Source organism: Peromyscus californicus, unplaced genomic scaffold (assembly GCF_007827085.1).
Source record: "Peromyscus californicus insignis strain IS unplaced genomic scaffold, ASM782708v3 Scaffold_6__1_contigs__length_162567912, whole genome shotgun sequence".
NCBI classification, from domain to species: domain Eukaryota; kingdom Metazoa; phylum Chordata; class Mammalia; order Rodentia; family Cricetidae; genus Peromyscus; species Peromyscus californicus.
Window position 1 is genome coordinate 36,354,113 of NW_026294584.1, and position 1,153,433 is coordinate 37,507,545.

The 1,153,433-nt window shown below is 38.8% G+C and overlaps 7 protein-coding genes, 1 long non-coding RNA gene and 2 pseudogenes across 13 annotated transcripts; 4 read left to right on the forward strand and 6 right to left on the reverse strand.

The window, feature by feature from the left end:
* Positions 1–44,839: 44,839 nt before the first annotated feature.
* LOC128098774 (protein SET-like) lies at positions 44,840–52,188 on the forward strand (annotated as a pseudogene).
* A 965-nt stretch (positions 52,189–53,153) lies between these two features.
* Positions 53,154–56,119, reverse strand: Fezf1 (FEZ family zinc finger 1). 2 transcript variants are annotated; one of them, XM_052721796.1, is made up of 5 exons: positions 55,687–56,119; positions 55,314–55,536; positions 54,940–55,074; positions 54,529–54,661; positions 53,154–54,087 (listed from the first exon to the last, which is right to left on the reverse strand). In XM_052721796.1, the coding sequence occupies exons 1-5, from the start codon at positions 56,112–56,114 to the stop codon at positions 53,726–53,728; spliced, it is 1,281 nt and encodes a 426-aa protein (XP_052577756.1). In that variant the 5' UTR covers positions 56,115–56,119; the 3' UTR covers positions 53,154–53,725. The 2 variants fall into 2 exon arrangements, with proteins under 2 accessions (XP_052577756.1, XP_052577755.1); XM_052721795.1 differs by having other exon boundaries at positions 55,314–56,119.
* A 14,555-nt stretch (positions 56,120–70,674) lies between these two features.
* On the reverse strand, positions 70,675–612,768 carry Cadps2 (calcium dependent secretion activator 2). 5 transcript variants are annotated; one of them, XM_052722144.1, is made up of 29 exons: positions 612,143–612,766; positions 476,494–476,607; positions 406,057–406,389; positions 372,026–372,106; positions 364,060–364,296; positions 359,772–359,893; positions 325,868–325,979; positions 300,826–300,965; positions 264,205–264,271; positions 243,055–243,163; positions 241,458–241,658; positions 233,313–233,449; positions 231,118–231,305; positions 205,712–205,813; positions 199,704–199,767; positions 196,737–196,860; positions 194,820–194,840; positions 176,975–177,078; positions 162,832–162,988; positions 147,589–147,730; positions 147,358–147,477; positions 141,960–142,115; positions 140,397–140,544; positions 133,084–133,158; positions 109,730–109,813; positions 109,593–109,625; positions 96,167–96,274; positions 77,652–77,756; positions 70,675–71,624 (listed from the first exon to the last, which is right to left on the reverse strand). In XM_052722144.1, exons 1-29 carry the CDS (start codon positions 612,485–612,487, stop codon positions 71,451–71,453), a joined length of 3,903 nt encoding a protein of 1,300 aa, XP_052578104.1. In that variant the 5' UTR covers positions 612,488–612,766; the 3' UTR covers positions 70,675–71,450. The 5 variants fall into 5 exon arrangements, with proteins under 5 accessions (XP_052578104.1, XP_052578105.1, XP_052578106.1 ...); XM_052722145.1 differs by lacking the exon at positions 194,820–194,840; XM_052722146.1 differs by lacking the exon at positions 147,358–147,477.
* On the forward strand, positions 191,877–192,781 carry LOC128098596 (60S ribosomal protein L36-like; annotated as a pseudogene).
* Positions 429,464–431,677, reverse strand: Rnf133 (ring finger protein 133). Its single transcript, XM_052722149.1, has one exon. The coding sequence runs from the start codon at positions 431,379–431,381 to the stop codon at positions 430,236–430,238; it is 1,146 nt and encodes a 381-aa protein (XP_052578109.1). The 5' UTR covers positions 431,382–431,677; the 3' UTR covers positions 429,464–430,235.
* Rnf148 (ring finger protein 148) lies at positions 435,231–436,182 on the reverse strand. The gene has a single exon (XM_052722150.1). The coding sequence runs from the start codon at positions 436,168–436,170 to the stop codon at positions 435,259–435,261; it is 912 nt and encodes a 303-aa protein (XP_052578110.1). The 5' UTR covers positions 436,171–436,182; the 3' UTR covers positions 435,231–435,258.
* A 104-nt stretch (positions 612,769–612,872) lies between the features above and the next one.
* On the forward strand, positions 612,873–617,892 carry LOC128099942 (uncharacterized). The gene is made up of 2 exons (XR_008214611.1): positions 612,873–615,688; positions 616,285–617,892. It is a non-coding gene; the product is annotated as an uncharacterized LOC128099942 (long non-coding RNA).
* Positions 617,893–727,658: 109,766 nt separating this feature from the next.
* On the reverse strand, positions 727,659–728,540 carry Tas2r16 (taste 2 receptor member 16). Its single transcript, XM_052720345.1, has one exon. It carries the CDS (start codon positions 728,538–728,540, stop codon positions 727,659–727,661), a length of 882 nt encoding a protein of 293 aa, XP_052576305.1.
* Positions 728,541–823,590: 95,050 nt separating this feature from the next.
* Slc13a1 (solute carrier family 13 member 1) lies at positions 823,591–909,669 on the reverse strand. The gene is made up of 15 exons (XM_052720468.1): positions 909,571–909,669; positions 895,317–895,445; positions 880,467–880,603; positions 878,122–878,309; positions 877,435–877,492; positions 877,305–877,353; positions 859,490–859,641; positions 844,613–844,732; positions 839,958–840,056; positions 839,410–839,511; positions 836,548–836,654; positions 834,863–834,972; positions 829,020–829,181; positions 827,362–827,499; positions 823,591–825,732 (listed from the first exon to the last, which is right to left on the reverse strand). Exons 1-15 carry the CDS (start codon positions 909,667–909,669, stop codon positions 825,595–825,597), a joined length of 1,788 nt encoding a protein of 595 aa, XP_052576428.1. The 3' UTR covers positions 823,591–825,594.
* Positions 909,670–923,398: 13,729 nt separating this feature from the next.
* Positions 923,399–973,116, forward strand: LOC128098781 (60 kDa heat shock protein, mitochondrial-like). Its single transcript, XM_052720199.1, has 2 exons — positions 923,399–923,533; positions 971,257–973,116. Exons 1-2 carry the CDS (start codon positions 923,399–923,401, stop codon positions 973,012–973,014), a joined length of 1,893 nt encoding a protein of 630 aa, XP_052576159.1. The 3' UTR covers positions 973,015–973,116.
* The last annotated feature ends 180,317 nt before the right edge of the window (positions 973,117–1,153,433 follow it).

Here is a 1,153,433-nt window from a genome sequence, read left to right on the forward strand (position 1 = left end):
AAGTGAGTTCCAGGAAAGGCGCAAAGCTACACAGAGAAACCCTGTCTCGAAAAACCAAAAAAAAAAAAAAAAAAAAAAAAAAAAAAAAAAAAAAAAAAAAAAAAAAAAAATGAAACTATGTAAGACTATTATACAAAGCTAACTGAAATGGGAATAACAATGCTTCTTTTCATAAATAATAATTATAGTTCATATTTACTGAGTGATATAGGCCAGGAGTGTGTTTTGCATGAAAGACATTCAATCTTATAAATAACCTTCTGTGGCTGATAACAGATAAAGCAAGGGAGGTTCAGATATGTTTTTAAATCTTTCTGAAATTGTATAAGTGGCCATCTGAGGAGACCAAATTCCACCCAGGTTTCTAGCTAGTACCTGACTGATGACAGTCTTATGCTGTCATTATAGTTTAGACATAAATACAGATGATTATGGAATTAATATATATTTAAAATATGTACTTGGATCACAGAACATTTTTCATGAAGGATAGATTAGAAGTTATAAATTATCAGTGACCTTTAGGAGAGTATACATAAGTGAGAAAAAGGCCTTTGCCTCCTATTCCATGTTTCTTTTAATTTCTAGTTACTTGTTTGGTGTGGGAGAATCTAATGATAGCTAATCATGTTAGATGCATGCAAAGAATATATGCAGCACTAAGTATATTTTGACAACAAAACAAGAAAATAAACCTTGTGAGTCACTTGGTTTAAAGACATGTTCATTTCAAATACAGCTACTACTACAGATTATTCTAAACTAAAATTTTCATTTGACTGTCACAACTTGTGGTGGTTTGAATAAAAATGGCTCCCAAAGGCCCAGAGGGAATGCTACTATTAGGAGGTGTAGCCTTGTTGGAGGAAGTGTTTCACTGGGGGGCAGGCTTTGAGTTCTCAGATGCTCAATCCAAGCCCAGTATGGCAGTCTCTTCCTGCTGCCTTCAGATCCAGATGTATAGCTCTCAGTTACTTCTCCAGCACCATGTCTGCCTGAATGCCACCATGCTTCCCACCATGACAATAATGGACCAAACCTCTGAATGGTAAGCCAGCCCCAATTAAATGTTTTTCTTTATAAGAGTTGCGGTGGTCATGGTGTCTCTTCACAGTAATAGAAACCCAAAGTAAGACACAACTGTTCCATTTTTGTGTCTTTTTTTTTTCATTTCTAATTATTATTAAAAGAATTCAAATAAGGTCTGCCATGGTGGCACACGCCTTTAACTCCAGTGCTGGAGAAGCAGAGGTAGATGGATCTCTGAGTTCGAGACTAGCCTTTTCTACATAGTGAGTTCCAGAACAACCAGAACTTCATAACAGAGAGACCCTGTCTTAAAAATAAAAAGGTTTTGTTTTTTTTAAAGTAGGGAATGGATTGAACTGTTATTTTCTGAAAACTATAATAATTCTGAATGTCAGTCCCCTGCAAAAACACGACAACATATTAGGTGATGTGATGCCCTTAATTAAGCCAGCATCCACCTCAGGAAACATGGGATACTATTGAAATGTCCATTGTAAGTTTATATAACAGGCTACTTCAAAGCTTCAAGAAGAGTACATGAATTCTAAGAGGGAAGGAGGAACTTTGTGCAAGTGTTTTGCTTAAGAATGAAGTGTATAAAAGAATTCTCCATGGCTAGAGACTCCTCTCACCACCCGTTAACAGGGGAACTAGCAGGTACCATCTGTTTCATCTACCTTTGTCTTTGCCAACATCATTTTCAGTTTAAGAAAGAGAAAAGCACCTGAAAACCTTGACACGCAACAATCTTTCCTACTTGATTCTGAGATGCACAAAAAAGTATTGTTCAACTGCTCCATAAAAAGGTTGAGGACCTTTAATAATGAACTCAGCACATTCGCAGTGTCCTCCAAAGCTTTATTCTAACTCTGAACACAAATGCAGAGTGAGCTCTGTCTCCGGCACTTTTAGGTATTCTTTTAAAACCCATTTCTCAATAATCCGGTACTGTGTGGAATCTTTTAGCACTTAACAGAGAAGTTTCCATTCCTGAGACAGCTACTTACTTGAAATAATGTTTTGTTGGTTTATTTTAACAGATTTTTTTAAGAATAAATTCACGGTCTTTAGAAATGTGGTTTTATATAATAGATTCTCCTCAAGTGATAGTTTACTTCCTTTACTGCAAACAGTTTAAATGGCAATTCAGAAAACTGGATGTGAAGATGTTGTTGGGTACACTACAAAAACAAAGAATAAAAAATAAAATGAAATACTTCAGTTCTTTAGCATAACCCTGGCAGTGCCTATGCAGACGTGGCTTCAGCCAAAGGACCTTAAAAGCCAGAGCCACGACACACCTTAGTTCCAGAGTTATCTGTACGTTCTTCCTTTAGAACCTAGAATACATTTTAAATGTACATAGGAACTGTGTGAAATAACATCATTATACTTCCAGATAGCATAAATACTACTGATTATGTTGCCATTGTGTAAATGGGCTGACTGCATGAGCCAAACCTACTAAGTGCCTTCTGCAGTAGTCTTAGCCACACAAAGACCTATTATTGTATGATGAGGAAATGAAAAATCAGAATCATGGCCCCTTTATGATGCCACAAAATGGCAGCCCTGGCTTCTGAACCTGAGTCCCTACATCTGCTCATGTGTAAGTCTTGGTTTTACATCTGGGTTGGAAGTCAACCTAAAATCTCATTTTACATGAAGAGAAATTGTTATTTCATGCCACCAATTATATTTTTTAAGATATAGTTTTTCTTTTTATTTCTGTGCATGCTTGTGGGGCTCTGTGCACGTGCTCCTGTAGACCAGAAGAGTACATTGGATGTCCTGGAGCAAGAGGTAGAGGTGGTTGTGAGCTGCACAGATGTGGGCACTGGAAATGAAACTCCCGTCTTCTGCAAGCCCAGCAGGTGCTTTAACCACTGAGCGGTCTCTGCAGCACCACCACCAGCAGCATTTCTGTAGCTGAGGCACCTGATGTAAGCTTAAGAAATAGACATTTTTATTCCAGCATGTCATCCAGAAGCCTACCCCCTATTCCTCTCTTCTCATGTCCTCTTCTCATGTGGCATCTTTAATCCACTATCCATGCCTTTATGGTACAGCTAAGTGCTGTTAATTTGATTAGTGATAACCCAGATAGCAAGATCTGAGACCAATATTGTCAGCAATTTGCAGCAGAATAAGAAAATAATAAGAAAAATAACAGGAAAAAAAATGTGCTGGTGACCCAAGCTGGTTGTGTTCAGATATTTGTTCATAACAAGATACTTTGGTAATTTAGGATTCCTCATAAAAGCTACAGTGTTACAGATCATAAGCAGACTCTGAGACAGAACAAATTGATACACAATAACTTTCCTGGGGAAATGTTCTTAGGATCAACACTTGTGGGAGGAAGGCTGTGTAAGCAAGTGCAGGCAGAGGGAGGCTGTGCTGTGATACAGTCCCAGTAAAGGCTTGTTTCACTATACAGGAAGCTCTATAGTGGGGGGGCCCTTCCAGGTTAGCCCAAGCTGGGACAAAGGGCCAGGAGCCTATGGCCACTGCTTGGCATAAATATAGAAGGTGCCCAGAGTTTGAGCAAGGCTATTTTCTTCAGCTGAGGCAATCCCAAAGAGGTGACAGAGGCCATGTCACCCGGAATTATTCACGGGATCTCCAAGGAATCCCCACATTATGTATTGGATTATGTCCTCTGCAAATTGGTATATTAAGGACTTAATTCTCAGTACCTCCGAATATGATTCATTTGGAAATAGGGTCAATGCAGATGTCATTCACATACACTCATATTGAAGCAAGATGGTCGTTAAATTCTAGATGACTTGGATCCTTATTAAAATGGGAAATTTCAAAAACTTTATGATATCAGACATGTTGAGCTAATATTTCTTGGGATAGTGTGTATGTGTTTGTGTGTGTGTGTGTGTGTGTGTGTGTGTGTGTGTGTGTGTGTGTGTATTGTATGTGTTTGAGTGTGTACGCATATGTGTGTGTAGGTGCATGTGCACATATGAGTACATGTGTGTGACAGGTGTTTTCTTCTTTAGCACCCCACCTTATTTTTTGAGGCAGTGTTTCTCACTGAGCCTGGAGCTTGAAGTTTTGGCTAGACTGGGTGGCTGTTAAGTCCTTGGATCTACGTATTTCTGTTCCTTTGGCACTGGGGTTTCAGGTGCTGTGCTGCCATGCCTGGCTTTTATCCTCATGTTTGCTCAGCAATCACTTTGAGTCATCTCCTCAGCCCTGAGATGGATGTTCTACTTGTAGACAGTAATTAAAGAGTCTGCATTGTTTTTGAAAGATCTCCAAGTGGGAAAAGGCAAAGTATGATAATGAACATAAAAAGACATGATTGCAGATACACTCTGGGATTAAAGGAAGAGTTCTGAAATTAGCATATGGGCTGGAATATAGGAGAAAAGAAAAAGTACAGCATTGTATGAGAAGTTTACAGACTATCTTTCCATAGAGTATAGGCGTAGACTGAGTTAGACATAGTATAGCACTATACCACCCAAGCTAGTAGGTTCTAGCCACCGGAAGCTTCTGTTCAGATTTACATCTGTGATAGAAATACAAATGCACTATAAATTGGATGACTTGATATTAAAAAGATCATGCAAACTATCTCAATAATGTTTACAGTAGTACAGTGGTTGTATGTGGAACTGATCATATTTTGGTATGTGGAATAAATAAAGTATATTATTAAAGTTAATTTCTCACTCTTGTAGCTAGGCTGGCCTCAGATTCATGGCAATTCTCTGGCTTCAGCCTCACAAGTGCTGGAATTACAGGCATGAGCCACCATGCTTGGCTTATATCTTCTTTTAAAAGTGTCAACTAGAAATTTTTACATTATCAGCAGAGTTTACATCTATGAAAAGTACTTCTGATGAAAGTACCTCCAGGTCAAAGCATTAGGCCCTGACCTGTCTTTTCAGCATTTGCTTTAAGAATATAGGAGAAGGCATAGATATCAGGTTGACTAGCATCTGACTTAGTCCAGCTTGGAGGATTGTGACAAAAAACAATATTCAAACCAGACTAAAGAATAGACTAACCCCAAAGGATGAAATTCTCAACACAGAATGTAATGCCATGCCCTTGGTTTAGAAGAAGTTTCAGTATAGTTGAGAAATGCATGGATAAAATGACCCATGGATTTTCATTGCCTGCAAGCTCACTCTGAGGCCACAGGCTGCCCTGGAAGGGATGCAATCTTGGGTTCCACTTACAAAGTCCAAACAGGAAGAGGTGATGGTCTCGCTCTGTCCCACAGGGGTTGAACCACATCTAAGAAACCAAGTGCAATTCAGGGACTGCATTCCCAAGATTCCCGACAAGCTGGAGACTATTCAGAAGAAAACTGTCACTGTGACAAAGACCTTACACAATTTGCATGGGGCTGGGGGAAAGGCTGAAGAAGCTGGCAAGGCTTTACCAGAAGAAACAGGATAGGCTGAAAACCCTGGTGTGGTTGTTCCAAATAAGCCTAGGCAACACATCCAATGCCAAAAGGTTTCAGAGGCAGCACGGGGATCTGAGTAACCCAAGAGCTGTGTGCTCCCTCTGACATTGTTGATTTCTGAGGGTGTGTCTGTCTGTCTGTCTGTGCATGTATGTGTCTGTCTATGTGTGTGTTGTATGCATCCATGTGTATGACAGACACGTGGGCCTGTGCCTATACACAGAAGCCAGAGGAAGATGCAGGGTGTCCTATTCTGTCACTCTCCACCTTGTTCTCTTGAAACAGAGCAACCCTGGAGTTAAGCTGGTGGCAGCAAGTCCCAGTGATCCCCCTGTCTCCACTTCCCTGTGGTGCTAGAATTACAGGCACCTATGAAGTCATGCCCAGATTTTATGTGGATGTTGGGAATCTGAAGTTAGGTGCTTATGCTTACACAGCATGTATACACACTGAGCCATCTTCCTGGCCCTTCAGTAGGTCTCTTAACCCCTTAGCCAGGGTGGTTATGCTAAGTCGGGAAATATTCCTGTGAACATAAACTCTGACTCACTTATTCCTGGTGGAGACATACAGCCATGTTCTGTACATGCTTCCCACCAACCCTTCTTCCCTTTGTATTTCAATCTACATCCATTTGTCTATATTCCATTTCACCTCCCTTTATCCAAAACAATGCCAAAGGACCTTGCACTCGGAGTCTAGATGCCCCTGATGCAGTTTGTCTACCAGACAATACTATATATGACAGCCTTGAGAAATACGTGCATCACTCCTACGGGCTCCTTTCTGACACATCCTCACTGCTTCCTGCCAGGATAGGGCCACTTCCACCCACATCTGTGCCTTGCTGTCACATTGCAGTGTGATGAAATGACCATGAATATGACTGGGGAACCAAATTTCCTGCCGCCTAATTCTCACTCCCCATCACTATGGGTTGTGAGATTTTAGACAAGTTATTGACTCTCTCTATACCTGTTTTGGTGTATGGGCAATGGAGATTGGCCATGCTGTATTTTACAGGACATTGTTATTTTTAAAATGAAAAGTGGCAATAAGTGGCATATTACTACTCAGTGAACATTAGCCATTACTAACCAGTTCTCACACTCCCTCCTCTAACCCACATCTCTGATCTTCTGTAATGCCTGTCTACTTCCTACTTCCTTTTCTTTTTCCAACAATACATCTACTCACAATCTTATCTGAGGCATCACCTGGAGTGAACACATGACAGGGAGGCTCACAATGTGTTCAAGGCTGCCTACTCTCAATTGAATCACAGACCCCGCACCACCACCATATTTAACCATTCCGTCGATGTGTGCCACATTCACCATGGGTGCCTTGCCATAGCTGAATTTGTCTCATCACTGTTCTTTTAATTGCAGCTCACAACACAGCCTAATTCTACCTCCAACTAGTGCCTGGGTGGGTAACGAATCCATCTCTCTCTCTTTCACTGAGAGCAATTCCATGGGAGAAATCAAAAGGCTTTTTAGTACAATGATTCCAATTCACCATGTTTCATTAAGACAGTGAGGAGTGGTAGAAAACAAAATTGTTTAAGTTCTTGCAATTGCTAGGCTTCTACAGAATTAGAGGAAACTAACCATGTGGTTTGGTGGTAGCAGATTCCATAAATCATAGGCAAAATCGTTTCTGAGTCTAATCTTTTCTTATTCCATCAGAAGCTGCTTTTCCTGAGATCTGCTATGGGCTGTTTAGAAATATTTTAAATGGACTTTTCAATGATATAGTGACATATGAACCTTGGGTTGCCATAGGAACCTGAGAAACTTCCAGGTGTGATGTCCAGGCCTGCGATCCTACTACTAAGAAGGTCGAAACGACTGTCTTCAGTTCACAGCCAGCCTAGACCACACAGTAAGTTGGAGTCCAGCCTGAGTTACAGTGAGACCCAGCTCCTAAAATAAAAATGACTGTGGGGTTGGGAAGATGGCTTGGTAGGTGACGTGTTTGTCGCACAAGCATGAGGATCTGCTTTGATTTTCAGTACTCACACAAAAAGCCAGGAGTGGTGGAGTACGTCGGTAATCCCAGCACTGGGGAGGTGGACACAGGCAAATCACTGAGGTCTACCGGCCAGCCGGTCTAGCCAAATCCGTGAGCTCTAGGTTCATTGAGAGACTCTGTCTCAAAAAAAAAATATGGTAGAGAGAAATGGAGAAAGATACCCAACATTGATCTCTTGCTTCCACACGTGTACACACACATGCATGTGCACCTGCGCCAGTATACACACATGCATATACATACATATGAACACATGCACATATGTATACTATACACATATGTATACACACACACACACACACACACACACACACACACACACACACAAAGCAATGACTGAGGGTGTAGCTCAGTGGTAGAGTATTTACCTAGCATGTGAAAAATCCCAGGTTCAAATCCCAGAACTGCAAAAAAGTAAATGAATAAAATAAAAATAAAGAGACTGAAAATAAAATAAATAAAAAAGAGAGACTAGGGAGCTGGCTCAGTGGTTAAGAGCACTTGTTGTTCTTATAGAGGACCTGGGTTCAATTCCCAGCACCCACATCAGGCAGCTCACAACCGCTTTTAACTCCAGGGGATCCCATGTCCCCTGTTGGCCTTTGAAGGCATCTGTGCTCATCATGTATACATGCCCCCCACAGACACACATACTTACACATAGTTAAAAATAAGTCTTAAAAAAAAACAAAAATGAAGAAGACTTCTTAAATAACAAATATCCCAAACCATGAAATGTAGGCACTTAATTTTTTAATAATGGGAAAAACCTTGTACATCCTGAACACGCCACAATTGACAAATGTGTGACATCGTGGGAAAAATCATATATGTAACACATGCAAAATCATTTGTATATGTTTACAAAATTTATAGAAGATACAAGTAGGACTCCATATAGTATTTATTTTATGTTTGTTGAAAAAGAAAAGAACAAGACACCAGAGATGCCTGCCCCTGCTCGCCACCATGTGGCCTGGGAAGGGTGGGTGCCACTATGATGAACAAGTGTGTGGTGGAGAGATGGGAAAGAGAGAGATTCAGAATGGTTTGTGCACTACGAAGAAAGGTAGAACTGGAGACAAGAGGGCAGTGAGGAACAGCCTGCTGATGTGAGTCACCTGCACTATCACCTGAGGTCATAGTGATGTTCCAGCCCATGCTTCCACCAAGAGCCATGTCTGGGTCCACGGCCCTGCAGTAGCAAGGGTCTGGGTTGACGTCTGTAGCTAATGTTACCACCAAAGGCCATTCAGACTTCCCTGGTCTGGGCTGCCACCTGGAGACATGTACATGTCCAAGGACTGCCCAGAGCTGGTCCTGCCCTTCCTCCTGAGCATTATGGATGAGCCGGTCCAGGGTGTCGGCCAGGGAGAGCTGGCCTGGCTCCTTGTCAGCCTTGAGGTGGTATGGGTGCTGGAGAGGTGTGGCCCTGCCCCTTGCTGCCCACGGCACGTGGAGAGCTGCCCCTGAGAACAGGGGAGCTGCCCTCCCCTACCTGGTCTACCAGAGGATGTGAGCATGAGATTGCTGGTCCTGCCCCTTGCCAGCTACCATAGGCATGAGAGCTGGCCCCACCCCTAGCCTGGGCAAAGCAGGAGAGCTGGCCCTGGTGGCGCAGGTGCAGGAGAGCGGTGAGCTGACAAACTCAGCTGCCACCCAGGCCCAGATCCAGGGCTTTGAGACAGCCCACCCCAACATCTACCCCATCCACGGACTGCTGGAGCACAGCGATGGGGCTGGTCCTGCAGAACCAAAGCTACAGGATCTCCATGACACAAGGCAACAAGAAGATATCTGAGAAGAGTCCCAGTGAGGATCCAGTATTAATAGTGTAGTAGAAGCCTAAGGCCTTGAGCCAGACCAATGACTTGTTGCAATGGACATTTGCAAGTTAAACTGTTTGGAGGAAAAAGTATACTGTGTGACACACCATGACACACCACTGCTTCTGAGGTGAGATTTTGTTTGATTGTTTGTTTGTCTGTTTGTTTTCTTCTGGGGGGTTGCAAGGTCGGAGGGCAGATATGGAGGATGACATGACGGTAGATGAGTAGGATTGGGGTACATGATGTGAAATTAACAAAGAATCAATGAAAAGGTTTAAAAAAAGAAAATGAGAAAAACACAAAATCAGGGATGCAATTAAGCTTAAAATGCCAAATACTAGGTGCTTATCACACCTCAGCAAATGCCCGAGTACAGCCAGCAAACCTGCTTCTCATAATTCCTGTTTAACAGGAAATAGGATGAAAGGAGAAAGTTCAATGTACAATACAATCCCATACTCTTGTAAAAATGTATTTTTTTAACTGACAGGGAAGCAAGAAGTCCTAACAACAGACAAAATGCTAGATATTTTTAAAACTGAGACTGATTCCTTTTCAAGTATGAAAGACGAAAGCAGGGTGTCTTGATTCTAGATTTTTATGACAATACAAGGATGAAGAGTTGATCTGGCTGAATATTTCCTTAATGGATTTCTTTGATCAAATGAACAACTCAGTCTTCCTCAAAACAGAGGTAGCCAAGGTTTTCTGATTTTTTTTTTCTTTTGTAAAAGTTACCTTTTAACACCTTCTGAGTTGTCTTTTTGTTCCTTCTAACACCACAGTAAACAACACTGGCAGGCAAAACAATGTCGTGATTCTATCCACGGCTTTTTTGGCAGTATAAAAACTGGTGTTTGAAACAAATACTTCCTTCCATATAGTAGCAGCCTCGCAATTCCTGAACGCGACAGAGCTCTGCTCTACAGCCCAATTAGGTAAGCCACAGTGCCTGATACGAGTTCTCCCTCAGCTAAATCTAATTGGTAACAATTAATTTCCACCAGTAGGTCCATTCCATATTGTTTCGAATACCATCCCAACTTATCCACAGGTAATAGATGCTGTTCTGCACAGGACTTTCAGAGGCAAGGCTACTTTGCAATTACAGGACAGCATGAGACTTCCATCTGTCTGCCCTTCTGTGTTCAACAGCACAGTCCTTGGGTTTCCGCCAGCTAACAAAAGACAATGCGATGCCATCTTTCTTATTAGATTATGCTGTTGACAGTATGATAATCCGTGTGTGTCAGCAAGGCTGGAAGGAAGGCGAGCGAGCAGACTTCTCTGTCACTCAGCAAGCCTGTGGAGAATGTCATTTGGGTTTTGGCAAAAGGCACCATCCTGACAGCATCCCTGGTTGTATTTCTGAATCAGCGCCTGCTCCGAAGTCATCCTCCAAGTGTCTGCCTTCTGCGTTCATGCCTTCCTCCCAGCCCCATCCCGTGTCGTCAGCTTCTTAGAGGCAGGAAATCCAGTGTGTATTTGCCTGGTCCCTGGGGGACTAGTGATCTTCTCTGAGTAGTAGGTAATCAATAAGGACGTGCTAGGCTAATTTGTTTGCCACTCCTGTTTGCCAACAGTTCACAGCTACACTGCATTGCTTGGGCTGGTGCTTCAGGAATCCTTCACAAATCCTTATAATGGTGTCCCATGAAGGAAAACCATAGGACGGAGGATCCTAATACCTGGATTTTGGTCTCAGTTTGCTGCTTAGATGTTAAAGGGGATGCTCAGTGTCACCTTGCTATTGATATTAGCCACTTCTTTGCTATGTTGCATAAAATAACCACCCTAGATCTAATCTGGATCTCCCTAATCCTCGATTCCATAGCACTTACCACTTACTATCTTACAGGTGTGCTTACCTATTGGCTGCCTCCCTTTTTCCAACATACACGCTCCATGAGAGCCCAGACAAAATTAATGTGGACAAAAGTATCTCAGCTCTTAGAGCTATGCCTGGGTGACTGGACTCTCAATGGATATTTGCTCATCAGCAAATGCCTTTTGAAAGTCCCATAACTATCATGCTACTGGTGTGGAGATGGATTTAATAGTTTGGATCAGCACTAAGCTCAATTGCTCTGAGATTTGTGGGCTCTTTTCCCAGAAGACGTGCTAAGTGTTGCAACAAAAGAAAAAAGCACACAACAATTATGAAGTTCCTGTTATGAGGCGTTTCTACAAAGCTTTTTGAAAACCTAATGTTTTGGTTTCTTCTGGGGAATATTGATAAACTTGCTCCATTGTCATGTTTAATAGGAATTATCTGTAGTCATTGCTCCAAAAAAAACATTTGTTGAAATTGGACGCCCCAACAAAGGTTAACAAACAGGAACATAACTATTCTCCATTATGTGGTAACACTTCAGTTCATCTGAGACTGAGATGGCAAATTCAAGAATCTCAAGTGTGTATGTAGTCCATTCCAAAACCTGAGAAAGTAACACCACTTCATATCCCAATACTGAAAGAATCCTACCTCAGGTGAAAGTTGAAAGCAATGTGGCCTATTATTATATTTGATGAGGGGTTACCTTGATTTACTGTCCCTTTAGCATATTCTATTCCTAGGTATCTTTACAGTTTCCATTTATCACAATTTGAAGGGTCAAAGAATAATGCAGGCTGAAAAAAAAGTTGTTTCAACTCTGGAAGTGAATAAAATAACAATGATATTGACCTGAAGAGACCTGGAGCCAGTCACTGGTCACTTATGCCTTGGCAAACAGATATACCATTCCATATTGTGTTGTTCATACTCTTATGCCAGCTAGACCCTTTGTGAGAATGAAAACATACAGAAATGAAATAATACGTGTTCTTTCATGGGATTGACTCATCATGAGTTCACTTGGTTCACATACCTACCTTGATTACTTCTCTAATCCCCAAATGTACAAATCTGGTACTTAACATAACCATCACCACATTAATTGCATGGAGCTAAGAGTTGTGGGGCCAAGGAAGTCCAAGTGGAGGCATCTAGGTGCTGTGGCATGGTCTGTATGTCAAATTGCTCTGATTGGTCAATAAATAAAACACTGATTGGCCAGTGGCTAGGCAGGAAGTATAGGCGGAACTAACAGAGAGGAAAAAAGAAAGAACAGGAAGGTAGAAGGAGTCACTGCTAGCTGCCGCCATGACAAGCAACATGTGAAGATGCCGGTAAGCCACGAGCCACGTGGCAAGGTATAGATTTATGGAAATGGATCAATTTAAGCTATAAGAACAGTTAGCAAGAAGCCTGCCACGGCCATACAGTTTGTAACCAATATAAGTCTCTGTGTTTACTTGGTTGGGTCTGAGCGGCTGTGGGACTGGCTGGTGACAAAGATTTGTCCTGACTGTGGGCCAGGCAGGAAAACTCTAGCTACATCTAGGCCTTCCTTCTCTAGTCTGAGGAAGTGAATAAAGGCAAAATCCCTCCTTCTAGCCATGTCATAAAAACTAACAACAGCCCATCACTGCTCTCCTAGTGCCAAGACAAGCTAAAGAACACTTCTTTAAAAAATATGATATTACTAGGCATGATTGCATACTTATAATCCCGGGCCTAGAGAAGAAGAGTCAGGAGAATCCTGGGTCCAAGGCCAGCTTGGGTTGTAAACCTGCCTGGGCTGCTTGGGAAGACCCTGTCTTAAAACATGAAACAAAAACAAAATAAAACACGGCTTTATTTAAGTCATCAGAAGGCCTTTGTAAGGCTGTATTAAAAAGCTTTCAACACTGACAGAGCACTAAAAAAAAAAAAAAAAAAAAAAAAAAAAAAAAAAAAAAAAAAAAATGCCCTTGCCGGTGGCAGGGGAGATAGTCCAAGGTTTAATGTGGGTTTAGCAACAGCACATGTGGACTGAAGTCCTGAGGAGTTGAGAGTAAGTATGGGCTCCGGAGAGATGGTTCAGGGGTTAAGAGCGCTGGCTGCTCCTAAAGAAAACCCAGGTTCACTTCCCAGCACCTACCTGGCAGCTTACAGCCACCTGCAACTCCAATGCCAGGAGATCTGTGACCCTCTTCTGACCTCTAAGACACCAGGCACAGGCACACACGTAGTGCACTTACATAGTACAGGTAGAACAGTCGTACGCACAAAACAAAAAATATATAACCTTAAAAAGAGAGAGTGTGTGTGTGTGGGTTCCCACATTTTCTCACACACTTCTACCAAGTATATGGGGGAGATACACCAAAGAAAAGGTGGTAACAATACCAGAGAGCAAGAGATGTTCCTCATTCTGCCACGGCTGCGGTCTACCTCTCCAAAACGGGCAATTGGGATGAGAAGCACAGACGTGCCAAAAATCTTGGTGCAGCTCCCCACCAAGGGCTGCTAAGGGCCTGATGCTGATATAAACTGCCAGAAGACAGGGGTGAGTTCAATTTAACTGCTGCAAAAAGTTCAACGAGGCCGGGCATGGTGGCGCACACCTTTAATCCCAGCACTCGAGATGCAGAAGTAGGCAGATCTCTGTGTGTTCAAGGCCAGCCTGGTCTACAGAGTGAGTTCCAGGACAGCCAGGGCTACCCACAGAGAAATAACAACAGCAACAACAACAAAAGGTCCAAGTGGAGCTCAACTACAATTAGAGTTCCTGGTGCCGGGTGTTAGTCTGATAGAAACAGCATTGTCATGTCATTTATCTTAATGTTTACTATTCCCTTCCATGTAATGTTGGGGCATACAGCCATCGTAAGGCACAGGAGAAAAACAGGGATATGTGATAGCTGGCCGAAGAGAACAGTAAAGTCGTACTGTAAAATACCTCATAACAGAGCCAAATATGGATGGTGGGTGGTGGAAATAGGAAAAGCAGGAGTTCAGGTCATCCTCAGTTACATATGGAGTTATATACTCAGACTGAGCTACATTAAGACTCGGTTTTATCTCCCCCTACTCACCCCTAAAGAACTCATAACTAAAAGATAGATAGTTTGAAGTATGATAAATATGTTTAAAAGGGATAGTAACAAAAAGACATGTACAGATACGTGGAGAATTTTAGGAGATGAAAAATATGAGCAAAATGGCTATACATGAAAAAATATCAAAGAATTTTTAAAATTTAAGAATTAATATTTAATTTAATATTAAAAAATTTAATATTTAAGAATTAAATCAGTAGGCTTGACAGAGAACAGGATATTAGAGAGGAAAGAAATCAGTACAGTGGAAGGCATGGCCACAAGCCAATCTGATATAAAAAAAATTTTTTTTCAGTTGAGAATTGCTCCTCTCAGGTGCCTCCAGGTTTGTGTCATATTCACAGCTGTAGCTAACTATGACAACTGGAATCTACATATTTAATACACAAGTCTGTAGCCGGAAGGTTTCTCAGGTCCCGCCCGGCCCTGTGGTCCCTCAGCTGCTTATAAAATAATCATTCAGAGGCTTAATATTAATTACCAATTGCATGGCCTATGGCAGGCTTCTTGCTAGCTAGCTCTTATAACTTAACCCATTTCAATTAATCTATAAGTTGTCACGTGGCCGGGGCATTACCAGTCTGCGGGCATCTTGCTGCTCCTTCGGTGGCAGCTGGCATCTCCTCTACCTCTGCCTTTCTTCTTCCTGTCTCTCTCTTGGATTTCCTGCCTGGCTATAACCTGACTCAATATAGGCCAGAGCAGCTTCTTTATTAAGCAATCATAACCACACATATTCACAGCATACAGAAAAACATCCCATAGCACAAGTCCTTTAAGAACACTACATCTAGGCTACCACACTGGTCTGGTATATCAGTGAGAAGGTGATAATCAGACCACATGAGCAAAAGTATCTGGCATGTTGGAAGCTTTTCTGGAAAAATATGCTCTAAAGGATTTGAGATAAATACAATGGTTGACCATATCAGCAAGGTTTTTGGGTTTTGGGGGACAGAGTTATTGTTATTTTTGTTGTTTGTTGTTTGTTTTGTCTTTTGGATTTCAGTGGACTGGAATATTCCAGAATTATCAATATTTTGGCAGCAGCATGATTCACAGTTACAGCAAGAAACCCATTCGCTAAGTGATGTGGAAAGCTAGAAGCTTTCCAGAAGATCAGAGAAGGGAAAGGTTCTGCAGCCGGCTTGGGCTGTAATGCAGGCAGTCCTGACACTTGGGCCATTTAACCCAAGCAGATCTTATGGCACTAAAGGAATGTACACTGAGAAGTGATGGTAGGCATCCTGGCAACAGGAGAAGCACATCATTAGAAGCTTAGCCACCTAGAGTAAGGTCATGCACCAGCAGGAAAGAATTATCCGTAAGATGGAAGTGATACAGCTGGTGCAACTCCTGAGAAAAGGCAGAAGACCCAGGTGAGCTGCATGAGCGGATGATAGCCATCAAAAGTTCAGAGACACCAACCCCTCCACTTTCACCTGTGGTCGGTGGCGCCTCATGCCCAGGCCACAATGGCGAAGAAAGGTCAGGAGAACTTCATATATGGACTATCTCAGTATGTGAGGCATCATATCCTCACTCATGAAGGCAATGGGGGAATGGAACAAAAATGGTTACAGAAAAATATCTGCAAAAGCAGTTGTGGATAAAAAACCCATTCCCCTTGCCTCAGTTCAAGGCACCTCTGAAGAAATACATCCACTCTGTCTCACTGTCGCATACCGTAAGTAGGCTGAGGCCTCTGTTGGGACTGCATGGCAATTTGATATCTCTTTCGTCCAGTATTGCTGCTCTCCCATCCTGGTAGACAGTATCATCCTGAGCATGTCTGAGGATCCTACATGGCAGAACTTTACTTCACTGTTTCTTGGGAAACACAATCTGCAATGATTAATTAAAAATATAAAAGTAACGCCGGGCGGTGGTGGCGCACGCCTTTAATCCCAGCACTCGGGAGGCAGAGGCAGGTGGATCTTTGTGAGTTTGAGGCCAGCCTGGTCTACAGAGCGAGATCCAGGAAAGGCGCAAAGCTACACAGAGAAACCCTGTATCAAAAAACAAAAAATTAATAAATAAATAAAAAATAAAAATAAATAAAAGTAAAAAAAAAAAAACAATGTAATGAGTCAGGATTTGGAATTCTGAAGTTTATGGACTGGAGTAATGGTTCATCAGTTAAGAGGTGCTCTTCCAAAGCATCTACATTGAAGCTCACAACCTTTAGTAACTCCAGTTCCAGAGGAGTCAGTGCCCTCTTCTGGCACTAGACACACACAGGATGCACAGACTTACACACAGGCTAAACACTCATACACATAAAAGAAAATAAAAACAAAAACAAAATACATTTGTAAAAACGACTCTGAAACTTATAAAATTTGTGAGGGAAGGATGTAGTCTTTCGTGGAAATACAAGCTACAACACATCTTTAATCCCAGCACTTGGGAGCCAGAGGCAGGCAGATCTCTGTGAGGTCAAGGCCAGCCTGGTCTACAGAGTGAGATCCAGGACAGCAGGGGAGTTACACAAAGAAACAAAAAACAAAAACAAAAACAGACAGACAAAAAAAGAAATGCAAGCTATCCATTTTAACATATTTACTTTCTGAAAATGGAGAGATATCCAACTTGAATTCTAGTAGAGGCTTACTTACTGGTCTATTGGGACAGCTCACTCCGCTGTCTGAAAGCAGAGGGCGCTTTAGTCTGGAACGTGGGAGAACAAATGACTTTCCAAGTGTTTTTTTTTTTCTTTTTTTTTTTTTCAGGCAGACAGGCATAGCTCCCAAAAGGCTAATGCTTGCTGGAGGAACTGAGAGTTCTCTAGAGATCTACTTAGCATACATAGATCTATACTTAAGGCAAGGAGGGTAATTAACCCTGAATACTGCAGGGCAGAGCCACACACACAGTATAGGAACAATCATTCTTCAAGGTACACAGGAGTGCAGTAATCACAATCCTAAATTCAGATCCACACTTCCGTCACTTATGAGAAAAGGCTGCTTTTAAAATTGTTCCTTGCGTACTTGCTGACTTCAATATTAAATCACTTCCCAATTGGAATGAAAACAACGCCTAGCTTCCATCACCTCTACAGAAAAGACTGTATTTCAAGGCTGGATACCCACTGATCAGTTGGTTTATTGAGCTAGAGCCTCGCTCCGTCCTCTCCCTGGCCTGGAACTTGCTCTATAGACTTTTAAACTTGGAACTTAAAGATTTGCCTGCCTCTGCCTCTGCATCTTGAGTGCTGGGATTTTAGGCATGCACCACCATACCTGGCTGCCTGTTGGTTTTGATACTGAAATAAACAATTGTGAAATCCGTGCCCAATATAAAATTAAAACAATAACAATGACACATCCCTCTCTGCCACCTGGGTCACCTTCTCCTCCCACCCATCTTAGGACTTAGGTTTGTTTCACAATCCCCTTGCTTTCCTTTTGATACGCTTCTCTTCTACTTGTATATATTTATTAACAGTGCACACTTTGGGTTGTTTGTAAGTTTATAGGGTATTTTTTTTTTTTACTTTCCCTGTATTGCATTTTCTAATAAAATGGATTGTGAATAGATTTCATGCAGGATGTAATCTCTAGGGACTTTTAAACTTAAAATCCCTAAGATTTACTCATATTGTCCTATGCCGCTGTGTTCATTTCTCTTGCTTTTTTATTTTTATATTTTAAAAATAAGGCATTAACTCTAAGCAATACAAAACTTCCATACACTTCTGGAAATGTATCTACTACTGTCTACCATTTTCTTATCTCTTCCTCCATCTAAAATACATCATTTCTCCCTCTGTTATTCCACAATGTCTTCACGTACTTTACTCGGTCTTGTGAACGTGCATGCCTTGCCTTTTCTTTTCCCAACAGTGTCAAGGAACCATAGAATCATGTGTTTAATCACAGAAGGGATAGTGCTTGTTTTTTTCTAGAAAACCAGAACAGAGAAATCAAAATGCCTTTGATACAATGCCACATTTGAATAACCCCTGTGCCTACAAATAAACCTTGTTCTTGTGTCTCCCTTCAGCCCACCTGAGGCCTTACACCAGTTGAGCTGTTTGTAAAGATTCATTTGGTTGGGCATAAAGAACTCTCCTGTGGCATTGAAAACACATCCCTCAGAGAATAAAGGACCAAGCTGTTGGGCATAATGACAAGCACGTGTTAAACCTTAGCCGTGCAGGCACTTCACACACCTGGAACAACAGCCTGATGCTTCCAAGAGACAATGGCAGAAAACGAATCTCATGTGTATTCCAGATGGTTCTGAAGGATCCCAGACAAAAAACATCCCTCCTCACCCCCTTCTCGAAGCAACTCTGATTAAAATTGCCTATGACTTCCAGCTAAATACTAGAAGTTAAGCAGTGAATGCCACCGCCATGTGTCACAGTGCCCTGTTATCATCAAATTTGCATGTGAATGGGAATGCATCTTTTGGGAAGAGATTAAAAAATGCTCCAAAACAGTAAGATTGCACTGACTTCTTGGTGAAGGTAAAGACCGACAGGACACTCAGACTCCACACTGAGATTAATGCAGACGGAAGAGTCAATAAATGAGCTGAGGTCCACGATACTGGAGAGTCTGAGAGACCGGAACCCCAGCTCTGAGAAGCAGAAGCAAGTGGATGGTACAGCCACATTTCCACAGGGACAGAGAGAACGCAGTCCATCATTCACAACAGCTTTTAAAAGAGCAAATATTTTCTATTCACTCTAAAGAAAATTATGTTTGTGAGACTAGGAAATTGTGTGGATGCAAATTCTCCAACCTAGTAATTATCTCTGATCCATTTCAATAAGCAAAGGTTTGGGGGAATTATTCATGTATGAATCATTTTCACTGCTTTTTATTTGCAGAATAGATTGGAACTGTATGAATAAAAGACCTTCAACTCCTATTAACATTTTGTATGCAATAGAGGCTCTCTAGAAATTAAAAGACAAACATTGGTAAATCAATAAAGGAAAACATTATTTTATTTCACCTTGGGCTCAGCCACCCACTGCCTATCTTTCCTTCATCCTTGGAAGTTTTTCTTTTGAGCTGACCCAGCCAGAATGTAGACAGTTGATGAAGAGGTGGGGGTGGGCAGTGCTGCTCAAGGATGTTGCTTCAGTAAAGGTTAGATTTTTATGGGGAGTGGAAAGACCAAAAAAAAAAAAAAGTGATTTTCTTGGCTAGATTTAAAGATCCATGTAGGGAAGTGGTTATAGATGAGGAGGCAGACTGTGGAAGTGTTTGTGGAAAACTGGAAGCGGTACAAGCCACATCATATGTGTGTGTGTGTGTGTGTGTGTGTGTGTATGTGTGTGTGTGTGTGTGTGTGTGTGTGTGTGTGTGTGTGTGTGTGTGTGTAGGATGGGTAGGATGGGTGTTGTTCAAGGACTTAGGATAACCAAGCATTACCAGAGAGAGGCAATAACTGAAGTTCTGGTATAAGAAGGACTGCGGCCAAGACACTGACTCTGCTACCACTAGGACATCTTGTATAAGACAACATTATTTCTCTCTAAAGTGAGGATATTAACAATCCCTAAAGTTGGGCATGTTGGCACTTTCCTGTAGTCCCAACAACTCAGGAGACAGAGGCAGGGGGATTTCCAAGAGCTCAAGTTGAAGGTCAGCCTGGTTTCCATCAATTTCTCTATATTCATTCTCTGTATTAAATTAATAAAAATAGCCATTACTCCTGCACAAGGTCATAATATTCAAGAACCTAGTTATAGGGCTAGTTGAAGATCAGTAGCAAAGTACTTACCTAACACAAAAGGCCTTGACACTACAGAAAAAAAAATATCAGCAATAACACAACATAGTGGAAGCATGTCTATTTTCATTTTAAACAGCATTAAAAATTGTGCCCTTCTTAGAATAAGCCTTGCAACAATTTAGAATATCCCTAGGGCAAAGTGAACTTCATATACTGAAACTGCCAAGAACAAACACGGGTGAACTTCAACTTAGGTTTCTCTGCAAGTTTTCTGTGGGAAGAAAAGAAAAATTGGCCCAGGTCTAGATAAAAGATTTGACTCACATGTGCTAGGCAAGTCTATGCAGGGAACACACAGTCATGGCTCTGTCAGCCGGGAATTGTCTCCCCCAGGGAGGAGCCCAGCAGCTACAGATTGTAGCAGATGGGGATTAGGTTTTCTTTGTTTGCCTTTAAAAGGCTGAAGCACAAGAACAGGATGGAGTTACTCAATTGCAGAATTAGGCAACTCCATACTCACCTTGTACAGCAGTTTTTTCTTCCTATTAGAGGAATGAGGAAATTCAATGGAAAGGGCTTGCTTGTTTTCTAAATAAGAAACTTAAAAGTCAGGTAAGGCAAACTTATGTTACTTAGCTAAGGGGGTGATGGTGCGAGGCAGAGGAAAGCCTATGACACAATGATGATGTATCAAAGATCAAACCCGAGTTCTTTGTTTATGGAAAGGGGAAGAATAAATTTAAAATATTATTTTGAAAAGAAAGAAGGGAAGGATTCAATTAAGTGGTTCAATTGCTTTCAAGATCTCGAATCCTTAACCATGTTAGCCATATTTTATCTATATATTTTAGGTCTTCCCATCAACACATGATCTTCCCTTTCATTAAATCTAAAGGACTTCCTCCTCCCATTTTAGAATGTGTGCTATGCTCTCATTTGAAGTCATGTATAGGGCCCTTTGAGGTAGCATGGTTTGGGGGCTTTTTTTTAAAGATTTTATTTATTTGTTTATTATGTATACAGCGTTCTGCCTGCATATATGCCTGCATACCAGAAGAGGGCACCAGATCTCAATATAGATGGTTGTGAGCCACCATGTGGTTGCTGGGAATTGAACTCAGGACCTCTAGAAGAGCAGCCAGTTCTTAACCTCTGAGCCATCTCTCCAGCCTGCATGCTTTTTTACTTATATTTGTATCTCTAAAATCATTTACCAATGCATTGTGATCCAAAAATATATAAAAACAATAGTATGTCTTAGCCAATTGGGATTCATCCTAAGTATTCAAAGATGGCTAAAGAGTCAAAAATAATTAATATGGCTCACTATATTTATAGATTACAAAGGAAAATCATTTGATTCTATCGAATGATTCCAAAACAGCATTCAACAATATCTAACATCCCTTCATGAGAAGACTCTCAGCAAACAGAAGAAAGAACTTCACCTTGATGAAAATAAAAAGTAAATATTGCAGCTAACATCAAACTTCACATTGAAATTTCTGGAGATCAGGAACAAAACTAAAACATTCTTTTTATCACTCCAATTCGACATGCTATTATTAGCTTACCTAGTTAGATAAGACAAAAAAAGTAATTTAAAAAAGATAGAAAAGAAGAAATGAAATCGTCATTATTCACAGATGACATGAATTATCTACTGAGAAAACTCTAAAGAATCTACTGAAACTAAAGAAAAAACAAAACAAAAACAAAAAAAAACCCTTGCTCGACGTATTACACTAGTGTGGCAAAATCACAGGCGCCGAGGTCCGTACACTAAAGGGAAACGACTTTTAACAGAAATCTTTAAATCTGAAAAATTTAAAAAGTATATAAGATACAACTTGCAATGTCACCAGAATTTAAATTCTTGGTTATAAAGACACCATAATGCATATAGGACAGTGGTTCTCAACCGTTCTAATACTTCAGTGCTTTGATACAGTTCCTCAGGCTGTGGCAGCCCCCAACCATAAAATTATTTTCTTTGCTACTTCATAACTGTAATTTTGCTATTGTTATGATTTGTAATGTAAATATTTTTGGAGATAAGTATTTGCCAAAGGGGTTGTGACCCACAGGCTGAGAACCACTGATACAGAAGTCACATGTACAAAATTTTGAAACATAAATGAAAAAAATTAAGGAAACCTAACATGATTGAAGGGTAACTTGTGTCCATTGCTTAGGAACTGATCCATGGCTTCCATATATCGGTAAGTATGCACACTTGCATATTTTGGCTCTCTGGACTTCAAGAATTAGAAGCAGGCCCAGCTCAGGAACATCATTATAAAAAGGGAAAATATAAGAGCCTCTAGAAAAATATGAGAGCGTCTAGAAAAATAGTGGCTGATTCTAGGAGTGTTCCGTTGTTGTGAGAAACAACATGATCCCAAAGCAACCTGGGAGGGAAAGAGTTTATTTCATCTTACAGTTGATGTTTCCTCACCATGGGAAGTCAGGGCAGGAATTCAGGGCAGGAACTGAAGCAGAGGCCATGGAGTATCAATGCTCACTGGCTTGCCCTTCATGGCTTGCTCAGATTTGCTTTTTTTATACAAACCAGGACCACCTGCCCAGGGTTGGCACGGCCCACAGTGGGTTGGGCTCACCCGTATCAATCATTAATCAAGAAAATGACCCTGACATGAAGAGAGACAATCTGATGGAGGTATTTTCTCAGTTGAGGTTCCCTCTTGCCAGATGACTCTAGCTTGTGTAATGCTGACAAGACCTAGCTAGCACAAAAAGTAAGGAAGAAAATATGCAAAATAAACTTGGGACAACTTATAGTGTTGGTATGTAAGGGATCACTCAAATGTACACACACAGGCAAACTCATATACACAGAGAACACAAGCATGAGCCAAATGGATACTGAAAGAATCAAAACAGTATCCACTGGCCAAGGCTACAATAATCTAAAAAAAAGTTAATATTTTTAATAAATCCAAAACAAATATCAGATGATTACTCAAGTTATAAAAAAAAATCCATGGTCTTTCTGGACCTGGCCAAGCAGGAGGCGCCATCATGGATGTTGACATTCACCACAACAAGGACCAAAAGTTTCTACGCAAGGAGCCCAAGAGTCAGGACATGTACCTACAGCTGGCCAGAAGAACCGACTCTACCTTCAATCAGGTTGTGCTGAAAAGGTTATTTATGAGTCACACTAATAGGTCACCTCTGTCCCTGTCCTGGATGATCAGAAAGATGAAGCTACAAAATCTAACTTTGGATCTTACTGTTATTAAAAAAAAAAAAAGCTTTGAAAAAATTCATAAGTCTATAGTGTTATAAATAATGATTGGATAAAGAAAGGAATGATTCGGGGAGAAGGTAAAGCTCTCAGGCAGAAGAATTACAAGTAATTTATGTGGATACCCTGTCTTTGAAAAGGTGGAATTACTCAGCTAAGATTGGAAACTAGGCAGGAGCCACAGTATTAGCCCACTCCATGCTGTGGTTCCTTGATATCACTTTAACAATCCATGTATAGGAAGAAAGCAAGAACATAGATTCATCCAAGAATGAGGTTTGACCTGGGGGTACAGTTGAACTAGAAGGGCCTTAGGATGCTGGACCTGCCGTACTGTGGCTGACATGATGCTCTAGGCTAAGCAGGGAAAGTGGACACCAAGCAAAACATTGGGACCTAGATAAAGGAAGGCTGGGTTGTTCCCAAAGAAGGGAATGCGAAGGAGGCAGAAAACGGAACTCAGAAGCAGAGAGGGTGACTTGGGGGAAGAGCAAATTAACCAGGGGACACTCACATTTTCACTGCAGCAGAGGCGGGGGGGGGGGGGGGGGGGGGGGAGGGAAGTGGGGGTGGGAGGGGGTGGGGGGTGGGGGTGGAGTGGTAAGAAGACAGCACAGCTCCATGGTTTTGAGCCTGAGCTTTCCAGAAAGTTTACTGGAGTCTGTAAAGACCATCAGCCACTGGGCTTTCCTCATCCTGCATCTCAAGGGGACTGTCTCTGATGTTTGAGACAACAAATTAAAGGATGGCAAGGAACAATGTGTCTGTTCTTGAGGAGCTGAAAGTGGAGTTGCTCCTTACCTCATTCATTAATTCATTTGTTGAGGTTGGGTCTCACTAAATAGTCCTGACTGGTCTTGAACTTGATATACAAGCTGGCCTAGAACAGATATCCATCTGCCTTTGTTTCATGAGTGCCGGAATTACAGGTGGACACCACAGTATCTGCTGAGGTTGCCCGAAGTTATCTCACTATGAGAAGGTGTTTTGTTGTTGTCTCTTTGTGTTGTTTTTTTTTTTTTCTCAAATACACCAGCAACACTGAGCACTGCTTGTGGGTCTGAGGCTTCATGTTAAGAGGATCCTCTTTAAGTGGCTGTTCCTTGAAGTGGGAAAGGCAGGCCATCTCATCACCTTGCAAAACTTGCCATGCCCAGCTAAATACAGTTCAGTCGACATATTCAAAAGCATTCTGCATGTTCTATAATAGCAGCCATCCCTTTGCTGTCTCGTGGTCTGGATTTCATCAATGGGAACCTCACTTCAGGTGGGTTAGTAGAAGGACGGAAAGGCAGATGAGAGTAAGTATTCACTCGCTCTGTGGCTTATTCATAATCCATCTCGTAGATTTTCCTCATCCTCCCTCTTTAGTCTCTGAACTTGAATGCGACTGAAAGTCAGCTTTTCTGCTTCTTTTTTTTTCTTTTCCATGTGTGTGTGTATGTGTGTGTGTGTGTGTGTGTGTGTGTGTGTGTGCATGTGTGTGTGTGTGTGTGTGTGTGTGTGTGTGTGTGTGTGTGTGTGTGTATGTATGTGAACATTCTTAGCCTGTTCAATTCCATGCCTGTTTTTACTTCCCTCTCCTGAAATGCTCTCATGACTGTGTGAACACATCTAACTTGATCTTTAATAGGCTCTTGAAGTTACCTCTCCGGTGACAGTTCTTCTGAAAATGCATGTCTCCTCCTCCTCACTCTTATTTATGGACAGAACATTTTTCATTTAAATTTTTTAGTTTTGGAGGATTTTATACGTGAGTATTGTTGGAAGGCAGAAGTTTTCAATTGTTTATTTGCAGCAGTATCTATATCCTGTGTTAGGTAATCAATAATAATTGTTGAATTAATGAATGAAGCCTTTGTACTTCTATCACACAACAGCTCAGAGTCTACATTCCTTTTTATTTTTTCTTTCCCCCTGCCTCTGATTCTGGGGACTAAATTCAAGATCTTCAGTATACTGGCCAACTGCTGTTTCAATGATCTACTTTACCAACCTTCGGCTTCTTGAAACACATTTTCCTTGTGTTTTGAAGGCCGGCTTTGCACCCACAGTCTCCTGTCTCTGGCTCCCACTTGCTGGGCTGACAAGCAGGAACTACTATTCCTGACTGTGAAGGTTTTTTGTTGCTGCTGCTGTTGCTGTTACTTGCGTATGTGCAGGTGTTTGTGCACACATACACATATGTTTTTGTGGGTGTGTTGCTTAGGCACATTCATGCACATGCAAGAGAAGGACCTCTGTCACTGTCCAGCTTCTTTTTTTAAACAAGCATCTCTCACTGAAGGTGAAGCTTGCCATTAACTAGGCATGCTGGCCAGTGAGCTCGGAAATCCTCTAACCTCTGCCCTCCACTGCTGCAGTTACAGGCAGGTACGGCCAGGCCCGGGTTTTTCTGTGACTGATGGGGACTTTCTTGCATTCACACTTCTTGCTTTCATGGCAATCATTCCTACCCACTGAGCCATCTCCTTGGCACTGGAGATTTTTAACAAATCAACATTAAACTGTGATTTCCACAAATATAAAACTCAATTTTTGTTATTTCTACTTTGCTCTGTTTTACTATGATAGTAAATGTTTACTAACAACTAACTAACTAACTAACTATATATATATAATTTATTTTCATTATTTTTAATTATGTGTATGTGTGTGTCTGTATGGAGGTATATGTGAGTGCTAGTACCCACAGAGACCATCAGAGAGTGGTAAATCTCCTGGAGTTGGAGTTAAAAGCAGTTGTAAGTCACAGATGTGGGTGCTTTGGAACCAAACTTTGGACTACTGGAAGAGCACTATGTACCGCTAGCTCCCCAGACTGTGTCTCCAACCCCTACCAAGAATATACAGAACAAAAGGATTAAGTATTTAAAATATCTGTCCATTTCTCCAAGAGCATCAGAAGATCAATTTGCTGCATATTATTCTAGAAAGTTCTGGTGTCATTTAGAGGCTCAGTATCTGTCAGTTATACATTTGGAAGAACTATTACGAATGACACAGAACTAGTGACTATTACTAGGTGAGGATTAGGTAGATTTGAGTCTTCATCAATTTGAGGTGTATGCATTTAAAGACTTAAAATCAGGGAACACTTCTCCATTGCTGGTGGAAGTACAGACTAGTACAGCCATTATGGAAATCAATATGGCGGTTACTCAGAAAAGTGGGACTTGATCTACCTCAAGACCCATTATACCACTCTTGGGCATATACCAAAAGGATGCTCCATCCTAACACAAGGACACTTGCTCAACAATGTTCATTGCAGCTTTATTCATAATAGCCAGAAACTGGAAACAACCTAGGTGTTCCTCAGCCAAAGAATGGATGAAGAAAATGTGTTACATTTACACAACGGAGTATTACTCGGCTGTTAAAAACAATGACATCATGAAACATGCAAGCAAATGGATGGAACTAAAAAGAATCATCCTGAGTAAGGTAACCCAGACTGAGAAAGACAAGCATAGTATCCACTGACTTAGAAGTGGACATTAGCTGTTAAGTAAAGGATAATCATGATATAACTCACAGACCCAGAGAAGCTAAATAACAAGGAAGGCTTAAGGGGAGGAGGCACATGGATCTCCCTGGGAAGGGGAAATAGAATAGATATTGTGGGTGGACTGGGGGCAGGCGGGAATGGGAACAGGAGGGATCAGGCAGGGGTGAGAGGAAGGAAGGGAGAGAGTACTGGGAGAAATGATTGGAACTGGGGGTCACTTGGGGGGGGCAATGTAGAAACCTAGTGTAGTAGAATCTCCCCAGAATCTACAAGAGTGACCCTAGTAAAGTCTCTTAGTAATGGGGGATATGGAACCCAAACTGGTCATCTTCTCTAGCCAGGCAAGGCTCCTAACAGTGGGACTGAGCCATCAACCCAGCCACAAAACCTTCCACCTACAATCTGTCCTGCCTGCAAGATGTGCTGGGACAATGGCGGTACAGAGTGGCCAGCCTATGACTGGTCCAACTTGAGGCCCATGACATGAGAGGGAGCCCATGCCTACATTGCCTGGATGGCCAGGAACTAGAGGTCGGATAGCCCAGAGACCCAGGATAGAACCATACACAACTGGCAAGAAAAAAACAGAAAGAGAAAAAGAAAAAGTCAATGAAATGATTCCTAATGATATTCTGTTTTGCTCAAAGACCAGTGCCTAGCTGGTTGTCGTCGGAGGAGCATCCTCCAGCAACTGATGGGAGCAGATGCAGAGACCCACAGGCAAACATTAGGCAGAGCTCTGGGAACCCCTAGAAGAAGAAGAGGAAGGATTATAGGAGCATGAGAACATGCCCCACAGTATCAACTAAGCAGGGCTCATAGGAGCTCACAGAAACTGAAGTGGCAATCACAGAGCCCCTATGGGTCTGAGCTAGGCCCCCTGCATATGCCTTATGGTTGTGTGACTTGACATTCTTGTGGGACTCCTAACATTGGGAGTGGGGGAGTCTCTCTGACTATTAGTTGTAGTATTAAGGCAACTCCACGTAGTTAAAAGGGAGGTTTATTTTGTCGGGTAACTTACAAGTAAAGGGATAGGTTACAGGGTCCAGGAAAGGTGTAGTGCAGTCCAGCAGTGTTCTCTGGAGAACTCTGCTCAATCTGCCTCCAGCATCCAGGATCCAGGAACCAAGAGAGCAGGCACATCCGGAACTCGGGTCTTAAGGGCTCTTGTCTCTGCCCCGCCTTGCAGGTGTGACAGTTACCAAAGCCTCAGTGGGGGTTGTACTTACAGGTCAAAGCTGGAACAGCTACCCACTATATCTGACTCTTTTGTCTTTTCCTCCTAACTAGTTGGCTCACCCAGCCTCGATATGAGAGTTTGTGCCTAGTCTCATTGTATCTTGTTGGGCCAAGTTCAGTGGATATCTCTGGGAGGTTTGCTCTTTCTTCTTTTGAAAGGAAACAGAGGAGGAGTTGATCTGGGGGAGAGAGGAGGTGAGGGAGGGACTAGGAGGTTTGGAGGGATGGGAAAATGTTGTCAGGATATCAAAGCAGAAAAGAAAAGAAAGAAAGACTTGAGATCATTTCTAGTCATAATGAAGACTAGTTAAGGATCATAGTTCAAAGAGAAGTGAATATAACCTAATTCAAAGCAGTAGAATTTCGGATTGTTCATTGATTCAGATTGTGCCACATCTACCATTTTAGTTATCCATAGATGGGGAATAGTGAGAGGTTAAAAGAGAATCTGTGGTCTGGGGGGATAGCACAATCAGTAAAGTACTTGCCATGCAAGTGTGAGGACCCATTGCCCAGAACCCACATGAAAAGATTTGGTGTGGTGAAGGGAGCTTGTGATGCAGCAGTGAAAAGATAGACAGAACCACTGGGTTTGCCAGTCAACCAATGTAGCCCAATTGGCGAGACCATGTCTCAAATAATACGGTAGAGAGCATTTGAAGAAGACATGCAGCATTGGCCTCTGGCCTCTACACATACATAAATACATGTGCATGTCCACTCGAATGCATGTATGTGCACACCTCACAAACAAACACACACACACACACACACACACATACACACACACACACACACACACACACACACACACACACACACACACATAAAAGAGGACCTGCCAGGGGCCAAAGAGATGGCTTAGCAGTTAGGAGCACTAGCTGCTCTTCCAGAAGACCCAGGTTCAGTTCTCAACACCCACATCACCGCTTATAATGTTTGTCACTCAGTTCCAAGGGTATCAGATGCCTTCTTCTGGCCTCCATGGGCACCAGGCATGAAAATGATGCACAAACATTCATACAGGCAATACACTCACATGCATAAAACAAAATAAAAAATTAAAATTAAAAAAGAAGTGGGCCAGGTAGCCACAAGCAATCCAAAACTATCCTTCTAATTCACACTTCTGTCCTGAGCCTATGTAAGACCATTTTAATAGACGTGATATTGGCATTAATCAGATAGATTAACATTAAGCAGACAAAATATTACTTTTTAAATTATTTCTTTTATTTTTGAGATTATAAGTACATCATTTCACCCTTCCCTTTCCTCCCTTCAAGCACTCCCATATATTTATTCTTTCTCTCTTTCAAATTCATGGATTCTTTTTTCTTTGTTGTTACATACATATATGTATACGTATATATGTGTGTGTGTATACAAAATATTACTCTTGGCTATACTTCACCAGGTGTTCTATATTTGGGTCTTGCCTTTTGTGAAATGGCACTATGGCACTCCATTATGATGATGCAGTGTTACTTCCTCTGCTGTGGACTTGAGGCTAAACATCACCAGATGACCAGTTTCTAATGTTACCCATGGCAGACAACCATTGAAAAGGAATTGAGAAGTTTGGGGGAAGAGTAGACCATGAGAGGCTGGTTTAGTGAAGGCACACAGAAGTTAGAGATACCAAGAGCAATCAAGAAACTAGCAAACCCTAGAGTTCTGCAAATATCTAGAAAGCAAAAAATCCACAGGATTTGAAGCTTGCAGAAAGCCATGTAAAGGTCAATAGATTAAGAGAAACAGCTGAGCTAGGTACCTTTAGCCCCAGAATTCAGGAGACAGAGGCGGGAAGGTCTGGTCTACAGATCAAGTTCTAGGACAGCCAGGGATACAGAGAAACCCTGGAGAGAGAGAGAGAGAGAGAGAGAGAGAGAGAGAGAGAGAGAGGGGGGGGGGGAGGCAAACCAAAGCAACAATCACAAGAAAAAAAATAAGAAAATAAAGCAAAAGAAAAAAATCCCAACTCTTGATAGAGGTGAACAGACTGCTCTTATCTGACTTCTTGTTAGCCTATGAAGGCATCTCGTCTAAACACAGCTACATGGATGGCTGTGGCTATCCCAGCTAGCTGGAGAGGGTGGTCAGAAATGAATGCCCCACTCTCTGGCAGAGGCAGGTCCTCATATATCTGAGGTCAAAATGAGCAGAAGCAAAAATGGAAAAGGACAGACAACAGACAGAGGAAAGGAATATGTAAATGAGTGTGGAAAATCACTCAAGTTCATTCCCAATCAGAGAAAAAGTACACCAAACATATTGGTTTCAATCTTTATGAGGATGATGCTTCATGTAAGGCAGGATGCAGATGTGCATACTGTCTAGGGCTTTAGTCAAAGTACAAATGGAAATCGTTTTGAAAAGTTGTGAGTGTGTAAGTGTGTGTGTGTGTGTGTGTGTGTGTGTGTGTGTGTGTGTGTACGCCACATAAAGCACAGTTCAGTCATTCATTCCATGGGGTTTATTGGCTTCTCAGTAGTATTAGAATAGACATTGTCCTTACCATCAGACATTTAAAGAGTTGCAGGAATGAGGGGAGCATTTACAATCTCACTGAATCTACTTCACTTTAGGAAAGTATGTGCTATGAAGTGAAATCACAGGTGCTATGAAATCATAATAAAGTAGGTGTTACAGTGCTAATAAGCCAAAACATTTCATTCATGAGATATTGAGGAGAGAGAGGGGCTTTGTATGGATTATGTGTGTCTTCATGGCCAAGCGGCCAAGAGGGTTCCACAATGAGGATGGTGAAGAAAGAGAAATATTTTTCCATCTTGAACCTGGGGTGAAACATCTAAAGTGACAATAAACAAAACTGGGGGAAGTGGACTTCACTATGACAGTAAGGTCAGAGGCACCAACTCCTGAGAAATCCAGCAATTTAACTGGTAAAAACTTGAATACATAATTTTAACATGGCTGCTACTTACAGTTAATTGTATGTATAAATGCATACTAAAATCATGTATATCCTCTTGAAAGTTCCTAGAAGTTGTCCTTAAAAACTTGTGAAGGAAAACTTACTCCAGAATGCTATCCAGCTCCTGCTCACAACAGTGAGATCTGCAGTATTAAAACCATGAGTAGCACCCTAGCTGCAGTTCCTGCTCACAACAGTGAGATCTGCAGCATTAGAGCCATGACTAGCACCCTAGCTACCACTCTTACATATTCTGGGATATTACAGATCTTTCCTCATATTTTAAATTCATGGAAGCCATCATGTCTAGGAAAAGCTACACAGACTCTCACTAACATTCACCTAATTCAGATCTAAACTCCAGGATCAGCCCGGGTAACAGCAGATAACAACTGTAAGATAGTAGGTGTTGTGGAAAGAATATGTTTCTTGCCCTTACACTGTAAAGATTTGTTTCATAATTTGCAGGAGGAAAAAAACAGTTATCTGTAGAAAAACAATGACAAAAAAAATTTACAAAACCCAAAGCTGGGCATGGTGGCTCATTCCTGTAATCCTATCACTTGGGAAGCCAAGGCAGAAGGGTTTCCACTAGTTCAAAGCTAGCTTGATCGACATAGTGAGTCCAATCTGGGCTGCATTGTAAGACTGTTTCAAACAGTCACCTTTCTGCCCAACTCAGTTGTATATTTACAGACTTACTATAGAAATGTTCAATATTGTGAATATGTCCTTTCTCATGAAATTGGTCTATAGATTTGTTCCAAGCCCCATCATAATTCTAGAGGGATTTTGAGTATGAGTTAAAAGGCTAAATGAGTATGGAAATCTAAGGGTGCTAGAATGTTCATAGTGATTTACAAAAAGGAAGAAGCAAAGGTTTACTGTAATGCTACCGTAATAATCAGAGCAGTTCACCGTTAGAATGAAGGGAGGCAAACCTATTAACAGAGCAGCACACAGAGCCTAAAACACTGTATAGGCTGTTTCTTTGGGGCCACTCACCAGCTCCCAAATCATGACATGGAGACTTCTTACAAGTTATGAATGCTCAGCCTAGCTTAGGCTCGTTTCTGGTCTAAGCTAATTTTTAACTTAAATTAACCTGTTTTGCTTCACCTACCTTTTGCCTCGGGGCTTTTTACCTTTCCTTCTGTATATTTTACTTTTATTGCTTCTCGTGTCTGGCTGACTGACGGCCACCCCAGGCATGTCCCTCTCTTTCTCCCTCATTCTCTCCTCCTCCTTCTTTTCTCATTCCTAGATTTCTCTTCTTATTTATTCTCTCTGCCCACCAGCCTCACCTATCCTTCTTCTGGCTAGCTATTGGCCACTCAGCTTTTTATTGGACCAATCAGGAGCCTTAGGCAGGCAAGGTGAAACAAATACAACACATCTTCATATAATTAAACAAATGCAGCATAAAAAAGTAACACACCTTTACACAGTTAAAATAATATTCTGCAGCATAAACAAATGTAACTCATCTTTGACTAGTTAAAATAATATTTTACAACAGAACACACCCACAATTATATGGTTACTTGATTCTCAACAAAAGTACCAAAACAATCTGCTGAAGACAAAGAAGATTTTCAACATATGGTGAGGAAAAACCAGATAGGCATATGGGAAAAAATTAGCCACAGCCTCTATGTTGCATCATACTCCAGAATTAATCAAGACGAATTATAGGTCTAAATGTGAAGTCAGGGCATATTACATTTGAAGCAGTATGAACAAAGTCCTCGGGAGAATAAACAGGCAAAGATTAATAAACATCATCAGCATTGAGAGTTGCTTATCGAATTGCAGCAAGAAGAAAATTAATTGGTGAACTATAGACGGAAGACAATATCAAAAATAAAACAGTACATTTCTAACAAGACACTGGGTGTATATATATGCCCAGTCTCTCTCTCTCTCTCTCTCTCTCTCTCTCTCTCTCTCTATATATATATATATATATATATATATATATATATATATAGTTTCTTAGGTAAGAATATATATATATGTGTGTGTGTGTTCTTTCTTGGGTAATAATATATATGTTGTATATACATTTTTCCTGAGTAATTATATATGTGTGTATACATACATATAATGTATGAATGATGGATGCCTAGTCTTATAGCTCAATATAAAGATGAACAGTCTAGTAAAAACAGATTAAATATTTGAACAAACACTTCATTAAAAATAATACATAATTGGGCAGTAGTCACAAGAAAAGTTGCCCAACATTGCTAGTCATCAAGCTCAAAATCACTAGAAACACAAATTCTAACCAAACACAAAGCAACTAGAATGTGAGTGTGTGTGTGTGTGTGTGTGTGTGTGTGTGTGTGTGTGTGTGTGTGTAGGAAAAGTCTCAGGCTGGCCTTGAGTTGTAATCCTCCCATCTCAGTCTTTTGAGAGCAAGGATTACAGGCATGCCTAGCTACAGGGCTTGATTATCTTTTTAGTGGATGGTAAAGTATTCTAGCCATGTTGTAATACTTTCTTATGAAATTAATTACTTGTCTTTCTTATGCCCTGGTAATTCCAATTCTAGGTGGAACAGAAATTTGTATGCAAAAAAGACTTGTAAAATATTCTTACATTAACTTCAATCAAAATCGTTGAAACTGTTGGGGAAAACCCAGATGTCTACTGATTGAAGAATGCAAAAACTAACTGCAAGTCAAGTGGTGGTGGCACAGGCCTTTAATCCCAGCACTCGGGAGGCAGAGGCAGGCGGATCTCTGTGAGTATGAAAGCAAAACAAAACCAAAACAAAGAAACAGAAACCTAACTAACTGCAAGATATTTACACAATGCAATACTATTTTGTGCAATCAAATACTTTTTGTGCAATCAAAAAGTGATTATAGGTACATGCAATAAGGCGGGTAAATCTCGAAAAATGCGTGCTGACAAAAGGGGGCTGGTTTTATATAACAGAGTAAATGTTATATGCAACATTTCTGTTGCAAGCAAAGTTAAGTCTGTATTAGATAAACAGAACCACTGCTGTTTCTTGAGTAATAGGATGATTTAATTTAGAAGGTAAACTAGGAACTTTTTGCAGTGAGTGCAATGTTCTATTCTTTTTTTTTTTTTCAAGACAGGTTTTTTTTTTGTGTGTGTGTGTGTGTGTAGCCCTGGCTGTCCTAGAACTAGCTCTGTAGACCAGGCTGGCCTCGAATGTTCTATGGCTGTCAACATTACACACCTAGCTTCATCTGGAAAGTGGGAACCCCGATTGAGAAAAATGCCTCCATCAGATTGGCCTGTCAAGAAGCCTGTGGGGCATTTTCTTCATTAATAATTGATGTGGGAGGGCCCAGCTTACTCTGAGCAGTGACACCCGTGGGTTGTATAAGTCATCAGGCTAAGCCAGTCATGAGGATCAAACCAGGAAGTGGTATTCCCCCATGGTCTCTGCTTCAGTTCCTGCCTCCCGGTTCCTGCCTTAAGTTCCTATTCAGACTTTTCTTAGTGATGGAATGGGACTTGGGAATTGTAAAATGAAATAAACCCTCTACTCCCTCAAGATGCTTTTGGTCATGGCATTTATCATGGCAATCGAAAGCAAATAAAGACAATGGGAATTTGGGCATTACCACTTAAAATTTTTTTTGTTTAATTTACAAATTTTACTTCAAAAGGCTTTAAACATAGAGTGAATCCTAGCTAATGCTACACAAGGTGTAGTACTTAACAGGAAGAATATTAATGTCTCAAATTCACTTTGCAATGCATTGTGGAATAAGATGGGCTATTAGCTCACTGGATTGATGGCTATGAATTCTGCCATGTAGAATTAAATGATAGTAATAGTTGAGTGTAGGTGATGAATATGTCTATTTCCCATAAAATACCTTCAAATATGTTGAATGTTTTGTAATAAAATGTTGGGGAGGAAAGAAGAAAGTTTGGTTCACTGTTCTGGGTTTCTTTTGATGAGTAATTAAACTTTTCTCCAAGAATCTCATTTCACAGTTGCAGGGACTCCAGCAGATATCCACTCTCAAACGGGCTAGCAAAAGCCAGTTACTAAACTTCTAGGAAGTCTATGAGCCAGTTGGTGTCACATTGGTAGTTTCAATTGGTCACAGTGGGATTATTTACACCAGGGTATTGCTAAAAGCTGCCCATCAGGGCTCCTTGGTTTTTGTTTTTTGAGAGTCTGTTGTTAAACATCTATCAACACACACACACACACACACACACACACACACACACACACACACACACACACCATTGCCCACTCTCTACCGCCCTCTGGCAAGGAAAATGAAACACAATAACACAAACTAAGCAAAACACATCTAAGTTAAAGCGGAATATGGACACCTTGTCCATATCAAGCCTTTTTAAGCATAGAAGAAAAAAGACAATGACTAAGGATTGGCAAGAAACCTTGTCACACACATTATTTTGAAATTAAGTTGTAGGTATTGGCTAAGGCACTTAATACTTATGACCAATTATAATCATATATTTATGAATATCATGAAGCATGGAGCAAAAAGCTTTGATGAGTCATTTTAAAATGTTTAGTTTAACATTTGCAATTACTTGTATTTGTGAAAATATAATTGGCAATAACAATTAACTTTTACATTCAATTAATGATCTGATTTTTCAAGCTGTTTGTAAAGTTAGGTGGTAATACATTTCACCTCCCTGCATGTTGCATTTGCAATAAAGACAAAGATAGGAACTGTCCTTAAGTCGTGGACAATAATTCGTTGAAATGGGTTAGAGGAGAGAAAATACCGCTTCTTCACTAGCAGTAAACTCCATTTTCTTTTACTGTGATGAGGTCAGTCCTTGAGTCCGAGCCTTCCTGTCTCCTATGACTGATCTCAGTACTCAGAAGCATAAGGAAGAAATGATCAGTAAGTCCTTGCAGTATGATAAAATCACCTGGGAAGCTTCATAATAAAGGAGAAACACTTTTGTCTTCAAGCAATTATGAACAAACTTGATACAGAAATACTCTACTACAAATTAGAGAAATTGGAAAAAATATGTTTCTTATCCATTTGGAGCTGAGCACTTACAGTACTATGAATCTTACAGGACCAAGATAGGGAAGAGAAAAGAAACCAGAAAGGCTAAAACAGAAGGAGCCTCTATCCTTTCCTTGCCCCAGACATTTGAACTATGGGAAGTTGCTCCTGGTCTTCTGTCATATCTGATACAGGCATGACAGCAGAACCCTTCCTTGGGAGAATACAGCTTTCATAGCCATTTTTTTACTCATGCTGGTTTGAAGTTACAAACATACAATTCTCTAAAATGCTTAGGAAACTTCTGGAATGTTTGAAGATCCCCAGTGGGTTTAGCCACAGACCAATTTTTTTCTAGATACAAGCTTTGTATTTGATTAAATGATTGAACCTGTGTCCCACCATGCCTTTCTCTTGAGTCAATGATGAATAACCCAAATATTGATGTCTATAAGCTTGTTCTTTAGGGCTTATGTGTCCTTACCACACTGGTGTTAACCCAAAGAATTTCTGAATTCTTCTTAGCTTGTATAAACTCTTAGAATACATTCTCAAAGTAAGAAGTATCCTCTGAGTCTATAAGCAAGTGGGCTACCTGTCATCTAATATACTATAGGAGCAGTTCTACTGAATGTTTTTCCAACGGCAAAAGAAAATGTTTTTAACTCTATGGCCATGATGTTGGATTGTTACCATCCATTATCTAAATCATTTGCATACATTTCACAGTTATGTCATAGCAATATCTAACTCCTATGTTAGTTTCAATTTCTTTACTAGTTGAAGTAGATAAATTTGATTAGTAAATATTACCCCCCAAATCTGTAATAACTCCAATGTAATAAGCTCATTTGAAATATAACATATAAACAAAGCAAAATTCCCAATAAAGTTTCCTGATAAGTCAGTAGCTTAAACCCACATGGTGAATGAAGGAGCCCTCTCTGCATGAGAGGTCCCACTGTCATCATTTGCCCCAACAAGCACATGGTTGTTTGATGAAATAATTGGTTATCAAAACTCCTGAGTAAGAATCCAACACTGAGTTTCACTTTACTTTTGTTGTTGTTGTTGTTCTATTTCTGAAAACAGCACCTACACATCTCATTGAACACAGAGACGTTGAGCTGGTGCCCAACTAGAGCCTTCATCCCTACTGAAGAATTTTCACAGCACTGGAAGGTGCTTTGAATGCTGCAAGAGGGAAAGGGAAATACCAACCCAGCCATAAACCCTTCAGTCTATAATGGTGTCCTGTCTACGGGATACACTTGGGCAACAGTGGCACAACAGTTGTGAGAATAACCAACTACTATGTGCTTAGATTTAAAGTCAACTCCATAAGATAGAACCCATGTCTGACACTGCTTGAGTGGCCAAGAACCTGGGACTAGGGAGGCCAGGAACCCAAGGGGAAAGCAAATACTACTGTTCCACTAAAGAAATGTAGTAATATAATGACTCCTGATGGTATTCTGCTATACTCATAGATCGGTATCGTCCTCAGCCATCATCAGAGATGCTTCCTCATGCAATAGACAGGCACAAATACAGAGACTCAAAATTGGCAATGTGCAGAGAGTGAGGGACCTTGGAACATTCATTCCTAAAGGGGATGTTTCCATTGAATCCCTCACCTCGGGGTCCAGTGAACTTTGAGAAATAGGGAAATGAAAGATTCTAAGAGTCAGAGGAGATGGAGGACACTACTGTGGAGTAATCCTCTTGTACACTATAAAGATTTGTCACTCGAATTGGTTTAATAAAATGCTGATTGGCCAAGTAGCCGGGCAGGAAGTATAGGTGGGGCAACCAAACTAAGGATACTGGGACGAAGAAGGGCAGAGTCAGGAGTTGCCAGCCAGATGCAGAGGGAGCAGGAGATGAATGTGCCATGCTAATAAAGGCACTGCCAAATGGCAAAGCATAAACAGAGATATGGGTCAATTTAAATGTAAGAGTTAGCTAATAACAAGCTATTGGCTGAACATTTTATAATTAATATAATTTGTTTATTTGGGACCTTTTGGTCGGGACAGATAAGCTCTGCCTCTGTTTACAGGACACCAAGGAAACAATGCCTTCTAGATACAACAGGACTGCTGCACAGGTGGACTCAGAGAGACTGCAGCAGTATGCACGGGATCTACACAAAGTCTGCACAGGATCTACACAAAGTCTACACAGGTCCAAACCGTGTGTGAGGTCCGAGATCCCAGCACTGAGAAGAAGAAGTGGATATGATCTGCTATCCCTAACCAAGAAGCTGTCTCCAGTTGACAACTGCTCACAAAGGAAAAATTAGTTTTCTCCCATAAAGTCTCACTTGGGTATACAAACCACACTCAAGGGAAAGCCCCAAGGACACCAGTAGATGGCCAACTCCAAACACACTCAGTGGTATTTGGAGTGATCTTTTTTTTTCATAATGTCTCATCTTTTTTTTAAAAAAAAAATTGCTTATCATTTGTTTACTTATTTGTTTTCTTTTTTATTAAGAAAATTTCTGCTGTTTGAAACCTGGGGCCTATGCAGGATCGCTTGGCTCGGCCTGGGAGGAGGGGACTGGACCTACCTGGACTGAGTCTACCAGGTTGATCTCAGTCCGCGGGGGAGGCTTTGCCCTGGAGGAGATGGGAATGAGGGGCGGACTGGGGGGAAGGTGAGGGGGGCGGGAGGGGGGAGAACAAGGGAATCCGTGGCTGATATGTAGAACTGAATTGTATTGCAAAATAAAAATAAAAATAAAAGAAAAAAAAAAGAAAATTTCTTCATTCATTTTACACACCAATCAAAGATCCCCCTCTTCCCTCCTCCTGCCCTCCCAACCCCCCCAACCCACTCCCCACTCTCTCTCACAAGAAGGCAAGGCCTCCCATGGGGAGGCACATCCAGGAGAGGCAAGTTCAAGTCCTTCCCCCTGCCTCAAGGCTGCATGAGGTGTCCCATCATAGGTAGTGGGCTCCACAAAGCCCGTTCTTGCACCAGGGATGGATTCTGATTCTACATATTTGTTTTCTGATTTTGTCTTTTCATGGGTTCTCTGTGAGCACGTGTCTCTGCATATGTATGGGCTTCTTGTACTTTTTTCTTTTTCTCTGTTTGTTTTATTCTGTTCTGGTTGGTTGTTTTTTATTTGTCTGTTTGTGTTTTAAAGAGAAAGAGGAAGAATGTGTGGGGATTGATGGATGGGGAGGATCTGGGAGGAGATGAGGAAACTGATAAGAATATATTGTATCAAAAAAAAGAATACATTGTATCAAAAATATTTTTTCAATGAAAACAACAAAAAATACATTTTTGTTCTTTATTTCTTGACTTAATGTTTTTACACTTATTTTTCATTGTTTTGCTAATAAAATAATTTTCTGTTCTATTTTTGTCTATTCTAATCCTAGCATTGTATTGTTTCCAATAAAAATACTCCAGATATTTCTAGTAGATAGTAATTAATTTAGTAGGTCAACATGACTTCCTGTGATTTAGATCATTCAGAGAACATGAGAATTCACTCAGCTTGGAAGGAAGAAGAGAAAGTGTCCTGCTGGCCTTGCCAAGTGAAGACAAATGGCTTCAGGCAGTCTTTGCTCATCATCACAGGAGAAAATAACATTTCCCAGATAACAGTATGCTAGCCCAAGTACTATATTTTAAAAATTCTGACCATGATAATAGTTATAATTAAAATAATCCCTTGATTAAGTTTCATGACTTAAGTGTCATTCTCCAAGATCAACTCATCTTCAGTACAACCAGCAGATACATTTACAAAAATAATCAAATTTGTACTTATATGTTTTATGATTATGTATGAAAATTTCTTAATATTTCTAGCAAGACAAAATATCTTTTGAATTCAGGGAAAATTATTTTCTTTTTGATGGACAATAATATAAACCTAGATTTTAGGACATAACTCTAAAGGTCAACCCTGAGACTCAAAATGAGTGACAGTCTTCTTGTTCAAGAATTATATATTCGCCGGGCGGTGGTGGCGCACGCCTTTAATCTTAGCACTCGGGAGGCAGAGGCAGGTGGATCTCTGTGAGTTCGAGGCCAGCCTGGACTACCAAGTGAGTTCCAGGAAAGGCGTAAAGCTACACAGAGAAACTCTGTCTTGAAAAACCAAAAAAAAAAAAAAAAAAAAAAAAAAAAAAAAGAATTGTATATTCTTCTCTTTCCTAGTATTAAGTCCCATGTTAGGGGGAAAAACCTTATTTGTTGATAAGGAAGATACAGAGGGTAAAACACTCCCCTTAAAATCACTTCCTTAGGAAGAGGTTTCCAAACACTTGCCTCCTTTATTCTGAGGCATTGCTATACTTCCCTGCCGGAGGCTTGATTCTCTTTAACAGTGGTTTTGTATTCACAACTAAGAAGTATTTATGAGTGCACATATCACAGCTGAAATCTACCAAAGCTTGGGCAACACCCCTGTTTCCCTGCCTTTGCTACTGCATGCTTGTCCTTTAGTGAGCATACAAGAGATATTTTGCTGAACAAATGATTTAGCACACACAGTATTTCCTCCTTTTTACCCTCAAATTCCTAATCTGGAAGTCATTTCAGATTCAGGAAGAAATCTGAAACAACCCTTGACTATTCTAAATTTATTTAATTTCTTATATTTTATTTGTGGGTTTTTTTTTTTGGGGGGGAGGTTGTTTGGTTGGTTGGTTTTTTGTTTTGTTTTGTTTTTCCTGGGTAAACTTATAAGCAACTTCTTATATTTTAAACTCACTCTTTACACAAAACATTTTTGCTTAATTGAATAGCAATAAATGTGTCTATGTTACAGACATATGTATCAAGATGCACCTTGAATTGTCTAGCAGGATGCAGTATTCTGATATGAGTACTCCTGACTTCTGATCTACTTATTTTTATTCATATTTCTAATCTTTATATACCATACTAAATATATTGATAAAAGTAGCCCTCCCTTCATGTTCCAAGATCCCCTTCTGGATTCCTGAAACAGTAGATAGTGCCAAACTCTATGTATACTGTTCGTTTTCTTCTCAGAATGATCCTACAGTTCTATTTCTCTTTTATGCATCTCTTAACAAACTCCATCTGTATGTGTTTCTTCCTCATTTAAAATAGCCTAGACAATATAAATAGCCTATTTTCATTGATTCTTAACTTTCTCTCCTCAGGAGAGTATTGGGCCCGCTGGTTCTCTCACATTTTTTTTATCATTAGTTGACAGTTATTGACAGTCATCAAAAAGACTACCTGAAAGAAAAGAAGGAGTTTGAACACAGGTACCCTGCATGGCTGGACAGCACATTCTCCAGAAAACATGGGCTATCCATTTAGAATACCAGTGCCAAGTGAGCGATACCCCAACAAGTTATATAGGACATAACAAGGACATAGAAAAATCAAGCTGGGGAGCTGGAGAGATGGCTCAGCGGCTAAGAGCACTGACTGCTCTCCCAGAGGTCCTGAGTTCAATTCCCAGCAACCACATGGTGGCTCATAACCATCTGTAATGAGATCTGGTGCCCTCTTCTGGCCTGCAGGGATACATGCAGACAGAACACTGTATACATAATAAATAAACAAATCTTAAAAAAAAAAAAAAAGAAAAGAAAAGAAAGAAAAAGAAAAATCAAGCGGGAACTAGGCTGAAAACTTCATCTTTTCTGGCTAGCTTTCATAGTGACAGAAGGTGCTTTGTGGACCACTTGGGGGTGGGGAAGAAGCCATCAATGGTGCTACCCAGCAGTGAACCCTGAATGCTACCATCCTGACCTGCCAGACTACATGTGCTCATTGGTGCAATATGGTATGAAGGTTATGGGGGTGACCAATCACTTTCTGACTGCATTCGAGGCCTGCTCCACCAGAGGAACTCATGCCTGTTACCATAAACTTGGTCAGTACATAGCTCAGAGGTTCTAGCCTGTGAAGGTTGGAGAGGAATCACTACTGTTGTTTTACTAAATAGACATGTTTCCAAACTCCCTTTTAAATGTTTATGTTCATATAGCTGCCTTCGCCTTTGGCCTGAGATACTTCGTATGCACCAACCAACACTTACAGCAGAGACTCATAATTCTAATAAGTGACTTCTGAGGGCTCCATCCCAAATGAGACATTTGCATCACCCTCTCAAAGCTCAGAGAACACTGAGGTGGAGGGAGGGGTAATACCATGAGAGCCGAGGATGGAGGCAAATGCTGTGAACTTTGGACATGCTGTGATGAATGCACTCATGAACTCACTGCAGTTATGGTTACCTGTACAAGGTCTGGATAAGACCAAGCTAGCAACACAAGGTCAGTCAACACTACAGCAGGCAACATTAATTGGTTCAGTCAGTTACAAAGTAAAGAACATGATGGACGGGTTAGGAATGCCTCAGGTGTTAGGGGAGGGAGTTGGGGGTGAGTATGATCAAGATACTCTGTACACAGGTGTGAACTGTCAAATAATAACTAAAAATTATTCTTTTTTCTAGTGATATCCATCTACTATTTTCTTCAGTACCATTCAAATGCAGTATTCATTTCTCATGACTGCTGTAGCAATTTACATCTCCAAACAATACAAATAAAAAATAGTTTTTAAAAAGACTCATCTCTCTTTCCACTTCAAGTCCTTTTATGTGACTTATTTTACTGACATTTGTGTGAATGTTTAAATGTCTAGATTGCAATGATAGTAATCATTGAATCATATTTATAAGATAATGTAAAAATGCAATGGATGTTTCAAGGTGATAGACATATAAGTATTTAGAGGGAACTTTTTGTGACACACTTACTATAAGGTCATTTAAAACTCTTGCTATTTGAGATTTCAAACAAAAAGAATTCAGTATGTGTAATATGATTTTGTTTACTGTCATCCAACTTCAACAGTTACCAGCTCATGGCCAGTCTGCTGGGGATGTCTTTCTGTTTGCTGTGAATGTGTTGCAGCAACTGATTGATAAATAAAACACTGATTGGCCAGTAACCAGGCAGGAAGTATAGTATAGGCGGGATAAGCAGAGAGGAGAATTCTGGGAAGTGAAAGGCTGAGTCAGGAGATGCTGCCAGCCACTGCTGCCATGAGAAATAAGATGTAAAGTACTGGTAAGCCACAAGCCACATGGCAACTTATAGATTAATAGAAATGGGTTAATTTAAGATATAAGAACTAGATAGCAAGAAGCCTGCCGTGGCCATACAGTTTATAAGCAATATAAGTCTCTGTGTATTTACTTGGGTCCAAGTGGCTGGCCACAGGCTGAGGGAGCTGAACAGAACCAGAAAAACTTTAGCTACACCAGTCTTATGTGTCTTGTACTGATATTCATGCTCCTTTTCTAATATAATTTTTAAGCAATCCTAGGCATATTACCATCTCATCTTTAAGGAGTGAATACAGACCTCTAAAGGATATATTCTTCCAATAAGGCCATGGACACTTTCCTCACATTTGAAAAAGTAAAAACAGTTCTTTGGTTTTATTAAATACCCAGTCAGAGCTCAATCTCCTGTGTTCTCAGATACCACAAATTGTTTCTACTTCATGGTGTATTGATAAAATTAGAAGTGATAGAAGAGTCACACATCACAATTATCCTGTTTTTAAAACCCCCTTAACTGTTAGGGTCTCTCCTCCCACCAGCTTCCAACCCCATCTTTCTCCCTCTCTCTTTTTAAAATAATTTTATTTATTTATATTTTATGTATGAGTGCTCTGCATGTATACCTGTGTGCTGGAAGAGGGCATCAGATCTTATTATAGATGGTTGTGAGCCACCATGTGGTTGCTGGGAATTGAACTCAGGATCTCTGGAAGAACAGCTAGTGTTCTTAACCACTGAGCCATCTCTCCAACCCCTTTCTCCTTCTCTTGATCCTCCTTCCCTCCTTCTCTCTCTTCCTACCTCCTTACAGTTTATTTGCTGAACAAACTGGGTTGTTGTGTTGTTTGTACTAGTCTCTAAATTCTATTTTGCAAGTTTTTAAAAAACCTGAGTCCATGTTTTCTAAAAGCTTTGTATAATCAAAGCACACTTTTAAAATGTTTCACCCACTGATATGGACTCAATACTGTGTCCCCTCAAAACATATGTTGAAGTCCTAGCCTATGATGGTACTTAGAGATGGGGCTTTTCGAAGCTGAGTATGGATGGATAAGTCATGAGAGGAGAACTCTCTTCTGATGGGATTCGTGTTTTCATGGTAAAAGACACAGGAAAGTTTGCTCTCTCTTTCTCCTGACTCTTCCCTTACTCCTGATAGGCACAAAGAGGGTCATGTGATCATATTCTTCGTGGTCAAAATGCATTGTATGAAAAAAACATTTAAAGATAAATAAAATGAAATAAGACACAGAGTTCAAATGTGTAGAGAGGTAGAAGATCCAGAAGGAATAGGATGTGAACATGATCAAAACACATTGTATGAAATTCTCAAAAATTAAAGAAAAACATATTTTAAAAGAAAGTTTTAAGTTTAAAGTTGAAAGAAAGTTGTGGGGGGGCAGTTCTAGGCAACCAGAAAGAAAGACTTTCAGCTGTGGAGTTGGCTTAGCTACTAAAGTGTTGACTCCCAAGCACAAGGACCTGAGTTAAGTCTTCAAAACCCCTCATGCTGTAAAGACAGTTCAGTGGTTAAGAACATTTGTTGATTTTGCAGAGGACCCAGGTTCAGTTCCTAGCCCCCATATGTTTGCTCACAATGATCCACAACTCCAGTTCTAGGAGATTCAACACTCTCTTCTTACACCGAGGACTGGGCACACATATATGCAAGCACAGAAACACTCATACACATTATATATATATATATATATATATATATATATATATATATATATATATATATAAATCTCGTCAAACAATTTTTGAAAATTCTCAGAATCTCTGTTTAAAACAACCAGTTGTGAGTTCCTGTAAGTTTCTTCCTGTTATGAGCTTCGAGCTCTGGCCTCGGGCTTCCGGCCACTTCCTTCATGCCACAACCCTGAAACCGCAATCTGCGATAATGCCTCAGTCCAAGAAACTCAGACCGGCTCCTGCGCCAAAGCTGGAGGTCATGCTGGCCTCTCCTGGCTTCCTGAAAGGAGGAAAAAAAGCCAGCAAGAAGCAATTGAACTTATTGAAGAAGTACAAAGTGAAATGGACAAACTTGATTAATAAGCCAATGAGGAAATTTTGAAAGTAGAAGAAATATATAACAAATCCTGCCAACCATTTTGTTCAAGAAGAGGTCAGAATTGATCACCCAAAGCCCAAATTTGGGGGGTAACAGCATTTGTCAACCACCCATAAGTGTCTGCACTGCTTGAGAGGAAGATGAAGAGGCTTTAATGAAAATCCTTACTTTAAAAGCAAAGTTCTCTCCAAAACATTTCATCTCAATGAGAGTGGTGACCCATCTTCAAAGCCCACGGAAATCCAATGGAAATCTGGAAAGGATTCGACAAAACGCTCCAGTCAAATTCAGGAAGAAAGAGGCAGCAATAAGAGCCAGAGAGCTGCCTTACCAGTTTACTGACCATTCCGATGCAGGTGCAGATGAGTTCAGAGAGGTCATCAAGAATGATATTTGGCCAAATCCCTTGCAATACTGTTTAGTTCCTGATATGGATGATGGAGATGATGATGATGATGGTGGTGGTGATGGTGATGGTGGTGATGACCATGATGAAGAGGAAGGACTGGAAGATATTGATGAAGAAGGGGATGAGGACGAAGGTGAAGAAGACAAAGATGATGATGAAGGGGAGGAAGGAGAGGAGGAGGAAGGTGAGGATGACCAGCACAGAAGATTGGTGGATTCCAACCTTCTTTTTTTATTTTATTTTTTCAATTTCCTCCAGGCCCTGGGAGCAAGTTACAGTCACCCACCCACCCATTCCTCTTGTGCTCAGCGGCCCTCTTTTTGAGGTCTCTCTCTTCTCAACACCATGGTTCTCAACTTACTTTAGGGATGGCAATACCTTGAGCACAATACAACGGGAAAAGAATCTCCACTTTTCTGTTCTAAATTAATTTTTATCTTTTATTGTTTCAAAAACTGTGGATTCAACACCACCACCGTGCTCTGTGGGAAAAAATAAAAGCCCTTCTTCCCTTGGCTCTGCTGAAGGCTGCAGGGTGCTCGGCCCCTGTATAGTCATCCATAGAAGTCTAACTTTTTTCCTTTCTCTGTATATTGGGCTCAGAGATTACACTGTGTTTCTATGTGAATACAGACACTTAGCATTTGCCACGACCACCACCACCAAAACAAATAAAGAAATAAGCAGCTAGTTGTATATACTTAAAATTACAGAACTGGGGAAGTAGAGGCATTTGAATCCCTGATGCTCACTTGCTAGTCTGCCTAACCTACTTGGAAAGCTCCAGGATAATGAGGGACACTGGGGACAGAGAGAGAGAGAGAGAGAGAGAGAGAGAGAGAGAGAGAGAGAGAGAGAGAGAGAGAGAGACAGAGAGACAGAGACAGAGACAGAGATAGAGACAGACAAAGAGAGAATCTTCAAAAAAGTGTCATGACATACTTACCAAAAACGTTAGCCTCCAGAATGATGAGAAAATAAATTTCAGCTGTCTAAGCCACACATGCTTTTTTTTAAAGTCTTTGACAGTTTTAAACGTGCATATAACAAATTTCTGTGATTTTTTCACCCTTCCACTTCCTCCTCTCCTCCCCTCTTCCCCAGCAAGTCCTCCTGTTTTCATGCCCCATTTCTGTGTGTGACCAGCTGAGTTAATTAGGGTTGCTTGTGGGAGAGGTGGTAGGAGCTCATTTACTGAAACATAGGCAACTTCCTGGTGGCTACTGGTAGCACTGCAGACAGTGATACCCTCTGTGTCAGCAGATACTAACTGCCAATTGACCCTAAAGAAGGGGTGAGAGTCATAGGCCCTCCTCCATCCATGATATAATGGTGGTGGGCCCGATCACCTACGAGTCTTTTGAGATAACCGTAACAATGTTGAGCTCATGAGTATAACAGCCACCATGTCCAGAAGATATATTTTTGCTACACATCTTCCCATCCTCTGGCTCTTATATTCTTTCTGCTTCCTCTTCCGTGGTATTCCCTGAGCCTGGGTAGGGTTGATAGAGATGTTCCATGTCCAGTTTACTTTGCGTTACGGTGGTAAACCCATGACCAAAAGCAGCTTGCAGGGGAAATGCTTCATTTTATATAATAATTCATGTCACAGTCCATCACTGAAGGAAGTTGGGGCAGAAACTCAAGGCAGAGGCCTGCCCAGAGGCAGGAACTGTAGCAGAGGCCTTGGAGGAGTGCTTCCTACTGGTTTGCTTCCCAGTTTTATGTTGGGCTACCTTTCTGATACTTCCTGGAACCACTTGTTCAGGGGTGGCACTGCCTGCAGGAGGCTGAGCCCTCCCACATCAATCATTAATCCAGAAAATGCCACAAGACTTACCTGTAAGCCAATTTGATGGGAGCAGTTTATCGACTGAGGTTCTCTCTCCCCAGATAATCTTAGTTTCTGTGACATTGACAATCATCATCATCATCATCATCATCATCACAACCCATTTAGTACCAAGCACTCTTTTGCTGTGTTTTTGTTGTTTTATGGTAGCTCGAGCTGACTAGTATGTACACTCTGGATTTGGTTCCCATTTGACTAATAATTTCATTTCTATTTTGAGCCATCAAAAGATGTCACCTGACTTGTTATTATGACTAGAGGAACACACATTAGACTGAACTTTCCAATGTCTACAAGGAAAAAAAAAAGTCTGTGATTCCTATGAAGAATTGACTTAGAACATTTAATGGCTCCTTTGCACTCTGTGACAGATGTCCAGCTCCTGGCAGGACCGTGCTGTGCACTCTTCCTGCCCCCACATCTTCGCACCCATGGATAACACTTGTTTACCTGACAGCAAAGTAGTAAGCCAGGAGACTTATATCAGAAGGATTCTGTTCCATTTACTTAGTAATTTAACCTCACTAGGACCAAAAACAGTGGGCTTCTGTTTGACACAAATGCCACCTCCATCTTGAGCAGGAACTGTACCTGGTTATGTGAGATTACTTTGGTCCTGTGCTGTGGCATGATGAATTCTGACTTTTTCTCAGACCCCATTATAATGTGTTATAAAAGTGCAGGCAAATATAACATTGCAGGATTTCCCCCCCAGCAAGTTCATATAGATATCGGACTTCTTCTTCTAGTGAGATATCCTACACTGGCTTAAGCTGGCAATTTTGGAGTCATCACAAGACCAGCTGACAGGTATGTCTATTAGCATATTGTTATTTGTTTTGCTCTGCTCTGGAGGAGCTGCAATAGACACATGCATTAATTCCTAAAAGCAGTAAAATTCACAGCAAAGTATCCTCTACTTATAAATAGTTTACTTTTCAGTTTTTAACTAATCTAGTAAGATCAAAGAACTTCTTATGGCAGAGTGACTTGGTTAGGGTTTCTGTTGCTGTAACAAAACACTATGACCAAAAAGCAAGTTAGGGAGAAAAGAGTTTATTTGGTGTCCAGTAATGGACTTCCACTTTGTAGTCCATTATTGAAGGAAGCCAGAACAGAAAGTCAAACAGGGCAGGAACCTGGAGGCAGGGGCTGATGCAGAGGCCATGGGGGGGGGGGTGCTGCTTACTGGCTTGCTCCTCATGGCTTGCTCAGCCTGTTTTCTTATAGAACCCAGGACCACAAGCCTAGAGATGGCACCACCTGTAATGGGCTGGACCCTTCTCCCCCATCAATCATTAATTAAGAAAATGTTCTACAAACTTGCCTGCAGCAAATCTTACAGAGGGCATTTTCTTTACTGAGCTTCCCTCCTCTCAGATGACTTTAGCTTGTGTCAAGTTGACATAAAACTACACAGCATAGAAAGCAATCTCATGTCAGCAAAGCACAGCATAAAATATTGATGTTTTATCAGGTTCAACAATTATTTCTTTTGAGATCCAGCAGCTTCATATTCTTACCCCCTTAGGATCCAGAATGTGAGTTTCACGCTCTTTACAATGCACTCCGGTAACAGAGCAAGCAATCGTGCCTCAAAGCAAACCTCATTCACAAAAATTAATAAAAAAGATCTATTCAATAGAAGAGCTTATAAAATGAGAAAGAAAACCTTATTTTTCTGTCTGCCTCAATTTTGAATCTGAGATCATGTATATCTTGTAATTGCATGCTTTGTGCTACTTTTACAAACACAAGTCTATTACAGCTATATACTGTAGATGTAATTCTGAGTGGTTTTATTAAATAAGAAACACAGAGCCAAATGCAGAGTTAAAAGCCCCAGAGGTCAGAAAGCGGTAGCTAAGAGCTGAGACTAAGACTGCCTTCTTATCCCTTGTTGCTGCTGCTGTCCTTCCCCTGAGAAAGAGACCTACTTCTGTGTGTCTGTCTTTTTATTGACTTTCTGTTCTGCCTTCTCATTGGTTGTAAACCCAATCACATGGCCTCCTCATCATTGTCTGTCTATACAGACCTCCAGGTCTCTATGGTTGGTATTGAGATCAAAGGCATGTGTCTCCATGCTGGCTGTATCTTTGAACACACAGAGGTCTGCCTGTCATGTGATTGGGACTAAGGGTGTGTGCTACCACTGCCAGACTTCTGCTAAATGGCTTGTTATTAGCTCTGACCCCCAGGCACTTTTATTTATTAACATACAAATAAAATCACATTTCAGCACAAATAAAATATCACCATAATATACTAGTCAGGCCTTTTAAGTTGTTCCCAGTCCTAGTAAAATTAATATGCCTTACATAACTGCCATTAACATAAGGAAGATGTTATCATTATCAAGCAAGATGCAAAGATTCTAAAAATGAAGGCTATGCTGCCTGCTAGGTTAATTTCGTTCTACATTTTTGTTGTCGTTTGTTTGTTTGAGGCAGGATCTCATGTTATATCTCTGGCCAGCCTTGAACTCTCTAGGTAGACCAGGCTGGACTAGAACTCACATAGGAGAGATCTATCTACTTCTGCCTGTGTAGTGCTGGGATTAAGGGTGTGCATCACCATGCCCTGTTCTTTTTCCACAGTTTGAAAGAAATGGGACTCTATAAGAAGCTCAGCTTCAACCATCACTCACTAACAAGCACCGACTTTGGTAAGCCCCTCAAGCAATGGCTTTGCTTACTACCAAACCTGACTACTTGGTCCCAGTTTTGCAGAGAAACTTGTTCATAAGTTATACTTTTGGAAGCCATATTATTATTATATTTGGAAGCCTAAATATTATTATATTTAGGAAGACATTATTAGTAATATCAGTTTGGGTTTTATATTAAGTAGGTAGGACTTAATTGCTTACATTGTTAGTTATGTTTTATAACATTTTGATTTCCAAAAACTGAGCAAAATCATATAGTCCCAGTGGATCACAACTTTCAAAAATTTATCCCAGCATCTGTCTAAACTCTCTTCCTCTGGATCAAGTTGAAGAGAAACCATTTTTCTAGTTTAAAATCTGAACACTGACCTTAGTCCTCAGGAAAGATGAAAGAATTTACTGGCTAATATGAAACCTAATGAAGATGGGTTTCAACAAAGCCAAATTTTGCTGCACATATATTTTAGGGTTTGTGTTCTATGAGCAGGCATTAAAATCTATGTATGCTCAAATGGATAGAGGTTAGATAGTCAAGAGAAGGGATCACTTTTCAATATTTACCAGAAACAGAAGAACTGTAAGGTCTTCCACTGACTATTGGTTAAGTGTCCCATTTTACCAATCCCCTCCCCATAAACTTAATCCCTGAGCTCATACTGTCTTTAAGGGGTACTCCTTGATTATAGCAATCTCGGAGAGCTCTGTCAGAACTCAAAGTTCACTGATCTCCTGACAAGTGCTTCTCTTGAGTGCTTAGTTTTAGAGAATTTCCCTTTGGCCTCCTCGGTGTCATCCCCAACACTCCAGGCTGCTCAAACCTGTTAGCAAAAGACAACCATTTCCCCTGCAAACCTCACTGGAAATACTGCAGCATCCACAGCCAACCCTAGACAAAGTCGTTCCAGAAGAACCTAGCCTCTATTTGCTCTCCATCCCTGCATCCCCCTCCTCTCTCCTCCCCCTCCCATCTCTCTCCCTTCCCCTCTCCCTCTCCCCTTTCTTCTTTCAACATCACAAACCAATTCATTCCTTTGGTGAGACATGCCTTTATTTAGTATATCAAAGCATATTGGTGTGGGCTAGGAGATGGAAATGCACCTATAAATACCTCCTAACAAGAAGTATTCTGTGGTTTAGGTGTTTTCCTCAACAATGTTCATTTGGTTTTCCCACTACATAACAATGGCATCCATCACCTCGCATGTCTAAAGGACGTTTCACCCTAAGTTTTGAGAAAGTTTGAATGCTAATTGAGGACAAGTTCAAGAAGCAAAAGCTCTTTATTCTGCCCTTGAACTTAAAATATATACATTGCAAGTTATAACGACCTCTGATCTCATTCTTCATCCTCAGAGGAACAAATGCTTTCAGGATCCAAGGAAGCCACTTTGAAAAGGCAGTTGCCTGTCACCTAGGAGACATTTCTCAACACACTCTCTGCTGCACTGGCAACTATAAGGGAATGTGGTCAGCGTTTGGAACGAGAGGCTCAAGTCGGATTGCCATATTCATAAAGACACCGAATCTAACTGGAGTTCTCACGCTTTCCGAAGTCAAATCTAACATGGGTTGAGTGTCGGTTGACACAGAACAAAGTGGGGGTGAAGGGATGGGGGAGATAAAAGTCCGGATTTGATCTCATGATGTTGACTTGTTCTCACTTGCATTGGATGTGCCCATTGGCGCAAGCCCTAGGAACAGAGACCAAGCCTCAAATCCTTGCTGCCCTTCTCCGGAACCCCGCGGCTTCAGCTCGCTCCAGCACTTCCCCCTCCTATCTCTCTTCCCGGCTGGGCGCCGTTTGTGGGTCCCAGTGGGACTCTTCGCAACCCCTCCGCAGAGAAGACCTTCAGGTGCCTTTATCACCTTCCAGCTCCTAGCCCGTTCTTGGCACCCAGAACGGTGTGCCCTTCACGGCCTTGATTGGAGTGGGAATTCTAGTTACCTAGAAAGTTGATGCTGCACCTCTGCAGTGGCCCTCTGCTCATCTCCCACCCGCCCGTGGCCTGTTGCTCCACGGATCCACCCTTTCCTTGTGTGCCACAGGACCATCAAAAGTGAGGCCCGAATGCTACCCAGCTTCTGTCGGTGATCCGGAACTGGCAAGGTCACCCTGCTCCAGGCAGGAGGAGAAAGTGCTTGGCTCTCAGGAGACTGAGTCTGCGGTGTGAAAACTGGGTGGATTCTCTGGACACACAGCCCAGGCCGCAGCGCCTAGGTGGAGGAAGTCTCACGCACCCATTCCCCTGCACAAGGTGGCGGGGACTGTGACCGTCCGGGTGGGGAATCCCTGTAGTTACCCCATCCTCCCACCCCCAGCAACCTCACCCCTAGGATGTAGCCCGCTACTGCAGGACTTCTATGCAAGGCTGTGAGTTTGTCTGGCAGCTTCTACTGAGCAGCTAATAGTATAACAACCCGGCTTTGATAAATCTGAACTAATTACCCCTCTTAATTAAAGTCTTTAGCAGTTGTTTCACTGTTTTGGCAAGACAACAGGAGAGACTTGCAGTTAGAAAACACCAGAGCTCCAGCGCACAGCGGAGCTGCTGATTAACACTTAAAGCGTTTCAAGGACCTGGCACCCGCCACGGTTTGGTTTTCATCCATGTCTCCTCCTTGAATGGAAGTATACTCAGCTATAAACATGTGCACACATCTAAAAACACGGAGCCTTTCTTTGCCAGCTGTGTACAAGTCAGTGTGTGTCTTCAGAATGATGGAGATACACACAACGCGGCCTCGAGATACAAGGTCCCCCCACCTTTTTGTACCACAAATCTACCTTTTTGTACCATGCCAAAGTCGTGTTTCTGTTAGACACACATCTTCGGTCTCAGAGTTTAACCATATTTCATAACCTTGCCCAAAGCATAGGGACAGACTATTTGCATATGGTAAATATTCAGATCAAATTAGTAGGCATAATTAATCCAAGAAAAAAAAAAAAGGATGAGTGTGGGGTGAGAAAGTCAGAGCCAGAGATCTTTAGTTGAATAATACAAAGTCTTGAAGTTTGTTGATTAAATAAGCATATTCCAAGTATTTATTTCCAACAGTCAATGAATCAACTTCTTCGTGCAAGAATCAAAACAAAATTTCAAATTCATTCATTATGGACCACTCTTATCTAATGTGTATGTGTGTATATGTATGTGCTCACAAACGTTGAACGTGCCTTCACGGGCACACACATCTGTGTGTATATAGAACATACACACCATGTTTTGTTGCTTCAGGGAAGGAAAAAAATTATAAACAATCAGCAGGCATTTTGAGACAGCAGAATCGACACAATGGAAATATATACAATAATAAAATTAAAATGGTGCAGCATTCCCGAGTAGAATAATACAGACCTCAATAAATACAGCAGATATTTGCTTAAAAACAAAACAAAAAAACAAACACCATCTCTCCACCCGAGATGAAAAAAGTCTTTCAACTTAAAAAAAATTGAAATAAGCCCCTCCAAATGTATCATAATTGTTAGTGCCAATATAGAATATAATACACAAAACCATTTAGCAGGTGCATGCAAAAGGCGAAAGGCCAAGGAATGTAGAGGCTTCTGGTCCGCTCAGAAGTGAGGGGCCCAACGGGCCCCAGTTTTTTGCAGCAGAGCCTAGACCAAGAGGTCCACCCTGGTCTGCCCACCTCCGCATTGGGGGCCCTCCCGCTGGGGTGCAGGGGGATCTTTGGCCTCCATCACTGGTGGCCTTGGTGCAGCCCGGGTTGCAGAGGCCCTGAAGGCGGCAACGTCGGCTGCATTGGCGGCAGAGGTGCAGGCGGCGGCTGCTGCAGCTGGGGCGGCGGCGGATCGCTGCCTGGCTCCCCAGTCGGAGTGCGGGTCAGCCCCAGGCTGCTGTCGTGCAGCTTGCGAACGTGCTTCTTGAGGTCAAAGTTCCTGCAGAAGCCCTTGCCGCACGTGGGGCAGGTGAAGGGTTTCTTGTCGTTGTGCGTGTGCATGTGGAAGGTGAGGTTGTACACCTGGTGGAAAGCCTTGTTGCAGATATTGCACTTGAACTGCTTCTCCCCGCTGTGGGTCAGCTTGTGGTTTTTGTAGTTCCCTGAAACAGAAAAAAAAAACAAAAAACAAAAAACAAAAAAACAGCCGGGATGAGGTTCTGAACCGCGCTTGAAAAGCAGAAGGTACGTAAAAGCAGAAGGTACGGAGGCCGGCTGAAGAGCCACCACAGCCCCGACCCAGGGTGCAGGACTGGTCCTCCTAAGTTTCTTTTTAAGCACACTGAGTTGATTTCTTCTACATATCAATACACATTAATTTATCTAGTCATACGAAACGAAAACTGGAGGTTACAAAGAAGTACCCTTGGATGTATCAAACGTGCCTTTTCTAACACTGGTCGGACCCGAGGGTAGGGAGTCAGAAGGCAGCCTTCCTCGGGGACGCAGTTACACTTAACGGGTCATTTTCTAAAACATCCCGAGAACACTCAGTATGGCTTTCCCAAGACCCACTGTGAGAAGACATCTGCTGGGCTCAATACCTTTTTGATGAAATCCTTTGCCACAGAATTCACACACGAATGGTTTGTAGCCCGCGTGGATCCGGGTATGTGTGTTTAACGTGGAACTTCTATTAAATGCTTTCCCGCACTGGTTGCATTTGTGAGGTTTTTCCTAAGCAGCAGAGAGAAAGGGGGGAATAGAGAATTTAATTTAAGGTACTTTGTTATTATGATGTGGAGCCCTCCCAGCACAATTCACTAACACCCTGAAGCTTTTAAACCGAACAAAGGCGACAATACAAGACATCTCCTCAGTGTGGCCAGCACAGCTCAACAGATCCTAGGCTAAATAGTGAGGCTCTATCGACCTTCTTTTTTGCGGGGGAAGGGAGGGGCGGGAGAGGCAAACATTTCCGAAGCCTCCTGGTAAAATTGTGATAGAGAACATACCTGCGTGTGAATGATCTTATGCCTGCAAAGAGTGCTGGCTTGCCGGAAACCTTTCCCACACACTTTGCAAACGAAGGGTCTTGCTCCTGTGTGCACCGGCATGTGACGGGTTAAGTTATAGTGTGCATTAAAGACCTTAAAATTAAACACATAGAAAACAGGTTAGCTGGACAGGAGATTTGAATTCGAAGTGGACAGAGGGAGGAAGGGGGGCGAGTTTTCACCCCTACTCTCCAAATACTAAAACGGAAGCGAGGGAGGGAGAAAGAAAGGAAAGAAGGAAGGAAGGAAGGAAGGAAGGAAGGAAGGAAGGAAGGAAGGAAGGAAGGAAGGAAGGAAGGAAGGGGAGGAACTCCTTTATGCATAATACCTACCTTTCCGCAGACTTCGCAAGTGAAAACTTTGGGTTTGGCATTAGGAGAGCCGCGGCTGAAATCCGAGGTTTTGAATGCAATTTTTTCTGACAAAAGTTGGGCGCTTTCTTTCATGTAATGCTGCAGCTGAGCCTGGGACAGGTCTTTGAAAGCTACACCCGAAGGGAGCTTCTCCACCGCGGGGACAACCAGTTTATTCCTTTCGGCTAAATACGTTTTTGGCGGTGGGTGCAAAGGGGAACTGAGAAAATAGGAGGCCACGGGGTGGATGTTCACGCCCGCAGCCGGGTGGCACGGACCATCACCTCGGTTCAGGTAGCACAGGGCGCCCATGGCGTGGAACGAAGAGTGGTTGACCACACGCGGCCTTACCAGCTTGTACTGCTGCAGGGGCAGCGCGTCGCGGGCCAGGTCGCCCTTGAGACTTAGCGCGCAGTTGAGCAGGTCGCTGCAGCTGAACGCCGGCGCGGAGGGTGCCACCGCGGGCGGCGCCGGAGCCTCCAGGCTGGCCTTGCGGGGCTCGGAGCCAGTCGCTCCGGCTTTGGAGCTAGGGTCGTACGCCACGGGGACGAAAGGGATCATGCAGGGGATCGACGAGTTGAGGTGCAAGGAGTGCTTGGGGTCTCCTTTGGGCACGGCTCCCTGCAGGAAGTGGGGGACCGGCAGGGCCTTGGGCTCGGGGGTGCGCGCCATGATTCGTTCGATGGAGAAAGCCAAGGGTTTGGATGTGTTCATCACGTTGCCCCGAGCTGGAGCCGTCGCTAGCATTTTGGTGGTCGCGTTGAGGCAGCTACTGTCCATGACTGAGTCGCCAGCTTCCGTCCGCCGCCCGGGTTGGGTTGCACGGTCGTTGCCTCGTCCCCTGCTTGTCACAGACCTGCGGAGAGGACAGGCACCGTCACCACCAGCAGCCTCCTCCTCCTCCTCCCCAGCATCACCAGCCGAACCTGCCTGCCCAGCCCAATGGACTCCTGCCAGCCCATCGCAGAGTTCTTGGCGCACCAATGACTCGGGGACAATCACTACTTATTTCTATCAATAGAAAGTGTTGTGTCAATAACGCAGCCAAGATCTCGCCAATCGTTAACTTCCAAGAGGAGAAGGTAAACTAGATAATTGCTCAATTCGCTTCCAACAGTCAACAGGAAAACTTTTTTTTCCCTCTGCAGTCGGTGACTACTTTTCATTGGTGAGAGAGGTTCCCCCGCCCAGAAGAGGCGGGGGCGCTCTCCCTCCGCAATGCGCCGCGCCCTCCCCTCCACGCAAGCACTCGCCCGCCCGCCCGCACACACTTCTCTACTCTTCAACCACCCCTCCCCCTTGTTCCCTCTGTCTTTTTAATTCTCAATCTGCTTAACCAGGCTTTAGAGGCCAAGCAAATCTGAGATCAATTTTCTCGTTTAGCTCTAAGTGACATCATCTAAAATCATTGTGCTAGGGCTAAATAAGGAAACAGAGTCTAATTCAGGGGCAAATGCCAGGCTATATTTATCAAACGCCAGGCTCTAGAAAGCCTTGACCAGGAAGCCTCTGACGGCAAAATCCGAGGTTTCTTTGCTTGGTTCCGCTGAGCCCAGGTCGGGCCACGCTGCCTCCCACGCAGTCCACTTTCGTCCTCCAGGACCCAGGGAGGGGGTGCTCGTTCCCTGAATCCTGGAGTCTCTACGGCTCGAGCGCATCTGGACCCTTTGGAAGACACCAGCAGGTAACTGGCCTCCCAAAATGCCCCTGAGATTTGAAGGCCTTGGGAGGCTTGTTATGTGTTTGTGGTTTTGCAAAAGTGATACCCATGGCAATAGTCCTGGGAAAGACGCACTAGCACCACAAAGTTGAGGAGTTGCAAGGAATAAGCGGGTGCCACACCGCCAGAAACCTAGACGCGGATCGGACTCACACACAAACACACGCGAGAGCGCGCTTCCTTGAGTTTCCAAGGGAGAACCCCGAAAAGGCAAAGAACTCGCGCCCACAGCTCTTTCCGAGCAGAGCGTTCTAAATGTTGAGCCGAGAGGGGAAATAGAATCTATCGATCCCCATCCCGGCTGCCCGCGTCTGTATGCCTCTCAGTAGCAGTCCGTGCCCGCGACACCTAGTGTGTCTGTGCGCAGAGAGACGAACTAGGCGAATCGTCCGCCCCGCGTGGTGACCACAGCCACATCTGTGGCCCCCAAAGAGCGCTTGGCGACCCTGAACGCACCCCCAGGTCCTTCGGGCGCCTGGCGCCCTCCTGTTGTGACGCCTGGGCCCAGATTCCTGGGGCTGAGTGAAGACGCGGGAGGCTGAGGCTCCCACTGAGCGGGTTCCCGCGGCTCCGGCCGGTGCGAGCCGAGAGCAGCAGAGCCAGTGCGCGCCTTCCCGGGCGCAGTCCGCACAGAGCCTCCAGTCGCCGGCTGCAGAGCCCGGGGACTAGGCATGCTCCTGAGGTGCTGGTAGTAGGAAAACCCGGCGGTTCTCAAGCTAGCGCCCTACGGAGCGCTGAGCTGTGAGCCCTGAGCTCCACCGCCTGGAGGCGACCTCCAAGCACCATCCGCCTGGTGAGTTATTCTAAGGTGTATGGACCGGGGAGCCCAGGTATCTGGCTAAGAGTATGGTGTGCTGTTCTCTGGTGAGAACTCTGGAAAGGGCTAGCAATGGGAGGTGGATGTGGGAGCCTAGGATTGTTGAGCCCAAGGCCAGTTTACTCAAAGGTGCCAAGCTGGGGTTCAAATGGAGGCTCTTTCAAGTATTTCTCCTGCCATACCCCTTTTCTAGCCCAGGCCAACCCAGGGACCCAGACTCCTCCGCCCTACCCTGACTTTGCCTGAGCTAGTTCAGCTACAGCCAGGAAAAACAAAAACAAAAACTTTGGGGTGGAAACGAAGCGAGAGCGAGTCGTTGAGGCCTGACAGTGAGGCGAGACCGCTGAGTGGATGCTGGGGAAAAATCATCGCTGAAAAAATAAGGGCCAGCAGAAAGTCTTTTTGAAAGTTGCTGCGGCTAAAAAGCCAGATGGTGGGAAAATCTGGCTGTTTGAGGCCCGCCTTAGTGGCTAGGCCAGGGAGTGTCTCATTTCAAGTATCCAGGCGGCTTCTGGAAGACCTGTGAAGCAGAGAAGAGCAGGAGTCCAGGACAGGACACCCCGGACTACACAAAACCCGGGAGGCATTGTGGAGCCCTTTTGAACCTCAGTTTTCCTCAACTGGAAATGTTCGATTTGCTTTGGGGGCCTTAGAGCCTCTGTCCTTCACCCTGATCAGACAAAAGGTGCGGAACCCGAATTGCTTAAGGAAAGACCGCGGGGCGGGGGTGTCCCTGTCCCACGACAGATGGGTAGAGGTTAAGACTTTAATTGTTGCCTTTGGGGGCGGATCAGATTCCCTTTCCTACCTGCCTTCCCAACAGCGAAAAATCTGCCTCCGGCTGCACTCCTCCCTCGCCGGTACAAGTTTAAGGAAGAAAGCAAAGAGGCAAGAAACTGCTAGGTGCGGAAAGCTATGGAGCGCCCAGCTGACTTGAGCAACTCACCGGCCTCTGGAGCGTTACCTGCCTTCTTGACTGAACGCCACCAGTTTCTTTTACGTTTGTCGCGTGTCCCTCCCTCTTCTCTCCTTCTCCTCCCCCTCCCCTCTCCTCAACGGGGTGAAAACGCCTTTATTTGCCTTCGATAAATTTCCTCTTCAGTGGGCACTAACTTTTAAAAAAGGAAAATATTAGCGGAGGACTTTATATGGTTAACATTTCAATAGTTCGCCTTTCATTGGCCTTTCGGGATTTGCCTTTTCTGCCAAGTGTTTGAAAATGTCATTTGGGTAAATACAGCAAGGCACCAATTATCTCCTTTCTTTTGAGATAGCCCTGATTTTGCTAATCCCAAAGACCGAAGATGTGTTTTACAAATCCAAGTCTTAATATGCCAATATTTGTTAATATTTTCCACTCGGTATATAACCAAAACATATATTAACGTTTAATATGTGTTCCATAAGGTAAAGATTCTCTTAAAATACTGAATATATTTAGGAACAGTTTCTTAATGTCAGAAATGAATACTTTGTTTTATTTACAAACATTTGAAATTACAGAGGAGTAACAGGCACAGAGCATAAATTTGAAAGGTTTAGAAGCGTCTTAGAGATTCCATCAGTTAAAATTGTTCGATTTACTTAAAAGAATATAAAGGAGTTTTGTTTGTTCAGTTAATAGCAAAATAGAAACTTAGAGATCTTTAGGATTTCTTGGAGATTCCCATAATCTTCCCGTCTGTGGTTTAGAGCTGATTTTACTTGTCCCACCCATCGACTTTAATCCCAGATGCAAGTTGAGTCTAAGTGTTTTGGTTAGCAAACATGGGATATCCCATGGAACCAGAACAGTCCTTGATATAAAGAGGCCTAATAACAAAGTGGAATCAACACCCGAAAAAACAAGAAAAATCTTCCTACTCTGTAACAATTGAAAGTTCCATCTTTTGTAGACTCTAACCTTGTATTTCAGTGTTTTCTTAACTGTGTTCTTCATAATTCTCAAAGATTTGGATAATTTCCCTCAGACTTCTTACTTATCCCCTGTCATAAGCTAGCAGTTTTAGGGTAAAGATTATTGCCATCTGAAATTTAAAAAAAAAAAAATAGGAGATAGCCATAAATTACCAAGTATTCTGTAATCTTTGACTATTTCCTTAATAACTCACAAAATATTGATGAAGTTTTTTTATTTTAAAAACTGAATCGGAAAACATGACAACATAAGCAGGTCTTCAGCCAAGTGCATAGATTTGCCACTACTCTATTTTTAGGGTTTTCAGACCCAGCAAGCATCCCTGACTTCCAGCTCTCACAGTCCAGCTCTCACAGCCCAGATAATTAGTTGTTATAATTATCACGGCATCCTAGATGTTTGAGCGCATCTACCCTGTTTCCTGTCTAATAAAACAACACCAAAGGCCACACAGATAGATCCCTTCTAGAAGAGGAAAGGCATCACTAAATTCCTCCACTGTCTTTGTCACGGATTGGTGTTTTGTTGTTTCTTCTGGAGTGCCATAGAGACGGGCTGTTGGGATAGGACACAGATAAGGTCTGCATGGTTCCAGGGAAGAGACTTTTTGAATACTTCACACTAATGAATGGATACACAGTGGGACTAACTTCGCAGCACATTAACAAACATGAGAACAGCTTCAGATTTAAGCCTTCCAGCGTGCTTTTAGTCGATTTGGTGGCTAATAAAGAACTCTTGTTGTAGAGGTGGGTACTGGAAGAGTCAGCGAGAGAACTGGGGGCGGGGGGGGGGAGCGAATATGAGCAAACTACATTGTAGTAAGTTCTCATATAATGAATAAAAGTATTACTTTAAGAAAGACTCCTTGGTAATTTTGTATAGCATGTGAAGGGCGGTGTTACCAGTTAGGACTCTGTGAACTGGAGAACCGCTCCCTCCCTCCCCCACCCCCCACTTGGACTGGAGGAGTGTGAGAGCAGTCTGTTACTTGTCTCCAGACCTTTGTCCTTACTATTTCTTTTGTATTAGGATTGTCTTTAAATTCAATGAAATCATTACTCTCCAAACAGCATTTGCATGTTAAACTAGTTTGTAAAGGGAAGTGAAACGTTCTAACTCAGGAGCGTTCACAAAGGCGGCAGGTAACTCTGTCAGCCGCCTCTAGGGCTGATGATGTCTACCCCTACCCTAACGCTGGGATTTCTCTCACCCCGCTCTTCCAGGCCTGTAAGGCGCGTCCCTCTCGGCTGCAAGGCTACGTGCAACTCAGGCCTGGGCTTGGTGGAAAAAGAAGTTCACAAACAAGGAGCTCAACTTTTCGTGCAGCCGCTTACAAGTCAGGCAATCAACACCCAGCGGTTTTGCTTGTAATTTGCAACGGTGCTGTTCAAAGTTGAAGGGCAAACACAAAAAAGAGGACGTGCCTAAAGTATTTTTTTCTTCCACGCTGACAATGTGTCTCCAACGATAGAGAAGCTGGTTAATGCAACTGACTGATTAACATTGCGCAGAAGTTACCAGATAATTCCTAAAAAGTCATTTAGTAAAACCGTACTCAACATAAAAGCTCCACTCTTCCCTGTTTTTGGCCAGGGTTTTAGAGCAGTTTCGGTGTTAAATTCAAACTTCCTTCCGTAAGTGATCCCGTGAAACGAAAGGCGATAATAGAAATTGAAATAGCACAGAGCGAAGAATGAGATTATAGCAATAGAGAGGCAATATAGGTAAATCAGCATCCGCGAGCCAAACATGTCTAGAGCCTTTTATGATTTCAGTTACCTCCTGGATTCCTGTCCACAGCCGTTTGGGCCTGGGAATGTCCTGCGCTGACCCGCAGCCCGAGGCTGTTTCAATCTCCATCCGCCTTCGCTCGCTCGGCCTGGAAGTCCCGGGGCCCAGCTGCCCGGGGAACCTGTGTTCCCGTCGCTTGAGGTGGGATAGAGGCGATCCGCCTCGGTCACGCTTCGCTTGCCAGAGCCCAGCCCTTGAACAGAAGTCCCAAGTACGCTGAAAATTGGTCCCTGTCGAGTTCTGCTCTGCTCGGTTCTCACTCACAAACCTCCGCTCAACTGACGTCTCCACCCGGCGAGAGAGACCGAGCTGAGGCGACTGCCAACGAGAAGCTGGGGGAGTGCGGCTCGTGGGGTTTGGCAGGGACCGGGAAGCTGGGGCGCGTCTCCAGCTGCCGGCCGCTGGACCTTTCCGCTCGCCCGCAGCACCGTGCGTGTCCCGCCCAGCTCTGAACGGCAGCAGCGCCTCCCCCAGGGCACGGCCCCCACCGTCGGCTGGGCCTGCGTGACTGCGGCCGATCTGGTCCCGAACTCTGGCCTCAGGACCGTCACTGGCCCCTACAACCCCTCCCTGGCTCGGCTGTGCTCCTCCCTCCCCGCTCCGCTAGCCCGAGAGGCTGGAAGAAGGAGGAGGGGGGGGGAGGCTTGAAAGTTTCGGGAGGGGGCGCGGGTTTGTGTTTACGAGACCAAGAAACAGTTGGCGGGGAACTCGCTTGAAAAGTTTTTGAGCCGAACGCTCACTAATAGCCTGGCTTTGACAACTCCGGGTGTAAGTGAAGGGTCAGTCAGCCTACACGTCAGGTGGGCGGAAACAGACCTGCCTGTAGGGCAGGCCTCAGGAGGAACGAAAGCTTTGCTGTTTGTATTGTTATTAGTTTTGTCGGTCACTTTCGTAAACTATTCCAAAGTACCTGTAGCACTTCTCAGTGTATCCTCGAAAAGTCTTTCAGCTGTGTGTGTGTGTGTGTGTGTGTGTGTGTGTGTGTGTGTGTGTGTGTGTGTGTGTTCTCTCCATTCTGGGTTCCTGGGGATTCCTTACTTTTTGAAATTTGTTGGTTGATGGCTAGAAGTAATTGGCCTGACTATAGCACTTAAGGTCCCAGCAAAAAGGAGAAATTTTCCTAAGAAGAGATCTCTTTTAATCTTACTATTTTAAGTCACATGCTTCAATTTGTCCTTCGGGGTCCTGATTTCCCTTGGCCAAACCCCAGACCTCCACTAACACTGAATGAGATGGCAGTGGTACCAGACGTCACCCCGCGGCCACCTCCAGCTGACTTCCACAGCCTCCGTCCGGAGCAGACGGGTCTCAGCTCCAGCACCTTTCACTGCACAGCCAGCTGTGGACGGTGGACGCTCTTTGATAGCCCAATGTCGCTCGCCCCACCCTCCTCAGGAGTGGGTTTGTTACTGCAGTTTAACATTACTCACTCTAGGGAAATCCCTAGAAAAAAAGAGGCTTAGTCCTTTATTAAGGGCTCTTACTACTTTTTCAAATATCAATTTGGGTTGTTGCCTTCTTGCTGGATGGACATATGTGTTGTCTGTAACCCCGACTTTAGAGAGCCCGAGGCAGGATTGCTGCAAGTTCGAGGTCAGCCTGGTCTACAGAGATCCAGTCTGAAAACTTCAAAGCAAACAAACAAATAAACAAACAAATTTACCTTTTTGGTCTGAATTGATTTAGAAGTTTTTCATTGTTTTTCTAGCAATCTCCCTTAACTCCCTCTGGTTAATTCTGGCCACTAGTCTCCCAGAGGACTAGTGTCCTGGAAACACCTAGAACTTCCAGCAACTCTCTTTTGGCCCTAGGTGACCACGAAGGGCTGGCGGCTTGACGTCATGAAAGCCTGTGCCGGCGTCCCTCAGTGCGGGCTGCAGCCTGTAGCTTCGGAAGGCTGTCTGGGTCAAGAGTGGAAAGGGAAGTGGCGTGCAGAGTAAAAAGCTGGAAGAACCGGGCAAGTCTGTGTGAATCATTCAAAGACTGAATGAGGTCGGCTCCTGTTGCTTGTGAAGGAGGCGAATGCGTATGTGTGTATGGAGGGGGGGGGTCTACCTAACCCTGTGATTCACAGCTTCTCAGAAATTTACATAATACAAGGGCGTAGATGTAAACCTAAAGGACAAAAATAATAATTCAATGGCACATATTTTATTTTCGCACCGCGGACCTGGATGTGTTCCCGGTGTTGGCACGTTATTGCTTCTTGGAACTCTTTACTCACCACGCAGAGTATCTGAACTTTCACACCACTGCTGAAGGAGAGGAAAAAGGAGGGAGAAGAGGAAGAGAAATTAGCTTTATCGTGCTGGTCTAGATTTCTCAGCTGCAAAGGACTTTTTCCCCTCCTTCCTTCAATGAAGAGCATTTGTTTCGAACAAAAGGCAGCAAGCACGGTAATAATTGGAGTCCTTTCATTCCTAGGGACCTAGTGTCATTTTATATGGCTGATGTTTTATTTTACGCGACGTAGTTGGCCTTTAATATGAATGGAAAGTTCCAATTTATCATTTCCTCAAGTAAGTGAAGACTCACCTCCAACCAAGAGAACTGACTGTCAAAAAAGACTTAAGTTTAATACAGGATAGAGAAACAGTGATCAGAGCAGCTACAAAACACATGGGAGCTGCAGAACGGTCTGTCTGTCTGTCTGTCTGTCTGTCTCTCTCTGTCTCTCTCTGTCTCTGTGTGTGTGTGTGTGTGTGTGTGTGTGTGTGTGTGTGTGTGTGTGTGTGTATGTTCTCCATTTGACTTAGTTGCCATTGGGAACTTAAATTGCAGAGTCCCATTGTAGCACCTTCTTCTTGGTTCCCCATAAAACACCTAAAAGGAAAAACTGGGCCAGGGATGGTGGGATCCCATTATCCCTGTATCTCAGCCAGGAAGGCACTATGCCTTCCATCTGTGTCTGGGCTGCATGGTCACAGCCTTGGGCGAAGTATTGAGTCTCCCTCTCTCTATTTAGATGTGGGAGATCGGACCATAGGAGCCTGGAAATGGGGATGGTTTCCTTCTCCCTTCCCTGTCTTCCTGTGAAGCTTTTCTCTGAAAGATCCATCTGCAGAATTGGCAGCATTCTCTAGCATTTAATCCAAGTAGACTTGTCAGTCATTTTAATTTCCAAAATTTTGATTACAATTGTAGGACTGGGAATTTTATTTTAAAAACTACTCTTTTCTCTCTCCCTCCCCATTCTGGGCATCTATTTAGCAGAATAGACTCTGTTTTTCTCCTCTTAGAAGCTTAGACTCTTCCATTATTCATGGAAGACAAAAGCAACATTTCCTTTTAAGAATGTTCTTCAGAAATATCCACAACACCAATTTGTCCTGAACATTTGGGACAAACACACACACCCCTCTTTGGAGCCCTAAGCTAAGTACTCTTGACTGCTCAGGCCACACAGAACACAGTGAACTGGCTCAGAATGGAGATTAATGGTTTTCCTTTACTTTGAATTGTTCCCCCTGTAAAATGGGACTACATTAGAAAGTCCTTTCATCTCTTAAAGATACCAAGATTGAAGAGACCTTAAACTACGATGACTTTATGTATGAAAAGCTATTACCACTGTTTAAAAAGTTAGAAACTTTTCTAAATTGTTCAGACAAATGAATTTTAAAATAATCCCTCCTCTCAATGGTAGATTTTAGGCCAAATATATGGAAATGTTAAAAACAAATGCAGGGATTGCATTTATAAATTCTTTTTCACCACCTCAAGGACTTTTCTTGTCTTTAGGGGCCTTCTCTCCCACACCCAGCTCTGTAGTCCCAGAGTACACTCTTCTGTAGACTCAGGAATGAACTCCCACAACTTGAAAAAGATGCCAGTTTGGTTACAGCAGATTTCAGTTCTTATGAAGCAATTACACAATGCTAAAGTCAATCAGCTTTCCACAGAATATTCATTCTCATGTGTGAAAGAACACACCTTATAATCCTACAATGTAACAACAACAAACCTATAGTGTTTGAATGAATGACAATGAATGAGCTTCTTCCACACAGTAACTTTGGAGCGGCTCAAAAAAATAACTAGCAGCTCCAGCCAGGAGGAGCTAACAAAAGCTCTGTTCTCACAGGACTCTCTCACCTGGCCACTCCCTGTTTCACTTTCTACCTTCTGAGATACGTTCCCACTGGGTTTTATCTTTTTGCTGTGTGACACTCTTTGATAAAACTTTTCCTTGCTCCCTGCCACACTCTCCTGCAAAGACACAGTTAGCATTGTCTAATGCCGGGGCAAAAGAAATGCACAGAAGAATAAACTTCAGAATTGCAATAAAATTTCTTTCTTTCAGTTACACCCAAGAGAGTTACTTGTGGGACAAGTGGTGGAGGGGCTGGTGCTAAAAGACACACCCGATTCAATGTGAATAGACGCTAAAATAGCATGATGTATCACTTTTCATTTTTACACAGGAACATATCGGTGGCATCTATATTTATGGATTCTGTAAACAAACACAAGGCAGGCTGCACTTTGAGAGGAGCAACTGCTGTGTCTGAGGGTGTTTGAGATCAACCATTCAGTTGAAATAACTCTCCACTTCCTCTTGGACGTGAGAATCCCTGATCTAGGGGTGTACAACGTGGACAGAAATTGGAGACAAGTCTAAAAGATTTTTGTTGTTGTTGTTGTTGTTGATATTATCCCTCTGTTACAAATAAATACACAAATACAAGACCCTTCATTATAAAGTTGTAAGGTATAGGGAGACTGAAAACATCGTGGTATTCAGCCCCCACTTCTGGGATTGAAAAAGTTACAGGTTGGCTTCTTAAAAAAGGAATGGCTGGGGGGGGGGGGGCGGAAACAGTCCGCAGCAGTTAAACAGCCCTTGTCCCAAACTTGTTTTTCCCTTTGATGAGTAGGGAGCATATGCTTCTGAGAGCCACCCAGTGTTTATGTCTCAGCCTCACCAGGGCAAAGGATTCTCAGAGGATGTACCCTCTGCCCTGGACTGGGCCTCAGTGATGTTTGAATTTTCCTGAATCCTAGAAATGTTTTGTTCAGCAACCCATTGGGGCTAGATGCTGCCTTACCTGGCACTACTTATCGTTCTTCTAATGCTTCTATGTCTGCACTATGCCTGGCTTCACAGTGTGTATGCTGTGGGTGAACACTGCAGAGGATCTCTCTCTCTCTCTCTCTCTCTCTCTCTCTCTCTCTCTCTCTCTCTCTCTCTCTCTCTCTCCTGTTACTTCTCCATTTTCAAGTGGTTGCTTGTGTGGCAACTTTGTTCTAGGATTCAGAACAGCCCCTTACACTTAAAAAAATATTAATGCACCCCCCCATTTGCCTCCTGACACTCCCCTCCCTTGAACTTAACTGCATTGGCCACAGGCCTGGGATTTCCAGTGTACAGTGTGGCACTGATTGGATTATCCCTCTCTCCACCTCAGATTCCCAGAACACTGCCATTCCCACGTAGACCCGGAGTGTCTTCAGTTGCCTCCCTCCGCAGCCTCAGCTTCAGGGGCTGCTGTGGCAGTGCCTGGCCTTTTAGATGATGGGCATCCCACCCCCATCCTCCCACCCCTCACCCCCCACCGTCCCCTTTACAAAGCTGGAACTGGACAATCTTAGCCAGTTCACAAACATCCCAGGTGTGGGGTTGGAGGTTCAGAGCTGAGTGTGAGCCAAAAGGAACCTGTGCCAGCCTCAGGCAGAATGACTTGTGAAACTGGGGGTGCCTGCTGGTCCATGCTGGATTCCTATCATTTTTTATAATCCATCACTCTACCAAGAAATAGTTAATAACAACCAGAACTTTATAACATGATTCTAATCCTTAGAATAATCTTCCTTACTAAGTGCCCGAAACTTGTTCAAGGCTACGAGGCTTAGATATGAGGAAAAGGTGTTGTCCACCAAATTCAAATTCAGACTTACTTTTCTGACTGTAAAGCTGGGCTTTTTGCAGCCAGGTGCACTTTTCCATAGCCCTTTAAATTAGTAAACCCTTAATCCCAGCACTTGGGAGGCAGAGGCAGGCTGATTTCTGTGAGCTCAAGACTAGTCTGGTCTATAGAGTGAGTTCCAGGATAGTCAAAGCTGCATAGTGAGACCCTGTCTGGGGATGGGGGTGGGGGACACATGGATGGACAGATGGAACCTCCCTCTACTTTACAAAGGATTGGCCCCAGGGCTTCACACTCACTAGATAATGATATGCTGAGATACACATTCATACCTCAGCACTTTTTCAGTTTCTGTTTAGAGACAGGGTTTTGCTAAGTAGCCAGGGCTGGGCTAGCTCCTACTCCACAAGATACAGCTTCCTAAGTAGCTGGGACCACAGGCATGCACCTTCCTTCATGGACACTAGATGTACCTGCACACTCTCCCTGAAAGCCACCAAGTACTGTAAAGTCTATGATTGACAGGCTCTTGTGACTTGTGAACCCCACACTCCAAGTTTGCAGTTAGCATGTGTGGATGGTCTCTGCTCCCTTCAATACTGGGAGAATTCGTTTAAAGCAGAACCACATTCCATCTTCAATTAACAGTGGGGTAGCCTAGAAGGAACTTGACTTGGGGCTGGGAACCTGCCTTCCTCTAAGGTTGGGGGGCCGGTGTGTGCAGGGCTTGGAGCCAGCGGTGAGGCTGTGACCTGCTGGGCTGCACTGAGGGAGCTAGGGAGCATCTCCCAGGATCACAAATCTCTCACCTTCCTTCAGGGACCAAGACTGGCAAATTTTCATTTTCTGTGTTGAGAATAGAAAATAAAGGTGACTAAAGTCCTCTTCTGATAGAGATCAGTGCCTCAATGAGGCACTTTCCCCAGATTCTGGGCCACCGGGCAAGGAAGGCTGGGTCCGTGACTTCCCAGTGCACTCTGCAGCCTGGGGTCCCCAGCAAGCGTTCGCCTCCCCGCTCCTCCCCCGAGTGCCCCTTTTGGGAGGCAAAGGACAAGAGGTAAATGATTCCCTGCCACTCTAGGAATCTGGAAGAAGCGCCCTGTTACCGTCATCGAGGGCGAAGGAGGACTGCTCCAGGCCAGGCTGTAACCCGGGAGGGGCGTAATGGGGGGGCCCCCAAACCCCTTCGCACGGGCATTAGGAAACTAGCAGGAAATCTCTTCTCCTGATCCAGGGACAATGAGCCCTGGCTAAAGGGAATTCAAGTGGAAAAATACGTGAATGTACGGACAACCCACAGTCGGTGGCACACAGAGGTTTCCTGTGGGCTGTGTGGCACTGTTTCTTGTCGGACAGGACGTCGTTATGATCTTTACTCAATAAATGTTTGAACGAACGTTCTTTGCAGGTGAGTTCATAACCTCTCTCTGATTGACCTCACTTGAAACTCAGCCAACTGCCCAGTGCAGCGTTCTGCTTTTCCCTAAATACATTCACGAGGAGGGGACCCCACTTCGAAAGATTTGCAAGACTTGTTAGGTTTTTAAACTTTGCTTTTCCTCCTAAAAGCACTTTCAAGAGAATAATACCGTCTAAAACTGATCTTGCTTTAATATCTGCTTGGGTGTCCAACACCAGGATTCCATCAGTGACCAATTAAGTCATTTCAAGAAAATTTTCATTAGGCTAAAGAGAAATTCTGGGCAAAGGCCACCAAAGCAATTTTCTCTCCTTTTCGATCACTTCTTTAAATATGTTTCACGCACCATTTTGTGGCTCAAAGGTCAGTGTGAGTGGACCTTGTAGAATTTAGAGCAGGTCCATAACTTGGTTTGGTGTTGTCTAGTTGTGGGCGAAATGGGAAGGAGGAAATGAAGCATTTAGAAAGGAGCAGGAAGGGTCACCCTCTGCAGAAACCCCAAGGCTGAGGTGCCACAGGCAAGTGTCATAGGCAAGGCTGAAACAGATCATTTCTGCCCTAATGCTGTCCCCCTATCGCTCGCTTTCCCTGTTGTGTGTGAGTCCTGCCAACTAGACCTGTCCTTTGAGCAAACAGTTACTGTTTTAAAGAGTTCTGGTAGAATTGAGAGGACAAGGGTCATCTCTTAGGGCATTTTAGAACAACTAGAATCAATTACGCTGACACCAACACTATCAAGACCATGGAAATTTCACTGGAAAAGGAGGGGTTCTGGAGTAGATCAGCAGTATGGTATGCTGTTAGGAGGCATATGGCCAAGGGTTCAATATCCTATGTACAAGCGTGCATGGACACATTGGTTTCCAGGTAAAGAGCAATTCCACGTTGGGACGGTGCCACTGGGTTAGAGGTCACAAGGAGTTAAGGGTCACATGACAGGATACTTAAGGCAAGTATGGTGGAGAAAAAGAGCAAAAGTATCTGTGGACAAACTGCTTCCAAAAACAGTCCTTACTCTTTCATCAGGGAAAACAGAGGAAACTGTCATCTTTCATGTTTATCACGTCATCTTACTTTCAGGACCTAAACATCAGGCCCAAATATTGCTATGTAATAATTGTGGATAAAGCAGATTTTTGTGGACCAGTCTGATCACCCTGGTCACCATTTCTGTGATATAACAGGAGAAACAAGTTTGGAAGTTCAAGGCATTCCTGATATTTTATCCCATAAGTGTCCATAAATTCAGTAATACTTTCATTTTGACACTGCAGAAATTATTTGTCAGTATAACTAGGTGGGGTTGGTGTATGCCTACAGTTACTTAGGAGGCTGAGGGAGGAGGGCTACGGGAGCCTTAGACTTCCAGACCAGTCTGGACAACACACCAAAATCCTACATCAAACAAAACTTTACTTCTGAGTGAGTGCAGTAGCATAGTATGCCAGTGTATATTAGGGAAAACCCCAAAATAAAGATTCAGGGAAATTATAAATGAAAACACTATAATCCTTTAAAATCGTATCAAGAAAACACTGGGAGAATTACTACCAGTCATGCCAACTGCTAATTAACATTAGTATCATTACTAATATTGCTAGTTATTGGTGGTTATTACTATTAATATACAGCATTTGAGTAGGTACTTAACATTTTCCTTGCTGTGAACATGTGTTCTCAAAATAATTCTTTTTATCAGACTGTAGGCCTACCAGGTACAGAGCACAATGTTCGTTCATAACTCTTGCTTATTTGATTGAAAACAAAACATCACAGAATAAAACAAAAACACAGAGCCAGATAGTTGGATGTTTGAGATACTGCAAATATCTTACTGCATTTAATCTATTTAAGTTTAATGAACACAGAAGTTGCTATGACCGGATGGATTTTTATTGCCTGCAAGCTGTCACACTCAGAAATAGAGTACAGTATGTTGATGGAAGCACATCTAGCAACGTCTTACTCAGGAAAAAAATGTTCAGAAAGGAACAGGACGTAAGCCTGGGGACAGTCTAGTCTATATTTGGGCATGGCACTCTCTGAAGTCCAGGATTACATCTGCAGACAAATTCAGAGTTATGAAAACCAAGGCTAAAGCTTCATACACATCACAACACCGGCAAACTAAGCACAGAGCAAACATTGTACATAAAGTATAACCTGGAGGCACACCATTTTAACAGAAGTACAATAGAGTTGATGCTGTGACCAGAGATGGCTTTCCCCAATGTTGTTTCGTGGGAGACGCATATCTCATATGACACACAGGACATTATTCTGATAGGACTATTGAAAAAGGAAGGTCAAATATACTAACAACAACAAAGAATGAAAACAAAATTAAAAGACAAAAGCAGTTCATGTCCTAGTCATGAGCAGAGCCAACTTTAGGCCAAGCTATACACGTGAATATGGTTTTCTTTCAAAAAATACTTGGCATGTCTCTCTTTATCTCTGAGTTCATTTTCTAAAGAAATCTGAGCATTTTTATTTGGTCAAGACAGTAAGCACAATTACAAGGACAAGGTGCACAGAACAATGCCTAGGCCTTCAGTCCTTTTGTGGAACTGTGTGCTGTCAGCCTTCTTCTTCTTCATCACTGTCCTTCATGGTAATGCCCTGAAGTCCTCCTCCTTCTGAAACAGAGGCTGTGGCCTCCTCCACAGTTAAACGTCTGTGCAGAGTATCATATGTCTTACTGTTCAGCGTTCCTTCCAACACACCTTGCAATCGGAAATCCCTATAGGTTTTCTAAAAGAAGAACAGAGTATTTGCTTTGATTAGTTAGATGTGTGCATAGGCATATATGCTTATATGTGCAGACATATGTTTGTGTACTCCAATGGCCTTTTAGAAATATGGGGAGAATCCACTAATGGATTCCAACTGTGGCTGCTCATGCCAATCATCTTGCTAGTGCATTTCTGGGGAGAAAACGGGATGAGTGACTTTGGATAGTGCTACCCAAGCTACAGTCCTTATGGAGAGATCAAAATGTTGTGACTACCAGATGACAAATTAATTCCCTTTCTCCAAACATTACTAATTACATAGAGTTGAGTACCGAATAGTCTGTAACAAATATAACATGATATGTTTATGTGCATTTTTAATAGGTAGGACATCTTACATTTTCAATAGGGGAGTCTTTCCTTTAATAAAGAAAAATATGCTTATTTTATAAAATACATTAGTTTTGGAAGGCAAGTGTTGGGGGATAAAGAAGTTCACACTTTATGCATATGAACTATAAAAATGAATTATGCTATTGGAAAATTATATTTATATATAGGAAAATTATATATATAGGAAAATTATATATATTGGAAAATTATATATATTGGAAAATTATATATATATATTGGAAAATTATATATATTGGAAAATTATATATATATATTGGAAAATTATGTATATATTGGAAAATTTTATATATATATATAATGCCTATGCCTATATGGTTTTTACCTTTTTTCTTTGAAATGCTCTTAGAACAGTAAGTACCACGATTCTGGGAAAAAGTTTCCATAGTTAGGAAAATAAAAATGAGCATTTATACATTTTTGGCAAAATAATAAGCCATTATATTACATGTTAGAGCAGTGATTTATAGACTGCATGTAAAATAGAATTCAATATTATCATTTCTTCCTATGTGATTCTTTTTTAAAAATTAAAATTATATTTATTTGTCTCATTTGTTTGTGTGTGTCTGTGTGCATGTGTGTGGGTATCAGAGGAAAACTAGTTGGAGTTGGTTTTCCTTCTACTATGTGGATCTTGGGGTTGAGATCAGGTTGTCAGGCCTGAGAGCAAGCACCTTTACATACAGAACCCTCTCACTGGCCAATCTACAGTGCTGCTTCAATTTTTTCCCTGTGGGATTTAAAATGTATAACCTAGAAAGCTTCCCTTATGTCTAAAGTGTGATTATTTTCACACCTTTTCCATGTCTCTACAAGACGGTCATATTAACTATAGTAGCAGTAGTATTGATTTTAAACGTGGGAGAAGGAAGCCTAGTTATTTAAATGGAGAAACCAAGAACTCATGAAGATACCCCATTCATTCTATGGAGGAATTTTGAAACGCATTTTTAATGATGATCATCTTTTATAATTCTGCTGCTTGCTAGATTTAGAACCAGAAGCAGGCAGACTTCATTGGATGACCCAAGTGTCAGCCGGTGTCAGCATGCCACTGTTTTAAGTGATTTCTGGCAGCCAGTTTTTTTTTTTCTTTTTAATACTTCATAGAAGAAAGAAAGGCCAATCAGAAGGGATATTGTATCTCATTGCTCAATATCATAACCCCAGTAGATGGAAAATACAATGAAGAGAAGCTTGGTTTTGCTGAATACAGCATAGCAGCAATACACGGTCAAAACACTTCCATCAGAACATTCAGGGAATCCCAGAGCACCCAAGCATGTGCACTAAGGGCACTTGTCACATGGGTCAGGAAGTGCATATTTATCCCCTCATTTGACACACGTGGTCACTTCCCACAACTTTCTGAGAAAAGCAGGAATACTCCTGCCCACTTTCCCTGACTTGTGCTCATGGTCTCATCTAGTTTCAGAAGTGATATGTAAATGGTAAGGGTGGAGGGCAGTGTAACCTTTCTGATCTGATCACTCGATAGAAATAAATTCATGTTAAAACAAAACAAAACAAAACAAAAAACAAACCCACACCAGCCGGGTAGTGATGGTGTACGTTTTTAATCCCAGCGCTCAGGAGGCAGAGGCAGGTGAATCTCTGCGAATTCGAGGCTAGCCTGGTGTATAGAGCGAGTTCCAGGACAGCCAGAACTGTTACACAGAGAAATCTTGTCTCGAAAAAACAAAACAAAACAACCCACACCAATGTCTAAAATTTAGTTGAAGCCTGAGAACCACCGCATGGCATCAGAGGTCAATGTCTCCACCGCTAGTATGATTTAGATTCAGAGAGTATTTTGTCTTAGATGATCAAATCTATTTCCACTTTTAAGCCGAAATTATTGAAATTTATTTCAATAGATTCCTTTAAGGGATATAATCTACCACCTTCATATTCTCTAGGTGGAATAAACTTATTATGATGCAGTCATAAACAGACTTCTGATTCATAAGGACCACTAAGGTGGCATAGCTTTATGATACTCAAAGTCATACTTCAGACTTAAAACCAGAGAAGTAACTCTGAAGTATGAATTCTGCCTAGAAAGTGTGGTAACTAATACATATGGTATTATTACCACAAACATTTATGTTAAAGTCTATTGTCGTCTTTTTAATTAGATTAAAATTACATTAAGCACACAACACACTATTCACACTGTATTGTGCCATAGAAAATTGTTTACTAAGTTTCTGAGTTTGCTCTTTTGGTTTCATTGGAATCCTTTCCTTTAGACTTAGTTTAATTGTTAGTAAGTTTGCCCTGACAGACTTAAATTATGGATTTGGAGTTCCAAAGGCTTTCTAATCTCAATATGGTAAAGACCATTTCTTTATTCTGTTAAAAAGTAACAACCAGGAGGTGAGTTGCAGTGCAGATCCTTGCAAACTCTAATTCATAAAATGCTGCCAGCACTTGGACATTCTCAGGCTTCCACCCTGGACCTCTTGACTCTTCCGTAAGACAAGGGCCTGCCACAGGGTGCTGCCTGCTTCCTTTCCCCTAGCACAACAAGCAGCTGATTTCTATTAATTGTTTTAAAATGTTTTATGGCCATTAGGGAGAACAGCCTAAATCAACAGCCATTTCGATTATTTGCAGACTTTATTTCCCCTTCTCAAAGAAATCATTCTGATGTTAAATCTTCACACATAATTTCAGACTTCAGTGTTTTTATGCCAGTCTTACTGGGATTTTTTTTTTTTAACAAATGAACCAATTGTGTAAGAGGACACAATTGACTCTCATTTTCACACCTTTCCTGGGCCTGTAACAATGGCAATGTCTGTGAGCAGTAAGAAGAGAGCTGAGTCTAGTCAAGTTGAGTGGATCCTGGTTAGGATGCAGGGATCTGCTGTCACACACAGGCCAGACCATATCATCTAGAGAGAAGCGCCTTCACACTTCTGCATGCATGTTGTCTAGTCCTTCTTAGAAACGCACTGAAAAATGATTAGTATAAGCAAAATCACTATTATGAACAAAACTAAAATCAGTTCCAAGGAACTGACGAATCCATGTATGAAAGTGGTTTAAGGTCATTTATATTCAAAGTAGGGGAATGGTTAGAATGCTAAATTATTAGTTCACCTTGCTCTTCATTGTGAAAATAATAATTTTAATTATTAAGTAGATACCTATGACCTGTTTAAATTTATAAGCCAAGAAAGCTTTGTCTGAGCTTGTGGAGAGCTAAATATGAGCTGGGGCTGATGGCACAGATCTGTCATCGCTGGTATTTGGGAAGCTGAGACAGGATGATCCCTAGGTGCTCAAGATCTTCCTGGGTGACAGAGTCAGTCTGAGGTCATCCTAGGCAACTTAGACAGTGACTCATAAATGCAAAAAATGAACTCAGTTATAGAGTGCTTGCCTAGCATTAATGAGGGCCTAGATTCAATCTCCAGCAAAGAAAAAAGTAAAAATAAATTAAAGTTGAACATTTATGAAACTTAATTTCACTTATTAGTTTTCACTATTTATGGCCATAAATAAAGTTTTCTTAAGATAACATTGGATTAGAGCACAAAGAAAATGCTGCTGTACTACTTAAAAGGTATTAACTGTTCTTTCATGTTAAAGTATTCACTAAAAAGAATGGAAGATGTATTCTCAGTATATTTTATGTATATGTTATTAACTATCCTTATGCTGTATATTTTGGTCATAGACAATTTTTGTCAACTATCTCAATAAGATGAAAATGGTGCATGCTCTTTATCTATTAAGATGCATTAATATAAGAAAGAAATAACGTTGAAGAAACAAATGATGAACAAGTAAAAAAAAAGAACATTTTAATTCCCCAAACAAAGAGATTAGCTATCCATCAGCTGATGGTTGGGAGGATATATGACTTCTGACATCCTGAATCTGATAGACAGAAGCTTGAAGCATGGCTGCTGGTGAAGATAACTGGCTGGCCTCATTGAAATAACAGTAGACATGGTGACATCAACAGATCGATGCAGATGGAAGGGAAACACAGTATTTGGATTGTCTTTTATGCAAAACAAACCAATCAAAAGCTGTCCAAGTTACATTTATAAGAACAAGGAAGAAATGATGGTGAAGTAAGCCACATCTGGACATATCACAGGGTGTGTTCAGCTCTTTGTAAAGAATACCTGCTAAGAGGAATTGAGGATATTTTGTTTGTTAAGTGAAATATGTGGCTGGAGTATCAAAATGTCATGGGTGGCAATAATTTTACTTCTTATCGGTCACTGATCATCATTACTATTATTAGAGCATAGTTCGGTTTCCACCTTTGAGGCAAATTGCCCAAATCTGAGGTTTCCACCTTTGAGGCAAATTGCCCAAATCTGATTTTGGAACAGAATTCAGTTGTGGTTCTGACTTGTGGTAACTTGTGTATCTGTAGCACAGAATAATTTGTATTTGAGTTAGACTGTAGGAACCAAGAGAATGATGGTAATTTTTTTTTTAGATTTATTTTATTTATTATGTATACAGTGTTCTGTCTGCATGTGTGCCTGCAGGCCAGAAAAGGGCACCAGATCTCATTATAGATGGTTTTGAGCCACCATGTGGGTGCTGGGAATTGAACTCGGGACCTCTGGAAGACCAGCCAGTGCTCTTCACCGCTAAGCCATCTTTTCAGCCTTCAATGGTAAATTTTTTTAATGTGGATGGAAATTTCTTTTAAAGATGTAACTTAGTGGTACTTTGCAAACTTCAGCATGTAATTAGAGTCTTCTGGAGGCTTGTTAATCTGTGGATCACTGGGTCTTATTAGTTCCTGATTCTAATGATTTAGGCTGTTGCCAAAAGACCTGTAGTTCTGACAAATCCCCAGGGGACTAATAGTTTTAGGTCAAAATGACACACTGAGAAGCACTGTGTGAGCAACCGTATATACATGACATATTATATACACATGTAGTATGTGTACATATACATAGGCACCCAAATGGAAGTATAGGTCTTCTGCATGAAACCCTTGATTCTCAGTTTCTTTTCAGCTATAATATCAAAATGCTGCTTTGATTTTAAGAAGTTAATCTTAAAGCAAATTTTTGCTTCCACCAATATTTACCAAGTGAAAAATTATATTGAATAGATATATTTTTTAAAGCTCCCACTCGTTAAAAAGAATATACATAAGCTAGTACCTATAGGCAAAAGTTCAGTGTTCTGTTGAATGCATGTAAGATCTGTGTTAACAGTTTTGGATAACCTCTAACACTCAAAATGGCCATCTTTTACATAAAAGGAGAGGCAGACTTCCTAAAGAAGCCAGGCAGTGACAGTGTGTAATGTCCTAATAGGGAATGGTGAAATCACACATTCTTCTCCTTTCATTGGAAAGTACAACTCAAAAGCCCTCATGATTAATACATGACTCTAATTAACATGAGGAATGTACTTTATTTTTATGCCAATGAATGTAAAATCATTGTGGACCTACCACATTCAGGTACATACAATTTATGTACATTGTCTTACACTGTAAGTACTTACATCCACCACTCAGTTACAGCAACCTGCCCCTTCCCCCGCCCCTCTTTTGGTGGGATGGTATCTTACCACTATTCTTTACAGCTTGTGGTGTAATTGGTGGGCAATTCACATTTCAGTACTTTCCATTTACCTTCACAATCTTGATGAGCGTCTTCAGTTGGTAAATATGAAGCTGGAGGTCTAGTCTGTCAGCCAGCCACACACAAATGACTTTCATGGAATTGCTGTACCATTGCTGGAAAGAAGGGAGGGAGGGTGGGGTGGAGGGGAGGAGGGCAAAAAAGAAAACAATCTCTGCAGTATTCATTTAACAGATTCAGTAATGAGAGGGTGATGAAGCACTCCGAAATGACCACAGATCAGCACTTGAAGTCAATAATGCTATAATTTCCTGTTAACAGAATTGTATGTTACGCTGGCAAATCTGCTGAGCTGACCCAGGCTGTTCTTTACATGAATTAGCATTACAGTGTTTAGCTGTAACAGATTCACGGAAAACCGTGTTTTTGCACTTTGCAGCCTAGTGAACTGCTTTGCAATTTGTCAGTAACAATGGGCACTAAATACATATTATGGGACTGAATGGATGACCAAGCTGCAGGGAAAACACACACACACACACACACACACACACACACACACACACACACACACACACCAGGTAAATCATTTTCAAAGGGAAATTTCCTACTGGTCTTCATGCTATGAAAAATTCAGACATTAGGAGCATTAGGACATAAGTCATGATGTCAAAGCCTAGAAATAACATTTTGAACCATGGCAAAAGGATCCACAGCTTACTAAATGGTGATCTCTGATCATGCTTTTGTACAAATCAGTTATGAAGCAATTGCCAAGATGTTTTAACAGTACTTAAATCAAGATTTACTCAGATCACAGGAAGGAGCCTTGTCAAGATGGAATTCTTGTATGTTGTAAGAATCACAAAGCATATGTCGTTACCCAGATTATGAAAGGAAAAGATCTGCGTCGCTTAGCAAGTCTTTTTGGAGGCGTCATAATTTTTCCATTTATTACAACTCTAATGAGGGAAAAAAACTGAAATTCTTTGGAGGTAATTTCCTGCTTCTGTAAAAAATAATGTACAATGATCAGAAAAAAAATCATAAAAAGGATTTTCTGGTCTCGTATTTTCAAAAAAGGCATCTGATATTAATTGTAACATTTCAAGGGGCTTGGTGATTATATGATAGAGCCAGGTGTTGGTAATGGTGTAAGAATACTGCCACTCATTGAAGTAACAGAAATATCTATAGCAATATGGCATTTACAAAGTGAAAGAAGTACTTTGAAGGAGCTTTCTGTGTGCTGCTTGTATACATAAACGTAGCGACACACCACATATGGACCCGTTTGTAGGTATCCAAACACAGATTTTAAAAAATCTTAAATATTTTTTTCTCCATTTAATAACACAATAAAATTTAACTTCTAAGAAATCATCAGTTCTGCAAGTCTAAAATTCATCCAGACTTGGGTTCATTGACAACAGAGCAAGAAATCATAGTTTAAGTGCAAGTAAAAAATGAGTTAGTTCCATACTTCATTTATTTCTATTAACTTGTTACTCTATTGAAGATGCATGCATAAAATGTGCCAAGCAAATTAAAATGAACTGCTTTACTAAACATGACCAAACAGTTCCTGAATTCCAAGTTTTATATTTCAGAGTAGACTGGGATTTAAGAGTTACTATTCTTTACCAATGAATATTTTGTTTACTGTTTAGCACATGTCAAAATATATTTTTAAAGTTTTATAAAATTTAACTACCCACACTCATAAATTCTTATAAAACCCAATGCTAGTAGCTGGAGCACTTCAACTGATACGTGACATCTCAAAAATCTTTTATGGATACATACCATCTTTTATTTCTGACATTAATTTCACATTCACTTATTTCAAATTACCTTAGCTGCTTCTATTTTAACGTAGCTGAACACTTGGGTATGACTGGCAATATTGAATTAGCATACAGCACTAAGACTTACTCCTACACCACCACACTGAACAGATCATTTGGAACCTAAAATGCTGTCAGAATGGATTGGACTTTTAAATATTGTAGTTTCTTTGTATGAGATAGAAATTTTCTCTTTCCTGTTGGAAGAGAGAAAATATCCATTGTATAAAGGCTTGTACAAGGCAGCAGTTAATACATTAGACTATCCAGGTACATGATGAGTTGCACAAATCTGAGAGAAATGAAGCACTCCCGTAAAAACCACTCAACATATACCTTTATGTTTTTAAGAATCCTCATTTCAAATTACTTTAACTCAATCTCCCATCTTGTACAAATGATGCTTATGCTAATGCTAGGATGAAAAGGATATTTAATTGAACACAGACATTATTAACCTAACATTTCTAACATAATACCCAAATTATCAATTAAGAGAAAATGAACTTGAGAATAAAGTAATTTAAATGTAACTATAGACATGGAGACGAGCAGGCCGTCAGTTAAGGGCGTTTAAGGTACTTTCTCCTCATCTTACTTTGAAGGCAAATGTCTTGATCTAAAAGGAAAGACATCTAAGAAACATTATCCTATCAGTTCAGAATGTGCGGTTTTGATTTAAGTCAAAGCAGTCTGGAGAATAATTGGGGCTAAGTTGAGGAAATGATTAGGGAAAGCAGAGGCTTAGAGCTCAGGGCTCAGCCTAGCCTCTACCAAGAGCAGGTTAATGACAGCACCACTCCATTCCACTGCAGCTTTCCTGCCTGGGATGAAACTGGACCCCCCCAGCCCACCCCAACAAAGCCACCAAACAGAAACTTCTTGCAGTTTGATATTTTTGATGCTGGAGTTAATACATCTTTTCCAAGGTGTAAAAACACAGTAGTCCCCCTCCCCCGCCCTTTTTTTTTTTTTCATCTTGAGAAGAGTCAAAATTGGGTACGCTTCATTTGCCCCACCAAGTCAAACCTAAGCAAGCCTTTGCACGAAACAAAGGGGGGAAAAAACTTGAGAGGGTGAATATGTAGTGAAGTTAGGAAGTTAGGAAATGTCTTTTTCATTTTGGGCAAGTTAATTTTATAAAGTCACTTATGTGACTGTTTGCTTTCCCTTCAGGGGCTTACAAGAAGCCCAGGAAATGGCGTTTGCATTTTATTCCTTGCTTGGGTCTATGGGTCTACTCAGGAATAAAACAGCAACTGTATATTTTATATTTTTTTTCTCTACAGCAATACATGATAGCAGCCCACCACTTTTACCAAAAAAAAAAAAAAAAAAAAAAAAAAGCTCCTTTTTTCCTTTTGTGGTTCATTCAACTCCTGTAAGGGCATGCATCACTCACTTCATTTTCTTGAGATACCTCTTTTAAAGCAAAAAGAAAAGAAAAGGAAAGGCTAGGGTTGACTCTGCGAGACCCTTGTATTTATTCACACTTATTGTGCATGACTGTAGACTGGTAAATCATATTAGCAACCCGTCTCCCCATCAAGCTGCTACTTGCTTTCCAGCCCTGGGAAGGTTCAACAAATCAACAGGAGCACGGAAAACAGAACATCAGTCTAATCTAGTGTTTAAGGTGAAGTTTTCAAACCCAATCTAAGAAGATCTTTAGAGCAAGCAACAAGCTGAAGCGCTCAGAAGGTGGTATCGACAATGAAAGAGTGTGGAAATATTGAGAAGCGCAGCACTTGTGCATTTTTAATAACAAGAGGGTCAACAAGGGCACAGCTCCCTCAGTGCCAGGAGTTGCCACTGACTATGGAAATTGCCACACCAGGGCCATAAACGCTCGCAGTTCATCAGCTTTCTTAAACACCCTGAACCCCCTCCGTGGACCTTTAGTCTTGAATTAACAAACCAAAGCAATGAAAGAGGGTGCAGTCTGAATGGCTGGCATTGATCCCCAACTGTGCCAGCACTGCTACAGGCCCTGAAAATCTCTCTCCATTGTCAATAGAAATTGACAAACCTCTGCTCCTAAATAGTGCAGCTGAGCCGGGCAGGATCCACGCAGCTGTAAAGGGCTCTGCTCTTGGGGCCCGGGAGCACTAACAATAGAACAAGCATGAGCTCTTTGTCAGCCTCAGACTCGGCAATTTTCTAACAAGGATTAAAGTTGTTTCTCCGCAGAGCTGGTGAAAAGAGATTTAGCAACATACCGTGCTTTCTTCATGCAAGTTAAAGAGAAGTAGTTAAGGAATGTCATTATTCTGTTGACTAGAGGAGATACAAAACAAATATATTAAATATGCACAACTCCCCTTTTTGCCTCATTTATAACATTTGGAGGATGATTCCATTAAGCATAACACTTATCGCCTGGGAACAAGCACTTCGCGTTTATTTTGGAAGTTTTATTTTTCGAAAGTCCAGCTGCTTGCCACCTGGAACGAGGTCTCAATACATACTAATGCACAATGCCTTTAGACCCTCTGTGGCTGATATTCCTAAATCTGAATCACAAGACCCCATAGGGTTCATATATGGAGGCTGCTTCAAGCAAATGATTTCTGGCAGAATGCAGCTTCTGATGATGGTAGCAAAGGAAAAATAGCTGCTTCGCCACGGCACAGATCTGGGATGTGTTTTCTGCTTAAATGTTTAGATTTTTATTGATTATGAATTGGCACAACTACTTGGTATGTTTCCATGCTTCTCCAGTTATTATGCTTGTATCAATAGGTAAACAAAACAAAACCAAAAAACAGAAAGGAAGGAAAGAAGGAGGAAAGAAGGAAGAATGGAAGGATAAAAGGAAGGAAGGAGGAAGGAAGGAGGGAAGGAGGAGAGAAGAAAGGAGGAAGGACCAATGCTTTCCAGGGCACTCCGGTGCGGAGGAATGGCTGTTTAAAGAGCCAAGTCACTGTTGAAATGGAATAAAACACAGAAATTCTCATTTTAGGAAACGTGAATTTTAAAATCCAATAGCTCAATTGAATTAAAGAACAAACAAAAATCTCAAAACATTGAAGGCTTTGGTATGAGTGAGAACTATAAGCCACCCTCTAGGACCACTTAGTAGCTCTAGAGAGAAACAAGAATTTAGAAACACTAGAGCCCTACAGTGTTATCAGCACACTGAAAACATGCACGCTTTAGCGGGTATCCATCATCACTTGTGTCAGCAGCACATCTACTTAATAACTACATTTGCGGCTCTGTTTCACTCACTTCCCGTTTCTAAACACTCAAATGCAAATTTGATATTAGTATAAATTTGATACAATAAAGCCACCCCACCCCCAAATTCAAGGCATCCCACTGAAACCATCCAGATTCACAGGACAGACCCCAGAGCACAATTTTTAAATCTCAAGCAGAGCCCTTTACAGCTGCATGTTAGCTTAGGAAAGGATGGAGGGCTGTGTTTAAGGGAAACTGAAACCAACTCACTGCAACTAAAAACCAGATGTGTTCAACCCAACTGACACTCTGTCAGCTAGGCACAGAGGTGGTCATCGAGGACGGGGTGGGGTACAGAGCATCTCCTGGACATGGCCGCTGAGGGTGGGCATCCACACAGCAGAGGAGCAGAAAATAGTCCCTGGGCAGGAGGGCAGAAGGAAGACAGTACAAGCCTCTCAATCTATTTGCTTAAGTGAGCTGGTCAAATGACTTGTCTGTACCTCAGTTTCCTCACCTGTATGAGGAGGCTCAGATTATGTAAGTTAGTTCTAACACAATAGCTCTGTAGAAATGCTGGCCATTTGGGGCCTAGGGAGACAGTTTAAGGTAGAACACATGCTTAGCATGTGTGAGGCCTCATGTCCTAGTCTCAGCAACGGGACAAAAATACTGTGAAATTGAATTTGATCGTTTCGGGAAGAGGCACAACAAACTTGTGATCCACATAAACTAAACTGAAAGGAAAAGTCAAAATCTCATTCTCTCAATTTTTATATGCTGCTTGGATATAGCTTCATTCTTTCAGAATAAAGAAACAGCAAAGTTTTGAGTTCTAGAGCTTTCTATTGTCTGTTATTTTGTTTTTAATCCAATTCATTTTTCTCTCTTAATGAAAGGCAGATATTATAAGAATGAAAGAATGAAGTGTAGTGAGGAATGAATGGGAGTTATAGAACTCTGGAGTATCACTTTTATGGCTATTGTTTTATATTAGTGCTAATTATTTTGAGACAGGGTCTTCTGAATTTCAGCGCAGCCTCAAACTTGCTGTGTAGCCACAGGTGAACTTGAACTTCTGATCCTCCCTTCTATCCCTCCTGAGTGCTACAATTACAGGCTTAGCCACCATGCTCAGTTTCTATAGTGCTGGGGGCTCAAACAGAGCTCTGAGCATGCTAGGCAATCATTTTACTCTCTGAGCTACTTCTTTAGCCTTACATTAATATTATAATTCTGATTATAAAGGCATCAGACACTTTTTCATATAAAGCTCAAGGAAAATGAACTAAATTTAACTATTAACGTTAATGAGGTAGATGTTATTAACATTTTTGCATATTAATTAAGTGGAAAACTGGATTTAGATTAAATAATTTACTAATTCAGATCTATACATCATATAAAATTTTTAAAATATATTTTGGCTCCAGCGTCTAAGTTTATAATTATGTTATTGTATTTCCTTTCTGGAAACAAGCTATTTTTCTATTCTGTCACCAAGAATGCCCAATTCTTTGAGGCAATTTGAAGCTTCTAGCATAAAAACAAGAAAACAACCCCTTTAATTCCTGGTGGCTGCTGACTGATCACGACACTTGCACTATGACAAATCCAAGAGATTCCTCTCAACCATTTCAAAGATGCTCACCAAAGTTTCTTGCAGCTTGAAGAAATCCACACTGCCAGACACCAAACATACGTATACATCTGCTAATGTAATGTGCAATATAAGGAAATTCTTTGAAGAACCATATTCCTTATTAGAATAATCACATGCCTGTTTTATAAATCTCTTATATAATCTCTCATAAATTGTATTTGTCCTATTGCCTAATTTTCAAAAATACTCAAAAAACCATTTTTTAATTGTAACAAAACAGTGACCTATAGAGAAAAGATCATTGGCTCATGCATAGGAGAACTCTATACATGTGACTTTCTTCATGTTCTGTTTCTTAAACACAGAACAGATGATACATGCTTTTTGATGTTTTATAATCAGGGGGACTTGTTTTAAGTATAACAGAAGACTTCGATGTTTTGCAAATTATGAACCTTTCCTCTGTTCATTTATTTATTTGTTTTGAGAAAGGTTCTCATGAAGATTACGGTGACCTTGAACTCGACATACAGTTGAAGGTGACCTTGAACTGACCTTCTTGCTTCTCCCTCCCACGTGCCAGGTTTATTTCCATAAAGGAAGAAAAAGGTAAGATGTGTTAACAAGGGAGCTCTGGCATCTAGTAGACACTTGGTGAATGCAGAAATGAACTTCCCTGTCACTGGAGTTCCAGATTTCTTCTTTTTAAATATCTATGAATACTGTAGGTGAGAAAGTTCTAAACGAGGTCCTCTTCAGCCCCAGGGCAGAGTAGCTGATATAACAGCACCAGTTCCACACACTGCAAGGTGCATAGTCTCTGTTTAGCTCACTGCTCTTTAATTAATCCCAAATCCTCATTTCAATACACCCTAAAACCCTTTTCTACACTATATACAGGGTATCAAAATCAATATTGTTTTATATTATTTACTCTCATCAAGTAGGCAACTGCCTCTGTAAGTTTATTTTGCAGCTCTCCTGATGCTAAAAGGCTGGTGATTATACAGTAAACATTAGTTATTCCACTCTTCTCGGCTACGGATTAATGATGGGTTAATACTGGTTTGGTTACTACTAGCACAAAACGAATGGTTTAGCAGAAATCAGTATGCTATTTACTAATACTGTCTTAATACTGTCTGTAACAGTATGGAACACAGAAATCATTTAAGAATGGTTTTTTGGGCACTATGACCATTTTTTTCCTGGTTGGATGACAATTTACATACTCTATATAAAATTTTGGTCAATATTATACTTTAAATTGGTAAGACCTAAAGTAAGATACAGTAAACTTTAGGAATTGCTACTAAATGGTACAATTTAATTTCAAGAGATGATCTAGGCTTGAGAATTTGCTGTTTGAGGATCTTTCTAATTGAGTTTCTTTATAGAGAAAGGGAGGCATTCCAACACTGTGTCTTGAAAGTACACAGGGAATGAAGTAAGTGGTTACCTTTCTGTTTCTGTCTTGGTGCATTCCCACCGTGGGTGTGCAGCAACCACAGAACCAATGGCTCTGCCTTATGTTGGGCTTCTCTGTGCCTTTGGTTTCTCAGCTTGCCAGCCCCATTGGTTTGGATTTTATTACCAACTCCATCTCCCTAGCTATATGTATTCACATTAGTATTATTGTATTATTTATATTAGTATTACCAACTCATCATTGTCTGCTATGAAAACAATACTATTCCCAATGAGGGAGAATTGGGTGCTCTCATGTTTCATGCCTCTTATATTCTAGCCAGGTGTTGACAATAATATTGCACAATGTGTTTGGAAGTCCACCACAAGGTGTGAGGAGCCACAGTATGTATGTCATAGAACCTTACTTTGATTGCGATCTTTAGCCCCTGCCAGAGTGTTTGAGACATAGCATACATTACAAATTTGTTGGTGGACTTTAAAAAAAAAAAAACCAAACAAAATTTATTTGGAAATAGAAAATGCTATTTGTATACATAAAATAGTAGTAAGGTAGCCAGGCAATGGTGGCACACGCCTTTAATCCCAGCACTTGGGAGGCAGAGCCAGGCGGATCTCTGTGAGTTCAAGGCCAGCCTGGGCTACTAAGTGAGCTCCAGGAAAGGCGCAAAGCTACACAGAGAAACCCTGTCTCGAAAAACCACACACAAAAAAAATAGTAGGAAGGCTTTTCTATAAGAAAAGGACAGAATTCTGTCAGAGCCAGTCACTGCTGCTTTGAATCACATTTTACCAATAAAAAAGAATTTAATAGGGACTTATTAAATTGCTCCATTGGTAGAATGATTGCCCTGCTTGCATGAGGGCCTGAGTTTGAACCCCTGCAGTGTGAAAATCCAATAGATATTAAAGTTGTTGAAATTATCAAGGAGACCATTGTACTTATCTAAAGAAATAGAACATAGGACTAAAATGGAACTTAGAATGTGACAGTCATTTCATTTTAGGTGATGAGCGATGTGAAGGAGGAAGTGTCACGAATTAAAACCTTTCCATGCTCATATATGTGCACTCACACATGAAGTCAGACTAGCAATGGGAGGTAAGATTCCGTATTCAGCTCTGGACTGGCTTCAAGACTGTCACCCAAGTATCAAACTGCCTCTACAGAATATGTCCAGGTGTCCTGTCCCCTGTTCTGGTTTTCTGAGGCTCTAGGGCATCTCTAGAGATGGGGCTGGCTGTCCTACAGGAGTATTTCCACCACTGAGTCACATATCTGGGAAATTTCTGTACCTGTTGACTCTGTCGGCCGTTTCTATTGTTGTGGAATTGTAGACTTCTCTTTGAGGATGCATGAGAGCATCTCAGAGTTTGAGCAAAGAACACAAGGAGAATAGAGAAGGGAGACCTTCCATGCTATGACCTTTCAGTCTCAATTTGGTGGTTAAACACTGGGACTGGGTATGAATTGTGTTGGTGTTAAATCTCTAGCAGCTTTCTAATCATCTACTTGAAACACAGGGAGAAACAAATAACATGGATGATTACTACAATCTAGTGATTTGGAAGACTATCCATTTAGTTCTGCATTGTGTTTTCATCTGTAAACGTATCTGTGACTACCGACTCTGCAGATGAAACAGTGGAACATTCTATGTGGAAACTCACTATTTCTCATGAAGGTCTGTGTACTCTTAGAACAGAAACTCCTTTGGGCAGGCACTTGGTTAGCATCAGGCTTCCAGCTGTTTGCACAGTATGATTTTTAAGAGGGGATCGATAAATGCAGGCTACTTAAAAACAATGAGAGTAGCAGGAGGGCTGGAGCATCTTCTTTTTTTAAATCAATGAATTGTTTTTATTCATTTTTCATACTGATCACAAATCCCCCTCTCCTCCCTCCTTCCTCCTCCACCCCTCAACCCACCCCTTAGAATCCAACTATATGTGATAAAGCTAACACCTAGCATTTGTATGCCAATGTTCACCACTGTTCTTTACACATGGCAGCGGAATAGTGCACAATATCCACCTTGAAGGGTCTTCTATACCAAGACAGAAATGCAGGTAGGAGCGGCTGTGAGGAAAGCCAAGAGAAGAATTATAGAGTAGAAGTAAGTTCAAGGGGATGGTAGAGCGTACATATGGGAGAGCTATGAATCAGAGTGTTGGCAGGAATAAGGTTGGAAGGAATCTTGTCCAGCCACATTCAGATGCTGCATCTTATCCCTACTCTAAGCATGACAGTGAACACCTTGAGAAATTTCAAAGCATAGCCATGGCAATGATTAAAGGGCTAGGAGAGAGGCCTATGAAGAGAAGCTAAACAAATAAGGATTATTTATCCGGGAGTAGACATATATGACAGGGGCCTTAATAACAGTCTTCATGCATAGGAAGGATTATTGCTTGGAGGATGCTAGTACTTGTTTTTTGTTCTCCAGTGAGAGGAAAAGGGGAAGTAAGTTCAAAATGCAGCATGAAGAATTTAGAAGAGGTGCGTGTTGGAACTTTCCTTTTTACAAACCAAGTAAGCTGCTCACATTAAGATGGCAAAATTCAGATTTCTACCTTTTCTAGGCATGGGCTCAGATTAGGAAATAGAGGCTTTTGTTGGTGTAGCTGTTTTACAAGCATCTGGACAAATCATTCCTTAATTTAGCTTTCCGTCGAATCGTTCAGTAAATATACTGAATGATGATTTTTGCCAAAAGGCTACTTTGCCACAGAGATTTTTTTTTCAAATTTGGATTTAGTCAATATTGGCAACCTAGCTGACACTGCTGTGCCCACCAGCAAATGGTGCCAAACCTGCAGAGGGGGTTGCACGGGGAATCCCAAAAGCCACGACAGAAACTGGCCTTGAAGCCATGTGTGTTATTTGCTTATGGGGTTAAGATTGAAAGGAAGGAGAGTAGCTATCGGTTCTGTGCAAATACTGCACTGGTCAAGGGGTAGAGATGCTGGTCTCAGGGGAGCTTGGGCATCCTCAGTAATAAGCCACCAGTGGCCTGATGCTGTGCAGGCATGCCGAGTCAGCTGTCAGAAGCCAGGATGCACCAGACTCGACATGCAAGAGTTAGAACCTCCAGACAAGCCTAAGGTGAAGGAAGCAGGAAGCCAACACTGAGTCACTTTGGTTCCACATCTTGCTTATGACCCACCCAACACCAGTGCGTAAACTCGACACTGTTTTTTAATATCTTCAGCGGCAATCCATCAAGGCTTTGTTAGTACCTTCAATGTGTAATGGAGATGTGCAATTCTGCAAATGATGTTTTGAAACATTTCTTCAACATGAAAATCTTGCCACCTTCTGTTTGTCCAAGACAATTTCAGTGTTGCTGAGACGTCTTAGGGTATCAGCAACATTTCTTTTTTCTTAGGCAAGCAAAAATCTCCCATCAGTTTGCAAGTGTCCTGCCCCCCCCTTAATTCTGAGCACAATTAAAGGTGAGTTAAGGCTCTGGTGGAAATCTAAAGAGCATCAGCAAATCTGAGCACTGCTCAGCTTTTGAATTGCTTTTTCTCCTTCTCGGTTCTTTTAAATGGTTTTCTATGGCAGGGGCATTTTTCTTAATTAGTCACAGCTAATTAGTGTTCTGGCATAGACGAGTAATCAGAAATGTCAGAACTGCAAGGCTACATCGCCCTAATCCTTTGATAATAATTTAGCCTCCTGGGAGGGCCCCAAGCCGCGGTAAGTAGTGACTGACAATAAGGCAAAATTAGGCGGGCGGCAGACCATTAGGATAGAAAAATAAAAAGCACTACCAAATCCTGCTGAGCACCATCAGGCAACTAACTGCACTGCCAGATGAGGTGCCTGTTTAAGCCTGTGTTGTTAATTAGCTGATTCTACCAGTGCCGCCACAGATGTCCAGGTGCCTCATGCAAAGATGTGTGTTTCTGGGCATGTGCCAAGTGACAATTGTGGACCATGATCACATTTCAAGAACTGAAGTTTAAGAAGTCCATGTATGTCTTGAAGATTCTTTTGAATTATCAAAGAAATAAGATCAACAAGCTACATTTTTTTTCCCTTGTTGAGTTTCTTTTAGGCAATTAGGCACGCTTATCTCAAGTTTCTCTGGTTTTAATTCAGCTGCAGCTTAGATTCAAATGAGGGCCTTTGGCCTCTCAGAAAGGCGCCCGGACTTGCCAAAGCTATTTTGGCACACACTGTACATCAAAAGTAGATGCTTTTTTAAAGAAATTCTTACACTTACAAAGAGTAACGTTAAAAGGGAGGGTTAGTAATGCAAATGAACAGGGAGCCATGATGCTGCAATGTGAGAATCCCTTTTAAAGCGAAAGGAAGTCTGAGGTGGAAAGCAGTCAAGAGCAAGCTCACTCTGAGCCATATCTCCAGAGGCCCAGGAGACCATCTCCACAGAGAAGGTCTGATTGTGAGTACCTGAAAAGAGGCCAAGCATCTTTCATGTTCAAGTACAGTAGGTGAAACGATGCAGGGATATAAGCAAGTAAAAACGGAACAACATCTGGCAAACAAAGTGCTGAGCTAGCGGCAAGAGTACTAACGCATGTGACGCAAGATGAGCAAGAGACAGCTTCCGGGATCCAGAGAACAAACTTTCAAAATCTACCGTTAGCATACAGCAAGACAGAAAAGTGCACAGCATGAGGATAGAAATAAATTTCTTCGGAGATCCTCAACTACCCCCGCTGAACGTACATTATCCACCCTTTTTGCTGATGGAGAAGGGAATTGGTTATGATACAGGTGTCATGGAGTGCTTAATTTCTGATTGCTGTTAGGAAAGTCCTGGTTGGGCATAACTGGCCGAGACAGAATGTTCTACATTGGTCGTCTTTTTACATAGAGAACAAAACACCAAAGAAAATCCTTGTCAATAGAAATCGATGTTAATTTAAGTAAACTTTAGAACAATTGCCTAGTAATTGAAAGTGAAAGATCACAGAAAGAGGAAAGCTGCTATTTTTAAATTGGCATTCACACAGAAGAGATCTTTAATAAGAGAATAGAAATATGGGAGGACAAAGACAGTCTTTCACTGTATTGAGTCTCATCCCATATTCTTTATAAGAGTGGGTTACAAGGAGAAGGAAAAGCCCTCACCCGGTGATAAGGGTTTAAAACATATACTGTCATTTCTAAAGATAACTGATCAAAGGTATCGTGGAATGGCAGCTTTATCCAGTGGACAGTATTTTCTCCCTTTCTTCTTTCTTTCTCTTTTTCTTTCTTTTTTTCTTTCTTTCTTTCTTTCTTTCTTTCTTTCTTTCTTTCTTTCTTTCTTTCTTTCTTTCTTTCTTTTCTTTCTCTCTCTCTCTCTCTCTCTCTCTCTCTCTCTCTCTCTCTCTCTCCCTCCCTCCCTCCCTCCCTCCCTTCCTTCCTTCCTTCCTTTTTGAGGGAGAGGGTCTTGCCATATAGCCTAGACTGGCCTTGAACTTGATCCCCTGCTTCAGCCTTGTGAGTGTAGGAATTACAGGTGTGTACCATCACACCCAGTGGAGCAATCACTCTAATCTACTCTTTGACTTAAATTATTCTTGGGACATTTAAATAGGAACAAATGGAATCTTTAAATGAGTTAGGAGCAGTGTTACTGAATTCTTGTACCAGAACATTTTGGCAATGGTGTGGCAGTCCGGATAAAAACATCCTGAACACTTACGTCTCTTTCTTATTCAGGTGTCCAGAGATAAGAGACTGTAAGAACAAAACTAATTTTATTTTGAAATCATATTTCATTGTATTACTTTCATGTTTTGCTTTTTTATGATAGCACAGATAGGTGACTAAACCTATTTATACAGTAAAGGCTAGTTTGGACCAAAATGTTTAATTTAGTTTTTTTTTTTTTTTAACTAGGAAGAATTCTTTTCATGCAATGTCTTTAGAAATGAATCCTCTATAAAACTGTTTGGATGAGTATAACTGATTAGCTATCATTTAGAGAATTACATTTAATTTTATAACACATCACAACAATGTTTTTAAAAAAATCTCATAAAGATGAAACTCCTCAACAATTAAGTATTTAATCAGTTTATAACACAAGAGAATGCTTAATCTGCATGATTTGCCAATTAGACACTGCACCCTGGTGTGCCTTCAGCAACATGAAAACTAAGACGAGATTGTTTTAAGGGGATTCCAGTTGGGCAAGCCCAATAAATGTACAGAGTTTAGAGAACTGGATAGTGTTGGTGTCCTGGAAAATAACATGTGCTTTGGTGAGTCTTCTGTCTCAACTCTAAGCTCATGGATTTTAGGGAACTATTGCAGAGAGTACCCTAGTATTAGATTTTGCTGGGGGATAGCAGTCTTCACTTCTGACCTGTCACTTTTCAGCTGAGAGAACCAATACACTCCAGGAACATCCCCAGGCTCTCTCATGACACAGAGACACCTGTGGCTGTGTTCTAGGCCCTGATGCCTGGGAAAGTAAGTAGACAGTCTACCTAAGAGGAACCATAGGCAGCAATAAAAGGGAATTGTGGTTCTGTAGAGATGTGTGTGCACGTGTGCACTCGTGCACACCACAGCCAACATGAGGAGGTCAAGTATAGCTTGTAGAAGTTGGTTCTCTCCATCCATGGCTCCCAGGAATTGAATTCTTGTGGTTGTGCTTGGAGGCAGGCATCTATACCCACTGAGGCACCTTCCTGACCCACACCTATTCTTTAATATAGACTTTCTTCTCTACTGATCCACTGAACTTGATATTGCTATTTAGCTAGGACACTTTGCTTTCATCTGATTAACACAAAAGAATGAAAAATTGTCACCCTGTTGTGTAAGACTCCTGATGCAACCAACCCAGTGATTTCCACCACCATTGCTAAATTAAAAACACAAACATCATTGGATTAAAAATCTGGGTTTCAGAAAGGATTTGAAATTCTAGATGAAGATTTTCAATCTGTCTCTGCTAACTAAACTGAATATTATACAGATGTTTGAAAAAAAAAATCACCTATCCAATTAATGGCAGAAAGAAAGCTTGAAGACAGGAGGGATGTGTGTGTGTGATCTGTCTGTCTGTCTGTCTGTCTGTCCACCCAGTAAGCATGTCAGAGGACAACTTGCTGGAGTCAGCTCTGCCTCTCCATCATGTGGGTTCCACGGACTGAATTCAGCTTGTTATACTTGTCACCAAATGCTTTGACCAACCGAGCCATTTTGCCAGCCCTCCACCTTATTTTTTGAGAGTTTTTCACTGAGCCTCGAGTTCACTGATTTAGCTAGCTGGCTATGTGGCTGGCCAGTGAGTCCCAGAGACTGTCCCATCGTCTCCACCTCTAGCACTGGGATCAAAGGCGATCATCATAGTGCTGGGATCTGAACTCAGAAACTCATGCTTGCAGAGCACTTTACCAACTTAACTGCTTCCCCAGCCCTTGATCAGAGACGTGTGTTAAACTCATTTTGTTTGTTAGCAGCACAGTCCGGCCATTTATTTATACTCTGTAGAAGCTAGTCCTGTCCTAAGCACAAAGTGCTCTATAAGTTTAAGCACTTACAGGATAAAAAGATCAGCATGATAGCTGTACTAATGGTTTTTGACCTTTAGAGGGTACTTAGGATTTTGATACTTCCAGATTTAATATAAAAATCTAAACTGGCAATACTTATGTCTTTAGGATAATACAGCTTTAAACCACTTCCATTTTTCTTTTTTTTTAAATTTTTTTGAGACAGGGTTTCTCTGTGTAACAGCCCTGGCTATCCTGGAACTTACTCTGTAGACCAGGCTGGCCTTGAACTCACAGAGATCTGCCTGCCTCTGTTTCCCAAGTGCTGGAATTAAAGGTATGTGCCACCACCTCCTGGCCCACTTTTCATATGTTGAGGTCAAGAAACAAAATCACTTCTCTATGCATGTTGGAACAAGACTAGCAGGATGGATAGGCTGCAAGTTTCATTCAACATGGTATGTGGCCATGTCAGAATAGTGGGGAATGCTGCTGTTCTCATTGCTAGACGTCCCAAAACAATAGGCACAAATCTAGGGCAATGGTCATCCTTGTACCTCAGTCAGTGGTACCACTATTTAAACTGAGCTCATGGGTATTTCATCATAAAATTAGGAGCAATTAAGATGCTTAACTGATGAAAATGTATTAGAGGCCAAGGATATCTTAAGTGTGGCAAGTTTCACAAATACTTTGCTAGCCCTTCTCATAGTTAGGAGATCATCTGCAAAGAAGACTATATAGAATAACACATGGGTTCTTTTTTTTTTTTTTTTTGGTTTTTCGAGACAGGGTTTCTCTGTGTAGCTTTGCGCCTTTTCCTGGAACTCACTTGGTAGCCCAGGCTGGCCTCGAACTCACAGAGATCCGCCTGGCTCTGCCTCCCGAGTGCTGGGATTAAAGGCGTGCGCCACCACCGCCCGGCGATGGGTTCTTTTTTTAAAGTGTCTCTGACCCTTTAAAATGAATGTGTGTCTTGTAGACTAATTTTTTTTTATATAAAATAGTGTTGGCATATTTCTAAACTAAGTGAATTTCATGTGGGTAAAAAGCCTATTATTCTTTAAGTTAATCCCTTATATTGTATGATCAGAAATGGAGCCACTGGCATCTTACCAAATTGGATAAAAACAACTCCAAGTTAACACATTATAATGTGTGTGTGTGTGTGTGTGTGTGTGTGTGTGTGTGTGTGTGTGTGTGTTGATCTGCACCTGAACTGAGGAGGCTCCATTTACTTACTTGGATAGGAAGTAGTCTAATTGGAAGAGTGAAAGTTTACCACTATGCCAGAGTACTATTGTTCTCTTCAATCTTTTATCTGTAATAGGCTATGGCTGCTAACAGTGCACTTAGGGTCATTATTTTCAACTGTTTCTTGACACCTAACAATATTATTTTAAGCTCCAGCCAAGTAGATTTCCAATAATTATATAATGTCTCTCAGTAATGATCTGTTGCTTAAGCTACACATTCTCCTTTACCTTTCAACACACACTTGATAACCTCTCATTTACTAACTGTAATTGAGGCAAATTCAGCCTTGGCTAATTAGGGGCTCTTAGTACCCCCTCATATATGCTATTCTTGATGACATACCAATAGAGTCAGGGTTCATTTTCATTTTTAATTAAAGTAATAAATATGTGCAACTTAAAAAAAAGAATGTTTGAGAACATCACAATTATATTACAAATAACAAGTCCAAAGCTCTACTGGGGATGCACAAAAATGGGAAGAACCTCTTGACTAAAACACAATGTTTTGGAAGCAAACCTACCACCAAGCCAGATGCTTAGGTGCTGGAAAGAAAGAACACCTAACTGGACAATTACATGAATGTACTATGTGAATGCTGGCCTCCTTGGATCTGCTTTAGTTAGCTCTAGAAATTATTGCACAGTCTTCTTCGGAAGTTCAGCAAATGAAGAGGAGCTAAAGTGGAGAATATCTTTGAGGTGAAAAAAAATTCTACCTTTGCTTACTCTCTGGCATAACAATGGTTAAGCTTTGCAACAAGTAGGTCACCAAGACAAGAACGTTGAAAATCTTCAGAAAACAGCCCTCCCTTCCAACAGTGACTATCCAGAGGGGACTATTTGCATGATGGCTCTACCTTATTTTCTCCATCAAATATATATGTGCTCTAGCTAAGAAGAAACGTAACAGAAATAACATCAACTCATCATTCTTTTTCTGTTCAACATTTTTGAAAATCACCACATAAGCAAAAAAGTAAAAGAGAAGTCGGAAATGAAACATATGCCCGTCAATTCAGAGCAATTCCAAATGGAAGCTGAAGTTGCTAATGTGGTTTCAGTATTTTGTAAAAGAGCCAGCTGGATAGATGATAATTTTCCTACCCCTGCAGGGCATCAAAGCTTTTAGGAAATCATTCTTTTCACGCATATTAACACGTAGCTTATTAAAACAGATGATACTTTTATTGTAAAATGGCCTGGAAACATAAAGTCAGGAGGATGAGGTTTACTTCAACCACCCCATTGCACAGACAGCATCCACTGACACGACAGACCATGGCGAAGAGGATGACGTAGTGGGACCCTCTGTAACTGCCACAGCTGAAGTGTCACCACGAAGCCCGTGAATTGCTGTTATGAAAACATTTGCAGTAACTTGCATAATTAAATGAAACTGCCAGAAAAGCATTTGTAAAATGTAGAGAAGATGCTCGTAAATACACTTAAAAACAAAACAAAACAAACAAAAAAAAAAACCCTAGATTCAGAATCAGCACTGGGGCAAGTTGTGCAGTTTTGTCAACAACATGATACTGTTTTCTTTGACCCGAGTGTTCATGGGTCCAAGTAAACAACAACACTCTTATTTAAGTTAAGTGCCTTCTTAGTTCCTTTAGAGAAACTTGATCAAGTATCTAAAACTAAGCCTCAGGCCTACTTGTTATGCTTAAATGAAGACCTTAGTATGGACAAAAATCATTACATATTTTTCATACACATCAATATTTTAAATCAAGATAAATGTTCGATGTCCTGTGGCTGTGGCAGCTACTTACATCAAACAACTTTTCTATATACATTTCTTCATTGACTTTTTCTCGAAGAATATCCTGGTTCTGCCGAACAAACATAATGTAGGTGTCTGCCAGATCCATTCCTGGTTTCTGTTGTATGGGGAAAAAAAAAGTCAGTTCTCATTTCTGAAGCTTTCATTTAATATTTTAGAAAACAATTTTAATAGCTGTTGAAATTGTTCACCCCTCTGAAATACCAAATCAACAATGACTAGCATGTGTAAACATTTATCACTGATCTTTTCTACTTAAGGTCACATTCACTATTGTTAAGAAGATTAGGAATACATGGTTATAAACCTATGCTTATCTTTTAAAAATATTTATTTTATTTTTAATTATTTGTATGAGTGTGTCTGTATGTGGGTATGTGTAAGTAGCCATACACATACACAGCACTAGAAGTATTGAATTATCCTGCAATTCAATTGTGATTACAAGCAATTGTGAGCTGCCCAATAGGGGTGTTGGCAACCAAACTCAGGTCCTCTGAAGGGGAGCATGCAACTCGTAACTGCTGAGCCATCTCTCCAGCTTCCCATACATGTCTTTTTTTCTTTTTCTTTTTTTAAATGAGTATTTTGAAAAGTCAATGTACCAAGAAGTATAAAAGAGGAGATTAAAAGAAAACTTCTCAATGGAAATACTATGTCCTAATTGTAAGTTATACAGCTGACTTTTCATCACCTGCGTATTGCTCATCAATAGTATGAAAACCATTAACTGTCCTTGATTGCCTCTTTAGAGTACTGTGAGTATTCAAGGAACACAAAACCAGTGTTCTTATTAAGATTAGTAAAATACTAGGAAACTTGAGAAAACATTTAATACGAACTAAAACAGAATATTTTTGATTGTCTATTGCTTCTACCCATCATTTACCAATACTACCTTACGGATTTATTATATTACAGAAGTGCAGTGAGATCATCGATAAACTCACTTCTTGCATATGGCCAAAGAGGTGAACTAGCTAACTTGCTAAGTTACCTAGCATTTGGTATTTTCTCCTGTTAGAAGCGGCAGGGTAGTTAGAATTATTATTCCTCCTTGCTTTAGACTAGTGGTTCTCAACCTTCCTAATGCTGTGACCCTTTATTACAGTTCCTCATGTTGTGGTGACCCCAACCATAAATCATTGCATTGCTACTTCATAGCTGTAATTTTACTACTGTTACGAATCTTAATGTAAATATCTGATAAATGACCCCATGGGGGTCACGACCCATAGGTTGAGAACCACTGCTATAGATTTTTTTTTTTTTTTTAAGAAGATAAATCAGTATGAGGGTCCAAAAGTCTTCATGGCTGCCAAAGTGATTTCCTTCTCAACTTATCATCAGCTCTTTCTCAAGTTTCATATGCTAGGCTGACTGATGGAAAAAATTATTTACATTACTCATAACCTGTATTGAGTTATTTGATTAGAGTATAACATTAGCAAGAACATAACAGTAGAACTGATAGCCAAGTAAGATAGTTAAGCTTATACCATCTCATGGACATAGAATGTGGTTACAGCCTTTACTAATAGACTGGTTTGCCAAAGTGAGCACTGAACGAAAATCAGATCAAAGAGGACATGATCTATTTAACTATTACTACCTCTGCAAAAGCAGCACAGGTATGGATCTGACTGAGGATGGCAACATGGTAGAGCATCTTCTTGTGAGGGACAGAGAGTCTTGGCCACTTTATATTCTTTTTGAGGAGGGTGGACTGGTATTTCATTTGCTATAATGAATGCCTATTTCCAAACCATTGCATTCATAGGTACCAGGGTATTTTATTTCAGTGAGAAACATCAAGATTTTTTGTTAGATACTTGTTTTTCTGTGCAGTAAAAAGAACTGCATTTTTTTTTTTTTTGAGACAGGGTGTCCTGTGGCTTAGGTGTCCTTGAACTTGCAATGTAGATGAAGATGACTTTTGACTCTGATCCTCTTTGCCTCCATTTTTCAAGTGCTTGGATTACCATTGTTCACCACTATGCCATTTTATAAGGTGCTGGGAATAGAATACATGGTTTTGGGCATGCCAGGCAAGTATCTATTAACTGGGCTATACCTCTAGCCTTGATAACTTAGATTCACCTTAAAGTATAGACAACAAAAACTCAGGAATTTTTACAACACAACCCTGATGCAACTAAATTATGTTAAAATATAAAATAACTATTTATACAAATGTTCTCACAAATGTGTCCTTTAAAAGCAGCCATATGTAATAGAGGCTATCCATCACCAACCTAGTGGAGGCGATGAACAAATCCATTCCTTGTTTTTCTGCAGAATCCTGACAGCCAGTGTTTGAAAGTTTAAGTAACCACAAGGATAATGAACAAAAATCGAAGTTGCTTTTAGTTTTGGGAAGTGAAATTTATACATCAGTTTTTCAGGTGAAAAGGTAGAGTCATTTGTACAAAGATCACCAGTCCTGATTCTACAGAGGCAAATGACCCATAGGGTAAGTACTTTTCTCTGTGCCTCTCAAACTTTGTCAAAACACTGAAAATGAGAACATTCAGATAGCATGATGCTCTGGAATGAAAATGACATGAGGCCAATTTTCTGTACTTACTACTGAGGTAGCTCAGCACCTGAGTTTCATGCAGGTGCCTGCAAATAAGAAGCTATGACACCCATAATAGCAAGGCATCGAGCGCAGTCTGGCTACACCGGAGCTGAAAGGGAGGCTTGTCTTCCCATCATTTCTCCCTACCCAAACCTTTTTTATTTCCACCCCTCAAGAGAAAACTATGCTTAGAAGTTTAATCCAATCAATCGCTTCCCCCAGCAGAGTCAGCGGGACCAGGGGCGAGCAGTGGCTGGCTCCCTGTTCGTCTTTCATAGATACTCCGGCCTTCTTGATCACTTCCAAGCTAACAACTGACGCCATAAAACATTGTCCAGGAATTGTTTACCTTTCACCCTCTGAAACCCACAAACACTTTGCAGCTGAAACAGAAAAGAAAACTAAATTCCAGTTCCCCACTGGCAGACTCCAGCTCAAAGCTGACCGCTGAAGGGAGTTCCGCAACTTTCTAAGTATGCGAGGAAAAGCTCATTCGAGTTTGCACTTTCAAAATCGCATTTTCTTCTCTTTTGGCAAACTATGATGTTCTCGCTTGGAAAATAAAGCCTCGACTTCTTAACATTCCTCATTAGCATTATTCCTTCCTTTATCTTGGCGCTGTTTACCTATTCTTGAAACTGTGACATATGGGAATTTCACACCTAGTGAATATATTTTCATGCAGTTTGTGGCACGAGACTATAATCATTAAAAGAATATACACAAGTAAGAGTAACTGCAACACCTGGTGACATGTTCCAATTAGAGTTATAGTTCTTTAAAACACTTTATACTTCATTTGGTGCACGAAAGGGTAATTATCTCCGATAAATTGCTGAAAAAGATGCAATTTTCCTTTTAAGTAGTTTCTGCCTTCAGTGCAAATGTGTTTGGATAGAAGACATTATCATTGGCTCGGTGCTCCTTTGTGCCAAGGCTCTTGTTATGTGGCAGTGGAATTTACACCTTTGAAAAGCCACCAATTCTAGTTGCAACATTAACTGTTACCGTATGATGTTAGCTAAGCACGCTGATATTAGCTTCCCGTGTATGTTTTTGGAGAGGAGAGGAAACGATGCTTGCAACTGCACTGGGGAGGTGGAGGTAGCTCCAAACTCTGGTAAAGGCAGCTCTGCCTTCCACTTCCACCAGAAGAGCGCCCTGTGAAACTTCAATAACGATGGGCTTCCATGCCTTCTCATCAAGAACAGAGTACCCTACAGAGCCATGTTTAGAAATCTTTTCTGTATTGGTAATTAAATTATAGCCTCCTTAATGAATGTGAGAAAATAACAATTAAAAACCACACGGCGAGCACTCTATTAAATGCAATGTAGGAATGTAAAATTATTTTTTTCCTATTTTCAATTTAAGCCTCGAAACCTTCAGTTTACTACATGAACTTTTCCAACTTGCTTAGGAGGCTAGTTGTCGCCAAAGAGAAAGGATTCCTAAATTACTTTTAATCTCTAACCAGGAAAGGCAAATTTTGGCCAACAAAACTATAGTAAAGGGACATGAAGATATAAAAAAAAAAGTTCCCCCAACGAGCATAAAGAAATCAGTAGCCATGGAAGGAAATGAAGGATTTTCAGGTGGGTTCTTCTGACAGTGGTTGTAGAAGTAACTGAATACATCAGGGAATGAAAGAGTAAGAGTGCAGACTCTGGCATAGGTTTTTTTTTTCCTCCCAAGCATTAATTACTAGTTAACCCAGCAAGATGAACATACCACTTAAAAAGAGAGAAAAAAATTCCTTGCTAATTATATGCTGCAAACGCTCTAACTTCCTGCTGCTCTACCTAATCACACAGGTGTGAGTTTTCGCTTCCCCATTCATGGGTAGGTAGGTATGACACGGCAGTCAGTTTTCACAGTGACAGATTTAGATACAGAAGAAGCTGCTTAACCTTCCACTGGAGGTTAACAATACCCTACACAAACACTGTCATGGAGTCTGTTTAACAAGGAGACACATTTTTAAATATACCATTCCTGTCTCAAAGATTAACTAGACGCTACAGTGTAATTGACTTAATTTATAAGTGCACTTCTTAGTTTCTAAAAAAGAAAAAAAAAGAAATAAGAAAAGATAAGAAAACTTGCATGGGAGAAACAACCAAGTGTGAAACTGTGCTGTACTCTCGCCTTGTGCGTGATGGCTTGTATGGTTTGCAAATGAAATGCCCACATTTGGCTGTACATTACCACTGACGAAATGAAAGGCATGAGATAAGAGGATGGCTGTGGAATCTGAAAGTGTGGCAGGAACCCAGGAACCTTTTGTAGCCTAGCGCTGACATGCAAGGCTCAACAATAACTCAGAAACTGATTATTAGGGAACACATAATTGTCTTGGTGACTGTTAAAAAACAGCATGCTTTTTCACTGTCTACTGTATATATTTCATTATTTTGGCATTTACACATTATTTACACATTAGACAAAAATGATTAAGTATTCCCATGGTGATATTATAAAAAAATACACTTGATTTACTTCATTACTTTTTTTAAATGAAGTATCCTAACTATATTGCACCTATGTAGAGAGTCAACAGGAAATAGAGTCAAAACTGTCACACTAGATTGATGCCAACTTAAATATGTTATGGTTGGCTCTCTGTGGAGAGAGGACTAGTTTATGGAAAGGGGCAGAGGGAAGAAATTCAAATAACAATTTATAAGGATTTTTTTTAAGACTTTAAAACAGATTTCTATTTTTTTAAATAGTGAGACAAATGCCACCTATTAATTGACATATATGAGGCCCTAAGGTAGGTCTCTAGCACATGCACACACACAGAACACAAGCACACGAGTGGAAAAATCTGAATTAAAGATGGCACAACCTTTAAAAAATATTTTCCAGACTTGAAGCATATAACAAAAATGTTTTAAGTTATGTGCATACCAATCAGTCTTAGACTTTCGAGGTAGAGTGCTCTTTTACTGGAAAGTTTATGCTCTGAGTAGGTGCCTTTTGCATGCTTCCCTAGTAGTCAATAAAAGTCAGAGTCCTCCCACAAAGTCCGGGAATACAAGGCACTGGAATGTGCTATGTTTAAAGCCCTGTAATGTAAGTAGTTACACTGCTTTCACTCAGATGAAAGCTCTGTATTATTTCTTTTAAGGAGAGACACAGTTTATATTGCAACATGACTAGAAATGGTTGCTCTAAGCATGTGTGTGCGCCAACACTTTTGGTTTATTACTGAAGAAAATCTTTCCAAGAACAAAGTTATTTAAACATTAAAAGGAATACTGGGGCAGAGGCCCCATGAGTGTTTCCCCTTCAGTGTTAGCATGTCTATTGGTATGGTCCTTGTTCGGGTCTTATTTAGGCAGCCATGTTGATGAGTCAAAGAACTACACACAACCAAGGAATGCTGATGGCAGGAGAAACAGTCTTCCTCGGGGAAGAGCCCAGCAACTGACTGTCCAATACTAAGGAGTCAGCCCTGAAATCACATCCATAAAATCACATCCATAAAAGTGCCATATGGTCTGAGCAGGTTGTGTTTATATACTTAGTACACACACACACACACACACACACACACACACACAGAGCAATATATATGTATATGTATACATATATATCTCGACACATACATATGTTGATATATATCTATACACAATTAGCAATATAAATGTATATATATATATATATATATATATCGACACACATGTATGTTGATATATACCTACACACACACACACACACACACACACACACACACACACACACACCCCTAAAAAAAATAAGGCCAAGAGTTTGAGAGAGATAGAGTGGAAGGGGTACATAGGATGAGTTGGAGGGAGGAAAGGGAAGGAAGAAAATAATATAATTATATTTTAATTTCAAAGAATAACAGTGTATTAAAAGCCAAATAATTGAAAATGAAAAAAAAAATGAATAATGAATGATACTCAAGGAAAGGAGGAAGAATACGTTTTTCCACTGAGATTTTATGGATTGCTATACCTTTTCCACTAAGGCTGAGCATCTGGACTATCTCCTGCTACTTCTGATCCGTGATAAGCATCACTCCCACTTCCTTTGGAGGACCAGGTGTGGATACAGCAGCCTTTAACCAGGAATGTGCTAATGTGTGTATCAGATGGAAGCTCCACACTGTTACACTGCTGACTGCTACATGCATGCTGACTGCTACGGATACAAGGTGACACCTCTCTGTTCCTGTCTGCTAACTTTCCCCCTTGTATCTGCATATGTTACAGTATCATTCACTAAAATTACATGAGGATTTGAGGAGGTCAAGCTAAGAATCTGTGTGTACTGCTTCATGTTTAGTTTTCAAGGCTTAGAAGGACTGGGATTAATTTAGTTGACTGAGAAAAGGAGGCCTGAAAGTGCTGGAATGCTACTGGCCTGGGACAGGCCACTGACTGGTTGAGCTTATAAAAGAAGAGCTAAAGGGGGCGGGGGGGGGGGCGGGGCGGGGGGCGGGGCAAAACCAAACAAAGCAAAGCAAAAGCAACAGTAAGGTGGTGAGGAGGAGGGAAGACAAGATTTCTGTGAGAGACACATCACTCCTGCTTCATGTCCTGGAGAGCACACAGATCCTTCCAGGGAGGCGTGTTCCCCAAGTCCTGCCTGGCTTTTCCTCTGATGTTAGCCCTGAACGTTAGGGTGACTTTATCTAAATAATAAACAATATCAGAGGCATATATGCTAAAGGTGAAGGAGCAAAATGTCAGTGCCACTGAATTGCTGTTGTAACTTCAGACCTCATTACTGACTTGTGCAAATTGCTTATTTTCCCAAAATAAAAGATAATGAAAATATCACTTTGTCAAACACACCTGTGTTTTCTTTCCAAAGATGGGATCAGAACCTGCAGGGGAAAACCTGGGGGCTGGCAGCAACAACAGTCCCAGATGTATATTTATGTATGCATGTGTATGCATATATTTGTGGATACTATACAATAGCCTCTAGTATGTTCCTTCTTAGGAATTATCTGCCTGTCTCTCTTTGAGTCAGGGTGAGTCACTGCCACTCTACATGGGTTTTTCATGTGGGCTCTGGGCAAGAAAACTCGGGAATTCATACTTGCATGGCAAGGAGTTTACAAAGTTCTTACCCCTGCCTATGATCTCAGATATTTCAAATATGCCTTATATCACAAAGCGTACTAATAAATATTTGGCTCTTCAGGACAACCCTGCAATGCTAGTATCCTTAATTCGAAGGAAAGAAGATGGAAGCCACAGGTGAGTCAGCTGACAGTGGACTTAGGAGGGACCTGAACCTGGATACTGGACTTGATGTCATGTGTGCAATACAGAGCTAATCTTAAGCCACATTTGTGGAGCTTTAAGGTGAGTATAAGGATAGAGAGTTTAAAAGGATTGCTACTGAAGAAAACACTGATACTGAACTGGCCATCTTGTCTCTTACGTTAGGTTCCTTTCAAGATAAACACCACACTCCTCTCCCTCCCCCACTTTCATCCTCACAAGCTACTATTTCTAAGTTCCTTGGATGCAACCCTTAACTATTCTGGCAGCTTTCTACAGGTGAAGTTAAAAGGATGTGTTGTTTTTAAATGTTTTATGTGATTATTTCCACAGCAATACAGATGCAATTAATAAATGCTGATTTTGTAGAATATAGTCATTAGATTTTATTTTATAACCAATGGTCATGCATGATAATAACTAACATTTACTGAGTACTAACTGCACTCTAGGAAGCCTGGAAAGTACTTACTCACAATAAACCTGTAAAAGGCATAATTATATTTTCATTTAATAGACAAAGAAATTGGTGCCCAAGGTTACACTGATATTATAAGCAAAGTGATGGAGGGAGAATTCAAGCCCAGGCATCCTGGCCCCGCTAAGGAACCATACTACCTGTTTAAAAAAAACAAAACAAACCAAAACAAACAAAAAACCCAAATACCCACATTATTGTCTCAAGTGATACTTTACAAAGGTTTTTATTCATTTATCTTAACTTTGTGTGTATGATGTGTGTTCCTGAGTATGAGTGGAGCCTGTGTGAGAGAACAGAGGTGGGCCCTGGTTTTCATCTTCTGCCTTCTTTGAGGCAGGCTCTCTCTTTTGGTGCTCACTGCTGCGTATGCCGGGCCAGCTGGCCCACATTCTCCTGGGGTTTCTCATCTCCCTGTCTCCCATCTCACTGGAGGAATGCTGAAATTTCAGACACAAGTCATCATGCCAGGCTTTATGTGGGTTCTGGGGATCTGATCTGAACTCAAGTCTCCACACTTGAGAAATAAGTGCATTTACCTACAGAACCATCTCCCCAGCATCCCATTCGATTTTATTTTTTATTACATCTTAGTTTTTTTAAATTTTGTGTATATATACGTGTGGGGTGTGTGCATGCATGTGTAGGGGTAAGAGAACAACTTTGGGGAGTCGGTTCTCTTCTACCATCTGGGTTCTGAGGATTGAACTCAGGTCATCAGGCTTGGTACCAGCTGCCTTTAGTCACCAAGTCACCTTGTTGCCCTCCCTCCTTTTCAGAACATACAGTGCTTTTAGCTACATCTTACCTGTGCCACGGATTGGCATACTTTTTATTTTTAAGTACTTTATTTTTATCTTCGTGTGTGCATGTGAGTGCATGTGAGTGCAGAAGCCAATGGAGGACAGAGGTGTTAGACTCTCTGGAGCTGGGGTTATAGGCAGTTGGGAGTCACCTGACAAGTATGCTGAGAAGTGATCCTGGATCCTCTACAGAAGTAATACATGCTCTCAATTGCTGCAGCATCCCTCCTACCCCAGACGGGCAATTTCCAAAACTGTTGTTAATTTTAGAACATATGTTAGTTCACTCAGTGTTACCAAGCTTTTGGTTTGGGCCTAGTACTCCTGTTTGTAAAGCCAATGTGAACTGTCTCCTCTTGGTCCTGCGCTTAACAGGCTGGCTGTCACTCTCACATCTGTAGTCCTTTCTTCTAGGTGTTGTTGTGACAGAACCACCATACCCAGGTCTTGTTTTTTTTTGTTGTTGTTGTTGTTTATTTTGTTTGTTTTATTGAAGATCAAGATTTTAAAGTCATCTTCAAATATAATGACTTCCAGACCAGACTGGTCTACGTGAGACCCAGTCTAACAACCCCTCCAAATTTCAAATCATCTGAAATCTTCACCAACATGAATACTGTAAAGCTCTCTGATGGGATGGTGAGCTGCATCTACTAAAACTGTGCTCATAAATGCTATACTTAAGTTGCTTGATTTGAACAATCTCTCTTTCTCCTCCTCTTCACCCACTTCTCTTGTCCAGGGTTTCACTCTGTAGCCTTGGCTGGCCTGGAACTTGCCTAGACCAGACTTGCTTTGAGTTCACACCCGTCTCCACCTGAGTGCTGGGATTAAAGGCATTCACTGCCATGTCTGGCCAAACATTTTCTTACTAGCTTTTATTTATACTCAATTGTGAGGTAATTTCAAGTGAGCAGCTCTTGGGAACATGAATATCCCTACCCCTTTTAGAATATAAATATTTAATTTCATAAGTAATTTTTAATCTTATATTGGATCAGTGGTTTTATTGATTTGTTTTCAAAACAATTTCCAACAAATGATAGTATTGTGAGAAGGTATTATTCCTTTCACAGACTGTTCTTTCCTAGCACCTGTCTCATCATCCCATGGGGGACAGACATCTTGGGATCTGCTTTCTTTTGGAAGGACTTAAACAGATATTCAGAATTCAAAGATTAGAAGCTTGTCATAGGACTAATGCAAGTCACATAACTCCTTTGCCCATTTTATAGAAGACTAAACTGAGGTCACCTAAGTAAAAGCCCCAGGCCATACAGTTAATCCAGTTGTCCAAAGTCACATAAAATGAATGAAAACTCAGCCATTACTAAATCCTAGGCCAGTGAACCTCTGTGTGAAAAGAATTAATTAATATTAATTAATTGTGTGTGTGCCATTAGAGGGGTGTGTGCGTGCGTGCGTGCGTGTGTGTGTGTGTGTGTGTGTGTGTGTGTGTGTGTGTGTGTGTCTTTGTGTATAGGTCAGAGGACAACTGGAGGGGGTCAGTTCTTCCCTTCTACCGTGTAGTTTTAGTGATTGGATTCAGGTTTTTAGGGTTAGTGGCAAATGCTTTACCCATGGAGCCAACTCTCCAGCCCCACTTCTCAATATTTTAAAGTTCAACTTATCAATTCTTTTCATAGAGTACTTTTTTTGGTGTTGTATCTAAATGCTCATCATTAAACCCAAGGCCCTCTATATTTTCCTTTAGAAGATGTATTCTTTTGTACTTTGCATATGGTTTTATGATGTCTTAATTTTTATAAATATAGAGCCTTTATCTATGAATTTTCCTTAAAAGCCCAGTTCAGACAGATATACTTGGGGAGCATTAACATAAACATAAAATAATAACAACTAGCAAGACCTATTCATAGTTTTAAAGTGAATAGGCATTAGCAACAGAACCACAAGGTCCAGATCTGAGAGGAAAACTCACACACTGGTAATCTGCACTGGCCAGGACACTTCTATGGAACAGATAACTCTGCTCCAGGGGATAACTTGATTGAGTTGTGGCCATGGCACTTGCAATGCATCTAAGCAGTGACAGGTATGACGATGAGCCTGGGAATGGCCACCACAGTGTGTTCATGTTGACATGTCTATACACTATTTCACTCCCAGACTCTCAGCTGCTGGAGGTATGGGATGCACAGTTTCATTAAGAATGCCACATGATCTGGAACACATTAAACACAGGTTCAGTGAAGACTTAAGGGTGTCTAATCTAAAGAATAAGAGTTGTTCTGTTAAGACATGCCTTTGAATAGCCCCACAGCTCTTGGGGAGATGAACCATGATCAAGATCATCATATATTTGAAGGATTACTCGGCTGAAGAAAGAACCCGGGTTAGCAGGCAGAATTTACAGATGTGCAGAAGGTCAGTTTATCATACTGAAGAGCAGGTTGCCTAATGGCCAGTTTACGATCACTGAAATAAGTAAACAGAGCTCAGAGCATCTTGAAGAAGGACGTCAAAGGATGATCTCTGAGGAGAGTGGATGAAGAACTTTCTGCTTCTCTCAACTAACATTTTATGGCATGTAGAAGATCTAGTTCATAGTCAAATCGAGAGCTTCAAAAGATCCAGAGACATAAGTAATTATGATACCCTATTCTATTTAAATTCAAGATAAAACCTGTCGTAAGATACATAAGTGGTCCAAGGAAGTAACATGTACATGATGGCTTGTCTTTCTGAAGACATAAAATATAAAAACCATCCCCTCAGTTCTCCCATTCTGTCCCCCACTCATGTATTTAAACCCATTTATTTCCCAGCACTGACTCTAAGTACAAGACAGATGGGGTGTAGAGAGTTCTTCGGGGGTCATTCTTAAGTAAAATGTTCCAAAGAAACCCCGATGAATGGCAGAAACACCCAGGGCCTTTTAATTTATAATGTCCTCTTTTTTTTTTTTTTAAAGAATTTTTAAAAAAGATTTATTTATTATGTATACAGTGTTCTGCCTGCATGTATGCCTGCAGGCCAGAAGAGGGCGCCAGATCTCATTACAGATGGTTGTGAGCCACCATGTGGTTGCTGGGAATTGAACTCAGGACCTCTGGAAGATCAGCTAGTGCTCTTAACCACTGAGCCATCTCTCCAGCCCTTATAATGTCCTCTTAAGGCTACTGCATCAGTCACGCTGGTGAGAAAAAGCAGGTGAGCATTCAAAAAATAAGAACGACCTGCAACTGCTGCTCAAGGATTCTCAGTAGTCAAACTGCTCACATTTACAATGCCCCAGCGCTGATGCTCAAACACAAAGCAGTGAGTCACAGTCCAGCAACCTGTTGTGTTTAAGGGTAGTCACCATGCTCTAATTGTGTGGAAATTGATAAAATATGCTCAAGTACATAATTAGATCAGTTTAGGCTTTGATCATTTATAAACCACATATTTGAATGCGATACTAATAGAATTTAAAGCCCAAATTAATTCAGTACAGCTTCAAACTATTGTACTAAATTGGTTTATGCATTTATCTTATTCCATGATTTCCACTCTTGGTATCTTAATTTTTGAATAAATTTATAGGTTATATATTATTTCCAAAGAAGTCTTTGAAAAACAAAATGTTTAAATGTTAAAATGTTAAATGTTTAAATGTTTAAATCAAGTGACTATTGATTTGCCACCTTTATTTATAAATTGGGTTCATTGGCTTAACTGGTGAACCTTAATTGCTATTTTTTTTTTTTTTTGTTTTTTTCGAGACAGGGTTTCTCTGTGTAGCTTTGCGCCTTTCCTGGGACTCACTTGGTAGTCCAGGCTGGCCTCGAACTCACAGAGATCCACCTGGCTCTGCCTCTCGAGTGCTGGGATTAAAGGCATGCACCACCAATGCCCGGCTTAATTGCTATTTTAAATCTTAACTAGAAACTTGTTAGAGCCTTTATATCATGAGTAAGAAGAGGACTGTTTTATGTAGTGTTAGGCATTCTCTGTTCCACCCTGGAGGGCTGTGAGCTCCCTTTGGAGCTCTAATGTCATGTTTCCAGGATGGACTAACTTTCTGACAGCTCCCAAGTTACAGGAGAAAAAGTAAAACATGCTGAAATGATGTTGCCAAGCTTTACTATGAGGGTTAGGGTTTGCTTAAGGAAAGGAAACTACTCCCCAAGGGATGGTACTGGTTTAAAGAACTGAAGTCAACCAGCAATTAATCATAATTATAAGGGCTAGGGAAAGAAGGAAGGGAAGGATGGAAGGATGGATGGATGGATGGATGGAAAGAGAGAGGGAGAGAAGGAACACATATTAGAAATACTTACAGGGACGTCAACATATTTTGCAGCTGCTTTCACCTTAAAGGGGAAAGAAAAAGAAAACCATGAGAATTCTTAGCTGATACATAAGTACTGTGGTAACTGTTAAAAGACAACACAAGAGAACTCATTGAGATACTCACAGTGAATGACAGAATGGATGAAAAGAAAGTGCCTTCATCATACCTAGACAGCTTGGACAGCACCCCTTCCAACACCGAAACAAACTGCAACAGAGTTCATGGTGAGTGGTGAGAATGTTTCTGTGCATACAGTACAAGAGCAGGGCACACAATCCACAAACCAACTTTCTCTAAGACAAAAAAAAAACCTCACAACAAATAAACTGACAGCTGAGTTCAGGCAAACTTGCAATGTTTGTTCTATTACTCTGAACACAAGCGCCAAGATCCTTTCCCATTGCCGAGAACAATACATTCTAAAATACTTTCTAAAAATAAAAAAAAGTGTGGAGCAGAGCAGTACATTTGGCCTGGGATAGCTATGAATGTACTCAAATGACAGACTTACTGAAAACATTACATTGCTTCTTTCTTTTGTGTGTGTGTGTGTGTGTGTGTGTGTGTGTGTGTGTGTGTGTGTGTGATTGAGCCATTCCTGATGATCGGTTTTGTAGATGTCAGTGTCACATCACATTATCACTTTCTCTTTCTCTCCATCCCCCCTCTGATATCTTTAACAAGCATTTACCAGACAGTTCTAATTTCAACAGCCAAAGAACACAGACACAGACACAGACAGACAGGCAGGCAGACAGACAGACACACACACACATTTTTGCAGCCCATGGATTGTTGAGTTGGATACCTCTGCATGTGGCTCAAGAAAGACCTTCAATCAGTGTGGCCCAGAGAAACCAAAAGGCTGAACACCCCTGATTTAAACCATTAATAAGTAAGAATCATTTTCAACTTTAATATAGACATTTATAAACAATGATAAACTAAACTTACCTATCTATCATGTATGACTTGCCTAGAGATCAATTTTTTCTACATATAAAGAAGGGACTGACCACGTGAAGACTGGGCAGAAGAGAGGTGCAACATTCAGGGCTTTTACAATACTGAGAGAAATCTGACACTCTTTAATAAGCATTTATCAAACAGTCCTAATTGTGACACTCAAGGATCATCTCTGCTTCCTGAGGATCAGTACAATGCAGACATCACTTGCTCTACACATGTGGGTGTTGGAGCAGGGAAGGAGTGAAATTCAAATTACTTCAGAAATGTTTTACATATAGAAAGCTTTTCTTTTTCCTCTCTTCTTCCTCCTCCCCTTCTTCCTCTTCCTACCCCCCTCCCTTGCTGTGTTGCTCTGATTGGTTAATAAATAAAGTGCTGATTGGCCAGTGGCCAGGTAGGAAGTATAGGTGGGACAAAGAGAGAGGAGTATTCTGGGAACAGGAGGGCTGAGGGGGAGATGCCAGCCTGCCATCCAGGGAGCAGCATGTAAAGGCAACAGGTAAAGCCATGGAACACGTAGTGACTTACAGATTAATGGAAATGGGTTAATTTAAGATATAAGAACTGGATAGCAAGGAGCCTGCCATGGCCATACAGTTTATAAGTAATATAAGCGTCTGAGTGATTATTTATAAGTGGGCTGCAGGACTGCAGGGGCTTGGCGGGACCCAGAGAGAAACTCTCCAGCTACACTCCCTCCTTCCCCACTTCTCTGTTTTTGTGACAGGGTGTTATGTGTCCCATTCTGGCCTTGGACTCCCCATGTTGTCAAGAATGACTCTGAACTTCTGATACACCGACTTTCACCTTTTGAGTGTGGGAGTACAGGCATGCACCACCATGCCCACTTTATTTAATGCCGAGGATCAAAATCCAGACTTGGTGCATGCTAGGTAAGCAAGCATTCTACCAATCTAGGCTACATACCCAGCCTGCTTGCTACCCTCTCATACACACACACACACACACACACACACACACACACACACACACACACACACACACACATATATATACACACAAAACACACACACACACACACACACACACACACACATATATATGTATATATAAATTTTTGACTGCTATTTATTTTGAGACAGGGTCTCACTATGTAGCCCTCACTGGCCTGGAACTCACTATGTAGATCAGGCTAGCCTCAAGCTCATAGAGATCCAGCTGTCTCTGCCTTGAAAGTGCTGGGATTAAAAGCATGTCACTACACCCTGCCCTAAAACTGTATATACATATACATATGCATGTATTATTTTTATTTGTATGTAAATAAATACAAATAAAAATTTATTCCTGATAATACAGAATTAACTTCATTATTCATACAATTGCAGGAAATCATCAAAAAAAGGGAACATCCTATATATATAACACATATCAGATCCCATACAGGTCTGCCAGGACCTCTAGCACAAGGTAATGATGAGAATGATCAGTTACTAATAGGTAATGTGCTAAAAGCCTCAGAATTTCATAAGAAATACCATGTAAATAGCAAAGGTTTCAAGAAGGATTTCTCCATCACTTGGCAACAGGCTAAGGATATTGTGAAAAAATGTCCTACTTGTTCCATCTATAACCAACTTCCATCACCTGCAGGGAGCAATCCAAAAGTTATACAAAGAAATGAAATTTGGCAGATGGATGTGTTTCATTTTGCAGAATTTGGAAGATTAAAGTATGTACACCATACCATTGACACCTATTCAGGATTTCAATGGGCAACTCCTATGAGTCCTGAAAAGGCTGATTCTGTGATTACACACCTATTAGAAGTTATGGCCATCATGGGAATACCTGTACAAATAAAGACAGACAATGTCCCAGCATATGTCTCCAATAAAATGAGGCAATTCTTTGCTTATTACAATATAAAGCATGTTACAGGTATACCACACAATCCCATAGGCCAAGCAGTCATAGAAAGATCCAATCGAACTTTAAAGGATATGCTAAATAAACAGCAACAGGTAACAATGACTCCTAGAAATAGATTGCATAGTGCTTTATTAACCTTGAATTTTCTCAATGCTGATGAGAAAGGAACAACAGCTGCGGAGAGACATTGGATGACAGACAAAACTCTTGAGCTAAACCAACCGGTTTATTTCAAGGATATGCTGATCTCAGAATGGAAACCTGGATATGTTTGACGTTGGGGAACCGGTTTTGTTTTTGTTTCTGCAGGAGAAGAAAAGCTATGGATACCAACAAAATTAATAAAAATTCGATTCAAACAGGAAAAACCCCTTGATGATGAGAAGTAAAAGATCATCCACCAATGTGACATCTCTACAAGTTGTAAGAAAAATTTAATAATCAAAGGTTGGGGTAGGGTTCTGTTTTTGTCTTTCCAGGATAATGGAAATACCCATCTTCTAGAAATCATAAGGCCTTGGATATCCAGATGTTTACAACAGAAAGAAAGAATCTATTGGTACCAATCTACACACGGTAGAATCTCACTGTCTAACATCTATATCTCTATCAATCTACAAAAGTTGTGGTTCCAATTCAATTATAAGCCAAGCTGGCTTTGGAGATGAAATTGGCTCACTCCTTCTCTAAACCCAAGCATATTGCTAAAAGAAAAGGTTGAGAGATTCTTCAGTCCCATATCAGAAGAGCCCTCTGGTGTGGGACAGAAGGAAACCAATAAAAACGGACCATTGTCTTCAAGATTCTGATTCTCTCCATGCTTACTCTTGACTTCTCAGAATCCTTTCTTTTTTTTTTTTTTTTTTTTTGGTTTTTTCGAGACAGGGTTTCTCTGTGTAGCTTTGCGCCTTTTCCTGGAACTCACTTGGTAGCCCAGGCTGGCCTCAAACTCACAGAGATCCGCCTGCCTCTGCCTCCTGAGTGCTGGGATTAAAGGCGTGCGCCACCACCGCCCAGCTTTCAGAATCCTTTCTTACATGTTATGTCCTCTTTAAATCCAAACTTTCCATTTTGATAACAAATAAGTTTTTCCAATAGCAATCTCTGAAGTCTCCAGAAGGAAGATGGGGCACCAAAAACAACAACTCTACCCAATCCAGAATGATGCCATGGTAATCATCATCATACTACACTTCTTGCCAGAATTTCAGACAATCTTACCCATTACTCTAAGACTAGCTACAGAACCTACAGTTAGTCTAATTGAGATTTAACTATCTGAGCTTCCTCACAGTACCCAACAGAGATACCATCACCCCCTAAACAGCAGGAAACAATTCTAAGAAAACGACGCCTCTTCTCCCTAAGGTTTCATATTTCTCAGGGTTATGGATGATGGTTATAGGGTTGGGGGTGGAAGAAAATATTAGACTCAGACTCAGTATTCTCCTAAAAAAAAAGGAAAAGAAGAAATGGAATGGATAAGTATAAGATATTATGGTAGATTATTGTATGTACTAGTAAACAAATTTAGTAAAATAGCAGCCTTAGATAATTTGCACTGTAATTGGCACTGTTTTGGATTCTTATATGTTGATACAAATGTAAATTATTTTTATATTCCTGTTTAAGATAACTTGTATATTGATACAAATACAGAACTATATTTGCTATAATGTACATATATTTCTACTCTTATTTGAGATATTTGTATATTGATGCAAACATAAATTTATATCTGTCATACTTTATGTATGTTCTACTTCTGTTTAGGATATTCAGTATATTGATATATATTTAAGATTATTGTCATATTGCATATCGCACCATATATTCCTACCTCTGTTATAAATATCTTGTGTATTGTCACAATTTTGAAGTCATCGTTCTTTACCATACATTTGTTTATAGACTGTTTACCTTGTTTACATCAAACCTTAGTCCTTAGGTTATTTTGGTAGATAAAACTTACAGATTTATAGTCACCTATGCTTGTCATCTCTATAGTTACATTAGTTAGGTTATCCAGATTTTCAGATACATAGGTCAGATGGACAGGTATAGACCTAGAGAATACGGCATTTAAATAACTTAGAATTCTGTTGACATGAGACACAATTGCTCCTGGCAGCACCAATTTGATCCCAAGAGAATGTTGGGCTTCTAAGACATTTCCATTTGGAACTTTGTCTTCTTGGCACAAAATGGCCTACTGGGCAAAGAACTGCCCTTGCCTCGACTGCTGACAGTACGAATGCAATGCTGTCCTTTCTGGACAAGCAGGACACAAGGAAAGCGACCACTGTACTCTGCCAAGACAGGGTACGATGGTCTTTCAGAATTCCTGCTTCTGAAAATGGTCTGTCAGATACTCTAGGCCTGTAGCCTATTTGAATGCACCAACAATGCTGAGAAACATTAGGTGACTGTCCAGGCTGCCAGCTGTCTCGGTCTACTCTTGCAAGATTCTCGAAAGTTGCTTGCATCCATCTACCATTTCTCAGGTACCATTATATTCCTTCTTAGGTCTTTGATGGGATTGAAGACTAGCAGTTATAGTTACAACTTAGTATATATATATAATCTCTTAGAACATATTAAGTATTAGATTCAGGTTCTTTAGGATAGGACACCTTTTGGAATGATCTTTGTAACATACCATTTACCTACGCTCTAGACTTCTCTGGATTTTAGTATATGTTTCTTGCTTGATATTGTTTGCATTGATTGTAGTTCCATCTTATCTAGGTCATTATCCCTCATTACTCCTGGACAATATTTGATAATCATTCCTTTGTATATAATCTTGTATTAAGTTAGAACCTTCTTATTTAGACAAAAAGGGGGAGATGTAGTGGGTAGCCATTCCAGCTTTGGTCTGGAAGTTCCAACCCCCATTGAGGCTTCGGTAACTATCACACCTACAAGGCAAGGCCAAGGGAGGGCCCTGAAGACCTGAGATCGGGACGTGCCGCTCTCTCTTCCTGGACCCTGGATGGTGGAGGTTGACCAAGCAGAGCTCCAGAGAACACTGCTGGACTGCGATACACCTTCCCCAGACCCAGCGACCCACCTATCCCTTCATTTGTAAGTTGCGCCACTAATAAACTTTCCTTTTAACTACATGGAGTGGCCATAATAATTTCACCAATATTATTTATTGATGTGTGTGTGTGTGTGTGTGTGTGTGTGTGTGTGTGTGTGTGTATGTGTGTGTGTGTGTGTGTGATGGTATGTACATGGATGTCAGAGGACAATTATTTCTCTCCATTAATCACATGGGTCCCATTCAGGAATCCAATTCATGTTATCAGACTTGGCTGCAAGCACCCTAACTTGCTGAGTCATTTCACTGGTCGATTTTATATTTCTATAATATGAAAAAAGTATTTAGAAATATAAACTCAGAAACTCTTATTTTATTGAGTGAAAACATACATCTGACATGAGGACCAGTGGACAAGTAAAGTAATAAGGACATATTACCCTGCTTCTTTCTTCTGTATATCTAAAATAATATGTACTATTGACAAATTACACACTCCCAAAGGGAAAATCCTGACAAGGTTTTTTAAATACGAAAAGGGAAATTAACGAAGGCTGGTTTTTGTTCACATAGCAGCTTCTTCGACAAAGTGATAATAGTTCTAGGGACATGGCTTATTAGTCTCTGGTGGCCACAGAACTCACTGTGAGCACAGGAGATGATCTTCTCTCTATGGTTGATCAATTACTGCAAAATAGTTTATGCAAAAGAAACAGAAACTTCCCCATAGGCTTCTTCACCACATCATTTGCGACATGATGTAAGAACGCAGAAACACAACCATGCAAATTGCAGACCAAAGTTGCATTTCTTGAGGAGAATTACATTCCGTTGGGTAGCTATCTTCAGGGTTCTAAACAGTGAAAACCACAAAATTAACAATTTGCTCAGGACTCAAAGTCTACCTACTACTTTCTTCCTGCCCATTAAGCTTTCTTACCAAGCACAACTGACTGCCTAGCTCAACTTAATGTGGTTTGCCAAGACCCAGAAGATCAATTCTCCAGGGCTCTGTCAGACCAAGGGAAGGGAATTCCAGACTTAATGGCCCTCTGTGGAAAATGCCTCATCTCTTATAGCTCAAATGTTGAGAGCAAGTGTGTGCCAGGTGATCTTATTTGCTATGAGGAGAGACGACTACTATGGTTACCTGACAACCTGAGGCATCAAAGGCACAGCTCACGTTTAGTCACTCTGCTAACACAGGTGAATAGTGCTAAGGGCAGGGTAAAGTAGAGGCAAAAATCCTCCGGGCAGATGTAGAAGATGAGGAGTCAAGTTGTCGCTCTGCTGCTCTCTGGATATTGGGTCGCTTTGCTTCTCTTGCCTCATGGGGAAGATGAAGCTACTCAGCTCACCTGACTCGGATAGCACGAAAAACTCTGGAGGTCATTACTATGAAAAGATTGAAAATAGCAAATACTAAAGAAATAGAAAGAAGGAGCATGTCCGGTGTGATTAGTTATAGTCATGATTTTTCTGAATATCTAAATATGTTGAGTCACAAGTTAAGGAGGCCAGTTCAGTGACAAGGCGTAATAATGAGTTTGGCTCACAGACAGTAGGTCTGAGTCAGTGCGCTCTATGGAGGTGTCTAGAGGTGGGTAGAGTTGAGGCTGTTGGACCACTTCAACCCTGCCTGCTTTGAGCACAGTTGGTGGAGAGCACGAGAGAAAGGCTTTGAAGACAGGCGGTCTGTCCTAGAGCCCAAGTTCTTCACCATCATGCCACAGAACTGAGAAAACTGAGATAATCTAGTAAAACATGTGCCCAAGCACCTAAGAAGTGCTTGATGAGTGTTACTTTGTTACAATTATCATTAAACAACTAAGACAGAAAGGACAAGCATGAAAGAGATCTAGGCCTCTTCTCAGGAATATACAAAGTCGTGGAAGAAAAAGACATGAACACAAATGAGCTCGGCGTGAGCCAGATGTGGCTTACGTAGCTGGGCACACAGTACACCGAAACTGGAGGAGAGAAAGAATGATTTTGAAGGATTTACAGTTTAAAAAAAAGTAGATAACCCCATGGAGGTTTGGACTGCAAGACAGCAAAAATGGAGCTGAGGAGATGACACTTAGGAAGCCTCTTGGATAGGAACTGAGGGAGAAATTTCTCTACTGAGGCACCTGGTAGCCTGTCTTGTCTTCTCTGGATATACAGCACTGCTGGACTATGTCAGAGTAAATCCTATGCCACACACAGTATTCTTTGCTTCCATTTCAACAATAGCAGGAAGCCTCTGTTTGGGTTCCTCCCTGTCCCAAATGGTCCCCAGGGAGGCACAAACACAGGAGAGACTCTGAGGGCTTACCGAGATTGCACCCCTGGGATCAACCAAGCCAGCCCCAGTTCCTACAGGAAGGTTTTCTTTGTAGGACTGTTGTTGAGGCCCTCATGATGGAAAAGCTACCTTCCAAGACAGACTTTATTAAAATCAAGATTAGTGATGGCATATTTTCCATTTGGCTTTTAATTGCACAAAACAGCAAGAATCCAAAGAAATCCATCTAAATGCTGAGCTTCCTTGCTGCATCTTTAACTGCTTCCTGTGAACTTTCTCCATACAGCTCTGGGAGATTATAAATACTTATGGCTTTGCCTTGTGATTCCTGCTCTCCTGAGGGTGTCGGGTTGGAATGAAACACTGCGATTTCTTTGTTTCCCTGTTCTTTATCGTTCATGTCATGCACAGGGTTTGTTTGAGTAACATTTAACACTTGGAGTCTGTCTGGATAATTACTGTCTTTGCCTCATGATACGAACTCTCAAGGAAATGCAGGATGAAAGCACTCTGAAGTGACTGGTGAGACAAAACATGAGGAGTACCACAAGGCACGATGGTTTAAATAGTATGCTGAATTCTGAGAGGATATAAGAACCATTGCAACAGGCTGTGTGATTCATATGTTTGTAGCAGGATATAAAAACCATGAATTCTGAGAAGTGGTGGGCACTACAGACTGCTGGGTTCTTCACAGGGCTACTGCCTTGTCAGCCATGGAGTAAACAAGGGACAGTGACATCATTTCCAGTGCAAATTTTAAATTTTCCCACAGAAAGGACAGCATTCACAGGAAGACTGATCACGAAAAAAAAATGCATGTTATTGTGGGTAAAAGCAAGGGAGACTCGGGATATTGATTAGCAGAGGCTTTGTGGTTAAGATCAGGACTAACTCGTATTAAAATTTCACACACAACCAGATCATCAGAGCCTGAAAGAAAATAGGTTTTCTTCCCTCAACAGAATGTCACTAATATGATGGCTCTTTTCTCCTCTTTCTCCAACTGTGAACCAGTTCCTTGATGCTTTGCTGTGACCCTGAAAACATCTTTCTAGATCACAGACATCTGTGTGAAGGATGGGTAGTGCTTGACAGGATGTATTTGTTTGTAAAGTATCATGTCCTGCAAGAATTTCTAAGACAGTTCCCCAAACACCACACCTGGCCCAGATGTTCTCAAACCCTGTGTTTCCTCACTGTTCCTTCCTCCTTGGTTCTCCCCAGTGCAGTGGCCTGCTGTGTTTCCCACCTCCCTGCGAACACTCCTTAACAGAGTTTGCCATACCTTTTAAGCACATACTTAGATTTAACCAGGTACCTTCTACATATATGGCCTTGATCCAAAGAAGCAAATTTAGTCAAAATAATTTTACCAGGCTGAGTTGGCAAGATATTATCATCATATCAAGGCAGTCAGGTGACATTTACTCTCTGTCCACCTTATTTCTCAGAGGAATTCAGGATAAAGCATTCTATGTTCTTAGAAAGAACATGTGGACCCACACATTACTTTATGAATCTCCATATATCTAGATAATCAGTGAGAAAGTATTTTCCTTCCAATATCCCCTTCTCCTTTTTTCCTTTTCAACAACATTTGGAGATCAAGGAAGTTGAGCATTCTTATGATGCTCTTTTAGTTCATACCCAGACAAACATATATCCCTCAGTGATGGGGATATATCCTGACAGTTGATAGTTTTCTTATTCTTGGCTCTCTTAATTCTTTGTCCTGACCAACACCCCCTAGTTTTCCTTTGGTATCCTCATCACTACATACAACGAATTCCATCTTCATCTCTCAACTTACAGATAGCCTCCTTGCCACCTCCAGCTACCTGTTAAAACCAGTCTTGTGGCGTGTATGCCTGTGTAGAACTAACATCAAATAAGCGTGTCCTTGGGCTGGCTGGTACAACCCACATACAAGGTGATAGCACTAGAGCATGGAGTGACCACTCCTTCACCCTGTGATCTTCTTGAGTTCTGTAGGCTGCTGTAGAAAGGTTACAGGCTTAGGGGCCAGCAGGGTTCTACTAGTTTGGACCTTGTGACCTCAATTATCTATTTTCTCATTTGTGAAGGGGAGAACTGTAATGTGGGCATCAGGTCCACCCTGGGAGGTGTGGCCACACAGGCGGGGCTCCAGACCTTTCTCTCAGTCAGAGCAGGTTAACTTCAGTGAGCGTTAACGTTTTATTTTTCTTACTATCCCAAATCTTGGGCAACTTAGTTTTTAACACAAAGTGTTAAATAAATAACACAATAAATACAGTATTTAGTATTAGACTTAGATTTAGCATTCTATCTACCATTTTTTTCCCCTTGGTAAAAATGCTCTCAGTTCCCTTCTCTGGGAGCACCTCTGTGTCATCCCTCTGCTTTCCACTTCTCTGGGGGCTGCAGCTACAGCACTTCAGGCCTGGGAGTAACAGCTACTGAGGGTGCATCATTTCAAATTATCACATTGATAATTTTGTCCCACACACTTCCTCTCCCCGTTCCATATCCAAGGATCTCTGCTGGTATCTCCCTTGGATATCTCAAACTTAATCATACCGTGACCCATAATGTCATCATGATCTTTCTCTCCAAGTCTGTTTCTCTTTGCAGGGCACCTGAATCACCGAATGACACTTGATTCTTTTCTGTGATTCATGTCATAAACCTAAGGGTAGCCCTTAATGTTTGCTGCCCTTGTGTTGTACTAAACCCTGCTCATGGTACATCTTAAATGTTTGGGATTAGTTTCCCAGAGGTCAAAGTAAAAGCCTTCTGCGAAGTCTGTTTGCTATAGGCCATCTGATGAATCTTCTAATACAGAGCTGGTTAATTCTTCACCCCACCTTGCACCTCTCCCATCTTCTCAATGACTTCCTACTGCTCTTGGGATCAAGGCTCAAAACTCCTTAGCACATCCTATCAGCTTCTCCTCACCTCTTTCAGCTTCATTTTACACCAGGCCCCGGTGCCTGCAGCGTCTTCTACCTAACTGCTATGTCCCTCTTTTTCTGGTTGACTCATTGTTTAGAATTCAGCTTCTGCTTGAGAAAACTTACGCTGCCCTCCAAGTGCATGAGTCACTATGTCATATGATTTGTGATACACAACGCACTTGTCTGGATGTAATGTTTGTTAGCTTGTTTCTCCCCAGAGATCAGAAAACTCCCCAAAGAGCGGGACCTTGACTGTTTTGCTAGCACTGTATCCCTGGCATTGAGCACACTGCCTGGCACACAGCTGCATCTTGAAAATCTGTGATGCCTCAGGACCATGAATTTCAATTTTTGTGTGTGTGTATGTCTTGTCCCTTTCCACTAGAATCTTTTAAAACAATATGTAATCTCATGAGAAGCGATTTTTTTAAAATGTTCCAGGTAACAGGCAGAACTGACTCAGAGCACTGACACTGAAGTTGGTTTGTTTAGTATCTTCCAGATGCACTTTCATCTTCTTTTAATACTAGTCACTTAACAAACACCGTTGCATGAGACGCCCTCTACACAGTATGAAGTATAATGGAGAAAGAGAATGAGATTCTTGATTGCGAGAGACAGAGAGACTCACATGTGAACACATGGTAAGTGGTAGAGGAAGGTTTGGATGACAAATTAAATTTGCCTAGGGGGCTTAGAAGGCTTCTAGGAAGGAAATTAGAGACTATTTCGGTGGAATTATGAGAGGGAAGGAAGAAAGAGCATCTGAGCAGGGAGTTGGGTCATGAAAAGGTACAGAGGTTAGATAGGTAACGGAGAAATCACTAGGATGCTGGAAACACTAGAGCCTGGGATGTGAGTAAGAGTGTGGGAGGGACAAAAGTGATTAGACTGAACAAGACTTGGAGGTGATACCTGGTGTATGTGTGAGCCTCTTCCAAACTATCCCAAGGATTCTTAATCTTCTGTATGATATTACTCTGAATTGTTAGGAATTTGTAATAAAGGATACTAGGGCAGGTTAAGGTAAGAATGATGTAGTCTCAAACACTGTATCATCACGAATATTATGCTGTCTAGTAAGTGCTCTCCAAATGCATCAACAGCCACTTCTCATGGGACATTAACAAAACCAAGTGCCGGGTACAATTTAGAAAATGATGGCACAGCAATAAGGCACAGGTGACAGGGACCAGGAATGATTGCACAAGCAAGAAGGAGCACCTTGAAGGCACGGCCTACCTTGTGGTCTGAAAAACACTCCAGCTGCATTGTGGAGACAATTGGTGGAAGGGAAACCTGGTGGCAATCTTCGAGGTATGGATTTCAACGGACATTGAACAGAGGGTAGCAGCGAGAATAGAATGGGGTAGAAAGGGGCATGTTCAGAAGATTGACTCAATAGGCTCTGGCATCCTCTCATGTGAGGAGCTTCAAAGGGCTCTAAGAAGGATCCTGGGATAAAGACGCTTTTACAATGAGGAGACAATATCAATGGACTCAGGAAATGCAGATGAACAGCATTTAGGTTGAAGGTGATGTGCACATTCTCACAGCAACTGATTTGTGCAGGTAGGCAGGAGGCCACTGGAAATAGGGGCTTGCAGGGCAAAAAGAAGAGCAATAATAGAAACAAACAGTACTTAAAGCATACAAGCTTCTGCCCTAAGCCTATCTGCATTAGTTAGGTGGTGATGGTACACCCTTTAATCCCAGCACACGGGAGGCAGAGGCAGGCTGATCTCTATGAGTTCATCATAGGGTCATCCTGGTCTACAGAGCAAGTTCTAGGATAGCCAAGGCTACACAGAGAAACTCCGTCTCAAACAAACAAACAAAAAAGATTATCCACATTAGCTTTATACTAACAGATGTTTCTTCACAATACTGTATTCATATTAATAAATATTATTAATACCGTTAAATGATACTACCACATCATACAGTATATTATAAAGTCCTTCTAGTTTATAATTGGGGAAATGAAGCCACAGTTAGTCTGCTTAAGTAGATCTAGGTGAGACAAAGAGTGGGGGAATTCCAGTGCAGGTCTGAGGTCGGGTTTCGGCCATGATTCAATACCGCCTATCACATGAGTGCTTATGGAATCACCAGCATGTAGTTAAGCCAGAAGAATGCCACAGAAATTTGTAGCATGAGTTCAAAAGACTAATGAAACCCTTCAGGATATTTCCTAGACACATGTGCTGAGTGCTGTGAAGACATCAGATATAGAAGAGGATATAGACATGGAAACGAAGAGAGGAAACACAAAGGAAGTGTGGGATCACTAAGTGAGGCTTCTTATTGAGCCAGAGGCATCTACTGTATTTATCAATACGCAGAGAACCATGAACATACTGGAAGAGAGTTCCGAGATAAGTGGTGAAATAGAAACGTGATTCTGTGAGTGGGAGAAGTCATGGCAACAAAAGAGATAAACTGTTCTCAGGAAAGTGAGAAGGAGCGCTAGGAACAAAGGAGGAGGTGACGGGAAAGTCAAGAGCACAGAGGAGCAGAAAGCCACAGGGAGGAAACTGGACAGCAGTTGCAACTCCCACTCCAGCTGCCCAGGAGTCAGAGGAGCCCCACACAGCAAGCATGACGTCAGTCCAGAGAGCACAGGAAGCCACGTGACAACAGAGGCCCCAGTCAGAAGACAATCTAAAGCCAGCGCAGAGATCGGCAGTGCACCGACTCCTGCAGCGCAACCTAGCTTAATGGCAGAGACTCATGGCATTGCGCACCATGGAGTGCTATGCCCAGGAGCCACCTGAAAGTGGGCCTACTATTCGGGGCCAAACCATGCCAGGGGTCACAAAACATAGAACAATCACAAATTAGGGTGCCTAGTACACTCTGCCACAGTGTCTGGGTAGGAGATGGCTATGGCCGACTGTCATGGAGAGGGCGGATCTGTCACAAGCCCACTGAAAAGTTTAAAAAGCTAGAGGTGCCAGCCATGGAGGGCAGAATGGTTGTGTGCTCCACTCTCTGTAGCAAATATGAGACTGGTCACATGTGGCATGTGGTTTATTATGGGGCCTAGTCTGAAAGAACTGAGACCGAGAACATTGAATTACTTGGTTCCTACAGTTCAACGCCCCCCCCCCCCCGCCCCTCCCCCCAGCTCAGAACTCAGTTGTCTGTTAGACAGCCACACTTGCTGAGACAGTTGGAGACATATCATAGCTTAGACACTTGCCACAGCCCCAGCTTCACAAACTAAGGCCCCTAGAGAAAACAAATGGCTGCCAGAGGGCTGTGGTATATTCAAAATCAAACCTTGTAGGAAGTGCAAGGCAGGGCCTGTGCAAGCAGACACGCATGTATAATGCACCATCCTGTTCAGTGAGAATGAAGAGAAATTGCAAACCTCAGCTGAGACCACCACCTGGGAAGGATCTTCTCTTATCCAAGGTAAGAGGAGACTTCTTTTTAAATTGATTTTTCTTTTCCTTCTTACTTTTATTTAATATATGCATACATATATACTTTTAAACTGTATTTTTTTGCACCCTATCTTTTATCTTCTCACTTTTTTTCCATTTTGACTTTCTTCCTTCTTCAAAAAAGTATCTTCCTTTTTTCTTTCCTGTCCTCCTTTAAAATCATCTTATTAATTTTACATTCATTAGTTTAAAATATTTATCTTATTTTTAACAATGTGTATGTGTGTGCATGCATGTGCCCAAGAGTACAGGTGCGTGTGGAGGCCAGATGGGTTGGATTCCCTGGAGCTGGAATTATAGATGGTTGTGAGCTGCCTGATGTGGGTGCTGAGAACTGAACCCGCGTCCTCTGAAAGGGCAGTGTTTGAATGAGAATGACTCTAATAGGCTCATATATTTCAATACTTGGTTCACAGTTGATGGGACTGTTTGGGGAGGGGTAGGAGGTGTGAACTTGTTGTGGTAAATCACTGGGGGCAGACTTGGAGATTTCAAAAGACTAGTGCCCTTTTGAGTTAGCACTCTTTACTTCCTGCCTGTGGATGGAGATGTGAGCTTGGTTGGTCATGGTATTTTATCACAGAAATGGAAAAGTAGCTAAAACACATTCTTGACTTCTGAGCCCTCTCTCCAGTCCCACATTCATTAACTTTTAATGGTTTTGTTTATTTAATATAATTTTATCCTTTCCTATCTTTGGTAGTGTACCTGTTTTAAATGTTTTTTCAAACCATATTCCCATATCTTGTTTGTATTTGCATTGTTGCTGTGGTTTGTTTTCTCTTCTCTGAGAAGTGCAGGGAATCATGTCCTTAGGAGAAAGCTGCTCATAAACTCAGTTAAACAGAAGAAATATTCATCCCAATAGATGAGCAAATCTCAAGTAGAAGAAATACAGAAAAACAAGGTAGCATTACTCATGCAAGAATTTGTGCTCTCCCTCTAACATGTGGATGCTGGGGATCAAACCTAGGTCATCAAGCATGGACACAAATGCCTCTCATCTTTCATGATTCTTCAGTAACTAGATAAACTAATAAAAAAACCACCCAATTTAAAAAAAATGATGAATGAAATCAAAGAAAATATAAACAATCTGCTGAATGACTTAAAAAGTAAAGACAGCCGGGTGGTGGTGGCACACACCTTTAATCCCAGCACTCGGGAGGCAGAGCCAGGCGGATCTCTGTGAGTTCGAGGCCAGCCTGGTCTACAGAGTGAGTTCCAGGAAAGGCGCAAAGCTACACAGAGAAACCCTGTCTCGAAAAACCAAAAAAACAAAAAAAAAAGGTAAATCCAGGATTTGATCGAGCAATTCAAAAGAGACTTACACATTTCAGGAAGGAGGTAAACTGAATTCTCAGAAACAAAAATATCAGTGACCCAGAAAAAAACTCATCTAAAAGATTCACCAACAAAGTGGAAGAAAGACTATCCGGGTGTGAAGATAAGATTGATGGATTATTACATTCAGATAGTAATGAAGAAAAAATATAACAAAACATACATGACATAAAGAATATGATTAAGACACCCATATTGAAAATAACTTATACTGATGAAGGACCAGAGATGCATTCTAGATGTAGAGAAAACAAATTTGATGAATTAATATGAAAATTTCCCTAAATCTTGGGAAAGATAAGGATATGCAGGTACAGGCAGTGTTCAGAACCCCAAACATACATAGCCAGAAAAGCTTTTCACATGACATTGTGAACTATTAAAGGTATATAACGAAAAAGAATGTTGAAAGCTGTAATAGATGTGCAAGTCCCTTATAAAGGCACACTCATCAGGATGACAGCAAACCCTCTCAAGGATGGGAAGGCGTGGAAGACAGGGTGGGGCGAATGAGAGAGAGTGAGCTACCTAGTTTATTATCTGAAGTACAGCCATTCTTAGAAACTGGAAGGGAAACAAAACATTTCAATATAAGCATAAACAAGAGGAATGGGTGACAGGTGCGCCAGAATTATAAAACATGCACAAAGTAATCCCACAGAGAGAAAAAAGAAAGAAAAACGTAAGATGAGCACAGCAGTGACGAAAGCACACCAGGAGAGCAGGTATTCAAACGACAAACAGGAGCAAATCAAACACGATTAATTCAGTGAACCATCAAAATGAAGGACAGAAAAAGAAATGAATGCGAGTTATTAAAGTTATCAGAAGAAAAATAAAGGGAAAGAAAATAGTACATAACTTTCAGTACTAACCTTTAATATAATGTTCTTAATTTCTGACTGAAAAATGAATACTGGTCAACTAGATTAAAAACAAGACCCCCATAATTCATTGCCTCTAAGAAATTCAGCTTTGAATGATATTTAAAGCAATTAGGAGTAACTATATTCATACCCAACAAACACACTTCAAGCCAAAATTTGTCAGAAGAAGACATAGGTTATGGTTATTACATATTGATAAAGAGAGCAATTCATCCAGAAGATAAGACTTCTCACACACACACACACACACACACACACACACACACACACACACACACACGCATGCACGCATGCACGCATGTGCACGCACATGCAGGTGCACATGTATGTACAAAACACTAAATTTCATATAACAAAAACCACAGGGTATAAAGAGACAGACAGGTCATAATTCAAATACCGTGGGTGAGAATACTATATTCTGATCTACAGATAGGTCACTCAGTCCACAAAAGAAATGAACAATACTGGACTTATTTAGACCACAGGCCTAATAAACTGAGCCATTTATACAGGATTCTAATTAACAGCACACACATTTTTTCATCAACATTTGGATCTTTCTCCAAAACAGACCATATTTTAGGACATAAAACAAGTCTTAGCATGTATAAGAGCACTGAAATATCTTATCAGACTATAATAGAGTGAAACCACAAGTCAACAGCAAAAGAAATTATAGAAGTACAAAAACACAGAGATTGAACACTGCATTTTAAAGGGAATAATGGATCAATGAAAGGAAAGTGGAAAAATTCTTGGATTCAAGTGAAAATGGAAACACAGGGCCTGAGATATAACTCGGTGGATAACAACAAACACTGTTCTCCAAGAGGACCCATGTTCAGTTCCCAGTACGTCAGGTAATTCACACCAGAGCATGGAGCATCTGATGCTTCCGGCCTCTGTGGTCTCCTACACTTGTGTGCACAAATCCACACACAGACATACAATTAAAAACAATAAAAAAAATCTTAAAAATACAAAAATGGAAGCCAGCATACCAGAAACCATGAGATACACCAACGCGGGGAAGCTTACCGTTTCGAGTGACTACATTAAAATAATAAATTAACAATGTAACTCAAGGTCTCAGTGAAACAACTAAACCCCAAGTTAGCAGATATAAATAAACACCAGAGAGGGAAACAATACTGACACAAAAGAATAAAATAAAGATCAATAAAACAAAGAGCTGGTTCTTTTAAAGGATAAAACTGATGAACCCTTAGCCAAACTAACTAAAAGAAGAGAGAAAAGACTCAGATAAATAAATAAACAGGAAAGCAGAGAGAGAGACAGAGACAGAGACACACACAGAGAGAGAGAGTATAGACACTGATAGGGTCATTAAGGAGTGTATTTAAAAAATAGGTATTTTATGTATATTGCTGTTTTGCCTACATGTATATCTGTATATCTGTACTACATGAGTGCCTAGTACCCGAGGAGGTCAGAAGAGGGCATCATATCCCTAGAATTGGAGTTTCAGATGTGGGTGCTGGGAATCAAATCTGAGTCCTCTGGAAGAGTGGTCAGTATTCTTAACTACTGAGCCACCTCTCCAGCCAATCACTTAGGAATATTTGAAAACTTAAATTGCAGTAAATTGAAAAATATGTAAGACATAGCCAAATTCCTAGACATAACTACCCAAATTGAAGCAAAAGGATATAAATATATCAACAATAAACATTGAGTTGAAACTGTCATAAAAACAAAACTAAAAACAAAGGCAAGCCCAGGGCTGAATGAATTCATAGCTAATTCTGCCAGGCGTTTAAAGGGGAAATAACACCAATACATCTCCAACTATATCTTGAAATAGAAAGGGAAGGAATGCTTATATTAAATATGGACACTCCTCCTCTTCCCAGATGTCTCATTTAGAGTCACCGGAGACTGAGGCATTGTACAATGCATCTGAACACATCACAGCTAATTTTCTGGCATGATTTTCTAAGAACTGTTGTATAAAATGTATTTTCTTTCCTTAATGAATAAACTCACCATTTATCCACTCCTCAGACCCTAGCAGCTGGCCCACTTGGAGACCATGTCAGTTGGCTTAATGGGCTTATATTGCTAGCAATCCAGGGAGCCTGCTTAATGATCAAAGGAATTTATTTGAGGTTAACTCACAAGACAGAATAAAGGAATTTGTTGCAGGATCCTGGAAGGGTAAGGCACAGTCCAATACAGTTCTCTGGCTAGCTCTGCCCTCATCCGTATCAGCATCCAAAACCATGAGGCAGCGAAGAGAGAGAGCATGTAGGGCATTCCAGGTCTTAAGGGTTCCCCAGCGGCCATGCCCCAGGGGCATGTACCTCAAGGTCACAGGCAGGTGTAACAGCTACCTGCTACCTCACCAGGGGCAGTGCTTCAGGGTATGGCTCAAACAGTCACCCACTACATTGGCTCAAACAAAACTTGTTCTCATGGTGACTGATGAAATGTGTTTTTTCTAAAGATAATTTGTAAATACTGGAAGAAGAAATTGATTGTTCAAATGGATGGGCACCAACATATGAATGATGAAATCAAAGAAGGATGATACACCAAAGAAATATAATAAACCTCTATCGATCCTAAAGAAATGGAAATACAAGCCAGGTGGTGGTGGCGCATGCCTTTGATCCTAGCACTTGGGAGGCAGAGGCAGGCAGATCTCTGTGAGTTTGAGTCCAACCTGGTCTACAGGTGAGTTCCAGGACAGCTAGGGCTGTTACAGAAAGAAACCCTGTCTTGAAAAATCAGGAAATAATGGAAATACACAAAGTGTCTGATACAGAATCCAAAACAATCACCTTAAAGAAGCTTACTGAGACCCCATTGCTGAAGATACCACACACTTTGTTTAGAGGTCATGAAGAAATCAAGGTGGTAATGACCAGGAAGCTTCCTCCCTGCTGGTGACTGACTTTCATACTGGCAGGTACTATTTAGGCTGATGTGAGAGGAAAGGTCTTCAACAGACTTACACAGCTATGAACCCTGAAAACTCCAATAACTAGTGTGGCAAGGTATGCCCATGGGTTCAATAGGGGCAGAAACGTTATAGGAGTAACCAGCTTCTTTCCGAGTGGATTTAAGGTTTGTTCCCCAGGAGGAAATGCATGCCTGGTGCTGTAAATCTAGCCAAGAATCCATGGTTGTGGAGTTCATAGGCTCCAAGGGTGAATCTACTACTATTATTTTGTTAAATGGACATAGTATCCACTTGCCTTCTAAACTTATATTCTTATGCCCATAGACAAGTGCAGCTTCTAGGCCACATTAGACAAGTTGGGTTTTACTTCTGGACAGTGAGTGATAGGCAGTAAATGCAGAAGTTCATTACTAGTCAAAGTATATTGAATAAGCAACTGTAGAGTGCTCATGCACAAATGGGACCATCTTGGAGGAGGAGGAGGATAAAGATGGTAAGAGCCAGAGACTGGAGAGGACCATAGTGAAAAAGTCTTCTGGATATTATGGGAATACTAAATGCATGAACTCACAGAAGCTGTGGTTGTCTGCACAAGAGATACTCAAGTTCAATGCAGTCAGTTTTCAAGTTTGGAGTGGGAGGGGCTCATGAGTCCACACCCCTTGGTGAGGACCTATTGACAGTTAGTGGCATCTAGGGTGTGAGAGTCAGTTTTCTTTTAGGGTGTGGCTCCTGGTAGGTCTACTGTGCTCCTTTGGATGGCCTCATACCCGTAAGTAGATGGGTAGCACAAACTGGACTTGGTGGGTTATTAAAATTAAAAAAGAAAAGGACACAAAGTAGTGTGAATGAGGAGTGGATCCTGGATGGACCTGGGAGGAGTTATGGGGAGGAATTTGAGGTGAATATGGTCAAAATACAGGGTATGCATGTATAAATTCTGAAATAATCAATAAAGTATCATATTAACAAAGTAGCTTACTATACTATATGAGAACACAGAAGCTAGGTAAATCAGGAAAACACATAAACAATAAGTTAAATAAGGAGACAGAAATAATAAAAAGAATCTCTATGATAGAAGTCTATAAAGGTAGAATTAAAAAAAAATTCAACAGCTTTAACAGAAAGGACAAAAAGATATATAAAACAGACAAACAAGAAAGTCCAAGTCATCTGACACTAGTATCCAATCAGAGGAGTGAGGAAGAACAGGAGGAATAGAGAAGGAAATTCAAGGGCTTCTTGCTCTGCTTCCTGATTGCAGACACAGTGTGACCAGCCTTGTCACTGTTCCTGAACATGATGAAACCGTCAGCCCAGAGAGACCCTTCTTCCCTTGAGTTCTCTTCCTCATGGATATGATCAGAGCAACAGGAAAGGTAATGGGTACAAGGTGGTAGTAGTCTGAAACCGTTTTTCTTCATGGTTGTTTCCTACCCCAAGACATTTTACCAGAGAATGTGAAACGTACACATAAAGAAAAAAAAAAAGACATCAATTATAATCTCACTACCCAGCATAACCTCTGTCAACATTGGGGTGCCTTTCTTTTTTTGGTTTTTCGAGACAGGGTTTCTCTGTGTAGCTTTGTGCCTTTCCTGGGACTCACTTGGTAGCCCAGGCTGGCCTCAAACTCACAGAGATTCGCCTGGCTCTGCCTCCCGAGTGCTGGGATTAAAGGTGTGTGCCACCACCGCCCGGCAGGGGGTGCCTTTCTTAATAACATATTTCTGAGGTAATGCGAATCCAGACCATACTTCATACTTCACAAATTTTTTATTATTTTTATTTTTTGTTTTTTTGAGACAGGGTTTCTCTGTAGCTTTGGAGCCTGTCCTAGAACTCATTCTGTAGACTAGGCTGGCCTCGAACTCACAGAGATCTGTCTGTCTCTGCCTGTGGGGATTAAAGGTGTGTGCCACTACTGTCTGGCCATACTTCACCCTTTTAAGGACTCATCTTTTATCCATCTGCTACTATATTTTAAAATATACTTTGTCATTAAGATTCCCCAAATCACAAGTTAATATAGGTATCTGACACAAAAAGGTCAAAATGGGTATAATTTGTGTATCTCTGAGTACTGTGAAATATGCAAAAAGGCAAAGGAATATTAATACATTGATGTTTCTAAAGTACCTTCCAGCTAGGCTGTAACAATTTACATGAAACTTGAGTGGCTCACTTCATGTTTTTCAACAGTGTTAACTTAAAATCATTGAAGCTCATTTATTGGAAAAACTGGTATCTGCACTCCTTAAATTATTAGTGAAGATTAATTGTTTTTTGTTTGTTTTTTCAAGACAGGGTTTCTCTGTGTAACAGCTGTGGCTGTCCTGGAACTTACCAGGCTGGCCTCGAACTCATAGAAATCTACCCGCCTCTACCTCCCGAGTGCTAGGACTAAAGACATGCACCACCATGCCCAGCGAAGATTAATATTTTTATATTGATTTCTAAACAACTATCCCTTACTTACAAAATTGGTGTTGGGTTTTCTTTGCAGCAGATGCATCCTTTCAGCTATTTCATAAAGCCTGCTCTGAACTTCTTTGACATAAGGCCTTCAAGGGCCAGATGCAATGGCTAGTGTCAATGTTCCACTTAGAGAATATCCACTTTCTTCCTCCACCATTTTAAAAGTCAAGTAATAACTGTGCAATCTTTACAAGCTATGTTTTGGTACATATATACACTGTGAATTATCAACACAGGATACCTAATTTTCCCATCATCTCTTCTTCCTGGTGATACCATTATAAGTTTAACTCTTCTAGGTGTTTTGAATTATATGATTCAATAATCACAAATGATTGCTTTCAGTGTAAAGTCCTTATCTATCTCGTGTGGCTGGGACCTTGAACCCATCAGCCAATAACTTCTCAACCTCTTTAAGTTTCTGGTGCTGTCAGCACCTCTTCCTTAGTAAGCTCTTGATTTCAAATGACACCTATATTTGTGGCCATGCCTTTCTGAACATGCCTGGTTATTACAAATGCTACCTGTGGCCATTTGTTATGTGTTAGTGGCATCTAAGTCACATGATGGCTAAATGGCAAAGCCGTTTATTCTTGATTTTCATGAATACAGTAAAATGCCATTGCATTCATCAAAGGTATTCCAAACACAGAGCAGAAAATTTTTGGAGTGAAGTTCTGATACTATCCTGCCAGCTTTGTCTGTGTTGAAGGCTGGGTCTCCAGCCCTAGGGATGCCACCAGAACAAACAAGCTAAATTCAAAGACTGAGGATACTCAGACCTGATCCGGAAGTAAAACAAGGAGCATGGATGTGATAAAATAAGAGATTCCTGAAAAGAAGAATTGTTTTTCAAAGGAAAACACTTACAAAATTCTTCACATAAGCAATCAAACAAACCAATCCCCACATTGTTGACATAGTGTTCATTTTCTTGTTTGAAGTTTTTCTTAAAACTGAAACAACTTTGCTCGTGTGTATGTGTGTGTGTGTGTGTGTGTGTGTGTGTGTGTGTGTGTGTGTGTGTGTGTGTGTGTATGTATTTACTTATTTTGTATTGCTAGTGATTGAATCCTTGGCCTTGTACATGCCAGGTAGACACTCTGCCACTACGTTACACCCTAATCCACATTTATTTTTTAAACTACAATTTCACACTTATATATTTAGAAATATAAGAGATATGACTAAAAATTCTCAAAGAGTATTTCTTAATTTTACTTGCGAAGGTGAAAAAAATAATACATTACCTTTGAAACTAGCAGTGCAATGATTTCTTTCACAGTGTTGTCAATCAAATCATCTATTTTTGAATGGTACTGTTGCTAGGTTTTAAAAGACAAAATGCATTAGTGGATACAGACATGAATTCTTTGCTGTAAGTCACGACTGCTCTAAAGCTACTAGTTATGGCATATCAAATTTACTTAAAATGATCATTTTGTACATTAAAAGAACAAAGCTGTGACAACGATCCCATCCAGTCAACACTTTCTACATTGCGGTTGGAAAATTTTCCCATGTGCACTGTTGAGTTAAGCAGCTAATGGGGTTATTACGGGCGTTGAATTGAGTTCTTATCCTCATTCAGGCAGAGGAATGTGAAGGGTACTTTTTGTCTTCTCCTCTGTAATGAAGGTGGCCCTGTATTTTTCTAAAGGGTTGGTTGAGCCAGAGAAGCAAGGAGACTCAAAAAAGATTTAATTAATACAGCATTTCATGTCTGACAACTCTCATTCGTAAGTTATTTTAAATGTGCCCTAGAAATAAAATGCACTCCTGATTGTTCTCCCTAAAAGGACTTTCTGTCAGCCCAGGAGCAGCAGTGTATACAATTCTTACGACATGCTCAAGCAAGGGCAAAATTAAAATTTCATCAACAAAAGGAAATAGATGGTAACAAATTAATCGGCCATAAAAGGTACAATGAAACAGCACTACTCCCCATGGCTTTATTACTGCTTCCTCATGAACAAGATGTCTTTAAATAAATACAAAAAAGATGTATTTAAAATAAACCTGAAAGACTCCTGCTTTTGCTTTCTTTAGAGAGATTACTAGAAGGTTCCTTTATTAAATTAGCAGAAGCTTGGGCTTCCGTGGCATCTATTTAAACAGTAATTCATTCTTTGGAAGCATTTATCTGACAGCAGATTGTCCCCAATGGCCACTTCACAGAAAATGCGACTTGTAAAGACTAACCCTATCCTGATGATCCAAGGCTTCTAGGAACAGAGAGCATAATGCACAGACTGAAAGTCCTCGTGGCAGGATAAACATTAGACCAACTTCACAGCTGCCAGCTGAATGGTTCCCTAAGTTCTATGTATTTGAAAGCTATTTTTTTCTTTCTTCGGAAAACATGTCTCAAAGTTTCCACACAGAACAAAACATCAACTCAGGCTTGCTTTGGAATACAAGGGAATGATCCCCATACCCTCAAGGGCTATAATAGTTAAGAGTGGTCATCATCTACTTGTGTAAATAATGAAGCAGAATACTAAGCTTGTAAGTTATTCTTCTCTCTTTGTTTCCTCTCTCTGTCTCTGTCTGTGTATTACACTGGTCTCAAATGAAACACATGCACATGACTACTGAGCTTCTGGGTATGGACTGCTTGTCGGGTTCACTTAAAGCCATGCTGACTCCCACAGCTTTGTTCCCCAGAGGACAAAGAGAAAGGACATTGGGCATAATGGGTGAATTTACACTGCAGGAGAGTTGGAATGTTCAATGTCGGCATAGGAAATGAGACAACAAAGAAAAAACAAAGTTGAAGCAAAAGAGTGAAGCTCAGCCAAACAAGCTGACTGGTAGGTAGTTGAGATTGAGATTTACTTAAACAGTTGATGCTCTGAGCCATAAGCATGCTTCAGGGCCAACGCCATCGTTTTAGTACTCCAACTAAGTGATTTGTAGGGTGAGACCCAACAGACACCCTTGCAAGACGGCCTCCCAGCTCCAGCCAAAAGCTGCACAAGGAACTGGGTGGTGAAAAAGTTTATGCAAATGGGTTCTGCCTCTCCCCTTTCATGTCCCTGCTCCAGACCTGTGTCTGTGCAGCACAAAGGAATGGAACAGCAGTCATGGCCCCACTATGGAGTGGAACTGGAAAGAGGTACAGGAGATAGGCACGCAGCACCATATATCCCACTAAAACGGAAAGCACTCTGCAACAGGGAGGTGTTACTGAGGCATGCAGACTCTCAGAGGTGTTCTTAAACATGCCTTGGCCTCAATGCTCTACTTGCCATATATTTCATATTTCAACTCTTTAAATATTTTTTTAAAATATTTTACTTCATTTGTTCTTCTTATGTGTATGGGTGTTTCCTTACATGTATGTCTGTGCATTACTTGTATGCTTGGTGCTGCAGGAGGCCAGGAGAGGGCATGCATTTCCTGGGTCTGGAGTTATGGATGGTGTGAACCAACATATGGGTGCTAAGAATTGAACTCAGATCCTTTAGAAGTACAGCCACTGCTTTTAACCACTGAGCCATCTCTCCAGCTTCCATATTTTGACTCTTAAGGAACAAAATATCCTCAGAATGCTATAACATATAAGATAGTAGAAGTCTACATGTTAGATTTTTGCATTGGATTAATCCTGGCAATTCTTAAAATCAGTGATGTCAAGAAGCCATTTATACTCCTCTTGTTGAAAGGCTCAGAAAGTCAATTCAGTCAAGACATTCTGATAATGTCAACCCTTGGGTGTACTTTCTTTGATCCCTGATCTAGACATAGAAAGGGAGAAAAGAAAAAAGGAGAGATAGAAATGAATGTATAAGAATGAGTGAAGTTCGCTCAGCCTGGGAGGAGGGGACTGGATCTGCCTGGACTGAATCTACCAGGTTGAACTGAATCCCCAGGGGAGTCTTTGCCCTGGAGGAGATGGGAATGGGGGGTGGGCTGGGGGGAGGGCGGGGGGGGGGGTGAAAGGGGGAGGACAGGGGAATCCTTAGCTGATATGTAAAATTAAATTAAATTATAAAATAAAAAATTTAAAAAAAGAATGAGTGAAGTTAAATTGAAAAACAAAAGGATCAAAATGTATATATCTTTAATGTATTACTCCCGAGGCCAACAAATATGGGGGTGGATCACTAGATTAACACAATATGGGAGTCTACTGCTATAAATTCATCCCATCATCTGGGAACACTAGTCAGGATGTAGTGTGAACATCCATATTTTATGTATTCATTCTGCAAAGAAGCAAACCATGTGTATGGGTTATATGGGTATGCCAATATAGCTAAAAGAAAGCTAGTCAGTTACTCAATAGACTTGGTAGCTTTCAAAGATTAAAAAGTAACACTCTAAGTCACAAAATAGCAACAAACAGAATTTTTCTGCAAAGCTATTTTTATTGCTTAAGCTAAAAGTGATACATTGTTTTTCACTTCAATGAACAGATAACATTGTTGACAAAAATTTTGAAAGTTTTTGTTCTTCACTACAAAAACTTCTATAAATGGTGTGTGTGTGTGTGTGTGTGTGTGTGTGTGTGTGTGTGTGTGTGTGTGTGTGTGTGTGTGTCTGTGTGTGCACATGTGTGTACAGGTGTGTATACACATGCATGTGTGGGTTAGAGGACAACCTTGGGCCATTCTCTAGGAGTTTTTCACCTTGTTTGTTGATACAGGGTCTATCATTGATCTGAGGATCTCCAATTTGACTAGATATGCTAGCCAACAAGTCCCAGGGGCCCTTCTGTTTCTGCCTCCCTGATTTCAGAGTGCAATCCTGCACCCCAGGCCTTTGCAGGTGCCTTCTGGGGATTGAATTCAGGTCCACATGCTCTCATAGCAAGCCTTTGCTGATTAAGCCATCTCCCTAGCTCCAAATCTCTACAAATTCTTTTAAAAATATTGACACTTATTTATTTTAAAATATTCTTATTAGGCTATTTCTGATTGGACTGCTAGTCCTAAGAACCACAGTGTTGGCAGAATGTAGTTCAATTGCAAGCTGATTTTTTTTCCACATCTGCCCTCAAAAGCAAACAGGTTATATCTTTCTTCTTCTGAGGATGAACCTCAATTTACATTTGGACAATCATTTAGAAATCCTTGCTTCAGAGCCCAGGCATATTTAAAATCCTGGCATTGCGACACTCAGGTGGATATCATCATTTCACTGGACTGTTCACATGCAAATATATTAGAAACGGAGACTAACCAAATACGGTACAACCTAGACTTTGGCCCTTCTTTTGGGTTGCATTTTATTAGGATTGGATCACTTGTTCTGGGAATGGGAACATTCCTCTTTAATTGATAACTAACCCTGTAGAAGCAGGACCCCTGGCTCACCTGAGCTACTCATTAATTTGTTCACATTCTCACATCTTCATTCCCAGTCAATGGGACCAGGGGGGAGTGGTTGAGGGCAGATGAATGTCTACAGCATAGGTAGTCATCTGCTTTTCTACAGTAATGGATAACATGGATTCCAAACAATGTGGTGGTTTTATGATCTCAACATCTGTCCTGAGGGACTGGCCTAAGTCTTCTGACTCATTATAAACATCTGTCACATGAGTAGACCATTCACTCACTAATCACTTCATTAAACCCTATTCTGGGCCTTGGAGAGCACCTTTACATCATCATGTGGCACATAAGAAAATAGAATTGCAATCTGGGGACACAGGCAGGTCTTTGGTGTGGTCAGGAGTGGAGGGATTTTTTAATTTCATCAATGACAATATATTAATAACAAATTACCACAGAGTTCAGTGAATTCACTTCATTTCTGCTAGGTTTAACTATGTAGTATATGCTTTACACGGTTCTGAATTGTCCATTAATCTAGTTTTGTGAGCAACTTCGTTTCTTTCTGAAACAACAATTTCAAAACCTGGCAGAGTGAGGTGGGGGAGGGGAGAGAGGAGGGAGAGAGGGAGAGATAGAGACAGAGAGAGAGAGAGGGAGGCTGACAGAGGGAGGAACCGAACAATGATGTAAGTGTATTTATGGGAGATTAAAAGCAACATATATGATCCTTTTCTTTTGCACTTGTTTACCACTTTTCAGGGTTGCTAATAGGCTTTACACCTGCACATTTTGAACTGCATTAATTGTGTGAAAGTTGTAGGGAACTAATTGTCTCTGGTGAGAAGGTACAGGTGCAGACATAATGAATAGCAGCAGATTACTCTTCAAAATGACTCACTTCTTAATGTAAAAAATCGTTTGGCCATGTGACTGTCATTTGTGTGTGCAGTGGCCGTTTCTCTTTTTAAATACTAGATGAATTGTTTCTTGCAAGGGAAGAATTTTAAAGCAGTGGCAATAAATCAGCCTGTTAATTTACTCAGCACATATTTACCAAGTGCCTGGTATGTTGTCAAGTACTGTGTCTATATTAAAATAAGAACTAGTATATTCACAGTACTAGTGGGAAGATGATTCCATAATCTAGATGAGAAATGAATGTGCTTATGAAGCCACTTAAGATAATATTCTCAGACAGTCAAAGGTTTACATCTGGGTATTGAAAAACACGAAGAGGTGATTAGGGGCCATTGGCATCCAAGCCAGCTGCTTACTCATTTGGATAATTAGAGATAATAAATCATGTTGTATGTGATCAGACAATGATAATTACTGAACATTCTGTAACACTGGCAGATCCATTACTTACATATATATTTGTATGACTGTATCATATAATATTTGGAATATATTTTCTCCCTAAATTGCACATAGTAAAATATGACCACACATACATGAATATAAATGAAGTGAAAATAGCTAATATCTATATCTGGGTTAAATAAGAATTAAGCTCACATAGTAGGTCTTCTTAGCTCCCTTTGTAGTTAGCCAAGTCCTGGTAATGTTGCTAGCTAAGTAAGTAAGGCCCTGCTATTTGGCTTTCAGGAGAAAAAATATTGAATAATGACAACCACAGAGCACAACCTGGTCAGTCATGTCTGCATGAAAATTTGAGGTCCCACACCTCCAAAAGTCAGGTAACACTTTAGGGCAAACCTGTTATGGGTGAGGGTGATGATGCAGACTGCTTCCTCCCTACTAGTGGAGGCTAGTCCCAGGTTATTGGGGGTCTGTATCTCACTGAAATCCACATTTGTATTCTTCAGTATGAAGTGACCTTCCTGTGGGTGTAGCCTCCTGATACAATACTTAGGAGTTATCCTACACAGGCTTCATTGTCACCTAAAACCCCAACTCTGTATTCTGCAGGAAGTATAAACTGTATCTACACACATGAAAATATTAAGTCACCCTGCCTCTATATTTATTTAGACTTTCATTTGGCTTTAAATAATTTTATCTTTTAAAAGTATAAAAGTAGTTTTAGACTCTGTAGCCTGAAAGAAAACGTTTCTGCTTGACACCCTTTAAAGTACAGTATTTACATGGCATTAACTTTGTAGATACACACACTGAAGCCTAAAACAAAACAAAACAAAAACCCTTGAAAATAGAATATTATTTTGATTTGAAAAAGATGAGAGCAAAAAGTACATAATTCCATGCTGGGCAGTGGTGGCGTACACTTCTAATCCTAGCACTCGGGAGGCAGAGCCAGGCGGATCTCTGTGAGTTCGAGGCCATCCTGGTCTACAGAGCAAGATCCAGGACAGGCACCAGAACTACACAGAGAAACCCCGTCTCGGAAAAAAAAAATGTACATAATTCTAAAATGAAGATGTGCTTTTCTAAAAACAAACAACACCCACCCACCCCCCACGGAACATAGAAAAATCCAAACCAAAACAAGACACTTACCCATTGACTCCTAAACTGGATCATGTGATGAAGGAAAAATAAAATGATGAATAGGGAAGAACAAAGAAATGATGAAAAAAGTAATGACAATAGAAAAGGACACAAAATGTCAATGTAAACACATAAATCTCCAAAATACAGATCCATTTTCACCCAATCACCACTTTCAACAAAAACAAATCATGAGATAAGATGATGTTGCAGTTTTGAGTTTAAAATAAACAAACAAAAAATTAAAAGTGAAATAATGAAATTTGTATTCATGAGAACTAATGTTTTTATTAAATTTTAAATTGCATTTTATTTTGTGTGCATGTTTGTGTGGTGGAAGTGGAGGTGGGTGCCTTGGCATTGTGTAGAGGTCAAAGGACAACCTGTAGCTTTCTCAGTTCCACTATGTGGGTCCCGAGGATTAATCTGAGGTCATTGGGTTTGGTAGCAAGTTTGGAGACCTTTACCCACGGAGCAGTCTCACTCAGTCCAGTAGTGACTAGTGTCTACTTGATCCTTAAAAAAGGAAACTTTTGTGTAAGTGAAGTTTTTCATATGCTATAATTTTTGTGACTTGCTTTTATGGATGCAAACTCTCAGTCTTCTAAATTTGTATAAACAAAGTAGGCAGGTTTTAGCTTTCTCATTTGCTTGTAGCAAGCAAGGCTTATGTAAATGGTCAACACCAAAATGGTATATGGGAAATTAAAGACCACTTGGGAAGTTTTAGCAGGCTTATATACAAAAGGAGGGGCTGTCCAGAGCAGAGGGTCTTCCCTGCTGCACTACTGTTCTCTAGGACTTACCTCCTGTCCTCCATCCAGGGCACACAGCTTGGTGCTTTGCTTTTTAGCATCAACTAATACATTAAACATGGTGCACACGGAAGCTGGGATGCGCAAGTCAGTTGTTTTGTTCGCCTTTTGCATCTTGAGTTCAAATGCAGTTCTTGTTCTAGTTATTAAAACACGAATTAGAGTAAGAAATCCTGACAATATGTTCCACCCATTTGGAAGAGTGAAATCAATACTATAAGATTAATAATATAAGACATGCAGATACAGATTAAGTAGCATGGTGGAGCTAGGGAGTGGGGCGTGGGCCAGGTGGGATGTTCTATGCAGGCGTTTCAAATAAAGGTTAGACTGAGATGTTTCTATAGAACACAGTTTAAGTGTTCGTCACCAGGTGGTATTTATGCAGCCACTCAAGACAATGCAGACACCCAAATGAAGCCTGTGGTGATATATAATGTACCGTATTTAATGGAAAAAATCATCATTTTACTTATTGCCTAAGTTCATATCCAAGTAGAAACACTACATGTTCTTTTTGCATTTAAGCAGAAGACTTCCTGTGTGTTAGAGCAGAACCAAACAAAACAAAAAGATATCAGCCTGGAAAGCTGAAAAATTGTCACAAACCACAGAAAACTACAATTCTCTAATGTCATTTAAATTGTCTCTTAAATGCCTGAAGTTTCAGGTAAAACCTTGTAAAACAGGACATTTAGATTGGTCTTTGCTAAAGACACTACCACTACCATACTCTGACCTACAGATTTGAGACATGAAACTCATAGCTGAGCTTCAAAAATTACATAATCCAAATCACAATCTTGCCATAGGAGGCATTCACATTATTCTAAGAACTAGACTTTCTTGGCTCAATGTGTTTAGGGGTACACAGTTGTTCCAACTAATATTTGACTGTTAATCAGGTGTACTCCCCCCAAATTCAAAGACACACATATAAATACATCGTAACGTAAGTAGAGGCACTGGAGACATTTGACTCACTAGCACATAGTGATGACTTTGTAAGAACTGTTTAACAATGAAAGTACATTTGCAGGACTCTGAAGTCTTTAAGTTATTTCTGGTTAAGTGCCGAGGAATGCACATTGTTACATCGTCTGATGTAGTTAGCGAATTCCAGAAAGCAGTGAGTATCTTTGGAATGAGGATGGTGCTAATTGTATTTTGAGCTTACCAGGCCACTTCACTGCACACAGACACCATACATAAGGCATAAGAACTCAATAGACCGTTTCTGTATGTCTCAGGAGATGCTACTTTGGGAATACAAAGCACAGTACTCCCAGAGAGACGTGTGGTAGATGTGATTAATACGGTGTAGGTGCTACTGATTAGAGAAATGGGTGGGAGGCCCGAAAACAGAATCATCAGATTGAGTTCATTAATGACATGGGTTCTCAGAATTAAGGTCAGAGAATGTCATGTCCAGTACATTCTGCAACAGTGGTTCATACTCAGTTCTTCCCTGTGATAAGTAATAGGTACGTGGTAAAAAGTGGCATTATGGGTGCTGGCATCCCAAGCAGCAACTTGAAACACACATCTATCTACCTTTTGACACAGGCCTCTATCATATCACTGGCCATAAGTTTAAGTCTTTGCTCTAAATGGTGGGCAAATTCTTGTTCTGGCCAATGTAGGTCATAGACAAACATTTGCAGTGCGTCAAGTTTCCAAAACAGATCTTCAGATGTTGTTGAGCCATTGCTAGAAGAAAAGAGGAAAAACAAAGAGCATCATGAACTTCCAGTGTTAACAACAACATGGACCACCCATCCATTGATTTCCCTTTCTGTGCTATTGCCATCAGTGAAGATTATACCACATTCAATATCTCACGATCCAGCGTGCTCTTTGGTTAGCTTTCTAAGTCTTCCTTTCAGCTTCTTAATGAGGTCAGGTAAAAAGAGTGTAAAAGAAGTAAATGCAGTAGTGAGTTTTTGCAAAGAGGACTAGAATGGGTACAGCAGAAGACTAAAGATAAGAAATCAAGTTGTGCGTAGAAGGACAAATATCTTAAGCATTCTTTACCAATTTCCAAGATAATGATGAATACATAAAATTATTTTCTCTTACAATTTTGAAAAAGTGTTTTGTGCAAGAAAATGTATATGCTCGCACCTTGCTGTTATCCATGCATCTATGCCTCGGTCATCACTGTGGCTTCTATCTACAAGAGTGGACCACACAGGAAAGAATAGGCTAGGTGGGAAAGCAAACCTTCACTTCCAGTTTGAACTGCTCTGTGCTGCTTCTAGCTCATAATTAAAACCTAACATTATGGAAATGCTCTTAACACAGAAATAGTATTTCAGGTGCTTTGAAGTTGGAGCAAAATCATGCATTTCCAGTCTTCATGCATGACTTAGCCAGCATTCACTACGGTGAGAAAATGACTCTAGGAAATGGTATTTTCACACCATGTATGAAGGTAATCATCATCAGAGTTCATATGTTATTTGAGCGAATGGTACCATTTGTACTTTCCACGAACCAAGTATCCAGCTAATAGGATGACAGATGTTTGAAAGTAAAATAGTCCTACATTAGAACATATTGAGACTCAGTTGTAAAATCAGAACAAAGCAGAAGTAAAAAGAAAAAAAAATGGAGCAATGTCTGCTTTATTTGTTCTCAGTGTTCTCACAATTGCTCCACATATATTACCCTACATTTATATTCTTACTTTGCAAAAACAAAATAAAAGAAACAAAACCCATTTATTATAAGGATACACTGGAAAATTTAAAAGAAATTATTTTAAAAAACCACAATGTTGAGCTAAATATATCTTAATTGGCAAGTTTTAGAAAAATCACCCTTGCCCTGGCTAATTAAAAGCTTGGTTTCTGCCCTGCACCCTGGCCTTAGTGTCTCAGCTCTATCTCCAATTTAAGTTGCTATCCCTATCCATTCTGCCAGGAATTTCTCAGGATCTCCTGGCCTAGCCAAGTTGTCTTCAGAGTTAAGTTCTCAAGGGACCAATCATGACAAAACTGAATAGCACACACAGAATTTTACTGACTGATTGTCTCTGCACCTTAATGTGTGCTGAATGCAGCATCAATAAAGACCTGACAAGGCTGCACTGACACTCTTGTGGAAAATGTGTAATACAATACCCTCTTTACATGGATCATCACATGTACAAGAAAGACATGAGAAGAATTAAAGGCCAGGCATTCTCCCCCCGACCCCACATCCACAGTGTACAGTGAGAAGAGCCGTGTTTTAATTGGATGTACTTGGCAAGAGGCAAACCTGCTTTATAAATTTTGGAAGGATGTAACTTTAGAAATGTGCATGCTTTAGCAATACGCCACCAACAAAATTATCATCAAAACAAAAAAACTCATAGTCAAGACAATTCTATTAAGATTTTTATACAAAATGTGAGTTATACTTTATAAAGATATGAATGCTGTTCTTCTGCTTAATGCTATGCTAAAATTAGAGGCAATAAATGTGTCTAATTGGGAATTTAATTGGTCTAATAACTGTTTGTTATAATTAAATAGATGAAAAAAATAAATAGTTTTTCTCTGGATTTGGTACAGATAACCTGCAATTTATTCAGAGACTTTTCATTTAAAATTATTTCTAATCAGTGACCTAGTCCTAAACATATTACTTACAGATTAAAGAACTCAAATGTGAATAATGGATGCTGATATAATTTCCTAAGTCAGTAGAAATGTATCTTAATGGTATTCATCTGTATGGCTAATGACAACCATCTCTTGTACCACCCCTTCCCAAATGATGACTCTATCTACAGAGAGAAAGAGGAGAGGACTCATTTGTATCTTCTTTTTTTTTTAAAAAAAAAAATTAGGAGTCGTCTTCTTTACTGGGAAAACACCAATATGGAAGATGACTCTGGTGTAGCTGGACCTGGGGGCCCAGGATTACGAGGATGCAGCAGCTTCTGTGGAGGATTCCTCATTGGTCTTAAGGGGCCCTGGTCACAGTCAAGGCTGCCAGGATCGTAAAGGTAAAGATGAAGACAAGGAATGGATCCCCATCACCAAGGTGGGCTGCCCGATTGACTTTTTCCTGGGCACATCCCTAAAATATGAGGTTCTGAGGAACATGTCAGTGCAGAAGCAGTCTGGCCAGTGGACCAGGTTCAAGGATTTTGTTGATATTAGGGACTACAATGGTCATGTTGGTTTTGGTGATGAGTGCTCCAAGGATATAGCTCCTGTCATCCAAGGGGCCATCATCTTGGCTAAGCTTTCCACCATCCCTGTATGGAGAGACTACTTGGGAAAGAAGATTGGCAAGCCCCATACTGTTCCACGAAAGGTGACAGGCTGCCGTGGCTGTGTTGTGTGGCTCATTCCTGTCCCAAGAGGTACTGGCATCGTTTCTGCTCCTGTGCCCCAGAAGCTGCTGATGATGGATGGCCAGTACTGATGACTGCTACACATCAGTCAGAGTGGCTGCAATGCCACTCTGGGCAACTTTGCCAAAGCCACTTTGTTTGTGGTGTTGGAATCAAATCTAGGGCCTCCATTATCAGCTTGCTCTCTTACTGACATTACCTTAATCTAGTTGCTCAATGTACTTTTTCACTCGACTAGCAGTCAAATCTTTAATTTTAACACAAAATGGAAATGTTTCTGGTTCCTCCATGTTTTATAACAAAACATCAAAAACTGAATCACACAGTAGGAAGATGAATATAAATGGAGACCAGTATGCTAGGTGAAGTACGCGAGGCTCAGAAAGACCAGTGTCACACGGTGTTGCCCATACTCTGAACTTAGACTTAAGAAAAAAAAAAAAAAAAAAAAGACCTGAAAGCAGAAGGGGGAAACTATTTGGGAACAGGAAGGGGACCACTGGGAGAGGAGGGGACAGGAAAAGTAGGGGAAGATGAATCAGAGAAAAGTATATGATACATGTGTGTGAGACTTTCATAATGAAACCCATCATCTTGTACAATAAGCATACACCAATTTAAAACGTAAATGGCAATAACATCATAACATTATGAATGATCATGGTCTCTATGACAAAAAGAACCTGTTAATCTTGGTAAACATCATGATGATCAACTTGTTAAACACATTTTTTTATTCACCTATGACAATGAAGCTATTATTACCCACTTGCCATGATTCCTGTCTTCAGATTTACCTCACTTTGTAAAGGGCCTGAGAAACAACAACAACAACAAAAGGGCTCAGGTTTCACACAAATCTCCAAGCTAACAGAACAGCAACAAGAAACTAAATTATACAGGATGATGTCCACAACACTGTCCTAGTAAAATGTAGATGGAGAAGGAGGAAGAAGAGAAGTAAAATTATACACCATTATAGATGAAAATCATAAATATAGAAAGGTTGCTTATACTGTAAGGGTAATTTCTGAGCATACACAGAAACCACTTTATATATTCCAATGGCACTAAGCATCTGAGTCTAAGAAAGAGATTGACATGTAAGACTCTATCCCAGTCATGTTGCCAGTCCAATAATGATGTGTAACTTCGCCAAACTTTTTCACAAGTTATTGCTGCCTTTTTTGGTCTCTTTCTGTTTGTTTTCTTGATTGTACATATACAAGACAGAATAGAGTTGACGGTGGGGGGTGGGTACAGAGAAGGCTAGTTAAGTTTTTGAGCAGTCTTTTTTTTTGTTGAAACACAACAAAACGTGAAGGGAGTGAAGGGCTTTGAGGTTCAATGAGTGTGGGTCAAATTTTTGCCTATCACTTATAGTTTGCCTATCACTTACAGTTTTTTCCTTTTCTTAATTTCCTTGTAAATGACATTTCTTTAATTGTGAAATGGAGATAGTGACACTTACCTTACAGAGTTGCTATAAGGATAAAATGAGATAAAGAACTTGGCACTGTACCTAGAACACAGCAAATTCTGAATACATGGATAAATTCTCTGTAATTTTTTATTTGTGCTAACTGAATTAATATGAGATCCTGGTCAAAAGACTTTATTGTCCTTTTACAGTTGTAAACTAAGTGTGTAACTTCATTAGATTTCAAAAGAGCAAAACTATAAATAACAATGATGGAACTGCCAGCAACAATGATAATACAGAGTAGTAATTACCATTTTTTGGACACCTAGCATGTTCCAGCAGTATAATTATTTATAAAAAGTTTAGGATGTGCCAGATACTTTCATACAGTGCTTTTGCCCCTCTCCCACAAAACTGTTCTTAAATTAGGAATCAACCATCTTTGAATGGAGGAAAGTGAGGCTAAGAAAGATATATGATTCATAAGTTAACGTTTAAGTTGAGACACATTCAATTTTAGAGCCCTTTCCCCTAATGACTCTTAATTAGTCTGTAGTAGGCAGGCTCACTACAAGATGGAGTAAATAAATATGGCTTTTAATGGTATCAAGACTACCTTAAAATTGCAAGGTACATCAACTGAATCAGGATAGGAATGACAGAAGAACCACCTGGCATTGGGAACAGTAGCTTCCCTGCAAGGTCTAAATTCTGCTTCCTTAATGTTAACACTAAGATAAAAACCAAACAAGATGATATAATTACAATCCTCTCCCGAAGGTTTTCTTCATGTACAACATCAATGTTGTGAGCAGTAAGAAAGCTGAACTTAAGCATCCTTGAATTTACCATAGATATCGACATGGGAAATTCAGGATTGTACTACTTAGGAGCAATTCTACATCCTGGGATTAAAAAAAAAAAATGACATCTGCTACACAGAACAGACATGAACAACATAAAACCAATGCGATTTCTTTCTTTCAACCTCTATCATATTATTATCAGTATGCCAAGCTCAGCTTAATAGCTTAAAACACTCAAACGAATAAAGCCAAAGACAGTACTCCTCGACCAACAGTGATAAATGCCATGCACTCTGAACGCATCTGCACGGAAGACAGCCCAGGCCATGCACTAGCTAACACAACACCAGGAAGTAAGTGAGGGATACACACGTGGACTCATATAAAGAAGCCATCCACGGAGGAGTAGAAAAGCTAGGAATCTGTGGAAGATTAAGAGGCAGACTTGGAACTTTTGGAAGAGCTACATTGGGAAGACTGTTGGCGATATTCCTGTAAAGAAACAAACACCGTGGGAAGGGGGCACCGTAAGCAATAACCACAGATGGCTGTAGGCCAAGTCATAGGGTCAGGACTGAGACAGGTGGACACCAGGGTACCTACTTGACAGGCTGCCACGTCTCCTGCTCAAAGCCTCTGTGAATTGACTGGGCGATGGCAGACTCCATCAGGTCAACGTAGCGGACCACCAAGGGCACAAAGATCTCTTGCAAGTGTTTGTGAAATTTCCCATTACACAAAAGCGCTGAAATAGGCAAGCAGAAACGGGGTTCGTCAGAGGGATAACATCAGTTACTTGGGAAAAAGAATTGGTGGAAAAGAATTTTTTTCTTAAAAGAGTCTCACATGGGAAAACTGATAGAATGCAGATAGATGATAATGGATTTTGGTCTTGCTATTGAATATCATATCATGGAAATTTCCACAAAATTATAATTAGCCTTACATATATGCCTGTCAAAACAAAAATAGATTTTATTTCTGTAAAATGTTCTGAGCAGGTGGTATGTTTGCACTTCCTCAGAGATTTAACACATAGGCACATGACCACTTACTGTAAATTCAAGGGAGTTGCTGCCTCCACAGAAGGTCCTGACACAAGTAAATGCAGCAATTAAGCAGAGTCAGAATCCCCTGGTTAGGCTGTGTATCACGGAAGTGAATTCTAAACCTGTTCAATTATACGCGGCAAGCTTGATTATATCTAAGAACTACACTTCTGAATTCACTTGGGAAGGTTGCTGTGGCCCTCCCAGAAATATCTATTTTGATTCACGACTTTTTTAGTTACTTGGAGATTTGTTTTTGAGTATTCAATTTAGTTCATTACCTTTTGTGTTTTGGGTGGTTCTGGGGATTGAATCCAGGGCTTCTAGCATATTAGGTAAATGCTCTACCACTGACCTAAACTTTCAGTCCCAATACCTCTGTATTTAAAAACAGCACATTCTATCCTTTTTATTTTTCAGTTTCCCATTAGTTTGAAGAATTCAGGTTTGGAGCACTCTTTGTAGAGTGATTATAGAAGTCTTATATTTTGTTCTACTTGGTTAGGACTGTTGGACAGGGTGTGCCTATCACTTCCTAGAGATGGATTTTCCATGTAAAGCTCACAATTTCATTAAGACAAGTCACAGTATGAGGCTAAGTTGCACCTAGAAAGAACAGACTCTACAGGAAAATACTAAGCAAAGCTAACTGAGATTGAAGGATTTTTAATTTTTTGATTAATATTAGTATACATTGCAAATGTTTCCCAAATGAATATATCCTAAATACATTTATGAATGCTTTATATCTTCAAACTGAAAATGTACTCATTAAAAATATATAGTTATCATATCGGGTGGTGGTACACGCCTTTAATTCCAGCACTCAGGAAGCAGAGGCATCTGTGAGTTCAAGGCCAGCCTAGTCTATGGAGCAAGTTCCAGGATAGCCAGGGCTACACAGAGAAATCCTATCTTGAAAAACATTTTATATATAACATATATTACATATAATATGTAATACATATATATATATATATTCATTGGTCAGGAAAGGCATATGTGAAGAGATGCGATGGGATTTAAATTTAATCTAATAGATTTCCATGGGAGTTCTGCAGTGGGGAGGGGTTTGCCAGGTGGAGGGAACAGCGACCATAAAACTTCAAGGGGACCGAGCTAGTGTCTTACAAAGATAAGGAACACAGCCAGGAAAGGGAAGACTAGTTTTGGGGGGAATCTAGGTTCTAGGAGTTTGCTGGGCACAATGGCACTTGTCAGTAAAGCAGTGGCATGGCCTGGTCTTTCTGGTCACTGCATGGCAAATGGAGGTCATTAAGAAGAGAGAAGAGGTGACTAGTGACAAGCTCTTGGTAAAGGGTAATGGTGGCTTGAAGACGTCAGAAGTGGAAGATGTCAAAAAACAATCTCTCATCAACTTCACTTACTTTAATGGATGTGAATATCTACACATGTTGAACCTTAACAAGTATAACCTGTAGGAACTCCAACAGTCTGGTCTTACACTCAGTACGGCAGCTTCTCGCATTATCTTCTTTACACAGAAGTGAACAGAAGTCTTAATGTCTTAAGACTTGGACAAAGCACATGACATTCACTAACATGACATGCAGAGGGAATGCTCTCAGTGTTTTTCTGTGACTCTTAAGCTTGTCAGAGGGTGGAGAGACCTGGACTTGTGAAGTGGAGTAGAAAGTAACACTAGATCTAGGATATGCAATACTGATTTTGTTCTGGCTCTCATATGGCTTAGTTTTTCTCTTGTAGCTAAAAACCAAACCAAACCAAACCAAATAAATGAACAAACAAAAACCCACCTTTTCTTTGGAAAAAGTACTTGTTACATACAAAGGAGGACCTGAGTTTGGATCCTCGGCGTCTATGTAAAAAGCTGGGCACAGTGGTGCACATCTGCACACTCTGTGCTGGGAAGCAGAAAAGGGGTACCTCATGGGCTCACCTGGTTGGTCCATCTGGCCGAATCCAGGTGCTCCAGGTTCATCTGGAGACACTGTCTCCAAAAAACATAAGGCATACAACAATAAAGGAAGACACATGACTTGGACCTCTGATCTCTGTGGGTGTACAGGCATACACACTAAAGAAATCTTTTCTTGCTTATCAGCAGGCAAAAGGTCTTTTATTCAGGTGGGAAAAATCATATTTAGTTATAAATGTGTTACTGAGAGGACTAATGTTATCTTATGGTGTTTTCATTAGTACACAGAGGGAAGGTGTTTCATTTCTTCCCAAAGATTCAAGTCACAGAACTAGAAGGCGCTGTCTAAGGTGTAACTCAGTTACCCTTTAACCAAATATCACCTACACAAAGATGCCAAGCTTTAAGGGTAATATGTTCTCACCTAAAATATCAAAGCGATTATGACAGCCCAACTAAGAAATGTAATGAGTGGCTGGAGAGATGGCTCAGAGGTTAAGAGCACGCTGTTCTTCCAAAGGACCTGGGTTCAATTCCCAGCACCCATATGGCAGATCACAACTGTCTGTAACTCCAGTTCCAGGGGACCTGACACCCTCACACAGACCTACATGTAGATAAAACACCAATGCACATAAAATAAAAAAAATAATTTTTTAAAAAAAGAAATGTAAAGAAATCTTATTGATTGTATCTTTACTTAAGACCCCGCCTCCTCCTTGACAGCGGTATTTTTGGAATGCCAAACACTGTGTTATGTGGCATTGTGCATTCTGTCACTTACCTGTCACAAAAACCCTAAGAAGAAAGGAAGGTTTCTTTTTTAATTGTCAATAAAGAAAGCTAAAGTTCAGGGAGATTAGGAAATTTACCTAAGGTCATTTAGTCACCAGGCAATGGAACCAGGGTTTGACACCAAAACCACATGTTAATCTCTCTATATCATAAAATCACACTTTTATTTAGGTTACCATAAAATAGTGCCTGTCTGTTTGTCCATCTATTCCTCCATCTGTCAACCTAGCATCAGTGCATTGATATCTTTTAAGGTATATCAATGCAGTGAATTGCTTTTATAAGTGGTGGCGCATGCCTTTAATCCCAGCACTCGGGAAGCAGAGGCAGGTGGATCTCTGTGAGTTTGAGGCCATCCTGGGCTACCAAGTGAGTCCCAGGAAAGGTGCAAAGCTACACAGAGAAACCCTGTCTCGAAAAACCAAACAAAAAAAAAAGAAAAGAAAATTTGTAGGCTGATAATATCTTTATTAAAACTAGACAGTTTCACATTGCTGTACAGCAAGACTGTATGGCTAAACTTTATTCTTATGGTGCAGCATTGATAAAATAGCAAAAAGGAAAGAAAGAGAGAAAGAAAGAAAGAAAGAAAGAAAGAAAGAAAGAAAGAAAGAAAGAAAGAAAGAAAGAAAAAGAGCAAACGAACGAACTCTATCTAGGTTCTCCATACCATTAACCACTGTTACCATTTTACTATTCCAAGATAACTAAACAATTTTAACAAATTATTACAACTACAAATGAGCCTGCAACTCTTCAAGTCAAAAGCTACTTTCCTGAGAGATTAGGTGCTTTGGCAGTGAAGTCACAGCTTAATAAAAGGCAAAAGTCCAAAATAATTCTATTCAATGTTGTTATTAAACATTGCAATAATTCTAAGATTAAGTAGCAGTTGACTCAAGTCTCTAGCAAGTGTTACCTTTAAATATATATGGAAAGTACTGGATTCATTGTCTTGTCTGTTTTGATTTTCATTTTTGTTATTTTGTTATTTTTCCTATTTTATTTATTTATTATTTAGTTTTTTTTTTTTTTTTTTTTTTTTTTGGTTTTTCGAGACAGGGTTTCTCTGTGTAGCTTTGCGCCTTTCCTGGAACTCGCTTTGGAGACCAGGCTGGCCTCGAACTCACAGAGATCCGCCTGGCTCTGCCTCCCGAGTGCTGGGATTAAAGGCGTGCGCCACCACCGCCCGGCTTATTATTTAGTTTTTTAAGAGCAAGAAATAACTTGAAGTTGAGTGAGATGGGTGATGAAGATCTGGGTGGATGTGGGGGAGGGGCAAGATTATGATCAAAAACATATTGTATGAAAAAGAACTAATAAATTAAAAATATATTAAAATACGTAAAACTATTACATTAAATCCCCCAATCTCTGTATTTCCATGCCGGAGTGAAAGTGGAGATTTCCTATCTCATCTCTACACAAGCATCACAGAGGTGAGTACCACAAGCCTTTTCTTCACTCCCTACATCCAAGGAGTAATCAAGCCCCATGTATCTTCTGGTCCTCGTGTCTTTACACCTGGCTGGTCCTCTGCTCATCTCCACTGCTGCTGCCTAATCTGTTCAGCTCTTTTGTAATGACTCATGCAGTCAGTTCCTGACTGGCCTTTGAGTTCCTACTTTACCCTTGGACAGCTCACCTCTCACTGTGTCAAGCAGAAGGGTTTATAAAAACAAATGTAAAACTACCCCCAAACCCGCCAGTACAGTCTTTCCATGTGTCCCTCCAACAAACCTGAAAGCTTCAGCAAGACATGAAGCCCTCAGTGATGCCCTACCATGACCTCTCCAGTCCATTTCTGGTGCTTGTGTCCCATATTTCCTTTGGCATAAGCTTGATGATGTTCTTGAGTTACTCAAATCCTCATATCATTTCACAAATACTTTATTCTGCCCCCTCTTCCTTGACTGGTTATTGGCTTTCCGTGCTTAAAGTCCCGTTAGTTGATGTCTCTTTCTCCCTTTACACTTCCCCTCTCCTTCCTCCCTATGAGAGCACTAGTACTTGAGGTAGGGATCATAAGTCTTCTCAGTGAGGTAACCCAGACTCAGAAGGACAAACATGGTATATACTCACTCATGAGTAGATACTAGATATAAAGCAAAGGGTAACCAGACTACAACCCACAGCTACAGAGAAGCTAGCTGACAAGGAGAACCCTAAGAGGGACTCATGGATCACCCTGGGAAGGGGAAATAGATGAGACCTACATGAGCAAACTGGGGGTGAAGGGGGCAATGGAGGGTAGGGGATGGGGGATGAGAACATAAAGGAATGGGATGGTTGAGCTGGAACAGGGACAGAGTGGGAGAGCAAGGAAAGAGATACCATGATAGAGGGAGACATCATGGGAATAGGGAGAAACAGGGTACTAGGGAAGTTCGCAGGAATCCACAAGGATGACCCCACCTTAGACTACTAGCAATAGTGGAAAAGGTGCCTGAACTGGTCTACTCCTGTAAGCAGATTGGTGAACACCCTAACTGTCATCACAGAGCCTCCATCCAGTAACTGATGGAAGCAGATGCAGAGATCTACAGCCAAGCACCAGGCTGAGCTCCAGGAGTCCAGTTGAAGAGAGAGGAGAGGGATTCTATGAGCAAGGGGCATCAAGATCATGATGGGGAAATGTACAGAGACGACCAAAGCAAACTAGTGGGAACTCATGAACTTTGGACCAATAGCTGTGGAGCTTCCATGAGACTGGACTAGGCCCTTTGCATAAGTGAAACAGTTGTTTAGCTTGACCTGCTTAAGAGGCCCATGGCAGTGGGATCAGGATCCATCCCTGCTGCATGAGCAGGTTTTTTGGTGCCCAGTGCCTATGGTGGGACACCTTACACAGCCTTGGTTCAGAGGGAGGGGCTTGGACCTGCCTCAACTGAATGTACCAGGCTCTGCTGACTCCCCATGGGAGTCCTTGCCTTGAAGGAGGTGGGAATGGGGTTGGGGGTGGGTTGAGGTGGAAGTCTGGGGGGCTGGGAGGAGGGAGGAGATGGGCACCTTTGGTTGGTATGAATAGGAAGTTTCTTAATAATAAAAAAGAAAACATCTGGGACACAATAAAAATTTCTACAAATTCAAAAAAAAAGTTTTCTCAGTACTGAGCTGAGACCTGGCTTACTGTAGTGTTTAGGTGTTTCATGTGTGAATGAATATTTGGATACAAGACTAAGTTACTGCATCCTTTCTTGGGAGACTGCATCAGATGACAGCTATCTAGCCAATTGAGGCTTGCATATCCTTCACATTTTATATAAAATATATGTTATTAGATGATGCTGTCATGATAAATTCTATTATGATCCATAAATCTAAGCTCTGGCTGCTAAAATTTAAAGAGAAATCTTTTTTGGTCAGTTATTCCTGCTAACAATGTGATTATTTCATGCACAATTTGGAGAAAATGGAGATTAGGTACACTTTCTTATAATTTTTACAACAAACAAAGAATTTTGGCTAGAAGTTTGCTCCAATTTGAGCTGACATCTGCCTTTAATTTTTTTGGTAGTGCTGGGATTGAACTCAGGGTCTAGGTACTTGCTTCAGCAATGTGACATATCTCTTGCCTTCCTTTTCGATTTTTGATTTTAAAGCCACACTTTAAAAAACGAAGAAAAACTGGCAGTATTCGTGTGTAATTAGAGAGAGGTAAAAGCAGAAAGAGATGGGGGTGAGGAGAGGGAAAGAAGGGTCTGGGGGTGAGGGGAAGGGGAAGAAGGGTCCAGTGACAGGATGAGGGGAGACGGACAGGGAAGGAGAGACAGAGGAGACACAGAAAGCACCTGAGGTGCAGGCAGGAGAGAGCAGGAAGAAGAAGGGATAGCATCCTCCTGTGTGTGGAAGGCAAGGCTACGGAAATTCACACCTGTCTGTCAATGTGTGCTCTCCCCTGCTTGCCCATATGCCAGCTTTCACCCTACTCCCATCAGACAAAAGATCCTCTCAGAGGTAGCCTGAGGCATCCGAAGTCTTCTCCCTGTGAGTATAATTTGCTGCTGTCACCTGTCTAATCTATGGCTTTATGTGGCACCACTACCCCGATGCATTGGAAAGGGTAAGTTTTCATCCTGGCTTCATCCAAAAAGGTTTCGTTCTTTCTTATTTTCCTTGCTGTGTCGTCCTGGCTCATTGGCCTGGTACCCTCTATGTTGAGCAAACTGGCCTTAAACTCACTGTTTGAGGCACCTCCCCTGCCAGAGTCAAGATTATTTCTGATATTGTACTCCAGATGCTGGAGTGCAGTGGATTGCCCTGGAATCTGAAAAATGGACACAGCACCATAAGTGGAAGTTCAGCACCTAATTGGCTGACCAAAACAACCATTTCTCCCCAAAGATTCCATGTACCCAAATATCAACTTGCTGGAGAGTAAAGGAGCATCCCTGATACGACAAAGGTTTACAGAACAAGTAAAAATGACAGGAAAGAAAGCAAAAGGCTTAAATAAAAGCAAAACTCAAGATGCAGAGGGCCTAATTAGGTTGAACATCTCCAATAATTAATAAATAAAAGTACTTGACATAGGCTTTTAATAGTAATATTTCAACACACTTTAAACTATGATCCAATTAATATAAATTACTGAGACAATGATTCCTGGGTAAAATGAATAGGCAAATGGAAGTGTTCAGGCATTGTTTTCAGGGTAAACATATGCTGCTCTCTCTTGAACTATATAATCTACTTTCATGTTGCTGTTCTGCCTTCCAATTAGTTGGCACTAGTGGATTGCTGGTAAGAATGATTATCCTCCCTCAAATTCTAATTAGGTATTTTATAAGTAAAAGTGTAATTCCTGGCTAGCAAAAGAATACAAACACCACCAACCACAAGACAAACCAACAGACTTTGCTATAAATTCAAGGAAATATAAATTCTATCAATATGCCTCAAGACTTAGACAGTGGACTACGATATAAAATTAATAGTCATTCTTCAGTTTCTATTTGCACAGAACAAAGACAAGCAGCACAGAAAACCCAAGTCAGGATTCCAGGAGGGAAGTGAGGAGACTTGTGGCTGATAGCAGCATTGTGCACCCAGCCGAGAGCCTGGCATATTAGATGCACACTCAATAAATATATTTCCTGCATGCACCTTCTAATGGAAGTTATGATAGCTTCCCACTCAATTTAAGTAGAAAACACAGTGGATTTCATTAATTGTTCATTTATATTTTAATACACTTATTTACTTACTTTTGTGTGGAGAGAGAGTGAGTGTGTGTATGTGTGTGTGTGTGTGTGTGTGTGTGTGTGTGTGTGTGTGTGTGTATGTGTGTGTGTGTGTAATAAGAGAACAGCTTGTTGGAATCAATTCTCTCCTTCCACCATGTGGGTCCTGCAGACTGAACTCAGGCATTAGACTTGGCTGAAAATGCCTCTACTCACTGAGCCATTTTGCTAGCCTTAATCAGTTAAAATTTTGAAAAGTAATTTTATATAGTTTGTCAATATTTAACTTATACGTTAACTACTGGAGTATGCTCCTAAAACTATACTTAATTCTTCCTTTCCTCTTACTGCACTTGCTAGAAGATTAACAGATACATGTATGTACATAATATACCTACAGGAAGGTGACAATCGAAAGCTCAGATGTTACAGTTTCTTACTTTCTATGCAAAAAAAGGTAAATATATCTATTGTACAGATACATAGAAACAATCAATATAACAAATTCAATTTTGTAACTATAATGAAAACTCTCAGGGAATAGATCAGATTCTGAGTTGTATATATTTTATAACCATCTATTATTTTATAGTTACTAGCACAGAAATGTCCCTATTGGTCACTAGTTTTCATGCTTCTTAAAGATAGGAATCATTCCTTACTGTCCACACATTTTGTTTCTTATGGGTTTTATTCAGGCATAACTCAGTATGAATTTTAACCAAAGCTCAGAAGGACAATGCCTTACTCTCTAGCAGTCCTCAGGCTGGCTTTGTGAGATTATGTAACATCAGAGCCAGAGGTGAAAGTTTGATTTTATTCCATCTGCCACAGCTTTCTGCTATTTGCAATCATGTCTCACAATACCTTTTCCCTTAATGGGAGCAAGTATGTGTGGCTGTAGCATGATCAATGTTAGTCAAGCCTGGGGTTTTTGAGGTTTAGAAACAGAATTCATAGATGTTTCTGTAAGTGTGCTGTGAGGGACACAGGCACATATTAGAACAGGTTGTTACCTTTAAGCAAATAAATCCTAAGTAAAGTGAACGTAGATTGAAATTGTTTTAGAAATGTCTACATCATATATAGAAAGTGAAGTTTTCCTGTGGAATTCCATTGATGGAAAACGCTACTGTCTGCTGCTTTTATAACTCTTTCATTATTCTGCTCAGGAGAACAAGTTCTGTTGAATAATTTAAAATTCAATCATCTCCAGGGATTAGCATTAAATACATTTTCCTATTGGGTGATCATCCTATCGTTCATAGAGAAGCTATCCCTGCAACTGCTGGCACACAGCCTGGGTATAATGCAGAATTTATGTCTTTTCTGCATTGTTCCCTGTGTATGTATACAGATAACTCCATAAACACCACTTCGTGGATTTCAGACACACAGCTCATTTAAGCACTGGGGGCGGAATGACATGCAGGTGCCAGTCCTTCATATTTCAAAGCTTGAAGATTAACCTAATATACAATATGGTGACCTAACAGTTCTTCGTTTGAAAGAAATCTGAAAAATAATCTCTGATACTGCCTAAGTGTGAGAATAACCCAGCGGGATTTCCACCTCTTCATTTCTTAATGAGTTTTTTGATAATGAGAGGTGACTTTGCCAGTCACTCTGGGCTCTATTATGGCTAATTTGACTCCTCTTCACTCTCCTTGTTAATTATTAACACTAGCCTTTTTATCCTCATGAGACCAAATTCCAATTTTTCCCTTTTTCGATTTTTATGAGCCCATCTTTATGAAGGTGAAAGTCTTGGGGAACAGGTTTTCACTTAGCACAGAGCCTGAACATTTATTATTCCTTTAGGCAGAGACGCTGTGACATTGATTACATAAGCACGGGTGTTCTTCAGGCTGGCTTTAATGTGCTAGCAATGTGAAAAGGCTGTTAATTAAGGAAGAAGCACCATGGTATTTTTCACTTGGGAATCAGTTCCCAATAGAATGGTCATTTGCCACTTGCTAGCATATCCACAGATTAAAAGGTGACTCTCTGCAAGGGCCTGCCTTTCAGGAGTGCTGAAAGAAATGATATGTGTCATTTGTAGATGGCTTTCATTTGTCAGGAGCGGTCACTGGCTGCAGCTATTCTCCACGGGACAATTGTGGAAAATACTATGCCAGGGTAGAATCTATTTGTAGTTCCTTTGTAGTCATTTAGGTATCATTTAACTTAGATGGTAATTGCTTCATTAGGAAAACATTTGTTTTCCCTTCAACTTCTAATACATCTCTCTTTTCAAATGTGCTTCCTTCGGTACCTCTTAAAGTAACTGCCTGTCTAATTATCTCTAGTTGGGGGAGCAGATGGGGTGCACAGAGGCAGCGTGGAAGGCAAGCAGAGGCTCAGTCTTTTTTGGCCAGGAATGGAACCTAAGTTTGTTTACCTCACCAGCCTTGCTCTGGGAATCAGTGGGTGAGGCCATGAGGGTGGGAGGTTGGGGACAGTTGCTAAAAGCGTGATGCAGCTGGTACTCTTTCCCCCTGAGGAAAACCACATTTCATCTCCAAGTGTTCTCAGAGCTCCAGTGTGCTCTCATCACTGTTAACTGCAAGGGAAGACACACATCTCAGACATAATATATTCTTCCTCCTTAAAAGAGAAACTGCATTTCAGGTCTTTGCTCCCCCTTTCCACTAATTTCCCCTGGAAATCTTGTCACAGATGCTTCCTAAGATATATGCTAAGATAACCCATTCCTTTATCTAACCCTTTCTGTACTTGATAGCCACTACTGTCCTTCTGTCCACACAATTCAGTGCCCTATAAATATTTTCTAGGTTAAAATGAAAAGATCAAGGAATTCTTAAAAGTATAATGTTGTTGTATAAATGCCCCCAGAATATGCTTTGTTACTGCGGAATGAAACTGAACTGGTGATGAAGTGATTTTGCCCCAGTCCCACCTCTATCCCTAATTCCCTGTGGGCAAAGGCCCTGCTCAGGCTCCCTGCCTGTATCAGCCTTAAGTTTCCTCAGCTGGAAAACCAAGAGTCCTTTCTTAGGATCCCCTCCACAGGCCAAAAGATAAAACAGTTCATTTTAAATATCAGGCATAAAGACTTTAGTACAAAATGGTGGTAAATAACTTATGCAGACAGTAAAATTGTTCACCTATCACGTATAAGTTATAATTGGTATCTCATTTAGAATGATCTTAGTCATTTTAAATGTTGGAAAAGCAAATGTAGATTAATTATTAGTAATGCATCATGATCATTTAAAATCCTGTAATTAGCAGTAGACCTTCTGCAGCACACACCTCCCCCCATACACAATCATCTGTATAAGGAAGCACCATTTATTCAGCAAATTATCTCCCATCCCAACACTGAACACTCAGAGCTCTCTGTTGCTAGTGTTCCTGGCTAGTTTAGGTTGTAATTAATTGGGATTTGGACAATAACTCTAATTGGGTCAATATGGTAAAAACTGCAACAGCATGTCCGTTATGTAAATCTCCCTTTCAAGGGGGACTAAAGGAAAGACAATGTTTTCCCATAGATTTCAAAATGGATAATTTGAGGGCAGTTTAAGTTGACACTAAATATTTAAACAGATTTCACCAAATCGCTATGGAAGGGATGTAATAAAACAAACACATGATTATTTACAGTTGTCTTAATTATCATCAAAAGCGATAGTTAAAAAAAGTGTGTTTTAGTAACTACTGAGAATCATTTATTGGCCTTGCTTCTGAAACAAAACTTGTGAGTTTGGGATGAAAATTATTCCTTCTCCTTCAATTCCCCAGGCTGCACCAATCTCCCAGTACCAAAAGGAAATTACGGCACTGGGGAACTTTTTATTTACCTCACTACATGAAGGAGCTGTTTTTCTCAGAAATAATTGATGTTTTCTAAAATCTGTTAATCACTGCAAAATCCAAGCCAAGATATAGGCACCTTCAATTTCGACAGGGCCCCAAAGAGGTCTCTAATAAATGCTTCTCTCTTGATCTATGACTGCACAGCAAAATAACCCAAAATAGCACCATATGTGCTAAACAGTAGTTAATGTTAAAGAAACATTACAAAATAGGAGTGGAATATAAAACCCTCATGAACTAAATATTTGTGAATTGAACCCCCCAAATTAAAATCTTGTGGTTCTCTTGGGTCTTGAGAGATGGTTCAATGGTTAAAAGCATTAATTGTTCTTGCAGAGGACTCGTATTTGGTTCTCAGGACCCACAACTGCCTGTAACTCCAAGTAACTCCAATTCTAGGTGATCTGATGACCTCTTCTGACTTCTGTTGGCTCATGCATGCGTGTGGTGTACATACATATACCTGGGCACACATATATACATATAACATAAAAGAATGTTGTGGTTTTCACTCTATTTCAAAAATTTACCATTGAAAATGCATGACTATTTCTAAAAAGTAAATATAAAAGAATATTAAAACATTGATGTATTTGTGAGTATTCAAGAAAATTTTCAAGAAATCTATAAAGTATTTTATTTTCCTATATGAAAATTCTAAGTATTTTGTATAACTTATATGATTTACCATCTTTACTGTTTGAATGTGAACATTAACTAAGTATTCTTTTTGAATATACACTAACACAGATAATTGATATGGCTACTTCTTTGTGTGTATATGCATGTTCATGTGCACATATGGGTATAAGACAGGGGTCAACCTCCACTGTACTTCCTCAGGAATTGTCCATATTGCTCTTTGAGACAGTATTACTTACAGGTCTGGATTTTGCAGATTACGCTAGGTTGACCAGCCAGTGATTCTCGATGATGCACCTATTTCCACCTCACTAACACTGGGATTACAAGGGCATATCCCCATGACTGTCTTCCCATGCTGAGGCTGATCAGTCAGTGATCCTCAGTGATGCATCTGTTTCTACCTCTCTAACACTGGGATCATAAGGGAATATCACTATGCCTGGCTTCTCATGCTGGGGTTGAGATTGAACTCAGTTCCCCATATCCCTAAGTCCTGATCATTCTTGTGATTTTGTTCAAATGGAGGAAGCGCTTTTAAAAAGATGTCTATACTTATTTACTCTTGACTTAATACATAATTCATGTGCTTATTGTTATACACAAAAGATAAAGTTTTTTTTTTTTTAAATGCAGACCTCCATTTTGTCAGCAGAATGGGGATGAAGACAGGCAACCTAGAAAAGAAAGGCTTCCAGAGCCATCTGTCTGGTAGAAAGGGACAGAATCGGCCTTTCTGAGCTGGCTGAGACTGACATGCAGAATGAATGATTCCATGTGGACAATTAAATGTATTAGGCTCTTCTGAGCACAGGCATTGTGACTGAATCTGAAGGAGGAATTATCTCTTAGTTCTTTGGCTTCACAATAAACATGTTTTGGAAATTAAATGAACCTGAATAGAATGGATGAAATGACGGAAATACTCAGAACTGAAATTACAGACATAAAGCCTACAGTATCCATGATATCCACTTAGCATCTATTACATGTGAGTCATCATTCTATTGATCCTCACCACCAATGACCCTGTAAGTGTAATTACCCTTCTCCTTCTGTAAAGAAAGACCTTATAGCCTAGAGAGGTTAAACTACTGTCGAAGATCAAGTTGCAGAGATGTGACTCTATAGAACTGAGGCCTATGTTAAGTACTATATAACACAATGCCTTTCTTACTCTAATAGGGGTTCTCAGTCTGGCTGATACCTGAAATCTGGGATGGACCTGGGGTGTACGGTATCACGCTTTCATATCCGCATGAGTTTCTTTCTCAGTTTGAGAGGTGTAGACTCAAAGGGATGAGGGACCATATAAAGATAGATATCAGGTTCTAACAATGAAGAAAACCAAAGAGTAATTTAAAAAATTAAAACTGCAATTGTAAAGACATAGATTTAATTTTAAAACAGAAAGAATGCAATAACGCCTTTTAAAGAGAGAAATAAAAATGACTTGGAATATGAAGACACAGAAAGTGCTAACTGTACAGAAAATATGGACAGAGTGAGACCAGCCTTTGACAACAGGAGTATGGAGTCTGGGTGACTCAGGTGACATGACATGATGACCAGAGTTCTGAGGACCATACTTCAAAGATACTCAGAGAAATGGAGTGAGGTATGCCCAGAGAAGTAAAAGGCATATTGTGTGAGGAAGACTTAAATGATCTGTGATAATAGAAAGAAGATGTCTGTAGGATCAAGGACAGTCACGACTGGACTCTAGGAGGCAGAGTCCAGTATGGTGCATATCAGCAAGAACTGTACTGAGTAGGGAATTAGCGACCTCACCCCCACACAGAGTGTAAGAGCAGCTACTGGTAACTGAACTGAGTCGAGGGAAAATGGAAAAGTCTATCACAGGAAAGGTTCAGGAATCTATATGCTACTATTTTAATAAAAACCAGGTTTGCAATGGTTCTAGATCACCTGCTAGAATAATGATGAAAGTTATTATACTGGGAAACAGTCTCAATAGAGGACCCCTACTTTCTCTTTGATTTCTAAATATGAATGAACAAGTCATACACATAGCAATATTTTACAATCATCTGAGGAGATAAATTCACTCTCAGGAAAACATCTCAATCATAGTGCATGTTAAAAGGGAATCCTGACACCTAGAACATCTCTCAGAGACGGATGCAATCCCAAGTACTCAGTCAATGCCAGACTTTATAGGTTTTCTGATCCTCAAGGTACAATTAGAAAGATGTCTATTCTAGATAGTAGTTGTTCTGAAGTTCAGTGAATGATGTGAGGTGTCATCTCCCTTAGACTCCAGGATGAGAGACTCAGGCAAGCTCAATAAGCACCCTGGTTACCCATGCTGACTCTTATTGATGTCAAACTTGGACTATGCACATACACACTTACAGATTATGTGTACCCATCCCTTGCCATTTCATATAGAAAGAGAAATGCAAGTACTCACTGTCATTTCTGAGGAAATTATTAAGCAGTTGGAAAAGAGGAAAGCTATCCCAGGAGTCTTGAGGTTGGGCCTCCAATGCAGTATCCATATCTACTGTGAATAAAGCCCAAAACTTCTCAGCATGCTCAGCCAATAAGTCTGGCCACCAGGCAAATGCCTGCAAGAGGACAGAGAAGTAAAGGAGAAATCGATGACTTGTTAGAAACATGTGCAAATCCTATGCCCCTGAAAATACGTACAACATGCCTCTGTTTCACAAAAAAGGAGTATAATAAATGAAATGTAATATTTTTTAAGATAAGACATTTTATAGGGATCACATATAGATGAATAAATTTGCCATTGATAAATGAAATAGAAAAAAGACATTTATTTCTCTGGAAACAAGACATAAATTAAACTATAGGAAAACTTAAAAAACAAAAAGATAGAAAATTTCCTCATATATAAAAAATTTTGCACACTATTGTGAATGTTTCTAATATTTCCTTTTCTATGAATAGAAATACTAACATATTTGGCATCATATTGTATGATAATTTCCTTTAAAAAAGCATGGTATTCTACTATGAGACCATATTGCCTTTTGAAACCATTCCTCCCTTAAAAAATTTCTCCCAATTTTTGAGATTCCCAAGGACAGTGTGGAAAAAGATCTTTACAAATAAATCCTCAACTAAAATATTAATGTTTTATTATGGTTTGGAGATGAAGTATCTCTTCAAAAGGTGTGTGTTGGGGGCTTATTATCAAGTTGATGGCACTATTTTGGAAGGTTCTAGAAACTTTAGAAGGTAGGAACTGGCTGGAATCGTTCTGTCTGCTTCCTGATTTGACCTGCTATGACAGACAGAACCATCTGAAACCATGAGCCCAGATAGATCCTTCTTCTCTTATACTGTTCCTGTCGGGTATTCTGGTCACAGTGATGAAAAGTGAGCAAGGAGAGTTCCTTAGGATGTTCTTCTAAATATGAAGGGATTAAAGGGTGTCTTAGAGCCTTAACACATTGTGACCTCTCTGCTCCACATCTGAATCTTCCTGTCCTAGAGAGGACATCTGGACTATCAGTGTGAACGAGGCCCCCTGGACAGTTCCCCTGAGACCTAGCAGCTTTACCTCATGGGATACAGTGATTGTCCCAGGTGATTACATGTCTGCTTCTCAGACTCTAATCACTGGTAAAGATAGCTCAGGTCTGGTCTGTTTTCACTCTGTACTGGCCAGGCCTGTTCACCACTGGTAATGAAAATGATCACTTTATAAATTTATGCTTCCTTAGGAGAAGAAAATAATGTTTTGCTTTTAGACAGTTCTTGAAAATAATGGGGATGCCTCTGTTCTCAGTTTTACTTTGCTTATCTATAATTACAAACAATCTTAAGTAAGTTCTCATGCACTTATGGAATTTTAAAGTCATCTTTTTACATGTTGTCTTTTAGGTCTTGCCTTCATTTTTCTATTGAATGTTAGGTAGTATCAAAATATTTTTCCTTTGTGTGTGGTGTACATGCATGTGTGTGGTTGTGCATGTGTAGGCCAGGGGTCTTCTTTGATCACTCTCCTTCACACATATTGAGGCAGGGTCTCCCACTTGAACCCAGAGTTCCCCTATATGGCTGGCTAGTATAACCAGTGAGCTTGCTCTCAGGACCCCGTCTCTGCTTTCTAAGCACTGGGATTGCAGGTAGGCTGCCAACTTGCCAGACATTTGTGTGGCTTTCAGGTTCTCATGCTTACATAAGCAAGTACTTTTCCCACAGAGCCATCTCCCAGGCTACTGTCATAATCTTTCAACCAATGTAAAATATGAAAATATCTGTGATACATTTTTTATCATTCTCCCTGTTCAAACTATTAATAAAAAAAATATTTAAATCTGGTTCATGCACAGGCCATACCAGCCACAACAGGTAGGCAAAATCAAGAGGAGACTCCCTGCTGGACTAGAGATCACAGCAGCCACCAGAACTCCAGATAGGCTGCTTGCCCTTGCACCTCCTCCCGTCTCTCTGAGCCCCTCCCTCTACTATCCTCAATGTCCCCTCCCCTCCTCATCACCATGTCTCAGCCCCCAACTTGGCGGAGATCCCCTGCTCGACCAAAGTTCACACAAGGGCACCAATGTTTGTAGAAGAAAGATTACTAAGGCTTAAATCACACATCGACTCTCATACATTGATAATGGGAGACTTCAATATCCGACTCTCACCAATAGACAGGTTATCCAGACATAAACTAAACATAAACATAAACTAGAGCTAACAAATGTTATGAACCAAACGGACCTAAAAGATATCTACAGAACATGTCACTCAAACAGAAAAGAGTATACCTTCTTCTCAGCACCTCACAGACCCCCAAACTGACCACATACTTGGTCACAGAGCAAGTCTCAACAGGTATAAGAAAACTGAAATCACCTTGTGCATCCTATGAGACCAACATCGACCAAAGCTGGATTTCAACAACAGAAACAACAGCAATGCGGCAAACTCAGAGAAACTGAACACCTCTCCACTGAATGACTACCAGGTAAAGGCAGAAACGAGACAGAAACTAAAGACTTCCTAGAAGTCAATGAAAATGAATGCACAGCAAACCCAAACTTACGGACCACAACAGAAGTGGTGCTAAGAGGAAAGTTCAAAGCACCAAGTGTCTACATAAAGAAATTGGAGATATCTCATACTAGCAACTTAACAGCACACCTGAAAGCTCTGGAACAAAAGAAGCAAGTAAATGAAAGAGGAAGAGATGGCAGGAAATAATCAAAGTCAGGGTTAAAATCAATAAATTAGAAACAAAGAACAATACAAAGAATCAATGAAACAAAGAGCTGGTTCTTTGAGAAAATCAACAAGATAGACAAACCCTTATCCAAACTAACTAAAAGATGGAGACAAAATATCCAAATTAACAACAACAACAAAAAAAATGAGGAATGAAAAGGGGGACATACCAACACACACCAAGGAAATTCAAAGAACTAGGTAATACTTGAAAAACCTATACTCCACAAAATTGGAAAACCTAAAAGAAATGGAGAATTTTAATAGATACCACTTACCAAAGTTAAGTCAAGATCAGGCAAACAATTTAAACAGAATTATAACCCCTAAGAAAATAGAAGCAGTCACTAAGTCTCCCAACCAAAAAAAAAAAAAAAAAAGCCCAAAGCCAGACAGTTTTAGTGCAGAATTCTACCAGATTTTCAAAAAAGAGATAACCCCAATACTGCTCAAATCACTCCACAAAATAGAAACAGAAGGAACATTGCCAAATTCATTTCATGATGCCACAGTCACCTTGATACTGAAACCACACAGATTCAACAAAGAAAGAGAATTACAGACCAATTTCCCTCATTAACATTGATTCAAAACTACTCAATAAAGTATTTGCAAATTGAATCCAAGAATGAACTAAAAAGATCATCCACCATGATCAAGTGGGCTTCATCTCAGAGATGCAGGGATGGTTTAACATATGAAAATATGTCTATGTAATCCACCATATAATCAAACTGAAAGAAAAAAAACACGTGATCATCTCATTAGGTGTTGAAAAAGCATTGGACAAAACCCAACACCCCTTCATGATAAAAGTCTTGGAGAGACCAGGGCTACAAGGAATATACTTAAACTTAATAAATACAACTTACAGCAGACCTATAGATAACATTAAATTAAATGGAGAGAAACTCAAAGTAATTCCACTAAAATCAGGAACAAGACAAGGCTGTCCATTCTCTCCAAATCTATTCAGGATAATACTTAAAGTTCTAGCTAGAACAGTAAGACAAAGAAGGAGATCAAGGGGATACAACCTGGGAAGAAAGAAGTCAAAGTATCATTATTTGTAGATGATATGATTGTACACAAAAGTGACCCCAAAAATTCTACTAGGGAACTCTTACAGCTGATAAACACCTTCAGCAAAGTGTCTGGATACAAGATTAACTAAAAATCAGTAGCCCTCTGATATATAAATGACAAATGGGCCAAGAAAGAAATCAGGGAAACAACACCCTTCACAATAGCCACAAATAATATAAAATATCTTGGGGTAACTATAACCAAGCAAGTAAAAATATTTGTATGACAAAAACTTGAAGTCTTTAAAGAAGGAAATTGAAGAATATATCAGAAGACGAATGCATGGATTTCCCTGGGAAGGGGAAATAGATGAGATCTCCTGGGTAAACTGGGGGCAGGGGTGGGGGGTGGGGAAATGGGAACTTCAGGGATCAGGTTGGGCCAGGAGGTGGGTTGGAGGCTGGAGGGAGGGGGAAAGTAAGGGAAGAGATATCTTGAAGGGGAAGCATTTCTGGGTTAAGGAGAAAACTGCTGCCAGGGAAACTCTAGGAATCCACAAGGATGACCCAAGCTAAGCAATAGTGGAGAAGGTGCCTGAATTGGCTTTCCCCTGTAATCAGATTGGTGACTACCCTAATTGTCATCAGAGGGCCTTTATCCAGTAACTGATGGAAGCAGATGCAGAGATCCACAGCTAATCACTGTGGGCTGAGTTCCAGGAGTTCTCCTGAAGAAAGGGAGGATCTTTTGAGCGGGGGTAGGGGGTGAGGGGTGGGGGGAGGTGGGGGATGTGTGTGTGTGGGGGGTGGGGGGCTGGGGGGATGAGGTTGTCAAGGTCATGGTGAAGGAACTCAGAGACAGCTGACCTGAGCTTTGTGGAAGCACATGGGCTCTGGACCAACAGTTAGGGAGCCTTCATGGGACAGACCTAGGCCCTCTGCATGTGTGTGACAGTTGTGTAGTTTGATCAGTTTATAAGGCCCCTAGCTGTGAGTTCAGAGCCTGTCCCTGGCAGGTCCTGGAGATCAGGATCTGTTCTTCAAGCTTGATTACCTAGCCCAGCCTTCAGTCCTACCTTAACTTGATGTGCCACGCTTTGTTCAAGCCCATGGGAGGCCTGCTCCTTTCTGAATGGAGTCAGAAGAGGAGTGGATGGGGAGAGGAATAGACAGGAGTTGGGGGAAGGGGATGGGAGGAGAGGAGGGAGGGGAAACTGTGGTCGGTATGTAAAATAAATGAAAAAAATGTTAAATAAAAAATAAAAATGAAGGAGTCATCCTGATTGAGGCAACCCAGACTGAGAAAGAAATATGGTATGCACTCACTTATAATTGAATATTAGCTGTTCAGTAAAGGATAATCATGTTACAATCTACAGACCCAGAGAGGTTAGGTAATAATGAGGGCTCAAGGTGAGATGCATGGATCTCCCTGGGAAGGGGAAACAGAATAGATTTTGCAGGTGTACTGGGGCTGGGTGGGGATAGGAACAGGAGGAATCAGGTTAGGGGTGAAGGGAGAGTATATAGGGAGAGATGGTTGAAATTGGTGGCTATTTGGGGGTGGTGATGTGAAATCTAGTGCAGTGGAAACTCCCTGGAATCTCCTAGGGTGACCCTAGTGAAGACTCTTAATAATGTGGGATTCGGAACCTGAACCAGCCATCTTCTGTAACTAGGAAAGGTTACCATTGGTGAGAATGGAACACCCACCCAGCCACAAAACCTTCAACCTACAATTAGTCCTGTCTGCAAGATATGCTGGAGTAAAAGTGGCACAGAACTTGTGGGAGTGGCCAACCAATGACTGGTCCAACTTGAGGGCCATACCTTGAGAGGGAGCCCATGCCCAACACTGCCTGGAAAGCCAGGAACTGAAGGCTTGGTAGCCCAGAGACCCAGGATAGAACCAAATACGTCTGGCAAAAACAAAGTCAATGAAGTGATTCCTAATGATATTTTGCTATACTCATAGATTGGTGCCTAGGCAGTCCTCAGAGAGGCTTCATCCAGTAACTGATGGAAGCAGATGCAGAGACTCACAGCCAAACATAAGACAGAACTTGGGGGGACCCCAGGGAAGAAGGGAAGGAAGGAATGAAGAAGCCAGATGAGGCAAGGACACCATGAGAACACAGCCCACAGAATCAAGTAAGCAGGGCTTGTAAGGGCTCATGGAGGCTAATGTGACAATCGCAGAGCGTGCATGGGTCTGGGCCAGTTCTCTGCATATATGTTATGGTTGTGCAGCTTGGTGTTCTTGTGAGACTCCTAACAGTGAGAGTTGGGGGTGTTTCTGACTCTTTTGCCTGCTTTTAGGATCCTTTTCCTCCTATTCGGTTGCCCTGGCAGTCTTGACATGAGGGTTTGTGCCTAGTCTTATTGTAACTTGTTGTGCTGTGTTTGGTTGAAATCCCTGGGAAGCCTGCTCTTTTCTGAAGGGAAACAGAGGAGAAGTGGAACTGGGGAAAAGGGGAAGTTAGGGCGAGAACTGGGAGGAGTGGAGGGAGGGGAAACCTGGTTGAGATAATAATTAACGGTGATGATGATAAGCCCGAGAAGTACCCCCTTACTTCTGAACTGTATTTAAGGATGTAGTAGGTTTTATGAGAAGAAGATAAATGACAAAACTAAAAGAATGAATTGTAAAATTCTAAAACATGATTTTAAATATGGACTTATAATCATAGATGTTAGAATAATAATATGTTAAAGGTTACCACATAACTAATTACCATAAAGTAAGTAGAAACAAAAGCTGAATTAAACCAGAAAATGTAGCATAAATAGATGTAAGAGTTATAGACATTTTAATGTTTTCCTCAATACTGTGATAAATGTACAAGTATGGAACTTGTTCAGGAATGTTAGACTCCATAGACTGAGCATAATGTCACATGCAATGGTTATTTCTGAATACGTTTTGGTGAAATACATGTCAGAATAGGTATCTATAACAATATATAAAAATCTAATAATATGATAACCTAATGATAATAACAAATAGCAAACAAATGATATGTGATAATAGTATGCATTGTTTTATTTTATACTTCTTGTTCCTGCCCTTTGCAGTTATAGTGGTGACCAAGTAAAGTAGAATCTGAGACTCCTCACTGAGCAGAGCAGGGTAGGAATGCTAGTCAGAATTCAGTCCTGTGAAGATAAGACGCTTGTAAAAATCTCACTTCCTATTCACAATCAATACCTTCACAGAAGCTAAAATTAAGAACCTAACAAGCGTGTTAGCTAAGCATTGTTTCAGGACTATCAGACAAATTCCTAAAGCTCACTTTAATGCTAACTTGGAAGACAGAGACAGGCTGGGAATGAAAAATAACAGAATATAACTTTTTAAAGAAGCCATGTGATTTTGCTATCAACTATAAGCTTCATTTTGTTCTGCAGAAGAAGTATTATTTATGTTTCAAATTGTACTTTTGATGAAGCTCATCCTGTGACTGTAAGTCAAGATGTGAATATCTTAGCAATAATGTAAGAAAGTAGTAAGCAGTCTTTTAATTAATTAATTAATTAATTTTATGTATATGCGTATGTCTTGGTGAATGTACACCACACTTGTGGTATATGTGGGTGCCCATGAAAACCAGAAGAGGGCGTCAGATCCCCTATAACTGGACTTATAGTCTATTGTGAGTTATCTAACATAGGTGCTGGGAATTGAACTTTGGTTCCTAGAGGAGCAGGAAGTGCTTGAAACCACTGAGCCCTCTCTCAAGGCCCCCAACCACTGTCTGAAGATCTAAGCAAAACTTAGAACACACAATCAATCCCATTACCTGTCCCTCGTCTTTCTCGCCATCCCACTGGAGGCAGCTGCTCTAACCTGGACTGGAGGAAGTGGAGGATTATACTTGGACTGTTTCCTCCCTGGGGTTCCGTTTCATGAGGTGGCAGGGGTTCACCAGCATCACAGTCTCCATGGGGGCAGGAGAAACCCTTCTCAGAAAAGCACCTATTGGAGGGCACCTATGGAATGTCATTATAGCAATGCTAAATCTGTCTTGTCTCCGATGTTAAGTCGTGACTTAGTGTAAGTGATTTGACAGGGGTAGAAGGCAATAGTTTACCAATATGCTTAAGAGGAAAATATAAATAAGTCTTGAATGATAACTATATGTGACAGGTTGAAAGCTTTGTCAGTTTTACTCAAAGTAGTTGAAAACGGAGGCAGGTAAGCATGAATGCTGTAAAGCATCGAGCTTCTGAACTTAAAGGCAAAACTTGAGTAATCAGAAGCACACCCCTTTTCTGCCTGGATTTCCACTTTTTTTTTTTTTTTTTTTTTGGTTTTTCGAGACAGGGTTTCTCTGTGTAGCTTTGGAGCCTTTCCTGGAACTCACTTGGTAGCCCAGGCTGGCCTCGAACTCACAGAGATCCGCCTGCCTCTGCCTCCCGAGTGCTGGGATTAAAGGCGTGCACCACCACTGCCTGGCCTGGATTTCCACTTCTTAGTCTGTAAATTGATAATAATATCTTCTCTTAACCGCTAGGTTATTGTGAAAATAAATCAACATGGAAATTTTTTCTGTACAAATGTAAGTGAATGTTATTGTAAGTAATTGCAAAAATACATTGAAATTCACATACAGATAATGAGGCAATGTGCTTTAAAAATAATGTTCAAGCTACACATGGTGGTGCATTCCTGTAACCCATCACTGGAGTGGCTAAAGCAGGAGAAATGGAGTTTAAGGACAGTCAGATCCTGTCTTAAAAACAAATAAGTTAAAATGAGAAGAAATGTCCAATAAGAATTTAAAAGGTTTTGTGTGCCAAGTACTGTTCTAAAAGTTTTATAATGTTATCTTAGCTAATCTCCTAAATTGCTCTTTTGAGCAGATGGTATAATTATTCTTATTTTATAAGAGCTAGTAAGTAGGAAAACAATGATATAGTTTTCTTAAGTAACTATACAAGGCACACTGGCTGTCCCTCATCCATCCATCCATCCATCCATCCATCCATCCATCCATCCAACATCTACTTTGCATATTATGACACTGCTACTGTCCCTTGATTTTTCTTGCCATAAACATTTATCATAACATGATTTATTTATATATTTTCTAATTTATCTGAGGTCTGGGGCTTTTTGATTGCTTTTCCCACTGGCATACATACTACATATTAAACATTAAACATTAAAACAAAAATGGAGGACTGCTCTACATTGAGCAAAAACAGAAAGCTTGGCTTTGGTGTGCTTGTTTTATTTCACAGGACAAGATTAGTTTAAAACGCTATAATTTGTGAGTGGCTATAAATGCTCTGGGGACAATTCAGTAGCTAGTGTATCTCCTGGCCCCACAATATACATACATAAATTACAAAGAACAATATAGAAGGCCATATTCTAGAAGGGGCCAGTAGAATGGACCATAATACTATATGATGACATCTGGCCAGGCAGTGGTGGCACACGCCTTTAATCCTAGCACTAGGGAGGTAGAGGCAGGGGGACCTCTGTGAGTTCAAGGCCAGACTGAGCTACCAAGTGAGTTCCAGGAAAGGCACAAAGCTACACAGAGAAACCCTGCCTCAAAACAACAACAACAACAAAAGATGACATCTGAACTATTGTCAAACTAATTGGAGTTTGAAACTAATTCAGTTCTTCTGATATAGAATTTTATAATCATTTTTCAATATAGACATAAATATTGAAATAATAAAAAGATGAAGACACTTCAGAATATGTCATTTTAAAATGTTACCTTTGTTCTTATAAGTTTAAAAATTAAATATATAAGAATAAATAATAAATTAGTGAAAATGGAAACATCAATGACAGAAAAAGAAGAGGACATAACTGGAAAGATATCCCACATTCACATATTGGGACATTCACATATTTGGAGAAACAATGTTAAAATGCTCATATAACCCAAAGCTAGCTACATATTTAATGCCATCACTCTCAGAATGCCTATGACTTTTTCATCAAACTATGAAAAAATTGCTAAAATTCATATGGAACCACAAAAAAACCTCCAAGTATCCAAAGCAATTGCAAACAAAAAGGACAAAGCATGAAGTATTATACTGTTTGAATTCAAAACATACTAAGTTACAGCCATTAAAGCAGTTTAGTACTGGCCTGAAAAAGAGACAAAGGGGCAGGTGAGGTGGCTCAGCAGGTAAAGGTACCACCAACTCTGAAATCCCGAGTTCCAGAAACAGACATGGTGGAAGGAGAGAAGCAACTTCTTTGGGCAGTTGTCCTCTGATCTCCACTTGCATGCACTGGCATGTGCACACATAGAATCAATCAATCAATCAATCAATCAATCAGTAAACCAACAGACAGTAAAGAAACATGCACCAATAGAAGAGAACAGATTACTTAGAAGAAAACCTGCACTCATAGTCAACTGTTCTTCAGCAAAGGTACTAAGAACATACATTGGAGAAAAAATAAACAGAAAATAAATGGCACTGAAAAAGCTAGATATCCACATGAAGCTGGATTCCTGTACTGTCATCAGCTCTAAAAACCAACCCAAAATGGATTAAACACACACACACACACACACACACACACACACACACACACACACACACACACACACACACACCAGCCACTGTGAAACTATGGAGAGAAACTATGCCAACACTAGAAGAAAACTGAGGAAGTAGATTCAGATGTTGGAATGGGCAAGGGTTTAGGATAAGACTTAAAAATTATAGAAAGCAAAAGCAAAATCAGACAAATGGAATTATGTTAAACAAAAGATCATATTTATAGTAAGATAACAGTTAACAGAGTAAAGAGATAACCCAAGGCTATGAGAAAATAAAATGTTTGAATGCTGTGTATCTGCAAAGGTGTTAATGCCAGAATATATAAGAACAATCATAAAATTCATATAGGAGCTACAAAACCCACACAATCAACAACAACAGCACAACAAACCAATAAAACCCAACAAAAACTGGAAACAATAGCCAAAGCAATACTGAGCAAAAAACCCCAACACACAAGACATTATATTACCTAAAAATTAGACTGTCAGAACTATAGTAATTAAAATGGTATAGGTGGCTGGGGATGTAGCTTAATTGGCAGACTGCTCACCTAGCTAGTATGTAAGAAGCCCTGGGTTCTATTACCACCACTATAAAAAATTGGCATGCTGGTGCCTGCTTGCAATTCCAGAAGTGTGTGTGTGGGGGGGGGGGGGGGGGAGGGGAATCAGAAGTTCAAGGTCATTCTCTGCTACATAGCAAATTAGAGATCTCATTTCAAAAAGTGAAACACATACACACAAACCCCAAAACTAATTGTGTGGTGAGTCACACAAGCAATCAACAAGCTGTTGATAAAATCAAAGGAATATGCATCTGAGGTCAGACTGGCCTTAACTCTTTCTGAGACATGGTAGCATATGCCTGGAATCTGGAGACTGAATAAAATTGTCATGAGCTGGAGGCCAGTCTGGACTGTATAGTAAGACCCTTTCTCTACAAAACAAAATGTATAACCACAAAAACAATAACCAACCCAAACCCAAACAATAACACGGGCTAGGTTGAAAGCTCAGTTGACAAGTCTCTGCATCCATGTAAAGAGTCAAGGGCAACAGGGAAGTAGAAATATGTAGCTCACTGCACCTTGCTGGTCAGCCAGCCTAGCCTAAATTTGTGAGCTCTAGGTTCAGTGAGAGACCTTGTCTCAGAGACTAAGTTGGGGGATGACTGAGGAAGATAGACACCTAAGGTCAAACTCCGGTCTGTGCACACATGTGCACATTTGCATGCACAAGTAGCTGATTAGATTTAGTGACTTCTCCAGTGGGCTATTGGACTTTCTAGTTCTGTCAAAGAGAATGGCTTTTGGATGAAGAACTGCTTCATCCATTTGTCTGAAATCTCTGGTGCGACATAGTATGCTCCCTGAAATGTGGAGAAAGTCTTAAAAGATTTTGCTGGAAAAGAGCTAAAATAATCTTTCTGGGGAGGAAACACGGTATCTTAAAGAAAAGCCTCAGAGGTCAAGAGGCCTCCAGAGGAGGAGGGACTGCCTTAAAAGGAAGTTCCTGACAAGGAGCTGAGTGTCTGGACACCTGCCTAACTGAGGGACTGTGGGATGACAGAAATGGCCACTTAGTCCTGTTGAGTGGACTGCACTGTAGAAAGAGGCAGAGTGGAAAGAAGAGCGGGAACCAGAGCCACCTGAAGGTTGCCTTGAGGCAAATGCATTAACCTCCCCAGAGGAGCAACAGTGCAGAGGGGGCTAGGCATAGTTCAGAGTAAAGAACCTGGCCCGAGAATCCCGCAAGGTGGATCTCAGTGGAGAGTGCCATCCACCAACGCATTCTGGGAATGACTTTGCAATTGGACCAATTCTTTCTCTAGCACTGCTCAGAGGGAAGATCTGATATAAAAGAGGAAAAAGACATTTAAAACAAAATCAACGAAAGGGAAAACAAAAAGCCAAGGTTTCCAGATTTCTTGCATCGTGTTTTGCTTAGGCTGTAAGGCATTAATTATGCATGTGATTATTAACTAAACACCTAACAGTGTAGCAAAGGCTAGCCCACTCAGAGGAGAGTCTTGCATCCCAAGGAAAGGCCAAGTTGACTTTTACAGTGACATCAGAATGGGTCCTGCTTCACAGACACATTGAGAGGTTGTCTTATGCTGGAAAAAGAGGAAACAGTTTTACTCACCTCTCTTCCCTGTGGGATTCCAAGAATTTGGAGCATAAGCAGAACAGAGAAATGCCACCTTGTTACACAGTATATATAAAGAAGTCACCAGAATAATTCCTATTTCATTGCAGCACAGAGCAAAGTGATGTTTCTGTACTGTGAGTGTTTCAGTGAAGTCAATTGTATGTTATGGATTAAAAAACAAATAGCATCTATATTTAAACTGCACTCGATCCATCATACTTTCACAAGCATTTTTAGTAGCCACACTGACTATATTAAAAAACATTAAATTTTTATTTCTATAAAATGTATGAGAATATTAGCTGTATTAGCTGGCACACATACTGAAATGGAGTATTTGTTCATATTAAAAACAATTTAGAAATGCCTTGGACTCTGATGATAATCTCTTTCAGAACAAGACAAAGACGATGAAACATACCTATATTTTATCATATGATCATTTTCTTTGTAGCATGGCAGTGATGCTAGCCCAGAAAACATCCTCCTGGGAATTCATTTCAAATTATTGAAGCAGCTGTTTCTTCAGTTTAAAATAAAATATCCATAACAAGTTCACACATGACAGATGCAAGCTAAAAACTAGATTCCACAGTGTGAGCTAAAAGCAGATGTTTTGAATGATCATATTTATAAGCAGATACAATAAATCTTAGTTGCCTGTAGTAAGGCTCCATGAATACTCTTTTCCAAGAATTTGTTTAAAATACAGACCCTGTAGTTTCTCATATTTTTTGAAAACTAGATTTCATTAAATGTAAATATTCTATAAATTTGTATGTATTTGGTCTGTTTTCTTTTGGCTTATTACATCTGCTTTCTCAAAAACAATAGCACTGTCAGGACACCAAAGTTTATTGTATTTATTTAATTCTCCATATTTTTTCCATTTAACTCAAAACCAAGAAATTGCTTTTGTATATAAACTCACAACTATAGGAAAGAGAAATTTAAGTCTTTAGAATAAGCAGGATGGTGTGAGAACATTCCAGGTCTGTAGGAAATGGTAATCTGCAATTAAAACTTTTAAAACATTGGCTGGCAATGGGGCTCAGGGGCAGAGCATTGAGTGACACATTGAAGGGCCCAAGTTCCTTCCAAGCTTGGCAAACAAGAGTAGCAGCAACAACAAAACAATCAAAGACTTAGTGAAAACATACAGAAAGTTGGGTGTGAGAGGGACGATTAGTCAGCAGTCACACAATTGTGAATTGTAACTTTTCGATTGTACAGCTTATCACAAGTTTCCCATTTAATGCTCACTAGCCCACATTTTCAAACAAAATGATGATGTCACAGGGACAAGAAAGCAACTGGTTGGCATCCCAAGATGGGTGTGGTCCAGCTCTGCCAACTACTGCTTATGTATCTTGGGGACAGGTCTCCCAAGCTTTCCCATGTCCTTACTATGTGATTGTTGTCAGAATATCACACACACACACACACACACACACACACACACACACACACACACACACACGCTGTAACATACAGGAGTCACATTTCCAGGAAATGTGTACATTTGGCCAGATGCATATTGAAACTCTAGTCGGGCTACCTTTTCAGTTCTGCCCCCACTATGGCAAAGCCCTTGGAAGAACTTTATGCTCTGGTTACAAGTCATCACCTCAGCATGATGCTCCTCATTCTGTTGTAGGACTTCTATGCAGAGCTCTGCGAGATGAAGAACCTCTTCCAGCTTCTTGGCAGGAGTAGCCTGGTTCATGGTCTCTGTATTAAAAAAAAAATCATAATGTTACCTTGAAAATACAAAGCCAGACATGTCCTAAGATGTAATGATGACTGGAGTATTGAAACAGCATAAGGAAGCACACTTTTGAGAGATCAGCGATACAAGGAACACAATTGAATACATTGTCTTTAAAAAGCCGGTTCACCAGATTGCAGAAAATATTTCACCCACAAAGCAATCACAGATCTGCAAGTGCTTTGCCTTTTAGTGTACAAGAACTAACAGGTGCAACAGCACATTAGATGCTCAACTTCTGCAACAAACAAGTTACAATTCTGCTCAAGGTCAGAAACACAAAGAGAGCAGATAGCACAGTCTTTTCCTTCTGTCTGCATTGTACTATCAATACAATGCAGTTCTCGCCAGATGAGTCATTCCTGGCATTAGCAAACCCCAGGTTTATTGTTGCTATCTGAATTCTCAGTGCATGTTGGTTTTAAACCCAAGAAGTAACAAAGTCACTGAAAACAACTCTGACAGCCCACAATTAACTGATTTCCTCTCCTGTGTGCCTGCTGCCGTCTCAGCCCACTTCCACCTGTGGGGGCAGCAGGTTAGGGAAGGGCAGAAGCCTTCTTTGAATCTGAAGGCTCCTTTAGCATTAAGCTAAATTGATGTAAAGGGACAGAACACATAAGGTTAAGTGCAGCTACCGGAAGTTCAGTAGACGAGAAGGCAAAACAGCTTATTTCAAAGACACAGCAAACTGGCAGAAATGAGAGGTGCCTTACGTGACACAACTGTCTCACAACCATATGAAGAACAGCTTTCACTAGGAACATTTAAGACAAGCCTGCCTCAGGCCAGTTTGTGTTGCTATAACAGAATACACGACACTGGGTGCTTTATAAAATAAGAGAGTTTTTTTTTTTTTTTCAGTTTGGGCAGCTGAAAGTCCAATTTAGGGTGGCTCCATCTGTTTGTAGAGAACCAGAAAGGAAAATGGCCGTAAGCACAAAGGACCATGTATGTGAGGTCATTGTACTGTGCAACAACCCATTCTTTCGAGAGCAAACTCTGAAAAACCGTATCTGAGAGGACAGCATTAACCCCTCTAAGAGTGGTGGTCCCATGGTCCAGTCACTTCCTTCTAGGTGTCACACCTTAAAAGTTCCCCACTACTCTGGAGATCAAGGTGCTTGTACATGAGTTTATGGGAAATATACTCAAACTAACCCAAAGAAAATCAACAAGAATCAACTCTGCCTTCCATTCATGGATCTCTCTGTTCCATTGAGAAGTAAATCCTGGTGGCACATGTCTGTGTAAGGGAGGCTGTAACGAAGGGAAGTTAAATATTTTTAGAAGCATGAAGTTCCTCTCTTCCTCCTACTTCAGTATCTGCTATGTTTTCCAGAAACAAATCTTTGCTTTCAACTTCTCCTCAAGTCTCAGTTTTAAATTTGGAAGAGATTCTTAAAGTTTTCTTGTCTTAATTTAAAGGGCAGATAGCAATGCAGTTCAACATGCCTTCTGGAGGGTGCTTGCTCATTAAACTTGTATTATGCTTATAAGTCAGTCAGACATGGCATGAAGTACACAGGGTTCACACCCGAAGTTCTCCTATGATGGAGAGGCATTGCTCATCTCTGACAGTGACCAAGAGCACAGTGATTCCTTAGGAATATCAGCCTATCAACAACGAGATGTTCTCATCTATTGGAAGTAGAGAAAACGAAGTAAGCATATCAGAACGGCAATTACAATGAATGTTTTTGTTTGCATGTTGAGATGGGCTTTTGTTAAATAGCCCAGAATGACACGGAATGCCTGTGTGGCCTAGGCTGGCCTCAAACTCAGAATCTTCTTGCTTTATTGTCTAATGCGCTGGGATTATAGACACAAGCCACCATGCTTTGTTTCCCAAAGAAATGTTCCTTCCATTGACTTTCCGGTCTTTTTTCTTTTCTTTCTCTCCCTTTTTAAGCTAATATGCCCTGATCTCAAACAATTCAACATCTCCAATCACAACACAGAGAATGTTTAGATAACAACTATCAATTCATCCATCCGTTTCAAGATCATTTTAACATTCTTCAACAAAGGTGAGGTCAAGGTTACTCAGGACTCAGCATGGCAATCTATTCCATGTGGAGGCACTTCAAGCTGTTTAAGTTAGAAAACAAGGGCCTTAAAAAGTTTGCGAATAGCACGTGTGCAAAGAGGGGTTTCCAGAGAGGAGAAGTGTAGGGCAGACACGGTGTGTGTGTGAGAGGAGGGTTGGGGATGATGTGTACAAATGATGATGGTTCTCTGACAAGTCAGGCACCTCCAAGCAAGTGCTTCCCAAGTCTCATCACATTAATTTCCCTAACACTTTTAGGTCACGTTTTTTGTCTGTCTGTTTGTTTTTAATGTACATAACTCACAGGGTGAAGGAGATGAAATGCAACAGCTAAAAAAACAGTGGAGGAAAGACGTGGGCCTTGTGTGCTCTTACCTGGCTAGAGAATGTGCTAGAGAATGTGGCTTTATCACTGTGGCTTTAAGTAAGATGGGAAGATTACTGACAGATGGTACAGGGCAAGTATGTTGCAGCACCTCAGAAAAGACTGAATTTTAGGAAAATGTATTTAGTGGTTGTGTGTAACCGAGATTCCGAGAAGCCTGTGTGGTGGGCTCTGGGAAGACGGTAGTGGGATGAAAAGGAAAGATACACGGGACCCTTTCCAACAGTAATCAAAGTCCTGACGATGCCCACACGATGCTAAGAATCACTGAATCAGATGGTCTTTAAGCTTCCTTATAATTTAGAGAATCTAGATTTACTAAAACTTTTGAGTTTTAAATTGGGAAGTTGTGGCACATGCCTTTAATCCCAGTACTTGGGATTAAGTGGCAGGTGGATCTCTGAGCTTGAGCCCAGCCTAGTCTACAGACTCATTTCCAGGAAGCTTTTGGGTTTTATGTTTTGAAATGTATGATTTTAATGTATGTATGTGTGTCTGTACACACACAAAATGCAGTTTTTTAAGAAGTTAAAAAATAATACAAAATTCAACCACAGACAAGGAACTTATATTTCCTATATACTTTAGGATATTGTTTACTTCATCCTGAAAGGCACCCTTTAAGTTAGGGAATGAGGAGTTCTGTTGTCAGGTTTAAAAGGTTGAAGCCACTTTCCAAGGTCATATAGTTACTAATAAGATAGAATTAACTCTTACCAAGTCCTTGAGTGATCAGTCCTGGACACACAAGCGACACTAAATGGACTCGGTAGGTTAGTTATATACATGTATATACACATATGTCTAAATAATGATAAGAATCAAAGAAGATGATGTCATGGATTTGGGAGTTGGGGAAGATATGAGAGGAGTGAGGGGAGAGTAGAAGTGATGTGGATGCAGGGTTCATGCATGAAGTTGGAGAGAGAGGCAGAGACAGAGACACAGAGGCAGAGAGAGACAGAGACAGAGAGAGACAGAGACAGAGAGACAGAGAATATGAATATATCTCACTTCTTGTATGGTCTTGGAGGTTCCTGCCTTTAATTCTATTGTTTGGGAGGGAGAGGCAGTCTGCTTTTTTTGAATTCCAGGACAGCTGGGACTAAACAGTGTTTCAACCACCAACCAACCAATGAACAACACAAAGAAAATCTTCTGAACAATAATTTGACTTCTTTTTCATTACAAATTCTCTGAGTAGGAATCACATACACAAATACACAGCCTTAGCCACCAATATGTAATAATGGAAAAAGATGAGAGACAACTTATTTTTATTTCTATGTGAATGTGTTAATCAGCTTTTACATTTGATAGTGTCCTAAACAAAAACCGTTGAAAGCATCCTGGGTCCCGGGTGAAACTCGAAAACTGCTTAAACATTTTATTCTTCCCAGATAAAGTTTACTGAGAGGAAGGAAACTTTGTCCTTGAACATAATGGCCACTCTTAATACTTTAAATAAATAGCATTTTTATCAAGCACAATAAATAAACACCCTTGGTTTTCACCCATTTCGACTACAGCCAAGAAGTTTAATGCACTCCACAGTTGGAACTCTGGTAGATAACAAGGTTATCAACAGCTCCATTAAAAATCTACACTGAATACCTGAGACTAGAATTTGTCTTTAAGATGCTTTCTTCCTCTCTCTTTGTAACATTTCTCCCACATTACCAATGCTGATATTCTTCAAGCTTTACTAGAAGTTGTCAGTTGTTGTAATACATTTCAGATAGTGACATTTAAAACAAATATGCCCAAAGCAGAGAGGTTCCTTCATGAATTTCAATGCACTACTCTTGGCTATGATCATTCTCCATTCTGGAACATTTTTCATTTTCTATGATAACACTCCTTGGCTCCCTAAAGCATATTCTTTTAATTATTCCTCTGTACATTTAAGAAGTGATCCCACTGGGGAAAAGGTAGGGAGATGGGATGCTGTGAGCAGACAGACTGACTGCTTTGCTGTGGTATGCTTTAATTAGGATTCAAGACTTCAAGGAGCATGAGGACTCCTAGGATGTGCTCCCTGGCTGTTTCCCTTGCCGCCATTTCTTGTCAGGGTCCCAAGTGGTAGATGAGAAATGATGTTCTTGGTAAAGGTTGCATGGGCACCTGAGAAAAAGACCAGTCAGATCACTTCTCTTTTCCCATATCCAATATATAGAAATTTATGATGCCTTTGATGCAAACTTTGTTTTAAAATATTTACTTGACAAAATAATAAATAACCCGGGTAAACTTTATGACTTGACCTCATCACAATTTGATGAGACTTTTAAGTGTCTTGAACACACACGCTCCTATGAGCCACTTGCTCCACACCATTAACTTCTGAGGCCTTCTTTGTTGGTTCAGGACATTTCTCCTGGGCAATGTTGCAGTTGAAAAGTCGAAGATGTTATTCATTTTCTGGCCTCTCTTCTCGAAAGCCCAACCTGTGGTGAGTGGCCTGGTGCCAGAGCCTAGGGCAGTCAGGCTCCAGGGACTCTTAAAATTGGCCAATACTCAGGGGCCTTCTAACCTCCAGAGGGAAGGAAGGTGGGAAATTAGATACCTTCTTTCCCATTAATCAAAAGACCCCTCCCCCACTTGCTGACACTTTAGAACTTGTTGGATGATTCTGGGGTAGCCTCAGAAACTGGTGCTCTAGAGGGGATAAATATGAAGATTACCTCACAAAGGTGTGGGAGAAGTTCCTACGACTCAACCTCACATATTTTTGTTAAAATAACTGTGGTGCTTCCCAGATGACTAAGCAAAGAGAATGTAGCACCAATGACATTCTGCAATCTAAATGATGTTGTGGTTCCGGGACTGCTGAGATAGAATGCTGACATCCACAGATGGAATGTCTTCAGTAGATCTGCTGTGCTCTACCTCAGCATGCTTCAGAACTACCTGAAGGCCTTGCTGAAACACAACTGCTTGACATCACTTCCAGAGTGTCTGATTCCACTGTCTTAGGTGAGGCCAGAGAATTTGCATTTTGAAATGGTTGCCAGGTCATGTTCCTGATGTTGGTCTCAGGAGCACACTGTCAGAACTACCAGCACTCACAAAAGACAGAGTTAGAGTGAAAGGTGCTCTGTACAGTTTATTTCCCTTGTTTGAAATTAAGCTGTATCTTTTAAAAAACAAATCTTTGCAAGTGTGTGTTGGTGTGTGCGAGTGTGGACAGGAGCGGGATATGGTATGTGAGCAAAAGTCAGAGGAAAACCTTGCCTCTGAACTTGTTTGAGGTGGGTCTCTTGTTCACGGCTACATATGCCAGGCTAACTAGCCTGTGAATGCCTGGGGATTCTCTAGTTTCTACTTCCCATCTTACTATAGGAACACTGGCATTACAGGTACACACTACCATCAGCATTCTGTGGGTTCTGGGGACCGGAACTCAATCATTAAACTTGCATAGAAAGTGTTTTACCCCACTAAGCCACCTTCCCAGACCTCAGGCGACATCTTTATAGAGACATCATTTAGGTCAAAGATAACTTTTTTTGCAGTCTGAATACAGTTTGCATTTCTGCATGGTTATCATAAAATGCCATTCGTATCTGGGCAATCCTGTGTATGAAAATAACCTACTGTGGTATGACTTCTCTACAGTTGCTTAGAATCTGTAAGCATACTGATGCCTTAATTGTTTGAAAACAGTGAGCCTGTGGGCCTCCTATTTCCATGACTCCCTTTGGGACCAACTCATTTAATGACCTTGTCATTAAAGCATGGTTACAGTGAATATTGCTTTAAAATTAGTTATGCTAATAATACAGTGCTTTGAACTAATTCGTCTATGGTTACTCTCACATTAAATACTTTATCTGGATTAGCTTTAATATGAATAAATTCATTTTTAGGTCAACAGCAGATCATCATAAAGAAGGTAACTAGGGTATATGCCTTTGGCAGCTGCAGACATCTAAAGACAGTGGTTGCCATAAGCCAATAGCATGTGGTGCTCCATGCATGACTGGTCACAACATCTGAAGTCTTGAAATGAAGAAAAGTCATTGATTCTATATGAGACTTCCTTTAGGAGGAACCTTGAGGCATATCTACACCCTCTCCTTTGCTTAAAACCCTTAAAATAGGGCTGAAGAGATGGCTCAGTGGTTAAGAGCACTTGCAGAGAACCTGGGTTCAATTCCCGGCACTCACATGGTGGCTCACAATCATCTGCCACCCCAGTTCTAGGGCATCCAATGAGGCATGCACTCAGGTAATGCATTCATATACATATATAAAGTAAAATAAATCCAAAAGTAAGGGGTAATGATGATAGAATATGAAAAAAAAAAAAGATTACTAGCACCCCCAAACAGAAACTAATGTTTTACCATCTGTTATAAGATGTTATAGTATATGACTTATCAGGACATTTACTAAAGCTGTGTTTTTATTGAGACCATGTGTGTCTCTAAGTTTCCAGAGTGAATTAGTCTAAGGTTTCATAAGAAGCACACATTTCCAGAAATGCTTCTGGCTGTGAAAGTTTCCTATAGTCCAGAGGTTTCCTCTTTTATATAAAGTATGTTATTATCACATCACCAATTAGTCCATTTTGTTTAGTGTTGGCTTTCTGGCTACCTAGCCATGCTCTGTAAGTAAGGAATACTTCCTAATTTTCCATACGACATTATCTGTACCAGTTTTGAGCACTTACAAACTTGGCAGAGAGAAAAGTAGAAACCTGTCAGTTTGCATTACTCTGGTTTGGAAAACGACTTCCTAATACATCTCAGCTGCTCATATTAACAAGGTGCTGAAGGAGCCACCTTGCTACATGTCACTTGGTTTACCTGTTGACACATGCTAGTAAACAAACATGGGGTTACCAATCGGGTGCTTTCAAGTTATGACCTCGGAGAACGACAGGCTGCAGAACTGCTTGTGAAAGTGGAGAAGCTTGTTATTTCAAGACAGCGTTTATCTGTGAATCACATTCCATATGGAAGTTAAAAAAAAAAAACAACCAGAAAGAACCAACAACAAATCCGTGACATACTGTCAAGTGAGCTGAGCAAACTGACATATTTTTTTGAGACCTTTTAGAAAGCAGGTGTTGAATGCTTGTAATGAGATTTTCATGCATCTTCAGAGGAATGAGGAAAAATTCGAGCAAGAGCTTTCAGAATGTCATGCATGCTGAGGGATAGTTTCTGCTGGGGAGTACACCCTATAGGAATGTTCCTTGTCTCAGGTGGCGCTCATGTTCTCAATTAGAACTTTTTCAGAAGGCATCTCTTTACCAGAGGTTAATTTTTAGAAGAATGTAATTTTTCAGTTATAAGGAACTCTGTAAATTCTCAGTATCCTGATTTATTATCTAGCAGTTTCATCCATTTCTATGTAAGAAAAGATGAAAGAACTAAAATGGAATATGCCATACTTTTTAAAGTAAGTTAAAACAGTTTGTTTCAAGCTTAGGTATAAAGTAAATGGAGAAGATTGACTAAAAGGGTAAAAATCATACTCTGGGACACTTAAAAGGAAGAGGCTATACTTATGAGGTAGGGTGAGTATTTCTTTTATTATACAGGCATCCTAATCTCTCTGGAGACTAAGGTTCCATTCAGGAAATCCACTTTTCAGTCATCACGTTGTAAGCATCCAATTTTTCCCTAGGGATATGCGTTCACATTTCTTTCAGCTGGGGCATCCCAGGCTCCCAAACAGACTGACATTTCTCTTCATCTGCTTGTGGACTCTCATGATGCCTTTGTAACTTGTATCTGGTAAGACAAGTCCTAAAAGCGCTTTGCGTCTTTCCTGGAACTCACTCTGTAGACCAGGCTAGCCTCAAACTCACAGAGATCCGCCTAGCTCTGCCTCCCGAGTGCTGGGATTAAAGGTGTGCGCTACCACCGCCCGGCTAAAAGCACTTTTTTAAAAGGTTCAATTAGTTCATCAGCACTCTTCTGTCTAAATTTAGATTTTAAGGTAGATTTTTAGAGTTCATAAAAATACTGTAATTTTGATGAACAAAAAATTGAATTATGAAGCTGATTTAGATTTTACTTTTAAAAGTTATCTTTCTAGGGCATGGATTGTCTGTATGTATCTACCTAGGATATTCCCTAATCTAAATCCAATCCTTTGAGTTTCAAATTCTTTATATTGGTCTATGAAAGTCTACATTTCATGCTTGGTAATGTTAATTCCTAGACACTCTTCCCTGGTTGTTACTGAGAAAGTTATTTTTATTTATATTTTATTGTTAGTTGATTGTCGGAAAGGCTCTTGGAGTCTATTTCATTGACCAGTGGGGGTGCATAAGACCTTTCAGAGCCTATATACCAAAACTACTTCCACAATCTAAATTTTGATTTTTGCCTTTGAGACTCTGGTGACATTTATACTAATCATGCAGAAGGAACAGGAGAAAAACCTGCTGTCACCTGAGTGTGACTCATGTCCATGCTGCTAAGTTTAATTCTTCACCACCAGACACTTAAGAAAAAGGGAACAGTGTCATTGAGATAACACAGGGCAGCTGCATGCAGGAACTCACAGTGTTTGTGACAGCCTACGTGAGACCTGTGCAAGTTCATGCCCGAGCAAATCCCCACAGGGGGAGGGGAGATGGGCATGAAGTCCTACTCTGAGTCAAGGAGCTATTGGCAACTGAGAGCCAGCAGGAGAGGGAGCATCAGTTTTCATGAAGAGCACAGCCCCCAGGAAGTTGGCAATGCTCACAAGCCCCTCATCTGAGAACACACGGGCAGCCAAAATTGCAATTGATAGGTGTAAGAAAAAAAAGAGGGCATAGGTAGGAAAGAGGGGGTATCTGGGAGGAGTTGGGGGAGGGGTGAATATGGTTAAAACATCTTGTCTGATACTCTTGAGGAACTAGTCATAAAGTATTACACAGTATTTGCCAATATTAGAAAGATAATTCACTGAATATGTTATTCCCTGTAATCATTATGTAAAATGAATACTTATGTGACCAGTTCTAATGGTACATACTATTTCATTTGTTATCTCTTATGTATTCCTCAGGAGTAAACTTTTGTGGCATAAGAGCTCAGTTCTTTGGAAGGCATTGAGAATGGGATTATGGGACAGCCTGTGGTGAAATCTCTTTTAGGGAGTTTGAGGAGGGAGGAACTTGAACTTTTTTGACAGACTTTACCAGGCAATATATTACTAGATGATCATTTTCCATTATTACTAATCTACTACAATCCCTGTGGAGTAGAAATCACCTTTAACTTGTTATGTTGAAAATAGTAGCACTTGGACAATAATCTCCTTGGCTTGTAACCATCTAAACTTGGGAATTTGGAAACTAGAGGAGTGCAGGGGTGGCTAACCCAGTGAATTCTTGTTTTTTATTAACTTCCCACTTTAGCAGAAGTAGAAATGTCTTACCACTAGGCACAATACATGCTTGAAAGCCACACTTCTTGGAGGTAAGAAGTAAAGGAAAGGGAAAGCAGGGTAAGACTATTCTTTGACAGCAGCTGAAGAGGTGTAGAGTTCAGGATATGCATTTTGAATGGTGATACTATGTTTATAAATACAAGGGAAAGATCTAGAAAGAAGATAGAGGTACCATTCACAAGAGGAAGAGATACACAATCAAGCAACAATTATCCAAAAAAGCTATGGGTGGATTTGGGGTCAGTTACAAGACACTGACCTGGCTTTGAAGTGGATGATTCCTTGGGTTTTTTTTTATCATGAACAATGTTTCCTTTCCAGGTTAGACTGTCATAGGAACTAGATTTGACATTTAAATGTTAAGTACCTTAAGATGATTGAGAATACCCACTTCCCTTCACACTTGTCAGCACTGTAGGCTTCAACTTTCTGTTTCCCTACAAACATCCACACCCTAGGCACTCTGCATCTTCATTTCTTTAGCACCAGAAGCTAAGTGCTGGTGAGATTCATTCCAACTTGAGGAGTGGAACACTAAAACTAAAGGGAACATGAAGTGTTTCCATTAGCTCTAAATGGAGAAACATATGCCACCACTGTTCTGAACCTACACTCAGAGAAAGCAGGAAGAATGCTGAAGGAATGCAGACTTGGAACAATGGAATTGATTGAAGAGTGCAGAACCCTTCTTTCCCTCCCATCATTGAAACTGTGGATGCATACTGCAGAGGTGCCAAGAGTGTTGCAAGCCTTATCTCATATTTCTGCAGTGGACAAGTGCACATCCCATGTCCTCATTTGACTTCTCACATAGTTATCTAAGTGTGCAAGAAGCAACTGGTTCACTGAATGACACAGACTTTCCTTTGTGTTGAAAAACTGAAGCTACACACAGAACACCAAAACCTTGTTAGGAATGAGCAAGTAATACCTTCATTTGCCATTTCTGGTTAGTAATCCTTGCAGCCCCTGCTTATAATGCCTCTAAACATCTTTTGATCCATAGGAATTAATCTGCCTACATTGTAATAGGCTAATTAGTGGGGATACAAATTACACAGCATGGGGTATTTTCTTCTGTAGTTAGTGAGTAGGTGGAGAAAAGTTGAAGTAAACAAACAGGCAGAACCCTTGTTTACTCCAAACGAGAGAAGGAAAAAGCCAAAGTGAATTAGTATTATATCAATCTGGCAGGATTAATGATGTTCAATTCAGCATAAGGATAAAAGCATAGTAATAATTATATAATATAATATAATGGATTATATTACCTGATGGAATCAAAGCAATATATGACTATTAGGAAAAAATTATCTTAGGTAATTTAAACATGTAATTACCATGTGAAAATGCCCAAATCTTTTAAAATATAGTACAAAAATAAAGCTTGATGTGATCCGTTAGCCAGTGGTCACTTCAGGTAGACCAGTGTATCCACCAAACCTGTATAGTGTATACATGAATTTTCTTTACTAAAAGCTTTGGGGAAGTAAGAACTCAGACTTGAATGGTTTTCTCAAATACGCCAGAGAAATTATGATTTATTCCTTTTATTCTAAAATCAGAGAGTGTTATCTATTGGTGTACCCTAATTAGCAGGTAACTTAGAAACAGAGATTTTACTGTGTGAAAGAGTCCGTTGTTTCTATCACACTGTTCAGAAAGTCAGATGGGAAGTCTTCAGTTACCTGTTGGTTTCTACTGAGTAAAGACTCAGTAGTCTTCAGTTTATAGTTTATTTTCTGCAAAGTGTTGTCATGCTTTGGAAAACATATTTTGTGTCTATCATTTAGGTCACAAAAAACATTAGTTCATGGTGACATCTATTTTTAAGTTTTAAATAAATATTTTTAATCTTGTGTATATGCATGTGTATGTGTTTGTATGTTTGTGTAGTAACATCCAACACTAAAAAAACTTAAGTTTTTAAGCCAGCATATCAAAGTTTTATAAGAGAAAATTATCATTATCTTAGAAATATTGGTAAGAAGCTATTCACTGCTAACAAGACACTTCCAACAATGGTGTTATTTTGAATATACACTCTGTTTCTTGGCACACAGAGCTTAAGCAAAACAGACTCTACTTATTTATTATTTATCACTAGCGCTTGACAATGTAGTGCTAAATTAAAATGCCACCCAGATGGCACACACATCCTCATGACGTAAGGAGTGCCACAGTGCGACTTCTTCTCTCAAAGAGAGTAAGCACAGCATCTCCTGGGAAAGCATTTCTGTGCCACTCAACTGGTACTCTGGAAATGAGCACACTGGGGCTTAGACCTGGGAACCTAGCAACGTGAGGGCTGAAATGGGTCTTTACAATACAAAGTCCTCTCCTGTTCTGTCCATGACAGGCACCTCCAAATTTCTAGATTCAAAAGCAGCATGTTTACCAATCTATGCAAAAGAACCATGTCAAGGCCAGCTCTAAGAAGCATGTAAGTCACAATATGAAGCAGTTTCTAGAGCACCACAGGGATCGATGGCACACCTATTACTGCTGTTCTCGTCTATAAGAAGCACCCTGAACTAAAAAAACAAAGAAATCTTTCATTGGAATTCACACCTAGTTTACATTATCAAGCCATTCAATTTAAAAAGAATAAACAATTAGGAAGATAAAGTTTAAGCATCATGATGAATTCTAGATTATAGTAAATTAATCTCACTATCACAAAACGAGCAAGAAAAAGAAACAGATTTTTAAAAGATTTGGTTTTGATATAATGTAAATCACAGATTACTCATGAAGTGCTAAAAAACATGAACCTAGCCGGGCGGTGGTGGCGCACGCCTTTAATCCCAGCACTCGGGAGGCAGAGCCAGGCGGATCTCTGTGAGTTCGAGGCCAGCCTGGGCTACCAAGTGAGTTCCAGGAAAGGCGCAAAGCTACACAGAGAAACCCTGTCTCGAAAAACCAAAAAAAAAAAAAAAAAAAAAAAAAAAAAAAAAAAAAACATGAACCTAAACAGCTAGTATTTTATAGCCCCCAAGTTAAATAAGAATTGCTTTTCCAAAATTGCGAATGCTCAAAGTGAACTACCAGTTTAAATGAAACATGCAGTGCCCAAGAAGGAAAAACATCCAATGAGGTCATTTGTTTTCATCCATTTATCGCCAGATTCTAAAATCCCTTTATCTTACACACTAGTGCTACCAATGGACAACAAAAACATCCCCAATAATAGAAGAAACCGTAAACCACGACTAAGCAGCATGGTGGATCATAAAGCAGTGGAAACGGCGGATTGCTCAGTACTGAATATGCAGCTGTTACCTCTGCCTTCTCCGATCTCACATTGGTGCCATGCTCCCTCTTTCTCCTGTAATAAGAGCTGGCGACTCTGGTTTATTTTTCAATCCTGTTATTTTTAAGCGGCTAGTTTTCGCCCTATATTTTAATTATTCAGGGATTGGTTCAAATGAACTTTTACAAGGCAGCTTGCCAGCTTGAGGATGTTCTTTCTGCTGGAAGCATCCAGATAACTGTCTGTGTCATAAGCTCATGTGTCCATTCAATAAATATTTACTGGGTACCATGCCCGTGCCGGGCCAGCCACTTCCCTCTAAACTGGGGATGAATTGGTTATCGAAATGCAAACCCCTCTTCTCATGGCGCTAACACCACAGGACAGTAAGTACGATGAAGGAAGTATATTGTGCCCTCTGGTTTTGGAAGAGGCTTACAAATAGTAAGCATTTTGAACATGACAACTGAGATATATGTGGAAAAATCTAACTAAATGAAAATGGAATGATACAAACTTTTCATGAGGGAGACAGCGAGGGAGGAAAGCACATGACCGAAGCTCACAGACAATGAGCTTTACTGGCCACTTACAAGAAGTGTGACTCTGTATAAGTTGTTCAGCCACTTTTTTGATCTTTCTGCAATAATAACAATAATAATATACATCACAATGTTTCACTGTAAGGGGTAAATGAGATGACTATATAAACTGCTTAGAAAGGTCTATCACAGAAATTTTTTTCTCATGTTAGTAAGTACCTTTATTTTGGGGAAAAAGTAGTGATCAAACAAATACTAACCATTAGTTTTTGCAACATGGCTGAGAGGGTTGTCATAAAAATGTTATCACTTTGAGTCTGACAGTCTTGGAGGCCCAGCAGCCAGTAGAGAAAGAACAGGACATATTTCTTGGTCTCAGAGACCAGGTGGTTTTCCACACGTGCAGAAAACTTTTGATAACTGTACGACTTTGTTTCTGAAGTCTCAGTGACTTCTATAAAATACTCAATTTTTGTAAACTTCTAGGACATGCAGATTGATAGATCACAAAATCATAAGAAATTTTGGGCAGAATTTTCTTCTTTCCTAGGTAGTTCAAGAGATTTTTTTTCCCTGAAGGATTCATCAACAGAAAGACAATTAATATTTTTATTTTTATTCACTTTTAAAATCACGCTGGTCATTTACCAGGGAATCTCTTTGGCCTGGCCTACTACTAAATGCAACTAAAGGAATATACATTATTTTAAAAAAAATCTTTCATTGATTTAAAACATTCCTCAGCTTTCTGTCAATCCACTTACATCAAAGAATATGCTTATTTTTTATTTTTATATATATAAGCATCTAGTTTAAACAGAATTATTTTTCTTAAAGCTGCTGAGCTGACCAGGTGAATGGTGGAACGGACAGTACATAGGAGTGAAGGGAAAGTGTCCTGTCAGGGGCAGTGAGGTATGTGGCAAGGATCTTTTCTTCTTCCTCCTCTCTTCAGCCACATTGGGCATCAGTACAAGTGCCTCTGCTCATGCGTCCTGAGGGTGCACTGAGATCTCTCTTTATTTCACAGAAGAAACAAAGCCCCAAAGGCTGAGGATCAGGACTGAGCCTAGTCTCAGACGGATGACATATGTACTCTACAGAAGTGGGAAAGGCATAGATACTCCTGGACTTCTTGTTAGTAGGTTAGGATAAAAACGGTTCTCAGCGAGCAGCAGCCATGGCCCTGTGCTACCCCATGGCCGTGGGCTTCAACAAGGGTCACAAGGTGATGAAGAATGTCAGCAAGCTGAGATACAGCGGACGCCCGGGGGCGCCTCACCAAGCGGGACATGATCTGGAAGGTGTGCGGCCTCGTGTCCTACAAGTGGCAAGCTATGGAGCTGCTCAAGGTGTCCAAGGGCAAGGGCGTGCTCAAGTTCATCAAGAAGAGGATTGGCACGTACATCCATGCCAAGTCAGCTGGAGGAGCGGAGCAACGTGCTGGCGGCCATGAGGAAGCCAGGCAGTGGCCAAGAAGGACTGATGCCCTCTACCACGTTAAAAAAAAAAAAAAAAAAAAAAAAAAAAAAAAACCTCCAAAAAACAAAACAGTTTTCAGAATAACCATGTTATATATTGTAGGAGTTTAGATGGTATATTTTAAATATGTTCTTTTTAAACATTTGTTCATCTATTTATTTATTTATTTATTTATTTATTTATTTATTTATTTATTTATTTTCTGGGTGTGCACATAACAAATGTGAGGAAGCCTCTGGACAACCGGAAAGAGTCTGCTCTCTCCTTTAAATATACAGGTTCTGGAAACTGAACTCAAGTTGTCAGGCCCGGTGGAAAGTGTCTTTATTTGCTGAGCCATTTTGCTGGCCTCACAAAGAATCTTGAAAGAGTTTGTGAAAGAACATGAGACTACTGATATTGTGTGGGCTGTCATGAGTGGGGATGACAAAAATCTCATTGTAGTCTAATTATTTACTTTTTCTCGAGTGCAGTCAGTAAACACTGTAGGGTGTCTTTCTTTCCCCTTTTGTGTCCCAGTGTTTTGTACCTGTCGCCTTTCAGGACTCAGATATAGAAAATAATAGAAAAAGCTTCCTACACCTCACCAGGAAATAGATAGAGCCCTTAGTAGAAAGGCAAGCTTTAAAATGGAAGGAGAATTTATCTGTGAGTGTGGTGTACCACTTGTCTCATGCGCCACTGCTTCTAGATGGAAACTAATTAACAAAAGTTCAGAACACTGACTCTGTCACCTGCTTAGATGCCTAGACACAAGAGGAACAAGGCAATAAGCATTCTGCCTGCAATTCTGTCTGAAGAGGGGACAGGGAGAGTGTACAGAAAATGGTACACACAGTTAAATTAATTACAGTTGTGGTAAGGAGTACAAAAAAAAAAAAAGGAACAAGACCTTTAACATTTCAGAGATTCAGAAACATCTACACCCATAACATACCCATCTACAGACAGACAGACAGACAGACAGATACACACACACACACACACACACACACACACACACACACACACACACACACACACAATTTCCTAAGACAGAAATCTCAAAGCCTCTGCTCATTCGTTCAGAGTTAAGAACATCTTCCTTTTATTTAATAGCAGTTTTGCTTTCTACTCTCATGCCAGCTTTCAGTGTGATGAAGGAAGATGGGCCTCACTTCTGTTTGTGAGAACCCTTCAAGGATGGGTAACTTCTTCCAAATAAGATGAGTGTCCATGCTTAAGACATTATGTATAGCATTAATATGGTCTCAGGTTTCTTGCCTTGAGTTCATATAAAACTACTGCTGATCTTTCAGAGAAAATGGCATGTATTTCCCCTACAAAGCATTAGCAACAGTTGTAAAAAAAAAATCCAAGTATTTTCATTATCCTAGTGAAAGTGATCAAACAAGTGCTCTCTGACAAGGGAGTTACTTATAAATATCAAAGCCAAGAGGTAGAAAGACAACACATACAGCCAACAGGAAGGAAGACAGCACATACAGCCAGCAGGAAGGAGACACCACATACAGCCAGCGGGAAGGAGACACCACATACAGCCAGCAGGAAGGAGACACCACATACAGCCAGCAGGAAGGAGACACCACATACAGCCAGCAGGAAAGAAGACAACACACACAGCCAGCAGGAAAGAAGACAACACAATGAAAAGAAAAGGCAGCTTGTGGATGAGAGAAAATACATCCAAGAGAGGGCTAACATTTGAAATACATAACACACCCAAACTAATCAATAGCAGAAACCCCAAATAGCCCAATCAAAATGGGCAAAAGAACATAATTAGACATTTATCAAATGAGGCCTACAAATGGCCAATGGGTCTCTTTCTTATATGAAAAATGTTCAATGTCACTAATCTTCATGGGAATGCAAGTAAAATCATAATGAAATATTACCTACTCTTGAACAACCATGATCACAAAAAGCCCACTGCCTGATATGACCAGTGGTGGGCAAGGACATGAAGGGAAGAGCTTAAATACTATGGATACCAATAGAAATAGGTACACCATGGAAAGCAATATGGAGGAGCATGAAAAAAAAAAAAAAAACAGAACTACCATAGGGTCTGTTATTCATCCAAAAGAACAGAAATAATATCTGAACTTCCATCTCACTGCAACATTATGTACAATAACCAAGTCATGAAAACAGTGTCTACTGACAGACAAAGGCTTTCAGCAAATTCGGTGTATGCAGACAAATAGGATATTTGTCACCCTTACTCTTTGTGATCTACATGTACGAGAAGGGCATTGTGTTAACAAAACAAATCAGGTACAGTAAGACAAATATTACATGACACCACTGAGTGGTCTGTAATTCTGGGAAAGATAGAGAGTAGGAGAATGGTCTCAAGGTAGGTGAAGCAGGAAAGCATCACCTGTGTAGAGTTTCATATGATAAGATCAGTAAACCATGCAGACATACCATGTATCAGAGTGACCTCTGGTTAGCAGTGCTGTTTTGCACACTTAGAAAGTGCTATGAGGACATAGCCTCCCCTCTTTTTTTCCCAACCTGGTTGTAATAATAATGAATATATATGTGGTGACATTAGAAATAGGAGCATGTGCATGCAGAAACATTACCTGTTTCCTTTTCTGCAGGCCCTAAAACATAAGAAAAGAGAATTTAAGGCTAAGCAAGCAAAGAAAACTAGCCTGTCTTCCTACTTCCAAATCATTTTAAATGTTCTTGGTCTGGCCTGAACATAAAAAAGAAAAAAAAAACTTTTAAAAAATGAAAATAAAAATAGGAAAAGTAGAAGCAGAAATTGAAAGAGCATACAAGTTTTCCTCAGTGAATGAGCAAGCATTTTATATTTTTGAAGTAAGACAGCTTGGCAGTCCTTGAGTAGATTGCTGGGATCCACTAGAATCCAGAATTTGCTAAATTTGCTAGAATATTGTCACATTAAACTCAAGATGACTCCAGGAAAGGAGGCAGTGGGAGGGTCCCTGCTTCCTCTCCATTTGGTCTTAGGACAGACTTCTCTATGCACAAATAAAAGATCTTCTGTTTCCTTTACAATGGATTCTAAAACCATAAACTACTGAGCAACTCAGAGAAATGCCATCTATGGTCCTCTCAGCATTCTTGCATAGCTGTAAGACTATTTCCAGAAAAGCTCAGGAAGAAAAGCTTCCCTCAGCCATTTTTAAATAGGAAACCGATTTGTACAAAATGATACCACAATGGTTAAAGGTTCCCACACACCTTTCCTCTGAGATAGTTGAAAGATTTTAATGTCAGTTTGTGTGTCAGTTCTTCCAATCACGTTCAGAACACCCAAAGTCCCAGACATGAAAACTACATGAACCAGTATTCAAAAGTGAAAACCCAAGTGTTCAACTTCCACTTCCTTCAAATGACCCAGTGTTCACTGCGTTTGATTCAACACAACATGATATCGTAATTAATGATGGTAAGCTGGTAACTAAGGAGGTTTCATGTTGTTACTCTCGTGATATAATATTGGTTGCTATGGTGATGAGATGGCTTTTTTGTTAATCACTCAGGAGGTTGGTTATCACATGCTTGTTAGTGAGCTTGTCTAGATTTGGAGAAAAAAGGAAAGACAGAACAACATTTATCTTTCTCATTGACTGAAAATTGATAAAAATCATTCTAATACCAATTAGCTCATAAATCGACCATTTACTAAGCAGAATTTTGAAATATTAAGAGTTACCAAACTTTATCTATGGGATGACTACGTTCTTATTTTAAGACATAAACATTTAGCAAGACACAAACTTTTTCTGTCTCTCCGGTAATGATACATGTATGACATAAGTCAGTTTTGCGATAATTTGAACAAATAATTTAAAATCTTCTTCAATACTTTAAAATCATCTGTCAAAGTCCTGGAAAATAAAATCTGATCTCGTGACTCTGCCACAACTTCCCATCCATTTATCTCTAAACATTTAAAATATCAGTGTCCTTAATGAATAAAACCCGAAGAAAGAGAGACAAATGCACAGTCCTCTCAAGAGGTCTAGTCTTTGAAATGCAGCAATATAGAGCAAGCAATTAGAAGCGGCAGGAAGTTCTACCGGCTTATGTCAGCCCTCACCACAATCCAAAAGTTTCTTCCTCTTCTGAGTGGCAGTGCAGATCAGAAAATAAAATTACATAAGGCTACACTGACACCAATCAGGAAAGAATCCACAGCCCATAGTTTAAATGTTAGACATACTTACAGCAATGTCAAAAAATACAACCCACGAAAACACCTTTTGGTTTCTTGAAAACTCAAAATAAGAACAAAGGACAACTTTAGCGCGGATCCTGGGTCTTTCATTCAAGCCGAGTCCCAGGAGGCATATTAAAGCAATGAATAGGAAAAAGCGCTTCAGTTCGCCAGCTGAGATTTTAATGAGACATTTCCCTTTGCCACGGCACAGGATTGTTCAGGGAGGGAAAGGACTTCTCAGAGAAAATTCAGTTAATAGGCATTGTTGGCTCTCGCAGCCACTTCGACAATTGCTCAGGGCACTGACCTTCAATTTTGGCATACTCTGTGAGCCTAGTGTAATTGATCAAGGCAGCTTTCTCCAGACATTTCCTGACCACTTTCTTCACCTCCTCTGCGGGGATAGGAGTGGCAATGTCTTTCATTAAGACCTACAGAGAGAAGAGAGAAGTGGGGTGGGCGGGCGAAGAAGAAGAAGAAGAAGAGAGGAGAGACGCGGCATAAAATGAATTCTCAAAACAAATGTCACAAATTGCCCCAGACTTGAGTGTTCCCGGGCTGGGGGAGGGGTCCTCAGTAACTTGTGGGAAGTAATGAGTCGGCACTTCACAACTGGGAACTAATCCTTCAGTATTGGTTCCTCCTGCCTAAGCCCATCAAAACCTCCCATGGGCCAGGTCACCAGGATTCAGTGTGACTGTCACTTTTCCTCCAGGGATCCAGGACACCATTACAGCAGCTGTTTCAGATCAGGATTACAGTCCTTGGCATAAGCGATAAACAAAGTTTGTCTTGTATAGTCCTAATGGAAAAAGCCCCAGCTCTTCTGAATATATGTGAAAAATCCTAAGAAACATTTCATTATGAAGGGGCGTAATTTTGGAGCTCTGTAAAAATCACTAATTAAACTTTAATCGTCGTGACCGGCTGAACATGATGTGGTGAACTATCCAAAGACAAAAGAAACTTCTTTCCTTAGTGGAATGAATGCTTTATGGGAGGTCAAATGCTAAGGCACAGGGACACTTCCTTCAGCTTGGGACAAAAAGAAGACACAGGTCATTCTTTGCTGGGTTTCTAAAATGTGTTCTTGGATCTTTTTCCTTAACATGTTTTATTATTGGCAAGGAGTAAATACAGTTATATAAAAACCATCCAAAAGGTAATTTTAAACACTTTCTAATGGGGCAATCATACCTTTCATTACAACTCCTCTTGGAAGTTGTTAGTCATTGTTAGACGATTTCTTCATGTATTGAATGTAATTGTCATGCTTTGTTTATATTCAAATGATGACATATAATGGTAATATAAAGTGCTTTTTAAGTGTGGTAAGTATTCTATTAGTCACTTACATTGAAATAAATACTAAAGGAGACTGAAAACATCCATTAAAAACTGTATTATTTTATTCTCTCACACTAATGTTTGTACACTCTTGAATTTATTCTAGCATGCAAGCATCAATAACTACTGCCAGTATTTTCAAGTGTATTTAGGCAAGATTTTCTTTCTTGAAAACAGCAAACTTGATCATTTAACATTTCTTTTATTATCGAATTCAATTAGGACATAAATTTGGTACTTCAGAAACACACAGTAGATATTTGTAGTCTAAAAAAAAAAAACCCTTCTGTGCATTGTAAAATATGTATAGGCATCAAATTTGAACTATTATATTTAATGAGATCTTTGCCAAAATTATCAATATGATGCTGTTTCATATATAAGCTTATGAATTTTACTTAGGGTTCCCATGCTGAGAAACTTCAAATAGTAGAAAGAATAACTAGAAATTAGAATGTATATGTTTACTCCAGAGGTGAGGCTAGGGTTTGAGTAGTATTTCATATTCTCTAGGAGCCTGAAAACTTCATGTGGGGCTCTTAGGTGTTAAAAATTCACTTACAGATTTTATTTTATTTTTGTAAGTTGCTAGCAAATAAAGAGAGATTTAAAAAAAAAAAGGAAGAAATGGCCCTTAGCATTTCTCTTTCAATCCGTAAGAGATGTGATTAGTGACTGTAACTAGAAAGGGTCGCTGTCACACTGCCACCTGTCAATGCAAGGCACAGGGCATCTCTGGATTACTACCTCTTCCCTGATGGGAGGAAAGCAAGACTCTGCCATGGAAACCAGGACACAGAGAGGTTGTGTGAAGTACCCAAGATGCTGTTCAGTTACAAAAAGTAAAGCAACTCTAAGAACTGACTTATTTGTAATTGCCTTAATGAACAGAACAGAATCAACACTTTAAAAAGCTAAGGCTACATGCAGCTTTTAATAACACAAAAATTCCAATAAACCTATCTTCATGCGACTTCATTCAAAGTGCACAAAAAAGAAGACAAGGGAGTAACATGGACTCAATCTATAACCTGAATTTTGATTTCATTTTAATCACCCAGTCTAGTGTTTATCTCTCAAGTTCTGAGCAATATTCCTACTGCCTCTTTCTAATAGATGTGCTTATGGATAGCATCGTTTCTAAAGTTAGTTTAGCAGAAAAATAGACAAGATGAAGTCAATAAATCAGGACCAGCATAATAAAATCACAAGCTATAGAAAATAAGCAAAACTGCTTATAATTCTGATATTGAAGAGTTGTTAAGATCATATTACTTAGCTGGAAGCATTTCATCAGCATTTGGAGATTAATAAAAATGAAAAAAAATACTTTCCTCAACAGTCACAGAAATAGCACACATTATATCTTAAAAATTGTTTTTAAAGATGGATGTGAAAACCTTGGTTGCTATTTATTTTTGTAGGGGAAATGCATTTCTATGATTTGTGAATTCTTTGATGATAACACACCAAATGTGGAGCCCGAAAGGAATGATATGTCCCTCATCTTATATAATAAATGCTGACATGCATGAGGGCTATAACTGCTGGAAAACCAGTGACCCCCAGAGGATAATAAAAGGCAAATGTGAGTGAGATGCCCTGGGAAGTAGAGACAACTAAAAGCAAACAAACAAACAAACGAACAACAACAGCAAGAACAAGCATTTCATGAGATTGTAAGTGGGGGAAAAAGATGGACAGATAGATATCAAAATGATAGCACAATATCAGGGGAGGAGGGTGGTGGAAAGTCTTCAAAGGAGGAAGGAGTTGGGGAGACAACAAGGAAGTAGTAAGAAAAGGTACAACGCTCATGTGGTGCTGGGTGTGCAGCAAAAACTCCACCTCATGGAGATTGCTCAGTTCACCAGCTGAAACACGGCCCTGGAGAACACAAATAGCAGCTATAAACCCTTATACGTACCCTTTCAAGTAACGAAAGTGTAGCTTTCAGAGCACCCTCAGGTCGTCCAAAAGGAAAACAGTATCTTTAAAAACAAAAGGAGGAACAAAAACATCAAACATCTAATATTAACCCAAGAGCTAAATCAATACAGCTTTGATGACTTGGCATTAGGGGAGAACCTTGAAGAGACGGTAAAATATTGAGTCAGCTTGGAAGTTATTTTAACTGTTAAATTTTACCAAGTCACCGGGTGGTGGTGTCGCACGCCTTTAATCCCAGTACTTGGGAGGCAGAGGCAGGCAGATCTCTGAGTTCAAGGCCAGCCTGGTCTATAGAGCTAGTTCAAGGACAGCGAGGGTTGTTACACAGAGAAACCCTGTCTCAAAAAGAAACAAAAAACAAAACAAAACAAAAAAACCCCCAAAATTGCTGTCTATGATTTCAAGGTCTTGAACTAGCAAGGTATCAATTATGATGAAAAGGATTCTCAAGTCTTCTTGATCCATGCACTAAAAGAACAGACATTAAAGAAGAAACCCCAGAGTCATTGTAGAGGGAAGATTATTGTATAACACCTAAGAATTTCTTGTTTTACGCTTGATAAAAAGAAATGGTTTTTCCCACACCTTCCTGAACTCATATGTGGAAGAAGAACGTATACACATCCATTGTATACCTAACCTCTAAGACCAAAACTGTTTCAATGCCCCCTTTTAGGGACACTATACAGCTATGGGTGTTTAATTCTTTCACCTCCCTAAGACACATGTAAACCCTGTGCACAGCCAGTATCCCAATGTTTCTTGTCTGATGAACTGCAAAGCAACAACCAGAAGGCAGGTAACGGGGATATTCTGAAACTATGGCCAAACATGCCTGTTCAGGGAGAGAATGGACTCCTTTTAAAGTTAGTGGCCACAGGATGCTAACAGGTGTATTTTTATTTCATGTCAGTCTCCACTTAAGGAGCACTGAGAACCGAGTGGGTACAAACTGCTGCAGCCACTGGCTTTGTGGAACCAGATTCAGTCCAGATCCCTCCCTCTCTGAGGCTGTAGCTCCCTCCCCAGGGTCTAGACTGAGGGCAGCTGGCTGTCTTTATGCTGCCACCCCACTTACCTTAGAAATCTGCAAATTAATGAGTTGGAAAGAAGTCTACTTGTCTCCATGTCCTACTCAATTAAGTAGTGGCCTCGGAATGAAATTATTTTTTTTTCTCCCCACACTGTAATTTGAATGGGTTTACCTAGAAAGCACTTAAGCTTCAAGTAAACATTTGTTTATGAAACTTAATTTTAAATAAAGAATAAAAGACATATTTCTTTCTTCCTTTTAAGAGAAATGTATTTGAATTTGTTTTTTTTTTTTTTTTGGGGGGGGGGAGTTATTTGTTAGTTTCATAAAAGTTTCTCCAGTGTAGATAAATGCAAACGGAACCTTTTCCAGATATAGCCACCCAGTGTTTTCTTCAGAGTATTTATCGTTTGTTTCCTTAGCATTAGAATATGTACTTGCTTAACTTCGCCTCTCTGTGTCCTGTTCTCCCACCTCCAGACAATTTATTTTAATAGCGTTTCCTGTGCCGTGGTGCTTTTTATGCGTTAGCAAATTAGCAAAGTAGCTTTTAATCATCCTGTGTACTCTAAAGCTTAATTCCACATTTAAATAAAGCACCACTTGGGTCCGTGTACCTCCCTCCCCTGCTTAATCTTTTTCAGCGTATTTGCATAATCCACCGTTGTCTTTCCTATTGTTTATTTCCATTAACCTGCGGGTGAGACATTTTATGAATGGAATGTTACTGATCCTCAGATTACACTCAGCATTTCGGGGCTCTGAGGTCCCAATGGGTATGTTCTGAATTAGCATTGGCTGTGCAGTATGTGTAAATAATTCAACCCATTCAGAGTAATCCTGAATCAGTAACGGACAGAAAATAACTACACAGAAGCTTAATTAATCTCTACAATGCAAGTTTTAAAAGGAGGGAGTCATTTTGCTCTGCCACCTTTCGGGATAAATATTTTGGGTTTTTGCCTCTCTTGACAGCTAAGCAAAGTGGAAAACATTCCATTATTGAATAAAATTCAACCACATTTAATATCTAATCTGAGTAAACTGAAGGCCACCTCATTCCCACTTTGGTAAATGAGTTTCACAGATAAATGAGCCAGCCCACGATTAAGTACCACCCCCTTTCTTTATTTAAATGCAGTATTAACATTAACTGACATTCTATGTGCGCTGCACACACTTCCTCTAACAGGCTTTTTGAAATAAGGACCTTGCGTCTTTTATGTTTGCTCTGCCTTGTCCTAAGTAATTTCTGTGTTTCAGAAAATATAAAATAAAAAGGTCAAGCTTTAGCCGACTCTTTTGACATTTGAGGACTTTCTGTCCTCAAACTGTGCACTTGTATTTTTACTTGCTGATTTTGCTACCAACTTCCTGCTATGAAAGAAAATCCCTCAGTTTTGTATCTTGGGTGATGGGGACATTGCATGTGACAGAGAAGTGCCACCTGTTGAGCTATCCTCAGCCTCAGTGTTATCTAGTGGAGTGATATAAAGTAAGTTGCATGTATTTAAATTATAAAAATTTAAAATTTAAGTTGTGACATATCTTTTTTTTTTTTTTTTTTAAATTGTCACCACGGGCAACCAGTGACCTTCCTCCTACCCCAGGCAACCAGTGATTAACTTTCCATCTTTGGAATGAGATTGCATGTCTAGAATCTTCCATAAGAGGACATAGTTTGTACTTTTTTGTGTCTGAGTGCTCACCTGGCACTTCATCCCTTTGCATTGGTGCAGGCTATACAACTCCATAAGGACACCGTTTATCTAGTCCTTAATGGTTGGTCATGGGACTAATTTTCATTTTATTGTTAATAATTTTGGTATGGACATCCATTCATTCTTTGGTCTACGTGGACTTTACTTTCACTTGGGAAAATTCTGAGGCATAAAATGGATCCTATCTGCAGCAGGTGTTTACAATTATAGGAACCCACCAAATGAGTTTCCAAAGTGGGTTGTACTGTCCCAGCCTTGCCAATAGCATCTGAAAGTTCTTATTTGCTGTTCTGTATTGTAGATATACTAAGAGGTCTGGAGGGCTTTTGTTGTTTGTTTCTGGCTGGTCATTCTCCTGCTTCAACCTCTCTAGTGTTAGAATTCCAGACTCTGGCCACCATGCTGGAACTAACTGCAGCTTTAAGTTGCATTTTCTTCTTAAATAATGGTGTTTTCTTTTTCTTTTTTTCCAGCATACATAATTCTTACCCTTCTACTTAGTGAAGTTTACCATTTGGAGTTATCATTTAGTATTCACACAACATTAATTGAGGTAGAATAAAAACAGGAAAAATTATGGGGACATGGGAAAAGAAAAGAGCTGTTAATTCGGCTCTGGTTGAAGCCTCTAGCCAAGTCAGGAGAAAAATCAAGAATTCCAACACAATTAGCATTTGCTGCAGGGACAATAATTCTTATTTTTGAGATATTTTCAAGTAAGAATGTTAAAATGGGAATAAATCACACCTGAGACTTTACTTTATGTGGTATTTTCCCTTTCCTAGTTCTAAACTACATAGTTCTATGAATCTTATCTGAAAGCCCATTACAATAAAAGACATGTCTTAATTCTCTTATATAATCCTATTGATTATGGTTTTAATTTATCAATTGTAATCCCACCATGGTACCTTTACAGCCACTCTATAATCTCCTTTATTGAAAAAAGAGACTAAAAAAAGGAGAAAATTTTTCTTACCAATCTTTGAGATCTCACTGGAGAACCAACAGAAATATATATATGACTATAGTTAAGACATTCCAGGAGACTCTTCTTTAAGAAGTCCACACCCACACTCTTGGGACTGACTTTTTATTTTATTCTCAATAAACTCTAGCTCGGTTTTATACTGGCCCATCTTTGAATTCCTTTCTGCGGTGAAGTCAAGGATCAGTTTTACCTGATTGTAGGTCCTTAAACTATTAAGAGAACAGTTGTACCTTCTGGAAGTTTTCATAAACTCAATCTCAATGGTGTGTTTATAAATTGTATGTGTCACGTTTCCATATCATCTCTAGAGTTCTTATGTGTTCTCTGAAGATTTATTTTTAACTTTTCAAACTCATTTTTTACTGATAGATGCTGTCTTTTTGAACTCCTCTAAAGACTTCAATAAAAGATTCCTCCACTTTCCTTTTCCCCATATAATCTTGACTATTTCCAAACCACTACCTCCCTTTGTTATTTACTTGCATTAGGCTCTCTCCTCTCTATTAAACACTATTAAATACACGTATGACCATTTTCAAAAGTACACCATTAGGAAGTGAAAAGAAGACTGTGCATGTAGGCAATTCTTAAGGATGACCATCTTTGTCGGAGATGCCTCTTGCTGAGATGTTAGGGAAGCCTTTATTATCTACAGCTGTGGGTTTTCTTTTCTCTTGGTGAAGAGAAGACAACTTTTCTCAGGAGAAGACGACATGCATGCCTGACAGCCTGTTAGCTTTATGGGAGTCAAGTACATGAGTTTGGAGAGGCGTGCCATCCTCAAAATTTTATAATAGAGGCTTATAATACCTTCCTATTGTAACTTTTGACCACGGCTGATGCTTCCTGTCCCCCCTCCCCCCGACCCTCTGTCCAGTTACCTTCACTTTCTCTAGGCAACTAATATATAGACTGATACTGGTATAGGAGAGCTGTGTAGGGAAAGACAGCTGGGGATCTCAGTACTTCTCAGCAGTAAATAAACAAATCATTCTTCACTCTCACTTTCTGGGGGTGCTCTAAACCAATTCCTACACATGTTGGTGGTTATATATGTCAAACACGTTGCTTCTCTAATTTTACAATGCCAGCCTAGGATTCTTTCCCCCTGAATGTCTATTTTAGATATTGTTCCTGTGATTGACTTCTATAATAATTTCCAGGTTTGTTTTCTCTTGCTATATTTTCTCTTCTCAGACTTCTCCTTTTGGATTTATGACTTCAGAAATAATACCCGCTGGCCATTATGTTCCATGTCTGTCAGGAAACTGAGATATATATCCAAGGTATCATCTCACTTTTCTTTTCAACCTGCCATCTTTCATAAGAAGTTTGTTGTTTAGTTTGTTCTATCTGTTCTTGAAATCCGTATCTAGAGCATTATTGGGCCTAAGCAACTTTTTATACACATTATTGATTATATGAAATGTCTCTCTTTCTTATTCCCCCAAATAGTGGAATTAAACTCAGGGACTTGTCTATACTAAGCAAGTGGTCTATCAATGAGTTGCCATGACCTAATGTGGTTGCTAGGAACTGAATCTAAGTCGTTTGGAAGAGCAGCAAGCACTCTTAACCACTGAGCCATCTCTCTAGCTCATCCCCATTATTTTTGAGACAGTGTCTCACTAAATTGCACAGGCTGACTTTGAAACTAAATAAAACCAGGGAAAGAATAGTATTAAGCTGTGTGTCTTTCACTTTCAAATGATTTTTTTATTGGTGGCTAATCTTCCTGAATAAGGAGCAGTAGGTGCTGCGTTTTATGTCATGAATACAGAGATAACTAATGGCTTAAGCAATGAATTTATTTTACCATGTTATAAAGGGACAAGTGAAAAAGCACAAAAAATTGCTAAAAGACTTGAGACCATTCTTTGATAAGAAAATTGAGAATGCCTCCGTCATGAAGGTGAGAATCTCCTTGCCTGGTGGTACAGAAAAAAAGAAAAGAAAAATCATTAGAGCTGGGATGGAAAAAAAAAAAACTATGCAAGGACGAAAATGCAAAGGAAAAGCATGAGTTAGAGCAGATAGACATTCCAGCAGGGATGGCTAAGGTATGAAAACCATCTGGGAAGCAGACCACAGAATGAAGATTGGACCATACAGTGCGAGCAATGGGAACCTACTGGTAATTCTTGAGTGGTGGCAAGAAGATTTAACAAAAAAATGTACTGGGAGATGAAGGATAGAGCAAGATTGGAAAAACAGATACTTGGATCAAATACAAAACATACCTGAAGTGGCTTATCTGGTTTTCTAAAAGGGAAGAAAGTCTCTCTTTTATCTCCTCAAACCTTTCTTTTTCTTCCACTGAAACAGTTCCAATTCCATCAGGCCTGAGAGAGAGAGAGAGAGAGAGAGAGAGAGAGAGAGAGAGAGAGAGAGAGAGAGAGAGAGAGAGAGAGAATCAGCAACTTGTATTAATAGATTATTTACCTTGAAAGATTTTAGACACACAAATGTATCCCTAAATCATTCAAATAATCAAGGAAAAGGCATATTAGCCTTAGCTGTGTTTACACTGGAAATTTAATAGAAGTATTTGAAGCCATTTGCTTTATATTTTTGACCTAGAATGAATGGAATGGGTTTATTCTTTTAGACAGCCTTCAAGGTGAATGATGACAATGAATCGTTTCCAGACACACAGAGAACAACAACTAGTCCTTGAAAATGGCAGGGAAAATGTTCTCCTGTGGAATTAAACATCTGACCAATTAAATGACTATCCCCTGAATGGAATGACTATAAAAATAGACTGAATGCAAATGGAAATATCTTAACTGCTTCTCTTCCAAATAAAAATAAACAAAACATGAAGCTGGATATTTAAATTTTTAAAGAAACAGAAAGTTTGGATAAATATGTGAGCATGTAACTAGTAGATAAGATATATTTAACAAATAATAGGAAATTCTCAAAAAAAAACTCTGTATCAATTTAAATCTCTGCTTGTATAATAGCCATGTGAAATTTGAGAACATAAAGTTAAACTGTCCATGTTAATACAGAGGGGAAAACACATTGATCTTATATTTACTTTAAACCTTATGTACTTTAAGAACATCTTTGGCACTTGGTAATGGGCAACAGGCATTTTTCTCGTTAGCTTATTTTTAACTGATTATTTTTTCCCAAAGATGTGCATTCATTATTCCGAAGTATTAATATTAATGCTTGTGTATAAAATAGGTGGAAACAAAGATTATTAAATGCAAAGAGAAATAGTTAGAATTACTTTGCAAACAAGGTTTTAATTTAATGTTTCCCATTTGTGTGTGTGTGTGCTCATGAATATATATTTCACGATTGTTAACTAGTCAATTAGGACAAAAGCAATTAACTTGAAAGTTATACCTTAACCTTGTTGACATAATGATCTTCTAGTCACATCGAAGCATCATTTAAGTATGAGGACTTTGTCCTTATAGACAATAAATAATTTGTTACTTCAGAAATTTGCATGCTGTTGGGATTTAGTTTTTGAAAACATTTCTTGCAATTATAATTAATTTCTAAACAAAGAAATATTTAATTTTATATTTATAATAACACACCAGATACATTTGTCATACAACAATGCATTTTCAACGTTAACTATGGAAAGACCAATGAGAAAGTACTGGTACTGGTTTTTCAAGTACTTTTATGAGGGAGAAAATGGCAATGTGTAAGTTATCCATCTAATGTAGGTGTTTTGCAAAAAAATCATAGATTTTTTTTCACATACTGTTACAAAATCATCTTTTACTAGGCAAATGTGAACACAAAGTCCGGACAATTTTATTAGTAAACATTTGTGACAATGATGACAAAATATCTCCTGACTTGTTTTTTGTTTGTTTGTTTGTTTGTTTTGGTTTTTCGAGACAGGGTTTCTCTGTGTAGCTTTGCGCCTTTCCTGGAACTCGCTTTGGAGACCAGGCTGGCCTCGAACTCACAGAGATCCGCCTGGCTCTGCCTCCCGAGTGCTGGGATTAAAGGCGTGCGCCACCACCGCCCGGCTGTTTGTTTGTTTTAAGACAGGGTTGCATATATCCCAGGCTAGCCTCAAATGACCTATACAGCAAAAAATGACTTAGAATTCCTGATCCACCTCCCAAATGCCGGAGCACAGGCATGCACTATTGTGATGGTTTATGGGGCCCTCTGAGTTGAACCCAGAGCTTTGTGTATGTCATGTAAACACTCTATCAGCTGAGTTATATACCCCCAGTACCTCCTGACAGTTTTATGTAAAGCATTAACCTCAGAATTTGGGCATTCAGATACAACTAGCCTTAAATTATGTTGTTACACAGACAGCAGGAAGAATCCATTTCAGTTAGTTACAACAGGTGATTTCACAGCAAGCCACGAACATTTGGTAAAAGATCAAGGTGTTTCCTGTTCTGATGATTAGCACGGTCCCCTGACAGATGCTATATCGTCGTAAGGTTTGAGTGACTATTCTTGTTTCAACTGCCTGACGAGGTCATGATCTGCAATGGCAGAGCACTGCCTACCTGGCAGTTCAGAAATAAGATTTACAGCAATGAAGAGTGAGAAAGATGAGTCAGAGGAGGCTTTGCATCAAGCATTCATCAAGGTGATAAATACTGCCAGGCACATCGAAACACTGTCAGTTCGACAAGTTTATTAATAACAAGTACCAGTCAAACAGGTAAAATACACTGGATGATTTGAACTTGGCTTTAATCCATACTCCTTTTTTTTTTAAGTACACTTCATAAGCAAACTACTGAATATTAGGAATATGCAGTAGCTTTCTAATCTAGTTATCAGGGTTGAATGACAACTTGACTGTGACCAAGCTTTGGGGGAATAGCTTAAGGGGCTTCAATAATAAAGGCGAGTGATTCTTATGTCATCAACAGTGTTCTACTCACTGCTGTTGTCAAAAGAAACATTGCAATTATTAACTGCAGAATTCAAACTATGCACCAGGCTTTGGATAGGTGGTCTTCTGCTTGAAGAATAACAGAATGTTCCTAATAGTCTTATCTGTAGTTTCCATGAGAGAAGGATGATGAGGTCCAGGGAGGTGAGGTGACTTCTCCAAAAATGGAGGGAGCAGAAGACTGGAATTGAAGCTGGGTCTCCTACAGTCTGAAGCCAGTGTTCTTAGTGCCCACACCTTACTTGCTTTTTCTTTTATTTTCTTAAAAGACAATGAAGAACAGAACATAAAATCCTATTCAGCCTTGGGAGTTGTATATGAGAAGCAATGATGCAGCAACCATTTTAAACATTCTTATCTATACCAGATATTTCCTACATTACTTATGTAAGGTGGAAAACCTAAAACCTGGAAGTTTAAAAACAATGCCTCTTACCTACTTAGTAATTTAATGACAGAAGTCCTAAAATCTTGCTCTTATACACCATAAATGATATATTCACAGAAGCTCTGAGAGAAATCTTAAACCAGTTACAGTTTATGAATGGGTTTTAGTAGCATTAGAATAATATACATTTCATTTATTTAATTTCTTACTTTCTTTTATGCATATGAATGTTTTACCTGGATGTGCTCTACATGAGTACTCAGTGCTCACAAAAGCCAGAAGAGGGCATCAGATGCCCTGGAATTGGAGACATAGACAGTTGTGAACTGCCATGTGGGTACTGGGATTCAAACCTGGGTCTTCTTGAAGAACAGCCAGTGCTTTTATCCATTAAGCCAACTCTCAAGTAACCCTAATAGATAATTTCTTAGCCGGGCGGTGGTGGCGCACGCCTTTAATCCCAGCACTCGGGAGGCAGAGCCAGGCGGATCTCTGTGAGTTCGAGGCCAGCCTGGACTACCAAGTGAGTTCCAGGAAAGGCGCAAAGCTACACAGAGAAACCCTGTCTCGAAAAACCAAAAAAAAAAAAAAAAAAAAAAAAAAAAAAAAAAAAAAAAAAAAAAAATTGTAGATTGATTAGAACTCAACCATCCCCTCACTGTTTTCCTCAATGCTTTTATGAGGCTAGCCATGACCAGCTTTGCTTGGCCATTGTGCCAGCCCTCTTGGTCTTGCTTCTCCAACCCTGTCTTTGTCAAGTACGAGCAAAATATTACTGTGAGTGTCTTCAAACATGTAACCGATCACATTTCTTCTTGGCTCAAGACACTGTAAATGATGACACTGTGTACAAGCCAAAGCCTTTATATTGATCTGCAACATGATCATTGTTGCCCTCCCTCACTGGTCTGTCCTACCACTCCAGCCTCTTAACTAGTCTCACCATCCTCCATGATGAGTCACCTTACCATTTTCATAGCCCACGTGTTCCTCCTTTCCGTACTTTATCGCTGTCCATTGTGCATAAGGTCAGCTGGTATTAAGAAATAATTACTAATTAATTACATATTCTTTGCCTCTTTCTTGCTGTATTTCTGGTATCTACCATGCTGGCTGAGACGGTGCTGATGTTCCATGCAAACACAGTAATGAAACAAAGGAGTACCACTTAGAAAGTGAGAACAGCTGTCCGAGGTAAGACAGCACATAAACAGTGCTGCCCATCTAAAGACAGGTGCATGCTTATCGTTCCTTAGTATTAGCAGAATTTGAGTTCCTTGGAATGTATGTGTCACAGAGCAGTGTAAAGGACAGGAAGTTTTGTAAAAGGTAAACGGGAGCAAGGGTTGCAGCTGAAGTACTTTAGGTTAAAAAAACCCAAAACACTAACAGAGGAAGATCTGTTTTGACTTAGCAGAACATCTCTAGTGCTTAGTTGTCATTTCAGTTAGCTTCAAACTAATCTACTTTAAATCTCGAGGAGACAACTCTTCTCCTCAAGTACTAATATGTCTTTCACATTGATAAAACAATTGGTAAAATGTGGTTATTTACAATTCTAACATAAATGAACAATTTCCTGAACCTGAATGTGGAACTGGGGTTTAGCTCTGTGGCTGATAAATAGTAAAGCAATTCTATTGAGAAGAACATGTGTTGTCATGGATCGAGATTTAATATCCCCATTTTTGTTCCTTTAGGGGTTGCAGTCATTGAAGTAACAAGATTTCAATAAAAACGGTGCTCTGTGAAAGAAGCTGCAGTCACAAACGAAGTATAAAACATGGACTGGAATTGGAAATCTTCTTAATTACAGATGAAGTAAGATTATTTATGATAGGGAGTCCCTTCTTGTATCAGTAAGCAACTCAATAATGCATACAGTTGTGTCTATGTTCATTATATTTCAAAGATTATTAAAGGACAGAACCCATACACTAGAACCTTCTGCCACTAATGCTTAATAGCCTGATTTCCCATGTGGTTATACATCATGTTCTGTTTTCATAGAAACTACCTTATATACACATGCACCTACATATATACATACTTATATGTATATTGGTACCTGCATACACACAGGAAAAAATGTGTTTTATTTGAAATGCAGATCTATTGACATAATTCATGAAGGCAGTTCTGGCTGGTTTTGTGTGTCAACTTGACAAAATTAGAGTCGTCAGAGGAAGGAGCCTCAGTTGAGAAATACCTCCATGAGACCCAGCTGTAGGGCATTTCTCATTTAGTGGTCAATGGGGAGGGCACAGTTCATGGTGGGTGGTGCCATCCCTGTGCTGCTGGTCCTGGGTGTTATAAGAAAGAAGGCTGAGCAAGCCATGGATAGCAAGCCAGTAAACAGCACCCCTCAATGGCCTCTGCATCAACTCTTGTCTCCAGGATCCTGTCTTGTTTGAGTTCCTGTCCTGACTTCCTTCAGTGATGAACAGCAATGCTGAAATGTAAGTCCAATAAGCCCTTTCCTCCCCAACTTGCTTTTCAGTTGTGATATTTTGTCACAGCAATAGAAGTCCTTACTAAGACAAGTGCTATATAGTAATTTTGATAGTTTGTGGAGACCCACAGAGGCTTCCTAGCAAGACCTTACTCAAGGTTCATAGAATCTGAGCTTGCTTTATGCAGAATGACTGCATAATGGGATGATTTGGCCAGGGGCCTGTTTACCAGATGTTTGGAAGGGTCTACAATTGGCTGTACAATGTACTTTGATCTTGCAAGGGGAAGGTCTTTTGCCTCAACCCCTGGCATATTATAAAAAGTCCTTTTCAATAAAGGATGAGGCTGGTGGTTATTGACCCAGGCCTTCCCAAAGCTATCCTGTGTTTCTTTCTCCTTGTCACTATCTTTCTATCTATCATTTCCTCATTCCTCTCTCTTCCACCCAAGAACCCTTTGCAAGGTGGGAGCTGGACTCACATATGGCACCCAAATAGGGACCTGGGTATAGAGGATAAAGAGAAGGAACATCGTGGACTAAGGGGGCATGTCCAATAATTAAGTGAGGTGGTGATCTTCTATTCTTTAGGAGTAAAATTGTAAATACAAAGCAGAGTAGTTAAAGTTAGGCTGCAGCAAGTATCTCTCTCTGTGTCTGTCTCTCTCTTAAAGTAAGTCATAAAAGTTTTGGTGAAGTTTGAGAAAGACAGGCTTTAGGTATAGGGATATGGTAAAGGTTTAACTCAGAGTAGAGTAGGTTTTCCCCAGTGCAGGACCCGGGATGCAGAAAGCAGCATATGAGACTGAGCAGCTACTTCGCACTTGGTGGTTTTTGGACCCCAGCCACTGGAGCAGGTCTGTCAGCATGCAACTAGAAGGTGAGTACACAGGGCACTGTGGCCATTGCATGAGAGACAAAGCCTCCAGAGAACAATGCCCATGGGGGGCATACCAGGAGGGTCAGGGAACAGGTGCCTCTGAGTTTGAGTGTGTTCCTTGGACACACCTCCCTGTGGAGGTGGGGCAGCATCTCCCCAGTATGGTGATATTTTATTTGTGCTGAAATGTGATTTTATTTGTATGTTAATAAATAAAGTTTCCTGGAGATCAGAGGTCATAGCCATAAACACAAAAGTCAGGCAGTGGTAGCACACGCCTTTAATCCGATCACTTGGCAGGCAGGGTCTCTGTGTGTTCAAGGACACACTAGGGAATAGCCAAGCATGGTGATACACACCTTTAATCCTAGTACCAACCATAGAGACCTGGAGGTGTATATAGACAGGCAGTAACAAGAAAGTCATGTGGTTGGGTTTAGAGCCAATGAGAAGGCAGAACAGAAAGGCAATAAAAAGACAGGACACAGGAAGGTCTCTCTCTCAGGGGAAGGATGGCAGTGAGTGGTAAGATAAAGGTGATCTTAGTTCTTGGCTACTGCTCTGATCTCTTTTAACTCTTTATTTGGCTCTGTGTTTTTCATTTAATAAGACCATTTAGAATTATATCTACACTACCAGGGCAAACCACAGTGAGGTAGTGTAACAGACCCAGGGGAAAATGCTGACAGAATGCTTGAGTGGAACATGCCTGGGACATGGAGAGTGCATCAGAGGTTTTGAAATCCTCCCTGCAATGAAAAGAGCAGGGACTGAGTCCTAAATGAGGCAAAGTCACACTCCAGGCTGAACAGCTGAGACTCTCACTGGAACTCAGACCAGCCCAAGCTCTCAGCAGCAGAGTAAGGTGGAGCCATGCAGCTGGCCTGAGGTTGACATTTGGCTGTGCAAGCAGGGCAGTGCAGAGAGGCTTCCAGGACCTGGGGTCCTGAGCGCGGGGCCACCAATGGAGGGAGCAAGTAATGAGACCAAAGGCAGCAGCAGCTCATAGTGGATGGGAGGTACCTGGAACCCCTGTGGCACAAGGCAGTTGTGAGCCCTTGGGCCTCAGGACTGGGATTGTAAAAGCCTGGACAGATCCAGGAGCCCAAAGTCATGCAGTTTCTGTTTGCTGGCTGGGAACAAATGCGTGACTCCTTTAAGCGACTGTTATCTGGTTCATACTGGCTGCATAGAGAACTTTTTCAAAGAACTCTGCACCAGTCAGCTATCCTGGTGTACACAGCTTTCACCCTGCAGCAGATTTCATAGGGGAAGGCTGCCAACTTCAAAGTGAGGTTTCAGAGATGTTTGTTTGAACTGGGTTGTTGCATGGAACTGCAACAAGTTTTTTGTTGTGGGTTTCTTCATATTTGAAGTTTAAGACTGGCATCAGAAAGCTTTCAGTGAAACTCTAAGACTGGTATCAGAACTGACTTTTTGAACTTTCCAGACTTAAGAAATGGGATGGACAGGAGTGGTTCAATTGCAATGGGACAATTTTGATTTCACCTATGCATATATGCTTTGTTGACTGTAGTAACTCACGAACTGTTTGTGTACAAATGGAACTGTTTGTGTAGAAATAGAGAAGTTTGTTTTTTCTACTCAGGCTCAAGATGCAGCTATTATTAAGAAATTATAAAGAAAAGGGGGAGTTAATATTCCTTAGTCTTTTTAATTAAAAAAAATATTTTCTTGTCCCTTGAGTAGACTTATGTTAACTTGTGATAATGTACCCTATGTTTTGTTAGCAAAAAGTATAAATGGTTTTATTAAGAGATTGCTTTTGGATGTTTGCTAAAGTTTATGAAGTGTAAATAGTTCTATTAATAATTTGCTTTTGGATGTAACTTTGTAAGAATTGTAATTATGTATAGCAATGTTTATGCTAGAGTTAAGTTATGCTAGAGTTAAGATGTTAACATGTTAATGTTAATGGTGATGCTAAGGAGCCCTTAGATTTCATGCAGTTGCATCAGGAATTTACTGATTTATTTGATGCAATTGCATCAGGAGTTTATTGATTTAAAAAAGAACTTGGTGCAGTAAAGAATGCTGTAGTCATTGTAGACCTATTTAAAAAGGCCATTCTATCTTGATCATCCTCTACTCCTTTACTAACAGGTATAGCAGCCATAAGGAGCAAATGTATAGCTATGATTATTCCAGCTATTTGCTTAGTGGAAAGCTGATTCAGAGCTGCATACAGTTAAGCTCTGAACCCTCACTTGAGACCTTTATATTATTAAGAAGGGCTTCCTAGTGAGACCTTACTCAAGGTCAGAGAATCTGAGATCACTTTACCCAGCAGGGCTGCATAAGGGGGTGATTTGGCCAGGGGCCTATTTACCAGGCATTTGGAAGGGTCAACATTTGGCCATACAGTATGCTTTGATCTTCCAAGGTGGAGGTCTTTTGCCTCTCCCCTTGACATATTACAAAAAGCCCCTTTGAATAAACCCCTGGGAGACTGGGTATTGACCCAGGGCCCTCCTGAAGCTATCCTGTGTCTCTGTCTTTCTTCTTTTTGCTCTTTCTATCCATCATTTCCTCATTCCTCTCTCCTCCACCCAAGAACCCTTCAAAAGTTGGTAGCTGGACTCTCACAATAATTCTATGAACTAAGGTATTTTTAACTTGTAGTATTAGTTAACATGGCAGATTGAGGTTGTTGTGGGACACTATTCTTGAGGAATCATAAACAGATGTCTATTCACCTGAGATAGAGAACTAACAATAGACTAAAGTAAGGATACCACTGACGTCCAACTCGGTGAACCAATGAGTTTTATGGGGTTACTTACAGTAGCAGAAATGATGCAAATATAGCCAAAGGCACCAAAAGGCTACCTCAGCATGGGTGACAGCTCACAAAAGCTGGAATTGTAGACCACACTGCACAACTTACATGCAGCTCAACATATTGGAGACTCTTTCAATCAGATCAGATGGTCTGAACCTCTTCTTGGCACCTTAGCTTATTTGTTGCTTCCAGGATGCTTGGCTAGTCTGTTTCTTTCAGTTAGCTCAGCTGTTCTGAGCCTTTTCTAAGCAGCTGAGCTTGTCTGAGAGTATCTCTCATCAGTCCTTTTTGCTTATAAATACTTGAGGTCTATACAACAGACCTATGCTATCTGGTCAGTTTCAGGGACTTTCTGAAATTTTTGAGTTGTTGATTCCTTGAGCTTAGTGAGTTTCTCTACAGGATGGAATGTTTTTACCCCCCTTTAGAACATCCTCAGTCTCTTTTCTTTTCTTTTTTTAATAATTTATTTTTATTTTATGTGTATTGGTGTTTTGCCTAAGTGTTTGTCTGTGTGAGGGTCCCCTGGAACTGGAGTTACAGACAGTTGTGAGCTGCCATGTGAGTGCTGGGAATTGAACCTGGGTCCTCTAGAAGAGCAGTCAGCTTTTAACGGCTGAGCCATCTCTCCAGCCCCCAGAACATCTTCAATCTCAACAAGCTCCCCTCAAAGATGGAGGTTTGTCTCCAAGGAAACTGCCTCACAACAGTTATTAAAAGTGGGAAAAATATATATAAAATGTGTATCTTGTCTTGATTAATTTAAAATTTTATTTTTCAGCAGTAAATATAAAAGACAGGCGAGAAAATTGACTTGAAAATCATAACACAGGAAAGAGGGAGTAAACAATATTATTTATCCAGCTTTCTATTATCTAGTGGCTCCCAGAACAAGGAAAACAGGTAAGAAATAAGTCCCTACAAAGGAAAAGGTTAAATAACCTCTAATTAAAAAAAAGTCAGAGACAAGGGACAAAAACAAGTTTTAGCATTCACTGCTTGGGTAGAAAAGAAAGTTAAGCATCTACTTAAATACTAACATATGGACAAGAGGTATAGTTTCACTTTCTGTGCTTTAAGAATTTAAGGTTCATATATTCTAGACTCCTTTTTCAATAGTCTAACTAAAAATTTCCAGAGTTTCATGATACCAATGAAAAATAATTTCAGCATATTTAAGAACCATTTTTGTGTATAATTTTTAGAACAGATGATTTGCTATCCACATTTTCCAAAACACATTGTAAGGGACAAAGGCACAATGATCTCTGGAGATGCTCTAGGATCAGAGAATGAACAGTCCCATGCACCCTCTAAACAACACAAATCATGTTGTTCTCTCTGAAATTCACATTAAAATTGTTATTAAATATCTGAGATGTCTGCTAGCAACAGAATCCACTGAAATTTAAGCAGCACTTCTAAAAATTACTTAACTAAGGGTTTCTGTTGTAAAATATTAGTTAAAGATGTGTTACATTTGTTTATGCTGGGGAATATTTGTTTAATGATGCAAAGATGTGTTGCATTCTTTATGTTGCATTTGTTTAACTCTCTGAATCTTTGTTACTTTGCCTTCCTAAAACACCTGATTGGTCTAATAAAGAGCTGAATGTCCAATAACAAGGCAGGAGAAAGGAATAGGTGGGGCTGGCAGGCAAAGAGAATAAATAGGAGGAGAAATCTGAGAGAAGATTAAGGAGTGAGAAAAGGAGAAGGAGAGGAGGATGCCAAGGGCCAGCCACCCAGCCACACAGCCAGATATGGAATAAGAAAGAAAGATATAAAGAAATAGAAAAGGCAAAAGATAGATGGGGAAATATAAGAAAAGTTGGCTAGAAATAAGCCAAGGTAAGATAGGCATTCATAAGAACGAATAAGCCTCTGTGATTATTGGGGAGCTGGGTGGTGGGCCCCCAAAGAGCAAAGAGCAAAAAGGGCAAAGAGTAAAAAAACAAAATACAGGTTCCCCTATTTTCTCCTTAAAAATCACCACCCACCCTCCATGAACTCATGTTCTCTTACTGAGAACTATTGTATCTTTCATGGCGATTGTCTTACTTTTATCAGCTGGACAGCTTCTGGACACTTAAGGGATAAGTGAGCCCCAAATCTCTAGGCATGTATGGGGACAGAGTGCTCTGGAAGTATGGATTGAATGAATAGGCCAAAAGTGACACTGTTAAGAAAACGGAGTAATTGTATTAATGATGTGGATTTCTTTCAAACTCCCTCTACTGACTGTGTAAGGCTGTTTGTTTTGTCTTGGTTTTTGGTGAGCTGGAGGGGAGGGACTGGGAAGAGAGGAGGGAAGGAAAATTGTGGCCGGGATATAAAAAAATAAGTTTATTTATTTATTTTTTTTAAAAAGAGCTTATTTGCAAGCCATGAGAAGGCAAATGCTACAGTTTAGGGTGCTTTGAGTTTCTTACAGGCGTCTTGTCACCTTCCTTCTCCTCTGAGGAATGTATGACATCTTAGTTTCCCCTAGAGAGAGTGAGAAGGGGAGAGACACCTAGAGGGTGGTATTTCTGAATTGTCAATTCTGCCTGCAGCACAGCAGGTAAAGCCACTTTGCACTTGGTGTATTTCCCACCAATCTCCATTTGTGAATGGAATGGAAAGGAGAGGAAGTCACAGTGCGAGAACAGAAATGGCGGGAGACAATGAAAGGAAAACAATAATCGCCTCTTCTTTGTTTCCTAACCTGTATCACTTCCTATTGTTTCAATCAGAATGATCTAAAGTTTGGATGAGTGAATGTTACAGACAGTGTTGTTTCCTCTTTTCAAGTTGTAAATACATGGAAGAAATTAATTATATCCATACCATCTTGTTGAAACATATTTTATGAAAAAAATTGGAAAAGATGAAATTTTGAAATGATATCCTCTCTTATTCTTTTTTAAAACTATTTTTATTTTTGAAATTAAAACACAATCACATTATTTACAATTTCCCATTCTTCCCTCCAACCCTTTTCATATACCATCCACAACTCTTATGTATTTATTTGTTTTTTATAGAGATAACCTCTCTTAAAATCCTTTCTTTGCACTTCATGGCACATTCTGATTTCTTGGAGATTTTGAACATGAATAGATACTTTTACAGTGAAAGCAGAAATTTGAATTTTTATAGTAATTCAAACTAAGATCATTGCTGTACACAAGTCTAGAACTCAAGAGAAACAAAACGCCAAAAGAAATTTAAATTAAAAACAGAATTAAGATCTCTACATAGAGTTCTTTGGTATCTATCTATAATCTATCTTTATCTATCTATTATCTATCTATCTGTCTATCTATCTATCTATCCATCCATCCATCTCTTTCAATCATTGGTTCCCTCATATTTAATATTGTATTTTAAATGTGTTTTAAACAAAGGACTTTATAGACAACTAGAGACAAGGAATTCAGAAAAATAACAAAGAATAAAAATTTCTTATAAAATGCCAACCAGAAACAACTGGAAGTACCATCTTGTAAATACCATTCTAGTTTTCTTCCTATAACTCTATAGATATATATCATTCAATTTCATTATTTTAATGAGCTTTGTAGACATTTCACATATCACTTAAATATTCTAATATTACTTTTCTATTGGAAGACTATTTTATCAGTAGCACATCTACATAATTTTCTTCTAGTACTAATTTGGAAGTTTTTTTCTCTAATTTACCTACTATAAATCATACTTTAATAACTAGTTTTGTGCTGTGTGTTCTTAAATCATATGTATTTTTTCCTTGGGAAAAGTCTCTGGCGTATACTGATAAGTTAAACATACTTGACATACTTGAGTATTTGATACATTGTAATGTTGCTTTCTTTCTTTTTCTTTAAATTGAGACAGGGTTTCTCTGTGTGTATTCCTGGCTGTCCTGGAACTCTCTCTGTAGATCAGGCTGGCCTCAAACTCATAGAAATCCACCTGTCTCTGCCTCCTGATGGCTGAGATTAAAGGCGTGCGCCACCACTGTCCAGCGTAAAGTTGCTTTTCCCCAGAAAGTACTTGCCTTGCAAACTGACCCATCGTATTTGAAATCATCAATTTTCATTAACAGTGGTCTTTTTTGTTTTGTTGTTTTTCGAGACAGGGTTTCTCTGTGTAGTTTTGGAGTCTGTCCTGGAACTCACTCTGTAGACCAGGCTGGTCTCAAACTCACAGAGATCCGCCTGTCTCTGCCTTCTGAGTGCTGGGATTAAAGGCGTGTGCTACCACTGCCAAGTTTAACAATGGTCTTTATCATTTGTCATAATTATTCTTAATTTTATATGTAAAAGCCACATCCTTTTCAATATAAAATTCTACACTTAAAATGACAGCCACCTTGCTATGTAGTTTGGGTCATTTTTATGGACCAAAAAGTCACTCCATTGAATCAATTAAAGCATTAAACTATTAATTCTACTCAGTGTTGTTACAAAGCAAAATTGGTTTGGGGCATGCCACACTGTCCACAGTCCATGAGTGAAGCTGTGAGAGATTTATGAGACCTTGTGAGAAAACTCCCAAGTAAATAAGACAAGGTTTCTCCACAACATGGGTTGTTCCTAAATGTGCTTTCCTGCCCCTCCCAAGAGTAGTGGATAGGAGTAGGTTTGCTTCAGATTATACATCATCTTACCTTTGTTATTCAAAAATGTTTCCATGCATGACAGTTTGTCCTCCTGACTGCATACAGGCTAAACTCATGTGAACTTGGCTCATTTGACCTTGTTTAACCCCCAGAATACACTCAAAACATAAATTGTCTGATGTTCTGAATAAAGGGTATTGCATGAGACTTTTAGTCTGCCTCATTTTTAGGCCCCACTCTTCCAGGTTAACACTGCCAACTAGAGCCATAACACCACACTCATTTATATACTGTCCATCAGTGCTTCTGCACAACAGTGCCAGAGCGTTTCCCTCAGATAATTAAAAATATAGCCCTCTCATTTTTTCCTCCTCTTCCCACTTCTCTCCTCCTGCACCAAATTTGTCAACTCATTAATTCTAAAGCACACTGAATATATTAAACAGAACACACTAAGGATAAAAAGTAGATAGATATGTGTTACTTGACTCATGACTAAATAAAATTATCTGACAAAAGAACCTCAAGGAAGGAAGTATTTCTTTTGGCTTAGTTCCCAGGGATACAGTCCATTGTAGAAGGGAAGTCATGAAGGCAAAAGCAGGAAGTGGTTGGTCACACTGCACCTATAGTCAGGAAGCAGAGAATGTTTGTACTTGGCTCAGGTTCTCCTTTTTATTCAGTACAGGACCCCAGCCCATGGAATGGTAACCACTCACATTTAGAATAGGTCTTCCTACCTCAATTAACCTAATTGAAATAATAGCCCATTGAAACATCCAGATTTTCTTCGTTAGGGCCTCTAAATACCATGAAGTTGCCAATCAAGACTAACCATCATACTGTCTGATATTAGATATATATTAATAGAAGATAAAATGCTTACTACATAGGTAATGGGTAAATTAGAGTTTCAGAGAAGAATAGACTACAGAAGAGAAAATACTTAAAATTATAACAACTCCAGAACTGATGAAAAACCTGACTCTTCATATCTCAATTAGGATAAATCAAAAGAAATGTACAGTTATCTAAAACCAGCACAGATGGATCTGAAGTCCACATGGAAGCCATTGAGGATGAATGAAAAGAAATACATATATATGTTGATATATTATAATGGACCTATATATTCTCCCACACTCACTCTTAAAAGCACAGGCAGAAGCCGGGTGGTGGTGGCGCACGCCTTTAATCCCAGCACTCGGGAGGCAGAGCCAGGCGGATCTCTGTGAGTTCGAGGCCAGCCTGGGCTACCAAGTGAGTCCCAGGAAAGGCGCAAAGCTACACAGAGAAACCCTGTCTCGAAAAACCAAAAAAAAAAAAAAAAAAAAAAAAAAAAAAAAAAAAAAAAAAAAAAAAAGCACAGGCAGAGAAGAGAATGTTAATTAGATTCCAAAAGCAATAAAAGTAGTAAGAAAAAGTTGTAATGTCTTCAAGTTCTGAGAGAAAATGATCATCAGTATATCACGATACATAGAGCAAAACTTTCCTTAAAGGGTAAAGCGAAACAAAGGTATTTCCAGATAAAAATATTCATTAACTATGGGGTCTATCTTACAGGAAATTTCAAAGGATTATATTTTAGGGAATAGTCAAATAGTTTCTAAATATAAGCAAATACTGAGCACAAAAGATTAAAAAAATAACACCTACCAACTTATATGGTTAAAAAAATAAATGATCAAGTTGTGTGGTAGTTTGAAAGAAAATGGCCCCCAGAGGGAGTGTCACTATGAAGAGTATGGCCTTGTTAGAAGAAGTGTGTTGCTGTGGGGATGGGCTTTGAGGTATCTTTTGCTCAAGCTTCCCTCAGTGTGACTCTCAGTTGACTTCCTGTTCTCTGCAAGCCAAGATGTAGCCAGCACCGTGTCTCCCTGCATGCTGCATGGTCCCTGCCAGAATGACAACAGACTAAACCTCTGAAACTGTAAGCAAGACACCCCAGTTAAATGTTTTCTTTATAAGAGTTGCTGTGGTCAAAGTGTCTTGACAGCAATAAAAACCTTACCTAAGACTGAAGTTGGTACCAGGGACTGGGGTATTGTTGTGATAGGCCTGACCATGTTTTTGTTTGGAGAAATTTGGACTTTGGTACTTTGGGTTATGAAAGCAATGGAATGCTTTAAGCACGGCTTAATGGGCCATACTAGTAGGAGCATGGAAGACAGAGGTGCTAAGAGTTTTCTGAACTGCCAGGGGCTCACTCAAGAGGTTTCAGAGGAAAAGAATTTTAGTATGCTGCCTAGAGATCATTCTTGTGATCTTTTGGTGAAGAAAGTGGCTGCTTTTTGCCCCTGTCCAAAAAAATCTGCCTGAGGCTAAAGTAAAGAATTTTGGATTAATTCGGTTGGCAGAATAAATCTCAAAACAGCCTAGTATAGATTCTGTGGTGTGGTTTTTAGTAGTAACTCTGATGAAGATTTATAAGGAAAAGTAGCAAGCTGAGTTGGGTAAGTAACAAAATGTAAATTTTGAGGAGAAAAAGAGCACTAGGAAGTGAAATAGAGCTAAATTCTGTGTTCAAGGAGATAAACAGTTTGAGAAGTGGAACAAAGGGAGTGTTGACCTCAGGGCAAGATCCCACCCAGCTAAGTTTCCAACTTGTGAAAAGGAACTAAAGGAAACCTTGGAGCCAATGTGGTAGTGCACACCTTTAATCCCAGCACTGGGAAGGCAGAGGCTGGCAGATCTCTGAGTTTGAGGCCAGCTTGGTCTACAGAGCAAGTTTCAGGACAGCCAAGTTTGGGCAGTGAAGGCCAGAAAGCTGGTGAAGATGTAATTGAATGAGGGGGCCATGTTCCAGCCCCAGTAAGCAGCAGAACTTGACAGCATGGTTCTGGTTTAGAGTTAAGGATAGAATTTGCCTCTGCATCTAAATAAAGTCTCTGAGGTGTCCCTGAATGGAGGCCTAGTAGAGGCCATTGCCTTAAGCTGTGAAGTTAAAGCCTGGATTGCCTTGGAGAACCCAAGATGTTAGAGATGCCAGAGTTATGGAATACCTGTGGAGAAGAGCTGCTAACAGGGAGTGGAATCAGTCCAAGAGAAAGAAGTATGTTGCATTCAACAAAGCTGAATGGAGTTGGAGATCTGAAAAGTCTTTTGACATTAGACATGGAGCCTCATAGTTTTGAATTTGCCCAGCTGGTTTTTCGTCTAGCTTTTGTTCAGTATTTCCTTAGTATCCCTGTAGTTTGGAATGGTAATGTATATCCTGTGCCACTGTTATGTTGGAAGTACATGATCTGCTTTTTGATTTTGATTTTTACAGGGGGATTACAGTTAAGAGACTACCGTGTATCTCAGAAGAGACTTTGGACTTTGAAACAAGTTTGAGACTGTTATAGACTACGGGCACTTTTGAAGTTGGACAGAATGCATTTTTTTTTTTAAATGATATGGCTATAAGCCCATGGAAGCCAGGGAGTGGAACATGGTGGTTTAAAAGAAAATGGCCCCCAAAGAGAGTAGCACTATTAGGAGGTGTGGCCTTGTTGGAGGAAGTGTGTCACTATGGGGGCAGGCTTTGAGGTCTCTTTTGCTCAAGCTCCCTCAGTGTGACTGTCAGTAGACTTCCTGTTCCCAGCAAGGCAAGATGTAGCCAGCACCATGTCTCCCTGCATGCCGCCATGCTCCCTGTCATGATGATAACGGACTAAAACTCTAAAACTGTAAGTGAGCCATCTCAATTAAATGTTTATAAGAGTTGCTGTGGTCATGGTGTCTCTTCACAGCAATAAAAACCCTACGTAAGACAAGTTGAAAACCAGATGTGTTGCCAGAAGGTGGTGGTGAACACCTTTAATTCCAGCACTTGGGAGGCAGACTCAGGCAGATCTCTGAATTCAAGACCAGGCTTGTTTACAGAGCAAGTTATATGAATAGCCAGGGCAATACAAACCATCCCTGTCACGAAAAATTTAAAAAAAAAAAAAAAAAAAAGAAAGAAAGAAGAAAAAAAGACAGACAGAAAGAAAGAGAGAAAGAAAACCAGATGATGTAAAATCACAAGCAAGGAAGGAAGTGAAGAGCTAAGGAGAATTTAGCTGGTTTTGTATGCAGCTTTAAAGGTTTGGCCATGTACCTGGTAAATATTCCAATACAACTGTTGTAAAATACAAACTGTTAGGAGAAAAACATACAGTAGAGATGATAAGCTCAGTGAACTGAGGGAAGAAGGTGTTCCAAGTGTGACACAGAAAAGAAAGCACAGAATCAAAAAGTAAAAAATAATTTACTTTCATCAGCATGCATGTTAATGGTAAAGGGACTGAACTAAAATATTAATCTTAAGAAAAATTAAATCAGAACTTATTTTACTATCCTCTAACACACTAAAATTCAAGAATATAGAAAGGCCAAAAGTATGAACAAATGCAATATGAGACAAATACAAAAAGAAACTGACAACAATAATTGTCTAAATAAGATAAGGGTCACTATTAATAAAGTTCAAAGGAAGACTGAAGAATTTAAAGCTTGACTGTACTTAATAAAACAGCTTCAAAATTATACAAAGCAAAATGGACAGAAATAGAAGAAAGCATAGTAGCAATAGCAGGTCTTCATATCCCATGGTCATAACCCCACAGGTCTAATAGGCAAAAATTGATAAGGGTTATGAACCACATAGATTCTGCCTGCACTAACTGCATCAAGGTTAAAAAAAAGTAACAGGGAACATTAACAACTTTTGAATCATTTTTAGAATTTTGATATTTGACATATACTTAGTCATATAGAAAATCCCCACAATTTACAAAGAATTGGTATCTCACAGATCACATAATAAAATGAGGCTTAGATCAAGTCTTAAAAATTTTAATGATTAAAATTTCTTGAAAGGAATCTTAATATTTCCTACATAGAAAATTTATAATATGCTATAAAAGCAACATTTACGAGGATACATAGTCTTAAACTCCTCATTAAGTTGGAATATATGATCCACTATGAATTAGGAAGATTGGGGAAAAATTCCTCAAAATCAAGGAAGGAAAGAAATTAAGGGAAAGAAAAAAATCCAAGGGCAAGGAAGTCAACTTTAAGGGTGGCGGGGAGATAACCATGTTTGCCAAAACCAACAACTGTAAGAACTATAGAGGGCAAAGAGTGACCTTCACCCCATGCGAACTTGAAAATGAAAACCAACCAACCAACAGCGCATTAAACAGTATGCCCAGGGATTTCTAGATGGAATGTGTATTGTGACAAATGAATGATGTCACCTTACCAAAGACGATGGGAGATAAACTGCTGCCCCACTGAATACTGGAGAGCTCTTCACTAGAATCACAGGGCTAACAGACTAAAGAGACTGTACATAGTACTGGACTCTAGTTGGCAAATTCAGAGTGGGCTGCTACCTATGTTGGGGTTGTACTCTTTAGGAAAGGGACAGTGGGTGGTGACAGTCAGTTGCTTCAGTGAGGAAGACAGAGGTGGCAGATAAAGGTGAAGGAAAAGCTAAAATCAATGCTATTGTCATGGGTTAGCAATGTAGATCTTGTTTGTGTCTGTGGCTCACCTGATGTATCTCATGTATACTAAAACACCCCTTTCTTGCCTCTCTTCCTCTGTGATTTATCACCAAAAGCCTCTTTATCCGGTGCTTTAGGAAAGTCTCAAAGTTGCTTAAGATGAACAGAAAACAGAGAACGCTGATCATGTGGCTTCAGTAACTGTTCCCCATGATGCAGCCTGCCTCCCTATCTACTTGATGGTAGCTTTCTTCCCTCCAGCTTTGGCCTGTGCTTGTGTTAATCTTGCATTATGTCTACAATCAGTCCAAGCAACATGGTGCAAAGGAGCTACAAAATTTCAGAAAACAATTCCTACCTGGAGCCTGTTTATTGACTACTCCACCCACCATGGTGCTCAACCTTCACTAGAACACTCAGTGCTTCTAAAACAAGACCTGCAGAAGCTCATGTGGGTTGAGCCTCCCTAATGAAAAAATCCCAAATTGAAAACTTTTCTGTCATCATTACTCAGCCACAGTTGGGATGCCCAACCAGTAAAAATTATACAAACATTTCAAAATTCAAAAGCATCTGGAAGCAGAAACAATTGTTGTTCCAATCGTTTTGTGTAAGGGGTAGGAAACTTACACAATGTATATAAAAAGGTCATGACATGATTCTTCAACAGTATCTGACTATGAACAAGTTGTTCACATACTTTTATTTGATTTATTTGGGAACCAAAGGAAGTAGGTAGCATTAATGTTCTTAGTCATAGGTAAATGAAGAGGTAAAGAGGTATGGCTCAGAAAGATTAGGATCAGTTGTTCAAAGTCAAACAGCTGGTAAGTAGAAGAGCCAGGAATAAGAACACAGATGTTTGTTTCCCATGTCAGTGCTAATCAACACATTAAGTCTCCCCTCTGTCCCAGCGTTCTCTATTTTTCTGTTGTGTTAAGAGTGCATATTTACCCTGCATCATGTTGAACTAGGTTGGGCAGGTAAAGACAACACTGAAAATGTGTGATCAGAACAGATTTAGGGATGTTCTATATTTTCTCAAAAATTTAAAAACATCACATGATTCACATTTGAAAGGCATTCATTCATATTACCCTTCAGCCTTGTGCATTTAACACCTTGGCTGAAATCAGTCAGATGAGCTATATTTCAGGGGCAACCCTACTGATGGTACTTGATTTGACCTCCCACTCCTGGTAAGGAGCCTCTACACTTAAAGTTTTGGTGATATTTATATCTAAATTTTTTTGGACAGGGTCTCATGGAGCCTTGGCTGGCATCAAACTAGCTATGTAATATAAGATGGTCTTGAATTCCTGATCCTCCGATCTCCTCCTCTAACATGCTAAGATTACAGTATTAAATATCATTTCTTTAAGCCGTACACCTAAGCCTAGATTAAGAGGCCGGAGTGAAAATTCTTATGATCCTTCTTGATTCATTATCTATGACTTTACTGAAAATATGTATTCCTGTCTTTAAAATCAGAGTGGAGAGGTGGAGACATAATCTCTGAGGCGACAAACAAGGGGAATGTCCGCATCCATGAAGACGGAAGTATCAAAATACGATGACCCGACAGATAGATGCCCAGTAAGGTTTTCTACCACCCTGTGTTGCCATCAGGAAGCCACAGGAGAAAAGGTGATTGTTATACACCCTACAGTCACGTTGTGCACGTTCCCTCCTGCTGGAAAGCCACTACAGCAGAGCCTCCTTTGGTAGTCATGTAGCAGATCCCAGGTGGCTTTACTAAAGGGAGAGGATGGGTGACTGTGTGGTAGGTCTCACATGAAACTGGGACATAAAAGCCATTTTACGTTGCAGCTTTCATTTCTCCACCCCTGGCGTGACTTACAAAATCAAGCCTTACACACACACACACAGATCAGCCTCGAACTTTGCCCTTAGGAGACATTGTTTCTCGCATCTCTTTTTCACCTTGCTGTCAGCCCTCCGTGGAACTGTCATTGTGAGAGGCTGTATTATTCACGGGTGTGTGTGGTTATCTTCCTGCAGGAGTGGGTCTGTTTCTGTCCTTGACTCACTTTTTCTTTCTCCTTTTCTTCTTTCTGTCTTCCTCCGTGTTGGTACCAGCCGGGCCTTTTCTGTTTATATCTATTCTTTTATTTCAGAGAGCTATTCAGAGAAGATGCAGCACACAGAATGCACACACCCCCAGCAAGCTCAGCACTGCTTGATGGGATGTGCTCCCTGAAAAAAAAAGATGCTGCTTGCTGTCCTTCACTTCAGCGAGTAACAAAAGGCGAGCCTTCTTCCTTTTGAATTTTTTTGTCAGAGGTGGTTTTCAGGCAATGAACAAAATGTTTCTCTGTGTGTCTTGACAGATGTAAAAATGATCAGAAAAAGATGATGATGGCAGACTGCAGAAAAGTAGGGACCCTGACATAATTCTTCACAAAAAGTCTGTGTAGACACACATCAGGCATGGCAGACATGCACCATAGGGGCACAATCTCAAGAAGGAAGTGATTAAACAAGAATGTTCTATTAGCAAAGAAATTAGTAGCATAAACACACACATACTGCAATATTTCTGCTTAGCAGGAGGTAGGATGGCTGGACTATAGGCTTTCTGCATTTTCTCCTTCCTCACAGCTTGCATCTTCCTGGGCTGGGGCATCAAGGATGCACGCTGGGATAATAGCAGTTGATTCTGATAGAGTCCCTATATTCATCCAGTGCCTTGACATTGCGGTCCCCTGCCTTTCATACCCAAGAACTCCAAAGTTCTAGAAGGTTAAGCAGTTTTCCAACCTAGTTTAGTCTGCGAATTTCAGAGCCAGGATTCCAGGAGACATGTTTGGGCCGTTTTATTCTTTGATCATGGGAGTAGGACATTCCTGAATGGTACCTATTGGACTATAATCATTACAGGAAATGCCACAACTCTTAGTGTGTTTTTGATAACATCTACCATAAGCTGAAGTTTGAATTGCCCTCACATTCCACTTCTTCCTTTCTCTTTTTTAAGTTGCATCCACCCAAACGCTGAATCAGAGACCAACTCACTGTGTATATTTTAACTTTTTTTTTTTTTTTTTTGGTTTTTCGAGACAGGGTTTCTCTGTGTAGCTTTGCGCCTTTCCTGGAACTCACTTGGTAGCCCAGGCTGGCCTCGAACTCACAGAGATCCGCCTGGCTCTGCCTCCCAAGTGCTGGGATTAAAGGCGTGCGCCACCACCGCCCGGCATATATTTTAACTTTTTATGAAGTGGATTTAATGGGAAAACGTATAAAATATTCAGGGACATATAAACATACTTTATAACAAGTTACATGACCCTAGAAGCCCACACCCACTATAGGGTGTGTGTTACTGTTCTTTTACATCTTTCTCTCTCCTCTCTTGACACCCCTGCTTATTTATATACTAAATCTGTTTCTTAACCGCTAACTTTGCTTCATAAAAATTACATTATCATTATGAAGAAAACAATAGTTTTGTAGAATAAAGGTAACTATAGCAACCTAGGATTCAAATCATGTCTCCTCTCAGGCAGTGGCAAGCACTCCTGGGTGCTTCAGGAGCTTTGCATTCAAATATGTCTCAAACACACAAATTTTGGGGGCTCATTAGTTGAATTTCTCAGTAAGTGTTTGCAGTTCAAGTCTGCCTTTCTGTGTCAATAACTAGAGCAATCTGATTATATAACTGTCATTGGGTTTGTTTCTTGGAAGTCTTTCCTGCTCTCTATGCGTCTGTGAACGCTGCGCCACACTAGGATGTCTCTCATTCAAAGCCCAAGACTCAGGAGGCATTGCAACAGCTAGGAGAGAAGTGGCCTCAGTAAAAGAGCTCTTGACACTTGCTGTCAAAGAAGTCATCAGCATCCCTGGACCAGCTTCCTCACCTCACATGCACTCAACGGAGAGTTCAGTTTGGGGAAATGGGACAACCTAGAACAGCAACAAAAAGAAACTACGACTGGCAACATTTTCCTACTACTCAAGCAAGCATGGGTTCCATAAGTGAAAATGTGAAAAGATCCCAAGACTAAGACCAACTATATTTTATTGTGGACTGAAGAATGGTAGCAGCAGGGATTTCAACAAAGTTCCATTGCATCCATTGTATCTTACAAGAATTTTAGGATATCTGACTGTGAAAGACCAGAAAAAAGTGAAATACCCCATGAAAATTAACAGGTTATATGGGATAAGACTGTATGTAAGTAAAATCTGTAAGACAGAATGGGGCAATGATGGGAAAAGATTGATAGCATGGCTCAGAATCTATTTTTAACAATAATAGAATGGGATTTACTAAGAGCTTTAAAACCATATATAGTTAAAAGTTAATTTTTAATTTTGAAAGTGACTGATAGATCACTTATAGGAGATGTACCCATAAAGGCTAAGAGAAAAAAAAGGCCAGAATTATGATAGATAATTGCAAATTAAAAATGGAGAAACTTGTGTGCTAATGTGTGGACAAAATATTGACAGTGACAACAAATTGGGTCCAAGGGAAAAAATAAAAGTGCTAAGTTAGATGTCAAGAGTCCATTAATGGAAGAGATACTGAGACAAACAATGAACTCCCTCATGCAGGGAATATTTATTAAAACATTTTGTTTGTATCAGGAGTATTACTAGCTACTGATAGGAACTACAAGAGTTTGTCCAAAAACTGGTTTGGTGAAATCCTAGATTTAATTTTAGATATGGAAGGATAACAGTATTACTACAACATTCCAGATGCTAAATGTCTGTAGAGATCTGTAGCCTTGCAGAATAACTGGGTGGGAATTACCCATATATAGAGAGGTCACAATGGAAGCTGTGGAAGTCGGAAAGATGTGGGAGAGAAAAAAAAAAAAAAGTTCTTCAAAAGAAGAGACCAGGTTTGGGAACTGAGGTGAGAAAAATGTTGCACCACACTAGGAATCTGGGAGACCAGGAAGTATTTGAAATAAACAAATGAAGGCATGAATGTATGAATGCATGCATGCATGCATGCATACCTGCCTGAAAGCAAGCATGACTGGAGAACAAAGGGAGGTGAGGCCAGAGAAGAAGAGACAAACAAGGACAATGATGAGGGAGGTTTGATGAAATCCTAGATTTAAGTTGGATTAAATCCATGGATGGAAGGTGTTAGAAGAACATTCCAGATGTCAACTGTTACTAGCCAAGAACCTCATGCCTGACATGACGACAATACTCCAGACAACAGAAGTCAATTTTTTAAAATGTTAACCTAACAGTCCTTAAGTGCTCTGCATTTACTAATATGCTTCATTTCCAACTATAATTTATGGCTTTGCTTTTCCTAAGGTGGGTACTCTAGAAAACACGATGAAATTCACCTAAGTCACTGGGCTATTAATTATCTACTTGAACAAGGATGCTCTGACTTCTGAGTTCCTTGATTATTATGTCATGCTGCAAACAACCTGAAACTTAGCCAGGTTTTTGGGAAGAAAGAAAAGAAAACTGCAGAGGCAAGAGAGAGAAAATAGTTAATAAGTCAAAGGGTTGGACTGCACAGACCTCCGTTATAGGAAGGGCCTTAACAAAGGTAGTCTGTAGAAAATTTTAGGAGGACAGTGTCATAGGCGAATTTTTAAGCCAAGAGGCACAGAATTGTGGAGGACTACCTTAGGTGATTTTTTTTTCTTCTGTCTTAGTGAAACAAGAAGTGAGTTCATTGGCTCAGAATCCTAATGCAAGAAACTTGCTCCAGAAATGTAAGTTAGGGAAGGGTTTGGAGGAGTCTCAGCATGAGTATGGTATCTGATCTTGCTTTAACCGTGAAAGTTCATTCCATAAAGGCTAAGAAAAGATCCTTAGCCCTGAATCAACCTTCAGGAAATCCTCCCCAGGCATGCACATGCACTACAATAGGAACCATCTGGACACTTAAGAGATGCAGAAGCAGGTGGCCCTGGAGAAGTCTCTCTTTCTCTCAAGTGGTTCTGCCAGCAAAAAGAAACATAAAGTGCAGCTCACCTAAATCAACAGCAGATTGATGTACATTTTTCCTTTGTGTGAATTGTTTTCCCCCTACTGAGAAGTACCTGCTATTTACAATCTGTTACTAGGTGATACCAGCAAAGCACATTCTCCCCATCTTCCAGGCAGCCCTATACATTTCACTGAGTATTTGCAAGTTAAAATACCTGTTGCCGTGCACATGAGAGGCACAGAATGCAAAGCTGTAATGGAGCAGGGTGGGGTCAATGACAGCACCGTTTTCTGAATGTTCCATCAGTTCTGTAAGGTAGCAGAGATGCCTGTGACAGCCTCTCACACCATAGCGGGCACAGTATTCATCTAACACAAAGACTTGGCCAGGGCTAAACCACCCCTGCAAGAGAAAAGAAAAAGACACATATTTCTTCTAAGATTTGCTTTTCTGGATGCATATTTAGGCATCGTAAGCAGCAGCAGTAGAGTGTCTCTTGGCATTTGTTTTGCTAGTTGAAGTTTTAAATGCTGTTGTAAGATGGAATGTCATCAGTTTTGGAAGTGACTGGCGGCACTGGCAATCTAATACCTCTGTGACAATGTGTGGCACCTTGCCCTTCTCTAGTGCTATTCAAAACTAGTCAAATTCTATTCACAGGATTTATTTACATTTGTCAGTCACAAAGAGTGATGCTCCCTAAACTCTGATTTCTTTATGAGTCAGTTAAAATGACAATAATAAAGTAGATGCTACCACTGAAACCAACCATTTACTGAAAGCATTTTATAACGTAAACTAGAAAAAAAATTTCAGTAAGTCCACGGGTGGCCGTAGCACACATTTGTGTGCTTATGCCTGGAATATTTTTTTCTCAGTCTGCCCTTCTGTGATCCTAAGAGTTAAGATTTTCCAGGAGTGGTTTCTTGTTCTTCTGAAGTAAGATGCTGGCTCTGGGAGCGGGGCAGTAAGCAAGCAGTCAGTTTGGTTAATGCTGGAGGACAGGGTTGGGTAGAGCAGCATGGATTATACTAAAATGATAAAGAGAAGAAAGGGGCTTTTAGAGGAAACCGAATAACTATTAAAGAAGAGGGGGACAGGGGTACTACAGAAAAATGTATTAACAAAGGGAAGGGAAGAGATGTCACCCCAACCCTCCACTGAGACAGGGAAAGCACTCAATTGTATAAGACCACAGAGAAAATCATTTAGTGAGTCTTGATTGACAAGCAGGCCCATTCTTTCTCCAAGCACTGCTCATAATCTCATCATATTCCCCTCTCACTGTATACAAGACACATAGTAGCATTTTTCTCAGATGTTTTCTTTTCCTTTCCCTCCTTCCTTTCGTCTTCCCTACCTTCCCTTTAATTTTAAGACCAAGACTCACTATTTAGCCCTCTCTGGCCTGAAACTCTCTGTATAGACAGGAATGGCCTTGAACTCACAGAGACCTGACAAATCTGCCTGCCTCTGGTTTCAAGTGCTGGAATTAAAGGTGTTTGCCACCAAACCCAGCTCGATTCTCAGACTCATAAACAACTGAAGAATTGTCAGTGTAAACAGAGCAGTTGATTCATTTCTTCGTGTCCACTGGATATCTCCAAAGACTTAAGAACACAACTGTCCGAGATCTGACTTCGAAGAGAATATAATTTATTCTATGAAGTTATTAGGCATAGTATCCGTGAGAATCAAGCAGTGAGGGGAAATGCCATTTCCAATAATAAATACTTGTTAGGCTATAACTTTAATCCCCACACTCTGTAGTATCAGGGGAAATATAAATGATAATATCCAAATTTCGCTTTGCATTCAACACATACCAGGTAGCAGTTAGCTATTTAAATCATTTCTCTATCTCTATTCCTCTGTTCCTTTGCCCCTCTATGCCTCTGCCTCTCTCACATTCAAATTATCTTTGGAGGGCTAGATGAAATCAAAGCTGTCCTGTTTTGTATATTCCATTGTATTGTTAATTTTTCTGTTTCTTCCCTGTCACTTACATAGTCCTAGGAATCAAAGAGACAGGTGTAAGACAGCAATATCTGATGAACAGAACATAAACTTTAAAATGTCTGCGCAGGGATTGGTGAATCCTGTGACGGAGGTTTTCCATCTTTATTTAAAGCATCCTCCTTTTCACTCAGCATTGTCTGGGGGACAGTGATAAAGCAGTTCAGATCTATTCCAGTCCATTCTCCCGACGATTGAGTGGCACAGCAGTGGTCTTCAAGTGTATAATTTTCAAATTGAGAAGCAATCGATTGGAATTCTTTATCCCTAACCCCAATTACAGTGATCAAATGAGTCAGGAATACAATGTTGTTTTACAGCAACTGTTTCTCACTTTTGAAAATCTTTTATTCTAACCTATAGGTTAGAATAGACAGACAGATTTGTACCTACCAAACAGGAATAGGAATCATTCAGTCTGTGATCCAAAGTCTGTCTCTGGAGAATTCTGAAGAGGAAGGCATGGTCAAGCTTGCAAGGACTAGCAGAAATAAACTCATCCATCCCATGCTTCTGAAAACGGTCTGCATCTGTAAATTCAAAAGGTAACTTACAGTACATTTATGTTTCTGATTAATAATAAGAATATAGTTTACAAAGAACGCAAAATTCAGGCCTCATGATAACAGAGGACCACCCTTTAATTCACTGATTATGATGCAAAGAATACATCATATTAATATGAATTGCAAAGTCTGAAGCTCCAAAATGACAGGAAGAAAATCCACAAACCATTTAGAATGAACACATCCACAGAAAAACTTTCAGCTGCATGTATTTATTATGTGTGTGAGAGTATGAACACCACGATGCACGTATGGATGTCAGAGAACAACTCGCAGAAGTTGGTTCTTTTGATTCTGCTACCATGTGGGTTTCCAGAGTCAAACTCAGGTCATCAGGCTTGGGTGCAAATGACTTCATCTGTTGAGCCGTCACACAGGCTCAACATCCAACTTTTATTCTAAGTTGCTTCTAATATCTACTCAAAGAACAATCTTATTTTCCAGTTTTAAGGGAAGGTGGTGCACACCTTTAATCACAGTACTTGGGAGGCAGAGGCTGGTTTCTGTGAGTTTGAGGCCAGCCTGATCTACATAGGGGATCCCAGGCCAGTCCTGGCTACATAGTAAGACCCTGTCCAAAAAGAGGGGAGCAGGGAGAGAAAAGTTGATGTATTTTACAAACATCCTTGCAAAAAGAAGTAACCAGAAAACAATCCAAGTCTCTTCATAAAGGAAACAGCAATGATGGCCAGAAGCCTGCTTTCCAAATGGCAAACTAGGGCAGAGATAAGCACACAGCTTCAGCTGGATCACTTCCAGTTTGCTTTTTGTATGGAGCTTTTAATGGGACCAACTTCAATGCAGAAATGGCATTGAACGCTCTCAAGCTTCAAGTTTAAGAGACACAAAAAAGGGAGCATCGTGTCTGTGCAGATATGCAGACAATGCACCACATCCCAAATGGCACTTCAATCAAAGGTTCAAATTTATTGTTCTTTACAGATTGCATCTTTCAATGCCTGTGGACCCTGCGGGTTTATCAAAAGGCAAGCTTTTATGATTGCTTTCATTAATGGTATGTTTTGTCAAAGTCTTCAATGTGATTTACTAAATATAGACAGAAAAAGCCCCACACTTTCCAAAGGAGTGCTGGGGTGTTACTACATTAGCTCTGAGCAAGCAGTGACTGGAGTGGACTCTTCCACAACTGTAAACATGATGCCCATTGTTCCTCAAAATTCATACATAAATCCCTTTCTGGTCATCACAAGAAAAGAGTCCTAAATGCAAGCTAAGTGTAGTTTCTAAAATCTATGTGGAACAATCCTAAAACTGCAAAGGAAAAGAGACAAAAGTTTATTGATTAAACCCAATTATAGAATCAGGCTCATAATAAAACTCAATATTGATCTGTGGACATGATGCTAACATAATCAGTCACATTTAGATATTTAGTCCAGATCATATTGATCCATGTCAAGTTCAACTTTCAGCCATATTTGTGGATGGAAGAACTATATAATTCAAGCTGAAGGCTCTTGAGAATCACATTAAAAATAAAAGACACAAAGATGAATGTACACCTCAGGTCCACATAACATGAGAAACTGAATGCAGCAATAAAGCAATGGAAGACAATGCATTGATGATGTAAGGTATGCAGTGGTCATTTTTTGAATAAAATACCATTTGTTCTTTTACATTTAATGACTACCCAGATGATGAAATATATGACATGATAAGTAGTATTAAATTGATGAACACTAAACGTTTTTCTTGGGTTGAGAACTAAGACAGTTTAACTTATCTTTTATCCTGTCTAAAGTCTTATAAAAGTTGAATATATAGGAATATGAAACAGCATCAAGGGAGTAGGAGGCAGAATACCACGGAAGGCAAAACATATGCATTTTCCAGCTGAAGGAACTGATCTATTTTAGCATCTTCATTTCTCTAGGTTAAAAATTTGCTTAGTGTCACCTTTATGAGATGATTATTTTTATAAAATAACTGCTGATTTTTAGTCATTATTTCTTTCAGCAGAGGTCATAAGCAGCAGTTAAAAATAACGACCATTAATGGTTTATCTGTGGAGAACAGGATATGTAATAAATTTCAGAGGAAAAACTCTCATAATTCTTATTTTTATTATAAAGGCTTAAAGAATCATTTTTAAAAGCAACAGGAAAATAGTCTTAAAAATACATATTTCTGAAAACAAGTCTATAGCTAATTTTTACAATTAAATAACTTTTTGAACTGATAAAGCAATATTTTATAAGATACAGCTTCAAATAATTTTTACTAATGTGACAAAGCACACACAATTGGAAAATTAGATTAACGATAACATTATATGTTATCACATATATAATGATCACAAATATTAAGTCACAAATGAATATTCTCCATCAAATTAGAAAATACAGGCAAACAAACACACTAAAATTTTAAGGCAAAAAACAAAATGAGAGCTAGGGAGTGGTGGCGCACGCCTTTAATCCTGGCACTCCAGAGGCAAAGACAGGTGGATCTCTGAGTTCAAGGCCAGCCTGGTCTACAGAGTGAGTTCCAGGACAGCCAGGGCTACACAGAGAAACTTGGTCTCAAAGAAAAAAAAAAGAAAAAAAATGAAAACAACAAAACAAAACCAGGGCTGATAAGATGGTTCAGGGAGTCAAGGCACCACTTGCTGACAAGCCTGGTGACCCGAGTTCCATACCCAGAACCTGCATAGTAGAAGGAGAGAAATGACTGCCTCACATTGTCTTCTGAATGCCATACATTCGCTACTGTACATGCTTGCTACCCAACAAATAAAAATTATACAATCTAATAATAGTAACAATAATAACCATCATCATCATTATCATCATCATCATCATCATCATCATCATCATCATCATCATCAAACAACCTGCAGCCCCTCAGGGCTACAGCTCTATCCCAGAGTCTCTGCTCCTACTGTGTCAGATAAGCACAATGCAGAACTCTGTATGAAAAGGTATGTCACCATCAGCTTCCATGAACGCAAGAAGAACTACAAGTCAACTCCAAGAAAATTCGGACCTCCCTGTGTAACAAATACTTTTATTTTTTAGCTTTTCTAAAATTCAAACTTTTTTTTTTCCTAACACTAAAGCTGGTTTAGTTGTCTGGCCTTTACTTTAAACAAAGAAGGGCAATGGCTATAAGTGCTCACAGCACACTACAAAGTACAAGGGATGGTATCAGCTTAAAAGCAAGGGTGTAAGACAGAGATGTGTGCTATTGATCACTCATTACTTTCAACATAAATTTCATTTTATATATTATAATACAATGTCACAGAATACACAAAGTGAGTTAAGTGAAGCAGATGGACAGGTCACGTGGCACAGTTAATATCTGTGGTAAGAGCAGCTACAATCTACTTATTTAACAGAATGAGTTAATGAAAGGTTTTCATAAAACCTACACCCTACAAATATGTTACTTTGTATCTTTTGTATACCTCTACATTTCTTCATTCACATTTTTGTCTCATAAACTAAAACAAATAGCTATAATATTGTCTAATTTCTCATTTTTAAAAGAACATATTTTTATGTAGTTTTCCTTTGGCATAACTCATCCATATTTTACTCTTAAAAGACACAGTTGAGGCATCTGAATCAGTTAGAAAATGTGTTTACAATCACCTGGTATAGCCAAAGTATGTTGTTTAAAACTGGGTTTTATCAGGTTACTTTCAATTAATGTTTACTGCAAAAAAAAAAAATTACCCAAATTTTTTTTTCCAAATTGTTAAAAAATAAAAAAATACCTGTAGTACTATTCAAATGTTCACTGGTATGATGCCAGCAAACTTCAGTTTAGTCTGTCTTCTGAAACAGTGTAAGAAAATTTGTCAAAATAAGCCAGCAAGAAATGATCTTAAATGATGCACTGTGATAGTGTCATAAATTGTGATGATTAACCTATGGACTAACTAGAGATGTGGGACATGGTAATTGAGGGTGGAGTTTCTATGGCAACAATTGGATATCCATGCTGTAATATCTTTAGGTGGTATTGTTACCAAGAGTGCTAACAGTGGGTGGAATAAAATCCAAATTGAGCAATACTGCTGTTGTCTAGAAATTCAAGAAGTTAGAGAGGTTTCATTCAAGTGGAACCTGAAAATTTGAACATTTTATTAGCATAATAGCTGTGTGGACTCAAGGGCAAAGAATAGGAGGTCAACAGTTTCAATTCATACATACAGCTAATACTGACTTGAAAGTAACTAAGGCGCAAACACAGAAGGACCACCAAAGACCTGGCTGACTGCTCTGCTAGGAGGGATGACATTATATTGGGTGGGCACTGACCCCAACTAGTTTTGTGTGCCCAATGAGCCACCTCTCCAGAAGGGCATCGAAGTCAGAGTTCAGAATGTGCAATGGAGAAATTACTTTCTGTTTGCACTGCATAGTAATGACTTCGCTGCTTTTGCTGCTCTTAGGGCAAGACTCTATTACTCAAGACACCACATGCTTTGGTTATAGGACATATAGAAATCTAGCAGGAACCAAGACAGAAGTTTTCTTCCTGTTAGCAAGCTCTCATAAGGTCCAAAGATACTATGCAAGCTGCTTGGGGGTGAGGGCGGGGGCAGTATTTTCAGTAAGACTCTTACTCGGTTGCGGACCCTGTGTGCTCTAGTTCAGACTGATCAGACAGAGAAATGCCCTTTGCTGCAATAGTGGCAAGCCAGTAATGGGAGTAACCAATTTTTTATTAGTTTGGAGGGAATTCACCTCTGATACTGCATTCCTGGTCAAAACCCATGACTTAGGAGGTCAGGGGCCATAGTGAAGAAGCTGTTTTTATTTTTGCTAAAATGGACACAGCATACTTCTCAATAACGATGTTCACATGCATGGATTAGTGCTGTCACTAGCTTTGGTCAAAAATGTTCCCTTTTACTGTGGGCAACCGAGTAACTGCAGAGACTCCTAAGTGATAAAATGCAGAGCATAAGGGACTGCTAAATATTTTGCCTCTACTAGAAGAACTATTTTACTCCCTCTAAAGTTCAGAGAATGCCATGGAAGTGGGACTGAAAAGCATCTAAGAGTAAAAGAGAAGAGAATTAGGAGGAGCGTGAGATGGAATGCCACGGTCAGAGGCACACAAGGCCTCACCTTCCTTGGTACAGACAGTTAATAGTTACAGGAGGAAGGAGATATATTTTCTTCAGTGTGTAATCACCAGTAAGGAGTTCATATTTGTAAACCACCCCTCACCCAGGATCCTATAAAAACCCCTAAAAACCTCAATGCATCTCTCTTTCACACACACACATGTGTGTGAAAAATCAAAACTAAAAAACCATGACTGTACAAAGGAGACTAGTTGGGAATAGGAAAGGCATCTGGAGAAGAGGAAAGGGAGCAAGAGAGGATAATGAAAGGTGAAGCAGATAAAAACAAATCATGTACATGTGTGAAAATGTCCCAATAAAACTCATTACTATGTATAATTAATATATATTAATTGAAAAGAAAAGTTACGCTAGTTCAAGAGTTAAAAACAAAACAAAACAAAACAGTCCATATCTGGGCAACAACTCACTAGAAAAAAAAAGAAAAAAAATGATACAATAGCACTCTTAAGTATGACATGTTTAGAAATTAGCCTAGCTGAGAGTAAAGGAGTGGTCTACAGACAAGAGGTCAATATTAAAAAGGACGTAGGAGTTTTGAGTGAATGAAGATATATTTTACAGGTGCAGCTGAAACACCTTAGTATTATTAGTCAGATAAGAATTTGGATGCATTCTAGGTCTTTTTCTCTATGAAAGTAAACAGGAAGAATATAAAGTGGACATAACAGTAGGTACAGAGAGGTAGATGTACTTCATTATCACAAAGTAAATAGCAAGAAGAGTGAGATTAGGCTCACACATGAAAACGGGAGTGATAATTTCAAACATAGAGCTGAACAAGAAAACTAATATTACAATATTACTTATGAGGCACTGTAGCTAGAGTTTTCCTGCCTGGCCCACAGTCAGGACAAATCTCTCTCACCTGCCAGTCACACAGCTGCTCAGACCCGACCAAGTAAACACAGAGATTTATATTGGTTACAAACTGTATGGCCGTGGCAGGCTTCTTGCTAACTGTTCTTACAGCTTAAATTAACCCATTTCTATAAATCTATACCTTGCCACGTGGCTCGTGGCTTACCGGCATCTTCACATGCTGTTTGTCATTGTGGTGGTTGGCAGTGTCTCTCTCTCTCTCAGCCTTCCACTTCCCAGCTTTATTCTCCTCCTTGTCCTGCCTATACTTCCTGCCTAGCCAATGGCCAATCAGTATTTATTGACTAATCAGCAACACACTTGACATACAGACCATCCCACAGCAAGGCACTGACTGCTCACATATCAAACACGATTTACAAGAAGACAAAGGAGTTTCACATTAGATACTGTGTAACGTATCCCATGAGATAAAGAACAGAGTCTGGTATATGAATGTTGAAAGTGCCTAAGTCTAGATACTCAGTTATGCCTATTGAGAATCTAAACCAGGAGAAACTAAAGTATAGAACATCCAGAGGGGGCAAAATAATTCAGGGACAATGTGATTAGAGCAATAGCAACACACAGAAAGAGGAAAGCATTCGTGTGTGTGTGTGTGTGTGTGTGTGTGTGTGTGTGTGTGTGTGTGTGTGTGTTTGTGCACTCATGTGCACATGCATGCATGCTTGTGTGCTGATGGAGCCTTGTCTCTGATGGCTCAATATGATAGCCCATGGCATCATTTCTAACCTGACATTTTCAGTAAAAAAGATGCAATTGATGTGACCAGGCTAATTGAAATGCCTAAACGAGCCTCTAGAACAAGCTCTTAGAGAATATTCAACATGTGACTATGTATGCACTACTGTGCCAAAAGGCTGCTAAAATGTGAAACAAGGAATTCAGAGGTGTCAAAGGAGTTGAAATGAAGACACAAATCCCAACTTTAATTGTTTAGCCTCTCTAGAGTCTTTAAAGATGCTCAGCTGTAATATACTCATGAGTGTCTAAGAAGAAGAGGGTAATTATTTGATGCGTGAAAAGGAAAAGAAGAAAATAATGCATGTCAAGATGTTACTGTCTCAGAGAAAAATCTTGACAATAAAAAGCCACAACTTGAGCTTAAAGATAGAGACAGACTGGTTTATCTAGAAATAAGGGAAGTTTTGTAAAGGAGTGTAACAAGATAAACCATTTGGTCCAGTGATCATTCCAAGTGTGTTTGAAACTCCTCCTAACACTATCACACGACATACAATCAATCACCACTGAATTAACCTGACAGATACACCAGGTCTTAATGTTTTAAATCAGCATATAGAAACTGATTGACAAGTGACATTAAAGCATTTGGAGATAAGAAAACCTGTTTTATTCTTTTTCTTTTTTTTAACTATATGTTCCTCTTATCACTCTACAACACAGAAGGGCCTAGCTCAGTATACTTGCATGCTACCAAAAGTAAATGCACAGTGTGACTTTTCCACATTCAGTGGAATTTCATCACAATATCTTCCTCCTTCTAACAAGAAACCTAGGCTAAAAAACACAAAAACAAAATAATTTCTTTTTGGAATGTCTGTAGAATTTTTAAAAATGTTTTTGATATTATAACTACAATATTTCTCCCTTCCTTTTCCTCGATCCAAAACCTCCCAGTTCTACTTCAGATTCATGGCCTCTTTATTTATTTATTTATTTATTATTATTATTATTATTTTTATAGAAATTGCTATTATATGCATATATGTATAAACATATATATCCCTAAATATAAGCTGCTCAGTCCATCAACATACAGGTATCACTTACTCCAGATTTATGTGAAAAATTAGATAACTAATTCTATGACTAATAGGAACTACTTTTATTTAATTAGTTAATTAATAATGCAAGCTATAATACTAAACAAATTTCCCTCAATTTTGTATTTTATTAAGGTTATTACTTGATAATCAAATTAATTTTCACAAAACTTACAAAGTTGAGCATCTGCCTGGAGAGTTCCTCCTTTAGGATTTAGCTTCTGGCTTTGAACCACAGGAACTGGTTTATAAGACTGGCCTGTGGCCCTGTACATGGCTTGTACCCATAATATTCTGTCCTGTTCATCATCACTGGCGAATATTACGGTATCCCCTTCTTTAACAGCATTAAAAAACACCTGGCCACCCTGAAGGCCTGTGGAAGAAGAAAGACACCATTAAAATTTACACGATTGGTGATTTTAGTCTTTATTGACTCAGCTTCATTCATATGAGCTCAATTCTTTAAATGACCTTAGTTGAGGATCACATCTCCAGTCCATGATTTAAAGGTACATAGCAAAAACACTTCTATGTACAGCTCAGGGAGACACTCAGCTCTCGACAAGACAGCTTTAGGCAGTACAACAAACATACCCCATAGAAAGACAGAGTGAAATCTGTAGTTTCATGCCAATGAAGGAGATTCTTTGTGTTGGTATATTTATCATTCTACATGTAAGTGAAATATGAGTTCAGGAAAAACAAAAATACAGGGAAGGTAAAAGTGATACTTCAGTTTAGATGGTAGCTTAATCTTTGGACAAGTGGTATTTGTATTTGCAAATGAACAATTAGAGAATATGGTATGTTAATTTAAAAAGGTATCTAAGTTTGTGTTTCTTAAAATTGCTGATTAATTTTACTACCCTCCATATATCCATTTATTCACCCATTTTCAAGCACCATGTGTTCAGTTCTATAGCCACGATAGTTTGAGGACCCCCACACACCTGGGATGCTTGACCTTAGAGTATTTGGAATTTGGACTTGAACTCATTACAAGTAATGAGTTATCTGAAGGGTGAGATCCCTGTCTCAATACCAATTCCACATACACTTATACCCAAAACATGCAGGTAATTTTTATATAGTATTCTTATTGTCCATGGATTTTAACTGCAACTTGTCAAATAAGGTCAGATGTAGAATTTTCTAGCCGTGGCATCACATGAGTATTCAAAGAATGTTTCAGATTTATCATTATATATAGTATATATATTATATATAATGTTCAATTTACTTTAATATACATGGAGGGACAGAAATATAAGAAAGTGTTTTGTAGAGAAAATTAGAATGTAATATATATGTTGGAGTGGTGGTGCCTACCTCCCAGTTAAAGGGATGTAGATCGCTGTGAATTTGAGGCCAGCCTGATCTACATAGTGAGTTTCAAGCTAGCCAGGGCTACACAGACTCTGTCTCAAAATTTATCTGTCTGTCTATCTATCTATCATCTATCATTTAATTGCCATTTCATTACCTATTTCTTTGTGATTTTGCTTCCCAGTGAAGTTTCTGCATGTATTGCTCTATCTCATATAATTTTTCTATCAGCAAAATTTAAATATGTTATTATTGTATAAAAATAATAGAGAAGCAGATGATGGTAAAAGACATAATTTGAACCTTAAAGTCTTGTCCAGTTACATGAGCTTCAAATTAGCCTTCCATTCATCAAGGGGTATTTTAAATGAAGAACAAACACAGTTGATCACAAAGTTGCAGACATCCGCACATGACTGGAAAAGTGGTTCACTTAGCATTACCTGGGTGGGGGTCTGTGTAATCCACAGTGTATCCTTCAAGTTGCATTAATTCCTGTGGCTCAGACTTTTTTTCTCTATAGCTGCACATAGCAAAGGTGTACTGGCTAACCTGCTCGGTGAAAAAAAAGAGGGAAAGAGAGAAAAAAATGGTTTGCAGTTACAAAAAGAAAAATAACAACCAAATTTAACTTTTAGTTTTTCTTTACCAAGACTTTCCTCCAAGCATAAACACGTAATTTGCATGTAAATTATTCTATTTTTAGCATTCCTCAAAACTCAGCTTTGAGACCGAAGTGCCTTTCATAGGTCTGCTGGCAGTGAGAGCTCATAGGATGAGGATGGTGACCTAGTGTTCCCCTGCCACGTATATTTATGTAGGAGACGAAAAGCCAACCAACGAAACACAGTACACAATGATTCTTTCTGTATATTCACAAACTGTATGTAACTTTCCTTTTGGTCCCCAATTAAGCATGAACAACGAACAGATCTCCAGTTTTCCACAGTTATGTAGGAGCTTTACATCACACCTGTATTAGTAAGAGAACTCTCAAGTATTATTTTGTTTTTGTTTTAACTTAAGCTGATTTTGATGACAGCAAACTGATTGCTTTATTCCTTATCCACTACCATTTCCAGAGTTCACCCTCATCTTTATTTCCACCTCGTTTTGGTGCTATGAGTATTTTAGCACTTAGTAACAGGACAAGTTACTATTAAAATGTGTAACTTTAAACATTAAATATTAATTTATATTTTATTAATATTACATTTCTGTAATATTAATGTACTTCCTCTTTATTAGTTTTCTTGCTGTTCACTGCTTCTTGAATCTCATTTTGTCATTTTGAATTTAGTTTCTTCCTTTAAGAGAAGCTCTGGTGTCCATACTCCTAAGTGCCAGTCTGGTTGCTTTCTATATAGTATGTACTCTGGCAATCCTGTAAGCATTTTGAAGGTAATATTCCATTGTTAAAGGGCTATGTGTCCATGCTGAAAAGCTTGGTTGAAGCTCAATTGTGCTTTCCTTGTACTCAATTTTCCTCTTTCTCTGTGGCTGTTCTTAAGTGTTCTCTCCATCTTTGGGGCTGTCACAATGGTCGGCAGGTAAACGAGCTTGCTGTCAAGCCTAACACGACTTGAGTTTGATCCCTAGGACCCACATGGTGGCAGAGAACAGAGTCCAGTAGGCTGTCCTTTATTTCCACACAGACTCAGTGGTACCCACACACATACTTATACATAACTAAATAAACAAAGGAATGAAAAGGTTGTCTTCCTCTCAACTTACTGGAGTTTCATTGTGAAATCTTTTGGAGTGACATGCATATCCTAGGATGCTGAGTGTCTTCTCTTGGATAATTTCTGGCAATATCAATTTTAGAATCCTACCTATTATTATTTCAAACATTGATTTTTTTGTTCCATTTTTTGTTCTATTTTCATTCCTTTCAATTTTATAAAAATTATCCTAAAACTTACATAGTATCCTTTAAGCAATTATATATCTCATTTTTCTCCATCTGTCCATTATGGGTTGCTGTTAATTATTTTAGAGTTTAACATTCTATAAATAGTTGCATTTGTAATTTTTATTGTATTTTAATTTTATTATAGATTCCTCCAATTTACTGTTTAACCTCCTCTTATGTAAGATTCTAATCTCAAGGTCTGTATTTTTAAGCTATTTAAGTTCCACCTTTGGAAAATGCCTGATTTAAATCTCTTGTTTAGTTTTCACAGTGTGATGTTATGTTCTTATGTTGTGGATTTTTTATTAAATTTCTGGGCCTGTTGAGAAATAAAAACAGCTTAAATACGACTGTTCTACAGTTTATATATGAGATAGTTTTATGGCTGAAGTCGTTAAGGATGAAAACAATCAGTTTAGTTTCATCATGTTAGATCATAGTTATTATTATTCAACAGAGCTTTCTCTGTGGACAGTCTATGAAGCCTAAGTAAAGAACTTCTATTTCCATGTTCTTTAATACCAGATGGCCCAGGGTTATCACCAGGCCAGAGCATTTTATGTATTTTTCTCATTCATTTTATTTTTAGTCATGTGCTTCTGTGTGTGTGTGTGTGTGTGTGTGTGTGTGTGTGTGTGTGTGTGTATGTATGTGTGTTTTATGTACACATGAGTGTAGGTGCCCCTGGAAGCCAGAAGAAGGTCAAGAGCCTGAGCTACCTGACTTGGGTGCTGGGAGCTGGAAACTTGGGCCATCTGCAGTGCAATATGAGCTTTTAAAACTCAACTTCACAACCGCTACGTTTCTTAACTTTGATATTACACTTATATTTAGTAAAACAAAGATAATGAATACAAGCTAATAGGAATTTTGAAGGCTAATTTTTGTACACATTTAGACACTAAGCACAAACTCAAGTTTATAAGCCTGGGGGCAGATTATTTTCTTGGTCCATCATTTCACTGGATTTTTAAAAATTTATTTGAGATCTATATTTTAAATTCCTTCTTTGGATATGTCTCAATTATGACTTCCTCTGATTGGACAATAAATATCCAGCATACCAGCTTAATCCCACACTCCAGCTGCCACTGCAGCCACAGCCCTAATTCATACAGAGGCTTAAACATTTTGTTTTTTCATCTTTGGTCCTTTTTCTTGTAATTCAGCTCAGCATATAAGAAGATGTGTAATATATACGATCCAGCACTTCCAGGTGCTAGACAAGAAAATATTTACCTCCTATAACTGCAGACTGAACCCAGGGTCTTCAATTTGTTGGGCATACATTCTACTGCCAGGTTGCATCCCTAACCCTCATTTTTATGACAAAGATCTACCTTTGTAGCACAGCCTGGTAGTGAATTTAATAATCCTCTTGCCTCAGCCTCCCCAGTGATTCAATTATAGGAATGTGCTACCATGGTTATCTCAAAAAAGAACTGTTAGTATTATCTTACAACTGGACCAAACTACCAATTTAAATACCTTAGCCTGGTCTTTAATTTTTTTCCCAATTGACTTGCTGAATAAGACATCTAACTTTTGTCTTTGAGACATGCACCCAAGAGACATCAAATGCCAATTTCACATTCCAGAAATAAAAACAATTACAATGATGGGTCAAGTATATAAAATAAAGCAAAATATGTCCAATTTGTCTTAAGAATGAGTAAACTGTAATTAGATTTTAAGGGATTTGGCAAAGCAATACTTTAACAATAAATTAGTAACAGAACAAAAGATTATTTTGAGCATATAATTAATAAGCCTCACATCTCCAGCTCTTATTTGGGAGACTTTAAAACCATAATAAGAGTAGTTCCCTGGCACATCACTGCCATAATAATCCGAAACCTGCTGGGAGAGAGATGAAGAACACGGGAGGGTCTAACTTCTCTACACAGCTTGCAAATACCTCCAGCAGTTACTAACCAGAATACACAGCTATCACTGGGTGAAGTACTCGAGATACCCTATTCATCTTGCCCGCCTCAATCACTTCTTCACCCGAACTCCCATGTAGGAGAACATTACCTTCATTTTTAAAAACTCATCTTTCTATTTCTCAGTCTAAACCCCTTACATTATTTCCCAAGATCTTTAACACCGGTCCCCATCGCTTTTCTAACGGCATCGACTTGACTTCTGTTTTCTTCTCCATGACTCAACTCCTCCAGACGTTGCATAATCCAACTTTGAAAGTGTGCAGCATGAAATCTCTGCCTATGTCTACATGGAATTTATTTTGTTTAAATTCAAGAAATGTTCTCTTCTACCATCTTTGAAAGTATAATACTTTTGAAACTGTAAACTACATTTTTATCTTGTTTTAAAAACAAGTAGCACAAGTAGTTGTCCAGACCATATGACATATCCTCTCAAGTGCGTTCTCTTCTACTTGTCATATCTGACATTTGATTTTTAAACTCTAAATACTCTGTTTAAAATGTTTGGGAAATGGTCATCATAAGGTGATATACCTTCTTTCATCCAAGTAGTAAAACTTGAATGCATTCAATTGGAGCCAGGGAAGTATGAGGTATTAAAATTTATTTTTGAGAATTTTATCTATGAGTACTGTATTCACAGTTCTCCCCTACCTGGCCTCCCTCTAACTTCTTCCATGACCCCCTAAGTCCTTCTTGAATTAATAGCCTCTTATCCTTTTATTATTATTACTGTTTCATACCCTCTCACAATGTATAAATACACCCTGCTGAGTTCATTTAGTATTGTACGTATGTGTTTAGGGCTGACCTTTTGTGATTGGCTAACCAATCATGAGGCTTGTCCCTGGAGAAGACTAACTTTCCCTCTCAGTAACCACTAATTGCTATAGCTGTTCATCTAGGGGTAGAATCTTTGGAGAATTCCTCTACCCACACTGGCATGTCAATGGGTGTTGTCATTTTTTTAGGTCTTCGTTAGGCAAGTTCTTCATTTAAGCTGTAACCACTTCCATCAGCAAGCAGTCAAAACACTAGCACTATGAAGATTCAGGAAACAAACTTGGAGAAAGAATAAAACCTAAACTTGGAAAACAGCTAGTTAAGGTGTATCACTCACACAACAAAACAAATGTGTGTTTGTGTGACTCCTTTTATATCATCCTGTGTGCCTGATTGTATGTTATGTATACCACATATATGCAGTATCTGAAGAGGCCAGAAGAGGGCACTGGATCCCTGGAACTGGAATTTCAGGTGGCTGTGAGACACCAGATGTGGGTGCTACAAACAGAACCTAATTCCTCTGTAAGAGCAGTAAGAGCTCTTAACTGCCAAGCTTTCTCTTCAGCCCTGAAAAAGATATTTTTAAATTCTTAAAGATATATGTATCCTGTAAGAAATAAACCATTTCTATATACTTTACCATGTAGAAAAAAAGAAAATGCTAAAACATTGGAAGGCAGTTGGAAGTAAAAACAGGTTAGAAAAAGATAATATTTTTGGAATTTAATGAACTCCAATATATACAGAAATATATTTTATTGAGTCTGACATGTATATTTTCTTGTAGTATGACTGGGGCTATTAGCATTACAGGTTTATTTTTATGACAGGGCTATCTTAACATTCTGCTGATCCATTAATCAGCAAAAATTGACCAAATGAATAAAAGATTATTTTAGCATTGAAGACAACACATTTTGATTATGTAGTAAGGGTTTGAAGAGAATACATTTGCAACTCAGACACCAGGATATTCAGAGGATTTGTAGCCCACTAAACAAAGAAGAGTTAAACTGAGAGCTAAGCTTTATTGTAAAATTATACAATTATTCTCTAAAAACAAGCTGTATACCTATAAGCCCAACCCCTGTGAGGGTGAGGTAGGAGAATTTTAAGTTCCAGGCCAACTTGAACAAATCATGACAAACAAAAACAAACTTGGAATCTGCTGGAACATAGTAGTTTCAAGAAATAAGGTGTCTGGGCCCTTGAGATTTTGAGATTGTGATTTCAACTCTAGTAAATGGAGAGTGGAATCTGCCTTTTCAAGGTTGCCCAGGTGACAATGCTCATATTGAGTCTAGGATGTGCCTCCTCACTCCAGGTTGGTGTTCTTTCCATGACATCACATTATGTTACAATTCTCATTGTGATACTTTAAACAACCACATTCACTAATTAGAAGTCTAATTTTTCTAAATGTTTGGCAAAGCCATTATGTAAGACAGCCCTGAATTACTATCAAAGACTACCAAGGGTATTGGAGAGAAAAGTGAATTAAGTATTAGGTAAAGTGTGGTGGTATTGTGTTCCCCGAAATATTGTGCATGCTAATCAACTTATCTGGGGTCACAGAACAGAACAGCCACAATATTAAACATAGAGGATAGGCAGTGGTAGCACACGCCTTTAATCCTACATTCCACAGGTAGAAATCCCTCTGGATCTCTGTGAGTTCAAGGCCACATTGGAAACAGCCAGGCATGGTGACTCACGCCTTTAATCCCAGGGAGTGATGGCAGAAAGCAGAAAGATATATAAGGTGTGGAGGACCAGAAACTAGAAGCTTTTGGCTGGTTAAGCGTTCAGGCTTTTGAGAAGCAGTTCAGCTGAGATTCATTTGGATAAGAACTCAGAGGCTTCCAGTCTGAGGAAACAGGATCAGCTGAGGAACTGGTGAGGTGAAGTAGTTGTGGCTTGTTCTGCTTCTCTGATCTTCCAGCATTCACCCCAATAACTGGCCTCAGGCTTGATTTTATTAATAAGACCTTCTAACAATTCGTGCTACAGTCAAGGTTACTCATCTTTTGATTATTAATTTCTTCTCAAGTATATGTGTAATCCCAACACTCGGGAGGCAGAGATCATAGACAGTCTGAGCTACAGAATGAGGTCTTGTCTCAAAACCAAATTAAACCAACCAACCACCACCACCATAACCACACACACACACAAAAGTCCCTCACCCCACAGAAAAGACTGTGAAGTAACATGGGTGGTGAATTTTTCAGTGGAAAACAAAGCAGAGTAAGAAAAGGTAGAGGGTTGGATGCTGTGAACACACTGGGATTGCTGGTTCTCCTCTGCCTTCTGCCTCCTTGCTCTTCTACTTCTCTGCCTCTCTGTTTTTCCCCCGCATCTCATGGGCTGATTCTTGCCATATCATTATGGATAAAGCAGGAACACATGATTTTGGTGTTGAGGATGTTAACTAAATGCCCTTATTAATGAATAATAAACTGACAGACGCATGAAAAAGTGGCCATGCATCTAAGTGTAGTTTTAAATACTATGTTGCTCTATTTTGGGTGAAATTATTCTGGATAATTGTACTATAAATTTTAAGATATTGTCTTATTGCAAACCAAAACACTGTTTTTCCAAAGAATTTTTACAAATATTATTTATATGTTCACATTGTTATCTGGTAAGGTATCCAGATTTGATATATATGAACCACCCAAAGTGTGAAAATTTTATGTCCTTTAAGAACTAGACCTTAAAAAAATTAAAAAAAAAAACCAGCTAGACCTTAAAACTAGACAGAACGTATCCAATGAAAAATACAATGATGTTGTTTATTCTTTATGTAAATTGGAAAATAGGTCCAGGTCCTGTTTAACATTTATGTTAAGTATCTTATTTTTAGTTGGATTCAAATAATAAATCACTCTTTAACAGCAGGACATACAAAGTCTCAAGTACCAGTTAAAGAATCTTGAAAGACAACTAAAGGGAAAAACACCAAGTTCCAGCTTTAGACGAATGAGAACAGGGCCATAAAAGGATGAAATATTAAAAGGCTTGCTTCATTTCATATTTTACCTAAACATCTCAAAAACTGCCCAATAGATCCAGAATCCCTTCCGGTACCTGGGCCCACAGGTACAACAAAGAGTACAGATGGGAGGGTAACAGAACACCAACGGTGAGCGGAGCTGTCACTAACAGTGAGGAAACCTGACCCATGAAACAACTGAGAGCCTGCAATTAGGCTCTGGGAAATATTGGCTCTAGAAGTAATGCACTACTCATACTAGACCCCTGAGTCACAAGTTACTTATTCGATTCAATAATATGATGCACATTTCACAATCCAGTTGCTTACTCTAGAATTCCAAGAGCTCTGACTTTACCTGTTTCTTTTACAAGGTCATGCTACATCACATGCATAAGAGTAATTCAACGAGCAATCATTAGTGCACATTCAGGTGGAAACAACTTGGTGCTACTGTTTACTAACCAGGGCCCAGAACAAATGGGACTCAGGTCATCCACAGGAGCCAGGGGTTGCCCTGCTCCCCCCACTGTCAGCTGGAGGCAGTCAGACAGACAGCATCTACCTGCTCTGCACTGCAGCAACGAGGCAGGGGATTATTGACACAGAAACATGGTGGTCTGACCCACTCTGATCAAGTATTTGTTTTTCTCATAAGCTCCCTGGTGTATTACTGAACAAAGCTTACATAATTTACTATATTAAAATAGAAAAATCCCTTCAAGAGAAGTGCAGCAATCATAAACATTTAATATTCTTTACTCAGTCCATTTGTAATAACTCCAAACAGAACAGATTTGTTGGGAATTGGGGGAGGTAGACAGACTTTAATCTGAGGACAGCGCTAAGTCTGGCTTCAGCATCATTACTTTCCATAGGGCACTTTAACTGATGCTGTGGTCCCACATGGTATCCATATCTGGGATAGGAAACCTCCTATTTTGTTCTTAATTGCCAACCTGCTTGCCACCTGCCCATATGCACACATGTAGGTGCTAACTATGAGATTTGAGAGACCACAGCATTCAGGTTTATATGTGTATTACTACTGCAGGGATCGTGTTAACAGCTGGCAGCTTAGCAACTGCCACCATCTAATTTCAGTAAAGATTAAGGCTTTTAAAATCTTTATCTGGAAATGTTCTTGGCAGAGGGCAAAGGTGCTGCTGGAGTTATTTAAAAAAAAACTCAGCTTAATTTAATCAAGGAAAATGAACATATATTCAAGATAATGACAGATTTGTATAGAATATATATTATGATTAACTGTCTTGGCCAAATGGCATAGAGAGATCTAACAATCATGTACAAATTCCTTAAAGAAAGGAAGGGCTGCGTTGTTACACAAATGCTCAGTGTGATCTGCACATACTTAACAAATATTTTGTCTAATTCTACCTATGTTTGATACAGTGCTAAGTAGATACGCTGAAAAGGGTAAACAGATTAAAAGGTACAATGTATCCAAAAAATATTTTAACTGGAGATAAATGTTCTGGAAAAATTAAAACAGAGTGCTGTGACAGAGAGTTGGAAGGGATTTTAAAATGAGTAAGTGGAGAAGACACATTTGAATAGTCAACATTTGAAGTGAAAACTAAATTTGAAGGTAGGAAAAACAAGCTCTGGGGAAGAGAAAGAATGAACATTATGTCTACAGGGAGGTTTAGGAGTGATCAAACCATCTGAGAGAAAGCAGGTGACTTTCTCCAAAGCTGCCCAGGCACAGAAATCCTACAAAACTCATATTTTTAGATACCACAGGAAAGGGGTCTAGAGACTTGGAAGATGCCAAGCCTCTGGATCTGCAGCAGTAATGCAAGATTTTAGAATGGTAGATGCTGATTGGTGATAGGAAGCTAAGGGCCAGAAATACATAGGATCTTTGCTAGGTCATGGATATTTATTATTCTAAATGCCATGGGAATCACAAGAAGGATTTAGGCAGAAGGTCATCTTTTTTTTTTCTAATAAGGCTAAATTTATTCAATATCCTAGAGTAAAACTTTTGATTGTAAGTATCCAACAGTATAAAAAGTGCAAAACAGACCTGTAGATTTCTAATATAATACGAAGCGCAAGACTCCATACAGTGCATCCTACAGGCAGAGAGTGGAGGGGGAGAAGACTGTGGTTAAGGTCTAGTAGTAAATAAATAAATACAGAAGTAGAGACGACGCATTGAAGTATATTCTATCACCAATACTGCAATCAAAATGTACAAAAAAATCCCATGTCAAAGTAACACAGGGGAATGGTAACAGCTGGACTCCGTATCACACCAAGGGCTGTGGAGAACCAACCCACTCATTGAGAAGTCTATGCATGTGGTGGCTTGTACTAGGTAGGTTTTTTCCCAAAAGGAAGAGACACACAATGTGTCTTAATGCCAGTTATGGGTCAAAAGGTTATTTAGGTTCTATGAAAAATAGGTTATAAAGAAAATGGTGGAAGTGGAAGCAGAAAAAAGCAGGATGCTACTGTTCAAGTCCATGTGCAGATGATGGTGGTTTAAGCTAGTTTGGTAGTAAAGCAGATGGATGTGAATGGATATAAATGGAACACACTAGTTTTCATAATTTAAGAAGCAATACTTTATGATTGACATGGAAGTAAGGAAAAGAGAGGGATCAAAGACAGTCCCTAAGTTTCCAAGATTAAATGCACTGTTAACATTTCAGAGTTTATCATGCAAACTTTTAGGGCCACTTTAACCATTCTGTTAGATACTCTTTGGAAAGTCCTAGCTATCAAATATGAAAGTTGTTTTGAAAATAAACTTATAATATTATTGTCCTCTGATACTTTGATACAAATAAAGTCCACAACAAATGATTCTTTTTTCTTCATTATTGAAAATTTATGTTTTGAATGACTGAGATAAAATAAGGGGCAACTTAATAAAACGTTTGATGGTAAAAACAAAATGACAAACAAGAAAAACAATAGCCAACATTTGGGAGAGCATTTACAATTCATGAGTTCTTTAAACACTTATAGTCTGATTTAGCTTTATAAGTACCTGGCCCCTTAGACATAGAAATTTCTATAGCAGTATTTCTACATATATACAAAATTTAATATATGGGAATCACATATTTTTATATATGAGAATTATTTATTTTTACTTTATCATTGTTTGTAGACAAAAACAATTTTTATAAGCAAAACAAATGAAGGTACAGATTATGTTATGGATGTAATCTTTCACATACAATAATAAAGTAGATAGATTTTTACCTGTTGACATGGTGATTGCTCCATTTTAAAAAGAGAACAAAGGAATACTCACACACACACACACACACACACACACACACACACACACACACACACACATATCAATGACTGATTCCATTAGGAATGATGTGTATTTGTCTATGTACGTTTAGGGCATCCTATCCGCAATAGTTACTTGTCTATTCTTGTGCAGGAGACTGGAGTAGGTGCTACCTAGGAATTTTGAGGGGGTTTTGATAAAGATTTCTTTTACCATTTACTAAAAAACAAAACCTATATACAAATATTAAAGAATAACAACAACAAAAAGCTGAGTTGGATTACAATTTACTGCAAAAACACCCACTGCTGCTAGCTTCCTGGCTCAAAAGGCCACACTCCTCCTCGCTCCACTGAAGAACACTGGACAAATGAGACAACTGAAGAAAAGGGACAAATCATCTATCCCAGGAGACAGAGTGAAATGGCGTATGGGTATATTATCTAAAAAATTTTATGTCTTCCTAAATGTTTGTTTCTGCTTTTCTCTAAAGATTTAACACTATTGGTTTTCTAATAGTCCCAGTTCAATTAAAATTTAAAGCTGACTTTGGAGTTGGAGAATGGCTCTCTCCTTCTTTAAACTCAAGCATGTTGTTAAAAGGAAAATGCAAACCCCCTGTATCATGCCAGAAGAAAAGAGCCATCTTCTGCTATGGGACAGGAGAAAAGCCAAATTAATTAAGGGACTATTCTATTACTAATCTCAACTCTTTGATTCTATTCTGATTCTTTAAACTTTTCTTAAAGTATGAATTTTATATCAAAATTTACAAGATTAATATATATAGGTATATATATATATACACATTTTAAACTTTGTTAAGATATGAATGGTCATATAGAGTACTAACTAATTCTAGAAAGAAAAAAGGCTTCAATTACCTGCATATATATGTCTTTGTGTTCAAGTCTCTTATCAGTTTTCTGCAGGAATTCACGGCCAGGCCTAACATCAACTGAAGTCTCCAGGAAGAAGATGGGGCCCCACAACAACAACAATTCCACGCGGACAATAATAACATCACTAAGCTGACAAACATCATCTACAGATCAGCTTTGAACTACAAAGTGCTCAGAGCAATTTTGAGACGGCTAGCTGAGATGATCCAGTTTCAAAGACTACTTGAATAAGGATTTGAGATAAACCCTGAACTTTGGCATTGTACACAGACTGGATAACGAAGGATATAGTTACCTTTACTAGAATTTGACAATTAACCTAAAATTTTTCTTTTCAGGATAAAGATACCTTTGCCCATACCCAACAGGATGCAATTTTAAGAATACGACGCCCACATTCCCAAAGAGGTGGTGTGGGGTGGGTGGGTGGGTTTTTTTTTTTTTTTTGGTCTTTTAATGGGTTTTGGGTCTGGGATAATTTTCATTGATTAGGGGGGTTGGTTACAAGTTGTTGTCAAGGGTTAGGAAAAGGGCTAAGCAAAGGAGACTAGATTTAAGGTTCTTGTTTAAAAAAAAAGAAAAGAAAAGAAAAATGTAAATACTTTACATTGGATTGGATTGTTTTATATTGTATACAAATTATATATTGAAATTGATATTGTTAGAAAATGCTATATGTATATTTCTAATTGTACTTATACCGTTCATTTAACAATGTAATGCAATTTTCTGATCCTTGAATGTTATTATTACCAACTATTAGGATATAAAGAAATGAAAGTTAGTAGTTAGACATTATAATAGAACTTGTAGTCATATTAGGTATGTTTTCAAGATTGAGCAGATATATTTTAGATAGACAGGTCATCTTCAAACCCTTCAGAGATCTATAGAATATGGCATTTAAAATGCTTTAATAACTTAGAAAATTTTTCTTTTTTGTTATGACTATGAGACATGTCGGCTCCTGGCAGTACCAATCTACTTCAGAGAAAATATGGGCATTGAAAAAACTGCAATTGGAGTTAACTTTCACTGTGGCAAAAGTTAGCCACTGGACAACAAAGTATCCTCGAATCAACTGCTGATAAACAGGGCAGACAGGACATGAAACAAAGGACTACTGATTCTTGCCAAAACAAGTGTGGTTATGGCTTTATCAAAAGGCATCTTCTGAGGCCAGGACAATATGTCACCATCCCTGAAGTGGTCTTCGCAACCTGGAAAAGGTACCGTGCCCTTTTCTTCGAAGGCAGCTGTAGCTAGAGTTTTCCTGTCTGGCCCATAGTCAGGATAAATCTCTGCCACCTGCCAGTCCCACAACCACTCAGACCCGACCAAGTAAACACAGAGACTTATATTGGTTTCAACCTGTATGGCCGTGGCAGGTTTCTTGTTAACTGTTCTTACAGCTTAAATTAATCCATTTCTATTAATCTATACCTTGCCACGTGGCTTGTGGCTTACCGGTACTTTACATCTTCCTTGTCCTGATGGCGGCTGGCAGTGTCTCCCTCCCCCAGCTTCCTGTTCTCTCAATTCTCCTCTCTGTTAGTCCCGCCTATACTTCCTGTCTGGCCACTGACCAATCAGTGATTTATTCATTGACCAATCAGCAACACATTTGACATACAGACCATCCCACAGCAGGCAGCTGAACAGGCAATGGGCCGATGGCTTCTGATGTACAATGGAACAACAGCTGAAACAGTTATTCTTGAAGAGTAACTAAGCTCATGCCTCTCAATAGTAGAATGGAATTTAATAGAGGGATGTGGAAAAGAACGGGATGCTGAGATGAAGCCACATACACACATAGACAAGGAGAATGGACAGCTGAATTCAAAAAACATCAACAACTTCCAGAATTTAAAATCCTGAATCATGACATGACACTAGTGGAATTCAGGTGTTTCTGGTACATGGACTGCTCTCACCCAATGTGAGGTTGAACTGTTGACCTTCTGTACATTCTACTTCACAAATGAGTCTGTCAGATACACTAAGCCTATAGGCTGAAGATGATGCCCCAAAACTGTGGAGAAACCTCAGATGACTGTCCAGGCAGTTGGCTGTTTCTGTCAACTCACAATTTTTTGGAAGTTGCTTGCATGTACTTCCTGTTTTTATTTTTGTTAGCTAATATTATTTCCTTCTTGGGTCTCTGAGGGAGTTGAAGATTAGTTAGTTATAGTTGAAGATTAATTAGGATAGAAAGTGAATTAGATACATTTTGGACTTACCAAAATAGGATAGATAATGGAATTATTTTCTCTGAATTTGTCAAATACAAATGGACTAGACATTGTTTAGGTATTTATTACTTGTATATATTGTATATAGATATTGTACTTTTGTATATAGTTTTTCTTATGTTAGTTATAAGCTTTTTCCTTTTTTCTTTTTATTAAAGTAGAAAAGGGGAAATATGGTGATACTTTATTTTGTACTAAAATGTTATTTGTATGTTAATAAATAAAGTTGCCCGGGGGTCAGAGCTATTAGCAAGTCATAGGAAAGCCAGGTGGTGGTGGTGGCACATGCCTTTAATCCCAGCACTTGGTAGGCAGAGCTAGGTAGATCTCTGTGTGTTCAGGGATACAGCCAGCATTGAAGACACACGCCTTTAATCTCAATACCAACCATAGAAGACCTGGAGGTCTGTACAGACAGGCAGTGACGAGGTGGTCATGTGGTTGGGTTTACAACCAATGAGAAGGCAGAACCGAAAGTCTTTATAAAGACTTTAACACAGGAAGTAGCTCTCTTTCGGAGAGGTAGGACCACCGCAGGAGGAAGGGTAAGGTTTTAGCTCTTAGCTCTGACCTCTTGGCTTTCTTCTTTGCATTGGTTCTGTGTTTCTTATTTAATAAGACGGTTGGTTACATCTACACTCCACCTCTTCTCCCTGGCCTTGTCCTTTCCATCAGTAATGTAAACCCCACCTCTTGGACTAAAATACTCTTTTCAGTTGGCTACTGGACCAGTGACAGAATCCCATAACGTTTCCCCCTTTTTGTCTAATTAAGAAGGAAAGGTTTTAACTCTAACATAGTAAAACCATATACAATAAGAATTATTATCAAGTATTGTCCAAATAGAAAGGAAAGGTAACAACCCTAACAAAAATGAAACTACATACAACAAGAACAATTTTCAAGTAAGAAATACAGTCTCAATGTCCAGTCCATAAGTAACTGGCAAATTTATAAAGATTACTCCATTAGCTATCCTCTCCTGAAGAGTTCAAAATCTGTACCTAATATTTGTTTTGCCCAGGTTTGGGAGAATCCTATCTCTGTCTAGTCTTCAACCCCATCAAAGACCTGAGAAGGAAATACTATTACCTGAGTAAGCAGGAAATGCATAGCAAGCAACTTCCAAAAATATAAGAAATGACAGAAACATCTGGCTGCTTGGACAGTCACCCAAGGTTCCTCTGTAACTTTGGGGCATCCATCTTTGGCCTACAGGCCTAGAATACCTGACAGACTTTTTTTAGAAGCAGGAAATTTTGAAGGACTGTCCTACTTTGTCTTGGCAAAGTTCAGCAGTCATTTTTTCTTTGTGTCCTGCTTGTCCAGTTTGGACAGCACACTGTCAGCTGTCTAGGCAAGGGCAGTTTCTTGCACAAATGGCTATCTTTTGCCACAAAGAAAGCAAACTCAGAGTTTCTTCAATGTCCATCAACCTTTTTTGAAGTAGATCCATGCCACCAGGAGATGTGTTTCATGTAAAAAAAAGCCCAAGTTATTAAAACATTTTAAATACTATATTATATAGGTCTTTGATATACACATCTATCTAAAATATATCTCTGTATGATCTTGAAAACATAGCTAACATAACTATAAGTTTGATAGTTATGGGTGACTCTTAACTTGTATTTCTTAATCATGCTAAATAGTTTATAAAGATAACTTTCAAGGACTGAAATTTACATTATATTGTTTAATGAGCTGCATAGGCACAATTCCTTAAACGAGAGTAGAAATGCATGTTCAGTATGTTCTAAAAAATAACCTTAAATTTGTATCAATATACAAAAATATCTTAAACAGAAGTAGGAACATATATACAGTATAACAAAAATAACCTTAATTTGTATCAATATACAAAAATCCATACCAATGTAAAATATTTAAGATTAATAGTTGCTTTTTTAGTTTAAAAGTAGATTTAATAATCTACTCTTTTATCCTATCATTTTTTTATCCCCCCTTTTTTTTCAGAACGAGATCCTTTTTTCTGACCACACCCAGTAACAACTTGTATCCAAACCCCCTACACAATGACAAATATCCATAATCTAGTGTAAAACCAAAAACAACCCACCCCACCTCTGGAGAATGTGGATGTGATGTTATTAAAATTACTTCCTGCTGTCTGAGTGGTGATGGCATCTCTAGGGGACCCTGAAAAAACCAAAACAATCGACAAGTCCTAGGAAGGCTAGCTGTATCATTTGTTACCAGTCTCTGAGTAATGGGAAAGTATAGGGCTTGTCTGAAATCCTGGCTGGAGTAGTGCATGAGGGTGGATCATCTCAGCTAGCCACCTTGGAGTTGTCCTGAGCAGTTTGTAGTCCAAAGCTGACCTTTGGGTAGTGTTTATTAGTATAGTGGCATCACCACAAGCCAGGCAGAATTGTTGTTGTAGGGCTCCATTATCCTTTGGGAGACTACAAAGGTTGCTGTTAGGAATGTTTGTTGTACTCTGCAGAGAACTTAAACATATTAAATGTCATAGGTTGTAAATCTTGGGGAGGTTAAAGGTCTATGATCTATTAAATACACCTAGGAAACACAGGCTAGGTAACATTTCACCTTTCTGGGTCTTTGAGGGAGTTAAAGACTAAGTAATTAGACTTAAAGTTTCTCTTAGTTATGATAAAAGGTAAAGATAAGATAGATAATAGAATATTTTCTCTAATTTTGCCAAATATAAACGGATTTGATATTGTAATTGTAATTCTTACTTAATAACTGTTTTGGTTGTATATAATTTTACTATGTTAAATTTAAAACTTCCCCTTTTAATTAGGCAAAAAGGGGAAATGATGTGAAATAATTCTGTACACTGTGAACATTTGTCACTCGGCTTGCTTTAATAAAAAGCTGACTGGCCAGTAGCTAGACAGGAAGTATAGGTGGGACAGCCAGACACAGAGGAGGCTGGGGAGGAGGGCTGAGTAAGAGGAGTCACCAGCACGACATGGAGAAGAAACAGGAGGTGCAAGATGAAAGAGAGGTAACACCATGTGGCAGAATGTAGATGAATAGAAATGGGATAATTTAAGTTGTAAAAGCTAGTTAGTAATAAGCCTGAGCCATTGGCTGAGCATTTAAAATTAATTTAAGACTCTGTGTCGGTTATTTGGGAACTGATGGGTGGACAGGAGAGGAAAACTCTGCCTACAGGGTCTTTCATTTTCTACCACAAAAACCATGTGTTGGTATACTAAGCATGTCCAACTTAGTCAGCCACAGAGCCACCATACTGATCTTTGTGGATGTGATAGCTATGCCTTTATCACTCCAAACTGTCTTGTTGTATAAGCAAACAAATGCTATTCCAAACTAAAACCCCTTACGCTGCAACTACCTTCATGTTCGACATGCACTAGTGCCATCTCAAACGCCTGTGAGGAGTTAGCTTCAGCAGGTCCTCCAAATATGCTGAGTCCTTCAGAAATCATCAGGCAAAGAGAGCCACTTCTTTAGGTTTAAATAGAATCCCGACAACATCTCCCTGAGAAGCGGTGCTTCTCACGTGCTTGCAGCATGTTTCGCTCACTGCCTGTTTACATCCTGTGCCAACTCAGCTGATATGTAATTAACATGATGTCTTGATAGAATGCTGTCGTTTGCAGCAACTTCAAGTCATGATTCTGACACCTCGGCAACACGCAGTGAACCCCTGATATGGGGCCAACACGACATAGATGTCTACTTCAGTTTCCAGTGAAGTCACACAGTCAGTCGTTTTCCTAATCCCGGAGGTCTTCAGGCTACCACTCCAGGGTTATGTAGCTTTGTACCTTATGGCACTAAAGATCCCTAGTGATTTTTAAGATACCTGTTTATCTTCAGATGAACTGTGGTTATATGCATTAATTTAATAATAACCATATGGAACAGGAAATATGAGCTTTGACTCTACTGTCTAATGGAGCAGGATTTGGTTGACTCCATCTCACACTAGACTAATCCTGAGACTATTACACAATGCCCCTGTATACACTTTATCTTATCTGTTCTGTGAGGGAAATAGTAACACCTCCTCTGGCAGGCTTATGCTGAACAGTAAATAAAATCATGCATTAAAAGTGCATTAGGCAAATGTGTGCCACAGGGTAATCACTTAATAACAATCAGATTAAATAAATAAAAGATGTGTTAATACTTAAGTGCCTCAGGAAAATTTGGATTTATCACAGAAATGTACAGTATTTGGTATATACAGCTATTTAAGTAGATGTTAGAAAATTGTAAGAGAAATAATTCCACTTAGTTAAATAAAAAATTGCTTCAAATCAATGACAAAGTATATCCTGAAGCTGATTACCTGAAGAAAAATTGTGTCAAAGATATCCAATTCTTATTATAATATGACTTACAATATGATATCAGAAGTAGTTTATACTAGTTATGCTTTCCTAAATCTAATAAATACTAAAACATTGGGGAAACATAAAAAACATATAACCAACTTTAGTTTTGGTAGGATTTCAAATATATTCTTTGTAACTGTTCTTTTAATTTATCTTGAACAAAAACTTACCTTCATTTTTAAAATGCAGTCTCTTAGTTATTAAAATAGATTGATTAATGTAAATATACCAGGGTTAGGATATAAACCTAAGCAGGAAGCTAAACAACTTCTCAACATTAACAGATAATTTTGCTTTCTGATTTTTTGACTCTAATTTAAATTGACATTTTTGTCTCCGATTTTCATGTGTATATGAGTCTCTGAAAAGTCTTTTCACCTCGGTGGCTCCTCAAGTGCTCACTTGGAACAATGACTTTGCAGCTGGCCAAACCTGACTCTCAATCAATTTTTATGAGTACAAATTCTTGGGCTGATGGCTGCGTCTCCAGCTATATCACTCACATAATCCACACTCACACGTGGTGATGAGATTCACATTATCACCAGAGCGCCATTGTGCCGATGGCAGCAGCAGAAACAGCAGGGTATACTGTCCTCCCTATGAAAAACGACTCCTTCACCTTTCAATAATGCAGCCTGCAGGTATGGACCTACAAGCTGTGTGCAGATAGAATGAGAGATGTCTTTAAAAACACTAATAAAAACTACCCAGTTCCTCCCAATGGGTCATTCCCATCGAATCTCCATACATATCCATCTTGATTTTGAAGTGAGAGCATTCAATTTGTCTTCCCATTACATTTGGAATTGGAAGGAAGATTCAATTGTGTCTGAAACTTCAAAAAGTTATCAGAGTACTAGCATATATATTTCAACACATTTAGGCATAGGATTCTCCCTGTGTGTGTTTATATCTATCTATCTATCTATCTATCTATCTATCTATCTATCTATCTATCTATCTATCTATCTATCTACCTACCTACCTACCTACCTATTTATCTACCTATCCATCTACCTAGCTACCTGTGATATCTGATATATCACAAGTATAATAAATTCTAACTAATTCAAGTTTGGTAGAATTTTTCTTAAATTTAAATTAAGGAGCATATGGACTTAACAACTACTTTGATTCAAGTTGAATTTTACCTTTTAAAATAAAACATATATTTTAACTCATCTTGAAAAGTTAGCTACACATTTAACGTCCCACAAAAACATACCACATTATAATTTTGAAATATTCCAATTCCTTCTTCTGTTTCTAAATTCTCTAATAAGTGATATTCAAAGTATATATACATTTATGTTAAGATTTTTTTATCATGTGACTATTTACTAGAAAATAAGATAGGCAGCAATGATGATCTTAAACCTTCACATTATTCAAAGCATTAGGTCAGCATTTGACTTTTCAAAGCCAGTTTCTAGAAGCTTAATTTTCATATTGAACCAGTAAATACATTGGAATCTTTTAGACTACTGCCATTTACCGGGTGCTCAGACTAACAAATGTTGTCTGCCCATCCTTTAAAACACACTTTCATGTTTTTCCCACATATTTCCATCAGTGAAACTAAGAGCCAGCTTAGTTTGTTCAAAAGTAGTTTATCCCCCAAATCATCTACTGAGATTAAGGAATTATCTGAGATTCTATATGAAGTCATGAAACATAACTGAAAAAGAAGCTTTGTTCCCATGAAAAGTCAGTAGAATGCTTCCAAATGACATGGCAATGACAAATCACAGTGATAAACCTGTCCAATTAGGTGCAGAGGAGACATCTATAAAAGGAATGAAATTAAAATATCCAGAAAGACTTATATTCAAATTTATTCGTAAGCATATTTAGATTTTTGTGCCACTGTAAAGGCACAACTTGAAAACTGCAGAAGATGTTTAATAGGGACATTTAATAGGAGTGGTTTGGGGGTTAGACCATTGAGAACTGTGAGTAGAGAGCAACTACCTGCACTTTAGACCAAAAGATGTGTGTGTGTGTGTGTGTGTGTGTGTGTGTGTGTGTGTGTGTGTGTGTGCTGTATACACCTGTGTATGCACACATGCATACATTTTATTATTACTCTAAACCACACAAGAAATGTTTACACTTTAGCAAAGCATAAAACAGACTGGTGATCTGCCCTGTAGATACAACTACTTTTGACTGAATTTTAACACTTTTCATCAAGACACGATGCTACCATGGAACATCAATAATTTTCCCCAGCAACTGATGGATGATTATGTCTCTAGAAAACAGCACATGATAATTTTCCTCCATTGGCATTTCCCCATATCATTCTTATCTAGCCCAGTTAAGCTTGCCTAATGTGTGGTAGGAATCAATGAGATTTTACAGGCTATTCTGTGTAAGGATTCCAAGAGTGGTTCTCTTTTCATATATTTCCACTGAGAATTAAATAGTTTGAATTTATCCTGGAATGAAACGACTATTTTGGAAGCTATGCTTTAATGTAACTAGAATTTAATGATTATGTTCTCTGAACAAAGGTTGATGATGATTTTGAAAGGTCAGATGATCACATATACCAATAATCTATATTCAGAACCCAGTCACTGACAGAACAATTGGATTTAAAAGGACATTTATGTGAATATATAACATACATATTCATATCAAGTGAGAGAGTGAATGGACCACAGCTCATCTGCACATTACCTGAATGACGCAGTTTTTTCACCCAAGGGATTGTCTTAGCATCTTTTAGATCCTTTTAGGAAGCCTCGATTGCCAATACAATTTCTATAATATTAAATTTTTTTTGTCTTTTCCACACTGACTTCACAGTGGCACTTTGCAATGACTATTGAATTTGATGCTATAACTGGCTGAACACAGAAGCTGGCAAATTCTAGTACACCAGACAATAATGCAATGTATAGAACAGAATGCTGGTCATTTCATTATAAGCTGCTTGGCTTGTTGTTTGATATAAAAGCGTTATTTGTGTTGGCATACAATGAATTCAGTACTTCTTTATTTTCAAATGAATTATTTAAAATAATTCTCAACTTTAATTTTGAATGCAGGAATTATTAGAAATAGATATGACACAAACAAATAACAGTGTGAGAGTCAGTGTCGAAAAGCAATTACTTAACAGGAAAATACATGACTGACCTGAACAAGAACAAAGTAACGCTTTTTCCATCTTTTCCAAACCTTCTGTCCAAGGGCATACAGATACCTGGTAAGAAAAACAAAGGAGTATATAAATAACAGTGCAGTGCTCCATAGCCATAGGTCTTCTATAGGTATTTATGAGACCAGCCTGCTAAAGGCAAAGTTTAGTTTATCTGAAATCGGAGACAACATGCAGCTTCTGTGTTACAAGACGGCTGTGCTGATTCTCGATTCCTGAAAGGGAATTGATTTATGTGGCTTACAATTTGTCAGTCCTTACAACAAATTGAACGAAGTAGGAGTTAGAAAGGATAATCAAAGAACCAGTTGGAATTTTATTTTCGCACATGTTTCTTAGGAGATACAGAGGCTATGAGCGAAGGAACTTGTACTGAATTCTTCAGTGCTCAGACGACTGGAGCTAATGAGTGTGGCCTGAGGAGGAGGTAGATACAGAGCCAAGAATCCAGGGTGAAAGGTCATTGTCCAGCTGGGTGACCTTGCGATATGCCTGCACCAATATCCATTCTCATTTCTTTGTCTATTAGAGGACAACACTGGGGGTCCTGATTTCCACATACCTTGGCAGCTCTGTCATTTTGAGATTTACGTGGCTTATGGAAGCTCTTCGACTGAACATTCTTTTTTTCACTATGAAACTCAGCTAATAAAAAAAAGGTGACATGATTTGGTTTAGCACCATTTCAGCTATGGCTTTTAATTTTGCATGATGTCTATAATCTGAAATGAAATGATTAACCTGGTCATGCCTTTGAACAGAACCCCTTTGTTGTATGTGTTCATATCTGTATGGAAATGAATGTACATGCTCTTGTGTGTATGTTCATGCAGAATCCAGAGGTCAACCTCAGGGGAGCTATCCCTTTTTGCTTTTTGAGTCAGGGTTCCTCGATGGCCTGGAGCTTGCTAAGTAGTCTAGGTGGGCTGGTCAATGAGCTCGATGGATCTTCCTGTCTCTGCCTTCTCAATCCTGGGATTAAAATCATGTGAAATTATGCTTAGCTTCTTGACCTGGGTTCTAGCCACTTTACCTACTGAGTTATTTCCCCAGCCCTGAGAACAGAACTTCTGTTCTTACCAGTATAAAGGTTATTCAAATGAACTTAATCTATGTACAGTACTAAGTAATAAGGAATGTCACATCTAAGACTTAGAGGACTGACCTCTCACAATTTCATAGCAGAAATTTTGGCTTCTGTTTTATAACCCACTTTATGAAACAAAACAAACTTTTCTTTTTTCTTTCTTAAAAAAATACTAATATGGGATGCTTGTAAAGGTATAGTAGATGTATGGACATTGACTTCAATACCAGTGGGAGTATAACAGGAACCCTTTTTCCTGAGAAATAGCATGACAAGATGAAGAAATGCCTAACTTTTTATTATGGAGTTACTCAGGTAATAGAGTCCCACATAATGAAGTATGACTACAAGGAAACATGGGATACTACAATTTTTATTACTGAAAATTGGTGACAAATTCTCAAAGGTAAGGGATGTATTTACTAAATGCTAATATGGCATATTCATAGAAAGAAATAATATCTTGACACTGAAATTATGACTTTGATAAAGTTAATAAAATATAGAGAACATTTTATTCCATAATGTTATATGAAAGGGTCAGGATTTAACATTATACCCATACTTTATGATTTGGGATTTCTAAGAACAAACATGAAATAAATATTTTAAATATTAATAACTGTATTACCTGAGGAGTAAAATTATGGCAGACTTAACTTTCCTTATGTTATAGAATTATGTTAACTTAACCTTCCTATGTTTTCTACAATATCAGAATTAGGAAAAAGAACTAAGGAGCTATTAAAGTTCAAAACAACTGGGCTCTTGCACTGGAAGTATCACTCAAATGGCCTAATCAATTATTCATTTGCTTTCAGACACATCAGCTAAGTGTGGTGAGTTCCTCTCTAGCAATCATGATGTCTGTTTTTGTGGATGCAATGTGGACTCATTTAGACCCTGGTGGAGATGTCGGCTCTTCTTGTTCTCACCTGTCCACTGTTTCTTCCCAAGGTCCCCTAAACGCCCTTTCTTTTAGCCCCTAATTTCTCTTCTGTGGTTGTGGTGATAGGTGTTCAGCTGCTCTCTTTCTGTCTTTTCTATAAAATTTCCCTCTCCTGAAATGCACACACCCACGTTCCTATTACAGGGTTAACAACAGTGACCCAAGGAGCTTGCTACTGTGGACACGACGGATGCTCTCTATAAAAGGGCACTGGCAGGATGTGTACTTAATAGCGGCTCAGGAGCCACAGAGGGCACTGGGAATAACCTCTGCCTGTGACCACAGCCTGCTTCTCAGCTCTCTCAAAGCATCTCACTTTGCAGAGTGCTGGGCAGATGGGTCACACACAAGTGAAAGTGAGTAGAGAGATTCATGAACCATCATTACCACATGCAAATTAGTATGAGTGTTCTAACAGTGTAGGTTCTGTGTGAGGAGCACTAGCCAGCTGAACGTCATTCAAAATGATGCACCAATGAATTTAGAAGGAAAACTCCTAGTTTCTCTGCAAACGGGTGGTAGAGATGTGTGTGAATATACACGTACAGCATTTGGAGACTAGTGGGTGATTTTAGAAGGAGGAAGAGTGAAAGAAAATTGGGTACTGGAAGCAAGATATTTGGATGTCGGTTCCTGAAGTGTTTCAGCTATTGCACCATGAGAAAGAATTTGTTTGAACATACACATTAAGTGACAATTGTCCAAACACATCCAGAATAGAACTGGTAATAAGAATTTTACGGTCTCTACACATAAAAATAAAATAACAGTCAATGAAAGGTTACCAAAAAGGAAGTGTTATAAACACTCTGCAAAAAACACATACTACATTTTCCTTGTAAAAATTTCATTGGGGTGGTGGTGGCACACACCTTTAATCCCAGCACTTGGGAGGTGAAGTCATGTGGAACTCTGAGTTCGAGGCCAGCCTGGTCTACAGAGTGAGTGCCAGGATAGCCAAGGCTACACAGAGAAACCTTGTCTGGAAAAAAAATATTAGCCAAATAAAATTTTTACATAAAAATGGAAATGAGTGAAATATAAAAAAAATATATAAATAATGAAAAAGATATGTTAAAGTTTACATGTGCCTTTTTTTTTTTTTATCACAAGCATGTGATTGAGTCCCAAGGCCTAGCTGCCTTACTCTTGTAAGAACAGATTCTCTTCATAAGGAATGTATTTAAAAGTAATGAATGCATGAAGAACAATAATTTACCAATATTGTTTTAAAATGAAAACTTTAAACTCACATAGCAAGAAATGATTAGGTTGCCATTAAAAGAGATGCTAAAAATAATAATAAAAAATGATCCTCTTGTGGCCACTACTGCAATCAACTTGGAGAATGACAGGTTCCTTATGCCCATCATGTTCAGTCCTTTCCTCATATCCTCAGTCTGTGTATGAGTCTATTTCTGACCTTACCATTCATTCTGTTTTCTACAGTGTCACTGGGATTATATAGCATACAACATTTTGTGTCTGAGTTCCTTCCTTTAGAAAAACACTTTCGGGGTTCATTTTTCATATTACGTGTACCGGGAGTCTGTTGTCATTTATTGCTAAGCAGCATACTCCACTATATGAATGTACTCACAAGGTGGCACACGTGTGTGAGTTATTTTCACACTTTTGCTTATGAAGAATAAAGATGCCATGAACATTTGTGTGTAAGCCTTTAGAGTTTCCATGTTTTTGTTTCTCTTGTTCTAGTGTCCGAAACTAGATTGCTGTGTCATATTGAAAGTGTTTAACTGTGTGAGAAATTGCCAGACTCTTTTTCCAAAGTGACTGTGGTATGCTGCATTGCCACTGGAAGTGAGTGACAGCGCACCTTGCTTTTGTAATGATGAAAATCACTGCTAAGGAGTACTCTGGATGTGTGGGCATTCTGACTCCATAGCTATTTCTCATGTGATTAAATTGAATACTCTGAACAAAGGCAAGGGCCTTTACCTCCGTCTTGAGTATAGTGGAGAACTCCTCGAACACTTTCCCTGTTAAATGAGCTTTTCAGTTTTCAAGGCCCTTTTAATGTTTAAAATTCAGAAGAGTCTATATATTCATTACAGATTATTGGGATTATTGGGAAGGGTTGGAGTATGGAGGAGTGAGGAAAAGCAGCACAAGTTATTATTATATAAACACCAGGCAGTCCATTGATCAGAAAACATCTTACAAAAATCAAAACACATTCTCTCTCAATTCATCTGAAGGCCTAGTGTGGCTACTGAATCACCAACTTGCCATTTATTCATTTTTTAAAATGTTCAATGCAAGGTATCACATTACTTCTTTTATGGTATCTATATCCCAAAAGCTTTTTTTCAATTTTAAGAAAATAAGAAAATTTATTCTGAAATTATGTTTTAGTAGATAATATGTGTTATGTCCTACATATTAATGTTGGGATACTTGTCAATTACTGAAAAATGAGTTACTCTCTCTAGACAGACTGTACCAGATCTATACTAATTTTTAGGGAATTTGTACACAATAAATGACTTCAAATAGTGATATAAGACAATTCCACATTTCTTTAATGATTTAGAAAGGGCCTCAGGACATCTTGGGACCACTACTATAAACACCAATTATAACTGCCTAATGTTCAACAAAAAGTGTGGCTGATTGTTTTAACTATTTGACATAAAATGGCAATATCATTAGACACATCCTTGAAAGCTATTTACTTGTTTTTATTTGTGTTTTAAAACAGTAGTATATTTTAGAAGTCAAGTTTACATTTCCTCTTGTCATTCAAATTTTGAACAAAGTGGTGTCTCACTGCTCTATGAAACTGGGTTCTACCAAACAAAGGTGGGGTTATCAGTAGAACTGTACCTCATCTTAGATGGGACAGGATTTGCTTAGAGCACTAAGGGTCTGCTGCTGGGTTGTCTCTGATGCTGCAGTCCTTTTAGTATTTTGAAACTTGCCTAGTCATTGCTGGCTTCCTTTTGATCGCATGATCAACTAAATAATAAAGTTGTTTTTAAACAGTATGAAAATCAAACTTGCTAAATACTTGTCAAAATGGGAACACACACTTTCATCTTGGTGGCAATTTACAAATGCTGTGTAATAAAGTAAGTGTCACCTAGCATGGCACAAACATTCTCTGATGAGCACTGTAATCTTTCCCCTACTTTGCTTTAAAAATGAGAGCAGATGCATTTATTTATTTTGTTGAGGAGGCTTCCATTACTCATTTTTAACACCATAGAATTTTGCTTTAAACAAAACATTTTAAAAATCTTAGGTTTTTTTTTTTTAACAAAACACAAATAAAAGTAGTTTTCATAGTCATGCTCCATGCTCTACTCCCCTCAGAATATGGCCATAGGAGAAAGTTTCCCTAGTTAGAATTACATTTGATCCAAGAATTATTGAAGAGGGTTCAAAGGAGATACTGTATGGCACATCTTACATACTGCCAGTACTATAGCAAATTTCCCCATTGAAATGTCTCCAGTGTACCACAGTACTCACATAACTAGAGTATCTGGGATTATTTGAAAATAACTGCTCAGATACTATTTAAAAGTATTTGCTTTCATCAATACACCCAACTTAAGTGTTAAGAAGTTGCTCTCTTTGAATAAAAAATTATCTGCTTAACTTTAAAATCTTCTCTTCTTACACTGGATTAGGTAACAAAGAAATTAGCAGCCCTGACACAATGCTGGGGCTTAACACGGAAGCATAAAGCCTTGGAGCATTTGGTTTCATAAGTCAGTCCAAACACAGCAAAGCTCTTACAGACTGACTGCCTCAGCCAGGGAGAGTTCTGTTGGAGAGTATGATTTTTTTCTTCCAAAGAATCACTGTCAAGAGGGAAGACAAAAAACAACTAAATTATTCCTGTTTCCTGGCCTGTGATATACTTTTGTGTATTCAACAACCCCATGAGGTCATATTGTATCTTCAAGTATCAGAGACATAGACTGCCAGACTCCACGATTTTTTAGTGTCTGTTTAAAATATGCTTCTAGGGGAAAGTTTAAAAAGAAAAGAAAATGATGATAGTATTTGCCTACTTGATCTTTCTCTGCTCCTCCTCCTCCTCCTCCTCCTCCTCCTCCTCCTCCTCTTCTTCTTCTCCTCTCCCTTCCTCTCCTCTCCTCTCCTCCCCTCCCCTCCTCTTCTTCTCCTTCTCCTTCTCCTTCTTCTTCTTCTTTTCTGTCTCTGTCTCTCTCTGTCTCTCTCTCTCTGTCTCTCTCTCTCTGTCTCTCTCTCTCTGTCTCTCTCTCTCTCTCTCTCTCTCTCTCTCTCTCTCTCTCTCTCTCTCTCTCTCTCGGTCAAACCTCAAGACACAAAAGCTTCTACCCATACGGTATACAACATATTTTCAGCCTTTTTTTAAAAAAAATATCAATACTTTCACCTGGTCATTAGAGTATCTCATTTAAAAATGCACAGCCTCTTTGGAAGCAACACTGTTTTAAAAAGTCATCTGTTAACAAACCTGATGAAAAGATGAAAGCTCTACTTCAGCTACGTCTCAAGGTTTTCCTTTAGGAATGAATCAACCTAGGCTTTACAAAATCTCTCCGAATGTTCTAGGGCAACAGGAACAAAAACTTCTTTCAACTTAAGGGGATCATCAACTGTATGTATTCTAATATCAAACATGCTACAATAACAGAGGTACATAACATGAAGTTTAGTAGAAAATAAACTTCAAGACAGACAAAGACGGGCGTAACTGCTAAGCTTGCTTTTCTTGACATCACTGTCACTTACCAAAGTATTTCAAATGCCATTCTGTGCAACATCCTGTTGAGTATATACTTAAAAAGATAAATTAAAATAAAACATTCTGGGAAAGTATTTCAAATGCCGTTCTGTGCAATATCCCATTGAGTATATACTTAAAAAGATAAATTAAAATAAAACATTCTGGGAATTATCTTTCTTTAAGCCGGTACCCTCAGAGGTATATTTTAGTAATAAATTAAGTATTTTCTATAAATACAATATAGTCCATGCTGATACACACATAAACATACAATACAAATATACATAATCAAAAGTTAATGAAATATGAAGAACTCATTTTCTAATCAGTCTTAAAAGATTGAGATTAAACTCATCCTCTAACACAATACACATAGACTGTAGCATGTATTTTCCTAGTCATAGTAATGGCGTAGCTAATACTATACATGTCATGTTTGGGATAGGAAATGGTTACAAGAAAGAAAAGGTCCCATTTAACCAAACACTTCATACAACCTTTCTAACTTGAGGATTATCCAAAGAATGCTTTCAACACAAAAATTCTTCAAACACTTTACTAAACCTTATAGTTTAGTTTCAATTAGAATGATGGCATACAATTCTAATATAAAAGAGAATATGACAATTTATTTGCATAGAGTCCATGCTGTGAGAGTTCATGGTTTTACTTTATGAGGAAAAATCATCACTAATGAATATTTGAAAAACATAATTGTATACAGAAGATGGGAATTATTCAGTGCTTGGGGAAAAAAAAGAACTATTACTATGGATGGATCACTTATGAGTCCAGCTTTCTATTCAAAGAAACAGAACAATCAATCTACATGTTGAATAATAAAGGCTTTTCTTCTACAAGGCTTCATTTTTCAAGGAAAAATACAGAAAGAAAAAATCAATATAGAGGGTAGTTTAGTCCTGGAAAGGGCTTTCTTAAAGAGAAACCCCAGTCAAGGTTGAAAGAGCAATTAATGCAGCCTCAAAAAGCTGGGCCATTCTGATAGAGTTCGGTTAACATGTGGCAGAAGTAATCATCCACTTGTGAAAATGATTTTCGGTTCATTCTCAAACACCTTTCAGACACTCATGATCCCATTTAACTGACAACAATACAGGCTATCTGTGGGCACCATTGCATTTGATGTGAAAACCAATGGGGACCAAATGCCCTCAGGCACTTTCAGTCATCCCGCACCGCCGCCGCCGCCGCATTCTCTGCTGCTTGCGTAAAAGGAATCCTCCTTTCACTACATTCTTGCTTTTATTTAACTCCACAAGATTAAGCCTTTTTCTTTTCTTTTCTTCTTCTTCTTTTTTTTTTTTTGGTTTTGTTTTCAGGCAAGGATGAGAAAAGAAACTGAATCAAGACAACACTGTGACCTGAGCATTAGGAAACCTAGAAGTAAATACTTTCTAGTTGGTTTTTATACTTCCTGTATTTGGACAGGAAAGAGTACAAAAGAATGGGTCTTCACCAAACAAAGTACCTGACAGTTGGAGAGAAGTTAGGGCTGAGGGAAAAAAAACCAGTAACTCTTAACACGGAGCAAAAAGTTAAGTTTTCATGAGATCCAGGAGATGCAGTGAGAGATGAGCGTAAGGGACAATCTCCTTATTTTACTTTGGTAGTACTCCGTACAGAATCTAGAGTGGAAAGCTATCGATCTCTTTTTAAGAGTTTTACCCTCTTACAGTTAAACTTCAAGCTGGCATCAGCATTTTAACAGCTGAATGTAGAAAAGTAACTTTATGTGTCCAAACACATGGCAAATAATCTAAGTCAAATTGTTTAGAGAAATCTTTCTCTAAGAAGATAGTTTCTCAGCCAAATGTGGTGGCTCTTACTTGTCATCACAATAGTTAGGAGGCCGAGGCAAGGAGACTGAGAATATGAGCCCTGCTTGTTCTATACAGGGAGTTCCAGACCAGTCTGGTCTATTTAATGACATCCCTTCTCATGTAAGAAAATTTAAAAAGAAGAGGGTATGCTAAAATTTATCTTTGCTAATGGTCTGGTGACATTCTTTTAGAACTCAATTAGCAGAAAAAAAATATCCAAAATATATAGTTTTAATGGTACATGTCCTCACAAAGGTGAACATCTTCAAAATTATACTAATGTCTTATTTTCTTAAAACATATTTTCATTGACAAACTATATGTATTATGACACACAGCATGCATTTAAATAAGCATATATTATAGAATGTCTAAATGAAGTTAATTAATATTGTATTGTCTTAATATATTCAGCCACATAATGAATACTTCACAAAGGCACAATTCCTTGATTTTACATAATTTAATTGTTCTCTCCCCCTTCATATCCAGCAACTTTGTTGCTTTCTTAAATGCTAAGAAAAAGTTACTGATTTTCAAGCTGATTATAGGATGTCCCAGACATAATTTCGTCAAGAGTATGGGCAGTCTAGACTTCCCTACCTGAGCCAGGCAAGCATGCCTGTATCACTCGGAAGAGTAATGGTTCTAGAAAATCTGCATGTCTTTGGGGCCCAGTTCGACATCTTCCTAAAGGAAGGACATTCTGTAGCATATGGCAAAAAGGATCCCAGATACTTGACACTTCAAAGAAAATTATTTGCTGTTATGCACTACTAAAGATAACTTCTCTTTAGGGTAGAATACCTACCTAAAGAAAAATGATCAAATATGGCTGAACATTATACACAATACAGGTAATCAAACTTTTAGGTTTTCATTTCTATAAATGGAGATGCTAATTTGCTTTCTTTATACTTATAAGCTTAAGTGAAATAGATACATGAAATTTCATTTTCACAATCATCCTTTAACAATAAAATCAGCAAGAAGACAGCCCGAGATTCAGTGTGTTCCACAGAGTGCACACTGGATCACTGGATTCTAGGAGGCATCATGAAAAGGAAGAGGTTTGGTGGGCAAATAAACACAACACTGAGTCATATGAAACTAAACAGGTTCTATATGTGGGACTTCTAAGCCCATAGCAGACACTTTTAGTGAGACACGGAGAAAAATGTTGGTAGACAATAGTATGCATTGTGTCTCAAAACCTCAGAACCTTTCTCATAGAATGTGCTGTGGAAGCCCTGCCCTCTAATGTAGTCTTGGGGAAATAAGCTGGACAATAACCATGAGGAAGTTTGTTTGGAATGAACTCATGTCCCAGTCAGAAGCAGACTCCTTTTCACTTGTAAAGTGGCAAGAAGAAAGTTTGCTTTAAAATTTGGTTTTTATGATTTAGGATAATATCTGTCCATATATGTGATTCCTGAGAGGTCTCTCACCCTTCACCATTGCTTTGTGGGCTCAGTTAACAAGGATACAGGTTGGGAGCTCTGAAATTTTTCTAGGCTGACTCTACTGACTCATGTTCTCATGACTTAGTTTGCAAAGCCATTTATTTGAACCCCTCCTGCTGCTCAGCATGTTTCAGATTTTTCTTCCCAACAGCCTTGTTCTACATAAACTATGTCACCTGAACCTCACTTTAACGTTCTGTGGCCAGTCTTATCTGCAGTCAAGGATTGTGGAGTTCTGGTTCAAGCGCTGGGGGGATGAACAGCAAGATGCCCTGTCCATTTTTCCAGAACTGACATTCTATCTTGGCTTCAATGTGCCAGACTCTGCCCTGCTCCCCTGTGCTTAAGTTGTTTTGATCAGTTGGTCACAGCCCTAGCTTTGCTTGTGTTCGTTTTAATGCTGCTCTGGCACTCTTTCCATGCATTCTGAACATTGCTCATATCTGGATCCTTGGATGCTTCCCATCACTTACTTCCACACTGAGCATCCCTTTGTGCAAATGCTCTGGGTTCTTACTGTTCTTCAGTTTGTTTGCATGTTGTCTTTCCTACCCAAGTGTCTGGTACTACTTAAAATTTCATCTATTTCTAGCATTTATTTAAGACGAGTTATTGTTTCAGTTTCACAACGTCTACTTATTCTCATCCCTTTGGCTCAAGTATAATTTTTGTAGAGCAGCCTACCATAATATATTGAATAAAATCATACACATTTATTTCCTACATTAGGTGACATGAAGGTGTTTTTCCAATAGCCAGGCTATGTGTAATCTAATGTCTGTTACCTGCACAAAATGACCAACTTCTCACCACCCTCCTAATCACCAATGTTGGGTCTTTATATGGTACATGCTCTATAATTATTTATGAATTACTGAGGGGCTGTTCCTAACTTGGCCATTAGGAACAATTACAGAAATAGTGTCAGAAGAGAACTTTGGGTAAAAAGTATTTATGATCCACATCAAAATAAAATAAAACACCTTTGCATTTTTCACAAAATTGGTATTTATTTGGCTTAAGATAATCACATGACTTTAGCAGCAGAAAGTTATCCTAAAACTGAAGTTAACACAGGAGAGCTAAGCAAAAAAGAAGCAGGTGAAAAGTGGCTGTGAACCCAGGGACAGAGAGCTTCAGGAATGCAGTGAGCCTTCTATCCTTAGTAACCCTAAAAGAGACTCCTAATGTTTCTGAACCCCTAATGAAGACCACCTCACTCCAAAGCATCGCAGATGCCTTCCCCATCAGAATCAGAGTGTGTTCAATGTCTGCAGACCTCAAAGTGACATTAGCAATTTAACCGCTACCAAAAATGCTTTTTAAAGAACTCAGTTATATACAAAAGTTGGGACCTATTTGGTAGCAATATAGGGCTTCTTTTTCCAAGTACTTAACAAATGAGCCACTTTGCAGATACATGATAAAATAACTGCTAATACTGATGAAGATAATGCTGGAAAATGTGCCTGATTTCTATGAGAAATGAGCGTAAGAATTCCAGTGTTATTAGATAGGCTGTCTCAGACAATGATGTACAAAACTATGCATAAGAAGATTTTACCCATGAGGCAAATGCAGGGACAGGCAGAGTATAAAGGGCTCCTGTATTCATGCTCATTTTTGCTTTGTAGCTCACCTGCTAGTTAAGTAAGTTACAAAGTCTGGGGAGAGAAGTGTGGCCCACTGTGAGTAGAGAGCAGGGAGCCAGCAGGAGTATCATAGTAATGCAGAAACTTGTGCCTGGAAACAAATAGATGCAGTTTGATTTGGGTTGTTGTTTTGCAGTCATTTTTATTTTTGGAAAATAGAGATGAATGTGTGAAAATAGGTGGGGAGGGTGTGCATGGGTGGGAAGGGAGGGAGAGGTAAACAGAGATCATGAATAGTTTTCTTAGGTCTTATATCCCATAAACGGTAACATCTCACAAACAGAATTTTACTCTTGTCAGCATCAGAAAGGGAGCAGAAATATTTGCTTGACTATAGTAACCATTGAATGCTGCACACAAAAAGGCCTTTCAAGCTACAGAATAAACCAAAGGGTTGTATTGATATTAGACTAATAACAGAACACAAAGTATTTAGACTAGGGGGCTAGAGAGAAGGCCCATGGGTTAAGAGCATTTGCTGCTCCTGCAGAGGACACAGGTGCAGTTCCCAGAACCCATAAAGAAGCTCCCGAGTTTGTAACTCCAGTTACAAGGAATTCGATGCCCTCGCCTGGCTTCCATGGGCACCAGGCACACACAAGGTGCGCAGACATACATGCAGGCAAAACACCTATACACACTACATTCTAAAAATGACTCTTATCTGGTGAGTAAGAGGAGGTAGCCTGGGGTAGTGATACTTACTCAGCACTTGTATGGCTGAAGCAGAAGGATCAAGGGTTCAAAGTCAACTTGGGCTAAATGACTTCCAGGTCCCACTGAGATCTACCCATCTCAAAAACAAACAAGCAAACAAACAAAAACAGAATAAAATGGGTGTGGTGGTAAAATCTTTTAACCCTAGTACTTGGGAGACAGAGGCAGACAGCTCTCTGTGAGGTTAAGACTATCCTGGTCTACATAGCTAGTTCCAGGCTAGCCAGGGCTACAGAATGAGAACCTGTCTTAAAAAGAGGACAAAGAGCAGGGTGGTGGCGCACGCCTTTAATCCCAGCACTAGGGAGGCAGAGGCAGGCGGATCTCTGTGAGTTCGAGGCCAGCCTGGTCTACAGAGCGACTTCCAGGACAGGCTCCAAAGCTACACAGAGAAACCCTGTCTCGAAAGACAAAAACAAAAAACAAACAAACAAAAAAGACAAAGAAAAGAATGACTTGATTGTTTTAATGTTGTACGTTATGTGCTATCATAGATTCTCTTCATCTCAGAAGTAGATAGACTCAAGCTCTGATTCTCACTCAATATTTCAAAGGTATTTGCTTGGGCTGGTGAGACAGCTTAACAAGTAAAGACACCTCCTGCGAGCCTCAGAAGGCTGGGACCACATGGTACGAGAGCCCTGGAGCCCCATGCCATTCCCTGCTCTCCACATGTGTGTTGCACATACACACTCACTCATACACACAATGCCAAAATCTTTTTCTTAAAGGAAGAACAAAGTTAAAAAGCTATTGTTTCTCAGCTCTATTTTATCAAATCCATCAAAAGCTGCACTAAATATGCTTTAAAATACTTGAAGCCTGTATATGTATGGGTGTTTTTCCTGCACGTATGTCTGTGCGCCACATATGTTCCTAGTATTTGCAGAGGCCAGAAGATGGTGCCAGATGCCCAGGAACTGGAGTCATAGACAGTTGTGAAGTGCCATGTGGGTGTTGGGAATGGAACTGGGGTCCTCTAGAAGAGTAGCCAGTGCTCTTACCCACTGAGCCATCTCTCCAATCCCAACAAAAGAAATTTCTGAAGACCAGCTTTGAGCTTCCAAGCTGCTAAATTTCTTACATTCTATTTGCTAACACCCTTCACCCCCAAAAAGAACTTCACAGACTACTACAGGAAACTCTCCTTTGAGGTTCAAGTTTTCTCTACCTTTGTGTGGAGGATAATGAGTAGCAAAGCCAATAGCAGCAAGAAATCTAGGTCCAATGAGGTCTGAATTCACTCCACGAAGTTTGTATAGTGTTTCTTTTTTTATCCTTTATCTTAAAGCTCAATAATGCCATGTTTATGATTTCTGTGCCTACAAACCTGTATCTACAGTACTTCTGCCTGTTGATATGAAGTAAAATGGAAAAGGAAATCCAGATAGTCAACAGAGGGAAAGAAAAACAACCTTTGACATCTATCCAACATATTGGCATTTCAGTGTCAGAGAGTTGTGGTTGAAAGTGACCTTGTGGTAGTTGTGATTACCCTTACACCACCACACATTAAAGCTGTTTTATATTAATTCAGTAAAGTATCTTGAAAAACTTGGCATGTCCAAAATGGATTGCCACTTCTCCTTCTTCTAACCTCTTATTTTTACATTTTTTGAAAAGAAAATGTCCTGATGTCTCTAGTCTGTAAACAGAGCTTCTTCCCCCAAATCTGTATTCATTAGATATTTTCTATTTGTGGGGAATGCTTGCGCCATCTACTGGACACGTCTCACTCCTTTTGTTAAGTGATCTAAGGAGCTGCTTTCAAAGATGCCCTTGAAGTCATTCCTCTTAAAATGCAACTTTAGCACAAAATCTGTTCTTTCCTCCTTTAATTTTGAAGGACATATATATAAGGAATCAGTGCCCTTTCGAAAAATGCTAACATACAGTAGTTCAAATAGCTCAGTATTTTCATCTCAATGGGACCATATATTCATAGGCTAAATGGATACAAAGAGAAAGAAACACAGAGTCTGGACTGAGTGTGTGGCTTAGAGGCTTGAGTGAGGCTCTAAGTTGAACCACCAACACCTACACAACAAATGTAGGTGATGGTATAAAGTTAAGTCAAAATTTATTTCATTATTTATTATAAGGTATACTGGGTACCAGGGAAACCCCCAGGAATCCACAAGGATGACCCCAGCTAAGACTCCTAGCAATAGTGGAGAGGGTGCCTGAACTGGCCTCTACCATAATCAGATTGGTGACTACCCTCTCTTCAGAGATACTTCATCTGGTAATTGATGGAAGCAGATGCAGAGATCCACAGCCAAGCACTGGGCTGAGTTCTGGGAGTCTTGCTGAAAAAGGAAGGAGGGATTGCACAAGCCATGGGGGTCATGATGGGGAAACCCACAGAGACAGCTGACCTGAGCTCATGGGAGCTCATGGACTCTGGACCAACAGTTAGGGAGCCACCATGGGACTGATCTAGGCCCTCTTCATGTCTGTGACAGTTGTGTAGCTTGGTCTCTTTGTAAGGCTCCTAGTAGTGAGATCAGACTTGTACTTGGCACTTAGCTGGCTTTCGGGAACCTGTGTCCCATGCTGGATTACCTTGCCCAGCCTTATTGAAGGGAAGGAGCTTGGTCCTGCCTCAACTTGATGTGCCATGCTTTGCTCAAACCCATGGGAGGCCTGCCCCTTTCTGAAGGGAGAAGGAGGAGGAGGAGTGGAGGTGGGAGTAGTGGGGGTGGGGAAAGGGGGGAGACTGGGAGGAGAGGAGGGAGAGGAAACTGCAGATGCTATGTAAAATAAATGAAAAAAAAAACCTGTTATATAAATAAAACAAGTATACTGGGTCCTAACTTTAAAATTATTAAACATGAGCAAAACTACCTCTTCTCTTATATGAAGCTAGGGACAAATATTTGAACTGTATCACATGAATTTGTGGAAGATCAAGATAATTTCACAGAAAAGACTTTAAGGTAATCTGATGGTAACTATAGATTTGTCTTAATACCAATTAAAAGGAGTGAGAGTCAGTCTTGGCAGATGATGGCCTGTAAATGTCTTTCTCCATCTTCTCTTCCTGGAGCCACAGCCTAAACAGTTTTGTTTAGTTAGTTACTTTAGTTTCCATTAAAGAACATACGTTACTCTTCCCATAGAAAACAGAATGGCAAGTCCCCTTAAAGACTGGCATCAAAATTTGTTCCCAAATACAATTGTCCCACTTCATCTGCTTTTTAGTAGGATGCAGGGAGGTAACAATGCTGACATTGTTGCCGATATTTACAAAAACCAAGTAATCTTCAATTCATTGAAGGTCTCTCTCGGTCTCTCTCTCGGTCTCTCTCTCTCTCTCTCTCTCTCTCTCTCTCTCTCTCTCTCTCTCTCTCTCTCTCTCTCTCTCTTCTTTTGCTGTAGGAATGAAGGAAAATGGGCTAGAAAATAAACTTTCTTTAGGTACTGTAAATACATCTTGGTGTCACTGTTTCTAGTGATATTTAATATTTGTGCGACACTAGAACAGAAGATACAGTAATCATTAATATAAAGCCAAAGATAATATGGAAAGTAGTGATACACTAGCATGGATGTTTCTACAAAGGAGATTTCCAGGGAAATTTAATTGTTATGCTTAATAATCAAATAAAAAATCCACGAACTCTTTAAAAAAGCAATAAGGAACTATAGTAAAATTGAGGGACATTTTTTTACCAAAAAGGTTAGTAATTAGACAATTTTTCAGGTCTAGAGAGATAGTTCAGCTCTTACAGTTTTTACTGCTCTTGCAGAGGGTCCTGGGTTTGGTTCCCAGCAACCAATATCAAGAGTCTTGTAAGTTTAGTTACAGGGACCTGATGCCCTCTGGCCTCCTTGGGTCCCTTCATTCACATGACGCATGGAGACACACAAACACACAGATAAATAACGTGAATGTTTAAAGTTTCCAGTTATACCCAAGATAACGTCATTTCATGTGAATTCAAGTAAATGAGGCTTTCCTCTACCTGAAAGTTAAAATCTGATGAGAAAGTAAAACAACGACCACTTTAGAGTAGAGTGCATTCTGCAGTCTGTAGGCTGTGCTGATACGCCAAGGGACTATTCTCAATGTATTCATCATTGCTTTCCTCATAATACACTTCTTAGAAAACTGATTTACTGAATGGCTAACACTTTGGTCTGTGCCTTTATACTTCACATGTTTTATTTTAGTTACAACATCAATTTCATAAGGTAGGTACAATTTATTCCTCCAGATGATACATCTATATTTTACAATCAACCTCTACTTTTAATATTATAGAACCTGTGCCGAGGACTGCCCTTAAGTATTAACTAGCACATAGTAATACAGTTTGTGATTTTGTTTAAGATTCACTTTAGTGTCGTAGTTAAAGGGGAAGGCACAGACGCTGGCTTTTGGACATAAATCAGTATTTGTCTTCATGCAAGCTTTTACCTCTTATGTGTGCAGAATCCAGCAAGCAATGTCTCATGAGAATGTTCTGGTGTCTGAACACCCTGGAGGAATGTGCGCCCTGTGCTGGGTGGATTTGGTACATGAAGACAGGTGGATGTCAAGACAGGGAAATGTATGTAGACAAAACAGTACACAAGAGGAAAACCCCCCAAGGTGACTTCTAAAGTCAGCCATCTCCACACACAGCACCACAAGACACAAAACAGCCCAGAATCTTCTGGAAATATAGCAAGCTTACCTAGTACTCCCTTACATTTCCTGCAGGATCACTTCCTCATTTGTCTCCTCTCCCCATGAAGACTCAAGAGGATTTGGTACTTTAACCCCCTCAAAGAGAATCCACAGTAGAAGACAGAGATGACACAGAGGCTCATCTGGTGCCCCAGGAAACGTGAGGAAGACTTTGAAACAATACACTGGGAGGAAGGAGTGCAGAACTCAAGTTCCAGCTCCATGGTCTAGGCTTCGAGACGGTTCCCTCTCTTCAAAGTAGAAGTGTGGAGTTCTCTGAGAGCAATGATATTCTCTCCCAAGAGTTTAGAGGAACTCTTTTCAACAGAGCAACAGAATCGTCTGCTTATTAAAGAGACCGAGTGTAGTGTTCTGCCTTAGTGTGGCTGTCATAGTCAAGATTCAGATAGCTCTCTACTTCACTCGTGTTTTTCTAATAGGAAATAGAAGCTCTGATTGGTTTCCCACTTGCCTGAACCTTTATCAATTTACCAACACATATAGTAGGCCTTTTGATGAGTGTAATTATAGTCCAGAGACGTTAGGGAACATTGCTAGAAGTGTTATCCTGAACTCTAGGTGATGTCTCTGACACCATCAAAAGGAGAGAAGCTTTATAAATAACTGGCTAATTTATCTACATAACAGAAAACAAAAGATTTGTCTCAAAATTTACCTGATTATAGTTTTTGAAGGGGAATTTGGGGGAGGGTGATGACTATCCATACCTATTGTAGCTCATACAGATCCAATTGTGTATCTATGAACAGAGAAATTGGCTTGCCTTCAGATTCTATATATTAAAACCAATAGGATTTTCTCTAAAAAGTCAGCAATTTTTCACACCATTTAAAGCATATATTATAAGGTAAACACCAAGAAGTTTTTCAGAATTTGTTCCAATGTGTTGGCTGCCAAATGTCAGTAGTCAAGCCGTCTTTCAAGGAAAGCTTGTGGAAAATTGGGCTGGCAGGCACCAGGAGCCTTAGATTCCAACAGGCCCGAGAACAGGACTGAGAATCTGCATAGCCAAGGCTTGGCCGGCGGCTGTTGCTACAGCTCTGGAGAGTGCAGTGTGAAAATCACTGTTTTAATTTATACCTAATCAGAAATTTAAAAACCTCAGCTACCTTGATATATTTAAAAGGCATTTTATCTAACAGTACATAATTAGATTTACAGCTAGAACAATGGGTAACTTTTCTAACTGAAATAAATCAAAACAAATTTTTCTTTTTTTTTCCTCCCTTAAATTTGATGACAGTGCCCCCAAGTGGATGAAAACATTTCCAACAAGAAAGAAAACAACTCCTGCAGGCTTAGCTATATTGTGAAATGTATTATGCCACAATGCTCGACTTGGGGCTTTGCCCAGAATATATGCAGTACAAATTAAATACTTAAATGTCTTTTAGTTCTCCACAAATATTTTAAAAAGTTTCACCACCTCTGCCCTCATTATTTTACTTATAAAACATGAACACAAGGGGCTTTGATCCCAAAACCTCATTTAACTCTTGAATTTTCTGAGGTATGAGGTAACCTGGTATGAGGTAACTATAAACTCGGTGAAATACAGTGGAATATAAGGAAGTAAACAGAGTAAACAATGCTATTCTACATTCCTCTATTTTCTTCACCAAATTGTCCTAAAAATTAAGATGCTATGGTATTAGAATCAATTGTGGGTTCAAAAAGAAAATGACTCCCACTTAAAGAGTAGAAAGAATGTGAGGAGGTTTCATGTATTGCAGCTATGCACCCACTTCCCAATGCAGGGAACTAATAGTTGTCCATCTGTGCCAAATTCTTGAATTCTTTGGACGAAAACATAATTTATTCCTAGGTATAATCCATATCTTTACCGTAAGTAAAATAATTTGTAACATAAAGCACTGACTTTGATTAGCATTATGGGGTGGCAGACACATAATTACAGCTTTCTGGAAGTGCAAAAAGAAGAAGAATGAGTTCAAGGCCAACCTGAGATATAAAGAGCTAAACAGTGAGTCTGAGACCAGATTGAGCTACAAACCAAGACCCTGTCTCAAGAAACAATCAATCAATCAAAAACAAAAAAAAAGAAAAGAAAAGAAAACAAACAACAACATTTCAAACAGCCAGAACTGTATGAGCAGTGCAGCACCAGCAAGAGACACTCGACACTTCCAGGTTTGATATTGACTAGACTCTTTAAAAAAAACAATTGCTTGGCTAAATATTTATATTCTTGTGTCTATCTGCCTTCAACTAGGATTGATTTATCTGTTTCTTCACTTTTCACCAGGCTCCACTGTTTAGAAAAGCTCTTGTATATTAAATGTGTAACCATGGTCTGGAAATTTCTAGTCCTTCACACCAACAAACCCATCCCGGATAATACAATGACAGAAATTCAAAAGGCACTGGGCAGTGGTCCCGGCAAATGCTAGACAGTGGCTAAAGGACACACTTACCTTTTCTTGTTTTCCTTAGCTTGCTTATACATATGCACTTCTCATACGAAGCCCAAGAAAGTCTCATGTTATTTCATGCCAATTAACAAATTGCTAACATGTCATGCTAATAAAAAAAGCAATTGACCTAAGTAGAGGGGCTAATTAAATGGAGTAAGATAATTAAACGATTCTCAATATGTAATCAAAAATTATGGCTGGAAGTGTTTCACAATGTTGTCTTTTTGTTTTCAAGTATCTGTCTATCTGCAAAATTCTAATCACTATATCCATATGCATAAAAGACAGATCCAGTGCAGATGTTAATTTGTTGCATGATAGAAATCAGGTGTTCAATTACAAATAATGGGGTGTATGAGAGAACGTCCAAGATTTCCATTTAGCCGAACACATGCATCTCAGCCGACAAACAACTGCAAAGCATTCCTACTTGAATTAGCTACTAACATGCGGCTGAGGCACACCACATTCAACTCCTTTATTATCCTCATTATGTAATATTCACATCTCCAGCCCTTGGGTGTTACCTAATTTGCCATTGATTTAGGAGTTTGAACATTCACTGATCCAAATTTTATTTACTGTCCTTGAATTCGCTACAATGGATGATTTTTGATTTTTATCTAAACTCTAGAGTGCTTTAACAGAAGGATTTTGTTTCCTAATCATACATTTAAACAATCAAAAGCGTTTGCTTTTGTAGTAAGGTAAATATTCCTCCTAGCTTTCAACATGCCAAACCAAATTCAACAATACCTCCTGACACAGTGTACAACTGATATTTTGACAAAGTAACTACAGTGAAGGGACCAAGCATATGTATTTACCTAGAAGACATTGTGTCAATTTGCTTTTCATAGATTACTCACTAAATCACAATCTTAAGATGTAAATAAGAATTAAGATATTCAACACGTTAAAAAATGACACAATCCTGAGATAAAGAATAAATACCAGGCTCACGTAAAAGCTATTTTATCTTAAATCAAGATTCTACTATTTAGAGTTTGTAGTCTGTTACTAGATATTTAATGAAGTCATGTCTCAGAAACCCAAATGTCAGATACCCATAGAAGAGACAACAGAAAGATCATCTGACTGCTTGGCAGTGAATATCACTGGGGGGCTTCATTATTTTAATAAAGATGGATTTTTCAAGAGCACATTACTTTTAATTCCTTTCATTCTCTCATTTCAACGAAAGCAATTTCAAAATGCATGACCATCTAAGCTTCCTTATTCATTAAAAAATAAATGCCATTCACCAGTCTGTGGGAGCCAGTGGCACTTCCTGGGGACTGTGGAGTGGAGGTACCGTCTCTGTAAACCAAGGGCAGCAGACCGATGACCACACAGGCCAGATTCAGGCACAGATGTGCGTTGAAATCAGACTGTTTAGAAAACAGATATTGTGGGATTCTTTTTGCAGGGCATAGTCTCTCGATTCTCACTGTTTCACTTCTCATGAATTGCACCAAGTTTCTTCATGTGAGTATTTGGCTGGCCTGGCCTTTGTTAGCATGTGAGCACTGTGAATTCCTAATGGGGATCACTGCAGAAGGAAAGCTCTGGGTAGGACCGGGCAGTGCAGCCTGCTGATTCAGACAACAAACTCTGGAATCAGACAGTCAGATCAAATCATAGCTAGATATGACTCAACTCCTTTCTGTTTCAAGAATCTCACCTGTAAGTTGCTACGATAACATTTAGCACAGAGTTGTATAATCTGAACAAGAATATAAAGTTCTTGGAACTTCAATATGTTCTATGTATTTGTTCTGCTTTGTTTTGATGTCATAGATATAGAGTCGCACACTGCAACACTTTGCTAGTAAATAATAGTATAATATAGTATAATGTAATATAATATAGGATTACTCTAAAATTGTGCCTTGTCTACCAAGGAACGAATACATGTTTTATTTTTAAATACTCTTGTTAAAAAAGTTTTCCAGTGTGTCCACATGACTTTAACAGGAAAAAAGTGAAGTTGTTCCAATTCTTCTGTTAATATCTACTGTATATTCTTATATTAGAAGGAAATTCCATCTTGTTGCCGAAGACAACATCTAAGTGCATTTGAAACTTTGCAAAGATTTCATGGCAATTTAAAAATCTTGTTTTTAAAGGCTGTTCCACGTTAGTAAAAATAACTCAGGCTTCCCAAGACCTATCAGAATGTTTATAGAAATGGTACTGTAAGCTATACTTCCATTATCCCGGGCACATTTGAGAGCAAAAAGGGTAACAAGACAGAGGAAGTCCTAGAGTATAAGCACCATGCTCTAATGCATGTACAGCTGTTTAAGAGAAAACAAACACAGGATTCAAATACTCAATGTTTAGAAAAAAGAAAGTTGAATGTCTATAGCATAATGTACCTCAATTTAAAGCACACACCGCAGCAAACAAACAAAGGCTACTTATTTTATGCAGATGTATAGCATTCAAAGGTATACTGTCCACTAAAGACCGGAAGACTGGATAGCTACATGAACAGAGTTGACTCTGAGATGAAGAATACAATTTTAAGTCAAATAAAGGGAAGGCTGGTAACCATGCACTACAAAATGAGGAGTGTGAACATTTTATTTCTGCTCTCCTCTTCCTAAGCAAACAAGTTAAGGCAACCAGGACAAAGCTGTCAGTGTCCTCTATAATAAATACAGTTGTGGAGAAAGTAGTAGTAAAAGTTGATTATTCACAATTTTGTAGCTTTTAAATGTACATCTTATCCAGGAGACTCAACTGCATTTTTATGTAATAATCACGTGGAAGAAAAAAACTTGTTCATTTTTATGTTTTCCACCTTTCATATATATATATATATACATATATATATATATATAAAATGTTTAGCCTACATGCATGTCTGTGTACCACATGCATGCTTGATGCACACAGAGGCCGAAGAGGGCATTGAATCTGCTGGAACGGGAGTTACAGACAGTTGTGAGCTGCCATGTGGTCACTGGGGATGGAACCTGGGTCTTCTGAAAGACTAGCCAGTGCCCTTATCTGTGGATCCATCTCTCCATTTCTTTATGAAACCTCAGCTGATGGCCTTAGGTAACCACATGTCCAAATGGGTCAAGTCATACTTGATATCTGATTTCTTTATTTTTCCAATTTTACTCCTTAAAACCTTTTTGAGTGGGATTTAATTAACTTTAGAAAAATGGGAATTTTAGCTAGAATGTTTAAAGTCCACTGAACATGAAGACATTTGTAAAAGTTGCTGTGTATTACTGACACAACAGCTTGGGATCCATATACTAAGTATGTTGATGTACTTATTTCTAGAGCAGCATATTTTCAAATTGTAATAAATGTTGAAATAAAGTAATGAAAAATTAACTGCATCCCACAAATCTTAAGGCATTTTAGGAATTTAACTTAGTGCTATACAAATTGAATAAAAACACACTAAGTTTTAAAATACCGTGAACTCCATTCTTTAAAGTTCAATAATCCAATGAAATTTAAATTGTACAAAATTAAAGAAACATTTAAAATTTCATGATTGTTAACCTTTCTTAACCATAAATCATTTTAACAAAGTCTGTTGTGGGTAGGTTCCTGAATTTGGAACTAAATTTATATCTCAGCTCCTACAAATATTCAAACTAATTATTTCAGCCTGAATGTAGAGTGACACTTTAATTAGTAATGCATCTCCAAGCAATTAAGATTCCTTTGCTTCTCTTAGCAATTAAAATGGCAAGGCATATTATTGAGGTCCCACGATTCTTCATACCTCTTCCTGACAATTACCACGGGAAACATTAAAGGCATGATCACAGCTCTAATCCATTCACTGGGTATTTGGTTGCAGGATAAACACTTTCTACTCCTTGCCTAATAATTTTTTCATTTGACTCTTATTACCTATCAATCATTAATGCAATTTGTGCTCTGTTTCACAAAGTTCAATTTTTCACATTATATGATTTATTACAACCAATTGATTTAGTAGAACTGTAAGATGTAGGGACAATTTTAATTAGGAAATAATTTTTAACCACTTACTCCCATGACTGTAATAGAACAATAAACACATGGAGAGAGCTTAAGGCTGGCAGAAATATCAGTGCTGGAAATAAAGCGCAAAATTGCTGCAAAGGAAAAACATGTTAAAATAACAGATATATGCAAAGATAGAAGAAAAAGTTAAGTATATTTTTAAGCTATTCTATACCTAAATGTCATTTTGAAGTGGTATTTTAATGTGATTTGTATTATCTTTTCACGTTTCTCTGATAATTTTAGATTTATGTGTAAGGAATACATAATCTAAATAATATATTTTATATATTACTACTGTAATAAGGAAATATCACAGAGTTATACAGGATATATTTGAATAATATAAAATAAAAACAAAGTCCTCCCTCCCCTCCTTATCATGTATCCCAGCCTCTGACTCAGGGAGAGACCCCCTCTCCCTGCTGGACCAGAGGCCACAGTGGCTGCTTTCTGTTCAGATAGCGCTTTGCCCAATCATTAGAGAGGCTTCCTCCAGTAGCTGATGGAAGCAGACGCAGAGACCCACAGCCACACATTAGGTGGAGAGCGAGCCCAAATGAAATTTCCGTTCTGACCCTCCCCTTGGAGCCCAGGGAACCCTACAGAAGAGAGAGAAGGAAGAATAGTAAGAGCCAAAGGGGTGGAGAACACCAGAAGAAGGAGGCCCACAGAATCAACTAAGCAGGGCTCATAGGGGCTCACAGAAACTGAAGCGGCGGCAGTCAAAGAGCCTGCATGAGTCTGCGCTGGGTTCTCTGCATATATGTTATGGTTGTCTGGGTGTTCTTGTGGGACTCCTGACACTAGGAGTGGGGGTGTCTCTGACTCTTTTGCCTGTTCCTGTGACCCTTTCCTCCTAGTGAGTTGCCTTGTCCAGTCTCAATATGATGGTTTGTGCCTGGTCTTATTGTATCTAGTTAGGCAGTGTTCAGTTGACATCCCTGGGGGGCCTGCCCTTTTCTGAAGGGAAATGGAGGAGGAGCAGATCTGGGGAAGCAGGAGGGAGGCTGGCAGGAGTGGAGGGAGGGGAAACTGTGGTAGGCATGTATTGTATGAGAGAAGAATAAAAAAAGATACATTAAAAAAATTAAAACCCAAGGCCCAGCTGGATGGCTTTGTGGGTAAAAAGTATTTACTATGTAACCATAAAATCCTGAATCTGAATCTGAATCTAGAAACTCAATCAAACGTGAAAGAAGAGACTCACTCAACAAAGTGACTTTTTGACCTCCCATGAGACACGGCATGTGTGCCCTACTACCCCATCATATACCCGCACTACCTCTATACAAATAACAATACAATTTTAAAAGGATTTTAGTTTCTAAGTTATTTAAATGACTATATCAAGTTGATAATAACTAGAATTATTATGTGCTAGACAAAAATAATAAACATTTTAGTGATAATAACTCATTTAGCACATAGCAACCTTTGGAAATCAGTGATTATAGCTTTAATTTTGTATGTGAACAAGTGAGCCCAGGAAGGTCAAGTAACTTTCTGTAAGATTATCTAGTGATGGGAGTCCTAAGAGGCACATGGGCTATCCAGTACAGGGACACTAATGAACCTACACTGCTATGGTATTACACTATCCTTCAGGAAGTTTCCCTCTTGTCTCAATACAATTTATTACTCATGTATGCCATACAAACACATCTAACTCTCTGTTTCTTTCAGATATATTAGTAAGCTGATGGCTAAATTCTTGAGGGAATAACATATTTGTTTCTAACTCAGGGTAAGTTTTGAAAACATAATGAGGTTCTAGTCTATGTCTGTAACAACCTTGCTTAAAGTCAATTAAAAGCTAAACACATGGCAGTTTGTATCTCTTAGAAGAAAGGGGCATCCTGTCCAATGGGAGTGGAGTTAACATTGGGTGTGATAATTTTATCCTATACTTTGAAGTTTTCTCAATCACAACATCCCCTCTGCTTTACTGTGGCTGTCTGATGGATTTCAGTGTTTCATTCATCTCAGGCACTCTTTATTTACTTTATCCAGGGAGCTCTTCTACATTGGTTTTTATTGTTGATATCAAGGAACATATATCTGATCACTCAGCTTTGACCATCTTTCCGTCCTTAGCTTTTCACATTTCTTACATATGTCACATATTTGTTTCTCTTAATAAGCAGTGATAAACCATGTGGTTCTCAAAATGACTATTTAGAACACATATTCAGTGTCTGGATGGATGAAAGTTAAGACATATGCTTAGCCAACCGGGAGCTAAGGTTGTCTAGACCTGAGACAGTACACTGATAACTGGAATTCAATCACAGAAGGTGCTTAGGGTTCTGTAACCACAGATTTTGGATGACTGAGCAAGTATGAAATGGAGAGTATCCACATATTTTTATATCATCTCTTTAGTTTGAAAATAGATCCAAATAAACTAATCACCCATCAGGAATTTGCATTTACTATTTTCTGAAGTTTGTGAACAGAGTGATACTACTATAAGAGGCAAAATTCCTGACTTCAGGAGACAATATGAAACCTGGCTAAGACAGACTCCTGGATAATACATCCAAGTATGACACCATGGTATTAGAGGAAACCACACAAGGGAGAGGTCATTTGTACCTTTGCTTCCCACATTTTTTATGAGCCTAGCCATGAGAGAATTCTCTGAACTCCCTCTAAACAATAGCATAAAAACTTTAATCCAGAGATATCCTTCCTATACCTGGACTGAATGGATCTCCTTATCTCCTTAGACACAGATGAATTTGAACAGAGACTTTGCTAAGTCTCCCCTGGCAGTTTATTATTACTAGATCATAATCTTTTACCCTCCACTATTACTGTTGTATGACTTTCCATAAAAAATACTTTACCTCTTGTTCCTCTGGATTCTACTTTCAAAAGCTCCTATACTATGTAAAACACTATGTCTTTGTTTTGTTAATCTGTCTATTGTTATAGGCATCTCAGCCATGAACCCAGCAATGGGGAGAAGAGAAATCTACAAGAGACATAAGACACCAACATGGGAAAATTTAAGTATAAATGAAAATAATATATGGCAAAAGTCAAAACAGAGAAGGACAAAGGGATGTGACTGAGGAAATGTGTATGGGTACAACTTTGATAAATCTTGAAAACCTGTAGTATTATATTGTGAAGGTAGGTATTCACATTTCCCTATGCCTCGAAATTTTCCTCCTAGGAACATACTTAAGAGAAGCTATGCTCAAATGTATCTGGAAACATTCACATACTGCTAATGGCACCATCTGCGACAGATCAAACTGGAAATGACCTAAATGCCTTTTTGATGAAATGAAAAAATTATAGTGTATGTATGTATGTATGTATATATATATATACATATATATATATTTTGTAGCAAAGGTGATACATATTTTGAAGTTATTAATCACTGTGGCATATACCATGCGCCAAGAGTAATGGTTAATTGAAATCCAATAAACAAAAAGACTGAAAAAAGTGAGAATTTTATAGCTACAAGTGTGCATGCACACTATGTTAGGCTTTCTTACATATGCCAGCCAAAACTTCAGTGATTTGAAAAAAAAATAATTTAATCTTTCTTAAATATCTGCAGGTGACTGAGCAGTTCTACAGATCTGGGCTTGGCCTAACTCCATTATGGACTATGGTCAGCTACAGCCTATATCACTGGCTCTGTTTATTTGGTCTGGGTTCAATCATATGTCCGAGATCTTGGCCAGGACAACCAGGATGATTCGGCTTTGCTCCTTACTGAGAACCCCATGTACATCTTCACAGTGAAGAAGAGAACATAGGGAAATATAAATGCAAAAGTCAAATTTGATACTCACTCCAAAGTCACACTAAAACATATGCTGAGGACCAAGGTCAGAAAGGACAAAGCAGGAAGCACGCATTCAGGGGGTGCAATTATTGGGCTCACTATGCAATCAACACACCACTTAAAAAGAGAAACACCTTTGTACAGTCACTGTCATCTTTGATACAGCCCAGAGCAGAGATGGTTGACTCAGTCAGAAGTGGTAGATAAGGAAGGTCCCAACAGTTACAAAAAGATGAGATAGCTATTCTTCTGGTGCCAGTGGATGTGCAGAAACAGAGATGAGGCAAAAAAAGACTGGCTGCCAGAGTCAAGGACAGCATCTAGGGCAAGGAGCGAGCTTCTGTCCCATGCCTCGGCTCAAATTCTGTACTGTCATCGAGTAAGAGACCTTGAGGAGGCAGAAGGAGGGCCAGAGCCTTAGATTGCTAGGATGTAAAAAGGACCCAGCTGTTCTCTCAGAACCAGAGGGAGGGGGTAGGAAATACATTCCAATTAGCTGAGACTCAACACAAGAGGAAGATTAGATTAACTGTAGAGAAACAAACTGTTTTGCTTGGCATCTATGTGTTACTGCAAGAAAAGAGGTCACCTGGCATGAGATTAGACTGGTTAAGTGGGAGGGAGAAACATCACTGAGTAAATAAAAAGTTCCAGGAGAGGCAAGCTGATCATTTTGGCTGATGTTAACAGTTTTGGCTAAAAGAACGTCCTTTCACTACAAACAGAAATGTAAAAGGTAGAACTTTGAAAGTTCATGACAGTAGGAACCATATACCAATAAACAGAACTGACCTTAATACAAATGGTAGTCATTTTTATAATGTATTATGGATAATAAGTTAGGCCAAACTGCATTAGACTACTTGACAGACTTTAATGTTAGTACCCTTAGTTTTTCACACAAGACATGATATCTCAAAGAAGCAGGACTTGCAAGTAGGCGAGTTAGTTCCATTAGTTTTTAAATATAAGTAATCCAGCTAGGGCTTCCAAGTTCACTCTTGGTAGCATTTGTTTGCTGAGTGGGATCTGTAATTCTTTAAAGGATGAGAGCAGAGGGTAGAATATGCAGAAGTCCTGACTTTACAGGCTGTAAAGATCCGCAGCACAGTGAGAAGAGGGCCTCTGCTCCTTCATAGTGCATATAGACTACGTGAATTGTGTTACACGTCCTTAATGTGCTGCTCCATTAGTCAAATATGGAACGGCTACGCTTCCCATCAGAGGTTTCTCAGGATTATAGTCTGTTAAAAGAGAACAGATGTCAAAATCCTTGAAACACTTAAAGGAAACTCCAGCTGTCTAGGCAGACAACTTCCTCGCTGTTGATACTACAGTTGACTGATTACAGTTTGGAAGGTAATCTTTGCTGCCTTACATGGATCATCTGAAAATGTGATATCAAAAAAAAAAAAAAAAAGACATTCGCTTTTCTAAAAGTGGTAAACTAATTGTTTTTAAAACAGAGAACAATTTGTACTGTCCTCTTTTGGTTAACTGGTGAAGCACTGATTAATACAATGATTATTAATGTCACACCCTTAAGGACATAGATAACCCTAGGATGAATGTTAAGATATGTTATCTATCTATCCATCTATGTATGTATGTATTTATGTGTCGGTCTGTCTATCATCTATCTATCTATCTATCTATCTATCTATCTTCTATCATCTATCTATCTATTGTATATTGTGTGTGTTTGAGTGTGTATAGGTATAAAAGTTGATGCTAGATGTCCCCTACAGTATCTCTCAACCTTATTTTTTGAGATAGGTTCTCTCATTGAACATGGAGCTTTTCCATTTGGCTATGGTGACTGGAGAAGGGACTCCAAGCACCTGTGTCTCCCTAGTGCTAGGATAATAGACATATACTACCCTGCCTGTTCTTTTTTTTAATGTAAATGTTGGGGATCTAAACCTAATTCCTCATGCTTCCACAGCATTGAGACATCTTCCCAGCTCCCAGATATTTAAAATTTTATTTATTTAATTATATATATATATATGCAAATTTTTTTAAAGTTTCCTATATGAACATTTAGTGCCACATCAGACAGCAGACAGCTTAAAAAACCCAACAAAGCCAGTCCAAGGAGAGCAAGCTGGGAGAAAAGGGACACACTGTAGTAGAATTGGGACAGGGCAGGCCTCTGTAGACACTGCTTCTTCCAGGGGCCTCCTGGAAGAGAGAGCAAACCAGGGTCAGCACTATAGCACCAGCAATGGCAAAGGGCTTTGGAGATCTAATCACAGCAGCGCTAATCTTTCTCGGTGATTATTTTCATAAAATATTTACGTTATAAAATTAGAATATTCAATTACATGAATGTCTTTGGTGCCATGGTAACAACAAAACAAGAGTCACCTAGCCAGTAAGTTGAGTAAGCTGCTCAGGCTTATACATCCCTTCTTAAATGGAGGACTTTAAAAACTAGAAGATAAAACAGAAAAAATATTGGAGATGAAGTTAAAACTAACATACCAGGCATGAAAAGCTCGTGAGGATCATGTATCATGCAACTGGACAAATTTTAAAACTTTAAAAATGAATACACAGAGTTAAAAATAAAGTATTTATGAAAATGACCAAGAATTTAAGTGTTCTTATCATGAAAATGATATGGAAATTAAAACATATGTGAATGACCATGACAGCCATTTAATAGTGTATATTCATTTTAAAATTGTATTTAAACAACAGTTTAACACATAAGTTTTGTTCATTTAAATGAATGAGTGAGTGAATGTAGGGAGGATTAAAAAAAAGAAATGAAACGGGTTTGGGGGAAGAAATAAATTTCCTAGATGGAAGGAGCGTCAAGATGAATTAGCAAGCCCAGGATGTTGCTTAAAAGAAGGAGCTTGTGAGGCCCTGCAGCTGGCAGCCCAGCCCTCCCAGGTTACAGCCATCAAGAGGAATTAAAGGAGAAGGACTCAGAGGCTGGGAGACTTTACAAAATGTTCCATTTCACACCTTACATTTCAATGTTTCCCCCCTTTCTTTTACTTGTGTATCTACTTAAGCTCCCATCTTTAGGGTCTGGCAATAGCTATGATATTTGGAACACTGCAAACTAGCCCAGCACTCCCTTAATTCATATTAGCTACTGCTTGTCCTTTATTGAGGTTGCTTCTTCCATGATTTCCATTTTGCTTTTGGGAAAACTGAGTTAGGAAGAAGTTTATACATTTCCCAGAATCCCTAGGCTAATTGCAAGATTCATGTTTCTTGGCCGAGAAACCCTCTTAAACATTAAATGTCTAGGTACTCTAGGCTTACAACCAGGAATACTCTCAAACAAATTTCTTAGATTTTTAATAAACTGATTTAAAAAATTTTTAGTTTGACAACTATATTCTTTCACTCTATCACAGAAATATGTGAGTATATCACAGAAAATCTACAAAAGCAGGAAGAGAAAATTTCACCAACAGTTTTGTTTGATTGCTCTGTTACGTTCAGTGTAATATCTTTCTAAAGTTCATGGGTTCATTCTTAATATTGAGAGTATGGTCAATCGCATAGCACGTGTTTTCAAAGTTAATCATATATAATAAAAACCTTTTCATAGCCTTATGGAAGATAATCTTTATGCTTCCTGTCTTTACCTCACGAGGACTCAAATTCCCAAACTGTCCCTCTCTTCCCAAGGTACTTCATTCAACTCCCTCCACCAGAGCCCTCTGTATCCCCTGTACATCAGAATGGCCATGGAATATGTAGAGCATGTGCTTATAAGGGACAAAAAAAGAACTTACTGCATCATAAATCTCTGGGCCCAAGGAGTCTTTCAGCTTCTCTGGTCTACTGTCATTATTGGAAAACAATGAAACTAAAGCCCCGAACTGATGTCCAAGCTTATCCAAGTTAGTGGCAGAATTGAAATATGAACCCCAAGTGTCTTGGATCTAGACCTAGTTTGGACTCTGCATAAGTAGTATTGTATTGTCATCCTTCTGCTCACCATGCACACACATACACACACCAGATGCCTGACAAAATGCAAATACTTAAAGTCTAAAGGCTTTCTACATCTCCCACAATGCTTTGGCATTAAATAAACCCAAGACTTTTATTTTATTAACAATTATTAATACTTCCAAACTTCCAGATACTATGTCACTGTACACCACAAACTTTTTTATAGTAAGGCTTTAATTTAGAAAATGAAAGCAGCTGGGTGTGGTGGCACACACCTTTAATCCTAGTACTCCGGAAGCAGAGGCAAGTGGATCTCTGTGCGCTCCAGGCCAGCCTGGTCTACAAAGTGAGTTTCAGGATAGCCAGGGCTACACAGAGAAAACCTGTCTCCAAAAACAAACAAACAAAAATGAAAGCAATTTCACTATAATTCTGTTCATTAATGTTTATAACATTTAATACACAGTATTCCTAAATAAATTCACTTAAAAAATCTCACATTAATTAAAATGACCTGTAACTATATACAAGTGCTTTTTAAAAGAAATTAAAGAAAAATATGAGATTGTATTCTAATTTAATTCTCTTTCCTGAAAAGCAGTTAATATGTCCATATATTTATGAAAAGGGTGTCTGAGAAGGGGATGCTTATTTGATCAATAAAACAGAATATCGTGGATGTCAAGGTGTTCCTCTTCCTGAGGAAGAACCTTAAATAAAATAAAAGATGAACTTTGAGTCTGAGAGTCTAACACTCTATAAGGGGAAAGCAGGAGAGCACAACAAACTAAAGCACTGGTTTAATGACTGCCTTAGTGACCACTGGAAGGTTTCTACCACTACCGTGGAATTGTTACTAAATCCTAAAAAAGTGAAAATACGGTTCTTAATGATTTAGTATGGAGAAGATGCTATGAATATTGAAGGAATTTGGAAAAAGACACTGGCCTTTTGGCATATCCCCTTTATCATATTAAATGTGATGGCTCTACTATTTATGGAAGGCCACAACACATCTCTTAGGAGACTATATATGGACAAGGAAGTCAACCTATGCTTGAAAGCCCAGCCAACACTTGGCCAAAAGTTCCAGGGATACAACAAGCAGTAAGATATGTATGGAGTCAGAAGAATCCGGACTAAGGCATTTGATTTGGGAAGACAAACAGATCTCTATATAAATTTAGGTGAAGGTAAGAAGGCAAATATGGCTATGCTATAAAGGAGATTATAGAAATATTTGTACTAAAAGTAGGTTTATAATGAGAAGTCAATTTCCTCTGGCAAATAAAAGATAGAAGACTAATGCTTTCTGAAAGGTCTGGACCCACCCAGCAAACCTAGACATCGGGCTGCTGTCCTGCTGACCAGCTGAAGGTCATACATCTAAGTCACAAATAGGTAACACGACTTTACCAGACGGCACCCACTTTACTTTGAGCAAATATGATGCTTGCATGTTAAATGTGCACTAAGAGTTACAAGCTGTGACGTCGCAGTCTGAGGGCCTAACTGCTCTTCCTCTGAATAAGCATGGAGTGCTGGGCAGGCTGGAGTCCTGGTAGACATGAGATCAGAGCAGGGAAGGCTTTTATCCTGTTTTATTTCTGTTGAAAGCTGAGCTATTGCCTCCTCTGGCTAGAAATAAGTCTAGTGTCATATACAGATTTATGGTGTAAATTAAAGTGGACAATATTGTTTGTGAAAACTTCAAAATATTACAAACTGTCTATATAATCCACAAATACATAAGAAATCAATTATGACTCTACACAAAGAGAAACTCCAGAACATATGGCTGAGATTTTTATCTGGCTAGCTATCTGAGATTAAATTCTTCTACAGGTATATAATCAAGAGATTTCTATTCATTTTTATGAGAGAAGCAATCAGCTCTATCCAGACTTCTGATCACTGTTACAATCTGAACACTCTGACAGGTTTTCTCCTTTTCAGTCATAGCTTTAGCTGTTGTAATAGTCAGTCATGTATTTCGTTAGGTCCATCTTATCTTTCGTTAGGTCCATCTTATCTTACCTTTCTTTTTCTGAAGAAAAGAACCTGTGAATTTGGAAAACATTGAACATAGACGAGGACAATATTTTTGAGTATTCCAGTTAATTCTGCTGTTTAGCCACTAGGCTTCGCTAAAGTATCATCCATTTATTCCAGAACACTTAGACGTTCCAGCTATGTACAAAAGCAAAGAGACCAGGATGAATGCTAATCACTGAAAATCTAGTTGATGATTCATTCAGTGGTTTGTCTTAGAGAAGTTTCTACAGTCTAGAAAATAGTCCAAAAGAATAGATGAATCCATCACATTTCTAATAATTTTTTATGATAATATCCAATGTGGTTTTAAAAGAATGGTGTCACAATTAGGCTTATTTTTCCCAAATTGAAATACAAATTTTCATTTGCATATAGTTAGTCCTGCTTTAAAAAGACAAAAAGGTGTAGTTACAGAGTGTTTAGCTATCAGAAGCAGGAACTTTGGATCAGATGTATTTTATTTTCTATATAAAAAAAACCCCACAGTTTTAAATACAACATTTGAAAACCAAACACCACTTACTATTTATAGCTTTTCCTGTAAAATTCTATGGAGTACGCAAATCTCATTTCCATCACCAGTATTCATATTTATATATAACCTTGACTACACACAGTAGGGAGATTCAAACAAGACTAAAAAATTACAATATACATATACAATATAGAGCAAACACTGCTAACTAGGGGACGTGAGAGATAGCTCACTGAGTAAACTGTTTGTGATGGAGTATTTGTAACCCTAGCACCAGGGGAGGGTGTAGACAGGTAGAACCCCAGAGTTCAATGGCCAGCTATTCTAGCTGAAATGAAGAGTTCTAGGTTTAGTGAGAGACCCTGTCTTAAAAAAATATAAGGTGCAAAGCAGAGAAAAATACTCTAACTTGACTTCCAGCCTCCACATGTTCATACATAGGCATGTGTACCTACAAAAATGAGCACAAACCCACTCTAATTGAGGTCAATCCATGGGCTGTCTGAAGGGGAGAAATAAAACAGAGTGCATGTTAAGAGCCCTCACAAAAAAGGATTATGTGTTGCCTATACTACTGGAAAAGAGAACAGGTTCGTAGGATCAACACATCAGAGAATCAATGTGAAAATCTGACATGCTCTGAAGGTGGAATTCTGAAACTCTCCATTATTGTTTAATTCACTTAACTAACATCAACAAGTGTGCCATTGTCTGAAGATGAATCAATTTCTCTTTTAAGGTTGGCTTACCTTTTAGTTGTATTATTCATTACTCATCTGTTAATTATTCATTTTAGGATAAATTATTGATAGAACATAATTCAGTCCCAAACAAATGCTGTGAACCCCACTCCTTCTTATATATTACTGCTTTAGTGTATGCCAGAAGCTGGAAGGCAAAGGGTTAGCTTCCCAATTTCTTTTTCAAATGTAATTGAGTTGACTAAAATCCATTTAGGAAGTACCTCAGAAGATAATGACTCTAGTTAAGCTTTAGGTGAAATCAGGTTTTCATGGATATAGCTAGATGGAAGGCAGATATTTGGAATATTTAAATCTTTTACCAAACAGTCACTGAAGAGCCGTAATGGATGTCTAGTGAAGTACCTCCCACTGTCCCTGCTCATTAGCAGTGGCGACAGTTGTGTTAGAACATGGCAATCCTTAGGTGAGGAGCTCTTCACCTCCTGGGTTTCCATCCATAGTCTCTTCCAGGACTGATTTAGTTATCACTGTTATAGTAGGTGAACACTCACATTCCTCCCATGAACACATGCACAGCCTTCTGGGTTATATCTGATCCACTCGTTAGCTTTCATATAATCTATGATAGTTTAACTATTTCTACAGACCCAGACACCAGGTGTGAGTCCACTATTACCTACATACCACTATACCTGGATTGTGAAGTCTATTTCCCAATATGTTTTTCTATACATCTGTATAATTTATATGACAGGGCAAGACAGTACAGAGGTTCCTCCACCTTGTACTCTTGCTGAAGCCATTTCTGGTTTAACTAGAATTTGATCTCCTTGATGAAGAGTCATATAGAAAATTACCCAACTCTATTCTAGGACCTGAGGCCAAGATGCCTCAGCTAATTTATCTTAGCTTCTGTTAGAAGTTTGTGCAGACCTCCCCTTGCAGCGGCAGAGTGAGATACCAGGATGTAGATTTGCCTTTAGAAGTATAGAGGGCAAAAGGGCCTTGTGCACACAGATAAGCACTGGAGAAGTCAGGAAAGTTCAACACACAGCTTACCTCTTCAATGAAATGAGGTGTATAGTTGCTCTTCCTGGAATGCCAGGGATGGTGAAGTTTTACAATCTGGTGATCCTCTGCTGTCTGAGGAGACAGGCTCTGCCCCTTTCTCCCAGACTTTACGTTTTGTATTTATCCAAGGCTCTTTTCCCTTTAATCTTGAGCATTATTTTTAGACCATACAACCCACTCTTAGGAGTAATGTCACCTGTGCTTTACAACAATCTAAGTGACTTCTCTGCTACCTTAGAGCCAGGCCAACCTGGACACTCACAGGCATTACGTTAAACTCCCTAGATCCTAAATCTTGGGCACTAACACTGAGTCAACAGTACCCATTCTTGCAAAAGAAGCCAGATGTACTTTGTAAAGAATCTCAATGAAAACATGTCTTAAATTGTTGTTATGCACTTGGGACTGAGTTAATTGTTATATGAATTTTTTCCCCAAAATTGTGCTGTGCTTGAATATGATTAAAGTGTAGAAGTCTTGGTCCAGTGCCAGTTAAAATAAAATCGGGCTGAGCTGAGTTTCATTCTTGTCTCTTCATGGATTATTTCCCCCTGCCTGCTGTAAAGCCTGCAGGGGAACCACCACATAAAAGCATGCTCATGGCTACAGTTAGGTCCTGAATCCCTGAGTGTAGTCCCAGACAGCTGGAATAAAGACTTTCAAATGGCTATAAACTGGGTCTGAGCAGTCATCTCTGGTGAACTCCCCATAATAATGTAATATCAATACAATCAATAAGCAACCCTGTTCAGTGCTAAGACAGTTACATTAGCGGAATACCTATTTATCTACAAATAAATGGATTTGTAATATAAACAACTTACGTTCGTTTGTTGAGAAAATTCCATGCAAATGTCTGATACACTGGTTTCCTCCACAGACAAACATATGTGATACACTGAAAGGAAGCCCCGTGATTCGAGGGAAGAACATTTTAAATACTCACCCACTATGCTTCATGTGTGGTGGTTTATCCATGCGCACCGCCAATTTGATCTTTAAGTCCGAGTCCTGACTATTCTTGGGAACTATCATTCGGTGTAATTCTGCTGATTTGGAGCTATTAGAAGTTGGGTATAATATCACCTGTAAGCAACAAAAAAGAAAACCTCTGAGTACATGACACAGGGTCCCTGGGAATTGGAACTATACTTTCTGTAAACATTTTCCTATTCGAAGAGAAGGTGTCAATATCCAAGTGTGCCTGATAGACCACTGGACTCACCCCATCACAGCAGATGGATTTTCCATATGGATTTATTTGTTTTTGAAAAGTGTGTGTTTTCCCATTATCACATAATGAGTTTTCTTCCTCTGTCACTTCATAATGAGTTAATAGCACAATATGTGGCATTTGAGCTGGCAGCTGAAAAATACTTAATGGACACCTATAATTTCAACACTATTCCAAACAACTCAGGGCACAGAAGTTCAGAAAAAAAATTGAAATTACAGAGGCAAACACAAAAAGCAAAACCAATCATTGAAGCTATACAAATGTCTTGTATTTTAATATCTTCCTTATAAAATGGTATTAAAGGAAGTCAACTCAATTACAGGCAGAGAAGAATGCTCATAACATGTTTTCAGTTCCAGATCAATACCAAAGACTTCCTGAATACCTGTAGTCAGAATGATCAAGATGACATTATAACTTAACAAAGTCATATTTTCATCAAAATATCAAATTAACAGGTGACTCTTTGATAACGCCTCACTATGCCAAGCCAGCTTAGGAAAGAGAAGTCTGCTCCTCTGATGTTACCTGCCATATCAGTGACATTACCCTTTTCTCCTTCACATAATCTTGACTCCTTAGAAACACAACCACATCCAAGCTTTAGTAGGCATGCTACAATAGAAGGGCTATAGTGTGAAAGACAAAACAGACGCAGGTACAGCACACTATGACCTAAGAGTCATCTGTACACCCTAAATCATCAGGAAAATTACATAAACCTGAAGTTTAGATATGAACTGAAGAATCATAAGCATGGTCATGTATGTGAAAATATTTTCAAAGCAAGACCAAAGGGTGTCTTTCACTCTCCAAAGATATTTTTTATCCTACGTGTAAACGGATGTATTTTGGGGAAAAAAAATCTGCAAACAAAGCTTTCTTTTTCTCTAGCAAACACAGCATAGCCATAAAATGCCTCAAACTATTCTCAGCTTGCAACCTTCTAACTTTATATACTTTGCCGAATCTTTGCTCAAGGCTATCCTAAAGGCCCCATTAAGTTCAGAATATCTACAGACTCCAGCATATAAATGATATTCAAGAAGAGGCTAAATGACATTCTAGATGTCTATTTCAGAATTATGACTACACTCTAGAATTCACTCATTTTGACTGTTAGAATAGCCAGTGAGATCCTGAACAGTTCATTTCTTAAATGGCAGCAGAGTTAAAAATAATGTGGGTATTCATGATATCATTGTTTTTTTTTACTGTTGAGTAATATTCTCTGTGTATGTGCCACATTTTCTTTATCCATTTTTCGGCTGAAGGGCATCTAAGGCCTTGCCTTGGATGAGGTGAAAATGGGGGGTGAGATGGGAGGGGGAGGCTCTGGGGTGGCAGGAGGGAGGGGAGGGAATCTGCAGTTGGTATGTAAAATGAATAGAAAAATTATTAATAATAAAAAAATATAAAAATGTGGATAACTTTTGGTCAAACCAGTAAACAAATATCATTATCAACTAAAAGGAGATTTAAAAAAAAATCAAAGACTAAGGCAAAGCATCATTGTGATATTCCTAGCAAGTGTGGAAAAATTTTCCTACACTCCCAACTCTTCCTTTCTTAAAACATTAATTTGGCATAAGCTATCTATAAACCTTATCTATTTTAAAGTCTTCCTTCTGTGTTTATTGAAAAATATCCCAATTTAAAAATTTCATAAAAGTAGTAAATACTTTAAGAATTTGTAAGTTTCTTATTCTCTAAGCATTCCATACATTATAAAACAAGGTCTCAAAATAACTATTTATAGTGAAACCACCTATTAAAGATCATCCATAAATCGAGTAACATCATTTCGGGCACATGGTTTTTAATTTGTCTTATTTTTATTTTTTCTGATGAGCACTTCTGACTGAAGTCGACAGAAAGATTATCGTTCAGCTTGATCCTCAAGGAGTAACTTTTGTTCCATTTGTGAAGACACAGGGATATGTAAGAAAGCAGGTGGCTCAGCCCCATCAAGAAGCTCAGGGCCTTCGATCCTCAGATCTCCCAGCACTGTTAACATCACTTTCCCCTACTGCTACTCTGTCCCTCTATCAGGCAGTCAGACACTGATTTTGTTAATCTTGTGACATATTTGTCACCCTTAGTTTGACTTCTTTGTTCTGTCATTAAAAAAAAGAATTTGCTTGTGTTATATCCCCTCCAGATTCTGTTAACCAAGCTATCCTTTCCTTATTGACTTGCCTTAGCTCTTTTGTCAAAAATAAACTAGCCATAGGGCTGGTGGTGCGGTTCAGCCGTAGAGTCCCTGTAAAACATGGATAAAGCCTGGGATTTCATTCCCAGCTCCACAGAAAGTAATGATGACAAAAGTAAACCCAACTGGATATGTTGGCTCATGCCTCTAACACCAGTATTTACAAGGCAGAGGCAGGAGAATCATGTACAAGTTGGAGGCCAGCCAGGATTACATAGTGAATTTCAGGCCAGACTTATCTATCTACACAGCAAGGCCTTTTTCTCAAAAAACAAGGCAAACAAAAACAAAAACACTTAAATGACCATAAACAACAGGACTTCATTCTGGACTGACAGTTCTGTTGTCATTCTATATTCCTTTCCTTTTCATTTCAAAGCCCAGGTGTGGCTTTTGTTTTTCTGGACAAATGGTCAGGTAAAGGTATAATCATTGTCATGCATAAAAAATGTAGTGATATACATAGGAATATGTGTTTCTAAGAGAATTACCCTGGAAAATTGGCTATGAATTGTCAAAACTGGTCTGCAAAATAGTCCCTTGGATTTCTGAATTGAATAAAAAGAAAAGTATTCCTTTGTGGGACTTGGTCATGAATATTTTCAAGGAAGAGGTTCCCAAGGTGCAGAGAACTCTGAGGGCCATGAGGAATACAGGATAGAGCAGTTCTTTCCAATCCACAGCACTGGTCTAATCAAGAGGTCATAAGTGCTTCCAGTGGAAGCAGTCTTCAAAGAGCCTGCAGGCTGGATTTCATTACTGTTCCTGGACAGGCACACTTTTTTCCCCACCTTTCAAAGAGGAGACTATGGCTCCCCTTTTGTTGCTCTTGTGACAGATGAAATCTGTGCTAGGGCAGGGTGGGACGAGAGGGTACAGTAGCAGCAAGGTCTCCTTTATAGGTTTATAGGCTGCCAAGACTGCAAGGAAACCATATGCAGATGTTGGACAGGATGTAATGAAGACATGGGACTCCATGTAGTTCCTCTGAGTGGAAATGAATGTTTCCTGTATGGGGTAAGGGGTAGAGTGGAGTGGTGGTAAGGGAACATTTGGTAGCTAGACGCTAAAGCATGGCTGATTGGATAACTCCACTGGCATCCCATGCTTTCCTAGCAAAGAACTACTACTGCTAGAGAGCATCGAGTCAGTCGAGAGCCACGATTCCTGGTTTCTTTTGCATCTGAGTGTAAAAGTTCTAGCTAATGACAGGCGAAGAGTGCAACATGTCCCGCTGAGGTAAGGTGATTAAGGCAGAGATATACTTTCCTTACTCTTTGCTCACCAAATGCAGAGAAACTGAGGGCTACTGGGTGCGACAGGGACTAAAATGAAAGAAACTAGAGCCTTGGATGAGCATGGAGAAGGAAGGCACACTCCTGTGTGAATACTCACATGTTTTACTTTCTTGTTACAGTATTTAGCAGTCTTATCTGTACTATTAAGGCAGTGGTTTGCTTTGTGAAACTTACACTGTAAATAGAACAGGTGTACAAAGAACTGCTTTTCGTAAGTTAACTCAAATTCAGTAGTGTTTAGTTCATAAATAAGGAGATAAGTCTTATGTTGGTCATCACAATAGCCAAAATATTTAACAAATATAAAAAAGTAATTCTTCTGAATTCTAAATACACACCTAAATTAAACTGTAGCTCTGTACAAAACAATTAACTTCATTTACATACATTTGTTCTTTGCTATTTATTTCTTTTAACCTTTCTTTATATATACATTACTGCTTCTAGGGTATTTTTTGCCACTAACACTTTAAATGTCTTGCCAGTTAACAGGACACAAAAATGTTATGATGCCTTATCTTAAAGGCAACATAGCTTCTTCACAAAAAAAGGGCAAAGTGACTTACAATTTTGCTAAAAATGTGATAAGAATATAAGACTTTTTAAAGTTTAAAAAACTGTTAAATTTAATACTCAAGACAAAAAGCAAATGTCATAAACATGCATTGCAGTAATACAGGGCTCATAAGGATGTTTCTCTTAGAATCTACTAACATGGTCCTTCAGAACCTTTCTCTTCTATTCAGTTATCATGATTAAAGACAGAGCCAAGCCATGTGCATCTGTCTATCTCATTAATCAAACTCTGTGACTTGAGAACACAACATACAAATACACACACATTCACACACACACACACACATGCATATATACACATGCACACTCACACACATACACACACATATAACACTTACACACACACACACACACACACACACACACACACACACACACACAGATACACACATCCCACCCCACTGAATGAAAAAGAAGCTAGAAGACAGTGGTGTTCAATAAACAATAACTGCCATTTCCTAGCATTTCTTCATAGACATTTCATTTGGGAGTCTGAAAGAATATGCCATTGACAAAGAAGACAGAGGTGGGAGATGAGAAGTAAAGGTGGACTGTGTTGGAACTCAACACTTTACCAGTGGGCCTTGGCAAAGGCTCACAGTTCTGATGCTGACATTCTTACCAAGGCCACAGGGCCCATGCTCTTCCTAAGGCTGGTTGTTCAGCTGTTCCCTTGTCACCTGGACATAGCCTCAGTTTCCACAGATTGTCATCAAGATCATTTCAACCAGTATGTAGACACTCATTGTTTCTTACGCCATATTAAATCACCTTATATCATCAAAAGTCAAGGAGAAGCCCATATGGAACCCCACTATTTTTGAGGCAGAGTCTCCTGTATCCCAGGCTGGCCTCAAACTAATAATTATGACACTGAAGTTCTTCTTTTCCTTCTTCTATCTCCCCAGTGCTGGGATTACAGGCATGTCCACTTTAAGCCACACTGGAGACCTTGTACATGTTACACCAGCACTCTATCAAGTGAGCTATAACCCAAGCCTCATCAATTTTTAAGAATTAGGGAAGCTAGGACTTAATTATTGAAGCCAGAAGTCAAGGACTTAAAAGAAAATCGAGTGTGGGGCTGGAGTGTCGGTTCAGTGGTTAGAGCACTTGCTATTCTTATGGAGGATGTGAGTTTGGTTCCCAGAACCCACATGATGACTCACAACCAGCTGTGATTTCAGTTTCAGTGGATCACACACCCTATTCTGGACTTTTTTGGGTACCAAATGTACATGTGGTGTATACATATCCATGCAAGAAAACATACATGTAAAAAGAACAAAGGAAATCAAAATCATAATATACTACATTCTATGGTGAGAGTATTACCAGGAATAGTAATTGTAATTAGTAAATAGTAATTATTGTCAACTGGCCATCAAGATGCCAACCAAGTGTGGTAGGGCCCAAGAAGCATGCTGCCTGGCTGGGGAGCAGAGCAGCTACAGTCACTGAAAAGCTCAGTCTGAGAAAGATCAGGTGCTGTCAGCAATATACTTCAGATTATCTCTGAGGTATAGAGAAAGACTTCATTCAAGTCTTAAGTGAGCAAGAACAGGGAGGTTGAGCAAGATTATTTCCACTAAAAGATGCTGTTACAAAGGTGGAGTGTGAGGACATAGCCAGTTAGAAATGTTGAATAGTCAAGAGGAAGCTGGTAGTTACTGATAGACCCAAAGGGAAGATTAGTATTTTGCTAAGGATTCTAGTCTATCCATATACTGTACATAAGATGCAACCCAAAGATGTTTCTAAGCAAGGGGATGAGGAAATAAAATTCTCACACTCTTGAGTCAAGAAGAATGCCCAATTTCCAGCTCCATGTAGCCTAGAGAGGATTCATGAAGAGTCAAGTACTCTCATATCCAATTACAGATAGATTGGTGTTAAGAAATGCATGTTTGAAGCAGACTTTGAAGGGACTAAATGATATCAACAGTCTTGGATAGTATATGCTTATTTTTTTCCCTATAACAGATATGCTTGAAAGAAAGAGAATCAGAGCAAAAATCTGATGGATCTTCTCTCCAGATAAGTGGAGTCTATATCTATAATATTTTAGGTTCAATGGGCACTTTATACTTCAGCAAAGATTGATAATGACTGTTGCTTGCAAACCTTTCAAGCAACTTGCTGAGTTCAGGACCTGGAGACAATATATACTGTGGAAGAACTACCTGAATTTCCTTCAGTTCATAAATATCACTTAGCAGATATTAGTTATAAGCATATGTTTTCTCTAGTATAAGGGTTCCTACAATATGAAGTAGATGAAATTGACGTTTTTCTGAGGAAAATTACCATCCTGCATGAGCAATATTTCCAGTCTTTAATGCACTCAAGATTGCTTAGTCTAAATGATTTCTCCTTTGATTTAATATCATTGCTCCCTGTCCTACTCAGTTGAAACAAACAAACAAACAAACAAAAACCCAAAACAAAAAACCCCAAACAAACAAACAAACAAACACAAAAAACCCTCACTCTGGCTAACACAATGTTATTTTGTATACTGAAAGATAATCATGAAGTCTCTGTCAATCTTATTGTGTATGGGCTAAATCTAGTTTCTTTTATTTTAAAGGCTAGAAATAATCCCAGAAGTTACAATATGGAACTGATCAAACTCCCAATCCTTTACCAAGTGTGTACTTTGCCTAACAGGGAATTACATTGTTTCTTCCTCCAATGTAGTTCATTTATTATCTTTTTACAAGAAAAACCCGTTTCGAAAATAACAAAAGAGAACTTTTAAAAAGTATTGGGGCTGGAGGTGCAGTTCAATGGCAGAGCAGGCACTTAGCATGCATGCACAAGGCTCTGGTTCAATGCCCAGTACAGAAAACCTACAAAATGAGTTAAAAAGGAAAGTAGCATTGTTCTAATTATATACTCTTTCTTGCCATTAGCTTGCAAATAATAGAAATGAAGAGCTTTGTTATTCTTACAATAGGATATGGAGAATTGAGGAAGAAAAGGAAAACAAGGTGTGAAATCCTATTCCTTATTTTTTTCTTATATACATGTACTGAATAATGGTCTGCTGTGGGAACAGGCATTAGAAGGCAGGCAGCACAGGAGACACGATGTGGTAGATGCAGCAACTGGTCTGTAGTACACAGGATGATTAAGACAGCATCCTTAAGTCATTTTATTTTTACATTTTAACTGAAAGTATATTTAAGGTGTGTAGTGTGATATTTTGATATATTGAGGCTAATTAGCTTATCCATCTCTTCACATTACTATTTTTATTATTTTAAAAATTGACAAATAATAAATGTGCACATTAATGGAATACCCAAAAGGAATACTAAATATCCTTAAAAAGAAGTGTTGTTTCCGGGCTGTGGTGGCGCATGCCATTAATCTCAGCACTCGGGAGACAGAGGCAGGTGGATCTCCGTAAGATGGAGGTCAGCCTGGTCTACAGAGTGAGTTCTAGGAAAGGGGCAAAGCTACACAGAGAAATCCTGTCTCAAAACAAACAAACAACAAACAAACAGACAACAAAAAAAGAAGTGTTGTCATTTGTAACAACATGGGTGAGGGTGGAAGGTATTATTCTAAGTGAAATCAACCAGGAGGAGAACGCCAAAAATCAGGTAATCTCACTCATATGTGAATCTAAGTCTGATTCATGGATATAGGCTAGAAAGGGTTTCACTAAAGGCTGGGAGAGAAGAGGAAGGGAGAGGGTGGAGTGGGACAGGGAAGGGAAGGGAAGGGAAGGGAAGGGAGGGGAGGGGAGGGGAGGGGAGGGGAAGGAAGGGAAGGGGAAGGGAAGGGGAGGGGAGGGAAGGGAAGGGAAGGGAAGGGAAGGGAAGGGGAGGGAAGGGGAGGGAAAAGAAGGGGAGGGAAGGGGGAAGGGAAGGGAGAAAGGGAGGGATTAGTTGCTGTGAGGAGCAGTGTGGTGGTTTGAATAGGTATGGCCCCCGTAGACTCATGTGTTTGAATGCTTGGCCTAAAGGGAATGGCACTATTAGGAGGTGTGGCCTTGTTGGAGTGGGTTTAGCAGTGTTGGAGGAAGTACATCATTGTGGAGGTGGGCTTTCAGGTCTCATATATATTCAAGTTACACCCAGTGTGGTACATAGTCCTCTTCCTGTTGCCTGCAGATCAACATGTAGAGCTCTTTGAACCTCTCTACCCCCATGTCTACCTGAATGCTGCCATGCTTCCCTCCATGATGATAATGGACCTCTGAACTGTAAGCCAGCCCCAATTACATATTTTCCTTTATAAGACCAGCCAGAGTCATGGTGTCTCTTCACAGCAATAGAAACCCTAACTAAGATGAGCCCCCTAATTCGTTATTCAATACCAGTGGTTAGCCCTGAAATCATAGACATACAAGTAACACTAAAAAGACTGAACAGGTTGTATTTAGGCACATTTATATTATACACATACACATATAGGAGTGTGAGTGTGTGTGTGTGTGTGTGTGTGTGTGTGTGTGTGTGTGCGCGCACACATATAAGGGGTTGAAGAAGGGAAAGGGAAGGAGAAAATGATGTAATTGTATTTTGATTTATAAAAATGTATAATATTTGATTTTGACCATTTTTGTTGTTGTTTGCTTTTGTTTTTTTGAAACAGGATCACTTTGTGTAGCCCTGGGTGGCCTTGAACTCAAGAGATCTGCCTGCCTCCGCAGCTCTCCTGCGTACTGGGATTAAAGGGGAGTGCTATCACACCCAGTGAGTTACACCACTATTTGAAATGTCAAAGCCATTTTAAACTATAGTCTCTACCATAACAGTCAGCAAGCAGTTTTGTTGTTGTTTTGCTTTTAGTATGGCTGTCCAAACACAAATGCATAGAAAAATCAAAAACAAAACTGCAAATCTAAAAGTGATACTTCAATCAAAATACATAAAATAAAAGGCCTGACAGCTAACACAGGAAACTGTCATCTTTCCATTTCTGGGAGGCAATATGGAGAATATTAACTTTGCTAAGATGCCCAGGTCCTGCCCTCTAAATGGCAAAAAGGGAGTTAAGGTTTCAGGAATTAAGGTTGTTAATTGTCCCATTTATTCAGGTGGGGACAATGTATTCACCAAAGTGATTGTGTGTATGCCAGTGTGTGTAATGTGTTCACGGGTGTGCACATATGTTTTCAGGTGCACTGTACATTTGTGTTCCTACATGTAAAGGTAAGTTTAAGGTGTCTTGCACAGTCATTCACCTTGATATTTTTTTTTTTCTCCAAACACAATCTCTCACCAAATCTGAATCTTACTGATTGGAATAGATTGGCTCCACAGCAAGTCTAGGGACCTTCCTACCCACCACTATAGTGCTGGGATTCTGTGTTCACCACCCCACACAGCTCCTGGGTGTAAAAACTCAGGTCCTCATGCTTGCAGAGAAAAGCGCTATACCAACCCAAGCATCTCTACAGTATTTTATAAAGAGTTTTATATATGAAAGGGAAAAAAGTCAGTGTTGGAGATGTGACATGGCAGAGGTTTGGCTATTCACTGTCGGCTTAGGAGATGGGAGGAGGCCATGAGCCAGAGGAGACTGACAGCTTCCAGAAACTGGAGAAGCAGAGGGGCCACATTCCCCACCAAAGGAACGCAAACCAGACACCCTGATTCCAGCCCACAGAAGGACGGCTTTTTGGATTTATGATCTTTGCTATGATTTGCCGTTTTGCTGTTTAATGAATACTGTGATGAAAAACAACCTGGGAAGGAAGGGGTTTATGTGGCTAACACCTCCTCATCACCAGCTATCCTTTAGTTCAAAGGCATGAACTCACGTGTGAGCAGAGGTGAGAGCACAAGAGCTTCTCTCCATGGCTCCCTCAGCTTGCTTTCAAATCCAGCACCACCTGCTCAGTGGAGGAATCCCCAGTGTGCTGGGCCCTCCAACTTCAATCAGTAATCAAGAAAATCACCTACAGTCTTGCCTACAGGCCAGTCTGATAGAGGGAATTCCTCAGTTGAAGTTCCCACTTCCCAGGTGACTGGTTTGTATCAAGTTGATCAAAAACTAACCAATACAACCTTCTAACTTACCAGGTAAAGAAGGCATGTTCTTTAAAGCCACTACATTTTTTGATAATTCATTACAGCAAAACAAGAAACTAACATAGATAATGAAAGCTGAGATTTCACTGGGATAAGAAACCCTCATTGATTCAAAGATATCTGTAGCCTGAAACTTCTCTGGTCCTGCCTTGCCCAGCAGTCCAGACGAATCTCTCCCACCCACTGTCCCGCAGTGGCTTATAAAACAATCACTCAGAGGCTTATATTAATTACAAACTGTATGGCCTATGGCTTCAGATTCCTGCTTGCTAGCTCTTTTATCTTAAATTAACCCATTCCTACTAATCTCTATGTTGCCACGTGGCCGTAGCATTACCGGTCTGCTGGTATCTTGTTGCTCCCTGGGCTGCAGCTGGTATCTCTTCCAACTCTGCCCTTCTTTCTGTATCTCTGCTTGAATTTCCCACCTGGCTGTAAGCTTTCTCGCCACAGGCTAAAACAGGCTAAAACAGCTTTATTTATTATCCAATGGGAGCCATGCATATTCACAGCACACAAAAAGCCATCCCATAGCAGATATCCTGGTATGTAAATTTCTATTGTTACCTTTACCTGCTTACTTATGCATATTTATTTCTGTCATAGTTTTTTATTTGAAGAAAGATTTAAATACAAAATATGTGTATGTGTGGGCCTGGGCAAGTTTATGGGACCACATGTGTGTGGGAGCCTGCAGAGGCCTGAAAAGGGCATCGGATTCCTTGGAACTGGAGTTACAGGCAGTTGTAAACCAACATGTGGCTGCTGAGAACTGAGCCTGGGTCCTCTGCAAGAGCAGCAAGTACTCTTAATTGCTAAGCCATCTCTCCAGACCCATCTGTCACATTCTTAAAGAACTGTGCCTGTATTAGAAGTTTCAGATACACTGTTTTATCTCATATTTTAGTCATAATTGTAATTAAAGCAAAAATTTAAACTTTTATTGTAATAAATGTAAATAAATCTTAATAATAAGAAGCAGAAAAAACAAGGGCCATCACACATTTTTCTAACAAATTTCAAGTTCTATACCCCAAATGATCAAAGACTATTTCTTCTATTCAAAGCCTTTTTAAAGATTCTGAAAGACACAATCAAGCTTGTCAGTTACTACGTTTTTCATTGTTCAATTAAGGATATTGGCCTTTTTCTTTTTCATACATCATTTTTATTCCCTGGAAAGTATTGATTTCATACTTCTTTTTGGAAGGACTAATATATCCCATCATAGAGACATCTGTGTCTTAAAAGCAATCTAGATAGGAGGGCATCCTGATTATTCTTGATCTATTCCACTCAGCCATAAATTATGAATGGCCATGACCTTTGCATTTACTTACTGATACAGTTTCCATCATGGACACTGCATGAGCAGCTTTATTATGCTTTTTTTTCAAATCTAACCTGGCTATAATAATGCCTGTCATTTACAAGACCCTTTCAGAGTGCCACAGAGTGCTTTATGAAATTTAAATTAATTTTCACATTACCCTAAAAAGCTAGGCACTATCTTCTTACATAAATAACTTGACACTGAAGTTAAATGAAGAGCTAAGGAAGGTTTTTTTCAAGGCAATACACACTTTCAACTTCACATCTCCTCCTCAGTCTAACATATTATCTTTTTAATTATTTCACAAACATTGTATGAATGTGCTTAGCTTTGTTCTTACCATTTGGATATTATCTATGATGAAAATTCTTAGAGCCAAGTGGATTGCTGTGTATCTGTAACATAATGCTAAATATAGGAACAGGTAGTGTCAAATGTGGATACCACTAGGAGTTTCCATAAACTCAAGAATGTGGGGCATATAATGGAGCAAAGTGTTCTGGGTTTGACTAACTCATTTATACACTACATATCACTGTCAGTATTTGTATTAAAAACTAACTGCCACTCTGAAAGGGGTCAGAGAATGTTTATTGTCCAGTCTAAGTCTATGATGGGGCTAACAATCAAAACTTGAATATGTTAAAATGAGACTAATGAAAACCTTCCCAATTCGTCATTTTAAAGATGGGGGTAAAAGAGTCAGAAGTCACATAAATAATGGGGAGGGAAGAGAGAGGACTGAAAGGTCAAGAAAACTGAACTAATGCAGAGTAGCATGAGAAAAGACACCAAGATAGAGGAGAGAAAGGGAACAAGGCCCGGGAAAAAAGGGAAGACTGTCATGTCCTTATAGCTACTGTGGAAGGCTGATCTGAATAGTGTACACCTTTAAAGACTTTATTTCTGACTCATGAAATTTACATAGAAATGTGAACTAGCTGAAAATCAAAGTATATTCTTACTAACACTCAAAGAAGCCAAGCAGGATGTTCTCACCCAAACTTCAGGAGGTAGAGCTGTCAAAGAAAAATCACTTGTCTATTGTGGTGATATATTGTGCACCCCAATGAAACTTATCTGGGGATCAAGGACAGAGCCAGCCACTAGATTAGACAGAGGCCAGACAGTGGTGGCACACACCCTTAATCCTATCACTGGAGACAAAGATCCTCCTGTCAGTTCAAGGCCACACTGGAAACAGAGCCAGGTGTGGTGGCACACACCTTTAACTCCAACACTTGAGATGCCTTTGCTTGGGAAGCACACACGCCTTTAATCCCAGGAAGTAAGAAGGCAGGGCACAGAAAGGTATATAAGGTGTGAGGAAACAGGAAGTCTCTCTCTTGAGGCTGAGAATTTTGTAGAGGTAAGAACGTGGGTAGCTTGTTCTGTTTTTCTGATCTTTCAGCTTTCACCCCAATACCTGGCTCTGGGTTTTTTGTTTTCATTAATAAGACGGTTTAGCAATTCATGTTACAGTCTATTTTCTAAGATATGATATTTTCATAATAACTTAACATGTATTCTGTGTCCCTGTGGTGAGATAATTTAAGATTTATCACGTAAGAAACATTTCAAGTATATATTATTATTAACTGCAATCATTGAGATGAAAATGGATTGCTAGAAATTACTCATCCTGCACAACTAAAAATTTGTGCCATTTTTCTTGCACTGCTCCATTCAATGCAAAGTCAAGCCACCACTCTATTCTGTTCCACAAGTCTGATTCTAAGCTTGCATACATAAGGGATAAGATACTGTATTTGTCTTTCTTGCTTGGCATATTTCACTTAGCTCAATGTTTTCTAGCGTTACCCCTATTGCTGAGGGTGATAAGATTTCGTACTCTTTGGGCTGAATAATTTTCCAGTTCAAATAAAAACCACTAATAGTCAGGGAACTGTAAACAACAATAAGCAATCATGTCACATATATTATCATTGCTTTTATAGAAAGACAAGATCAGTGCCTTGCTCAGCCATCACCCGAGAAGTTTTCTCTTGCAGTGAATGGGAACAAACACAGGGACTACAGCAGAACAATATGTGGAGAGTGAGAGATTTTGGCATACTCACTTCTAAATAGGAGCTCTTCAGAAAGCCCCTTGCCTCAGGGCTCAGAGAGCTATGAGGAAGAGGACGTGAAAAGACTGTAAAAGCCACAGGTGATGGAAGACATCAGGGAAACAGTGTTCTCCAGACACGACAGGAATGATGCACATAAGAACTCACAAAGATGTTGGCAACATGCACAGGGCCTGCACAGGTTCAAGTCACAGTTCTACCATTGAAGGGGGAAGCAGACATGAGCTCCACCCCTAGCCAAGAATCTATCCATTATTGACACCTACTTGCAAAGGAAAATTTAGTTTTCTCCAAGAGAGTCTCACTGGGTATATATGACTTCTCCATCAGAGTCGCACTGGGTATATGTGACTTCATTGTTGGGTCCAAGTCATGTATTATTCTACAATAGATGTTCCAATTTACCACTCGCTTAGGATCTCAAGCATTTAAGCAAAAGTTATCCATTTCCTCCTTGATATAACTTTGCATAAGAGAAACAAAACTGAGCAAGGCAAACTACCAGAAATATGTTTATTCTTCAATGTTTATTGAACACATATTGTGAGGCAGAAATTGTTAGAAGGACATAATGCTAAAACATGACCCAAGGAATTACTCTTAGATGGTGACAATCCTCTAGGCAGCACTATATCTTTAAATTTAGTTTTGTCTCTTTGCACCATAGAATATTTATCTGGAAAATGAAGTGACTTAAATAAATGGGCTATATTATCATTTTTAACTTCAAATTATACACACAAAAAGAAATGATCTGATAAAACAACTGGTCTTGTTTCTTAAGCACTTCTAGATTTAATATAAACCAATTATATAATAAGTGAAATAAGCAACCATAGATTTTCTTAGAAATGAAGTTGAATATAAAACTTGAGTTTCACTTACTTAGGATCTTTTGCAGCTAAATTGGACCTATTAGAACCTTAAGAAGTAAATCATCCACAGGTTTCTATTATTTCACCCTCATATCACAAATTTTTAAGAGAGCCACTGGCTACTGTGGCTAGAGTGTTCATTTTATGTGGGATAAAAATGAATTAACACAATATGTCACTGTATATTTACTTAGTATACTTTTCTTCCTAAAAATAATCTGGATTTTGTTCACAAAAACAATGAAAACTTTAAAACTACAATATCCTAAGTCTATCTCGAACTCAAAGATATTAAAAGGATATGAAATAATCATTGTATCAATTTACTAAAAGATACCCCAAATCCGTGTACCACTTTTTTGAAAAATTAAAACTCAAATGAGCAGAAGAATATACCATGTCCACCTTAGTTCCGGTTAGTGCTGTTAGAGCAGTCATTCTTCTGGAACTGAAGTAGTTTCTTAGATAGAAATGTATGATCTGATTCTAAAATTCGTAAGGCAGAGCAAATTACCTGAAATAACCACAGCACAGACAGGGGAATGGAGGTGGGGAACAGAAGGGTATATTTAAAAATAGGGAGATGCTAACTACCTTATTTCTACATTAATTGTAAAGCTAATGTCACCAGAACAGCATAGTATTGATATCAATATAGAGAAACAGTAAAATAGAGTAGAATACAAAACCCAGAAAAAGACACCCAGAAATGGAAAAAAAATTTTCAATATAGGTATCAAGCAAATTCAGTGAAGAATGATTTTCTCACATTTATGTAGAAAATTGTTGATTTGTATGTAATAAAAATGGTTCATTAGTCTTTATGTAGCTCTTGATTAAAAGTTAATTATGAGTGGAGCAAAACCCCAATAGTTAAAACTGAAAACAATAGAACTTTTAGAAGAAATCAAGAATTCTGATTTTGAGTTTGGCATGAGTCATAAAGAAGAAAGTTTATACAGTGGACTCAAGAAACAGTAAAACTTTGTAACACAGTATAAAGAATAAATATTTATATCCTATAATCTAGTAGTGTATATATATAAACTATACCCACTTTTCAAACTCAAAATAAGTAAACAAGCAATATAAATTTGTAATAAAAGCCAGAAAACTAGAAAGGGGCCACTGGGGGTGTGTACATGTGTGGGAGGGGATGAAGGCCCCAAGAAAGAACAGATAACAGAACACAGGTGCTATGAAGTTGGAAGGGAGAATATTGGGAGAGGGGTGGAAAGACAGGGCAGAGGAAAGGGTGGACAAGAGTTCAAATGGAAGATGTATGAAAAAGCCATATAGAAATATTTTATATGCTCACTTAAAAATAATAAAAAATTGTTTGAACAGAGGAACCTACATGGGGCCTGAGAGGGGAGAAGAGGGAGGATTAATGCTCCTTCCAGAAACCATAGATTATTAAACAAAGCTCCCAAAGTCAAGCATGGGATACCTCCTACAAGTTGTTCATCAAGGAGGTCTAAGTGGCCCCTAAACAATGCAGGCCATTGCCATTGCTTCTGGTTCCCCAATAGAACTCGATAGGAAGACCCTATTGCTGAAGACACCACACGCTTTGGTCACAGAATGCGGAGAGATAAAGCTGGAAGCTTCTCCCCTGCTGGTGAGCTTTCTTAATGCTAGAAGATATAATGTAAGCTGCTGGCAAAGAAAAGTCAGTCTTATGGGGCTGTGAACTCTGAAGTAAAATAATGACAGGTCTGACAAGATGTGCCCATTGGCACAGCAGTGGGAGGAATGTTATGGGAGTAACTAATTGCTTTATGATTGGATTCAAGGCTTGGCCCACAAGAAGGAACTCATATTTAGTACGTAGCAAAAACATGTGGGTTCACTGTAGGGGAGAACCTACTGCTATTGCTTTGATAAATGGATATGGTGTCAAACTGACTTCTAAGTACTTATCTTCACAACCATACATTAGTGCAGTTCTTAGCCTTGGTTGGAAAAACTTTCTTTTAAGAGGATGGTAGTTAATACAGAGGTTCACAATGGCTCAAAATGCAGAGAATAAGAGACTGAGGAGTTCTTGACCCTGAACAGGCCAATTATATCACCCTCCCCATCCCAAGGCTCTCATAGCATAGAGGACAGTAAACTATGTAAGAGCCATTTGGGGACCAGTACTATGCAATAGCATCTTCTGGAAATTACCTGACCAGTGCAATCATGAACTCCCTGTATCCTCCATAAAAGCTGCACAAGACTGGTTCATCAACATTGTTTGGTGGAGATGGGAAGGGCTCATGAGGTCCCAGGCCTCTCTGGCCGATTCCTGGCAGTTAGTGGGTGCTGACAGAAGCATGGTAGCTTTTTCAATATGTGGTCACTGATAACGTTGCCCATGCTTCAGAAAATCTCTGACACTCATACAGGCAACCGTACTTAAACTCACAGTGGGTCACACACACAATGAAGTCATGAAAGCAGGAGGTGGACTTGCTAGGAAGAAGTGTTTCAGCAGGAGGAGGGGAGCACTAGACAGCAGTGAAAAGAACAGAAATTCATTATATGCTTGTATAAGACTCTCAAACAATGAAAACTAAATTAATTCAAAGAAATAAGAAACACTGAAAAGAGGAAACCAATATGGCATCAGAGACAGCACAGGATAAAAGGGAAGCGGGTGAATACGACCAACATACACTTGAGGCATGTCCAAGTACTTTGTATAACATAAATAGTAATAAAGACGGACAAGCTGTTTAAACAGATTCTTCATCAAAGAGGTAATAGATGTCAAGTAATCACACGAAGTCGTTACCGAGTTAAGAAAGTGTAAAGTATAATTACAATGCAACAGCAAAACACACCTATTAAGAACTGGTGCAATGTTTAACCCTACCATTTGTTCTGTCATGAATAGAGGAAGGCCTTTATTGTTCTGGGGATGTAGAGAAATGTCAACTTCTATGGCTATAATACCCTCCAGACTGCCATCATAGAGGGCACCCATCTACAGCTTGCTCAGCTCCTCTTAGTGTTAAGAAGGCAAGCCATGCTTTCTTCTACTTCTGTAGCAAAGATCTTGGTCATCTCCTCAGAATGTGACAGATGAACTCACCGAGGAAGCACCGACTAGTGTAAGTTATCAAGTAACCTTGCCTTCAAGAGCCAAAGTACATGCTTTATAAACCAGACACAATTAACTTGTGCTGGAAATGATATTTAGAAAGGAGATGAAATACAGACGTAGTATCTCTGATCCTTTCCTGCCTGTCTCTGTTTCTTGTCTCTGGCATAGAGCCTGCGCTTTGACTGCAATTCTCTGGAGAGATATGTCAATAAAGATTGAAGAAGGACAGAGGTATTTTTTTTGTGTGTGTTATTTTTCAGTTTCAGAAAAACTGTAGCATACTCTAAAATAACAAAAATAAAAGGTCTCCTGTGTACAGCAAGCTGAGTTAGACAGATGAAATGTAACAGAATCCACATTTCATTTTGCTGCAAATGATATAAATCCAATATCTAAGACAGCAGTCACCAAGCACTGGCTATTTCAATAAAACTGGATATTAAACTTTTCTTTCAAATTGGAGAAAATACTTATGATTATGACTTTACCAGTAGATCTCTGCTGCTTTCTGAATTCATATAATGTGCTGGCCCTTTAAAATAAAAATCCTCCCAAATGTAAATTTTGTTTGTCTGAATTAAGAAAAGGCTTGAAGTGATTTTTATCAATTTAACTGTATGATTATTTATTAAAAACATTACAATGATTAATTACACAATCAACATTTAAAATCTATTCCTGACCTTGTATGTTGAACAGAAATGCTTCACAATGACTCTATGAACTAGACAGTTGGGGAAATATTTTAATTTCTTTGTTCTAATGCATGGGACTTCAGCTAGTCATGCTACATTTGGCTTAAAGAATTACTAAGGCTCCTAAATAATGGAGGGGGAACTAATTACAAATAATATATCTAGAGAAAAAGAGGGAAAGAGAAAAGTGGCCTGAACAGCACACTTTGTAAGACAATGTCCTCCAGTCAGCTGCTTGGCTATGCCTCAAGGTAGTGTCTCTCTCATCAAGACTAAAAACAAAGCTTACACAGCCTCTGATAACTCCCTAAGGTCTATTTTGATACTCAAGAAAAGCAAATAAAAGAAACACCTGAAGAAAAAGACAAGCATAAAAGCTAATTTTCCCTTGAGAAATAAATGTGTGATAAAGCTTTTAAAAGACAAGTTTGTTTCCATAGAATAATCAATTGTATAAGGCTAATTTATACCCTAATACTTGAAATGGATTTGAAATCTACATCTACTAGTTACACATTGTATTTATATCAGTAAAACAAGCACATTTAATAGCATTTAGAGACCAGATGATGGTGCCACAGGCCTTTAATCCCAGCACTTGGGAGGCAAAGGCAGGTGGATCTCAGTGAGTGTGAGGCCAGCCTGGTCTACAAAGTGAGTTCCAGGACAACCAGGACTGCTACACACAGAGAAACCCTGTCTCGAAAAACAAAAACAAAAATAGCACTTTCATACACTGGATATGAACACTTTTAACTTTAAGAAATGTTACAGTGGAGTGTAAATAAAGGAAACATAAAATAAAGGCTTAATAACAAGAATATCTCCAAAACATGTATTTAAGAGATGCATAAAATTTCAGCCTTATTTTTTTTCAATTGTGAGATTTACTTTAAAAAACATGTTCTGAATCTGCTGCATTGGAAAGGAAAATAGACTCTGATCGTAATGCTTCCCCATCCTCCTGGGAAAGAGGAAATGGTATTCGTGAACAAATGACACCAAAGCTGTGAACTCAGCCTAACTGCTTGTGGTGGTTTGTGCCTACAATCCCAGTCCTTGGGAGACAGAGGCAGTAGGAGCTCAAGTTCAAGGCCACCCTGGAATCTCAGCTACAGAGTGAAATGCTGCTTCATTAAAAAAAAAAAAAAAGAAAGAAAAGAAAAAAAGGAAAACCTTTATGATGCTTCTAAGACTAAAAATTTTGGTGAATTCTCCAAAAGTTTTTTTTTCTGTACTCAAGCAAAACACTTGGCAAATGAGTTGCATTTAACATTTACACATTATACAGGTGTGATACATAATATGAAAGGCTCAATGGAAACTACACTGCACAGAAATAGATGGGACTATTCTGATTTTTTTTTTTTTATACATCAATGTAAGGTAAGCCTTACTTTTCAAAGATTTCAGGACAAATCTGACTAGTTGGCTGTTTGTCAGCTAGAACATATATTCCTAATTGTTTCCTTAGAAAAATCCCAGTTCTGCTTCCAGGTATCCTCCTCACATTTGGTAAAGAGTTGGACATCCATTCGGATGAAAAATGTCCATATGCCATTTCCACTTCCATAAATAGGTGTTTGCATATGGCATCCACAAAGAAATCCACATGCTGAGCCCCTGCCAAATAAGAGAACCTTCAACTGCTGAGCGCCACCTTAGCTGTGTGCCTTCAGTTCACCCCTCTGCATGCGATGAGGCTGTTTCCCTCTCAGCCACCAGGTCTCAACCCTGGCTGCAACTCAGAATCAGGAACTGGCATGCTTCTTCAGTATCTGCACACTGGCATGGCCTGGGAGTGTTTCAAAGGCTTTTCTGAGCTCATCTCAGGTAGAGGTCTGGTCTTAGAAGTTGTATTCTTTCAAATCTTCGAGAGAGGTGGTTTTTTGTTTTATTTTGTTTTTTGGGAGGGGAGGGGGTTTTACATCAGCATTTTTTTTTTTTTTAGTTAAAAAATATGTGTATGGTATTTTGCCTTGTGGGTACATATGTCTGTGTCCCCACATGCACGCAGTGGGGTGCTGGATCCCCAGGACTAGAGTTATGACAGTTTGAGCCATGTGGGTGCTGGGACTTGAACTCTAGTCCTCTGGAACAGCAACCAGTATTCATAACTGCTGAGCCTACTTTCTACCTCATATATCAATATTTCTAAAACTAAAAACTTATGGTGATAGAACTTTCAAAACATATCTGTACCCAAGAATATCATTCAAAAACTAAACAGTTACCCAAGAATATAATTCATTTACAAGTAGACAGAAGGTACCTAATATGATTCAAATCATCAAATCACTGTAGAAATGACAAAAAACCTAAAATGTATATCACATGTAAAATTACTTCAGCATAAGTAATTTTTTATTACTGCTTTCTAAATCATGAGATTTTAAATCATCCTATACCTTGATCCATAAATCACTTTCAAATGTATTCATTCTCTCAGTCATAGCTACTTCATGTTTGGTATGAAGAACATACTCTGCAGCCATAAAACCAAATTCTGGTACTCACCACTCTTTGTCCACCTCTTAGGAAATGTTTATGTGTCTGTCGGTACACTTTGTTCATAAGCACCTCACTGACCACCCTTCCATACTCCTCTTCTCTCTCACTAGTCTGCTTTTTCCTGTTTTGCTTTCACATCACATGTATGTATGTGTAAGTCTGCATCACACATATGACAAAATTCTGCAATATCTATCCTCCTTCATGACCCTTATTCTTGCCCACCCTCTTCTTTTTAGACACCTCCCCTTCTTCATAGTGTTTCTTGTACTTTCACATCATCCATCCATCCATTCAACCAACCATCTAATCATCCATCCATCCATCTATGTATCTATCTATATTTGTATATATATATATATATATATCACAAATAAATCTAGATTCTTATTTTTATTATTTAAAAAGAGAATGTTTCCACTAACCTCCAAGAAGATTAAATGGAATTATGTTTGTAATATAAGTAGTAATAGTAGCTAGTAATTAAACAAAATAAGAGAGCACTAGAACAAGAAAAGATATATTTCTATTTCCCTTCAGTTTACAGTTTGCAAACAAGGGATCAGAGGTCTGGAGACTAAAGATGACCAGATCCTAAGGTTGTTTAAAAAGGTGTCAATGGGGTGCACACACCCTCCTCCATCTGCTGAAAGGATCCAAGGGATCCTTAAGTGAGATTCTCAGGGAAGAACAATTATATCATAGACTCATCGTTGACAGTAATCTGAATAAGGAGAGAATACACATTTTCTCAATAGTTTTCACCATTCGGTTACTTTTGAACATAGTAGTCAAGTGTGAAACTACTGGGACAGACACCAAGATAAAACAGACAAAAATAATGATACAGAATGATATTTTTTACTTTCCAAACTCATTGATGGCAGAGGCACTGACGTGCATTCCCCTGCTCCAGGCTCACCACTACCACTAGTCTCTTTAGTGATACTAGAATTTAGAAACCAAATTCATATGCAGTATCAGTTTCTAGTTAAGAAATGTATTCATATATACTCAAAAGTATGAGTTTATGGGATCCCTACAGTACTTATTTATGTTCTCAGTTTCTTTCTATGAAACACACAAATAGGTTCATAATTAACATATCAGTAGCACTTATCAACAAATATTGAATAATATTTTTATTATAGGTCTTCCTGTAACTAAGGCTTATGTTATAGAACAATTTAATAATATCATTAGAGTTGCTAAATTAGTACAGAAAAGTTTCATATACACTTGACTCAGTTTTCTAAAAAACTAAGAGTTTGTATTACCATGGGATGTTTATCAAAAGCAAGATGCTTAAAACAGTCCATCACTCCAACTAAACTACAAATGCTATTGGATTTGAGCACTTTCTCAATTAGTATCATTTCAGCTTCAAGAGCTAACCAACCTACTGAATTGCATTTACTGTTCATGTCTTCTTATTCTTCTCAGAACTTTTATCAACACTGTTTTTCATAACCTGAGAAAACTGAGGAGTTCTGACCAGTCTTTCTGTACATTGTCCCCAAGGTGGCTATGCCTGACAACTTTCTCATGTTTGGGCTGGGCTCATGTTGGGGCCTGAGGAAAGAATGACATGGATATCCAGCATGGCCTTCTTGCAGCACTGAATGAGTGGGATGCAGGAGAAGTAGGAACACCACAGAGGAGGGAGGGAGGGAGGGAGGGAGGGAGAGGGAGGGAGAGAGGGGAGAGAGAGGGAGAGAGAGAGAGAGAGAGAGAGAGAGAGAGAGAGAGAGAGAGAGAGAGAGAGAGAGAGAGAGAGAGAGTGTGAGTGCCCTATCAGGCTACACTAAGATGAAGAGTTGACTTTTTCCTCCAATAACCAGAGAGACACTGAGTGATTTTAAGGACAGAACGATGGGATGCTTCTGATGCTTTAATAAATCATAGTAGCTGAAATATAAAAAGCTGAATTAGAGGGGCCATGGTGGCAATTGAAAAAGTAGCAGCAAGTTCTTACAGCAGCATGTGTGATAAATATGATACCTTGAATTAGGTCAGTGGAGATGCTAAGGGATGAGAAGAATCAGGAAAATTCTGGAGAAAGCTGACAGAACTTGTGAAGAGGTGGGATACTAGGATGAGGGAAGGAGAAACAGAGGGACTTCTAGGTCACTGACTGACATTGCCTTTATGGAATACTTCTTTATGATGGTGTGAATCCCATGTTCTCCTTGTATGCAGTTTCAGTATGCAAATCTGAAGCTCCAAGGAAGGAAGATAACTTTGGAAGTCAGTAACACACAAATAATATCTGTAATCTTCAAACCTACCCAGATCGTTAATATAGACCAGTGGTTTTCTATCATGGACGGATGCCTTCGTATGGGTCTCTGCGGGGCATCTAGCAATGTCTTGAGACATTTTTGATTATTGCACTCTGGCATTATTGACTAAGAGACAGAGATGACATTAAATATCATAAAATGAATGGGGCAGCACCCAATACTAAGTATTTTGCTCAAGATATTATAATACTAAAGTTGAGAAACTGATAGAAAAATTATTTTGTTTTTTAAGGGTATGCAAGTGTACTCTCAGATTTACAATTATATAGGAAACATATTATGTGTTCAACTTTTAAATGGATTAAATATGTTATTTAATCATCTAAAATTTAGTTAAAATCCAAGAACTAGTTATAAAATTAGGTTTCAAAGAGCTACTATTTAATACTGAAAAATAGTTACAATAAGGAGATAAGGTAAATTAATGTAATTATAGTTTAAGTGAACAACTCTGATTCATAAATCTGTAAGATCAGATGTACTCTCTGAGGATCTTCTGTTACATTATGCTACAGCACCTTTACTGAATGAATAAAAGTGTGACTATATGATTACATGAAGAAAAAGTTGAGCTTAGCTGTCCAATGCTTGTACAAAGTCAAAGTCAAAGAAGTAATCTGGAACTTGAGAATTCAAAAATTCTAACAGCATAAGAGAGGTATAAGAGGAATTGGAATAAAAACGTGATTCTGAGAGGGAAAATCCCCCAAACACAGATGCTTGCCAGTGTTCTTCTGTACCTAGAAATGCAAAAGTCATCCGTAATATTAAAAAAAAATAAGTAAGAACTCTAAAGGTTTATGCTCTTAAAAATATTTGTGATGGCTGTGTTCAGATCTGGATTCATAGCAGAAGACAATGTCCTCCTCAGAACATATCCACTTCATTAGATAGCAAATCACCTTCCACACTGGGCTGTAAGTGATCACTGGACTACTTAGCCCTTTAATGTCATGAGGAATTCACAGGGCTTATAACGACACATTTTAGATAGAAGGCAGTGAGTGTAGGAAATATACCACTGCAGTGTTAAAAGCTGTGTGAGGAAGACCACCTCAATGGGAAAACAGAAGAGGGAAGAGAGAAATGCCCTGAAGAGGTATTCTAATTTGCCTAAGTGCTGCAGATAGAAACAGCGGGTAGCCTTGTGCATTAAAAATGGTCCTTCAACCCTTGAGCAGAATCATTAAATGAAACTGACATTTCACCAGCAGGGACAAGTGGTTTGGTATGAATGACATTCAGTAGCCAGAGGAGATGGAGCTGGTGACTCTGAGCTCATGTGTACCTCTTACGCATCTAAAGCCTATCACAGTATTTTCTAATTTATACATATTTATGCTTAGCTGTAATGTGAATTTATGGAAAAATACCAATAAGTAGTCTTATATACTTTCCTCCATTTGTTAACTTATTTTGTGTGTGCCTGGGTATGTGTGTGCATGTGTGTGCATGGGGGCAACCACATGCAATGGTGTGCCCGTGGAGGTTTTATGACCAGCCATGCTTAATGTGGAGGTCCACCATATGGAGTATAGGGATTGAAGTCAGGTCATGGGGCTTGGCTTCAGGTACTTTTGTCCCACTGAGCCATCTTGCTAGCCAGATTTTAAATACTTTATGAACACAAGTTTCACTTGAGAAATACTGAATGTTCCTCTGAATCATGCTAGTGCGGTGATATCCTGGACAGTCAGGAAAGAGAAAAACTCACCCTGCCCAGTTCCTTGTCTTCCAGGGCCAGGACCCCTGTGCTTTCTGTGAAGAGTTTCACTTTGACCACAGGCCGAGGGTGGGTAGTGCTGAAATCTCCTTGAGTTCCCCATCTGCAGTGAAGTAAGAAAGATTGTCCTTAATATGCAGCATTAATTTCTCCCCCTAGATAGACATGTCTCTATAAAAGGTGCATTAAGCAATGGAGAATCTTTTATGACTCAATGAGATTTTCATCTTTGCTTTTCTTTCTGACAGATGGCACCATCCAAAGGAAAATAACAGTAAGCTTTATGGTTTGTAATAGTTATTCAGCTGCTCAAAAATTAGCATACTGATCTACAAAATATGGGAATACTATACGCATTTAGATTAAGAAAAGGCATTATAGAAGTACCGAGTGAAATCTATTATTTTATTAATTATAATGAACAATGCAACAGTATTTTTATGCATGGGAAAATTGTTATGGGTGTCTATGTAGGAGACAGCTTTGCAGAAAGCTGTTCTTACATACCATGGAACTTTACTCTCTCCACCTTCGGAAAGTTTTTACTCAATATTGGCTATCTTTAATTTTTGAAAAGTAAGGACAATTATCTTAGATTATTTCTTTACATGACTTTTTATAGCATCTTTCAAAAAGAATAAAATATGCTTCATAAAATTTTGAACAATCTGCAACTAATTTCCCAATACATTCTCTTAGGGATGGAAATAAGTCTGTTGACATCTGGCTTTTCAAATCATCACAACAAAATAACATGTTTTCTTGGCTTATCTTTTAATTAATATCATCTTATCTTTATCACACACCAATTCATTTGAGCTTATTGACAAACTGAACTGGCACACATCTGATATTAAAAAAAATCTTATCAGTATTTCTTGAAATTCTGAGAGATAACAGGTAGGGCGACTTGGCACAGCATGAACAAAACACCATTGAACAAAATGCAGCAAATGGCAGAAAAACTAAGGGTTTAACAAACTACAGATTCAGTTCAAAAATAAAACACTAAACAATGCCAATTTTCTTGTATTATGTCAAAAACAACCAATTTATCACTGAATGTTTATTTTATAAATCTTATTTGGAAAGTTAGTTAACTCTCAAAAACAAGTATCTTAAAAATTGAATAAGTGTTATATGCCTGTCTTCTATCCTAGCATTGCTATTGCAATACTGTGTCTAACAGTAAAGACTACTGCAGTGACTGAAGAACCAGGCATCTATATGAAAGCGGTTCTCTTGAGACTAAAGTCAGAGGCCAGAGAGAAGGGTTCATGTAGGGTGGAAAAGCTGCCTCCTTTCTATTCCAGACTTCTAAAAAATAGGACATCAAGTTCTTGTTTTCATTTGTATTTTTTTTTTTGCCATTTCACTGAATTAAGTTAGTCTGTGGTAGAGCAAAGGCAGAAAAGAATAAAATAAAATTAGAGTCAAAATGAGGAGAAAGGGATTCTCAGTGTACTACGTAGAAACACAAGTCTTGAGTTTGGCTGGGAAGTCTCGTTGGAAAGTTTGGAAAAGATTCCTTTAACAAACCTTTCTTAATTCTTTGTCAGATAGCTATAATTTTAAGGCTACCCGTGGATAGTTTTGCTATGACTAGGATCAGAGAGTTCTAATTGTCTTGGAGGCACCTAATATTCTTCCACAGAATTTACTCATCTTTTAAACGAATTCCTGTTAATAAAATTTCTTTAGATTTCTGTGTTTTACTTGAAGAACCTGCAGAAGTCAAAGTAGAAAAAAGCTGGTAGAAGATGGAAGTCTTAAGGAAGTTGAACTAGAAGACCACAGGCAACATTAAAGTAGAAAAGGGAATTCTGGAGTTGCAAGGTTCAACAGGGATGAGGTGGTGGGACACAGGAGATCAGGGAGCAATGAGAGAAGATTATCCAAAGTGAAGGAGCTATGGGAACCATACTGAACCCTAGTCTGTGTAAGCTGATTAAAGTATGTGAGTTCAAGACTATAACTGGATAGCTAAATTCTGCATAGCTAAATAATACTCTGCCCTGTACCAGGCATGGGACGCCTCCATATAAACTGTTTGTCAGGGAAACCTAGAAGTTCCCAGAATAATACAGGTTATTGCCTTTTCTCTTGGTTGCCCACCAGAACTAGATGGACAAGACCATATTGCCAAAGACACCATACACCTTGCTTGAAAGATACAGATAAACTAAGCTAAAACTCATCTGGAAGCTTCTCCCCGCCTACTAGCTTTATACTGCCCTCTGTGATTGTAGCACTGCACTTTTGGTAGATTGTGTTTAACAGATATAAAAGTATCCTTTTTTTTATCAGATGCATACAAATAAATCAGAGCAAATATATGTATACACGTACAAATCATATACATATCACTGATATTACATATATGGTACACAAAGGATATGAACACTATATATTATAGATATATAATATAACATTGAATATGATAGAGGAGATATATAAAAATATATGTACACACATACAATTACAGGATGCATAACATTTTGGTCAACAGTAGGCTATATACAGAATGATGATGCCACAGAGTCTAGAAATGCATCAGCTACATGGATTTTGTTTTGGTATTACTACATGAGACTTGTACAACAGAACTCGTCATTATTTTCAAAATGTATCCACCATACTAAGTCACATACATGCATACACACACACATACACATGAGCGCGCACACACACACACACACACACACACACACACACAGATGTATATGTTGATCTTATCTCAATATCACCATTATTTTTCAAACATTAAAACTATAGAAATAATACTAGGCTAGGCATGATGATGAGGTAGAGGATCCTATGAGTCAGAAAAGGTACCCAATTAACACATTTCAGAATAAGCAATATTCATGTACACACAAAATGATATAACATGTAAAAAGGAATTATTAGTCAGAACATAGAAGCTGGTACTAGTGATCTATAACCCAAACCAGTATGGTAATTAAGTTAAGAGTCTGGTAGGCAATAAATCATTATATTATAGGTCCCTGTAGTAATGTAGAAGAATATTCTATACAAGTAATTTCTGAGTAAAGGAAAGAGAATGCAAAAGGCCATTTTATGAAACGAGGAAAGCAAAAATAATATGCTTTCAGGCTGGGAGAAACTGAGGAGCAAGAATACCAGGAGTCCTAATAACAATGGACCAGAAGACTGATGTTTCAATTCCATTAAAAAAAAACCATGCAGCTTTAAGGTCAGAGATATGACTCAGACAGTCAAAGTATTGCCACACAAGCCTGAGGACCTGAGTTCAATCCTTTGAACCCACATCATAGTGTAATGAGAGAAGCAATTCCTGAAAGCTGTCCTCTGAGCTCAACATACATGCCATGGCAAGCATCATCCCTCTCACATTAAATAAAATAAAAATAAAAACACTAACAATGTTCAAATTTAAAGATGGTATGGTAGAATTCTACAGTACCTTTTAATGCTAACATCTCCCTATATAAGCACAGATTGAGACTATCTTGATAGTTTCTCCTGTGAAAAATAAGAACAAGGACTAGAGAGATGGCTCCATAGCTGAGGCCACTGGATGCCTTTCCAGAGGACCCAGGTTTGACTCCCAGCACTCATACTGCAGCTCACAACTATGTATAACTACAGTTCCAGAGGGTCTGATGCTTTCTTCTGCCTCTGCAGGTACCAGGAACACTTGTAGTGCACAGATATATGTGCAAGCAAAGGAGTCATACACATAAAATGCAATATAAAATATTGAAAAAGAAAAGAACATATGTACAGTAAGAAAATACTTATGATTCTAGAATGATGAATTAAAATCCCATGTGTCCCACATCCCTTGAAAAGGGCCTAAGAAGAGCTGAGAGGGTAGTAAGTGTATCTTCAGTTCACCAATGCATTTCACTATTTCCTATCTAACTGGCACATTCCAACACTTTCGGCAACTAATACCAATTCTTATCTTCCTACTATGTTTTCAGCACTAAGTGATAAAAGAATACATTACACTTGCTATCAACTAGCTTGACTCAAAACACACTGCCCTTCTGTACTTGCATGGATACATTACTTATGAGGATTCAGACTTCCAGTGTAAATCTTCAAACGAATTAAATATGTACAAAGCACCTTTACAAACACAGCAGGACTTCCTGACTATGAAAACACAGGTTGGTTCATACACCAACTGAAATAACTAACATTAATTATGCATTGGCTATTAAATAAAGTATACTGGAATTTCTATCTGGAGCCAAGATTCATGTTGTTGCTTTTCATTCAGTATTTATGCAACCAAATAATGCTACATATTAAATCTACTATACTATCCCATATAACATCAGAGATTTGAGCACACTGAATGCCTACTCTTCTAGAGTAGTTACGTAAAATGTGGGTATATAATGGGATAATTTGTTGCCAAGTAATGATGGTTGTACAGGTGATGTAAAACCATGGAAATGTGAAAAATTAAAAAAAAATAGGATATAAAAGTAAATGTGTACCTTCTTTTTTTGAGACAAAGTTTCTCCATGTAATTTTGGTGCCTGTCCTGGATCTCACTCTGTAGACCAGGCTGACCTCGAAGACTGGCTCTGCCTCCCGAGTGCTGGGATTAAAGGCATGTGCTACTGCTGCCTGGCAAATGTGTATCTCACCATCCCTGCCCTTCAATCTTAAGAGCTGGCTATTTCCTACTATCTCCAAATAGCTGCAGAACTAATTTATGCCTGGAATCCAAGAGGTCCTCAAACACTGCCAACCTCTGTGTTTGAAGTATGTTCAAAAATCATGAGCAGCAAAATGGTTGCACTGGAGCCATCCAAATTTCTTAATTCTAATTCATGTTATAAATATATAATAAATTCCTGATTAAGAAACTAAGTGCCGGCCAAACTGTCTTCTAAATACTTATTTTATAGCCTTAAACTAGTGCTGCTCTCAGTGTTGGTCAGAGAAGCTTGCTTTAGCAGTGGGTAGAAGCTAATGCAGAGATTCATAACTGGTCAAAGTGCTGAGAGTATGTGACTGCTGTCTGCCCTAAACAAGACTTCTGTATCACGCCCTCCCAGACCCAGTGAACATCACTTAAAAAAGAGTGGGGATGTCATCAGGGCTGGAGGATGCAAAGGAGTGTCTTTCAGTGCTATTTCTTAGATATGACATGGACAATGCTATCATAAACACTCTATAACTTTGGTACAGGCACAAGAATAAAAAAAGTAAACCGTGAAAGTATATGAGTTGGGAAGAAAACAGGGGGATGTCTGCAGGAGTAAAAGAAGAGAGGGTAATGGGAGTGGCTATGTCCACAGTGCATTGTGCATGTCTGAAATTATAAAAAATAAAAATAAATTTACAACGTTTAACAAGAGAGAGGAAGAAAAAAAAAGCTCAGTATTTAAAGGTATATGCAACTAACACCCCAGGTCTGTAAGCATCACTACAGAATCTCATGAAATCATTCTACCCACTGTTTCTACTTACCTCCTGTTAATGCCTTTTAAAACAACTAGTCTAAAAATACTAGACTGTCAGTTCAGTCCTTTGATTATGAACTTATCATTTTGATGGCTTTTTTATTATAGATTATATGAACACTGACCTGTACTTCTTTTGGAAGTTTTAAAATTTCAAGCTATCTGTAATTTAACTGTGATATGAAAAGGAAGTTTAAATTTTATTGCTCAGTCTCATTTGGTTAAAAGTTAAATGTGTTTATAGGCTGGAGAAATGGATCATGAGTTAAGCGGACTTGTTTCTCTAGCAGAGGACCCAGTGTGGGTACAGTGGTTTGAAGGAGAATGGTCTTCATAGACTCATACATTGAATACTTGGGCCCCAGTTGGTGGAACTGTTTGAAGTGTGGTCTTGTTAGAGGAAGCATGTCACAGGAGGTGGGTTTTGAGGTTTCAAAGGGCTTGTGCCATTTCTAATTTTCTCTCTGTCTCTCTCTGTCTGTCTCTTTCTCTCTGTCTGTCTGTGTTCCTCTCTCTCTTCTCTGCCCCCTACTACTCTAAACATAAAACTGTGCTCTTTCTCTATGCAGCTACTATCAGGCAGGTACCCTTCTCTTATATTAAACAAGTCTGTTTCTCTGTCCTAGATCTGTTTGTGTCTGCTGATTAGTCACTGTCCTTTTGATGGTAAGCCTAAATACTATAAAGCCATGCAAAAGCCACTGGGAATATGAATATGTAAAAACCAGTTACATTTATAATACTTGAAAAATTGCAAAAATACTCCTATATCCATGACTTCACTAATACAAAATAAAAAGCATCAACACTTTAACTTAATAATATAATAACCTCTAAAAATTTGGAATTAAGTTTAATATGAGAATTGCCAATCTGAAAATTATGAGCAGAAATTAAACAATAAATCACATAAAGTGTTTATAAATAATGATAAACATAATGCTTTTATGCAATGTTAAATATAGGTATTTTAAAACATACCATCTGTTGTGCTTTGGATATGAAATCCTCCCAAAATGTTTACTATTGAAGGCTTGGTCTCTAGTTGGTGGCTTTGGTGAGAAGTGGCTGGGTCATAAAGGTGCTCACTTGTATGAGTTGATCTATTCTGAGTTCACGCTGAATGGGATATTAAGACATAGGACCTGTTTGGAGGAGGAAGGGCACTGGGGGTATTCCTGGCATCTCAGATTCCTCTCCGTTTCCCAGTAATTGGATAGCTCTGCTCTACTGTGCCTTCGCTACCATGATCCTCTGCCCCCCATAACCCCCATAACCAGAGGGCAATGGAGCCAGCTGTAACTTCTAAAATCATAAGCCGAATTTAATCTTTCCTCTTCTAAAAATTATCTCAGGTATCTTGTCAGAGCCATGAAAACCGTCTAGCACAGGATTAACACAAGCAATTAAGGAAGTTTTATGAAAATCTGTAAGAAAAAGGGCACTTACAGAAGGGAAGTTTTTGATTGATGAAAAATTAAACATTTCAAAGTTATTTAACAAATCCTAAGCATATCAAAATTTTCTACAGCACTGACACACTTGAACCAAAGGTAGAATAAATTAAGTTTCACTAGGACATGGGCGGCCATTCTGTACCCTTTTTTTTTTTTTTTTCTTTCGAGACAGGGTTTCTCTGTGTAGCTTCGGTGCCTGTCCTGGATCTCGCTCTGTAGATCAGGCTGGCCTCGAACTCACAGAGATCCACCTGGCTCTGCCTCCGAGTGCTGGGATTAAAGGTGTGCGCCACTGCCACCCAGCCGTACCTTGTTTTTTAATGTAATTCTATTATCTTTAACACCTTTATCTGGTAAATAGACTCACACAATTATTATTAAGATTATAAGAAATTCTATTTGGAAGGCTCTATTAACCAGTTTTCTGATGATGGATCTTATGTTTCTTTCCAGTTTTAATATTATAAGCAAGCTGTTGCAGATGCCTTACATACTACATCAACTATTTTTGCACAAATATTATAGAGCAGAAAAGACAAGGATAGGATTATTTAAGCTACTTGCAAGTAAAAAAGGTTACCCTAAGAATATTAGTTGACATACAAAAAATCAAAAAATACAATTAAAACAGACTTTACTTGGGAAAATGCCACACTGAAACCTCATTTTTTTTTTGTCTTATTGGTCTTTTGCTTGTGTATTATGGCTTACAATTTTGTGGTTTTTTTTTTTAAAGATTTATTTATTTATTATGTCTACAGCGTTCTGTCTGCACATATCCCTGCAAGCCAGAAGAGGGCACCAGATCTCATTACAGATGGTTGTGAGCCACCATGTGGTTGCTGGGAATTGAACTCAGGACCTTTGGAAGAACAAGCAGTGCTCTTAACCTCTGAGCCATCTCTCCAGCCCAAAACCTCATTTTTTAATGTGCTAGTAAATTTAAATCAAAATTTACCTATATAAATTTTTAATAGATGCCATTTTGTTTAATTACATATTTTCCTCGTTTTATTAGTTCTTTGAGAATATTAATACAATGTACTTTGACACCTCCCTTTCTTTCCATATCCATTTCCCCTTCTCTACTGTCTTAGATGGGGTTCCTGTTGCTGTGATAAAACACCATGACCAAAGGCTGGTCATAGAGAAGAAAAGGTTTATTTCATCTTACAACTCTCAGGTCATCTTCCATCACTGCGGGAAGTCAGGGAAGGAACTAGAAGCAGAAACAGAGAGGCAGGAACAGAGCAGCAGCCCTGGAGGAATGCAGCTTACTGTCCTGCTGCTCACTGCAGTCCACTGAGCTCTGAATACTCAAGACTTTTTCAGCCCAAAGTTCAAATGCCACTGTAACCCCTCACCAGTCCCCCAGACATGGTCAGTTTCTTACAGCCATAGAAACTGTAATTAAGACATCTACTCAACCAACTTTGAGTCTTAAAAACAACACCAATTACGTACAGCTTGTGCTAGTCTTAAACCATTGGAGGTTTAGCCTTAGTTGAAGAGTAGTCAACCCATCAGAGCCCAAATCCTTAAAGAAAACTGACTCTCCTTCTCCTAGGAGCTATCAATTTCCAGTAACTTCTTGGTTAGGGTTGTGGTTTTGTGCCCATCTCTCCCCTCTATGCTGGTGTTTTATGTGGCCTGAGGCTTCAGAAGTCTTGTGCATGCTGTCTCCAATGCTGTGAACTCATTCATGCAAGCAATGCCTTGTTGTGCCCATAAAACACTGTTTCCTTCATCTATGCCTTTTATACTCTTTCTTCTTCAATGATTCCTGAGCCTTGGGAGGACAAGCTATGATATACACGCCCCATTTAGGGCTGAGCATTCTGCAATATCTCATTCTTTTACCTACTCAGATATGAATCTCACTATCTGCTGAAAAAAAAAATAAGCTTCTTTGATGAGGGCTGAGCAGTACACTGATCCACCAGTATAACAATAAGTCATTAGGAGCTGGCTTAATAGTATGTCTTAAATAATAATAGTACTTAAAGTAATAGTAACAGGTTTTTCCCTATGGCCTACAATTATTTAGCCATTAGTTAATGGCCCTCATAAAAAGGCCAAATATGAGTTAATCACATTTTTTAAACTAATGATAATAAGAAAATGTTAGAATGACAATATTTTATTAAAAATAATCATTTTCCATTTAAAAATGAATAGGTCTTCTATATAATTCACTTTAAACTTTAAAACATATACTGACTATATTTTTATATATTAAATATATTTTCAAACAAAAGTGTTTGTGTGGTTAAATTAACTGAAACTGGTTTACTACTGTAGTTTGGAAATGGAGTAGCATCTTCCCAAAAGGTTCACATCTTGAAATTTTTGCACCTGAATAGTGGCTTGGTTGAGAGGTGGCTGGATTCTGAGGAGCTACCTTAATCACTAGAGTAATTCCTTGAGAAAATAATAATATGGCATCGTCAGGATGTGAGGACCAAGAAACAGTTCACAGAAGGAATTCCTGCAAAGAAACACCTTGTCCAGGCCCTTTGTACTCTCTGCTTCCTGCTATGAGTCAAATGGCGATTTCCTCTACCAGGCCACCTTGCCATGGTGTTCTCCCTTGCCACAAGCCTGATGCCAGTGGAAGAAGCCACTGGATCAAACACCCAGAAATCAGGAACTCAAACAAAACCTTTTTCCTCTGAGCTCTTTTCTCAGGGATTTTGCTACAGTGATGAAAATTCTGAAACAATAATCAACAGAATTTAAAAAAATGACTTATCACTATTTCTATCATTACATATTATAAGCAAATTTGAAAATTCCTTTTAGTGATATGAAAGTCAATAAACACACAAAGCCAAACATCCTTGGCAATGAATGAAATCATGGCAGAACTTTGCCGGTTATAAGACGTTTATACTTCAGACCACATTGTCAGGTGAGTCACTAAACTTTATACTACCCTATCTTTTCAATAAAATAAAATAAAATAAAACTTCAGGATCTCCATGGCTTTGTGCAACAACAGGATGTCTGAGGGGAGCTTTGATGGGGATCAGTAATGATGGTGTACCAGAGGCCTTGAACCAGACCAATGACTCAATGCAATAAACATTTAGTGGGTGGGGCTGATTGGACAAAGGGGTTATGGTGGCTTGAAAGAAAATGGTTCCCAAAGGGAGTGGCACTATTAGGAGGTGAGGCTCTGTTGGAGAAAGTATGTCACTGTTGGGGCAGGCTTTGAGGTCTCTTTTGCTCAAGCTTCCCTCAGTGTGTCAATCAGTAGACTTCCTGTTGCCTGCAAGATGTTGGACTCTCAGTTCCAGCACCACATCTGCCTGCACGCCACCATGCTCCCCACCATGATGATAATGGACTGAACCTCTGAAACTGTAAGCAAGCACCCCAAGTAAAAGTTTTTCCTTCATAAGAGCTGCCATGGTTATGGTGTCTTTTCACAGCAACAGAAAACACTAACTAAAGAAGAAGTTGGACTGAATACATTTTTGTATTATGATATGTTTATAAGCCTTTGTGGGCGAGGAAGTGGAATGTGGTGGCTTGAAAGAAAATGGCCCCTAAAAGGGAGTGGCACTATTAGGAGGTGTGGCCGTGTTGGAGGAAGTGTGTCACTGTGGGAGTGGGTTTTGAGGTCTCTTTTGCTCAGCCTTCCCTCAGTGTGACTGTCAGTCAACTTCCCGTTGCCTACAAAATGTAGGACTCTGAGCTATTTCTCTACTATCATGTCTGCCTGCATGCCGCCATGCTCCCTGCCATGATGATGGACTGAACCTCTGAACCTGTAAACAAGTCACCACAATTAAATGTTTTCTTTGTAAGAGTTGCTGTTTGCTATGGTCATGGTGTGTCTTTATGGCAATAAAAATCCCAATTAAGACAGGGGTGTACTGCATGACACACTGCAGCATCCAATGTCACTAGGATGAGTGAATAGGTGTCTGAGGGATGGAGGAGCAAGGTGTTTTTGTTTGCTTTTTGTTTTTGATTGACTTTTTGGGTGGTGGGGTTCTTTGGGGAGGATGCTGCAGGGGTGAGGGGAGGATGTGGAGGGCCTGGGAGGTGAGCAATATTGGGGTACATGATGTGGAGTTCCCAGATAATCAATAAAAAATTATGTTATAATAATTTTTAAAAAAGAAATATAAGACATAAAGGTCTACAAAAATAAGAAATACCCTTTTTAAACATAATTATCAGTATAAAATGTTGATATGATAAAAATGTTTAATAGAACTAGAAAATATTGTTTAAGTAATGAAGTATTATCACTCTAGGATCTTGAAGTGTCTTGAAAAACAGATGAAAACTTTTTTTAAGGGTGGAATAACAATACAAAGTTTTTTTTTCAAGCAGGACAAAGAGTGAAAAAATTCTGAATTCTATCCTATATTTGGGAAGCAGAAAACTATTGGGGGATAGTCGGGGTGGGTAACAATTACCTTCAAAAGAAAAGTCCTACAGGCTTTATTCTCTCCTTACTGTCTCTATTTTCCTTCCCCTTAAAGGAGATAGCTCCTATTCTGTTGCTCTCAAGATTGCAAAAGCCGCAGAATAATAGGACAAAATTGTCCTCTAATGTCTGTATTTCTCTTATGAAGAATTCATGCCATTAAACCCCCATATCCAGCATGGAGACATCATTTACACTTGTATCATTTTCTTCTGGAAAAGTCTAGCAAGTGCGTTAGCATAACACCGGGAAAGATAGAAGACATAATCTCTTACAAGCATTTTCCTTTCTCTTCCTCATAGCAGGGTAGTTCAAAACATTAGCTTGAAGCATCTAATTTTAAAGAGACAATTTGTCACATCCTGCATTACAGTTTTACTTGGTCAAGACAATACCAGAAAAAAAGTATAATTTCTTATAAGACAAAAAAAAATGAAGGCTTTAAGAGTTTACCATAGGAAGATACTTTAAAGAATTGATAAATAAGATACATCAATTAAAATATAAAGAATAAAGTGAGATATATATATATATATATATATATATATATATATATATGAAAAAGAAAGCAGAAGCAAACACAAAACTATGTATAGTGAGAGTGAACCACCCACAGAACTTTAACAGTGTATTCGTATTATTCCCTCATCTTCAACTTGCAGGTTTATCTGAAAGAATCATCTTGGTTACTTCTAATTTTGGGTGTTTGTAAAAGCTAGCTATGATATATGAACTGGAGAAAAAAATCCCTATAAATGCAATATAATGTATACAGTATACTCGTCTCTTTAAAATTTATTCTATTTTTCATATAATATGATTACAACATTTCTCCCTTCCATTTCTTCTCTCTAAACCCTCCCATATACCCTTACCCACTCTCCTTCAAATTCATGGCCTCTTTTTTCACTAATTGCATGCATAAATGTATATACATATATATTCCTAAATATCTTTTTTAAGATATAAAAGTCTACATAACAAAAGAGAATCTAAAATATTAGGTTACAACCATCTCTAAGTAATCACTACAGCACTTTCCACTAATGAGTCAGAGTATCCATAAGCTACTAGTTTGTTTTAGCAGATGCCCTCCAACAACTCAGATCTGAGCTGACAGGGGTGAAGTGGGCTAATATTGTTTGGGACAAGTCACAGAAGAGTGTTGCTTGGCATTTCCTTAACTCAAGGACTTAAAGTTACATCTTCTTGTCAAAGGCTGACAGTCAAAGCAGACCTCACTCCTGAGCTCTTCTGGTTACTCCAAAGATAACCACTGGTCCTACTTCAGAGCATCAACGTGGAAGGTTTAAAGGAGGTACACGTGGATGAAATCACCCATACATTTCCTTTCCAATTGTGCTCTGCCTACCCAGAGGTAAAACAACGTTTTCTCTCCCCCCTTTTAAAACATTATCTTTGGTTTAAATAATGAGGAGTTCCAGTACAGTGGTAGCCTGAGAGCAACAGAAGTCCCCGAGTTTCATGAACATCCTGGGTTCCAGAAAGAGTCAACTTGCCCAGCATTATTTGTGAAGAGCTCAAAGGGGGCAGACAGACAGAAATGCCAAGAAATCTGCCAGGTGTGATGCCAAACCCGCTGAGAAGGCCAGCACTGCTGCTGCAGCACAGCTGCGTAGGGTGCTGCAGATGCTGCAGCACAGGTCCAGACAGGACAGCTGGATGGATGGACAGCAGCAGGTCCAGACAGACAAAATGGAAGACAGGCAGATGGCAGTTCGGGTGGGCTGTGTCAATAGCAGGGACCAGTCTGAGTTAAAGAAGCCCCTAGGACAACTGGAGGTTCTCTGCTTATGGGTCTCCTGGTACGAATACAGGGGAGTCAGAAGGTGGGTAGGTCAGGGCTGTCATTGCCATTGTGGTACTTAGGTGGCACTAGGTACCACCTCCTCATGGGTTCCAGATGAGGGGGTTGTACTCCTTGCTGCATCTGGTATAGCTGATGAGGTCTTACCCATAAGGTGTGAGTGTGTCCGCATCCAGTCCCAAATCACTTTCAAAAATTTACAGGGTGTTACCTTTTCAACTTCAGAGAACATGCCATTTTTCTGTCTATGCATGTGGGCTGTGCCAGTGGAAAATCTAGAATGACATTTAGCTTTCTTCAGATTCCCAATTCAGGCCCTTCTTCCTCTTTTGGCTGGTGTACTCTAGAGGGTGAGATTTTGTTTCTTTATTCATCTCTCCTTGGGTTGGGCTACTTCAACAATAAAAAAAAAAAGCCTTATTTTTAGTAAAGTGGAGATGACGTTAAAATCTACAGAATGAGTGCAGGGCCATGACAAGTCTCATGATCACAGCCAAACAAAAAGGCTAATTCAAGCAGGTACAATGTGCTGTTAAACCCAGAACAGCACAGACTGCAGTGAGTAAGCAATCAGAAAGGGGAGGCCCAAGAAAGGCATCTAAGGAATTAATGCTCCACAGAGACAAACCAGGGCAAAGTTACACAGGAAAACAGAGTCAAGTTAACAGGAGAAGCAAGATTAGAAAACTATGATGGCCTTATATTTAACTCTAAAATGGGATAAGCAGTCCCTAACAATCAACTTCCATCCTGTAGTGAGGGAGTAGAGGCATGCTGCTTTGCACGTGCTCGACCTTCATGAGTGGCTCTTCATCACCAAACCCCAGCAGTTCTTTTCTTTCCCCCAGAGGTTAGAGCTCCGAGAAATCCTAAGGAAATCTGTATTTATTAAAAACAAACGACCACAAAACCTTCTCCCATATACTTACTGGAGTCCGTGGGGGAAGGCGAAAGAGAAACAAGGCAATCAGATGCAAATATCTTTCTAGGCATGGTGGGCTTCCACCGCCTTGCTGAGCTGTCCACACACACCTCATCCACAAGGTTCTGGCCACAGAACATCTTCTCTTGCCCTTTCTTCACTGGCAGTGGTTACTCCGCTATCCCCCCACCTGCCTGGTTACCTACATGTTCTTCTGCTCAGGGCTCCAAGGGTCAGAAAGACTCGAACCATCTCTACTTGCTCCACTGGGTGAGACTCTGAATGCATTATTTTGCTAGACATTTGCATAAGAACATATTCTTTTCCAAGCAGTTATCCAGTTTGTAATCGTATATTACTGGTATTTAGTTTTATTGGCTGTTTCATACTGTATGTAGGAAGCACCATTTTTTTTTTACCATCTAACATTACTGATCATTTTAAACCTAGTAGGGTACATGGCACAGAGTAGATCTCAATAATTTGTTGAATGAACAAATAATGAATGACAACATTTACCTTTTTCTAATCAATTCATAAAGAGACTATGAATCAATATACAGAAAAATGGAACAGTATAACCTAGTGTTAATCTCACTGAATGAGAGTAAAGATCAACACCCAAATTAGCCAAATTTATAGCAAGCTTTATCATATGTGTACAATACAGTCAGTCCAGTGACTGCCTCTCCCTAAAAGTTTTGAGGGGATTTGTGAGGTCAGCCCTAAACATAGAAGAAGTGGTGTTTTTTATAGCCCCTAAACTACAAAACTAGAGGGTTTCCAAGGGTTGAGGATTTCTAGGGAAAATTTTGGTTACGTAGGAACTTGACAGAACATCTCAAAATTATTTGGCACAACATCTTATCTTATGAGGATGGAAGTCAGGATATGGTTGAGTATAAGGTGTGGAACACATTGAATTTCAGAAACTTAAGTTTTACAGTAAGTAGAAACAAACTTATTTTTTTTACCATAACAAGGTAGCTGCTGATCTTAATATGGAGTCAGGCTGATTCATTGCTAAGCCCAGTGCTTACAAGAACTGTATGCAAGTGGAACTATCAGTAGTGAATGGCAAAAGGTACTATTGTTTAACTATTAGAAAAAAAACCCTAGGGGAGAATAGAGTAGGGGGTAGAGGATGAGATCATAAGGGAACGGGATGGTTGAGCTGGAACAGGGAAAGCAATGAAAGAGGTATCTTGATAGAGGGATGCATCATGGGGATAGGGAGAAACCTGATGCGAGGGAAGTTCCCAGGAATCCACATGGATGACCCCAGATTAGACTACTGGCAACAGTGGTGAGGGGGCCTGAGCTGGATTACCCTGGTAATCAGATTGGTAAATACCCTGTCATCATAGAGCCTTCATCCAGTAACTGCTGAAGCAGATGTAGAGATCCACAGCCAAGCACCAGGCTGAGCTCCAGGAGTCCAATCGAAGAGAGGGTCAAGGGATTCTATGAGCAAGGGGCATCAAGATCATGATGGAGAAATCTACAGAGACAACTGAACCAAGCTGGTGGGAACTCATGAAATTTAGACCAACAGCTGTGAAGCCTGCATGAGACTGGACTAGGCCCTCTGCATAAATGAGACAGTTGTGCAGCTTGGTATGTTTAAGGGGCCCCTGGCAGTAGGACCAGGATCCATCCCTGGTGCATGAGCTGGCTTTTTGGAGTCCATTACCTATAGTGGGACACTTTGCAAGGCCTTGATGCAGGGGGAAGGGGCTTGGACCTGCCTCATCTAAATGTACCAGGCTTTGCTGACCTTTTTGGAGGAGGGGATGGGGAGTGGGTTGGTGGGGGAAGGCCTGGGGTGGGGAGTGAGAGGAAGGATGAGAAGGGAATCTGTGGCAGGTATGTAAAATAAATAAAAAAATTTTTCTTAATAAAGAAAAAAATATATAAAAGAAAAAAACCACCATAAATATGTATTATTACAGAGAGTAGAAGAAGACAGTATAAAGAGGGTTGTAACTCATGAAAGCCTAAGTTTTCTTGACAGTTTACTTAACTGTGCTAAACATAGGACAGGGATCGTGTCAAGTCAGGAACTGTTCTCATTAAGTAACTGCCACACTGGAAAATTGCACAGACTGGACATCTCGTCTCTCCAAATGAGACTGTCAGTGATGAACACAAAGCATGCAAAAATACTTCATGTTTTCAGACTCACATTTCTTTTTGGATAATGTAAATAGCTCAAGGGAGGGAAGGCTCTTAATAAGAGGTAACAGTTGGTTCCAAACTAGTCTACATTTTAAAACATGTAATTAGATTTAACTAGAATCCAATATGGTATTAGAATATTTACAGTGGCTTATAAAGATTTTATGACTTAAGTGAATATCTACACATCAGAACTGCCACAGTTGACAAATAAAAAAAAAAGATTTTAAATATTTAAAAAGCATTTACCCAAGACTGTTCACCCCTGACCCAGTCTCTGTCCCAAGTTAACTATGAAGGAAGCTAATTTTCTCTAATCAATTTTTTTCTAGGCAATTTTTTTTCAATGAGTAATATGTTTTTTAAATAAACCAGTAAAAATGTTTAAAAATGTTTTAAAAGCTTAAAAGCTTAAACTTATTTTTTAAGGTTTTTTTTTTTTGGTGCTTTAGAAATCTATTTGATTTTTTCACTTGTCTTCTTGGGTTCCCTTTTTAAGGTTCTCTCATAGTGTCTGTTTCCTTCTTCAGGAATTGTTATAGAATATATCACATGAATTCAATGGTCTGTCAGCTTAAGTGGCAGCCATGGTTTTCTCTAGAGATGAATCTCTTCTAGTTTACTTTTCTATTCACTAAGAAGTCTTACTCAAAGTTAAAAGCAAACAAATAAGAATACACAACTTGAGGCAAACTTGCAAAACCAGATAATACCTTTGTTTGGCTTATGAGACAGGTTAGAAACCCACACTGGCCTCCACCTCACTATGAAGTTGAGATGTATGGTGTAAACTCTCTGGGCCCTCTTGTTTCTACCTCCCACATGCTGGGAGTAGAGGTGTAAGCTATCACTTCCTGTTGAAATGCTACTTAGGAGATGAAAACACAGTGTGCCCTCAATTTCCTTTTTAATCTTGTGAATTAACTGCACAAACTTTAATCAATCAAATGTGTCTCACATGTTTGTAACTTTGGATGAGTCAAAAACTGTAACTTGCTTGATCTAATTTAGTTAGTCTAAATATATTGATGTATTTTTCCAGGAAAGCTTACTGAACTTGTGGCAAAGGCAGACTCAGCATCTTTTAACGTCACTTTGAAAATGTCTTCAACGATATTCTGCTATACTTACAGATTGGTGTCTAGACCAACTGTCATTGGAGAGGTGCCATCCAGCAACCAATGAAGGCAGTTTCCGAGACCCATACCAAATACTAGGGAGAGCCAGGAGAACCCCACAGAAGAGGATGAGGAAGGATTGTAGGAGCCAGAGGGGCTGAGGACATCACAAGAACATGGACCACTGAATCAACTAAGCAGGGCTCATAGGGGCTCACAGAAACTGAAGTTACAAACACAGACCCTGCATGGATTTGAGCTAGGTCCTCTGCATATACGTTGTGGTTGTATAGCTGGGTACTCCTGTGGGACTCCTGACAATGGGAGTGGGAGGCACCTCTGACCCTTTGCCTGCCCTTGGGATCCTTTTCCTCTTACTGGGTTGCCATGTACAACCGCGATATGACCGTTTGTGCTCAGTCTTATTGTATCTTGTTAGGCCATGTTCTGTGGATATGCGTGGGAGGCCTCCTTTTTTTTTTTCCTGAAGGGGAACCAAGGAGAAGGTCATCTGGGGGAGAGGGGTAGGACGAGAAAGGGAGAAAAAAAAGGCAAAGTTTTATTTAGGGTTTCTACTATTGTGATAAACACCATGACTAAAAGCAACCTGGTGAAGAACGGGTTGATTTAATATTACAGTTTGTAGTCCATCATCCAGAGAACTCAGGGCAGAACCTCAAGGCAGGAACCTGGAGGAAATGGTATAGACTTCATAGAGGAACACAGCTTACTCTCTTACCCTATGGCTTGCTCAGCCTGTTTTCTTATATCACCCAGGACCGCCATTCAAGAGTGGCAACCATTCACGTGGGCAAGCCCTATCATTAATTAGGAAAATGCCCCACAAGCTTGCCTACAGGCCTACATTGCCTTATTAGTACTTATTTACATAAACTACACTGAAAAGCAAGCCATATAGGTAGACAAATTTTAAGTGCAGACACACGCAGTTGTATTTTTGGTTAAATAAAAAATTCTACGTATGTTTCAAAGATGTCTGTTTTGGACAATGTACCCTATTAAAATTGACATTATAATAGCTTTAGCAATGTTAAGATTCCATCTTATGTTTAGGAAGTGTTTCCTCCCACACACCAAGACTCTCCATGTGAACTGCATTTTTATAACCTACACTGCTTTTGCGGCTGTAATAATGTTCCACGTGGGTAAGATAGGATATAATGTTGTATTAATTAGGATTTGTGGAAGAAAATCTGTTCCATGGAAATGGATTGCATGATGTAACTTAGCAGGCTACGTTTAGCTAGGTAGTGGGTTGAGATGGTAAGAACTACTGGCTGCTATCAAGCATATTTAGAATACTCCTGCTTACCTTTCTCATGCACAAATGACGGAACGTAGCAAGTGTAGAACAGTGGTTTTATGTGTGCATCTATTTTTTTTATTTATCAATATGCTCCTTATAGCTGAATACTATAATGGATATTTCATTAGTATACTCAAGACAGTACTATTGTCTGCCATGGGAGGAGTTAAGTGATGCATCAAAAGGAGACTACTCAGTGACCCGGATATGGGGTGTAACTCTAGACAAGAGCTGGACTTGGTCTTCAAACAGCTCACAGGCTTTGAGGAAAAGTGAAAGGAGACAAAAATCAGAGACAGAAGTCCAGGGACTGAGAGGATGCAGTGTTACAGGATCAAGGGGCTTCAGAAAAACTTCACAGGAAGAACACCCTATGCTGAGCCTTTGTGGGTAGATACAAAATGACAGGCAGACAGCCCTGTGTGAGGACAAGGAGTCTTCTTTCCAGTCCCCCACTGTGGGCATTTAAAAGTGTGGGTGGACCAAAGGCCAGGAAAGCTAAACAAGACGCCATGCAGGGGGCCACTGTGACTGGCAAGAATTATTCCCATCAAAAGGAAACTATACTCCTGCTGCCAAGTCACTGGGTAAGAATCTAAGTTGGAAAAGAACAAGTGGGTTGGAGGGAAGCAGTAATCAGGTTGGGGTGAGCCTTTCAGGGAGACTCCACTCAGGAGACAAAGCAAAGTCATTGTTGAGGAGGGAAGTGTGTAACACAAGCAGGCGTATGTTTCAGAAACGGGACTGAAATGCAAACAAGAATGGAGGCTGGTGTCAAACACGGCTTCATAGACTAAACCCAGCAAGGCTCAAATCGAGGTGCAAGGTGCCCAAAACAATAAACAGCAAGAGACAGATTTGCTTGATAGTAACATGCTGGAATCCGCAGGCTTCAGACATAGGGATCAGGAAGAAGAAATTAGAATCACTCAAGTTTCTTGCTAGGACACTTGTACAGGTAGAAATACCACATATTCATATGGTAGAGAAAAAAAGGAAGATTGTCTTTAGAGTCTTTTTTAAAATGTAACTACTTTGAATGTGATGAATTTAAAGGGTTTGAAGGTATCAAGAGAGAAGAAGGCATGTTCTCTATTGCTAGTTTAGATATCCAAAAACTAGATTTTGTTGATCAGAGTTTTCTTCTACACCTGAAAGCTATTTCTTTGTATTCTTTCATGGGTATTGGTTTTTCATAAAAATTTCTTTCAAAATAGACATGCTGCATATAATACAAAACATATGTTAAAGTAATACAGAACAAGCTATATCTGTTTCTTGTTATATAGAAGAGAATAATTACATTTTACTATGAAATTATTGCTCATCTATGCCATATGGATATGTATTCCTAGACGATATTAATTATCTTCCTTGTAATACATCTTAATTTACATAAGTGATTTTATAAGACTATAGGCTATTTGATCAGGGTAAAAGAATATGTTATTTAAAGATGTTTATTATGTTGACCAATTTTAAGAAAATGATCACTAAAAATCATAAATACTTTTTGTTCAGACTACTAGAAAGCTACATGATAGAGCAGGGAGGAGGGGAGCACCAAACCACAGCAACACATGCAGTAGCTAAGTAAAGGAACTAGCCTCTTTGTGAACAGAAAGAGCAGCCCCATGTCGCCAATGCAGCAGAGCCAAGCTCAGCCAGCTATAAACAAGCTTTTTCTTTCTAAAGATCTCACCACCCGCAGGAACACAGCAAAGGTCACTAGCTAGGTTGGGGACCTTCTCTGAAAAAGGGAGCCATGAAACATTCACAGATATGCCCAAGAAAACACTAATGATGAAATTTTAATGTAATCACCAATCTGTCTGATGATGGGGGAACAAGTCCATCTGTTAGTCTCATCACAAAAGTGACTAATCACACAAGGTCCACAAACTTGCTCTAGGCTTTCCAAAAATAATGTTGCTTCTGCAATTTTAATGAGTTTGCAGCAGCAGAAATCAGGGCCCCCTACTCTAAACCTAATTATGAATTAATTCCATTCTCATAGTTAGTAGTGTAGGTGCTTAGCACAGTACACATTAACAGTAGAATGCAATATAACCACATGATATCAAGTTGTTGAAAGTTGAATTTGGAAAAAAATGTCTGGTCTGCCTGTTTTGGTCTGTCAGGATTGCTTTACTGAGCTTTCTTAGAACCAGTATTTGCACAGAAAGAACTAGAGATTCACATGACTCAAAACACTGCCCAAATAAATACTTGATTTTGAGTTCTCAGGAGGAACTTTGGGTACAGCTGTTTCTTGTTGACGGTGAGGTTGATCCTTGGCTACTGAGCACGAAAACACTGGTTGCTCCCTTTTGGAATGGACTTCTTGAATGTTAAATGATAGGCTAAGCTTTTACGACCTTAAAATTGCACTTACGGTTTGTAAATTGTGTTTAATCTTTTTTTTTTTTCCTAGACACCCCATTTGAAACCAAAGTAATAAGGGGAATGAGATTAGAAAAATGTAGAAGACTTCATCTCTGCCACTTTGGCAGACTGATAAAAAATTTGTAATATTTTCACATGCAAATATTAAAATTTTTGAAGATTCTTATGAGAATTTGCCAAATTTAATAAAATCCAAATGTTGCCATCTGCCAACAAAGCTCTATTATGGCAAAAGAGGAAAATTAAACATCAGAACACAGTGAGAATCTCACAGACTTGCTCCAGGTAAAATTGTGCTATTTTATAAGCCAAAAGATTTCAAGTTGTTGCCAACCAAAGCCATCTTGCACTTTATGTAACAAGAAAGTCTGAGCCAGGAATGTGAAACTGATACTCGTGGAAGTATCGACTAACTCTTCCTTTCTATTTTTTTTTTTTTTTTTTTTTTTTTGCCACACTGCCACACTTAATATCAGTGCAGTTTCTTTGGTGGTTTTCAGCCAATGAAATTCTTTCAGAAATCAAAATAAATGAAAAAGTATATCTTCCCAAACTGTTCAATCATGTTATGCCCAGAGCTTTGCAGTGTGTCTCTAGAGTGTACATTCTCCAGAACACACATATAGGAGAGAAGAGGATGTGTTAGTGCAAAAACAATCCCTTAGAGCCTACATAAACACAGTTTTTCCTTAAACCAATGAAAAATTACATAGTCTAGGCAATGAGGTTCTTATATTTAATATTTTTTTTGTCAAATTTCACTGAAAAGAAAAAGCTATATGCACCTTACCCTACCTGATAAAGTGGCCTGTGGCAGATGATGCCTCTGAAAACTCCCAGACAGGAATGCTTATAAGTTATGGTTGTTTTAAAACATTGTTTTTAAAAATAATCAACTTCCCATTAACCTTACTAAGTGACCGGATGTCAAAAATAATATTGAAAATACAAGGAAAATTAATGTAACAGATACATTCACAAAAACGCTTCAGCAAGGCAAAGGTGTCATTAAGGTGGTTTGAGATGAATGTTTCTGCATATAATTAGATAATGCACAGATCAGAATCATGATAAAAGTGAGGAGAAGAAAATAAAGTCCATTTTTTTCCAAATGTGAATTACCCATTTGGATGTATGAGATAAACGGTATAGAGTAAGCATATAAAAATCAACTTCATTTGCAAAGATTGGTTTTTGTTTTAAATTACATGGATGTGTGTGCTGTGTGTGGGTATGCACATGTGAGTGCAGGTGCCTGCAGAGGCCTGGAGATGGAGTTATAAGGCTATGAGCTGACTGATGAGAGCTAGGAAACAAGCCAGGGTCTTCTGCAGGAACTTTATGCTCTCTTAACTGCCGAGGCATTTCTTCAAGCCCTTCAATCTTATTACAAGCACTATAATTATATGCCATACGATCACCTAACTGAAAAACACTATATAATGTGTGTATGTATACACATGTGGGCATTAAAAGATAAATTTTCTATCTATAAAGCCCCACATCTCTAGACTAAGTATAAAAACTAAAATATAAAATGGTATATTAATTTTAAATATTAAAGAAAAATCTTCATAAAAAAGAGTGTCCTGGGAATGGGGAAAGATCTTAGTTGGCAAAGTACTTGCTTTGTAAGCATGAAAATCCAGAAAAAGCTGGGCACGGTGGCACACAGTGAGAATCTCAACTCTGAGGAGGCAGAGACTGGTTGAACCCCAGAACTTACTGGCCAAACAACTTAACCTACTTGGTGAGCTCCAGCCCAGTGAGAGATTCTATCTCAAGAAAAAAAAAAAAAAAAGCCAATGTGGATGGTTCCTGGGGAATTACATCTGACTTCCACATACACACAATATGTATGTCTACATGTTTACTCCTATATACATATACATGAATGCACATACACATGCAAAAACATATGCAAAGTAAAAAATTCAAAACATGAGAGTGAGTTCTTAGAGCAACCTCTTTGAAGTAAAACTGGTCTTAAAGCATTGATCAGAGTTTGGAGCTGGAGAAGGACCAGGGAAAGGCTGTGCACACAAGTACAAGTACAGAGGAATGAGGAAGCATGGTATTTTAGGCTTCTGTCTCTTTTGGCTCTCCTGATCACCAGTGCTATTTGAATTCAATGATTTATTTAAGCAACGCTATGGGCTTTAGCTGCTTCCCGAGTTAGTGTGTTAAGAGTGTGGTCCTCTATGTGGCAGCCGTGGGGAGGTGAAGCCATTGAGAGTAAGACAATGGTGCAGCTCACAAGTGCTGTGGAACAATTCTTTTCTACACTATGAATATGTATTACGCTTATTGGTTAATAAAAAGCTGACAGGCTGGTAGCTGGGCAGGAAGTTAGGCAGGAAAGCCAAACTGAGAATGCTGGGAAGGAGAAGGGCAGAGTCAAGAGTCACCAGCCAGATGCAGAGGAAGCAAGATGAGAATGTCATACTGATAAAAGGTACCAAGTCAAGTGGCTAAACATAGATAAGAATTATGGGTTAATTTAAGTTAAGAGATAGTTAGTAATAAGCCTGAGCTACTGGCTGAGCATTTGTAAGAAATATTAAGCCTCTGAGTCAATTTTTTAGGAAGCAGCTGCTGGGTATTTGGGAGTTGCTGGTGGGACAGAAATTTTCATTTACACTCAAGACATCCCAGTTAAACTGCACCAGTGGCTTGTTATAAAGAAGCAAGCTTGGTCCTTCCCCAGCCCTCTGGCTTCCTGCTTCACCATGTGACCTCTCCATCTCACAGATGATCCTGCCATGATGGTATCCCCTACCATATGATGCAGTGATGGAAAAGGGTACTCACTAGAATTAGAATCATGTTGTTCGAATGTTGAGCCTCCAAAAATTGAGCTAAAAAAAATCTCTTTTCTTTAAATATCAATTGCTGCATTTCAGGTGCATCATTACAATAGGAAAAGGAATGATAAGATTCCAGGGTGTTTTTACAAACTCATTCAGATTTTCTTGAATCCCAAAGGGTCCCGATAATACAACGTTGCATTTTGTTATCAGATCAGTCTTTCTTCTGCTGATCCACATTCCCAGTGGGAGTCCCCAGCTGCACTTCAAGTCCACAGCTCCAAAATGTGTACCAGTTGAGTGCCCTGGACATAATATATTAACACAATGCCAATATGGGAGATACGGTTGCAAGGTTTCTGCCAAAATTTACAACAGAGCACTTGAGATCTTTTGACAGCTGAGTTTTTACCAGAACAGATATAAATCTTCTATGACATCAACTGAGAAACAAAACCAGTGTTGATATTGAATACATGACAACCAAAGGATGTTCTCCCATCATAACTGACATAGGGACATTATTCATGCTGAAAACCACATCCATTTGATGGAAATTAACTCTCAAATCTTAAAAAAAAATGGTGCTTACTGAATAAATATCAGACAATACAAATATCCAAGCCAAAAAATCCCAGACAGGACTCAGAAGACAAAAGTGCATTTCATGTCATAAAATAATGTTTGATGCTTTCAAGAGCACTCAGTATTTCATTAAGGTTAGCATACTCCGCTCCCCCAGCACCGACAAATTCCTGGACTGAAAAGCAGAATGCCAGGAGGAAAAGTTTAAAGATGGGAGAAACATGCACACTAGAACAGAGGAAAACACAAGGAAGCAGATCAAACACAGAAAAAAGAACAAGAACATAGGTGGAGCTGAGGATTCCTACATATACACTTTGATCCACAAATCATTCCTTCCAACAGGAACCACTGTCTCCGTTTTACCTGTGAGAAAACAGGCTCAAAGAGCCTTAAAGAATTATCCATGATACAATAGCTAATCAGAGTCAATGTTAGGATTTCTACTCTGTGATACTGCATGATTCACCTGAAGCCCATGTTATCCTGATAAATGCCCACCACAATAACCCTGAAATCAATGTCTCAAGATCACGAGACAAGTTTCTTGCTGTATGGTCCCCTATATGTGAAAAATAAGAGTGAAAGCAATCAAGTGTCAACACGGGTTTCTAAGAGCAGGATGAGGGGTGGAGCATGGAGGACAGAGGGCAGGGTTGATTGAGGAACCTTAAAAGATGCAAAATCCTCAGATATAAGATGGTCAAGTTCTGGAGATCTAATGTGCAGTGGTGTTGGTGACAAGAGACAAAACTAAACCAACTATGAGAATCATTACATAAACATGTGTATACCACCAAGGACACAGTGGAGTCACACACCGCAAGTATTTACCACCATTGACAACTGAATTCCTTTAAAGATTATTTACTTCCTTAACTGTTAGCCCATGTATTTATAATTAAATAATTATAGCCCTTGGCATTTCTTCAAATCATAACCTTATTTAACAAACCACAAAATGGTATTCAGTGAGATTTCTTCAAATGGCTTTCTGGTTCCTCATCATTTTCTTCGTTCCTGGATTCTTCAGAGGATGCTGGCAAAAGTATACGAACTGCTACTTCTCTGCCTGGGGTGCACTAAGCATTACTTTGTGGGGCTCACTCGGTATGTTTTCTACTGCCCCACAGATTGCTCTGATCTGTACCACAGCACTGGAGGGGGCAGGCAGCTCCCTAGGGTTGCTGGACTGTGCTGAGAGTATGTGATTTTCATGGGAATCGCAGTTAAAAGTCTCCTGACCTCAAGGCTTAGTTCTAACTCTAGGCTACAGCAGCTCTTAGAAAAGCCGCCTTCAAACCTTCTGCAAAGTGACATAACCTCTTCACACATTTGTAGGTAGACATTTAGAAATTTTGTGGTTAATCTAAAAAGTTGCAAAGGGGTAGGATTTCTGGTGTATTTTAAACACTGGCATTTAACATAAAAACCATGATGTTCCTCTTAAGTAGAATCCATGTTATCTACTTCTTACAGAATCATGACTGCAGCACCTTCCACTTAAAGTGGACCAGTACAACGATTAATACAAACACATAGTATTCCTTTTTTCCTGGAACTACTACTTTGATTTTATTTCTCAAGAGACTTAGAATTTGATCATAAAGTATATTACTGAGTGAGCATGCTTTGATGGGGATCCTATTTATCTATGTCAAATTTATGTATAAGAAAATGACTGTTTGCTCTAACCAGAATGTCCCTATAATAAAATGCCTGAATTTAATTATTCCTAGGATTACTAGTACTCCAGCATTCAGTGTAAATGATAAAGTGTAAATTCATTTTTTAAACATGCATCTCAAAGAAACGGCCTTTGCTTTGTTTCTTGGACAGCTGTGCCCATAGGTTCCCAGTGTTTAAGCTAGAGTGAGTCAGAGTCTAGCCTGGATTTTAATCCAGGTTTTCATTTTTCTGAAGAGCTAAGAAAATGAATGTATGGGAGTATTATGATAATAATGCCCATCAATTTGTTTACTTTCTATTTAAATGTCTCCAAGGCATATAATGATTAACAGACAAAATCTAGCTTTCAATTATTTAGCAGGTAAAGGCTTGAATAAATCCATCAGCCTCCTTGAAAACAAAGTAGTGGAAGACATCTAATTTGCAAAAGGATTGATTGAATCATAAGCCAATCGCTTTCTCAAAATCAACAGTAATATTTTCCTTTTGAGTGTTGCCCTGGAGTGTTTTCCACTCTGGGAAGAACCAACACAGAAGGAAGAAGTTGGTGGAGAGGGATAGCTTTCATTTGGAGAGCAGGAAAAGAATAATTGTGAAAGGAGGCTGAGAACAAGGGTTGCAGGTAACAGGCCCTTTACTAGACAGAAGAGGGTCAGAAGGGAGCACTCATGGAGCAAGAGGGAGTACTCACAGAGCCAGAGGAGTCATATGTCAATTCTGCTAACACCAGCCTTGGGCTGAATTATTCCTGTGAGACAAACTGTCGGTTTATTTACCTAGGAGGCCTCATATCTCAGTTTAGAAAATACTGTCTCAGCCAGAGTGGCAAATGTCCAAAAGTGATTGTGTAACTCCAGCCTAATTGAACACACACACAAGAAAAGAACTGATCTCTTGAAGAGAATGTCTTCCATGGAATGTCTAGAAATATAGGAATTTGGGGTAGGAAAGAAGACAGAGACTTGTATGTCTGATTTCGTGGCTGACCATTTGTTATTGGACAACCACTTAGTGTGCTCTTCCCTGGGGAAGACTATGTCTCTCACTCTCAGTATTCCTTAGTTTGTTGTAGTTCTTTGTGTAGACTATGCAGGGTTTAGGAGCTGTGCATTCTCCTGTCCACTTTATCCCATCTATTGGTGTTGTACTTATTCAGTTCATATTTAGGCAGTCACAGTGGTGACACTTTATGGGTATAGCTTCTGTCATTCCTAGGAGGCACAGTCTCACAGGAAACTCCCTGTTCCTCTGGCTCTCTAGAAGTGCTTTTATGTAGCTTACTGGAGCACCTGCTGAGATCTCTTACTATGCCAGTGCAGAATCAGCGGGTATAGTGTACAGAGCTTGTCTTCAAGGAGCTTCCCATTTTTTATCCCTCTGCTAAGTAAAGGAAGTTCAAACATAAAGAGAATACATGGGTTACATAATTATCCCAGCAGCCCTGTGGGAAAACAATGAAGGCAGCCCTGGGATGTGACAACGGCAGAGGACCTGGGAACTGGTGATGGGTGAGAAGAGCATCATCAAAGACCTGTACCACCCTGTAGCTGCCATGTCTATGATTCTTGTTATTACCAAGGGCTGTGTGGATGCCCAGGGTCTGGTCAGCCTCCTGAGACCATGTTGGTGTCCAAGGGCCTTGCTGCCACTGGGGCCATACTGATCTGGGTGGCCTGTGTTGCCACCAGGGCCAGGGTGACATCTTGACAATGGGACCCAAGCTGTTGCCAAAGGTCATGTCTGGGACTGTGTTCCTGCTATAGCTAGGGTCTGTGATGATGTCCATGACCTGTGTTACCACAGGGGTCATAGGAACCATGCATGTTGAAATTAAAAGGCCATGCTGAGCCAGCCCACCCCTTACTGGTTCTGAAATAGCTGGTCCTGTCCCTTGCTGGACACTGCTGCAGGAGAGCTGGCCTGCCCCCCACACTTGGGAGAGATGGCCCCACCCCTCACCATGATGTGGGAGAACTGGCCCTGATGTTATGGGCATAGGAAAGCTGGCTCTGCCCCTTGTCTGAGGGGAGCAGTCCCAGTGGCCCAGAGTGATCAGCTCAGCTACCATCCAGGCCTACATCCTGGGCCTTGGGTTGGCCTACCCTAGCATCTACTCCATCTATGGTCTGCTGGAGTATGTGAAGGGACTTGTCCTGCAGAGCCATAGTTGGGTGATCTCTATGACTTAGGGCAACAGCAGGATATCCAAAAGGAGTTTCAGTGAGGATCCAGTGATGATGGTGTACCAGAGGCCTTAAACCAGACCAATGACTCACTGCAATGAACAAGCGATTGCTGTCAAAGAGCTAAGTTACCTACAGGCTATAAGCCTAATGCAGAAGTGTAAGTAACCCTAAGGAGACTTCTGTCTCCAAATGTTACTGCTGGTTTCCACTGGAGCTTGGGTATACTCTCCTGCTACAGTCTAGAACATTAACTAGTCTAAATTCACATTTGATCGTATCTTCAATTATGAAGACCACAGATTAACTTTCTTTACTGGTATATTTACTGAGAACATACAAATACATTCTCAATGCATTAATGCCTGCTTTGGGCCAATGTTTGTTTCTTTAGGCTCCCTTTTGCTCTGTGTCATCAGTATCACCCTTAGCAAAAATGTCACTTTCAGAGATTTTAATAAGAGGAAACAATCTGTTATGATTTTAATGATTGAAATGAGAAAATAAAAGGACCTGCAGGTAGTTCAAATGTTTTCCTTTTGATTTGTCAAAAAACAGTAAATTTTTGACAGATTATATAAAATGTAGCATATTCTATTTCTAATCTATAAAGATTGTCTAATAAATTATACCTCTGAATTCTGATATTAATAAATTAAATTGGAAATGAATATAACTTTAAGCAATATTCTATTTTAATTTGTATGTAATCTGTATATCTAATCTTTCAAGCATCTGCCTCAGCTTTCCTAATACTGAAATTTCAGGTGTGTAACAACTACCTCTATCTGGTTGCTTTGTCTTAACAAATGAATGTAACCAATATTTAATTCATTGTTCTGATTAATAGTATACTGCTTCATTATTATCACACCAAATTATACATTTAAAACTTATGAGGTTAGATCTTCCCTGTTCAGTTCAAATAATTTCATTGCCTTTATTTCCAAAGTATCAAGACCTATCTAGACCCTGCCTATGAGATCATAAGCTCCCGAGGGTATGCAGGCACTCAAGGAAGAATCACCACTGGAAGGATTGGGTCTTAAAAGGTACAGACACATCAGGAAATCTGTGTCCATTACATGAGCATAACAAATCTCCTGTCCCCACTCATCATTACTTACTATCCCTCCATTTCCTTCGGGTACTTTCATAGTATGGGCTAAACCTCACATGAAGAAGATAAGGGGAAATGGTAAAATGCTATAAAGCTATATCAAAAACATTCTTATATCTCATCCCTAGGGAGTAAAATGTTCCTTGGCAAAAATAGTTTCTCCCCATTCTCTTCTTCTTTTCTGTATATGAAAACATTAACATAAAGGCAACATTTTACCAAATTAGATTTTATCTTCACCAATCCTTTAAACTTATCTGTCAATATTATTTTCATTGGACCTCAAGTTCTATATTCTGAGTAATACACCAAACTTCCTTGCTATTTCTGCCTAATTACCAGCAAGAATTCTGAACTACAGGAATGAAATAGGCAATGGCTAGAACTCTTGATTATGTTTATTGGAAATACGGACTAAATAAGGCACTTTAATTAGTATCAGACAGAAGGATGAATTGATCTCCAACAAAGCACAAACTGTTGAAGCAATAAAAATTTAGAAAACGTGTCTGAGGCATAATTTAGGATGATGATGGAAGAGATGAATCTCTTTCCTGTTGTGCAAGATGAGTTTGGGATTAAAGTAACTGCACTTGAAAGCTGCAGTTTGTTAGCACTCAGGCAGTGTGTGTTTAAGGTTGTCTGCCCCCGGAAAACCACTGTATATTCAGAGCTTTTAATTCATTTTAAAAAGCAAACCACAAAAGCCATTTTGGTCAAATTTCTTTGTGAAGAGTAGTCTAAAAGAGTTCTAAGTCCTTACTGTAATAATTTCTCTCTGAGAGTGAAGAATTTTAATTGACTAAAATATTCATTAAAAAGTTCCCTATCACAATATTTTTATACCTATATTATGAATATTTTAGAGATTTAATGAGCAACAATTCATAAAACCTTTTATTTTTGTGAAAATATTAGTGTTAAAGAAATATGTCAATATAAATTGAATATAAGATTTTGTAGAAGCTAGGCTAACCAAATAAAAGCCAACTATAGAGAACAAATGTTTTATGATTCCATTCTTTTATCCTCCACACTGATGTGTTCTTTCCTGGAACTGTGAGTAGAAGCAAGAACAGATTACAGGTGGGTATGGTAAATCTTTTCAAACTATCTTTTAAGACACAGTAATAATATAATTGAAAAATTTGGTACCTGTCAGTTAACTTGTGAAACAATAAACTTACACATGTTATAACTAAATAAAACTGTTTAAGAAGTTTATACAAAAAAGGCATGGCAATGAGAACTCTTAGGACAGCTGACCCTCTTAAAGCCTCACAGACTAGTAAGTAAATAAAAAATAAACAAACGTAAGTACCAAGAAAGAACTCAAGAATTCAAGTGCACTAGTGGGTTTTCAATTCTTCTGTTGACTAGACTTCAGTTATATCAGCCATTGGGGTGACTAGGTGCAACTTGGGGCTTTCATTTCCTGTTCCTAAGAAGCTTCTGCCATTGACTTTATTTACTATACAAAGAACCTTTTATACTGCCCCAAAGCACCATAATGAGGGAAAATGAAGGCACACTATGGCGATAAACACAGTGCTGAAATCATGCATAATGATTAATTTACAGTCTTAACTGCATAAATTGATAAGATTGTAAAGCAAAGCCAAACTTTCTATATGAAGATACTGTGAAAATAAACAATAAAGCAAACTAAACTTAAAAAAGAAAATCGTATAAAAGTTAATTTATAAGATTTCTAAAATTATGTATTAAAATGTTTAATTGGAGTTATCCTACATGGGAGGTGGAAGAGGGTAGCAGGGATAATGATTTCCCTAGACATAAAGCCTACTGACAGGCTTAGGATACCATCCTTACAGTTGTTAGTCAAAGGGGTCCCAGAGACTTCCAAAACAATACAGGCAAGTGTCATTTCTCTTGATTTCCCTCTAGAACATTATGATAAGATCCTATTGCTGAAGATACCACATACTTTGGCCACAGGGCATAGAACAGCAGTTCTTCACCTGTAGGTCACAATCCCTATGGGGGTCCAATACCAGACAGAGATCCTACATATCAGATATTTACATTACAACTCATAACAGTAACAAAATTAGTTATGAAGTAGGAACAAAAATAATTTCAGGGTTGGGGTCACCACAACATGAGGAACTGTATTAAAGGGTTGCAGCATTAGGAAGGTTGAGAACCACTGGCATAGAGCTTTGAGGTTGATAACATGGGCACTTCCTTCCTACTGCTCAGCTTCACTGTGTCAGGAGGGGCTATGTAGGTTGGGGTAGAAGAGTCATCACCTAGTTGTGAATTCTGAGTGCTACAATAACGACCACACTGGCAACGTAAACTCATCAGTATAACAGTGGCATAAATTTTACCAACCACTTTGTAGGTTTCCTATACTCCAGTAGTGGATGCTCCATACTCAATAAGCAGGAATAAGTTGGTCAGAAAAAAAAAAAAGAACATGAGTTGGGAAGAGAACATGGATAGGACCTAGAACCATATTTAACTGTATACATTTATGAAATGGAGGAGGAGTAGATTTGGTCCCAGAGGGAATGGCTGGGCAGTGGTAGGCAAGGAGTCAGGAGGGTGAGGAGTTTGAATGGCTGCTTCTGGACGTCACACTACTCTGTTTTAAATCTCTGATCATAACATTTAATCCTCTGCATCTTGCCAAACTGCCTGCTTCAAAGCAATGTGATTCCTGCCCATTTCATCTTTAGTGTCTAACCAGTGCTGGCCAGGATCTCAACAGAAGGTTTCTGAACGATCAAAGTGTACATTGACACCATGCAAGAAAGAAAAAAGATATGTTCTGAAAGCGGGGTTCAAATGAACATCTGACTTCCTTAGGCCCTCAGGACAGAGAAGCATTTTTTTATGGTTCTCTCTTTCTTTTCTTAAATTAATTAATTTATTTTATATCCTGACCACAATTCCCCTTCCCTCCTCTCCTCCTATCCTCCCCTCCTCCCCCTGCCTAATCCACTGTTCTGTTTCTGTTCAGAAGGGGGCAGGCCTCCCATGAGTATCAACAAAGCATGGCTTATCAAGTTGCTGTAAGACTAAGCTCTTCCCTTTGTATTTAGGCTGGGCAAGGCAATCTAGCATGAGCAATAGGTTCCCAAGAGCCAGCCAAAGCATTAGGGATAGCTCCTGCTCCCATTGTTATGAATCCCACAAATAGACCAAGCTATGCAACTGTCACATATATGTAGAGGGCCTAGGTCAGTCCTATGTAGGCTCCCTGGTTGTTGGTTCAGACTCTGAATTCTTAGGAGCCAGGTTAGTTGTTTCTGTGGGTTTTTTTTTTGTGATGTCCTTTACCCCCAGGCTCCTACAATCTTTCTTCCCTTTTTTCAGCACGATTCTCAGAGCTTGGCCAGATGTTTGGGTGTGGGTTTCTGCATCTGTTTCCATCAGTTACTGGATGTAGGCTCTCTGATAACAATTTTAGGGTAGCTACCAATCTGATCACAGGAGATGGCCAGTTCAGGCTACATATCTACTATTGCTGGGACTCTTAGCTGGGGTCATCCTTGTAGGTTTGTGGGAGTTTCCCTTGCATCAGGTTTCTACCTGAGCCCAAAATGCCTTTCCCCTTCCAGTTTAGTACTCTTCCTCTCCATGCACCATCAATCCGATCCCACAAGTTCCCATCCCCACCGGCCCCCAGTCCACTCAGGAGATCTCTTCTATTTCCCCTTCCCAGGGAGATCCATGCATCCCCTGCTTGTTATCTAGCCCAGAGAGGCAATTTCTATCAGAGCTAAATCTGGAAAGAAAATTATCTTCTTAGCTTCATTAAAATCATTTTCAAAGTTTGAAACATGGCAAGTCAGCAAATGACAGTGTCATCATTTCTGATTTTTGTGTGGTATTATTCTTTAACTGTTTGCTCACTGGATCATTCCAAGCTTCAGTGCAGAACATCTTCCACATGTGTATACTACAGAACCTCAGGGAAGTGGAAGCTATTGCAAGACAATTTCAGTAACCTACACAGGTTCCCAAATAACCCTGGTACCAACTCAGCAGTCCTCATAAATGATTTAGAAACAAATGTTTTGCTGCATAGTGACTAGCTTCATATCTGTATCAATTTGAGAGATGTGGTGGTGGGAACATGGAAGGAGTGGAAGGGAGCAGACATGGGAGGGGCTGGAGGGGGGTAAGGGAAAGGAGAATGGTGTAATTATATTTCAATTAAAAGTATGTAACATAAAAAGAGAAATGTGCATAGTGATCTCAACACAGTTGAGACAAAGGTAGCCAAATGGTTTCAGTTCCTAGGTATAATATCATATAATTATTCACATAATAAGACACATTTCTTTGGATAAAATAAAATGTCTTTTTTTTTTTTCATAGAGCTTACTGTGGTCTTGAAGCTTCAGCCTGATCTGTCTGGAGCTTTTCTCCGCCTTCCACCTCCATTGTACAGTAGACAATCCGATTAGGAGCGACTGACTTCAAACCTTGCACTTCCATTATGACGATCTAAAGATAAAACAATTTGAAATGAATATGTAAAGTGGATATCGGTCGATTACACAGACAAGCAACAGCATGAATAGTTTGGTAAGGATCTCACGAGACCCCATTTTCACTCCTATCTGAGGATCTATTGGGAGGTGATGGCTTCTGAGAAAGGGAAAGCCAGTTATCTTCAGAGGTGTGACTCCTGGCATGTCGACCACGCTCCAGCGGATGGCTTCAACCATGCCCATTTTGGTCACAATAATTTGGGACTGAGTGGAATGTATATGAGATACACACACACACACACACACACACACACACACACACACACACACACACACACGAGACTCATATCTATATGAGAGGACAAGAAGTAGGAAGTTGGGAGGGGGAATGAAAGGGGGTCTTGAAAGAATTAGAGGAGGGGAGTTAGGGTGCTGATATGAACAAAATTTTTTATACACATGCATGAAACCCCCAAAGAATAAATAATAAGATTTGAAGGAATAGTAGCATGAACATTCAGGAGTAGGAAGAGCAATTGATGAACTCATCTAGTGTCACTACTAATATGTCTGGTACATATAAATAAAACAATACAGCCCTATAGGTCTAATTTCCAAGGAGGGGGACAAAACCAGCCCCCAACATTAGTGAGAAAGAGCCAAAGGTCACAGACCATCAGCTAACTGAACTGTAGCTAGTTCAGCTGATTCTCAACAAAGCCTGATCGTGATATTACAGAAAATAAAACTCTGCTGTGCTCTATGCTGCATCATCTCCCCTCAGTCTCTCGGTGGCTAATGCAACAAGAAGAAAACAGACAAGGCTGTCCTACAAATGAAAGGCAGGGAGGCACTACACAGCATGTGCCTGAGCAGTATGTAACCACACGGTTACATGACACTTAAACACGCAGCTAAGCGATATGGTGGGACATAGCCATGTATCAGTAGACCCACAGGCAGGCACAAGGTCCGCTAGCCTAATGTTAATGTGAAAGTTCACTGTGAAATCCAGACTCAAGCCACAGATTCCCCCATGCAGTTAAGTGATTCCTAGGCTGACAACCACGTGCTTCTCTTGTTTTGTTTGATTTAAATGTCCCTTTACGTGGCATGTTCTGTGTGCTAGTTTACGATCTGCTTCATCATTCCTGCTCAAGGCTTGGTGGATGGAGATCATGCAAATGTTACCTCATACGTCTAACTGTTTCTGATACCATAAACTTCCTTAGTGGGTTCCATATACACTGCATGAACTGAGTGCAGGCACTCGTGAGGTGTTTTCCACACACCAGGAAACAGAAAACTAGGAGGGGAGCGCATTTTCTGCAACCAACATGTCGGCAGCAGAAATCAGGTTCTAATGGCTATAATATGCCACTGAGCCACAGCCTGGTGGTGAGGCTGTGCTGAGAGGGAGCTTGGTAAGCAACAGGAACAGCCAGGAAAGGGAGTAAGAGCCACTCGCTGAAAAGGAGGGCGGTTTGAGCAAAGCTTTTCAAATCTGTACTTCCTGAATCCTAGATTCAGTTCTTGGTTAAGACACATTCTACACTGGACCAGCTCTACGTCTAAAAACTGCAATGTGAGAGCTAGACATTGGATTTGCTGCTGACTTTTAAGAGTTTTCGTTGTTGAAGTCAGGATCCAAGGAACCAGCTCTGCTTAATGGGCCTGGCTGGCGTGACAGCCTGTGGTTGGAAGGTTGGCCACTCATCCCTCAGGTGTTCTGGACCATCCTTGCTTAACATGATTTCATTGTGCCGCTGGGCACATAACTCATTCATGAAATACTGTGGGCAGAGAAAACAGATTTGTATCCATCTATGGGCACAAAATATCTGCCTTAGACAGATACCGCAATAAAGGATGTCAAAACAATTTTATAAATATACAAGCTTCTCAGACCACACAAAAGTAAGCTTCAGCTTGCATTCTCTTCTATAGAGGTTACATTGCTAACTCAAAAGCTCAATCTAACATATTGTTAATAAAGCGCAGAATAACAATTCAGTCACTTGATATCACTACACAAGGCCAATTTTGACTTTGAAAGGGAAAAAGAACTAAATTACTTAAAAATTTTGAAGATTTTCAAACAATAAAAAGGGAAATGTTCAGAACTGTATTTTCACTTCAGAATATTTAAGATATAAAATTATATAACATTAAAACTATTTTCTTGGGCTGGAGAGATGGCTCAGAGGATAAGAGCCGGGGCTCCTCTTCTAGTGGTCATGAGTTCAATTCCCAGCAACCACATGGTGACTCACAACTACCTATAATGAGGTCTGGTGCCCTCTTCTGGCCTATAGGCATATATGCAGGTGGAACACTGTAGACATAATAAATAAATAAATCTTAAAAAATTTGTAAAAAATCTATTTTCCCTATATTTTCTTCCTAAAAATTTAAAATACAAAGGTCTTGTGAGAACAAGTTACACTGCAATTAAATGATTTAGGAGATAAATTTTTTAAAGGCATTAACATCTTTTTTTTTTTTCTGTCAGCCAAGTATCTGTGGAGGAGATGAGAAAATTCAAAGTATAATCCACTATGTAGTTTCAAATTAAACACTCATGTTCTGAAGCAGAAGAGACTGAAAAAAAAAACCCAGAGGCAAAGCAATTTGGCACAGCCATTAGGTAAACCCAGGATGAACAGCCACACATTTTTACTCTGACACCAGGTTTAATACATTTACCTACAAAGCAATCCTGGGAGTGAAGAACGAGAGGCAGTTGTCACATCCTCAAGTTCATTAAACGGAGGACAAAAGAACCAAAGCAGACACTTGCTTTTTCTGCTGCCACTTAGCAAGTTGAACGTCATCAAAGAATGTAAAATCTACCTCCCAGGACCGGATGTCCTTGTCCAGGCCAGTCAGCAAATACAAACAGTGGCATTGGGAATGGAACAAAGTGAGAATCACAGTCTAAAGAAGAAGCAGTAACACTTCTGCAGAAGCTTGGGAGAGGGGCTGGGAAGCAGGCTCAGTGAGTCAAGAGCTTGCTCTGCGATCGTGAGGACCTGAGTTCAGATTCCCAAGCACACACATGTGGCAGCAATGTCGGTAACCCTAGCACTGTGTGTTGGGATGGGGGTCGGGTGGAGACAGGCAGATTCTGAGGGCTCATTGGCTAGCCAGCCTGGCCCAAATGGAGAACTCTAGGTTTCCAGTGAGAGACCCAACCTCAAAAAGTAAGAGGGTAAATGATTGAGGAAGACACCCTGATGTTAACCTCTGGGTTTCCAGTGAGAGACCCAACCTCAAAAAGTAAGAGGGTAAATGATTGAGGAAGACACCCTGATGTTAACCTCTGGCTTTTACATGTGCCCACAAGTGTCACACACACACACACACACATACACGGTGCGGAAACTATAAATTTATGCTTGAGGTGAAAATACTGGAGCGTCAGCTAAATGATGACCTGACTCTTTATAATAGCACAGTCTTTTATCATCATTCCCTTTACATAAGGTCTTTCCCCAAGGACTTTTGTGGGAATGGGTATATAAACTCACAGACATAGTCCACATGTTTAGATTAGATACTAACACAGATTAACACACACTCATGGGAGACAGAAATGAGCAGCTTCAGCATGGCTCATCCTCTGGATTAAAATAAGATGGATACAGCCCTGAGGCTTTGCAGACACACTTCTAAACTTGTTTTATTTGTTCCTGTTCTGGCCATGTTTCCTATCTCTATAACGAAAGTTAGAATTCCTGAAAAAGATTTTTTTCATCATTATAGCACTTAACACTGTGCTTTAAACATTGTGCTTGATTAAGTTCTAGAATGCTAATCACATAGGTGAAGTAAACTAAAACCTAAATTAATCAAAAGCCGGATTAGACAGACGCCACTTACATGTTTAAATCCTCTTTGTACCTCTCATACCTGATGTTTATTTTGTCAATGCACTTACACTAGTTTAGAGGGCACATAACCATTTCTCACAGCTGTTTCATTAATTCTAATATGGGTGCCACATTTAAAATAACTTGTATTCATTTGTATATAGAACCTATTTGTACAGACAACAAGGACCACTTAACATTTTCTAAACACACTGCCCTGCTTTAAATTCTAAACCTTCTCACAAAAGTCAATGGCAACTCCAGCACAGCCTCATGTCTGCAGAGGAGGGGAGGGAAAGCCACTTACCTCTAAGGTGAATGACAATACCACATCAGACTTGGACAGCTGGATCTCATTCTCATCTCCTAGGTCCAAAAACGCAGAATTCTGGGAACGCTTCAACTTCTGTAATTTAAATTCTGGACCACCTTTAGAAACGGGAAGACTCTCTAAATTGGCCATCAGCAAATTCACAGAAGCCCGCAACTCCTCTATGTACATACTCTCCATTTCTTTTGAGATAAATCTGGGGAATCTTCTTTCCTTAAAAATAATTAAAAAATAATATTAAGCCAGTCCCATTAGTTATACCAGAAAAGGCTACATAGCACAATGGTTCACCTGCATGGTTCTATGACAGTTTCCATATAATGCATCTACCCAACTTCAGTCTGGGGGTTTAAAAGCCCCAGGTTTTGTCAATCTTGACTATATCTAAAGGTACCTTATATATTCTATGCAGAACCACTGTGGTATGGAATAAATAACATTGTCTATATTCTTTCATATTAATCACTCTTATAAGATGTGTGTAAGTGAAAACAGGTAGGGTGAGATGGCTTAGTGTGTAAATAAATCTTAATTGGCCACCATCTTTGAAGGACTTGGAGTAAGTGATCTGCAGAGAAATATTTAGGATACACTGCTCTGCTAACCAGAAGAAAATCATTTTCCTGGCACCATTCTTACCATACATATACATTATTGGGAGTGCTTATGCATAAAGAGTAAAACCCCTTTTACTGCAAATAATATGGATATATTTCTAGAATTGGATAATTTTCACATTGCACAAACACGCAAAGATCCCTTATGACCACAATTCAATCTTTCACTAAAGGTTTAGAAAAAAACTCAATGTAAAGCAAAAAGGCAATTTATGATAGAAAAGAAATAACAGTATAATCTGGAAGATTCTATTCTATTTCAGGATTCCATTGGCAGCTTTCTTTTTTTAATCTCTGCAATCAGCTTCTTATTTCTCACACTCAATTAAAAACAACATCCTGGGGGCTGAAGAGACAGCTCCACAGTAGAGAGCAATTGCTCTTTCAGAGGACCCGGGTTTGGTTCCCAGCTCCCACATGGTACCTTGTAACCACCTGTGATTTCAGTCGCAGGGATCCAACTGCCCTCTACTGACCTCTACAGGCATGCACACAGTGCACAGACATGCTTGCAGGCAAAGCACTCGTACTCATAAAATAAAATAAATAAATGGAAAAATGTAAAACACAATTGCCAAAATATTAATATTTAGAGCTAAATTGCCTGCTAAGAAGATTATGCTAATTTATATTCCATAAAACAGCAAAAGAGAACAGTTTTTTTTTTCTTCTCTCTTTATTCTTTGCTAACTTGGCATTTGGCTCTTTCCTTCAATGCAGAGGGGATGTGTTTATTACATGAGGTCAAGAGTTCCGTCACTCTTAGTGTAAACTAAAGGCTTGAGGAGGAAGGTATATTATGGACATATTTCAAATGATTTTTGAATGTTCCAGAAAATCTCGGCCTTCACTGTTGTTTCCATTTGTACCATTGAAAACGCCACTTTTAATAACAGCATCCCTAACAGCAGTGGAATGCATCCAGCATGCTCCTAAAAAATGCAGCTGGCCTCTGACTCCCATGTACCAGGTTACTCACTGCATAGACTGGAACATCTGGCGTCAGATCAGGAACCGGCCTAGGGCTCCCAGGCTGCCTGTTTGCTCTCCTCCAATTTAACCTTCAGATATTCCTCTTAAAATCATTTACATATAATCAATGTTCAATTACATATTTTTACAAACATTAAATTTCTGCATTATTAATAAATTTTCCTCAAGACCCTTAAGTTGGAAGCCTCATTACTAAATCAAAATTTTGCATATCCAGCAGGACCATTTCTTATGTTTCCTTAGAAAGAAATAATAAAGGTGACTCAATTTTTTTTTTAACGAAGGCAAAAAGGAAAAAGAAATTCGTTAAACCACAGCTATGTATTTTTGAATGATTTAATTAATTTTAGGTATATGAATCTGTCTGATACCTGATGATGCCAATAGTGGGCACTAGGTTCCCCTAGAACTGGAGTTAGGGATGGTTTTGTAAGGGGATCTGCTAGAAACTGAACCCATGTCCTCTCTTAAGAGTAACAAAAGCTCTTGAGCACTAAGATATTTCTCCAGTCCCAGTTATGTATGTTTGGACAAGCTTTAAAAGCTTTCTGGGAAAAAAGAATCACGTGAAGGTCAGAGATGAAGCAGAAGGATGAGGGGACAGATCTGTTCAGAGATAGAGGGGTAATGCTCATCTTTAACCACCTAAGACCAGGTACCGAGTTACACTTCCTGTTTACTAGGGATTAAACATTCCAGACAGAGAAGTGACAAGTTAGCTTCTGCAATTCTGTCTGGAAAAGATGCAAATGTTTGTCTCCTATTTAAAATAGCCTAATGGCTACAATATAAGTGTGTATTTTAAATTAACCACTTTGCAACTAATCCAAGAAAGTTAAAGAATGCCCAAACACCTTGTTTCTCAGAGTCTCTCTTGAATATTTTTATTATTCAACTGGCTTACCCACTGATAATGCATTGAATAAAATACTGTACTTTCATTTTTATTTGTATGGAATTTATAATTTTTCCTTTTAAAATTCTATCTTCACAGAGGGGAGAAAAAAAGAACTTGTGACATATTTGAAAGCTCAGATGCATCAATTTTTTTTCAAATTTCCAAGGTGTTGCTTTATGAAAACTAGCATTAGCACATAAAACAAAACCTATTTGTATTTAGGTGTTGCTAAACACATTTCATCATCATCTGTCCAAGAGGAAACTGATAGGCATCATGAAAATAGATTTATTACTTCAGTTTTGTGGGAAACTGACCATATTACATTTTTATTTAATTTTGAAAAAATGCTCATAAGTCGTCTGTTAAAGATTTGGCATTTATGGGTAATATTCCACCAACTTCATTCAACATGCTTTTGTTGACTCTTGGAAACAAAAAATGTCCATTGCTTTTCAGATCAGCACACATGTTAAATCTGATCATTTATGTGAATGGGATTAGACAAGGAGCTACTTTCAAGTTGTTTAACTGGGAGTTTTTCCCATAAATGAAATTCTAATTTGGCCCATGTCTACCATGGCACACTAGTGCCTCTAATATGATGATATATGAATGCTTGCCTCCTGCAAAGGTCTCTATCATTGTTACTCACTGTTTCACATGTCCTTGACCTTTCTCTTCCCTTTCTAGCCAGGCCCATATCACTGGTAAGTCTCCCCAGGCTGATAAATCTCTGCTTTGTCTTTCATGCCTTCTCAGGTTGGGTTCCTTTAATCCAAAAATATGGAATGCTCCAAAATCAAAAACTTTTTGATCACTCTGATGCCACACATCTAACGTGTGATGAATACAGACAAAATTAGGTGTACCATGTAAAGGGCTACACAAAGTCACCTTCAGTCTATTCAATTAAGGTATGAAATATCAATGTAATAGACTTCATGTTAAGACAAAGGTCCTGCTGCTGAGACTACTTATTCATACACAAATACGCTAAAACCTCAAGGATTCCAAATCTGGAATACTTCTGGTCCCAATCACTTTGGACAAGGGATAATCAATCTGTATTAATTTTGGGATTATAGTATCATTTGAACTACTGGACGTAGACTTAGTCCCAAAGGCAATGGAAGTATTTGCAAGTTTGAGCAAATTCAGTTATCTCTACCATATATTGATAGTCGCTCCCCCTTTCTATTTAAATATGCTCCTGCATGGGAGAAGGCAAGAGTCTTATAATTACATCAGGAATTTAGTCCTGCCATGGCTTTCTGATGATAACATGTAGTGGTAAGATTCAGTTATTCAAAAGACATCCATGGGGGCAGCAGAGATGGCTGAGAGAGTAACAAGTACTTTCTGCTCTTGGAGAGGACAAAGGTTTGATTGCCAACACCTATGTGGCATCTTACAATTGAACTCCAGTTCTAGGGGATCCAGTGCCCTTTTCTGGCCTTTATGGGCATCTAGGCATGCACACAGTATACATACATACATGTAGGCAATCCAATCATGTTCCTGTAAGTAACCTTTTATCCATGCTCCTATGAGGGGGAAAAACACTCACTAGTTCACTAAGCTGGACTTGAGTGGAGTATTTCCTTTAATGTGTCACCAACTCTCTATGTGGGGTGACAAATGTTTGTTTACAACTCCCTAATGACTATATGGGTGGGCCTCATTCAGAAAGCTTTTAAAGACCTTAAGAAGAGAGGCTAATTTGTCCTGGAGATCAGCAATTCTGCCTCAAGATTACAAACCTATAAGCCCTGCCTGAATCTCCCTTCCACAGGCCTGCTCTGCAGCTGCAGACTTAAGACTACACTGCCTTGTAACTGAGTTTCCAAGCTGCTATATAGATATTTAGATAGACACATGTAGAAAACATCATTTCTTCCTCCCCATCTATCTGGCTTTCTGTGGGTTCTGTCTCTCTGGACAGCCTGCCTAACACAGGGAATGAGCCATGAGTGTCCATAGAAGATGTCTGTAAGAAGGACACGGGGGTCTGGGCAAAGACTGGGAGCAAGAAAGGCAAGGGGTCATGACAGACGAAATGAACCAATCCAGGGCCAGAACTCAGTGGTATTTAAGGTCAGTGGGGCAACAAACCAATCACAGGGCACTATACAGACCTTTAACAACAGTTGATACTTATTGACATGGCACTTTCACAAGGCTTTTGCAGAGCATCACTGGCTGTTGAGTTGCTGCTTAGGGGAGGAAAGTAGACTAGCTAAAACAATGGAACAATTACTCTGATGGAAAGCAGTGATGCATGACCCCAAATAGAAGGGGGAAAATGGCAACAACTGTCATATAGTGGAACTATTGCAGAAGTAGAAGCAATCAGAGTGTGAAGACTCATGTCTATAATCTTAGCGCTCACGAAGCCGAGGCAGAGGGGTCAGGTTACTCTGAGGTTCCCCTTGGCTGTAGTGAGATCCTGTCTGAAAAAGTAAATAGAGGCCAAGTTTTCCTAACAAGTTTTGCATGAAGCATGAGAAAAAGAAAGGAGTCAACTATGATGCCAAGTTTTTTTTTTTTTTGTTGTTGTTGTTTTCTTTTTTTTTTTTTTTTAATCTTGAGAACAGGAAACACGGTGCTGCTCTGTCAGAGCTGGTCTAGCCTGGCCACCTGACCATTCATCCCCTTCTTCCTGCACAGCCACTCCATGGATCTGTTTTCTTGGTTGTAACAATCACCTCCCATAGTTTAGCAACACAGCATTTTATCACTTATCATGGGTCTTCCCAAATAAAATATAAGCTGTATTTGGCATGTAGAAATATTTGTCTTTAGTCCAAGGCAATTATATTTCTCTGGTTTTATCTTAAGCACTTAGGATAGTACGTGCTTATAATAGTGGATGACCAGTAAATATTGTGAAATAAATATGAAGATCAAAAGTTAAATAATTTTCATACTACTGCTCATCTAAAAAGTAAACATGGACTTAGCTACAGGTTTCCCCAGCCTTGTTAACATTCCCTGACTTCTTCCTTGGCTAAAAATAATAAAAATCAATATCCCTATTACTTGACACAAATTTCTGTCCTGTGATTTTATTGTTATTATGTAGCTTTTACTGTTTTACCAAGTGTAGAAGGGTGAGTTCCTGATTGCAAACTGGTAATGAATCACTAGTCTGCACTTATCAGACTAAGGAGGTCACAAATGTAGGGAGCAACTAACCTCTGGAGCCTAGGGTAGGGCCTGTGACCTAGTCTATCAACACAGTAGCATGGGGATATGGGTGAAGAGAGTAATCTTCCAAAGCCTCAACACTGTCTATAAAACCCATGCTATCACCTGCCCTTGTGGCTCACAGGGTAATGAAAGAAGCATCAATCGACAAGGTCAGTGTGCTGACGAATCAGTCTTTTACATATTATTCTGAGAGCTTCAGTGTGGTGTATTCAAAGTGGAGAAGAATGAAACCTGTTCTATATGCTAGACTGATGTTTCTGCTGACATGTTTTGTAGTTTTGAAGCATTTCACACTTCTAATCCCATGTTTCACTTCTTTCTCACTACTTTTCCCAACTAATCACATCTCTACTGAGACCAATGGGCTGTCTCAAAGGGAAGCCTTCTTGGTCATTGCTTATCCAGTCCTGTGACTCAGGCCAGGACTTGTAAAAATACACTCTCTGTAGACATGAACTTGAGAACACACCTGAGACTTTCTTTTTTATATCTGTAACGATCCAGAACGTCATTCAAACTGTATTGGAAAACAATCATGTATATCCAATTCTCTGGAGTAACAAGTCCAATTTATAACCAGGCAGCAGTAATGGTACTTCTAAACAGGTCTCTGGATTCTTTCTGAGCCTTTAGCCTATAAGAAAGGCAACCAGCCTTTGGCCTATAAGAAAGGCAACCAGCCTTCTAGCCAGGTTCAAAACAGGCTAACATTCAAATAAGACTTCTTCATCTCTAAAGTTTTCAGCAGCTTGCAGCTGCTGGATTTCTATGCTGTGAACTGCACAATGCACCCTCTGAAATGGTTCATTGCCTCTGTCAATGTCTAGAGGTCAGCAGGGAGGCATTTCTCTTCAACCTTGCTCTATGTATGAACATCACTCTTCAGCTTCTCATTCATAGCATCCCACATGGCCAGTCATCTGGAGATTCTCCCTCTAGAAGTCTGCCTTGCTTTGCACAACCTACCACCAACCCTATTACCCAATTTCTGTTTTCCTTTCTCTTTTTCTGTCCAATATCTCAATCTGTTCTCTAGCATTAAATTTAGACAGGCAGAGTATTAGCACTCTGAAAATATCATATAATCACAAATATATTTTTTTCTTGGCAGAAGTACACAATGTAACTTTGGAGTCAGTATATGAAACATACTCCCAGTGCTGGAGAGAAATTCACTGTCTTGGCTTAAGTGGACAGACATAGACTCATTAAGTAGTAAATGCTTAGGAATGTTGATATGCAAGTCAGATAAGAGAGAGGTGGGAGGAAGGAGGGAGGACAAGGGGAGAGAGAGAGGAGAAAGATACAGAAAGGAAAAGAGAGAGGGGGAACAGAGAGAGGAGAGAGAGAGAGGAGGGAGGCAGGAAGGGACACATGGTGGGAGAGGGAGGGAGAGAAGGAGGCAGGGAGGGAGGAAGGGAGGAAAAAAGGGAGGAAGGGGAGAGAGGGGGACACAGAGGAGGGCACTCTATCTACCAACTACTTAGGTTTGTTCAGCAGAAGGAAAAGGAAGGAAGTCATATGTGCTCAGCAATCCACAGCCATGTCTCTCTAATTCTTTTATGAAGGATTAAAATTTTTATATCATTGAAGTAAATTAATCTGTCAATTCACACCAAAAATAGTTTTGATGGTTAAGATGCATCTCTCTAAATACCCAAATTATTAACAAGGAACTCAGCTTTTGTTTTAAATATATTTCTGTTCTCAGAAACAGCGATTATGCAAGGAAAAATCATTAGGATTATTATAAAAAACACACTTCATCTGTCAGATTCTGTCTTATACATTTCAAATTATATTTTGGACAGTCAATCATTCCATGAAATTGGCATCACTATTTGCCAAGCACTATGTTGGGAGTTTTGGAATATGATCTTATAAGGAGACTCTTTTTCCTCTGATTATATTTTTCATGGTGCAATATTAAAACTCTTGCAGATCTAGTTAGCAATTAGAAAAAGTCAGATTTTTTTAAACAATTAAAAAAGTTATCATTGAATTTAGACAATTCACACAGTAAGCATAGAAACTCCAGGTATACAGCATACTCCATTTAGAAAATGTGAATTCAGATAGTTGGGATTAAGAGGTTATTAATATAGAAGAGCAAACCATAACTCATGCTGGGTGTGTCCGTCTGCATCAAGCATGTGGTTGGCAGACAGACACTCGGACAAGGAAAGATATGCGACACAGCATGTTAGCCTGTATAACATACCTTTGCCATTTTCTCTGCCAGCTGCAGGCGGCCATCGAGTTCTCTTCTGATCTGTGCGGCTTGCTCATCAGCATTATCCAGCTTAAAATGAAAAGAAATGCATGGGTGTGTAAAATGGTAACACAGTGGCATAAAAACAAAGAATAAATGACTAAGAAAGACTCAGCAAATTCCCTCAGCTACCTATTCTGAAGCCTGCTTGGTTCCACTGTGGCCCAATTATATTACTTTTCATTTGGGTTTTAGTCACAAAATGTTGAATTTGTAAGATTTAATACCTCCATTTATTAAGAAATCTAATTACCATAATAACCCTGTGCCTAATGTGTTCGTAACAAACCTAAAACAGGAAGTCCTTGCTTCCTTGAGTTGATATAACTTATCATCAAATTTGTTTCTCCCATTCTCCTCTCTTCAAGGTCAGCCCTGAGCACTTCAGTATTGATGAATTTCTTATTTTGTTCTCTTTTGGATGACAAGATGTTGATTAACATTTCATTTCTTATTTCCTACTTTTAAAAGTATCTCATTTTTTTTTTTGTCTGTACTAATGCTAACTACTGGACTGACAAATTTCTTCCATTAAAGGCTGCATGCATTGCTCATTCTAGTGAGGACACTCATGCAGCCAAGAAATGTTTGCACCTTTCTATAGACAAGCACTGAATTGGAGTTCCATTTCAGTGTTTTAAATTTGAGAGAAGGCAAATAAAAAAATGCATCATTATCTTTCAGAAATTCCCCATTGATACAGAAATTTTTTTCATTTATGAATTGCAATCATTCTTAACTTTTTCTATAATGTCCTCATGTCCCTCCCCCTTCCCAATTACTCAATCTTCCTTTATTAGTTCACCATAAGATGTTAAACTGGTGACATTAAATGGTAAATTCCTTCTCACTTCAATCCATTCTCCTTTTCTATCCTCATTATCAAGAAGGTAGACTAAAGTATATAGCCATATTTTGTTAAAGATAATTTAAATACTTATTTATGTGTCTGTGTGTGTCTGTGTGAATGCATGCCACATGTGTGCAGGTATTCCAGGAGGACAAAAGAGGGTGTTGGATCCCACAGATTTAGAGTAACAGATGGTTGTGAATGTTGTTTGTTTATTTTTTCTACAAGAGAAAAAAAATACAATAAAAAGGCAATTTGCATCTAAAGGAGTCATAGATTTTCATCTCAGAACAATAGTATTTGAAGAAGCCACAAAATTCTTCAAATTTCACCAGAGTGGTGTTTACCTCATCAAAGACATACATCCTTAGATTACGGCATCTCTGTGTAGCCTGGGCTTTCTGTTGTGTAGACCAGGCTGGCCTCAAACTCAGAGACAGGCCTGCCTCTGCTTCCCTAGTACTGGGATTAAAGGCATGTGCCACCACCATCTGGCTGTTTTACTTAATTTTTAAGAAGAGTTTTTCTTCTCCTTTCTGAATTTTAGTGGGGTTAATTCTGTAAGAGACATCGAACGACTTTAAAAACATCAGTGTCTTAACCGCATTTGTCTGAGGATGTGGACAAAGGAGAGAACTGCTGTCCTGCGCCTCTTCTTTTCAAAGCTAACCTCCGAGATCAGGAGCCTAACTTTATTGAGTTGAGACACTGAGCAGTTCTGATCCCTTGAGGTATCCTACTATAACCACACCTCTCTCCTTCTACCCAACTCCCAACTGGTTAGTTTTCATAATGATGAACTTCATCTTACACAATACTTAAAAATATATTCTGCTAAGACAAAGAGGATTTTATCTTACTTTACATAACAAAATAAGATATATTTGCCAGAGAAGGTAACATTGATAAACAGTGGAGAGCTTTGAGTCTGAAGCCTTTGACCCCTTTGCAATCTGAAAGGACCTGAGTGCTCTCCTGTAGAACCAATCTTAAAAGTTCTTATTAATAAGAACAAACCTGGTGCCAGTTATTGGGGTAAATGATGAAAGATCAGAGAAGCAGAACAAGCCACAACTACCTCGCCTTGCCAATTCCTCAGCTGATCCTGTTTCCTCAGACTGAGGAAACTGAGTCCTCATCTAGAATGAATCTCAGCTGAACTGTGCTGCTCAAAAGCCTAAAAGCTTAACCAGGCTAGATCCTGGTTTTCATGCCTTATATATCTTTCTGCCATCACTTCCTGGGATTAAAGGCTTACTTCCTGGAATTAAAGGTGTGAATGACCATGCCTGGCTGTTTCCAGTGTGGCTTTAAACTCACAGAGATCTGGATGGATCTCTGCCTCCAAGTGATAGGATTAAAGGTGTGTGTGCCACCATTTTCTGGTCTCTATGTCTAGTGACTGTTCTGTTCTCTGACCCCAGATAAGTTTATTTGGATGCACAATATTTTGGGGAACACAATATCACCACACACTCTCCTGAATACTCATGTTCAAAACTAGCATCACTGACTAAAAACTCTCAAATTTGCATCTCTATCTACAACATGCCATGGGACATCCAGACTTATCTTTACCTGTCTACTTGAAAATTCAACTTATATAAAGAAAAGGTATGCCCCACAAAAGCTTCTCCATTTCAAGAGGTCCCATTTATTAATTGTTGCTCTCAGTGTCTGTGCTACTGGTGTCATATTTAGGAAGTGGTCTCCTGTGCCGATGCATTCAAGACTACTTCCTACTTTCTCTTTTATCAAGTTCAATGTAACTGGATTGATGTTGAGGTCTTTGATCCACTTTGACTTGAGTTTTGTGCATGGTGACAGATATGGATCTATTTGCAGTCTTTTACATGTTGACATCTAGTCATGCCAGCACCATTTGTTGAAGATACTTTCTTTTTTCCATTGTATAGTTTTGGCTTCTTTGTCAAAAGTCAGGTGTTCATATGTATGTGGATTAATGTCAGGGTCTTCAATTCGATTTCATTGGCCCGTATGTCAGTTTTTATGCCAGTACCAAGCTGTTTTTATTACTGTAGCTCTATAGTACAGCTTGAGGTCAGGGATGGTGATGCCTCCAGAAGTTGCTTTATTGTACAGGATTCTTTTAGCTATCCTGGGTTTTTTGTTTTTCTATATGAAGCTGAGGATTGTTCTTTCCAAGTCTGTGAAAAATTGTGTTGAGATTTTGATAGGGATTGTATTGAATCTGTAAATTGCTTTTACTATGTTAATTCTACCTATCCATGAGCATGGGAGATCTTTCTATTTTCTGATATCTTCTTCAATTTCTTTCTTTAGAGACTTAAAGTTCTTATCAAAAAGGTCCTTCACTTGTTTAGTTAGTGTTACCCCAAGGTATTTTATATTATTTGTGGCTATTGTAAAGGGTGATGTTTCTCTGATTTCTTTCTCAGCCCATTTATCATTTGTATATAGGAGGGCTACTGACTTTTTTGAATTGATCTTGTATCCTACCACTTTATTGAAGGAGTTTATCAGCTGTAGGAGTTCCCTGGTAGATTTTTTGGGGTCACTTATGTATACTATCATATCATCTGCAAATAGTGAAAGTTTGACTTCTTCCTTTACAATCTCTATTCCTTTGATCTCCTTTTGTTGTCTTATTGCTCTAGCTAGAAATTCAAACACTATATTGATTAAATATGGGAAGAGTGGACAGCCTTGTCTTACTCCAGATTTTAGTGGAATTGCTTTAAGTTTTTCTCCATTTAATTTGATGGTGGCTGTTGGCTTGGTATAAATTGCCTTTATTATGTTTAGGTATATTCCTTTTATTTCTGATCTCTCTAAGACCTTTATCATGAAGGGGTGTTGGATTTTGTAAAAGGATTTTTCAGCATCTAATGAGATGATCATGTGGTTGTTTTCTTTCAGTTTGTTTATATGGTGTATTACATAGACAGCTTTTCATATATTGAACCATCTTTGCATCCCTGGGATGAACCCTACATGGTCATTTGTTCTTGGATTCAGTTTGCCAATATTTTGTTGAGTATTTTTGCATCAATGTTCATGAGGGAGATTGGTCTGTAATTCTCTTTGCTGCAAACTCTTGAAACTGAGACACTTTCATAGGGCAAAAGGCATGGTCAATAAGACAAAAAGACTTCTTCCTTTCCAATTTGTCATCCCACAAGGGCACTTGCTCAGCTATGTTCATATCAGCATTGTTTGTAATAGCCAGAACCTGGAAACAACCTAGATGTCCTTCAACTGAAGAATGGATAAATAAAATGTGGTACATATACACAATGGAATACTACTCAACAGAGAAAAACAATGACATCATGAGATTTGCAGGCAAATGGATAGATCTAGAAAAAATCATCCTGAGTGAGGTAACCCAGACTCAGAAAGACAAACATGGTATGTACTCACTCATAGGAGGATACTAGATGTAAAACAAAAAGGACTAGACTGCTACTCACAACTCCAGGGAGGCTACCTAGAAAACAGGACCCCAAGAAAGACACAGGGATCGCCCAATGACAGAGAAATGGGTGAGATCTACATGAATAACTTGGACGTGAGTGGGGGTAATGAAGGGCAAGGATCGAGAGAAAAAGAGCTTAGGGGTGAAGGAGATCCCAGCTGGATCAAGAACAGAGAGGGAGAACAAGGAATAAAAGACCATGATAAATGAAGAACACATGAGAATAGGAAGAAGCAAAGTGCTAGAGAGGCCCACAGAAATCCACAAAGATACCCCCACAATAGACTACTGGCAATGGTCGAGTGACAGCCCGAACTGACCTACTCTGGTGATAGGATGGCCAAACACCCTAACTGTGCTTAGAAACCCCATCCAATGACTGAGGGAACCGGATGCAGAGATCCACAGCCAGGTCCCAGGTGGAGCTCCAGGAGTCCAATTGGCGAGAAAGAGGAGGGTTTGTATGAGTGAGAATTGTTGAGACCAAGGTCGGATAAAGCACAAGGACAAATAGCCAAACAAATGGAAACACATGAACTATGAACCAATAGCTGAGGAGCTCCCAACTGGATCAGGCTCTCTGGATAAGTGAAACAGTTGATTAGCTTGATCTGTTTGGGAGGCATCCAGGCAGTGGGACCGGGTCCTGTACTCAGTGCATGAGTTGGCTGTTTGAAACCTGGGGCTTATACAGGGACACTTGGCTCAGCCTGGGAGGAGGGGACTGGACCTGCCTGAACTGAATCTACCAGGTTGAACTCAATCCTCAGGGGAGTCTTTGCCCTGGAGGAGATGGGAATGGGGGGTGGACTGGGGGGAAGGTGAGGGGGGGTGGGCACAGGAGAGGGAGAACAAGGGAATCCGTGGCTGATATGTAGAATTAAATTAAATTATAAAATTAAAAAAAAAGACAAAAAGACAGCCTACAGAATGGGAAAAGATCTTCGCCAACCCTACATCTGACAGAGGACTGATCTCCAAAGTATATAAAGAACTCAAGAAACTAGACATCAAAATACTGAACAATCCAACTAAAAAATGGGCTACAGAGCTAAACAGAGAATTCCCAAAAGAAGAATCTCAAATGGCTGAAAAACATTTAAGGAAATGCTCAACTTCCTTAGTCATCAGAGAACTGCCAATCAAAACGACTCTGAGATACCACCTTACACCTGTCAGAATGGCTATGGTCCAAAACACTAATAATGACAGTCTATGATGGAGAGGATGCAGAGCAAGGGGAACACTCCTCCACTGTTGGTGGAGTGCAAACTTGTACAACCACTGTGGAAATCAGCATGGCTGTTTCTCAGAAAATTGGGAATCGATCAACCTCAAGACCCAACCATACCACTCTTGGGCATATACCCAAGGAATGCTCAATAATACCACAAAGATACATGCTCAACTATGTTTATAGCAGCATTATTTGTAATAGCCAGAACCTGGAAACAACATAGATGCCCATCAAGTGAAGAATGGATTAAGAAAATGTGGTACATATACACAAGGGAATACTACTCATCAGAGAAAAACAATGACATCATGAAATTTGCAGGCAAATGGATGGAACTAGAAAATATCATCCTGAGTGAGGTAACCCAGACTCAGAAGGACAACATGGTATGTACTCACTTATAAGTGGATACTAGATATAAAGCAAAAAACAATCATAATGCAACCCACAGATCCAGGGAGGCTACCTAGCAGGGGGAACCCTAGGATTCCTGTGGCTCATAATAAGTTTTTGTTTTGCCCAATCACTGGGCAAGCTTTAGTGAAATATTTCAGTATTAGGATAAGAATTTGTACTGTATCAAGCTGATGAAAGAAAATGCTGGCTGTACTTTCAGGAGGGGAGGCTAAAATCTTTTTAGATTATGCATTAGCCTATAGAAAAATGTCTACCATAAATCAAACAGTGAAGTGGAAGATGGTAGGAATCTCACTTACACAACTTAAGTCAAACATAGCTCTCTGAACAGATTAAGATAGATTTCTTCTGTATCCCAGAATCTAATCAAGATTTATATGTATAATTCAGCTATTATTTGGCTTAAAAGTTCTTATTGGGAAATGTTATCATTTTTACTATTTTCTACAGTGAAAATATTTTTCAGTTTCAAATAACCCTGGACTTTCGAATTATAACCTGTTTTTATGTTCAGGCTATCTGTGTATTATTTCTCTTGCAGTTGTACATAAAATGTTTTTATATTCAAAGCAGGACAAATACTATAGAATTGTATTACATGAAATATATAGAATATATAAATTCATAGGGACAGAAAGATTAGACATTATCTCAAGATGAAGAAGAAAGGAATATAGAGCAATGATTTCCTAAGTATAGAATCGCTGTTTTGTGTGATGTAAAAGCCCCACAAATGGACAGTAGTATCAGGAAATAATATCATAAATGTAATAAATCAATACAATTAATGTAAAAAAGTCAAAGTAATAAGCTTCAAAAAAAAGAAAGAAAAGGTATGTTGAATTTTTTTTTACATTTTTTTTTATTTTGCAATACAATTCAGTTCTACATATCAGCCACGGATTCCCTTGTTCTCCCCCCTGTATGTTGAATTTAATGATTCCAGAAGAGATGATTCTTACACCTTGATTCCTTATGCAGAGCACATAATGTCATGTTATAAGTGGTATGTCATCTTACTCAATTCCTTAAATCCTAAATAAAGGGGTCATCTTTGCCCTCTCTTTCCTAAACAGCTCAAGTCCAATGTACCCACAGTCATATAGATCAAGATCTAGAGCTCCATAGCTGAAGCCTAGGCAGGCTAGAAATACTTGGAATACTTCATCACATCTCTTTTTTTACATTAATAGTATGTATATATGTGCATTTGTAATGTGTACACATATGACTGTCAAGCTACATTACATATATACCTTTTTGCAAATTCAGATACTTCTAACAAGAAATAATTAAGAATAAAAGTAAAGGGGAAGGGGAGAAGGCCCAGCAAGTAAAGTGCTGTGTGAAGACCTGAGTTCAGATCTCCAGAGCATACATGAAAACCCAGGTGTGGGATGTAGCAATACACATCTGGAATCTCAGACCTGGGTGGGCAGAAACAAAAATTCCTCACCTTGGCTGGAGAACCACTTTAGCCAATCAGCAAGCACCAGGTTCAGTAAGAGACCACATCTCAAAAAATAGGCAGAGATTGACTGAAGAGAACTAAGAACTGATATCAACGTCTGGCCTCCACATGTACACACACACACACACACACACACACACACACACACACATACACACACACACACACACACACACCACACAATCACATCACACATACAAGTACACACACATACACACATGTACACATAAGCACATTCTCAAAAAGGGAGTAAAAGAGAAAATAATCTCTTTGTTTTTTGAATCCCCAGTGCAACCTAAAGGAGTGATTCTGCATACACACAAGGAAGCATGATGTTCTGGAGAAAGAGAAACCTGAATAGATAAATGGCAGAAGTGGCATTTTAAGATGCTGCTGACACAGCAGAGCCTATTGCTGGGCATACGGCTACGTGGACTCAGAGGGCTGCAGCAGAGGACCACAGGCAAGTCCCCATTTCTGCAGTGCGCCCTCCGTTGCAATTTCCTCTCCTCTAAGTCCATGATTTCAATATTTTATGTGACAAAAGATTCCTTACCACACAGATGTCTTCCATGGCACTGGGGATAGGGCTTTTAAAGAGTTTCACTCATCCCTGACCATGACAGAGGCACAGAAGCATCCCTCATCTCAGCAATGCCTCTAGCTCATATCACTCAGCTATTTTGACTTCACGTTTCTAAGTGTTTCACTAGCTTGACACATGTTGTCAAGACACGTACTTTGATTTTCCTCACCTTCCTTACTATGGGAATACTAGTTCCCCATTCAGAATTTTCTGGCTGAGGACTCTCATCTGGACTCTTTAGGAAGCTGTGACCCTGTTGAAAGTTGTAAGAAGGATTTCGTAGAGAGAAAGCTATGTTTTCCTTCACAGAACTGCTTGGATTTGATAGCAAAACCTACAACACAGTTACTTCAAGAAAGATGAAAAAAATACTGGAGAAATTCTGCGACGAAAAAGTTGTTTTGTTACTGGGATCAGAAAGAATTTGTGAATGTGGAAATACTAAAAATGGAGAACTTTGGCATGCTGATCTCAAACCCTAAACTGTCGTTGCTCAATTTTTCTCTTGTGGAGAAAAAGAAAACCCCAGAGAACAGAAATACATTTGAGAAGTACTGGGTGGGTCTGTGCATGTAGAGCACTATCTTTAAGAAAGTTTTTTCTTTTTCTTTTTTTTTCTGAGACAGGGTTTCTCTGTGTAGCTTTTTGCAACCTGTCTTAGAACTCACTTTGTAGACCAGGCTGACCTGGAACTCACAGAGATCTGCCTGCCTCTATCTCCCGAGTGCTGGGATTAACGGCATAAACCATCACCACCTAGCTTAAAGAAAATTTAAAAAAATATATTTATTTATTTTACATTCTGACTGCAGTTTCTCCTCCCTCTTCCCCTCCCAGTCCCTCCACCCATCTTCTCTCTGCCCCATCCCATCCACTTCTCCTCTGTTTTTATTCAGAAAAGGGCAGGCCTCCCATGAATATTAACAAAACATGGCAGTTGCAATAAAACAAGTTGCAGTAAGACTAAGCACCTTCCTTGTATTAAGGCTGGGCAAAGTGACCCAGTAAAAGAAATAGGATCCCAAACACCCGAAGACAGCACCTACTCCCATTGTTAGGAGTCCCACAAGAAGACCAGGCTACACAACTGTCACATACATGCAAAGGGCCTAGGTCAGTTCCATGCAGGCTCCCTGGTTGTTGGTTCAGGCTCTGTGAGCTCCTATTAGCCTGGTTAGCTGACTCTGTGGGTTTTCTTGTGATGTCCTTGGCCCCTCTGAGTCATATAATCCTTCCTCCCTCTCTTCAGCAGGATTCCCCAAGTTCAGCCTAATGTTTGATTGTGGGTCTCTACATTTGTTTCCACCAGATGCTAGATGAAGCCTCTCTGATGACTTTTGGGGTAGGCACCCATCAATGAGCATAGCAGAATATTGTTAGGCATCATTATATTGTGCTGTAGAATATTATTTTAAGGTGTGTTACTTTTGTTTATATTGCATTTGTTTAACTCTGTAAAGCAGTGATATTTTGCCTGTCTAAAACACCTGATGGTCTAAGAAAGAGTTGAACAGCCAATAGCAAGGCAGGAGAAAGGATAGGTGGGGATAGCAGGCAGAGAGAATAGATAGAAGAAATCGTGGAGAAGAGAAGAACTAGCCAGAGAAGGAGGAGGACATCAGGCGTCAGCCACCCAGCTTCACAGCAAGTCATGGAGTAAGAGTAAGATTTATATAAGTAAGAGAATGGGAAAAGCCCAGAGGCAAAAGGTAGACTGGATAATTTAAAGCAAGAAACAAGCCAAGCTAAGGCCATGCATTGATAAGAAGGAATAAGCCTCAGTGTGTGAATTATTTGTTAGCTGGGTGGCAGACCCCCAAAAGAGCAAAACCAAACAACATTTTGGCATCCAATGAGGGGCTCGAATTTCTGTGTAGGGTTTAAGAGAGTTGAAGAAAAAAAAGAGAGAGATACAGCTCCTTTAAGAGCTTCTGCTGCCAGTTAGTGAGCTCTTGAGCCTTCAGTACATTAAGCAGGAGCAAAAAACTAAGCAAAAACACCTGCCACAGTGCAAGCATCAGCACTCTAGAGCTCTAGGAAGGTTGAATGAAGTTCCTGGTCAGATAAACTTCCAACTGTCCCCAAGTTTCATGTTTGGCTTTCATGACCTAAGAAGTGGGTGAAGCCAGCTGCAAGCCATGTGTGGAGGATCCAGGTGTAGGTTAGCAGTTTAAAGGTTTGCTCCTGTGGTCAAAAAAGACTAGAGATTTAAAGTAAAAGAGATCAAGACAGAAAAACCTCTAAACAGATTCCAGTGTGTTTTACAATGTGCATGGGCTTAAGAAAGAAAGAAAAAGGGTATGGACAGTCATAGAAAGAAATACACAGTTTAAAAATAAAGAGAGTTAAGCCACATAAGATGGGAAATACACAGGGAGTCTGGATCCTGTATGTTATTGTGTTGATTTTGAATTTTTTGATTGTTGAAAAGCAAAGGACAGCTGTAAAGAGACCTGGAATTGAAAGAGGGACTGCTGAAATAAATCAACCTATATACTTTAGGAATGCTTTAAGTTTTAAAAAGCCAAAAATATACTTGTGAAATGGAAATAAAAAACGCTTTGGAGTTTTGTTCCCACAGAAGATGAGAGGCTGTGGATTCCTTCAGGAATGATACTGCTCAGGTTTGGTCAGAGGAGACCTCCTGAATCTTAATAGGTGATATTTATCAGCAAAGATTATAGCTGGTCTTCCCAGGATTTGGCCATTAGCTCAAAATTTTCTCTCTGGGACCCTAAAGAAATTTCATCACAGATAGCAAGAAGCAGTTGGAGAACATGACATTCACATTCCCAAGAAGGGTATGGAAGGTCTTTGGTTATTTGCTGGGCTATGGATGTTTGTTATCATTTAGGGGAATATAGAATATTGTTACAAAGTTAAAGATATTTTTGATACACTGTATATATGTTTCTACTCTTGTTTAAATTTTTTTTATATTGATGAAAATTTGTTATTTTTGTTACAATATATTGTGTATATGTTTCTATTCTTGTTTAAGGTATTGTACCTATGTAGTTTATTTAAAAATGTAAAGTAAAATTCTAGTTTTTGAAAGCTATTATTATAAAATATATAGGGTAATCAGGAAACATGTGTTAGTGGCTAGTCATTTATAACAATCAAATTTGTAGATATGTTAGGTATGCTTTCCAGATCATATAGAGATGTATTTTAGATAGACAGATGACCTTCAAACCTTTCAAAGACCTATAGAATATGGCATTTAAAATGTTTTGTTAATTTAAGGTTTTTCATGACAATGAGACATCTGCTTCTGGCAGCACCAATTTACTTCAAAGAAGATAGTGGGCATTGAAGAAACTCTTATGGGGTTTGCTTTCATTGTGGCACGGTTAGCCACTGGGCAAAGAAACTGTTCTTGCCTTTGACTGCTGACAATGTGCTGTGCAGACTGAACGTGCAGGACACACAGAAAAAAAATACTGGTGAACTTTGCCAAAACCAGGCAGGTCAGTCTTTCAAAATTCCTGATTCACAGAAAAGTCTGTCAGATATTCTACAGGACACAGAGGAAGGTGACTGACAAACTTTGCTAAAACAAGGCAGGACAGTCCAAAATTCCTGTTTCATAGAAAAGTCTGTCAGATATTTTAGGCCTGTAGGCTGAAGATGGATGCCCCAACATTGCAGAGGAAATTTGGGTGACTGTCCAGGCAGTCAAATGTCTCTGTTGTTAGATAATATTACATCCTTCTGGAACTTGGATGGAGTTGAAGACTAGACAGTTGTAGTTGCAGTTTTCCTTAGTTAAGATAGCTATGTTAGGTGTACAACTTTGGATTCACTAAGATAGGATAGACAATGCATTATTTTATCTGAATATGCTAACTACAAATGGACAGAATATTCTGAATGTAATCCTTAATAAATTTTTATTGTTTATAGTCATACTATGTTTAAGTCAAAACCTTTTATTTTTATTTAGACAAAAGGGAGAAATGTTATAGAATATTATTTTAAGGTATGTTACTTTTTTTGTTTAACTTTGTGACGCTGTGTTACTGTGCCTGTCTAAAACACCTGATGGTCTAATAAAGAACTGAATGGCCAATAGCGAGGCAGGAAAAAGGATAGGTAAGGCTGGCAGGCAGAGAGAATACATAGAAGGAGAAATCTGGGAGGAAACAGAAAGTAGCCAGAGAAGGAGAAGGATTCTGGGGCCAGCCACCCAGCTACGGAGAGAGCAAGCCACTGAGTAAGAGTAATATTTATAAAAGTAAGAGAATGGAAAACCCAGAGGCAAAAGGTAGACTAGATAAGTTAAGGCAAGCTGGCAAGAAACAAGGCAAGCTAGGGCTAGGCATTGATAAATAGTAATAAGCCTCTGTGTGAATTATTTGTGAGCTGGGTGGCAGAACCCATAAAAGAGCAAAACCAAACAACCACAACATTGACTTTATTTTTTCTCCAGTTCTGTTTGGTTCTATCTTAGGTTTATGGGCCACCCAGCCTCTAGGTCCTGGCACTTCATGCAGTTTCAGGGTTGAACTCACTCTTGTGACATGGGTCTCAGGCTGGACCAGTCATTGGTTAGTAACTTCCCCCAGTCTCTGTGCCACCCTTAACCTAGCACATCCCTTAGGCAGGACAGACTGTACGTTGAAAGTTATGTGGCTTGGTTGGTGTCCCAATCCCTCCACTGGTAGTCTTGCCTGGTTACAGGAGATAGCCAGTTTAGGCTAAATATCCCCTATTGCTAGGAATCTTAGCTGTGGTCATCCTTGTAGATTCCTGGGATGACCAAGTTTCTACTTGACCCTAAAATAACCTCCTTTCCAGTAGTCACTTTCAGTGCTCCCCCCCACCTAATCCCTCATGCTCCCATGCTCAACCACTCCCCATCTACCCACAAAATTTCTTCTATTTACCCTTCCCAGGGGGAGCTGAGAAGAAAATATTTTTTTAAATTTATTTCTAATTATGTGGATATGTCTTTCTGCAGATATATGCACATGTGAGTGCTTGTGCCCACAGAAGACACTGGATCCTCTGGAGCTGGAGTTACAGGCAGCTGACAGCCACTCAATGTGGGTGGGTGCTGAGAACTAAACTCAAATGCTCTACAAGAGCAGCAAACACTTTTAAGCAATGAGCCGTCCCTTCAGCATAAGAAAACCAGTGCATTCAGTATAAAGATAACTTTACCAAGTTTCACCCAATAGATCTTTTACAAAGCCTGTAACAGTGCCTTTCTAAAGCTCTAAAAACTACCAACAAATTCTTGAATTCATTAAACCTAACCATATATTAATAGATTGTTCTAAAAATGTCTCTCATGGCATTGTTCAGTATGAAAGTCCTCTGTGATTAAACTGCTATTGCCAACTAGGCTGACTGTCCTTATATTAATCTTGTTGACCACAAAAGAAAGATTAATAGGTCTGTTTTTCTATAGTGACATCTTTGTATATGCTAAGCCTTGCATAATGTGCCCTCTTTTTCCATTGGAAAAAAAATTACATTTTTCTCCAAATTTCCACTCCAATAACGGTATATTTTTTGCAATTAATTTTATCTTGTTAATTTTCTTACCAGTATGAAAAATACAAATTGACTATGCTTTATATCATTCTATAGCTTGATATTTCAACCTTGAGGCTAATTCATAATGGTGCACAGCATACATTTTATCTATAAATTTATTTACATACATTCATTAGAAATGACTGACGTCACAAAATGCTTCTCTAAAATCAGTGTACACAGTGCTTTGCAGTTTATCATGCAATTTTATAATATCCATTGCTTACTTGATGATGTCCATTATACAAATGAATTCTCTATGGCCTCATAATAGTGATCAAAGAGTTATTCTTATCAAATTATTTTACCTCACCTGTTAATTATCTGTCATTACTCAAATCACAAATTATGGAAATAGAGCATTTCTCTACTCAGATGACTCTTGTTAATCATGTTACTATGTGTCCCAGTCCCCCATTTTCTCAGCCTTTGTATTTTTGTCTTGGTCATTGGCTACTGTGCTATAGTTCAGATAGGCTGTTGCAGCCATTTTTTTAGAGAGGTGTCATAAGTTTTGGCACAGGGCTTCTCTGTCTCTCTTGTTCCAGCTCTAGGAGTCCATATGAAGAAAAGTTATTTCCTTATAGTCACCGTAACATGAATTCAAATTAAAAACTAAGGTTATTTTTAGCAGCAACCCCTTAACGGCTCTCCATATTTGAATATGAGTCTTACTACTGTTGATCATACCGAAATCTCAGAAGTGGAAGGGAGAGCAACAGGGGTTGGAGAGGAAGTACAAGGATGAAAATAAAAACTAAGTAAGCAAGAATGATGCTCTAACACCTTAGCCTAGTATTTAGACCCTCAAACACTTTGTACCAAACCACCATTCTAACCTATTGTACAGTTAGTTGCATTATCTACACAAATTGATCTATATTTTAAATCAGTCACGCACATTCACACATTTTCCAAACTATGTGCATTGTGCCCACTTTTCTTGGAGGGATGCTCTTCTCTTCTCCCCAACATTATTTTTGTTTTCCCAATCAATCTCCAAACATCTGAGAAAACTATCTAAACCAAATGTTTAGCAACACAAAAACATGCTCCAAAAATCTACTTTCCACAACTGTCTTAAACTTAGTAGCAATAGTAGAAAATAGTAGAAAAGGTATTTATGATCTCTTCCTCCAAACGCAGTACACATGCTTTCTTCCACTTTACCTCATCCTATGGACAGGAATGAAACACATCCATTTCTAATGGTGGAATTCTGGCAACTCAATTTTTTTTTTTTTTTTTTTTATTAATTTATTTTGCAATACAATTCAGTTCTACATATCAGCCACGGATTCCCTTGTTCTCCCCCCCTCCCGTCCCCCTTACCTTCCCCCCAACACCCCCCCCCCCCATTCCCATCTCCTCCAGGGCAAAGCCTTCCCCACAGACTGAGGTCAACCTGGTAGACTCAGTCCAGGTAGGTCTAGTCCCCTCCTCCCAGGCCGAGCCAAACAATCCTGCATAGGCCCCAGGTTTCAAACAGCCAACTCATGCAATGAGCACAAGATCTGGTCCCACTGCCTGGGTGCCTCCCAAACAGATCAAGCCAATCAACTGTCTCATCCATTCAGAGGCTGGCAACTCAATTTTAATGCAAATGCAAAGCATAATTCCACTTGTATTTGGAAGTTTCCTGAGTCCTAACATCTTCACAGTCATTCATTTGCCATGAAGCAATCCCATGAGAACAAAACTAAAAATCTGTTCCTTGCATTTTGATCACTAAAAATTAGCTAACAACTACACAATAACTATATTTTGTAATTTCACACAACAAAAGAACATAAGGAAATGAAGTTATTCCCTGACTCTTGAGAGCAATGTGTTCCCTGTATGATGTTATCTATGAAAGACTCAGATAACATTCTGTCTGCTAGATACAAACCTTTAAAAGAACACCCTTATATCTACTTCTTAAATTATGCATAAAAATCTGACTCAGAAATAGAAGTTCTGCCACAGATTCTTATAGAACAGTTCTAAGCGTCTTAAAAATTCATTTCCCAAATCACACTTTCCTTTGAATACGTAAAACAGGGAAAAGATGAATGAGTTAATTAGATATAAAATTACCCTATGTGAACTGAATTAAACTATATTAAATAATGGATCAAAATGTTCAAAGGCAAGAACATAAGAAATTTAACCTCAAACATTAAAGTCATGGGAGTTCTGTAGCCTGGAGGATACACACACCATTCTATAGGTACAGATGCATCGATGTATACATAGCCATGCACATATACCCTTAAAATGACAGATATAACTTTGTAAATTTTTTATACACCACAACTTTTTTCTATAGGATCTGTATTAATATTTCATCTTCTAGGACTGGTTAAATCTATATTCACATTAACCATCCTAGGGTTGAAAGTTTAACCACTAAATAAAATAATGCATGTAAACTCACTTTCCCAGATAGGAACTCTAACTTCATCATGACTAATAAAAACTATATACAACCACCACTTATTTGATATCAGTAACTGTTCTGACCTTCATAGACACTGACCTCAATTAGCCTTGGAACATTCCTATGCACTACATCTTCTTACTGTCCTCCTTTAGTAATGAAAATCTGAATTAGAGGTTGGCATAAGCCACTTTCCTACAGTCACACAATTGATAAAAGGTTGGACAAGGGTGTCGATCTCACTGTTCAGCTCTAGGTTTTAGTAAAACTGTTTCACACTCCTAAGTTCTGTGTCATATACACCTTCTATTCTTTATTTTTTCATGACATAAGTAAATGTACAAACTAGAAAACACATTATATTATTACTGTACAGTGAATGAAAAAAATAATATTTATCCTAAGTTTAGGTTGTTAAAATACAGTAAAGTAGGTACTTTATACATACACAGATCAATAGTAGAAAATGACAGGTTTAGGAGTTATGATAGAAAATTGCAAATCTTCATATTTTTTAATCCTCTTGCATATTTAGCCAAAAGATATGGAGGTGGGAGAAGGGAAGTCTTTGTAGAAGTGGAATTTCCTTTGGTCTTGAAGAATAGAGAGGTAGGATATCCAAGTGATGGAGATAATGCAAGGTAAAACTGAAATTTAGGGAAATGAAACATGACAACTATTTACGTGGCAGTTACACAGTTATGTATTATAGGACATCTAGATGTTCTATGGATGTAGAACTGTATAAGAAGTTTTATGCAAACTCCATACCGCTTTATTTAAGAAATAGAAGGAACATCCACATATTCTGATTTATGAAGGGGGTTCTGGAATCATACCTCCACAAATAACTGTACAGTGAGTTAAGAACCACAAATGATTCATAGATGGAGATATGTCTTATCCATCTGAAGTTGCTCATATCAGAATTATAACACCACATTAACATAGGAAATGATGTCATTTTAAGTGTTTAACAACAACAGGAGTCTTTCAATTACTTTGTACTAAGGTTTAGGAATTGATCACAGCTATTCATTATATAAGATCTAACTAAGGCAATAACCAGACTGTTATGTACTATCTAAGGTGATTAGGACAAAAGAAAGAATTTATTTTTTTTTCTGGTTTAAAGCAAGGAAGATTTAAGATATGGCTTAAAACATTAAAGTTCTCCAGATGACTACCAAATCTCTATTCCCAAATCTCAAATCTAATTACAATTATAAATTTGTATATCCAGTTTCATGTATTATCTTTATATAGGCAGATAATATGTGGATTTTAATATATGTAATAGCAAACTGATTCCAGGACTGCCAATGAGAAGCCCTGCTTTGAGACAATTGCTACTTCCGTTGCTCTACAATGGAAGGCTGGAGCAATGCTTGGGCAAGTACCGTGTTGGAACAACAGCCAGAGACCATGCGGTGCTTTATATAAAAATTCCATCAGACAAGCATAAACAGTCCCCACCCCTGCTGGAATTTACATTTACATTTTGTTCTTTCATAGGAAAGTTGGTGATTCAGTATTTTCATCCAGGCAGATATGTAGGAACTGAGAGGAATTCTGAAACAGAATCCAGAGCATAGAAACAGAAGAATGTATGGACAGACTCCATTGAGGCCCATCACTATAAGAGTTTTATAGGCAACAGAGAAGTAAATACAGATCTCTGTTTTGGTTTCAAGATGCACTGTCATGCACAGCCTCATGTTATAAACACTTGACCCCCAGCTGGTAACACTGCTTTGGAGGGATACACAATCTTTTGGAGGTGAGACTTACTGGAAGTCATAAGAACCCTTGAGGGTGTCTTGTCCAGGGCCCTTTCCATTCTCTCTGCTTCCAAGCTGCCACGAAATAAGCAACTCTACTGAACCAGCCATTTTGCCACCATGATGTTTTGTAAAGTACAGAGGGCTAAGTGACCATGGGCAGAACTCTTGGAAACCAAGATTCTGAATAGTTCTGCCCTTTGGGTTGTTTCTGCCAGGAATTTTGCTTTGCAATTCTGTAACAATGCTCAAGTGATCACTACAGAAAACTTGTACCAGAAGTGTGGTCTTTGGACCTGAGTTGTAGGAGGAATTTGGAAGACTCAGAGGCCTCGGCTAGAGAAGCTCAAAAATGCAGGGCTGTACAGAAGATTCTGGTGGGAGCATAAAATGCTCATGGAGAAAGAAGTGACCATGAGTTTCTTGTAGGAATAAGGGCTCTCTTGGAAAGTGGACTAAAAGCCACTTGTGTTAAATTCTGGCAAAGAATCTATCCTCACTTGTCTCTGTCCTGAAACTTGGTGGGAAGCAGATGTCAAAGGTGACAAATGAGTTACATGGTAGAGGAAATTTTACCATCTTGTAGCATTTAGACTGTGGCATGGTTATAGATAGCTGATTTGTGATTACTAAGATTTCTGACAGTTCAAAAAAAAAAAAGGCCCGAGACAACAAGGGGAGAAAGGTACTGCAGCAGATTTTAAAACATACAGTATGGCTACAAAAGGAATGTGTAAAAGGTTGTGAACCATGAAAGTATATTGCTATGTTGTGCAGTATTTTAACTAGGCAAAGATGTGTTACATTTGTTTATGCTGCAGAATATTACTTTAACTATATGAAGGTGTGTTGCTTTTGTTTATGCTGCATTTGTTAATAATGAAAAGATGTGTTACATTTATTTATGCTGCATTTGTTTAATTATAAAAACATGTACTGCATTTGTTTCACCTTGCCTGCCCAAGGCACTTGATTGGGCTAATAAAAAGCTGAATGACCAATAGCTAGGCAGATGAGGGCTAGGCAGGCAGACAGAATGAGTAGGAGGAGAAATCTAGGCTGAGGAAAGAAGAAGAGAATGAGAGAAAAAGAGGGAGACACCTGGGGCCAGACAGACAGACATGGAAGAAGCAGGAAACGTAGGACATACAGAAAGAAAGGTAAAAAGCCCCAAGGCATAACATAGACGAAGGGAAATGGATTACGTTTTAAGAGCTAGCAAGAATCTAGCCTAAGCTAAGGCCAAGCATTCATAACCAAAAAGAAGTTTCCCTGTCATGATTTGGGAGCTGGTTGGTGACCCAAGAGGAAGTCTGCTACAGTGTCACAGATGTTGGTGCTGTTTAAAAACAAAACAAAACAAAACCTTGAGTTACTTATAATGGGACACTTAGAAAGGTTTCTTTAAGGCTAGGCCCTACCCACCACAAACCCTAGGACATAAAATTATATAAAATTGTTCATTTTATCAACTTTCTTTTGAGAAGACAGATCCCTGGTACACCTTATTTACACAGGGAAATCTAAGGAATTGTATTCTTGAGCTCAGCCACTCAGGCCCTCAGAAGCCACTGCTGCAATTACCCAAGGAGGCTTGCTAGATGGTAGCAGACCTCAGCATCACCCACTTGACGCTGTGCTTTTAGTCATGTAGAATGCGTGACAAGATCATGGGGACTTCTATTAACATTTCAAAGGAAGGCTTTGGAAGTTAGACGATGTCTAGCAGGATTAGATTTCCTGCAAAGACCCTAACACAGAGAGAACGGTATATGAAACTGTGGAAGTAAAGTGTAGGCTGTTGTGGAGACTATTGTGTGCTAGAGATGCCATGATGTGGAAGCTCTATCAAGGAAAGTGACAGGCCGTAAGTGGAGTGATCCTGAGAGAGAACCCAGAACGCCGGCTGGTTGGAGTTAAAATCAGGAGACCACCTGCATGGGATGAAAGGGAGCTACAACATTCAGTGGGTACCCTAGTGGGCTTTGTCTTGTTCTGATTTGATCCTAACTTTTGATCCCTCTATTTATCCCTTTTCCAATTAAAGTATTTGCTCTGAATCATTGGTATGTTATGTCAGAAGTGCACAAATTGTTCTTTGATTTTTATAGGGGCTCACAGCTAAGAGCTTGCCTTGTGTCTCTGAGGAGACTTTAAACTTAGACTTCTAAGTAATGATGGAGTGTTAAAGCTCTAAGAAATCTTCTATTTTCCATCAGGAGACAGCTAGGATCTGTTCATGCCCAGGGGCACCTGGCTGTGGCTTGAATATGAAATATCCCCTACAAGCTTATGCTTCTAAATGCTTTTTTTTTTTTTTCCCAGCTGAGTATTTTTGAAAGAGGAGACTGGAAAATTTACATGGCAAGTCTTAGCTGGAGGAAGTGGGACCTTGAAGGTAGATCCTTTGGAGTAACTGGTACTTAGACTTTGACTGTTCCCTCTGCTTTCTAGTTTCCAGGAAGTAAAACATTCTACTTAACCATGCACTGCATCTAGTCACTATGATGTTATGCTCAGGCACATGGTTTGAATCCTCTGGAATAATTAGCCAAACTAAACAATTCATCTTTTTAAGCTCTATCTATGAAGTATTTGTACCACGGTGTCTTAATATACCCATAACTAAAACAAGAGGAAATTAGATCATGGACAAATTACTTAAGGATTAATACAGAGTTCCTGGTCCTTTGTCTTTCTTCTATTTAACAAAAGACATGACCCATCCTTACAGGTGAATTGAGAAGCAGGGCAATCTTTCTGGAAACCACACCCCAAAGAACTTTTTGAAATCCCACTGGTTCCTGTCACTGCTCTGTCATTCCTCAGCAGTGTTTCCTAGCACAAGGTAAAGTGTAAGCTCTGTCATCAAATTGTTTGATTCTTTAAGTCTATCTCTTATTTCCCTAGAAATTCATGCAGCATGCCTTCTAACTTATTCTAATCTGTATATAGTTAGATTTTCATCATTCTGACCAAATACCTAAAAGAATATAATTTAGAAGCAGGATTTATTTGCTTCATGGTCATAGAGTCTTTTCAATTCTTGGTTGCTTGACTTAAGATGTTTGGCCATAGTATCATCAAAGGAAGAGCTACATGTAGGAGAAGAGATTCTTTCCCTTGTGGGACATGGGAAGCAGAGAGAGGCAGAGGTTTCTAAGAAGAGATACACCTCTCAGGGATATGCCTCCAGTGACCTAATTCCTCCAGTGAGGTGCTGGAGTTCCTAGGACCTCCATAAATATTGTGACTCACTGGGGACCAAGCACTCAACCCTTGAGCCTGTAGGGGGCATTTAATATTCAAATCATAACGGGAGCCATCGGGTCCCTCGTGCAATTATCAATGGTATTTTTCCCCCCAGGAGTTAAGTTCATGTCCATCTTCTAAACCTCAGGATTTGACATCTTTTAAAAAAATCTTCCAGAGAGGTGATTCAGCAATTCAGGGCACCCACTGCTCAGCAGAGTTTGCTTCCCAGCACCAAGTTGAGAGGCTCACAACCACCTATAACTCCAGCTCCTGGGAATTTCACTCTCTTTTTGAATGTTATGGGCACCCATACACAGGTGACATATACTCACATAGACACACATGCATACACATAAAAGTGAAATTTAAAACAACCACTAAAAAATCCTGTTCAATTGAATAAGACTCCAATAGAGAAGTCGACATTTTCACATTGTCATATCACCTCTCCTTCTTGGACACACTTCCCTTATTTCCTGACAGATACAGCCATAGGGCAAGGTCCTATGATGGGACTTTGGGGCAAGTTCCTCAGTATTCAGTTTGCATCAGCATCACCAAGGCACCAAGGAGAGCAGATGTTGAACCCACTTGCACAAATGTTGTACTTAGTCTGAGGGTACCTAGCATCAAGTAGTTCTCAAAGCTCTTTTATTCTCCTATTGTGCATGGAGAGCTAAAGAAACCCAAAGAAACCATGAATGCAATCCAACACCAAATTAAGATACGGTTATTAATGTGTTCATGACAGGTACTTGGGCATGAGCCCTCAGAAGTGGACTAATAAACTATACCAATATCTGTCTTCTGACTACATGAAAATACCTTGAGGGAATTAACCAAATCTGGGTCATGTATCACACAAATATATCACTTTAATTTTGTACAGTACAACATCTCCACAAAAAACATAACAGTAGCCTAGGGGCTGCAGAGATGGCTCAGTAGTTAAAAGAACTTACTGCTGTTGGAGAGAACCAGGGTTTGGTTCCGTGCAAACACACGGTGGCTTACAATTATCTATAATTCTAGTTTCAGAAGATAGGAGCCCTTCTTCTAGTCTCTATGGGCAGCAGAACACATGAGGTATTCATATATACATTCAGCATATATGTATATACTCATATGCATAAAATAAAAATAGATAATTAAAAAAATCTCAGTGGCCTTCATATATACCAAAAGTGTACTCTCAGAGAAGACATTGTTAAAAATATACCATTTTTCAGGCCAGGCAGTGGTGGCCCATGCCTTTAATCCCAGCACTTGAGAGGCAGAGGCAGGTGAATCTCTGTGAGTTCGAGGCAAGCCTGGTCTACAAAGTGAGTTCCAGGACAGGCTCCAAAAGCTACACAGAGAACCCTGTCTTGAAAAACCAATATGTGTATATATATGTGTGTGTGTGTGTGTGTGTGTGTGTGTGTGTGTGTGTGTGTGTGTATGTGTGTGTGTGTATAAAATTTTTAATAGCTCAAAAAGTACCTAATATTAAGTCTAATAAAAAACCTGAAAGACCTCTATGGTAAGAAATCATTAAAAGACACTAGATGATGGAAATGTCTTTGCTTTTGGATTGGTAGAATTAATATCATGAAAATGGTTACACTACTAAAATTTATGTAGAGAGTTAATACAACATCCATCAAAATTCTGATGTCATTTCACACATCTAGAAAAGACAATCATATAGAGCCACAAAAAAATACCATTGGAGGTATCAAAATACAATACCTCAAATTATACTAGAAAACTACAATGGCAACTTTGATAGAATATTTTCATTAACGACCAGCCATGAAGGATAAAGACATCATTCCTAACTATATTTGAAACAGTACTCTTATTAGCAGTTGAGAAAAGCAACCAGTAGATTAGCAAAACTACATCGTTCCTTGTAATGTTATAAAAAAATTCTCATCGGTTTGTAAATGTGTTCTCAGTTTTAAAAATGGAAAAATTGAAAACCTTTCCTAACACCAGCAGGTGAGACCAAGACAAAGAAGGAAAAAAAAAAAAGCAGAGGCAAGAAGGGTTGAAATTTTTAAAATGAAAAGCACATTTAACACAACGATCTAGGATAAATATTATTAAGGAATATCCTCTATTTTATATTTTTATGACAATATCACTTGGAAGCTTACAATCATCATGCTTTATCTGGGACTATAGGTGTGAGCCACCAAACCTCGCCAAAAAGACAAAGCAACCAAACAAACAGAAAGCAAAACCACCACAACAAAACAAAGACCAAGTCTGGCTGAACAGCCCAGGCTGCCTTCCAATTCAATATTGTATCTCAGGTTCTTTGGTGTAGGTGTTATAAGAGCACACCAGCATGCCCAGCAGCAATAACCTTTTGAGTGGCCATACATAAGCCCAAGTTAAGAAATAACATGTATAGTTAAGTGATGCACATTAATAAAATATATAATTTGATTTATTTACAATGCTTAAAAAATCTAATTTTTAGAGGGCAAATTTACTGAATATTACTAACCAGAGACTCAAATTCACTTAAATCAAACTCATCTAATTTATAGTACCAGGCAATTGCATGGAAAAGAAGTAAACATATTTATAAGTATTTATAGTCATTTCATCATCAATTTTAGTATTTCAAATTCACTTAAATCAAAGTCATCTAATTTACAGTATCAGAAAATTCTGTAGAAAAGAAGTAAACATATTTATAAGTATTTATAAATATTTCAAACATCAATTTTAATATCTCAAAAATTGGAAATAATAAAATTTATTTATTATTAAGGTCTTAATCATACTTACTCGAATGTTTTAAGTACTTTGACATTTCAAATTACATATACACAAAATATCCCTAAGCAATTATAATTTCCTCATTCATCTTTATTTTGAAAGTTATCCAGTTTAACTCTACATAAAATGTGCATTTATTTCCACTGAAAACACAACTCCTTTCTAGCATATGCTGTTGGAAGAACATGATTGAAAATGAAGATGGTGGCAGTGAAGGCCAGGTCTTGCTTTGGGGACGTTTTTCTTCCACTTCAGTGTTCTTTTACAGGCTTTGAATTGAAGTGTTCAGAACATTTAACACCTCATGGTTCCTGGGCTTCCTTGGGGGAAGTCCCTTCCATAGGGAAAGAGGCAAGAAACACAGCAATTACCTGTTTATTTAAGTGTGTGAAGTTTTAAGTACATAACCTAAACTGAAATCAAAATTAGTCTCCAAACCTTAATGTTCAAAGGTTTTGAAAGCTTCTAGAGAAATGGAATCATAAACAGTAAATTTTAAGAATTCACAAATATTTCCGGTTACCACTTCAAAAACATGAAGGCAGTTCTGCAATATTCTTAATTCTCCTTCAAGTTATCAGACTATAAGGGATTTGGGTAGGGGATATTTAGAGATCAAGATCTCAATTAACTTTGCTTTGACTTTTGAGAAAATCTAGGTGAGTCATTTTATTCAGTTAATGGAATGAGATTATCAAACATTGATGAAGGTTGCTTTGGGCAGAAAAGATTAGGATCTAGATAGCTGTAAAAATTGAGTTACTTAATCCTCTCAAAATCTAAATATAGAGGCAGAAGGAGAAGCATTGCCATGAGCACTATGTATATACTCTTCAGGCTCTGGTCATGTAGGGCTGCTTATGTCTTTATAGTTAGGAAAACCCTTAGCTTCCTATGTGAATGTCATTGTGAGCCACAACTCTACCTTCCATTTTGCAGTCTTTGCATGTGGGTCCCTCTGCCCCAGAGAATTTTGGCAATTAAGCAAAATTCTCATTTGGTAAGTTTATGACATGTCTAAATATATTATCCTGCCTTCCTCAGACTCTGCAGAGTGGAGCCAAGCAGTAAGCTACTACATCACTATGGCATTTACACAGGCATGCTTTTAAAAATGAAGGCTAGCAAATATCTAGATCTTATCTGTCACTGTATTCCTCTCATTTCACACAATTCATCAAGCACATTATCTATAATCCATGCATGCTTATGGACAATGAGCTTACTAATTAATTTGAACATGCTGTATTCACCTTATGTCATATTTTAAAATAATCTTTAATAAACACATTTAATTTCTGGTTAAAGAAAATCAGCTGACTGATGCAACTTAATGCCATTTTTTGTTAAGCTATGTAAAATAAAATTGTTGAGTAATTTAGACTATAAGGTGCCTATCTTTAATATCTAGTATTATTCCTATCACTGCACTTTGAATATTTTTCTGAAATTAGACTTGCAGGTGACAGCTTATTCTTTGTCCTTACTTATAGTACTTTTACTATTCTGGGCTAAATCATGGCTAATGATCTGTAGAGCTATGATGAACGATCTGGATGTGCTCTTTATGATATGTCCTTCTAGTTTCCTATCTGTATTTCTCCCTATCATTTTGTTGCATGGGTGTGCAACAGTACAAACGTGTCCTCAAACCAAATGACAACTGGTGTTAATATTACAATACCTAATTTATGGCAATGCTTAGATTATTATTTTTTAGAATCTATTTTGTTATAATTTTGTAACAAGTATATAATATATATGTACTTTTTAAACAACAACTAAATAGTTATTTTTCTTTCAACCATCTCAGACTTCATAGCTTTAGCATAGCATGTTATACCTCCTAACTTGGAATTTTAGGAGCTTCCTTAATGCCTTAATTAACTAATTAATAAGCTACTGGTTCTGACAAGAAATAATGTTAATGGCTGTGCTTCTTAAACATTAGCTTCCTGTTGTTAAGCCAGATGCTACTATACAGCTATAGGACAAGGGATCTGACTACATGACTTCTAGCACGTGTCGGGGCAGCCATGGCAAAGGTCTTTTCTAATTCCCGGTCTTTTTGTCTCCATTCTCCAGGCCCAAGAGACCCACTGGCTGCTTGGGTCCTCCAGATCTCCCTGAATAGCTCTCTCATCTGAATTCTCTGACCACAAAATATATAATATGTTTTTATTATTTTCTATTGGATCACTGCTGGCAAAACCCAAGAGGCTATGCAAGAACAAACATCAGGAAGATGTGACAGCCATGAGGAGTTTTAAACCCTTCCTGACACACAGGAAAAGTGAAATCAATCTCTGGGACAGAAGCTTGTAGACAGGCTGCAGCAACTTGCTAAGATGAGGCCCCTTTGTATTCTTCAAAACCCGATTTGCTATTTCTCTCTCTAGAATATTCCTTTCCAATAAAACATAAAGTGTTTTTTGTCTTTCTTTACTTTTCAAATTTTGTTGAAAGACAATGACAACAATAACAAATAAAAACCGACATGTGTACACACACGTACGTACACACACACACACACACACACACACACACACACACACACACACACGGTGGGGAGTGGCATGTGTGCATGAACTTCACTTGCAGAAAAGAGAATCTCATTGGTTTTTTTAAATTTATTTCATAATTTCTACAAAACCACTGTAATTCCTCAGGAAAACTTCCCCCATAAGAGTAGGTTTTTATGATTTTTGTTTTTCACATATTTTAACAAGCAATCCCTAAACCTTTCTTCAGTCAAGAACTCAAAAGAATTCCATTTTCAGCTCAGACATATAAAGAGCCTGGACCATCATCACTTCCATTCTTAAAAGCAAAGGCTGAACAAATAGAAAAAAATCAAAGACATTCCTTAGACTTAAAGACCCCAAACATGTGAAAACCACTATCAAAATGTGAAAAGACACAAATCTGAAAGGTATAATATTTGAATGAGCAGGCACTAGATACCATGCTGGTAGAATGTTTGCTTACTTAGTCCTTTTGACAAGGTGCTAAGCTGTATACAGAGACTAAGGGAGCTCCCTGTCTCCTTGACTTCCCTTCTAGTAATAAAGATCCAAGAAAGTGTCACAAGTAGCCATGGAAGGAGAGTGGAAGGCTTTTTTAAAAAATTTATCAGACCCTTTTCCCAATTCGAGGGAAAGGTTTTGCAAATGGAAAATGTCAAACACTTCTTCCAGCTTCAGTAAAACAGTATCACCACATTTGTGGCTTCAGTAAAACAGTATCACCACATTTGTGGCTTTTCTGTCTCATCTACTGGAGAAACAAAACACAAATCACAAAAGCTTAGTGATCAGGGTACACAGAGCTTAAGAAAATACATTGTGGGCTGGAGAGATGGCTCAGAGGTTAAGAGCGCTGGCAGCTCTTCCAGAGGTTCTGAGTTCAATTCCCAGCAACTACATGGTGGCTCACAACCATTTATAATGAGATCTGGTGCTTTCTTCTGGCATGCAGACATACATGCAGGCAGAACACTGTGTACATAATAAATAAATAAATCTTAAAAATACACATTGTGAAGTCTGTAGTACAGAAGGAAATGAGGGATTTTGAGGTAGAAAGGAATGAGTCCCCTGGACAAGAAACAGAAACACAAAGGTTCTATCACAGAGACATAGGGTCCATCGAAAGATTTAACCAAGTAAAGGCACCCCTTTCCTTTTCCAGCATTGCTATGGATACACCTCCAACATCTCAGTGGACAACAGCCAAAACAAATATGGGTTGGGGAATGTTATTTTAAGGTGTGTTACTTTTGTTTATGTTGCATTTGTTTAACTCTGTAAAGCTGTGAATATTTTGCTTGTCTAAAACACCTGATGGTCTAATAAAGAACTGAATGGCTAATAGCAAGGCAGGATAAAGGATAGGTAGGGCTGGCAGGCAGAGAGAATATATAGAAGGAGAAATCTGGGAAAAGGAGATCTAGGATCCAGAGAAGGAGGAAGACATCAGGGGCCAGCCACCTAGCTACACAGCAAGTCATGGAGTAAGCATAAGATTTACAGAAGAAAGAGAATGGGAAAAGCCCAGAGGCAAAAGGTAGATGGGATAATTTAAGAAAAGCTGGCAAGAAACAAACCAAGCTAAGGCCAGACATTTATAAGAAGTAATAAGCCTCTGTGTGTGATTTACTTGGAAGCTGGGTGGTGGGCCCCCCAAAAGAGTAAAATACCAACATCATTTTGGCACACCAACATGGCGTTCGAATATCCCTAAGGCCTGAGAAAGCTGAAAAAAAAAAATACAGCTCCTTTAAGAGTTTCTGCTGGACAGTTTCTGCCAGACACTGACACCGTGAACAGCTAGTGAGTTAAGAAGGAACAAAAAAAAAAAAAACTAAATAAAAATGCCTGGCATAGCACAAGCATCATCATTCTAGAGCTCTAGGAAGGTTGAATGCAGTTCCTGGTCAGACAAACCTCCGACAGGCTGTGAGTTTCACACTTGGTTTTCATGACCCAAGAAGCAGGTGGAGCCAGATGAGAGCCATGTGTGGAGGATCCAGGTGTAGGTTAGCAGTTTAAAGGTTTGCTCATAAGGTCAAAAAAGGCTGAAAATATGCAATAAAAGAGGTCCAGACTGAAAAACCTCTAAACAGTGTGTTTAACCATGTGTGTCAGCTTAAGAAAAGAAAAAGGGTATAGTCATAGAAAGAAATGAACAGTTTTAAAATAATAATAAAGTCTTTAAAGAGAGAGTAAAAGAAATATAAAAGAAAAAAGCCACATAAGGTGGGAAATACACAGGGAGTCTGGATCCTGTATGCTATTGTGTTGATTTTGAATTTTTTTGATTGTTGAAAAGCAAAGGACAGCTGCTAAGAGACATGGAATTGAAAGAGGGACTGTTGAAATAAATCAGCCTATATACTTTAGGAATGCCTTAACTTTTAAAAAGTCAAAAATATATTTGCCAAATGGAAATAAAAAATACTTTGGAGTTTTGTTCCCACAGCAGATAAGATGCTGCGGATTCCTTCTGGGTTAATATGGATCAGGTTTGATCAGGGGAGACCTCCTGAAACTTGACAGGTGATATCTATCCACAAAGGTTACTGCTGGTCTTCCCAGAACTTGGTCATTATATCAAAATTTTCTCTCTGGGACCCTAAAGATACTTCATTCACAGATAGCAGGAAGCAGTTTGGAGAACACTATGTCCACATCACCAAAAGATGGGGTGGGTTGTCTTTGGTTATTTGGTGGGTTATGGATATTTGTTAGAATTTAAGGGAATATAGGAATGGTAAGATGGAAGGATAGATTGTCAAATGTACTTTAAATAGGGTAGATTATTGAATCTACTATAAACTAAGGGATAACTGTTGATCTCAAATATTTAGTATTTGTAAGGACTTTCGTATACTGATACAAATTTAAGTTAACTTTTGTTACAACACTCTCTGTCTGTCTGTCTGTCTCTCTCTCTCTATATATATATATATACACACACACACACACACACACACACACACACACACACTTTTGTTTAAAGGATTTTGTATATTGATATAAATTTAAAGTTATTTTTGTTACACTGCACATATGTTTCTACTCTTTTCTAAAGGGTTTTTGTATATTGATACAAATTTTTAAGGATGTTTTTGTTACCACATATTGTATGTATGCTTGTACTCTTGTTTAAGGTATTGTAACTATGTAGCTCATTTAAAAATGTAAAGTTGTAGTTTTTGAAAGCTATTATTATAAACTATATAGGACAATCAAGAAACATAGGTCAGTAGTTAGTCATTTACAACAATCAAATTTATAGATATGTTAGGTATGTTTTCTAGGTTAAATAGATATAATTTAGACAGATGGTCTTCAAATATTTCAAAGAACTATAGAATATAGCATTTAAAATGTTTTGTTAACTTAAAGTTTTTCAAGACAGTGAGATACATCTGCTCCATGCAGCACCAATTTCTTTCAGAGAAGATGATGATGGATAATGGAAAAACTCCTTAAGGAGTTTGCTTTCATTGTGGCAATGCTAGCCACTGGGCAAAGAAACTGTTCTTGCCTTTGACTGCTGAAAATGTGCTGTGCAGACTGGACATGCAAGACACACAGGGAAAAGACTGTTGAACTTTGCCAAAACAAGGCAGAACAGTCCTTCAAAATTCCTGCTTCACAGAAGAGTCTGCCAGACATTCTGCAGGACACAGAGGAAAGTGACTGATGAACTTTGCCAAAACAAGGCAGAACAGTCCAAAGCTCCTGCTTCATAGAAAAATCTGTCAGATATTGTAGGCCTGTAGGCTAAAGATGTATGCCCAGTGTTGCAGAGGAACTTTGGAAGACTGTCCAGGCAGTGAAGTGTCTCTGTTGTTAGATAATATTACAACTTTCTGGGTCTTTGATGAAGATTAGATTGTTATAGTTGCTATTTTCCTTAGTTATGATAGAAAGTAAATTATGTATACAACTTTGGAGTCACTAAGATGAATGGATGGTGGAGTGCTTTCTTTGAATTTTCTAAACGTAAATGGACTGAATAATGTAAATTAATTATTATTTGATAACTTTTTGTTGTATGTAGTTATATTATGTTGGAGTTAAAAACCTTTCTTTTTAGAGAGGTTGTAGAATATTATTTTAAGGTGTGTTACTTTTGTTTATGTTGCATTTAACTCTGTGAAGCTGTGTTACTTTGCCTGTATAAAACATCTGGTAGTCCAATAAAGAGCTGAATGGCCCATAGTAAGGCAGGATAAAGGATAGGCCTGGCTGGCAGGCAGAGAAAATATATAGAAGGAGAAAGTGTGAAGGAAGAAGAAGTAACCAGAGAAGGAGGAGGACATCAGGGGCCAGCCACCCAGCTACACAGCAAGTCACGGAATAAGAATAAGATTTATAGAAGTAAGAGAAAGGGAAAAGCCCAGAAACAAAAGTAGACAGGATAAGTTAAGGAAAGCAGGCAAGAAACAAGCCAAGCTAAGGTCAGGTGTTTATAATTAAGAATAAGCTTCTCTGTGTGATTTATTTGGGAGCTGGGTGGCAGGCATCCCAAAAGAGCAAAAAACAACTAACAACAGATGTGAGATACAGACTCTCTGTGGAAAGCATAGGGAAGGTCAGAGTCAAGGAACATAGGAACAAAACAAATATGGATGGAGGAGAAGTTAAGGAACACTACTCCTCACTGCTGAACTATTTTCTGCTGATAGACTCAGAGAGAGAGAGAGAGCAAATCATTGCCTTCAGTTATGTACCCACTGATGATCCCACCAGGCATAATGACACACTGAAAACCATTACAGTGAGTAAATGAATTATTTGCAGTGTTAAGGTGACATGCTACTTTATTATTAATTAATTCTTAATTTATTCATCTAAAATTATTCACAATAAAATTAGTGATGCAAAATAAGGAACATGCATAGGATACAGAAATTTTAAAAGAAAGAGACTTGCATAAAGATTAAAGATAAACATACATACATTATAGAAGTCACTTCCAATCTAGTGGTCACACAATGGCCCTGGTTAAACTAAGTGCATCATAAACAAAAGCAAAATTCTTGAATGTGGGAAAGGGACCAGTAGAAATGGGTGGGGGTTGCTAGAGATGGAAGGGAAGTGATAGAGTATGAGCAAGAGAGAAAACTGAATACATTATAAACATGTATAAAATTGTCAAATACAATTAGATAAAAAGAAAAATAAAACAGAAACACAAACATACTGGGGGATTTTGAAGTTTCTTGTATGTATGGCCACAGAAAACAGGCACAACCCAATCCATGGTCATATTAGCACAATTCTTGAAAGCCTTATTAGCTCAGATCCTATCACCTGATATAACATACCTGGCTTTCTAGAACAATTCAAGATGCATGTAAAGAGATGAAAAGGACTCTGAAGCGACAAAGCAAACATCTGATACAAAAGAAACTGTCAAATGAGGAGATTTAATTACAACTATTAATATGCTGATAGCCTCAAAGGATAAAGTTTAAAACTCAAATGAAAGTGCTAGTGCTAATAAAAAAATCACTGTAACAGTAATGAAGAACATTTTATTCATAATAGAAAAGTTAACTGCTTAAAACAATAATTGTCACAATGTATTGAATGACTATAGCATATCATAGTCAAAATGAATTATACCAATACATCATAAGAAAGGAAGAACTTGGGGACACTGAATTGTAGGGAAGCTGAATTGTACTTAAAATCCTCTTGTGTCACATGAGGGAGGATTTAGGTTATTTTAAGATCTAAATGTATAACTTAGGATACCTAGTAAATATATTTAAAAACTGAATATGTGTGCCATATCAAAAGAATATATAAAAGGAAATCACAAAAAGTATTAAAAACTACAGACGACAGAAAATGAGATAGGGACAAAGGAAAACACCAAGGTAGTGGCAATGGATTATATTATTTAAGTCAACTACAGTAATGACTTTAATTATGAGTGGTTTAAACACATGCATTGAAAGACAAAACTATCTTGAGTAGGTGTAAACAAAACAAAACAAAACAAACCTTCAAAACTCAATTACATCTTTGAAAATAAAGAATTATGTTAAAAGTCAACACAAGGAAAAAATATCCACCATGCTAACTCTAATCGTAGGAAAGCTGCTGCTAGCTCCATCAGTTTAAGACAAAGTAGGCTTTAGAGAAACAAAAAAAGTCACGATGAAGGATGCAATTTTACAAGAAGACAGAACAGGTCCTAATAGACATGTCTACATGAGGCAAATTCTGATAGAACTGAATGAAAATATAAAATCCACTATTACATCAGTGATTTGAATTGGAAGTATTGTGTGCTACAAGTCACAGAAGAGAGAAATTATAAGGTCCAAACCTCAAATGTAAGAACAATCTTACAAAGAAGACAAAAGATTTTGTGTTAATAACTATAACCCTATAATATGTAGAATTGTATTTTATAGGCCTACCACAAGCATTATAAATTGGAGTGTATAGATAATTATTTGGGAGGTTCTACCACTCCACTCCATTTGGAACATGGAAAGTGGTTTGTTCAGCTTGTTTTCTTTAACTTAGTGAGACTTTTGATAAATAAATTTTCTCTAAACAGCTACTGAATGATTGAATCTCAATTTTATGACTTAGTTATGTTCATCAACATTACCTGTTCAAAAGGTCACCTATGGATACTATGAGAGCAATGTCTTAATTGTACTTATTTGTTAATACATAAGATTGTGATGTGCAGTCATCCTCCACTATCAAACCACCACCTGGCTTAATGACGCAGTGAAAACAATCATAGTGAGTGCACGAATTGTTTGTAGGGTTAAGTGACATACTAATTTATTATCATTAACTAATTCTTAATTTATTAATCTAAAATTATTCACAAATTGGTTGATCCAAAGTAAGGAACATGAATAGGATGCAGAAATTAAGAAAAAATGAATTTGCAAAAAGATTAAAAATAAATATGTATACAATATAGAAGTGCAATTCTTAATGAATTTTAAAATGGTAGAATTTCAGTAATTTGAATTGTATATTAGGTCTGAGTTAAATAATGTATACACCCAAAATAAGCAAGAAATGCAAAAATCTAAGGAATACATTATTAGACAAATCATTCAGTCTAAAAATGAAAACCATATGAGATTTCATTCAATTTTTCATATGCATGACTAGAATAACAACTTAAGAGAAAACAAATTATTAGTTGTCATTGCTTTAAATTAGCCAGTTTAACAATCATCCTCAATTCATTGCTTCCACGCTGAGGTAAAGAAAAATATTTGAAATTTCAATTATTTCCATAATACTCTGAAGACTAACATCATACCTTTATGACAAATTATTTTGCACTGAGGAGCACTGGCTTATTATATATTGGGGACATTGTTGAGGCAGCAGATGATTGTCATTTTTCTTTTCAGGGTTCACCCTGTATATGCCTAGTAGGTACAAACTTGATGTCCTTAAGTCGGACACATGCGACCAATCACGACTCGCTAATGATACTCACATTCTTCTCCCTCCACTCAACTTTTTTCAAAGATGCTTTCAAATATCACTCTTCGATTTGTTAAAATTCAATCTCACTCAACTATTCAAGAAAACTGATTGTAGGATGCAAAACACTTCTTCATAGGGTAATAAACACTCAACATTCCTTCCACGCATAAGACATAGCACTTACCTGGCATGCATTATAAAGTAGCTGGTGTTCCAGTTTTTTAATACCCAAGATCTGCTGGAACATTTCATAGAGCTGCTCCTTGCTCAGAATAAGCTCAGACACGGCACTCAGGGTCATCCTGTTTGGTTGTTTACACAAGTCTTCTTCACCCCTGTAAATGGCATCATATTTGGCTATCCATGAGCTCAGCACAGTCTCCTTGCTTAGGCCATCAATTTCCGGCAAGCTGCGTACACGTTTTTCTATGTTTTTCTTAAACACCTCTCTGAAATCATTAGCAGAACATCCTCCACTCTGAACCATTCTGGCCACTCGGTCACTCTTTAGAAAAACCTGAAAAACAAAATCAAACATCTGTAATTAGGTATGGTCACTAATACCTACGCTTTAAGCAATCTAGTCAGGGCACTAAATGTTCTACCATGGCTCAAAATGTATAACACAAGTATGTGGTGATATTGTGTTCCCCAATATATTGTTCACCCTAATAAACTTATCTGGGGTCAGAGAACAGAACAGCCACTAGATACAGAGGCCAGAAAATGGTGGCACACACACCTTTAATCCTAGCATTCTGGAGGTAGAGATCCATCTGGATCTCTGTGAGTTCAAAGCCATACTGGAAACAGCCAGGCATGGTGACACACGCCTTTAATCCCAGGAAGTGATGGCAGGAAGTAGAAAAGTATATAAGGCGTGAAAACCAGTAACTAGAGCCTGGTTAAGCTTTTAGGCTTTTAGCAGCAGTTCAGCTGAGATCCATTTGGATGAGGACTCAGAGGCTTCCAGTCTGAGGAAACAGGATAAGCTGAGGAATTGGCGAGGTGAGGTGGCTGTGGCTTGTTCTGCTTCTCTGATCTTCCAGCATTCACCCCAATAACTGGCACCGGGTTTGTTTTTATTAATAAGAACTTTTAAGATTCATGATACACAAGTATAATACAATACATGGCAACATATGAACGGAGTCCCAAATCTCTCAAAAGTGTTGAAAAGCTGAGAGAGGCAGTATGCAGTTCTGAGGAAACAGAGATAGCCTACATATTTCCCATTTTCTGAAGGTCAAGGACACATACACAAAAGTAGAGTCCCAGTGTTTGTGAAAATGGCCCTTGAAGAGAGACTCTAGGGTTCTGTCTCATTCCTCTGCTGCCTGAGAACAGTGATAAAACAATGGTCTAGGAAAACACAACATCCTCTGGCACTTTGACTTAGAGCAATGGTTCTCAACCTTCCTAATGCTGTGACACTTTAATACAGTTCCTCATGCTGTGGTGACCCCCAACCATAAAATTATTTTCATTTACTACTTCATAACTATAATTTTGCTCCTGTTATGCATTTTAATATAAATATCTGTGTTTTCCAAGGGTCTTAGGTGACCGTCGTTCCACACCCAGAGGGGTCATGACCCACAGGTTGAGAACTGCTGACTTAGAACTTCCCAGATTCAGAAACTAGAAGAACTAAACTTCTGTTGTTTATAACTCTCTCATCAGCTGGTCACCTCCCACATTCTCACTCAAATGGTTAAGAAAGTAGTTGGAAATACATGACCAACTTCCCTACATATATTTGGGAGTCCCAGGTAACTCTGAAGTACACAGAGTGTGGAGCCCAACAGTTTTGTAGAACTACAACTGAAGCCAATAAACATCCTATGTAGCTGTTAACCCAAATTACTTTATGACTCAGAGGTCAGAGATGTTTGTCTCTTTCTCTGATTTCATCAGCTCCACAGCTTCAACACTTGTCTGATAGCAAGAGAAAATGGATATGAGGAGAGGAAAACACCTGTAAGACAGTTGTGAGTTTCCACTAATACTAGGTAAGAATATAGCACATCTAATATTCATTATCACCAGGTAACATAATCAACTAAAGAGCAAAAAATAATTAGAGAAACAGACTAAAGAAACATGTAGGGGGAGATGGGTAGCAATAATGCTATATTTTGAAGAGACACAAGACTTGATACTGATCTTTCTCTTCTAAGTTATGAATCTAAAGACCATTGAAGATTCATTAAACAACTGTTTTGTCAATGATATGCGTATGAATCCAACTATTTTGTCACCAATATTAATCTTATTATACTGTTATTATTTGTTTTCTTCTTATATGACAGAATTTTTCCAGAAGAAACTGAAAAACTAATGCAACTACCATGTATTATTACATGCTGCTACTATGCTTATAGGACAAAAATGTCAATTAAGTTTGTGTGTGTGTGTGTGTGTGTGTGTGTGTGTGTGTGTGTGTGTGTGTGTGTTCACATGCCCACATGCATGCATGTGGGGGTTAGCATATCAAGTATCTTTATCACTCTTCACCTAGTCCTCTGAGGCCAGGTCTTTCCCTGTATTGTGGCTGTTGTTTTCTTAGGTTGGAAACCAGCCAGCTCCAGATAACCTCTGAGGCCTGGTCTCTCCATGAACCTGTGGCTTTCACTCCATTAGCTAGGCTGGAAGCTAGCCAGCTCCAGTGATCCTGTCTCTACTGCACCTGAGCGCTGGAGTTATAGGCATGCAGGGAAAACCTGTAACAACACGGGGGTTGGGTCCCTATGATTGTGCTGTAAGCATTCTTGACTGCTGAGCTGTATCTCCAGCTCCCCAAAGGGCACATTTGTTCCTAAGAATGCACTCAGAATGATTACGTACTCTTAAGTTAGGATTACACCATTTGACTATTCCACCACATCCGTGTATGTGCAAACCAGCCACAAACATGTACCACACAAATCAGGTGACTCACTTGTCCCATTATCTGGCATATGTGAGCCTCCTGACTCCAAAATTTTCCCAAATGTTTTAGTTCTCTTTTGGGTGATTCACAAAAGCTTTTTTTGTTTCTTATCTCAGCCAATTACTCTTAGATATTTTGGTCACTTGACTCCATACTACAGTATTAGTCGCTTCTACCTGAGGCGAACACATATATAAAATATACACACAATGCATGCTCTTTACAGTTATGGATCTCTTACAATTGGAAAGTCTATGTATTTTGGTTTTTATGTCTCCAAGCCAAACAAATTATATCTGGACAGGTATAAGAACAATGGTGGCTTGTATCTATAGTCCCAGGACATGGGAAGCTGAGGCAGGGGTTGGGGGATGAGGGGTTGACAGGGGGTGGGGTGGTGGGGAGGTGCCTTTTCAGAGCACCATCTACATTGGCAGATTCCCAGTAAATTCTAGAGGCTAGAATCTCCCTGTAGATTCATTCACCCCAGAACTCTCAAGAAACAGACCCCCTATGTCCACCACTGTGGCAATGTAATAACTTTATTGTTATGCCATGAAATATGTTTAGTGAGGTCAGGGGTTGGTAGAATGGGATTCTCTTCTGGATTTCTTCCTTCCTCTGTCAGATGCCCTGACTCCTATTTCTAATATTTCTTTATTTCTTTATTTGCCCATAGTAGCCATTCACTCTTGTTTATGTATTGCCTCTTGTTCTTGTATTTTCTGTTCAATTTTATGTACTTTGCTTCTCAGTTGATTCAAGAAAAGAACTACTGGTGCCATATGTAATGTTGCTTCCCCAGAAAATACCTAAAGTTGAATCTTTTAGAAATTGTGTAATGTATATAAACCATGAACAGCAAAATATATATTTAAATACATACAAATATCTCAAGTCTCACTACAGGAAAAGTATTGATTTCTAATACTCTACTTGAGCAGTTATTTTGTTTTTTCACTTTACTGTCTAACATATAACATATAGACCCTAGTTTTGAAGCAAAAACACGAATGAATATCGTTTCTGGATTGTCTTTCTCCTATAAAACCATAACCAAGGCTTCACTAACTCACTCCAACTATATAATTGACATTTGCTGAATGGTAACAAAAGGTAGGATTCTGCTAAGTGTTTGTGGCACACACATGAATCCATCAAAGACCAAACCCTGACAAGCTCAGGCTCCCTGAGGGAGAAAGATCAACAACAAAAGGAAACAGGGCAAGAACAATAATAGATGCTCATATAAAAGGAGAGAAAACAAAAGAAATGGAGTTACCAACTCAGGTGGGAAGTGAGAGAGAGAATGGGGAGAGCCCAGAACAGAGACAGGGACTCATGTCTTTAACAGCCTGAGAACTGTGTAAAGATAAAAGCGAGAATGTTTAAGAAAAGTAAATGAATGGGAACAAAATAGAGAAATAAAACATTAAGATCTTCAAAGAGAAATTTGAAAACTTTCCTACTATATACAGATATTAAATATGAATGACTGCAGCCAAAAAAAAATTTAACCAGGAAGACCAGTAGAGATTAGAAGAGAAAATGAAGTGTGCAAGAGAGAAGTCCAGGTTCTAGTTGATGATGTTGTAATAGTTAACCTTGCTTACCAACTTGGTTATATACAGAATCAACTAAGGTGGGTCTGGAGAATATTTCCTAGAAAGATGGAATGAGAGGGGAACATCCTACTGGGTAGGCAGCACTTCCCCAAGTGGGCATTCAATACATAAAGAGGTCAGAGGGAAAACCAGTGCCGATTTATCCTATAGGCCTTCACTCCTTGCTAGTGTGACTATTGATGAATTTTACTGACATCAGAATTTACCTTCTTCAGCCTTCCAACAAAGACGAGACCAGCAGCTCCCTGACTATATTTCTAGGCTTTCAGTGTTAAATGAGAACTGCTGAGTCATCCAGCCGCATGGCCTGAGCAGCCTTGCAGTGCACAGCCTGATGACCCATGCTATAGCATGTAGGCCCATCTATTCAATCCCCATTGTGATATCTATTCACTTTATCAGTTCTCTTCCTCAATGGCAGTGGTTCTCAACCTACCTCATGTTATGGTGACCCCCCCCCCAACCATAGATTTATTTTTGTTGCTACTTCATAACTATAATTTTGCTACTGTTATAAACTGTAATGTAAATATCTGATACGTGACCCCCAAAGGAGTCCTGACCCACAGGTTGAGAACCACTGTTCTAAAGAATCCTTACTAATGCAGGGGCCTAGGGTAGCTAGATGACCTAGTGTGAACACACTGAGAAGTATGTTTCAAACAGTGGTGCCAGCAACAAGGGCAGATAGCAAACTACTGGATCTAAGACAGAAACCCATGACCGAAAGGAGACTGCAGCCTTGATGAAGACAGAAACCCATGACCGAAAGGAGACTGCAGCCTTGATGAAGACAGAAACCCATGACCGAAAGGAGACTGCAGCCTTGATGAACTAGTGTAAGGGGGACAAGGCTGGAAGAAGGCAAGGCAGGGAGGAGAGGAGACAGAATGACAGAATACTTCGGTGAGTTACTAGATATGGAAACTAAGGTGGGGAAGTAAGATTTGCATTCTTTTGATAACTGTAACTACAATAAATAATAAAGGTGGAAAAGTGTATCTACTTTTTAAATCAAAGTGGTAGATATTGTAAGTGTTAGGAATACCTAACTAATTTGGTTTGGGTAGTGGTCAGGAAAAAAAAAAAGTATAGTTAAGATAAAATCATAAAAGTACAGAGAAGAACAAAAGCCTTTAAATGACTAAATTAAATAAAACAAAACCAACAAAAAATGTATCCAGTAGCAGTGAATCATGCAAACAGAAAGCAAAATACACACACACTATCAGCTAAGCCAGGAGATACTTCCAAAGACAGCAGCAAGAAAAAACCAGAGGCCTCTAGAACAAACAGATCAAATGAAAACAGATCTGTCTGCTGTTTCCTGCTCCCAGGTCACCTTGGGCACGGGACATTTATTGAACCGAAAATGGAAGAAGAGCCAGCTGCAGGAGGGAGCGAAGGGGACAAGACACAATAAAGCTGATACAGGAACCCTAAACTGTGCTTTTAGAAAGTGTGAATGGAAAAGAAAGTCTGAGAGAAGCATGTTTGGGTGGGAGCTCTACTCAACCCCTGATACCCTGGCAACCCTATACCCAAAGAGTCTGAAATGTTTGGGTGAGAGTTCCACCTCAACCCCTGGCACCCTGGCAACCCTATACCCCAAGAGTCTGGAATGTTCTGGTGGAAGATCCACCTCAACTCCCCTCTCCCATCTCTTTCCATAAACTCGCCCCTTCAAAGCCCACCAAACACAGCTCCTCCACGAGAGGCTCAAGACCACTCCCACAGGGTATATAAGCTGTATCCCAGAAAATAGACATGTGGTTCTTCTGGTCTCTCATCTTGGTCTCCTCTCTGAGCAGCCAGGGAATCACCCAGGAACGCTTAAACCTGGGCTTTTCTTGATTCAGTCTGATTTGGATGGCTGTGTTGGTGGAGAGGCCTATCAGGGTGCAAAAAGACGTATCAAAGCAGAGAGAAGCAAGGCTGAGAAATCACACTCAAGAAGTAGGAAAGGCAACTTGATAGCACAGAAGACCCAGCAGAACTAACACTGAGTCACTTCTGAGATGAGGTTGGAACAGGCCATGGCACTCTTTCTTGCTCTTCATCCTTCAACGTGTGCCCCTCGGGAGGAAAGTTGCTGTGAAACAAGGACCTGAGGTCCTCAGTCTAACAGCCCTTAATGAACAGAAGTCTGTTCAGAACCACGTCAGTGAACTGGAAAGCTAATTCTTCGGTCCCTATTGATCCTTGAGGTGTTGGCAGTAATAGCTGACAACTTGATCTCATCCTTTTAAGAAACCTTAAGTGCAAACACACAGCCAGGCTGCCTCCTAGATTCTTACTTGAGAAAAGACGAGATAGTTCATGGATTTTATGCTGATAGTTTTGAAATGACTTGTTCTAAAGGAAGAGATACCTACTCACACATCCACAAGGCATATCCTCTTACTTCACTTGGGTCTCACTACCATCATCTCTTAAGAGGAAGCTCTAGTCCTATTGTAACTTGCTATGCCACGTTTGGTTGATATCCCTGGGTGGCCTGCTCTTTTCTGAAAGGAAACAGGGGAGTGGATCTGGGGGAGACAGGAGATATAGGGGAGAGCCTGGGAGGAGAGGAGGAAGGGGAAACTGTGGTTGGGATATCTATGAGAGAAGAATAAAGAAAAAAGGGGAAGCCATATCCTCCCTCTATCTCTCATTCATCATTCTTTACCTTCTTACCCTGTTTTATTTTTTTTGCACAAAACACTGCTGACATCTATTGATTATATGTCGTCCCAAAGTAAAAAGCAGGTGCCAATAGGGTTGATTCCATTTTGTTTGCTGATGAGTCTAAAGTCTAAAAAAAGCCTGTCACTTATCAGGATTCAAAAAAAGGGTGTGTTGAAAAAGTAGTAACTGCCTGAAGATGATTGACTCTTGAGTAACAAAGATCGTGTCCTAAGAGATGGATAGCTGCAGGAGAGACACCAGGGGATGCAAAAATCTGTAACCAAAAGCAGAGGTAAAGCCATGCTAAAAAGGCATGGACTCCAGAATACAAGAGCTTTGTGGAGAACAGCTCTCTTGGCACTGCACACAGAAGCAGGGCCTGCTGCCCTGATGGTACACTTCCTTTCAGAGGTATCACGCTGATCACCATCTGACAGTTCTGGGGCACTCCACTTGGCTTCCAGCATCTCCACAAAATGTGACCCACTAACACCCCCATCCACATTCACTGTAAGCTACAGGCGGAGACCCCTAATATTACTGAGTCCTCTTCTTATAAGTCCTAAGGGCACTTTAACTTCCCAAGTCTCAAGTCAGTTTAAAACATTTCCCCACACCCCTGTGCCTCCCCTTCCAGTGTGACATACCGATTTCTATCCTTGAGACTTGGAAAACATTGCCGACAATCCCATTTTCCTCAGGCTATTTCTGCTCATACACAACTTGTCACTGCACTCCACTCATCCTACCCCAGGGGTCCTTCAATCCCTTTTCACCTCTTCACCTCCCCACAACAGTTCTTCATGTTTCTTCCTATGGTTAAACTGTCAACTGACTCTTCACTGGTTTGCCTGGCTTAGGAGATTTCTGACAGTAAGTCCCACTATTACTTTACCCAACACATTTTCTTCACCGATACAAAATTAATATTAAACAACAACAACAGAAACCTCAGGTCACGTCAACTCAACAATTTAAAAATAACGTGGTACCAAGGTTTCTATAGCCTTACAAAACATTGCCAATTCTCTATCTTACCTGGAACTCACTCTCTGTGAATCTGTTTCAATGCTCTAGTCATCCAAAACTTTTACAGTCTATTTTATCATCATTTAATTATCTGTAGATCTCAGAGATTCCTCTCCCATCACCCTAGCATGACCAGATCTTGGTTTATACATAACACTTCCTTTTTCCTTTAAAGTATTTTTCACATTGCAACTACAATATTTAATTAACAATTAAATATTAACTAGTGGACTCATATGTTTTAATCAATAAATCCCAGAAAGTCAGAAACTATTTCATTTCACTATTTGTAAGACCTAAGCATCAAGTCACACACAGAGCAAGCACTTACAAAATATCTATTGAATGAGCAAGTAAGCTTTGAATGAGTTGTTTGGAAGAGAAAGTGACTGGTGATCTAATTCTTCTATTCATTCTGTTGCATGCTTAAAATATATATCAAGTCAGGAAGGCATACTGATTTAGTTTTACATGCATGCATACAATGGGAACAATATTGCAAAAGGAAAGAATCATGAGAAAAGATGTCACAAAAAGTGAGAAAAGCCTAATATTGAGAGTAGGAGCCACAGTTTGTGGGTGCAGAGCTGCAAGACAAGTGGAAGACAGGTCCAGGATGCAACCCAATGCCAGAGGCACCAGGAAAAAAAAACACTGGAAAGGAGGAAATAAGTGACACAGTGAAAGAATATTTGTGAACACTAGTCACTTTCATAATTCATCCACTAACAAATCAATGAGATTTTCTATAATATGTTACAAGAAGAAAGTATAAGTCATGGAACTTATCCATTTGAATGGGAGATGAGAAAACATCCCAGAGGAAAGGGAGCAAAACCAGTATTGTCCAAAGGGAGGCGTGAGATTCATATTGCTAGCAAAGTAAAATTTGCAGTCTAGTAATCAAATTCCCTACATCAAGTGCTGTTTTTATAGAAGGAATTATATATAATTTTTATAAACAGCTTTTCATATACGATATGTCACACAGTTAAGATACTGTGTGACACTGATATGCCAAGTCTCATTAAATGTCACATATCTTAATCCAACATTCTTTCACAAGAGCTATTATAGGCAGGCAAACTATGGCTATAGTCGAGGCTGATCATAGAGCTGGTCTCTAGTCTTGGGGTTTCCACAAAACAGTTTTCTGCTCTGCAACAAAAGATCACTTTTGAAATTCTGTCTGAGAAAGCTCAAAGGTACCTAGATGTAGGGATGTAGGCTACATGGGAACTAATCATACTTAAAAAAAAATACATTGATGGACAGGCATTGTCTCTCTAGAGATCTCTGACATGATTTCATTTAATTGACACAATCACTCTTTGTTTTCTAGATTATAATTTTCTTTTTCAGACTAAGTGGTTTAAACAGAGAAGTAGCTAGACTAAAGACACAGTGCCTCTGGGAAAAAAGAATGGGGAACTTGGCCTATGGATTTAATGATAATACTATTTTAATTATTTTTCTTACACCCCCTCCATTGTATACCCAAGATGTTCTGCTATGTAATGACCAACACCTGTGGAATTACCAATCAGTGATCTTCTTGTGAAAATTCCACACAAACCAATTCAGCATGGGTATGGGTGTTTATCAACCTAACATTGGAGAGCATTTAACATACCCTGTATGTTATGTTTCTCCACATTTTGGTGAAATTTAATTATACATGGCCCTCTTGAAATGCCACTCTTCCCATTCATCTGCCTGGCTCACATACCAAAAAGATAATTGAAATCTTGACAAAGTCGCAAGGAACTAATAACAAAATTGAACATGATGACTCTAAGAAACAATATCTTCAAAGGCCAAGTCTGCCTAGCTGTCCAAATAAGATTTCAAATACACTTTTGTATAGAAGCACTTAATATGCACAGTGCACTGATCTGAACTGCACACTGCTTCTTTTATTCAAAAGGATTTCATAATGACTAGAGAAACATTATCTTCTTGGCAAATCACTGTGGCTATCTATGAGATGGTTCCTGGGAAGGCTGCCAGCATGTCTTCAGGCAGGAAGATGTTGAGAAAGTACAAGAGTCCCACTTATAAGAGATGCCTCTTCTCAATAATGCCAAAGAAAACATTGTTTTTCGTGAATTTCATAATTTGTAATGTCCTTGAAGAATCAAATTTAGAATGTTTTTTTCTTAACTATTTTTCAGATGCTATCAATTCGTGAATTCCATAACAATAATGGTAAATTAAGTATCACAAAAAAATCAAACAATTCTTATTTTTGCAGAATACAAATTACATTTGTATCTGGTCACTCTGAATAACCAAACCCAGCCAGAGGTTTCTTTGATAGCACCCTGTGGCTTCATTTTTTCCATTCCCTAACTAACCTCCTCTTGCCAGTTCTCTCTTCCATTGTCCTGACGAAGAAGGTATTTTCTGTTCCAAGAAAGGGAAACACTTGTTTGGTCCTCAACATCCTCTATCTGTTCCTTCCCCAATAAACACATATCAAAGCAAATCATGTTCTGGGTATGGTCATCACTACTGTGACAATGGCATGCATTTGCCTGGGACAAACAGGCACACAAATGGATCTACCTTGATAAACACTGAGGTAGTCATCCCAAGAGAGTTTGTAGTCAAATCTCTATGCTAGCTTAGGGATAAGACAGCGGTTTATATTAGGCAGTGAGAGCACTTTTTAATAAAGTATATATATACATAATACATATATATATATATATATATATATATATATATGAAAAAGAAAGAGACATTAGATATTAGCAGAGATTCTTTTCGAATCTGTGAATCTTAAAGGCTTGGAAACCACTGACAACCAACCTCATTCCTTATCAAATGTGAAGAAACCCTCTTTATATTGACCACAAATAATCTCCTTTACTAAAAAAGGTACTGTAAATAAGAGATACATCTAGACATTTATTAGGAACCTAGAAAAGAATTCATCTTAGAGGACCCTTCCCTAGAACTAGCCTAAATCCAACATATCAAATCTAAAGCTCTTGGAACAAACCTAAACCAAAACTTGTCAAAATCTTACCAAGTTTTGCTGTAGAGACTAAGATGAGTCTCCATCCATACAAAGAAAGATGCTACTTGAAAAATATAAAGCTTTAAAAAATAAATTGAGCACTCCCATCATGTTATCAATGCTAGGGAGTTGTTCCAAAGCTTTCTTCTAGTGTCAGCTGACAGTAAGTCCTTTAGTTTGCCTTCTCAGGTATTTTCCAACTTACTGATCAGCCTAAGACTTGCTCAGGCCAATGACAAATTTTTCTTGGCCTTCTAACTACTAAGACTGAAACATAAGAAGAAATCGAGACACTTGTTAGAAGCACAAACACAAAACAATAGGTCACTGGACACTATCTGGTTTTCCAACTCATGCGACAATACACAAGAATGGGACTCTTAAAGGAAGAAAAGCCATGTGATCTCTGTGAAGAGGAGCAATAGTCTGCATTCTTTCCATATTTAATACAATGTCTCACGGCTTGATAGAAAGATGGAGTCCCTTCCTGCCCTGGACCTCCCATCTGGACAAGAGGTGAGTGTCTGGGCTCAGACCCAGAGAGGCCTGCTCCTAGATCCCATCCCTGGGCACCAGCCATTCCGGGGAAGAACTGCCCAAATTGGCCCCAGGTTCTGGCCATCGGGCAGGATCCCCTCCACCCCCATGCGGAAGGTTCCCCTTCCCCAAGACCCCCAGCAGACCCTGCAATCTCCACGACCTGCCCCCACGCCCATCTGCCCGAGACCCCAGTTACTTCCTGAGACTTAGAGACTGCCCCTAGCTCCCATCCTGCCCCAGACCTCCCACCTGGACAAGAGCTCCCATCCCGCCAAGGAGCTCCCATCTAGACAAGAGAGAAAGGCTTCCTGAATCTGTCAGCTCTGTCTGGACCAAGAGTGCTGATAAGACCAAGAACGAATCCACAAGGAGATGGGCAGACGTCAAGGCAGAAGTACACACAACAAAATGAAGAGCAGTACAACATCCCCAGAACCTAGCCCTCCTCCAACAGCTCGACCTGAACATCACAAAATGGAAGAAGGAGAAGAAAACAACCTTATGAATAACATGATGAAGAGGGTAGAGGCTTATATAGAAGGAATCACAAATGTAACTGAGGAAAAGACAAACAAAAAACGGGAAGAACGCTATAAAAAACTAGAGGAAAGGACAAATAAAGCAGAAGAAAAGAATACATCCCCGAAAGAAAGATTGAGCCATCTTGGGCTGGGCTACATTCTTTTGCAAGTTCTACCAAGAAAAGACTTTTTTGTTGTCTTCATTGTAATGGTATAGATTATTATTTAAATAGTTATTGTGTTATGAGTTTTAAATATAGGACACCTAGATTCCAATAATATAATTTGCAATAAGTTCTTAAGTAAGTTTTATTTCCCATGGTTAAATATGTCACCCCTCCTTCCATGTTAAAGCTGCAATGTGTTCCAAACTCAACCGTGCCATTCTGTTCATTTCACTTGCGCTCTGAGCTACTCCACTCACCAACTGGGAAGTAAAAACGTAAAGCACATTGGAAGACCTGAGATTTTAAGATGTGGTATGAACCACAAAGGGAGTACAAAATCACTGTGTCTGCTTCCTCATTGTTGGAATGGGGTGACATGAATTTTCTCAGAATTATTTTTTAGTATTAGATGAGCTAAAATAGATAAAAATAGTTGTCCCTGAATATTCCATAGAACTGCTCCTGGGATCCATCAGCAATGCTCAGACCTGCTACACTATTTGAATGTAACAAATACACATTCACTTCTATACTACAAATCTTTTCCATTTGCAACACATAATACAATGTAAATATAGTCATTGTTCTCTATTAAAAGATATTTATAAGAACTCTTTATAGATTCAAAACAAGTGTAGTTTCCCCCTCCCAACATCTTCAAATCATAGCTGTTTGAATCCAGGGATGCAAACACACATCTGTGGAAGGAAAACTCTTCAGTGGTGTACATTCTCATGTGCAGTGATACTCAAAATGTGATCAGTGGTCCACACAGTCACTTGGGCCACCATGAGTAAACAGTTTAAAAACTTTACAGGTGATACAAGATCACCATGACCTTCAAATCCACCAGTGTTTTATTATGAAAATGTTTAAATATATGGAAAAGCAGACAGAGCTGTTTTGAGCATACATACACCAACGATCTGGATTCTGCAAGCAACTCCTCACTCAACTTGTTGTTTTACAAATCCAATTATCAGTTAAACTTTTTATTAGGGTAAGTCAAACATACGGTTTTCTATTATAATACATTCCACACTTAATTGGAAAACCAATAAATATTGGCCATTTGCTTGAGATGCAATGTCTCAAAAAACTCCTCTTTTAGAAGACTAGAATATGAGGTTGACATGTGAAGCTGGAGAAGAAATTCTATAAGCCGAATCACTGTATTTTCCACAGAATTACCACATTACTACCCTCTCGGACCCCAGGTTCATAAAACATGAATGGTGAAGATGGCAGATTATTTACACATCATAACCCAAGGATCTGCAGCTAAGGAATAAAGTCCAAAAATTCAAAATGAAAGAGAAAAAGTTTGATAAAGTAAATTGATCTTAAGAGCAACCAGCCTGTTAAATTCAAGGGAAATGAACTCCAGACTGACTGACTAAAGTTCCCTAGTGTGTTGTGCCTTTCAATCAATATCTGTTGAATGGCTTTTCCTGTTTATTTCTTGTAGTTATTTATTTTTCCACCAGATGGCAACTATGTATGGAAAACAATATTTTTGTTTTTTAACCCTATAATCTGATTCTTAAAACTATGAGGGACCTGGAAGTTGTAAATTCAATAACCTTTATAAAATTTGAATTACCTCTCTACAACACCACCACCACCAAATCACCACCACTATCACCACCATCACCACCACCCCCTTCCCCCATAACCACCCTCCATCACCCTACCATTACCACCCCACACCCAACAACCACCCCCATACCACCACTACCTCACCACCAAAACCACTACCACTACCACCATCACCACCAAAACCACCCCTCACCATCACCCCCCACCAAAACCATCACCATTACCCCTACCACCAAAGCTACTACCACCACCCACCACCACCCCATCACCAAAACCACCACCACCATGGAGATGATATCCAAATATTTATCAAGCTCCTTAGAAAAAGTCAGATTTGCATGGTGAATAACCAGTGGTCAGGACTAACTTCTCAAAAGCTCTGTTTTCTGGTGGCAACACTCTCCCTACAGCTGATATTTTCACCACTAATTCTAACTTCTGAAATAACAAAGAAACTGTAAATTTGCTCCATGGCCATGATACAAGTGTTTAATGGCAATTAACACACTCCTCTGGCTTCCAGACTAAATGTCTCAGGTGTCCCTGATGGGACAGGAAGATCTCCTCACCCTGCTGGCTCTTCATTGCACACAGTTGAGTTTGTGTGAATGGGATCGTTTATTTCTTTCACGTCCGTTCTAGTTTGCTTTCTGTTGCTGTGATAAATACCATGACTAAAAGCAATTTAGGGAGGAATGGGTTTATTTGGCTTAGATTTCCAGGTCACAATCCATCATTGAAGAAAGTTATGGCAGGGACTCAAGGAGGGGCAGACATGGGAATCATGGATAAATCCTGCTTTTATTGGCTTGTTCCCATGGCTCAGGCTCAGCCAGCTTTGTTCTATTCAAGTACTAAGCAGGCCAAACTTGCTTAGCTACCAAGATCAGATAAGATCAAGTGTGTTAAGAGTGCTATGGGTAAAGACTCAGCCACTAGCATTCTTACACACCCCAGGACTGTCAGCCCAGAAGTGGTGCCACCAACAATGGGCTAGGTAGGGCCTCTCCATACCAATTAAAAATCAAGAAAATGGGGCTGGAGAGATGGCTCAGCAGTGAAGAGCACTGGCTGTTCTTGCAGAGGACCCAGGGTTTAATTTCTGGCACCCACATGGCAGTTTATAACTTTCTATAATTCAAGTCCTCTTCTGGCCCCCATTGGCACCACACACACTTGGTTCACAGACATGTAGACAAAACACCCATAAATATACTATAGCAGCAATTGACGAGGCAATTCCACGTAGTTTATCTGGTAGTTAAAAGAGGTTTACTTCAAGGTAACTTACAACCAATAAAGGGGTCAGTTACAGGATCTGGGAGAGGTGAGGTACAGTCCAGCATGGTTCTCTGGAGAACTCTGACTTGGTCTGCAATCCAGCACCCAGGATCACAAGGAGCTAAGAGAGCTGGCAAGTATGCATCTTGGGTTTTAAGGGGTCCTGTCTCAGTCACACCCCAGGGGCAGGTCATAGGCAAGTGTGGCAGTTACCTGCAGCCTCACTAGGAGCAATTCTTCAAGGTCAAAGTCAGAACAGCTACCCACTACATCATACTTTTTAAAATTTTCAAGAAAAAGTCCTACAGGTATTCCCACAGGCCATCTGATAGGGGCAATCCCCCAATTAAGACTCCCTCCAGATAACACTTGTTTGTGTTATATTGACAACTGAAGCTAAGTAGGAGATCCATTCAACTATTCATCTTCTTGGTAATAACTCTTTATAAAACCACAACTCTAGCTTCAGTTTCCTGTGATTGGTTTTCTTTCCAAAGAACTTACAATTCTTTAACATAACGCATATTTTCTTCCCACTACAAAGTGAGCCCCATGACAGTAATGACTACCTAGCTGGTAGCACAGAATTTTTCAAGCAACCAGTATTCACTGAATGGATCAATGAGCAACAAACTACACAGGTGAAATCTCACGATCATGAAAGAGTAGTGATTAATTTCTATTAGAGAAACATTGCTGTCATTCATGCAGCTGAAGACACCACACACCTTCACCTGGCTACTTCCACTCCCAGTCATTCATTTTACACTTATTTTAACTGAACACCACCTAGTATGTATGAAGCTAGGACCAGTGGAAGTCTGCATGAGTCCCTTCTGAATGTCATCTTTGGCCTACTGGTTTAGTATTCACATATCTGTATGAGAGAGGATTCTGTGGATGGAACATTCATGAGGTAACTTTAAAAGGCTTATTTGGGCTCAAGGTTTCCTAAGTCTCAGTCTATGGTCTTTTGGCTGTGTTGCTTTGAGCCTGTAGCAAAACAGAAAGAACATCATGGGAAGAAGTGACATGGAGAAAGCTGCTCATCCCATGAAGTGCCAGGAATGGGGTGAGGGGAGGCTACCTGGTCCAGCTGGCCTCCACTTCCAGAAGGTGACCTCCAACAGTGCCATCAACTGGAGACAACTACATATGAGTCTTTAGAGGGACATTTAAGATCCAAATCATGACATCTTTTTTTTTGTTTGTTTTTCGAGACAGGGTTTCTTTAAGTAGCCCTGGTTGTCCTGGAACTCACTCTATAGACGAGGCTGGCCTTGAACTCAGAGATCAACTTTGCCTCTCAAGTACTGGGATTAAAGGTGTGAGCCACCATGCCTGGCTCCAAACCATACATCTTAAGAACCCAGTACAGAGGAATTGGAAACTATCCTCTTCTATTAGTGGCTGCATAGTTGTGTATAATGCTCCATTTTTGTTTTTCAGATATTTTCTATCATTCTGATTTGGAAATTTAATCTGTCTAAAATCCATTAATTTCCCTCACAACTTCTTTAGTAGATGTGATAGTGGTGGTGAATAAAGGAACCAGCAATGTGAGCTGGAAGAAGCATTTATATGCATAAATCAGACCAATTGCACACTTGAAATGTGCTTCAGTTCATCTCAAAACTTAATGTACTAATAGCAACTGCTTTAATATTCATAATTGCTTTCACTTAATATTAGTTCTGATTACAAGTGTGTGATGTATTCTAGCTAAAAGGAACAGGTCCTCTGATTAGATGAGATTCTTAAAATTGAATGTGCATCAGAGTCAGTGGAAGACTCACTGAAAATGTCCAATGGATCCCCCAACATTTCTGACTGCATTTACCTAAGTGAAACTTAAGACAGGGTGCAGGTGATGCTGATTGTTGTTGCTGTAGTGGGACTCACCATGGCTCTGAGGTGTTCACTGGGGACAGAAAATAAATGCAGATGACTTGATAGAGATGACACACATTCTTTTAGAAAAGATAATTTGTGTTTTGTTTTTGTTTTTGTTGGTTTTTCGAGACAGGGTTTCCTCTGTAGTTTTGTGCCTTTCCTGGAACTCACTTTGTAGACCAGGCTGGCCTCGAACTCACAGAGATCCTCCTGCCTCTGCCTCCCGAGTGCTGGGATTAAAGGCGTGTGCCACTATCGCCCGGCTGATAATTTGTGTTTTATGCCCGAACTTAAAACAGCCAATATCAAACAGCAAGAGAATTATGAAAATTGCTACCCTTTCAAACTTCATTGAGAAAGGCACCTCACATCAAAACCCTCTGAGTAAATAACTGCTTTTCACAAAAGAGAGCTGCCAGCTTCTCAGTCAGCACTGCCAACGCCTTTAGCTGGGGTTTTTCTTATGTGGCTCTATCCTTTAAGCTTTCAAAACTGCACTCATGCTAATAGTGTCTCCTTTACTTAAAAGCTAAAGAATCAAGTTCATTGTGTAGATGTTAAAACAATGAGCCATGCTACTATGCTAAATACAAGTACAGTTTTATCATGGAACTGACCGCATCATTTGGGTACTCTCCCCATCTTGACATCCTGATCATGAGAACAGAGACACTAGCAGACTCTGTCATATGGGACTGCAATGCAGCTGCTGTGGTGGATCAAGTTCAAGACCTGCCCGGGTTACGGTGATAGAACACTTGCCTAATATGCATGAAGGTATCTGGAAATTAAAAAATAGGGTACTTGGTGCCAATCTTACAGTTATTGTGATGACTATGTGAGTTCCTACCTAAGAAATACATAACTGAATTAACTGTACCCTGGAACACTTTAGCTATAGTTATTCCTTCACCGTTCTTAGATTACTTGCCAACTTCATCTAGGCTATGACATAGGTTTGAAAGGTTGGCAGTCATGCACCATAACAAACAGGAATACTGTGTGGAAAGGCAGGCAAAATAACTAAGAATGTAACAGGAAAATCAACACAATATAAATAGAATTTGAGTGAAAATGAGGGAGTAAATCACAACTTACTACTTACCATGCATCAACTTTTGGCTGTTTTGTTTTAGTTAAAATGAATTTAATTAGTAGGCTAGAACTACATTTCCAGTTCTTTATTATCACTTAGAAGTTCTATTGTTTTCTCAATTTGGCATTCTCCGAGTTTATATATAAACCACACATTGCACTATCTGTTAGTTTCCATTTTGGTGAATGTTACTGTTATAACCTAGAGGCACACACTAGAAGAGGGAGGTCATCCTTGACTCTTCACTGTTCCTCAACTACTCCTGACCCATCTCTACCTCTTCTATATCATTGGTGTGTTATTATATTGGTGATAAATAGAGGAAGAAAATTACAGGAAAAGTTTTGAAATCAGTTGCCTTGGTCATCAATAAGGAATATGGAAAATTTGTACTAGCAAATGAGGAGCATGGTATCTTGGAGGCAACTCATCCATTTGCCTATTATTGTCTTAGCTCATACTTGAATACAATTGTTTATTCCAATAGAATTTTCAATCTCCTGTCTTATCAAGTCCTCAACCAAAACTGTATTGGACATTTGATCTTCTTTATGAAACACTTGTTCCCACTGTTCCCTCCTGCAGAAAGATGTTATTACATTTTCAGTGTGTGTGTGTGTGTGTGTGTGTGTGTGTGTGTGTGTGTGCATATAAACTACAGTGTGTATGAGTATGCATGAACCAGTGAGAGGAGAGGAGAGGAGAGGAGAGGAGAGGAGGGGAGGGGAGAGGAGGGGAGGGGAGGGGAGGGGAGGAAAGGGGAGGGGAGGAAAGGGGAGGAGAGGAGAGAGGAGAGAGGAGAGGGAGAGGGAGAGGGAGAGGGAGAGGTGGGGGGGAAGAGAGACAGAGACAGAGACAGTGAGAGAGAGAGAAAACGAGAGAATGAGAGAATGAGAATGTGAATGTACAACCTACAGGATACCTTTGTGGAGTAGGTTCTCTCCTCTTTCCAGGGTCCCAGGAATCAAACTTGGGCTATCAAACTTGATGGTATGAGCCTTTACCCACCGAACCATTTTGTTGGTACTGAGAATTATTTTTTCAAACCTGGAAGTACTTCCACTTCAAATATTTTCAGAAGGCAGATTTTGTTTCTCCAGGTGAAATGTATCTCTAATTTCCAGAAGTGTGTTTTAATTCTTTTCAGTGAAGCTTAACCCTTCCTAAATTTACACTTTGATTCCTACATAAATACTTTTCATAAAGTGAAATCAAGTCATCTTGAAGGAAATTAAACAGCCAAGGCTCTTTGTTATAGTCCTGTGCTAGTTCTCAATCTAGAGTATAGCTGAAATCCCCTGAACAACTTTATAAAGACTGGGTCTATGTCTTGGTCTAGAGATTTAAGTGCAGTAGGGGCACTGAGCCTTTTTAACTAACTCCAGGTTATTCGGATATGCAGTCTAGGCTTAGAAGTACTGTACTACAGAAAATGGAGAAGGGGATCAAAAGGTTATTAATTTTTAATAGGAGCAAAGATCTTGTCAAAAGTAGATAATAAAGATCCACTATAACTCAAATAATAAGTGGCTGCTGTGGAGCGGAAATATTAAAAGCGGCTACTTTGATTAAGTGTAAATGATACTATGAAAACGGTAAAGGGGAAGCATGCAGTGGCTTTACTTGGATGGTAAAACAACTTGAAATTTGATTCTGTATCACGCTGGAAAAGAACAAGAGGAAGGGGAAGTGCTAGTGGCTGAGGGAGATCTTTGTTACAATGAGAGTCAGAAGCAAGCCTGATGGAAAGGTGGGGATGTTGGGTCAAGCAGATTTTAAGAGGAAATTCTGAGAACAGTGTTCTAAGTTGGTAAGTTTTCAAAGACAACACAACTTGATATGTGGCAAAAACAATGTTGATGGGAGCTGGTGAAACGGCCCAGAGAATAAAGTACTTGTCATACATACATGAGGACCTACATTCGCTCCCTGGCACCTATGTAAAAAAAAAAAAAAAAAAAAAAAAAAAAAAAAAAAAAAAAAAAAAAAAAAAACTGAACCACAATCCTCACCTATAATTCCAGCTGGGGAGGCAGAGACAGCAGAACCTTTGGGGCTTGATGGGTGACCAGTCTAGCCAAATCAATGAGCTCTGGGTTCCGTGAGAGACCTTGTCTCACCAAGTAAGGCAGAAAGCAATCGAGAAATGCACCTGACATGAACCTCTGGCATCTCCATGCAGCCATTTACATATGTAGCCACCTATCCCCAAGCAATCCCTGCCCCCGCAGACACATACACACCACACACAGAGCAGACAACTGCTGAAATGGAGGTGAAATAACCAAACAGAGCAGTTACTAAATCAGAGTGGCCTTAGTGATCGACAAGGATGCACCTACGCTGACTGGGCATACAGTGTCCTCTTGGCCTGCCAGAGGTCACCTGGGGCGAGAGGTGTTACAAGTTAGGTGTAACTGTGTAAATGAGATGTCTGTAATGTCCCCTACTGAAAAAACAAAACAAAACAAAGCCACTTTTTTTTTCTCTGAAAGCCAGTTATGCTTTAAGATATTCCTATGGTAGCAAATGCAATAATTTCTAAACAGTAAGACCGAAACATTGGAATCACAGTAATTACAAAAGAAACAAATGCATTTTTAAAATTCCCAGAGGTGCTTATTGGTGAAGAATGAAACAGAAGGAGGACATCTCTATAATAATGATTGATTCTCAGAAACAACAAGGGAAGACTTCCCCTTTGCCTCTCTCAGTTCCCCAGACTTTAATATTCTTCTTCTTGGTTCCTTCTGTTGTTTCAATAATCAGATGTCTGGAAAGAGACCACTTTAAATATACAGTGTGCTCATCAGGCTAGCCAGATCCCTGGCTCACTAGATCTTATGAAGGGCTCCCACTACTTCAAACAGCTATTGACCAGCATGTTTTTTTTTTGTTTTTTTTTTTTTTTGTTTTTTTTTTTAGGATCATTACAACCATTTTACAGCAGGACAAAAAGATATTATCATTACAGTTTATGTTTAATGAGTACTATTCAGTCAGGCAATAACAGGTAAAAATATACTAGAATATTTTTCACTTCAGAAAAAAATTAAACAATTTGTCCCACTAATGATGAGAAAAGAAATTTAATTTTTATTAAAAAAAAAATCCTACTGATCATGGGGTGTGGGGGCAGGAAACAAAACACTGACTACTGAAGAATACTAAAACCTATAAAAAAAAGTATCAAAAGTAAACTCATTATGGTATTGGCATTGTGCCAAAACATCATATATTCCAGTTCCATATCATCAAGCAAAATATTTTTGCATTATATTTGGGTCCAAAACAAAATGGCATTGCCTATATAGTGCAGGTAAAAATTCAACTACAACCAATATCTGCCATCATAATAAATATCTAACAGAGCAAAACTAATTCCAGTTCCTCATTACTAAACCCACAAATAAAATCAACCTGGAATAAAAGTGCTTGATTTTTTTTACAACGAATCATTAGAAGGGCAGGACTGAAGCTGCTATTTTGTTTTGACATAAGAAAGCAGCAGCTTTATAGAACACTTAATGTCATTGTCAGACACACAGACACACAGTTTCCAAGTTCGCAGACCTGACCCTCCTTTCCCATCTCTAATACAAACTCCAACCAACCTTAAAAGAATTCACTGAAAATTCTTGAATTCCATGATATATACTGTTAAATGCTCACTATCCATACCAGCAAAAGATAATCTTTTACATAAGTGAACCATGTAAATTCTTTCTTTCTTTTTTTTTTTTCTTTTTCTTTCTTTCTTTCTTTTTTTTTTTTTTTTTTTTTTGAGACAGGGTTTCTCTGTATAGCTTTGAGCCTTTCCTGGATCTCGCTCTGTAGACCAGGCTGGCCTCAAACTCACAAAGATCCGCCTGGCTCTGCCTCCTGAGTGCTAGGATTAAAGGCGTGCACCACCACCGCCCGGCCCATGGTAATTTCTTAAAGCTGGGAGTTAAGTCTAAGCTTGACAGTGATGGACAAAAGGAAGGAAAAAAGAGGAAAAGAGAAGCCAAGAGGCTACAGAGGAGGAAAAGGAGAACACAGTGGCATTTGAGAGGAAAGGATAAGTAAGTGCCTCATACACTATGCCTATTACAAATAAGGACCTCATGTAAATTTGCAAGGAGCTCTAATGATCCTAGAACTTTATGTTTAGAAAATATGACAAAATGCCACAGTACCAGATATACACATTTCAAGTTTTTTTTTCTGTTTTTGTTTGTTTGTTTTTTTAGTGGTAGTGTTTGTGATGTTGGAAATGGAACCCAAGGCCTTCAAGGCCTTGGCCAAGTACTCTGGAAGATACCAACCCAACATCTCCAGAGCTTCAGTGAAAATCACTGAAGCTAATCCATAAGCCCAGTTCCCAGTGGCACCATACAGTCTAAGGATGACAGCTTATCTATTCAGTATTTAATCATCCAAGGAGAGTTCCTGTAGAGTCCTCTGGGCTCTTCTCTCTCACTGACAGTAGGTACTGTAAGGAATAACTTCACTGTCCTAAGAAAAAAATGAAAACACTGGAAATTCAGTTCCTGCTAAATCCTTCAGTAAACCTGGTATTCTGTATGATTAGCAGTCAAACCTTCTCAGGGTCAGGAACACAAAGGCCTGTATGTAACAGGAAGATGTGACCTCACCCTGGTATCTGCCCAAGTGTTGCTGTATCTTGGCTCTCCTGGCCCTGCATGAATGCCCTTCCTCTTTTAATAGTCTCTGTTGGGTTGTGTTTGCAGCCAAGTTATGCAAGGAACAATTCACAGAGTATGAACAATTCATACTCACTAGGTCTCTCTAGCTCTGCCCAATAATTCATACTCCAGTATTTGCCTAAGAGAGTTCAAAGACTCACTGAAATTATGCTAAACTCCTATGCAAGGCAAGACATTACAATGAATTCTCAACTAAAATTAAAATTTACTATTTTTGTCAATGTGACTTTGGAAATAAAATTTCAGAATCAGTTTTCCATTATTTGTTACAATGGGAATAAACAGCTTAGTTTATCAGATTAAAATATAACATACTATGAAAAATATCTATACTTTCATATTCCTAAGCTTACTTATTCATCCAAAAACCCCTGAGTGCCATACACTGTGCAAGACTAAATACAGTGAGCACAACTAACATGAGCCCAATATGTCAGAACTATCACTCTACACTGAGCTACATTCTTCAAAATAATCTGGCATGTTTAAAACATTTTTATTAAGGACAAAAAAAGAAAAAAACTAATTGGGGTGACGACTGAAACCCCTGGAAATTAAATATGACAGGACAAAACATCACAGAAATTATATAACTTTATTCAACAAATCATGATCATATATTACTCATAAGCAATATTAAGCACTAAAATATGTACTTTTCTTAAAGAGTTTTAGTACTTTATTTCTAAAGATTTTCTTGTTATGCAGATAACTGTTATATAAAACTTACTAACTGCTTGAACAGAACTCTTGATCAAGGATAAACAAAAGAATTCTGTATAACAAATTTTCATTTCAAAGAATGAAAAAAGCACGGCAACATAATGACATCAAATTACTATAGTATAATATATTGACTTTTACCATTGCTACAACGTGAAAGATAACTGACGATTTCTTACCAGAAAAGTGCAAAAAACATATTAACAACTTTCTTACCAAAATAAAGCCAGGTATAAACACACAAACATAATTGGGGGGGGGAGTTGGACTCTGGTTTTAACACAGGTTAACTAGAAATAAACATGGGCACACTCACAAGAATAATACATTGCCAAAAAGTTAAAATTAGCAGAGGTAAAAAGCCATAAAATCCTGCCAGGTTTTCTTTCCCCTGTATTTGAAGCTTGACAGTGGATTTGGAAAATCAGCAGAGTGGCGGAAAATGACACACACACACACACACACACACACACACACACAAAGCACACTTCAAGCAAACGGCTTGTCAGTATGAGGATCTGATTTGACAAACAGGTTTGTTTAATCCACTTGCTCAAAGGTCATGCTGTCCAAGTGAAGGATGGCCAGTTTCCTCTGCTGCAGGAGGCTGGCTATCAGAGTTTGCAGAAGTAGGGTGCTCCTGGACATGGGTCACTTTTCCTGAAGTTCCTGCAGGAGGAAGTTCATTATTTGTCTCTTCTTCCAGGGGTGAAAAGGTTTCAGGCAGCTCACTTGCCATCAGAACTTGCAGAGAGTCTGTTCCATCCTCAATGTCCATTTGAATCCCCAGAGCTTTCAGAATGTCACATTTGCACATGGGGCACGTGCCATGGGCTAGGATCCAGGGGTCGATGCAATTCTTGTGGAAAAAATGTTTACACGTGAGAAAACGAACTGTATCATTAGGCTTATAGTGTTCAAAGCAGATGACGCAGCTATCCGCGTTCGGATTTACTTCCTCATCGCCCTCTTTTAATACTCGAACTTGCAGCTGGCCAAAAGCTTTCTTGAGCTCTCTTGTTAACCGCTTCCATCTCCTGGTCTCAATCCTTGCAACCCAGAGTCTCCGAATATGATAAAAGGCGAAATATGCTAAAGTAGCGGTTGTGACGATCATAAAGGAGACAAAATAGTGATTCAGCCAGATAATATGCTTTCTCCCCACCTCAACCACGACGGTAACAAGAACCCCCTTCCGTATTAAATGCAGAATTTCCATGCCTTTTAAGTTACCAATCATAACTACGATGGTGTCTTCAAATGCTTGGTGAGACATGGGGAAAACCTGGTTGCCAGTACCTGGAAAGTTATAGATTATCACTCCTTTGGCTCCATTCTCAGAAGCTACCTTAATTTTCTGTGTGAAGGTGCAACCTCCTCGTTCAATGAGTGCAATCCAGGGCTCGTTGTTCTGCGGCCGGATGAAACCGGTATTGGGATCACAAGCATTCTGAGTTTTTCCCTCTGGTGGCACAACGACTCCTGCTACTTTCTTCAAGTTGGAACTTCTTCCGAAGACCCCGGTCTCCCCTAGCTCTGACAACATGCGGTTCCCCACGTGAAATGAGATGTTCATGTAAGCAGTCCAAACTGCACTTGCTGTGCAGCACTTCTGACCGAGGAGCCAAACCAAACCGAATTTCAGAAGCCAGAAAGATGCGGCGCTGTTTTGCCAAGTGCCAGTGTGGAGGGGATTCATCTCTGTCCTTCACCAGTGACTTTAAGAGCCAACCCAACCAAAGCGTGTGGCTGCCACATCTGTTGACAATCAATTCAAAATGAGGAAGGAAAAAGTATCTTCTGGGTGAAAACAAGATCCGCCGTCTTCCAACATGTTTCAGCAAGAGATTTCGAAAGATGTCCTGAGTTTCAGATGTTTTATTAGAGAGAAAAACTTTAGATAGTAAAGAAATCCCTCTCACCACTGTAACTTTAGAAACTGCTTACTGTTGTTGCATGAGGTGATTGTGACATAAAAGACCAAGCAGCCAATTGGGTAAGAGCTCAGAGCACACTGTAAATGTATTGGCTTAAATGTTTCCACTGTGGCTATAGGTAGTTTGGGTGTGCTTATAAGATGATTCAATCATTGAGTCATAAAAAAAAAAAATGGTTGTAGGTAGCACATTAAACTTAAAAAAAATTTCTGCAACTGACTCTTTGTAAAAACCTCAAATCATACGTAAGAATACTCTACAACTGTCACATTAATAAACATTTCTGACAAAATTAAGTTTGAAATTGACATAGAATCATAAATTAGGACTGTGACCAAATGAGCCTAAAAATCAGTGAGATCTATAACACGAACTTGATATATTTGGTGGCTGTCAATTTTTTATAAGCATGCAAATAAATGATATAGGATTTCTGAGATATTTATTGGTTTTGTCTTGTTTTAATCTTTTAAAGCAGTGATTCTCAATCTGTGGGTTGTGGCCCCTTTGGCAAACCTTTAGCTCCAAAAATATTTACATTACAATTTGTAGCAGTAGCAAGATTACAGTTATGAGGTAACAATGAAAGTAATTTTCTGGTTGGGGGTCACCACAACAGGAGGAACTGTATTAACGGGTAGCAGCATCAGGAAGGTTGAGAATCACTGTTAAGAGTACGGAATCCGGGTGAATCTCCTTGTCTCATACTTAACACAGACAGCCCAGCAGCACATACAGATATTAAAAATAAATATAAAAAACTCAACACAGACAGAGGCTTATTTCTTTGCTGACCTTGATGGCTGTTACCAATCTAGCCAAACTCTGAATGAAGAGAAGGAAGAGTGAAAGAGTAAAGATTAAGCATAGCTGTATAATCCAAGAATGACTATTTTTAAAATGTAACTTCATTAAAAAAAACAATATTAAAAAGTTAACCAATGACAGCAACAATGGTTGCAGGTCATAAAGAGATGATGCTAACTAACGAAATTTTGGACCAAAGTTAATATCTCTCTTAGGAGATCCTATACATCCTGCCTGCTCTGCTTCCATTATTACTACCTTTAGTCAATGGCTGTAGCTAACTTTACAGCTAAAGAATCAACATACATGGGCAGTGACGAATGCTGCTATATTCTCAGGTAGGTAGCAATATGTTTCTATTTTCCTAGCTAGAAAGCCAAAGCTAAGGACTTTTGCCTTGAACAAACATTTTTGGCCTCTATATGCAGGGTTCAAAAACAAGCCTTTTTAAACTGGACTCACCAGGACTAAGAAAACTGGTACTTTTTTATAATTTATGAACTAACAACTTGAGACAGGAATGAAGAAAGTTCTACATGCAAAACAAAAATCAGCACATAAGGTGTTGGTCAGGGAGGCTCCATAGTGGTTCTCAACCTTCCTAATGCTGCCACTCTTTGATACAGTTCCTTATGTTGTGGTGGTGACCCCCAAGCATAAAATAGGTTTTTTTTGCTACTTCATAACTGTAATTTTGATACTTTTGTGAATTATAATTTAAATATTTTTAGAGGTTTGTCAAAAGGGTCACAACCCACAGGTTGAGAACCACTGCTCCAGAGGCTCCCAAAGCAATGTAGGTTCTTGGCTGCCTGCTAGAATTAGATAAGACCTTATTGCTGAAGACATCACACAACTTGGATTCATGGTACAGAGAAATCAAGCTGGAAGCTCCCTCCCTGCAGCTAGCTTTGAGTACTGGAAGATGCTATGTAGGCTGCTGGGAGAGAGAGGACATCAATGATCTTCCCCAGTTATGAATCCTATGATCTAAAAAAACCAACCTGCCAGGCAAGATGCACCTACTTGTGAAATAGTAGCACCACTGCTGGTGAGCAACAGCAACGATTAGATTTGACACCCACTACATGGGAGGTAATCCGTGTCTGGTACTATAAACCTAGTCAAGAACACATGGCTAGGGACAGGAGAAAGAACTGGATATGGCCAGCTGATCCTGTTCAACTGTGATCTGAGTATTGTTTATATCCATAGACATCTACTACCCTCAGTCTTCATCAGAGAAGTCTATTTTGTAGTGAACAGTGGTGCATACAGAGATTCCTGGCTACACAGAGTGTTGAATTCAGTGTCCATCCTCGAACAAGGCATTTATGCCAGTCTAGAAGAGGAGGGAGAAAGGACATAAAAGCTAGAAGACTGGGAGAAAGACCTCAAAATACTATCTCCTGAACATGACAATGATGAGCTCACAGAGGTTGTGGATGTCACTACACAAGAATGGTCACATCAACAGTTAGGAATAGTTGGAGGAGACCAAAAGATTCTATTCCCCAGTGCAGAACTTTTCCTTACTGATGGACTCAGGGGGAAGGGGAAACACTGCCTTCAGTTGTAAACCCACTGATGACTGAACCAGACTGAAGTGAGTGGTTCTTATCCAATACTCAACCAGACAGGCCTGGCTAAACTGTATGGGTCATAACTTAGAAGGGACTAGTAGTGATGAGGGGTGCAGGCTGATAGGATGAGGAGGAGATAAGGGTGTCTGGGATAGATTAATCAGAATACACTGTATGTATGTTTAAAATTGTCAATTAACAAAATTAATCAATTGAAATGTTCAAATGAGAAGCATAAATCAGAAAGACTATTAGTGTGGAACTTTTAGTCCACAATGGTTGGTTTTCTCTTGCAGAAGCAATTACTGACTCATTTCCAAACAGCTCTTTGGGAAAAGAGAAGTAAACAGTGTGTAGACTTGTAAAGACCCCTCCACATGCTATCTACATTGAACACTAAAAGCTAAGGGAGATTTTCACCAAAACCACAAACCCTCATCTTTCAGCTTTTTAGTACTACTTAGGCGTTTATCCACTCACCAGAAATGAGGATGAAAAATGAGTCAGATATAGTATTGGAATGGAAACTGAACAAAATGTTTAGCTCTGCTCTGTGGTCCAAGGCCACACAGATGCTCACTACCATTGGAGAAGCCAACAGCAACCCCTAAGAGATACTTTTAGAAGAAAGTATCTCTTATGTCACCATGGCTGTTTCACTATGCTAGGATTTAAAGATCTCCAGCAAGCAGGTCAACTTTTGCAGTTGATGCCTAAAATACTTTAAAACTTTTATATATACAACACATCCTATCCTCTAAAATAATTAGAGTGAAGAACCCATTCAACCCATAGCTTTGGAAACCAGATTTCCTGGGTATTAATAAAATTAATTAACCATGGCAATTTAAATCCAAATCTAATCCTATAGCTTTAGGATTTAGTGAAGCTAGAATGTAAACTGTTAGGTGAAGTATTAAAACAAAGCCCCCAAATAAATATGTTAAAAAGGAAACTTTACAGTAGCCCAGAAATTCTCCCACTACATCAATGGCATAAGCCCAGCAATTTGAAGATCAGGATAAGTATTATTTTTCAACACGTACCTATTTCCTTATTTGGAGAACACAACCTTTAACAAACTGATCAAAAAGACATTTAATGGGCATGATATGGAGTTTTATTTTCAAAGCACACAAATTTCATCTTCTGTGGCTGGATAGTGGAACCAAGGGTCAAGTTTTCTCTGTGTGTACAGTGCAGTGAGAGAGTTCATCTAATTTTAATCTGTGGAAAGATCTTGGGCTTCTTAAGGTTTTAGAATGTCACACTTGCACATGGGGCATGTCCTATGGGCTAAAAGCCAGGGGTCAATACACGTCTTGTGGAAAAAATGTTTGCAAGTTAAAATACGTACTACATCGTGGGTTTTGTAAATATCAAAACAAACAACACAGTTGTCTTCGTTTGGATCTAGCTCCTTATCCCCTTCCTTGAGCACTCGGAGTGGCAGCTGACCAATAGCTTTCTTCACATCGGCCTTTGTCTGTCTTTGCCTCCTGGTAGAAGAACTGGGAACTCGGGGTCTCCAGGCACAGTACAGGAAAAGGTAAGCAACTGTGGCTGCCAGAAAGGTGAACAAAGACATAACATAGTGGCTCAGCCAGGGCATGTGCATTCTCCCCACTTCAATGATGATTGTCACATAGACACCTTTCTGGACCAAGTGCAAAAGCTCCATGCCTTTGAGGTTGCCTATCATCACTGCAACTATATTCTCTGTTCCCTTGTGAGACATGGGAAACACCTTGTTGCCTGTACCTGGATAGTTATAGATGATCACCCCATTTGCTCCCTTCTCTGCTGCCACATTTATTTTATGAGTAAAAGTACAGCCTCCTCGTTCAATGAGGGCCAGCCAAGAGTCTGCCTGATCAGGCCTGCTGAAGTTGGTCAGGGGGTTACACGCATTCTGATTCCATCCTTCGGGAAGTACCACGGCACCAGACACCCTTTCCAGAGGAGAATGATTCCCAAACACTCCACTCTCTCCTAGCTCTGATATGATCCGGTTTCCCACCTGGAACGTTATATTCAGATGAGCCGTCCATATTGCTTTTCCTTTGGAGGCAGGGAGGCTAAGTAGTAGAAAGATGCTAAGCCTCAACAGTCGAGATGAAACAGACCTGGAAACTGAAGGAGTCAGTCCAAGTGGGTTCATTCCTCCACTAACTGACAGATATGAAAAATGAAAGAACATCTGCTGTAAAAGGAGGTACAGGAGCTAGGTTGAGTTGTCAAGAGCAGATCACTGAAGCACAGAAATGAAGAAAGTCTGCCTGGATGGAATACATCTTGCTCCTTCCAGCATTTTCCCTCTTGGTACTTTATCTTTCTTATAATGAAAATTCAAGAGATGTTATTAGTTCAAGGTGATTTCAAGAAACTTATGACTTCCTAATGGGTAAATTGTGACATCAGAGGTAGTTAAGCCAATCCAGGAGTTTATATTAATGCAATGCATACTGAAATCCCATTGGTTAAAAGGGCTACTAAGCAATAAGTCAAGAGGTATGAATGCACACATACGTGTTTATATATTAATACATGAATGAGATTACATGTCATTATTATATATACACACATACATACATACCACTTTGAACACACTCAAAATTACTGAATAAGAATGGTAAGCAATTAAAAAGAATACAACTTGAGTTTTGTTTTTATATATGGATATACTGAAAGATATCTTAAAAACCTTTCACAAACTATTCATTCACATTAATGAATGCTTCTGGTCAGGTGTCAGTTCTCATTATGCTTCTATACTCTCTAGCTGGTTACTCTGGACAATAGGAGTAAATCACCCCACACTTGTCTGGCATTAAATGCTAACACCAAGCCCAAAGATTTAGCACTGGAATGAAAGAGAAAAAAATGTTTTTTTTTTCTGATATAGACTCATCCCACAATGCAAACACATTTTCGTTCATTGAGTCTGTTGCTAAAATACCTACTATGTGCTAAGCAAATACTAAAAATGAAAAGAAAAACATGATCTTACTATTATCTAATGAGAGTAGATTGGAAACAAATAAATACAGATATGAGTAACTACAAGAACTTTGAACAGAAAGCCCTAAGTATGGAGAAAAAGATAACATGGAATGGGGACTACTTTTAGAGGCTCAAGATAAACTTGTCTAAGAAACTGATAGTCTGATACATGCAAAAATAAATCCAAATTCCCAAAGCAAAGTAACAAGACTAGAGATAGAGGAAAGCATAGCTTTGTGCTCTATAATGGAAAGCCACATGGTAAGTTAAAGGATCTGAAGGAATACAGACTCATCAGGAGGCAGTGAAAGAGGAAAGGTAATTGGTGTGTTTGGTGGCACACACGCTATCCTGAGAACTCTGAGTTGTGTCCTAGGATGTGCCTTGAGGATGACTAAACACCTTTCAAACCCTTTGCTTTCACTTTGAATCCTTGCCTGAAATCTTTGCACATAGATAGATAATAAGTTGACAATACTCATTCAATCATTTATCACCTCAGTATAGGACAGCCTTTTTGACTGATGGGCTGCAAAGATTTGAGGACACAGAAAGAAAAGACCTTGTTTGTTTATGAGGCTCATGCAGACTGGGCTCTGCTACTGAAAACACAAGTGTATCAAGAGAGTGTATGTTCTTGACAAAAGTATCCTTTGTACTTACTGAGCAGCAACACTAGTTAATATTTGTTTGCAAGATGGATATTGATCAAATCTTCAATTCTTACAATTTTATTTATGCATGATTCAGTTGGAATCTGAACTGTCTTCACAGGTAGAATTTTCCATGTTCAGAGTATGAACTACTGCCTGGGAGGAGGGGACTGGACATACCTGGACTGAGTCTACCAGGTTGATCTCAGTCCACGGGGAAGGCTTTGCCCTGGAGGAGGTGGGAATGGGGGGCAGGCTAGGGGGAAAGTGAGGGGGGCAGGAGGGGGGAGAACAAGGGAATCCGTGGCTGATATGTAGAACTGAATTGTATTGCAAAATAAACAAAAAACAAAACAAAACAAAAAAGTGAAAAAGTGAGAACCAGTTAAGAAGTTTGATGTTATTTAGCAGGTACTTGTTGAATTGGTGATTGCTTTTGGAAGGTGATTTAATTCAGAATATTTATTTATTTTTGTCTCTGCACCATGTGTGTGCAATGTCTGTGGGCGGGGGCAGAAGAAGGCATCAGACTGGAGTTACAGACCATTGTGAGCTGCTATGTGGATGCTGGGAATTGAACCTGGATCTTCTAGAAGAGCAGCAGCCAGTGCTCTTACCCACTGAGCCATCTTTCCAGGTGATTTAAAACACTCTGATTCTGACATGGCTTTTATATCTCAATGGGTTTATTTGTTTATTGTTTTTAGATAGGTTATTCAAGATTGACTCAAACTTGATATGCAGTAAAGGACAACCTTGATCTTCTAATCCTCCTGCTTCTGTCTTGCAAGCGCTGGAAATACTGTTTTGTTCCACCACATCCCAAACTTTTGCTGATTTTGGAAGGGTGAAACATTTACATAGCAAAACATGTATGGCTAAGACCATAAATCAAGAGTTTCCTTGTTTGGCTGAAAGGAACAAATTTATATAAATCTATAAGTTCATTGACTTTTTCTTGCTGTAACATGAAGCGGTTAAGGCCATGGTGGTTAAAATATCCCTTCTCTTCTGTCACAGTCCTAGTACAAAATGCTCCCCACATCTAACAATGGCTCTCTGAAGCAGATGTCATTTTTGCCTTCTGAGGGGTATTTTCTAATTTTAGAGACTTTTTTTTTATTATCACAACTGGGAAATGTGCCTGTCACATTGTGGCTAAAAGCCAAAGATGCAACTAAACATCATAAAATGCCGAGAGTGGCCTTTTAGACTTAGATATACCTAGCTCAGAAAGTCACAAATAAGGTTAGGAAAGCCTGTAATAAAGGTGCAATCTTAGGAGAGAGGCACTACCTCCAAAGTCCCTTATCCCTGAGAGACAATAAATTCTGAGCTCTTGCTGCACAGTAAGCTTTTGTAATTACCAATACATCTGTAAAGTAAGATGCTCTCAGAATGTGCCTCCATTTCCCAAGTTTTTCCTAGCACAGAAACAGAACAGCTCTCTTTAAGCTTCCTTATTATCCCATAAGGGATAGTTGTCAATTGCACTCATTTTATCAGAACTAGAGCAAAGAGTCTTCTGCCCTGGGGCTGGCATAGTTAAATGGGGCAGAAAGAGGGAACGGATAACTGATGCCACTGTAATCTGTTCCTTTTAAAACATGTATTCAATACATGGACTTTCTGCACCTGAAGGTTTCAAGTTCTTTATTCTATTGACAACTTGCAGGTAGATTATGGGAAACTGAACATACAACTAGGGTTGGAAGATCCAATAGTCCAAAAGTTCCTGTTTTTCACATCTTTCCATTCTGCCTTGTAAAGTATGCTGGCTCTCCTCTTAAGTTGGTTCCCTTGATGAACTCCCAGGATGGCTACTGTTCCAATTATCCATAGGCACACAGCACCCTGAGGTACAATGCAACATTTCCACTCCCATACTTCCCTTTAAGAAAGAGGGAAAAGAATTTCCCCCAGATATTTATCAACCTTCTCTTAATGTCTCTGGCTAGAACTACTTTTCAAATTCATATTTAATTGATACATGAAGTGAGTTTGGTCATTACGATTGACAGATAAATCAGTTTATCTTGTGGAGAAGCCCACTCCTGGTTGAATACATGAATGGAGAGAAAGTAAAGCTATCTGTTGTTTGCTACCAATGGAGAAAATCAGGGAGCAGAAGGCAAGTACTCAGAGAAGTGGCAGCTGCAGGATTTAAATCCCTGAGATAGACTCAAAGAGATATTTAACCATTAACCAGAACAAACACCATGTGCACTCCACATGAGGTACCACCAGAAGACAGAGTTTTGTTGAGGTAACAAACTCAACAGTCCTCTTCCTTAGGAAGGCATGATTGTGAGAAACAATTACAAAGAAACTGAGGGTCTATGTATTCTTCTGTAACAGTCAGACTCTAGGGAAATACTGAGAAACATTTTAAGTATCATTGAGTTATGGGGATGGGGATCAACTCATCTCCACTCTCACTGATTTTTGACCATTACTCATGCCTTCAGAAATCCCAACTCTGATAGAGAAAAGCAACCAAGTACATTCTGTACTTAACAGCATCTCTACAACATAGGGAAAATAGGACAGACTTCATCAAAGTAACCCACAAGTCATAGTACATAGGCCACGAATCATGAAAATTCTGTAGGTTTCATAAAGCACACTTACTTTGCAGGTAAGATAAAGAAATAGTAATTTCTTTGTTTGTTTATTTCTGAAGAAAAATATCATAAATGGATTTGAGGGTAACAGAATGCTGATTCAAAGTGGCTTGCTAAAAGGAACAAAAGAATTTTCTAAAAGCAAAACATTTCTTTTTACAATAAAATTTTACTTCATATTATATTTGATTGCAAGTTTATAATTCTTATACATATCAATGTAGTCTTTTTTTCTGGAACTTATATTAAGTTAATCATCATACTCATATGTTCAATAAAACATACATGTGATAATTAGAAAAGAAACATGTTTTAAACAACCTAAACCACCCTCAATCTAAGACAGTGTATCTTAAATATGCTAAACACAGAATACAGTTGACATAAACAATTATATGTGTGCTTCTCAATTGTTTCCATGTTCACACATGGGGTCAGGGAAGGCAGAAATGCCAGGAAGAGCGAGGTAGTACTTTCTGAGTGTATTTAAGGCCCATTCCATGAGATGGAACCCATCCTTGACAGTGCTAAAAGGACCAAGAACCTAAGACAACATAGGTCTTCAGCATACAGGAAAAACCTACAATATTTCTCAAATATCTAACATTGTCCTACCTCAGAAGGGTCTATTTGGCAGGGCAAAACCATGGTCACTCTATCCCATGGGATGAACACTTCCCATTGCTTCAACCTGACTATAACCTTTCTCTCGGTCCCTTCTATCCACCAGATTTTGGTTACTCTTAACTTTGCTTTTTTTCCCCCTAAGAAAAATGTAATAAAACTTACAGTGGTGTTTTTGTTTACTGAAAAGCTCAGGTAGGTGTCCCGATATCTTCTAGAGAAGACATATAAGTCTCTGCACTGCCTACTCTTCTTTCTTCCCACCCAGCTTCATTTTATGCTATCAATTCTTAAAATTTTACTTCTTCAGTTAAATCAGCTTAGCATTTTTGGTGCTCCTATCAACATGATCAGCACACTGCACTTTATACAGGCTTTGTCTATTCTGAAAACCTTATTATGTCTGTCCCTGCAGGGCATATTATAAAATGGCTCCATTTACTAACCTCTGTAGTCTGTCTTAGAAGTTCTTCCATTAAAGGATGACATTTGTTTCAATGCCCCCTTAGATCTGTGTGCCCTGGCAACTGGCTGGCCAAAAGACTTCAGCAGAAGTGACAGTATGTCAACTTCATCCCTCAACTTTGGGAGTCCTTGCACTCTTCCCATACTCTCTAGAATTCCTGCTACCTTGAAGTGAACAAGGCTATCTTGAGAAGAGGATGTGAATTAAAATACTCAAGAAAAGTCCAGCTCTCCTAGCTGAGGGTGTTTGACATTATCCTGCAAGTGGGCAGGCATGTGAAAGTTGAAGAGCAGAGCTACCTGAATGACTCAAAGATAGCCAGACCTCAACTCTACAAAAAGAACTAAAGGCAACGAAGGAATGCTGAGAGGGGGAGAAATAGTCTTCTTGAGGGCAGATCACACCAACCAGTTATGTAACCAAATAGACAACCCTGAAAACATACACACAAGTAACAGGATACAGATTGAGCAGGCCATACTTAAGAATATATATGTATATACATTTTCATATGTGTACATTAAAACAATTAATGAAAACAGAGGACATGAATTTGAAGTAAAAGAGAGATATATTTTGGCCAGAGAGGAGAAACAGGAAGGGGAAATGATGTTAGTATATTATAATCTCAAAAAAGAAAAATAAATAATTTTTAAAAAGATGACCAGAGACACAAATAAGCCTTGACATCCTGAGGACTTCTAGAAAAACCACACAGACTCCTGAACAATAAGATGCATTCCCTCTTGCAGAGCTACAAGGTGGTGGGTGACATAGAATGACTATAAGATTATCCATCTTATTACAATTTAGAGAGCTAAGAATAATTTTATTCTCACTTCAGCTGGTCAAGATTCTCGCACCACATCTACACCATCACAGGTTATGAGTAAATAATGAATTAAACCAATAATCTTCTGTGTTCTGATCTGACCTATAATATTCCCCACACAATAAACTTCTAATTAGTGAGGTCTTCATAATAGCTTCACTATGCGTAATGTAACCATATGTAATTCTGTAGATCTGATACTTACACAATTTGATTTCTATATTCATGCCTGAATGAAAAGATAGATGAATCTTTAGATTATGGCAAAATGCCTTAATATTTTAATGAGCTTAATAAAAGTTACAATTTTTCTTCACCATCAATTAAATTCCTGATCTATGTAACTTTAACATTAAATTGGAAACATTTCTCTCACAATCAACCTAGAAAGGGAAAGACAGTGTGGAAGTCAACAGGAGAAACATTATGTCACCTAGCAGGTAATTGGGGAAATTTTAACACTCTATTTTTTTCATTAAAGAGATGAGTTATTGAGTAACCTAAAGTAAACACTAAGTTATTATCTCTGTTTGCAGTTAGATCAAAATCATCTTCATATTATCCATTCAGATTAAATCTTTATTTCAAGGGTGAAAAATAGGTAACATACAAAAAAAAAGTAAATATACCCAAGCAGAATCCTTTGAATTATCAAGAGAACTTCTCCCACTCACTTGATAATCCATTCTGTCCTCTTCTTTAAGATCTGGTGGTACCAAGACCTAATGGAATGGGTGTGGGTACTATTCTGGGGCTGCATCACACCTAAGATAGTCTAGAAGCTAAAGTGGGTCCTCAAACTTCCTAAGCCACCATTAACCACTGAAGCGCTTCATGAGCTCTGCCTTCCTAAAATATTTAAATTCTATGAGTGGGCTTGAACTCCAAGGGAGCTTGTAGCAGTCTGGAATAGCAGTAGAAAAAATCGAGGGGATTTTACCATTTAGATCCCTTATATTTTTTTCTCAAGTCACAGATCAAAAATCCTATTTTTCATCTTTAGGTAATATAATGCCTTGAAGGATGCATGAGGGAAGAGGAGAGTATAGAACCCACACACTCACAGAAACTGTACTGAACCAGAAGGCTGTGTGGCAACTATATAGGAATTACATCTCTGCTACCTTCAGGATGAGAGAGGGCCACACTATCAGTGTTTGTTCCTGTAGGGTGTGAAAGTAATGCCTGCTTCTAGATGTCATGGGGATTATCAGATGGCGTATGCCATACCTACTTATAAATTCCCAAGAAGAGTGCTACCTGGGAAGATGCTCAATAAGTGGGTCTTCACCATCCCTGGTCCCATATAATTTCTTTTTTCTATTTCACACCTAATCAAATTGATCTCATCCTCCAACATCTATCTATCTCAGTCTGTCTGGCCAAAAGAACCTATGCCTGTGACACAATAATTTTGCACTCATTCTGTCTCATGCTGATGCATTTGTCTGCACTTTTGCTTCTTGTAGAACATCTTGTGAATAGTAGGGTTATTGTCTTATTTATAAAAAATTCTGTTTTCTTTATCCCATCCCTTACTGCCACAAAAAAAGCTATTCATGAATCCGGACACATTTGACTTTCTAAGTTACTATTCTTCAAAACATCAAGATAAATCAGCAGCTTCTACAACCTCTGCTTTATATGACCACCAATTATAAAAACAAAAGAGGCAACCATTTGGCAACTCTTCCTTCAGCTAAGAATTACACTGATGACACTTGTCTAGAAAAGGGATTATTTAATATCAGAGGATCAGGGGTCATCTGTCGAACATCTTCCCTCTCAAATCCAAGAATAAATTCCTCCATAGCTCTGTTTCTGAAATAGGTACTCAACATACAAATGCACAGTACCGAGAATTTCTAATATACAGCAATCCACCTTTACTGATGAAAATGTATACTTTAACGTTTTTATGAACATATCCATTCACTACACTTATTTGTCTATACCAATTTGTCATAAAACATACAGAAATAGACCTATGGGCACAGATACTTATATAGGTCCACATAGCTCTATATTGTCATAAATCCCAAAGTTATTACCAGGAGAAGTCTGTATCACATTAACTATCGATACCTATACAATAGTACCCTGAGAAAAGCTCAAATATTGTGGTAGCAGTAACAAAGAAAGCATTTATACGAGCTATAAACTCCTTCAACCTAGAATTTCCTCCTATCCAGAAATGCAGTCAAATTTAGCAATCTCCACACAATTTTCTTTGTGCATCCACACCAACACATATTTTAAAATTTGCATTCATGATAGAGCAAAAATACATAACATATATGTACATATTTCGATCATCTGTTTTGACACAGGGTCTTGTGTAACCCACTGGCTTTCAACTGGAGGCTGACTGGCCTTGAACTCCAATGTTCCTGTTCCCATAAGTGCTGTGCTACAGGCCTGCCCCGCAATGCTCAGCTAATATATGTACACAGTTTAAATATTAATGCTCATGTCCTTTTGGAAATAGAAATTATTTCCTCATTTTTATGCACCTTTTCTTAGTAAATGAGTTGCATAGTTCCTTGTGGTTTTTTTACAAGTATAAAAACAGTGTTTATCTTTTTTACTTTCTTATAAAGGTTTTGCTTTCATCTCTAATTGAAAGGTTTTAATATGTTCCTTTGCATTCCTGCTTGCTTAGGAAACTGGTCTATATCAATTCATTTACTTCTTTTTTTTATATATTTATTGCAATTCATATAACTGACATGATTTCCTATTCCTTTCTGTTATATAATCCAAAAGGTAAACCCCTGTTAAATGCCTATACAACGGTTTCTTTCACTCATTCATTCAAGCTATTAATCAAGACTCTAACACACACAGGTCTAGGTGCTAGGAATAGAACAGTGATCAAGAAAAACAATTCCTGTCTTCATGATCTTTCCATGTACCCAGGGCTTCAAAAACTAGGTCAAGACGGTATCTTATTCAAGAGACTGACATTCTGATGTGATAAATGCTAGCCAAGTTTCAAAGTGCCAGAAAAACACTTACTTGGTGGTTTACAAATAAAACTTAACTCATACAGATCTTCAGTCTGGCAAATCAAATATAAAGGAAGTATTGGGGTCTAAAGAGTTCTTTTCTGGCTCATGGATACCATCTTCCAACTGTGACCTCACTTGGTAGAAGGAATGAGGAATGTACCCAGGTCACTTTCATAAAGGCACATGCTCCCTTCTCATGGGCTCTGCCCCTTGTCCCTATCATCTCTGGTTTCAATTACTTTTGGTTGGGATTTTAACATCACAAAGGGGACATAAAGTTTAATATTTAGTTTCAGAGAGATAAAAACAATAGAACTTTTGCCTGCTGCATATCACATAAATGAAAACAAAACAACCCAATGATCCACAGCAATGTTCCTTCATTCAGGTTTCTTAGAGTATTTCAAATTTTGTATTTAACAACAAATGTTTGTTTTATTCACCATCTCATAAATAATTCCTTAAGTTGTTTTTTCCTTCCCATACAAAGTCTCTTATAGCCCAGGCTGGCTTGGAACTTCCAAGTACTGGGATTCCAGTCATATACCACCACACACTCCACTAGTTTCCTGAGTCTTGCAAGGAATAGAGGGTATCACATCTCATTAATACTTAAGCCAGACTCACTCTTCCTGTTTTTGTTTTGCCTTTTGTTTTTATTTATCTCCACTAGCTCTGTAACCCTTGCAGGTTACCTAAAGATATCTCCCTTGGTTTTCTTTTATGTGCATCAAGTGTAATAACAGTCCGAAATTTTTAGGACATTTATGAAAATTAAATGAGACAAAATACAACATTTCAAGTACACAGAACACTGGCTAGCTCATCCATTATGTCATCTGTTCCCTAGCATCAGTACCATCATTGTGTATACATCAGTATTACTCAGTTATTTTACCAGATGATAATGACTCTAAGGTACTCAAGGAATTTTCTTATCTTAGTTCTGAAGATGTCTCTGTGCTGACACAAATACCAGTTATCACTTTTACATATCCACTCTTGAGGACTAGACATCTGTTTACATAACATTCTTTAGTAGTTAAAGAGCTAGTGTTTGCCAGTTAGAGACAAAGTACTCTAAGCTTTGTAAAGAATGCATGAAAATAGTTGGAACACAGTTACTATGAAGGGCCAGGCCAAGATCAAAAGAGGTTTTTGTTTGTTTGTTTGTTTGTTTTTTGTCTCCTTACACCTATAGACCTCCCACTAGAAACTAACAAAGAAGTAAACCTTTGATTAAATCTCTTGGCACAATAGTCTTTAATATAATGAAAACAAGCATTGTTTTACTAATTGTTATATCACAAATCCATGTAAAATTGCAAGAATGTCACCAATGATACAAAAGTTTATTTGAAATTTAAGGGACAGATAAGGTTATAGTCCTACGAAAAGCCAAAAAAAATAAATGTATAATCCACATGCAGAAACTACTTTTGGGTGAGACCTAGATATGCATTACTGCTGTTTGGTTTGTCTATTTAACACAGAATGTTAAACTATCAGAGATGAAGCAGGTGCTAGAACTCAATGATAGGTCATGTAAATCAACAGAGAAAGTAATACAGTTAATTTGAAAATCTTCATGCAGTAGAAACTACATAAATGTATATATAAAGTATGTACCATATTTATCATTTCTACAGGCGTTACAATTTTTAAGTTGTGTTACCATGGTTTTAAACTTGAACTTCTATGGACACTTGATTTACATTTACATTAAAGTTATTTGGCAAACACATCACACTTTATTCTTATCAACCATTAAATAAATTAAACAAGAATCTGCGTCATAAGAGAAATTATAGAAGGAAACCACAATAAACTTGAGAATGGGCTACACAGAATTTGAATGTCTATGTTTATGATTCAACTAAATCATACCACACACAAGAAATGTGTTACTGGGATGGGGAATAAACTGAGAGCAGACAGAATAAAAGCCCACAACCCAACCTCTGAGTAAGTCTGCTCACTTTCAAGATGGCTATATGCTTATGAACTGCTCTTTTTACATTTCAAGTATCATAGTCTTATAATTGGTTGGCTAATTATAGCGATATCAACAATGTCAATGCAATGATGATTTTGATCCTTTTCCAAATGATGTTGGCTTCCTTCCTTAATCGCTCTCCATGGACGAGACTAGACTGGCTAGCCAGCAAGTCCCAGGGATCCTTCCATTTTCACCTCTCCAGTTGCTGGGATTACAGGTGTGAGCCACCATGCCTAGCTTTAACCCAGGCACTGAGTCATGCTTCCTCACAAGGACTTTACTAACAGAGTTATCTCCTCAGCATCTCACAGCTATTTTTTAAGTGGAACAACCACTATTTGACTCCATTCATTATCTGAATGTCTCCTATCACAATTAAAATTTTAAAAACAACTATGTCCAGGTAGGTAGGTAATTATTTTCTACACAGAATTCTGACCAAGAACATTTTAGATGCTGAGTTAATATTCACTCCATCTTTTTGAAAAAAAAAAAAATTAAGTCCCTTAACTCATTACATTAAACTTACTGTTGCAGTTTTCCAACAATACTAGCTATATTATTTACTCAACCTTGGTGAATCTTAACATGTTGGCTAGATAATCATTTCCTGGGGCTTCTGTGACAAAGTGCCACAGAATACATGGCTTGATAGGAGAATTCAATGTCATTCGGTTACAGAGGGTGGAAGTCCAAAGTTGGCAGAGCTGGCTTCCACTATAAACCCCAAGGAAGTGTCTTCCTGATTGTCTCCCAGCTTTTGGTGTTGCCAGCAGTCTCTGGGGGCCCTTGGTTTGCAGACATATTACTAATTTCCACTAAAGCCAAGACAGCCAGAGAACTCAATGTCTGGAAAGTTCACCATGAAAATGGAATCTCCCTGACACCATGATTTCGGGTTTCACCCCCAGAACTTAAAAAGAATGTGTTTCTGCTGCTGTAAGCTACTCAGTTGATTCCATTTGTCACAGTGTGGTATGAACGCTCTGCACCTTGCTATTCTTTGAATTTTTATTCTGATCCTTGTTCACTTTGTTCAGGGGTTATTTGCCTTCTCACACTGAGGTACAGGAATTCTACATGCATCTTAGATGTGAACCCTGTGTTGCTTACAGGCATTTGAGCATCTTTCTAGTCTTTGGCTGACTCTATCTACATGAGTTGTTTGGGCCACAGATCCCTGCATCCTCGAGGAGTCTCTGGGCCTGTGGAGCTGTAACAAGTCTATCCTCCTGGGATTTCTGAGTCTTACAGTTTAAAAGCAACAAATTACAGCAAAATCTTTCTTTAAAACCCAGCTACAGTCTGATTCCTTTGAATAAGGTCTAGAGTGTACAGTTCTGCCTAAAACACAATGCCTGACTTGGTTGAGCTGGGGAGACAGGGATCCTTGGTGCTAAAACACTTGTTTAGCCCTGGGTTAGATCCTAATATGAACAAAATCAAATTGAATCGAAGCAAAGCAAAATACAATGAAAATAAAACAAAACTGATTGACTTATTATCTTTTCCAGTTAATCTTCTACCTGGCATCTGACTCAAATCCTCCCCAAAAGTCCAAAGCCAAAGTCAAGCAAGCAAATAAAAACACAAGAAAATGAAAATCCCCTATAAATTGTACAACTATAAAATGAACTGTGTACATTGATATAAAACCCCAAATTAAAATGATAATAATAGCCGGGCGGTGGTGGCGCACGCCTTTAATCCCAGCACTCGGGAGGCAGAGCCAGGCGGATCTCTGTGAGTTCGAGGCCAGCCTGGGCTACCAAGTGAGTCCCAGGAAAGGCACAAAGCTACACAGAGAAACCCTGTCTCGAAAAAACCAAAAAAAAAAAAAAAATAGTAATTACATGTTTTGTTCTCCAAGATTTCATTCTCAAGGGCCATGGTCCTTTTTTACATGGTTTACTATGAACTCTAGAATATATTTTCTGTTAAGTTTTTAGTAAACTCATTGAAGGGAGAAACTAAACTTGATATTTTGAAATTGCTGAAAGAGTGCATGTCATATGTTCTCACCATAAACAGTAAGTATGTGAGGTAAAGGATACACAAATTAAAATGACTTAATCTTTCTACAGAATATGTAAGCAACAGACAACAATAAAAAGCAGAGGACCTAAGTTCAGTTCCCAGCACTGACACCAGATTTCTTACCAGTGCCTAAAACTCCAGCTCCAGGAGATGGTCTCTTCTGGCTGTTGCAGGTACAGGCACACATATCATACATCACCTCTCTCTCTCTCTCCCTCTTCCTCTCCCTCTCCCTCTCTCCTCTCCCTCTCCCTCTCCCTCTCCCTCTCCCTCTCCCTCTCCCTCTCCCTCTCCCTCTCTCTCTCTCTCTCACACACACACACACACACACCCCACACAAATAAAAACAAATCTCTTTGTTTAAAGATGTGTATGTGTGAAAGAGATATCTTAAGTGAAACAAATACATTTGTAGCTTATATACTCAGTACAGCTATTCACAAATGTTGCTATAGAGACATTATTGATCTTATTAAGTTACCTACTATGATATTGTGTTTGTCTCCAACAACTTAACTCTAAGACTGTTAAAAAGAGTAGACTTACGGCCTTTACCCATAATGCTCTGGTTGACACGCATCCAAGCTGGAGACAAACACAAATATGGGGGTCTACCCTCCACAGCCAATCACTGCCCCAATCCCTACCAGAAAAGCAGATATCTTAGCTAGGGTTACTATTGCTATGATGAAACTAGGGGAGGAAAGTGATTATTTGGCTTACAAATACTGAGTGACCATTGAGGAAAGCCAAAGTAGGAACTCAGTCTGAGCTGGAACCTGGAAGGAGGGGTTGATGCAGAAGCCATGGAGGAGTGCCGCTTACCTGCTTGCTCCTTATGGCCTGCTCAGCCTGCTTTCTTATAAAATCCAGGACTACCAGCCCAGGAGTGGCATGACCTACAATCATCTGGGCCCTCCTCTGTCAATCACTAATTAAGAAAATACCCTACAACCTCATGAAGCAGAAAAGCTCTGTAGGCAAAGAGCACCATCATTAGTACAAAGCAGCAGCCTACAGAATGGGAAAAGATTTCCACCAACTACACATCAGATAGAGGGCTAATATCCAAAATATATAATGAACTCAAGAAACCAGACATCAACAAACCAAACAGTCCAATTTAAATATGGGGTACAGATCTAAACAGAAAATTCTTTTTCCTGAATATTTAATTTTAACTTTTTAAACTTTACAGATCACCCTCTTCCTTCCTCCTGCCTCTCCAGCCTCCCCTCCCCCAACCCAACCCCCATTCCCTTCTAGAAGAAGGTAAGTCCTCCCATGGGGAGTCAGCAGAGCCTGGTACATTCAGTAGAGGCCAGTCTGAGCCCCTCCCCCTGCCTCAAGGCTTAAACAGAGAATTCTTAACATAGGAATCTCAAATGGCTGTGGAAACACTTAAGGAAATGTTCAACATCCTTAGCCATCAGGGAAATGCAGACTCTGAGATTCCATCTTACATCTGGAAGAATGATGAGATCAATAACACAAGTGACAGTTCAATCTTCAGCTTCATATGAAAACACAAAAAACCCAGGATAGATAAAATAATCCTGAATAATAAAAAAACTGCTAGAGATGTCACTATCACCAATTTCAAGTTGTATTATAGAGCTACCGTGATAAAAACAGCATGGTATTGGCACAAACACTGACACAATCATTGGAATTGAATTGAAGACCCAGACATAAATCCACACACCTATAAAGGCATGATTTTTTTTTTTTTTTTTGGTTTTTCGAGACAGGGTTTCTCTGTGTAGCTTAGTGCCTTTCCTGGATCTCGCGCTGTCGACCAGGCTGGCCTCGAACTCACAGAGATCCGCCTGCCTCTGCCTCCCGAGTGCTGGGATTAAAGGCGTGCGCCACCACCGCCCGGCGATTTTTTTTTTAATAAGATACCAGAAATACACACTGGAAAAAAGATAGCATCTTCAACAAATGGTGCTAGTCAAACTGGATGGCTGCATGTGGAAGAATCTAAATAGACCCATACTTATCACCTTGCTGGTGGGAGTGTAAACTTGCACAACCTCTATGAAAGTCAGTGTGGTAGTACCTCAAGAAGAGAATCAATGTACCTCAATGTGGTGATATATTGTGTACTGTAATAAACTTGCTTGGGGATCGGAGGACAGAGCCAGCCAGTAGATTAGACATAGAGGTCAGGCAGCGATGACACACACCCTTAATTCTATCAGTGGGGAGGCAGAGGTCCATCTGGATCTCTGTGAGTTCAAGACCACACTGGGAACAGGGTCAGGTGTGGTGGCACACACCTTTAATCCCAGCACTTGAGATCTCATGTCTTTGCTTGGGAAGGACACATGCTTTTAATTCCAGGAAATAATACGGCAGGACACAGAAAGGTATATAAGGCATGAGGAAACAGGAACTCACACTCTTGAGGCTGAGGATTTTGTAGAGGTAAGAATGTGGCTGGCTTGTTCTGTTTCTCTGATCTTTCAACCCCAATATCTGGCTCTGGGTTTTTTATTAGAAGACCTTTTAAGATTCGTGTTACACCTCAAGACCAAGCTATACCACACTTGGGTATATAGCCCAAGGTCACTTCATCCTTCCACAGAAACATTTGCTCAACCTTGTTCATTGCCACAAATTGGAAACAATCTAGATGTCACTCAACAAATGAATAGATAAAGAAAATGTGGTACATTCACACAATGGAGTATTACTCAGCTGTTAAAGATAATGAAATCATGAAATTTGCAGGTAAATTGGATGGAACTAGAAAAAACATCACCCTGAGTGAGGTATCCCAGATTCAGAAAGACAAACTTGGTATGTATTCACTTAAATGTGGATATTTAGCTATGATAACCAACCTACAATCCATAGACCCACAGAGGTTAGATACAGAGTAAGGGTCTAGATAGCCCTCACTAGGAAAGGGAAATAGAATAGTTATGGATAGATGAGGGAGAGACCGGAACAGGGGGATAAAGAGGGGATAAACAGGTGGGAAGAGGGGGATGAGGGAGGGAATATGGGAAAAGACAGCTAAAATTAAGAGCCGTTTGAAGGGTATTACAGAAACCCAATACAATAGAAACTTCCTAAAACATACACATATATGAAATCAATCTAAATGAAATTGCCAAATAGCAGGGGACTGTAGCTAAAGTTTTCTCCAGTCCTGCCTGGCCCACAGTCAGGACAAATCTCTCTCACCCACCAGTCCCAAAGCTGCTTAGACCCAACTGAGTAAACACACAGAGACTTACATTACTTAAAAACTGTATAGCCATGGCAGGCTTCTTGATAGTTGTTCTTGTATCTCAAGTCAACCCATTTTTATTAATCTATAAGTTGCCACGTGGCTTGTGGCTTACCAGTATCTTAACATCTTCTCATGGTGGCAGCTGGCAGTGTCTCTCTGCCTCAGCCTTCCACTTCCCAGAATTCTCTTCTCTGCTTGTCCCACCTATACTTCCTGCCTGGCTACTGGCCAATCAGTGCTTTATTTATACAGAGTGATATCCACAGCACTTCCCCTTTTCTTTTTTTTCAAAAAGGAAGGTTTCAACTTTCACACAGTAAAATTACATATAACAAAACAATTATCAAGCAAGAATTACAGTTACAATATCTAGTCTATTTATAATATCTAGTCTATTTGTATTTGGCAAAATTAAAGAAGATATCCTATCTATCTTACATTTGTGAGTCTAAGATTTCATATCTAACTTATCTTTTATCATAACTAAGGAAATTATAACTATCTAGTCTTCAACTACATCAAAGACCTCAGAAGGATATATTAATTGAGAAATTGGAGAAGGACACAACCAGCATTTGAGAGTCTTGCAAGAGTAGACAGAGACAGCTGGCAGCCTGGACAGTCATCCAAAGTTCTTTTGTAAAGTTGGGGCATCTGTCTTCAGCCCACAGGCCTAGAGTCTCTCAGTCACTTTTCTCTGTGTCCTGTAGAATGTCTGGCAGTTTCCTCTGCAAAGCAGGAACCTGAAGAACCATTTTGCCAAGCAAAGTTCAGTGGTCACCTTCCTATGGGTCCTGTATGTTCAGTCGATCAAGCAGTCCAGGCAAGAACAGTTTCTTGCCCAAATGGCTATTTTTGCCAAGGTGAAGATAAACTCCATATAGAGTGTCTTTGATGCCCATCCTCCTCTCTGAAGTAAATCTGGTGCTGCCAGGAGCAGACATGTCTCACTGTCCAGAAAGTCTAAATTTCTGAAACATTTTAAATGCCATATTCTGTAGGTCTATGAAGTGTTTGAAGATTACCTATCTATCTGAAATATATCTATGTATACCTAGAAGACTTAACTAATATGACTACAAGTGTGATTATCAAAGGTGACTAATCATTAATCTATTTCTTAATTATCCATTACAATTTAAATGAGTGACATAAACATACCTTAAACAAGAGTAGAAATATACATACAGTATAGCAAAATTAACTTTAAATTTATATCAATAGACCAAAATCCATAGCAATGTAAAACATTTTTAAACAAGTTGTTGCTCTTTAAATGTAGGTTCAAAAATCTACCCTTTTATCCTATCATATCTATATCCTATATATCTATTCCCATTTCTTCTTTTAGAAAGATATTGTATTTATAATTAATCTGTTTTAAATAAAAATATTGGTTTTTCTCTGTCCTATACCAAGGGCTCTTCTGATATGGGACATAAGAGTTTTTCAACCTTTTGGTTTTTTTTTTTTTTGCGGGGGGGGGGGGAATATACTTGGGTTTAGAGAAGGAGTGAGCCAATTCTATCTCCAAAGCTAGCTTGGTATTTTTGGGAATTTGGACGTAGCTTCTCATACTACTTCCTGCTAGCAGGGCGTCCTGTATCTTATGGGGACACAAAGAAAATTTTAGGATTATGGAGTAGTCTGTGAGGCTGTATTGTCTGCGCCAGTTGCCCTGAAATGGTTCTGGATGTTGCATCATCTTGGCCATGGTGTCATTGGAGACCTTTCAGGTGGTCTTGGCTGGTCAAACCTGATGTATCTTAATCTGGAACAAATCCATAGCCTCTGGCTTTCTGTGGTAACAAAAGCAGAGCCTCCTTTCCAAAGCAACATATCCTACATCCAAATTTTGAAGTCAGGGTACCTTTAAAATATACATATTGGCTTAACTCAACAGCTTTTACAATCAAATGTTTTTCTGCAGCTAAGAATCCCAAAGACAACACAATGCAGATTCTCTGTGTGATATCCATCATTATGGGGCTTATTTTTTATATGAATTTTACTGCCTCTTAAAAGACTTTATTTTTTTAAACTATGTATTTCTTTATATAACTGTATATATCACCTTTTTTTGTCTCTTTCAAGCCTACGTACATTTTACACACATTGTAAACTATTCCATCTGAATCTGTCTTATTGTGAACCTATTGCTTTAAACTGAAGCATTCTAAGACTGAAATGGCGCTGTGGCTGCTGGCTCCACCCACTTTAGCTTCCCAAAATGGTGGTGGTACATTTACCGCCAGCTCTGGGAGTCAACAACTCTCAGAAGCAGCGTCTAACACAGAAAACTCTCTCTCTTTTTTTCTGTACTAGCAAAGGCTAAATCCACCACACAGCAGCAGTGTAATGTGCGACTTGGAGATGCCTCCTTCCCGCCATACTGCAGTTCAAGTGCGCACATCAAGACCCAGCCCTAGTAGCTCAACCCCGCAGGCTGCTGGTAACTTGAGAGAGACAACTGGGAAGCTGTTTTTAGCTCCGTTTTAGAATCTTCTTTCTCAGGTTTTAGGTGGAAACTCTTGCCAACCCATTGGGCGCCATTTGTAGCTAGAGTTTTCCAGGTCCTGCCTGGCCCATGGTCAGGACAAATCTCTCTCACCCTATATGTAATTTTACTACGTTAAAGTTAAAACCTTCCTTTTTGGAAAAAAAAGAAAAGGGGAAGTGCTGTGGATATCGCTCTGTATAAATAAAACACTGATTGGCCAGTAGCCAGGCAGGAAGTATAAGTGGGACAAGCAGAGAAGAGAATTCTGGGAAGAGGAATGCTGAGAGAGAGCCGCTGCCATGAGTACAAACATATGAGATACTGGTAAGGCACGAGCCATGTGGTAAGGTAAAGATTTATAGAAATGGGTTAATTTAAGATAGAAGAACTAGATAGCAAGAAGCCTGCCATGGCCATATAGTTTGTAAGCAATGTAAGTCTCTGTGTGCTTACTCAGTGGGTCTGAGCGGCTGCGGGACTGGCGGGTGAGAGAGATTTGTCCTGACTGTGGGCCAGGCAGGACCAGGAAAACTCTAGCTACAGGGGAGACAGAGACTTAAGAGGCCATCTCTTGTCACAAAGGAAACTTCCACTACCAGGCTTGGGTAACATCTCATTGAGTGGTTGGACAAACAACCCAGGGTGCTGCCAAGACTATAGTTTGGTCTCTGCAAACTGTTCTCTAGCCAGCAGAAAGTGCTGAGGGAAAATAAGACACATCTGGATTTTCTTCCCAACTGTACTCCCCAGACAACACACTAGAGGAAGGATGCAAGGAGAGACACAGGGTCAAGGCTATTAGTTATCCCACAGCAGTGTTCCTTGGGAGCAAATAGTGAAAAAGAGAAGGACCAGAAAAGTAAATTATCTACAAGAAAAAAATATCCAAAGGAAATTAAACAGAGTTTAGTATCCACTGAGAATATACCTATTAGCATTAGAACACTGAGAATATACCTATTATTATTAGAACATAACAAAATCTCTACAGCATTTATATTTTTTTTTTCTGTTTTGTAATATCCCATGAAAATCTGTCACCTTAATGGGGCTTTATAACAGGTGAAATGACAAAACAAAGACTTTTGTGTAGCATGAAGGAGACTTGTTAATTCATGTGCTGTGTACCTTCATACTTTCAAACTCAGGATATGTCCATTCCTACAACTTATTTGCTGCATATATGACAGTATCTATCACTTTTTTATCATTTTGAACTAATTTTTCAAATAGGCTTGTTGAAACCCAATTAGGAAGTTACCTTCTCCTCTCAGTTTGGTCATATTTAGCAAGGAAAAGTGACAGATATTTAGTAACAAAGCCTGAGTTGTCTGGCAACTTCAAAAATGTGTAAATTGAGGGTACAAACACATAAACAGACTATAAATAATTCTTAATGTGTAAAACAAAAAGAATAAAGGATAAAGCCATGCAAAACTTTCACAGGGAGTATAAAACACACTGGCATTAAAAAAGGCAGCATTTTTTAATCTAAATGAATACTGACCACAAATGACTTATATATGATATTGCTTGAATTGGTCTTTGATATCATTTTGGAATTAGAAAGGTAATAATCAACATCTACAGACCAAAGTAATAGCAAACGTGAAGTCATTTCACTATGGGGAGAGCACAGAATTCTCCAGGGCAGAAAATATTGTACAACATTCAGCAACTAAAATCTATCTTTCTTAGCTTTAAGCTAATGGGTCTTAAAATTAAGAATGTATTTTGTAACAGGCAAAACCACTTCCTTCATGTAGTAAAGTTCCCGGGCAGAAAACAATGAAGCAGATTATCTTAGCATAACAGCACAATACCCCACATTCTCTACGCATGGCTCTTGTTGCTTGTTTTCTCTAGTACTAGGAATTGAACTCAGCATCTCTTCATTCCTGGCATGTACTCTACCCACTGAGCTGTGCATCCAGCCCCCAACCTCTATTCTATCTTAAGAATGTGTGTTCTATACCCTTTGTTCTACTTTTTTAGCGCTCTCTCTCTCTCTCTCTCTCTCTCTGTGTGTGTGTGTGTGTGTGTGTGTGTGTGTGTGTGTGTGTGTGTGTGTCGGTGTGAGTGGGAGTGTGTGTACATGAGTGTGGGTGTTTGAAGAGGTCAGAAAAGGCTATTGGGTTCCCTGCAGCTGAAGCTGCAAGTGGTTTTGTTACCCTGTAAGTTGCATTTGCATATTTAGGAAACAACGTTTTCTCATTGCCAAACACCCAATAATTCATAAAAAAAATACTTAGGGAAATGACAATATAAAAAACACTGGCAGGGAACTGATTAAAAGGGCCACACTGAGACCTCTACAGTCCAAGCATTTCAATAAAACATGCCAATAACCAAACTCCTGTCCTCCGTAAGAGCAGCAAAAGATCGTAATTGTTGAGCCTTCTTTCCAGCTCCAATCCTTTATTCTGAAAGTTCACACATTTAGAGTTCACTAAGGTAGAAATGTTCTACACGGCATTGTTATTTTACAATTTAACCATTTTATCTTTGCCACTTAAAGCCTTCTATTTTCATTATTCTCTATTTTATGTCTACATAGATAGAAGTTTCCTTTACATAGAAAAAGTTATAGGAAGAGGAAATGAAGGGAGGAAAATAGGTAGGGAGAAAAAAAATGGGAGGGAGGCAGACCAGAATGACAAAAGAGCATGCAGATGAGAGAGGGAGATGATAGACCAGGATCATCTGGATCAGTTGCCTGCAGGCTATCACCAGCAACCACCAGCTCACAGGATAGGTGGAAAATTTTAGGTAGATCTTAAGAGCATTTAGACCTTCTGAAAGAATAATGAAAAGTAGGTTGCATTTGCATATTAAGGAAACAACGTTTTCTCATTGCCAAACAGCCAATCACTCATTAAAAAATACTTAGTGAAATGACAATATAAAAATATTGGCAGGGAACTGATCAAAAGGGCCATGCTGAGACCTCTACAGTCCAGGCATTTCAATAAAACATTCCAATAACCAAACACTAGTGTAGAGAAGCTGGATCCCTGAGTACTGAGCAAGTCTGGTTGTCTCTTAGCAATCAGTGGAATCAAGACCTGACCATCAGCTTTAGAAAAAAGCAAATTCAGAGAACAAAGTTCTTATTCATGGGCAAACTGCCAAAATTAACACTCAGGATGGCCTGTTTCCTTTCTTGTCCTACTCAGATGCTGTGTTTTGTGTTTTGGACATGTCTTGAGTGTAACCCCCCAAAATTCATTTGTGGGAAGTTCAATACCACTGTGGGAATATTGGGACATGGTGGACCTTTAAGAGGGGGAACCTAGTCGGAGGTTATTAGCTAATTTACCTTTAAGAGATTATGATCACTCTCATGAGGCCCCCTGAATTAGTGCTCAAGAATGGGCTGTGATAAAAGACAAGGCTGGCCCTACCCATCTCTCCTGTTTATTGTGATGTGATATCTTTGTCCCACCATGATAACATCTATCACACAGAGTTTCTTTCAGTTGACACTGATGCTATATGCTTGAACATCCAGAACTGTCACTTAAATAAACCTCTTTTCTTACAAATCACCCAGATTCTAGTATTTTGTCATATGGACAAAACCAGAAGTAACCTTTGCAGAATTTCATCAATGATACTAATCATTTGTCACTTGATATTTCAATGAAACAACTTTCAAGGGCTACTATGCCATGCCTTACAATTAGATACAATGTGGAAGACATAAGTAACAGAAAACAAAAATGTCAACTCCTTCACTATTAAGTCTGGGCCATCTTTCAGTATTTACTTATGAGTGAGGACAAAACAAGGTTTTCAGTTGTGTAAGGAGGTAGATGCAATCACTAGTTATTGTAGAGGGTTACTGGATGATGTAGATAAATCTGCAACAAGAGAAAAGATAGGAAGGGTTAAGAAAGAAAATAGAAGAGGAGAGCAGAGGAGGATGGAGAATGAGGAAGATGAGGAGGATAAGGAGGATGAGGAAGTGTGTAATGTTGTCAAGAGGAGGAGGGAGGAAGAGACTGAAAACATGAAGAGAGACAAGGTGGAAGAAGTAGGTAGGGATGAATGGGGAGGAGAGAAAAGGTAAGGCAGAGAAGAGGAAGAGGGGTAAACAGGAGGAGGAGGAGGGAAGAGGAAAGAGGGGAAGAGAAAAACAAAGGAGAGGAGAAACGTGGAGGATGGAGAAGGGAAATGGGTAAGACAGCCAGCTGGCCTGGTGCTAGAAACACTGAATGAGAAAAGGAAGCTTAAAGTCCCCTTTCTCTATGTTATGATCTTGCTCAAATTGCCTGTTTTCTGTTTACCTTTCTGCTAAAAGATGTTAGAGAAGATTCAGTTGGAGGAGGTGGGAATGGGGGATGGATTGGGGAAGAAGGCTGGGGGGATGGGAGGAGGGAGGACAGGGGAAACCATGGCTGATATGTAAAATTAAATTAATATAAAATAAAAATATTAAAAAAAGATGTTAGAGAAGCCGGGTGGTGGTGGCACATGCCTTTAATCTCAGCACTCAGGAGGCAGAGCCAGGCGGATCTCTGTGAGTTTGATGCCAGCCTGGTCTACAGAGTAAGATCCAGGAAAGGCACAAAGCTATACAGAGAAACCATGTTAGAGAGCCAAGTTCATATCAGGAGCTGCCACTCCTGAGTACATTAAACCATGCAACGAAGCCAATTTATATTAAATATCATCAAATACACATAAAACCAACTAGAGCCACATTGGGCTGGGCACAGGGAGCTGGTCTCTTCTTTTCAACATACATGAATAGAGGTTAAGTATATTTAAAGCTTTTCCCTTGAAGGCTCTTCCACATCCCTCTATAGCAGCTCTACTTTAACTCCTGTACATATAACATCATTAGATATGCATAGGATACTGTAAGAAAACTAGACTACCTAGCATGGGAATTAAATCCCTCTATTAAATGTAGAAAATTTTAAACAGAGAATGCAACAGTTATGCTACAAATTCAGAAGTCTATAAAGAATAATATGTATTCTAAAGCGACTGAAGGAAAAAAACCACAAGAGGAAAAAAATCACTGACTACTTGCTCAAAATCTTGCACACACTGATGGGCATTAGAGAAAGAAAAATTACCTCTCTCCAAATATTTGTTAAAATTAAACAAATAAAAGCTGGGCCTGGACTTCATCAAATCAGGGGTGTTCCTGAACAGAAAACTAGAATTATTAAATATTTGTTCGCTAGATATTATGATTGACTTAAATACTCTGTGGGTGCTCTGTAATGTTAGAGCAGTAAGTTGTTTTCAATTGCTGGTAAGTAGACACTCAAATATTGGCTGAGAAAAAGTAAATAAACCAAGCCTCAATATGATAGTAAAGGTATCAATCAAACCCATGTGTCATATTAAAAATTAAAAGACAAATGTATACTATAGTGAAAATACAGGACTGTCCAATTTCTCTTGGCTGTTCGAGAGGACACACCAATGCCAAGTAGATTTCCTTCTTTTGTAATTTTTTTCCAGTCATTTTGGAATGCATTTAATCATTTAGATATTTCTGAGATTATAGTGTGACTACTGAGTTATCTGCTTTAAGAGTTTCTATGTTTGAAAGAAGAATTTAATGCCCTCACCAGATAACCTTCTACTATGTATATAATTGTATGTACATCAGATAGTGTTGCCAGGGCAGCAGGGGTTAAACTAATGACACAAATGAATGAAAAATTAAACACATACTAAAATACATCATAATGCAGTTATATAAATGTACATTCTTGAATATATTAACAGTAAAGATTCAAACACTGTAAAACTATGAGCAATGACTTCTTAGAGGTACATGCCCAGGGGCTTTAAGTATCTATATCTGTTAAAAAAAAAAAAGAAAGAAAGAAAAGAAAAAAAAAAGCAATAACATACCATCTACCATGTTCCAGCAAGGCAACCAGATACTGACTGAAAAGTAACAAGATTACTACCACATACCAAACTGCCTGGGCAAGATATCAAGTAGAATTCAATGTAGATGCTTCAAGCACTATTGGGTTTACTGATATGAAGCAGACATTTTTAGCACATCAAAATTAGCACTTTCATAGAGTTGAACATATAGTTATATGAAATATAGTGTGAGGCTTAATCTAATTTACTTTTCACAGCTTCATAAAAAAAATCACATATTAGGGCTAGATAAATGACTTTGCAGTTTAGAGAACTTGCTACTCTTCTAGAATATCCAAGTTCAGTTCTCAGGACAATAGGTGTCTGGCAATTGCATGTAGCTCTAGTTCTCAGGGGATCTTGTACCTTAATTTGGCTTCCTCAGTACTCATATACATGTAGAAAACACACAAGGGAACACATACATACCCATAAATAAAATAAGTAGATAAATCTTAAAAATTTATGCATTTTGAACTAAGATTGTGCAACATACCATGAAAACTTTAGAAAGGGTAATGGTCTCCGTCGGTACACACTCCAAGTGGCAAAAATGGGGCATGATGAATTTCATGAACAATTACCTGCACATCTGTCCGTTCTATTAGACTACACCCTTTCCTTACTCATCTATATATTTCTAGGACAGAAGGCAGTACCTGACTAGTGCTTACATAAATACTCATTTGCAGGCAAATGGATGCAACTAGAAAAACTGATCCTGAATGAGGTAACCCAGACCCAGAAAGACAAATACGGTATGTGTTCACTTGTAAGTATGTGGTGGTATTAGCTCTGCCCATGACTTTGGGCTATACGGCCCAAAAGAAAGAGGTGGTGCTTCTTGCTTTCATTAGTGACCTCTTAAAAGGAAAGGGAGAGGAGTCTCATGCTTTTTCTTCTTGGCGTGATCAGATGGCTAGGGGCATTCGTTCCCAGACAGAACAGAGGACAACTTCAGCTGTTTATTCGGTTCTGTATTTGTGAGTGTATTTCCTCAACTCAAAATTTATTATTTCTTAATAAATCCCTATTACCCATTAAATAGAATCATGTGGATTATTCATAAGTGGGCATTAGCTTTTAAGTAAATGATAATCAAGCTATAATTCACAGACCCAGAGAGGCTGGGTAAAGAGGAAGGCTCTAGAGAGTAATGCAACTGGGAAGGGGAAATACAATAAATTTTGCAGGTGGACTGGGGGCTAGTGGAGACTAGAGCTGGGAGGATTGGTAGGGGTGGAAAAAGAGAATGCAAGAAGAAACAGCTGAAACTGGGAAGCACTGTGGATAGGTGGTGGAAAACCAGTACAGTGGAAACTTCCTGGAATCTATGAGGGTGACCCTGGTAAGGACTCCTAGCAGTAGAGGATAAAGACAATGAACTGGCCATCTTTTGTAGCCAGGCAAGGCTTCCAGTGGTAGGACTGGGTTACACTCAGTTGAGTTATTGGCCAAGGAGGCCCTGTGGAGACTAAACAAACCAGGCTGTTGCTAGGGCAGGCCAGTCTCTGAAAACTGACAGTAGAGCTCTATTGGGGAGAACAACATCCACATAGCTCATTAAACATAGAGAGGTCAAGCTGGTGCCTGCATGGATCCTTCACCCCTAAGCTCTAGTCTCTTTAGCACAGAAGGTACTTTGCAGACTATGGAAAGAGAAGCCTGGATACCAACTCATCTACAAAACCCTCCACCTACAATCTGTCTTTCCTGTAAGATGTGCTGGGGCAATGGTGGCACTGAGCTTGTGGGAGTGGCCAACCAATGTTTGGTTTAACTTGCAGTCCATACCATGAGAGGAAGACCATGTCCTACACTGCCTGGATGGCCAGGAACCCAGAGACTGGATAGCCCAGAGACCTAGGGTAGAACCAAATGCAACAGTTCTGAAAAAAAAAAGAAAAGAAATGAGATGATTCCTAATGAAATTCTGCTATACACTGCTATAAGGTGTGTGCCTTGTCCAGTCATCATCAGAGAGGCTTCCTCGGGCAGCAGATGGGAGTGGTGCAGAGACCACAACCAGATATTATGCAGAGAGAAAGTCCAAATTGAAGGTTTCCATTGAAATCATGGAACCCAACAGAAGAGAGGGAGGAAAGATTGTAGGAGTCAGAGAAGATGAAGAACATGGCCCACTGAATGAACTAAGCAGGATTCACATGGTTTACAGACACTGAAGTAGCAAGCATGGGACCTGAATGTACCCACACCAGATTCTCTGCATATGTGTTATAGCTGGTAGCTTGGGGCTTTGGTGGGACTCCTAACAGTGGGAGCAGGTGTATCTCTGACTCTTTTGCCTTTTCTTAAAACTCTTTTCCTCCTATTGGGTTGCCTTGTCCAGTCTCAAGACAAGGAAGGCGTGTCTTGCTTTATGTTTTGTCCTGTTTGGCTGTAATCTTTTGGGGGCCTGCTCTTTTCTGAAGAGGAAACAGAGGGGGGATGAATCTGGGGGAGAGGTGAGGTAGAAGGGAGTTAGGGGGAGTGGAGGGAGGAGAAACTGTGGCCAAGATGTATCATATAAGAGAAGAATCTATTTTCAATAAGAAAATTCATTCATTTTTTCCTTCTTTTTAATTTTGAGATTACAATATAACATCCTTTCTCTTTTTCTTTCCTCCCTCTGAACCTTCCTGTATATGCCTCCTTTCTCTCTTTCAAATTATAGCCTCTTTTTCCATTAACTGTTGTTATATGAATATATGTATATGTTCCTATATTCCTAATATATATTCCTAAATATAACCTGCTTAGTCAGTACAGGGTTACTAGCATGTATGTTTTCAGGGCTGATAATTTGATGATGGATAACAAATGAGTGTGTCTTTTTCTAGGGAAAAAGACAACAATACACATGGTAAAGTAAATATGAAAAAGTCCATGAGGCCTCAGCCCTATACAATTAACTACAGGTAACTCACAAATAAAGTTACATTCTTTAACCCAAACAAAGTTTAAAGTAAAGTGATTTTTGTCTTTAATATGTTTTATGTTGTGTCATATCAAAACATGGCCTTTGGTCAATATTTTGATGGCAATCGACATAAAATAATTGAATTCTATAGTGAGATCAATAATGTACTGAGAGACAGATGATCAATGACTATATTAGCTATTCATAGTGTTGAAGATTTTATTTTATTCTTCTCATGAGCATTGTGTCTTTAGTTTTATGACTAAGGAATAGAAAAGATTTAAATATAGTAAGGGAGACCAGTGCCTCTTATGACTGCTAACTAGGGTATACATGATTTCTTTCAAACTAAATAAAGGATATATGTCAGCAGACGATGTATCTTGCAAGAAAGATTAAAGCAAGTTCTTCATTTAACAACAACAATAAAAGTTTTCACCCACAAAAATAAAGAACAAGAATGTCTTTTGAAACAGGACTCTAATGATTTAATGCACTATTGAATAAATGTGATAGAAGATAAATAGTAGAAATCATTGAATGGACCCAGGAGTAACATCTGAGTAAATATAAAACTTCATAATACTTTGGGGATCAAGGAAATGTGATTATTTGCTCTTGAAACTTAAGACTTGGAAATTTTAACTCTAAATTTAGGGAGAAAAATTGTGAGGCAAAACTACTCATCTAAGATAATGCTGACCGAATGCTGAAGACAACTAATCTTAGATGTTAAAACACAAACTTCTGAAGGAAAACTACAAAGTTATAGAGCATTATCCAGAAGAATGAAGGACTATCTTCATCCATTGAAACCTGTGGCCAAATGGGCTCCCTTGTGAAATCTACAGCAGCACCCCTGCTCAGAGTTGCTCTGAACAACGACATGGACTTTCTATTCAAGAGGGATTATGGCTTTGCTGGTACTCAGTTGAGTTAATGGCTAAGATGGTCTGAGAATTCAGTGGTTATAAACACTCTTGAAAAGATTACAGATACATATGAGTACAAAACCTTCATTTTGATGCAATGCCAAAGCATGAAAAAAAATATGACATCACATAACAATAAGCATCTCAAATGTACCAACGTGCTCACACTAAGCTGGTGTTGAACATGTGAATTAGGGAACGTTGCTCTGAAACTGTCTGCACGTACCTCTGCTCTTTACTGCTATTTGGCTTAAATGTCTATACTGGGGACTAAACGGAGGGTTGAACAGCCCACTTCCATGTTATAAAAATGCAGAAAAAAAAGAGATGAATTAGATGGAGGCTTAGCCCTGCTGTCTACTACAGATTTGCTAGATGAAAATGGAATATTCATAAGCTCAGCTTGTTCTAAAATGGCTTGGAGAACAATTCTGAAAATATTGTTTTTCTCAATTATTGTCAAATATTACTCTTTTATATGCACACCACTTTGTCTACATAAAAAAAAAAGCAGATGTCATCAAGAATGCAAGTGACTTTACACAGCCCACTGACAGGTAACATCAACCCAGATGCTCTAAATAGCAATTGGAATCTCAGACATAAAAGCACATTCTCCACATTCTTACAGAATGCTTGATTTCAAATGTCACTCAGCATATACAAAAATATGTGAACTCAAATAGCTAATATCAAAAATAACAAATACAAAGTGATTTGCAGAGCTCAGTGCAAATCTGAAACCTCGTTTCTTATTACTGGCTACTGGATTTCGTCTATTAGTGTGCTAACCTTTTTTTATCCCCTCCTGCCACAGGCTGCCAATCTTGATTTACTTAGCGATTATCAATTCTCTATGAATGCCTCTTCCATGGCATTATTTCAAAGTTCAAAAAGATTTTGACAGGCCGAACACTTTCTAGAATATGCAAAGCAAATCTTTCTATTTCAATAAAATAACAGAATTTCCATTGAAACATTTAAATGTAATCTTCCAGCCACTCCCCCTCTAGCTTGCACACAAAAGACTAAGAAATATATATTGAGTCTGAAAAAGGTAAGGAAATCACATAAGCAAAACAAAACAAAACAGAAAAGTCTTGAAGAGCTCCTACTTTTCATGCATTAACAGTGATAAGAGTGACAGTGATGGAGAAGAGTTGGGTCATATATTCTGCTCCCTTAGAAAGAGCCAGATACTAAAGTCAAGCCCTTTGTTATCTGAACTAAGAATTATGAGTGTGTATATGGAGGTAAGCATCATGGCTTGGACATCTACTCTGGAGGTAGAGAATTGAGTCCTATCTTTTTCTTCATATTTTAGAGATACAAGATCATTCAACACAAAGGAAGGTATAAGTGCACAGAGACAATGTTTAATGTCCAGAGTCCTATACAACTAGAGGGAGTTTTTAAGACCATCTTCCTTTTGCCTCAGGTGGAGCTAAGGTCCATGGCAGTGACATGAGTTACAGCAGCAGATGACTGCAAAGTGGAACCTGATTTCTACAGAGCTACCGATCCAATAGAGGTGGGGGCTGGAGTTAACAGGTCTAAAAGAGGACAGGAGAAGAGCTACTGTCATGAGCTACTGACTCATGAACAAGAAAATAGAATCCAAAGGAAACTGGACTAAGAAAAGTAGTATCAGAGGCAAGGAAACTTACCAAACAAGGAGGCAAAAAGAAACAGAAATTTTTGGCTTTGGCTTTACAGTGTTAATAGTCTAATGAGAGTATAAAAAAGGCCTATAAATCAGTATTTAAAATAGTAACATCCAAGTGGAGAAACAGACAAAAAAGTATTTCATAAAAAAGTATGAACAGCTGGTGAGAAGTAGTTAAACTTCACTAACAGTAAATTAAAAATAAGTAAAATCAATAGTTGGCAATTTTTTTTAACAATACCAGAAAGGGAGGAGTATTGCTAAATATTACTGTGTCAGAACAAATTGCTATTGCCTTTCTCAAGACAACTTGCAATCTGCATGAAGAGCTTAAACAAGGCTCTTTGCCCATTGACCACGTATCTCGCTTGTTGAGATTATCAAAGATGGCCAATTTAGGAATATATGCAATCCTTTCAGACTCTTTAAAGTATGTTTTTAACTGAATTAAGATTACATCACTTTCCCCCCTTCCTTCCCTTGTTCTAGCCCCTCGCAGCTTCCATCCTTATAATTTCTCTCATGTCCTCCTGATTCTCAAGTTGATAGCCTCTTTTTCTTTGGGCATTATTACCATATACATATACACGCATGTGTATACATACATACATACATATACATATATATATAAACATAAACAACTTGTGTTCATTTCTTCTTTGCTGGTGGTATGAACATAGTTTCAAGGCTGACCACTCCGGAATGGACAACCAGTAAGAGGGTTTATCTTTGAGAGAAGCTAATTATCCTTCTCCCAGCAGTCATTAGATGCCTGTAGATCTCTTATAGCAAATAGAGACTGTTGCAGAAAGCCACAACTGGACATACAGATCAACTGATCGTGGGAAGCCCAGTTCCAACAGATCCCTATGCATTACAGTTCCTGCATATATGATGCAGGGAACAACCCAGAAGAAGCAGAACGATTTTAAGAGCCAGTATACCTAGAAGTCTGATATCAAATAGTCTTTCCTAGAAATGGCTACATAAAGAAGAGCTAAACAATGGACATGTTCACATGGAGGAAAGAAATTTCATAGGGTCTCACAAAACCTATGGAGACCTTTCAGAATTTTTAAGTAAAAAAAATGTAGGAAACCTAAATACTTAACAATTAGGATATCAAGTAATGTTTAGATATAGGCACTTGATGAATTGTTGCACAGTAATTTAAAACCATGTATAAAACATTTGCTATTAAAGGATGTTCTTAACATAGTATATAAAAACTTGTAATGACTCCAATTTCACACATATGTAAGAGAAACAAGAAACTGTAAAATGAAGTTGTTAGCTGCTGTTGAAATTACACATGGAATATCAATTTTCCTTTCTTCTTTTTATTAATTGATAATTTTATCTTAGGTACATTTTACTATTACAGAAACTTTGCATCTACTAATTATTCCTTTACTATCCTAGTTTGAGTTATTATTGCTATGATTAAACACCATGATCAAAGAAACTTGGGGAGGAAAGGGTTTCTTTGGCTTACACTTCCATATCACTGTTCATTTTCAAAGGCAGTCAGGACAGTAACCCAAACAGGGCAGACATGGAAGGCAGGTGTTGATGCAGAGGCCATGAATAGGGTGCTGCTTACTGACTTGATCCCCATGACTTGTTCAGCCTGCTTTCTTATAGAACCCAGGACCGCTAGCCCAGACATGACACCACTCACAACGGGCTGAGTTCTCCCCCACCAATCACTGATTAAGAAAACACCCTATAGCTGGCTTTTATGGAGGCATTTTATCAACAGAGGTTCCCTCCTTTCAGATAACTCTAGCTTGTGTCAAGTGGACATAAAACCAGCCAGGACAATTATCGAACAAACACTTACTACTTCTTTTAAAAGGTGTTCTTAAAGATACACCTAAGCAGAAATCTTTTGAGTTTCAAATTTTGACTGTATGTTGCAGATAAAATAATGAGTCAAAATTAGAGCTAAACTGGTGAGGTGGGAATATTTATTTATAAGTTTTATATTAACAGGACCCCAAAATTATTTTTTAATTTGTTGCAGGATTTTCCTTTTCCTCCCTATACAAATGGGAAAAGTGAATGGCTAGTTGCAGTGGTCACAGTGGTGGTGAAGATGATTAATACTCTGTATTGTTTACTTTTTGTTGCTGTGATAAATGCTATGACCAAAAAAAACCAGTGGAAGAAAGAGTTTATTTTAGCATCCGTAATGATGAGGAGACATGGCAGAGGGTATCCTAAACTGGAAGATGAGAGATCATATATCTCCATCCACAAGCAGAAAGCATAGAAAGTTAAATGGAACTGGGCAAAGCCACAAACTCCTAAAATTCTCCCCCAGTGACATGCTTCCTATAGGAAGGCTCCACCTCTTCAAGGTTCCACAACCTCCACAAATAGTACCATCCACTGGGACCAAATACATGGGTCTATGGGTGTCATTTCTCATTCATATCACAACACTCCTACAGTAATTTAAAAAATGAATATAAATCAATCTTCCATACTCATTCAGTCTTTGGAAACAGAAGAGAACAAGTAGAATAAACAAACTATACATTCTTTGTGAAAAGCTGCTAATCAAATCACCTCCTACCAACCACACTCATGAGAAAGAAAAAGAGAAAGGCTCTAACCCCCATTTACAACAAATACAGAACCTGAAGTCTCTATCACACTGAAAAGCGTGAGGTGGCAACTACCCACTGTCCTTCAGAAAATTTCAATGAAAGGCCATCAACTTTCCACATATTGATTATAAATCACAGTTATTGCTCTAAATAATGAAATCCACCAGCATCCCATGAAGCAGAAGCAGTTATCTGATGTAAGAGCAACTTGGAAAGTAACAAATTGTGGTAAACCTGTGGTAAACACATCCACACTATCAGCTCAACTCCCCTAAATGAAAACCTAATACAACCACCACCAACAACAAAAAAAATCCCTAAAAGATATGGCCAGGAAAAGAAGTGAAGACATAAACTTACTGTCCACTCTGTGGTTTTTATATAGACAGTGAGATGCTTGATGAACACAAAACACACTTAAAATAATCCCATCAATAATTAGAAATCATAAACTTATCTGGATTATATCGACCACCTTATATTAAGTTATCTGGTAGGCTACTGGACACAGATTTTTCTTCTTTTCCTGTTCTGGTCCTTTCCTATAGCCTTCTTGACCTATTGGGTAGTTTAGATGTTTGGACTCTGAGATGTTTAACTTTCTCTGAGAATTTTATGGTGACAATTATTAATGAAGTACTAGAACTTCTTCATTACCTTTATTACTTTATAGTAGTGTTTAAGATATCACAGAATGTGATAAAACTCCTCCTAGAAAGACTGGTCAGCATTCAGAGAATAAAGACTGGATAATATTTATCTCTAAATGGGATATATATATATATATATATATATATATATATATATACACATATGTATGTATGTATGTATGTATGTATAATCACACCTCCTCACCCCAAAGCTCAGGAATCACCATAGAATAAGAGGTGAAAAATGCTAAGAGACAGAGGTAGTGGATGTCTGCAAAAAACACTGTTTACCAGACATGACAATGTTGTTGCACACATGAACTCCAGTGGCTGTGTCTACATGCACAAGGCCTGTAGAAGGACAAACTAATCAAATTCCAGTATGGGTTGGGGGAGGAGCTCATGAAATCCCACCTAATTACTGACAATGGATGGCTGCTTGGGTGAGGGAGAGTCTGTTTTCTTCTGAATGCTGCCCCCAAGGGGCTACCATATTCCAGTTGATGGACAGTCCTATCTATACCCAGGCACATACAGGCAGCATTGAGTAGATTCAGTGAAGTTTTTTGAAAAAAAAAAAGGCACATAAAGTTGGGAGGGAAAAGTGTTGAAAGGGATAGAAGAAGAAGTGGAGGGAAAGGAATGTGCAGTGGGTTGACAAATACACCTTGTGTGCATGTATAGAATTCTCAAGTAATGAAAAAAATGTTTTTAAGGAAAACTATTATATCGGTTTATAACAGGAGAGAGTCTTCCTGTGGCTCCAACTTCGCAGCAACCTTTGGTGACATCAGTTCTGCATCCAAGCTATTTGAACAGTGCTATTTCACTGTTGCTTAAATTTGCGACTCTCTGACACTAATCTGCATCCTTTATACTTGTTTAATCCCTAAGTGTAGTGTCAACTTTTTGGTCAACTTTTTTTTTTTTTAAGATTCATTTATATTTATTTATGGGTATGAGTTTGCCTGCATGTGCATCTATGCAGCACTTATGTGCCTGGTGTCAGTAGAGGCTAGAAGGAGGTGCTGGATGCTTTGGAGTTACAGATGGTTGTTAGTCACCATGTGGGTCCTGGGAATTGAACCTGGGTTCTCTGGAAGAAGAGCCAGAACTCTTAACTGCAGAACCATCGCTCTAGTCCTTCATTTCGATTTTTAAAAATTTACTTTTTTTATTTTCATTCTTCTCTCAAATATTACCACATTAATACTGCAGTTCCCCCTCCCTCCCATCTCCCTTTCCCACAGATCCACCCCACCTCCATCTCCTACCAGAAGAGCAGGACTCCCATGGACATCAACCAAATACAGCATAACCAGCCACAATAAGACCAGGCACATACCATTACATCAAGGCTAGACAAGGCAATAATATAGGAGGAAAAGGGTCCCAAAGGCAGGCAAAAGAATCAGAGACAGCCTCTGCTCCCACTGTTAGGAATCCCACCAGAAGAAGAAGTGACAAAGCCGTAAGATATATACAGAGGGCCTAGGTCAGACCCCTACAAACTCCCTGATCTTTGTGAGCCCCCATGAGTCCTGGTCAGTTGATTTTGTGGACTTTGTTCTCATGGTGTCCCTGACCCCTTTGGTTCCTCCAATTCTTTCTCCCCCTCCTCCGCAGGACTCCCTGAGCTCTGCCTAATGTTTGGCTGTGGAACTCTGCATCTGCTCCCAACAGTTGCTAGATGAAGTCTCTCTGGTCTCTTAGATGACAATTCTGCTAGGACTCCAGTCCCAGAACACTCTGCATGACAAACTGTAGGTCGAAGGTTTGGCTGGGTTGGTGTCCCAATCCTTCCACTTAAAGCCTTGCCTGGTTACAGAAGATGGCCGGTTCAGGCTTCGTGACACCTATTATATACTAGGAGTCTTTGCAAGGGTTACTCTCATAGATTCCATGGAGCTTCCATTGCAATACATTTCTACCTTACCTCTGAAATGCCCCCCAATTCCAGTCGTTTCTCTCAGTATTTTCTTCCTTCCCCACCCAACCTGATCCCTCCCTTTCCCAACCCCACCTACCCCAAGTTCACCCTCAAAATCTATTCTATTTCCCCTTCATAATGAGATTCATGCATCCCCCACTTAAGCCCTCATTGCTACCTACTCTCTAGGTCTGTGGACTGTAGCATGATTATCTTTTACTTTACAGCTAATATCACTTATAAATGAGAACATAACATATTTGTCTTTCTTAGTCTGGGTTACCTCACTCAGGATGATTTTTGTCTAGTTCTATCCATTTGCCTGTAGATTTCTTGATGTCATTGTTTTTAACAGCTGAGTATAAATGTACATATTTTCTTTATCATTCATCAGTTGAGGGACCTCTAGGTTGTTTTCAGTTTCTGGCTATTATGAATAAAGCTGCTATGATAGTTGAGCAAATGTCCTTGTGATAGGATGAAGTGTCCTTTGGGTACATTCCCAGGAGTGATATAGCTGGGTCTTGAGGTAGATGTAGTCCCAATTTTCTGAGAAACCACCATTTTGATTTCCAAAGTGGCTGTGTAAGTTTTCACTCCCACCAGCAGTGGAGGAATGTTCCCTTTGCTCCACACCCTCTCCAGCATGAACTATCACTTATGTTTTTGAACTTAGAAATTCTCACAGGTGTAAGATAGAATCTCACATTCATTTTGATTTGCATTTCCCTGATGGCTAAGGATACCTAACACTTTTTTAAGTGATTGTTGGCCATTTGAGATTCCTTTGTTGAGAAGTCTCTATTTTGATCTATATCCTATTTTTAATTGGAATATTTAGTTTGTTGATGTCTAGTTTCTTGAGTTCTTTCCATATTTTGGATATTAGCCCCCTGTCAGATGTGGAGATGGTGAAGATCTTTATCCATTCTGTGGGCTGCTATTTTGTCCTATTGACAGTGTCCTTTGACTTACAGAAGCTTTTCAGTTTCATGAGATCTCATTTATTAATTGTCAATCTTAGTGCCTGTGCCATTGGTATTCTGATCAGGAAGTAGTCTCCAATGCCAATGTGTTCAAGGCTATTCACCACTTTCTCTTCTGTCAGGTTTGCTGTATCTGGTTTTATTTTGGGGTCTTTGATCCACTTGGACTTGAAATTTGTGCAGGCTGTTAGATATGGCTCTATTTGCATTCTTCTACATACTAACATCCAGTTAGACCAGCACCACTTGCTGAAGATGCTTTCTTTTTTTTATTGTATATTTCTTGCTTTTTTTTTTATCAAAAATTAAGTTTCATAGGTATATGGATTTACAACTGGGTCTTCAATTCAATTCATTGATCGACATGTCTTTTTATGCCAATATCATGCAGTTTTTGTTACCACAGCTCTGTAGTACAGCTTGAAATTAGGGATGGTGATATTTTATATTCTGTTTCATTATGAGTCAATTCTTTTTTATTTTATTTTATAATTTAATTTAATTTTACATATCAGCCACGGATACCCTTGTCCTCCCCCCTCATGCCCCCCCCCCACCTTCCCCTCAGCCCACCCCCCATTCCCACATTCCCATCTCCTCCAGGGCAAAGACTCCCCTGAGGATAGAGTTCAACCTGGTAGATTCAGTTCAGGCAGGTCCAGTACCCTCCTCCCAGGCTGAGCTAAGTGTCCCTGCATAAGCCCCAGATTCCAAACAGCCAGCTCATGCACTGAGGACAGGTCCTGGTCCCATTGCCTGGATGCCTCCCAAACAGTTCAAGCTAATCAACTGTCTCACTTATCCAGAGGGCCTGATCCAGTTGGGGGCTCCTCAGTTATTGGTTCATAGTTCATGCGTTTCCATTCGTTTGGCTATTTGTCCCTGTGCTTTTTCCAATCTTGGTCTCAACAATTCTCACTCATACAAACCCTCCTCTTTCTCGCCAATTGGACTCCTAGAGCTCCACCTGGGACCTGGCCATGGATCTCTGCATCCGGTTCCCTCAGTAGTTGGATGGGGTTTCTAGCACGACAATTAGGGTGTTTGGCCATCCTATCACCAGAGTAGGTCAGTCTGGGCTTTCTCTCACCCATTGCCAGTAGTCTATTGTGGGGGTATCTTTGTGGATTTCTGGGGACCTCTCTAGCACTTTGCTTCTTCCTATTCTCATGTGGTCTTCACTTATCATGGTCTCTTATTTCTTGTTCTCCCTCTCTGTTCTTCATCCAGCTGGGATCTCCCGCTTCCCTAAGCTTGTTTTCCCTCGAACCTTGCCCTTCATTACCCCCATTCACGTCCAGGTTGTTCATGTAGATCTCATCCATTTCTCTGTCATTGGGCAATCCCTGTGTCTTTCTTAGGGTCCTGTTTTCTAGGTAGCCTCCCTGGAGTTGTGAGTAGCCATCTAGTCATCTTTGTTTTACATCTAGTATCCTCCTATGAGTGAGTACATACCATGTTTGTCTTTCTGAGTCTGGGTTACCTCACTCAGGATGATTTTATCTAGATCCATCCATTTGCCTGCAAACCTCATGATGTCATTGTTTTTCTCTGCTGAGTAGTATTCCATTGTGCATAGGAGATCAACTTCCTAAATATAACACCAGTAGCACAGACACTGAGAGAAACAATCAATCAATGGGACCTCTTGAAACTGAGAAGCTTTTGTAGAGCAAAGGATACGGTCAACAACGCAAAACGACAGCCTACAGAATGGGAAAAGGTCTTCACCAACCCCACATCTGACAGAGGACTGATATCCAGAATATATAAAGAACTCATGAAATTAGACATCAAAACACCCAAGAGTCCAATTAAGAAATGGGCTATAGAACTAAAGAGAGAATTCTCAGCAGAGGAAGCTCAAATGGCTGAAAGATATTTAAGGAATTGCTCAACATCCCTAATCATCAGGGAAATGCAAATCAAAACGACTCTGCGATATCACCTTACACATGTCAGAATGGCTAAGATCAAAAACACTGAAGACAGCTTATGCTGGAGAGGATGTGGAGCTAGGGGAACTCTCCTCCACTGCTGGTGGGAATGCAAGCTTGTACAACCACTCTGGAAATCAATATGGCTCTTTCTCAGAAAATTGGGAATCAATCTCCCCCAAGACCCAGCTATACCACTCTTAGGCAAATACTCAAGGAATGCTCAATCATACCACAAGGGCACTTTCTCAGCTATGTTCATATCAGCATTGTTTGTAATAGCCAGATCCTGGAAACAACCTAGATGCCCCTCAACTGAAGAATGGATAAACAAAATGTGGTACATATATACAATGGAATACTATTCAGCAGAGAAAATCATTATGAGTCAATTCTTAAGAGATTTTCACATATGTTGGATACTAACCCTTTATTAGACATGTCTTCTGCAAGTATTTCACAAATTCTATAGTGTAGCTTTTCATTCGTCAGTATCTCTTTTAGAGAAGATTTTATTTTTTTAGGTTCCATCAATTGTTTTCTTTTCTCAGGGATGAAGTCAAGGCACAACCCAGGTCATATTTACTATTTCTGAATCTTCTAGGAGTTATGTAGTGTTGCATTTAACTCTATGACTCAATTATTTCATTTTGTGAAAGACATACCTTCCAAATACAGCTTAACTTTTTGCATGTGGGTATACCATTGTTCTATCACATGTTCTGAATTGAAAAGATTATCTTTTCTCCACTGTATTGTAGCTGCTATTTGGTCAAAAATAATTTTATTGTAGTAGTGTATTTCCAGGTGCCCTATTATGTTTTCTTAATCTGTTTGTACTTTTACTAATACCCACTATCTTGTTCATTGTAGGTTTTAAAATGAATCTTGAAGTGATTTAGAAAAAGAAAATACTTGTTTTGGAATAATTTTTGATTTATACAAAAGTTAAAAAGATAGTAAAAGAAACTCACCTATCTATCTATTTTAATTACCCCTATTCTCTTATTGTGCCATGATTTTCAAGATTAAGACATAAGCCCTATTTTCTTAAGATAGTCAGTTGAGATCAAATTAGACAATATATCTACTATAGCTCCCAGATCTGTCATGCACACTTGGTAAGCAAGTCTTCAATAACTGCCAATGTTCCTTTAATTCAATATATACTTGTGAGTTGTATATTAAATAACATATCATCCATAAATCATAAATATTTTGTTTTGTACATGACAATACTCCCTGCCTCAGGAAGTTCAGAATATTATGTTTCCATGAATTCAATTTTGCAGTAGCCTAAGATGTGTTGAATGTCATGTTTTTTCAGATGAAACGTTAAAAGCATTTGCACAATGAAAGAAATCCATTCCCCAAATGACTCTGAGATGCTTAGGACATAAGTGAACTCTCCAACTTAATATCTATTGGTAATTCACTGAAACAAACTCATGATCATACGTGAAAGCAGCTCACAAGAAATATACAGAAAATTTCCATTTGAATCATAAGCTGAAATCAGAAATAACAGCAAGATGGAATTGGTAGTATTATTCATTCAATAAGAAAAGAAAATGCATTCTCTTAAAATTAATTAGTGCCCTTAATTATTATAAAGCTTAGAGAACAAACTGGCATAAGATCGTGATTTACTATTGAAATCCTGATTAAAAAGGATCATTTGTGAATGTGAACAGGAAGATAGCTAGACTCAGCTGTATCAGCCACTGCCAGAAGATGACTCTAAACAGTTTTCTTCACAAACAATGTGAGTAATTTCCAATTTTATTTATCTCTCAAAACCAGGCCGTGGAATTAGAGTTTTTAAATTGCAAAATAGAAGTGACAATCCTTTGGAGAAAGTCAAAAGCTCAAAGACTCAATGCTATACCAGTGACAGTCTTTAAATGGTCCCAGAAAGCATCACAGTTCCCAAAACAGAGCTCTGTAAACTCACCTCATAGTAACTCCGGACTGCATTGCAAAAGGCTTCATCTGCTACTATCTGAGTTTCCCCGTTGAGGAAGGCCTGGAACCGTTCTTTCAGTAACTGCAACTGTTGTTTGTTAAGCTACAAGGAAAATAAATAAATAAGCTGATAAATCAGCCAATTTGTACAATAGGACAATCATTAAAAGTTACATTTGCTGTATGTAGGTGAGATTAGATACAGATTTAGCTTTATAGTAAAGAAAATTAAAAGTGAAAGGTCTTATGACTTCCCTGCACATCTCAGAATCCAGCTATGGACTTTGACAGCAAATGTCTGCCCTACATATAATTCCTTGTGTTAACTTCCAGTTCCTTTGCAGAGACAGGGAAAATCTAAAATTTTGATGAGAGATTGATGCACAAAATTGTGCTGAATAAACAAAGCAAAGAGGGAAAGAACTCTTAAAAACAAGGAGACACCTTTTGGGGAAAGAGGCAATAAGCTGGAAGACCACAGAAGACAGAAGGGATTCCCAACAAAGAATCTTCTGGGAGGAATGAATGTTGGCTTCTAAAAGTTCAAATTCCATGAACAAACATGCATGAAATGCCTGAATTGACATAAATGTAGCCATGAACAGTTGACAAACTTGGAAGACCAGCGATCCAACAGATAAACTGAGAACACTTACTCAAGCCCACTGGGGGAGAGATGAGAGACCAAGGGGGTCTAATCCAATTTCATCACCACTGTAAATGCAGCTACAGTCACTACTAGCTGTCATAACAACTGAGGCTGGCTTAGACACAGGTTATGGCTCACCAACCATGTCCTCTGGTCAACTACAAGCAGTATCAGCTACTAATTTTTTAAGCTGCACTGCAAAATAAAGACCAAGTGTTTCTTGTTTAAAAATTATAATTAATTCCATGGTAGTACAAACAGATTTAAACTCAGTAGTACAGGCCCTGGGAAACACCTGTCTCAGTGCCCTGTGTTCATTCATGCCAAGTTCATCTTCACACACAAACATAAACACACACACACACACACACACACACACACACACACGCACGCACGCACGCGCACACACGCACGCATGCGCACACACGCACGCATGCGCACACACACACACACATAACCTTCCCTTAAGGTAGACAATAGGTCTAGAAGTAGAAAACGCTGTGTTCATGCTCAACTAGAAGAAGGCAGTTCTGGAAATAGTGTCTGTTGGAACACGTAACAAACAGCAAAGGAGTGATGCTTCTGTTTCATCCCATCTTGATTAGACTTTACGGAAGAACTTAGTCCAGTTGTGGAGTCTATAGAGGGATGTGAAGCATGCGGAACCATGCTGGGGAAAAATGATTAAAGGATTAGAAAGCTAAACAAAACCGGTATGATTTGGCTTCAAAAAGAAAGCTGGTGTGAAATAAGTTTAAATCTGTTCAAAGGGCTTATTAAAATGCCATTCAAATATCAGGGAGACAAGCTCTTTCAAAACCTGGATTTTATTTAGGAGTCTGACAAACAAGAAAGCTTGAAATGAAACTGTTGCTGCTACTCACAGGCTGATAAAGAAGTGTCCTATTGTACCTAGGTGCTAAAAAATAAATAAAAGCTCTTGCTCTCAGGACTGAAAGATGAAGACAGTCCATTTCTTCACTAAGGTTACTTCCTTCGTTTTAGGAAAGGCTAACCCGGCTGAAGTACAGGCAAAAGAAACATCACCATTATATTACAACCTCCATCTCCATAATATGAAGAAAATGAAAGCAGGCACCTTTTGTACACATGTATATAAGCAAGACAAAGTTAAGTCCGCAACTTTAGCCCTCTAAGCATAGCTCACAAAGAGGAACAAATGGAACTGGGACAGCAATTGCTTAGAGTGAGGCAGCTGAGATGCTTTAGTTCCCAAGCCATGGGAGTCACAACAAAAAACTTCACCTTGCAAATCCAGCACTGAGTGAAATAATGGAAATAGAAATGCTTGTGAGAATGGTGGGGGAAAAGAGAGGACTTGCATAATTATTTGTCCAAGTTCCCTCATTGGATGAAATTTTATTCAAAACGAATAACTTGTTTCTCCTCCAACTTTCTTCTATCCAAAGCATTTTGTTACTCCTTTTAAAAAATCCCTCTAAAATATTATCTTTGCAATTTCTAGTTTATCAGTATTAGTTGTTAGAATTACTTTCCAATAATTATGGTATGGTAAATTGGAAGATAATAATCAAAGAAAGGAGACTGGAACAAGCCATTGTCTCAGAAGATACAAGAAAACCAGTACAGTTCCAAAAACGTGCATAAGCGTGTACCTACATTTCAGGATCCAACTTCTATAAATAAAAGAATTCTAATTCTGTCATTTGTTTGTTAGTTTTCAGTGGTGGATAAGTGGAAAAAATATATTCAATACTGACAGTGTAAAGTTTAATGCAAAGCTCCATAGCTTCAGTTCAAATTCTATTCTAACTGTATAGAAGTTCAGTACATTGTATAGACTTTGCGCTGGTTTATTTTTATGTGTGCTGTTTTCGTTTGCAAGTTTTTCATGATAAAGTTTATAAACTTAAAATTTTAAAATTAATATATACATATATATAGATGGTAGATAGATAGATAAAATATACTGTTGTTACATTTAAGAAATATTACCAAATATAAGGAGTCAATAAAGTCACTTAATTAGCACGAAGTATTTACATTTTCCTATATGTAATGTAGGGAAAGAAAAATGAAATTCATCTTCAAATACAGCACTGACGATAGATCTCAGGAAGTACTTCCTAAAAGGTTTTGCCCTCTACAATCTCTGTTATACACTGAGAGGCTTTACTGGCACGCAGACACAAGAAATCAACACAAATCAATCAGAACTGAGTACATGCACAGCACCTCAAAATTCTATTCAAATATGACTTATGTTTTACTAAGGTCCACTTTTTACTGCAGTATAATGCCAAAGAGTGGCATAAGAATAACTGGCTATGTCCCCAAAAAAATAAAGACTGCATTCTAACTCACAATGATATGGATTAAATGCATTAAAACTTTTAATATATAAAGGTTGAACCATAAAGAAACTAGAAGAAAACACAGGAGAATTCCTTTACACACCAGTGTGAGAAAAACCTCTCTAATTATGACTTAAAATCCACAATCTATTAAAAGAAAAGAAACCTTCAGATCAGTATTTCTTATGAATATAAATGCAAACTCCTCAAGGAAATTGAATCCAACAGGTGTAAAATCAATTACTCAACCAAAGCCAAGTATGATTTGTCATAGGTATGTGGTTCAGCTCTCAAAAATCAATTAGATAACCCATCACATAAACAAGCTAAAATGGAAAAGACTCATATGATCATATCAGAAGATATAGAGAAACATTTAGGAAAGTCAACGGTCATTCATGATTTTTTAAAAAGGAACTCTCATGAACCACAAACATAGAGTAACTCCCTAAACTTACATCTTACTAAAAACATCTACAAACCACACAATTACTGTTACATATAATGGTGAAATGTGAGCAGCTTTCACCCTAAGGTCAGGGCAAAGGACAGATGCTCAACTGACTACTGCTCATCAAGAGAAGATTGAAAGTCCTAGGTTATGCAGTAAGACAAACAGGCAGAGGAAAGGGAAGAAGAAATAAAGCTGTCTTTCTTCATAGTTCATAATGAAAATTTATTGAAAAAGTCCAAAAAATATCAACAACAAAAAGTCCCTGACCTAATAATCAATTATAATGCGGCAGCACTGTGTAAGGTTAATGTACAAAAGTCAACTGCATTTCTATACAATACCACTGAGTAAGTTGAATTTGAAATTAAATGTACAAAATAATTTTTATAATCTTCCACATGCAAAACCTGAGTACAAATCTAACAAATGTACAAGACTGTCATGAGTGAAAAGTAAAAAAAAATTCATGGGGAGGCAAATTCAATATTGTTAGGATGTTAGTTTTTCCTTATTTGATCTTATTGACTAAAACCAATCTCACTCAAAATTCTGACACATCGTTTTCTGGCTATCACCAAACCAATTTTATTATCAAGAAAGACAAAAGAACAAAAATAGTCACTATGCTATTGAAGGAAAAGAACAACGTTGGAGGATTGACACTACTCACCTTCAATGCTTATGGCTACCGTAATCAAGGAACTGAGATTAGCAGGAGAGTAGGCAAGCAGATTAACAGTAGAAAAGAGAGCCCAGAAAGAGACCCAGAGAACTAGTATCATCTGATCTTTTACAAAGAAACAAAGCCAACTTATGGAGAAAACACAGAATTTACAGCAAATAGTATTGAAATAGTTAGACATTCACAAGAAAAATATATGGGTCTAGACAAATATCTTACATCCATTACAAATATTAACGTAAAACAGATCACAAGTCTAAATGTAAAATGTAAAACTATGAATGTGCTAATTTAGGAAAAAAATTATATGGCTTTATATTTGGTGACTTTTGGATACAAGAGCAATGGCATTAAATGAAAAGATAACTGAGGTGCTAGGCTTTATTTAAATTAAAATTTTCTACTCTGTGAAAGACAGTAGCAATAGAATGAGAAAACGAACTATAGACTGGGAGTGTATACACAGCTGATAAGGAACTACTGTTTAAATACATACAAAGAATTCTAAAAATTCAACAATAAGAAAGGGAACAACCAAACTTTAAAATGGGTCAAAGACCTCTGCAGTCATCTCACCAAAGATGCAACAAAAATACCACATAAGCATAGGACATGATACTCCATGTAATGCTACTGTAGAAATGCAAAACAAAATAACAAATACATGCCACTTCACAACTACTAAAATGGACCAGACCTTGGTAGGGACAGGCAGCAACAGGAACTCTCATTTGCTATAATGGTAAAAAAGAAATGTAATGGAGATAATTTATCAAACAGCACTTTTGAAATAGCACTTTTGAAACAGACTTTTTCCATATAATCCAAAATTTTCACTTTTAGTATTTACTCAGAGTTGAAAACTTATGTTCCAACCAATATCTGTACAACTGTGTTTAAAATGATATCCTTCAATAGGTGAAGGAATAGATAAAGTATGGTGCATCCAGAGAATGCAACATTACTCAGCACTAAAAGGAAATTAGCTACCAAACCAAAGAAAGACAAACAGAAACCAAAGTGCATTTTATTAAGTGAGAGAAGTCAATCTGAAAAATACTATGTCAATCTTACAGGATGACTTCTGTAAAAACTTCATCTATGGAAACATATGATCAGCAGTCGTCTGAGGTCAGCCAGGGAATGATGGATGAATTTGCAAAGCACAAATGACTCTTAGGGTAGAGACAGTAAAATGATAGAAACATAACATTATAAATTGATACAAACCTACAGAATGTACAGTATCAACAGTGATCTCTATTATTAGCTAAAGACTATGGAGGATAATAACCGTCAATGTCGGTCCATCCATTTTGACAAATGTGCCATTAGAGTAAGTATGGTAGGCTATGCATATGTGGAAGCAAGACGTTTATGGAAAATCTATCTTACACTCAAGATCAATGTTACAACAAATTCAAAACTTCTCTAAAAATAACCTATTAAAAAATCAAGTTAAGTTGGCAAGAAACCTCAGCCATTAAGGTACATGCTCCCAAGTCTGAGTATCTGAATTCAATCCCCAGGATTCATATGGTAGGAGAGAAGCAGAGAAGCAACTTCCAAAATTTGTCCTCTGACCTCCAACACACACACACACACACACACACACACACACACACACACACACACACACACACAAATAATAAATATAAATAAAATAACTATTTTTAAAATAAAAATTCATAAATCACCTTAAAAATAAATTTTGTAGGTTGAAAGGGTAGCTCATCAGTTAAGAATGTATACTCTTCTCTCAGAGGATCTGAGTTCAATTCCCAGCACTCAAGTGTCAGGTGGCTTACCTGCCTGTATGTAACGCCAACTCCAGGACATCTGACACACTCATCCAGACCTCATGGGCACTGCATCATGTGCACATACTTATACACAGACACATGCATGCACACAATTAATAAATGAAGCAATTAAACACAGAAGTTCTTTATTTTATTGAAAACACATTTTTGTTTCTCACATAATATATCCTGATCATGGTTTCCCCTCCGTCCATTCCTCCCAATTTCCCCTCACCTCCCTCCCACCTGGATCTACTCCCTTTCTGTCTCCTGATGCAACCTCCCCTCCCTCCCTACCTCTATCTCCAATGGAACACACAGACCTTCCCCTCCAACATTTGTTTCCCCAAACTCATCCCCTTTCCCCAGTCTCAACTCCAGCAGCCATTCCCTGGGAACCCTAAGGTCATTCAGGCCAGGGAAGAAGGTAGCCTAACTGCACATCTTCACAGCTTCCCCCTCTCCTCCAAATCCAATCCCCCAGACTCATCATCATCTCTGTAGAAGACTGCCTACTGTGCCCATCCCTCACTCCCAACCCACACCCCCCATCCAGAGGATCAGCAGACTTCCCCTCCAACCTTTCTCCCTACTCATCCTGTTATCCCAGCCCCCATTCCAGCAGGCTTTCTATGGGAACTCAATAGACAACCTGACAGAGAAGCAAGTAGGGCAGCGAAGCAGGTTCTCACTCAAGCTTTAGATCGTCACTGCTCTGGCTCTCCTCTATAATAACCAGTCCCCCAGCATCATCCCCAGCACTGTAGCAGTCCTCTCCTTCCTTTCTGCTCCCATTCCTGGGGGACTAAGCAGATCCTGGTGGCACAACCTGCTTTCCTCCCTCCTGTGAACCTCCTCACCTCTTCTAGCCCATTCTCATTCCTAAGTGCCAGCTCCTAATACATAGGAACACCTTTCACTTGGAACCTCTAGTGGCCACACCTAGCAGGATCCTGGAAGAATGTCCTACCAGGCCACACATAGTGATGCCATAAGAACAAGAGAGGGCATCATAAACCAAAGAACAAAACACCCATCCAACAAAGACAAGATATCAGCACCTCCAGTTACACTCTTCCCAATCCCAGATGCTTAGATGCCAGTGTAAAAACAGAATCAGTAACAGCCAGGACAATATGTTTCCACTGAAGCCAAAGCAACTCTACCAAAGCAAGCCCTGAGTTTTGTGACATAGCTGAAGCACAGGACAAAGACCTTAAAAACAGATGACATTTTGCATGGCAAAAATGCCTCAGGAAAATACGAAAAGACTAATCAGAAAACCGGTAGTAACAATTCATATCCCAAAGTACTAATATCTAACCACATGGAGACTTCCTAGAAACTGATATAAACCTGACTAATGAGCCAATAAGAAAATGAATAAAAGACACATTTCAGGGCAGTGACCCTCAAACTAAAAAAAAAAAAAAAAAAAAGCCTAACCTAATGTAAAAGTACCCAATAAGCTATTTGTAGTGTTTGGAAGCACACATAAACTAATACCTCAAAAACAGTGGGCAAGTTTGTAATAAACATACGTCATTGGTATCAATAATTATACCCAGTGGTTGAAAACACTGAAATGTTTAAACACATGTAAAATGAAAGCATTTACTTCATTATAATTTATAATTGTTAATAAAAGTGGGAATGATGTTACACATGGAGACAAATTAAGAAATCCTACATTCAAATAACGTACTATATTAATTGCACAATAAGAATACAAGAATTCTCTGAGTTCTGATAGGAAAATTTTTCAAAACATCTTAGGAAAGAAAGCAACTTAGAATAATACATAAAATAGGGTTTGATTGACATGGGAAATGGGCAAAATGAGAATGACTATGAGAATTTACCTTTATATGCTGAGAAAAACTAAGGAAGATAATGAATGATTTTAGAAACTGGACAGTAGAAAATAGGGAGAAAGGCTTTTCAGCTTATAGTGCTCTATTAATTTGGGGATTTGATGTCACACAATATTACTATCTACTCAAATGTTACTAATATAGATTTAAATAGACTATAAGTCTATTGGTAAAATACTGTGACCAAAGCAACCTGGGGAGGAAAGTGTGTTTCAGGTTAAACTCTCAGCTCACACTCCAGCAGTAAGGGAAGTCAGGGCAGGAACTCAAGCAGGGCAGGAACCTGGAGGCAGGAACTGAGGTAAAGACCATAGAGGAGTGCTGCATACTCGTTTGTTCTTCATAGCTTTCTCAGCTGGCTTTCTTGTAGTTCCTAGGACCACCAGCCCAGAGGTTGCCTCACAGTGAGCTGGGCCCTACCACATCAATTATCAATCAAGAAAATGTGCCACAAGCCAATCTGGTAGGGGCAACCACAGCTAAAGTTCCTTCTTCCAAAATGACTCTAACTGTGCCAAGTTAACATAAAACTAGCCAGCACACTATAATAGCAGTTTTGCACAACTTTAAATTCAGAATAATTATGATCAATCACAAATAGCTCAAGTCTATCATGAACAATGGACACAAATGTTATCCTTTCATGTGGATAATTTAGAGGTCACTGTATTATTTTATTTTATTTTTTAAACATTTCAGGCATGAGGATTTCAAAAAAACTTAGTTCAAGAGAATGAAATAAAAACCATACTAACCATATGCTCACATCATTCTAAACAATGTATTCATTTTCATTTACTGGATTTTAATCTTGTTTGGTTTTGAAATGGTCTCATGCAACTTGCTGGTTTCAAATTTGATATGAAGCCCATGCTGGTCTTGAACTCCAGATTTCTGCCTCTGTTTTCTAAGTATTTGGATTACAAGCATACACCACCACACCTGGATCAATGTATTAATCTCATATAATCTCTAACAAGTGACTTCTCAGAATTCATTTGAGCCCACTGTGTACATACACAGAGGTTGGGGGAAGAATCTATTACCTTAAAGAAGCCTATTCACATTTTGGACAGTTATGAAACATTAAAGTATTCATCCTATGACTTTGTAGTACCACTCACTCCTTGTTCAGCGCTTTCAGTACAACTCAGACTAGAAGCTAGTTTCTTCAACACAGCAATCTAGGAATCTAAACCTGAGCACTGGCTTAGGAGCCTTCACTTCTAGAACAGAAGTTTCTGGTTTCTCTAATCCCCTGGACACTCTTCACTGTAATACCTCATAAAATAAACATGCTAAATGAAACTAAGTGCATAAAAATTCTTGGAAAGCTGTAAGATGAAGCAGATTAAATGTATTACAGTAGCAATGTTCCCTCTTCACATGGACTGGCAGAGTATGCATGTTTCTCCTAGGACAGAGCGGCCAACACAGAAAGGAGTGGGAAAACAGCTTCCCACATTGTGAGCACTCCATGTCTATTAATTCAACCTAAAAGATAATTAACTCTTGGCAGACACATCAACTGATTCACATCATACTTCTTGTCAACAAAAACCTCTAAGACCTTCTTCCATGCCCTTCATTAGGCTCTGTTTCATCTTTCTAAACTCATTTAGTTCATTGTTACAGTTGATAAAGACCTTTGCTTTTGCCGGGTGGTGGTGGCACATGCCTTTAATCCCAGCACTCAGGAGGCACAGCCAGGTGGCTCTTTGTGAGTTCGAGGCCAGCCTGGGCTACCAAGTGAGTTCCAGGAAAGACGCAAAGCTACACAGAGAAACCCTGTCTCGAAAAACAAAACAAAACAAAACAAAACGAAAAGACCTTTGCTTTTACTTCTGATTCCTTTACCTCATGTCTGCAAAGCTCTGTAAATCTGCTATATCCACTGCTGTAATAAGACATCATTCGCAGTCTTTATTGGAGTAGTATAAAATACTCACTAATTCAGGATTAAGAATTCTGATATTTCCATTACTGGTGCTGATAGACAGCATCAAACAGTATTTTGTGGGGTCAGTTGACTTATATTTCAACTGTGTTTTAATTTTCCCATATTCTATCTTCAGGCTTCTGCTTTCATCACAAATGAATAAAACATTTTTTTCAAATATAAATAAAAAGCTAACAAAAATAATCTAGTGGGGATTCAAAACAAACTTTCATATAAAAATAAATTATAGAAGCTTAAATAGAACACCCATATCCCTGAAAATATGTGAACACAGTCAAGACACCAAGCTTATGAAAATGCTTCAAATATTGACAGTAAAGGTAGCTTTTATAGATCTAGGCTGGCTGTGATAATAATGCAGCTAAAATAACAATTGCAATGGGGAAAACAAAATCCAGAGTTTGAAGATGCTCTGTATATCTTTGGTATTTTTTTTTTTCACACTCAAATTAGATTCTAGACTTTTCATTCTAAATCATGTATTAACTGAAGACGTATGCCAGTCGATATCCCTCGGAGAACCCAGCAACCCCTACTCTTCTGTGTGGAGCCTGCCTTGGCCTGCAGTTCTTGTTACCAGGCTAACCACTTACAGTAGCAGCTATATGACATCTGGCAAACAAAGGGGGTGACAGATTCCACAGCAGAGCAGCAGGTGACTGCCGGGTAAAGTATCTTTGGGTTCAGAGACAGAGTTTTCTAGGGTTAAGATTCTTCACTGTAGGCACTGATGTTGATGCAAATGCACAAAAGTACACTGTTAATTAGACACAGCAACAGACACAGTAAAGATTGAAAGATAGTATATACCAGTAGTTGACTGGCACCTTCCACACTCTAAAACAAAAAGGCCCTCCAAAGGGCATAGCAAAGTAGTTCTTGAGAGGCTCCGGCTAGGCCTCTTACATGGGAGACATTAACATTAAGCATATCCTATTCTATAAAGTTTCTTGTCCTCTTGCATGCACACAGATGTAGGCTGAGCTTTGGCTTTGGATAATTTTGATCTTCATAGCTTTCAGATCAAGATCGTTTAACTATAAAGATTATGCAACCTTCTAAAAATTAGGAAGAAAATAGAAAAGCTGAAACATGTCTTATCCCAAGCCTTTCAAAACAGGGATATTTAACCTGTCCTTGGGATAGTGACTATGTCCACCAAAGACCACAAATAACATGTTTATTATGAGGCCAATGAGATATAAGCAGATATATGTATGACTTCCAGGAAGCCACGAGAGATTGCTACAGTGAACACTTCCTTTCCTCTTTCTCTGCTAGCTGACATTTTATAGGACAACTGAACCTATCCCATTGACTATGAAGATAGCAAAATAGCAGAATCAGCAGAGCTGATGACCACATCATGTGGAACAGCAACACCACCCTGGACCCCTTACCTCTCAGTGCCATTAAGAAAGGATTGACCACCACATATAGACAACTTTTATCTTAGCTTTATTGATAATACATAGCCACTGGTACTTAATCCTAAACAAGAAAAAAAATCAATGAAATACAGAATCAGGAGGAAAATAGCACAGTACCAAGCTAGCTTAATATTTCCTGTAAAGTTATTCTACAATATTTTTCATACGTTTTGTAATAGAAGATCATCATTCAATGAGCCTGCCCCAAAAAACAGTGAACATCTAAATATAAGTGCCTGAGGTAGACTAAAAATAACATTATTTTGGAAAATTGAAATGTTATTATCTTACACTATTATGAGGGAGATTAAAAAGCCCCAAATGAACAATAGCAATTTAACATTTCTTATAAGAGCTATACTAACTAATGAGTACAGAATCACAAATCCTATTGCATTATAGATAAATGGACCCTAGGCAAAGTTAACTCAGCTACATTCTTGTCAGAATGCAAACCTCAGAAAAAGCACACACCATTATGATGCTGTCTTTGGTGTGTATGTGGGAGGCAGGTGAAAGATGAAACTGCATCATGAAATCCAAGGATGTGTGTGTGTGTGTGTGTGTGTGTGTGTGTGTGTGTGTGTGTGTGTGTGTGAATTCAAGGGTATTTATAATACAATGTTTTGGCATCATTTGACCTTTCTGGACAGGTTTATACGTTATAAATTAGCTGCTATAATTAAGTTAATTAACATATTCATTACTTTCTAGTTAACTTGTGTGGGTGAATGTGTACACATGTGTAAGAGAGTGCTTAAGATGCATTTGCACAACAGATTTCATATATTTAACATAGTATTATTAATTATAGTTGTCAGGATGCAAATGATATCTCTAGAACTTTTCATTCTGTATAAGTGAAACTTTGTACTCTTAATAGGTTTCTGCTATAACCTTGACTAAAACAATGCTTACCCTATAACAATTCTCAATATTTCCTTTTTAATGAATGCACTAAGAAACAGAAATAACATGCTAATAAAACTATTCCTTTGTAGGATGGCCACATCCTCTATTCTCAGATTTGAATCTCCACCCCTCCCCACCCAACAAAAAAGTAAGATTAACTCAACAACTGCAACGGATAAGAAAACAATCCACACAAGATAACACTATTTTATCAATTAGTCGTCAGTTGATATATTAGTAAAAGGTAGTGGAGTCTTCTACTGAAATTATTTCATTTCTATTTATATCTAGATCCCCCACAAGTTATATGGCAATAAGAGGGTCATTAATCTCAGCACCTCATACTCTTCATCTACATAACAAGGACAGCAATAATAACATTTAACAAGATTGTTATATTAAACAAGATACTCAAACAGAAGAGATTAACATATTATATGGTTTATAACTGTTATTAATTTAGAAACACATGGCTGTTTTACTTTAGCAACTTCAAGAACCACAGGGAAAATAAATAAATCTTAGAATGGATGCCAAAGAACAATTACTAATAGATGGATGCATTGCTATACTACCCACCCCAGTAAGCATAAACCATGGTTATTTGACCCTTGAACTATGCTGGTCCAAGTTCATATATGTTTTGTTTCAAATCCACTCTGAATTCTAATGCCACGAAAAAGAATACAAGAATGTATCATTAAAATCTTCATTAGTTATATGCAGAAAAAACGGATATAAAGGTTAAAATAAATTAAGATAACCTTCATCTGTTCCTTTGGCTGTGTTTTACAAAGGACTCCAGAAAGTTTAACTTCTATCTCTGGTTTACATATTTCAGTTGGTCAGTTCCAATATACAGAAACATGTGATGTTTAAATGTCCCTAAAAGAAAAGATGAATGGGAACATGCTATCTCATGCAAAGCAGATACGGCCTGAATCACAGAGGGAGATGGCACCATATATAAGCTTAGGGCAAAGTTCTGAGATATGGCCTATTACATAGAAATTGAGTGTGGACCAAATGCAATGCTTCAGAGTCTGCCCTCCACATGTACAAATTCCACAGAGAATACTCATGGAAAACAATTGTCCCTATACTGAACACAGGCAAATTTTTCTTAAAGTTATTACCTACCTAAACAATACAGCATACTATTTTCACAGCATTTATATTGTATTAGGTACTATGAGTAATCTAAGGATGACTTAAAGCGTATAAGAGGTGTATATACTACATGCAAATACTAAGATATCTGAAATAAGATAATCGAGTATCTGTGGATGTTGGTATCTATATGGGGGAGCCTTAGTCATATCTCTGGGATACAGAGGGGAAAACTACGTTTACCTAGTCGTCTTCTTTCATTGCTAGACAGTGAGATAGGTAGTATTGCACACCTACACTGCCCCAAGTATTCTGAAGTAGAAGACACAGTGACAGACTAAAATAGAAATGCAGATCAGATCTCAGAACTACAACTCTAATCTTGGTCTCTGCATTCAAAGTACAGAGTCATTACTCTATTGCTACATCCTCTTCATACGGCTGGCAGTTCTAATTTGACTCTGTGTCTTCATTCAGCTGCATCTTTTAAAAAGATAATCAAGTTAAATGCTAAGAAGTTATTCAACAAGGCTCTCTTATGTCCCTGAAGGAGATGATAAGTAGATAAGAGAGAAAGCTGGCAAAGCTTATTGGTCATTATCTTCCAAACATCTGCTTTAGAACCCTCTTATTCATTGATAGCATCTCTTTAACTGCCCCCAGCCAGAGTGAAAAGGATGATAAAAATAGCCTTCAATCGTCCCTACCAATAACATAAGCTCATCAAAAGTAAATCAAACCAATTATCATAAAGAGTACCCTGAACATTTTTTTCTGCTGCAACCAGCAGTTCAAAGATGACTGGTGATAGAGAAACACAAGTTTCCAAAGCTATACAACAAGTTCTTACTGCAATTAAGCCACATTTACTCCTTGCCCAGTCATGCAGTAAGGGCTAACTGAACCAGAGGCTATGCAAACTGTTCTTTCAAAGTTTACCAGGAAGGAGGCCGAGAATAGGAAGAATAACATCTGTTGGGCCATCTTACTATCCTATAACATGGACACAGCATGTCATGAACCACTAATTTACAGCCCATGTTTCTAATAGACTATGTTAAGGGTGGGAACTATGCTTTTAAAAAAAACTGACATGGCGCACGCCTTTAATCCCAACACTCGGGAGGCAGAGCCAGGCGGATCTCTGTGAGTTCGAGGCCAGCCTAGTCTACAGATCAAGATCTAGGACAGGCACCAAAACTACACAGAAAAACCCTGTCTTGGGGGGAAAAAAGAAAAGAAAAGAAAATTGATTTCCCTGCCTACACCCTCATCAGATGTATAACTTAACTGGAAATAGCAGCTAACACTTACTGCACATTTACTACATCCTATACACATTTCTGACTTCTTTTTTTAATGGATTATTTTAGTATCAGTGGCTCCCTGTGAGATGGAATCCTTCTTTTTCAAATGAGGAAGTTAAGATTACACAACAGTGGTCCAGTTTTCAGATTCTGTGGGCCTATCCTGGTATATCTAACATAGTTAGACCCACTGACTATGTCTAAGATTTCCTATGGAACACTCCAAATCATACTCTCTATGGCTTAATGTACAGCAACACCTGATTCTAGCAAAGCCTACCCTGTGATTAAATTAGGATGTTAATATGAGTGATTTCCCCTTAACCCTCAAAACAACACCCATCGTGATAATTCCTGCCATTCTGGCTTTGCACAAATTGCTTATTACTTCTTCCTAGAATTACCTGTTATCCTTTAGAACCTAACTCCAATAAAACCTCCGAGAAATTCACTTCCTCCTGTTGTCCCCAAGATGAAAACATCTTGTCTTTTGTGTCATTTCTGCACCACATGCATGCAAGTATCATTTGCTTATGTCACTTTTTCCTGTCTAGGATGCAGATTCTTTAAATGGAGACACCCCTTATCTCTATGCTCCCACACTAAGTCTGGTGTTTGCTGTTATCAATTCCTCTACCGTAGAAGAAGAAAACCCACTATTTGCTTTACTTTCCAGGACAGTAGAGTGTTGTATATAAGTGAGTGGGATGGAGAGTGCAGGCAAAGTCTTGGAAAAGAATTCTAAGATAACTCGTGTGTTGTCCAAATATACTCATGGCCAGACTCTTTGAAGTACAGAGCAATAGTGAAGGATTCCTTGTAGAGCTGCAGCTGAGAAGCTCTGTTTTGCAGATGATGTTGTTCTCAGGCAGGAAGAACTTTGTGCCTCAGTACCATCTGCTACTTCATGGCAAGCCTCCCTATGATAAGTCTTATTTGCAAGACACAGAGATTTTACAGTCATCACAAAGCACTCACACAGAGACGTTCTCCCTTAGCAGCAGCAGACAACTGTGTGCCCATCTAAAAGCTTAGCCTCTTCCTGTAGGTAACTTGCACTTTCTCAGGGTGGATTTAGAAACAAAACTCATTAGAAATGAACTTTTCTCAGAAATGATGAAAGTTTTTGCTCTTTCTAAACTGAGTAGCTATCACAGATGAGCAATGGCTTTCTGCAAAGAAAAGAAAGGGGGTAAAGAAAACGAGAGGCCCCAACTCACTTTATTTCTGATCATTCCTCAGACAGAAGCAGCATCAGAATATCAATGCTATCATTAGATTGTACCCCACTCTAAACTTTGACTGGAAATAACAAAATTCCAACTGAAAATGGCCCATTATAATGAGGAAGATATTATTTCATACCTCAAGAAGACCCAAAGCAAAGACTCTGGAGACAGTTCATTCAGATGCAACAGAAAGTCATCAAAGGAACAGGGCTTTCTGTCCCCTTGCACTGACTTTTGTCCTCCTAGGAAATCCACATTTAATTTACACAAAGCGCCCTCACAGAAAGTACCAAAGGCTGAAGAAAAAGTTTTATATATGTATATATAAATATATGCATATATGTGTGTATTTCTGTGTATGAAGAGAGAGAAAGAAGGGCAAGAAAGTGAGAGAGTGAGATCAAAAAAGGGAGAGATGAAACATTTCCAAAATGGACCTTACGTCTCTCAGACTGGCCTGACATATCACTGTCCGTAAGTTAGAATGTTTCCTAATGAAAGCAATGGGATAATGGAAAGGGAACATCATTACTGACCAATCAACTGACCCGAGTACTTAAGAGAAACCCAGTCTGCCCTCCCCACAAACAGTAATAGGCCCTGATATCTAAACGACACCCAGGGTCTGGTATGGATAGAAGGTCGCTAGAGAAATGCCTAGTGGTAACCAGTACTGCTACTCAGCTGTGCCTTTGCTATAAAGAGGCTAGAACCAGCAAACCATACACCAACAGTAGGACTTTCAAAGGCCTGGTTGAATATTTCTGTAATAAATAATAAAATCTTGCTTGGTGCCTAAAATAGAAACCTTAGCAGTAAAACTTTTAAAATAACTTATTTAAATGAATTTCAATTTTACTGATGAATTACCACATTTATATCCATAAATTCACGGATAAAATGCAAGCGTGTCATTCCCTTAATGACAAATTTTCACATTTGCTTCTTTTATCAATATTTTACTTGGCAAGCATGCTATATTCCCCAAGACCTCACTGTAAACACATTTAAAATATTAGCAAACTTGAAGGTTTGTAAAGAATAAATGGATAAAAACTCTCAAGATTGTCATTCAAAGAATTGAACACCTAGACTGGATGACTAAATATTTGCATATGGCTTTTCAGAATCCAAAAGCAATTCTGAATTTATATATAGAACATTGCCGCTGATATGCAAATTTTTAGCATATCTGTTCACCAAAGTAGGTTTAAAAATAAAAAGAATATATAACTATTTTCCCCAAAAGAGGGACTGGAAAATTGGAGTTGATACTGTCCATTACAAGCAAATATCGAAGCCGGGCGGCGGTGGTGCACGCCTTTAATCCCAGCACTCAGGAGGCAGAGCCAGGTGGATCTCTGTGAGTTCAAGGCCAGCCTGGGCTACAGAGTGAGTTCCAGGAAAGGCGCAAAGCTACACGGAGAAACCCTGTCTCGAAAAAAAAACAAACGAAGAAACAAAAAAAAAAGTAGCAACAAAGCAAATATTTAAATAACCAATGAAGAAACAATAAATGAAAACTGAAAGAATTTTAAAGCAAAGCCTACTTATTTATAAGCCAGTTTAACTGAATGGCTATTCTACACTTTACAAATGGTCTAAACTGTAAGCCATATATACCCTCCTATCATATCGGGGGTGGGGAACATCATTAAATGTAGGCTTTCCAGACAAATTTGAGTTTTGAGTAATAAAAAACAGGTAAAGTTAAGTGTAAATATTTATAGTCACTGAAATGAACTAATAAGAGTATATCTCATGCAATATTTATTGGAGACATTAAGACACATCTAATACTTACTTAAAATGCATACCCTATTTGTATTGTATCTTCTGACCATGCCCCCTCATTTCACCAATATTTTCATTTTGTTCTTAGAACTGTCTTCCATCTCTTCCTAGCCACTTTAACTGATAGAACTTGATATATCAGAAGTCTAGTCACCTTCAACTCCTTCATCTTTCCAGTGTTATATGAAAAGAAATCTCAAAGGAAATTTCCACAGCAGACCTCACCATGCTGGGGAAATCTGAAACCAGAAAACAAGTGAAATGTTACCGAGAGGCAGGGGTGACCATTTCTAAGAAGCAAAGAACAAATGACTGAAGACCAAACCCAGATGACCACAGGTTCTGAAAAAGCACCCCATCCCTACTACTTCAGGATTAATAATTCAGTGGCCTTAGAAGGTCTAGTTTACAGTTCCCAAGGGATGTTGATGTTCAGTTACGTTTAGAAACGGCTAGAGAATATAATCACAAATTAAGAACTTTAGCCAACTAAATCAAAGCTAGAGAGAGATCAGGGAATAGCCCAGAATGATTCAAACAGCAAACTCCCTGGCTAGAACTCCTGATGACTGATTGCTTTTTTCTAATGATACAAAATGGTAACAGACACATTTGATTCAGATTATAAAACTAAACCCAGATTTATTTATGTATTTATTTAGTGTGTGCACATGTGTTCCTGGAGGCTAAAGGTTGATATCTGCTGTCTTTCTTGATGGCTTTTGACACCAATTTTTGAGACAAGCTTCACTCAATCTGGAGCTTGCTGGTTCAGCTAGACAATCTGGACTGGCCTGCAGGCCTCAGGATCCTCCTATCCCCACTTTCCCAGTTCTGAGGTTACAGGGGATTGAACTCTTTCCGTGGACTGGGAAACTGCAATTGGGAGTCCCTAAAGCTTCCCATCTGTTCCACCAAAGGGGGGAATAAGCACAGCCAGGCATAACTAGAAGCTGGGTCATTCATGTCACCTCCACACCCAGTCTCTCAGCTTGCCTGAATCTTGCAGTAGGTGGATGACTTTTAATATGCCTTTTCACCAAAACTAAAAGAAAAAATTTCCATAATACAATAGTGACCATGCCATAAATTTAAAATAATTCAAATAACCATTGGAAAAACTCTCACAGCCCAAGACTCTAAGCACATCAGATAACCTCAAGGATGCAGACAGGTAACTGCACTTGTAAAGAACACACTGCCAGAGACACTGGTCTTAGTGGGAAACCCTACACCATAGACAGGTAACTGCACTTGTAAAGAACACACTGCCACAGATGTTGGTCTATGGAGAAACCCTACACCATACATAACACACAAACATCTGGTGACTGAACAGTGAAGAGCTGTGTACTCCTAGCCTTAGCATATGTATTTTGGTCCTAAACATGGGCTAACTGGTAAAAGGTCTGCCCCAACTCTATCTCAGCTGTTTATTCGCCTACTAACAGAAACGGGGCCCCGAAGCAACTTGCAGAGGGAGGGGTTCTCAGTCACCCTCCACTAGCATTTCGATGTCATCATCAGTTCCACTTCATGGAAGAAAGCTCAGATTCTCAAAACAGATGTCCAAGGAAACTCAAAGGGGATTCAGGAAACTGAAAACTAAAAGATAATCCAGGATAGGAATAAATAGAAACAAAAATCCTAGATATTTTGTGTTAAAGTGGATCTGAAATTTTTCATGCCGCAACACATTATTGTAGCATTGATTTATGCCTTAATTTCTCTTATACAAAGTTCAATCAAGAAACCTCATTTACATCCTAAAGATAGCTATGAGCCAGGTATGTTGGCTCATGTCATAATTGCAGCATGTAGAAATCTGAGGTTGGAGGACTGCAGCAAGTTGAAGGTCAGCCTGGGATACTCAGTGAGTGTCAGGTAAGCCTGGCAGATAGCGTGAGAAACCATCTCAAACAAAAACAAAACAAAAGATAGATATTTTTATTAATAAATTATAGGATAACTCCATTATTTACATAATAATGAATAAATAACACCTTGACACTTAATGAAAAATTCTTAACTGTTACAAATTTCTAAAATATATGTCTAGATTTGTGAAATTTGGTAGTATTTTAAGGTAGAGAAATGTGTAACATAGAAAAGCAATATATTTATAGTTACGAAGATAATTTAACATCAAAGTGAATGGTATAAGGAATTATGTGAAGATTATAAAATGTCCAAATTTAGGAAAATTTTGTATAATTCAAAAGATGTCTATGTTGCTTATGATATCTCCCTGATACAAATACCTGACACTCCCCACAAAAATGGCAGGTATTCTACAATAACAATGACAAATTCTGTAGGGTCTTGGTGGTAAGGGCTTCTGCTTTGTAAAACATCCTTCTCTAGGCTAATATATAAATTCACCAGCCCCTTCAACTGTATGCCAGCATAGCATTAAGTTCATAGCCTATTCCTACAATAGGATGTATCAAATAGTAACTGCTCCCATTACTAGGAATTGAGTACAGCAAACACAAAGTGAGTGAAAAAGAAAGTAGCTAAGATACCCGGATGGTTGTAGAACGGAGAGAATCAAGAAGGAAGATGAATAGGAGTATGTCATATGATGTTAGACTAGAATTTCTATCTCTAAAGGGAGATATATCAGGAGAGTGGCCAATGATGTTCTGGAAGTAGATCGAGTCATTTAGTAGTTCCTCAGGCCTGTGAGAGGCCCTGCCCTTGATACCAGTACCACAAACACAAAGACAGAAAAACAAATAAAACCATCTTAGTCCTGAGGTAAAAAGATTTAACAATGCTCACATATTACAAAAACATTTTTTATTGAGATGTAATATGGTATAGTTAAATCACAGTTAACTTTTCTAAGAAAAAGAAATCATTACATCCTTTCAGCACTTAGAAGCACAGAAATTCTATAACACATCAAGTATAACATCTCCCACATATAATGTTTTAAAAAATATTACTACATCAGTCAACAGCATTCTAACTGTACATAAACAGGAAAGCTTTAAAGCAAGAGCTGACTCATATTTTAAAGAATTGTTACCATTTAATGTTAATTCAAGTACCTAATAATTGAACAGTTCAGCAAATATTTACTGTAAAGTTACTATAAGCTAAGAAATCTAACAAGGAGACAAAAAAGAAACTCATCTAGACTTTCATTTCTGTTGAAACATATTTTGGGAAAATACATCCTCATTTCTAATATGTTATAAAAATAAATTGATATATTTTGAAAGGAGTGTTCAAATGCAGTTATGAGTGAAGAAAGCAGATTTTTTTTCTTCCTGTAATCATGGTTTTTAAAATGGTACACTTTAGCCAACAATTATGGCTGCCAAAAATTAGATGACTAATTTAAAGCCAGCTCAGTTGTATATATATAAACATATAAATGCTTTCATGCACTTAGGAGACATGGATGAGCTTCCCTGGCCACCTAATGAAGAGTGTATGTTCACTGGAGCACATGTTTTCAAATTGTGCTACAAGTCAATACAAAAACATTAATTCTGGCTCAGTGGTAGTGGCACATGCCTTTAATCCCAGGACTCAGAAGGCAGAGGCAGGTGGATCTCTATGAGTTCAAGGCCAGCATAGTCTACAGAGTGAGTTCCAGGACAGCTAGAACTGCAACACAGAGAAACTCTGTCTTGAAAAACAAAACCAAAAAATAAATAAATAAATAAACAAACAAATAAATAAATAAATAAATAAATAAAAGACTGATTCTTTTAAATTAATCATTATAAAAATTTAACAAAGTTAGATTATATCTGAATGTTATTAAATAGTTGTCATTTTTGGAAAGAAAGGAAAAAACGGAGGGAGGGAGGAAAGGAAGAGCATTCCATGACTCACCAACCCAAAAAAGGAACGTGCAACCCTACACAAAATCACATTGCTACTGACCTTCTCCACGCACCTCATCCAAACCTTAAGATTAATTTAGTCATAATTTATTATCAAACTTTGTTTTGCAGACACAGAATTTTTAACATAATTGATTTGTCTTTGCTTTTCATACATTTCTTACTAATACAGAATATGGCACTGATTACCACTACTGTTACTATAATTATGTTTTGTTTTTCAAGATTCTGACAAGCCTGCTGCCTTTATTTCTGGAGAATGGTAAAGGGAAAAGGAAAAAGTATCCCCTTGAATTTGAGGAGCAGCAACAATGGAACAACCATTTTAAACTTCTGAGTTCCTCTGACTCATAAGGGAAAACTTCCTTGCTTAAAGAGTAAGAGTATAACTTTTCCCTAGCAAAAGACTGTTCATTTTTTGCTGAGATAAAAGAATAATGAACATATTATTTATTGTTATTGCCATTTGCCAGCACTGGGACTTAACCCAGTGCCACTTGTTAATTAGGCTGACTGCCTGCTACTGGCCTCTATACTTAGTCCTCTTTTTCTGTTTATTTTTTTATTTTGAGATAACATATCAACAAGTATTCTAGTCTGGACAAGAACTTGTGATCTTCTTGCTTCAGCCTTCTCAGTAGCTAGGATTACAAGCCTATATCAAAGTCCAGCTGCCATGATTACTTGCTTAATATTTAAAATATCTTATTGTATGTGTGTTTTGTCTACATATACGTCTATGTGTCACATGAGTGCAGTGTCCTCAGAAGCCAGAGGATGGCGTCAGATCCATTGGACCTGGAGTTGTAGACAACTGTGAGCAGCCATGTTGGTGCTGGGAGTCAAACCAGAGTCCTCTGGAAAATTAGACAGTGCTCTTAAACATTGAGTCTTCTCTCTAGCCCTACTACCACATTTTTAAGTAAGTATTTTTACACTGTACTTAATTGTATAAGTTTTATCAATTGGTATTTTCTAATTTACCTACTCCTGACAGAATCTGATATTGTTAGAAGAATCCAATTTAAAGGATTTACTAAAGGGATGTGGAAGCTTTATTAAATCTTATCTAATGAATCTGTATGATAGGAATTTACAAAATTTAATTCACTAAATAAAAATTATGTGTCTGAATGAACATTTTTACTATCTTGTTTTAAAATATATTATTCAAAATAAAATTAATTAGATCTTTTGTACATCAAGTTTCTGAATTGATAATTTCCCCAGTCTCCTTTAGGACTTTATATCTAAATTGATTTAATTTTTAGAGATTTTTCCACAAAAAAGCAACTCTTAATTTTTGGTCCAAATTTTATTCAGATAATAGTTATAAACAATTTTTACAGCAAATCCAAATCTGTGCACTCTGGTGATGCTTTCCTGCCACCTAAGCCTTTCTTCCATATGAGCATTTTAAACTGAGCAAAGGTGCCACCAGAACCATGCTGATGTCATCCCACCATCCATCTATATTACATTCCAAAGCCTCTCAAACTTGAGGCCTTTTATTTTTTTTATGAATTCACTTATGAATGTATTAGATAGAACTCAAAAACTTAGGTCAAGAACTAACTATACTCAACCAAAGGATCTCACACAGATGGTAAAACCACGTCCTTTGTGAGCTACATTGTTGTTATATTTTCTCTAGCCCCATGTTGGAATGCCAAAATGTTGTTGGTTGTTTGTGCTCTTTTGGGGGGCCTGCCACCCAGCTCCCAAATAAATCACACATAGAGTCTTATTCTTTTTTTTTAATTTATTTAAGAATTTTTTATTCATTTTACATATCAAACACAGATCCCCCTCTCATCCCTCCTCTTGCTCCTCCCCAGTCTTCTCTCCCACCCCACCCCCATCTCTTCCTCCAAAAGGGTAAGGGCTCCCATGTGGAGTCAGCAAAGCCTGGTACATTCAGTTGAGGTAGGACCAAGCCCCTCCCCGCTGCATCAAGGTTGAGCAAGGCATCCAGTAACTGATGGAAGCAGATTCAGGGATCCACACCAAGCACCAGGCCGAACTCCAGGAGTCCAATAGAAGAAGGGAAGAGGGATTATATGAGCAAGGGGCATCAAGATCACGATGGGAAAATCTACAGAGACAACTGAACCAAGTTTGTAGGAACTCATGAACTTTAGACTGACAGCTGTGGAACCTGCATGGCACCAGACTAGACCCTCTGCATACGGGAGACAGTTGTGTAGCTTGGTCTGTTTAAGGGGCCCCTGGCACTGGGAACAAGATCAACCCTGGTGCATGAGCTGGCTTTCTGGAGCCCATTACCTATGGTGGGATGCCTTGTGGAGGCTTATTCTTAATTATAAAAGCCTGGCCTTAGCCAGCTTTACTTAAATTATCCTGTCCAGCTTTTGCCTTTGTGCTTTCACCATTCTCTAATTCTGTATATCTTTCATCATTTCTTACTCTGTGGCTTGCAGCATAGCTTGGTGGCTGGCCCCTGATGTCCTCCTCCTTCTCTGGCTCCTAGATCTTTCTTCTTTCTCTCCCAGATTTCTCCCTGTATATACTTTCTCAGCCTGCCAGCCCTGCCTATCCTTTCTCCTGCCTTGCTATTGGTCATTCAGCTCTTTATTAGACCATCAGATGTTTTAGACAGGCAAAGTAACACATCTGCACAGAGTTAAACAAATGCAACACAAAAAACTAAATATTATAATAATTAAATAATATTCTTCAACACTACATGACACTTAGTAACATTACACTATATTTGGGAATCAGTGAAACAAAGGATGTTGAAAAGTACCAGGGCTCAAAATTTTCCATAAACATGAACTTGCCAGATGACAGAGACAAGACTAGTTCAAAAGATTATTAGATCAGGAGAATTTCTATTACATATTAATGAATCTCCAGATGTTGAAAGCCAATTTTATTTTGAATTAAAATTTAAATCCCTGGAGATTAATGCCTTTACTCTTTGCCAACATGGTATTTGCAAGGAAATAAATTACGGATAACAGTAGTTTAAGAAAATGTGGAAACATCACTAGGACATTATATAAACATGTTCTGTCCTGGAGGGAATATGTAAAGACATTAACATGAAAAGCTTGTTCAGAAAACATTGTAATTAAAATAGCACATGGAGCCGGGCGGTGGTGGCGCACGCCTTTAATCCCAGCACTCGGGAGGCAGAGCCAGGCGGATCTCTGTGAGTTCGAGGCCAGCCTGGTCTACCAAGTGAGTTCCAGGAAAGGCGCAAAGCTACACAGAGAAACCCTGTCTCGAAAAACCAAAAAAAAAAAAAAAAAATAGCACATGGTTTTGTTCCAAAAAAGCCTTCCTATGTGGAAGTCTGCCTCAATTCCATATTAAATTATGATAGAATAATGAATATACTAAAATCCAAGTTGTTACTGTCCCATCTGTTTTCGGTGTTTATGTGACGAAATGAGATAGAGTGTCACTTGTTATTCTTCCTACCACAGCATATCAAGGATACAGAAAAGAGATTAAAGGACTGGAGAGTTGGTTCAGCAGCTAAGAAAGAGTACTTGTTGCTCTTACAGAGGACCCAGGATCAGTTCCCAGCACCCCTATGGTGGCTTACACCAGTTCATAACTCCAGTTCCAGGGGATCTTACCCCAGGCAAGCACATGAGGCACATACAAACATGCATGCAAAACATTCATCTACACCAGGTGGTGGTGGCACACACCTTTAATCCCAGCACTCGGGAGGCAGAGCCAGGCGGATCTCTGAGTTCGAGGCCAGCCTGGGCTACAGAGTGAGTTCCAGGAAAGGCGCAAAGCTACACAGAGAAACCCTGTCTCGAAAAACCAAAAAACAAACAAAAAAAACATTCATCTACATAAAATAAAATATATAAAATTTTAAAAAAGAAAGAAAAACGCCTAAGCTTATGAAAGAGTATGGAAATTACCGAAAGGTGACTTATTAGAACCAAAAATATCTTATTTTCATCTCTTGGATTGATGGGTGAGTTACTAACTTCAAAAGGAGATTAATGAATCAGAAATGGTGGCACATGTCTATGATCCCAACCCTTGAGAGGTGGTAGCAAGAGCATCAGTTCTTCAGTCAGCGTTGGTTACATATTGAATTCAAGTCCAGACTGGGCTACATGAAACCTTGTCTCAATGAAACAAAACAAACCAAAAATTGGAGTGAAGGACTAATGATAAGGGGTACTTCAGAATAATCTAACCCAACATCACAAGAGCTTCATGAATACATGCTAACATATACAGGCAAGAGTAATGGATTTGAAAGAACAATCGAACACAGGTAAAATGCTAAAACAAAGGGTAATGTTATTTATTTATTTATTTATTTATTTATTTATTTATTTATTTAATTTTTACTACAGTACTGTGAAATAACATCTAAATATGCAATTATTTTTAATATGGAAAAGCTCAATTCAATTAAAAAGGATTTGTGTTATGAAATGAAATACATACACATTTGTTAGAAAGGTATGAAATGTTAGATTTAAGCAATTTAAAGTTAAAGAAAATGAAGAGACGTTGAATTGATAAGCATTTATAATCTTAATATATGAATAAATTTCCAAATACTTCACCATGACATGATCATAAGTACTGTAAGGAAAATGCCTTGAATTCTTTCATTAAACTCTCTACAAACACTAGTTGCCCTCGGTTTAAGCCCTAAGAGGATTAGACAGGTTTTGTCCTATTCTACAACTCCAGGAACATCTTTGCCATTGCACACTTGTGAAGGACACCCCCTCGAAAGTACCCAGTGTCCTGTGTGCTTGTGTTGGGAGAGTGCTGACAGTGGACAAAAGGCAACATTTTGAACACCTTTTCTCCAAAAGTCCTAAATGACACCAGCGTGATGTAATGACCCTCACTGGGATACACTGGCATGGTTCAGACTCAGTTCCAGGTGTAGTGCTTTGGATAATTTTGTTATAGCTTTTGTTATAACATGAAGGACTAGCTAAAATTTGAAATGTTACTGAATAGTGATATTATAGCATCTGATAGCGATATTTTGTTGAGACATTTGATTGGTAGTTGAATTTTATAAAAACAAAACAAAATCTACTAACAATAATTACACACTTGTGAACTAAGAGAAATGGATTGAGGGGGGAAAAAGCATAATAACTATTCCCTTGATACTACTTGTGCGATGTTTTATTCTAAAATAAAGAGAAAGCTGTGGCTGCAGCGATAGATCAGCAGGGAAAGGGCTTCCTAGGCAAGCAGAAGGACCCGAGTTCCATCCTCAGGACTATGCAAAACTGAAAGGTCTGGCATGGTAACCAGCACTTAAACCCCAGTGCAAAGGAAGCACAGGCAGGAGGCTATGGCCAGCCTAGCTCAGTTGCTAAGCCCAACAGGAAGACCTTATCTTGAAGAGTACAAGGCAGTGGGCTCCTGAGGAGTGAAGACCTTTGACCTCCACATGCATGAGCATACACATGCACGTACACATGCACACACACAAACACATGCATAAACACACAAATTAATTTTAAAAATACAAAGCTGTAAAAGGCTGGCTGTTTTCTTGTGGATGTTCAAAGCAAACACTGATCAGATGATGCATGAGTCTATTGTGCATGCACAGCTAGGATTTCCAAAATAATTCCATTTTTTTTCCTACCTAAAATACCACATATATTTTAAAAACCAACATCATTTGACAAAATGACCTTCACTATCTAATATGTTCCTAGAAAAATATCAAATCCATTATTAGAAAAAAACAAAGCCAAGAAAAGCTGCACCCTTTATGGTTCATTAATAACTTCCTTATAAATTTTAGATATTATCATGAATTAACATTTTAGTTTTTCATACATGTGTATTACCATCCCATTCCCATGGAATTATGTTTCTTTGGCTGAAAACTGCCAAGCCTTACTCATTTTTATATTGCCTACAGGTTTCAAATAAATGAGTTTCTTGGCTCCTTTGGGTGTTACAAGCCCAGCTTGGAGAACAAGAAGGGGTCAGGCTGAAAATAAAGCAAACTTCTAAAAAGTTGAGGCAAAAAAAACAATAGATGTGTTGCAATCATTCATATTAGGACAATATCCGAATGCTGCATGTATCCTGAAACCAGAGTTAAACGAAAGCAGAGAAGGCTTGTGATTGCTGTAAAACAAAACAGTGTGGCCTCACAGTTGTTGTAAAGCAGCAGGGCTATAAGGTAAAAGGAAATTGTGGGAATGTATTCCAAATGATAAAATTAAAAGTCTCATTCGGGTATCACAGACATGAACCCTAGCATTCATGCCCCTTAGAATGTACACTGCTGGAGCTTAAAGGATCTGTACTGCACTTAAAGTGGTAAATTAGACACACAGCAATGTGGGCAAAGGCCACTGGAACCCTGAGGAAAGGGGGATTTGAATATGTTAACTGACCTTTCCCTAAGCAGTTTCCAAAGCTGATGCTAAGCACTAGTGAAGGTCATTCAAATATTTTCCTATCAGGAAACTCTCTGGGACCAAAGTGCACTGCACCACTGCTTCAGAAACAAACCTTGATCAACAGGATGTGTATTGGGGGAGGGGGTGGGGGCGAGAACCACCACAAATAAATAAAAGCACCAGGGTTAATACGTTTTAAAAGTGCATTTGTTTAGAAGAGTCTCTGTGTCGGTCTCTGTCTGCCTCCCCATACACCCCACATGTCGCTCCCCCACCCCCATTAGAAACTAAAAGTACTGGGGTAATTTGTTTCAGAAGAAAAAAAAATCTATAGGTCCTTAAAGGAAAATAACCTTTAGGCAGAGAGTCTCAGAGTGGGAAACTTTGTCTTCATGAAGCTAATAAATGAATGAATGAATGAATGAATGAATGAATGAATGAATGGTCAGTCTTGTTCTAAATGGAGACAACTGTGGTCTAAGGAAGGAGCCTTGACACATGGGTCTTGTTCCTTCTGCCTACCTCACTGGTAACTCTAGGCAACTTCCAGAGAACTAGAAGTCGGCGGTAGGATAAAATCACAAGGGCCTATTTTATTAAAAAGGAGCACACTTCTTTGGGGGGGATTAATTTTTTTATTAAGAAATTTCTTATTCATTTTACATACCAATCACAGATCCCCCTCTCTTCCTGCCTCCAGCCCTCCCAAGTTACCCCCAAAACCCACCCCCCAGTTCCTTCCAGGAGTCCAGCCAAAGAGAAGGAAGAGGGATTCTATGAGCAAGGGGCATTAAGATCATGATGGGGAAACCTACAGAGACAAATAAACCAAGCTAGTGGGAACTCATGAACTTTAGACCAACAGCAGTCAAGCCTCCACGGGACTGGACTAGGCCCTCTGCATAAGTCAGACAGTTATGTAGCTTGATCCACTTAAGGGGTCCCTGACAGGGATCAGGATACATCCCTGGTACATGAGCTGGCTTTTTTGAGCCCATTACCTATGGTGGGACACCTTGCACAGCCTTGATGCAGGGGGAGTGGCTTGGACCTGCCTCATCTGAATGTACCAGTCAGTTCTGCTGACTCCCCATGGGTGGCCTTACCTTTTGGGAGCACACTTTTAAAAGGAGTGAATGAGCTGTTAGCAGGCTGAAGGCAGGACGGAAGACATAAAGGAAAGTATGTATGTGTCGATATCCAGTTGAGAGAAGACCTGGAACACTATTTTAATAAAGCTACATCTATTTTCTAACCTCTCAAAAGTGCAAATAGAAAAACGCTGCCAACTTTTTACATTTTATTGAGCCAATAAATAACCTTGGAATACAACACAGGTAATGTTTCTGAATTTTCAGAAATCATTCAGGGTTTCAAGCAAAAAATGTTTTGGAAACTTCTGAAAAATTATGTCAAAGAGCTTAATTTCACTAGACTACATAGTGATCACAGTGATTTATGAAAAATGTAATGATTTTAACAGATTAACTCAGTAGCATAAAGAAATGGGATGGTAGGGATAAAGAGATCTTTCTGGCCCAGGCCTCTATTAATCCAATTGTCACTATTTCTGAAGAAAGCCACTTATCATCATAATTTGATTTTAATATTACATTATCTAATCCTATTCAAATCATATGGTAAATGCTTAAATCTTGTGAGCAAAGGAAGGATCAAAATCTAAATAGGATTAATACTTTAAAATAAAAACCAAACTATAGCTCACAAAAACCTTTATTAAATTAATTCAGTCACAATTCTGCATTTATGTGGCCATATATACATATCATATGTATACGGTAAATATAATGAATATGACTATACACAGATATACATAAGCATTACGTACTGTATAATTAGTAAGTATATAATTATCTATAACTAACTATATATATATGAAACAAATTATTAAACACTGTATAATTAACTGAGTAAACAAATAAATGACATTAGCTTTAGGAAATATAAGAAAATATAATTACATCACACCATAATGTTACTACAGTTATAAATGCATAAATGTATATGTATGCACACATACATAATGTAATTATTTGTAGATATACTAGACTAATAATTGTTTCCACTTTTAGTAAATTGTACTAAAAGTGTACACATTAAGTTGTACTCATTTATCATATTTCAGGTGTTCTAAAATAAACTAGTAAGAGAGAGACCAATGAGAATCAGTAGCATTGCCAAGCATGCACACACAAGGCCTTCAAGTCTACACTACAAAAAGAGAGAAGCCGTGTGAAATGGCACACTCCTGTAACCTCTAATTCTAGTACTCAGGAGGCTGAAACAGGAGGACCATCACGAACTGAAGGCCAGCCTGGGCTATACAGCAAGACTGTCTTAAGTAAAAGGGAGAAAGGAAGGAAGGGAAGGTGGAGCAGGGGAACATAGGTGTGTGTGGGGGGGGGGCAAAAGGAATAGAATAACAATTGACATTTTGAAAACTGGAGAAAAACGGACAACTGTTACCATATCATGACTTTTCCAAAAGCCAGATCCTCATCTGATAAATAAACACCAATACTGATCAGCACCAAAGCATCATTAAACCTCATAAATGGCCAGTTTCAACAATCTGTGATACCATGTGGCACAGGAATGAACAAAAAATGAGGAAGCACTACTGAGAGGTGTTATGCAACACACGTTTATACTCTTGCCCATCTCTACACTGCAGGGCACCTACTCATCACTGCTCAGGCAAAGACAAAGTCTTCCTCTCTGGGAAAGATAAACACTCACCTGTGAGGCCCAGATATAACAGAAGCAGGATATTATACAGGAAACCAAATAAATAGGTATAATTAATAGCAAGCATGGAGTGTATTCCACCATTCACTCCTGGAGCACCACTGTCAGAGAAGTATTGCTCATCTCTAAGGAACCATATCAAGCCAATGTAAAAACACTAAAATAAACCTAATGGTGGGTTTCCCTAAAACAGCTCAGCTGGATTTCTAATCAACAAACCCCATCTACATGTTGAGTACTTCGAAATAGTGTTTAATCACCTTATTCTTAAAAAAAAAATGTACATAGAATCAGTATGGCCTGAGAAGCGAGAATAGCTTATAACACAAAAGTTAAAAAAATAAATAAATAAATAAATAAAAAACAGAAAAAGGCAATTTAGAAGAAACAGAAGAAGTAGGGAGACCCAAACAATGATGATTTCTACTGTCCTTGACAGTATCCACAAGCAAAACCTTGCGCAACATGAAAAACAAGAAGCATATCACAAGACAAGAATCCAGAGAATTAATGTACACAATGAAAACAGTAAAAATTAAAAGAAATTCTCCCAAAGTAGAGAAAAATAGGTAAGGAAAATAAAAGTGACGGGGGAAAAAGATGGCTAGGAAATCAGATGACAAAGGCTTAAGGGGACATAACTAATTCAATTACAACACTAGATGGATATCATTGAGAAATATGAGCCACCTACAATTAGAATAACAAAAATAGTTTTCTTGAGTTGGAGAGACAGACAGTTCAGCATTTAAGAGCGCATAATGTTCTTCCAGAGGACCCAAGGTCAAGATGTTCTAAGCACCTCCCTTAGGATCCTCCTGTTTGGCATTTGTCACCTGCTCAACCCTCTACACTGATGTCTGCCTTATAACACAAAAGTTACTCCTCAAGATGCCTTCTCTGGTCTCTGAAGTTGAAGATCCCTGTGTGTTCCCACATATTGCTACTTGTGTACCATTCACAGAAGATAGCACCCTCGACTCCCTGTTTTGTCTCTTTCATTTGGAAACAGGATCTTGATTAGAATGACTCTATCCTATTTATAATTGTATCCTTGGCAACCAGTACAGTAATCATCATTACATAAACATTTAACTAATAAGTGCATTTGTTCATTCATTTGAGTAGCATTTATTTAGCACCTGCAGGGCACAAGGCATCTTTCTGGGCATCAAAAACATGATGATAAAAGAGAACAGACAGCCTCCTTTTACAGAGTTTGCATTTCTAGAGGAAAGGATAGAGCGACACACGCAAATCAAGCGGTAATACAGGACCAGTGCCCTATTTTTCTTTTCAATTGCTGTAATAAATACCATAACCAAAAGAACTTGGGGAAGAGGAATGGATTTACTTGGTTTACATTTCCACGTTTCTAGGTCACAATCCACAGTCGAAAGAAGTCAGGGCAGGAACTTGAGGCAGGAACTAAAGCAGAAATCAGGGAGGAAGGCTGCATTTTGGTTTGCTTCCTCTGGCTTGTTCACTTACCTTTCTTATACACCTTGGGGCTATCTACCTAGACATGACACCCTCCACAGTGGACTGGGGCATCCTTCATCAACTAGCAAATAAGAAAATGACTCACAGACACGGCCACAAGACAATCTTGTCTGGACAATTCTTATATTCAAGTTCTATCTTCACAGATGAACCTAGGTTTCTGTCAAGTTGACAATGGTGCTTGGTGTCATAAAGCAGCATAAATCAGGGCAAAGACAATACAAGGCAAAGGACAGGATAGAATGTTGTTCTAGACAGAAAGAACTCTTAAGGAACTGGAGATGGGACCAAGTAACAGTAAGTCATGCAAATGATGTGTATGAGAAGAATAAAGGACAAATTCCTTCCTGATTTCTCAGCTTCTCACCTGCCAAAAGCATGGCATGTGTATTCTACCCTCCCTTCATGTACTCAGCATCTGATGCAGCCCTAGTGCCTGCACTCCTGCATGCAAGATGATGACAGTGATAGCCTACCATAGCAAATCAGGAAAACCCTTTGTCATGGAGCAGGCTGTTCTCCTATTTGGTCAATGCTGACTCCTTTCTGCTGACGAGCCCAAGCCCCACCAAAATTTTGTATCTCCAGGAAGCTGGCCCATCTTATTTCTACACTTGCTCTATCAAAGGCACTCTCTCAGTAATGTTGAAAGTATGGCTGGAATCTCAATAAATACTTGATGATAGCATGGATGTATGACTGGCCACTGGGGGATAGCAGAAGCACTAGGAACATCCAGGCTCTCTGCAGATGAACCATGTAAATGAAATACAGACTCATTGAATCATCAAAACCCACTGCTAGGGTATTTTATTCATCTCTGTTTAAGATTGAGTAGACAAATTCCAGTCAGATAAGGGGCATTTCCAAGATCACAAAGAGCTGGGTGGTTGTTCAGCCAACAGGCAAATCTTAGGTCTCTTCGATTTCTAAAGTCAGTTCCTCTATCTATTGAGTCTGCAAGGAGACAACAGATAGAAAGCTATATTTTAATTATTTGAACCATAGCCCTCTATCTATAAAATAACTGGCACTCATCTGTAATTTCTTTACATTGATTTTTAAAATTTCTGTATCTCTAGGGCCAATGAGATGGTTCCAGTTCTGCCTGAGTGTTATTTGCCATCTATTGAAATAAGCTTCTCTGATGAAGACTGAGTAACAATAATTCATTGAGAGTCATTTTATTGCTATCAGAGTGACAAGATATCACTTGTCACTAAGCCTGATGACCTGAGTATGATCCTTGGAACAAAAGAAATGACTCCTGCAAATTATCTACTTATCTCCACAGCATGTCCTGCTTTCCCCAACAAACCAAATACATGCAATATAAATTTTAAAAACAATTTCAACAACTCTAACAATCATTTTTCCAATGAGCTATTGAGTTTACCCCCCTGGGAGGAGGGGACAAAACTCGATACTGCTACAGAGCCCTAAAGACCATGTTCACTGGATCACTGGGTAGGAAACAGAGGACAATTGTTTATTCTGCCTCCCTTTCAACACATGAAGGGCTCCATGCAGGATAGCATGCCATTTCACGCCAAAATTACTTTGAAATGTCATCGTGCCAACACCTAAGAAAAGGTGTTAGTAAGGGTGTATACCACTGGGAAGGACAATAAAGCTCAGACAAGGGCTATTTCCAAAGCTTTTAATAAAACTACAGAAGACAGACATGTGGGAAAATGTGCATGAGCACATGATGACATCCTAGCTGTCAGAATGAGGAGTGGCAGGCAACAGTTTACACCCTGTGGCAGAAATGAAATCAAACTCCAGCTCTCCCATCCACCTGTTCCTGGGAAAATAATACAAATTCTTCAATTCTCTACAGCTTTGTTTGCCATGTGTAAAGTATTATGGCAATACTGATTCTGTAGGACTGATATGAGAATGAAATGCATTAATACATACAAAAAGGGCAGATTTTTTTTTATAGGACCAGCACTGGATTAGCTACTTAATTTTTAAAAAGTCATTAGTCCCTGTGTACTTTAAGGAGGATCAGGAGGACACTGCCTGCCAAAGCCACTGTTATGTTTGTAACAGATACTTCCAGATATTTCACTTGAGTTTGTAAATACACATTTTAAGCCATTCCCCACCAGAGAATTAAGAAATCGTCCTTTCAGAACACTTCCTAGGTTTTAGACACAAAGCTGAGAAGTATTTTTTCTTATATAATCCTTAAAACTCTCTGAAGTCCACTTTAACAGTATCAGGAATGGGTTGATTCCATCTTACAGAGTGGGCCTTATCTAATCAAAAAGTGGCCAAGAACCTGAGATTCGATAGGTTATAAACTCTAGAATAAAATCTACTATTATTAGTCTGCTAAGTAAGTATAGCAAGTAAAATACTCTCAATGAATTATTGTTACTCTGTCTTCATCAGAGAAGGTTATTTCAATAGATGGCAATTAACAAAAGGTCCATAACTGGACAGTATGCAGAGAGTGGGAGAACTGGAGCCCTAAATGGGACGTCTTTATCAAACCCCTCCCCTCAAGGCTTGGGGATCTAGGCAAGAAGAAGCAGAGAGACCATAAGAACCAGAGGTAGTGAGTGAATTCAAGGAAACATGGTCTTCCAGACACAACAGGACTGATAAACATATGAGTCACAAAGACTGTGACAACACACATAAGACCTGCACAAGTTCAAGCCAGATCAAATCCTAGCAACTGAGGAGTGACACAAAATCCTACCCCTAACCAGGAAACTATTTGCAAAAGATGCCTGCTGGGAAAGGGGAAATAAATCCATTTCCTCCAACTGAATGACTCTGGCTACATCAACCATCTCCAGGACAGGCCCTCATGCCCCAAAGCAGTTGCCCAACACAAAATGGACCCCATGGTATTTCTGCACTTTTTTTAAAAAATTAAAGAATGTCTTTTATTCATTTTACACACCAATCACAGATCCCCCTCTATTCTGCTCCCTCCTCCCGCCCCTCCCACCTTTACCCCTTAACCCAACCCCTATTTCTTTCTCCCAAAAGGCAAGGTTTCCCATGGGGTGTCTGCAGAGCCTGGTACATTCAGCAGAGGCAGGTCCAAGGCCCTCCCCCTGCATCAAGGTTGTGCAAGCCCATACAGCCAGCTTATGCACCAGGAATGGTTCCTGATCCTACTGCCAGGGGGCCCCTTAAGTAGATCAAGCTACACAACTGTCTCACTTATGCAGAGGGCCTAGTACAGTCCCATGGAGGCCCCATGGTTGTTGGTCTAAAGTTCATGAGTTCCCAATAGTTTGGTTTGTTTGTCTCTATGGGTTTCGCCATCATAATCTTGATGCCCCTTGATCATAGAATCCCTCTTCTCTTTCTTCGACTGGACTCCTGAAGCTCAGCCTGGTGCTTGGTTGTGGATCTCTGCATCTGCTTCCATCAGTTACTGGAAGAAGGCTCTGTGATGACAAGTAGGGTACTCACTGATCTGATTACTGGGGTAGGCCAGTTCAGGCACCTTCTCCACTACTGTTAGTAGTCTAAGCTGGGGTCATCCTTGTGGATTCCTGGGAACTTCCCCAGCACCTGTCCTCTCCCCATCCTCATGATGTCTCCCTCAATTATGGTATCTCCCTCAGTGCTTTCCCACTCCATCCTTGCTCCAACTGGACCATCCCATTCCTTCATGTTCTCATTCCCCAACCCCACCCTCCATTGCCCCTTCCCATTCACAGTTTATTCATGGAGATCTCATCTATTTTTCCTTCCCAGGGCGATCCATGTGACCCTCTTAGGGTCCTCCTTGTTAGCTAGCTTTACTGGGACTGTGGGTCATAGTCTGGTTATCCTTTGCTTTATATCTAGTATCCACTTATGAGTGAGGACATACCATTGTAGTGGTATTTGCTCAGCCCATGATCTTGGGCTATGAGGCCCAAAGGAGGCGGTGCTTCCTCTCCTTGTAAGTGACCTCTTATAAGGAAAGGAGAAGGTCACATACCCCTTCTCCCTGCTCCTGCCTGCTAGGTGGATTTGCTCCCAGTCAGATCAGAGGACGACTTCTACTGTCTACTCTGTTCTGTAACTGTGAGTGTATTTCCTCAATTTATATCTTAATAAATTCTGTTATCCATTTAATAGACTTATGTGGAGTGATTGTAATATACCATGTTTGTTCTCCTGAGTCTGGGTTACCTCAGGATATTTTCTAGTTCCATCCATTTGCATGCAAATTTCATGATGTCATTGCCTTTTACCGCTGAGGAATAATCTATTGTGTATATGTACATTTTCTTTATTCATTCTTCAGTTGAGGGGCATCTAGGTTGTTTCCAGGTTCTGGCTATTATGAATAATGCTGCTATGAACATATTTGAGCATGTGTCCTTGTGGTATGATTGAGCATTCCTTGGGTATATGCCCAAGAGTGGTATTTCTGGGTCTTGAGGTAGATTGAGTCCCAGTTTTGTGAGAAACTGCCATACTGATTTCCAAAGTGGCTGTACAAGTTTACACTCCCACTAACAGTGGAGGAGTGTTCCTCTTGTTCCACATGCTCTCCAGCATAAGCTGTCTTCAGTGTTTTTGATCTCATCCATTCTGACAGGTGTAAGGTATCTCAGAGTCATTTTGATTTGCATTTCCCTGACGACTAAGGATGTTGAGCAATTCCTTAAATGTCTTTTGGCCATTTGAGATTCTTCTGTTGAGAATTCTCTGTTTAGCTCTGTAGCCCATTTTTTAATTGGACTGTTATGTATTTTGATGTCTAATTTCTTGAGTTCTTTATATATTTTGGAGATAAGCCCTCTGTTAGAAGTGGGGTTGGTGGAGATCTTTTCCCATTCTGTAGGCTGTCATTTTGTCTTATTTACTGTGTCCTTTGCCTTACAGAAGCTTCTCAGTTTCAGAAGGTCTCATTTATTAATTGTTGCTCTCTGTGCTCTGGTGTTATATTTAGGAAGGGGTCTTCCATGGCAATGCATTCAAGACTACTTCCTACTTTCTCTTCTATCAGGTTCAGTGTACCTGGATTTATGTTGAAGTCTTTAATCCACCTGGAGTTGAGTTTTTTTCATGGTGATAGATATGGATCTGTTTGAAATCTTCTACATGTTGACATCCAGTTATAGTCAGCACCATTTGTTGAAGATGCTTTCTTTTTTCCATTGCACAGTATTGGCTTCTTTGTCAAAAATCAGGAGTTCATAGGTTAATGTCAGGGTCTTCAATTTGATTCCATTGGTCCACATGTCAGTTTTTATGCCAATACCAAGCTGTTTTTATTACTTTAGCTCTGTAGTACAGCTTGGGGTCAGGGATGGTGATGCCTCCAGAGATGGTTTTATTGTACAGGATTGTTTTAACTATCCTGGGTTTTTTGCTCTTCCATATGAAGTTGAGTATTGTTCTTTCCAGATCTGTGAAGAATAGCGTTGTGATTTTATGGTGATTGCACTGATTCTGTAGATTGCTTTTGGTAAGATTGCCACTTTTACTATGTTAATCTCACTTATCCATGAGCATGGGAGATCTTTCCATTTTCTGATATCTTCTTCAATTTCTTTCTTCAGAGACTTAAAATTCTTGTCATACAGGTCTTTTCACTTGTTTATTAGAGTTACCCCAAGGTATTTTATATTATTTGTGGTTATTAGAAAGGGTGATGTTTCTCTGATTTCTTTTTCATCCCATTTATTATTTGTATATAGGAGAGCTACTGATGTTTTTGAGTTAACCTTGTATCCTGTCACATTAATGAAGGTGTTTATCAGTTGTAGGAATTCCCTGGTAGAATCGTGGGGGTCATTTATGTATACTATCATATCATCTGCAAATAGCAAAAGTTTGAATTCTTCCTTTCCAATTTGTATCCCCTTGATTTCCCTTTGTTGTCTTATTGCTCTAGCTAGAACTCTAATATTATACTGAATAGATATGGGAAAAGTGGACAGCCTTGTCTTGTTCCTGATTTTAGTGGAATCGCTTTGAGTTTCTCTCCATTTAATTTGATGTTGGCTATTGGCTTGCTGTAATTTGCCTTTATTATGTTTAGGTATGTTCCTTGTATCTGATCTCTCTAAGACCTTTATCATGAAGGGGTATTGGATTTTGTCAAAGGCTTTTTCAGCATCTAATGAGATGATCATGTGGTTTCTTTCAGTTTGTTTATATGGTGTATTACATTGACAGATTTTCATATGCTGAACCATCCTTGCATCTCTGGGATGAAGCCTACTTGGTCATGGTGGATAATTTTTTTATGTGTTCTTGTATTTGCTTTGCCAGTATTTTATTGAGTATTTTCGCATCATTGTTCATGAGGGAGACTGATCTATAAATCTCTTTCTTTGTTGCATCTTTGTGTGGTTTGGGTATCAGGGTAACTGTAGCCTCATAAAAATAATTTGGTAATGTTCTTTCTGTTTCTATTGTGTGGAACAATTTGAGGAGTATTGGTAATAGCTCTTGTTTGAAATTCTGGTAGAATTCTGCACTGTAACCACCTGGTCCTTGGCTTTTTTTTGGTTGTGAGACTTTTAATGACACCATTTCCTTAGGAGTTATAGGTCTATTTTAATTGTTTATCTGGTCTTGATTTAATTTGGGTATATGGTACCTATTCAGAAAATCACCCATTTCTTTCATATTTTCCAATTTTGTGGAGTACAGGTTTTTGAATCATGACCTGATGCTTCTCTGGATTTCCTCATTGTCTGTTTTTATGTCTCCCTTTTCATTTCTGATTTTGTTAATTTGGATGTTCTCTCTCTACCTTTTGGTTAATTTGCATAAGGCTTGTCTATCTTGTTGATTTTTTCAAAGAACCAACTCTGTTTCATTGATTCTTTGTACTGTTCGCTTTGTTTCTATTTTATTGAATTCAGCCCTCAATTTGATTATTTCCTGGCATCTCTTCCTCCTCGGTGAGTTTCCTTTTGTTCTAGAGCTTTAATGTGTGCTGTTAAGTAGCTAGTGTGAGATTTCTTCAATTTCTTTATGTGGGCATTTAGTGCTATGAATTTTCCTCTTAGCACTGCTTTCATAGTGTCCCATAAGACTGGGTATGTCATTCATTCATTTACATTGAATTCTAGGAAGTCTTTCTTTCTTTATTTCTTCCTTGACTCATTGGTGATTCAGATGAGCATTATTCAGTTTCCATGTGATTGTAGGCTTTCTGCAATTTTTGTTATTGAAATCTAACTTTAAGCCATGATGGTCTGAGAAAATATAGGAGGTTATTCAAATTTTTTTTATATCTGATGAGATTTGCTTTGTGACTGAGTATGTGGTTGATTTTAGAGAAAGTTCCATGGGGTGCTGAGAAGAAGGTATATTCTTTTTTAGTTAGGGTAGAATGTTCTGTAGATAACTATTAAGTCCATTTGAGTCATAACTTCTATTAGGTCCCTTATTTCTCTGTTAACTTTCTTTCTGGCAGACCTGTCCATTGGTGAGAATGGGGTGTTGAAGTCTCCCACTACTAGTGTGTGGGGTTTAATGTGTGATTTAAGCTTTAGTAATGTTTCTTTTACATATGTGGGTGCCCTTGTATTTGGGGAATAAATGTTCATATTGAGACTTCATCTTGGTGGATTTTTTTCTGTGATGAATATGTAATGTCTTTCCTGATCTCTTTTGATTTTAATTTGAAGTCTATTTTATTACATATTAGGATAACTATACCAGCTTGCTTCTTTTTTTTTCTTTTTTCTTTTTTCGAGACAGTGTTTCTCTGTGTAGTTTTGGTGCCTGTCCTCCAACTCGCTTTGCATACTAGGCTGGCCTCGAACTTACAGAGATCTGCCTGCCTCTGCCACCCAAGTGCTGGGAACCAGCTTGCTTCTTAAGTCCATTTGATTGGAAAGTCTTTTCCCAACCTTTTACTCTGAGGAAGTGTCTGTCTTTGAAGTTGAGGTATATTTCTTGTACGCAGCAGAAGGATGGATTCTGTTTTCCCATCCATTCTATTAGCCCATGTCTTTTTATAGGCAAATTGAGTCCATTGATATTAAGGTATATTAATGACCAGTGATTGTTAATTCCTATTATCTTTTGGTGGTAGTTTGTGTGTGTGTGTGTGTGTGTGTGTGTGTGTGTGTGTGTGTATTTCCCTTCTTTGGCATTTGCTGCTGTGGAGTTATCTATTGCCTGTGTTTTCATGGGTGCATCTGAATTCCTTAGGTTGGAGTTTTCCTTCTAGTGCTTTCTGTATGGTTGGATTTGTGGATAGGTATTATTTAAATCTGGTTTTATCTTGGAATATCTTGTTCAGTCCATCTATGGTGACTGAAAATTTCGCTGGGTATAATAGTCTGGATAGGCATTCATGGTCCCTTAGTGTCTGCATTACATCTTTCCAGGACCTCCTGGCTTTCTGAGTCTCCACTGAGAAGTCAGGAGTTATTTTGATGGGTCTGCCTTTATAAGTCACTTGGCCTTTTTCCTTTGATGCTCTTAATATTCTTTCTTTATTCTGTATGTTTAGTGGTTTAATTATTATGTGACCAGGGGACTTTTTTGGGAGGTCTAATCTATTTGGTGTTCTATATGCTTCTTGTATCTTCATAGGTATTTCCTTCTTTAAATTGGAAATGATTTTGTTGAATATATTTTCTGTGCTTTTGAGTTGGTATTCTTCTCCTTCTTCTATCCCTATTATTCTTAGGTTTGGCTTTTTCATAGTGTCCCAGATTTTCTGAACGTTCTTTGTTATGACTTTTTTGACTTTAGTGTTTTCTTTGACTGACGAATCAATTTCCTCTATTGTATCCTCGACGTCAGAGATTCTCTCTTCCATCTCTTGTATTTTATTGGTTGTGCTTGCATCTTGGTTCCTGTTCTCTTACTCAGATTTCTATTTCCAGCATTGGCTTTCTTTAATTTCTTCTGATTTTTTGTTTATCTTTTCTTCAATTTTTTAAGGGGATTTTTCATTTCATCTTTAAAGTTCTCTATTATCTTCATAAAACTATTTTAAAGGTTGCTTTCTGCTGCTTCTTCTACATTGTGATGTTCAGGTCTTGCTGTTGTAGAACCACTAGGTTCTGGTGGCACCATATTGTTCTTTATGTTGTTGTATGTATTTTTGCACTTGTGTCTATGCATCTCTTCTTCCAGTAGGTGCAAGAGGTGCCTGTGTCTGAGTGAGCTGCTCTTGGTCAGATCTGTGCTTGCTGTGTCTGTATCTCAGGGGGCCACACTGGGTCCACTTGTAGCTCTTGGATTCTGTGTCCTGTAGATTCTGTGTCTCAGGAAGCTACTGAGGTTGCAGGGGGGTGTTCAGGATTTGGGGTATGGCATGGTCTTGTAGATTGCAGGGTCCAATGGGGGGTTTTGGTGGGGAGCCTGCCCACAGGAATCTTCCCTGCTAGTGGGAAACTGGGGAAGCAATGAGTAGGGGTTCTGAACACGGGTTGTGCTTCAGGGCCTAGTTCCTAGAGGCAGGACTCTCTCTTGGTCCATTCAGAGCTGGTGCATTCTGTCTCTCAGAAAGCTTCTGATGTTGCAGGGGGATGATTGGGTTTGGGGTAGGGCATGGCTATTTCTTCACTTTTTGTTTTGGTGCTTTTGTGTTTTATTTTGATTTCGCGGTTATTTTAAGGAGGGAAGAGAGAGAAGATGAAGCTAAATATGTAGGGAGGTAGGGTAAAGAAAGAATATGATCAAAACATACTACACAAAATTTTTTAAATACAAAAAATTCTATGATAGCGGCATTACTGTCTATAGTTCATTAACAACAACATGTGAAGTCAGGAGTTAAGGAAAGTGCCCATGTAGATGAATGATAGATCTGGGTTCAATCTCAAAGTTTATGCTTTGAAATACTACGCAAACCTAACCTCTTATTTCCCTGGAGACCATAGTTGTGCCAACTACAGGGCTTTTCAGAAAAGTTAAGCTTCCCAGTTGGAAAGGGATTACCATCCTATTATTTCTAAAAGAAAAGTCAATAGCAGAGAGAAGCTTCAGAGAGCCTGCAGTTAGCCCAACAAAGGCTTTCATTTCACACAGCTGGCACACGCACTGTGCCGTTCTCTTATTCCCTAACCTATGCCTAGATAGTGTGTAAATAACTTCAGACACTGTAAATGAACCATTTATTGATACTCCAAACACCTTAATTCCAAGAAACTATGATAAAACATGATGATGGAACCCATTACTGATGGGAAGTGCTCTTAGACTGTGAGTCTTTTCATCATGTCAAAAATTTAAAGGGTAAAGAAAACATCCCTCAGAAGAACTTAAATGATCTACACTGAAAAAAAAAATCAAAGATCCAAATTCTGAAATCTCCCTGTGTCTAACCTGCTGAGTCTCATTTGTCATTTCACTAGGGAGACAACAAGCCTACATCCCTTTTTGTTCACCATTCTAGAAAAATAGGATCAGGTGGCAGAGATAGATAAAATCAATTTCTGTTCTTATATACAACTTCTATTACAGTCTGCGGCCAGGTTGTCAGTCACAAATTAACAAAGGGAAATGTGGTCACACTAAAGCCAAACCGCTCCCCAGTGAAAAGAGGATTTAAATGTGACACTTCAACACTTCAAGATTCTATAATCACTTACTTGGCTCAGCCAGACTAGCACCTGACAGGAGGAAAAAAAACAAAAACAAAAACAAAAACAGCTGACATCATCACATCCACATCCAGGGTTATAACTCCACTTCCTAGTTATTGTTGTAGAATGCCAGGACAGCTAGGGTGATGATAACCTAAACATTCAGTGGTACCTATATCAGAAATATACAACAAAGCTATGAAAATCTTAGTAATATCATCTTGTTAGGGAAACAACAATTAAAAATTCCCAAATGAGCTAATATACTTTTTAAAAATCAAATAAAAAAAGACAATCAATGATTGCTTACTGTTAAGGTCAAGTAACAAGAGGAAACCAAGAATGTTTTAGGAAAACCAGAGAGCCTTAACTACCCAACCACTAGGAGTGCTTTAAAGTGTTTTGGGGCACAGTAGATTCTGATCTGAAATGATATTGAAGACAAGATGCCTAAGTGAATGCAAAGTAATGTTTTCAATTTTTCAGAGAGTTATAAAATGTATGCTATTCTAAAATTCTCTTCTACTATCTGAAGAAAATCATATTGTGGATAATAATATGATAACAGTTCCTTGGGAAGCCATATGTTTGGGCTTATAAGCAAATATTTTCCTTCTTCTGTGTTACATTTCAGTACTGAAAAGCCTGAAGAACTCAGACATATGTCACGAGAGAGTACAAAGGATGTGTTTTGTTCTAAACAGAAAACCCAGATGAAGAATGACAACAGAGTTGTGGAGGACAAAGTGTATATTGGGAAACACTGTTGACCCAGAAGGCAGAAAGTGCTGCTAAGGACCACTGTCAGAAGAAGCATTTCCAGGTCACTGCAAGGCTGCTACTCAGATAGCACTGGCTAAGTCCACTGGTGTATGCTTAATATGAGATTCACACCTCAAGAGTTTCAGAGAGTTGAATGAGTGACACACTAATGTGAGTTTCTGCTATTTCATCAGCAGGACCCTTAGGACAGTTCAGCAGAGTTTAATGGATAAGGAGACATGTCATTCTTATTGCTCTGCCAAACAGAAGAGCATGGTTAAAACAAAATAAAACAAAGAGAAAAAAACCTAAAAATTAAGATTCTAAATCTCACCTTTTTTCATAGTAAGGGTCTTTGACTTTAAATTCATAACAGGGCAAAGCTGTGTGTGCCTTGGGAAGGCAATGTGGCACCACAGTTCATTATGGCACAATTCTGAGGAAGCCCTGAATCTTCTAGGCCAAAGGATTGGTGACACTTCTTGACTCATCTCTTTTTAGTTCATCCAAAATCTGTCACTTCACATCTTTTGTTCTTTACCCTATCTCCCTCTAAAACCATTCTATATAGAGGTTATTTCTTTTGAAATGACATTCACCAATCAGTCTTCTCAATGCTCTTTTGAATAAAAAAAACACTAAAAATTTCCTATACTGTAGATTTCAAAATATTTATTAGAAGCTTAAATACTTACCCCTTTTCTCAGAGGTGGGAAAAAGTTTTTTATTTTGTTTGTTTGTTTTGCCATGTGGGATGGCAAAAAAAAAAAAAAGAGGCATGAGCTCCTTATGAGAAAGACATGGATAGACATAGATTATAATCTTCTTCTAGTCATTAACTGTATATCTTGGACAAGGGATTTAACATCCCTGAGACTCTTTTTACTCCTTTTTAAAATGATGGTAAAATAGTAAATCTCCTATGGCTAATCTGAGGGTTAGACTGTCTGAATTACCATGATCATAATTATAGTTAATATTTAATTATGAACTATGTATTAAATCTTTAGGCATATATATATGTATATATGTACACTTAGTCTACTTATAATAGTTTAGACATGAAATGTCTCCCCAAAAGACTTGTGTAATGGATACTAGCAATGAATGAACCTATTGATGAGTTCATATGAACAGGTTATTAGGAGGTAGGACCTAGTTGGATAAAGGAGAGCCCTGTGGTATAAGACATTGGAGGGTACTTCTTGACCCTAGGCCTGTCCTCTTGGATTCCTAGTCACCATGATGTGAGCAGTTCTGCTCTACTACATGTTTCTCCAGCATGTTACGCTGCCTCACGGTGGCCCAGGAACAATATAACCATGTGACCATTGACTGAAAGTATGAACCAAAACAGATCCTTCCTTAAGTACTTGTCTCAGGTATTTTTTCACAGTGAAGAAAAACTAACAAAGAAACTACCCAACCAACCAGAAGATGAGAATCAGAACTGCTGCTTTGCTGAGAAAGAAACTGAGACTCAGAGAAAGTCAGTAACAGGGGAACAAAAACTGGAACTGGGTCTGTGAGAAGAACTCAACTCTCCTTCCATGCTCATGGAAATAGGGATGCTGTATTTAAGAGTCTGTTCATGCAGAGCCATCTCATGTCTTTCCCCTTCTACTAGATTCCATCTCCACCCAAATCTACAGCACGCAGATCATGGAATCAATTTAACAACTTGCAGCAATAGAACACTTTTGCTACAGATAAAGGCTTATAAAATATGAGGGGCTAAAAGAACCACCTAAATTTTTAAAAAAAAAAACCACTCTAAACAAATAGACAGGAGGACTATTCCCCAATTTAGTCAGCTATCAAGTAATCTCATCCAAGGAAATACTGTACAGAATACAATATGCCACTCACAACAGCCCCACTCCTTTAAAGGCAATGTATATTAGAGCACAGGTATTTTTGTTTCATTTGATGTTCATTTAACAAGGCATGACAAAAAGGAACAGGGAAGACAACTCTCCTCCTCAACTCAATATCTACTATAGATTAGGCAGAGTGAATGCTACAACTGAACACGGCGTCCTACATCTGGAGGACACTGATGACCATATCCAGTTTCTATACACTGAGTCCAAAGATACATGACCAGTTATCCTCACTGGGAAGTCCTATACAGCCTCATTGTCACCTAAAGCAAAAATTAGTCCCTAATGAGTAGGAATAGGTACGGTGAGCAGATTCATAGACAACTAGAGTGGCAGGGCCTTGAGGAGCTGACCTCAGAGCCAAGAAACCATTCTTAACTTAAAGCCAGAAAGAAATGCCAATACTCAAGAAGCTTTTCTTGGAATCTTCCAGAACAACAGGCTGGAGGCTACTGGGAATTGTGACAGTAAGGATAAGACAGGTTTTATCGCGTACACTAGACTCTAGGGAGATTTAAAAATAATACTAAGGCTTTAGCTGGTTGGGAACTGGGCCTCAATCTCCTGGAATTTTAAAAGCTTCATAGGGTATACCAATATGCCCCATGGGAGCTATAGCCTCCTGTAATTTCCTCTGGGGAAACACTGCTGAAAGCTCTTTATAGGAATATACTGTAAATCATTAAAGAATTTACAATGCTGTTGTAAAAAGATTACATTTATGTTTTATCAAGAACAGGACAGTAGCAATGAGGAGGAAGAGGAAGGGGCTCCCATCAACTTACAAGTTAGACTATGTATAGATAGGCTGCTCATGCATGCATATATGCACTTACCTAATTATACTTGTCTCAGTGAGTAAGACGATAAGGCACACACCATTTGCTCTAGAGATGTTCCCCCACAGATGAAAGGGGGAAACTAATTAAAACACTACCCAGTGAGTAAATATAAATATGCAGGATGTAGTGGGAGCTAGAAGACACCTAAGGTCAGTATGAACAGTGAAGATGTAAAATATATTCAGCATGAAGTAGGTTCTGTACCACAGAGAGGAGTTGCAAGAGTGCCAAAACAAGAAGGCAGTGGAAACTGCGGGTTTTAAGAACCTTGGGTCATGTTTCTGTAATATCAAATGACACAATGAAGCTGAAACAAGGGCAGAAGAGGGGACCCAAAGGCTGTCAAAATCAGAAATGACTAGTGGAAGACTCTCCATTTCACAGTGAAGGCAATTGTGCACCAGCAATTAACTCTAAAAGCTGAAATACCATGGTCAGGTCTGTGTGTTAGGGGGCAATCAGTTTGGCAGAACAGAAGGATGAAAGCAAAGCATGGGGGAGACTACTTTGGAGGACACTCAGCAAACCTGCTGAAGGACAATGAGGACTAGGGGGGAGCTGGAAGTTATAGCTACAGAAATGGCTTTGGTACTCTGGTTTCTCTTTAGGTCACATAAATCCTTTTGTTTTTTAGAAATGGTTTTGAGCTGATGCATCAGAAAGAAGAATGAAAGAAAGAAAAGGGTTGGAATTACTTTATTCCAACAAGGTGAAACCAGGGAGATAAGAGACAAAGAACACAGGCAGGTGTGGCCACTACCTGACTCAGACTGTGCTAAATATTTGAGAGAGAAAAAAATGAATCAATTTCAGTTGGTTATTAAAAGGATTTGCCTTCAAATATAGATCCTATTTCTCCAAAAATGGTTTACAATTTTCATAATCACTTCAAACTTTCAAACTTTTGGAACTGTTACATGGTTTTAATACATGCCAAAAAGTATTTGTGAAATTCAATATATATTCCAGATTTATTAAGTAAATAAATGTTGAGAATATCATTACAAGAAAAATTAAAAAAAAAAACAACACAAGGCATTTTAATGGGTAAAGAAATTAATGCACACACCATTAAAAGCCAGACTAAATAAAAACGTCATTTTACTTTTATGTATTATTTTTAACCTAGCATATCAGAATTAATTAACTGAATAGCCACTGGGTGAAATGTGAGTCTGCTGAATGCAATGGATACAAGACAAACTTACCATAAAGGACAAAAATCAAGGTTTTCTTACTGAGTAAAAACAATCACTTGGTGTAGTAGAAAAATCTACTGAACAGACAGATAAACATTCACACAGGCACTACCAAATAAAATCAAATTTTACAAAGGATCACCAGGTAAAAGTGCTTTCTACACTAGTTGGATAACCTGAATTCAATCCCCAGATCCCATATCAGAACAAAGGAACTAACGTCCAAAAGTTGTCTTCTGAATTCTTCACATGCTCCATGGTATGCACATGCCTGTACGGACATGAACACACACACACACACACACACACACACACACACACACACACACACACACACACAAATAAATAAGACTTAAATGTTTAGAAAACCCACAGTAAAAAGCAATCACAAATTAATCATCCTAAAAGCTTGATAATCCTATTTAAAGAAAACAAATCTTTAGTGAAAGAGTTAAAGGAAGCATGAAAACTAGAGGAAAAATATACAGTTCAAGATGAAAAACTAGGTGACAATTCTTCCCAGACTTAGAAGTACACTTACTACAAATCCAGTAACTATAATGATTCCTACACCTACACAAGCCATGTGAACCTTATCGCAAGATGCAAGAAAACGGAGGAAAAATTAGAAGTTCTTGGCAGTAAAGAATGTTTTATATACAGGAAATGAGAGTCTACCAATTATTTTAACTGCATGAAGCTTTTGCAAAACCAGACAGATCCCAAGGGAAAAAATGCAAACAACTGGAAGAAAATAACACCAAATGAAATGGACTAAAATGGCTTTACTAGAGTAAGGTTTTAATAAAGGACAGACAACAGGGACAATTCATAAGTCTGAATGTTTGAGGGAGGAGTAGGCAAAAAAAGTCCCCTAAGACAATAAGGTTACATTTATTACTTAACATTCAAGTTAGTAGAATTATTATGTTCAATTACTGGTAAGCATAGGAACTGGAAGGGCATTTCTGAAAGGCTAGTTGGCCTAAAGCCTCAACATAATTTACACTACTTACACAAGCAATTCCTATTCTGTAATAAATCAACCCCAATAAAATAAATGATTCATAAAATCAATGTCCATTTACTTAGTGTCTTAATTACAGTAGTAAACGATCTGCACTACAATGCTGATAGTGTAAATGAAGATATTTGAGCCATATTCAGTCTAATGGGAGAGACAAGCACAGCTGTGAAAGAAAAATGGTTCAGAAGGACCAGCCCCTACGTCAGAAGTTCAGAAAAGGTTTCCTAAAAGAAATGCTGGATGTACATAGAAAATGTCCATATTTGCACACATCTCCTATGTTGTCCAATGAGCAAGTATTAGTTTCTCAGGAATTGGCTCGATATCAAAATAGGATCGGCATATAAAATATTTTGTTCTGTTTGAAGCAATTTGTGCTTCACATTTCCACCTCACTTACACTGCAAGGCCTTCCCTTTATATCACTTCCACAGTCCACAAGAACCATGAAAGCTACATTATTAGTAGTTGTGCCTTCTGCTTAGCACTCTGGTTTTCCTTCTGCATTTGTCTAGATGCTACGCAGTATATAGATTTACACCTGCTTAGTTTTCAACTTGTGCAAACCTGGTATATTATAGATAAAAAAAATTTTGCTTTATTTTTTAATTACCCTTTATCGCTTAAAATGTCATATATGTATATAATTATATATGATCATATCTAATCATATCTAACCCTATTCCTCCCCACCAACTCCCACCATGTTCTCCCAACACTCTCTACTACCAACTTCACTTCACATTTCTTTCCTTTTTTTTTTTTTTTTTTTTTCCGAGACAGGGTTTCTCTGTGTACTTTTGGTGCCTGTCCTGGATCTCGCTCTGTAGACCAGGCTGGCCTCGAACTCACAGAGATCCACCTGGCTTTGCCTCCCGAGTGCTGGGATTAAAGCATGTGCCACCACTACCCGGCTCTTTCCTTGTTTTACACCGAGTCCAGTGAGTCACCCATATGCACATGGTTGTGGAGCCATGCGTTGAAGCAGGGGAGCCTAGTGGTGGCCATATCCTCAAGAACAATTCTTCCTGCCCTAGCAACTATCCACTGCCAGCAGCTCCTTGGCTGAACGTGAGGCTTGGAGATCCTCTACCCCATCTTTGCTTCAGTCTGGGGTGCTTTGATCTGCATGAACTCTCAAGTGTTGCAAATTCATAGTGTGATAGCCATGTCATGTGCAGAGGACAGCATTCCATAGCCCTCCTTCCCATCTTCCTACACTTATGTCCATGTGGTCTCCTCTTCCATGATGTTCCCTGAGCCTTGGCATTGCTGGTGTTAATACAGATGTCCCATTCAGGGCTACTCTGAGTACTGAGGTTCCCATTCTCAGCACTCTATCAGTTCTCCATCTCCTCACTCACTGCTGCCCACTGCAACCAAGCTTTTCTCCCACGAGGTCTATGGATATAAACATAAATATTTAGAAGGCAAATTGGTGTGTGAAAAGTTTTTATTAAAAGGCTGCAAAAGATGAGATACCTAGAAAAATAAGTGTAGCCCACCAATATTGAAAGTCTTGCAAGCATTTTAAAATTTAAAAATAAAAGAGAAACAAGATGACTTTTCAATTTCAAATACTATTAATCTCTAAATCAGGTACAAATTATTCAAAGTTGATTTTTAAGCCCAAACAAGTAATTTGCTGACATGTATTCAAGTCTTTGTTATGAAAAACAAAATATAGTCTGGAAACATACTAACTGCCAAAAAAGTCATTTGCAACAAAATTTTTTGAAGTGTAAAGAGTTATATTTTTTCTTTTCTAAAAATGGAATGATGTGTTAACACAGCTTATATTTAGCAGTAAGAACCCAAAATCATTCCAAGCAAAGTTGGCTATGCCTCTCTAGCTTTTGCCCTGAAGTCTTTGCTCATTTGTTTTGGGATCCTCATGATCAAAGCATGAGGTTTCAGATTGTTTACCAGTTTTGAACTGTCCACTTCCCATAACTTTTAAACAAAAAGTACCTTGAAGAATACATTTTAAGTCAATCAAAACTCACATGTGATCTCAAAATTATTTAGAAAAATTTTTAATTTCTTTTAGATTATTCATTTCAAATTTTCACACTAAGTGGATTTAAGCAAGGAAATAAAGACAATTATCTCTACTTGCATTTAGGGAACTTTCCTTTCAGTTCTACATTATACATTTTTTGTGTCTCACAGACACAATACTTTGCATTGCTATTTTTAGTACAGATAGTATTTATATTACCTTCTAATTAATGATATATCTCTCTGTGTATATAGATCCACAGTTATTGAACACATACTCCCAGCTTTTTGGGCAGGGGGTTAGCAGCCAGATCTCCTGACATTTTACCACATGATCTATTTATTTCTAAAATAGATATACTCATAACCTCTCAGCCATGATGTTCAAAACTCAAAATAACACAAAAGTTTTAGATTTGTATATGTTTGGTTGTTATGTTTTTCTGAATTATAAAAGTTTTATGGCAATTGTCCTCATTGTACGTAGACTGCATCTTTTGTCTTAGAGTGTATTTCCAAACCATTTACTAAACGTGGTAGCACAAGGCAGCACTGGCTCCATGAGCACACTGACTCTTTGTCCTCAAGTCTCTTAATAGTGGTGTAAGTTTTCCCACAGGAAACACTACACATGGTTAGTTTGTTTCACAGCTTACAGAAACAGCAACAGTTCCAAAGAGAAAACAACAAATTCTGTCTCATGGAAAGTAACACACCATCCATATTAGGAGATAAATTCAGCTCTTTGTGCTTTCTTTTTGAAAATATTGTGCATCATTTTCTCCCAGTGGCTTTCTTTTTTTTAACATATGTAAAAACATTTTATTTATTGCTCTCTCCAACAGCCAAAGACCATCCAACAAATAACCCCAATACCAGACATAGGATGCTCTCTTTTGAGCTCTTTCTCAGGGTTGTTCAAGCTCCCAAACATTACAGACTATTGCTACTGCTGCTGGTTTCCCTAGAAAAGGTAGAAGGTCAGCTCTTATTTCAGAAGACATCATGCACTTGACACAGAGCCCAGAGGCCTCTGATCTGAAACTGACTTGAATGTCTCCTCCTTGAGGAATAGTTTTCATGGTATCAGAAGGTGGATGCAAGTTTCCAATGGAAGGAAGCAACTAACAGTCCTATCCAGATATCCCATTTCTGTATTGTATTGAAATGGTACCAATGATTCACTCATTTTGAATTTCCTGTATCAACTCAGTGTTTCTATTTCAACAGATGATGATAAACTATGAATCAATAAAGAAGAAACAATTGAACTTATTTTTCTAACTGTCTAGTATCTGGCTTTCAATTTTGTAATTCACTTTGTTCTGTTTTAAAAGATGACTATAGTGGTTGATGTTTATCTTCCATTTAATTTTATATCTATTATTCATTTTGTTTACTCAGGTATGTTTGTGTGTCTGTGTATGTATGCTATTTGTATACAGTTGCCTCAGGGGCTAGAAGAGGGCTTCAGATTCCACAGAACTGGAGTTACAGATAGTTGCAAACCCACTAAAATGGGTGCTGAAAAACAATCTTGTATCCCCTGGAAAAGTAGTGAGTGTGCTTAACCACTGAGCCATTTCTCCAGTCGGTTCTAGTAGTCATTTTTTAAAACTACTTGTTTTTGTTCCTTGTTTTAAAGAACCAGATCAAGTTACTTTTCTCTTATTCACTTGGAAATTTTGCTTGAGTATTCTCTTCAATTAGTATTTAACAACTCAGTCCCTTATCTTTAATCTAAGATAGATGACTCTTTGTTTGAAACAACATTTCACCCTCCACTATTTTTACAAAATTATGCTCTATTTACCCTTGATTTCCTCTAATAAGCTAGGAGTTATTTTTTGTTTGTTTTTAAGTTTTCATTTCTACCCTCTCCTTGTTTCTTAGATTTTAAGGCCACATGGTACAACTTACTTTTAAATTTTTTTTGTAGAAGTTTAATATGACCTTATTTATACTAAAGTTACAAATTCCTGGAAAGCAATCTCCTTCTATTCTATTTCTAAATATCTATCTGCTAATCTCTTTCTAATTAGAAGAGTCTGTTCTGGGTAACATACAATTTGGTTAGCATATGTCCTCAGACATGCAGGTGATACTCTGATATATTACACAGCTTCAATTCCTCCCCACTACCCCTCCCTCTTCTTCCTTCCTCTCTAGATGGGGAAAATATCATCTCTTTTCTTGACTTACAAATGAGAAATCCAAAGAAAAGCTGGTTCCCACAGCCAATTGTTTCTTATAGTAATTTGGAGTTTTTCACCTCCAATCTTCTATGTCATTAGAGAACTTGGAAATTTTACAAGATGTCTAGACATGAGTCTTTTCAAGTCCAGTGATCCTAGACATTGCTTAGCACTTCCAATTTGCAGGCCGAGGTCTTTCTCTAGCTCAGGTCAGGGACATTTTTGTGCTATATAATTACCACCTTTTATATCTGTGCTCCTTTCCCCCACTTCATTCAACTCCAATTACTTTCATTTCATGGCTCAGAGATAAGTTCTCCAAGGCACACTTTCCTGTTACGACTTCTATCTTTTAATCTTCTGTTCACAGTTTACTCTGATTTTATTTTTGTGCTTGATCTCCCAAGACAATAAATCAAACTTCAGAAGTCACCAACAACTTCCATTTTATTTATGAACTACATTATTTAATTAGGAATTGTGCTTAACACTCTTAGACACTAGAATTGAATCTCCCTAGGTGACTTTCCTTTTCCATCTTTTCCCTAAGTGTTCAGTGCCCCCTCCGACCCTGCCACTTCACACTTGGTTTGCCTTTAGTTAGCCTTTCTTTCATGCTAGTCTCATTATGTACATTATCATCTTGGCTCAAATCTCATGGGTTCTTCAGTTTGGCCGTATATTAGATCCACCTTTTAATTTTGTTTCATTTTCAAACTTTTTGTGCAGCACTAATTCACTAAGGATTTCTCAAAGAGATACCTGGTTTCAGTATATACGTATGTATCCCCAGGAACTGATAGATGTCCATCTTGAGAACCAGATGACTAAGCAATCTGAATTTCACTGTATAAAGTGTCTGCTATTATTATGTCATCCATTAAGTGATCTAGTTTATTTTTCTTTCACCAGGATCTCTGTTCGAAGACTACTTAATCTTGACGTTTAGTTGGCACAAGAATAATAAATCTTTAAAACAAAATTTCACAGTGGAAAACAGATGAGTGTGGAGTCAGCCTGTTCATGCCTGTTATCTTAGCCCAGAACATCCCCATTGGAAAGTAGGTTCCATCTGAACAAGGTCATCATGTTTCTCACACTTTTGTTCCCAGTCCTAGAAAATTTGAGGCACACAGGCTTTGCTAGATAATCCTTAAGATAATACAGAGCTGCTTCAAATCACTCAGGACTCTTCAGAAGCAACAGTCTCTAGGACACCAACCCAGACTGAAAGAAATCTTGAACAACAGAAGCAGCAAGACCCCAACCAGCTGAATGGTTGGGACTAGGTATCTTAACTTGTTATATCTAATGAGACTTCAATAAGATACCACCTCACCCAAAGAAAAAAATTTGAATCTCTTGTGTTAATACCATTTGACAGCACTGTGACAAAAACTTTCGACAGCATTGAAGGAAAGCTCACAGAAGTCAGTTACCTAGCAAGGGGTTGGCTCTTAACAATTACTGAATTTTCTGGGCATGAGGCTCAGTTGATAAAAGAGAGCTGAGTGGTCATCTGGAAGCCCTGGTTGTTGACCTAACACTTAATATGACATAAATCAGGCAACATAGCACATGCCTGCTATTCTGGCACTTGGGAAATAGAGTTAGGAAGATCAGAGAGCCAAAGTCAACCTCAACTACATAGTGAATCTGAAGCTAGCCTCCTGTCAAAAAAAAAAAAATCTAGATGATGCTCTCATTCTTTCCCTCTCTACAAATCCACAATTTAATTCTAGCACTGAGTCCACCCACAGTCCAGTGCAGACTTAAATTTCACATAACTTCCGACTTAACAAGGTTTCAGGGGAAGTTAGGAGTAGGGAGTTAGTCATCATCAGCTTTGTGGCCCCAGCAGAGGGAACTTACCTTAGTTCTAATGATGCATTACACTATAATGGTTTGCTTCCAGGCTCATGCTCCAGGATACAAGGAGCTCCTCAAGGATGAGTAATTAATGGAGCTTAGAAAGGTACACCCACATGGCCAAACTGGAGAGAAGATTCTCCTGCACATAGTTTTCAAATATTAGATGGTCTTGTAATACTGACAAAGTCATAGGACCCTGAAAATGTAAACGTTAACTCAAACAAAGAAAGTAGTATTCAGTCTGGACACTCCTCATGATGGCATGGCATGATGGCATGATGGAACTAGCTTCAAAGGAAAAGGAAATAATGGTCTTCTATGGATATTTTGCCACCATGAAGCATCATAGTAACATCCTGGTTGATCTCTCATTCTCTTACTAAGAAACTCTCTGCTGTAACATCACAGACTATCAAAAAGCTTTCTGTTGAAAATCACGGTAGTCAGGAGGAGGCAGTCTACACTTACTGATGGATTTAAGTCATTCTGATACAGGGAAGTAGCCTGGATTCACAGCCAGGGCAGAGCTTCATAAAAGAGATATCCACCATATTACATTGTTTCCACTGTGCAGTTTCCAAAGAAACAGGACCTGGGTTCATTTTGCAGTGATGTTGGCCCATTTATACCTGGCCATGCTTTGCTCTGAACCTATTAAAAAAGTTGCTATACTTGGATTTCACCTGACCATATTCTTCCTCAAAATCCTGTCATGTGTGGAAGTACATACTGTAATCCCAGTGCTGGAGAGGCTGAGGCAAGAGGATCATGAGTTCAAGGCCAGTCTGCTCTACATGGCAAAACTATGTTTCAAAACAAACACACACACAAATCCTAAAACAAGAGTCGCTCTCTTTGTTTAGTGAGAAGCTCTATGAGTCTCTCCTTCTCCTCGCTGAAGTAAGTCAACAAATCCATCTCTAGGGGATGGTAGCTTCGCCTCTGAGAGTCTCCAGTTGATGAAGCTATGACAATACTTTAGAAAAGCCTTTTGGAAAACACATTTCCATTATTGTTTATAATCAAGCAAAGGTTTAGAGGATTACAACTGTTCTCCCAGAGGAAATATAGGATCCCACTTTTTCCTCTGTGCTTAGTTGGGCTTAAGTGACTTGTCATTTTCAGAGAGTAAGATGGGTCAGTCACCAGGATTAAAGATAATCATGCTTCCAAAGTAGAAACATGTGCTTATGTTCCTGTCACCAATGCTTGTTCTCAATACTCAGAATGCCTGGTTCTGTTGGATGCTGACCAAAGGAGGCAGGAGTTGCCTGTTTGTTCTTGTTCCCAGGGCTTCAGAGGTTTACAGTTCAGGTGTCTTCAGCAATAGACAGTATCAGGATGCAGAGATCATAACAATGGTGCTTCCTGTCCTTTAGCTTGGCTGCACTGGCCGCCCATCAAACATAGGAGGCAAGGGTGAAGACACCGAACAGAGGTGCAGATTTTGGCATGGTATACTCACACCAGGATATTCCTGTCATCCCTTTTTTTAATCTATCAGAAAGGCAGACAATGCTGGACTAATCCAACTCCCCAAAGATCAGTGCATTTCTAAGAAGGGTTAACTTCTAATTGGTTCATTCCTCTAAAGGCCTAGTAATTAGTAGTGCAAGCTTCTACTTAATTGCCTCAACCACTTTATCTTACTTTGGAAAGCATTCAAAAGAAAAAAATGGTATCACAGATGATACCTGGTAAGGAATACAAAACAAGCAGCTATTTACTATAAACATCATGCTGTGACTTCCAAACACCTGTAGTTCCTAAACTAAAAAGCATTTCTCTTTATCCACAGCAATATAGCAAAATAACCACAATGTTTAATAAAAATGTACATGCAGAAAAATATCTACATCTATATTTTTGTGATCTGTAATTGTAAAACAAGTAGTAAAATTGTAACTGTTTTCAACAGTTATTTGTGGAAAATATCCAAATGCAAAATAACCAAAACAACAACCAAAAAAATCCTATTAATTCGACTATATAAAACTGTAAAACTTGCTTATTTAAGCCAAAATGCAAAACACCAACCAAAAAAAAAAAAAGATATGGGTGACAGAGTCTAAAAATTGAGAAGAAAACAAAGATAAACTCTGTGGAAATATCTGTTAGAGAGAGAGAGATAACTGCTATTTCCTGTGCATAGAAACAAGACCCACTGTGGGCATGAAATAAAAAATGGCACTCACTCATTCTCTTGGGAAATCAAACTCTAAACGCTCAGTGCTGAAGAAAAAAAAAAAACATAAGAAATTTGGCATTTGCTCACAAGGGTGAGGAATCAATCACTGATCAAGGGCTGTAAGGTTCAAAACCAAGGGCTTCATGTGGAAACTTTTAAAGATAAAGTTGTGTATGTAGAATTGGAAGAGCCAGGTCTGGTGACATGGGCCTGTAATCCCAGCTACTCTGAAAGCTGAAGCAGGAGAATCACAATTTTAGATCTAACCTGGGCCACAAAATAAATTCAAGGACAGCCTGGGAAATTTAGTGAGAACGTTTCTCAAAAAAAAAAAAAAAAAAATTAAGTTAAAAAGAGATCTAAGGATATAGCTCAGTGACAGAATACTGCATAATCTCTGGCACTACAAAATTTATTAATTAATTTGTTGATTAATTACCAATTAAAATATAAAGTACAAAACTTTCTGAGTGGGTGGGATTTTCCCAACATGAGATATTACTAAAAATAATCTTGTAACTCAAGAATATGCTCCTACCCACCACCTAGCCAATTTAATTATTGAAAATAAAGGCATCTTATAGTAACCAATGGAAAATACAAGGCCTTCATGTTTTAAAATAAAGGCAAATGAAGATTTAGCTAGCTCTTCTTATGAATAAAACATTCTATTTAATCCACATGAAACTATTTCTCATTAAATGTGGTATACATATCCCTCAGTCATTCTTGAAGATTACAGCTCATGAAGAGCACTGGGTCTGAAATTTGTTTTGGGATAGCTCTTAAAGACACTGAGATGCATGACTGGTTCTACCTAATTAATCTACCACTTCAAGATACACAGGCATAAAAATCCAAGCCTTCTTTAGAGTCAAGTGCACCGTAGGGCCTTTCGTTGCAATTGTTTCTAGCCATTAATTCTTAACACTAGCATATTTAGGTTTATACAGACTGGTAGCAACAAAATAAGAAGGAAAAGATATTCTAGATTCCTTATACCATTTTCTCAGGGCATATATGCCCTTCAGTTCCTCATGCAGCTGTTTCAGTGTCTGTTTAATACACTGACCTGACTAAAGTAAGTTATATTAATAAGTGCCAATGGGATGATGAACAAAGAGTTGGCAATTCTTGAGGTTCGGGTGTTGGGGCTATTTTAACTTCAAAGTCTGATGAATGGAACCGCTCCTCCTCTCATGTATGAAGAAGGTTTAACTTTCATATTTTATACTATAGACAAAACAACAGGGGGAACACAGGTGGAATGAGATGGGATTCTTTTCTGAGAAAGACACACAAAAGTAAATTATCAATCCTTGTTACTCCTAATTTTTCTTCTGAACATTCTCATTTTTCTTGAGTCATTTATTTGACTCTCAATGGCAAGTCAATCTTGAATTTGCCCAAAACTGAGCAAAGGATCAAAAAGTCAAGCACATAGGAAGACGTTCCCAGCATTGCACTATCTAGCATGTCAAAGGCAGCCTTTCCAACAGAACCTGGAAAAAGACTACACAGAATTACATTAGCAAATACACTGAGGCTGAAGGACTCTAGGAATCTATTTACTTCACTGTTATTTCACATAATTTTTAAATTTTTAATGTTTTTAAATATTATATTTGTGTGTGAGAGAAAGAGTGTATAAGTTTGTATGTGTAAGAGAGAGAATGTGTGTGTGTGTGTGTGTGTGTGTGTGTGTGTGTGTGTACGTGTCAGTTAATGCCACATGTGTGAACATGCCCACCAAGAGTAGAAGTTGTTGGAGTCCCTGAAGCTTGCATTATAGGTGGTTGTGAGCTGTTCAATGTGGGTACTGGTTAGGCTCTAGTCCTTGGCAAGAAAGCAAGTGTTATTAACTGTTGATCCATTTCTCCAGTTTCTTAGTTAATAATTTCAAATAAAGCTACATAGGATAGAATAATCTTTACAAAACATCCTACCTTAGGAGTTCTGTTTTTCAACTTCAGAGAAAAGTTTTAAGTCCAAAAGAGGAACTCTAACTGTATGGCACAGACTTAAGCTAGCTGATAAAAACTCAAGCCAGAACATCACAAACTACCTATCAAAAAAGGTTAAGTCATAAACTTACTTTATTTCATTTATGCAATTTGTATAGCCACTAAAATAATTCTGCTTATATATAGCTATTTTCTTAAATCACCATTGATAAAGAAAATATAACTTCTATTAATATCTCAACTTAAGGGAACTAAAATCAAATGGCTAATTCAGTCTAAACAACAAGCCAGCACTCTTGCATTCTTGCCTGGAATATGAAAAAGAAAGGAACCTCAAAACACACAGGCAAATTCAGAGTCTGTCAATGAAACCACAACTTTGTACCAAGCATATCCTGTAGTGCTCATACTAAGAAAAATCTATCATGAAGCACTCTCCATAGGGAACAGATTAGACTGCTAACCTGGTGACATATTGTGAGGGGAAAAAAAATTACCCAGCAAGCACTCCCTTTTAAACTATTTACCATAGTCTGAATGTCTGTGTTCCCCCCAAATTCCTATAATGAAATTCCACTCTCCCCAGGTAATAACATTTGGATAATAATATTTGAGTCGCAGGAGATAATTGGGTCTCTGGGCTGATTAAGAGATGAAGCTCATCTGGGAGAGCTCATGAACAATGTTAGGCCCCTCATGACCCTTTAAAATGCATTGATTTAAAGAGGTCTCAGAAAAACACCTCACCCCTCACTATGTGAGGTTGCAGGGAAACAGCAGTCTATGACACTAAGTGGATCCTCACAAGTCATGAAATCTTCCAGGCTTAATCTTGGACTTCCAAGTCTACTTTATAAAACTGTTAGAAATACATTTCAGTATATGGCATTTCATTGTTGTTGCATGAATTACTTAAGACAGCAATTCTTTAAAAGTGTAACAGATTTGAAGAAGCACCAATAAGATTCCCCAAAGTCTTCACGAGTATGCACAATGGATTTCAAGTAAATTGCATGTGGTGGTCTTTCAAGCAGCCTGTTCTCTTTACACCGCAAAGACATTTAATTAGTCATAAAATGTTCACTTTGAAACATGAAGAAAGTGAACTAAGGTAAATGGCTCACCTCACGCCAAGAAACAGCAATCAGCAATACATGTGGTCTCTCCAGATGAACTGCTGCCTGAGAACACAACATGCCTGCAGCTTCTACTCCAGGACCTCAGACACTATCTGTACAATTCTAAGTTGATGTACCAATTATATATTCTGTATATTGTACAAATTAAAACAGTCATATTGGATCTCTGTGCAAAGAATACTAAATGTAAATGAATAAGAAATGATAAAGCTAAGCCTTTCACCTTTCTCATAATATGCACTAAGAGCTGTCATAAGAGAAGTACTAATTTATTGTAGTGTAAAAATGTACACTCTGGTTCTTCTTTGACTTTAAGATTGGGTCCAAATCTCCAACCTCTACCATTGCAGAAGATTCCTTTTCTAAGGCTGAAGCTCAGAATTTTCATCTTTACAATAAATGATGGCTCATCATTGTCAACTTGACAGGATTCAGCATCACCTAAGAAATAAACTTCTAGGCATGTCAGTGAGACTGTTTCCAGAAAAGACTGAGGAAGGAAGACCCCCTGAGTGCGGAAGGTGCCATTCCAGGGCCTGGACTTAATCAAAAGAAAACAGTGAAGGCAATACAAGCATTTCTCTCTCTCCTTTCCTGCTGTGAATGCAAGGCACCCAGCATCCTCATTCTCCTGCTGCTCAAACTCAAACTGTGAGGCAAAATAAACTCCTTCTCCTTTAAGGTGCTTCTTGTCATGTATTGCCACAGTAACTGATACACAATCCCTTTTAAAATGTCAACAGATACAATCTTACATGTCCACCCAATAAGCAGTCTAACCCCATGATCAACTTCTAATGGTGAGAGTTTCTTGTTTCCTTCACTAACCCTTTCCAGTAAAAGTATTTTAACTCCAAGAACAAGAATCAGGAGACAGGAAGGCCCCAAGGCCCTCACACACACCATACTGTTTGACATAATAATCAATGTTCACCCTGCTCCTTGTATCTTTGATCTCTCTAAGACTTTTATCATGAATGGGTTGTTGGATTTTGTCAAAGGCTTTTTCATCATCTAATGAGATGATCATGTGTTTTTTTCTTTAAGTTTATTTATATAATGGATTACATTGATAGATTTTCCTGTCAAACCATACCTGCATCTCTGGGATGAAGCCCACTTGATCATGATGGATGATCTTTTTGATGTGGTCTTGGATTCAGTATTTTATTGAGTATTTTTGCATCAATGTTCATGAGGGAAATTGGTCTGTAATTCTCCTTCTTTGTTGTGTCTTTGTGTGGTTTGGGTATCAGAGTGACTGTGGCCTCAGAGAAAGAATTTGGCAATATTCCTTTTGTTTCTATTTTGTGGAATAATTTAAGAAGTGCTGGTATTAGCTCTTCTTTGAAAGTCTGGTAGAATTATGTGCTGAAACCTGGCCTTAGGCTTTTTTTCTTTCTTTTTTTGGTTGGGAGGCTTTTAATGACTGCTTCTACTTCTTTTGGGGTTATAGGTCTATTTAAATTGTTTATCTGATCTTGATTTAATTTGTATATGTGGTATCTATCAAGAAATTTCTTCATTTTTTATATTTTCCAATTTTGCAGACTACAGGTTTTTGAAGTAGGACCTAATGATTGTCTAGATTTTTTCAGTGTCTCTTATGTTCCCCCCTTTCATTTCTGATTTTATTAATTTGAATAGTCTTTCTCTGCCTTTCAGTTTGTTTGGAAAAGGTTTGTCTGTCTTGTTGATTTTCTCAAAGAACCAACTCTGAGTGAGGTAACTCAGACCTAGAAAGACAAAGATGGTATTACTCACTCATAAGTGGATATTATCTGTAAAGTTAAGGATAGCCATGCTACAATCCACACACCCAGAGAGGTTAGGTAACAAGCAGGGCCCAAGGAGGGATGCATGGATCTCCCTGGGGAGGGGAAATAGAAGAGATCTCCTGGGTAGACTGGGAGTGAGTGGTGATAGGAATTTCAGGGGTTGGGTTGGGGTGGGTGGAGGGGGTGAGTAATAAAAGAGATGACAGGAAAGTGGGCGCATCTAGGGTCAGGTAGAAACCTGATGCAAGGGAAACTCCCATATATCTACAAGAACGACCCCAGCCAAGACTCCTAGCAATAGAGGATACTTAGCCTGAACTGGCTATCTCCTGTGATCAGAATGGTGGCTACTCCAATTGTCATCAGAGAGCCTTTATCCAGTAACTGATGGAAACAGATGCAGACACCGACAGCTAAACATTAGGCTGAGCTTAGGGAATTCTGTTGAAGACAAAGAGGAAGAATTATTGGAGCCAGAAGGGTCAAGGACATCACAAGAAAACCCACAGAAACAACTAACCTGGCTCATAGGAACTCCCAGAGTCTGAACCAACAACCAGGAAGCCTACATGGGACCAACCTAGGCCCTCTACATATATGTGACAGTGTGTAGCTTGGTCTACTTGTGGGACTCCTAACAATGGGAGGAGGGGCTCTCCCTAATGCTTTGGCTGGTTCTTGGTAACCTATTCCTCATACTGGGTTGCCTTGCCCAGCCATAATACAAGGGAGGTGCTTAGTCTTACTGCAACTTGATAGATCATGCTTTGTTGGTAACCATGAGAGGCCTGCCCCTTTCTGAATACAAAGGGAGGAGAAGCAGATGGGATGGAGGAGGTAGGGGAAGGAATGGAAGGAGAGGAGGGAGAAGAAACTGTGGTCAGGAGGTAAAATAATAAATAAATAGATAAATAGAACGCAATAGCTCCTGTTGGGTAACAGCCTTAGGTCAGGCGGAACTGAATCAGGATGTAGAGGTACTACCCATTAGCCATAAAGAATGCCTTAGCTACTGCCTGACCATTCTGCTCCACTTGTAGAAACAATATGCCTAAGTATCAAAAATAACTCACCCTGTTCCCAGTCAAATCTCCCAAAATATCTGTAACTTCCTGGTAGCTACCCAAGTGTGTGTGTGTGTGTGTGTGTGTGTGTGTGTGTGTGTGTGTGTGTACACAAGTGTGTGTATGTATGTATGTATGTGTGTGTGTGTGTACACAAGTGTGTGTATGTATGTGTGTGTGTGTGTGTGTGTGTGTATACACACACCTGTCCTCAAGCCCCTCTAAATATACTCCATCTTCATCCTATGGAAAGCTGAGGTCCCTCTCTGTTTCAATAAACCAGTCTCAGTCTGTTGAGGTCAAGTCTGTCTGCCTCAGTTTCCTTATAGTTCCCTTCAAACATTACTTCTGGATAATGCCAATTTATTTTAAAATAAGACCTAAAAACTGTTGTGACTAAATAGTACAAAAATACCCAGCAGAATACAAACTCAACGCTGTTCACTTACACTAAGAGAAGGAAACAGTCTCTATTCAGTATGACTATAGGGAATACGTATGCAGTATACAATTAATTGGAATGTAAACGGCGTCAAAAGAAAGACTATTGTCTGTGTGACAAAGGTAACCTGAACAGGTTAATGTATAGCACTGGCACTCACATTAGCCTACATATACTTATCAGTGAACACTCTAAGTATTCAATTATTGATTCCTACGGAGAAAATGCCCAGTGTCCCACATTTATATTCATTTAGTCAACACACTTACTGGTGAAATGTAAGTCCATTCAACCTCAAAGCAGGGAATAGGAATTTGCATGCTGGTTCTGCATTGAACAAGCCTTTAGAGAACATAGCTTTCTGTTCTTCCTCCCCAGGGAAAGAACGTTCTCCTGGGAAGCAAATGACACCACATCCATATAGGGCTCAAAAAAATGTCATTTTGTGGTATTTGCACATACAAGATTATCTCACTCTCAAGTACACAGTTTGGTGTTTGGAATATTACACCTCTTATATAATGAATAAACAAATAATCCAGGGCTATAATAACTCTAGTTATATTCTTACAACACATATATCTATTTACCATATCACTATTTTTACAACAAATATTTCAGTTAATGTAGCATTTTGTAAATTTTACCTGTTTCTCAGACAAAGAAGCACAAAGTGTTTAATATAACTTGTCCTAATAAGTTACTGAAGTTATTTTTTTACCTTAATAACAGGTATGAGTTTGGAAACCATATAATCTTTATTAAGCCAAATCAAATTCCAGATCAGATAATTTTAAACATTACATCTATATAGATCATGTGGGAGTTTTCTTTAAAGGCAGATTCAATCCTAGAAATGAACGATGGGGCCTCAGAGACTGTATTTCTAGGAAGTTCCCAGATAACTGCCTATCTGAGAAGCATGAATCAATGGCAGGATTCAAGACTATGAAGAAAAAATTCCAAGAAACTATCATCATATACCAAGTACAATAAAGTAGTATCAAATTAAAAAAAGAAGAAGAAAAGTAAACTGCTCAATTTTGTAATTAAGAAAAAAAACACTATTAGGCTAGTGAGACAAACTAAATGGAAATTACATACAAAGCATATAGACAAAGGAAGCCAGAAATTTAAAACTAGGAACATTATTGAACAAAACAGAACTCAAGAGACACTGAAAGGGAACAAATATTCAACTATGAGACAAGCACATCATAGTGTGCAAACCCAGGCAGAGAAGCACCACAGCAATTATAAATAATGCTACAAAAATTCTAAAGCAATTAAGGCTCATAAAAGGAACGGATAAGAAGTCAAACATGTCCTAGATAAATCTGTTGGCTTAGTAGATTAAAGGACAAAAGTCATATGATCATATCAGCAAATAATTTGAAAGGGTTTATCTAAGTAATTCATCAGTGTTTGCTAACAAAATATATTAGTGAAAGAATTATTTCAAGGTTCATTTAAGGAAACATAGTAGAATATATTCAGTATAAATCTCCATATATAAAAAAGAAACCTATATAAAATATTACATATGTTCCTATGTGCTCATAAAATGGCAAGGATACCTAGTATTGTCACCATTATTATATTATATGTAGTTACGGACAATGTTATGCTAACCCACAAGGACAAAGAAGATTTTTTAAATTATCTTTACTGGAAATTAGTATCTACACATAAAAGAACACTCAATTTCTGAAATATTATTAGAATTAACAAGACCCTAGTGCAGATTCAAATATAAAATCAATATACAAATAATTTTAAGACACTCTAACATCTCCTATAAAACAAAAACTTTAAATATCTAGAGTTTCATATGGGTACAATCTTTTTTTAAAAAATTCCTAAGACAAGTCTGGTGATATATGCTTATAATTCTAACACTCAGGAAGCTGAGGCAGGAGAATTGTGGGTTTCTGGTCACCTTGGGCACATACTAAGGTCTGGAACAACCTGACTTCATAACAATACTATCTCTCACAGGAAGAGGAGGGAGGGAAGAAGGGAAGCAGGCCTAGAAGCAAACTTAAATAAGGAGAGTGTCTATTTCCATTGTAGAGGAATCTATACTGTAAAATATTAAGAAAGTCACTACTTGTCCCATAAATGACAACAAAAAAGCCTAGCTTTCTCCTTCCATAGCAGCAAAAACTCCTTCCTGGCTTTGGGCTTTATCCTTCTTTCCTATTCCTCAATGTCCTACACCTAAGTTACCCGTATTGGTTGGCTAGTCTCACTCACTGGATCTCAACATGAAAATATCTCCTTTTCTGACTTCCTTGGCTAAAGCAGAGATGAACACAGGCCCTGTGTATGTCTAACCAACTAAGACCCACCCTGCCTGTGTCTACCTGCTTCTCCTGAACACTTTCATAGGAATGGACTCCATCAGCTTCTGTACCATATTTCTCATTATCTACAGACACAGAGAATGCCCGCTTTGCAGTTCTCAAATATTTAACTATGTTTTAAACTTTTCACTATTCCCAACAATCTAAAGGTCTACATGGTTGCTTAATTACACATGAATGAAATGGAATAAACAGCTATTAAAATGTTGCTGACTAATTGAGAACAGCTTTTAAAGTATCCACACCAGAACACACAGAAGTCCTATCTTTAGAAGCAGATGTCTCTGAGCGTAACTGATGACTCCAGTCATACTAATAACAGATATTAAGCGATATCTATTTATATTTATTTCATTTTTACCTTTCCAAAACAGTAACTGAATTATTTTTAAAGTTATAAAAATCTCAATAGTTTTTTTTATAATTATATGTATATCTCTAGTGTAAATGAAATTAGCATTTCCTCCAACTCCCTTGTCATTGTCCAGTGTCTATAAATTTAGAAAAAGAATCACCAACAAATATATCATTAGATTCAACAAAAATATATTCCAGAAAAAAAAAAGCCAAAAATACCATGGAAATTCAGTCAATTACTTATTTCCTGCTCCTAAAAACGCAGGAAATCTTGGGCTGGTGATATCATTCAGTCATAGGGAGCTTGCCTAGCATATGCAGAGCTCTGGACACAATACACAGTACCACCATATACATGTGCATGCACACGCACACACACACACACACACACACACAGGTGTCCACCTGCACCCACTTTTATGTGGGCATACCCAATGACAATTCAGAAAGACTACTTCATTTTCAAAGTAAGAGAAGTGAGATAAAATCCTCCTTAAATTCTCACTGTGGTGCTGTACAAAAAGCAAGCAAGAGATGTCTTGTTCTTATGGAATCTCATTTTAGGATTGGAGGAAATGTTATATTGCTGCCATTGTGGCATGGGGCTTGTGATTTCCTAAGGTGTTTTCTATCAGAATCATGTATGAAAATGTGACACACACCATAAATCACAGGAGTCTTTCACCACTAGATGGCGAGCTTGTGACTTAGCAGCTCTTGCCTCTGGGGTCACTAGCCTTTTAAATAGAAAAACAATCTAAGAAAGCAGACCCACTCCATTCATCTTAAAATGCTAATGATTTAATTAAGAAAATATATACTTTGCAACTAAGCATTATGCAGTTAACAGGTAGTTATCAGAGCACAGTTTTTGATTTTCAAAAACCAAACTGAAACACTTAAGTAACACTTTTAATACACATATATTAATCTCAAATTAATCTAGGCGGGGGTGTGGAACAGGGTATACTACTTATTAAAATAGGAAACACTGTATAGGGATATCTAGCTTTGAGGCTTCACTTGCCTGTCTTTTAATGAGTCCAGAATAGAAAGACCCTCCACATGGTTCAGACAGACTTTCTTCAAGTGACAGCTTTACCGCAAACAGTCACTATTCCTAACTCTTGCATGATAGATATGAACAAAGAGCTGAACTCTAGTTTATTTGGTCAAGCCTAGGGTTGAAACATCAACCCTGACCTTTGGGGCTACCCTTCTCCACATCAGGACCAAGAGATCCACAGAACCAGGATTTTTCTACAGAGGCAAATGGATAAATTTATTTTTGAAGTGACTTCCTATAAGGCGAAACAAGGGTATCTATAACATCCATTTAAAATACATATTCACAAACACTAAAGACTAACTCATTGCATTTTTACAACCATGAGTATAAACTGCATTATGGTTATCTTCATGTTTTCAGAAAGAGATTCTCAATATAATTAAGCATCTGCTGCTGAAAACCCATGACGAATAGCTGACAATTTTAGAATCACTCAAAGCCTAGTTTAAAGACAAAAAGCTCATTTAATTTACTGCCTTCATATAATATTTCTTAAATACACTGTAAGGAAATAGAGATTTTTGTTAAAGCTAGAAGATGTATTATTAGGAGAATGAAAGGAAAATAAGACTTTCTTCAATTGCTTACTTATCACTGAAAATATCAGTTACTGGTCTAGATTATAATTCATGATGCCACAGCATCACAATGGGTCAGTTTTCCTGCATTAAATGATTCTAAGATTGTACTTTTCAAATTCTGTAGCATGTATAATATTCCCTAGGTTTTGCCTTGAAGGTAGCCAAAATTTCTCATTCTATTTCACTATGCTTTGTATATAAGCTTGTACCCACATCTACTGACTATGGTAAAGGGTACTTAAAAATGAGATACACTGGGGCTGGGGAGATGGCTCAGTGGTTAAGAGCACTTGCTGCTCTTGCACAGAGTTCAGTTCCCAGCATCCACATGGTAACTCAAAATTTTAGTCCCAGGGGATCCGACACTCTTTTTGCATCCAAGGGTACCAGACATGTACATGGCACACAGATATACATGAAAGCAAGGGTTGAGGGAGACTAACACAAAAGAAAGACAAAACAGTAAGGATGAGTGGGAAAGACACAAGGAATCATACCATTAACTATCTGTCTAAAAATACCTACAATACTACATATGTTCACTTTTATAGTAGGATATAAGCCTTTTCAAACTGTATGAAGGTATCGATCCACTTCAGAGATTAGCAGAATGAAATTGTTGCTGTTTCAGTTCTAAGGACTCAAACCCATGGCCTTATTTATTCTGGGCAAGGGCCACATTGCTAGCTACATTGCCAGCCCTAGAAAACATTCTTACTAATTACCAAAAAAAAAGCATGTGACTTGCAATGGGGGAACTTTGTGTTCTCTAGACATATTTTGCCTGTATAATACCATTTGTATACATGCCTTGTCTTCCTTTGCAAACTAGAAGTTTTGTTGTTATTTTGGGGGTGGGGAGGTTTGTTTCAAGAGAGTGTCATGTGTCCCAGATTGCCCTCAAACTTATACATATAGCTGAAGATGCATCTCCCATGTAACTGGGGTTACACAGCCTAGATAAGCTATGAGTTTCTTGAAGACAGAGGACACATGAATGTGCTACGGATCCACCTGGCTGACTCCCAGCAGAGCACTGTGATTGATGATGAAATTACTCTCATGTAGTTTTGCTGTTTACCTCCTTTACTTGTATTGTGAGTGGATTTGGTCAAATGCTTCACTAATAGGAACAGCAAAAGAAAAGGCTGAAACTCTTCATAATCATTAGTTTATAACCCAAGTTGTAGTTCTTCCAAAGTTACTGTCTTTTTACACTGATATATTACATAATCCCCTCTCTTAGATATTATTCAAGCAACCAGGGAAGCTATCAGAAACCACAGCAAAGGTCTCTGAACTGTGATGCACCGAGGATGGCTAAGAGCTGACTGTAGTACCATTACCTGAGCAATGGTCACTAAGATTTGAGTCCTCCGTAACTCACTGGAGACTCCCCAACAAAGATAGAATGTACCTGGATACTCTTAGGCTGTAAGTTTAGGGCCATACAGTGAAGAACACTGACCTATAACACTTTGGCTTCATGGTGGTTTATATTTTCTAAGTTTGACTCTCCAACAAAATAGTAGTTTCTCTTAAGTAAACAGTATGTCCTTTTATCTGCATTTAGGTTTCTGTCTATGTGCTTTGCTGTGTGCTTATTTCTAAAAGTAGGGATAAGTTATACTAAGCCTGTTTGACTTCAAATGTTTGAGAAAGTTTTCTCAGGTCTGGGTCACACTATGCTGAGACACATTTTCTCAGAAGCTATTTAGCAGGTAAATTCTTCACAAACTATGAACTGAAGTTACAGGGGTGACTCTACATAAACATTTCCTCATTTCTGGGGCTGTAGAAGATTAGTACTCCCTTTTGAGCAAATAAATCAATTTTCTGATTACCTAGCTTCTATGTTGAAATAAAAGCACTTAGAAATGGTAATAAAAATAATTTGACTTACATCAATTTGTTCACTACTAGTGAACTCACAGAATGAAGAAAAAAAAGTTCCTAAAAGAGTTCTAATCGGGCAATACAGGCTAGATTTTAGAATTTATTGCCCCATTAACATTCTTTTCCTATGATCACTATATTACCAATGTTGACTTAAGATGTCTAGATAAACAAACTGATCATCTGGAGTCTTACTGATATTAATAGCAACCTGGGTACAGCTCAGCATTAATGAGATTTGTGAAACATTCTGTTGCAGTAATCTCAATCCAGATGATTTAAACCAAGAGTTAAGTTAATGCTAAGAATTTGTCAGAACAATCACTTTATATGTACTCAGTTCCTACATGGCTTTTTAAAATTCAAGTCTGGAAACTTATTAGTTTAGCCTACTTTCTCAAGCTGAATGATTTTCAAAATCAAAGTAAGCTGATTTGAAATTTTTAATACCTGTTCATCATTGGGAAAGTGGCAAATGGATGCAAAACTAGCAATCTTTTCTCTCATGGATACAATTTCATCATTTATGGACTGCTCTTAGGTGAGAGAGCTGAACACAGAAAGCAAACAGCATTGCTTTTGTTGTGAACATGCTGTATTCAGCTTAGAGAATACTAAAGAGATGCCGCTAGGACCTTTCTTTCCTGGTTTTAATACTCCTTCATTTGCTTCCTTGAAATCCTATTACAGAGCTACAAGCAGAGTTCTCAGCAGAAATACAGTGGTGACCCACCCCAGATGAATGCCTCAAGCAAGACTTAGTGAGCCCACAGCCCTACCCTTCCCCATTAAAAACTTCAAAGTGACCACCCTAACATGGACATGTGTATTTTACTTGTACACTTATATAATATGGAGAATGCCCATGTTCTCACTGTCCAAATTGCTCTATAAATATGCCACCCCAGGCCTATCCAGACTCCCAAGAGATGTCCCCTGCCTACCACTATCAAGTTGTCTGATGTGTGGAATAGGGTTTTCTACTTACCTGCCTACTTTGGATGCGACTAGGATTCGATGAGGTCTCAGTTTCACTTATGGCAGGCCTTCCCTTCTCAATGTGTCCTGTCCTGGTAGTTAGTTTTCCACTGCTGCTATAACCAAACGCCAAATACTGAGTAGCTTCAACAACTGAGTTATTTCTGCCTCGTTCTGCAGAATCTAACTCCAAGATCACAGGGTCAGTAGGGTCAGTATCTTCTCCCTCTATGTCCTCACATATCCTTAGGTATATGTTTCTACAAATTTCATCTTCTCAAAAGGTGAGTGGAGGGCAGGGTCAACCAAAAGTAAGTGCAGGTAAAAATGCCACAAAGAAACCTGATACTTTGTAATTAATCAGAACACTTTTAGGTGTTGTAGAGAAAACCAGTGACACCAGGTGGACTGGATAACATCCTGCCCTAATGGTTCATTGGACTTAACCACCTTATTTAGAAGCATCTCCACAGTTAGGTTGGGAGGTGCTGGGAATTAGGACTTCAACATATGACCTTTTGCAGGAGAACACAATTCAGCCCACAGCATCACAATACTAAGCTTATAGGAAGAAAGCTATTTAATGTTCTTTTTGCTCTCATCTTTAATCCCTTGCTACAGCTAATGGCTTTTTAAATTAAATGTTTCTTGTTCAAATTGCTGTGATTTGTGCTTCCTAATCAAAGGCTTTCCAATACATGAGTGGTGTGCTCACATTGTCTAAACCATACCTCTCCTCTCCTGGTCATGTTTTTGTTTTTAGAATCTCTCTCTCTCTCTCTCTCTCTCTCTCTCTCTCTCTCTCTCTCTCTCTCTCTCTCTCTCTCTCTCTCTCTCTCTCTCTGTGTGTGTGTGTGTGTGTCTGTGTGTGTGTGTGTGTGTGTGTGTGTGTGTGTGTGTGTTCACATGGAAGTACATGTTCTTGTGGAGTCCAGAAGAGGGGGTCTGACATACTAGAACAGAGCTGGAATTGCAGACAGTTGTGAGCTGCCTGACTTAAGTACTGAGCACCATACTCTGGTTCTTTTCAAGACCCATACAAACACTTTACTGCTGAGCCATCTCTTCAGTTCCAGGTCATGTTTTAACAACCCCAGCACCCCTAGAATTCCATAATTCTTTGACTTAGACTTTTTAAAAAAATGTGTTGAGTTTTTTTCTTTCTTTCTTTTATTTCTTTCTCTTAGTTTTAAAGCATAGCCCTGTTGAATGCTCTAACCCTTAGGAATTATTCTTAACCACCATGACAACTTCACAGACCAAGAATGTAAGGCCGTGTGGTAGGCATTAAAAATTGAGTTCCAGTAGCTTTACCTGCTGCTAAAATGACAAATCATATATAACCACATGCTTGATATGAAAGAAGACACAAGCCAACACAAGTATTGCTTTCAGGCATATGAAGAATTGGATGTCAACCCATTTACTTCTTACATTTATGCTGAAATTTTCATTCAAATGTAAAACAAACCAAATTCATATAGCTCTCCATTTATCTGTCATATTCTAAAACCATCGAATTTGCCACAGTAATGTACTGCTTCAGTAAAACTAAGATATGAGATGAAATTATGGGAAACTGCATTTTTGAACCTTAGTGTTGGTACTAGGAATACTTACGTCTGCTAGACTGGTTCTATGCATTTTAAATAGAACTAGGGGGGACTTAGGGAAAACAGACTTATTGTTCTTTAATTACACATGAGATATGCTCAAATGTATGACACATATATATATATATATATATATATATATATATATATATATATATGCACACACCTATACATATATTGATTTGTGGAAACATGGAAGGAACTGGAGAGAAGAGACTTGGGAGGAACTAGAGAGAGGAAAGAGAAAGGATGTGATGATATTTTATTTATGTTCTAACAAAGCTTGCCTGGGGATCAAAGGAAAAAGCCAGCCACTATATTAAACATAGAGGTCAGGTAGTGGTAGCACATGCCTTTAATTCTAGCATTCAGGAGGCAGAGACTCATCTGGATCTCTGTGAGTTCAAGGCCACACTGGGAACAGAGCCCGGCGTGGTGGCACATGCCTTTAATCCCAGCACTAGTTAACCATAGAGGTCTAGAGGTGTGTATAGACAGACAGGAAGTGATAGAGCTAGGCAGAAAGAGGAAGTGATGTTGCTGGGTGGAGAGAGGAAGTAAGATGGCAGGGCACAGAAAGGTACTTAAGACGTGAGTATACAGGAAGTAGCTCTCTTGGGCTGAGGATTTCCCAGTGTTAAGAACTTGTGGTTGGCTTGTTCTATCCCTCTGATCTTTCAGCTTTCACCCCAATATCTGGCTCAGGTTTTTTTTTAATTAATAAGACCATTTAGCAATTTGTGTTATAAAAGGGGAAAGCAATGTAATTATATTTTGAATTAAAAATGTCAGAAAAAGCCGGGCAGTGGTGGCGCACGCCTTTAATCCCAGCACTCGGGAGGCAGAGCCAGGCGGATCTCTGTGAGTTCGAGGCCAACCTGGGCTACCAAGTGAGTTCCAGGAAAAGGCGCAAAGCTACACAGAGAAACCCTGTCTCGAAAAACCAAAAAAAAAAAAAAAAAAAATGTCAGAAAAAAAGCTAATATCATCTACAGGATAAATTTACAAAAAAAAAACAACTATTTTTTAAAACTTCTTTTGGGAGTGCAATTAGAGAAATGAGTGTTTGGGTTATAAGGAGCAGGGTTCCTTTGTGTATGACAGGGCCTCTCCACACTGCTGGATTTATTCATTTGCCAAGTATTTCAGTCCCTACCCTCTTTCAGGTATTACCATAGACAGAAACCTAATGGTAAACTTGGTTCCAGCACTCTCAGACTGGCCATTTTTAATGTATATATAACATCCTGCTCTGTTCAGAAACCCACTCTGTTTAACATCCTAATGCCAGCGCTCTCATTTCCTTGGTACACATGGAAAGCACTGGTGTTTTCAGCCAGCGCTTTCTGCTATGATGGTTGAGTGTCCCTGTGATCCCAGAATGCTTTTGGTGTTGTAGCCAACATGGAACATGGCAGGAAAAGCTGCCATCACAACACTGAGGCCCTAACACTTCCTATTCTTCCTCTATCAGATTCCAAAGCAGCACAGGCAATAACCATGAAAGCCAACATTGCTCCCACCGAGAAAGTGTGAGCTAAGAACATCTTCATTGCTCCTAAGCTTCTTCTGACCCTCCCTCTAAGATGTAATCCAACACCTGCACTTATGTATTCTCTTCTCTTCCCATTCCCAATAAAAATCACACTTAAAGCAACATTATGAAAAGGAACAAACACTTTAATTTTCTATACAAGTTCAATTTGAGGTTTAATTATATGAACAACCTGCCATAATTATATTGTTTAATTATGCTAATTTATAATAATTACATTTGAGCCTTTTGGATAAGATGTTATTTTGAAATCACATAACTGATCATTTCAAACTGCTGATTACCATAAATGGAGTGTTTATTGTTTCCTAGTCAGAGCCATTCAAAACCACTGTCACTTGTAAATTACCGTGCTTATTTATGCAGTCTCTCCAGTACAAAAATGTTTATAAAAACTGAACGTTATCAAGATGGATTTAAGGAAATATCTGTAAATGTGTAGAGGCTATAGAAAGGCATCTCACCATCTCACTCCAAGAGAATAAATAAGTCTAAGGAACAGCTTCATTGCCGTGACCGCTCTCTGCGACATTATTTCCTAGCATCATCCTGAGTACAACACATAAAGAATGGGTATTAGAAACTTTTCCTTTTCAATGGGTTATTTTAAAAACTACACATGAAAGTGGTACAAAGTTTAACCCCTAAAAGCAAAGCTATTTGCAGTTGATATTCGATCAAAAAGAGTAAATCAGTTTTCTCCAATGGAGTTCCAGCAGGTATGTCAAACACATTCCAGAACAGGCCCAAGGCCCAAGAGTAGTTGGCCAACACAAAATGGACTCCATGTATTTTGTGTCCTTTTTCCCACTTCAGCTTGGTTTCATATTTTAGACTTATTTTTTGTTTGTTTGTATTGATTTTTTGTTTCTTGTGTTTTAGAGAGAGAGAAGGAGGGAAGGACAGGGAGGAGAGAGAATATAAAGTTGAGTTAGGGAGGTAGGAAGGATCTGGGAGGAGTTAGGGGAGGGAAAGGAATATGATCAAAATACTTTATATAAAAAAGATTTATTAAAATAAAAGGAGCAAGCCAGTTCCCGTTCTCCAGAAACCACAAACTAGAAGAGAGGAATCATATAACCAAACAGAAATATGTGGATTAACCTAAGGAGACTAAATGATATAAAGCTGCTTAAAAAATAAATAAAACACACAGACCAAGGATGTTCATCCTCAAAAAAACCCCCTATATATAGCAAAATTAACATTAGTTTAAAAACACCTTCCTTTAAATTTAATATATTACATCAAAATCAGACAAAGGGGACTCTGAGTTGAAAGTATAGCATTTACTTTTTATGCTTGCTTTTATGATTGTTTTTGAAAGGTACCTTATCAATACATATATAGGAGTGTGGGCAAGGCTAGTCATACTATACTCTTTATAACCAGATAAAATGAGGCTGAGGAAAAATTTAGTGGCTTGGCCTGTATATGGACTTTGACTCTTTCACTATGCCATGCTACTCTCATCTGATCTCTAGATAAGAAGTTTGGGGAAAAATAATAAGAAGAAATAAAATCAAACATAGACTGATACACAAAATCCTAGGGGAGCAAAATAAACACATATTATTTAAGGCAGCTACTAACACAAAATTATACCATTTTTCTCTTCACTGTAATGAGGCTGGGAGGAAACGTGGATTCTTGGAAGCATCAAACAAGGCACTGAAAGATGCATCCTGACCTCAGTGCTAACACTGAACAGTGCTGGGAATTATAAACTCTCTATCACATGGGGTCAACAGACCATGTGTCCCACAAGCTAAGGATGTTTTCACATATTTAAGTGGTTGAAAGATAAGAATAATGTTCCTATTCCTGTCATGGAAATTATGTAAAGTTAACACTTTACTGTCCATGAAAAAAATGTGACTGGAGCCCAAGTGTACTGCACCCATCCATTTGTGCAATATCTATCATTACTTCCATCTTACAAAGGCAGAATTGAAGTACTATAACAGAGACCACTATAAAATATAAAGTATTTGCTCTGTAGTCTGGCACAGAAAATGTCTGCTGACTTATACTCACGTATACAGCAAATGTATCTGTTATATATTTTCAGTCTATGGTTTTAGAAACAATAGCATTCATTATTGGTTTGTTCTAAATGAAACTACGATGCCAATCATATATAATACAGTGTGTGGGGGCATATATATATGGAGAACTCAAAGAAAACTACTAAAAAAAAACATTGTGCAGAATATTACAATAAAGTATCTTTTTCATGAATGAGAAGGATAGTATGCAAATAATCAAAAAATATGCTGTCAAAAGAAATACAGATAGACCCAAATCCATTAGCATAGTGATATGTAAGACTGGAAAAGTACAAGATAGAGGACAGTGTTTGTCATGGTTAGTTTTAAGTCAACATGACATAAGTGAGAGTCATCTAAGAGGAGGGAAACTCAATGCAAAAGTGCCTCCATAAGATCCAACTGTAGGGCATGTTCTTAATTAGTGGTTGATTGGAGAGGGCCCATCCCATTTTGGGTGCTGCTATCCCTGGGCTGGTGGTCCTGCGACCTATAAGAGGCCAGCCTGGTCCTCAGAGATAATTCTGGGACAGTCATGGCTTTTCTTGTTTTTGTTTTTGTTTGGTTTTTTGGTTTTTGGAGGCAGGGTTTCTCTGTGTAGCCATGAGGAAAGCCATGGAAGCAAGCCAGTAATCAGCACCCAATACCACCACCATGGCCTCTGCATCAGCTCCCTCTTCCAGAGTTCTGCCCTGATTGAGTTCCTGCCCTTATTGCTTTTGATGATGAACTGTTATATGGAACTGTGAAATAAACTTGTTCCTTCCCAAGGTTCTTCTCATCGTGGTATTTCATCACAGCAAAAATTAACCCTAAATAAGGCAGTGTCATTGAAAGATTTTTTTTATGAATACATAATATTTGCCTTTTAGTTTTGACTTTGAAATCAATCTTTTTTCATTAGGCTCTTTGACTGACTTTTAATTGAATTTTTTACTGAGATAACTGCAGTCCCATGCAGATATAAGAGACAGAGACTGCTAGTTTACTTCAATGTCAACACTTTGCAAAACTATAATATTGATGTAATCTACCTACTTTATTTACACTCACTATCCCTCATCTCCACTAAAAGAAGCCATTTCTGCCATGTCTACCAGGGAACTTGAATCTACCTCTATTCGGTAAACTGGCCCAATTCCAGTCCCATCCAGATGGTGGCAGAGGAGGCCTGATGGAAGCTGTAGCTTTCACCATGCCCCTCCAGAAACAATATGTCTGTGGAGAACAACAAGCAGTAACTCTACTGCCACCCAGCAGCCCCAGAGAGCCCCACCTACATGTCAAGTGGTTCTGAGTGGGGATCCTGAGCTTGCACCTGGCAGAATACAGCAATGGTCTCCTTACTCCTGAAAAACATATAAGATAAATATATATATATACATACATACACACACACATATGTATATGTATATGTATATGTATATGTATATGTATAAAATCAAACCAGTTTGAATAATATCCAGTATCACAGAACATCATAACATAACATGAAAATAGCTAAGTTTCAAAAGAGACAATACCAACATGGGAACGGCAGAGACCTGTCTTATATTTTAAAGGTCTTATATTTTACAGGTATTATATAAGACCTGTCTTATATTTTAAAGCAGCTGATCATAAACTTATGCTTTCAGGACCAATTATTAATATGGCTTAAGCTAATGAAAAAGAATATAAAGGAAAAATAAACTAAAAATTTAGTAATGAAGTATATATAATAAAAAAATTAAAAATTTCAGTCTTCGAAGCTCAATGGCAGAATGGCTGAAACTAAAGAGAAAAAAAATCAATAAACTTAAAAGCAAAATAGTGGTGGGAGTGACTGAGAAAAATGAACACAGTCCTGGAGACCTGAGGAATTATCACGAATAACCTATATTTTGTGTCACTAGAGTCACAGAATGAAACAAACAGCAGAACAGGTCTGAATGGTGTTCAATGGTTGAACTCTGCAAATCTGACAAGTGACATAAACCTATTGATTCAAGAAGCAAGATAATTCAAAGGTTAAGTTGGTCTATTTCAAGCACCTCATCATTAAATTTCTGAATTCTAAAGACAAAGAATCTTCTAGTACATGAGAGAAAAAATGGTATAAAAATTAGAGTAGTGGTACCATCTCCTCAGAAGCCATTAGGGCTGGAAGTTAAGTAGCAAATGTAATTTAAGAGTAGTCAATCTACAATCTGAATCTATCAAAACAGCCTTCAAGAAATAAGGAGGAAATCGATACATCCTCAGATAAAAAGAAAGCTGAGGGATATATATATATATATATATATATATATATATATATATATATATGGTCAGTAAATTTACTCTAAAAGGAGGCTTAAGTGAGTTTTCCAATAAGAAAGATGATTTAAAAGAAAAAGAAAAGCAAATCAAAGCAGTAGCAACCAAGGATATCAGGAAGAAAGAAAGATCAAAATAAACCACAGTATGCCCACTGATGATAAAAGACAACACACTTCTTTTCTTTAGTTTGTGAATTATGTCAGTGGCTGAACAAAATGTAACATGATCCCGTGTTGATCTAAAAAGAGGGAAAGCAGATAACACCCAAAGGGAGGAAATGTTTCTATACTTCATGCAAACTGTCAAAGCAGGAGACCAATAGTAAACTGTGATAATCTGTGCATAGTCTGGTGATATTTAGAGTGACCTCTGAAAGAGATATACCAACTATAGGTGAAGTAAAATTAAATGCTAAAATATATCTGAGCAACCTAACAGAAAAAAAGGCAAGAAAAAGAAAACAGAAGTGAAAGAAAATGTCAAGCATAAAGCAAATTAGTAACTTAAATCTGAACCTACAGTCATGTGGGATGCAAATGGGTTAAATATGCTAACTAAAGAGACAGGCAGAGTGAATGTAAAAGTATGTTTCAATAATATGCTGCTTACAGAAACTCATCTTAAAGACGTAATGACAGAGGCAAACGGAAAGCAAAGGTAGGAAAAAGATACATCACAGAAACATCAATCAGGAGTGACAATGTACCAGATAAGTCAGACTTGAGAGCAAGGAGTGTTAGTGGAGATGGCACGGACATACATAATAGGTGGGCTCAACTCACCCACAGAGAGACACCTAAACGTATAGGTGCACAAACAAAGCTGGAATCCAAAACTCCTCAAACTGAAAGCATAACACATGATTAAATCTAGAGGCTCTAATACAGTCTGAAGAGTTACCAGATTAAGATAGAGAAAAACAATTCAGTTCTACATATCAGCCACAGATTCCCTTGTTCTCCCCACTCCCACCCCCCTCACCTTCCCCCCAGCCAACTCCCCATTCCCACCTCCTCCAGGGCAAAGCCTCCCCCGAGGACTGAGATCAACCTGGTAGACTCAGTCCAGGTAGGTCCAGTCCCCTCCTCCCAGGCCGAGCCAAGCAACCCTGCATAGGCCTCAGGTTTCAAACAGCCAACTCATGCAATGAGCACAGGACCCGGTCCCACTGCCTGGGTGCCTCCCAAACAGATCAAGCCAATCAACTGTCTCACCCATTCAGAGGGCCTGATCCAGTTGGGGGCTGCTCAGCCACTGGTTCATAGTTCATGTGTTTCCATTCGTTTGGCTATTTGTCCCTGTGCTTTATCCAACCTTGGTCTCAACAATTCTTGCTCATATAAACCCTCCTCTTTCTCGCTAATTGGAGGTGGGAATGGGGGGTATGCTGGGGGGAAGGGGAGGGGTGCGGGAGAGGGGAGAACAAGGGAATCCGTGGCTGATATGTAGAACTGAATTGTATTGTAAAATAAAATAAAAGAAAGAAAAAAAGGAAAAAAATATATAAAACATAAAAAAACAACAAAAAGATAGAGAAAAACAAAGCTGTAATTACCGTGATAGAAATGTCAAAAACAGTACCAAAAAATATCTGTACACAAATATCTTTCACAAATACTGACAAATAGAATTGAGCTGCACATAAGAATTCTGTGCTATGATCAAGAGGGGATGAGTTAGCCGGGTGGTGGTGGCGCACGCCTTTAATCCCAGCACTTGGGAGGCAGAGGCAGGCGGATCTCTGTGAGTTCGAGGCCAGCCTGGACTACCAAGTGAGTTCCAGGAAAGGCGCAAAGCTACACAGAGAAACCCTGTTTTGAAAAAAACAAACAAACAAACAAACCAAAAAAAAAAAAAAAAAAGAGGGGATGAGTTACCGGTCAGTCCAGTGCAGTGTGAGATGTTGGCCTGTACGTTCTGTAGCACTGAGGGTAGTCAGTAAGAAAAAAGAGGGATTGATATCCTCCATACCTGCAAATGCCTCCTTTCCTTTTATGTTCCATTCATTTTTGTTTCATTTAAAGGCACTATGGTCTGGCATGCAGATAAATGTCCAGAATCCTTTTCTCTCTTGTGCATTTACCCTGTCATCATTATGAACTATCCTTGTTTCTAATAATTTTCTTTGCTCAACGTCTAAATGGCCAAATATTGACACAGCCATTCCTGTTTCTGATTAATGTTTGTGTGGCATAATTTCTCCCAACCTTTTACTCTGAACTTACCTATGTCATTAGATTCTAAATGAGTTTCTCAGAGCAGTTATAATTGGTAGTTATATTTTGATGCACTCTGCAGTCTCTGTACTTTGTGTGGAACATTTAGAACTTTTCTTTTCCAGGTGGTTATTACATGTTACTATTTAAATGCGTCTTGTTATTATTTGTCAAGTTATTTCCTCTCGCTCCCATTCCTTAATTTCTCTATTACTCCTTTGCTTCAGGTTGTCTGACCATTTTTACAGAACTGTTTCTTAGTTTTGTCAATGTTTTAAAGAATCTTTCTATATAATTTTTACAATGCTCTAGTTTCTCAGAGTATTTTATATGTGTGCATATATGAACACATCTATGATCTATAGTATTCTGCTAATACCAGTACAGCATCAACTTCCGGGGAGCATGAAACTTTATTTTCACTAGTTCCCTCTGCCCCCTCAACTTTTAAATATAGTTTTATGTATTTTAAGTATTATGTGGCATTATGATTTTTTTTAGAATCATCAAATATGATTTATGAAAGTCATGAAGAGATGTTAAGTCTATGCTATGTACTCTTCTTTGAGTTCTACTGTCCTTTCCTTACTGTTGCTGAAGAACTTTATCCACCCTAAGAACAAAAATATCTGTCCACAACAAGTTGGTTGGATTGTCTTTCTCCAGTTAGGAATGCTTTTTTCCCTTTTTTTCCTGAGTGACAATACTACTGATCTACAACTTGCAGTGGATAATTCTGTTCTTTTAGTAACTAAAACTATTCTAGGCTGTAAACCCCTGGTAGGCCTGGTGGGTCTTTTGTTGAGTGGATGGAGGACACAAGAAACCTTTGGTACTGTGTTGTACCAAAGGACCTTGACCATTTCTTCATCCTTTAACCCAACAATATAGAAAATAAAGTGAGACACTGAAGACATGATGTGCCCCACTTCCTTCTCAAGAAGCAATGATGGGTCAGCATGGGGCAACAGAACTACACACATCTCCTCAGTCACCATAGAGTACTGTCCTCTCACAGCATGAACATTCCTACTCACATTTTAAGATAATGCATGGCATTAGTACTATTGATTCAAGTCAATTCTAATGTGATCTATTTTTCCATCAACACAGGAGTAGAGAATACAAGATGATACCGTACAAAATATCTCTCCATCGCACTCAGAAATATGAAAGAATACATCATTTTTGTTTATATCATGTGCTTGACAGTAAGAAAGAAATGTGTACAGCATTACTGGACCAGTCTCCCATATTTCTACCCTTAGTTACCCACACATAAAAGAATCTTTAATCCCAGCACTTGGGAGGCAGAGCCAGGTGGATCTCTGTGAGTTCAAGGTCAGCCTGGTCTACAGAGCAAGATACAGGACAGGCACAAAAACTACACAGAGAAACCCTGTCTCGAAAAACCAAAACCAAACAAACAAACAAACAAAAAATCACTGTTAAAAAAATTGAAATTAGCTTGAAGATAACTGTGAACCCCAAAGTAAAGGCAAAACCTACACATTTTAAAGTAGTTTTTAAATCTCACAACAGCAATATTTTTCTATGGGGCCTCAAAAGTAACTTTTCATATGAAAAGTTGCCAATCAAAGAGTGTAAGTTCACTTAGGTCAAATTATAGTTAACTTAAGCCATACTCACTCAAAAGACACATGAGCAGCCACTTTTTCCAAATACTGTAATAAGGTAATAAAGGAGTAAGGGGAAGGGAAGAAAGCATTTATATACTCATGAGATGAGGTAACTACACAGTTGTTCCTATTTCACTGCTATGAAAGCAGTGATCACGGTTATAGATCATAGATTACAGAAAGAAAATGCAACAAATGTGGGAGCCACAATCATCACTTCAAGGTGAGAAACTGAAGACACAAAAGTGGTAACCAGCATGCTCACTTTGACACAGCTGGTAATGCCAGAATCACCCTTGAATCCCAGGAACTTTGTCTCCAGAGTCTCTGATCTTACCCAAACACCCAAGAGAAATCAGTGAAGTAGTGCATGCCTACTGCAAGACATAAAGGCAGATTAAATACAGAATTTATAGAAAGGATTCCATGAAATAAGCACAAATTAATGGTGCCATTCCTTTAATGGATAGTGCCACAGAAACAACATGAGATGAATTAAATCTTTAAATTCTACCATTTACAGCTACAGAAAGAAAATCCCACTGATCCCAAAAGGTTTACAAAGAAGTAAAATAATCCTAAATAACAATACTCAGAAATTAAAGTAAACAAACAGTAAGGATATAAATAAACTAAGAAGCAACATAGTTGCTCCATTCCCAATAGATGAGCAAAGAGTAGGCAGGCTCAATAGATAATGTTCAAGAATTTGCCTTTTCAGCCGGCCAGTCGTGGCACACACCTTTAATCCCAGCACTCGGGAGGAAGGGACAGGTGGATCTCTGTGAGTTCAAAGCCAGCCTGGGCTACAGAGTGAGTTCCAGGACAGGCTCCAAAGCTACACAGAGAAACCCTGTCTCGAAAAACAAAACAAAAACAAAAAAAAAAATTGCCTTTTCAAATTTAATAACTGAAACAACTGTATCTTGACCCTGGAGTATCTTCAATCTTGCATCAAGTAGTTTATTCATAAAACAAACAAGGAAATAAAAATGTTACTTAGAAATCAAAAAACAATTAGGTCATAAAAATAAAAGGCTAACCCTACTGTACTTGTTTTTTTAAAACTTATTTGACATTTTTCATTTGTAGATCCTAGCTATAAATCATGAAACCCAAATGAAGATAGTCATAAACCTATCACCATTAAGGAAAGCAAGCTTTTCACTCGATAAAACTTATGAATAAAATAAACAGAAGTAGAGGGCTTACATATTTAAGTGGCAACAGAAGAGCAGTGCAATACCATGAAGCTTTCTATATAATGGAAGAATTAAAGTTTAAGTGCTACTATTAGGCTATTCAAAAAGAATCTTTGAAGATGTGTTAAGAGAGGTACCTTTATATAGGGGCAGAAAAGATGAGTCAGTAGATAAAGTACCTACCATACCAGCAAGAAACCCTAAGTCCAGATTCCAGCACACATGCAAAAGCCAGGTGGAAGCAAGCTTTGATAATCCAAGGACTGGGAAGGCAGAGAAAAGTGGATGCCTGGAGTTCCTTGACCAGCCATACTAGCCCACTGGTGAGCTCCTAATTTAGTAAGAGACCTTGGTTCAAGAAATAAGGCACAGAGTGATTGAGGTAAACATCTGTGGGGAAAGAGAAGCAAAGTGAGAGAGGGAGGGAGAGATTGAGAGGGAAAGCGAAAGAGAAAAGAAGGATAAAGAGAAAGAGCCCTAACTATGTAAATTTCTTTTCCTCCCAACTCTAAATACCAAATCAGCTCCTCTTTGTCTTGTTTAAAAAGAAAGAAAGAAAAGGTTAGAAAAAAAGAAATGAAAAAGGAAAAGAAAAGAAAAAATTCAACACCACACCCTTAAGTAGGTGATCAGCAACTTGGTTCTGTGTGAAACCCTTACTTCAAAACACACACTATTTTTTCCTTATCATGCTGTGACTTGGTTTCCCCTTTCTCCCAATAAAAATTTAACTCTATGTCACTTGTATCCAGTCTTTGAAAACAGCATCTTTACTTAAAAAGACTTTCATCAGGACTTACATCTCATTTGTAGTACGATGGAAGGCAGGCAGGCAGACAAACAACATTTAGTTTTGAGACAAAGAGATGGTTCAGCCATTAGGAGCACTTGCTGCTCTTCCAGAAGACCCATTTGGTTCCCAGCACTCACATTAGGAGTCTCACAACCTCAGGAAGCTCCAACTCAAAGGGATCCAATGCCCTCTCCTGTCTCTGCAGGAACTGCCATCATGTCCCCAACACCTCTCACCCCCACATAGATGATTTCTTAAAAATAATAAAAATAAAATGTTTTAAAAGGACCCGAGAGATAGAAAAATAGGAAAATATTTCAATAATTCCTTAGGGCAAAAGGTAGTGAGGCTGTTTTACATTAAGCCACTATAATTACTGCCACAAAAATTTCAATCACATGAAATTCACTTCTAACTTTTCATCTCAGCAGAGGCCAAACCCTGGACTTGCAAAGAAACTCATCTCTCTCTTTCTCTCGCTCGCTGAAGCAATTTTACAGAAGATCATAGATCCCTTTATACTGTAAGTGCAAGAAGAATAGGTTAACAGAGGGCACCCTGGGGAAAAAAGGCACAAATGGTGATTGCTACTAGAATGTCACTCTCAAATATAAAAATAAGGGGCTGGAATTTGTAATGAGTTATGACAGCTTTCTCTTTTCAAAATTAATGAAAATCTAAGAAAAGAGAAATACCAATATACTATAAAAGAAAAACTATTTCATTACAGCAAAGGGAAGAGGTGAATAGTCTCATTCTGTTTAGAAAATACAAATGCAACATAAATCATACCATAAGAGACAGTCTCACTTCTATGTGTATAGGTTCATTTAAATACATATATACACATATTATTCCTTGAAAATAATTCAAATTTCCTTAATAAGTATGTGTCAAGCACACACAAACAAAAAAGCCAGTTTAACATAATTCTAGACCAATGGAGAATAGCATTTGAACAAATAATGTAATTTCCTTCAAACCCTCAGAAAGTTACCTTTCTATCAACAGTACTTTGATTGGAAAAACCAGTTTTAAAGATTGCAGCCACTTGTGAAATAGGAAAATAATGAAAGTATGTAAATAATAAGAAGAGTGCAAAAGAATCATGCACATGGCTGCATAATAGTAACTATAATTCCTAAATGTATGAACTTACAATAAGTATGGAATTATCAGCATTTAGAAATTTGATCTTGTAGGTGGCCCTCCACTCCTGTGAACTGTTAAAAAGAATGTTGTGGTATAAATAGTTTAAAATTATTCATTTGTAAATTGATCTTATGCAACCTTCCTGTCAAGAAGTCAATGGAGATGCCAGGGTGGTCTTCCATTTGCATTAAGTGGAGCTAGAATTTCAACAGACCCCCTCTACATGTGCTAGGAGAGATCCACCACAAATGTAGACAGAGAGTAGAATTGCCATTTAAAGACAACTAAAGCAAACATCACTTATGCAAAATGAACACATACTAAAGTACTTCTTAGAAATCCGAACAGTTAAATTCATCACTCAAAAAATTTGTGATAAATAAAGCAAACCATCATAAGATAGTGACAGCTACAAAAAGAAAACCCCAAAACACTCCAAACCCCATTTCTATGAAAACAATTTCCCCACTAAGAAAGGTGTAGTTGGCTTTTTCAAAAGACACTTTACTGAAGAACACATTTCTACATTATGAACATGAAAATAAATACAATCCTATTTCAATACAGAACAGCACCTATTTCCTGTTAAGAATTTAGAAAAGATACTCCACAGGTGGAAACACATGCCTGGCAATGTAAATCTGACTGACAACCCATCACTGAGCTCAAAGGCCCCAGCAGTGAACTTACTACTATTATTCTGCTATAGGACATATTATCAAAGTGTCCTACAAATTTGTTTCTCTTTACTCATCCATTAATGCAGCTCCCAGAATTCATGAGAGAAAGATTCTTCACGTACTGGATGATGGTTAATGAAGAAACTCAACACTGGTCAAAGTACAGAGACTGTCCATGTTTTGCTCAAACGTAAGTGGGAAATCTATATGAAGCTTCTCCCCAAGGCATCGTGGGAGAGGTGGAGCATAAATATTGTAAGATCAGAGGTCTGGGAGGATCAAACCAAAACAGTTTCTTCTGAGAACTGCGCTTATAGACTCCTAGCAGTTGAAGTTGCCTGCTCAAGACTATACAAGTTCAAGCCAGTCAACATTTCAACATGAAGTTAGAAAGAGCTCAAGAGTCCCCAGTCCTAACTGAAAAGCTACTGACATGGGATGGCTTCTGGAGGGTGGAGAGTGTGGCCCCACATCTATACGGAGAGCACAAATTGGCCTCAGTGAGATATTTAAAAAAGAAGTAGACACAAAGTTAGATGAGGTGAGGAGTTAGGGGGTAGATCTAGGAAGAGTGAGGATGAGGAAGGGAGGTGAACAAAATCAAATGACATTGTATGAAATTCTCAAAGAATTAATGAAAATATATTTTAAAATGTGAAACCAAAAAGGAGGGAAAGATAAGCTCACTATTCATACACAATTATAGCAATTTCCATATTTTTTTAGTTTGTTCTATCCATAATTTTTATTTTTGTTTACTAGGTGTGATCATGAGATAGGATGTTTTTAATTTTTTCATATAATATCTTTTAATCATGTTTTCTCCTCTACCAGCCCCTCCTAGATCCTCCCCCACCTCCTTACCCACCCAAATTCATGTTTGTTCCTTTGTTTCTCTCTCATTCCAAAAACAAACAAAAAATCAAAACAAAACAAATTTTTAAAAAAAATGAGACAAATGCTAAAATGAACCAACCCCCCCACAAACAAACAAACAAACATGGGAGTTCATTTTGTGTGGTTTAAGATAGGATTTTAATGAAGTATGATAGGCGATTACAAGATTCAAATCTTTCACTAATTTAATAGATGAAAATGGTATCTACTTGTTTGTACTGTTTATGTACCACAAATTGCCCAATTTTCTACCATACTTAAAATGATATGGGGAACCAATTGGAGAAAAAAAAAAGAAGGAATTTATATGTAAATACTAACATTTAAAAGGTAATGGCTAATTAAATGGTAAAACATTCCTAAAAGAGATAAAATTTTATTTATAATTTTGAGTGCTAAACTTGGGCTTAAAGACAGTTCTCTTTTAAAAATACAGCTTCCAACCAGCAATAAGAGCTTTTTAAATACTTTATTATCAGTGTCTTAATTACTATGCTTTGTCTATTGCTGTGATTTTAAAAAATGACCAAAAAAACAACCTGGGGAGGAGGAAAGGGTTTATTAGGCTTCCATCATCTACAGAAGCCAAGACCAGAACCTGGAGGAGGAACTGAAGCAGAGCCATGAAGGAGTGCTGCTCATTGGTTGGCTGTTCCCTCTACCCTTGCTTGCCCCTCATACTTTGTTACACAACGCAACCCAGAAACACTAGTCCAGGACCATCTCTACCCATAGTAGATAATGTTCCTATACCACTTAGCAATTGCCCCCACAGACATGCTCACAAGACAATTCCTCAACCAAAGCTCCTTGTTCTCAGATGACTCAAGCTTGTGTCAAATTGACAAAAAAAAAAAAAAAAAGAAAAAAGAAAACGCACAAGCAGTAAATAATCTTCTCAATTGAGAGTTTCTTTTTATATGAATTGCTATAAAATTGTTTTAAATACCACCTTATTGGAGACTTAAGAACAAGAAGTCAGCTACCACAAAAAAAAATAATAATAATAAGACATCCAGGAACCAGAGAATAAATGAATAAGCAGACTTGGCTAAAGTGAACTTACAAGGTGCAGGAAGGTGTGTGCCCTGAAAGACAACCACCAAGGTGAGCCTGGAGAGCAACACCAACAACAAACACAATGGGAGGAGGCAAGATACTCAACACAGAAAACAACTAAAAACCAGAGCCTAACCATTGGTGGGCTACTCTCTATAAGGAACTGAAAAACTGTGACATCCTAAGGGGAAAATGTCAAACAACCACAACAACAAAACAACAACAACAACAACAAAAACAGGAGTATTATCAAATCAATAAGAATTTAAGATACACTGAAATTTACAAAAATTGGCAAGGACACAGTTTCCAGAGCCTAGGAGTGCACTTGTGGTCTGCAGGAGCTGGAAAATGCCAATGGATCTGGTGGTGAGGCCATTCGATGCTTCTCCTGCAACTGGACAGGACAGCTGCAGCTTACAGAGTAAGCAATTAACCCTTTCCACAAGATACTGGTACAAAGCTGAGTTCCCCAATAGAGAAAACACCAATGTACAAAGTAAAACCCCACAAATCAACATGAGTGTCAGGGTTGATGTCTGACAGAATGTCATACCCAAGCTGGACTTTGTAGGTGGTAAAGGGACAAACCATGCATCTGCGAGGGAAGGAGTCTCAGGCAGACAAGAGTCTGAGTCTGCTATGAAAGTGCAAAGAGACTAGTGGGAAGTGAAAAGTACAAGGATATGACATGAAATTAAGTGATGGAATTCACTGCCAGGACTCTGGCTTTTCTGCTCAGTGAGTGGACAAACAGCTAACTAGGAGTTTGAGCAGAGGAATGAAAGCCTACCTGGGCAGACAGTTTATCCACAGAAGAACTTAATGACCCAAGCTGCTCCTACAGTGCTATCTATTTGGCAGCCACAGTGTTGAGGAACTCCAGTCAACACTACTGGCTAGGTTTGTCATGAACTCCACAGGAATTTAAATGAGCCAGCAGTTGGCTCAGAGGAACATGCACAAAATCCACAGGCACAACCAACTTCTCACTCACCTGGTCATCCACAACATCATGCTCTAACTGTGCGATGGCATGAAAACATTGGACAGCGCTTTCTAGAGGCAGGCAAGCCTTGGTTATCTACATAGGCATTCCAGCTATAATTATAACAAGCATAAAACACATTTTATTATACATATTTTAGTGTCAGGATACAAATTAATTTTGGTTTTCTATTTCTATAGAACAGAAATGATAAAAATTATACATAATTATAAAAAAAGGTCAACTTTTCCTTACCTGTTCAATTATCATAACTTTCACCATAAATCATATTTGTGTAGCAAATAGTGTATATAAAATACACTTGTATATGTACACTTAAAATAGTTCACTGTCTATGAAAAATATAAGTCATTTTATTTTTCCATGATAGGCAAAGATTATTTAAAATATCCAACAGTTTACAAAAGGCTAATAAAAATTTATTAACACTCATATTTGAGTTTCTATTTGATTTACAATGAAGATGAAAAGACCTTACTTTGTCAGCTAAGGGACTAAACATATAAATGTGCACCTAAGTACACCTGTGATAAGTAACATGTGTGTCTTACGTTCAAATACAATTATAGAGTCTCTTCTGTATGATAGTAATGGACTGCTACACGGACTTTCCACTCGTCACCAAATATAGTTAAGTAACACCATGGCAAGCGCTATAGGGCATTCCTTATTTTTATTCTTTATGCTGGAAAACAGTCAAATGATCATCATGTTCACAGACTATGAAATTCTACAAAACAACACTGAGAAGGATGGGGACTCAAGAAAATGAGAAGAAATCTTCTATTGTCAGCATTGGAGACAGGTTGGCTTTCTTTCTCCAGCTCCTTTGTGCCACTGTATATAAGAGTCACACTAATCCACTAATGGGAGGTACTATAAATAACATATATGTACAGCACAGCTTATATAGACTATCAAACTCTAATTAAAGTTACCAAAAAATAGTCACATACAAAAATTAAACAGTGATAGCCTCCAATTAACATAAAAGTCACTACTCTACCCATTATCTGAAAAACCTAAGACATTTCTCATTATATTAATTTTATTGTTCTCATTTTTATTACTTCTTTGAGAATTCTATACAATATGTTTGATCATATTCACCTCTCTCCTCCAACTTCTCCCCAATTCACTCCCCATTCCTTACGTATCCAACTTTGTGCCTTCTTAAAAATATAAATAAGAGAGCCATGAAGTCTAATTTGTGGTGTCCCTATATTCTTGGATGTGTAGCCTTTCACACATGGTTGACCTATCAGGGTATGCACAATTAAAGAGAACTGACACTCCTTCTCCAACTAGTTATCAATATCTAATGGCTACTTAGTTACGGGTGGGGCTTTGTGCCTACCTCCACTCTCTGCTGGAATTTTTGTCAGGCTCGAGCAGTTTGTGTACAGGTTGTCTCGACTGCCATGAATACATGAGTGCAACTGCCCTGCTGTATTCAGAAAATACTGTTTCCTTCAATCCGTCAACTACCTCTAGCTCTTACTCCCTCTCCTTCAATGATCCACGAGCCTCAGCAGTGGGAGCAAGTGATACAAAGGTCCTACTTAGGCCTGAGTGGGCATTCGGTAATTTATCTTCTGCAATATTGCCAATTGTGAGTTTCCATGTTAATCATCATCTCCTGCAAAAAGAAACTTCTCTGATGAGAGTTGAAGGATACACTAATCTATGGGTATGGCAATAAATCATTACTAATCTGTTTAATATTATGCCTATTTAGCTAAGTAACAGTAGGTTCTGATACACAGCCTATTGCCTGTCAAGCCACATGTTACTGACCCCTACACTGGTGCCAGATATGAGTTTCAACTCATAGAACAAGCCTTAAATCCAATCAGAAAGTAGTTGGCTCCTCCCACAACATTCAGTGCTGTTATTGCACCTCCTAGGCATATCTTTCAAGGCTAATCACTGTTGTAGATTGTAGAGTTCACAGCTAGAAATAATAATTACTTTTTCCTCCAGTAGTCTACATAGCACCTTCCAGCACTATGAAAGCTAGCCAGGAAAATGTCAGATTGATTTCTCAATGTTCAATGATTCACGTGTTATATTCAATAACAATGTCTTACTGTCAAGTTCTAGAGGGTCACCAAGAGCACTAGTAATAGCATGGAATGTCTTGGGGGCTCTATGTGACCTCACTGGCCAACAACTACAAAAGAAGTAACCCAATTCTGACTCTGAGCTTCCTAAATATTAACTTCTGGTATAAGGGCAATGTTGCTTTCTTATAGGGTCCCTCCATTTTGTGTGTGTGTGTGTGTGTGTGTGTGTGTGTGTGTGTGTGTGTGTGTGTGTGTGTGTTCCCCCATCGTTGATCTGTCTGTCTGTCTGTCTTTCTGTCTGTGTTTTAAGGAACCTTCTACAGTAAGTTTCCATGTGACTTTTTAAACCTATCTTTATGTTCATTATCCTTCAGATGTCTATCTCCTTCTCTACCCACCCTCCCACCTCATGTAACCCTTCCTATTCCTTCAGCTCTTTATACTGCTGTGTCCTATTTATTCTCCCTTGAAATGCCCCCAATTATTTTTTAAATAAAAATAATTTTGAAAAGAAGTAGGAATTGGATAAATACAATAAATCATTCAAAACACACTTGGATTGTGAAAAACTATAGAATTTCTCTCCAAATATATCAGGCCCCCAAAGAGGCTCACAACCACCATAATTAACAGACAATAATAAAACCTATAAAGGACTATTATTTTTAACATAATACCTACAAAAGTCTATTGACAATATTTAGTAAAGCCATGAACATAATACAATTTTCATTTTTTAACATTACCAAGTAGGTAGAGATTAACATAAGAAAACTACAAAATCGAAAATATTTATAAAATGCTAAAACTGAATGAAAGTATAGTGAAGCTGAATGCCATTATGCAGCAGTGCTATAATATATATTGATGGAAAGAATACATGTTTCTTAATAAGAAGGATATAACAGAATTCTCTTTAGTTAATTCTTATATTCTTTGTACAGTATCCCTCTAACTCTCAAAGAAAACTCATTGAGACAGCAAATCAGATTTTTACTTGAAAAGAATATGTGTTTTCAAGTACCCTAAATGACAAAAGGGAAGAGACTGTCTAAAACCTTACTTGGCACATTTATTATGAGGTAACAATCACAAAAGCCACTGTATACTACCCAAAATTAGAAAAGTAGATGGATATGAAAACTAGAAGTCCAGGAAAGATCTAATTACAGATATTTAATATATGGTAAACTAGGCATCATGAAGCCAAAGGGCTGGGAAGAAATACTTGATAAACAACTAGATAGCATATCACCACAGAAAACTTCTGATGTAAATGTATGCCTTATATCATAAAATATTTATGCTGTAATAAATAAAATTGTAGGCACAATTTATCAAAATAGAGGTAGAAATGAAGAACAAGTATTTATTTTCTGTAGAGATATTAGTTTCCCCCAAGCTCTGTTTTAAGAACAGGAAAAAACACAAAGCTGAAAAACAGATGATCCAACAATCTGATACACAAGGAATGTAGAAAGCCTCTAGACACCATCATAATCAAAGGAAAAGAAAAAGCTGACTTAGAGTCTCAACTATTCCCTCCAAAAGAGCCAGAAAGAACTGAAGAACTGATTTCAAGCTGAGTCAAAACAATCAACATTTAACAGTACAACTGGGAATCCAATTCCTTCTGCGGTGATATGCAACATCTCCCACTTGAAGTGCCATGTTTGGCCTGATGTGTCCAAGTCTCAACAAAAAAACGGACAGGACATTTGAGTGGGTGACAGAAATGTTGCTACCCCAGGCTGCCCTTGCAAGGCCAGAACCAGAGGCAACAGTATTTGACTTCTCTTTCCTGCCTCCCTCCAAACCCATCAAAGGAAAGAGGGTTCGATGCTACAGTGTCAGCATCTGGGTGGGGGTAAGATGGATAAAGGAGGAGACGTGTCTAGAGAAATGAACGGTCACCCTCATAACCACTCATCTACTCAACTTCTGGTTTGCATCTTTGTCCTTGCTAGTTTCAGCCTTGTATGACACCTCAGGGGAGGATCCTTGACAACCTGAGGCTGTCCTCCTTGTCCTCTCTAGCCACTAAAAATCCTTGATGCTGAACATCAAAAAGCAAAACTTCAGAACAAGCCAAATGATTAACAGCATGACAAAGAAATGAGCTATAGGTTCATTATTATAAAATCCAAATGTAAAAGTGCTACACTACAGTGTATGACAAAGGCTATATTCTTTAACAGCTTAACATTATAAGCATGCAAGCCACATCTGAATTAAAATGGAAAGAAATATGCTAAAAATTTGAAAACAATTATGTCACTAAGTATGTCTAGGACACAGAAAAAGGTAGAAAAAATGAGAAAGAGAGGGAAACATTTGTCTATATTATCCAATAAGGATGTGGATAACTCGTGAGAACAACTGCAATTTTGCTATAAAGACATTTAAGGGAATTAAGTTAGGGTGCCTGCTAAGTCTTTACCCACAATACTAGGGAAATGTTTTGTTGTTGTTGTTTTAAGTCAGAAGCACAACTCAAAACAACTGTATGTAAATGGAAAGAATGAATCAGGAAAAAGGATATTTTAATCTCAGAATCTCACCAAATTTAAGAGACTGTGTTTCTGTTCAAATTAGCTAAGACTATGTGAGGTGAGAAAACAAGAGGCTGCATTAAAGAGATGCTTTCTATGAAAACTAGCTAATCCTTACTTTAGGATCAGTGTTAAACAGAAGCCTGTTACTACATAGACAAAAGCTCAATATCGCATAAGATATTTTTCTTTCCTATGAAGTTTTTTTTCAGTGGTATGTATATTGGTTAGTTTATGTCAACTTGACACAAGCTAGAGTCATCAGCGAGGAGAGATCCTCAACTGAGAAAATGCCTCCAAAAGATCAGGTAGGCAAACCTGTAGAATACTTTTCTTAATTAGTGATTGATGGGGGAGGTGCTATCTCAGGGCTGGTGGTCCTGGGTTCTATAAGAAAGCACCTGAGCTAGCCATGATTAGCAAGCCAGTAAGCATTACTCTTCCATCAGCTCCTGCCTCCAGGTCCCTGCCCTGTTTGAGTTCCTGTCCTGACTTCCTTCAATGATGAACAGTAATATGGATGTCTAAGCTAAATAAACCCTTTCCTCCCCAAGTTACTTTGGCCATGGTGTTTCATCACAGCAAATAGTGCCCCTAACTAGGATAGTATACAAAGATGAATATCCAAAGAAAGTTACAGAAATTGATTACACATATATCTTGCCATAAAGGAAAAAACACTATCAAAGTGGTAAGATTTGAAGGATCATACCATTCATTACTTTGACCTGTGAGCTACCTCTGTACCAATATAACTGGAATGAGGGGATACTTGACATAAATAGTACAATCACTACTTCACAAGCACTAGTACTTACTGGTAAGGTCCAGGAACCTCAAACAGAGGCCCCCAAATGTATCTGCTACTCAAAATGACTCAAATTTAGTGAGTTGCTTTCTCTATAAATATATTGGATAGCATCCTGTTCCAAAAGAAATCAACTATAACAACCCCCTTTGTAACCCTAATCAGCAAACACTATCAAACCTCTGCCACTTTCTGGAGACTCAGTCTGAATTGCCCCTGGTCTTTAGGGGATAATTAGTGTAGTGGATAGCCATTTCAGCTTTGATCTGGAAGTTCCAACCCCCATTGAGACTTCAGCAACTGTCACACCTACAAGGCAAGGCCAAGGGAGGCACCTGGAGACCTGAGATCTGGATGGGACCCTGGACAGTGGAGGTGGTCCAAGCAGAGCTCCAGAGAACACCGCTGGACTGCGATACACCTTCCCCAGACCCCGTGACCTACCTATTCCTTAATTTGTAAGTTATGCCGTTAAATAAATCTCCTTTTAACTACGTGGAGTGGCCTTAATAATTTCACCAATAAATTAGTCCTACAAAGATGTCAAAATCACAATTCACTTCAAATGCAACTTCTACCCTGTCTACATTCTCAGTCTTAGGAAAAGCCTATCAGAATTCAACCAGTCATTGAAATCCAAAGTTGGGAGTCATAAATCACTACCCTGTGGTGATATTATGTTCCCTAATATATTGTGCACCCTAATAAACTTATCTGGGGTCAGAGAACAGAACAGCCACTAGATATAGAGGCCAGAAAATGGTGGCACACATGCCTTTAATACTAGTATTCTGGAGGCAGAGATCCATCCGAATCTCTGAGTTCAAAGCCACACTGGAAACAGCCAGGCATGGTGACACACGCCTTTAATCCCAGGAAGTGATGGCAGGAAGCAGAAAGGAATATAAGGCATGAAATCCAGGAACTAGAGTCTGGTAAAGCTGAGATTCATTCTGGACGAGGACTTGGAGGCTTCCAGTTTGAGGAGACAGGATCAGCTGAGAAGTTGGCGAGTGAGGCTGTGGCTTGTTCTGTTTCTCTGATCTTTCAGCATTCACCCCAATACCTGGCTCTGGGTTTGTTTTTATTAATAAGACCTTCTAACAATTTGTGCCTTTCTCTCAAGTTCATCCAATTCATGACAAAATCTCACTGATTCTTTTCATAGGTGATTCTACTGTACAACCATTGTCCAGGACCATTGAACCAAAACAAATACTTCCCATCCCTGCCCTTCAATCTGAGACAAAAAATGCTACCACTCATTTCTCAGTGTTGGAAAGATACAAACAAGTGTCTGCATCCCCTAAATCAGGCACAGAAAACAAAACAAAGTAGAATTCCACCAAGTCCAACTTGAGAAACCAATGAGTTAATTGGACTTACTTTCAGACCATAGGTAAGGGGTTGTTTACACAATAATTCTAAGTAACCACACTATCAAAAAGTCTCACCCCTAAATGGATGACAACTTCCCCCTAGTGGCATATACAGAATCCCCTCTTTAGGTAACCTTCTATACACTATGTATTCTAGCACCTTCCACAACAGCTAGGTCACATGAAATTAGGGTAAAATCACATACAACTGAATGGGAAGTGCAGGAGGGGGCATCAGTAGAGCATCCAATGATCCCTCCTGTTATGAGCCAACTGGCCTACCTTGGTCTCTTGAAAGTGGTTACAGCTGCTCTGATGAAGATGATGGCTATTATGCTCAGAATACACTGCACTCTATAACATTCACCTTGACTGTATTTTAGCATTCAAGCTACAACTTATGTAATGTAGAGTACAGTGGGTGACTGGAAAAAAACAAAGTATCCTTTACATGATTTCTTGCCTGAATCATCAGACACCATTCTTCCAAGGACAGCTTCCAGAACTATATTCTTGCTAATCCACTATCTCTATTTCCTCTGTATACAGGAACATTAAAATAGATCAAAACAGCATGGATGTCCAGCCAATAATTCGACTGACTGGTTACTATAAAATATAAACAAAGGCTAAGGGGGAGACAGTGAGAAAACAGTCTCTCCACACCCACAGGCACTGTAGAGTCCACTAACTTTGGCATCATGAATTAAGGACAAAGGAGGAGGAGGAAATGTTCTGAATTTTTAAAACAAACACACATGGGGTGTCTGCCTGGGCACAACAGTTCCTGTAGTGTATTTCCTTGTACCACCCAGAAGCAGCCCCACCTATGCATACAACTGAGCTCTCACCTCTGAGCTAGATCAGAGTTTCCTTCTCTGAGAGAAACTAGAAATGACTTGGGATAAGCAGTGTGTCGGCAGGTGAAGTGATAACATGGTAGTCCGTGGCTGGTTACTTATCATGCACAGGAAGAGAAGAGCAGGCGAGAGCTCAGTACCAAAACTGGGACAGCCAGAGAGGAAAATAAAGCCAACTGCCTTGGTTAAAGTGTTTCTGGTTCCAGAGTCAAAGAGTTTCTGAGGTCTGGCTGCTTACCCTGCCCTTGATACTGTGAGACAGTTCCTTTATTACAAATCTCCATTAGTTCTCTAGTTTCCTCATGTAGGTTTTCCTACTTACAACTAAAAAGAATCGGAGTAGTACAGGGTTAGTCTAATTTTTATCTGTCAAGTGTGGTACAGATAGAATGAAAGCGGGGTTCCCAAAAGTCATAGGCTTGGGTAGAAGATGGGGACCTCAAACTAGAATATAAGCTACATCTGAGATTTATAGATGTATAAGATTCATAGTTAGAAACAGAAGCTGAAAATGCCCAGGTTTTTAAATGCCATAACATTTGAAAATGAGAATACAGCCAAATATTGAAATAGCAAATGAACTCAAATGTGAAAAGACAAGAACCAAAGTAATGCATTTTGAAGAGGTTAAGAAAAACCCAAGGTCTCACAGCTAATAACTGACATAAAGAGAGTTTGTACCCCAGTATTCTGGTTTCATATCAAGTACTCCCATCACACATGGCATCTGCCACATACAATCAGGGAGTCTCTACTATGAGGAAATCATTATCCCTTTTTTTCATTTAGCCTAAAAATGAACATTTCCACAAAATAAAATAATAACCTAGATTATATAGATTAATCCAACTACTAAAAGTGAAAGTCAACTTTAATTTTTATCTTTACACTTTATCAAATCTTGAATTTGAGAAAAAAATGTCCGGTTTCAAAGAAAACAATAGTTAAGTGACGTAAGTAGGCATGTAAAAGTGATGGGTCCTTAGAGTCACCCAATTACAGGGCTGTTCTTGCCATGGGAATCATGAGGGTTAGCACCAAATGACCAAACCTACCAGCAAGTGATGGTGACAAAGTCACTGTCCCTGCCCTTCCTGACCAGGACAGCTCCTCCACAGGTGAGCAAAACCAGCCCTAGGAGAGAAGGTCCCAAAGTTCAGACCCTCCCTCTCCCAGGGGCATTCTGAAGGTCTCTGAATCTATCCACAGTTTCCAAATGAAGGAGGGTATAGCTGGCACTAACTGAGCAAAAGCCAACACTGCTGGGTGATCCTGGACCTGCTCGAGACATTCACATAAATGGAAACCCACTTATGATTGGTCCCTAAACTAACCCCAACCTACATCAATATAAACATAGTGTGAGGTTTTACTATATACATGATGTTTTAAAAAAATACTTTTAAAAAGCAATCAGTGCATTAAGCAATGGAGGACTGTTTTTCTAGAAAATTAACCAATAGCCTTTTTCTGGTTTACAAAAGCATATTGCTGGCCCACCATGGAATTCAAACTCCTGTTGTAATATACTTGCATGAATCTGCACCAGTGACTCACACAATCTGATTTCATATAAATATGCACAGATGCATCTCAATTTTATCTTCTAAACTGGTTTTGAATAATTACTTACATAGTGATAAGCATGTAGCATTATTAAATTTAGATTTACTTCTTTATGTCTACGTAAGACATTGCACCATTTTATTATAGTTACATTGTCTATAAGCTCAATTCTAGTATAGGGAAGTGGTATAAATGATTTGTTGTTTTAATAGGAAGCTCTGTGCTAATGGAATTAGGAGTGACAGTCACTATTTTGATTTTAAATGCTTGTTTAAAACTTAGTTATGTTTGCACCTTAGATCTCTAACACAGCAGTTTCTTGTTACTTTCTAGGTGATACAGGATTTATATAACTGAAAGTTGTTTCCTTCCTTTCTCACAGTGAAAAGAAGTCTTTGTAGTTTCTCAATATCCTAGGGCCACTAAACCTATAGCACCTCTGTGGCATGTACAGTGGCTTCCCAGCCAGAGGAAACCTACATAGGGAAACCAAGTCACAGCTTATGAAGGTACAGTGACAGCTTCCTAGGAGAGGATGAGAAGACAGAGGATCAAGATCAATTTAATCTCTGTCCAGCATCAATGGATTAAAATCTAGTGGCTGCATTAACTGACAGATTAATATAATTTATTGGTTGATTTAATGAGTTAATTTTACAGATTATTTTTGTGGATTCATTTACTTGCATGGATTAATTACTAGACTAATATCCACTAAGGCATGAGCATGAAATTATCAAAATTTGTTTAAGAGCTTGTTTATTGAAATATTCTTCCAGGAGAGGGTGAAATGATTGAAGATAAGCAAGAAGAAACACTTAGAGTCATGATTTCATCCAGGGCTTTCCAGTGTGTCCATGGATAAACTATGAAAACACACACGTAAGACCTTTTTTAAAATTCTTCAGTTGTAGGTCTGCCACATATAGATAAACCTGGACCTGAAATTATATAACAGACATTATCATCATAATAATGTGAGACTACTTGGATGTGGAAACAGAAGGAGACAGAATATAGGCAATTTGACACAGAGAGCAATTTTTTTTTTAAATGCCGAACAAGTAATGTATGTGTGATTAACTCTAACCCACAGTTCAGTTCCTTGGGATGTGATGGTGCCAGATTATAACACTGGACAGAAGAAAGTTAGCCTCACCACAGAAGTGAGCAGTCTGACATGACAGACTAAGAAAGGCTTGACTTGGAATTTCACTGATCAGAACATAAGGGCAAGAGACAAAGAACACTAGCTAATGAAGAGGTGGTAAAGAGGGTCATGCCTCTACCAGCAGATCCAAAGTAGCAGATGAGTGTGCAAGATGAAAAGGCAGGAACGGGTATCATCATGAGGCAAACGTTCAAAGTGAAAATAGGATCCAGGTGAAGACCAGCCAGCTTGGAAATCATTTTGAGCAGAGAAGACTGACAAAAAAGGCGAGCAAAGAATTCAAGATGAGTATAGTGTTTCTGAAAGGAAAATGGGATGCCCAGCAGAGAAGGGCTTAGGGATGAGTAAGACAGCAATCCAGTTTCCAGGCAACTGGGTGCCAAGATGAATGTGGGACCGAACACAGATCTAACCCAAAGCTGCTGGTTCCCTAAGGATAGGACTATCCCTGCCTAGGAATGTAGCTGGAGACAGGTGGGCATCAGATGTCACAAAGGAAAAAAAAAAAAGTCAATCAGGCAGAACAGGCATATAATCAGATGTAACCAGGCTAGATATCACATTTGCCTCAAAGTTCATCCTCTAAAATTAATGGTGAACATTTCCTTTTATGATTTCACAATTACAATAAATGGTCGATGCATCCTTGGTCTCAAAAGGGATACATGATGATCCACTAAGAATCTAGGGCTCTTTATTTTAAAAAAAAAAAAAAAATCCGGCCGGGCAGTGGTGGCGCACGCCTTTAATCCCAGCACTCGGGAGGCAGAGCCAGGCGGATCTCTGTGAGTTCGAGGCCAGCCTGGGCTACCAAGTGAGTTCCAGGAAAGGCGCAAAGCTACACAGAGAAACCCTGTCTCGAAAAACCAAAAAAAAAAAAAAAAATCCTTGTTTCCAATAGATGAATTGTGTGTGTGCGCGCACACGTGTGCGTGTGTGTGTGTGTGTGTGTGTGCGTGCGTGCGTGCGTGCGTGTGTGTGTGTGTGTGTGTGTGTGTGTGTGTACTTTATTTCTAAGAGTTTTCTGCCCAAGGATATGTTATAAAGCAGACAGTGTCAGAGCCACATTCAATTATGTGGAGGAACTAGAAATTTCACTGGATATCCTGAATTGTCACATTAACCACAGGAAACATTTTAGAAGGTGGTGTTCAAATATGAGCATAGAAAGCAATATTGGTTAACAAAACAGACAATTCTCACTTTCAATCTGTACTTAATGTATCCTGTTACACAGTCTGATGCCAAGAACTCAAGTCTAATGTATGTACCAAGAGTTTATCCAATGCCACATTAGATAAAGGACTGAAAATTTAAGAACTCTGCTGTGATTACAAAGGCTGGACAGCTACTTAAGTTTAAGAGGCAAAGCATGGAAGCATAATTCGGCTAAGGATGAAGGGACTGAGCAAAGTTCAGAGGTAGATAGACAAGAGATCAAAAGCAACATTACAATGTAAAGACGTTTGTGTCATTCAATTCAAGGGCTTTGCTCTTGCATTTTTTCCCCTAGCTTTCCCGTTCACTCAATAAATCATAGTAGGGGCATGACCACGATGCTTTTCATATACTGAAAACTTTCAAATAGGGCTCCTCAGTCATTGTTTCTAACTGAGGAAATATAAGCCCTACCATATATTCTCCAACACAAACTACAAGAGAAATAGATAGCAGGAGTAATGAACATTGGTTAATAAGTTAACAGGTTAACAAATTCAAGGAACTTTGAGGCCATAAATGCTTTCATGTGACCTTGGGCTGGTGGCTGTGTACCACCACTCCATGTCCCACATCATTTGCACAGACTGTCATATTGGATCTCAGATCTCTAAAGGATGGCTTGGGCTCCATTATAATTCCACCATTACCACCATAAGCCCCAAATTCTATCCCACAGCAATCAGAAACACCCACACTTTAGTCTTTCCAATTTTTTTTTTCTTTTTAGAGACAGGATTTCTCTCTGTAACAGCCCTGGACGTCCTGGAACTCACCCTATAGACCAGGCTGGCCTTGAACTCACAGAGATCCCCCTGCCTCTGCCTCCCAAGTGCTTAAATTAAAGGCATGCACCCCCACCACCCAGCTAGACTTTCCAATTTTAATCCCGCTAAACAATATATACTATACCAAAATCTTGCCACGATACACAGTCCTACTACCTGTCACTCTCCTACACCCATGTCTTGGCTCTATTATTTCACTCACTCCCTTTAAGTCACCTCCTTTGTTAATACACTTATATTCATGACCTCCTTCAAATGTCCCAATCCTCTCAGTGATTTTAATCACCCAGTGAAAATCAACCCTCTGGTACAAACATGACACACTTTCGTATTCAACTTTTATATAATTTACAGTTTATTTATGAATTATAGTTAAATGCATAGTCTCCATCATGATTTGACAAACAGAACCAAATTAAATCAATCATGTTACCCCAGTGCCTACCATGCAACAAGGCGAAGAGGATATCAACCACAGCCATTTTTTTTTATAGATGATATGCAGTTATCTATCAGTGCTCAATTGCTAGTGACTGACTATGCTTGCTTCTGACTACACGTGCTTCTGCTAGCACAGCACAACAGGTTAAGATATTGAAAGAAAGTGTGCAAGTGAATGCCCACACATGCATGCACTAAGAACACACATAGCCCATGAAAGATTTATTTTGTCTTGTGTGACTTCACATAAGAAAGTCTTTTGGCTGGTGTAGAAGAAGTCTGAAAGAAGGAGAGTAAATGTATGAAGTCATTCCAACTAGAAAGAAGAGAGCCATTTGCCACCAACCAAGACCAGACCTAGACCCTCTCAGGAGGGAAAAGAAACAAATGGGGATGACATCAGAAAATACTCACCAGACAGTTAACTTTAAATTGTTGTCTGTCCCGGAGACATGAGTAAACAGAGAGCTACCTTTATTGACCTAAACTTCTTCCATTCTCCTCACCACTGCCCCACTGGGAGACAGACACAAGATGCTGAATGCACAGAGAATTAACCTACCACACCAACACCTTCTACCTGCCCTTCACCCCTCAACACACACACACACACACACACACACACACACACACACACAGAGTCTTCCACCTCTACCTGCCCTTCACCCCTACACACACACACACACACACACACACACACACACACACACACACACAGTCTTCCACCTCTACCTGCCCTTCAAAACCTATTATCAATGTGGACCTCACCTGTAGAAGAAAGAATCTTCAAGTGCTTCTTGGGGTTTTGATTATTATAAAAGACTGGATGTTAATTGTTGAGATCACACTATGGAATTTATCACAACAGGTAAATATGATAGAGCAGCCATGTTGCTATCCAAGTAAAGTTATGGTACCTACTTGAAACTCTATCTAAAGAGATTCTATCTATATTAAAAAAAACACGTTTGAAGAACACAGAGCCACATTTTGATTGACGTCATATGTTCCTTCATTCAGTGCTATAGTTAAAGCGGAAATACTGGAGCCACTATAAAAATTCAAGAGTAAGGAAATGTGATGCATTTATCTATGATGATTTTCACAGTTCTGGAACATTTATTGTACTACAAGGTTCTACATGTAAAGTGTTGCATCTTATAAATTCCATTTAGCCATATTAAAATTAAAGTGCTGAGAATGTTCAAATATTAAGTGATAAAGGTACTATCACATCTAGTACCATGGTTTATTCATCTCTATTCCAAGAAATAAAAAGATGTAAGGCAGACTCAGAAACCCTGCTTAAGAAAAATGGCTTTGTGTGTGAGAATACACTGTATAAGAAATTGCAGCCTAAAGAAAAAGCTGTTAATCTCTGGAATACCAAGAAAAATCACTGTAAATATTTTACAAATGCTGAGACTCTTAACAGGCATGCTTTGTAAATCTCCAAAGTAAACTTGGGTTAGGTTTAATTATATGCAAAAGTGGTCAAAGGAAGCATAAAACCAAGAACAAAGTACTTCAAATACCATCTCAGACAATATACATAAACTATATAGGTTCATATTTAGAATGAGAGCATGTGAAGAAATACATACACTATGAGACTGACAAGTATGCTGGTATCTCTCCAAATACAGGAGCCAATAATTTTAAGAACAGGAAGGACTGGTTATTTATATCTTGATAAGAACAAACTGGAAGGAACAGACCAAAGTGTGGTCAAAAGCAAGATTCCAAGAAACGTACACAAGATGCAAAAGCTCTCCCATCTCCCCAAACATCACAGTGGTACCTCCTCCTTCAGAGAAGGATGCCAGGCTCTGCAGGACCTCAGGGCAAACTTCTGCCATCTTAGTGTGGCCACTAGGCAAAACTTCAGTGCTTATGAAGTGTACCCGAGTCTCTGATCAAACCTGCTGACCCAGTAGGCTGGCAGCAGGCCCTGAAGGGTTCTTCAGGTGACTTCAATGTATACCAGAGTTCAAGAGCCACTGCTCTCAGCAGGGAACTAGGGAACTAAGTCTCTTCATTATTCCTCATGATCCACACTTCCAATCTAGTTCAATGTTCACCTCCATGATAAATTTTCAACCCTTCAGGGTCTTCTATAATTATCTGTGCAGTCCTGGAACTTTTCCCACTTATAGTAATTGTTTTCCATTGTTCTACTTGTTTGTTGAATAAAAATACAAAAAACTTACAAAGTCTTTGTTATATTTACTTAATTCATAGTTTTAATCTAATCATTAGCAACAGCTTCACGGAAAAGACAGGATTTGTGTACTCATTTAAGACATAGGAAATGAGGTTTCCAAAAGTTTGCTCCAGCTAGCACTGCTTGGAAAGAACAAAGTCATCATGGACACCCAGACCACCTCATCAGTTGCTACTATAGACTATGATTGATATGGATTATAACCTCCTTTCATCAGATTTTGTTTTACAAGATTGAAAGGGAGCAAGGAAAAATGTAGCTGTTACAGAACAGGAGTAGCCATGGGTAGAGTGGTGAATGTCGCACGCAGCACAGCATTCACCAAGACATATGATCAAAGAAATTCTCGCAAATTCAATGAAAGGAAGCATGATCCCCCAAGTAAAAAGCTGTGTTAGGGAAATGCAGATGGAAAGTACTGCTCTAGAGCAACTGCATGGTAGTTTGTCAGGACAGACCATCCTGTGCTGATCCCATCAGCATAGGATTGACTTTCCTTACAATTAAGGTTTCATAGCTTGTATAAACATCCCCAATAGAAGCAATGCCCCTCCCTCAAATAATCAGCATGGTGTGAACAAGACAGATGTAGCCACTGAGGCAATGCATCTGGAAGATAAGCTGTTTACTCAGAAACTTAGTACCCAGAGGTTACTGCCAGAACACATGGAGGTCACAGCCTCAAACACCCACGTGCTCAAACATGCACTGTGCTTTGTTTCATTCTTTCATTCAGAGGCATTGCAAGTTAAAATACACACTTCCAAGTAGCAGACTATATTAACATTTTGCATCTGTGTGCAAAAAGCAGAGATCTTGCTGAGCTTTTCCCCTAAGAGTTTCAGACACCAAAGCAATGAGAAGCTTTAAGAAACTCCCAGGAGATAAGGATGGTGGGCAAAGGAAACCTGGAGATTTAGATACAAAAGTCATCTTTTAAAAGACTTCACAAAGGAAAAAAAATGCCTCTGAAACATCTTTCAGTAGCTTTTCATGTTCTCCTAAAAGTTCTGGTACATGAGCATGAAACCTGCTTTCCAAAGTCCCAGGCAGGTTTACAAATAATTACTAAACCTTTCAACCCTTTATGACTAGTCTTCATTTGAAGGGTAATAGAGAAAGTCAAGTCCTCAGGCTCCTTACATATCTAGACAGCTCAGACAAATCAATGACTTAATAAGCATGTTCATACCCCAGATCCAATTTACTCATGTTTATTATATTTTAAACCTTCCTTTAAAAATAATGTTGGAATAGTCAGTAAAATATCATGAGGAAATCATGACCTTTGACTAACCAGATTAAATATAGCAACAAAAGAAAAAGAAAAAGAATTTCATTTGCCTTTTGTCATCCTCTTTCTTTAAAATATTTATTTTTATTGTATGTGTATAAGATCTAGCCTGTATGAATGTATTGCACTAGGAGTGTGCCTCCGACCTACAGAGTTCAAATGAGAATGTTCACTGGATCCCCTAGAGCTGGAATTACAAATAGTTGTGAACCACCGTATGAGTGCTAGGAACTAAACAAGTTTTCCGCAAGAGCAGCAAGTGCTCAGTTAAATCTCTATAGAAATGCCTTCAATCACATGGCCAGAAGTACATCTCCAAGGTGATTCCAAAGTTAATCAATCAAGATCGACCATCATAAGTCCACCTCTTGTCAATGTCATACCCACACACATCACTTGAACCATAACAAAGATACTCATTGTAAAATAGGAAAAAGTTAAAATAAAGCTCATGGTGGGACTGAAGGAGCTTTTAGACAGAGCAGAGTCTCACTTAATGGATGAGCACAAAGGTGAAGAAGGTAAGGTAAGGTTACCTGAGGAAAACACACTCAAGGAACAGAGAATAATAACATAAACATCAAGGAGGTGAGTTAACTTAGGGCACAGAGTGAGAAGGAGAGAGCAAATGAGGCTGTAGAGATAGATAAAGGGGGACAACTAGATAGAGCCTGATGGTGAATCCAGGCTTTCACTTTCACAGGTGGTACAACAGAATTTCCTAAAGGACCTTAACTAAGAAAGCAATCTGACTCCTGATACGAAGAAATCACTCCAACTCCTGTACAGACTAAGTGAAAGAGGATGGAAGCAAGAAAGAAACTTAAGGAGCAACTGCAGAATCTTGCATTATGAACTGAATGTAAGCTCCAAGCCAACAATCTCACTACAAAGAATCTAAAATGGAAATGATGGAAAGTGCATTTGGGATATAACTTACACTAGGAGAATAATTCTTTGAAACCTACTTAAGGAAAACATTTGGGCCTTTTTTGTACCAGGCCTTTTCCTGGGTGTCTCCATTTATTCACCAGCCTTCTTCTATACATAACTAAACTCTGAAAATGTCAGGTCCCAGGCATCCTTTAGAGCTGGGTTTTAATTTCAATAAGATGATGAGAAACCAACAGGATATTGAACAGCTGCAGAGCAAAGACCAGGACATTTCTGTCCCTACCTCCTCTGCTTTAAATATTTACAAAAGCAGCAACATCTTGGATTTCATCATTATTATTTGTGTGTCTCTTCCATGGTACCAGTTACTACTGGGAGTAGGGAGCTGGATCCTAGGTTCTATTTCCAATGGGGTAGTTCTCTGTCTGCCACAGGAAACTCACTCCTTGGGTCTGATATCAACTCCCCACTTTGTCCCATTTGCTCCCAAGTAGTGAAAGGCTTCCTACTATTGGTTATTACAACCAAATCATGTGAGTCTATTAAATGGGTAACAATTTATTAAGATATAAATTGAGGAAATACATTCACAATTACAGAACAGAGTAGACAGTAGAAGTCATTCTCTGATCTGACGGGGAGCAAATCCACCTCCTAGGCAGGAGCAGCATCAGCTACATATAACTCCTTGTAAGAGGTCAGCTACTACAAGGGCAGGAAGCACCGCCTCCTTTGGGCCTTATAGCCCAAGGTCATGGGCTATACCACTGGAGCAAATACTACTACAATTGGTAAACTCCATATTGCACACATTTCCCTATTTGTTCTTTACATTTTTCATATATTTCACCTTAATTTCCAGTATTAAATCACCTCTATAAAATGATCTAGCAATTGCTGTTTTCCCAACTATCTAACATACCTCTAGATCAAAAGGATGTGCATTTATGTAACTATTTAATAGTTTTAAAGGCATGAATTCATAATTCTATATGATCTGAGGTAGTCAAAATAAATTCCTCCTAGGGCTATTCACCTGGAGCAGAGGGAATAAGACAGAGAAGGCAAGAAGAAAATGGAGAGTTAGGGAAAGAGGTGAAGGGGCATGTGCAGTCCAGTCTGCCATGGTTTCCACGCTCTGCAAACATTCCCTCTTCTGGAGGCCAAGGCCCAATCCTTCTTAAACTGTCTGGAATCACTGGAAGAAAGTTCCAGAGTTTACTGAGACGACTAACCACCCACAGGCCCCAATGGCAACGGCAAAGCTCTAGTTTCACTTTCATCAACCTTTTGGTCCCAACATAAAAAAAGAAGTCTGACATATAAACACAACCTGCCCAGTTCATACATGTTTACTTCTTTGTACATGTTTTCAGAGCTGACAGCTAGGTATTGAGTAACCAACTGGTTACTGGTTGTGAGCATCCCTGGGGAAGACGTATACCAAAAACCATCCTAAATTTTTTTATGATTTAATAAAGTGTGAGTTGTTATTTCCATTAAAAAATGAAATCAGGAGAGAGTGTATGAACAAAATATGCCGCGGAGAGAAACAAGCCACTATGGCATCAAGATGGAAATATTATCCATGTTTGCTCTAATACATCAGCAAGTGGCACGCCAGGCCATCGTGTTGCTTAGCTGTGCCAGAACAAAGTGTGCCACACACATGCAAGGACAAGAGAGACTTTTATGAGCTTCCCTGAAGCTATAGCTCATTATCACTGGAGCTAAATAAACGACGATGAACAATTTAATGTCAAGTGTGTGCAGGGAGCAAAAGGTTCTATAGAAAAACACTTAAGGTTGTATAAGTGTGTGGTACAAGCTGCCATGACCTGAGGAACAGGTACTCTCACTGACATGAAAACATTGCTTTAGCACAACAGCTGTTAGACATCACTTAGTTTAATTCAAAAAGAAACCTGTATCCTTGAAACTCATAGTATAAAAGGACATCATTATATTTGTGTACGACCGAAAAAAATTAGATGTTTACTGAGTTGTTATATATGAAAATATACATACAAATATAACCTGTAAAAGGCTCCAAATTACTTAAAAGCCTTTCTGCTTGGGTAGAAAGTAGTGTACAGTGGAGACTGAAAGCCTTTTACGTATAACTTTGATCCCATCTGCTGCAGGCAGGGCAGGAGGGGAACACTGATGGGAGAGAAAAGAAGACCTCCCTAGAGAAAGGGGTTGCTAATTTCTGGGAGGGATCATTTCCCTGATGTTAGTGTAATACCCCACAGCATTGTACTGTTTGGAAGCCAGCTCTTGCAATGTCAGTGTTGGGAAGAAAGAAAACAAAGGAAGCAGCTACTTACAGTGTCAGCAACTACCCAAACACGAATTTATTCCATCCCTCAAGGATGGGAGGATGTAAAGAGAAAGGGATGGGAGAATTTGGCTGCAGCCATACTTCTGACACACTGTAGATCAGAGTTCAGTTATAAACATGGAAAAGGGACCCTCACATTTACACAGGAAAATCCTGAAAGCAACGGATTAAAAAAAAGACAGTGGATTAAAAAAAGACAGATCAGAATAAGAAGATGCCATGGTGAGTCTGACCTTGTGTAGGGTATGGTCCTGATACAAGACACTAACAGAAGACCTACACAACTGAACACAATTTAGAGAAAAGAAAGCCATGGATACAAGAAGAACAAGAGAAATGGGAATTTTAAAATTCTTTAGAAGCAAATCTATGCCATACCTATACCTATACCTAGATTTAAAACACTCATGACTTCTGGATTCTTATCAAATTTCTCTGCTTCATTTTACTTTTTGTATGTGTATATACATATATGTGATGCATGTTCATATGTGTGATTACAGGTACACATGTATCATACAACACATGGAGGTCATAATACAACCTGAAGTGTCCATCCTTATTTGAGAAAGGGTTTCTTTTGTTATTCACTGTTGTCGATGCTAGGCTACAATGTTATAGAGCTCCAGGGTATACTTCCCTTCTCTCTGCCTCCCATCATGCAGTAAGAGCACTGGAGTTACAGATGCATGCTACTTCTAATGTTTTTTTTTTTTTAACCAAGGTTATGCATATTTGAACTTAGATCTTCACACATACCCAACAAACACTTTCCCCACTCAGCTATCTCCTTTATTTTTTTTGAGAAGGGTATTATATATTCCAGGTTGAGGTTGGCCTCAAACTCCTAATGAGCAGAGGATGATCTTGAACTTATGATCCTCAGGTTTCCACTTCTCTAGGTCTGGGATTAGAGGAATTTTCCCATCATACCTAGTTTTATATAGTACTGGGATTCAAATCCATGGCTTGCTGCATGCTAGAAAAATACTCTATCAACTTAACTATATCCCCAGCCTCAGGGTGATATTTTTCATTGCATAAAAATATCCCGCACAAGCAAAGCCAAAATTTACCCTTATTCCTGAAGGCTGGTGGCTAACCTCCCATTCAAAATCCATTTTCCCTTTCCCTCCAATGCAGATATTGGTGAGAACACTACCAATATGCCCAGCCAATGGCACTGAGTCAGTCCCCATCTCTGTGCCCTGCAAAGAAAGCATAGTGGCTTAAGCTACTATTATGCACATTTTGTTGTTGTTCAGTGTCAATATAACACTTACTGGAATATTCTCCAATTCTTTTCTTCTCTTTTTCACTTCTTGACAAAGATTCTGTCCTACAGTAGCTCCAAAAAGATCTTGAAAACAGTCTCTAAATCCAACACATTCAGTCCTTGCTTACCTTTCATTCTGTTCCTTTAAACATCTCATTGCTACTCTACCAAACTACCAGAAGCTCCTCTCTCCATGACACTGATAACAATTCTGCCTAAACCTATTTGAGTCTCTATTTGCAGGCTTCTCACATACCTCAGCACTGAGGACAAAGCTCCCAGCCTACTTTGCAAAAGCCTCTAGAGTAATGGGTCCATCAATGGCTAAAACACATGTGAAAACTGGACATTCACCCTGCAGATTAACACAAAATAAGTAAAAAGAAAGTGAAACCTAGGTACAGTGCCATATTCCTCTAACCCCAATGTTCAGAGGTGGAGACAGGAAGGTTGCAAATTCAAGGGCAGCCTGGGTATGTAATTAGATTTGGCTCAAAAAACAAAAGAGAAAGAAAGGAAGGAAGGAGGAGGGAGGGACAGAGGGGTGGGTGGAAGGAGGGAAGAGAGGGGGAGGAAGAATTTACAGAATGAAGTAATCACTAAGCGAGCAAATTAAGTTTTTAAGAAAAAAACCAACTTAATAAATACCCAAGACTAAGAGAGCTACAGTGAGATGAGTACTGTCACAAATTAGTCATAGACATAGCTATAACAGCAGCCCTGTCCTATAGAATGATTCAGTATGCATTTCAGAGTGTGCACATTCTTACTTCCTGTCTAGAAATGTTGACTCCTCTCCCACAAGGTTTGTAGCAGATAGTCATCACAGTTTAAATGCTATGGTACATACACATGAAGGAAGACTATGAAATCATTGAGAAGTATCAGGAAGAGATCTTTGAGTAGGAGAATGTTTGGTGGAGGATGCCAGCTGGTACAACACTGTTTATGGCATGGTCAGTGGGGGAAGTAGGGAAAACAGCAGTGATAAAGGCAAACCAAGAACTCATTGTGCCTGTTGGTCTGGTTATCAGTGACCTTCCTTCTAATTTTCTGTTCCTTAATTCCACAGTCTCAAAAAGACATAGAACACCTCTGGAGACATAAGATAATAAAGAAACAAAAGGCAATAAAAGCTAAAAAAGTAAAAAGAGACTTTTGGGCCAGAGTGCATGTTAACTGACTAAACGATGGCATCTTTTCACTAGCCGGAGTCAATGTTACTCTGAGAGGGAGTGGGAGCACTGAAAAAGCCCTGGGTCAGGCACTTGCAAGCAAGATCAATAATTTCCTTGGTATTTGGATAGACTCTCTTACAATTTATGCAAGTACACAATTCTACTTATGAGTTCCTGGCATATATAAGATTTACTATTTAAACAGTTTTGCAAAAAATACTCCATAAGGCCCTTTATAAAGCTATTGCTGAGGATGATGGAAGAACTCATGGCCTTGCGTCCGTCTCTAACTACATATAGCAATGCTTTAGGGGGCACATTATTTGTTCTGCAAGAGAAAATTATCTAAAAGCAATGTAATTTAGGAAGTCAGTTTTTAAATAACACCTTTTATGCAAGAAACAAAGCAGTTCTTAATTTTTAAGGGAAAAGAAAGAGATCTTGGGAAACCCTTGAAGAAAAGACCCAAGGATTTAGAAACACAGAAATCTAAGTTCAAATCCAAACACTGGCATTTACCAACTGGGTGACCCTGGACAGACGACATTCTCGGAGCAAATGCAAAACCGGAAATAAGATGATCTCAATCTTCTAAGACTTGAAAGTACCATTTAATCCTATTCATTTCCTTTAGAAGCCACGCATGCTGTATAACTTGCTTTTTAACTTTCATTCTCTGCAGAATAACATCTTAGAAGCTGATAAGCATTAATATTTCAGGCACATTATGTATGGCTGACATTTAAAGACTATACATTTTCCTGACAATATTGATACTTGTCTGCTGCAAGGACTCTGGACAGCAATATGTAAGTTTGAAATGAATGAAAATACTGGCATACTGGTGAAGTCTCAGCTGAGGAAAAAAAAAGTAAAATGGGTATTATATAAGCAAATAAGATAAAGTGTGCTATTTTTAAAAGAATAAAAGAAGTTTCTTCATAAAAAGTAGAGTGAAAGTGTTCTCATTGTCACGTATTTGGCTCTTGGGGGGAAAGTGCACAGATGGTGCTACATCCGGAAGCTATTATATATTGATATGGTCAGGGAGCAGGGCCTCAGGGCCAGGTACACAAAAAGAATTGGGCAATTTCTGCTCATGGAATTTAGGTTTCCTGACTTGAGCACAAACTTCAGAAATCTCTGGACTGTACCACCAATTAACGCAAGATTTTCAGTTGGGCCACATTTTCATTAGTTGAAAGTTTACAGTACTTTATATTAAAGGAAAACACTTCAAAAAACACAGTTTTTAAATATTGAGTTGAACATTGGAGTCACATGTAATGTAATAATTAGGTACATGAGGTAATTTCAGTTCTTACTCTCATCTTGATGCATACAACAATGTTTCCTGGTGAAAACACACTGGCAGAATGCACACGAAATTTCCTTTGTCATTTCTCTCCCAAGGCAGGTGTTTGCATTTTATCACATCAAGGTCATTTTAGAATCTATGGGTCTTATTTCAGTTAATACCTCCATTGATACACAGGGGTGACAAAGATAAATCTACTGAGTCACACACACACACACACACACACACACACACACAGAGAGAGAGAGAGAGAGAGAGAGAGAGAGAGAGAGAGAGAGAGAGAGAGAGAGAGAGAGAGAGAGAGCCAGAAAGCCAGAAACATGATAAATAGGAAACATTCTAATCATGTCCATATGAACAAGCAACTACAAGGTTTTTTGATTCTCTAGAGCAAACTATATTCCTCTTTACCCACAAAAGAAAGCCAAAAGGCACATGAAAACACCAGTTAATGATAATCTTTAGAGTATGACTAGAAAAAGCATCCAAGCAGAACATTCCAGAATTTGTAAGTATACTAATAAAGACAGAATGGCCTGAGGGAGGTGGTTCACCCTATAGACCAGTCAACCCCATGCTTTTCCCTCAGGCCACCCTATCCTGAATTCTTCAGAACTAAGAAAATATCCTCAAACTAAAAGAATATTCCTAGCTCGAGGTTGTAACCAGCAAGAACCTTTACAATAATTTCTTTTTAGAAAACTAAAGGGATTAGTTGAACATTTTAGAATGCCTAAAGGAAAGGACAAAAGCATTTAAAGCACTGAGAAAGGAAGAAACACTTCACTTAAAACACAAGTGAATGAAATCACACTTCAGTCTCTTCATTAGCAACACTGGCTGGCAGAAAACTGTGGACCAATACCTGCACAATTAGCTTCAGAGGGAGGCCAGCCCAGAATTCAATACCCAGCCAATTTCCCTCAACAAAATAAGATATGCATGGGATCAGAAATTTTATTAGATGCTCTTTCTTAGAAAGGTACATGTAAAAAGGTTCAGACAATGAGAGAATCAGACAACAATGCCTCACATTCAAAAGAATTACAGGAGGGAAGGACAGTGATTTGCCTCTGTTCTTCAAACACTCAGACCACAGCAAGCCAGAAGACCAGGGCATGTCAAAATGAAAGACAAAAACAGATTACAGTTGTCCTCTAGATCAGTGATTCTCAAACCCAACTGGACACAATGCTCCCAACCCCAAATGTACATGCACCCCTCCTTTCCCTCAGGATCTCTTCTGCCCTGATCGCTCATCTTGATCTGTGCCTTGGAAGGGAAAGTCATAGGTGTGTGTGCTTATCAGCCTCTCTCTGTGTTTCTCTTTGGTGAAGTACCAGCACAAAGCTGAGGGGGAAAATGGAAGGAGGAACAGAGTTACTTACTTGGCTTGCACACTGGTGCTCAGGGTGTGACAGCTCCCAGCCCCTGTCCCAGAGCAGCAGTCCCTGCCCTGTTCTGACCACGGCTTCCAGTTTACCATTTCAACCCCTAAGACAAGTAAAGATGCCCCTCTATGGGAATCCCTGAACCACTACAACATCCTTCATGCTTCCCTAAATCTGACCTAACTCTATCATCTGTGAACTATTACTTTGAATATGCCAGTTCTTCTGCTGAGCCTTAAATGATAAGACTTCCTTAAAAATAATGAATAACTAATTTTGATAGTCAGAAATGAAATTTATAGGTAGAATATATCATCTACACTGACATTTGAAAATATAAATAAATAACCCTAAGTCGAAAAGGAATAAACAATAAAAATCACATGGGTTTCAGTATGTAAATCCTCAGCCACACTGGTCTAGAAGACAAAATAAACTAGTTACATATACCTAGGCAAATAATGAAGAAGTCTGGTCCAGAAATGTTAGGCAATATTTTACTAAATGTTGTCAACACTATTCTTTATTTTTGACATTTTGAAATAAAGGCTAAATAGGTTTTATATATACCCATAAAATCAAGGGGAAGCTGACAAGTGAAAATGAAGGCTGACACATGCATCCTGCATTGGGAAAACAAATAACACAAACATCACTGCTGTTGGAGACATTATTTTCCAAAATAGTGAGCAATTCCGGGAAAAGTTCCTGATAAAAATCAAGTCCAGTGTTCTCTCAATTTGCCTGGGAAAGGCTGCATGTCTAAGAATGTTGCTATTTATTAAAATATGTAAAAGGTACCTTGCTTTTGGTAGATAAATATTCTAGGGCTGAGTAATTATAAGAAAGCTTTAATATAGATATTAAATAGAATATTGAAGCATCATGCAGGATAAAATACAAATCTTCATTGAGTTTTACAGTGTTTCTAGCATACCTTCTTCCTACCAATTAGTAACTGAGAATGAAACTCACTGAGGAAGAAACATTGCCACTATCTTTCTTTTTGTGGGTGTGTGGAGGAAATGTTTGCTAGAGCATATAATCACCCTTACTGAGAAAGTGAAGGAGATAAGCTAAGTGGAGAAGAAAAAAAACCAATAAAATCTATAATAAATGTACACATAAAGAAATGCAACCAGCTGGGCAGGGTGGTGGAGGTCTTTAATCCCAGCACTTGGGAGGCCAAGACAGGAGGATCTCTGTGAGTTCAAGGCCAGCCTTATCTAAAGACTGAGTTCCAGGGCAGCCATAGCTACATACAGACTCAGTCTTGACAAAAGCCAAAATAATAAGAAACAAATAATTAGAAATGCAACCAAGGATGCTGTTTGGCTGTGTTGTAGAAAAGAGTTGTTCATGATAATGCAAACTCAATTAAGTCATTTCCGTTTGTAGACCCATGCCTAAGTGCAAAGATCTCTGATGGCTATGGAATAGGGCGGGGCGGGGGGACCTTGTGAGACTATTTTCTGCAGACACAGGTATTTTGTTTCAGGCTGGTATGTGTCTAAGTTGATAATGCAAAAGGTGATGACATACCTAATCCTGTACACACACACACACACACACACACACACACACACACACACACACACATTTTAAATTAAATATGTTCTTATCTGGCCTGACAATGCTCCCTCCAAAAGACATAAATCATCTAATAAAAATACAAACAGCAGGCATGGGAAGCTCTCTTTGGAGGTTTTGGTCAGGGTTTTCCAAGAGACTCCCAAAATATTACAGACTATTTGCTATTGCCCTTGCTTGCCCCAAAGAGGTGGAAGGTAAGTCCCTACTGCTGAAGATACCATACACTTCAGACACAGGGTCCAGAGGTTCTTGAGCTGGAACTAACCTGAAAGCCCCTGCTCACACCCCCAGGACTATTTCTGATGGTACCATAAGGCACCATGCAAACTTCCAAAGAAGAGAAGTAACCAACAGTCCTACCCAGCTATGACACTTATAAACCACAACGACCAGAATGGCACCACAATCCTAAGAGTGCAGTAGTAACACACAAATTTGGTGGTGGCCAACAGTTCTCTAATTGGATTTAAGACTCTCTCAACAAGATGGAAACCATGGATGGTACTTGTAACCTAGCCAACAGCTCAAAGTTGGTGAAGTCATAGATCCTGGAGGAACCTACAACCACCACTTTACTAAACCAGCATAATCCCTAACTACATTCTAAATATTTGTCCTTATACCCAAAGATGAGTGTGATCCTCACCCCTCATCAAGAAAACTTCTCTTTGTAACAGATGGAGCCCATTACAGAAAACAACAGCCAATCAAAATGCAGAGTGGTGGAGCCCAGTCCCAATGAATACATCTAAAATACATTCTGGAACCTAAAGCTCAGAGGACATTTTGTGAGAGGGGGGAGAGGGACTCTAAGAACCAAAGGATCAGGGAGTTTGCCTTGAGACTGTCTCCTAGGAATGTCAGAACCTTCATCCATAAACTCTCACCGACATGAACGCCTAAACATGTGTTGAACAAGGACAAATAAAATAGACGTGCCAAAGTGGATGGGGGAAAGTCTATGAGGCCTGAGTACTACACAAAGAACTACAGGCAACTTGAGGAATGCTGACAGTAGTAGAAATGTCTTCTTCAAGGAAGAGCACATTAGTTAGTTATCCAATACCAAATGATCATCCCTGAAAACGTGCATACAAGTAACATTATACAGACTGAGCAGGTTATGTTTAGACATACATATGTATATACATAAATGCAAGTAACAACAATTAACAACAAGAGAGAACATGAATTTGAAAGAGCAAGGAGAGGTATATTTGGGGGTGTGTGAGAGGGAGGAAAGCTAAGGGAGAAATAATGTAATTATATTATAATCTCAAAAATAAAAGAAAAAGCATCCTTAACATTTTCCTCCTCATGAGGATGGTAGCTATGGCTCTAGACACAATAGTTATGTCTCTAGACATGGAAGGGAAGGAACAATGCTAACTATGTCAGCATCCTGTCGCATAATTCAAAACTGACACTGCATGACCAACTATAGCTGCAAGAGAAGCTATAACAGTGACTATCTTCCTTGGGACTGCAATCACTGTACCAAAAAAAGAACGAGATTAATTTTCAAATAAAAATTAACATTGTCAGCAGAAAAGGAATGGGCATCATGTTATTGTAGTAAAGGACAAGAATAAATTATTATTATTAAAATTACAAAGCAAATTGTAATTAATATAAAAGAAATCAACTGTAACACACTAAGCATATTCACTTAAATCCATTTAGACATGACAATCACTCCTCTCTCATACTAAAATCTTAGCTGAGTGGTGCCATTCCTCTGCAAAGTTGTCTGAGACCCAGGCTCGCTCTTTCTAACTTGTTTCTTTGGAATGCATATGGTTTCTATTGCTGCTACTAAACACTATGACCTAAAGCAAGCTGGGGAGGAAATGATTTATTTGGCTTACACTTCCACATCATAGTCCATCACTGAAGGAAATGATTTATTTAGCTTACACTTCCACATCATAGTCCATCACTGAAGGAAGTCAGGACAGAAACTCAAACAGGCTGGAACCTGGAGTAAGGAGCTGATGCAGAGGACATGGAGGGAAACTGCTTAATGGCTTACTCCCCCATGGTCTGCTCAGCCTGCTTTCTTACAGAACCCAGGAACAGCAGCCCAGGGGTGGCCCCACACACAATGGGCTGCAGCCTCCCCCATCAACCACTAAGAAAATGCCTTACAGTTCGATCTTATGGAGGTATTTTCTCAATTGAGGCTCCCTCCTCTCTGATGACTGAAGTTGACATAAAATTAGCCAACACAGGAACTCTCACCCCCACCCCCCCAAAAAGGAGCCATCAATCATGGTCCTTCAAACTCCTATTACATTAAGTCAGATATGGCAAGCAGCAGGAAGAGGAGACACCAGGATGGAAATGTCATTCTGAAAAGGAATACCAGTATATATCACTCTCCTTACTACCCCATTTTCACAAACTTAGTAGTCATCATCTTCACTGTCATCTTTGTTGTTATGGTCTCCTTTTCCCCCTGCTCCTCCCCCTACTCTTCCTTCTCCTCTCCCCTCTTCCGCTCTCTTCCTTCCTGGCCCTCCTCCTCCTTTCTTCTTCTTCCTATTTCCAAGAATAGGAACAAATATGAGATCATGATGAATTCATCTTTGGGATGGTAATCTTTCTTACGAGATATCTCAGTAGTCTCCAATTTAACTTCTGAATTCTGTCAACATTACATATTGCCTTCTTATTGATACTGGTAATCAGGAGGTGCCATTTTTATGTGGGAAAAAGAATAAAGCCATGTTGTGTTCTCTGAGTTGTGTTTTCATATCTTCTACAATCGTGCTTGGTCTCATGGCACTGAAGGGAAGGAGAAAGAAGATGGAAAATACAGCCTCCCGTCAAACAGCCATTCATCCAACTAAAATTATAGTGCTCATAAGAAGGTGCTGAACTTTTAGAAATCCACTAGCAAAAACCAAAAATATAGGCAATATTCTAAAAAGAAGAAAGGGGAGCCAGATGTTTGTATCAGCAGGCTAAAGCCTCACCATGATCGCTCTACAGGAAATAACGGAAACAAGAAGCAGCCTCTTTAGATTTCTGAAGCGTTTTCTAGAAGAACTGAGAAACATGGGCTGGGAAAATAGTCATTAGTAAAGCGCTTGCCTTGCATCTATGAAGACCTGAATTTAGTTTCCAGAACCCATGTTAAAAAGCCAGGGGCAGCCGGGCGGTGGTGGCGCACGCCTTTAATCCCAGCACTCGGGAGGCAGAGCCAGGCGGATCTTTGTGAGTTCGAGGCCAGCCTGGACTACCAAGTGAGTTCCAGGAAAGGCGCAAAGCTACACAGAGAAACCCTGTCTCGAAAAACCAAAAAAAAAAAAAAAAAAAAAAAAAAAAAGCCAGGGGCACGTACATACATTTATAATCCTAGCATTGGGGAGGTAGAGATAGGAGAATCAGGCTTGGTAGCCAGCCAGCCTAGCTAAGTCATCAAGCTCCAGACCAATGAGAGATCCTTATCCCAACAGCCAGACAGACAGATGGCCGCTGAGGAACAATAGCCAAGGTTGATCTGACTTCAATGCACATATGTAAACACATAAACACACACAACTGGGGGGCGGGCAGAGGGAAGGAAGGGAGATAAATTACTTGTTAAGCCTTAAAGTGGAAGGAGTGGGAGAGGGGGCTGTGTTTTCTGTTTTGTAAGGCTCAGATTTCTAAGCATATATATGTGTGTATAAGATTTTTAGCAAAGATAATAGCACAATTTTGTCCCATCACTCATAGAATTTATGAACTTACATAATATTTAATAAATACTCTGAGATATTCTGTATCTCTTCTTGACTCCTGCTCTATTTAAATAAAACTAGTTTACCTACTTGTATTCTTACCAACTAGAAACAGGGTAACTTAAATTTCATGTCCATGACATACGTGCCTAGCTCTAGCCCCAAATTAATCCATGCAATAGCACTGTCCATTCTCAGAGTATACAAGTTTAGAATCTGAACAGGTCATTTCCTAGTCCCTGTCAAAAACCATCCAAGAGTTCGGCATTGCACTTAAATCCCAATCATTTGCCACAACCACACATCCCACTCTGGTCCTCCTGGATCTCTCTGCAGTTTTTCACACGAAAAACATATTTATTTTACCACAAGACATTTTGTACTTGCTTTTAGTACAATCTTAGCTACTCTCCTCACCTTCTCTGAGTAGCCCAAGTTTTCACTTAATTCAAGTCCTGTTCAGCAGCTACTTGCTCTCCCATGAGGCTCTTCCTGCCCATCCCACTCCACATAGTAACTGGTGGCAAACCCTCTCACATTACTATCTCGTTAATATGCATGCATGTGTGTATGTTAATTCTTCATTACCTGTAATAGAAGATCAGCTACCAAGAACCTAGCTTGTCCACATCTATAAAACAGTACCTGATATGATACTTACCATAGAATAGTTGTTCAAATATTGCTTAGATAATTTTTATTGAAATCAAAGTGTCTTGGGGATGTGGAGATGACTCTGTGGGCAAATCACTTGCCATACAAGATGAGGACTAGGGTTCAGATATCCAGAGCCCACATAAATGCCAGCAGCATTTGTTAATACATCTGTAACTCCAATGCTCTGAAGCAGAGACAAGCTGGGATATTAGACTAGCTGTTATCAGTGAGCACTAAGTTTAAGTGAGAGACCCTGCCTTACTATGTGAGGTGAAAAACAATTGAGAAAGGCCCCTAACATCAACCTCTGGCCGTTGGACATGCACACACATATGCAATTGATGTTTTCTTCTTGAATGTGTAACCTATGATAAAATTTTAAAGAGGAAACTCTTTAAGGGTTTGCTCTATGCCAGGTACTGAAACTCTATGCTTTCCAGAAATCATTTCATATAATCTTCACAGCATCCTACTGAACTAAAATATATTACAACATGGTTCACTCAGGTTGCCATATATTAGAACATTTGCATAACATATAATCTATGTTTGCTTTTTAAATTCACAACTGAAAAGAAAACAGCTAAACTTAATGACTTTACATTAACATCAAAGATTTACTCTTGCCAGGATACTTGATGATCTTCATGGATTAAGCCACACACATTTGAAATCTATGATATCGCTATTTTTTAATTCACTAGTATAAAACAAAACAAAAAATACACATGTAGGTATACACAGTTATATTTATGTAGCTCCCCTCCAAAAGAATTCTTTACAAAGCCAAAACTTCACTATTAGGTGGCAGAACTTCCAAATGAAACCTCAAGCTGTTCACCAACTTAATTAAGAAAGGCTGAATCAGTGTGTAAAATACACCATTTAGGAATGTCAGCATATGAAAGAGTGGGTTATTTATGAAAACTAAATTGAGTTGCTTGGGTCAATATTGATAGGGTCATATTCACATGCATAAATCCAATTACTATTTTCAATGCCTAGCTCACCTGATTTCTCCACAGCACCTGGCTCTGCTTTTAGCTTCCTCTTTCAAACAGATCTTTCTTTTCTATGACACAGAATATCTTAATTTTCTTCTTCTGTACTTGGCTATTCTTTTTTCAATTTCCTTCATCATCTCAGACTCATAGTTTATTCTAAATCCCAAAAACATTTAAGGCTGGTTCTTAAAATGTTGTCCTTGCTAGGCTATCTTTCCTCAGGCTATCTCACCTCAGTCCCTACTGCCAATACCAAAAACATGACAACTCTCTTTAACTCTTGTACCCAAACCTCTCCCTTGAACACTAAACAATTGACTTCTTGAGATCTACTTATTTGAAGGACCATAAACTTAGCAACTCACCAACTGGGCATTAGCTTCTTATAATAATAATTTGCATATCTAATATTACTTCTCTCTTTAATAGATGAGGAACATTAAAAATGAAGGCAAAAAAATCAAGTTTGAATCATAGGATTCTAAGATTTGATATAAGACGTTTATGGGAATTCTTCTGGTGTCAAACACTTGAGATACATAACTTTAATTTCACATAATTACTTAAATACTTGAAACTATCTCTCTGTCATTTCATAAGTATATTGTTCTAAAACAATGATCTCATCTTTAAATAAATAGGAAGCTAATTTCTTAAGAAGAATCTTCTTAAAGTTCTTTTATTTTTTGAGATTATGAAACATTATATCATTTCCCCCATTGCTTTCCTCCCTCCAGAACCTCCTATATACCCCTGCTTGCTCCCTTTCAAATACATGGCCTGTTTTTTCACTAATTGTTGTTATCTACCAGTCTGTCTGTCTGTCTATCTGTCTATCTATCTATCTATCTATCTATCTATCTATATATATATATATATATATATATATATATATAGAGAGAGAGAGAGAGAGAGAGAGAGAGAGAGATACTTATGAAATGACAGAGAGATAGTTGGTGAGTTGTTGAGTTTATGGTCCTTCAAATGAGTAGATCTCAAGAAGTCAATTTTTTAGTGTTCAAGGGAGAGAAATATATATATATATATATATATATATATATATGTGTGTGTGTGTGTGTGTGTGTGTGTGTGTATTCTTAAATACAACCTTCTTGGTCTGTATAATGCTACTTGTATGTATGTTTTTCAGGGCTGATCATTTGGTATCAGATAACAAATTGGTATGCTCTTCCCTGTGGAAGTCTATTTCTCACACTCTTCTCAGCATTCCTTAATTGCCTGTAGCTTTTGTGTAAGGTTGAGGCCTTGTAGGCTTTCACCATCCACCTGAGCATGTCTATTGTCCTCATTCAGCTCAGAGACTTTATGGGTGTAGCTTCTGAAAGTCTTGGAGACACAGTCACACGGCAAACTCCTTGTTCTTCTGACTCTTAAAAAGGTTTCAACAGAAACTCTTTACACAAAACATGTAAAGGGAGCCTAGACTTAGTGAACCAAAGATAAGAGACTATGGGCTTTTATCTTAATCTTCCTCCTCCTTTCCAGTCCAGAACAATGCAGTCCTGCTGATTAAGAAAACAAGGGCTAGGAATTGAACTCAGAACCTTTAGAAGGACAGTCAGTGCTCTTAACCTCTGAGCCATCTCTCCAGCCGGGCGGTGGTGGCGCACGCCTTTAATCCCAGCACTCGGGAGGCAGAGCCAGGCGGATCTCTGTGAGTTCGAGGCCAGCCTGGGCTACCAAGTGAGTTCCAGGAGAGGCGCAAAGCTACACAGAGAAACCCTGTCTCGAAAAACCAAAAAAAAAAAGAAAGAAAACAAGGGCTAACATATTGTAGGCTATAGCTGCCTTGTCGCATTTGGAATTCTTTCCCACAATATTCAGCATTTTAAAAACCTTTTTAACTGGAGCAGAACTTTGAGATTTAGTCCTTTTTTTTTTTTTCAGAGACCCAAATTAAGACTTATGTCTTTAAATAAAATTTTGAATCTGTTTCCCTAAAATTGAATCAGTAAGAATATAGGTTTTTTGGTAGCAGGATGTCTTTTTTTTTTTTTTTTAACCCACCTTCCATATAAAACAATTCCAAGTTGATACAGAAACACACTCTCTCTCTTCATACCCCCCCTCTCTCTCTTGTGTGTGTGTGTGTGTGTGTATGTGTGTGTGTATTTAAAACAGTAACAGTTTGGAGGACAGAATCCCTGATAAAGTTATAACCCAATTTCAAAGGAATATTCACTAACTCTATAACCTTAAACAAAACTGGAGATGTAGGCAGGCATAGTGGCTTGAACTAGCAAAACAGGCAGATCCCTGGGTTGAATTGGCCAACCAACACAGTGCACTCACAAGCCTCAAGCCAATAAAAGACAATGTCTCAAAAAACAACATGCTAGGTCCTCTTCACAAATATTATGGTTGTGTAGCTGGGTTCTTGTTGGACTCCTGACAGTGTGTGTGTGTGTGTGTGTGTGTGTGTGTGTGTGTGTGTGTGATAGCTAATGTTGTCCTGGAATACATGTATGCACACCAGCACACAAAGACACGCATAATCCCACACAACAATGCACACACACACACACACACACACACACACACACACACACACACACACACATTATGCATAGAAAGCTTGTGGAGACTTGACTCAGTGGATAAAGTACTTGCTGTGCAAACATAAGGTCCTGAGTTCAGATTCCCAAATCCCACATAAAAAAGTTAAGTGTTCTGGCAGGTGTTGCTAACCCCAGTAATGCTAGGGCCATAGAGTTTGGGTGGGGGAGCAAAGGTGGTAGAGACAGGGATAGGCAGATTCACAGGACTCACTGCCCAGTCAGTCTAGATAAATGGGAGAGTGCCAGGTTCAGTGAAGAGACCCTGTCTCAAAAAGTAAGGTGGAGAGCAAGGCCGCCCTATGTTTATCTCTGGCCTCCACATACATGTTCATGCACACTTACAGACACACACACACATACACACACACACACACACACACACACCAATTATATACTGTTATATGAAGGTAACTTAAAGCTATCTATACACAGCAATGCTAATTGCTCAGATAATCACATTCTCTTTCCAACATAACATTAAAAATCTATTACAAAAAGAAAATAAAATTTCTTCAGCCATGGCAATGGGGAATTTATCCCTCTGACTATCTAGTTCAAGGAAAAGAAAAAGATCTGAAATAAGATTAAATATTTAAATTTAAAATAAGCTTTGTAATGTAACATGTAGATTGATTCAAGACTATACATAGGGGTTGCTGTGGTTTGAAAGTGAAATGTATTCCAGATTCATGTGTTTAAACACATGGTCCCCAGCTGGTGTGGAAGAGCATCACTGGAGGTGGGCTTTAGGTCTTAGTCTAGCCCACTTCCTCTCTGATATCTCTTTCATGGCTGTAGACACGCTGTGACTAGCAATCTCATGCTCCTTATTGCTATGCCCCCCAACCCACCCCCATCCCCACCCCACCAATATATTTCTTAAATTGCAAGCCAAGATAAGCTTTTCCTTAAGCTTAATTTAATTCAGGTATCTTGAAACAGCAACGAACAAAGGATCTAACAAAGAGGCAAATTCATAGCTTTGTTTTTGTTATCTAATTACAAAGTAGAAAAAAAAAAGTCCAGGGAAAGAATCATACTCTTGTATCTCACCTTCCTTCAGTCCCTACCAAAAACCAAATAAACAAACAAAAAAAGAGCAACAACATCAACAAAACTATGAGAAACAAGAACAGAAACTACAGAATAGAACGTTTTTGACATAGGAACCAGCTCTCTGTGGGTAGCAAAGGGAAAGGGGCCACAATAAAAACTGTAAGTTGCTCAATACATCACAGTGAGAACAGAGGCTGAGGTTAAAGAGATCAAGGGTTACCATGGCAAGGTCTGGAACACCAATGAAGATAAAGAACAGGACTTACAATTAGACATTATATAACCAAACCAGACTGAGAACAGGAGGGACAGCAGGCAGGTTGTCTCCTCTCCCCACCAACTACTTTTGTCCTTTCTTATGCTATTGCTTCTAAGGCTTCTGATTATAACAGACTATACTACATGTAAGGATGGCTTCCAACAAAAAACTCCTGCTCTGGAGACCACTTCAGACCATCCCACAGACAAGAAGCTAACTATGGTAAACAAGGAAGACTACAACTACATCTTTGTGGCTGTGGCTGAGTTAACTGTTATGACAAAGCTAATTACATAAATGTGAAAACAAAGAAACTTCAATGAACAGAATTCAAGACAGCTGCAAGGCTAGAGGGTAATAACACTGACCATGTGATTAACCCTTGGAAGACAGTTAAGGTCAATAACTAACAAAGCTAGAGTCAGAGATGGACAGAGGTAAAATTTCAACTACCCACACAACCACTTGGCTAGTGGGACCAGAGGACATGCATACAGTCTTCCAATGGCTCAGAAAATGAGAGCTCAAGGAATTAACCAATATCAATAGAGACTATTTCAGTTTTTGTCCAGTTTCTACCATGGCCCTATAAAAACCCTAGATAATGGAGTTGAAAGGCATTTTCTTCTATTGGATACTTCTCTCATTCTCCAGATTTCTCTTATTTTTCTTAATTTATCTTTTTTCTCAACTATTCGTGTCTCTATAACACTTAATAATGCTTACTTTTGCTTTGCATACTGCCACAAGAGTCCAGATTCACTGTCCCAGACCTGTCATTGGGTCATTGATGATTATCATCATCTAACATCCTAGGTCCCTGGATCATAGACAACTGGGCTATGAAAAGTCTAATCACTCTCAAACCCTTCATCAATGTTTATTTTGATTGTGTGTATGTATGTGCTATGTACAAGTTCATGTACATGTATGTATGTGTGTGGCAACATGTAGAGGCTACAGCTGATGTCAAGTGTCCCTGCCTTATTTCTTGAGACAGGGTCTTTCTTTAAACCTTGAACTTAGCCATTTGGCTAGAATGAGAATAGAAATTCCACTGAACTTCCTGACTGTACCTCTGCAGCAATGGAATTATGAGTGGGTGCCATCACCTACCGCATCCAGCTTTTACATGGATGCCAAGGATCCTCATGCTTATGTGGCAAGCACTTTCCCAACAGGGACATCTCCACCAGTCAAGGAACATTTTAAAGGGAGAAGCATGGACTATAACAAGTGTGAAAAAGGTAGGGGCTGGAGAGATGGCTCGGGGTTAAGAGCATCGGTTACTGTTACAGAGGACTCAGGTTCAATTCCCAGCACAAACATGGCAGCTTACAACAGTCTGTAACTCCATTCCCAGGGGATCCAATGCCCTTTTCTGTCTTATGCAGACAAAATTCCCACAGCCATAAAAATAAATGTAAAAATAATAAATAAAGCCCATCTGGTAATGCACATTTTTAACCCTCCCCAACCAGCACTGGATGAAGAGCAGGTCAATCTCTGTGAGCTCAAGGCCAGCCTGAATGTCAGAGTTAGCCACGGCTAGTGAGATCCCGTCAGAAGAGAAGGAGGAGGAAAGAGAGCAAGTGAAAAACAAGTTCAGCTCTACGACAGCATACGTGGAAATTCTAGAAATGGCCAATTTTAAGAAAATGGGCAATTACCATATTTGAATCTGGAACAGAGAAAAATTCTAATTAGCTAAAAAGAAAGACAAAAATCTAAAACGGGTTCTGAATGTGGATAACGCAATGATTAATTCTCTCAAATCCAAATATTAGCGCATTTGCACCCTAACAGACAGTGCTTGAGAGCACACAGACAGTGAAATGTTTCTCACTTCACATCACTGTTTCTCCCAAACCTATGAGGAGGACTGGAAAACAGAAAAAGATAGACCTTTCTCTTAAGAACATTAAGTGTAAAGGCCAAAAAATAAAAGTATACCAAACTCAAAATCAAATCATATACAGGTAGAAATTACGCAGAAATTGTAGATTTGACTTCACATAAAATCAAGCAATCTGGCACACATGATCCAAACAGAAGGAATCAAGAATCTCCAGGTATATGAAAAAATAAATTTTATAACATTCAATATCAATTTTGGATGTTTTATCTTATTAATGTAATAAAAATGAAGGGATAATTATTTAAAGAATGAACAGTATCTATCCTAAAATTTCGCCAGCAATATAAACACTGGTAAAATACATAAAGCACTCCCCAGTAAAGCCATCGAAAGCAGGTTGGTAACTAGTCCTATCGCTCTAGCCAGCAAGATGGAAAACGGAAGAGGGCCAGCTACTGCAGAGGGTGAAGGCACCCCCATCAGCACCACTTGGCCCTGCCAGACAGAAACCCAGAAAGATCAATATTAAAGGAATCAATGGTGTGCCGTCAATATGTACAATCAATATGACCAGTTACAGCATAAAAAATTAAAGAGCTCCCCATTTCTCCATAATTAGATAAATAAATAATGGAGAATTATAGGCTACAATAATAGCAACAAAGTATTAAAAACTCAAAAAAAAACATCATTATAAATACAAGGGCTCCGTAAATCAAAATTTCAAAAGATTACGAAAACAGGAGGATTGGGGAAAATGGAGAAGTAGGCTGAGCTCCTAGGAGACTGAATATAGGACAAATATTGTTTTCAAGTAGGCTTGATTAGACTGAGCTTAAAATGACAGCACTGCAAATGAGTATACACAACTAGTTGGCACTATGCTGAATATGCTACACCCAGCATCTCATTTAGTGACACAAACAAAAAAAGTAGCCAGGACCCACTGAGATGAAATGTGTGTATGCAGTGAATGAATGCCAACTAGAGAAGAAGAGAGAAGGGGCAGAATGTTGAAGGCCAGGAACTTTAGACACGAAAGAAGTAAAAACACTATCAGAAATTAGAATACATAGTTAACCTTTAATCAAAATTATAGGGCACTGTGAACAGGAAAAACTAGATTATTACATTGAAATAATTAACATGGAAAGAGAAATACATAAATTATATATAATTTTTTAATCATTAACCCAAGAGAGGATTTCCATTTGTTTTGTATGTTATGGTGTCCTTAGAACACTAGATAATGTAAAACTTATATTATAAGAACTGAATAAATCCAAAAAAATTAATAAAACAATTAATATGATTAGTCAGTCCTTAAGATTTTAGTAGTCAAAGGAGGGCTTAATAAAATTAAGGCTGTAGCGACTGGATAAATATTTTTTGGAAAAAAAAAGTAAATTCAACTTACCTCCAACTTTTATTTCCATGGGTAACTGAGCTATGAGGAACGAACTATTAAGGAAAATATCAATGAAAATCTACCTAAAAACAAAGTGAAAGGCAAATGATATGAACATCCCACACAGAGGAATGCCATCTCCAGTGCATGTCTTAACTAGCAGGCAAAACCAAAATCTCAGTAGAAAAAAATGGGAAAGAGTATTAGACCACAGGGGGTGGAGAGTCATCCTCACAAGCAATCAGAAAGAACTAGATTAAATTTCTTCTCAGCAATATGATATGACTGACCAACACAGCCTTTAAGTCATTCAGACCTTTTACCCAGTAACATTTCTTTTGTAGAAATTCATCATCAACTTGATGGTTACATAATGAAAACACATTTAAACCAAAGAGTTTACAAAGCTTTGTGACAACATTTATATAAGCAAAGTAAATGATTGTGATCCCTTTTGCTTCTGTTGTTGTTGATGATGATGATGATGATGATGATGATGTTCTTCCTTTCCTTCCTCTCTCTCTCTCTCTCTCTCCTCTCTCTCTCTCTCTCTCTCTCTCTCTCTCTCTCTCTCTCTCTCTCTCTCTCTGTGCTGGGAACTGAAGCAAGAGCCTTAGGCATATCAAGCAGCAGGTTCACCAAGAGCTGCCCACTTCAGCCCCTTCTGATGCTTTACAGCATAAGTTTTCCCAAACACAAACCAATGGTTACCCAACTAATACACTCAAAGAAAAATAGGGACTTTTGATTAATGCCCACTTAGTAAGTCAGAAGCTATTCACTCTTACATCTTTCTTTAAATGGTTCTAATGGTATTTAATAATAATTACTTAAGAATATCTTCTATAATATACTACTTTAAGTATAGAAGATAGGTAAATTTTGTCTCATTTTTTTATTTTTGAGATTCTAATATAATTACAATATTTTTTCCTTTCCTCTCTCAAAACTCTCCCATATATACCTCCCACTTGCCTTCAAATTAATGGCCTCTTTTTTACTAATTGTTTTTATTGCACATATAATTTATATACATATATATTCCTAAATATAACCTGATCAATACACATAATGTTACTTGTTTGTATGTTTCCAGGACTAACCCCTTGGCTCTAGACCCCCAGCTCCCACCCCCAGCTTTCCTGTCACATAGAACTGGGGGCACTTAGGCTTTTTACCATCCACTTTGGCATGTGCATTGATACACGTTCTTGTTCAACTCATTTTTAGGCAGTCATGCTGGTGAGACTTCATGTAGCAAGTGTCTTTACCTGCTGGATGTAGCTTCTGGTATTACTGGGAGACACAATCTCACAACAAACTCCATAGTTATTTGGCTCTTACAGTCTTTCCGCCCCTCTCCCTCTCATGTTCCCTGAGCCTTAGGTGCAGGAATATTTTGTAGATATTTCCACTGGGACTAGGCCCACAACCCTGCATTTTGATTGGTTGTGGTTTTCTGTAGTGGTCTCCACCTGTTGCAAAAAGAAGGTTCCTTGATGAGGAGTGACGACTACTCTTATCTGTGGGTATACGGACAAATGTTAATAGACTGTATTGAAGGCTTAGTCTGGTTAGTAAACTAGTGGTAGTAGAGTCTTCTCCAATAACCATGACTCACTAGTACTGAGTAGTTAACAAGGTTTCCAATACCAGGTATGGTATCCCTCTTTTTTGAGCAGGCTTAAGTCCAATTAAAGAGCTGTTGGTTACCACCAAGGTATGCATGCCACTACTTCACCCTTAGGGTTGTCACTGGTGTCATAGCTAGGTACAACTGTTTTGACAAACATACATGCATGACTGAAATCCATTACATTCTTTTATAGAAGATTTCTATGAAATTTACTTTTTTTCTTTTTTTTAAGGCATTGCTTGGTATCAACTCCATCATTGAGATTTCATGACAATCTTCTTTACAATGTCATTTGGAAAGGAAAACAACACTTAAGCTTACTTCCCACCTCTCAATTCCCAGTATTTATTTTATGCTGTTGCTAGTGATCTACCTATGGTTCTGTAATACAATTTATCATCCACAATATAATCTATTTGAAGACTTTAAAAGTCTAAACTAATGCACTGTCTTTCCCATCGTACCAGCTCAAAGAATTCCATATTATTTAGTTATTCTTTTAGTTGGTGTTACCTTTTACTTAATACAGAATACCCACTTTCACCCAGTACTCTTATTTATTACAAATACTTTCACCTTGCCTAGGTAAAAATAAGCCATTTTTTTTTTCTGTAGCTCTCTTTAGAACAGTAGTTCTCAACCATGGCTGCACATTGAATTCACTCGGGAAGCCTAAAGACGACTACCTTCACAACCCCTGAGACTAATTTAATTAGTCTGCAGTATCACCTGGATAATAGGATTTTTCTTAAAGCTCTCCAGGTGATTATAATATGCAGCCAAAGATGAGAATTATAGATTTTCCTTAAGGAGATAATATATAAATTTTTAACCAATATATAGTGGCTATAAGAAAAACGTTAATGATTTTGGACAACTCCGCCATTTGATACTTGACTGGTCTTCACGCTAAAGAATGTATCACCCGTGCCATCAATGTGCCTATGATTTGCAATCATGAGGTCTTTCCCTTATAATTACAATACCATGTGAGTATGCTATCTTAATATTTCCCACTGGGGAAAAAAGTCTCAATCAATTGTAATTCATATAAAACATGTACAAGAATTCGAGGGGCCTGCCTCAAAGTGTGATTTTTCCTTTCAGAATTTCCATATTTCATAACCTGGGAGTCATCTTCCTCAACTTTTAAATTTCATTTTTACTTATTTAGTTTGGGTGGAGTGGAGATATGCACACATATGTGCACACATGCCAAGGTACATGTGTAGAGATCCAAGGACAACCTGCAAGAGTCACTTCTCCACATGTGTCCCAGGGATTTAACTCAGGTTGTCAGGCGTAGTGACAGGTGTCTTTACTTGCTGAGCCATCCAGAGGGTCCAGCTCTCTCAATTTCCTTTTGAAATACTTTAATGACCTTATAGTAAAACTTGGCTGTTTATTTTCTGAGAGTACAAATAAATGAAGCTCTTAAACAAACAAAAAGAAACAGAAGAGGTAAAATGCAATCACCATACTTTATTTCACTTTACAAGCAGTCTTCAAATATCAAAATAAAGGGTGACTACATTTTTGAAAGAAAGGGACTCTGATATCACTTAATCCATTTCAGTTCTCATTAGCACAACTCATTCTACCAAATTAAGTGCTGCTGCTGGGGCACCCAGACACCCTGTGGAGGGTTAGATGAATCAGCGAAAGCAATAAGCATTTTTCTCTGCGATACCATTTCAAGTCCAGCCTGTGGTTTTTCTTTAATGTGTGGTTTCCAACTGGCTCCCTAGAGGACAAGGTATTCCCTCTTATTAAAAGCAGCACACAGTGTAACCCATTCCTTTGGTATTTGCCCCACACTGTACTAACGCCAAATGAGCACAAAGGCTCAATGATGCAGGATCTTTCAGAACAGTACCGGGTCTACTGGAAACTACAGGCAAAAGAGCAAGTCAGATTGCCGGGGTTCACTGCTACTTTCTTGTCCCTCAGGCTTGATAATGGCATTGAGAAGATTTCTTTGAAGTCATTGGTTCTGTGTCAATAGAGATATCCATTTTCAGAGATGTCTTCAGAAGGACACCTATAGGTCTCAAAAGATGTTTAAGGGTTCAAGTGCCACAGAAAACTAGAAGATCTTTATACTTTCCTTTTAGAGTATCTTTCCTCCAGTCTAGATCTCACTAATTCTTTGAGGCATAAACTAAATCTGAGACTTGCACATATCTAACATTTACCAGATTCTATATGCCATGCACTATATATGCAAAGTATACAATATACATATCTATAGTATCAGGCCACAGTTGCACCTCAAACCCCAAAAGTAAGGCAACACATCACGCAGGCAACATGGTGCCAAGCAAAAGAAAGATGCCCTCTCAGCACTTGAAACCTATTATTCATTTCCAACAAAGCTGACTTTCCTGGGCCTGTTATCAGAGGACTAAAAATAAATAAATAAATTACAGAAAGGACAACTGTTTCTAAAGGAGATAAAAGTGGTCATTTTTGCATATGTTGAATATACCTATCTGAAGAGCATAGAACTCAAAGTGCTTCAGGTTTGGGATTTTGGAAAATTTGCATACATATTACATTGTATCTTGGGGATGGGACTCAAGCATAAAATGTATTCATGTTTTCTGCTCACCTTGTATACATAGCCCAATAGCAATTGCTGACAACCTTTTCAAATATTTAACTATAACTTGTCAAATGAAACAAGATATGAAAGGATCTACTTGTAGACACTAAAAAAGTTTAAGATTTCTGAGCATTTAGGTTTCTGGATTATCAGATTATGGATATTTTCCCTAAACTACAAAATTCAAATGAAAGAAAAGCAAATATCCATTGCATATTATCTCACACAATATTGTATTCCCACAATGCAGTCCTGCAAATCAGTTTTATCTAAGAAATTTCTGCAGCTTATTTATACATATTTCTCCAACTTTGAACTATCAAGGATTACACAAAATGATGAGAAATGAGTGTATGAAAAGGCTTATTTCTTAAAAGGCACTGTACATCATTTCAACGGCAATGCAAACAGAAACGCATGAGCATAGGCATAGGAACCATGCAAAAAGTTACTGGGTAAAACTTTCATCCTTTAAATCCCCCTTTTTTTATTTCTAATTCAAACAAGAGTTGGCTGTTTTCTCAACATGTTATAGTCAATAATAAAAACAAAAATAACAGAGAAATGGCTGAGTACAAACTTCCATTTCCTGCTGAATCCAAACTATCAGCTCTTTAAATCGTGTTCATGGTAAGCAGTAATGAATAGACTTACAGTGGAAACACACCTGTGAATAGACTTCTGTGCTCGCCAACGCGTGCTTGTCTTAGTTCCCCCAGTTTTTAACCTCTAAGGACCCCATGTGTTACCTTTCCCTGTAGGTTCTCAACATTTGCTACACATCTGACAGGTAAAGACTTTATTACACATAACTGATTTGCTTGAGGATTTTTTTGTTTTGTTTGCTTTGTTTACTGTTTGTCTAGTTATATAACATTGATCTCTCCTTCAATCATCTATAATTACCCACTGGTCGTGATTATTGGTAGTTCTACAATGGATCAAATACAATCAGGGCAATAAAGACGAGGGGGTGTCAAGCAGTGTTTACTGCTGAAACCATATTCCAGTGGCTGTTTGTCACCACACATGCCTATCATGCATGTAGCCCTGCATATGTCCACTGAGGCAGTGGGACCACCTGGTACAGTGCTCTGGCACAGAAGTTAACCCAAATCTACTCCCAGGATTTTCTATAAAAGCACCAGTAGTCATGGTAGGGCCTGAAAAGCACTGACTGTTACTCCTCTGTGTTGAAGCGTGCCAGTCAAAACCACAGCATGTGTATTTTCACTGAGCTGAGTTTACTACTATTTAATATTCTCAAATAGTTCATAGACCCAACCTCTTACTGGTTCTGTTGGACATTTCAGCCTAGTAAAAACAGGGCGAAAACCAAACAAACCCTGTGGCTCAGCTCTGGTTCATCAAAGCCAAAGAGCCCTACCAGTGAGAGGTTTTGACTACAAATCTGTCGTGGCCTCCAGGGTAAGGTTCTCATCTCTGTGATTAATTTTCTTCAGTTACAGAATGAGAACCCCTTCAGACCTCAATTTCTGATACTCTTAGTTCTCAAAGTTGGGAGAAGTGAGTGAGCAGTAAAAAAACATTTTATTGCCTGTCTGAATAGGAAGATACAGAATAAAATATACAATGGATTAGTGACTGTGCAATCATCATGTTACTTCTTTTATAAAACCCAACTGTATAATTCAAGACTTAAAGTAAGTTTTGGCATTAATTGTTGGCTTGTGCATCAAATTCACATGAACACAGTTAAATTCCCATTTTATTTTTTCCTAGGAGGAAACCTGACTGCCAAGAATTGTTCCAGCTCCCTTAAGCAAGCAGCATGTCTTAAAAAAAAGAAAAGAAAAAAAAGAAAGTGGAGGTCCTTCTGAATTAGATAAATGTTCAGTTGTTACAGGATCTCCCTATTTAAAATATAAATCACTAAAGTTCATCTGATTATGCCTAAGGTTCTCAATATTTAAAAACAAAAACAAAAAGTCTAACCATTCCAAATAATTTTGCATAGAATATACGCAGTGCTTTTCTCCTTTCATGAAGTTGGGTTTATTTTGGTAATGTCTGAGTAACATTACATCAACAGTTTCCTCAGTAGCATTGTGTGAGTACACCTGTTTGCCAATTCAAATAATTGCTAGAGAAACATTCTATTTAAACAGGAAGAGCCAAGAGAGCTGCATTATTTGAACAACCAAGGGAGAGTACCCTTCCTTAACAAACTGCAACAAGTATTCACAGTAGAAATGAGCCAGTAGTAAATGACTTTTCTCAAAAGAAGCCTAAGAGAAACTATTCCAAATACAAATTGCCTCTTGATTTTTACCAGATAATAATTTGTACATAGTAACACACTAAAGCTAAGCTAAATGTAATGTGAAAGGTGAAACTAGACACTGGGTGATGCTCATATGCTTTGTATGGACTCCTACCATAACATAAATATAAAACCTACGCTTAGTTTAAGAATGACTATGGAGGTTGGCACTTGCAGAACCTACACAAATAATACAGACTCCACACAAGCACCACATGAGGACATATGGTCTCATGTAGGAGTGGAGAAGCAGGTTCACCACACTCTGCAAGGCATTCACTCTTCACCTGGGAATGGCAGCTCTTATCATGCCAAGTGGCTTGGTACTAGAAAATGCTACTCTGACCTACTTCTCTCCACCATAGGAGACTGCCTAGAGCTGGTTAGATCTCTATCAACACAACGTTCTATGAACTCCCTGGAGTGTTGGGCTATCTGAAGGCTTCTGTGATTAGCCTTCAGCAAGTAAAGGAATGCACTCAAGAGAATGACAGTCCGAGAATAGCTCATTTGGTTCTGATTTTTCAAAATTGGAAAGAACACTTAAGATCTATCCTCTTGGAAAATTTTAAATATGCAATATAGTATTATTAATCTCGGGCAAATTCATAGTTGTCCACCTATCCCCAAACTCAATGAGCTGCATCCAGTAACTACGCACAGCTTTTAACATGCCAAGTAGACTTCAATGAAAACCAAAGATTGGACAAATGTGGATAGGAGGGTTGTAGTCGGGGCATGATGGGAAGTGATAGGAAACTGCTTCCTCTGGACTACAGTTTTATTGTAAAAGTATATTCAAAAGGTTCTAAAAGGAAGACCTTACATGCTGCAGTTACTATTTCAGGAAAGTAATAAAAGACTGTACATGTAGTTATGCTTTCTGCAAGCTCTGGTATCGCTGGGTCCCCACGCCATGTCACAAGCTAAGGGGACTGTTACAGATTTCTTCAGAACGTTCCAGGATCAGCATTCCATTAGAAGGCTTCCTAGACAGTTTCTTGTGTACACATTTATCCAACGACGGCAATTTAAGTTGTTCCCTTCCTGTATGGTACAGAACATCAGACTCCTAGGGTCCTGTTTTAAAACTAATCATGGTAGACATTTCATCTGACAGAGCTTCCTTAAATGTTTGGACAAGAAGCCATAAGCAAAGCATTTGCACTAGTCCATCTGTCATCACCACTGGACTTCATTAAGCCTGCCATGGTCTGGAATGACTTACCATAGTCACTCTGGGTGCGTATCTTCCTCAGTGTTTGAGTGCTATGCCCTGTTTGGCAGCACAGGAAACTTAAAAAAATGTAACTTTGATTTTAATTCACCAAAGAACATGTCTAGTCCTTTGCCCGAGTGGAGATTCCTCTGTAATGGAAAAGTGTCCATGATCCACCAGCTTTACCTAGCTACACGCTCTCACTCTATTCTAAGGGAAGAGCCCAGCTCCACACACCCCACCGGCAGCCCAAATTAAAGTTGTCGGGAGTTGCATTCTAACCCTGTCCCAACCTAACCTGCCCAGGTGCAATTACTGCAGGGCCTGCACAGTGGGGTCAGCTGTTCCATCCACGTCTTGCGGATGGTGAGGTGAAGCTGACGGATCCTGCCAGCTCAGGCCAGCTCTGACCAGCTCCGGCTGAGGTAAAAGACCTAAGCGCTCCAACCTGCCCAGGACACCCCTCAAAGATTGACTAAAATAGTGTCCAGCCCCTCGCAGAAAGGTGAAGGCAGGTGCCCCAGAGCTCTCCCCAGGAGAAAACCCCGGGGGGGGGGGGGGGGGGAGAAGTGGCCGCAGGAGGCTCCCGGTCCCGCCACTCACCTTCTGCTGCCTCCGGGCCATATCGGTGGGCTGCTTGGCATTGAAGGGGTACGCGATGCACCTCACAACGAAGACGTAGAGCTGCAGGCGGATGCGCCGCTCCTGCTCCTCGTCCAGCTGCCGCTCGGGCTCATCTCGTCCCTCGCTGAGCACCGAGGGGCTCGGGCTCACGGGTCTAGCCGCTCCGCCGCCGCTGCCTCCGGAGCGCCCCGGTGCGTCCCGCCGCCCTTCCCGAGCCGCGGCCGGCGGCGCTCGCTGGGAGCCGCCCGGCGCCACCAGCACCTCGCGGCTCTCCTCCTCCAGCCCCTCGTCCGACTCCTCCTCGCTGGAAGACGGGTCGAGCATGGTGCGAGCTGGGGCCCCTGGGCTCCTGGCCGAGCGAAGCTGTCCCCGCGGGTCCGCGGGAGCCTGGGTCCGCGCGCGGCGGCCGCAGAACGAAAGGGAAAGTGGCCCGGGCTTTCCGGACACGTCGAGTTCGGCGCCCGAGTGTTTGCCGCGGCCAGGACGCGGGGCGGGCGAGCGGAGCCGCGGGAGGCGAGAGGCGGAGTTAGCGCGGGGGCGCTCGGGGCGCCCGGGGACCGCTCGCCCAGCCTCTGGTCCGCCAGCCCGCGCTCGCCCCCAGCCCCGCCGCCGCCGCCGACCCCCCGCCGCCCGCGCAGGTGAGGAACCTGTGGCGCCTCCAAAGCAACACGTGGAATGGAATGTCGAGGAGCGGCCGCGGGGCCGCGGAGTGCGCGTGCGCGCGCCGCCGCGGCCGCCACCGCCTGGGCCAGCCGGGTGTGCCCGGTGCCCCGGAGCGCGCAGTTTGCTAGGAACCGGAGGTGCAGAGCCCGGACGACCCCCGGTCACCGAACAGCGGTCGTCCTGCAGGCTTCCCGTGGAGGTGGTGCTGGAATAGGGGCAGGGAACGCAGTCCTTTAGTAAGAGGAGAGGGACAGAGGTCCGGGAGTGGCTGGGACCCAATCCTGATGCCCTTCGTGAAACTCCAGTGCTGAAAAGTGCGTTCCTGCCCTTCACCTCGAAGTATTCTTACCAAGAGACTTGAAAGAAGTATCTTGCCCTTCCCCGCTGCGGTGGGACACTGCAAGAAGTCCACATTGTAAGCGTCACACACAGCACATGCATTAAAGAAAAGTTGAAGGGGTGTGTGTCTTTTAAACTGGTATATATTTTTGTTTCTTGCAAACCCATGAGCACGTTAAATTTTATATTTGCAAAATGATACTCTGATTCAGAATAAACACAGCTCAACTGTTTCCTACGTTGAGAGAGGATTGACCCAAAACAGGGTGTATCAGTTGGACAGACATTCAACAAACATCTGAGAGCCGGCCAGGTGTCCAGCTGTGTTATCTTGTGGCACAGACACAAGCTAGGGCACACCCCACACAGCCGCTCTCTTTGCTGGCCTCAAGTGGGCGTCTCATAGCTGCACCTGAAGCCTGTATAATCTGTGCAGATTTTTCAATTCCAAAACTGCCTAACAGTTTTGTTGTTGTTGCTGTTGTTGTTTTTGTCATTCTGTAACTTCTGTCCTGAGCCCAGACGAAGCAATATGCAAAACAGACGTTCAACACAAGGTGCAGTGGCCACTCTGGCCGGAAAGTTGCAGATCTCAGGGGAAGTAACACAGGACAAATTAAGCAGCCAGTTTTAAGTTTCTCTGTCCTGTGGCCAAGTAGCAGTTTGGGGTTTTCCATGCCATTTGGTAGTTAGATACACAAAGACAGACTTTCCTTCTGCATCTAACGATGTTCTCCATCAGAAAAAAAGAAGGCTTTTACTTCTAGGGAGCCTTCTCTATTTGTTAATCATTAAGTGGCCCCTTAGTAATAGAAGATCCTTACCAAAGACCTGCCTGCTAGCTGATGATCGATGCTAACGAAAAATATAGCTTAAAACTGATGTATTTAAAGACTTTTGTTTTGGACAAGGTAGACAATTAGTGGAAATCTTAAACATTTTATTTAGGGCCTGACCTTGTGCAGTTTGCAAAACTCGTGAGGCTATTTATCGAATGCCATTACCTAAGTAGCCCCCTAAGGCAGGTAGGTGACAGTGTTCTGATGATCTCCCTTTGTACCGGATTTTGCTCTAAACTCTCCATGCATTATCTCAGTTATTTATCTTTACCTCTATAGTACAGCTATGGAACCTGAGGCTCCAGCACTAGCAACTGATAGAATAAGGACTGAACACAGGCTTTTACTTCCAGTGGTGGTCTTTTCTATTGTAATTTCTCTTGATCATAGAACAGTATATTAAAATGTGGTGTTTATTAAACTGGGGATGCAATTCTTGAGGACGTAAGAGTACAACTTTATTATAGCCATTCCTCCCTTTGCTTTCTAGTCAAAGTATATACTTCAATTTTATTAATTACTAATACTTCTTGGTTTGACAGCTTATTATTTTCTTTCCATTTGATGCCATAGCTTATTTCTTCTTATTAAAAATATTAGAAGTCAAAGATCTCCAAGCTTTGGAGATCCCACAGGAAAACTTGTAATATTAAAAAAAAAAAGCCATCCATGAAGATGAAGATAAAAAGCATAATTTAAATATTCAAAAAGGAAAGAAAGAAGGGTAAAAGAACAAATAAAGGAGTAGAGGGGTACACATATCAATTCATAGGGTGTAAAACAGGGGACAGGTAGACTCTAGATATAGGCAGTTACGTGTTAGGATTTGGGAGATAAGTAAAATCTGGAGATAGATTTTGTGGTGGTTTGAAAGAGAATGGCCCCCGTGGGCTCATATATTTGAATGCTTAGTTCCCAGTTGGTGGAAATGTTTGAGAAGGATTAGTAAGTGTGATGTTGTTAGAGGAAGTGTGCCACTGGGGGTGGGCATTGAGGTTTCAAAAGCCCATTCCCTACATATCTCTCTCTGTCTCCTGCTTATGGATCAGGATGTCAGCTCTCAGCTGCTGCTTGTAACACAAATGTTAAAAGGTTTTATTAATTAAAAAAAAAAAAAACAGAGCCTGATATTGGGGTAAATGCTGAAAGATCATAGAGACAAAGGAACAGCCACATCTTACCTCTTGGACTCCTCAGCCCCAAAAACCTCAGCCAATAAGCCTCTAGCTGAAAAATCTTACTCAGCTGAAAAGGCATTAGTTCCTGTCTCCTTACACCTTATATACCTTTCTCCACCCACCACATCACTTCCTTTTTAATGCTGGAATTAAAGGCATGTGACTTCCCAACAAATGCATGGATCTCAAGTATTGGGATTAAAGGTGTGTGCCACCACGGCCCGACTGTTTCTCTCCTATACTGGATCAATCTCATGTAGTCCAGTATGGCTTTGAACTCACAGAGATCCAAACAGATCTCTGCCTCCTGAATGCTAGGATTAAAGGTGTGTGCCACCACTGTCTGTCTTCTATATTTAATTTAGTGGCTTGTTCTGTCCTCTGATCTTCAGGCAAATGTTATTTGGGTACGCAATATATCACCACAGCTGCTCCTGTGCCATGCCTGCCTACCTACCTACAGCCATGCTCCCTGCCATGATGGTCATAGACTCACCCTCTGAACTGTAAGTCCCCAATAAACTCTTTCTTCTATAAGTTGCCTTGGTCATGTTGTCTCTTCACAGCATTAGAAAAATAACTAAGACAGATAAATAGTTGGTGTTTTAGTTAATATTTTGAGAAACCACAGAGGTAGGGTGAGGCATTGCAGCTTCATTGGCAGTTGGTCTGTGTTTGGGAGGCATGCCCTTGGTTTCCAGGGAAGGAAGTAATGAATGTCTACCTGAGAAAATAAATAACTAAATCAACAAATTAAAAATGGGTGGATACATGACTGAGGGAAGCAAGCATATTTCTGTTTTTGCTTTCAGTCTAACTGCTATCATATTACAATTGGCAAAATTCCAGCAAAGCTCAGGTGACAGGCTCCTGGTGGTGGAGCTCTGCGCAGGTGGCAAGCCTGCCTGACTAGCCACCTGAGTAGACTGTGACCAGAGGATCCTGGTGTTTGGACCCACAGCGATGATAGCATGGATGAGGCCAAATTCTGTTAGCACATCCTAGATTGGTCCTTCCTACTGATATTACAAAACATCTTGAAGAGTTCAAGACTTCAATCCCTGTAACTTGCTAAATCATTCCCTTTGTTTCTGCTGGGCAGAGTGTCATCTTCCTTCTTCCCATCTGTATAGTCTGGTGTTGAACATTGCAGCAAACTTCCCCTGGACTATGCCTGAATATCCATTCTGAATGCATAAGAAGTAAGAAAGAGAGAGAGCAGAGGAAGTCCTGAGTGAGTGAAGACCTGAGTGACTGTGGTGTTAACATGGGCACAGCCATGTCAAGGACCCTAATGCCTCAGCCTCATGAGAGTGGCAAAGCCTTCCCCGGATGAAGTTCAGAGGTATGGCAGTCTTCCTTGTGTCCATGTGTGGATTTTGATAGTTGTGTACAGAATATGTCCACTGTAGCTTTTCTCCCCCGCCCCATCCCGGGATGTTTACAGCCTGAAGACTGCTTTCCCACAGAGACTGCTTTTGTCTCCTTCATCTTGTTGTATACCATAAACCCTGATTGCTTGTCTAGTTGTCTGCAATAACACCCTCAACCCTATCCAATGGTGTGTCATATATTCAGCTGCCAGGGAACTACAACTTCTCTGTCAGAAAGCCCAGGTAATCAGATCCCAAGATTTCTGTGTATCCGTTTTTGTCTTTTCTTCTCACCCCTAGTCACAATTACAAGACCCAAGCCATACAGGGGCTTGGCAGGACAAGACGTTGATGAAAAATTACTTGGCTAAACCTGGGTTTGGTCTCTATCAAGATAATGGTGCATGACTATAATTCCAGCACTCCAAAGATGGAGGCTTACAAGTTCAAGATCACATTTGTCTACATAGGGAGCTTGAAGCCAATATGGGCAACACAAGATCTTGTCTATATAAATAAGTAAATAAGTAGTTTTATTTTTTAAGTGTTAATATCAAGTAATGTGGGGGCACTGAAACCAGAAACAAGCCACTGTGAGAAGATAACTAAAGAAAACGTCTAGGAGAGAGGATGAGTGCTCAAATTTAAGAGGAAAGGAGAAGGAAAGCTTACAAGGCAACAAAAGATGATCATCAAATTAATAAAGTAACACAAGATTCCCCCCACCAAAAAAAAAAAAATCAAAAAGCATGTGTTTTTCTAGCATGTAGATTTCAGACTGTGTAAAAAAAAAAATGACTTAAAAGCAGAGGGGATGCTATTTGGGAAAAGAAACAGGACCAGTGGGACGGGATAAAGAGGCAGATAAAGTAATGGGGAGTGAATTAGATGACAGAGTATGATTTACGTGTAGGAGAACATCGTGATGAGACCCATTGTAATGTACAAAGAATCTACACTAATTGAACTGGCAAAGAGAGACACAGAGAAATCAATGGACCACTTATGGGGCACTCAAGAACAGGAGGACCACGAATAGAATACACATCCCAGAACAGAGTAACTCCATTAATAGTAGACACTGAAATATGGACTTTCAGAAGACTAGTAAAATTGGAGAACCATCAACTCTTTGAGTGTTTTATGTTGCATATCAGAGAAATTGTAGACATAGTTACAAATGTAAACTACTAAGTCCAGACAGGGAAATCATCAGCATGTGAGTGGTAGTTGAAGTCACAGATGTGCACAATAAGGTCCAGCAGGAATGAGTTCAGGAAATGAGGGCTGAAGATGTGAATTTTCTCAGATGTCCTCTCCTTAAGGAATGGGGGGGGGGGGGGGAAGGAACCCAAATTGTGACTATTCAATATAAGTAAATTTAATGCTAATAATTTTAATTAAATTTTTCTACTTTTTCTTGTAATTGAGTTTTTGTCATATTCCCCCTAACATATTACCTTTTTGGGTCAATATTATGCTATTTGATGCTCTGAATAATTGATGATATGGCGCACAACATAAAACTATGATTGGTTTGTACCATTTCACAAATGCATGTAATATACTTGGGTTATTTGGTGATTTATTTTTACTTTGGTAAAGGTGAGCATAAAAACAAATTGAAGTTATACAGCTTTTTAATGAAACACCTCAAATGCTAAAGAAAGATGGATGAACAGTAATAAAACATAAAATGTGTTTTGGCAATGATATTTAAATAGGTATGTGATCTGAATACCTGTAGGCAGGCAGTTCTATGCTGAACTGACTGGTGCTTGACATGAAAGGAAAGATTTAACTCTTTCAGTTACGGATTAAAAAAACATTCTTTCCTTGAATAGAATATGTACTATTCTGAGGACAATCAATTTAGCCCCTAAGAAGATACATATGGAACAGATATGAGAACAGAACAAATAATTATGTTATCCCTGGTGTTAGAGAAAAATTATCAAAATTTTCTTAAGCTGGAAATGAATGTTTTATTGTGTTATGTCATGTAACTGGAATTAAAACTATTTTTCAGCAAAAAATATTTTTCATGTTGAATTGAAGATCCGTTTTGTAATATTTATAAGAAAACTGTCAGAGTACAACCCAACTAATAAATAGCACACATTTACAAAGGTAAAATGAAAATTATGATTATTTTTGACACTTTGAGGTGACCATTTATGAGGCTACAATCCTCCTGAAAGATTCATTTCAATCTTAATATTTTTCTTTCTTCCCTCCAGTTAGAATTTGAGTTCTAGAAGAAATTGTTCAGAGGCCCAACAATTTGTAGATAATTGTTGAAAATATGTACAAATGATTAGCATAAATTAACTGCCAGTGAGCAACACATGCCTAACACCACACACACACACACACACACACACACACACACACACACACACACACACACACACAGAAAATTTATGAAGATTAACATAAGGGAAAATACTTGAAAGACTATCTCATATATAAAATCTAGTATTTTACAGCTATTAGTGTGACTTTCTTATTAGCTTTAATTTCAGATATAGAACTAGACAAACAACTAAAGTTACAAAGAATTATATAATTTTTTGTTGGATTTTACACAGCTCAGATTTTATATCCCTGGATTGTTAGCCTTCAAACAACCAGACCAACTCACAAATATTCATTGTGATATTTTATTATGATTTTAGGAGTTTTATAATTTCTGGAGGCATTACACTAGCTATTGATAGCAGTTTGGTTGGTGTCTAATTTTTCCATGCTATGAGAAATTTGAAGGAAGCAGACAAGAGTGAATTGGATTGTAAAACGCAGGAAGGAATAAAGAGGTAGAAACATACTGTGCTAAGCAGCTAAAACTGTCCTGAGGAAAGATCACATTAGTTGAAGATACATATATGTATATAATCATAGTTTCTAGGGAAACTGATATTAACCTCTGAGACTCATACTTTAAATCTTAGAATACCTTTGTGCCATGTAAGATTTTCGTGACAATGGATGAAGTCCAGAAAGTATGCTCCAAAATGGACAAAGCAATAAGAAGACAGAATCTATTTTTTCCCTCCAGCTTTCATGGGTTTTTTTTTTTTTTTGGACTTATATTGACTTTGTTGTTAAATGCATTTTCTGCCAGTCAATAGCATGTATTGAGTGCCTCTTTTATATTAAGCACTATGATAGGACACTGTAAAGAGAAAATTGCATTGATTGACTAGGAACTCAAGCAAGTCTCACATGTAAGATGAGAATTCTACTATGATAAACAACTTGCAATATGTCAACAATAGTTCTCAAGAAAATAACTACAGTGGAGAATTTTCCCAAGAAATTGTCATTAAATGGCATCAAATGGGAAAATGGTGATGCTTGGTTATTAAATATATATTTGCTCTATTCTGTGGCATTTATTGCTAAACTCAATTTCAGGATACATTTTCATTCTTAAGAGTTATTAATGACCCCAACTATTTTTGTTTATATAGATTTTTATTAATTTTCAATATTGCTCATATTAGAAAAGAAAAACAATAAAGTAAAACAATAAAAGCAATTGTCTTAGTTACTTTTTTATTTTTTTTTTGATAAGACAGCACAAGCAAGGCAACTTAGAAAAGAAAGTGTTTAATTTAGAGATTATGATTTCAGAGGGTGAGCCATAATGGGGAGCATGTATGGCGGCCAGAACAGCTGAGAACTAACATCTTCTTCTACAAGCATGAGTCAGAGAGAGCAAACTGGGAATGGCATGTGCTTTTGCAACTTTGAAGAAGTGACACCTTCCTACAACAAGACCACACCTTTTAATCCTCCCCAAATAATTCCACCAACTTGGGACCAAGTATTCAAACATAGGAGCCTATGAGAGCCATTCCCATTCAAGCCACCACAATAGCCAACTTCTATATACCATAAGTTGCATACTTTTATTTAAAATACTATATTCACAAAATAGGTTTCATGAAAAGAGTGGGATTATTTTACACACTACAGAGTCCTTTAATATCATCTGGAATCTCATATCAATTTCTCAGTTCATGTGTTACTATACATTATTTTGGTTCAAATGGATTAAAAACCATGCCTCGCATAAATATTTGGCTTAAAGGTACTATTTAATAGCTTTTCAATCTTATTCTTGCTAGAGGAAGGATGTCTCTGGGGGCATGTCTCTGTACCATCCCCAGTGTTTCTCTCTCTTCTCTCCTCTCTGTCTCTGTCTCTCTGTCTCTCTGTCTCTCTCTGTCTCTCTCTGTCTCTCTCTCTGTCTCTCTCTCTCTCTCTCTCTCTCTCTCTGTCTCTCTCTCTCTCTCTCTCTCTCTCTCTCTCTCTCCTTCCTTTGTGCTTACAGTTCAAGATGTGAGCTCTCAGCTTCCTGTTTATGTTGTCGTGCTTGTTGAATGTCACCATGCTTCTGCTCTGCCGTCATGAATTTTATCCCTGTGGAACCATAAACCAAAATAAACTCTCTTCCTAAAGTTGCCTTGGTCAAGGTATTTTATCACAGCGACAAAAAGTTAACAAATAAAGTATGAATATTCTTCTTTGACATTGCACCAATACTCAGCATGTAGTAGTTTATTTAAGTTTAGATGTGATTAAACTGTATCAATACATTTTTCTTAATATATACAACTTAACAATTTATCACTGTATCTTCTACTTTGGATGGATCATTTTTTTTTTTTTTTTGCAATACAATTCAGTTCTACATATCAGCCATGGATTCCCTTGTTCTCCCCCCTCCCGGCCCCCTCACCTTCCCCCCAGCCCCCCCCCCCCATTCCCATCTCCTCCAGGGCAAAGCCTTCCCCACAGACTGAGATCAACCTGGTAGACTCAGTCCAGGTAGGTCCAGTCCCCTCCTCCCAGGCCGAGCCAAGCAATCCTGCATAGGCCCCAGGGTTTCAAACAGCCAACTCATGCAATGAGCACAGAGACACCCGGTCCCACTGCCTGGATGCCTCCCAAACAGATCAAGCCAATCAACTGTCTCACCCATTCAGAGGGCCTGATCCAGTGGGGACCCCTCAGCCATTGGTTCATAGTTCATGTGTTTCCATTGGTTTGGCTATTTGTCCCTGTGCTTTATCCAACCTTGGTCTCAACAATTCTCGCTCATATAAACCCTCCTCATTCTCGATAAACTGGACTCCCAGAGATCCACCCAGGGCCTAGTCATGGATCTCTGCATCCAGATCCCTCAGTAGTTGGATGAGGTTTGTAGCACGACAATTAGGGTGTTTGGCCATCCCATCACCAGAGTAGGTCAGTTCGGGCTGTCTCTCGACCATTGCCAGCAGTCTGTTGTGGGATGGATCATTTTTGTATACATGATTTTATAACAACATCCATGTGCCATTTGGAAATTTTTTATTTGTTGAATCATAGATCTTCCAAATGGTGATAGTTCACTATATAACATCAAAAATTCCATTTGTCACTATCAACCTCAAACGGAGGATGTTTAAGTGCTTATGTTAGTTATTCTGCTGTTGCTGTGATAAGACACTGTGACCAAAAACAACTACAAAAGCAAGATATTCTTTGATTCTATGGTTTCAGAGGAAGAGTCCATAATGGCAGGGAGACATGGAAAAAAAAAAAAAACTGGAACAGGAAGCTGGAAGATCACATCTTCAGCCACAAACACAAATAAAAGAGGGAGAACAGGAGGAGGAGGCAAGGCTATGAACTCCCAAAGGCTGCCACTCTTGATGGACTTTACCCAGCAAGGCTGCACCACTTCTTCAAACAGTACCACTAACTGAGGACCAAGGTTCGGATACCGGAGCCTATGAAAGACAATTCTCATTCAAACCACCATAGTACTGGAGAATTGTTAAACTCGGTGGAAGATGAAGTTTTACAAGACTGGAACTTTCACTTGAAAACTTGAATTTTTATCGCTGGCAGCAATACTGCCAATGCTTTTCACTAAATGGCAGCTCACTGCATTCACTTCGGGGGGGTGGGGGGAATGTCTGCTGGAAACCCAGGCCTCAGAGCTGTCATCCGTGTGTCAGTTCTCTCAAATAAAACCCTAACTCCAGGGCTAGAGAGATGGTTCAGCTGCTGAAGTGCTTGCATTCCAAAAGTGAGGGACCCAAGTTTGATCCTGCGCGCACGTGTAAAACACCAGGCATAACAGCAGACCCTTGTAATCCTAGGGCTCTAGAGACAGGGACAGCAGTTCAACCGGGAGCTAGCATATTGGCACATCTGGTTGAATGAGTGAACTCCAGGTTCAGCAGATGTTACACTGCACTGAATAGACATATATAGTAGCTTCTGTGATACTTAGATATACAGAATCTAAAATGTTTTCTTTCATAGTATAAACATTCAGACATCTAATTTTTCATTAACTTTTATTCAATCTGACCTTCAAAAAACATTGTGTTAAATTAGCAAGACTGGTCTATAATATTGATAAATAAAATTAATATTTACATAAAAATAATTCTGTATTTTATATAGTTAAGATTATAATTTTTGAACTATGTTTGAAATTTATGTTATGAATCTAAAATTTATTAAATTTCTTACATTAAACTAGAAAAGGCCTGCTGACATCAAAGAAATGAAAACAAAATTGTGTACATGATTATAGCTTTTCAATCATATTTTTATTAGTGTGCATATCTTAAAAATAATCACATGATTGTGCTCAGAGACTTCAGAGATTCATCTTAATTGTCTTTAAAACAATCTGGAATCCCCTAGGAAGGTAATTGCAATGAAGAGTTTTCTAGAGTAAGTTGACCTCTGGGCATGTCTATGAGGGATTCCTTTATTACATTAACTGAGGTAGGAAGACCAGCCTAGTGTGAGTGGCACCATTTCACACTCTGGAGTTCCTTCTACAAAAGCAAGTTGAGCACTAGCATATATCCATTCATTCCGCTCTCCTAACTGCAGGCTTGACACAACCAGCTGCTCCAAACTCCCACTGCAGTGATTTCCTCACAGTGATGGACTGTCCTTCGAACTGTGAACTAAAATCAAACCTTCCCTCATCTGCCCATGTTCAGCTATTTCATCACAGCAACAGGAAAACAAGCCAAGACAGGAGCAAACAAATTCATATTTGAAACACAATTTAGAAATTTAGAACAAAGAATCTACACATATAGAACTTGGGTCCTAATGAGGTTTTAGAGCCCATACAATGCTGTGAGGAAAAAGACAATTTTTTCTACATTGTTCCTTTGTGCTCAACATCACAGTTTCACATCTTACTTTTAGGCAAGTGACATAAAGATAACTTACATAACATAAACCTATGAAAAGTCATTTTGATGTGTCTTCCACATAATGTATTTGTTGGGGGAAATAGTGACTGGAAACCAAATAGAAGAGTACATGTATATATGTCCGTTTATGTATGGGACTCTTGTGGTTGTGATGTGCTTCTGGAGAGAAGACTGTGTATAATTGAGGAGTGAGAAGGATTAAGATGGAGGAGAGAGAAAGAGAGAGGAGAGAGACTATGTGCATCAAAGTTACAGTCTGCATCACAAGAAGATTGTATATGTCTTTTTCACTCCTCAGAAGTATGAACAAATATGAATAAATAAATGTCAAAAATACTATTTAAAACTCTCCTCTAGGGAGCTTTAGGGAATCCAGAAACCCCACATTTCATACAAACTGAATTATACCCATGGACTTTATCTAACGAAAGAATTCAAAATTTGTATCACGGAATACAAGACACCCTAAAGCTAAGAATCACTGTATCTAGGTACTTGATTTTAATTAGAGTTGTAAACATGCCTCAGGTCCATATTTGGTAACTAGAGTAGACTAATGATTAATGGCCTAAGCCATATATAAGTAGATACTCCTTAATAATTCACTAGGGAGTTCTATTCACCATTTTCCCTATAACATCCTTAAGCTGGTTATGTGATTTACATTAAAATAACAAGAAAGACTATTAGGAAACATTTATCCGTAAATGTCTATACTTAAATTAATTAAATACTATATATATATATATATAAGGAGACTTTATCATTGATCACACAGTTTTTGCAGATAATTGAATAGTTTTATGGTCACATCTCAATTTCTTAGCACTCTGTAGAAACTGTGGTTCATGGCTGTGCAAACATTTCTTTAGTTCTCTTCTACCATTACAGCATTCTAGAAAGGTGACAGCCAGTAATGTCCCAGTGTCCTTTTGAGACTGACATTATTGTAGGCCAATGACTGCATAAATTTATCAATCTGTATTGTAATAATCATTGTTTATTTCACTCTTAGTATAATGCTTAATTTGCAAGAGGAAAATAATTTTAATTTCTATGTATGCCTAAACATACCAGAGCAGCAGAATGACATGTATATATGGCATGTACACACATACACAAGCACATGCACATGCATTACTCCCTACATCATTGTACCTCACAACACCAAGGGGGCTCCTAACCTTCTACTAACACCAATCCTTTTCTATCCCCAAACACAATATGATCTTTAGATTTCCAAATTTTACAAATATAGAAATATCCATAAGATGGTGCTGTATCTTTAATTTAATTTGGTCAGATTCTTGAGTACTGAAATACATCTGTTACAAATAAGGTTAAAAGCTTAGGTTAGACTTTCCCCCTTAATAAAAGTCTTAAGCTGTGTAGCTGACAATGTAAAGAAAATCAAAATCTTTAAAGCAGCTTCTCACATATCATATAATTGCTTAAGTATCTTTGTTCCAGATCTAGCTGCGAACAATACATTAAAAAGTAATCGAAATTCTCATTTCAACTGGCATTTTCTGAACTGTAGGCATTGTGCACATACCATATTAAACAAGGGAAGTGCTTGAATTGTACACAGTATCAATTTCTACCAAGGTCAATAGTAGTCTCTAAATGCTCTTTGAAATACCCAGTTTGACTAGGAATTAGAAATGACATTGTATGCAAATTATTTCTTTCAAATGTTGAAGACTTCTATAAGAATTAATTCAATAAAATGCAATAGCTAGTAAAATTATTTTTTTCAATGAAGGAAATATGATTTAATATGCTAACTGTATAGTCTGATATAGTGTGATGCCATCATAAATAATATTTAATTTCTAATTTCGTTAGTCCAAACAGATTTCATAAGTAGAATATTTCAAATGGCTGTTACTCCATAATTTTTAAGATAAATGCTTTTATGTCAAAGGAATAAAAAGCTTTTGTCAAGAGGTGACAGGGGAAGTTTGTTCATAAAAGGAAAAATTAGGGGTCATGACAGACAATGACAGCCACAGAGACATATCCAAAGTGAGAACCTAGTCCCATCAATAAATACATGGAAATCCCAAATCAGTCATTTACTGTTGTGAGGTATATTTAACTTCATGTTTCTTATTTCCATTCATTTTCTCGTTTCTCTCTTTGTTCATTGCCTTCTTCTGAGTGACACCATCATTGGATCTCTTGTACAAAGTAATACTACAATTTTGTAGGAAACTGAATAGATGTTTGTAGGCATGATGCAGATAAGTTACAAAGAATCCTGTACAACATGATTTCAAAGTAGGAAAACTTAATGAATATTTATTGTTAGTAAACTTTGTGGTTAGTCTAGCTTTTCTGTCAGCAATATACTGTCTTTTGAAAACTATAAAATATTTCTAAGAACCGTTTCCTAGAATTAGTCTTTATGAATGTTATAATAAATGTTTAAATAGTGTGTATGTTGATGTAAATACAATAACAAATTGTATTCATTTGATAGAATAAATCATTGAAATTAAGAAACTAAAACCAGGGAGTTGGACATGGAGCTCACTTACCTACTTTGTGCACACCTCTGGGTTTAATCATTAGCACAAAAACTAAAAAGGAAGGAAGGAAACTAATGTCAAGTAATTTTATTTTCAACCATTTTCATTAAGCTGATTCCAGCACTCGGGAGGCAGAGCCAGGTGGATCTCTGTGAGTTTGAGGCCAGCCTGGGCTACCAAGTGAGTTCCAGGAAAGGCGCAAAGCTACACAGAGAAACTCTGTCTTGAAAAACCAAAAAAAAAAAAAAAAAAGAAAAGAAAAAGAAAAAGAAAAAAAAAAGATGATCCATCATCTTTTAGCTACATATTTTCCACTCACTTCACATCATTGTTGATAATATAATAAATATTTCCATCTATAATACCTTCCCAAGGCCACTTTCAATAGCAATTTTGTATATCCAGTGGAGAATTAGTTTGATACGAGATATATAATATAATATAATATAATATAATATAATATAATATAATATAAAAAGAAGAGAAACTTTGCTTATGAACTGTGTTTATGCATTCATTCTTTGAAATGCAGAACTGTTCCACAGACCTGAAGATTAAAGATGGCTATTTAGGAAGAGGAGAGGGTCAGTCAAAGACTTAAAAGCCCCAAAGCACAGGCGTTAATCAAAAGATCATGAAGAATGGCAAAAAAAAAAAAAAGAAAGAAAGAAAGAAAAGGCAACAAGAGACATAGGGTATTTTTATAAAAATTTCCATTGCTTAATTGATTCAGTAGCTATTTATGAGGAATTCACTTAGAGCAAGCATTCTGGCAATGTAGATAATTGAGTAATGAGCAAAATAGACCCCTCCCCATGAAACATAAAATTTAGAAGAGAAAATATATGATATAGCTAAACCCACTCAAAACCATAACACATGCCAAGCTAATTGTAAAGTAAAAATTTCTGGGTGTAATGCTGTCTGGCAGAGAGATGAAGAAAGTAAGTGGCCCCTAACAGACATCTTACAGAGGTAAATTTCATAGCATGTCTGGGATTTGCTTCAAAATTATGGAGCAGGGGTGGAGTGGGTTCTGCTCTGGATGAAATAAGATTAGACATATGCTGTAATGAGTATGATGATTTCAACAATAAAAGCATATATACATATGTACACATATACCACACACACACACACACACACACACACACACACACACACACACACACACACAAAGGATGGGTGGAGGTTATGCAGAAGGCAGGATATGTTTGAAATCTCCTGAGTGAGGAGGAGCTAGATATGTTCTCAGTTCCTGAAAGTCAGCATGAGTAGCCTGAGCATTGAGAACTGAAGGCATTCAGTGAAGGGCCCTATGTGCTTAGTAAAACTTTACTCTTTATCTTGAGGTCAATGGTGACTATTATACATCAGAGTCATAATTTTTTATTTTATAATAAAATCACTTAGGTCATACAGTAGAGTTAAAACAGCAAAAAATAGGAGAGGGTAAGCAAAGTGGAAGAAATGAAATGATTGAAAAGAAATAATATGTTGTATAATTTAAATACATTAATGAAAAAGTGGATTCTACTCTTGTGTACCTGCACACACAGAAGTACGTGTATTACATACACACACAAAAAAAATTTTAGACAAAAGTTAGAAGAAAATGTTAAGATTGCCACCCAGCGTTACAAGTCTGCAAAACTTTGTACTTGAACTGTTCAAAAACAACACTTTTGGTCTTGGCATCTTTACACCATGAAATTTTAATCACACATGCATTGTTGTCCCTTTTAAACACAAAGAGCCTATGATGGTGGTAAATTCATTCCATTGGCTGTGCTCTCCTCTGCAGTGTGGGAACCATAGCATCAGGCAAACTTTGGTGAGCAGCGTTAATCCCCTGCATCCTGATAAGGAATCCAGGATATGAATTATACTTGCTGATTAATTTTTTGTGATCATATAGATTTTCCAAGTCAAGAGCCATAATATATAGACCAATCTTTGGACAAATACGATAGATAGTCAAAATGTAAAGTCAAGAAATCATTAAAATAAATGTCTATATCAAAACTAGTTGAAATTGAACTTTTTTGGTAATGCTATAGTTTGCCTTTAAATATGTTAAACATGTTTTAGATTTATTTATTTTGTTTTATGTGTATGAGTGTTTTGCTTACATGTGTGTATGTATGCTGTGTGCATACTTGGTACCCTTGGAGCTCAGAAGACAGCATCAGATTCCCTAGAGCTGAAATTACAGATGGGTTTGAGCTGCCATGCAGGTGTTTGGAATTAAACCTGGATGTGCTGCAAAAGCAACAAAAGCTCTTAACTGCTAAGCCATTTCTCCAACCCCTGTTTGTAAGTTTTAATATACTAGTGGCACTGTTAGATTAAACTACATTACTAATGCATAGTAGCTAGAGGGGCATCGGTGCTCCAGGATTATGAAAGAGCTACTGATGGATTTTAGCTGAGACAAAGAATTTCACTCAAAATCCTCATGAGTCTATCAGATGAGGCGTTCACTACAAAGGAAAATACTTAAGTGAAATATATGGTTTATTTTTTTATTTTAGTGTGTTTAGTGTTGGTGAAGCAATGCTGTTTGAGTATTCCAGTTTAATATTTTAACAAGAAAATGTAGAAGTGAAGTAAGCCTTTAATTATATTCCCATAGTATTTCTCTGGAAATCAGCACAGAATTTTTTTTTTTTTTTTGAAACAGTGTCTCTCTATATAGCCCTGGTCATCCTGGAACTCACTATGTAGTCTAGGCTGGCCTTGAACTCACAGGTATCCTCCTGACTCTGCCTCCCAAGAGCTGATATTAAAGACTTGTACCACTAAGCCCAGCTTAGAATTTCTGAGATTATAAAGGCGGCCTAAGTTTTAATAGAAGGTAGAGAAAGTTAAATCTATCACTAGTCTGAATTTTACTGCAATTTGATATGTGGAACCAACTGTCCACATAATCCAAAGTCAAAGACTTAATATAACTCTGGACTGACTTCTAGGCAATCAAATGCAAATACCTCAGAAGAAAGACATTGGGGCTAGAGCGATGGCTCAAAAGCTGAGAGTGAACTCATGTTCAGTTACTAGCTCTCAGTGACTCCAGCTCCAGGAAATCCAATGTCCATTTCTGGACTCTGTAGTTGCCTGTACTCCTATGTGTGCACAAATGGGGTGGAGGTGGGGGTTAAAGTAAAACAAAACAAGGGCCTGGAGGGATGGCTCGGCGGTTAAGAGCACTGCTTGATCTTCCAGAGGTCCTGAGTTCAATTCCCAGCCACCACAGGGTGGCTCACAACTACCTGTAATGAGATCTGGTGCCCTCTTCTGGTCTGCAGGTGTACATGCAGATAGAACACTGTATATGTAATAAATAAATAAATATTTAAAAAAAACAAAAAACAAAACAAAATCTTTTTAAATTGAGACAACAGTAGGCTGTGTTCTGGTGTATGGTTAAGAAAGGAGGACAAAGGATAAATGTGAATTTTATTCCAAACACAGTGCTTGCAGTTTTCAGTCTCGAAGTTCCTTTGACTGTTTTCTGAACTGTGTTTTACTTTTTAAATTGATTGATTGGTTTGACAGAACTGGAGATCAACCTAGAGTCTCACACATGATAGTTGAGTGAGTCTTCTACCATTAAAGTATTTCCTAACCCCGTTTTAACTTGCTACTGTATTGAGGCATTGTCTCACTGAATTGCCCAGACTGAGTTTGGATCTACTCTGTAGCCTGTGCATGGCTTGAGCTTGTAGTCTTCCTGGGCCAGCCTCCCAAATACCTAGAATTACAGACCTGATACTGTATGAATTCCATCAATAAAGCTCTTTTTTTTCAAACTACAGAATACTTTAAATTCAAATAAGCTTCCAACTAATCAAACACTCAATGGACCAAAAAGGCTCATACTAAAAGACTACAGCAGCACTCACATAATCTTGGGATTTGCAGAGCATTAGTTTGGGTGTCATTAATTAGGCAGTCAGGAAAGGCAATAAAACAAACACCTTCAGGATGGTGACTGTAAGTCTACTGCTGAAAAAAGATGTAATTTCCTCTGTTATTTTTCCCATTTTTTTTCAAAAAACAGAAATGAATTACTTACATAATTCAAAACATACTTGATGCTCTTTAAAATTTCTAAGCAGAGGAAATTGCTTTCAGAAGTTTTCATTCACTCTAAGGTGACAAATAGTTACGAAGCGCCCACTGACTGCACACTAGTTACTAAAGATACGGAAAGAAACAAGATGGGCATTTTGTTAAAACTGCAATTTCACCGTGTATTTTTGGAAAATCTCTGGTGACTATTACTTTCATGGCAGTTTTGTAGTGAAAGCTCAGGGAGATTAAAAGAGGCACAGCTAGCTTACAATGATTTGCCTTGGTTTAAGTCTCTTTATTCAATACTCAAAACTTTCTCCTAAAGTAGAGATCTTTATCTCTAGCCAATGGTTTGTTTGATTTATTTGTATGTATGAGAAATAGCTCATTATTTGCCCTCTGAGTAGCACCTTGTCATTGACTCACACCTATGTTTTCTGGTCTTTTCTGCTATTTAGGTACCGGAATAACAGCAACCTCCCTAAAACTCAGTGGTGTCAACACAATTAAAAATTCTCTCACCTATGTGTCATCTGCTCCAGGAAAACCTGTGCTCTGTTACAGGTTGGTTTTACAACTACAGCCCCCATCTTTCATCCTCTTTGAAACTGTCTAGAAAAAAAAGTCTTCATTATGATGCCATAGGCATAGGAAGAAGAGATGGGACCCAGAGAACCACAAGAAACATTCTCAGGTTTTAGAAACAACAGTATTTATTATGATTTGGGTGATATTTTCACAATTGCATACATCTGTAGAAACTCAACAAACTGCAAAATTTATATGGATACAGTTCACCATTTGTAAATTATAACTCAATAAAGTTGACTTACAAAGCAAAAGGAATTCTAAAAAGCATTGAATTAATTAAAATGACCTGTAGCAAACTAGCATTTTATTGACAGATATACTTATTACACAAATAGAGAAAAGTAGTATTATTGAACATTAAAAAAATAACTTTAGTTAGTTCTTAAAAACTAACATTGCACAGAAAATGGGATATATTTTATTAAAAAAATACATTTTTTAAAATCTTTGCTTTCTAATTCAGTGAAATTCTTCCTTATGTCTCACCTTGCTTTCCTCTTTTCTCTTGATAAGACGGGCATTGCTTTGTCTTCCTCTCTGGGTCTCCTTCTTTGTTCTCCTTTCTCCCACACATTGTAAAAATCTATTCTTTGGGCACTACTGACTGTACAAAAAGGTTGATTTTTTTCTGTTTATAATCTTAGAATACTTTTCAGATAGAAAATTAAAATACTAAAATTGTTTATGTAATCTGATCAATGCACACGAACATGCTGACAGAAAATAAACACCTCATGTACCATCTTCAGAATTCAGAGGTGTTCCCAAGGTTGTGGTAACATGCTAGTGCTTATGAAAAGCTCATGAAATTCAGCCCTAATTTAGTGCCTCTCTGAGGAGACCATTGCTGCTTTCTCTTGCTATCCTTCACAACTGGCTTTCTTGCATCTGTAAATCAATCTTACATGTGTGGTTTTTTTTTTTCTCTCCTCCTGATAAAATTAAAGAGAATGGGGTAGACTTTAGGGCCTGTTTCCAAAATAAACCATTTCCCTGTTATGTCAACCAGAGTCATGGGTAAGGTTTAACAGAACAGTCTCAATTCATCATAGCTAATCAACCAATTTCAGCTTCAGTGTTCCAATGGACTAATATTAAAGACATTAAAACAGGTAACATGAGATTTTTTTTTAAGGAGTATTCCTATGGACAAATTGATTTACTCCTAGTATACATGTATCTACACACATGCCTGCCCAAACCACATGATTTTATGAGCTAGACTTGAGAGGAAGGAAGGAATGGTTTAAGAGAACAGTACTAAATAATCAGCGTTTTAAATAGATGACAGTAACAGTGGGTTGTCCAAATTTTTCATAGTCCAGTCTTATCAACAATGATACATCATGCAGGAGACTAGAAGGACCTTTGAAATGGTCTGAGTGCAGAATAAGCCACTATTGATGTTCATTCCCATTGCTTTAAATGAATTGTGAATTGTAGCATTTGTGGAGTCACATATCCATATGCTAGCACCCCAAAGATGACCAGCAATGAATTCAGATGATGAGTGTAGAAAACAACCAATGAAAAGTAAAGCATAAGCCTAGTGTCATTGCTTCTTGCAGTACTTCTAATATTCAGTAGCAAATTTATCTCGAGTCATCCTGAAGCTAGCCCCAAATAACTGCCTTCTTTTTCACAATGCAATTTCATTATTCTTTGGAATTTGATAGCTAATCGCCCTGAAAGTAAAGTATTTCAGTAGCTACTAGTTACAATAGTCACATCAGCTGCCATTAAACCCCCAAAATGCTGCCATCTAGAAAGAAAAAGTGAGTGTGTGTCACATGCCAGCTGCACTTCTAAAAGCTTTACAGAAGAACTTCTACTGGATTCTCACAAAATACCCAGTAAGTCGAATCACTTATTCTACCAATTCTGCAGCCGAACAAGCGGAAACTTGGGGAGACATTAAGTAATTTCTTCAAAGTTGGTCAGCCAGTAAGAAGCAGAGCTGGAACTGGGTTGTGTATAGTCTAGACTGCAGCCTCTTACTCTTGCAATGTGTAGAAGAGACCTTGGTAACTAGGTTTAAGGGAAGAGAGACAGCAAGGAGACACATTCCTTAGAGGGCTTGTATAGGTGGCACCCGTGTCAGCTTTTACATTAGGTAATGAGCTTCAGATCTTTAAGGCTCAGGCACAGGGCTGGAGAGCTCACAGACTGTGAATGGGAGTTACTTAAATACAGTGAGGAAAGTGCCAGGCAGGAGAGTATAGAGTGTGAAGAGAGTACTTGGGAAGCAGAGAGGAGAGCACTGGGTGGCCACAGAGTCAATGCAATCTTTCCAGAGAAGGCATTATCTAAATGCAACAATTAATTGTTTTCTCGGGGGTGGAGGGAACTATTTTAAAATGTGACCAGTCCTGGAAAACAAGAGATAAGATGACAAGATTACCAGTCAAGGGACCTGTAATTCAAATACCAAGACCCCCGGTCTAGACAGACTCCCACTGAATAAATTCTCAGTAGCCTAACATTTGTCTTTATTTTCTTCTGAAGCTTATTTCTAGAGAACAGTTTAACTAAGATAAGCAAATAATAAGGGGATGACAGATAAAATAAACAGGAATAGAGCACCATTCACAGAGATAGGAAATACAGGCCTTGAAGCTGTGACTAGCCAGATGCTAATCTAAAGGACAAAGACTCCCAGCAAGGGCTGACAACATCTTCTGGCTTTGCACAGCATTCAACCTCTACTTCCTTGAGCAAATAGCAGCATGAGAAAGAAATCTAAGCTTTTGTTTATTCACTTGAAACGCAAGGGGAAACAAGCTCGAACAAGTGGAATTTTGTTTCTAAAAGGGTGACTTCAGAGACATCTTCAGTTCTTTGACCTATTACTTAACCCACCACAACGGGTCTGTGCTCTTCCTGGAGACCTCTCTTTTATGGTTAATAATCCTTCTGGCTAAAGTTCACAGTTTTTTTGTTTGTTTATTTATCTTAGGCCAAGCAGACCATGTCAGGGTAGTCTCAGAGACTACACCAACTCTTTCTTGATGCGTGAGTCCAAGTAGCAGATGGTTCTTAAACTCTCCAATTGCCTTAAGCAGTGAAATCATTTATTGGTGCAAAGGCCTGCCTGGCTTTAGGTCCTTTTAATTTGATAACTTCAGCTTCTATCTAGCGCTTTGAGTGCTGGGTTTCCCCAGGCTGCTCCTTTGATGATGACAGCACTTTGCCATCTCCACACTACAGAGAAACGGCAATGAGCATGAGAAAGAAATCCAAGCTAATTTGGAGACTAATTTGGAGATCCTTCTATAAGCTGGAAGATTTTTTTTTTCCTCAAGCAAGAGCTTTCAGCAAGCCTGGATTCATCAGATTCTGATTGAATGTTGTACTAGAAATGTGCTGTGTGCTGATTGGGTTAGAGTTGGGTCCCTAAACCAATCAATGACATCCACCCTCCCATCCAAACAAACAATAAACAAAACCTCCAGTGAAGAACCAGCTTCTCTAGATTGTGAGAAGAAAAAAAAATAATGCCCAAGACAGGGTTTTGGTAGACAGGGAGAAAGGGCTAGATGCTAGATGCTAGGGGCAAATGAACTCAGGAACAAAACTTTAAGTTTAGTGTGCTAAATCTTTCCCAGCACATTAAGTGAACTGAAAGGAAAAGAAACCAAAGGAGCTGAGGTATTAAGTTTAATGAATAAAAACCTCAAAAGGGATTCCTCTCCAAACAGATAGAAAAGTCACACTTAATTGCCCTCTACTATGTGGAATGCGTTCTCTCCCACCACCCCATGATGGAACAGCAGCCTCAGACTTCTCTGAGCTTTATTCCTGAACTTAACTTTTCTCTCATCAACGTTTGCAGGAAATGCAGTGACTTCATCCATCTAATCATGGATGAAGAGCAGATCCTCAACCTGTCCTCACGGTACATCTCCTTACGTTCAGGAAGCAGCTTGTTGGGTAAGGCAGGGTAACAAGGACAGATGCATATCAAATAAAGACTGAACAAATCGGTAAGTTGCAGAGCTATTGTACAGAACTGATCTGAGAAGTCAGCACTGAGAGACAGTCATTCAATGTTTTTCTAATGCTGAAACCCATAAGACAAATGAAATGGGGAGCAGAAATATTTCTTATATGCATCTATCAAAGAAAACTAGGATTTTAAATATCTTCTTTATCTGTGTTAATTTAAACTTTCCTGAAACTGTTCTTTTCAGTAAATAAATAAGAAATATTGGTTAACATTGAGCATGCACACTCCCTATCAGTAAAACATTTGTGTATAAAATTCTTCCAACTTTTTTTTTTAGAATTCACAATTAGTGTCTCATGCTGACTACAACATTGATGAATTGGTTTTTTGATGTCACCATACTGAATTTTCACAAGCTTAGAGGCTTAAAACACATGCTTATTTCATTAGTTATATAGTTTTGTGTGTCAATGAACTAACACCAAGTTACCAAGAGGTGACATTCCTGTCTGGAGGCTTTAGCTGGTTGCTTTTCCTGTAACCCTTATCCTCTATTTAAAAATCTCACTATGTCATTTAATGTTTCTCACGCTTCACTCCAACATTCACTATTCTGATTTCCTCTTCTACTTTTTTTTACATTTCTCACTGCATTGAACCTACCTAAATAAGATGGAGAAATCTCCCTATTTTAAGATTATCCCACCAGCATCTTTAATTCCCTCTGCTACCTTAACTTTCTTTGTCATATTATATAACTCGCACACAAAAATTCTAAGGGGTATAAGGGAGGCCAGTATTTTGCACACCACACTGTTAATTAGCTTTCTACATCTATTCTGTTTCTGTGTATCTCAGAACTTACCTCTATCCACCTTCATGCACCGCTATACTTACTTTAGGGTTTCCAATTGTCTGTCTGCCCACCTTTCCTTTCGTCTTAATTCTGCAGTTCAAGTTCACTCTGCTGGCATTTTTATTCACCTTTCACAGTGAGATTCTAAAAGGTCTCTTAACCACGGGACAGTTTTTCATTGCTTTTATTATTTCAAGGAGTCTCCTATCCCTACGTTATTAGTCTTCTGTCAGAAGTGCCTACAACAGTTCTTCCCACAACTGTCCTGTTTGGGGATTACAATAAGTAAACTGTATCTTTCACATATTTTCTAAATCAGAGAATATTTGGCAAGCATGAACTAAACTGTCTTTCATAGCTTTATATTTACCTCTTGTTCTTGAGTTCATGTTACTTGTTACACAATTACAATTACATTGAGAGCTACCCTGTAATAGTCACAAGGTAAGTGCACCACAATTTTATATATATATATATATATATATATATATATATATATGTATATGTTCATACTTTTGTTTTCACATTATTTCTTATATCAATGCAATTTGTCTAATTGTATTCTATTTAATACCATAATATTCAAAGCTCCTGGCCATATTTTTGGAAGAAACTAAAATTATAGGCAGCCATAGGGAAAATCAGTAATAAATTCATTGAAAATGCAGTCATATTTTACTACAAAGCAATGCATTATGGAATCCTCACTGATGTCATATGGGATAGGAGTTCAGGTAAAACTCCAGTCTAATCAGATATTTCGGGGTTTTGTACTGCCATCTTTCAGTGTGCATCTGGAACCAAGATCTGGCATTGCTGTAGCTGTGAGGGTGTTTTGATCATGTTAGGAGATCATCTCATCTTCTGCAAGACAGTGACACCTGAAAGACGTGAGGGTAACATGTGCTCAAGGCCAAGTCCACTTTGAATGTGTAATGACACCCTGGAGAGCTAGTCATAACCAGCCATGTGTCTTTGACCTGATAAAGACTGGACAGACATACTTCACTTCATTTCAGTGACCTTTTTCTAACTTTACTGGACCAGCACAGGAACAGGTTGAAGTAATTAGATACAGTTATTGGGAGGCTTTGTAACTAACCCCCAGGTATACTAAGACAAAACAGTAATTTGATCTATTACTTTTCATGGCATGCTGGCAAATGTCATTGAATCTTAACATTTATTAGAATTCAATTTAATCCTAATTTTCTCTTATCTTATAGATTGAATGAAACACTCTGACACTCTAGAACAATATGAGATGAAATGACATGTTACCTAGTAAATATAATTTAGTTATTCAATTCACAAAATTTTGTATTTTTGAATAAATCACATTTTGTGATGTAAAAATGTGAGTAGCATATTGTAATTATAACAGCCAAATTATGTATAATTTGCTTGATTAGTACTGAAAATTGTAAGATAAAATCGATGATTAAGGCCAGTATTAAAAGTCATTGCAATTAAAGGGTACGTAAAAATTAGGTGAGTTTGTTTGGAAATGGAGATGAGGCTCCAGTTGTTTTTGTCTTTCAAGTTCCAAGTGAAATTTCTGACACAAAGTAAAGAGAAATCTCTCTCTGTCTCTCTCTCTCTCTCTCTCTCTCTCTCTCTCTCTCTCTCTCTCTCTCTCTCTCTCTGTGTGTGTATAATCTAGAAGTTTCAAAGTAATTTAGGTTAGGCCTTCAAATATAGATTGATTTTCAAAAAAAATCTCCATTCTTCTTCATTCTCTCCCTTTTTGCCTAATCTCCATTTTAGAAATGTATAGAAGACCTTGTAAGAAGCATACAAGTCTAAATTCTTCCCATTAGTGAATGCTCTCTTTCCCCACTACATCTGTGTTTCAGCTTTGTTGACATAATTGGCAATGACTATATATATATTTTATACCTTTGGGGACTGAGGTTAGGGGAAGCCATAGAGTTACTGTCATATTCATCTATTACCCTTTTCCCTATAAAACACGGCAAAGGAGTCAGATTTAGTAACTCACCATATATTTGTTATTGTTTCCAATTTCTAGTTTATGTTGAATTATATATAATTTTGAAAAATTAAAGTTATTTCAGGACATGCTACCAAGTTATTTCATAATGAAAAAATCAACATAATATTAATAACTAGAATCCACAAACTGAAGGTTTTCTTAGTATGCAAACAACTGAAAGATGGAAAAATAAAATATTCTAGAGTCCAAAAAAGAATCATAATACTCAAAAAGGTAAATAGTGTGGGTGTAACTAGGTTGATACTGGCTGACTTCACGGTTTAGTAGGCACCTCTGAAGGGTGCCAGGTTCTTCTGTCTCCGAAGGATATGAACAGACATACTTAGAGTGAAAGCAGTCAGTTCAGAAGTCTGTGTTCTGTCAATGTTGTGTTTGCATGGGGGAAGTAATGCTAAGGTCAAAATACAGTGATATCCTCCAAGTACCCTGCTAAGAAGGGAATATTAAATCTTAGAATACTGTTTCCTTCTTGTTTGAGGAATTCTGATGAATATTTAAGAATGAAATGTCAAGGCTCCCCAGTTCTTACCTGTTTTTAATCTAGAGCCAAGACCTGAACAAACATTATTTTTTATAAATATTCTTCATGTATTTAGTATTATGTATCTGCATGTTTTGCCTGTATGTATATACATAGACCTCATGAGTGCAGTGCCTGCAGAGGCCAAAAGAGGGTGTCAGATCACCTTGACCTGGAGTTACAGACGGATGAGAGCACCCACATGGGTGCTGGAAGCCAAATCTTGGTCCTCTAGAAGAGTAGCAAATGCTCTTTACCACTGAACCATCTCTCATTCTCAAACATCATTTGCTTTTAACATTTACCAATTCTTGTTATGAAGAAATTTTGCATGTCACTATTCAGCTGTATAGGAATTCACATTAAGATTTATTTTAATTATGTGTATGCAAGTATCTGTATGACTGTAAGCCTGCCTGTGTGTGCTGATATGCTTATTCAAATATGGAGTTCAAAAGAGGGCTTTAGATCCCTCAGGGTTAGAATTATTGGATTTTACAGGACATATGGCTTGTTTTGTGGGATCTGGATTCCAGTTATTATGTTCAGCAAGTGCTATGAACTGCTGAGCCTTCTCTCAAGTTCCCTAGCTATTCATTAAGACTTCTCACAGAAGTTGGGTGTGGTGGCATGTGCCTTTAATCCAAGCACTCAAGAAGCAGGGTCAGGCAAATCTCTGTGAGTTTGAGGCTGGCCTGTTCTACATATCATAATTCCAGCCAGCCAAGGCTACATCATGAGGCCCTGCCTCACAGAAGAAAAAAAGGAAGGCTTCTCACAGAATGTAACAACACTAATCTTTGCAATCATTAGATTTGAGACTGATCCTTAGACTAAAGATGTTTAACTTGGGAATCATAGTAAATGCAGATAAAAAAAATGTACACCTACTTAGTGCACATGGATATGGCTAATGTAAAGAAAACCAATAATGATCAAGAGTTTGAAATAAGCAAGGGAGTGTGTTTTGGAAGCATAATGAGAAACTAAACCTCCTTTCAATCCAGAAACACTTCCCAGTAAGGGTAATGAGACTAGGGCTGTGCAATTTAGGGTAGCAGACCCCATATGTGAACATTTTTTTCCCTTGGCTGAAACTGGAAGTGTCTTTGGCCATGTTGGCAGTTTCCTCCTTGGTAGGGGCCAGAGATGTCAGAAATATTTAAGCCAAAATGTCTTTGGTCTTGCTCTGGCCAGAGACCATGGTGACAGAAGGGAGGCTTGGGTTTTCCTTAACTCTTTCCCCCTGAGTGAGTACCATGTTCCCAGAAACTACACATGAGGATGCCACTGAAACTGAGAGGCATATGGACTCCTGGGAATGGGCCAACTGCACCAACCAGTGCGTCTCCCTTGGTGCCTCCATCCAGTAAAACCTTATTAACTGAAAGGCCTTCAGCTGAATCCCAGTTCCAGAGGTCTGTGCCCGCTACACGGGAACTCTATCTTCTGTCTCTCTTTTACTCCCACCTAGGAATCTATAATGAGCTTCTTTGTAAAACTCACTTTCTGTGCTCTGTGAATTTCAGTTTTCGAATTTGAGAAATGAGAATCCAAAAGCCAAAAGCTCAGTGTGGCTTCGGTAGAGATGGAAATTTCTGGGACCCCAGGTACCCCAAGCTAAACTCACCAAGAGCCAATAAAAGCTTTACTATTCTCACAGACACATCAGTTCCAACATCATATTGGCACTTCAAGGCCAGGGAATCAAAGGAGGATGAGTACAGGGACAACACTCTTTTGCTATTTTATTTATTATTTATTTGTTTGTTTGTTCGCTTGTTTGTTTTTGAGACAGGATTTCTCTGTGTAGCTTTGGTGCCTGTCTTGGAGCTCGGGTGGCTCTGCCTCCCGAGTGCTGGGATTAAAGGCGTGCGCCAACACTGCCTGGCTTTCTTTTGCTATTTTAACTTTACCTTATTCACCCTCCATTTTCTGTTATCCTTGCTTGCAAACAGGAGAAATGATTGTTACGTCTTGTTTTTCTTTTCTTCTTTAACCCTCCCTTTCACATGGTAACTGGGCACGTTTGAAATGAGGCAGATTTCTTTGGGGTACTGAAACACAACTCCTTCCGTTTTCTCTTTCAGCTACTTGTGAGGCCAGGAGCTAGGAGAGTGCCTGAATAGCCTTCCTGTTCTACAGGACATTGATAGAGTTTGCACCTGGCTAGGAAAGCACGCACTGGGAAACTTCCAAAGAGGGCTAACACTTTGAGATAGCTAGATTTGTAAGGCCCATGGGAATTTGTAGGGACCCAGGGCAGAGCCTCACCTGAGATGGAGCAATAGGTTGCCAGGTGCTAGACAAGCCACCACCAGTGGAAAGTCAGCTGCAATAGCTGCAGCAGGAATAGCCTGGAGATGCAGCTGCTGCATGTTTTGACTCCCATTTCCCACATCCACAGTGCCTGGGTTCCTTGCTTCTGTTTTCACTTCCACTTTCCCATTGCTGTGGCCTGGTCAGTCTAAGGAAAACCCTAAAACTTCTGCAATATTCCCTGAAGCACCCCCTATATACTGGGAGTTCAGAAACCCAATGGGGAATGGAGGCTAGTATAGGACTTCTGTTCTATTAATAAGGCTACATTCCCCATCTGTCCTGTAGTCCCCAATCCACCCACCTTACTGACTCGAGTTCCTAAAGGTGCTAAAGGATTTGTGGTTCTCAACTTAAAAGATACTTTCTTTTGCATCCCGCTACACCCTGATTCCTAATATCCTTCAGAGGTGGTTGCTCAATTGACTTGACCAATGCTGAACTGAGGGCTTACAGTTAGCCCCCACCTAATTGGGCAAACCTTAGAAGAACTTGCCCAGATTCTCTCATCCCAGGCTCAGGTTCTCTCAGATGGCAACCAGCTGTTGAAGTTTCAAAATCTAAAGTACAACTGTGTCCGGACATTAAAATATTAAATATTTTGAACTAATTTTGTGACAGTGGACTAGAGCATTAAGTGAATAATGGACAAAGCCCATTGTCCCTACCCACTCCCTAAAGGCCTCAAGCAACTTACAGGATTCTTGGGAACCACAAGATTCTGCTGGCTATAGATCGCTGGATATGAGGAGATATCTTGTCCCCTGTGTCAGTTAATAAGAAAAAAAAAAGATACCCAGGCATCAAGACCTCCCTTCCTGACCTGGGAACCAGAGATATGTCATTCTGTTAGCCAGGTAAAAGAGGCCGACTTGAGGCCCTAGCCCTGAGACTTCCAATTGGAAAAGTGTTTAATCTTTATGTGTCAGAAGAAAAGGGGATGGCCTTGTGAGTTCTTACTCAGACACATAAGCCTGCCTAACAGCCTATTTGGATACTTGAGGAAAGAATTGGATCTAGTGGCCAAGAGATGGCCAGCTTGCCTTATGGTAGTAGAAGCCATAGCCTTCTTCATTCCAGAGGCTACCAAATTAACTTCAGAGGAACAACCTGGCCTTGGCACTTCTCCTGCTGTGTCAGGCCTGTTATCCTCTAAGGGAAGTTTCTGGCTGACTGATAACCTCATCCTAAGAGACTGTTCAGCCCTCCTGAAGGGGCCAGCCATTCAGTGAAGAGCTTGTTCTTTACTAAATCTGGCCACCTTTCTCCCAGAAGAGGCAGGAGTCCCAGAACATAGGTGTGAGGAAATAATTTCTCTGAGTTGTGTATATGACTTGAGAGGACCCCCTTAAGCTTAGCTCACCAAGAGTCCAGAAAAGCCCCATTGTTCTCAGAGACACCCAATGTTCCCCCATCATATGTAGAAGACAAAGAAAATTACTATTGCAAAAGCATTAAAAGCAGTGAAATGTGCACCAAAGGCAATGCATGTGAGATTGCACAGACTAAAGGAGATCTTGCCTTTATACAGCCGAGTAGGCAATCTGTTTCTATAGGATCCTTTCCAAGAAGACTCAACACCATTTATCACACCTAGTTCATCGTCATTTCACTTAATAATTGAAGTAGATATCAGTGTCAGCTGATTGGTCTTATCATAAGAAAATTAAACTCTCATAGTTTTATCACAGGATGCTTTTGCAAACTTGGAGAAAGACTCTATTAGCATTACTACCCTCCCTCTACACTGTACTATTATCCTTCCACAGAAAGCAAGAGCTAGGATCTCCCATCTTCCCTGGTGATTGCTTTTCATTCGGGGGCCATTAAGCTGACAAGAGGCTTATTTAACTATTAAAAGGATTTACATGCATTTCAAAAAGAAGATTAAGAATTTGTAAGCTTTCAAGTGAATATTTTAGGGGGAAAAAAGGAGAGTGGTCTCCTCCCTAATTTTCAATAGTGAAAATTAAGTCCCTTAGTTTTAATTTTTGTTTGCCCTTAGAGTTGAAACATTTCAGTGCTTAATTTGCATCAGGCTTCCTTGTCAGAATTTCCCTTTAGAAGCCTACATTTCACTTTACTACCCCTTAACACTCATTTTTCCATTCATTAACACACTCTTCCTTTAAATACATTGCTGTTTCATTCAATCAGGTTACAATTAGCCAGGAAAGCCATCCAATCTCCTAGGCAAATTTGTTTACTGATTCTTTATGCATCAATTTCAAAGTTTGTCTCTGAAGACAACCCCCCCCCCCCACCTTTCCCAAGTTCTAGAGAAGCATTCCTTGTTCTACATTAAAGAAAAAAAATCTAACAATAGAGTTTACCTGGGTTAGTGCATTGCTACAACAGGCACTCAGGAACTATTGCTGATTGATTGAGAAACCTCATTAACTGAAAGCCAGGTATAAACTTCATTCCAGTTCAACTGGCTTCTGTGTAAGGCTGCATATTGGCAATTACAGGAATGGTTTCCATTTCCCTTTGCTGTTAAGGAAACTAGCAGAATTAAGCAATCAATGGCATTACCAAAATAATGGCTATGTCTAAAATGGAAACATTGCGATTGGTGTGTGAATCATTATCCAGCCTCTTGAGATTTACCTGAGTTTGGGAAATCACTTTGCTGTGAAAATTTAGAATATAAAGAAATCTTGAGGCTGAAATGCAGATAATGACATATTCAGTTTCTCTCACTCTCTCTCTCTGAACCTACGTAAAGTCACTGTATTAGCAGGCTCATTGCTGAGGGTTCCAAGGCAGCCTTTGTCACTGTGAAACACTCTCATCAGTATGCACATAGGAAACCTTTGCGTGGATCTCTTACAGCTTGATTCATCTAAAATGTCCTCTAGAGGCAGCTCAACTGATCTATGTCCATTGCTTTGAATAGGGGATGATCCCCTATCACTGTTTCTTAGAATAAGAAACTGTAGCTGGTAAATTGCTTCTGATCTGCCTCCAAATAAAGTTGCTGAGAGTAACATGAAAAACAAAGGTAAATGAAGACTGCTATTTTAAAACTGATCCTAAAGCAATCACTTAATATGTTTCAGCAAGATACGTAGTACATGATTCCTCTAAGTTCTCTACCAAATGCATTTGTGATTTTGGAAATAAAAATTCTTTTTATTTTTTGACAATTTCATACATGTATCTTAGTTGTGGTGATATTTTATTTGTGCTGAAATGTGATTTTATTTGTATGTTAATAAATAAAGTTGCCTGGGGGTCAGAGCTAATAGCAAACCATTTAGCAGAATTCTGGCAGTGGTAGCACATGCCCTTAATCCCGATCACATGACAGGCAGATCTCTGTGTGTTCAAGGATACAGCCAGCATGGAGACACAGGCCTTTAATCTCAATACCAACCATAGAGACCTGGAGGTCTATATAGACAGGCAGTGACGAGGAGGTCATGTGGTTGGGTTTACAACCAATGAGAAGGCAGAACAGAAAGTCAATAAAAAGACAGACACACAGGAAGTAGGTCTCTTTCTCAGGGAAGGGACGGCAGTGGCAGGAAGAGTAAGAAGGCAGTCTTGGTCTGAGATCTTAGCTACTGCTTTCTGACCTCTGGGGCTTTTAACTCTGCATTTGGCTCTGTGTTTCTTATTTAATAAAACCATTCAGAATTACATCTACACTTGGTTGTATGCACTCCTAATACATCTCCTTATATCCCTTCTAATTTTATGGGTTTTTCCTTTTTTTTTTTTAAGTAATGCACTAAGTCTAATTAATGCTGCCCATATGTGCACAATGTGAGGCCATGAGCAACCTACCAATATCTGCCCTCGCTCCAAAAACTAACTCTTCCCCTCCTACAGAAATCTACTGCCATCAGCTCCTCAGCTAGGCTTGTGGATGATGAGAGTACATGCTATATGTTTAATCTCTTGACCTTGTGTAGGTCTAATGTAGGTGACCCTAGCTGCTGTGAGTTTGTGTGTATGACAATCATGTGTCCAGGCACCATCCTCAAGCTCTTCCATTATTTCTCTCATAAAAATCTCTTGTTCAGCCAAGGAAACTCTGAAGTAGGAGACAGCTGGTAATTTAAGTTTAGGTTTTGCATATAAGAGGAAATATGATGTGCTTAATTTGCTTAACATAATACCTAGTTCCTTGAATTGGTCCTGAAATGCCATGATTTTTGTTTTTCTGTATAGTTGAATACAATTCTATCAAATATATGCACCACCTTTTCTTTATCCATTTACCTGTTGTAGACTGAATTGTGTACCAATAAGCATGAACATGCAAGTAACTGTGGCATATTGACTTAGAGTCTTTTGGGCATATACTAAGGAGTGGTATAGCTGGATAAACAGTTCTACTCAAAACCTTTTGAGGAACCTCTGTACTGATTTCCACAGTGGCTGTACTACCTTCAGTGCGTAGGAGTTCGGCTTTACTCATCCTCACCAACATTGCCGTTCTTTGTTTTTAGGTGGAATAAGATGTAGAACACTTTTTCTAGCACTTCCTGGCCATTCGTGATTCTTCTGTTGAGAACAATCTGTTCAGTTCATAAGCCCATTTACTGATTGAATCGTTTGGGTGTATTTAATTTTTGCAGTCTTTGTGTATTCTGGCTACCAATCTCCTGTCACAGAGTTGGTGTGCCTGTTGGTTTATGTCAACTTAACAGACTGGAATCCTCTGGGAGGTGGGCATCTCCACTGAGGTACTGTCTCTGTCAGATTACCTTTAGAGAAGTCTATGGGGCATTGTCTTTTTTAACGATTGACTTGGGTGGGCTCAGCACACTGTTGATGGTGTTGATGCCACCTCTAGGCAGGTGATCCTGAATTATATAAAAAAGCAAACCAAGCAAGCCTTAGGGAGCAAGTGTGTAAGCAGTGTTTCCTCTTTCTCATGATTGATCCTTTGCCCTCATAAAAATTTCAGTGTCTTGCAGTTCTATTTGCCAATTTTTGTTTTCTATGATATTAGGATAATTTTTAGGATGTCTTTACCAATACCTATATCATTAGATTTTTTACGTCCATTTTCTTCTATCAATTACAATATTTGAAGGCTTTCATTGTTTTTTTAAATTTTATTTTGAATTTTTATCTAAGTTAAGAGATACAGATTTAGTTTCATTTTTCTACATCCAGTTTTGCTTGCACTATTTGTTAAATAGGTTCTTTTGTCCAATGGATATTTTAACATCTTTTTTATAAAACAAAACATGACACTAGCTGTGTGGGTTTATTTCTAGGTGCTCTTCTAGCCTATTGGTCTGCATTTCTTTTTTTTTGTGTGTGTGTGCCAGTACCACATACCAGGCTTTTTCTTTTGGGCCACCAACCAGCTCCCAAATGACATGGAGACATTAGTTTTGAATTCTTGACCTTGGCTTACCTAATTTTTAGGTAGCTCTTTTAACTTAACCTGTTTCTCTTTATATACATTTTGCCTTGGGCCTTTTTAACCTTTTCTTACTTTCTTGCTGTCTCTGTGTCTGGCTGGCTGATGGCTGCTTGACTTCTTGTCTATACTTGTCTCTTCCTTCTCTTGTTCTTCCTCCTGGGCCTAGATTGCTCCTATTTATTCTCTGCCCACCAGCCCCACCTATCCTTTCTCCTGCCTACCTATTGGCCGTTCAGCTCTTTATTAGACCAAACAGGTGCCTTAGACAGGCAAGGTGAAGCAGATGCAACACATCTTCACAGAATTAAACACACATCCTTACATCGTTAAACAAATGAAGCATAAACAAATATAACACACCTTTACACAGTTAAAGTAATATCTCACAACAGTACCATGCAATTTTAGTAGTGTAATTTGAGATCTGAGATTACCTATTGTGACAACTCCTGCATTTTTCTTTTTAGCCAGTTTGTTTTGGCTATAGAGGTACTTTTGTGTTTCCATATGAATAGTAGGATCTCTCTGGGTTTTTTTTTAAGAATGTATTTTTTTAAATTGTGTGTGTGTGTGTGTGTGTGTGTGTGTGTGTGTGTGTGTGTGTGTGTAAGTACCCTTGGAGTTCAGAAGAGGGCATGAGATCTCCTGTAGCTGGACATGGGTGCTGAGGATAAAACTGGAGCACTCTGCCAGAAGAGCATGTATTCTTAACTCAGAATTATCTCTCAAACTCCTATCTCTGATTTTTTTCTAATGTAAGAGCACATAGCCATAAACTTTCTTCTTAGAACTTAGCTGTATGTCAAGGGCTCTTGTAAGCTGTAGTTCCATTTTCATTTGATTCTATGATTAAAAACAAGTTTTCCCTAATTTCTTCAGTGAGCCCCAGTGATCATTCAAAAAAACGTATTATTCAGTCTCCAATATTTGTGTAGTTTATGAAGTTTCTCATACTATTGCTTTCTATTTTATTTTGTTATGATCTGATAAAGTTTCAGAAATAATTTCAATTCTTTTTTATTTCAGACTTGTTACCTAGAATGTGTCCATTTTAGAGAAGTCCCCAGGGACTGCTGAGAAGACTGGATTTTGTTTCTTTGGGTGCAATAGTCTGTCAAGAACTGTTCAGTCCTTTTGATTTATAGTATAGTTTAACTTGTTTCTTTTTTGATGGCCTACCTAACAATGTCAGCAAGGTTCTGAAGTCACCCACTATAATTGTATCAGGGCTTCTGTGACATTTTGTGCTTATTAGCGTTTATTTTCTGAAACTGGGAATTGAAAACTCTCATATTACAAGAGAATCATAAAGCCTTCTGCCAAGATCAGTATACACATATACACAATGGAGTACTACTCAGCAGAGAAAAACAGTGACATCATGAGGTTTGCAGGCAAATGGATGGAACTAGAAAATATCATCCTGAGTGAGGTAACCCAGACTCAGAAAGACAAACATGGTATGTACTCACTCATAAGTGGATACTAGATGTAAAGCAAAGGATAACCAGACTGCAACTCACAACTCCAGGGAGGCTACCTAGTAAAGAGGACCCTAAGAAGACCCAGGGATCACCCAATGACAGAGAAATGGATGAGATCTACATGAGCAAACTGGACATGGGGGGGGGGGTAATGGAGGGCAAGGGTTGGGGGAAAGAGAGCTTAGGGGAGCCAGAGGTCCCAGCTGGATTGGGAACAGAGTAGGAGAACAAGGAAGGAGATACCATGATAGGTGAGGACCCCATGGGAATAGGAAGAAGCAGAGTGCTAGAGAGGTCCCCAGAAATCCACAAAGATACCTCCACAATAGACTACTGGCAATGGTCGAGAGAAAATCCGAACTGACCTACTCTGGTGATTGGATGGCCGAACACCCTAACTGTCATGATAGAACTCTCATCTAGTGACTGATGGAAGCAGATGCAGAGATCCACAGCCAAGCCCCAGGTGGAACTCCAGGAGTCCAATCAATGAGAGAGAGGAGGGATTGTATGAACGAAAGATATTGAGACCATGATTGGAAAAAGCACAGGGACAAATAGCCAAACTAGTGGAAACACATGAACTATGAACCAATAGCTAAGGAGCCCCCAACTAGATCGGGCCCTCTGGATAAGTGAGACAGTTGATGAGCTTGAACTATTTAGGAGGCCCCCCAGGCAGTAGGCCCGGGACCTGTCCTTAGTGCATGAGCTGGCTTTTTGGAACCTAGGGTCTATGCTGAGACATTTTGGTCAGCCTTTGTGTAGGGAGGAGGGGACTGGACCTGCCTCAGCTGAATCTACCAGGCTGGGCTGACTCCCCAGGGGAGACCTTGCCTTGGAGGAGGTGGGAATGGGGGGTGTATTGGGAGGGAGGGCTGGGGGGTGGGAGGAGGGAGGACAGGGGAATCCGTGGCTGATATGTAAAATTAAATTAATTATAAATAAAAATTAAAAAAAAAAAAAAGAAGTCCACACGTTTCTCATAGTGACCTACGTGGAGGAGTCCAAGGTTAAGTTCCAATCTAGCTGTTCTCATCAGTGGGGAGCCACCTGGTGGTAAGTTCATGACTTTGGCTCCTTTCCATCATTTATAGAGACAATCTATGGTTCATCATGGTTTTAGATTTGCCTTCCTTGCCCATCAAATGCCTGTCAGCAGCATTATACACTGATCACCTAACTTTACTGTAAGAAAGCACTGATTTCTTGTAATGTTTGTGATGATGTAAAATGATATGTAAAATATTGGCTCTGTATTTTTTGAGTTTGGGTAAATTTGATAGTATTTCTTTCCTAAATAGTCACAAGTTTGCACCTCCAAAACTGTTGAAGAATATGACCTTCATTTCTATTAGTTATTTAGGGATCTTGTGTGTGTGTGTGTGTGTGTGTGTGTGTGTGTGTGTGTGTGTGTGTGTGTACACGTGCGTATATATGCATATGTGAGCATATTTGTGTGGGAAAGCAGAAGTTGACATAAATGTTTTCCTCAATTGCTTGCCACTTTATTTCTTGGAGAGATGGTCTCTCAGGGAACCTGTAGCTCACACATTGAGCCATGCTAAAAAGCAAGACCCAGGTATTCTCCTGTAACTTCTGCTAGAACTCCAGGTTCATGCCATCAAGGCTGGCTTTTATTGGGTGGTGTGATTGGGTCAAACTCATGTCCTTTTACTAATATGGCAGGCACTTTACTGATGGACATCTCATCTGTCCTAATTTGTTTATTTAGGTTGTTTTATTGTTGTTTGTTTTGACACAAGGTCTTATGATGCTATTTAAGTTGGACTTAGATTTCATTGAAATCATCTCCCCAAGGCCTAGGATTCCGGGCTTGTGCCACTACTTTTGGCTTGATTTTCTTTTTAAAAGAAATCAATGTCTTCAATGTATTTATGTTATTTATGAAATTATTAATATTAATATTATAATATCATATATTATAATATTATAAAATTATAATATTAATTTTAATATACTGTATTTTTGTCATTTATCAATAACATCTAATTGACAAATCTAATAATATAAAATTAATTTTGAATTTTTTAAAATATTTTAAATTAGAGTAAAACTGTTTTCCTTATCATGGCGATATGGTATAAGAACATTTAAATATTTATAAATCCTTTCCTCTTTCTCTTCCTCTTCTTCTTTTATTCTCATTATTATTCTTTTTTTAATAGCCATGGTCTTACTATGTAGCCCTGGCTGGCCTGGAACTCATTATGTAGACCAGGTTCATCCATCTTCTTCTGTCTCTTGAATGTTAGAATTAAAGATTTATATCACTATTCAGTGAATGCTTAATGGCAGATATAGTTTGTTGTCCTAAAATATTCCCTTTGATCTTTCTACAGATTTTAATTCTCTTTTAAAATTTTCAAATTTTGTCCATTTTTCCAAACACTTAAAAATAGTTATTAATAGTTAAAATAGTTAATTACTAACTTTAATGATTTATATTGAGTCATTGTTGATATAAATTTAAATTCTATATATGCAGTGAGTCTTAAATCTCAGAGAAATTAATGCTACTGTTTGTAAAGCAATAAATTCCACTTACTTCTTTCTCCAAGTTTTCGATGACTGTCACCTTTTATGCCTTGCTCTAGAACCATGCTATCTTTTACATGTGTTTTTGTGCATATATATATATATATAATATATATTATATATATATATGTATATATATATATAAAACATTTCACTCTAGATACTCATATGACAGAAATTGTGGTATTTGTCTTCCTGTTTCCTGGTGTTTATTTACAATGTTTGGTGTTTTTATTGCTTCTCTGTATGATAGGCTATGTATTTAATTTGTTCAAATTTGAAGTTTGCTAATAAGAATTCACGCTGTTTTTAATATAGTGTCAAACATTCAAAATAAGCTTTTAATTATGGAAATTTATCACTTTTTAGTTTCCAGATTTTTACTTGATTGTTTTTTCCAGCAGTTTTAATACTTTATTTCATTGCTTTCAGCTTTCATTGTTTCTGCTGAGAAATCAACTATCATTTTTTATTTTCTGAGAGAAAAATATGCTTTCATACCTGCTTTTACTCTTCCTGATTCACTTGTTTGTTTATTTGTTTTTGGTTTTTTGAGACAAGGTTTCTCTGTGTAGCTTTGCACCTTTCCTGGAACTCACTCTGTAGCCCAGGCTGGCCTTGAACTCATAGAGATCTGCCTGGCTCTGCCTCCCGAGTGCTGGGATTAAAGGTATGCGCCACCACCGCCTGGCTTGTTTTTAACGTTTCAATTTTTATGTGCTTATATATGAGGTTTACTTTACAATATCTTGCATAATTTTGGCAATATATTTTTAATCTTCATATGAATATTTTGTTAATTTTGGAAAGTTCTTTGCTATTATATTTTCAAATATTACTTCAATCCACCCTCTGCTTTCTTTCTGAAACTCTAAGCGCTCAGGTTCACTTTGTCCCTCTGTGTTTGTTGTGATGTGCTCTGTTCTTTTCAATCTTTTCTCTTTGTGCTTTTGGTCGGATGTTTTCTGTTGTGTTATAGAACCCACTGTGCCCAACGTTCTGTTGCTTGTACCCTGTGAACTGGCTAGTTAGTTAATTAGTTAGTTTGACAGGGTAGCATTTGTTCTTGCATATATGCACATTTGTGTGTAAGGTTTGTGCACATGTGTGTGCATGCATATGGAGGCTAAAGTTTGACAGCGGGTATCTTTCTCAATCTTTTGCCAACTTAGTTTTTTAGATAGGTTATCTCACTGAACCTGGAACTTGCTAATTAGCTAACCTAGGTGGCCAGCAAGCCCCATGAACTTTTCTTTCTCTGACTGACTGCCTGAAATTACAGGCACCTAACTTTTTAGGTGGGTGCTATGGTTCCAAATTTGGATCCTAATCCTTGCTGTACATTTAACTACATCCTTAGCATGTATGTATGTATGTATGTGTATATACATATATTTAATATATAGACAGTATATATATGCATATCTCCAACAAATTCTTAATGACAGATTCTGCTTTATTGTGATAAAATATTATTTTAGCTTTCAAATAATTTTAAAAAAATTTCCAAAGTTTTGTCCCCTTTACTGAATAATTTCTTTAAAAATTCTTTTAATATTGCTAGTTACTGACTTTGATGCCAGGATTGTTGGCAGATCATCATTTATTGCTCATTATGTGCTTTTTATTATTCTCATGCTGTTCTAAGTCTTTGTGTCTCTTCTTTATTTTATGCCAAACATTGAATAAGTACTTATCACAGAGACTTTGTTTGATATGATTTCCCCAGAGAGGTCTTGTTCTTCATTTTGTTAACTAAAGAAGAAGAGCTGCTAACCCCAAACTCATGAAAGCTGATCTTTATTGTGTTTCAGTGGGCTTGCTTCCTCTGTTTTTTGAGCATGTGACACCTGAGATTTTTGCCTCAGAGTCTGTCAGTTCTCTTTGACCTAAGAGGTAGAACATGGGGATGTGTTTGGGTTTGGGGATATGTAAGCTTAAGATTGTGCCAACCATTTAGTACCACCCTCAATTCTGACATGTTTCTTGAGTGTGAGTATGGGTATGGGCATGAATGTGATGCACATACTCTCCTACTGGCAAGGGTATTTCTTAAGTATTCTAAGATGATGAGAATTTCCTTTTCCTTCTCAGAAGTTTTTAGGTTAGGCATATTCCCCCCCCCCCCCACACACACACACACTCTTGTTTCATGCTACCTGTGAGAAAATTGGAAATATATTTAGGAATATTTTGGATTGTAACTCATCACACCATCCCATATAGATACTAAAAGCAACATCATTCTATCTTCTAGTAGAATCCCTTTGTGTAGCTCATACACCATTATATTAGTTGCTATGTAACAACTCACACTAAATTTAGTGACTTCAAAAGCAAGGACAACCATTTATTTTAGTATAATTCTGTAGTTTAGCATTTTATGCTGGAATCAGCTAGGAGATATTTTTGTTGATGTCATACAGGATCCTCACACAGCTAGGATCGTCTCTCACTCAGCTAGGACTAAATGATCAAGGGGGATTCACTCACATTATTGTACATGGCTAGATATGGAATTGGGAAACTCCAATACTCTCTTTCTCAACTATTATAGTGTATTAAGTTGGATAAATATCTTTACATGGAAGCCTCAGGTTACTATTCTTAAAAAAGAGTTTTTTAAGTCTTGGGCTCTGCCTTAGTTAGGGTTTTATTGCTGTGAAGAGACACCATGACCATAGCAACTCTTATAAAGGAAAACATTTAACTGGGGCTGGCTTAGCTTCAGAGGTTTAATCCACTATTCTCATGGTGGGAAAAATCAGTGTGCAGGCAGACACTGTGCTGTAGAAGGAGCTGAGAGTTCTACATCTTTATCCATAGGAAACAGGGAGTGAACTGACACTGGGCATAGCTTGAGGATATATGAGACCTCAAAGTTGGCCTCCACAGTGATACACTTCCTCCAGCAAGGCCACATCTACTCCAACAAGGCCACATCTCCTTATAGTGCCACTCCCTATGGATCAAGCACTCAAACACATGAGTCTATGGGGGCCATTCCTATTCAAACCATCACAGGCTCCAAAACTCACAGCTTTGGTTCAGTCACAACTATCAGTTGCAGTAAATTGCAAAATAAACATGCAATCAAACAATGGGTAGATAGATTCTACCTCTTCATAGGGGCATTGTAATGATGCATTGTGAAGGGCATGCATACTTGAAAGATATGAACTTTTATGGCCATCTTTGCAACAAACCCGTGGTTCAGGCTCAGAACTGGTAAATGCCTTTAAGGAGAGAAAATGTCTAGTGAGTATTAGTCTACTAAATAAGGAAATTATTTTTTATTTTTATATCCTAACTCACTGCCTATTCATTGATTCTACAGTGTGCTTCAAAGGATATTTTTAAAAATAATTTTCCATCCATTAAATGTGCATCTTAATGCAAAAATATGAAACATAGTTTTTGTAATTCATTTGGGCTTTAGAAGTTTTAGTGGCTTTTTGGCCTTCTAATGTTACAGCAGCAAGGACTGTTTATGTAAGTGCTATTGTCACATTTAATAAAAGAATAAAAAAATTAATTTATGAAAGTCCAGTAGACAGATGATATTAACATAAAAACATTGCTAAAAATTCAAAATGGAGCAGGCCCTGCACCTTGCCTGGGCAACATAATAAACCCAACCCTGTCGGTGGAGGTGTGTGTGAGCTAGCCCCGAAGTAGTGAGCAAGGGAGGGCTGTCCCCGTTGTTTATCTGTCTTGAGGCAGCATGGGCACGGGTAGAGTTGCTCCCCCATTCCTCCCCCCCATCACCCATCAACACCTGGGGCAGGTAGGAGATCTGGCCCTGTAGTCACAAGAGCAGGAGAGCTGTCCCTAACCCCCACCAGCTGCAACACTCAGGAGAGCAGGCCCTGCACCTCAATTGGGTAATGCAATAGAACCAATCTTATTGGTGGAGGTATGGGTGTGCCAGCCCTGAAATTGTAAGCATAGGAGAGCTGTCCCCACTGTTTGATGTCATGTGACACTGTGGAAGGGTGAGAGATGCCCTCCCTTACCCCTTACTGCCTGCAACTGATGAGAGAGCTCTCCCTTACCAGCTGCAGCACTCAGGAAATGGGTCTTGCCCCTTGCCTATGCAGGACCGCAGAGCTGCCCAGTGGTCAGAGCTGAGGGTGACTCAGCCCCAATGTTATGAGCAAGGGAGAGCTGTCCCTATTACTTATCTGACATGAGGCAGCATGGGCAAAGGAGAGACGACCTCCCCACCACCTCCAGCACATCAACATCTGAGACAGGTAGAGGAGCTGGCCCTGGGGTCATAAGAGCGACCCTGAGAACATGAAAGCGGGAGAACTTGCCCCACCCCTCACTCATCACTGGAAGAGGTGAATCAGCTGGGGACAATGCTGGAGTGCTCACCCTGGTGATGAGGACAGGGAAGAACTGGGCCCAGAACCAGGGTTATGGCTTGGCTCACCTCAACATCTACCCCATCTGTGATCTGCTGGAGCATGTGAAGTGACCTGGCCTACAGACACAAAGCTGCAGGATCTCCACAACACAGGGTAACAACAAGATACCCAAGAGAAGTCCCAGTGAGGGTCCAGCATTGATAGCATAGTGGAAACCAGAAACCTTGAACCAGACCAATGACTCTTTGCAATGAATACTTGCAGGAAAAATATATGGATAAAGGGGTTTACTGTGTGACTCACTATGTCACACTACAGCTTCCACAATGAGTTTTTCAATTTTTTCCCTTCACCCGCCCCCTTTTCTCCTAAATTTTGTTTTATTTTGGGATGTGTGTTCAGGAGCAGAGGGCAGATGTGGAAGGTAGAAGGAAATGAATGAGATCAAGATACATGATGTAAAAGACACAGAATAAATAAAAGGAAAGAAAAAGAAAAAAATTCAAAATGCTTGAATATCAAGGATCAATGGTTGTTGAATCCTGTTATTTTGTTGTTGTTGTTGGTGGTGGTGGTGGTAGTGGTGGCAGTGGTGGTAGTGGTGGTGGTGGTGGTGTGTGTTTCTTTTCTTTTGATTTGCTGATGTGAGATTATTTATTCCGTGTGTTTTCATGAGTGTAGTTAACTTCCTTAGGTTTGAGTTTTCCTTCTAGCATCTTCTGTAGGGCTGGATTTATAAATAGATATTATTTAAATTTGCCTTTATCATGAAGTATTTTGTTTTCTCCATCTATCATAATTGAGTTTTGCTGGATTTTGTAGTCTGGGCTGGCATCTATGGTCTCTTAGAATCTGCAGCACATCTGCCCAAGATCTTCTTGCTTTTAGAGTCTCCATTGTGAAGTCAGGTGTAATTCTAACACTTCTGCCTTTATATGTTATTTGGTCTTTTTTTTCCCTTGTCACTTTTAATATTCATTCTTGTTCTGTATATTTTATTTTTTTTTTTTTTTTTTTTTTTTTTTTTTTTTTGGTTTTTCGAGACAGGGTTTCTCTGTGTAGCTTTGCGCCTTTCCTGGAACTCACTTGGTAGCCCAGGCTGGCCTCAAACTCACAGAGATCTGCCTGGCTCTGCCTCCCGAGTGCTGGGATTAAAGGCGTGCGCCACCAACGCCCGGCTTTGTTCTGTATATTTAATATTTAGATTGTTATTTGCCTGCTGTGAGCTGCAAGGATATATGATAGAGATTCAGTTGTATATAATAAAGCTATACCTACAAAGATCAAGGACTTTTTCTAGAGGGAAGCCATTTATCAAGGAATATTTGATGTTATTCAGCTTTTAATATATATATCAGCTGTCATCTGCTATGAAATTCTTGTGCCCTCATATACTACTAGGCCATATCACAACAGCATAAGCTTCTCAGACCTACTGCTGATCAACGAGGTAACAACCTACAGAGCCTAGGGGACAGGTGGACTGTAGATGCATAGCTTTGTTTCTCATGCAAATGAAGCTCAGACTTTTCTTTCCCAGACTGGCCAAATGGCATTCCAGAGCATTTGACTCAGAACAAAGGATTTTTTCAGATCCAGGTGCAAGTGAAGGGGAGGCAGAATTTCTGATCAGAGGGTTGCATGGCTGCTGGAGGAGAAGAGAATGAGGCAGAGTTTCTGCAGATGGTAGGGCAGAGTCTCATGGCCAGAGGAGAAGAGAACAAGGCAGAGTTTCTGTAGATGGTAAGGCAGACTGGCTCAGGCTAAGGAGTAAGGAGCAGGGAAAAGTTCTGCGGACTGTAGGTTTATTTGAATCAGGTCAGGAGAGGAGAAGAGGGAGGAAAGATGGAGGATGAAAGGACAGGGGATGAAGATGAAATCAAAAGCATAAGAGCTTAATTATTACTAGGGCTATGAGGGGACAGAAAAAGAAGGGACTGAGAGGAACTTAGTGTCAGGACAGAACTGAAGCTGTATAGATAGAATTTTGTTATAGAGAAATAAAGTAAATGGACAAAAGAGCATCAAGTACATAGATTCTTTTTCCTCAGATAGCCCCATGCTGGACATAGCATCTTCCCCAGGACTCTGGGAAGAATCTTCTCGGGGCAGACTGTAGTGGGTAGCCATTCCAGCTTTGGTCTGAAAGTTCCAACCCCCATTGAGGCTTCGGTAACTATCATGCCTACAAGGCAGGGCCAAGGGAGGGCCCTGAAGACCCGAGATCAGGACCGAGATCAGGACGCGTGGCTCTCTCTTGTTTGTGTACCCTGGACGGTGGAGGTTGACCGAGCAGAGCTCCAGAGAACACCACTGGTCTTCAATACACCTTCCCCAGACCTTGCGACCTACCTGTCCCTTCATTTGTAAGTTGCGCCACTAATAAACTTTCCTTTTAACTACATGGAGTGGCCTTAATAATTTCACCAATATCTGGTGCTGACATGGGGCAAATTCCAAAGGCCTGGGTGGCTTCTGCCCTCAGCTTGAGAAATAAAGTAAATGGACAAAAGAACATCATGTACATAAATTCTTTTCCCTCAGATAACCCCACGCTGGACATAACATCTTCCCCAGGACTCTGGGAGGAATCTTCTCAGGGCAGACCCTTGGGAAAATTCTGATATGTGCCCAGGGGAATTTCTTTTCTGTTTCAATCTATTTGATGCCTTGTGTGTTTCTTGTACCTTTATAGGCATCTCCTTCTTTAAGTTAGGAAATTTTTCTCTAATTTTGTTGAAAATGTTATCTGGGCCTTGGAGCTGGGTTTCTTCTCTTTCCTCTATTCTTATTATTCTTAGGTTTTGTATTTTTATAGTGTCCCAGATTTCAAAAATATACACTAATGCTTTTTTTGTTCAAGTAAAGCATAAAATTGCTTCTAAATTCACAGTTAATTAAACAAGATTAAATGAAATAATTGAAAAAAAATTTTAGTACAATTTAGTCTGCCAAATAGCAAAATTCCCTTAAATTTGTTAAGCAATCTATTTAATGGGTTCTAAGATTTCACTAATCTGAAATTCATTCACTTTACAAATATTTTTACAGCATGTGTTTGCCATAACATGAAATTAATGAGTAAAATAAAAAATTCCTTCTATCATATGTGCTGGTGATTAGCTGCTCTTCTGCTTCATACCTAATCTTTTATGTTCTGCCTTGTCCCACGAGGACTAGGACTCTGAAACCATGTTTCTGCTCTACTGGGTGCTTTTGCTAAATTCTTAAAAGAGAGCATTCTATGAGAAGATTAGGTCAGAGGTCATGAAGAGACATGCTCTTTTCCTGTTTTTCTTCTTACGACGACAACATCACCTGGTCAACAGCTTTTTTGCCCTGGAAATTTCAGTGGGTAGTGACAGCAAGTGACAGTTTCAAGCTACTACTTGTTTCCCCCAAACCCCTTCAGTCAGCCTCCTTTTGCCTTGTTAACCAGGCCAGCACAAGTTGGCTGACACTTTATTTTGAGATATTTGAATCCCAGCTCCTTAAGGCTCTTCCTCTAAGCTCATGAACTACAGCAGCATCCAGGGAGTCTGTCCCCCATGTATTAGCATCTTGATTTTATGGACTCTCCTCTTTATTATTGTAGTCTTGAGGTGGTAGCCACACAGTTGTAGTTGCTACTTCTATGGCATTTCATGTTTTGTGTGTTTTTGATCCCCTAGAACCTATTAAATCAAATCCTCTATTAACCCTCATTAAAATAGCTGGAATCATGTCTGTTTTCCTAGCAGAATATTTCTTAATTTATGCTTCTTACTTGTGAATGTATGATAGAAATTTACTAGACTAGATTAAGCAGAAAAAAGACCACAAAGTTATCCTATGTTATTCTGCTTTATACCATCATGACACACTAAGTCTGTTATGCAATGAACAGAAAATTACTTGTCTTACAATTCTTGAGGCTGGAAAGTCCAAGGGTAAGAGATTGCAACTAGTCAGTGCCTTTTTGCTGCACCATAACATGGCAGAAGGCATCTTCCAGGTCAGGGGAGAATAGAGGAAGCCTAACTTCCTTTTGTAAAAAGCCTAACCCTGCAATACTTATATTAACCACCTAAGAGACAGAGCCCTCATGTCCTAATCAACTCTTAGAGTTCTCATGTCTCAACACTACTGCATTTGGGAATTTGGTTTGCAACACAGAAGCTTTGATGACATATTTAAATTCAAGCATATGTGTTTCTTCTGGAATCCTGAAAAAGAAAATGCTTATTAATTTCGGAAAGCAGTCTGCAATCATTACATTTTGTATTCTCCCTTGGAACACATGGTCTCATCTTCCTATGCTTCTCTACCTTTCTACTTCTCACAGTAAGTCATTTTTCCCTGCTTTTCTGTAATATTACCCCAAGTCCTGGACTTGTTTGAGTTCAAATAATGTTCAGTAGTCAGTTGGAATTCTAGTTGTAGATAGGTAGAAAGAGACACTATCTGGTCTTGTTTACACAAATGTATGTACCTGGTCCTCTTGCCTAAACCACTGTGAACACAGGTGTGGGGCTACCAATCAGATGTAGGATGGGGGATTTTTGTGTAGTATGTGATTTATAGGTTTTATAACATAAATTCCAGGTTTTGTTTGTTTTTTCACCTGAAGGGATCAAAGCTTAAGATGATATTTTTAGAGACTGTTTCCAAGTCAGTTTCCATTTCAACATAGTAATTATTAGATTACTTTAACAAACTTTGTTAAGTATTTGTTCACTGCACCAAAATTATAAATATAAATAATCACAGTTAAAAAAAAACATAATACTAACTCCCACCACACTGTGTCTAATCCAAAACTACATCTATTTATACTTAATATGCATATTATATTTTGTTTTTTATGAAATTGAGTTTTCTCCTTAGCAATAATTTTGAACAAAACTTAGATGTCAATAGCTATGTTTGAAGACACCACATCTTCTTTAATAGGGTCTCATATAGCCCAATCTGGCATAAAACTCATTATGTAACTAAAACTCCTGTGTCTACTTTCCAAGTTCTAGGATCTAGACATATACTGAAGAACACCATCTTAAAGACCACTCAATAATTTATAATAGACAGTTACTTAACCTGTAATGAATTTTAGTCTTCTGTGTTGAAGCCATTTTTTTTCAAATTTCATTAATTACTTGTACAATAATTAGTATGTATTCTTTTTTTGATGATAAGAGTATTTTCTTTAATTTTGCCAAATATAAATAGGCTAGATATTGTAACTATCTTTCTTGCTTGATAACTAATTTTTTTTTTGTTTTATATTCTAACCACAGATCCTTCTCTCATCCCTCCTTCTTAGTTGCCAGAAAGTCTGAGCTCATATTACTCTGTTGGCAGAAGCTGTGGCAGCCCCTTCCACCCCTCAGTCTAAGGGACTATTTGCTTTCATTTGTTTCATTCTAACATTCTAACATTCTAACAAGTGACCATTTGAGAAATAAGCAACACTAGTATCATACATTACTTTAAGTAAAACATTTTAAATCATTTTATTTTCATTTGTGTATATGTATGTGTATCTGTGTGAGCTTGAAAGCACATGTGTGCAGTGCCCTCAGAATCCAGAAGAAGGTTTCTGATCCCCTAGAACTGGAGTTACAGGTGGTTGTGTGCTGCCTAATGAGATGTTGGGAACTGAACTTGTGTCTCCTGTAAGAACAGCAGGTGCTCTTAACTCTCTCTTCAGTCCTATTAAGTGAATTTTAAAAATAATTTTTAGGTAAGAATTTTTCCAAATGGTTGATCATATTTTTTCCTTGAGTAGCCTCATTTCTGTGGAGTAGTTCCTTATCTGAGTAATTTACAGCAGTGGAAGAAATGATGTCAATTTCTATTTCAGCTTCTAAAGGCTGATTCCTCCACTTCTCAACTTTTAAAGTAAACAGTATACTGTATTTGTAAGTGCCAGTGTTGTTTAGACTGATTTCTTTCTCATTGAAATAAATACTCACAATTTACCAAGAATCCTTTTTAACCTGCTAGAACTAGTCAAAAGCCAAAATGCATTTCTTTTATAAGTAAACAGCATTCAAACATAACAAACAGTGGAATAAAATTGGTTTAAAGCTTATTTACTAAAAGGTCATTGAACTATGTAAATGATCTAGTTTTATTAAAATGTGCTCTTGGGTAATAATGCTTTAAATACTATTTATTCCAAGTACTACATTTATATTTTTAACAGGCAATTTCCAGCACTTAAATATTTAGAATAGAAAGTTTCTTCACATAAGATATATTTTTGGGCACTTGTATTTGGTCTGTAGTTTAAATGGCATTGGAGGTTTCCTAGAGGTGAAAATTTAGGGGGAACTGGCCAAACTTTAAATAGAGATAGTGAAAATGGGTATGAGTAAAATTTCATAGAACATAAAATGCAACCATCAGTTTATATTTAAATTAATTCAGGAATGAAAAAAAAACATGCCTATGCAATTATAGTTAACATATTGAAAATATTTAATTTAAGTAATTTAATCTTTGGATTCTACTTTTAAACTTTTAAAATCACATGGCATGATCTCAAGTCATTATAGCTGCTATTTCCCAAGGACATCAGGTAGAGATGTTTTAAGTGATTTAGAAAAAAATACTATGCATCTTAGCAAAATATCAACCCCAAACACTGATTGTATTGTGTTATAAGTCTCCCGATTTTGTTTTGTGGGAAACAACAAAAGATTCACATATGTTAATGTCTGATGTGTAGAACATACTCTGTAATGACTTGAGAGGAAGAGTTCTGTTTGCACTGTAAAAGGCATTTGTTACAGGGATTGGGCTATTTTGTTGAAATAACTTGGGGTCTGATAAGTCCTTAGAATGAGGTTTTCAGCTGATGTGAATTAAAAATTATTTAACTTACCAGCTCCATAACTAATAGTTGAAGACTATTAAGTGCTTCACCAAAGATCCTGTGCTTATAGTCTCCTTCCAATGCAGAGCTTATATTTTTAAATTTTGGTATAGAAATGCTGGGAAATATGTGCTGTGGATGATTGATTGATTAAATAAAACACTGATTGGCCAGTAGCCAGGCAGAAAGTATAGGCGGAACTAACAGAGAAGAGAATTGATTGAGCAGGAAGGCAGAGAGGAGGAGACGCCAGCCTGCCATCCAGGGAGCATCATGTAAAGGCAGCAGGTAAAGCCACAGAACACGTGGCAACCTATAGATTAACAGAAATGGACTAAGTATAAGAGTAAGAGCTAGACAATGGTAGGTCTGAGCTAATGGCCAAGCAGTTTAAATAATATAAGCATCTGTACATTTATTTTATAAGTGGGCTATGGGACTGCTGGGCTTGGCGGGACCCGGGGAGAAAAACTCTAGTTACAAATATGGGCAAGCAGAGGGAGGAAAGCCTGTTACCCTTATCTAATACTTACTTTGTATGTATCTCATGTATTTATTGACTTCATACTATGTCCTAGACCCTGTGACAAGAATTTTATACACATTATGTCTTTTAATCTTTAAAGGTCTCCTTGTGTAATTATTATTATCCTTACTTATAGATGATGAAACTAAAAAATCAAATTAAGTATATTCCTGTCATTTGAGATTCCCTGATGTTGGATAAGGCATGTGTATGATTTATTGGGAGAGATTTTTGTGAAAAATAGTGAGGAGTGCCTATCACTGTTATTTTCACTAAACATACTCAGAAATTATTAGTTTCTTAATTTCTGTTTTCCCATCAGAAATTATTAGTTTCTTAATTTCTGTTTTCCCAGTTAGTTGTAACAGGTAGAATGTTTACTGTATTTTGTAAGGCTCCAAATATATGCAAGTGCCTTCTCCACTTCCAAATTACTCTGTAATCCCAGCTTCTTGGGTGGCTGGATCAGGAAAAGAACTTGTGTGGGCTACATAGGCAGTTTGTAGTGGCCCTCATAGGCTCATATCTGAATACTTATTGCAAGGTTAGAATTGTTTAGGAAGGATTAGGAGGTGTGGCCTTTTTGGAGGAAGTGTGTCACTAAGGGTGGTCTTTGAGGTTTAAAAGGCCCTTGACAATGCCAGTGAGCTCTAACTCCAGCTTGCAGATCAGTATGAAGGTTCTGAGCTCCTGCTCCAGCTCCATGCTTGCCTCCTTGCTGCTGTGCTTTCCTGCGATGATGGCCATGGCCTCTGAAATGGTAAGCAAGCCCTCAACTAAGTGCTTTCTTTTATAAGTTGCTTTAGTCATGGTGCCTCTTCACAGCTGCAGAACAGTAACTAAGACAGAGCATGTCCAGCAAGGGCAATTTAGTAAGACCACCATCTTCAAATAAAAATAAAAGGCAGGGTTTGTTGTATAACTCGATGACAGAGTACTGCCTATCATGTACAAGGTCCTGAATTTAATTCCAATACAGGAGACAGAGAGAGAGAGAGAGAGAGAGAGAGAGAGAGAGAGAGAGAGAGAGAGAGAGAGAGAGAGAAGACAGAGTGAATCAAACCAAGATTAAGACTAAATGAGCTATAAAAACCAGTCAACATTCAAAACAAATATTCCAATAGCCTAAGTTTTATTGTTTTAACAAATTAGACCTTTTCCTAACTTTTGATTTTGGCATCAAAATGGAGCACTAAGTAGCTGTAAGATACTCTCTTGCCTGTCAGTGAGTTTTTAAGCTGGGGACCTGAGGATGGCTTCTAAGGCTTCTAAGACTTTGAAGCACTGTGATTGGGAATAACTTTGGGGTAGTGTTGATTGTCTCCTTCCTGCCATTACTTTGTGAAATTAGATTGGGACATACTCTTCCCTGAAGGGCTCTACATCCACAACTGTTTCCCATCATTTGAAATCAGTCAACATGTGAAGGGCCCTCTTGCAGAGAGGAGTGTCCTACTGTTTCCTATTGCCATGGATGGCAGAACAACAGCGTAAGCCTTGAAATTGAAAGAAAAGAAAGAATTTAGCCTTTAAAAAAAAACACCATTTTTATTTAAACCCATCTTTCTTAGGGTGGCTTGGGCCTCCTATAGTTAATTTTTTAAAGCTATGTGGAAATGACTGTGTGTGTTAGGCACTGTCTTAAACATTTTACCAGAGTTTGCTCATTGATTCTTCATAGGAGTCCTGTAAAACAAGTATTTTTATCCCAAATGTACGGTTAGGGCAGACAAGGCACTAAAGATTGTTCGAAAACATCACCCTACATAACACAGAGAGTGCCAGTGAGATTAGATGATAGGATTTAATTTCTTATGGGATAAAGACAGTTCTGTGCTCCTTCACAATACACAAACTTTCTTGTTTCTGGTTTCATTGGATTGTGCTTTGCTTCAGTCTCCCTGCACCATCTGCCACTGGGCTATGATCTCATCAGGCTTCCAAGCCCAGCTGAGTTGAGTCTTTTAATGGCTTCCATTCTAATAGAATCTGACAGTGCAGAAGTGAGTGGCTGTGAGTTATAGCTGTCTTGTGTGTGTGTGTGTGTGTGTGTGTGTGTGTGTGTGTGTGTGTGTGTGTGTCTGTGTGTGTGTGTGTGATATAACATTCAAAACTATCTTTTATCTCTGATTAGTTATCTTATCATTTTATGGATATCTTGGTCCTGCAATGTTCTAAAGAACATTTGTACAAAGTTGCATGGTTAATTAGTGCTCTGGACAGTTTCAAGTCATTTTGAACAACACATATCCCAGTGGGAAAACAGCAATTTTAAAATTTTCTCTGTCCTACTTTTCCCAAAGCACAATCCTTTACTACTTCATTATAACATGGAAGGTAGTTTTTCAATGCGGAGTTACTGATCTCCCTCCTTATCTATCACTCAAAATATCTATGTACTATGGATTTGAATCTGTATTTTAAATAATCATCACAGGCTAATCTCAGGAACTCATATTTTAGAACTCATATTTATTATTTAGGCAATACCTTCCATCACAATATTTGCTAACCAAAGAGGAATTTAACAACAACATAAGTCAGTCAAGGTATATGGGTAGACATTTGTAATTCCAGAACTGGAGAGACTGTGGCAGGTGGATCATGAGAATTTGAGGCTAACTTGGGCAACATAGTGAGTTGCAGGCTAGCCTGCACTGTTAAGAAGACCCTGTTTCAAAAAACAAAATAAAAAAGAAAGAAAGAAAAGGAAAGATTCAAAAGATCACTAAATAAATTATTCTAGGTACAGATAATCAAACAATGGCAACTCAGAATCCTGATATGGATAGGTGTCCTATATAAAGAAAACTAATATGGTGCGCATAAAATATGCCATTTGCCATTGGTATAACTTGGTACAAAATTAATCAAGGGCCAGGAGGATTGGCTGAGTGTGCTAAGGCACTGGTTGCCAAGCCTGACCAACTGGGTTTAATCCTACATGGCAGAAGGAGAGAATCAGATCTGAGTCTTACAGTTTGTTCTCTGACCTCCAGATGCCTGCCATGGCACGCATATGTACACACACACACACACACACACACACACACACACACACACACACACACAAAACCACATACCACCCACAGAATAAATAATTAAATAGGATAAAATCTATGAATGTTGTGGGGGCAACCAACCACTATCTGATTGACTCTAAGGCCTATTCCATATGAGGAAGCATACCTTGTACCATAAATCTGGTTATAAGAATCTATAATCCATAGGCTCCAGGAGTGAACCTGCTACTACTATTCTGCTAAATGGACATAGTCCTAACTTGCCCTCTAAATTAGTACTTCTCTGCCAGTAGTAGTGCAGCTCTTAGACTTCATCAGCCAAGTTTCTTTGTACAGAAACTCACAACTGGCCAATGTCCAGAGAGTCAATCCAGTGGGATTGTCCAGCTATGAAGAGGACAGCTATATCATCCCACCCCTTATATTCAGGAGGAGATGGAGATATTGTAAGAGCCAGCAGTCAGAGAGAACTGGACATGGCAGGGCCGTTGCCTCCATGAACTCACAGTGGCTGTGGTTACCTGTATAAAATCACAATAATCACCATTTGAGTACACAAGAGAAAGGGGTTCATGGGCTTCTGTCCCAACTGAGAAGTTACAGATGGTTGATGCTTCCTGGGGAGAGTCAGTTTTCTTTAAGGGTGTGGTCCCTGGTAGACAGACCATGCTCCATTGGATGACCCGACAACCAGGAGTATATATACATTTATATTTATAGTCCATGGAATATTAAAAAAGAAAAAGAAAAAAAGAAAAGTAATAAAAAAAGAAAAAACTAAATGGACATGTAATTTAGGGTGAGGAGATGGAGATGTATCTGGATGGAGTTAGGAGAAGATTAGAAGGCGACAAATATGATCAAAATACACTGTAGGAAGTGCTCAAAGAATTATCAAAATATTTTTCAGAATAATAACAGAAAACCTTGAGCTGAACTGGGAATTTTCATACGGGATGTTCTCGTCAGTGTGAAACTGCCATTAAGAGTATCGTGTTAAGCTTTAGTTTGGATGATCCTGCTGTTGTTTTGGTCCTTTGGGGAGCTTGATGCCATCTCATCTCTGGAAGGGACGGACCTATGGACCCATGACTAGAAATGTGGTTGCAAAGATTGGTCCCTGCACTTTCCTGCCCTCTAGAGTATCTTTAAAATAACCCAGTGTCGTCTCTCTGCTTGTTTTTTCCTTGCAACCTCAGAGAATTTAGAGAATTAGCATGAAAACTCAGCGAGCAATTGCTATTCGTACTGGCAAGTAACACAAACAAAGCAATTTTCATTTAATATAAAAAAAAGTCCAAGTCTCCAATGACTGGTTACATTTGCTTTTGCTCTCTTTTAATATTAAAAGAGGAAACTGCAAAACCCGAATCCCAAGATAGATACAAAAAAAAAAAAAAAAAAAAAAAGGTTTCTAAAACTGACACTTGAGCATCTTGTACTGAGCATTCTTATGGAACATTTCTTTTAAAATTCAAGGCTCTCTGTCTCTGTCTCTGCTTCTGCCTCTGCCTCTCTGTTGCTGTCTCTGTCTCTGTTTCTCTGTCTGTCTCTTTCAAGTGCAATGTAGTATTTTGGAGCTAATCAGCCGAATGTGATTCAATGAATGCAGCACTAATGTTGAGATTTGAAGAATTCTCTTACTTTCTAGTCCTTCTAGAATTCTTAAGCAGGGTGAGTGAAATTAATAAATGAACTCGAAGTATGTTAAAGGTTGTCTTAAATATTTAAATTGCAAAAAGAATGAGGAAGAAGAAAACTTTCAAGAAAGATTTGTTTCATGCCAGTGGGAAGCATCTCAGATTTTACTTTATCTTATAGCACTCAATAGGAAAGAGAAACTAGCACTTCTTAAACCTTACCCTGTCTTCCAAACCAAAACCTGATTTCATGTTTAAATTTGGGGTTTATATGTATTTCTTTTCCTTTGAAGACTGTTAATGTGTATGTTGACTTTGAGCCAGAATATGGAAACATATGTTTCATAATTTAGGTTGCAACATATACAGAATAATTTAGTATCAAAGTCATGATAGAATTTATAGTTACATCTTCACTCATCCAAAATGCATGGCCGTATGATCAACTGCAGTTCTGCTTGCTCCAAAAGCAATTAAAATGAAGCTTATGAAACTCAGAGGGCACATCAAGATGAAGAAACCCATGCTGTTCTACAATCTTTAACTCTCTTTTTATTCTTCCTTTCTTTACCTCTGAAGACAATTTTGAAAAGTCAGTATCCCTCTCAACTATAGAGTACCCTTATGGGAAAATGTCTCTGATTGTGACATCTAATCTCCCACCTCCTGCTTTTCACTTCCTAATGACATAATCATAATCCAGGTGTTCCTTGTAGACCCACCCATTCTTCATCAATCACCTGTCTCTAATCTTGTGACTCGAGTTCTCTCTCATTATGCTATTCCCATTGCTTTCAGATCTGCTGTATTTATCAGTATAAAACGCGTGCTCTACGGGATGAATGCCCACCCTCTAAGTCTTCACTTACTCTGCTTCATCTCCATAAGACTGAGCACCTATCCCTGCTGTCTTATTCTATTTTCTTCAGATGTATTGTTTTGTACCATGGTTCCATTTTACTGAAACCTCTTAAATTAAGAAGTGACCAGGTGAATCTAAATCAAACATTTTTTGTTCTCTTCCCTCTTCTCTATGTTTGAGAGTACACGGAGTCACAATCACACTTGTTTCTTCATACGTCATTTTGTTTGCTTTTTGACTATCTTCTTTGTTTGCTTCTTCCTCCTGGCCCCCTGTAAGGTGATTATTATCCTTTCAAGAGGGATTTCTAGCTCCTTGCTTGGTATGTAACCGACTTGTCAGAGCTCTTCACTTCCCAAAACATTGCATCTCTCTAACCCCACTGAAAATCCCATTTATAACCTCTACTAAAAATTCATTTTCAGTAATTGTAAAAGCATAGTCCTTGTTCTTATGATCTATGCTTCTACATACTTCTTTTTGCTCCAGTTCTAAAATCTCTGGACAGCCTTGAGATTTTTTTACTTCCCCCCATAATGTTTCCTTCTAGTTGAATTTAGTCTATTAGTTTCAATGTTATTTATACATTGTGGACTTTAGTTATAACAGCATTAGTTTCATTCAGTGAAAGTCTACTGCATTTGTTAGGAATTTGTTCACAACATTATGGAAAAAGAGATAGCTGGTTGTCTCTTCCCTGAAGATTTTCCAAATTGCAAGGAAGCCAAAAAAGCTCTAAACACTTGATTGTATGTGTGAGAGAAACAGAGAGAAAAGGCTCCACTTATGTTTGAGTACATAAATGTATTTACCCTGATTGAATGTTATACCATGTCCACATGTAAAACATCATACAGCACTCCACAAATAAAATTCTGTTTATTAATTTTAAAAATCAGTTTTCCAAACAAAGCAATATAAAAATAAGAAATACCAGGCACTTCTGTTAATATGCATGGTTGCTTAGAGCCAACTTTATTTGCCCTGGGAGGAATACTTTCAGACACCTGTATTGATGCATTGATGTAACACAGTATTCATCCCTTGATCTGGGAAGAAGTGACAATATCGGGTAAAAGTAGTCACCCTTTCCCCGAACCCATGACTTCAGAGACTAGGACATTTAAGAAGAGATGGGAAAGTTATTAGGAGCTAAATGTGTCTCACAGGGACAAAGTAAACAACACATATATTTTGTGAGTTTGACATTATTACAATTGTTCTAATTGACTGATAAAAATTCAGTTCAGTTTTTATGACAGGAGACCACAAAACAGTCCAAAGCCCCTTTAATTTACTTAAGCCCAAGAACTTTCTAGATTATAGGGTGTTCAATGCAAAGCCAGATCATCTTAGGCAAACCAGGATGAACTGGTAGCATTGTCATGGGCTGCTCAGAAGGTAGGTCAGGACTTCTGACCTAAGTTCATTCCTGTGGTCTACAGATTCAACTGTCTTCAATGGTCCAGGCAGGTAACGGAAAACACAAGGCAATAGGAAAGTCTATGGAAATTATAGATCCAGTCTACGAGTTTGCAAGGACCACCTCAGCAAAGTACTAGAAACTGTATTGTTTGAAAAAATATACACTCATTGTCTCATGGTTCTGGACACTAGATAAACACTAGATATACAAATCAAGGCGTCTGTAGGTTTGGTTTCTTCTGAGATCTTTGTTCCCAGTCTTTTTCCCCATCTTAGAGATAGCTACCTTCCCCTCATGTTTCTATGTATCTTTGTTATATACTTATCTCTGTGTTCAATTTCCCTGTTTATGAAACACCAGGCTAGGCTCAAATCCAATAAAATCAATTTAATTTGATTATCTCTGTGAGGCAATATTGTCAAATAAGATCACATTCTAGGGCATTAAGAGTTGGGACTTCAAAAGAATTTTGGAAGGGTCTGATTCAAAGCCTTCCATTCCTCTTAAAATCTAAGGGTGCTGACAAATAAACACAATTCTGTGCTTTTCTTTTGGCTAGACTAATAGGAAGGAAGTTAGTTCCCTCATAGTAATGGCAAAAGCAAAATGCCCTCATAGATTACCTTAATGTTATATTAGACGCTAGAAACAATCAATGAACTATTGCATAAACCTAATCTTTACCTGGGACACATTAATTGTAATGTCCAGACTTCCCTTAGGGATTACAACAGTATTCTGGGAACTGCGTATATCATATGCTTGGTCACTCTGGTGGGCAAGGTTGTATTTGCCAGGGAAGATGGATTGTTTCTAATAGCAACAGTAAAAATACTTGATAGTATAAATTGTAGAATAAAAGTGTGTATTATGTATTGGGAAAATATGGAACTAGTTTGTCCCTTTTGTATTTGCTCTTTCTGTTTCTGGTATTGGAAGCAGTAATGGATCTTGTTAGTTTTACATTTCTGTTTAACAAAACATTATAAATTTAGAAGCTTATAATACTGTTCATTAATTAGTTCATAGTTGTGTATGTCAAGAGACTGGACACAGCATCAGTGGATTCTGTTCAGAGTCTTATATGGCCCCAAATCAAGATGTTGGATAGGGTAGGTTTTTTTTTTTTCAGCCTGAGGGCTCTAAAGAAAATTATGATTTTTAACCTCATTTAGGTTAATGGTAGAACTAAGGAAGGCGCAGCTGTAGGACAGAGTTCACTGATTTCTTTCTTGCTTTTGGCCAGGAGTACTACAGCCCCTTTGGAATGAGCATATTTCTTAAATTCTTAGATAATCCTAGGATATAAAGCCAGGGTGAAGGAGAACTTGTCAATATGGATATGAAGTCACTTGAATGATTAGTTTTAATATCAATCAAAAGAGAAAACTTGGGCCTGTGATAATGGCTCAGTGGGTAAGAACTCCTGCAGCACAAGCATAAAGATCTATTTCAAATCATCATCCTCCATTTATAAAGATGTGATCACACATGCACCTGTATCCCACATGCTGTGAGAGTTGGAAACAGGTATGTAGCTTGCTAGGGGATTCCTATTTGTCAACTTAGCTCCAAGTTCAGTGAGAACCCTTGTTATCGGGAAATGAGATGGAGAGTGATAGAACATGATATTCTCGCTGGTCTTTGCATGTTCATGGCCACACACTCCTGCCATGCACACATTCATGTACGCACATACACACACACACGTTACTTTAATTCATGAATATTGTAGAAAATATTTGATTACAGATGTTATAGGTACTAGAGATTGAGTAATGAGAAAAGCATAAGATGAAGAAGTAGGGCATTTATGTTGGGCTTTATTGACCATTGTCTAGATTTTTTTCTTTTCCTTTTCAGCACATGTCACTGGAGAGTTGAATATACAGAATACCATGGCCAGAGTTACATCCTAAAAGAAAACAAGCTGGACTTAATCTTCCAGAAGGATATAACAGGTACTTTCCACTACCCAGCCCCCCAACCCTGGCCTCTACAAGATTAGAGGCTTTGGTCTCCAAGTAATATGCACTTTCTAAGATAGACACCAAGAACTTCATTGAATTTTTTTTCCATGTTCAGAAACTTTCTTTCCTTGTTTCTTTGGACAAGTAGAAGACAAGAAGAGCCATTATCTTTACAGACAGAATTTTAACCATTCCAAGTTAGCAGGAAGAAATAGCACTGTTCTTAAAGAACAGAGGCAGGTAAAAACAATTGTGGGATGCAGTGGATTCATGTAGATATTTCCTGCCTAAAGAATGAGCAACTGAAACAACGCTCGAAAACATATGGTGATTGGTGGATCAGGCCACTTAGAATTGATGGTATAAGTTGCAAAATCATGTGTGATGGCAAAAGGAGTTTTTTTAAAGCTAAGTGATCAGTGAAAGTAAAATAAATACCAAGGAATCCAAAAATGACCAAGTAGCACTCATTGTTTCCAATTTAATAGGACAGCTATGCCACCTTGTGACAGTATTTATCTCTTGGGAGCTAAGACCACTATACTAACAAAATTCCAAGTTGTGGTAACCATAAGCGAAACTTGTGCTATATGGTTATTAGGGATAACAGTAAAAAGAATCACTTTTATTTTCACTTAGCAACTGCTTGTCCCAGGAGTCAAGGTTAATAGAAAATTGTTGTCATAATACCCTAACTATCATCATAGAGCCTCCTTCCAGTAACCTGATGGAAGCACATGAAGAGATCCAAGCACCAGGCTGAGTTCTGAGAGCCCACTCCAAGAGAGGGAAGAGGTATTATATGAGCAAGAAGGGGTCAAGATCATGATGGGGAAATCTACAGAGACAACTGATCCAAGCTCAAAGGAACTCATGACTTTAGACCAACAGTTGTGGTGACTGCACGGGACTGAACTCGGCCCTCCACATATGGAACGCAGTTGTGTAGCTTGTTCTTTTTGAGGGGCCCCTGGCAGTGGGATCAGGATATATCCCTGGTGAATGAGCTGGCTTTCTGAAGCCCATTACCTATGGTGGGATGCCTTGCTCAGCCTTGATGCAGGGGGGAAGGGGCTTGGTCCTGCCTCAACTGAATGTACCAAGCTTTGGTAACTCCCCATGGGAGGCTTTACCCTTTTGGAGGAGGGGGTCAGGGATGGGGAGGGTAACTCTGGGGAAGAGCAGGAAGAGGGATGAGAGGGGGATCTGTGTTTGATATGAATAAAAAATTTCTTAAATTAAAAAAAAGAAAATCATTGTCATATATAAGTTTCCAGTTGAGAACATACAACCCACATGGAAGATAGCAGTCATCTCCACAGTATATTGTCACCCAACTGGCATTGCAATTCAATCCTAAAAAGTCATTATTTCCATATTACATACAGTAGATTCTATTAGAATAAGCCCACTGAGGAAGTGTTCTTTGAACTGAGTTCCTTGTTCAGAAGCAATGCAGGTTGGAATGGCCTAATGATGGATGGTTTTTCTATAAAGCCAATGATGGTGACTTAGTCAAAAGAATTGCACATAGGTAAAGCAAATGCATGAATAAAGTATCTTTTCTAAGAGAATAAAAAGCTTCCTTTACATAGAGGAGTGTTAATTTCTGCTGGTAGAAAACTGAATACTTAAAAGAAAAATATTCCTGGTGAGTAGAAGTCCATAATAATAAGTAAAATCAAAACTGTCCTCCCTATTAACATGACCCACTGTATAGGGACACATGGCCACAGATGGAGTGGATATAGGAAGAGGTGACTGACATCTACAGAATAAGTTATCTGTGAGTCCATACGATCATGAGTTCCTCTTCTGTTGAGATTATTCAACAATAAGTGATGGGGGAATGTCTTTCTATATGCTGCGAATATGTGTTGCTCTGATTGGTTGATAAATAAAGCCGTATGGCCTATGGCAAGGCAGCTTAGAGGCAGGTGGGAAATTCAAAGAGAAAGAAAGAAGACAGTGGGGGGGGGCAGAGAGTCGCCCAAGGAGCAACATGTAATGGGATGCAGGTAAAGCCACGGAACATGCGGTGATACATAGATTAATAGTTATGAGCTAATTTGAGATACAAGAGCTAGTTAGCAAAAGGCTGAGCCATGGCTATGCAGTTATAATTAATATAAGCCTCTGTGTGTTTACTTGGGGGAAGTGAGTGGGAGAGATTTGTCCTGACCTCTGGCAGGCCGGGACACAGGAAAACTTCAGCTACAAATGAGTATTTGTGTATGTCATAAATATACTCAAATTCTGTGTCCATTCAGAGAGGTCATATATCTCATCCACAGTCCTTGTCATCAATTTTCTGGTTGTTTCTTTTAAGTTTTTGACATATAGCCAAAACACTATCATTGCCCATGAGTCATTGTAGACCCATATATGGAAACATGTTTTCCCCAGCAAAATGAAAATCAGGTGCACTGTTCTAAATTCTGCCTATTGGGAGGGTATGGTGGTTTGAATAAGAAAGACCCCCATAGGCTCATATATTGAAATGCTTAGTCACCAGGGTGGGAAAGATGTTAGGAAGGATTAGGAAGTGTGATCTTGTTGGAGGAAGTAAAACACTGGAAATGGGCTTTGAGTTTTCAAAAACTCATGCCAGGCTCTCTCTCTGTGTCTCTCTGTCTCTGTCTCTCTGTCTCTGTCTGTCTGTCTGTCTCTCTCTGTCTCTCCCCTCTCTCTGTTTGTGGACCAGGATGTAGCTCATGGCTGCTTCTTCAGCACTATGCTTATTTGCTGCCATGCTCCCTACCCTGATGGTAATGAACAAAGCCTGTGAAATGGTAAATAATCCCTTAATTAAATGCTTCCTTTTATAAGAGTTGTCTTGATCATGGCATCTGATCATTGCATTTGAACAGTGACTAAAACAGAGGGTTTCTTGCATGACCATCCATCATGGCCACCCCAAGATAGGGTCATTGTACTACAGATATTAATGTTTTGAGGGTGACAAAATATTGTGCAGAATGATTTTAATATTTCTTTTTCTATTTTCATTAGCTGAGCAATGTGATTTTCTCATAATATGATTGGTGTAATGCCCCTCTAGAGACCAAAACTTTACCATATAAACTATTAAGGGAGAGTTATGATAAAAACACAAAACAAAGCAAAACAAAAAAACTTTAGAAATGACAGATGGAGAGTAACAATCCCTAGTGATCTACATTAGCTAGTAATAAAACACCACTTAGAGGCTGCATGCTAAGTACTAAGTATGATCTTGTTAACTCTAGTCAATGAATTGTGTGTGGAGAGTCCAGGAAGATGGCTCAGCAAGTAAGTACTCAACACACAAACCTGATGACCTGAATTGGATCACAGTAACCCATTTGAAAAACCAGATGTGGTGGTACACATCTGTAGTGTCAGCATTTCTACAACAATGTGAAAGGAAGGTATAGGAGAATTTCCCACAAGCTTTCAGGCCAGCCAGTCTGGAATACAGAGTTTCTGCATTTGTGTCTGAGTATGTTTCATGCAGGCTAGGTGAAGCACAATGTCTGATAGGGTTAGTGGTATTTGAATATACTTTTAACTTAATGATATTTTCATATTGTGATAGATTCATGAGGGTGTAAATCCACTCCACAGCCAGAAGCAACTGTACTTGTAAGCAAGCAACCAGCCCCAAACCCACAGAGATTCACCTGCTCTGCCTTCTGAGTAATGAGAATAAAGGCATGCACCATCATGCCTGGCTTCAGAATTAGTTTTTGAAAGTCTTTAGATTTAAAAAATACTATTCTAAGATTTGAAAAAATATGGTACTCAGTAAGATTCATTTAAATATGAACTTGTACTGCCCTGAAATGAATGAATTCTTATATTATGATACAGTTTAAGTCATTGTAATAATGTCACCTAGTTTTAGTAGTTACTAACACTTTCATTTTTTTATTTTATTTTTATTTTTTTAATTTTTATTTTGCAATACAATTCAGTTCTACATATCAGCCACGGATTCCCTTGTTCTCCCCCCTGCCGCCCCCCTCACCTTCCCCCCAGTCCACCCCCCATTCCCTCCTCCTCCAGGGCAAAGCCTCCCCCGCGGACTGAGATCAACCTGGTAGACTCAGTCCAGGTAGGTTCAGTCCCCTCCTCCCAGGCCGAGCCTAGCGATCCTGTATAGGCCCCAGGTTTCAAACAGCCAACTCATGCAATGAGCACAGGACCCGGTCCCACTGCCTGGATGCCTCCCAAACAGATCAAGCCAATCAACTGTCTCACCCATTCAGAGGGCCTGATCCAGTTGGTGACCCCTCAGCCATTGGTTCATAGTTCATGTGTTTCCATTGGTTTGGCTATTTGTCCCTGTGCTTTATCCAACCTTGGTCTCAACAATTCTTGCTCATATAAACCCTCCTCATTCTCGCTAATTGGACTCCCAGAGATCTACCTGGGGCCTAGCCATGGATCTCTGCATCCAGATCCCTCAGTAGTTGGATGAGGTTTCTAGCACGACAGTTAGGGTGTTTGGCCATCCCATCACCAGAGTAGGTCAGTTCGGGCTGTATCTTCACCATTGCCAGCAGTCTGTTGTGGGGGTATCTTTGTGGATTTCTATGGGCCTCTCTAGCACTTTGCTTCTTCCTATTCTCATGTGGTCTCATTTACCATGGTCTCCTATTCTTTGTTCTCCCTCTCTGTTGTTGATCCAGCTGGGATCTCCCGCTCCCCCAAGCTCTCTTTCCCTCGACCCTCGCCCTTCACTACCCCCACTCATGTCCAGGCTGTTCATATAGATCTCATTCCATTTCTCTGTCATTGGGCGACCCCCGTATCTTTCTTGGGGTCCTGTTTTCCAGGTAGCCTCCCTAGTGATGTGAGTAGCAGTCCAGTCATCCTTGTTCCACATCTAGTATCCTCCTATGTGGGATCTATGTTAATTTATGGGTGGTATCCCACTTTCTGTCTGTCACAAGTTCAGTTGTTTCTGGGATATTAAAAGTAATGAAGTAATTTTTATCATTCCTAATATCCTTATAAATACAACATAGAACATTTAAAATAGATTTCACAGGCTTCTCATAACTGAGGAACCCAGGTTAGATGATCTAGGAGCATCTTATAAAAAAGTCCATCTTTGGAAAACACTAGGCATGCCTCCTTCCTTCCTAATACCTTGAATAGTTGCCACGAAATACCAGAAAAGAGCTTTCTTGAAGATTGAGTATACTCAGATTGAATGTGCTGGGCAAGAGCAACATCTGGCTTTAACTTCTGTTTTTCTGAAATTTTACCAGAGGGATTTTTATAATGACTCTGTTTAACCTCATTTTCATTTGTCAGTGTCAGCCCCTTCCGTGGGAGTTTCAAGATTACCTTCTGTGACTGGCTGGTCATTAAGCAGAGCTAAATACGTGAATATCTTTCTAGGTTTTAGTGTCAGTTAAGCTCTCTAAGACATCAAGCCTAAATACTGCTCTTAATTGCTCCACTTCCCATCTGCTTAACTATAAGATTGGCCCAGATCAGTTCGGTCCCATGTACAATTTTCAGAAGAAGGATATTAAATATATTGTCATTTCAAAATATCTTCACAGCATAATGCCATGTTCTTATAGGGTAGACAACTGTGAAGAGACCTGAGTGTTTCAAACCCAAGAGGTTTGCAGTTAATTTATTATGCAATAGAACAGCAAGGTGCCATTACATGCTGCAGTAATGAAATTATGCCTAATACAATTTTACCTTTTCTGTGGCATCTTTGGATCTTTAAAAAGACTGATGCTATTTGTCTATCAGCATCCATTCTCTATTTTATAGTAAGGGAGTATTTTGATAAACCATGTGACAACTAGCCCCTCTTATTTGAGTATGATCTTAAAAATGAGTCCTCACCAAATGACAACATTCTTTAAATAGAAAGGAATTTATGTCTTTGGGATTTTCCCCTCTTCTTGCTACATGTAGACAGCATGCTAATGTTAACCTATACCTACATCAGGATGTGAGAGGAACAACAAGAGAAATACAAACCATTAGGACTACTTGGATTGTTATAGTAGAAAGAAATAAACACTATCACACTTCTACAATTTGCATCTGGAATGTCCTCTACAGGCCCACATGTCAAAGGCTCAGTTGCCAGCATAATACCTTGTTAGGTGATGGAATCTTCATTAGGTTTGGCACAATGGGCTGTGCTTTGGTCATCAGGGCATTCTTAAGAAAGGATAGTGGGACTCTAGCCATTCATCTTTTTTTTTTCTTTTCTCCTATCTATTAGTTGAAGGTTTTACTTTACCATGAAGGCACTTCCTATACTGATGAACTGTGTTTCCATAGTTAATAGACCATGGTTTCAGACCAGAGAATGAAATATATATATTTGGTTTATCTCAAGCATGTTATATTTGTTTATTGTTATAAACGTGATGGGGGAATGCCTTTCTGTATGCTGCAAATATGTGTTGCTCTGATTGGTTGATAAATAAAGCTGTTTGGCCTATGGCAAGACAGCTTAGAGGCAGGTGGGAAATTCAAAGAGAGAGCCAGGAAGAAGGTGGAGGGAGACGCCAGCAATCTGCCTAAGGAGCAACATGTAATGGGTGCAGGAAAAGCCATGGAATATGTGGCAATACATAGATTAATAGTTATGGGCTAATTTAAGATATAAGAGTTAGCTACCAAAAAGTTTGAGCCATGGCCATACAGTTTGTAATTAATATAAGCCTCTGTGTGCTTACTTGGAGGGTGCAAGTGGGACAGATTTGTCCTAACTGCCAGCCAGCCTGGACACAGAAAAACTTCCAGCTACAAACATGTTGTTCTTTTTCAAATTTTATTTAATTGACTTTTTCATTTATTTTACATACCACCTACAATTTTCCCTCCCTCTTCTCCTTCTGTTCCCCCTCCACCTCCTGTCTACCCCCTTCCCCATCCACTCCTCTCTGTCTTCATTCAGAAAGGGGCAGTCCTCCCACAGGCTTGAACAAAGCATGGCACATCAAGTTGAGGCAGGACCCATCTCTTCCCCCTGCATCAAGGCTGAGCAAGGTAATCCAGCGTGGGGCACAGGTTCCCAAAAGCCAGCTAAGCACCAGGGACATGTTCTGATCTCACTGCTAGAAGCCTTACAAACAGACCAAGCTACACAACTGTCACACACATGCAGAGGGCCTAGGTCAGTTCCATGTCAGCTCCCTAACTGTTGGTTCAGAGTCCATGAGTTCCCAGGAGCTCAGGTCAGCTATCTTCGTGTGTTCTCCACCATGACCTTGACCTCCCTGGCTTGTATATTCCCTCCTCCCTTTCTTCAGCAGGACTCCTGGAGCTTGGCCTAGTGCTTGACTGTGGATCTCTGCATCTGCTTCCATCAGTTACTAGATAAAGACTCTCTGATGACAGTTAGGGTAGTCACCAATCTGATTACGATAAATGGCCAGTTCAGGCACCCTCTGCACTATTGCTAGGGGTCTTAGTTGTGGTCATCCTTGTGGATTCCTGGGAGTTTCCCTGGCACCAGGTTTCTCCCTAACCCCCAAATGCCCCCCCATCAAAACATCTCTTCCATCTCTTTTGTTACTCTTCTCTTCTGTCCTGCCCCAACCCACCTCCCATGCCTAGCCAGCCCAACCTGCTACTTCAAGTTCCCATTCTCCCATCCACTCACCCCCTGCCCCCAATTTACCCAGGAGATCTCTTCAATTTCCCCTTCCCAAGGAAATCCATGTGTCCCTCTTTGGGCCCTCCTTGTTATTTAGCCTTTCTGGGGCTGTGGATTGTAGGTTGGTTATCTTATACTTTACTCCTAATATTCACTTATGAGTGAGTACAAACCATGTTTGTCTCTCTGGGCCTGGGTTACCTCACTCAGAATGACTTTTCTAATTCCATCCATTGCCTACAAATTTCATGAGGTCATTGTTTTTATAACGGCTGAATAATACTCTATTGTGTCAATGTACCACATTTTCATTATCCATTCTTCAGTTGAGGGGCATCTAGGTTGTTTCCAGGTCCTGGCTGTTACAAAATAATGCTGCTATGAACATGGTTAAGCAAATGTCCTTGTGGTGTGATTGAGCATCCCTTGGGTATATGCCCAAGAGTGGTATCATCAGGTCTTAAGGTAGATTGATTCCCAATTTTCTGAGAAGTTGCCATACTGATTTTCAAAGTGGCTGTATAAGTTTGCACTCCTACCAGGAGTGGAGGAGTATTTTCCTTGTTCCACATCCTTTCCAACATAAGCTGTCAGTGTTTTTGATCTTTGCCATTCTGACAGGTATAAGATGGTATCTCAGAGTCATTTTGATTTGCATTTCCCTGATAAGCATGTGTGTAATAGGAAGGTCTTTCCAGTCCCGTCAGGCCCCCCGCAGTCCTGTGGCCCGCTTATAAAATAATCACTCAGAAGCTTATATTAATTGTAGCTGCTTGGCCATTAGCTCAGGCTTATTACCGACTAGCTCTTACACTTAAATTAACCCATAATTCTTGTCTATGTTTAGTCACGTGGCTTGGTACCTTTTCTCAGTTCTACTTTGTCATCTTGCTTCCTCTGTGTCTGGATGGCAACTCCTGACTCAGCCCTTCCTTTTCTCAGAATTCTCCTCGGCTGCTCGTCCCACCTATACTTCCTGCCTGGCTACTGGCCAATCAGTGTTTTATCTATCAATCACTCAGAGCAACACATATTCACAGCATACAGAACAACTTCCCACAGCACATGTGAAACAATCTTTAAGTGTATTTCTGCCATTTGAGATTCTTCTATTGAGAAATGCACCCCATTTTTTAATTGGGTTATTTTGATATTTGGATATCTAGCTTCTTGAGTTCTTTATATATTTTGGAGATCAGCCCTCTGTCAGATGTGAGGTTGGTGACAATCTTTTCCCATTTTGTAGGCTACCATTTTTGTCTTATCAACAGTGTCCTTTGTCTTATTGAAGCTTTTCAGTTTCAGGAGTCCCATTTATTAATTGTCGATCTCAGTGTCTGTGCTACTGAAAACATGTTATTCTTTATTTTATGTGTTTACTATAATAGGGACAGATAATACACATACCTGAGCTATTTTCCCATCTTATCACAAGCTACAGCAGTGTAACCTGTATTCTAGCCAGTTAAATCTGGATTCATACATGTAAATAACTTTTCCTTAGTTTGGAATTGAAGAGCAAGGCAAAGTATAAACAAGTAACAATAGCACAGGGAAAACAACCCCTGATGGTACTGCCTCATTCTGTGTGTTGTTTATGGCAAGAGCAGGCACAGATATGATGGATAGGTCTATAGTGCATCATTTTCTCTCATAGAATTTCTCAAAGCTCTTCAGTTTTGTTCTACCTTCAAAATGCTTGATATAGCCGTGTATACTTTTAACATTACTTATTCAATATTTCCTTTAAGTTGATTTTATATAATTTGTTTAAAAAAGCATTGCTATGGTTTTGAGTAGATACCACTTACAAAAGTAAATGTATTGAAAGCATAGCACACTGAAAAAGAGTGGGGTTTTCTTTTGAGTGTTATCATTTGAGAGGCAATTGAAGGTAAAAATCTCTATCTTAATTTTGATTAAATTTTACACAATACTTCTTGAAACCTAAAGTCAGTCAGGAATTCCAATCATGTACTATAGGAAATGCTGCTGTTTGGAGTTTTTTTTCTCCATTAAGAAGAAATAGTATTCTCACCCCAGGTGGAGCACTGGGAGTCCAATTAGCGAGAAAGAGGAGGGTTTATATGAGCAAGAATTGTTGAGACCAAGGTTGGATAAAGCACAGGGACAAATAGCCAAACCAATGGAAACATATGAACTATGAACCAATGGCTGAGGGGTCACCAACTGGATCAGGCCCTCTGAATGGGTGAGACAGTTGATTGGCTTGATCTGTTTGGGAGGCATCCAGGCAGTGGGACTGGGTCCTGTGCTCATTGCATGAGTTGGCTGTTTGAAACCTGGGGCTTATGCAGGGTCGCTAGGCTCGGCCTGGGAGGAGGGGACTGGACCTGCCTGGACTGAGTCTACCAGGTTGATCTCAGTCCGCGGGGGAGGCTTTGCCCTGGAGGAGGTGGGAAGGGGGGGTGTGCTGGGGGGAAGGTGAGGGGGCCGGGAGGGGGGGAGAACAAGGGAATCTGTGGCTGATATGTAGAACTGAATTGTATTGCAAAATAAAAAAAAATAATAATAAAAAAAAGAAGAAATAGTAATGACCAGAGAAAACGTTGGAGGTGGAGTAGAGGGCTAGTCGTGTTCCTGCCAACTTTGGTGAGTATCACTTTTGCTGTTCTGGTATAACACATCCTTCTGAAAGAAGCACTTCCCTTGCTGCATATTATAGTTTATTTCTTTCAGTTTTTTATTTCTCAACTAGACATGAAATAATTTAAAAAGAAAAACTAAACAATTTGTGATCCTGAGAGTAAAATCACATCACTGCATTATAAGTGAAATGAATATCAGGAGCAAATTGGTTAAGCTTGAATGGACATTTAACCTTAGACATGAGAATAATAAGCATCAGTAAAGAGCAAGATGAAAAGAGAGTGGGTCATTTCACAAGCAAATACAGATTTGCTTAATTTGAATGGCCTCTGATTACGGTGCACTCTCCAAACCTTTGAGTAATTTTTGTTTGGAAACTGCAAGAACACATTGTTTCTGTTGAAAAGGTGTGTCAATGTGCTGCCTACAAAAGTCCAGGAGTGAGTTCTGCCTGCAAAAAAGAACGTGGGCAAATGTTAGAGGAGCTTTTCCATAGGGCTCCTCTTACACATTGAGCCATCAGGAAGGATGGCTAATTGATTGGTTCAAATTAGTCATTAGCTGGCTCTTTAGCACGTTCTGAGTCTTTTAACATCTACAGTACACTGTAGGAATTTTTCTACTTGTGATCAAAAGGTCTGTACTTGCATACAAAAAGGCTTTTTCATTATGTTTATCAAATAAGTGGAAGTTTTGTTTGTTCAGGTTCTCCATTTAGCACTTGATATTATGCATCCCCCACACAGGAAATTAAAAATAATTTTTTCTCTGTTTTCATTCTCAAATTCATCTGGACTTGTGAGAACACATGATGCTTCCCAGCTTTAAAGAACAGATAATGTGCTAGACAGCTGCATATTCACCATAATCTATTTCATTTTATGCTTGGCTTACTGACAGGTCTTAACACCTACCATTAAGACTCCCTGTGTAACCAAGCTCTCACCAACAGAATGACAAACAGGGTTATCCAACTCCTCCATGATAGTCCCTAATTGGCAACTGAGTGATCTTTCCTTCTTTCTCTGCCAGCAAAGTAGGTTTAGGGAATTCAGACAATGGTGATGAGTTCCCAGACAATGGTGGGACTGGAGAAGAAGTACCCCTTTTCAGGCTCTGAACAGCTTTGTGGAGCAAAGCCTCATTTTGCTGCCACTTGTTGGACACTATTGTCAAGAAATCAAAACATAAACTTAGATTGAGTTAATGCACTATTTTGAGTGTTTCCCCCCTAAACAGATTCAGCTTTATGTGACAAAGAGTGTCAGGTGACAATTGAGAATTGTGGAGCTGAAACATAGCTGCAGCCTTTCTAAGCCCAGAATCTGTTTGAGGGATCTTCATGCAGCCAGTGCAAAATAAACACTTCCAGCTACACACAGCATGCTGGCTGGAAGAAAGTCTCTCCCAAAATCTGCTTCCAAACTTCAGGTCCACATCTCTCCAGGTGAAAATCTTAGCACTTCAAGAAAAAGAAGATGAATGCTTTCTAAAGAGGGCATCTAACCTTCAGCCTTCAAGTGGGAAGACAGAGACTGAGTTCAACTGATTTGTTTGCCATCATTGATTTTCTTAATCATTAGAACAGAACTCAGTCAAGTAAGCTCCATAGTTCATTTCTAAGTCATTAACAGCAGCTGTATTCTGAAGTGCATCAGAATAGTAATGAGGCATAATCTTTAGTTAGTATTTATTGATGCTATGCAAGAAGATTGAAAATGGTGTCACATTCTTGGCTCTTCCTCCATTAAGGAGAAAAACTCCTCCTGTTGATTTGGGATGGCTTTTTGTGAGCTCCTTAACTCACAAGAACCCTTCTGCCACTAGTTTATAAATGTTCTTAGAGTGTTTGTGGGGTTCCTCTGTAACAACTCCATGAGATGCAATCACCACTTAAATTGTTTGACTACAGTGACTAGGCCTGCCCCTCTCCTCTAGCCAAACACTAGTCAAGTGTTCTCAGAGGAGTCAGCTTCCCAGCTGTCTTTGCCAGTGTATCAGAGCATATGTGAATAGACCCATCTTGACTCCCCACATCAACTTGTTGTGTCAGTTGTAAACCAAATATAACCTTAGCTGATAATCAAGCAGAGCAGACTTCCCCTGACTGAGTCTTGCTGGAGTCCCTGGCCTATGAAATCTTGATACAGGATAAAAGCAGTGGTTTTCAGTGCCTAAGTTTTGTGGTCATTGCTTCATACTTTAATTCTGGACCAATACAACATCCTGAACTGAAATATCATCTGCTGCACAGTTGGTGACTAAAAGCTTATAAAGGTATTCATTTGCCTGCACCCCGAAGATGCTCCTATAGGAATCTGCTCCTTGCCTTCTCAATCCCAATCAACTGAAGACAATCACATTCCCGTCAGTGAAAAGCAGGTGGTGGTTGTGTTCTGTACATTCCACACCTCCAGTCTTGGCTTAAAATAATTCAACTATGTGGTTTGACAACTTCAACATTGTAGGCCATACTATTAGAAATACAGAATTTAGGCTGCTGTAGAGGATAATGCTATAGACAAGGTATCAAATATGGTAATTTTTAGAAGATACATATTAATTTAGAAATATCCAAGTGATACAGAGAAGAACAAAGAAAAGATCAGAAAGAATCATTTTAACATTTTACCTTTAGGTGAATGTTATTTATATAATAATTAGGTAACTTAAAGATACTTAAAATAGATAAATAAAAGAATCAGTTGGTGGTATGTGGTTCATGCCTCTGATCTCAGCATTTGGAGGCAGAGGCATATGGATCTCTATGAATGTAAGGGCAGCCTGGTCTACATAGTGAGTTCCAGGCCATCCAGGGCTACACAATGAGACCCTGTCTCAAAACAAATAAATGAATAAATAAATAAACTTTCACGGAACTATAATAATTTAACTGGAATACACAATAACACACTTGATGTTGGTGTTCTTTCATGCTTGTTTTTTGTTGTGGTGGTGGTGTTTCTCTCTGGTTCCCAGTGTGCCCATTTCATCCTTTGCATCTTTATTTCAGTGAAATTATTCTTCTAATTATATCCAAGTTGGTTTACTATTTTCCAAGATATAAATTGCTTTTAGCTAATTATTTTAATCCCTTTTATTCTTAATTTGTTGACATTATCTCATTTTTTTCCCATGTACATATTAATACATTTTCAGCAAAACACACTTTCAGTCAGTTTTGATTCTAATATTTTTAATTAGCTCTGAAATAATGGTATACTGATTTTCCCTTTAAGAATTATTTATACAAATGTTTTATCATCTTTTCTTTAGTCATGTTATGTGACTTCTTGTTCATAGTCTGCTCTTTCATGACTCAATATGGTTCTGGTGATGTCATCTTGTGTATTTTCTTCTTTGAAAATTATCTGGTTTGGCATTCTTAATGCATGTCCTCCTCCTGTCTCCTTCTAACATATTGATCCATTCTCGTTGGTTGTATTTTCCCCTCCCTCAATCACTATCTTGCTCTCATCTAATGTGGATAATTTTAGCAGGCAGTCCTGATGTGTAGCCCAGAGTGGTCTCAAACTCTGGATCTTCCTGCCACAGCCTACCAAGGGCTGGCATTATATGCCTGTGTCACCACGTGGTTGAATGGATTTTGGCACACTTAACAATTACCTAAGATGGCTTGGTCTTTGAACACAGGGAACAGGATTACCCTCCCTACCATGTGAGGGACTTTAGCAGCCTTCTTTACAGGATTTAAGTGTGGAGCTCTTTTGGTATTGTTACTGTCTCGCCCTCTTCTCCAAATGGTATAGTATCTTGTTATGTATTAAAGAGGCAATGATGGTTTCAGGCTTCACACTCTTCTCTAACTTGCAATTAAGCCCCAAGCAATGGCATCTTTAACATCTTCTGCCTCTACTAAGCCTTTGAGTTCCTGTAGTAAATCTATTGCTTTTACTGAAGCCCTTGTCCTCAGCTTTCCCCCTTCTGCCTACCTGCCTTACAATAGATTTCTCTCTACAGTGACAGTATTCGTGAGAATTCTTAGAATTTAGTCAGTGTACTTTCCCACTCAGTAACACTTCTTAGGATTTTTATGCCATATACAAAAGCCCCAGAAGTTTCTTTTTCTTTTTGGTTACAATAGATGTATCACTTTAAAATTGTTGCTTATGTAATTGGCTTTTGGGAGTAGGAGACCTTGCAATTCCATTGAGCTTTGTCATCTTTAAAAGGACTTACAAAGAAAAAAACCCAAATCATCACCTTTGAATAGTGTGATCAATCTGTAACTGATTTAGAAGAAAACAATAGAAATAACAAAATGATTGAAAATGTTGACAGTTAAGAAACACTTTCAATTGTAATTTAAGAAGGAACAGAGAGAATCTGTACTCAGGGAAGACACAGTAAGCAGTTATTGAGGCTCTCTTATAAAGCATTGAACAGCTTTAGCATGTCTCAGTGAAGGGCCTTATCTCATTGGGCCATGGGTGGAGCTCAGAGAGGAGTAGAGTTCAAATTGGTACTGAGAAAAAAACTTGGGAATGAGGAGGAAGGTTGTGACCTTGCTCTTCTTTCAACATCCTTGACAACTCTTCTCCTGACCTGTGATGTCCTTATTCTTCGTGCAAATTTTCCAAATCGTTCTATTAATATTTCATTAATATGTCAGTCTTTCCCACACTTTATATCTCATTATTCTGTTCAACCATTAACACCAATGTAAAAGTAAATGTGGTTTGTGATCTTTTATGAATTTTGTTTTATTTTGTTTTTTCATTTGTTGCATTTCATTCATTTTAGTTGCTAGCCATTTGACTCGGTTAGTGACTACATTTTAAAACTATGAAAATTTACTGTTTTCAAACATTGGATTAGTTTTCCTTTTTACTAATAGAGATTAAGTTTATGGATAACCTATGCATATTTTATTTAACAAAAAATTACCCAAACATATTCCCAGTTTTCTAAAACTTTATTCTTTAATAATTTTACAAAACCAGTTGAATAAATATGTAATAATCAACTTGTGAGGTATAATCATACAATTTTCACATTCAAAAAATATGAAGCCTGGTGGTATGGCATTTTCCCAGATTCTAATAAATGTTTGATGGTATTAGAACCCTGTGTTTTCCATATTCCAAAAGTTGCAAGTTTCATATTTGTTTAAAAGATTTTAACATCCAATATAGGAACATGTGAAAAAAAGAAACAACTTGACACATCTCCCTTCCAACCTTTATAATTAATGAGGCTTTTCATTATTTAAATAACTCTGCTGACGCCATTTATCTGAACCAGCAGCTACATATTAAACTAAATTACTAAAAGTTGTAAGTAGGCAGGATTTAAGAATGTATATATATCACATAACTTTCACTGTTATGAACATTTTTCTAGAGCATGCACTTTATTGTGATATAGCATCCTCATCAGTGTGTTGTTTGATAACATTGGGAAAGAAACCTTTATAAAAGGTTCTTATACTCTGGGGACTGGAGAGATAGCTCAGCAGGCAAAGGCACTTGCAGCTAAGACTGACAATCTGAGTTCCATTCTTGGGACCCAGTTAGTGGAGGAATAAAACTGGCTACTACACTTGTCTACACAAAAGTTGTAGCATACAAATGTGTGTGTGTGTGTGTGTGTGTGTGTACATGTGCACACACACACACACACACACACACACACACACACACACACACACGGTAAATAAATTTAAAAAAAAGATTCCCCTAATTTTGATTTTATACTAAAATCCTGGAACATACATTTTAATGTCCCAATTTATACTTTTTCTGTTTATTTTATATTCAGTGTTAATACTACCTCCTTCTTCCTGTGCTGATAGAGTGTGAGCATTCTCTCCTGACAGTCTATCTTTTGGAGTGGTCACTCTTCAGGGCCTCAGCTTTAGGTCTGAATGCCCATGTGATCCTTCACTCACCTTGCTCCTGTCCTCCCAACATTGAGGTAATATTGTGTTCCCCAAAATATTGTGCAACCTAATAAACTTATCTGGGGGCAGAGAACAGAACAACCACTAGATATAGAGGTCAGAAAATGGTGGCACACATGCCTTTAATCCTAGCATTCCAGAGGCAGAGATCTTCCTGGATCTCTGTGAGTTCAAGGCCACACTGGAAACAGCCAGGTGTGGTAACAAGAGCCTTTAATCCCAAGAAGTGAGCCTTTGATCCCAGGAAGTGATGGCAGAAAGCAGAAAGGTATATAAGGTGTGAGGACCAGGAACTAGGGCTGGTTAAGCTTTTGGCCTTGTTAAGCTTTTAGACTTTGGAGCAGCACAGTTCAGCTGAGAGGCATCCAGTCTGAGGAAACAGAATCAGTTGAGGAATTGGCCAGGTGAGGTGGCTGTGACTTGTTCTGCTTCTCTGATCTTCCAGCATTTACCCCAGTTCCTGACTTCAGGTTTGTTTTTATTAATAAGACCTTTTAAGATTCGTGTTACACAACATCTTTCCCCTTTTCCTACTGTTTTCTTTCTTTTTCCAACTCCCCTTAGTTTCTCCCCTTTCGGGTCCTGTCTTTAGAGAGGAAAACAAGAGCAGAATGTTCTGAGACATTTCAACAAAATTTCCCAATCTCAAGTAAAAACAGTGCCTTCCATTGTCCTGTGCTCTGTGTGTTTCTTATAAGGGAAAGAGGAATAGGAATTGGAAAGGAAGTAAAAGGAATAAATAGAGTAGAAAAATTAAATATAGTGATTGGAAAGAGGAAAGGGAAAGTATATTGGGGACACAAGGAAAAGACAATGGTTGAGCAGTGAATGAGATCCAAGGAATCTGATCAAATGCAGGGGGAAGAAGAGAATAGAGGATGATGAGCAACCTCTTTACCCCATCCCTGGTCTTTGTGGCTTCTCTTTTACTATGTTTATCTTCATTACATTCGCTTTTTTTTTATTTCTTTGATTTCTTTCTGCCCATCTCTCTCCCTCTTCCTCCCCATTTCCTTCCCATTTATCTTTATTTTTTGTTTGTTGCTGTGCTATACAACTGAGTTACACCCCAATGCATCATTTCTTTTCTATTTTTAAAATACATTCTGACAATGTAGAATATAAATTAGGAATATTATTAAAGAAAGAACACCCCCCCACACACCTGCAAATAGTCCCAAACCAGACCACCTTCCTCCAGATACAAATCTGCTATCCAGGGCCCCAATGCTAAGCAATATGCAGTCCTTCCTGTGCCATTAAAGATGACATAATGCTCACTTTTATTTCTTTTCAGACTTGTTGTTTTCAATCTTAAAAAGAAAAGAAAAAGAGCTGGGGCATTTTTTTTTTACAACTTTATCAAATAGAACTTAGAACTTAACACTTTTTTTGGATGCAATTAGATATCTAATAATGGTATTTCCATGCTCTGAGAAGCTGAAAATATTTTCTTAATTTGTTGGTATTTTTAAAAAATTTCCTTGTGGTTCAGCGTGGGTTAATTCAGTCTAAACTAATAGCTTGTCTGTCTTCCTCCTCCTTCCCTCTGCCATTTCCTGTGGTGATTGTTTCCTTAACACTAGAGACCCTTCGTGATCCCTCAGCACAAAAGAAGTGGGTGTTATTTCCTGAGGGAGAGACTGAATTATTTCTAGTGTTTAAACACCAAGACCTTGTACCATCTATAAATACAAGCTATGATCCAGGTAACAACAAGGACTTCCCCATGCTCTTAGAGTTGTTTATCCAAGCAATTGACTGAAATAGAGGTTTTCATAAGGCAATGCGTACTTTACTTGTGACTTTGCCCTCAGCTTATAATGATTGTCTTACTCTTCTGCCAACCCTGCTCTTTCCCCTTTCCCTATATAGATGGAGAGGAAGGACTAAGGAGTTTTTGTTCCACTAAGAATACAAATGTGGGAAATAATTTTTAAAGCATATGACTGAAATATTAATGGTGAAATGTGTGTGTGTGTGTGTGTGTGTGTGTGTGTGTGTGTGTGTGTGACTATTGTTCTAACGAAGTGAACCATGATAGTTGAAGAATGTGTGGAATTAGGAAATGCTGTTATAATACCCCTACTATAATTTGAAAAAGCAAATTCTAGCTGGAGAATAAAATCCAAACATCCAAAGCTTATCTCAGCATTCACATATGAAATATTTATGTTTCAGCATAAAGCAAATCTTTACCTGACCTTTCCTCTTTGCTTCTCCGCTTTTGCTTCCAGAAGGCTGTATTTGGGAAATTATCCTCTCTTGGAAAACTGAAAGAACTAATACTCTTCAGATATCTTACACATTTCATGTGTTTTGTCTCTTTAAATAGTTGGCTGTGCAAGTGCTTAGGCTCCTGGAGATCATGAGCCTCAGGTAGACCTACTTGTAACCCACAACAAGGAAAGCTGTGATGTTACAGGGCAAACAATGATGGAGTTCTTTGTCACACCTCCCCCTAACCAGAGATGATGGAACTTCTTTCACCCCTTTGGCTGACATGAGCATAGACAGCAAGGTAAGCAGCCAAAGAAGAGGGAACTTTTAATTCTAGATAGTATATTGAGTCACTATTTTACCTTCTTCTAAAATCATGAACATTGTGAATCTGAGCTTTGTGTGTCCTGGTTGAGAAGAAGAGTAGATCGTGGTGACCCTAGGAGTTAGAAAGGGGCAAAGAGTTACAGAGCAATACAGAAGATGGCTACAAATCAAAGCAAGCAGAACTATACAAGCCAGTTATTTTCCAGAGAAGTCTGTGTTTGGGAAGCAGCAAGGATGTGGGAGAGATGGCACTGTTATAGAGAAGCAAGATTGTATAGTCCATCAAATCTAACCGAGGAGAGAAATGAAGACATGGAGACAATTGAAGATAAATGGGGAAAGGTGCAGGCCCAGGAGAGCCTGGGAATTAAACTTGGTCAAGAAAACTTCCTTTCTGTTTTTACCTATTTTTCTTTATCTCCCAAGCTGTCCCTGAACCCCTTCAGATTATGTGAGTATTATTATGAAACCCGTGGAAAATGTAGAAATGTCCAACAGGAAAAATGAAAATCATTTGCAATCTACCATTCAGACAACAATACCATTATGTGAATACCTTTTCTTCTTAATCTTTTTTCTTTGGCTTTTATACCTCAAAATATAGTTTTAGTTTTTATCCAACTTATATGTGTATAAGACTTTAAGAGAACAATAGTCCTGTAAAGTATTAGAAAAAAAATGATTCTTTTCAGCTTTAATGAGTTCTTTTGATATCAGCCCACAAGGCTGTAAGTAACGTGATTATTTTGTCTTTTCAAACTTTTTCTGTCTTAGCCATTATCTGTTGAGAAGTGGAAGGTACTAAGTTATAGTTTTTAAAATGAGAATACTATGACTTTTATGTAACCTTAAAACAAACATTTGTCAAACTAAGTGATTTAAGGTCACAATTTAGTTTCCTGTTTCTCTTGAGTCCGTAAGTTGCCTGAGCAGCTTCTTAGGTCTAAGAAGACAAAACCTCAGGGCACCAGGATGATGTGCCTGTACTTACACCACCACTGGTATATTGATTAGCAAGCTCAGTTCTTAGAGAGTGGTACACTATAGATCTTTATGGACAAACAGAACCATGATTTATTAAGAGACTATCTAGCACAAAACTCTTTGTTATTTTTTGTTTTTAGATATTTTCTGTGATGTCCTTCTTTTCATCTCCTGTTAGAGCTTTGTTAAATATCTGGCGATTGGTCAAATGTAAGTTACATCCACGTAGTAGTCTAAGATATAGGGTTAGGAGGCAGACTGGAAGCTCATGTATAGTATGGAGCCTATCAAACATCAGATTCACTGTAGGAAGACCTGGCTGGGCCGTTTGTCTAGTCAAAATGTCCCAGAAAACACCACTACTTTTACTGTCTGAAAGATATGAACTTGACTGATGGGGTTCTCCACAATGGGTCTTGATGAAAGGCAGTTTTCCTATGATTATCTATCTCAGCCGTGCCAGAGTCCCTCATTCAGGTATCCTCTAGTTTCTGCAGACTTAGAACTAGATTCCATCACTTTAGCACATTTCATCAAAATCTCATATGGTGTCAACTCGTTGACTGCTTAGCTTTACATATTGCCAATTTACGGTTCAGCTTTACAGTAAGGCTGCATCAACTACCACTTGTTGCCTCCCAGCTTCCCAAATGTTGTTTCATTGACTATTCTCCTTTTACCTTTGTTTTTATGCATCATTCTCCACCCTCTTTATAAGGTGAATGTGGTTTCAAGAGGAAACAGCAGCTTTGGGTATATACAGTTTTAATCAGAACTCTGTTTTAAGCTTATTACACATGTGTATTAGGATATTAACTTACTGTGTATATTTCTCACCTTTAAGTTTTTATACTTGCCACTACCATGATTCTTCTTGGTATGTAGTATCACTGTATGCGTCTCCTCTAATATAGAACAAGCAGGTCATGATGCTGTGCTTTGTGACACAATTCTGGCCACTGCTAGTTAAAAGCAAGGATGAGTACTTGATCCAAAGAAATCAAGTATGGGGGTTATGTCATGGCATTTGAGATGGTCACATACAAATGTTCTTTATGTACAAGCTGCACCATATTGAATATGACTCCCGTTTCCCCAGGTTGATGCTAGACACTGGACATGGTGATTTGTTTTAGTTGTCAGTTGGATACTGTCTTAGTTAGTGCTTCTATTGCTGTGAAAAGGCACCATGTCCATGCAACTCTAATAAAGGAAAACATTTAAATTGGACTGGCTTAGAGTCTCAGAGGTTTAGTACATTATCATCATGGCAGGACATGGTACTGAAGAAGGAACTGAGAGTCCTACATCTTGATCCCCAGGCAGCAGAAGGAGAATGTGTGCCACACTGGGCATAGCTTGAGCATATAAAACCTCAAAGCCTGCCCCCACAGTGACACACTTCCTCCAACAAGGCCACAGCTACTCCAACAAGGCCACACCTCTATGGGCCAAGCATTCAAACACAGGAATCTATGGGGCCATACCTATTCAAACCATCACAGATATAATGTAGATTCGCCTACTAAGAGAGTTTCAATGAAGGATTGTGTAGATCAGGTTGGCCCATGGGCGTGTCTTTGGGCCATTTTTTTGATTACTTTAAGTGAGTTGTGTAGACCATCCTTTGTGGGTAACACTATTCCCTAGGTTTGGGTCCAGAGCTATATAAATGTAGAGAGAAGACTAAGCACAAATAAGCACATGTGCATTAATTGCTCCATGAGATTGGGTGTAATGTGATTTGCTGCTTTAAGTTCTTGCCGTTACTTTCCTACTATGATGTAAGCTGGGACAGTAAGCTAAAGTAAACCCTTTCTCTCTAATTTGTTTTTTCTTATGATATTTTATTATACCAACAGAAATGAAACTTGAACACACATGCACAGGGAAAATAAGGATTCTATCGCTATGGTACTAGGGAACCATAGGCTTACATATTTTGAGTTCTTACTCTCTTCTATATTTCTTTTTTTTTTTTTGGTTTTTCGAGACAGGGTTTCTCTGTGTAGCTTTGCGCCTTTCCTGGAACTCACTTTGGAGACCAGGCTGGCCTCGAACTCACAGAGATCCGCCTGGCTCTGCCTCCCGAGTGCTGGGATTAAAGGCGTGCGCCACTACCGCCCGGCTTCTCTTCTATATTTCTAATTCACACAGAAAGAAGCTCAAAGACAATTTTATCAGAGTTTGAGAGAAAATCAACAGGGTAGGCTGTTAGGTATCAAAGAAATCCCAGACAAATGGCTAACTGAGGTGCTATTAACTTATCAAAGTGGACACTGGCCAGCTCTCCCAGAATCACTCAGTGCCTATGGCTCCTCCCAGCACCTTTCACCCTATCCCTACCCTAAACTTCTCCTCCTCAGGGGCTGGGTTTTGGTTCCCTTTCCTGAGCTTCTGATGTCTATATAACTCAGTAATTTTGATATGCCCTTCTTGGCTTTCCTGGTTCAAGCATTCTTTTGGTTCTCTTGACCTTCTCTCTCCTCTTTCTTCTCTTTTTCTCTCTGGCCAGTTCATTAAAGAACCTTCCAGATGCCTCTGGATGTGCTATCCCTCATATCTACAATAAAACCCTTCTCCTCAATCCTACCTAAGAGCAGTCATGTCTTCATTTTCATTCACAGGCAAGAGGGAAAAATCATTAGATGGTCAGAGAAGAGAAGGGAGATGGAGGAGAAGAAGAGAGAAAGCAATGTCTTCTGCAGTAGAAGTCAACAAGCAGCTAAATTATAGAGGGAGAAAAACTCCAGAGAATGAGTGAAATAAAGACCAGTTGTCTGGGAAAGCATGCTCAGACTTTTGTTCAGTATCTAAAAGAAAAAGGAGTTCTGTTTTTCTGAGTTCAGGCAGGTTCTACAGCATACTGCAAGCATCTGCCCCAAGGGAGGGACTTCTGGGAAAGATAAGCATATTATCTCATTAAGGGGCTAATTAGTCCTCCCTTCTCCTAAGAAAGTCTTTAGGCAAGTAAGATTTCCTGTGGCCCTGAGAAATTGGAGAATGGGGGTGAACTTCTGTTTAGGTGATTGACAAACCCTGCTGGATTAACTCTTAAAAGGAGAAGGCAATAATATGAAATATTTTGGGAAGTTTAGAATGTCAGATTTCCTCCCAGGGTCAAGGCAGAACTTAGATTTTATTCTTTAGTTAGCAGACAAAGTAAAAGACAGTATGAGAGAGTAAGACCTGTGGAGGAAGTAGCCTTCACAAAAGGCTCTGTCTTTGCATATGCTAATTTAAAATTTAAATGTGAGATAAGGCTTCCCAGTTGAGTGTTATCAGAAAAACAGGAGGTGGGGTCTAAAGCTGACCTTGAAGGAGGAGTCCATCCTCAATGGCTACATACCCACTATTATCTACCTAGCTACCTAGGAACTAGAAAAATAAGGGCAGTGAGGAAGTTAACCAAGTCTGCATTATATTGGGATGTTGCAGTAGGATAGGCATGACTATTGCTGTTTGTGAATACATATTAGGTCACTAGAAATTCTTTGTACTTATATTCCAGGACTCTGTGACAGTCATTTGTGGAATATTCCTTTACACTGTGTGAATATATGTCACTGTGATTGGTTTAATAAAGAAGTTTACTGGCATATAGCTAGACAGGATAAGGTTAGGCAGGAGAACCAGACTAAAGACTGTGGGAAGAAGAAGAACAGAGTCAGAAGAATAGTCAGTGAACTGAGGGGAAGCAGAATATGTCGGAGAGGTAACAGGTGGCAACACGTAAATTAATAGAAATGGGTTAATTTAAATTCTAAGAGCTAGTTAGTAACAAGCCTAAGCTGTCAGCCAAGCTCTCCTAATTAATAAGAAATCTCCATGTGATTATTTGGGAGCTGGCAGGTGGGACAGAAAAATCTGCCTACAGTCATTCCTTCTAACTGGTTTGTTATTGTTGTTTGTTTTTCAAGACAGGGTTTCTCCATGTAGTTTTGGTGCCTGTCTTGAATCTCGCTCTGTAGACCAGGCTGGCCTTGAACACACAGAGATCCGCCTGGCTCTGCCTCCCAAATGCTGGGATTAAAGGCATGCACCACCACTGCTCGGCCCTCCTAACTATTTAATTTACTTCTCTTCAGGTACATCCAGCAATTCTAGATTAATTAGCATAAGTTGAACATAGCTCTATTTACAGTGCAAGCAGAATATAACAAGGTTTCTATATTCTAACAATGGTGAATGCTGGGCCTTAATATTGTAGTGATGATGACCATGGAAGAGAAATTCTGAAAATGCTGGCCTTATGTTTCATGCAGTAGGGTAAATAAACTCTGTTAAGGGTGTATGCATAGGGGGAATTAGTATCTTAATTAAATACTAAAGATACACGTTCTAATTCTAGGTTTATCACCAACTATCTGAGTTCTTACAGCAGGTATCCTAATCTCTGGAACTCTCTGATAACTAAAACATTTTAGCCAGAAGATTCAGAGGCCTTCCCTTGTTCTCAAATTCTATATCAATAGAGGCATCAGTCTTCCAAGATCATAAAGATCAAGATGTAAATTCAGCTTCTTTTTCTTTTCTTATTATTCCCAACACTTTCTCCATCATTTTCTGTCCCCTCATTGTCTCTATTATGATAAGTGAAACTTTTCTCAGTGCAATCATGAGATTAGTAAGTAGGCAAAGTTCAAGGTATGATATTGTGGTGTCTAGAAATGGAGAGAATGTGCAGTATGCTAGCATGTGTGAATGGATGTACCTGTGGTGTAACTGGAAGATGGGAATGGTAAGATGGCAAGAAAATACTTGATAATTAGACACGTGTTAGGACTTAGAATGACCTTGGAAGCAAACCTCTGGGAATGTCTGCAAAGTTTCTAGATTAGATTAATTGAGAAAACAAGAACCTCCCTAAATGCTTCTTCCATGGGCTGGGGACTGAATAGAAAGGAGAAAGGAAGTATGTGGCATCCTTATGAGCTCTCTTGTCCTGAGTACAGAGGCTAGGTTGCTAGACACCTCAAACTCCCACTGGCGGGATTCCCCTGACAGATTGACTAGACCCTGTGACTGTGACCCAAAACAGCCCTTTCCCACCTCAAGCTGTTTTCTCAGATAGTTGGTCACAATAATGAGACAAGCAATTGACACAGAAAATTGGTACTGAGAAGTAGGGCTGTTGTGATGATGAACCTGACCATGCGGTTCTTAGGCTCTGGGAAGTAGTTTGTAGGAGAAAGTGGAAGAGTTTGGAATTCTGGGCTAGAGAAACACTTCAATATTTAAGCAGAGCTTAATGTGTTGCTCTGATGAGAGTTTGGAAGGCCAAAAGACTGAGAGAGATTGCATATACAGGAGGCAGAGCTCATGAGGTTTCTGAGTAAGTAAGGACTCTATTGGGAACTGAGCCAGAGGTCACCTATGTTATATTCTGGCAAACAATCTGGCTGCCTTCTGCCTGTATCTTGAGAACTTGAGTGTGGTTGAATTTGAAAGTAAGGAACTAATGTGTTTGGTGGAGGAAATTCCAAGGTATGATAGTGTTCATACTGCTGCATAATTACTGTTCATCACTTTCCAGGAGGGAAAGAAAGATATAAATGTACAGTTTGTCAAAGAGCAAGAGCAAGTTTAAAGTTATATTCAAGATGAGTACTGAGGAAAAAAAACTGTAATTATTAAAGAGAAGCAATGTGAAAGGTGCCTGTGGTAAAACTGAACCCATCAAAGGCTCCAACTTATAAAAATGCAAACTCATTTGCAAGGATTGAGCCCAATCCGAGAACACAAGTGAAGCCATCTCCTGCTTAAGAACAACTGCCTAAAAATTAATTTTGCAGACTCTGCCCTTAGAGCTTAGAAAGGCCACAAAGTCATAATCAAAGGATCCCAGGCACCACCAAGAGCTGGCAGCAGAGCTTGGAAGAATCATCCACGAAATACTAGTTTTGAAGGCATGAAAGATGCAATATTGAGGGGTGTGGTGGTTTGAATGAGAATGGCCCCCATAGGCTCATATATTTGAATGCTCTCTTCCCAGTTGGTAGAACTGTTTGAGAAGGATCAGGAGATTTGGCCTTGCTGGAGGAGGTGTGTCACTGAGTATGGATTTCAAGGTTTCAAAAGCCCAAGTCATTCCCAGGTAGCTTTCTTTGGCTTCTACTTGCCACAAAGGATGTAAGCTCTCAGCTACTGTTCCAGTGCCTTGCCTGCCTGTCTGCTGCCGTGCTCTGACATAATGAGCATGGATAATAACCCTCTGAACTGTAAGCCCCAAATTAAATATTTTTCTTTTATAAGTTGTCTTTGCCATGGTGTTTTGTCACAGTAATAGAAAAGTAACTAAGAGAAGGAGTTCACAGAATCTTGCTTCATAGCTCCAAGGAGATACTGAGTCCAGACAATGTGAGGCAGACTCAGATACAGTGCATGGAGACCCAGGTGTTCCATTGTATGAGGCCGTGAAGATGAAATGAAGCCTGAGTTTCAACAGAATATTGAACATTTCAGGACTTCGATATAGCACCATGGGATGCCAACTGAGGTAAGCTACATGTATAGAGTGGAGTCCAGGACAAGAGAAAGAATGTGTCTGCTACAGTCAGCAGAACTTGAGGGGAGAATCCTACCTAAGGCCCTTGGAGTCCAGATGATTCCACACAGATGGAAAAACAGCTGAAGAACTTGATATTTGCTCTGCTGGGACTCAATCTTATTTGGGCAGAGTTTCCCTTGTTGTGCCCCATTTCTCCCTTTTGGGATAGGAATGTTATTCAATGCCACCATAAATCAGAAGTTTGCAATTTGCTTTTGTTTTTCAGGAGCTTATAGTTAAGAGACTGTCTTGAGTCTTAAATGAAACTTGGACTTTCAACTTTTAAACAGTGTTGAAGCTATTTAAAAAACTATGGGTGTTTTTTGTAGTACTAAAATATTTTACATTATGACATGGTCATGAGCCTATAGGGACAAGGAATGAAAGGCAAAGGCTTAAAAGAGTGTTTGAATGTCAAGTTGACAAGGGTGGAGTTGTGTCAGCTTCATGGGATTTAGAATCACAGTGGAAACAAACTTCTGGGCACGTCTGTGAAGTAAGTTTCTAGATTAGAATAATTAAATTGGGAAATTTAATCCTGAATGGATAACCCCATTCTGGGGGCTGGGGTCCTGGACAGGATGTGAAGTAGAAAGGAAGCTGAGAAGTGGTACTTAACCACTCTCACTTCTAGATGACAGACAGATGTACGGCTGCCTCAAACTCCTACTGGAATGACTTCCCTGCTGTGAGGTACAGGGTGGGGAGGGCCCTGAAACTGAGCCACAGCGAACCCTTGCTTCCTGAAGTTGCTTCTGCCAGGTGTTTTGTTCCAGCAATGAGAAGTGGGACTGATACAGAACTCCTCAAAATCAGTAATACTCCATCAAAAAAGAAAGAAAGAAGAAAGAAAACAAAATAAGGCCATAAACAGGCAATTTTCTTTAGCCAGAAAATAGTTTATAAAACAATATGCACTTCATGTTAATAATGAAAAAAAAATCGATTAAATATACTGGTAAGATACCATATTTCCTATGTCAAAATAGGGACAACACTGAAAGAGATAATACTTAGTTGGAGAAAGATTGGTAAAGTGGTACTTTCATGTATTGGTTATGAGATTACAAACTTGTTTAATCTTTCTGGAGACACAATGGTAATAGAAATGAAAAGTCTTAATGGAATTGTTTTCTGACACTAAGATTTTAATTTCTATGAATTTGAACTGCATAAAATATTTTTTTGCAAATGTTCTTCATTAAAATGTTAAAACATTACTAAGAAAAATGAAAAAAAACCCAAATATCAAATATAAGAAAATATGGTTTTATCCTTTTTTTTTTACAATGAATAATGAATAAGATTAGCCTTGAAATTAGTTTGTTAGATTATTACACCGAGTAGTTTTTATGTCAACTTGACACAGAGTACTTAGGAAGAGAGAACCTCAAATGTGAAAACGCCCCTCTAAGATTGATATGTGGTCAAGCCTTTGGTGTATTTTCATAATTGATAGATGATTGATGTGACTGGGCCCATCCTGGAGGGTGGTCTGGGTGGTATAAGGAAGCAGGCTGATCAAGCCCAGAGGAGTAAGCCAGTACATGGCCTCTGGATTAGTTCCTGCCTCCAGCTTCCTGCCCTAATTGAGTGCCTGTCCTGACTTCCTTCAGTGATGGAGTGCTACCTGGTAATGTAAGATGAAATAAACCCTTCTTCCTCAAGTTGCTTTTGTCTGTGGTGTTTAATCATATCAGTAGAAACCATAACTCAGACAATTACTGTCTAGGTGGCATTTGTGGTTCCCTCTCCCCCAGAGGAAAGCACTGCTGGGAATGTTCCCCCAGGCCTGGATGTGTTTCTTCTACTAGAAGGTAATCCTATAGTTTTCCATGGTCCTCAGGACACATATACCTGGCCACTATCATTCTCAGTCAATGAAGGCTAATGGCTAACAAATAGCTTGTTGATGTTCATATTAACAAGATTGCTTTCTCAAACTTATTCTAGAAAAAGAACTCCAGGAAGTGAGGCTTTCCACTGGAGTCCACAGAGACCCTAAACATGGGCCTCTCAGCCAGAGTCCCTGAGCAATGGTGACAAGTACCCCATGCCCCTGTTCTCTGTTTGCTGACCCAAAGTTTTCTCTTTCCCCAATAAAGGGATTCTCTCTCTCTCTCTCTTCTCTCTCTCTCTCTTTCTCTCTCTCTCTCTCTCTCTCTCTCTCTCTCTCTCTCTCTCTCTCCCTTCACCCCTCTCTCTGTCTCTCTGTCTGTCCTCTCTCTGTCTCTGTCTCTCTGTCTCTCTGTCTCCGTCTGTCTGTTCTCTCCCTCTTCTCTCTTCTCTCTCTCTCTCTCTCTCTCTCTCTCTCTCTCTCTCTCTCTCTCTCCCCTAGAGCTCAACATCATTTATCTTCTTCAGTCTTTCTGGCCAACAAGATATGGGATTCCTCCTGCTTCCATCTCCCCAGCCCTGAGTTTACATGAGTGTGGGAGCTCTTAACCTAGTTCTGCTGGATTGTAGGACAAGCTCTTTTCAGATTGACCAATCTCCCCAGCCCCTAAAGTCAAATTTCTTAACCCACACAATTGGATCTTGTAGTCTTTGTCCTTAAACCTGATTAAATAGGGGAAGGAGTGGTTACCAGAATAGTACAGTACCATTTCTTAACAATAAAAAAAATCACCATTATTTTAATGGTATAGAAAATGTTCATAATATTATGGAAAATACAAGGTGCTCTGAACTCTAAAATTTTGTATTTGTCATGAAATAAAAATTTCAAAACATGAAAGTGCATGCACCTTTTCCCACATGACAGCTTGAAAGGCATAAGGTGAAACATTAGGCCAAAGGCACTGGTAGAGTGTTAATGGGGAATATTATAATTCGTCAGCAGAATACTAAACATCACAGTCATTTTCTAAATCAACTAAAAATAAGCACTTAATTATAACTAGAATTTCTAAGTGAGTTTTCCTATTAAAATATAATTAAAGCAATTAAGGTTGGCTTTTCTTTTAAGGTATGCAACACAAAAATGTTCAAGATAAAAGTAGGGTCTTGTTTATCCCTCTAGCTAAATGTATTTTAAAAGTACATTCTCTTTCTTAACTGTAAAAGCCAGCCCAAAATTAAAACACTCCAACAATTTCTCGTTGGTCCTCTTGAACTTTCTCAGAGAATCCAAAGGTATTAACAGTTAAGATTGGGCAGCATACAAAGGGAGACTGGGTATGTGGAGGTTGGGTTGAGTAGAAAGTTGGATATTGTGACCGTGTGTGTGACAAGCCTAAGGAAAACCTTTTGCAGAGATGCGTCCTTGGCATTCTCAAGTCTGCTGTGGGCTCACCACTCTTCTGATTCTGGAGGAGCACCACTAGATATGTAGAAAGTGACCCCAGCATTTGACTAGGGGTCTTGTAACTCATTGACTGGAGCAGGGGAAAGACATTTTGAATGCCACTCTGTTCACACCTCACAGGGTAAACACCGTTGAGTCTTTCTGAGCATAGGCTACACCACCATATTTTTCTCTAAGAAAATAGGATTGCCCAGTGGCAAACATCCTTCAAGTTTGGGTTTTGTCCTGATAGTCTTAAAAGGTTGCTTTAACTATGAGAAGGGTGAAGTCATACATATTTTTATGGTACTATTTTTTAAAATTAAGAGGTTATATGAATGCTTACCAAGGAAGAGATGTCTATATGTACTACCAACTCTATTATACACATTAAATATGTAAAACTCTGCTAGAATACCTATGGTTCAGTCTCATAAAAAGTCAGTTTTAAAGTGTAATGACTTAGGAAACTTTTTTTTTCTTTCATTTTTCTTTATTAAGAAATTTTCTACTCACTCCACATACTATCCACAGATCCCCCCTCCTCCCTCCTCTCACCCCCCCCCAGCCCTCTTTCCCAAGCCACCCCACATCCCCACCTCCCCCAAATTGAGGTCTCTCATGGGGAGTCAGCAGAGCCAGCACACTGAGCCTAGGCAGGTCCAAGCCCCTTCCCACTGCACCAAGGCTGTGCAAGGTGTCACAACACAGGCACTGGATTCCAGAAGCCTACCTATAGACCAGGGACAGATCCCAATCCCCCTGCCTGGGTGCCCCCCAAACAGTTCAAGCCAAACAACTGTCTTCCATATCCAGAGGGCCTAGTCCAGTCCCATGGGGACTCCACAGCCACCAGTCCACAGTTCATGGGCTTCCACTAGTGTGGCCAGTCATCTCTGCAAGTCCTCCCATCATGATCTTGATGTCCCTCGCCTGCAGTATCTCTCCTCTCTCATCAATTGGATTCCCGGAGCTCAGCCTGGTACCTGGCCGTGGATCTCCGTATCTGCCTCCATGAGTCACTAGACAAAGGCTCTATGATGACAGCTAGGTTATTTGCTAGGCTGGCCACTATAAGTCTTCCTCAAGACCCAGTTATACCACTCTTGGGCATACACCCAAGGAATGCTCAATCTTACCACAAGGACACATGCTCAACTATGTTCATATCAGCATTATTCATAATAGCAAGAACCTGGAAACAACCTGGATGCCCCTCAATTGAAGAATGGATAAAGAAAATACGGCACATATACACAATGGAGTACTACTCAGCAGTAAAAAACAATGATATCATGAAATTTGCAGGCAAATGGATGGAACTAGAAAATATCATCTTGAGTGAGGTAACCCAGACTCAGAAGGACAAACAGCATGTACTCACTCATAAGTGGATACTAAATGTGAGGGAAGGGATGGCCAGACTGCAACCCACAACTCCAGAGAGGCTAGCTAACAGGGAAAGACCCTAGGAGGGACACATGGATGACCCTGTGAAGGAGAAGTAGATGAGATCTACATGAGTGGACTGGGCGTTGGGGGGGGGGGTAGCAGAGGGCGAGGAGTGGGGATGAGAACATAGGGAAATGGGAGGGTCAAGCTGGAACAGGGACAGAGTGGGAGATTAGGGAGGAAGATACCATGACAGATGAGGACATCATGGGAATAGGAAGAGGCAGGGTGCTGGGGAGGCTCTCAGGAATCCACAAGGTTGACCCCATCTTGGTCTGCTGGCAGTGGTCCAGAGGGTGCCTGGACCAGTCTACTTTAGGAAACTTTTTTAAAGGCCAATTCTAATCAACTCCCTGTGTTTCTTGGAGGTTGTATAAGGCTAACAGATAACCAGCAACAACTTTTCTCACAAGTATTCCCTTTCCTTCTTCAGTTCACTTTTACTCTACAGATACTCTGAGCCTCACAATATGTCATACTTTAAAAATAAAAGTTATATTTATTACATTATGTATTATAATAACCATAAATTGATGACTATAAATGAATTATTATATATTGTTGAGATACCATTGTATATCTGTGTGGTATAAATTATGATAATTTCAGACATTTATATAATATATAATAATTAAATTAGGGTAATGAGCATTTCAATCTGTTCAATCACTAATCAGTTTTATATGTTGGAAATACATGGTAGTTAATAAATAATGATATCAAATTGTTGTGGAATATTATTTTAATATGTGTTGCATTTGTTTATGCTGTGGAACATTTGTTTTAATGATACAAAGATGTTTTGCATTCTTTTATGTTGCATTTGTTTAACTCTGTGAGGCTGTGTTACTTTACCTGTCTAAAACACCTCATTGATCTAACAAAGAGCTAGATAGTCAATAGCAAGGTAAGAGAAAGGATAGGAGGAACTGGCAGGCAGAGAGAATAAACAGAAGAAACAAGAAAAGAAGGGGCCAGCCACTCAGCCACCCAGCCACCTAACCAGACATGGAATAAGAAGGAAAGAAAACATATGCAGAAATAGAGAAAGGTAAAATCCTAGATGCAAAAGCCAGATGAGATAATTTAAGTTAAGAGAGGCTGTTTAGAAATAAACCAATCTAAAGCCAGGCATTTATAAGAAAGAATAAGTCTCCATGTGTGAATTATTTGGGAGCTGGTGGCGGGCCCCCCAAAGCCAAAAGAGTAAAGAGTAAAAACAACTACATCAAATTTTTGAACTTTTCCTCAGTTCTCACTGTGGTGGTTTAAATAGGAATGCCCCCCCCCCCCATGTGCTTGAATGCTTGATCCATAGGGAGTGGCACTATTAGGAGATACGGCCTTGTTTGAAGAAGTGTGTCCTCTTCCTCCAATGGGGGGCAGGCTTGAGGTCTCATGTGCTCCAGCTACGCCCAGTGTGGCATAGTGTGTCTCCTTCTGCTGCCTGCAGATCATGATATAGAACTCTCAGCTCCTTCTCTAGCACCATGTCTGCCTGCACACTGCCATCTGTCCCACCACACTGATAATGGACTAAATCTCGGAACTGTAAGCCAGCATCCATGAAATGTTTTCCTTTATAAGGATTGCTGTGGCCATATTGTCTCTTCACAGCAATAAAATCCCGACTAAGACACCCACCCAGAGCTTCCTTCCCCTCTCATCCCCACTTTCCTCTTTCCTGTTTACCATGTAGAGATGTATGTTCTCAACGACCTTCTCTTCTGCCTCTTTGATTCACTTACATATAATAAATGCTGCATATGAATTGCATATCATGAAGAGAACAAAGAGAAGCAAATGAAATTTTTATGTTAGTGCAACTCTGAGTAATGGAATAGCAAATAATTTTGTTTTAATTTTTAAACATTTTAAATTTTCAGAATTTTCTAAATTTAGTATGCATAATTTGAATTTTACTTCTTTTTAAATTTAAGATTGGAAATAATCATAGCACAAAACTGAAAAGAAATACGATATACAATGAAAAAGTAAATTGCCAAAGCCTTAATTTTAAATTTTCTTCTCAGAAGCAATCTGTTAATTCCTGAATAACTTGTGATAGAATTATAGTCTTAATTTTTTTTCAGATACTTGAAAATAATTCAACTAGATTTTTAGATTTAAATGGTCTTAGAGCTCATTATTAAATTTCTGTCACCTTTAGATTTTATGACATTATTAGATTATATTATACACATTCTTAGGTTTATAGGAGTTCATTTTCTGTCCTGGTTGCTGAACTCGAGTCTCTACAAATGTCAGGTAGTGCTTGGCCACTGTGCAGTGTCCCCAACCCTGTGATGAGTGTTCTTATCCAGAGAGTCATTTCCTCTTATGGCCTTCCTTACTTTCCTCAGAATTAAAAAACAAAAGCAAATGAACATCTTAATTTACCCCATCAATAGTAAAAAAAAAAAATACTTAACTAGTTTTAAAAAGTACTGAGCATAATTTTTATGGAAAAACTATTATGTTGATGCAGAAATATATGAGTCATTTTATCCTGGATTGAAAAGCGCTGTTGTGTCCATCTAGGACTGCTTTTATGCACTGCAGGAGCATCTCAGGGTGATTTATTCTTCCAGTACAGACATCCTGTCAGTTATTACTGGTAGTGCAGAGCTCCATTGCTGTTATTATATAGATGACCTTCTGCGTTACATTTTCTGTTACTTACTTGTAACATGTATATGCATCTGTATATTCTTTACTCAGTGGCTGTACTTGGTTCCCTTATTATGTGCTAGAGTTTTTAGTTAATATACAGAATTACACTGGAACCATCCACAAAAAAATAAAACTTCACTTCTTTCTAGTTTTCTATAACTCTCATTTATATATTGAAAAAATTTTGGTCAAATTTACTTGTGTAAACTATTTGTGTTTGGGGGATTACTAATTTATTTTCTATTTCTTTTAAATTAAAAATTATTGTCTATTCTTTGTGAGTTTTATACATGTATGCATGTATATTTTGATCATATCTACCATTCACTAACCTCTTCAATCTATCTCATACCTGTCATGTCTTCCTACCAACTTAATGTTTTCTTTTTTGTTAATTGTCCTTGGAGATTAATTTATGTGGTCTTTCTAGTGTTAGTAATGTAAAATTTCTCAGAAAAAGACTCTCTCTTTTTTAACTACATCTCCAAAGAATAGTAGCTTGATTGCTCATTAAATATTTTCTCTGAATTGGTGATAATTTTCTCAATTTTATTTAAAAACAGGTATCTTAGTATTGTTTCTGTTTCTATGATAAGACACCATGACTTACAAAAGAAAATGTTTAATTTTGGGCTAATGGTTCCAGAATATTAGAGCCTATGAATCATGATGGGGGGCATGGCAGCAGGCAAGCAGGCATGGTACTGAAGCATTAGCTGAGAGCTTACATCTTAATCCATAAACAGGAAGAAGAGAGAGCTAACAGGGAATGGCATGAGCTTTTGAAACCTCAAAGCCCACCTTCAGTGACACACCTCCTCCAACAAGGCCATACCTCCTAATCCTTCCCAAATAGTTCTACCAACTGGTAAGCTAGCATTCCTAGATATGATCCTATGGGGGTCAGTCTCATTCAAACCACCACAACAGGTGTACTCTATATTGATGCTATTCTTGCTTGTAATTAACTTATTTAGATCACTGATTCCCTTTGTAAACCTTAACCAGACACAAGATTCTGCTTTTTTAGCACTTTATAGTTGTCATTTTTCTCTATGTATGTGAAGTTTTAGTCTGCTTTTCTCTTTGTAACTAAAAGTTGTTAGAAATATTAACAATTGGATCATTTAGAGGCACTCTTTCCCTTTTGGCTTTGATAGTAATTTCTAGCATTGAGATACTGTGTAGTAGAATAGTATATTTGCTATTTGTTTTTGAAATTTACAGTTTTATGGCTGGTTAATATGTAATCGTGTATTTTCTTTGTTTGAGGAATATGTGAAAGTGGTGTGTATGTGAGTGCATATGTATCTGTGCACGCACTTGTATGTGCACATGTGTTGGATTCAAAGGTTGATACTGGGTATCTTTCTTGATCCCTCTCTATTTTATATATTAAGTTAGGGTCCCTCCTTTGAGGTTTGAGCTTTCTGATAGGCTAATCTAGCTAGCTAACTGGTCTGAATATCTGTGTCTGCTTTCAAAGAACTAGAAGTACAAGTATACTGTCACACCTTCTGTTTTTATGTGGGTCTTAGGGATCCGAACTCCAGTCCTTATGCTTGTGTGGCAAGCACCTTCTTAGTAAGCAATCTCCCCTGACCCTGCAATCAGTTTTTATAAAGGATGCAAGAACTTGAAAAGATTTTGTTTGTTTTCTGAGTACAGACATAGACATAAAACAAACAGCTCTATTTTGTATTATTTAGTCACTCTAAGCTTTTAGTAATTGCTTCATCTACTTAACATTACATCAGTGAATGATAAGTTACTACAAAAGACTTTTTTCATCTTTTTAACTTTAACCTTTATTATTTACTTAAACTTAAATGTTTGTTTCTCTTGATGTTAGCACATAATTATGTTTTGTTTTATGGTCCAAATTGAGAAAACTTTCCTTTTAGTATTATTTATTTATATTTGTTGAATCAATTAATACAGTTGAGTTTATTTCTGACATATTTTTGCTCAATTATTATATTTTAATATTTCTCTTGCTTTTAATTTTTGGTTATATGGCTGTGCATTTTGTAAATGCATTTTATAAATGATAATTTGCAAAGTTCACAATATATACACAATTATTGTAGTAGTTCCTTTTGTAATGACTTTATGAATTATTTGTTTGTATATGTGTGTGGTGTAGTTTTATTCTTATTCTATTAGATCTAGATCTGCATTGGCTATGATCTTGTTTCTTTATAGTCAGGGATTAACACATACACGCCACTGTTCACCCATTATTCTCAGGATTGTCTTTTTGAGATGGATATATTTAGGGATTCAATACTCTCTTTCGACAACTTTCTTTTTACATGAAACTCACAATTTTTGTTGGAATATACCCCACTGTTGAGAGTTTTGTGTTTATTTCCCTCTAAGTCTTGGTAAATTTTTATTCTGTAGTTTTAGATTTCTCTAATTTTAGGAAAAATTTTCTCTTTTTTATTATTTTTGAAAAATTCACACATAGGTATGATGTTATGTGATTATATTCATCTTTTCTTACTCTTCAGTGTCTCCCTTCCTTTCTCTGAACCCCTTCTTTTTCTACATGGTCCTGCATGATGTCTCCTCCCCCAGCAACTATTAACAGTCATTATCTCTTTCTCTATCCATGGAAGACTAGAAGGCTCAGTTTGGCACAGGATTCCATAGCTGCTGTGTCTTCATGGTTTCAACAACAAAGCCATATCCAATGGCAGCATCTCATGACACTCTTCCCCATTCTCCAGCTCTTAAATTATATATGACCTCTCCACTGTGAGGTGCCCAGAGGCTTAGAGGCAGGGTGATAATGATGTCTTATTACAAGCTATGTACTCACCAGTCACTTATTTCAGATCTTTCAGAAGTATTTGTCTTTGCACTAATAGTCAACCTCTGTGAAAAGAAACTCTGCCTCAGACTGAAGCCACAATGGTCAGTGGGTATAATTGTAAATACTTAGAAGACAGTTTGACAACACTTCATTTAGGCAAACAGTTCATTTAGGGAAACAAAGATAGTATATTCCACTTGGACCCATACTCCTCTATCCATAGGTTTTTGATCAGGTCAAGTGTGTAATAAGGTATACATTCTCTCCCTGTGCAGTGGTCCTCAAATCCAATCACAAAGCAATGGTTATCCTCAAAATAGTTCTATCACTAATGCACACATGGGCATATGTTGGCTAGTGGTTTGGTGTTATAGTACATAGGTTCTATACCTGGGTGAGACCATTGATGCCTTTTCTCCCTCTGCAGCTGACACAGCACGTTCTGGTAATAGTTAAGGTAACCAACACAAAGAGATTTTCCTACTCAGTCCCATCTTGATTTCTCTGTGTTCAGGACAGTTTTCTTACATTAAATTTTGAATGCTTTTTCTGTGACTCTTCCATATCTTCCCAAGGAAGCACCAGTAGTATGTAACAGTAGTATGCACCAGTAGTATTTAACAGTAGTATGTAACAGTAGTATGCACCAGTAGTATGCACCAGTAGTATATAGGTTGGAACTCCATTCATTTCTGTTATGCTACTCCTATTCCCTTTTCATTTGTTTTGAAGTATAACATAAACCCACAGAAGGAAAATAAAAACTATAAATGCAGTATGCTCAGTAAGTTAGAACTGAACATATAGACCATCTGTTTCAAGAGCCAGACAACTACTAACACCCCCAAATCTTCCTACTTGTCCAAAAGTAGCTCCTATCCTAATTTAAATCTTTTTATCTTTTTAATTTCATTTTGCTCCCTTAACTCAAATCTGGTTGTCATATTTCTTAGTTTGAATGCAGGATTTTTTTTTTTTTTTTTTTTTTTTTTGGTTTTTCGAGACAGGGTTTCTCTGTGTAGCTTTGCGCCTTTCCTGGAACTCACTTGGTAGTCCAGGCTGGCCTCGAACTCACAGAGATCCGCCTGGCTCTGCCTCCCGAGTGCTGGGATTAAAGGCGTGCGCCACCACCGCCCGGCGAATGCAGGATTTTTAAAATTTATTTTTTTTAGCTGCTTCTATCATAAATGTGATCATTTAATTGTCTCCTTTCACATTCAGGCTTGCTTTCATCTTACTCTGTGATTTTTTTTCTTATCTTTTCATTGCATTTTTAGTCTTCATTTTAAAATGGTATCATGTAGCCTGGTGTGGCCTCAAACTTGCTGTGCACTCAAAGCTAGCCTTGAACTCTTAATCCTCTGCCTCTATTTCCCTAGTGCTAGGATTATGGGTGTAACCACCTTGGATGTTTATCCAATAGAGCATGTTTTTGTGATTTAATTTAAGGTTTTGGATATATGTTTATGATCATAATCATTTGTATTGGAACCTTTGCTATAATGTACTCTTTACCAGCATTAACTTTATTTTGATTTTTTGTGTTTCTTATATGTTTGATATTGGTTTCTATGAATGGTCTTTCATTGTTGATTACTCTGGATTCTACCTGGATTTTCTATTTATAGAAAGATGCATGTGTGAGAGAAGCAGGCATAATGCTCTGGGCTTTCAAGTTCTATTACTTTCTGCATGAGCTTGTTTGAACTTAGATTTTAAGTTGAAAGTGATAAGATATTTAGGGGTATTTATTAGGGAGTCTCAGCTAGTAAGCTCCAGTTTCATTGTCTTATATATTGATTTTGAAATACACTGCATTCTGAACTCCATAAGCCTTTGTAGACACCTGTGTGGTATTTCTTGACCTTCAGTCTTACCTTAGCTGAATTTTTATTACATTTTTGAATCTTTTGTTTATATATATAGATATATATATAGAGAGATATCTTTTGTTTATATATATATACACACACACATATATATGTATATATATGTGGGGGTGTGTGCACGTGCATGTGTAGGTCAGAGGTAGACATCCAATGTCTGTCTCTATAGTTCTTCACCTTATTTATTGATACAAAGTCTCTCATTGGTTACACTGGCTGCTAGCAAGAATGAGGGACCTTCAAGTCTCTGTCACTACCACACTCCAAAGAGCTAAGGTTACAGGTATATGCTGCCACACAAGCTTTTACAAGGTTGCTGGTGATCCGAGCTCAGGACCTCACACTTGTGCAATAAGAATAAGAATTTTACAGCTAAGCTCCCTCTCATCCTCGTAACCATACATGTTTGAAGAGTCATATAACTGTATTCTAATTTCACCAAATACAGAGAGATTTTTTTCACTTTGTCATTCTCCCTGATGTTTTGGGTTAATTTAGTATCTTCTAAAAATATGAAATTGCTTTTGTTTTCCTTTCAATAAAATAAACATAATATTAACGTTATGTGTTATCATAATTTACATGTCTAAACTTTAATTTTTATATTTTAAAGTTTTTATTGCATATATTCTTTGTACACGGTATTGTTTTATATACACATATTTTATACAAGTATTTATTGTATGCTGAGAATATTCTCCCTGCCGTTGCTCTCTCTCCTGTTCCTCCCCTCCCATTATTCCCCACTATTCTCCTACAGTTTCACTTCTCCTTGCATGTCATATACATCCATGATTTCTTTGATATTTATAAAAATCCAGGTGATACAATGAGAGAAAAAAATGTGTAATATTCCTTTAGCTATTATTTTAATGTGCTCAATATAATTATTTTCCACCTGGTACTACTTTTGTGCCAATAACATTACTTAATCTTTCTTTAGGGCTGAAAACAATTCCATTATGTAAATATACATTTTCTTTACCCAATCCTCTGTTTTTGGACACCAAGATTGGTTCTGTAACTTAGCTACTGTGGAAGTAAGGGTGCTTTATATCTAGTTCCTCCGTCTTTGGTTATTTGCTTCTTGGAAAGATAGGCAGTGGGTTTTCAGAATGCTGTTGCTGGTTGCTTTTTAATTAAAAAGATTATTAAGTTACATCTGACTGTATCATGATCAAGATTCCTTTTCTGAATAGCTACAACAAAGATAGCATTCTAGGTCATCAGCAAAGGACAGTTTTCAGTTCCTCTTCCTTTTCCTCTAACCCTTCAATAGTACTGGCTGGTGCATTTTTTCTTGATTCCCTTTTCTGAAACTTTGGTGGGGTGGTGGTTTGAATGAGAGATGTTCCTTATAGTCTCAGGCATTTGAATACTTGGTCCCCAGTTGGTGAGGTGTTTGGGAAGGTTTGGGAGGTGTTGCCTTGCTGGAGGGAGTATATCATTGGAAGCTTGCTTTGACAGCATTAATGCCATACTCCCAAGTGACTCTCTGCTTTGTGCTTGGGGTAAAGATGTTAGTTCTCAGCATCTTGCTCTAGCCACCATGACTTCCTGCTGGCACTGCCCTGCTGCTATGGAGTCTCTGGGTATAAAAGGAAATCTCAAACTAGAAGTAACTTGACATGTATCTTAGGAGGTTTGGAACTATAAGTTCATTGTACACCAGCCATGTGTTCAGGTGTTCATAATTTCATGAGTACATTTATCTGTTTCTGCTCATATAATTTCACATGCATTAGAATAATTTGTTTTTAAAGTCAGAATAAATTCTTTCATCTATAAGTTGCTTTGCTCCTGAAGTTTTCAGCAGTAGAAAAGTGACAAGTTGAAAATGGACACAAATGTTACTATTTTGGGAGTTGCCAAATTGCAGCCCACGGAGGAAATCCAGTTGATTGCTGGAATTTTGTAACATTTTGGTAGAATACAACCATTTTTATTATTAGACATTGTCAATGGCTGCTTTTGTATCATAGCACTAGATTCTAGTCTCTAGACTTATAGTTCAGGAAGGCTACAATAAGTAGCATTTAGCCTTCTCCAGAAAAAGATGTATGACACTCTACTGCTTCAATGTTCATTTAAACCATGTGGAAAACTTAAAAATTATGGCATCTTGGGCTCTACTTGAGTTATTAATTCCAGAAAAATCTATGAAAACTGGAATTATCATTTTTAAACACTAAATAACATGACTCAAATAATCTAGAGGTAAACACTACGAATACAAATCAAATCAAATCAATCAGTAAAATAAAAAGGAAAGATTAGACTATTCAAAGAGATGGTTTTGGTATTTTTTATCATCTTTTCTTCAATTAAAACCAAACCTCTATGTCTTTTCTTTCTCTCAAAACAATGTTCTCATTTAAAAAATATATATCTAAAGAAAGTACACATCCACTGAAGAATAAAAGGAAATCTCAAACTAGAAGTAACTTGACATGTATCTTAGGAGGTTTGGAACTATAAGTCCATTGTACACCAGCCATGTGTTCAGGTGTTCATAATTTCATGAGTACATTTATCTGTTTCTGCTCATATAATTTCACAGAATAATTTGTTTTTAAAGAAAAACTCTTACCCATGAATAATTTTCTTGGGGACACTATTCTAACAAAAGCAACTAAAGCACTTAATTTTATGTCATCTTCTCACTAAAATTTACTCTGTAGTCAATTCTATGTTGAGTTGCTTGTTTACATCTAAAGAAAAGAAATTATAACTTAAGAAGCCACACCCAGAGCTCCTGGTGTTAGTATCTAAATGTTAAATATCAGAATTATTGTGACTTCATCATCATAAATGATTAGTTAATAAGATGAAAGTTATGTTTGGGAGACTATAAAAAGACCATTCTAAAACTTTCCCCCAGAAATGATGGCCAATAAAATTCTATGAGCTTTGCTTAAAAAATTCACATTCTCCAAACCAGGAAAATGTTTCAGTGGGTAAAGTTGCTTTCAGAATTAATTACCTAATTGCCTAAGTTCAGATCCCTAGCACCAACACTAAACTTTGGAAGCTGTAGCATATGTCTTGAATCCCAGCCCTGCTCCTGGGAGATGGATGCTGAGACAGGAGGATACCCAGCAGTTCACAAGCTAGTTAGCCTAGAATGCACAGAGCAGCAGAAACAGCAAGGGAGACTGTCTTAGTCAGTGTTGTATTACTGTGAAGAGACACCATGACCACAGCAACTCATATATATATATATATATATATATATATATATATATATATATATGAAAGCATTTAATGGGGCGGGGGGCTTCCTTATTGTTTCAGAGATTTAGTCCATTTTCATCATGGTGGGAACATGGCTGCACGCAGGCAGCCATGGCTCCAGAGAAGTTGCTAAGAGTTCTATATCTGGATCTGTGGGAAGCAGGAAGAAAGCCACTGGGCCTGGCATGGGTTTCTGACACCTCAAAGCCCATCCCTAGTGACACACTTCCTCCAACAAGGCCACACCTCTTCATCCTTTCAAATATTGCCTCTTCCTCAGCATTCAAATATATGAACCTATGGGGGACATTCTGAATCAAATCACCACTGAGACTCTGATTCAAGAAAGATGGAAGGTAAAAACCAATTCCAGAAGTTGTCCTCTGACTTCTACAGGCATCCTCTAGAATGTGCAGCTATGCTAACATACATAACATACCTATCTATCACATGTACATCATACATGTCACATACACATATATACATATCACACACATGAATTATCCATGTACATATCACATACCAATCACACACATGGACAGAGACAGAGACAGAGACACATACAGACACAGACACAGACACACACACACACACACAGAGACATACAGACACACACACACACACACACACACACACACACACACACACACACACACACACACACGAATACACTGACACCTCCAATTAGTTAAAAACAAACAAGCCAATCATTATTCTGGGCTGGGGATGCAGCCCAGGGCAAGAGTGCTTGCTTCACATTCGCCAGCCCTTGGGTTACCATTGTCAGTAAGGCAAAACAAACAAACAAACAAATGCACATTGTAAGAAAAAGGTCCCTTGTATTAGTCTTTTGTTTTCTTAAATCAAAAGTCAGATAATTCTTCCAACAAGGGAAGTCTGGGGAGTATTGTGGCCAGGCCAGATGTCACTGTTAGTGGAAAGCATTATAGGCCTTTTTTCTTGGGCTCTTAAGAATAACAGAAACAAGGTGGGCTTTACTCTTTAAGCCTCTTGTCGTGGATGCTTTTTATTTCTCTTTCACGTGGGTTTTGCCTCTGGTAAGAAAGCAAAGGTATATGGTTTATACTTGCACCATCATGTAAGCTCTTTGTCTGGTGCTTGCCGTCTTTGGCTTAGGTACCCTGCATCCTTAGCGGGCCAGTTCTGTTTGATGCAATTCATCTTTTAACCTTCTCATTATAAAAGAAGTTTTGGCCTGGAATCTGAGTCTGATATTTTATATCTTCCTGCATTTACAACTAATCTGTTGACATTCAATGTCCATAAGAATTTGTCAGTTCTTTATATAATTTGATATATAATAAATTTCCCTCTATACACATACAGATCAAAATTTGACTATTTGTTGGATGTTTGGGGGAGGGTATCTGAAATACATTCAAACTAGGGAAGGAAGTGATTTCATATGGTGCTTCATTATTTTTGTATGTGTATGAGTGTGTGGATTGTGTATGTGTTCACATGTGTGTGGTTGCACACATTTTCATGGGCCTGTCCTTGTATAGACCTGCATGTGGAGGCCTGAAGTTAACTGTGTCTTTTTAATTATTCCCCACATTTTTTATTGAGACAGAGTATTTCATTGAAGCGGAAGCTCATCGATTCCAGCTGGTCTACCTAGACATCTTCTCCCAGAATCCCCTTCTTTTGTCTCCCCAGTGCTGAGATTACAGACAGCTACCATGCCTTTCCAGGTTTTACATTGGTTTTGGAAATCTGAACTCCAGTATTTATGCTTGAATAGCAAATACTTCATTCAATGAGACATTTCCCCTGTCTCCATATTTGTTATAACAAGAATAAGGAAAGGGTATATAATTTGGAAACATTTTTCTGTATCATAGTGTTTATTTGTTCAATGGAAAAACTACATATGTGCTTTACATAATTGCAGGGGAAAAAAGCTTTTTTGATTGGTGGGGCATTGCAAAAGCAATAGTGAGTTTTAGCTGGAAGCATTTTCCCTAGGAAGGAACATGAGGACTGGGGTTTAATTTTAGCAAAAGAGGACAGAGTTTGAAGATCTTAAGACTAAGATAGATGTCTTTTGATATTTCCTCTGAGATTAAGATTCTGTGAGTTTTCACACACTCAGAAATTCATATTCTAAAATATCTTGGTCTAATCACTTCCCTCTATTTTTTCCCCTCTCAACTGCATGTGTTAGGGCCTTAGCCATGCAGAATTAAGAAAATAAAAAACACTCTGATGTAGTGCTTACTCCTAGGATGGAGAATGCTAATAAGTAGGTACTTTTATCTCTCAATGAAAAAGACCTCAGTAAATGAAAAAAGGTCACAACTTTCCTGAACTCACCACAGAGTCAAGGTCCCAGGGCAACTACAAAGTCTGGCATATAGAAGGGAACAACTTCTTTCAAGGAGAGGAGTGTTGTGAGAATTGACCACTTATGGCAGGGCAAAGTCAAGAGGAAGATGTGTCACCTTGATACAGGAAATGATGCACCCATCTTTATGCACAAATATTGTTTATGTCATCCTCTACTCCTCTGTATAAGATGTCTGACATTTGACCAGCAATTACAAAACAGTAGAAAAAAATTCAACTTACTCTCATGAGACAAAATTTTCCATGTATTGGAATAACTAAGGAAATTATTATAAAATATGCATTACATTTTGAAATCACTTAGATTGATAGGAGAGTTGCAAAGAAAAGACAAAATTAGCAACATTTGTTTGCCCCTACTCCTCATTGGAATTCATGACTATGCTTGTCACTACTAACAAATTCAACATTGATACATGACTATTAACTAATGCTGATATTTATTTAGATTCCTCTCTCTTTTTCTTAGTGTCTTTTTTCTAGGTTCCTATTCAAGGTGTCATACTACATATAATCAACATGCTTCTGATCCTGTTTCAGTTTGTGATGGTTTTACAGGCATTCCATAAATTGGAGAACTTGGAAGGGCCAGGTACCTGGTAGAATGTCCTTCAGGTCGGGTTTCTCTGATATTCTTGTTATGGGTAGACTGAAATTCAGGATGAAAATGGCAGAGGTAGGGTGTCATTCTTATGTTCTGCTAAGATGGAATACTGCAAAATATGATAGCACCCTGATGAAGCTAAGCCTGGTCACTCTTCTGGGTAATGTTATTAGGATTCTTTCCTGTGGAATTAATATTTTCCTCATTCTTCATACTATACTTTCTAGACCAGTGGTTCTCAACCTTCCTAATGCTGTGACCTGTTAATACAGTTCCTCATGTAGTGGTGACCATAACTATAAAATTATTTTTGTTGATACCTCATCACTGTAATTTTGCTACTGTTATGGATTGTAACATAAATATCTGCTATGTAGGATTTCTAATATTTGACCCCCAAGGGAGTCATGTCCCCCAGCTTGAGAATCTCTCCTCTACAATAGTCACCGAATGCTTTCTCAGCAAAGGAGTGGAGAGTGCTTTCCTTCCTGGAGAGGGAATATTTAAATATCTTTTCCTTTGCTTTTTTGGCCTTGCTTTCTATTACAGTGTAACTAAGATGAGCTAATGTCTTTGTTTGTATCCTCTTAAAACAAGAGAATTTTGAGCAGATTCTCTAAAGGGATTCTACCAAAAGTATATTGTCTGGAGAAAAATGAGTGAACGATGCTGGGAAGAGCAAGGAGACAAAAGCCAGATGAAGACATGGTCTCAGCAGATGACTGTCAGATTCAATGGTTTTCTGCTCTGAGAAGGAATTGTACCACAGTGTTAGCTTCATCCAAAGGGACTGGGCTTGTAAATACCTTGGTGTAATCATCATTGTTTGTAGATAACAAATGATGTGGGCTGAGAGTAACTGTGCACTTGAAATTTTTTATTGGAAATTTTCTCAAGAAAGGGGACATCCAAGAGCTGTTAGCAGCTAATACTGACAACAGCTGAGAGATAAATGTACTGATTTGGCAAAATGGTTGAAGGAGGGGATCAAGTCTAGTTACTACAGGTCATAATCTCTTCTTCTTCGCCATTAAATGTGAACAATGGCAGGGTGGTAGGAAACCTGTACCATCAAGTTTTCCATCATAATACATACTTGTGTCATAACCTTGAAATTAGTAGAGTTTAGGAACTTGATTGTAATAAATTATAAGGTAGCCATATTTGATTGTCTTTGTTTTCTTTATATTTTTCAGGGCTTACAAATTGTTTGAGAATTCACATGATTTATTTTCATAACCATTTTAGGTAAGTATTATATGCCTGTTATTATTGAACAATAGTGATAGATATGTGATGCACATGGGTATCTAAATAACAGACAGTATTTGTATAAGAAGGTTGGAGAAAGATTTCTTTGTCTATACCCCTTTTGTTCTAATCCTGTGACCCTTCTCTGGAGGCCAGAAAGCTAATCAGGACCTTGCCCAGACACATAAAGCAGGAAGTAGCTAAGAGTCTGTGTAATTCAGGCTAAATCCAATAGAGGTACCCACCAGATATATAAAAACAGTGAGGGAGTGGTATAACATAGAGGCAGTATAAGTGATATTTAATCTCAAGACAGAGGAATTAGATGCTCCTGAACAGGTGTCATGTGAACTCTGCTTTCTGGTCCCTAACACTATTGGTATTGGAATGGCAGGCATAGCTGCAATAGCAACCTCAAGTGTGGTTAATTATTCATTTTAGATACATGCTTCTGTCTAGTCCACTTACCTAGCATTCCCTGAAACCTAATATGCTATCCAAAGAATGGTTTCAGTTCCTCTTGCACCAAACTAGGGAGGAAGGATTTTATTGCCTGTAAATAAAAACAGTAACCTTGACAATATAAGTGTCAGTTTAAACCACTACCAAAATTATTTCCTAAATAATATCTTAATGGTGTAGACACACTCTGCCACATTTTAAGTTATGATTCTGAGTTTCAGGAAGAAAATGACCATCCTATCAACTATCTAGGGTTTTCAGGTTGAGAAATAAATTTGTACTACGGAAAAGGAAGCTGAAGAAAATGACAATGAGATCCATTGCAGGACAGACCCATTGCAGAATGAAAGATACCAGAGAAGTTTCTACTTAAATTCAAGCCATGTGATCTAAAGCTCATGTCATGAAAATGCATTGAGTGTGAAGAGGGCAGAAAATGACACCATATAATAATCTACCAATGTTTATTAAGCATCAGAACAAGGTACCCCACAGAAGTGGTGAGTGATACTGCTTTTCTGTTTTTTGTTTGATTATTTGATTTTTTGAGATGTTCTCGTTATGGTAACAAAGGTGGTCGACCAATCTGTGTGAGTAACAAACATCACTCCCAACATCCTAAGCCTGGGCACAAAGCTCTTACTGTGCCATACTCACATCGTATGTTATCCATCTTGTACTTACTTGTTATAGGATATGGAATTCTCTACCCACAGCTACTTATGTGCCTGGATATAGCCATCACAACACATGATGAAAAGTAACAATCAGCAGTGAGTAAAGCAGTGAACAGAGTAAAAGCTGGGGGAACTGATGTGACCCAAGTTCAACGGGCTGTTGCATGGAGCAATTGTCAGGAGGACTAGCCGGCTTCAAGTGAGCTGACCAAACGTTCTCCTTCCTTGGGCCCAACAGACCAAACATGTGTGTTACCTTTTTATTCGCTTGGGAAATTTTTATTTTCCCTTTCTCTTCTTAAAACCCACTCCCTCCTTTTTCTTTGTAGTATGGACTCTGCTTTGATATAAATCCTGAATTTGACTGCAGAACCCTTGAACTAACTACCCTTTTTCTGGATAATTCTTAGATTGTTGCATTTAGGGAAGGAGTAGGGAGGAAAGCTGATTTCTTGATTTACACCAGAAGACCACCTTATTTCCAGCTTCTTGAAGTGAGCCTCATTCAAACCCTCAAGTACTGACAACACTGATCTGCCAACATCCTCAAAATAACTACCTACACAGCCTATCTTTAGCCTTAAGAATGAAAGCCTGTGAAATTTATCTTTCTTCTAATTTTAAACTTAAATCTGAAGAGTCACTTTCTCCTGTAAATATGTAAGTGATTATTCTCAGTCATTTTGACTACCTTGGCTGTAATTCAGTTCCATCTAACATAGTTTTAAAATAGACGCTCATTTACTTATTTATTTTGAAAAAGAATGCAACATTTAAATTAAAATTTAAAGAAAAAATGAATCCCTGAAGAATTTCTACTATCCAATAAATGGGTAGCCTGCCATTTTTATATACATATTATCAAAAATATCAACTTAGGGAAACTTGGCATTGAAATTGTTTATCCAATCATTGTTATTAAAGCTAGCAAATTCATACTTAGAATCAATTTTGAAAGTTTTATTAAAATAGGAGAAACTGATTCAAGAATATGTTGCCCTGAGTGTTGGGGACTTGGCCCATGGATAATAAACAAGTCCTATGTTCTACTAGCAGTTCCATGTAGAAAGTCCATGACGTACCTTTCCTGTTTGGAAGCTTTTGTCTTTACTTTGAGCCACTGAAATGTGTTATACCTTACTGATATAGTCTTCTAGAGCTTAGGAGAAAAAGGTCCCACAGATTCTCTTTCTTAGTATACATTTCTGAAACAGAAGCAGTATTGTAAGATACTTAAAAATGGCTTACAGTTACAATTATATTATGAATATTCTATTGCTAAAAATCATTTTGATATCATCCTCTTGGAAGATATCAGTCCTATCTATCTATCTATCTATCTATCTATCTATCTATCTATCTATCATCTATCATCTATCTCTATCTCTCTTTGTCTCCTTTTAAAGCAACAAGACCAATTTTGAAAATAAATTGCCATAATTTACAGTAGAAATGCAAGAACATATGGAAAAACACACAAAATATAAATATGAACACCAGAACAGAGTGAAATTGGAACCTTAGGTTAAGGGTTTTCTACTATGGGTGGAAAGATTCTGTTCTGAAGCCTTAGATTTCATGATGCTCCCCATTAGGACTCAGATGTAGGGAGCCATGGTGACTATGGTGATAGAAAACTAAGATAATAAGAAAGAGGCCTTTGGCTTAGTTCTTTCTGAGAAATGATATTATCTTTGAGTAATTTTAAGTAGGATCCAAATCTAATGCACAGTACTCAGTACTCAATCTCAGAAAAAAACTATCAAGACTTTCAATATCTTACCAACTTTTATACTTCTTGTAACAAACTTAATGATTAGGCCAAGCACAAGAAAGAAAGAAAAAACCCATCAAAATATTCTAACTAAACATTTTCCTATAATCCACCTTTCTCAAGCACAGATAGTAAGTCTTACGGATCTAGCAAGTGTTTTTGTTTTAAGGTTTTGAAATTAGCAATCTAAACTTATCCAGTTAAAAGTTAATTTCATCATCATCTATTTTTGGTCTGCTTAAGAGCTACATGAGGAGCTGGGGCACAGTTTCTCATTTGTCTACCACATTTTTTTCTTTCTTCTTGTTTCTGAAGGATCGTCAAATTAAAGGAAGTGCAAGAAAGTAAAGGGATGTCTTGCGTGGTGGTATTTTCTGGCATCCTCCATAGGGGAGGGGGTTGAAATGTAGGCTATTTCCTGGCTTTAGAACATGAGAGGCACTTCTGCTTTTACCATTCTTTGGTAAGGAAGAGAGAGGCAGCTATGTTTTAAACACTTCTCTACTGTGGACCTATGAAACACCCAAGTCCCAGCCCTGGGCTTCTCAAAAGAAAAAATGGTCAGAGATATTCTGATCTACCTTAGGTATCATCATCAATATACACAACTTGTTTTTGTGAGCGAACACATGCCGATCTGATCACACTACCATCTATCTTTGCATTCCCATTAGAATACAGTAAATTGATACTATGATAAGTCATAATATTACATAATATTTATTTAATTCTAAATCCCCAGATTCAGACTTGTTACTCATCATCTCATTGGCATCATTAAAGAGTAATTTAATTTCTTGTGCACAGAAAACCATTACAAAGGCACAATTTTAAAAAGTAAAATTTTGCAATGTGAGGAAGCTGTCATTGATATCACATTGATGTGTAGTAGAAAGAGGAATTATTTTGAGGAGCAAAAGCCTATGGTAGATTTGGCATTCATGCATGAGCAGGAATAGTGCTAGGCCTAGAAAGGCAATGCCTTTAGAAAGGGAATACTGGATGGGAAAGGTTAGTGACAGCAAATATGAGGAGTGCATTTTCTATGCATGGAGACAGCCTATGCAAATATCCTCTGCAAGGATATTGACATTCAGGAAGCAGCGATGAGATATACCTCATGCAAACTCTAAGGTTTACATTATTGGGAGTTAAGACTTGGCAGGTGTTTCCAAGGGTGGTGATGTAATATCTTGACTACCAGGTTCAGAAAGAGGCCAAAAGGTGCATTGGAAACTTCTGTGCTCATATATTCTACCTAGGAGGAATGTGGATAAAGGAGAAAGAATTTTATCTATCAAATAAAATCTATAGGTGTTATTAGGAATTCATCATTGTTTCCAGTCCCCACAGTGTTACAAGGCATTCACCAAGATCATGGGACACTGTATAAAGGGCAGAGGTTTACTTTCAAATTCTTAATAATTTGACATGTATATAGTGTATGTCTCTGCAGGTGCCATCCTACAGTGCTCACAGGGTTTTTCCTACTTCATTTGATGCTACCACTCAGCTTCTGAACGTAGAAACATAACTTTCTTCATTCTAGTATTCATAATACACTCATTGCTAAGCATAGTGAGTCTAACATAAGATACAGTATTGAAGACTGAACAAGAGAAACACATTAGCCCTTTGGTAATTAAAACTCTCAGAAGATTTTCCGTGTTCTTGGGCATATTCTCTCTATAATTTTTCTACAGTATCCCCCTTTTTATCTTTTCTTTTTTTCTGGATTGAAACACTTTGCTCCCTTAAAAAGCACCCCTTCGTTCCCTATTTTATTGGTTTTAGGTTGAGAATGAGTCATCAGCATAGATTTAACTTTCATAGGTCTGTTTTCCAGCAGGGTTGGTTGGGTGATCTTGACTTGTCCTTCCAGCTTGAAATGAGATAATGTATGTAAAATCTCCTTGGGAACTGGTGGGTGCCACAAATATGTAGGACAAGCATCATTTCTGTTTCTATTTCTTTTTTCATATTTCCTCATCCCTTCAGCTGCTTTTAACACTCCAACCTCATGTATATTATGGAGAAGTTTCCCATTGCACTTTATTTAAAGTAAGATAGTGAGAACACTAAAAATATCCCTCAGTTTCTGGAATAGCATCCCTGTGTGTGATAGTGGAGGCAAGGGGGTTCTTTTTGCTTTTTCTCTATTTATATTCATGTAAAGAGAACAGTTCTTATTTCTTCCAGCTATCTGAGATTTTGGAACATGCAGGGACCCTTCTGGATGTAGATACAAATAACAAAGGTATAATCCAAGTTTCACTGGCTCTTGCTCAACCCATTCTGAAAGGATCTCAAACTCTTATAGCCCAACTCCCTGGAAGCTTACAAACGGCCCTAAGAGGCCTTGGTCACACTGTGAGCATTTATTCTGTGTAGTATCACTGCAGGTGGGACTCTGCTCAGCAGACATCACCAAGTCCACCAGTTTCCATCCCACTTTCAGCTGCAGTTGAACCACTGCAGTTCTGGAGATATCCAGATTGCATGGAAAACTTCCTTCTTCAAGTGGGACAGCACTTTTTCTCTCTTCCTTATGCAATATCAGTGATGCTGTGGGGAAAAAATGTTGAATGGCAATTTTGGAAGCAGTCTTTCAGGCTTTACTTACATTCATGCTCTCAGTTTCAAAAGTTATTCAACATGGAAGACATATCAGAGTGACAAACTCAAGAGAAAGAATATCTATTTCTTTCTGGACACTGAGCTTTGCTTTCACAACCAAGCATGAGTTACCTCTATCTTTTTCTCCATAGGATGGTTTGCTTCCAGGAGTAGTTTCAATCTTCGAAAAAAAGAGCCAGAAGTTCAGATCACCAAATGTGTCCACCATGTACAAAAGTGGGAAAGGTATGTTCTCTACCTTGGTACCAGAATGCTGGAAGAAATGTGACTGTGTTTTGGAGAAATACATTGAAAGTGTTGGGGATAGAGAAGCTGAGACAAAAAGGGCCCAGAGTTAGGTATTCTTGAGATATTTGGTTGCTAGTGAGTCAGTATGAAAAGCAAAGAGGTGAAGAGAAAAATATGGGGAGGTAAGACCAGACCCTGTGAAGGAAAGGGGCATGATATTTGTTAGATGTGGAAGTTAAAAAGAATTTCTATAGAACAATGATGTCTTGTAGGATTTCAGAATTGTTTACTCTGTGGTTCCTATATGTAGTCAAAAAATTTCTCCAGTCCTGCCTGGTCCCACAGTACCACAGCCACTTACAAAATAATCACTCAGGCTGGGCAGTGGTGGCACACACCTTTAATCCCAGCACTCGGGAGGCAGAGCCAGGCGGATCTCTGTGAGTTCGAGGCCAGCCTGGTCTCCAAAGTGAGTTCCAGGAAAGGCGCAAAGCTACACAGAGAAACCCTGTCTCAAAAAACCAAAAAAAAAAAAAAAAAAAAAAAAGGAAAAAAGAAAAAAAATCACTCAGAAACTTAATATTATTTACAGACTGTATGGCCTATGGCAGGTCTCTTGCTAGCTAGCTCTTACATCTTAAATTAACCCATTTCTTTTAATCTATGTTTTGCCACATGTTCCATGGCTTTATTGGTCTGCTGGCATGTTGTTCCTTGGGCGGCAGGTGTCTCCTTACTTCGCCCTTCTTCTCTCTTACTCTCTACTTGGATTTCCCACCTGCCCTTAAGCTGCCTTGCCATAGGCCAATGCAACTTTATTTATCAACCAATCAGAGCAATTCACAGCATATAGAAAAACATCTCACAGCACTTCTGTCTAATCAAAAAGGAAGGTTTTAACTTTAATGTAGTAAAATTATGTATAATAGAACAGTTATCAAACAAGAATTACAGTTATAATATCTAGTCTATTTGTATTTGGCAAAACTAAAGAAAATATTTTATCATCTGTCCTATATTTGTGAGTCTAAAGTTTCATATCTAATTTATCTTTTATCATAACCAAGGAAAATTATAACTATCTAGTCTTTGACTACATCAAAGACCCCCAGAAGGATATAATATTACCTAAGTAAACTGGAAGTGCATTGCAAGCAACTTCCCAAAATCTAGGATGACAGAAACAGCTGGCTTCCTGGACAATCATCCAAAGTTCCTCTGTAACATTGGGGCACCCATCTTCAGCCTATAGGCCTAGAGCATTTTAGTTACTTCTTTCTTTGTCCTGTAGAATATCTGGCAGTCTCATTTGTGAAGCAGGAACCTGAAGGACCATCTCACCTTGCTTTGACAAAATTTAGTGATCATTTCTCCATGGGTCCTGCATGTTCAGTTGATATATCATTCTGTCAAGCAATCCAGGAAAGAACAGTTTCTTGCCCAAATGGCTAACTTTTGCCATAAGGAAAGCAAACTCCATATGGAGTTTCTTCAATGTCCATCATCTTCTCTGAAGTAGATCAGTGCTGCCAGGAGCAAACATGTCTCAATGTCCAGAAAACTCTAAGTTCTTAATATTTTTTTTTGTTTTTTTTGTTTTTCGAGACAGGGTTTCTCTGTGTAGCTTTGCACCTCTCCTGGAACTCTCTTTGGAGACCAGACTGGCCTCGAACTCACAGAGATCCGCCTGGCTCTGCCTCCCGAGTGCTGGGATTAAAGGCGTGCGCCACCACCGCCCGACAAGTTCTTAATATTTTAAATGCCATATTCTGTAGGTCTTTGAAGTGTTTGAAGATTACCTACCTAATTGAAATATATCTATGTATACCTAGAAAACTTAACTAACATGACTATAATTGTGATTATCATAGATGACTAATTATTAATCTTATTTCTTAATTATTCATTACAATTTTAAATGAGTTGCATAAATATAATACCTTAAACAAAAGTAGAAATATATGTAGTATAACAAAATTAACTTTAAATTTGTATCAATAAACTAAAATATAATATAAAATATTATATATAACATAAAACATAGCAATAAAAGACATTTTAAGCAAGTTGTTGCTCTTTAAATGTAGATTCAATAATCTACCCTTTTATCCTATCATTTCTATATCCTACACTTCTACATCATATCCCCCTTTCTTCTTTTAGAAATAGTTTACTATGACCAATAATAATTTGCAACCAACAACCTAAACAAAGGCAAAAATCTGTAATCCATTTTTGGGGAATGTGGGCATAGTTTTCTAGGCTACTTCCTGCTGATTGGTGGTGCTGGTAGTCTTACAGAGACATAAAGAAAATTTTAGGATGATCATCAAATCCTGACTGGAGTAGTCTGTGAGGCTGTATTCTCTGAGCCAGTTGTCTTGAAGCTGTTCTGGATGTTGAATCATCTGGAGACCTCTCTTCCTCGATGGAAACATATTAATCTGGAAGGAATCCACAGGTTCTCATCTTCTGTGGAAACAAAAGCAGAACCACTTTTCCAAAGCAGTGTATCCTTAGACACAAATTTTGAAGTCAAGATACTTTTAAAATATACATATTTGTTTAACTGAGTAGTCTTTACAATCAAATGTCTTTCTGTAGTTAAAAACCCCAAAAGACAATATAATCCAGACTCTGTGTGATTTCCATCTTTATGTGGCTTATGTTTTATATTATTTTTATGTCTCTTTAAAGACTTTATTTTTTAGAATTATATATTGCTTTACATAACTGTATATCTTCCTTTTCCTTTCTCTTCCAAGCCTACATACATTTTTACATATAATGTAAACCATTTAGAGGTTTATTCCATCTAAACCTGTCTTTTGTGTATCTATAATTCTTTTCTGATCATTGCAAATTGCAGCATGGCTAAGATTGAAGCAGCAGCCCTGGCTGCTGATTCCACCCACTTCAGCTTTTCAACATGGCAGAGGTACCCAGGAGAGTCATGCTTATCCCACCTACTCTGGGGTCCATGCTGCCATCAGCCCTTTTGTCTGTATGAGTAAAAGCTAAATCAGCCATGCAGTGTGTTGTGCAAGTTTGGAGACAGCTGTGTGTATCAATTCGGGAATCCATCATGCTGTGCTCAAGTCCAAATGCTGTGGCATCTTGCAGCCCACATGAGACATGAAGTAGGAAGCTGTTTGGGGCTCCGTTTTAGAATCTCTTATTAAGTTCTCTCAGGTTTTAGGTGGAAACTCAAGCCAACAAGTTGGGCAGTGAAATGCAGTCAAAAGTTTTCTTCCATTTCGCCTGGCCCCAATGTTCCACAGCCACTTATAACATAAACACTCAGAGGCTTAATATTGTTTACAAACTGTATGGTCTATGGCAAGCCTCTTGCTAGCTAGCTCTTATATCTTAAATTAAACAATTTCTACTAATCTATGTTTTGCCATGTGTTCCATGGCTTTACTGGTCTACTGGCATATTGCTCCTTGGGTGGCAGGCTGGAGTCTCCTCACTCTGCCCTTCTTCTCTCTGTTTCTCTACTGGGATTTTCCACCTGCCCTTAAGCTGCATTGCCATAGGCCAATGCAGCTTTATTTATCAATCAATCAGAGCAACACATATTCACAGCATACAGAAAGACATTCCACAGTTATAGTTTTCCTTGTTAACAAATTCAGAAAAGAAACTCACTACAGAGCTATAAAGTGTCTAAGTTTGAAAGACATCAAATGATAGATTTTGGTTGGTAATACAAGTTAGGGTAAAAAGTGAATTAGGTACAATTTGGACTCATCAAAATAGGATAAATAATGGAATATTTTCTCTGAATTTGTCAAATGTTTATGGACTGGACATTGTTAATATAATTCTTGACTGTATATATTGAATATAGTTATTGTAATTATTGTACATAGTTTTTCTTATATTAGTTATAACCTTTTATTATTTTAGACAAGAAAGGAAAAATGTGGTGATATATTGTATACCCCAATAAAACTTTCCTGCAGATCAGAAGACAAAGCCAGCCACTAAATTAGACATAGATGTCAGGCAGTGGTGACACACACCTTTAATCCTATCACTTGGGAGGCAGAGATTCTTCTGGAGCTCTGTGAGTTCAAGGCCACACTGGGAACAGAGCCAGGCATGGTGGCACACACCTTTAATTCCAACACATGAGATCTCATGTCTTTGCTTGGGAAGGACACAGGCCTTTAATCCCAGGAAGTAATAGGGCAGGCCACAGAAAGGTATATAAGTTGTGAGGAAACAGGAACTCACTCTCTTGAGGCTGAGGATTTCATAGAGGTAAGAATGTGGCTGGCTTGTTCTGTTTCTCTGATCTTTCAGCTTTCACCCCAATATCTGGCTCTAGATTTTTTTTATTAATAAGACCATTTAGGAATTCATGTTATACTTATATTTTTACCCATTTGTGGAAGACTTTAGATTGTTAGAAGCACAGAACAACAGAGTACAAGAAATATCAGCTGACATCACTAAGGTGTTATGAAGTAAGAGGGCTTCTTAGCTCTGTGTTATGTAGGGCAATCCATTAACAAATTAAAACAACTAGTTACAAACTAATATAGGAATATGTCCATAATGTTCACTCTGAGTTACAGTACAATTGAAGCAAGAATTAAGGCAATAAAAATTATGAATTGTTAGCCCACTGGAGTCATTGATATTTAGAGATATTAAGGATGAGACTAGACTGGATAAATGGTCTGCTATTCTTGTGAAGAATACAATGTCTTGATCAATGAAATAAAATTTTGTTGGAGTTGTAAAGGAATAAAGGGATGGTATTTGGAGAGAGGTAAAAGTGAGTGTAAATCACTACATGAAGGTCCAGAAGCAGTAGAAAAGTGTTTGGGCAATAGTAAGACACTTTCCTTTACTAGATTCAAGTTAAAAAGGTGAATTAATGACTTGGTGTGGTGAGCATTAGGTGAACAGACAATAAACTCCTGCCAGACAGGGGGACTTATATTAATTTGTGAAGCAATCAACAACTGTGAGAATGATATTGACTGTAATATATAGAACATCACATCTTTGATATTCCAGAAGTGGCTAAAACTAAGGAGAGACAAGGTAGTCATGGGAAAAATCAAAATCAATCTGGGACTATGGATAGGACAGGAAAGGAGTGGGTCAGAATACAGGCAAGACAGGTGATGATTTATAAAGTCAGGCACCTGTGGCCTGAAAGGGAATGAAGCTTGCATTCAAGGCATTTTATAATCACACAAGGACTTTGCCAATGCAAAGTCTTCTTACCCCAGAGGCTTTATAGTTTTTCATGCCACAGGAAGGTTCTCGGCTTCAGAATTGCATCTTCAGTACTTTTTTCAATGTAGGGTTACTCATCATCAGTGAAGTATAGTGAATACAGACTAAACCATAGATGACAGCTTCACAGACCCAGAACCATGATTTCTTATCAAATATGGTGCCTATAAAGGAGACTACTATAGTCAGAAAATAGGATGTGAAGAAGACAAAGAAGGTAGTAAGTGACCTCAGAACAGTGGACTGAGCTTTCATGCTGCAGTTGTTGGTGTTATACTCTTTCATCTGCCCCCAGTGTCGGACCAGTGAGACTGTGAGTAAGATAATAGCAACCAGGAACACGAGGAAGGGAATACCAAAACCAATAACTTTAAAAGGACCGGAAAAACGCTGTTCAAACATCTTGAGTCTTACAATCAAAGTACTGTTTCTGGGTAAATGATCTAGGGTGATTAATTCATTCTGGATTTGATATTTAACAATGGAAGGGATGATTGACAAACAAGAAGCTATCAGAGTACCCAATATCAACCAAGGAACCAATTTCAAAATTTTCCACTTCAGCCAATGGAAGATGGGGTGGGTGAAGGAAGAGACCTTGGCACAGTAGAAGACAGCAAGAAAACTGGTTAGCCAGAATGTCAAAATGTTCATAAACTCCCAGATGACTGATATCTTCCATAATACTTGTACAGGTCTAGAAAAGGTGCCAAAGTTGTATACCATTGATGCCAATTGTAGACAGAAATGTGAAGTGCCAAGGCTAATAAGAATCATTTCCACCGGTGACAGTCTTTGAAAGTTCATCCACTCTCTGAACAGCACTGCAACAGTCATACCACTTTGTATAATTATTATCAAGGACTCAAGCACATACATGACGATGGAGAAGATGCTGACTTGGTTTGGCACCATGCTTCTATTCTGAAGTATCTTCCCGAAAAAATACTCAGAAGCTCTACACCAATTTCCAAATATGAAACAAGTATGTGTTCTCACTCTCTTGGTATAAGAGAACACCTTCTTGTGGATGCAAATCCCCTAAGTCTCTTTTGACATAGTCATTTTCCTATCTACAGGATTTGTCTATGCTTTGCTTGTTGGGTTGAATTCACACAGAGATGTATGAAAATAATGTTTGGATGTGGATTTTTGATCCTAAGATGATTTGATTATTTTCATAAAGAGACATCCACTGCATATTCATGATGTTTTTTTCTTCTTTACCACTTTATCTGCTCAAGGTACTCTTTGATTATCTTTCCATCTTCTTTAAAATTTAGGAATTTAAAACTTGAGCAGAAGAAAAGATGAATCCTTCACTGTGTGTTCATGTCCTGGGTAATGTTTTCACTCTGTCAAATGTCATACTAGTGCCAGCCTCAGAAGCCCTGTCTTTCCAGCACCCCTCAACAGCTGGGGATGTGAGCACTAACAACAAAATGTGAGGGAAAATGAAAAGGGTAACAGAAGTCTTTGCTTGAAAATCCCGGTCATAATTACTAGAAGCTCGGGCCTTTCAGTGTCCCCATCTGTTGAGAGTCTCGAAACTGAAATCTCCCAACTCAGAGATGGCAAATTGCAGGGAAAGCATCACAGACTCTTCTTTGACCTCCCAATGGAGATGAAGTAGTCTTCCTACTACTCTTCTATTAATTCTAATGCCTTCAGTACACATTTTTATATAGTTTTGGAAATTGTTCTTGTTTCACTAAGATCGTTTTTGTTTCTTCTTTCACGGCTAGGTTCTTTGTGTCACTTTTCACAGATGAATTGGAAGAGAATCATCTCAACACCAGTAAAGCATATCCCTTCTAAATGCATAAGGCATTTTGTCACAGATATGCAACAAGGCTAGAGAAGTACATTTCCTTTGGTACTGGACAAGTATCAAAGTAGAAACCAACTATTTAATTGGTGGCTTCAAAACTGAGAGACAGATTCTAACAATTGGTAGCTAGTGAGAGGAAGAAAGTGAAAACTGTTGTCTCTGTGAATTCCAAGCCTGGATGGACATTTAATTATTCAAGAACGGGAAAATAGAAGTAATCTAACATGATAGTTAGAATTGCTAAGCATAAACCTTCAAAGCCTACTGAACTCAGTGGTACAAAGGAAGACAATAGATTTCCAAAACTTACACAAGCACCTAGAATTAAAATTAGAAAACATCTTCCTTGCATTTTCAGTAAAATACAAAAAGTAGGAAATGAAATAATGAAACAATAGCTTTAACTTAAAAGATGGATTGATTGAGATGTAGGCTCCCCACACAAGAGGAGAGTGAGTGTGAAGTGTTTTTAGAGAAATGTGCAAAGACACCAGTAAGCCCTGTTTTGTTTGCTGGTCTGCTGAGCATGTTCCCTCCTATGTATAGTGACCTTAGAAAGACTGTGATGTTACAAGCCTCTGTTTCAGGAATTGTTCAATTAGGGACATCATGTCACAGCCCTAAGGACTGATGATAGCTACAAGAGTTCAGCCAGAAATGAATCTCTGTCTGAAGTGGCATTTTATAGCTATCCTACATCTGAAGAGACACCTGATGCTCCCCTGCCTCACAGGGCTGTCCTTTATGTGGTTGTGAAAATTAAATTTCCTAGCTATTCCATTTAGAAGTGTTTGCCTGAGACACACAGAATGAGTTGACATTCTCTGGGGTTAGAACTTCAAAAACTGGTTCTTCTCTTGTGTGAGCTCATCTCTTCACTCTCTGCTGTAGTGATACGAACTCAGGCTTGCCTTCTTCCTCCTTTAGCACCCACTGATATCCTTTTTCCATACCCCTGAGAATTGTTATCCATTGGCCAATGCTGACAAGTGGACAGTCCCAGTGTGTGTGTGTCTATGTCTGTGTGTATAGCACTCATGCCACAATCTGCTTGTGGAGAGGACAGAGGACAACTTGTAGGAATCAGGATTCTTTCTTTTCACTATGGGGATGCTGGGACTCAAACTTAGTTTGCCAACCTTGCCACTATTGAGCTTTCTAGTCTTCCCCAGTTCATGGATGGGAACGCAGGGTCTCCAGGCTGCATGCTCCTTCCAGTTCTGTCTCCACTTCTTAGACAGAGCCAAGGCCCACTAGATTGTTTCCTAATTATTTTTACTTTTTCCTTACGGGCAATATAATAGTCACAGCTAGAGGTTTTATAGCTGTCACTCCTGGTTTCTCAGGGCATAACCTAGTCTCATCTTACGCGACCTAATATTACTTATTTGTAAGTTTTGTATAACTAATTTACTCATTTACGGATTTTACTATTGTTAAACAAGACACATGTAGTCCTAGGCATTAATCTCTTTTACTATCGAAAATAGATTTTTTTCTTATAATAATTCTGATTATGATTTTCCTCCAACTCCTCCTGGATCCTCCATAGCTCCTCACCAACCCAAACCCACAACCTTTCTTGCTCTCTTTCTCTCTTATTAGAAAACTAATCTCTCTTTTATATATGTGTGCTTGTGTGCATATATTTACTTTGTAAAATATTAAAAATGGGAAAATTAAAAAGAACATTCAATTAACAGAAGGCAAACAATATAACCAAGAATATCTCAAAAACAGATACTTTTTAACTTTCCCATTCCCAAAACAAAGTATACAATTTAGGTAATAGCAACTTCAATTGGAAGCTATAGGAAAATAGAAAGCTGTATTCACTTCTGGAAGGAATGTAAATTAATAGTGCTATATTGAAAAGCAATTTGATCTCATTAATAAGATATTATTGGGTATATGTTGTATGTTATAGAGAAACTCTTGCATATTTGTGACAAAGGAGATATTTACCAGTCTATTTCAGAAGTGCTCATAATACCAATGGACTAGAAACTGCGTAAATAGCCAGCCACTGAGAAAGAGATAAAGTGTGGCACATTCATATGATGCCATAAAACGACACAGACATTTATTTGCCTTCCTCCAAAGTAGTTTACTACACTTGATTCTTGCTGGCAGAAGTTGCCTCTTACTGGAGATATTTTAAATGCCAGACTTAGTTTAATGTCTCCTTTGCATATTCAGTCTGGGCATGAAAATCAATTCTGGGGATAGAGCCCAGAAGAGAAGCCTTTTGAGATATTCTATGGGAATATTCTTCTCTGATAGTACAGAGATCCTTCTTTTCATACTGTGTTGTTCTAAATTGCATGTGATGCTGAGGACAACTATAACCTTGAGGAGAAATCAGAGGAAGCACATGGACACACACACACACACACACACACACACACACACATACACACACACACACAGGGGCACAGAAACTCATATTATTGCAGGGGGTTTAATAATTTTGGATTGAACTAACTCTGAAAGCTATGAAATAGTTTTCTCTGTGTAGTTTATCTTTGTAGTTTAAACCACTGAGAAGCTTGGCCCTGTGGACTCATATCAAGCAGAGAAATAGAGGGAAAGAGAAATATAGTGTTTTTGTTGCTGAATCAAGAGACTTACAAACACTCATTTTATGTGGCACTTAAGGAAACTTCAAAACACAAAACAGACCTGATTGTTAGCCTCACCAGTGAACACTATTGCTCTCCTGTAGACTAAGTGTAAGCAGCTATGTTGTTGTCTGAGTAAGGTGATAATCCTAAATCATTCTAACAAGAAATTAGCAAAGATGCCAAAATATGGGTACACAAATTGTTAGTTACTTTTTAAAGGAGAAATCTATATCCTGGGACATTTTACTGAAATAAATGCATTGAAAGCATGAAAGAAATGTTTATAAATTCATGTATGTCATATGTGACACTGTGCTAACTATGGTTTCCAAGATCTGCACTGATGTAACTGTGCATTACCAATGAGTAGAGCAGCAGGACCAAAAAGATGTGCTGACACCAATTCACTCATGCCGTTGAGATAAGACATGACCCTTCAAAATGTCCGCATGCTAATGCTCAAACTTGTGAATGTGTAAACTCATATGGCAAAATGGACTGTTGCAGGCATGAATTCAGTTTGTCTTTTGAAGTTGTAGGAATTTGTTATGGCAGCAGTAGGAAAACAATCTGAGAACCTAGTAGTCAAACTGCACTATTACTTAGTTTTTAATTTGTAGATATTTATGTTTAGTCATCTTTGTTATCAGCAGCACTACCAATCAGAATTCATTGTTTTCTTGTGGACTTCCAAAAGTTTTGCCATTGAAGAGAATATCTAGAAGGAAGTGAAAGATAAGGAGGCCCAAGTCCAACATGGGAAACAGATTTTTTTTCCCTTTCTAATTCTGTCACCCACTTGCATGGCCCAAAAGGAGTCAGCTTTTATTTGTTTTCTATCTCATCCTTTAAATAAAAATCCACAGCACTAATTTGTTTAGTCTCCAACATATTGGGTGGATGCATTCCTGTAACTCTGGGAGCATGTACACAGCCAACTGGAAAATTGAAAATTATAGAAAATGCAAGAAGTAGAATTTAATGCTAACATTACAACCTTTCAGTGGACCTAGGCAAAGTTTGCACTGAGAGAGCTAAGGATTGCTTCTATCATCAATAATGAAACAACCACATTCAGGTTACACACTTCACATTGGCAGAAACTCACTTTATACAATGAAAATATCAGAGATTCAATTTTCATGTTTCTTCCTTAAAAGACTGAATTCTAGGTTTAATCAGAGGATTCTTATAGGCAGTTTTTCTGGGAACAAAGAAAGATTGCATTCTCTTCTTTTATCCCAGTTTTATAGAGTAGTAATGCAAAAACAGTTTCACAGGCCGTGGTCCAAGTCACATTTGAGAAAATTTCTTTTATGAAGACAAACTATGCTTGTTGTAATTGTGATCATTTATTCACTTAGCAAATATTTATTATGATTCTATTATAAGTCAGACTGTCATAATGAAGCCTGGGGAGTAAGAAGGGGGTCTGTAAACACTAAGCAAGGGATGTATACTTTAGACATCATTTTAGAGAAATATGTGGGTAGTTGAATACAAATATCAAGCATTTAAGGATAAAGTCTGGGTTTCTGTATAAATTTAGGACTTCTAAGCACTTATAGATGTTACCTGAAATTTGTAGTTTCATGACATCACATAGAGAATGAGTGTGGATGAGCTCTGAGAACTAAGTGCAGTGATGCTCCAATCCTTAGAGGTCATGTGGGGAGGCAATGGCAAGGGAGACCAGAAAAGCAGATAAGAGAATGGCCAAAACAAAGAAAGTGTTTCAGAGAAGTCATAGTTATCAGTTGTGTCCAATGTGATTGATTGATACACTCTGGTAGTCACTGAAAATAAACCATTAGACTTTAGCAATGTGGAGTAATAGTAAGCATGCATTACAAATCGAAATTTCCTCCTAAAGTTTGTATGTTGGAGTCTCACCCACTCACTACATTCAGAATGCAGCTGTATTTGTAGATGGGCTCTTTGAAAATTATACTAAGTTAAAATAAATCCATATGATTATGCCCCAACTCAATATGACTAATATCCTCACAAAAAGAAAATCCGGAAACAGACACACTCTCGTAGAGAGACAAGATCCCAGAAAACTACTATGAGGGAGAAGGTCTTAACAAATGCCATTCTGTTCATGCTTTATCTTGTACTTGCAGCTCTTAGAACTGAGAGAGACTTAATTTCTGTTATTTAATCCACATAACCTCTGGCACATGGTTGTGTTAGTCATAACAAACTAACACAACATGTTACAAACTGTCTCAGAAGAGGTGTCAGAAATAATAATAAGCATAATAATTATATTGGAAGTCCCCCAAGAAAATGGAAACAGGTACAAGAAAACAGATATATTGATTATTACTGAAAGGAGAAGGGAGTCATTTTAAAGGTATAAATAAAAGCAGATTTGTATCAAATGGGGATAATCTAGACCTGGCCAGGTGGGGGGAGCTGATGAGCAGTTAAAGGCTAAGGTTAAGAGACAACTACTTTGAGTATCTTGTAATAAGGCCTTTAACTTGCAGGGTAGAAGAGCACCTGAGCAGCCAAAGGGAAATGCGAGCACTCAGAGTTTTCCAAGTTGCCCAACTAGTCCCTGTAACAGATAAAGTATCTCCTATGCTGGAAGATATTGATGTTTTTGCCTTGTAAAACAACCAATGTAGCCTTCATGAGGGGTACTAACTTCTCATAGATAGGCTGATGCCAACAGTCGTATCCCAGCAGGACCTAGCTGAGGACATGCTGGGCTTTATGAAGGAGGAAAAAGATAAAACAGGAACTGCAAGGATTGGATAGAGAAAATAATAACTAAATTAAATCTGTGGACAAAGGAATCAATAAACTTGAACAAGTAACAACAAAAACTATCTGAAACAAAGCCCAGAGTGAGTGAAAGCTTAAATATAAAAAGACAGAGAAGAGCTTGGAATGACTTCAGGTAGGTAATACATGCATAATTGGAATCCCTGAAAGATATGTGAAGAGCGGGGGAGCAAGAAACACTTTAAGTGTCTTTTAAATTTGTATGTCCAGTAAAGAAGTGGGTATATAAACTGTGCCGAACTGACAAGGGAATATAATGTAGTGCTCTAGGGATCCAGAAATCTTAGGCCTTAAAAAGATACGGCAAGATCCTAAGTGTATATTTCTAAGAAGTTCAAGAAGCCAATTTGAAAGGCCACACACTATGTAATTGTGTGACACCCTGGAAAAGGAAGCTGTGGAAATAGAAAAACTATTTGGTCATCAGAGACTAGCAGGGCACAGACCACTGTTTGGGACAGTGAAACAGTATGATACTGTATTGGTGGATAAATGTTATTATACATTGTCAAAACCCACAGAATGCATAACATCATTTGAACATAATGTAACATGTACTTAGGGGCATAAGAGAGTGACAGTGAAGATTAATCAAGTGTGACAATCCTTCACTCTGATGGAAGCTACTGAAAATGGCAGCTGTGTCTCTGAGGAGATGGGAAATATGTGCATTCTAGGTAATTTTTATTCAAATTCACTACAAACCTAAAACTGTTCTAACTAATTAAAATGTATTTGTTCATTTTGTATGTTTGTGTAATATGTGTAAATGCATGTGGTATGTGTATACACATCTCTTGGTGTATATGTGGAGGTCAGAGGTTAATAATGAGTGTCTCCTTCTATAGCTTTTCCTCTTACTCTTTGAGATGGGATCTCTTCACTGAACATGGAGCTAGTTGATTCACCTGGAGTGTTTGGCCAGTGAGATTCAGAGGTCATCTTGTTTCTGTACCACTCCCTCAAATGCTGGGACTACAGACATTCACCACTGTTTCTTACATTATAAAACATGTTTAATTTTTTAAGTGTATGAGTGTTTTACTTGCATGAATTTCTGTGAACCATGTGTGTCTAGAAGAGAGTGTTGGATCCTCTGGACCTGGAATTGCAGACTGCTATGAGCTTCCATATGTGAAGTGGACTTGAGCCGTCTGCAATAGCAAATGTCCTTAGCCACTAAGCCAACTCTTCAGCCCCTATACCTGACTTTTAAGTGGGTGGTGGGTATCTGAACTTAGGTCTTTATACTTATACAAATATTTACTGACTATATCTACAGTCCTCAGACATATTTAAAAAATTAAGGGTAAGCTGAATTCTGAATACTAAAAGAATCAGAAATCATTTCCAGATGCCATGAAAGCTATAAATCCATAGATATAGAGGTGGGCTCAGTCATTGCCTTCTTAGTACCAGTGAAGATTCTGATTGCAGCTCATGCAGGACGTGCTTGAGTCTGACTTTTTCTTCTCTAAAATATCCCATGTCTCAAGTGGATGTAAGAATATGATGTGAAGTTACAGAGATCATTGATAAACACATTCTGCCAGAAATATAATATTTAAAAATGAATATGAGTATAATGAAAAGGAATATAGCAGTATTTAAAAATCTAAAACTCTGAAATAGTCGATATTTGGGGGCTCCAAATATAAGAATGCTTCTTTTCTGTGCAAGGGTATTATCGGAAAATATACAACATCAAAACAACAAAATTGTGATTTTTAATCAATTAACAAATCTACAACTTTTACAAAAATCTGACAAAATACTTTCCCAACTTTAGTTTGCATGCAAATACAATGTTGAACAAGTATTTTACTGAGCAAGAGACAATGATCAAGTAGAAAAATATAGACTTAAACTTAAGAACATTATATTAAGTTAATAACATATTTTGCTATGACACAGTGCTGCATAAATAGTCATTTTTTTTCTCTTCTTGTTTTCATATAGATGTATATTTTCAAGTTCATCTCTTCTACCTTTCTTTAACACCTTTTAGGAGAAAGATATTAGGTGCAAAAGACTGAAGTTAATTCAATTATTCTCATACAGATATGATATGACATTTGTACATCACACAGCTTAGCAGTTTTAATATATTTTCCCAGTTTTTATGATGTAGCCTGTAGAATCAGCATGATTCGTTACTTATTTCTTTGCTTTGTGCTAGATATACAGGAAGAAGTGGACTCTTTGATATGGAGGAATAAAGTGGTGTGAATAGACCAGTTAGCTGGCCATTTAGTGTTTTGTAAAAATGAAATCTTTACTCCCATGCTGGCTGTCTTAGTCAGGGTTTTTATTGCTGTGAAGAGATGTCAGGACCACAGCAACTCTTATGAAGGAAAACATTTAACTGTGGCTGGCTTACAGTTCACAAGTTTATTTTTTGCCATGGTAGGAAACATAGGGGCATTCAGGCAGACATGGTGCTGGAGAGGTAGATGAGAGTTCTACATCTGGATCTGCAGGCAGCAGGAAGAGAGAGACACTGGGCCTGGGTTGAGCATCTGAGACCTCAAAGCCCACCCCCAGTGACACATTCTCTCCAACAAGGCCACACCTCCTCATAGTGCCACTCCCTCCTCATAGTGCCAGTCTCTGTGATCTTATGGGGACCGTTTCCATTCAAACCACCACACTAGCATTCACAGGATTTCCAAAGATTCAAACTATTTTAGGATGGCTTTGTTTTTTTTCGTTTGTTTTTGTTTTTGTTTAATTTCTGCAAAAAAGTCTTTAGCATTTTGATGGAGATTATGATGATGTTAGAGCATCTTGGGAAGTATCACCACAGAAATGGCTCTACTTCTTCACATCAAATTTATTTCTTACTTTTCTTATTGCTGTGGCAAAACTCCTGTCAAGAAGCAGCTCAAGAAGGAATGCATTCTGGCTGATTTTGTGAGTGGATGCATTTCTTTATGGCGGGGAAGGTATGGTGGCAGTAGTGAGAGGTAGGCTGGTTACCTTAACTCTCAACATCGCCCATGGTTACCCTCTTCCTCCAGTGAGGCTCTGTCTCCAAAAGGTTCCACAACACAAACAGGGCCACCAGTTGGGAACCAGGAGTTCAAACACAGGAGCCTGCGGGGTGCATTCCACATTCAAACCAAGAAAAGCTGGTAACAAATACCAGTAACAGTTATTGTGTCCATTCCTTTTACCTTGCTGCTAACGTTGTCATGGTAGTACTTAGCAGGAGTTTTGCTTCAGTTTTCACAAAGCTGTCAGTAGGAAGCCTTCTACCCCACCCCCTTTCTCTCTCTCCCTTCCTTGGTCTCTCTGATGGGGTCTCACTTTGTACCTCACACTGACCTTAAGCTCACAATACCCTTGTTTTTACTTCCCAAGTGCTAGGACAAGAGTGGTGTGCCATTATATAAACACACACACACACACACGAATTCACACACACACGAATGTTATATGTATTTAATATAAGTACAGAAAGATGTAAGTTTTTCTCTTGCTGCTAACACTGTATCATTGGCATTTTGGCATGCTGTATTTTCATTGTCACTTACTTCCAAATATTTCCTAATTTAGTTTGAGTTTTTTGCCTTGATATATTAGCTATTTAAAAGCCCATTTTTGCATTTCCAAAGATTAATGAATCTTCCAGTTTTGCTTCTGTTGTTGATTTCTAATTTAATCCCATTGTGATCAGAAATGATACTTTGTAAGATGTTTGTCTTTTAAAAAAGCCATTGGGACATAATTTCTGACCGAAAATACAATCTATTATGTAAAACTACTTATGCATTCAAAAAAGTATGATGGCACTGTTGTGTGATGTTACGTTTGAAAATGAAATGTCCCCAACAGGCTCTTGGTTTGGATGCTCCCCTCATTTCCCAAGTAGGGACACTATTTTGGGAGGAAGTATTACTTGTTGTAGGTGGGACCTACATGGAAGAAATAGGACAATGGAGATGGTTCTTTGTGATATATTACCTGTGGCTTCTTCCTGTGGTTATAACACATTTTCTAGTAATAATAATAGTTTTTTTTGTTTTTTTTTTTGTTTTTTTTTTTTTTGGTTTTTTGAGACAGGGTTTCTCTGTGTAGCTTTGCGCCTTTCCTGGAACTCACTTTGGAGACCAGGCTGGCCTCGAACTCACAGAGATCCGCCTGGCTCTGCCTCCCGAGTGCTGGGATTAAAGGCGTGCGCCACCACCGCCCGGCGAATAATAGTTTTTATAATCGCTCATCTATTTACCTTTATTGAGACCTTTTAAAAAATATACCATTTCAAGTTACTCTTTCAGTTCCTCTCATCTCGCCTGGAGAACCTTCCACATTTCTTACAGGAAGTGTCTAATGGTCTCAGATTGCCTCAGGTCTTCCTTACCCAGAGTTGTCTTCACTGTCCTTCACTTTTTAATGAGAGTACAATGGATATAAGAGTTTTGGTTAACACTTGTTGCTATTTGTGGTGACAGATCTGCTGATGGTATTAATAAAGACCTCCCATGTGACCGTTTGCCAGCCTGCTTCTTTCAAGATCATCCCTTTGGATTCATCTTACTTGAGACTGTTGAGTGTCCTGAAGTTTTGTATCATGTCCTTTACAAAATTTAGCAAGTACTTGTCTTTCCCTTTGGATGCCTACACTGTGCTATGTTCTATTGGTCTCTTAGGCTCTGTTTGTTTTTCTTCAATTTTATTTTATTTTTCTATTCCTCAAATATCAGCTTAAATCTATATTTGTATAATTTGATTGAATTTTTAAATTTCAGTTCTACTTTTCAACTCCAAAAGTTTGTTTGTACTCTTTTTTAGGCATTCTGTCTCCGCATTATTCCTAGTTTGTCTACACATTGTTTTCTTAGCTTTTGTTTTTGTTTTTGCTTTTGCTTTTTTTTTTAGCTTTATTGAGTTCTTGAAGCATTTTAAAAATAGTTGTTTTAAAGTCTTTTTCTAATGTATTTGCCATCAGTCTTTTTCTGCAGATAGTCTGATTATCATTATTTCTGCCTGTGATGGGAGCATATTTTTATATTTCTTTTCTTTTTAATATTTTTTGATATTTTGAAATTATAGTTACCATTTTCCCCTTCCTTTCTTCTCTCAAAACCCTCCCAGGTACCCTCTTACCCTCTTAAATTAAAGGCCTATTTTCCTTTAATTGTTGTTACATATAAATGTATGTATATATATATATATATATATATATATATATATATATATTCCTAAATATAGAAATACAACCTGCCTAGTCAATATGCAACTTGTAAACATATGTACTTTTAGGGCTGACTGCTGTGGGATGGTCTGTATGGCAAATGTGTTGCTGATTGGTCAGTAAATAAATCACTGATTGGTCCGTGGCCAGGCAGGAAGTATAGGCGGGACAAGGAGGAGAATAGAGCTGGGAAGTGGAAGGCTGAGTCGGGGAGACACTGCCAGCCGCCATGATGAGAAACAGCATGTGAAGATGCCGGTAAGCCATGAGCCACGTGGCAACGTATAGATTAATAGAAATGGATTAATTTAAGCTGTAAGAACAGTTAGCAAGAAGCCTGCCACGGCCATACAGTTTGTAACCAATATAAGTCTCTGTGTTTATTTGATCGGGTTTAAGCGGCTTGGGACTGGCGGGTGAGAGAGATTTGTCCTGACTGTGGGCCAGGCAGGAAAACTCTAGCAACAAATGGCGTCCAACGTGGTGGCACAAGAGTTTCCACCTAAAACCTGAGAAAAAAGATTCTAAAACGGAGCTAAAAACAGCTTCCTAATTGTCTCTCTCAAATGAGCGGCAGCTGCCGGTTTGAGCTACTGGTGGGTTCCTGGCGTGCGCGCTCGACCTGCAGTATGGCGGGAATGAGGCCTCTGCAAGTGGCACATTAAGCTACATTGTGGATTTAGCCTTTGCTAGTACAAAACAAAAAAAGAGGTTTCTGGGCTACACGCTGCTTGGATAAAAGCATAGACCCACGATAGCTCCCAGAGCTGGTGGTAAAGTACCACGCCATGTTGGGAAGCTGAGGTGGGCAGAGCCAGCAGCCACAGCTGCTGCAGCTTAAAGCAATAGATTCACAATAAGACAGATTCAGATGTAATAGTTTAAAATGTGTGTAAAATATATGTAGGCTTGATAGAGACATAAAAGGTGATATATAGAGTTATAGAAACAAATACATAGTTTTAAAAAATAGAGTCTTTAAAGAGACAGTAAAATTAATATAAAAAATAAGCCACGTGAAGATGAATATTACACAGAGAATCTGGATTGTGTTGTCTTTGGGATTCTTAACTACAGAGAGATATTTGATTGTAAAGGAAGCTGAGTTAAACCAATATGCATATTTTAAAGGTACCTTGACTTCAAAATTTGGATATAAGGATATGTTGCTTTGGAAAGGAGATTCTGCTTTTGTTCCCACAGAAAGCCAGAGGCTATGGATTTATTCCAGATTAAGATACATCAGGTTTGACCAGCCAAGACCCCCTGAAAGGTCTCCGATGACACCATGGCCCAGATGATCCAGCATCCAAAACCATTTCAAGACAACTGGCTCAGATGATACAGCCTCACGGACTACTCCATGATCCTAAAATTTTCTTTGTTTCCCCAGAAGATACAGCGCCCCCTCCAGCAGGAAGTAGTAAGAAAAGCTACGCCCAAATTCCCAAATATACCAAGCTGACTTTGGAGATGTGTAAAGGTTAAAACCTTCCTTTTTAAGAAAAGAAAACGGGAAGTGCTGTGGGATGGTCTGTATGTCAAATGTGTTGCTGATTGGTCAGTAAATAAATCACTGATTGGCCCGTGGCCAGGCAGGAAGTATAGGCGGGAGAAGGAGGAGAATAGGCGGGGAAGTGGAAGGCTGAGTCGGGGAGACACTACCAGCCGCCATCAGGATAAGGAAGATGTAAAGTACCGGTAAGCCACAAGTCACGTGGCAAGGTATAGATTAATAGAAATGGATTAATTTAAGCTATAAGAACAGTTAGCAAGAAGCCTGCCACGGCCATACAGTTTGTAACCAATATAAGTCTCTGTGTTTACTTGGTCGGGTTTGAGTGGCTGTGGGACTGGCGGGTGAGAGAGATTTGTCCTGACTGTGGGCCAGGCAGGAAAGCTCAAGCTACAGCTGACCATTTTCTATTTCTTTGTATTGGTTTCTGTTTTCTTATGGGTTAAAAAGTGGGAAAGAACTATGGCCTATGAGACAATCAGGGTCAGCTGAAGTACTGAGAAGGCGAAGGGACATTGGGGAACTCAGACTTCTAAAGCAACAACTGTAAAGGGTCAAGGTTAGGAGAATCTTGTTGGGCTCTGCTCCTTGGAAGACTTTCAGGGAGCTGCCAAGCCTTTAAAACTGGAAGTCCTTTATCCAGACTTTAGAGCAATAACACTAGTTCGTGCTGTTCTGTTAGGAGTCAAGGACCCTGATGCCCAAACTTGGGGATTGTAATGCAAGTCCACACTTGATACTGCCAAGGTTACTGAAGCCATTGAATATTGCCCTTCTGCCTAACTAGGGTCCTTACTGGAACTAAATTGAGCCCTAGAGCTGTAAGTCTCTCACTATAAGAGTTGAAAGCCATAAATGTCTGGTTCTCAGCACTAGAAACCCCGAGTCTTGGAATCCACCAAGCTCATAGGACCTTAGACACTTAGGAGCCTGCTATTGGTGGCAATGAGGTAACCAGCTTTGCTTGCCATATATTTCCATCTACACAGAGTAAAACAGCCAATCAAGCCATCATTTATGATATAAATGTGTTGAAGCAGGAGAGGGATAAGATTATTGAAAGCACTGAGTTTTACATGAAGACCTGCATATCATCCATGATTTAGTAAAATTTGAATTCCAATTTAAATTTTTGTTTGCTTACTATCTACCAGGAAAGTGTTATTGAACTTAACCAAAACCAAAGTCTTCTAAAAGAAGAAGATCTAATCCCATAGCCGTTGCTCTTTGGTGCCTTGGATAAAGGGAGCTTTGTAACCCAAAAGTGACAACCAAGGATGTGGAAGCTGAGCCATCTCCCTCCTACTTTGTACTTTGGGACAAAATGAATTGATTTTTGCCTCAAATATTTGCATTTGAATTTAAATTTAATAACTATTCTACTAGATTTTAGAATATGCTTCAACAACTTATTCTTCTAGGTCACACATGCCATCTATTAAAATTATGTGGCAACTATTAAAATTATTGAATTCACTAATTCAATTCATTGTCCCAGAGCTTCTCATGTTTAAATACATTTTTTCTAACATTAGGAAAGCATCAGCCTCCTCCACCCCCTTTAATTACCCTCAGTTCTTTCTTTCATATTCCACATTCCACTCCCTGCATATATAGATGTTCAAAACCTACAGGTAACTTCTGACTGTCCTGAAACAAACTCCTGTCATCTCTGATCTCAAAACCCAGTTTTATCTCTTCACATAGAACTTTCCAGTGGTTCCCCAAGGCAAATTGCTAATGAGGCCTCCTCAAACCTTTCTTTCCTAAGCTAACTCATAATTTTTCTGGCTATACAAGGCAACAACCTTGGGGTCTAGAATGTCTCTAGTTCATTGTGTTAATTCCTAATCTTTGCATAAATATTACCATCATAAGGAGGCTTCCACTTTCATCCCATTTTACATTTCATTTACTCCTTCTTTATACCCACTTCAACTACCTATCTTTCCTTCATTTTTGCTCATGGAATCTATTACCATTTGCCATCTCACACACTAAATAATTCATTTCGTGTTCTACTTTCTGTACCAGAACATATGTGACATGAGGGGAGGGATTTTCCTTTGGGTACTAGTATAACCCTGCTTCCCACAAAAGTAGCTGGACTATAAGATGAGTCTGGCAAATATTTTATTGAATTTTGTAAAGAAATAGCATCAGCTTGTTAGGCATTGTTACTCTCATATTCTTGAGAGTGATGATGCATTGATAAAAGGGGACCAGACAAGACAGTGTGGATAGATGATGATAATCAACACATATTAAGGAAGTGATCAGTATGAGGACTGTGACAGGACTGAAGTACAGAGATTTGTTCACGGAAAATTTCACTATTTATGTTAGCAAAACTAAAAGTTGGATATTTTGGTAGTGTGGTAGTGTGTCTAGAGTGTATGGGTCCATTCATTATGTCCTAGGGGAAGATTTAATTCAATCAAAGCTATGTGTTTGTGGAAGTATGACACAAGTAGCATATAGTGGTGCTGAGGAAAATAGGAGCACTTGAAGAGAATGTCAGTGGGGTAGAATGACTCTGTGATTATGAAATATGATAATAAACAATATGCTGTTGCTTTGAATATGCCCAAAGTTTAAATTTGCACAGGATGTTCTTCTTTCTGTTGTTATATGCTAAAATAGCACATTTAAAAAAGTTACCTTGGAATGCCGTGGCCTGAATAAAGACTGCTTCTCAAAGGAAGATGTTACTTCTCATCTCCCACACTTGTCCAGTCTCCTCCTTCAGGTGTCATGAGCCTGTCTCTGGTACCTGTACATCTTCCTTATGTCACGTGTTCCTTTTCACATTAGTAGCCTTTCTACCCACCCATGATTTCCAATTACCCCATCTCGACTTGTTCCATCCCCCACAATAGTGTTTTGCTCTGTGCCTGATATCATTAGTTCATAGTCATAGGTCATTTCTTGCTGGACATAACCTATTTCTATTTTTATTCCCTTTCAGTCATACATGTTTACCTACCCTCAATTCCTCAACTATGAATAGAGCTTAACTAGGCCTAAAAAGGAGGTTAAAGGTTAATAATCACAGTTCCTTTCTCTCTTTCTCTCCATATAGCTCTGAAATATTGAACTCTCTTTGATGTGGCCCTGTTCTTTGTCCCCCCCCATCTCATCCTTTCCACTATCTCTGAGATTATTTTTACATTTTGTCTTCTTCTCAGCAAACACTATTTCTCTCATTATTTCTTCAGGCTTTTTTATATTCTCACTCATTCTCATATTCCCTGATGATAAAATCAGTACAAACAAAACCAAGCAATCAGAAACAAAATTGCACAGAACCTTGTTAATACTTACAGCCCTTATTTAACCTTCAAGATTATAATGAAAGACTCAAGAGTATAAACTCAACCAAAATTTATTCTTTTTATTTCTGCTTACACTTCAGGAATGATTTCTTCTTCTGCCCTTGGCCTGAAACTACTCAGCAGAACCACTAGCCAGTGTATCAAAAAATACATTCTTTTATTCTCCCCTTAATTAATTATTGGGCATCTAATTTATACAGAAGAGTATGGAAGAAACATAAAATACTGAACACACAAGTTCTAGACTGCCTCTAAATAGGAAGGCTACATTATCTACCTAGTGCTGGCTGAAAAGCAGGTGGGGAAAATGAAGGTAGATATAAAAAGCATATGTTAAGGGGATTGTGTATTATATAAAAATAGTACAACAGACAAAAGACAAACAGTGAAGAGAATTGTGTTTTAGTGAGAATTGACTCTTTAGTGAGAATTGGTCAGATCAACTGGTTTAGAATCTTGGACTCAGCACATTGCCACTCGTGACTTTAGTCAAGGTGAATTTTGTCCATTTTTCTGTTACAATGGAATATCAAAGGCTATATAATTTCTAAAGAAAAGAGGCTTATTTTGCTCACATCTTGGGCATTGAACATCCCCACAGCATGGTCTTGATTTGGTGAGAGCTGTTCTTAGCTGAATGCCATGGCAGACGTCATCACACCGCCAGAGTCACATCCAGACAAAGCCAGCTCAGGGCAAGCAGTAGGCAAGAACACAGGAAGGGGCATCTTGCCACAACTTATTCTTCCAATAACTAATTCAGCATCCCATGGAATCAACCTTAGTTCCCCAGGACAGCAGTGTCTCCTCTTTGAGCTTCACTTCTTGAGGAGCCCCTTACCTCCCACACTGCTGTGAAGGGGACCAAGACTTCAGCGCATGATTTCTGGGGAGAAAAACTATATTCAAGCAAATGAATTTGTTCTCTGTAAATTGGAGTATAATTTATATTCAAAATATAGTTATTCTTCAAAAATTTACTTGAAGAATAAAAAATTATTTAAATAAGTCATCTGGTTGCCTAAACCTTAATAACCTTATCAAATTGCCTACAGAAAATACCACTGGTATTACGAGAAATGAGAAGTATGTCAAAGGAGAAATTTGACACACAGAGATTAGCTTTCGGTGTGTCAAATGCCTTTTAAAACAGATGAATATTTGAAACAGATCTTTATTGCGGGTGTGTTACAGTGTTTATTCCAGTATGACTGAGTCTGTATTGCCTATTGCTCATCTGCTCTTCAACTTATTTGTTTGGGAATTTGTAATATAAATTGATTGTTGATCACAGTATCTTTATTCTTCTTCTATAGCAACAATAAGCTTGAACTTAGTTGCTTACCTTGGAGTTCAATAAAGAGACTGACTTTTCCAACCTATTCACACCAATATGGGAGTCTATAACTGTATTATGGCCAATGAGATGTAAGCACATTCAATTAAGACTTTAAAGAACTATTTCTTTTTATTTTTTATTTAAAAGTTTTTGTTTTCATTTTTACATACCAACCACAGTTCCCCTCCTTCCCTCCTAACCATTCCTCAGAGAGGATAAGGCCTCCCATGGGGAGTCAACAAAGTCTGGCATATCAAGTTAAGGCATGACCAACCAACACCCCCCACCACAACCCCCCCCCACTACCCGGCATAGAGGCTGAGCATGAGCAAAGTACCCCTCTATAGGGAATGAGCTCCAAAAACCCAGTTCTTGCACTAAAGATAAATCCTGCTCCCACTGCTAGGGACCCCACCAACTGCCCAAGCCACACAACTGTCACCCATATTCAGAGGACATAATTTGGTCCCATGCAGGTTTCCCATGTGTCAGTCCAGAGTCCATGAGCTCCAACTAACTCTAGTCAGCTGTCTCTGTGGGTTTCCCCATCATGATCATGACCCGCACCCCCTTGCTCCTATATTCTCTCCTCCCTTTCTTGGTCTGGACTCCGGATGCTCTGTCCAGTGCTTAGCTAAGGATCTCTGACTCTGCTTCCATCAGTTACTGGATGAAGGTTCTATGATGACAATTAGGGAAGTTATCTATTTGATTACAGGGGAAGGTCAGTTCAGGTACTCTCTCCACTATTGCTTGGAGTCTTAGCTGGGGTCATCCTTGTGAGTTCCTGGGAATTTCCCTAGCAGCAGGTTTCTCCCTAAACCTATAATGGCTCACTCTATCAAGATACCTATTTTCTTGCTCTCCCTCTCTATCCCTCCCCTAGCTAGACCATCCAGTTCCCTCATGTTCTCGTACCACCACCACCCCCATCCCAGTTTACCAAGGATATCTTATCTATTTTCCCTTCCTGGGGTGATCCATTCCTATCATGTCCTTGTGACCTGGAAAGTGGATATGAGAGCTGGTCTTTGAGGAACCATACTTGATCACAAATCAGACCACTAAAGATTCTGTGGTCACAAGGTCCTGACACTGATGACATGGTAGCTGCGTCTTTTTTATGAATTGCCTGCTTTTAAATTCCTTTTGAGAAAAATAAACTATTTCACTTATGACTTTTTTTTGCTATTGTTATTGCTAGTTCTACATATAGCTATGCCCAATTCTATCTGACAGAGGGCTTTTCAATTACATTCCTCAGTAATTTTGTTCAATTTCCCCCATTTTATTTGTAGGCTGGTCAAGGATTTCCAAATTTCACCCACAGAAGGCAACAGGCAAATTATTTGAATTATATTTTTCATTTTCAAAATATTTTTCTATTGATTCATATTATGTTCTGCTTATTTTCCAACAAAATCTCATATATTTATTTATTTATTTATTATCTTCATTTATTATTGTGGCACCAAAAATCCTCAAAGAAATAATTGCTTTTCTAGATGAAAAGGTAGAAAGTGGATGATTAATCACAGACTGGAAAGAATAAAGGGAAAACCTTGACAAAGGAGAAGTTAAAAAAAAAATATGTTGCTTCTACAAAGAGTACCATGAAGAAGGGCCAGTTCTTTTAGGATGGACTTTAACATGAGGGGTGAGAAATATTGGAAAAGTGGTGTTTGTGCTCCAAAGCATCAATCACAATGTAAGAAGAATGTCTGCTTTATAAGTGATTGTAGTGTGTAAGGAGGAGGCCAGCACCAATGGAACATAGTAATCAGGATTTAATAAGCGTGGGTCACAAAGGCAGGGCAAACCATTGAGGCTGAATTAGGAAGATGAACAACACAGACCTGTAACTATGGAAACACGATAAGCCAAGGATAATTCTAAACTCCTGATCAGTTTTTGTTTTGCATCTAATGCCACCTGGAAAAGAAGGAAAGTGAATACTGAAAATACTCAGACACGACTACACCTCTTAAATACAAATTAGCAGAGCAGTATTGAATGTTTGCTATAACTAAGAACAAAGAAATATACACATGCTTGCCTAACTAGATGCAGGAGTGACTCCTTGTAGAGGACACCACATGACAAGCAAGGTGTTCCCTGATTCAGTTGGTATGGAAAGTAGAAAATGAAAGGTATTAAAACAAATGACCAGATATGTGTAGTGTTACAACCAGATAGACTCAGTGATTGAATAATATAATATTGACATACTAAAATAGGAGGCACCTCCGTATTACATGAGCTCCACTTACTAATTATAATTATATACAAAATATATAATTAGAAGCCATTCATTGGCATCTCACACATGCACAGGGCAGCTGTGTTAGCAACTGTGTTAGCAACTGTGACCAGGCTCACTGTTTGGGAAGTTGTGTCCAGTGAGGAAGAAGGTGTGAAGGTCTAGTAGCATAAAACGTATCTCTTGGAAGTTTGATGCCACAGTCCATCTATTTGCACAAAAATTTCTCTCAAACTCTCACTCATATTTATTGTTGATTTATATATCGTCAGCTCAAAATTGAATGTCTAGTTATCAGTAATCTAGCTAATTAGATGCTAAATCTAAGACATGAGGAATGAAGACCCTCCAAAGTTGTAGAAAGTGATTATTAATAGAACTATGTTTAAAATATCATAATCTTGAAAACTCGGGGAATGCCTGGGGAGACGGCCTCATTTGCACACAAATCTCAATGAATAACATGCTAGTAATGTGAAAACACAGAGAAACTTATTCTTTCACTCTATGTTATAATTCTTTTATAACATTATTGATTAATAAATGCTCTTTGTTCTTTAAAGAAATAGGTGCAGACGGTGAGTGTCACTGTGTGAATAATGAGTATCTGGGTAATGAGCAGCAAACAAGGAAAGAGACTGAAAACTAAATAACATATGCTTGAAAAGGATGATGAAGTTTTTGTGTGTAATGATTTGTAGGTACTTTTATGAGGAATAAATTCCAATAATGAACTCTCTAGTCATTTAGAGACATACTTATGACAGAAAACAATTGATAGTAACTAATAGTTACTATGTGCCTACTGTGTGCCAAGTATGGGGTAGACATTTAAATATGCTTATTACCATCATTTAACTTTGAAAACAACTGTATAACAGAAGTAGTATGTTTTTATAATCAAGAGAATTGTCAAATAGCTTAATTAACAGGACACCATAAAGTATCCATATCATAAACTACTATTTCATCTCTTAGCTCTAGAATTGTAGTCTATGCTTTTTCAAAAATCTTAATACCACCTTGTACTACATCTGAAGACAGAAATAATTGTTTTTAATCCACGTTTAAACTCATAGGGAAGTGGCCTGATAAAATTATATTTATAGCAATGTTATGTTTTGAGATATATGCATATGCCAAATGCTTAAATAAACTTACAGGCATCACTTTATTCTGTAGCTTAGATATAGTAGAGGAACTCCATTAACATTCCATTTGCATCCAAAATCTTTCAAATAGTGAAGTACAGCCTGCATTCAGAAGTGGCGTTTTTATTTCTAAAGCACAGTATCTTGGGCAGATTGGAATATGTTTTTGAAGATCTCTAAACAGTTCCCTTCAGTAGATGTCAAAAAAACTCTTTGATATTTATCACATAATTAAGTTTTTCTCACTTTCCCTTGGGGAAACGTTAACAATTAATAAATTATGTTGATGAATTCAGTTGTGCCAAGGTCTATGCTTGTTTCTGAGAGTGATAAATTGCAACACATTGTAAAGGGGATGAGAGCTTCCGAAAACTCCTATGAGAATCTTTACCTTTCAGCAAGCTTTTCCTCACTTGCTATTCTGTGTCAGCATCCAGGAGGACAAAAGCAGAACTTGCCTGTCCATTAAAACATCCCTCCGCATACATAGCAAGGAAGAGACCAGGGTTCTGACTGGCTTTTATGACTGTGTGTGAACACTAAGTGAAAATAGTATTTCCCCCTTTAAAGCAGTTGTGTGATTGTGCAAAAATGACCTACAAGTAATCTACCATAGGAAGGAAATATCTTTGGCTGAGTGCCTTAGATGTTGTGGCACATTAAATGTATGCCATTATATCCATGCAGAAGACTGTATCACAAGGAATGCCACACAACAATGGTAAGTGAAATGGGCATATCAATGGGGACATTTGGGGAAAGAGACATATGACTTTTTTAATTGGCCAACCACAGCCTTACAAATTCGCAAACTTGGTCAAAACTGCAGCCTTCGTTTCTTGTCTTCAGGTTCATATCATGGTCTGGTGGCCTTCTCCTTCTCCTGTCACCTTTCTACTTCCTCTTACAAAGGTTTCTCCCCTAATAATTCATTTGCATATCTAATTCTGTCTTAGCATCTGTTTCTTGGGGGATTTGGGTTGGCAAAAGTGGAGTGGAGAGCAGTCTAAGAATAAAGGCAGACAAGCCCAGTGGGTGAAGAGGATGATCCACTGATTGACAGGTGGTATGTGCACAGTGTGTGGTATGAGTGAGTGGTTCCTGAGTTTTCATTGGTGGTGACCTTGATAAACGTACTGTTGGAAAACTGGCAACTATGATGATGCTGACATTTTGGAAACCTGAGGAGAATGATTCTTGCCAACATAGCATAGTTGGGAGATTGCTACTCTGTTGTATTGAACCAATGTAAGGATCTGAGACCTGCTAACCAGCAGTTAAATAGTTAAGTGTTAGAACCAGAAAGCCTTGCTAGTAGCACAGGAAGAGACACTCATCATTTATGGGGAAAGATGGAGGTGGAGACCAAATTTTGAGAGTAGCAGAACTCCAGAGATGTTTGACTATATGTAAAACTCAAGGACCTAATAGGAAAATCCTGCAGCTTAAAAACTGGGACAAAGACCAAATGGATGCTATTATCACATTTCTCCAAACATCTCTGTATCCTCTAGGTTTGCTGAGGTGGACTACCATTCTCTAGTAAGGCTTAGGAACTCTGCTTTGTTATAGTATCCTGCAGAAAGCCTCTCTCTTTTTCCCTTCATGCAAATCAACAGATGTTCCTAAAAAGGTTTATTCGCCTCCTTTTGTAGTTGCCAGACTGACTATCAGTGCTGAATCCCAGCATCACCTGACTGGGACATGCTAGATCTGAACAGGAAGGAAGACCAGAAACAGAGCTTATCAAGCATTGGATGGCTGCCACCATTTTTAAAAATATGTTTATTTTTGTGTGTGTGGTGTTCTGCCTACATGCATGCCTGTGCACCATGTGATGCCTGGTACCTGCGGAGGACAGAAGAGGGTATCAGATCTCTTGGGACTGCAGTTATAGATTGTTGTGAGCCATCATGTGGATACTGGGAATCAAACTGTGCTCCTCTGGAACAGAAGCCAGTGCTCTTAACCACTGAGCTATCACTACAGCCCTGTGGCTGACATTCCTGGAGTTCTCATCGAACAGATTCATGTATGTGTGAGGACACTGCTCTATGTATTCTAGAATGTCTCTACCAGCATCTTTGATCTCTAGCCACAAGGGACCAGTGGTATGTGCCTTAGTTGTATCAGAATTATTTCTGGACATTGTCAAAAGTCCTTTGGGGAAAATGTTTGCAATTGAGAACAGCTAATTTAAAGAATAACAAGACTAGAAGGTGTGTCTTGGAGGAAATGGGGAGGAAGTGAATACAATCAAAACACATTGTAGAAAATTCTCAAAGAACTAGTAAAATTGAGAAAAAATAAGTTAAATGTAAAAAATAAAATGATTTTTACACATATAATTTATATAAAAATCCAAAGTTCTCTTTGCATATAGGGTTTTGACATATAGAAAGTATACATTTTGAAAGTTACATATAATTTTTTATCCTAAAAACAAAATACTTTCAACCACAAAACAGAATATTAAAACTAGTTGATGTCTTTTCTGTCAGTGTGTAACATCTCCATAGTAACAAGACACAGGTACACTTGGGATGAGATTTTGATAACGCTCGGTTAATGCAACAGGATAAGATGGAACTCATTTCTCTCAGGACAGCAAATGTACCTGCCACATGGCAGGAGAGGTGCAGAGGAATTGGGAAGAATAGAGGGAAGGGAAACCATAATCAGGACATAGAAAAATTTATTTTTCAATAAAGGAGGAAAAAGAGTAAAAAAAGTTGCGTGTAGAAAAGTGATGACAGTAGACAGTCATTGTAAGGTACACTGCCATCTGTGGGAACAACGGGACCATACTCTACTAGAAGTTAGAGGTGCTGCCTAACGGTCAGAAGCCAGGAGGCTGCAGTTATCAAAATGATCATCAAAGCCATCGTATAGATGGCTAATAAAGTATAATGCCCCTAAAGGAAATAAATGGAAATAAACAACAAAAATGCTGCACAGGCCATATTCCATACTTAGGAATGGTATCTAAGTGAATATACCTGGAAACAGAAATCTGCTCTCTTTCAGTGGAGCCACAGCATAAAAGGACACTGTGAATATCCATCACTACTTGTACTGAGCAATCCAGCAGACACCGTGATGGGAGAACTGTCATGATCAGGAAAGGCTGTAGGCAGAAGCCCATGGAATGAATACATATGAAAAATCACATCAAAGACATCTCAGAGTCCAGTTGGGTGCAATATCAGCCAAACAAAGAAATCTCATGCCATTTGAACAAGAACTCTTAGCATGTGGCTAGATCCTGCTACATACTGAATGCTTAACCAAGAAGTGACCATATTTCTGGAATTTTCTATTAAGAGTTGGCATCTGACTAGGCAGTGGTAGCATATGCCTTTAATCTCAGCACTTCAGGAGCAGAGGCAGGTAGATCTCTGTGTGTTTGAGGCCAGCCTGGTCTACAGAGTGAGTTCCAGGATGGTCAGAGTTACACAGAGAAACAATGCCATGAACCCCCCTCCCCCCCAAAAAAAGAAAGTTGACATCTTTTTAGTAAGCTCACTGGTATTCTACAGAATTATGGAAATGGTATCTCAGGTCAATTTAGCAGACTCAGAGGTTATCAGAGTCTACATCAGCTTGTACACATAACCTCCATCAAATCTACCACTTTTACAAATGACCTCCACTGGACATTTAAGAAGTCCTCTCTAACAAGATTACTCTTTTTTGTTGGTCACATAAGATGTGTAAAATGACTGCCTAAACATGGGCTGAACATGCACAACAACATGCTAAAGTGGATAGGAGAAAGACTACAAGGCATCAATGCTGTGGGATGTTCTGTATGGCAAATGTGTTGCTCTGATTGGTTAGTAAATAAAACATTGATTGGCCAGTAGTCAGGCAGGAGGAAGTATAGGCGGGACAAGGAGGAGAAAAAACTGGGAAGTGGAAGGCTGAGTGGGAGAGACACTGCCAGCCGCCATGATGACAAGCCGCATGTGAAGATGCTGGTAAGCCACGAGCCATGTGGCAAGGTATAGATTAATGGAAATGGATTAATTTAAGCTGTAAGAACAGTTAGCAAGAAGCCTGCCACGGCCATACAGTTTGTAACCAATATAAGTCTCTGTGTTTACTTGGTTGGGTCTGACGGCTGTGGGACTGGCAGGTGAGAGAGATTTGTACTGACTGTGGGCCAGGCAGGAAAACTCTAGCTACACATCAATCCTACACAAAGAACTACAGGTAATTCAGGAATGCTTAGAGGTGGAGAGATTGTCTTTCCCAGAAAAGAGATCGTTATTTGATTATCCAATGCCAAATAGTCATCCTTGAAAACAAACATACAAGTAACATACACAACGAGCAGGTTATACTTAGGAATATATATGCATATATGTATACATGTATTTATGTAACAATTAATGAAAAAAGAGGCCACAAAATTGTAAGAGAGCAAAGAGGGATGTATGGGACATCTTGGAGGAAAGGGAAGGGGGAAATGATATGATTATATTATAATCTCAAAAATAAAAGATATAATTTTAAAAAGATAAAAAAAAGTGTGCTACCATGAGTTATGCATAGGCTTATTTAGTGTATGTATACAGACAAAAAAGGAATATGTCTGTATTGTAGCCTCATTCCAGAAGTTAAAGACCACTGGAGAAGGGAGTATGACCAAGTGAAAATCTAGGGAGTGTAGTTAGCCATTTACTTTGTAAAAAAGGAAAAGAAACAGAAGACTTTTATGCTTTGGCTATAAAAGAACCCCTAAAGGCTCATATGTTGAGGGTTTTTCTGTAGCTGTTGGAACTATTGAAGAGTGATGGGATCACAAGGTACTAATCTTGAAAACAGGTTAATATGTTGATGATTTCCTCCTACTGGGCAGGGCATTAGCAGGTGTTACCTGGTTGGAGGGAGTAGATCACCAGGGAACATGCTTTTGAATGTATATTTTCTGTCTTCTCTCTCTCTCTCTCTCTCTCTCTCTCTCTCTCTCTCTCTCTCTCCCTCCCTCCCCCCCCTCTCTCATTATCTTGGGCACACTCACTCTCACTCTTTCCTTCTCTCCCATGAAATAAGTACCATTTTCTGCCACCAAGACGTTCTGTCTCTCATCAGGCCCAAAGTAAAAGAACTATCCAAACTCGGACCAATGTCTCTGAAGCATGAGTCAAAATAATTATTTCTTCCTTTTAAGTATATCATATATTTTGTCACAGCCATGGGAAGCTCACTAATATAAAAGATGGTACTATATTGGTTTTTGCAGGTTAACAACATAGCCATGTGGAAGAGCATCATTTAAATAAAATGACTGGAGAATAGGGTATAAGACAATCAGGATATAGGTACATAGGTAGCAGTTGTAAACGTACAAAATAGGAAGGCTTTATATCACATGTTTAAAGTGCGTCAGAAAGTATTCACCATGGGAAAAATACTGAATGACAAAATATACAAAACAACCAAACACATTGAGGTTACCAGGCCTCATTAGTGGTCAGTACAGACCATCACGATAATGGCGTGACTGATAAAACAGTCATGGAGTCAGAGACAGAGGTGAGCAATGGAACCAAAGACATGCATTCACGTGTATAAAGCTGATTTAACTACTGCAGCCTCTGAATGTCCAAATGGCCAGCAACAGAGATAAAGACAGAGTCTGACATAGCACTATGCTTTGAGAAGACAAACTGGTTACTTAGTAGTAAGTAGACTATATTGTCTCTCCTTGTTCCCAGAAGGGTTATGTTCCATTATCACAGACATGGTATATATTACTTGATACAGGTTTGACTTTTCTGACTGCAGAACCTTGTCTGGCACCATTATATAAAGGCTACGGGGTTTTTCTGTAGAAGCATGGAATTCCATACATTAAAGCATTTATCCAGGAAACTTACTTCTTAAAATGAAGAAGGTACAGGAACTTGTCCATCATCATGGAATCTACTGCTCATATCTTCTACAAGGATATTAAAATGACCCTTAAATGCAGAATTAAAATTCAGTCTTGGAGGTAAAACTCTGAAAGCATGGAATTCTAACATTCCAGGTGAAATTTATTTACTAAATTGGAGACATTTATAAACACACATCACCAAAAGGAAGGATAGCTGTGTCTGAGAACCAAGGGATGCAGGACTCACAGTCACTGGAATGTTTTGTGATTCCTATTACTGTAACTCCGGGTTCTGCAGGATTGGCCATTCTAGTCTTCAAAGAGTACATACTTTACAAAGGTATTAAATTAGGATCTAATAGAAAGAAAAATTGTGGCTATATTTGGTATTAGTGACTCAGTGTTTGGGATCCTCGGATAAAATGAATAGCTATGTTACTAGGGTGATTGACCAATAGTAGGTAGTGCTTGTTTTATTTAATATGGGTGGGAGATTCTGCATATGGAACCCAGGTGATATTGTAAGAATGTTTTCTGGTGCTTCTCCCATTGTAACTATGAATGAATGTAGATACAAACTTGAATTTAAAAGGTATGACTGTCAAATATTCAGAACTGTAACATACAGTGATATGGGTCATAGCATCAGGGAATCCTTTAAGATCTTAGCTTAAAGCCAGAAGAGTTCAAGGATAGAAAGCAGAGGGAGAAGAGGAATGCTCAGATCATTTGCTGTGTTGGAGGCCATAGTTCATATCACTTTTCTTGTATATTGTTTTTTCCAGAATGAAAGGCATGTATCCCCACTACCTGTAAGAAGTTCATTTTGCACAAAGTATGTTGCAGATGGAAGCCCTGTAATGTGTCTTTAGACCTCCTATTCCATAAGATATATTACCCAGGATCCCCAAAACAGTGCTTAGAAGTCCATCACTGCATTTGTGTATATTTTCCTTTTACAATATGATTAAGTGTAGCATGGTGTGAGTGTGCTAGGGAGGCAATGAACTCCCCTTATTTGCTGACTTTGTTCCAGAGTGAATTTTTTCAAACCTGTTATAGGGCTCTAGGACACCTCAAATCTCCCTGTTCTCTTTTGCACACAAGGCCAGGCTTTCCACTCAGTTCCTCCTAGCCTTCTTTAGCTCCCTCATTTCTTCCACATGGGCATTTCCATTACTTTAGCTCATGCATGTTTAATCAAGTGTTGATATCTGTTTCTTAGGAAACTAAACTAATATAGAACTTTATTGTCTACCTGATTCTCTTGAGTAAAGACCATTGACCAGTAGAGGCACACACACACACACACACACACACACACACACACACACACACACACACTATTATTTTGATTGCCTTAGCAAGTATTAGTAGTGGGAGACAATCCCTTGAACAATATTCTGTCCTTGGTATCCAGGAGCTTCCAGCTCATATTTCACTTAAAAACAGTTCATTGTGAATAGGGTTTTCAATAAAAATCCTGAAAGATATTGGAGGGGGCAGGCTGTGTACTAATTTATTCCAATGCAACATCTGTCATGCAGAGGGGTTGGCTGAGGAGCCTGGGTTCTACACTCAGAGCATAATAGAGATTGACTATTTTGAAGGCTGGGTGGTGTTTCCTTCCCAAGAATTCCTTGTTTTCTGAACAAAGATTGGGAAGTCTCTGCAAGAAACACTAGTTGCTGCTTCATCTCAATCATTTACTTATTGTTTATGTATTTGTTCATTCATTCAGAGACAATGACAGTTTCAGGAGTCCATTTCCCAGTGGGTGGAACAGCAGTAGAATATGAATGTAGATAAGCACAGTTCATTTTAATTTATTTATTTTTATTTATAGAATTATAGTTTGGAAAATGGGATCAACCAAGTCCTTCAAAGTAAGTCCTTTGAATTTCTGTTGGACCTTGGTACACATCTTTAATTCCAGAACTTGGGAAACAGAAGCTGGTGGCTCTTTCTGTGATAGTTCAAGGCCAGACAGAGCTTCTTAGGGATATCTTGTCTCAAAAAAAAAAAAAAAAAAAAACAACAACAACAAAAAACACAACAACAACAACAAAAAAAAACGCAAACAAGGCAAAAATCTCCTGAGCCATAATACCTTTTAGCTGCCTTCTGCAGGAGTTTGCTCTGGTTTGAAACTAGAATAGAAACCTATATGAAGCCTTTCGTACAATTTAGAAATCTAGACAATCATGTATTTGTTATCACTGTTTCTACTATAAACGTTTTTATTGATCCTACCATAAGCACTTGCTCTACTGTCATCTCCACCCTAAAAGGATTGTTAATCCATCACCATTTCTAGTTAGATTATTAGTCATAAGTAAACTTGGAATAGGACACAGTTTCTTTCTAGGCACAGAAGTGAATACACTTTTTTCAGGTAGAGGAGAGGTTGCTATGAGCTTCTTCATTTCAACTTACTGTACTTGAAATCTCTGCTCAAGGTTACAGGTGTCTGATGTGTAATTCGATCAGCAAATCCATGGAAACCAAAAAATGACAGAAAAAAATAATGAGACTGAAACAAAGGTACAGTTCACAGGCAGGGAGTATTTGTAAATTGTACAAGATGGGACAGCTCCCTAGTAATCCTGACTGAGTGCACTAACTTACTTGATGAGTGATTATAGGGTGGGGAGGAGATCGTTTAATTTGACATAGAATTTCATCATACTTTAACCTGCCTCTCAGTATGTCTCTCAGAAAGGTCATATTTTCAATTTCCCCAGTGGGTGAAGGAAAAATTGCCTTTCATTAACTTCAGACACTTTTTACTTTGTGCGAAAGACTGAAAGTTTGAGAATAAAAGTAAAAGACACATTCTATATTTCCTGGCTGTTGGAAGCCAGAGAAGAAAATAGAAGGTAGAAGGAACAGATAAGCCCCACAAAAGATCATCTAAGTCCTGCCAAAAAAGAAATAACATATGTAAGTCACCTGAGCTGCCAAGAACATTTGTCTCTTCACAAAGGCAGCCATCATTATAAAGAGCCATAGGACAGCGTAGGATGTGACCCACTCAACTGACCAATGAGAAGAGGCCAGCTCAGACAGGCTGCATCATGTCTGAACAGAAGAATGCACACGAGCAAACATTCCACTTCCTAAACTGCTAGGACTTTTTTTTTTATTAATAAATTGCCTTTTACAAGAAACAAAAACAGCTCTCAAGAGGGAGTTAATGGAAAATAAAGTTCTTGAAGTTATTCTGGGGGATTATTTTATAACATTGTCATAGCACTTACATTTTTACTAAGTATTAATTTAAAAGGTAAATAGAATGGTAACTGAAAAGGAAATGGATGAGTCACAATAGAAAGAAATGATGAAAGAAACAGGGAGGTTGGTGGGAACGATGTTTTTAAACCAGGAATGTCAAAAGTTGATCTCTTTATATAATATTCATGATCATGACAAATTGCTTTTATACAATGGGCAAAGACTATGAAAAAGGCTGTCTGGAGTTAAACGCAATCGTTGTGATATTTTGTTACTTCATGAACATTTGGCAATAAGGAAAGTCAAAGTCCAAACCAAGATAATTTACTTATGAAGCATATTTATCAGAAAAAAAAAAATAAGGAAATACAGCTTGAGGATCAAGGAAAGAGGTTGAATCTGTTAGTTGTCATTTTGTTCTACAAAATAAATAAAATAAAACTTTCATCAACAGTACCTTTCTATATAAAACAAATCTAGGGATCACTGGAGCACTAATCGGAAGCAGACAGTGGGCGACGCTCGTAGTTTTATTACTCATTTTGTTAATTCTTATGTTGTAATGAGTTCAAATCACATTTTTTTAAAAGACATCTTCTAGTTATACCAAGATATTTAAGTTAACTGTCACCAAAAAAAAAAAAAAGACACCTAATCTCAGAGGCAGCATGAAAATATGCTGTAAGCATAGGCCTGAAGGCTAGTACTGCTGAGGTGTGGCAAGCTAAAACCAACCCAGATCCTGGAGCCTGGAAAGAGGGTAGTACTTTGCAAGTTCTTTTTGTGTCCCCTCTTTCAAGTAAAACATGTTCTTTTAAAACCTTCCCTCTGTGTGTATGTATGTGTATATGTACTTTCAACAATATTTGTGTTATTTTATAAAGCATAGTACTATAAAAAGGAAGCATTGGTTAATATGGATAACAATTGGTACAAATTTCATGACTTCAGTCACACTTGAAGGGTATCTTCAAAAATTTATTGTTTTGTTTTGATCAATATCTTTTTCCTGATCATAATATTTAGAAATGAATTTTATGTTATTATGAGAAAAAATTCACAAGTAGCTGATTCAAATGTAAGTGGGACTCTATGAGTAGCTCAAAAATTACTTTTTAAATCAAGTTGCTTCTCTGTTAAGTAGAGTCAGTTGCTAATGACATCTCATTCCTCTGGTCTCCTGATGTCCCTTTGTGTTCTCCAGAGTGATAACATTATTCATAGGGGACAGCTCCATTCTAGAGACAAGTCTCAAGGCCCTTAGTATACTGATGATTGACAGTCCCATAGTCAGTTACACTGTGATGTTGCTGTCAGCCAAAGGAAGAGGCTCCCTTCTTTTAGCCATCAAAGAATGAATTGTCTTAATGTCTGCATTCAGCTCGCATCTTATGAGAATGTATTATAAAGTAAGCGAAAAAAACAAAACAAAACAAACCATGTCTTACCAAAGACCACTCTCCTCACAGTAGGGAACATGTAGAAATATAGAAAAAGGGAACAGGGAATCTGCCTAACCACCTATTCTTCTGATTGCTCCTTAACCCAAAACACATTTGATCACCATCTGTTTGTAGAGATTTGGAGACTCATAGTAATATTGGCTTTTGAATAATTTAGGCATATTGTAGATTCTTTTCTGGTAGTAAGTTGGAAATAAACTGGTCTAATTTCCTGTACTTTCTGGAGGGTGGAAAAACAGCCAATGTGAAATTAAAAATATTCTGTCAGTACAGTGCAAATGCAATCAGTCTTACTGCTTATAACCATGATAAAGCCTGACCTTACCCAGTTTGCTTCTGAGTATTGTGTTTAGTGTGCAGCATTCTTTTTGCTGGTATTGCTTCTTCTAGGAGCTCACTGGAATTCTGTGAAGATCAAGTCAACTAATAGAGAAAAGTGGGCTTTGGAAGTTATGAACATTTATGTAATTGTGGAATAATAAGCCTTCAAATGAATCTCCCCCCTTTATTTATGTATTTTGAATACCAAAGAGACTTAATCATGTCTCCAGTGTTTAATCTTCCTCCTGGATCAAAGTATTGGTATAGTCAGATGGCAGTGTGGGAACAAGAAGAAACAAATGAATAAGCCAAAGCCATGTCAGACTCCTCTGTTGGAAATGGCATGAAAGAGGGAATAAAGACAATCAGCATTTGATGCTTTCCTTCCTTATTCCCCATTGTTTATTCCTGGAATGTGTATGCTTTGAATAAAATGGCAACAGCCATCTCCCGGCCTGCTAGTGAATTTCAGATTGGAAACCACCAGGCAGGTTAATAGAATGAAAATGCAGGGATGCTGGGAGCAGCCATCATATCCTGGAGCTGATGCATCAAACCCTGGAATATCCAACTCCAGACTGGGTCTGTTCATAGAAAAAGATCCCATCTTTTTAATCCACATTGGTAAACATTTTATTTCACAGTCAGAGCAGCTTCTAGGATAATTATAGTATCTATACCTCCTGCTACTTAATTTAAAGTAGCCCTGTATCCAATGGTAACATTTGATATTTACCATGGTGTTTCAATGTGTCACAGGTGTCTCACTGGCATTCAAGGGGAACTCAAAACTCAACTCATCCCTTTCCTAATTCCCCTTATTAAACTCCACAAAGCTGTAGGTACTCTCTTAGTCAATAAAGCAGAACTGTAGATGCTGAACTTTTACTTCCTGGCTATCAGCTCTGACCTTTGTATCTGGCCTTTAAACCTTTAATATCTTTTGTGCAAACTTCTGCAAAATGCTCTATCTCAGTGATCCTTCTAAACTGAATATAATTCACTGGCTTAAAAGGCTTAAAAAACCCTCCCTACGGTATAGAGCAGTGTGTCACTACTTCCCCCTTATGATACACATAGACTTTTATGTGTTCATTGGGAATAATCGGTGAAACTGATAATTCAGAATGACCTGTTCAGAGCCTTTGATGGTTTTCCTAGCCACTATAGATATGCATGTTCTTGGAATATGCTTCTGTATCAAATTCTGATGGCCAGTTTGACACAGATGATTATTTAGTAAATTTTGACTTGGAAGACACAAAATTCTATTAAGCTCTTCCAGGATTTAGTCAATGACTTTTACTTCAAAATTTTCTCAGGCTGCATCCCTTCATTTCCCTGTCCCTCACCTTTTCCAATGAATGATTTTATATGTATAGTCAGGTACCACATGAATACAATGCATTAAAGGCATAAAAACATGTTTAATGTGTGTAGCCTGAAAACCTATAGGATTATCTCCTCTATTTAGTCAAACAACTTAATTCTAACAGCAAAATAATGAATATACAGAAACACTAATTTAAATTTTTATACTGGCAAAATTTGGAAAATAACTAAACATCCTTCAAAAGGTTGCTGATTAAATATATATCATATCTACTTTTCTAAAGAGTGACAGGGAAATACCTTCAATAAAATCTTTAGTGAGTAAAACAGGTATGCAAAAGTATGTATTCTGTGATGACAGTCATACTCAAAAAAATCTGCATACACGCACACATATTAAAAGCACAGTGTTTCTTGAAAAAGATGTATGAGAAACTAGCAAAAGCACTAACTCAGAGGAGACAGACTGGTCATCTGAGAGGAGAGGATTTCAATTTGCCTTTCACTGTTTGTATATTTTACCTTGAATAAACTGCTAAGTGCATATATTACCTGTTAAACAAACAGGGGGAATGAATTTCAAGGAAACCACATTCAAAATGAACAAAATTCACGTACTAATGACAGGGCTGTAATGAGTCAGTTTTCCAAACTACATACAGTTTTATGACAAAATAAGAGCCAACAAAATTGATGTCTGAACAGCTATTAGTTAGAGACTTATACATGCGTACATATAATTCCAAATCTTATCAATTATATTATATTAATTTAGATCATTGTATGTGTTAATTTGAAATGTAAGTATGTTAGAGTTTTCACATACATATGTACACACACACACACACACACACACACACACACACACACACATACACACACACACACATTTTCTCCCCAAGCTAGATGTTAATTATCTTTATAAAGGTGAATTTTTCACTTTTTAGTGTATCAAAATAGCCACTTTTTGATAAAGGTAGTAAAATGTAGTTATGGATTGTGAAAGACATAGATTAATAATGGGTTTTAAGTCTTTAGTAATTCCAACCTCTGTGTAATATGAAATAAAAATAGAGTAATTTTGTTCAGTGCCTCCAAATAAACATTTAGTGTGTGCCATCTTCTTTAGTAATTGAGTGATCTTAGAGAGTTATTGACTATTAACTGGATTTATTGAGTGTACTCCTCAAACAAGCCTCTATATATATTCAGAAAACTTTGAAATAAAGATGGAATTATTGTTAAGCTTTAAAATTAAAGTCATCTAGAAGGACAAGAACTTGATATAAGCATACACACACCCTCCTGCTCATCTAGCTTAGGTGAGACATGATCTTAATCTTCTTTTGACCTATGTATACTTATCATCCTTAGCATCCTGTCACTATTCTTCATCCTGCTTGGCTGTTTTTAATGATGAGTGAAAAATAGAAAGATCTCAATAAATACTGACTGAAGGAATGAATCTGTAGGGACAACTCCTGTAGCAAGACTTAAATAAACCCTTTAAAGTACACCTTAAATGGATTTGTTTGCACAAGTGGCTTTGCGTTCGTCCTTTCTTCCCTGACAATGGAATAAGAAGGAGTACGTGTGAGAACGGCTCAAACTGGGAGGAGAAATTGGGGAAGTGGAAGGGATAGCATGATGAGTCTCCAGTCACAATTCTTTTATGACAGCGATGAGCACTCACAGAGGATGATCTATTTCAGGAAGTACATAGGAAATGGAGCCCCAAAGCTCTCTGACATGATTAGGGTCACATGGTACTAGTTGGAATTTCTTTTGGCAAAACCTTCACAGTGGTGATATCTTGCAGAACAGGATTATGTGAGAATATAATGGAGTTTCATGGGAGCCAGAAACCACTGATAAATATATAGGGACTGAAGTTCTACTTCGTCAATAGGATTAGGATCAATGTGTCACTCAGCCCTCATCAGAGAAGCTTCTTCTTGTAGTAGACAATAGTTAACAAAGAAACCCACAAGTGGACAATGTGTGGGGAGTGAGAGAGTTTGGAACACTCAGCCTAAATGATATGTTTTGATCAAAACCCTCCCCTCATGGCTCAGGGATCTATGTGGAAAAAGAGGCTGAAACATTGTAAGAGCCAGAGATGGTGGGTGACTTCCACACAACAGCAGGGCTTATGCACATATAAATTCAGAGAGAGAGAATAACAGCAAACACAAGGTATGTAGAGGATGAAGCCAGGCAAAAATCTAACTAAGAAGTTATTTGCAATTTATGCCTGCTGGGAGAGGGAAAACAATTTTCTTCTGGTGGAATGTCACTGGGTGTATCAACCACATTCCAGTACAGGCCTTATGGCCACAGTAGTTGGCCAAGAAAAAAAAGTACTCCATGATTTTCTGTGTGTGCTTTTTGTTTGGTTTGGTTTTGGAATTTATTATTTTTTTTGTCCTTTCTTGTTTGTTTTTATTTTCATGTTTTTTTTTTTTAGATAAAAACATGGTGATAGGTGGCTAAGGAGCTGGGGAGCATCTGAGAGGAATTGGGAGAAGGGAAAGTATGATCAAAATACATTGTAATGAAAATTTTTAAATAATAAAAAAATAGAAAAAAGTAAAAGAAATAACCCAGGCTTTTACTGTTTCTCTGTCCCTATAAAAATTATATGCTGAATGTTTGTAAGTGTTGGTATGCCATACTCAAACTCCCATGGATAAATTCAAAAAAGAAATACAACCATGTATATATGTTCAGATCACATGCATTAACATATCTTCTTGTTCAAAACCATTGGCCTGCTATTTTGCATGAGCTCGGCATAGCTCCTATATCACTTGATGAAATGCTGAAATAATGAATAAATAAAATCTTTTCAACTAAACTTCCTGGTATTTCCCACTGAGAAGGTTTTTGTTCTCACTAGAACAGCTTCAGGGATGAGAAAATAGTGGAAATTTTTTATATCAAGGAATTCTAAACCTATATCAGAAATATGAACACTTAAATTTATGTGTATGTATTCCTTCATCTTCCAAATTGGAACATGTAAATTTTCTGATAAATACAAATTTCTTGGTTAAAATTCTCTATTTATATATGCATATATGTAAAATATTCTTTATAATATATAAAATATTCTCACTCTATATGCTCTCAAATATACATATAATATATATGTATAGTATGTATGCATGTTGTATGTATATATTTATATTCTCTTACTTAACCATCAGGAATTATTTTTATTTTTATTGAATCATCAGAAAACATCATTTCAGAGGGCAACTGACATTTTTTTTGCATGAAAAAATAAACCCTTGAGTTGACAGACATCCAACTGAAGGAGGTAAGTTTTGATCTGACAGCTGCTTCTTTTTACAGATTTTTAATTACACAGTCAGCATGCAAACTTCAGAAAGCCTCAGGAGTCAATAGCTTACACTGAGGATATGCAATCCATTGCTAGAGCAATAACAAGAAGACATGTAGCAATTAAGTGTGAGATTCAATGGGAACACAGATGTATATCCACTTTAAGACCATGAGTTTTTGTTTCCTATAGAGAAAGAAGAAAACTCATCTCATCTACTTACTTTATCAGAACAAAAGAGCTGTTAACAATGATTGTACTTTTATAACAATTAAGACAGAGTTTATCCATTAAAGTATTTAAGCCATTTAGTTGTTTAAGCTATACCTCTTTAACATATATTAGATATTTTCTTTTATTATTCTGAAAAATATACAAACTTTGAATATATTATTCTGAGCAAAATATAAAGTTTTCTAACATTGGCTTTTAGAACAGTACTACTTGAGTCTCCCTAAGTTGATGTTATGTATTTTCAGGTTATCCAGATGACCAAGCTGATTAAATTAAATTCTTCTTTTCTCATTTCAAAACAGTCAGTTTTTATATAAGGTTTTTTCTAGAGAAAGCTTCTTTTCTTGAACTCAAGCATTGTTTTTCAATTGAGTTCCAAAATATTTGCAGAGTATCTATTTTCTGCCAGGCAAGGAGGAGGTTGTGAGAAATGTGTCTTTTGGATGCGCAAAATACTACTGAGCTCAAATGCTTTGGAAAGCAGAAACAGTGGGTGTTTTAGTTACATTTCTGCTACTGTGATAAAAAACATCATGATCAGAAGCAACTTTGGAAAAAAGAGTTTATTTTGGCTTATGGTTCTAGAGGGAGTGTCCATAATGGCGGGGGTGTTGGTGTTGGTAATGGGGGCTAGAGCAGGAAACTGAGTGATCTTATCTTCACCCACAAGAATGAAGCATAGATAAAAAACTGGAAATGATGTGAGGCCATAATTCTCAAAGACTGCCTTCAGAGACTTTTTCTAGAAGACTCTTAAAGGCTCTATAACCGCCCCTAAACAGTACCTAATGATAGAACATTTTAATACATTCAAACCACCACAGTACATCCCAAAGCATGCTCAAGAACTCTTCTTTTCAAAAGAGGAAGATCTCATGTGACTCCAGCCCTAACTTAAGAACTACCAGGGTGGAGTGCCATTCTTCTCTGGGCTGTGGCCACTGGTTCGTTTCCCATGCTGCAGTGAATGCCTTCATAGCCATGCAGATATGAGCAACACTAAGTGAACTCAGTGTTTTGAATGAGAAATGTCCCTCATAGGCTCCTGTATGTGAATATTCGGTCCCCACTTGGTGGTACCCATTGGAGAAGATTAGGAGCTATGGTCTTGCTGGAAGATGTCACTGAGGGTGAGCTTCGAGAGTTTACAGCCTCACCCTACTTTCAGTTCAAACTCTCTGGTTTGTGTTTGTGGCTCCAAATGTAAGCTCTCAGAATCCAGCGTCTGCTGCCATTGCTGCTGTCAGTTTCTATGCTGCTCTCTACCATGTTGGACCCTCTGGAAACATAAGCCCAAATAAAGTATTTCTTCTATATTTTCCCATGGCCATAGTGCTTCATCACAACAGAACAGTAACCAATTGAGTTATTTTAAAAAAGAAGAACTTACAAAGTTGAGAGAGGAACATGTTGATGGGGTTTAGGAGCAGTTGAAGGGGACTGTCATGGACTGATATAATCAAATTACATTGTATACCTGCATGAAATACACAAGTATGAAAAGGACTTTTACTTTTAAAGATATTTTCTAAATTAGCTGACTATCATCCACAAAATATTCTCAGACTTTCAATTTAGAATCAGACACATAAAGTTTTCTGTGGCTGTTCACCTTTTTCAAGAAGCCCTTAGATCATCTGGAGTAAAACCCTGAGCTGACTTCATAGAACAATCACTCACAGCCCTGCCTAAACAAGCATGTATGTGAGCTTTTAGTGTAAGATGGCCCAGTCTGAATTTTCATTTCTCTACCCCATATGCAGGATCAGAAATAAAAGTCCTTCATGAATTTGCACAAAGAAATTTAAGAAAAACATACAGGAATTGCCAGTATATAAAAGTAAAAAAGACACTTTGATATCTTTATTAACCATAAAACTTGCATGGGATAAAAAGATATCCACTAACACGCAAACAGACTTCTGTAGTAGTCCTGTTTCCCCTGACTTTTGCACTCTCGCTTGTCAGGAGAATTGGTAGTCCAGTCCCTAGAGATTTCTTAGCCCAATCAAATAAAAGTTCTCATTGTTCTACTCTATTAATATTAAAGTAGCAATTAGCCCTCCTTGCATAAGTTTAATGTGTGGCTGGGTTTTCATTGTTCAATTACATTGATTTAAAATTTTAAATCAGAAATGTTTTTATTGCTATGTACCTTTAGCAGAATAATAAATAGTAGTATGTTTCCCTTTAGTCCCATGGCTTATCCAGTCTCAAGTTCTTGGCTACTTTAGCAATGTCAGATATGGCTACTATCACATGGAGGGGGCCTTAAATCCAGTCAAATGTGGTTGATCCTTCCCATAACCTCTGTGATGACCAGAGGTGATGGATGATTCTCAGGAAACAGAGTTCTCCAGACACAACAGGATTGATGCACATATGAACTCCTAGAGACTGTGGTAGCATGTACAAAGACCTGCACAGATTCAAGCCAGACAAAATCCTAGTGCTGAGAAAAAGTGAACATGATGTCCACTTTTAGCAAAGAAGTTATTTGCAATTGATACCTGCTGGGAAAGGGAAAACTGATATTCTCCAATGGAATATCATTGACTACATTAACAACACTCCAGGGCAGGCCCTGTGACCAGGAACAGTTGATCAACACAAAATGAACTTCATAGTTTCTTTGTGGGCTTTTTGTTTTGTTTTCTTTTACCATTTTTTTTGAGACATAGAAATGGAGAGAGTACACAAAGTTGGGTGGGTGGGAAGGTGGGGAGGATCTTGAAGGATTTGGAGGAAAGGAAAAATAGATCAAAATATACTGTATGGATGGATGGAGGGGGGTCTAAACAGGATAGTCCAATAGCTAAGAAGACAGAGCCCCAACTGGTTATCTCTCATCACTAAATGAAGCCTCTGGGAATGGGTTACATCAAATTAAGTTGTTGGCCAATGGGGCCCCATAGGAACTGCCAAGCAATCCAGGCTGTTGTCAAGGATGTTGGTCGCTCTCCATAGATAGATGGCAAGGCCTTATAGCTGAAGGCCACACCTACACAACCCACTGAACACGGAGAAGTTGAGTTGGTGCCTAACCTACTAACTAGTGTTCATAGTACTGGAAGTAATCTGCGTGTTACCAAAGGATAAAAGGTAAACACCAACCCAGTTACAAACTTTTTGATCTACACCGGTGATCTGTCTGAAAATGTGCTAGTACAATAGCATCACAAAAGCTTGTGTGACTAATGAACCAATATGTGGTTGGACTTAAGAGATGAACCCCAACCCTGACACTACTCAGTGACCAAGAACCTGAGACTAGATAGCCAGGGACCTAGGGTAAAACCAAGTACTACAGCTCTGTTGAAGGAACATAGAAAAAAGAATGGCCCTAACAAAATTCTGCTATACTTATGTATCAGTGTCTTGCTCAGCTATCATCAGAGAAGCTTCCTCCTGGAGAATATAGGAATAAATACAGAGACTCCCCAGCTAGTTAGTATGCAGAGAGTGAGAGAGCTTTGAATACTCAGTCCTGAATGGGATGTCTCCATCAAGACCCTCCTTGCAGGGCTCTGAGAACCCTGCACAAGAGGAGGCTGAGAGACTAAAAGAGTCAAAGGGGAGGGAGGACACCAAGGAAACAGGGCCCTGTAAATCACCATGATCAAAGCTTACAACCACTCACAGAGACTGTGGCAGCATTCACAGGACCTGCCCGGGTCTGCACCAGGTGGAGTCCCAGTGCTGAAAGGGAAAGGGACACAAGCCCCAATCCTAACCCAGAAGTTATCTCCAACTGATATCTGCTCAAAAATGAAAAATTAGCTTTCTCCAACAGAGTCTCACAAACCACTCTTACGGCCAGGCCCCCTGCCCAGCAGTAGATGTCAACACAAAATGAACTCAATGGCATCCATGGAGATTCTTTATCTCATAATGCTTTTTCTTTTTCTTTTTCTTTTTTCCTTTACAGGTCCTTGTGTATACAGTATGGTTTTTGGTTTTATGTTTTTATGGTTTTATGGGATTTCTGTGTTTGTGAATGTGTGTGCATCTCTGCACGTAACCGAGTTCCTTATCCTTTTTCTTGTTTTTTTTTCTGTCTGTTTTTTGTTCTAGTCTGCTTTGTTGGTTTGTTTTTTATTTTAACCAAATTTTATGTTTTCATTATTAATATTATTATAGATGCTTATTCTAGAGAGAAAAATAAAGGGTATGTATTTGGATGGGTGGAGAAGTGGGAGGATCTGGGAGGAGTTGGAGAATAATCAGAAAAATGTATTTTCTTTTTATTTATTTATTTATTTATTTATTATTTTTTAATTATTAAGACACGTTCTATTCATTTTACATAGCAACCACAGATTCTCCCCTCCTCCCTCCTCCTGCCACCCAGCCTTCCACATAAGGGAAAGGGAAGGTTGAGCTGGAACAAGGATGGAGTGGGAGAGCAAGGAAAGAGATACCAAGATAGAGGGAGACATCATGAGGACAGGGAGAAACAGGGTGCTAGGGAAGTTCCCAGGAATCCACAAGAATGATCCCACCTTAGACTACTATCAAGAGTGGAGAAGGTGCCTGAACTGGCCTACTCCCATAATCAGATTGGTGAATACCCTAACTGTCATCACAGAGCCTTCATCCAGTAACTGATGGAAGCAGATGTAGAGATCCACAGCCAAGCACCAGGCTGAGCTCTGGGAGTCCAGGCAAAGAGAGAGAAGAGAGATTCTATGAGAAAGGGGCATCAAGATCATGATGGGAAACATACAGAGCCAACCAAACCAAGTTAGTGGGAACTCATGAACTGTGGACCAATAGCTGTGGAGCCTCCATGGGATTGGACTAGGCCCTCTCCATAGGGGAGACAGCTGTGTAGCTTGATCCGCTTAAGGGGCCCCTGGCAGTAGGATCATGAGCCATTCCTGCTGCATGAGTGGGCTTTTTGGAGGCCAGTGCCTATGGTGGGACACTGTACATAGGCTGGGTGCAGGGAGAGGGCCTTGGAACTGCCTCTACTGAATGGACCAGGCTCTGCTGACTCCCCATGGGAGACCTTGCCTTGGAGGAGGTGGGAATGGGGGGTGCATTGGGGAAACATGTATTTTCAATAAAAATATACTGCATGAAAAATTTAAATTATAAGAAGTGAAAAGGGATGTTTTAAATAAGATATTTAATTTTTGGCATCTTTATTAATAAAATTGCACCATTTTCCCTTCCCCCTTTCTTCCCTCTAAAGCATCTTATATATCCCTCCTTGCTGTTATCAAATTCATGACTTCTCTTTCATTAACTGTTGTTAAAAGTCACAATGACTACATTACATTTTCATAGACCCATTCCAAACACACATTCGATATCTCGTTTCTGAGATAATTTAATTTAAACAAAAAGCTAGAGTAAATCTGATTTCAAATAATCTAAATTACTAAATCAAAGGCAGTGTACCAAAATGCATTTTCCCTCCAAATCAGCTTACTATACACTACAGATTGTAAAGCATTTCATATTTTGACATTTCAGTAACATTTATTAATCCTAGTCTTATATTTTACTGTTGAAAATTTCATGTAAGTACAATTTGTGAATGGCAATGCTTTTAGACATCTGTTCATATAAGATCTAGGGGCAGGAATGTTTATAAGCCCATCTTAAATTATAGTTCAAGTAGAGAAAATTTTGCTAAAAATAATCTAGAAAAGATATTGTACAAGGCACTAAAAATGTGTGTTTTGGAGAAATGAAGTGAGCTAGTTTCTGTCTATTTTAACTTCTTTTCTCTACAAGTTCATATAATAAAAGGGGTAAAGTTAAAAACTAAACTCAGGAAATATGATTGTTATATTAGTTTTCTTTGATGAGGATGAAAACTTTAAATGAAAGTCTTATAACTTTCTCCTCTAGGGCACCTAGATTTCCTCACAGAATTTTAAAACCTGGGGAGTTGAGGGAAAAAAATGCCTATCTAGGTTTTTCAGAGAAGTCTAAGCCATGTTATTCTTTCAAGCAGTCATATTATGAAACCTAAAGATTGAATATACTTTGTTGAGATTTTATATTTAAAATAAAACATTTCTGGGTGAAATTAAAGTGACTTCATACAAAAAAAAAAGCTAGAGACTGAGTGACCCAGGTTTCTTCAAGTGAACAGTAGTTAGAATCTTTTAGACAGACAGACAGACAGACACACACACACACACACACACACACACACACACACACACACACAGACAGGTCCTCAGGTGAACTTGGCAATGAGGCTTTAACTAATACACAAATGGGGATATGTAAATGGGGAAATGTGTGGTGTAGTAGAATATTAGTTAAAAATGTGTTACATTCATTTATGCTGTGGAACATTTGTTTAATGGTGCAAAGATGTACTGCATTCTTTTATGTTGCATTTGTTTAACTCTGGAGCTGTGTTACTTTGCCTGTCTAAAATGGCCAATAGCTAAGTAGGAGAAAGGAAAGGCAGGACTGGCAGGCAGAGAGAATAAATAAGAGAAGAAATCTGGGAAAAGAGATTAGGGAGTAAGAAAACGAGGAGAGGTGGACATCAGGGGCCTGCCACCCAACTATACAGCAAGCCATGGAGTAAGAAGTAAAGAAAGGCATATAGGATAAAGATAAAAGCCCCAAGGCAAAAGATAGATGGGATAATTTAAGTTAAGAAAAACTGGCTAGAAACAAGCCAAGCTAAGACCGAGAAATCGTAAGAAAGAATAAACCTCTGTATGATTTATTTGGGAGCTGGGTGGTGGGCCCCCAAAGAGTAAAGAGTAAAAACCAGCAACAGTTGGGTCTTAGGGCAGCATCTCAGAGCTGAGCCTCCATCCTGCTCCCCATTCCTGCACAGGTCATTCATTCTCCATCACACAGAAATGGGACTCAGAACAGTTAATGAATCATCCCTGGGTGTAGAGTAAAGAATCTCAGAATTTATACTTCGGCAACTGAACTTTTGCTTCTCAGAGAGTCAGATTCAGATGCCTGTAGCTGGAGAGCTTCTCTCCAGCTCCTGCCCAGCCCCGGCAGTCCTGCAGCCCACTTATAAAATAAACACACAGATTCTTATATTATTTATACTGTTTGGCCTAATGGCTCAGGCTTCTAGCTATCTAGTTCTTACATCTTAAATTAACCCATTTCTATAAATCTACACCTTGCCACATGGCTCATGGCTTACCAGTATCTTACATGTTGGTACTCATGGCAGCAGCTGGCAGCGTCTCCCTGACTCAGCCTTTTGTTCCCAGAATTCTCTTTTCTGCTTGTCCTGCCTGGCTACTGGCCAATCAGCATTTTATTTATACAGAGCGATATCCACAGCACTTCCCTTTTTCTTTTTTTTCAAAAAAGAAGGTTATAAATTTCACCTAGTAAAATTACATATAACAAAACAATTATCAAGCAAGAATTACAGTTACAATATATAGTCTATTTATAATATCTAGTCTATTTGTATTTGGCAAAATTAAAGAAAATATTTTATCTATCCTATATTTGTGAGTCTAAGGTTTCATATCTAACTTATCTCTTATCATAACTAAGGAAATTATAGCTATCTAGTCTTCAACTACATCAAAAACCTCAGAAGGATATAATATTACCTGAGAAATGGGAGAAGGACGCAAGCGAATTTTGGGAGTCTTGCAAGACAGAGACAGCTGGCAGCCTGGACAGTCACCTAATGTTCCTTTGTAAAGTTGGGGCATCTGTCATCAGCCCATAGGCCTAAAGTCTTTCAGTCACTTCTCTCTGTAGAACATCTGGCAGTTTCCTCTGCAAAGCACGAACCTGAAGGACCATTTTGCCAAGCAAAGTTCAGTGGTCACCTTCCTATGGGTCCTGCATGTCCAGTTGATCAAGCAGTCCAGGCAAGAACAGTTTCTTGCCCAAATGGCTATTTTTGCCAAGAAGAAGATAAACTCCATATGGAGTGAGTGTCTTCGATGCCCATCCTCCTCTCTGAAGTAAATCCATGCTGCCAGGAGCAGATATGTCTCATTGTCCAGAAAGTCTAAATTTTTAAAAACATTTTAAATGTCATATTCTGTAGGTCTTTGAAGTGTTTGAAGATTAACTACCTAATTGAATTATATCTATGTATACCTAGAAAACTTAACTAACATGGCTACAAGTATGATTATCATAGATGACTAATTATTAATCTATTTCTTAATTATCCATTACAATTTTAAATGAGCTGTACAAACATAATACCTTAAATGAGAATAGAAATATATATACAGTATAACAAAATTAAGTTTAAACTTGTATCAATAAACTAAAATCCATAGCAATACGTAGTAAAACATTTCTAAACAAGTTGTTACTCTTTAAAAGTAGGTTCTTTAATCTACCTTTTCACCCTATCATATCTATATCAGATGGCCAGAACCTATAGTGCTTAAAAGTCTGTCAGGTATGGGGCTTTATCTTTTAGCTTAGGAACAGAGGACTCCAACTTTGACATGTTAGAATTCAGTTTTGTATATTTGGCCTTGGATTTATTCAGTGAAAAAAAAAAGGAAAAAAGACAGAGAGAGAGAGAAAAATAAAAGAAAAGAAAAAGACAAAATGCTTACATTTCAAAGATATGCAAACACATGGGAATGAGACAAAAATGCTCCCAGGTAAGGCAATCAAAGTGGTCTGAGGACAGAGGGAGGGAATGGGTTTCTGGACATCACTACTGAAGTGAGCAAGAAGAGCCTTGGCAGCTGGCTGGGTTACTACATCCCCATTAGGCAACTTCAAGGAGGATGCTAGCTCGTAGTTCATTCTCTTGTTCATTCCTTCCTGTCTCCTTCCCCAACACCTTTCTTTTAAATAAATCAGTACAGTTTTGTGCATCCCAGAGTAGAAATTTTTAAGGAGAAAGAACTATTCTAGCAGATCTCTTCTATGTGCCTGTGAGCTTCTCTAAAACATTGCCATTTTGAACTTCATTGTGGTCATATTAAGATCCGAGATGAGTCACCTTTCTACAGTTCTGAAGGTGTTGGTACCATGTAACATCACATTTCCCAGGTTGATTTATAGTTATAGAAGAATTGTAGTAAAGCACCTTGGAATAAAGAATCATAAATTAGTCTTAAAAAGGAGTTACAAGCACTATGAGAATGTAGCACAGGACTTGATTCCATTCCATGTATTAAGGAATGAAATAAGAAATCATCGCTTCCAAAATCAGCGGAATACTGCCACACTCTAAGTACTAAAAATTCAATGTAAAAACATCCTCAATGGTTTTGTCTGTAAATAATCATCCAAACCTCATCATGGACCTTCAGTTTATTTTGATCGTTTTAGTGACCCTTCTTTGAAGCACGTTTGAATCTCCTCTGACACGTAGTTTCCTTACTAAGTTGTTCCTATTTTGGTAAAATTGTCGAGAACATAAAAAAATGTACCTCTCCCTTGTGGATATAGAAGCAATTCCTGGGAATTTATGTGGAGGAAGATATTGAACTTTACACGTGTCAAGTAGTGAGCTTTGGTAGTTCTTCTCTGCTGATGATCTCACGTTTTCCAAAACATGTATAAAAACATTCCAAAATTTCCAGTCTGTTTTTATTAATATTTTCCCCACATAGCTGAATTAGTTTTAGGCAGTATTTTATGAGATACCCAGATGGAATTCAGTAAGAAACCTCTTTAAACTTGGTGGCTGGAAATGAGGTTTATCTTGTCTTTTCAGACACATAGTGCACTCAAGAGTCAGAATCCTGTCTGGAGAGGGAGTAAAGGCACCTGACATACATAATTAGGTTGGCACCTTATCACTACCGAGAGCAGGTCCTAGGAAGGCTGCAGGGTTTCTGTAGCACTGCTATAAGCTGCTTGCCACTAGGAATCTCACAAGTGTCGTTGTATTAGGAAGGAGGGAAGAAGGCATTGTTTTGCAGATAGAAAATGTATTGAATTATATGAGGGTTTAATGAGCTTTGTGGGGGCAGGCAAGCAGAGACAGGTTCACATTATAGTCCAAGTTTTGAAAAATGTTATTAATGGCCTCTATTTTTGTAGATTGCCCATGATCATAGAAAGCAGATAAAAAAAACAAGTTGTATAATGTACCAGGCTTTTTCTTTGGGGCCACTAATCAGCTCCCAAATCATGACATGGAGACTTATTATTAGTTATGAATGTTTGGCCTTATCAGGCTAGCTTTTTTTTCTTCCTTTAACTTAAATTAACCTGTTTCTCTTCAGCTATGTTTTGCCTTGGGGCTTTTTACCTTTCTTTTTGTATGTCCTACTCTGTGTCTGCTGGCTGGGAGCTGCCTGGCTGTCTCTTTCTTTTTCTCCCTTCTCGTTCTTTCTTCTCTTCTTCTTTTCTCCAGTCTAGATTCCTCATCCTATTTATTCTCTGTGCCTGCCAGCTCCACCTATCCTTTTCCTGCCTAGCTACTGGCTGTGCAGCTTTTTATTAGACAAATCAGGTGCCTCAGGCAGGCAAGGTGAAACAACAACACATCTTTTCATAATTAAACAAATGCAGCAAAATCAAATGTAACACACCTTTACACAGTTAAAGTAATATTCTGCAGCATAAACAAATGTAACATATTTTTTCATAGTAAAAATAATATTCCACATTTCCCCCTTTTTTTGTCTAAATAAAAAGAAATATTTTAACTTTAACATAGTAATACTATATACAAAAAGAACGATTATCAAGTTAGGATTACATTTATAATATCTAGCCCCTTTGCCTTTGGCACATTGGGAGAAATCACTCTATTATCTATCCTATCTTGATGAGTCCAAAGCTCTGTACCTAATTTACTTTCTATCATAACTAAGAAAAACTATAACCTAGTCTTCAACTCCATCAAAGACCCCAGAATATTACCTGAGTAAACAGAAAGTGCCAAGTAAGCAACTTCCAAAACTATAGAAATGACAGACATCTGGCTGCCTGGACAGTCACTCAAGGTTCCACTGCAACATTGGGGCATCCACCTTTGGTTTACTGTCCTACAATGTCTGGCAGACTCTTCTTTGAAGCAGGAATTTTGAAGAACTGTCCCACCTTGATTTGGCAAAGTTAGGCAGTCACTTTGCTTTGTGTCCTGCATGTCCAGTTTGTACAGCATGCTATCACTAGTCAACACAAGGAAGGTTTATTGCCAAAATGGCTAGCTTTGACATAATGAAAGCAAACTCCATATGGAGTTTCTTTGATGCCCATCATCTTCTCTGAAGTAACTGGTGCTGCCAGGAGCAGATGTGTCTGTCATGAAAAGCCTCAGGGAATTAAACATAGTAAATTCTACATTCTATAGGTCTTTGAAGTATTTGAAGATCACTTATCTATACAAATACATCTGTTTAACTTTGAAAACATGCCTAATATGACTACAAGTTTGATTATTATAGATGACTAATAACCTGCATCTTTAATTATGCATTGCATTTTTTTTAACATTTCTTAAACGATTATATTTTAGTTTTCCTTATCTGAATTTCCTATGAAATTATTTAATAATTTAAGCAAAGACAGGAGAAGAGTTTACAAATACAGAGCATAATACAGTAAGGCTGAAAACTTACATTTATTACATTCAATGTTAAAACATAAATCCGTCCTAAGTAAATTTTATTCTCTTTTTTTCATTCCTTCTTTCATCTCTATTCTCTTTACAAACAGTTACATATAGACCAAGCATGACTCAAATCATTGATTCTCCTTGCATATTATTCAATGTTGGGAATGAACACAGAGCTTCAGGAATGCAAAATAATACTCTGTCAACTAAGCTGTGCCCCAGGACAATAAGTGATACTTCGATGCTATACATGCCATTCTGTTCTTTATTTCATCTCAGACATCTGCATCATGATTTGTCTTCACTAAGGCTCCTGCCCCTGAGCTCATGATATAGCAGGAAGATATGCAAATTATGTTCCCCTCTGCTCATGAAAAGCAGCCCTGACCCACAAGCTCTAACAGAGGCACCCAGCTCTGTACTCACAGGTCCTCCAATTCAGTGATGATTACTGAACACAGAACATCCAACATGGAGTTGGGACTGATCTGGGTTTCACTTATTGTCGGGTCTGAGTGGCTGTGGGACTGTCGGGTGACAGAGATTTGTCCTGACTGTGGGCCAGGCAGGAAAACTTTAGCTACACTTTGCCCTGAATCTCTTGAGGGAAAAATCATCAAAAACACTGCAACTCTTCCTTAGTATTTGGTCCTTTGATCTCACCAGAGTAATTTCTGCTATCAGAGTTGATTTTATTTTACATCATAATACATGTTAGACTGCATAGTGTATATATTTTATATTGAGGTAAAACAGGAATCTGTTATCATAGAATTTGCATTGCATTTTTAAATGAACTGCATAAGCACAATACCCCAACCAACAGTAGAAACATACATTCAGTATAATAAAAGTAACTTTAAATTTATATCAATATACCAAAGTCCATACCAATGTAAGATATTTGAGGTTAATAGTTGTTTTTTTATCCTATATCCCTATATTCCCTCTAATTGACGACAAACATCCATAACCCACAAATGCCCATAAAACTACCCACCCCATCTCTTGGGAATGTGGGTGTCTTATTCATAAACTTACTTCCTGTTGTCTGGGGGTGATGGCATCTTTTAGGTAACCTGAGAAAATCGAGATAATGGTCAAGTGCTTGGAAAACTAGCCATAGCATTTGTTGTCCAGTCTCTGTGCAATGGGAAAGTGCAGGGCTTATCTGAAGTTCTGGCTGGAGTAGTCTGTGAGGCTGGACCATCTCATCCAGCAGCCTTGAAGCTGTTCTGGATTCAGAACTCTGAGGAAACTGCAACAGAGGCACTCTGAGAGGTTGGAGTACTTAGATCACCTATTTTTGTTGGTGTTTAGTCCCCTTGCTCTGAAAATACATAAACTTTCAAAGGTAACATACATATCTGCATTAACACAAGTTTGGACTGTGCATTGTACATAAGCTAGCCAAAGATGATTTTTTTGTTTTATGTTTGAACAGGTAAAATAGATGTCACCTGCTCTAGTTTTCCTAGATTTATTTCTTTAAACCGTAGTCAAGAGTTTCAGAAGTTCTCCCCGAATCAAACCATATCTCTATCAACCTGGAATGAATCCACAGTCCTTTGTTACATGTGGATGCAAAAGCATAACCACTTCCCCAACACAATACATTTTTTTTAGTTCCATTTTGAAGTTAAGGCATGCCTAAAGTATCTAGGCTGGTTTAATTCAGCAGTCCCTCCTACGATCCCATGTCTTTCAGCAGCTGTCACTCGCTTATCAACAATCAAAAAATTCAAAGTCAACACAACACACAGGATCCAGACTCTGTGTATTTCCCCTTTCTTTAAAAAAAATGATTTATAAACCATTAACTTTTTTCCTTTGACCATCTAGACCCATTTTATTTTCTTTCTTAAGACTATACACATTTTTAAACACACTGTAAGCTGTTTAGAGGGTTTTTTTCCCCCATTGGAACCTGCTTTACTGCGTATCTCTAACATTTTCTGTCTGCATGAGCAAAACCTTAAAGTGCTATGCTATAGCTGTGCGGTCCTATCAGCTGGGGTGGCCCCCTCTCTGGGTCTGTGAGAGACAAGCCTAAGGGCCCCTGTCCATGGGTATGTCTCACCAGGGACTGCATTCAACCACCCCAGCTCCGGGACGATGGTGACGCGTGTTGTGGCAGGCGTTGTTACTCAGTTTTTGGCGTCTGTTTGGCATGCAGCTGTCTAACTGCTCCTCTGTATATGGTAGAGTTTCTTAAAGGAGCAGCATCTTTTTTTTTCTTTAACTTTCTCAGGCCCTATGTGAAAATTTGGGCCCCAAGATGGAGCACCAAATGTAACATGCTTTTTCTTTTAGGCCACCAACCAGCTACCAGATCATGGCATGAAAACTTACTGTTTATGAATGCTTGACCTAGCTTAGGATCATCTCTAGCTAGCTCTTTTAACTTGAATTAACCTGTTTCTCTTTATCTACCTTTTGCCTTGGTGATTTTTACCTTTTTGTTATGTATGCCCCACTTTTCCTGCTGCTTCTGTATCTGTCTGTCTGGAGGATGCCTGGCTAGCTAGCCCCGGGTGTCTCCCTCTCTCTCTCCCTTCTTCTCTTCTTTCTTCTTGAGCCTAGATTTCTCCACCTATTTATTCTCTCTGCCTCCATCCCTGCCTATTCTTTTCTTGCCTGGCTATTGGCTGTTCAGCTCTTTATTAGACCAATCAGGTGCCTCAGGCAGGCAAGGTGAGATAGCAGCATACCTTTTCATAATTAAACAAATGCAGCATAAAGAAATGCAACACACCTTTGCACAGTTAAAGTAGTATTTCACATCATAAAGAAATGTAACCATCTTTACCTAGTTAAAATAATATTCCACAACAGTATAATTCCTGGCTCTCCAAGTTAAAATCATGCCTGCATGTAGAAAGATCAGCATTTACTTAGCTATTGTATGACTCTGAGGCTTAGGGGACGTTTCAAGGCCCCATTAGCCAGCTGTTGTATAGCTGAGTGAAACAAAATACTTGCATCAAGTTAATACAGGTCTCAAAGCTAACCAAGAATTTCTCCCCAGTGTGTACAATCCCTTGAATTCTTGATGTTCCTGAAGCTTCACGAGAAATGTAAAGTGAAAACAAAACTGTTTCAGAATAAATAGGAACTCTTGATTAGAACTTCAGGTTATCCCTGCAGACCAAGAGGTAGGCTAGGTAGAGACCACAAATTCAACACCAGACTCCCCAACCATGAAATTCTTTAGGGAAAAACAGAACTTGACCATGAGTCAGCATTTCTAGTTCTTCAGACATCTGCGTCAAGTATTCTTATTTTTTTTCCTATTGATAGGCTCTTTCCTAAATAAGGCAAGCTCTAGTATTTTTATCAAGAGCTCAGAACTTTGCATGTTTGAGATTTTCAGAAATAAATCCATAAACACAAAGAACCCTGAAAGGACAAAAATCATCCACCTGTACCCAGTTTGGTTGAATTTCAGTGAGGAAGGACACCTGTGAAATAAAGAATTTATTGCATAAACTTAACATGAGATTGAGAGGGTGGATCAGAGAGGGTGGAATGATCTGGAACACATTTCTGTCACAGACACTTTCTGTCAGAAAAATTCAGAGAGATAAACTGGGGGAGAGAAAAGCTTCCAGACCATAATGCATGTTGAGTGTCTCTTGACAGAAGTGCTTGAAATCAAAACGTTCCTACATAGGGATGGAGCATGTATAGCAATATCAAATTATCTGACATATTCGTTACTTCAAGTCCCCAGGATAAATAAAAAAGGAAACATTTGAAAACAATAGTAAAAAGTTTCTCAAATCTATTGGAGGCCTAAATACATAAGAAGGCCAGTCAGCCAAAGCTGATGTTCTTCTAGCTGCTGATACAGGGTGCTTCTTCTGTACGAGTTCTGTTAAATGAGGAGGAATGTATATTTAAATATGCCGTAGGCTCTGCCATCTTAACAATCTAGGTCTGTATTAAGCAAAGGGTAGCCATTAGCCATGTGTGGCTTTTGAGCACTTTGCTCTCTGAAGGCATTTTATATGCATTAAAGATCCTTCAGCTGGGTTTGAAATAAACTAGAACATTATGATTGTGGAGGAAAGGAGCTGTGAAGACTGAGGGATGAAATATCTTGGCCTATCTATCTTTAGACTCCTAAAAATAATGTATTTACAACCTTTATGCCTGACCCAACACCAGTGACACTTAGGTAAAACACTTAGAATGTATTTACTTTGCAGACTACTCACTTTGACCAACTCTACCACCAAGAATGATGCAGGATAGCATATAAAACCCATAGATGAGATTTCCCTGTTCTGCTATAACCTGCATACTCGATGCTCCCACTAAAGTATATGGTAAGTGCATTGGTTTATAACCTTCTTTTGTTCTGTGCCTATTCATATAACTTCTTCCACAATAGAAGGCAACCTAAATCCACGTTCCTGCTGTTGGTCAAAATGAACTATTATTATTCTCTTTAGCACATGAGCTGTATTTAAATTAACATTAAAAACAGGATTGATACATGGTGCAATTGTACAGTATTTTGGATTAAATAAAAGATATTATTAGAAATAATTTTAGCCATTTTCTTGTTTCCTTAAATTATAGTGGCAGAAAGTTTCATGTTATGTTAGGAGCTTGTACTATTCTTTTATTGGATCAGAATTTGGTTGGTGAGAGCATTGTGAAGCTGATCAAACACTTGTCTCAAATCAGATAAATTGGAACTATACTTTCAGTTGTTTTATTTTGTTAGCACTAATTTAGTTTTATTTTCCTTTGAATCATTTGCAATTGTTTTGATTTTGTATTTCTGGAGGGGAACCAGAAACAGTGTATATCAGAAAATGTCATTAATAATTAGCAATAGATGATCCTGAACTGAACATATAACACTTGAGATTTTAAGGTTAGGTGTTTGGGCTATATCAACTCTCCATCTTGTAGTTCACAACAGAGAAAAGTGGTATGAATCATTCTGCTTATTTTTATGTTTTCTTTGAATATATAATGAGGAATATTAAAATGTTTTAAAAATTCAAGTGCTGCATATAATGGAGACTTCTTAACACATCACTTAAAACAGAGTAGAATTTTAAATGTTTCATTTTCTTCCCTTTAAAGACCTTTAGTTTATTTTCATTTAATAGCCATTCAATTAAATGAAAAACATTGCTTGTAGTCATTAAGAACTCTGTTCAATAACACATTTGACTGTTAGTTTCTACAGGCTGAATATGAACCACTAAAAAAAAATGATGTGATTCATGAATATTTGAGTACCCGATATGTACCAAAGAATACCCTGGAACACAGACACCACTTTGTGTGATGTATGCAATTCATTCCCTCAAGGAACTCACAGTCTTATGTGTGGCCATTTCCCTGGCAGAGTTTTCTGTGGCCATTTCCCCTGCAGAGTTTTCTGTGGCCATTTCCCCTGCAGAGTTTTTTTTCTTTCTCCACTAAATAGTCTGTTTGATTTTTGTCTTCCATCCTATCATTTGACATCTCAGAGAAAGCGAATAGTAGTATGCCTTTCTGCTCTTAGAGTCTCGTTACCACGCTCAGATGCACCTGTGATCTTCCAAGTTAGAGAAAAGGATAAGGATGCTTGAGAAGCTACAGGGTGGAGAAATGGCTCATAGACATCTGTGTGAAGTGAGGGTTGCTCCGTGGTCATTTACCAAACTGGGATATTTGAGAAATCACCACTGCAGGTCTTGCTGCCCTGAGAAAAGCATCAAAGTCACAGTTTTACTGGGATGACCTGTGGATTAAAATTGCTTTTCTAAGAATATTTTGCTCAAAAAGACTTTCTGTTTTCATCTCAACAGTGTGCTCTAGCCTGAACAATGTCTGTTTCTAACAGCACACATATTACAAAGGATGTTGAAAATTTGCTGCTATACAATGCTAAGAAATATATAAGGTGTTCCACAAAGGCACAAGAATTAGGAAAAATTAATAATAACTAAATGCTGCTACATCTGAGCTTCTATAGGATAGGTGTGTAAGTGCATCTGTGTGTGCATATGTGTGTAGTTTACTTCCATGAAACAATCAAAGGTGCTTTTATTTTGGTTGTTCAAATTACATTCAAACAAAAAAAATGGAAAGATATTGAGAAAATAAGTTAGAATGCACCCACATAATTTGGAATAAAAGTGAGCAAATTTGTATTTTTTTGTATGTTTTCCAGCTCCCCTTTGGAAGGACCTAGAGAATAAGAGTGTATATTAAAATGTGTAAATATGTTAGAAATTGGCAAGAGGTGTAATTGATGTATTAGAATATCAAAGACCACACACACACACACACACACACACACACACACACACACACACACACGCACACACACACACACACACACATGCACACACACACACACACACACACACACACACACACACGCACACACACACACACACACACACACACACACACGGATCCCCTAGGAAGCCCCACACATACTGGCTTAGAAGTAACCAGTTGGTCTCTGTTGCCGATATTTAACATTGAAAGCTCAATGCTCAACACTAACATCCAACTAAAAGTCCAGGTTTAATGATATGAAACAGGAAGTCTGAGTATTAATAATACTAATTGATTGAAATGCTGGCATAGAGTAAAATGTAGAAAAGTAACTGCAAGCCCTCCTTTGCTGTAGACACTACCCAAGGAAACAACATTAAGGAGGGCACATCTGCTTTGGCTCACGGTTTCAGAGTTTTGCTCTGCGGGTACTGGCTCCATTGCTTTTAGGCTATGGGAGGTAGAGTGTCACAGAGCGGTATGTGTGTGTGTGTGTGTGTGTGTGTGTGTGTGTGTGTGTGTCTGTGTGTGTGTCTGTGTGTGTGTCTGCACAAAAATATATAAATACAACATGCTGGGTCTATTTGGTTGTTTGTGTATATGGTGTAAAGGGCTGACCACTCTGAATTGGAGAACCAATAATGGGGCTCATCCTTGGTGGAAGCTAATTCTCCTCCCAGCAGTCATTAGTTGATTGTAGCTGTTTGTAGAGAGGTGGGGCCCTGTGAAATTTTCTCTATTGTCATTGTTATAGTATTGTTTGTGCAGTCATTTCTAGGAGAGACTGTTTCACAGTGGACTTCCTGACACTACCTTTACCAAAGAAACCTCTCTATACAGCAAATGGAGACCACCCCAGAAAACCACAGCTGAGCACAACACAGAGAACAGGCTGTTGGGTCCTAGCCCAAGAGAATACATCTACATCACAGCTCCTGCATCCAAGGCTCCTGCATCCTTGTGTGTGTGTGTGTGTGTGTGTGTGTGTGTGTGTGTGTGTGTGTGTGTGTGTGTGTATGCAGCAATAATAATCAATGAAAAAGAGGTTATCAACTTGAGAGTTGGGAAGACATGGGAGGGATTTCTAGCTAAACAGGTATTGAGGGAGGAGGAAAAATGGTATAATTCTATTTTGATTAAAAATATATCATAAAAAGAATTTTTAAAAACCATCATAAACTTTACAATTGGTAACAGTCATGAGAATGAAACAAAAAATGGAAAGGACGATGTTCAATGAGAAGCAAATAAAAACACATGCCCCACATTCTGCAGGTGGAATTCAAACAGCCCTAACAAATGCCTTACAGAAATTAAGCCCAGTTATTATTTTTATTCTGCTTAGATTCCCATTTTTATCATTCGTTTAGAAACATCTAGATTTGTGTTAGGGGGAAATATGGGTAATTGGTGCCTTTATAAAATTGAAGGCTGTGTTCATGAATCCACCTGGGTGGCCATTTATACATTACAGAAGGGAATTTCTTCTCCAGAGAGTATTATATAGGACATCCAAGAAGCCATCCCTCTTAGAAAAAAGATGTCCTTTCACTGTTTGCCATTTAGAAAGCCATAGAAAATAGAAAGTAGGCAGGATTTTAGTATAGTGTTTGGGTAATGTTGGTGGCTGTCAGTACAACCAGAACTACTAAGAGGAACAGTAAGTACAGCAACCAACTGAGGCATGGTGGATGAGTGTTAGGAAATGAAGATCATAATCCTGCAAATGGAACATCCTTCTAATTAATTCTATGGTTATAAGATGTTGAATAGGATTGAAAAGATACTGAGGGATTTATACACAGAAAAAAAATGTCCTTTAAGGAATCTTCATTTGTTATGACAGGTATTACAATTGTAGAGATGAAAGATGATTTTTTATTCAGTTTCCATTAACTAACTTGAAACCTGATTTAAGATGCAGCAATTTTACCTATTGAAGCTTTGTTTGCTGCTCATCATCCAGGGAAGCTGGTCAGGAATTCCAGGTAGGACTTGAAGTAGAGACCATGGAGAAGTGCTGCTTACTGGCTATGAAAGATAAACATACTGTGGTCTTGATGTCTCCAGTACCCTGGGGCATCTACTTTAGCTGCAGCTTTATATTCACCAATGACCTCTCTAGAAACATGGGACATTGCTTTGATATTTGACTGTTTTGTGTAAGGAAGGTAGAGGACTTTGGAGTTCTGTTAAGGCAAACCCATTATGTACTTGTAGCTTATGTGAGAACTTGGAAGACAATTTTGAGAGAAATGCAGATTACGGAGGCCTGGCTTGAGATGCTTCAGGGGAAAGTTTGAAAGTCCCTCAGAAACTCTATCAGGGCCATTCATGTGATATTGTGAATTAAGATTCTGTGGTTTCTGGTCAGTTAGGTCTAGAAAATCAGCTGTGATTAAGAATAGACCAACACCACTAAGGTTAACTCTTCTGGAATTTCTTCAGAGTCAACACACAGAAGCAGTGGTCTAAAGGGGCTCAAGGCTATAACTCAAGTTGAGAGTCAAACTTAGAAATGCATGAAGATCTCCCAAATTGTACTAGTTTGGGCAGTAAAGGGGCTTCAGAACTGAGAGGTTGATGGAGAGAAGCTAAGGCTTGACAACATAAGAGTTCAGGAGAGGCCACCAGTGAAGATAAAGCTTCACTTGAAGATGCCCCAGGATGATGGAGATGTCCTAACCACTTTCTGTCCTAGTTTGTCCTGGTTCTGTTGCTTTGACAAATATGACCAAAAGCAATTTGAGGAGGAAAGGATTTGTTTCATCTTCTATGTACTAAGTGAGGTTCACCATCGAGGGAAGCCAGGGCTGGACTCCAGACATAAACCTGGAGACAGGAACTGAGGCAGAGACCAGGGAAGCTACCTTTCACATACAAAGAAGCCCTCTTTCTCAGAGCTGTCTTTGCCCACAGTAGACTGTGGTGCCCCACAGACAAGCCCACAGGCCAGCCAATCTGATGGAAGAAGCTATGCAATTGCTCTTCCCTCTTACCAGGTGTACCAAGTAAACAACCAAGATTAGCCACCACATTCATAACCTTAAAGAAATCAACCGCATAAAACTACAAACCACTTTTTATAATGTGTTATTTTCTCACAAATTTTTGGCACTTTCTAGTGTTAGTGATGCCTTCTGCTAATTTTCTTTCAGGACCATTACTTGCTGAGGAATGAGACCACATCCTCCTGAGTGTTAGACTGACAGAGATCGAGGGCAAAATTCCTGCCCTTATTTAAAAAAAAAAGATCATTGGATGCAGAAAAGACCACAATCATTTATAGACTTCCTATTATGAACTACCCAGGGGCTATTACAATTCTAGATCTTTACAACTGTTATTTAAAAAGTACCAATACTAGTCAGGGTTCTTTAGAGGGACAGAACTGTTAGAATGAATATATATTAAAAGAGGATACATTAAATTGGCCTACATGGTAGTCCTGTCTTCATACAGGAAAGGCTGACAAAAAAAATACTTTCCCAGCCCACGAGGCTGCATGCTTCAGTGGCCGAAGTATGGCACCCAAGCACTGATGATTGCAGAGGGCTCCTAGTCTTCATCCTATATTGGAAGGCACTAGAAGGCTGAAGAAGCTGGGCTCCGATATCAATAAGCAGTAGTGGCAGTGACAGCCAATGATTAGATGTGCCGACCACCAACAGGTGAAGGCAAGCAGAAAAAAAGTGAAAGTGTTCCTTTTGAAGCCTGTTTGTGTCTGGGGCAGCTGCACTGTGGTCCAATCGCACTGTGGGGAAGGCCTTCTCCACTTGGCACAACCTTCTAGGAAGTGCTGTGGCAGATTTTCCTGGAGGTTTCCCCTCTTAGTTGATTCCAGATTCAAACAAGTTAACAACCAAGGCTACCTAAAATACTGTCTTAAAAAGACATTAAAATACATAATTAATCAATTTTAATTGAAAATTTTAAAAAATGCTCTTCATTTTACAGCACATCACAAAGACAACCTAATTAAAACCAAGTGATACATATGTCAAACCTGGGGTGGGTGTCTGTGTCCAGAGGAGAGATACAGAGTTTGGAACAGCAACAAGCAACATGAATAAAACATCGAAGAAATGGTAGCAATTTAATCACTAGTCATTATCTGGCTGGATTCTGTCCTTTTTTTAGAGATGAAAATAGTTTAATAGCTGCTGCAGATCAATTTCACAAATAACAGTAAATTGCCAATTGCATCTAAGATTATAAGAATATTAAAACCAGTCATGGTGATAAAATGCTTTGGGATTCTGAGAGAACCAGGGAGGCTGAGGTTGGAGTTGAGGTCTGGGTAGAGAGCCATTCTTTGGAGATCTGATTTGAAGAAATGATTGTGTTAGACATTCCAGTGATAACAACACCCTCAGCTATACCACAGGTTAAAAAAATCCTTGTGCCACTTTAGGGTGAAAAGTCTTTAACATGTATCCATAGTGTTGAAAAAAAATATGCCTCAGGAGTCCCAAGGAGGAGTGGATATTCTACTAGCAGCCTCCTGCATGAGGGGTGAGTGTAGGAAGGTGAAGTCTAAATATAGCTGCCTAATTCCTCCTAAAAGACAGAGAAGCATCCTCTGTTACCCCCCCTAATGCAGAACCCCACTTTGCTAGGAAGTCCAAGCATTCTGTAAGCAAGGTTTTCCAGGAATACCATGAAGCAGGGAGCAGAAACCCCTGATCCTCTCTTGTTAAGAAAAGGGTCTCAGCCGGGCGGTGGTGGCGCACGCCTTTAATCCCAGCACTCGGGAGGCAGAGCCAGGCGGATCTCTGTGAGTTCGAGGCCAGCCTGGGCTACCAAGTGAGTCCCAGGAAAGGCGCAAAGCTACACAGAGAAACTCTGTCTCGAAAAACCAAAAAAAAAAAAAAAAAAAAAAAAAAAAAAAAAAAAAAAAAAAAAAAGGGTCTCAGCTTTTGAGTAGTCCACTACATGCTGAGATGGCTCAGATAGATTCTTCTGTGTTGTCAACTCAAAATTCTGAGCACACATCTAGCCAAGTATTACGCTTCTGGTTGGGAGATGATTTAGCCAGTAAAGTGCTTGTAGCATACTCTGGACCAGAAGGAAGAAGGGTCCCTAATGGTAAGGTGTTGAGTGGGCCAACCAGGGATGAGAAATAAAGAAAATGAGAAGTAAAGAAGAAAGAAGCAATAGCTCGGACCAGGAGGTTTTGCATAATCTGATAACTTGTGCCAAGTGAGTTTATGAAGAAGTACGGCATCATATATACTATTTGTAGAGGGCAGAATGGCCAAGGTCAATAGGGAGCTAAGTCAAACAATGTTGGCAAAGAGAACACAAGATACCTCAGACACAGGTGCCTCAGGACTGGTAACCACAACCCAGGGGGAAGAGTTGGGACTTCAGAAACTGCAACCTTGACTCTTCTAAGGCACCAGTTCCAGTGTCAGAGTGACCTTGTCATGTCTACCCCTGGACAAGGACACAGAACTAAAGTTCCCTTTGTCCTTTCTTTTTTTATTAAGATTTTTTTTATTCATTTTGCATTCTAATCACAGATCTCCCTCTCTCTCCTCCTCCTGCCCTCTTAGCCTTTCCCCTCAATGTAACCCCCATCCCCTACTCTGAAAAGGTAAGGCTTCCCATAGGGAGTCAGCAGAGCCTGGTACATTCAGTTGAGGCAGGTCCAGGCCCCTTCCCCTGCATCAAGGTTGTGCAAAGTGTCCCACCATAGGTAATGGGCTCCAAAAAGCCAGCTCATGCACCAGGGATGGATCCTGATCCTACTGCCAGAGGGGCCCAGTTGTGGATATAGCTCTGTGTGCTATGAATGTGTTGCTCTGATTGGTTAATAAACAAAGTGCTGATTGGCCAGTAGCCAGGCAGGAAGTAAAGGCGGGACAAAGAGAGAGGAGAATTCTAGGAACAGGAAGGCTGAGTCAGCCAGCAAGACACAGAGGAAGCAAAATGTGAAGGCAGAACTGGAAAAAGGTACAAAGCCATGTGCCTAAACATAAATAAGAATTGTGGGTTAATTTAAGATGTAAGACCTACCTAGCAAGAAGCCTGAGCCATTAGGCCATACAGTTTTAATTAATATAAGCCTCTGTGTGTTTATTTGGGTTTGAGTGGCTGTGGGTCCAGATGGGACTGGAGAAAACTCCAGCTACAGGGCCCTTAAGCAGATCAAGCTACACAACTGTTTCCCTTAATCAGTCCCATGGAGGCTCCAAAGCTGTTAACCTAAAGTTCATGAGTTGCCACTAGTTTGGTTTGTTTGTCTCTGTAGGTTTCCCCATCATAATCTCGATGCCCCTTGCTCATAAAATCCTTATTCCCTCTCTTCGACTGGACTCCTGGAGCTCAGCCTGGTGTTTGACTGTGGGTCTCTGCATCTGCTTCCATCAATTACTAGATGAAGGCTCTATGATGACAGTTAGGGTATTCGCCAATCTGATTACCAAGGTAAGCCAGCTCAGGCACCCTCCCCTTTGTCCTTTCTTTTTTTATATTTTCTTTTTTTAATTTTATAATTTTTTATTTAAAAAAAAATTCTTTCCTTTTACATATCAACCCCTGTTCCTCCTCCCTCCTCTTTTCCCACTCTCCCCACCTACCTCCATCCCACCCCATCCCCTCCTCATAGAGGGTAAGGCCTCCCTTGGGTAGTCAACACGGGCTGGTATACCAAGTTTTCTTTAATCAGGGCCTCTAAGCAAGTCTTGGTTGATCTAGCTCCCCACAACCATACAAGCATACGGACATGAATTGATGTCGAGTACCCACCTAAAATGCCATGCATAGTGGCACACACTAATTATTCCAGCCCCAGAGTGTGGAGACAAAAGGATCCCTAGGGCTCACTGGACAGCTCTCCTACCTCAATCAGTGAAGTTCAGGCCACTCAGTGACCAAGTTTATATGAAAACAAAAACAAAAACAAAAACAGGTTAAGTGGCACAAACTATTAATCTTAGTACTGAAAGGGAGAGGCAGGTGGATCTCTATGAGTTTAGGGCTATCTTGGTCTACATAGTGAGTTCTAGACCAGTCAGGCCTACATAGTGAGACTCTGCCTAAAAACAACCAACAAAACAACAACCTAAAATGGACAGTACCTGAGGAATAGCAACGAAGGTTGACCTCAGGCCTTCACATCCACCTGCACAATTATGCACCTGTATAAATAGTCACATACACACACACACACACACACACACACACACACACACACACACACACACACTGCTTTTAAATATTGTATTTGTTCAACTAAGCAAAGTCCATATGAACTTGCAGAGATGGCAACAGCATGCACAGGGCCTACATGGGTCTGCACCAGTTCCCCTTCCTGCATATATACTATAGCTTTCGGTTTTGTGCTTTTATGGGATTCTTGAACGTGTAAACAAGTGGATCTCTGATTGTTGTGCCTTCTCTTGGGGCTCTTTTATTCTTGTGTTGGCTTGTCTTATCCAACGTCGATATGATGGTATTCATTTTACTGTATTATAGTTTATTTTGTCTTGTTGTTTTCTCCTAGAAGCCTATTGTTTTCTAATGAGACATAGAAAGGGAGCAGATCTGATGATAGAGGAGCCAGGGAGGAACTTGGAAGAGTAGAGGGAGGGGAAATTGAGTTCTGATTATAATTGTACGAGAAAAGAATCTACCTTTAATAAAAGGGAAAAATAAATAAAATTATAAAAAAGAAAAATATTTTATTGATAATATTTTGTATCCATGTATCAGTTGCCCATTTAGAAGATAGCTTTTTATCAATATTATTTTTATCTAAACTCATACTTGCCTTCTACTCATCTATTTTTGTATCTATTTAATTAAGTAATTTTGAGCAATTAAGCAGCACAGAATCCTTGAGCTAAATACCTACAAGCACACTTCCTGTTGAGGATATTGATGGTAAAGAAGACTCAGTGATTTGTTCAGCATAACAAGCTGGTACTTTTAAAGATCTGGAGCTTGCTGTGAGCAGGAAGACAAATCCCTTCTCACCTGAGATTTGGAAGAGGGATTACTCAGGCTGTGCAAATGACTGAGATCTGGTCCCTGTTGATGTTAGAGTGTTTGAAATGTAAAGATTTTTTTCAATGCAAATGAAATGTAAATTTAAAAGAATTCCCCTTGAAATGTAGGTGAGACCTCTATCCAGAAACTACAGAAATACTAGATAGCTCCATATTTCATCACTATCAAGGAATGAAGTAGAAGAACCAGATTAGGTACACAATGCCAATTCATATCACCTTATGTTACATTCCCAGATACAAGGCTATGTAAACATCACTGCTTGATTGTATGTGCCCTCAAAGATCTGATGAAATCTGGGCTACATTTAAATAAATAAATAAATAAATAAATAAATAAATAAATAAATAAATAAATAAATAAACAAACAAATAAATAAATAAAACATTCATCATTCCTAATTGCTTTTTCTTTTCTCTTTTATTGAAATCCACAAAGATACCCACACAACAGACTGCTGGCAATGGTCGAGAGACAGCCCGAACTGACCTACTCTGGTGATGGGATGGCCAAACACCCTAATTGTTGTGCTAGAAACCTCATCCAACTACTGAGGGATCTGGATGCAGAGATCCATGACTAGGCCCCGGGTGGATCTCTGGGAGTCCAATTAGCGAGAAGGAGGAGGGTTTATATGAGCGAGAATTGTTGAGACCAAGGTTGGATAAAGCACAGGGACAAATAGCCAAATGAATGGAAACACATGAACTATGAACCAATGGCTGAGGGGTCCCCACTGGATCAGGCCCTCTGAATGGGTGAGACAGTTGATTGGCTTGATCTGTTTGGGAGGCATCCAGGCAGTGGGACCAGATCTTGTGCTCATTGCATGAGTTGGCTGTTTGAAACCTGGGGCCTATGCAGGATTGTTTGGCTCGGCCTGGGAGGAGGGGACTAGACCTACCTGGACTGAGTCTACCAGGTTGACCTCAGTCTGTGGGGAAGGTTTTGCCCTGGAGGAGAGGGGAATGGGGGGGGGGTTGGGGGGAAGGTGAGGGGGCCGGGAGGGGGGAGAACAAGGGAATCCGTGGCTGATATGTAGAACTGAATTGTATTGCAAAATAAATTTAAAAAAATAAATAAATAAATAAATAAATAAATAAATAAATAAATAAATAAATAAAACATTCATCATTCCTAATTGCTTTTTCTTTTCTCTTTTATTGAAAATAGATTCTTCTCTCATACAATACTTCCCAACCACAGTTTCCCCTCCCTCCATTCCTCCTATTTGAGCCTCCCACCTCCTCTGGCCCCCTAATACACTCTCCTTCCATTTTCTCTTCAGAAAAGAGCAGGTCTCCAAGAGATGACAGCCAAACATGACAAAAAAGATACAATAAGATAAGGCAAAAGCTCTCATATTGAGGCTGGACAAGACAACTCAATAGAAGGAGAGTCCCAAGAGCAGGCAAAAAAGTTAGAGACACACCTGCTCCCACTGTTTGGAGTCGCATAAGAACACCAAGCTAACGGTCAGAGCATATATACAGTGGACCTGGTGCAGACCCATTCAGGCCCTATGCTTGCCATTTCAGGTTCTGTGAGCCCATGTGAGCCTTGCTTAGCTGTTCTCCTGGTGTCCTCCATTCCCTCTGACTCCTACAATCTTTTCTCCCCATCTTTCATGAGGATCCCCAATCTCTGAAGGGAGGGACCTGATGGAGGCCTCCAATTTAGACTCTCTCTCCACATAATTTCTGGTTGTTGTTCATTGCACCTACTACCATCTGCTGCTGGAGGAAGCCTTTCTGATGAATGGACATGGTATCGATCTATGAGTATAGCAGAATATCATTGGAAATCATTTCTTTGGGTTTTTTTTCCAGTTGTGTTTGGTTCTACCCTAGGTCTCTGGGCTATCCAGTCTCTGGTTCTTGGCCATCCAAGCAGTGTGTAGGGCATGGGCTTCCTCATGTGGCATGGGCAGCAAGTTAAACCAAACATTAGATGGCCACTCTCACATGTTCTGCACCACCATTGCCCCTGCACATCTTGTAGGCAAGACAGATCATAGGTCGAGGGTTTTGTAGCTGTGTTGGTGTCCAGGTTTCTCTTTCTGTAGCCTGCAGAGTACCATCTAGCTCCAAGGAGACTAGAATGTACGGATGAAGGCTCTAAACCCAGTTCAGCTTGACCTCTTTGTGTTCAATGAACTGAGTCCAAGTTGCCCTCGACAACAGGGTAGTGATGTCAGTTTTTTGTCATAGCATCAGCCTAGGTTGTTAAGGGATCTCCACAGGACCTCCATGGCCAACAGAATATAACCCAGTCCCACCCCTGGAAGTCTTGCCTGGCTACAAAAGATGGCCCGTTCAGACTTGGTATAATCATTCCTAATTTCTATAAGCTATAGTGGTAAGAAAACAAATGACTTAGATAATATCTGTACACACAAGCTGAATTAAATTACATTTTGATCCAGCCACAGTATCAGAAAATAATAGAAGTGTTAAAGCTGAATTTATATGTATTAATTATGAATTATGAATTCCAATGATTAATTTTACAGTGAAGGGATCTGATTCATAAAAATATAGTTACAATCAACATTTCTTTTCTCCCAGCACCAGCAAGGAAGCATTGTACTACATATTAGTCATATAAATAAGGTTATGCTGTCGTAGTGACATTAACATGAATTATAACATTGCATTATAGGTTTGTTTCAGTAACATTTTATGCTCATAATAGGACATGTCAGAGTCATTCAAAGGTTTTGTTAAGGGAAGAACTGATATCACAATACAATGCAGTAGGGGTGAGGGAGAAAGGACTGGGGGGTTACATAGACTTTTTTTCCTGTTCAAGTCTAGAGGACACATCTAGTGGTATTTGTTCCGCTCATGATCTTGGCCTGTAGAGTCTAAAGGAGGTAGTGCTTCCTGCCATTGTAAGTGACCTCTTAAAAGGAGAGGGAGAAGGATCACATGCACTTTCTCCCTGCTCCTGCCTGCTAGGTGGATTTGCTCCAGGTCAGATCAGAGGACAGCTTCAGCTGTCTATTCTGTTCTGAAATTTGTGAGTGTATTTCCTCAATTTACATATTAATAAATCCCTATTACTCATTAAATAGTCTCATGTGGATTCATCATAATAGACACACCTGCCATTTCTACTTGAATTTCTGTAATCAAGACTATTCATATGGGCCTACCTCACTCTGGCTTACTACCCAGGAAATGGGTCAGTAGAATTGATCTCAGCACACTTCTGATATTTACAGCACAGAAATGGAACCCGGAAGTAGGGGCAATGACAAAGAAAAGCCAATCAGCTACTTGGAACTGCATAATAACCACACTTAAAGGAAGGCATGTCAGTCAATCTGTCTTTCTGCATATTGTTGACACATAATCAGTAAACCATTTAATTACACATTCAAGCATAACTCCACTAGGTCTGACCAAAGAGGATGGACTTGCCCTTGTGCCTTCTGCATGTGGCTACAAGCCATATCCTGCTTTGTAATTCCTTAAAATTCAATGATTTTAGTAGAAAAAAAAAAGTGTCAGAAGTGTCGCAGAACAGGTTACTGCTAGACACTGGGTCTAAGACTTAATGGCATCCTGTTGTGATTGCAAATTTCTTCACAGAAATGAGTAGTCAGGTGGTTCTATGACATTAAATCATTACAATATTTTATAAGTTTTTCCCTTAGGTTCTATTCCAAGCAGGGAAAGACATCTGCCTCCCAAATGAAGTGTTAAAATGAATATGAAGGTGAATTCTTCTCTATGCTTAGAATTAGGTGCTTAGAAATCAATAACATGTTAAAAAGTAAGAAGTGTGTTGTTGCTAAGGAAAAGTTATCCACAATTTATAAGCAAAAGAACACAGCAACAAAAGACAATCAACCATTACATAATGGTTGAAGCAAAAGACTTTGAGAAATAACCTTCTCTGTGCAGCCCCCAAGGAAAATTTTGTGGTTCTGAATTACTTGAGAATTCAATCACATTGTTGTCTCTTTCTAGGGCACAAGGCCAAGGCCAACATTGTAATGCTAGTGAGTTGCTATGAAAATCTGAAATGAAGAACACTGAGATGGAAAGTAGCTAATTAGAAAATGATTACCATACAGGAGCACCCATATGAGCATACAGGTGCTCACACATACCTCAGTGTGATGTGCATTTCCTTGCATTTATGAAGTAGGGTTTCTCACCTTCAGTTTTTGAGGCCAGTAAGTCTCTTGTGGGCTTTCTTGTGCACTGTAGGATGTCTAGTAGCATTCCTGGTCTCTCTCCATGCATGAGGAATCCTTCCCTCCAGATGTGACAATAAAAATGTCTCCAGATATAAACAGAAATCTGGAATGGTAATACCTCTAGAATTTATTTTTCAGGATTGTTTTAGCTATCCTGGATTTTCGTGTTTCCATATAAAGTGGAGGATTTGTTTTTCTGTTTCAGTGAAGAATGATGTTGTAATTTTGATGGTGATTATATTGAATATGTAAATTGCTCTTGGCAGTATAGCCATTTTCACATTATTAATCCTACTGATCCTTGAGCATGGAAGATATTTTCATATTCTAGTGTTTTCCTCAATCTATTTCTTCAGTGTCTTAAGATTTTTTATTATACAAGTCTTTTACTAGTTTGGTTAGAGTTATCACAATTTTTTTGAAGCTATTGTGAAAGGTACCTTTTCTCTGATTTCTTTCTCAGTATTTCTGTCATTCGTATATAATAAGTTACTGATATTTGTGTGCATTAATTTTGTATCCTGCTACATTTCTTAAGGTGTTAATCCACTGTATAAGTTTCCTAGTGGATTTTTAGAGTCTTTTATGTATAAAATCATCTGTAAATATGAATACTTTGACTTCTTCCTTTTCTGTTTGTATCCTTTTGATCTCCTTCAGTTGTCTTATTGCTCTAGCTAAGACTTCTATATAGAAGAACTATATAGAATTGGTGTGGAGAGAGGGGATCTCTTTGTCATATTCCTGATTTTAGTGAAAATACTTTGAGTTTCTCTCCATTTAGGATGATGTTTGTGGACTTGTTATCAATTACCTTTATCATGTTGAAGTATGACTCTTCACATTCCTAGTTTCTATAGTACTTTTATCATGAAAGGATGTTGGATTTTGTCAAAGGTAGTTTCTGCATCTAATGAGATGATCATGTGTATTTTGTCTTTTAGTCTCTTTATGTGATGCTCATGTTTATTTATTTACATGTGTTGAATCATCTCTGCATCTCCAGGATGAAGTCAACTTGATCATAATGTATAATTTTTATGTGTTCTTAAATTTATTTGCAAGTATTTTTTTGAGAGATTTTGCATCTATGTGCATAAGAGATATTGATCTATACTTTTCTTTTTTATTAATTCTTTATGTAGTTTGGTATCACGATAATAACGGCTTCCTTCAGTTTCTATACCCATAGATGGGGCATTTCTCAACCCTCAATAGATAATCTTCTGGCATTAGATTGTAATTATCACAGAAACCCACAACTGGACAACATGCAGAGAGTGAGAGACTTCATAGCAATCAGCCCTAAATGGCTTTACCAAGAACCTCTCCTGTGGGCTCAGGGATCTATGCAGAAGAGGAGGCAGAGAGATTTTAAGAGCTAGAGGTGGTAGATGACTCCAAAGAAATTCTGTCTTCTAGACACAACAGGGCTGATACACATAGAAACTCACAGAGACTATGACAGCATATACAAGCACTGCACAGGTTCAAACCAAACAAAATTCCAGCAAAAAAGGAGGGAAACTGGATACAAAGCCTCACCCCTAGTCAAGAAACTATTTGCAATTAATGTCTTTTGGGAAAGGGAAAACGGGTTTCCTCCAATGAGTGTATAAGTATATTAATTACACTCTAGTGCAGGCCCTATGCTTAGAAGTAGTTGGCCAACACAAAATAGACTCCATGTTTTGTTTGTTCCTATTTTTTTGTGCATGTACACATTTTTTTGCTTTGTTGTGGTGTTTTTTAATCTACTGTTTTTTGGGATTTGGGGTTTTGTTGTTGTTATTTTGAGAGGGGGCATATGTTGATAGTGGGGTAGGGGAGGATCTGGGAGGAATTAGAGGGGAGAAAGATTATCATCAAAATACATTATATTTGACATAATAATATTAATTCACTAAAGAATAACATCCCTCAAAAAACCCTCAGAAATAATTCAACCTAGTCATAAAGACTGCTGTCTAAAGTATCTAAGCAGGTCATTTAAAATAATCGTGTTTGAGTAACAAAAGGTCAAAGAGGGGGTTATAATTTGTTTTTTGATACTTTGCAGTTTTCTTTTGTTGACTACAACAAAATTTTATTTTTGTTATTTTGTTTTGTCAAGACAAGGTCTCACTGTGTGTTATCATGGATGGCCTGGAATGATTTTTGTAAATCAGGATGGCCTCACAGTCACAGAAATTTTACTTTTTTGGGGACATATACAAAAGTAGGCAGTGGTTTATCAAAATAATGATACATGTTTTTCCTGCTGTGGCTACATTCTTAAACTTTATGATGTTTGTATGCTCAGGAAAACTATTTATTATGCTTTTTACCTGAAAATAAGATTCTATGTTTTTTTTTTATTTCTGTGTCTGTTGCTTTGAGCAATCTCTAGAACCTAATAATCATTTCAGAATTACTGAAAAAGAAAATAAATAGTACATTTCAAGTGGTATAATAAAAATGCCTTATAGGAAGCTGCTGTGCCCAGGAGGCTTTAATAACATACTCTTGGTACTGTTCACATTAATTCCATGTTGGAATTATTTATTTTAACAAATCTGATCAATATTTGAAAATACTCGATTCTTTTAAAATATAGACTTTAAAAACATTTTATTATATAATAACCACCTTTGTTTCTGTATTTTCTGTATATTTGATCAGTTGAAGGTATAATTATAATTAGATGCATTGTATATTCAATTAAATATGGCACATATCAGTTTTCTGATCTGGAAGTTATTTTGGTCCTCAAGGAAGCAACTAGAGGCTCAGGTATATTTTTTATTGTCAGAATTAGAGGGCATTGAGAATGTAAAGGACAGGTATGCTGCTAAGTACTCTACTATGTGCAGAACAAACTCATTACAGAGAAATGTACAAATATGTCAATAAAGTCACTTCTACACACCATTATTTGAACTGAAGGGACAGAGGAAAAGAAGTTTTCAGTGATTAACAAGTTTGTCCTCCCAAGTGAACAAATGTGGAACAGAAATCAGAACCTCTTAGCACACAGGATTTCAATACACATTGAAGGCTCTATTTTTTTTTGGTTTGATTTCCTTCTCTGCCTGAATAACAGTTGACGAAAATAATCCTGCATTCACCAGTGTATGTTAAAAGACTGAAAATAAGGCAAAAACTTATGTGTATGTATAGAGTGATTAGGATGGCAATTTGCTTATCATGGAGAAGAGCAAGGACAAGCTAAGGCAATTTGGGTCAAAGGAGCATTAAAAGCTGAATGAGTGGGTTCTGTGACCTATGGCTACATCACAGAGCCACAAAACAAAGCATGAGTGAATAGTTACCAGCGTCTGTAAACAACAGTCTATTGGAAATCCCATTTGGCCATAAAACTTAATAAAAATTCTGTTTCCATAGACTGTATAAAAACTGTATGTGTACTTTCCTCTAAGCTATTTAAACACTAGCAAAACTTGCCAATAAATATGCAAAAGCAGCAGATATAACTTTTATAAATGCCACCAAATGAACGGAGAAGGAAAATAACAAAACAAACTGCAAAGATCATTTTAAAATTTATATAGTCAATAGAAAAAGTTAAGTGCATTAAAAGCCAAATTGTAAATTACATTCAGATATCTTTGCATATTTTCCATAGTCTATGAAAATAGTAACTGAAATTATGCAAATTTAATGTATTGTGGCAATCTTAATTTAATCTTAACATCAAGGGCAAGAGGAAAAGCTGAAAACCTGTTTATTATTAACCTTGCTAATGCTGAATCTGAACTAAATTAATTTTTTTCACCTTAAACACATCATTGAGACAAACATTGAGCGTATATGAAGAATGAAGGTTAAAATGTTGCTTTTAAGTAAAATATACATACAATCTATGTAATTAAATACACATAAATCTCCCAGAATTATATTTGTTATAAATATTGCAAGTAAGGAAATGAAGAAAATAGTATAGCATTGGGGAGTGCTATTCTTTGGGCATGGCATGGACATTATCTTTTTGAACTATTAGTATCTTTGCTTACTCCAAGAAGACCTGCAGAAGACTGGGCTTATTGATTTTCCATTAAGGAGTTGGGTGTGTGTGTGTCTTACAAAACCCCTTCCCCTCTCCAAACATTTACAGGCCATGAATGGTTATCAGGGAGAGGGCTCAATATATATGGACCAAAGAAGAGTTTAAAGTTGGGGGTAGAGAGGTCCCCCCCTAGTGGTATAGTAGCTCATGATTTGCCCATACTCCTGTAAATAACCCTTCACCCACTCTCCTGTTCACAACTTTAGTTAAACTCATTGATTTATGGGGCTAACCTTGAGTGAAATCATATTTTTTAAAAATCTGTTGTTGGTGTCCTATCTGGCAAAGGTAGGTGTTTGTCTCTTCAGGAAAATCACATGGCATAGAGTGTTCTCAGGGCACAAGTTTTCATATTACTGGTTCTGAACAGCAGGGGAAGGGATCTAGAGAAAAACTCATCTAGTTGAAAAGGAAAGTAGTCTTCTGCAGTACAGACATACGTTACAGAAACACATCAGCCCGAGTGTCTGGTTCCTGAAGCACTACTCTTCAGAGTCAGAAACAGAATGAGAAATCTGGATAGGAACAAATCCTAGTAATAAAAATCAGTGACAAGAACAGAGGGGTGACAGTTTTTAGACATGATGAAACAAGTGAGGGAAGACATATTAGTATCATGATCTCATTGAAACCTATGCAGAGTTCCTCAGTGGAAGAAGTTGGTAGGAAAGCATAGTTCCCTTGAGGATAACATCAGCCATATGCTGATGGGACCAGCATAGTACCCATGGAAATAATACTGTAGCATATTATAGAAGGACATTTTAATATAATATAAAGGAAGAGTGAATGCTGCATATACTCAAATACTCAAATGCTATGAGCACAGATGATATTAGTAGCAAGTAACTGATAAAACATGAACCAATAACTAATCATAAATAAACACATGCATATTAAAGTTTACTAGAAATGCTTTTAACCTCTAAACATGTAGGAGTACTTTGAAATATCGTTTTGCCATTAATGGATAGTGTCTTAGACACTGTTCCATTGCTGTGAAGAGACACCATGATCATGGCTGCTGTGGATATCGTTCTGTATAAATAAAACGCTGATTGGCCAGTGGCCAGGCCGGAAGTATAGGCGGGACAAAGAGAGAGGAGAATTCTGGGAAGTGGAAGGCTGAGTCAGAGAGACACTGCCAGCTACCGCCATGACAAGAAGCATGTAAAGATGCCGGTAAGCCACGAGCCACGTGGCAAGGTATAGATTTATAGAAATGGATTAATTTAAGATATAAGAACAGTTACCAAGAAGCCTGGCACAGCCATACAGTTTGTAAGCAATGTAAGTCTCTGTGTTTACTTGGTTGGGTCTGAGCGGCTGTGGGACTGGCAGGTGACAGAGATTTGTCCTGACTGTGGGCCAGGCAGGAAAACTCTAGCTACACATGGCAACTCTTATAAAGGAAAACATTTAAGTAGGGCTTGCTTACAGTTTCAGAGGCTTAGTTCATTTTCACCATGGTGGAGAGAATGGCAGCATGCAGCAGACATGGTGCTGGAGAAGTAGCTGAGAGTTTTACATCCAGATCCATAGACATCAGGAAAAGAGAGACACTGGGCCTAGCACGGGTTTTTGAAAACCTCAAAGCCCAACCTCAGTGACACATTTCTACCAACAAGGCCACACCTACTCCAACAAGGCCATATCTCCTAATCCTTTTAAATAGCACCACTCCCTAAGCACTCAAATATATGAATCTATGGGGACCATTCTTATCCAAACTACCCCTTTCCACTCCCTGGTCCCCATAGGCTTGTAGACATATCATAATGAAAATCTGCACTTAGTCCATCTTCAAAGGTTTTCATAGTCTATGACAGTCTCAACACTGTTTGGAAGTTGAAAGTTCAAAGTCTCTTCTGAGACTCATGGCAATCTCTTTAACTGTAACACACTGTAAAAATCAAGATGGAAAAAGCAAATCACATACTTCCAACATATGGCGTCACAGGATTTACATTACTATTCTAAACAGGAGGAAAGGAAGCATAATGAGGAAACACTGGACCAAAGCAAGACTGAAAACTAGCTGGACACACTCCAATTTTTGCATCTGTATGTCTGATATCAAAGCTCTCTTCAAATCTCTAAATCATTTCAGTTTTGTCGACTGCAACAAACTTCTCTCTCTTGGGTAAGTTCCGTACCCAATCTGCAGCTTTCTTTGGCGGGTGTCCTCTTGACTCTGACATCTCCAACTTCTTGGGATCCAGGCCTCTCTGTCACAGCTTCATGAAATGGTCTTTCTGAGTCTCTGTGCAGGGACACCCCTGACACACTCCAGGCCTCGGTGGCTTTCTTTAAACCCAGAGGGACATTCCACATCTCCATTCTTGTACCCTTGACTCTAAAGCCACAACCATGTGGCCAAAGATGCTAATTTTTTCTGCTTTCTGGGGCTGAAACTTGGTTCCCTCCTTCAATTACATTTGTACTAATTTCTGTTGTTGATGGTTTCTTTCATTGTATAAGCTTTTCTTTAATTCCTTTCCACAAATTGGAAGCTTAGCTATGTTGAGTCTTGCCCTGAGGTCACGCCTCTTATTATTTCATTTAGCATCAGTCTTCTCTTTAAACTTTTAATCTCTTTGAGCACTATACTTAGTTCCACTACACTTCCTGGTACTCATTTTCTCCTCAAACTGTACATTTTATATTTTTCCTTGTTCAACTTGCTCCTTTTCATTATAGATCTACATATGAGTGGCCACTAAGAACTATACTATAGAATCAATACTAGGCTGTCTTGAAATCTCCTCTGCTAATAACATTAATGTAAAACTCTTCAATTTAGTTTCAAGCAGATTATTTTGGACATGGGCAGAAAGCAGTCACATTCTTTGCCAAACTCTCACAATAACAGTCTCTAGGTCATTGGCTGCTCTTCCAGAAGAACTGGGTTCAATTCCCAGTACCTACATCATGACTTACAACCTTCTGTAATTCCAGTACCAAGGGATCTGATCCATTCTTCTAGCCTCTATGGGCAGCATACATGTATATGGTATACAGGCATACATGGAGGAAAAAAACCATACACATAAATCAAATTAGTAAAACTTTAAAAGAAAGAAATAAACTGTAAAAATACACCTAAATGAGCCATCTAAAAACTTTTTTCAAACAAGGATTATTTTATATTTATGAGTATTTTGCTTGTATATGTCTGTGTATTGTGTGCATTCCTGGTGCTCATGGAGACAAGAAGAAGGCATAACATCCCCTGGAACTATAGTTAGAATTTATGAAAAATGATGTGGGTGCTGGCAACTGAATCCAGGTCCTTAACCACTAAGCCATCTCTCTAGCCCCAAGCTGTATGAAACTTTTAAAGTTCTAAACACAACATCATAAATTATTTACACATATTTACAAATGTTGGAAAAGTGGTAAAATATGGATGGATGGAAATAGTATATTCAAAATTCAGAATAGTGACTACCTCTAGCAAAAGAGTTGATCATAATGAATTAGGGGATTTCAGTTGCTATATAGAATATTTATTTTGGAGGAAAATGATTTGAAACACATTTTATGCACGGTTGGCACGTAGGATAGTAGATAACTTGACATTACTATTTTTTTCTATTTTTGAGGTATTTTGTAGCTTTATTTTTTAAATATCAAAGGAATTCATATTTATTGAATGGCTTTGAAATACCATGAGGCTATTTTTTTTTCTAGATACAGTATTTAAAATCCAGTCAGTTAGATGCTAGATTCCTGAGCTAAATCACGTTTCCCACTCTGTCTTCACGCTATGGCTCTGGCTTCATTGCTGCCATCATAACAATACCTAGGGCCATTGCGGTACCTGTTTTACTTTATTGACAATTTTTATTATTTTGTGGCTTTAAATCATAAGAACTTACTTAAAAGGAATAACTCAGAAACTTGGCCATTGTAACAAGGTAATTAAGGATGTACAGTGAAGACACCTGTGGCTGTGCAGAAGCATGCTTAATGCACTGTATTACATCTAACCTCAATTGCTTTTCCTGCACTTGTTTCCCCACATTTTTCCTTCCTCTAGTTTACAAATAATCCTAATTTGTTAGAATACCTACATGGAATCTTCCTTGGGAAGGATTAAAAGTTATAAATATGTAAGTTGAGGGAGTGAGGGAGTTGCATTTCCTTTGTGAAAGGAATGGGGAATATTTTCTCTTACCGTTTAGGCTATCCTTAGATCCTATTGATGGATTTCTTTGTGATGCAGAAGAATTTGAGTGTGATGTAACTCTGCCATTTAAAAATTGTTTGTTGTCCTTCCCAGGGAAGAGCACAATGATTGGTTGTTCAGTGCCAAATGATTAGCACTGAAAACATACATTCAAGTAACATGACATAGACTCAACAGGTTATAGGAATATATATGCATATATAAGTACATGTATGCATACAATAATAATTGATGAAAAAGAGGCCATGAATTTGAAAGAGAGTGTGGAGGTGTATATGGGAGGGTTTGGGGGGAGGAAAGGGAAAGGAGAAATGTTATAACTGCAATCTCAAAAAGAAAAGAATTGCTTGGTAAGAAAGATAGGACCTCATTCATGCTAGGCAAGTGTTGTACCACCAAGTTACATGCTCACCCTCTGCCTTGATTTAAAATTCTTCAGACAGTTTCTAAGTTACTCAACCTAATTTTGGCCTTATTCCATTTCCCAGGTTGACTCTGAACTATTAATCTTCCTGCCTCAACCTCCCTTGTTGCTGTAATTAGAGCCAGTACCACTAGGCTAGGTTTAGGTTTTACTTTTGTTGCTTGTGCTTTTGAGATCATAACCATTTTGAGTCAAGTTTTCATATGGTATGACAGCTTCTTTCTGTTCTTCTGAATATGCATACCCAGTTTTCCCAGCATTATTTTTTGAAAAGGCTTTTCTCCCTCTATTGTACCTATGTTATACCTATTATATCTATTATGCCTAGTTTACTTTCTATTGCTGTGATAAAACACTGGACAAAAACGACTTGGGGAAGCAAAGGATGTATTTGGCTTACAGGTTACAGTCCATCATTGAAGGAAGGCAAGGCAGGAAATCAAGGTAGGAATCTGAAGGCAGGAACTGCAGCAGAAGTCATAAGGATCATGAGGAGCTGTTTACTGGCTTGCTTTTCCTGGCTTGCCCAGCTTGCATTGATGAGAGCTTGCTTGGAGGTTCTAGCAGGGGTGTTCAGCAACTTATATGTCCTTGACCAAAGAGCCATCCTCCTCCATTTCAGTGAGGTCATCATCTTCTACCAGGCGGGATTCACATGGAATGGTGAAGGAGGAAGGAGACATCTGCCTAGAGGGCCATATTGGCTGAATCAATCCTGGCAATCAATGGGTGACAGCCAGATCACTTTTCTATCCACAGGTTGCTTTCTTATGAAACTCAGGAACACTTGGTCAGGGGTAGTATTACCTATATCAATTATTAATTAAGAAAGTGCCCTAACAGACATGCTCACAGGACAATCTGATGGTGACAATTCTTCAGTCGAGGTTGCCTCTTCTTGGGTGACTGTAATTTGTGTCAAGTTGACAAAAACTAGCCAGCATAATACTCTTGGTACTGGGTCAAAAGCTTAGTTCCCTGTATTTAAGTGTGGTTTATTGGGGGACTTATCTATTCTGTTCCATTATTCTATCACTCTCTATTAATGCCTGAATCATGCTACCTAGATTACTGTTATTTCATAATATGTTTAATGTAAAAAAAAAAAGAATGATGCTTTTAACTTTGCTCTTTCTCAAGATTGTTCCTTACAAATTTTAAGATTATTTTTCAGTGAAAAATATCATTGGAATTTTGTTTGGGATTATATTGAACCTGAAGATTGCTTTGGGTCATATGGTTGTTTTAACAGTATTGACTCTTCTAGTTATTATTAGGGTATCTTTCTATTTATTTATCTTTTACAGTTTCTTTCACCAGTATCATATGCTTTAAATGTGCATTTTAAATTATGTGTATGTGAATCTGAATCTGAATTTGTGCATGGGAATGCAGTAATAATGGAGGCCAGGTGCGAATAAACCTACTGGAGCTGGGGCTGCAGGTAGTTGTGAGCCGCCCAATGTGAGTACTGTGAACCAGACTCAGGTCCTGGGAAGAAGTATGTGCTCTTAACGGTAGGGTCCTTTCTCTAGTCTCCAGTGGCTCATAGTTTTAATTCTAAAGGCCTTTTGCCTCTGATTTGTTCTCCAGCTCTTTATTCCTGATGTAATTATAAATGTGACCATTGTCTTAATTCCTTTAGCTGATAGTATTATTGTTTTAATAGTAAATCTCTCCCATAACCTCATGTGTTGCACATTTGCTCTTCAGCTGGTGAGGGCTAGCCTTTATGGAGTCAGAAGATGCTATGCAAGAGGCTAAGGGAAGATGTTGGAACACAGCCCAAGAATGGAATCGTGTGAGGAGAATTCTAAGTGCTTGTGGAAAATAAGAGTCTTGTGACCTCAGTTTCTTCAAAAACACGGAATTGTTCTTTTTTCTTTTCTTTTATTAAGAGACTTTCTATTCATTTTACATACCAACCACAGATTCCCTTGTCCTCCCTCCTCCCACCCCCCAGCATTCCCCCCCAACCCACGCCCCCATTCCCACCTCCACCAAGGCAAGGTCTTCCATGGGGAGTCAGCAGAGCCTGGTGCAATTAGTTGAGGCAGGTCCAAGCCCTTCCTCCCTGTACCAAGGCTGCGCAAAGTGTCTCACCATAGACACTAGGCTCCAAAAGGCCGGCTCACGCACTAGGGACACGTCTTATAGAATTTGCTTTCATGCTTCTCTCAGGTGTAGAGTGTAGGATATAGTTTACTTCAGCTGTTGTTTACGTGCCTCTATGAACAAACATATTCTTGCCATGTGTGGCTTATCCCTGTGATTGAACACCTAACTCATGTGATTCTTCTTATCCTTCAGAGTACAAACTGCCTGATACTCTCAATAAAATTGGCTATTACATGGGACTTTAGTCCGCTTCATTTTGAGGCCCTGCTCTCCCAGGTTCCTGCTGCCATCTAGAGCAGTAAACAGGAGGAAAACAAGAAATAGTCCTACCAGGCCAGGTTATTGATGAACCACAACCACATGACAAGTTCTCCCTAAAGGTGGAATAGTGACACTTACATCTTAGTGGTAACCAATAGATGTCTAATTTGACTCAAGGCCCACCTAACAGGAGAGAAATCATACCTGGTACTCTACACCTAGTGAACATATGGGTATTAAGGTCATGTATCTTATATGAGAAACTACCACCACTTTCCAAACCCAGAACAATTTCTAACTGTATTCTAACACTTATCTTTATACCCATAGATGAATGTAGCTTTCACCCTTCATCAAAGAAGCTTCTTTTTGAAGCTGAAGGAGACAAGTACAGAAAACCACAACTAGTCAAAAGGCAGAGAATAAATGACTGTGGGGCGCTGAGCCCCTGTTGATACATCTACAACACAACTCCTGCACCCAATGCTGAGGGAACACTGTGGAAGAGGGAGAGGAAAGATTTAAAGAGCCAGGAAGTTTGCTGTAAGATTGTGTTATCTAGCTATACCTATGAAATCTCAATTACTTGGCTTCCTAGACAGGACCTGAGCAAGTCCCATAACAGTTGACATTCTAACCTATATGGGAGAAATCTTGTAGGGCTCCATCCCTAGATGAGCTACAGGCAATTAGAAACTGCTGAGAGAGAAGTCCCTGATTGGTTTTCCTATACCAAGTGGGCAGCTCTAGAAACATGCAGCAACACTGAATGGACCCAGCAGATTGTATTTATTTGTTTGCTTACACATATACAAATGCATGTGTGTGTGTGTGTGTGTGTGTGTGTGTGTGTGTGTGTGTGTGTGTGTAAAACGACAATGGAGAGGCCATGAAATTTGAAGGGGTAATGGACATGCACGGGGTAGGAAAGAAGGGAGAGAGGAAGGAAGTAATAGGGTTACATTTTTAAAGGACAATAATAACATTAAAAAGAAAAAAAACATGTGGAGTAATTTTTAAAAAATTGACAGAAAAACATGATTTGACACACTTCCAAGAAATCTGTACAATTGGCCCATAGGTAAATGAAAAGATACTCAAATTTTTGGTTGTCTGAGACATGAAAATTGGAAGCTCAGTGAGGTCTCATCCCTACCTGTTAGGCTGGCCACTATCAGAAAGACAACAGTAGCAAGTGCTGAGGCTACAGGGGAAATAGAACTCTTCTCCTTTAGTTGGCATGCACATTGATACAGTCAGTTTGGAAAGATCACTGAAGTTCTTTAAAAAAATAAATAAAAATAGAATGCCCATCTGACCTAGCAATTTCATTTTTGTGTTTGTATCTAAGGAATATGAAATTGATGTCTCGAAAAGAAATATCTGCACCCGTATATTTTTGGCAACATAATTTATGATAGCTATTGTATAGAAATGACCTAAATATCTTCTAATAAATGAACACCATTTATAGGTGAAAAGGAAGGAAATTAAGCCATTTTGAAATAACACTGATGAAACCAGAAAACATTATGCAGGGATAAATCAGTCAGACACAGAAAAACATGCACTGTAGGCTCTCCATACAGGTAGAATCTAAAACAATTGAATTCATCGGAGTAGTGAGTCTAACAGTGGCTAGCTGTGGATGAGCATGGGAGAGATGGAGAGACCCCAACCAGACAGCACAAACTTTCAGCCATAAAATGAATAAGTTTTGGGAACCTAACTCCAACATGGATATTGATGAATACATTTATTAATTTTAAAACAATGTATATTTCACAGTGAAAGTGTATGATGAAATAAAAATAAATATCTTAATATAAAAGATTTTTGATAAGCAAACAGGAAAAAACAAAAAACCTGAAAAGGCAAGTCACCAAGAGGATTACACAAGGTCTTGAATCCTCAGTCCTCCTCTTGCATAAAAATATGTTCCATGTAGGCAAAAGCACATCTTATAAACCTTGATAACATAATGAGCACTCTTTAAAATTAAATTTTAAATGAAAAAATTGGACACATGAATCAGAATTAAATCAGGAGTCATAATGAGGTGTGCACTAGTCTTATGACATTTTACAGAGTAGGAAAAAGGTTTTAAGAACTAAATAACTGAACCAAAGTTAATGCAGCAGGAATATTCAGACCTGGGCATTTTTTTTCTATGCCAAACCCAGGCTCTTAGTACTTTAAAATTTCCCCCTGCTATTAAATTAGATAACAGTACTCCAGCAAATTACCTAATGTAATATAATGTTAGATAATATTGCACCAAAGTCTTCATCCTACATAATTTTAAGACATTTTTCTCCACCATCACTTCCATTCTGAGGTCCTCTTAACTCCACTTAAACCTTCAAAACAATGTCTGACTCATACTTTCTGTAGAATCAACTGAGCATAACTTTTCTTAATCAAAGGGATTTATGAACTCATATTAACAAAACCACAGGATAACTTTCCTCCCAAATATCTCTGTCAATTTTTCATATACTCTTTCCTTAATGCAATAGGAATGTTTGCTATGGTAGTACATTTTCATGAAAGAATGAAACAAGGATTATCAGAGGAAAACTTAACAAGAATTTAGAGCAATAACTAAAATGATGGCAGCACTATTAAGCCATCAGTCTTTCCATGAAAGAATAAAGACATGGATTAGAACATGTCAACAAATATTTTTTTGAAAAATATCCTAATAAGCGGATTGATATCTCTTCATAGAAAAGACATGGAAATAGACCGACTGGGTGTCTATTTTGATATCTCATATGCTGCCACTTTATTTCTTAGAGAGTGCTTCATCAGACTGTAATAAAATTGAACAGTGTGACTGTTCTCTGAGAATGTGCAATTACGCTGCAATGCATCTATCAATTAATACACTGGTGTGCTGAGTGTGTTAAAGAGGTACTCCATCAACCATTCTGACAATAGGGATGAAAAACAGGTGGATTGAGAAGCATGGAAGTCGGAGAAGAAAAAAGAAGCGTCAGTGTCACTCCTACATGTTCAGAGTATCAAGTCTGTCCTTTCAGCTAACCCAGGTTTCAACAGTAGCTGGGAAGCACCTCTATGAGTCGGTGTGCCAGCAGCACTCCCCACCTACAACATCACATTTGCCTTCCCAGCCTCCATCTTCAGGCTTTCTTTGCTTTCTTTTCCTTTTTTTTTTGGTATCATTTGCAATTGTAGTGAGCAGCATTAGAGATTACACAAGAATATTTACAGTTTCTCTCCTAAACATTATTTACATCAATAATACAAATAGCAAAAACACTGAAGATGCTCCAGATAATCCCAGTCAATATGTGTGGCCAGAAACACTTTATGAGTTCAATTGCACATGACATAATAAGAGAACTTGGTAAGAACACAGAGATGTGGTCTGTAATTTATGATTAACTTGATATGTTTAGAGAATCCAGATTTCTGATTTTTTACATTTACTAATAAGTGTCTACAAATATTCAAATAAAGGTTTTTTTGTTGAACATAAATTTTCCTTTCTCAAGACTATAATTTGTAGATGAATTTCTAAACGGTCTTATGAATTAAAAACATGGAGCCAAATATAGGGGTGAAAGCCTTAGAGATCAGGAAAATAGTGATAGTCACCAACCTTACCTCACCAGCTCTGCATCTCCCAAAAAGTGGGTTACTTCCTGTCTACACATGCCTTTATTGCCTTGCTGTTCTGCCATCTCATTGGCTCTTAACCCAGCTACCTCACTTTCTTGTCACTGCCTGTCTGTACAGACCTCCAGATCTCTATGGTTGGTACTGGCATTAAAGGCATGTGTCACCACGTTTGGTTGTTTCCTAGTGTGTCCTTGAATATACAGAGACCCTGCCTGCCAAGTGATCGGATTAAGGGCATGTGCTACCCCTGCCTGACTTGTGTTAATGGCTTATTATTTCCTCTGATCTCCAGACAAACTTTATCTATTAACATACAAATAAAATATCACCACATTTCAGCACAAATAAAGTATCACCACAATAATTGCAGGTCATATGGTAGTTTTGCTTTCAGAGTGCTATTGTTTCCCACTCTGTCTGTAGCTATTACAATCTCAACAGTGCTGTCTAAGTGATTGAGTTTCTCCTCATCTGCCGTTCTGTCCTTTCTGGTAGCTATTCCCGCAAGTGTGTAGCAATAGCTCATAATTTTAATTTGTGTTTACATTATGGTTGACAGTGTGATATATATTTTAAATTCTTTAAATTGCTTTGCAGGGCTGGGATCAAACTCAGAGCCTTGTACATATCAGACAAGAGACCTGCCACTAAACAGAATACCCTGGCTCTTCTGTTGAGTGTCTTTTCATGTATTTACTTGACATCTATATTTTCTCCTCTGTGAAATGTCTTTTGCTCATTTTAAGTTGCATTGATTGCTTATTGAGTTTTAAGGCTTCATTATATATTTTAGATAGTGATTTTTGTTAAATGTGGTTTGGAAATAGTTTCTTTACTCCTGTACTTGTATTTTTATTCTTTTAATGAAGTCTTCTGATGAGGGCAAGTTTTTTATTTTGATGAATTCAATTTAATTATTTTTTTGGGGGGGACTAACAGTTAGTATGAAGCCTGTGAGGTCCTCACCAATCACAGCTCCAGATAACTTATCTGAGTTTTTCTAATAGTTGTATAATCTTCTATTTTACATTCAGACCCATTGTGGGAGACTATAGAGGTTTCCTAGTGATATCTGAGCTTGCTTGACCCAGCAGGGCTGCATAAGGGGATGGATTGACCACGTGTGTGGTTATCAGGTGTTTGGAAAGGTCTGCACTTGGCTGTGCTAGAGGGATGTCTTTTGCTTCACCCCTTGGCATTCCTTTGAAAGCCCTTTAGAAGAGACAGAGGGGGCCAGTGGATAAGGATCCAGGCCCTCCTGAGGCTATATTGTGTTTCTATCTGTCTCTCTCCCCTCTATATTTCTATCTAAATATCTTATCCCTTATTCCCCAAGAGGAGGCTGAGGAAAAAAGTAGTAGCGAGTCCCCCACAATACATTTTTTGAGTTATTTTTTGCCTAAAATATGACAGTTGAAGTTTTTTTCCTTTTATTTTTGTGGCATATAGATTCGTACTTGTTCTGGCACTATATTATGAGAAAGATCATTATTCCTTCATAGAAGTGCATTCAGAACTTCATTAAAAAAAATCAGGCCTATGTATGTATTTTATACCTGTTAGCTTGGTGTTTTTGTAGAACTCCTAACTGTGGGAGCGGGTGTGTCTGACTCTTTTGCCTGTTCTTGGGACTCTTTTCCTCCTATTGGGTTTCATTGCCCAGCCTTGATATGAGGGCTTTTGCCTTGTCTTATTATATCTTGTTTTGTCATGTTTGGTTGTTGTCTCTTGGAGGCCTGCTCCTTTCTGAAGGGAAATGGAAGAGGGGATCAAGGTGAGAGGTGAGGTGGGGCAGTCTGGGAGGAATGGAGGGAGGGGAAACTGTGGTTTGGATGTATTGTATGAGAGAATCTATTTTCAAAAAAAAATCAGCAAGGCACATTTTTATGGGATTATTTTTGGAACTTCTATTATCTGCACACACATATACATGGATATAGATATATACATATATAGTACACATATGTATATGTTTTATATTTTTATATAATACAGTCTTGATCACTGTACATATATATCTGTGTACTCCTGAAATGTGTAGATTATTAATTTATGACTATTTGTTGACACTCAAAAATCTAAATTTAAAGTTCATTTCGACTTATGTGTAAGAGTTATTACTGAGTCACCATTTCAATATGTACAGTATTTGGAACATAGATTCAGAGATTGTTGCAGAAAGTGTAATAGTACATTATAGCAACAAGTACTTACATGTATTCTTATCTCTGCTTTCTATATGTGTTTTCTTAAAATGCATACCATGGTTTTATGAGTTTTGTAATAAAAAATACTCCTTCTTGACCATTGGCTTATGTTTCACAAAGTACTTGATTAATGCTATTGTGTGTATGTTGGGTACATGTTTGTGTGTATGTATGCAGGTACGTATGCATATGTAAGTGTATGTGGAAATCAGAGATAGATTTTAAGCATGTTCGTTTCTTGTTTCCACATTATCTTTTTATTTCACCTACTCATTTATTTTGAGTTTATAAAAATTCAAAATTAGAGCATAATTACATTGTTTTAGCCTTCCTTTTCTTCCTCCAGTCTTTCCCACACAACCCTCTCAACCATTCTCCACCTTCTCTTTTTGCGACACGGTGTCTCAATGAACCTGGGTCGCATCAAGTTGGCTATTCTGGTTAGACAATGAACTTTAAGGACCCATATAGCTCTGCCTGTTAGTTACAGATGCATGCCTCATTGCTGGGCTTGCATGTGGGTACTCTGCATGAGAAATCAGGTTCCCTTTATTGCTCACCAGGCACTTTGCTTATGGCGTCATGCCTCATACATACATACATACATCACATAGAATCTGTGGTTGGTGAGGTCATAGATCCTGTAGGAGAACCTAACTAATGCTCCTTTTCTAACCAAGTATAATCCCTACATGCATTCTAAATGTTTATCTTTACACCCACAGATAGGTGTATCTTTCACTCTTCATCAAATAAGCTTCTTTTTGCAGTAGATGGGACATCATTACAGTAAAACACAACTGGTCAAACTGCATAAAAGAATTGACTCTCAGCTCTTCAATATGAATTGATACATTAAAAAAGTCTCAGCTCTTGAATTAAGGAAAATAAGTAAACAAAAGTAACACTAGCCTTTTCAAGCATTAACTTTTAATGACTTTAACCCACAGCACAAATCATCTGTCATGAAGCTTGACATGTAATTATGAGTATAGTTGCAATATAATAGAATGTCAGTGAATGAGGATGGCCCCATGGGCTCCTATGTTTGAATGCTTAGTCCACAGTTAGTGGAACTATTTGGGAAGTGTTAGGAGGTGTGGCCTTGTGGAGGAAGCATGTCACTGGGGTGGGCTTTGAAGTTTCTATAGCCCATGCTAGGCCTAGTCTTTCTCTTCCTGCTAATTGGTAATGAGAATGTAAGGCTCTCAGCTACTACTTCAGTGCCATGGCTGTCTGCTTCCTACCATGATGATCATAGACAAACTTCTAAAACTGTAAGCAAATGCCCAATTAAATACTTTCTTTTTTAAGAGTTGCCTTGGTTACCCTGTCTCTTTACAGCAATTGAACTATAACTAAGACAGTCAAGGCCTAGATTTACTAATAGATTCTGTCCCTGTTCTAAGTGTGAAGATGACCCATGGGTCACTTCACCCTGAAGGAGGATGAAAAAAAAAAAATCCCCCAAGAAATTTGCAAGTTTCCCTGAGGTCAGGACCCACAGCTCTCAGTATCCTCTAATGCCATGCTGTCCAGAAACAATTTCTTTCCTTTCTGAGATCAGACTATCATAAGCAACAAAAACAATGTCAGCAACAACAGATAATTGGGACACAAGAAGACTTAGAGATGATGGCTGTGGCTATTACCTGGATTATGGTGGTGGTGACACAACTGATTATGTGTGTCCAAACTTACAACATTCCACATATAACTTCTTGTAGACTGTGTTCTTTAATACACATGGATAGCTACTGAATAAAATACACAGAATAAAAAGACTAAGTAACTATAATGAACAATGTTGGAAAATGCAAAGGGCATACTCACTTCACCCTATAAAACACTGTATTTAAAATTTAAAATGTTTATGTGGTCACTGTTCTCATACCACATGTAAATATTTATAGGTAGTCCCACCTAATTTTTGCTGATAAGTGCTAAACACATCTCAGACTGGACAAGATTCCCATTTCAACTCATGAAGCCGTCTTTCCCACTTCTCAATGCTACCATGAAGGTTTTCAGTGAGTTTATTCTCTTATTTAAGGGCTTTCTTATGCACCACCAATTATAATAAGATATTCAGTAATTACTCCATTAACTCAGTTTGTCCCGATTCCAAGCTTCCTAGGAAAAATTTAAAAAAAATCATAATTAAGTTGGACTGTTCTGGGAACTTCATTCTGCATTTGCCAGGATAGATAATTAGGAACAAAATTTACTCTTTTGTCTGAAACAACTAGGAAGCAGAACAAATTATCAAATTATATGAAACAATATTTCCACAGTTTAAACTCCAGGCAACACAGGACAGCAACATAGAAATAAGTAAGTGTTATAATGGTTCTAGATTATTCTATGGAGATACGTTTTAGGAAGAAGTTCATCCAAGGGAATTCAGCCTGATCCCACTGTTCACTGTGGAGATGAGAGCTTGAAGTGATGAAAGATTGCAGATCAGAGAATCATAGAGGAGAAAAATGCATAGACCCAGGCCATAAATAAGACCATCAGAAATATGAAGTACCCCATTCCCTTATCCCATATAATCTACTGAACAGTGATCACCATAAAAATTCCAGACAAGGCAATTCTCAGGACTCATGCAGGACTGAAAATAGCTTGCTATTCAGAGTGGAAAACTTCTAAACCCATGGAGCTCCAGGCACAATACTTAGCTGCAATGCTGATACATTGCCTCAGGAGTGAATCAATCAAAACTTAGACCATTCTTACTTGTCATGTGTTGAATACAAATTGTTACCACAAACTAATGATCTGAACTCCTGGTATCTAGCTGATTGTGCTAGTTTGAGATGTTGGGGAAACTTAAGGAACCTAGTTGAAGGAAGAAGGTCCTTAGGGGGTGGTGCTTGTGGGTATGATGTTCCTAGCTTCTCTAAGCTCGCAATGCTTTCTGGTTGGGGTGGTCATGACGTGAGTAGCTCTATTCCAACAAACACACTCATGTCAGTATTGTGCTGCCCAAGCACATTGTGTCAAGAATCATGGTCTGAATCCCCTGAAACTGAGGCAAAATGCATCTTTTCTCCCTTAAGTTGTTTAAATCAGGTATTTTGGCTGTAGTAATTCAAATTTGGATATAATGTCATGTCACACTCAACCCCCATCAAAGAAGCTTCTTTCTGTAGCATATGGGTTACAACATAGATCCACAGCTAGTCAAAATTCAGAGAATAAGTGACTGTGGGGTACTAAACCCATTTGGTACATCTACAGTACAAACCCTACACCTCAAACTCAGGGAATATCAAGGAAGATTGTGAAAGCCAGAGGACCAAGAGGTTTGCCATGACATAGCCCCTTCTAGATAATACAGGGATTCTGTGCCCATGAACTCACAACAAATATGGTTGCCTAAGAAGGCTTCACCCAGAGGTAAAGAACTTCAGGCAATCAATGGCTGATGAAAGAGATGAGAATTTTCTCCAGAGAAGAGAACCCTGATAAATTGTTCAATAATCCTAAGTGGTCATCCCAAAGTACGTGTACATATGAGCAATACTAAATGAACTTAGTAAGGTGTGTGTGTGTGTGTGTGTGTGTGTGTGTGTGTGTGTGTGTGTGTGTGTGTGTATGTGTGTGTGTGTGTGCGCGCGCGCATCTATATTGGTGTTTCTCAACCTATTATGACCCCTTTGGGGGTCAAACGACCCTTTCACAGCGGTCGCCTGACGTCATCAGAAAACACAAATATTTATGTTATGATTCATAACAGTAGCAAAATTACAGTTATAAAGTAGTGATGAAAATGATTTTATGGTTGGGGGTCACCACAACATGAGAAAAGTTAAAAAAAAACCACTGGTCTAGATAGCTATATAATAATAATAAAAGGTCAGGAATCTCAGTGGGAGGCAGGAGGAGTTAGAGATGGGAGAGGGAAGGGATGAAAATTATATAAATATCATGTACTCATGCATAAAATTCTCAAAAATAAAGGAACCAAATAAACCAACAAATCTTAGAAGCAAATCTCAAGAAGATCAGACTGTTCCCAAAAAGCTTTAAAAGGCCCAGAATAATACCCAAGGACAGTATAGTCATAAAAAAGTCCAGTACCAAAGATAACATAGAATTAACAATGCCTAGGCCTCAATTACAAAACAAATATCAAGGTAGAAAACAAAAAAAAAAAAAATATGATTCAAAGTAGAGAAAGAACCGTTAGTAAGGATAGTGGCTGAAATGACACAGATCCTTGACAAAGACATGGAGCAACCAACCACATATCCTATTTATACATATTGAAGAAGGCAGAGTACAGAAGCGTTTTATGAATACCTGGGAAACCTGGGAGTGAAAGCCAAAGGCAATTTTTCTTTCTTTTTTGCTTCCTTTTAGATATTGTCTCCTTTATCTTAGACTGGCCTCAAATTCATTATTTATCCAAGAACAGCTCTGACTTCTGATCCTCCTACCTCCATCCCCTGAGTGCTAGTATTATAAGTATGTGCCATCACATCTGCTTCATCTAGTGCTCAGGGTGGAACCCAGAGCTTCATGCATACTAGGCTAGTACTCTATAATCTGAGCTATACCCTAAGGCCAAATCAGATTTCCAGAGATTAATGTGACTATATGTGGAATTAAATAGAATTAGCAGCAGATTAGACACAATAAAAACAATTGCTGATTTTAAAGAACATTAGAAATTGTGTAAAATAAATATTTGGATAATTTTGATAGAAAATGACTGAGAACAAAACAAACAAAGAAACAAACAGATTTATCTTAATAAACTCCTGACAGAGAAACAACGAAAGTAGCATTCAATTTCTTTTTCAAAGAAATTTCTTAAAACAAGCAATAAACAAAAAATTTGAGGCAGCCTCGCTAGCACAGGGAAGACAAAATATCTATAGTAGAAAAAGCAAGAGTTGAAAACACTTCCTATAGGAAAAATGTAAGTTTGAATACTAAGGAAGAATGCCTTCCCAGTGCTGAAAGAGCAAAGTGAACACTAGCTCCCAACCCTAACCAAGAAGCTGTCTTCCATTAGTAGCCATCTGCAAAGGAAAAATTAGTCTTCTCTAATGGAGTCTTGTTGGGTATATTAACCACACTTCAGGGCAAGCCTCATGACCAGCAGTAGTTGGTCAACACAAAATAAACTCAATGGTATTTTTTGTAAACATTTTTGTCTCATATAGTTAGATTGGGCATTCTTTGTCTTGTTGGTCATGTATGTGTGTGTAAAATTCTGTCCCTGGAACAGACATATAACATCTACCTTCCTATGTCAAAATTCCCTCCTCTTTAGTCATGGTTCTCCAAAGGAAGAGAAATGATAGAATGGAAACATAAAAGAGGGGATTTATTAGAGTGGCTTCTAGGGTATGGTCTAAGTAGTCCAGTAGTGGCTGTCTCCCAACAGACAGGCTAAGAATCTAATAATTGTCCAGCCTACAAAACTGAATGTCTCAGCACTTCCAGTGTGCTGCTGGAATCCTAGGGGATTCTTCATGAGCTGCTTGTCTTTAGTCTACAATGGATTTCCAAAGAACTAGGTTCTAATGCCAGTGAAGGGGGGCCCAGAAACAGGGTAGATGACCCTCCAACCTTTCTTTTATTATTCTTTGGTCTATGAACCTGTAGAACAAATAAGTCTACCTCTTGGCTATAGTCTCCCCTAACAGCACCAAGAACTGGGGTTAAGCATTCAAACTCTTGAACCTGTGGGGGATGTTTTTCATTCAAGCCACCAGTCATTGAGTCTTGTCCACAAGCTATCATAGCTTCCTGAAAAGTGCTGACTCTAAATTAATAGCTACCAATATTGAGTATTGTTTCTACCCTTCTGAAGAAAGAGATAATTAGAGCAATCATTGTCCTTTGAACTTATACATTATAATTTTCCAGTTTTCTAGATTTATTTTTTTAAATTGATGTTTGACAGTTTTTTACTCATCCTTCCTCATTAGGTCATGTATATTTCTTCTAACTTTTTTTCTTTCATAATATATCTATTAGAAGACCTTTAGTGAACATTTGCTGTTAAGGTCAGTTTTGTTGGTTTAAAATCTCCTTTTGTCTTTCATTCTTGAAACATATAATTATGGGTTGATAGTTCTTTGTTCTAGATCTTTGGCATACTTAGCAAGTACTTTCCCATTAAATTATATTCCCAGTCCAGCCCCTCTTTGTAAAATAAGGTTCACTATGTAACTCAAGACGGTTTTGAACTCCTGATCTTCCTGGTCTTTCTATCTCAGCCTCCCAAGTGCTAAGATTACAGGTATATACCACCAAGTCTTACCTCTTTCTTGCATTATCTACTCCTATTCTGATGGAAGGTATGTTTCTCATTTTAACTTGATTTTTCCTAACTCTCTGTGGCAACTAATCATCACTGTTCACTTGATGGCATTTATAATTGTTTTGAAACATACCCCCTGGTATTTCTGGGAAGCTTTTGAGAAAAGTTTAACTGAAGAGAGAGGACTCACCCTGAATGTGGGTAGTGCTGTCTCATGGACCAGAATCCTAAACTGAATATGAAGGAGAATGTGAACTAAGGACCACCATGCATTTCTCTTAGCTTTATGCCTGTGCATGCAATGTGAGCAGTACATTTCACATTTTTGGAGCTTTTATTCCAGGTCACACTTCTGGTTTGTAAGATGTGTTACTTAACCTCTTACGGTTTTTAACAATGTGATACTTCCTACTTCTAAATTTCCTATTTGATATATCTTCTGCTCTCTCTGCCATGGTTTACAGTCTCATGTTCCTTATTGTATTTGTTTTTCTTATTACCATAACACAATACTATAAATTTAGTGGCTAAAAATTACACCCATCATAATCAGAAATTCTGTAGAACTGATGGCCAAATCAAAATCTTGAAGGACAAATTCATGGTCTTCTCAGGACTACATCAGCCACCCTCACAGGTGTTCCATGGATCACACTGGCTATTGACAGAGTTCAGTTCTGCATAGCTGTGGGGCAGAGGTTGCCATTTTTCTTAGTTGAGTTTTTATTGAGGACCAACCTCAGCCACTATAAGCTGCCTGCACTACCTGGCTTGAGATCTGCTTCACCCACAACCATCAAAGAGGCTGAGTTCTCATTCTGATTTCCACTCGTCTTCATGTTCTCTCCTCTCTGCCTTTCTCTTCTGCCTTTAAGGGCTGATGCAATTTTCCTGGGTACACTTGAATAATCTGTCATGATCTATCTATTTTAAAATCAGCTGCTCTTTTAAACTGATAATATCCATCTTCAAAGTTCCTTCACATCAATAACTATATTAATGTTTCCTTGAACACCTAAGTACTGAAATCTTTCTTTTTTTCGGGTGAATGCTGAAAGATCAGAGAAGTAAAGGAGCCAGTCACTAGAAAGACTTCTTACCTCTACCAAATCCTCAGACAGAAAGGGGGGCTGAGCTCCTATTTCTGAGGCAAGCTTTATTTGTTGGAGCACAAACAAAATATCTAGGTACTGATATCTTAAGGGAATATTGTCAGATTATGCTTACTATCTTTACACTGTTTCCAAAACTCTCTTCTGTGTTTTCAGATGTTAGTTCTCATGATTTTATAGCCTACTTTTAATAATAATAATAATATCTGATCTCTTTGTCATTGGATTCCACTTACTCTGTTCATGTTGGATCATGCACATTATTTCCACATTGGCACGGTTTGTCAGTTCTTATTACAACACCACACAAAGTGGGCTGGAGAGATAGCTGAGAAATTAAGAGTGCTTGCTGTGGAAGCATGAGCTCAAACCTCTAGCATCCATGTGAAAAGTATGGTCACACGTAGCTGTAACCCCAGTGCTGGGGAAGGCAGACGGGCAGGAGGATCTGCAGGCTTGTTAGACAGCCAAAGGTTCTCATATTTCCAAAAATCCTTTTACACTCGCTTGTTTGCTGTTTCTAGTGACAACTCCACTAATGTGGGTTACCTTCACAACAGTGACCATACTTTTGATATTTGCATTCCCAGAACTTGTTTAGTACATTTTTGTGGAATTAAAGTGGTTTATTTGGGTTTAAGATCACTAGTGCTGCTCTGGATAACAGTTTTAATGATTTTTCTTTTTTAGGCTAGGTTCCACTAGTATAATTGGCTCATTTCTCTTGGTTTTACTGTTTCTTTCCTAGCACCCACCACCTACCAAAAATAAGTGGGAAAATCCATTTAATTTGGTAAATTACTTTGGCAAAATAAATACTCAAGTACAAATAATAGTTACTCATCAAAGAAATCAATACAATTTTGGAATAAAAGTATCATCATAGGACTCTTTTTTATTGGCATACTATTTTTATTTATTCTTCGGCAAATTCATATACTAATCCAACACATTTTTATCATAACCACCCATTACCCAAGTCTAACTCTCCTAGGCCCCACTACTCAAATTCATCTCCCCTTCCCCCCTCCTAATCTTCTTCTTCCTGTTCCTCTTCTTCTTCCTGTTCCTCTTCTTCCTCCTCCTCCTCCTCCTCTTTCTCCTTTTTTTAATTCACTAAGGCCAAATTATTGCTATTCCTATGTGAACTAGTATAGGATCATCCACTAGGGTGTGGCCAGTCTACTGTGGATAACACCCCTGAAGAAAACTAACTCTCCCTCCTCCAGCAGCCATCAAGTGGTATTAAGTCTTCAGCTAGGGGTAGGGCCTTGTAAGCCCTCCCTGAAAGATGTTGGAAAGTTGACTGGCTTGATCTAGTCAACAGCAGTCCTCTCTTACCTCTGGTTCTTACACTCTTTCTACTCCTTCTTCAGTGATGTCCCCTGAATTTGGGATGGAGTGTGATATAAATGTCACACACAGGGCTAAGGACTCCATAGTAACTTATTCTCTGCACTTTGACCAGTTATCACAAAGGTTCTTACCGAATTAGCTGAGGCAGAGATACGGAAATAAATGCAACAATATCTCACATATAGAAAGCATGTCATGACACAAACAACATGCCATAATATTATTTTGTCAACTGTCTGCAATAATGCTAATTAGTAGCATTTGTTGAAAGTCAATTTCTCCACCTCTAAGGCTAAAAATTAAAGACATGGAAACCAAGTAGGAGAATATGTCACACACAGTAGATAAAAAAGAAGTTTGGATTCTTGAGACACTGCCATGTACAGCAGCAACTGGGGCAAGTGAAAGACATACATATGTCAGCAGAGCCTTCAAAGTACTGGCATGAACAGTGAAGGGGTACTTAGTGAAATTACTACTATTATCCAGACAAGATCTGATCCCAAGTAAGATACTAGAATTGAAAGTGACAACGATTTCTAGTTAACCTTTAAGTAATGCTCAAGATAATAGCAATAATACTATCCGCTACAGAGTGGGAGGACAAAGATGTGTTTGATCATCTGTTTGAGAACGTCTTTTAGAAATTTCAAAGACAGGATGCAATCCTCAGATTTCAAAAGCTTGAGAACTTTGATAGAAAATAGATTAATGTGAAATTAATCAGTCAGTTCTGATATATCAACCAAACATAAAGATGTGGCAAGAAAATAGGATGGCTCAATTAAACAATTTTGGGCTAAGTGTCACCATTCTTGTACCCAGATGGCAGCTGCTGAAAGTATTGCATTAAAATTCTTCAAGCTGAAATGCTGATAACATTTTCTTGAGACTAAAACTTATCTATGATAATTTGAAAATTCACTTTAGTTTTTCATAATAAAAATGTACCTATCATATAATATAATTCAGCAGTGATAAATTAAATGACAAGTGAGCAGAATTTAATCAATATTCCAGATCATAAATAAAAATGTAACATATCATAGAAAAAAGAATAAAGGAATAAATAAATTATTGAACATAGATGAATTTCACAAAGCAGCAGTAATACATTTTAAGATTGAAAAGGAACAAATTTTTATTTGAAAAGATCATTAATTTTTCATTGATTAATAACCACAAGTAATGAAGATAGACAATTAATTGTACATTATTTTAGAAGAAATACCTGACAATTTGAGTGACCAAGAACCTGAGACTAGATAACCCAGGGACCTAGGCTAAAATCAAATACTACTGGTCTAAACATAGAAAAAAAAAGTTGTGATAAAATGATGATAATATTCAGCTATACTCATATATCAGCGTCTTGTTCAGCCATCATCACAGAAGCTCCCTCCTGGAGCAAATGGTACAATTATAGAGGCCTGCAGTCAGACATTACACAGAGGGTGAGGGAGACCTTGGAACGCTCCGCGCTAAATGGGATCTCCCGTCAAATTCTTCCCCTCAGAGCTCAGGGCATGGAATAGGAAGCAGAAAGAATGTAAGAGCCAGAAGGGTTGGAGGACACTAAGAAAAAAAGGGCCCTCTAAATCAACATGATCAAAATTCATATGAACTCACAGAGACTGAAGCAGCAAGCACAGGGCCAGCAAAAGTCTGCACCAGGTTTTCTGTGTACATACAATGGCTTCCAGTTCCAAGCATGTAAAAAAGCAGGCATCTGGTTCTTGAACCTTCGCTTGGGTTCTTTTCCTTTTGTGGATTTGTCTTGTCCAACTTCAATGTGATAGTTTTTGTTTTATCTTATTATATTATATTTTGTTATATTTCAAAAAAATGAATTAATAAATAATGAATGAATGAACGAATGCATGAATGAAAATCTCGCCACCAGGGTAAAGGTTAACAACTGAACTGTCACTAATACCTTCTGGAAGAGGGTAAATCTTTTTTTCTCTAGTAGAGTGACACTGGCTATATCAGCCACTCCAGGACAGGCTTCATGTTCAGGAGTAGATGACTAACATATGACCCACTCCACATTTTGTTTGTTTGCTCATTTGTTTTGTGTACTTTTGTTTGGCTACAGTTTGATGGGTGGTTTGTTTTTGTTTTGGAGTGATGTTTTCCCCCCACTTAGTTTTGGGGCTTTTGTTGTATTGGGTTTTTGTTTGTTTCTTGAAAAAGAACGTAAAGTTGGGTGGGTAGGGAGGGGAAGAGAATCTGGGAGAACTTGGAGGAGAAGAATATGATCAAAATATATTTAAATTTAAAAATCAGTGTAAATAATAAAAAGTTAGTAAAAAGATATATCAATTTTTAGAACTCTCTTGGTATTTAATTTCATGTATCTTTTTAAAAAATTTCCAAACAAGGTCTTTAACATCAAAAAATGTGCTTATGAGAATTAAAAAGCAAAGGTGTATTTTTGTCCTCCATTTCATTTTTATCAGGATAAATTACATTTTCTAACACCTCAATCCTTTCCTAACTGGGCAGATTATTTTGGTTTTGATAATTTTTTTTTTGTTTGTCCAGGTTTGGAATGCCAAAGATCTTTCTTCTTTTTTCCATCTCATTGCTTGTTTGTCTATATACTTTGAGGTTGGTTTTCTTTTTCCTCTGATCATAAGTAGTTTTTCTCTTTCGTCTTTTTAATTTTTTATTCTGTATTTTACTTCTATCTCATTTTAGTATTTATACAATGGAAATATGTGACTTTCTTCTATATGCAGTAATGTTTTTAACTAATGGCTCATTTTTCATATATTGTTTTCTTTTTAAAATAAAAATAAATTTAATTAGAATAAAGTAATGGAAACAATCAGAAGAAGGGATTTTAAATGTTTTTATCCTGCTATGGTCACCTACTAGACATCTGTTAACCCAAGTGAAGAGTCAGTATCTATGACAAAAGTGGCTACAGGTCCCTCCAAAGGAAGTTAAGCAACGTTATCATAGTACTAGAGAGAAATTAGTATGCTTCTGGTTATGATCTTCAAACTTTGCATATATTGTGTCCCCCAAAATATTGTGCATCCTAATAAACTTATCTGGGGTCAGAGAACAGAACAGCCACTAGATAGATATAGAGGCCAGAAAATGCTGGTACACACACCTTTAATCCTAGCATTCTGGAGGCAGAGATCCATCTGGATCTCTGTGAGTTCAAAGCCACACTGGAAACAGTCAGGCATGGTGACTCACGCCTTTAATCCCAGGAAGTGATGGCAGAAAGCAGAAAGATATATAAGGCGTGAGGACCTAGAACAAGAGCCTGGTTAAGCTTTTAGGCTTTTGAGCAGCAGTTCAGCTGAGATCCATTTGGATGAGGACTCAGAGGCTTCCAGTCTGAGGAAACAGGATCAGCTGAGGAATTGGCTAGGTGAGAAAGCTGTGGCTTGTTCTGCTTCTCTGATCTTCCAGCATTCACTCCAATATCTGGCTTCAGGTTTGATTTTATTAATAAGGCCTTTTAAGATTCGTGTTACAGTAATCTTTATGTCAACCCAGGGTTTGTGAAACTAGGGCCTTATTTAGTTTTTTTCCTCTATGAGACTAAGCAGGAGAGAATCCAAAGGACTGTGATTCTGTGCTGACAGATGCAAAGGTTATACATTGCATCAATGTGTGGATAGCCCTAATGCACAGCTTTCTAACTCTACTACAAAAATACTACAAATCATAACTCACTTATTCATAACTATTCAAAATGCATTGCTCAGCACAGAAGCATAAAATAGTAGCCTGTTTATATGGACACACATAAATTAATCATTATGAATTTTCCACTACCAAGCAGATTCAATGGATTTTGGAATTTGTAACTATTATAATTTCAATTCATCTTGCCTACACCTTAGTAATAATGCAGTTGGACTTTTCAATAAATAAATAAATACACATTTTACTTTGATTACACCAAATGACCACAGCTTGGTTCTTTAGCAAATTCCCTTGACAAACACTATAGAAATGATTTATCCAAGTATCTCATTTACTTTTATACTTTATTTTCTGCTTTTAGTTTCATAAGAAGATTTTCAAATAATAAATTGATGTTTGAAATGTTACACTGAACTCCAGGTTTAAGATGTAGCAAATGGCCTAACTGCTTTAAAGGTCATTGGCACCATTTTTATGGAGAAAGAGCATGTACACGGTCTGCCAACACAATTTCAACCTTGGGTTTCTGGAGGAAGGCATGCAGATGCTCTTTGGTTGTATTTCAAAAGACATAGGCTCTATGACAGCGAGTGGGAGGCATGCATTGGAGCTGTAATGACTATATCACTGATTTACATGTGTCAGTTATATACAGCTACATCTTACAATGAATTCTTAGCAAGTCCAAAAGTCACCATGAAGTAGGTGGCAATTTTGTGCTTGTCATGGCATGGTCTGATTAAGAAAGTCAGGAGCCCAGGAAGGGTACTCGTAGAGGTTAAACATAGGTTCGATCCAGGTGAACATGCCCAGCATCACCACAGCAACTCCCAAAATATTTACTCCAAGTCCAGCTTTAACCTAGAAAAGGGAGAAAACATAAATTTCAGTCTCCCAGGGGAAAAAATTGTACAAAGATTTCAGAATTGCACCACACAAAGCATAAACCTGATTTCCATGCACCCTCAATGATCTATATAACTTGTGATTATCATCAACTAGGGATATTCTTTCTTTCACGTCAAATGAGAATCTGTCCCCAACTATCATTTTGACAGCACCAGACGGGTTTCTCTTAGGAATAGATGTAAGTCAATCTGCCCTTGTATGTCAAGTTATAATTGGAGATTGATGATCTTCTTTCTCAGAGGATAGGTTTCAGAATGCCATGTGATAACTGCATTCTTCAGGATCACCTGACATTATTGGTTTCCCACGCAGCCAGTCTTTATTGGAGAAGTTGTACTGTCACTGATATTCCTCTTCTTTAGTGGTGCTATTTTTGAAACTCCTACATAATACTTCTAGTGTCCATTGAACAATCTCAAAATAGTTTTTTTACACATTAGAGATTGTCAACTTCTGCTCTTACATTGCTTTTCTTACTATAGTTTATTTTTTTTCCCCTAGACCATAACCTTGCTCAGTTGTCTATATAATATCTTTGGCTGGTTATACAATACAATAGTGGAGGAGGGTAATTGTGACAAAGACTCTGTGGCCTGCAAAGCCTGAAACAGTCCTGGCTTGTCCCCTCACAGTGAATGTTGAGCTACTCCTGATTCTCTGCATTAAAAAAATGGCTTTCCAAAGCAAAAGGGAAATATTTAACATGATTACTATGGAGACCCTTTTCTCTATCCATACAAGCCACTCATTTATTACATGTCTTTTTGTATTCACACATATGCACATGTATACATATATGTCATATTTTATGTTAAATATATTCTGTTTTCCAACAAGATGTTATGTGCCTTGTATATAGAAACATTCCCAGAAGTTTTATTTTGCTTGGACGCAGGGATAGCAATCTGGGTGGAAAGAAGGAACAGGAACACATTTTGTAACTCCATGTATGTAGCAAACTCCAGAGAATTGACTTTGACTGTATTCTTGTTTGGGTTGGGTTGGATATTGGTGATGAGTTTGGGTTAAAACTAGAATATTCTCAAATTCGTTCTCAGATACCATGGTTTTTGTATTTGGAGACAAAATGTATGTTTTATCACTTAAATTTGCCTTTGTTTCTCACAGAGACCCTACAAGTGTTAGAATCTAAAGGAAAGAGACTTTTCCTCAGGCACTGGGCAGTGTTTTATTCAGAGCAAATATTTCATAAACATTTGTAGTACAGAACCTTAGTGTTGTTTTGATTGATGAAGGTTTTTGACCCTGTTTCTTCTTGCCTTAGGTTGGATCCTAATCTTGCCATAATTTGAAGAAGTCACGTTAAGAAATTCTGTGTTATTTTTCTTTTCCCCAAACCTGTGCTCATGCATTCCACATCTTTATTTGTGACCATAAACTCTAATGGCATGTCCACTTTTTAAAAATAATTCTATGACCAGTCATGCACATAGTTTTAGAAACAGACTTGAAACCCTAATTTTCTCAGTGGTTGATTAGAGTGCAAGGGTAGCGCTTGTTTGGACCAGCAGGTAGAGTGGTGCATTGGGGGACATCCTGTTTTTTCAGCTGCTGACTTACCATGTCGATGACTTTCAGGTGGCCGTATGAAAAAACAATAGCATTGGGTGGATTTGCAACTGGCAGAAGGAATGCAAATGAGGTACAGAGTGTGGAAGGCAGCAGAATATGAAGAGGGTTCACATGAATGGCTTCAGCCTGCGGTAAAAGCCAAACGAGAGTTGGATTAAAATGCTGAGGGTGGGCACCAAACATGAAAATGAACACACCTATTGTAAAATACTTTCCCAGAATCAAGTTGAAATCTAAAAGCATAAAATATTGCATAACTTAAAACTTTTTAGAGAATTTTAAAGTGTCTCTTATTTCTATGGTTATTGTTACATATTTAGACCTTTATATTATTATTCATTTAGAAAGTAAAATATCACTTATCTCAGAAATTACATAAAACCAAAATGATTTATTATATAATTAGTGTATATACATGCACATGATATACTATATAACATAATATCTTTGTATATTCTTAAACATTTTAGAATATTTTAAGCTGGCTAGTATAGCTCAAAATAATAGATGATGTCACTGAGGTCAGAGACACCGAAGAAATTATCAAGCATGCAGCTGACACCCAAGAGAATCTGGAGGAGGCCTGGGTGCCTATGGCCCTAGAGATTTTTAGTGTACTACTAATTCAATCATTTCTGTGAAAAATGTGAAATTCCTCAGTGATCATTACTTAAGAAGAATTGTTATTATCTGAAACTCATTGCATAATTTTCTAAAAACTTAATTTCACTAAATAAAAACAGAACGCAGAAAGCTGAAATGGCATTTTGCCTGTGATTTCTTGCCAATAAACAATTGATAGACAATCTTTATGTTCTTTTCTAATTTGAAGCAGCAACTCAAGTCTGTGAGTATATAACCCTGTGGAGTATCTGGAAAGCATGTTCAGAGAGACTGTCCTGGTTGTTTCCTTAAAACAATTCTTAATTTAAAGTGCTTTCTTTTCACCAAAATAACCCACCTAAATCAGAAAAACATTTCACACGAAGCTATCTCATGTAATTGCTATGGAGCATGGAAAAGGGGGTCTTTCTACCTCTCTTAGCAAATTGTCTCATTTATTTCTTGGGCATCAGAGAATTGCCTAAGGTATTTAGGCCTCATGGTTAAGACTATTTCTCATTCTCATTCATCTGTCCATCTCTTTTTTTTTTTTTTTTTTTTTTTTTGAGTCACGTCAAGGTCTCGTTTATTGACTGGGTATTGAGGTTTATAAGCAGGGCTTCAGGCAGGGAGGGGGAGCAGGGGAAGCAGAGAGAGAAGAATGAAAAATTCCATCTCTTATAGGAAGAACTTTTCAGAAACTTAGGAACACTGTTCTGAAGGGAGATATTTTATGGTGCCAGGAACTATGAGTCATCTTATAGCTGCAATGGATCCAGAATGATTTCACATTTGCAAATTCAAACAAAACAAAACAAAAACCCAGACAGAGAGAAGGTAAATTGTTTACTAAAGATTACACTACTTGAAAGTGAAGCATAGTTCCCTTGAGCAAATGTCACCTGGTGCAGATAAAGACCATATAAGTTGCTTACAGAAGGTCCATTTGGGCCAAAAGAAACTCCATACCACAGGTGAGAACTTACAGTCAAAACAACAACAGAACCTACTCTCAAGGAAAACAATATAAATGTAATACTCACCAAAGGAGACAATATTGGGAAAAGAATGGTGATGGTAGCCGGGTTGCTGGCTACCTCTGTCAAAGACGTGACCATCAAAGAAGATATCAGAATTATTAGCCAAATTGGTAATGAACCTAAAGGAGATAATTTACTTCCTATCCAGCTAGATAGTCCTGATTCCTAAAAAAACAAATTTGCAGTATTTATTATTCACATAATTCATTTTGATTAATTATTTTTTTCATTAATTTTACATCCCGACCACAGTTTCCTTTCCCCCTTCTCCTCCTGTTCCCTCCCTCTGCCTCCCCTCTGGTCCCCAATCCACTTCTCTGTTTCTGGTCAGAAAGGGGCAGGCCTCCCATGAGTGTCAATAAAGCATGGTATATCAAGTTAAGGTAGAACTAAGCTCCTCTCTTTGTATTGAGGCTGGACGAGGCAACCTAGTATGAGGGATAGGTTCCCAAGAGCCAGCCCAAGCGTTAGGGACAGGTCCTGATCTCACTTCTAGGAGTCCCACAAATAGACCAAGATACACAACTGTTCCGTTCATTTTAATGAATTGCAATTTAATCTCTCTCTCTCTCTCTCTCTCTCTCTCTCTCTCTCTCTCTCTCTCTCTCTCTCTCTCTCTCTCACACACACACACACACACACACAAGTATTTATGAGTTAGTTTCTGAAATATCACTTCCCATATTCTTGTTTTTTGGTAGTTTTTATATGGACAAGTTTTCAGAATTATTTTAATACTATTGCCATGCTTTAAGAAGTTTAAATGGTTTCTCTATGCTTTTTTCAATTAGATTTTAATTTTATGTAGCTAACATATGTAAATGTCTTGATGAGTCATGATAGACTATAGAGCTTTAAGAAGAGGGAAGCCCTCAGGCTCCTCTCTCTTCTTCTAAGATGTACCCCCCAGAGCAAGAACTTTCAACTGCTGTTAGCTATTTACACTGATATTTAGGTATTAATATAGTTATCTTTCAAATTAACATTCTAATTATGCTTTTTCTTAAAATTTCAACTTGAAACATTATTTATTGATTTCTTAATATGTTACCCGAGGATTATGTTTTCTTATGCCATTCATCATACATATATTTTCTACCTTTTAATTCCCCATTAATAGCAATACTTTAGTTAAATCAATATTTGATATTTACTGCTGTAATTATATAAATATTGTTCATTGCTGAGCCACTTAACTATCTAAGATTATATTTACTTTCTTTGTTTGCCAAAGAAAACATTATTCTGTTTGCTTAGTTTTCTAAGTACCTATCACTAATTCATCATGCTCTTCAAACTATCTGGGGACCTATCTAACAAGCAAACAAACACGTGGAGTAAGTGGGTTTGTTTTGTTCATGTTCCCTCAAGTTGTGTGTCCTGGAATAGAGCCTCCCTCCACTCCATCTGGACTAGATTCATTTTAAACTTACTTAACTTCCTCCTTGTCCTCACCACTCTGCTTTGTGGGAACCCCTCCTTCATTCCATTCATTTGGAGAAGCACATCCTTTCATATGTGCTGAGATTGTTGGACTGAAGGCACTTTTGCAGAGCCTCTATAGGTCTGAAAATTCTTTCATTTCTCTTCACACTGTTTTTCTAGTTCTGATTTTGAGAATTCTAATTTTGAAATCATTGAAACTGTTCAGCAATGTTAAGCTAATAATCTATTTTCTTTGTTTTACTGTGGAGTTCTTTAGATTGACTGAATACTGGTCTTTGATTGCATATAGTCCAAAAATTGCCTGCACTCCGATTAATAGGTTTGCTACTCTGTTTTTCCCCCTAGAAGAAAAAAAATCTACCTTTTATGAGATTACACTTATGACAAACTAGGCTATGCGTCAGAAGGAACTTTGGTTATAAGTAGTAAATTCAGTTCCAAAGTGAATATAAATATCGCAGACATGGACACTAGATATCAGTTGTATTGTTCATTGTTTTGATTCATATACAGAATTAACTATTTTATTTGTTTGTATTTTAGTACTTGTATGTTTGTGTTGTGTGTGTTTATATGTGTGGGGGCACATGTTTGTGTGTGTGTGTGTGTGTGTGTGTGTGTGTGTGTGTGTGTGTGTGTAAGCCTGGGTTTGATATCAAGAGTCTTGACTGCTCTTCATGCTATATGTGGAGGCAAGTTCTCTCAGCTGACCCCATAGTCCACTGATATGGCTAATCTATCTATCTAGCTTGCTCTGGAATTACAGAGGGCTACCACACCCACCTGCCATTTACACGGGTCTTGGGGATTTGAAGTTTGTTCCTCAAGCTCATAGAGGAAGCATTTTATCCAATGAGCCATAGCTGGGTTTGGATATTAGCTTTATGGATTTATACATATATGGGTATGGATACTGACTATAGTGGTTAGAAGTATAAAAACTGAAGTACAAGGACATAGATTCCTAGCAGGAAGAATGTGTTTTATCTAGGTCTGATTGAGAGTAATGCACCACTTGTTTGGGATTCTTTCTGGAGTCCATTATGATTCTATCTCTACCTCAAGATTCTGAGATCTAAAATGTGGACTCTTCATGAATTTCTCCAGCACGAACCTCTTAATAGCACTCTTAGCCAAGCATCTTGGAGGCTTCGCTTCTGAGAAATTACTTGTGCTGTTGTTAGAAATGGCCTTCCTTTCTACTTTTTTTTCTCTTTCTAAACAGACTCTTGAGGAGTTTGTAGACTAGTGCTCTAGTTTTCTTATCTTTTCACAATTTTACTTCATTTTTTAATTAAAATGGAGTTACATCATTTCCCCCTCTCTCTTCTCTGCAACCCTTCCCATGCCCCCCATCCCCTCTCAAATTCATGCCCCCTTCTTTATTATTGTTATACACACACATACCCAGACTCACATACATGACTGCATATATAATATATATATTAGAGTGTTAGTGTTGCTTGTGTGTATATGTTGTAGGCTGATCACTTGGCACTTGACAGTCATATCTTTTTAGTTTTTACTGACTTTTATAGTTTTTTTGTATTTCTGATATATTTTGATTTTATCTTTGAACAGTGTTGCTGACTTTTAAATATGAAGTTGATACAATTCTAAATTTTAGAGGATTACTTTTTAAATGGTATTTTACTTTTTATATCTTTAATGTTTCTTATGTCTCTTTGAGGCACCAATGACAAAATTTAAAGTGTTTTTTGCTTTGTTCATTCGCTTCACCTTTTCCTTGTTCCATTTCTTCTTGTTTCTATGTTCATTTTATTTTTTTGTCTTTGGTTATTTTATATGGGTTTTCCCCCAACTATCTAGTGACTCTTGACTACCTACTCATTTTTATTTAAAGAGATTATTAAATGGTGATTTAAAGCTCTTGGTGATAAGCAAGGACTGTTGATGAAGACGATGCTTCAACTTTGCTACAGAATAAGGCAATTTTCTAAAGGCTCTGTGGCCCTTCATGAGTGGGGATAGATTTGAAGAATTCGCATAACCTTGGAAGCTTTTAAAACCATCTTTAATATCCAGCTCTGGCTTCTTCCATGCTTACAATATGATCTGTTGCTTCCAATTGCTTCTCACTTTCAGGATCTTACTATTAAATCACCTAATTTCTTGAGGACTCTTCCATTTTCTGACCTATGTACTTCATCTACTTGCACAAAACCATTTATTCCTACAATATTTTCCTTCTATTGTGTGTGGTTTTGAACACCTTTTGCCTGTTATTGACTGTACTACACAGTTTTTAACCTTTAAAGACTGGTAGGAGTTTTTGTCATTATTATTATTATGTTCTTGGGAGCTTAGGAATATTTGAGAAAATAGTTTTTAATTTTTTAGAGTTATCTTCAAAAAAGCATTTGAGGAATATGTAAAAAACCAACAATAAAGAAATTATTAACTGGTTAGAGTTGGACAGTGTCTATCACTTTGTGGGACATCAATCATCTCTAAAACAAATCAGAGCATTTAAGAGTCACAGCATGAGGTAAATAGTGCATAATTGCTATCTCATGTTTTCTTTCAATTAGAAATATTCCCTGGCTTGAGACACTTGCCAGACAAATTATAACTTTGAATAAATGTTTTTCAAGTTGTCTCCTAGTATTAAAAAAAAACAACCTTTAGGGTCATATTTGTGTACAGACTTTTTTTTTCTGAGAAGCTGATGACTTCAGTTTGGTTACTCAGGAATAGTTTTTTCTGGAAATTCTTGTATAATGCAGATTCTGGTTACTAGGATTTTTACAATGAATTAGTCCTCCCTCCAAGATTTCTCTAATTTTTCCACTGAGAGAGCCATGTGCATTCAACTAAGTCCACACCTTTTCATTTCCTCAGATTTGGCTGTTCTAGGGTCTGGTCGATGCTTTCAAAGCCACTTTGAGTGTCTAGAATCCAGTCTAGACATATTTTGAGGAGAGATGAGCAAAATTCTTATGAATGCCAGACTTTCTGATTCTGCTTTCCTCACAGTTCAAATCAGCAGACATAGAGATGGCAGTTATTTATTCTGAGAATTCAGATCTCATTACTGCTGAAATAGTAGAAAAGAAAATCGTTATTGTCTTATATATTTCTACCATTTTTATCTGGACAGGTTATGAGGCAAGGCAAATCTAAGCCTAAAGCAATTTTGCAAAAGGCTCTCTGAATTGAGATGATTTCCAAAACTTACAGTTATTACTAAATCCTATTGCTAAAGCTTAGAATCTAAATACTATACAGAAACTAGTAATAAAGTTAGAAGCAAATAATATTCTCCTAACAAATTATCAAGAAGAAAAGATAACAGTTTGTCCCGAGAATTGAAATAAATACATAAACATACGACTTCTAAGAAGCCAGGGGACGTTTCACAACTCCTCCCTTGCCAGTCTTGTGCTTGTGACTGAGTATGGAAATGGATGCAAATAAGCTCTGAGTATTTAAAGAAAGCCATGAAACCCATAAGTGAACAGTTTGTAGTCAGACAGAAGGATATTCTTGGCTTTTTCAAAAAAATTTTTGAGAGCTTCATACATTGATGCTGCATCAACACCACTCCTAAGCTCCCCTCCCCAAACTTCTCCCATGTCTCCCTCACTAGATTCATGGTCTATATATTATTATTCATATGTATTATCTATCTATCTATCTATCTATCTATCTATATATATATATATATGTATAACTTACTGAGTCCATTCGACATTGTTTGTATATAAATGTGCCCAAGAATTTTTAGAGAGGATAATTTTTTTCTAGCAATTCTACAATGACCAGGGCAATTAGAAGGGATAGGAGCTTGCTTTGTATCAGCTGGTGAATAGATCAATGAAGTGGCCATCTGCCTAACTCATGATGATTTCATTTCTTCCTGACAGTGGATATAATATATTAGAAATTGTCACATTAAATTTTCTGGACTTCATTCACTAGATATATTTATTTATGGTGTTATGTTTTATTTTCTTTATTTGACAATGACAAAATGATGGCTTATTGAATTGAAACTCAAGAACCACACAAATTCCAAATGAAATAATGTAAAAATATAAGCAAGCAAACAAACATGTTCCATTAGGAATCATGTTTTTTAATCTAAGTTTTTGCTCTTACTAAGCTACTAATATAATATCATGGAGTAAGAATTTAAATCTTCTTTGTATTATTTTTTGACATGGTGAGACACCATAGCATTATTGTTTATGCTTGCAGCCTGTAAAAGTTCTTGGACTCTGAACTCACCTCATCTGTGTGGGATACTGCATGGCTATTGAATTCTGCATTATTAAAATTAGAGGATAAAGGTGAATATGCCCAAAGCTTGAGTGTGTCTGTATTCTTCTTTTCAACCACCTAGTTAATTGTTAAATATCTTACACACTGAGCATTACCTGACAGCCATCTGCCAGGGCAAAACCTCCACCAACAAGAATGGCTATGTCCCAGGGCATGAATGACTGGAATTCTTTCCAAGTAATCAGGGGAGAGTAATCAAAAGCAACTGCAAAACAAAAACCCTACAGTTAAATATTGTTGAAAATAAGAAAATCTGACAATTTTATCGGTATCCTGAATAGTCATTTTACAAGAAACTTACAATATTATGATACTGTTTTCAAGGCAGCGATTAGATCTCAACTTTGAGTTTCCACTGACCTTAGGTGGAATATTGTATTATAATGATTAAAAATGCTATAACTTTGCAGCTGGGGAGATGACTCAGCAGTTAAGCCCATTGGCTGTTCTTCCAAAGGACATGAGTCCAATTCCTAGCATCTACATGGTGGCTCACAACTGTCGGTAACTCCAGTTCTAGATCTGACACTCTCTTCAGACCTTTACAGGCACAAGGGATTCACATAGGTGCAGGAAGACACTAATATACATAAAAAATACTTCAATAAACTACTAGAAAGTAACTTGGACAAATCCTTCAGATAATATTTGAGGTACATTTAGATAAATTATTATGATGCTGTCATTAGTAATACCAGTCATTCATTGACTCATCTTTCTACTCTTACTATAGGATGGTGTATTGAACTCTGTCAAGTTGACATGATCTAGAATCAGCAAAGAAGGGAGACTCAATGAAAAATGATTTTGATTGGTTTGGCCTTTGAGTATGTCTGTGGTGGGCTGTCTTGACTGTTCATTGATGTGGGAGGACCCAGCCAACTGTGCATCATACCATTTCATGCGATGAGCCCTGGATTTTATAAGAGTAGAAGAAGCTTCAAAATCATGAATGTATTTGTTTCCTTTTGCTCTTGACTGTGGATGTAAGGTGACTGAAGTTCCTGCCTTTGTGTCTACCCAATGATGGACTGTACCCAGGGTAGTAAGCCAAAGCCTCCCCTTCTTTATGGTGTTCTGTTGTCAGGCTATTTATGTTAGCAGCCAACATGAAACTGTGTTTCCAAACTGTTATAACCCATTTTCCCTATGTATGTAACAAAAGAATACAGCCCCTGAAAGCGGATGTTAACATAAAGCACAGGCATGAATGAATCGTGAGTAAGCAGTGCATGTAGGAGAATGCATGCTCCTGCAGATGTGTGTACTTCTTTGTCCATGGGTTGTGAGTACAGTCAGTGCTCCTACTGAGCAACTTTTCCAGTTGTGACCCCAGGTTATTTCCACATGGGAATTGTTCTCTGTTTCTTCAAGGACTTCTGTGAAACTCTAAGTAATCTTTCTCGTGAAATTCACCCTTTTCTGGGTCCTCAAAGTTATTACTGAGGTCACATCACAAAAATGTGACTGTAAATCCTTCTTTTCTTGTTAGTCAAATTCTGATTTTGGCAGGGTATGTGGTCGTATTCCCCCATAGAAGAACTGGAACCTGGGTATAAAAGGAAATCTACTTTTCACTTCTGCAAACTCTAGTAAATCTTCCTGTAGGTAGAGATAAACGCTGGCTGAGTAGGGGGTTCAGGATATAAGTGAGATATGCTAAGATAGAGGTTATGCTGGCATGGCCATTTTTAATATCCTATGTGCTAACTAAAGCTTATGGAATTTTAATTTCTTCAAAAGGTCTTTTATAAATTCGGTATTAGAAATGATACTCAACCAATTTCTCCCGTAGATGTAGTTTTTGTCAGTTCCTTAGCTGGAATCAGAAAGAAAAGTAGTCCTGCAACTAAAGCAACAGTTGAATCTGTAACATAACCAGAGTACCTAAAAAATATGAACAAATGAGTACATTAAAAATGGTATGAAGAAGTTACATGAGATAAGATGTCAGTTAATTATGTTAATAATAATTAAATAGAAGTGGTAATAAATATAGGTCATTTACTGTGGAAAATCTGTTCTAAAACACATAGATTCCTAGGAAATGATGTAACTTATAAGGACCAACCATTTCAGAATGCATTCCTAATAATTCAATACATTTCTCATATTGTCAATACCAAATAAACAGATGATTCCTTATCAGACCAACAGAGCAAAATGTTCAGGTAAACCTTCAGGTGTGTTAACCAGTTTTCACTTTCTAATATTGCTTTTCATTATAATGTCAGAGAATTGAGGTTTAAACAGTTGCTGGAGTTTGGCAAAGACCCATGTCATTGATTTATAATGTCATTCTATTGAATTTAGGGAGACATGCTGTTGCTAGTGTCCCCTCAAACTCCTCTATAAACTGTGAAAGCAAATTGATCTGGTTTCTGGGATGAAACACCTGCTTCTGCAGTGGGCACTAGACCTACCTACAAAGGAAATCAACCCCATTTGATGCTTTGCCTTCTAGAAACTTAAGAAGATTAATTATCAGAATGGCTTACGAGATGCTCACAAATGAGCCCTGTGCAAATTAAGAGTAATTCGGGAACAGATGGGGCTAAGAATTGCCAGACCATTCTAGCAAAAAGACAGGTTCCCGGAAGCTCAGCAGTTAAGAGGCACCTGGACATTACACAAATGAAACAGACACAAATAATTAGAATACAGCTTTAGATGTCAGCAGTACCAACTACGTGCATTTTTGTAGCCTGAAGAAACATGTACATCATAAGGCTTTCTTTTCTATCTTATAACTCAATCTACCTATTTGCTATGCAAGTGTGCATGCTCTTATAGTTTATACATAAAAATCTAAATAATCAAGGAAGTACATTATTTTTCTCAATTTGATAATTTTTTAAAAATTATCTTAAATAGAGGCTTACTTTCTTTTCTTGTTGACTAAAAACCTACAGTGACTTAATTATTTCTAAAAAACCTGACCAATCCTTGTAAATATATTGTTTCCTTATTATTCTATTTTAGTTACAATTCTTGGCTAAGCTTTTGCCAAACTAGGCCAGGTGTCATGTAACTGGATTTTGTTTTATATGAAAAGACATACTGAAATCAGTCCAGATTCGAACAGATGGAATGAAAACATTAGGTGGTAGCAATAAATCTTAATATATCATACCCCCTTTTAGAAATTGTAACTGCCTAAAATCTGCACATCATACATATATTTTACAGAATACATACTTTAGATAAATCCAGATATAAATGTTGACAGACATTTTCATAAAACATTTTAAATTATAATTGTTTTATTTATTACTTTGAATTTTGATTCATTATGAACTGGGTTATCTCAGCACTATCAAATATTAATCCTATACAGATTTTATTTGCCTTGTGATTGTTTTATTTATATTTTCAAGCTCTGTCCTCTGTCAAGCCTTTCCCCCTTTCCTATTGCTGTCTCTCACAGTGCGGGGTGACAGCAGAAACAACTGCTCATAGCAGACCTGTTTTCCTGCCACAAACAAAAAACATCTCCTGAATAATGGTATCCTTCTGTAAGGAAGAAAAATTAGATGCTGATTATCCTGAATATTCTATTGGGATTGTCTCCTAGTTTTTATTTGCTATGTTTTCAATACATTACTGTTGAGAGAGAGAGAGAGAGAGAGAGAGAGAGAGAGAGAGAGAGAGAGAGAGAGAGAGAGTTTATAATGCTGGACATTGGATTTTAAAGGGAGGTGGAGTTTGTTTATTTATTTATTTATTTTACTCTAAATCCTATTAGAAAAATACAAAGTATTAATCTTCCATTGGACAATAGCTTGTTTTAAATAATTTGATGATGCTTTTGCATCAAAACGAGAAGTTCTTTGCCTAAAGGAATCAAAAGGACCAAGCTGATCTTTCAAACTATCCCACCTCATGCATTGCTTGAGGCAAGCAATGCATAAGAAATTTGAATTCATCCTTTGCACCTTAAAAAAACATACCAACAATGCCTGTGAAAACAGAAAAGTGAGGCTGAGATAAGGTGGTGTTTCTCTCTTCCATCAGGCCAAATTACATCTGCCTCAAACAGTTTTGATTTGTGCTCCCAAACTATGTGGATTCTTGCTGGGGGTGTGAGACCAGAAGTCCAAGATGAAACTCTTCTAGATTTAAGAACCAGAGCATATTGGTCGAAAATAGACTGAGAACACACTGTGTAGCATTTATGTCACACAATATTTATTTATCATTTTTACTAGAAAAAAAAATAGCAGTATTCTCTGTGCTACTGTAACTTCCAACTTTCAGGTAAAGGAAGTGAGAGCGTGTGCAGTGACTTGTCCAGAATAAACAGAAGTTTCCAGAGCGTAGTCAGGTGGGTGCGGCTTTCACAGCCACCATCCTAACCAGAGCAGATTCTAGCCTCTATGCAGCTCAAATGTCTAACTTTATCCTGAGGGAATAGCCCCATGTCTAATGGACCCTCATTTTTATACAGGGTATAATGGTCATCCTTTTCTGCTTTCTTAACTTATCCTTAATACCTCACCCCCAAGAAGATTAGACATAAAAATACTTTTTCCAAAGAAATGAACAAAGCATCTCATGCAGTTTTTCAAAGTTGTAGGGCATATGTAGCCATGACACGGCACTGAACAGAAGGAAGGGCTGCCAGACTCACATTAACACTTACTTTGAAAACAGGATCGACCAACCAGTAACAAAGCCAGGATCCCGACTGAACCATAGCAAGGCCATTAGGATGAAGATTACCAAGGTCACGATTTCCTGATACCTGTAGAAAAACCCTCTGTGGTCATTTCTTATTTTCCCAACATTTGGGAAAACTCTGAGCTGTTTGTTGTCAAGCTAATCTTCACAGGTCATGGCCACTGTGGGAACATGATACGTTCTTACTTGGAGAGTATGGGTGCTCTTAGAAAATGCCTTTTCTCCTCAGATTCTCTGGATTTTGTTTTTGTTTTTCTACCTAGCAAATTTTACTTGGGCACTGGTATGTATTTCATTTTAGCGGCTTATAGTCACTGAATTTTGCAGGTTTGTGGTCTTAGTCAAGCGTTATGGCATCCTTGCTGGCAAATACGTGATTATTTGCTTTACATTAACTGCTTGTGTTTATCTGTGCGGGTTTGCATGCATGTAGTGTGTGTGTGTGTGTGTGTGTGTGTGTGTGTGTGTGTGTGTGTGTGTGTGTGTGATGTGCACTCATGCATATCTTACCTCATTGGCCCAAGTTTTTCATATTCTTGCTTGATCACCTCAGCACACGCCTTTTCTTTGAGTGTTTTGGTTTTGCCACATTTGAACATCTCCTTAAAGCTGAAACAGATAAGAAAACTTTAGAGTTAAGGAAATTATTCTATCACCACCCTCCTTTATGGAAGAACGTTTGTGAGAGTTTCATAGCTGTGATTCTCTGCTGACACCAGGAGCCCTTGCCCTGTGCCTATGTCTCTTTCATTGACTGTTCTCTGTATTGTCTGGCTTGCTCACTTCTAAATGTCTAATTTTGCTTTGTTTTCCATGACATCTACCCATCTACTCCCTTTCAAAGATCTCTTGTACTACTCACATATTTCCGTGTACCACTCACCTCTATCAGTCTCCATACAATGATAATTATAAGTATGTGCTATATATTTGATAATTCTGTTACATTAAAATGTGTATTTATGGAGCATCTTGGTTGCTAAGTTCTGAACACATGGAAGTTCCATCTTGTTATGTAGGCATGGAGGGCAGGGACAGAAAAGAAACATAGATGTTCTCTTCGGCCTAAGTACCACTCCATTTCTACCTTTAGCTGCTTGCAGTTGTAGCCTCTCTTCACTGTGATTATTATTATGATTTTGTCTCGAAGTCTAGGATCTTTAAAATTTTAAACAATTTTTGTGGGATATAACTCTAGATGTAATATTTTTCAAACCCCCCCCCCCCCCCGGAGGAAGAATCAAAAGGGGAACTAGATTCTTAGGGATTGTCTCTTGGAATGATGATGAGTAGCTCAGTTAGGTCCTTTTGTGTGAGCAGTAAACACAGAAACAATCTTCTGCAAAGTTGTAGTTTAGGAGACAGTGAGAAGGACGATGAAACAGTGAGAAAGTAATTACCAACACAGATAGAGTTCATGCTTGGTCATCATTTTCCATGTAACTCTGTTATAAAACATTGTTCCATGCTTCCTTTTTGAAGGAGCAGGATTTCCTTGATTCTCTTTGCTGTTGTTGTTTGTCTGTTTGTTTGCTTAAGACAGGGTCTCTCTACATACTCCTGGCTGTCCTGGAACTCATTATGTAGACCAGGCTGGCCTTGAACTCACAGAAATCTACTTGCCTCTGCCTCTCTAGTACCTGGGTGAACAGAATTTCTGTGATTCTCAAGGCACCCATCCTAAGCATTCACAGTCACCCTCATGCAAGCGCAATGACCTCTGCCTGTCATTGGTTGGATATTGTTTCATTTATTATCAGAGAAGGGCTAACCAAATTTTCATTTCAGTTAAGTTTCTAAAGCCAGTCTCAAATTTTTATCCCTAATCACAACACAAAAACTATTATTCCAAGAAACAAATCTGAGGATCACCTTGAGAACTATCTGTAGAAGAGAAAACAACAGTCAAAGATAAAATTTTTCCTTAGGAACCGTTTTCCACCCTCTACACTGCATACATCCTTTGTCCCTTTGGCTGCAGACGGTAAACAGGTCAAGCCGCCTTTGCTTTGCTGTAAATGAAAGTTAATATTAAACAAAGAAACCAATAAAGCATATGAGGATGTGTCTACATCTCCATTGAAATAAATGCAGAAGACTGATGGATGAGCTTCTTGTATGTTGGAGTTGTTTACAATGAGCGAGTCAGTAGTGCTAACAGCCAGAACACTAATCAGAATGTATGGTAGTCTGCCAGGGGAGTGGCAGCTAATTTCTGTTTGTCAGTCTAGAGCCTTTAGAGGTAAACACCCTGGCAAACTCAACAGGATTCTGAAAAATTAACTGCAACATGAAACTGCCAGGTCTAACCAGTAGTGGACAGCAAGAGGACCGTTTAATACAACACTGATCATGATTTATGGACGTTGCCTAATGAGTGCATTTCATAGGGACTTTTTGGTTCCTCTTTAGTAGCACATGCTCTCTACTGTATTAATCTTTTTAATTCTCGGTGACATGTTGTATTAAAATAATAATGGAGGGTGCCTATGTATTTGTTTAAAGTCATTAAAAGCAGAACAAAGAATGAAGCAGCAGGGCTAGTCACTGGACAGTGTGTCCATGTCCACTGTGGGGATCATTCTTCCTGCTTCCAATCTTGCTACCTGTACAACTAAATCAGCCCCCCAAAGCTTGGATTTCCAGGGAGGGGCACTTAGTATGCAGCTGGCCTGTCACACTGAAGGCCACCTGCTGAAGTCAGTGACATTCCACACATTTGCTTCAGCAGGAGGACTGCCACATGCTGCTTCCACAATCTGGATAGAACACTTTAAAAACCATCGGTCCTATCTCCCAACTACTAGCACAATTGGGCAGTTACGAAGAAAAAATAAGAGGAATAATAGAGAGGGGAAAATGTTGGTCATTAGCTGGATAGACCTGGAAACTATAGCCGCAGATAAGACACCACACCCTACCGTACTGTGCCATTTTTCAAAAGAAGTCCCAGTGGCTGAGCTCCCTTCAGCTGTCTTAGAGAATAGCAGCTGCTTGATTCATAGGTCCTTGAGGTTATTTAAATTAAACTATAAAAATGAATTTTAAATATTTTATTATTCAGGAAAATATTTTCATGATTTGTGATATACCTAATTCCTAATGGAGTGTAAGGAGTTGAAAGTGCAGGGTGCACTTCAGATTTTGTTGATTAGCCCTTTGTGGTTTTCATGGTCGCTGTCATCTCAGTCATACAACTACTGAGTGTTTACCAAACTACCAGCTTTAATCCTAGAAAAGCAGCATACTAGAATTCTCTTGAATTCAGAATTTGACATTTTAGTGGCAATTGTGATTCTTTATTGACCAGTGCATCTTACTTTGGTTGTTTCATGTTCAATTTGGAGTCTTAAATGTCGACATCATGGTACTGGAAGTGATCTTACCTAACTTACAGGTAAATCCTGATGTTTACCGTGAAAGATGCTGAGACTGATCATGGGCAGAGCTTGCAGAGCTAAGTTATCTGTCCTGTGAGAAGCTGGAGTTACTTCTTGTGGTGGTTTGAATAATAATGGTCCCTGTCTTAGGGTTTTTATTGCTGTGAAGAGACACCATGACCACAGCAACTCTTATAAAGGAAAACATTTACTTGAAGAGGCAGCTTACAAGTTCAGAGGTTCAGTCCATTATCATTATGGTGGAGAGCATAGAGGCATGCAGGCAGACATGGAGCTGGCTATGTCTAGATTAGAAGGCAATAGAAAACGGACTCTGATACTGGGCGACATCTTGAGCATAGGAAACATCAAAGCCTGCCCCCATGGTGGCATACTTCCTCCAACAAGGCTAAACCTACTCCAATAAAGCCACACCTCCTAATATTGCCACTCTTTATGAGCTTATGGGGATAATTACATTCAAACTACCACAGCCCCTATAGGCTCATATCTTTGAAAACTTGGTTGCCAGGGAGTAGAACTTTTTGAAAGGATTAGAAGGATTAGGAGGTGTGGCTTTGTTGAAGGAAATGTGTCACTGGGGGTGGGCTTTGAGATTTCAAAAGCCTATACCAGCCTCTCTCTCTCTCTCTCTCTCTCTCTCTCTCTCTCTCTCTCTCTCTCTCTCTCTCTCTCTCTCTGCCTACAGATTAGGACATAGTGCTCAGCTACTTCTCTAGCACCATGCATGCTGCCATGCTTCCTACCATGTTGATAATGGACTAACCTGTGAAACTGTAAGTAAACACTCAATTAAATGCTTTCTTTTATAAGAGTTGCCATGGTCATGGTGTCTCTTCACAGCAGTAGAACAGTGATAAAGACACCTCACTTTGCTGGGCGGTGGTGGGGCATGCCTTTAATCCCAGCACTCGGGAGGCAGAGGCAGGCAGATCTTTGTGAGTTAAAGGCCAGCCTGGTCTACAGAGTGAGATCCAGGAAAGGCGCAAAGCTACACAGAGAAACCCTGTCTCAAAAAACAAACAAACAAAAACAAAAAACAACAATAACAAAAAGACACCTCACTTCTCCTAATTACTAGCTCCTCACAGAGAATCCTCTCAAATTATATTTTACTTTACATTTTGAAGGTATTACCAACTTTGGAGCTAGCATGAAGCAGGAAACGCTGCATGTTGATAGTGGAAAGTAACTTTATAATCTAAGGACATTCATCCTAAAACAAGCAGAGGACATGGCTTCTCACTGTGATAGTTGGATTGGGACCACAATGTAATCAGTTCCTTGTGCCTTTCTTTTTGTTTTTTTTTTTTTTGTTTGTTTGTTTGTTTTTTTGTTTTTTTGTTTTTTCGAGACAGGGTTTCTCTGTGTAGCTTTGTACCTTTCCTGGAACTCGCTTTGGAGACCAGGCTGGCCTCGAACTCACAGAGATCCGCCTGGCTCTGCCTCCCGAGTGCTGGGATTAAAGGCGTGCGCCACCACCGCCCGGCTCCTTGTGCCTTTCTGAGCAGTTACTATATCACTGGTTTAAGATTCAAAGGGCACCCGATTGGATCTGTATTTAGTAGGCTCTGCCAATGCCAACATTGTTTAAATTATTCCAGCCTATCCTAAAAATATGTTCATGTGTCTTAATGTTTTAAGTGTGAAAAATGTGGAAACATAGTGTGTGCAGCATAGGGAAGAAAGAGCACTGGATATAGAGCTTTTTAAAAGCAAGGGTCACAGATACCTTTATCACATGAAAGTAAAATGTCTACTTACTTGAATCCCAAGAAAAGCCACTGAAGCCAGATCCAGGACAAGAGTAAAAGGATAATAGCAATTGGGAAGGAAAACAAAAACCAGGATCCGAAGTTGAGGCAACGACAATCAGGGTAACGTCTGTATGGAAAGAGGATGCTGGGTTAGGGAGGAGAGACATGAGTCTTTGCTGACAGTCATGAGGCGAGGAGCAGCAGTCTACATCATTCTTGTGCTCTGGGCAGAGAAGGCTGCCCTGGAGTGCACTCACACAGTATGCATGCTAACTAGTATTCCTTTTTATTCCCTGCCCTCATTCTGTAACTACATAATTATACTACACCTCACCAAAGTAGGATGGTTATGTTTTAATTTTTATTCTTTTAATCACTCTCTAATGAAATATTTGTGAAAAATGCTTATCACTGTAGCTCATATTCGTTAAATACAAAATGAATGAGTGTGCATGAAGCGGTGTGTTTTGCTGTTGTTCAAATCATCAGACTAGGAATAAGCAAAGACTAATCAGCTAGGCTGGGAACACAGGAGGTGGGAAGAACTCACTGTTGAGTACCATTCCCCATAGGTATTAGGTAGGCATCCTCATACCTATGAAGAACTTATGCTCTGCTCAGACTGTCTCCTCTAGTGTTTTTTCAGGGGTTTTTGTTGTTGTTGTTTTAACCAAAAATCATAGTACCATCTTGGCTATGTAAGAGGCCATTTCATCTAGGTTTTGCTCAGTCTAATGAGACAGATGAAAATATTTTGTGTAAGACATCTGATTTTTTCTTTATCTTCTAGCTTTTTTACTTTCAAATTAACATAATAACAACACATCAGCCATTAAACATGCTAAGATAACAAACATCTTCTTTTGGTGATCTTACATTCATTACTTTAAAATATGGCCTAAATACTAAATAAATTATCATATCATAATCATTTTATAACTACAGAAGAACATCTGGAAATCTGAAAAATAATTGGTTTTGATTAATTTGCTCTTGATGTAATAACAAAAGGCTGTTGAAAATCTAAATATACACAAAAAATTAACAATCTGTTTTTAGTGCTTTTTGAAATGACAAAATACAGAGATCTTTGTGAAAGTAAAGATTTTTCAATTTTTGTTACAGTTTGCCTCATAGCAATTTCCTCCAAATTGAAACATAACTTCCTGAAGGGAGGAGTGAAGTTCATGAGACTTAGGAAGTAAACAAATACAAGTCCAGGAAGTTGAAACTAAATCACAGAGCCCCTCTTCAAGGTTATGATCCGGAAACAGTTGCCAGGGAAAGGTTCTGGGACCCGATGAGTTGCATGCAAGTCCAGCTGAGATCTCTGGAGTTGTAGCATTTCAGACTAATCACTTACGCTAGCGTGAGCTTTTTAGTGGTGCAGCTGTCATTGAGCAAATTCCTCTAAGTGAGTAACTCCAACTATGTTTATCTAAGTGGAACTTCAATAGAATTGTCTGTTTGGCCTGTTCTGGGGTATCCTATTTCATGTGAGTAACCATTTGTTCAGATCTCCTCAGGAAAAGTCACAAAACATATTTAAATAACAGTTTGCATTTTGTTGCTTAAGAAAATTGTACATCCAGGTCTAGAGGCCTGCCTGCTTATAAGCTAGCACTTGAGAGGCTGCAATAGGAATATTTCAATTTCCAGGCCAGTCTGGGTTACATAGTAGGACCATAACTTTTTAAAAATCATATGAGTTTTGATGGAGACATCCCACTTAGGGCCTAATGTTCCAAGATCTCTCACTTTCTGCAGATTGCCTGGCTGTGGGTCTCTGTATTTGTTCCTGTCTACTGCAGAAGTAAGCTTCTCTGATGATGGCTGAACAAGGCACTGATTTGTGAATATAGCAGAATATCATTAGGAGTCATTTTACTACTATGGTCCTTTAGTAGAACCTTTGGCTTTACTCTAGATCTCTTGGTTATCTAGTCTTGGGTATTTGGCCACCCAAGCAATGTCAGGTATGGGTTCTGTCTCACAGCACGAGCCTTAAATAAAATCAGAATCTTGGTTGCTTGCTCCCACAAACTTTGTGCCACTACTGTACCAGCTTATCTTGCGTATAGGTTATCACTCTAGACTGAAGGGTTTGTAGCTGTGTTAGTGTTTACCTTTCTCCTTTGGTAGCATGCAGAGGACCTTCCAGTAGCATGAACACTAGCCATAGTGGTGAAAACTCTGTGGAGCCACCAGCTCAACTTCTCTGTGTTCAATGAGTTGCATAGGTGTGTTGTCTTCAGCAATGGGGCTTTACTATCAATTTGTGGAGAGCAACCAAAAGCCTTGGCAATAGTCTGGGCTGGTTGTGGGTTCCTGTGGGACCCCTTTGGCAGAAAGAGTATAAAGAGCCAGAAGGGATGGAGGACACCAAAGAGGCAAGGATTTCTAAACACAGCACCACTGATATACATATGAACTCAAAGAGATTCAGGCAAACTGCCCAGGGCCTACATAGGTCTGGATCATGTGGGACTTGAGATGAGCAGGGAAGTGGATACAAGCTCTTATTCCTAACTTAGAATCCAGCTCCAATTAATAAGCACTTGCAAATGAAAATTTAGTTTTCTCCAAGGGAGTATCACTGAAGAAATGAACCACTCCTTTTTTTTTTTTTTTGGGGGGGGGGGTTTTCAAGCAGGATTTCTCTGTGTAGCTTTGCGCCTTTCCTGGAACTCACTCTGTAGCCCAGTTTGGTCTCAAACTCACAGAGATCCGCCTGGCTCTGCCTCCAGAGTGCTGGGATTAAAGGCATGTGCCACTACTGCCCAGCTAATGAACCACTCTTAAGGATAGGCCCCAGCAGTAAATAGCCAACATAAAACATGGTCAAAGGCATCTTTGGAGGGTCTTTGTGTCATAGTGCTGTGTTGGAGCTTTTTCTTTTCTTTTCTTTTTTTTTCTTTAAACTTACAGGTACTTTGCATATGTATTATGGCTTCTAGTTTGTGTTTTTATGCCATTCCTGTGTATGTGAACTTGTATGTTTATGTCTATATGTGTTCGTCATGCTTTTTCTTTGGCTCTTTTTTTTTTTCTATTTGTTTGTTTGTCTTATTCTAATGTGTTTGTTTTTGTTTTATCTTATTTTGTTTTTATTCCTTAGATGCCCATGAGAGACAGAAAGGGTGTGGATCTGGAGGAACTGAGAGGGCTTGGGGGAGAGGAAACTGTAATCAGAATATATTATATGAAAAAATCTATTTTTAATAATAGGAAAAAAACTTATAAATTTTTATCTTGGCCATTCTGTTTGGGGTAGACACAGAGTCCCATAACTAACCAAGAAGCTTTTTGCAAGTGATTGCTGCTAGGAAAGGGAAAATCAGTTTTTTCCAATGAACTGTCATTGGGCATATCAGCAACACCACAAGGCAGCCTCGGGCCCAGGAGTAGTTGGCTAACATAAATGGACTCCATGTTTTGGTTTTGGTTTTGTTCTCTGTGGACTTTTTGTTTTCTAAGTTATCCTTTTGTCTTATTGGGTTCTTTTGTTTGCTTGTTTTGATTTTTTTCTTGCTTTTGAGAGACAGAAAAAGCTTGAAGTTGGATAGGTAAGGAGGAGAGGAGTGAGTATCTGGGAGGAATTGGGAGAAGGAAAATATGATCAAAATATAGTGTATGAAAAAAATTTAAATAAAACATATAACTAAATGAAATGTTTTATGTTACATGTATGTAGTAAAGTTACATACTTCAGTTTTTTCTTGAAGACAGATTCTAAGTAATGTAAAGACCCAGAGGCACCTTGCTTGTGCTGCTTCCATAAATTTTAATAAATCTATAGTTTTACCACGAAGCAATTAGGTGTTCACAACTTAGACTTGTGATTTTTTTTCCCCTAGTTTTCTTTGAGCTTGTAAAAACTCTTGAATCTTCTGACCTCTGGAGCTAGCATTATCAACTTAATGATAACTGATATTTTTATCTACCTTGAACAAATTCAAGGATTGGTTTATGTTTATATAATTAGAAAGTGGCCAATGATAATTTTTAAAATGTCTAAAAATATATAGGACGAGATGAAAAGAAAATACTTTACCGTGTCCAGGAGGTTCTATTGCTTTCAGTTGGAAAATAAAGCATGTGAGGACACACTCAAGCTGAACATTGCATCAGTCACATTAAACTTGGGTTACAGAATGACTTTTTTTTCCTGTCCAGCCCTTTGGGTCTTGGATGCTCTGTATGGATTAGGATCAGAGCAATGCCCTCCAAAGCCTCACCTCACTTTAATATCTGTCCTAACACCCTGAATCAGGCTGCACTGCTTCCCACTCCCACTGGATAGACTTCTATAGAGCATATTTGGCTGAAAAGAAGCTTTTCAGAAGTTTGCCTTGGGGATAGTTCATTAAGAAAAAACAAGGGAACCCTGAAAAGCTAAATTTGTCGTCGTCGTTATTTCTTTTCTTGAGTAGTAAAGAAGGATATAAATAACGACATAGGGATATGGTCCTATAAAATCACTGTAACACACACCTAGAGTGAATGTGCTAAATACTATACTATCAAAGATTTATTTTCCTATAGCATTTGTTTTCCCATGGCTCTTCATATTCTATAATTTAATAAATACAAAATTATATCCAAAGTAATCATTTATCTTTTTATATCATGATTATGCTAAAAAAAATGTCTTGATAAAATTCTTTTATTTTTACCTTACACTATGGGATGTATAGCTATGTTTGAACATGGGTGTTAGTGGTAGGAGTTTTTCTAGCTCTTCGTGATACCAAGATAAATTAACATGATGGGGTCCAAGCTCTTAAGAAACTCACACTAAAGTATGACATACAGGCAACAAGTGGGTAAGCTGGTAATAGAACAGAGAAGCTGAGCAGTGAAATAAAAAGTGGTTGCGGAAAGGAGACTATTTACATAGTGCATTGAGAGAAGTGATGTTTAAGGTGAAATTGAATTAGCAAGGATGAAAGACAAATGGTAAGTGTTGGAAAGGATGTGGAGCCCTTACTCACTGTTGGTAGGAATGGGAATGACAGCATACACAATAGAGCCCTCTAAGTCAGCTAAAAGTACAACTTCTACATGATCTGGCGATCTCACTACTGGACATACATCCACAAGAAATGAAGTGAGTAGAAAAAAATACAAATTCCATGATTATTGTACTTCTTATTTTTACACTAGCCATGAAGTGTGGTCAAACTGTCTGTCAGCTAGTGAATGGATGAAGGAAATATGGCAGATATGCAAATGAAGTAGTATTCAGCCACTAAAGGATGAAATCTTTTCATTTTCCACAAAGTCTATTTATGGATAATCACAAAAGATATAATAGTGAGTGAAATGTGCCTGGCACGAAAAGACAAGCAAGCACTGCCTGATCCCACTCGTTTGGAACCTAGAAACGCAGAATAGTGGTTCTCAGAGGCTGGAGACAGTGAGAGTTAGGAAGATAAGTCAAGACTGGACTATAGGTATGAAACTGCAATGGGATAGGAGGAACAAATTCTGGTCCATTGTATGATAGGCTGAATTTAGTAATAATAATCATAATTATTCATAATTCTAAACTATAATAATCATAATCATAATATAAGTAATAATAACAAAGGAAATGCTTTTGAATGTTTCACTTCAAAGAATGGTAAATGTTTGAGGTGTTTACCCTAATTTGAACCTTGAAACTATATGCTGAAGCATAATTTTTCATTCCATAAATATAAAGAATATTTTAATGTGTCAAGTTAAAGTTTTAGTTGGTGGTAGTGAAGATAAAAGGAAAGTAAGAGGCTTTATCCATTTATAAATTGATTTTCTTATATAAATGTAGACAAGGTAAGAGATTAGAATCAAATTTCATTCGTCTGAATATCAATCAATAGCCAGTTTTCCAGCAGTACTTGTGAAAGGTGCTGTCTCACCTGTGGGTATGAGGATAAATATTTAGAATATAGTTAGGAATTATGCGGGCTTAAGCAAAGTAGCCATTGTAGCTTCTTCTCCAAGATCCATGACTTCACTAGCCCTGAGAGGTTGGATAAGTTTGCAGTACCAGACATGACTCCCCTCTTGCTGAGTAGGCCTCAAGTCCAAGTAGAGGGCTATGGTTACCTCCAAGGTATGCACGCCACTAAAAAGTCTTTCCCAGGGAAGAGCCTCCAATTGGTTATCCAATACATGGTCAGCCCTGAAATAATATGCATACAAGTAACATTATATTGACTGAGCAGGTTGTATTTATATATTTAGGAATGTGTTTATATATTATATATTATGAATATAATTATCATATATTTTGTATGTATAATTAAAGAAATAGAGGCCATAAATTTGAGGGGGTACATGAGAAGGTTGGGAGGGAGGAAAGGGAAGGGAAAAATTATATATTTTAATTTAAAAAAATGAAAGGATCTGTCTTTTCTCTAATGTGTATTTTTGGTGTCTTTGTCGAGAATCAGGTGGTTGCAGGTGGGTGGACCTCTGTCTGGGTCCTCAGTTGTAGCCACTGTTCCACTGACCAATGTGTCTGGTTTTGTGCCACTTCCATGCGGTTTTTTATTGCTGGGACCCTGTGGTATAGCTTGAGGTAAGGTGTGGTGATACCTCCAGCAATGTTTGGTCATTGTTGTTTTTTCAGGACTGCTTTGTGTGTCTGGTGTCTTTTGTGATTCCTTATGAATTTTCAGATTTTCAAAAAATAAATTCTGTGAATAGTTGCATTGGAATTTTCATGAGAATTGTATTGAATAAACACATTGATTTTGGCAGGATGGCAGTCTTCACCACATTAACTCTACCAACCATGAACATAAGAAGCCTTTCTATAGACATGGAGAAAATGTGCCGCATACTAAGATGGTGAATTCTGCGGGACAGGTGGACTTAGGAACAGGTCGTGAGGGGAGCTGATTCAGAATGACTCGACATGTCCTTTTGTTTTCCAAGTCATCGTGTTGGATAGACCTCTATACATGTGAGGCTAGAGTTAAGAGGAGAGGGCAGAGATGCAGACATAAATGGGGAGCAATTAGTGCCTAGGTGGGATTCTAAGCCAGGGAGGGATTACCAGTTAAGGATGAAGGGAGGATTTAGATGTGAAACTGAATCTCAGTGCAACCTTAGGCTTGCCTTGTTTGAAAAGGTCAGGAAAATGTGCAAGAGTGAGCAGATAGACTAAGAACTTTCAATTTGAATGAAATCCCCTAAGCAGGGCATTAAACTGCTATTTCACAGGGGAAAGTCTGAAGTCGCAGGGACTAGGTGTATTATTTAAGGTCATAGATTGCGTAGTCAAGTGGGATTTTCAACCCAGGAGAAGTTTAATTTAAAACGAAACTGTTTATTACTAACCCACTGTGTCTTCAACTACAGGTCCCTGCTAAAACTTGAAAGTTCTGTATATACCATAAAATATCCATAAACTAGCATAAAATCTTTTTGTTTTAAGGGCATTTAAAATAGCTACAATTTTTTCATCTAAAACGGATATGCCTGGACCTAAAACATGTATATCCCCAAATGCTGATAGTGAAGAAGATACCATTATTATTGAAGTTCTTGTGATCCAACTACAAGCAAGATGAACAACTTTAATCCCAATGAAAAATGCACAGAAACAGCCTCAAAAGAAAGGATGCAGTTATGTGAATCCATAGTCTTGTTAAAGATTTGGATCATTAACAATCATAATGAGTTGGTGTCTACACCGATTATAATCCTTTTTTATTATAATCTATTTGATTTAGAATTTTTTCAATTGTGTGAGGCAAAGTTAATTCTCAACTTTGAATTTGAGGACTCAGAGATACTTATTTTTAACAGAAGTTTGAAAGTGTTGACTTCTTTTTTGTTGTCATAAGTCAGGTATGATTTCTAGCAGCAAGAACAAGGCAGCTCATATGAAAGCACAGTGGTGTGACAGCATGCACTCAAGGCCTGTGCAAGTCCAAGCCAGACTAAATTCCAGCATGAAGAGGGGGGTGAACATGAAGTCCCAGCCCTAGCTGGGGAGCTATTGGCAATTGTCAACTGCTTGGAGGGAAGGGTCAATTTTCTCTAGGAGTGTAGCCCCTGAGAAGTCGATCATGCTTCAGTAGAAGACCACACATCCTTGAATATTTGGGTAGAACAAAATGACCTTGATAAGGAAAAACTTAAAGGACACCACACTGAGTGGGCAAGAAAGTGGCACATGGATGTGGGGAAGTTGGGGGAAAGAATGTGAATATGATCAAAACAGGATATATGTAATTCTCAAGAAAATCTAAAGAGAGAGAGAGAGGGCAACAAGTCAGAGTAGTAGACAGTGTTGCCATCCCCAGGTTCTATGCAGAGCTACACTTTTAATCTTTTTAATAAATTATAATATTTCTCCTATTTAGATAAAAACACCCTGGTGTTCAAAGAAGTTAAGCTGATATAAGACAGGGTTAAAATCTGAACTGACATATGATCCAAATTCTGTGAAGACTACATTTTTAAATAAAAAAAATTGATTGTGTATTTGTGTGAGAGGGGTTTGTTTGTATATGCATGCATGCGTGCGTGCGTGCATGCATGTGTATGTGTGTGTGGGTGTGTGTGTGCGTGTGTGCATGCGTGCATGCATTTCTATCACATTGGTCCCAAGGACTAAATTCAGGCTGCCAGGCTTGGTAGCAAACACCTTTGCCTGCTTAGGCATTTTGTCAGGGAATTTGTTCTAAGAGATACTGCTCATTTCCAAAGTGAGGGCCATGGTAGTTGTTGAAGGAAATTAGTACTGTATTGGGAGGGAATAAGTTTACTTCCTTCATCTCTGATTAGTAAAGACAGTAAGGTAGCCAGGCAGGCTTTGAAACCAAGGCAAGTACAAATGCATTTCTTTTACTATACATGGCCCATGCATAACACTCCAATCATTGGCCACAATTTCATTTTCTGCAGAGCAGCTGTCAACAATCAATCACAATCTAAAAATAATCATATTTTCCTTGACTCTTTCAATAAAGAAAATAGCTATGTTTTTCTAACCTTTGTTACAGTATGTTGCTCTTTTAAGTTTTGATTCATATTGTAAATATCTTATAGTGACTACATTACAAATTCAGTACTATATATGTGTAGTAACAAATGCTACATGTGTGGTTGGATACTATCAATAGGTTTAGATATCCATTGAGATTTTTGGAGCCTATCTCGTGTAGATAAGGTGACTGCTGTAACGACTGGATACACAATTAGTAAGAATGACTATAATGATTTTAAAATACACCTTACTTCCCAACTACTTTCTATGCCCATAATTTTACAGCTAAAACTTAAAACCTGAATAATATGTTTTTATAATTATCAAGCTATGTCATTTTTGCATTTAGGATAACAATCCATTTTCTATTTCTTTAGCTCTTTCTTGACTGATAGCTGTCATACTTTTTGTGATAATAATACATCAAACCTTCCTACTACCATGAAAATAACAATTATTCTCAATAGTGTATTTCCTTTCACAAGTTTTTCTTGATATAAAGATTATTCCATTGTTAGCATAAGCCTCAAGAACTCCCAGTACTTTATGGACTCCATGCACCTCTTGACACAGTTGATCTCAAGCAATGCCTGTATCGTAGCTCTCTCCTCTTTACTTCTCCCCTCAACCTCCCTTTTCCAAGAGTTTCTATTTCTTTCAGCTGTTAAAACCAGCCTGAAATCTTACCTTTGTTCTAAAAAACTTTCCCTGAGTTTTAATGAGGCCAAAATTTATTCTTGTCTTTTCCAAACTTGAATAATTTCAAATTTCTGCCTCCCCCAACCCCTGGACTTCCTCCATTTTACCAGTCTGAATTGTGTGCACCATTGACTGCTTAATTGAACCCACCCTCTTCCAGCATATCAAGGGGAACTGTGCCTTGCTCAGCCATCTTCTTGCCTCTTCTGTCACTTCAGTAGCCCCTGTTCCACCTCCTCGTCTGAAGGTGGACTTCACTTTTGGCTCTCAGAACACCATGTGCTTCTGATTCTCCTCCTACTTGAACTAACTTCCTTCCCTTTCCTATTGACAGTACTTCCCAGAAGTATACTCCTATTTGTATTCTTTTAATGTTTTCCTGTCTTTGTGGCTATTTTCATGTTCAAGAATATAATTTCTGCTCTTAGAGATATACTATTTGACTTATAATTACCTCAGAGAATACACTTACAAATCCTGCTACAGATCTCCTTGTGGATAGGTTCTCAGTAGGCCATGTCTATAGACAAATTTCTAAACAGTCTTATTAAGTAAGAAACATAGAGCCAAATACAGGGGTGAAAGCTGTAGAAATCAGAGTGATAGCCACCAACTAACCTTAGCTCAACATGTTGCCGTAGCTTCCCAAGAGAGCCTCTTCCTGTCTAACCTGCGCCTTTATTGTCTCCCTGTTCTGCCTTCTCATTGACTCTTAACCCAGTCACCTCACTTCCTCATCACTGCCTGTCTACACAAACCTCCAGGTCTCTATGGTTGGTACTAGGATTAAAGGCATGTGTCACCACACTTGGCGGTGTCCTTGAACACACAGAGACTGTGCCTGACATATGATGGGATTAAGGGCATGCACTACCACTGCCTGACTTTTGTTTATGACTGGCTATGACCTCTGATCTCTAGGCAAACTTTATTTATTAACATACAAATAAAATATCACCACACTTTAGCACAAATAAAATATCACCACATTTCCCCTTTTTCTAATAAAAATAAAAAAGAATAAAAAAGTTATAACTAATATAAGAAAAACTATATACAATATATACAAGCAATAAATACATCAACATTGTCTAGTCCATTTGCATTTGACAAACTCAGAGAAAATATTCCATTATCTATCTTATTTTGGTAAGTCCAAAATGTACCTGATTTTCTATCCTAAATTCTGTTACTAACAGAGACTATCTTATAACATCTTTCAAATATAAATAGACTAGATATTATAACTATAATTCTTTCTTGATAACTGTTTCGTTATGTGTAATTTTACTGTTAAAGTTAAAACCTTCCTTTCATTTAGACAGAAAAGGGGAGGTGCTGTGGGATGTTTTGTATGCTGTGAAAATGTGTAGCTCTGATTGGTTGATAAATAAAATGCTGATTGGCCAGTAGCCAGGCAGGAAGTATAGGTGGGATAAGCAGACAAGGAGAATTCTGGGAGAGGAAGGCTGAGTCAGGAGACACCAGCCCACCATCCAGGGAGCAGCATGTAATGGCACACAGGTAAAGCCACAGAACACGTGGTGACATATAGATTAACAGAAATGGACTGAGTTTGAGTATAAAAGCTAGTCAGTAGTAAGCCTGACTAATGGCTGAGCAGTTTTAATTAATATAAGCCTCTATGTGTTTACTTGGGTCTGAGTGGCTGCAGACTGGGCAGGACACAGGAAAACTTCAGCTACACATGTCAGTCTGTCCACATCAAGTTTGTTAACCTTTCCAGTGAATCTGCCATATCTGTTATAGAAGTTCATGGTGCCACTCTGTAGTCCGATATTGCCAGAGTTGCTTTAACCTCTCTTTAACCTGAAACTCTCATGATTAATTATAATGACCTTCTGGCTGTACAGTGTCTTGGATTTAAATCGTAACATCTCAGAAGTTGCCTTTCATCATTTGTCAGCACATTAGTAATGCACTCCTAATTGGTTTCCTTTCCCTAGACTCTTAGAATGCCAATCTGGGAGCACACTACTACTCTAAGCTGTGTAAAAAAAAAAAAAAAAAAAAAATGGATCCTACTCCAGTTTTCAAAAAAGATGTTGCAGACATTGCTCCCTTAGTTTATGAGTTATTCACACTAATTTAAGCACTTTACATACTGTTTGCCTTTAAAGTCTTTCTGAATCATGTCAAATTTTCAATAGCAAATTTTCTGTAGTATGTAACTAAAATCCTCCCTTAGAACACACCTTCAGTTTCTGGGGAGGTGACTTTTCATGAAAGCAATTTTTGAAGTATTTCTATTATGATGATGTTCTATCATTATCTCTCAACCTATCTATAAAAATGACATATGTATTTATGGGTAGATAGATGATGATAATTAGAAGATTAAACAGACAGGTTCAAAATACAATATAATATTTTCCTTTTAATAGTTCATTTGGAAGATGACCTTCTACTTTAAATATCAATGACAGAAATTGTTGATATTCAAGTTTCTTTGTAGCCTTTAGCATTGAAAAAAATCATTGCAAATTCATTATTTCTCAAAACAATGGCAAGCCTTATCAAAAGAAAAAATTGTATTGTCTTAGTGAATTCCTAAACAAAGCAGAATATCTCTCTAGCTCTAAACACATGATAAAATAATAAATATTGGAGAACTTTAAGCTTCTGACATTTTTCCAATGGAATTGAATGAACATTGCCCCATCATAGTTTTATGATACTACTTTATTTTGCAAAGAAACATTCAAGGAAAAGCTTACTAAATGTCTATTTTATTTAATGATATAAATTAAATTTTTTAAATGACATGTTTTTCTCTTTTACAACAGTATGTTTTATCAAATGGTGTAACTGATTTTATTTTAATCCTGATTTCCATATACTATTAATGCAAAGGCAACATTTTGAAGAAAAACACTGCATCTCTAGGTATATTTTATATAGTTTCTAAATTTAAAGGAAATTTTAGTCAAATTTCATAATTATAGACATTAGATTCATGAAAAGTTATTGAAACATTTGTTTAAATTGTCAAAATGCTCTTGACCTGGTACTAAAAATAGATTAGTACATGCAAATAATCAAAAGAAAGATGAAATAAAAATAATTTTTAAAACTGGTTGATACACTACACAGTAACATGAAGGCTGGGGCAAACTCTGCATGGATTCAACTGTATAAAGTGGTTTCATTAGATTGGTCTTACTATTCTATACATAACAGCAGTTCTCTGACACTAACAATAATAAAACTGTTTGAATTGGGTCTCAGCATTAGGAAGAGGATTCTGAAGAGCCAGTTGAGATGCAGAATCTCTTTTCTTAACCGTGGGTATAATTCTAGCTTGTAGAAATGATTCAGGAGCAATTCTAGTTCTGAATTTGGCTGTTCATGTAATATAACCCTTCAACACTGAATTTCAGAAGTCCTCCATTTATAAATCAATTACCTTTCAAACATTTCTTCCTAAGTGATTTTTTAAACCTGGGCCATCACTGAAAAGGGGAAGTGGACACAAAGCTACATGCCTAACCAACAAGCTATTTGCAATTGATACCTGCAGGGAAAGGGAAAATCATTTTCTCCAGTGGATTGCATTGGGTATTTCAGGGCAGGCCCCATGCCCAGGTATAGTTAACCAATGGAGAATGTACACCACATTTTTAAAGGCTTTTTATTTATCTTTTTGTGTGCTTATTTGTTTTGATTTTCATTTTTGTCTTGTTTTGGTGAGAGAAAGAGAGAGAGAAAGAATAGGGAGATGGAAAGGATCTGAAAAGAGTTGAGAAAGGGGAAAACATGATCAAAATACAGTGTTTTTAAAATAATAAAAATAACATATATATTTATATTAAAATATATAAGTAAAAATAAATGTATGATGGATGTGTATTCCATCCCAGAAACATTAAATACACATGAAGATCTTCAATATTGAGCCTGTACTTCTACATCATTGTTCTTTGTACACAAGATGCTTCTCTTTGGAGAATGGGAAATGGCATTCTTAGTGTCGGATTTGTTGGAGAAACTTTGCATGAAAAATGTTTTACAAATAATTTGAGAAGGTCCAAAGAGTCTTTGGTTCTGATTTTTAAAGTGTAATTAATTCCTTAATTCTGAACCCTGCTTTTTATGAGAAAAATCTATCTCCTCTTCTTGGGCTTCTTAAATGCCATACATCTTCTTAGTACTCTGGCAAGTATAAAATGCACCTTTAATACTTGAACTAGACCTTGTTTCTGAACTCAGAGAAAAACATGTATTTCTATTGGTTGCTCCAATAGTTTTACATAATACAAAATATGTTAGCATTATTTACACATTTAATTCTCATTGTACTTTTTCAAAATGTGACTATTTTACATAGGAAGAATTACATCTTGAAATATTATTCTTTAGTTAAATTTTATTAAGTAGGTAAATAAAGTTGTGGAATTTTTTTTTTTTTTTTTTGGTTTTTTCGAGACAGGGTTTCTCTGTGTAGCTTTGCGCCTTTCCTGGAACTCACTTGGTAGCCCAGGCTGGCCTTGAACTCACAGAGATCTGCCTGGCTCTGCCTCCCGAGTGCTGAAGTTGTGGAATTTTTAACTAAAACACTGCTTTGGTTGAACTGGCAGATTTCCCAATTTTTGTAATGTTCTGGTATCACAACTATAAACTTTAATCATCTATACATCAGTAGGATATTCTAGTGCTTTCATCTCTGGCAGCTACCAAATTCTTCAGATTTTTTTGGAGTTGCCAACCTCAGCCTCTGTTCACAGTTCACCATTTAAGTTCAAATGCTCAGTACTAAACTGTACATAAATTGTCTCATGCAACAGTATATTTTCATGTCTGCTCATTATCACATTATTGAATTATTTTGCTTTGAAAATTTTTCTCTCTCTGATAAGAGGCTCAGATCGGAATGCTGCTACATCCCATGCAGATAAGCATGCTGTCAATGATATTGGCAGAATAAGGTCATTTTACAAAACCATGATCTAATCTTAGATTAACAGAGGAATGAATCTTCAAGTACACGTTAATTTACTAGATCCTACATAGTTCATCCCCAATCCAAAGGAAGGTCTCTAGATCTAGAGACATCCTGATAAGAAGCAAAGATATGTAAATCCTGCATAACAGTTCAGTCTCTGGATTTGAAGAGTCAGGTAAGAATAATTTCTATGGTTTGTTTGCTGTCCACTTGTTAAATCTCATATTACTTACGTATTGAAATGTTCAGAGAAGATCAGATTGGTAGAGGTACCAGTGAGTGTTGTCAGCCCACCAATGGTTGAAGAGTAAGCAATAGATAAGCACATGAGTTTACACATCATGTGGTCCTTCTTTGACCGATATTTTGCTCCTGTAACTGAGTTCTGTTAATAAAAAATACATTATGAGAACAGTCTATTTGCAGTCATAACTACATTTCTTATATAATGAATGTGTTCCAACTCTCCTGTTTCATATACATGATGGTGTTTGAAGATGGAATCTTTGGTAGCTAATTAGAGTTAATGTCATGAAGTGAGATCAAAGCCCCTTTAAAAGGAGACATTAAGATTTCTCTCCACCAAGTGGAAATGCAGGGGGGTGGCCATGTTTGTGCCCAGGAAACAGCCTTCACCATACCCCTAACCCTGCCAGACTTGAATCCTAGACTTAAGTGTGACAAGTGGGGCATTGTGGAATTTTGTTATAGTAGCCTGGGCTAACTAATAACATAATACTTTCTTGTCTATAGAAATGTAACAATAAAATAAACACTTAAGTAAGACATTGAAATATTTCCCAAACATAATTTTAGTCATTCTTTAATACTTCTTTCCTGTCTCTGAGCCAATTCTTCCTTCATCTCTTCCCTCTCATCATAACTTCTAAAGATTTCTATCACTTCCTGCTGTTATTGATGGTACATGGCCAGCAAGTTCCTCAACATCTTTGGGAGCATTTTCCTTCCTTGGTCCTTTGATGGTTGATGTTCCTAAGACATCTCTCTAGAAAACAAATGTTTTCATCTTCATGACCCTTAGTATTGAGAGATGGAATCATACTCTCACATTCTCTCTCTCTCTCTCTCTCTCTCTCTCTCTCTCTCTCTCTCTCTCTCTCTCTCACACACACACACGCACACGCACACGCACACGCACACGCACACGCACACACACACACACACACACACTGACTCTCTCTCTGGATCATGTAAACTGGATATTCCATTTTTCTCTACTTTTGACCATGATATTCTGAAGTGTCGTTTAGTGCTTTCATGTAATGCTTCTGTCTTGCTTGGTCTCTCCATTTTGCCTAAAACATATGCCCTAGTTACATTTCTGGTTTTGTGAGAAAATATCCTAACAAAAATGGAGGCAGTGAAAGGGTTGACTCAGCTCACAATTCTAGGTTACGGTCCAGCATGGTAGGGAAGTCACAGGGCAGAAGCTAGTCACATCCAACTTGTTTATGCTCAACATCACTTTCCCACACTGTACAGTTCAGGATTCCCTGAACCACATAATATCCATGAAAGTTTTCTATCATAGTGAACTGGGAAATATTATACCAAATTGCTCATGAAGATATAAGACACAGAGATGTCAAATGAATTATCCAGTGTTGGTGACTAAAAGTGGCAAACCTGGACAATGACACTGTTGTCGTGCTTTAAAGCCCAGAGCTGCAGCCCTTGCTCTGTGTGAATTGTCTTCCTTAAAGTATTCTCTTCCTCTGCTCACTTAATTCCATTTATCTCTTTTTACTTAAAGTGCCATGGACGTGTTTAGATCCCTCCATATCCAAAGCCATCATGTCATCTTGGTCGAAGTCAATATTATCTCTAGCCTGTGTTGATCTAGTAATATCTTTGAGACTCCATGGATCAACCTTTGATGGTTTCACACTTGTTCTATATGCTCCAGTCTTCAAATAAATCTAAGAAGTATATTAGCACTTGATACCTTTTATCATGCTGTATTCACATGTATTTTAACATGTAAGGGTATCTTTAATTCTGTAGTGTATGGGACACATTGTAAATAGTCAAGAATTGCTATAAGGATATCCATTGGTTATCTTGGTAACCAAGAACACATTTTAAAAATACACATAGCCATGCCATGATAGTGCTATAAAGACTATTGGGGACTAGACATTATTTGTAACCTGGATCGCATTTCTTTTTGATACGTGCCCAGAAGTAGTATTGGTGGATCATAGGTTAGTTCTACAGTTCATTTTGTAAATAACCTTTATAGTATTTTATATAATGGCTGCAACAACGTATGCTCCCACCCACCAAGCACAACAGGGTGCATTGGTATTCCATGCAGATAAGCATGCTGTCTGCAATATTGGCAAGGTAAGGCCTTTTCACAAAATCATGATAAGGAAAAAAATGACTGCTCTCTAAAAGTCATCATGGATGTGAAAATGTCATGTTGCACGGCAGGGTCGGGCACTATGGACTATAATTTAGCTTATACTTTTTAATTAATTTAAAGGTCAGCCCCCATAGGTATCTACTCCTCACCCAAAAGAAAGAAATTTATAAAGACTCCATTTGCCTTATATTTTCTACATGGAAATGATTTGTATTTTCTATGTTTTTTTTTCTATTTAAAAGTTACCCAAAAGGGTATTAAAATATGGCAAATTTCATTAAAAATTTCATGAATGAACCTAAGTAAAACTTGGAACATAGCTTACACATTAAATATTTTTACTACAGAAAAAGACATCCAACAACCCAAGAAGTGATATATAATTTGGACATTATTAAACTGTAGATGTAGGTTTTTGAAAATGTAGTTTATGTATTGTTCCCCATCGACACTAAAGCTTACAGTTTTAAAAACAAATAAAAAATATAGAATTTATATGAAAGATGAACTACAAATATTTGCATAAAGAGACATAATGATTAAAATGTACTGGAAGATTTGTAATAAAAATAACTTCATACTGAGATGCCAGAGTCTTTTTCTACATAAAGAATGTAAAAACAGCATTAATTCCAGTGTGAGCACATAAACTGATATTTGTGTAGATATGATAGATTTAGATAGACAGAAAAGTTTAAGGTTAATTCAAATTCCACAATAAGTAGATCTATACATTAATTGATCACACCAATCAAATGTTTCATAGAATATTTTTGGTGTAGAATGTGAGATGCATATTTTTCACATCCTGTGACCATGATCCTCATAATTGAGATTTATTGTCATTTTTTTTGGTGGGCATGGGAGGCTGAGGTTAAGTAGTTATGCTGAAGCAAGGAGAGCCAATTGCTAATACAGAAATTATGAATAGAAAGAAAGTTTCACAGCAATAAATCTTTGGTGTCCTATTAAGACAATAGTTTGAATCTTGAATGAAGTGTTTGACACCAGAGCAAGAAGAAGCTGGATTAGATCACTTGAAACAGACAGTAAGACCCTGCCCAGAAGGATACACATGTTTGTAAATATGGAATGAGAAAATCATCACTCTGTGGCTTCATAGTGGAGGATTCTGGTAACTGTTGAGTATATGTTTGTTTTATACTGAGTCAGGCATTGGGGGAGGAGAATACGAACATGAGCATTTCAAAGAAAAGAAGGATTTAAATTAAATGGGAAGCATCTACAAGTATGAGGTACAAGTGGCCAGGAAGACTCTTATCCCAGGGTGGCCAGATGATTCTTGTGCCATGAGTGTGTTATGAATGGGAGAGTGCTTATGTCATAAGGTAAAGACTTCTGTGACATTACATAGACAGGTTGATGTGTATCATCAAACACATAAGTATATCCACATGTGCATCGGTGACTAGAAACAATGCTAAAAGGATATGACAAAATATTAATAATGATATTTCTTGATAATGTAATTATAGTATCTGCTGCCTTGATATATTTTGTACCTTCTGTAATTATAAGAATAATTTACATGTGTTTTTTAACATGTAAAAGGGTTATAGACTACTAGAGCAGACAAGTATTTATATTTGATGTGGAACAAACATCAGCTTTTTCAGGCAATAAAATAAGCTTTAAGTGTGACAATCACTCACCACAGATCTGAAACCACAGCTCCTTTATCATAGTTCCTTTTTACTACCTTCTCTTACAATGTTTTTTTTTGTGTGTGTAAGGTTTTAAACCTACTTCTAAGAATTTGACCCAATTCTAATACTTGACATACAGTAGTGTCATACACACTGAAATATGACATCTAAGAACTTGCTAGTGTTTTTCCAGATCTTCTGAGTAACTGAAATAGTTTCAATTCGATCATGACCAAATGCAGAAATCTGTGACATGATCAAAGACAAGTCAGACAGGAGCCTCAGGCCTGGGTGTTACTTTGTGACGCCTCCTGGTGGTAATGATGGTAGATGTCAGAGGCAAGATGCACCTTTCCAACTCTGAATGTTGAAATTGTAGGTATGAATTACCAACAGCCAGCCACACAAGTCAGTTCACTGGAATGAACTGAATATGTTATGAACACATCTAGGCTTCTGTTTATATTTTATCATTATAAAAGGATGATTATGGAGCCTATTAGTTCTTGCCAAGCAGTTTCAGCTTGCCAACAGCTAGCTTGTAACCTTGCAGGTCTTTTTGTGTAAATGTGCATTCACCTTAGAGTTCACTTACTGTCAATTCTTTTTGTACTAGAGTGAACCTAGAACCTTGAGTGTGCATCTGCACCCTTTTTACTTCTCTACTTAGAAAAAAAGGTCACACTAAGGTGCTCAGGATGGCCTTAAAGTCACTCTGTAGCCCACCAAGGCAGCCCTTGAACTGGAAATTCTCCTGCATCATTCTCCCAAGTAGACATGCCTGCACTACTCAGGCCATATCTTGGTTTCTCAGATGCAGGCATTGCAATTCAATTTTTGTTTTGTTTTGTTTTTTGAGACAGGTTTTCTCCATGTGGTTTTGGTGCCTGTCCTGGATCTCGCTCTGTAGACCAGACTGGGCTCAAACTCACAGAGATCCACCTGGCTCTGCCTCCCAAGTGCTGGGAATAAAGGTGTGCGCCACTACTGCCCGGCTTGCAATTCAATTTTTATACACCATGTAAGCAACATTTAACACTTTTCCCATAGCTTCCTTCCCTAACACACTTAGACTTTGTACACTTCCATGGTCCTAACATTATAACAACATAATTTGTCTTAGAGTAGAATTCAGTGTTTCAGCGAATAGGAAAATAGCTGAATAAGAGTAGATACATGGATAGATAGAAGCAGACAAAGGAGTTTATATAGTGATATATAAGACTCACTTGCTCAGGATTTTGTGGACAAGCCACTCAATTCTAAATATTCCCTTCTATAAATTTCCTCCCATTACAATCAAATGCTAGGCTACTTTAAACACATCAAATGCTCTCCATTTCCATTGTCTAGGTATCATATCTGCCAGGACATTTTCATCTGGTTATTTTCCCTTAGAATTACCAAAGTTAACTAGATAACTCCTACTTCATTGTTCTTTTTGTTGGGCATTGGTACTGATCGGAAGTAAGCATTAGTTGGAATTTTGAAGGCCCTATTTGGTTTTCTACTGTCTGAATATTCTGTGTAAATAGAGAGGAATATTTAGCTATCCATATATTTTTAAGTCTTTTAAAAGGAATCAGTCCCCAGTTCCTCTGCTTTTCTGAAAGCTGAAAGCTTGTGGAGTCCTCTTCTTACCCATGGTATTCCGAGCTCTCAGATTTCAAATGAGATCTGCCCTGTGAGAGCTGCCTCTGGGCTACCATCAGTGGGATTTTAATGATTTTAATGAACTTCCAGCATGGAAGTTCTCTTGAATTTCTCAGAGTTCTTCCTCCCTTTGTTCTCTACCCTTCTCTACCCTTTTCCTGAGCCTCCCATTGCTTTCCTGTTCTTGTTTCCTCATATTTCATCATCTGAATTTTCCCTTTACAGTATGCTCTGAAATCTTCATTTTTTATTTATACTTTATACATTTATCTGCACTGTATATTTCTATATTTTATATTCGTGTCTCTTCTTTCTCTTCTCCAGAATGCTGTTTATATCTTATAAATGCAATTTTTTCCTTTGCCTCTCTAAACATATTAATGATGTTTTCCTTTCTCATATTTTCCTCTCCTTGCACTGACTGTTTCCTGCACATAGCTGATTTCTTTGTTTGTTTGGAACTTCTTCTTCATGCCTCAGGCTTTCTTCAGACATCTAGGAATTTGGGGTTGCCTGCTCATATTTAAAGCAGTGAAACACTGCTCAGAAGCTCGGCATGTGTGCTTTGGGGCTCGCTCTTGGCTGTGAGCTTCACTGGCAGGCTTTTCCTCAGAAAATTCTAATGTCAGGATGCTGATGTTTATTCTGTTGTGCTGATTGCGTTCCCCAGGGAAGACCTTACTGGACTGCTGTCTGTTGACATCTGGAGAGCGTTAGAGTAAGACTTTGGCTCCAGCAGAATAGAAAGCAGGCCTCAACTGCCTGCTCTTCTGGAGGTCATTGGAACTGCAGGTTCCCCGTACCCAGGGCATGAGCTTTTACTTAGCGGCCTTGGCATGAGTTTTCGCTTGGTGGCCTTAGTCTCATTGTGATCTCTCCCTTGACTTGGAACCATCTCTGATTCTCTTTATTCTCTGTGCTGCCATATCCAATGACCACATTTCTCCTTGATGGAGGAACAGCATCTTTGTGGATTTGAGGAAGACATTTGGAGACTTAATGGCTTCAGAAGCAAAGTTTGTCAACCCTCTCCCCTTTCAACCTAAATACTTTGATGTATGCACTGTTTAAATTGACCTACTGGCTTTCTTCAGTACTGATTTTCAATTCCATGCCCACAGATAGCCAAGTCTTTCCCACCCATTCACTGGCATTCTAGCTTCTGGAATAATTTTGCTGTTATCCCTTATCTTTATAATTACAAAATCTACTTGTTCTTATTTTAATGGAGATTCGGATAGAGTTGAGGTAAACTGAACTGTTTAACATGTCATTTCAATGAAGCTCTGATGCATATATTTCTATTAAAACAACAACAAAAATATAATGTAGGCCTGTAATGCTATCTACCTAGAAAGATGAAACAGGAAGGTCTCTGTTATACAGAGTGAGTTCAAGGACAGCTATCTACCTAGCAGGCCGAGGCAGACAAGTCTTTGATTACATAATGAATTCAAGAACAATCTGGGCAATTTAGTGAGACCTTGTCTGGAAATAAGAGAAAAAATTAGGCTGGAGATACAGTTCAGTGGTAGAGTGTGTGCTTACTATATGCACTCCCTTGGGGCAATCCCTTAGTTGCAGTTGTTTTAATGAATTACTCTTTACTAATAATGAATGAACAGATTAACTTTGGTGCCTTAATGTTCCATATGCCAGCAGATGATATAACTAATGAAGTGGGGGTAGAGTGAAAGTTCAAAGGCACAGAAGAATGAAAACATCAGGCCTCATTTTGTTTGCACATCGAGTTTCCATGTGCTCAGTTCAATGAATATCAGATACTGTTATTTAGTTTTAATTAAGCTTGACTTTCCATAATGTTCATATAGCTTGAAATAATTTCTGTAAGGAAATGGTTTCTGCAAAGAAGTCACAGCATGTAGCTAATAAGCAAGTGAGCAGGATGAAAGGTAAGAGAGGATTCTTTCCCCAAGTTCGGAATGGACACTTCATGAAAATCTAGTCAGTGGTACTTGAGGTTTCAGTAAAACTGAAATGATCGAAAATAGTCTTTGGAATAGGGTTTCCATCCTTTGAAGCTACTAAAGGACTATGCTTCACATCGTGAATGGGAATACCAGTTTATGAAGCAATGGGGAGATGCACAGAACAGTTTTTAAAATTTAGCATTCAGGGCATGGAGGCTCTTCAGTGTGAAAAGATGCTGCTTTTCAGCAATTCTTTTAAAACCATGATTTTTCACAATACAATATTTACTTACAAACTTTTATTAAGTTAAATGCTAACTATTTAGAAGCTTTCTTTGCAATTTTGTAGCTAAGAGAAAAATATATGTGGTATTAGATAAAAGATATTCTTTCTGTAGTGGTAAAATGCCTGAAATAATATATAGATAATAGCATATTATTTATTTAGTATCATAGCAAATCAAACTTGTTTAACAATTTTAAATTAAAAACATTAGACGTCATTTTGAAAAATATCTCACTGAACTGTATGAAAGAAGAAATCTGTATTAACCATAAAGTAAAGTGTAAGGGAGCAACTTGTCTGACTTTATTCAAGAGATTTCATTTATCTTGTTACAAAGGGAATTTGGAATGGAAGATAATGCCCAAGGCCAGCTGTGTGCAGGGATGAGTATAGGAAAACATTTGTAATGCCTATAACCTCTGTAAAGAGAAGGAAATGGCAAGTTAAGCTATAGAAAACTATAAACTATCCTGAAATTTCCTATCATATGTACATCAAAGCATAAATTGTCATCACTTGTAAGTTAAGGGAAATGTGGTACTATAATTGAAAACTCCTGTCGGCAGCTGCAACCCTGAACTCAGATTTTTTTCCTGTGGAGATTTCAAGGAAAATTAGCATTTCAACATTTGGAAGCATGAAACATGTAAGAAAATTGGGCAGCAGCATGAGAAGAACCAGAAAACAAAAATGGTCAGAAAGTGACCAACAGAGGGACCAGAAACTAAAGTTTTTAAATATAGGATACAAGTAAGATCCTTAATCACTAATGACTTTTTAGATAGCTTTGAAATATTAGTACAGAAAATGAGGTTATAAAATATATTTAAAAACTTAATGACTAGGTCCATCAAATGGAATAGAAATAGCTTAAAGAAGAATTGCTGAACTGTAGTAGGATTTACCTAAATTATTTGTAAATAACCCACAAGTCCACAAAGAAAAAAAACAAAAGAGAACATTAGGAAACAAGGTTACTGCGAGTGTTTAATCGGAGGTTGGCCTGACTAGGGTGAGGCCAGTGAACATGGATGGTCGACTGTTTTTGTAAGAGACAGCTCAGACACAGGAAGCATATATTCATATAAATATCAAATGATGTTCTAAAGACACACACATTCATTCTCTCTCTCTGTCTGTCTCTGTCTCTGTCTCTCTGTCTCTGTCTCTGTCTCTCTCTCTCTCTCTCTCTCTCTCTCTCACACACACACACACACACACACACACACACACACACACACACACACCTCTAAAGTAACCAATGACAAAAGACTGCCTAAAAGTAATGATAATTTGACTGATAGCTAGCTGACGTCTTACAGAATTGTCAAAAGGCAATAGAATTTTAAAGTGTGGGAATAATTACTAAAATATATTTCAAGTAGCTTTCTTTTAAACAAAAAAAGTAGAAATTCAGCACTAAAAAACCCTCTTCTGAAGTATAATCTAGTTCTAAACTTGGCTAACTTTGTAAGACCAATAAAATAGACCTCAAAGAAAAACTAAGGCTTAAAAGCACAAGGGAAATAGATTAGAAATGACAAAAGATACACATGTAAATAGTGTAGAAAATAAATGACATTATGAATAACTTCACATTTGCATTTATTTGTAGTAAACTATAGCTAATTAAACGTGAAATAGAAAAATCTGAATAGTCCTAGCCCCAGGGCAATATATGAATCCATTTGCCAAATGAAACAAAACAAACAAATAAAAAAAACCCAAAAAGAATCCATTTGCCTTCTTCTTCTTTCTTGTCCCTGCTAGCGACAGTACGGAACAGAGGGAGACAGGAGGCCTATAACAGACGGAAAGCTTCGGTGCTGAGGATGGTGCAGGAAAAGCAAAAAGTGGACGTGGAGCCACCACTGCAGCCCATTTCAGTCTTCTTGAAACCCTTTGTATTTTGGATATTTGTTATAGCGTTCAAACCTTTACCCTTACTAGTACATGTGGGAAAACCGAGAAGAGCACACAATTTTGGACTACAGCTGTCTTCGCGAAGGCATAGGGGTGACTGTGTAAAGAAGACACAGAACCAGAAAAGGGTCCACAGAAACTTCTAAAATTCTTAATCACTATTTCTAAATCTGGAATGTAATATGTGTCATTTAATTTATTTTATTGACCTTTAAAAGGTTCCATTACTTTAAAAGATATCTATAAGTTGTGAAACATTTTACTCAAAATACATTTAATAAAAGAAAACAAATTGAGAACGAAGTAAACTCAGGCCTGGTTTAGGCAGATGAGCAGTCTCTCTTTGCTCCTGTTCTCAAGGAACAGTTCTTAAGTGAATGATTCCCTGTGCAGGACTTCTTATGAGTTAAATTAACCTGCAAATTCTTTCAATAGGGCTGTGCTTATGTTCTCTGATCAATAATATTTTTTGCAATTCATAAAACGAAAAGTTTTAGAAAAAATATATAATCAACAATAATTTAACAAGAAAATGTTTTATTGAAACACAGTGAAGTATAGCCACCAAAGGATTTGGAACTTTGAATTTGGTTGAGATTTTAAAAATATCTAAAGTGAGTTCATAGATGGTGGATGCAATTCCTAAAGAGTCATGGTTATTCCCTGTGTCCATGCTCACCTCCTCTGTTAATATTGTCTCTTGGCCATGAGATTTTCAAAGTAAAGGGCGATATCTAAGTTGAATCAAATGAGAACAGAGCAGGACTTGACTAGTACAACAATTAACCTGGTGACTGAATTTCATCCAGTCAAGGGATTGCGAAGAGTAATGAAGAAGAAGCTTATGTCTACTCAGCAACTGTAATTTAACTTAAAGTACCAATTTTATAGTTAGTCTAGGGCCAGGTGTTCTAAATTGCTCTTGCCTTGCTTTGCAGAAATAATGTGTTTCTTTCCTAATGTTAAGAACTGTGTTTATTACTATGCTTACCGACTCTGAAATTCTTGGCAAGTATTAAGACGTGTTGCCTTCTATAATTTAATTTTCAGCCATAAGGATTTTCACCCCCAGACCAAACAACACCAAATTAAAAGCTTGATGCAATTTGTTCAATGATATTTTTCTCTTAATTTTTTTTTTACCTTTGAGGAACAACAAGTTATATTGAATGAATGAAAAAAATTATCTCAAATTTTTCATAAAACATACTGATTTTCCAATTTTGTTCATCCAAAGCTGCCTGAAGGTTTAGAGGTGAAGAGAATATAAAACTCTGAGCTGTCTCTTTGAATAATGCTAATGCTTGCAGTAGAGGCAAAAGAACCAGTGGCTTCTTCCTTTGGTGACTATGATTTCATTTTTGGAAGCCTATAACTCGTTTCTCATGAAAGTCCTATAAGGGATGTTTGGTCTTCTAGCTGTCATATGGAACCTGAGAAATATCACCCCCCATGTATTCCAGTGTTCTTTGGGATCGCCATTTCTTTTTTTTTTTTTTGGTTTTTTTTCGAGACAGGGTTTCTCTGTGTAGCTTTGCACCTTTCCTGGAACTCGCTTTGGAGACCAGGCTGGCCTCGAACTCACAAAGATCCGCCTGCCTCTGCCTCCCGAGTGCTGGGATTAAAGGCGTGCGCCACCACCGCCCGGCCATTTCTTTTTCCAGCTCCTTTCTCTAAAAATATGACAGGTGTGTTTAGAGAGCAGTGTGGAATTCGCGGGCCAGCCACTTTCCTTCTAGGCATCAGTAGGACACCTGTTAATGCTTAGACCTTGCCTTCTAGTGAGAGGAGTACCTGGTAGGAGAAAAATTCTCCCTTCTTATGTATGCAGCATAGGAAAGTGCCCCTTAGATTAGAGCACTATTAAATCGGCTCCTGAAACCCAAGGGACAACTGAATATCGATCACCCTCAATTCCAGCTCATTGTAATCACCATCTCCAGTAATAAATACATCTTTTATGGCTTGTAGATAAAATGCAATGTCAAACTATACTAGGTTTATTTTAATCAAGAAGAATGCAAACAAAACATTATGAACTCAAATATGCCTTATATTTCATAACTAGATAAATTAGGAATAAATTCTTTAATATAATCCGTCAGTGTTAAATTGCCTAATGTAAACCCGATGAAGAACAGCTGCAGTTCTTTATAATTGCTACATAAACCATATGACCTGTTTATTCTTAAAAAGAGAGAAATATTTGTTGAATCAAAAAAAACTTACATTTGTAGGTTTTATTTTTTAGTGCCCATAGAGACCAGGAAACAAGGGAGGACTAATGGGGGGACGGTGAAGAAAGATTTTTTTTAAGGGTAGGAACAGAGGAGCACATGTGGTATGAAGGCAGAAAGTGGAAAAATTGGGAGGTTGTGGATAAACTGGAGAGGGCGTGGGAGGGGTAAGGCAGACAAGGGGGTGGGAAAGGGAAAACTAACATTAAGGAGTTTTGAAAGAGTCTGTGTGTGTGTATGTGTGTGTGTGTGTGTTTGTAAATGGGCACTGGAGAGAGAGCTTAGCAATTAAGAACACACATTGCTCTTGCATACGACCCAAGTTTCTTCCCTAACACCAGCATCAGGCAGCATGTATCTGCCTGTAACTGTAACTCCAGGGGATCTGACACAATATCCTGGTATCCTCAGGCCCCTGAACTCATGTGTGCATATCCACATATAGAATACAGAAACACACATATACATAATTAAACATAATAGAAATAAGTCTTAAAAAAGATTTTAGAGTTCTCCTACACAGGGAGATGATGCTCTCCAAGATACAATAGGTTATCAAACAAAGAACCCAGTGCCATGTGTGGCTCCCTTTGATTTGTTGGTCAGAAACATGTCATAGACCTCCAAAGCAATTCACTCTATAGTCATTGCTCCTGGTTACTCAGCAGAACTTGAAGGTAAGACCCTATTTCTGAAGATACCACACAGTTGGGGCACAGAACATGGAGAAACCAAGCTGATAATGACCTAGAAGCTTCCTCCCTGCTGGCTAATTGTCATGATGGTAAAAGGTGCTATTCAGGCTGGTGGGGGAGAAAAATCATAAAGTCTTACCCAGCTGTGAACTTTGTGAGCTATAGTAATGACCAAGTTTGACAAGGTATGCTTACTGGATTAAGAGTGGGGTGTATAGTATGGGGATAGCTAACCTCTTTCTGGTTGAATTTAAAGCTCACTTCATAAAACAGAACTGATGCATGGTACTCCAAACCAGCCTGGCTGGGCAGTCTGTAAGGAAGGGACCTACTATTATTATTTTGCTAAATAGACATAGTACCAATCTACCTTCTAAATACCCATAAAGGAGTGCACTTCCCAGCCCTCATTAAAGAAGCCCTCCCATCCCCAGTGGACCATGGTTAATACAGAGACTCACAACTGGTCAAAGGGCGAGAGCGTAAGTGACTGTGAAGTGCTTATCTCTAAATGTGACATCTCTATCTCACGCTCTTTTCCAAAGTCTCAGTGAATATCAAGGAAGAGTCAGAGGTTAGGGAGAACTATTGCACACTGTTTTCTGGATGTAAACAGAGCAAAGAACTGTGGGACTCACAATAGCTGTAGCTGCTTATGTAAGATCAATAAAAGATCAAGCCAGTAAATGTTCCAGAATGGATGGGGGAGGGGCTCATCAGGCCAACCACCATCTGAGGAACTCTTGGCAGCTGATAGCTGCTGGAAAGGGAGAATTTTCTTCTGTGTAGCTCCAGCTCCACTGGATGGTCCTACACTCATGCTTATAGGCAGCACTAATTTGATTCAATTGTTTATTTTTAAAAGGTGGGGGTATGAAATTGGTTAAGAGACATGGTTGGACTGAGAGTTGGGAGGAATAAGGGGGAAGTGGCAGTCAATATGATCAAAATAGTTTACATAAATGTATGAAAGACAGAATCTCAGGTGTTGGAGGTCTGATAGAGGAAATAAATTCATAAGTCAAAGAAAATGTTAAATCTAACCGATTCTTAACACAAAACATCCAGGAAATTTGGCACACCATGAAAAGACCAAACCTAAGAATAATTAAGGATAGAAGAAAGAGAAGAATTGCAGCTCAAAGGCACAGAAAATATATTCAACAAAATCATAGAAGAAAACTTTGCTAACCTAAAGAAGGACATGCCTATGACAGTACAAGAACCTTACAGAACATTAAATAGACTGGACCAAAAAAAAAGTCCCCTCACCACATAATAATCAAAACACTAAACATACAGAATAAAGAAAGAATATTAAGAGCTGCAAAGGAAAAGGGCTAAGTCACATATAAAGGCAGACCTATCAGAATTACATCTGACTTCTCAATGGAGACTACGAAAGCCAGAAGGTCCTGGACAGACGATCTGTAGACACTAAGAGACCACGATGCCAGCCCAGACTGCTATACCCAGCAAGACTTTCAATCACCATAGATGGAGAAAATAAGATATCCCATGACAAACCAGATTTAAACAATACTTATCCACAAATCCAGCCCTATTGAAAACTAGAAGGAAAGTTCCAACCCAAGGAAGTTAGCTGCACCCACAAAAATACAGGCAATAGATAATCTCACACCAGTAAACCCCAAAGAAGGGAAACACACACACTACCACCACCAACAAAACCAAAAAATAATAGGAATTAACAATCACTAGTCATTAATATTTCTTAACATCAATGGACTCAATTAACCTATAAGACACAGGCTAGCAGAATGGGTATGAAAACAGGATCCATCCTTCTACTGCATACAAGAAACACACCTCAACTTCAAAGACTTACATTACTTCAGAGTAAAGGGTTGGGAAAAGATTTTCCAATCAAATGGATCTAAGAAAGAGGCTGGCTATTATAATATTGAACAAAATAGGCTTCAAACTATACTTAACAAAGAGATGGAGAAGGACATTTCATACTCATTACAGGAAAAAATCCATCAAAATGAAGTCTCAATCCTGAACATTTATGCCACAAATACAAGGACACCCACATTTGTAAAAGAAATACTACTAAAGCTTAAATCACAAATCAAACCCCACACACTAATAGTAGGAGACTTAAACATCCCACTCTCACCAATGGCCAAGTCTGCCAGACAGAAACTTAACAGAGAAATAAGGGAGCTAACAAATGTTATGACTCAAATGGACTTAACAGACATCTATAGAACATTTCACCCAAACACAAAAGAATACATCTTCTTCTTAGCACCTCGTGGAACCTTCTCTGAAATTGACTATATACTCAGTCACAAAGCAAATCTCAACAGATACAAAACAATTGGAATAACCTCCTGTATCTTATCGGATCGCCATAGCTTAAAGTTAGAATTCACCAACAACACAAATTACAGAAAGCCTACAAACTCATGGAAACTGAACAATGCACAACTCAATCACCACTGGGTCAAGGAAGTAATAAAGAACGAAATTAAAGACTTCCTAGAATTCAATGAAAGTGAATCCACAACATATCCACACTTATGGGAAATGATGAAAGCAGTGCTAAGAGGAAAATTTATAGCACTAAATGTCCACATAAAGAAGTTGGAGAAATCTCACACTAGTGACTTAATAGCACACCTGAAAGCTCTAGAACAAAAAGAAGCAAACTCACCCAGGAGGAATCAATGCCAGGAAATAATCAAATTGAAGGCCGAAATCCATGAAATGGAAACAAAGAAAACAATACAATGAATCAATGAATCAAAGAGTTGGTTCTTTGAGAAAATCAACAAGATAGACAAACCCTAATCCAAACTAACCAAAAGGCAGAGAGAGAATATCCAAATTAACAAAATCAGAAATGAAAAGGGAGACATAACAACAGACACTGAGGAAATCCAGAGAATCATTAGGTCATACTTCAAAAACCTGTACTCTACAAAATTGGAAAACCTAAAAGAAACAGACAATTTTATGGATAGGTACCACATACCAAATTAAATCAAGACCAGATAAACAATTTAAATAAACCTATAACCCCTAAAGAAATAGAAACAGTCATTAAAAGTCTCCCAACCAAAAAAAGCCCAGGGCCAGATGGTTCCAGTGCAGAATTCTACCAGAATTTCAAAGAAGTGCTAATACCAATACTCCTCAAATTGTTCCACAAAATAGAAACAGAAGGAACACTGAACATCTCAAAGAATAAATAAAAATATATTCTATATATACAAAGTAACATTTGCTCTCTTTTTCTAAAAGCCCATTCTACAGCAAAAAGAAAAAAGAAATTATTTCCATTATAGTTGAATTTTAAAGTATTAGGGTCTGAGGAGACCATAGAATCAGCACTTAAAGTTTTGTTTCTCTCTCCCAAACTTAGATATCAGTCTTTATTGTTTAAAATATGCTTCCAACTACCTCACTTTTCTCCATGGGAAAGGTTTTCCTCCCCCTATGCTCTCTATCCCAATGTTCTGTATTCCAGGCTACCCTCACTTAGTTTAGAACAGTGGAGACATTTTCAATAAATTTGTCATTCCCAGGGTCTGATGAATCAAAAAACAGTAGGGTCCATACCCCCTTGCCTTTCACAATATTACCAGAAAATTCATCCCAAAGCAGAATTTGCCATACTGCCTACTAGCTTTGAGGCTTCTTCTCACAGAGAATCCAGCAACTCCATTACAGGCTCAAAGAACTGCCCCCATCATTTCACTCATCTCTAGCATCTGTCCTGCAGAGATGTCCAGAAGACTGTGAGTTTTGCTGAGTTGAGCTTTTAATGAATATGCTCTCTGATTAGAGTGTCTTTCCTATTTTCATGCTTTGAATTCACTTATTCCTGAATTGGGGAGTATTTAATACCTACTGTGTTGCAGGTTGTGAGATATTCTGGGGTCAAAATTAGAATAAAGTAGACCTGTCCTTAAACACAAGGAATTGGCACTTTTCTCATGCAGACTGTCATCTCCCCAGACTCAAGCATCTTTATCTCCTACTCCTTCTCCATGACATGCCCATATTAAACTAATTGTGCCTCTTTTTGGAAGGCAAATTTTGTTGTAGCTTTTTTGTGTGTCTGTTTGTTGTTTTACATTCGCCAGATTCTGCAATGCTTATAATAAAGAGCAGTCTGTTTTCAACAACTGTCCCTAGAAGGCCCAGGACACAACTGATAGCAAATCAATTTGAATTCAAAATTTAGGCATGGTGCCAGAAACCTAGCTTGCTAAAAATATCTCCAAGCAAGTCACAGGCTATGTGTACATTCTTTATTCCTCTGTTTAGACTTACCAGTTTTCATGAGCATATGCAAACTTCATTTTCCAATGTATGGTTCCATAACACATTGGCCTCACTCTCAATTTTTAATGTTTTATAAGGAATAGTTCTATCCTCAAAGATAATAGTGTTTTCACAAATATATATGAATTTTTCTCATAAAAATCTTCAGGTAGACATAGCTAATGGTTTAAACCTTATCTTGCACTTATTTCCTCTTTCCATAGAACTCACTCTCTCCTTGAAATTTCTATGAACAATGATGTTCCTTTTCCCATTGAGCTGAATGCCACTATATCATACAGCCCAAAGAGGGAATGTATACCTTGCTCTCTTCCTCTTAATGCCATGGTTACTGTAGGACTATTTCTAAGTAGGATTATTTTCAGCAGTCTTGAGAAATTCTGCAGCTGGTGCAATGTAGTATAGTGTTTTTATATTGATTTATTCTAATGAAATGTATTATATGTTGCCATTCACTAAGGTTTTCTTCCTTTCTTCAACTACAACTCCTTTGCCTGTATTTTTCAGAAGCAGCTCATGAATTTCACATTGAACTTTCAGTGACACCAGGAAAACTAAAATTACACAATCACTTGTAATTATATGGAAAAAAGGTGTTCTAAACCCGTAACCTGAAGGAACATGGATGATGCTAATGAAAACCAGCATATCAGGTCAACAACATTTAATAAGAACCAAGGCAGTATTCTGCAAGTAGAACTGTGTTTCTTTAAACTCAGTTGGATAATTGCCAACTGAGATTCTAATAAATGGAAAAAAGTAATGATGTTGGTTTATAGAACCTAAAGTAATTCTTATCTGGATGTCTATCCAAAAAGGCTTATCAAACCATTGGACCCCACTTGGACTTAGTCATACAAAGTAATTTTATATAATAGATATTTACCCAATTACAATTCTAATGTAATTCATGTATAAGTTTTTAGAAGGAATCAAATGTAATGTACCTTTCCTGTCTCCATCTTGCTTGAAACTTTCCCTGTGTCGTTACTGCTTCTGAAACATAAATTGACCCAGTTTGTAATTTCGTTAAAATGTAATATGGAAAATCCTTATCAAAATATCAATAGTTTTTACCCTGGAACTGATTTTGTTTTCTCTTTTCTTTCATTTGTTTCTTGTCCAATAACAGTTTCTGCAAAATATTAAATGAAAGAGAAACCATTTAAGTAAAGAGTTATCATTGAGTCTGCATGTGTGTATGCATGAATGTGTATGTGTGCATGTGTATACATATGTGTATGTATGCAATAAAAGATGGAAGCTTATTTGAAATTAAAAGGAAACAAATTCACCTTATACCAATATAACATTCTTCTTTTATAAGTGCAAATATCCTGCAACATCTTCCATTGCATCAGAGCAGTTCATCAGAGCAAGAAATACCAATGTTAGAATTTAATGCTATACTGTACCCAAGTAGAACATAAGAATTAAAGATCTATAATTTATTCAGGAAAGTCATTCAGGTAAAAGGAAAGTAACCTGGATGTCTACTGATAGGACATGAGAGTGTTCCATTGGACTAGCTGGAGGGTACAAAAGCATTCTTCCTTTTTATGCCAGAGAATATACTCAGCAGTTAATTTAAAGTAAAATATTTGTAGAATTCATTTGTAGGTTCTGGAAACTTCAAAAATAGTAAGACTAAATGCATCTCATGCATTTATGTATACTTAATTCAGAATATAACCCAGCATTCTTGAATTTATGCTTACTGCCCAAATGACTAAACCCCACTGTGGCCATATCAATACATGATACCATCAACTTCCAGTCCATGGGTGGCAGATTCATTGAAATAAGTCATCTGAGTGGCCTCGGCCTCTGCTTCAGCACTGATGATCTGCTGCGCCACAGCCTCCACGATGGGCATCACCATGGCAGCAGTAGAGGTGTTGCTAAGCCACATAGATAAGAAGGCAGTACTGCTCATGAACCCCAACGTCAGCCTGAAATGAGAGGGTCTTTAGTGTGGAGCTGTGCTGTCTAGCTCTTGTAGCTCTCTATACTCTCTATATTCAACGGTAAAGGATATTGTTTGCAAATTGTGAAGTATGTGTTTAATAACACAGAAGATAAAGTTTCTGCTCAGATGGGGAATTCTGAGTGTGGTTATACAGACAGGTAGAATCAAAGTAAAACATGTAAGGGTCATGTTATTAGGATATATATCCCTTTAAGGGTACTAGAAGAACATTCTTCCCAAAATCAGATAAATGATTAAATTTATACCTAACTGCAAATTGGCATGTAGCACAACACAGACTGCAGTTACCCTAATACTTGAGTACTCTCTTATGAATGGCTACTTATCTTTAGACACAAGTAAGATGACAGTGCAGCCAACTTATGAGAGTCCCTTGCTTTTATTTCATCCTTTGGCCATTTTTCTGTTAGTATGTGCAGCAAACAGAACCAAGAATGGGATTAATATTTATAAATCTTCCATTCATTCATTCACTCTCCTGGTTCAATATATAGTGGGTGGAGAAAATGGTTACAATCCCTTGATAAAATGAAGTTTCAGAATTTTCTATAGATTCTATTATTTATGCTCTGTTGAACCTAGCATTTCTTCCTGTTGTCAAGAATTAGATTTATTACTTGTCTTCTCTTATAAACAGAGTAATTTATCCTTAAAATAACAAATCTGAGACTTTGGGACTTCAACCATTTCTATAAACTTTCAGAACAATACTTGGGGGGAAGTTTGATCTGATAGGAGACCCCCCAAATCATTCAGAAGCAGATATTTCTATGAAGTGCCAATTATATATTTCTTCTTTTTGAAAATAGATCTATATGAACCGTTCTTTACCATGTTTCAGACTTGAGTATGGTGAATACTTTCTATGTGTGAAACAACATAAAACATCTTAGAAATCTGTTTGAAGAAGAAGTAATTCTTAATTTAAAAAAAATGAAAACGTTTAATATATAGTATCTGTATAATAGGTAGTTATTCCATATCAAAAAATATTATCATCAGGTAAAACTTTTGCTGGTGGAAATGCCTCAGACCAAAGAGCCATATAGTGATGCAGCAGACAGGAGTCTTGCTTTACTGTGCAGTGTGCTAATCTTTCTCCTGGAGCAATGGCCAGATAGTCAAGGAAAAGATGTCGATGGTACCCAAGAGGAAGAGACACTATTCCACTGTATTTATATAATAAATATATTATAAAGAAATACATTTGTGTAATAAATATTCTAAGCAAGATATTTTGTCAAATTTGTCTCATATGTGTCATATGTACACAGAGAAGTATGCATGAATATACACACATAGTATTAGTATTTTAGCAAAGAAATTTACTCCACAGTGGTAAACAGAAAGTCTGCTATGCCCTTGAAGAAATTACACAACAGAAGTCATTTTTTTTCTTATTTTCCAAAGAATGATAAGAAGGAGAAAAACCACCTAAGGCTTTAAAGTAAAACATTATGCAAATGATTATGACACTGGAAATGTTCCTTAGCTGATGTTCGTGTTTATAACAAGAGGTGGAGTAGAACCCAAATAGCCAATTAATTTAATGGAATAAAAAAAATCATTCATTTCAGTGAAGGGAAATCAGTCAAATGAGTAATTTCACGTCTAGAAGAAAAATTTCAATTGATTGTTTCTCTTTGCAACACTTGATTTGAAAAGAAAAATGTGTTCACCTTGAAATTTTTCTGCACAGATTTGTATTCTGTCAGTAATGTCTTTGTCTTTGGTTCAGAACATCCTCCCTGTTGATGAAGGACGCTCTTGAATGAGTTTTGAATGTGTAATCAGCCAAATAAACAAAGTGAGATTGAAATCTACTCTGAAGATATCAGTCTCTTTTGTTGAGGTTCAAGGCTCCTCTCACCTTTGACTCCAACGGTGCATTTAAGGTTGAGAGGGTTGTGTGCATTTATTCCAATCTCCCTGAAATTTGATCTGCAGTGAAAGGAAAGCTGTTTTCTTTTCCTCCTACCCCTCAAGCACACTTCACATCCCTTTCACATTTTCAGTCACCCTGCTACCCAAGTCATTTCTGCATTACTTATTTGTTATTTGCTCTACACAAAATGGTCTACTTGCAATATAATCTGGAAGAAGTGAACACAGTACTTACCAGGCCGGATTCACACCCACCATCATCACCATCCTCAGAGCAATCCTCTTGTGTAAATTCCATTTTTCTATTGATGTTGCTAAACAGATGACTCCAATTAACAGCAGGTGAAAGTCTTTGAAATAAGAAGAGGCCACCTGGAATTGCAGTTAAACCCATGATTATGTATCTTGGTTGGGAGAATGATGTACAACAAAGATATTCATAGGCTACTATTCTTAACTGTGACCTTAAACTATGTAATTTTCTATTGTGTCAAAAAATATGTTTGAATACAAATATGAACTATAGTTTTATTCAGAAATAGTGCTATTTAAAAGCATACAGGGAAATATATGTACACAGAACACTAGATTTTTAAATAAGAGTTGCTTCATACAAGTGGTCCTATGCTATAATTTCTCCTCCTATAAACTGATGTGACTTTTAAAGTGTCCTACAGTGGAGTGCAAATAACTGAAATGTCAGAAAATTCCACCATCACTCTCCACCTTCTGGGGGTCAGCCCTGGGTTGTGGTCAAGTCCCAGAGAGGAGGTAAGGAGTAGGCAAGATAAGAATAAGTCAGGCATGATGGTTGAGAGAATCTTGCAGCCTGCCTGACTAGCAGCCAGAGTGCTTCTTTATTTATACAGAATTCAGTAAACAAGACAGATGCATGTTGTTCCCAAACATAGTTCATATCATTTTTATTTCTGAACATGTGTGTAATTTTTTTCTCTTGCACATCTGGGGTTATAAGTTTAGTTTTCATCGATAAACCATGACAGAATAGAGTTATCTTTTATAATCATTTTTACTGTCAACCCCATAACCCAATTTTTAAGAATCTAGAAGCATATGACAGCCTATTCTCAGGCTGGTAGCTTCTGTGGTTTTAAGGATGCTAGACCAAAATGAAATCTCCAAGCCAGCCTGGGGAAAATTGCCATGTCTCAGGCAGTATATTATTAACTCTTAATGGTCAGAGTGTCCAAGAAAAATTCCCAGGCCAAAGGTGCTTCAGTTATTATTTAATTTCTAGCATAATATAATGTTTTATATTTCATATCTTTATAGAATTTATTTATATGTCTAATCCTGGCACTATCTTGTTTTTTTGGCCATAAGACACTACAGTGGCCCTGTATAAGCTAACTTTTTTAAGAAAGGGAGGTCCTGACACTTCATTCTTTTATCATCTTTCTATATCATTCTTTGTCCATCAATGTAAGTCCCCGTGTAAGGAAGAGTTAACTGTAGCTAATCTAACTTTGTTATTGTATATATCACATAATCCCCAGAGTGTATACTAGGAAGAGGCTTGTAATCTGATTTGTGGCCAACTCTTCTAGCCCACTGAATCTTGTAGACCTTTTTAAATTTACTTTATTTTGATTATTTTGTTCCTGAGTAGGTACAGGGGCAGATGTTTCAAGAATATCTCAGAGCCTCATAAAGAGACCTCTGGCTTCTTTATGTGTGTCACAACCTCCAAGGCATAAGGAAGACCTTCAAGTAAATAAGGATATCTCCCAAAGGAGGTCTGCTATGCTCAGGACTTTCCTGGGGAAGCTTAGAAGCAGTACTCCTGGGAGAAGGCATAAATGATTTGTAAGAAAATTTCCATCAATCCAATACCCTCAATTGTACAAATATTAAAATTCCCCAAGTATACAGCAGGTGGAGATGAAAACCAAAGGTAGCACAGTGGCCATCATGCGACTCAGCTTTGCTGGATCTTTGTCAAGCAGCTGTGCTGGCTTTTTTACTTTTGCGGTTCCCATCAGATATAGCTGTGCCACCCACCCCTCCAAATCATCTTCTTCACCAACCAAATACACATCTTTATTACTACCTGCGTTCTGATAACTGTAGTCCTCCTGAATATTTGAATGATTTCATCTTCAAAATTATTTATTATATATTTTAAAAGTCCTTACCTAAAGGCTATCATTTTAAACTTCTGTGGGATGTCTTTCTGTATGCTGTGAATATATGTTGCTCTGATTGGTTGATAGATAAAGCTGTTTGGCCAATGGTGAAGCAGAATAAGGTTAGGCAGGACATTCCAACTAGAGAGAGAGGAAGGAGAAAGACAGAGCTGAGAAGATGATGCTAGCTGCCGCCAGGAGAAGAAAGATGTAAAGCACCAGTAAGCCACAAGCCACATGGCAAAGTATAGATTTATAGAAATGGGTTAATTTAAGAAGTAAGAGCTAGCTAGCAAGAAGCCTGAGCCATTAGGCCATATAGTTTGAAACTAATATAAACCTCCATGTGTTTATTTGGGTCTGAGTGGCTGCAGGACTGGGTGGGACACAGAAAATCATCCAGCTACAATTGGTGTACCAACATGGGGCTCTTGAATTTCTATAAGGCCTAAAAGAGTTTAAAAATGGCTTCTAAACACACAATAATGGAGCCAAAAAACAGCTTTCTACTTCATGTCTCATGTGGACCGAGATATAGAGATGCCAAGGTACAGAGTTGCCATGATGTGTGAACTTGAGCTACAGTATGAAGGGTTCATAGTGTGTGGGCTGAAACATAGCATGGCAACTCCTGCTGTGGTACACAGAGGCATCTCCAAGCCACACAGTATGTTGTGTGGTGGATTTAGTTTTTGCTAATACAAAAAGGAGAAGAAGAAGAAGAAGAAGAAGAAGAAGAAGAAGAAGAAGAAGAAGAAGAGAAAGAGGTGGTTTCTGGGTTACACGCTGCTAGATGGAGGCATGGACCCACTGCTTCCCAAAGTCAGCAGAGAGCATGGCATCCAGGGCTGGCTGTAAACATACCACCACCATATTGGGAAGCTGAGGTGGGTGGAGTCAGCAGCCAAGGCTGCTGTTTTTGTACTAGCCATGCAATTGCACAATTTAAAATCTCTCCTGGTCAGAGAAAGATTATAGATTCACAATGAGACAGATTCAGATAAAATAAAACTCTAAACTGTTTACAATGTGTGTAAAAATGTACATAGGCTTGAAAGAAAACAATGAATATAGACAGTTATAAAGAAATAGTTTTAAAAAATAAAATCTTTAAAGAGACAGTAAAGGTAATATAAAAATAAACCATGTAAAGATGGACATTACACAGAGAATCTGGATTGTGTTGCCCTTGGAATTTTTAACTGCAGAAAGATATTTGATTATAAAGGCTACTCAGTTAAACCAATATGTATATTTTAAAGGTGTCTGGACTTCAAAGTTTATGTCTAAGGATATGTTGCTTTGGAAAAGAGGTTCTGCTTTTGTTTCTACAGAAAATGAGAACCTATGGATTGCTTCCAGACTAATATGGTTTGATCAAGGAAGACCCCCTTGAGAGGCCCAGATGATCCAACATCCAAAAACAGCTTCAAGGCAACCAGCACCGCCTATCAGCAGGAAGTAGCCTAGAACACTACACCCACATTCCCAAAAAATAGATTATGGTTATTTGTCTTTGTTAAAGATTGGTCACAAATTGTTATTGGTCATAGTCAATATCTTTCTAAAAGAAAAAAGGGGGATAGGATATAGATATGATAGCATGAAAGGGTAGATTATTGATTCTACTTTTAAAGAGCAACTTGTTTAAAAATGTTTTACATTTCTATGGATTTTAGTTTATTGATACAAATTTAGAGTTGATTTTGTTATACTATATATTTTTTTACTCTCATTTAAGGTATTATGTTTATATAACTCATTTAAATTGTAATGGATAATTAAGAAATATAGATTAATAATTAGCCTTCTATGATAGTCAAACTTATAGTCATGTTAAGTTTTCTAGGTATACTTAGATATAATTCAACTGGGTAGGTAATCTTCAAACACTTCAAAGACCTACAGAATATGGCATTTAAAATGTTTTAAAAACTTAGACTTTCTGGACATGAGACACATCTGCTCCTGGCAGCACTGATTTACTTCAAAAAGAAAGATGGGCATCAAAGACACTCCATATGGAGTTTATCTTCTTGGCAAAAAAAGCCATTTGGGCAAGAAACTGTTCTTGCCTGGACTGCTTGACAAAATGTTGTATCGCCTGGACATGCAGGACCCATAGGAAGGTGACCACCGAACTTTGCAAGGCAAGATGGTCCTTCAGGTTCCTGCTTCACAGAAGAAACTACCAGACATTCTACAGGACACAGAGAGAAGTGACTGAGAGACTCTAGACCTATAGGCTAAAGATGGATGCCCCAAAGTTGCAGAGAAACTTTCGATGACTGTCCAGGCAGGCAGCTGCCTCTGTCATTTCCAGAATTTTGAAAGTTGCTTACAATGAATTTCCTGTTTACTTAGGTAATATTATATCCTTCTGGGGTCTTTGATGCAATCAAAGACTAGATAGTTATAATTATAATTTCCCCTGGTTATAATAAGATAAATAAGATTTGAAACGTTAAACTCACAAATATAGGATAGATGATAGAATGTTTTCTTTAATTTTGCAAAATACAAATAGACTAGATATTATAACTGTAATTCTTGCTTGATAAATGTTTTGCTATATGTAATTTTACTATGTTAAAGTTAAAAACCTTCAATTTTGATTAGGCAGAAAAGGGGAAGTGTTGTGGGATGTTGTTCTGTATGCTGTGAATATATGTTGCTCTGATTGGTTGATAAATAAAGCTGGCCAGTGGTGAGGCAGAATAAGGTTAGGTGGGACATTCCAACTAGAGAGAGGAAGGAGAAAGACAGAACTGAGAAGATGATGCTAGTTGCCACCAGGAGAAGCAAGATGTAAAGTACCAGTAAGCCACAAGCCACATGGCAAAGTATAGATTTATAGAAATGGGTTAATTTAAGAAGTAAGAGCTAGCTAGCAAAAAGCCTGAGCCATTAGGTCGTATAGTTTGAAAATAATATAAACCTCCGTGTGTTTATTTGGGTCTGAGTGGCTGCAGGACTGGGCAGGACACAGGAAAATATCCAGCTGCATTAAACCACTTTTACTTAATATCACTCAGACAGGAACTCTGTCCAGGCACTTTGAGTGACCATTTGCCAGAGTAATTCCAAAGAATTTCCAATATGTTAAGTACAAATCTCCCCACTCCATGAGAATTGTGTGTTCAGTCAAGTTAAAATCTCAACTCTTAAAATACTAGATTTTCCCCCACAGGCCTTCATAAAGCCTTTAAATGATAATTTATCTCTTTGGTTTTTTTTTTTTTTTTCAAAAAGTGGCCTAGCTTACTGCCCATTTTCAGAATTTCTTTATTTTTAATAAATTAACTTGAAATGTGTTAAAAGAAACTTCTCATGTAGCTGATATTTAGGAGAACTGACATTAGGAAATGCCTTATAAAATTAAATCACAAACTGTGCAGAAAGGAGGGGATTGTCAGAGGAAATATCCTTTCACACCCCTGGCAATATGAAAAGGGAGGGACAGAGCAAAACAATTATAATGCCATGAAAGACAGAGAAAAAAATGAATTCTGGTGATGATTTTGCTATTTTGAATTGTATCTTCACTTATAACTGGCCTGATTTCAGTAAAATAAAAAGTTGATGCTAATTCTTGAAATTAAAAGCAGACAAGCAGAAACCTTTACAATGTTTTGTAAAACATTGACTTTTTAAATGCATTTTAGTATATGTTATTTATTTATATTTGGTAGTTATTGGGCAATAAAAATAATAGTATTATTTTATGTATTACTGTAACCTTGAAAGTGTATCTGTCATATATCCTACAGTGTTAAAGGAGCAGAGGATTGGAGGTTACTGTCTGACAACATCAATGCACTGAAAGTGAGTTAAAGGAACTAAGTTGAGCACAGGAAGACAAGATGTGTGAGTTCCCACAGATGGAAACTAAGACATGATTTCATAGAAGCAGAGATTGGTGGTCCTTAGAAGTTACAACAGGGAATGGGAAGAAGGAAGGTTAGAGGCTGGGTACCAACAACTATTAGAATAGAGGTTTAAACTCAAATATTCTAAAGCACAATAGGATAAATAGAGTTCACAATAACTGATTACATCTTTTTAAGAAAAACTAAAAGAGAAGAATTCAAGGTTTCACCACACAAAGAACTGACAATGATTTGAGGAGCTGGAGAAGCTCTTATCGGAGACAAAAGGAAAGATGTTCAATAGGTTCTTCCCCCTTCTAAACGTCTTCAGTGATGAAACATCTGGAATTTCTACGTAAATCATGCTGTCTTTCTGACCCACCTTGCTTTTCTTTTCCATATCTTGCAACTGCTTTCTTAACTCCATGCTCCCTGTCTTACCCCTGAGACCACATGTCCTGAGGCTTCAGAAACTTGATGTTTTTAGATCATCATATGTCCTGACACAAAGTAAAAAGAGTAAATAATATTAAATAAATTAAAGAGGAAATGAAGGAAAGGATTTTTAAGCTCCCACCTTCCTTCCAAATGTGGTTATTCTGTTCTAAGCCTTCCAGACACCTAATTCTGGGACATAACTGTTTTAGTATATTGATTTTCTTGTGTATTTATACTTGTGAACAACTTTTTCCCTCAATAGTTTGTTCCCTTGCTCTTTGGGAAGTTTTTTCTTGCCTAATTTGAAATGTTTAAAATCTGTTCTCACAGTTGCATTTCTCCAGAAGGTTCCGTGTGTGCTCTTCTTGTTTCATACATCCGATGGCAAATGCTGGAGATGAAATTCCTTTCTGCATGACTAACATACATACTATCTAGCATAGTAGAGATCAACTACATGCTTACTGAATGAGTAGTGAGAACAACACTATGCTCTTTGTATCCTGACAGAGAAGTCCAGGTTCCAGAATAGGAACCCAACCGACACTTCTATTTTTCACAAACATCTAAAATCACAGTAATTAAAAGTGACACCCATTTTCTCAGTTCAAACACCCTACATTTTCTTCTTCTTGTTCCCTGTTTCATGAAGAATAAAACTACATCTATTCTGTTGCCTAAGTCAAATTTCAGAGATATCTGTGATTCACTTTTCATTTTCAATATATGTACCCTGTTCTTTTTATATTCTCTATATTTTTAAATGCATTGAGTCTTCTCCATTCACACGATTACCTTAATCAAGGCTCCCATCTTTCTTTTTCTAACATACCCTATACCACCACTACTCACTTTTCTAAAGTGTGAATCTAGTCATACTATTGATTTTTTTTTATGCCCTTTCAGTTAATTCTATGGTATCTGAGACCAAATCCTTTATTCTACATTTGTCATACATAACCCATCAAACTTCAGGTTCATTTCATCTCCTCAGTTCAATTTTTACCCCCTCATCCAACTGCTTTCTGTTTATAGATTTCCCCAAACACAAAAATAATTTGATATTTGCTTCCAATTTAAACTGAAATAGCCTTTTTACGTTTCTTCCAAACTCTTAATCTTCTTTCATGTATTAAAATGGATGGTAACTCTCCAAAGATTCCTTCTCTGGGACCCTAAGTTGGACTCCATCATATTTCTTCATGTTATGACAAAAATCAGTGACTATTATGTTGATTTTTTCACTTAATCTCCCCTTAATTTGATCAGATAATTTTGAAGATAGAATGAATTATATTGATCAGGTAGTTACGAACTTAGCATGTACACAGCACATATTGTTTGTGTTTAATAGGTATTTAATTACCAAGTCCCTATTTCAAGAATCTTGTAAGTTATTAAATGAAAAGAAGCAAGTTAGCACAGAAGGCAAGACAGTGTCATGGGTATACGGGAGATACCTTCTTCAAGGCATAGTTAACTTTCAAAGAGTAAGTAAAGAAGTGACCACTTTTCCCTAGGAAATGTGGGAAATCATTCTGCAAGACCTGATACTCAAATTTGGAAAGATGCTCTTAACTCTTCTTGAGTTTGGCTTATAGAAATAACTCAATGACTGCTATGGCATAATGCTGTTGTTCCCAAAACTGTATATGTTGGATTGTAACATGAACATAATATTGGCTCTACTTCTTATAAAAGAGAACAGCGGAAGCTCCCTCCTCCTTCAGTATAAGTGAAACATCAAGGCAACATCTACAGGGCAGAAAGTTAACTCTTAACAGACACCAAATCTATTAATATTTTAATATTTTATTTTATTTTTGTGTGTGTATTTACAGAAGCTGGAAGAGGATGTTGATTTCCCTAGAATTGGATTTACAGGCAATTGTGAGTTATCCAATGCCAGTTCTGGGAACTGTATGTACTCTCAACCTCTACAAGAGCAACAAGTGCTCTTTGCTGCTGAACCATCTCTCCAGCCACTCTACTGGTATTTTGGTCTTGTAATTTTCAGCCTCCAGAACTACAAGCAATTAAATTTCAATTGTTTGTAAGTTCCCAGTTTAAGAGAATTTTCTTATTTTGTTTTAGAAGCATGAATGAATAATTCATAAATTTAAAATTATACTCTGCTCAGAGATATATAATAAAATCTCACACTATCTTTCTCCATTCATACAGGAATATCAGTCGACCTTTTCTCTAATGTATCCATGATGTATATTACCTCCAAGTTAGTCATTAGTAGCCTTCTTGGTTATCGTATTGGTAACTATAGTACCAAAAGTACTTATATGAAGTTATTCTTATTTTAATTACTAGTGGATCTCAAGCAAAAGAAAACAGCAGGGCATAAAATACAAAAGGGCAGATTAACTCTGGAACTATGTGACAGCACTGAAGGTCACATGGGAAAAATCATAGTCCATAAGGGGTTCAGTACTGCCAACAGTTTGAGGGCAATCTCTGGGCATCTTGGGATATATCCCTGAAAATGAGGGGGAAATACTGCATTAATAAGTGATGAAGCACAAGTTCAGGACTATGAGGTGATCTTTTTATGGGTAAGTGGGACACTGAGAAGGGTCTCTATAAAGACTTGACTGTTCTGGCATTCTGTGTGTAGACCAGTCTGGCCTCAAACTCACAGTTATCCACCTGGCTCTGCCTCTGGAGTGCTGGGATTAATGGTATGCACCAATGTCCAGCAAGATATTCCTGTAACCTATTTACTTTCTTGAAGGACTGTCATAGTTTTAAAAGGATAGATAGTAAATGCTCTAGAATTTTGGAATTATTTGGTCCCTATAACAATTATTGTGGCATGCTGGAGCCAAAAGCAATTTATAAATAAGTGGGCAATGTTGTATTGCAATAAAACTTCAGTTTGAAAATTAAGTACCAAGATGAATTTGCCCTCTGGTCTATAGGTTACCAATCCTTTACTAGAAAAGTGTGGTCTACTTTGTAAACAAATTTAGAGATTAAACTTAAATAAGGAGGTCCATATTCTTTGTTCACTATTGTAGATTCTATACTCTTTAGTTTTTCATAAGGATCAAATAGACTTGAGGAAGAGCATTGTATACAAACTAACTGTCCCAGGGGATAATAGCAGAGTATGATCTTAGGGACTACAGCTGTAACTCATCTAGTAGAGTGCTTTTCTAGCATACACAGATCCCTGGGAATGCACAAAATCCTGGGTTTTAATATCAACACCAAATGAACCAGAATCTGGTGCATGCCTATAATCTCATACTTGCACTCAGAATGTAGAGGCAGGGAGATAAGAAGAAGGTTCCAGTGATCCTTGGCTACATATTAAGCTTGAGGCCAGCACTGGATACATGAGTCAGTAAAATAAATAAATAAGTAAATGGAGGAAGTGCTGCTGATTTAGAAACGACACTGATAAATATAACTATTTGGAGAGAAGAAATGGATATGTCAAGTGAAATTCATGAGATTTAAAGTCTATTTACAAGATCAAGATAGTTCCATTCCTGCCCCTAAATGGGATTTCATCTAAAAATATGGAATTTTTCAATCAGAACACCTGGGTTCCTGCCTAACCATATAATTTATCAGCTGAGCAACCTTTGCACAAATCAATAAAAACTCATAAGAAGTAGTTCTTCACATTGTCTGTGAGCTAAATAAGAATGTTCTTAAAAATGTGCCTTGTTGGTTAAAATTAATATGACTATATAGTTCATTTTAAAATATTTATTTATGCTGTTCTGCTAAATACAATGATAAAATTTCTTGTCTTCTTACTAACTGACTTACCAGCAAATTTGACAGCCTGATCCCTGCTTCATCCTTGAAACATTTACTTCACTTGGATTCTAGGACTCCACACCTTTCTGGTTTCCCTTTTATCTCAATAACCTTTTCTTCTGGTCTCTTTGCCCAGTTCCTCCTCTTCTCATTAACCATTTGTTGTTTTCTTTTGCTCTGTTTGAGACTGGTTTATCCTATTCATCTTAGAATGCCCTTGGATTCACAAGGTAGCTCAAGCTGGCCTCAAAAGTGCCTCCATAGTGCTTGGATTACAGGCTCATGGTACCATCCATACCCAGCTTCATCGACCCCTGGAGGTAGCAGCACCCAAGATTCTGTTTCAATTTTCTGTTTTCACTTACTTCCCTAAATGATCTCATGTCATAGACATTAAAAACCATCTATATGCTGATTACTATTAGATAACTAATAACTCCATATGAGCCCGTCTCTCATGAACTCTGAACTTCTTTTGAGCTATATCCATATCCATTCTCAATCTCTTCACTTAGATACTCAACAGACATTTCAAATGTGCACATCCAGTACTGAACTCCCATGCTTTAGCCCTTCTCCACAGCCAGCCTGATTCTCCCATAATTATTCCAAATTCATGGAATGCAATTCCATTTCTTCACTTGACAGGTCAAAAACCTGAGAGGTATCCTTGAGTCTCTTCTTGCAATTATATGCCATATCTAACAAGTAAAGGAAGTCAGTTGGCTTTTCTTTCAAACTTCACTATCAAGATAGTCAATGTTTGTGACACAGCTATGTTCTTAGTTATCATGATCTCCACCTAGCTTGCAGTAGCTTGCCTGTCTCCTTTTCTGTTTAATTTCTCAAATTACTTTGTGAAAATCAAAGTCAGTTTAATAATGTTACTTTTTTTGCTCCAAATTCTCCATTAAGTTTCTACTTCCTCAATTGGTTAAAGCTTACCATGACCTTCTTTGATCATGGCCAGCCCAAATCTAATCTCATTACCTCCCTGACATTGTAGTTGATTTCCCACTTATTATTTTGGCTACAGTCATGCTGTAGGTATTGGCCTGACTTGAGGCCTTTGTTCTTGGTGTTTCTCCCTTAAGAAGTGGGCATTCCCCAATATTCAAATGGCTAACTTCCTCATCTCCAGTAACTCTTTGTTCAGGGAAATCGATTGTTCTACCCTGATAACAAACTCCTATTAGAGTAGACAACCCTATCTAAAATTGCCACTCCTTCTCATCTTCATTAACTTTTTGAATCTTCTTATTATCAATTACATTTCTTGTGTGTGAGAGAGTTCATGATGTATCCATGTATGCGCACATGTGTGTGCAGGTGCCTGTGCCTGAGAATGCGTATATAGAGTCAAGAAGTGGACATCCATATACTTATCACTCTCTACCTTATTTCCTGAGACAGGTTCTCTCACTGAATTTTTGGCTCAGCAGTTGTCTGTGTAGATTGACTTCCCACCATGTGCCTTCTATCTCCTACCTTCCTGGAGTTGACATGACAGGCTGATCCTGGCACACCTGGCTTTTGGTGTGGGTGCCGGGGCTCTAAACTCATATCCTAGTGTTTGCATAGCAAGTACATGAAACCCTGGGCCATCTCTTTAGTTACATCAATTACTTCTCTAACAAACTATTCAACTCATCTATTTATCAGATATATTATTCACTCTCTCCATTCCCCTAAAAAATAGGGAATTTTTCTCTATTTTTATTCATGAAATTGTCCCCAAGTTTTATTTATTAATGTTTTCCAAGTGTCTGGCAGGCCCTACCACATAAATATTTATTAAATGACTTAGTAAGTATATAACATAACATCTATATATGCATAGATTTTTTTCTCATATATTTTATTTTAAAAAGTATTTTCAACAATAGTAATACTAGTATCTATTATAGAAGATCAAATTGATTGCACCAAACTATTTAGCTGTTTAGATGTAATTCAAACAGTATAAAAAATTCAATAGTTGGTAGTTTTCAGTTACAGTCATGTGCAGAGCAAGATATAGATATTCAGTATTGGCCTTAAAGAACGTAGGTAAGATTGTAACTATGGTTGCCAAAAAAAGACATTCTTAGTACTGTCCACTTGGATGAAGATCTTCACCTATTCAATGACAGATCTGATATTTGAAAGTGCCAATATGGGTACAATGACAGTCAACACTCTCAAAACTGTTGATATGAAAACTCATGGATGCTGTATCAGTATTTGAACACTGTTTTACATATTTTATTTGATTGTTCAACCTTGTCTCATATGGCTTCATGTTCTACTTACAAATGATAAAAAAGAGTAACTAAGAGACATGATAAAGATCATACACACACACACATATATATCACATATATATACACACACACATATATATCACATATATATACACACACACATATATATATATACACATGTATCAACTACTCACCTTATTTATTTTTTACTAAATTTGTATCTCTGTTCATAGTAGCTTTGGTCAGACATCTACTTGTTAAAAGTTAATTGTCATTTGTGGAAAAAGGACCAAGAGATGAAGAACATACATCACCACTCAAAGTCCTAAGTATTATTACTTCCTGGAGGCTCCAGTTCTGCTTACAAGGTGAAAAGATTCGAAAGACTGAAATACATCAGACCAGAATGTAGATGGTACATTTATTTGCCTTCGCAACCCTCCAGATATTTCTAAAATGGTCTGTTTTTATCAGTCTACTAGCTACATTAACTAGTATTTATTGAGTAATTACTCTGTATCATATTTTACATTTACCAACTGTGATAGTTAATAGTGTCAATTTGATGAGATCTAGATTCATCTGCTATAAAAGCCCACGGAGATGCCTATAAGGAATTACTTAGGTTGGGTTAGCCTCTAGACATACCTGAGAGGGATTTTTCTAGATTGAGTTAGTTGAGGCAAGAAGACTTGCCCTGTATGGGCTACACCCATTCTATGGACTTCTATCCTGGACTGAATACAAAGGAGAAAATGAGCTGAACACTAGCATTCATTTTCTCTGCTTCCTGACTGCAGATAAAATGTTACCAGTTGCCTGAAATTTCTCCTGCTAATATTTCACCAGAATGATGAACTGTGCAACCAAACTGTGAGCCAAAGTATACCATTGCTTCTTTAACTTACTCGTGTCAGGATATGTTACCATAGCAACAGGAAACTTAGCTAATTCATTACCTGGCTTAATTTTCTGTACTGTTGACAAACTAGAGTTAGTTCTGGGATGAGAAAAGAAGATGGGGTAATAGTGATAGAGTTAAAGGTGGTAGGTTTGAAAAGAGGAGTTATAGTCTAGAACTCATAAAGACTGGAGGTAAGGATTGCATTAATTGTAAAATCCAAGAAACGTTTTGTAGGAAAGAAAGATGGCATTTATTTACAGAGTAGATGTGAAGTAAAAGTTGCATGGATCAATGTAATTGAACGTCAGACTTGGTCTAAATGAAGCTGAATTTCTTGAAAGTCAAAATTACCCTCCTTGTGAGTTACTGAAGACCTACAATCGGAAAGACATGGAGTGATGTCATTTGTAGGTCATAAACAGAGGAGATGCCTGCTCTGTGAGAGTTGTCCCAGAAGAACTCTTTTCCACCTCTCAGACCCTAGGACTGGTGATGATGTCACCTTGGAGAATAAAGAGTTCTGGACAGGTACTGCCAGCCACAATGGTGCAGTAAGATTAACTCTACAACATATTTTCTGTCTCTGGTTGGTCTTACCCACCCCTCAGCATGTTAGACCATTTAAGAAACTTAGATCTTTGTTCTCAGATTCCTTAAAAGCTGAACCTTAGCCTAGAGGTAAGAGGAATTGAAGGCTAACCTTTGCCACACTCTCCTCCAAACCAGTCATAATGAGAAAGAACAGAAACAATCAGGAGGAAGGTAGAAACATGATATGGAAAGAGGTACAAACAGGGCCATAAGAACAGGAAGATTTGGGCTCCAGAATAGGGGAGAACTATGTGAAAATGAAGTAGGAACAACTTCTCTCCTAGGAAGACCTTAACCAAGACTAGTAAGGAAGAAAAACCTCTGTCCACACGAAAGACGTGTGAGTGACCAGACAGTAGCCTTGGACCAAAGCAGAAGATGGGAGAAAAGGTGGACGGCACCAGCCGACCACTTGAACTTGAACTCCTTCCGCTGAATGTTGCTACTCTAGGCAATTGTATGCTGCCTGGAGACTATACGGAGATAAGAGCTCTAGTTTCAGAGTGTTTCATGAATTTAAGGGAAAACTGAATCTTTTTTCTTTAGATGGGAACTCTTAGGCTTCATAAAGGTAAAAAACAGCTCTCAGCATGAATAAACTCCTCTCAGCAAGAACAAAACAGAAATCCCCATGAAAGTTAATTTGACTTTATCTTCTGAAATACCAGGTTTCTGGAAAAGAAAAGAGGGAAGGTTTTTCCTCATTAAAAGCACAAAGTGTTTCCTTTTTTTTTTTTTTTTTTTTTTTTTTTTTTTTTTTTTTTTTTATGCTGTCAGTTCAAATTCTGAGGAGTAGTACAAGATTATTCAGGATGTGAATGAATAGCCCCTTTTGTTAGGAGGAAGGCACCAGCTAGAAATGTCAGCAAGAAAAGATGGGCACACATCTCTTCTACAGATACATGTGACTCAAGAAGTTCTGACCTGTTGGTCCCTTGGTGGTGGAAAACATGCAGAATGTCAGAGAGGGAGCACCTGAAAATTTGGGGCACTTATGAAGACCCCTTACCTCAGGATTATGGCTCCTTTTAAAGGGAACTTTTCTCAAACCATGTCACCACATAAAATAAGCAATCAAATTCTGACGGCATTTGAAGGGGAACTTACACGTGCAGAAGGCATGATCCCGAACATAGGGAACATTAAGCCAGGCAGTAGAGCTGTGATTGACAGTGGGAAGGATTCTGTGATCCAAAGGATGGCAACAACGAAGAGGACGTAGGCACATTCTGCTTCCTGCAAAGAATCAAGACAAGGCGTAAGGTGAAAAAACGAGCCTCTGAAATTACCCTTCAAATCATGACCACATTTGCTGGATGGAGCTGAGAGAGAGGGAGCTGTGAAAAATTCTGTGTTGTTAAGTTTCCAGCAGATAGTTGTTTTTAAAGGTTTTGGAGCAAAAGTTAATAAACATGAAAACTGGAAACCTAGAAAAATTCCCCTATTTTCTTTCATATTTCCTTCAAAACAGAATATCTTAGAGTCAATTTTCTGTGCTCTAATAATTAATGTACATAGATGTCTGTCTTCACGCTCATTTGGCATCTCGAATGTTCTCTGAGTATTGTTGGGGTGCAGAAAAAGGCAGACTGTAGACATTTCTTCATGATATATCTTTCTTTTAATTGTATTGTTTTTCTCTCTTAACTCTACGTGTTTGGCTAGAAACTGCATCCATACTTTCTAACCAAAAGTGGAAAATCAACCTAGAAGAAAAGACTTCCTGTAGTGTATCTCAGAGCAAGCACATGAGATATGTGGCTCAGATGAGCCTGAATACAGCTTCTAAGCACATGAATTTGGGGGTGCAGAGGTTCATGTGCTTAGAAAAAAAAACTTGCTTTTTGAGGAAAGCAGCAGAGTTACTGCAGACAGCACAGGAAGGCTCAAAGGGAATCTTAATCTTAATGAAATCTATTGCTTTGTTTAGTTGAAAACTGTAGGTTTCTGTTTTAGGGCACTAAAAGGAAGTGGTTAAATTTATAACCATCTGTAACCTGTATAATTTGGTATGAAATCACCTGAAACGTGCTAAACAATCAATAAATGTCATCCACTACATTGCTGCTGCTTGTTCTCGTGCTGTTTGCTGTCTGGGAACTCAGAGTTGTTTGGAAATTTACTGAGAGAGACTGTGGCTAGGGTTTTGATGAGGTCTTTTCTTTAGGCCTGTACACTATCCAGCTTTCCTCTCTATGATTCACTGGCATCAGTCTGAATCCTCTGGACTGGGCATTTGCTCCCCAGTATCCTTGCTCTTTCAGTGAATCTAAGAGATTCTTAATAAGCCCAGACTCTGCCATATCTTCATTGTATTACATTTTTAAAGGAAAAAGAATAAAGGTGTTTGATGTTGACAGTTCTTGCAGGGTCTGCCTCTGTAGTTCTGACAAACAATAAAAACAACAAAATAAAGCAGAGCCTTGACTGAATCCTTCTAAACAGCTCTAGAGAGAATCTATGGGCACTAGTTTAGCTTAAAATGCCAGTGTAGAGGGAAGGCTGTGTATTTCATTTTAGATGGCCCCAAAACTTTTCCTTACAACTTTATGTTTTCTGCCGTACTTGCAAGAAGATAGGTTTCAAAGACAGCATGGGCCCCTTGACTATCATATGCTCCCTAGTTCCCACCAACCAGTCTTCTGGTGCTGTTCACTGTTCTTACACTAAGCCTCAAATCTGCCCCTCTGCCTCCACCCGAGTCCATTAGAAGCAAGCTTCCAGACTTTCTTCTAAGAACTCAGCTTGATTTGATAACTCTCTTTCATAAAGCTAGATTAAGGCCCATCCACCCTGAAAAAACTCTAAAGTATCCACATATAACAGTCTGCATCAGAAAAATAAAAGGAAAAGCCAAAGGAAGCTGGCGAGTTCTGGTCACTACCTCTAACCTGTGCCATAGGCTTGAAATTTTACCTCAACAGCCCTAATCTACTCAGATAAGGCAGCTTTGGTAACAAAACAACAAGCAAAATCTCAATTGCTGAATGATTACCTTTTTTGGGAGATTTTCATATTTTAACTAACACAGATGCGACTTCATTGAGTCGGCACCTTTCAGTTGCTTTTTTTTTTTTTTGATAATTCAGGATTTTCAACTTACATTCAATAACCTTTACTTAACAATCAGACTTATCCCAATACTTCTTGACATCAATTCTTTATTTGCAAAGATGCTTCTTGACATGGTGGCACACACCCTTAGTCCTAGCATTAGGGAGACTGAGGCAGGGGGAAGAGGGATGCCATGAGATTGAAACTAGCCAGGTCTACATAACAAGACTGTTTCAAAATAGTCTCCTTTTTAGACCATTTTGATGTATGGATCTGATCCCTGCTGCTCACTTTTCATCAAACTCTAATTCACAACATTTAGCCAGGTTGTCTCCCAGGAAGAGTCAGGACCTCCCCAAGTGTTTCTTTTTACCCACTTCTGCTTAAATTATGGACTCTTGACCTTATTGAATGACTTGAAGTAGTTGAAAGTCTAACAAGCAAATTCAATTTGTTTGCCTCACAATACTTGTGTCTTTCTCTCTGTATATATATATGTTTGACTCAAGATTTATAAATCAGTGGATTTTTATATTAAAATACAGTGAATTTATGATTTTAACAAGTGAGAGACAGGGTAGTGTTAGCATGATATTGTGACATGGCAACAATTCTCCAGATTCAAAAAGAACTTCTATCTTATAGAGTGATAGCTGCTTTCTAGTTCCACATAGCACCTCCATACTGCCTACTCATCTGCTTCCCTTCCTGGCCTTAGTTAGGATTTGAGTCAATGTCTAGTAGCAATCCATTCCCTCCTCATTCTGACTTTCCTACTTGTGTCCTTCTCCCTGAGTTTTCATATTTGCTCATTGGCTTTCACTGCATATATCTCATATAATCCATGGACCAGCAATATTGAGATTATCTGGGAATTTGTAAGAAATGTAAAATGCTGGCTTGTTCTTGGATATACTGAAGCAAGATCAGCATTTTCAAGGTAACCAAGTGATATTTTGTTGAGTAAAGATTCAAAAGCTATGGGATATATGATCACTCAGTCTTTTCTTCTCATATTTACCTCTTGGTCCAGAATCCTGCTTATACGGAATATCTCTCTGTCAGGTGAAATCTCTGAATTTATAAGCTGTTTGGAAAGTCTTGTTATCTTGCAATGTGCAGTTCAAAATTGCATCTCATTCATGGAGTTTCCCACAATGGCATTTGAACATTAATTTTTCCATGTGAGTAATTAATGGAATTATAATTGTACCATATTTCTGTTGTCTCTGTTAGCTAATTTTCCTTAATCATAGGAATGTTCCATGCCTAAATGAAACTGAAGGTCTGGACAAGGAGGAAACAGAGTCACTCTTGCCTATGTCGAGTGAGGGAATTATTCTCCCCACCTGAAGCCACCCTCCACAGTCTGGCAGAAGTGTGCAATGCTTGTGATGTTGTTATAATAAACTGCAACCATAACAAGAGTACATTTTAATGCAAATTCTCTTCCAGAGTTAGAAAAGTCCTTTACTATTATAAATTCTTGAACAGAGAGACAGAAACCAGCATAGTGGCTCTTTTTATCTTGTTTATACATTATGACAGAAAATACAGGAAGAAAAGACCTATTTGGAATTACGACTATCACAGACATTAACAAAATGCCTTCAAAATCCATGATGGCTTTTTCAAAATGTCATATGTGAAGTGAGCAAAATGGAGACAGAGAAGGAATGAAAGGAGGAAAGGAAGGAAAAGGAAGACAGAAAACACTCATGAACTTCCTCAGGACTAAAAATGTCACTCACCTGTTCAAGTCTCTAGATTCCATATATATATAAATTGGTTTGAGGAAATGACACTCGTTCAGGGAGAGGAAGCTGTTTATTATATGCTCATCAGACATTCCATGAGATCACATGGAAGTGATGCCCTCTCCCATAACCTAGGATGCTTGCCTGTGCATCTCTCCTGCCTGCTCTTGTCTGCCTCCACCTTTTCCTACTGCAGGAAGGTTCTCTCCCATTAAGGGTGATGGAAGTGTTATGGGAAGACACTGTTCCTTTACAGGAAAAACACCAAGATGCTAAAGCTTTGGCTCAGCCTGTTTTAAAAGAGCCTTCAAGTTTCTAAAATATTTAGAACAGTTAGAAAATTACATAACAGATACAGTTGTTTATCATATTGAACAAGTATGGACATTCAGCTACATTTACTTTATTTTTTAAGATACAGAATGTTTCTGTGAAAAACTTGTCAGTCATTCCTTTATACCCTTTCCCTGGACTCCTCCCCCAGATGTGCCCCTGTCTACCATGTGGCTTGTCACTTTCCATCTGTGCTTCTTCTTTGGTTTTCCAAGACAGGGTTTCTCTGTGTTGTTTACAATCCTGGCTATCCTGGAGCTGGCTTTGTAGACCAGGGTGGCCTCAAACTCACAGAGATCCACATGCCTCTGCTTCCCAAGTGCTAGAATTAAAGGCTTGCACCAGCTGGAAATAAAGGTCAGCAAGACTATTAATATTGTAATAACTGTTTTTTTTTTCTTTTCTTTGTGTATGGTGTCTGCAGATTTGTGTATGAGTACACTTTGCTGTGTAGGCATGTGTGGGGGTCAAAGAATGTCTTTCTCAAACACTTCTCTTCCCTGTGTTTTGACAGGCTCTTGGTGGACCCAGAGCTCAACATCTGAACTAGCCTAGATGGACAGTGAGCCCTGGAATCCACCTGTCTCCACCTGCCAGCACAGGGGTTATAGATACAGACCACCACACCTGGCTTTTACATGAATGTGGATACCCAAACACAGATAGTCACTCTTGTGCAGTGAACACTACACCCACTGAGCCATCTCCCCAACCCCAACATGCACTTTTAAAATTAAACATTGCTTTAATTGTGTATCATTTTCACTCAACATTTTACATTGCAAATGTATTGTTAAATTTATTTTAAGTGGGCCGAATTTTCCTGTTAAAGAATATAATAGTATTTGTGTGTACAGCTTTCTAACTTCCCAATTTTTCAATACTATATGGCTGAAAAACATCTTTGTGCCTAAGCTCCATAGGGACATAGGAAAAAGATTTTCAATCCTAGAACAGAAAACAAGTAGCAAAATTTCTTGGTGGAAAAGCTTATTTAAAATTTATTAGGTATTTCTATTCTCTAAAAAGATGGTTATGCTAATTTATAGTATTGTTATTGGTACAACAACGTAAAACAATCCCAGCCTCTTTTCCTATTGCTGCTTTTTCAAATTGTTTCTTATAATATTACCATTCTTTTTTAATTTCTATGGTTTTTCAGTAAGGGTTCTGATCTACGTGGTAAAGCACTTTATTTTTCTCAACCTTACCTTAATAGGCTTGAGCTTTACTTGAAAAATAAAAATTAGAATCATAGTTTCATGCTAGGCCGTCTCGTACTTCTCTCACTGGTCTACACCCTGTGTGTTATTCTGTTTTCCATTGTTATAATAGAAATACCCAAGATTGGTGGTCTACTTTGGGAGACCATGATTATCCTGTGATGGTTGGTATCACAATAGGGGAATACATGGAAAGGGAGATGATGTGGCCAAATAAGAAACCAGAGACTAGCGAGGGTCCAGACCTGCTCCTTTTACAACTCATTCTCATGGGAACTAATGAGGGCCCCACAGAACTATTAATAGTCTTTTCATATGACTTCACCCTTGTAATTATCGACTACTAGTCTCCACCTCTTAAAAGTGTTATCACTTCTTAATGTAATCACACGGGGGCCAGCCTTCCAGTATATGAGCCTAAGAAAGTCATACTCCATCCAAATCCCAAACTAAACAACTTCTTACTGCCTGTTAACAGATGTTCCTTCGCCACAGGTGCCTGCTTTGGATCCACAGCTGAGCTTAACTCTCATGTCCTCTAAGTGCTCAGCTGGATGGACCTACTAGGCTCTCCATGACAGTTATGTAGATCAGTCCCACCAGATTGTTCTGTGGATCGTACCCATTTCTCTATTGCTAGCACTGGAATCTTATACCCTAACCTACAGGATACTCCAATTCAGACTGGAGCATCCACTATGGCTTCATGGGCATTCTCTCATCTGAACAGTCCTGAATGATCATCGGGTGGTCTATTTCTAGAAATTCCCATTTAGTCAACCCAGAATCACCCTGCCTCTTCTTGAATTCCCTTACATGTGTGTAGCCAATGTTGCAGGCCCTTACTCTTTCACTTCCCTTTCATAGAAGTGTGGTGGGGCAATTGTGGTAGTTGTTACAGAGACTCTAATCTTAGGGGACAGTAGATATTTCTTATATCAGAAAAAGATAATTCTTGGAGGCCAAAATAACCATGGTAAGGGAAATACCCTACCTGCTACAGTTGACATACAAAGCTCTTGAGCTCTTCATTACCTTCTCATTGGTTGTTGGCGGGTCATTGTTTTAGATAGTTCTATTGTTCTTAGCTATCTTTTGGCATTCTTGGAGAATTTTGTTCCTTGAATTTTGCCTCCTGCTCTTGATAGGTAGATGATTCTTGCCAGATACTTAAGAAGCCTAGACCAAAGCTATCTAGCTCAAGAAGCTTCTCTGTCCCTTGATTTGCTCTCTTGATTGACCCCATGACCTCAAGGACATTTAAAACTCTCACTCAGAGCCCTTGGAGCAAGATTTCCTCACTTTCCAATATCTATTCCTTAATATCTGGCAGACTGCTGGGCTACATTTTCAAGTGCTGGTAGACTGGTGTATTGACCCTTCAAGGTCAGGATATAGAATTTAGTATAACTTAAGAAAATATAAAATTAATGATGGACATGAGACCAATTCAAACATCTGGTAGAGCTGTTATTACCTGACATTTAGCTACCAATCTTGCTGTAAACTGGTGAAGGGATTTTCAGAAGACAAGGGAAAAAAAAGTACAGTTAGAAAAAGGCTTACCCCCCAAAGAATATCTTAAACTCCCTGTATTAAAGAAACAACTGCAAAATTACCCCAGCTTACTCAGGCATAAGGAAGGGAGAGTCTTCCAAAAAATAACTTCCTAATCAGTGTGTCTCCTGACTGAACCTGAGCCATGATACTGACGCAGTCATGCTATTTATCTTACCATGTGTGATGTTGTCACAGTAAGTTGTTTAAACATTAGTTGATATGAAAGATTCATCCTTAATGAGAACTGGATTCAAACAAAAAAGAGAAGTTTCCCCTGGGGAATTTGGCTACCTAGAACAGCTCAAAACCCCCAACACAGTTATGATTTTTTATTTTTGTTGTTTCCAATTTCTATGACTACCTTATTCACGCTTAACATATCTACCTAGGATTTTTTTAAGCAGCCTTCTATTCTTACTATTACTTCTATTTTTTTATTTGTAGCACATGAGTTTCCATCAGTTGCTTACAGTTAACTATAGTCTGAAAACATTAAATGGTAGCTTCTGGAATCACTTGGCAAGTTTTTTTTTTCACAAAATGTAATTTGGTAACTTGATTTGTATTACAGTTAACTATTTTTTTTATTAATTTTTTTCATTTATTTTACATCCCAACTGCAGTTTCCTCTCCCTCCTCCCCTCCCATTCTTTCCTCACTTCCATCCATTCCTCTTCGGTTTCTGTTCCTGGTCCTCACACCTTATATAACTTTCTGTGTCCTGTAATATTACTTCCTGGGATTAAAGGTGTGTGTCCTTCCTAAGCAAAGGCACGAGATCTCAAGTGCTGGGATTAATGGTGTGTGCTACCATTGCCTGACTTCTATGTTTTATATAGTGGCTGGCTTTTTCCTCTGAACCTCTGATAAGCTTTATTGGGGTGCACAAATAAAATATCACCACATACAGGCCTCCACAGTGACAAAAAAAGCATGGCATATCAAGTTAGGGTCAGGTAGAACCTGATGCAAGGGAAACTCCCACAAATCTACAAGGATGACCCCAGCTAAGACTCCTAGCAATAGTGGATAGGTAGCCTAAACTGACCATCTCCTGTAATCAGATTGATGAATGCCCCAATTGTCATCAGAGGGCCTTCATCCAGTAACTGATGGAAACAGATTCAGAGACCCACAGGCAAGCACTGAGCTGAGCTCAAGGAATTTTGTTGAAGAGAGGGAGGAAGGATTGTACCAGCCAGGGGGTCAAGGTCATCACAGGGAAACCCATAAAAACAACTAACCTGGGATCATAGGAGCTCACAGAGTTTGGACTGACATCTGTGGAGCCTGCCTGGGACCAGACTAGGCCCTTTGCAGTGGGAAACAGTTGTGTAGCTTGGTCTGTTTGAGGGGCCGCTGGCAGTGGGATCAGGATCTATTCCTGGTGCATGAGCTGGATTTCTGGAGCCCTTTACCTATGGTAGGACACCTTGCTCAGCCTTGATGCCGGGAGGGAGAGGCTTGGTCCTGCCTCAACTGAATGTACCAGGCTTTGCTGACTCCCCATGGGAGGCCTTACCCTTTGGGAGGAGGGGATGGGGGGTTGACTGGGGAGGGGCGGGATTAGCCTGGGAGGAGCAGGAGGAAGGATGAGAGGGGAATCTGTGGTTGGTATGTAAATTGAATTAAAAAAAAAATCTTTAAAAAAAAAATCTCTTAGAAAACTTTAGAATTATCTAGATAAGGGAGACAGGTGAGGCTAAACACATATCTCAGAAGCTTAAAGCAACTGACCTGTATTTCTTGACACCTTAAGTGTCCATCATGGTCAAGGTTCTGGTGCAAGCAACTACTACAGGCCCAGAGAAGCTGCATCTCATTGAGTACTTGCTTGGTTTTAAATGTGGACACAATGGCTTAAATCAAAATGAACATATCTGTTCAAGACCTGATAGAAAGACTGTTCAACAGCAATGTTGTTTCACAACAAAGTGGTTTTCTGGTTTTTGTTTTTTTGTTTTTCAAGACAGGGTTTCTCTGTGTAGTTTTGGTGCCTGTCCTAGATCTTGCTCTGTAGACCAGGCTGGCCTCGAACTCACAGAGATCCACCTGGCTCGGCCTCTCGAGTGCTGGGATTAAAGGCGTGCTCCACCACCACCAGGCAACAAAGTGTATTTTAATAGAAGAAAATGCCATAGTGAGTTTAGTATATTGTATGTTAATTTAAAAATGCACAATACGCCCAACTGAGCTTTATGGGTCAGGCATCTTCCTGTTAGAGCCATGTTCTTGCTCTGTCTCTTTACTACTCTTTTCTCTGTATTAGAAACCCTCTCCTCTCATCACCCTCTTTCACCTTATAGCTCATAGGGAAAACGTGAATCCTATTTTTATTATTAGATGTAACTTAAATCTCAAATCTTTCTGCCACATAAGAAAATCTATCAGCTCAATCAACATTGTCATCTACTATCTGTGTGACAAGCCCTGTATTTGAGGCTAGAGGACACAGGCTAACAATCTGCATGGTTCTCTTAGAGCACTTACAGAAAGATAACTGCTGCATGAATACATACTACAATGGGGCCAACTTAGCTATGATTAAAACAAGAGTAGCCATGATGATTCTTAGTTTGCATCAATCTGAGCCTGTCTTCTCAAGAGGGGGCAGGACAAAGGAGAAGGGCATTCCAGGAAGAGCATGTGCAAAGGGAGAGGTGCAGGAATATTCACTGGTACTCTAGAGACTGCAAATAGTGACTGTGAAAGATGGATCTGAGAGGTTATTAGGACACAGGTCGAAGCTGAAGTTTTCTACCAATGTCAAAGATGCTTGACTGGATATCACAACTGGATCAAGCAGATATTCTGAAATCAGTACTCTGGTGAGATATTTGGAAAAGTGGGTGTGAAAAGATGTATGAAAAGTAGAGATGAAGACTGTCATCTCAAGGAAAGTACAGCAAGACTGGAGAATGGGAGGAAGATGGGTGGAGACAGGAAAGTCTAGACGGAAAGAGAACATCCTCAGTAACAGAAGAGTAATGGAGGGGAAAGCATCAGCGGACACACGGGTGGGTGTGGGGCTCCTACTTGTATCATGACTCTCCCACAGTCTTCTCCCTTTGAGTCTATCTTGCTGTAAAATAGTTTTCCAAAAACAAGCCATAAGTACCTAAAACTGAAATGTGACCAGCATTTTACAATCCATCAACTAGTAAATGTTTCTCAGTAACCATATGATTCTTTCCCTGTCTCTTTATTGTGAAAAAAATAGCCATGATGATGCGCTCATCAGCTGGATGGAGTGAGGCAGACTTTGGAGAAATGCACCCAGTTCGATAATATATGGTTGCTTGGGCTTTTCCTACTGCTTCTCAAACAATTTAGGCTTGTTTATTTACTTACTTATTTATAGAGACAGTATCTAGAGAGTGAAACCAGGGCTGGCCTTAACCTTGACCTCTAGTTCTCCTGCCTCTACTTCCCAAGTACGGGGATTATAGGCATGGACTATCATACCTTGTATACACAATGCTGAGCCTTTAACTCAGGATTTTATGAATGATAAACAAGAACTGCCCTGATTGAGCTATGTCCTTAGCTGATCTTCCTTTTAATCTTTTTGTTTGTTTGTTTGTTTCATAACTAGTAATAGCAAGAAAAGCCAAAATACTGTAAAAATAAGAATGGAAATAAAACTGAACACATACTGAAGAGATTGAAATTAGCAAACAGCTAGAAATAGTCATAAACGAATACATTTACATAGAGAAAATAAATGAAATTGTGGCACACCACCTAGGTCAGTGTTAACAGACTTCTGTATGGGAATATTTAGGGAATTCCTCCTTTAAAGTGAGAAAAATTTACTGTGACCATTTAATTCAAATAAATAGCAGTTGCATTAGAGTTTGTTTACCGATCAGTGACACCTAATTGGGGAAGAAATGGGAGTACCTTTGTGTTTAGGTGAGAATTTAGAAGTGTTTCTGGTATTTCAGATTCATAAGAAGATATAATTTACTAAAGGAGCATCTACAGCAATGCATTGGAATTGAACTTCTTACCAACACAGAAGTAATACAGATGTAGAAATTCACTTGTAATTAACATTGCTGGTCAGACAATGGACTCTGACAAGTATTTGGAAACACAAGCAACCAGATTATAGCAAACTCCTTACTCGTTTTTCTTTCTTATTTTTAATCTGAAAACTTTGAGTTGAATGAATGATAGTAATAACCAATTGGTAAAAAATAAATCTGGTCTTCTATTTGACTTAGGCCTAGAAGCTTCAGGATTAAGGCACAATCTCCTTCCTTATAAAATACCATTCCAATGAAAGCATTGAAAAACTTGGGCAAGAGTTCTCTTCAACAAAATGGCATGAAGATACCAGTCCAGTGCCGTGACTCAGTGAGCACTGGAAGGAAACGGGTCACCATAACCTGACAAGCAGACATAATCATGTGATACAGCTAGGACTCTGTGACATCAGGAAATGGCACACCCCTGCCTGGCTCATTGCTTCATTTCTCAAAAGACCTTTCACCAGTGCTGGGATTCAATGACATTTTTCTACCTGAAGCCTCTAAATAGCATAACGCTAATTAAGGAAATGGCTAGGATAAGCCTCCTTTGCTCTTTGACTTATTGGGAGCATTATCATGTTTAGAACTGCCTGAGTTGTTGATAAATGATTAACAATCCACAGGGAATAAGCCTTCAAAAACACAAAATTGAGAAGAGTCCAAAACACCTGTTAACACTTGAGTTCTGAGTTTTGACAAAACCCAAGTTCAAAACAAGTTTCTCAGCCTTTGGTGTATTCAGTGTCTCTGAGCATGGATTCCTTCAAGTGTAAAATGAGAATGCTGGCATGTCAGCTGTCGTCTGTTGGTTTGTTAGAAGGTTAAATGTGACGATTTGAGCAAAGCATTTGGCAGAACGCCTAGAAGAGAGGAGTGTGCTGTAAAGATGTCCTTTCTCTTTCCCTCTTAACGTTGCTTCAAAATTCTCTGAGGGTCCCTTTGTTGATGACACTTTCTTGACTATAGGCGGAATTGAGATAGGAGACAAGGCCAGTCCCTAAAAGCACCAGTAACTAGTAGAAGAATGAAAATATCAGTCAATGTTTCATTGCTTCTTGGTTCTATGTCACCTTAGATTCGTTGTGTTTTTAAAGGACAAATTGGACTTGGTTTTGCTTGAATTTTTCTATTAACTTATTGTTGTGTCTCTACAAGTGTAGGCTTCCTCACTTCAGTAACAAAATGTTGACAGCAAATTGATGTACATCCTTGTCAATGTAAGCCTCTATCAAATTTCATACCTTTTTTCCTGCTTTCATTTCAAGAGTTAAAATAATGCTCTTTTAAGTTTAGTTAGCATTTAGCTAATGATAAAATATCTGTTCAAAATAGCCAAAATATGAAATTCTGTTAGGAAATTTTTTTCACATTAACATTAATTGAATTTTAACAAATGAGTTGATTAGAAGGAAACAAAAGAGGAATACATTCATAAAGGCAGTGTGATACGGGGCTCTTCACTTTGCACTCAATGTACTTGGGCTAATGTATAGATGTAATATACTTTTATCATTGCATGTTTGGAAAAGAAAAATCAATGAGTACATTTCTTAGCAACAACACACTTTCCAGTTAGTGAATCATGAACTCATATTATTGCTTTTTATTTATGTATTTGTTTTCTTTCTCAGTGAGCTCATATTTATTTCCCCTAAAATTATGGATGGTAATTGGAGTGAGATTCATTTGTACATCAGAAGTACAGCACAAATGATGTGTAGCCATGGCACAAGATTGACTCTAGTTTAATTTCCTGTGTTCTCTGCAATGAGCTAAGGGTCTATGTCGAGAAATGTTAAAGGCAGAAATGTTAAAATATGGTAAGCACCAATGTGTGAATCAAAATGTATCCATGAGAAGATTCTGCCACATCTGGAAAGTCTTAAGATCAGGGGCTTAAAAAGAGATTATTATACACACTAGATAGACCAACAGACTTGCAAATGCGATGGGGAGGAGCTGAATTAGAGCTCTGTGTGTGGGAGTCAGTTCTGTTATCTGGTTTGTCTACCAGCGTCACACACTGCCTAGTTTTAATGCGTGGAAATCAAGTGTAGGAAGCTGCAATAGAAAGATCATGCCTGGCAGAGGAGCACCCACAGCTGTGAAGCAGAAACAGTCACTCTGCTGGCTTTGCAGGTAGAGAGGGCCATGGCTGAATACAAAATACTCTATTACTGCATATGAACTTTCTTCAGAGATTTCCAGATAGGTGGCTAAGACTTCTGAGAGAAGCTGGTGCTCCCAGTGTATTGCAATTACTTACTCTGTTTTATTAATCCAATAGTACTCATGAGAAAAGAGCATCAGGTAGGTTCTCTACTACTGAGTGGAGGGACCGCACAACACAGGAGGTAAGAATCACCCTACCTGGGCAGGCAACACAGGAAGGGAGACTTGGAGTCCCCTGCTTACTGTTCATTTCATCCTCACAACAAGCCCACTATGACTCTGCTCTCATGAGAAAACAGAAGCACAGGAAGGTTATGTAAGTTGTTCAGGTCACACAGCTTGCGAATGCTAAATATGGCATCTCAAGCAGAGAGCCTGTCTCCAGCACCTGTTCTCCTACCACCAAATCACACTTGTGTCTGGCACAGAGGAGGTGCTTGCTGAGTGTTTGCTAGTTTAGATCACATCACCAAAATACGGGGAATTCATTGAGATTAATATTCTGGACTTAAAAGACCGATTCTTTTCAAAAGCAAGCTGAAAAGATAGTCATAAGCACACTGAAGTAAGTACGCTAAAACCTGAAATGATCAAAGCATGGTATAATGGTTTATTACATTTTCTGATTAACCTGGAAGACAGCTTCAAATTTTTGGTGTCGCTATTCCAGGAGGAAATTACATTTCTGGGAAGTTTTGTAGCTAACTCTAGACCCTACACTGCTGTTTGTTCTGCCCAGGGATGTCTAACTAGCAGCCCACAGGCCTCCTGTATCCTAGGATAACTAAGAACACAGCACAACACATTTGTAGCTGACAACAGCATCATGACACAATGTCACAAGACTGGACATCCCCGTTAGTCTTTTATACAGAAATTTATTATTGCCTATTCTCAGGGAAAGGGATTGTTATCCATGATGCTCCTTACAGGTTGATAACTTGAAAGATCAGATCTAAAGGGCTCTGTCTCTTCTGTTCTTCCTTTCATCTAGTTGACAGGTGGGAAACAATTCTCATTGATTATTATTTTAATTATTCCAGTTAATAATGCTGAGAAGCAAATAAGACTAACCATTGAAAACAAAGAAAATAGACCAAATACAATAGTTAGCGAAGCATAAACTGTTACCGTTCATTCAGTTTTGAATCAGACCATTATCAATACCGAAGGACAACCTAAATAGCTCAAGAAATGTGCCAGTCTGTGCTCCAGGCTTACTTACCTTGGTGCGGATGATGAGAGGTAGTGGCAATAAAAAGAGAACACTGAGAACCACAATGAGAAAGCGGCGATAGACAAAAGCACATTTGAGGAGTTTCATTGTCCTGAGCAGGTACTTCAACAGTGTCCTCCTCACACTCAGGCAGATGTTAAATAACCAGCCTGGATTAATATTTTTCTACCCTATCACCTTTACTTACTGCCTCAGACACACCAATGTTAGTTAAAATTAAATCTCATTTTTATTGTTTTACTATCATAATTAAAACAGAGAGATAAGCTCAAGAGTGCTTGAGTACTCAAAGACCATTTGCTTGTGTGCTTTGTAGAAAAAAAAAATGCTTGTTCCTTTCCTCTCTTTCTGAGTGCACAATGACTGGACTGTAGCCTGGAGTGACCAGAAGAAGGTAAGATCATGAATTTAATTGAGTTTGTCCACATTTTATCCCCCCTGCCCCTTTGGATGATGCCTGGCTTCTTCTAGCAGGAATTGTTACCATTGTAGTGATACTTTCAGTATTTCTCCACAGACTAAGTTGAAATAGCAACACCAACAGCAGGGATTTCAGTGCAGGGGAGTGGGCAAAAGAAAGGGTGTTTGGTGCTCGTGAGTTTTCCTGGGGCTTCTCAGGTCCTGCACTGAGTCAGCATTAGGAAAAACTGATAAGAATTTTTCCTTTTACTTTGAAAGCAAAGTACTCTGTGCCTCTTGGAGATGTTAATACCTCTTTTTGGTAAGAAACAAAAATAAACCTTATATAAACCCTCACCTTTAAGATCTTTATGGGTCTGAATTGATATTATTGCCCTGGCACTAGCTATATAGTTATCAAGGGAGCTGTACAGAGATTATTCACTGGGGCCATTCAAGGTGTGTGTGTGTGTGTGTGTGTGTGTGTGTGTGTGTATAATGACGAAAACTGTTACAACATGGAATAGAGGGAATGACTAGGGTTTTTCTAGTGTATTTTGAATTGTAAATTTATTATCCACTAAAGCTCAACTAAGCACCTGTTTACTCAGCCCTAGATATTAAGAAAGCTCTTCCCAGACCTCCTATAATTTATAGTGAATTTTTCTTAATACAGATTTCACTCTTATATAACGTATGGTTATCATTTAGACCTGACTTCTAATTCCATATTAGTGTTGACTCTGCTTTACTTTCCTGTCAAGGAAAAAAAAATTTTTCAGTAATAGTCCCTGTATTGATGTAAATAAGAATTTTTTCCCCACTAAAACGATACATTCCAGGCAAATTACACACAGTGAGTCAGGAAAACTAGACAAGTAAACAGAAAAGAAAAGTTTCTGGATAAGAATGGTGCATTATATAAAAAATTTCACAGATGAAAGAGAGGGTGATTGCCATTTGAATAATGACAGTAATATAATAGTGACTATCCACAAAGTAGCAATAATAATAAAGAATATTAAGAGCAGATTAAAGGAGCTGAGTTGCTCAGAATTATACTTATTTTTCCCACTAAGGCCCTGACTAGTTCATCACATGCTTTTTTTGCTTTTTTTTTTTTTTTTTTTTGATTTTTTGAAGGCAACTTTTGTTCTGATTTTCTTAGACCACCTGGCGCGACCATTTGAACTTCACTTTCTCATCTTAGAGGATATTACTTTGTGAAATGATATCAAAAAATGAAAGGGCATTCGTGTGCCATTTAACGGAAATAAGGACCTATGCGGTGTTCAGCGAGGCAGCACTTCATTGACACAGAGGCCGAGGAGAGCACCTGATGCTTGTCTGTACCACTGCTCTCCGCTGGTGACAGTTTCTCCCTGGAGGAAGGTTCTCAGGAGACTCATTCTGTGGCCTGAAGCTACAACTCCACCCGTCCCCTGTGGGCATCCGCACAAGAAGTTTCAGCCCATAGTTACACAGTGTCCACCCTCCGCCTCACCTCTTCCACACAGCCATTTCCCTAATCTCAACTGTGTTCTCTTGCTGCCACAGACAGAAAAGAGCTGGCAAAGTAATTCCCATTAAACACAATGAAACTTCTGTGACATACTATGTTTGTGTTATTTTAACCTACAACAGTTGTGCTGTATATGAATTAAGTTGTAATATCAGGTGAACATTAGTTAATTTAAAATCCCATTCTGTTCAAATATAAAAATTAATAATATTGTTGCCTTGTACACCATCTTCTGTGCACCGGGGATTTTGCAATTTCTACCCCATTTAATTTTCAAAACCCAATATAATGCAGGCAGGTGGTGCAGGCTTATAAATATAGCTACTCTTGAGAGACTCAAGGAGGAAGATTGGAAGTTCAAGGACATTCCGAGCTACAAAGTAAGCTTAAGATAATTAATGAGACCCTGTCTCAGTATTTGAAAGTAAAAAGGGGAGTTGGGTGGGATAATAACTCAGTGGTAGAGCCCTTGCCTAGAAAGCATGAGACTCCAGGTTCCATCTCTAGTAACAGGAACAAACACAAATACAAGTCATGACATTTGTATTGCTATTTGCTGTTATTATTACCACTTGTATTTTGTGGAAACTCAGAATTAAAGAGGTCAGATAAGATGTGCCAGGAATTAAGTGACATAATAACTTGAATCCAACTCTTTCTGACTCCTAAGGCAATGATTTCTTTTTCTTTTTTGAACTATACCATATATCTACAATATTGACTATTCAACTCATTAACAAATATAGACTTTGCATGTGGATTGATAAGCTTAAGGATCATATTTTTATCATTTACTCTCGGGCATTATGGATAACATAAGTGATATGAAAGGTTTGAGCACAGACGGAAGAACACCCCCCCCCCCATCTATTTTAAGGCAGTTCAATTGCCCATCATATTTGTGTAGACCATCAGTGGCAACAGAGTAGAAGTAAGTTTCCCTCATACCTGTTTTCTGGTTGTCTTTTCCTTATGACATATTCATTGCCAAATCTGCGCTTTTCTTCAAGCCTTTCCTGTTAAGAATATGATTTTCTTCTCTTCTTCAATCCCACCCATCTTGAAATTTCATCTTACTGATTCATGTCCAATCTGCTTCTCTATAATGATAACTCCAATCTGTGGCCAAGTCCCCGATCCATTACTTTACAAGTCCATCTGAGGAAGCCTCTTAGGCTAAATGCATCCATGTATCCTGGAGTGCTTGACCTAAATGAAAATGGCTATAGCATTGGACCAAAAGAAGTCTTAAGACTATTCATGTTTAGTTAGCTTTATATGTAATTTTACTAATGCAAATGATTCTTAAATCCTCAGTAAGACTGTTAATCATTTGAGTGGGTGTGGGGGTGGATTCATTTACCTCTCATGTCTCTAGCAAAGTTCTGGGTATAAGTACATACTCAATGGGTCTTCTCTGCTTATCTGTGATTGTAATCAAATGAAGCCAAATAGATACATTGCTTATGTAGTATGGTGTTGATCAGTAGAGTGTTCAGGGTTCAAAAGATACATGGCATTTCAAAGGCTTCTAAGTTAAAAAAAAAAAAAAAACAAAGCAGTGTATTAATGTGCACTTGCCAAGGAGGGGAAAACACAGCGATAGTCAAACGCTTTTACTCCTGGTGAATCAGCAGCTGCTTCAGTCACACTGCTGTTTTTATTCTCTGAACTTTTAGAGCAGAGAATCCATATCAGTCTTAGTCAATTTCAATTGAGACTTTTGGTCAGGGAATTGAAAACCAGGATTTCTCCTGGTGTTCATTTGTTCCTAAGCCTCCACCAGCCCCAAAACTGAGTGTCACCCCTGATGGATTTTTATTTATTTATTTTAAAAATGTATTTATTTTGTGTATTGTGACTGGGCAAACACATCCACATTATGACACATGTATAGAGGTCAGAGGACAAATGTGCAGGCACCAGTTCTCTCCTTTGGCCATGTGGGTACTGAAAACTGAACGCACTGTGCTCAGTAAGTACCAGGTGCCTTTACCTGCCCAACTGTCTCACCAGCTGAGATTCCTATTTATATATTCCAAACACCTTAATAAATTTCAAAGCTTCCAGTCATTGCATGGTGGAAAGGAAGTGTTGTATGTGAGTTGATCTCCCAAACATTTTACAAGCTATTAAGACAAGGCATTTCCCCCTCACTACCATCTAGTAGTCCTGGCCTTTATCTTGCCATGTTTTTATTGTTTTCAATTACTTCAGGTTCATAATCAAAGCCTTAAGATTAACCAAATTCTCTTGATGAAACCAAAACATAGACAGTAATACTATATGACTAATAATTACTTGTTCCAACTATTGGGAAGGCTGAAACAGGAGAATTATGAGTTCCAGGACAGTCTAGGCAATATGGGCAATAGAGTGAAATGTTGCTTCAAAACTAAATAAAAAAATATGTTGGCAAATTTCTAGGCCCACATCCCATCTCTTAAAATGAAGGATAAAATATTTGTCTGTTATCTACCATGTAGACTGTAGATTCAAACACAAGTCCCCCAAATGCTTAAGTTGGCATCATTCATTAACCATAACCTCAATAATCATGAAGTAAATAACTGACCAAGTAGATAAAGATTGAACTGTGTCCCGAGAGGCAGGGACCTGGGCTTCTGTGAACCGAGAAGAGAAGCAAATTCCAAAGAGGAGGGACTACTCAAGCGAACATAGTGACTAGCTGACTGTCTCAGCACCAGGGCCAACACAAGACTGGCCATGCCCTCTGCTAGCTTGAGAAAATGCTTCTTCTGGACCAACTCTTACCTCATTTTTATTTTGGGACCTTTGAAAGATAAAACTGAGAAACTCAGAGATGATTAAATGGAGGTAAGGACTAGGGAGGAAGGGAAGAAGAGAAGGAAGATTTTGGAACACCAATACTCATTCCAAAGGGGTAATAAGCAGTGCATGTTAGTTCATAAGCCCAGAGATTTGAATATTAAATGTTTTCTTTATAGAGTGTTATATTTCTCCCTAGAGTCGTTGGCATTATGATTTGTAAACAAATGTAATTATTACTTACATAATAAGCCCATAGTGCTACCAGCTAATAATGCCAACAGATAAAGCTATTTTTTAAGAATCAATGTCATTGATAGAACTAAAGTCACACAATGCAGAAGATGTTATTCACTTGCTAATCTGAATGTTTTACAATAGGTCACATTTTCTAAAGTAAGATTACACATTCTATAAGGTAAAATGACCTCCAATATAATATATATTAAGTCTTTTTATAAAATAGCTGAGAAAATAGTTACTGTTTATGGTTTAGTGTGTTTACTTCTATTTATTACGGACAGACATTTTATATTAAACCTGCCAATTGTTTCTTCAATTAACTTTTTTCTTTTATCGAAAAATTAATTAAAATGAAGTTACATCACTTCCTCCTTTCCCTTTTCTTCCAACCCATCATGTGCCCCCTTCTTCATTCCCTCTCAAATTGACCCCCTCTTTTTTATTATTAATGTGACATATATACCTGCAAATACATTAATACAACCTATTGAGTCCATTCAGTGTGGCCTGTGTATATAATTTAGGGCTACCCACTGTGTATTGGATAATCAATTAGGAGGCTAATATCCAAGAAAGTCTAATTCTCCCTCTCTCAGTAGTCATTAATTATCTGTAGTTTTTTGTCTAGGAAGTGGGGCTTGGTGAGATTCCCTCCTTTCACATCAGCTTGTGTCATTGTTTGATCTTGTTTAGGGAGCCATATGGTACCACTTCCTTGTCATTTCTAGTAGGCACAATCTCACATCCTGGTCCTCTGGCTCTTAGAATCTTTTGACCCCTTCTTCCATGATGTTCACTGTGCCTTCAGCACAGGACTTGTGTTGTATCCATTGGAGCTGGGCTCCACAGGATTCATTGATCGATGCATTATGACCCATTGTAGCTTTCTGTAATGGTCTTTGCCTGCTTTGTAGAGAAATTTTTTTTGATGAGGGATTAGAGCTACACATACCCGTGATTATAAGGAGAAGTTTTAGAATATACTTAGCAAATATGCTTGTCTAGTAAAGTGGTGGTAATTGGTTCTCTTCTAAGATTCATGATCTTAACCCCCACCCCTCTTACTCATATAATCTCTCCTCCCTCTCTTTGACTTGACTCCCGGAGCTCAGTCTGATGCTTGGCTGTGGATCTCTGCATCTGCTTCCATCAGTTACTGGATGAAGGCTCTATGATGACAGTTAGGGTATTCACCAATCTGATTACAGCAGAAGGTCAGTTCAGGCACCATCTCCACTCTTGCTAGTAGTCTTAGCTGGGGTCATCCTTGTAGATTCCTGGGAATTTCCCTAGCACCAAGTTTCTCCCTAACCCCTTAACGGCTCCTCCCTCTATCAAGATATCTCTTTCATGATGGGGAAATATACAGACACCTGAACTAAGCTCCTGGGAACCCACAGCTGTGGAGCCTACAGGGACCAAACTAGGACCTCTGCATATGAAAGACAGTTGTGTAGCTTGGTCTGTTTGAGAGGCCCCTGGCAGTGGAATCAGCATCTATTCCTGGTGCATGAGCTGGCTTTTTGGAGCCCATTCCCTATAGTAGGATGCCTTGCTCAGTCTTGATGCAGGGGGAGGAGCTTGGTCCTGCCTCAACTGAATGTACCAGGGCTTTGTTGACTCTCCAGGGGAGGTCTTACCCTTTTGGAGGAGTGGATGGGGGTGGGTCTGGGGGAGGTGGGAGGGGAGAATGGGAGGAGAGATAGGAGGGCGGAACTGTGGTTAGTAAGGAAAATGAAAATTTTTTTAAATAAGGAAAAAAAAAAAAAGATTCATGACTTCACAGACCCAAGTAGTTAGCTTGACTTTTTAATGCTGAACTTTTTTTTTGCATAGTGTGATTTATTATTTGTGAGGAAGAGCACAAATAGTAAAGGAAGAATAGAGTACAAGTTCTTTATGAACATTTTTCAGTGTGCCTTCTTCATAGAGTAGACATTTATAATTATCTGATATAGGAATGAGCAGATAATGAACAAACTATCATCCAAACTGTTTAGAAAAATAACTAAAAGAATAAAAAGGGAAAGTGAGTAAAGCTATCCTAAGAAGTACAAGAATAGCATTCCTGCCCTTGCATGCTGGTGTTTTACTTTCTTTCCTAACTACCTAATGTAATATTCACATTCCAACAATCTCAGCGCTCAGTGCCTCAGTTCTAATGGAAGCTGCCATGGTATTCAGAAGGAAACCCAGGACTCCTGAATGTAGGATTTATTACATTTGCACATGGATATGGAAGCAAGTAGAGTTTGGGATGCTTTAGAACACTGACACATTTAGTACTCTCAGCAAGGGAAACTGAAGACTCTCAGCAATTGGTTACTTAGACCCCCCCCCCCCCCCATATGACTTGAGCTTATCCAAGCTATCACACCTCCTGGGAAGTCAGATTTCTGCCTGTAGATATATTGAGTCACTTGGAACCAGCTCTGGAGGGAAGCTATACAGACTAGTTGAAGGAAATGAGTGAGACCAACATGCCCTCCACCCCCCACTACCTCACCACTCTATTCCCCACTCTCCACCCCCTCTACCTTCTACCCCTCCTACTCAGGTCTGCTACAAAATCATTATTGCTCTTAGCCAAATGTGTTTGTTTATCTTTCTTAAGAAGGAGGGAAAAAATTCCCCTATTTGACTACCAAAAATATTGTCCCTTTGAAACATTTCCTGTCCCTGATGATGAAAACAAAATGTTAAGATTCCTAATGGTGATTTTATTTTAAGTGTAGTAAATGGCCTTGACACAGTTCAGCTTGCAGTCAAGCTGACCCATCTCTTTCAAAAATTATTTTTTACGTAAGTGTAGAATATTTGACAATATGCTATTAACATGAAGATGGAAGCTGGCCAGACTGCCCTGCTGCAGTAATTTTCTGTTGGCATAGTTACAGTATTCTCTGTTCTTCACCACTTGGATTCTTTTATTATTTGGTTTGGTGGCAAATTCCTCTTCTTTTATCAAAGACTTACAGAGATAAAATTTCAGAACTTTTTCTTCTTGACTTATATCATTGTATAGTTATACCCTATTAGCTGAAAAGCCCTGAGGATCCAGCTGAGTATATACTTTTGAACTGAATACACAAACAATAGTATTTAGGAAGAGTGTGAGCCCTGGGACATTTGAAAAGGAACTAGGCACCTGTGGTTTGGGATTAGTGTGTTCCTGTAAAAGTTCAAATGCTGGAAATTTAGTGCCCAGTTCAACGATATTGAGAGGTGGTGACAAAATGTTTAGCAGGTAGAAATCAACAAGAGTCGATTAAGTTATGAGAACTACTCTCATAAATATACTAAAGTCCTTCTCAAAAGATGAGGTTAGTATTCTCAGAACAGGATGGGAACCTGCTGTAATAAAATCTCCTAAAACTGGATTACTGACTGTGAGACCGGTTTGATATCAAGCACACCAGCATCTCTTACCTCTCTGTGGTCGTGTGACTCATCTCCTACACGCGTCTACCTCACTTCCATCACATGGACCTCATCAGAAGCCAAGCAAAAACAGTGTTCAGTTCTTGAACTTCTGCATCTCCAAAGACATGTCCTACAGCAGCTTCTTGAAAGAGTCACCCGCCTCAGATATCTTGTTAAAGCAACAGAACACAGACTACCTTAGAGGCTATTAAAATGGATCCAAATAAAGTCTTTCTAGTAAGTGCCTTGTCTTATCCACAGGATACTATCCCTTCCAACGTGAAAGGCCGTCTGGACATGGCAAGAAATCCTCTGGTTTGGTAGAGATAAGACAAGTACTATTGGAGGGCAATTAATTATGGCTTGTTGCCTTGCATAATAATTCCTCTACAATAATTCATTATAAATTCTCACACAAACATCTCATACTAATATGGTTTACTAGACATTTTTAGAATCATAGTACTTTTAGTTTGGAAAATTTTTCTAAGTCCTAAGAAATATGCATGTCAAAACCTGTTCCTTCCCAGCATATTGCTGGATTCCTCTCATGACAGGTGGCTCATTTCTCCTTCCAGATTTAAACATCTCCTCTCCTCTCTGGTCATCTTATTTTTTCATTGACAATGAGCCAAAATGTTTCTTCCTGTAGGTTCTTCTATAGTCTTAATTATTCTTGGGACTTTCTCTGTAACGGAGGATCAAGAGAGACTAGGAGAAATTATGTGGTGTGGTAGAGATTAACCTAAAGGCAGGGGTATGAAAATGCATATTAAAAAACTACTATCTCACAATCCAATTAGGAATTTAATTGGAGGGAATAGTAAAAAGTGTGTCTTATGAGAATAAGTGAGAGGATGGTGGAGATCAAAGGTTTAAACAAGGATGATGGTGGGAGGAAGATGGGATAGGGAGAGGGTTAAGCAAAACTAAGGATATGTGAAAAGTTTTATGAAATCCACTAGATAGAATGTGAATTTCAAAATAGAATTTTAAAAGCATTTGAACTAAGGTGCCCTGTATGCGTGGACAATGCTGCTTCCAGAAGACATGAGCTATTAAATGAAAACTGCAGTGCCAGGCAGTTCCAATAACTTCCCAACAAGTTACTGGTCAGGGAGATCACCGAGGTCTCCAAAACAACACCTTCAATTGCCATTGCTCTGGCTACTCACCATTACTATATGGTGAGACCCTATTGTTTAAGAAACATGCATTTTGACTGCAGGACATAAAGAAATCAATTATACTATGAAATATACATTTGCCCTATTAAGAATTCTCCCAAAAAAGGGTTAGCCTAAAATATTAGACACTTAGAAATGTTTGTGTGTGCTAAAAAGGAATTAAAATCAATACAAAATATACATGATGCCACATGTGCCCCCAGACAGTCTTTTCATCTCTCATGTAACAATATGTGAAAACTCTGCAAAAAGCACTAGGGGTCTCTTCACCACTGAAGAGACCACTGCTGAAAGAGAGGCCACTGCTGAAAGAGAGGCCACTGCTGAAAGAGAGGCCACTGCTGAAAGAGAGGCCACTGCTGAAAGAGAGACCACTGAAGAGACCACTGAAGAGACCACTGCTGAAAGAGAGGCCACTGCTGAAAGAGAGACCACGCTGAAAGAGAAGCCACTGCTGAAAGAGAGACCACGCTGAAAGAGAAGCCACTGCTGAAAGAGAGACCACTCCTGAAAGACAGCTTATGCAGTGAACTCACCTCTGGTACTCTTACAATAACAGGCCTTCATCAGATTATGGAAGATCCAAGAAAGGAAAATTCAAGTTACTGATGGCTAATATTTTTTCATGCATCAAATGCTCAAGATTGATCCTGATCATGTAAATCTGTGGCCCTATCAGCTCCCCTTTCTTTGCTTAAGCTGACCAACCCAAAACAAGGGGAGGGAGACCCATGTAAGTCAGCAATCTGCTAAGATCACCAGTCCCTTCTTCTTTTTCTGTGCTCCTCTCTTTCAATAAAGTTTGCTACCTACTGCTGTCTGCTGTGTCTAAGAGTCTTTCTGCCTTTTAATTCTTTAATTATCAGAGAAAACCCAATCCAATCAAGACCCTAGATGGTAACAGAACCATTAGTCTAATAGAATGCTATCTACCTATCTATCTATCTATCTATCTATCTATCTATCATCTATCTATCTATCTATCATCTATCTATCTATCTATCTATCATCTATCTATCTATCTATCTATCTATCTATCTATCTATCTATCTATCATCTATCTATCTATCTACCTACCTAGTACTGGAAATTTAATCTGAGGTCTTCACACATTCTAGGTAAACACTCTACCTCTGGCTACATCCCTAGCCAGGCAGCATGCATTTTAAATGGCCTACAAGATTAAAATCATGAGTATGGTAACAGAGGTGACTTCTCAAGCCAAGTGTAACAACCTATTTTATATTAAAAAAATTAAGCCATTGTATCTCAGAGCTATTTTCCTGGACAGTCATATCTTGTCTTTTTTATGAAATTGCCATTTCTAAGTAATTTGGAGAGATTTTCTGTGAAGAAGGTCAAGGTCTAAATCTAGAAGGCAGTGTCTGAATCCCACCATCAACCCATATAACAAGTTCGAGGGGTCTAACCTCTCTGTATTCCAGTTTCCATTCTTTCCAAAGAGATAAGCACACTTGCCTCACTGTTTTTTAACAGTGGATAAACACAAGTTATTTAGAATAATGACTTCAAAATGTGGTGGTATTGTGTTCCCCAAAATATTGTGCACCCTAATAAACTTATCTGGGGTCAGAGAACAGAACAGCCACTAGATACAAAGTCTAGAAAATGGTGGCACTCATGCCTTTAATCCTAGCATTCCAGAGGCAGAAATCCGTCTGGATCTCTGTGAGTTCAAAGCCATATTGGAAACAGCCAGGCATGGTGACACACACCTTTAATCCCAGAAAATGAGTCTTTAATCCCAGGAAGTGAGGGCAGAAAGCAGAAAGGTATATAAGGCGTGAAGACCAGAAACTAGAAGCTTTTAGCTGGTTAAGCTTTCAGGCTTTGGAGCAGCAGTTCAGCTGAGATTCATTCTGGATGAGGACTCAGAGGTTTCCAGTCTGAGGAAACAGGATCAGCTAAGGAACTGGCGAGGTGAGGTAGCTGTGGCTTGTTCTGCTTCTCTGATCTTCCCCCAATACCTGGCTTCAAGTTTGTTTTTATTAATAAGACCTTTTAGAGATTCCTGCTACATTAAAACCAGCTATATGGAAACAGACATTAGTGTCCATCTGGGTGCTATTGAGACTGTCTATCTTAGTATCATTTCCTTTTCTCTAAAGCTAGTATGCCATAATATTTGACACAAAGTTTAAAATTTTAGCAAGGGACCTTCTCATATGGATGCTTGCCCTGGGTCTCAGTCCCTTGATGGTTAACCTTGGAATGATATTTGCTTTTGTTACCAGTTTTGACATATACAAATATCATAATAGACAATTTTTTGCTTCTATCAGTGGTGGAAAGATTACAGAACCCTAGTGAGGGAAAAAATAATTATAAAAGTACTTGATTGGCAATCTCACTCAATTTTGTCCTATGATGCTTGTAAGGACTGAGAAAAAATTATGATTCAAAATAACTACTTAAATTTTTCCAAAATAGGTAAGTGTGTCCATTAACTCCAGGACTCTTGTGGTTTACTGAAAAACTCATATCCATCACCTAATAATACTATGAACAGCAACTACAACTACAATGAAATGAAATGAATGTCAAAACACTTTCTAGCTCTCTTTTGCTGTGTCTTTGTGAGTCAGTGTGGCTGCTAGGCACAGTCTTGTGCAGCCTCCCTAATTTGCATTCATCTGCATCAAGCCATGTGGAAATGGCTAGATCAAGTAACTGGTCTGAGATTAGAGGGACTTTGTTACATTCCCACATGTGAAAGCAGAATAAATACATGCAACACCAAGAGTCTTACCATTCAAGGCAGTTCAAAACACATTAGTCAGGTTGGCAAACTTAAGTTCTCCCTCAGGAAAAATGTACTTGATCTTTTTTACATATCTTTCTGGAAATTCTAGTTAAGTATTTGAAATGTTGTTTTATGTTTAAACTTATTCATTTCAACTTAAAGAGTCTCTTCGTATCTCAGACATACATCGTCAGTCTACTTTTCCCTCCACATGCACACTTTCACACAAAATTTTTAATTTTGTTTTTTCCGGAGCAAAAGAAAGCAGGAGTTATGGGCTTTCTGGAACCTGAATTCTGTTCTTTAGAAGAGAAGTAAGTGCCTTCCACAGCTGAGCTGTCTCTCTAAGCTCTCCTGCCTAGTTTTAAAATCCTCTCATGAAGTATATTTGGTCTGACAGACCTCAGGTATTTCTTTCTATGGTAACCATACTGCTTGGTTACATTAGCTAAGCTTATATATGTTATTGTGACAGTTAATACATCAGTATTTTTCATGTTTAGAGAAAATTTCCAACTGTTTACTAAGAAGCTGGTTTCTCTAACAGTTACTATTAGTTTGAAAATCCCTTCATTTCTTCTAATGTTTTGAGGCACTTAGAGATAGTATCTTGTGATTCAGATAGGTTTTGCCCAACAACCAATATATCTAAGGCTTGTTCCCCAGAGAGTTGATATTTGAAATACTGTGGACCTTTAGGGGGTGGGACCCATTAGAAGGGCATTAATATTGGGATGTGGCATTAAGGGGATCATTGGACTCTGATCTCTTCCTCTTTTTCTTCTTAGAGAGAAGGTAATTGTTTTGTATCCTCCACAAACTTCCTGCCCTTGCTCTCTGGGTTGACCCCTCTAGGCTCATGAACCACCCAGTCATAAGCAGGGATTTCCACAACTGAGCCAGGTAATCTTGAGGTCTTGAAATTGTTGCAACAACACAAAGCTAACATGTCCTTACTTTCTTTGTTCATTGTGTGGCTTCTTTTATGCTGGCCTGTTCCAGATAGACAACTATTTTGTAGACATCTTTATGTCTCCTTTAAAAATCAAATATTTATATGATGAAATATATCTCACTCAGCTCTCTACTGTGTATGTTTAGAGTTGATTTTAAAAAAAAAAAAGCTCTCTTCAGTAAATACAGCATTGTTCTCCCTGTGAAATAAATTTATAATTATCAAAAGCTCTAGGGATAATTTCTAAACTTTGATGTTGTTTCCTCTAAAAATGAAAGACAAAGTATTCAAATGTTAAGAAGGCTTCACAAACCATGGTGACATCTTGTCCAGGATGCTGCCTAGGACCATGATTGGGTCCTGGTCCTATCACAGCTGTGATCTGTATTGATATCTGTGGCCCATGTTGCTACCAAAGACCACACAGGGTCATGTCTAGGTCTATAGCCCTTTAGCAGTCAGAGTATGAGTTGATGTCCTTAGACCTAGTACCACCAATGGCTCTGCAGATGACTGAGATATGGTGAGCCACCATGTTGGTGCCCGAAGGCTATGCTACCACCAGGGCCATACTGATCCAGGTGCTGCCACAGAGCCATGTTGATGTCCAGCCTGAGATGCTGCCAAAGGCCATGTCTGGGTCCATGGCCCTACTGCAGCGGGAGTCTGTAATGATGTCCATGGCCTGTGTTAGCACAGGGGGTTATTGGAACCATGCTGTGATGAGCCAGCCTTGCCCTTCACTGGCCCTGAGATAACTGCCCTCCCAGTCCCCACTGGATTCTGCAGCAGGGGAGTTGGCTCTGCCCCTCAGGGGAGAACTGGCCTAGCACTTGGAAAGATGGCTCTACTCCTCACTGCAGGCTTGCACCTCACCTGGGCAGCACACAAGAGTTGACTCTGTGGTCGGGGACACAGGTGCACCAATCCTGAGGGTGGGAGAGCAGGAAAGCTGACCCTGTCCCCCCTCATTTGCCATGTGGTGGTGGCATGGGAGAGAGAAAGATGCCCTCACCCCCTCACGCATTCCCACCTGTGGCAGGTGAGAGAGCTGGCCCCTGGGGCTAACAAGGGAAAGATGGCCTTGACCCTCACTGGCTGCAGCACACAAGAGAGCGGACTCTACTGTGTCTGGACAGCACACTAGAGCTGACCCTGGGGTCAGGGACCCAAGGCAGCCAGCCCTGGGGGTGTGTGAGAGCAACAGAGCTGACGCCCTACCCTAGTCTGCCATGCAGTGGCATGGGTAAGGGAAAGATGCCCTGCCGCCCTCTACCCCTTGCTACCTGCCACAGGCAAGAGAGCTGGCCCCAGGATCACAAAAATGAGAGAACTAGCCTGTCCTTTACCAGCTGCAGCACACAGGAGAGCAGGCCCTGCACCCTGCCTGGGCAGCACACTAGAGCTGACACTGTTGTCAACTGTGCAGATAAGCCAGCCCAGAGCGCACGAAAGTAGGAGAGCTGATCACGCCCTCCCCTTTGAATGCCCCCTATAGCAATAGGGAGAGAGGGCCCTCCACCTCACCTGAGCAAAACAGTCAAGCTGGCTCTGGTATTATGAGTGTGGGTGACCTGGATCTGAGGACCCAAGAGCAGAAGAACCAGCCCTACTCTTTGCTGCAGGCTGCATTGGGTGAGCTAGGCAAGACAGTGCTGGAGAACTTGCCCAGATAGTAATGATGAGGGAAAGCAGGAGAGCTGACCAACCCAGCTACCGCTCAGGCCCAGAACCATGGCTATGAGTGCACTTATTACAATATCCACCTCATCTATTAACTGTGGAGCAGTTGAAGCAGTTGGAGCAGGTGAAGGAGACAAACCTACAGATCCAAAACAGCAGGATCTCCATGACAGAAGAAAACAACAGATATCAAAGAGGAGCCCCAACAAAAGTCCATTATCAGTGGCATAGCAGAAACCAGAGGCCTCGAGCCAAACCAATTACTCATGGTAATGAACACATGCCAGTGAAGATGAACAAACTAAAGAGTAAACTGTGTGACCTGATACTACAGCTTCCACAAAAAGATTCTGCTCTCCCCCCCCCCCCCGCACCGTGTTTTGTTTCTTTGTTTTGTTTTTCTTTTAAATTTGCTTTTGTTTAGGAAAGGAGGTTGCAGAGGACAGAAGCAAAGGGATGGGGAAATAAGTGGAACTGTAATGCGTGATGTGAAATCCACAAAGAATCAATAAAGTAGAAGAAGAAGAGGAAGAAGAAGATGAAGAAGAAGAAGGAGAAGAGGGGGAGGGGGAGAGGAAGGGGAGGGGGAGGAGGAGGAAGAAGAGGAAGAGGAGGAGGAGGAGAAGGAGAAGGAGGAGAAGGAGAAGGAGAAGGAGAAGGAGAAGGAGAAGGAGAAGGAGAAGGAGAAGGAGAAGGAGAAGGAGAAGGAGAAGGAGAAGGAGAAGGAGAAGGAGAAGAAGAAGAAGAAGAAGAAGAAGAAGAAGAAGAAGAAGAAGAAGAAGAAGAAGAAGAAGAAGAAGAAGACTTCCCAAAGCTAATCCCAACAAATACCAAGAAAATCACAGCGTACAAATGGTGTTAGCACACCTTTCTGAAAGGACCCCAGGAAGCCCAGTCTACATGAGGTGAAGGAAATTCTAAGGTGAGTTTCACATGGAGTTTTTCATCTCAACACCGGTGCTTTGCTGTAATTATGTAGCCTACAGCATATTTTCATAGCCACTGAGTTAACCAACCCCCAGAGTTGACTTCATGTCACACATATTCACACATTATTTGCTTGGTCTGAGCATGTGCACTTTGGATTTAAGCTATAAGTAAATATAGCTAGTAGAGACTAGAAGCAAAGAAGATTAGGGCAAATTTCACTGAGAAAAATAATAGACTTTTTAAATCCTATGAGGACAACTGGACATTTACATGTTAAAAAATATGAACCCCTTCCTTACACTGCATACAAACGTTAAGCTAAGTAAGTCAAAGACACAATCAGAAAAGTCAAAGGACGACCTACAGAAAGGGAAAATATCAGCAAATTAGATACATGATTTACCTACCATACATCAAAATTATCTCAACAATAAGACAAATAAAAGTAAATGGGTAATATATTTTTATTTAACATATTTAAATAATATATATTTAACAAATGTTAAATAAGAAATATATTTAAATAAATGTTTCATATTTATTTAAAACAGCAATAACCCCATTACATGCTAAAATAAAGCAGGTATTTCAAGAAACTTTATTTTCCAAAAATGGCAAGGGGGTTGTGTATTTTTCATCCTAACTTCACTATGAGTTACAACTAGCACATATATTTCTGATATATATATATATATACATATATGTATAAAATATATGTATTATATAGCATTATATATAATATATATCAGTTATATGTTTTATATAATATATCTGAACTATATAACTGACATTATATATATTATATATTTCTTGAAATTTTGATACTCTTATCAGACTCAAGTTAAATAACACAGCTATTAAGACAGCTATTATTTTCCTTTTTTACCTTATTCTTTTATGGTAATGACACATGACTTCTATCCTCTAATCAAATTTTGATTTAATACAATATTGTAAGTTGCTGTCAAAATTCTGTTTATTAAGACTGCAAAACTCATCCTACATGAATAAAAGTTAAACTGCTCGACTAATGTTCTTCCATTTCTCTTCTCCAGCGTATGGCAGCCACCTTTCCACTCCTGCTTCTGTGAGTTTTACTATTTAAGGTTTCACATTTAAGTGAAAAATGAAATAGTTATCTTACTGTGTCTCAACTACTCATTTTAACATAATACCCTCTGGGTTCCTGGCTGCTCTCACAATGACAGATAGCCTTTTACCCAGGATGAATGACAATGCGTTATGCACACACCACCGTATCCATTTATCCATTGGCAGAGTTTACGTTGTCGCTTTGTCTCGGCTCTGTCACAATGCTGAAATGACCACAAGTATTTTCAAGACACTGATTTCATTTCTTTTGCATATAATTCCATGTCATGACTTAGAAATCATTTAAGTGCCTCCCTCAAGAGTTTACCTGTTAGAAGCGGAGTCCCTAGTAGTGATCCAGGACGCAGTGAAACCTATAAGAGGTGAAGTCCAGTCAGAGAGCTTTTGGGTGCTGGAAGCATTCCCTTAGTAGAGATTAGAATTCTGAAATTCTCACAGAAAAGGTGTCAGAAGAGCAAGCCTGAGCCGGTTTCTGACTCTCTGTTTTGCTCTATAAGCTCTTGTTTCCACACATATTTGTCAGAGACAAAATCTTTGAGGCCCACCAATCTGAGACCCAAGCAAAATTATGAACTAAATAAACCTCTAAAGCTTGTAAAGTTAGATTACCTCAGACATTTCATTATAGTAACAGAAAAATGGATTAGTATAGCATAAGAAATAGGGTTGCTACATCATATGATACTTCTATTTTTAATTATTTTAGGAAGCACATTATTTTCAATATGGCTGTACCAACTTATAGCCTTTCTTGTATTTTTTAAGTAGTGTTTCATTTTTGTCTATCATCTACTTATCTGTCTATCTATTCATCTCCTTTAGAAAACTAAATTTTAAATGCTACTTTATTTAGAAATATTCTTTTTTTAAGTAAAATAGTAATTAGGAAAAAAGAAAAAAGATAGAAAGAAATGGAAGACATAAAGAAGAAAGTCTATAATATTGCTTTCATTAAAATATGATATAAGCATCATTTAAATATTCCAACAGTTTGAAACTAAAAACTTTTTGGAAGTTTTATTAGCTATTTCAACAGTGCCTGAGATGTGACAATTACAAAGCATGATACCCTAAAAAACTTCATAGAATGGTTTAAAAAAATAGAATGTGTGAAAAAAGATCAAGAAACTGTTTTAGAATTCCATTGCCACCTCTGTGATGGTTGACACAGATAGTCAGCCTGACAGGACCCAGAACTACCTCGGCCTCTGCACATGTCTGTGAGGAATATTTAGATTGAGTTCCTTTAGGCAGGAAGACCCACCCCAATGTAGGCAGCACTGTTCCAGGGGCTGACATCCTGGACTGCATAAAAAGCAGAAAGCTAGCTGAGCATGAGCCGGCGGCCGGCCCTCTGCTTCCCAGTTGTGGCCAGCAGCTTCACACTCCTGCCGCCATGACATCCCCACCACGACTGACTTCTTTTAGAACTGTGTGCCAGAACTAATCCCTTCTTCCTTAAGTCATTTTTGTTACGTATCTTGTCACAGCAATATGAAAAGAAACTAACAAGCTTTGGAGTAGGACATAGTTTGAACACAAATGATGGAAAAGTCAAATGTCCCAGAGTATAGAAATAGAGGATAGAATTGCTCAAAGGGGACAATTTTTTAGCAGAGCTGGTGTTTCCAAGGGAATATTTGGAAGAAGGGATTTGCAACCAAGGACAGAGAGCCCTTGGGAGTTTTGTGACTACTTAAAGAAGCTTCTGCTCAAGTAGGTAGGAAGTGAATTGAGAAACTTAAAGGAAGGTGGATTAAAAGGAGTATGTAACCCACTCATTTACTATGTCTTTTTCAAATAACTAGAACTTTACCTGGAGTGGGGTTACAAGGAGGGAGAGAATGTATTTCTTACCTTTGAGAGACTTGCAACCTGGTGGGTGAGGTATTAACATATACTTTCAGCAATATGACAGGCATTGAAAGAGTTGCAAGGCACATTGTGAGAACTCAGAAGAAAATTTGCATAACGTTGACAAGGCAACAATAGAGAATAAAGGTCAGGCATGAGCTGAGACATAAAAGCATAGTCACCTAGTAGGCAATGGGAAAAGGCTTAAGGGTAACCCAGCGAAGGGTTAATAGCATTAAAATATAAGCAGGTAGTCTTGTGTGTTGTCTGGGGTGTCTGAATTATAGTATCTTTATGGATGATGGGAAGGCAAGAGACTGGCAAAGCCAATGGAATGTAAATGATGATGGGTCATAAATTACAGCTTAACAAATCTGGACTTTATTCCACAAGCAGCAGGGATCCATGAACTACCTTAATCAGAAAATGAGAATAGATTCTGTTTTGCTTTCAGGAAGAATACTTAAATAGGTTCAAGAAATTGAACTGAACTTCCTTAAAGGACCTTGGTGATATGCAGAAAACCTCACCCTCAAGAAAGCTGAAGGACTTGACTCGAGGCTAACCAGAGGATTGACACTCAAAATCATTTTCAGAATGGACCACAAAGTGCTGCCATTGCCACTGGATACTAGAGTAACTCTGCTGACATAATGCTCCCACCGCCGTCACTAACAAAATGGAATCCATGGAAACCGTCCTCCTCCACCTGCTCTCCCTGGAACCTAGCTGTTCATGAGCAATTGCAGTTACCATATCCCCAGTGTCATGTCTGAGACCTTAGGACTGAGCTGCATGAGAAGGCAGATCTCTGGGCTTTGCTATAGGAAGCCCTGGTCTGTAGAGCAGAAACATCTCCAGTTGTTACCACGGACTGCAGGTGTTGGCTGGGCTTTCCAAGTGGAAGGCCACCTCACCTGGCAAGGCAGCTAATGATGAGTAGGAAGGAGTCAACACTGAGAGCACTGTACAGAAGAAATGGGCTCTGGGGTCAGCAGCGTGACTGGAGAAGGGAAATCAAGGCTGAACATTTAGGAGTGACATCTCCAGAACAGAAGCATCAAGTAAGAACCCTGAGAGCAAAAGGAATCTTCAAGACAGATAAAACGACATTCTTAACTAGAACTAGGAAAAAGGAAGGCTATTGATGATAAAGGTAACAAGAGGAAATGAAGGTATTTTTGACATTTAAAGGATTAACTTTTAGTAATATAGAAATCTGTTTATTGTATCTTTTGTCTTCCAGTAACATTAACCAAATGAAATAATCTGTTCAAAAGTTCTTGGTTTTGTTCAATGAAGTAAACTAAAACTATTGACTTCTGGTTTTTGGAGTAGGTATGCATTATAATTTTTCAAATGATATTTATATATTTATTTAATTTAATACTTATTTAGTAACAATATTAAGGAGTCAACTTCGTTGGTAAATCATCAGATGCTGCTCTTCCTGGCAGTTTATTATCCAGTTAATGGCCATGTCAGTAATTAATGACTTACTTATCTAAATATATAATTGGTGTCACTGTGTAGTTTCTATAGGGAACATTTCCCTGTGCAGTTTGTGGTAATAGCTACTATAATTGAGCCAGTCTGGACTTCAAACTTAAATAACGAAGATAGGTTACTGTTTATCCCATCATCACCACAGCAGCACTATGTGAATTTCTTGAGACTGTCAATGGTAGGAAGCAGTGAGCCTGGTCTATTCTCAGTGGAGACCTGGCAGTTAGTGAGCAGTTTTGATTGACAGGCACAGACTCCCCCTGGCTGAGTACAGAAAGAGGCTCCGGAGCAGCAGTGCAAAAGACTTGTCCATGCTGATTGTGTCCTCCTAGCTCTGTCAGGTTCTTTAGGACCTTTGTTGGACAAGACAAAAACCCTTCAATGTCATCTGTGCCATTTGGGCAGGGATAAGCCTTCCTTTTCTTTGCATTTGTGTGTGGAGAGTGTAGATTGTCTTATCTGTTCAGGGGCAGGGACTATGAAAAGGAGGTTCCTCCAGTTCCAAACAGATCTATCTTAATAGATTCCTTCCACCTAAGCAGCTCTGCCTAAATAGTGTTATATAGCCTGAAAAATCCACTGTTTATCTGTTGATTCTGTCTTACAAAAACAACCAACCAACCACAAAGGGCTTCTGACATCCTTGTACAATTGTAAAACAGAGACAAGTAAGTCTGAATTTATCAGAACACTCTTAACTTGCCTGCATATGGTATACATAATCTAGTGGTTATTAGTAAATATAATATTAGCTGTGATATAATGGGAAGATGCTGAGCATTGGAGTCATCAAGCATAGGTTCTTTGATATCTGGAGAATGAGTGTATGTGTGTTTGGGGGGGGGTGCATGTGCACATATGTGTTTGGGAAGTGTATGTGTGCATATATATGTAGAGGGCAGAGGTTGATGTCAGGTGTCTTCCTCAATTGTTCTCCAGCTTTCAAGACAGGGTCTCTCACTGAAGCTGGATCTCATTAGTTTAGCAAAACTAGTCGATTAATGAGCTCTGCCAGGGATCTTCCAATCTCTAACCCCTACAATCACCTATTGATAGGAAAATAGGTGCATGCTATCAAGCTTGGCTTTTTGTATGCCCCCCCACACACACACACACACACACCCTCCCTTGCCAGGATCCAAACCCGGTCCTCACGTTGGCACAGCAACCACTTTAGCTAATCTTGGGCCCTAGTGCCCACAAGTCAGATTGATTTTAACTTAAACTCTCTGAATTGAGAAAGTCCATTGCCATATCTGACTGTTGCCTAAAATGCAGAATCCTTTTAAGGGTTTTGAGATCATTCTTGAACTACTGTACTCTCAGATACAGTTTGTATCTGAGAGTTGTACAAACAGATGGGATCATGAAGCAGCCCAAGACAGTGAGCTGTGATGTGGTCAGGAGCCAGCACAGCCTATATTGTCCTCAGTGACCTGACCGCTCTGAGGGAACTCTATTCTTCCTCTCTTTCATCAGTCTTCCATTAACTTACTCTTCCTTTGCTACCCAGTGATCATATATGTCACATCAAGGCTCTGTGAGGTTTCATTCTGTCAGCAACTTTCTACCATCTATTTCCAGCTCTGTAGATAACCTCTTGCTCTTCCTGTTGATTCTTAGGGTAAACCTTCCAACACAACTGAGTGAGCTGGCTCAGACCCGAGCAAATTATTCTCGTGCTTTCATAGTAGGCATTTTATTGAGTGAGCCCATCTCCGTGGCCCCCTTTATTATTTCTTTAGCATCACTTACTGGTCTACCTCTGACAGGAGATTCAGCTCTTGGAAAGCAAAGACTTCTTTTTTTTTTTTTTTTCATAGTTAAGATGATTTATTTTTTTTTAATTTATTTTGCAATACAATTCAGTTCTACATATCAGCCACGGATTCCCTTGTTCTCTCCCCTCCCATCCCCCTCACCTTCCCCCCAATCCCCCCCCCATTCCCATCTCCTCCAGGGCAAAGCCTTCCCCACAGACTGAGGTCAACCTGGTAGACTCAGTCCAGGTAGGTCTAGTCCCCTCCTCCCAGGCCGAGCCAAACAATCCTGCATAGGCCCCAGGTTTCAAACAGCCAACTCATGCAATGAGCACAAGATCTGGTCCCACTGCCTGGATGCCTCCCAAACAGATCAAGCCAATCAACTGTCTCACCCATTCAGAGGGCCTGATCCAGTTGGTGACCCCTCAGCCATTGGTTCATAGTTCATTCGTTTGGCTATTTGTCCCTGTGCTTTATCCAACCTTGGTCTCAACAATTCTCGCTCATATAAATCCTCCTCATTCTCGCTAATTGGACTCCCAGAGATCCACCCGGGGCCTAGTCATGGATCTCTGCATCCAGATCCCTCAGTAGTTGGATGAGGTTTCTAGCACAACAATTAGGGTGTTTGGCCATCCCATCACCAGAGTAGGTCAGTTCGGGCTGTCTCTCGACCATTGCCAGCAGTCTGTTGTGTGGGTATCTTTGTGGATTTCTGTGGGCCTCTCTAGCACTTTGCTTCTTCCTATTCTCATGTGGTCTTCATTTACCATGGTCTCCTATTCCTTGTTCTCCCTCTCTGTTGTTGATCCAGCTGGGATCTCCCGCTCCCCCAAGCTCTCTTTCCCTCTACCCTCGCCTTTCATTACCCCCACTCATGTCCAGGCTGTTCATGTAGATCTCATTCCATTTCTCTGTCATTGGGTGATCCCTGTGTCTTTCTTGGGGTCCTGTTTTTAAGGTAGCCTCCCTGGTGATGTGAGTAGCAGACAAGTCATCCTTGTTTCATGTCTAGTATCCTGCTATGAGTGAGTACATACCATGTTTGTCTTTCTGAGTCTGGGTTACCTCACTCAGGATGATTTTTTCTAGATCCATCCATTTGTCTGCAAACCTCATGATGCCATTGTTTTTCTCTGCTGAGTAGTATTCCATTGTGTATATGTACCACATTTTGTTTATCCATTCTTCAGTTGAAGGGCATCTGGGTTGTTTCCATGTTCTGGCTATTACAAACAATGCTGATATGAACATAGCTGAACAAGTGCTCTTATGGTGTGGTTGAGCATTTCTTGGGTATATGCCCAAGAGTGGTATAGCTGGATCTTGGGGGAGATTGATTCCCAATTTTCTAAGAAAGCGCCATATTGATTTCCAAAGTGGTTGTACAAGCTTGCATTCCCACCAGCAGTGGAGGAGAGTTCCCCTAGCTCCACATCCTCTCCAGCATAAGGTGTCTTCAGTGTTTTTGATCTTAGCCATTCTGACAGGCGTAAGGTGGTATCTCAGAGTTGTTTTGATTTGCATTTCCCTGATGATTAGGGATGTTGAGCAGTTCCTTAAATGTCTTTCGGCCATTTGAGTTTCCTCTGTTGAGAATTCTCTGTTTAGTTCTATAGCCCATTTCTTAATTGGACTGTTGGGCATTTTGATGTCTAATTTCTTGAATTCCTTATATATTCTGGATATCAGTCCTCTGTCAGATGTGGGGTTGGTGAAGATCTTTTCCCATTCTGTAGGCTGTCGCTTTGCCTTGTTGACCGTATCCTTTGCTCTACAAAAGCTTCTCAGTTTCAAGAGGTCCCATTGATTGATTGTTTCTCTCAGAGTCTGTGCTACTGGTGTTCTATTTAGGAAGTGATCTCCTATGCCAATGCGTTCAAGACTACTTCCTACTTTCTCTTCTAGCAGGTTCAGAGTAGCTGGATTTATGTTGAGGTCCTTGATCCACTTGGACTTAAGTTTTGTGCACGGTGATAGATATGGATCTATTTGCAGCCTTCTACATGTTGATATCCAGTTTTGCCAGCACCATTTGTTGAAGATGCTTTCTTTTTTCCATTGTGCGCTTTTGGCTTCTTTGTCAAAAATTATATGTTCATAGGTGTGCGGATTAATGTCAGGGTCTTCAATTCGATTCCATTGGTCCACATGTCGGTTTTTATGCCAGTACCAAGCTGTTTTTATTACTGTAGCTCTATAGTAGAGCTTTAAGTCAGGGATCGTGATGCCTCCAGAAGTTGTGTTATTGTACAGGATTCCTTTGGCTATCCTGGGTTTTTTGTTTTTCCATATGAAGTTGAGTATTATTTTTTCCAGGTCTGTGAAGAATTGTGTTGGTATTTTGATGGGGATTGCATTGAATCTGTAGATTGCTTTTGGTAAGATTGCCATTTTTACTATGTTAGTCCTGCCTATCCATGAGCATGGGAGATCTTTCCATTTTCTGACATCTTCTTCAATTTCTTTTTTCAGGGACTTAAAGTTCTTGTCATATAGGTCCTTCACTTGCTTGGTTAGTGTTACCCCAAGGTATTTTATGTCATTTGTGGCTATAGTAAAGGGTGATGTATCTCTGATTTCCTTCTCCGCTTCTTTGTCCATTGTATATAGAAGGGCTACTGATTTTTTTGAGTTGATCTTGTATCCTGCTATGTTGCTGAAGGTGTTTATAAGCTGTATCAGTTCCTTGGTGGAATCTTTGGGGTCGCTCAAGTATACTATCATGTCATCTGCAAATAGGGAAAGCTTGACTTCTTCCTTTCCAATTTGTATCCCCTTAATCTCCTTATGTTGTCTTATTGCTCTGGCTAGAACTTCAAGTACTATATTGAATAAGTATGGGGAGAGTGGACAGCCTTGCCTCGTTCCTGATTTTAGTGGAATTGCTTTGAGTTTCTCTCCATTTAATTTGATGTTGGCTGTTGGCTTGCTGTAAATTGCCTTTATTATGTTTAGGTATGTTCCCTGTATTCCTGATCGCTCCAATACCTTTATCATGAAGGGGTGTTGGATTTTGTCAAATGCCTTTTCTGCATCCAGTGAGATGATCATATGGTTTTTTTCTTTGAGTTTGTTTATATGGTGTATTACATTGACGGACTTTCGTATGTTGAACCACCCTTGCATCCCTGGAATGAATCCTACTTGATCATGGTGGATAATTGTTTTGATGTGTTCTTGGAGTCTGTTTGCCAGTATTTTATTGAGTATTTTTGCATCAATGTTCATGAAGGAGATCGGTCTGTAGTTCTCTTTCTTTGTTGTATCCTTGTTTGGTTTAGGAATTAGGGTAATTGTAGCCTCGTAGAAGGAGTTTGGTAATGTTCCTTCTGTTTCTATTGTGTGGAACAATTTAGAGAGTATTGGTATTAACTCTTCTTTGAAGATCTGGTAGAATTCTGCGCTGAAACCATCTGGTCCTGGGCTTTTTTTGGTTGGGAGACTTTTAATGACTGTTTCTATTTCGTTAGGGGTTATTGGACTATTTAAATAGTTTATCTGGTCTTGATTTAACTTAGGTATGTGGTACCTATCCAGAAAGTTATCCATTTCTTTTAGGTTTTCCAGTTTTGTCGAATAGAGGTTTTTGAAGTATGACCTGATGATTCTCTGGATTTCCTCAATGTCTGTTGTTATGTCCCCCTTTTCATTTCTGATTTTGTTGATTTGGATGCTCTCTCTCTCTGTCTTTTGGTTAGTTTGGATAAGGGCTTATCTATCTTGTTGATTTTCTCAAAGAACCAACTCTTTGTTTCATTAATTTTTTGTATTGTTCTCTTTGTTTCTATTTTATTGATTTCAGCTCTCACTTTGATAATTTCCTGGCGTCTATTTTTCCTGGGAGACTGTGCTTCTTCTTGTTCTAGAGCTTTCAGGTATGCTCTTAAGTCTCTAGTGTGAGATTTCTCCAACTTATTTATGTGGGCATTTAGTGCTATGAATTTCCCTCTTAGTACTGCTTTCATAGTGTCCCATAAATTTGGATATGTGGTGTCTTCATTTTCATTGATCTCTAGGAAGTCTTTAATTTCTTTCTTTATTTCTTCCTTAACCCATTGGTGATTCAGTTGGGTATTATTCAGTTTCCATGAGATTGCAGGTTTTCTGTAGTTTTTGTTGTTGTTGAAATCCAACTTTAGACCATGGTGGTCTGATAGAACACAGGAGGTTATTCCAATTGTTTTGTATCTGTTTAGATTTGTTTTGTGGCCAAGTATGTGGTCAATTTTAGAGAAGGTTCCATGGGGTGCTGAGAAGAAGGTATATTCTTTTTTGTTAGGATGGAATGTTCTGTAGATATCGATTAAGTCCATTTGAGTCATGACATCAGTTAAGTCCTTTATTTCTCTGTTAAGTTTCAATTTGGGAGATCTGTCCAGTGGTGAAAGTGGGGTGTTGAGGTCTCCCACTATTAATGTGTGGGGTTTTATATGTGATTTAAGCTTTAGTAATGTTTCTTTTACATATGTGGGTGCCCTTGTGTTTGGGGCATAAATATTCAGAATTGAGACTTCATCTTGGTGGATCTTTCCTGTGATGAGTATGTAATGCCCTTCTTGATCTCTTTTGATTGATTTTAGTTTGAAGTCTATTTTGCTGGATATCAGGATGGCTACACCCGCTTGTTTCTTAAGACCGTTTGATTGGAAAGTCTTTTCCCAGCCTTTTATTTTTAGGTAGTGTCTATCTTTGAATTTGAGATGTGTTTCTTGTATGCAGCAGAAAGATGGGTCCTGCTTTCGTATCCATTCTGTAAGCCTATGTCTTTTTATAGGTGAATTAAGTCCATTGATATTGAGGGAAATTAATGACCAGTGATTGTTCATTCCTGTTATTTTTTGGTGGTGATGTGTGGGTACTTCTATACGTTGGGGTTTACTGCTGTGGCTTTATCTGTTGCCTGTGTTTTCGAGGGTGTATCTGACTTCCTTAGGTTGGAATTTTCCTTCTAGTGCTTTCTGTAGGGTTGGGTTTGTGGATAAGTATTGTTTAAATCTGGCTTTGTCATGGAATGTCTTGTTCACTCCATCTATGGTGATTGAAAGTTTTGCTGGGTATATTAGTCTAGGTTGACATCCATGGTCTCTTAGTGTCTGCATTACATCTGTCCAGGTTCTTCTGGCTTTCAAAGTCTCCATTGAGAAATCGGGTGTTATTCTGATGGGTTTGCCTTTATATGTCACTTGGCCTTTTTCCTTTGCTGCTCTTAATATTCTTTCTTTATTCTGTACATTTAGTTGTTTAACTATTATGTGGCGAGGGGACTTTTTTGGGGGGTCTAGTCTGTTTGGTGTTCTATAAGCTTCTTGTATCTTCATAGGCATTTCCTTCTTTAAGTTGGGAAAGTTTTCTTCTATGATCTTGTTGAATATATTTTCTGTGCCCTTGAGTTGGTATTCTTCTCCTTCTTCGACCCCTATTATTCTTAGGTTTGGTCTTTTCATGGTGTCCCAAATTTCTTGGACATTTTGGTTCATGACTTTGTTGGCTTTAGTGTTTTCTTTGACTGATGAATGTATTTCTTCTACTGTATCTTCAACGCTAGAGATCCTCTCCTCCATCTCTTGCATTCTGTTGATTATACTTGCATCTGAAGTTCCCAATCGTTTTCTCAGATTTTCTATTTCCAGCATTCCCTCTGTTTGTGTCTTCTTCATTTTTTCTATTTCCCTTTTCAGGTCTTGGACTGTTTCCTTCATTTGTTTCATTGATTTTTCTTGATTTTCTCTCAGTAGTTTATTGTTTTCTTCCAGGACTTTATTGATTTCTTCTAATTTGTTTGCCCTTTCCTCTAGTTGTTTACAGCGTTCTTCACATTTTTTGTCTTTTCCTCTACACAAGCCTCTAGCTTCTTCATGATGTCATTCATAAGGCTGTTTTCTTCTGCTTCTTCCAATTTCTGATGTTCAGGTCTAGGTGTTGGAGGAGGGCTAGGGCCTGGTGATGCTGTATTGCTATTCATTTTGTTGTATATGTTTCTGCCTTGACGTCTGCCCATCTCCTTGTGGTTCGTTCTTGGCCTTATCCGCACACTTGGTTCAGACAGACCAGTGTTCCAAAAGGGAAGTCAGTGTTCCAAAAGGGAAGTCCAGAGCAAGATGGGAGCTGGGGGCCGGCCTCTAAGTCTCAGGAAGAGGCTTGGGGCTCAGGCGGATGGGCGTGGGGCCAGGGCGTGGAGACTGCAGGGTCTGCCAGGGGTCTTGGAGAAGGGGATCCTTCCCGGTGGGGCTAGCAGGGAACCTGCCTGGTGGCCAGAACCTGGGGCCGAGTTGGGCAGGTCTTCCCTGGAGTGGCTGGTGCCCAGGGATGGGGTCTGGGGCAAGGACGGGCGCTCACCAGTGTTGTAAAAGGGAAGTCCGGAGCAAGATGGGAGCTGGGGGCCGGCCTCTCGCAAAGACTTCTTATTTACTGTTCTATCCCCCTGCATAAACCAAACTTGGAATTTTTATTAATATTCAAAATATTTAAATAAGTCACTAGATGAATGTTCATTATAGGCATAGAAGCAATAACATGTTAACTCCACACAACTTCTCCTGTAACCCTAGTTATGGGCAATGAGGAACTGATCTGATATTATCCTATCTTCTACTACAGTACATTGTTCTCCACGGAGTGAGAAAGAAACTAATGGTAACAAACCATTGGTTAAATTCAAGTTATTTTGTTCCCCTTCTGATAATTTAACACTATGTTAGTCATACAGAGAGCTTTCCAAGTGTAATTGGACTGAGAGCTATCATGAATTAAAGTCGATACATGTCTGAGTGTCACAAAAAAAAGAGGGACAAATACATGTCAGGAGAAGGATATTAGTGTTTTCTTTTTAGCCCTGAATGGAGGAGAATAGAACAAGAGAGCATTTGAAGAAAAATAAAATAATAGTGTGATATCCTCAAAATTCACTTGCCAAGAACTGCACTGCTTTAATTAGTGGTAGAAACAGAGACAGAGTACAAATAAATGTGTGGCACACTCTGCTTGCTGCAAAACTTGGAGCTTTCTGTATTTTAGAGTAGAATTCTGTGAACATCTTGAACTAATATCTGAAACTACAGATTTACCTCTAAGTAACAGAATATAGCCATCATCGGAGTTGTTAGTGAGTCCATTTTCCAAAGAAGACTCGTTGTTAGAGAGAGAATGGGCCCTGATTAGACTTGTGGCAACGTCACAAGTACAGAAAACTTGTTTAAATCTTCATGTGTGTGCAAGACCTTTAGTTGGACTAAAGAGACCTAGCCCCTTTGTCTTATCACAGGCTCAGTTCAATCACCCTGTGGCATCCTGCTTTGTTGTCTTTATGCTACAGTTTTACTTTATGTTTTGATTCAGCTTAAGTCTACCTTATGTCATATAAAAGTCATACATTTAGCCATCTTAACATTCTCCTTTCTTCCTCTTTTGTATATATTTCTGGTCAAGCTTGCTTCTTTGAGTTATGTTTCTAATCCATACCAAATGCTTCAGGCGACAGCCTACAGGATGATCCTAATGAACCTAGGCCTTTAAGTGGCCAATGGAATATCAGCCTGTAAAAGAGAATGGGCATAGGTATAACAAAGAAGGATTATGACAGAATGGGGTCAAAGAGAGAGTGAATTCCAAGGGGATTAATCCTCATGTCTCTGGAGGTCATGAGTGTATGAGTAGATTCCTTCTATGTAAACGTAGCATCAGACTGCAGCAGGTTCAGTGAAGAGGGAGTGAGAAATGAACCAGTGTAGTCAATGGAACCCTCAGCTCTAAAGGGAGGGACAGGGGAAGATAAAGGGACTTGTGGCTGTTTATTTATTTGAAGAGAAGGGCCTTTATGGGCTCAATGAAAGGACAAAATGAGACATATTTTAAAAGCAAAAGGTATCTTTGGTAACACAATACTATTATGTGAGAAATAGTCCTTTTAAAACATTTGTTCACTGTTATTTTAACTGTACAAACTTGAGGGGTACAATGTAATAATTCAATACATGTATATCATATACAATGATCAATTTGGTGAAGTCATAAGTTGAGTCAGTTAACTTTCAGGTCAACACTTGCTCTTAGTTTCTTTTAAGCCTAAACTACACAACACAGGGTTCACGTCCTTTTCATTCTCCATCTAGTCCTTGTCCTTACTGTTGACTCTTTGCATCCTCTATTGAATGAGGAGCACAATGAGGAGACTCTGCATCTTCTGCCACTTCTGTCTCGATGTCCACTGCCCAAGCTCTGCAGGCACACCCTACTTCATGCTTACTTTGTCCCCGGCAGCCCCTTTTTCGTTTTCCTCTATTGTTTCCAACTTTGATCCTTGCACACAGTGAGTATTCACAACAATGTAACTCTTGGTTTATAGGTAATGAGTACCACAGGTGTTCAGCACTAATATAGTATGTTGTAGTGGAGAGTAACAGTCCTTAAAATGTCTAAAGTTCATATCCTAGTCCCTGCACTTATGATCTATGTGACCTTAGGCAAGTTACTTAGTGCCGCCCAGGACAGCGGGAGTATACGGCAGGCAACAACCAGTGTTTGACAAGCCGATCCACCAGAAGTGTAACTCCCTGATGGGGAGCCCCACCTGGCAAAGCTGTGGGGGTCACTGGCAGTGGGAACTGGTTGTTTTCTGTCTGTAACTTTCTCAGGTACCACTGTTATGCCTCCCTAATAAGAATAGCTGTGGGTGCTTTCCACAACCCTTTGGTAGTGTGTTTTACATCTCTGGGCAGACATTCAGCTGTGGATTTCTGTTTAAGCTGTATAATTTTGATGAACAGAAATATTACCAGAATAATTTTCTTTACTGACACAGGAAAGTAACAGTATTCTCAGTCTCAAAGACAGTCTTTTACACATTTTGCAAAGACCTTAGAACAAGTCCAAAACGGATTAAGCTGCCCCTACAGAATATACACAGAAACTAATTTCCAGGTGTTGTTTATTGCTAAATCAAGGCCAGGCTGTTTACATCAAGACATAGTCCTTGCAATAGCTCCCTTTCTGCACATATCCCGAGGTTCAACCAATTGTTTACTGTCTGGGACCCTTCACCAACTCAGAGCTGCGAGCATGGGCCAATGTGACATTACTAGCCTAAGAGAAACTATGTGACTTACCTTGTGTTTTGAGAATGAGTAGGGCTCTGAAAATGTAACATGATTGTTCAGAGTTTGCCTGAGAGGGAGAAGCAGTGGCGGTGTAGGGAGAGATGGCTATGAAGAGCTATGTGAAAGCTGCTGCAGAATGTGAGTGAAATGTGTGTGTGTGTGTGTGTGTGTGTGTGTGTGTGTGTGTGTGTGTGCGCACACGCGTGCACACGCGCACTGAGAGATGAAGAAGAAGACATGAGAGAAGTGTGAGGGAGTGAGTGGGTGAAAAATTGAGTGAATAAAGAAAGAGTGAGTGAACAATCTATAATCTAGAAGATGTGTGTGAGTGAGTGTGAGAGAGAGAGCTGTGTGAAAGAGCTGCTGCTATGTAGAGGAGCTGTGCCTAGGAACTGTGTAAAGTGCTGTATGGTGAGAGAGTTATGTAAGTGAGATGTTTAGCTCTGGCTGTATGGAGATTTGTAACTGTGTGGAGGCAAGGAAGATGGAGCTGTACAGAAAAGAGATGTAGAAGAGAAAAATGTATGTGGAAAAAAAAGATGTTTAGCCATGTAAAAAGATGTTTGTATGTAAAGATAATGAGCTGTATGCAGCAGTGTATAGATATGTAGCAGTGTGGAGAAAGAGTCAGAGATCATTTTTAAGATGAAGTAAAAGAGAAAGTTAGCTTCAGAAAGCATGTGTGTTTCCTTATTTCACCAGTCATACATAGATTAAAACTTATTCCTAATTACCCTCAGATAAAAAAGTTTCCTACGCCTCACTACTCTGAGGCATTCCTTTTATTACCCTGAGCTGATCTTGGGAGCTGGTCTCTCACAGTCTGTGTTAACTTAACCTTCCTATTAAGACTGATGATATCAGAGGCTCTTAGCTTACATGTGTATTATAATAATTCAATGAGTTAACATGCCTAGGATAGCACCTGATTTATTTAAGTTTAATGTTTCATGATTTTTGAACAGAAATATTATGTTTGATATACTGAATTAATTAACTGCTTACTGCATTTCATGCATGTTCATCAATGTATTTACTGGTAAGCTATGGATTCAGAGACTATAAGCATCTAGTGTAGAATACGATGAAAACAAGGTCCATTTCATAGTGATACCTCAGACCATCCAGGTATCTGATACACTTTCAATAAAAGTGGTTGTTATGATTCCCCACATCCAAACCTCCTGCTGGGAAACCATCCTTAATTAGTGGAAATGTGGATGATTAAGGAAAACTTAAGTCTCCTAAAGGGTCATGAAGGGTGAATAATTACACGTTGAAGAGGCATATTGATCTAACAGCTCTTGAATTAAAACAAGGACAGCCTCTGAGATAGACACGTTTAGAAGGCATGAGTTATCACTGAATGACTAGCATCCTCCCCACCTCTTCTCCCTTTTCCTTTTATGTCCTAGTGAGATCATGGATTTCTTGTATAGGTAACCATCCAGAGGTTTGCTCTTTAGATTGGCCACACAAGTAAATTGGCCCCACATTCTGATCAACCCCATGTATCTACTAGCCTCCGGAGGATTTTGTTCACATGAGTATGATTTTGTCCTTATAGAATGTCATGTAAAGTGGACTCACACAATTTGCTTCTTATATTAAGTAAATAGTTTCTGAGATTGAGCTATACTGGATATGTGACCAACATCTCCTTCCTTTCATCATGGATAATATTGTTTTGTGGGTAGATACAACCACAATGTAAGGGATGGGTATAAGGACAGTTGCCAAGTGTTTCACTTCTATGTATAAACTGTTAAGAGCATTTGCATTATGTCTTCTGTGAACTTATGTTCTCTTTGATTTTGAGCAAACACTTAAGAACAGGATTTTTGAGCATTTGGAAAGCATCACTTGTTTAAAAGATTACCACAGTATTTCCTGGTGAAGCTTTATCATTTTGTATATCTGTTAGTGGAGTGTAAGGCCAAGTTTTTTGTATTATCACCAACAGCTGGTACTATCAGTGATTAAAAGTTTAATAATTCTGGTATATATGTATTGGTATCTAAATATAGCTTAAATTTTTATTTCTCTATTGACTAGTGATGTGTTCTTTTTGTGAACATATAAATTCATATATATATATACATACATACACACACACACACATATATATATATATACACACACACACACACGTGTGTGTGTGTGTGTGTGTGTGTGTGTGTGTGTGTGTGTGTGTGTGTGTTCATTGGTGAAATCTGAAAGTTTTTATGTGTACTTAAGTCAGGATTTTTGTTATCCAACTCTTCCTACTGTTATTGTTATTATCAAATTGAAAATACTTTTCGTATGTTCTCAATACACTCCATTGTCAGATACATGTCTTCCAAGTTATAATGCACATTCTGGTCTTATTAGCATTAAAGGAACCCATTCTCTTATTTCAAATTCCTTTTTGTGATTTCCATTTCTTATAGGAATTTTGCCTCATATAAAAATTTGACTGTTCACTGTTCTGTGGGCACAACCTACTTTGTGCTTACTTTGTCCCCTAAAGCCCCTTTTTTTGATGTGGAGAAGGGTTTCTGTTACTGGAATTTCTGTTATTATGAGCACTGAAGTTCTAAACACAGTGATGTAGTGGCTAGGTTGTGTAAGTGAGCACCATCTCTTTTGCTCGTCTTATCTTTTGCCCTGACGTGCTTCTCTTGTACTGAGGCAGGAGATAAATTATGAAACACAGAATAAACACACCTGTATTATTTTATTACCATAAACCATAAATATACCTGCATGCTCTTAATAGCAGTTATTATTTACTGAGAACCAAACATACTGATTTCGTACAACTTAGCAAAACTCCAGAGCCATCACCATGTTTTCAAAATTCTACTCCATGTAGTTTAGCAGAAGACCTTTGCTATAGCAGGCTCTTATTTAATGTTTCTTAGATGAGATCATGGTAGGAATGTTTTCAGTATGCTGTCCCTAACTACCACCTGGAACTTCTCACACAATGGATAGTTTTCCTCTCTTGATAAGGACATTCACCGGCTGGTGATATTAACTAACAGAATTTGGCCTCATGCAGTATATGGTTGAACCTCAGGTGTGGTCTTCCATGAAGAGAATAAAAAATGCTGTTAGATTTTGCTTTGGCTATGCCACCTATGCCCAGCTCAGAACCTATTCTATATCAAGAAACATTAATAAGCTGCCTTCTTGAGGCTTCTTTGTGTATTAAACCAATAGACAGCAAATATTCACAATATTTCTATCAGAGCACGGTTCTCTCGGAGAACATAAATCCATATATCCCATGGGTAAAATCTAGATGTTTTCCTTGGCATCTTACTTTTCTTCACCCTTACCTACTACCACATCTTTGTAGTTTTATGTCCTAAATGTTTTTTTTCTTCATCAGTCTATCAACTCAGTGTTAGCCAAGGCTTCTAGCTGAGCTTTCTGAATTAACCCTTCCCTGACTCCCATGCCCTTCTCTGTTGTTTCCTATTCAATTATCACTCTCTCCCTCTTACTAGACTTCTATTGTCCAATCACAACAGCCTGATGGACAGCAAATCTTTCTAAGTCTTCCCTGAGCTCCTTCTCTAGCATCTTCAATATTGTGATCCCTGTTACTCCTTTTGTATCAACATCTCTGGGCTGTCTTTAGTTATTTATAGTTATGTTGCTTTTAATCCAAATGCAACATCCAAATGTGCCTTTTCTTTTCCCCCAAATGGTAAGAATGTTGCCTCTCTTTTGTGTCTGGTTAATTGTTACCAACTCTACAGTCTTAATTAGACTTATTTGATCTTTTATGTCAGTCTGAACTCATCTTTTTAACGTCTATCTTTTTTCCTACAGCTACATTTTTATCAACTAGTTTATGGTACATGCTCAAATATAACAATAAATTAAAAATTACGACCTTCAGTTTTCAGTTTTCCTGGAATATGTGTTTCCTCAAAGAACTGCTTCTTCACCTTCTCTTGATTCTCATGTGTGGGTACGCCTAGCACATGTGAGGCTGCAAAAGCCAAAGATGGCGCTGAGAGGAAGTGAGCTGGGCGGGGGCCTAACTTGCTTACCAAAAGTTATGATTGGCTCTTGGGATCAGGAGAGATGACGTAGGTGCATGGCCTCCTCGTGATCATCATGCTGAGCTATGCCCAGAGAGGCTTGTGGTTTGGTGCTTTATAAAGGGTGTGCTGATGTTTAGTAAATGACCCCTGGTATGTAATGTAGTGTTGTTTGAGAGAATAAGAAGGCCTCTGAATCATTGTGAGGTGGGTCTATCTGGGGTACATAAGTCATGAGGGTCAGACCCTCAAAGACTATACCTAGACCCGGATTGGTCATTCTGATTCCTAATCAGCTATCATGGCAGCCGCTTCCACTATATGCTTCCTCTGAGAAGCTTGGCCAATTCTTTTCTGCTCTTCTGGCCTTAACCAATCTAAAACCACAATTCAAAGTAAGCCTTTGTTCCTTTAAGTTGTTGCCTCCAGGCATTTTATCACAACAATGCATAGGGATGTTATTGGGAGTGGATTAAAGAAAAAGGACCTCTGCCTATTTTTTAAGTAATTACAACACTTTCCTCTTACCTTTCCTCCCTCCAAACACTCTCATATACCCCTCAGTGCTCTCTTTCAAATTCATGGTCTCCTTTTCTGCTAATAGTTATTGCATGTATATACATATATTCATAAATATAAACTGTTCAGTCCATAGATTGTGTCTTCTAGTAATGTCAGAGTCTACAGCTACAAAGTCTCACCAACATGACTGCCCAAATGTCAGCTGAACAAGGATGATAGCAATGAACACGCCAAACCTGACAGAAAAACTGCCTAGTCATATTCTATTACTCTGACTCATTTGCTCCTTGGATTCTTGACCACTTAATTAGATGCAAAGGTTTTGATATCTAAGATTACAGTAATTTCTTAAACAGCACCTCCAGTGTCATATTTGAAAATGGCTTCTTACTCCAAACTGCTTTGTACAGATTTACAGTCTAGCTGTACAAAATGGACCTACCCAGGCTTTCCCAACCCCCTAGGCACAAATGTCTTCTTTCACACATGCTCTTTTCCACTGTGTCTCATAGATGACATATCCTCATCTGTCTCTAGATGTCTACATAGACTTCCGCAGAAATGCCTTCACTCTTCTACCCTACCTATTGAAATCTCCATACATTTTAGAGACATGTTCTACCTGTTGCAGCCTGCTACAAATCTGAGGAAATACCTTTCTAAATCTTGGTAATGGGTATAGTGCTTTGGGTTTATAAAAACTTACATTAAATTATGAATTCTGGCTTTTTATAGGTCTAATGGGTATGGATGAATTACCTAACCACCTTAAATATCTGCAGTTCTAAATGGGGGTTAATAAGACTGCATTGTTTTATTGGTGAAATTATTAAGGCCACTCCACGTAGTTAAAAGGGAGATTTATTTAATGCCGTAACTTACAAATGAAGGGATAGGTAGGTTGCAGGTTCTGGGAAAGGCGCAACGCAGTCCGGCGGTGTTCTCTGGAGAACTCTCCTCAGTCTACCTCTAGCGTCCAGGGTCCAGGAAACAAGAGAGAGCTGCGCATCCAGATCTCGGGTCTTCAGGGCCCTCTCTCAGCCCTGCCTTGTAGGCATGATAGATACCGAAGCCTCAATGGGGGTTGGAACTTCCAGATGAAAGCTGGAATGGCTACCCACTACATTGTTTTTTTTCTCCACAAGTAGGAATAGTAATAGGTTATTAAGTCAGTGAAGGCTCACAAAGTGCTTTGCATACCACCTGGCCTGTGGTGAATACATAATGTTCAAAAAATGCTAGCCATTGTTGTTATAATGATAGCAATTGAAAACAATAATTTTAAAAATCTTTGACTATTTACCCTATGCTGACTTCTCCTTTCTCTAAAATTTTGCTGTACTGAAAGTCAGTTCTACTTAATGTGGCCCTCATTGTTCTTTTACTATTACGTATGTGCAGATTTTACCTCCTCAATTCAATTATGTGCTCCTAGAGCACTCCTAACACAAAACCAACTGCATAGTAGGGATGCTGTGTGAACTTGCTGATTGGTTGATGACTTTTACCTCCAGGCTGCTGAAATGAAACTTAATAATGTCACCAAGAGAAACAATTCAGATCAGGCATGGACATTTTCTCAAGCTCCTGAAATCTAATTAAAGGAACAAGGTTTGTGCTGTGGCACCAGATGCAAGGCAAGAGGAGAACAATTAATATTCTTGTTAGAATCAGGATAGAAGTCATTCCTTATGTCACATATTCTCAGCCTGAACTCCAGAACATCAGATAAGCTGTTTTGTCTATAAATACAATCTCTGTTCTATGTTTTCAAACATTCATTTATCTACAGACTGGAGTTGCCTTTTCCAAAGCAACAAATGTGCTTGTTGTCAGCATCTGTGGTATGAAACTCTTTCATCATCCTGACCATGACAATTAAGAACGTGGCAAACAGAGCAGAGGACAATCATAAATGCCAGAAAATAATGAAGAAAAGATGAACAAAAACCACCTCATTCATGTGTTCCTAAACCTAATGACAAAAGACTTCACTGTGTACATTTTGGTATATGTAATCCAACACATACAAAACTTGGCTTTAAGGAAATGTATGTGTTAGAAAAGCAATTCTAGTAGAAGAAATCGAAACAATAATAAAAAAGAAAGAAGGCAGATATCTAAAAGGACTAGTATGAGCCTTTTACTCTCTTCAAATAACTGTGTGTTTTAATTTTCCTGTCTCAACTGCTACTATAACTTCTCCTGTCTCTTGCTATGTTACCTTTACTTCGTACACATCTTCAAAAACTCATTCATGTTTTCCTTTTCACATTTACAATTTGTTGTGACATCTCCAAATCCTGCGTTCTATTAGTGAGGGTTATCCAGAGAGGATGAACCTGTAGACATATGGGATAGAGATGTATGAGAAGAAATTCATATTGACTTAACTACTTGTGGAAACAAATTCAGAACCTTGTGGTATGCCATCTCAAGCTGCAGAACCAGAAAAGCTAATGGTGCAATTCAGTCTGCATCTGCAAGCCTGGGAACTAGAAAGCCATTGATACAAATCTCAGAAAATGCTTTAAAATTAATAAGTAATATTATATAAAATGAATAAATCCTGTATGAGGTGGTAAAGGAATAGGAGAAGAAAGACAGCATAGGTATATACTTAGTGTATGTATTATACACTCAGACATTAACAAAATAAGGAGAAAATATAAGTGTTACATTTCTCACTTCTCAAGTGGTCAGCTGGTCATGGTTTTATTTATAACCACCTATTTTCCATTCTCGCCTTCAGCAAGAGACTTAGGTAGTCTTAGTTCTTTGCTTAGCAGGGTGAGCAAGTCCTTCCTTCCTGAGGACGCTGGGACATTTATACTCCAGCCATGATTCAATTCTGTACTTTCCTATTTATTCATTGCAGAGTTTGTCAAGACTAAGAGACCCCAAGAAATGTCTTCTGACTTAGACATTGCCCTTTCTTGTCCCATTGTTGAGAATTTCTGTGTTCTCTTGGTAGTTCAGATCAATCACTACAGCCCACATGGTAATTCTCTTCTTCAGTTGTTGACTCAGAAGCATGAGAAACACACAATAGCTGAACATCAGTTTTCACTTCTAGTTAAATGGAAATTGTCACATCTACTTTTACAAGCATTCTTATCTCTGGAATTAAGATGTGTAATCATCAAAACTTAAGGTTGCCAAGTCAAGAAGCCAAAAATTTAAAAGTAGACAATTCGTATTAACCAGTTTGATGAGTGGTGCCACTCTTATTTCTACCCATGAATTCAGAGAAAAAGAAATTAATATTAAATACTGGTTTAGAATAAATACAGACTCCTGGAGAACCTTTGCTACCCATGCAAGATATTCACACCCAGTTGTTACTATACCTGTCTTCAAAGGACCGTTCTACATGGTTAGTTAGCTGCCTCCAAATGGTGTGGAACATGGTAAGACTAATGAGTTCCATCAGCCTGCGGCCACTGTTAAATACTTCTTTGACTGTTCACTGAGTCCCTTACAATGTATTTATTTTTACTTCATGTGTTTGAGTGTTTTGTCTTCATGTATGTATATATACATGCACATGGTATACATACATACATGCGTACACACATGCACACACACACACACACACACACACACACACACACACACACACACACACAATTTTTATTTGGTTTGGTTCTTGTGAAGGCCAGAGGAGGGCACTGGATCCCTTGGAACTAGAGTAACAGACAATTGTGAGATTGCCATGTGGGTGCTGGGAATTGAACCTAGGTCCTCTGTAAGTGCTCATAACCACTGAGCCATCTCTTTAAGTGCCATTAGTGAGTCCTTTGATCATAATAAAAGATCAGTAGAAAGCAAGGCATTTTGTAAACCCCGTGGGTGGGTGGTCGTCTGCTAGAAACCGGGTAGAAAAAAGACCTCATAAAATTCACCAGGGAAAGTCATTACCATTATCTGGGCTGCTGTATGACTTCCTCTCTCTCAACTTATCAGGATCCAAGGTAAATTCAGCAGCTGAGAAGACAGCTCACTGGAGGTCTTGTTTGATGTAACCCCCTTGATTCCTTCACTTCACTTACTTCGAGACTTTTCCTTTTGGCTTCTTTTATCAAACCCTAAAAAAATACCCATACATTTCAAATTAAAAAATAGTCATGCTCACACAGTGATGTGGTTTTTGTAGTGTATATTTGGCTGTAGTTTATCAAAAAGGAAAGAATCTTGATTATCCAGGGCATGCTTTATGTATAATCCCGAAGTGAACAAATTTCTCTTCTTACTCTCTTCTGTAAATGTATATAGCCCTCTCTCATATCCCATGTATCAAATCCTAAATCTGGCTCTTGTTACTCAAGGCTACTTTTCAAAGTATCCAAGTTTGTAGTTCTCTACTCTCCAGCCTCCACCCATATCCCCATCCTATCTCTCATCTGTTGATATATCCTTTCTGCACAGATTCACTGAGTACATGCTACATGCCAGTCACTACGCTCTTACTAGATGCATAAGATACAAAAGTCAGCCGGGCGGTGGTGGCGCACGCCTTTAATCCCAGCACTCGGGAGGCAGAGCCAGGCGGATCTCTGTGAGTTCGAGGCCAGCCTGGAGTACCAAGTGAGTCCCAGGAAAGGCGCAAAGCTACACAGAGAAACCCTGTCTCGAAAAACCAAAAAAAAAAAAAAAAAAAAAAAAAAAAAAAAAAAAGATACAAAAGTCAACTAGATGAGCATGTTCTCTTCCTAAAATAATTACATCTGACATGGTAAGGAATAGAGAGGAAGGAATAAAAGATTTCCAAACTGTAATAACACTCTGACAAAACAAAGGAGGAAGTGAGAAGGCAAATAACAGACACTTTACTGCAGACTTTTTTGAAACCCAAATGATGGAAAGGAACCAATTATGAAAATTAAGGACAATAGTTTCTGAACTAATTGTTAATTTTAATGAATAATTTTTCGGGTTTTTTTTTTTTTTTTTGAGACAGGGTCTTACCATGTAGCCCTGACTGTCTTGGAACTCACTGGATAGACCAGGCTGGCCTCAAACTCACAGAAATTCACCTGCCTCTGCCTCCTGAGTAGTGTAATTAAAGGTGTGTGTCACTACTCCCAGCTAATTTTAATGAATAATTTTATTTTAAAAACATTTGATATCCACTGACTCTGGAGTCATAAAAGGGCTTTGAAAGTTGGTTTGAAAGTTCAGATCACCTATCTGATGCTATTTTTTCACAATATGAATAATAATATCTAGTCTATGGACTTGAAATAAGCATTAAATGAGAGTGCATAGTACATTTAACCACTGGGTACCCATTGTCTTACCTAGCTGTAACTGCATAGTAATGACCCTTCTAGACACATACTGACTTAAACAATATATTCCTATATGTATGCAGATCAGCTGAAGGGGCCTTCTCTATTGTCCTAAAGATTGATCTCTCACAGGGTCCTATCTCTTTATTTTGTTCTCTTCCCTTTTCAGCCCTGGGGATTGAACCTAGGACTTTACACATGCCAGGTGAGTGCTTTATCACTGAGTCTCCATCTCTTTAATTCTCTACCACAACTCAATAGTGTCAAATGTGGGTCCAATTCTTTAACAGGTAGATCCTTTGGAATCTTTACATCTAAAAACATATCAGGTAGCAATGGCAGAAATCATGAAGTTACACTTTGATTTTCTTAACATTTCCCTGACCAACAGGACAAATCCTTGAGCTCAAAATCAAAGGGCAAAAATTATACTCAGGCAGCCACATGTCCTAAGAAAGCCACACACTAAGTCCAGCATTTAAATATTATTGAATAATTTAACCTGCCACAATTGACACACTTGATAGTAACCAATAACCTAGCATGTTACTCTAGAATACTTACTTTTCATGTGACTGTAATTGATATATAGACATGAATGAATAAATGAATGAATAAGATCTACAGAAAACAAAGGCTGCATAGTAACAAGTAGATTTTTATTGATAACTGACTGACCACACTCCAGGTCTATTTGTTTTGTGCACTTGCCAATTAGCACTTTATTGGGATTCTATGAGAAGGTCACACTTTTTATTTTTCTTCTAAAATCATTATTACAGACTCACTGAGGGGAAAAGTCATTATGCTGATTGATCTTAATGTAAGACTTGCCATTCTTCAGAATGGCAGGACAGACACCCCCCCCCCCCCCCAGGAGCAGAGCACTGGACTAAGGGTGGATATTACTGTCTTTATGGGACACAGTGCACAATGACCAGAACACTTGTGCACCCTCCCTACTCACCACAACTCCAGCTAACTACTCAGACTCATTTTACAGAAGACAAAGTGACAAAGTTAAAAACAAACAAACAAAAGAACAAACAACAACAACAAAAGGAGATTCACATGCAAAGGCAATAACCAACCAGTAGGTGCACTGGGACAGCCTCCCGCTCCACACAGGGTGTGAGGATACTAAAATACATTACGACCCAATTCCTGAGGAAATCAATCCAGCCAAATTACTTTATAGTGGTGCCGTGTTGGCTCAGGGAGAAAGGCATCCTGCGTGCCAAATCCAGCATGAGAACAGAATTCTGTGGTTCTTTGCACAGGCTCACCAGTTTCAGAATCTCAGAGTGAACTAAAGGGTTGTTTGGAGACCAAATAATCACCCTCCCATACTGCGCTTGCCTTTATAAAAGAGCAAATAGGACTTAAAGTGAACGAAATTGCCCAGGATCGTATTTGAGTTTTCATTTATGGGCCTTTGAGGATCTGTTTATCCCAGGAATGGAAATTAGCTTGATTTTCTAAGGTACTAAGTTGGAATTGCTTTATATTTAGTTTCAGTCAAAATGCTGTTAATTCTCATTATTCTGCAAGCGTAGAGTGAAGGAAGAAAAATGAGCGCCATGCTGCTTAAATCCTAATTATGCTCAGGGAAACAACTTGCCTACTTAAAAACTGCCTTTTGCCTCAGCTCCCTCAAAGCCTCTTTTCCCCTAACCCTGTTCCAGAGGTGTTTTAAAAGCACAAAGAGACAGTTCTTTTACACTGAGAGGCAAAGGCAAAACCAAAAATGACATCCTTGGCAGATATGGGGCTTTAGGAGCTAGATTTTATGAAGACTAAATTTTAGTTTCAGTTTTTGTCCATTGCCAAATTTCTTTACCCTTCCACATTATAAAATACTGGAAACTGCACCTAATTAGCATATTTCACAAGTACAGTCATTGTATGGATGTGGGGATGGATGGAGATGGAGAGTCAGTCGAGCCAGAGAGGAAACTATAGAAATGATCCATCAGTGAAATAGGGGGTGGTTGCTCAGAGCAATTTGACTTTTCTTCCCAGGGTACTCACTATGCAGACCTTCTATAAGAATTATGGGAAATTTCACAAAGCCTAGTGGGATAGATACATACTAGAGAGACTCTGGGAAATAAACCACTGTGTTTGTTCTGATATTGAGGATATGTCATGGGGTAAAAGGAAGTCTTAGAGAGAAAACCTCCTGTAGCAAAGGCAGCTGGGAAGAACAAGGTTCAATACTCTGCTGCTCTGTTGAGGATGGAGATCTTGTGCCCACAACAAGTATCTCTACAATCACTCCTCATGTTTGTTGGGAAGGCGAAATGAAACAGGGACCTGGTGGAGAAAGCAATGCCTTGAAATCTGTCACCAACAGCTCTACCAACTCATCCAGCCAGTTCTGTATTTAAACTATATGGAGAATCTGACCACATTTCACTGCTTTCACAGCCTTCATGCTGTGCCCTGCCACCTTCCACCTAGTCAGATATCTGAAGTCACTTGGTAAAAATTTTCCTGCTCCCGTCCTGGCCACTACTCACCTCCATTCAGTCTCTTCCATTCATAATGTTTTCTCCCTTTTATTGACAATAGATCATTTTTTCTCACATAATACATTCTGACTATGGTTTCCTCTTATTCTGCTCCTCCTCGTTCCTTCCCACCTCCTCTCCCATCGAGACCCACCTCCTTTTTGTATATCATTAGAAAACAGGTTTCTATGGCATAATAATAATATAAAATAAATAATATAATAAGATAAATAAAAAATTAACATGTAAGAATTGGGGGAAACAAACAGAAGAAAAGGAGCCCAAAAGAAAGCACAAGAAACAGAGAATCTATTGTTTGAACCCTCAAGAACCCAATAAAAACTCTGAACAGGAAGCCATAATATGCATACAAAGACCTGTATGGTTAAAAAAGAGAGAGAGAGAATAAAAAAATTATAAATAAAAATAAATTTAAATTTAAATAATAAGAGTAAAAGGAAAGGAAAGCCCTGACACATTATGGGGCAAGGAATCTCCAAAGATGACATTGAGTTTGTTTTCTGTTGGCCATCTACTGCACGGCATGCAGCCTACCCTTAAGAGTAGTTTATTTTCCCAGTGAGACTCCATTGGAGGTAACTAAATTTTCTTTTGCAAGAGCTTATCAATGAAGATTGCTTCTAGGTTAGGGATGGGGGCATGTGTTCGCGTCTCCGTTCAGCTCTAAGACCCCATCTGGTACAGACCCTTGCAGGCCCGGCACATTCTGCCTCAGTCTTTGTGAGTACACGTGTGTGGCGATCATGTTGAGTCATAGAACTTTAATTCCTTGATGTGGTTCATCCCCTCTGGCTCTTACACTTTTTCTGCCTCCTCTTCTTGGGGGTTCAGAGGGGTCCTTGAGGGGAGGGATTTGTTGGAGACATTGTATCTAGGGCTGAGTTTTCAAAGGTCTCTCACTTTCTACATAATGTCTGGCTGTAGGTCTCTGTATTTGTTCCCATCTGCTGCAGGAATAAGCTTCTCTGATAATGGCTAAGCAAGGCACTAATTGATCAGTATAGAAAAATATCATTAGGAATCATGTTATTGCTACAGTTTTTTTTGGGGGGGCAGTGGTATTTGATTTTACCCTAGGTACCTGGGCTATGTATTCTCAGCCTCTTAGTCAGTAAGCAGTTTCAGGAATGGGTTTCATTTGGTGGAGGGGGCCTTAAATCAAATAAAATATTTGTTGGTTACACCCACAAGCTTTGTGCTACTGTTGCCCTAGCATATCTTGTAGACAGGACACCATTGTAGATCAAAGGGTTTGTGGTTAGCTTGATGTTCATGTTTCTCTTTTTGTAGCATGCAGAGTATCTTCCTGTACCAAAGATGTACCAAAGGCTCTATGTAGGGACCAGCTCAACTTCTCCCTGTTCAGTGAGTTGTGCAGGTGTTGTCTTCAGCAATGGGGCCTTGCTGTCAGACTGTGGAGAGCAACCTATAGCCTTGGCAACAGCTGGAGTTGTTTGGGGGTTCCTATGGGACTCCTTTGGCCAACAACTCCATTAGATGTAACCCAATCCCAGTACTGGAAGCTTCCTTTGGTGACAAAAGATGGCCATTTGGGGCTCTGTCTCCTTCATAACTTGGCTATTTATTGATATTGCCTCCATATATATAGTAGGAGGCTTCTACTGTATTAGGTTTCCATACTTTCCACACTACCCCTCAAATGGATCTTAAGGTATCTTTCCCCATATCACCTCCCATCCTCTACTTGATCTTCTTGCTCCGTCCACTCCACCCCATTCATTCATATCTGTCTATTCTATTTCTCTTTCCTAAGGACACTTATCTGTCCCTGCTCAGTCTCTTACTCTATACATATCTTCTGTGGCTCCACAGATTATAACTTGGTTATCATTGGCTTAACAACTAATCTCCACATACATTGAGAAAATTATCCATTTATTTTAGATTTTCCAACTTTCTGGGGTATAGGTTGTTTTAAGTATGTCAAGGTGTTATTTCAATTTTCTTGTATCTGTCAAGACTCGTTTTGTATCTGAGTATGTGCTCAATTTTGGAGAATGTTCCATGAGCTGCTAAGAAGATATTTTCTTTTGTGTTTGTGTTTGACCTGTCTATTCATGAAAGTTGGGTATTAATGTCTCCCACTATGAGGGTTAATATGTGATATAAGCTGTAGTAGCATTTCTTTTATGAACCTGTTGTTTGCTGCATAGACGATAAGATTTGTCATGTCTTCTTGGTGGATTTTTCCTTTATGTATGTAGTATCCTTCCCTATCTCTTCTGATTAGTTTGAAGTTTATTTTTGTCAGATATTAAAATGGCTACTCTAGCTTGCTTCTTAGCTCAATTTGCTTGGAATAACATTTCCCATTCTTTTATCCTAAGATGATGTCTATTCTTGATGTTAAGATGTGTTTCTTATAGGCAGCAGAAGGATGGATCTTGTTTTCACATCCATTTTATTAGTCTGTGCCTTTTTATTGGGAAATTAAGACCATTGATATTGAGAGATATCAATAAGCAGTGTTTGCTGATTCCTGATGTTTTGTTATTGTTTTAGTGGTGGTGGTGGTTTGTATGTGTTTTTTTGATTTGCTCATCTGGAACTATCTATTCCTTGTGTTTTCTTGGGTGTGGTTAACTTCATTATGTTAGCATTTTCTGGTAGTATTTTCTGTGGAGATATATTGATAGCTAGATATTGCTTAAATTTAGTTGTATTATGAAATATCTTATTTTTTCTATCTATTATAACTGGAATGTTTTCTGGGTAGTGTAGTCTGAGCTGGCAATTATGGTCCCTTAGAATCTGTAGAACATCTGTCCAGGCCCTTCTAGCCTTTAAAATTTCCATTGAGAAATTGGTATTGTTCTAATAGTTCTGCCTCTATGTGTTACTTGGCCTTTTTTCCTTGCAGCTTTTAATATACTTTATTTGTTCTGAATGTTTAGGGTTTTGATTATTATATACAGATGGGAATTTCTTTTCTGATCCAGTCTATTTGTTCTATATGCTTCTTGTACCTTGATAGGCATCTCCTTTGGGTTAGGGAAATTTTCTTCTATGATTTTGTTGAAAAATATTTTCTGTGCCTTTGAACTGTATTTCTTCTTCTTCCTCTATTCCTATTATTCTTATATTTGGTCTTTTCATGGTGTCCAAGTTTTCCTGAATGTATTATGCCAGGATGTTTTAGATTTGACATTTTCTTTGACCAAGGTATCCATTTCTTCTGTTGTGTCTTCAATGCCTGAGATTCTCTCTTCCATCTCCTATATTCTTTGGTAAGATTCATCTCTGAGGTTTGTGTTCAGTTCTTAGATGTTTTATTTCCAGTTTTGGGTTTTCCTGATTTTGGGTTTTCTTTAATGGTTCTATTTCTACTTTCAAGTCTGGAACTGTTTTATTCCTTTCCATTCACTGCTTGTGTTTTCATAGGTTTCTTTAAAAGGTTGATTCTTTTCTTCTTTAAGGACTTCTATTGTATTCTTAAAAGCTATTTGAAGGACTTTGCCTTGAGCTTCAGCTATGTTGCAGTACCCAGGGCCTGCTGTGGTAGATTTTTTTGGGCTCCAGTGGAGCCATGTTGTTCTGGCTGTTATTGGTTGTGTTTTTAAAAGTACCCTTCACATCATGTTGATACACTCTTAAGCTCATTAATTTTCCTATTTTCCCAATAAGAAAAGCTAAAATATTTAAGTTGGCTCATAGATCCTGTGAGTTTTATTCGTACCTCAAGCTCTGCTTCTCTTGCCCCATCTTCTGTTGCTTTTCAAAGAGACTGCATTGGTTGCTGCTCCCGGAACTTGGCTTTCATTCTCCCCTCTACCTAAGGTTCTCTCTCCACAGATTCCTTTTTGTCTTCCCCAGTTTCGTGTTCAATGGATATCTGTGCATTATTGTAATGAAACACCAGACATCTATCTAATGTTGAGTATTGAATTTTCACATGAGATATTCATGTGAAGGTATGGAGTTGGGGAAAAACATAGTGAAACCATAGTGACAGCTTCCAAAGGACTCCATGGAGAACAGATGAAATAAGCAATCAGACCTTATCTATGCTCTTTACTGCTGTAATGTCTTCCTTAGAAATAGCAATTTTTTTTCCAATTTCATCTTAGATAAGTAATGACAACTCATACCTTTATTTTTATGCTATTGACATACATGTCACTTTGTTGACTCATACGATGTTAAGGGACCAGGCAGCTTGCTCCTTCCCATATAGGTATCAACCTACTGTTTTGCTTCCCTTTTTTTAACTAGATGATTTATCTGTTTCATTCATCTACAATCAAAAGAATAGCTGCATATATTATATTTAACTTCATAAAAAGTAAGAAATTTTATATTCATTAAAACTGTGCTCAAAAGATGGTTTAATTTACTCTTTTAGAGTTTTGTCAGCCATCATATAATGTGACAAAAAAATAGATGATTTCTGTGGAGTGATGACAAGAAAAAGAAGGCAACAAGCTATCTTAGAAAAGTAATTAATCTTTTAACTAGGCAGTAGGAAGGCAATAGGAGAACCATAGAGATATGAGGCAAGAGAAGTCAACTGGTACCTTACTAGGAAAGCAGCACAAAAAAGATGGATTTGGAGAGATTCTGGAAGAGTGAAAGCAATAGTATTCTAAGTTCATGGCTATACAAGGGGACCAGTGGAGGACTGAGACTCATCTCAACTCCCCAAGATGTTTCTCTTGTGTGAGTGAGTGGAGAGATGATACCTATAGTTCGTTTGGAGCAGATCCTACTTAATCAGTACAGTTTCATTGATGCAACTAGTAACCTAGTGATCAATAATCAGGTTCTGGGTGGATTCACATGAATATCATTAAAGTATTCTTCTAATGTCAGCTAAAATTTATATAGCCATTGCCTACTCTTCTCCTTTACCTGAAAGTCTAAAAGTAGAAATGAAGTCACCTTATGATAATATCATAATTCAATATAATATACAATAGTTCTTTGATTTAAAAACAACAGCTAAGTATTTTTTGAATACTTACTTCTGCAAGTCACATTATTACTTTGATTTTCACACACCAAAAAAAAAATGTATGAATTAGGATACACTGAAGTAAGGCTTTGGGCAATAAAGTAGGCTGCCAAGTGCATAAATGGATCAACCACTTAGGTTATTTGAACACAGGTCCTAATTCCCAATAAAAAATTCCTTGCCTTTCTAAAAAAAATGTTTTTACTGTATGTATGCGTGAGTGCATGTATGTGAGGGTGCATATATGTGTATATCCACATATGCATGCATGTGTATGCAAATGAAAACAAAAGGATGACTTTGAGTGTTGTGTCTTGGAAGCTGTTCACTTTGTTGGATAGAATCTCTCATTAGCCTGAAGTCTAACAAGTAAACTAAGCTGGTTAGCCAGCAGGTCCCAGAGATCTGCCTATCTCCACCTCCCAGCACTGGGATTGCAAGTGTGTTTCACAATATTTGACATATTACATGTCTTCTGGGCATAAACTCAGATCTTTCTTCTTTGAGGCAAGTCCTTCAATGATTAAGCTTTCTTGCTAACCTAGTATCTTGCCTTTTGAGTTGCTTTCTCTTTCTAAAAATAATTAACTAAATTATTAGAGACCCATCAATACCTTTAACTATGTTTCCTATGATCTCCACTAACTATACTTAGTATAATATGTTTGCAGACAAACTATCATTTTTAAATACATGGAAATAAAATGTGTTCTTTTAATTCATTCAAAGAGATTTGAATGATGTAGATTAGCAGCTTGGTATAATAAGAATATTTATTCTTGTCCTTCCTCTCTAAATTGTGTTTACTTTTTTCTTATCACTTCTTGAGATTGAAATTTTCACACTTAAATATTTGTCTTGATATGCATAATTAAACCCAGAATAATTCAAGCTTAAATGGCTAAATCTTGGCAAAACTAAATTTAATGCATGAGCTAGAGGAAAGGACTAAGATAGCTTAAAATCTTTGAATGTAGCTGCTATATTCCACTTTGAGCTGCTTGAGCTCACCATGCTAATTTGATGGATTTAAAAAGGAAAGGCTCTTTGATTCGGAAAGACACTGCAGAAAATTGATGGGCATGAATCTGGCATTTTGTCACTCAAATGAATATGATAATGATAGTATCATTAGGCAAAATAATAATGTGACAGTTTCATGTAATGAAGGAACACTTCTGCACCACAGAATTTAAATGCTGAGCACCTGGATTCCCAGATGTTTACCAGTTTCTGCCACACAAACCCCTCTGCTCACCTATGCTCCCTGAATAATAACTTTGATAGGTGTTTGGTAGTTATAGAGCAGAAGTTCAAAGGTATAATCACTGCAGCTGGTGAAGGAATAGTATTCTCTTGTCCTTTTCTTAAAATCTACCTCTGTTTTCTCAGTAGTATAATATTATATGAATTATTGAAGGAAAATAGAAATTAGAACTCAGTGGTGACCTTTATTCAAATATTTGTCAAGTATTTTTTTAAACAAGACTTTCATATCTATCCTTACCATTCAGTTTAAATATAAACAGGAGGAAGGAGATGGAGAGGAAGGGAAGAGAGGGAGGGGAGAGAGAAGGACTGAGAATGTATTATGCATGTGTGAGGTGGAATTTATCTTTGAATAGAAGGGATATTTCCTCCATTTAGAAACAATCTCAGCCTCTTTCTATTGTCCACTGATGACTGGTTTACAGGGTCCTCAGTTTTGTCTGGAAGCCAAGTTCCTTAATAACTACTGTTTATTCACCAACTTACTGTGATTCACAGGTGACTTGGAACCTGTTGTAACGGGTAATTGCTTAACTTCCTCCTTCATTATCCTAAAGACAATGCCTTGCTTTTATTTCCAGTTATTATTAAAAGCACAAGATAATAAATGAGAAGGTAGTGTCTATTGAAAGAGCAGCTTCATTCAAGTGGCCGTGAGTAGTTTTTATTTACTTCTTCAATGATCACACAGAACCCACCTGCTCAATGCCACTAAACAATGTGTGATGCCAGCTTTGTGACTTTGCAGAATGACCTTTTTAGAACTTCAGGTGGTCGAATTTTCAGTTCTCTTCAGTCGCATGTAAACCTGGAGGAAATCATGAGGCTAATGCTGGTACACCTAGAGACCAAATACCATTCACTGGTCATGCAGCAATGGTTCAGCATTGGGTACTTGTTGGGATTACTTAGGAAAGATATGGTTCCTGACTCTCCCTGGTAGTCATGATTCCTGAGTCCAGTTACTCTGGCTCAACTGCTCTGGGGTATGATCCATGACTGAGATCATTTCAAAACTCCTCAGATGGCTCTAACATGAAGTTCAAAGTTGAGCTCTCTTAGCCAAAGCCTTATAAACTTTTCAGCCAATGACTGCTTAGCATTTGTGAGTCACCTCTGGCCATCAATTGTTAGTTTCAACATGTATGCTGACTTTACTTACTCAAGTATTAATCTAGAATTCTTAGTGCACACCAAATCTCTCTTTGTGAGTATTGATTTATTGAAGAGTCCTGCTATAGAACAAAAGATAATATTTTTGTTAATTTTTTTTTAAAAATCAATCTAATATTGCTGGAAAGAGATTTAGAAAGGATATTCAAGTTTTCCTTTATGTAACCACTCTCAACTGTGATTTTTAGGGGTGACTATAGATGTTCTTATTTTTTGGTGATTAGGTAGAATATTTTTAGTATACAAAATAGTGAATTTTCCAATTGATTTCTAGTTCCTAATATCATAAAAAGGGACCTATATCTGCCTCGTTAAAGTCTCCTTTTCACTGTAGAGATGGAGCACTAACTAGAACTCTCAAGGGAATATAGAACCCAAAAAGAAGCCATGGCTTCCAATAAAGCCAGTTTGTAACTTTAAAAAACTGATTTCATTTGTGTGTATTCCTATAAAAATGAAAATTATTTACCATGGTCTCCTATTCCTTGTTCTCACTCTCTAGAGAGGCCCACAGAAATCCACAAAGATACCCCCACAACAGACTGCTGGCAATGGTCGAGATACAGCCCGAACTGACCTACTCTGGTGATGGGATGGCCAAACACCCTAAGTGTCATGCTAGAAACCCCATCCAATGACTGAGGGAACTGGATGCAGAGATCCATGGCTAGGCCCTGGGTGGATCTCTGGGAGTCCAATTAGCGAGAATGAGGAGGGTTTATATGAGCGAGAACTTTTGAGACCAAGGTTGGATAAAGCACAGGGACAAATAGACAAACGAATGGAAACACATGAACTATGAACCAATGGCTGAGGGGTCACCAACTGGATCAGGCCCTCTGAATGGGTGAGACAGTTGATTGGCTTGATCTGTTTGGGAGGCATCCAGGCAGTGGGACCAGGTCCTGTGCTCATTGCATGAGTTGGCTGTTTGAAACCTGAGGCCTATGCAGGGCAGGGTCGCTTGGCTCGGCCTGGGAGGAGAGGACTGGACCTACCTGGACTGAGTCTACCAGGTTGATCTCAGTCCGAGGGGAAGGCTTTGCCCTGGAAGAGGTGGGAATGGGGGGTGGGCTGGGGGGGAGGTGAGGGGGGCGGGAGGGGGGAGAACAAGGGAATCCGTGGCTGATATGTAGAACTGAATTGTATTGCAAAATAAAAATAAATAAATAATAAATAAAAAAAGATTCCAAAAAATGAAAATTATATTTGAATGATCTATATGAGCTTTATCAAAATATCACTTTATTCAGAACATTGGCATCTGATAGTCATAACCACGGATGTGGGCCAAAAAAGAATCATATCATCTTAATACCTGGGCCTTTTGCTCTTTCAACAAAAGCTTTCTAACAATCTATACAACATGTGAAGTACATATTGCTTAACTGGATTGTATCTCATATCTGTTTTCTAGATTTTCTTATTCTTCAGGTCTCATCATTCAATATTTGGGCACAGGATTAATTAATCCCTGAGTAAATCGAGTCACATATGACTATTCATATATGAATATTCCTATCAGCTTTCTAAGTTTTCCTCAGAAAGTTAACCAGGATGTATGCTAACCTGGCTGCCAGAGTGATCCCTCAGTCAGAGTCCAGTACTGGGTACAGCAGGAGAAAAAAAACATCAGAGCTTGGATAACAAGGAGAGTGTGTTGAGTGTCTAGTTTTAAACTTACAGATCTGAAGTCAGGTAATCAATCTTCATTCAAATGTCTCTAATATTAGAAAATTCGACATCTCATTCTAGGTCTGCTTCTGTTCTAAAATCTCAGGCCCTTTTTTCTTCTGTTAGTGGGAAATGTGTCAGGTGAGAGCTTCGCTGTTGAGTTAATATATAGTATATTATCCATTAGGACAGAATCCAAGAAAAGTCTATAGAACAATGCACTAAATAATACTTAATGTGTATCAAATGTATAATTAAATGCTAAAATACACTACATTCATATTATTTTCTAACCATGAAAAGCCAAGGATATATGTAATATATGAGGAATATTAATGCACTTTCTGAATTGAATTAAATGTAACTTCAACTCTACTTACTAATAGCAATTTGATCATAAATAGATGATAAGCAGCATTAGAAAGTGACTGGTAGAAATGTATAAACAGCTAGCAGTGAGAAATCACAAGAAAGAAAATAACTTAAGAATTTAAAACAAAAGGAGCCGGGCTCCTTTGGTGCTCCGGCCACCAGACTTTCACGTATCAAGAAAGTATCTGTATCTTTGCAGTTCAAACCCCTGCATCCATTTTATGCTGTAGAATGCCTCCAAAAGCCAAATCATAACCAATATACACTTTTCAGTGTGATAAAGACATGCAAAATATTTTCAAAGGAGGTTTCCCTCTGAAAGATTAAAGCAGCCAATCAAAATATTTTTTTTTTTTTTTTTACCTACAGCATTCTCTTGATTGAAACTCAGTATGAATAGGTTGTCCTGTAAGTCTGTGGAAATCCATCTGGACAAATAGCAAGACTTCAGGTGGACTATACTCCTCCCTGGAGGAAGGAGTGGGGAGCTTATCATTTTGCTTGTTCCCTTTGAGAGCTTGCCTATATCATTTAGCTCTTGGTCTCATTCATTTATCTTCTCAGCCCTCAATACCTGGCCTAGTAGCTTCATGGTGGCCTTTCTTTCCTCTCAGTTTTTAGCTTCCAAGGATCCCTTGCATTGCCATAGAATCCCTCCCTTCTGGGTAATATAGAATAAGATCTATACTTAAGAAGTTAATATCTGATGAGCAATCTTATTTCCATTGCCAACCTTAATTCCTTTTGCCATGTAAATTTTCCATATTCATAATTCACAGGGATTGGAAGGCTGGCATTTGGGAGCAGGGGGATAATGAATAATTCTGCTGAACACAGTTTTAAATTTAAGTAATTTTTAAAAAATTTTCCTGTGTGTGGTATGTATGTGTATGTTCCTGAATACTTACATACGCATGAGTGTATATATATGTGTGTGTGTATGTGCTTGTGTGTGTGTGTATGTGTGTGTGTACTTGTGGGATGTGTGTGTATTGGGGGGGGTGTGGGTATGTGAAGGCCCTATGAAAATAGAAGATGTCTTACTCCATTTCTCCACCATATTCATTGAGGTAGACTCTGAGTAAAACTGGTCTGGCTAGCCAGATTGCTCTAAGAATCTTCAGTCTCCACATCCTGAGTGCTGGAATTGTAGGCAGGCTTCCACATCTACCTGGTATTTATGTGGGCTCTAAGGAACTGACCTCCCATCCTCATGATTATACAGTAAGCCATTTAACCACTGAGCCATATTGCCAGTTCTTTCAAGTAATGTTTCTTAATTGAAATAATTCATAAAGTACATTTAGGCTATTATCAAAATAGTAATAAAGTGGTTATCAAAGGAATATCTACCTCATCAAGTTATTATGAAAATTAAATAAGGAAATGTCCATAAAAAATTTTAAGTGCATACAGTGCACTCAAATTTAAATTCATGTAATGAGTCTATACTGTGTAAAAATAGCCCCAGGATCCATGATGAATGTGGAGCCAAAATGTAATACTTAGCAAGATGCCTGATCCTGAGGTTCAATGGTGAGTATATAACCATTATTTATTTACTTATTCAGATTGTGCTCCTAATATAATCTCTCCCCTAGGAGGAGTCAGATGTTGATACAGGGGCAGAATCACAGAGAATTTTGTCAATGATTAAGGCTTCCCAGTGTATGAGTCCACACCTCAGTTCCCAATGACTCAGCATCCAGGAGCCCTACACGTTATGTGATAGACACACCTTAGAAGTCAAGTGCTGTTTGTCCAAAGTCAAATGCATAATTGGCTCTAAGGACAGAGGTTCCCAAATGGCATGCACAGAATCCACAAAGCTGCCAAAGCCTCTATCTCTTCTACCTTCAACCCAGTGTGCTATACACATAGCACTGATTTCTACATGGCCGAATAGCAAGACGGAAAGGAAGCTTGATATTTTAATACTGGGAGCTAGATATTAATACTAACATTGTGAGGTCAAAGAACCGTACTGGTGCCCTACCTTAACCCTGTTTCAGCAACCTCTGGGGTCATCTAAGGCTCCTCTGAAACAGGGACTGTGCTCCTACCTCATACCTTCTCTTTGCTATTCTAAACTTTTGTATGAGGTGTTATAGAGTGGTGCCATCTTTGCAGACACTGGATCATAGTCTCCCAGAAACTGACCTTGGGGTTTACTTTTCATGCACATTTAAACATAGTAGAACTTGTGACCTATGGCCTTTACAATAAGAATGAATTCTATTGACTGATTAAACAGAGCTCAGGGCTAGTGCCTAGAGGAAGGATCTGTGATAAGCATAAGCATAAAGATTGTACTGGTGGAGGATTCAAAGTACATGGGGACTCTTTCAGAAGGATGTGTTCTATTCACTGCAGGACGAGGGGCTAAACAATGCTCAGGATATTAGGGGGATTCAGGTGGAGGTTGGCTCCTAATAGAATAAAAAAGAATTCTAGGTGTTCAGACATCATTCATATCTTTCCATTGAAGAAAACAGGCCCAAGTGATTGACAATCCTGGTTTCTTTAATGCTCATTCTAAGCTGCGCTTCCTACAAGAATGCATACAGACTTTTACTCCCTAAACTTTTATACCAGCTGTAAGAGCAAGAGCCTTCAAAGGGGCATGCCTTAACAAGGTGGCAGAGGTCAGTTTCTCTAAAATTAAATCTTGTCCCTATCGACACCTAAATTATATAAATATCTTGGGAATTACTTTAGGAGCCTCGTGTCTTATATATCTGTATTCTCCAACCCGCAAATTGCTTCAGTGTTTAGGATATCATAATTTGAAATATTGTATCCTTCGACTACTCTTTTACTCCAGTGAGAAGGATTATAATGAGAGAGGTAGACTGCAGCTGTGCAGACAGATCAATGATAGTACACATATCCACCATCCATGAAGATCTGGATTCAAATCCTAGTACTAAAGAGAGATAGAGATGGAGAGGGAGAAGAAGGAGAGAAAGAAGGAAAGAAGCTGCTTGACATATACCAGACTTATAGTACCTTCTAGGCCAGCTCTTTAAATAACAAGAAAAAAATCATATTTTTCACATAGAGCCCAACCCACTTGATTTCATAAATACACTATGAGAGGCCTGTGCCATGTGGCCCACCACAGACTTTGTGGTCCTACTGCCTCTTCTTATCTCCTCTACTGGCTATGAGATTCTAGGTTTCAATCTGATCTTTAGCAAAATAAAATATTGAGCTAAATAACCTCTAAATTCTCTTTTTGTCTTACAATCTGAAAATTCTGTGGTGGCCAGGATTTGTCTTTGGTCCACCTCCCATAGAAGCGTACATGCTCTCCAGGAAACTTGCTTTGGTACAATGGTGCTATTGATGGAGAGAGTGTGTGATTTCTGGCAGAAGTGTACTGCTAGCAGCTGTGAATAGTGTCAAATGATTGAATTAGGCAAGTTATCAGCAGTTAAGAAAACAATTTGGAAAAATCCTCTGAAGAGAGACAAGTTTACCTATCAACTCACTATTTTCAGATCCTGGGCAGCCCAGAAAAACAATCTCTGTATTTATTTAAAAAATGAGAGAATTCCATCAAAAGAAGAGCACAAAACCATCCAGAGTACTGTGTTTGTGTTCACATTTTTCACTGAGACAATACTCACCAGACTGAATTAGTCTTTCATTCATTTGGATGATGAAGGAGAATGTGTTAGGGACATATTAATTATGAAGCAGGGAAAGTCACAAAGGATGTAGTGTCCACATGCTCTTGACAGGGTGAATTGACATTTGCCAGAAAGTCTAGGGAGGAGAGTTTATCATCATAAATGCTAAATTTACAAAATGACCATTGGCATTCAATATACTGTTCTTTCGGTGAAAATATTTAGTTTTTCGATATAGAGGAGCAATCCAGCAATCATGCAGCACAGCTTTCTTAGATAAATGCCTTTAACTGAAATGAGAGTGCATTAGAGTTCTAATAGCCCTACACTGTCCCAGAAGGAGCTGTCCTTCTTATTGGGTAGTTAGAAACATGTTTTAAAAATTCTTAAAAGCACAAAATCTATTGTTTTAGAGACAAGATCAGGCTTGAGCCAAGGAAACATTTTCTGTTGCCTTCCCACACACTGGTATCTAAAGTTAAATATTCTCGTTTCTTTAGGAGTTGAAGTTTGGCCTTCTTCTCCAAACTTCTTGAGAAGAAAGGGAATTTGACCTTGAAGACTAGCCAGACACTATTTCCTCTGTGACATTTCTTTTCTAACCACTCCCAAAGAGATTTATTCTGAGTGTTTATCTATGTTGTTATTTGTCTGTCGTCTCACCCACTCAACTCTGAGCGATCTAAGCTGAGGAAGATGTTTTGTTATTTCTGCTCTCCTATTTAATTGGCTTGGTGTGTGTTTGGAGTTGCTACTCCCTGAAGACTCTCTTCAATAAGTAAATGAAAGTATAATAAAGCATTGGTAAATGTTGTGGTTTGGATAGGGTTTGACTATATTCCTCAAAGGTCCATGCGTTTAGAACATATTCCCTGCTATGGGGTGTGAGGTGATAGCACCTTTAAGAGTCCCAGTGGGTATACCTCAGTCATATGGGGGCACGTTCTCAGAAGAGAACCCAGCCCCACTTTGACTTCCTTTCTGTTGTAGCCTATAAGCCTATCTTTTTCTTACTATCTTGTATGAAAAACCACAAGTCTCCTTAAGTGAGCTGGGAATTATTGTGCTTACAATATTTTGTTTTCCCCCAAAAAATGCTTCTCTTTTCAACAACCGACTTTTTAATAGAGGGAAGAATAGCAATGAGTGATATCCAAAGGGTAATTTCAAATTAAGACAGAGTAGAAGAGAAAGTACCTATACAGAGACATTTTCTTACTTTACCAGTACAGTTCTGAATTTCCATTGTGATAGATCTGAGCTACTTTTGGTATCCACATCAAATTCAGCTGTTTGGTACACTGGAGTTTGTTGCTATGGAGATTACAGAGATAGCAGAGTCACTAGCATGGACCATTATCCTAACAACTAGGAATCGTTCACTCTCATAGAAAGAAACTGTACCTATCTTGGGTGTTCATAATATTTGTATTCTCACAAATAATTTTAGATTGTAATTTTCCATTTAATGATAAAATCAGACCATTGGGTGTGGTATATTTCTTATTAAAATATCAATTACATTTGAATTTGTAAACATCTGAATTTACATTTAGCATATATGTTATTAACACATATTTAGTAGTATTTTTTACAACTACCCAAATTATTATTATTTAGATTTATTTTATGTGTATGAATGTTTGCCTGCATGTACACCATGTACATGCCTGGTACCCATGGAGGACTCCTTGAACCAAAGTTTCAAGACTCTGAGCTGTCATGTGGGTGCTAGGAAGAGAACCCAGGACCTCTGAGAGAGCAGCAGGTGCTCTTAACTGCTGAGCCATCTCTATAGGCCCAAGTTATTATGAAATAATTTATATTGTTTGATCCATGTAATTTCTATGAAATGGAAAGACATATTGCTTTATTTTCCCACCTTACAAATGAGTGTGAAAAGGCTCAAATGAGACAGTTTGCTCAAGGTAGCTGCATTCATTGTGACTTGATAATTCCTCATCAGCTTATGACAACTTCATGCCTCTGGATGAATCATTATTTCTAACTCTAATAATTAATGTAAGTTTTTTTTATATTAGCATCTTTCTCTTCTTCTCACAAGCCACATTTGTTAAGTGGTCGATATTTTTAGAGATTGTTCCAAATGTGTCACAGGGAGGTCACTAAGTAAATAACAGCTGCAATTTCTAGTAGTATCTTTGTTTGTTTGCCAATAAGTATGTCAAGGAAACCAGAAAAGCTTAGCTTAAAGCTAAAAGGATTCACAGTACAAGTACAAAGTGCACTTTTGATCCATCTCTTTGCCTCTGACAACTGAGTACCTAGGTAATAAACAACCAATGAGTGTCTGTTGAACACTAGACTCATCGAACATCATAAGCAAGGGTTTCTCTAGCTCCCATACACATACACAAGCAACTGATGCATCCAAATCTTAGTACCTCTGATTTACTTGATCTTAGAGAAATCTTTCTGAATATTTGAAAGTAAAGTTGTAAAGATGTAGATAAGACCTAGAGATAGGCTCATTGGCAGACTTAGATTAAAATGTTTGATTAAAAAATCAGTGGAGAGGAATGTTGAAGAGGGAAATATCTAACATCAGCTTTTCTCTTCTCCTTCCTCCCTTCCTTTCTGAACCCCTCCTCAGGCCTCCTCACTTCTCCATGTAAGCACTTCCTTTTCTTAATCTCCCTTCGGGTAGATCATGCTCCCTCTGCCCAGCTAGGCTTCCCAAGGAGATGTGCCTACCCTGTGCCACCTATAGAAGTCCTAGCTCTCATTCTGTTTCCTGTCCTATCCCTCAATGACATCTGTATCTGATCTGTTTCATTACTCTAAGATACTTATAGCTGCTTAACTAAGATTAAACACTGAACAGTATTGTATGGGCTATCTTACACGCACACACACATACACACACACATACACACTCACGCACACATTACTGCCTGAATATCATAACAGCTTGTTCACTTCACTGCTTTCCTTATTCTCTGGTGATCTAGTAGAGGTCATGTGGGTAAGAAACGTGCTGGCTTGTTTTTATCTTCAGTGATTTCAGCTTCAGTCCGGAGAGGAGTAAGAGACACAGACTAAGTTCTTCTGGCTTTCTGGATACCATCACCTATGGTTGGACCCCTTGCTCACCCTTGATGCAGCGGGGAGGGGCTTGGTCCTGCCTCAACCAAATGTAGCAGGCTTAGCTGTCCCCGGCTTGGGAGAACTTACCCTGTCGGAGGAGGGGATGGGGTGGGAAGGCAGGGGGAAGTAGGAGGAGGGATGAGAGGGGGATCTGTGGTTGGTATGTAAAATGAATTAAAAATTAAAAAAAAAAAAAGAAGAAGGAAAATGTGTTACTTTTCTAAAGAAGCCTAGTGGCCAAACTCTCAAGCCCAGCAAAACTGAAATGAAGAAGAATATTGAGATTTAAGGGGTACTTGTGGTGTGTTTCTCACTTCATTAAATAAAGATTTGAGTTGAGTAAGATTGTGTCCTGGGAATACAATTAAATTCACATTTGAACCATAGGCATCTGTGCATTTATTTTAAAATTAGCAATATTGTACCCACACTCTATAGTAACTTAACTATTTAAGCCACTGTTGTGTTATTATTATCATGGTTTTATGTACTCTCAAAATTCTTATGTTGGAAGTAATCACATTAAAATGAAGTCACTAGGTTGGGCATTAATCCAGTACTACTGGTGTCATTATAACTAAGAGAATGCTGAGAACAAGGGAAATAGTCTTCCTGGGAGAGAGTCCAGCAGCTAGTTATCAAATACCAAATGGTAAGTCCTGGATACACACATACAAGCAACATTCTACAGAGTGAGCAGATTATATTTAAGAATATACACCACAACAACAATTAATGAAAAAGGAGGCCAGGAAGTTGAAAGAGAACAAGAGGGAATATATAGGAGAGTTTAAAGGGAGAAAAAGAAGTGAGGAAGTGATATATTATAATCTCAAAAATAAAGGGAAATTTTAAAGGGGGAATTTTGCACATAGAAACCAACACCGATAGAAGGGAAACTATGTAAAGATGAACAAGAGAGAAGTCTGATGTCAGAGAGAGGTCTAGAATAAAGTCTTCCCTCACTGCCTTTCCATGGAGCTACCTTGGGCTAGGCATGCATGTCAGTCCTTGGTAAGTCACTTGCTTACCATACATGAGATTCAATCTGTAGTAATAGTAGATAGATAGACAGACAGACAGACAGATAGATATGAAACAAAAACAAAACAAAGCCTGCATCTCGAACCTGAGTTTGAGACAGAGTCTCATGTAGTCCAGGCTAACTTTGAACTCTTTACCTAACCAAGAATAACCTTAAATAATTGCCCCCGTCTCCCAGTGGAAGTACATGATGGGCCACTATTACCTCTTTCAAACAACACAGTTCTATTTATAATCTACTAGACTTTACTACATTGCTATAATTGCTGTACCATATTAATAGTATTACTATAGAAGGGGAAAACATCAAGCAATCATGTAATAATGTGATTTGGAACTCTCAGCTAAGTTATTTCAGTAAAAAGATTGGCTTGATCAACATCCTAAAGCCAAGCATCGCTATGCAAAAATGGAAACCTCAGCAAGAAGGCTTTTCTTAGGCAAGAATCTTTCAGTAAAGAAATACGATTCTATGTTTAAGACTCGGTGTCATGGTAGAGGCATGCCCTGTACTCACCTTGTGGCTGTTTCATAAACTTCAAACCCCCACTGAAAGGGTGAAATGTTGGGAATGTGTCCTGGTCTTCTACTGGGTGATACGGTTTTTCTCACAGGTCTGGAGTTGACTATCTCTGTAGGCTTGACCATACCAAGCTTCAAAGTAAAAAAAAAGGTAGTATATGGATAATTATTAAAAAGACCAAATGCCAGCAGCTTGAGAGGGCGAGATCTTTTTGCATTAGTGGAGCCAAGTACTAAGAGAGAAATAGATGGAATAAAAGAGCAAAGATCGCCCTCACTCACCGCCGACAGCCTGCTTCGCCTTGTGCGCTCCCCGCCGCCACCTCGCAGAAATGCTTCGACTGCCCAGTCTTTGGCCAGATGAGACCAGTGTCCTGGGCACTGGCTCCTCATTTCACTCGGGCCTATGCCAAAGATGTAAAATTTGGTGCGGATGCTCGAGCCTTAATGCTCCAAGGTGTAGACCTTCTAGCTGATGCTGCAGCTGTTACAATGGGGCCAAAGGGAAGAACAGTGATTACTGAACAGAGTTGGGGAAGTCCCAAAGTAACAAAAGATGGGGTCACTGTTGCAAAGTCAATTGACTTAAAGGATAAATACAAAAATATCGGAGCTAAACTTGTTCAAGATGTTGCCAATAACACAAATGAAGAGACTGGGCATAGTACCACCACTGCTACTGTTCTGGCACGTTCTATTGCCAAGGAGGGCTTTGAGAAGATCAGCAAAGGGGCTAATCCAGTAGAAATCCGGAGAGGTGTCATGTTGGCTGTTGATGCTGTAATTGCTGAACTAAAAAAGCAATCTAAACCTGTGACAACCCCTGAAGAAATTGCTCAGGTTGCTACAATTTCTGCAAATGGAGACAAAGACATTGGAAACATCATTTCTGAGGCAAAGAAAAAAGTTGGAAGAAAGGGCATCATCACAGTGAAGGATGGAAAAACACTGAATGATGAATTAGAAATTATTGAAGGCATGAAATGTGACAGAGGATATATTTCCCCATATTTTATTAACACATCAAAAGGTCAAAAATGTGAATTCCAAGATGCCTATGTTCTGTTGAGTGAAAAGATTTCTAGTGTCCAGTCCATTTTACGGGCTCTGGAAATTGTTAATGCTCATCGGAAGCCCTTGGTCATAATTGCTGAAGATGTGGATGGAGAAGCCCTAAGCACACTGGTTTTGAACAGGCTAAAAGTTGGTCTCCAGGTTGTGGCAGTCAAAGCTCCAGGGTTTGGGGACAATAGGAAGAACCAGCTTAGAGACATGGCTATTGCCACTGGTGGTGCGGTATTTAAAGAAGAGGGGTTGAATCTAAATCTTGAAGATGTTCAAGCTCATGACTTAGGAAAAGTTGGAGAGGTCATTGTCACCAAAGATGACGCCATGCTTTTGAAAGGAAAAGGTGACAAGGCTCAAATTGAGAAATGCATTCAAGAAATCACTGAGCAGCTAGACATCACAACTAGTGAATATGAAAAGGAAAAGCTGAATGAGCAGCTCGCTAAACTTTCAGATGGAGTAGCTGTGTTGAAGGTTGGAGGAACGAGTGATGTTGAAGTGAATGAGAAGAAAGAGAGAGTTACAGATGCTCTCAATGCTACAAAAGCATCTGTTGAAGAAGGCATTGTTCTAGGAGGGGGCTGCACTCTACTTCGGTGCATCCCAGCCTTAGATTCCTTAAAGCCTTCTAATGACGATCAGAAAATAGGTATAGAAATTATTAAAAGAGCACTCAAAATTCCTGCAATGACTATTGCCAAGAATGCAGGTGTTGAAGGATCATTGATAGTTGAGAAAATTAAGCAGAGTTCCTCGGAAGTTGGTTATGATGCTATGCTCAAAGATTTTGTGAACACGGTGGAAAAGGGAATCATTGATCCAACAAAGGTTGTGAGGACTGCTTTACTGGATGCTGCTGGGCTGGCCTCCTTGCTAACTACAGCAGAAGCTGTAGTGACCGAAATTCCTAAGGAAGAGAAGGACCCTGGAATGGACGCCATGGGTGGAATGGGAGGGGGTATGGGAGGTGGTATGTTCTAACTCCTAGAATAGTGCTTTGCCCTAATCAATGAACTGCGACAGGAAGCTCAAATCAGGTTCCTCATCGCTAACTTCAGAGAAGTCACCTGAAGAAAGTGACTGAAGAGAAGGCTGGCTGATCACCATGACCATTGGTTACTGGTTTCCATTGATGATCTATAATGGTTTACTGCTGTCATTGTCCATGCCTACAAATAATTTATTTTGTATTTTTAATAAAGACATTTGTACATTCCCGATACTGGGTGCAAGAGCCATATACCAGAGTCCTGCTTTCAATTTAAATCACTGAGTCATTTCTACTATTCTGTTACAGTCAGGATTGTAGCGCTGTGTCATCAGATGAGAAGTTCAGAAGCAGCCCTTCTGTGGAGAGTAAGAATAATTGTGTACAAAGTAGAGAAGTATACAATTATGTGACAACTTTTGTGTAATAAAATTTTGTTTAAAGTTCAAAGAAAGAGCAAAGATCATGAGACTTAATTGTGGAGAGGCAACAACAAGCTACTCAGAAATCTTTATTATATTGGAAAGCTCTTTGGAAAAACACCTGTGTATAAGATCAGATAGGGTGGTGGGTGGGTCAGCTATTAACTTGCTTTTAAGGGGGGGGGGGATTCTAAGTAAGTCAAGATATCTTTGGGCCCAGTTGCCTAAGAGAAGGGATGGTGCAGACTTAAGTCTGCAGCTGCAGCAACAGCAGCAAATCAAAGAAGGAACGGTTAAGACAGAAGAGCAGAAACACAGTGAGGGATGAGAGGGAAAAGGAACTTTCAGCTTACAGAACAAAAGAAGATCCTACTGGTAAAACTTAGGAATGCTCTAGAAAAGGGGAGATAACAAATGACCTTCTAGAAGACACTCTTGCTTTCTGAGACCATGAGCTCAAGCCCCGGGCTTGGTCAGTGTGACCATGACCTGATGGCATACTGTCATGAAGATTTACATGAACTCTTTTTTGGAAAACTATGAGATGAATACAGCAAGGATTCTTACCTTGCTTTCATAGCTGAGTAAACAATGGAACTCAATAGTTATATTATGTGCTCAAATTGTCATGAATTCCTAGAGTCAAAGGAAACCAAAGCATCACTTCCCACATTTGTCCTAGAGAAATGGAAGTCATCAAGATAACCACCCAGTTTAAATCAGGGTGAGAGGAGAGCCTGAAAATAATACCAGGATGGACTGGAGTGGGACAAGATCAAGATTAAAGCTATTAAAAGTGATATGCTTTCATAAGTTATTCCAATTGTCATTTTACTTATTCAACACATTTATTACTTAAGTCACATGGATATATATATATATATATATATATATATATATATATATATATTACACAGTTTTGACTATTGTGGCTATATAGAACATGCATAGGGTGGCTGTTAATTTGCAGGGCATGGGTCCCAACTTCAAGGAGGGGTTTCAAGGTGTTTCAAGCTGTATTCTGAGGTGTAGTGAGGCCATGCTATGTATTTTTCAGGCTTTAGACAATTGGTTAAGACAATCAAGGGTACAAGAGAAGAATTAAGATAATTGAGTTAGGGAAACTTAGGAGACATAAAACCCAGGTCCAAAGAGATCTTGCTTCCTTAAATAAACTTCATTTATGTTTTGAGTTCTTTCCTTTCTCACTGGCCTCTTTGAGTAGTATTTGTTGGTGACTCATGCTATTCTAACGTAGGAGGCTGAAGACTGAGATATAAGGAGTTGTGCAGATTGCAATACAAGGACTGTTTCTTCCAGACCTTATACTTACCTATTAAGGAAGGATGTGATATTTTCTCTTTAAAAGCTGATAGACACATATAGGCATTAGACATCTACACTGTGAAAGCAGATAGTTTTAGCTGGTACTTAATTTCCCCCAACAATTCTCTAGGGATAATGGATTTCCTTTGATGGACAAAGGAGGAATCAGTTCACTAAAAATCAGCAGTGTGAAGCTTCTTCCTGGACACTATCAAGTCATCCAGAGAACACTCCATTAGCTAAAGTGGTGGGGGCCTCAACAGCATCTATTATACCCTGACTACTAGGCTGAGATCATATGAATCTGGGCACCAGAAGTCTTGGTCCTCTGTCTTGGTGCTTGAGGGTGCCCATTTTGTTCATCAGAAATGACACTCTGAAAGACAGAAGGCAGGTATCCTGCTTACCACCTAGTCTCCAGTTCTCAGAGACATAAGACCTTCTGGCTGCCAAGCCTGGCTCCTGGTGAGCCTGGTGAGGCTACCTGGCCTTAGGTACTGGGCCTCCTCCTTGGAGTCTGCACTTCAGGAACTCAGACATGTCATCTGAGAGGCAGAGATCACCTCCCTCATTCTCATCAGTGCCCCAGTCTTCACTCCACTTGGGCAGGGCCAGCTTCTCTTGTAAACCCTCAATCACTTTGGAAGGACATCTGAGGCCACAACACTTGGGATCTTTCCATTAAATGGAACCTGAAGGGTGACTTTTCCTCTTTTCCTTTTCCCTTAAAGATTGTCCCTCTAAAGGGATGAGTTGAATCTCAAGGTTTTTGGCCTGGTTATCAGGGAATGATCCATACCTAAGAATATAGAATGAAGCCTGGGGTCCCTTTCCCTATAAAGAGGTGACTATCAGTCCAGCCACACTTTTTACTGTCATAAAGGCATTGGAGTCATTGTGGAGCTGGTGCAGCTGAGCTGGGTCGTGAGTCCTCCCTGAGTGACTGGGCTGTAGGCAGTTAAATAGGGTTCAAGAGGTGAACTTTGTCCCCTTCTCCCTGGCATCTGACAGGAGGGACTCCACAGCTACCTCAATGCCTAGGAGTCACTCTGCCCTCTCCTGGAGGGGAATCACTTGTGGAGACTTTCATAGCATTCTCTACTCTGTATCCTGAGACTGGTCTGATTTTCAGGAACTCTTCTGAATAATATGAATGCCAAAGATCACAAGTGTGGTGTTGAGAGGCTCCAATATTTGTTAGCAAGAGACAACAGGATCTTAGTGGTCATTTCCTCAGCACTGTCCCCCTTTGAGAGGATACCAATCCCCCGCTGCACAGACCCCAAAGAATCATTACGTTTGATGAGTTCTTCACCCTGTTCAGTCAGGTGGGACAGAGATGTATCACGTGACCTGACCATTTTGCTCACAGGCCTGAGGGCTTGCTCATGTGTCCCATTCTCAGCCTCCTGACCTAGGTGTTCTGGATCAGCTTTCCATCAGCTCACTGGACAGGATCCCCTCTGATGTCTCCCAGCTGTGAGTAGCCAGAGCTCCAGGATGGACACTGGGGTAGGCAGAGTTCAACTCTTTACCCCATTGTTCCAGCTGACCTATAAGTCTTCCCACTGGACCCCTGGTTTCCCTTGGCACCAGCTGCAGCTCCACTCTCTTTCTGGCTGGTTTCATAGCAGTCCAAAAACCCTCTAAAGCACAGCTGCCCAGACCTTTGATGGGACCTTTAGAATCACTTCCATAGTTGTAACTATGTGGTTTCCTTTGTTTAACAAATGTGGATCCCCTCTTTTGTATTGTAGCTTCCTTGCTGGAACTACAGATTTAGATTGAATTCATGTTGAAATTTCACACTGAGATTTTTCTGCTTCATTTGACTGTTGGTGAAGGGCTGTTGTTTATGGAAGTACACATATTTAGTGAAATGGTTGAAACTGCATCCTGACCACTTCTCCCAGCAGTAATTATTGACCTCGACTGTCCTGGCTTGGAGCTTCTGAGGGAAGCCCACAAACTGGCCAGCTGCTGATCTGGTGTTCCTAGCTCTGAACATAAGGGATGATAGTAGTCAGTATTGCACTGTGTCACCCTAAACATTCTGTTTGCCCACTTTGATTATTTGTTTGTTTGCTGTAGATATTGCTATATGTAAATAAACACTGATTGGCCAATAGCCAGACAGGAAGTATAGGTGGGACTAACAGAGAGGAGAATTGAGGAAGGAGGAAGGATAGGGGAGACTGCCTGGAGCTGCCGCTAGGACAAGGAAGATGTAAAGTACCGGTAGGCCACGAGCCACGTGGCAAAGTAAAGATGAATAGAAATGGACTAAATATAAGAGTAAGAGCTAGACAATGATAGGCCTGAGCTAATGGCCAAGTAGTTTAAATAATGTAAACGTCTGTGTGTTTATTTTATAAGTGAGCTCCGGGACTGGCGGGACTTGGGTGGGACCCGGAGAGAAAAGCTCTCCAGCTGTATTTGTTCCTTTAAAATGATTAAATTATACACTGTCATCAGCGTAACAAAAATTCTGATGAACACCCCCACAGTCATTGAAAAGGATTAAAAGAGGCTTATGTAGAAGCATAATTCTTATACTTGACTGATTTTTGTTTTTCAGCTACTGGAAATATAGACTGGCCTCCACTTAAGAAACTCTGTTGTTCTTAAAGGAGATGAGTAAGACTAAAGTAAATCTGTACCTACTTCTAGGGAAAAAAAGACAAAATAGCGTAGAAGACATATCTAACGATGCACAAATCATGAAAATTTTGAACATGAGTACGTTTTTTGGGCATCAAGTACATTCCATGGTCTTTTCTGACAATATGAAATCACCTTTAAAACTATGAAGATACCCAGTAAATTTTGCATAAACTGATGGCTGTGGGTGTCTGAAGAAATCAGAGTCAATTCTGGTAGCATTAAGTCAAGCATAAACCTATCACTCCCGCCAGCGAACAGAACACAGCCCTGCACAAAACACAGGGATCTGGTGACAGCTTTGACAATCTTTGGAGAGCTATTTATCGTATTATTTCCCCTAAGAGGCATACCCTAATAGGAACTTAGTCCCTGAGCAATATTGTCAAGAGAGGATGAGGGCGTGGGAGTGCTGCCCTCATTAACAGACTAGTGCCACTCATGAAAGGCATTGAGGCTGTGTTGGTCTCTTTTTTTCTGCTGTGCCACAGAGCAGTAAGAAGTCCCTCAACATATGAAACACCTCGATCATGGACATCTCAGCCACCAGAACTGGGGGAAACCAACTTCGTGTGTGTGCATGTGAGAATGTGTGAGTGAGTGTATTGTGTTCGTATGTTTGATGCATGCAAATGGATGTGCAGCAGAGGCAAAGTCTGTGGAGGCCAGAGGGCTTTATCAGCTCTCTTCTGTCACTATGCACCTACTGACTTGAGACAGGATCTCTCACTGAATGGGAAGTGGGCTGCTTTGCTAGGATGGCTGAACATCCAACCAGCAAGCTCTTGATTTACCTGTCTCTACCCCCTAGTGCTGGGGTTACAGGCAGCTGTGCCTGGTCGTGGGATTTGGTTTTGGGATTTAGAATCAGATCTTAATACTCTCAGAGAATGCACTTTTACCCACTGAGACATCACCCTATTTCCTCAGTTTCTTTTCTTTATAAACTGCCTCCCCTGTGGCATTCTGTTTTAATGGCATAAAATGGATAAGTCACACTGGAACAATAAAGGAGTTTCAGATGTCAACTCTGTGTATTAATTGTTCTCCCTTCCATAGACATGTGATATAATTATTTATTTTACCTCTATTACAATTTTATAATCAATCTCACATAAACAGTAGGAAAATTGAATTTCCCATAAGTAATGCTGTTCTTCGTACTATAAGTTTTTCTATGAAGGACTGGACTACCTTACTAAATGTTATCTCAGTGATCTTACACAATTCCCAAGCATACTATTCATGGGTGCAAGTGTAAGAACTGTCAGGTACAGATTTTAACACCACTCGGGATTAGAAACCATAAAATAAACATGCTGCGCATATGTTATGATGTCTCAACTGCTATTTTCACTTTTTCAAAAAATAAAAAGCAGAAATCTTATCTTTGCTCTTGAGGAAAATTTCTGATTTTAGCATTTCTGTCATGAAATAAATGTAAATGCTGAATCATTTTCTATCTCTGGAAAATAGGAACCTGGTTGGGTTTTAGAGGGACACCTGCAGATATACATGGGTATGTGTGCGTAGTGTCTAAATATGGGGATGGTTACATTTTAAACCATATGCTTTGCACTGAGTTGAATTCATAAAATATCAGGAGTGGAAGAGACATTGGAGAGCATTTCCTCTAATTCTGGTTAATGATAAAGCATTACCAGAAACGTGAAGAAAATTTAAAAGAAAAAGCCAAGGCCAAGAGAAGCATACAGACAAAGTGACCAAATGGCCATGGTAAATAGAAACTAGAGTCTCCACTTCTTTTTATATTGATTTTGTCAAAGCAACACATGGGTAGAGATGTAGAGAGTGGATAGATAATCTCTTAGAACTGTAAGATTTGGGACACACACATGCACACACACACATATGTACACACACATGAGTGCGTGCCCCACCCACCCACCCACACTCATACACACCCACAGGCATGCATGTATGCACATGCATGTGCACATGTGCACACACATGCACATATAGGCAGTCCCTTGCCTTGCTTCTCTCACTTTTGAACCTCATTTCCTAGAAGAAAATTCATTAACCCTTTTTTTCACACTACTTATCCATGATTTTCTAAATAATGTATTTCTATACCTATTTCTTGTTTGCATTGTCCATTTGTTTTTAGTGATTCACTGCTAATTTCCATTCAGTGCTCAGTCTCATGTTTTTCGATAGTAGCATAGTTCTTAATTAATCTGGGTGTGTTGCCAGGTAGGTTAAAGATGACATTTCCCAGGTTTCATCTCAGCCCAGCCAGCTGTACTCATGTGACCAATCATGCATCTAACTAGAAAACACTTTGTGAGCATCTTGGATAATCCCTTAAAAACAAGGCATGGGGGAATTCCATCCAGAAGTTAGGTAGTTCGAAAAGTGTGTACTTCCAAAGGATGAACAACACTACAAAAACAAAACAAATTGTAACAGAGATGTACTACATCAATTGAAAATTACTCACATCACCAGGGAGGCTACCTGGAAAACAGGACCCCAAGAAAGATACAGGGATCGCCCAATGACGGAGAAATGGATGAGATCTACATGAACAGCCTGGACAAGAGTGGGAGTAATGAAGGGCAAGGGTCGAGAGGAAGAGAGCTTGGGGGAGCGGGAGATCCCAGCTGGATCAACAACAGAGAGGGAGAACAAGGAATAGGAGACCGTGGTAAATGAAGACCTCATGAGAATAGGAAGAAGCAAAGTGCTAGAGAGGCCCACAGAAATCCACAAAGATACCCCCACATTAGACTACTGGCAATGGTCGAGAGACAGCCCGAACTGACCTACTCTGGTGATAGGATGGCCAAACACCCTAATTGTTGTGCTAGAAACCTCATCCAATGGCTGAGGGATCTGGATGCAGAGATCCACGGCTAGGCCCCAGGTGGAGCTCCGGGAGTCTAATTAGTGAGAAAGAGGAGGGTTTATATGAGCGAGAATTGTTGAAACCAAGGTTGGATAAAGCACAGGTACAAATAGCCAAACGAATGGAAACACATGAACTATGAACCAATGGCTGAGGGGCCCCCAACTGGATCAGGCCCTCTGAATGGGTGAGACAGTTGATTGGCTTGATCTGTTTAGGAGGCATCCAGGCAGTGGGACCGGGTCCTGTGCTCATTGCATGAGTTGGCTATTTGAAACCTGGGGCTTATGCAGGGTAGCTTGGTTCGGCCTGGGAGGAGGGGACTGGACCTGCCTGGACTGAGTCTACCAGATTGATCTCAGTCCAAGGGGGAGGCTTTGTCCTGGAGGAGATGGGAATGGGGGGTGGGCTGGGGGAAAGGTGAGGGGGGCGGGAAGGGGGAGAACAAGGGAATCCGTGGCCGATATGTAGAACCGAATTGTATTGTAAAATTAAAAAAAAAAAAAAAAAGCCAGATGCAGAGCCTCATCACTGTCTCTGTGCTCTCTTTCCTGTGTTTCCTCTCTGTCCCCACTCTGCTCCCACCCCCAGGCCTGGCTCTCTCTCTCCCCCCTTTCCCTCCAATAAAGCTCTAAAACCTAAAAAAAAAAAAAAAAAAAAAGAAAAATTATAAGGTGAAGACCCAGAAAAAAGCATCCCTGAGAACTGAGCACAGTACTTGTTACATTTTTGCCAACATTTCAAGAGAAAAAAAAGATGTCAAAATCTCTAAGGTTGAAAAAAATTACCACTAGTACTCATTATGGAGGAGAAAGAAAAGGGTTAATTATTTAATCTGAAAAGTAGCTCTACTGGAAGAAATGCAGAAGAAATGGGAGTCAGTGGAACCTAGAACAAATAGGATATATGGGGTGAGGAGCTAGCTCAATCAGTCAAGAGCATAATGTGCAACATGAAACCGGGGTTGATCCCCAGCACCCCTGTTAAAACACAGGTATGGTGGGAAAGTGGGTGCAGGCAGGCTTGTGGGCTCACTGGCCAGTGACCACAACCTATCAGCAAGCCACAGGGACCAGCAAGAGACCCTGTCTCAAAACACAAAGCAGGCAATTCCTGAGGAACACGTGAGATTGACCTCTTGCCTCCATACAAGCATCTCTGTATGACACAATGACTGAGCTAAAGGAATATAAACTAGAGACCAAGGCTCTCCAAACGCAGAGGCTCTGGTCAATTTCCACAGCTTTAGTTTGAGGCTGTGAAGAACTACAGTTTAGAAGAAATAATCATCCCAAAATAGATGAGCCTTTGAAGGAAATTACAAGAAATTGAGCCTCCAATCTTTCCTAGTCTTCATAGCTTTAAATAATCTGGGATTTCTAGTGACTCTAGCTGCTCTCCAGCAGCAAAAACTAATATCTCTCCAAGTGCCTTCATCATATTTTACCACCCATGTGGAATCCTGATCCTCTCCCCTGCACCCTTAACCTCTTTTCCTCCTCCTCTTCTTTCCAAATAGTCTGTTCTCTTTTCATGTCATATGTGTTCATATAGGTGTATAGAGGACTGCATGTGTATGAAACATAGCTGCTACACATGAGAGATATAACAGGCCATATATGCCTTTCTGAGTCTGGGTTATATTATGAAATATGATGGCACCAAATTCAATGTCCTTCCTTCAAATAACATGATTTTATTATTTATTATTCATGTAATATACAACATATTATTTATGAATATATGATTTTTACTTCTTATCCAAAATGTAATCTGTCAAAATATCAGAATAATAAGTAAATATTGGCAATGATGCTTTAGAAGAATAATTTCTTAGAAAATGTGTTTTAGACAAAAAAGAAAGTTATTAAACAAATTTGTATGGAGAAATTGAAAACTGTTCTAAAACATTTATAAGAATCATAGACTATAAGTTAAAGTTTAGAATTCATTATTCATGCTTTTCTGTCTTTAAATTTTTTACACTGCATTTGGTCTGCCTTTGAAATCACAAAGCTGTTAAACTTGGAGTGTAGTACATTATCATGAAAAACTAGGAGAAAATTGTAAAGGCCTGAAGGCCCATGCAATCAATCCAGGATCTCTGGCAAAACAAAGTAGGAGGCTGACGCGATGCTAATGTGCTTGCACTATTTTATGTAATAATTAGAAGAATCTACGAGTAAACATTTAGATCCCTCAAAACAAAAGCAGTCAGAATCTTAAACACTAGGAGAGAAACATCCAATTATCTTTTTTAAAAAAAGCAAAATAAAGATCCCTGTTGTATTTCATGTTATGATTAGAACAAATGTGACACTTATTATATGCCCGGACTCTAAAAGAAATAATGCGGCATCTCAAACCATAAAAGCAATGCTAATTTAAATGAAATTTGCATAAATCCAAGTGAGAATCATTAACTGGAAGACATTAATTAAAGAGAAAAAACACAAACCCTGTGTTAGTCTGAATAGCAATATTTCCCATGCTAAGGAGGCATTGTGCAGTCTATCACAGATATTCTTAGTAATGTAACTCACACAGTACTGACAGACTTCCTGATGTGTTCAAGCCTTATGCTAGTCACTGCGGGAAACACAAGTTTCATATTCTCTACCTTAAAGACACTTATGGTCTGCTAGGGAAAATGAACACAATCATAGAAGGTTGCCTGGGAGGTGATAAGAGAGATGTGTAAGCAATATGTTCCAGGAGCAAAGAGGACAAACTTCACTATGAGTGCAAAATAGATAATGAACTTCACAAAAGCCATGTTAGCTGAGGACTCCATATTGGAAGTTGTTAAAGCTGGAGTAGAAAAAGAAAAGATGATGTGAATTACCCACAGATGCTTCTAAATAAGAACATACAGGAACACGATGAGATTCAAGCTGGTGAAATAAACAAATAAATAAACAAGCAAGTATGGGAGAAATCATGAAGTCCCTAGAAAGCAATTACTCAAAAGTATAAGTTTCCAGTGTTTATAAGTCAAGAAATCATCAGAAACCACAAATGGTCAAAACGCAGAGAACAACAAATTGTGGGGTGCCCAGCCCCAACAGATGCATCTACAACATGACTCTAGTATCTGGTGCTCAGTGACCCCCGAAGAACAGGGAACTGAAAGAATGTAAGAATCAGAGGGCCAAGAAGTCCACTGTGAGGTTATGTCCCCTAGAAATAACTGGGAAGTAACACCCCATAATGTGGCTGCTTAAACAACACCCGAACAATGATAACAATAACAGACACACTAACATGGAAGGTGAAAATCTCAAGGGGTGTCACCCATAGACAAGGAACTAAAAGCAACTAATCACTGCTGACAAAGAGAGAATTGGTTTTCCCCATGGATGACACCCATAAACTGGTTACCTGATACCGAGTGGCCAGCCCTGGAATCATATGCATACAAATAACACTAAATGGACTGGGCAGGTTGTATGTAGATACTTATGTGTGTGCTTGTGTGACTATAGTAATCAAAGAAAAAGAGGTCACGAATTTGAGGAGTAAGGGGGAACATGGGAGAGGCTAGATGAAGGAAAGGGAAGGGAAGAAGGAGAAATGGTGTAACAGCATTTCAATTATAAAAATCTAAAGGCAACAGGAGCCTAGGATGGTTCCCACTGTTAAAGTCTAACAATCTAAAGCCTAAGCTAGCAGAGGATAGAAAGAGACCTCCAGAACCCAAATATGAGAAAGATGAACTCTAGTGAAGACCAACCAGAAAAGAACAGGCCATTGCTTTAGAGAAAGAGGCAAAATGCTCAGAAATTAAGGAGCGCAATTAAAGTCTTTATAGTATCAACAGCCAGGGGAAATATTATTTACATAAATAAGGTATTACTTAAGTAAAAAATAATCTGTAATTATTTTGGAAAGAAAAGTTGAACATCCACTATCCCAGAGTCACATGGAGAAAATGAAACCACACCAACCAACCGATGGTCCTGTGCTTCCCAGCAGAGAAAAATGGTAACACATTTCTGGAAACAACGATAATTCAGAAACAATAGTTTAATTCTAGCTAAAGTGAATTGCTACTGAGTCAAATGAAGACAGAGTAGCCCCATCTACTATATCCCACATGATGAAGAATTTGGTCAGAGTCAGGAGTTTATCTGAAATAAGCAGGGATTAAACACTTTAAGTAGTATGCTTACACACTCCTGGAATAGTTTTGGGCAGTGGGCACTGTGGCTATTTTCAGAGACTATTTTGGTGTGCATTTCCTGCATGCCAGGCAAGTTTACTGCTGTACAGCTACGTGCTTCTAGCCTTGAGGACTGCACCCTTACACAGGTGTTGGTTGGGAGTAATTTGAGCTCACTGGCCTAGTGTGGAGGGCTCAAGCAATCCATCTTCTTACGTTTGGGAACTATTACATGGCTATTCTGATCATTCTAGATCAAGACTGGAAGGTGTTATCTTTTTCCCTCTCTTTGCCTCACTATCTACTCCTGTTCTCTGTGTTACACTGCCCTTTACTGCCAACTCATATTCCCTAGCTTCCGTATTTTACCGAAGGAGAAAAAAATGTTAGTTGATGCTTAAAAGTTAAATGTCTAAATGGTCATGTCATAATTTCCAGTTCAAAAATAATCTTTCCTGGCTGGTGAGATGGCTTAGCAGGTAAAAGTACTTGCCATCAAGCCTCAAAACCTGAGTTCAGCCCTATATATATAATTAAAAAGAGAGAACTGATTCATGCAAGCTGCTTTCTGATTTCCACACACATGCTGTGGCATAAGTTCAGGTGTGTGCACATATGTATGTGCATACACAAATATCAAATAAATAAATAAATAATGTGATTTTATTTTAAAATTAAATTTATTTAAATCACCTTTTGGTCTCCAAAAATAATACATCCTAAACATAAATAGCATAGCTTTTACATCTTCTAAAAATATTTAAAAAGTTAATAAAGCTGGATGTGATGGTACATGGCTTTATTATCAGTGTTTGGGAGGCAGAGGCAGGCAGATCTCAGGGAGTGTTCCAGGCCAGCTATACTATGGTCTATATAATGAGATAGTCAGGGCTACACAATGATCTCAAAAAACAAACAAGTAACAAAACAAAGCCATAATAAAATATTCTTTATGATCTCAATGATAACTCATATTCTATCAGCAAAGAGAGGTTTGTAACTCCAGCCATAGCACTGTTCAAGACTGAAGGAGTCAAATGCACCCAATGTCCTTTTACATGTTGGTATTCTCTAAGCATGAGGACTGGACTCAAACATCAGATAAATTCCACAGCATCAGCTTGGCTAGCCATGTCTGAAGCAATATTTAATAGCCCTTTGAGGTCTGATGTCCAAACACCATCCAGGTCAACTCAGGCTGATATACTGAAATTTCCCTTGTTTACCATCCTCCCTCAGTCTGCTCTTCCTGCAATATTCCTCTAGTTACTTATCTCTGAATCTCATTAGGCCTCCTTCTCCTCAGGCCCGGAGTAGAAGACTTTCATAGTTTCTTAAGAGTCCCTTCTAATTCCCAGTCTGCTCACAGAGGCTGATGGCGCTATCAGTTTGTTATCAGTTCCTTATTACAACATTTTACTACTGAACAGATATCTAATGGTTAATCGAGTTGATAATGAAGTCACTCGTGACATTTTATTGTAAGAATTTTATGATGATATCCATCCTCATGGTCCTCCTGCCTCTGCCTCCTCAGCATATCCTACCAGCCTGCCCCACCACAACTGAAATACATGGGGAGATAGGAGGGTGGAACAGGGGAGGATGTTGAAAGAGGAATACCTAATACTAAAGATTTTGGAAAAGCCGTATGAAAAGCTCCAGATAAAAAAAAGTTCAATTTGAATTAACCTTCACATGGGATTATACTCATCCCAGAAGCCATAGATTACCAAATTAAAAAAAAAAAGTGCTAGTATGAAATACCACCCCTCAAGTTGTTGATTAGACCACCAAACCAATATAGGCTATTTCTATTGCTCTTGGTTGCCCACCAGAACTTAATGGTAAGACTCTTTTGCCAAATACTTAATCAAAGGATATGCAGAAATCAATTCAGCATTGATCAGGAAGCTACTTCCCTGATAGCCACCTTTCACAGTTCTGGAAGATGCTATGGCTTCTGGGAGTGCGGGGCCACAAGCAGCAGTTTACCCAGCTGTAAACCGTGTGAACTGCAATAATGATAGCTATGACAAGATGGGTCCATGGGTACAGTAGTGGCACAGATGTTATGGGAGTAAACAACCACTTCCTGACAGGTTAAACTTTAAGGCCCATTCCATAGGAGGATACATATACCTGGGCTGATAGTCAATGACTGAGGAACTCACAGGCCCCAGGGATGAACCGACTACTATTATTCTGCCAAGCAGGCATAGTACAAACTGCCCTCTAAATTCTTATTCTTTCACCCATAGATGAGTTCAACTCTCAGACCTCATCAGAGAAGTTTCTTTGTGCAGAAATGGTGGTTAGTGCAGAAACTTACAAATCAAAGTGTAGAAAATAAGTGTCAGTGGAGTGCTCAACCACAAATGTGACATCTGTAACACACCCCTTTCCAAAGACTAGGGAACCATCGTGGAAGACAGGGTGGGAAGATTGTAAGACCAGACCTCAGGGAGTACCAGGAAGAAACTGTCTTCTGAGCATGATAGGGCTTCTGCACTCATGAACTCATGGTAGCTATGACTGCCTGTTTAGGACCTATAAAAGTTCAAGCCATGTCCAAGAGCGATTAGGGCAGCAAAGGATTTATTTGGCATCTATCCCTGCACAGATGTGGGTCTAGTGTTATTTAAAGCACAGTAACTGAAATTAACCTATGCCAGACTGTGCATAAAAGACTGAATTACAAATTTTCTCCCTTCTTCTTCCTCCCACCAATTTTGCCCCTACACACTTCCTTGTTCTCCTTCAAACCCATGGCCTCCTTCTTCATCAATTGTTATTGCATGCATGTATGTATGTTTACATACATATATATTCCTAGATATAACCTGTTCCTTCTGTATAATGTTACTTGTATGTCTTTAGAGCAGACTGTCTGGCAATGGACAAACAGTTGGTGTGCTCTTAATTTCAGAGATCTCAGTCCTCATTTATAATTTTCTTTCTTTTTTCTCATTTATTAAAAAATAGATTTTTCTTACATTATTTATCCTGATTATGGTTTCCTCTTCTTCTACTCTCCCCACCATCTCCCTACCTGCCCTCCTACCTGTATCCACCCCCATTACCAAACTCCTTCTATGAGGCTACAATTATCCTGATTCCCAAATCAAACAAAGATGCAACAAAGAAAGAGAACTACTCTTGGTGAAATTATTAAGGACACTCCATGTAGTTAAAAGGGAGGTTTATTTTGTGGGGTAACTTACAAGTGAAGGGATAGGTTGCAGGCTCTGCAAAAGGTGTAGCGCAGTCTGGCGGTGTTCTCTGGAGAACTCTGCCCGGTCTACCTTCAGTGTCCTGGGTCCAGGAACCAAGAGAGCCAGCCCATCCGGATCGGATCTCTGGTCTTCAGGGTCCTCTCTCGGCCCCATCTTGTAGGTGTGACCGTTACCAAAGCCTCAATGGGGGTTGGAACTTCCAGATCAAAGCTGGCATGGCTACCCACTACAAACTACAGACCAATCTCCCTCGTGAACATTGATGAAAAAATACTCAATAAAATACTGGCAAACAGACTCCAAGAACACATCAAAACAATTATCCACTATGATCAAGTAGGCTTCATCCCAGGGATGCAAGGGTGGTTCAACATACGAAAGTCTGTCAATGTAATACACCAAATAAACAAACTGAAAGAAAAAAAACCAAATGATCACTAGATGCTGAAAAGGTATTTGACAAAATCCAACACCCCTTCATGATAAAGGTCTTGGAGAGATCAGGAATTCAGGAAACATATCTAAACATGATAAAGGCAATTTACAGCAAGCCAACATCGAGGTAAATGGAGAGAAACTCAAAGTGATTCCACTAAAATCAGGAACAAGACAAGCCTGTCCGCTCTCCCCATGCTTATTCAATATAGTACTTGAAGTTCTAGCCAGAGCAATAAGACAACATAAGGAGATCAAGGGGATATAAATTGGAAAGGAAGAAGTCAAGCTTTTGCTATTTGCAGATGATATGATAGTATACATAAGTGACCCCAAAAATTCGACCAAGGAACTCATACAGCATATAAACACCTTCAGCAATGTAGCAGGATACAAGATTAACTCAAAAAAATCAGAAACCCTCCTATATACAATTGACAAACAGACTGAGAGGAAATCAGAGATACATCACCCTTTACAATAGCCACAAACAATATAAAATACCTTGGGGTAACTCTAACTAAGCAAGTAAAGGACCTATATGACAAGAACTTTAAGTCCCTGAAAAAAGAAATTGAAGAAGATGCCAGAAAATGGAAAGATCTCCCATGCTCATGGATAGGCAGGATTAACATAGTAAAAATGGCAATCTTACCAAAAGCAATCTACAGATTCAATACAATCCCCATCAAAATACCAACACAATTCTTCACAGACCTGGAAAGAACAATACTCAACTTCATTTGGAAAAACAAAAAACCCAGGATAGCCAAAAGAATCCTATACAATAAAACAACCTCTAGAGGCATCACGATCCCTGACTTCAAGCTCTACCATAGAGCTACAGTAACAAAAACAGCTTGGTACTGACATAAAAACAGACATGTGGACCAATGGAATCGAATTGAAGACCCTGACATTAATCTGCACACCTATGAACATATAATTTTTGATAAAGAAGCCAGAACTGTACAATGGAAAAAGAAAGCATCTTCAACAAATGGTGTTGGCATAACTGGATGTCAACATGTACAAGGCTGCAAATAGATCCATATCTGTCACCATGCACAAAACTTAAGTCCAAGTGGATCAAAGTAACATAAATTCAGTTACTCTGAACCTGCTAGAAGAGAAAGTAGGAAGTAGTCTTGAACGCACTGGCATAGGAGATCACTTCCTAAATATAACACCAGTAGCACAGACACTGAGAGAAACAATTAATCAATGGAACCTCTTGAAACTGAGAAGTTTTTGTAGAGCAAAGGATATGGTCAACAAGGCAAAGTGACAGCCTACAGAATGGAAAAAGATCTGCACCAACCCCACATCTGACAGAGGGCTAATATCCAGAATATTTAAAGAACTCAAGAAATTAGACATCAAAATGCCCAACAGTCCAATTAAGAAATGGGCTATAGAGCTAAACAGAGAATTCTCAACAGAGGAAGCTCAAATGGCTGAAAGACATTTAAGGAATTAGTCAACATCCCTAATCATCAGGGAAATGCAAATCAAAATGACTCTGAGATATCACCTTACATCTGTCAGAATGACTAAGATCAAAAACACTAAATACAGCTTATGCTGGAGAGGATGTGGAGCAAGGGGAACTCTTCTCCACTGTTGGTGGGAATGCAAGCTTGTACATCCACTTTGGAAATCAATATGGTGCTTTCTTAGAAAATTGGGAATCAATCTCCCCCAAGATCCAGCTATACCACTCTTGGGCATATACCCAAGGAATGCTCAATCATACCACAAGGGCACATGCTCAGCTATGTTCATAGCAGCATTGTTTGTAATAGCCAGAACCTGGAAACAACCTAGATGCTCTTCAACTGAAGTATGGATAAATAAAATGTGGTACATATACACAGTGGAGTACTACTCAGCAGAGAAAAACAATGACATCATGAGGTTTGCAGGCAAATGAATGGATCTAGAAAAAAATCATCCTGAGTGAGGTAACCCAGACTCAGAAAGACAAACATGGTATGTTCTCACTCATAAGTGGATACTAGATGTAAAGCAAAGAATGACTAGACTGCTACTCACAACTCCAGGGAGGCTACCTAGTAAAGAGGACCCTAAGAAAGACACAGGGATTACCCAATGTCAGAGAAATGGATGAGATCTACATGAGCAAACTGGACATGAGAGAGGATAATGAAGGGCAAGGGTCAGGGAAAAGAGAGCTTAGGGGAGTGGAAGATCCCAGCTGGATCAAAAACAGAGAGGGAGAGCAAGGAAAGAGATATCATGATAAATGAAGACCCATGGGAATAGGAAGAAGCAAAGTGCTAGAGAGGTCCCCAGAAATCCACAAAGATACTTCCACAATAGACTACTGGCAATGGTTGAGAGAAAACCCAAACTGACCTACTCTGGTGATCGAATGGCCCAACACCCTAACTGTCGTGATAGAACTCTCATCTAATGACTGATGGAAGCAGATGCAGACATCCATGGCCAGGCCCCAGGTGGAGCTCCAGGAGTCCAATTGGTGAGAGAGAGGAGGGATTATATGAGCAAGAGATATTGAGATCATGAGGAAAAAGCACAGGGACAAATAGCCAAACTGGTGGAAACACATGAACTATGAACCAATAGCTGAGGAGTCCCCATGGAACTGGATCATGACCTCTGGAAAAGTGAGACAGTTGAGTAGCTTGAACTATTTAGGAAGCCCCCAGACAGTGGGACTGGGACCTGTCCTAAGAGCATGAGCTGGCTTTTTGGAATCTAGGGCCTATGCTGGGACGCTTTGCTCAGCCTAGGTGAAGGGAGGAGGGGACTGGACCTGCCTCAACTGAATCTACCAGGTTGAGCTGAATCCCCAGGGGAGTCCTTGCCTTGGAGGAGGTGGGAATGGGGGGTGGATTGGGGGGAGGGAGGGTGGAGGAGGAAGGACGGGAATCCGTAGCTGATATGTAAAATTAAATTAATTATAAAATTTACAAAAAAATGAGATCAATAAAAATGACAATATGTCTTGGACAAAAAAAAGAAATTGGAATATAAAATTTGCAAGAACAAGATAAAAATAAATTTCATATTTTTATAACAAAAAAAGATAAAAAAAAAAAAAAAACAAGAACAGGAAGAGCCCTGAAATTACATGATGAGTCAAGGGACCTCTAAAGATGCCACTGAATTTGTTTGTTGTTGGCCATCTACTGCTAGGCATGTAGTCTCCTTTTGAGAGTAGTCTGCCTCCCCAATGAGATTCCCTTGGAGGAAAATACATTTTCATTTGCAAGTGGTTATCAATTGGAAATTGCTTTGGGGTTAAAGATGAGGGTATGTGTCTACTTCTCCTTTTGGCTCTAGGACCCCATCAAGTGAAGACCTATGTAGGACCTGTGCATGCTGCCTCAGTCTCTGTGAGCTCATATGTATGTCAGTCATGTTGATATAGGGGGCCTTGTTTTTTTGGTGTCCTTCATCTCCTCTGGCCTGTGGGCCTCTGTGTTTGTTCCCATCTGCGGCGGGGGCAAGGTTTTCTGAGGATATCTGAGTAAGGCCTGTTTTGCTTCTCTGGCCTGAGTGGAAGGTTACTTTTTTATTTAAGTTAAAATAAAATGCTGACAGCTTTTTAAAGTTGATTGTTCTTTTTAAAATACATTTTCATTTATTAATTTTTCATTTATTAAAGTGTGTGTGTGTGTGTGTGTGTGTGAGAGAGAGAGAGAGAGAGAGAGAGAGAGAGAGAGAGAGAGAGAGAGAGAGATCAAGCAGCTCAGCATTCTAGCATTGAGTGAGAAGGAGCTCATGGGCTCCTACTTCTGAGGAGCTATTAACAGCTGATACCTCTGGAGGAGAGTTGTAGATGTAACCAACGGTCTTATTAAATAAGAAACACAGAGCCGATTCAGAGAAGAAGCCAAGAGGTCAGAGCTATTAGAGCCATAGCAAGTGCATGGCGGCGGTAGCGCACGCCTTTAAGGACCTGGAGGGCGGTACATTCAGGCAGTGACGAGGCAGTCACATGTTTGGGTTTACAACCAATGAGAAGGCAGAACAGCTAGACTATATAAAGACACACACAGGAAGTAGGCCCCCTTTTTCGGAGAGCTCTCTTGGCTGAAGAGGATCCCTTGTAGTTTGAATTTTCCTGCCTGGCCCACAGTCAGGACAAATCTTTGTCACCCGCCAGTCCCACAGCCTCTCAGACCCAACCAAGTAAACACAGAGACATATTGGTTACAAACTGTATGGCCGTGGCAGGCTTCTTGCTAACTGTTCTTACAGCTTAAATTAATCCATTTCCATTAATCTATACCTTGCCACATGGCTCGTGGCTTACCGGCATCTTCACATGCTGTTTCTCATCATGGCGGCTGGCAGTGTCTCTCTGACTCAGCCTTCCACTTCCCAGCTCTATTCTCCTCCTTGTCCCGCCTACACTTTCTGCCTAGCCAATGGCCAATCAGTGTTTTATTTATTGACTAATCAGCAACACATTTGCCATACAGAACATCCCACAGCAGAGAGTCAGTGTTTTTTATTTATTTATTTATTTATTTATTTATTTATTTATTTATTTATTTATTTATGGTTTTCGAGGCAGGGTTTCTCTGTGTAGCTTTGGCGCCTTTCCTGGAACTCACTCTGTAGCCCAGAGTGGCCTCAAACTCACAGAGATCCACATTCCTCTGCCTCCTGTGTGCTGGGATTAAAGGCATGCGCCATGACCGCCCAGATGAATCAGTGTTCTTTAAGAATGTGGCATCTAGTGGGTTGGGCCAACTCTAGTTGATGGCCCACACTCAGTAGCACATTGACAGCACAAATCGGACTTGATAAGTTATGTTTGCTTGAAAAAGAGAGTATGAAGTCAGGGAGAGTGATAAGGATGTAGGGTGCATTGGAGAGAAGTTGGGGGAGGAGCAGTGGATGAATATGACAAAAAAAAACCACATTATTTGAAATTCTAAATAAATTTTTTTTAAAAAATGATGAAAATGAGATTAGAAACTTCCTAGCAACTGAATTTATACCAATAGTCAAGAAGTAAGGTGTAATTTTTGAAATAAAAAATAAAGAAGATACCTTCAGGGCTCTCATTTCTTTAATAAGCTCTTTGTTGACATGATGTCCTGAGATATGTCTAAACACCTGGGAAATTTAAGCAAAGAAATCAGAGCAGCAATTTTGGATATTTGTAACAATTTATGATATTAAAGATTAGAGGCATCAGAAAGTGGCAAGCATACTCTAAAAGTCAGGAAGGAACCAACATGTTTAAAATACAGCAAGAATTTAGCCAAGAGGGGAGAGTGAAGGCTGCAGTGCCCAGGGGATCGGCCTAGGACACAGGCCATGGCTTTACAGAACACTAGGACGCTACTTCATTGCCTCTGTTAATAGAATAAACCTGCAGGCTGACTCTATGGCCATTTTAATAAATAAGTAGATAAGACACAATTGACTAAGTCCTTGGCAACAGCTGGTCAGATTATTACCTTTTTGACCATGAAGTGTAAATTGTGGAGCTATTACTATGGTCAAAGCCGTACTGCATACATGGCTGACTTGAGATTTTAGATTCACAGACAACTAGAAAATATGCCTTTCTCTCACAGGAGAAGGCAAAGTATGCAAAACTGTAATATGGTACTTATGAGCTGTCCGTGAGAATAATTCAAGTGAGACAATTTCCTGAAGAACCATCCAAGGTGAGTCTCCTGGGTCGTCCACTCTATTGCTCATTGTGGATAGAAGAGTATATGGAATATATAGGAGTAGATTCATTAGTGTTCTCCAGCTATCCAAATGTCAGGAGGAAAGAGCAGGGCCCACTGCACATGAATGCAGGGTGTTTTTTGACATCAAAGACTAGAAGCAAAAGCAGAAGGGGGTGTGGAGGCACACAGATGTCCTGGGAGATGTGTTCTACTAATGTTAGCTTAAAGTAAACACCACAGAAATTCTTTCTCACTTCAATCAATTCCCTTTCCTCCAAGAAGGCACAGATCTTTACTAACATGATCTGTATTTACCAGCTGCTCTATCCATTTTGCAAAAGCCGGTGTTAAAATGCAGCAGCAGGGAGAAAATACTGAGGAAAGAGCGGTCACTTAGTAGTCAGTGTTTTCTTATGACCACTGTGAAATCCACCATCTGTAAATGCCAGAGGGTGGTGCAGAAATAATGCCACGTGACCATCCATAGACACTACTAGAGAGTTTGGTAATTTTTAAGATTAGGGACAGTGGAAGTAAATAATAATGTCAGAGCTGCAAACCACTCAGAAATAAGAGTATAATTTTCTGTCTTCTTAGCTATAAAATTTTTAGAATGAAGTGTTATCTGCTCTCTTTTCTTTCTCCTCTATTTATGAGCCCAAGAGCCACTGTTCCTATGAGACTAGGCCAGTGGCAATTATATCTTTAATGTAATTTCCCATCTGTAATTTAAGTGGGAAATTAAAATATGAGAATGCAAAGAGCTTGCCTTTGGTAATTAAGGCCTCATTGCTCCAGTTCTGACTTTGACAGAAAGTGAGTGCTTTGCAGAGGAAAAACCTCTTTACTTCATTATTAGGTAGAATGAGAGAATTATCAATATTTGAGCACTTTACACATATAAGAAAAGAAACTTCCTGTAGTTCACATCAAGGCAAAAGCTAAGAAAAAACATTTAAAAATTATGGTTTAAACAATTTTTAAAAAATCTGATATGAACATAATTACTCACTCTGAAAATTCCCAAATGCCTCCCCAAATACTTTCTGCAGCTCCTCCTATTTTCTTATCTGGTGATGGAAGTATCAACACGCTCAAGGAAGTACAGCTTGCGGATGTGAATGGCAGGCACATGCTTCCTCCCTACAGTGTTATGAGTCCTACCACAAGTAGCCAGACTACCAAATCAAAGCCAAATGTGTGTTTGTCCTGTGTGCATTGAATTAACTTGAGATTAATTGTGTGCATCAGTTAACCAGGGACTTTAATATCAAACCTGATTTTCTAAGTCTGTATGAATGGAGAGGAGGGAAACAATGAATTGATAAAAAGGAACAATTTAAATATATAATTTACATGTATTTCATAGTGTAATATTATTTCTATTAAATATAAACATAATAGTGCAACTAGAAGTCATGAGTTCTCTTCAGTACATGTGAATAACTGAATATGGCAAAATATTCTTATGAAGCATAATCAGAGGCAATGACTAATGACTGTAATCTCTATGTATACACTCCTTATTTGATGGTAGTAGAAAACAGGTCTGCATAGTTATGAAAGGTTTACATGTTAAGTGTATAGGTTTTTTTAATTACTATTGAGGTATGACAAAACCAACAGACCAGGGGTAGATTTCCATTGAAAATATAATCTTTTTTCTATCATAGAGCCAATCAATAAGAATAATCCAAGGATGGGGACTTCTGAGGGGGCAAGCCATGGAAGTCCCAAAGTCAGTCAAGAGGCATAAGGAGAAGAAGAGATGTGGAGAAGAAGAACCTTTATTATAGTTTTCAAGAACAAATGGGTGGAGAGAGGGTTCCATGAGTAAGATCAACAAATTTAAATAATTTAGTGGTTATAAGGTCTGCCAGTATTTTGCTGGTATCCAGCCTTGAAGTGGTTGAGAAGAGTTTCCCAGGCATACAGAGGTAGCCTGATAAAAGGTCATTAAGAATTTAAATTCTGTATTGACCAGTTTGTAATTGAAAACAAGGCTGACAGAAGAGTACTTGACCAGACTCTCCCAAAGCACTGCTTTCTAGGCCGGCAAGGATCCTAATGTCAAAGCATCAGAATGCAGAAAATAAGACATAATTAGCTGGCTAGGTTGTCTAGAGAACTTGTTAGGTGTCGAGGGCTATGAGTTCCTATCATTGCTCTGAGTAATTATATGTGTAACTTTCAAAGGCACTTGTCCAGCTTTGAATTCCCCCACTGTTGAAGAGATTTTATCTGACTAGGTGAATCCTTAATACATTTCAGTTATTGACAGTATTTTTGTCTATGATCACATGACAAAAGGTTACTTATTATATTTGATAAAGTAACAGGACAAGAAATTAGATTACAAATTCCTAGTAAGTTTAATCTGAGGTAAGAAAACAAAGTTGAAACATGGCTGGCTATTAAAAAAAATTATTTTGAGGTTACTATATAACTGCATAAATTTCTCCACCTGCTTCCTCTCTGCAAAGAATCCCATCTACCGTTCCTTATTCTCATTCATAAGCATGGGCTCTTTTTTCATTAATTGTTGTTATAATATATATGTATACATGCGTGTGTACATATATATATATATATATATATATATATATATATATGTATTTCTAAATACCCAAGTCTAACCTGCTCAGTCTATATAATGTTATTTGTATGTATGTTCTCAGCAGTCAACATGAGACTGAAACGTTCAGACCAACAAACTGCATCTTAAATTTGAATCAATTTCTACCTCACAGTTTCCTCTCACCCACTGCCTAGTCCAAGCCTCCCTCGGCAACTCTCTGTCTCTCTGTCTTTCTCTGTCTCTCTCTCTGTGTCTCTCTGTGTCTCTGTTTCTCTCTGTCTCTGTCTCTGTTTCTCTCTCTCTCTGTCTCTCTCTCTCTGTCTCTCTCTCTCTGTCTCTCTCTCTGTCTCTCTCTCTCTCTCTCTCTCTCTCTCTCTCTCTCTCTCTCTCTCTCTCTCTCTCTCTCTCTAACTGATTCTTACCATATAAAGGAACCTTTGTATTCATTAACTGGTAACCAATACCCATGCATAATTGTCAGTAGCCAGAGAGGCAATGAAATATTTTCACATAAAATGTGAATGCGGAGTTCGAATTATAAGACAGAATTCAGAAATGTGCTAACCATGTGGGAAACATCTTTGTGAAACATAGATACTTGTGATATTTCTAATGCTCTGGAAATAGCCCTTCACTACCTTTTTTGCTCCTAAACAGAACATCTCTGGCTGGACAGTATTCAACATCTTTAAGTTCTAGATGTACGTAAGCACATCTTGAACTGGAAGGTGAGGGAAGAGAGAGTGAGTTTCTGGGTGCAACTTGGGTCATGAAAAAGTAGTCCATGTAATATAACATGGTCATATTTTTATAATGAGAAATAAATATTTTTAAAGTCTGGAGAAATATATACCCGAATGTGAGTAGAAATTATCTTTCCAAGATGAGACTATGGTGACTCTCATTCTGTTCCTCATAAACATGTCTTTAAAGTTATTTGCAATGATTGTGAATTCATTTTATAATGGAATAAATGAATTTATTCCTATTTTGCAAAACAAGTATTCTCATTTCCTCATGGAATCCTGTAGTGAAGATATCAAGCGTTATTAAACTGATACATAATGAACAAACATTTTCTTGTAAATATGCAAATCACTACACAGGCTCTTTTCCTTTACTTGGAGGCTCAGTCCTTAATCACTAAAATCTCTAGTATATGGATTATAATCAAGACAGTGAAACCAGCCAATAAAATATTGTAAGTGAAATTTGTTCTTGGTCATATCCCAGGAAAGTAGCTCTATACTCTGAGGTTATACGTATACTAAATGGTAAATCTTCCATGTTAAATGGGTTATTAACTACCATCAAGGTCTTGGTTCAAACCATTTCATGAGTGTCGGCTCTTCAGGATTCATTCTGAATTAATTTGATGGTTGTGGATAAATGGTTCCCCTATTTTACTGCTGAGAACACCACACATTTTGATTATAAGACAAAGAGAAATCAAGCTAAAACTGAGCTGGATGCTTCCTCCCTCCTGGCTACCACTCATTGCCAAAAGATGCTGTGTAGACTGAGAAGGAGAGAAATTGTTAATTGTCTTACCCAGCTGTAGGCTTCATGGGATGCAGTACTGACCTAGCAGGCAAGATGTTTCCTCTGGTGAAATGACTTGATATGCATGAAACCAACTGCTTTCTGACTGAATTTGAGGTCCATTCCACAGGAGGAAATTTTATGTCTGGTCAAAAGCCTATAGCTGAGGGCTGAAGCAATGGATCAATTTGTAAAGTGCCTGCCATGAAGACTTGGATCACTAGAACCTACCTAAAAAAGATGGGCACAGGGCACATGCCTGTAATTCCAAAACAGAAGCAATAGGAAACACTAACATGGGTATATATTCCTGAACCTCACTGGCCAGTCAATACTGCCAAGTCAATGAGCTTCAGGTTCACCAGATTCCCCTGTCTCAAAAATATATGAAGGTGGAGAGCAATTGAGAAATACACTGAACTTTAGTTTCTGACCTTCACACATATGCACACATGGGTGCAAGTCTACCACATGTACCTGTACATACACTCACACAAAGAGCTCCATATGCCACATATTTATCAAACAACAGATACTAACAATATGCATATACATAGAGCATATACTCTAAAGGTCAGAGACCCCCTGAGGAACCTACTACTGTTGTTTTTTATTAAATGGATATGTCAAATTATCTCCTGAATATTTATACTCATACCCATGAAGTAATGCTACTCTGTGTCTTGGTCAGAGAAATGTCTTTCTGAAGTGGACAGTAGCTAATGCAGAGATTCATAACTGGAAGATACTGAGAATGTGTGACTATTGAGTGTTTAGCCCTAAATGGGACATCTGTATCACCCCCTACTCAGCTCTGAGAGCATCTCAGAAGAAGGTGTACAAAGAATAAGAGACATCATTTCAACGCTGTGAAATGCTTTCTTCTGGACATGAAATGGCTGGTGCTCTCCTAAACTTGATGATTTTGTATAGATTACAAAAACTTATACAAGATTGGGCTTGTCAATATTTCATCATTGATGAAAGGGACTCATGATGCCTGACCTGTCCTTGGGGAACTATTGGCCATTAATGGTTGCTTAGGGCTGAGGAGTCATTTTTATATCAGTGGTATAGCCACTGGTAACTCACTCATGCTCCACATGCAAGTCATCCTATTTAAACTCAGTGGGTTATAACAAAAATAAAGAAATAAATGACGTGAAAGAAGAGGAACTGGTTGAGAAGAAGGTAATCATCAGGAATGAGATATGAATAAGAGAGGTTAATGGAAGTGAACACAATCAAAATAAATGTATACATGTGAAACTGTCAAATAATAAATTTAAAAGTTTTAAAAACCAATTAGAGACTCCCTTTTCTGATAAGAAAGAGTAAGACAATAATGAGGTCATAGCCTCCAAAATACTCCACAGATTCAGAGAAAAAGAAAACCCAAAGGGCCTTGCTCATGTGTGGAGCACAGCCAGTAATATCTGTATATATGAGAACAAATGGGCTCAGTAGAACCTGCAGAAAAGAGAAAGAGCAAGGCTGCATAGTAAAGGATGAGGAAGGACTGAGCGCTGGTAATGGAAACAGGTTGTGAAAGACGATATGAAGCTAATTGTTTTTCTACTTCTGTCATGGACTTTTCATTTTCTGTAGTTTTAAGTGCATAAAAATGCATTTGACGGTTAAGGTGTAAAATCCAATGTGAAGCTCCATAGCTTCAGAATAACTGTTCTGTGTAGCTGTTCACTGAGATGCATAGATTTTGGGTCTGGTTTATTTCTGTGTGTGATTTTTTTTTATTTGCAATTTTTATAATAGAGTTTTTTAAAAAAAAACAAATTAAAAATAGAGATTCTCTTTTCTAATATGAATGAGTCAATAATGAGGTCATAGCCTCTAGAATACTCCATTTCATTACTGATATTACATAGAGACTGATTCTTTTGCAGGAATAGACGGTGATGGTGTTTCTAGCTTGGTTTTCTGCAAATTTGAGTTTCTCAGAAAAGTCTGGAAAGTAGGTTGTGACTATTACAGTACAAATCTATAACCACTACTTCTACAGTACCTTATGGTTTGTTCCTGTGATAAAGGACCAACAACAGCTTTACATTCAAACAATAGGATATATTGGGTGGCACTTGAGCATGAACGAGTTGCTCCAAGTCCCTGACTTCAGGAGATCATCGGAAGCAGTGATTCTCAACATCTCTAACACTGTAACCCTTTATACAACTCCCCATGTTGTGGTGACCCTCAACCATAAAGTTATTTTCATTGCTACTTCATAACTCTAATTTTGCTACTATTATGAATTGTAATGCAAATACCTATGTTTTCCAATGGTTGTTGCAACCCCTGTTAAAGAGTTGTTTGATCCTCAGAGGGGTTGCAACCCACAAGTTGAGGACTACTGCTCTGAACACTCTGCCCAAAGCAATAGGGCTGCTTATATTACCTATTAGCTTGAAGCATCTACATCAAAAAGGAAAAGCAAACTGACTCTGTGAACTTAAAGTTTTAGATGTTAATCTTAGATTCGAAGCCAAGTGAGTTTTTGATAATGTAAAGCTGGAAAAGAAGAACAAAAGTGGAGAATGAGGTCCTGTATAAACTGTAGCTGGGGTTTTCCTGTGTCCCACCTGGACCATGCATGATCAGGACAAATCTCTCTCACCCACCAGTCCTGCAGTTGCTTGGACCCAAGTAAACACATAGAGGCTTATATTAATTAAAACTGTATGGCCTAATGGCTCAGGCTTCTTGCTAGCTAGCTCTTACATCTTAAATTAGCCCATTTCTATAAGTCTATACCTTGTCATGTGGCTCGTGACTTACCAGTATCTTTACATCTTACTTCTCATGGCTGCAGCAGCTGGCAGCATCTCCTGACTCAGCCTTCCACTTCCCAGAATTCTCCTCTCTACTTATCCTGCCTATACTATACTTCCTGCCTGGCTACTGGCCAATCAGCATTTTATTTACAATAAATCATAGCAACACATTCACAGCATACAGAAAGACATCCCCAGCTATAAACAATTGAAGAGGTAGTTGGTCACTGCTTAATGCCTTAGCGCTCACTCTCACTGTTTATAGAAGACATGTGCCTGTCTGTCTTTAATGTTCTCAGTTATGTCCATGACTTGTCATGAGAAAAAAGATAGGAGACAATCCTTTAATTTGGTATTGTTTTCTGTAGAAGCACTTTCTGACATTTTTATTTTCATCAAGTCTAACGCAGAAAACTCTCAAACTCTACGCCATTTCCTGTAATTCTCCATTAAATGAGTGTTTTCAGCTTGTTCCCAAAGCAAGTCGTCAACATGACGGTGAAAAAATGCATTATGATGGGTGAGGGCAAGGCTGTGGCACAGGTAATGACTCAAAGACCATGATGTTGAGAGTTATCTAGGTATTTTTATAGTATCTAAGGTTAAAGGTCAAGAATCTTTCATTAGCTATGCCAATTATAACATAAGTCTACGAGATGGAATAAGAAGTAATTGAGTGTGTTGATAATTAAGCTCAAAGTCTCTGCCAATAGACTCAATTTATGGTATGGTGTCAACCTTGAATAAGATCCTTATTTAGAAAGCAAAGATGTATATGCTTTAGAGAAAATTACTTGAATGATCAATAAGTGTCCAGAAGAAATATGACATCTCAAAACATTAATGCAGAACTCACAATAATGTAGTATTTGGTAAATTACTTAATAAGCAAAAGTATGATATGTTATCTTTATTGTTAAGTTTAAATTTTTAGTATGAAATATTTCAAACAAAGAGTGAGATGAATCCCCATGTTCTCACAATTCTCATTTTATAATCATCAGCCAGTTGCCACTTCTCTCCTGAATCTACCCTTCTCTGCACTGGAAGCAAAACTCAGGTGTCATGTGACCTCATTTGGTAACGTTTCATGTGTATGACTGAAAATTTTTATTCATATAACCACAATATGTATATATTAAAAATTTAGGGTGCTGGAGAGATGTCCCATTGGTTAAAAACATGTATCTGAGTTTGCTTCCTATTGGTCACATTGGGTGGCTCATAACTGTCTGAAAATTCAGTTCCAGAAATTCAGCACCTTCTCCAGGCTTTTGTAGATACCTACACTCATATGCACATACACATGCATCCATGAATACATATAATAAATTAAAAATAAATCTCTAAAACATTTAGGTTATAATATCATGGCATTAAAATTATACCTAGACAATAAAGAATCAATCTTTCAGTATTATCAGACATGATATATCTTAGTTTTTACATTTTCAGTATGTAATAATTATAAAATATCTATTTTTCTAGTTGCTTCTTTGAGTCTGAATGCAATAGAATTCACCTTGCAATTACATTGCTTTATTTCTTGAATTTCAGTTAACTTGTAAGCACTTTACCCCTATGTTTTTTTTTCATCCCAACTTAATTACTTAAAGAAACTAAGTTGTTTGCATTGTGGTCTGAACTTTGTCATTGAATCATCTGTGGTCATTTGGCATGCTCCAAGTCTGGATTAATAAGTAATCCACTTCTTTTATATTGGCAGTTGAATCTAAAAGCCTGTGCCAAATCAGGGCTCTTCACCTCCTACCAGAGTACGCCACAGGTGTGGTTGTGTGATAGCATCAAAAGGCAGACGTTGTGTGATAGCTCCTCCTTTCTGTGGTATTTCATCATTGATTAGTGTCGACATCCAGGAATCCATTAAGAGCTAAAGGATAACGCTTTACTTCTACTGTTTCTTGTTCACTTTATAATATGAACTTCCTGTACAAGAATAAACATTTCTTCTGCCAATGAATTTAATAGGAAAGGTGGAATAAATGATTCAATCTTTGCTTTATTTACTAATTTCCAACTTTTGCAAATTAAGTGACTTTCAGTTTAAAACTACTATAAAGGTTCATATTCATATTACAAATCAGGAATTTTTTAAACAAATCTATGTAGAGTACAAAGTCATTGCTTTACATACTGTCTCTTTTTAAGTTTATAAACTTAAAATTTATATACTCTTCATTAACTGCATAGGGGATGTGCAGTTTTGTCAGTCTGTGAAATTACACGCGAGTGATCTTTGCTCTTTTTTTTCAGTAGGGCTGTTTGTTGTGAGTGACTTATTTTGTTTCTTATATAATATTTTAAAAATTTTTGAGATTAATATGTTATATATAAATAATATGAGGTGTATACTAATAATATATATACATACACACATTAGGTATCTATATCTAAACACGACATATAAGTACAACCTATTCAGTCCATATACTATATTACCTGTATGTGTATATAATCTCATGGCTGACTATTGAATAACCAATTGGGAGGCTCTTCCTTGAGGAAGACCATTTCTCCAGTTTTCTGCATTCTCTAGTTGCCCTTAGTTCTTTGTCCAGGGTTAAAGCACTATGAAATTTCCCTCCTTCATGTTAGTATGTCTGTTGGCATCCTAATTGTTCAGGTATTGTTTAGAAAGCAATGTTGATGTGACTTCACAGGGATAACCTCTCTGGTTTTTCGATGAGACACAATATCACAGCAAACTTCTCTTAAAATCTTTCTGCTCATGATGATTCCTGAGCCTTAGATGAAGGAAGCGTGTTATAGATGTATCAGTTGGGACTGGGCACAATACCAACAATCTCTCTTATTCTCCGAAGTTTTGAACCTATGGTTTCCTGTAATGGTCTCTGTCTGTTGTAAAGGGAAGTTTCTTTGATGACAGGTATGAGCAGTTTTATGACAGTGTTAAACCTTTATTGTTAATTTCAGTGTTTATTGTGGTTAATAGCTGTTTGCTCATTGCTTTTACTTAGCTATTTTTTTCAGTATTTTATAACACTTTCATAAAAATATTCCTGTGTTTTCCTTTGACTTTTATTTTCATGGCATTGAAAATGCAAACTGAGAACTGAGTTATTTAAATTGGTGAGGAAATATTCATTTTATTTTTTTAAATTTTAATATAAATTTTATTATATTATTTTTAGATTTTTATTATATAAATTTTTAGATTATTTCAGGTTCATGCATACTTGGTGTCCATCCATTGATATGTGATTTGCATTTTTAGTGTTCTACAAATTAATAAAAAAAGTAAGCAAAGATGGATATGGACAGTCCAGATGTTACAGACAGTACACTTTTTTGTATACTGTGTATTTTGTTTTGATTACTAGTTGGTCATTAAAATTTAAAGTCTCCTTACAGGGAGTTAAAAATGAGAGAAATACTTCTTTTTTACCTGTAACAGAATATGTGGTGAGCTTTTTCTAACTTGTTTATCTTACAGTTGAAACATGACAGGAGACTGTGACCAAGAGGAGGATTCCATGTACTTGGCACCAATGATAATGTGGGGACCATTCCTGCCCCTTCAATGGCTTCCATGTTCCAAACAAGGGCATGCTGTTCAGAATCCTCCGGCTTGGTATTCAGCCTGGGAAATGTCTGAAAGTAGTTTAGTGAGTCACAGAGGATAACATCTTTCCATCTATATCTTAGAGGAAAAGCTAATGTTCACCATACCGTCTTGGTGACCAGTACTCATGGAGCTGACCTCAAGCCTGCTATAATCTCACGTACTCTATCCTAACAAGTACCCACTCTGTTTCTCTCACCACCTTCCCAGGAGAATGGCTGTAACCTGGAAGAAAACCAGCCAAACTTTCTTCCTTTCTTGTCATACTTAAACCCCCCTTCCCAGATTTCTCCTGTGCAGCTCTCTTCTTCTGGTTTCCTTCTCACCGAATGCTGCATCTGATGCCTTTACCTTTGTGACACAGCTAATATCATCCTATGGTTAGTATTCTCCTCCAAGGGAGAATTGATCTCCAAAGATGGCCATATCCTCATTCCTGAAACTATTGCTAATGGTGCAACACGTGGCAGAGAGGAATTAAGACTGACGATGGAAGTAGTGTACCTAATCAGCTTACCTTAAAGTGAGAAGATTTTTCTAGATTATCCAATTGAGCTAGGTAACATCAAAAGTGCCCCTAAAATGGAAATAGGTGTGTAGGGGATAGAGAGATGGCTCTGTGGGTAGAGGTATTTGCTGCCAAGACTGCTAACCTGAGTACAATCCCTGGGACTCACACAGTAAAAAAACAGTGATTTCCTCAAGTTGTCTTCTGACCCCCACATACTGCACACACACACACACACACACACACACACACACACACACACACAGAGAGAGAGAGAGAGAGAGAGAGAGAGAGAGAGAGAGAGAGAGAGAGAGAGAGAGAGAGAGAGTAAATAAAATAAAATGTGAAAATAATGAACAGAAATGGAACAAGTAATCAGGAGAGCAAGTCAGAGTGGTGAGACATGACTGAAGATTCACACATCAGGAAGAAGACAGCCAGCTAATGAAAGGGGACCCCTACTCCCCAGTGGCAAAGGCAGATTCTTCCTCAGGGATCCCAGAAGAAACACAAAACTAACAGCTTTGTTTTAACTTAATGAGGTCTGCTCTGGGCTTCCAAGGAACTATAAGGAAATACATTTGTGCCTGTTATGTTACTGACCTTGCAGACCATAGTGATTTGTTATTGAATCTATAGGAAATCCAATGCAGCAGCTTTCTCGTTTTTCCTCACGTGGTGCTTTGTGCCACTGCTGGATTTGTCTACTTGGAGGCAATTAAAGGAGTGAGTTGGATTGCACCTGGCTTCAAGGGTTCTGCTCTGTTGATTTGGCTTCATGACCTTGGGAAGTTAAAAAAAAAAAAACTTCTCAGACCTCCACTCCCCCTGGATCTTCCATTGCACATAGTGATCTCCTTTTGAAGATTTATCACAATTATAATTGCATAACCAATTGAGTACTTAATTAAACCTATGTCTTTCATTTAAGTAATTGTTTCCCAGGGAGCAGGAGCTCTGCCAACCTTGCCAACTACTTGTCTCCCTAGTATTAAACCACATTAAAAACATTTGTCCGTCGACTGATTTGAGTAAATTCACCACTTTAGTTGTGAGATAGACAATAAAATACCAATGTATTCAGAGAATAACAAAGCTTTACTTCCTCAGTATCAGGGGCCTGGATACTCAAGAGATTTCTGAACCTCCTGTTCTCAACCCACATTCTCTGTTCTCTTGTTTTATTGTGTTGTTTCCTTGCCTTTCCTGATAAGGAGGCATTTTCCTACTGGCTGTATCTGGACTACAGGTACGCTCTCCTAGGGCATCTGTATTTTGGTAGTGTCCCCAGAGGTCCAGAGTTGGACACTCACAGTAAAGAAAATACAAATTTAATGCAAAAAGCTCTATGGATTTGATGCTGGCTGGACAAAAGACCACCTTTCAAATTATATTAAGAATTATGTAAGTAATTATTACATAATATAATATAATACATATATAATACATATATAATATAATACATAAAGTAATATAGTAAGAAGCATGATTTTTTTCAATATGGATCACACTTTGTAGGGCAGGAAAATATTTTCTTTGGGTACAACACTTGGAGAACAAAGATTATATGATAATTTGCAATTATACAAAGCATGTAAAAGGTAGTTTCACAATCAATTAGCACTCAAACTAACGAGTCTCTCTTTTTTTTTTGACGCATCTAGAATTGATATTCTGTATACAGTGATCTAGTACAAATAATATATATATATATATATATATATATATATATATATATCATATAAATAACTACATCTAATCCCAAACTGAAGGTGATGGCACACCTATAATCTCAGTGTTTAGGAGACCGAGGCAGGAGAGCTGCAGGTTTCAAGACAGTCTGGGCTACATAGTTCCATTCCAGCCTATGCTACAAACCCCAATACCCTCAAAGAACTTCTGTTTAAAAGAACTTGAGTGTCCAAAGTCAAGTTTCACCCTGCAGACCTTGTTTGCACATCTAAATCTTAAATCATTTTCTTCTCAATCAGCAAATAGTTGCTTTGCAGGTACTCTCCAAGATGCTCTGTCCCAAACGAATCCCCATAGAGCTCTTGACATACACCCTGAGATCATAAGGATTTAAAAAAAAGAATCTATAAAGCACACATTTGGCTTTTGAAATTCTGTCCTTAAAATTAGCTCAACCTTCAAGAAGCTGCAAATTTCCACCTGGGAACTCCAAGTTCCATAGAAGCGTTTTGTTTTCATTCTGCTGGTCCCTAACCTGTTAGAAAGGTTTGTAACAGTAATCAACTATGTAAGGATGTGTCAACCTTCCTTGCTAAGAAAATTGGATACACTGTTGCTTATGGAGCTTATTATCTTATCTCTGCAGTGCAAAGGCCTGACTTATGAAATAATTATCTTCCTCATCTACAGATTTATTAAAGATCAACAAAGAATGCAAAACAATGATACCAGGAACATCTATATGCATAAGGCCCTAAACATCAGGTGCACTTTTCAAATAATATTTTGTGTGCTTAGGTTCATTTCGTTTTGGTATTATACTATGTAATCAAATGTCAGTCAAACTATCACTGAGCAACCATTGAGTTTGGGATGTCTTTTAATTAAATGCCTCATTAATCACACAGACCTGTTCTGGTTATGTAGCTGAATCGAATTCTTTGATCAAAGTACCAGAATAAAATCTTTAAATTTCAGATTACTTATAGCAATTAAAGTAGACAAAAGGTACAGACCTTCCTGTAAGTATTGCTATAAGGCCTTGATCTGTCTCTTCAGTTTGCATACTACTTCAGGACAATCTTACCTCAGGCATCCTGGAGGAGGAAGGAGATTCATAACAGGCTCATGGTTAAAGATTTTCTTTCCATTTCCTGTGTAGGGTCATTAAAGTAAATAAACTACTATACATATTCTTTTGGAAAAACCATTATGTTTATTTTTATTTTACTTTGATTTGAGACAGGGTCTTACTGTGTAACCATGGATGGTCTCGAGCTCACAAAGATCTACCTGCCTGTGCCTCCCAAGGGCAGGGTTTGCATGCCCAGTTGTGCTTACTTTTATCTAGAAAGGAGAATTCTATAACTCAATGTGTCTATTTCTTTCTTTGTCTTTGTGTGCATATTCACTTCTACAAAATCATGATAAAATTGGTATATTATATTTTGTATATAGATAATGAATATTTAACATATGCATGATTATATACATAAATTAGTAATCTTTTATACATGCAAACATATGTTTATATTAATATAAATAAATAAAATCATGATTATAAAATTAATCTATAATATTTTATACATACATACATGGCAATTTTCTAAAATTGCAATGAAATATCTGAAGTTAAATAACTTTTGAAAGAAAAGTTTTTTAAAATAATATTTTCTATTTATTATTTGAAGATTTCATACATTTACAATGCATTTTGATTATATAGATCTACTATTACCGACTTCCCTCCTATAACCCCTAGTACATACTAATCCATCTTCCTCCCAAATTCATGCCTTCCTTTTTTTAAATTAATAACCCCTGAGTAGAATTACTGCTAGTCATATGCACAAAAACCTAGGACCTCATCTATTTGCCCTTCCCAGGGCGATCCACACATCGTTCTTTGGGTTTTCCTTGTTAGCTAGCTTCTCTGGAGTTGTGGGTTGTTGTCTGGTTATTCTTTGCTTTACATCTAGTGTCCACTTATGAGTGGGTACATATCATGTTTGTCCTTCTGAGTCTGGGTTGCCTCACTCAGGACGATATTTTCTAGTTCCATCCATTTGCCTGCAAATTTCATGATGTCATTGTTTTTCTCTGTGGAGTAGTACTCCATTGTGTATGTGTATCACATTTTCTTAATCCATTCTTCAGTTGAGGGGCATCTAGGTTGTTTCTAGGTTCTGGCTATTATGAATAATGCTGCTATGAACATAGTTGAGCATGTGTCCTTGTGTTATGATTGAGCATTCCTTGGGTATATGCCCAAGAGTGGTATAGCTGGGTCTTGAGGAAGATTGCTTCCCAATTTTCTGAGAAATTGCCACACTAATTTCCAAAGTGGTTGTACAAGTTTGCACTCCCACCAACAGTGGAGGAGTGTTCCCCTTGCTCCACATCCTCTCCAACATAAGCTGTCTGCAGTGTTTTTTATCTTAGCCATTCTGATAGGTGTAAGATGGTATTTCAGAGTCATTTTTATTTGCATTTCCCTGATGACTAAGGATGTTGGGCAATTCCTTAAATGTCTTTCATCCATTTGAGATTCTTCTATTAAGAATTCTCTGGTTAGCTCTGTAGCCCATTTTTAATTGGTTTGTTCAGTATTTTGATGTCTAGTTTCTTGAGTTCTTTATATATTTTGGAGATCAGCCTTCTGTCAGATGTGGGGTTGGTGAAAATCTTTTCCCATTCTGTAGGCTGTTGGTTTTGTCTTATTTGCTGTGTCCTTTGCCTTACAGAAGCTTCTCAGTTTCAGGAGGTCCCATTTATTAATTGTTGCTCTCAGTGTCCGTGCTACTAGTGTTATATTTAGGAAGTGATCTCCTGTGCCAATGTGTTCAACACTACTTCCTACTTTCTCTTCTATCAGGTCAGTGTAACTGGTTTTATATTGAGGTCTTTGATCCACTTGGACTTGAGTTTTGTGCATGTCGATAGATATGGATCTGTTTGCAATCTTCTACATGTTGACATCCAGTTATGCCAGCACCATTTGTTGAAGATGCTTTCTTTTTTCCGTTGTACAGTTTTGGCTTCTTTGTCAAAAATCAGGTGTTCATAGGTGTGCATATTAATGTCAGGGTCTTTAATTTGATTCCATTGATCCACATGTTGGTTTTTATGCCAATACCAAGCTGGTTTTTTTACTATAGCTCTATAGTAGAGCTTGATGCCAGAGATGGTGATGCCTCCAGAGGTGGCTTTATTGTACAGAATTGTTTTAGTTATCCTGGGTTTTCTGTTTTTCCAAATGAAGTTGAGTATTGTTCTTCCCAGGTCTGTGAAGAATTGTGTTGGGATTTTGGTGGGGATTGCATTGAATCTGTAGATTGCTTTTGGTAAGATTGCCATTTTTACTATGTTAATCCTACCTATCAATGAGCATGGAAGATATTTCCATTTTCTGATATATTCTTTAATTTCCTTCTTCAGAGACTGGGGATGAGGGGTGGGCAATAGAGGGGAAGGGATAGGGGATGAGAACATAAGGGAATGGGATGGTCAAGCTCGAACAGGGATGGAGTGAGAAAACAATGAAAGAGATACCATGATAGAGGGAGATATCATAGGGATAGGGAGAAACCCAGTGCATGGGGAGTTGCCAGGAATCCCCAAGGACGACCCCAGTTTGGAATACTAGAAATAGTGGAGAGGATGCCTGACCTGAACTGGCTTACCCCAGTGATCAGACCGGTGAATACCCTAACTGTCATCACAGAGCTTTTCTCCAATGACTGATGAAAGCAGATGCAGAGAACCACAGCCAAATACCAGGCAGAGCTCCAGGAGTCCAGTCAAAGAGAGAGAAGAGGGATTCTATGAGCAAGGGCATCGGGATGATGGGAAAACCTGCAGAGACTACCAAACCAAACAGGTGGGAACTCATGAAAGTTGGATCAATGACTGTGGAGCATGCATGGGCCTGGACTAGGCCCTCTGCATGGTGAGACAACTGTGGAGGTTGATCTGCTTGGGGGGCTCCCTGGCGGTAGGATCAGAATCCATCCCTGGTGCATGAGTGGGCTTTTTTTCTACCTACAATGAGACAACTCGTGCAGTCTTGAGGCAGAGGGAAGGGCTTGGACTTGCCTCTATTGGATGTGCCTCCCCATGGGAAGCCTTGCCTTCGTGTGTGAGAGAGTGGGGGGTGGGTTGGGAAGGGGAGGCTAGGGGGTAGGAGGAGGGAAGAGGGGAATCTTTGGTGTGTAAAATGAATGAAAAAAATTTCTTAATAAAAAAAGATGTAGGACTATCCACTGAGGATGTGGAAGTGGGCAGCACACCAGTGGCCACATCATCAGAGCAGTGACTCTTCCTCCCTCAGCAGCCACCAATGACCATTTTTAGCACCTTTACTAAAGGTAAGGCCTGGAAAGCCCCTTCCCCATGGATGTTGTAATTTTCATTGACTTAATCTTGTATAGATCTTTACAGGTAACCACAGATGTTGTGAGTTGATGAATGCAACAGTCCCATCATGTCTGGAAATCAGTATTTCCCAGCTTCCTTCACTGTGCCCTAGCAAACACATTTTTCTGCCTCCTCCTACATTATTTCCTGAGCCTTGGGTGAGGGTAGGTTGATAGAGATGATTCACCTATAACTGAGCACTCGGTGTTATTTATGCTAGATGCATCAACCAGCTGTAAGTCTTTGCAATAGTCACTACCCACTGAAAACAGAAGCTTTACTGACCGAAGTTGAAAGCAACACAAACCAATGTGTAGAAACATCAATATTTAGAGGCCAAATTGAAAGCCTGATGATTTAGCAAAGCAACAGTAGTACGTTTACCTCTAGGGCTCACAATCTCCCCAGTCAAGGGCATTTGGCCAGGTTTACTATGGTACCAGGCTTGAAGTCCCTCCTGTGGAACAGGAAATGAGAAAGTGCTTTTTAACCCCTTAAACATCACACCAGTATTTTACAGTCAGGAACCTTACCAGGCAGGTCAGTATTATAACATGCAGGGCCCAGTGCTGGCTGAGATCTTTGTTGTCTTTTTTCCTCCCTAGCTGGCTGTATAGCATCTTCTGGCACTGAGTAAGCCAGCCAGAGAGAGTGTTTTCTGATCCATTAACGCTGATTTCTCTACACCCTACACTCAAAGTGGGTGGGGGTCTTCAGCAATAGGCCCTTACCATCTAGTTTTGGTGGACAACAAAGAGAAGTGGCAATAGCCTATGTTGTTTGGGGAAGAAAGGAGGTTTGTTTTACTCACAGTTCAGGAGAAAGGATCTAGAACCATCAGAGACTTGATATGACTGAAGATGTCACGGCACGTAGTATGTCAGTGGTGAGAGCGTGTACAGAGAGAGAGTTGAGTGCACTGAAAGATAGAAGCCAAAGAGCCACCAGAGCCGGAGATCGCAAAAGACTTGTGTTAATCCCTTATAAAGGCACATCATATCACCACTGCATCTTACAGTGTCCACTACTACTCCACCGCATCAATTTGGGAACTACCCCATTCATTCATGGGCCTTTTAAATAACTTCCAGGTCTAATTTGTAGGATCATGAACATATACGTAGGCCAAACACAGTAAAATTGTGCAGTATTGATATTAAAGCCACTTTATAGATACTGTTACCCAATTTTTAATTTAAAATCATTTTACCTTAAATTAGAAAGAGGAAACTAACCATAGCGCAAAACAAAAATATTTTCTTTTCCTCCTCAAAGTTGTTTTTCTCTTAAACTTACTCATATTTATTTGCCTTGAAAAATTGGGAGGTTATCAATTTATCAGTTTTTTTAATAAATCTTAATTATGAAAATTTTCACTGTTTCCAACTTGTAGAATTATTTACTTATTTCTTGTACATACATAATTTATTCATTTTATACTATTGTGGTTTCTGATCAATATAAGGAGCTATTCTTGTATAAAATGTGAAGAATCCAATTTTATTTTTTTCTTATGAAAAAAGATGTATTTTATTTATTTGTATGAATATGTGAGCATGTGCTCTTGTGTGTGGGTGTCCACAGAACCCAAAAGATGGCCTGAGATCCCGTGGAGCTGAAGTTATTGGTGGTTGTAAGTCACCTGAAATGCATGCTGGCAATCAAACTCTGGTCCTCTAAAAGACAGCAAGCACTCTTAACAAACTCTCTGGCCCCAAGTTCTGTTTTTTCCAGTATCTTTCCCCAAGTGGTATTTAGGTCTATTGTTCTCTTTTGGACTGCCAGTATTTCTGTGCAATCCATAGTATTTAAACTTAAGTACATTATGTTTAGTTTTTGTAGTCATGGATGACTTTGTGTAGAATTAATATTCTTATGATATTAATTTATCCTTTCTGAGAGCATTGAATGGTTTTCCATATGTTCAGATACCATGTATATTTTACATTTCAAAGCCTGTTTCATACATGTTCAATTTGTTTTCCTTTCTTGATTTTTCATGGTGTTATTTCTGATTGTTAGTGTACCGAACATTTAAATTCTAGCCTCACTTTTGTTCTTATCTTTGTTTTAGTCATAGATGTACAACTAAACACATGTATGACACTTTCCAGTGGTCATTTCACTAAAAGCGTGCCTTATTAGACAAAGACAGTCCTCTTAGAGACAAGGAGAACTTGTCCGTACAACACAAGTGATAGAAGTTTATTCTCTATAACTATGAGAACTGAAGGTCGGTATATAAAGTCGTGGTTCATATGCTTTTTTAATTTCTCAGGAGTGTTTGCAACTTTATCTATCTTTTTAATGCAAGTAGTGACAGTTTTTGAACTTCAACATTTCTGATTTACAGCCTGCTTTAATATCTTGAATCCCCTGTTAATTATATTCGATTTGTGTTTCAGTATTGTGTTACAATTTTACTTTCCTTATGGCTTCTTCTTGGGCCATACAATTATCATTGTTCTGTAGAAGCCTTCCATTTTCTTTTCTCATCTTAAGGAGTGGGAAAATACTGTTCACTGTCATCCAGTGCAAGATAAGAAGGGTTTCAATATGAAAGTAAGAATTGCCACAATCCCCTTTATTACTGTATGGGGCACTCTGTTCCTGTAACTTGATTTTCTCTCTCTAGGACTTATGTGTCTTGTTGCTATCAAACAAACCCTCTGGCTGATTGTCCATTACTTATTTTAAATTATTCTTTCTAGGGCTGTTTTTGGTATCAGAAATGATGAGAAATTGAGCCTTTTCCCCCTCGGAGAATATGAGTTGATCCTCTCTTGCAAAATGAGCTCTGTATACCCCAAATCAATAACCTAAGTTTCTTCCCACATTCCCCAAGATTCAAAGAAAAATTAGAAAGCTGTAAATAAACGTGGTACCACATGTACTCCAGCAAATGATAGCTCTTGGAATAGTATCTGAAATGACAATGTGTAGTCACTTGGAATTCAAAAATGAAAATGTCCCTGTGCCTTGCTTCATTACTGAAGGGAATCAGCCTTACACTACAGCAATTGCCTGTTCCCACCAGCTGACAATGAAATGAATACACTGTAGGAGCCAAGATGATTGTGGCATTAAACTTAGCAGTCGCTCCATGATCCTGCAAGACTGCTACTGAATCTAAACTAAATCACTTCTCAGAAGAGTCTGTATAGAACTTATTCATCATTTAAAATCTGGAGGGTAAAAATGAGCGAAAGCAAATGAGTGAAGAGAGGCATTATCAGCTCAGAGACAGCTTAGGGATCTGTTTTAGACCAGACTGAGAAAATATCAGAAACAGCCAGACAGCTTGAGAAGTTCCTGCATCGTCTGTGAAATTCAAGACTGTTTTATTATTATCATCAGTCACAATCTCAATGATAACAATCGTGATCTAGCGTTCTGTGATCACAAAATACCACGCTAGTTATAGCACTGGCCATAGAAAGAAAAAAACAATACAGGTCCCCTGGCTGGTAAGGTTGGTGTCTAAGTCACTCAGACTGTGACCACAACAGGACCATGGCAGACATTAAGAGGTGGTGTCTGACACAGGGAAAGCAGCTGAGCACATCACGCTTTAAGTTAATGGTTGTAATTCTTAGTGCCCTTATCTAATCTTTCCTTGGTAGTGATTAGTGAAACGTCAGTCTCAGCGAGTAGGAACAGAGTCCGATAAGGGGAACATTAACACACATGCACAGTGCTTCCTTTATGTGCTATGTCACTTAATACTCAAACCATGCAATCAGTGAGATACTATGATTTCTGCTCTATGTGTGAGGTAGTTTCAGTTTGGAGAAGGAAAAGGTTCAAATGCTAGGTGACCAGCAAGGAGGGCACACAGCTGAAGTCCAGTGAGGCAGAGGATATGGACATCTTTGAACCACAGCTGGACACGGTGAAGAAATGAAAACAGTTCAAGGATGTGTTCTCCTCACAGAATGACCCCATGTGTGTGGCTGAGGTGCCACTCTTTCATTAAAATAAAATTAGATAACAAGAATATTGGTCATCACATGTAAATAGATAATGAGAAGTACTGGTCCATAGTTTTTACTCCTGTGTACAAATGAATAGATCCAGAAATATGTCAGTGATCTGATGCTGGAATGTGCATAAAAATTTGACTGTTAAGACCAAGTTGGGCTCTAGCTATTAGCCTTCACATCTAGAATATCAAACTGTTTGGGAAATATGAAGAAGCATATTGTCTTCATTGTACATGCCATGTCTATCATATTTAGCCTCTGTGTGCATTGATTTATTTATAAACCATGCTAAACTCCATTTAATTTTAAGAGAATTACATCTGAAATGTCACTGTCTTGTCTATAGCATTACTTTTGTCCAGCACATATTTGCAAAGAGAAAGTCTTTATAGTTAGGTAAGTTTTCTGAAAGCAACATAACACAGTGATACGCAAGCTCAGGACAATTAGCCTACATTTTAAATTAATGTGCATGTGACTAAATAAGTAAAGACTAAATATTTTAAATGTGTTAACTGAAGTGATTTTTCTTTGCTTGTTTTGGCAACTAGTGAAAAATTTAAATATCCCATTACGTTTTAGATTTCTCTATATTTTTAAAGATATAATAATTCTTGAGTATTTTAGTTCTTGTTTATTTTGAAGTCTTATTTAATACATCTAAATTTAAAATAAAATATTTTAAAAATAGTATCTTGTTCATCTTCATTTCTATACTTTTTAGCTTAATTTTTTTTTCTTTGAATGACACTTATATAAATTTACTTGTATTTGGTTAGTGTGGTGGTTTGAAAGAAAATGGCCCCCAAAGGGAGTGGTACTATTAAGAGGTGTGGCCTTGTTGGAAGAAGTGTGTCACTTTGAGGATGGGCTTTGAGGTCTCTTTTGCTCAAGCTTCCCTTAGTGTGACTTTTAGTTGACTTCTTATTGCCTCTGAGTCAAGATGTAAGGACTCTCAACTCTAGCACCACATCTGACTGCACACTGTCATGCTCCCCATCATGATGATAATGGATCGAACCTCTGAAACTGTAAACAAGCCAACCCAATTAAATGTTTCCTTTATAAGAGTTTCTGTGGTCACGGAGTTTCTTCACAGCAATGAAAACCCTAAATAAGACAATAACATATATGTTATCCTTTAACGTTTTTGCTATAGTCATGGTGTTTCTTCACAGCAATGAAAACCCTAAGACAGTTAGTAACATTTATTTTATCCTTTAACTTTTATGTTTTTTACATGACATTAATGCAAGCATTTCAGGTTTTGTTTGGTTAGGTACGTTGGGGGCTGTCTTAAAATAAGATTTCGTTATGCAGCCTAGGCTGGCCTTGAATTCAATGTAGGCTATTCTCAAATGTGCAACAATCTTCCTGCCTCAGCATTCTAGTACTGGGGTTGTAGGTATGTTACCATACTCAAATAGGCATATCCTTTCCTACTTTTGGTTTTCAGAGGTACTGTAATTTAGATCTAGAATGTTCCCCAAATATCATGTGTAAAGAGTGAACCCCATCTTGGTGCTACTTGGAGGTAATGGAAACTTTAAGTGGCACCATATGAGAGGTGCTTGGGCCATTTTGAGTGCTCTCAATGGACAGAGTGGGGCCACTGCCCCTTCTGCTCCCTCTCAACTCATAATGAGGTGTGTTTGTTCTACCATGGACTCTTTCTGTGGTGTGATGCTACAAGCTCAAAACAATGGGAGACAGACAATGGACTAAATCATCTTCACTTGTGAATCCAAACTGACTTTTTGCTTTTGGAATTGCCTCTGTAGGCATTTGTTACAATAACATAAAGCTGACTAACGTGATGGATCTTTCTGTTTTTTATAAGTCTTGGTCCTATAATCAGGCTTTTCTCTGTGGATTCTTGACATTTTAGTAGGCAATGGTATTTTAAAAATATATGTATGAGGATTTTTTTAGGACACAGAATACACAGGATTTTTAGGACAGTGACACAAATCTGCATACTGCTATAATGATGAACACATCTCATTATACATTGATCCAAACTATTATTAGGTACATAACCAAGGGTGAACTCTAACACAAACTTTGGTGATTATGAGACACTTATCTATCACTTGCACTGCTTATATGTGAGGCCATTCACGGGATGCTCAGGTGGTAAGTTGAAATGTCTGTAAAGATGGTCCTTAAACAATGATTTGATTATGGCTTTTCTATAGCATGAAAGTAATAGACATTTTGGATGGTTCATTTTCATTGTCAGCTAGATGGAACTGGAAATCACCAAGAAGACATACCTCTGAGAGCATCGTTGAGAGTGTTTCCAGAGAATTTTAACTGAGAAGGAAAGACCCACCCTGAATTTGGGTGGCACCAGCTATGGGCAGGAGTTCTGGCCTACAGAAAGTGGAGGTGGGGGGCGCAGCTGGAGGGGACAAAGAGAGAGCTGAGCACCAGCATTCATCTCTCTTTTATCCAGGCTACAGATACAATGTGACCAGCCACCTCACATTCTTGACTCATTGTCTTCCCTGCCATGGTGGATGGTACCCTCAAACTGTGAGTCCCAAGAAACACATCTGTCCTTACGTAGCTTCTGTCAGATCTTTCATCACAGTGATGGGGGGGGAAAGCAGGTAACAAAGCATTCAAAGCAAACCAAATTTAAAATTTTTCATGTTGATCTTCTGAGCTGGTGCTGCACATGATAGAAGAATTTTTCATGACACTGGAGAAGGGCCGTGAGTCAAGCTCCCAGTTGGCCACATGATCATGAGTAGGAAGTCACAGTGTTCTCTGTGTGTTAGGCTGTGACGTTCATTAGCTTAAGTGTTCTAAAGGGATTTTTTGTGAAAATTTTTCATACACTATATTTTAATCACATTTTTCCTTCCTCAACTCCTCCCAGATCTTTCCCATCTCTCTACCCACATAACATCATGTTCTTTTTCTCAGGGCTCTTAGAACACACACAAAATGCAACAAAACCACAATCAACTTACAAATAGCTTCTCAGGAAGTCACTACGTTATAAGCTGAGGGTCTCCTGCACATTTTAATCAACTTAGTCCAGAATCGACATGCTCTGTAAAAGTAAAATCTATTTTGTTTAAAAAAAAAAAAAAAAACAGCACATGCACATTAGGAGTGTTCATTACAACTGGAATGTTATCACCCTTTCCAGACTCTCAGGAAACACAGCTGAGGAATTGCAAACACGGGCACCTTTCCATCTTTCTATGTTCCCTGGCTCCATTTCTGCCAGGGCATTTTCTTATCTTTTCTCTTATACATTCAGTCAGTAAGTGTCTTAATATTATATCGTGTGCTAACCATGGTGCTAGGAAATAATTACAAAATAGTACAGAACTATTGATCCCTAAGAGCCTGTGTTCTAGATGTCTTACCCATGATAAGTCTTGTTTGCTTTGGTTTTGTTTCCACAGGGTTTCTCTGTGTAGCCTTGGCTGCCCTGGAACTTCTCTAGACCAGGCTGGCTTTGAACTCAGAGATCTGCCTGCTTCACCTGAGGCGTGTGCCACCACTGCCCATCTGATGATTCTTTTAGTATTATTGTAAGGTAATCTTTAGCAACTAATAGTTTCTATCATCAAATCTACAAAAAATGTTCCTTAAAACAATGATTGTGTAACACTGAAATTCACCTGTTCAAATTCAAATTAAGTTATTTGTTAATATGTAAGACTATTATATTTGTCTGAGTAAAATTTTTTTCTTAGTACATAAAAAAGAACAACTCAGATCTTAATTAAGAGTTGATTTTTTTCCCTCTAGAATGGTAAAATATAACTCTAAAATATTTGGAAAATACAGTAATTTGTAAAGTAGAAAAATGTGTGTTTAACAGTTGGAACAGAAATTTGAGGCATTTCTCTATATATATTTCTATAAAGTTATTTAATTAAAAGTTAATATGATATCTTAAAAGAATGATAGAGAATTCATAGTAACCCTTCTAGAAGACAAATATACTTACTAGGTCTCTATCTGGATGAAGGTGTGCAGAGCACTGGGGGGCCTCTGGCAATTCACATTAAAGACGTCATATTGTTTTGGTTTGATGTAATTTTTGTCCTCCATTTTTGTGTGTTTGAGATTATTTTCCAGCAATTATAAAATTTAAGCTGAACGTTTGCTTAGTTATTTTCTATTTTAAAAATTAGATAAAGTGTTATTTTTAAAAATTAAGTTCAGTTTGATCATTTCATTGGCCATGATATTCCACAGGGCTTCAGTTTATACATAGGTGAGGTTTTGTTTGTTTGTTTTGAGATAACAGAGGTATCTTCATTCACTGGTAGGAGGAAAGAAATTTAATATATCTGTCTTAGGGTCACTATTGCTGTGATGAAACACCATGACAAAAACAACGTGCAGAGGAAAGCATTTATTTGGCTTACACTTCTACTTCACCGCCCATTACTGAAGGAAGTCAGGACAGGAACTCAAGCAGGGCAGGAACTTGGAGGCAGGAGCTGACACAGAGGCTGGGGGAGGAGTGCTGCTTATTGGCGAGTTTCACATGACTTGCTTAGTCTGCTTTCTTGTAGAATCCAGGACCACCAGCCTAGGTATGGCACCACTCACAATGGGTTGGGAATGCCCTACAGGTTTGCCTGTAGCCAGATCTAACAGAAGTATTTTCTTTTTTTTTTAATATAATTTTTGTTTGTTTGTTTGTTTTTGAGACAGGGTTTCTCTGTGTAGTTTTGGTGCCTGTCTTGGATCTTGCTCTGTAGACCAGGCTGGCCTCAAACTCATGGAGATTCGCCTGGCTCTATCTCCCGAGTGCTGGGATTAAAGGCATGTGCCACCACCGCCCAGCTAATATAATTTTTTAATCGATTCTTTGGGAATTTTACATTATGCACCCAATCCCACTCATCTCTCAGTCCCTCCGTATCTGTCCCTTACCCTTGTATTATGCCCTCCATCAAAGGAACACTAAAAAAGAAAACATAAGCTAAAAAAATAAACAAATAAGTAAACAATACAAATAAGAATATCAATTTAAAAACAAACAAAAACCCACATTGCTCCTGTCTTTCCTGCCTCCTCATTGCCTCTTCATTTGTCTTAGTGGCCTTGAGATCTATGGTATATCACACAGTATACCCTTTTGTCCTAACAGCTTTACTTGCAGATGCTCATAGTATAATGTGTTGTAGGTCAGGTTCAAGGCCTCTGGCTTCTGGTACACCATCAACACCGGATCCTCATCAAAACTCTTCTTGGATATCCTGTTGTTGCCTCAAGTCATGGAGATCCAGCAGCTATGGTTCCATAGGACCAGTCGCTTCATGAGCTCCAGCAAGTCATAGGTGTTGGATTGTACCAACTCAAAGCCCTGGATATGTGCCTGGGTGGCAGCTGAGTTAGTTGGTCAGACCAGTCTACTGGGACTATTCTCCTCAGGTAAGGGGTGGGGCCAGCTTTCCCAAGTGCTGGGGCCAGATCTCCTATTAGAGGAGGGGCCAGCTTTCCCATGTACGGGGCATTGGAGTCGCTTAAACCAGGGCCCGGGAGAGTCAGTGCCAGCTCTCCAGTGAGGGGTAGGGCAGCTCAGCAAGGTCCTAGTACTTCAACACATGGTTTGCATGGTCCCCTGTGAAATCATGGGAATGGACATCAACACAGACACCAGCTGCGGCAGGCCCATGCACCCAGACATGGCCATTTTTTCTTGGGCAGCACTGGGCCTGGATGATACCATGGCCCTGGGTGGCAGCACAGGCCTCTCAGATCAGGATGGGCCCAGCAGCAGGTGGTCCCCAGCCTCTAACATGGCCCCAGGTCATGACCAGACCACACACAGTCCCACAGCACCCAATGATAATAGAAGTTGATGACCTCAACACAGACTCTGGCTGCCGCATAGCCCTGGACCCAGACATGGCCCCAAGCCGCATCTCGGGCCCTGGCATCTTCATGTCCCCAGGTGGCCGCGAAGTCCACTCCGATCTGTATGGCCCTGGTGACAGCATGACCCTGGAACTCCAACATGGCCCTGATGCCAGCCCATACTATGGGAATTGGTTCAGCCTTTGGTGGTAACAACAGCCAATGATATCAATGCAGACCCTGGATAAGGTAGAGTCACAGACCCAAACAGGGCTACCAGGCAACAGCTCAGCCCAGTCGACACCATGGTTATGGGTGGTAGTGCAAACCACTCAGATTGGGATCATACCAGCTGCAGGTAGGCCCTTGGACGCCAACACAGCTCCAGGTGGGAGCCCAGACACCAGGCATCCATATGATCCACGATAACAACAGGCGCCATAGATACCAACACAGACCCTGGCTGCAGCAGGGCCACAGACCCAGACATGGTCCTAGGCAGTAGCTCAAGCACAGATGATCTCCATGGCTCCAGGTGGCAGCCCAGGCCACTCACATTAAGATACCCAGAGTGATGGCTTTGCCCTCAGGCACCAATGTGGCCACATGTGATGGTCCAGACCCCAGGGCATCCTCACGGCCTTTGGTAGTAGCAGGACCCACAGACATCAATACAGACCATGGCTGCATCAGAGCTATGGACCCAAACATGGCCCTTAGCAGCAGCCCAGAACAGGATGTCACCAAGGACCCGAGATGGCATGCAGGCCTCTCACATCAACCCATTCCACACCACCTTCGCCTCTTCAGGTCTGCCCCTCCTCACAGGACACGAACCACTCTGCCTCTCTCACACACACACATACCCCACCATACCTCGCCATAATGGCACCAGGCCATCCCATGGTTTCTCTCCCTACCCCAGGGCAAACTGCCCCAGGCAGGCTTATGTGTGTCCATCTCTGCCTACTATGTCCTAATGATGCCAAGTAGGCCTGTGGCATAGATTACATTTTTATTGCTTCAGAAACATTCTGTTAATGTTTTTTTTTTTTAATCTTGTCTCTTTTAATCTTCTTTGAATTGGTGGTCCAGCTGTCACTCTGGATTATTGTTGTTTGTCTTTGCTCTTTTTGGGGGCCCACCACCCAGCTCCCAAATAAATCACACACTGAAGCTTATTCTTAATTATGAATGCCTGGCCTTAGCTTGGCTTGTTTCTCCCCAGCTTTCCTTAACTTATCCTGTCTATCTTTGGCCTCTGGGTTTTTCCTGTTCTCTTACTTCTGTAAATCGTATTCTTACTCCATGGCTTGCTGTGTAGCTGGATGGATGGCTCCTGGGTTCTCCTCCTTCTCTGGCTACTTCTTCCTTTTTTTTCTCCTCCCAGATTTCTCCTTCTATATATTCTCTCTGCCTGCCAGCCCCTCCTATACTTTCCCCTGCCTTGCCATTGGCCATTCAGCTCTTTATTAGACCATCAAGTGTTTTAGACAGGCATAGTAACACAGCTGCACAGAGTTAAACAAATGCCACATAAACAAAAGAAACACACCTTAAAATAATATTCTACAATATTGGATAATTTTTTAATCAGATACTTTCATTCTTTTGTATCTTTGTTTTCTTTGATCAGGATGTGTGTGTGTGTGTGTGTGTGTGTGTGTGTGTGTGTGTGTGTGTGTGTGTGTGTGTGTATGTATACCATGGTATGTATGTTGAGGTCAGAGGACACTTTCATGGAGTTGGTTTTCTCTTTCACCTTTATGTGGGTTCTGGCAAACAAACTCAGGTTATCAGGCTTCCTCATAGGTAGTAAGCATCTTTGCCTGGTAAGCCATCTCATGACCATATTTGTACCTTATTTTATTTTTCATATTATGTAGGCTTATTGTTTTCTGTTATATAGACAAAACTCATATTTTGGTATAGGAGTGCACAAATAATTGATAATATTTGTTTATATATGTACTAATTCTCTTTAATCATCATTGATTTTCTCTATGTGTTTGTTTCAATTGGGGTTTTTCACAAATAGTAATGAGACAAAAACAATATACTCTATAGAGAAGAGCTACTTGGCTTCAGACATTGGACCTTTATGTGACCTTGGCCAAGTTACCCGGCCTTTCTAAGTGCTTCCACCACACATCTAAAATATGAGGATAATAACAGTATTTGCCTCCTAGGGTTTATGTGAGAATTAAATATTTAGGAGATACACTTGAGACACACATAATACCAGCACTGTGCCTGTGTTAGATGTTTTTGCTGTATTTGTTTGAACTCCACTTGCATGCTACCTTTTTTTGCTGTTTTCCTTATTCATTGATATTTTAGTTGTCTGTTTATTAATGCAATTGTTGCATTTAAGTATGGATTTGAATGCAATATATTATTCTTTTTTTTTTTTTTTTTTTTTTTTTTTTTTTTTTTTTTTTGGTTTTTCGAGACAGGGTTTCTCTGTGTAGCTTTGCGCCTCTCCTGGGACTCACTTGGTAGCCCAGGCTGGCCTCGAACTCACGGAGATCCGCCTGGCTCTGCCTCCCGAGTGCTGGGATTAAAGGCGTGCACCACCACCGCCCGGCGCAATATATTATTCTTGATAAGTAGTTTAGACCTTTTCATTCACACAACTGATTGCTAGGCCAGTGCTGTCACTTGGTAATCTATATTTGTTTTATTTCTAGGTGAAAGCTTTTATGGAGGCCATCATCTGAGTGCATTTGTTACATAGATGTTTTGCTTCATTTTGTGACATTAGAGCTTTCATAATGCCTTTTTTTGAAAATACATTTTTAAATCATATGAACTCTTTCCAAGTTAATCATTAATTTCTTTTGTCTCACAAACTCTCAACAACTTTGATCTCTTTCACGGTAGAGGAAGCTATTGAGTTTTTGGTTTTCCTCCTTTTGTCTGATATAGTTTAATCTGTAGGCCATTTTAGCGGGTGATGGGAAGGATTTCAGTGGAATCTTGATTTGGGCCTGCTGATTATCTGTAATAATCAGCTACATCCCTCCCTTTTCTTCATCATTAATTTCTGATTGTGCCAGCATTATCCTCTTTGCCAGCTCCATGGTTTCCTTTTAGTTAAATTTCTTCAGTCAGAAAACAAAATGGTGCATTTAAAAAATGACAGGGTTTGTTTGCTTGTTTGTTTTGTTTTCATTACTGGGCTGTGTGGAATCTGTAGTTTTGTTTAGAACATGTGCTTATGTGCCTAGCTTGTGCAGGACACTTAGTTCAAATCCTGGCATCACAAAAAAAAATGAAAAAGAAAAATAAAGAGATGAGGAAATAAAACATGAGCATGCTGAAGCAAGACTTCTGGAAAGAGACTGAGAGTTGTGACTAAACCAAATGATGAACAGAACAGCAGGAAGGACAATTTTGTTCGTATTGACGGCTGCACAAAGAGGAGGCCTGTCTGTGTTCATCATGCTCCTGTAAACATGCTGAAAGTTCTGGAAACTCACTTGACTCTGCAAAAATTGTGGCAATCTCCAACCCCACAAAATGGCACAGCACAAGAAGGGCAAGGGGTCTCTCATATTCCCAGGAAAAGTAGCGTTATGACCAGAAGCAGAGTGGCCATGGTAGGCAGGCTAAGACTATGTTCTACAAAACAAAAATTAAAAATAAATAGACTAAAGAAGAGGAGAAGGGAGGAAGAGAGAGAGGAGGAGGAGAGGATCTGAAGAAGGTGGTGGTGCTAAGGCTTGAGTGTGTTGAGCTCTGTTACAGATCTAAAAGATGTTGACTATAAGGAGATGAGAGTATTTTGAATGGGGAGGTGACAAGATGAGAAAGGGCCTGGCGATCCAGTTCTGGTTTTGTTATGAAGACAATAAATTATGGTTTTTTAAAGAAGAAATTAGAGAAGGTAAAAGGATCAAATGCTCTGGTGGAAGGGCCTCAGTAGAAAGGTGATATCAAAGAGGGGAAGTGCTTGTAGGACCTGTGACTCCCCAAAACTCATAAGATTGGATATTTTTATACAACGACAGAGGTGTCAGTACTTAGCTCTGGCACCTACTAACCAATGTAAGGTTGTCTTTGTTGAGTTAAAATTTCTTGGAAGGTTCTGTCATGGCAAGTACTCACAGTAGCCTGGTAGGAGCCTGAGAGCCCTAGAAGAAGGTGTAGCTCCTTGGAAGTTAACCTGTAGCTCCACAGGGTGCTAGAAGGGTGACAAGATACAGCAGGAGAACCCTGAGCATGGATCCAGGAACAACAGAACAGAGTTCTGGCTGTGTCCTCTGTCCTTACTAACACCATGGAAAACAGGATTGGATTCTTAGAATTCCTCATAACTGAGATGAAATAATAAAAGAAATTGTGACAGTAGAGAATATAAAAGCATAGTATGATTTGAGGCAGGATCTCTCACTGGCCTGGCGTTTGCTGAGTAGGCTGGACAGTAAGCCCAGAGAGCTGCTGTCTCTATCTCTTCAGTGCTGAGATTGCAAGCGTGCACCATCATGTCCAGGCTTCTGTTGTGGCAGTTGTTAGTCTGGGTTTGGGTTTCTGTTGATGTGGATTCCTAGGGATATTACTCACGTCTTCGTGGTTTTGAGGCAAGTACTTTACTAACTGAGCTATCACTTCAACTCCAAAATCAATGTATTATTTCTTTTAATTTTGAGTTATAATGTAATTATACCATTTCTTCCCTCCAAACCCTCCCATATATTCTTTTTTGGCTTTCAAATTCATAGCATCTTTTGTCACTAATTGTTCTTACATGCATATATATAATATTTAGGATTATGCATATATGTTTATTTTCCTGAATATAACCTGATCAGTCTGTTTATTGTTACTTGTATGTATGTTTTCAGGGCTGGTCTTTTGGTATTGAATAACCAATTGGAGGGTTCTTCTCTGGAGAAGACTATTTCTCTCATGCTCAGCATTTCTTAGTTGCCTGTAGTTCTATGTGTGAGCTTGAGGCCTGGGGGTCTTTCCCCTGTCAATCAGAATACACAGTTGTGGAGCCCAGTATCAATGAATACGTTTATAAAACAACCCCCACACCTAAGCTCAGGAAACATTGCAGAAGAGGGAGTGGAAAGATTGTAAGTACCAAAGGATAGGAGAACTTGCTGAGACTGTGTCTCCTAGTAATGTCAGGAGCTACATCTGTAGTCTCACCAAAAAAAATAGTTTGTAACCCTAGGTTACACTTAAGCTCTTAACAGACTTTCAGCTTGAGAGTTTTATTTTTAAAGGTAATCTTAAAAATTGTGGATGCCATCATCTACTGCAATTATGGTTTTTCTTTTGAGTCAAAGATCTCTTTGAGAATGACAAAAATGCATAGTCCTCCCTCCAGAGAAACAAGCTTGTTTCTCAGACAGAAAAATTTGTCTAAAGTTTAATCTTTGTTAAAAATTCAAAACCTTTTATTTCTTGTTAAAACTGTGTGTGTGTGTGTGTGTGTGTGTGTGTGTGTGTGTGTGTAGTGCAGGTGTTCTTAGGGAGCCAGAAGCAGCAGATCCCCTAGAGCTGAAGTTACAGGTCATTAAGAACCACTTAACGTAAGTGATATGAACTGAATTCAGGTCTTCTGACAGAACAATATATACTCTTAACTGAACCATCTCTCCAGTCTCTGCTCTTAATATTTTATTTTATCATTTTTTATTTATGGAGTACATGTATGACTGAATACCAAGGAGCACAAAAAGAAGTCAGAAAATGAGTTTTCAGAGTTAGTGTCAGCTTCCACTGTAATAAGCTTTCTTGTCAGATTATCTTTGGATCGCCAACTCCCAAATAATGACACAGAGACTTATTATCAATTATGAAAGTTTGGCCTTTAGCCTAGGCTTGTTTCAAACTAGCTCTTTTTAACTTAATTAACCCGTATTTTTTTTTAATCTATGTTCTGCCATGTAGCTCAATTACCTCTCCTCAGTACAGCACGTCCAACTTCCTCTGAGTATGCTGGTTAAATCTGCATGGCTAGATTTCTCCTCTCTCTCTCTCTCTCTCTCTCTCTCTCTCTCTCTCTCTCTCTCTCTCTCTCTCCCTGGAAATCCTGCCTATTCTCTTCTGCCTACCTATTGGCCATTCAGCTCTTTCTTACACCAATCACAGCAATACATTTTCACACAGTACACAAATATTCCACACTCTACCTGGTGTGTTCCAGATATCACATTCATCAGGCTTAGGTGCAAGCATTTTTATTTGCTGAGCCCATCTCACCAGCCCTCTCCAGAAAATGTAATTGAATATTATAATTATTTTACAATATACTTTTATATATAACTTTTTCATATAACAATTTTGCTCTAAATTTTAATTTAAGTTGTACTCTTCAAGTATGCCTTGGTAATTTACTCTGTTTCTCTTACTCTATTTTCAGGAAATTCTATCATTTATATTAATATCTTCTTATGCGTCATTTTCTCTTACATTTTACTTATTGACTGTGTTAATTAGATCTATTTGAGCTGTACAGAAACTCCACAACAGTAGGAAATTATATTCAGCTGCAGCATCTTCAACAGCAGCTACAGAGATGACAATAAATATTCTGTGTTTGTGATTGAACTTCATTATTCCAATTCATTACATATTTTTATTACATATTTCTCTTTTTACTGCCTCATTGATTATTAACATTATTCAATATACTTAGATTTAATCTGCTTACATCTGATAAAAAATGACTAATTGGTCTCTTATAAAATGTGTATGGATTCTTTGTAAATAAAATGACCATAAATTCATCATCCAAACAAGGATATTGTGGAGAGTAGGGTATAAGCCTTTTAAGCTTATGATCAAATACCACAAATAGAAATGCTCTATTTTGAGCAAGCCAGGACATGTAGTCAACTTATCTATGAAGAAAATTATTTGTGATTGTAAATAATGTTGTCTATCACCAAGGATTCCATTGAAATCCTAATCCTCCCTCCCTCAGAATGTGATACACTTAAACATGAATAATAAGAGCTTATGGATGGATCCTGATCCAGAATCACTGGAATCCATAAAAAAGTGATTCGTTAGACACAGATAGAAGGTCATATAGAAACAATCAAATAAGTCAGATGTCTACAAGCCTAAGAGAGAGGACTCCCAGTGAAAACAAGCCAGCCAATATCTTTATCCAGGACTTTCTCTCCTCCAGAACTGTGATCAAATAAATTGATATTTCATCTATTTTAACTAATGTAATTAAACATACATGTTGTACATGTTCATGATGTATCATTTAACTTTGGACACATGTATACCACATAGTTTTAAAATCAGATTCAACATAGTGACCTAGTCTGCCTTCTATTGCTGTGATAAACACCATGACCAAAACAATGTATGGAGGAAGGGGGTTCTTACTCTTCCAGGTCACAGTCTTTTACTGAAGGAAGTTAGGCAGGAGCTCAAGTAGAAACCTAAAGGCAGGAACTGAGGCAGAGACCATGAAGGAACACTGCTTATTAGCTTGCATTCCTTGGCTTGTTCAGCCTGTTCTCTTAAACAACCCATGACCATCTGCTTAGGGGCGAGCCCTCCCACATCAATCAATCAAGAAAATGCCCACCCTCCACAGACTTGCCTACAGGCCAATCTGATGGAGACATTTTCTCAGCTGAGGTTCTCTCTTTCCAGTTGATTCTAGCTGTGTCAAGTTGACAAAAAAACAACAACCGGTACATGGATTTATCTCCTCAAACATATCATTTTTTTATTTTTAAAATTTATTTATTTATTTTTTGTGTCTTTCACATCAAGCATCTTGATCCCACTCCTTTTCTCATCCCTTTGTATCTGCCTTCTGCACTTGCAACCTGCCCACTTCCAAAATAAAATAAAATTTAAGAGAAAAAAAAGGAAAAATCTTGTCATGGAAGCTGCAGTGTGACACAGTGATTCACGCAGTAAACCCTTTTATCCATATATCTTTACTTGTGAGTGTTCATTGCAAAGAGTCATTGATTGGGTTCGAGGTCTCTGGTTTCTGCTACACTATGTATGCTGGGTCCTCACTGGGATTCCTCTTGGATATCCTGTTGTTCCCCTGTGTCATGGAGATCCTGCAGCTTTGTTTCTGCAGGGCAGGTCATTTCATGTACTCCAGCAGATCACAGAGGGGGTGGAAGTTGGGGTGGGCCAACTCACAACCCTGGTTCTGGGCCTAGGTAGTTGCAGGGATGATCAGCCCGCCATCTCTCCCTTGTCCTCACCACCAGGGTGAGCTCTCCAGCACTGCCCTGGCAAGTTCACCCCTTCCAAGTGATGAGCAAGAGCCAGTACCAGTTCTCCAGCTTTCATGCCCTCAGAGTTGGCTCTCCCACACCTGGACCATCAGGACCAGCTCTACTGTATTGTACCTAAGCAATAAGTGCTGCAGCTGGTGAGAGGCAGGGACAGCTCTCCTGCTCTTATGATCTCATGGCCGGCTCTCCTACCCATCACAGGTGATGAGAGACAGGGCAAAGGGCATCTCTCACCTGGTCACACCACCATATTTCAGATGAAAGGTAAGGCCAGATCTCCCATGCTCAAATTCTTGGGCCAGTTTACCTGTGCCCCTGTCAGCAAGGTCAGCTCTACTGTGCTGCCAGGTGAGGTGCAGGGCCCAGTTTCCCAAGTGAGCACTACAGCTGATAAGGGGAAGGGTCAGCTCCCTCACCCACCACAAGTTGCAGGTGTGGTGGTATTTTGTTCCCCAAAATATTGTGCACCCTAATAAACTTATCTGGGGTCAGAGGACAGAACAGCCACTAGATACAGAGGCTAGAAAATGGTGGCACTCATGCCTTTATTCCTAGCATTCCAGAGGCAGAGATCTGCCTGGATCTCTGTGAGTTCAAGGCCACACTGGAAACAGCCAGGCGTGGTAACAAGACCCTTTAATCCCAAGAAGTGAGCCTTTAATTCCAGGAAGTGATGGCAGAAAGCAGAAAGGTATATAAGGTGTGAGGACCAGGAACTAGAGGCTGGTTAAGCTTTTAGGCTTTTGAGCAGCAGTTCAGCTGAGATTCATTCTGGATGAGGACTTCCAGTCTGAGGAAACAGGATCAGCTGAGGAATTGGCAAGGTGAGGTGGCTGTGGCTTGTTCTGCTTCTCTGATCTTCCAGCATTCACCCCAATACCTGGCTTCAGGTTTGTTTTTATTAATAAGACTCTTTAAGATTCATGCTACATGCAGGGGCAAGGTGGGGAGGGCATCTTTCCCTTGTCCTCACCACCACATGGCAGGTGGGGCAAGTGTGGCCAGCCATTCCACTCTCACACCCTCAGAGCCAACTTACTCATGCCTCTGCCAACAGGGTCAGCTCTACTGTGCTGCCCAGATAAGGAACAAGGCCTGCTTTCCTAAGTGGTGCAGTTGGTAAGAGGAGGGTTAGTTCTCTCGTCTGTCTCAGGTGGTGAGGGGTGAGGGACAAGGGCGGCATCTCTCCCCAACCCACACAGAGGAATGACAGATGAGTAGTAGGGACTGCTCACCCACACCTCCGCCAACAGCATTGGCTCTTCTGTGTTGCCCAGGCATGGTGCTGGGCCTGCTCTCCCAAGTGCTGCAGCTGATGAGAGGCAGGAAGCTCTCCTGCTCTTATGACTTCAGGGTCAGCTCTCCCATCTGCTTCAGGGATAGAAGGGATGGGGGAGGGCATCTCTGCCCGACCCATACTGTCATATGGCAGATGAGGGGCAGGGTCAGATCTTCCACACTCATGTTCTCAGGCAGTTCACCTGTGTCCCATCACAGAGTCCACTCCACCATGCTGGCCAGACAATGATAGGGCCTGCTTTCTCAAGTGTTGCAGCTGGTAAAGTGAAGTGTCAGCTTCCTCACCAGATGGAGGTGGTAGGAGGGATGGGGGAAGGCAACTTTCCCTCGCCCCCACCACCACACCACAGACGAGGGAGGCAGTACCAACTATGTCTCTCTCATACCCTTTGGGCTGGCTCATCTGCACCCTGGTCTACAGGGTCAACTCTACTGTGCTGCCCAGGTGAGGCACAGGACCCATTCTCCTGAGTGTTGCAGGTGGTAAAGAGTTGGGTCATGTCTCCCACCTGCTGCAGATCACAGGGGGCAAGTGGAGAAGGCATCTTTCCCTCACCCAAGACACCACATGGCAGATGAGAGGAGCATGACCTGCTCTCCCATTCTCATGCCTCAGAGCCAGCTCACCCATACCCCTGCAAACAGAATTGACTCTCTTGTGCTGCCCAGGCGAGGTGTAGGACCCTCTCTACTGAGTGCTTACGTCGATGAGGGGCAGAACCAGTTTTTCCCAGTGTTGCATCCAGTAAGATGTAGGGCCAACACTGTGCAGCCCTATCCTCTCTGCCTTTGATGGTATTGGGATCCAAGGACATCAACAGAGATAATGGCTGCATCAGAGCCATGAAGCCAGATGTGGGCCCCAGCAGCAGCCCAGGCCCAGACTTCACCATGGTCCTGGATGGCAATCAAGCCATTCACCTCAACCCACTCCTCACCACTTTCATCTCTTCAGATAGCCTCTGTCCACAGGACTTGAACTGTTCTGTCTCTCTCTCTTCCATACCACATCATACATTTGCCTACCATAATAGCAGCGCCTGTCTGCTTGGCGCCATAAGGTACCAGGTGGACCTGTGTTTTCTCTTCAGAACCCGGGACAGACCACCTCAGGCCTGTGTGTGGGTTTCCTTGTCCACTCAATCTGTCATGGCTCTGGGAAGAACCATGCTTCCTTCCCATGTATCATATTTTTATGGTTAAAAACTTGTAGGTGTTGAAAAAGTAACAGTACATCATTGTCCATAGTTATCATTCTGTACACTAGAATCAACATCTAATGTTTAAGCTATGCAGCATGTAATATTTTGTTATGGAAACCCCAACAAATCAATATAGTTAATTTCTATAAAATTTAGCATTTATTCCTTTAAAGTTACAAAATTGTGGGTCATCAACCATTTGCTTTTTATAAGAATACATATGGGCCAGGCGATGGTGGTGCATGCCTTTAATCCCAGCACTCAGGAGGCAGAGACAGGTGGATCTCTATGAGTTTGAGGCCAGCCTGGTCTATAGAGTGAGATCCAGGACAGGCACCAAAACTACATGGAGAAACCCTGTCTCAAAAAATGTATGTTTGATCTACATAATACTTTTTTAAAAATATTAAATTAGCTTCCAACAAATAACTTAAAAACCCAGAAATCTCAGAAAACCAGACAGCATTCTCCACAGAACAATTTTTTATCTGTTTTATCTCTTGAAGGTAGCTATGTGGACTTCTGGCTTGCAAGTTATTTCTTTGGAGAAAGAAAATTGCTGAATTATTTTACTCGGTAACATTATTACTATTTTGCCCCCTTGGGGTCTGTGTTTTCTTGTCATTGGTAAATCTTTGGAAGATGGTTAGGAGAAAAGCTGATTTGCTCTCTTATACATACTTAACTTCTGAGTCATGAGTATAGATTTGAGGATAGGGTATATGTCCTGGTACTGTAATCAAATCCAATTCTGATCAAATTCTGTGGCTTAGTCAGAAGTTATTTCCTCTTGATTCAGTGGCAGGCCTATCCCTGTTGGAGTGCTCGGCCTGGCCCAAAAGGTCTCCTTTGTTATCTGGTTCTTGTGGACAAAGGGTAGAGGTATCTGTGGAGGTGGGACAGATTTCCTTTCTCTTCCCTGTGTCCGGTACTTGTTAACAGTCTACTTTTTTTGTCTTACAGTTTAGTAGCCATAGACTTTTGGGTGGATAACCCAGACTGAAGGTCATTCTGTTTTTATTATTATGATTAAGAAATTTTTTAATTCATTTTACATACTAACCACAGATCCCCCTCTCATCCCTCCTCCAGCTCCCATTCAGCCTTTCTTTCCCCCAGTCCATCCTCCAGTCTCTTCTCTGAAAAGGTAAGGCCTCCCATGGGGAGTCAGCAAAGCCTGGTACATTGAGTTGAGGCAGGTCCAATCCCCTCCCCCTGCAACAAGTCTGTGCAAGATGTCCCACCATTGGTTTGTAACTCTGCTCTTCAACAGAAGGACAGCAGAGAGAACACTATACTAGCAAAAATAGTAGGACTAGGACCTATCCAAGCTTGGTAGAATTCTTATCATATGAATATAGCATCCCATCTCCTGGTTGCTAAATGAGTATTATGTAGAAAGTATTATCCAAAAGGTTCACATGTGAATGCTCAGTCCTCAACTGGTCATACTGTTTTGACAGATCTGAAAATCTTTAAAAGTGGAACCTAGCTAAAAGAAATAGATCGCAGCATGCAAGTCATCTGAGGTACCTTGTCAGTGACTCTTTCCTGCTCTTTCTTTTCTACCTGTCACCATGTGACAAAACCTCCTCTGCCACAAATTACTGCCACCATAATGTTCTGCCCAACTGCATGAGGCCAGGAAATCACAGACTCCACCTTCTAAAGCTGAGTCAAAGAAAATTTTTACTCCATCAAGTTGATTGTGTCAGATTTCGTCCCAGTGATGAAAAAATGAACTAACACCAAGAGTAACTTCGAGTTTCCAATACAGAAAGTCTCTACTGGAGCTTGTGTAGTAAATGAGTATTTGTAAAGACAAGTAGACTGCAATGCCTGTAAAAGAACCTTCCCTCCCTACATCACTCAAGTAGAGGTCAGCTTCTACACCATTCTCTCACCAGCATCAACCTCCTCAAATTGCACCAGGATTAGAAAGGAGATGTCCTTGTCCATAGTCCTTATATCAGTACTGCACCAAAATGCACAGTGAACACTCTTGATTTAGAATACCTGGGCTTTCGCCGGGCGGTGGTGGTGCACACCTTTAATCCCAGCACTTGGGAGGCAGACGCAGGTGGATCTCTGTGAGTTTGAGGCCAACCTGGGCTACAGAGTGAGTTCCAGGAAAGACGCCAAAGCTACACAGAGAAACCCTGTCTCGGGAAAAAAAAATCTGGGCTTTTACTTCAAGTAATGAATAAAAACACTGGGCTCAAAAAAAGTAGAAAATAGAATTGTGGCTTCCAGAGGGTGGGTGGTTTGAGGTTGGAGATTGAGAGATATTGATTGAAAGTAGAAGGAATACATTTAAGAGCTCTTTTATTAAGATTCCCTAGAGGAACAGAACCAACAGTAGACACACACACACACACACACACACACACACACACACACACACACACACACACACACACGGGAGGGAGTTTGTATTTTGTGTCTGTAATGTGGTATATGGGAATTTATTTGATTGGAGTATATACTACATACTAAACTATTGGAAGATAGTTAGTACAACAATGGTTGTGTGAATTCTGGAAAGGTAGAGAGCCCAGCAGACACACAGTCCAAGAACTTAAAAGTGTCCAAGCAAGAGGAGACCACCAATGCAGGCCCCAGATCATCTGATGGCTCGGGAGTTTCCAAGAGGGTCATTGGTATGAATCTGTCTTGAAAGACTAAAGAAGCTGGAATCTGATGTGCACAGGTTACATTACCAGTAATACATACACTTACCAAGGAAGAGTGGAGCTTGTATATGCCAGCTGTCTTCCTCTTGTACTTTTATCCCATCTGGGCCCCAGAGGGCTGCTAGTTTCTGGGTTGAGTCTTTCCCCCTTACCTACCACATTCCACATGGCAGCTGTCTCTGGAAATATCTTTACAGACACACTGAGAACTGTGCGTTATCCTGGCATCTCTTCATCTACTCAAGATTAACCACTACAGATGTACTGCACCACAGTAACTACAGTTAGTGACAAGGTACAACCTTAAAAAAAAAAAAAAAAAAAAAAAAACGCTGAGAGCTTATTTCAAATGTTCTCATCACAAAGAACTACAAGGGTAGCATGTGTGTTCATGGCTTACTTAGCCCTTCTGCTGTACCCACACATGTAAAAACAAGTCATGTAAGGAAAATGCATATGACATTTATTTACCCATTAAAATAATTGATTTTGAAAATTAGTCTAAATTTAATCCTCCAAAATTATCCTTTGATAGAGACAAAGAACACAAGTCATAGGCTTTCTCACACGCTGGGGATTTTGTTGACATTTATAGAGGAAAACAGAGATCAGCTTCCAAGTTGCTTTCACCTTTATGTCTCTTCTGCTCTGTTGGTCTTTGCTTTTTTTCTAACAGAGACAAAATATTCAACAAACTGAGTAACAGACTTTGAGCAAGTGGTAACATTATAAACTTACATTAGTTAAAAATGGACATTGTACATAAATGCATATGCCGACATGATATGCAATACAGAGAAATTTGAATCTCCAATATCAAGCCACGAAACTCCTTATTGAATTTGAAGCCACTCAGTTTTCCTGCAAACCAAACCCATAGCTTTTGAATATATTCCCTTGGGCCTCCTTTTTATTTGTGCTAAGAAACTTCTTAGTTAGAAAAGTGATGTCTGAGTAACGAACCTTCTAGAAAGATGTCTCTACTTTTGACATTGAATTTTCATCCCCAAGGAGCTTGTTTGCTTGTGGATTATCTTCTAGCATATTTTTTTAGGCAGCAGAATCTGACACCAAAGACTCTCAGGATCATGCTGCTAGCATTATTCCTGAGCATCTCTGCCAAGTCCATGCATTCCAGGCTGGCCCTCAATGCTCATATCTTATATTAACTCAAACGAAGCTTCCCAAACGCCTCAAAAATACAAGATAGAGTATGAAACACTAAAGATACAAATACAACAGTTTTACAGCCATATTTATTTAGGAAGCAGGGCTAACCTTTTCAGAGTTCTTATTCTAGATATCTCATGCCAATATCTCCCCTCTAGAAATTTATAATCTAACTAGGTAGCTAGACACACTGCATTACTGAGTGATGCAAGGATATAACAGTTTACCAGTTGAGTTATATGATTATTAAATGCTCAATAAATTCAGGAGAAATGGAAAGCTCATGGTTGAACATTTAAAAGACCATTTTCCAACATCATTCACTAATTAATTTGAAGGACTTTATCCACCTGAAGTAAATTATCTTTGTCATTTTTCCAACTGTGTCACAGAAACATGATCATTCCCCATTTTTGTACCCTTTTTATTTATGCACATATTGAATTTTTAAAGTTATACTAACAAATGTTGTTTAACCCGCTTACATGAGAAGAAACATCAGAGGGGGTCTGCAGCAACCAAAATCATTCACTGGGAAAAGCAGCCAGAGTTTTTCATTGTCAAGCACTGTGGCTCGTCTTAATGAACAGTTGGGTTGGACTGAGAAGACCATGGGAGATCATCAAAAAACACTTCTGGGTGTGTCTATGAGCATGTATCCAGAAAGAATTCATTTGGGGTGTACAGGGGAACCTGCCTGATTATGGGCAGCACCAGCCAAGAATGTGGAGGGCAACTAGAGTTAAAAATGAAGAAGGAGAGAGCCTATCAGCACAGGCTTTCCCTCCACTTTCTGACTGCTATGATGTGAGCAGCTATGTCCCACCATGCTTCCTGGAATGCTTGCTCCCTGATACCAGGAGCCAAAGTAAATATCTCCTCTCTAGTCAGCAACAAAGTACTAACAGTACTCTGGGAAACATTGTTGTGTCGCAATCATTTCCAGTAGCTGAAGTGATCTTTGTGCAGGTATCTGGTAAAAAGTAACAGCCAAGCTTCAAGCCAAATTATGACCATGAGGCTTAGGCCCAGCTGAATTTGGCAACAATAGGGAATTTCTTTCATTAGTAATGATTCTCAAGCATTCACATTTTCCAGTCATCTAAGAAGTTTGTACATAAGCAGATTCCTAAGTTCTAAGGGATCAACTCTGGCAGCTCAGAAACCATCCAGCTGAATCTGATCCAGGTGGCTCATAGAAGCATCCCTGACCTTCAAAAGGGAAAAGAAGTGTGAGAGCAGGCAAGAGTGAGGAGTAACTCAACTCAACAAAGGCCAATGTAGCACATGTCTTTAATTTTAAAGACCCTTACAGACAAATTTCTCAAGATGAGAATATCAAGATCTATAAGTGTCTCTTTGCTCAGTTCTACAGAAGGATACAAGAGAAGGCATTGGCCATTTGGCTAGTGGTCCCTTGGTTGTTTGGACTCTCCTTTGCTTTAGTTTTCAAGTTGTCTACTTGAATCATGTTCACTTACACTTCTTACATTAAATGTGTGATGTGAGGGTCATTGTTATTTTTCTAACACCTACTGTACTGGCTAGTCTTTATGACAATTTGACAACCCTCTCGTCTCCCCTCCTTCCAGAGATAAGCTACTATTCTACTCTGTTGCTATATATGTCACGTAAGTGGAATCCTAGTACTTGCTTTTTGTATAATTGGTTTATTTCACTTAGTTCAATGCCTTGAAGTATTGTTCATATTGTAGCGCATCAGAATATCCTTCCTCCTTCAGACTAAATGATATCATATATATGAGATCATGTATCATATTTTGCTCAATAATTCATCCACAGATGAACACATACATTCATGGAGAGGAATTTTCATATTTATTTCACTGACATATCCTTAGCACTTAGAAAAGTTCCTGGTATGTATTCAGTGTTGAGATTATCTGCTAAACGAATGATCTGCTATAAATATTATAACAGTTAAATAATGTTCTTGATTATAATTATAGGAACATAATATTCCCTTCCCAGTCTTAGGAGACAGTGACTGTAGAGTCATTTAATCATAAGTGACCAATGATTTAATCAATCATGCCCACATAATGTAACCTCCACAAAACCTTTAAAGAAAAATCCCAAGCACGGTGGCGGTCATAATGTCCATCTGCTCTGGGTCACCTCTACCTTCACCATTTCTCTTCCCTCATGTTATCTTTCTAGTTCTTTCTTTTACTATCCTCGAGTACCTGATCAATTGACTTTCCTATGCTTTTTCCTATTCTTGTCTCTCAGACAAAGATCAATAGCCCACTGAAACATTTATGCAGCGATGCTGGATCAAGGCAGGGTGGATTGATTCTGTTCATAGTTCCTGAGCAAGTATACTATGCAGGTAACTGTGGCCACATTCAGGGCTGTCATATTTCATTCTCATCATCTGTCAATCCTTATCTAAGACTTTACTTTCAGTGAAGGTATTTAAATGCAGAGCATCACTCTAAGTGAAATCTGATGTAGTAAACACAGTATTTACTCAAAGTGCTTAATTCAAGCAGTACCCAGTAGTAGATCTATTCTGAAGATAATACCCTCTGTAAGCTGTGATGAAGCTTAATTTCTACACTTATCTAAATTAAAGTACCTTTAAAGAGTGTTTTAACCATACTTTTATAAACCAAACTGTGTCTGAAAGAAATCAACTTCCATCTCAGGTCAAACAAAGTTGGGCACATTCAGGGTGGTTTGATGGCTGAGCAATTTGCAAAGCCTACAGTTAAAAGTGATTGAGGTACATTATTCAATTTTTTTTTGAAATTGCTTGCTGCTAGATTCTAGTGTATTTTGTTCAGGTCTAACTGGATTTTATAAATACCCAAGGATGAGGATTTATAATGCCAACACTGACAGAACAATGGCTCTGTTGGGCACAACCATTCATTCTTCAAACTGAATTTTCTTATTTTCCCTCTTACTTTCTGATGCTTTTTGACACTGTAACTTAAAAAAAAAAAAAAGCTCTTGTCTTCTTTTACTTCTAATACTATTTAATGTCTGGACTCCTTTCTCTAAAAGCAAAGCAAGATCCCCATGTTGACCATCTTTTTAGATGCCCACCTTCCTTGCGCAAAGCCAAGGAAGTCATCTAAGCATGACCAACTAGGTCATCTGCACTCCTGGTACCTCTGTCCTGACCTGGTGACCTTGGGACTGGTTATGGTAGATATAATGGGTTGACAACCCCTTGTCTGAAAGTACATCGTACCTTTTGTGTGTTTTAAAACAAGAGAATGCTGTGAAATATAGAAAGTCTTAGAGAGTGGCTGTTGTATGCAAATCTCTTACTTAGTCTGACAGCCTTTTTGTATTATGCAATTAGTTATTTGCTTCAGAGCACTACTGTCCAGTGCTGGACCCTGCCTGCCACAATATCAACCAGCCAGGCAAAATGTCCCACTAGTGTGGTAGGGACATGGTCATGTGTTGGGAGGTAAGGTGTACTCTACAGGAGAGAATTCCTGCCTGTGCTGTAAACATGGTCAAAACCCATGGCTCCAGAAGTCACAGGTCCCAGGAGAGAGCCTATTGATGTCATGTTTTGAAATAGTCATGTTGTCAATGAATAAATAGAAATTAAGGTTTAAAAAATAGAACTATATATGTTTAAAAAAGATTTATCAAATGACTAAAGGAGGTGGCAATAGTTCTCTTCATCCATAACTCATACCTTGGATTACAAAATAATTGAGCTTTTATCTTCAATGCATCACACATTCTCCTAAGACACAAGGAACCCAGGAATGCACAAAATCACATATGGAAGGTGAGGACATAATAAATCCAGTACCTGGTGTGTCTAAAAACACTTTTAGCACTTTTTTCTCTTCTAATAATTTTTTCTGCCCTTGTTTCCTGTGGTCCAACAAGTTTGTGACTGAAGAATTATAGAGCAATTTTGCTTTAGATAAGCAGTTAGAATCACAAAAATTCACCAAAATTCAGCAAAATTAAAACCTGAGGCTTTCTCTGTGAGCAAATCTGTGTCTAGTTTTCCTCTAAGGGACACGCCATGAGGAATCCCAACTGAGATCCTGGATTCATCATTAGATCTCTCCTCCCTGGTTATATCAAATAGTATTTTTCTGAGCCACGCCTCCTAAAACAGACAACTCCTAGTAAGAATATTAAATGTCTGGATGTTGACAAATGCTTTAAGGGGGAAAAAGTGCTGGGCAATAACACTCATTCATTTCTTTTCCTTCTTTCCATCAGTCTGGCCCTCAAGTATTTCCCACTCTGGCATCTATCTGATATCCTCAAACAAAGACTGTGTAATTATAATGTACTTTCTGTAGTTTTAGTTTTTCTTGGAGGAATTTTCAGTGTGCTACAAAGTAGTCCGCTATAGCTGTAAGTCATGGTGGTCATTTTCAAACTGAGCCAACACACTAAAACGCAAGCCATGGAAAAGGAAATGCAGAATAGGCTCCATCTTTTTGTGGCTTGTGTTTTCCGTTTTGTTTCTTCTGTGGTATTTTCATTTACCACTTGTTTACATGACATATCCCTACATGCTTCCTTATGACGCCACCAACTTGTACTTCCTTCTTATGGGCAGTCTTTTAGGACCATTATGGTTGCTCTGATGCCTCCTTTGCTGCATGAGTTATGGACATCATCATCATAATAATCATTTACAAATTTGTCATTCATCTTGGTTTGTGGACCCTACCACTCTCATTGAAGAAAGACATGTGTTTCTACTGATTTTTAACAGCTGAACTTTTGTAAGTAGTTGTTCTTCTACAATCTTGAAAAAACACCCAACCCATGCAACTGGGAAAGAATATGCAGGTCGGTCTCTCACAGAGCTGACAAATAAGTCTGTACATCTTGATGATCAATAAGCACCTACTTCCCATCCAGTGTCCTTTTCAAAACTCTTGCCTGTGGTACATCCATCAGTTCATGGGAGGCTTTGCATTATCTATCTATAATGTTCTTATTGTGACCAGCCAGTGACCTGTGCAAAGGAATTGAAGTCAAATTCCAGATTCAGCAAGAACCAGGGGATGCTAGGTGATAACAGATCAAGAACCTTTACCAGGGAACTCTAAATGACACAGATTAAGAACTTTTACTGGACTTCTCTGAAGCTTTTATTACAAGATAGCTCAGAGTTCACAGCAGGGACAGGGAAGCAGTGATAAGCATACGAAGTCATTCTCAACACTTTCACCAGATGTACTGGGGGCAGAAAGTCTCCTTGCCATATGAAGGCTGTTTGCATAATGTCCTTGAATGTGCCAAGCTGGAGAAAGGAAATATTTTGCCTGAGGCATTCCTTGGGCAGGTGGAAGCATTCCTAGCATTCTTCTCAGGGGAATAAACAAAGATCTAAGGGAGCAGTGTCTGCTCAGAAGGATAGTGTGGGAAAGTATTATATACAGGCTGCATGTTCTCATTGAAAAGGATTTAAAAAAAAGATTTTTGGCATCATTCTGCCCTGTAACATATATTTTTTTCCTTGAAATGCTTATCTAAGGAGTCAAAAGTGACTGGTTATCAAACTTATACATTAATGCTTCCCAAGAAACAAATATTTGCATACAAAAATCTTATTAGAAAAATTTATGGGAGAGTATAGGTAATGGATTTGGGCAGAGGGAAGAGTTAAATTAAGAGAGTCGTGAGAAAGTACTTTGAGGTTGAAAGCTGCCCCTTTCTTGAACAATGGGATTAGATGGTTATGCCCCTACCTGGATAACCTGTTGACACCAGAAGGGTGTGGCTGTAGACAGGATGACTCTCTTGGCTCAAGGTGTTTCCTGGAGAAGGACTAGGCTGAAAGTCATCAAATAATTTCCATGCCTCATTCTTGGAAGAGGAGTCTCAACAGCAAACTACAGTATTCACTGTAGGTACCAAATTAAGCTCGAATCAAGAACAATTAAAATGAAGTAAGTAAAAACAAAACCCAAGTAGCTGAAATTTATACTTTTTTTCTTGTTACTTTTAAATAAACAGCAGATGACAATAGTATGATGCAGAACTGAAATATCCTAAGGGCTTCATTCATGAAGATCTGCACTTGTTATTTAAATTAACAAGCCCTTAAGAAGGCAAGCAAATTCACATTCACTTTATTTCCTCTTAGAAAATGATGAAGGTTATCAAAGTTCAAGTAATCACTTTGTAAAGAGTAACTTTATTGCTCTCATTTTTTTTTTTTGTACAAGTTTTACCAAGAGGCTTACTAGAATAATGATCTTTAAGTCAAAAGAATGAAAGATCGGAGATTCCTATCTGGTAGGGCTCCTCATCATTCTGGAGTTGAATAAATTTCATTGGACTAGATACTGCAGTTAAAAAAGGGGGTGCTTGTGGTTGCCTTTGGTAATGACCACAGGTCCTTATTGCTATGTCTAATGGACAGAATAATGTTCTTCATCTGAAGAGCTATCATTTTCAATATATTTATGGAGTTAGTTTAAGGAAAATAACCTAAGTTAATGTCTACAACTGTCAAATTTCAAATTTTTAAGATGCTATTTAAATAATAAAAAAGGCAAGTTTCCCCCAAATGATTTATACGTATATGTTTTATCTCTCAGTTGCAACCAAACTGAAAATGAAAGTGTTTATTGCTACCTTGAGATTCTAAAGTATACCTATTAGCCTTTAAATTTCCTTTCAGTTAGGTGTGGGTGGAAGTGTTGCTATTCTTAGAAATCAGGATGAACAACTTATGTATTTGAGGGCATAATGTTCTTAAACAGAATGGAAAAGAAGTATTTCTGTGTAAAAGTGTCAACTAAAGAAAATAAGGCTCAAATTGAGGGATACAAAGTATTTTTGATGTGTGACTCCTATTACTGCCCAAGTATTGTTATTTTCCATGCACTGTATGATACAGAAATAAGCGTTAATTATCTCCTTGATTTTTAAATTCAGATTCATAAAGATACTACACAAAATTGGCATCTATATTCTGTATGGTGTGATTCAAGTGCTATCTCAAGTCCTTTCTCTAAAAAAGCTCCCCTAATGTTGCCTGTTCAATGTATACAGAATTCCTTTCTACTGGAGAAATGACTGGGAATGCTTGATCATTTCACATGATCCTTGGGAGGAAGCCCAGGTTTTATGGAACTTTTCATGCACTTAGTACCCTGCATGTACTTGATGCTTAGACATTTTCTGCTGTTAGCTCACAACCATTTAGCAGATTATATGTTGGAGAGTTCCAAGGAGATTATGGAGTACTGGAATAAAAAACTATAAAAGATCAGGAGTGGGGTGGAGGATAGTTGTGAGTCCTCAGTGGAAGAAACTCTAGTATGCATAGCCAGAAGTTGAAGGAAGATCCAAAGACAGCCTGTGACTCTCTCAATCCTCTCTCCAATCAGTTTTATTAGCTACTTTCTGTCAGCTAATATTCTCTCAAGTAGTAACTGGCTCTGATTGACAGTGTCTGATCCATGTACTCTCTCCTATTTCTGACTGAGAGTGACAATCTAACTCTATTTCCTTTTTCTTCTTACCTCTGAAGACTTTTTTTTTCCGTCTTGGTCAAAACAAAGAATCATACTAAGAAAAATAAAGTTAAACACTACTTGTAAGCAAAATGTTGATTTGTTTTACTATCAATAAAACATGAGACAATATCAAGAGTAAACAAATAATTCACTGCTTTTATTTCTAACCAAATTCTATAACTTTTTATCATTCATTCTTAACACTAGGAACAAATTAATGTGATTTCCTATTATTGCCATTCTGTGGTATAATATTTCTCTGATGCATCCAATAATTATTCTTTTCATATAAGTTCCTTTAGTTCTAAGTATTTGATAACCCTGTATAAAACCTTTGAAGATTTTTGGTGAATAAGTAGAATGATATTTTTGTGATTAACCAGTCAGAAAGCTCAAAGATACATTCTAAAGTAATAATTGTTTTCATGAGTATTTTGGCAGCAGAGTCCATAAGTGTATCTCAGTATAGATGTAGGCAACTTCATGCTGGAATGGTAGCCATCTTATAGGAGAGCTGTTGACAGGTTAACTGGTGATACAGAAGCTAATCTATTATTTAAGATATTTTATATGTAATATATATATATATATATGATAGAAACAAAATTAATAAGGAAAGCCTACCAATACGTGTGTGTGGGTATATATATATATATATATATATATATGTATTTGGCTGAAGGAACCTACTTAAGCAGATATTAAAAAAAAATTTGCTGAACATACTTAGACAATCTCTGAACTTTATCAGTAGCTAACAATAACATCTAAACATAAATTCATACCATGGCTCTCCAAAACACAATAGCTCTTAAATCTTGAACCATAAATCCACTTGCTCATATATGTTTACACAGTATTTCTGCTTTGGAGGCTCCATGTATTTGAGTAGAAAAGGCTACTATGTAAAGTTTTAAGCTAAACTTTAGAGGCTTACTAGAACTTTGATTCTTCTGAAACTTAATGGGAGCAATTTCCTTGTTCTTTTGCTTGCCTGGTAAATGGTTTAGTCTACCAGACAAAAATCTTCTAAAAAAAAAATCTTTTTGAAAAAAAAAAAGTTTCAAACTGGAGTTGGAAAAGGAGCTCTGTGTTCTTGCTCCAGAAACAAACCTTCTAAAATAGAAAATGTTTGGCTTTTCACATGTAAGAACCACTAGGAAAATGAGTCCTAAGTAAAAAGGGGTAGTTTAAAAACCTTTCTAGTGGCTTAAAAAAGAAGCTACAAATTACTAGATGAACAAACTTTGAGCTTTGGTGGTGATGGAACAATACAAGCATATGTGCTATTCTCAGACCTGGAAGGCTTTGTCCTGAAGTTAACTATCTACACACTTCCACCCCTACGTTACAGCCACAGGCAGCCCGGTTGGCATCAGACAGTCCTGAATCTTAGTTATAAGAATTTCAACAAAGCCCTGTATTTCCTGTATAGAACAGGGGGAAATGACTCTCAGGACTTAAATCAAAACCAAGAAAGAGACATTATACCAAAACTACAAATTATAATATAACTTGATACTTTCTTTTTCTTTCAAAAGAAGCTGAAGATTCAACCAAGAGCCTTACTCAGGATAGGAAAATGCTCTACTATGGAGTTATAGCCCTAGCTCTCTTTGTACATTTTCTTTGAAGACATGATCACTAGGTCACTAATTTCCCTGTGTTGGCCTTGAAGTTTCAGTGTAGCAGACTTTAAATTTGTATTCTCCTGCTTCAGTCTTTCTAGTAACTGAGATTACTGGCCTAGCTCCCTTTCCAGCCTTCATTTGTAGATCTTTCAGTAACTATGAATATCATGTGTCATAAGTTAACAGACAGAGAGAAAGAAAGGTCATGGAGTTGGGTGGATGGAGAGGTGGGAAGGATCTGGGAAGAGCTGAAGAGGGGAGATCATGATCAGAATTACTGTATGACAATAAGCATGGAAATACCTCAAACTCTTTTATGGTCATTCAGTATTCCAACTGATAGCTGCATTGGAAGTTATTTAATCAACAGCCAATTTTCATTACTGTGAAGTATACTATAAATATATGTTTTTGTGTTTGTATTATTGCTTTTTGTTCTGTTTTGCATTAGAACAAGAAAATGGTGTCTCCATGCCAAGGAGGTGCACAATTTAAGAAACACACTACTTCCCTCTGCTTCATGACTACCAGCTGCTTAAACCAACTCCTACTATAACTTTCCATTGTGATGAGCTTTACCCAGAACCTGTAAGCCAAAATAAACCCTTTCCTTCCTTAGCTTACTTTCATCAGTATGTTTTGTTGCAACAAAATAAGTAAATAATATATGTACTTATGGAAAACGCCTTACTCACAAAATATTTTCATTTCTAGTGCAGTAAGAAATATTTTAATACATAAAATAACCTTTGTGATTCCCTGTGTCATTGGCAACAAGAACAGGGAAAAATAACCTTCAGGAATCCACATTAAAGTATGCGAAAGAAAAATAAAGAATAAATAAAAGAGATGCAGTATGAAAAACCCATCATGCCAGGTATTAGAGCAAAATTCTCCTACTATTACTTACCAGACATAGATGAGAAATGTAAGCAGCAGTAGAAAACATTTTAGCAAATGCTTCAGTCATAAATAAGGCCACATCATTTGTATGCACTTCAAACAGCCATTTAAAACTACTGCTGCTGGCTCTGGATATATCCAGAATGATAATCGTGAAGTAAGTAGCAAGTAGATGTTTGGAAATAAAACTTTGCCCTGGGCCTCCAAGAGTCGAAGGACAAAGCTAACCACCCTTATAAACCATTAGCTTGAGAACAGAATTGTCAATACAGTGCGGTGTACCTATTTGCTGAGCGGCAATGAACATTAGCCAAGGCACACAAATATGGATTAACTTAAGAGAGTAAATTATCTGTGATATATGATCCTTTTTGCCCTTCTTTCGGTAGCTCCAACTCTACTCTTAATATCCTACCACAGCAATTCAGCCTCAGCTCACTAGAAAAGGAGAAACAGGCTACATAAAACTGTATTGTAAGCTCACAGCAAGAAATGTATACTTATAACGGGATTTATTCTTCCTTATTGCTATTGGAATGGACACTTCATTTTCTCCCCAAAATGAAACGAAGCTTTTAGAAAATTTACAGCTGCTGAGAGAGTAGTTTCTCACATGCCAAGTTACGTTAGCAAAGCTGGGAATAAATCATCGAAGATATCTGAGTAGTGCTACACTGCAGCTCGAGCAAGGTAATATTTAACTTCCTACCCACACGAAACCATTGTAGAGACCGCTGTTGATAATGGGCTCACAGAATTCCAAGAGATGGCATTCTTAAGTCACAGGAGGTCAGAATCCTTACTCCCTTCTCCTTGTAAGCTTGTTCTTCCTTTTTATACTTTTCCTCTTCGTCCTCCTTCCGTGGATACATTTCTGAAAACAGCTGTTTCTGCTCTGACAGTGTAAGATGTATGTGAGGACTCCTCTGCTCCCAGATCTCCCCCTTTCTCATCTTCCCATTGTCACTGGCATTAATACTGCTTCCTTGGAAGCCCATCTAGATGACAATGACAAAACTCACAGGCTTGTCCTCTATGTTCTCAGAGTGTTGATATAAATTATTATTCATTTAGAAAGAGAAAATGATTGATAGTTTTCTCATAAGAGATGTCACTTTCTGCCATTCTTTAAAAAATTGTTTTTATTAATTCTTTGAGACTTTCATATGTTTTATTTTTATAATATTCACTTCTTTTCCCCAAGTCCTCTCAGATCTGTCCCCCACTTCCCATACACCCCAATTTGTGTCTTCAATCTTTTTAACCCATTGAATCCAATCTGTGCTGCCCATACACTCTTGAGAATGTGACCATCCGCTGGAGTTTGGGTAAGCTACCAAAGGCTACATAATTAAAGAAAACCAACTCTCCCTGAGGAGCAATTACTAAGTGTTCCTCAGGTAGGAATCGGACTTCATGCCCACCTCCCCTCTCCATGCAGGCATTTGGTCTGTTTGGAGCTTGTGTAAGTCTTATGCATGCTATCAAAACCACTGTGAGTTATATATGCCACTATTCTGTTGTGTCCTTAAAACACTGTTTTGTTGTGATGATCCGTCATATTTGGCTTTTATAATCTTTTTGTCCCCTCTTCTACAATGATCCCTGAGCCTTGGGAGGAGGGGTGCAATACAGATGTCTTATTTAGGGTTGAGAACTTTACAGTTTCTTATTTTCTGCACGTTGGCCAGTTATGGGTCTCTGTGCTAATCACTTTCTGCAAAGGAAGCTTTTCTGATGAGAGTTAAGAGGCACACTAACTGATGGGTTTAACAATAAGTCATTAGGAGTTGATTTTTATATTACCTTCAGTTAGCAGAATAATCATAGTGGGTTTCCTCTAGGGGTGTATGACCCTCTTTCTACTATTTTTATCTGAACCCATTTTGAAATTTTGATTGAAATGAATTGAGGAATATTGGATTAAAAAAATTGAAATTTAGGAAGTTTTTAAATGAAGGATTGTCTTTGTCATTTTGTGATTTCTAATAAACAATCCATCATTGATAGGAAGAAAATGCTAACTGGCATATAGGAGTTGGATTTATATGAATATATATATATATATATATATATTCATATAAATCTTTTCATCAATTAGAGTCTTAATATGATACAAGAATGAAAGGCAGTGTTTTGTGGGTACCTACTCTGACAGTGACTTCTCATCTATTGTTTAGCACAGAGAGATCAAAAGCTGTCTCTTCTGTTGTCTCTGCTATAGAAATGAGCACCCATAAACATAGAGAACTATGCCACCTATCCAAGTTCTGTTCTCTTGCTTGCCCTTTCACCCCCTCAAAATATGACGTCTAGTGCTGTGGGATGGTCTGTATGTCAAACTGCTCTGATTGGTCAATAAATAAAACACTGATTGGCCAGTGGCCAGGCAGGAAGTATAGGCAGGACTAACAGAGAGGAGAATTGAGAGAACAGGAAGGTGGAGGGAGACACTGCCAGCCGCCTCCATGACAAACAGCATGTGAAGATGCCGGTAAGCCATGAGCCATATGGCAAAGTATAGATTAATAGAAATGGGCTAAATATAAGAGTAAGAGCTGGACAAAGATAGGCCTGAGCTAATGGCCAAGCAGTTTAAATAATGTAAGAGTCTGTGTGTTTATTTTATAAGTGGGCTCTGGGACTGGCAGAACTTGGCAGGACCCATAGAGAAAACTCTCCAGCTACAGTCTATCTTATTTGATCCCCAGAACTTGGTAATATTTTACTGATGTGAAGGGCATAATTTTGTTTTGCTAGAATATAGCCCTTTAAACATCGAGTATTTTTAAAAGATGTTTTACTGCTCTCATTATTTCACTTTATAATTCTATTTCAATTTTATTGTTTTATTTATTCTTCTCTCATACATTACATCCTGAACACAGTTTCCCCTCTCTCTACTCCTCCCAGTTCTCCCCTCTAACTCTCCTCTCCCCCAGATCCATTCCTCCTCCTTTCCCTTCAGAAAAGAGCAGGTCTCCCAGGGATAGCAACCAAACACATCATATCAAGTTACAATAACACTAGGCACAAACACTCATATCAAGGCTGTGTGCAGCAACACAGTAGGAAGAAAAGTGTCTGAAGAGCAGGCAAAAGACTCAGAGACACCCCAACTCCCAGTGTTAGAAGTCCCATAAAAATGCCAAGCTACACAATTATAACATATACAGAGGACCTAGGTCAAACTCAGGCCAGTCTCTGTGAGCCCCTATGAGCCCAGTTAGTTGATTCTGTGGGCTGTGCTCACTTAATGTCCTCGACCCCTCTGGCCCCCACAATGATATTCTCCCATCATAAGATATGAACTGACAATTTATATGTTTAACCTTTGAGCTGGTTAAATACATTTTTTTTTTTGGATCTTATGTACTTGGAGAAGGCTGAACTACCCTTAAAAGCAGGTTCTGACAAACACATTTTGCTAATGCATATTCAAGTAAAGCCAGGAACAGACAAATAGGAAGACATTGTACTAGTCATAACAGTTTTGGTTTTGACTGAGAGGAATGCTGCTCAGAAAAAGAAAATATAGCAAAGAACATAATAGTTTAACCTGCTTATGAGTTTGTTATTTGGGGGTTTCTTTCCAGGGGAGTTGTTGTTTGTTTGTTTTCAGAGATTCCACTTGTCACAAGACAGTCATGTGAATGAAAGCTAGTTAATTATCTCTTTCTGTGAAAATGTACTTCTGGACATACTCGTTAAACATTAGGACTTACTAAAATTAGTTTTCTAAACTTCCTAGGTTGAAGAATTATTTTAAAGGAGGGAAGTGGATTGAAAGCATGCAGAAGTAAAGTTGTGTGTGGAAAATCAGGGCCCACATGCTCACACGAAATGTGTAGTTTTTGACTTGACTCCTGCATGTGTTGTCTACACTGATAAGAGATGTGAAGGTATTGTTTTCCTCAGAAGAATCCCAAGCCTTTAACACTCAAACCCTTAACACTACATACCTTGCCTTATAAATCTTAGCATTGCCAAAGTCCTGCACAGAATCAAATTTAAAAACAAGCTTTAAACATAAATTTATATTGTGTATACAGCATATTGAGTACCTAATGCTTATTATGGCTTTACATGTGTTTAATAATTTAAACTTTATAACTAAAATACATACTATTTTATCCATTTTATAAATGGAAAAACTAAATCATTTCTGAGTTTGTAAGTGATTGTTCTCAAATAACTAGTAATGGACTTACCTGAGATTTGAACCCTGAATTTCCTTGTCCAAAGTCCATGTGCCAAAGCACTGTGCTAACCCAGCCTCAGAGTTTCACAGCAAAGTATTTTTCCTAAGGCATTGTACTTGCTCATGCATGTAGCTGTCATTGCTCCTAATTAGGCTGTGAACTGTAAACTGTTGAACTCTTTCAGGAAGAATCTGAAGGTTATTCACCTTTGAGTCTACCTCAGCAAATATCTGAACATTCTTGATTACTTACAGATGAATAAATGCAAACCAAATCCTTGTGGGAAGGAGGGACATCATAGTGGGACTCTTCCCAGAGAGTTAGAAACCTGTGTGAAAAATCATACTTCAATTCTGAATTCTCAGAGACAAAGATGTTCATTTATTCAAACATTCATGGCTGACATCTACTGCGAATGAAGAAGTAGCAACAATGTGATTAACTCTAATTGTCAATTTGACATATCCTAAAATTACTTAGGAAGAGAATCTCACTGATTGTCTACACTATGTTGATCTGTGGTTGTGTATGTGCAGGGGATTGTCCTAATTCAGTTAATTGATTTGGGACCACACAGCCCATGGCAGAGGGTTCTCCAGTCAGGGAGTTCTGAACTGTTAGATGAGTGCAGAGATCAAGTGAGCATGCACTCATTCTTCTTTGATCTTGACTAGATGTGATATGATAGGCTGCTTCAAGTTACTGCAGCCTTGACTTCCTTATAATAATGGGGCATAACCTTGAATTGCAAGCTAAAAGGCTTTTTGCCAAGGCCTTTTATCTTATCAGTGGTTATGAAATTAGACCAGTGTAGCCCAACAAGGACCTAGACCAGCTCAAGAAATCCTGAGATCTTTAAGGGGGGTATCTTGTGACAAGACACAGTTTTCCAGGGCAACATTCCAAAAAGCTTTTTTTTGGGAAAATAAGTCTCTTGATTAGGAGCAGCAATAGTTCATCAATCTAAACTAATGCATAAGACTAACATATGCCTTTCATTTGATCAGATATAACCTGCCAAAAAGGAACTCCCCAAAGTTAGGGTTGGGCCAGGGTTTTGTTTTTGTCTTTCCAGGAGAATAAAAGTATCCAACTAAGGAATCCAGATACTACTGGACAAATGAGACATCTGAAGAAAAAGTATGAATCATCCAGAGAAAATGTCCCAAGAAAAAGAGTAAATTGGCCTAATAGTAAAGCACATTTCCAACAGGATAAAATTTCATAAATCTTCCCAAATGTTGTTTTCTATTGTTATCGACAGACATATAAGGCAAATGGTCTTTTTGTAGTCCCAATTCAATTAAAAATTAAAGCTGGCTTTGGAGTTGGAGTGTGACTCTCTCCTTCTCTAAACCCAAGCATGCTTGTTAAAGGAGGATCCAAAATCTATGTCTCATGTCAGAAGAGCCATCTGATATGGAACAGAAGAAAAACCAAACTTAAGGGAATATTCTGTTGCCACTAATTTCATAATCCTTTGGTTTTATTTTGACTCTGTAAAACTTTTCTTAAGGTATTAATATCTCAAAATTTATATTATATATATGCAGATATATAAACTTTCTGTCATGATATTAATAGTCATATAAATCACTAATTAATTCTAGAAATAGGCTCCCTCTAGCTTTCTGTATATGATTTCAGGTTTGAGTCTGAAGCAGATAACTTGGAATTATGTTTATGTACCCTGGATGTAATTAACAAATTGTGGTCCTTTACCCTCTTTGAGATCTGCTACATATGACATTTAAAATGTTTAAATTTTCTGCAGTGACCCATGACCATTCATGGCAGTGAACTTTGAGGTCTCTAAGAAGATAGTGGGACCCCATAATGATGATTCCACCTGAATTATGGTAATGCCAGTAAACCTAACAAACACAACCCAAAGATCAGCTTTGGATTACAAACTGCTAATGAGAACTTCAAAGCAGTTAGCTAAGATGGTTCAGCCTCATAGACTACTACAGTTAGGACTTCAGATAAGCCCTGCACTTTCCCATCATACCAAGACTGGACAACAACTAGTTTTCCAAGGACTTGACCATTATCTCAATGCTGTGGAACAATCCTTTTCTACACTATGAATATGTATTACTCTCAGTAATTAATATAAAGCTGACAGGCTGGTAGCTGGGTAGGAAGTTAGGTAGGAAAGTCAGACTAGGAGAATTCTGGGAAGAGGAAGGGTGGAGTCATGGAGCCAGACAGACAGAGAGGAAGTAAGATGAGAGTGTCATACTGAGAAAAGGTACTAAGCCATGTGGCTAAATATAGATAAGAATTATGGGTTAATTTAAGTGTAAGAGCTAGTTAGTAATAAGCCTAAGCTACTGGCTGAGCATTTATAAGTAATATTAAGGCTCTGAGTCAATTATTTGGGAAGCAGCTGCTGGGTATTTGGGAATTGCTTGTGTGACAGAAACCTCCAATTACATCTCCGTTTTCTCAGGGTCCCCTAAAGATGCCATTGCCCCCAGAAAGCAGGAAATAATTTTAAGAACACAATGCCCACATTCCCAAGAGGTGAGGTAGGTGGTTTTTGGTCATTCAGTGGGTTACAAATGTTTGTCATAATTTAGGGGGAATTGGTTGCAAATTGTTATTGGTCAGTATAAGGGAGGAAACTAAGCAAGGGAGGTTAGATTCAAAGATCTCTTTCTGAAAAGAAAAAGGGGAATATAGGGATGATAGGATAAAAGGGTAGATTATTGAATCTCCTTGAAACTAAAAGGCAACTATTAATCTCAAATGTTTTACATTGGTATGGATTTTTCTATATTGATACAAATTAAGGTTATTTTTGTTATATTGTATATATGTTTCTACTCTTGTTTAAAGTATTATGCCTAGGCAGTTCATTTAATAATATAATGTAAATGTCCAGTCCTTGAAAATTATTTTTACAAACTATTCAGGATAATTAAGAAATACAGGTTGGTAAATAATCATCTATAATAATCAAACTTATAGTCATGTTAGGTATGTTTTCAAGGTCAAACATATATCTATTTTAGATATATTTTATATTCTGGTCTTCAAACACTTCAGAGAGCTATAGAATATGACATTTAAGACATTTTAGTACCTAAGGCTTTTCATGACAGTAAGATATGTCTGCTTCTCACAGCACCAATTTACTGTAAAAAAGAATGATGGGCATTGAAGAGGCTCCATATGGAATTTGCTTTCATTGTGGCAAAGTTACTCACTGGGCAAAGAAACTGCCCTTGCCTCAACTGATGATAGTATGCTGTCCAAATTGGACAAGCAGGACACAAAAGAAAGCAACTATCAGCCTTTGCCAAGACAAGGTGGGAGAGACCTTCAAAATTTCTGCTTCACAGAAAAGTCTGTCAGATATTATAGGCATGTAGCCTGAAGATGGATACCCCAATGTTGCAGAGAAACCCTGGGTGACTATCCAGGTAGTCAGCTATTTTTGCCATTTCTATAGTTTTTGAAGTTATTTGCTCTGCACTTCCTGTTTGCCCAAACAATATTATATGATTCTCAGATCTTTGATGAGTTGAAGACTAATACTTATAGTTACCGTTTTCCTTATTACCAAATTCAGAATAGAAACTCACAAAAAGAGATGTAACATGTGTAAGGGTGAGAGACATAAAAGCTTAAGTTGTTTAGCTAAGAAAATGTTTTTAGGTCTAAAAATTTATTTTTAGGTTAGTAATACAAGTTATGATAGAAACTTGGTTTAGGCAAACATGATAACCACTGTGGTGATATTTTATTTGTATGTTAATAAATAAAGTTTGCCTGGAGATCAGAGGTCACAGCGACCCATAAGCAGAAGTCAGGTGGTGGTAGCACACGCCCTTAATCTAATCACATGGCAGACAGAGTCTTAGTGTGTTCAAGGACACAGCCAACTGTGCTGACACATGCCTTTAATCCCAGTACGAACCATAGAGAACTGGAGGTCTGTATAGACAGGCAGTGATGAGGAAATGATGTGGCTGGGCTTACAGCTGATGAGAAGGCACAACAGCAAGACAATAAAGGTGAAGGTTAGACAGAAAGAGGTTCTCCTGGGAAGCTACAGCGAGATGTTAAGCTAAGGTTAGTTGGCAGCTATTGCTCTGATCTCTACGGCTTGCACCTCTGTATGTGGCTCTATGTTTCTTATTTAATAACACTGCTTAGAAATTCATCTGCAATTGGCACACATGTGGCAAGAATTCTTTAAAAAACCATTGGTGGCCTTGCAGGCCAGGGGTTACGGGCCCCAGCCCAGCCAGAGCTTACAGGCCCCCAGGCCCAGACAGAGCTACAAGCAATCTGGACTACATGCAGCCAGAACTGCACTTGACCATAGCTACAAGTGGTCTGGCTATACACAGCTGGAGCTACTTGAGGTCAGATCTCCAACTCAAATGGCCGAAGCTTAAAGGGGTGGGAGCTAAAAACCACTAGACTGCTTGTGGGTTTACAGACCCCCTGGCTTAGGCCCAAAATGGCTCAGGCTGGAGCATGTGGCTGGAATTTAGCTTTTGTTTTTTTTTTCTCTTCTCCTGGTAGATAGTAGGCCCTCTCTCTCTCTCTCTCTCTCTCTCTCTCTCTCTCTCTCTCTCTCTCTCTCTCTGGATTCCCATCTCAGACTGTCACCACACTAGGTAGCTGCTTTGAAATTCCCTTGAACTTCTACTGTTCTATGCAGACTTGGTAAGTCAATGAAGATATCAGATATCTTAAAAGGAGAAACTAATTAAAAGAGAAAAATTTTTCCCACATTAAAAAATGGGAAATATCTTTACAATGGAAGAAAATTGGTCTTTGTTTGATAATACATTAGGCAGTCTGAATGGAACAATTAAATGAGAGGATAATTAATGTTGATGGTATGTATGTAACATCAATTATGCATATTATTTGTTTAATTATCCTTATTTTAGTATTAAAAAGTTGGTCAATTTAAATGCCAAGATAAAATCTTTATAAAAACCTGTTAAAATGAATTATAGAGAAATTCAGACCCAGACAGAAGAATTTAAAGGTGAAATTATTTCAGGATTGAATTATAAGGTTACAGAGAGATAGCCTGTTTTCAAACAATCAAACTTAATTTATCTGGTAGCCATACAGTAACTACCTGCTTAAGGAGGTGTACAAGCTAATTGGACTCCAGTTGAAATGTTAGATTTGAGGAGATTTAAGGAAGCTATAGTACCCTATGGCATGCATTCTCCATTTGTAAAGCAAATGTTAAACTCGTGGTCAACTTGTAATAGGCTTATTCCTCAGGATTGGAAAGAATTAATAACAGCTGTTCTGGAACCCAGAGCACAATTGCAATGGTGCACTTGGTTTAGAGATGAGGCTAAGACAATAAAAAATAAATGTAGATCTAGAGGTGTGGAAATTTCCCAGGATTAGCTTTTTGGAGAAGGCCAATATGCTAAAATACAAAGACAATATTTTTATGATAACCAAACCTTAATTCTATGCCACGTGGCAGCCATGAATGCATGGGACAGAATTGAGGAAGCAGGAAAGAAAATTGAATCATTCACAAAAGTTATATGGGGCCTGAAAGAATCCTTCATGGATTTCTTACAAAGGCTGTCTTCAGCAGTAAATAGAATGATATGAGATTCAGAAGCTATACAGATAATAATTGAATCTTTGGCTTTTGAGAATGTGAATGCAGCATGCAAAAGAATAATCAGGCCATTAAAGGCAAGATATGCACTCTTAGAGGATTGGATCAGGGACACAATTAATGTTGAGTCTCATGACCATGATGGTATGTGGATAGAAGAAGCAATTTCAAAAGGTTTGAGGAATTTCAGATGTTTTGGGTGTGGAAAACAAGGTCATTTGAAAAGGGAGTGTAAACAGGGCATTCCTAGAAAGAATGTTTATTCCAGGAACAATGGCAACAGAATGCCCCTCACTTTTGGAGTATGCAGAAGGTGTGATGAGGGTAAACATTGGACCCACAAATGTAAATCAACAAGGGACAAAGTAATCCTTTGTCTCTGTCCTCGGGAAACTCTCAGAGGGGCCCGAGGCATGTAGGCCCCCACGGCAAATTCAGTTCAGACCTTTCCTGCCATCATAGAAGAACCCCGTACTCAGAGAAATTAAATAACCAAATGCCTATTGGAATAAACCAGGCTGCTCGGGGTGATAGAATAGCTGAGGCAGAGAGAATAGAAAATTCAGGAGAAACCAAAAGCAATTTTTTTGGCAAACTTCTATAAATGAACAAAGACCAAAATTAAAAATACAAATAAGTGATGTGCTTTTGGATGGTTTAGTAGACACAGGTGAAGATGTGACAATAATTTCACCTGAATTTTGGCATCCAAATTGGCCTCTTCAGGAGGTAAATGTTCAGCTGTTAGAGATTGGAACATTATCTCAAGTGAAACAGAGTGCAAGGTGGCTCAAATGTATATATCCAGAAGAACAGAGAGGAAAATTAAAGCCATATGTGACTAATATAGCTATAAACTTAAGGGGCCCTGATCTATTACAACAATGGAATACTCAGATTAACATTCTTCCAACCTCAGAAACAAATCATAAACTAACATGTTTCTGAGAGAAATATTAGAAGGTATTATTCTAATGAGTGGTCACCAGTCATCCAGATTGTACAAGAACAGGGCACAACAACTGATTATCTTCCAAAGACACCAACAGCTCTACGTTTAAAATGGTTAACAGACAAGCCTGTATGGGTTCAGCAATGGCCTTTAACAACAGAAAAACTGCAGGCTTTAGAAGAGCTGGTACAAGAGCAGTTAAATGCTCAGCATATTGAAGAATCAACCAGCCCTTGGAATTCTCCTGTATTTGTTATTAAAAAGAAATCTGGTAAATGGAGAATGGTAACAGACCTTAGAGCAATTAACAAAGTAATTCAGCCAATGGGCTCTCTACAATCTGGAATCCCTTTGCCTACTCTGTTACCAAAAGGATGGCCTCTCATAGTTATTGATTTAAAAGACTGTTTCTTTTCAATACCCTTACAAGAAAAAGACAGAGAAAGATTTGCTTTCACAGTGCCTACTTATAATAATTCTCAACCGGTTAAAAGATTTCAGTGGAGGGTTCTCCCACAGGGAATGTTGAATAGCCCAACTCTGTGCCATCTTCCTGGCACCTCCACCTTTCTTCTTCTCAGCATTCTCTCTTTACCTGGAAAACCTTCCTATTCTCTCCTGCCTAGCTATTGGCCATCCCGCTCTTTATTAAATAAATCACAGTGACACATCTTCACACAGTGTACACAAGTATTCTGCAGCAGCTGCCAGCTCTGAAATTCTGCCAAAAGTCAGGTGATGGGGAGTCTTTTTCTGTTTGAGTCTTCCATCTTCTCCCAACGGCATATTGATTATTAATTATTGGTTAATTAAATTAGTCAGTTGGCATTTGGGAAATAAGATACAGGATGGAAGGATTGATGTGAAGAGAATATAAAAGGTGTAAGAGTAGCAGGTTTCAGATATCTATGAACTTGACAGATGGAGGGATGCGAGCTGCAGCTCTCGGTCTCTCATAGGGACATGAACAACTCTTTTGGTAACATATATGGTGAATAAAATATTCTATTAAGTATACAATGGCCCATCTCTCTATAATCTTTCACAATGAACGTGGCTGCACTTCTTTGTACCTCTGCTTCTTCACCTGAGAAGTAGACAAGGGTTGGACCAGAAGGCTCCCAAAGATCCTCCTAGCTCTGACTTTGGAGGGAGGATCAACAACAAGGATATGAAGGCATAAATTATCTTGAATCATTCAGAAGATGAAAGCCCAAGGAAGAGGAGGAGGAAGAGGAGAAGGAGATGACTTTACTTTGAGCTAGCAGTGCCTGAGAAAGCAGAAGGTAAAATCCAGCTCTCCTAGCATTCATCGCTTCTTGGGCCCTTCATCAGTCATGATGGTACCTCATAATAGCCCCACAAGCTACCAATACAAATGAAGGCAGGGAGGAAGAGAGGGATGGAGAATTTAAAATGTTACTGGAAATTTCTTCTAAAAGGAGGAACTAAACAGAATGAAAGAATCACAAACCACAATTGCTTTAACGGTTCCTTCAGCTACTAAAAACAAAACAACACAAAGCAAAATAACAATAGCTGTCAGGTGCTCATTACCTTGTTTTCTGGTGGTAAATGTACACCAACAGGCAAACAGTGAAGAATTGTCTTACAGATTCTTCAAAGGTGCCAAGTTTCCTAAATTCAAGCCCATCTTCTTTCTCTTCCAAAACAGTGATAAATCTGAGATGAAAACAAGTCATGGACACAGAAGGAATCTAGACTCTTGTCTATTTATTTACAAATATGTGCTGTTCCTGCACCATATGGTTTGAACAAAGACATCAAAACTGAAAACAACAGCAGGTCTCAGGCATAGCTGCCACAGAGACGGCTCTGTTTCCAGGTCTGGACTGTTCTCACAGAAACATCCACTCACATTCTGTTCAGTCACCAGCACTTCTGTTTTCCAAATGCATCTATAGAACTCCACTCCCCCCTTTTCCTTGGGGGGGAATTAAATTAATGCTTAGACTATCCAGTCCTAAAAGTTAACCTTCCCTATACAAGTGATCTTTACATTTGAGACCATTTACACTGGTGATTCAAATATTCTTTCAGTAACACTACGGAAGCAAACCAGATCTGAGCAGCACCATGAGCAGTTGGCCTGCAGCTGCATGGCCTCCAGCACTTCTGATGCCTCCGTACTTCCTCAGCAGCTTCTCTGATGACCTCATCTTCCACTCAGCTGTCTCAGGATCTCTTCTTATCCCACCCATTCCCCACTGCTGCTGATACCCAGTCTGCTGCTACCAATATCCTAAAGGTTCCTTTGTTCGATTCAGATAGAAATAGGGTGCTGACAAAGTGTCAGCACCCTTAATCTTAGTATTACCTCCCCCTCCCCCTCCGTAAAACTGAAGCTAGTTACCCTGGGCTGCTTCCTGGAACTTTTTGGGGGCCTGGGACTCCGAGCCTTTTAGGAACCTCAGCTCTTCTCAGGTTCTTCACTGTCTTCAACTTCAGCTCTCTGCTATCTCTTGGCTTCTCAAAACTCGCCACACAACCAAATATATTTTTTATATGAATATTTTTATTATATACAAACAAATACACATACACAGACACACAGACATGGACACAGACACACACACATATGCGCGCGCGCACACACACACATATATAAATCAAAACAATTGTAACAGCATAGACAGGAAACCACTGAAGAGAACTCTAAAAGTGTGGAGGAATTGCTGAAGAGCAGCACTCCACAACTGATGGCTTGTAGTGGAGGTGTGGGAGGGGAAGGACTCGGATCTATTTAAGGGCAGGCCACTGAGAGTTGGACCGTGCTCTGACAAGTATATAGAAAATGCAAAATGGACATTTTTTTTTTCCTTTTTTAAAAAATGTTCACTTTTTATCTTTTTTTGTAGGGAAAGTCCCAAGGTAGGGGGTGGAAATAAAAGGACTGGGAAGGGATTGTGATAGGGTGCACGATGTGAAACTCCCAGAGAATAAATAAACATGTTATGTGGGAAAACAAATAAACAAACAAACAAAAACCCTTCTGTCTGTTAGAATACAGTCCTTTCCTTTTTCCTGGACACACTGTAGAATTCTTCAGCCATCTTCTAGCTGCTGATTCTGGGTACACCTAGAGGTTGGTCTCCTCTGGAGTTATTTGACCTTTGTGTTACCAGCTCAGCCAATTCTACTCATAATAAAGATTTCAGGTAGATCACAGAAGCTTCAAAAAAAGGCTTTACAGGGGTCCAGGCTGCCCTGAAGATAGAAGGAATACAGAGCAGAAGCACGGGAAGTCGGTTGTTTAGACTGCTCTGAGGAGGACAGTTGCTTGAATAGCTGGTCAGGTTTGTACACAGGCTCCTATCTGACAAGCATAAACCCTTCGCATAGTCCTATGATCTGTGTAAGCATGCTAGGCCTGTTTGCCCAAGAGAAGAGGAGGTACTCCTCTAGACAGACTGGGGGCAGCTTCAGGAGATCTCTGGAAGATATGGATGGAGTCACCAGGAATAGTTTTAAGTGAGATCATCTGAAGTTGACTTGGCTCAAGTTAAGGCTTCCAGAGTCTGTTGCATGGTATCTGGAGCAACTGCGGCTAATACAAATTTTCCCAAAGCAGAAGCCATGAGCTTTGCACTCAGGAGAGTTGCAGTCACTCTTGTGACTGGAACCAATGTCTTTTCAGAGTCTGGAGAGATTGCCTAAGACATTTAAACAACTATAACCTCCATGATGACAGCTATAGGAATCTGAAGAAATGCAGCTTTGTCAGAAGTTCCAGTGGTTTCCATAAGAAGAGCAGGGCTACAAATGGCTTATTGCTGTCCTCTGTTCATCTCCAGCAGTGACAGCAGTGCTATTTGCAGCTCCACTGGACTTCAGAGCTGCTTGATATATGAAAAGTAGCTCCCAATCAGGCCTCAGCCTCTGCCCAACATGGAATAGTTGTTGAATTCTGATTCCTGCCAGACATGGAGAAGGATTCTGAGAGCTGTCAGTCAAGCAGCCTAACTGTCATAGCTGACAGATTCAGTAATTTAAAAAAGACAGACAGAAAGAAAGAAAAAGCTTAAGTGGTGCTTACAGCAAAGATCTATCATGAGAAGTCAACATTCTTCTGCAGTGAGATTATCTAATAACAATGCTTAACCCTTGGCCCAAAACCCTTAGAAAGTATTACATCCTCTTAACATCTCTCATCTTTCTCCCCAACATATTCTGGACCACACTTACTTTGAAAACATTCCTATTGCATCTTAAATCTTGAAACTATCAGTGTGAATTAATACGGTCTAAAACTGTATAAAAAGTACATACTAGAGAGAGAGCGTAAACTAGTGTATAAGAACTGATTTTTGAGACCGAACAATCGTATTTTAAGTCCCTGAATTACAATATAGCAACTTTTCGTTCTTCTGTGGGGAGTTTGAGACAGGGTTTCTCTGAACTTTTCTTCTACTGGCTCTTAACTTTATTCTTCTCTTTTAAAGAAACAGTGATTGTTTCATGTTTGTTGAGCATATATTATATTATATATTTGGCAAAACACTTTGTGACTGTGAATTTTTATTGTCATCTGAATTGCATTTGGAATCATCTGTGAAACATACTTCTAGGCATGTCTCTGAAAGTGTTTCTAGAGAGGTTTTAGTGAATGTGGATCATAACTTCCCAGAGCCTGGCTCATTGAACAGAATAAAAATGAAAAGTAAAGGGAGTTAACCAAGCTCCAGCATTCATCTCTCTACTTCTTGACTTTGGACATATTGTGACCATCTACCTCACGTGACTAGCGTCAGAACTGAAGATGCTCTAACCACCATACCTTCCCCTGCCATGATGGATTGGACCTTCAGACTCAGAAGTAAAACAAACCCTCTACACACGGAGTTGCCTTAATCATCTACTTCATCACAATAATGAGGAAACTAACTGATAGACACATATGTGATCTGTCTGCCAGTCTTCATAACTTCTCTGTGAGTTATACCAGACTCATGCTTGATTTATTTTTCAAACTATTAATTTGTTAATGTTTATTTAATTTTTATGTCTATGAGTGTTTTGCTATATATATATATATATATATATATATATATATATATATATATATATATATATATATATATGCACCCCATCCTTCCCTGGCATCTGTAGAAGCCAAAAGAGGGTATTGGGTCCTCTGGAACTGGTGGTATTGACAGTTGTGAGCCACATGGATGCTGGAAACCAAACTAGATCATCTGCAAGAGCAACAACTGCTCTTAACTGCTGAGCCATCTCTCCAGTCCCTCAAACTCACTTGAAAATTAGACAATTGCAGACACTTAGAGAGATTGAGACAGCAGTAAAGGTTTAAATGAGAAATGTCTCTCATAGTATATTTGAACCCTTGGTCCCCACATGGCTGCACCCTTTGGAGAGATTATGGAACTTTGAGATTGTGGAGACTTGCTATAAGAAGTACAGTTCTGGGGGAGGACTTTGAGAGTTTACAGCCCTGTCCCACTTCAGTTCATTCTCTTTTGCTTTCCCCTTGAGGTGGAATATGTGATCGCCCACACTTTTGGTCCAGCCACTTGCTCCCATGTTTTTCCTTGCCATTATGGATTCTCCTTATGGAAACTTAAGCCAAAATAAATGCTTTCTTCTTTGGGTTATTTCTGGTCATGATTATTTAATCACAAGAACACACACAAAAAAAAAACTACTGAAAACTTGACTTATGAGATTTATGTTTTTATCTCTGTTGATGTAAGTTCAGCATCAGCCTAACATTGCACGGTTTTCATAAGGTTGGCCACTTAAGGACATGGTATAGGTCATGAAGTACAATTTAAGTTTAAGTCACTGTTCCAATCAGGACTAAAGAAACTAGAAAGCTTGGGCTTACAGCAGGCTATGGTGGAAAAATTTTAAGCATCACCATTGCTAGAGAACAAAATACTGTATGAGAAATAAGTGAGCACAAACGCACTATATGGATTAGAGAGGAGTGCAGTTTCTTGGAGAAAAGATCCTCAGGAGTAGCTGAAGGGACTATCTTAGCTTTTCGTTGATGTGAAGAGTGTGTCAGAGAGATGTCTTCAAATAAAGAAGCTTTTCATTTGACTCACAGCCTCAGATATTTTGGTCTAAGCTCTTACCATCCTTCATCTGGCTTTATGGTAACAGAGAACTTTATGATGGTTCAGCATGTGATGGATATTATTTGCTTTAGGGTGAGTACATAGAAAAGAGGTTTGAGCAAGACACCCTTCAAGGATACGCCTCCCGGTGCTCTGCTTCTCCAGCTATTCCCCACCTACTGTGTTTCTAAAACTTCCCAAATAACATCACCAGGTAAGGATCAGGCACTTACCAAATGAAACTGTAGGGTACATTTTATAATCAAGCCATACCAGGTAGGATAATGAAACACTCAATTTAAGAGCTAATTTTTTTCTTTGGTTTTCTGTTCCACTGTCATTAATTCTTCCCAAACTTTCCAATAGAATGATTTATGCCTCACTATGCTTTTTTTTTCAAGCTATCAAAGAAAAGTTGCACAGAAGTAAAAAAGGCAAAAAAGAAAATTCAACAAACTATTTTAACAGTGGGAATCTCCTCCTCTAATGCAAAAACAGTAGAGATTTTTAAGCCCTGGAGTCAGTTAATCAACTGATACTGTCAGTCAAGTCTGGTGGTCTGAAAGAAAATGGCTCCCAAAGGAAATGGCACTATTAGGAGGTGTGGCCTTGTTGGAGTAGGTGTCATCTTGTTGGAGGAAGTGTGTCACTGCGGAATGGACTTTGAAGTCTCTTTTCTCAAGCTTCCCTCAGTATGATAGTCAGTTGACTTCCTGTTGCCTGTAAGATGTAGTGCTCTCAGCTCCAGGACCATGCCTGCCTGCACATGCTGTGATGATAATGCACTGAATCTCTAAAACCGTGTGCAACCCCCCTCAATTAGATGGTTTCTTTTAAGAGTTGTCATGGTCATGATGTCTCTTCACAGCAATGAAAACTCTAAGACAAGTATGGTAGAGGAAGATAGGAAGATTGGTCCGTGCAGTTAAATCATCTGTGTTTGCCAATTGGTACTTAAAGGTCAGGCTCCTTCTCTTACTCAGAGACTGAGAGAGAGGAACTTTAAGCTTTCTTGATGGGTACATTTCAAAGGGATAGCTCCTTTTAAGAAGACATTTTTGGGCTGTAACACTCTAGAAGAAGATTTACATTTCAAAGGGGACAGAGAAAGAACCTACAGCAGCAGGCTTTCTAAAATGTATGATCTAAGGAAGGGGAGCTGAGACGTCTATAGTCAGAAGGAAACCATCTAAGGTTTAGTCATGCTAAGACAATATTATAGTTGACTTGGCCACTGCCTTCAAGCATATAAGGCCCTTTTTTCCTATTACACCCTTTTTTTCCTAAATCATCCATCCCAATTTTCTCTCTTCTTTTTTCAGTCTGGATAGGTTACTCTCTATTTGAATTCTAAATGATTCTCTTAGTCTTTTATAACAAAATGCAATAAACTGGATGTGTTAAAAACAAGAGAAATTTATTTTGCATGAGTTAGAGACGAGGAAAACCAACATCAGATTGTTACCAGAGTTATTAGGGGGTCTTAGTCTGGACTCTGACAATCCCAATAAATTGGGTACCACCATCATTCCATCCTTAATCAGCCAATTAAAAACTAATAGAAAACAGTAGGAAAAGAAGATTGATTCAATGTAACTACATTGGAAAGGACAGAGATCCAGAGACTATAATTAGGTCCATCTTCAGAGTCTTAACATCAGGATAGTGTTTAAATAGAAGGCAAGATACACAGATAACTAAGCAGTCCTGGTCCAGGGGTGGTCTTGCTCATCACTGACCCATCACTGTCTGCTCCAGTCTTTCCTACAAGGTGGGCTGACAGCCAACTCCTTGCCCCTAGTGTGATCTTCCACATTCGTACCAGGACAGACCATTAAGCCCTTCCTTTGACACAAAAGAGATTTTTTAACCACAGCCCCAAACTCTTACAAATTCCTTCCCCCAAACCAATCCCAACTCTAGACCCCAACTGGTGAGGCAGTCACAGCAGTAGCTCTACTTCCTGTACCAATTTTCCTTATGAAAATTTCTTTTTACTGTGACCAAATAGCTGACAAGATACAACTTAAGGAACTACTTACTTCAGCTCATGGTTTGAGGGTGAAGATCATCACGGTGTGGAACACAATGGCAGAAATGCGAGATAATTTGTCACACTGTGTTGTAGACAAATTTCTAAGCAATCTTACTAAATAAAATACATGGGACCGAATATAGGGGTGAAAGCCTTAGAGATCAAAGAAACAGGACAAGCCACAGCCAACCTCACCTCGCCAATTCCTCAGCTGATCTTGTTTCCTCAAACTGGAAGCCTCTGTGTCCTCATCTGAATGGATCTCAGCTGAGCTGCTGCTAAAAGCTTAAAAGCCTTAAAAAAGCTCGCCTTATATACCTTTCTGCTTCCTGCCATCACTTCCTGGGATTAAAGGTGACTGTCACCATGCCTGGCAGTTTCCAGTGTGGCCTTGAACTCACAGAGATACGGATGGATCTCTACCTCCCAAGTGATAGGATTAAAGGTGTGTGTGTGCCACCATTTTCTGGACTCTATGTCTGTCTGGTGGCTGTTCTGTTCTCTGATCCCAGATAAGTTTATTAGGGTGCACAATATATTGGGGACACAATATCACCACACTGTGTCAACAGTCAGAAAGCAGGAAGAGATAAATGCTGGTGTTCCACAGGCTTTGTCCTCACTTTTAATTCATTTCACAGTCCCAGCCCATGGGGTGGTATTGCCTATAATCAGGATGGACCTTCTCTGTTTAGTTAAGGCAGCAGTTCTCAACCTGTTGGTCACAATCCTCACAGGGGTTGCATATCAGAGGTCCTGCATATATTTACATTACAATTCATAACAGTAGCAAAATTACAATTACAAAGCAGCAATGAAAATAATTTCATGGTTGGGAGCCATTACAAAATGAGGAACTGAATTAAAGGGTCTCAGTATTAAGAAGGTTGAATTAAGCACTGATTTAAGCACTTTACAAATTCCATTCTTTGCTAGAATGTCACATACCCAAAGGTGTATCTCCTAGGCAATTCCAAAACCAGTAAACTTGAGAATGAAGACTGACCACCACAAATAGCATGACTAGCTGTCCCTTGTTTATTTATTCAGATGATATAAACAGCTCCTCTGAAAGTATTGTGAACCATCGATGATGAATGGGTGACAACTGGTCTTTTTGTCAGAATGCTTCAGTTTCTATAGGAAAAATCCTCTAATCACTTTCCAGGAAATGGGAAAGTCATTTGTTTGACTATATATTACTTCAAGCTATTAAGGTTTGAATATAAAAGGTTATCAACGGGTCATGTCTTAAATTCTTGGTCCCCACAAGGAAATGCTACTGAGAGGTAATTGAATCATGAGGGAATGAACTTTATCAACGGACTAATGTACTGATAAGTTCATAGTTGAGAAAGTTCTTAATATATAGGCATATATGGAGGAAGTAGGTTACTGGAGACATGACTTTGAAAGGTAAATTGTGTTCCCAGAGCCTCTTCCTCCATTTTCAGTTTCCCATCTGCCATGAAGTTTAGAGTTCTACTCCACAATTTCTTATTCAGTATAACTTGCTACTACAGTACAAGCCCAGAGCAATGGAGCTAAGTGACCATTGATTGAAACTGTAAGCTGAATCCATCTTCTCTCCTTTAAGGTGATTTCTGGGAGGTATTTTGTCACTGTGACAGACAGTTGATCATTAGACGAGGCAGTGATCAATAGGGTGGGCCTACAAGTTTCCTACATCATCTGTATCATTATGTTATCATTGTCTTATTGCAGAATCACCACTCTGCTATAATCCTTTGTAATCAGGGATTTTCTCTTCAGAAAGTAAAATTCCTATTGCTTAGTTTCGTTTGGATACAGGTAATGGAGAAATGATCCCCAGGTCTAGTTGCCTCTCAGTGCAACTTCTAACCAAGCGTTTTGTTTCAGCCCTCTGTTTCATCGAAATTCTGCAATATGGGGGCCCTAAGTCCTAAATCAACCTGCTGCTTTCTGACAAGCCTCTCCCATATTTATTCATGAAAGTGCTTGCTTTACCAGATGTACTTATTTCTTACTTCTCCATTTTTGCTTCATTTTATCATCTCTAGTGTGCTCTCATAGAGTTCTTACAGATCCTTGTATGAGACCGTTTTCATGCATCCTTTCCATCTTACTGGTATGTTAGGGGAAATTATAGTAGATCATGAATGAATAAATTTTTATTTCATGATAAACTGTAGTTCACCCCCATTACCTTTTAACAAGTGTAGATTATGGCACTGAATATGTCCATTCTTGCTGAAGGAAGAGTCAGCAGTGATGAAAGCCTGGAGTTGAGCAAAGTTACTCTGCACAGAAGAAAGGGGAGATCTGAGAGAAGGAAACTAGAGCAGACAGAACAATGCAGAGGTTACAGAGGAGCGGTTACAGAGTCTATAGAGTGTCCTGTGATATACAAGTGGTGGCTCATGTTCTCTCCATAGGTAGGTTCTGAGAGATAAGTGATTAATTATGCTTTGAATTAATCTCATAAATCGGAGGGGGGAGGAAGCAGTGTTTGTGTTCTGTGAATTCTTGCTTTTCTCTACTTCTCTTTCTGCACATTCTTACATGCAACAAATATTAAATACAATCTGTCAAGGTTTATACTAGATCTATATGAGCCCATGCCCATGTCAGAGGAGCAGCAGGTGGCAATTGAGCTTTGGGAGATAGGCCCACCAGGAAGCAAAGGACTGATGGGTGAATCCTGGATAGGCAAGAAACTGAGGGCTTTGGCTCCAGAATGTCTCTTACTATTGCTGTGACTTTCTTTCTTTCTTTCTTTCTTTCTTTCTTTCTTTCTTTCTTTCTTTCTTTCTTTTTCTTTCTTTTTTGTTTTTGGTTTTTGAGACAGGGTTTCTCTGTGTAGCTTTTGCGCCTTTCCTGGAACTCACTTTGTAGCCCAGGCTAGCCTTGAACTCACAGAGATCCACCTGCCTCTGCCTCCCGAGTGCTGGGATTAAAGGCATACACCACCACCGCCTGGCTTGATGTGACTTTCTTTACATGTTTGCCACTGCCATTTTTCTCTGGTATCTAGCATGGTATGAATGGGTGTGAGGAGATCACCACTGCCTTTAATGTAGAGTGATTATCTCATGGAAATAGCCCATTGTACTGGGCATTTTTACCTATGGATTATTATGAAGATGATTTCCTCTTAAGCTATACTGTTTAACTGAAGCAATGATTTTATACAATAATAGTGTTATTTTAAATAGAACTTTGATGATTGAGGGTTTTTAACAAATATAGTAAGGAATTATTGATAGAGGTTAGTTCAGTGAGAGAATCAATATAGGTAAAGGCAGGATATAGTGTTGCCCCTGCCCCTGATAAAACAAGGGCTACAGAGGATAGAAAATAGGACCAAGGAAGTGTCACACAGCTAGGACTTATGAGTTTCTCTTGAGGAGCCATATAGCTTGTAGCTTAGTTAATGGTTAAGAAAAACTGTGTCCCAGAAGCTAGGCTAGCTCAAGTTCTTTTAATCTTAATGTTAGGAGATGTGTTTATGGTTTTTGGTGTGCTTCATAGCTGAAACAAAGCTTTAAATAATGACTTAAGGTTAGATTAAGATGTTTTTGTTAATGGCTTTGAGGTAGAAAATCTGGGGGAACAATTTAAAGTTTAGAAAGACACACTTTTAATAGTTGGGTAAGGAACTCATTGAGGTCAGGGAACAAAAACAATGGCAGCCTGGCTATTGCTGGCTGATGTACCTTTCTTGCTAGGATGGGTTGATGATTAACTCCTTGTACCCATTTCTAACCTCAGCTTCCTGACATAAAAAAAAATTGTTGATGAATGGGTGTGCACCCTGAGGATTTAAGTAGACCTGACTGATTTTTTTTTATATATAAAAATTTAGATTTGTGATTTTTAAAGAGTTTTTGTAAGATTAACTTTTGAGATAAATAATAAAATGATTGATCCTTTCTTTGTAACAGCAAAATGCAGCCTGCCATTAAAAGAACTGGCTGAGAAAAATACCTTGCTTGCTTACGTTCTGTTAATCTATAACAAGTTGCTTGGATATGAATGTATGTGGGTTCTTGGGAATGATTTGTTTTTCACCTGTAATACGTAAAATGTTTAATCATGTAAGGAAAAATGAGAAACATGTTGCTTTCATCTGCATTCATTATAATTTTTATATTGCTTGAAAGATTTTGTTGGGATATATAAGCTGTAAAGAAAAAATAAAGATAAAGAGAGATGAGAGCGAGATCCTGAAGGTGTGTGTGCTTTCCCCTTTTCGCCAGCCTCAGAGAGTTAAGTTTTATTCCCTCAGATAAAAAAGTCAATTGAGTGATTAGTCTACCCACCCTGTGGTTCCCTCTCAACTCCGGAGCTGCTGAAGGCTGCTCCTCACCGCAGCATATATGGATTATAAACATATGATCTCAATAAACTTACTGGACAGATGGTAATACTGAGATACAAATTACCACAATGAAAGATGTATGCAAGTATTATAGCAATGAATAGACTTAAGGATGTGGTATCTGAACTTCTGTGGCCTCAAAGATCCTGCATTTTACTGAACGGAAGTGAGAGTATAAGACCATCCATGGAATTAATAGTAATCAACTGTTTACTCAAATACTTCTAAAATAACAGATTATAAATGTTCTCAACACATGCATATGGATTAATGTAAGAGTTGACATGCCAATAAACTTGGTTATAGTAATCATTTTACAATTTATATGCTTGTGAAGTCACAACATTGTATGTCTTTAATGTATACAATTTTTATTTCACAGTTTAACCACAACAAAGTTAAAAGGGTAGAGGCCCCCGGGCAGTGGAGCCGGAACTGTCCTTGGTGCATGGGCTGGCTTTTTGGAGCCTGGGGCCTATGCTGGGACACTTTGCTCAGCCTTGGTGTAGGGAAGAGGGGACTGGACCTGCCTTGGCTGTGTCTATCAGGCTGGGCTGGCTCCCCAGAGGAGACCTTGCCTTGGAGGAGGTGGGAATGGGGGGTGGATTGGGAAGGAGGGCTGGGGATGGGAGGAGGGAGGACAGGGGAATCCGTGGCTGATATGTGAAATCAAGTTAATTATAAAATAAAAATATATTTAAAAAAAGAAAAAGAAAAAATGCTAGGGGTCTATTTGACCATGGCAATAAGAAAACCATTTGTATATTGGAGTCCATAGATCTTTAAAATCTCTTTAGCTGTTCTCTACCAATTCACTTTTTATATTACCTATCTACACTTATTCTTCCCAATTATTTTCCCTACATCTAAATTATTCCTCAATGAAAGACTACTGTAATATACTAGCTAAAATAAACCCTTTCTTTCCCTAAAAAAAAAAAAAAAAAAAAAAAAAAAAAAGGAAATCCTACTAAGAGAATGCCTATTTTATGTGTAAATATGTTATTAACATTTTCAATGTTGGTGTGTCACGTCCGCCTCGACCAGCAAGGAAGACGCGACGCTAGGCTCTTCTCCAAGCAGTTTATTCAGGAACCTTGAACAATCTTCTGATCCCGGGGAAAGCCATCTTCTTCTTCTCTCTCACTCTCACTCTCACTCTCACTCACTCTCTCTCTCACACACTCACTCGCGCATGCCCTCAAAAGCCAGCCCACGCCCTTTATAGCCACTGGGCAATCAACCCCGTGGTGCCACGTGGACAATGCTGCTAGGGTCAGACATACGCAAGCAAGCCAGATTAGGTCCAGGTGTGCAGAAGCAAGCCAGATCCTAGCCTTAGCCAAATAAGGAGCACCTGCCATCGGGAAGGCAGAAGCCAGACGCCGCGCCATCTTTGAGACACGGCTGTGCACGGCTCTCTACATTTGTGTATATGTGTTTGTGTGAGTGTGCTGGATGCATGTAGTATAACACTATTATTCCTTTGAGATAGGGGTTTTCAGTGAACCTGGAGCTAGTCTGGTGGTCATAAAGCCCTAATATCCTCCTGTCTCTGCTATCCCCACAATTCTGGGGCTACAAGAATATGTAGCCACACCTAGATTTTTATTTGGGCACTGGGAGACTTAAACTCAGATTCTCATATTTGTACAGTGAACACTTTTGCCAACTGAGCCATCTCCCCAGACCCAACATCTTATTAATTAATTAAATACATATGTACAGAATACCATAGTACTGGTTAATTTTCAACAACCTGATGCAAACCTAAACATATCTGAAAAGAGGGACTCTTAGTTGAGACAATGCCTCCATAAAATGTGCCTGTAGGCAAATCTTTGAGGTATTGTCTTTATTAATGATAGATGCTGGAGGGCCCAACCCACTGTGAGTGTTGCTACTCCTAGGCCTGGATGGTAAAAATAAAGTAGTAGACTGAGTAAGCCAGGACAAGCAAGCCAATAAGCAGTACTCCTCCACGGTTTGTGCTTCAGTTCCTACCTCCAGGTTCCTGCCCTGACTTCCCTCAGTGATGGAGCATAACCTGAAAGCTGTAACCTGAAGTAAACCTTTTCCTCCTCTCTCTCCCTTTCCTTACCTTCTTTCTTTTCTCCTTCTCTTCCCTCCCATGTTTGTGTATGTATGTGTGTATGTGTGTATGTGTGTGTGTGTGTGTGTGTGTGTGTGTGTGAGAGAGAGAGAGAGAGAGAGAGAGGGACAGAGACAGAGAGACAGAGAGAAATAGTGCCCGTGATCCTATTTATCATACTCAATCATCTATAGTTTCCCTTATGTTTAGAGAAAACTCATTACCTAAGGGTCAAAACAGGAGAAACAGGAAGAAAAGAATCATTCCAACCAGCCCAGATGAAATGTTTCTGCAGCAAATAAGCTGGCAGCTCTTTTCTTTAGGACACAGAAATTAAATTAAAAATTAAACATCACACGCCTTTGGCTAGAAATGACTATGAAATGAGAAATCAGTAAGATACATGGTTTACCACTACCAGCTAATAATTTTGGAAAAGTCAATAGAAAGACAAGCCTTTGTTTCTACAAGTCTAAATAGAAGATGGTGTGAATTAATGTCATGCAACACATAGTGTCTAGCCACATCAGGTGATGCGTTCAGTGGCCAATCACTCCTTTCGTCACTAGGACAGAGAGGGTCTAACACTCTGCGGTATTTTGTTTGTTGGTTTGTTTCATTGTTTTCTTCCTCTCCCTCCAAAAATGCTTTAAAAATATGAGTTGGTTCACATAAATGAAGGTGCCAAAAGCTAACGTTATTTAAAATCCTGAAATTTCTTCTTTAAAGGAAAGAATAGACCATATTTTAAATTTTGTTCCTGTGAGTCACAAAAGTATAAATTAGAGGAAAATTCCAGAAGCTCAGTGATTTCCTATCACTTGGACCTAATAAGGTAGCTGATAGGTCTGCCTGGCCCTCTCACCACCACAGCCATCCCAGCCATGTGTAGTCGGCATATCATTTGCATCTTAGCAAGACAATTACTTGAATATGCAGTGAAAATAAATACAGAACCCAAAGAGAAAATAGATACCCTTTTAATAACTGATGCATTAAATGGGAAACCATTTTCTTTCATGAGAATATATTATTTGACCTTCTGCAGAGACAAGTTCATTGGATTTAATTTTGAGGAAATTATTTTTTTTCAGCTAGAGATGGTTTGATTTGACTGTGGGTTAGGATGCAAACAGGCTATTAGAATGATATTTTAGCATTTTTTTCCTTAAGAATGGCCCATTAGTTGATTGGGAATATTCATCCCTCAAACCTCCTATTCCATCATGTTCAAAACAGAGTTCTAATATTATGATGTTTTCATTGATGTAATTAATAACAAACATTACTCGTTAACATGGTTATCACCAAATTGAGCACTTGACAAATGTACTCAGGACCCTGCTCTTATAAATTTAATTTAGATAGGAGGAAAGTTATTTACCCTACAACATGGAATCAGGAGTATTACCGTAGAAATAAATTTTGAAAGTTGAGAACACATTTTACTGAGTTTAGAAGAGAAAGAAAAAAGATTTTTAAAATAAATTAATTTTTTTGGGATGTGTGTGTGTGTGTGTGTGTGTGTGTGAGAGAGAGAGAGAGAGAGAGAGAGAGAGAGAGAGAGAGAGAGAGAGAGAGAGACAAACAGACAGAGACAGAGACAGAGACAGAGTATGGGTTCCTATGGAGGTCAGGAAAGGGAATCCCCTAAAGCCGATGTTATGGAAGCTGATTGTGTGGATGCTCAGAACTGAACTCAGGTTCTCTGGAAGGAAGGAAAGTGTTCTTAACCCTGAGCCATCTCTTTAGCCCCTAATTTTTTTTTTCTTTTTTCTTTTTTTTTTTTTTTTTTGGTTTTTTCGAGGCAGGGTTTCGCTGTGTAGCTTTGCGCCTTTCCTGGAACTCACTTGGTAGTCCAGGCTGGCCTCGAACTCACAGAGATCCGCCTGCCTCTGCCTCCCGAGTGCTGGGATTAAAGGCGTGCGCCACCACCGCCCGGCTTAGCCCCTAATTTTTAAATCAATTCTTTTTCAGTTTCTCATATTCAAATAGTTTAATGTAGCTTTTCAATATATCACACCAAATAAAATATTAAAAGATCATTTAAAATAATAGAAACAATATGAATGCTGCAAAAAGCAATGATATGCAACACAGGGAAACTAAACTACCAAAAAATAATAATCCATGTCTCTGCTCCACTTTTTATCCTGTAACCAAGAAAATCTACCTCTTGTGTAATCTTGTATAATCAGAAAAGTTAAAGAGTGGAACACTTGAAAACCCACCCTATTACAAGTTGTTACATATTGTAACCATTGCAACCATTAAAGCATGTGCTTAGGTAAGTGTCAGCTGACCTCAAAATGTCCCAGGGAACTGGGTAATTACTATTGAAGGACAGAGAATAGGATTTTAAGCCACACTACACTAATCTGAAATTTGTTTAAAGGCTAGATTTGTGTTTATATTCATGTTGTTTGAAAGAAAAATCAGGATGTAACAATAAGCTTTCTTTCCTCTACTATTCTGGTCCTTGACCCCCATGATCAGGTGGGGTTGGCATGGTGGGGATGTGAGGTGCTAAAAAACAGGTGGACACTGTATTGAACTTGACCAGACATAATTAGTAGGTAGCTACAGAGGAAATTGGGTTCCAAGAGGCCAAGACAGATTTCTCTTTTCTCCATTGTGTAGGTCAGGAAGTGAAGCTGAGAGGTTGCTTCATGAACAAAGTCCCACAGCTGGTTAATTATAGTACTGGGAATCAATTCTACGCTTTCTGCTTCTAACGCCCCCATTTCTCCCACAAGGCTGTCTCCTAAAAAACAAAAGAACCTCCTATGGCATCTGATTAACAAAAACACCTTTACAATTAGCCCTCCTTTAATAAGAAAATCAAGAGCAAACAAGTATGGATCAGAGTTCCCTAACCTTTTCTCATTTTACTTAACCTCCACCAAAATTTTCTTTTCTCATCCTGTGGTCCCCTCAGATATACCTTCAAGAGCTGAGGTCTTAACATCTAAAAATGAAGGCAGCTCTTGTCTTTTACATTTCAAGTTTGCCTGGCATACATCCACATCACTATGATATGTGCTCTGTGGAGACTCAAGGAAATAGAATGCTCTTCTAGGCTGATGAGAACATGAGAGCTGATGAAAAGGGTCTTCTAGGCTAATGAAAAAAAAAACAAATAATCAAAATAAAATACAATGAGAATTCCAGGCAACTGTAGGATAGAGTTGGGAGAGACAGTTTGGACAATAGCAATTTCAGAGGTCCTATCCATTAAACTACAAAAATAGGAGTCAATTTCACAAAAATGTAAAGACGAGCGTGTCTATGTGGGCATAACAATGGCTCTGTTCCCTGTCCTGGGATCCCTTACTTTTACTCTTTATGTCCCATTTCCTGTCTAAGGTCACCAGGTGCCGAGATCTACCCTGAATATGCACAACAAACGTATGCTCAACATCTTTGGTTCTCTTCCTCTCAAAACTTACCGGTCCAATTTTCCCCTTCCTAGCACTCTGCTCTCACTTGGAAAAAAAAATCAAACTTAAAACCATAGTCTTTCAGATTAAAAAATATATGTACATTAACCTTACGGGGAATTACTGTTGAAAGCAGTATTACACATCCATGTAGGTTAAACTAATGCTACTTTTTAAAATCACACAGTTAATTTCCAAAAGATTGCTTATTGTACTTGTTATCATTCAGACTGTACCACAGAGCAACGGTTCCTAAACCTAAGTGATGGAGGAAATGTTTTATTTTATCTTAAAATATGATGAACATAATTAATGTTTTCAACCAAGCAACTAACTTGGCCTTTCTTAAACATTTTAAAGTAAATAACAAATAGCAGCACACTGCCTGTACCTTAGTCTTCCTACTTGAAAAGGAACTAACCTTGGCTTCCTCTTCAAACGTTCACTGAATTTTTCAGTTGCCGCCTGTGTTAGTAAGACTCTTGAAACCATGACAAAATACCTAGAGAAAACATTTTTAAATGAAGAAAGCTTATCTGGATTCAGTCTCAGGGGCTTCATTCTACAGTTGGCCATTGTTTTCAGACCTGTGGCAAAACAGAAGTTCCATGGGGAAAAAAGATAGAGAAGGTTGTCTACCTCATGACATCCAGGAAGCAAAGAGGGGAAAGAGGCAAGAAATGACTGAGGAAAATGTATACCCTTCCAGAGTGTGTCCCCAGTGACCTACATCCTCCTAAAATTCTGAGGAAATGTTTAAGGCGCTGTATATCTGTTAAGCAATTTGTCTGTATATCCAACCTCAGTTTATCTCCATGAACTCATACAAGGGCTTCAGATCAAAGTAATTATAAGCTTTGAAATTATAAACACTAGTAAGAGACAAAAGCCAGTTATAGTCAACAAACATGAGTGGATTCACAGATTAAGAACAGTTTGTAAGTAGTTTCCTGATACAATTGTCTTTCCTAGATCTAAACAAACAACTTCTGATGTATTGTAAAATAAGTAAAACTTATTGGTGTGTACTTAATAGAGAAAATGATGATCTTGGAAAACACAGCATCTTTAAAGAGAAAATAGAGTAGCACAGGAAAGTTTCTAGGGACTGATGAGTCATTCTAAATGTATATAAAAATTCTCCGAAGTGTCTCCATCCCTGTCTCAGGGACTTGCTAATTAGAAATAAAAGCCTAGAGTGGAGACAAGTGATAATACTGTCTTCCCTGTGACAAAACCCTGAGAGAAATCATTCAGTCTGTAAGCTGCCAAAGTGAGTACAGAACCCACTTAAATGGAGGAAAGATTAATTTTTACTCTTGGTATCAGGTCCCTGATACTTGACTCCAATATTCTCAGACTGTGTGAAGGCAAAAGGCACATGGCAGAGCCCAGCTGCTCACCTCACAACAGACAGGAAGCAGGGAGAGACAAAGAAGCTCCAGGGCACATCCTGGTGATTTTCTTCCCTCGAGTAGGCCCACCATAACAAAACTGCCATGAAATTGTAAATCAATCAATGTATTGATCCACTTGTTAGATTAGAGACCTCAAGATAATTTTGACCTTTTGATAATTGGATTCAACAGCTAAAGAAAAAACTTTTTGTGAATAGAGAACAGAACAGAACATGGAAAAAGTTACCAAGATTAGTATATAAAAGAAGTTAGTTGGTAGAAAGATTCAAAACAATTACCCTATCCAGAGCTCCTTGAGACAGACAGAGAATGTGGAAGAAAAGTCCTCACCATACCCAAGGGGGAGGAGGCCATGCTAAGTGGAAACAATGCTCAAAAAGGCTGGTGGTGATGCACACCTGACTTTAATCCCAGCACTCGGGAGACAGAGCCAGGCGGATCTCTAAGAGTTTGAGGCCAGCCTGGTCTACTGAGCGAAGATCCAGGACAGGCACCAAAACTACACAGAGAAACCCTGTCTCGAAAAACAAAAAAAAGGCAGGGGGGCACGATAGCATGATTTCCAGGCTTTGAACATAAACTTGGCGCCAGTTCTGGCCCATTTCCATCCTGGATGCGTTTCTGTCTTTAATAAGTGGTCTCGTTGTCTGTCTAAACCATTGTTCAGAGACTTAGAAAGTCAGACATTTCCATAGATGACTTCTGAATTCGGATCTGTACCACATCTCTAAAACGTGAGCCTTTTGGGAGGGCACTTCACATCCAAACTATAATACTCTCCAATTCTGACTCATCAAGTGGCCTTGCAATATTGATTTGTCTTTGTAAAAACAGTTTCCTGTGCTGTACATGATTCACTTGCCAATTAACATGGACTTCTAATTGACTTCTTCGCTATCTTTGTTAGAAATCAACACTTCTTAACTATAAAATCTTTAATATTTGGACAAACTGAGAAAATAAGATTTTTTGAATGTGTAAAAGAAAAGATGTAGTGATCTCTTTGAGACTCAGATTCCAAAATGTTCTCTCTCTCTCCCTCTCTCTCTCTCCCTCCCTCTCTTTTCCCCTCTCCCTCTAATTCTCTCTGTTTCCCTCCTTGCCTCTCTCTGTGTGTCTCTCTCCCTCTAGCTCTCCCTCTTTCCCTCCCTCTCTCTCCTCTTCCCCCTCTTAACCCCAAGCCTCCTTTCTCCCTCACCTCTCTGCCTTTGGGGGGCTCTCTTCCCTGCTTCTAGACACTTCCCAGTTACTTCAGCCTGTTAATTTTCAAAATTAAACACGTTGACTTCTGTCTCTTCCACATGCATATTTAGAATTAATTTATGCTTTCTTGGATTCACATTAGAAAGGATAAATAACTCACATATTTACATAGACGTTATAAGAGAGTAAGTTTGTAGTCCACTTGAATCAATGTGCTAGGCAGCATTCTAGAGAAGAGAGCACACATACATCAATCAGTAAGGAAGAAAGTACTTCCAAAAACCCCAGAGTCTGGAATAACAAAAGAGACACCAGCTTCCACAACACAAACAGGGGTTACACTTGGGGCACAAAGCCAGATTCTTTCCGGGTAGACAGAATATGCTTAATTTGTAACCTCTTTACACATAACTCCTAAAACTTATGGCCTCTCATCTTTTTAAAAATTGAAGGAATTTTAAGCCAGATGATGTTTTAATGGTTAGCTAAGCCAATTGCTTAATATTTCCGAGGAGAAAAGGCCTTGTCAGAAGCCCCGGGATCTGCCTTGGTCAAAAAAACAAAATGACAACACAGTGAGTTTCAAGGTCTTACTTAGCTTTGATTGGCAGTTCTAGAGTCAGGCTGCCCTCTCACCCAGAAGAGTTCAAAGAACTCTAAGCAGCAACGTGGGGAGGCAGTATTTACTGTTAGAAAATGGAAATGAGACGAAGACAGGAGGTGAGCTTAATTGGTTACTGTTCAGCCTTGCCTTACTCGGGTCAGTTGGCTGCCTGTAAGTTAAAAGAGCTCACTAGCTGTAATCGGTAGAGATGCAGCTGTTTGCTGCAAAGGTACGTATCTGCATTAAAGCACTTGCAGTTGCTGTACATGCTAAGCCAGGCAACAGTCCTTAGGGAAGGGCTCCTTTTCCCAAATTCAAATTAATTTAGCACCTTCTATCACTGTCTCCTTGGAGTAATCCGGAACTTCACAACTGTCAAGAGCTTTCTATAGACCCACCCTCCTTCGCTCTAATTTTCACAGAGCGATGAAACTCTTTCCATTCATACTCATGGATTCATCTCTTAGAAGTACTTTATTAATCACACTTAAGCAACTGTTTTAAATAGGTATGAACCCACCTGTTGTTTGTGGGTTCATGCATCTAGGTTTTAGGGGCAGAGGGAAAGGTATCACTGTACTGTTGAGCAACAAATTCCAACAGCTAGAAAACATTGTGGAAATGCACTAAGCCATCCCAACTGACAAGATAGAGAAATCTTCCTCAGGAAAGAGCTGGAACCAAGCTGACAAGGACCCTTTCTTTACTTTCAGGGTTGTTTTTTGTTTTGTTTTGTTGGTTGGTTTTTTGTTTGTTTAGATTAAAGAAATGTTTCTGGAGAATTGCTATCTTGAGGTAAATTTGAATACATGTTTTTTTCATTTTTAAATAGTCCTAATCTTACCCAAAGAATCTTTTCCACAACAAGTAGACATTTAACAAAGAATAACTCCTCTACGTGTGCAAATAGAATTGAATAGCAGTCTTCAAAATATGTCTTCTGATACCTTTAGAATAAATGAAGTCAAGGTTATCTTTTAAATGGTATCATAGATTCTAATTTTATTTGGGAAATGGGTTTGTTTATTACACTCTGCCTCTACAAAACCAACGTAATTAACCCATTCCATTCATTTAAAAAAAAGAAAAAAGTAGGAGCACGGGAGTGCAAGCAGATGGCTGAGGGCAATTTGTTTTCTGGGACAGGTTCTATGAAGGGTGTCTGTAAAATCACTTATTTTAAAGAACAGCACTTCTGTTCGAGGGGTAAACTAATGTCTGAGGCAAAATGGCGCCGAGTAGTCCTGAAGTGACCAAGGGTTTGAATATCTCCTCAGGAATAAAAGAGTAATTTCCTGGTATCACATTCATTCATTCACAAAATATTTATTGGTCAACTATATGCCCCCTGAGCATCTCCAGATGCTGCGAATGCACGGTCCAGGGCATGGACGGCCTTCCCTTAATAACTTGGTGAGGTGAAAGAACTCTCATCCCCATTACAGCAGTGCTGTCACGAGCCGGCTCCTTTCTGACTGGTTGGTACCCGTGTCTTTGGGGTTTGAAAATGTTTTGAATCTCCTCTTCCTCCTCCATGGTTGCAATTGGAAATTTTAGCAACAGGGAAGAAGTTCACAAACTTGACACTGAGTGAATGACAAGGTAATAGACACACGGCCCCATGAGAGAATCCATCAGGGACTGTTGTGGGGGCTTTGTGGGGAGGATGGTAGTGGAATGGGGTTTGCCTGTCAAGAAAGGAATGGAGGAAGGGACTCGAAGGAATAGCAGATGTCTGGGCACAGTTGGAATTACCAGGGGACACTCTTTCTAATGATAATATGTGGTGGCAGCTCTCAAGACCGTGCCACTAAAGATAGTATTTTAGTTCACATCAGTATTAAAAACATTTTCATTACCTTTCAGAGATATCTGGAAGCATTCTTGAAAATAAACAAATAAAAAATAAATAAATAAAATGAGGAACAAAGGAGAAAATAAGCAACTAACAGGAATTCACTGGGCTCCAGAAATGTGTGTGGAGCGTTTTGGATGAGCTTTCTGCCGAGTTCCTGGGCCATGGCCACCACAGTCCCTGAACCCTGGACTGCAATGTTCCGTAGAAACTGTGGGAAGGTCTTTTGGCTGCCTGCCATCCTCTGAACTGCAGCTGATAAACCACTAAAGTGCAATAATAATGGGAAATTATTCTGTCTTGTTCTAAATGATTTCAATATTATTTGGAGAGTTTTCAAATGCTTTTGAATTAAGAGAGTGATTGCAACCTTAAATTTTAGGAACATTCAGAAAATTTAAAATAACTCTATTATTTTAAAGTTGAAGTATTTAAAATCTTCAGGCACATTATTTTATAAATTCTTGCATATATCAAAGTCTAAGTATGTGTTTAAATGGCTTTAGATCCTCAATTTCTTCATTTTAAAAGGAATCTATATGGACTAAGTATATAAATAATATATAAGTTTAATGTCTAATAGCAGTGAATTATTGTTGCCTATTAGCTTGTTAGCAGGATTAAATCTTATGGGGAAAAAATCCTTACATCTTATGAATGTCACCGTATGGAGAACCAAAATTCTCAGTGTTGATGGTATTGTAGCCAGCGAGGTAGTGAACCCGGAAGCTTAGCTATGCACGGTGACTCAATCCTGACCTCTAGAGGTTGTTGTAAGAATGGCAGAAAGGTCAAAACAGTTGACTGGATTGTATTAAATGTTTCAAATCTGTATGTACACTAACCTGTCCCAGATCAAGATAAGCTCATGAAGGAATTATTTTTTGGTAAATAAGATCTTATTCTAGGAAAGATAATTCCAAGTGTTTTTGTTTACAATTCAATCCTTAATTCCAGCTGACTGGAATTTCTAACCTACTCACACCCTACAGCTAATACTTCATTCACTCTAGGCTCTAGAAAGAATGATAATTCATCCACATTTTTTTTGTTTTTATCCCTGATGATGACTGGGAAGACATTAAATTTTCTTAGTCTAGAATTCAGGACTCATATCCTAATCTCTGCTTACTTTTATGTGTCTAATACAAGGTTGACTTTAAAGATTATGTAGCACTGATAGGGATGAATTGATTCATGGTATTTTATGAAATTTTTCACATGTTTAGATCCCTAAGATGGCAAAACACAAGCCTATAAATTGCATCTAATTAAGTCAATTTGTTCACAAACTAATTACTGAGATTTAATTAACATGAAGAAATGTTACTCAGAGCTCACCAATAGTCCTTACAATGCTGAAGTGTTGTTCTGATAGAGACATATAAATAGGTGTCAGCAGCCACATGGGAATCTGTTCTCCAGGAACTGACTAGTCAGGCACCTTCTGGGCCCATTGCACTAGGCACTCATATTTAAGATCAGAGAATTTACAACGCCTAGAACCAACAATTCCCTGAAGGACTTGAAAAAAACTCCAGGAGCAAGAAAACCCACCCACCACACCTCCACCGTTCACTACCAAGGTCCATTTTTCCATTCCTAAGATAGGAAGAATACAAATCCCACAGTGTCACCAGATTTGTGGGTTGCCTTGCTTGAAGGTTACTGCCTTGGGCTGAAGCAAAGAGGTAGAGCTCAGAATAATCTGTTAGTGTCTTCCAGAGGCTTGGTACCTGGCACCTGGGAGAGTGTAAACAGCCTGTGGTGACTAGGTGCTAAGTGAGATGGAGATTTTCCACAAGTCCATGGGGAATCTGTGTTAAAATGGAGCAGTGGTCACAGAGAGGAAGGAGAAAACAGTGATGCTTGATGCAACCAAAATGTCACATTGCAACTCTCTTCTCCTCCATCACAGAAAGTGTGGGGTGGGGGTGGGGTAACAAGGATGAAGTATTTTTACTTTCTCTACATGCGTCTTTCCCCCTCTCTATCTCTTTTTAATGTTTTTTTTTTCACCTTGATATTCTTTTGGGGGGGGTGCATGAGTATCACAATATGTGTGTAGAAGTCAGGGGATAACTTTCAGCATGGTTGTCTTCTTCCACCCTGTGGGTCACAGAGATTGAAAAGCTGTTAGTCTTGGCAAGAGCCTTCCCCCCCTAAGCCACCTTGCCAGCCTTGACTGTACCTGATTTTATCTCTGTCTCCCTCTGTCTTGTTTCTTCTCTTCTCTCTATCCTCTTCCTTCCTTCTGTTTCTCTCTCTCTCTCTCTCTCTCTCTCTCTCTCTCTCTCTCTCTCTCTCTCTCTCTCTGTGTGTGTGTGTGTGTGTGTGTGTGTGTGTGTGTGTGTGTGTGTGTGTGTGTGTGCATGGCTATATGAATGGAATGATCTGCTTGGCACCTGGATTTTATCTCTGTTTTGGATTTGCCATCCAGTTCCCCCATTTATTCACCATGTTGGACAGGATCAAAACCCTCCAGCTTAACTTCTAACTGCAACAATCTGTCTGGACAGACCTTCATAAGGAGGTATAGTATCCCACATGAAAAAAATTAACTCCTTAAGTTCCACAGATGTGCCCAATTCATGAAGTTGTCTCACCCTTGGGGATCACAGAGACTAAGGATCATTGCCAGCATAGGACGGACCTGGGCCCTCTGCATCTGGGTGACAGTTGTGTAGCTTGGTCCTTTGTGGAGGCTTGTTCAGCTTTGATGCAAGGGGGAAGAGCTTGGTCCTACCCAAGGGAGACCGACCTTACCCTATCTGAACAGAGAGGGAGGAAGAGTGATAGGGGGAAGAAGGGAGGTGGGAGGAGGGGAAGGGAGGAGAGGAGAGAGGGAAAACTGTGGTTGGAATGTAAAATAAAGAAAAAAAATTTAAAAAAATTAGTGTTAAAAGCATTTAAGAGTACAGGAAATGTATGATGGAACAGGCAGACTTAAGGCTCCATCACAGCTACTGAGTCCACTGGTGTTTGTTTGAGCCAGTGGCTCTGAGCCATAGGATGTTCTGAAATGCTATGGAAAAAATTCCCCTGTCAGATAAAAAGGTAGTATTGAAATTTATTGAATGCAGACTAGGACTGTGCAAACTAAAAGTTTGTCTCACATCCCATGCTACTCTTGCAAGTTGTAGTCAACATTAATACCTGTGGAAATTTCATATGTAGTTAACCCCAGAACTAATTTCCTGATGATGAAACACTTGAAACATAGTTCATATAATTTTATTCATGTCAGATTTTATAAGGATGTTACCAGGCAAATTAAGAGAATGATTTTGCTTGGTTTATTTGAGATCCTAATAGAGTTTTATTCATTACTTCACATGAATGGCTTTTAAACAGAACTCTTTCTCTATGGTAGCTAAATCACTACAACAAAATGTATGTCCATTTATATTTGTAGCTATTCTATCTGTGATGATTCTATGTAAGCACCTTTATTGTCGTTGAATAGCCCTTATCAGAAATGCTTGGGACCAGGATTTTTTCTGAATGAAATGAGGACATGACCCCTCCAAGATGTGGTTGAAGAGAAGGACTTTTTATTATGGATATAGGGGAAAGTACAGCCAGAGTCATCTGGAAGGGTCCAGACTGAACTAAGGGGAAGGAGAGGGTGAGAGGAGAAGAGGAGAGAAAGGGAAGAGGAGAAAGGCCAAGAGAACCAAGAGAGCTAAGGGGCCAAGATGGCGGAAATGGCAGGGTCACACAGGAAAGAGGAGCTGGGGGAAGCAAAGCCCAGCCCCTGGGCTGGAAAGGTTTAAGGTAGTGAGTGGTGGAGTGAGAAGTGTTGAGAAGAGCCACAGGTACTGAGGGCCTGGAGGCCAGCATGTGCTTTGCTATGCTAATATGCACCACCAGTTAGCCTTTTGTCCTGGGTTTCTTTAGGACTTGACACTTTCCAATTTAGAATTTTCAGCTTTGGGAAATCATCTGATGCATAATGGACTGTATTCTTACTGTGAGACCCAAGTCTGAACATGAAACTCAGTTTTGTCTCATGAACACTTGTGCACATAAGGCTGAGGATAATTTGTATGCAACACTTGCAGTACACACACTTTGTGACTGGGATCCATCCTATAAGGTCAGGCTGCAAATGTTCCAGTTCTGTCTCTTCAGCATCCAGCGCACTTCAGATTTTGGAGTATTTCAGGTTTCAAATGAAAGATGATCAGCCTGCATTACTTACATGTTTTCTTTTTTAACATAGCTTGATCATTGACATACTGACATAGGTAGACATTTATTATAAATCGCTTTCCTTTTATCATTTATAAAATATTTATTGATTTATTTGTAAAAGTATGGCTACTGTAGTTTCATCTTTTTAAACTTGCTAATAAAATTACAAAAACTGTAAAAAGAATTGTTGTGAAATATTTTTATAAAAAGACTATGATAGCTGACATTAATTATTAGGAACAGAGAGATGATAAGCAGGTAAAGCCTCAGCCATGCCTGATAGTCTGAGTTTAATCCTGGGACTCACATAATAAATAAATAAATAAATAAATAAATAAATAAATAAATAAATAAATAAATAAATAAATAAATAATAAAACAATGAACAAATAAATAAATAAATGTGAATTTTAAAGTCTTCACTACTTAAAAAGTTATCAACCTGCTACACTCCATCATCAGCTAGGAGACAAGTCTCTGAGCACATCTGGATTATTTAGCCTAGATTAACGTCTGGGCACATCTGGATTACTTAGACTAGATTAACCTCTGGGTATGCTAATGAGAGTTTATCTTAATTAGGTTCTAGAATCCATAAACAGAAGAAAGTTGAGTGAACAGCAACATCTAATGTTCTCTGCTTCCAGACTGCAGATTTGACATGAGCAGCCACGTCAAGCTCCTGCCGCGAGGACGTACGTCCCTATGATAACAGACTGGCTCCAGAGCTGTTTGCCCAAATAGATGCTTCCTTCAGTTTCTTTTGTCAAGGTATTTTTGTCACAGCAACAGAGAGAGAACTAAGACAGGCGGCTTGGGGCTTCACAGCTGAGACTCATGAGTCTGGACTTACCTGAGAGTTTCAAAGTCAGTTCCACTTTGTAAGAACTTAATGTTTACCTATTTAGGGAAAGAAAATCAAATACATTCACTCAGAATGTTCACTATTTCCCAAGGATGGCAAGGACTCTTCTAAATAGGGAAAGAAATTTTATTGAATGATATTTTAAGTGATCTAAAACTTATTTTTTTTCCAAAATACTGTTAAATCCAAGTATTTTGTGTGTGTTTTGCATTGGAAACACACACAAAAACTGTGAGAAAGCACAGCATTCATTAAGACGTCTATTCCTAAGAGATATATAACTGAACAAAAAGTATTCTTAAAGTCACTTCAGATGTCACATTTGATAGTGATTTTTCCATGTGTCTTGGCAAGTGTGTTCTCACAGTATCTACAATGCTCACAACAGTACGCAGTAGGTATCAACAACCCACACAAACTGGCTCCCAGCTCAAGCTCGTTCCACAGGCCCAGATGAGCACAGAACAAGCTAGAGAAGAATTCCACTTGTCATAATTACATCTTATGTCTACTGAGAAGAAAAGACCGCACCTAGGACAAAAATAGAGACTGACAAAGCATACTGTGAGGCACATTTATAAACGTGTTTCTTATATTAGTGAAGATATGACCTGAAGTCTAGTTAAAATTTTTCATCATCTCATAAAGCTCTCTCATAAGTAAGAACTAGGAAAACAGAGGTTTATTAATTTCTTTCTTTCTAAACCACTGAAAGGGTCCCCGACCCATAAAAGACAACAGTACGGGCACGGTGCGATTGATCTTAACAAGTGTCTTAGTGTTTCTATTGCTGTGATAAAACACCATAATCAAACACAACTTGGGGAAGAGTTTATTTCATCTTACTGCATCATGATGGTCCATCCTTAAAGGAAGTGAAGACAGGAACCTGGAGCCAGGAACTGATACAGAAGCCAGGTGGTGAGTGCTGTGTCCTGGCTTTCTTCCCATGCCTTGTTCCTTATGGCTTCCTTAGCTTGCTTTCTTATAGCACCAGGACCACCAGCCCAGAGGTAGCACTGCCCACAGTGAGCGGGACCCTCCCATATCTATCATCAATCAAGAAAATGTACCACAGGCCAATCTCTTGGGGGCATTTTCTCAACTGAAGTTTCCTAAAATTACTCTAGTTTGTGTCAAGTTGACATAAAACTAGCCAGCACACCAAGCCACTGAACTAAAAGTCCATCTTTTCTGTTTGTTACAGCTGTTTTGTGCATTGACAGAAATGCTTCAGTTTTGAGGAGTGTTTTGGGAATCAGTTCAATACTTCTTATTTTGCCAAGTTTGTATAGGTTATTAAATTAAAATTTAATATAATCATTATCTGCAAGTGGCTTTTCAAGTAATTATTAATTAAATTAGTCATTCTATTTTAATGAAGTGAAGAAAAACATCTTTCAAGAGAATATTTTTAATTAATGTATTTATTCTCTCCAACTTGTAAGACATTAGTATTCATGCCTTGCAATCTGCTGTGTAGCTACATATCACTTGTGTCATTAAGAGAAGGAAATTATGACCAACAGTGAACAATAGAAATACTGCCTAGAAAAATGAGTGTTTATCTCACTAAAGCTTTCAAAAATGACTTCTGAGATGATGATGTATTATTTTACATCCCATGAATAAGAAGAGACAACTGTAACTATAGTTACCAAGTACATCAGGACCTCCACTTTCCCAAATAGCCTCCAAACTAAGTATTTATTCAAGAAATTTGTTGTGTGAACACAGTCAGGGGCAGGAGGTTAGAAAGAAAACTTAAATGCACCTGTCACAAACAATTTATTACATACTTTCATTATCAACCACTTTCACGAAACACTTCTACTTCAAAAATACACTTTTAGGGACATCCTTCTATAAGTTGCCCATGAGATGTATAAAAGTAACAGTACGTAATCTTTGTCAGTATAAATGCCAGTATAAAAGGCAGTTACTTTCTTCACATTACATGCCAAGAATGCTTTCTCTGGGATGGGCTAAACTTCGATATTTTTAACAAGAAAGAAGAACGTTCTGTTGCTTAACTGAAAATTAGAATGCCCAGCTCACCTTCTCTCAGAAAACAAACACAGCCTCCACTTATTTCATGGAGATGACAATTCTCGTGTGATAGCTAACTCTGAAAATGATGTTGACATCTCCGGGTCTGGACTAAGCTGCTCTTCTATTTATTCTATATTGGTACTGGGTGACTTTGGTTTATTCAGTGTGTAAGGATGTAGGATCTAAAATCAAGTACATGAATTTCAATATTGGATCCTTTATTTATTAGATCTTAGAGTGTAACTTAGTTACACAATACCCCTTAAACTGTATTTCCCTGTCATTAAAATGGAGAAGAGAGCTGCAGCTTCCTCGTAGTTTAGTTATGAGGTTTAAATGAAGTCATTCAAGCAGAGGACAAAATAATAGCAAGTGAGTCTAGAGATGCTAAGCACTCAGTAAATGCTATTATTGTTGCTGGAACAGTGGCACATGCTCATCACAGCATTCAAAGGTTAAGATTAAGTTAAGAAGGTATTCAAGAGGGACAGAAAAGGGATAAATAATACTAAAGATGTTTGAAGAAGCCTTAGGGGATCATATTAGTTCATATATACCTCAATATATATTTAATATATATATGAACATATTAAATGAAGTTATGTCACTTGGACTGACAATACCCCTCACCAAGAACCATAGACCATCTAACAAAAACCCTAACACCAGGCATGAGAATCTTCTTTTCAAGTTGATGATCAAGGGAATCCAATAGACTTCCAAAGCAATATAAGCTATTCCTTTTGCCCTTGGTTACCTCCCAGAAAGTGAAGGTACGTCCCTATTGTGGAAAACACTGGGTACTTTGGACACATCGAAAGATGGGACTCAGAAAACTCAGAGGGATGGGACCTTCAAGCTTCCTCCCTGAGGACTAGTTGTCATAATACTAGAAGGTACTATATAAGCTGCCAAAGCAGGGAATCAATCAATAATTCTACTTAGCTATTGTGTGTATGAACCACAATAACGATCAGCCCTGCAAGATACTCCTAAATGAGCGATAGTGGCGTTCATATCTAAGTAGTAAACAACAGCTGTCTCATTGGTCTTGAGTTCTGCTCAACAGGAGGGCATTATGCCTGGTGCTATCAACCTAGCCAACAACCCATTACTGGTGCAGTCATAGATCTTAGAAGGGAACCTACTACTACTATTTTACTAAACCGGAATAATCCCTAACTACGTTCTAAATGCTCTTCCTTATAGCTACAGGCAAGTGTAGCTCTCATCAAGGAAGCTTCTCTTTGCAGCCTTGGATACCATCACAGAAAGCCACAATTGGTCAAAACACAAAGAACAACTGATCATGGGCGACCCAGACACAGTGAGTACATTTACAACACAGCTCCTGTACTTAAGGCTCACAAAAGAGGGTGCCAAAAGATTCTGAGAGCCAAGGGACTAGGAAGTCTGCTGTGAAAGTGTGTCTTCTAGAAATGACAGGGAAGCAACACTCATAACAACCCACTATGGCTACCTAAGCAAGCCCTAAACAATGACATCACCAATAGACATGCTAATATGGAAAGGAGAGATCTCATCAGGCCCCACCCCTACACTAAGAACTACAGGTTACTAAAATATGCTGAGAAAGGGAAACCTTGTCTTCCTGGGGAGAGACCCCTAATTAGTTACTGAATACCAAGTGGTCAGCCTTTAAATCACATACATACAAGCAACACGAAACAGATCAGTTGATTATATTTACGAATTTATGCACATATAGGTATATTACACACACACACACATGAAATAAATGTCAAACCTAAATTTTTCTGACCCCCAAGCCTTGTGTTTCCACATACCCTGTAGAAGTCCAGCCTTCAAATGGGTCCAGAGACATCAGATATAAGAACCAAGACATGCCCATGACAGACATTCATCAGAAATTATACAGGCTCATTTTAAATCAGCACTAGACAGCCTGAGTCCAAATAGGACAGTGATTAAGGACATGAAGCAGGTTTAGGGTTTAATTGTTATGATTGTTAATGATGATGATGATAAGATAAATGAAGAGCTGCAGGTAATTCTCGATGCTGAGTGGAAACCTGTACTGTAGGTTGACCGATTCTGAAAGGAGGAAGACATATCCATGACTGCTGTGGCAACACGAAGCCTGAGTAGAAAGCCATCAATACATGACTGTTCCTTCCTTGTGTGCCGGTTGGCTGATATTTGGGTGATCTAGATTAAGTCCTGGTGTGTACAGCTCTGTCAGGCAGCTTCCTGGTCTCCTAACGTGTTCTCCAGTATAATATCTACAGGGGTGTTTATTCTTCCTGTGGAGTCCAAGAATGCAGAAGGTCAACCTTCAACAAGGACAGCTGAAGTGCGTAAACACATCTCGAGGTCTGACTCAGGTCACACTTACGGATGACAACCCACTAGCAAAGAAATGAAATGACCAAGCCTAAAGTCAAGATTTGGGATGCCCTACCTTTTTTGTGAGGTGTCAATATGTGGTGTTAATTCAGGGTACTGGAAAACTCAGACAATAATTCAATCTATTATTAGTAAGAACAAAAGTCTTTGTAACTTAATTTAAATGCACAACTCAATATTATGTCAGAGTTGAAGTAACAGGAAATATAACATTATGGTTCATGAGACTGAGGAATGGTTTCTTTTCCCATTTTGTTAGACATTATTTGTTTGTTTGTTTGTTTACTGGGAATGAGAAATGAGGGTGGGGAGACTGGACAGGCAGAAGGTAAAATTTGAACTTTGTAGAATTTGAGTTTTCTCAACAGCCCAGGATTAACTTAGCTCACAGGAAATCGTAGCATGGAAGAAGGAAAGATGTGAAGGCAGCCATTTCATTTTATTTCTTTATTTGGAAACTAGAGGCAAATGTCTACAAAAGATAAATGAGTTTTGGTTATTTAGAGTTAACTGCCAAAAAGAGTTGGAAATTGCATGCAAATCTTAGCTGTCTCACATTTATTTATTTGAGTGAATCATTCAACTAATATTTAACAAATGATTGTTTTGTATTATTACAGATTCTGCTCTGAGAATAGGACATTAGTAGTGAATGAGTCTAAAAGACTTGGCCATCGTGGCACTCAACCACTTCTACAATTATGCTCACATGATCTAAATGACTGAGTTAGGTTTTTCATCCATGGGTAAGGTGTTTTCGGAGTCATTTCTCTTTTCAATTTTTTTTTTCAGTTTATTTGGCTTTATTATTTGTCTTAGGTTTCTATTGTTGTGATAAAACACTGACCAAAAGCTACTCTGAGGATAAAAGGGTTTATTTGGCTAATACATTCTGATCACAGTTCATCGTGAAGACCAAAGCAGGAACCTGGAAGCAGGAACTGAAGCAGGAGCCATAGAGAACGCCCACCATTTACTAGGTGGCTCCCCCAGCTTGCTGCGTTTGCATTTTTATACAGGCCAGGAACACCAGCCCAAGGGTGGTACAGCCGTAGTGGTCTTGGGCCTCCCACACTAATCATTAAGAAGAAAATGACCTGCCCCCTAATTTGTCTACCGGCCAATCTGATGGCAATAATTCCTCAACTGAGATTCATCCCAGATATGTCTAGGTTTGTGTCAAGTGGACAAAAACAACCAAAACATTATTGAATGCAATAGTTTTCTGACTAAGGAACATTAAATTTGATTTATGCATAATAATTAAATATCCATATATAGGTTCAAGCATGTATAATATGCTTACAATTTGTAACACTGGGAATTCATTCTAAAGAACAATTCCAGTAAGAGCAACAGAGTAAAACAGTCACCACTAGAAGCTAGGGGTGGAGGAATTCAGGAAAACTGGTCAAAGTACACAACGTTTCAGACAGGAATCATTTCAAGAGATCAATCGTATCTCAGGGTGAATATAGTTGCGAACAGCCTGTTTTATGTTGGGAATTTTTGCTAAGATAGTAGATTTTAATTGTTCTCACCAAACACACAACAAATATGTGTGGTGGTTTGAATATGAATCTTCCCCAAGTGTTTTTGGTTCAGTCTTCCATCTGATGAGGCTGAGGTAAAACTTTTAGCAACAACAACAAAACCCAATTATACATTGTAAGTATGTGTCAATCAAAAAATAAAGGGAAGAAAAGAAAGAATTCAAATTGATAAGTTATTTCACTAAAGAGATGTTACATATAGTTTGACTAGAGGATTTGTTTTTCATTTTTGTTTTGTTTATCTGCACATTTAATATTTTAAATACTTGTTTTGCAATGCTTTTTTCAGTGAAAAATACAATTTTAAATTTTTTAATGTAATTCTTTATATTGTCTATAGACAATCAAGTCAGGAAAAATAAATCAATGTAAATTTTGCTTCAAAAATATTTTCTTGAATTCAGAAATCCACAGGTAGGTCTATAATTTAAGCAAATTACACAATTAGTTTAGGCTTCATTTCACTGAAAAATCAGAACATTCCTTAAAGCAGGAAACTGGAAAACAACCTTTCCGTGAAATAGTCCTTGGGTAATCAGGCTTCAACATACTTCTTTCTGATGCATTTACAATATATTTTATGTGAAATGAAAATAATCAGTGGAAAGCTAAACTTTCCATGTCCGTGCCCACACTCTAAGCTTAAGAATTTCCTTGGATGAACGTTCAAATCATTCATGGAGGGCATTCAAGAGGTGCTAAGGCAAAAGCCTGAACTTGGGTAAGAACAAAGATGGGTAGCACCTAGCCTGTCTGAATGCAGAGGTGTGACAGTCTTGAAAGTCAGCATTGGAAAGCATTGGCTGTTAGCAGATTAGATCTCTCTTTCAGGAAAATGGGTGTAGAAGGGCTCAGCTATTGAAACCTGTCAATGAAACAACACGGGCTCTCTCTCTTAATGTTTTTGTGAATGACTATTCTGGAGGTCAACATGCATATAGCGTGAGATCATCAGCTATAAGGGACTCACACAATACACTGTGACTATATGCGCCGAGGAGCTGGTGGAACACAGGTATCAAAAAATAGTTTGTATACTTTTTTGAAAGTTGAATTTTGAAAGGAATTTCCCAAAATTTAATTTTAGCTTAGAGTTTTCATTTCTGATTGCTAATACCTGGATTTACTTCCTATTTTTTTTTTTTAAAAAAAAGAGAACTTTAGGAAACTCCACTTCTTTTGAAAGGGAAATTGAGCTCTAATTATTGGCACAGTCACTGATTTCATTAACACAAACAATTGCTAATGTAATTAAAATTTTGATTATCAGGAAATGTGTCTCTAGGATATGATTCTGTATGTCTAGTGCACCTTAGAAAGTATTTATCCATGAAATTCTGTACTCCAACGTATTTCCTGGGCACTATGATAGCCACTTGGAGTTTGAAAGGAAGCAAAACAGACAGGCTACCTTTGGCAGACAGAATAAATTTTAGTACAGGGTAATTTAAGTACAGATGTTGATAAGGAAGCATATAAAGCTGAGAGGAAGACAATATTCAGAAAGGAGGTAATCTACTTTAAGTGAAGAATGCAAAAGAGAAGTACTTTAAGGTATGAGGTCTGAGAAGCCCATGGGAGTGGAAAAATCCAGAAAGAATTGAAATTCCAGGTGGAAGAAAAGTCTATGTAGAGCCTTTGGTGAAATAAACTCTATAGCATTCACTTAACTCCAAGATTAGAAAGATATCAAAGTCAAAAAAGTGGGAGTCAACAGGAGTCACATTATGTACTCTTTTTTAAATTAAGAAATGTTTTATTCACTTTACATACCAATCACAGATGCCCCTCTCTTCCCTCCTCCCACCCCTCCAGCCTTCTCCCCTACCCCACCCCTCTTTCCTTCCTCCAACAAGGTAAGGCTTCCCATGGGGAGTCAGCAGAACCTGGTACATTCAGTAGAGGTAGGTCCAAGCCCCTCCCCTCCCTCCCCCTGCATCAAGGCTGTGAAAGGTGTCCCACCATAGGTAGTGGGCTCTAAAAAGCCAGCTCATGCACCAGGGATAGATCCTGATCCTACTGGCAGGGTCCCCTTAAGTAGATCAAGCTACACAACTGTTTCATTTAGGAAGAGGGCCTAGCTCCAGGAGTCTAGTCGAAAAGAGAGAAGAGGGATTCTATGAGCAAGGGCATCAAGATCATGATGGGGAAACATGCAACCAAACCAAACTAGTGGGAACTCATGAACTTTAGACCAACATCTGTGGAGCCTCCATGGGACTGCACATCATATACTCTTATAAATTACATATTTTTATCCTTCTGTCAGTTGAAAATTGTGAACTTTAATCTCAAAAAAAACATGCACATAAAAAATTATGTGAAATATTACATTAAAATTTTACAAGTCTCACAGAGCAATCTATACATCTGATTTATCCTTAGTATTGGAGATTCAATCTATTTCATTTGAATGAAACACTTTCCTTAGCTCAATCTTCCCTCAATACAGGTAAGGCAATCTCTCCATCAAGTATCCAGCAAGTTATTCTTAGATTCTAATGTATGTGGGCATGACACCATATACAGAAAAGGTAAATTATAACTCATTTTTCTTCATCAGGCAAATGATAGTTTGTCAAATAGCTCTGCAGGGTCTGACCAAGCTGTGGAGGGTCCTCATTGAGTACCATTGTTCTCCTTTCTCAGTGAATTGTTTAAAGGGTATAGACTAAGTTTTACTTTATCATCATAACATTGAACTCAATGGAGTCCTCCTACCCTGTTCTAGTTTTTGTGTTTCCAAAAGATAAGTTTTAATATGCAGATCTCCATATTCCCCAGCTACCCCAGGTCTGAAGATAACACGTTGTGACTGACCCTGCCCAAGAGTAAAGCTGCCCTGTACTCTCAGTGCCAAATCTCAATTTCCTTTCTAGTTTTCTCTCCATGCCCTTAGGGACCCTCCTCAGTTTTCTTAAGTAAACATGGGGACTGGAATAAATGTATGAGTTCAGAATCCTTCCTCTGGCCACACATACATCCCGACTTATTCTCTTAACATCTATCCATACCTCTAAAACACCAGCTTTTAAATACTATATAAACATCTATAATAAGAGATCACAATATGATGTATGAAATTATTATGTGCTGATCTGCTGCTGAACCATTTCAAGTCAATATTCTAGATAAAATTTAAGATACTTGATTATGAAACTGATGCTATAGTAGATCTCACTGACTTCTCACTCAATCATTAACTCTGTAGGACTTTTCTTCTAGTCATATTGAGTATGAGTACAAAGTGAATTATGTTATCCCAGAAGACTTGTTGATATCCTATCCCCATGTCTTTGTTAGGTCTCTATTGCCATGATGAAACACCATGATTAAAAGCATCTTGGGAAAGAAGGAGTGCATTTCGCTTACACTTCCTGGTACAGTCCATCACTGAAGGAAATCAGGACATTAAATCATGAAAGGCAGGATCCTGGACTCACAGGGAAGGAACCTGGAGTTGGGAACTGAAACAAAGGCCATGGAGGCATGCTGCTTATCAGCTTGTTCCTTGTGGCTTGCTCTGCCCACTTTCTTATAGAACTCAGGACCACCATCCCAGGGATGGCACATCCCATAATGAACTATACCCTCCCACATCAGTCATTAGTCAAAAAATGCAACACAGACTTGTTCACAGGCCGATCTGCTGGGGACATTTTCCCAGTTGAGTTTCCTTTTCCCAAATGACTCTAGCTTATTTCAGTTTTACATAAAACTAGACAGCACACCCCAGCCTCTGGGAATGAGGCGTTTGCAGGGGTGATAAAATTAAAGTGAGATATTGTGTGACTCTTCTTGGGGATACATGAGCAAACAGCATCTATTCACACAATAAAGGGCATTGATATTAACAATAAGATGAAAGAAAGAAAGTATTTCACTCAAGTCTGGTTTGATGACCCATTAAATTTATTGGGGTCATCTATAGGAGCATGTGTGATTCAAAGAAAGCTGCGTCACCAAATTGCCCAACCCATGAGTGATGACTCACAGAAGGTGCAGTCTGGAACTCTCAGCCCCACTTACAGGCAGCGCTACAGGAACATTTCCTCTCTCCAACAACTGACTCTCTTTCTACAAAGTTGGGGAGGAGCCCCAGGAAATCCAGAGGAGATAGCTATGCACTGTAAAGTCACACCGAGTGAGAGTGGGCTATAATGTAATCACCACTGCTCTTGGAAGAGAGAAATTTGAGCAACTACAGATTCAGAAGAGAAACCTATCAATATGGAGGCAGAGATCTCAGTGATCCAAGGGGCACTGAGGGTTAACTGGAAAATACCAGGGGCAAGTGGAGAGGATGGACAAGAAACTAAATCAGTAGATGTTGGTGTTGAACTTCTGGAGAGAATGAGAATATATTTTATGTCTTGAGTCCACCTTGCTTGCAGCACTGTGTTCTAAAGGCCCTGGGAAAGTAAAAGAAAAAGATTCAGACAAATACACACACATATATAACAACTATTCATGAAAAAAAAAAGGCCATGAATTTGAAAGAAAGCAAGAAAGGGTATATAGGAGCATGTGGAGGGAGAAGGGGGAAAGAGAAAATTATGTAATTATATTATAATCTCAAAAAAAGGATAATCACACAAGATGCATTCTCTTTTGTAAATGCAGAATGCCACAGAGAAAGGTCTCCATGGTGCTTGCAGTTCTTTGACCTTAGACCAAGAAAGTGACACAGTCAGGAAGCTAACCACACAATTGGATCCTTGTAACTACTAAGGCAGGAATGTGGAGAGGGGCCTTGGAGAATGAGCTAGTAAGCTTGTACCTGTGATCCTTTGTAAAATATTATATTGACATTTCTTTTCACCAAAGAAGACTGTGGGCCTGAATTATCTGTTATTCCTATGAAAACTCAGTTCAATAAAAATAGCTAAAACAAAGTACATGAACATGGTTTCATTGATCTTCAAACTATTTTATTTTTCAGAAGTTAAATACTTAAGTTCCTTTAAAATACAGAAATAAATTTCTATCCTGGAATACTTATATATCTAATATGATTTTTTAAACAAAAAAGAGCTGCATAAATCATTTTGACAACTGTATTTTAACCTTGAAACAATGAAGGTGTTTCAATATTTCTTGGAAATGCATACTAGTAGAAAATGGGAAAAATATTCTAAAACAAAGGGCATAATAGTAAGTCAAATAAAAACAAGGCAAAACAGAAAAGGTCTTACCTACAGACAAACACCACAGAAAATATCAACATACCAGAAAATGTCAAAGAAGATTTTTAACCTTTTTTAAAATACATTCATTTCCCACTGGCTTTAAGAAACTTTCCTTTTTAAACAAATGTTTTCTTCTTTTCTCTTCATTGTAGGAAAGAATATGAACCAATGTTGCATTTTTCCATAAAAGCCAAACTTGTAATATATTATCTCTTACTCATATGAAATATCTCTTTCTCAATGTTGCCTTCCTTTAAGGGCCTTAGAGCATGAACAAGAGCAAATATGTAGATGCTAAAATGCCAAAAGAGACTAAAATGAGTGGGAAGTTTAAGGTATATTGCTGTGGGATAATGCTGTTGTATACTGGTTTAATAAAATGCTGATTGGCCAGTAGCCAGGCAGGAAGTATAGGCACAGCAAGCGGACTAAGAGAATTCTGGGAAGAGGAAGGCTGAGTCAGGAGTCACCAGCCAGACACAGAGGAAGCAAGATGACTAGGCATAACTGAGAAAAGGTACCAAGCTACTGGCTAAACATAGATAAGAATTATGGGTTAATTTAAATGCAAGAGCTAGTCATTAATAAGCCTGAGCTAATGGCCAAGCAGTTATAATTAATATAAGCCTCTGTGTGTTTACTTGGGGGATGCAAATGGGAGAGATCTGTCCCGACCACAGCCCAGGCAGGACACAGGAAATCTTCCAACATTAATGTGTCTTTCCCTTTGCCCAGAGCAACAGAGCGGAGTGGAAGGGTTGCCATTTGCACAGGCGCCATGCTATCTCATCATATAATCTGTTTGCTCTGCCTTTCAGAACCCAGGTCTGGAGCAAATGGATGAGGCCATTAAGACTTCATTACTTGCTAGCCATTCACCTTGGTTCCTAAGCTTTGGTTTCCTTATGTACTGAATAGGAAAATAATGCTACCTTGTTCGTGAGTTTATTAACAGGGGGTTGGGGAGGGTGGTCAAGTAACAGGAAAAAAACTCAGCAAATCATACACAATATATCTTTACATATGAAGATGTACAAATGTATGTGTACAGACACTCATGCTGGTTTAGGATATAGAAAGTAGGGTAAAGTTTGAGACTGGCTTATGGTGATTTTTGGATCTCTCTTACAGTTGAACTCTACTCCACTTCTTGATGTATTCGTCTGTTCTCTTCTCATCACATTTACACAGCTAAAGCTCCAGTAATGAAGTGATACTCCTGTTTTTATATAAGAGCTATTATCTCAGCCACTGAAGCTGATAGAATTTTAATCTATAATTCCAACAAGCATGAGAGACATTCATTCAGATGTCTGCATTAATGCTACATGAGTGGTCTGGAGGAATCGTTGACACGAGTGAGGAAGACTGAGCCAGAGACACAGTAAGGTGGTATGAGGCCTTTTGTGTCTGCTCACAAGTAAATCGGCATCTGAGGTGTTAGTGGCCAGATTAGTGTCCTTGCCAAGACAACAATGGACAAAGTACCAAATGTCTCAGCAATCTTCTGGTCCTCCAACAACTCCAAAGGAGCCTCACTAAATGTTTAAACATAAGCCAACCCAGGAAAAACTTTGATTCTGGGTCCTTTCATTAAGCGAGTCAGTGACCTTGAATCAAAGGTTTTTGAGCCAGTATCAGTTTTTCTTAGTAGATAGTTCTCAGAGTATGTGATTCTTTACATTATTTCAAGGATTCAACTATACAAAAGTGCCCTATATTAAGTCACAGTAAGTATTTCAACTTTCAGAATTAACTTTTTTTTTTTGGCTTTCAGTCAGCTTTATTTATTTACCCAAAAAGGAGGAAGACTACTTCTCCTTAAGGCAAGGCTTAAGATTAGATCCAAGCTTTTGTAGAATGAAGTCTATACAAATTGCAGTGAACTCATGAATATTTGGGACGATGCCTCTTTGGGAAAGATTCAATAGATCCTTTTTATAATGTATGTTATGTAACATAATAAATATCGCAGAAGTTCAATTCAGACAGAATTTCAAATACAAATTTTACATTTGTTAGTGAAAAATAATTTTTACAATTCAACTCTAAAATTATCTTCAAATCCACTAAAATATGACATAATGAGAAGTAAGTGCTTAAAACTGTACATGCTGGTCCGGCAGTGGTGGCGCACTCCTTTAATCCCAGCACTCGGGAGGCAGAGCCAGGCAAATCTCTGCGAGTTTGAGGCCAGCCTGGTCTACAGAGCAAGATCCAGGACAGGCACCAAACTACACAGAGAAATCCTGTCTCAAAAAACAAAAACAACAAAAAAAAATTGTACATGCTATCATAGGAAATCTCATGGATTTCCTGCATGAACTGCATGGTTCCAATCATTAATCAGAGTAGTCTCCTAACCTACAAAAAAAAGTAAAAAAAAAAATGATCATATGTCAACGACAATGTACTATAATTCTACATTCAAGCTAATTAGGGGATTATACCACTGTCATATGTGAATAACACAAGGAAATACTGGAATTCTATATTCAGAGTGGTGACAGAGACACATTCCACTACCATGTGAGAACTAAGAACATGATGGAAATCTGCATTCAAACTGGCTACACAGGCATATCCTACTCATTCCTTGGTGTGTGCCCTTTGCAAAATGAAGACTAATGTTCCCGTAATGAACTACAAACAAACTAGCAATTTGCTCATTTAATTATTCCCAAAGTAAAGAATTTAGTGTGACAGGCAATAAAACACTAAAAGTTAATAGTATATCATGACTCTTAAAAATGAAGGTATCTGCAGAGACATTATAATTAGCCAAACTACTTTGACAAAAACAGCTAGTAAAAGAAAAACATATGACAGTGAAGTGTTGGTAATTTCGAAATACATTTCAATTTACTTTTAATGCCTCCTCTTTATGCAAGGGTCTTTGAACTTTCGGAGAAAACACTTTAAATTTTATGAAGAAATGTATTCATGGACAGAATGATTTTTAAATGTCACTAAACAAACTGTAGAGATTTGTCATACTGCGTTGGCCATCCTTTACTAAGCAGTAGAGAGAAGATTTAAAACGAGGTTGCTTCCATGCAGTTTTCCTTTTAAAAACTTTGAGAAATCAAATATTTACTCTTAAAACCCCTAAATGGTGCTCTGAAATAGGAATATGGCATTGTGATTGACACTGGATGCTCTCAAGGCACTGAGTACAATGTCAAGTTTTTTATCCAGCATTTTGACGTCTCCATTTTGAAGTTGGGAAAAACAGCATGCAAAAAAACCATCATTAACTTTTCTGGCACCTAATTAGGTCAGTAGCTCAATGTGGTTTAAATCTAGAGTTCTGGGAGCCTAGGTAAGCTCTTAGCCACTAAGAACTCTGGTTTCCCAGATGTCCAGGGTGGACAAGGGAACAATGTTGGTCATAGCAGTATTTCCGGTTATTCATCATTGGCTGAAAAATGACCTTTTATAAATAGCAATCAAAATTCAAAGCTGCTGTGAAGGAGGTAGGAATGTTTGATCTTATTGTTTTTCATATAAATAAACTATACAGTGGTTGGGTTTCAGATTTCTTCTGTTTCTGACTGTATCTGGCCTTCACGTTTTTATTACATTTCTCAGGATTCTGCAATTATCCCTCCTTTTGTCAGAACTCCATTAGAAGCTTACCGTTTTCTCTCCACAAACCCACTCCCTACTCTACTCCTCCCCTATCCTTACTTTCCCTCCTTTCTCATTCGTCACAACAGAAATACTCTTGGGTTTTTTTTTTCTCATTGCTTTTTTAGAGGCAAGAAATGCACAATCAAGGTATTGATTTTGTGGGATCTAGTGTATGGTTTCTTCCTTCCTTGCAGATAGCTGCCTTTTTGTTGCCTATTCACCTGGGAGGGAGAGGAAGGCTAGGGAGAAGAGAGGTAGGATCAAAGAAGAGAGTAGAAGAGGAGAGAGGGAAGGGGAGGAGAGAGGAGAAGAGGATATTCTCAGATCTCTTTCTTTCTTCGCAAGAACCTACACTCAAGAACTCATGTAAATTTAATTATTTCCCAAAGGTCCCTCCCATCTCTAGTGCCATCAGATAGCAGTTAGGATTTCAATACACTTAAATTTGGTAGCAAAAAATTTAGGCCATAGCATATAGGTTTCCCTTGTATGAAATATTTCTGAGTCATGTTCCAGTTCTGTTTTGATGGAAACTTTGTTGCAAAGGCTAAATTATCATGAAAAACCCTTCCCTGTTGTCTTTAGCTCTAGGGTCCTCCCCCATACTAGGCATTGTATGTTGTACACAATATAGCAATACACACTTTCTCTTATATTATAGTTGAATCTAATCAACCAAGATACTGGCAAATTCACCAGAAGAACTGTTATTAATATAACTGAGTTTTAGAAACAATCTTTTTAGCCAAATCACTAGAAAATTATATCCAAATGCTACATGCATTCTCACTAGTTTGGTTTGGTTGCCTCTGGGAACTCATGAAATTTAGACCAACACCTCTGAAGCCTCCATGGGACTGGACTAGGCCCTCTGCATAAACAAGACAGTTGTGTAACTTGATCTGCTTAAGGGGCCCCTGGCAGTAGGATCAGGATACATCCCTGGATCATGAGATGGCTTTTTGGAGCCCATTACCTATGGTGGGACACCTCATACATCCTTGAGGCAGGCAGAGGGGCTTGAACCTGTCTCAACTGAATGTACCAGGCTCTGCTGACTCCTCATGGGAGGCCTTACCTTCTTGTAGTAGGGAATGGGGGATGCATTGCGGTGGGAAGGCTGGAGGGGTGGGAGAAGGGAAGAGGGGGATCTGTGATTGGTATGTAAAATAAATGAAAAGTTTCTTAATTAAAAAAATAAAAGCAAAGCAAAACAAAGAAAAAATGCTACATGCATCCAAAGGACTAGTGAGGCAATGAGCAGTTTTGAGAATTGGATGAGTATATGTTAAGAGGGCTGGAAAACAAAGCAGTGAATCCATAAAACAGCTGTACAAAGTAAAGAGCATGAAGACACAAGCATGTTACCCTGTGCCTCTGGCTTGCCTCTTCTTGTTCTTTAGGTCTTGAGCAGAAGTTAGCTCATGTATTTGCCAGCTTGACCAAATACCTAGAAGCTCTCGCCTCTCAACTGGTCATGTGATTCCGGAGAATACCTAATACAATGGACGATCATTTTCAACTTAACTGGATTTATGACTGTCATGGAAGTACATTTGTAGGTGACTCTATGAATGTGTTCCTTACTGGGTTAACTAAGAAGGGACTCATCTTAAATGTGGCTGGCATCACCCTGTGGGCTGGCATTCCAAACTAAATAATAAGGAGGAAGTAAACTGAGCATGAGCATTCATCTCTTTCTGCACTCTAACTGAAGATGTTATGATATCACTGGGCACCTCACGTTCCTGTTGGCATGATGGACTTTATTCTCAAACTATGAACCACAATAGACACTTCCTCCCGTAAGTTGTGTTGTCGGGTAACTATCACAGCAATGAGAAGAACAACTAATGTGCCTAAGAACATCAGCTTGAGGCCTTTGGTTTTTTGTTGTTTTTTGTTTGTTTTGTTTTGTTCCTCTGTGTAGCTTTGGAGCCCTTCCTGGAACTCACTCTGTAGCCCAGGCTGGCCTCGAACTCACAGAGATCTGCCTGCCTCTTCCTCCCGAGTGCTGGGATTAAAGGCATGCGCCACCACCGCTTCACTCTAGCTTGAAGCCTTTGGTCAGAAAGAAAATTTCAACGAGCCTGGTATATATATGTGTGTGTGTGTGTGTGTGTGTGTGTGTGTGTGTGTGTGTGTGTGTAGCTGTAAATCAAAGATTGTACCGTAGTAAAACCCCTCCATGTTTATGAAACAAGGATGACTTGTCTGCTACTCACATCACCAGGGAGGCTACCTGGAAAACAGGACCCCAAGAAAGACACAGGGATCACCCAATGACAGAGAAATGGAATGAGATCTACATGAACAGCCTGGACATGAGTGGCGGTAATGAAAGGCGAGGGTTGAGGGAAAGAGAGCTTGGGGGAGCGGGAGATCCCAGCTGGATCAACAACAGAGAGGGAGAACAAGGAATAGGAGACCATGGTAAATAAAGACCACATGAGAATAGGAAGAAGCAAAGTGCTAGAGAGGCCCACAGAAATCCACAAAGATACCCACACAACAGACTGCTGGCAGTGGTCGAGAGACAGCCCGAACTGACCTACTCTGGTGATGGGATGGCCAAACACCCTAATTGTTGTGCTAGAAACCTCATCCAACTACTGAGGGATCTGGATGCAGAGATCCATGACTAGGCCCCGGGTGGATCTCTGGGAGTCCAATTAGCGAGAATGAGGAGGGTTTATATGAGCGAGAATTGTTGAGACCAAGGTTGGATAAAGCACAGGGACAAATAGCCAAATGAATGGAAACACATGAACTATGAACCAATGGCTGAGGGGTCCCCACTGGATCAGGCCCTCTGAATGGATGAGACAGTTGATTGGCTTGATCTGTTTGGGAGGCATCCAGGCAGTGGGACCAGATCTTGTGCTCATTGCATGAGTTGACTGTTTGAAACCTGGGGCCTATGCAGGATTGTTTGGCTCGGCCTGGGAGGAGGGGACTAGACCTACCTGGACTGAGTCTACCAGGTTGACCTCAGTCTGTGGGGAAGGCTTTGCCCTGGAGGAGATGGGAATGGGGGGGGTTGGGGGGAAGGTGAGGGGGACGGGAGGGGGGGGAGAACAAGGGAATCCGTGGCTGATATGTAGAACTGAATTGTATTGCAAAATAAATTAATAAAAAAAAAAATATGGAGAGAAATTCAAAGCAAAAAAAAAAAAAAAAAAAAAAAACCCTCCATGTTTAACTGCAGAAGTACTTGTTAACACTGGCTGATAATCTTCACTCTGTACAGATTAAAGGGCATTCTGTCTTTAACAACTTTTGCAGAAAACCAAACCTCCACATTTATGTAACGATTATTTAGGAGAAGGCAGAAGAAAGGCTGGCTGACCTGGTAATGATAAAACTGAAGATACTTCAGAATTTCTTGGCAGTATTTGGCTGTGTCTTTGCAACTAGAAAGATCTACAAGAATCAATCTTTGTTGTGGTCAGTTTTGATCACTAACAAAATACCTAAGAGAAATCAACTTAAAAGAGAAAATATATATTGTCTCATGGTGTTGGAATACAGTCAAAAGACTGATGCACGGTCAACAATGTCATGGGTAACTGTGAGAGAGGCTCCAGGAAAAAACGGCAGTGGGCCTTTTACCTCAGGTGCATTTTGTTCCCTGGATTGTTCTTGGATGTGATTTTGTGTTTCCTGCAACAAGCATTTACATTCAATTCAGAAGACTTGTTTATTCTTGTTGGCTGTTAGAACACAGCTAGAGAACCCAATCTGGTGAAAGGATGTGCTGAGTGCTGTCCTCAGTGGACCCTGAATCTGCATACGACCCTCTGCCTTGCTTTCATGCTTTCTTAGATATAATCTACAGTATGTGCCAGGCAATTATGTTTAAATTGGTCTGTCCTGAGAATGTTCTGGGAAAGGGCTGCTCTGTTCATATTTAGCATGTGTTTACTGGCGTTTATTTACATGTTTTTCTGAACTCAAACAACCTTCCTTGGATCATTGCTTTCTTTGTTATATTCATGTATAAAAAGTACATTGAAGCTGAAACAAAGTTGTCTGAAGCATTAGACTGTAACTCACCCTGTTCTTTAAGGTCCTCAAATCCCAGGTGTTGCAAACAGATCTGTGTAGATCATATTGCTGCCGTCAAACCAGACCTAATTACACACACACACACACACACACACACACACACACACACACACACACACACATACACACACACACTACTTTGTTCGCCTTTCTTTAGTCTGTAATGTTCTTACCGGTCCCGATCTGAAAAGTTTTCATGCTTTCTTAAAATGACACCACATTTTTGTGGCCATCACATGCCTCCTGTGTAATGTGTGTGTTAATCTCTGTCTCCCAAAGTCCCTTGCACCTGCCAGCTTATAGCGTTAACTGTACTTTGTCTCATTTGTTTCCCAGGGTCTGAGTCTGTTCACCGAGAGTCACTGAAAAGCAATGCCTGTGTTTGAATTACCTTTGCACTTACAACGAATCTGTGTCAAATGTATGTGCTAAGAGACTAAGTAACAAATGTCACAATATCAATTTTTTTAGAAAAATAAACTTTATTCAAACTAATTATATTTTTAAAGAGATTTTTCCCCCAATTTTACCTTGATTTCTGCAAATTTCATAAGTAATTGCATTTCAAGGTTATGTATATTCCATGTATGCTCTAAAAAAATCAACAGACTCAAATAAACAAATTTAAAATAGTTTCTATTGACAGAACACAACCAAAATCAAAATAAGTTGGAGTAAAATGTTCCTCTTTATATGTGACTCCTTATTGACTGTAGTTTGAATTTAATGTTGTTGTAGATTATGGATATATGATTCAATTTATTAAGACCACATGTGCACATATATACCTGCAATTATTTTAAATGCTTATAAGATAAAAACAAGAGAATAGACTGAGCATTGAATACAAATTGTCCATATTTGGTTAAAATCTCTGCAAAAGAGAAAAAATTAACAAAGGTATCAGATTTTCTATCATCAAAATATTGTCATGCTCAGCAATGATAGATGAAAAAAGACATGATTCATGTTAATGATTACTGTACTAGAATTTTAGGAAATCAGGAGATGCTTATTGCAGACCATCACCATGGTGATTCTGAGTCCTCAAGGTTCACAGATGCATTTGCTCTGGAGTGGTCTGATGGAAAACATCTCTGAACCAGGAAATTGCAATTCTCCTCAACAATTCTTCCCTAAAACCATGGAGATTTCAGAGCTCCTTGGTAGTCTTTTGATTCTGCCCCTCTCCCTGGAAGACAAAACTGAAAAAATACTTTTCTTTAGAATTCTTAGACTCCTTGGGTAGTGCCATGTTTGTGTTCTCTGGCTTGGAAGTACTGGTTTACAATGCCTACTTTCATCTCTAACTCAGGCTTAAACAGTTTAGTGTTAAAATGATTCTGGGAAACTGAATATGCACATGCAGAATATTGAAACCTCACCCTTGTCTATTACTCTATACAAAAATGAACTCAGAATGGATAATAGCTGAAGCCGCAAGAGAAAAATCAGGCTCTTCACGGCATTGGCACAGGTAACAATTTCCTCAATAATACTCTAAAAGCACAGGAAACAAAAGCAAAAATTAAAAAAATACTTTAAATCAAATTTTCAAACTGACACGAACTAAAGAGGAATTTGGAATATGTAAATAATTCAAAAACCAAGCAATACAATAAAAATGAACAAATGATATACATGGACAATTCTCAAAAGAAGAAATACAAATGCCCAATAAATAAGTGAAAATTATTTCACGTAGTTACCAGAAAAGCAAAAATTAACAAATGCTGTCATAGATGTAGTCAAAAAACGTTTATGGTGTGGAGATTCTTCAAACAACTGAAAATAGTACTGCCGTGTGATCCAACTACTGCTTGGCATATTCCTAAAGGAAATGAAGTCAGAACACAGAAGTCATACCTGCCTGCTTGTACTTGCCACTGCACTGTTGGTTGATTCAGGAACCAGTAACAGATGAATGGAGTATTATTTAGCCACAAAGCAGGATGAAATGTTGTAGCAAAATGAAAAGAACCAGAGATCATTGTTAGATTAAAATAAGCCAGACATAGAAAGACAAATACTTTGTGCTCTTTCTTATGTGTGGAATTTTTAAAACATCTTAAATAATCAACCTGAAGAGGAAGAATTAGTAGATACTAGGAAGAGTGCTAGAATAGGCGCAAAGGTAAAAAGGAGCATGGACATGATCAATGCGATGTCTGCATCTACTGCAACATCGCTGCAGAACCTGTTAAATTGTGTAATTAATATGAAGAAGAAGAAGAAGAAGGAGAAGAAGGAGAAGAAGGAGAAGAAGGAGAAGAAGGAGAAGAAGGAGAAGAAGGAGAAGAAGGAGAAGAAGGAGAAGAAGGAGAAGAAGGAGAAGAAGGAGAAGAAGGAGAAGAAGAAGAAGAAGAAGAAGAAGAAGAAGAAGAAGAAGAAGAAGAAGAAGAAGAAGAAGAAGAAGAAGAAGAAGAAGAAGAAGAAGAAGAAGAAGAAGAAGAAGAAGAAGAAGAAGAAAAGTTTTAATACATGGTGAGGGCATGTGTAGAATTCTTAATGTAAATCACTAGATTTGGGAAAGACCAGTGTTGTATAACAGTTTCCTCCTAAATCGCAACATTCCATTCAGAAGGGAAGTTCCTTAAGTAGGAAGGTAAACAACTCAATCAGAAAGTCCCTGAAACTGATGCCATTCACTAAGTCCCTCCCTCCCTGCCAGAGTAAACAAACTAAACTGCAAAGACTCTCACACAAAGAAAGACAGGGGGAAAAAAAATTGAGACCCAGACCAGATGCCTGGGAAAAATACAACACCCCACCCCCCACACCCCCAATACCCCACCCTCCCACCCCACCCTCCCACCCCCCACCCCACCCCCACCCCCGCCAGCTCCCTGGAAGAGGTTTAGATCAACTGAGTGTTGTGGAAGGGACACCTCAGGGTGAGCTGCTTGTGCAGTGTACTCCAGGTTCCTAGCTTCTGGGAGTTGTCACCTACGCTGGGGTGGCTCTGGTGATGCAGCCATCTTTGAGTCATTTCTGTTCCTGTAAGTGACCCCTCACTCATACTCTGTAAGTAACCCCAATAAAACCCACTGGTTCACCCAACTGAACTTTGATAGTGTCTGTACTGTGGTCTGTTACGGTCTTCCAATCTGGGGACAGTGGTTCCCAACCTTCCTAATGCTGCGACCCTTTAATACAGTTCCTCATTTTGTGATGACCCCCCAGCCATAAAATTATTTTCACTGCTACTTTGTACCTCTGAATCATGATGTATCTGTGTTCTCTGGTGGTTTGGGGGTCGCAACCCACAGATTGAGAACCACTGGGTTAGTGGCTATGTGTGTGTTGCATTTATTTCTCTGAGAAGAGTTTTGTCACACAACAACCAGCTGAAGTGGGACAGAGAAATGGAGGGTAGAGAGAGAGGAAGAACAAGAAAAGAACAGTGTGGAACTATGTAGAAAGCATGACTTCATGTGCTACCTTAAAACATGTTGAAAAATCATAAAAGGGGACTTTAAGCAGCTCAAACTTTATAAAATCCCGACTCCTTTAAAAATAGTAATTCAATTTCCTTGAAGGGGCTCTAGCAGGCTCAAGCATGGCAAACATGGATCTACCTGGTCTTGCTCTTCTCCCATTTCCTCTTTCTTGCTGAAAACCATTAGATTACATTCCTAAAGCTAGCCACCAATGTCTGTTCCCTTGTTTGGCCACTTCCTCCTCCTGAGACTGACAACCAAGGTCGAGCTACGGAAGCATTGAAGCTCGGCAATCAAAAACTCTGTCTTGGCTACCCTAATTAACCTGTCCAATCAAAATTAAACACCCCATCCTTGTTAGGGTCCTGGAGAAGTCCCATGAAAACCACCATGCAATCAGCAAGAGCATTTATTATATTGCTAAAGATTCCAGTATAAAGGGACCAACCATCCCACACAAAGGCAAAATGGGGCTGACCCCAAGAGATCCGGATGTGTAGGCTCCTTTTAAGCACAGCTATGGGGAGATCTTAGAGCAATTAGGTCATTTTGGATATGATTGGCTTAAGCAAGTAACAATCATATTGGTATGTTCTAATTGGCTAGGACTAGTCAGGGGCTGGTCAGAGCTACAGTTTTCCATTTTTGGACAGGCCTGGACAAGTCAGGCTTTGTCCTTGAGTGGCTGTGGAGATTGGCTGGCCTAGTATACACTGACTGTGAGGCTGGCTCGGTGGCCCAGGCTTGGTGTGTCCCATCTCCCTTGTCCCTGTGATCAGGGGCACCAGTGATTAATTGTTCTTTGTTTGTGGCTCTTTCAGAAACTGCTTGTTCAGTCTCAGGAAACTGAAATTGAAGCCTGATCTCTGAGAGAAGACTGAGTAGTCTGTTATGGTGTCTGCTCGGTCCTCTCAATCCTAACATGGGGTTTCCCCTTTTATCTTTATAAACTGCCATTTGCCTATGGGCCACATCTGTCCCCTCTGGGGTAGATATCCCTTCCCCCCCTCTCCCTCATTCCCTTCCCCTTCTCCCTTGCCCTCTGTCTCCTGTCTCTGCCTCTTATTCCCTGCCCTCTGTCCCTTTGGGGCAAGTAAATCTCCTTTGTGCTGAGAACTTGGTCTTGGGGTATCTTGTGCCTATACGGACCTTTCACTCTTCACATCTAAAAGATAAAGGCTATAATGTCCTAAAATATAGATTAAGGTGTGCTTCATGATCCCACTCTCTTTAGCTCAAAAGAGGAGAAAATAACTGTTAGCAAAAAACTCCATATTTTCATTTATTTTTGAATTTATTTATTCCAAGGACACTACATAAACATACTCTGAGCACCAAGCATTTTATCAGGCACACAGATAACAAAAAGTCAATTTAGAAATGAATAAAATGCAGTGTCTCGCCCTTGAAATGGCTGAGGAAATGTGCAGTTGAGGCAATTAGATTGGAATATGAGCGAGAACACAGGTGGTGTGGGAGCCCCGTGGAATGACCCCCCCGGTTAGGGAAGGTGTGAGGAGGAGAAGCAGCTCAAGGAAAGCTTCACATATCGAATGATCTCAAGCTCAGATGAGTTGGATTAGTCAAAACAGGTGACAAGAGCCGCTCCATGCTTAAAAAAAAAAAAACTCCAGGAAAATGAGGCCATTCTTGGGAGTGAACCGGCATCAGTGTAGGAGGACAACGGACAGAAGGGCCCAGCAAGAGTGGCCAGAGGGTGGTAAAAGAGAAACTGAGTCCCGACAGTTTCTGAACCTGTTTGTCTTAATGTTTTGGGTAGTTATGTTAGAATTACCAAGCCTAGGCATTTGGTAACAAGCTGAAATCTGTTGGATCACAGTCCTAGGGGTTGGGGAGGCAAAGGAACAAAAGGAAAACAGTGAGTGGGGAGAGAATTGGACTATCAGAATAGAAGTCAGGCAGAAGCCAAGCACTTAACCGTAGTATTTCATTCCTAGTCCAACAAACTCAGGTCACTCTTTTATACAAAATGTGTTCATTCTATCCCAATAGCACCCATGACTTTATTCCAGTATCAGCACCAATATTCAGGGTCTAATATTCCCTCTAATGAGAGAGATTAAGACTCAAACACTGGCCGGGCGGTGGTGGCGCACGCCTTTAATCCCAGCACTCGGGAGGCAGAGCCAGGCGGATCTCTGTGAGTTCGAGGCCAGCCTGGGCTACCAAGTGAGTTCCAGGAAAAGGCGCAAAGCTACACAGAGAAACCCTGTCTCGAAAAACCAAAAAAAAAAAAAAAAAAAAAAAAAAAAAAAAAAAGACTCAAATACTGACTATCCTGAGAAAATTCTCTAGCTCTGGGGCTGTGAAATCAAAACAGGTTATCTACTCCCTAACTACCATTGTGTGAAAGGCACATAACAGACATTGTCATTTCAAATGGACGAGTGGGCAAAAGAGGAGTAATTGGTCCTATGTGAGGGAGTAATATCAGATCTTAAGTAAAACTCTAGAATGACTCTCTGCACCTTCACATAGGATGCAGATAGGATGCAGGGTACAAAGATTGGCCTTCAAATGATTCCTCTAGATTCAGCCAACACAGGTGCTCTCAGGAGTTAAAATCTCATGCATGCCACTCCCCTTGGGTGGTGTTATACAATGGCAGATCTACAGTTCTGGCATATTAGTTGGGACTCTACCCCTGTGGCTCTGCCAGGTATTACTCTAGTGAGGATTATGTGCAATGGACCCTTCACTGTTTAATTTCATGGGGCTGTCCTCAGCTGCCTGCCAAATCCAGATGAAGGCCATCATGACTCCGAAAATAGTACACTTGCATACAGACTGTCCAATCTAACCACTTGTCTCCTCTAGGGAAGTAGTTCAGATAGCATCTGGGACCCTTCCCTGTGACCGCCAAGAAATGATTTCCTAAAGCAAAGGGAGCTGAGTCTGGATGCAGTCACGGGTGGAGGCCTCATTTCAATCCCTGTAGCCATTCTGTTCTCCCAGAGCTCTCGACCCATGATGGGAAGAACAGCATCAAAGAGCTCCTAAGTGTCTTGTGCGTCATTTGGGCCATGTCTTGATGATCCTGCTTGGCTTCCTTGTATGCATAACAAGCCTTTTATCAAATGGTCACTTGGCTGCACCCTTCAATATTTACTTATTTTTTAAATGGCGAGGCTTCAAGTTTTCCAAATGTTTGTGTTCTGCTTCACTAAAGCTACAGGTTTCATCTTTAAGTCCCTTCTTTTTTAATTTTTTTTCTTACATGTCTTATTTTGATGAGGACTCATTACAGAGGGGCATATGGTATTGTTCTTGCCTTTTTTTTTTTTCAAATTAAGTCTCTTCTTACTTCTCTCAGTTGACTATGTGCAATTCAAGAAAAATGTGCAGCACCCAGAATGCTTTGTTACTGGACAGTTTTCCTACAATACATCTTAGTTTATTACTCCCAATTTCTCCCTTCCACAGCACTGTAGAATTTGAGCCAAATTCAGGCAAGTTCTTTGACAAATTTTACAAAATATTACCATTACTTCATTTCTTATACTTTGTTTCTCATTTCTTCTCAAACCCTCCTCAGAATGATCTTTATTACCATGTTTCTGCAAATTCTGATAATGGTCATTTAAGTATCTATAAGAAGTTTTAAGCTTTTTATGTACCTCTCCTCAGCCATCATTGAAACTATTTGTAATGGTTCTTTCATGCAAATGGGGGCTTCATTTACAAATTGCCTCAGCCTCTGCCCACTCCTGGATTCTAAAGGCAGCCACTTACACATACATATGCTTTGTTATCCTCTGCTACTCTGGAACCAATTTTCTGTTTTAGTCTGTACTATTATCAAAACACAATTTATAATGAGTAGATTTGCATTTGAACTATGTATTTTGGACATTGTCCCATAGTTCTGGACACTGAATGATCTAATGCAAAGGTGCCTACATTTCATGAGAGCCTTCTTATGGCATTTGAATCACAGCACTACTATGAAATCCTCTTACCTTTTCCTAAAAGAGAAATCTCAAACTCATTTTTTATTAGTTCTTTAAGAATTTCATACAATGTGTTTTATCATTTCTAGCCTCCTCCTCCAAATCTTTCCAGATCTACCCCTCCTTCCCTACACAACTTTGTGTCCTTCTTTTTTAAACCCCACTGAGCCTAATTTTCACTGTCCACATTTTCTTGGAACCTTTTACTAGAGTGTGGTAGATCTGTTAATAGAACTGAGAAAGAAAACATAGGCAAGCATAGCTATTCTAATAATAGCTGGACAAAATCGACTTCAAACCAAAACCAGTCAGAAAAGATAAGAAAGGACACTTCAAACTCATCAAAGAAAAAATTCACTGGCAAGATATTACAATCTTAAACATATATGTTCCAAACACAAGAGCATTCAGTTTCATAAAGGAAATGCTGTTGGATCTAAAACCACAGATTGGTCCCAACACAGTGATAGTTGATAATTTCAATACTGTGCTCTTTTTAATCAGGTAGTAAAAGGGCATAAAGTCATCTAGTAGGTGGGTTTTTTTTCAGATTTTGTGGAATATTGGCTATAATTATTTTCATAAGTATTCACATAGTCACACTACTTACAAATTTATTATACTTCCTTAATTGTCTTAATTTCATCGTTTTGATTGTCTTAATTTCATTTCCTATTTCTGTGATGAATTATTCTGATAAAAATAGCTTACATTCCATCATGTGGAAAAGTCAAAGTGCCAGGAACTTGAAGCAGCTAGCCACAGTCAAAAACAAAGAGGAATGAATTAACGTAGGCATGCTACTACTCCGCTCACTTTCTCCATTCTGACACAATCCAGGACTGACTGCACAGAGAATGATGCCACCCACAGTGGATGTGTCTTCTCACCTTAATAAACATAATCAAGAAAACCCTAAAACCAATCGTTGCACAGCTATAGTGACACAGATAAATTTTCTCGTATTTTCTTCTCACAGAGGACCAATATGGTAAAGTTAAAAAAATCACAGGGAATTTTTGAGTATATCCTAAGAAATAATATACAGCTGAGCTGAGATTTAAGCTGAGACAACAGAAAAGCATAGCCACGAAGACTATGCAGGATAGCAAACAGATTATAGGACCAGTGAATTCTGGGACCTGACAGGAGCAAAGCATTGCTTGAATAAGACAGCTAAAGTCACTAAACTTTTAGTAGGAGTAGGCGGTGGTATTTTCAAAAAGAGATATTTGAAGTTGGGGTTGGAGATTGCTACATTACAGTATAGTCTGGTGTTGCACTGTGTCTGCCCTCCTGAGGTGGGAAGTAATCTCTGTAACTGCCCTTTGTACTATAACTCACTACTTATCCGTGTCAGTTACTTCCATGGAGTGTCCTTCCTTTCTCTTTTGGAAAGGGCTGATTCTTTTCTGGCCTTCCTGATGTAAAAGATGTGCTACCCTAGACCTGCATTGAGAATAGAAGAGAAGGGAGTCTTCTAGGGAAAGGGTCAGTACATCTGCCTGATATTTGAGTTCAAAATTGGCCATCCAGTGGTTTATAACTCTATGATTTCCTGTGAGAGTTGGGGAAAGGAATTGCTGCTAAGAACTTGAAAGCTGACCTATTCTATAATATGTGCTTCTGAAAGGTTATAGAATCGTCAGCTAAAATGCTTTTTATTAGGAAGAATGTGGCAGAAGATATGTGTGTTAAGCTCAGGCCACATAAGGGATCTTCTCTAAGGAGCCAAAGGAAAGAGCTAGAGAATGTTTTGACACTCAGAAGTAGAAGTAGGAGGTACTGTCAAAAATTCCTAAGCTCATCAGCTGGGTGTTAATGAGTTCAGAGCAAAGCAACAACTCCTGATCTGTTTTACACACACACATACACACACACACACACACACACACACACACACACACACACACACACACACACACACACACACATGCACATGCAATTTAAATCTAGGTTCTACATATTTTGTTATAAACTTATAAAAATCCCATTTTTTTCTATCTATAAAATGAGGGACTAATATCCCATTTGCCAAGATATCAAGAAGGTTGAAGTTTTATCCCCTTTATTAAAAATAGATTCCTTTCTCATACAATATATCCTGATGACAGTTTCCCCTCCCTCTACTCCTCCAAGTTTCTCCCTAACTCACCTCAAGTCTGGATCCATTCTCTTTCTGTCTCTCATTAGAAAAGAACAGGCTTACAAGGGACAACAACAAAACATAACAAAATAAAATATAAGATAAAACAAAAATCATCACATCGAGGTTTGACAAGTCAAATCAACAGAAGGAAATGATCCTTAAGACAAGGCACAAGAAACAGAGATTTACTCATTCATACAATCAGAAGTCCCATAAAAATACTAATCCAGAAACTATACTGTATATGCAGAGGACCTAGTGTACAGGAGTGTAGGTCTTGTGCTTACTGCTTCAGTCTCTGTGAATTCATATGAGCCTAGCTTAGTTGATTCAGCGGGTCTTACTCTCCTGGTGTCCTCCATCCTCTCTGGCTCTTATACTCTTTCTTTCTCCTCTTCTGCAGGGTTCCCTGAGCCCTGATGGGAGGGATTTGGTGGTGAAATCTTATTTAGAACTGTGTGTTTCAAGGACTTTCTCTCTCTCTCTCTCTCTACCAATTGTCTGGCTGTGGGTTTCTGCATTTGTTCCCATCTTCACAGGAGAAAACTTCTCTGATGATGGTTAAATGAGGCACTGACTTAAGAGTATAGCATTAGGAGTCATTTTATTGTTCCTTTTTTTGTTTTTGTTTTTTTAGACCAGTAGTATTTGGTTTTACCCTAGGTCTCTGGGCTATCTAGTCTCAGGTTTTTGATTACCCAAGCAGTGCCAGGTTTGGGTCCCATCTCATTGAGTAAACCTTAAGTCAAATGAGACATTGGTTGGTTATTCCCACAAGCTTTGTGCCACCATTGCCCTAGCATATTTTGCAGGCAGGACAGATTGTAGACTAACAGTTTTGTGTCTGGGTTGGTGTTTACATTTCTTTTTTGGTAGCCTGCAGAGTATGTACCCATACCAAAGATACTAGAATGTAGGGTTATGTAGGCACCAGCTTGACCTCACCATGTTCGATGAGTTATATGGGTGTTGTTTTCAGCAGTGGAACATTGCTGTTAGTTTGTGGAAACCAACCTCTTGCCTTGGCAATAACCTGGATAGTTTGGGGATTTTCATGGGACCCCTTTAGCCAACAACTCAATTGTATGTAACCCAGTCCTGGTACTGGAAGCTCCATGTGGTGATAAGAAATGGTCAGTTGGGACTCTTGTCTCCCTCATTATTTGGAGACTTCATTAGGATTGCTCTCATATAATTATGAAGTTTCCACTGCATTGGGTTTCCATAATATCTCTCAAATGCCCCTCAATTCTAGCCGTCTCTCCCTGCATTCTCTCCCTGAACCCTATCTCCACCCCCCTCTCTGTTGGGAGGCCCTGCTAGTTAAAGGTTGCAGTCTACCATATTAAGACAGCTCTCTCCAAGCTCAGCAAAAGATGGAGGACTCCCTTCCCCATCACGGGGGCTTCCTGCTCTCTGTCTGACCTTCCTTGGGAGATTGTCCCTGAGTTTGGATGCCTGACTTATCTTAAGTGTGACCTTTGACATAGTTCCCTGGAAATGCTCTCCCCATGTTGCCACATATGGTAAATAGACATTGTGCTAGGAGCTTTATGGTAGCACTGTGCTGTCAAATACAGATTAGGTGATGCCCTAGCTGCTGTTCCTACCCTATATATCTCCCTTACTCTGGAATAAAGCTGAGCTGTAACACTGAAATCGTCTCCTGGAAGGCTGTTTCTATCGAGCTCACAGGTCATACAAAGCCCTGCTGGCCACCTCTGCTCTTTTTGTCTTCGTGGTCTGGTGGCCAATAGACTATGAAGAAAAAGAGACCCCACACCTTTCCACCTGATCCTTCCATGCCCAGTCCACCCATAAATCTGTTCTATTGTCCCCTCCCAGGGAGATCCACGTGTCCCCACTAATACCTTCATCTGGGCCTAACCTCTCTGGCTCTACTGTTTGTGGTTTGGGTATCATTTATTTAATGGCTAATGTTCACATATAAGTGAATACATATCTTATTTATCTTTCTGAGTCTGGATTATGTCACTGTGGATGGTTTTTTTTCTATTTCCTTCCATTTGCCTGTAAATCTCATGATGTCATTAGCTGAGTAATACTCCATTCTGTAAATGTACCACATTTTCTTTATCCATTCTTTTTTTTTAATTTCTATGATCATTGATGTTTTTTCTGCATGTATGTATGTGTGAAGATGTCAGAAGCCCTGGGACTGGAGTTACAGACAGTTGTGAGCTGCCACATCGGTGCTGAGAATTGAATCTGAGTCTTCTGGAAGAGCAGCCAGTGCTCTTAACTGCTGAGCTATCTCTCCAGCCCCATCCTTTATCCATTCTTCTGTTGAGTGACATCTAGGTTGCTTCCAATTTCTGGCTGTTACGAATAAGACTACAATGAACAAAGTTGAGTGAGTGTCCTTGTGGTAGGATGAAGCATCCTTTGGGTATATGCCCAGCAGTGACATATCTGGTTCTTAAGGTAGATCAATTCCCATCTTTCTGAGGAACACCCACACTGATTTCCATAGTGGCTATATAAGTTTGCACTCCCACCAGCAATGGATGAGTGTTTTTGACACATAAATTCACACAGACATAAATTCAAACATGTCCTCACCATCATGAGCTGTCACTTGTATTATTGATCCTAGCTATTCCAACAGGTGTTAGATGAAATCTCAAAGTAGTTTTTATTTGTATTTCCCTGATGGACATTTCTTAAAGTATTTTTCATCCATTTGAGTTTCCTCTATTGAGAATTATCTGTTTAGATCTATATCACGTTTTTAAGCAGATTATTTGGTTTTTTGATATTTATTTTCTTGAGTTCTTTATGTATTTTGGATATTAGTCCTCTATCAGATGTGGAGTTGGTAAAAAATCTTTTCCCATTATGTAGGCTGCCACTTTGTCCGAATGACATTGTCCTTTGCCTTGAAGAAGCTTCTCAGTTTCATGAGATCCCATTTATTTATTGTTGGTTATAGTGTCTGTGATAATGGTGGTCTGTTCAGAAAATCTTCTCCTAGGCCAATAAGTTCAAGGCTATTTCCCACTTTCTCTTCTATCAGGTCTAATGTATCTGTTTCTATGTTGAGGTCTTTGATCCACTTGGAGTTGAGTTTTGTGCAGAATAATAAGCATGGATATATTTACATTATTGTACATGCAGCCATCCAGCTTGACCAGCACCATTTGCTGAAGATGTCGTCTTTTTCTAATGTGTGTTTCTGGCTTCTTTATCAAAAATCAGGTGTCCACATGTGTGTGAATGTTATATCTGAGTCTTTAATCTGATTCCATTGATCAACATGTCTGTTTTTTATGCCAATATCATGTTGTTTTTATTACTATAGCTTTGAAGTACTATTTGAAATCAAGAATGGTAAGACCTCCAGCAGTTCTGTTATTGTTCAAAATTGTTTTAGCTGTCCTTTTTTTTTTTCAGATGAAACTGAGAATTGTTCTTTCCAGATCTATAAAGAATTGTGTTGGGATTTTTATGAGGATTGTGTTGAATCTGGAGCTTGTTTTTGGTAGGATGGCCATTTTTACTATGTTAAGCACACTGATCAATGAGCATGGGAGATCTTTCCATCGTCTGATAACTTTTTCAATTTTTTTCAGAGACTTCAGGTTTTTATCATACAAGTCTTTCATTAACTTGCTTAGGGTTACCTCAAGATATTTTATATTATTTGAGGCATTGTGAAAAATGTTTCCCTGATTTCTTCCTTAGTTTGTCATTTGTATATAGGAAAGCAACTGATTTTTATGAGTTAATTTTGTGTTCAACTACTTTGACTAAAGTATTTATAAGCTGCAGGAGTTCCCCAGTAGAAATTTTAGGGTCACCTGTGTATATTATCATATCATCTGCAAATAAAGATTTCTTCCTTTCCAAATTGTATCCCCTTGATCTCCTTCAGTTGTCTCATGGTTCTATTTAAGACTTCAAGTACTAAATGAAATAGGTATGGAGAAAGTGGACAACCATTGTCTTGTTTCTGATTTTAGTAGAATTGCTTTGAGTTTCTTTCCATTTAAATTGATGTAAGCTATGGGCTTGCTATAAACTGCCTTATTGTTTAGGTATGTCCTTTGTATCCCTAATCTCTCAAGGACTTTTGTCATGAAGGGGTGTTGAATTTTGGCCTTTTCTGTTTCTAATAAGATGATCATGTGTTTTTATTCTTTTTTTTTTTTTTTTTTTTTGGTTTTTTTCGAGACAGGGTTTCTCTGTGTAGCTTTGCGCCTCTCCTGGAACTCACTTGGTAGCCCAGGCTGGCCTCGAACTCACAGAGATCCGCCTGGCTCTGCCTCCCGAGTGCTGGGATTAAAGGCGTGCGCCACCACCGCCCGGCGTGTTTTTATTCTTTCAGTTTGTTTATATGGTGGATTATATTTATTGATTCAATAAATAAATAGGTTCAATCAATTCTTCGTTTCATTGATTCTTTGTATTGTGCTCTTTGTTTCTATTTTATTGATTTCAGCCCTGAGTTTGATTATTTCCTGTCATCTACTTCTTTGAGTATGATTTTTTATTTTTGTTCTAGAGCTTTCAGGTGTGCTGTTAAGTTGCTAGTATGAGATCACTCCAATTTTTTAGTGTTCTGAACTTGTCTTTTAGAACCCTTTTCATTGTATCTCATTAATTTGAGTATGTTGTATATCCATTTTCATTGAATTTTAGAAAGTCTCTAATTTCTTTATTTTTTTCCCATCTTGACCCACTTTTCATTCAGTATAGAGCTGTTCAGTTTCCATGAGTTTGTAAGACTTCTGTTTTTTCTGTTGTTATTGAAATCCAGCTTTAATCCATGGTGGTCTAATAGGAAGCAGAGAGTTATTTCAATTTTCTTGTATCTGTTGAGAGCTGCTTTGTGTCCTAGTATATGGTTGTTTTTGGAGAAAGTCCACAGAAGTGCTGAGAAGAAAGTGCATTCTTTTGTGTTTGGGTAAAATGTTCTGTAAGTATCTGTTAGGCAGAGAAATAAGGGATCTAACAGAAGTTATGACTCAATTGGACTTAATAGATATCTACAGAACATTCTACCCTAACAAAAAAAGAATATACCTTCTTCTCAGCACCCCAGGGAACCTTCTCTAAAATCGACCACATACTCAGTCACAAAGCAACTCTCAACAGATACAAAAAAATTGGAATAACCTCCTGTATTTTATCAGACCACCATGGCTTAAAGTTAGATTTCAACAACAACAAAAATTACAGAAAGCCTATAATCTCATGGAAACTGAATAATGCTCAACTGAATCACCAATAGGTCAAGGAAGAAATAAAGAAAGAAATTAAAGACTTCATAGAATTCAATGAAAATGAATGTACTACATACCCAAACTTATGGGACACTATGAAAGCAGTGCTAAGAGGAAAATTCATAGCACTAAATGCCCACATAAAGAAGTTGCTGAAATCTCACACTAGTGACTTAACAGCACACCTAACAGCTCCAGAATAAAAAGAAGCAAACTCACCCAGGAAAAACAGATGCCAAGAAATAATCAAATGGACAGTTGAAATCAATAAAATAGAAACAAAGAGAACAATACAAAGAATCAATGAAACAAAGAGTTGGTTTTTTGAGAAAATCAACAATATAGACAAGCCCATATCCAAACTACCCAAAAGGCAGAGAGAAAACATCCAAATTAACAAAATCAGAAACAAAAAAGGAGACATAACAACAGACAATGAGGAAATCCAGAGAATCACCAGATCATACTTCAAAAACCTGTACTCCACAAAATTAGAAAATCTAAAAGAAATGGACAATTTTCTGGATAGGTACCACATACTGAAGGTAAATCAAGAACAGATAAACAATTTAAATAGACCTATAACTCCTAAGGAAATAGAAACAGTCACTGAAAGTCTCCCAAAAATTGAAGGTTATTCCAATTTTTTTGTAACTGTTGAGAGTTGCTTTGTGACTGAGTATATGGTCAATTTTAGAGAAGGTTCCCTGGGGTGCTGAGAAGAAGGTATATTCTTTTTTGTTAGGGTATAATGTTCTGTAGATATCTATTAAGTCCAATTGAGTCATAACTTCTGTTAGATCCCTTATTTCTCTGCCTAACAGATACTTACAGAACATTTTACCCAAGCAACAGGTGGTTTCAGTGTAGAATTCTACCAGAATTTCAAACAAGAGCTAATACCAATACTCTTCAAATTGTTCCACACAATAGAAATAGAAGGAACATTATCAAACTGTTTTTCTGAGGCTACAGTTACCCTGATATACAAACCACACAAAGATGCAACAAAGAAACAGAATTACGGAACAATCTCCCACATGAACATTGATGCAAAAATACTCAATACTTGCAAACCAAATCCAAGAATGCATCAAAAAAATTATCCACCATGACCAAGTAGGCTTCATCCCAGAGATGTAAGGATACTTCAACTTATGAAAATCTGTCAATGTAATACACAATATAAACAAACTGAAAGAAAAAAAAACTGCATGATCATCTCATTAGATGCTGAAAAAGTCTTTGAAAAAATCTAGCACACCTTCACAATAAAGATCTTGGAGAGATCAGGAATACAAGAAACGTACCTAAACATAATACAGGTAATTTACAACAAGCTGATAGCCAACATCAAATTAAACAGAAAGAAACTCAAAGCGATTCCACTAAAATCAGGAACAAGACAATGCTGTCCATGCTCCCCGTAGCTATTCAATATAATACTTAAAGTCCTAGCTACAGTAATAAGACAACAAAAGGAGATCAAGGAGATACAAATTGGAAAGGAAGAAGTCAAACTTCCACTATTTGCAGATGATATGATAGTCTACACAAGTGACTCCAAAAATTCTACCAGGGAACTCCTACAGCTAAACACCTTCAGTAATGTGGCAGAATAAAAGATTAAATAAAAAAAGTAGTAGCTCTCCTATATACAAATGAAAAATGGGTTGAGAAAGAAATCAGAAAAACATCAGGCTTTGCAATAGCCATAAATAATATAAACTACCTTGGGGTAACTCTAACTAAGCAAGTGAAAACCTGTATGACAAGAACTTTAAGTCTCTGAAGAAATTGAAGAAGATATCAGATAATGGAAAGATTTCCCATGCTCATTGATAGGTAGGATTAACATAGTAAAAATGGAAATCTTACCAAAAGCAATCTACAGATTCAATGCAATCCCCATCAAAATACCAACACAATTCTTCACAGACCTGGAAAGAACAATCAATACTCAACTTCATGTGGAAAAACAAAAAACCTAGGGTAGCTAAAACAATCCTGTATAATAAAGCAACATCTAGATGCATCACAATCCCTGAGCTCAAGCTCTACTATACAGCTATAGTAACAAAATAAGCTTGGTATTGGCATAAAACTGGAATCAATTTGAAGACCCTGACATTAACCCACACACCTATGAACACCTGAATTTTAACAAAGAAGGCAAAACTGTGCAATGAAAAAAAGAAAGCATCTTCAACAAATGGTGCTGGCATAACTGGATGTCAACATGTAGAAGATTGCAAATAGATCCATATCTATCACCATGGACAAAACTCAAGTCCAAGTGGATCAAAGACCTCAATATAAAACCAGATACACTGAACCTGACAGAAGAGAAAGTAGGAACTAGCCTTGAACACATTGGCACAGGAGACCACTTCCTAAATATAATACCAGTAGCACAGACACTGAGAGAAACAATTAATAAATGGGACCTCCTGAAACTGAGAAGCTTCTGTAAGGCAAAGGACATGGTAAATAAGACAAAATAACAGCCTACAGAGTGGGAAAAGATTTTCACCAAGCCCACATCTGACAGAGGGCTGATCTCCAAAATGTATAAAGAATTTAAGAAACTAGACATCAAAATATCAAACAATCTGATTTTAAAAATTGGCTACAGAGCTAAACAGAGAATCTCAACAGAAGAATCTCAAATGGCTGAAAGACATTTAAGGAATTGCTCAACATCCTTAGTCATCAAGGAAATGCAAATCAAAATGACTCTGAGATACCATCTTACACCTGTCAGAATGGCTAAGTTCAAAAACAGTGATAACAACTGATGTTGGAGAGGAGGTAGAGCAAGGGGAACACTCCTCCACTATTGGTGGGAGTGCAAACTTGTACAGCTACTTTGGAAATTAGTATCGTGGTTTCTAGGAAAATTGGGAATCAATCTTCCTCAAGACCCAGCTATATTACTCTTGGGCATATACCCATGGAATGCTCAATCATACTACAGGGACACATGCTCAACTATGTTCATAGCAGCATTATTCTCAATAGCCAGAACCTGGAAACAACCTAGATGCCCCTCAACTGAAGAATGGATAAAGAAAATGTGATACATATACAAAATGGAGTACTACTCAGCAGTACAAAACAATGACATCATGAAATTTGCAGGCAAATGGATGGAACTAGAAAATATCTTCCTGAGTGAGGGAACCCATACTCAGAAGGACAAACATGGTATGTACTTACTCATAAGTGGATACTAGATATAAAGCAAAAGATAACCAGACTACAACCCATAATTCCACAGAAGCTAGCTAACAAGGAGGACCCTAAGAGGGATGCATAGATTGCCCTGGGAAGGGGAAATTGATGAGATCTCCATGAGTAAACTGTGGATGTGGGGGGAGTGGGGTAGGGAATGGGGGATGAGAACATAAGGGAACAGGATGGTCGAGCTGGAACAGGCACAGGGTGGGAGAGCAAGGAAAGAGATGGCATGATAAAAGGAGACATCATAGTGATAGGGAAAAACCAAGTGCTAGGGAGGTTCTCAGGAATCCACAAGGAAGACCCCAGCTTAGACTACTAGCAATAGTGGAGAGGGTGCCTGAACTGGCTTACCCCAGTAATCAGATTGGTAAATACCCTAATTGTCATCATAGCGCCTTCATCCAGTAACTAATGGAAGCAGATGCAGACATGCACAGCCAAGTACCAGGCCAAGCTCCAGGAGTCCAGTCAAAGAGAGAGAAGAGGGATTCTATGAGCAAGGGGCATCAAGATCATGATGGGGAAACCTACAGAGATAACCAAACCAAACCAAACTAGTGGGAACTCATGAACTTTAGACCAACAGCTGTGGAGCCTCCTTGGGACTGGACTAGGCCCTCTACATAAGAGAGGCAGTTGTGCAACTTGATCTGCTTAAGTGACCCCCTGGCAGTGGGATCAGGATATATCAGGTGCATGAGCTGGCTTTTTGGGAGCCCACTACCTATGGTGGGACACCTTGTACAACCTTGATGCAGGAGGAGTGGCTTGGACCTATCTCAACTGAATGTACCAGACTCTGATGACTCCCCATGGGAGGCCTTATCTTGTTAGAGAGGGAATGTGGGGTGGGTTGTGTGGGAAGACTGGAGGGGTGGGAGGAGGTAAGAGAGGGGGATCTGTAGTTGGTACGTAAAAATGAATTAAAAATTCCTTAATAAAAAAAAAAGAAAAAAGTATCTGTTAGATCCATTTGGTTTATAATATCCAGCAATTCTGTCTAGTTTTTGTCTACATCACCTATCTCTTGGTGAGAGTGGGGCATCAAAGTCTCCCACTATCAGTATGTGAGGAGCAAAATGTGATTTAGGCTATAGTAGTGTTTCTTTTTCAAATTTAAATATGCTCTTGGTAGATTTTTCTTTTGATGACTATGAAGTGTCCTTCCCTATCTCTTTTGATTAATTTTTGTTTGAAGTCTATTTTGTATTAGGATAGCTCCACCAGCTTGCTTCTTTGGTCCATTTGCTTAGAATATCTTTTTCCAACCCTTTACCTTGAGGTAATGTCTGTCTTTGATGTTGAGGTGTGTTTCCTGGATTCAGAAGGATGGATCCTGTTTTCACATTCATTCTGTTAGTTTGTGCCCTTTTATTGGAGAATTGAGATCATTGATATTGGGAGATATCAATGACCAATGATTATTGTTCCTGATATTGGTGGTTGTGGCAGTGATGGTTGTTGTTGGTGGTGGTGATGGTAGTGGTAGTAATGGTGGTGGTGGTGGTGGTGGTGGTGGTGGTGGTGGTTGTAGTGGTGGTGATGGTGGTGGTGTGTGTGCTTCCCTTCTTTTGATTTTGCTGATCTAAGATTATTTATTCACTTTGTTTTCTTGGATGTAATTAATCTCCTTAGGTTGGAGTTTTCCTTCTAGCTCTTTTTGTAGGGCTGGATTTGTAGCTAGATATTGTTTGAATTTGGAATGTCTTATTTTGTCCATCTATGGTGATTAGAAGTTTTGCTGAGTATAGTAGTCTGACTGGCATCTGTGGTCTCTTAGAGTCTGCAGTACATCTGTGCAGGCCCATCTGGCTCTTACAGTCTACACTGAGAATTCAGGTGTAATTTTAATAAGTCTGCCTTTATATGTTACTTGGTCCTTTTCTCTTGTCACTTTGATATTCTTTCTTTATTCTGTAAATTTAGTGTTTTGATTATTTGTGTTGAAGAGACTTTCTTTTCTGGTCCAATTTATTTGATGTTCTCTATGCTTCTTTTACCTTTATAAGCATCTCCTTCTTGGGTTAGAAAATTTTTCTTCTAAGTTTGTTGAAATTTTTCTGGTCTTTTGACCTGGTTTCTTCTCCTTCTTTTCCTATTAGTCTTAGATTTGGTCTTTTCATGGTGTCCTAGATTTCCTGGATGTTTTGTGTCAGGGGTTTTAGTTTTAACATTTTCTTTGACTGATATATGTATTTTTTCAATCATATCTTCAATGCCTGAGGTTCTTTCTTCCATATCTTATATTCTGTTGGTGAAGCTTGCCTCTGTAGTTTCTTTTAGAATTCCTAAATTTTTTATTTCCAGAACTCCCTCACTTTGGACTTTCTTTATTGATTCTATTTCCATTTTCAGATATTGAATAATTTTATTCATTTCCTTACACTTTTTGTGTTTTCCTGAATTTATTTAAGAGATTTATTCATGTCCTCTTTAAGGACCTCTATCATCTTCATAGATAGAAGCTGTTTTAAGATCTTTTTCTTGTGCTTCAGCTGTGTTGGACTATTAAGGGCCTGCTATGGTAGGGTTGCTGAGCTCTAGTGGAGACATATTGTCCCAGCTGTTTTTATATTGGCTTCTGGGCATCTGGTTTTGGCTTTGTTGGGTAGGTATTTTATTGCTTGGTTTCTGTTTCCTCTCTGGATTTTCAGACTGTGATGGCTGTATGCTGCCTGGAAGGTGTCAGGGTTCAGTGTTGGAGTTCAGCCCTGACCTATCAAAGGGTTCCTTGAAATGGGAGTGAGGAATTGAGAACTAGATTGGAAATATGAAGTAGACAAAGAAAAAAGATAGAGACACAGCTATATAGCTTTGGGAGGACCCTTGGTCAATATCCAGCAGCCTTGAGTTTATTTCTAATGAGATTTTTATACACTAGTATAGGGAAAGGCAAAAGCCCTCCCTCTTTCAAGACCAAAGTACAAAGTACCAACAAGTGTAGACCTTCAAAGCACCTGGTGACCACACCCCACGGCAAAGCATCTTGTGATTAGGCCTTGAAGTATAAGACACCTGGTAACCATGTCTTTGTACCCTATTATGCAACCTTGGAGAGCCACATAAACTCTGACTCTCTGACCTTGAGTCAAACCACGAAATGGAATTATTGCGGGCTCCCACAGGGAGGGAAGTTTTTCATGGACCTGATAGGTATGGTCACTGGCGGTTCCAAATAAATGTGTTTCTGAGTATTGGGAGCAACACTTAGGAATGCGGATAGACTTGGGATCTGAAGAGGATCACAGGAGGGAGGAGAGCAGTGTCTTCCACAAGTATCTGCTTATTTAGTCTCCTTGGAATGGGGGTAGATGAAGAGAGGTCACCCCAGAAGGTCTGCTATAGAGCTGGGTGTGAGGCTGGGGGGTTAGATATGGAGGAACAGAAGGAGAGGGGAAGCTCTACAGTCAGCCTACCTGCTTCCCTGGCCTGAGTGGCCTGTAGGTTAGCAGAGGGTGTCTGCTAGAGTTGGGGGCTGGGATAAAGCAATGAGTGGGAGGAGGGGGGTTAAGTGGGGAAGGTCTATGGGATCGACAGGAGATGTGGGTGGGAGAGGGAAGAGAAGGAAGGCTGCAACAAGTATTCTCTTGCAGAGCTAGGGATGAGACTGGAGCTTTGGCTTTGGAGGAGAGGGGAGAGTCTTGAAGATCTTCAGTTAACTTATCTGTTCCCCTGACCTGCTCAGCTAATGTCAGTTGTTTTGTTTTGTTGTTGGTTTTTGTTGCTATTGGTTTTTGGTTTTGGTTTTGGTTTTGGATTTGTATTGCTGCACTTTACATTAACAGGGTAATTGCTAACCCACAGATAGCTTCCAGTGGAAGTTGGAAGACAATGCTGTCTTATAAAGTTAAAGTGAGGACAGAGTGATATTAAAATGATTATGTTGTTATTTAATCCTATGCTAAGAAAAAGAGACATGTGGGAAATTTGCCTCACTTACGTATGATTTGTTTCCTACAGCTACTCACAGCACATGTAAGTTTGTTAGAGTTCTATAATTTAGTATATAAGTGGGGAAGTGGGAAAGTGGAGTGTTTGCCACACTAGAGAGATAGCAATCAAGGAGCTTTGAAAGATTGACAGCAGGTTTGAATATACCTACCTTCAACAGAAGACCAAAGTATGAGAAATGATGACTGTTGGCAAAAAAATTCAGTTTTTTGTTTGCCCAATACTTATTAACAGGTAACCCTAATTTAGTCTTCATTGAAAAAATATTCAAGAGCTTTAAAGTCCTTTTCAAATATGTTCAGTTAAATTAATGTATATTTAATCATCTCTTCCAAAATATAATAATCTCCATGTCCTAATATTTGTTCATTTTAAGGAATTTAAATTAGAAATTTATGCTGGGAGTGTGACCTGTGTCTATAACCACAGCATTCAGGAGGCTGGTGCAGAAAGACTGTCAGGAGTTCCTTTCTACAGAGTGAATTCTAGATCAACCTAGGCAACTGAGTGAGACCCTATCCCAAAATTTATGAAGGAGAAAGAAGAGGAGAACAAGGAAGAAGATGAGAAGGAGGAAGAGAAGAATATTTTAAATAACATGGAGTTGAGTATAATTTCCTCTGAGATAAAACCTTCCATCTTGGAAGCTGCTTAATAAGCAAGATGGTCTAAAGAGAGGAGAAACATCCCACCCTTCAGGGAAGCTCATTAACAATCAGGAATTAAACAACTCAGAAGCTTCTGGACATCCCTGAAACTGACTAGATTCACTAGGCTCCTCCCTCCCAAGCTTAATGTATTAGTATGGATTTTATTGCTGTGAAGAGACACTATTATCATGGCAACTCTTATAAAGGAAAACATTTAATTGGGACTAGCTTACAGGTTTAGAGGTTTAGTTCATTATCATCATAGCAGGAAGCACAGCAGTATGCAGGCAGACATGGTAGAAATAGCTGGTGTTCTGGAAAGGTAGGTGAGAGTTCTATATTTGGATCATTGGGCATCAGGAAGAGAGTGGCATTGGGCTGACTTGAGCATTTGAAACCTCAAAACCCACCCCCAGTGACAAACTTCCTCCAACAAGTCCACACCTACTCCAACAAGAACACACCCCCTAATAGTGCCAGTCCCTATGAGCCTATGGGGGCCATTTTCTTTCAGACTACCACACTTAATATAAACAGCAGTAACTGCTGAGAAATACTCTCATATAAGACAAGCTGCTTAGAAGAGGCTAAAACCATCCAAGCCACCTGGAAAGGCAGAGACCAGCTGAGCTGTAGGAAAGAGACTCAGACCAACTGACATGCCTAAAAGAGACATTCTCCAACCTGCTGCACATAGTGCAGTGAGCTCAAGTTTTCCAGTTTTCATGAGCCCTCTCATGTCGGAGTGGGACCCTTGGTGACATAGCTGCCTTTAAATCATCTACTCCTGTAAGTAATCCCTCATCCATATTCCTGTAAGTAATGCCAATTAACATATTGGATCTCCAAGTTGGACTTTTAAAGTCTCTTGACTTCGGTCTTTCATCAGTTCCTTATCTGGAGTGAATAAACATATTTTCATGTCGCCTGGAGAATAAGGTCACATAACACATAGTAGTATAAAGTATTTATCAATATAGTTATTTATAAAGTTACTATCACCTGAAAGCACTTTTATTTGTCCATTCAGTGACAGTTTCTGGAATGCCTAGTAAGAACATGGTTTTGGCACAGGAAATACTGCACTCAAGCATTCCCTTTAATTTTTCTTTGAAAATGAAGGTTAAGATTTAACTTAAAAACCAAATTTCCTCAAGACTCAAACATGATTAGACAATTGTGGCTATTTATTGAGTCTTATAGAAGATGAGAGAGCTTACAAAAGCTGTCCAAGAATGGGCTCCTCTGTACGGTGTAAGTCCCAGAAGCTAGGGCCACTCTTCCAATTGTTTGGTGAGCTACCTACTAACCATGGACCTCAGTGGTTTTGTCTGAAAGGTAAACAGATTGAACAGCAAAACTAGGAAAACTATGTGCAGAAAATTTTAAATCAAGTTGAAAACTGAATCAACCATGAAAAAAAATTAACTAATGAAAGTGTTGTGTTTCTTTACTCTTTAAAAAGGATTTATATCAAGACAATATTTTGATTCATTTGTTATCCCATCTGTCTCCTAATGACTGAAAAAACTTCTTCCAGTTTTCTTTAATATTTTTATTGCAAAAGCATTGTTCTTCCTTGTTTGTTTCCTATTGTTCTTCTCTTATTTGGGGGCAGATTCCATTCTAGAATGGACAATTCCCTAGGTACATTTAATTTCTCTCTAGGCATCTATAGATTTTACCTAAGTAAACTTGACCTTCATGATCATTGTAATTAATTCTTCTTTAAGGATTTCATTGAGAATATGACCTCAGCTTTTGCTAAGGGTAGAATTATTGGCTCTCTCTCAGGAACACGACACAGTTTCAAGTTTGCTGAGGTTACACATACATAACCATCTTTTGTCGAAGTCTTTTGCTGACATATAGTCACTATGCAAATATGACATATAGAAGTCCAGATTTGTCTAAAAGATATTTTTCTTTTTAAAAATTAAGAGGATTGCTATAAGATGTGTCCTACCAATTATATTGCATGTCACCAAACACCTTTTTAAAACTATTTAAGAATACATGTTTCCCCTGCAAGGTCCTATAGAGAATGACTGACTGCTACCAGAGAGTTTAGCATCAGAATAAGCTAGAGCTACATAAGAGACAACTAGAACTCTAAAATTGTAAATCAGTTTTAAATAGAAGTATAACTGTCATCTTGTAAACATGGAATGAATTATGCACTCTGATTGAAATATTAGTGACAGCCCAGGAACTATGCTTTTGACTGATCTTTAGCCTAGCAGAAGAAACACTAGACAAATGATATGACAGACAATTTGGCTGGCTTGCCCTGACCTCTGCCACTCCATTTCTTATGTTTTGTTGATGTGCCCTAGAAGCTTTTAGTGTATTGGCCAACAGTTAAAATAACCATCCTCTTGAAGAGTGTTATGGACACTCTATTGATGATTGCAGCTTTCTTGCCCTCAGTTGCCTCACTAACAATGGCCAGTCATTAATTGGATGGGTCCAGAAGCCCCTTCCTTTTTCTCGGGGTCAGGAAGTGCCTGTGAAGCAATCCTCATTTCTCATTGCATCATGCTAGCTTTAGACTGTTCAAAAACCACGTCTATAACAACTTCTCATTCTCTTTTCTCTACTGTCTTCCTCAATTAGATTTTTCTATGAAGTGACACCAGCTATAATATATGGGATAGCATCAAGGATAAGTTTCTGGTACCTGGAAGTGAGCTAGAGTCTTGGAGCTGGTTGCAGAATGCAGAGCTGCGTGAGGCAATGTATCACTACAGGGCATGTTCCTGTGAGACAGAATCACATGCCCTGGCAAGAACCAGAATGCCCCTCTGAGAAGTCTTATAGAAACATGGGGAAGTGTTAGCCCCTAGTAAGAGAACACAGATGCAAGATCTGCACTAGCAGAGAGTTGGAGGGGATTAAAGGCACAATGGAGCAGGTAACTAGAAGGCTCTATTATGCAAGTTCTGTAAACACAATTGATTGTGTTTCTCTGCAAGACCTGAGGACACTCCCCTCTCTTGATAAACCCAGCTTCTGCTCTACCAGCAAGAAAAGAGGGAGCAGATTTTAAAGGCAGCAGACCTTGCCTGGTGAGTAGATCTCTCCAGAACATTCAAAGAGAAATTTGATGAATGTTACCAGACCAAGCTTCTAAAAACAATATGGGTCAGATTTCATTTACATAAAAGTATATGGAAAGTGAATAGAAAAAAATATCAGGAAGAATTTAAATACTTTCAAGAAAAATCAGTGAGAGTTAAAAAAATTAGCATATCTTCTCTTCCTTAAAGAAAGGCAACAATAATTAAGTTGACTCAATCTGAAGAGTATTGTATTTGGGCTGGGTATTGACCCCATATAGAGAGTTTTGTGTTGGGGCCAAGCCAGTACCAACATCTCACAGATCTTTCTTGATCCAGCCATTTCAGAATGGGAGAGCAGCAACTTGGCATGTAAGCATAAGACCCTGGAAACAGCACAGAGCAGAGCCTTTACATGACCGTGGAAGTGCAGACCAACTAGCAAGGCAAGCAATTCAAATGGAGCAGAGTAGAGTGTTTAGCAAGAGCAGTTACAGCCAGGGCAATCACAGCCCTGAGGATCAGTGCTTTTGTTATTGTGTCACAGAAAGGGAATTTGGAGTCATTGACACATGGTGTGTTAGGAAGGAACATAATGTTGGCCCCAGAGAAGGGTGCTCCGTAGGCATGAAAAATATAGTCCCCCTCCTAACATCTGTCACCTTTGCTTATGCCCAAAATGTGGTTACTGTTGCTTTTCTCACAATGTATTTTAGACTTTCGTTTTCGGCAAGATCTCACACACACATCGCCCATCAATCCTTTTGCAACATTTGCTGAGACATATGGGTAGAGCAGTGAGCAGCAGAATATCATTGGCGAAGAGAAGACAGAACAGAGCCAAGATCAGTTCTCATCAGTTAACCCAGAGTTCCCCTGGGATGGAGTCATAGGAGCATGGAAGTTTGCAAAACAGAGGAAACACAGAACTCTTAAAGTAAACTCTCCCCAACTGCTGCCATATCTGTGTTTAAACATAAAAGAGAACAGCACTGCACAGCACAAAGCACTCATCATAAGCACATACCAGCATCTCTATCCTGACGCCACCACGATTTATGTGCAATTAGCTCTCATAAACCCCTTCACCTTAATCATTTTTATTTCAAAACATGGAGCCTACCATGTTGTTAAAACATCGAGGAAGGAGGGCTGGATATCTTTATAGGTTTATCATCGGAAGGAATGGTTGTCTTTATTAATCAACTCTCTTCTGATCTGGCGCTTACCTTTCTCCACTCTCCAATATCAGCATAATAGGATCATAAATGTCAGGGCAGGAAGCCCTGAAGACGCACAGCATCTCAAAAAAAAAGTATTCTTTTTTTCTCCTTCCAAAATACATCTGCATAACTATTGTCTTGGATGAAGGCCAAAACTTTTATCCTTGAATGTCCTTTGGCATAGCTGACCAGACACAGATTTTCTAGTAACGGAGATGGTATTCATGCCAGAACATTTTCAAATGCCTATCATATCTTACAAAATGTACTTCCTTTGTTGCTTTATTTTTTTTTTAAATAATGGCATGGCTCAGAGTAGCTAAAATTAAGACATTTTCTTCTCCCTAGTAAGGAAGACTGAAGAACAAGAAGGAGGAGGAGAGAAAGGAGAAGCAGCAGCAGCAACAGCCTTCATTACCCTCTAGTTCAAATCAACTCAGAGTACCCAAGAAAATTCTGTTTTACTGCAAAGCCTCACCCATGAGAAAATGGAAATCAGAGGAAATCTAAAACCTGTATAGCATAAAACCCTACAAATCTAGAGGGTTAAGTCTGTTCTGAAACTAGCAATTTTTCATGGGACTTAGATCCATCTATCCTTGGATGCTTTGGTTTAATGAAGCAGACAGAAAACCAGGAAGTCTCAGGATTGGAAGGTTTGAACAAAGCTCCAGGGAGACATGGTATGTCGGAAGTCAGCATCCTGTAGAGATAGTAGTAATAACCAGGCAAGGGCAATAACGGGGTCTGGGAAAATGTATCTTGCAGAAGGCTCACACAGAGGAAAAGGACTTCCTCCTAAGAGTGCACAGCCAGCACATCTGAGAAGCAGTTACTGGTGACTGGTGGCTGGAGTCCACTTTTGTGTGAGGCCACGATTTCCCCAGTTGAAAATCAGCTTGGCTGCTCCTCCAGTACATGGCAGGATAAAAAGTAATTTCTCTATGAGGAGAAGGATTTCACTTTAGGCCACTGAAGTCTAAATTCAGCCAAATGAGAATTTATGAGAGCCTAGAGTTAGAGATTTTAACATTGCTCTGTGTGTGAGCCAGTGATTTGGGCCTTGGATTTCTACAAAGTGAAAAGAAAGGGAAAGGATTCAGATTCCACAGAAGGGCCCTTCAGGCTGAAAGAAAATCTGCCTACATGAAACAAAACCTCACAAGGAAAAATAAATAAATAAATAATAAAAACAAAAAGACAAAGATTTATTATGGTTCGAGAGAGTGTGATACTGTTTTAGAAATGTTTGAACTATAAACAGGCTCACACTGAGCCTGGAATTCACATGTGACTTATTTACATGGACATGAAAGTCTTATGTCAAAAAGAAATAAAGGGTTGGTGGAATGGCTCAGCTGAGAAGGGTGCTTGCCACCAAGTCTGATGATCTAAATTCAATCCCCAGAACCCACATGCAAGAAAGACAGAACCGAGAGAACCAACTATTGCAGTTGATTCTAACTTTTATACATATGCCTTCTATGTGTGCACTGTACACACACACAGACACACACACACACACACACACACACACACACACACACACACAATGTAAAAAATAAGAAAGGAAAAAACTTACAAAAAAATAGGAAAAGTAGACTGAATTCAAAACACGTTAAAACATCTGCAAAGCAGCCTTGGTGCAGTGGGTAGGAGCTTGGACCTGCCTAGGCTCAGTGAGCTAGGCTCTGCTGACTCCCCATGGGAGACCTTGATTTGGGGGATGTGGGGATATGGGGTGGCTTGGGAAAGAGGGCTGGGGGGGTGGGAGGAGGGAGGTGAGGGGGGGGTCTGTGGATAGCATGAGGAGTGGGTAGAAAATTTCTTAATAAAGAAAAATAAAATAAAATAAAATAAATCTGCAAAGAACTCAGTGGTATCTACAGATAAATAGGTTGAGTTAGTACCAGCTATGGCTCAACAGATATGAACTCTTGTACCTGGGTAGGACATTACCTGAAATCAAAGCAAAGATGAGTTTTAGTAAGTATATAGCAGCTGAATTACTAAGAAGAAATAAATACTGAATCCATCATTCATACTATACCAGGATAAAGGGAAATAGGTCATATATCTAAGCACGAACAGCAATTCTTATGTACATGTACTATATAATATTGAATCCATTATTTACATTATACCATGATAACATGCAAATGGCTAAGCATGAACAGCAATTCTAAGGTACAATGTATATCTATTGTACAAATCTATATCTGTTTCCAGATTTCACTAACAACTGATTTGATGAATAAATTAGTCAAGCAAATAAAATAAAACATTAAAGTTTATCAACTGTCACATCTTTATAACAATTTGATTATATGATATAATTCATAAACCATTGCCAATGAAAAAATTTGAAGCATGGTAGTTGTACAAATTTGCACTCCCACCAGCAATAGATAAGTGTTTCCCTTACTCCACATCCCAGCTAGCATGAACTTGTGTTTTTTATCTTAGTCATTCTGACAGGTGTAAGATGAAATCTCAAAGTAGTTTTGATTTGCATTTCCCTGATGACTAAGGATGTTGTACATTTCTTTAAGTGTTTCTCACTTTCTGAGAATTTGAGTTTCCTCTTTTGAAAATTGTCTGGTTGGATCTGTATCCTACTTTTAATTGGGTTATTTGTTTTCTTGATATGTAGTTTTTTGAGTTCTTAGTATATTTTAGGTATTAGCCCTCTATCAGGTGTGTAGTTGGTAAAATTGTTTTTCCTAGTCTGTATGTAGGCTGTCGCTGTCTGAATGACTGTGTCCTTTGCTGTGCAAAAGTTCTTCATGAGGTCCAATCTATTAATTGTTGATCTTAGTCCCTGTGCCAAGTGTGGCTAGTTCTGGCGTATACTCAACAACCCCTCTTACGCTACTCAGGACCGCCTGGTAGGGGTGGTGCTGCCCGCTGTGGGCAGGGCTCTGCTATGTGAACTCACATGACAATACCTTATAGATGTGTTGACAGGACAATTAACTCTCAGATGACTCTAGCTTGAATCAAGTTCACAGTTAAAGCTAAGAAACATGATCATGGATACTTCACAAATTTTTTGTACTGCTCAAAGTAAATCACATCTTCTTGTCTGTTTTTATGTTTTGGGATAAACTGTGTACCATAGGTTGGGTTTTGAACTTGAGAACTTTCTGCCTCAGCTTCCCCAGTTATAGAATTACAAAAACGTACTACTGTAGCAAGCTATAAATCTTGAGTTTTAATAATCACTTCTCTATGGTTTAAACAAAGCCTCAAATTAATTCAAACATGTTAGAGACAGTCATTGGCCTGTGCTCTAAAGGAGCTTTCAGGGGATAAGAAATTCAAATGAAATCCTGCCATGATCTCAATCTTTGGAACTAGCCAAAAAATGTGAAAGAAATGAGACATCCTTTCCCACAGATCTACAATAACTGAGTCTACACAGAATATAATCCTCAGAAAGATACAAAAAGCAGACATTGGTTTGCTTGTTGGTATTTTGAATAATTTTCCACACAAACCTCAAAAAGATTCATGCTTAAATGTTCCAGTGCTCATCCCATCATTACTCATAATACCCTCATCTTGCAGGCAAATTTTCCATTCTAATACAAGCCTCCCGCCTTCTTCCTACTTAGAACTGTAATTTGTGAGCATTAGAATTGCTAAACCTGGAAATTAGCAGTTACAGACAATTCCCACAGTAGGAGAAAATCCCTCGGCATGGCTACAGACTTCGAGATGCTTTTGAAGTAAATCGTCTTTATTATGCCTTCCTGAATTTCATGAAGTCTATTGTCCTTGCTTCAAGCCTTTGCAGGTGAGAAGCCTCCTTGAAAGTTTGTGCAATGGGCTCTTGAGAGGGAGTAAAGATGGATGAGTTTGCGTATGGCACAGGAAATCATAGCTAACCAATTCAGTAGCAGATTTTTCCATTAGTAGTGAAGAGAATGTTGAAATTCATTAGAAACTCCTGAAACCGCAGGCATTTAAGACACCCTAGCTCCTCCTTCCTACAACGTTGCTGCTCTGTATATCCTCCCTATTTTAATAAATGCAGGCACCTGGCTTGAAGCTCATCTTTGGCTCTTCCCCACCACCTCTGTAACATAGATTGACCTGACTTTCTTATTCTTTTATCTAGAATCTTATCTTATTAGCTTATTCTGTGCCTCACATCTAGACCTCTTTTTAGCACTCTGAAAACTGTTTTCTGATCATGCAGCCCTTTTCATTTCTTCAAGTGTCTGTTAAGTTGGCTCTAGCTGAAGTTATAAGAAAAGTTACTGTATTAACTGCTTTTTTTTTTTTGCAAACTGCACAGTATGCATACACACAGAGACAGAGACAGAGAAAAGCAAAGGAAATTGGACATACAAACTTGTCTCTTTTGACTTGAAAATATTGGCAGAATGTTATAATTCTTCTCCCCAACTACTCCTAAAGGGGTTTCCATTTGAGGAGGCATGTGAATAGACTTTTTAAATTTACATTAAATCCCTGAACTTCTGTTATGTATCTTTCCTGGTAGTTACATACTATGTATTTGGATTATTGATTATAAGAAGAAAGGAGAAAGAAAAAGGAGAAAAAGAAGGAAATACCAAGTGGGAAGAATCAAGGATTAATATATGAAAACTCCCTCTTAGCTGCATATCCAGTGTTAGCTGGGAAGTGTGCTAGCTTCACTAATTCCTGATTCATTGTTTCCCAGTAGTAAGGTAATAAGCATGTGTGCATCTCGAAGGGAGTTGAACCACTTCTCTTCACACTGTGACTCCCACCTTTGATCATCACCTACAAATAATTCTGTCATCAGAACTGGACTCAGTCAGACTCCATGGCCACGAAGCTAGTTAAGTAGTCCCTCATCTACTGATGTCCAACATCTACATAAAGGAAAGAAGGAAAACTTACACAACATTTCACTTCCATCCCCAAATACCAGATAGCTCTGATGCAAAGACAGTCACAATTACCTCCTGTATTTTTTAGGCCTTTCACTTTTATTTTTATTTTTTATGTAGGCTGTAAGGACATACTTCAGACCATTCACTTATGTTACTAGTGTTTAGTTTATAGTTCCTTTCACTGTTGAACCTGCTTATAGCTCAACACATCTAGCAACTCTGCAATCAGCAGGATGTTGTTTAACTTGAATGGCAGTATACATAGTCTATAACTTAGAAACAAATGGTAGAAGAATGTGACTTTAAGCTAGGTTTTGGCGAAGATTTGTCAATCCAGAAACATGATCTACCCCATGCCTCATCTGTCAGTATGAAATGGGGAAACTGTAAACTACTCTAGACATTACTAAGAAACCAACTCAGTCTGGGGGGTTGGTAATGGATGTATTATAAAGGATGATAAAGAAAAGATTCCCAGGGAACTGAGAATTGCCACCACTGCTAAGCAGAGCTAGAGGCCTAGACTCTCCACTGACTGAGAAGGAGCTGTCCTCACTGCCTCATACTGGACAGCCTGGCGTTCATTTGGTACCGAAGCAGCTGTGCTGGGAAACTGGGAAGGTTCCTGGCATCGGAACAAGACTTCCTCCACTTTATTCCACATGGGACATTTCACACTCGATCTGCTAATTCAAGAGGTACTTGCAAAACAAACTAATAAGTGACTGAACAAGGAAATGGAGGAGTAGAGGGAGGTGCTCAGGAGTGTCAAAGACGCTGTTCAGAAGGACTTTCCACAGACTAGATGGAGATTGCCAGAGGCCCAGATGGGATGGCAGTCCTGTCTGGGGGGAATAGGGAGACAAAAGCAAAATCAGAAGCCCTTATAGGAAAAGAGACAGTAATATTAGGATATCAGGCTCTGGTGTTTGAAATTACAGAAGTTCCAACACAGAAGATGAAGGCAAAAGGAAAAGGTTGTGAATTTTGCCTGGAACTAGCCTTCTGGCAAATGACTGGCTTTTATGTTCAATAAGAAACACTTTTGGTATGCCCATGAGATTTGCAAGGAGGAAATTTGACATAGGATCAATCAAATTTGAGCTAAAAGGAAAAAAAAAATGGAGGCATCCACTTTCTTCTAAATACCATGGCCAGAATAAATTATGCTAAAGATAAATATATCCCAGAACTCTGGCTGAATGACTGACTTGTGAAATCCCCTAGCCAGTTCCCCTTTCCAATCACAGTCACCCACAGTAACTGCAGGGAAATCTCCTGGAGACATGTGTGGTGATCAGGGTGTCAGTTCCAAACAGGGGGTGGGAAAGGAGGGGAGGGAGATAAAAATAAGAATGATGACATGGCAAGTAAAATTATCATCAGAAAGAGAAAAGAGCTGGGAATCTAAGTGTACATAACCAGCAGAGACAGCAACAGCTGTTCCTTGGCTGGGTGAGAGATTGGAGAAGGCAGGCACAGCCCTTTTCCTTTCCAGAGAACTTCCAGATGGCCACCTGCAATTTTCCACTATTCCTCCCGCCCATCAGCCCATACTCTTCCACTCCCATCCCCTGCATTCTTGACCTGGGCTTGATTTCCTTGGCACCTTGCCAACAAAAATGCAGATTCCACATAAACGTTAACGGGGCACACAAATGCAACATCCTCCTTGAGAATGAACCCACTTAAGCAGCTGGCTTTCCTGAATGCTTACTTAACACGATCAGCATCTAGATGTCGTCAATGTGTTAAAATTTAGTACACTTAACTGAGGCCATTAGATCAGGAAACAGCACGCCTTCTGCTACTGCTCTAGCAAGGCTTTGCCAGTTGGTTGAAGCATACGACAGGCAGCTTGTCTTGCCACAATCGCAACAGTGGCATAAATTATTAATGTGGATAAGCACAGACAACAGCGAAATTAAAACAGCGTTAATGAATTTCACCATGTCCTGCCTGGTCTTTGTTCGCCTGTGCTCTAAAGCTTTTCGGAATGAAAGGCATGTGGTGGAGGAGGGAACGTGTATTAGAACATAATAATCTGAATAGTCTTTCTGGTTCAAGTCTAGAAGTCTAGTAAAAGTTCTCGTCAATTCTCTACCCATGGCCAGATAAATCGGACAAGTCAAGTTCTGTGGAGCAGTTGCCGAGTTTGACAGATAAAAAGTACAACATATAAATACAAATACAAATATTTAAACATGCACAAATATAACTGGGCACTGTGTGTGTGTGTGTGTGTGTGTGTGTGTGTGTGTGTGTGTGTGTGTGTATACAACTCTGTCCTATAGTATCAGGGACTATGGGGGTCCAGCCCCTGGATAGTCCCCTCCCAGGGTCCGGGAAGAATGTACAACCAGCTGATAATTAATCTTTGATGAAAAGAAATGAATCTATGTACACGAAACTCCTTAGTTCATACACTTTATTATTCTGTGATAGTTCTCTCTCTGTATAGCTTCTCTTCTGCTCTCATGTCTAGCTCCTTTCTTGCCTAATTTCTCTCTGTATTTATCTACTGTCCCCTCTAGGTTCTATCTTAATTCCTTCATCTAGTTCTGTCCCTTCTAAGTTCTCATCCATCTAGTTCTTTCCCCTATCAGCTCCTCTCCCATCTCCTTCTCTCTCTCATCTGGCTCTTCCTCATCTTGTTCTTCCCCATCTGGCTCATCCTCATCTTCCATCTTGTTCCTCTAGTACTCTCTTCTAGCCCTTCAATCTAGTTCTTCCCCATCTCAGTTTGTTCCTCTCAAGTTCTTACCCATCTAGTTCTTCCATTCTCTTTTCTCTTCTCCCTCCTGTGTCCTGGAAGTCCTGGTATATAAAGGGAGGGTCTGAGCCAAATTGTGTAAAGCTATTATTTAACGTCCACTTCACCTAGGTGGTGTCTCCTTGTGGAATTTACCTTAAGTCAGGAGACTTGTATGTGGGCTGTTATCACTGTTAGTCCTTGAAAGTTGGGCGTCAACCTAGGCGGTGTCTCCTGTTAGCCCTTGAAAGTGGCTAAGGGAGATATCTGATTCCAGAGAAAGCCTTTCCTGAGGCTGTTCTCCAAATTCCTGGAATGTGTATGTCCAGAGAGTGATCAGTCCACACTGTTAGCCCTTCTAGGGAAAAGTCAACTGGGAAAACTATGAAGGCATACATGATTTTCATAACAGAATACAGCTGATATATAACAAGCCAAATAACACCAAAAGCTCCTTGGAATTTGGCTTCCTCTGGAGGAAATCCTTGATCCCTCCAGGTAGTGACTTTGCCATAACCAGCTGAGTTTTTAATGATATATTCTTGCAGCCTGCTATAGACACTTATATTTAATGTCATAGTGAGGAACATGACTTCAAAGAAAAAATAACTTTGTAAGCTTAGTAAGTAATGCAACCTTTTTAAAGCCTGTTTCTTTGTAGAATCAGCTAGCAGTAGCACACACTCCATGTAATTGTTTTGGTAATCAAATAATTCCTTTTATTTAATATGGAACATAATGGTGTTTCTCATATAGAAAATGTTACTATTATTTAAAAGATGGTTATCCACTGCTCAGGTGCAGCCCTCATCAGTAAAAAAAAAAAAAAAAAAAACAGTAGCCCTCCTGCCTGTGGAATGGTCCCACTCCCTAGATTCAGTCCTGAAAAATCCAGTCCACTACTTTCCCTGCCCCAGTTCTGTCCCCTTCTGCTGCTGTACCTCTGGCCCTAACTCGGGTGAACTTCTGCTGTCCAGGAGCATGCCACACCAATCAGAAGAACAGCTGCCCAGCTGTAGACCACACCAGCAGGAAGAACTGGTCCAGGCCAAGCAATCCAGAAAAAATAGGCGAATTCAAGCAGAGACTCTCTGCTGGACCAGAGACCACATCAGTGCCCAAAACCACTGATAGGTGGCCCACCAATGGCCCTTCTCCAGTCACTGAGTACCCTCAGTCCCCATTGCCCTCCTTGTCACTGTAAGTAACTCCCAACCTGGCAGAGCTGCAATGCTTCACCCAAGGCAAAGTTAGCTACCAAAAGTCCAGAACCCAACTTGGACAGAGGCTTCCTACTAGATCACAGTTTACTCTGGTCACCAGAAATCCAGGTCACAAAGACCAGAAAACCAAAGAGGAAACAGAAACCAAGGAATGAAACACACAACCAACAAAGACAAACTCAGAAATCAGCACCTAGACCTATAAGCCCCCAAACCCAGATGCCTAAATGCCAGTGTAAGAACACAATCAACAACAGCCAGGACAATATGTCACCACCAGAATCCAGCTATCCTAGTACATCAAGACCTGAATATTCCAACACAGCTGAAGCACAAGAAAAGAACCTTAAAACCAACTTCATAGAGATGATAGAGGTCCTTAATGAGGAAATGAAAAATTCCCTTAAAGAAATCGAGGAAAAGACAAGCAAAAAAATGGAGGAAATCAATAATAAATTTCTTAAAGTATGCCAAGAAAGCCAAGGAGGTAGGCAGGTGAAGGAAACTGTTCAAGACCTGAAAATGGGAATAGAAGCAATAAAGAAAACAAAAAATGAGGGAGTTCTGGAAATGAAAAATCTAGGTACTTAAACAGAAACTATAGACACAAGCATCACTAGCAGTGTACAACAGATGGAAAAGAGATTCAGGCATTGAAGATTCTGTAGAAGAAACAGATCCGTCAGTAAAAGAAAATGTTAAATCTAAAAAATTCCCCACACAAAACGTCCAGGAAACCTGGGACACTGTGAAAAGACCAAACCTTAGAATAATAGGAATAGAAGGAGAATACCAGCTCAAAAACCCAGAAAATATATTTAACAAAATCATAGAATAAAATTTTCCTCACCCAAAAAAGGACATGCCTATAAAGGTACAAGACATGTACAGAAAACTTAGCTTGAACCATAAAAGAAAGTCCCCTTATCACATAATAATCAAAATACTAAACCTACAGAACAAAGAAAGAATATTAAAAGCTGCAAGGGAGAAAAGTCAAGTAATGTATAAAGGTATACCTACCTATTAGAATTATACCCAACTTCTCAATGTATACTCCAAAAACCAGAAGGATCTGGACAGACTGCTGCAGACTCTAAGAGACTACAGATGCCAGCCCAGACTACTATACCCACCAAACTTTCAATTACTATAAATGGAGAAAACAAAATATTTCATGACAAAGTCAAATTTAAGCAATATCTATCCACAAATCCTGCCCTACAGAAGGTAATAGAAGGAAAACTCCAGCCCAAGGAAGTTAACTACACCCTAAAAAAGACAGGAATAGATAATCTCACACCAGCAAAACCCAAAGAAGGAACACACACACAAATACACATACACATACACACACACACACACACACACACACACACACACACACACACACACTACTAGCACCAATAACAAAATAACATTAATTAACAATCATTGGTTATTAATCCTCAATATCAATGGACTCAATACCCCAATAAAAAGATACATGCTAAGAGAATATATACTAAAACAGGATCCATTCTGTTGATCCTTCTGCTGATAAAAGAAATATACCTCAACATCAAAGATAGACATTACCTCAGAGTAAAGGATTGGAAAAAGATTTTCCAAGAAAATGGACCCAAGAAGCAAGATGGTGTAGTTATTCTAATATCTACCAAACTAAACTTCAAACGGAAATTAATCAAAAGAGCTAGAGAAGGGCCGGGCAGTAGTGGCACACGCCTTTAATCCCAGCACTCGGGAGGCAGAGCCAGGTGGATCTCTGTGAGTTCGAGGCCAGCCTGGACTACCAAGTGAGTCCCAGGAAAGGCACAAAGCTACACAGAGAAACCCTGTCTCGAAAAACTAAAAAAAAAAAAAAAAAAGAGCTAGAGAAGGACATTTCATACTCATCAAAGGAAATATCCACCAAGATGACATTTCAATTCTTAACATTCATGCCCCAAACACAAGGGCATCACATTTGTAAAAGAAACATTACTAAAGCTTAAATCACATATCCAACCTCACAAATTAATAGTGAGGTTGTATTAAATCTAAAAAATTCCTGACACAAAATATCTAGGAAATCTGGGACACTATGAAAAGACCAAACCTAATTATTATGTGATAATTATTATGAGATTCAATACCCATACAGATAAAAACTGAACACAGAAATAATGGAGCTAACACGTTATAAATCAAATAGATCAAGCAGATATCTACAGAACATTTCACCCAAACAAAGAATATACTTTCTTCTAGGTACCTCATGGAACATTCTCTAAAGTTGACCATATATTCAGTCACAAAGCAAGTCTCTACAGATACAAGAAAATTGAAATAGCCCTTGCATTTTATCAAACAACCATGGATTAAAGCTGAATTTCAACAAAAACAAAAACAACAGAAAACCTACAACTCACGGAAACTGAACAACTTTCTACTGAACAGCCACTGGGTCTAGGAAGAAATAAATTAAAGACTTCAGAGGATTAAATGAAAATGAATGCACAACATGCCCAAACTTATGGGACACAATGAGAGCAGTGCTAAAAGGAAAATTCATAGCACTAAGTGCCTATATAAAAAAAATTAGGGAATTCTTATACCAGTAACTTAACAGCCCCCCTGAAAGCTCTAGGAAAAAAAGAAGAAGAAGAAGAAGCACACACACCCAAGAGGAGTAGATGGCAGGAAATAATCAAACTGAGGGCTGAAATCAATAAAACATATAAAAAAGAAAACAATGCAAAGATTGAAACAAAGAATTTGTTCGTTGAGAAAATCAACGGGAGAGACAAACCCTTACCCAAACTAACTAAAAGGCAGAGAGAGAATATCCAAGTGAACAAAATCAGAAATGAAAAGGGGAACACAACAACAGACACTGGGGAGTCCAAAAAATGATTAGGGCATAGCACAGAACCCAGTACTCCACAAGATTGGAAAATCTAAAAGAAGTGGACAGTTTTCTCAATAGATACCACTACCAAAGTTAAGTCAAGATCAGATAAACAGCTTTAAAAGACCTGTAACCCCTGAGGAAGTAGAAGCAGTCATTAAAAGTTTCTCAATCAAAAATGCACAGGGCCAGATGGTTTTAGGGAAGAATTCTACCATAATTTCAAAGAAGAGCTAATGCCAATACTCCTCAAATTATTCCACAAAATAGAAACAGAAAGAAAATTGCCAAATTCATTCTATGAGGCCAGTCACCCTAATACCTAAACCACACTAAGACTCAACTGAGAAAGACAATTACAGCCCAATTTCCTTCATGAACATTGATGCAAAAATACTTAATAAAATACTCATAAACCAAATCCAAGAACAGGTCAAAATGATCATCCAGCATGATTAAGTAGGCTATATCCCAGAGATGCAGGGCTGCTGTGGGATGTCCTGTATGCTGTGAATATATGTTGCTATGATTGATTGATAAATAAGACGCTGATTGGCCAGTAGCCAGGCAAGAAGTATAGTGTAGGTGGGACAAGAGAGAGGAGAATGCTGGGGAGAAGAAGGTTGAGTCAGGAGACGCAGCCAGCCACCACAGGGAAAAGCATGATGTAAGATTCCAGTAAGCCATGAGCCACGTGGTAAGGTATAGATTTAAAGAAATGGGTTAATTTAAGATATAAGAACAGGTAACAAGAAGCCTGCCATGGCCATACAGTTTATAAGTAATGTAAGTCTGTGTGTTTACTTGGGGGACACGAGTGGGAGAGATTTGTCCCAACTGCCAGCAGTTCAGGACATAGGAAAACTTCAGCTACAAATGGCACCCAACGGGTTGGCAAGAGTTTCCACCTAAAACCTGAGAAAAAAGGTTCTAAAATGGAGCTAAAAACAGCTTCCTAGTTGTCTCTTTCATGTTAGTGGCAGCCTGAAGGTTTGAGCTACTCTATGGTGGGTTCATGTCATGCAGGCTTGACCTACGCTATGTTACACAGAGGTGTCTCCAAACTGCGCACTATGCTGTGTGTTAGATATAGTTTTTGCTGGTTAAAAAAAAATAATAAATAGATAGATAGATAGATAGATAGATAGATAGATAGATAGATAGATAGATAAAATTTTTAAAAAAGAGGTTTCTGGGCTACACACTGCTGGATGGACCCACTGCTTCCCAGAGTCAGTGGGAGCATGGTTCCCAGAGCGCCAGTAAACATACCACCACCATGTTAAAAAGCCGAGGCAGGTGGAGTCAGCAGCCATAGTTGCCATTTCGGTCTTAGAATGCTGCAGTTTAAAGCAATAGATTCACAATAAAACAGATTCAGATGATATAAACCTCTAAACAGTTTACAATGTATGTAAAAATGTACATAGGCTTAAAGAGAAAAAATATATATGTACAGTTATATAAAAAATAGTTTTTAAAAATAAAGTCTTTAAAGAGACAGTAAAGATAGTATAAAAATAAGCCATGTAAAGATGAATATTACACAGAGAATCTGGATTGTGTTGTCTTTGGGATTTTTAACTGCAGAAAGACATTTGATTTTAAAAGCTGTTGAGTTAAGCCAATACATATATTTTAAAGATAACTTGACTTCAAAATTTGGATCTAAGGATATGTTACTTTGGAAAGGAGGCTCTCCTTTTATTTCTACAGAAAACAAGAGGCTATAGACTTGTTCCAGATTAAGATACATCAGGTTTGACCAGTCAAGACCCCCTGAAAGGTCTCCGATAACACCATGGCACAGTTGATCCAACATCCAAAATGGTTTCAAGGCAACTGGCTCAGACAATACACCCTCATGGACTACTCCATAATCCTAAAATTTCTTTTATGTCCCCATAAGAATACAGCACCCTCATCCAGCAGGAAGTAGTATGAGAAACTACACCCAAATTCCCAAATATACCAAGCTGGCTTTGGAGATGGAATTGGCTCATTCCTTCTCTAAACCCAAGCATATTCCTAAAAGAAAAGATTGAGAGATTCTTGTGTCCCATATCAAAAGAGCCCTCTGGTATGGGACAGAGAAAAACCAATATTTTTATTTAAAGCAGGTTGATTATAAATGCAATCTCTTTCTAAAGAAGAAAAGGGGACAGTATAGATAATAATAGGATGAAAGGGTAGATTATTGAACCTACTTTTAAAGAGCAACTTTTTAAAAATGTTTTACATTGGTATAGATTTTAGTTTATTGATACAAATTTAGAGTTGGTTTTGTTCTAATATATATATATATATATTTCTACTCTTTTTTAAGGTATTATGTTTATATAATTCATTTAGATTATAATGGATAATTAAGAAATACAGATTAATAATTAGTCTTCTAATTATAGTTTGATAGTCAAACTTATAGTCACGTTAAGTTTTCTAGGTATACATAGATATAATTCAGTTAGGTAGTTAATCTTCAAAAACTTCAAAGACCTACAGAATATGGCATTTAAAATATTTTTAAAAATTTAAACTTTCTGGACAGTGAGACATGTCTGCTCCTGGCAGCACCAATTTACTTCAGAGAGGAGGATAGGCATCGAAGACACTCTATATGGAGTTTATCTTCTTCTTGGCAAAAATAGCCATTTGGGCAAGAAACTGTTCTTGCCTGGACTGCTTGATTGACTAGACATACAGGACCCATAGGAAAGTGACCATAGAACTTTGCTTGGCAAAATTATCCTTCAGTTTCCTGTTTCACAGAGGAAACTGCCAGACATTCTACAGGACACAGAGAGAAGTGACTGAGAGACTCTAAGCCTGTGGGCTGAAGACAGATGCCCCAACTTTACAAAAGAACTTTGGATGACTGTCCAGACTGCCAGCTGTCTCTGTCTACTCTCTCAAGACTCCCGAAAGTTGCTTGCGTCCTTCTCCTGTTTCTCAGGTAATGTTATATCCTTCTGAGGTCTTTGATGTAGTTGAAGACTAGATAGTTATAATTTCCTTAGTTATGATAAAAGATAAGTTAGATATAAAACCTTAGACTCACAAATATAGGATAGATAGAATATCTTCTTTAATTTTGCCAAATACAAATAGACTAGATATTGTAAATAGACTAGATAGTGCAACTGTAATTCTTGCTTAATAATTGTTTTGTTATATGTAATTTTACTATGTTAAAGTTAAAATCTTCCTTTTTGAAAAAACAGAAAAGGGGAAGTGCTGTGGGATGTCCTGTATGCTGTGAATATATGTTGCTATGATTGATTGATAAATAAAATGCTGATTGGCCAGTAGCCAGACAAGAAGTATAGTGTAGGCAAGACAAGAAAGAGGAGAATGCTGGGGAAAGGAAGGCTGAGTCAGGAGACGTGGCCAAACACCACCAGGAGAAGCATGATGTAAGATACCAGTAAGCCACGAACCACATGGCAAGGTATAGATTTAAAGAAATGGGTTAATTTAAGATATAAGAACAGATAATAAGTAATATAAGTCTGTGTGTTTACTTGGGGGATGCGAGTAGCAGGCCAGGACACAGGAAAACTTCAGCTACACAGGGCTGTTCCAACATATGAAAATATGTCAATGTAATCTACCACAAAGGAAAAAAAAACCACATAATAATCTCATTAGATGATGAAAAAGCCTTTGACAAAATCCAATACCCCTTCATTATAGGAGCCATGGAGAGATTAGGGATACAAGGAACATACCCTTGATTTTTACAAAGAAGCCAAAATTATACAGTGGAAAAAAGAAAGCATTTTGAATGTTAGAATGTATAAAAATGCCAATTAATCCATATCTATCACCCTGCACAAAACTCAAGTCCAAGTGGATCAAAGATTTCAATGTGAAACCACATACAGTGAACCTGGTAAAAGAGAAATTAGGGAATAGCCTCAAATGAATTGGCACAGGAGTCAATTTCCAGAGCAGAACAGGCACTAAGATTGACAATTAATAAATGGGACCTCATGAAAGTGAAAATCTTCTGTAAGGAAAAGGACACAGTCAATAGGAGAAAACAGCAGCTCACAGAATGGGAAAAGATCTTTACCAACTCCACATCTGACAAAGGGCTGATATCCAAAATAAAGAACTCAAGAAACTAGACATCAACAAATCAAATAATCCAATTTAAAAGTGGGGTACAGATCTAAACACAGAATTCTTAATAAAGGAATATCAAATGACTGAGAAACACTTTAAAGAGATGTTTAACATCCTTTGCTATCAGGGAAATGCAAATCAAAGAGACTTTGAGATTCTATCTTACACCTGTCAGAATGGCTAAGATAAAAAACACAAGTGACAGTTCATGCTGGAGAGGACGTGCAGCAAGGGGAACACTTCTCCGTTGCTGGTGGGAGTGCAAACTTGTACAGCCATTTTGTAAATCAATATGGCAGTTTCTCACAAAATTGGGAATCAATCTACTTCAAGGCCCAGCTATACCACTCCTGGGCATATATCCAAAGGATGCTCCATCCTACCACAAGGACACTTGCTCAACTATGTTCTTAGCAGCCTTATTTATAATAGCCAGAAACTGGAGACAACCTAGATGTCATTGAACCAAAGAATGGATAAAGAAAATATGGTACATTTACACAATGGAGTATTATTCAGCTGTTAAAAACAATGACATCATGAAGTTTACAGGCAAATGGATGGAACTAGAAAAAAAAAATCATTCTGAGTGAGGTAACCCAGACCTAGAAAAACAAACATGGTATGTATTCACTTATAAGTAGATATTAGCTATAAAGTAAAAAAATAATCATGCTACAATCCAGAGACCCAGAGAGACTAAGTAACAAGGAGGGCTTAGGGGGGAACATAATACTCTCTCTGGGAAGGAGAAATAGAGTTCTTGGGTGAAGTGAGTGTGGGTGTGGTTGGGAATAGGCGTATCAAGTGTCGGGGGAGGGATGAGGAAAATAGTGGGAGAAACACCTGGAATTGGGGAGCATTTTGGAGTGAGATGGAAATCTAGTGCAATGGAAACTCTATGGAATCTATGAGAGTAACTCCTAGTAATGGGGGTCATGGAGCCTGAACCAGTCACCTTTTGTAATCAAGCAAGGTCTCAAGTGGAGGGATTGGGACACCAACCCAGCCACAAAACCTTCGACCTACAGTTTGTCCTGCCTGCAGGGTGTTCTGGGACAAAAGCCTAGGGTAATAGTCATCAGAGAGATTTCATCCAGCAACTGATGAGAGCAAATGTAGAGTCCCACAGTAAAACATTAGGTAGAGCTATGGAGTCCTGGGGAGGAGGGGTAGGAAGGATCTGAGGAACCAGAAGGTTCAGGGACACCAGGAGAACACAGCCCACAGAATCAACTGACTTGGGATTCATGGGTGATTTCAGAGATGGGAGACTGTAGGGGTCAGACCTAGGTCCTCTGCGTATTTGTTATGGCTGAGTAGCTTGGTGTTCTTGTGGGATTCCTAACAGTGTTAGGGGGGACTGTCTCTGACTGTTTTGCCTGCTTGTGAGACCCTTTTCCTCTTACTGGGTTGCCTTGTCCAGCCTTGATGTGATGGCATGTACATAGTCTTATTGCAGCTTGCTATGCTGTGTTTGGTTGATGTCTCTGGGAGGCCTGCTCTTTTCTGAGGGAAGGCAGAAGGTGAGTGAATCTGGGAGAGAGGAAAAGTTGGGGGGAGAGACGGGGGAGGGGGAGGGGCAGGGAGAAACAGCAGTCAGGATGTAATATGTGAAAGAAGAATAAAGTAAAATAAAATAAAACCAAAGATGTCAAATTTTTAAATCAACACTGAAACTATTAAATTATTTGCAAATAAAATACAACCAAATTTCACTGGTTTTGCTTTGTTGTTTTTAACTTTAAGAATGAACTGCATATATAAATATCACACAAATAGCAAAAATACCAATACCTAAGAGGTATACATTGGTTACCTAAGAGGGCACAGGTAAAGAAAATCAATAGTATCCCTCCTCCCAGCACACCTCCATCCTCTAGGGACTCTACCTCTTAGTGAGGACCCAGAGTCCCTATTGTTCATTCCTGCTACCCTTTCAGCTTTTCCTTCTAGCCTATCTCCATTTTTTTGTGACTCCTGCCTGCCAGCAGAACGACTCACTACCAGCAGTGACCCCCAGTGGCTCCACTCCACTAGCCTTGTACTCAACCTTCACCAGAGAAGCTCTTCTTTCACTGCTGGTATTTAACACAGAGGTCACAACCGGACAACTTGTCTGGAGTGAGAAACTTTGGCACACTCACCCCTACATGGGATGTCTTTATCATGGCCCCACCTCAAGGCTCACAGGTCTATATGGAAGAAGAGGCAGAAAGGTTATAAGAACTAGAGGTGATGAATAACTCCAAGTAAATAACATTTCCCACACACAACACATGACTGATACACATATGAACTCACAGAGACTGTGACAGCACACATAAGACCTTCACAGATTCAAACCAGAAAAGGTCCTATCACTGGGAAGGGGAGGTGCACATTAACTCTCACCCCTAACGAAAATGCTATTTGCAATTGATATCTACTGAAAACGGGAAAATCAACTTTCTCCTATGGCATGCATGTCACTGAGTATATCAACCACACTCCAAGGCAGGCCTCATGCCCAGAAGTAGCTGACCAACACAAAATAGACTCCACGTTTTATTGTAGGTTTTTGTTGGGGAGGGTACTATCTGGTTTTGTTTTGTGTGGGTGTTTGTACGTGCATACATGTGTGTGTGTGTGTGTGTGTGTGTGTGTGTGTGTGTGTTGTTTGTTGGTTGATTTATTTTTGACTTTCATGTTTGTTTTGTTTTTGTCTTTGTTTTTGTTAAGAGATTGAGAATATGAAGTTGAGTGGGATGGGAGGTGGGAAGAATTTGGGAGGAGTTGGGGGAGGGAAAAGCATATCATCAAAATATATTTATGAAAAAGAATTTTAATTAAAAAGGAAAGTTGACAACGGAAAAGAATACAAATAAAAAATAACAAGGTCAGCCGGGCGGTGGTGGCGCACGCCTTTAATCCCAGCACTCGGGAGGCAGAGGCAGGAGGATCTCTGTGAGTTCGAGGCCAGCCTGGTCTCCAAAGCGAGTACCAGGAAAGGCGCAAAGCTACACAGAGAAACCCTGTCTCGAAAAACCAAAAAAAAAAAAAAAAAAAAAAAAAAAAAATAACAAGGTCAAAGACAAGCATGTGGGATATGTTTGGCGTACATGGCATTTTACAGGTGATTGTTTTCCAACATTTAAACCTGAAAGAATGTAAATAAACATATGCCATTTTGGCTACTCTGGACAAATTGGAAGTTTGCCCCACCACTACCAAGCTATCAATAGCAATTGCTGCCTGAATTTCAAGCTGGTTCCACTGTTTCCTGGTGCCTAAGGTGAGTTTGTTCACATTGATCAATGCTCATGCACTGTTGCTATTTTTATACTTCATCTGCCTGGTACAATGGTGCAGTCCCCATGTGGTTTAGAATTGCACTTACCCTCAAAAAGTCTCCAACTACAACTCTAAGCCACATAAATAAAAATGCAACTGAAAAAAGAAATCATGGGGTTGGAGAGGTAGAGACTTTTGCAACAAATCCTTTAAGCGAGGAGATTTCAAATGTTTATGCTCAAATACCACCTAAAGGAATGTTGAGAACTTTGTTCTGCTTATATGGAAATCTAATTTTTTTACCATATTATTAAGCAGTTGAGATGATATAAGTTCTCACATGTCAGTCTACCACTCCTCGTGAGACTCCTTCACGTCTTGGTTAGTTTTCTACTAACATATAGTAAATTCTATCTTGGTAATATAGCTGTATAAATTTTTACACTGCCATCTACTGAATGCCACTGTTCCATCCCTCTGAGGCTGAACAGTCATCATCCCCCAAGTTCCCTTCTGATGTCATTTACCACTAATCCTTACTATGTGTTGTTCTGCAGAACAGAAACACTTGGAAAGCAGTAAGTGCAGAAATTAGACTACAAAGCAAGAAAAATTGTATATCACCTATGGCAAACAGTATCAACTATCATCTAATAGACTTTGTCCCCTCTCCTATGGTAGAGAACTGCCAACTTTAGTGGGAGACTCCATCCTTCAGAATGAAGTTTGTACTTTCCATGCTGCCTTGAATCTGGGCTTCTCCATGTCGCTAAGCTCTAGTCCAAGAGAGAAAGTAGAAGTAATGTCTGACGACATAAACAGATCTTACTTACAAGGTAGCAGTTATACCTTCTTCCTCTCTCCCTCTATCCCCCTAGCTGAATCTTTGACATGATACAGCTGCTGCCTCTCTAGCTGTCATCATGGACCACTGAGGCAAGTCACACTGTCCAGAGCCCATGTTCCAAAGGACGTCTGCCTTAGTTAGGGTTTCTATTGCTATGAAGAGACACCATGACCACAACAACTCTTATAAAGGAAAACATTTAATTGTGGCTGGCGTTGGTGGTTTAGTACACTATTGTCATGGTAGGAAGTGTGATGACATGCAGGCGATATGGTACTGGAGGGGTAACTGAGTTCTACAACTGGATCCACAGGCAGCACAAGGAGCAAAAGAGCCACAGTAGGTCTAACATGAGCATCTGAGACCTCTAAGTCCACCCCCAGAAACACATTCCCTTCAACAACCCCACAACTGCTCCAACAAGGCCACACCTCCAAATAATGCTACTCCCTGTGAGCCTGTGGGGGCATTTTCTTTCAAACTGCCTCAGTGTCTTAGAGCCAATCTACCATTCTGATCATCTACTATTTCTAAACCTTTAGATGAAAAAAGGTGTACTCCTTATCGAAGACACAGTATTTCATTTTATTTAAGTTTTTGTTTAACTGTAGCTGAGTCTAACTATGACTGTTTATTCTAGTTGTGTTTCAAGTAATATTAATTTGAATAATATGATATCATCATTCAATGACAAGTTATTGAAAATTCCTTGGGTGCAGCCTACAGCATGTTCATAAAGGAGAGAGGTATGATGACAAAGAATCTTAGCTATATAAAGAAAGGGAGAAAAATAACTTTTGGCTACATCACTTGGAGATAATCTCAACATTTCCCACACTTGCTAAGCTATTTCAGTGCCTGTATGTGCCAAGATTAACTCTGTATTATTATTGTCAGCCTACCTCGGAGACAATACACAATTAGAGTGAAATAATTATTTTTCCAGATTTTAGCCATTGTTCAGAATTTCTTTGTTCAATTTTGTTTTCCCAAAAGGTCAAACGAGACTCTCCTGTAACTTTAAGCTTGGTAACAAAAAAAAATAAAATAAAATAAAATTGGCTTCTAGCTTTGTTTTATCACACATGTCCTCCTTCCATGGAAATACAATTTTGGCTCCTTAGGGAATTAAAATTTATAAATCCATCTTCACAAATAAACTGAAATAAAAATAAGCAAATCTTCCATTATCCAAGTTTATTATAGGCGCTCTGTGATCCATATGTTGATTCTAAAGATATTTCTCAAAAGCCATACTGGTACATAAATTTACACTGCAACATTTCTTTCTTCCTGCTTCAGTTTTAAGATTCAAATGCAAAGAGACCATCCTTAAATTATCTCGCCTTGTGAGTGACATCCTCCATTAAGGCCTAAATTTACCTCCAGTGCACATAGATGCAGCGTCCACAGAGTCGTCGCTGTGAATTCTAATAGCTGGAATGAAGAATAGGCAAATGGAGGTTTTGAGAAATTGCTTCTGCTGGAAAGACTTTGCCTCGTGTCATGTTAGATATTCTTTCTGAACAATCAGCCTCTGAGAAGGAGATTTCCCATGGAGCCGACTCTGACTCGGTACTCCCAGAAGAGCGGAGGCACAAGGCAGTAAATGTCCTACCAGCCTGTTTTGCCCCTTGAGATGCCGCACAGCCCTGTGGCATCTTTAAGGTGATAAAGCTGGACTGGGGGTGGGGAACAAGAATCCTGTGCTGTGTCCTACCCAACGTCAAGAAAGTTCAAAATGAATCATGATGGCATCCATAGAAATGAGGGGTAAGCACCACACGAGAAAGGTAACAGTGGATAATGAGGAAAGAGCTCTGCTATCAGGAGCAATGCGCAGGCGAGAGAAAGGCCCTGGGGATGGCAGCTTGGATGGGATGAGAGCAGGGATGGACTCAGGTGCGCTGCTCCTCCTGGATCAAAGTTGGAAGAGAGGAGAGGCAGAATGTACTGGGAGGTGTAGTTCTAGAAATGTTTAGGAGACATGGTGTGCTGGCAACACAGTATGCCTTCCAATCTCCTCCCTCTTTCTGCCTTCTGTCTGAGGTCCTAACCCTCCTTGCCAGCCTCACCATCTCTACCTCTGGGACCTATTTACTGCTCAACTTGTCCCTGAGCCCTCTGACACACCTGTTTAAGTGCCCCTCATTTCTATCCTTCGAAACTCACAGATAGAAGGGGATCTGCAAGCCATGGGTCTCTTCTTGGTTCTTTTCTTAAACAGAATTGGAAAAGCTAATCTGTCATTATTTATTCATTTGTTAAATACTAGAAATTTCTGGTTTCCCCCTTTCCCTGTCAACCTCCTGTAGTGTCTCCACACTGGGTTTACAGTTTTCTGGACCTTGAAGTTACTTATGTGGGGGTATTCATACACACTAAAATGAGTGTTGTTCTTATAACTTTAAATATGCCAGGATTCTACCCCTAATCAGACAGGCAGTCAGTAGAGCTAAAAATGAGGTCAGACTCTATAGTTTTTAAAGTCCCTTTGGTGATTCTAATGGATGCTTTAATGGGAAACAACTAGATCAATGGATACTTCAAAGAGAAAGTTATAAGTCATCATAATATTCACATCAAAATAAAAAGTAATCTCAACCAAGCATTTTTAAGAACATAAGGGAACAGGATGGTTGAGCTGGAACAGGGATGGAGTGGGAGAGCAATAAAAGAGATGCCATGATAGAGGGAGACATCATGGGAATAGGGAGAAACCTGGTGCTAGAGAAGTTCCCAGGATGACCCCAGCTTAGACTACTAGCAATAGTGGAGAGGGTACCTGAACTTGCTTAATTGGTGAATACCCTAACTGTCATCATAGAACCTTCATCCAGTAACTGATGGAAGTAGATGTAGAGATCCACAGCCAAACACCAGGCAGAGCTCCAGGAGTCCAGTTGAAGAGAGGGAAGAGGGATTCTATCAACAGGGGGCACCGAGATCATGATGGGGAAACCTACAGAAACAATCAAACCAAACTAGTGGGAACTCATGAAATTTAGACCAACAGCTGTGGAGCCTGCATGGTACTGGACTAGGCCCTCTGCATAGGGGAGACAGTTGTGTAGTTTGATCTACTTAAGGGGCCCCCTGGCAGTAGGATCAGGATACATCCCTGGTGCATGAGATGGCTTTTTGGAGTTCATTACCTATGGTGGGACACCTTGTACATCCTTGATGTAGGGGGCAGGGCTTGGACCTGCCTCTACTGAATGTACCAGGCTCTGCTGACTCACCATGGTAGGCCT

What these genes read in the sequence shown, in the direction of transcription:
- Cadps2 (XM_052722144.1), bottom strand. Translation starts at nt 612,487, where the DNA reads ATGCTCGACCCGTCTTCCAGCGAGGAGGAGTCGGACGAGGGGCTGGAG. An exon ending in CAGTCCGGAGTTACTATGAG is followed by an intron (nt 406,390 to 476,493) that starts GTGAGTTTACAG and finishes TTTGTTTTTCAG; the next exon opens with GTTTTTCTAAAGAGTGACCG. An exon ending in ATGATTCCTATTCCTGTTTG is followed by an intron (nt 231,306 to 233,312) that starts GTAGGTACAAAT and finishes TTTCTCTTGCAG; the next exon opens with GGGTGGTTTAGCCCTGGCCA.
- Tas2r16 (XM_052720345.1), bottom strand. Translation starts at nt 728,540, where the DNA reads ATGGTGCCAAACCAAGTCAGCATCTTCTCCATCGTCATGTATGTGCTT.
- Rnf133 (XM_052722149.1), bottom strand. Translation starts at nt 431,381, where the DNA reads ATGAATCCCCTCCACACTGGCACTTGGCAAAACAGCGCCGCATCTTTC.
- Fezf1 (XM_052721795.1), bottom strand. Translation starts at nt 56,114, where the DNA reads ATGGACAGTAGCTGCCTCAACGCGACCACCAAAATGCTAGCGACGGCT. An exon ending in CTTGCGAAGTCTGCGGAAAG is followed by an intron (nt 55,075 to 55,313) that starts GTAGGTATTATG and finishes TTTAATTTTAAG; the next exon opens with GTCTTTAATGCACACTATAA. An exon ending in CAAAGGATTTCATCAAAAAG is followed by an intron (nt 54,088 to 54,528) that starts GTATTGAGCCCA and finishes TTTCTGTTTCAG; the next exon opens with GGAACTACAAAAACCACAAG.
- LOC128098781 (XM_052720199.1), top strand. Translation starts at nt 923,399, where the DNA reads ATGTTGGTGCCCGAAGGCTATGCTACCACCAGGGCCATACTGATCCAG. An exon ending in CCCTACTGCAGCGGGAGTCT is followed by an intron (nt 923,534 to 971,256) that starts GTAATGATGTCC and finishes CACCGCCGACAG; the next exon opens with CCTGCTTCGCCTTGTGCGCT.
- Slc13a1 (XM_052720468.1), bottom strand. Translation starts at nt 909,669, where the DNA reads ATGAAACTCCTCAAATGTGCTTTTGTCTATCGCCGCTTTCTCATTGTG. An exon ending in GCAAGATGGAGACAGGAAAG is followed by an intron (nt 859,642 to 877,304) that starts GTACATTACATT and finishes TTTTATTAACAG; the next exon opens with AACTCAGTTACAGGAGCAAA. An exon ending in CCCTGGCAGATGGCTGTCAG is followed by an intron (nt 829,182 to 834,862) that starts GTAATGCTCAGT and finishes TTGTTTTTTTAG; the next exon opens with GAATCAGGACTATCTAGCTG.
- Rnf148 (XM_052722150.1), bottom strand. Translation starts at nt 436,170, where the DNA reads ATGAACCCACTTGGACTGACTCCTTCAGTTTCCAGGTCTGTTTCATCT.